The following is a 1,128,694-nucleotide window of genomic DNA, read 5'->3' as shown; positions in this document are numbered from 1 at the left end:
AGCCATGGTCCAGGGCTTTGCTGTGCTGCGTGCTGGGTTTAGCCAGCATAAACAAACCCTGGAAAGTGTGGACTCTTCTGTGTCCCTTTTGAGGAATTTCCTTGTAACCCATTCCTACCACAGGGAATAGTGCTGGATTTAAACAGCTCTGGAAGGAAGGATCAATTTCTGTGTTTACAAGATGTAGAAAGAGATTTTTTTCTGATAAGCTATGAGGGCTGCCCTACATAGCTGTGGAGTAAGTGCAGATGAAGAGGGACATGAAATTACAACTTGTTACTGAATTGCACAGGTGTATCTCTAACCAGGTATGTGTGTACATCTATTTCTTTCTATGTATTGCTAAAGTTACAAGGCTTTATGTTTGCTTTCAAGCAGTAATGGGGATATTTCTAATTTGAGCTGTATTAGTATTAAACCATTGGTATCTTGCTGACTGACTAAAAGTACTTTATTTTTATGAGAATTTTTTCTTACATGAGCAATGTCTTAGTGTTTGATGAAAGGAAATTCTATTATTCTAGGTTTTTTAATTGGCCTCAAATGCTCTGCATAGATTGGAGACAGGATTGGGTCTGTAATCTTTATTTGAACCAGGGTCTGTGTACACCTGGGAAGCATGCAGGATGTCAGTTTTCTGTGGCCTAATTAAGTGTACTGTGGTGTAAGACTTGGCAAGGAACAAACATTTGCAGGAAGGTTGTACTGTGAGAATGCTTCATACTCTGCATGAAGAAGGAAAACTTGGCCTGTATCACTATGATTTACTGTTCTGAAGACTTGATTATTGAGATGCTAATAAATGAGAATTAATTGTACTCTGACAGTCAGAGATAGTACTTTTCAGTCTACAGGTTGATTACTTTTATATCAGTGAAAGAAGAGGTCAGCTTGCAAGAGATGGGTGATAAACATTCTGTACCACTCCACTGAGTTCCATGTATCTGAATTCTCTCTGTACAATAAATGATATCTGCACATTTAAACAAAGAATTAACTGTTAAATGTGGATATTAACACTGAAGAGCTGAAGAAAAGCATTTCTAGTTACTTAAATCCTACTGCGAAAACAAGCAGAACATTTTCTAAAATACAGACTGCCCATTGTGCTGCATTGAGAGGATGCAAGCAAATTTAATATGGTGCCTGCCTTTGCCTGCAAGATGGGAAGCAAATTCTTATTGCTACATTTATTTGGCTTTTTGTCCTCCGTATTCAGTTGTATAAACAGCAATTACAAATGCAGAGAGTGTTGAGGCTTCTTGCCCTTTGGGCAGGAGAAGGACTCGCTTGGGCAGAGCTTTGTCTCACTGTGGTGATTTTTGTGGAGTACAGCTCTGGGACTTGGGCTCCTCCTGCCCCAGAGCAGGTGGGCAGCCCTTCCCCACTCAGGGCTTTTGGAAAGCTCCTTCTCCTCCACATCGGGCAGAGAAGGTTCAGCTTTTCTTTGGTGGTGGAGGATCAGGTTACAGCCTCTGGTGCTGCCTCACCCAGGGTCTGCTGCTTTCCCCTTTCTGTTGCTACAGAGTCATCTAAATAATGGCTTTTGCTGCTCCTGTCATCTAAAAAACCTTGTGGGTTACTCAAAGACAGAAAAATCACTTCCTGGAGCTTTATCATGTATATACTTCATATTTTGCTATCAGGAATGTTGGTCACTCACCTGTGCTCGTGTCTGGCTATTGCTATCCTGAGCTTCATTCCATCAGTGCCTCTGCCTGCTTTGCAGAAGGATTGCTCAGTTAACAGAATCCACAGTGATCCCTTCTCCCATGTGCCCTTGTCTGGGCATACAAAACAAACAGGAGGGAACTCAGGCACTTTCTGCTGCCTGGGTAAGCTGGGGACAAGCTCAGACAGAGTGAGGGAACAAACAGCCCAGAGGATTTGTGGGCAATGGGGTGGCTTTGCTTGTGCTGTGCTGTGCAATGAGCTGTTGTGCTGGTTACACCCTGCCAGTGTCCCCAGGGTCCAGGACAGTTCACTGTCACTGCAGAGAGCTGCTGTCAGCAGTGCCATCCTGAGGCAGGTAATCCATGTCCATAAATCCCCAGATGTTCAGATCTGGGGAGCATTTCCCTCCTTACTGTGGCCCATCATTAACTAGCAATCTTCCTCATGTGTTGCCTCTCACTTTTATTAGTAATTACTTAATTAAACTCTTCTTTTTGAATCTCTTGCTGTCATTGTGGCCAGTTCTCATAGTGATATCTTCTGTGACATTAAACCATGTTAAGGGTTAGATACATAAAATACATGTTGCTCCAATACTGTTTTAACAATCAATAGAACATTGGAATTAAATAGAGAGCAGTAGATATTATTGGTTTCTAAAAAAAATCTAGTAATTTTCCAAATCCATTTTCACAATTTTCATTAGGCATTAGAAAGTAAAGCAGTTTCAATTTCCATTATAAAAGTTGATTAGAAGTTCTAATTTTGAGAAAATAAAGGATTGCATTTGTGAAAAGGATTAAAGCAGCAGTGTTATACCTTGAAAGTTTTGAAAACCACTGTTGAGGAGATAAAGAGCTACTCTTGTGGTCACTTGCAGGTCTTGATCTTCTGCTCACTGGAGTCAAGAGCAATGTTTCCACTGATTATAGTAGTGCTGCAGAGGGCAAATATGGCTGGTTATGGGAGAAGAGTTGAATTTCAGAGAGGGAAGTTTCAACTGACATTGTTTCAGAAATTTCCTTTTTAATCAATGCAACTTTTGTTTCCCCAGCCATCTCTTCACAGCTTATGCATGAGGAGAAACACTTCTGTAAATGAGATTAGAAAACAGAGCAGCTTTGAGTGATTTCAAGGCTCACATATTAAAAACCACCTCATTTTACAGCATGAACTATTTTAGACTTGAAACACTGGTGTGTTGTTTCTACATTTAAATGTAGGTTATGATGCTAGATTTATCTCCTCACTCATCTTCAGTTTGTCACACACAGAGTGATCCTAAGAGATGCAGAAATATTTTCATATAAAGTTCACCACGTGGTAGGTGTTTAAAGACTTTTCTTTCTTCATCCTTACTGCTAAATGCTTCAGTGCAATATATTGGTGTCAAATATTTAGACTTTCGTCATCTTTACTGTTATATAATTCATGTCACAGCAATAAATTGCTGCCTAAGCACATACTTATGTACATAATTGAATCAGGTCCACTCTGAGGCTTGGCTTTTGAAGTAGTGCCAGTGTTTTCCATGGGACCGTGTGGAAGGCCAGGTATTACGTGATGTGAACAACACCTAGGGAAAATATTAATGTACATAACTGTATCAGATGGCTAAATTCACATTTTCAAATAAACCTGAACACACTTCATTTAATCTAGAAGGTTATTAAAATTATATTTTATGATTTTGTCCTTAGCGTTTTAAAAATCTGAAATGCTTCAGATCAGTGTTAATGCATTAAAACCACAGAGCTCTTGGAATCCCATGGGAGAGATGGACAGTATTTTCCTACTCCACAAAGCTGCCAGTACTGAACCTGCAAACATTCAGACACCTGCTTTTCTTGTAGATCTTTATTGGAAGTGCTCACTCACATAAAGCGTATGAATAACATCAGGGTCTTACCTACAAGTTTGGAGCATTAGTTGTTTGTATTTCTCTATTTAGAGGAGTGACATTAAGTGTATTTGAGATATAATTTCACCAGAATGTATTGCATAGTTACATTAACTCCTGGGTGAGATTTAGGTTGTGCCCTCCCAGCAGGCCCAGGGGTGTTACCTGTAATCTCTCACATGCACACAGGCTGTCACAGACAGAGCTCCCCTTGGCAGATCAGTCATATTTTAGGTCTCACAATTGATATATCAGTCACAGCATAAAATGCAATCCTTCCTGTAGACCAACTGTTTACCAGAGTATAACACAAACTCTCCTCCTGTGTCTCATTTCATCACACTGCTCCACGTAGCGATGTTTCAATGCGAAATGAAGTTTTTTCATGCTGTGCTTCTGAGTAGAAAAAAGACAGAAGTACATGTATGATAAATGGCAAAGGTTCCAAGAGAAACCTTGCAAAACAATACAATTTGGAAGCATTACATTTGCTTAAATAATTTAGTACATAAATGGATCTGTTAAAGTTTTATAACCAAATACTGTTTATGTGGCTTTGGGTAGAAAATCGGTTATATTTCTACTGAATCACTTAATCTTATATCTTATTTAGAAGTTAGGAAATATAGCTAACCTGAGAGATACCATTGTAAAGCCTTTTTGAAATCAGTAGCATTAGAGAAATATTCTTGTCTTTTAATTAACTTCATACACTTAAGTTTTTTCATAAAAATAAATGTTTTAAATTTCTCTGAGGTGGAGTTCATTTTCTGCTGGTTTTACAGCAGAAGAAACTGCATAGTGTAAGTAGTTAAGCTACTTGATCCCACACACTAAAAGTGATATTTCGATCTGATATTTGGGTACTAAAATATGAAATGAGTTCTCTGGGATATTTGTGTTTGCACTTTATCCATAAGGTAGTTTTAAAAAATATCAGCAATATTATATGAGCTGGGAAGTTTAACTCCATTTTAAAAGTATGTGTAAGTGCATTTTGTGTCTTCAGAAACGTCTCTGTGTCTAGACTGTATAAGCATTAAGTGCAGGTATATAAATCCTTGAAACGAGCACATACCCAAGCATTTCCAAGGTGAAGAACAGACTGACAGAAAAAAAACTCCTGTTGATAGTGAGGCTCTGCAGGGATTTTTATTTATTTTTTTTCTTTTCAAGCTTGCTTTTTCTGTTAGGCATTTTTTAGCCTGTTGGAACTTTCATAATAATAAATGCTGATTCCACCATTCCTGTTTGAGTATGAGAATTGCGTTCCCCCGTTCCTATTGCTAGAAATGTATCCTGTCTCATTACCCCTTCACTCAGAATTTGGAATTTATGACAATGTTTACCTTGCAGGTATTGTCAACAGGTGACCAGCAGGCAAATCAATTTTTCCAGCCATGAAGATCTGTAACTGTGAGTTCTTCTGTAGAATATCTCTTTTTTTGTCTTGGAGCATGCTATTTTATGGTGGGAAATCTTTTGATAGGAATGTATTTTAAGGCTCTCATGTAACAGCTGAGGAGTTCTAAATTCTTAACTGGGAATTTTTTTATAGCTCTCAATTAAGCTTTTAAAATAAAAAGCAAAGGATATTGCGCTAAATGCTGGAGGAACTCAATGCCGTCATGAATTTTCTTAATTAAAAATCTTTTAATGTTTTCCTTTTTTATAAAGCAGTAATTCATGGTAGCTAAGTAACAGCAATGAAACACAATCTTTTGGTGACATCAAAGCTATGAAATAGTGTGAAATACAAAACATCCTAGGTAGAAAAATGTCTACTTTTATTGGAGATGGTTTATAGCTTTTCCATTGCAATAGCCAGTTCAGCTCAGTATTACGGGAAGATCCAACATACACATAACTGTTGTCAAAAATTATTGAACAATACACACTTCTAAAGAGGAAAAAATTTAGAATTGACATTTCAGTAAGGAACAGAAAGGTTTTTTCATGTCGAGGACCTCATTTCTCATATAATTTTGATTTAACTTCATGGAAAGGAAACCAGTAGAAAATATTCTGAAATCTACAGGAGCTGTATCTACAGCTCACCATTTTGGTGATCCCAAATCAAAGGAAATTGTCCAATGTCTAATTTGTTGTGATGAAGTGTTTATACAGAACTGTGAGTACAGCCCTAAAAATTGCACGGAGATGGCATTTACATCTAAAATTTCTCTTGCAAATGTTGATATTTTAAATAACCATTTTTTTGACACCAGATGATACTGATGTATTAGCAATGTAATTTAATATTTATAGTATTTGTCAAAGGTCAGAATTGTCAGACATTTTATTAACTAGGCCTTAATATTAAGTGAATGACTTGTGCACCCCATGTGAGAGCGTTTGGAGTAGTGCATGATCTGTCACATATAGAAGAAAAAAGACAGTGCAAAGCATGTTTATTTTGCTCACTAAAAAGTTTGAAAATCATGAATAGCCATTTATACTCAGAATTCAATATTTCAGAAATTCTTTGTACGTAAGAACAAGACAACCAGGCCAAAACAGAAGTGGAAATTAAATTGAGTGAAAGTATTATATTATTAATCATACTATTCAGAGTCGAAGCGGGAAATATCAGCATCTTAAAACTTGAAGTTATTTGTTAAAAACTATGCATGCAACCTAATATAACACATACACAACTCAATAGATGTACAGTGGTGTGCACTCCTGTCCTTTTCTTTTTTCCAGATTTTTTACAGAACTACTGGACACGGAAAAGTTCCATAATTAGACCTTCAGATATTGCACTCTTTGACTAATATTTTTAAAATCCCAGATGTTTTTCCATCTGGATGTTATTTGGAACCCAAAGATGTGCCCACCAGTACATATGTGAGTACAAATGAATAATATTTACTTGGCATGATACTTTTATTTATTCATCAGCAGCAACTTCCTACAAACCCATCATAAACTGAAAATAAGACTGGATTAGCATACAATCTGTTTTCATTTCTTTTATTCTATCAAAGAAAATCCAGATCTCAGCAGAAAACATACTGTGACAGCATCAACTAAGGCTCAAAGATTCTGTTATTTTAATTCAATGTATGCTTTGAGCCATCAGAATTTTGTGAGTTAAAGGTCTCCAAAAATTGTCAGAGTACATTGAATGATGCAGAAACTCAAGTTGAAACACCAGATCACTAATGTTAGTTGGCTAAGATTGGAGACATAGATGAGGTGACTGAAAAGCAGAGGAAGCACTGAGTTGAAAGAGAAGAAATTGTATGACACTCCTCAGAGTCCTGGAGTATGTCCTTAGTGTGGTAGAGCTGCAGCCTGCTCTTCTTGAATCCCCATCTGCTTCTATTTACTCTGATAACAGCAAACCCCAAGAACATTATATTAATCTGCTCCTGGCAAAAAACTCCCCCCAGCTTCCACTTTTGCCATGTGTGTTTGTGGTTTTTGTCACTGAGACTGAAGGTTATTTTGGGCTGTGTGTTTGAAGGTTTTATTTTGAACACTTCAGAGGAGAGTGCAGGATGCACTCACCTACAGAGATTGGTCTGTCCTGCAGAGCACAAATTTCATATATGCTTTCTGTGCCCCTCATTCAACTCAGCTTGAAGGAAGCTTTGCCTCTGCTCCATTCTCTCTAGATTAAACTGATTTGGAATTAGCCACTCACATGGATCAGATCCTCTTCACATATCAATCAATTGCAATTAGCCATCGTGTGTAAACAGGTTCTTCAGTGGAACTGGAGTAGCAGTTTTCAGTGGAGTCTCTTTCCAAGAAACACACTTTCTGGGGAAGTGTAAATCAGTGTGACAATCCCACTGTACACTGTGCTGAGGATGTGGTGAAAACCACTACTGGCACAAAATATCCATGGGAGTCTTTAGCACACAGTTGAGCTGCCTGAATTTCTTGTACACTGTGAAGGAGATGAAGTGGGTTCAGTCATAATTGTCAGTGAGAGGGAAATTTCTGCTTGGACAGGAAAAATGGTGTGCCTAAATATCCTACACTGAAGGCTGCTCAGGGCAGTCCTTCTGGTACTTGAGCATTTCAGGGAAACTTTGATTCTCTTTAGGTTCATGGAAGCTTGCTATTGCCTTCAGCAGAATCCAGAGTTATCCCTAGGCATAGAATACTCCACAGCATTTTACTCAATTTAAAAACAATACATACATGCCTCTGGTTCAGACATGAGGTAATTTACATTTAATTAAACCACAAACTGTAAATATTCACTGAATATAAGTAGACAAAAGAAGCCTACATATTTCATTGCAATCTTATATGTGTGCAGAAGGAAGATTATATGCCAGACTAAAAGGATCACCAGAAATAAGCTCTAATCAACAAAATAAAGAAGATTATAAATTATTCTCTTTAGCTTGAAATTTCGCTAGAAATAGATCACCACTAACAGCAAAAATGTAACCCAGAGATTGCAGTCTCTAACAACTTAATAAACATTGTATTAAATCAGAGAACAGAACACAATAAAAACATTAAGCAATTAGTTCTAAAATTCTTGAAAGAGTCAACACCAGGCTTAAAATCCCCAGGTCTCTACAAGATCAAAGAAAATGGCAAGGGTCTTACTGAGAGTTGATCTCTTTCTGAGATGGTAGTGGTAGAATGAAACTTTGATGTTTTATATACTTAAAGACATAGATTAAAATATTTTAATGAAGGTAAAAATTAACTATGGAGTGACCAACCTTAATAAAAATAGTTCAGTGTACATTTCTGTGTTTGATTTGCTTACCAATGCATGCTTATTTCAAATTGGAATTCAGTATCCAAAGATCTGGAGTGAATGAACACACAATTATCTTCTTTTATTTTAATTTGGTCTTGTTGATCCTCTAGGCTCTTTTAAAATCACAATGACATAGATTAAAAAAAAAATCTAAGGTTGTGACCTTTTATGCATCTATGAAATAAATGTGGAGTTCATAGCTGGGAACATGATCATTTTGGTTGATATAAATTGAAGCTGACAAGGGGACAGGCTCTGAGGGAGCAAAACCCACTCTTCTGTGAAAACCAAGACCAATAAGTATATTTCTGTATTTAAAATGACATATTTTTATAAATATCAATATCGATTGACCTTGGCCTCAAACTGTGCAAACCAAACCTGGGTAAATGGTCTAAAAATGGTAAGAATAATTAGTTTACTACCTTTGCAAATTAGCAAAAATATAAGAATTCTTATGCATAAAGTGGAGCACCTCATTTTAGAACCCTAGAGCGGGTGCTGACCAGTAGGACTAGTTGTTCCCATGGAATAGTACATGGTCATTAAAAACCACAGCCAGAATCTTCAGAAAAGAAAAAAATTAAAAACTACTCAGAGGCAACTGAAATCACTAAAGCAATACACAAGGTGAGAAAAAAATAGTTATTTTTGCTTTTCAAAGAATCAAACTTCCTTCTCTCAAATTCCTTCCTGCAGCAAAATGCATTGGTCAGGAGGGGTGATGTGGTGCCTTTCCAGGGCAGCATGTGAGACCTGTGCTTGCAGCTCATTCTGAGGGTTCATTTTCTCTCAGAGCTCAAGGTAAAATTCATTTAACCTGGGGGTTGCCTTGCTCCAGGCCCTTGCTCTGTCCTGGTTCCTCTTGGCCACCCTTATATGGAGGCAGACATCTCCCCAGGGTGCCCTCTCTGTGGATGAACACAGCTCTGTGGCTCTTTGGGGCAGGAACCCAAGGAGCTTTTCCTTGTGCAGGGGTTTCCACAGGCAGCAGTAACAGCCATATCCTCATAAAATGCAGCGCTGGAGATGGTCAAGGAAATAGTCGCAGCATGACAGAGAGAGATTACAACTTCATTTTCGGTGCCATCCAAAATTAACATGAAATGATATTGCCAAGCAAAACAGCCTCAGCACTTAATTTGGGGCATTAGTGATGCCATTATAAAATATGAGCTGCTGATTCTCACCCTGCCTCAGAAGCTTTTTGTGCTTCCCAGATCAGCTTGCTTGGTGAATTAATCAGATGAAAAAGGCTCAGTTCGCCTGCACGAGAAACTGAAAGGATTGTCTGATGGCTTATGAAGCTATGTGATTTGTTTCATGGTGTGGAGACACTGAAAGAGAATTTTTATTAAAAAAAGAAGTCTTGGAACACAGTCCTGCATGTGGTCAGCTCAGTGGGGTATTATTTGAAGCAGAATGTGAACAAGTAGAATTGAAATGGAGGGATCTTTGAAGAGTAATGAAAAAGGGGATTCAGTTGCCAATAAAACAACTGTTTGGGTTACTGAAGGGAGATTCCTCAATCATTTAAAATCATCCTGCTCAAGAAATTGATTGTATTTTTTTCTTAGGGAACGAGGGGAATAAAGGGTAGATGAACTCTTCAACAACCTAAAGCAAATTTCACAACTTCCTGGAGAATTTGCATGCGGTCATAATTTTCTCACAGCAACTGTCTTCAGGAGCAATTTCTTTCTTCTTTGCCTATTTATACTTTAGCAATCTTGGTTTAAAATCTGCTGCAGGCTTTTACTGTCTTCTCTGGTTTCCAGAGGAGGGATAGGGATGTCATGGCACAATGCCTGAGGTAATGAATGTTGCTCCAAAATATGCCTTAAACTACACAAATTACAAAAGACAACCCTTGCCCCTCTTAACTCTAGAGCAGGAGAAAGGTCCTGCAAGGTATTAAAACTAGTGGGAATACAGCTTTTCTCCTAAAATTCTGTGTAGTTTTAAGAAGAGGATCTCAGCACCTAGAGGCACCTCCTGTTCTCTCATGTGGGTATTGCTTGCTTCTTATTTTTCCTTTTTTCTCTGTCTTTTAAGAGAGGGAGTTGAACTCCCTTACATCATACCTGGGTTGAGTACTCAGACTAAACTGTCACACTGATTAATGGCAATACTTAGTGCACAAAAAAATTGCCTCATTACTTGGACAAATATACGTGTAAAATATTTCAATTTCTACATGCGTTTTCTATATACAAATTAAATATGCGTGTACGTATAAATTAAGTGATATAAATTTAAATTCTGGATATTATTTGGAAATAAATATTGTCATATAAAAATGAAATAATTTTGGTATGTAGGAAGGGCATAGATTTCTTGAATTCTCAGAATTTTTCTTACACCAGACTGGTCAAAAAGCTGAATTTACAATCCTTATTGAACTATCAAACAAAAAAGTAGAGTACAAAAGTTTCTGTAGAGTTTTTGGAAATATTTTATTTTGGTTTCAACTTTCTTCAGTCTATTTCTTTCTAAATTTTTAAAATGCAAAATTGTTTGGACTTTGTTTCTTTTCTCCTCCTATTTTGCCCAATTTCTTAATTTGAAATATCAAAAAAGAAATTTTTTGGCATCTATGCTAAAATGGTTTGGGATAAAAGATTTATGCCCTTGTTTACCAAACAGTTTTGGCTGTTAGAAATAACAGTTCTCTGGAGACAAACCCAAACAGCATTGGAGAGTTTCACAGAATTGCCTCCAAATCACCACGACAGCAGATCACTGAGAAGCTGTGGAATTGTACCTGGCTCTGTCCTTCACCTAGAACATTCTCAAACAAATGGCAGGGCTCCCTTGTCGCCGTGCACTGGTAATTATTTTAAATGCATGAAGAGAGAGGAGCAGTGAAGTTTGCATGACAGCTTTCTACATCAGTCCTGACCCTTCATCTTTCTTCTAGACATCTCTGAGGGCTTTAGCTTTACTTCTTTTCTGGATTACACTATGGCAATATGATACCTCTGCAAGTCAGGCTCCTCTGGAGATGTGTGGTCAGTAATTAACAATGCATAACAATGCACAGTAATTTACTGTGAGACAAAGTTAAGATGAGCACCTCATTCAATTAAAACTTGGCAAGGCAATGCAATTATCCACTCTGGAGTTTTGCCAGGATGCAGTCATCTGCACCTTATCACCTGAAAAAAAGAGATGTGGCATGTATAATCAGTATAAACCTCTAAGAACTCTTGGGTTTTAATTAATTTTTTTAAGCCAAATTTGGAAGGTATGAAATCACACAGCTTACAGGGCTCTAATTAAAACCAATTTCATTTTCCTAACCTCACCAGTAATTTCAGGGAATGTTGCCCTTAGATAAAATTAATTCAAACCCACTGTCTAAAAGTTAATCCAAATCTACTGCCTGCCTGTGTAATTGTACACCTACTGACTCAGGTGTAACACCAATGTGCTTTGATAGGAGGCTGTTTCCATGAACAGTACAGGTTCTGCCAGGACATCATATTGCTTCATTTTATACACATGTGCTCCTCTGTCTGACCAGGCAAAATCCCATTGCAATGAGCAGGAATTCACCTGAGTAAAGACTCCAGTCTTCCTGGGGTGCCTGATAAAAACTGATCACCCAAGTGAGACACTCAGTCCATATTTACAAATGATTTCTGTCTTCACCCCTCTTTTGGGAAATTCATTTGGGAATATTCATTGTCAAGAATTTTAACTTTTCTACCTGCTGCTGTTCCCTGTGAATTGCCCTTGAACTTTGTTTAGTGTTGAGAGAGTAACACTTTTATCTCATTCCTGGATGCAGCTTCCTTAGGGACTGAACTCCACCCATATTCTACCTGAAGAAACAGTTGGGTTTCACACATCTAATTTTTCCTTTCCGAAGGCTTTTGGGTGAAATTTCTTAGCAGGGATCAATCTCTGTGTAACTCTTATGATTTCTTGATGAATCGTATATTCTGCTCCCTCGTTCAGTACTTTGAAACACATGATCACAAAAAAGAGAAAACCTTACATTAAATAAATGTTTGTTAACATGGCCCGGTGAAACACAGATCTACCCAGGGAAGGGAATTATGCAGCTAATGCTTGTGATTTGTCTCTGTAGGTTGAAAGCTAGAATTCATGGTATCTAGATATTGTCTAGACTAAAAATTTTTTGGCAAAAGTGTGCAAAGCTAAATAACAGTGAAATATATATATATTTATATTAAAGCTAATAAATGGAAGTTCCAGTGTAACCCAAAGTGGTGCCTTAGGTTTGCCTACCTGACATCTCACAAGAATATGGAGAAAGGGGTTAGAGGGTGAAAAAGCAATTAAGGGAGCAGAGACACAAGAGGAGGCTGAAATATGTTCAAGAGATATTTTAGTGTGAGTGCAACCACGAGACAACCCAACTCAAAGGATGGTCAGAGAGCTGCTGAGTTTACGTAGGTCTAACATAAAATCTGCTTTATCCATCTGAGTGACAGGCTTTATTCCTTCCCTCTGTAGCATCCAAACTGGGTACTGAACAGATTTTTGAGGCCAGGCTGTGATCTCTGATATTTCTTAGTGGCAGCAGTGAGGGTCAGAACCTGTGTAGAACATCCCAGACAAAAAAGTTATTTCAAAGGGGCTAATGCTATTACATCCCTCCCAAAAGAGAAATGAGTGCCAGTTCCAGAAATTATTAACTCCCTTTTGCATGGGTCTTCCAGTGGTCAGTGGGTGCTCCCAGGGTCTGGAAGGACCAACAATGAGCTGCCCATTTCTCATCTGTAGGGATAAGAACTACAGTGGCAGTAGCTCTGCACAGAAGACCTTTATTGCCTTCTCTGGTCCAGTACAGACAGAAGAGGAGTATCTAGGTTATGGATGACAGAATTATGTGGAAACCAATGGGATTGTAGTAGCTATGGCAAATTATATTCTGCAGTATTAAACTCCTTGTAGAACATAGTTGTTGTAAGAGAGGTAATGGCAGTTATTAGTAATAATGCAAGGGAATACCAGCCCCAAATTCTTGGAAAGTGTAAATTAACAGTTAATTTATATTGCTTTATAACAGCTAAATATACCAGCTCTGTATAACAAGCATGGTTGAAGGATCTGCATTTTTTTAACTGACTCAAAAAAAAGGGATAAAAGACTAGAATTTCCCTCGAAGAAACTACAAAGAAAAAATTATCTGTGACCTTCCAGAGGATGTTGGGTAACTCGATCAATGAGAGAATAAGAAGAAATGGGTTATGACCTCAGCAAAGAAAATGAGCCCTGGTGGAAGCTTTCTCTAAAGCTCACTAATACTCAGGGAGTTTGAGAAACCTGATATCAAAACAGATGAAAGTTTTGATGCTATAGAGAGATACAGTGAATATTTTATGCCACAGAAGAAGCTGAAAACCGATTTTAGCTGGCAGAGTTGATGATTCCACACAGCTCTATTTATGTCCAGATCTGCCTTTGAATCAGATCTCAACTTATCATATCACCCTAAATCCCTAGGGAAAATGTGTCTCATTTACCTCAGTATTTCTTGGAAACCTTCTATTCTGTGAAGATAATTGTTTGTCAGTAGCCAAATAGAGTGCTGGGGAAAAAAATGGAGCTAGATAATAAATAATTGTAACAAATGAGTGTATTACACACAAAATTTCTACTAAGTTTTCTGATATTTTGAAAAAATGCTGCACATAATTCATAACAGCTTTGTCTTGTAAACTGGCTCTTCCTCTGCAGATGACAGTTAGTTTCATTAATCTTGGCAGTGTTAAGGGCCAATATTTGAAAACAAATTAATGTTCTGGAATACTTTCTTCCACAAGTTTTACATCAACAGACTTTCTTTCAGTAGGATTCCTCTTTCCACTCTTTAGTTCCACTGAAGTATTTTAAGGAAGGGAGAGGAGGAGAAGCCCAGTCTTAACTTTGCCATGGTTTCTCCAAGAAAAGAATTACCCTCCTCTTTATCATCTTTCTTTCAAATAAAGGGGTATGAAAGGCAAGCCATTAAAACATTTTCCTTCATCTTTCTCTGAACTAAGTAAATTAGGAGAGAAATGGTGAGAAATTGAAATAATTTTCTTAATAATAAAGATCTGAAATTTCATTTGTTTCCTTTCCCAGGAACTTATACACTTCCATTCTGATACAATGTCCAGACTATGCCTCCTTTACTGTTTGCAATAACACATAAAACTGTTTGTTTGACGTCTTGATCACAAACAGAGGCTACCTGTGCACAAGGTAGCAATCAGTTAGGAACCCAGTAACAAAGCAGTGCCATCACATTTTGTGGTCAGGGGCATTAAAAAGCCAGCATTTCATTTATTTTCTTCCTATGTGGCTTTTGTTAGATAAAATTACTGATTCAACCAGAGCCTGTGTAGTTAAGAGCCAAATAGTGGAGCTAACTCACAGGAGGCGTAGGTCATGCTGAGGGTGAATGGACAAATAGGAGATAATCTGAGCTTCAGGAACAGTAAATTATTCCCTTTCTACACTACCTATGGCGACCCAGGACAGGTCTAGCAGCTGATGATGTAAGTTTCTCTCAGAAGGAAATTTTTCCATGCACTGTTGAAGTTGAAAGCCTCTGGCCATGATTTAAGCCTGTAAAATGAAATGGAAGAGCTCATCCATAAAGGGGAGGGGGCTGCACAGTTTTGATTTTCTCACTCTTATGGCTGCAAAGTGGAACCACATTAGCTCTGCTGTCTGGGCCTTCAACTCCTCTAACGACTTTTGTGTCAGGATTTGTTGCACAGTGTGACAACCAGACATCAAACCAGCATACTTGTTTGTCAGTGAGCTGATATTAATTAAACTTGTTCAATTTACAGTAATAAAATAAAATAAATTTTTCCAAGTGCCACAGTTTTAAACACAGTCTAGCATCTGAAAAACATCTTGTTTGTTTTGGACTCGCACATCCCCACCGCAGAGCTGGAATTTTGCTAACAGCTCCTGATACACGAGCCAGAAAGGAGTGCAACTCACTCTGCCTTCACTGCTTTGCCTTTTTCTAGTGACAGCAAGTTATTAAGGACATAAAGGTATGTGTGCCAGCAAGGCAAGTGATGTTGAACCCTCACCTGGGGCTGAGGAACAAAAAGATGCCTTATTTCATGGTCTTCTTCCTGATCAGAACCATGGTTTCAGGCAAAGTTTCTATTTTATATAACGTTTAATATCTTGGTTGTTGCCAACTGCAATGGGGTGAAACATTGTATACCAACTGTCAGCCTCATGTGAACATTTAAAAAACAGATGCTAAATCTTTGAAGTCATTGTTAAGTTTAATGGCTTCAGAAAATCATTACTCAAATCCATTCCCTAAGGTCTTTTTGTCAAGTTCCAGAGGACCTAAACTTAAAACAAAACTAAAGAGCCCTCCAAGAATTTATCTGGCAATTAAGCAGATTTTTTGCTGAAGTTTTTCTATGGAATTAGAATCTGATGATTCCTAGAAACTGAATTGCTAAATCCTATCAGGGTATTCTGAACATTTTTGGAATGGTCTCCAGGTTGCCTGCTGGTCACACATCCTGCATAAAAATGCCAGTTGCCATGTTGTGCATTTTGTGGGCATTCCCTCTAGACTATAGTAAAAGCACAATGTCGTAACATGCAGTTAAAAACTATGTGGTGGCCTGAGTCTGGATAATGCAGTGCCAGCAGAACAAAATAGGAAAAAAAAAAACAAAACAAAACAAAAAAAAACCAAAAAAAAAAAAAAAACAAAAAAAAGAAAAAAAAAGAATGAAGGAAAAAAAAAAAGAAAGAAAAGGTAGTCTGAAATGATTGATCAGTGGCTACTAATGGCATTTTCATCAATACCCAGCTGATTTTCCTGTTGCTCTTTCTTACATATTTATACTATTCACAGTCTGGCAAAAATTTACAAAAAAGTATCCGAGTGATAGTTTCACAGCAGGTGCTGGATCAAACAGGTCTTGTTCTGTGCCCCCTTGGGAGGCCTGCATGGATCACAGGAATCCTGATACTGCCCTTCAGATGACCTGTGGTAAAACTGCGGAAGATATGCTCAGTTTCTTCCAATGAATAAACAAAGTGTACATGAAATATTTGTATAACTATGAATAGGGGGTTTATTTTTCTATATATACTGCTTTCCTGTGTAGTTGATTGAAAATGGCGTGAAGTAAATCTTGACTAATAGATACTTATATAAGATTTTTATTTAAATGTCCAGCAGAGTGAATGTCAACATTTGTACTTTGATTGTTGTATGAATATACCGGTTTCAACTGGATAGTGAGGGGAAAAATATGCAAGAGTATACGTGGGCTTTACAAGGAAAAATATATAGCAGGCTTATAAAACACAGTTTGAGAAAGTCTTACTAAGCTTTGAAGGCCAAGACCAAAAAGTATTCTGTAGATTTTGGACCTCATCCACTGCTCTTAGCTCCAAGCTGCAACTTGGAAACTGAGAGAGGCTTTTTGTAACGTATTCATGTCATGTTTAGGCAATGCCAAATTATTTCTCATTGGAGCTGAGGTTTATTGCAGCTGGATTATGATTTTTGACTGTGCAAACAATGAGATTGAGGTGTCTGTCCTTTCCAGAGTCATTAAAATCTTTGTCATGAATTGTAAGAATCAGAAGGAGGTGGACTGAGGAGAAACACAGATGAATATTGAACATGCAGCAGACTGCAGAGAGCAAACTGGAGCACAGCTCACAGAGAACTGTGAGAGCAGAATGCCTGAGCCTTGCAAGAAACAGTGTTGGAAAATCATAAAATGCATCACTAATCTATTTTCATGACAAAAAAGAGTGAAAAATATTTGAAATACTGTTGCAGTGAGCCATTATTATTAAAATGCTAAGTAGGTTGCCAGACATGCACTTCTGCATTGTTTGTTTTTTTTTGTTTGCTTCAAGTTGAAGAGTAGCCATCCCAGTTTTGAGTAAAGGTGGTGCAAGTTATCATGTGAAGCCCTGATTTTCCTCCCCCAAAGCTGGCACAATTTCTGGCACAATCTGAGGGGCCCACAGGTAATGTTAAACAACTGCACTGTATTACCAACAACTCAGAACACGTTTTCTCTCAGAAATGCAACAAAATTAATCAGACTCCCTTAATTTATCCTGATTATGCTCAGACACCTCATCTAGGTAATTAAATCAGGCTCTGCTCTGCAGTCAGACTTGCCCTGTGGAGCTCTGTACCCCTTAGATCAGCTCTGCAGTGAGGAGCTGCAGGTGTTCTCCTCACTGAGGTGTGCTGAGCCTGAGTCAGGGCCAGCAGAAACATCAGGACTGGACTGATTTACAACCAAAGCCAACTCAAGTGTGGCAAATAAACTTCTGTTGAACCCAGCTTGCTTTTATTTGATATGAAGACATATTTCTGTTTGTTTATATTTTTTAAATGATGATTTAGTAAAACTTTAAAAAAATCCCCAAACCCTCCAAAAACTTCAGTGTCTCATTGTCCAAGCAAAGGAAAGGTAGAGCTGAGCCTGCATGCTGACACTGGAGTTAGCAGAGTTAGCTGCACAATCCCCTGTGTTACATCAGTAGTTCATACACAACATATGATGCTGATCTGAAGTTCTGGCTGTTAGCTGTATTATTTCCACATGGAAAAGTATTATAACTTTTTTCTGTTGTATCCAGCAAATTTCTCTTTCCTTTGAGGCATATTTTCTTCTCCCTGCCCCCCTCAGGTTTTATTTATCAAGAGCACTTTTAATAAATGGGGAAAAAGAAAGGCAAAACCAATCTTTCTTATGGTTCAGTTTTTTGTAAGTCTAAAACCGATACACACAGCTAAAACAATCAGAAAGAAATAACCTGTTTTTATTTAATGAATTACATCTTTGCCTGACAGCTGATTGTGATTGTGATCGGTATATTAATTATTCAAATTTATTAGTTTTACTGAGATTCAGCACTGAATTTTCTTGGCTGTTCGCCACAGAACACATCTGACTTCATGTCTACATATGCACTTTTGAGACCTCAGTGTTGCTGTTATGAGGTAAATTGAGACCTTCTAAGGATGTTCAAACTTAAATCAACTCCTAGTATTAAGCAGAGATTAGAAATGAAGCCCAAATGTCTTGATTATTTTAATCAAAATAAGACAAATCCCAAGATGAACACTTTCACTCTGTCAAAGTTTTCTTGACAGTAAACAACAGCTTAAGAAATTATTCCCTGTCTTGTCATGGAGAAAAATAATATTTCTTTTGAACCTACCATTTTCTGATCATCTTGTCTGTAGAGGATGTCCACATCCATAGTTCTTGTCTTCTAGGACAAGAGCTCTTAAACAAGCTGCTCTTCCTCTGATGATCTCTGTTTCAGTGGCGCTGCTCTCCCTGGGCTACTTGTGTTGATGAAGGGTGATACACAACAGGACAAAGAATTGTTCTGTGGAATCTGGCTAATAAATCTGGCCAGTGCCAAGCCTGAAAGTAGCAGGATTTGGCTTCAAAAGGAGCAATTCTACTGAAACCCCATTCTAAATTCTCAGAGTTTACATATGGAGAGAAGTTAATAAATGGCAATAAAAGCAATGAAATAACTTGCTTTAATTTCCTCACGTAACTGAACAATGTTTCCTTTGGGCAGTAGTTATTGCATTGAATCCACAAAGTTATTTTCAGAGCACTGGACGCAAATGCCAACAATGAAACAATAAAACTGAACACTGTGAACACCTTGCTAACCATCTGTAAACCAATTTTCAAAGACAAAATCACATCAGTAGAATATTTGACCCATACAGGATTTTGCAGATGTTTTCCTATAGCCTTTGGGATCTACCTCATTTCAAGGTCTATATAGTAGAAACAAATTGTGCATTTACACAGCAAAAGTCTAACTGAATTCCCATAGGAGCCTTCAAAGGCTTTTATGTTTGACCAGGCACTGTGTTCTGCTACTTTGGCAAGGAGGTATTAACAGTGACTTGTTAATAGTAATGGAGTCATGCCTTCTCCATATGGGTTCCAACACTTCAAGCTGTATCACCTGTCCATATTTAAAAGCTCCACCTTAAAAAGATGATAAATTAGACCAACTTGACCTGGCCTTAGACCAAGGCATGGATTAAACAATTTCTTTCAGCTTGATTGGGGTTTTATTGAGGAAACCTGCTAAGTAAAAGCTGTTCAGTCACAGTGCTTAAGTATCAAAAGAGTGCATGGAATTTGAAAAACACTGCCAGTGTGCCAGCCAGACCCTGAGTTACCAAGAGGGCAGAGACCAGCTGCACAGGACAGACAGTGGTGAACCTTTTCTGGATTCTCTGTTTCAGAGGAAGTCACATTCTGGATTCACATGTTTCAGCATGTGCAGCTCTGAAACTTGCAAACTCTTAAAACTGTGTGCTCCTTTTCTAGAGCAAAGGTGTCAGAGCCTTTGTGTGTTTCTATTCATGTGTACGTTAGCAGAGAAGGGATTTTATCATTAATTTGTCACCCTACCCCACAGTAATGTTAAACATCAGCACCCTTTAAAGAAGGACAGATAAGTGAAAGGCACCAAATGTAGCTTTAAGGTGAAAAATCCATCAGGCAATGTAAATGAAGTTTCAATCTTTCATTTATTAATTACTGTTCTATAATTCTCTCTTTTAAGATGCTAAGTTACTTGGGAGACTGCCATTGTAGGCTCATGGTAACCTGTTTTTAGAATGTTCTAGACCACTTTGGGCCAGTGCTGCAGAGTTTGTGCCTGCCTCTGACAATGGGTTGAAAGAAGAGTTTAAAAACCCTAAACAGCAGTGATGAATATTAATGTGCTAATGTGACTGCAGAGATGTTTTCATTCAGTTTTTGGCTCTGTCTTGCTATGCGAGGGTTTATCACACATGCAGCATGTCTTTTTAATTGCCACGAGGTTTTTGTCTTAATGATACCTTTTGCTGTCTAATGAGTTTATTCTTTCACACATTATTATTGCACATGTTCAGTGCAAACAGTCTGTATTGCTATTTTAATAAAAATAACAACAAAAGAAAGAGCAAAGTCGGGGCTCGGGGAGCACACAGCATGTCACTCTGTACAGCTGGTCTAATCTGATGCTCAGCATTGCCATGGCAACAACACCAGAGGAGAGCAAGGGGTGGCTGGAGCCTCCTCCTCCTGTTGATCACAACCAATGGCTCCTGACACAGAACCAGCACTTACAGGATGTGATTTCCATCACTTTTTCAGCAAAAAAATAAGACCTCAGACTTTACCCCTTTTTAATGTTTTGAAATTCAGTGGAAGTGGAGTCAGCACAAAACTGTTCATCAGAACAGAATTTGTTTAGAAAGTTTTTTCATTGTTCAGATTTGTACTTTTTAATCATTCATTAGAGCAACTGTAATTTTTATGATTTATGTTAATGATTTCACTAGCAAAAGATTTATTCTGTTAAACATAAAAACAATCCCAGGCAAGAAACTAATGGAAGGGAGCTTGAAAGATTTTGCCATGAAGAGACTATGATCATTCTCAATCTTCAAACTGGGAATGACTTCAACATTTTAAAATATTTTTCTGATAAACTATAATTAGGATCTAAACTGCCTTTAATAATTTCTCTCAGAATTTAATTTTTCATTATGTCTGTTAACTAAGAAAATTAAAATTTATCATAGATTTCTGCCCTGCCTTCAACGATCTGGAGTATTTTGCCACTTGTCTTTGTTATTTGTTGTCATTAATGCACTGCTATTAATAAAAGGTTTTTATTAATCCATAAAAATTTTGAGGTGAATACTATCAAGGAAAAAAACCAACGACTTGCTTGTAGATGCACAGTTTGTGGTGATTGGGGTGGGCTGAGCCCCGTCCCCAGTTGGTTTCAGCTGTGAGCAGCAGGTGAGCAGCATTGAAGGTAACGAGCCATGGAGTGCCCAGGGGCACTGACCAACCACCCAAGGGAGCAGAGGGCACACAGGTGCAGGGCATCAACAGGAGGGGATAAAAGGCTGGGCTAACGAACCAGAAAGGCAGTTGCTTGCAGCCTTCTGAGGTGATGTGATGTTACTCTGTGTGGGCAGAAGCTTTCTGAGGTTGTATGGTGATACTCTGTGTTTTGTGGTCCTCTCATCTGTGATATGTGCTGCAACACTTGTTGCTGAATGGAAACCGTTTCCAGTGGTCTGGGGATGTGAAGGTGAGCAATTTCCATTGAGTTATAAAGTGGAAATCATATTTTGTGAACTGAGAGTCTTCTATGGTGAGATGAGGGAGGTGGAGTCAATCCTGTGTGTTTGGAATTCAGCAAGGCTTTTGGCACTGCTTCCCGTGCTGCTCCCATGTGTCCCATGTTATATGGGCTGGGAAATGGGATAGTGGGATGGATGGAAATCTCAGGAGCTCAGCAGCACCACGATGCCCAGCTGCTGGCCCACAGTGTACCCCTCTGGTTAGTGCTGAGATGGGCAGTGTTCAGCACCAGTGACCTGGATGATGGGACAGACAGAGCGCCTTCAGCAGGTCTGAGGGTGATACAGAACAGAGAGGTTGATAAACCACTTTGATAGCTGTGCTGCTCTTTCCCAGGGCATCGACAGACTGGAGAAATGAACTGACAGGAATCTCAGGCAGATAACAAAGAGAAATGCAAAGTTCTGCCCCTGTGAAGGAGTCAGTGCACCAGCACAGTCTGAATAGCTGAAAAGAGAAGGCCCTAGAGGTCATGGTGGGCACCAAATTGGGCATCAGTCAATAATGCATTAGGAAGGGTGTTGCCAGGGGAGGGAAGGAGGTGATTCTTCCTCTCTGATTAGTGCTGATGAGGCCTCATCATGGGTGCTGTCTCCAGTGTTGAGTTCCCCTATTCAGAGTAGTGTCAGGAAGTGAAAAAGTACTCATCTTTAAAAGGATGGTATTGTGTCTAAATTACTTAATTGTTTAATTTTGGGCAATGCAAACAAGGTTAGTTGAAAAGGAAAATGATTAATGGGTGCTCATTTGTGCCAGCCATTGAAAATATCTTCCCACAATCATTTTCATTCCAAAATCCAAAGATTTAGATGTCCACTTCATGCCACTTAAATGTCACCGCTTAAAGTAATCACAGCAAAGATTCCATCAAATGTCCTCAAACTGTGGAGCATCATTTAGCCCTGCTGTGCTATGAATATTACCTGGCAATGAAAAGATAGAACTTGTGACCTAAAGATTGACCCATCTGCTATGTATTTAGCCCTGGAAAAAAGTAATTCTGTATCAGAAAAACAAAACAAAAAAGGAAAGAAAATTGCAGTTTGAAACTGTATTACTGATGGGGCGATTTAATTTTCTAAGTGTATTGAGTTTGCTTATGATCAGAGACTCAGCTTTGTGTTTGTAAACTAATATTGCAGTGTAACTGAAGGCATAAGTAAATCAAATTACTGTTTTGTGAATCCCATCTGTACCTTTGTGAGCTGAAAATAGAAAAAAGTCTGGTCACTAATAACAGAAAAAAAAGATCTGTAAGATATTAAATTTATGGTGATCACCTTCTATCTGCATAATGGAATTTTCTGAAGATGTTTGGCAATTGGAAGATTTCAGAGCTGTTAAATTCCTCATATATCAGCTGGAGGCCATGGCTGACAAGCCATGTTCCATCCTTACGTGACGGCGTCCAGAAGTGAAACATTCCATGCTAGTCTGCATTCTGTTAGGGAAGGTCAACCCAGGCAAAGCCAGTTCCCAGATTCCTGGACAGGAAAGTCTCTTTGCCTCTCTATAGCTATGCATTCAGAAATTCTGTTGTGTTTGGTGTCCTGGCCCAAACCACTTTTGGTTTAACAAACTTGGTCTCCTGCTTGTTTCAATTATCAAACACACCTTTGAATCTGTTAAAAGGTGAAGTACTATTTTAAAAGTTTTTGGAATTTGTATGTATAAGGATTTTCAAGTCTTTATTCTTCTTCCCTCTCTTGTAATGGGACACGTAGTCCTTGATATGAAGAAATCCCTAGGACACCCAGCTTTTCATGATGTCTGGCAAACCTCCAAAATATTTCAGCTTCTTTACAACAAGAAATAAGCTTTCTGATGAAACCCATCTTTTTGGATGTAGAGAGCAGTTTATGTGGCAAAAATCTGCTCTTCCCTCCAAGACAGGAAATACAGAAATATACTCTTCCCTCCAAGACAGATTAGTTCCACGGTTATGACTTCCAGTTTTATTATTAATAAGGCATGATGTTGATCATCTTCTTGTCTCTTATTTAAACAAGATGACCATACAGTTCTTTCTAGTACAGCTTTGTGCTCTGTTTTATTACATAGAATCTGTTTCCTGAGTACTTATTTCTTTAAATACCCAAGTGCTGCATTAGATTTCATGCTGCCATCTAATATCATTCCTTGGGAGAATTCTTGTAAGAGTTCTATGCCATTGTATCACCTGAAAGAAATAATTGAAAGATCCAGGACTGAAAAAACCCATCTCTCCAAATGACCACATATCTGATAACACAAATGTCTTTAAATGCTGTTTGGAAATTGAATTAATTTAATTTTTCTCTAGAATTCGAAGGGATTCATTTTGCCTGTAAGGCATGACCCAGGGTAACTTGAAGTGCAGAATACAATACCACAGCAGGAACAAATGACAGTGTGTCTGGATTTGGAGGCATGCAGATGAAAGCTATCATTTTTACCATTTGAGCAATGATGTTGGGTCTGTAGCGCTTTGGACTCTAATGATCCAGATGATTGTCTGGATTCTGTTTCAACACAGTCTGGAAATGCGGAGAAGATCTCAAACTCCAGACTCCCAGTCATGGATATTACTGCAGGACTGTTACTTCCCTGGGTTTGTGATGTGTGTGAGATGATGGAGAAGAGTAAAGAGATTTTTCCTTGTAGTCTCTACTTATCTGTATTAGATCAATCTCACTGTGCTCATGTTGTAGCTCAGTGGTTATAATTGTAAGTAGTTATAGACTCTATTAAGCAACTTCAAATAGTTGCTTAGGTTTTATATTCAAATTTAATCTACTATAACTATTCTAATAATTTATTTTCTTGTGCAATCAAAGTGCTTCTCCCCACTTTGTAAATTCCAACATGATGCATTTAGCATGTCAGCATCTCTGAGCCTCAGGTGACATGTGTATGGATAAGCTACATGGCTTGGTTACTCTTGTACTTGACACAGTGCACAGATGAGAGTCCACACTTGAGTTGCCACTTACACAGGATTATCATTCAGTTTGGACTCAAAGTATCCTAAGCCTCTTTCTGAAGGTCAAATCTGTTTTTCCTTTGTGATATGTCAGAAAGATTTAACAGCATCTGTGTCCAAAGGGGAGTTTCTTGCAAAAACAGTCCTGAAGTTACTTCCAGTTGTTTCTGTCTGAAATTCAAATAATTTCTCAACTTCTCTTAGGAAGCATACGGTTCCAGTGTGGGGTAATTGTTTTCCATCTGGACACTGTCTGGTGATGGTATTTGCTGTAGCTATAAGTAAATAAATGAAAGAGTCAAATAAATGAAGACATCTGTAAATAATTTATTTGCTGATTGATGGCTAGTAAATAAACTCTAGCTTCTTTCTTTGGTTAGATTCACAGTCAAAATTGTGGAGTGAGATATACACCAGCTTACTAGAAGTTTGAAGTTCAAAGGTAGGCTATGAGAAAACCTCTAGAGATTCCAAGAAACACCAAAGAAGTGGCAGACAAATTCCAGTTAATGCTGCCTCTGACCCCAGCAAGCCCCTTGCTGGAACACTTTAAAGCATGCTAAAGCCTTTCTTGAAATCCTGCCCTGGTTGTCTACCTGCCCTCTGTTTTGATCAGCTCTCTGTAGCCAGTCTTTCAAGGAGAAGGGTGATATGGCAACCCAGAAGAAGTTCACTTTAAAAACTGGTGATTCTGTCAAGGACAGAGAGGAGTAAACAAAGCAGAGAAGGAAGAGGGCATGAAAAACGAGTGTTGTTGTGGCTCTGTGGAGACTTACAAGGCTCGACTCGGTGTTTGTTTTTTCAAGGCAATATTTTTTCTTTCCCTACTTTTTCCATGTGAATGCTCAGTAATGCAAAAATTATCATATGAACATTCTTATTAGCCTTATTGATATGTGCTTTCATACTAAGTGGCATGTTTCTGCTCATGAATATGTTGATCTTTGTGTTGCCAAGGTTCATTAGAAGAGGGGAGCACTGTCAGAACTCTGTGAATGGGCAGCCTTGTATCCAAGTACTTCAAACCCATCTTTGGAACACTTGCACTGAAGTGGCAAAAATGCCTGTGAAATATGACTTTTTAGCTTGAGCATTTGTGCACCTACTGGACTGAATTTCAAACAGGACTCATTCAGATGTCAGACTTCCAATTAAAAACTGTGCTTTGCTAGCTAGTTAGTTCATTATTGCACACTTTATGGTGTGGGCTGCAAATTAGCTACTCAAAGTCCACAGTTCAAAGGATTTGCAGGCCTAGAATTATTCACTGAACAAGATTGTGAATAATTTCAAATAATGAATAAATTCAATATACTTTTTGTTCTGTCCATGCATAGCTTCTGAAGACTGAGAGAGTAAAAAAGGGAAATCAATCAGATAAATTATTCATCGAGAATTATTTGTTCAGCTCTAATGCTTATGTACTTAGACAATATTTTCATTGGAACAGACTCTGAAGAGCTCTTCAGCCTGCATATATCTCAGCTACAATTCATCTGTAAAAAATATTGAGGTTCTTGTTAAATGCAGATGCCTAGACCCAGCTGTAGACAGTAGGATTTATCTGACTTCATCTCCAAGTTCTTGACAAAGTTTAGGTACTTCAGGAATTTTTTAGCAGAAATTGTTTTTGTGAAAGTAGTTCTTCGTCATTGTCTATGTCTGCATTTAGAAATACAACTGGGATGATCACTTAAAGCTACTTGCTGCTGTTACTGTCTGATTTGGCTGTTTCCAGTACAGTGTGGGAATTTGGATGTTTTCTTTCAGGGATTAAACCTTTTCACTATGTAGTTAAAGAAGAATATCAGTGTAAAACACAATCCTATTGGAAGAACTACCTTTCTCTACTAATTGTTCTTATTTTAAAGGAAGCAAGGATCAAGGAACTCAGTGAGAGGTGAAGCTCAAATTAATATGCTAAGCATCAAATATAATTCCTTTAAAATATGTATTGTCAGGATAGTAACAGATTCAGCTATTTGCTGCAATTTAGCTGATGCTTTATCTCTTAAAAACAGAGGGTAAGTATGGAAGGGGGTATTTTTCCTGCTTAGGGTAACCACACCTCCTTTAATGTAAATATATTTGTTGCTGCACTGGGTCAAGAACAACAAGGAATTTGGTTTTATTTTGTCTAAAATGAAGTGAGAGAATAGGGAAAAACCACTGGATCTTGGATACTGAACAGGGAAGAATATTAGATACTGTAGAACAAATACTTGCTCTCATAATAATGACTTTTAAACTAATATAAAGAAGCTTTACTTTTCTCCTTCCTGTTAATAGGCATTCCATTACATTCACTTTATTTCTGTAAGGCAGAGATGTCAGTTCAAAGGGAAAACTCAGATAACTGTAGAATAAATAGTGAAATGAATTCTTGCAAAAAAAAAGTTCTCTCATACAGTTTTCCCTGTTGTTCTTTTTGCATCCTTGGGAGCAACGGGGGCTGGAGTGGAGAAGTTGTGCTGATCTTGGCTGTGCACTGACTCACCATCATCCATTGACAAAGTTCAGTTTTTTACACTGTCATAAGATGTTATGCTGACACCTTTCACTTATATTGATGTAAGAATTTGGAGAAGGATTATCTTTTATTTTATAATGTACAGAGTTTTACACAGTAGGGGCATAATTTTGATTAGGGCCTCAATGTGGTACTATAATAGAGTTAATAAATAATACTTGACAGCAGTCTAAGGATGAAGGTATGGAAGGAAATGAGGCATAAATTTTGAATAACCCTTAATTCAAATATCATAGATGCAAAGGAAACCACAAGGTAAATTCAAACTTTGTTTCATAGGACAATTCCATTATCTGTGTGACAAGAAGAAATACAGTAAAGCATATCTCTATGGTTCTACAGACCAGAATGTCTGATGTAAAGATATTTTTCTGTGAAGTTAACAGTCTAATTAAAGTTTAAGGCTCTATTATTGCCCCTTTTAAAAATTATGGTATATATTGCTTAGTTTACCTATTGGTCTCTTATAAATCTTCATTTAATGAAAGACATGCAGAAAGATTGTCTGGCTTATACATTATGAATTCAACTCTTGCCTTATTTGCCTAATATCTAGGGGAAAAAAGTTTTAATAACTTTCTTTTCGTTTCTTTCTTCCTATTTTTTCAATTCAATGTATGAAGTTGGTTTCTTTTATTCCATTAAATAATTTTCCAAGATTTGCAACAGTTGAAATAGAAAAATAGAGAAAAACCCAACTTTTTAGGTATATGATTTCCTGCAAAACAAAGTGGGTGTTTCCTGTCAAATCTGCAGTAAAATGTTGGGTTTTTGCATAAATGCACAGCTGGTAGTACTCAGGTTGTGCTAACATTAGTATGAGGTTACTGTGGGAACTCGTTTGTGTTCCAGTGCAGTTGGCAAAACTGCAGTCATGCCCATTTAACAAGCACTAGGTCATGTTAATCAGTAATAAACTGCACTTACTTATACAAGAATTTTGAATGAAATCAGATCTAAAGTTCTCCAACTGTTCATCAGGCATTTAATAAACACTTTCTTCTTCCTTTTTTCCTTGTTCTTGCCAAAATGTTTTAATTTTTTTTTGCTTTACTAGCTTTTTCCAAATCACGAATTGGAAGGGTAGTCAGTTCCATGTGTCGACTGATGCATGGAAATCATCTGGTCTAGGCTGCACACATTCTGCATGACTGTTTCACTCTGACTTTGCTTCACCAAGGCAATTTCACAGTGGGAAATAGAGAGAAAAGCCCCAAACAAGGAAAAGATAACACACTTTAAACTGGAACAGGCCTATTAAAAGAACATATTAAGAATCAGTTAAGGCTCTGTAGTAGCTGCATATTCAGTATTCAGCAGGGAGTTGGTGTCCTGGGTCTGTCTTCTCTTTCTCTAGGTATCAGCTACTGCAAGCACCTGAGGAACACCATGAACAGCAGAGACTGCTCCAAAAATACTTGAAAAAATCAGAGTTACTTTTCTGTGTAGTGAAAGCCTGACTTTGCTGATTAGTTCCCTGTAACTGTGCTGTCTGTGAGCAGATGGTGTGAGTAGATTGGTTTTAGTTTAGTGCTGCTCTGCAGGGTGAGAGAACAGGCCATTTGTGGGGCAGTGCTGGGAGCTGGGGTGGAGTCAGTCCCAGGCCAGGAGGGGCTGCCCAGGTGCATCCCATGGGAAATGAGTGACAAGGACACTGAGGAGCTCAGAACTGGGCTGTCCTCCAAAGAGCTCATTCTGCTTTCCTAGAGTACCTGGGAGACAGGTCACCAACTTTAACAGGGGCAGGATCAGATGGTAAACCAGGCATCCCAGTCTCACGGTGAAGGTTACAGCAGGGGCCAACAGCACAACCCTTGTACACAGATGGTCACCACCACTTTTCTGTGTGATCCACCTTGGAGGAGCAAGTGCAAAGTATTTGCATTTTTGCCAGCCTTGTAGCTACCCTTGGTCCAGCTGTCTGGCCAACAGACAGCTACTGCTCCTGTTGTCAAGGAATGTTTGTGGCTGCAGAAGGGATTCCAAGGTTTTTCTGTGACAGTGACTGCAAAGGACCCGGTTCCACAGCATACACTTGGCGAATGTCAGACATAAATTCTGTTGGACCTAGGCCCACAAATGCAAGTTGTGTGTGTCTTTAGTTGTTGTTGGTAAATGGGATGGAATCAATACTTCTCCTGAAACAGACAAATTGGTTGCTGATGCAAAATTAAAATTTTTAGGACCATTCCAATTCTAGTCACATATTCAAAGAATTGTTATGGAAGTTTGCAAAACAGCTCAGCATTGTTTTAAAATTATATTCCAGCTGCTATGATACCACCGAAACTTTGAAAAATGTCCTTTTTGTGTAGCCCTGGTGTGTAGGTCCTACAATAGTGCTTTCATACTAGAATTCAATATTAGCTGTGTAAAGATTATGAAGGTGTTTGGGAGCTGAATGAGAAAGAAGATTATTTGTGTTTCAGTATTTGGCAGCTTGGTCAGTGTAGGCAAAGGGTGTTTGCCATCAGCAGGATGAAAAGATCCAATATTACCCAGTGCAATTCACTCAGGAATAGAACTCAAGAAACAACAACAAAAAAATCTTACTTTAAATCAAAATGCAAAAAAGGTCAAGATTTGTTTGTCAGAGACCCAAGAAAAAGATAACAAAAAATATATTTTTAAATCTACCATGGGAAATTAATACTGAGGTGATTTTCAGGCTAAGGCTGGGAACGTAGCAATGCCATTTTAGAATAAACACCAAAAACAGATGCCACAATTTCATAAAATAAACATGCAGTGAAAGGGTAACACAGACATTAGCAGCAAACTGAGCCAGTAGCCAATACAGTATGATGAGAAGGAGTGCTCAGTATGGTGTGATGTGCTGTAGAAGCCATTAGCCATATGGTACCGTGTGAAGAGGGCCTCTGTGACTCAGTAACAGTTGTATGTTATGTGGTTTATAAAATAATTATGCAATGGCAAGCAACTCTTTTATAATTATTGGCTGTTTCAAAATATTTCTGCTAATCTGGAGGCATTTACTAAGTTGATGGATGCAGGCAGTCTGCTTCCTCTGTCTGCATGTTTGTAGATTGTGTGGGGTATCATCCTACTAAAGGCAGTGGCCATTTTAAACTTGGCCACTAGAGATTGTATTTGTTTTTCTTTTTCTGAAATCTTGGGGAATATCCACATGAATAGATCATAACTTGGTGGGACAGCTGCCAAGGAAGGGCCCAGTAGTTAACTTTCCATTATTCACTAGCACTTTGCTAGCCTTCTTTTATCCATTGGCATCTCTGAAAATTGAAAGTGTACACCAGAAAACCCTATTGCTCTGTCACTGTTGATGGCATGACAATCTCAGCAGATTCTGGTTTTTTATACTTTGCTGTGTCTTTGATGCTTGTTAGAGGCAACAAAACCATCAGCAACTGAAGAGCATCAAAAAATGTCTCTGGTTTAACCAACAAGAAGATGACACTAATTTCCTTTTTCTTTTCCACTGCTCCTCAAGCAAGCATATGGAAGATAAGTGCCTGTTAGACATTTGTACATTGCAGCACTTTTGCTTTGAAATGGGAATAAAGTAATAAACAAGATTTCAGGGAAACTCTTCAGCTACAAAATTTGCTGGCAAGCGAGACTTGGGACCCAGAGTAGCTGGAGGCACCCAGCTCCTGGCTGGAAGGTGCAGCTCTGGCAGTGGAAGGTGAGAGGGTCCTGTGACCCTGCAGTACCTGGATCATCTGGCTGGGAATAAGGTGGGGGTGTGGGTCTGAACAGCTGGGACATCAAACATAATCCCCAAAAGTCAAGCAGGATGCACAGCCTGGAGAGGTCCACAAAACATCCCTCTCTATCCCTTTGGCACATGCTGCAGGCCACAAAACACTTCCCATCTTCCCCCAGTAAACTTTAGATCCAGTGTAAAAGACTGACTGTAAAACACGACAGGAAGAGCACAGGAGAGATCAAGGGCTCCAGTATAAAGGTCTTTGAACATCCTCTGTCTGTCCCACCCACACGGGTCAGCTCTAGTTTGGTCCTGGAGCCTTTACAGATCAAACATGACTTTTATGGTGTGCATGTGGTGTATTGCTGTGAGTGCTCTAGAGCAGCACTGGGGTGATCTCCCTGTAGCAGGTACCGATCCATGTCTCTTTTCAGCTTTGGAGTGGTTGGTCAATTGATGTTTTGATTGTGCAGGTAACTGATATGAACTCTAATTATTGCACTAGCCTTATAATACGGACACGTCATTAGAAATGCTGGAAACTACATCTGCTATGAAGCTTCTGACAAGACTTCAGTGCGCTAAAATGGAATTCTGGTCTATTCTGCAAGCAGTGCAGGTGCAGTGAATTTTTTTTTGCTACAGCTAAAAATATTTTGCAAAGCTGCAATCCAATGGCATGGTTTAAACCACATTTCAAATGCTGAAAAGAAATGGATTGTTAAGTGTAATACAAGGATGTATATTAGAAAATTTCACTGTACGGAGTAATACATGCACACGTACATATATACGCATTCATACACTTTTCTTACAAGAAAAAGGCCATTGCTCATCAATGATAGCAGCTGGCATGACTGCTAACCAGTTATTTTATTTTATCTGGTATTACGAGGGAAGATACCACTTTCATTTTTGCCAGCATTTGTAGTGTAAATGAGGAGCAACCTATCGTAAAATGTTGCTACTGAGATCAAAGGAAGCAGTCCTTACTACCAAGCTAAAATCATTCTGGGGAAATGTTTTTGATTATGGTTAATGATGTAATCAAGCCACTAAAGTGCCCAGAAGTTGGAGTTGCAGCAGGCGTGCAGCCTGCCCATTACAGAGCACCCAATCGACAATAACACCGAGGGAAAAGGTGGGATGGAGCAAACAAGACACAGTTAAATGTTTACTCTAATGGCACACAAAACTGGACAGATTTGATTAGAATACTTATGCCTTCCTTCTTAGAAGAAGAAAACTGAATGGCTGAAGGTTTAGCACAGGAAAAAAAAAAAAAAAGCCAAAGATGGAGAGAAAAGGACCAAAAAGGTAATTTTTTAACATCTTTGATTTCTTTCTTTAAAGACCAATTACTTTCCTGTCCCCTGTGGGAGAAAAACATTCTTCTTAATAGCAGAATCATTCTAAGACTTCTCTGATTCATTTTATATTTAGCAGATTACAGTTTTGGAGTCATCAGTAGGAGAGAACCCAGCAAACTGACAGACCTGAAATCATGTCCTTTGATTGTAATTGACAGGGAAAGCGTTTAAGGTAAAGAAAAAAAATATTTTATTCATCTTTGATTACACTGTGATGTGATTTGGTGACATAATACAGCTGTGAACTGTGGCAAGAAAGGCAATAATTCCTACTTGAGGCTTTGACATGATGTAGCCCTTTAGTCTTCTTCAAACCAATGCCTCCAGCTACAATAGTGCCCTTGATGGAGTCTAGACAAATAGATGTACAGACTGTTGCAATTAAGGAGGCAAACAGCTTTAAAATAACATTTCTCTAGGCCATGTATTTTTGTATTAGATGGCTAAGCTGACACATATTTTTCTTTACCAAAATTAAATCTAAATTATCTATTAAATAATCAAGCATTGGATAAAAATTGTTCACTTCAGAAGGGTTTTAAGAGTACCATGAATAGAAACTTCTTGAAATCTACAAAACTGTTGAATGAGAAGCACCCACTAGAAGTGAAAGGTACATTTAATGAATTATTATGAAGAGGCTCTGAGAACCATAAATGTCTTGTGGACTCCTTAACTTTTAAATTTTTTCTTTGTATTCAATTCTCAAAATATCACTTTAAGACTCCTAACAATTTACTGTGTCAGGGTCTTCAAAAATACTTAGCATCTCCTGGTTTACAAAATCCTTGGGCATCTCTGAGGGATTCCTTTAAGGAAAAATATCAAAAGAAGTAAAAAGAAATTCAGGACAGTAAAAATTGTATTACCAAACTTTAGCTATCATAGAAAAGCAATTTAATGTACTCTGTCTGCATGCACTTGGATCTGGCTTACATCAATCACCTAACCAGGATTGACCTAGATGGGAACCTACCCTGATGAGGTTAAACTGGGTGTCCAAAGGGAAGCATGAGAAGACCCATGTTCCCCCTAGTGATGAAGTTTTTCACAGTGCTATTCCAGGAGATTTAAAGTGTCTTTCTCATTGAAGAAATGTTTTCTTAGAACTACAAGATGTAGACAGTAATTTAGAGATCCCCTATTTCATCTTTACAGTATGTGTTGATCACTTCCAAAAGTAAAAGTGCAATTTCATGATCATGGTAATTCTTACAAATGATTGGATTCCTGCTGGCGCTCTGGGCTCTTAGACATGAGCAGTCCACCCAGGGCAATAAAAAAAATGTAGAAAATTCTGTCACATCCTCAGGACGTGTGTTACAAACATTTGAAAAACAAGGGACTTGGTCATCCTCACCAATATTTTCTGATGAAACTGCAAATTCAGTAGCACCCACAGAATGCAAAACTAATTATTCATGGTAATAAATAATAACTTTAAAAAGTTATTTCAAAAATACTTTGTGAAAGCCTTTGTGTTTTCTGATTTAATCTACTAAATGTGGTTATGAAAATAAAGTATAAAGCATATGTTTAACAGAATAGTGTTATTTCATAAGAAGCCCCAAAATTAATCACCATATTAGTGTATTTTGAACGTGTAAAGGACTGCTCTGAAGCACTGCTTTTAGACAGCAACAGCAGTTGCACAGAGTTTCCTGTTACATGATGAACTCCATCACAGCAGCATGAGCTGAGCTTCCTTAATTTCTTCCTCTTATAATTCGCAATTATATGACCAGTTCTATGATTAAAATAATTTAAACTCCCTGCTCTATATACAGACTTTGCCAAAATTTTTTAGCTCAAGTAGTGATGATGAAACTAAACAAATACTACTAACTTACACTAATCCCTCAAAAAGCAACTGGATACTGTTAGGAATTGTCCCTAGATATTATTGGTTCTGTGCCTAATACAAAACACTGACATCTTTCCAGGTGTATTCTTCTATCACTTGGGATGTTCAGAACTTGAGACATACAATGTTGTTAAGGCAAAAACGAAAAACAATAAATGACTTTACAGAGCTTCAGGTGAGCTGAAAACAGTCATGATAATTTCAAACTTCTAATGATCAACACAATTTAATCACAACATTTAAGAATTACTAAAAGCATTATAGTATCTGCATTCTGGAACTAGCCTTTCAATGCTCCCAGGTCTAAAAATGGTAAAATAGTACAGAGGCTTGAATGTCTTACTCTTTTTTCTGTGGTGTTTTTTTTTTTTTGTTTGGTTTTTGGTTGGTTTGTTTGTTTGTTTGGGTTTTTTTGGTTTTTTTTTTGATTTGGTCATTGGTATCACAGTTTCCAAACCCCTGTGACAGTGGACTTCAGCCTGAACACAAATACTAGAACAAGAGAAAAATTCAATATCTAAAAACATTTAATGACCCCTACAGGTTTTGTGTTCACACAGACTGGGATGCTGATAATTTTTACAGTGCTGTACTCTACCTATTGCCATGAATAGACTTGGAGATTCCAGCTTGCACTCATGAAGGAAATTCCACTCACAAGGAGGTATCTCACTTTACTAATAGTGTTGCAAAATTTGGCAATTATATATTAAAGTAAGACATACTGATTAAACTGCATTACCATATTTATTATCTGTTGCATTTTTAACAGTCAGTTTTCTGTTTTCTTTGCAGTACCAAGTGAAGAAAAAAAAACCCCTAAAAATAAATTTCTGATGAAATTTATAAAGTTATAGTTAAAGAAACATTATCCCTAAAATTACCATTTGAATGATAAGCAATTTTGGGAGTAATTATAGTGCACACTCTACATTCAATGCATTCTGATATATGGATAATTACTCCTGGTAATATGTGTTAGTTAGATTTTATAACAACAATAACAATTTATTGCAAAATTAATTCCTTGGCACAATTTAACATTTATTGATGTGAAGTCAAAGTGAATTGATTTTATTGCAGACCACTTGTGATACGTTTTCCCTATGCTCCTGCCCTAATTGGTTATTATAGGTCATTTTGGTATTTAGTTTTAAAAATAAATTAATTTGGTACCAAGGTGCATTTAGTGAAATGGCAAGATATTTACAGCTCATGTGGTTTTATTTAAATAAAAAATGGTAAGGTAATGCAATCATCTTTGGTTATAAAGTGATGGATGAATTGAAAACATTTCTGAATCAGGTCAATGGTAGTGATGATTAGTGCATTGTTAATCAAGTTGCTGAGATTGCTATCAAAAGCTTTATCTCTTTCACTCAGACTGGTGAGAGGATCATGAATATTAAACAGATTCAAATAGATCTGTACTCATGTAATATGGAGCACTACAAATGAAAAGGCTAAATGAACCCAGACTGTGACTTTATGCACTGATATATCTCTTAACCAAAGAGGGATGTCTAATCCATTTCTGTACTTGTATGAGGCTACATACATTGCAAGAATACAAAGACAAAGTATTTCATGTACCATATTCATTTTATGGGGTAAGTACTTATTTACAGCCCTATCCATATGAAGAAAAAATAGTTGTGGAAAGGTTTGTCAGGATTGAAACAATACTACTATAGGCCAGAGTTAAATTTCTACAACACCAGTAAAAATCCAAATACTGTACTTGAAATCAAAATAATAATCTCAGTTACATTGCCCCTATTTTATTATTGCTGAATTACTTGAATTTATGATTTAGGCCAGTGTAAAGTTTAATAGTATATCTGGAATCCTTTAAATGTCTTCAAACCTCAGAGGAGATGTAACAATTAATGTATGTAATCACAAATGTATGGTGCAAATAAGTGGACAGTGGAGGCCTGAAAGCTGCACACATGCAGGTACGTGCTCAACTGAGTGCCCTGAGCAACTCCATGGATGTTGAGCTGGATTAACCAGGGACACAAGGATAAACTGGTTCTACTCTGTAGCTACAAGGCCTTCACTAAAACCAGGGCTTTGCAGTCAAATATACAGAACGAAAATCCCAGATGAACAAAGCAGAATGAAAAATCTAGCCTTGTGCTTACGTCCATTTAATAAGTAATATGTTAGAAAGAAGCCAGAACAGATCAGATGACAGCAGCTGTGTGCCAGGAAAGATACTGACTTTAGACTGAGTTCTTTTAAAGCTGGTTTAAATAAGTTTAGAGGCTATTTAATCTTACATGAGTGTAGAGCCTGTACCTTTGCAGTACAGCAGTCTGTAGTGCAAACAGGTCCTTGGATTGTCTCAGATGTGCTGCTTTCCCATAAGCAATGATGTAGGAATTCAAACCTACTCATGACTGCTGATTATGAGAGGTAGATTCTTATAGTTACCATTTTAGAGAAAAGACTTAGAACTAAGGCTCAGTGAGGTAATAGCAATGCAGTCTGAGATAGTCACACTATCTAAGTAGTTTTCAATACACTGTGGTCAATGGTAAAAATACTCTATTGATATATAGTTTGAGGGATTTACATAGAATTTACAAAATTTTCACTAATGCAACTGGCTGAAATACTGAAACTTGAAAAGTTTTTGAAGATAATGTTTGTTTTGCACCTGCACCACAAAAACAAAGCCATTTTGAAGAAGTGGAATATATACAGATAAATTGCATAGTAAATGTGTGACTGTACTCAAACTCATGTTTTCAAGCAGAGCTTGAAAACAGCATAATAAATCCATTACTTGTCTTTGTATTTCACACACAACCATGCATGCGAGTGTGTGAAACCTCTGCATAGGCCATACAAATGAAAATATATGGCAGAGAAAATATCACATCACAGCTTCTGAATCTGAAAATTTACCTTTGAATCTGAGAGAGGCACTAAATGAAAAACATCCCTAGTCAAAGCTGATCCTGCTGATTTATGTAGACCACCCTGAGCATAGTGCAGGATGGAGACCACCAAAGTCACTTGTCACGGTTAAAGTGCAGTGAGCCCCAGTCCTGCAGCCCTCTGTGTCTCTCTCCTGTTTAGTCTCTCCCCAGCACAGAGGCTGCCATCAATGACCCCCCTGCCTGCTGGGGTGGTTTTGTTGCTCTCCAACATTGTACTATGTGAGCACATTCCAGGCTGGAAAATAAACACATTAAAAAGCGCTGTAGCTCTCTCATCACCTCCTCGACAGCAGGATTTTTTATCTTTTATTCTCAGGGAAGACCATGTTAAGGGGTGGATTTTATACTTTGATCTGAAGAAGCTGGGATTCCCAGAAGAGCTCATCTCTTTGAGGATGGAGACACATTGTGGGTGAGTGGTCAGGAAAGCTCTGTCTTCCATAGTCCTAACTTCAGTTTTTATCTTTGACTCTAGAGACCTCAGTGGACTGGAGATCTCTTGGGAGGTCATCCATAGTAGTTTAGGCTAATCTGATGGATGGCTTTGAAGCTGAGGAGTAAGACCTATAAGATAACCAGATATTCAATGAAGAGTCAGGCAGGCATAATTGTAACTTGTCTTTTTAAGTCAGATTCTAAGTTTTAAGTAGCTGGAACTATTCAGGTAACCTTTTTGTTGGCTGCTATAACGCCAGAGCCTTCAATGAATTTTCCCTTTTTTTTACTAGGGCTAGATGTAGCCCAAAGCTTGCCAATTTTCTCTCCAGAGATTTGAATTCTAGATCTGACTCAACCAGCAGGCTCGCTCTCATCTGCATTCCCTCCCTGTCACCTGGTGGACTCTGTTCTAATTGTAGCAAAACTGTCACCATGCACCTGAACCTTGAGAAAAACAAAGACACTTAAAAATGAATCAATAAAATGATGAAAATAAAATGCAATGAGTTTTCTGCATATAAGATGCATTGGTGAGAGTGATACAAATGCATTACACAATAAAAAACAGACCCAAATGAAGGCTTTAGCACTTTAAACCCCTGCGCTGAAAAGCTCTGTCCTTATTGCTGGCTGTTAACTAGCTGTCAGCTGACTAAAATTAGTCAATCTCACTGTCTTGTGGGATTTTTTTAATGGGGAATACCACAACCATCCTGTAACTGGACGTGAGGAACTACACTTACCATTACTATATATATATATAATAAGATATGATTGGAGTTTTTTTGCCTGGTTTATCCTGGTGCCTCACTTCTTCAGAAGTTTAAATCAAGGTAAACTCTGCTAAAGTTGGCAGAATTAAAGCAGTGTAAAAGTGATGTACATGAATGGGAGGAACTGCGTGCCCAGTCTAGAACATGCTAAATTAATATTTGTGTGCTATTCTGTATGAAGAACACTTCTGGCTGCTAAGTGCTGAGGTATTTGAGGTCTTACTGCATATCCACAGAGCAAGAGCTGGCTTACATTTAATCAAAGAGTGGAAATAGATGTTGAATACAGAAGCAGCAGTGTGTAAGAGGAAAAGGAATGGAGGGAGCCAGTAGGACAGTTCCTCAAGGCAGCCAGGACCATCTTGAGTGTTTCTGGTTAGAGCTGTGTTTTAGGGTATCATTTTTTAAAATCAGCATATTTCATCTATTTGACTAGGAAAAAGCTCAAAAACTCCTCTGTGTCCTGCAGAGGGATCTTAAAAGATGAAGAACAAAATACTCACAAGGATTATTAGGAGATGCAGGAAATTGATACTCATTCAAATTGCAGCCCTACAGACATTTCAGGATGTCTTTGAAATCACTACAGTCATAGAAAAATGAAAGAATAGCTAGAGAACGTTGATAGTGCTGGATCAGCTCTGTATGCATGCAACTGAATTTTGAAAAATATAAATTCTATGGTTATACTTAGTCCATAGATCAGTAATTTAAATATGTCTGCAGGAAAGGTGTTTCCTTTGCCAGTAACATTTCCTTCTTCTATCCAAAAGAGGGGCTTAAAAAAAAAGATACAGTCCACTATCAGGGACATAGAATCAAAACCAAGTTATTCTGCCATTCTCAAAGCAATGCCAGTGTTGTTAAACAAAGCATTTCACAAGATATTGCATAATTACTGTAGTCTATCATTGAGCATCTTTTGACTAAAGGTCTGGCATAAAATAACAAAGTTCCTTGGAAGGAATGAATTTTGAATGAGTGATACTGAGAGCTGAAGTTATATATTTACTTTTCAAATTGCATACTGCTTAAGTAAATTGATTCATTCTAAAGGACCAAGTTCCACTCACAGAGAAGAGTCTGAATTTGTTAATTTTTTTCACAAACAAATAGCATAATTGAAGGAACAAACAGCATAACTAACAAAATTAGTTATGTCTTCTAAATAGAATTCTCTAAAAGTATGCTGCTCTTGAACTTCAGAGGGAACAGTTCAGAGGAATTGGCTTCATAAAGGTGAAAGACTGAATGTAATGAGTGGCACTACCAAGCTTCAGATCACTTTTTTTATGACATATTAGTATTCAAACAATACAGAACACCTGTGAAACCCCTCAAATACAGTGGCATGTGCTAGTCAATCTTTCTGAAAAGCATATGCCCAGCAGTGCAGCAAGACAAATGATTTTTTAATAGTTTCTTTGGATGGAAAAGTCAAAAGATTATGCCACATAATGTAGTTCTAAAACTTTGCTTAAAAATAGGTATGTAATATGTTCAGAGCTTTATGTAGCTTATGACTTGGCCAAGTCATTGTACTCTGAGAAAATGAATGACAGTATTATTCTAGTTCAACATCAATGCTTTTCTAGTTCCATCAAAAGAAAGGAATTCATTTAATTTGAAAGGATTTTTCAAAGAATAATATAAAGTATGACACAGTATCAAAGGAAGTATGGTGTTTAATTGTTCAGTGTCCAAAAGTTAGTAAAACTGCAAAAGTTCTTTCTTTCTTTCTGGTGTTCAGGTCCATGGTGTGTGAGCTTCACAGCTGACAGAGTTATGGGGCACAGCCATCTTAACCATTAATGCATCTCCACCCACTTCAGCACCAAAGGAAAAGCATAATCTCCCAGCATGGACAATGCAGCATTGCTGACAAATAAAGCCACCATGATACCTGTTGCCAGCACTAAAACAGCAAATAATGAATTGTTGCAGACATTTTTTCATAGAAATCCTTTCTTTGGGATTTGTCCATCTTCTGGGGAGCAGAGGCCCCAGAAGAGAATGTAAACAATGATTATCAGCTGCTGTGAAATGCAATAGGATGCACTTGTGATTGGTTCATGTTCCATGTGTACAGTTAAGGGCCAATCACTGGAGCAGCTCGGGGGAAGACTCCCTGGACACAGAACTTTGTTATAGATTCTATTCTATGCTTAGCTTAGCTTAGCAAGCCTCTGCAACTTCTCTTCTTTATTCTTTTTAGTATAGTCATAATGCATTATATATCATATATCAATAAATCCAGCCTTCTGATCATCAAACAAGATTCTCGTCCTTCTCTCTCACCCCAGCGACCTCATCGGGTCGCTGTAATAATGAATGGGCAAAGGAGCAAATCTGAGCATGTATTGAAATTCTGTGCAACACCACAATGATATTCTTCCAGGATCCAATTCCACTTGTGAAAGCAGTCAGACCCCATTTTCAAACAAGGACTATAACATTTCCTTGATCACGAAAATCCATTCTTATTCTTCTATTTTTTTTAATTCAAAGCTTGAATAGCCCATATATTTTACCCAAAAACAGGGTTAAGCCTTTGAGCAATTATTTTCATTAGCAGATGATGTCATCTCATCAGTAGGTATTTATTGAGCATCAACAAAGTGAATAGTTTACAAAAGCTGGACTTCTTAGTTTAAAAGAAAGCGTAGAACTGAGGCCTTTTCTTTTTTCTCCCACAGCATTGGCAATACTTTCCAATGTCTGTTTAATCCATTCTCTCGGCAGTCTCATGAGCTGATGCCTCTGCTTTGGGTTTGTGTTGATTCTTTGGCCAAGCCTTAAAGCTTCGTGGTTTTTGATAGAGAACTGAAAGAAAAGCTTTGATGCTTGTGAATGTTGACTGCATGAAGTAAATAATGTGAGGCGGGTTTAAATGTCCTCATTTTTTGTTATGCCTTCTAATCACATGAAACTGAAAGTAAAGTCACATGAAAAGGAAATAATATCCTATGAAGTGAAAATATTCTTAATGTTTCTAATCCTCATATCTCACACCCAGAGACTGTTTCCAAACCATGGGAATAGTTATCCTGATGCTCATACCTCACTATTTCTAAAAAATAAAATAATTCTGTGGCACTCAGTCTTCTGATCTGAGGATGCACATTCACCTTTTATTGCAAAAAGGTAGAAGTTGCAAAGGGTGAATGTTTAGTTTATCTAGAGGGAATGAAAAACACTCATGCTTAATGGATAAAACAAGAGACCAGAATTAAGTCTGGAAGCTCTATATTTTAGGAAACCTCAGTGTTCCTCAGCATCACAAAAGGTGTATTTTTGACACATGGTTTGCATGTGGAAATCACTGTCAAAAAAACTTAACTGAAGAGAGATTCAAAGTGGGAGGCAGTATTTGGAGAGTTAGAAGACTATTATGACATACAATGACAAATGTATTTGAAAAAACCCTTATGAAAAACGTTATGCCTCACAATTTGTTATGTTCTGTCTGCTGGGGTTCAATAAACACCTGGCAGAAACTCTGAACCAAGGACATCATCAGCAAACAGCAAAAATAATCACCATGAACAAATCTTGGCTAACTTCTCTGGCAAGTACAAGGTGAAAAGAGAAGTCCTAATTTTCCTGATAGGGAGTAAAGGATAGAAACAATTAAAGATTGTCAGCTTTTGTAAAGAAGTGTCTTGGAGGGAGGAAAAGTAGGACATGTTTAAAAAAATGTGGGCACAGATTAAACTCTAATAATAGGAAGGAGTTGCTGTATCTCTTGGGGTTTGAGACAATGTCAGTGACAACTGTTGTGCCTTCCCAAGTGAAGAGACTAGAAATTAGATTTTAAATAAATTTTTTAAATTGTCTGTCCTTTACTTTTTATTACCCTCCTTTTTGTTTCAGCTGAAAGGTAAGGGGATATTAAGAGGAGTGAAGTACAAAATATATTTTCCTCATACATCACTATAGTTTTGCTTTGGGGTACATAGGAGAAAATGATGGTTTTCTTGTGATGGACCATTTCTTTTCTTCATGTCTCTCAGAAAACTGAAATTTTATTTAACTAACATTCTCTGCAGCTGATGGTTCTGCTCTGACACATCTTTCTATTTCCACAGGCCTTTCCCAACAGTCCAAGGGGTTAATAGAAATCTATTAAATGCCTTTAAAATACATTTCACATGTTGTTGTGGCTGTTTCCTGGTGTGAATCTCTTATTATTTTACTGAGCCTTTTAGACATCAGCTGCTCCCCTTGCACTGAGCATTTGTAATCCCTCTGATTTGCCTGTGTCCCTGGCACAGCAGTTAGATTACTGAACCTTGGGGTTTGGTCTTGTTTTATACATGACTTACAAATTCCAAGAGTAAATATTGCAGCTGGACCAAAATGGGCCTGATCTGGCTTTTGCTGGTGGCCAGGACACATTCCCTGCAGTGCCAGGAGACTCAGGGAAGAAGAAGGCAGAGTGGGTTTGCATAGCTGGTCGCTCAACAGAGGAGGATCGCTAAAAATGCTTTTCTTGTTGTGTTTTAATTCCTGTTATTTTTTTATTTATTATTTTATTTTTTATTTTTTTATTTAATTATTTTATTTTTTATTTTATTCGCTTGAGGCTGCGTTTCTTTCTGGCCACAGCTGCCCTTGCTCGCCCTCTGACGGCGCCGAGCTGCGCTGCGCATCTCCCGCGCAATCCCCGCGCATCTCCCGCCCGTGCGCACCTTCGGCCCCGCGCTGCCGGTCACTGCCAGGGAAAATAACACACCCGCCACAGGGCTGCACTGAAAACAGTCTGAAATTCTCCTTCTGGCTTATGCCTCCTGGCTCAGATAAGCCTGGCTCTTTTTATGGGCTGAAGTCCCTGGAAAACGCAGGGATTGTTTGGTGGGTGCCTGGAGACAAAGTCCGAGACCTGTAGGATGAAAGGATACTTAGGATGTACAGAAGGGACAGGATGTAGGGAATTAAGAGTAAGAAAAACAATATCTATCGTGTGGAATGTTCAAAGGGTTTTTCCACAGCTTCCTGCATGTCTCTATATAGCCCTGTTTGTGCACTGAAGATATTAGATGTGATTTGATCCACAGCCCACTATAGTTTCCATACCTTCACTGTAATTGGAAAAATTAGTTTTGAAGGCTTTAAAGTTCTTTGTACTCAAGTCTCAGTTTACATTTGAGGTGAAGAAGAAAACTTTCAGAATTGAATTTGAGTGGTTTTGTTTATTTGTTAGTTTTAAATCAGGAAATTACCATAAAGCAATGATATTGGGAGAAAAGGTAAAAAAAAAAGGGAAGTCTGCTGAGTAACCACATAGTTGTGAAGGGCCCCAGGTCTGTCAGAGCACATCCCATCATGGAAAACCAGGTGACATTATGGTCTGAGCAGCTGAGGTACTCTGCTCCAGATGATCACAGGCACAAAAGTTTTAACAAGCTGAGTACCTTATTATTACATGTTTCCATTGCTTTATTAGTATTGTTTCTAGATAATTAAGATAGGATCTTGGGCTTCTGTGTTATCATGAGAGAGAGAGAAAAGAAATACTAATATCTACAGATTTTTTAATCAAGCCCTTGATCTGAATTTATTATTCTGCATCATTGCAGCTCCAGAAAATCTACTAACTTTGAGTGCAAGACACACTGTAGAGATATAGAAATACTGTACATTTAGAGAGGAAGACTCTACTTACTAAATTTAGTGTTTAAATTTATGCATTGATCCAGACATCTGAGTTATGCTCAGGAAGTCATAAAATTTACTTCCCTCAATATAGCAAGGTACTGTTTTTCTTATGGAGTTAGTGTTGCATAAAGAAAGAACTCACAAGCAAGGGCAAAAAGCCTGTGCATTGTAATAGATCTTTATTTTTCTTTAAATTGTACTGCTAAGCTTTGCAAATGGAAAAGGCAATCTTACAAATAGGACGTCCTGAGAAACATTTATGTTAACTCAGTGCCCCCAGAAATCTTCATTCCTAGACACTTTATTATTGGCTGATACCACTGTGCCCTGTGAAATGAATGTTGTGGCTCATTATCTCGTTCCTGAATTATCTTTAATATACAAAAAACACCCATATGTTGCAAATACATGGGTTATGTAAATAAATTTGATCGTATTGATTTTTCTGTTGTTAACACCTCGGTTTGAAGAACATCAAGATCTTGAGGACAAAATCAGAAGGTGTTTTGTCCTTGACCTTAGTGGGGAAAAGATCTCACCTGGAGCCTTTCACTCTTAGGGTATCTAAAAGATTGTGTGTGTGAGCCTAAGCTTCTGAGGCCCCTGCTAAGACTCTGCTTTTCTGCTCCTCATGTTTTCCCTGGCTTTTGCAGAGAAGGTTCATGCACTCTTTCCTGCTTTTTTGTGTTAGAACAAGATTTTCTTTGCTTGTACTTTGCTCAAGAAAAAATGGTTAATTTTCTACTAGGGCAAAAGTCAGTGTTGTCTGTCTTCTCCAATATTCCCAGAAGATTTGTGCTTTCATACACTTACTGATCCTGATTATTCAAAGCATTTTGCTGGTCTCAGTGTACCAGTTTTAACCAGTTTTCCAGAGTGTATAATGTTGAGTAGGCAAGTTGTATATAATGTAGCTTTTCCTCTATAGATGCCACACCACTTCATCAGATGCTTCTTACTTTCACTGTCACATTTCCTGACTTTTAAAATATGGAGGTAAGAGTTTAAAGCAGTAATTTATTCTTCCACTCACAAGGAACAAAACAAAACACTCACTAGAGCGATGTTACTTTTAAATTCTGTCTGTCTGAACCCTTTAAATGAACAATGTTTGGCATGAAGGATTCACAGGAATTATACAGCAATCCTCTTGTCCTGGCAGCCCTAATAAAATAGGGTTTTGTAGTGAGGAAAGGAATGTGTGTTCCTGGAACTGTCATGGGGTGGGAGGGGATTAAAAATGTCAATTCAACAAACTTTTCTGATGTTGAAAAGGGTATGCCAGAGGGCTCAGTGACCATCACACTACTTCCCTAACTAACAGGCCATTGTGGTCAACAGTGATTCTTTGGTTGAAGTGCTGTCTTTGTGTGCAGGTCTGAACAAATGGAACAGGAAACCTGAGTGTCTGTGCATTTCCCACACAACCCCAGCCTGTCTACACCTCTCTGGTGCTCCTGTTTTTCCAAAAAACATATGGATTGTCTTGATCTGCAGGGCAACTCATGATCAAGGACAAGACATCGTGTCAAATGTGGCTTTCCAAATTTGGCTGAAGGCACTCCCACACCTTCCCACCATTGCTTTGGTGCTTGTGTCCCTGTACCAGGGTCACGTCCCAGTAACTGAGCCTTCCTCTTCGTGCCCGAGCCATTGCCTAGCTCATGTTCACTCAAAAAAAACCCAACAACAATAAAAAAAGAAGCAGTACTTGAGCAAGCCAACCTTATTTGGGGCCTCAAGGGAGCACTTTCAGCTTTTGGTAATTTAGCTAGCCTAGTGTGGGATGACAGTAGCACAGAACATGTCATACATAGCCAACTTGTAGTTTGTGAGAGCAGAAGGCACATTCTCTCATTAACTTTGACTTTATAAATGAAGACTTCATAAAAAAATATTTTGACATGCATTGGGTGATTCAATTAAAGTCTGACAAGAGCATTTGCTATTCTGTTACAGTAATAAAACCAGAATTTTTATTTGAAATTTCGGATAAAGATGTGAAGGTACTGTTCTGAGGTGGTTTTTTTTCCCGAAAGTCTTATTTTAGAAAACAATTACAAAAATCAAAGTCTATTTTCTCCTTCAAATCCACTGAGGTTAGAATAGATTAGCATTCACTTAGTTCTCATTGTATACCAAAGAGCTGAGCATATTCTCTCTCAAACAGCAAGGGAAAAGAGAAAAAAACACAATTTAATTACAGGGTTACTGTTAAACCTGAACTAGTTAGGAATGAATAAATATTTCTGTTGAAATTCTCTGGGTTCAGAGATTTATAACTTGGTGATAAGATTCTCCTAGGGCAGAATCCTACTGCACAAGAAACAAAAGACAGATATTTTTCAGAAACTGAGATGTAATAACTGCTAAAACAGCAAATGAGAATCATATTAATTTTATTGCAGTTTCATGATTTCAGATCCATTTTATTATCAGAGCAGGAATTTAAATTTCTCTACAGGCTTTCTGTGGCACTCAGCATTGACTCAGCTGCTGAAACTTGCATTGCTCCACTGAAGTCAGTGGACCAATAGTGCTTAAGCTGCAAATTCAAGACAGACTTCCAGAGATATCCAACTCCCAGATCCTCAAGTGGCTTCTGAAAATCCCAGATGTTGTAATAACCTACTGATGATGTGGCCTTCTCATTTTGTCAAACAAGTACTCATTCTTGAAGAATCTGCAATGCGGGATTTTTAAAAGAATCTTCAGTCCTTTTCCTTTTCCCTTCTTTCTTTTTCCTTTTTCCTTCTTTCTTTTCCTTTTTTCTTTTTCCTTTGTTTTGTTTGTTTGTTTTTTCCCCCAGGGCAGGGAGGACCACGTTACCTAGCATGTCCTTGTTGCTGAGGAGACCTCCCAGTGCAGGGGGGAATGGAACCTGTATTGCAGTGCTTCAGGAGGGGCTCTGGCCAGCCAAGCCATGCTTTTTGAGGTGGTGCCTTTCTTTAGAAACCAGATCTTGAAATAGCATTTAGACAGACAAGCACCTAAATTGCATAGACTCTGAAGTAGATGGGTCACTATTAAGACTTACGTATACAAATAAATTTAACATAACAGCAATGCATGTGCTATTTTAAGTGATGGGTCTGCCCATTTCTCAAAAATTGCAAATATTGGTGAAGGTTCCAGAGTTTCAATTTTGAATTATGCACCTGGAAAAACCGACACTTTCCAAAAGTGGCAGGATCCTTTGAGGCATGATGGTTCTCCTGAACAGGAAAGACATCTTTCAGCAGCTCCAATGCACTGTTACTCCATGCCATTTTTGCTTTCCCTAGCTAAATAAATAAGTAAACAGTCTGGAATAAACAGAATAGATTTTTGCTCTCTGGATTCTTCTAGTTGAGCTGAAGTGCAGAGAAATGAAGATTAGATCAGACTCCTATTATTTTAAGAGTTATTAACATTTTAAATAAGTACCATCAGCATGATTCATCAGGAGCTGAGGAACTAATTTTGGCTCTGGCGACTGTGGAATCAGCCTAAAGAAACATGTCTAAGATTGTTTCCTCCAACGCCACAGTCCCTTCTTTATCTAGATGGGCAAAAATTGAGAGGGTAACACATCACACCAATAAATTCTACAGTCTCCTTCTTCTCCAGGTCACTTTTGTGTTAATCTCTGCAAACTGGAAAAGGCTCCCTCTTTTGGGGTCCTGCAGGAGACTGAAAGCCTGCCAAGAGCTGTTCAGAGATTTGTTTGCTGCCTTGGAGGTTGAGTGGGAGGGATGACACCCGTTCCAGTGTGAGATAGACTAGACTTGTCATTCCCTAACAAGTCTATTTAGGCTTGTCAGAAGCTGATGAGCTAATTATGGCTCATTAGATGTAGAGGAGTCTATATTTAAGCTCATTTGGGGTTGGTATGGGAAAGTTAATAATATAGGTGGAAGTAGAGGGAAACTGCTAAGGCTGCAGAGGATCTCTTGCCAAACTCTGAGATTTCAAGAGAATCCCTGAAGCAGATTGGGAAGGCAAGGTGAACTTTTGTTAGAAAAATCGAAAACAATGGTTTTACTTCTTCAGCTGCCCTCTTTCCAGAATTTAAATTAGAAATAGTCTAGAATAAAATATAAATAGCATAGAAGTATGGCTACCCTTAGAAAATGATGCCAATTGTGTTTGGATACTCTTCAGGCTGCTGGAAAAGGTTCAATGAGAAACACTGTCATTTTTACAACTCTACCAAACTACATTAAAAAATCTTCCGATTCAAAAGATCAATATTCTGTATTAGAAATGCCTGACACAAATAATGCATTTATCATTATTGTATAACTTCAGATATATTTCCCTTATCAGTACATACTACAGATCCAGTATTTTTGTGATTTACTTATAAAAGGGGTTTTGCAAAGTTTGACCTTTTATGGTCTTCCATTTTCCCCAGAATAGAATTTTTTCCTTTGTAATTTCCACACCAAGAAAGTTGTCTTTTGGGGCCACCACATAACTATTTTCTCTTGTGTTATTCTCTGAGTGTTCAATGTGTTTACACTGCCAGTTTCCAATCCTTTCTGAGAGACACAATTGTTGGGTTTTTAATATCCATCCTCCTAAATGCTCACTAACAGTAGCGTTAAATAAGTTTTATCAAAGTGAACCAAAACAAAGAACAAGAAGTGATCTGACTGAGCTGTAGCAAACCACACTGTTTCTGAGTTGGGTGTGATTGCTGAAACAGGTGAATGCCCTCAAGTAGTCGGGATGAGTTAATTTAAGAGGGGCTGTGTTGGTTTCTGTGCTTTCAGATTCCCTGCACCAAACCTGTGGTGCCCCCTGCACCTCTCCAGGCTCCTCTGCATGACATCCAGAGGCTGCAGACAGTCCAAGTTTACTTCATTTTACAGCATGGCTTCATATCAACTGCACAAATGACAAAATCTGGAAAATTTAAAGTAAGAAACCTGGCCTTAATTTGCATTATACTCCTTTCCTTTCTCAAGGTGTGTGAGTGTTGTCTTCTGAGTAATTTTTATTTCAATATGAATAATTTCAACAGATATATTTTATCACTTGACTCTTAAGTGAGGTAACACATTCTATAAGTACAAGATATGTCTAGACATTTGTGCTTCTGCTTTCTCAAATGCTCTATTACTCTATTTGATGAGGATGTCCTCAAACAGATTCATTTAAGTTGGTAGAAGTCTATAAGCATAAAAGACACTGTGTCAGGGTTATTAAATAATTTCTGGTGGGTTTGTTTTTCTTAATGAACAAGTAAAGAGAGTGCAACGTAGGTGGTTGTTCTTTCTTGCAACTTTAACCCTTTAGAAAAGTGTATTAATTAAAAGCTATAAAAGCAAGATTCAGAGGTTTGGAGAGAATTATATGGTAGACAATTAGGTATATTTCATGTTTTTTTATGTTTGTTATTTGTGCTTATATTAAATACTTACTTACAGTTTCTTAAAGACAAGTGAGGAAGATTTAAGTTTGAATTTGTTCACAAAATCCACCATTGTGCTACAATATCAAAAGAATTTTAATAAACATATCAAGTGAATGACTGAATTTCTTCTGCTACCTTGCAGGAAATGCAAAAAGAAATCAAATCATATTGTTACTACTACAAGAATGTGCAGTTTTTTTTAGTCAGCATGCTTGGTGTATATTACAAAGTATCCACGCATTCAGTCATGTTTCCTGTTACTTCTGAATTTGTACATCATCAATAACATTGCAAATATTTTCCTTAGATTTACAGACTAAACTAAAATAAAAATGCATACCAAAATATGCATAATTTTCCCAAATCAAGGACTTTTGCATTCAGCACTGTATATAATTTAATAATGTATTTCTCAATCTTCCCACTTGCATTATTAAATTTATGTGCAAGTAAATTAATAGTGAAATTGGTGGTTTTCTAATCTATTTCTGAATTTTGAGAGAAAGGTTTTCTTAATTTATTATGTTGTGGATATTCTGTAATCTGGTGTATGTATAAATTATCTAATAAGGAGCTCAGTATTTTGAACGTGTCTTATGATATGAAAAATGGCCATCTTTTGAAATTATGGGATGCATTATCACAATGCCAGACTCTAATCTGCTACCAATTTGTGTCAGCTTTCTGCATTCAAAAAGGACTCAAATCCTCTCTAAAAGTAGGAATCAGCTGAAGGTTTGTCTTGGCTTCACGAGCCCGCTGCAATTAGGCAGCATGTGAATGTGTGCCATATGCATTTATTGCTCTTCTAAGCATGTGTTACTTTGATGTGCTAGGTTAGAAATCTAACTCTTTTTCTTGGGCAGCCTTCCTCCTGGGTCTTTATACTGCTTAGCAGTTGAGTCCAGACTTTGAAACACAGCCTAATTTAGAGGCGGATGCTGCAGCTGCTGCTGTCATTTCAGCTGATTTTTTCCCCCTTTGATGTCAGCTTAGAGCCTCGGTGGCCGCATCGGTCCCGCAGCCGCCGCGCTCGCCCGACGGCCACCGCAGCATTTTAAAGGTCTCTCCGCCTTTAAATCTCATTTGGGGAGCTTGAGTCCTGCACAGTGCACTGCTGGTTTAGGGAAATGCTGAATTCTCACTGAGTATGTCCTTCCTGGTCTGGAGGAAACACAGAAATTGCTTTGAGTTATGTTTAATACCTGATTAAATGCTGATGACGCAAGAAGAGGGATTGTTTGTTTTTGGCAGAGGGAGGATGGGATGCCTTGCTCATTCTGCCCCATCCTGTGCATTGGCAGCTCTACGTTCCAAAAGGAACTTTTTGCTCTGAAAGTTGCTCTCCCTTTACAAGATATTATATTAACTGTATTTTCCCCTTTCTCCATCATTTATTTCTGCAATGATAGTATGTACAAAGGCATTTCACCTCAATTCCTCTTGTTCTTGGACCATCCTTGGCTTTCCTTTCTGCTCTCTTTCTGTGGCTGACACGAACTCAAGGAGTGCAGCAGCTTTGATCCTTTCTGATGCTTTTGCAGAACAATTTCTCTCAGTGAGGTTCCCTTGCTCAGGCCAAGCCCTGCCCTCAGATGTGCATGCATTTTCCCATTGATTCCAGTGAGCCTCACAGCCTTCTGAGGCCCTCTTTGGCTTTTAATCTTTACCTTAAAAGATATAGGCAGATAGTAATTGTCTAACCCTTTTTAATAACTGAGGTCCTTGGTTCCTTTACTGTTTTGGCTGCTTTTTCTGCATTCCTGTTCCATATCATGCCACAAAAGGAGAGCAAAGCCCTCCTATACTTATTTAGACATTATTTCTATGCTTTTATTGCCTGCTTTTACTTCTATTGTAGCTACTTTTCTCTATACAAGTTACATTTTCTCAAAGATGCAATGAAGTATATTAGTCTTTCCTGTACTTTCCCAGGTATTACTACATTTTGTCAAAACAACATTTTGGGTAGACTATTTTTTGCAAGTTTTTTTATTCTTGCAATATTGGGAGTGGTATTTTTTTCAGGTTTGATACTATTAGCAAATATAAAAGACACAATGGGCTAAAATGAAATAATTTTGAAAGAGATTTAAAATTTAGTAAAATGAGAAAATTGAATGTTTGAATTCTGAAATGTCAAGAATCCTTAATGACACTGCAAAGTGAAACTGAGCAAAGGCAATAAAAATCACAATGATTTCCAGTAAGCATAATTTTTACAGAAGTAAATTTACTTATTTGAATTCACTCAATTTTTACAGAAGTGAATTTACTCAGTATTGGTGTTGATAGTATTGGACATTATTGAAAAACTGAGAGAAAAAATTCTCCTGCTCTGACATCACATAATTACATCTATGAGAGACTTTATGCATACAATTTGTCATGTTAAACTCCGGGAACTAAACCTTTGTTTAGGAGCTTTTCAGGCAGCATCCTTAGATTGCTGACTCTTTCTGTTTTTAATGTGGGTTTGACAGTAGAGAAGGGGATTGGGAATGTTTTCTTTGTAGTGACAGAAGCTCCTTGCTGCTCAGTCTGTTAAAGGGAGAACCATGTAAAACTCAAGATATTCAAAATCGAAACTTTAGGAAAAATGTTTCAAAACTGGGGAAATGAAACAAAAAGTCTTCACTCCTGCTCAAAAGCCAATTTGGTCTGATTTAATTAAAAAATAAATTTTCCCTTTGCAATCTGAAGGCTGTTTGCACTAATGTTTGAGCAAAGAAGGGTTCTGTATGATTCTTCTGCAAAAGCAACTATTCTTAATTCCAATGCACTACCACAGTGATGAAAAACTGAGCAGCTGATACGTACTATGGGGATGACAAATGTGGTATTGGAGCTCTGGAGGAATTGTGAGTGTGATGGTAGGTAAAACTTTCACTCTATTGCACAGTCTGCTGCAACAAGACAGGTGAGGAATAAAAACATATGCTGAGATTGCTCAAGTTTCTTTTGTTACACTTTGCTTCAAAACAGCTGGTTGTTTCTGAGAAATTCTGTTTTCATACAAGACACCACCAGGAGGGAGGAAGGCTCTGGCACAGGGTGAGCCCTGTGAATTCAGAGGCTTTTCAAATGGTGCTCTCCTTGACAGCCTGACTTGAGGAGGGGATAAAAGTTAAATCACACTGCAGCAATACCCAAATCACAGCTGTGTGAGCCAGCAAACTGTGAATGAGGATTCCTGTGCTGCTACTGAAGCCTTGGCTCTGTGCACACCCACAAAAGTTGGTAGGCAAAAGTGTAATTTTTTCAGGGTGTCAGGTGCTGGGGAATATGTCCAGTGCTGGTTGTGCCAGTGAGTAACTAGAAGGCAGAGAGAGTGTTCAGAGCAGAAAAGCACCCTTGCTATTGTGATGTTAGCTCCAGCAAAACTAAACAATAAACAGCCACTGATGCATGACAAAGAAAATTTGTAAGAAAAATGATAATAGGATTGTGTTTCTTGAGGATCTGCTGTTTCATTGAGAATGAAATGCCTTAAAATAAATCTGGTTTCAGCATTTTTAGAGTCTAAGTACTTCTGGCTTAAAAATATACGTGATGATTAAATATACATATAATGAGTAGTAGTCAAGACAAAGTATACTGCTGGGAAAAAAGCCAAATGCTCATATTCTGAAATCCTATATGAAATGAAAATACTAGGTTCTGTTCTGCTGCAGTCTCAGGCAAAATTTTCTGTATTTTGCAAAATTGGAACATAAAAGCCATCAGGAATTGGCTTCAGCAAGGTGTGCAATAATTTCCATTCTTGATGACATCCCAGGAGTTACCCAGAGCCTTGAGAGATCAGCCCTAACGAGAAAGCATATGACCTTACCATATCAGGGCTTCACAACACTCAAAATCTAGCTTGACCTTCAACAGTAAACCAGGTCCCTCAGGCGAAATCCTAACAAGTCTTGCCTTCAAACCAAGGCAAAAGGCCAAAAATGCTTATCCAGGGAGCAGCAATAGAGTTGGAAAATGAGAGGTTCTTTTCCGTTTGGCAAACATCGTAGTTTGACCTCTGTGTTCTCACTGTGCCAAGCCATCTAATCTCCAGGAGGCAGAACTTGGAATCTGCCAAGTGCCAAGCTGGCTCTGCTCCTGTCAAGATCAGTGTGCAGTGCCAGGCTTGTGGATTCAGGTTTAGATGTGCAAGATGACAAACCTCTCTCCTAAATCAGGATTTCAGTGAGTCACAACCCACGGTCTGATGCTCCCAAACCCTCAGGACCCACTGTGAATTGGATTTGCTTGCTGAGCACCAGGGCAGCAGGTTTTCAGTTTCCAAAGCTAGGTGTATGGAAGGATGCACAGAATGTATTGTCTATACAATAAAAACAATTAAAGGAAGTATAACTAATGCTACATTGGCCAACAATATGTAAAAAATAACAAAAAAACCTGTAATAACAGGAAATTGCAATTTTTTTTTGCATTGTGTTTTTTGTTAACTTTGGTTTTTTTTTTAGACAAAGTCAGATTTTGAAGAGCTGTTTGATAATATAAAAATAATTAAAAAGTAATTTTAGAAAGGTTGAGCTAAGAAGGAAGGATTTTTTTCAGTCAGAGATTCTTCAATCAAAAATTCATTAAAACTTGCAAAATAATTGTAATTAATTTAAAATAATATTTTCTAGCCACTGATGGCAGAAAAATGACCTGGAGCTTATTACAGACAGACACTGCTTCTTTCTGAACAATCTGTCTTTTCCTCTGGAACTTTTTTCCCCCCTTATATTGAGATAGTTATTTAAACTTTCTATTTCACTAGGAAAAGTGGGTTTCCCATAAATTATCTTAAAATGAAGCTAATGAATAAACCCTACTAACCTGTGGAGGAAGAAAATAAGTGGCAGCATTTCTTATTATACAATATTCTTAGGCAAGTGTTGTGACTCTTGGGGTTGATGCTGTGCAGGGCTAGGAGATGGACTCAGTGGTCCTTATGGGTTCCTTCCAACTCAAAATATTCTGTGATTTCTAATGTAAAGATTTATTCTTTTGAAAAAAAAGCCTAAATGAAAATGTGTATTCATTTTGTACATAATTACGGTGTATATAGTATTTCTCTCAATATTGTTCTCCCTTGAGAGCTATCATTAACCTGTTGAGACAGAATAAGAGCATATCTCTTTGTGAAGAATAAAAGGCTTGCTTTGACTTTACAGTGGCTGGAATGAGCCATCGAGTGTCTATTACTCATTTGCCTTCATTTACTTTTTACTAAGGTCGCCTTCAGTGTGGTTAATAAACAGCAAGATCATCAGTCACTTCAAAGCGCTTTCACATTCCATAGTTTGTTTTTTCTGCAGCGAGCAAATGGAAGGATGATCTGGTAGAAATCAGTTACATTATGACTCATCTTTTATGTGACCTCCTTGAGAGGCCTTTGGGTAGCACATGGGCTTTCCATACAATTCTACATAATAGCTGGCTAACAAAATATCCTTTCCCACACCATTCCCTCAGCAATGCTGTAAAGTCATTAAAGGCTTTGTGTAAAGAAGGCTTCAAACCCAGAGAAGTAAATTTTCTTCTGATCAATGTTTTCTTTTTCATTTGTATTATAGGCAGGTTATTTTGCATCTAGACTGGTGTCTTCATGAGAAATAGATGAACTGACTTCAGATATGGTCTTGATATCATGAAGAGTTTCTTTCTACTATCAACCAAAAAAAAGTTTGGACTGCAAAATTAAGGCTAGTCATCTAAAAGGTGTGGGATTGCTCCCTTCTTGCTGATATACATCATATCTGCTTTCACTGACCCCAAAACTTTATAACTGTTCTTTTTCCCTGGTGGCAATTTGCTATCCCTTAAGACTTTCACATTTAGGATTACTAGCAAATGAACCAAGCCCAGGAAAAGCAGCAGAAAAGTCTTGATCCTGGTAGGCAGAATTGCCAACATGTCCCCTGAAAAGTGCAATTTCTTTCTTAAGATATTCTTTGATTTACTTTGGTCAATGAACATAAATTTGTCTTCTTCTTGAAAAGTAGAGAAAGTACACCCAGGCTCTCTCACAAGGAGGACATATATTTTTCCTCCCAGATTCACAAGATGTTGGATCTCCTTGAGAGTACCGACAACATTTCCTTGTCGTTCTGACAAGATGCTATGTCCAACACTGCTTGTGTATCCCCTTCTGTTCCCACCTCCTCCCTGAAGCACTAGTGGTGGTCCTGCTGCATGTTTCACAGATGTTTCTCCCACTCAACTCCTCAGTTGTTTTTCAAATGGCTTCTTACAGCAAATGATTCCATGTGTGTATGCTCCTTCCTTTCTGCTGACACCTTTTCTTTCTATAAAAACAATCTGCTGCTGCCTTTCAGATCTAGAGAGACACCATCCCATACCACAGATGCTGTGTTTTTTAAACTCTGGCATTGGTACACATGGTCAGCAGGCAATACCTCCCTCCTGTCTGTTCCTCATGACTAACAATGTTGATGTTTTGTTCTTTCAATCTTATTTCCCTCTGTTACCCTTATACATTGCATTTTTTTTTCTTTTCCTGTTACTCTGGTTTCTTTGTACTAGTGGCCCATATGGGATCTCTTCATCTCTCACTAGAGCTTGGAAGAAGAAAACCTCACACACTGTTTTAGCCCTAGTAACTACAGGCAACATGTATGCCAACTTTTCCTTGTGCTCAGGAACTGAAAAAAATCAGCTTTACATTTTCTTTATACACACACACACAAGCAAAATTAAATTCACTTTCTACAGCTGCTCACAGTACTGGTTACTGACTGACTCTAAAGAGACATGCAGAGATCAGAGCTACCATTGAGTTGACTGCCTTTTCAGTTTGCATGTGATGAAAGTTGAGCTGAGATTGTCTAGTCATTTCCATTCTGAAAGGTGTTCTCATTTGCCTACAACAATCCTTGCAATCAAAATTTTTCATATCAAGTCATGACTGACCAAAAGGGGATGGTGATCCAGCTTGCTTCAGCCATTTCTTGATACAATAACAAATGAAAAACCCCCACAAAACATCATGCTTTCTCCTTGTAACTGCATCATTTGGGATCAAATTTATTTGAAATTGCTCTAGTACAACTGAAGAAATCAGCACAGTATTTTGCTGCATAAAGCCAAGGTTTTGCCAAAAAAATAAAAAAATTGTTGAACCAGCACATACTACAGAATACATCACTGTCCACCTTTGTGCATGTATGTACATTACACACGCACACATATATATCTCAAAGCTGATTTATGAATATGGCAGCATTCACTTGGATAGTTCCTTTTCTATTTTAACTACCTTTTATCTTTTATATGCAACAATACTTTCATGTTTCCTCCCAAAAAGTAGTGGAGCATACAGAGAGAACGTTTCTAGGATTAGTATGGGAAGATACTATGCTCTTTCATTCTACAAAAGAAAGCAGGTTATCCACTTAGTTTGTCTTTATTTTCCTAAAAATACTAGGTATGTTCTGAGAGAAAATTGACATGATCTTTTCTTTGTCACTTGAAGTGGATTTGGTTTGGAAGTAGATCAGTTATGGTCCATGATAATCATATCTATAAATGTAGAACAACTTTTGTTCTTTTCAGATATGTGCATCTCCACAGAGATGTATGTGCACTGTCAACAACATCAACAAATTTGCATTTCTCCCCCCTCTTAGTCTCTCTGCAGGAACATTTGGTTGACCATATTTTTACAACAAAAGTCTTCTTTGACATTATTAAAGTTATTTTTTAATGTAAACAATGTAAACAATATTATATGGTTTTCCTAAGTCACAGAATGCAACAAGTCATTGTATTCAAATTTGTATTCTGCACTTCCAGGTCTGGGGACCAAACCATGTGAACTACTAACAGTAACATAGGGTGTCTTCTCTTCATGCTGTTGTATTATTTAGGATTCATTTCTATCTTCTCAGCTGCAAAGATGTGTGGTTGCTGAGCAGATAAAAGGTACAGCTGACAGCACTTTAGGAATGGCATAGGAGATGCAGGAGTCATTCTGTCTTAGCCTAAATTTGGGAAAATCTAAATAGTGCAGAATGTTTAGATTTTACATGGGCAGACTATATAAAGAAAAGTGTATTTCTGCTTTTAATGAAACTGCTGGCCATGCCTGGAACTGCACCAGATGGGAAAGTGCCGTGGCTGAAAGGCTGGGACTGGATTTGTGGTTCTGGTTGTTGTTAATGCCAGAGCTGTTGTTGTTTGTTTGCTTTATTATACACACTAGTAAAGAACTGTTATTCCTATTCTCATATCTTTGCCTGAGAGCCCCTAATTTCAAAATTATAATTTGGAGGGAGGGGATTTTCATTTTCCATTCCAAGGGAGGCTCCTGCCTTCCTTAGCAGACACCTGTCTCTCAAACCAAGACAGCACCATTACTGATATGTGCATTATGACACATGTACCACTTCACATTAGGCTCAGATCTTCCTTTGCCTAGAATCCCTTCAAAGTATTGAAAGCAATAGCATGAAAAATTGAGATTTGAAGGATGAATATTTCTATTCTAAAACTGCTTAGACTGAAAATGTGTGATTTTCCCACTTAGTTTTAGTGTGTGTGCATAAAAAGATATAGCACTACATATTTGTCATTTGTCCCTCTCTTAGCCACCATTATCTCCATGATTCTAATAGCTTTTAGGAGCCTCTTCAAGAAATCACTTATGAAATGTCTTACATTTCTGTAGAAATGCAATACAACAAGCAGCCTCATTTGGCAAGAGACCAGTAGTAAAGCATTGTCCAGCTTAAGGCTACTTGTAAAACCTTGACAGACTTCTGCAGGCCCAGGATTTCCCTTGAGGTGATGAGCACAATGAGCCAGGTGGGAGATGCAAGGGGGATGCATGTGCTTTCAGAAAAGGGGAACAACAACAGCAACGAAAATAGACAGAGTTTAAGCAAAGTAAAAAAAAAAAAAAGGCAATGAAAAGAAGCAGGCATTGAGTAGAATGAACAGAACTGACAGAGAATTACTTGCCTAGCCAAAGATATTTGCATCAATATATAAGATATGTAAATGAATCTATGAGTCGTAGGCAAACATTTGCAGCTGTGGAGGATGTTAAAATTTGTGTTTTATTCGATGGCATGAGAGAACAATGTGCAGAGAATAAAAACAATTGAGTTTCAAGAATGCTTTGGCAGCATTCAAACTCTGGCAGTTGTCATCATCATAAGAAGATAAAGAAAAAACAGCTTTTTTTTTTTTAATTTAGTTTGTTCTTTTACAGTGAGATCTGTTGTTATACAAATGCATATTTTTCTACTAGCATCTTTCAAATCAAAGGCGATGTTTCACAACATATGTAGATTTGTATTTTTATGGGTAATATAGTTTCCCTAATAACCTTTCCAAGTGAAAGATTCTGCCTGATTCAGAGAAAGAGACTATTTTTTGTAAATTTGATTAGACACCTAAACTCATCAGTCCGTCTCTGAGCCATGTACCTGATTATGCAAAGGTATCTGCAATACATTATGCGAAAGCTGTTTAGCTGGGATTGTATCGTGGCTGTAACCAAAGTGGGTTTAGAGATAATGAGCTTGCATCCCCGAATACTTAGGATCGCAGTCTACTCTCTAAACTGATGATGCAGCAGCTGCATAATGCAACAATGTAATTTATTCATGTAATATGTACAATATTGCTGTAATAAAAAGCCCATTGGCGGTTCCTCTAATTCTCTGTATGAGCACCCTGTTATTAGTAGCTGTGTAAGTCAGTATTTCAGCATTTTCAAATTCTGGCTATTTATAAGTTTCAAACCACAATATTTTAAAAAGAGAGAAAAACCCCAAACGGCCCTTGTGAATCTGCTCACATAGAACTGAAACCTGCAGCTTTTTTGATCAATGCAATCAGTAAACATAGCAGAAAAAAACCCCTCTGAGCATGTCAAAGTGACCCTAGTTACTGAACTTTTTTTTTCCACAGATGCATGTCATGATGCATATGAAAAGAAGTTAAGATGGAACAAGGAGGAAAAACAAGGATTTGGGGAGAAAACTGTAAGTCCCCTGATCTTGCCACCTTTTTCACTCAATGGTGAGTGTTGTTTATCATATGAGTGTTTATATTGAATGTGGATTTCTCTGAAGTAAATTTTAATGGGAATGTATTAAGTTTCAACAAGAGCCTACATGTAAAGATAGTGAAGAAGAGCATTGCAACACACTGCTTGGAAATTAATCTGCCAGTTTAACCCAGTAACCAACATGCATACTAAAACACTGATGTGAATTGAAAATAAAATAACCACGCTTGACAGATATAATAGTTTAAGTGATTTCAAATTAACCACATCCCACTGACCGCAAGTGAAAAATGTGTTCATTCTCCCGCAATGAAACATGCTCTAGGGACTCATTATACAGAGTGGAGTAAGTAAAACCAGAGTGGAGTAATTGATGCTGAGGAGGAAGGAAGAGTGACAGATATTTAATGATTCTCAAACTTATACATAAAGATATCACAAGCACTTAATATATTATTTTTCTCTTTCCAATCTAGAAATATTATAGAGTTAAATCCATATTGTGCAGTAATTGCAGCACTTGATATAGCTGTTAGGAATAATGAATCATGACAAAGATGCATCAGGCAGCAGATGAAAAGAGTGAATAACAAACAACCTTGTGCCAATGTGTGTCCATGAATTTTGGCTGCTCTGTTTCAGGAGAACAGGTGAGATGAAGTCAGGGCATATCTATTGTCCTAGCTCTGTCTAAAATTGCTTTTTAAATGGCAAAATTCCCTAAACACTTTGACCATCATAAAATCCAAACAGACATGATTTACTCTATTCTTTTCACAAACACTGAGGTCTTTATTTGTAGAAAATCTGCAGAATAAAAGATTTACATGAATGCAGTGATCCCTATCCTTGTCTGCCTCACAGGGAAGAGGAACAGTCACATGTTCAATATCATCTTTATGCTCTGTGGCAATTTAACTCTCTAATCTTCTGAATCTCTGAGTAACATCTAAAATGCAACACGATGCTCACAAACTCCAGGTTATGAACAGCTGAGAAGTAGCTACAGTCAGCTGGCAGTTAGTGTTCATCAACATTTCTGCTGTGGCTGCTAGCACAGGGTGTCACATCCTCTGCTACAAAGCCAACAGAAGCAAACACATAAAAGTCTTCTTCCTGAAGTCTCTCACAACCTGAATTATTTTATGATTTTAGGGATAGCAGAAAGTCATTTGTACTAGGTATAATGAGGATGAGGAATCGCAGCACAGGTTTTAAAAAATTCTTGTCCTATCTTACTTCGTTACCTATGGGGTCATACACAAACTATAAAACTTCATTAATGTGCCATTGCCACTCACTAACTCTACCCTTTTTACTTATTTTGGCCACCTTGGCTATGTGCTGTACAAGGCAATCTCTTCAGCAAACACTGTGTTTACAAAGATGGTGATTATATGGTGTCTTATATTTGATCAAAGAAAGAGTACGAGTAATGTAGGAGCCATTAAGAAAGATTTTAGCAGTATGCAGAGAAATTGCCCTAACTGATCCATAGAAGAGGAACAAGAAAGCATTTGTACTGTGGGTTTGTGGTGTGTCTGGCTGTGACACTCATGTGCAGTCTGTTGAGGCATCCTGGCTTTAGTAAGGTAAGTTTTCTGGATGAGAATGTGGGGATCTGTCTGCGTAACTGCACTGCCAGAACTGTATAAAGGCACTGGCTCATAAAGGCTGGGCTTCTGGGTTTTCCTACAACAATTAACTGTTGCTAATACCTCCAAAATTGTGGGCAGATTGCCAGCTGAGATCCACTTTTGACAAGAGAATTCTCTTTCTTTCCTGGCCTCTGAACTGAGCTACTCTTGAGGGTTTAAAGAACTATCTAAGGACAGTAGACAAAAAATATTTAGCAACTGCAGCAGGACACAGATCCCAGCTGATTAAGGCCTTGATTTTTCCATTGTCTGAATATCATACAATGCTTGCTTGTTGTTATTTCCTTATCCAAGGGTAGCATCACCACAATGGTATCCCCACTCTCCATCAAGTTTAGCAAGACTGATTCAGTGGGAATAGAGCAGACATTTTAGGCATTGTCTATTTTGGGATATAAGCAAGTGGAATGCATTTTATAATGGGGAGTTTATACCTTCTCTAACTCATGAGTTGCCTAGATGGACTAAACTATCACTACCAAAGGATCAAATCTCCCACTGACAGTTTCCCTCCCATGTTCCTAATCAGCAAAGTTAAGACAGGAATGTTCTGTTTGGAAGAAGCCCAGGTCGTGGTGTGTCCCTGCACCTTGGAGATCTTTCACAGGGGTGCTGATGAGACCTGGCCATGTGTGTGCTGCTGTGAGCAGACAGACTGCTACTGTGTGGGAGACTGATCCCTCACCAAAGACTTACAGCTGTCTTGGCTACCAAAATAAAAACCCAAACCAAAATAAGAATGAAAAGAAAGAAAAGTGTGCGTGTGGGGATAGTTCCAGTCTCCAGAATAGATGAAACAGTGAATTCTGGTTTCTTTACCATCTCCTGTCCGTGGTGTTCTGCAAGTTTCTCACCTTAAATCTATTTTACGATTTATCAAGAGGAAAAACAAACATGTTTTAGGCTTATGCCCAATGGTGATGGACTTATACTGATATACGGATATTCATTTTCTGCCAAAGTCACAAAGACAGGATGGTTTTATTTATCTTTAAAAAAGTCACAATTATTTTATTTTTTTATTAAAGGAAATTTCAGTCATAAACCAGCAACATATTTAAACAGAATGCAAATAATCCTCCTAAGTATCATTTAATGCAGGTTGAAAATTGTGTTGCAGGTTGGTAGAAAGATTGCACTGAAGGTAAACACGGCCATGACTGCTCAGCAAGGGAGGGTTTTCATAAAGATAACTTCAAAGTAGTCAAGCAGAAGCAGAATGGGAGGAAACTGATTGTCTCTGGTTAAAACCTTAGTACCAGGGGACAGGTTTTGGTCTCTCTCTGTCTCAAGTCTTGCTTAGCAATCTTTTGCAGAGGAAATCAGAAATGATGAAATGAAGCCACAATTGTGCATCACAATTGTGTGACCATTACCAATATCACTGTCTGTGAAATGCAGCCCTCTCATGCATATTTTCAGCCCTTTCATAAAGTGTGTTCATTCAGCAATTATTATCCAGCCACATGCCTAGCTGGGGAAGGGAGTTCAGAACACAGATGCTGCACCTGCCAGAGGGGCTATGGGCAAAATCTTTCATTATGCACCAAGGAGATTCCCATCTTCTCCACATTTGACCCATTGTGAGCAACGTTACAGAAGACCCAATGCATTTGGACATGAATTTGGATGTGAATGTAACACTGCAAACAAATCAGTCGATTATAACAGCATATTATAGAAGCACCATCTGTGCCTGTGTTTGCAGGTAGAACAAATTCAATTTTCAAATTTAAAAAAAGGCGCACCACACCATAAACCACAATAAAAAACCCCTCCTCTGTTAGGATTAGGACTCTGCTCCTGTTCCCTCTCATTATTTGCCCATTCCACCAGAGTTGCACACCTTTAGGCCAAACATGAGTTGTGATAGGCTGTCATGCGGTTCGGATATTATAGATGAAATCCTTCCAGAAGCAGCATCTGGCTCGATTTGTAAGCTCTGCAGTCATTTGTAGTGATGGGGTTACATGTGCCCTAGGCTTTGTCAGATGGTTTGGCTGCTTTTCTCCAGGTTTTTTTTTTTTTTTTTTTTTTTTAATTGTTATTAGTTGTTGATGGTGAGGAATCCATACTCTGCAATATAATCTCAACTCACCGGCAATTTGCACGTTTGAGTAAAAAGACGCCTCATTTATAATTAAAGCATTTTGAAACCCAACCATTAGCATGTTTGAGATGTGTTAGTATCAGGTATAAACAGATTTATTTTTCTCCAGTGGTTTACTTCTGAGAAAGCTGTTGCCTGGTTGCCTAAAAGTTAGTGGTAGGAATGACCTTCTTGGCTATCTTATTGGTCTGTACCTGTAATACAGGGAAATTTCTAGAGGACTGTAGAGATCATCAGCATATCCCCAAGTGGTTTTTTCTGTCACATTCATTTTGTCACTGCATTCAGTCCTGAAAGTAAATAAGGCAAATTCCCAAATAGGATTTAATGTGTTAGACCAAATGCCTAATTAGTGTGAGTGTGTTCCCTTTTTACTTTGGAATCTCAGTGTTATAAAGGGCCATGCCTACCTTGTTGAAAGGCTTCATTTAGATAATTGTTATACCTCAGTGTGGTATCAGGTAGCATACCACAATGTGTTAGTTGTCCAAATATCTTCCAGCTGCTTTTCTAAATACAAAAATTAAAATGCAGGGTACAGTATGAAGTTTGTGAAGCCTGATAAAAACAATGGTTCCTAGGAATTTGTTTGAAATATTATTTTCAAGTTTTAGAGGCAATCAGAGGACAAGGATTCAAGGACTGTGGGACTGATGTAGCTGTGTGGAAAAGAGGACAGCAAGATTGAAATATTTACTGGTATCCAGAGATATGATCCCATACTGCACAACTTTGTTTATATACAATTCATCAAATTCCTGATCCATCCTTTACTACATCTTTTCCCCTCACTTGTGCTAATTTTGGTCTCTGAAAAGATGTCATTCACATATGAATTAAATAAATATTTAACAAACAAGGATGTTGAAAATTACATACTTCTACTTTCTTTTGTCATCATGTCAGGTGACAGGAAGACTATAATGAAAATTAGTTGATGTACAGTGCCAAGTAAAGAGCCTCAACATAAAGTGAAACTTTGATCAATAAGCCCTCTATGTCTACATGATGTTTGTTCACAGGAGCTATTTATTTTTGAACACTAGTGAAAGAAATAAAAGCAATTTGAACTTGATTGCTGAATCAAAAAAAGGGTTAAAGTTACGCTCTTTACTGCTTAGCATTCAACCATATCCATTGAAAAGCTGCGCTGAATTTTGTAACAAGTGTGTTACTTATGTACAGTTTTCAGGTAAAGACTCCAAGAAACATTGGAGGCTGCTTTAAACAACTTACAAACTGGGTTTGACATGGGTAATAAGTGCATTAAATTTTGCTTTTCATTCAGCAGTGTTTGGAACACCTCCTGCAAGTGCTCTCAGAGGGCACTTGAAGAAGGAAGAAAGGATTGGGCCAAAGTTTTTCATGGAGATTTTTATTTTCTCATGATCAATCATCCAGCTGAGGCAATGCATGGTACAGAGGTGTGGGAAACATGGCTTAGGACCTTAAATAGACTGAAATAAGTATCCATATTTGGTTTGGTAAATTATTACAAATACTCTCCATTTTTAAAATAATTTGTTTGTAATTTATAATTAGAAATCAGAATTTAGAATCAGACTGAATCTTTTGAAAAACATTATCTGCTGTAACCAGCACATTCAACTGCAATCTTAATTCATGTCATTCAACAGCTGCAACTTATTTTTCCAGAGTTTTTCTAGCATATGGATTTAAACCCTTTGTGTAAGCTTTCACAATCAGTCAAGGTCAAATTCATCTTTGAAGTAAAACAATTTTTTCAATGAAATGTTAAAATTTGCTAGACCTTAAATGTGATTAATTATGAAATCTGAAGTTTTGATAATTTTCTCATCATCAGCACTGATCTAAAAGTAGAAGGTTTTTTGAAGTCTCTAGCTCTGAATACATTTGCCTTACATTTTCTTTTGAAATATTTCATTTAATGCACACAAAGTCATTGCAGCTTGCTGTCTTTTGTTCTCTACCTGGCTGACAAATTTTCAGGTTAGCTGACCTTAAAATCAAACTTGTGTTGTACCATGACATTGGTTTCTCTTATTTTGTCTGGCTTGGCATTCTCATATAATTTCTGTACTTTAGGAAAAGAGACAGAACAAGATTTAAAGTTTGCTTTGATCAGTTGTATGAATTTCTGCAGTGATGGCTTTGGAACACTTTTAGTGACTGTTTTGATTTCAGGACTTTCATAAATAATGTCATAACTCTTTCTTCTCTTACTTAATCTGATTTTGTTCATCAAAAATTATCTCAAATGATAAGTTCTCTTGAACAGATAAACCCATCCCTTCCAATCTAGGAATACAAAACTTTTATTGCCTTTTAAGGTTTGATTTTTCTAAAATTAAAATTATCTCAAGTTGTGGTCTGGAGTTGCCTAGATATTTACTGCCCATGTGTATCCATGTAGCTTGTTCACATAACCAAAATAGTTATTTTTGCCTTCACAAATAGAACTCATAAAATATCTGTTTGTGAAGTCAGGCCTTTTTATAAGTGAGCTAATGAGTTATTCTCATCAAGCAATAATTTACTGCAGTTAGGCGGATTGGAAGGGAGATAGCTCTGGAGTGGGTAAGGAATAACAGCAGAAGGTTCTGTAATGTAGTTTCAACTTTCCAGAGGACTGCAAAGATGGATGGGCAGGAAAATGGGGGAGAAAGACAGAGAGAACTGAAGGCAGAGAAAAGCTAATGAGAACCAGTATTAAAGAAATAGTACCCTGGTGTCAGTGAGGGAACTCTTTGGAGCTCACTGAGGACAGTCACCTGTGAAACTGCCAGCAGGGACACACCCAGGGAGATGGGTTGTTGGGCTGTTATCACCGAGCATGAAAGTCCCACAGGACAACTCTGCTCATGCTCTCATCCTTGTACCCCCTGGGCTCATTTCAGCTAACTGGTGGTGTGTGATTAACAACAGAGAAACAGGATGGAAAGAGCCCAATATTTTAAACAGAAATTTTGCCCTTCATTTTGCCATAAGTTAGTGGTTTATAAGTGGATGTCTTAGAATTTTCTGCAACTTGTTCCATGTGGGAAAGAATAATGGCTGAACAGAATTTTCTTTTTTATATGAAGAAAATGATCAGGAAAGTTGAACATAATGATTTCATGCCGTGACTCTAATGCAAACACATACTTAACCATCATTGTCTCCTCTTCATATAATAACTGAAAACATCTGTATTGTGCACTGAAACATTAAATGCTGCATTACAATTAGAAATGTGCTGAAGTGTTGGATTGGGTGTTTATTTATGGGCCATGAAAAGTAAGATTTTCCGCGCCTCTCAAGTACAGCTAAATAGCCATAGGTAGAGTACTGAAAATTTTGGAGCCCAGCAGTCACTGTGGAAATGACTTCATTATTCACCGAAGGAGGTTTTTCCAGCAGAGCTGAGTTGCTGACAAACAATAATAAACATTACTGAAAGTTGGAAATAAGAACTCAGGCATGTTGATTCTGACTGTAAAAAACGCTCACAGGATGTGGAGGGCAAGGCTTTCTCAAAATGACAAGGTACCACAGTGGAGGGATCCCATTAGAGCTGTGCACACACATTTTCTCTGTTGACACAGAAGTGTTCTGACAGGCTCAGCAAACAAGCAGCTTCTCCTCGCTGCTTTACCTGTTGCCACAAGTAGTCTAGAAACAGAAATGTATTTTTAATGGGCACACAAATGCTTCAACGATGCAGTACACTCTGATGGGGACATAGCAAATATCTCCTTGGTGTAGCTTCTGAGAGCTTCTTAGCGTGAAAGGTATCACTGTGTCTTTTGCTGAAGCACTTGACAGTTCATGACCATAGCATAAAATATTATTTGAGATTAATTATATAATATTTGCTTTGTCTGCCTGATATTTTACTGGTATTTGAAACAGTGCGATTGCTTTGAAGAACTCACTCCACAGTTAATTAATTTTGTAATAGCTACCAAGTTACTTCCAACCTGAGCAGATAGAAAATGCTCAGTATTTTTTCTCTGGAGCTTTGTTTTTTCTCTCTCCTCTGACTCTGGCTCAAAGTTTAAAACCAAAAAAGTGTAAAGTCCTGGCCTGTGCTCATGATGGTGGTATTCACAAAGAAGGACACAAAGAGTTTATGGAGACAGTTTCTCACTGAGCAGCAGAATGAGGAAAACCTATGCCAACTGGGGATTTAGGCTGTGATTGTTATGTGATCCTTGCAAATATATTTACAAGAAAGAATGAATTTTAGCAATTGCCTGAATGAAATGCAATTTATTATTTTCTTTGTCATGGCTGAAGCAATTTGACTGGCTTACATTTTCTCTGGCCATTGGATATGTCAGTTATTTACTGTCTCAGGTTTGAGTGCCTTTGGCTCTGCCAGAAATTGTTGGTTGACTTTCAAAGTGGATCCAGATTTCTCTCAGAGAGGTCAACAGATATGCAGGATTTCTGGAAGTGCCCCAATTAAACATGCATCATTTGCACTGATTTTCCACATGATTATCTCAAATAGCCATGGAATGGCACAGTTATCAATCAGGAGGCTGAAGGATTTAGGTCTGTACAATAGAGAAAGCTGAAGACGGGAAGAGAAAGTTCATTTTTCTTTGCTCTCCTAGTGTTTACTGGGATCATAATTACGACGCCAAACCAAGATTAGCTGTGAAGTAAGGCTGATTCTGTCTTTCTTTATAGTGAGAAACCAAAGGGTTTTCAGCATGTAATGCTGGATTTTTTTGAACACAGGGTAGAGGAAATGAACTTTTAAACCAGAGGAATTCAGATCAGCTGTCTGAAGTTAAAATAACAGACTAAAAAAACAGTTGTTCACCCTGCCCACAATGTCTTTGCAGGCTGGATCCTTTTCTCTAACCTAGTTCTCACTCCAAAACTTCTCAGTGGCTTCAGGAGACAGAATAAACCTAGAGAAAGTGCATCTCCTCTATGGTCTGTCTGTGTATCAGATTCCTTCCTGAGGTCTCTTGGTGTGGATCTGCATGGGATCCCAGTTTCTCATCTGCCTGTTGGCTCCTAGCAGGCTGATCTGTTCCCAGCTGTGAGCATCACTGCTTTAGTGAGCTCACCTCTTCCTCACTTGCACATGGATCACTCTTTTATTATAATTAATTTTTCCCTGCTCTGCTGCCTCAGAGAAAGCTGAAAAGATGTGATGATCCAGAACAGCAAACACAGCTGAAACTGGATGGCCAACGTGTGATCATCCTTCATTATTTGTGCTCTAATCTCAGTGTTGGTGGCTGCTTTGAACCAGAAGAGGTAGCCAGGAGCATTTTTGTTCCCAAAATATGTTGTTCATATTTGTTATCACTTACCTACATGTAATGAAAAAAGTAAGCCAGAATCAGTCTTAGCAGTAGATGAAGACCTGAAGGGACCTTTCTTATCTATTCTGGATGGTCTGGAAAACAAATCCCAGGCTGAAGTGGAGACTGGCATGATTGTCATATCAATGCCTTGCTAACAGTGCAGCCCCACAGCTTCAAGAGACTCATTACTGCTAATAAATCAGTTAGAACTGGCTCATATTCCATCCAGACACACCATGGCTGTTCTCTGGAAGCCACTCTGTAGTAGATACAAGGGTCATGGAAGCTCCTTGTCCTTCCAGGTGGAAGCTGCTTCTCTGTGGTTGCTTAAAATACTTGGTGAGAGTTTTGTGGAAATGTGAGATGATGCACACCCATTTTCTCAAAGGCAATGCTGAATGATGTTTCCATCTGCCAGGACTTGATCCAACAGACTGCTGGCATAGCAGTTCCTCTAAACATACTTCCTTTCCCTGCAGATGCCTACCTAGATTCCTACTTATATAGATATATCTGTCAAGCTCGTGTTCTGCTTTCCAGGACTCCTTTTTTGCTCCCTTTCAGAGCAGGAAAGAGCTCCAACTTCCTGGTTATGCAACACGAAAGGTGTAAGGTAAGGTAAAATTGCTGAGAACTGACCAGGAAATTACTGGTTTATTCTATGTTTAGTGATTTAGTATTTAATAATATCTTAGAAATTTCAACTCCAGCTGAAAAATGGAATTTTCATGTCAGTAAAGGATTACACTGATTTGGCTGAGTCTGATTTATGTGGGAAATGCAAAAGTTAAAGGTGTCATCATTGAAGTTTTTGTCACCCCATGAGAAACATCCTTCTTTTCTCCATTACTGCAAAGGATCAGGGGGTTATTTCGCTCCCCAGAATTTAATAATACCAAACATAAAAGTAGATTCTGATCATGTATATTCAACCCATGTATTCACAGGAATCAGATTGTACAAACCCTATAGCTTAATTGGTAGTCTTAATTATCTAGTTTGCATCAGCCTAATTTATGTAACAAAACCAAGCTGCTCCATAATTCCCTGCTAGTATGGGATAGAATAACTCCCTCAAACCCAACAGACCTACGTCAGCATATGCCAGTAAAGAGTTTAGCTTTAAAATTCCAAGGAGCAATATGGCACATGATTCATTTTGGTTCACATTTTTCCCAAGGTCTTCTGTAAAATAAATTTATTTTTAGTTCAGAAGAGAAATGTTTGTACAGACAGAACTGCATGTTTGTACAGACATTCCTAGAGATCCAAAAAGTATCTTTTTGTCTTCAAAAAGTAAAATAAAAACCAAACATCCTCAAGAGAGAAAACAAAAGAGCAATTTCTGTGCTTGATCCAGCATCATATTGGATGCTTTTGTGTTGATGCAGCTGTTCCAGTGTCTTCAGCTTCTGGTGATGGACCAGAAGGAAGCAGAAGTCAATGGGCAAATTTTGGTTATTCTACAATCTCATTTTAGTAAATGGAAGTAAAATAACTTCAAAGACAACAAATTCAGAGGAACTGATTAAAACTGATTTTTATATAACACTTTTAACACTCTAAAGTTGCTCAGTTTTGTTTTGATTTGAAGAGATTCCTTGGCAGATTTTGGACAAAGCTTTCATTGATTCAGTGAATTGAGGATCTACAGAACAAACAGGAAACATTAAAGATTTGGATTATTGCTTATCACATTTTTTTTGAGGAGGTTTTGGAATTTCTGTCAAAGATTATGAGCTATAGATTCGCTCACACCAAATATTCCTGAAACTGCTGTGTCAGATCCTCAGAAAATGTTCAAGACCACGGTATTTTTAAAGTAACTATTATTGATGCAGCTAATGATCCTGAAATGAAAAAGTGTCAATGGTGAAATCCAAGTTTGCAAGAAAAATATCCACATAATTCCAAGATCAAATTGTACAAAAACATTTTAAAAAATATATGCATGGTTTTCTCCCTCTAGCTCAATGTGAAATTTCAATTCTAATTTTGTTTTATCTTTACTTTTAAAGTTAATTCTTTAAAAATAAGGTGGTTTTGGTAAATAAATTTCACAGGAAAAGAAACTTGTAGATTGGAAGGATTTGATAAAAATTTTTAATTAATTACTATTGTGTTTTGGATTAGTTTTATTGTTTCTGGAAGTACATTGCAGTTTCCAATTTTTTAATTACCTCAGAAATATACACAGTCACTATTTATGAACTTGTCTAGGACAGGTTTTTCATTTTTATAAATGTATACAAACTTTTCACTTTTCTTTTTACTCTAACTAATTCTAGAAAACCTGTGTGTTAAATTTTGTGAAGAAAAGAAGTAGAAATAAGAAATTTATTCTGTTACCTTTGGTCAGCATTTCATTATGCTGCTCAGATACCAATGCTGGGTATCATGAAAAATAGCAAGCAATACTTTCTTTGAAGTCTAGCAAATAGAGAAATATCTTCCAAGACTTAGAATGCACCAGCTGTAAACACAAGTGCCTACCCACAGGCAATTACTGCACATTCAGAGTGGCAGTACAGCTCTCTGTATTATTAAATAACTTTCTGAAAACCTAATTTGCAGGGCAGTTTGATGATGTGACAGAGGAGGAAGGAGGTTAGGATAAAACCTCTCTCCACTCAAGGCGGTGGTGGCTGTGGTTTTCAATACCACAAATATCCAGAGAGGAGCCTCTCGCCTCCGCACGCGCCCGTGGTTAATGCGCACAACGTCCCCGTGCTCACGGGGTGAACTCCAGCCCATTAGGGCACTAATTTGATCTCTGGCACACCCTTATTATAACCATCACAATGAGCATGCCTCTGTCAGGAAGCTCCTGCACCTTATTTCCCATCTGATGTGAAGCTCAAGAAAAATCCCTTAAAAACATTCATTACTCTATTGCGTGTAAACCAGTTTGTAATACAGATAAAAGCCCCAAATTAGGGCCAATTTCATAATGTTTGTTACTGCTAAGAAAGCCATGTTAACTCTGGTGACGTGTCAGGGAATAGAATAGGTGTATTTTTGTATTTTTATCTATTGAAGATCACCTAAATGTTCTTTTCACTTACCATAGGTATGCATTGCACAATCATGGGCACAATAATAGTTCAGAAGAAAGAAAAGAATACCCAGAAATGTTGATGAAAATGAAATAAGATAACTTTTAAATATAGGGGGGAAAATCTGGAAAAATCCGCTGTCTATCCTTCAGACTAAAGTCCAAATAGTTGCATTCAAGAAATATAATTTCTCTAAGATGACTGTGAAGGAACCAAGAGAAAATGCATCCCGAGGAAAACTGGATGCAAGATGTGGAAATAAAAACCGCAGGATTCTTTCCATCACAACTTCTTGCTCTGTCAAAAGTTGCTTTATTCATATTATTAAGTGGTATGATCTGCCAAGCTACAGGAGGTCTGGGAAGCTGGGGAGGGCTGGGAAATGTACCTCCTACTAGTCACTGTTTCCTTTTAAAGAGCTTCAGATCTATGGAAAGAGCAGCTTTAGGAGTGCTCTTGGAAAGAACCTAAAAGAAGGGTGAAGAGATATTCTGTTAAATGTAATTAAGAACTGAGTGGGGGAAAGGTAGTTCATAAGAGGAAAAAAAGAGAAAAAATGAAAAAGGATTGAAGGAAGCAAAAAGATAAATGCTTATGCTTCTTCAAATATTGTGTGTATGTAGATGACGAGTCCTAGCAAATATATGGTATTGCACCTGCTCAGAATACACATAAGGCATAATTTCAAAAATTTGGAAATTTCAAAAATTTGGAAAATTTGGTGGTTGTGGCTTCATGTGGCTGAGAAAGATAAAAAAAAATCTCATCAGGAGACAGAAGAAAGCCAAACATTTTCGAGATGTGTTTGCTACCATTGCATTTTAGCTCTCCTTAGAAGGAGGTGCAGGTTGATGACAGCCCAAATGAACAGCTCTGGCATAATGCCACAATTCAGAGGAAAGCCTGATAGTTTGAGGCATGCTAAAAACACTGGGCTTGGTTCCACACTCTGTCAGAACAGCACTTGGATGGTTGGAGACGTGGGTTTCCCAAGGCTGGCTGTGGATCCAGGACTCAGTGCTTCATACATGTGGCTTTAATCCACAGCACTGGCATCAGATGCTGCAATGACCTCATGGCTCTCAAATGCCCACCATAACAGAGCTTCCCCATCCCAAATTGCCCTGGCAACCTCTTTTTCTCATAACACCAGGGACAAAGAACAGGATGGCAGCTGAGTACCTCTGCACGGGAGAAACCCCCAGCTGGGGTTAACCTTTGCTATTCGGTGGGCAGAGTCAATCATATGATGAAAAATGTTCACAGCAAAGCAGAGGATCTTATCCTTTGTGCTTCATAAAGGACTCTTATCCAATCATATATTTACTTACATACTTGTTATAAATCTTTTTGCATGTATATTCATGCATGAAAAAAATAGCAAGGTTTGTATTCCACACAAATAAACATTAACTGTTTTAGCATCATGACCCTCCCCCTACCCCCCCTAATTCTCCCTCTACCTTTGAGAATAAAGTAATTTTATGCATTCTCTCCTATCCTGGGCATGAAAAAGTAAATGCTGTATTACCCCAACTTAGGTAACCCTTAGGATAATTTTTTAAGCAGCAGGAAGCTAGGCTATCTGGCTGGGTAGATAATGATATCAGCTGCTTCCTTCCAAAACAACAGGTGCTTTGGCATAAAACTGTATATCATCATACTGAGATGATGACATCAGTTCATACTTCAGCTTAATTATAAACTACCTCCATTAATCCTCAAATAATTAAACATTTTGTGTATGGTGCAAGGTGAAATATAAAAGCAAAAGGTGCCTAGCTGTTCATCACAGGGTTAAAATGGCAGTTTCTGAATCGTTTGTACTTGTGTCTGCCTATTTTAATGTAAACTTCAGGCTGATTTTAAGCACTTGTTTATATTTTTAATGTTCCAGCCATGAGGTAAGTAAAAATAAATAGTGCTAAAATTCAATGGAAACTTGATGAAATAACAAAGATATATTGATTGGAATCACATGGAATATATATGGGCATAAATATCATGCAGAAAAAAAGCAAAGATGTGAGGGATCAGGCTTTGCATGTACAAGAATAATTGGGGGATAAGTCATGGTTCATGGCCCAATAGCAGAATAAACATTGCAGCATTCTGTGTTTGCAGATTTTATGCAAGATCTTAGACTCATATTCAGAGGCAGCACATCTAAATAAAACAAGCTCTGGACAAGCAAGCACAATTTATTGAAACATGTTGATTGAACTTTGTAAAAAAGAAGCATTAATGAAAGCAATATTAACATAATTGAATTTATTTTTTAAATAATTCAGTTCACACAGTACACAATCACTTGAAAACTATACATTCATTCCTTGAACCTTCACAGTATCTGTGTACATGTTTATCATTGTTTCAAAACTCAACAACAGATTGCTCAATTTTTTATTTGATATACAAATTATTAGACAGAATAAAGTGAGAGCTGAATTTGTAGGCTAAAAGAGCAGAGGAGCACAGCAGATAAAACATTATGTTCTTCTGCCTTTAAAATATAGCACTGACCTTCTTTAAAACAGATGCTATCTTCAGGAGCCAGATGTGTCTCCAAGCAAATTAGTTATAAGAAATACATCCAAGGACATAGCCATTTAAGAATCAATAAATTATGCATTTGTCATTTGTTATTGTTGAGGCTTATGCTGACATCTTTGACATGAACAAAAGAGTCTCTGTCCACAGTAATAGCATTAACAATTTAACAGAGGTGGTTTTATACAAAAAGAGAAGTGGTTTGAAGAAATTACTGTTTATCACCATGTACATATACACACCTTAATTATTCATTGCATGCCCACTTACCAGCCTACTTCCTGTTATGTAAGTTGTGCTAGATTAAAAAGTTAGAGGTCGGGCACGACTGCTGCTATTTCTACCCACTTCAACCTGAAACAAAGACAACAACACTAAAAATTATTTTCTATTAAAACAACCAAATCAAGAAAGTTTTGTTTATTGGTGGCAGGTTATGAGAAATTTCTACTAAGGAGAATTTTATTTTTCTAAAAGCAAATGCCATGGTGGAATTTTTTTTTGTGGGTTTAGTTGAAACATTTGGATGACCATATGGAACTCTTAGTGGTGCCATGGGACCATGCAGCTATGAAATCTGATCACTATCTCCCTAGTGACAGCTGGAGCCTTTACACCATCAGAAAATTTTCAGACTTCTAATTTGTCATAACTACCTCCTGTGGAAAGAAAATATGTTATGTAGTTAGATACAAGAATCTGAGTCTACAGTACTACACATATCAGCTTCTCTTCCTTTTAGCTTTCAAGCCTTAAATTAATTTCTTGCATCTTATGACTCATTGATGCAAGAAATAAAACATAAACATAAAAAGAATTAAAAAATATGGGATCTTGTGAAATGGGGGTTACCTCTGCTGTATAGTCATACTGGAGAATGACTCATTTTCAAAAACCTACTTATGTAACAAATGTTGATCCACGGACTTCCAAGTTTCTTTATATTGAAGTTTTCTCTTCAGTTTTACCCTGTTTAGCAAATTAAATTGTAGCTTTGCAATGGTTTCCATTATTTTTTAATTTTTAATGTTCACTCTTTTATTGCCACATCAGGCCTGAAAGGAAAAAAATTCAGAGTCACTTTTATTAGAAGAGCTCACAGGAGAAGGGGATGAGATCTCCCTGCCCACTACAATCACGCACTGGAGAGGAAAAAGCTCCCAGCTGCTCCCAGAAAACAGGTATCCTTTTGACACTCAGAAATATAGGCGTCCACCAGGCAGTCACTTTTGAAAATAATGGGAAATGGGCTTCTGTCTCTCTGTATATCTGCTGTCTATGGGGGCAAAGCCAGCAGAGCTGAGTATCATGTCCCCATGTTTGTTTGTTGCATAGCCTTGGCTTGGTTTCTGGTCTCTCAGGGCACTTTGAGAAGTTTGTGAGTCATAGCTCAGCGACTGTGAGCAGGATAAAAATGTAAACATATGTTATAATTTGCTTTTTTATGGTCATTCTGGTATCCTTGCTAGCCAAGCATCAAAAATGGGGCATGGATACTGCTGGTTCATACTGTGGCTGCCATTGGTTTGTCTTTGTGATGGATGTAGAGAAGTTGAGTGCTGTATGGAGAAGAAGCTGAGTGTTGTGTAATCTTATTGACAAGGAGATTGCTGGGTTAGAATCCCAGTCCTAGTGCTGCTTGTGACTCTTGAACTTTCAGCTCAAGTCAGTATTTCACAAAGTTAATGAACAACAATGACACTAAGCTTCTAATAAGGGATCCAACATTATCTTTCTCCCAAGCCAGTTTTTTCTATCATATCTAACTATTCTGGATGGTATAGAAGAAATCTAGGGGTACTGATCTGAGACAACTGAAGAAATCCTGTGATTATATATGACTATTGATTACATTGGAAAGCAAACCTGAGGTAGATCCTAGTTAATTCCAGACTGATTTTCTGTAGAAGAGAACTGGAAGAAGAGAGGCTGTGCAGCCCATGTGACAGAAAAAAACACTGGATAAAAGGCACTTACTGTTCCAGTATGAATAGTGCAAGACAGTCTTAGGAAGATATTTGCTTACATTACCAGAAATGATAAAAGACTTTCCATTAAAAAACGATGAGGAAAAACTGTGCATACCCTAGGAGAAAGGAAAGAAACGGCAGGGATAGCATCATGCTATGTAGCAACCTGCCACCAGCTTAGAAATGGACAATAATGACAAATGGACACAGGGGATAAAGCCCCAAACACACTGTGAGGAGTTATCTTGGGCAGATGCACGATGTGCTGTGTCTACTGCTGACAGTTACCCAAGGTTTCTGCTTTCTCTACACATTGACAGTGTTTGTACTGGGTGGCATGCCAATGAAATATTTTGATTTGAAGCTGAGCACTGCAATTGTTTTTTCCTTTCCTTAGGAAACAAACCATGATGTGTAGGTTGACTTGGAAGCTCATATTTCATGATATCTTGTTCCCTCTCCATCCTGCTGTTGCAAAGCTTCCTTTTAGTACCAGGGCCATTCCCAGATGCCCTGGAGCCCCAATGCACATCATTCATACCATTTTTAAGGCATATGAAGTACCAAGAGAGGTTGGTAAAAGGAAGAAATTGTGTGGAACCTGCTCACATACAGCTGAAGATTTTTCATTCACAGAACCGCAGCTCTAGATGCACATTTGGCAGATTAAATCAATGCATTATTAAAGTAGTCTTAGGTCCAAAATGAGCTTAACATGGGTTTGAAATATGGCTGCTCGGGTCTCCTGAAGTCCTGCCATATTAATAATACAGACATTTCACCTTAATTAGGTGGTTGATGGCAGTGTACTCTTCTTGCTCAGCTAGGATGTCACGCAGCAGCACCTCCTGGGCTCAGGCCACAGAAAGATGTTCCAAACAGAAATCCTGTGGGGTTTGCTTTTGACTTTGGTCTCAGAGGACTCCCCTACCCCACTTGCCTGCATGTGAATAATGAACTAGTCCTCTGTGGATACCCACAGGAATGAGCATTCCCATATAAAACCAGCCTTGTATCTTGATTTTGGCTAGCACCATTGCCTTGGGCTTGATCCTGAGTAGAGAGTTAAAATATTACTTCTTGCCAAATTATATGCTAATTTTTGGTTGCAGAAAAGGATTCATTTTATCACGATCTTTTCTATTTTTAGCATGCTGGAGTTTTTTTACCACCAACATTTTTGTTACTTCTTTTTATTTGCTTCTTTAACCTTAGCCTTATCCATGCCAAGAGCCGGATTTTAAGGTGCTGTCCCCCCAGAAAACTTTGGCAAGTTCATTAAAGCTGAGGATTTTGGTCTTTCTTTTACCCAAGCCTATTTCACAAGAATATGAAAAATGGACCCCGTTTTACCATTTTACCACTGTTTTTTTCCAGCTACAGAACAGCAAAGTTAGAATAAGAACTGTTTAAATGTTTGAAGATGAAAGCATCACTGAAGAGCAGTACTTGTACATCTGCTTTTAAGAAGTTTCCTTAATTACAAACTGACTGCATAGATGGACACTAATTTATAGTATCAATGTATATTGTCTGTTATGTCACCTTTTAAGTACCTAAGTAATTGCTGAAATCCAAAAATTGGACTGTCCCTTTTTCTTAATAATTACTGGAACGGGGAACCATTCAAGGGACTATGAATATTCACTGTTCATCTTATAGCAATAAAAGGATGTTGAATTTTGTGGTTACTGGAGGACTGAGTGCCTTAATCACAAGGAGCAAAAGATTTCTGGAAAGGTAGATAAAATCTATGATGCCTGTGCTGCCTATTTCTGGTGCACTTTGTGAGCTGAATGAAAACCACTGTAACATTGTTTAATTAATGCTGAATTGCATGATGGCTGGCCTTAGTCTCTAATTACTATTGGTAGTAGCTCTTCAAATTTTGATTAGTGGAGAGGTGAATCACTATCTTTGATGTGGTGAGGCAGCTTCTGCCACAAATTAAAACCAGGTAGTGAGGCTATAGATTAATTGTGAGTGTGTGGAGCAATTAGGACAGTCTACCTCCCCCTGTCTTCTGTCTGAAGTTTGTCGCCTGCGGAAAAGGTCACAGAAATCAAACCTGAATTGTATCAGTTTTGGATGAGATCTCTCTCTCTCTCTATATATATATAAATGCACTGTTTTGGGGAAAATCTGTAGTCATTCTGATTCAAAACATGTTAGATGTCATTTTCTTCCTTGCCAGCAGAAAGAGCGAGTACCAGAGAGCAATCTGCTGCTGGGGAGGGGCTGGGCAGGCTCCCCGGGCCACACAGGGAACAGCAGCATCCATCTGGAGAGCACTTGCAGGGGCTCCCGTGGGGAGCTGCTGGCTTTGCCGCACTCTGTGCTCCTGCAAATGTGTAAAACCAGCTCTAGGAAGCTGGGTAGTGGCTCCCAGGATCTGCCCTCCTTGGAGCGCTTGCTGCAGGGCTCGGTGAGGGCTTTGCTGGGTGGAGGCCCCTGTCACCCTGCTGATGCTGCAGGTGCCCCCAGCACACGCACTGCCCCTGGGAGGGGTCTGCAAAGGCTTTGTCTGGCTTAGCTGGGAACCTGAACCAAAACATAAGAAATAGTGTGCTCTAGTGTGAGATTTTAGGAGCTTTTCTTCATGACGAGTGAGTTTTCCCAATCAAGTCAGTGCCTGGGTGGCTTATAGGGGTTTATTGTGGCTCACTTTCTTATTTTGAAGGCTTCTGTCTATGCTGTGTCACCATGCACAGGATAAAAAATCTGGAATAATAGGGAAAAAAGGCTGGTAAAAAGCAAATATATTATTGCCGGTAATTTCTGTTCTTCAGATATGATTATGAATGAAAAAAATCTGATTTCAAGAGGTTGTAATATATTAATTTTTTATGCTCTGCCATCTTGTTTCCTCCATATAGGCTGCTCCATTTTAATGTGCTATCAGAATTTAGTGTTTGGGCTTGGGTTTTTTCCTCTATTTATCTCATCCTCCCTTATCAATTCTAATTTACTCCTTTCTCTACATCCTTTGCTCCTATCCCGTGACTTACTGTCATATCTTGCCCTGATTTGTTAGTGGGAGCATGAGAAAATAGTTTCTTCTGAAGCTGCTAAATATGTCTCTCATTTATTCAGCTGGTGGGAGAGAAAGAAGAAGGAATGAGGTTCAGCAAAGTAGCCTTTGTAACCACAAGATTGTTTGCACTTTACTGCCGGAACATGCTGAGACTTGAAACCTTTGTATGATTTTTCTAAGTAGAGAGGCTGTAATTGAACATTCTTGCTAGACATTAAGAAGAAATAAAATATTAAAATATTTATTTTCTTCCTTTTTTTATACACACAGCTTTTGAAATCATGTGAGTGGGTGCAATTATATAAATCTCTGTGCAAATAATGAGGCCCCTGTGAACAATTTTAAAGAGAGCAAAAGGAGCCTTTTGCGTATTCATTCCAGGGAAAAGCAATCTGGTTGGAACCTTTTACTGGAGAGTTTCACTCACCTACTGTCAAAACTGCTTTCTTGATGTCCACTTCTGATGGGTGTATGAAGCTGAAACTCTAAACAGGTTTAAATAGCACAAGATCTAGGCAAAAAATGAGACACCCCGCTTCCATGTTTTGAGCTTGTCTCTGCTTTTAATATATAAAAAGTATAGATAACCATCCAGAAAAACAGGTATCCTCAAGTGCTTTTTCAAATAAAGCTATCTTCTTTAAATCAGAAGAAAGGAAATTATGTATTTTGGCACTGAGGTTCAAGCATTTTCTTCTGTAAATAAAAGTGAAAATTTCATAAACACAAAAACACCAACATAATCAGCAGAGAGAGCTTTGGGTGCAACAAACTACCAGCACATAAATGGCTGAAAAAGAGACAAAACTGCATGATAGGAGTTGTTGCCATTTCAGTGATCCTAGAAATGAAAAGGACTGAAAGCAGATGAAAATAAATGAAAATGACAATATGAAGAAATGTATAAGATGGTATACTTATATATAAACTGTGTTTATATAAACATAAGTAGAAAACACATGGCAATAGGAAATGTGGTACCAAATAAGTGAAAAGAAATAGCAGCTAGAAGCTTTTATTTCTGGATAGTTCAGCAAGGGTACAATGACAAGGACCTGCACGTTACCAAGGCAAGAGGAACTCAAGTCTGTACACATAAAGACTCTTGTTTTCTATTGAAATAATGTTTGACAGAAGAAAGGCCAGTTATAAGCATTAATCTGGTTCAATTTTACTACAATTTATGGCCCACGAGAACAAAATAAGTCTATTGAAGTACATGACAGCAGCAGTACATGAGTTCGTGCTTAAAAATATTATTCTCAATGTTGGGACATCTGGGCAGCCAGATCTAATCGTATTTCTTTTCTCTGCCAGAACTAGAACATCTGACATTGGAGTTATTTGTTCAGACATTTCTAAATAGATAGTGCCAGATAACTGACTATAACCAAAATCTTTCCTTTTTTGACATTATTTGGATGCATCTCCAGTTCTAAAAATCCCGTCATTGTTAGAGAAAAAAATGATAATAATAAAAAAAAAAAAAAAAAAAGGGCAGAAAGAAAAAGGCATGTTAAGTGTGAACAAGAGCCCCACAGCTAGACTTCCTGCCTCACTTTTGATCCCCTTAGTGTTGCCTGTGAGGTGCAGAGGAGCTGGTGTCTGTTCACAGCTGCTTGCTGGAGGATCCTCCAGAGGTGGGGAGGTGCAGACAGGGCAAAGGGATGGAGCTGGGCCCTGTTTGCCGCCTCCCAGTCCCTGCCAGACAGCACGGGCCATGCAGCGTCCGTGCCGTGTGTGTACCTGCAGCCTGTGCCCGGCCTGCATGGGCTGGGCATCAACCCTGATGGGATTTGTAGGCTCCCCATTTGCTCTGGCTCTTCCTCAGTCATTTCTGGGTTTAGACCATTTTTGTCAGTCCGTTTGTCTCATCACACTTCTTGTTTTCCTGAGAGAACTTAATGGAGTGTGGGAGTTCTCATAATAATCTCCCAGGTTCCACATTTATTTTCCTTAGCTTGCAGGAATGTTAAGGCCAACAGAGAGAAAACAGAACTTGATCCATTTAGATAATGCTTAGTACAGACACGTTTTGATGCGCATGGAGAGGAAAGAGTAAAAAGACAGGTGAAAACCAAGCAAAATGAAGCCTTGTGGAACACTGCCTGCTCCACAGCCCTGCCACATGCTGGGCATTAATAGATTTTACTGATAGTTTATGGCCAGTTGTCTGATTTTTGGCATTCACCCTACTCTTAGAAGTTTATTGCCCTACTAGAGTGGCATACAGGTTTAATGTGATTTTCTTCTTTGGTAACAGTGTTGGAAGTAGTTTCTGATTTGTTGTATTCCAGGGCAAACTATTCTGAGAAATGTGTTAGCTCTTTGAAAATATTTAACAGTGTCATCCAAGGTGGACTGACAAATTTTGGACTTAATTCTTTAAAAATCTGAATAGTGCAAAACGTTTTAAAGTTTTTTAGTAAGATATGCTCATTTTCCAACCCATTCTAGTATTTATTCACATCCAAAATATCCATCTGTTTTGAAGAAAAATGTGAAATGAAAATGAAATGTTTTTCTTTTTTGAAAAGCTCCATTACCCTAACTGTTTTTACCACTAGTGAGAATTTTTCACTCAGCTTCCTACACTTTGGGTTGGACCAGTGCCAGAGCCCACTTCTATGTGTAACACATATTGTGAGTATGCAGAATAGCTTGCTAATTAATCAAGAATCAGGGAGGTGGTGTAGTCAGACTTCTTTCATGGAAAAGGAATTGGTAGCAGAGATGCCTGCAAAGCTGGTTCAAGGGAGGCTTCTAGATGGAGGAACCAGAGAGAAAGAGGCACCTTCACAGCCTTCCTGTTGAACAGAAGGTCTCGTGATGTATGGAGCTGTGTGCGATGGTGGTGCTCCCTGTGGCTTGTTTTCTGGTTACAGATTAATTTGCTTTATGTTCATCTGTCTGGCATGTGACAGTTAATTCATTTTCTCCTCAAACAGAGGCTGAAATTCTGCCACACGACCTAGGGTGAAATCCTGAACCAACTGAAGTTGGTTCAACAAGAGCCTTGCCCTTAATTCAGTCAGATCAAGATTTAATCTTTATTCTTTGCTTCTTTGGGGCCAAGCTGTCATCTGAATGACTCACAAATACCCCCTCAATTTCATTGGGATACAGAGTGAAAGTCAACTTAGACTGAATGTACCAAGATTTTTAGTCTGAACTCATGTAATAGTAGCTATACAAAAATTATAGTCAGTTCACAGACATTTTCCAAAAGTCTATATTTATTGTTTTAGTATGTAAATGCATTATTCAATAATATTTTCTCTTTTTGCAGGGGAAAAACAAGCTAAAATTCACTTAAAAAGTAGTATGTTGGAATGCAAAAAACAGTGGAGAGAAGGGAGAAATATAAAATGTGTGCTAAGTCAATTGATATTTTACAAGATGTTTCAATTTGGCCGAAGGATTTTAGACTACTTTAATCAGATCACAGCTGGGCCCTTTTCTATGAATAGCCTTTTTAGGTTAATTATTATAAAATCTCTCTGGTCTGTTATAACTGAGGAGATAGAACATTCTGTAAATGAAAGTGGTAGGCTGATAAGATACATTTTTTTGGCATTAAGTAACCATGCCTATGTTAATTACAGTAAAAGTCTTTCAGCTGAAGGCAGGTTGACTTAACTAACAAGCAATTAAAACAGGTGAAACTATTTTTGGGAGGCAACACTTGGCCACCTGATAAGTGTAATGAGATCTTCCCATCCTTGCAGCCTTTTTCCAGAAGCCTTGAAACAGAATGGATGTGGTGACTGGATTCAGAGAAACTGTATGTGGCTTTTTCTTTATATAGCACAGCATTGTTAGATTTTTTTTTTTGTAAGAGGTGAAAGGGAGTAATGTTGTACTGCAGGCATCAATATTGTGTTTTCACCTTCATTTGCTTCTTCAGTAGCGACTAGGGAGAATAACCATCTAGCCTTTTAATGAAAATTTCAAGTAAGCCTACAAAAACTTTGAGACTTCTCAATGACAAAACTTCATAATAAAGAACCCACAGGTGATCTGAAACAGATATGGAGCACTCAGAGGGGAGGGGAGGGGAGTGCTAAGGAGCACTTTTTCTGAATTAAATGGGGATGTTTGAAGAAATATGAGGCCTCAGTTTGGAGGTGATGTGGCAGTGAAGATCTGGAAGCTTTTAGGACAGTGGAACTTCTTTTGTTGTGGTCCTGTGTGAGCTGCTGGGGTGGGTCTGGCTCTCAGAAATGTACCTGAGCGAGCAGAATGGCTCAGGGAGCTGCAGCAGCTGCTTTAAAGTTGTTAGCAAAGTTCAAATAAAGTGTAAAGCTCAGTGCTTGCAGCATTTGGTTAATAGTAGGCCATTCCAGCATTTCACAGATAAAGTATGTCTTGTTTAGGATTTCTAACACAAAGCAACACAGCATGAACCAGAGCAGGGAATACATTCCAGATGACTAAAAAAAATGAAAAATAGCATGGTAAGCAAAGATGAGGCTATGACTAAACAAATTGGCTAGTGGAGACTATTATACTGCAGTAAGTACTGAAATATTGTGTACCAAAAGAAAGCTGGCAGGGCTGAATTAGTAAGGATGAGTCATTTATTAAAACTCTCAGGAAGAGGAGGTAAGGCAAAGGGACATAAGGTGAATGGAGCATAAAAATTTTTATGAAAATGCAATTAATCTTATCACTGAAATAGGACAGCAGAGCCTTCTGTTTTCAACTTCTGCTTTGCTACTGTGGATGATGACACTTTATCCTGTTTTTTATCCTAAATCAGTAGGAGGAATATTAACCCAGTCTCCCAAAACTTTAAAAGTGTGTTTAAAATCTTGAAGTACAAATAAGTGATATATGGTTCCCTTCCTATGTCTGTTTTCTGATTTTGGACTTTACAAATATAACTTTTGAAGTGGGTGCTAATCTTGTCATCATAACCTGGTTAATAATAAACTGAAGCCATGAAGCTGGCAATGCTGGAGCAGTGGTGACTCAACTAAATAAGTCCTGTGATATTCCTCTTAATTATGATAACAATGAGCTCACAGGGAAAGACTAGTGAGTGATAAAGGATTTTGCAGTAATGTTAATATGAGAGTGAACCATGAGGATGGTGCCTTGTGAGAGCTCCTGGCAGGCTGTGCAGGTGGCAAAGCTGGTGGCACTGGTGCTCCCCTCTCCCCTGGCATCTCCAGGCACAGCCCAAAGCAGCCCCTTGTAAAGCAGCGCTGGGCTCCAGGCACAAACTGATGGGGCTGCCTGTGGGACTTCGGTGTTTTGATAGTTGGTAACTCAGCCACAGCTACTGTTAGCTGAGAGAATTTGGTCTTGGCAAACTTGTGGGGATTTGGGCTATTTTGTCTTCAAGACAGACTCTTGGCTATTACTGTAAGTATTGCTGTGCATAATATTTCATATTATTCTGACTAGTATCCTTGTAGAGAAGGGATTGAGACATTGATACCTGGTTGAGGCTTACTCTATGTCGTAATACAACATCCCAGCTTTTATAAACAGGCAAGACTGAGTGCTTTTGAAGAGGGTAATCTGCGTTAGACAGTGATGCATCATTCACTGGGACCTTTTTTTTTCCAATCCCTTCAAGGGTTTATTTTTAATTCTTTACTTGCCGATGGCAAAAGACACAAGTAGCACATACTTTTAATCTGCAGGTAAATGGATTGGAATATTGAAGGAAACTAGTTTAAGCACTAGGACCCCACCCACACTGTAGGAGGTTGCTCTTTGTTTCTCAGTTCATTATTAGTGTTTAAGGAAGCAAAAAATGAAAAGACTGAACTCCAACCCTAGAGAGGAAGGGAGAATATACTACTTCAACCAATAGGTTCTGTGCAGCTCAATTAACAAGGTAACAATATATTTCATCTGTCAGAAATGTTTATCTTCTCACTAATTAGCAAAGCAACACCACGTTTTGAAAGGAATGGTAGCTCATAAAAATGCTTGCATGCACAGATGCCCTGTGCAGATTGCATCACTCAGTGTGCCTGGGACATGGGTTAAGTGTGGGACAAGGGGACAGGGTAACTTTGCTTTCCCCCTTTTCCGCAATCATTACCTCCCTCGCTGCAGCCTTTTGTTTCCACTTGCTGGAAATGTGAAAGGGTGGAGGGAACTGCTGCAGTAGGCCTTGCCCTTGCCCTCTTTGTTTCTGCTAGTCTTAATTAACCTCTCCCTAGGTTCACCAAATTTGTGATTAGAAATTTTTTTAAGTTGGGCTTATGCTCGCTAAGCAGATTTTCTCATAGCTCTACTTGAAACCCCATTATTACCAGTTTGAATGCTGCACTGTTTGTTCTAGAAACCCATCTTAGTAATTTATCCCATATCTCTATTTTCCCCTCATGGAAAATACAATTATTTTAATTCTTCTAATTGTTTTTCATTTCCTACACTCCAAATTTGTCTCTTTCCCCCAGGCATCTCTTCATCTTAACTCATTGACTGGAAAGGCCTTTTTGGCTCTTTAGTTCCTTATCTCTATTCCAAATGGACTAATATTGTACAGTGTTCAATAAAAAAAATAATTTAATTTGTTATTTCTTGCATCATGCAGTTACAAAATTGGCAGTCTTTTAAGATGATTTTTTAGATTTGGGGGTGTTAAGTGCATCTCAAATTGAGATGTCAGCTTTCATGGAAAGTTATGTGGAACTTTGGGTAAGAATGAGCATTTGATCAGTAACACAGGTATAAACCTGCCTCATTGTTCAGCCCTGCACACAGCAGGAAAATGGGGGGCATCTCCTTGCTTTGTGCAGGAATAACTATCCCATTGTTCCCCAGCTCCCATGGAGAGTAATCAGAACATTATATTCTCACTTTCTTTATTCTTTTAGTTATTTTGCTTAATCTCATGTAATAGGCAATTAACTTGATTTGCCTTCAGAGCTGGGGAAAAGTATAAATAAACCTGGCAGAAGAGCAAAGTGGGAAGCACAGAGGCTGGAGTCACAGAGATGTCCTGTGTGAGCAACAGGAAATCAATTGCCATATGGCCAGTTATAAATAGGGCCATCACACAGCCTCATTGTCTTTGACAGCTCCAGGTTCTCTGCTCAAGGTTTCTATGTGCAGACTTTTTCACCTCACGCAGTTCTTTTAGGCAGAGCTGGAAGAGGTTTTGTTGGAGGTTCTGGAACCAGCTGCTTGCGTTCTGCTCGGAGAAAGAGTGAGCTGCTGACAGCAGGGAGAAGCAACCTGCTGGTGGGACAGAGCAGGAGAGGGCCATCCCCTGAAAAAAGGGATGGAGGTCTTGGGCTAGAGTCCCCCAGAAAGGCCATATTTCTTTAGAGATGTCATCTTTTTACTTCTAGAAATCCTTCCCTGTTGGACATTTTTGCTCATGATTACCAAACCAGGGTCATAGCAGTCCAGCTGGGCTTTTGTGTCTTCAGCTCTGTTTCTGCCTGAAAAAACACAACAGTTGCCTTTGGGCGAGTGGTTTGGAGGGAGGTGGTGTGAGTGACACCATCACACAGGCCTGGGGACCCAGAGACAGGCTAATGCCAGTGTGCAAGGGGATATTCCCAGCCAGGGAACTCTGCTCTGGCAGCTGCACCTTGTGTGTGCTTTCACCTGGCTCTGCTCCCAAGGTGTGGTAGTCCTGCTGAAGATGGAGAGGTGAGGTACTATGAGTGAAAGCAAAAGAGAAGATAATTGTAAGGCTGTGGTAAACACAAAGGTCAGAAATTTTGGTCGTTTGTTCTTAGACACGCTCAGTGCTGTGAGGCAGCTGCGTGGGTGTTTCCAGGACTGCAGCACAGACTGAGTTAAAGGCATTGCCTCAGTCCTTTGGGTGTGAGCTGCTGGATTTGGCACCTGTGAGCACAGCTAGGTGACCAGGTTAATAGGCAGGACATGCAGGTGAGGTTCTAGGTCATAGAAAAATGTCAGGGTTTACTGAACTTTACAGTTGTGCATTCTCTTTATTTTCTGCATAGCCCTGGCCTCTTTATTTTTCCTTTGGCTCGCACATGACTTTTGTTGATTAACTGAGTATCTGGATGTCAGGGAGGCTTCCAAGTGCCCTCACACAAATGGTCACAGGGTCCTGCTTTTGCTTTCAGAGAGTACAGGCAAGCTCTGGCTTTTCTTTTGTTGAGTGTCTTGGTATGCAATCTCTGCTTGGAGAGTTGAAATGGAATTACACCCACTATATCATCCAAATTTGTCATATATAAATATAGATGTTGAGATGATTAAACACATTAGCAATTTTCAGTGGTTCTTTAATTCCATCATTCATTATTTTTATTTGATGAACCACTTTCTTATGAAACTTATTAAAATGTTGGTATAAATCTATTCTGAATTCCCCTGATGACTATGTTTATACCAAATGATATTCATAATGATCTACTTTTGAGACTGCATTAGAAATGTGCACTGGCTTCTCAGTTTGTGAGAGGCTGTGTATAGCTCCCATAAGGAATAATGACTAAGATTTCCTTTCTGCATTAGGGAGCTGCAGCCACTCAGGCATGGGCTGTACCTCATCCCCTGCCTAAAGCCCCCCCTGGGGTCGCTGGGGCTTGGGTCAGATCTGCAGCAGCACCTGCAGGCAGCCCCTCCCTTGAGCAGGTCAGAAGCACTAATGTGGAAGGAGACACAATGGGCAGGGGCTGCTGCTGAATTCTGGTCTGATTTGGGATCATTTCAGCACCCATGGCATCAGGAACCTCTCAGCTTCCTTTGCAAGGCTGCCTTGCTCCCTGCATTGACCATAGAGAGAGCCTAGATAAATAACTGTGTGAGCTTAAACACCCAAGACAATTAAAGTAAAATTAATTGAATCCCTTCCTGAGGGATTCTGCAGCTCTCTTGACCATCAACAGTAAGGTTACTGAGGTAGGGGTTCCACCCTGTCTTTGTGTTTATATATTTACCTTTAAAAGCAAATTTATTTGGCTTCTCTTATACTTTTACAGTCTCATGAAAGGCACTTGGCTTTCAGGTATTTGCTGAGCAATATAGTGAGGTGTGCAATTACATATCAAATAGGATTTAAATATTAAACAAAAATATTATATCAGTGGATAAATGCTTCAGGTCCTACTTTATTTTTAAACAAACCTTCATCTTTCTGAGAACAAACAAACAGATGCCTAAAAGCTTCTGCTAAAATGGAAGACCATGAAAAATATTTTTTTTTTCACCATAAAGCTAAAAGTTTTATCTTTGTCTTTAATGGTATTTTATTAATTTTTCTTTATTTTAATTTTGTCTTAATGCCTTTCTAGGGACATAAAGACTTCTGGCACCTGCAATGCAGCATAGAATAGGGTAATTTAATCAATTTCCCAAATAAAGTATCCCTAACTATATCTTTGGTAATCCCACTTTGAGCAAGTCTGTCAGAAAACTGGTTCTGTGTAATTTCCAAGATGGAAATGCCAGTCTAAGTGGACTCATTAGATGGATCCACTGGTGGCAGTGCTGGTGGCATGTCTTTCTGATTTATGTCACTGAACTGGATGTTCTGCAGCCAATGAGGCATCATCCTCAACATTTCTAAAATTTACTGTGTGAAAATATGGGTTGTTTTAAATGCGTTTGGTTTTCACAACATAAGTAACTTTTATTTGGACTCTTAACAAAATATTTATCAATGTCTTTGTTAGAAGAATAATTTAGTAATCTTGCAGACAAGATACTGATCTTGCAGATCATAAAGTTGGGAGAGTGAAGTCTTTTCTTCTGCTATTGCATCAGCTACTGTGCCATCCCATTAGTTATGCTGACAGCTCATATAGCCTGGCTGACCACATGTTTTAAAGAAAAAAGATGTTTCCTTGTAAATATTTTTCTACTAACTTGCTCTATTGCTACTGATGAGTATATCCAGAAAAGAATTAATTTTCCTGGTGATAAGTTTTTAATGCCCTAAAAGTGCTAACACTTTTTGTCACTCGCTTTTCTCCCTTTCCTTCTGGCCATATGATAGAAAAAACCCCTTGGTGCAATATCTGAGCTCTGCATAGAATTTTGTGAGACTTCTTTTGGTTTTATTTTCTTTCCTTTCTTATGAGGAAATGTAGATGAGGAGGCAAATATTATGTAGTGTGTACTCAAGGAAGTAAGCTAAATCAGTGCTAACACCTTTATATCAATATATAACTGGAAAACCCATAAAGTCCCTGTTTTCATAATAGCTTTCTAAAGTCCATGTAATTAAAATGGAGCAAAATCTCTCTGTTTTCTTGAGGCTAGAAGCAGTGCATAGGAATTAGGAAAAAGAAATGCCAATCAGACTTTTAGTAAACCCTGTATTTTGCTTTTGTCTTGTATTTTGTTTTATGTTGTCTTTCTAAACATGCCCACATAGGCATTCAAAAAACACCCCTGAGCCCTGGGTTATAATGGATTGAGTGAGGATTACTCAGTGAGTCTTATATAAAAATGTTCTTAAAATATCCACCTTGGAGAGAAAAAAAGGAAAAGCTCTCTCTCGGGAGTACCCTCTCTAATTATTCATAATTAATAAATAAACAAAGAACTGTGTAGTTCTACATCAAGTAGTTATTAAAAGACTCTTAGAACTAAAAAGACTTCCTGGTCAGAAAGCAGATATCCAGCTGTGCTGAAAGAATGTAGGATTGAATCCAGAAGAATTTCTACAGAGCTTTTTTTTGGTGTTTGAGTTCAAGACAGATCATTTAGGGCTGGAACATCACCTTTTACGTGGTTTGAAGCACACAGAGTTTCACCTCAGTGATCCAACTTGGTCCTGAACTTTTCATGTGAAGCTCCTGATTTTAGGGCATCAAGTGGAAGATGTCCTGGTGCAGGCTTTGATTAACAGCAGTTCTTGTGGTTGGGGGCAGAAGAGATCAGGCTGGGGCTGTGGGTAGCAGTGTGGGCTGGAGGAATTCTCTGGGTATATTTTCAGTCAGGTTTTCAGAGAGCACTTGACAAAATGCAGGCAAAGTTGGCCAGGGACCACGGGCCAAGGCGTGCAGAGTCCCTGCGTTGCTTGGCACTGTGGGACAAATGCAGCCTCCGTGGGAGGCAGGAGAGCAAACCTCTCTTTCCTTCTGTTGATGGGTTGGAATGCCAAAAAAAGCTTTCTTCTTGACTCGCTGTGGCTGGAAGTGTGGCACTGCAATAGGTGGGGAATGGTCTCATGCTCTCCCTGCGAGAGCTGCCGTGGTTCCTGGGGCATCCCTGTTGCAGCACAGCTCAGAGGTTCCCCCTCTCTCCAGAGCTCCGACTGGCTCAGGCTGCCTGTCCTCTTCCAACAGACCCTCCAGGGAGCCCAGATTTTCTGAGTATCCTCATGATTTGCTGTAAATGTGCCCTGTTTTGTTCGCAGAACCCCTTCTCAGCTGTAATCACCTCAGTGTTGCCAAACAACTGGAATAAGGGATTATTCAGCCTCCTGTCCCTGCAGAATAATAACTGTTAGCTTATTTGCTGCTGTACTGGACCTTCCAACCCCTACACAGCACGGTGGAGAACTAAGGTTTTCTTTATTGATTCAGACACTACTGTTTTCTTTTTAGGATTGTTATATTGAACATTCCCTTGATATTCTTTGCTTTGTTATTACTTATACCCACAATAAATAAGCCCTTGGGATTTCTGTAAAAATCTGCCCATGTAGCAGGCAAAAAAAAAGCCCAATAAAAGACATAGGAACCATTTAGTGAAACAATACACATTTCGACCTGAAGATCTTGCTTCCTTTAGAATATATTTTTCCTCTTTCACCTGGATTGTGCTCAAACCAGAGCATTGAACTCTGAAGTGTGATTTTCATTCAGGTGCCAAGAAATGTTTGTCCCAGCACTGCAACGTTTCAAAGAACATTAAGAATGCCAGAAAAGAATATAAAAAACAAACATGACTTTGTATATTCCTCCTTCCCAAGTACCCATTTAATCTGAATGAAGACTGATGTACTTTATGAGAGCCACCAGCAATTAAATAAAGCCTTCTTGTAGGAAAAGGGATAGGCATCCATTGAATGCAGGAAAGATTTGAATTTTTGTGCTAGTTAAGACAGATTTAGAACATGCTGGACAAGAATCAGTTATAAATCCAGACCCTTTTTTCCTAGAGAAATACTGAGCAGTGTGTTGTATTTCAGTCTGATACCTGTAAAAAGTCACGACATGAAAAATACACATAAAAAGAGAATACTGGAGGAAGGCAGGGATGATATTTCAAGCATTGGAAGCTTTTTCCTTTTCTTTTAAAAGAGGTGTTTAACATAGAGCTGATGGACCTTTGTTTGAGAACAATGTAATTACACATCCTAGCCACACCTGTTGAGGAATTTATTGGTACTTATAGAAAGAAAAATGAGGAGATGAAGGTGTTGACCTTTCTTATTAAAATTGACTTACTAGTGTTTGCACCACCTGTCACTACAGTGTTTAATCAGTACTTTTAGATTGGACTAGGAATTGGATTAGTACCAGATGTCTCCAAATTTTGCAGTTATTCCAGTCTTTGTATCGGACCTTCTTTAGAAATCATTAAACAACATAGCTCAGTATGTTCCTTCAACTCTGTTAAGTGCTGAGGAGAAAATTTACAAGTTACTGTCTCCTCATACAATCAAGGAAGACAAATTGTCAAACAGATCAGAAGAATCTTCTTTTGAGCTTGGCTATTTTTATATCAGAGTCCTCCCCAGGAAAGCAGTGACACAGTAGGATGATGAGTCTGAAAACTCAACAGAGGAAATACATGTAAGCACAAAAGGTCAGCTTAATAGTTTCAAAGAGAAAAACCTTGTCACAGATGGTGAAGAAAGACTGACAAGATTTAGGAGTGTGCTTTAACCAGGCTGCATGTGTGTTAACTTAACATCTCTGAGGATCCAACTTGTTCGTTTGAGACAAGCGCGCTTCCACAATGTGTCCTGCACGAGGGAGGTCCCTCTTCCCAGCCCTGACATGGTCCCAGGGTTACTGCTGAGAGCCCAAGTGCCTTCTCCTTGGGCATGCTTCCCTTCCTTGTGGGCAAGGAAGGGGGAGAGGCAGTGGCAGTGTGGCTCTGGCACAGACACCCCTGCCTCACCATCCTGAGATGTTTTGGCTCATTCATTGTGGATCAAATGCATAACAACAGCACAAACACAAAGTGTCTGTACCACTACAGGTGCTGGATGGTGTTTGGAGATGCTTCTGAAAGGTGGGAAAGGAAGAAGGGTTCCACAAGGACAGTCAAGCAGAAATGGTCTCTCTCCCAAAAGCAGCTAAAATGCAAGTGCATGGTGCATTTCAGTCAGCTCAGGATCCCTCATAATCCACAGCCCTCCTAACAAGGGGAAAGGCAGGAGGAGGCAATGGCAAACCCTGGCAGCCCTTGTGCTGCTGGCCCAAAGTTAATATCCCTCATCCCACAGCTGCTCCAAGGCACGAGAGCTGGAGTGGGCCCTGCAGTCCCTCCTCTGTGAGAACAGTGCTTGGTCCAGTCTTCGATCCTAGGTTCCCAAAGACACTTATTAACAGTAAATTATTAGTAGCAGCTCCTGTGAGGTGCAGGTGACTGCAGGTTGTGTAGGACAAAGGACAGGAGTGGTCACCCTCTGCTTTAGCAGGAGGCAATGCCTGTTGTTTTCTAATGCCTGTCACAGCCTGGCAAGCCTCACTTGTGCTGTGCTCTAGATTATGTTTAACAAGCTCTGCAGAAGGAGTTTTTTCTTTAAAGACTGAGAGGCACTTGGGAGGTTATTTTCTTTCAAATTAAGGCACCTTCATATTGCAAGGGAAGCAAAAGAAATGCTTGTGCCTAAAATTCTTATGTTCCGAGTCTTGCTGCTTGTTCTTTATTTGGGCCACAGTATGCTGAAATAAGAAATACATGGTCATGGAAAAAGTTTTATTTTAACCATGAAACCCATTTTTTTATGACTCGCTCATGTGAATAAAACATAGAATAAAAACAATACTGCCACCATATCAAAATGTGTCAGGACTAAACCAGGAAGTTGCATATCTTCACAATTTTTATTATTTAGGGAGACTAGAGACAGAAATGTAGAAGGACCGAATAAATGTGCAAAATACAAGAATGATTATTTTTTCTTTCATGTTAAAAAAAACCCCTACTTCGTTCATTACCATGCAAAACTAATGGGAATAGGTAGAAGTGTGCTCTGGAGGGGAGCACAGGGATTTATACTGTGTAAGAAACCCCCTAAATCTTTATGTTTTACAAATACTTCTGAAAATATGCTTTTATTGTTGATGAAAAACAGAGCACTAAAGAGCAGTGTTTGAAAGACAAAGAATATTATTTCCTATCTATTTATCTATCTATAGATAGATAGATATCTATCTGTCTATCTCTTATGTATCCCCTTAGATTTTTTCAGATACTGTTTACCTATTCCTTGGTAAAGGTTGAAACATTAGAGGTAATGTCACAGAAGGATGTCATGCAACTCTTAAAAAATATGCCCTACCATGGCAACTCTTCTTTAGAACCTAAGTCAAAGCTGACTGAAGTTACCAGGAAAATTTCATGCTGGATTTCAGTGAGCATAGATTCATGATATTTAAAAGGACGATTTTTGCTTGTGTAAAGCAGCTACAGATCCTTTTAACTGCAACTGAGCAGACTGTTCACAACAAAAAATTAATTTGCTCTTGGATTCAGCATGCAGTATAGTCTAGGCCATTTGTATTTTTCCTGAATGCAGAATTTGGTGTTTTTCTTGTGGATTAGATCCTCTTGCAGCTAAACAACATGTATGTGAATGAAATTTTGTTTTACTTTGAGAAAATTATCCACCTGAACATATTTTTCTTTGATGTCCCTAGTCAAAGCCTTCTTCAGGCAAACTTTTCTGATGCACTGATGGAGGTACACCTGAACTGAAGAGACTCAATCTTATCAGGAAATTGTTCTGCCCTCCCTGCCATTCCCCACCAAGCCTCTTGGTTCAGTTTGTTGATGGCACTGGTACGTCAGAGTCAGTAATAGAATTTTCCAGACCCTAATCTTTGCCTTTTCTATATTTATCTGAGCTATTCAATGACCTTTTTAAATTCAATGATGTTGGTTTTGTTAAACACAGAGATGTTTTCCACTAAAAACTTAGCTAGAACTGGGAGATGCTGACAAACTTTTAAGATGGTATATTTTGAGTGACCTGGGTGTCCTAAATTATATATTTCCACTTAGGGAGTTGTTGAAGAGAGCAGTAATAGTGTAAGCCCACAAGAGTTACAGTAAGTACATCCATCGTGTCAGAACAGTTGTATTTAATAAAGCTTTATTCCCAACTTCAGAGAGCTTTTAAGATGTTTTCCACTTGGGTGACTGTTTTGTTTTGTGAGTTTAAAAGATTCACTTATTAGTTTAGGGAATTTAAAATTACTGTGAAACCCCAAAGTGTAAAATATTGCATCAAATATTTAGAGTGGTGTGAGTTGAGTTACATGGAGACATGTAGTAATATTTCTTACACAATGGAGAACAACTGTTTTGGCACCACCGTTAAATGGAAGGTCACAATATTTTACACAAAATAACCAGATTTTAGGAATATGTTTAATTTAACTTTGGATGGTAAGACTGTCCAATGCTTTTTTATTATACATTGGCCAATTTTAGCAAGACATGATTTCATGCCACATAACTATGTCTTTTACAATAGAAGGTAAAACACAGAGGTTTAATAAATTAATTGATGCAATTAATTTTTTAAAAAACTGAAGTTATTTGAAATGTGGAAATACCTGTTCAGTGACTCAGTAGGAAGCTGGCTACCATTCAGCTCCAATATATCATAAATAGAAAGATAAATGTCATTCTACTTTTTCCTTTCAGTATACCAGAGAAGGGGAAATAAATGTAAATGGAAGAATCAGTATGAATGACAGAAATATTTGGGCATTTTTCTTAACAAAGTACTTTTTATCAGAATCATTGAGGGTTTGGTTTGTTTTCCAGATAGCATTTGGATATCACAAGTAACAGTTACTTGGGAAGGCAGATGCCATAACTACAAATGTCCTTCCCTTCCTCCTCCTTTCCCCACCCAGCCTCACATGCTGGTCACGATGCCGAATGGAATGGAATGGAATGGAATGGAATGTGCCTTGGATCAGTGGGGTCAGCTGTCCCGGCTGTGTCCCCTCCCACTCCCTGTGCTCCCCGTTCCCCTGGCAGCTGGGGTGAGGAGCAGGAGAGGCCTTGGCTCTGTGTGATCACTGCTCAGCAATGCCTGGAACATCCCTGAGCTACCAGTGCCATTCCAGCACAAACCCAAAACACAGACCCACACCAGCTGCTGTGGGAAAACATCCCTATACCCCAGCCAAACCCACAATAGGTGGTAAACTGTTTTTTGGTCGGCAGCTGTAAAGGTCTGGGGTAGTTCCTGGTGAACACAGCCTGCAGGTGCTGTGGGCCACCTGAACAGAGAGGTGCACTTGGCAACTCCTGCTCAGAGTTGTCCTTTGCCAAAGGGCAAGTGACAGTGCCCAGGAGCCTGCTCTGTGCATGTCCACAGTGGGCTGTTTGGTGAGATAAAATGTTCCCAAAAAACCAGTAGGAAATGCCTCTGGTGGACAACACCTCTGTGTGTCCTCGTTCTCTTGAAGCTAATGCTCCTCTGCATCACATCATCTTGACTCATCAGGGACCATCTGAGAGCTTGGCGTTGTGAAGGGGAAACACAGAATGGCAGAGGTCTTTGTTTTTACCCTGTCCCCTGATTTAGGTTTCCTCTTTCTGTGTAACTGATATTGGACTGAGGTTACCCTGTTTTCTCAAGATTTCTGGTATGAAGCATAACAGCCAAGGGCAGCTGTGCCACTACTTTTATTGCTTCAAAACTGTTTTCTTAATTTGACTGTAGGCAGAAATATTGAGAGAGGCATTTATTGTGATCTTTAATTCTATTTCTCTACATGAAGGCAGTACATTAAATTTTCATCCATTGGGCTTTTTATAAAACAAACAACAAACAAAATATCTACATAATAATCTGTGGTTTAGAAACAGGGATTTTTTTTTCTTCTCCCCTTCTAGTTCACAGATAGGGTGTCAGGTTTATTTGTCATTTATGATTTGTTTAGTTGTTTTATTTTTTTATAAATGCTTTTAAAAGTTATTAAAGAAATTACTTAACTGAGGTCTAAGTATTTGGGTGCTTTTTAGGGAATAAAATAATCAAAGGAATAAGACAGGGAATATGTTTATGGCATTTTTCTCTAATGTACCAAGCAATCTTTCATTATAGGAAAGAGAGTAAAATGCTTTTTGCATTATTTTGGATGAAAGCAAATTTAAGACTTTAAAATGTGTTTATCAGGAAATTAATTTGGCTTTCTTTAGGCAATGGCATCTTAGTTTAGTACTGAGAGTAGATTTCATCTGAACTTAGTAAAAGTTAGCTCTCTTAAAAGCTTTCCTCTCATTTCCACATCAAAGTACAAAACCAGTTAATTCTATGAGATTTTGAGAGCACAATGAAAGTATAATTGTGAATTGATTCTATAGCTCAGTATGTTTATAGATACTTCCAGAGGTTTCATGATGCTCTGATAGAACTGAAACCTCAAATGAAATAAATTTGCAGATATCTTAAGCAATTTTGAGATTTCACAGGGTTTTTTTTGCACTGAATGAGGTGGTGCTGTGTAAATCATGTTGTGAAAAACCTAAGACAGGCTTATTTCTCCAGAATTTCAGTCAGGATGTGGGATAATAACATTTAAGTCTTTTCTGACTTGATTATTAGAAGCCAGAATGTCTAACTACTAGGATAGTGTCTGGTCTGGTTTATGTCCCAAACAATTCACTATTCAGTGGAGGAACCTCAGTTCAATTGTTCTGCTGCAGAGCCAGTCCTTGCTCCAAGAACAGAAATGAATCTAACTTGGGAGAAAATAGAGACAAGACTTAGACAAGTGACAGGGCTGCCTGTGCAGCCTGCAGGTCTGGACACTCTCCTGGAATGGAGAGGAGCTGGATTCAATGCCCTTGGCCTGAGGTGCTGCTCTGCATCTCTGGGGAACCCTGACAACAGCCTCTGGTTTATGCAAAGGTCATATGTTATGTGCTATCTTACTTCCCTCATCACCTTTACCAGCCTTTTTTCCCTGAATCTAATGAAAGCCTGGAAATATTCCAATGCTGAGAGATAGAATTCCCCAACACCAGTAGTGGTGTCAGGATCTCTGTTCTGGATGTCTTTTCTATTGAATCAACTAATTTTCATTCCAGTGAAACTTCTTCCATCTACTTCACTAGCACAATAATTCTGGGGAGAATTTGCCTCTAACCCTCTGCTCTTACTGTGTATCAAAAAGATAACATTAAAGGATCACCCACAAACAGATCCCCCAGAAGAGGATTTTTATTGATTTTCTAGGTTACTATGTAATTTTTTGGTGTGGGAGAGAAAATATTGTTTTGGATGCACTAAAATAATTCCATTCTCTTGTTTGGTTTGCAAGAATTTGAAAGCATTTCACACTCTGTCATTATATATTAAAAAATTAATAAAATTATTTTTCTTCCCAACTGTTCTGTTTGAATGTGATTGCAAAAGCTTTCTAACTATACAAAAAATTTGGATGAAAAGAACCAATTTTCTCTCTCCAAAATCAATCTAGCTTCTTTTATAGCCTTCTAAAATACTTCATTCTTGCAGACAGTAGTTTTAAAGTGGAATTAAAAAAATTTATTTTGATAATTAAATTAGCTGACTTGACTTTTTGGTCTTTTTAAAGAGGCATCTGAGGGAGATAAGTTCTTGTTAGGAGAAAACAAAAATACCTGGTTCTTCATTGTAAAAGATCTTTTTTTCTATAGGCTGGAGGAAAAATAGGATGTGTGTAAGAGTGTGAGTAGGTGTGCAAGAGTGTGCAAGAGTTTTTGTATGATTTCAGGCACCTATGGATGAATAGGTGGATGAATACCATTCTGAAGGATATCTTGCAGTGGCGGTACAGGAGACATGGCAGGGGCTCTGCTACAAAAATTAAACCTTTTCACAAATCACCTCAGTGATTTTGGTGCCCCTCTGGTTTTTCTGTACTTTCCTAAAAACAGGATGTGTTAAAGGGTGGTTGCAAAATACAGGAACAGGTATGATCAGAAGTAACTTTGGCTATTGACCTGTAAGATATTCAACAAATGGGATTTTGTTATTAATTGTTAGTACATGAAAGTGCCTCCCTGACTAAACAGGAAAGAGATTTCCCTACTCACAGCCCAAATGCCAATGAATGAGAGTGGTGTTTGGGGCAGGGATTATACAAATTATTGAAAAGGGGCATAAATCAAATCATGTACATGGCCACTAAAATAGACCTGCTCCCATGGGTTAAATACACATCAGACTTTATTTAGGTACTGTTTCTGGAGGTCTGGCTGGGGATGAATATTGAGAGAAAAGGAGTAGATAATTGAAAATATTTTAAGATTGCACTCTAGAATTTTATGGACAATGATGAAGGAGTGAGCTTTTCTAGGAATAATTTAAATATGTTGAAGCCAAATATATTTGAAATAATTTTCATACACAATGATTCACAGAAGGAGGCCTTTGGGAAGGAGATGAGAGGTGCATGAGAGCTGGCATGACTGGCAAAGCAGAAAGCATGAGAGGAATGTAAAAGAAGAGCAGGACAGTTGGGCAGAATGGCTGAATCCTGCTGTCCTGAGTGGAGGGATTGTGTCTGGTCCAATGAAACCACCTGAGAAGTTGATAGGATTGAATCTAACTGAGTGGGATGATTTTGGCTGTGTGGTTTTTGATGCCTGCTCCTTTCCAAGAAATACCTCATTTAATATTTCAGAGAGAGATAGAAACACAGACTGCAGTATGTACTTTGGGAACAATTTTATATTTGGGTTTTGAGAATATTAAAGTGGCAATTGTGTAAAAGGAAGTGAGTGCAAAGCATTTTCTAAATAACCTTGATGAGATCATAGATGCTTAATATTTTAGACAGGACTGTCATAAGTTGGACACTATTCTTATTTTTGACACATATCCTGCATTATTATGCAATGCACATTTTAACTCCAGATGAAGATCAACAACAAATATTTACTGTGAAAATAAGAGTGGGAGAAATGGACAAAGAGGGGAGTAGAGAAGAGGCTGATGTGGGAAGCCAGAGGTAAAGCTCTGCTCTCCTGAACATCAGAAGGCCAAGGCTCTATATTTCAGTCAGTCCTTGGGCCTTTTGGGTAAGAAGCAGCAGTCAGAATTTGTCCTTTACCTTGTGAATGATTGGCAGGTTATTTAAAGGCAAAGCAGATGCTTCTACCTAATTGAATGCAAAACATTAGTTTGAAAGGTCTTTTCCATTGCCCCTTCCAGTTTTGGTGGAGCAGCAAAGGGTAGTGATGTTGAAAAGAACATGCATATTCCATTTGTGTCCTCTCTTCATCTAATGGCAAAACATAATTATTTTAGTAGAGATAAACTTTTGTGCTCCCAGGAGTCCTTAAGTAATTTTTGCATTAAATGGCTATACTTTGTTTTCTCTTGTAAGTGGTGTCACTCCACTCTCAATTTAATTATAGTTTGTTTGAGTAAGCTTCTGTGTAATGTCAAGTTTTCCCCAATGGCTCGAGAAGGTCAGCAAAGGTCTGCTCTTAATACTTTCTACAACAACTGAAAGGCTTTCCTTGTTTAAACAACAGTCAGGAAGGACACAATTAGATAAGATTACCTAATTCTTCTTGTGGTGCTCAATGGCAACTCTCTGAGAGGTGGAACAGTAAAGATTAGAGCTTAAGAAAGATGCTGCTTTGGAGAGAAAGATTATTGAAACTCAACACAGCAATTGACCTTGCTCAGCTCCCTTGCATGCTGCAAAAGTGTGAAAGCCCAAAAATGCAGGAAGTAAATACTTTTAAGAAAGCACAAGCTGGAAAAGCAAGAGATATGTCTAGAAATTCTAGCAAGACTATAATTAAAAGAAAAAAAACAAAAAGAAGGCATTGGCACAGTGGGCAGGACAAATGAACGTCTGTAATCCTCTGTAGTCCTGCGCCCGTAATTTTCTATAAATGATATGTAAGCAAACATGTGACTTATCTTTCAGAACTTATGTTCTAAATCATTAGATAATTATTTTGAGCAAGGCAGAGATGTTTCGGACAAATGTGAGAGAAGCTCCTTAAATTCTAACTGCTCTAGGCTGATTGGGCTCTTTGCTTAATTTGACTCTTAGTGTAGTTGCTGTCATTGATTACTATAAACTAAATTAAACCAAAGGAAGATGAAAAACCCCCAAAAAGATAAGAATAGTCTTGGAACAAAATATTTCAAGTCAAAAAAGACATGGTGTTTTGGCAAAATGCAGATATTACTTTTCCCCTACTTTATGACCATTTAATGAAAGCAATTTCTATGCCAATGCTTTCTGTCCTTTCTAGACTCTGTCTCAACAACCACTTGTGACCTGCCCTTTGTGAAATACTGTTCTTTTCCAGTTTACTCTAGATTTTTTTCTGAATCACAGTTTGATTCCTTTTTTAATCTTTATTTTCTCATGCACCTAAAAGTGGTATCATTACCCATATTTACTTCTCTGGATTTCTCTCACAGTCTTTTTCGTAATGCCAGCACTGAGTTTGTAGAAAGTGTCTAATTTTGTGGTGATTTCATGTCCCCTGGGTCTTCCATTTAGGTAAATGCTTTCTATATTTCTAATAAAAAATAAACGGGGATAAAGCAAATAGTTTCAAGTGAAGAGAAATAATTTATTTCTACAGGGATGTTATAAGATCAGGTATAGTTTTCTGGGAATTTGAAGAAGTCAACAGTTTTCCTTTTTCTAACTGATCTCTTTTTCAGTCGCATTTTTGTGAAGTATTTTTCCTGATCACTTTGGGATTACTTTCCTCTTCTTACAAACAAATCCTCCTGGTGCTGCTGGCCACAGCAGAGGGAGAAGCAGAGCCAGAATGCCTCCCATGTTTTTCCCTTCTGACTCCTTTGAAGGCATCCAGCTTCCCACAGGGAACACGTAAAAAGCTGTCTCTGGGCTCCTTACAGTGAGGAGCTGTTTGCCTCTCCAGTACTGAAAGAAACCAGCCATGATGGTCTCCCACAATTAATTACCAATCGAGGTTTTTATACATATGTTAAGATTATCAGGATGATGTGTAATATTTACACAATGGCCCGATGATTTTTGGTTTTATTTTTATTTTTGTTTTTTTTTTTTAATTTAGATGCTAAACTCTTGACTGGTATCACATAGGCAGCTGCTGTCAGGGGAAGTGGAAGTGCTTCTTTAGGAGTACCACACATGGAGTGAGGTCCTGAGCTTTCCCCTGTGATCCTGCCCACGTGCTTGGACCATGAAATGCAGGGGCCACCTGTAAGAGGGAGAGCAGAGCCCTGCTCTGTCTGAGCCATTGCTGAGCTCTGGCCCTGGCCGTGCTGGGGAGCAGACCCCTGCCCACCAGCAGCAGGGCCTGACACACCAGCTCATTTCCCATTGCACACCTGCCAAAGGGCAGTAATTTAAATTTACTGCCACCCCGAGGCACAAGCAGATACACAGCAAGTGACCCAGCAGGGCAAAGCTCCAGATCACCTTTCCAGTCCCACGGGCCAGCTACTCCTTAGCAGAGCTGGCTCTGCCTTTTAAAGACATTGGCAGGTGTTAAACAAAACCAAACGGAAAGCATGGCATGTGAATGCAAACCTCTTCAGTGCTCATCTGGCAATACTTTTCAGTGCTGTGATTTAAAAGGGAAAGGGACAGATAACTTTAGTATTATTAAAATTTGTGTGGCATACTGATGTCTTGGGATTTTAGAGTTGAATGATGTTTCTTCTTCCACATAGTCATTTGTGAAGTTACAAGGTAGGAACATCCAGTTGAAAGGCTTTGACAAGGTAATGAGATTTATTTTCTGTAGTAATAGATAATTTCTCCTCATAGTAATAACATTTCAAATGATGGTATGCACCCATGCATATATACAAACCCTTTTTAGTTTTATGTGTGACCTGAATGTTAAGGTTAGTTGAAAAGCAAAAAATATTTTCACTTGGTTCTTGTTGTGATTTCAATGAATACAATTATTCATAATTTCACTTTTATCAGGTACTAAATTAATTATCAACATGGCTTCTACAACCACGCTTCATGCCAAGCATTTTGTTGATGGATAACGCATTTCAGTTTTGTTGTTTCAAAATATTTCCCACTAAAACATACAATTTCTTTAAAATAACTTCTGTGCAATCTAGACTATTTGTACCCATGCATAAATAGATCTGTGAACCCATGAAATTCTGCATGTGTCTTGTTTCTGCTTAGCTAGGGGCAATCTCTGTGTACAGATGTGTGTAAATGGACACTGAGAGCATCACTTTAAAGCATGTGAATAAGGAAAGTAAAGTAGAAAAATTCTGGCTATCAGAGAGTTATGGCTTTAAAGATGACCCTAACAGTTGACATTAATTGATCAAGCTAGGCCACATAATCAAAGCCCATGTCACTCCTTGTCCCATGTGGTCTGACCTACAGATAAGACTGGTGGTTATCTTAGTGCTGCAGTTTAGTCTGAACCTACCCATGGTAACAGGAACTGTGTCACAAACGGGCCTGATGTGTGTTATATCGTGGGAGTTTGTAAAAACTACACCTACTCAAAGAACGTGCAGTCAGTGTGTTTGAGGAGCTGTCACTGTCACAAGAAAGAAAATGTATCTGCATTTGAGTATTTGTCCTCAAGGAAAAAAATATTCCCCTCCACAATGAATTTTACTTTACACTTAGTAGAGAACACATGCTGCACAAAAGTGAAATATCAAATAGCATTTTCCAGTTTTCAACATCTGGTCTTTCATTGTGTTCATGCAAGAGGATAAATTATGTGTTCTGTTTGACTGCCATCTTTTATATCTTTTTTGACTTCTGACTACACAAATGTAAATATTGCTGCAAAATATCACGAATATCTGCAAATGGTAAAGTTCTGGAGGCAGAGAATGCAGCTCCTGCTTTAAGAACAAATATTTGCTTTTGGCGGTACTGTTCAGGTTCTATGTCTGCAAAGATTGTGCAAGCAATTCAGACAGCTGAAAGATGTGGGATGCTGCAGAAAAAAAAAGTCTGAATGAACTTGTCAAAGAATTGTCACCACAGATCCATGGGGATGGGCTTCACTCACAGTGACTGCCTGGGCTTATTTGGCTTCACAAGTTTTTTAGCATTTTGGCCTGACTTTCAGATGCCTTTATTGTTTTATTTAATAATCCAGGTTTAGATGTGAAGTGGTTTCTATGGGTGCATAAGAACAGGATGTACGTTTTGTTCCTTCCTTTCCTAACATAAATATATGGCAGTGTATTCTGCCTCTGGAAGACATGAGTGTATCAAGTTTGCTGTGTGCAGTTTTCTACTGCCAATTGACTTCTGGAAGTAATCTTTGGTGATATTTATATTTTGTAGTTTAAAAGTGGAGGAGATGCACTTATTTCACAACTTCTGTCTTAATTTCTCTCACTCTTAGGATTTTCAGTGTTTTTATAACCTTGTGAAATGCAATGTCATGGAGGTGGAACCCATTTCTATCAGCTTTTGTTATCAGTCAGCAGTACAGAGGGCTCAGTGCCTGCTTATGACAGCCTATAGACAATGAGTTATGTACTAAAACATCAGGCTTGTCCAAGGGGAAAAAAAAACCCTCACCAAAACACAGCCCAGACCCCCAGCAGACATGATCTGCAGTGGTTTATGAGAAAGGCAGCTCTGTGAGATTGGCCTCTAAGTGTTGGCTCCACGGAGCAGGTGCTGCTGGCGCTGTGACGTCGCAGTGAGAAGCACGGCGCCGTACACAAACCAGCCACATCCAGAGTGTCTGAAGGAAGAATTCGATCCCCTTTTGCTCCTGTTAGTCATTCAGGATGATAATGGGAGGCAGGCACCACTAGCACAGCGTGCAGGAGGAAAGGTAGGGTTTAACGGGCTGCCAGGCACCGTGGGCAGTGAAGATTGGCTGGTTATCCCCCCCGACGCCGCAGCTGAATGCGAGCTCCGCTAAACACAAACGCACGACAAAGGAGGAAGAGGCCAGACAAATATGATTTGTGTCTGTTTCTGCTCACTTGTAGGTGTGGATTTTCAGATGTAAATACAATAAAGGGAAAACAGCAATGAGAAGAGAACAAAGTTGTCTGTCAACATGACTTCTATGACAGATTTTTCTTGCTGTTCAGCAACGATTCTAATTCAATTGCTGGCTGCTGTGAAGGAGATGAGATGCCAGAAGCAGAAGCGCTGCAAACCAGAACAAAAAATAATTACTAGTAGAAATGTGCTGCAAATAATTCCCTTGAAAATACAGTTGCATTGTTCTTCTAGTTTCCTATCCCCCAAATATTTTTGTTTTCTAATCGTTGAATTGAAACACATTCCAAGGGTATGAAACCTTGCACCTGACGTTTTATGAAATGTCTGAGCAGTTATGCACGACCTGATACCATTATATTCAGGAGATTTGCAAAGCTAATTTTCTTGAAAAATCTTCTTCAGACAAGCTTTTTAGAGAGAGAGGGGGAGGAGGAAAGCAGGGAGAAGTCTGTCTGCTTTGGCAGGGAGAAGTGTTTGTTTTGTTTTGGCTGTTTAGTTTGTGCTCTAAAATCAACTGACATCTGAGCATGTTCTGAAGGTGTTTGTTTTGTTTTTTTTTTTAAATCAGTGTCCATCTATCGCAAACTGGATATAGCTTAGACCAACAAAACTCAATGAGCAGAAGTGCCCTGGTTGTATCACTGTGCTCAGATGAGAGGGACTGGCTGTGGCTTGGCTAAGGACTCAGACCAGGGCAAGTCCTCATGGCAGCTGTAGAAACAGAAATGTGCCAAGTGTACAACTAGAAAAACCTTCTATTGAACACAAAGAGCAATACATCACTCACATCCTGGAGCATGCCCACTGAGAGGAAGATTAATGCCTGAACCTTTGCATAGTTGGAAAATAGAGACTTACAGGGGGGAGATTTGGGTGCCTTCTTCCCATCTTCATGACCCAGTACAGTTGACTGGGTAGATTGCCAGACAAGCGCCAAAATGCACCAATATAAGGGGTAGGTTTTATTCTCACCGTTTTTCTGATTGGACCAGCAGATGGAAATGGAGATGTGATCATTTATCTTCAAAATTGCCCTAGTAATCTGCAGTGTTAGCACAGATTACGTTATAATTGCTAGAACTGGAATAAAAGAGATTGCAGCATCTGTAAAGCTCGTGGTAAATTTAAAGGATATAAAAATCAGCTCCATGTCAGGGGACATTCTCACTAGTATATTACATTTCGTGTACACAAATGTAGCAGTGCAAGAGCAGAAGCTTATGACAAACATCATTTGAATTTTATTGCTGATTTTTTCTCTGCAGCTGGTCTAAAAAAGTTACAATAAAATACAGCCCTTGCAGCCCACGCTACTGCAGCATGGCATTGTGCAGAACCCAGCCCCAAACAGCAGGCTCAGTGGCACATTCCCACCAAAACTGCTATGGGACAGGATGTTTTTAAGCGTCCCTCCTTATATAAAATTTGGAAATAAAAATTTGTAACTTCAGTCTCTAAATGGTTTAATTTTACAATAGCAGATTTGACTCTCTAACTGACAGGCAGAAATAGGAAGACAAGCTGAGACAAAAATGAAAATAAATTTATGTACTTAACATTAATTAAAGGCAGGATTTTAGTCTTAAGCCTACTGCAGAATGGGGATAAGATTTTGTCCAACACTTGCTTACAAGAAAAAAATAAATACAAGCATCCTGATAAACTGCATTTAAAGCAAGGGAGAAATTTTAGTGCAGTGTCAACTACTTTGATAACTCCATGTAAACTGTTTGGCTGGTTCCATGTATCATGACCTTGCAAAGTTGTCAGGTGTGCTCTTGTATGAGTGACACACAGAAACTTCAGAGTATACATTCAGGTGATGACTGTTTCTTTTAGATTTCTAATGATAAGCTAGACCTGTTATGGTTGCTCAGCCTAAGCTGCACTATTATAGGTATACAAAGACACTTTCGATTTTTTAAGGTTCACATTGTTTTGTCTGCTAAGAAATCAATCATCCACTGGGGAAAGTAGCAGAGTTATCTTTTTGTCTTGCCTTTCATCTCTTTGGTGTTTTTTAGGAACTGTTAACAATTTTGGAGAAAAATTTGGGCTAATTTTTTTTCTCTGTTCCACTAGAGACTTCCACAGAAGTTTTCTAGTTTCATTTGGGTTTTGGTGAGCATAAAAATTACCCTTATAATAGCAACAACTGCAGTGTTAAGGATATAAAAGGTCATAGACTACTAAAACTGCAGAAGATATAATAGACTGTAATATAGGTGAATACAAAATCAGCACTGTTGATTACATTCTCAGCTATTTCACCACACGTTTATCATCATCAGAAAACAACAAAGGAAGCTGTTGAAAATAATACAAGCCAATGTTGTTATTTTGTGTGCTGTTCTCAGAGCCATACAGCTCTGGAAGAAATCCAACTAGTAACTGAATTGAATAACATTCAGCAATTCAAAGAGATTGTGATGGGAAATGGCAGGAGTTAATGAAATATGGTGCAAGTTTAACAAACACCATTTCAAGATGGGATGTTATTGCACAAACAGCAGTAAAAACTCTTCAGAGAGATGATGAGCAGACTCTGACTGAAGTAATACTCTGTTGCGTGAGGATGACATTTTAATTTAGCTGACTTGGCAATCTGGAGGGTTAGACTTTGCCTGTTGCTGAACTGCACCTCTCTGTGGCAGGAGAGCTGTCTGCTGCTTCATCTGAAGAGAGTGGCTTTGGTGAGTGGTGAGTCTGAGTGGGCACACTGGGTGTAATGGCAGTATCCCCTCTGATTTCCTGCTCTTCTTAGGCAGTTGGATTACAAACTGGCTGCAGGCCCTTTCCATTATAACATAACTAGCTGCAGGACTCTGCTGGAGCACATTTCAGCAACACTGGTTGTTCAAATCACAAGATGATTTCTGAGCTGGCTGTTAGAAACCATCTTTGGCAAGCCTTGCTCCTGGTGGATCCTGTCTCCTCCCTGGAAGCTGTGTCTCCATGCTTAAGTAGCAGGAGGCTCTTATTTCCCCTAATCTACTTGGGCAAGGACCCAAAAGTATTCATTCTGTCATCTGCTCCCGAGTCCCCACATTCTCTGGCATCCCAGGCCTGCTGCAGCCCAGAATGATTGGCAGGAGCTTTGCAGCTCATGGATGCCTTCAGCTGGACCCTTAGCTCCGCACTTTGTAGAGTGACAAATATAATTTGCCGCTTCAGTCTCTGGAGGCTCATGTTGAAACACCTGAAAGGCTCCTAATTTTCAAAGAATGCTATGTGCAACCAGCTGCAGAAAATTGTTTCTTAAAAGTGTGTGAAGCTGGCAACTGAGAATAGTGATTCCACTAGTCGGCTGTGAATGCCATCTGAAGAACTTTCATACAACACAAATAAAATCCTCTTGTAGCTCTTAGCAATCTGCTGATTATTTTGCTTTATATTACAAAAATCTCACTTGTGATAATTCGAAAATCATGTGTTTATGTTGGAATTTTCTGTAAATCCATTTCCCACATGTTTAGAAAGGACAAATTTCAGCAGTTTGCTTCCTGTGCGTAAATGGGCAGATCCTGCCATCATCTTTTGGCAGGATTAGATGATGAAATAGAGGGTGGTCTGTGCTTTGAAGAAAGGGGGAGGACTGGTTCTTTTGTTTTTTCTTTAGAAGTGCCACAAAGCAGTTCACTGCCTAGAGAATTAAACCAGGGAGTTTTTTTGGGGTTTTTTTTGGTTTTAGGATTTTTTTTTTTTTTAAACCATGGAAAATACCTAAAATGTATGGGGTGAAGCCAGATTGTGCTGCTTGCTGTTGTTTGTACTGTGCACATGTCTGGTACTCGGATGCAGGCTAGAACATCAAAGTAGCATTTCTGCCTTTCTGACACAGAAAAAACAGAACCACTTTTACTCTGAGTCATCAGGCAGATGTTGCTTTGGTGACAACATGCTACACACACGCTAGCTGCAGCACAGGAGAGCTGTCTTCCCTGACAACCACACAGTGTCCAAGTACATGCTCCAATAGTACAGTGAAGGAAGAAGTCACCAGCAGGGGAGACCAGGTGAAGCATGGAGGAAGAATAATGATTTATTCATTTTCCTCCCTGTTCTCTGTGACCTAAATTGGACACCAATTAAAAGATTGGAGAACTCAGCTTGAAAGAAAAATGGATTTAGCTCTGTTTTAGGTGGCTAGTGGGTGGATGGATGGCTACAGGTGGAAAACAGTGATCAGATCAAGATGAAAATAATTAACTGAACTGGAATATATTAAGCACATAAGTTGGAATTGCAAGTCCAAACATTTTCTTTTAAATTCGGGCTTCAGAGCAGCATTAAGTAGGTGACCTGATCAGTCATGAAATCTGTAGCTGCAGGAGGGAGAGTTGGGGCACATTTGAGACCTGACTGTCTGAAATCAGTGCAAGAGCAAGTCTGAGGGTGGAACTCTGCAATTTCCTTTGTAACTCTCATGGAGAGGAGCTGACACAGAGCTGTTAACAATTATGTACATATGAGGGACTGAAGAGAAAGCTCTGAGACTGCTGTAGGCTCAGTTACCACTGCAACCTCATTTTCAGAAATAAAAAGAAGAAAACAGGTGAGATCTATAAATTCACTCTGAGTTGTCTACTCCTTTGGGCTTAATCTCATTTACATCAGAGCAAAGTTGTCTCTTACATCAGTTTCAGATGACGTTAGCAGTATTTTTTTGTTGTTTTGAATTCCTTTTCAGTGGTTGTGAAAGCGAGGGGAATTCAAGCTTCCAGGCTTCCTCTCTACAAATGCTAACCATAAGAATAATGTCTAGCCAGTTGGGTTGGCCTCTATAATTACTTAAAGGAGTACAGCATAAATATGAAGTAGGTGTAAATCTCCAACATTTCACACTCTCCATTCACACAGATGATATTTATTTTGCACACAATATAAATGAGTCTAAATAGCTCCCAAAGCTGTGATGTCTCAGAAAACCAGGCATTCTGCTACAGTGGCTGACAATGAGGGCCTTTAGCCTCTGCCTGAGTAACACCAAATTTCCAAAGTCTCCTTGGTCCAGTTAATAATGGTTTACAATGCTGTGTCAGCAGAACACTGTAATTTGTCAGTGGGAACCTATTAGTTCCTCTGATATGATTATTTCTCAGCAATTTTATTTTAGATAAGAAAGCAGCTAATATAAAGAAATGGCAAGTCTGTCTAGAATAAATGATGTCATGTCCTAGGACATAGAAAGAGAGATGAATTAGCAACCTTTATTTCTAATGATACATTGGGCACCCTAAAGTTCTCTGAAATACCTTGGCATGTTGAGCATTAACAAAACCTCAGCCTCATTGTTACTGTATCATGTCTGCATGTAATTTCTTGCAAGTGCTAGCAAGTATTGGGACAACTCTCAACAAGACTGTGCAGAGGGCTTCAAGGCTTATTAAGTAGACGTGTAAAATTAAATAGAGAAAACAAAATTGTATGATTGCAAGATATCTGTCTGAGGGATAAGGATTTATATATTTATCTTCTTCTTGGGGGAAGTTTGCTTGGACTTTCTTCTGCTCTGAGAAGGTGCAGAGAAGAAGGAATTGCAGAGCTCAGGGATCCCAGGAGTGCCATAGACTTGACCTGATGGAGGAGCTATTCCTGTCTGTATCTATATTTATGTATAAGTCTGTTACTAATAAGGACAAAATGTAGCAGGAAAAAAAGAAAGGATAACTTGATCAGTGAATGTTTTCCTATCTGTTGCTGTCTGAAGCAAGTAAAGCTGCACTGAAATTTAGAGGTCTGTTATACACATTAACCAGATAACATTTCTTCTCCCTTTTCCCATATGTGCCTCGTGTATTTCTCTTGTTGCTGGTAATGTGGCATATAATGTAACAAGAAGGTGTGCTGCAGGATTTGTTTGTTGGCCACCTCCAGGAGAACATAATAAGCATAACAAAGACAGCAGAACGTGACACACAGCTTTCTGTTGTGTTGATCCAGCATCTGTCAGTTTCTGAGAAATTAAAGCCAAGCACCAGAATTTGAATTGGGGCTCAAATCTACAGCAAAAGACATGATTTTGGGTCTCATTGTGCTCAGCAGGGGTCATGCTCCACAGCAGAGGTACCAGAGGGAAAAGAAAACCAGCAGAGGTACCAGAGGAAAAGATGTAGGTGTGGAGAGCCTCAAATCTCTACACAGTGAAGCTGCTCCACATCACTGGCATTACATGGTGTCATATATGGTATTAGAACAACATTATGGGGGGTGTTGTAGTTCAGTTGTTATTAGTAAGTGTCATTGTGTGCTGATTGCAAGCACTCAAGTGTTCAGAAGGGGGAATCAAGGGTACCAAATGGGGAAAAACAATACACAGGAGTCTAATATCCTTAAGAGGATAAATTATCTTTTCCTTGAGAAAGCAGAAAATGTTAATGGCTAAGTCTGCCGAGACATTTTCTAATAGAAGTAAATAAAGATGCAAAAGATCATTCCAATCCTTTAATGTGCAATTATAAAATATCACTTCTTACTGATCTTGGCATGACAAACTGATTGACTCACTGTAGAACATTCCAGTGAGTTTATGGCTGGTGAATCAGGGGAAAGGTTATTTTTGGTTTTAAAAAGATTAGAAATGAGACAGGAACGGGCTGATAAGCATGTGCCATTTGGGAGTCTTCTTGGGAGTTGCTGGGGCTTGGTTTGTCATTGTATGTGAAACCGTATGTACAGCCAAGTGTCCCAGAGACAGAGACCTGTGCTGTGGGGCTGCAGCCAGCTCACTGCCAGCCATTTGGAGAACTTTGGATATAACAACACAATTTCTACCAGGGCAGCCTTTCCATATACTCCACAGTGGCAGGCCTTTCACAGGTCTCTGCACGCATCAAGTAAAAAATCAACTTTTGAACAACTTTGGCTTATTCCCCTTCAGCTGTTTCAGCAAGGCTGTGGCCAGGCTGGTGAGAGGCTCCTGTGTTCCTCTAGTCCCAGGTAGATGAGATGGCCTCTGGGGTTTTGGAATAAATCTGATGAACACCTCAGAGCAAGCTGCTGGCTGTGTCACCTTCCTCTGGTGGTTGCTTTGAACACACTTTTACATGAGCATGGAAACTCCACTATCAGGATAAGCACAACCCACAACAGTAAAATATTTACTGACTGGAGAAGGCACAAAAGCAGGATCAACACCCTACCAGGCTGAAAATGGCTTTTCTCAGTGCTTGCTGTAAGACATAAGAGAGTCTCTGAGAAGTAGGCAGGGAAAAGCTCAGCATCTGGTCTGAACCAGAGAGGCAACTGCAGCAGGGCAGGCATACAGGGCAAGGCAGCCCAAAGGTGGAGCTTGAGGTGTGGCTGCACATTTTAATCCTGGGCCCAGAGCTCAAATTGACCATGCTGTATTCGTGGGAATACTGAGGCATGTGCTAAGTTCTCCCAGGAGAACCTGCTGGGTCTACCACCTGCTGGGTGGTTGATGCAGCAGGTCAAGATGATTTATTATATGTAAAATAAAGCTCCAGATTTATAAAAAATTCTGCCTTAAATGGAGCCAAGTGGCAGAGGTTTTGAGGTGTGCCATATTTTCACTCAAACAAGAAGATGAATTCCTATATCTTTGCTGTAATATGTCAGTAATGTGTTCCTGGGCAGGGAAAATTGGCAGAGGTTACTGGTGGCAAGATTTGCACAGTAGTTTTTCCAGTAGTTTAATAAGCCCCTTTCCCATTTCACCCCACTGAAACTATGCCAAACATGGGCAAATAATGGGATGGAACAAGAAACCCCAAACCACTGATTGTGCTAGAAGATGTAGATTTTAATGACAAGAAGTGAGAATTTGACAGATCCCATCAATATTTAGTATGAATTACCAACAGTTTTAAAGTGCTGTCACAGCCTCTTAGTCCTGTGTCAGGTAGCACAAACCTTGTGGCCACCTTAGAGCTCCTGAACAGCAGAACAAGGACTCACTAAATGGAAGGAGCTTGAGGGAAGGGGCAGAATTGTGTGAAAAGCATTTATGGAGCAGAAACTCTCCTAAGGAGGTTGCTAATGTTAGGAAAGCTCTCTGCAGTCTCCAAGGGGTTGTACAAATGTTCGTACCAGTTGCTTGTCTGTTTTGATTCCTAAACGCTATTTAACCACGCAGTCTGGGGACTGCAAGCCTTATGTGTTGCATTTTTCTCTGGGATGCTTTTCCAGAGATACATTCCTTCTTGCAAGGAAGAAGAGGTCTGGAGCTGCTTAGCTTCCAAAAGCAGTGTAAAGTAGAAAAGATCATGCTGGAGCACACCTGGCCTCTTCTGGAAATTTGTGTGATGGTCATAATTCTGATTAAAAACGCAAGTGATCCTGTAGCCTCTTTTTCTCTGGAGGAGTGTCATGTAAGGGACTTTTTAAAGAGTAAGTACAATCCAGATTGCTCCTAAAGTGAATGTTAAAATAGTAGATGATTTCAAAATGGACCCAGTTTTGCAGTATGCAGAGTTTTTCAGGATTGGATTTGGTGATCCAGGCTTGATTTGAATTTTATTGTAGTTTACTTAAAACATTCAAACCCAAAGGAAAGAAAAAAAGGAGAAGAAAGGTAGTAATGTACTCAGTCTCATGCTGATAAGCAAGATAAATTCTCTTTTCAGCAAACTATGCACAATATATTCCTGCACCTTAGCGTATAGTTGAGATATCTGGCATTGAATGTTCTTCATGCATTGAATGAGGTTTTTCCCGCAGCCCTTCAGCTGCAGAGCTTTGTGAGACACAGCCTGCGATGAAAGAGCCAAGGTAAATGGAATATAAGCCTAAGCAGGTGCCCAAGAAAGATGTTGGTGACAGCAAGGCAAGGTGAGCCAGAGTAACTTTGGGATAAAGCAGGAAGTTTGGTGTCAGAGCAGCATGAAAAAGAAAGGAAAAAGGGCAGTGCTATTTCATGGTCAGGTAATTTACTGCGAGTGCAGTGTCCACAAGAGGAATGTGTGGGAGAGGTAAGGAAATGTGTGGAAAATACCAGAACTATGTGAGCTAACTGAGCTGGCTTGTGGTGAGGCTGACAGGGATCCAAGCTACAGTGAGGAGCTTTTCTCCTCTGTGTCCCTGACAAATCAGTTTGATGTTCATGGCGTGTCCAAGGTACCTCCTGACATCTCCTCTTTCCTTTTAGAGGCCTGTCAGAAATGCTGTGTTGGACTGTGCCTAAAATGTTTCATATGTCTTGAATCCAGTGTGCTCAGTCTGAGCCTTCCGTTGGCAGCACAGCCTGAAACCAAGTTTAATGCCTGTCAGAGTTTAATATGACCCAAGTAAATAACCTCCTGGCTTGTGCAGAGTGTTCTTGTCTCATGGATGCTGTGAACATTCAGAGAAGCTGTAACCCATTTGGAGGTTCCCATGACCAAGGTTCTGACCATGATATATTTCCCCTGAGACATGCTAAAACTTGGGGTTTTTTACAACTAGGTACTTACAGTAGGATTTTAAATTCACATTTGAGTGCCCTTGATCCATATCGCAGTTCCAACTTGCTTTTGTGGAAGGTTGTATTTTGATAAAAACTAAAGTTAACAAAATAAGCTGCCTAAATCTGTATTTAGATGGCAAATTTTAGGCAATGCTGAGTAAATAACCAGTTTTAAAGCTTAATGTGATCTTTAACTGTTTAAAAAGATGTATTTAGACTTTTTAGCTGAATAATACCTAAGCAGCACCCTTCTACAGTCTCTTTATGTAACCTCCTTGCAAGAGTGCTGCTCCTTGCTTGCCCGTAACCCCACTGCTAAAATCGCTGGTGTGACATCACTACTTGAGAATGATAGAAGTCTTTGGATTAATGGTGATCCACAAAAAGAGCACTGTTACCAGAAGGGTAGATAATGATCTGTTTCATTGCATTATACCAACACAAACAAATACTTTTTGGCTACTGAAATGCTATCAAGTGCAGATCATTAGTTTATGCAGTGTTTATGAGATCACCACAAACACCAATTAGTATGGCTGATGAAGAGGACATTATCTGTGGAACAGTGTTTGCCACCCCTATTCACAATCCATAATGGTCTAATCAGTCAGTCTGAAGTGCTGTGAATAAAGGAGCAGATCCTGGTTCTGTTTCAATGGGTTTGTATTGTTTTCAGAGAGTTGCATAGCACTACCACAGTTAATGGAGCTGTACCAATTTACACTGGTTGAAGAACTGGTAAATGCAATGGAGGAGAAATAGGTACTTTAATGTTCTTCTGCTCTTGTCCTGACACTGGCTTAAAGTTTCTTGGTATGAGAACGTCAGCCATGAATGTCCAAGTTAAGGTCAGACAATGGCCAGAAGAGCAGATGTACAGGTTTTGGCAATTTCACTGGTTCTTCTCCAAATATGATTTCCAGATGTAATCCCTTTGCTTTAATTCTTCCAAGAGCTATTTGGAGCAGTTTTAAAAATATTTTATTATCTTAGTTTTTCTGGTTCCAGTAGATAAAACCAGTCCATCTTTCTGAAGAGTACATTGTAATATCTGACTACGTTGTGGCAAAGTGCTGCAGCTTTATTTTTATTGTCTTCTCTAAAACTGGTATAAACCACAGAAACTGAAAAGCCTTCTTGGGAGAGGGGGTGATAAAGATAAAAGAAACAGCATTTAGTTTTGTCTCCAACCAGTTCCAAATGTGCCACTGTGCCTATTACATCCCATAAACACCAGGGCAAAAGCACCAGCTGCTCATTACTCTCAGAGGAAATGCTATTTCCTCTCATTTTGGCACAAACTACCCCCCAAAAGGAAAACAGGCCTAGTGAACTGCAGCTAAACATGAATTCTTTGTAATGATGCTATATATAAACAATGTGATGTGATATGTCTCTTCTGACAGCCAGTCCCTATAAAAATATAAAATGCAAAAAAGTGCTGAACCAAAGGGTGTAAAAGGTGTTTGTATATGAATCTGCTCCTGAAAGGAATTTCCCCAAGCTCAGCCATGGCTGTTACTCATTGGGTGGCTGGGATGCAGACAGGCAGGGAACTAAGCACCCTTAATATGTTAATGCCACTCAGAGGTCTCCTGCTAACGCCAGTTAGAGAGCAAAATCTGTTTAAAAACCAGAATCAGCTGAAAAGCTCTATGTGCTGCTTTACGTTAAATAGGAGGCACATTGAAACATCATTAATATTTGAGATGCTCTTTGATTTAAAACACTCATTAGTGCTTCCCAAGTATTGGAAAGCAAACCAGAGGGAGAATCCGCACTCTCTTAGGCGAGGACTCCTGAGGATCTTTGAGTTGTTGCTCATCCAAACACCAGCCTAAAGCAGCTAGAATCCATCCCACACCAGTATCATCCATTTTTATTAGATAAATTAAAAAGGTGAATGTTCTAAGCTTTTTGTTGCTCAAGGACCACAGCTGTTGCCTGCTGCTTTCATAGATGAATGCAATTCCCCATGACTGTTTTTGCCATCACCTCTTTTCCCAGCTTGGTCTGCCCAGGAAGAGCTGGAGTACAGATCTGGAAAGAAAAAGAGAAAATCCAGCAATTTATTTCTCTGGTGCCAGTTGATAAATAGGAGATATTGGTATTTTCTAATGAAAGGATCAGGGAATAAAAATTGTAGAGCAAGGAGGTTATACCAGTGAAAGGTCTTTTACAGAATAATGTGCTGGTGGGCTGGGAAGAAAAGGCTCTGAGTGATCTGAAGGATATAAACACAAGGATATGAACATGATAATGTGATATAAGGACATGAACACAAACTGGGAAGGAAAGGTGTCAACATAAGCTAAGATCTAATACTACTGGAATATAATTTAAGAAGTATTGCCTCTGTGGCACTTGGATTATATTGCTCTGAGGCATGGGTGGAGAACCTCAACCTTAAAAACCAAAGTGTCCAATCACATGAACAGGATGGACGGATTTGTAGCAGAGTTTCATACAAAGTCTGCTGCCTTTCCATACTGGGGGAGGGAAAAGTGGAAAAAAAGAGTCAAATCAGTTGTTACTTGCTAATAATCCAAGTAACCCATCTAAAAGATTGTGAAAACAATAGCAGATGCTAGTAGATAGAAATTAAAGCACATTCAACTCAGAATGCAAATAGTTCTGAGACCGTAAGGTTTCCCTAAAGCTCTGGCAAACATTTGGCTGGATTGATATTTTGGGCACTGATCTGCATAGCATCTGATTGTGAGCTGAATATGAGCAATGCATAAAGGCAGATTTTTACTGAAGAAAAAAAGGCTGCCTATTGCCTTCTGTGAGGCTGAGAGATGAGTTCTAAAAAGCCTTATGGCACACTGCCTCGATTTCTGTCAGCATGTGGAGCCTCCAGCCCACCTTCCATCCCAGAGCCCATTCCAGCACAGTGCAGTGGATGAGGCTGCTCTCCAGCCCACCTTCCATCCCAGAGCCCATTCCAGCACAGTGCAGTGGATGAGGCTGCTCTCCAGCCCCACTTCCATCCCAGAGCCCATTCCAGCACAGTGCAGTGGATGAGGCTGCTCTCCAGCCCCACTTCCATCCCAGAGCCCATTCCAGCACAGTGCAGTGGATGAGGCTGCTCTCCAGCCCCATTTCCATCCCAGAGCCCCTTTCAGCACAATTCAGTGGGATGAGGCTGCTCTCCAGCCCCACTTCCATCCCAGAGCCCCTTTCAGCACAATTCAGTGGGATGAGGCTGCTCTCCAGCCCCATTTCCATCCCAGAGCCCCTTTCAGCACAATTCAGTGGGATGAGGCTGCTCTCCAGCCCCATTTCCATCCCAGAGCCCCTTTCAGCACAATTCAGTGGGATGAGGCTGCTCTCCAGCCCCATTTCCATCCCAGAGCCCCTTTCAGCACAATTCAGTGGGATGAGGCTGCTCTCCAGCCCCATTTCCATCCCAGAGCCCATTCCAGCACAGTGCAGTGGATGAGGCTGCTCTCCAGCCCCATTTCCATCCCAGAGCCCATTCCAGCACAGTGCAGTGGATGAGGCTGCTCTCCAGCCCACCATCCATCCCAGAGCCCATTCCAGCACAGTGCAGTGGATGAGGCTGCTCTCCAGCCTCTCAGCCTGTCCAACCCAGCCCTTGGAGCACAGTGCCAAAGGCCCTGGGTCAGGCCAGTAGCTGATGTAAACCAGAATAATCCCAATTCCCGTCAGCCTGAAAGTTTTACTCTGCCAAAGCACACATTGGCTTTTGGTTCTGGAGCTGTCAGAAAAATAGTGGAAAATCCTGATATTGCTAGTTTTGCTTTTCTTCCTCTCTCCCTCGATTTGCTGTAGCACATCAATGAGAGACTGGAATGAGTTCAACACTTAGGTTTTGAATAGCAGTAGAAGTAGCTCCAATTTTTGGCAGTCATTAAGGCTGTGGGTTAGTAAGTCGTTGGGTTTGTGTTACAGAGCTAACTCCTCTGCTCTCTAGTGTGTACAGGGAGCATGAGCACATTTTGGTGTCTTGGGTGAACCTGTGTCCTGCTCCCTGGGTCACAGCCCTTTAAATAGCATTTTACAGAATCATTTCTGTGTCACACTTGATTCTGATTTCCTTGACTTTGTGCTGCTGCTGATGCCATATTTAGCTTAGAATGTATGAAAGTCTCTTTTCAAAGATTCCTGTCCCTTCTAATTAGAAATATGACAGTATAAATAAAAATTTTGTATTGTCTTGATATTTATAGGGTGTTGAGATCAAATACACAGTTGAACCTTTATTCACAGAAAATTGCACTGCTAGAGCTCACTGCCTATTTTTTTTCTTTTTGTCTTAAAAAATGTGCTCAATTTTCATAAAAATGGTTCATGCAACAATATTAATGTTGGAAATGTTAAAATATTTAGCTTTTAAAATCAAAGTAACAAAACAAGTTAAACTCCCAAAATTTCATTGAAAAAACAATCAAGATTTTATCCACAATGTAGGAGAGATTACAGTTTTTGTAAAAATTAAAATATCATTAAATATTTCAGGTAATCCTAATATTGGTTTTTGAGACTTAATCTTAAAAGGCTTGGATTAAAACCAGAGCCTGTATTCACTGCTAATTATCCATGTACTGTGTCTGGTGCAATTTGTGTCAAAAGGCAGTCAAACATCCAGCAACATTATGGCCTTATTGCCTAAGTACACGAGACTGAAGAAGCAGGGAGTTAAATTCTCCTGTCTGATGTAGGAAAATGTTTCCTAGCACCGAAATCCAGTGACATGGAAAGACAGAGAGGCTTTCATTGCAGCTAATGGCAGTGTACCTATCCTGCAAGTAATTACCAGGCTCTGGTCTTTGGTGCTTCCCTGCTCATGAGACTAATGTTTATTCAGAACAATAAATATAAGGTCTATGACACTTTTAAAGTAATGTTCAGATGTGTCTGTGTAACCATGGATGAGTGGTGCTAGTAGTTTTATGCTTTAGTAAACATATTTGACTCTCTGAGTGCTCCAGGGACAGTAGTGGAGTGTGGCAGATGCTGGAAAAGCTGTAATGATTTGCAATTTTGGATGAACTTGTGTTAATAGAGAGTGTAATGACAAGGTAGCAGGATCAGCTTCCACTGACTTATTTTTTCTGCTTCATGCAGAATATTAATGATTCATTTAGCATTGATCTGTACAGATTCAAAGCACAGATTTGTATCTATAATCTAGGAGATTGGTTAATTTTTATATCCTCATGCTAAGTAAATCTTACTAGTGCTCACAGCTGTTTCTGTGTAGTTAATGACCCTGAATAAATTCCATTATAATTCCTGGATGATTCAAAGGTTTTTCATGGTCAGGAACTGAAACCCTGCCCACCACCAGCCCAGGTGTAAATGAGCACTCTTGTCCCTAGAGTGAGTAACTTCCACAAGGTGTTGAACATTATCAACTACCAGATACTTGAAATGGGAATTTAATGCACTCATATCCCAGAAACAGGGCTAGTTTTGTCCCAGTCATGTGCAACACTCATGAATGTGTGCTAAGCAGGATTTTTTAACATTTGCCAGCTTTATAAGAATCCCTGTCAAAATCAACGTTGCTAATCATACACAAAGGTCTTAGCTTGATTTTTAAACTTTTGCCAAATCCAGACTTGTGTTTTCGGTTTTGCCCAAAAGGGATAATTGAATATATTTCTCTCAATGCGTGATGATTTTGGAAACTTTTTGTTCTTCTGACTTGATAAAAGTACTTTTACTTGAAGTTATCATTTCATCTGGCCTGAGCACCCGTGTGCCAGACACAGAGGGCTGGAGGAAATGTTTACTTATTTTCTTTGTCACAGGTGAGCAGGAACATTTTTACAGGGGTTATTTAAGGCACTTTCAACTTACAGGTAAAAGGATTGTTTCTTTATTTTAAATTTTAGATACTTAACAATCAGACCCAGTAAAGTAAGGAAATGACTGGCTTTTGGAAAACAGGAAAATACTATGGCTTTTCGAAAGCAGTAAGCATAAATGTGATACTGATAGAATGGAAGAAAGATCTGTATTTAATCAATTTGATCAAATTTAACCTTTACAAAATTGAGCTTTGCCTGCATAAGTCATGCATACACCTGCTGTGCAAAAGGAGGAAATCTTCTGTATCTAGGCGACTACAGCCAGCTAATCAACTTTAACAGTATATTATTTTCATGTTTTAAAATTTTTTTCCTATCTAAATCCTAGGGACTGACTAACAAGAACACAGAGTACCTGTGGTGCCTTTTGATTTACAAGCTTCTAGGTTTGGTCCATGACTCAAATTTATCTCGTTCATAACTGCAAGAGCAATGTGAAATTTAGAGTTGCTATCACAAATGTATAATAGAAGAAGTAGCTGAAATTTTCCCTTTAGTGATAACATTAAAACAAAATAAAGATGGTGGCTATGAAGTAAAAAAGGAATAATAGATGTGTTTCCTTTTGTGTTATAAAAGAACAGTCTTCTTCACGTGCTAGAACTGTATTTAGGGCCAGGTTTAGGTCTCAATTTCACATTGTCTAGCACCTGATTCTACAGCAGGAGCTGCTGATGTCAGTGGCTACAAACTCTCCTACCATCTGTAGAGCAAGGAGTTACTCAGTGTGATCAAAGATGTAGAAACAAGCTCTACATAATTTTAAAATGTTTTCCCATCTGGAATTGCTGTCATAAGTACTCTAGTGGAAGACTCTGGTAGTTTTTCCTACCCAGTGTGGGGAGTCTCCAAGTCTTGTGTAAAAGTGAGGCTGGACTGGGGTAGCAGTTCTGGGATGGCTGTTGAGGATATGCCCAGTGCATAAAAAACTCACTTAAGTTAATGGCATCATCTTATTGCACCCAAACCCTATAAATCTCTAGAATAACCTAAATGAGAAATTTAAAAGTAGACAGAGACAATATCCACTTTTTAATTAAATGCTAAAGTAAATACTGTGGGTGGGTTTTTTAGCATAATTTCACTGAAAATGCAAGCCAATTTTTAAAGGAATAGAGAACATGGAAAGAGGGAAAGAGGAGATTAAATTTTCATTTGGGGTAGATTTTTATTAAATAAAATATTGTCTAGACAGCTCCAAGTTACACAGGTAACTTGGCTAGTATGAATAACCATACACTTTAGGAAGCCTGGATTTGTTTATTTTATCCTGAGATGCACAGAGAAGGGAGAAGAACTCTTTTCCTATATCTGGGGTATCTCACTGGTGAATTCCCTTCTCTGTGGGCTGGTTTTTCTGGCTTGTGTAGACAGATCTCTTTTTTGTTTACTTCTTTAGGAACAGCCCCCCAAGCAAGTAATGAAAGCCATTTCATTTACTATTTCATAATTCACCTGAGTATCAGTATTTTTCATGTAATGTTTGTCCTGCACTGGCTCATTAATATATTCTGTAGTGCTTTACAAAAAAAAGTGGAGGCATTCCTCTGTTTGACACATCTAAGTGGGTAAATGATGCATTGACTAGACAGAAATGGAATTCTGATTTATCACTCCTTTACCTAAGTTTACTCTTTAATTCTCTGCTTCAGTCATTGCCTCACTGCTGCCTGGGAGATTCCAAACCATATATTAAAATAAAGAAAAAAGGGGGGGAAAAAAGAAAAAGAAAAAAAGAGCAGAGCAGACCTTTCACAGATGAATTTGTTACTCTTTCAGTGAAAGTCAGAACCCAAATACTTTAACGTGTGAACGCATCAAAGTACTGAACCTGTGCTTTTCATATTACTAGGACTGGAAAGGACACATTAAATAATGAAGCTCCTTTGATAGTCCAAAAGCACCACCAGTATCTTACAGAAAATCTATTCTTACAGGCTTTCACCTGATCTAAATACATGTATAAACCAAGAGTGCTTATTCAGAATGAAACAATGCTTCCCTTGGTCCATCTCATGAGGTTAAACCAGTTTCAGCCATTAGAAGTTCAATATTAAAGCAAAATTGAATTAACTTGGGACAGTTAGTTTTTCTTTTTGGAGACTTCTCTGTCTAAAAACTCTTAAAAATACTTCAGAAGGCTTTGGAGTCCATATACATGCAAATAACAGGATAAGTGTATGAATGAGTTTGGGGGTTTTGCATGGCAATTGCTTCTCCCCTTAATTTTTTCACCTTGCCTAGAAAAATACTTGGAAAACAACAGGTGCTTGAGCATTTTTGGGGCATTTTTGTTTTTTAAAACATGAGAAACCAACCACAAGACTTTTTGTTAGTTTGTTTTTCTCACAAACAGAACCAGCCCTAAAGCCACCCTTTATCATTAATAAATCAAAGAAAGTAGGAAAACTCCTCAGGGCCTACAGCAACCTCCTGTAGCTCATTTCCCTAACACCAATGTAGATCTATCATTAATATATTGTCTAACATTAATAGAAGCAACAAGAGCTATGGCTGAGGAATAGGAAAATAAGATTTACTGACAGTCTGATCTAATTGCCATCAAAGGCAGGGAGTGAAGCAGCAATTCACAGGCTGTGTGGAGAGGCAGGGCTGCTGTATCAGAATGTGCTGTCTTTGAAGGGGGGAAAGGTTTGTCAGTGAAGTCTCACTGAAGTGAAGGATCTCTGATGCTACTTTCACTCCAACTACAAACTATGGCAGAGATGAATCAGGGCCCCCACACTGCCTCTTCCACGATTTCCTTTCAGATTATTTATTGGTTTTTTGCACAGAAAGTCACAGCAAAGCAAAATTATTTCCTAAAGTTTAAATTTTGTTAATGTTCAGAGTCAGCAAGCAGTGTGTGTGATGCCTGTGAAACAATTGGAACATCTCTTGCTGTGCCTTCCCGTGACTGCCAGCAAAAGCTGTGTGCTGGGAGACCCTGCTCACCTGTGAGGTGATGCTGGGGGAGGATGGCCTGCCATGAACTGCAGCTTCCTCAGCTCCCCAGCAGAATATTTCTCCATTGAAACTCTGTCTGTCAGAAACCCAGCATTTTTTAGAGGAGAGTTTGGAGTTTGCACTTTGGTTTTGTCTGTAAGTGTGCAGGATGGGGGGAGTTGGGCAAAGGCACCTCTAGTTCCCTCCAGCCTCTTCCTGGGAGCTCCAGCCCAGAGCTCCTCGTGTGGTTATAGCTCTGCTCACTTGGAGCTTGGTGACTTGGAGGAAACACCTCTTTATCCCATTATTATATACTATTTAGATAAAAAAAAAATCTGTATTTTGGGGCTTTCCACAGTGGTCCAATAGCTTCAGAAGTCTGACACTGCATTTTTCATCTGTCTTCTAAATAAAAGTTGAAGTTTTAGTGCCCAGTGGAATAGGAATTCTGGGTGTAAATCAGATCAGCTGTAGAGCTGGTATTGCCTCTATAGGCTATTGAGAAAAGTGAGATGTTTTCCATTCACTGTGCTAATTAAAGCTTTTTCATTCATGCATGGAGATTCAGCATTATTGCTACCCTTGCCTGGCACTGTAGTGCAGAGTGTGTTATTGCTGATCAGATGACTGGTTTACAATTCATAACATAATTTATGGAACAGTTCAGATCTCTTGAGCCTGAAGCCTGGTGTTACAAATAACTTTAACCTAACTAGAATAGCTGGGTGCTTTCAAGGCAGAAAAACTCCCAGATCCTCAGGTTTCATTATAAAAATAAATATTTTTTTCTCATTCAGCTGTCCTGTGAGAGTATTTTGGTGGTCTGTGACTATTGTGAGGAATGGTAGCAATAGCATGACAAAATTTTTGACTGGTTTGAGCAAATTTTTGGGCTGCATAAGATTTTGCATAAGTGATAGAATGCTAAGCAGACAAAATACAGCATCATCTAATGGCTGACTACATATGATATCTGTATGCATTTAAATGTAATTTTGGGTACACAGCAATTTGTGGAACAAGCAGATCAAGGCATTTGCAATAGCATTTTTTGAAAATAAAATGCACTACAAGAATTTGACAGTGTTTTACACTGTCATTTTAAATTATGTTTTATCAGTGTCAGTTTGCACTTCAATTTTGAATATTGTTTATTAATTTAGTGTCATTATTGCTTATGGTGAGCCAATTTTACTTTGAAATGAAAATCAAAAACTTTTATTTCAAATCTGTTCTTAAAATATTCCTTTTTTCTTAACAGAGACTGTTTCTTGTTGTTTTCTCTCTGTCTACACTGATGTGATGAGGTAAAAAGCTCATTTCTTTCCAAATGAATATATAATGATGCTAGTACTAAAACAGTTAACTGGATAGCTGATATTTACAAAAATCTTCAAATGTAATGACTTCAAGTTCTTTGTTGAATATTCATTAAATATCCTTTTCTCATAGGGGTTGTAAATCCTCTGAAATACAATATATACACACTTTAAAATTTGACAGAAAATACTCGTATTTCTAAGATAAAGGGTTTTTTCTTCTTTAAGCACTCTCTCAAATCATATATAATCAGGAACATTGGCAACACTGCTGCTCAGAGAAGGACAGAGTGAACATCAAGAAATCCAAATGAATTCAATCCCATTAAATGTAATGGTGTGGTAAATCTCACTATACCATCTGCTGTAGAAGGCTGAGACACTATTGGAATTCCACATCTTATTTACATAGCAGATAAGAATGTGTTGGGAGATTTATATGGTGAATGAACACCCAGAGACAAAACTAAGTTTCTGGTCTGTTCACATCTGGGGAACATCTACATCTGTGGAGCATTATACAAAAACTACTGTAAGTTAGCCTTTCTCTGAAAGGCCCTGCCACTTCATTCCAACATTACCCATTAAGGAAAAAAAAAACCCCAGCACAAAGTAGTGAGAAAGTTCCTGCAAACACTGGTGGGAGCTGAGCTACTTCATCACAAGAAAACATAACCTCCCCTAATTTAGTACATATTTCCCAAAGAATTAGCATTGAACATCGGAACAAATAGGTTGTATCATATTTAAAACATCTGTGCTGTGAGCTCAGGAATGAACCTGTGGCAAAACATTAAGGAAAATATGCCACAGATTTATTTTTTCCCTCTCTTAAGCACTCAGGTTGACACTCTGCATTTTAACTATTCAAAGCTTTCATTTACTGAAACAGAGCTGAGCTGCAGCCCAGTGTTAAAGCAGATATCACAGATGTAACTTGCACAATAAATGAACCACAGAGGAACAAAACACTGCACAGTAGCCTCCACCTGACAAGCTCCTCTTTATCATTATATTTAATAAATCTTGAGCTTGCTTGGGAATGGCATGTCCTTTGTGCACATTGATTGTAAAACCCATCACTTGTCAATTCAGTTGAACATTAAAGTTCTAATACATCAAAAGTGCATAGGGGAGCTGACCTGGGCTAAGAAAGCATTTTATGCAGGAATATTAATAGAGTTCTTCTGCAGCTGCCTCATGCACTTCAGATTGGAAACCTCTGAACCAAAGCCAATTGACAGTAACATATTTGGAAAGGAAGATGCTTTTAAATTACCTCCTTTCCATTTAATCAGACAAGCAACCTCTGAATCCCAAGCCGTAGGTGAATGTTTAAGAGAACATTCTTTATATAGTTAGCTGAACCATGCCCAAGAGCACCCACTGACAGCTTTCCTATTACCAGAAGGACAATGAATCATATGAACTTTGCTGACACACATGCTATAATAATTGTTACATTTTCCTTTAGAATATATCCTTGGGCTCGCTTTTGGCTTCACCTTAAAGGTGACAGCTTGTAAGCTGCATAACCTAGCCTGCCACTAAATCATCAATAACAGTTCATAAAATATCCTGTGATAATTTAGCAGTGCATTGGTTCTGATCCTAATGGAATCAGACATCAGTAGTTATGCTATTTCCTCCTTGGATTCTGGATACTTCTATTGAACATTTGTTAAAACAGTTGTTCATCTACAGTGTACATATTCCTGCCAAGCTTCATGGAAATATTTCTATCCATTATTTCTTAACGTCAGCTCTCAATAGAAGTTTGTCTTTTCTGTTTGGAACTCACTTTGCTGCTATATAGACATCTTTGTTTCATAAAGCAGACATAGTTATAAACATTAAACCAGACACATTTGTATTCCCTTTAGGATAATGTCAAAATTTTCCCAACAGCTTTCCAAGTAGGAACACACAAACAAGAACAAGTTCTGTATTTTTCTATGTCACAGCCCCATTAATTAAGTCTTCTGTTTTCAAAAGCATATCTTAAGCAATCCACATTCATATCAACTTAATTTTTCTCCACTGAATGCTCTAAAAGTGATTTCTGGGCAGCATTAACATATTTTGGATGATAAGGCAGTGCAGTACTAATATTATGATTTTTTTTTATTTTTGATTTATATATTGTTACAAGATTAAAAAAAATCTTATTGAAGCAGTAAGTTTATTACTTGTTCCTTAATCATGGTAAACATTTGTCAGTAGAACCAGTGCCGATAATGTTAGCAGAGAAGAGATATCAATAGACTTTAGGCAGTATTTGCTGTGTGGTGCCCCTTTTGTCCTGGATTCCCTTCTGGCTTTTTTCCCAGTTTGGCAGAGCCCTGATGGGTGCTGGTGGTTGGGTATTGCCTGCAGGGCCCCTCACATCACACCTGGCTCCCCCTGGCCCATGGGGTGGCAATGTTTCTGTGTTGGCTTGCAGAGCTGGGGCATGCCTGGGCTCCAGGGTGTCCCTGGGCAGCGCAGGTGCCACCCAGGGGTGTCCCCAGCTGCCACCAAAGCCAGCAAAGGAGGTACGAGAGCTGACTGAGGGCTTCCCCATGGATTTAAGCAGCTAATTTAACCTGTGAACCCATTGAGCTGGGCTGCTTGCACAGTCAATAAGATGGAGCAGCTCTCCCTTCTGTGGTTCTATGCCCCTAGATGTCTAAAAATGATTAATATTAAATCTCTTCTTCACATTTAGCAATGCTGGGATTTGCCTCATGAAATAATTGTAGTTAAAGACAGTGGCATTGTCAGATAGCAGTTCTATAAATAAAATTTTGGATTTCTTACTGTGCAGATTATTCTGTGAATTAATTTCTGCATAATTTGATGAATTCCTGTAATATTTTATTTTTGAAGTAGCTGTTTTATTTTATTTCTATTTTAGAATAAAATAGAATATTTTTATACTATAAATATAAACAAAAGTATATATATATGCGTGTGTGTGTAAAATAAATGTTCTTTTGCCGTGACAAAAAATTACAATGGAATACATGACTTGTAACTACTTTGATTCATCCCATTCTGTCCCATGTTTATCTTTCAAAGGCAGCATGATTTCTAGGTCAGCCCCACAAAGAAAAGGCCATGTCTTACCCAAATGTTTCTCTTGGCCACCTCCAAGAGCTCTGTTGGTACCCTGTATGGGGCTGCAGATGCAGTGGGGATATGGAATAATTAGAATATGTGTCCTTCTGGCTGCTGTGAGGTTTGAGATCTCCACAGTTTCATCCTGAGAGAATATGTTCCCTTTTCCTTCTGCATGTCCCCAGAAGGTCTTCCAAGAAAAACCCCACATCTTTCTTGATTTCTCCAAACCTCAGGATTCCACAAAAGCTTCAGTACCAGTGTTCTACCAGCCATCCAGGAGTTTTTGATTTGCTGAGCCTGCACCCTGCCTTCTCAGAGGACTTTTTCACTCTGTGACCAGACTCTCAGGAACAGCAAACACCTGATGCCTGTGTCCCTTGTCACTAGGCTGATTATCTTCAACCCTCTGATCTTCCACTTTCTCCTCCCCACACTCTGTCATTTCTCTTGTGTGAGCACCTTGTCTTAAGTTTTTCTTTCTTTGGTAACAATCTGTTTCAGATCTAATTTTACATTTCCTCAACTTTGTCCTTGGAATAACTTACTGGATATCATGTATGAAAAAATACATATATGAATAACTGTATGAAGGCATGAATAAAGAGGCTTCATGGTAACTGCAAGACTCACTGTGACCTCTTTTTCTCCTAAACTTTCCTATTGCCTTTGTTCCTTCTGCTTTTTGCTTATGTTACTTCATACTAGGATCTGTCCTCTTTACCACGTGGAGGCAAGAAACCCCTGATTTATTTGGCTCTTCTGTTAAAACAAAAATGGAAGAATCCCATGCCAATGTAGTTCTTGTATTCACTTGAGCTACCCCTCATTTCCTTAGCCAGAATGAAGAGAAATGGTTGAGCTGACTTCTCTGGAAAATGTGTTAAGTCCTAATGAACATTATGCAGCAGGGAAGCACAGGAGTTATAAAGCCTTCCCACGACTGAACTCCTGTTATTCCCTCTGAAGGGGTCCCTCACTGCCATTCTGGGCAAGGCTTGCAAAGACTGCTTGAGAATTATATAACTTTCTGCTTTATTTCTAAGACATGAATTTTTGCCTCTCTCTGGTTTTTTTTTTCCCCTCTTCTTATAAAAATGTCAATCCATTTTACACAGTCTTATCTTTTTCAGTCTACAGAATGATACCCATAATAAAGGCAGTTATAGTTCAGATAGAGGTTGTTTTGAACTCTTGATCATAGGTGGAATATTTTGATGTGTTTGGATAATATCCAGTATCTCACTATTTCACATATTTTGTGATATTTTGATAACATGCCACTTATTCAATTGGAAGTTTTTCTCAAACATCAGTAAATCTTTACTTTACAGGAGAAAAATTGCTTTGTAGCTTTTAGTTCCTCCAGTAAGAGCTGTGGAAGGAACTGGACTGTGTAACTTCTCTCTCAAGGACAGAACTGTTTTATTTTCAAACACTCAGCATCACAGAGGTGATGCTGAAAATACCAACATACTTTTTGCAGCTAAGGTGGTATTCATTAAACATGGGCTTTAATTTACTTCATGACCCTTCAGTTGCTGGTATAACCCACTAACTGAGATCACAATGTTTAAAAAATCCAGCATGGATTGGGTTTTCACAGAAGTAGCACACTGAGAACTATTGAGCACACTAAAGAGTCTGTGGAAAGGCCTTGCTGCAAGGGGGGAAGAGTAGCAGACAGACAACAAACCATGTTTACACAGTCAGGAGATATACTATCTATATTTAATTTTAATTTAGTTTGCAACTACTCATGTACTGGTTTTCCCAAATGAATTATCAAACTTTTATCTTAGCTGTCCTTTACAACAAAGACATTAACTGTTGTCTGACTTTTGACTAATCACTATAGAACATATTTGCTAATGAAAATTCTTTTGTGTGTGTACCAGAAATAATGGTGACTACTCAAATACTGAAGTTTTGACAAAAAATGGTCAGAAAACATAGATATATAAATGTATTTATGCTTTGTCAACAGATTTTTTACTTTGTCTATTATCAGAACGCTGGAAAAAATTACAAAAAGTCCTGTGATAGGACTGTGTGCAAAGCACTGAACCATAAGTCAAACCTAGTGTGAATCAGAATCCACTATGAGTTCAAGTTGTATTCATTCACACAGGTTATTTTTCATTTTTATACTTCTTATATCCTTCTCTACAATCAAACATAGTTTTACTTTAGGACAGCTAGAGGATGGCCTGCTTTTTATGCTTGACCCCACCTATCCAGTCATGGAAATAACACAGAAAATGCTTTTTTCTGTCTTTGTTGCTGCAAAAATATATCATTGTATGGTCCTGGTCCTTCAGAATTGCCCTTTCAGAATGAGAGGCCACAGGCTGCTGCTGCTGCAGCTCAGCCTCAGGACCAGGAGCATTTGCAACTCCACCCACCCCTAGGCAGGGTGGCTGCTTTTTGGAGAGAAAAGCAGCATCACAGGTTTTGTAAGGCAGACTGAATACTCTGAAGTGTTCTGCAGCCATTCCAAGTGCTAAATGTGGCTGAAGATGCCTGTCAGACAAGACACTGTCAGACTGGAGCAGCCAATAACCCTATTCTGCTCTGGAATATTTTCAGATAGAAAACCAATTTTTTTTTGAAAAGAGAAAACATAAATTCTTCAAAACCAATGCTGAGTGTAATCTTGCTTCTGAAAACAACCAAGAGATGGTTTCTCCTACAGAGCAGAAGGCTACTCTTGTCCTCATTACAGTCTCCCTATCCTAGTGAGGACAGTGATGTTAGCTCAGAAATGCCACTGTTGAGTAATTAAAATGTGTTTCAAGACACACAATCTTTCTTTAGTTATTGTTCCACAGATTTACAAATGTTTTGTATGCCTATGAAAAATACAGTGCCCTATTCTACCAAGCCAGGAAGCACAAAACTCCATTTTATTGATTGAGGGATGTCAGCAGTAAGCACATTAATACTTATTCACTGTGTTTTTCCTATGGCATTCTGACATTAGCTATGATGGAAAAAATCTTAGGGTATTTCCTAGTGAAATAGCACAAAATAAATCAAATTCTTAATGGAAGCTCAGATCTCACCAGAGCCTTTCTTTTATCCAGAGATTTTAGCCATGCAGGATGAAGCCCATTAAGCAGAAGAGCAGTGAAACAATATTGCAGAACAGTGAATGTTTACTCATTAATGAGAAGTTCTCATATAAAACTGGACATTTCTTGCAGGGTGGAATCTTTTCATTGCTGGTTTTGGGAGGGAGGAAGACAGCAGAGAGGAGGGGGAGGAATCCTTTAATTGTTAGTGTAGGTTTTAAACTGACAAGCCTCAAAGGCAGAATACTGACTCTTTGATCTTAAAAGGGTTGTTAAAGGATGGTCTCACTTGTGTTTATTCAAATGTTTGCAGGTAAACGCTGATAATCTAAACTGAGTCAAAGCTGCAGAATTTAGCATAAGTGATTTGCATATCAAGAGCCTCAAAATAAACACCAATTCAGAGATCTTAAATGTTGTCAAAAACTAATCATGACTTGAAATTAACTTGGGGCTTGTCTATGTATGGAAGTCTGTGCTCAGGAAACTAAAACATCCATTGGCAAGCAGAGGTGTGATAGATGTGCTTAATCCCCACTAGGAGGGCTGCGTGGTGGCTGCAGGTACCTGCAGGCTCACACCTGGTGATGGTTTGGTTTGGGGCTCACACCTGGTGATGGCTTGGGGCACACACCTGGTGATGGTTTGGGGCACACACCTGGTGATGGTTTGGGGCACACACCTGGTGATGGTTTGGGGCACACACCTGGTGATGGTTTGGGGCTCACACCTGGTGATGGTTTGGGGCTCACACCTGGTGATGGTTTGGGGCTCACACCTGGTGATGGTTTGGGGCTCACACCTGGTGATGGTTTGGGGCACACACCTGGTGATGGTTTGGGGCTCACACCTGGTGATGGTTTGGGGCTCACACCTGGTGATGGTTTGGGGCTCACACCTGGTGATGGTTTGGGGCACACACCTGGTGATGGTTTGGGGCTCACACCTGGTGATGGTTTGGGGCTCACACCTGGTGATGGTTTGGGGCACACACCTGGTGATGGTTTGGTTTGGGGCTCACACCTGGTGATGGTTTGGGGCACACACCTGGTGATGGTTTGGGGCTCACACCTGGTGATGGTTCGGGGCACACACCTGGTGATGGTTTGGGGCTCTCACCTGGTGATGGTTCGGGGCACACACCTGGTGATGGTTTGGGGCTCACACCTGGTGATGGTTTGGGGCTCACACCTGGTGATGGTTTGGGGCTCACACCTGGTGATGGTTTGGTTTGGGGCTCACACCTGGTGATGGTTTGGGGCACACACCTGGTGATGGTTTGGGGCTCACACCTGGTGATGGTTTGGGGCTCACACCTGGTGATGGTTTGGGGCACACCAGCCAGAGGCAGCCTACCAGGACAAAGAGCTGGGCTGGATGTCCTCCCCACCAGCCCTGCTCCACTGGAGACATCCTTTGGAGACAACCTGTAGCTGATTCCAGCTGGTAGCTGAGAGAAATGCTTCCAGTGAGTGCTCTTGTAGACAATTTGCATTTTCCTGTTTCTGGGCAGAGTTGTTGATTCTTGAGTTACTGGATTCCTGACAAGTTTTTTTTTTTACTATTTGTAATTAGTTGTATCAAGTAAAAGTATCATAGTTTCTAAATTACTTGATTGTCTTCAAAAATCTATTTTTAGCACTTGGTTCCTGCTACTTGTTTTACAGTTAATGACTTCTTGGCATAATTTTGTGCCTGTTACTTGACAGAAGGAATGTACATCCTGCAGGAGCAGGGAGCGACCCCTTTGGAAGTACAGAGCCTTCCTACTTCCCCTCTGAGAGTCCACAAGAATTGTCTGGGTTTTGGAAGTCTTCTGAATGCATAAATGCTGCAACTGATAAAATGAGATACTAATAATTAACATTTATCAAGTAACATAAACTGTACAACCCAACTAAATAATATAAGATTAAAGTTTCAGCCTCTTGATTCCCTCAGGGGAATGTTTAGGGTATGAGCAAGTATAAAAGAGACTAGGAAATTATTTCAATTTGTGCAAAAAATTTGTAAACTGCTGCAGTCTGATAGATACTTTGTTATGTGGGAAGAGCAGCTGATTGCAGTGTCACAGAGCTGGGTCAGCACTTCAATCCTTCTCCTTGTGAACATTTCTGTGCATTCCCAATTTGCCTCTTACATAGACAACCGAGATCTGTAAGACTAAGACCAGTTCTGGGCATTAGAATTGTATTTATGGCAGACTCCCACAAAAGGAAAAAATAGGAGCAAGAAATGGACTTTTCTAGCTGGTCATTGCTTACCCAATTTCCTCTTCAGATATTTGTCACCTACAAGATCTCTCTGTTTTGATGTGCCTGAAGTTTGAGCTGCAGGCATTACAGGTTATTCTTCAGGGAATAAAAGTGGTGTGTTACCAATCAATATAGCAATTTAGTAAATCATGAAGTGTAGATTTCAGTTCTCCAAATTGGGTCTCCACGAAAATGGAGTGTCTACTGGATGTCTATGGGTCTTCGGCTGAGATTTTCATAGCAAAATAGGCTTTATATAGTAAATTTGTTACCTTTTTAAAGACCTAAGAAGCATAACTGAAGTCCTTCCTTTAGATGTAGTGTCCTCAGTTGAAGTTTGTTGTTAGTACAGTGATGTTAGGCCATAATTTGATGTGAAATTACTTAGAAAAAGAAGGATTTTGAGTAACAAATAGGCTCGTTTTATGGTAGGAAAGCAATTCTTGAGAATTTGTGAAAATTCTGTTAATTAAGTCCCTTTCTGTGGAAGGAAGGTCTGCCAGGAGCAGGGAGAAGCTGGAGTGCTAACAGAAACCCTCAGCACCCACCTAACACCAGCCCTGCCCTCTGATGCCAGCACTAAATTCTGGCACTCGGGAAACTTTTCAGCTGGTGTTGCCATAGCTCCCTGAGCTCAGCACCTGGAATCCAGCTGCCTCCCACTGCCGTGACTCACTGACATTTCAGCACTCTGCTCGGCCACCCTATTGGCTCTACAGCTTCCTGCCTCCTGCTTTATTCTCTGCCCACCTTCCCCAGCCCCACTCTACCCACCCTTTATTAGTCACATGTCCGCAGCTCATCTGGCTCTCAAACTTTCATTTGCTCTATAGGATGTCTTACTATTGCTTTTCTACTGCTGTCTCAACACCTTTTTCTTCCCCACAACTCCTGTCTACAGAACACACAGAGTGGTTTGAATATCTGGACATTACCCCAGGTTCTTATGCTTGTAAAGCAGAATAGTAACTAACCAACAAGCTGCCTCACCTGGTCATTAACAACAGCCACTCTAAGCCTGTTGCTGCTTGACCATGGGTCAAATCAATGTTTCTTGAGCTACTTGAGCCTTTATTTTTAATAAAGATGCTTATATTTTTGAAATTGAAGTCTATATGGTATAGTTTTTCACCAAAAAGTGAGCACCATTTACCATTCTTAAGTTCAGCACAATTATGCACAGTTGCTCACTCTGTACAAAAAATGACCTTAGATGTTGCTTTTTTCCCATAATTTATGCTAATATTTTTTTAAATACACTTGTGCATATCTGGTGATCCAACTTCTGTTTAAAGTTTATAAAAGCACAAATTGAGTAATTTACTATTTCAAAATCTACAGCACACTTCCAAAGATTAGGGTAAAGCTTCCCAAAATGTTCACAGTAACACCATAGCCCTTTTTACATCATAGCAAGTTAGGAGCTCCAGAGAAAAGTAGAATTAGTTTGGTGCATGACTGGAGTAAGGCCAGACTGTGGGCAGCAGTCTCTGTGTGGCAGTAGAAAGATATCACATGGGCTTCATTTGTATCACCAAGAGTGGTTATAATGCAGCAATTTGTTTTGTTCCTTCCTCATATGGAACTGTAGGCTTAATACATGACTCTAGAAGAACATGATCTTCTGACAGACTTGTTTTACATATCACAGCACTGTACATTTTATTTCTGATCCTATATTGCACCAAATCCCACTGGGAGATGCTGAAAATCTCAAATTCTGATAGATTAAAAATTCTGAACACCTCAAGAAATTCTGCTTATGAGTCTTAATGACACTTCTTGGGCTAAATACAAATGTGAGAAGAATATCAACAGCCAGTTGCTGGCTGTTTAGGCTCACTAGATGTGAGTGAATTTATAGTGTCTGGGCCTCAGAAGATTTAGTCCCAAGCACTAAGTCTTGGGGGATTTCAACAAAAAAATCTTACACTTTTGATCCTGACAGTATATGATTACCTTAAATACATGAGTAATTCAGCTGATTTAGCTGGTACTGCTCAAGCCCCCAAAGTTGATGGTATAGTTGTAGGATCATGGCCTTAACATGGGGCAGAAATGTTTCTGTGGGGGATTTTTTATTTCAGTTCAGGAGCATTGTAATTACAAGTCCTTGTGAGTGGAACTGGCTTTACCACCAGGTATATGGCATTGCTTCACTTCACAGCCACTGTCATAAACCCCAGATTAGCATGGGTCCATTGAGTATATTTCACACATTCTTTCCTAAGAATGAGTTTATGATAAGCTAGTTTTTCTCTCTTTTTTTTTTCCATAACAGTTTTTGTTAGATGATTTCCAAATCTTAATGCCTAATATGATCTTTGAAAAGCTATAAAATTTTAACAGACTCTAAATATAAAGTGAGTGAATAAATTGCTAGAGAGTCTGTGGTTTGAGCCCAGGAAATCCTGATTAATAGCCTTTAGCTTCTTTTAGACCACCCTGACTACATTGTGAAAAACAGTTGACTTATTTTATTGCTATTTAGACTGTAAGTCAAGCTACTAAATTTATAACTTTTTTTAGAAAACATTAAATGAAGATGTAAAAATTCGTATTTTTTCATATGTGAGACCATATGCTGAACACATTTCTTGCTCTATTTAGTTCAGTCCTGTTAATATATAATTCTCTATCTTTGCTAAACACATGAAATCTATTTTTGGTATGAAAGGGGGTCCAGTCAAAAACTAGTGTAATTACTGTGATAGTGATTGTATTTGTAATGTTCCTATTGATTTTCATTGATAAGGACTTGCACATTTAAAAGTGAAACTAATTTACCTGCGTAGCTACTCAAGATAGGAAGTGGAAAATGAATATTGCAGGATAATTTGTCTGATAATAATTTTTTTCTCCTTACTTAATGTGCAATTCATATAAACAATATTTTAACAACATGGTAGCTGCACCTTATTCATTGTTTGATATAATATCAATCTAAAAAAAAGTACTTATTGTTGCTCTAAATCTTGAAATTAGGAGTCAGGGAGAAGGCATGGAGCTAAACTGAGTCCTTTTGTTTTAGTGGCTTGAATCTGCAGTGCTGATCACCCTGTAGAAACTCAATTGCTTCGTGGCCACCTGGATGGTTGATCCTGGAATGCTCTGAACAAAGGTGGTGGAACAAGGCCTGGGCCGTGACACTGCTGCACAAAAAGGCTCTGCCTAAAAAGGGTGTTCCCAGTACATGCACTGGCACCATGTGCACACAGAAAAGATGGACATTTTCCTTATTAAAAAGGGAATTCTTTTGGTCATAGTATTTGCAGTAATAACGGATGCAAAAGAAAAGAATTAATCTTCTACAATGCTACCACAGAAGGCCGATTATTTATAAAATAATTTCCATAGTGTGCAAAATAAAACAAATCTCGTTGAGTAAAAGAAGTACACTATATATATATTTATAAACCTCTGATAGATTGGTAGCAATAAACAGAATAAATTTGCATTGTCTTTTCAATATGCTCAGATTTGCTTTTCTTTTCAAGAGGAAATAAATGATTTTCTACATAATAGAAAATTGAGTTTACTATTTCTAAAATGCTCCTAACATAGAAAAAGGAGACATATTTCAATATTAGTGCTTATCACAGCATTTAAGGCAACACCATCCCCCCTCAAGCTTTCTACTCTTAAATAAAAAAGGAAAAAATCCCATTGTTTTCCTAGGTTCACTTTGCTTCTAGTGATTGATGTAGAATTTTACTGCCATCCAATGGCAAGGAGCTATTATAGCCTAAGTAAATGTCTAATGCTTTTTGATCAAATTGCAGTCTAGGGAATTTAACTTATGCTGTACACTTAGAACTTACATCAATACATCTCTGTTCCTTACACAGTGAGAAAGAAATATGACTACCATTTCAATTTATTCAGTGTTTCCTAATTCAATTTCACTCTGAATTACTAATATTATGGTACATAATTACCTAAATGAATAAATCAACCTAAGCTACTCACTAAAAAGAACATTAGTGTACAATATTAATTTTTGCCTGTACCTTGTCATGTTAGTTTAAAAGATTTCTTTTGCTAAAAATAAGAGCATTTTCCTAGTTGTTAAAATAGCCTTTTGCTAAAATACTTTTCTCCACTTTATTTACTGTGTCTTTACAATTTCACAGTTGTTATTGTACCCTAAAGAGCTGCTTGATAATGTTAAAATGTGTTATAGGGGTTTTTGGTGCATTTTTTCCCTTTTAACTCACATACAGAAACCTCTAGAACAAAAAGATAACTGCTTAAAACTGTAATCTGAAATATATGGATTTACTTTTATCCTTTGTGTTTTCCAGATTCACCTTCTACAGCCAGTCCAACACGAGAGTAATTCTTTAGGCTTCTAAGAAGAAATCTAAAGTTAACACACTTCATCTTTCAAGTGTTTATTTTACAGAGGAAACTACACAGATACATCTAAAGGAAATAATTTCAGATCTTGGCCAGAATATAAAGCTAAGCCTTCCTCTTGTACTACTAACTCAAACTTACAATAATTAGTGCCTATTAAAATTAAAAAAAAAAAAAAAAGACCTACCAGGATGTAGGAAAGTATAAGTCTAGAATAAAAGAGAAAAAAAAAATAAAACAGAGAGGAAGAATAGACTCTGTTATTTCTATATCATTTTAGCTGGAAGGCTCCTCATGTTCTGTCACTTGGTTAGAATTGCTCTCCAAGTGAAAGGATCCACTTCCAGTGACATAAAAGAGATCTAAACCATGTCCCATTTGTATCTCCTCTCACACTGGGCTGCCTGATGTGCCACAGGTGTACTTCAAATTTTTAAAAACCATTTTTGGCTTCTCACAAAGATGCAAACAGTGGATCTCCACTTTCAGAGTCAGAACACGTAGGAGCATTTTTGAAGTGATGTTGATCTCTTGCCATTATTTCAAGTCCTTTTAACAACTCCATTGCCATAATCTTTGACTATTACCATGGCTGCTTAGAAAGAATAATCTTTGATTAAATTACATCATTAACCTGCAGCACTCCAAACCATGTAAGATTACAGGAGATGGAGCAAGGAAGAGAATAAAAAACATTCCCAAAAGACTCTGACAAATGCCTACATGTCCATGCCTTAGGCAAATTCTACACTTACTAAAACAATTGCAAAATTGAAACTTTCCTTCTCTAACTGAAATACTTTACATTAATCAGCACAAAGTCTTTGGGGTGCATGTGCAAAGAAAAGAGTACCATGCTTAAAGACAGCAAAATTAAAGCAGGTATGTATATGTTGTTTGTAGCTCTTTAATACTAAAAGAATGGGTAAATAGAAAAATACAATGTGAAAATTAGGATAATGAGAAGTAAGTTGTTTGTATCATTGTGTGTACTCTGTAATTAATATCAGGACACCACAACTGCACCTGAAAAAGACAACTTACTCTTCTCACTATTGCTATATTAGCAGCTGATTGGAAAATGAGGGAAACACTTCTCTACACATTTAAATTTGAAAATAAAGTTTCATGTAATGTAGATGCTAATAAAATTTATAACTGGTAGAAAATAGGGATAGATTGTCATGATATCATCACAAACAAATGTGTTTGGTTCCCTCCACCCCTCTGAATTTGGATTGTCAAAGAGCACTAGTCTTAGAAAAGCAGCATGGGTGAGTACATGGCCCTCCTTGAGAATTTATAGATTTAAAACAAGACCTATTGATTTTTATAGATAATTTATAGATTAAAACAAGATTTATTGTTCACTAAGTTGCTAGTTATTGCTAGTTATTGTTAGCTAAGTTGCTAATTCATTCTCAAAAGTATTCCTATTGCTCTAGGAATATAGCAATATTCTCAAAGTTTTGTATATGTGCTTACGCAAATTTATCTAGTGAAATCTGTTTTAAATTAATTTGTGCAAAAAGCTACACTTAACTTCAATTTTAATACTTCAAGTAAATATACCTTCCATGAAACAGATACTTTCTCTTATTCCTCAAAAGTCTCTTAATCTGTTTCTATAAATGGGTAGGAGGAAAAATTTAATTTCAACCAAAGTTTCTTTCATGTTTGGAATAATAGGTTGTTTTGGGTTTTTTCTTCTCTGTGCTTTGAAGGAAAGGTCTGTGTGACAGCCAACCAAGCTGCAGTGGCTCTGCAGCCCTCATTGTATGAGATGTGAGATAAGCTGCTCTCTGCACGGGTCTGCAGGAGCTGAGCTGGCCACAGCACATGGGCAGCCTCAGGAAATGGAGCCTTCCCCCAGTGCTGCACACAGATGTGCAGGGGAGAGAGCTGCTGGGCAGGGCACAGGCACAGCACACAAAGGGAACCTGGCAGCTGGGTGATCTTGGGCGAGTTTGGGGCAACACCATCGTTCCAGAGCTCGTGGAGACCATGGAGAATGCAGCGTGGGGCGTTTGTTAACAGGCTGGAGTCGCCTCTCTGCAGCTATTTCCCCCACCACAGGAAATCTCAGCAGTCCTTCCATCCATGATTTCCTGTGGCCAAGAAGGGTGGAGAGCCTGTGCAGTGGCAAGGGAGGCCCTGCTACCAGCAAGAGGGAGCACCCAGGCACCATCCTTACCCTGGGAGAACCTCCTGCTCATCACCTCCCTCCTTCCACTCCCTCCACGTTAATGCATAGGCGAACAATTCATCAAAATAACCAGAAGGCAAACTGCCACTGAACCACCAGCCCTCAGTCCTGAATAAGCTGCTCACAGTCAATTGCCTTCCTCCTAGTTTAATTTTCTTTGTGCATTTTATAGTGCTCTGTGTGCTCAGTGACAATCACTTCTGCAAAGCTGCATTTCATTTCCTCTGACCACTAAAACTGTGATCTGCTTTACTTGCCTGAAACAAGTATCATGCACAGATTTTAATTATTTAGTCATGATTTAGCATGCATGATATATGGGCATCATTATCAATGGCTGCAATATCTCTTCTTTTGGCTATTTAACATGGGGAAGATGCTCTTTGTTATTAACATCTGTTCATCAGGGACACAGACCTTCACAGCATTACTAGCACCTTCTGTTTTTGTCAGGAGAAAGGAAAGTGATCAAGAGCCTCATCAGAGCCTAATTTGGCACTGATGTGTTTTCCTTTCTCTTACCATAGCCTAGATCTAAATTGTTCCTTAAAATTACTGTAGCTGTTAAAATACTGCTCAATAACTAGACCTGACTAGGGGTAGGCTAAGATGGTACAGATACCAGTGTATCATTATTTAAATGTTATGGTTGTGGGGGGGCTACAAGATGAAAAATAAGTTAATAAAAGATGTGGTGGAATTAGAAAATAAGATTAGTTAAGTGCTTTAGCCGTGAAAGCATCTTCTAGCTATGAAAATATGGCTAATCTTATTTTTCCCCCACTAAGCTCATTCCAGTTTTTCTGCAGCCCAGTGAAGGCCTCACAGCAGAAATGTCCCCTTTGCATTTACCTTGTTTTTGTAGCAGACCCTATATTGATCCTTTCAAGGTTGGATCTGGGGTTCCCAGTAAAACAAGGCTTGGGTCCTTGGCTGCTGCTCCCCAGGGCTGCTCTGGCAGGGGCAGCAGCTCTTTGCAGAAGGGTTTTCCTGCTCAGCTGCTTCCCAGGTGGGTCAAACCCAAAGGGATGGGTTTACTTTGAGGACAAACTGAGCTTGAACTTTTTTTGCACATCCTTCTTAAGGCAAAGGTAAACAAACCCCCAGATTTCTACAATAGCGTTTGATTCTGTGAGTGCTGCCAATACTGAGGGAATGTAACAACATTTGTGCTCCAGAGCAGGATCTTATTTCTTCCTAAAAGAAAGCATCAAAATCTGATCATGTAGATAAAAGAGGAAACTTCTCATGAATATACTCTACGTGATTAAAACTCCAGCTCCCTATGGTTTAGACCTGGAAGACATTTTAATTATCCAACATCTTTCTATTTCTGGAATTTTGACTGCAAATGTGTCTGACATAGTGTTTCATGGAATATCCTTTCCTCATATAACACTTTTTTTGTACTCCAGATGTACAGTAAACAACAAAAGCCCGTTTTATCTCTTATCCTTCATCAGATGAAAGTGAAAGATAACTAAAAGAAAAAACCTTTTAAAGAATATATTTTTAATCATAGATGTCCTGCTTATAATCTAAAATCCCACAACAATCTCAAGTATGCTTTATCAAGTAGACCCAAACTGCACAGAACTGAAAAATTCAAATATTAACAACTACTATAAGTTTTTTAAATATGCAAAGAAAAGCTTTTCATTATTCTCATTTTTCCAGGAAAACAATATTCAGATTTTTTCACATAATTACTATTTTTAATCAATTTTAACAAATATCAGTACCATCCTGTCACAAATTAGCAGCACAGAGAGAAAAAAATTACCGTGATAATCATAAGCATGTTTTGGTTCTGAATACTTAAGTAAGAGCAACTTAATCACCAGGGTGATTTTCCAAATGTAATCCAGCCTATTGGATAAAACTGCTGCTAATAGTTTGCAAATGAGAACACAAATGCAGCATATGAAAGGTAGATATCAAGCTTACAGTGGAATGTCTTTAAAGTTTATATTATGTTGACCATGTAACTGGTGTTTTGAAATCAGGGAGTTACTATATCCACTGCATGGGAAATATGACGGAGCTCACAGACTCAGCCTGTGCCAAGGTGGTTTCTAAAATTACCTTATCACTTAAACTTAAGCATTGGACTAATGTTTTAATATAGCTAAAATATTATTAAATCTAGGAGAGAGATTAGTTTATGAAGGAAATGACTGACATCCATCAGGCCAGGCTGTGACCCACAGACAATGTCTGTGCAGTGTGAGTGAGCTGGTGAGCAGGGGAGCTGGGCAGGGCTGCGCATGTGGAGCTGATCTGAGCGGGGCTCCCCTTGGCTGCCCACATCCCAAGCAGGATTTGCTGCTCCAGGCAGGCCCTGGCAGGGCTCTGGCTGCAGTGGGTGAGCACAGCTGGCACCTGATCCAGGAGCCCATGGCAGCTGGCACCCAGAGCTGTGCCAGCACGGGCTGTGCCCTGGGACTCCTCACTGCTGCCATGGCCATTAGCTCCAGGCAGATCAGTTATTAATTCAGGATTTGTAACGAAGTTTGTAAAAGAAATCTCTCCGCTGGGAGTGGGTAGGTTTAAGGCAGGACTATATTCCAAGAAGAAATAACTAGTGAATTCATATGTACTTTGTAAAACCAGATGAACTACTTCCATGATAATCCACCTGGTGTTTGTGCATGTATGTACATCTATACATTCATCCACTGATTCCACACTGTATCTTTAATAAACCTGCTTTTTTAAAAAACAGTCATGTCAGACTCATTTTATATAATGGGCTGCATCTGATATCCTGGTGCTTGGTAGCAAATGCCTTCAGAAGAAGTTATTAAGTTAAATATTATTAACATAAAAGTAAGAAATACTATTATTCTATTTGCATTGTCATTAAATAGATGCCTCTTAATAAGTAGAAAAGGAAATTAATCTTTTTGCTGCTGCATTTTTTCTGTTCACATAAGGAGAAAGGGGCTTTTAGAGGCTGATGTGGTCAGCTTTCAGTCAGCCAAATTTGAGTTATTTGTGCCAGGGGTGCAGGGACAGCTCGGCACCAACTGCCCAGGTGCAGCAGCACTGACACTGCTCTCAGGAGCAGGCAAGTACAGCTGGTCTCCTGTCACACAGGGCCTGAGCCAATAAACCATCCAGATCTATGATGGCTCTGTGTGTGCTCACCTCCTGGCTTGCCTGGCTGTGTTTCCATGGCAGGAGGTAGAGGACAGATAAGTTATCCTAAAGCCAGTCAGATCCAGCTGGGGTCTTCTGAGTCCACTCAGGTTGTGTCCATTGAACTGAACATGTGGAAATACTTTTTTTGGTAACAGTCAGATTTCCAAAGGGCTATTTTGGATCTTAATATAATTAAGTCCCTGCAACCAGGTGAGCATAATGCAGGTATAGCAAACAGCTCTGCAGGAGACAGCTCTGACACAGCAACACTCATCCTGTTTTGGAGCTACTTGGTTAGTCTAAGTGAGCCAAGCCTGATTTCTCACAGAGGTGCTGTGAGATACATGTGTACTGTGCTGGATTTGAATTCTATAACACCTCTCTGCTTCTCTGAGCATTTGCATCAAATGTCACCGAGCCCCTCGGTGAGGAGGGGACTGTGGAGAGCTGCTGGCACGCACACACACCACACGCAACCCACTGGGGGCTGCTGCTGAACTGCTCTGACCAACACCAGCTCTGCGAGCTGTGCCTCCAAACTGAGTAACAGCAGAGGGTCTGGAGTGGCTTCTGCAAGCACCATGTTTGATAAAAATACTCACCCACTGCTTCTTACAAAAGCACCATCCAGACTCTGTACTCCTCAGAGGACAGGAATGTTTAAAATGTGTCTGGGGCAAAAACAGCTTTCAAAAATGTCTTGCATGCTAAAATTTGATTCTGATCCATAAATTCCCCCACAATTACCTCAGTCTAGCTAATTCCAGGCAAGTTCTACTAATTTGTGCCATGTCATAAGAGTTTTCTGAGAGACCGCTTCTACTTAACATCTCTGCACATCAGTCCACATACAAAAATAATTCACACACAGTTGTGACCATAATGCTCTATCAGGTCTTTTTGGCTATCAAAACTTACTGCTACCTCTTAGCAAGGCATCCTTACGTAGGCAAAATTAAATTCAGGGCATTGAATTTACAATAGGGGTTTTTCCAATAAAACTTTAAGTTAATGGACTAATGACAGTCAGCTATAGCAGTGCCTGAAAAATTCTCAGGTAACCCATACCACATTTCATGTTCAGAATGAAATTTATTTATTTATGAACCTGGATGGAGGAGGTTTGGGCTGTCAATGTGCCCCCTGTGAAGGGTTAACAGCAGCACTGACCCTGTGCAGCTGAGGGGCAACCCCACCCTGGGTGGGGCTACCAAGTTCTGCAGGCTGGGCTTGGTTTACTTTAGTTGCAGGAGCAAAGGAAGGAGGTTTTTCTAGGTATGGGTGAGAAGACAGCACATTTGAAGGCTTTCCTTGGGTTCCTTTGGCTCAGAAACTGCAGGCGTTGGCTGGAAGTGGTAAGTGATTTACGTGGATGTTATGGTCACAAACTCATGCTTGAGTAGAGGAAAATGGTGCTGTTTTAAAGAGGGTTGAAAATAAGGAGGAGATGTTTGTGAAGGAGCAGTTCCTGTTACCAGGTTAGCCTGTTTGAAGTGGTTATCCCTGTGTTTCCCAAATTCTCTCACCTCAGGGATTCTGAGGAGTTGTGAGCTGGTTTAGTGAGAAGGGCTGTTGGCAGAGTGAAGGGTATTCATCATGGCTAAGAACGGGCAAGTATGGACCTTCAGAACCTTGCTGGCTGATTCCCTGAAACCGGTTTTCCAAAAGCAAGTAGCCTTATATTATTGAAAGACAAAACACTCAGTCAAGAAAAAAATAATTGCTATGAAATGTTTTATGTGGATACTGTAAATGTAGCAGAGATGTGGAATTGTAGGCTTACAGTTTGGCAAGGGTAGGAATTAATCAGTTTCTGCATTTTGACACAGCTTTGGATAAATGCTGCACAGTGTTCCAAATGAAGAGGGGTTACCATGATGGGAGGCTGGTTTTCTGGTATTGGATGATGGAGCTGGGTTAATTTTCTTCATTCTTTTATTCCAAACTAAGTTGTGACAGATGACAAAATAACATCAAAATGAAGTTTGTGAAGTGCAAGCAGTAGTAGGTCATGTGTTGAGATCCTGTCTTCAGTGTGTTCTCTCTGCTCTGGAAGCAGCTTTAGAGCTCGGAGGGCAGTCCTGTCTACTTAGTCATTGCTAATCCAAGAATTCAAAACACAGAAAACTGTTATTTATGCCATGAAATTGCTCCAAAGGTTCAAATGTCTCATATGCCAGCATAGCAAGTTTCCCTGGAGGTTCTGTCAAGACTGAAATTAAATGGCTTTGAGTCCAGGTAATTCCAGGCAAATTAGCTTCAACCACACTGAACCTGGAAAATTGCCTCGTTCAGGAAGTGGTGAGATTCATGCCTAGAAAACCCCACTTGTATTCTGCTCCAGGGGCTGGGTATAAATCTTTAGTGCTCTCATTAATCTTTTAAGCTGGGGAACATAAACATCTGGAAGCTTGCACTTTCAGAGTCCTGTAACAACATCTCCAACTGGTTATTTCACTTCTTTTGTCTATAATAATGCCCCATTTTATTCCCCATGTATTATTCATATACACCTTAAATTTAATCACCAGCCCACTAAAGTTAAACTCCCGCTACACCTGAGATATAAACGCCATCACACTGGAGTTGAGCACACATTATGGCTTATCCATAATTACTCTCATGCTGAGGTAAGGTTCACACCTTATTTTGTGATACCACCAAAGGTTTTCTGGTTAGCAGAGCCCTTTCATACCTGTACAAAAAATGCAAAATGTCCTTTTTCTCCTGGCTTCTTTCTAGTCAGGGAAATATTTTTCTTCATTTTGTGTTCAGCCTTCTATTTAGCTGCTTACTGCCACGTCAGAAAGTGGGGTTTGCCAATTAGGGATGTGCTGCCTGTGGTTGCTGGGAGCACTCAGGGTGTGTCCTCTGTGTTCCCCATGTAAAAACAGTTCTGAGGCTGCTCCTGTTCCACAGGGACCATCCCTTGCCCCAGCCAGCAGTTGGTGCCCTGTGCTCATCCCACCTGGCAGTCCCTGTCTTCATCAGCTCCCTGCACAATTTGGTGATTTCAGCAGTGAGAAGAGACCCCACTACAGACTTGGCAGAGCATTTTTAGAGCCAGTCTTGGGAGTTGTTGGGACAGGGTTTACACCAGTTCTCTGGGCAGGAGGGTGCTGTGCTTGCAGGGCAGAGACTTCTGCTGAAGCACTGAACATCCCATGGCACCATGGAACTAAACTGGCTTTATAGATTGGGTGTTTAATTACTGAAATTTACCTGAAAGTCCTTGAATTTGCTGGTCTTTCACCTGTTCAGACTCACAGATTTCCACAAAGACTTATTGCTGGTTACCTGCCTCTTCTCTAGTTTTCCAGGCAGCCTAATTTTTGGGGATTTTTTGTTCATGGTTCTCTAGTCTGTTCAAGTCACCATGTGTTACCCAGCTGTGAGTTTTGCCTCCTTGTAATAAATTAATAAATAAATATAGCCTGTAGTAAATAAATAGACATTTGTGTGGATGAGATGCTTAGGGACAAGGTTTAGTAGTAGACTTGGCAATACTGGCTCAGTGGTTGGGCTCGATCTTAGAGGTTTTTCCAACCTAAATGATCTATAATTCTATGAATAATATATAAAAATATACATATCTAAAATATATAAATACATTAAAATATATATAAATATATATATAATCATGGAAATCTTGAATGGCCTGGGTTGGAAGGAACCTTAAAAATCATTCAGTTTTAACCACTACCATGGGCAGGGAACCTTCCACTAGATCATGTTGCTCAAATTCCCATCTATCCTGCCCTTGAACACTTCCAGGGATGTGGCATCACTAAAGGGACTCACCACTAAAGAATTTCTTCCTGATATATAATCTAAATCTACATTCTTTAATTTAAAACCATCCCCCTTGCCCTGTCACTATCTGCCTGAGCAAAAAGTAGTTGTCCCTCTTTTTTTGTTAGCTCCCTCTAAGTACAGGAAAGCTGCAGCACAATGGAATAATAAGCAATAAGTCTTGGGTGGACAATTACTGCAGGATGCACTTTTATCTTTTTTACAACTTGTATTTATGTTAGGCCACCTAAAAAAAAAAAACCCTGGGTTTGAGAAGGAAACAAATTACACAAAGATTTGGGTATGAAGTAACACCCTTAAGTGGTCTGAAAGCTGCTTAGGTGCAACAGTTTTCAGTGTCTAATTAGAAAGTTTCATATTCAGATAAAAAGTGCTAGAAGTTTGAATGCTCTTTGACTTTTTTTTTAATGACAAGCAAAACCAAGTTAAATGCAGAAAAAAATTGGCTTGTATCTGTGATAAACATGAAAATATTGGTGCTCTGTTCTGTTTCTCTATTTTCATGTGCTTTATATGGAGGTAATATCTGTACTTGCTGCTTTATAGAGAGGTCTGAACTTTTCTCCAATCTTTTGTGATACTTGGAGTCAGTAGTGCCTAAATTGAGTGAGAAAATTTATTTGAGTTTGTTGTCTGGCCATAATTAAATCCACTAATATTGTTCTAATGCTGCATCTGTTACAGAAATCACTGTGGTGAGTGCTACATCTCACCTTATGTTATCTTCAAGAAAAGCCTTTCATGGTTATATATTTAATTATCTAGCATTATTTTAATGTATTTTCCAAGCAATTTGAAATATATTATTGCAATTCCGTATCTGCAGTAGTATCTCCACATAAACAAATGTGCTTCTTAACTACAGCCCTGAGAACTCCCTCTGGTAGGATTCCCAAACTGCTCTGCAGGTTGCTGGCTACAGCAGACTACCAAAACAAATCTCTTACCGTGGTCAAGGTCAGAGCCAGGTCAGTCATTCACAGAATATTACATCTCTTCTTGGAAGCAGGAAGCATTTGATATTTGATTTCCCCATGCGCTGTTCTTTGATGGATTTTCCTTTTCTTTCCTGCAGAGGGAAGAAACTGTTATGTTAAAACTGTTATATGTATTTACATGTAATGACTGATACTTATTTAATATTGATAGTGTCCTGGAAAGCCATTAAGGAAATGCATCTTTTGGCTCTGCAAAAGTGTGCAGTGTGCTGTTCTCCTGGAGTCTGAGGTGCTCCTTTGTGGGAAAAGCGCGTTCACCTGAGGACACTGCTCGAGGTGCTTTGCAATCCCATCAGTTATTTCAGTAAATGCTTAATCCCCAAGCAGACTTTGGCAATGATTTATGAAGGATCTAGGAGAGGAATGCTGTAGATGGCCAGGTTACCTGGGTAATTGTGCTGGGCTCATTTGCCAGGATAGGTTTCCTTTTCTGTATATGTATGGATCTACAGCTATGGAAAACTGACTGACTGATATTGTGGCTGAAAACTAAGCATTCTGTGTCTGTGCTTCAAAATCCTATAAATCCTCCATTTCTGGTATCAAAAACAGCAAAGAGATTACTCAATGTATGGAAGGAATCCTGTTTTTCATTTCATCATCTTCTCCCTTTTACGTTCAGAGTTAAAAAAAAAAAAAGGTTATTTTGCATCATTTTGTAACGTGTGGACTTTTATTGTTGCTTAATTTTTTTTAATTTTTATTTCTATTTTTTTTTCCCTGAGTTCTATCTGCTTCACCTTCCCCTTCCTTGGTCCTTGAATGCTAGGGCTACCAGTGCCTTCTGATAAAAGGAATAACTAAAAATCTGGACAGGCTGTTGCCTATCTTTTATCTTCCTTAAGGAAGCGGTCTCTTGTGGGCATGTTACTAGTATTATATTGATGGAATGGAGGAAAAATTTGGGGTTTATGAGGTCAGAAATTATTAAAAATCAAGGCAGCTGAAATAATATTCCTGTCTGTGACAAGCCTGGGTGTTACAGAAAGGAAAGGTGGAAGTCTGATGAAGACTGAATTAGTGTGAATTTGTCATACTGGATGTATTACATGAGAGAGAAGCCAAATACCTCACTGCTGCTGGTCATCCCAGTCTTGCTGTGTGGAAATCCTGGGCCATGCAAATAGAAATACCAAAGATTCTTCTCCTAGCTTGACAGAGTGTGTAATCAATGATAAATTGTACTTGGCATTTGTGTCTTGTTATTCATGAGAGATGAAGACTGAAATATGAAGTAAATCCCAGTACAGAGCACCTTTGATGGATGGTAGGCTTTCTCTTATTGTTGCTTATAGTTCTTTAACTGCTTGTCATTAAAGACTAAGATGGCAGAAGAGGGAAACTGCTTTGCAAGTTTTTATGGCTCATTACTTTCCTATTTATTCTCTTAGCCTCCAGTGTCCTGGGCAAGATATTAAAACTCTTTGTTTTTAGGCTTTTTGTTCCAAGAACAACAATCTTCACTAATTTCTTTGCAATCAGTTTTATACTGACCAGGAAGCTGAGGTTGAATTCAGGGATGCCATAGTTATTTTTGGATAGAGAGCCTAACATTAGAGACAGGCACTTGTTCTAGTCTTTCAAGAGGATGGTGACTGTCAGTTGCAGAACTGTGTGTGTGATTTTCATCACTTGCATTAAATCAGAACCTCAAAAGGTTCTTCTGTCAAGGGAACCTGTAGGTGCTGGATTAGTGCAGTAAATACAGTGGTCTTTTATCCAAACAGCCTTCCTGACTGAAAGAGAAACACATAGATGCACATAATGTACTTTTTTGGTTTCTTCTCTCCAATTATGCTAACAAGCTTCATGCTGAGAAAGGATTAGGGCTGATGGACAATCAAAGACAATGCTTCCTTCTTGGCAAAAAGGTGTGAAAAGATACAGGCACTGGGGCTGGAGTTATTAGGCATACCTGCAGGAGGCCATATGACTAAGTTAGGCCTGAGAGACTGAAGTATAGAAATTGCTTAGTCACTATTCTAAGCTCTTCAATGCCATCTTTAACACCTTTTGATTCGGAGGAAAAGCCACAATGCAAACATTGCCCTGGCAGGTTGTGCTCAGTGTTTGTGGCTCAGCAGGGCAGCAGGACACCTGGCTGAGTAAAATTCCCAGTGGGAGACCTGCCTGAACCTGCCAGCAGGGCAGGGGCACCTGGGGAAGCAAAGCTGCAGATGAAAGAGGCAGGAGGGTCCTGTGCAACAAACCCTCTGCCAGTTTCATTCCGGGCTCCATAGAAGGAGAGGGGCAAATTAAAAGGTAGAATCAAAGGAAATGGTAGGTAAGTCCCTCTCATACTTTTTATTAACTGTACTATTGCTTCTTTGGAGCACTTCAAAAAGGCAAAGCACAATGGTCAGGGAGAGACAAAATTTATTGCTCAATTGTATTACTAAGCAATTATGACTTACTTTAAACAAATAAAATGCCTCTGCAATTTTAGCTGCTTTATCTTTACTGAGGTTTTCCTTGAAGATATTTTACTTTAATTTCAATAAAGAAAGATTTAAAGATTGAATCAATTTTTTCCTCTTCTTTGTAGCTGGCTGTTTATAATCCCTTTTAAATGTATTCCTGACTTTTTGTGTGCCGTTCTTTTGGAGCTCCATAATCACATCTTGCCTGCTTTCTGCCTTTGTTACTAACCTGTGAAACCCAGTGGTCTCCAACTGAACTAATCATAAAATACTATGTAAACATCTCCCTGCATCAAGGATATATATTGAGTTACATTCCACACAGACAATGCGAAATACAAATATTGTAACTGAGAAATGGGTATCTAACACAAATGTTATTAATGTACCTCCCAAAGACTGCTCAGAGGCAAAGGTGACCGCAGGGGCGGAGGTGGATGGTTCCAGGCTGCCTTCTCTAACATCTGTGTAAATACTGGAGTGGTGGCCCCTCGAAGTTACAAGGGCTGCAGTTTCAAATATTAAACTACAAAAAAGTCTGTCTGTGACTGTACTAAAGAAATTGCCTTTAGTATCTTTTCTTTTTTCTTTGCTGGCTGCTGGTATTAAGAAAAATACCAGAAGACCACCAAGGAAGAAAGAGGCAGGAAAAGGACATAAGGCATAATGAATGAATGCCAGGATTTAATTGACACAGTAGTGGCTCATGCTCTCTGTTCTCTTTGTGGAGATGTTACCCTTTGGATGTTGATAACAATAATCTTCCAAAGAACCATGTTCAATGGACTTGTAACCCCTCCAATTATTATTAAAAGGGGGAAAAAATGTCTTCTTTAAATTGTATCCTTTCCCCTAAAAGCCAAATATCCTGAACATTAAAACGGCAGAGCAGAATGTTTAGGGGAAGTTTTGATATCAAGGAGAGACATTTAACTGTTAAAAATAGACTTAAAATGATTGTTGCTGTAGAGGCACCAATATCCTAGAGGAAGGAATAGGTAGGTTTAAAATGGATAACTGGGACACTAAAGACCCGTGTTTCATTCAGTCTCTTCCAATTTTCCTGACAGACTTCTCTGAAAGACTTTTTAAAATTCACGTAAGTCTGGTTTTTTCACCCCCAGCTTCAGACTCAGTTTGCAAACTGGTGTCACAATACCTGTGTAAAAATGCAAATATGGGTGTGTGTTACAATTTATAAATTGCTCCAGTGTGTTGTTTTAAGAAGGTATGGAAGGAAAATGTAGCTGAATATAGATGCAGCCTGCTATTATATGTAGAAAGATATGATAATAGACTGAAAATCACCACTTCTAAATTCCAGCATTTCTGTTTTCAATGGAAGGAAATGTTGACACAGGGAGGTCTTATGACAAGTCCAAATGAACTAATATCAATAATAACAAAATTACCAATATTAATTTAAGAAGATTTAAGTTTTTACTCTGCAAGCACTCACATGAGCATAAGAGCAATTACAGTTTCTGGTTATACTTAATCTAGGTGAAAACTGCTTTTTAAATCAGAATTCCTCATAAATTTGGGTAGAGTATAAGAAACACATTAGATTGGATCAGAACTCTTTTGCTGAGCATGGGAAATATTGTGGCATTATTCTGGAAGGTCCCTTAAATGAGGTGGTTCCATGGTGCATATGGAATCTTTCTAAGGAAATTGTGAATTCTAGTACTGATCTAGGGAGATTTTTCATGGGCGCCTAATTCTCTAAGACCTGAACCCACCTTGATTTTATCTATAAACACCACTTTGAAGATTTTCATTTCACTCTCCTTGTGTTTTTTATATTTACCTGGAAAGCATATATTTAATGGCAATACAGGTTTAAGTTCCAGTCTAAACTGAAGCTTTTATCTTCTGGTTTCTGCTGGAGGTGGGAGGGAAGGAACACAGGGACAGGGAGAGAAGTACAGTACAGAATTGTTCATACCTCAGTGGTAAGGTAATTTACTTGGTTAGTGCAAAGGTTAAGTTGTTTTTAAAAATTGTAGGTAAAAGGCAAAAAATAAGAAAGTTCACAACCACGCAGATAAACTCAATTTATTCACAGCATGTGGTTCTGTACAGAACTCCTGTAAATTGTATTGATCGTGGTCTTCCCCGTGACTGTGTCAGTGGAATAATTTATATAAAAACCCCAAACAAACAAAAGCAAAATCAACTTCAAGACACTAAAAGAACACCCAAACCTTAACTTTTTGTGATGGTTGAATGAATTTGTGTTTCGACAAATGAAGATCAGTGAGTTCAAGAAGAAACCAAATACTCTTCAATTTAAATAAAAACCTCTCCAACCACCCCTTCTTTCTGTACCATGGTCTCTCAGAGGAGCCCTGGGTGGCACAGTGCAGTTCTGGGATGATGTACATGTGATATCCTGGGAAGTGCATCTCTTGTGCAGTGGTGCTGCCTCCAGATCCCCAAACACATCACCCAACACTGTACCACACAAAGCTGATCTGTTATTGCCTGAGAAAAAGACACTTTAATCTTACCTCATTAGAATATTTGAAACAGCTGGGCCCAGAAAGGTACAAAATTATAAATGCAGCTGAAATAGTGCCAAAGCTGTGTATGTATGTGAAGATTTTGATGGGCAGAATGTTGTCTTGGAATCCAGTATGATACCTTTAAGTCCATATGCAATACAGCTGTTGACTTGGTGTTGGAGATGAGGCTCATTGCTTAGCATTAGCATCACAGTTGTTTACCTTCCACTGCTGTTTGATTTCAGTGAAGCAGGTCCTGACTATTCATGGTGTTATTCAGATGAAAGTTTTTAGGCAACTCAGCTGGTATCCAACTCAGCCATAGCCATTGTAAGGAGGTAGAGAGTAAGATTTGAAATTAATCCCCTTGTAATTTGGAATAAGTCAATCTAGCCACTGGGCTAGTGCATAAAAAAGTGGCTGGCTTTTTGCAGGATGGTTTTATTGGAAAGATAATTCTTCTGGAATGTTCTGAGCTCAGCAGTCTGTGCCAGCCTGGTCTGGGACATGGGATGAGAGGCAGGAGCACTGGAATGAATGGCACAGAAGTGCTGTGCTGCCATTGGATGCCTCTTCCCAATGACTCTCAGACACGTAACAGATCTCTTCTTCCTTGCTCATGAAATAGCTGGAGAAGCCTGGTACTGGATGAACCTCCTGCTTTCAGCTGAAATGAAAGCAATATTTTTACAGCAGTATACTGCTTTATTGACAAGGAGATAAGCGTATTTTTTATTGTATCAGCATTTACCATTTCCCAGATTTTTAATTGGAAGTTAATGACGTATGGCTTTTCTAGTAACTAAATGAATATTTGAACCACTGCGAGTTGCTTTAATAATTGTTCAGCTAATCGTTTAAATTGTCTTTACTTGTGCAAAGTCATATAAATGGGAAAAATTAAAAATTAATCAGCTCGATTTACGTAACTAAAAGCTGCCATCTAATGGATATTTTTCAATAGAAGACAGCAGTAATTATGCCGAAAAAAATTCATTCCTGTAGTTTGAACGATTATAGCAATTTCCACCGGGGGATTTCGCAGTCAGGTTCCAGTTCTGGGCAACAGTGATTAATATAATGGTTATTAATGAGAATTCATTTTTGTACATCGAGGGATGTTTGGGTGTCAGTGTTCCAAAAGCAATGTGGTTAGCATATTAATTATAAAAGATAGCATTGGGCTGGTGACTAAGTAACTATATTGATTTTTTTCCTCGTTTTCTGTGATGTGAAAGGTCAATTAGACTTATAGAAACAATGGAGCCTTCACAGCAGGAACCATCGTTTCGCTGTGCTGACATCTTTTTAGCCATGTACAAAGTTCATTAAATGTGCAAAGGTAGTAATGTTAAAAGGAAGCAAGTGATTGGGTCAGAGGTCAGCAGCCATGGCAAGCTGACAGCCGCTTGTGGATTACGCCACGGGAGCTAAGTAATAGTGAGAATTGCCTTTCAGGTTGCCCACTGGGACCAGGGGGAATGAAGTCATAAGCAGCTAATACTATTGGGTTAATTAAAAGGAATATTGACAGCAGCTTTGTTTGTCTTGCCCTGAATGGGATGCTGTTAACCCAGTATTTTATTGGGTTACATAACATTAGCGAGTTTTTGTCTTTAATAACAGATTGCCAAATTTTAACATCCACAGTGTTCCAGGAAACAAGTATTGAACCAAACATGTCTGACACTTGTACAGTCTTCTGTTTCACTGTCTAAGTTCACCCTGTCATGTTGTCAGATGTGACCCATTCAGGTTATTTTCCTTTCCACTGGAGTCAGCTCTCCCAAGTGTTAATGCCCAGGCATTTTCATGAGAAGCTTACAAGCAGCTGAAGGTCTCCCCTTCCCAGGATGTCAGGTCTTACTAAATAAAACCATGGTGTTTGTTGTTCCATTCATTTGGTCAAGCATCTATGAAGATTTTAACTCTTCAGCATCAGTCACATTTAACAAAATAAGATTTAAACCTTGTTAGGCAAAACCAAAATCCCTGCACAGAGAACGGGTACAATCATTTAGGACTTGATTTGGTGTGCATTGTTCTAGTGTTTGTGGAACAGTTGAGTAAAGCATTCATAATCATCCTGGTGAAATTAATAACTTTAAGAGCACATCTGTAAAGGTTTCAAAATTGATTACCATCGCTGCATAAAAATGACAGGTTTTCCTACTAAATGTTCAGGAGAATAAACCTACATTTTAATAAGTTTTCAAAGTGTTTTTCTTTGCTGTTATGCTGAAAACATTATTTTTATGCTAGATGTGACTAATTTGCTTGTACTCATCATCTCAAAACATCAGGGTTTTTACTTTTCCATGCTAAAAAGAAAGAACTTGATGTGAAGGCTCCATGTAGCAATATATGTCTGATTGCTTCGAATTTTGTGTGATCGTTCTTTGATTTCAAAATGAGCTCAGAGCTGGCAGTGCAGAGATGTACAGGTAGACTTCAAAGCTGACTTTCTTCTTCCATTTTCCATTCTGACATTACTGTCCCTTTGGTTTGTTTTGCAGAAGCCTAAAGTAATACATACTTCATTATCTGACAGTGTTAGCAAAAAATGGAAGCAGAAATATAATTACTCTCTTATTAAACAAGGTATGAAAGAACAGTGAAGACGGATTCACTCCTGGCATGTACAAGAGAAGCATATTATCAACTGTGTTTATATAAGGAAAATGGAAAAGCACGCACTATTGTGTTATAACCAGATTGTTATGAAATAATAATTTCTACATTTTGAAAACTGTTCTTATTGCAAATCAGAAGTGCTGGGAATGGTAGGAGACTCAAAAGGAATTGTACATTCAGATTATTAGAGCATCTTGTTTATGTTGTAAGGGTTGAATGACTTAAACTGTGGAAAGGACAAGTTTGACATCTGACAGAAGCTTGCCTTCTGAGAAACAAACTGATCTTGCCTTTCTGCATTGCATCAATGACACAGGTGTGCAGCTGCAGTCACTGTGTGCTGGGGTGAGACAGCTGAGGGTGTGCATTCTGCTCAGTGAGCTCAGGGCGTTAATGACACTCACCTCGTTATTTCTTTCAGTCACTCTTCTCCAATACCTTTCTGTGGCAATGCATGAATTAAACCCTCACTCTGGGCTGTAATCATTTTCTTGTAAAAATATTTACAGTCAAAGCATTCAGGGATGCCCTATAATAACAATTTTTTGCTGTATGTTATGTTAGGAAGTAAAACCTCTCATCGAAAAGGAAGTGTCCAAGCTCTTCAGAGTTGTTAAGACTCCATAGCCCTGTGAGATGCAGAAATTTCAGTCTTTGAGCAGAGTTCTACACAACCTCTCATAGCTGCACAGTACTACAGGTATCTCGGGGCAGGGCCCTCGTGTCTCAGCTTAGTATCTCAACTGTAAATTCATCTGCTCTTTTCCAAGGACTGAGTGCTGAGTTGGTTAGTCAGGGTCCATCAAGCAATAAAACTCCTATAAAAACTTCTATAGTTTTTCTATAAAAACTGCATAGTAATCGCTCAATGGAAGCCCCAGCAGACATGGAGAAGGTGAGATGTGAAAGCAGCTTCTCTTCACAAATACTGAGTGTCTGAGGTAAAGCAATATATGCACGTTCAGTGGATGAGCCCTGTGCTCCAGAGAGAGAACTTGACACTTGTGTTCACATCTTTCACAGTTCTCATCTGCAAGTGATAACTTTTGACACCACTGCCTGTGTGTGAAGGGTCCTGATGGCCAGGGTAATGCACAGCTCCTGTCCTCGTGGTGTCAGGCTGGCACCTGGAACCGTGCAGCCTTCTAATGAAATACCTCCGTGGCTTTGCACCCCAAGCTTACATGATCTAATTTGAAGGCAAGTAAGTGGGTCATATCTAGTACCTAAGCATGAGCCTGCATCATTAGTGTGCCTGTTATCCAGTGTTGTGTAGCATATCTGCAGGGGTGCAATCTTGCCTCTGGGTGTCCCTGATATTTGTGGTTACTGATTAGTTGCTGCCACTGGCTCTTCTTGATAAATTCCACACGAGCAGGCGAAGACTTGCAGTAGCCTGATGTCATGATGCACTGAAAGTGTGTGATGAGTGGCTTCTTCAGGAGCACTAATTTGTATGTTTTTTCATAGGTGTTTTTTAAGGATCTGTGACTGACTTGTTGACCGAGATTTATGTACAAAAGCAGCACTACCCAAACTCCACCTGCAGCACGGGTTACACTTCAAAGCTGATGCTGCTTACAAAGCATTCTTTTGTCTCCACAGTGGATTTATTACCTGAATATCAAGCTGGCTGAAAAAAGCAATGGAGAGGGAAGGATTTTTAAACTAATCTGATTAATTCACCCCCCTTTGTAGTGACCACAGATGAAATATATTCTCCTATTGGCAAGTTTTTACCCTGTTACCGTGTTCATTAAAAACGAGAGGGTGGATGTGAGCTCAGCTGAGTGTATCCCACTGGCACCTTGTGTGTCCCCATGGCTGGGCCTGAGCCAGCCCCACACCACTGCTGGGGTGCCTGGCAGATGTCCCCGTGTGCCCGAGTGTCACTGCTGCTCCCAGACACACGCTGGCCCCAGCTGCCCCTCCGAGGCACGGCTGGCTCTGCAGCCAGGGCATGCAATAGCTCATGTTCCCCTGAGTCTGATAAATGCCTCGTGTCTGACAGGGAGACCACGCTGACATCCCATGGCAGCCTGCCCTTCAGCCAGTGTGCAGATTTACAGCCTTCAGCAGATATGTTTCTGTGAGGGAATGTGGAGCTCCTCTGCACTGCCCACTCTTCTGTGTTATATTTCTGAAGCTCCTTCTGAACAGAATCTTTATTTTTTTCTTTTTAAACTTAATTTTCTCACCACAAAGAATGTTCATGTAAGAAGAAGTCATCACTTAATTTTTCTGGACATTCTCTGGTCTAGATATCCCAGATTTCTTTTCCCCCTCTATTTTATAGAGTATTTTTGGAGAAAGTGCTCCTTAAGTAGAAAGCTCTGTTACTAAGATTATAGCTTAGCTGTAAGGTGCAAAAGTTAGACAAAAATTGCTATACTTTTTCACACATGATTGCTTCTCTGTGTACCTTTCTGTTGCCCTTCAGGGTGATGTCGCAGTTTTTACACCTACAAGTAACTGCCTTATTTCAGTGTTATATGAGAAATGAAGAAATTATGCAGATTACCTCCCCACTCGATTACAATGTCATGAGCTTGAGGAGAAATGAACTTGTTTATTTGGCAGAAATATGCCATCCCAACAGAAGTGTGTGCCTGCCTGTTACTTTTCCATGAAAAGATAATGGTGTGAGCAGAAAAGAGAAAATTTAGTAAATATATATTTTTTTTAAGCTTCTGTTTCAGGAATGCTATCTTAGTGAAGAAGTGGCATTTCTTCACATCCACAAGCTTTCTTAATGAATCTGTAAAAGCCAATAGGATTAAAGCATATGATATAAGCTGTTCATATGCCTCCTGGTCCCAGCCCTCTTCTGGTCCCCCTTCTTCATAAAGCTGTTTGGTGCCAAATCTTGATTTGCTACTCAGTTAGGCTTAGTGGCTTGTACAATTCTTGAGCCAGATCCTCAGATTTATGTTGGTTTCTAAATTGTTCAATGGAATATGACCCAGTCTTATGTTAGACCCAGTTAGATTTTTGAGAAGCAAACTCAATCTGGTTATAATCATGCCCTAGGGGGGAAAAACAAAGTTGTGCTATTCATGTATGTTATGAATCTATTCAATTTAAAAAATAACTGTGAACCTCTGCAATGGTGGAACATGGTCTTATCCTCTTTTTTTTCTGAGAGAAAATGGCCTGCTGGGTATCTATTTTCAGGTTCTCTCCACTAACCTGTACCACTGGTTTTGAAAATAGAGTGGTAAAAGCTGCAAACTTCAAAAGTAAAAAAAGTGTACGCATTGGTAACCAAAAGTCAACAGAAGCATAGGTCTTCCCCTTGTCTTTATGAAAAGTGATACCAGAAAATAGAGATTCTGGCATTCTAAAATACCCCATTTAAACCATAAATACCCTAGAATTTACATTTCTCTTTTCCTTTAAATCTGAAAATTAAACTACTTTGAATCGCTTCCAGATACTTAGACCTACATACAAATGCAAACTATCATACCATTCCCCTTGACTCAGTGTCCTGGCTGTAATCAAGACTGGTATTTAAAAGAAATGGCTGAGTTATGGAGCTCACTGTCCACAGGGACAGTTTTTCTCTAACCCTCATTATTTAGGTTTGGCTTATATTCCGCAGCGTGATGTTAAGCAACTAAGATAGATCTTCAATGGAGGGGACATCTCCGTTCTGAAAAGCAAATGATTTAGGTATGTTTTTCAAAACTTATTATTAATCAATCTACATTTCTTAAATGGAAAACCCATGAAATTCTGGAACAAGTTTCTTTCAAATGTGTATAGTATAGCAGGATAAAAATTCTATAGGAAACAAACTTACTCTTATTAAAGTCAGGTTTAATGTAATAGCTTCCACATACTTCGGGCTGGAAAAAAGTTATATACAAATGTCCTCAGTCTTTTGGAAAGGCTGTGACCTGCATGATATTTGAAAGTCCACAGGAGTATATAGGAATGAACACAGCAGTTGTTCCCTCATAGTATGTTATTACAAAGAGAACTGGGGGTCAAATTGCATGAATGATAAATGGAAGGTGCTTGAAATGAGTTGGTTCTTTTTTGAACATTATACATTGACCTTGGCAGTTTTGACAATTACATCCATCATTTCTAAGAATCCATTCCAGAACACCCGTCTGTTCTCTAATGTGGCCAAGTAAACAGGATTTGTGAATACAAGAATCAAAGATTGATCTCCTGTACCTATACACTGATTAACAGTTGGTTTCTTGGTGTAACTTTTTCATTCTATGAATTATGCGAAGATCATAATTCACCATGGCACACCTGTAGACAAGCATGTTGGAATGCTTTAATCTTCACTCACAAGGTCTTGGTAGAATCAATAGTTGGCTTCTGAGTTTCATAAGCAAAATGGAATAAAACCATTAAAAAGCACATTGTACAGAGCAAAAATGATGTTTCACTGCCTTAGTGTTCCCCCTGGCAACAAAACTTGCTGAAGACAAAGATGGAACAAACTAGGATGGAACAACCTAGCTGCCTTCAAAAATCAGCCTTCTCAGGCACCAAAAAGCAAAAATCAGCATTTCTGCTTGGAATTTACAGCTTATCCATCTCAGACTGACCATGTAAACAGGGCCTTGTAATCCCCAGAGGGATCCAGGCTTAGAGCAGCAGCATTTAACAGGGCCCTGTTCTTGAGTAACACCTCTCTCTTTCTCAGAGCATCTCTGTCCTCGGGAAGGTGCTGAGCTGAGTCAGCACTGCTCTGTAACTCGGTGGCACCCACAGAATCACCTGGGCACACTTCTGTGTCCCTTCCAGGCCCCTTCTGCTCTTCAGATTCTTGACAAGAACATGGGAAGCAGTGCAAGCCTGCCCTGAAGATGTGAGGGGTGAGACAACTGAACATTTGCTCAAGCTGCAGATGGATGCAAACTCTTTCTGAAGCCCCAGAGAGGGACACTCAGAGCTCTGCTGCCTTGGATGGGAGCCAATTAGGGACCATCTGATCACAGTTATGTAAATGGAAAAAATCTAAATTTTGTGGAATCAATGTAAAGGCATCAGCTATGGAGGCTGCCCTCCAAAGTAGAGCTTTGTCTTTCTTTTATTTTTTCTCAGAAGAGAGTCTCCAATGAGAGCTCTGAGAGATAAGTAGGTGGCTGGTGACAGGGTGCAGGCTTTGTGGAGATGGGCTTAGTGCAAGAGGTAGACACAAGAAAGTATAATATTCTATCTCCTTAGCTGTGATGAAAAGGTTTAGTAACTTCTGTATTCTGACAGGTAATTGTAATACTGGTAGTACTTGATTTTATTTTTTTTTTTTACAAATTTACTTATAATTTGAATAGATTAGTAAAATCAAAGGGAATTTTCACTCTGCAAAACCTCACTCATTCTTAATTTTGCCTGCTATTCTTTCACAGTAATTTTTCTTATGCTTATTTAAAGCATTTTAGTGTCTTAAAATGCCTGCTAAAAATGGTCTGACTGAAGATTCAAACCCTAGAAAGTATGTAAAGCATTGTAATGTCTCTGCACTACCTTTTGGCCACTGAACTTGTATTGGTCCAGGTTAAATGTAAAGCTTGAAAATGGAAAGCTTCCTCTTTTTTTTTTGTGAGCAAAGCTTTTTTTTTAGCCAATTTTGCTCCTTAATAGAAACATGCCATGATTTTGCCTAGGAATTTAGATAGCTAATACAGAGATAAAACTCTATTAAGAATACTTTCTTCTGTTTTTTGACTCCCATCTGCCCTTGCATATTCTTATACCCTTTCATTTTCACAATTTTATGATGTGCCTTTAGAAAAACTTGCACAAAATCCATCCACTGTAGGTAGATCTATTATTAATTTTGTTATTAATTTCACATACTATGTTCCAGGAATTGAAAATCCACTACCTTTATAGCAATTGCCAGTCCTCCCCTCCTCCTCCTCTTGCACTGAACGAACTATAAAAAGACCAAAATGGTTTTGTGACAAAGAATTAAATGGATTGCAGCAGGTGGTACCACAGGTGCCTGCCTAATTCCTGTGGACACAATCTGTAGCTCAGGGATGGGGAAGGATGGAGATTCCCTGACTGCTGGTCAGAACTAGGGTGGGGAGAGGGGAGTCAGATTAATGGCTCTAGCTCAAGCCATGAGCCTATTACAGGGGATTATTATTTTTAGTGGAATTAAATGTATTGGGAAGCCCCACAGGTCCATCCAGCTGAGAATCCCGTGGCTGGAAGAGGTCTGTGCAGATTGTTTAAGAGATCTGTGCCAGTTGCTTGCACTCCCCTTGATAAAGGCAAACTGCTCAGATCAGTTCTGTCTGTCTGTTGCTGGGACAGACACAGGCAAAGCTTCAGCAGTGTGCTCACAGTGCTAAAGCAAGCCCAAGCTCAGATGGAGACAAGCTTAGTGTGTGCCTGCCTTGGGTCAGGGGCGAGTCCCTCTGCAGCCCTGCGGAGGTTGGGCAGGAGGAGCTTCAGACGGGAGTGCAGGAAGGAGCCCTCCTACCAGATGGGGTGTTCTGCTAATCACTTAAATCTGCTTTAGCTGATCTGCTCATGCCATGCATGGAAACCAGATTTTTGAGTTGATTTGACTGAGATGGGAATATCTAGCAGCCAAGTACAAAGACTTCCCTTTAGACTGCACTGCTGAAACAGGAAATAGAGATAAATTAATTTGCCAAATCAAGGCAAAGGGATGCATTTAATCCAAGTGTACCTTTTTGTGAGCACTGTTTTCATTCATATCTAGACTATCAATAGCCAATTAAAATGTATTGTGGTCTGGTGTAAAGAGCTCCCACCTTTGCATGTTAATCTCTAATAGTGATGGCTTCCAGAAAACTTGCTGAAAGGCTGCAATAATCATCCTTGCAGCCAAAATCACGTGTGATGGGCAGGGTAGCTCCCTTTGTGAAAACATTTAAACGTGCAGGTGACTCTGGCTGAGGACTCGGGAAGGCCTCTTGCTCTCTGCAGTCACCTGCAGGCAGTGTGCCCTGCCCTCTGTGCCCTGCCTGGACACGAATCACCTGCAGGCAGTGCCCTGCCCTCTGTGCCCTGCCTGGACACCAGCCTGTGTGTGCCTGCCCCTGTCTGTGTGGCTGGAGTGAGCTGCAGCACGGCTCAGCCTGGCCAGAGGCACAGCTGAGTGTGCTCCTGCAGCTCAGGGACTGCTCCAGGTGGGATACAGGGCACCACCTGTGAGCAGGGCAGGCAGTCCTTGCCTCCTCTGTGTGCCCTGCACAGTGGGTACCAAAAAAAAATTGAGGAAATTGCCCAAATCACGTATCTGAGGATGTCTGGAGATGGAAATTTAAGTATATTTGGTTCATCTGAATCTCTAAGTCTATGTGCCTTGTCACAAAGACTAAGCTATACCTAGATCCTAATTTATGTTTCTGATGGAAATGTGCTTAAGACATGTAAGTAGTGTGTTTTAAAGGGATTGCCCTTTATTGAGTGATGAAGTTGTAATCCATGAAAAGAAGGAGTAATAAATAAACGCACCATGCACTTTAATCCATTCCGATCAAATTATGCCACACATGGCTATGCAAGGAGGTTATTTAGGTAAAAAGCTGAGAAAATATTTTTAATTCACTTGATTATAAATTACCTGCTTGTATTATTGTATTAATATTTTGTAATGAATGAATGGGCTTGTGTTTGTGTTACAACCAGTAGTCTCACTTTAAAGTGTTCTGCATGTTTTCCCTATGCTTAGTTATTAAGGTAAAATTTTACTATACTTTGTTTTCCTGCTTTGTACATTGCAAATTGTGAGGAAATGCACTAAGGAGGAAATGTGCTAAATACTTACTTTATTGTTTTTCTGCATTATGGTGAGACCTATCTCCTTCAAGAGACTATTTAAGTAGTTATTAATGTGTAGCTGTCTTTCTTACTAATTAAAAGTCTTCACTTTGCTCTCTGGTAACTGGGAGTTGGGTTTAAAGGTGAGAAGAGTTTTCAGTAGGGCTATCTTGGCCTTCTTGCCTTAACACTGGGAATTAAGTTTGAGTCCTGCCTACAATGAAGTAATTTTATACACATGGCTGAGGTACCAATAGATAAATTCCTCAGTGCTCCTAGCTGAGTGTCTTTGGTGTTAAGCTCAGTATGGACCAGCAGTTTGAGGGCTTGGCATCCCAGGCTGAGTTTGCTGATGGCTGTCCCCATCCAGGTGGTGTCAGAGCTGCATAGCTACAACCAGCTCAGCCCAGCCTGTGTGAGCTGCAGCCACAGCAGCCAGAGAACCTGGAAAATGCTCGCTGGATTTTATGGAAGCGTTTGTCTGTGTCAGCTTCAGCATCAAGCATTTGCTGGGCAGACATCTGAGTTAAGCTAAATCATGTGTAACCTTGCATAGGAAAGCCCCAGTGATTTTGTGTAAAGGGTGAAGGCCTGACTTCCCAATCTCTGCATTTCCAGTTTGCTCTGTAGTGTCAGGTCAGTGTTGTCCCTTTGATAAAGGTTCAGTACAAGATATGGATGCACCTTTCTGCTTGGGTACATGTTGTGTTACACACACACAGGGATGGATTGTGGCTAAATCCACTTCAGCACTTTCACCTGTCATGGTGTGGGAGTCACCAAGAGGAATGTGGAGCACGGTTCTGTTTGCTTTACCAGAAATGTCTAAAGGCTTAATGTGTGGAGGCAATTTGCTATCATATGTACAGCTGTTGCAATATGAAATTCTTTGCCTAGTAGATGGCACACCTTACATTAAAAGAAAGTTGGGTTCATACTTTTGTGATGATACCTAGTGACACAATGTGAAAGAAAGTTTTTTTTTTTTTGCCTGCTAACTCAGTGTGTTAGAGTAGCTGTACCATAAAAATACAGAAGGGGCATCTCTCTGCACAAGGACTTTCTAAAAGATGTGGTGTGAGTTGTATTTTCATGCACGTGCTAGTCTGGATTTGGTAAATGCTGGCCAAAGTTTTCTGTGTTACATGAAGCACTGTGTTAGGGACAGAAACATTTCTCAATTGAGTTGAATTTTAGGTGTAGCATCTTGTGAAAAATGAGTTTAAAGCATCAGTTCTAAGACTATGCAGTGCCACTGGGAAGGGATTAGTATTTTGATGATGAGTGTCAAGGGTTCCCATGCCAATGTAGCCCTGATAATTTGATTTTTATCATCTTTCCCTTTTGAAAATAACAGCTCTTGGTCACCTTATACTTTACACACTTACTAGGAAATGCTGTGTTTTGTCTTCACTTAGCAGTTATATGTGATTTAGCTCTTTATTTACAGCTACAAAGCATATCTGGAGTCTGTGGGTTCAAATATATAATATAATAGATAACATTTGGAGAATATGCTTGAACCAAAGAAAGCAATGATTGCGATGCCATAAGAATATATTTTGACAAGCTGTAGATTTAAACTTTAAATGTAATTTTCAGGTACAGCTATTGTTGGTAGCTAACAGCACAAGATAGAAAAATCTATGGAAAGTTTCTCTACGTTAATACATGTTATTTTATTGTGATGTTTGAAACAATGGCTTGTTTTCAACCTGTACATAGTGCAAAACTGTTTGTCAGGGGTTCACTCCTCTGCTGCTGCAAGTTTGCATAGTTTACCTAAACTTGATGATGACATGAGATGAATAATTTAGTCAGAAACCATCGTTGTAACACTACATGCATGACTCTCAAAAACAAATTCCAGGCAGATTTCCTCTTTCACTAAAGCAGGCAGTTACCATGGTGATGGGAAGTGTGCAGGAGCTAGAAGAGACAGAACAATGCATGACTTCAAAGTGCTCCCCTTCCCACCAAAAATGTCTCTGCTTCCCATTCCCCAGCAATTCCTACACATCAAAGAGTATGTGACATAACACCAAGGAGTCCTAAAAAAAGCAGACAGAATGGCCCTACCTTCTGCTAAGCCAACTTGTGCCATCCTTCATGTGCTTTCTAAACCTTCCAGTGCCTTGGAATGTCTTCTGCCAAAACCAACCATCTTTATTCAGAGATCAGAATTAATGTAACCCACTGCTCACTGGATTTCAATTTCAAATTACTCAGAACAATAGAATAATAAATATTAAGACAACAAAGCACTCACCAAAAGGAGGAAACTATTTTTTGGTTTGGAACTTGATCTTTCCGACTCTGATTTAAACATTACTCAAGGCGTAGAGGTAATGATAAAACTATGAAGAAATAATGCTTGATCTCAAAGGAATCGATCTTTACTGTAAGATTTAAGACTAACCTTTTTCCTGACTCTTGCCTACAATGACGTCAAAGAGGAAGCGGCGTGATGGGAGCCAGGGTAGAGATTGCCCTGAGAGAGAAGCTTTGAACAAAGAGAGGGGGCCTGGAGCCTTGCAACAAAGAAAGAAATGCCTGTGAATAAATGCAGAACCCTGTGGGCAGTGGTAGGCATGGAATTCCATTAAAACGTGGAAAATAAGCAGTGAGCTCTTGAAAAGGTGGTGTGAGTGTACAGTGGTTGTGCTCTCTTCCACTGTGATTCCTACCAGCAGTGGGAACAGATGGTGCATTACACCTCCTCCCCAAAAGGAGCCATCTTCTGCACTCCCACCCACCAATCCTGTGCTGCAGAGGAGGCAGGGACCTTGGAACAGAGCTCCTTCATGCTGATTTTGTGTTGGTTTATTTCCACTGAAATGATCTGCATAGCACTAATGTGAAAGGGCTAGAAAATGATCGTGTTGTCTTTAGGAGAGGGAAAGAAGGAGTCTTGGGAGAATCATGGGAGGGCATATTGGAGATGTATCCAGTTTCAGAAGCTGAGCTAGTCAAGAAGGTTAACTTCAAAACTATCAGAAAGTCTTGCTGTAGTAGATGTCACCAAATTAGTTACTGAGGGGTAAATACATCTTTGAAAACCAAGCGATTTCTCTTGAGGATATATGTTTTAAGGCATACATACCAGAGGACTACAGAAGTCAAAACCATTCATGCAGGTCCTCCATATAAAACATCTCTCTTGCTAACAGAAATTCTGCATTAAATAGGAGCACACTCCTGTCAGTGTCATGAAATTATCCTGGCCACAAACACATTGGCTTGTCTGAAAGTGAGCTGGGTCAGTGCCCATTAAAGTTAATATGAATATACTGAAACTTTGATTTGAATGTAAGTGAATATCTAGACAGAATTTTTTAGTTCAAAAAATTTTATTGTCCAGAACCTTTCTTTTAGGGAGAATTCAGGAGATTATCAGGCTCTTTTGCCTGATAGGGCCTTTTGCCTTTATACTGATGTTTTTCCATCAACTTGTTCTCCTTATCTGTGTTCTGATATGTCTTTGTGTGATACCAACTCACAAGAAACGCAACAGCAAATGGCTAATAGAGGAATATTATATCCAATGCCTAGCACATAAATAGCAAGTTGTTGGTGATTCTTTTTTTCTTTTCCTCCTTTTTTTTTTTTTTTTTGTTTTTTGTTTTTATACTTTGTACAACTGCATAGTGGAAATGAACATCAGAGAAGCACTTGCCCTGTGTATGAAAATGAAGTGCAGATTAGCAATTGGCTATTTATCATGAGGAAGGCAAACTGATCATCCTCTTTCTTGTTGCTTTCATATTGTTTATTTTGTGAGCTGGCTTAGCTGGGTGCAATGGGTACCTGTGTTGCACTGCACCATTTTGGGTTGTACAATGGGTGTAGAGCACCCTCTACTTTCTTTTGATCAAATAACACTCCTGGGCTTGAGGAGAAGGGTGTGTAGGGGGAACGTCGAGGCTGTTTTCCTGTAGATTTTTGTACTGAAATCAGAGAAAAGAATTTGTCTATAGGGTTCATTAACTGTTGGCCTCTGCTGGCAGTAACCCATGTTATATAGGCCACCATTGTGCCATCCTCAAAAGAACTCCCTGAAGGAGGCAAAGTCTAGAAGGAGAATATCTACTCTGAAGTTTCCCACCTTCCCTGAACTGTATCTCCAGAGCCACCCCAGGAGGGGAGACTATGGCTTTGAAAAATAACACCTTTGTTATTCCAAGTGTTAGAGATGAAGCAGAGTTTTCAGATGGCCCCAAGGTTTTTGCACCCTTCACCAAACACAGATGGAAACTGGACTCTTTGAACTGCTTTGAAAATCTGTTACCATGCATTGCTGTGGGGCCTGTGAAGCAGCCACTGCTAACTTCTGTCTGCCTGCAATTTTTATGACCATGTGATGACAAGGGATTAAATAGCTTCATTTTAGAAGCAGACAGCTTTTAAATGTTAAAATGAAAAACAAAATAAAACAAAAAGCCCAATAATTTCTTGCTCAAGGCAAAGCCGTAATAGATGCTGAGGTAACATTTCAATGATTGAGGTGAATTCCGAAGTAAAAATGTGAGCAGTATAGAATTTAAAATTGTATCTTAGGCAATAGTTGCAAAACCTTTATAACATTATGATGTTAGTAGATTGGAATCCAGAAAATATAGATTATCCTTTGTTTCCCAATTTAGGAGCTGTTGGAATTATGGTATATGATACCATCACTGTTTCTTGTAGTGTTTTCTGTTTAGTGCCTGTAATTTACTTGACATTATTATACAGGTGCTGAAAAAATTGTCAATTTATTCATATAATGAAAACTTCTTTGACTTATCTGAATTAACTGAATAGTTGATAGCAAAGAGTACAGAGCTTTCTATAGAAAAACACGTTCTTTATATTTTTTATTACATTTTATTCATTCATTGAGATTATCAGAAATATGTGTGCTTATTACAGCTATTCTTAGTCTATTAAAAAAGTGATAGCCTTTATTCTGACATAATTTTATATATTAGGTTTAATTAGCAATAGATTGTTTTTATCATATTTTTCTTTACCCAAGAAGCATTTAGTTTATCTATTATGAAATAAGAAAGTTTTTTATAGGTACAAAGCAGTCATGCAGGTTTTGTTTTTCTAGTTCACTCGGTAGGACTGATCTCAGTTGTATGAGCCAGGAGGTGTAAAGTGCCACAGATTCTTTTACTTTTCATAAGCATGACTGTTCTGGACAGTTTCAGCAGTGTGCTAAACACCTGAATTGATTGGGCAAACACAGACCTCTGACAATATATGCCACATTCTGCTCTGTCCTCGTCCATCAAAGATACAAAGCCCCCATGCAGCAGCTTTTCCAGTGGAACAGCCTCAGAGGAGACACGTGGGTCCTTTTCTGGTGCCAGGGCAGAGGCCAGCGTGGGGTGGTGGGTGCAGGAGCCCCTGGGCTGTGCTGCTGCATCCTTCGGGCTGGAGCTTCCCTACAGTCCCTTGGCTCCAGATCCTTGTCTTTGCCACTCCATAGGGTGTGAGGATTGGCTTTCCCTCAGCTGAGATCATCTTCAGAAGTTGGTTTGATGACCTGATTTTCTCTCCAGAAGGTGAAAATTGGGACATTGTGTTGGCAGAGTGTTTTGTTGTAAGGGCTTCAAACACTGTAAGGTGTCTTCGTTAGTGAAGTGTTTGGAGGTGAAGCAGCTGACTGTGCTCTTACACCAGCAAAAGTAATGTGTTTTTATACCATGTCAATGTCTTTTATAATGATTAATTTTTCTTGAAGTGCTCTGTCTTTTAGGGTTCTGGAATGTACCAGCAGTTTCAGAAATCTTTGTCTAAAAGTTGTGGAAGCTTGACTTAGATTTGCTGAGGAAAGTCTGCTTTTGTTCATGTCACTTCAGCAGCTCTGGCCCTGTCAAATGTTAATTTTTAGTTCAAACTGCCTTACTGCATAAAATATAATATGACATATGCAACTGCAGATTATAAATTAGTTAAAACTATAAATAAATATTTTAGTCTCTCATCTGTTACAAACTATTGTGGTGACTTAGGAGGAGGTAGAGGAGTGGCCTGGAACATGATCTGCCCAGGGTGGGGAAGGGTGTACTGCTCTGCAACTTCTCTGCATGTTCCTCATCCAAAGATGACAAAGGGCTTTTACTTCTCTCCACTAAAGGTTTCCTTTCCCCAGGAACTACCAGAGTGAGAAGCCACTTTGGGTCTATTGCCTTTCTAGATGGCATCGTTTATTTTGAAATGAGGCAGCAGCAAGGGCAGGTGCTGGAAGGCATGTGGGAATATAACACAGCCTGAGGTCGGAGCAGCAGTCCTGTGGGTAATTTCCAGCTCAGTGCTGAAGTGGCAGAATTTATCTTTTACCATGGTGAGGCTGTAAAGTTGACTGCAGCTTTCCTCTGTGTTTAGTGCCACTTAGGCATGTACATGTTTAGGACAAAAGAAACGTGCGCTGCATCGAGTTGCATCACGTGAAGTGTCAGTAACAACAGGAAATTTTATTGCAATGCAAGGAACCTCATTGTCATAGCTGCAGCTTACACAGAAAGCTTACAACAGATGTGTCATATGTTGTAGAATTTTTCCTCTGGAAATAATTTTTCAGCCTTATTTTAAGTGATACTGTGCAAACAACAAGGCACAGGGTCCTGCAACTTATTCTTTTCAGCTTAACACGAATGCAAAAAGTGTGCACGTGTCTATAGAGTGAGATTAACTTCAGTAATTATTAAATAATATAATGAAAGAAATTTTTTTACCCTGCAAGTGTCTTCTTTAACTTACTGAAAAAGGCAGAGACAGTTTAAGATGCAAACTGAGCAGTGACAAGAGATGTGGAGGCACAGGCACTGTGAGCAGTGATAACCTGATAACAAATCTTCAGTACTTGCTTGCCATGAATTTTGCTGACGTTTCTTTATACACTAATTGAAATATTTTTTGTAATTCAGTGAAATTTGAACTTCAGCACAAGTAATTTTAAATCTGAGGCGAGCTCGGGAACATTTTTATGTTTCATCACAAATTTAAGCTGATATTGGAAACATAAGGACTTGCAGTCTTTCTATACAAAATTTGATCAGTAATTTTAAAAGCTCTGAGAGACATGAATCTTCAAAGATGGTTTTCTAGATCATTATTAATTTACTTTTTACCACCTTATACAGTAAGGATTACTGGATCATATGTCAGTAAAATCAATAAAATTGTCTAACAGTGTTTGGAGCAATACGAAATATTCAGGCAATTTTTTTTTTTTTTTCTGGGATAAGTAATTTTTGGAATAAGTAATTTTTGTACATTTTAAATCTTATAGGAAATGTTTTTAAGGGCTTACTTTGCAAGTGTGAAACATTCCAGGTGAGTCTTTACTACATCTCTGCTGAGATATAGAGAAATACTGTACTGCACATATTGAGTCTTCTTCGCATGGCCAAAACCTTTTGTAGCACTTGAAGATTGGTTCATAAGCTTTTCCCTCCATGAGCTTCGTGCAGATGTATCCATTGTGCCTTTGCAGTATAACTGCACTGATCCCATCCAAACACTGGATCAATTGGTCTTTCAGCAGATGATGCTCCTAGATCTTTAGGAGGAGAAGAGACCTGGCATTTTGCAGCTTGGGTCTGTAAACATTGGGTTTACTAATAGTGTCACATACTTTGGGGAAGTGGCAGATCCACCATTCCCCTTGTTCAGCCCTGCTTGGCAGCCTGTGTATTTCTCTTGTAGCATATTTGTGATACTTTGAAAGAGATTTTAAGCTAATAAAAGGTCATATTAAGGCAACTCAGTTGGTATTAAGTGCAAGAGCTGGATGGCTTGACTACAAAGGGACAATTGGGGAAGGCTTAGTTTAATGAGATACTTGCAGCTTACTAATGCACATTACTACAATCCCTTCTCCCTTGTGAATACCCCACTCAGAGTAAATTGATCTTGGTTGCTGTAGCTTTGTTCTCCTCTTTGGCTCCAGCACAGAAACTGGTTCTTGCAAAGTGTAACATATTTTATGCTCTGCACTGACCCTCGGTTGACTCCTGAACTCTGAGTGCCTCTCTGTGGCAGGGACCCATGCTGCCTGCCTGGAGCACTCTGCGTGCGGAGCCCAGCGCCCTCCGCCTCCTCCTGCATCCTGCACGAGGGACAGATTCTCCCCTTGGTGCTCCTGGAAAGTGATCCCCCTTCCTGGCTGCCCTGAGAAGGCCCAGACTAACGTTGTGGGCCTGGCTGGAGCTGCCAGCCCCTGGGTAAGGGAAGGCAGCAGCAATCATCTCTTTAGAACACCTAAAGCATATAGGGGGATGCTCTGATTCCTGCTGATCACACAGATGAGTGCTGCTGGTGTAAGGCTGCACTGGCCTGCAGGTAGGAATTATGCTTATGTAGGTAGGAAATATGACACACATCCTTAATATGTGCCCAAAGACAGACAGAAAAGAACTGGAAAGCAGCAGATACTATTTGTGAGGCTCTTGGTTTTGAATATAGGAAGGGAACAGAAATGAGCATCTTTTCAGGCAGCCCTGACATATCCATCCTCTGAGCAATAATGGTGTTTTTGCCACTGTACTGTGGACAAGCATTGTCTAACCTCCAGATACAGAAGCCTCCAGTGAACAGTGTTGATTCAGCCCTGCCTCTCCACAATCAGAAACACCCTCATAAATCTTGGGTGAGACTAAATATTTAATCCAGAGTGAGATGATTAATTTTTGGAGACAGCGTGCAATCAGAATCATCTTCCCATGTTACCCTGTACCTTTCAATTCCAACACCCTCTTAAATAAAACAAGATTGAGTTATGCAAGTCTTTTCTACCATTCACATTGCAAGACTACGAATGCCCTTTTCTCCAAGGAAGAGATGGAATGTGTTCTATATGGTTACAATCCTGGAGAAACATTCTTTTGTCATAAATAGCTAATGAACGTTGACACTTATTATCTTGGAGCTTACCAGACATGCAAGTGAAATTGGTCATTGTGATCCAACTAGTGAGATGCTATTATGACCAATTTTTTCTTCAACCCTCTTTCTGATAAATCTGCAGTATTCACTGTTGTAAATGACAAGCAATGCAACATCTGAGGTAAAATTCCCTCATGTGGCTCTGCAAGATTTAGACACAGTCAAACAATACCTTTCCATGCGTGAATGAAAACAACTTCATGTTTTGGTTTTTTCACTTTAATGCTGAAAATGTCACAGAAATTCGCATGTAAAACACTTACTGTACTGGCAGGTGTCTCTGTTTTGGCCTCTCATTGGTGAGTTAAGCCAGGCTTTTAAATTGTTAATAACTGAATAACTTTTAGATCCTGTTGCCTTGTATAATCAGTAACAGAAATGTAAATTATGTGGGAATTTGTACTCTGCAATGATGGGATGGACATGAGAGCCTTGGTAACCTTGAAATAATTCACTGGCTCCTTAATAATCTCTTGTGCAATGTATACAAAATGTGGAAGCAAGTGAAAATAGTATTTGTTGGATTGTATTTAAGGCAACACAACGTGTGTTAAATTTCTAAAGAAATTGTCTATGCTATTCTGAAAGGAGGTACTTTTGAAACAAGTTTAAAAAGTTAACTTTTTGGTATTGAGATAGGTTTATGCTAAGCCATTAAGAAACCTGATTTTAGTAAACAAAAATAAAAAATCAGATTAAATTTAGTCAGCACATTTATCAACAGAGGTCATCAAGGAAGAGCAGTAAGTTCTTGGGAGCAGCTGTACTCAAACTGATCACTTTACTCTGAATGTGTGTGTGTGAAACTATTTAGAAATTGCTTATATGGAAGAAGTTAAGATTCAATTCACATGCCTTAAAATGAAGGAACCTTGACTGCTCTTAAGGGTTTCTGATGATGAATGTTTGTTGTATAGAAGCTGAATCTGTTGTCTGTCTTTTCATGGTCTTACAATATTTACGTAACATTTTTTACCACATTTTTTCATAGTGCAGTTGTAGTTCAGCGTCTCATTTTTTGCTTTTTCTTATGTTAAATACTCATTTGTTCCTTTGAGGCACTTTTCTCTTGAAGCATTTGGAGTGCTCCATTCTCAGCTGGTTGAAGTTTCTGAACTCCCTGTTGTTTCAATATATTCGTGTTTATTTATTCACATCAGCTCAGGATCAGGGCTTGCAGTAATGGAAGGTGATTTTCTTTTTTTAAATATGAACTTAATATGTAAATGTTCTGGCATGTCTTAATGCTAAAGGTCACCTGGCTGATTTCATTCTTTGAATTGCAACAACACTTTGCAGAGTGTTAATTGATTGTAATTGTTTTAGTTAATCAATTTCAGAGGATCAGGAACCTGTTTTACATGCTGGAGTTGTTTGCTTCCAGGCAGTTCACAGAAGTGATGAAAACTACCTTAGGTCAATTGTTCCTTTATTTAGGAGATTAAGGGTTTTTATGCTGTGGATGACACTGGGCTTGGAATATGTTAGAGCAGTTATGAGGCGAATATGGATCCTGCATAGACAAGTTGGACAAAAATATCTAAAACCTCTTTATCACCCACCATTTTTTTTTAATTGAAGAGAAATAAAAGTGTCAAAGAGAGGAATTGTCTCTGAGCTTGATACTCCCAGCAGCACTGAAGGCTGCTTTTCTGATCTTGCCACTGGGTTTCTGTGCAGGAACTCTCAATTATCTACATAGGGTTGTTTATTTATTAAGGACAGTACTTCAAAGTGTTTGTGGGAAGAGTTTGTGAAGTATGGCCATGTAGTGAACTGGAAGGGCAACTTATGGAACTCTTGATAAGCAGACTTCATCTACTGAAAACTTTTTGAGATAAATTCTGTCCTCTCCTACTTCTTTTCCATTACAATTTCATTTTCCCTGTCTGGCAGTCAAATAAGGTGCATTGTCTAATGGACCAGTTAATGCTTTGGATGTATCTTACTGTGTATAGAATGAAAGCAGAACTTTCAGAATGAAGGGAAATGTTTAAATCCAGCAAAATTATGTGTGCCATTAAAAAGAAGGAGGAACTTGTGGTTTCATCACTGAGTTCCTTACACAGCCTATAGTATAATTTCATGGTCTGCATGTCTTAAGCAAACACTATGCACATAACAGCATAAAGTGGGTTATTCTTTTCTTAAATGTGAAGTTTACTTTTGTTTCATGAAATTGAAATAAGCTGCAAGACTGTCCTTTTTCTCTCCCGAATGTGTATTTTTCTGGATTTCAGGAACCTGCTGTTTTCTCCCATGACTTGCTATCTATGAAGTACCACTCAAAATTAGCAGATGTTCAGATAAATTAAATAGCAAAAATCTGAGGGGAAATGGAAAAGGCTCCTGACCCAGGAGTATGGGTGGCTTACTGAGGGAAATGCTATTAGCAGAAAATGGCAAGGAAGGTAAGTTAATGTGAATCCCAGATTTCTGCTAGGAAGAGAAAAACAGAACTGTCTGAAATTTCATGAAATGAAATTACCTAAATGAAGAAATCTGCTTTTTTGAGATAAATAGTACAAATATCAGGCAAGGGGAACTAGGAATTAAAGTAATTGAGCAAAATTTGATTACATAATTGGAAACTCTGCAGATGGAAGTGGAGGAAAAGAAAGAAGGAAGTAACATTCAGTTTAAAATAATGAGTGAAAAATTAAATATACAATATCAATGAAGGAGCAACGGCAGCATGGGTGCTTCTTTCCTGGGCTCTTGGATTTCTTCATGCTGCCCTTGCTGTCCTTCTCAGAGCCCTGTCTGTGATTTGACCTGTCTGCTCACATGAACCCGTGGACAAATGTTTCCTCCTGTGCTCCTGGGATCACTGGGAATGAATGATGTTGTTGTTGGACGCGCAAAACTTGTCAGAAATCAAGCATGGATGGCTGTTCTGCCTATGTGCTGAAGCTTTAAGGCATGAATGATGGTTTGATGTCTAATTGAAAATCAACTAAATTTAGGAGTCCTTCTAGTTGAGTTTCTAACCAGAGAAACTCAAGAGTGAAAACCTTTCTGCTCAAATAAAGAAAATGTGGTAGGGGTGGAAAATACAGCCAGAGAGAAGCAAAAGCAGTAGCAGTTAGGCTGGTGGATGGAGATTTTGTGCCAGGCCCTAAATGTCCTTCACTGTGCACATTTTGAAGTAGGGAGTAGGACAATCCCTGGGACACATCCTGATCCCTTTTCTCCTGGGTGAAGTACCACTACAATCCCTAGGCCTGTTAGGGGATATACAGAGCACAATAATAATGGAGCACAATTTTCAGGAGAGGAAAAAACCCACCCAAATGCAGCTTTAAAAGAATTCATTTAGAATTTATTTGTGGAAAAAAAAGATTAGACTTGTTCCAGGCTGCTAACTTCCAGAAAGAAAGAGGAGTTAAACTACAGCACATTCCTTCTGATTTCATCTGCCTCAAAAAAATCACAGATGCCTGACTCATTTTATATACCTTTCTGTTGTTAAGACAGGCAGGAAATTCGAGAACAATATAATTGTCAGTATGATAAATGAGAAGGCAAAATAGTGTTGAACAGTAGAGGACACCGGGTGTTATTATGGCCTATTGTTGCTATGAATAGAACCACCCAGACACCAATTAACATCTCATTGCTATGATTACTTGCTACAGTATCTGTTCCACTAATCAAACTTGCACCTTTTTAGTCCATATTTTGATTTCAAAAAGTTATATCAAGAAGAGATTACATTTATCTCAAATGCAAATAAATGTGAAGCTTAAGAAGCTAATTAAGTTTATAACCACTGAGAATAACATTAAAAAGAAAATTAAATTGCTTGGTTTGGAGGAAAACCTTTTAGGAAACATTTGTTGAATAAACATAAAAGAAATTCTCCTAATGTACTCTTATGCAAATGATGTTCTGTTTATATTTTCCATATGCCAATCATATATAACTCTTATGATTTTTTTCTCACTAAACATTCCTCTTCATAGGAATATTTACTACCAAGCACACAATGTGTAGTAAGTACGACATTTGTATTACAGCAGCCTGCTGTAGCTTCCCAAACTTTTTGAGAACAGAGCTTGTTTTAGGAAAATGGCAATGCCACAACAAATATTTAGTAAGCAATTACTTTTGGCAAAGAGGTGGAACTGAAGGATAAAGCCTGTGAGATGTTAGTTCCTATTTTTTATTTTAAATTTTTCTTTAATGGTCATAAAAGGTACTAGATTGAAAGCTCTGAAGAAAAGATATTTCTGCTTATGTGTCAGGCAGCAGCACTGCAGAATTTCTTTGGCTGGCCTCCATCTGCCGAAGCACAGTGGTGTTGTCTCTGGTCTAAAAGACTGCTAAGGCACATTTGCTGTCTGTCTGAAGTCAATGAGAAAGCAAGGTGAGCTGAGCAGACCCTCCAGTGTTTTTTGCTGGGCCAGGTTGCTGGGCTCCTCCAGAGGCTGATGCTGTGCCCCAGCAGCTCCTCAGCAAGGGCTGCCCATGGAGCCTCTGCCAGGGGCACTCCTGGCTGGCAGAGGGCTGCAGCAGCTTTGTGCCCAGCCCCGAGCTCCTCTCTCATCCCACATGGATTAGCTGTGCTAGGAAAAGATAAGATTGCTGGCTAGGAACCATTCCTCTGCTTGGGTTATGGAAAAACAACTTTTGAAGGAGAAATGGGAATTTGTAGTCTGCAAGGCAAAAGCAGGGGTGAGGTGATTGCTGCTGGAAGGGTCCTGTGGGTAAAACTGGCTTGGCTTGTGCTGCTCCAGGGTTCTGTCCCACTGTCCCCTCTGGAGCACAGGATCTGAGTGCATCCTGCCCCAGCTTTCCCTGCAGCCAGCTCTGGCTCTGCCAGCGTGTGCAGGAGCAGAGCAGATTCTCTTTGTCCTGGTGTAGGTAGATCTGGAGGGGAGGCTGGGGCAGACTTTTGTTCTTGACTCCCATGTACTGTGTCTAAGATTTGATTGCAGCAAAGTCAAGGGGACTCACAGGGAGTGGTGTCAGTAAATCCTGGATGGACTTGCCCATGGATGCTCAGGCTGGGCTGAGCAGTGGTTCTGCACTCTGCTGGCAGCAGCTTCATTCCTGTGAGCTGGACACAACAAATATGGTGAGGAAGTTGTTTTGATGGAAATGGTGGATATGATGTCATTTCTGAGGCCTTAAAATTGTTATTTTAGTTAATCTTTAATGCATGCCTTTATCTTGCTACTGCTGAGAGAACATCACTTTCCCTGCAAGGGTTTAAATTATGACTGGAATGTTTTGAAATGTGTCTCTGATGATCCATCACGATGTTTTAAAGGCTTTGGACATGGAAGAGCAGTATTGAACTTGGAGCTTGAATTTAGATATAATATTTTTTATAAAGCAGCTGACAGGTTTGCTGGATTAGTGTTTATAATACTTATTGACATCCCATGATACCTTTCCATAGCTGAGCAGAGTTTAGATTGACTCTAGAGTATTAGTACTTGATGAAGGTAATCTGTTTTCTTGGCTGAAGCTCACAAACAAAGCAGTTAAATCCCCATTACAAATGGCTAAACAGGGACCCATTAAACTTCTTATAGGCCTGTCTCATTTCTATAGCCCTGAAACATTTATAAAGGGCACTGTTAAAAATTTACAGAACCTTGAGACAGAGTCTTAAGCAAAGCTACTCTGTGTACACTACCTGAAATACTCAGTCTTCCTTTAAAGAGTAAAATAAAAGTAGCAAAAAACTTTTTTCATACACTTTGACCTACAGTAGCTGTTTTGACTTTTCTTGATTTATTTTCAAAGTTTCATAGAAAAATACATGTTACAGGTAGAAAATCAATTCATGCTTAAACTACCATAGGAAGGTGCCCAGGTTGGTTATTAATAATCAAACTGTCTTCGTTAATGTCTGTTTCAATTATTAGTTCTCCAATCACCCTTTTTATATGGGAAGTCACTCTGGAAATTGTTGGCACTGAATTTGAGATGAATATGGTAATAGTGGATGTATCATGTTAATGAGAATTCTCATATTAAGAAATATAAGGCACATTATTTTAATGATTCTACTGGCATCAAACCATGGAAGCCACAAAGTTATTTTTTAATGAATCAATCCCCACAGGCCTAAGGTAATTGTGTGAAAACTGTTGGTCTTTTTTTTTCATTCCAGTAAAAGACAGCCCCAAACTGAAATTATACTTTTCACTGGCTTAGCTGATGTTTTGCAATAGTGCCAGGCATTTTGTAAACCTCAGAAGAAAGAAAAAAGGCTTAGGAGAGCGCTGGAGTGGGGAGGTTGAGTCATGCCTCCCATTGCATGTCAATAAAGATGTGATAATTAGAGGGAGAAAAAGCAGAGCCTTCATTAGGCCACAGATTGCTGGAGTTTCATCAGCAAAGTGTGAGACTGAGCTCACTGGGATGATGTGTCTGGTGAGAGAGCCTGCACCCAGGACACGGGGACAGTGGCATTTGGGGACAGCCTGTGTCCAGGGCATGGGCACAGTGGCATTTGGGGACAGCCTGCACCCAGAGCATGGGGACAGCCTGCACCCAGGACATGGGGACAGTGGCATTTGGGGACAGCCTGTATCCAGGGCATGGGCACAGTGGCATTTGGGGACAGCCTGCGTCCAGGGCATGGGCACAGTGGCATTTGGGGACAGCCTGCACCCAGAGCATGGGCACAGTGGCATTTGGGGACAGCCTGCACCCAGAGCATGGGGACAGCCTGCACCCAGGGTATGGGGACAGTGGCATTTGGGGACAGCCTGTGTCCAGGGCATGGGGACAGTGGCATTTTTGTAACAGGGACATGGTACAGGAAGGGGGAGGAGATGGCCAAGAGTAGAAAAGCCCTATTGTCCACTTTGGTTCATTATATTTTTCTTCTAGTCATCCTCTCTAAGAGTTTAATCTGCTCAAGAATTTTAAAAATAAATAAATGAGCGGTCCTGTCTTTCTAAAGATGGGAGTTAATGTGGGAGTGTGGGGAATAATGGAACCACACTGTGTATATATTTTCTAGTTTCTGTGAATTTGATAATTTCCAGATGGTCACTTCTAAGTGTATTCATCAAATGTGAAGAGTGGTTTTATAGTCTGCAGTATATATTCTAGGACACCCCTAAAATGTCTAGAAAATTTGAATCTTTAGGTTTTGTTTTTCTCCCTAACCAACCACTGATGCCACAAGGAGTAATAATAAAAAAGTTCATATGGTAGCGTGCTTTTCATTTTTGTGGATCCTGGAAATATATGCTAAGCCGTGTACACCATCTGCTCTACTAAGGTCAAAGTCCCAGCTGTATAAGCTTTAGGAGTAAATGCTGAAGAGCTGATATTTTATATGGGCTGAAGTTGGTGTTTTAAGTAGTTTCAAGCAAGCCTTTCACAGAGTTCAGCAGTGCAACTGGCACTTGTAAGCATGCACCTTCTTTTGAGTTTTTAGCTGAAAAAATAAGAGTTCTTTACTGGGTGTCTTAAGCAAGGTACAAAACTTTGTCTCTCAGCTGGGACCAGAGAAGCAGGAAGAAGCAGATCTCAGCTGGATCTGTGGTAGGTGGGACAGGAAATACTCTTCAAAGAGCCAGTTCAATGCACATCCTAATTTACTTGAGCAGTCTTCCAGTTTAAGAGTTTGTACCTGCCTGGTTCCAAAATACAGCCCCATTATCAAATGCCACCCTGTGTTGGCTTCCCTTCTCTTCCTTTTCTGGGCTGTTCTTTGCCAGGTATTTGTTATCTGAGCACGAGACACTAAGGAATCACACAAAGCCTCCTGGTGCTTATTCGTGGTCCAGATACTTGTTTTAGACCCTTGTCCTTTTGAAGTGGGGAAAGGAATCATTAGACACAGGAGAAATGGAGGAAATCAGCAGCAGCATCCTTACCCTAGGATGGTAAAATATCCAAGATATCCTGGTAGAATAGTCCTGGTTGCTAAGCAGCTTGTGTTACCTTGACCCTTTCAAACCTTTTTAGAGAAATGTCACAGAAGAAGAGGATTGCAGAGCTTCACACCAGAATTTGGACTTCACTTCTACTTAGTTGGTTGTCTTCCTAGAAAATACCATTCCCTTTTACACATGCTTTTGCATCCTTATAGATGTAAAATATTCTTTTCATTTGCTGAGTGAAGTAGTTTTAAATAGAAAAATATTGCCAGTCCTGTGCATTCTAGCTATACAATCAATCTATTAAAATGTAAAATTAAAAAGCATATCTGTGGAATATGACTGAGTTGAGCCTACAGCCACAAGGGATAATCTACTAACTTTGTTGCCTCTCATTTTATTCTTCTCAAGCATTAGTTCTCAATGCCAGAATTTGAAAGAAAGCCAGAAATTCTCACCCATTTTTGTTCATCTTCTAAAACAGACACTTCTAGATATCATCAAATATTTCAAAGGTTACATCCAGCAGCCTATGCCTAAAGGCATTGATGAAAATTGGATGAAAATACAAACATAATATTTAGAAATACTACTGAGGGAGACAAGAAAAAAGGAGTCCTCCCAAACCACATTTCTGCCACTCTTTTGTTTAGCAGTTACACCAATATCACATAACAGAATATCTCAATCATCAAAATATTGTTATTGATTATTACCAAATAAAGAATTTTAAACTCATGGCTCAATTCACTTCTTTAAATGCCATTGTATGTACCTCTGATGAAGTGCTATTTGCTTGATCCTTGCAAGATCACACAAACCCTTCTGGGAGCTGAGGTTGCCCTTGGAAGTGTTATTTTGTTAGTGCCAGTAGTTTGGAATAAGCCACTCAAGGAGTCCTCTGTGCGTTCTTCTGCAAATCAAATTATCTGGGAGAGCAATACGATGCAAAAGACAATTTGTGTGAAGAAAGGAAAGCAAAGAGCAGGGAAGTAGTAACAATTCCAGTTATTTCACTTGATATATCCCTGGAAGAAAGGGATGTTGACCAACCAACACTGACCCAGGTGCAGTGGCACAGGTCTGTCTTGCTCCATCCCTTTTTGCTGTGAGTCTCTGCAATAGAGCTCCAGAGCAGCCTTGCTATCAGCTATTCAGGGGCCATTGAGAAGCTCTGCTGTAAGGCTCCTCAGTTACTGGGAGTTGGTTTTGTTTTTCCCTCTGAAAAAATTTTGTCTATCCCTGTTTTGGGACCAGCACTGGTTACTGAAGTTGAGTGGGTGAATTTAGGCAGTAGCGAGTGAGGGTTTTGTGTGGAGCCTGCAGTGCTCTTCCTGGATAGGTTTTTAGTGACTGTGTGACCCCAATTTATTGAAGTGTTTAGATTAGGAAACTACTGTTGTAACCCTTAGTGCTTTTTTGCCAGTTGAAATTTTTAATTTATGGTATTTTGGCCAAATTTAGCTACAAACTAGACTACATTTCACATGAGTTTTAAGTACACATGTGATATCATGAGGAGGCTGCCACTTTATTCTCTCAGATCGATCTTCATGTGGACAGAATAAATTGCTTTGGTAGGGAGGACTTCATATGGAATAATATCCTCCCTGTTAGAATTAAGGGTGATCATGACAAACCTTTTTAGTTTCTGTTTCATGTGGAAGGCAGTTCTATTTCAGAATTTTTAAATCCTTTTTAAAATTTTGTGCCATAGGTATCTTTTCAAACATCAAGCATTTGTAGGAACGTGGTACAGTTGTGCCAATACTTTTTGGAAAATCTTTGTACCTCTAGGATGGAATTTAATGAGACTTGACAGTGCTCTCCTAAAAGGTCACAACCCAGGTGGTTGTGTCATCCTGCTCAGGAGGAGAACTCAGCATCTTGAATTCTTCTCTTCCCATTCAGGTTGAGGATTAGATTGAGAGGTTTTAATGTCTCTCCTGTTGTACCCTCTGAGCTGTCAGAAATGGCTGTGACCACATTGGATGCTGAGATCCTTGGCCTGATTCAGGTTAGGAATAGCTCTGGGCTATTGGATACAACCACAGGAGGGAAAGGGTTCCTCCTTTGGCTCATTTGGAAAAGGGTTTGGTCCTTCCCTCCTTACAGGGCACAAAGATTATTTCCTACCTGTTCTTGTTCTTTGACCTGGTTATTTTTTAATAGGAGATAAAGTATTCACAAAGGAGTTTCTACAAAATAGTTCTGCCTGGGCTGCTTCTCTCTGTGTGGAATTATGGACTGAACACTTTGCTTAACTTGTCACTGCACAATGCTTCAAAGGCAGTGTGGTAGGAGCACTTCCATGGAGTGTTGTGTGCGTTATCCTACATTTCCTGAGCAACATGCATTCCACCAGAATGTATCCTAAGCCTCCCAAGCCACGAATTTGCACCTCTGTACCCAGCACATGCTGTTATCATGGGAATTTTGTTTGGGCTGTGGATTAATCCTCCTGTGAATATGGAGAAGCCACGCAGAGGCTGGGCTGGGCAATGAACTGGGAGCTCCCTGCCCTGCCTGGGTGGTGCTGAGCAGGGCATAAGGCAGCCCCTGCCCAGTCTGAGTGTCTGCCTGGGACCTCCTCAGCAGGTTACACAGGTTTTTTGGTTATTCAGAGTAACCTCCCCTTGCCATTACCCTTAATGGGCAAATGGCTCATTTTTGTGGTTGTAATTAGCATTGTTTGCCATTCTGTTCTCTAGATGTTTCAGAAGTAGGAATAATCTTTCCATTACAAGTCATGACTGCAGGTGCTGTGAGGTATTGGCTCTTTCAGATTATATCTATTTTGTATGAGAAATGTGTATCTTTGGCAGACTGCTAAATATTACTGCTTAAGTCCATTACAAGGAAGCACAATTTTCTGTAACTTAATTTCCTAAGCCTAATGAACCCAGTAAATTTCCTCTGATGTCTTCCCAAGTTAATATATTAAATCTAATTTATTTGGCAAAAAATTGGACAAATTTCCTCTTAATTCAATTAACCCAGAAGAAAAAAATGTATTGTTATGGAAATCTGGGACTAATAATTCACAGATGTGAAAGTCCTGGGTTTTGGTTCCATTCATTTACTAGCTTACAATTGCTATTTTTGTTTCCTATAATTTAACTCAAAAAAGTCTGTTGTACCATGTATGTATTTGAAAAGCTTGATAAATGATAACAAATTAATTTTTTGTCAGTTAATGTTGCAGAAGATTCTTCTGTCCTAAGTGATTATTTGCATACTTATTGAGTATTATATGTACCAGTTGATTTCCTTGATATGTTACTGATATTTTGTGGGCACTGCTAATGAGTGGATGATGCATTTTCATCAGCAGTAGTGTTTCTCTGGCAATTTTGCTAGAACTCAGAGTGGTACAAAAAGAGTTCTCATTGTTCATGTCTCAATGCTGCAAAAACCAAAGCTCTGAGTCCCCACAGAAGCCAAAGCAAAGCTGTGGCTGGGAGTGGGCTCAGCAGCAGCACACAAACATAAGCTTGCCTGTGCTGCTGCTTTGATTTTCTGTGGCCAGGATATGGATAACAGGGATATAGTTGCATATACTCTGGGAAGGTAATTCATATTTTTCATGACAACAGCTCTAGTCCTGCTTTCCTGCCACTTCCTCAATACATGTGAGAGGTCTAATGTAAACAATGGAGCCAAACCTCTGACAAATAAATTACAAGGGCCACTAATGAGTGCAAATCCATGTATGACCTTTAGAGCATTCGTGCAGCTGTCTCCATGCTCTGATGTGGCTTGTGCTGGAAGAAACCTACAGATAGCCAGGATTTCAAAATGCCTGTCTACCTCAGCATAATAGAGTTGGTTTCTTTCTGTTTGTGCACCTCAATCAATTTCAGAATTGCTCAGGACAGGATTTGGCTTTAAATCTGTAGGGCAAAGATCTTTAACACTGCTGCATTTAAAGTGACTATTAGTGATACCCAAGATTATTTTACAAATGGTCCAGTTTTCCTGCTATAAATTTTTATCCAGGCATTTACATCTTTTCCAGCACAAAGCAATCTTATGAAAAATAGTCAAGAAGCTGTAATACTAAGGTCAACATTTTTAGTATTAAAATCAGTTTACAGTATGTTTGCTTGAAGTGCACATAAATTCAAAGAGGCAAGGAGTATAAACAGAATAGCTGGTTTCTTGGATGCACTCCAATATAATTATAGCTATTCACCCTTGTGACTATTTGTGTGTGTAGCTTAAAGCTATTTGCCTGCCCTAAGGTACGGTAGCAGTATTTTTATACATCTTTGTATCTGATTGAAATGCAAAACTCAGTAAACCTGGGAAGGATGCTAACAAGCTTAAAGAAATGTATGAGTAAAATTAACCAGCAGATTGAATGTGCCTTTTGACATTTGTTAGCAGCACCACCCCATTCCTAGCACAGGTACTTCTCATTCTCTTCAGTTTTGAAACTGAGATATCCCTTAAGGATTTGTCACCAAAATAGTGTATTTCTAATAGGCAATTATGAAAAAAAAATCATCATCAATCACATTTATTGCAAACATCTCATAAAACAGTAAAACATTTATGTGGCTATGGAAGGCAAGTATGTTGCCATGTAATATATTAAGATTTGCATATAAAGAACAGCAGGCAGCAAACAAGTCTCTTTCCCTTTCTTATGCCATTTATACAAATGCCTTTGATGCAATGTATCTATTTAATTTCCATCAAAATGTTATTGCTGCAACACCTGAGTGATACTGGCTGTCATTAGGTCTCAGAAGCACACCCTGGGAAGGGAGTGGGTGATGCTGCTTCCTCCAGGTAGGGTCCATCAGCCGTGTCACACCTTGTCACAACCTATCTGTCACCCAGGAGGCAGGGTTTGCCTCAAGCTGATGTGCACCTGTCGCTGACACACATGCATATATATTTATACACATTTTTAATTTCTCTCCTCCCCAGTATCAGTTTTTCACCAAGATCAGTTATTTCAGTATTTAGCTCTCAGGCAGATTGCAGGGGTGTTGGGACTCCATATTGTTTCTGTGTGAGCAGGAATGAAAAGCAGTTGCTTGGGAAGGAGCACAGCTCTTTTTGTGGGGGACATGGCAACTGCCTGTCGATACCAACATCTGCTAATCTTCTCCATAATCATCTGTACCCTGTTCTCTGCAAACACTCAGAAATGATTTCCTTGAAACTTTTTTTAATAGCTCAGAGTGCATCTACCGTGAGGCTGTATGATATAAAATGACTAATAAAATGTAGGGTTATTTCCATGTCAGAGTTGGTAACAACTGTCTTTATCTGGGTTTTTCCACAAGCCTCGAGGTAAAATGAAGCAGGCAGCATTGCAGAGAAGAGAGAAATGAATGACAACACATTGTATAAATCTGTGGGATTTTTTGACACTTGACTTTCTACTATCATTTTAAAAAATTCTGCCTTCTATTTACTTGTCAGAACTGGATTTAATTCTTATATGCTGTAAGGAATTCACCGTGTTAAGATATTGATATAACAAATTGCCAAATGTTTTAGAGATTGATTCTTGCTGACCAAAATGGGCTTTCAGATTGGAAGTCTTTTTTTCCAGAAAACACCTGCTGAGATAGAAGTCTGACAGCTGCACAAAAGAAATATTCAGTTTGTTTAGTCTGCTCCTATCTAGCAATCGGCAGATGCTATCAAAAATTGTGTTTTTAAAATGAAAATTATCTAAGGATTTGGCAAAGGACCTTGGTTAAAAGGGACTGAGTGGCCACTATCAGGTGAGCATTACCAGACTGATTGGTTGTTACTTCTGTCAGTCTTTCTTCAAAATTATGACAGGCCACACAGCAGGGAGCAAATGATCATTAATACTTCATCCCCTGGGACACAATAAACTGCCATTCACTTGCATACAAATAAAATACATAAAGCTTGTCAGACAAGGTGACAGAAAAAGGTGCCTTTTCAAAATTATTTTATACTACAGTGGGATGTGATCAGCTAAGACACATTTCTGTATTGTGTGGTGTATGATCTTGACAGCAGCACCTTTGAATTCATTCCGGTTTAAAAATACATTTCAGTGCTTTTTTCCTGATGCTTATTTTATTTCATTAGAAGAACATAAGATTTTGAGCACTCCTCAGCTCTGCAGTGGAAGCTTAAGAATAGGTTTTGCAGGAGAATATTCCTCTGGAGCCAGTGCTGTTTCTGCCATCCAGCCCCACAGCAGAACAACCCAGGCTCTCCATGTGTGCCACTGGGTGCTGGCACAGGTGACCACCGAGCCCCAGATAAAGAGATGGCCACTGCTCAAAGGCTCCCAAGATAAAACACAAGCTGTTCTAAATATCAATAAGCTATTTTCACAATATTTTCACAAACAAAAAATCTAAAAAAAATAAATAATAAAAGCAAACAAACTGTTATGCTGTATTAGACTTTTGGTAAGGTCAGAAGGAGGCTGGAATGTGAGGCATTTTGCTTAGCCACTGCTTCCAGTAATGCTGTTCTGTTCTGGGAAGTGCACTGAGAAAGATAATTACTGATTTATGAGGAGACTTAACATATTCTGCCTATAGGGCTGTTTTGTTTTGGGTTTGTTTGTTTTTTGACACATCTACCAATGAATTATTAGGTGGTTATGCACTGAAGTTTTGTGTAGGCAAGGCACATAGGGTTGCCTAACTAGTCTGTGTGGAGCTTCATAATCTCACTGTATTGACAGTGAAATCCTTTGGCTTTTACTGGAAAAGCAAATTTTCTGTCATGCTCTTTGTGCTTCAACCCCCTTTACTCCTTTAATATTTCCCATGGAAGTATATGGGATGTGCTGCATATCCCTTTGTGCAAGCTTTTGTTTGGAATATTTCAATTCCAGTGGAACTACACTATTTTAGGAAGCAGAAGATGTGTTATCAAATATTTTGTCTGCTCTGTGAAACTACAGCAGTTTCTATAATAATAATTGATCTCATTTACAGAACTTTGATGCCATACTTCGTTGCTTATTTCATTTTCAGGGCAGGTGAAGAAATTTTCCCTTTTCCCTTTGCCAAAATTGATTCTGAATTACTATTTTCACAGTTTGGTTGTGCTTGTTTTTTTATCTTCTCCCAGTCTTGATGGCAGAGAGAGAACAGACTAATGAATGCTGTCTCATGACTGAGATAAACACTGGAAGTTTCACATGGAAGCTTGGTAGATGTGCCTGTGTTCTCTCCTTGGGTTTCTGTGCCCTCTATGTCACAGTGCCACTGTTGGTATTGTAATGTCCCCTACTTTGAAGATCTGTCAATGGCCGTGTTATTTAGTACCTGAGAATCAATTGATTGAAGAATTTTGGTGAGGAGTTTGCCAGTATTGTGTGAGAAGAAGTAGTTAAATGTTGGTGAATCCACAGCACCACTGTCCATGTATGACTGGGCAGAGAGAACAGTAAAAATGCTAGCAGGAAATCCTTCTTACATCACTCCTGCCACAGCTGTCATTTCTGTTCTGCCTTTGTGCACTGAATTACCCTGGTTCTAGACAACCACTACACCATTTGAGAGTGGAGCAACAAAATTAAATAGCACCCTGGAAAAAATATGAGGAGGAGACTGAATCAATGTGATTTTTCCCTTTTATTCACATGCACTAAAGCAGTTGTGGGTTTTTGTTTTTTGATCATTGACAAAATGAAAAACCACCTGCTGATTTCAGGCCTAAACAGAAGAGTAAATAGTATCTTTAATTAAGAAATTTTCTTTTGGCATAAGTGTAATGTAAAGATGGACTTTTAAATAGAATTTCAAAATAGACCATTTGTATTAAAGTCAATATTAAGGAAACATCTCATAGAGCAAACCTGGAGACTGAGAGCAGACTGGTTAAGGTAGTGACTGCCTTGAATTCAATGTAAAATGTTGTTAAGTATCATGGTTCACATTGCTTGGGGATTGTGAAGTTCAGTAATGAAATCAGGATGGGGATTTTTTTTTGGCATAGTAATTTCACTTCACCTTCCTTAAGTCCTCTTCCTTCTGGTTTGTGCATGCAGAAGCATGAAATATAGGAATGATTAGGTGGCATTGGCATTGCAAAATCCCCAGAAAAATACTACTGTTAATGAGAATTGTATGTATATATAACCCCCTGCTTACTGCAGTGGCAATTCTCTCCTGTGATTCTGTCAAACATTGCAAAAACCAAATAAACCTGATAGCACAATAATAAATAACTGCTCAAGATGCCCTTTTTTTTTTTTTTTTTTATTTGCTATAAAATTCAATAGCTAAATCCTCAGCTAGATTGAATTCACCTCTCTCCATTGAGCTCACTGCTGCTAAACTGATTTACAGTGGTTGAGGAATTTTGGCACTTGTGAGTCAAGCTGCAAAGTGTGCAGAAGTTTTATCAAATCTGTTTGGGACATGGATGGAAGTGAATATGGGGTTTCAAATGTTCAAAAGCAGCACTGGTTAGAAAAACTCCTGACAACTCCAATCCCTGCTTGAAAATCCTAAACTCCCAGTGCATATGTTCCAGTAATTTGCTCACCCCGCAGTATGTTGTGCTCACTGGCTGCAGAAAACTTCTCGTGAGAATGTTTGAAATGTCACTGAGGTTCAGTGTGGATCAGGGTGCAGGTGGCTCTACAAAGGCTCTGCTCAGGGGATGTGTTTATACAGTTGCTGCTGACGGATGGTATTGATTGGCCAGGCCACTCATAAAACAAGCGACTTCACTTTCATCTTGCTGCTTTCTGTTCCTTCGGTGGATAGAAAAGTGGTTTTAATTATTCACATCATCCATTTTAATATTTTTCTGTTTCTCTTATCCACCCACTGTCTCACAGCCAAGTAATATTCTCATCTTCTCATTGTAGAAAACTTGTAAAGGGGGCAAGAGTGGGCAGATAAGAAATTTTTGAGAGTTAAACGTTGGTGTTGCCTCACTGGTAAAATTAGCAGAAGTCAAAATCTGCTGAAATCTCTATCCTTCAATATTGCCTGAGTCCCCTTAAGGATGACAGAGCACTTGACAGCAGCTGAGATTTGGGTGTTGGCACAATGTCTCTGGTGTTCATTCACGTATCTCAGGGTTCTGTGCAGCACTCACCTCCTGCATGGGCACAGATCTGTGCTCTCAACCCTGCTGTGTTACAGGCTGCACTGCTTTCCACCAGAGAATATGTTTTTCTCCCGTGACAAATTTTTCAGCTTTCATATAGCTTGGGAGTTGTGCTAAGAGCTTGAGGTCTTTTAATGCTTCTGGGTTTTGCAGTTTGTTCATCCTCAGACCAGAGAGATGTGATCCATACTGTAATGGGAATTTTGATGATCTTAATTACAATTGTCCATTTTTAATGTATTAATGGCTAGTGAGGAGAAAGTGATATCATGTGATTATGTGCAAATCAGAAGACAGTGGTTGAGTTAACTAAACTAGAAGGAAAATCCTTGGGTTTGGGGACAAAATACTCTTTGGCTGATTTGCCAGCTTTAGTTAACATGAGCTATTTACCAGATTGCTGTCATCAGGATCTGTATGTTCCACTCATCATTCCCAGACAGACTTACTAAGGAGTACTGCATGGGCTACCTGCTAATTCTGTCTCACCATGGGCTTGAGTCAGGCTTTCTGATGAAAGAGACCTTGAAATTTGACGTTTTTATACTTTGTGCATGCTTCCCTGGAACTGCTCTTTCAAAAAATTTGCCCTTGGAGCCTTGAGTTTCTCCACAGTGGTATTTTTAAATGCTCACTTTTAAGAAGCATGTGTAAAAATTATGAAAGCTACAAAATGTTGACTGTTTTCTGGCTTCATAAAAAAAGAAAAATGCATGAAGTAAAGAAATGAGTTTTGCAAGAGCAAAGAGTTTCTATTGGACTGGTTGACAACTCCAAGGAAGAGCAGGAGGTAGAGAAGGAGCATTGCTCCTGTCCCTGGAATGGCCTTACACCAAGCTCTAAGGCAGTAACAGTCTCAGCTACAGTAAATAAAATTACACAGGTGTGTTCTCATTCAGAAGTAGCTTCCTATATATGGCACAACAGTAAAATGAGATGGGAGAGTTCCTAAGTCAACTCACAGAGGGGATTGCTAACACAAAGCTGTAGGGAGCGTGACTTTTCTGCGGTTTTTCCTTTTTCCTTCTTGAGATGCTCCATTTTCCTTCAAGCTAATTTTAACTCTAAACCAGCTGTGATTATTTTCTTTTTAAATCAAGATGAGCTTTAAGGAGAAGGGGGGGCAGGGAAACAAGAACCAAAAGCTGCAAGGTAGGAGCCCTCCCTCCTGTGCATGGAGTCTGCTGGAAAGCGCAATTGCAGAGTCCTGCTGAATGGTAGGAAAAGCTGCCCCACTCTCCCATGACAAATATACAAGTAAAAGTATTAAGAATCCCAAAACCAAGCAAACCTTCCCACCCCACCCCACAAAAAAAAAAAAAAAAAAAACCCCAAAAAAACCCCGCAAAAAAAAAAACCAAACAGTTTTGCAAAACCTTATTGTATGCCTCATTCATATTTAGCATCCAGTCCTTACTGTACAGCACTGATTTGGGGTACTGTGTATTCTGTTCATGCTTCTGTGGTTCCCCTGCCACCTCAGAGTGTCAGAAGTAAAAATTTGTGAGTGGGAGAAAGAAAGTTGAGCTGCTAACAGAGGATGCATATTCCCCATCCCCAGTAAATTAACCCAGGCACCCATGTAAATGAGGCATAAGGTTTGTGATGAATTGGGTTGATGGCAGTGAGGTGTTCAAGTGGATCTCCCTGAGTTCATTAACTTAACCTGATATACAGTGGCAAGAATGATACCTGTGATCATTCCAATTAAAATTGAAGTTTTGTACTTTCCTGTGATGCAAGCTAGTGCTGTGAAAACATGAAACACACCTCACAAATGCCACCCAGCTGCAAAAGTGACAACGTGAGTCTGCCAGCTTTTCCTAGTGGCAGCCAGAATAATGGGAATGGCTGCAACTGGCTTTTGTTGTTGCTGGAAGCTCTGGCAGCTCACCAAGCATGGTAAGATCATGGCAGTCAGACTGTGATAGCATTGCTCAACAAGTGATTAAAATACACTGGGGAAGATGTGGAAAAATATACTCTTAAATGGAAATGAAAAGAAAGTAAATATCACTGTAAGTGTATGGTGTGTGGATACCACTAAGAGAAGGCTGTAACAAGTGAGGATAGCACACCATCCTGCTCAAAAGAAGTATAGGATTAAAGCTTTGTTCTGTTTGAGCTCACTGCTTATTAATAAAGAGTGGATGGTAACTGAGGAGATGAAGAGACTGTATTGTGAGATACCACAGAGCACGGCATGTGTGATGTTCCTTCTGAAGCCATAATAACCATTTGATTTCTGACCCTGAGGTGAATTTTGTGTACTCATATGCATGAAGGAGGTGAAAGGATATGCACTGAGCTGTGCCCTTCTTTCCAAACTGTGTTTTCAGAAGTGATATAATTGAGGCATAAATAAAATAACAAAGAAGGCTTTTGTAGACATGTATTATTATTTCAAACTACCAACAGTTGTCTTTGCGCTTGCTGGTATTTTAGAGTCCTGAATTTTAAATGGCACAGCTCTCCTTTACCATCTCATGTAAAAAACACTCAATAGGGAACACATCTTAAGGGAAAATTCCAGAAACCAGGTCTGTATAGCTAACAGTCCTAAGGTCTTTGAGTTCCTTGCTCATCTCCTCTTTGTCCTGTGACAGCTCTGAAAATAAGGAATACAGCCCTAAAATTGGCACTAGGTGAGTCCATATCCTTTCCCCAAAATTAAAATGGGATCCTAGGGCATGGTGGTTGCCATTATATGGGATGCCCAGAGCCAGCCCCTGCTGCTTTCCATTCAGAGGAATGGGAAACCTGTGGATAAATCTCCACCTGCAGCTGCCACAGGCTGTCTGTAATTAGGCAAGTATTCTACTAAAATTATAAAATCAGATGGCCCCATCTCCCTTTCTCTCTCTGGCTGGTGTTTCTGTAGGTGTCAGGAGCACTGAATTCTCCCCCCTGTTCAATCACTTTGAGCAGCACAAGCAGCACTTTCCCAATGCTCCTGGAGCTGGCACCTTCCTGCACTAGAGTTTGTCTTCTGCTGCCTGTCCAGTGCTGCATCACTGTTCTGTGCCGTGAGTATCCAACCCATGGTGATGGCTGTCAGTGCACACCCAACCTTCCTTCTCTTAGAGATTTCAGGCCCTGTTTGCTGTTAGCCAGGTGCAGCTGGCTTTGTTCTCTGCAGCAGAAGATTTCTGGCAGCATTGAGTGGCTGAGATGTGAGACCAAGAAGTATCAGTGCATCCTTTCTGCATCTGAGGGATCTCTGTGCTGAAAGGAATGGGAGAGAAGCTGGATGGCATGATGCAGTGCCAGCTCTTTCACAATTAAACACAGAGTGCAGTTCTGGAGAACCACCTTAGTATCAAATTGTTAGTGGTTCAGAAAAATACATTTTACCACAAAATGTTCCTGACTTTCTCATCACATTATCCTTCTTTTCAGGATCACAGTCTACAATGAGCAGTGAATTAATGAATGGTAAAAACTTGACATTTCCTAAAGATTCTTAATAATAGTGGCTGATATTTCATTTTTTCCTTTGCAAAACCCAAGCCTCAGTGCCATTTTACAATCTAATACTTTAAGTTTTGTCCACTACTTCTGGTTTTTGTTTTGGCAAGCCTTTATTTGAGCAAGGAACTGGGCAGATTTCTTGGTACCATAGAGGGTATCAAATCTCACCCTGAGAGATTGGTATTTATTCTGAAGTGGTTTAAATATTGTTAAAACAATCTACAAAATCTGCCTTTTTCTTCTATATTTCTTAGTAAAGGAAACAAGATGAGGAACTGTTATTCAATTAACCTTTTCCTGTCAGACTAAAGTTTGAAATAAGTTTAGATTCAACACAAAGCCTGCTAGTTAACACCTGCTTTTTTTTAACCTAAATTTGAGCTAAATCACAGTGACTTCTATGCTTTAAAGGCTTCCTTCTTGCTGCCTGAAAGATAATTCCCGTAAGCAAAAATTATGAGCTAGTTTTGAAATTACCTTTATTTCTGCTGTTTACAGGATGCTCAAACCTTCTTACTGCAGCAAGCATGCAAAGGGTATAAACTGTGCTTTGGGAGCACCTGAAGCCATGAGCTCTTCACCCTCCCTCCATGGACACCTGGCTGTGCGAGCTGAGCTGGGCACAGGCTGGGAAAGGTTTGTGGAGGGCACTGCTCAGAGACCTGTGAGTTTGTGCAACCTGAAGTTGCATTTCCTCTCAAGTAAACAGTGAGCGAATACTTCCATGCTGTGCAGAGCCCAGGAGTGTTAAATGACCTTTTTCGTCTCTTCCTGAAGGTTATCCCTAGCTTTCTTTGTACATTCACTCAGTAACAGATTTATGACACTTTACAGATTAACCTGCACGTTTCAGAGCATGTAAATGGATCTAAATGAAGTTGCAGATAAAATCACACATATCCCATGCTTTGAATGTCCTGAAAAGGACTTTTGAAACAGCAGACTACATAGAACATATTTTTCTGCATTTATTTCTTACATTGGTGTAGAGACAGGGATTTTGAGAGCTGGATGAATATGACAATAGCAGAACATAATTTAAAATTGATAAATGAGAAGAACAAACCATGGTAACATAATGCCCCCTATGGTTTGTAAGGCAGTATGTACAAGCTTTAAGGGCAATGCTTTCCTACATACCTTCCTCTTGGCAGAATCGGAGTTCTATGTTATGCTCCTCAGCTAGAGAGGAAAAAACACCTGGTTGGATTTTCTTAATAAATAGGTTAGATACTGTTAATTTAGATGCTTTAAGTCTCCTCCTCCTTTTTGGAGACGGAAAGCACTTGGGATGAGAAGGGATGTGGAGGCAGCTGAGTCCTGCCCTGGGTGGGGAATGGCCCCGGGGAGCGGCGGGCGCTCTGTAACGGAGGGAGCGGCCGCTGGATGGCAACATCGTCCCGCGCATGGAGCGGGACAGACGGCCCTGGGCACCGGGACAGCGCCGGGGACACGCACGGGGCACCGGGCACGGGCACCAGGGACAGAGCCGGGCACCGGGCATGGGCTCTGGGGACAGTGCTGGGCCCCGGGGACACACACGGGCACCAGGGACAGAGCCAGGCACCAGGCATGGGCTCTGGGGACAGTGCTGGGCCCCGGGGACACACACCGGCACCAGGGACAGAGCCGGGCACCAGGCATGGTCTCTGGGGACAGTGCTGGGCCCCGGGGACACGCACGGGGACCGGGCACGGGCACCAGGGACAGAGCCGGGCACCGGGCATGGGCTCTGGGGACAGTGCTGGGTCCCGGGGACACGCACGGGCACCAGGGACAGAGCCGGGCACCGGGCTTGGGCTCTGGGGGCAGTGCTGGGCCCCGGGGACACGCACGGGCACCGGGCACGGGCACCAGGGACAGAGCCGGGCACCGGGCATGGGCTCTGGGGACAGTGCTGGGTCCCGGGGACACGCACGGGCACCAGGGACAGAGCCGGGCACCGGGCTTGGGCTCTGGGGACAGTGCTGGGTCCCGGGGACACGCACGGGCACCAGGGACAGAGCCGGGCACCGGGCATGGGCTCTGGGGGCAGTGCTGGGCCCCGGGGACACGCACGGGCACCAGGGACAGAGCCGGGCACCGGGCTTGGGCTCTGGGGGCAGTGCTGGGCCCCGGGGACACGCACGGGGACGGGGGACGGGCCAGGCCACGCAGGGCTCTCCGCCGCCGCGGGCTGTGGATGCAGACTGAGTGTCCCCTCAGGAATTCCCTTGCTGCAGGGTTTCCTTCACCCTCTCGGGCACAGCAGGTTTGCGGCCTGGGGATCACCCCAGCAGTGTTATGCAGGAGATGATGTGGAAATGATGACGGGACGCTTCGCTGATAAATTCGTGCTTGGTTTTTAACCTGCAAGCCCATGTCCCATTGAAAGGCAAGCCTTGCCTCGTATGCCCTCGGTTCCGTTATGGTGCCAATCAGGGCAGGGCAGCCCCCAGAGCCAGCAGAGGAGCAAACCTGCCCATCCAACCCCATGAGGGTTATTGGCACATCCATCCAGCTCTCAGTGCCCAGCTGGGCTGCCCTGCCCTGGAGGGTGCAGTGATCCAAGACCTAAACTGGACTAAATGAATTATGCCCACCTTTGAGCTGTGGATTGGGAAAAACCTGTGCTGGTTCTCTTTCAGTTCCCACAGGGCTCACAAATTCACTTTTAAGCCTTCCCAGAGAAAAAAGGAATGGCTGATCCTTGTATGGTGGGGAACTCAGGGGGGGCCCACAGGTGCCTATCAGTGCTCACATAAAGTGAGAAAAAATCCCTGAGGGTTCTTGCAGGTGTCCAAGGAGTCCTGGAGCAAATGTGTCCAAGTGAAACATTCCAGCAAGTTGGTTTTGTGTCGTGTGATGGAGGAGATGTCTCCCAGGCCCAGTGTTTGACGATTGTGTCTTGGATCTTTTTGTGTTTCAATACTTAATAACCTTGATTATACATTTCTATTTCAATAATTACTGAAAAAGTCATGATTATCTTATATTTATGTGTTTGCAACCTGGGAGCTGGGAAGGACAAAGTGGGAGTCACTCACTGGCAATAACTGTTGCATGTTCTCAGAACATGATGAAAATTATTTTTGTCTTCTGCTTTTAAAATGGACACCTGCTTGTAAACTGTATGTAGACTGATTAAACAGTAAGTACAGTTAGAACTCTGAAAAGCCACAGACAATTCTTTTTGCTGTCAGTTTATGATAATATGATGATGATAATAATAGTAATAATACATAATAGTATAATATAGTAATTATTATGATAATAATCCTCTTGTTACCTTCCAGGTACCGCCAAGTCCATACCTGGAGCAGGGAATGCCTCTTCCTCACTCCTTCTGCAACAGTCATTTACATGTTGGACTGGGACTGAAAATACATTTCACTGCTAAAATTGCCATGGATAAGGTTGTACAAGTGATTATTTGTTATTTCAGCTACTGATCCATGGGCATATATACAGTTAAAGTTTAAAATCCATGAAAAGACATATTCAGAGGGTTTGTGAAAAATGAGACAGTTTTCTAGTTTTCCTTCCCTTAATGACAGGGATCTCAAATGAGTTGTGTTGTCAATGGGAGAGCAAGAGGTTATATAGTTTTCCATAATCTATAAAGCTTCTTCAGAATCATGTCATTAGCTTTCCTGTGGTAGAGCACAGCAGAGCTAATAATGCAATTATGGTTCATGTAGTTAAACTATGCTGCTGATATTTTTTTTTTTCCCAGGAGGCCTTCATTTCTGGCAATTCTAATCATCTTCATTGTACAGCTGTATAGATTCCATGTTTCACTCTGAGGGAAATAAAATTGCAAATAAATGCCATCTTTCCTAATGTCTCTGTAAATGCCAGATTTAGTAACCATTAACCAAATGTTGGAGTCCATAAAATGTAATGTATAGTTCTGTGTGTATATATATATATATATATATATACATATATATATATATAAAATGTGTGTGTATGTATATATATATGCCACACTCATATACTAGTCGCCAGAACAAACTATTGTGCTGGAATAAGCAAGAGTAGAATTTCTTCCAGTGTTTCATTATTCTCATTTCTTGGTGCTATAATTAAAACATTTTCTGGTTTTGACATGCCAAGTCTCTCCCTGGCTTTCTGCTGTATTCAAACTGTAAGTATCAGAGTAAAATAGTATAATTACTACATAAAAATGGTGTGTGTGTGTTTAGCAGGAGGGGGATTATTTTGAACAAATCTGGAATTTGGAGTTCTGTATCTGGTTCTGTATTACCTGATACTCAAGAAGTATAAGAGCTGGCAAGCACAGGCTAATTAAGATGTTATTTAGTCTATTATTAAGCATTAATTTAGTACTCCTATTAATGAAAAATTACTTTAAAAACTCTATCTGTGCCAGTCCTCACTACAGCAAAAATATCAATCCTGAGATGTTGAAACCCTAATTAAAAAACATAAAATATGAAATAAGGATGTTCCCTGCTTCTGTGGTCTCAACCTTCCACGATTCAGATTCTTCTGAGAAGATAAAATTTTAAAGCAATGAATCTCTGAAAGCACTGCCCTGTTTTCTTGTGTGGAGGGGAAAGTTTCTCTAAACTTCTGTGTTTTTCCGAGTAAACTGCCAAACACATTACAAAGCCTTTCAAAAAGATGCATAATAAAGTGATGATAAGGCATGTTAATAATTCTGCTGACAATCATCCTTCTTTAACATGCCTGGGACATAAACAGTAGGAAATAAGCACAGACAATAATTGCTATTAGGTGCCTGAAGAAAAAACAAAGATATGAGAGGGACATGCTAATTAGGCTTCCTCGATGGACCACATGGTGATGAAAAGGAGATGAAAATAAAAATAAAGCAAACAAAGCTGAAGTATTTAGACAGCCTTGCAAGAAGTCGTTGTCTATGACAATGAACTGTCCATGGTTGTAAAGTCCTTAGAGACAATATCTGAGACAGCATCTGTCATTTTCCTGCATACATCAGAGGCAGGGTAGCACCAGGGTGTCACTTTGGCATCTCGTGGGATGTGCAACAGAACTGATCAATCCTGAGGGAGCTGAGATGGGGAGGCAGCAGGACCAACTTCTGCCAGAGCATCTTGTTATGGGAATAGAGCAGCTCCTGCCATTCCCCTCTCTGTGAGTGCTGGAGGAGGGTGGAACTGAGAGAGGAACTGTGCAGCCATGGGCTGGCAGATGTGCTAGGGAAGGTCGCATGGCTTTTCCATTACAGCACACTTTTAAGTTATTCACCTATTTCTACAAACTCTATTATTGGTAATTGTCTTTCTGTTACACTGTAACTGTTTTGGGTTCAGTACTTCTGTAAAGCATTGAAAAGATTCAACCTGGGAGTTTGAAAGCAAAACGCTGTTGAGACATACTAATTAGAAAAATTGTGTACACACAACCTCCTAGTGTTCACTTTGCTCTCATTTGTTTTGCAGATGGTGCTGGGTCAAAGAAGCAGTCTGTCTTTGCAGGACAAGCAGTTCTGAAGTTCTGAGCATCTCTACATTTTCATGTATGCACAAGTTTTCTCCTTAGCTTTTTTTGCTTACCTAATCACACTGGTGATTTGCTAACATTTTCCTCTTCTCTTTTAATTTCTATAACAGACAATCTGCAAAGTGACTTGCAGGAATCAAAAGTACAGATTTGTTGTTTTGGGATCAAGAACAAATGGAAAAAAACTTGTTGCGGTTTTGGTTTGTTATTTTTAATTTTGCCAGTAATTGACCTGTGATACAAGAAGAGAGGAATATAAAATCAACCTGGGGAAAAAGAATCAGGTTTCCAGATCTGCTTTAAGCAGACTAATGCATGAACATGTCTATAAAAATGGGTGATTGGACCCGTAGTAAAATGGCTGCTTGGTGCCCACTGAATGGTCCTGGCAAACTGAGGCACAAAACTCTTACTGTGTAGCTTGGTGTCCCAGATAAGTTCCTTGGGTTTTGTTTGACCCAGCTGGGATGCTAACAGTTGGATAATTGTTATTGCATTATTTTTCTGGAAAATCCACAGTAGATAAGGGTTGTAATAAATTCTTTGTGTTTCCCCTACTGGTTATCAATAGGAAATAATATGAAAAATAAAATTACCTAGAATCCTGCAAGGATTACTTAGTGGGCCATTACCATTCCTTCAGTAGGTAGAAGGTCTAAAATGCAAAACCAAAACATTTTCAGATTAAAAGAAAACACTCATAGTTATGCTGTAATATTGGGTAGACTTTCAAAGCATTGGTACTAAATGTAGAAAACAAATTGGATTGAGGTTCTTAGTTCCTTTTGTTATTTTTTAGGGGATGAAAAGCTTTATCAGAACTAAGCTCATCTAAAACTTATTATTCTTTCAGTATGCTAATTAATAGAGCAGGATCATGGATTTGTTAATTAAAATAAGATACCTCAGGGAAACTGAAATTAATTTTGCTGTCCTAATAGAGTTGCCATTATGCCATTAAATCTTATGGATGTCTTATCTACTTCTCTTTTCTTCCTTCCCTCAAAAAGTAAACAATTGGTTTTATTTAGTTTGAATTTAGAATGAGAATATTGAATGGTGTTTTTTTTTTAAATGTGGAGAAGATCAATGAATAATCTGTGCTCTTGGTGCAGCTTGGGATAGCCAGACCTTACCTGGACCTCCCTTGGCAGAAGCTCACACTGCTGACCTGAGAGTGGGTATCAACCTCAATTTCAAAGCTTTTTACTTTTTTACATTTTTTACAGAAGGAAAAGCACCTGACATATCCTCAGTGTTTTCTGATACTCTGGCATTTCACTACTCTTGCTTCCAATTTAGATGTTCCATAGAAGAGAGAGGGAAAAGAAGTAAGTGTGAGAGAAGCACTAGTTTTTCTTCTACAGCAAAGCGCAATTCTTCTAATTTTGCTTGATGAATTTTCAAGGCCAGCAAAAATGTTCTCCATCATCACCAAGAGCGTTAATTGCAATTTGTATCCAAGACTTCTGTCATTCAATGTACTAGATGACAGAAATAATCTTACTAATATACCAGTGTATGCAGAGCACTTTATCCCATTTTATCATAGGCCTAAATATGTAAAATTTGAGACAAGTACAAAATCTAATTGTTAGGGACTGCTGAGCAGTTGCAGTTTGGTTAGTCCTGTGAAAGCTTCTGACTTCCCAGGAAGAATGTCTGCTGTTTGCTTTCAGCCTGTAAAGTGTTCAGAGGCATTGGCTGCCTTAAGGACAGGCAGGAGGCTGTTCTGTTACTGCTCAGTTTGTGTTTAGTCAGCAGACAGAATTTGGGATGTTTTGTGAATTTCTGTTGAATGTGGCAGCTGGTTTCAGGCAAAAGTAAAAATAATAACAGATGGAATTAATTTCAGCTTCTCAAAATAAATTCATGACAGTATATTAAAGTAAGCAGAAAAGTATCCTGAAATATCTTTGTTTCCAGTTTACAGTCAAATCAAGTGAACAGTGGACCTCCAATGTGCTCTTGCCACAGAGAAAGTTATTCTTTCTCACACTCAAACCCAATAAATATTAAAGGATATTTATCTGGAGCAGAATAGATCTTCAGAACAGATTCACCTTCAGGATAGATGTGTTCATTATTTAGAACAAAATCACTCAGAAGTGAAAGACCAGCTTGGAAATTTCATGAGCAGTGGTGAGTTTTGGTACAGATTTTGGTGCAAGGCGTTCAGGTCTTCTATGCTGCATCTTCCTGGCCTTATTTTTTGATTAAATAATGTTCTGCTTACATAAGTCTTGATGGCCATACTTCTTCTGCTTTTTATTCTAAAACCTGCTTAATGTGACTAAAATTGAAACACTTGGGTCTGGGGATGAAATCAGTTTTTTTGGACTAATTGCTTTGTACAGCTGTTTCAGGACTGGAAACCAGGACAGTTTAGCTTAGTGGCAGTGCCCACAGCCCCTAAAAGTCTGTATTTTCATAAGAAGAAGATTTTAGAGATTATTTAAAAAAACCTTAAAATTCAGTGCAACAGAAATATACTTCCAAAAAAAAAACACTTGAGAAAACCAAAACCCAAACACACCTGTTTCCCCTGAAACCCCCAAACAGACAAACCCCATGCCAAAGCCGCCTTTTTTTCCTGTGTCAAGATTTGGTATGGAAGCTGCTCTATGAATTTCTGGTGGATTGTCCTGTTTTGCTGACATCTGTATTTAGTTTCCGATCCACACCAGTACTTGCTGGGGTAGCACTAAAACCTCTGATATGTATTCAGTACCATGTGCCATCTCTAACCACGAACACTCCGAAGGTTTCTTCCCTTCCACAGTCACTCTGAGATTGCTATTTTGATCCCATTTCTCCCAGCGGAGTTGAATGCAAAGTAAAGCTCAGGTTGCTGGAGAGCTGTTGTTTTAAAGATTGCGTTTTGCTGTTAATTGGTGCACGACAGGCACCTTGTGTAGCAGCTCCTGGCAGTGCTGCTCAGGATGCGGCTCCGCAGCGGCTCCGGGCGCTGCCTGCGGAATTCCAGCGCCTCTGCGGACGTCCTTGCAGGGGAGGAGCTCCTGCAGGCACCAGCACAAGCAAGACACCTCACAAACTAAAGTTCAAGGTGAGAGCCCTTTTAGGTGCTGGCTGATTTAAGAAATTGTTTGGGTTTTTTTTTTTTTTCTCTCCAGTGCAGAAAGCAATACTTGGTGAAATAGTCTAACTTGGGGCTTGTAATTGCACAGGGTCACAGTCTGATGGTTATGATTGCTCTCAGCGTTTCTCCCTCTGCTAAAGGGAAGGCAAGAAAAGGGAAGAAAGAAGGCTATAATATTTCTTATTTAAACAAATGACAATAGCAATGCATTTTAATGCTGGTCACAATTGATATTTCAAGGGAGGGAAATCTAGAATGCAAACAGTGATTGGTGATAACCCCTCTCAGCAGCAGGGGAGCTCAGGCTATGCCTGGTGATGCTCAGGGCATGTCCTGGTGCCTGTGTGCTGCTCCCCCAGTCTGTCCTGGTGCTGCTCTCACCCTGTCCTGGTGCCTGTGTGCTGCTCCCAGCCTGTCCTGGTGCTGTGTGTGCTGCTCCCAGCCTGTCCTGGTGCTGTGTGTGCTGCTCCCAGCCTGTCCTGGTGCCTGTGTGCTGCTCCCAGCCTGTCCTGGTGCTGTGTGTGCTGCTCCCATCCTGTCCTGGTGCTGTGTGTGCTGCTCCCATCCTGTCCTGGTGCTGTGTGTGCTGCTCCCATCCTGTCCTGGTGCTGTGTGTGCTGCTCCCAGCCTGTCCTGGTGCTGTGTGTGATGCTCCCAGCCTGTCCTGGTGCTGCTCCCAGCCTGTCCTGGTGCTGTGTGTGCTGCTCCCATCCTGTCCTGGTGCTGTGTGTGCTGCTCCCAGCCTGTCCTGGTGCTGCTCCCATCCTGTCCTGGTGCGTGTGTGCTGCTCCCAGCCTGTCCTGGTGCTGTGTGTGCTGCTCCCAGCCTGTCCTGGTGCTGTGTGTGCTGCTCCCAGCCTGTCCTGGTGCCTGTGTGCTGCTCCCAGCCTGTCCTGGTGCTGCTCCCAGCCTGTCCTGGTGCTGTGTGTGCTGCTCCCATCCTGTCCTGGTGCTGCTCCCATCCTGTCCTGGTGCTGTGTGTGCTGCTCCCAGCCTGTCCTGGTGCTGTGTGTGCTGCTCCCAGCCTGTCCTGGTGCCTGTGTGCTGCTCCCAGCCTGTCCTGGTGCTGTGTGTGCTGCTCCCAGCCTGTTCTACATGGCACAGGGCATCCCTGGGGCTCAGGAAGGGCAGGTGGGCAGGAGCTGAGCTCTCTTGCCTGAATTTATGCAGATTGAGAGGAAATTTCTTCTTACCTGGAGGAGTCCTTAGTGGTACAGTGGGGAAAGGGGAGTGCCATTTTCTCCTGCTGAGTGCAGGGACAAACACCTCTCACCAGGTTCACAGAGCAGTTTTCTGAACAGCAGGGAGCAGGACAAGAAATCAAACAGCTTTTCCTAATACTTTGAAATTTGGTACTGTCTCCTGTTTTTCTCTTGTGAAGGTGTTTTTTGTGAAACCATTGCCATACTCCTCCTGTGGTGCCTGTAGAAAATGGAAGAGTGATTAGTCTCCAGAGAAATGGCACCTGTGCTGAACTACGTGACATTTTTGCTCTCTTGATCCAGCTGGTTGGCTGTTACTGCATCCTTTCTGGAGGAAAATCTGTGTTCTGTTTCTGTGCTGAGGACAAGAATGTCTCAATCCATGGATGTGGTTCCTGCAGGCTGCAGTAATTTATGTAATAACCATTAACTGCAGTGGTGCCTGTACGTCAGCTCAGCAGGGATGGATCTCTGGGCCTCAGTTATAGAAAAGATGCAATTTTTCTTTAAGGAAAAAGGGAAGGTCTTAGATATATAAACTCCTCCAGCCAAGCACTGCTTGCCCTGATCTGGATAGGCTCACTGATTTTGATGGATCCATGCTAACTTGTGCCTTCTAAGGATTTGCCCATCAATTTTTATCAGCTTTACAGCATGGGATGGAGCAAGAATGTTTTAGAGGTAGCTGGAATGTATGACTCAATTTCTCCTTCCTTTTTTTTCTTTCCTTTTTTCTCTTTTTTCCTTTATTTTTTTTTTAATAGCTGTGCATGTGTTTCAGATGCCCAGCACATTGATGCAGAGGAGGGCAGTGTACTCTGTTTCAGACTCTGACTGGTAGAGTCAATGCAGGCTGTGATTTGGTTCCCCTGGGCCTTCTTCAAGGGGCAGAGGCAGCCAGTTCATTGTCTTGGTGAAATTCTCCTTTGGGTGCTGCTGCTCTGCTTCCTGAAGGCCCTAAAATATGGTTAGAAGTGGTAGTACACAATTCTTTAAATGTTTGTCCTCATTTCTTGAGTGTTCCTCCTGTGCCTATCTAAAGGAAACCAAAGAATGGCTGTCTTTGTGCTTGAATAAATATGATAAAGTCTTATGTACCTGAGGTCTTAGTGAGAATGCTTTTAATCATGGCAGCAGCATACTTGCACCAATATATGAGTATTTATTTTAAAAAAAGCACAACAAAAATTCAGATTAAATTTTTAAATATGTGGTTTTACTTGTAAGGACTTATGCTGGTGCAGGACTATTGCTTGCAAATCCTTCAGAAATCTACTGATATATTCTACTAAAATTATTTCTTTGGAATAAAACAAGAGGAATGGGGTAAAAGATGTGAAAACTTGTGAAAAAAATGGAAAAAACCCCACAAAATGTACTTAAAGCCAATTTGTATTTCTTTCTGTATACCTATTTATTGCAATTTTGCAAGTGATGTCATAAAAATTAGTTCTTTGGGGCAGAACTATTTCAGGGAAATGTTTATTTCATGAGCAGCAGGAAAATGAAACCTGGCTCCTGCAGGGAGGGGAGGCTGCCTGTGCTGCCAGGGCAGCTCTTGGGCAGAGCCTGGGTCAGCTAATTAATCACTTGGACTTCTCAAAAAATGCTTTTTAAACTTCTTCTTTCAGCATATATTTTTTAAATGTGTTTTTTTCTGTTTGAGGAACTTTTTTAAAATGGATTATGATTGTTTTATGCAGTGACAGAATTACTGGGACTTTTTTTGCCCTGTAATTTTCTGGGAGGTAAAATAAGTCTTTATTAATTTTTAGAGATAATTGAGTGCCATCTCATTTGAATTCTCTTATATAATTTTAAAAGATAGGTTTACTATATTTATCCAGAGCTTTCCCTGTACCTTTTTTTGGGTTTTTTAGGCTTTGCATCTGCTCTCTGGGTTAGAGCCTCTGCTCCAAAAAAGCCCATCCTTGACAGGGAGAAAGGAAACAAAAACTTTTGGCCATTCTTAGTTTTTATTTCCAGTTATGTCAAACTTCCTCCTAATGGAGAAGGATTTGTTCAGAACCCATTTTTCAATCACCAAAATGTTTGTCTCTGTCACTTCTCTGGTTGATTCCAGGTTGAGCACAGCAGGGTCTGGCTCCTGGGCTGGGCTGTGCTTGCCACTGCACCCAGGGAGTTCCCAAGCAGGCAATGATAAACTCCTGGGAAACTTCGTGTAGCCAGATCCATAGGTAGATCTGAGGCTCTTGCATTTGCTACTTTAGTCTATAAAAATCAGCTTCTGTATAATTTGGGTTTTCTTGGGACGAGTTTTCTGTATTCTTCCTTCAGAGAATCCTCATCAGCATCTTCCTGAGCTGAAAACTCTGGAATTTAATCTGCTCAACCATTCTTCAGACAGATTCAAACCAGTGCAACTTGCAGTAGCAGAGAGGACAGGAAATGGTCCCCGGCACATCCCTGTGCTCTGCTGGGCTCTGAGCATAGGCTCTGCCATTCCTGCAGCCGTGCATCACAGCTGCCTGCAGATCACATCTGCCTGATGATTTCCACAGCAGCTTGGGCACCCAGGGCAGGAATATGAGCTGGTAAGTCAACATTACCCTCCCTTCTTCTCCTCATCTTTTCCTCCCAATGCAATGAGGGTAATTATGTGTGTCACAATTTTGTACAGTGCTTGTCCAGGACAAACAGTGCCAGACTGTTTCAGTTCTCCAAATCCAGTTCAAACACCTCACAGGGAGCAGCAGAGCCCTGTGTGGATGTGCTGGGGGGGCATAGTGGTGACGGAGTGAATGTACAGGGTGATTTTCTGGGTCTGGGTGTAGGCATGATATCCCTCAGAGGACATCCTCTGGCTAATGTTACATGGATGGAATCCAGTGAGAAATCCAAGACGGCTTTTCCTGCTCTGTGCATGGAAAATGTTCACTAGGGTCAGTTGTAGGGAAATCATGGAATCATAGAGTGACCTGGTTTGGAAGGGACCTTTAAGATGATCTAGTTCCAAATGCCCTGACTTGGACAGGCACAGCTTTCCCTGGACCAGGGGGCTCAGAGCTCCATCCAGACTGGCTTTAAGCACTTCTAGGGATGAGCTGTCCACAACTTCATTGTGGCTTCTCTGTCTTTACCGGATAGCCCGAAGAAGTGGAGACGCAAACACTGACCTGAAACCAGCATCATTATATTCCCAGAATAGCCACAGACGTTATAAAGCAGGATTTTAGTTCCAAGGTGCTCATTGAGGCAGTGGGCAGCGTGCAGCCGTGTCTCTGAGCGCTGGCCGAGCTCCTTTCCCTCTCTCCCCAGCTGGGATGGGCGCAGGGTCCGGCGCTCCCCCCGCGGCCGCGCAGCGCTCGGTGCCGCTCCCGCCGCCGATGGCCGGGACACAGACACCCTCTGAAGTCCTGGGCATGCTGTGAGCCCTGCTTTATTTGCTGCTGCAAGAAACGCCTTTTCTTTTAACCCGGCTTCCTTTGAAGAAGTAACTCAGGAAGCTTCATGGCCTCTCAAGGTAAGTGCATCTGTAGTCTGTATTTTTAGATCGTGTTTACACAGAACTACAGGCTTGTGCCTTTCCAGCAATCAGCAGTCTGATGAAACGAGCGTTTCAGGGTAAAACCACATCAGTCAAAGCGCAGTTGTTTTGTCTTCCTTTAATTTTTCAGCATCCAGCATTCAAGAGGCTCCTAAGGAGACTAAAATCTATAGCAGGATGTTATTTAAATAAAATACATTATAAAATGTTAGCCTCTGCATTCAGTCAGAATATTGAGTGTTGGTATCTTGGTGTTTAAATCTGTCAATCTTGGTGTTTAAACCTGTCACTACAGAATGCCTGGCAAGGGTGGGTACTGAGCCAAGGGTGCCACTATTTTTGCACACTTCTTCCCTATTTCACTTTGAAAATGCCACATCAGCAAATGCTTTTCACATAAAGAACTGGCCAGAGATCTGATAACCCACCATATGAAGAATAATAACTCAAGAATAACTGAATTTAATCAGATTACTCCTCTCTGGGTGTGTCTGTCATGTACTGACTTCAGCAGTAGCCATTGATTACTCAGAGCAGTGGGCAAACGTGCAGCATTTGATCTAAGCAGCCTTCACAATTAATTTTCTCCAGGTTTGCAAATGCTTCATCTGAGCAGAAGGATACAAATCTTTTTTTCTCTTGAGTGCACCTCCAGGGAGGTCATTCTGTAGGCATGTGCAGAGGCACGTGTTGGCCCAGGGAGTTTCAGCAATGTCTCACTATGTTTGCCACATGTTTATCCCCCTTTCTTGCCCTCAAAACACTCAAGACATTCTGCATTAAAACACTAAAAAGTACACAGGAGCAGGCAGGTTTTACAGCATTGTTTTACCCTTGCAATATAGAGTTTTCTGTTTTAAATTTTGTTTAGCTTTAGCCATGTAAGAGAAATGGGGTTTTGCATATTTTTCCTGCATGTCAGTTAGGAGAAATGGTTAAATAGTAATGGTGTAGTAATGGTGTGGAATATGGTTTTTAGTATGAAGAAACTGACAATTCACCTCTTTCAGGAATATACAACTCCACAAATTATGTTTGTACAGAATACTCACTGTATCATATGGCAACTTTTAAGGTTCTCCATGCTAGTAATGAAATGGGAATCATACACAAAAATAGACAAAGTGTCAGACTATCTCAAATTGTCATTAATATTTAATGTATTTACTGTTTGTTTTTTGTATAGCTTAAAATTTGACAGGTAGAACTGCAATTTGTTGTCTTTTTTCCCTCTTTATTATTCAAGAATAACACTAACACTGGGCTACTTCGTGGCATTTCATGTAACAACAAGAGTTACGGCAGTAACAGAACCCTGTGAGGTAAAGTGATGCAGAAAAGGATATAAAATATTTATTACCCAGTTATACATTTTTAAAAGCTGGCAACAAATTCAAAGGGGTTACTTCTTCCTGTGGTCTCAGACTTTGAAAGAAAGCAGTGGCTGCAAAGACAAATTAAGATCAAAATATGATTGAATGATGAATCTTTCACAGTGAGTTCAAATAATACTATAAGATCTCATTTAAACCCACAATAGCAAAAAAGAGATTCAGACTTAGAGCCAAAATTCCTTCTGGACCTCAGACCCTGTTGTGTCTAAGTGTTGTCACACGTGTGATAAAAATTATCAGTTTGGGGACTGCTTTCCTGCCAAATCACAGGGACTCAGCTCAATACAAGGATTTGCCATTTGGATGGGGAGAGCTTCAGTTTGCTCCTCCTTGTTACTGCAGAACAAGGCCAAGGAACAATGTACCTGGAAAAACTAGCAGGAATTTTTTGGTAATCCAGTGGTTAAGGTGGTGCCTGTGCTGTGGGAGAAGGTGCCTGTGGCAGTAAATGCTCACATTACCTTCACATTCCTGACCAAGGTCACCATCACTGTGCCCTAAAAGACTTCTTGTGGTAGCAAACCAGAAAACACAGCATAATGATATCTGATCCATTCATTAAGATAATAATGAGTAATGCACTATAAGGGGCTGTGTAGACTTTGATATCAGGGTTGTAATATCCAGCTTGGGGAATCTGAGATCCCTGGGAAGGTTATCTCTAATTAAGAGAAATTATGGGTGCCCTCAGGATGCTGGACAGCATCTTGCTGGGAGCCAGCCCTCGGCAGCTCAGGGCACACAGGGCAGCTCACAGGGAGCAGGGCTGTGCTGAGGGGTTCTGGCCACCCTGAGTGTGAGTCCAGGCCAGCTCCAGCCTTGCCACACAGGCTCTGTGCTCACCAGCTGCCAGAGCAGATCAGGTGCCCTCCAAAACCACATCTCCTGATTTACCTTCATCTGCAGTGATTCCTGTTTGCAGTGATTCCCCTTTGCGTGTCCCAAGGCAGCTCTATAATCTATGCTCGATGGGTGGGACAATCAGGAGATTCCTTTTGGGTCCTGGCATGAAGTACTGATATAATCACATACAGAATGATGTTATTGTTCCAACTTTGATCCAAGAAGCTCCTAGCTGCTCCTTGGTGCTGATATTTCTGCATTTTTTCTCTTTCTTTCCCTGCAGAATCTCAGGGACAATCCAAACTCATCTTTAAGGATTACCTCCCTGGTTCTTCTGACACTCCTCAGCAGAATACGCCTGTTGAACCAACAAGTCTCTGGAAGCAAGCATCACACGCTCATAATTTGCCACCTGGCTTGGAGTACCTGAACCAGGTCCTGAATCTTTCTGACTGTTAGAATTGTTACATTTTCCTTTTATGTTGCTTTGATACTCTGGAGGTTGAGGTTGTTTGGGTTTTTCCTCTTGGGGGCAGGGGGGGTTGAGATGGAGAGGCTTTTTTGTTGTTTGATTTTACTATGAGATAACATAGGAGAAAGAAGCTTGCCATTAATTTTATAGATATTAGATAAACATAAGTCTGAGTGGCTACAAACTTGCATTAACTCTGTGTGAGGAAGATAATGCTAATGCCTGAGAGAGGAAAATGCTTGAAAATAGAGGCAGAGAAGTAGATCATAGGTGGGGAAGAAAAATGAATGCTTGTCTTCTCCCTCCTACTGCTAAACATGTGGCTGTCCCTTTTGCTCTGGGAAATCTCTCAGCTCCTGGAGCTCAGAGCACTGATGGTCTGCAGCTCTGCTCCACTCTTATGTGCTGAGTAAGGTGTCACATGCCCTGCCTGGCAGGGGCAGGGACAGAATCAGGCCCCCATCACAGTCAGATCATGATTCTGTTACACCTCTGCTGTGTTTGCATTTTGGTGATGCTGAGGAATGTTTACTTCACTCAGGATGTGTATTTTAGGCACACATTTCTGCTAGTTTTGTATAGAAGCAGAAACTGAATGTATTTTATGTTTGAAGCTAAGTTACCTAGATAGCTAACGAAATGAGGAAACTCTTCAGAAGCAGTCTTTCATGTGGAGTGATGAGTTTCATTTCGAGATGCCTGAGCACAAAATGATGTGTGTTGTCAATTACACAAGCATTTGCTCACAGACCGTGGAAGGTACATTTTTTAGTCTAAAAGTGATTGTGCTAGTCAGTGCTTGGCAGGTTACATATTCAGGCTCCTGTATGAACACGAATTACACCTCAGATTTACCCAGACAGTGCAGGCAAGCAAATACCATCACTCCATGTTATAGAAGCTTTGCATCTGACGTTAAAACAAAAGAGCAGCACTCTCAGAGCTACAGCTGGAACTGAAGACCATTCTTGCCTGTTTTTGGCCTGTGCTGCAGCCCTTGCTAAGGACTTTCAGTTTTCTCTGCAGTCTGAAACGTGGGAAGCATGTGTGCAGTGCTGCTGGCTGGCATGTTCCCACAGCTCGAGTTTCCATGTGCTGCAGAACCTTTTGGTGTGTGATGCTGGAGCCATCCTGGCCCTGAGGGTAGTGAAAGGGGCTCCTTCAGGATGGATGGAGCATAAAGGAGGTCCCACCAGCAGGGAGAGGGCTGCCTGCAGAATGCATGTGGGATTCACAGCTGCAGGGGTAATAATCCCTTTGGATTTATCCTCATGGACTAAGAGATTTTCACAGAATTAAATGCTTGAATGAAGATGTTTCTAGCAGAACTTGGAAATTATTTATGCTACTGGGAAAATTTCTAGAAGACTGTGTTTCATTCTGGTGCTGTGAGCACTGGGGAAAAGAGAGTCCAAACTCTGGGAAACAGGCACAGAGAGGTGCTACTGGAAGTGCACAGGGAACAGAGAACCTCCTTTAAAATAAGACTCCATCTGTTTTATCTGTAGAATAAAAACAACAGTATTGGTGAGGGAACCATACTGAGTGCCTAAGAGAGTAAACAAACTGTGGGAAAGAGACATATTTAATTTATAGAATTTCGTTACTAGAAGAAAGATTATATAGAGTGTGGTTGTGCATAAATACAGAATAACAAATCGGAATTACATTCTCCAGCAGGATTGGGCAGGATAACTGGATAGATTTGAGAAAGCTGAATGTATTTCTCAATAAGACCATGATATGTCTGATACAAGGATTCAAATTTAGTTAGTCTCAGAGAGATCCTTACAGTTTGTTCTAAATAGCAACCCAAGGATTGGGTGAGAGGAAAGGAAAATGTGTGTCCTGTAGGTAAAGGCCAGCCAGCAGCATTTCACTCTGCAGATCCACACCCAGAGTGAGTTCGGGTGAAGGAATCATTCTGATCAGCTGTTTGAGGTGCACCAGAGAAGGGCAAAAAACTGCTTCTGCCTCAGAAGGCACATCAGCTTTCTAAGTCTATCACTATTTAATAACTTCCTACAGAAAAACGTTACCTAAACTTCATTACTGTCTTCCAGATTACAGCCATAGCTCAGAGAGTAGTTCAGTGACCATGACAAAAATCAAATGAACTTTTTCCCACAGCAGGAGTAGACAGGTGAAACCTTGGAGAAGAATTTTCTGAGTATTTCAGCTGCATGTTGTGCCAATGCTCAGGTTTAACTACTTTGGTAAAAAGCTTCTTTGTTTAGACTTGATTAGACTGATCAGATGTAAATTTGATGCCCACAGAACTGATCACTGAGAATTAGCTGTGTATAAGGAATTTTAACATACCTGAGCTGAAGGGGACCAGACCCTTGTTAAGCCAAAGGGCTCTGAGTGCTTTCAAATGCAAGTGCAGAATTCCCTCAATTCATAAGTGCCCCAATAAAAATGCATCAGAATAAATGCCTTGCATAAACCAGTGAAAGGCAAAACAAGGATAACAAGTGGTACTGCTGTGTTGTCTCAACATTGTTTATACACTGTGCACAGTAAACCAATCGACCAAAATCACTCAAAGCTTTTAACAATTCAGGGTCATTAATTTTCTTTCCCCTGTGAAAGTCTACGTGGGAAAAAGAAATCCATGTTAAAATAAATACTAAAATATTAAAATAGCTCTACAATCTTTAACTTTTTTATTCTCTTTCCATCAGCAGAGCCCTTCCCATGAGCTCCAAGAGCTCTCTCATGAGACCCAAACAACAAACAGCAAATATTCTTGGGAGAATATTTTTATGTCTAAATATTTTTCTTATTTCAATTACTGGCATGCACATTTCCAAGATTAATGAAAGGGATAAAGAGGTTCCTCCTTTTACCAGCTTCTCTTTGCAGCCTGAACTAGCTGCAGGAGCTGACTAGAAGTGACAAATCTCTGCAACAGTTTGAATATGTACCAGGCAAGATTTACCAAATTTAAAATATGCAGGCTCTGGAGAGCTGTGCCATGCTGGTCTCAGAAGGTCGCTGTGTGCTTTGTGTCTGCAGCTGTGAGCAACAGCAAAACCCTGTGCCAAGCGTTCCTTCATCAGGAATTTACAGAAAAATTACTGAAAAGAGATTGGTAAAACCTAAAACTGTCACATAAAACAGGCATAAAATGTCACATAAAACTGAAAGGTAGATTGGAATTAAGTCTTGCTGGTTTTATAGTGCTAGCAACTGTTCTCCAAGAAAGAATAATGTTGGAGGCCTGATAAGCACTGCAAAGCTAGGTGTGATGGCAAGCAGTTTTTCTCCTGCATTTGTAAACAGCTCGTGGTTACAAAGACATTTGTCAAGACATTTTTAGCCAGCTGAGTGTTTCATTGTTGTTTTGCTCATTCTGGTACTCTGGCATGACCATTGGCCAGATTCAGGGTGCAGGGCTCGTGTTCCTGAGATCAGAGTGTTAAACTGGTGTGTGCCATCATTGGCATCCCCTGCCTGCCCTGCTGGGCTGCTCCAGCAAGGTCCTTTGGGATGTGGCCAGTGCATATGCTGACAATGAGCCCAGGCTCATTCACTCCTGCACTGCCATGGTGCCCAGCACCAGCCTTGGGTTTGGGGTGAGGAGCTTCCCCTCTGACAAGGAGAGCATCAGGAGCAAGATTGGATTCTGCTTCCTCTTGCTATTGTCTGCCTTATTCCCCCAGTGAAGATTATTTTTCTTCAAGTGTGTGGATGAATTACATGGCTACAGCACTTAATGTCACATTCCTCAGCCATTATTTCAGGAGAAGTCCAAAGTGTGACTTGAGATATCCTTCAGGCACCCAACCTGTGCACCTCTGTAAGGAAAGAGATCTTAATTACAGGGAGATGAACAATAAAAATAGACATGTGACCACTGGCAGCCCCAGACCTATCCAAGACCCATCATCTTGTTTATTTTTTTTAAGCAGCTGGACCAGATAATTATTCATCAGCAAGTGGAGCTTCTGGAAGGTATGGTGCAATCCTTGTCACCCTTTAACAGTGCTGGTATGCGGGTGTCCCCAGAAGCCATCCAAGTCTTGCCCCCAGTTCACTGAAGTCACTGTGAACCCTCCTGCTGCCCTGTGGCAGGCTGTTATGCACTGATAGGGTGGGGAAGGCTCCCTTTATTGTTTGCCTGTTCTGCAGCAAACCAGTGAGGGGTGAGTAGTCTATACAACAGTCCTAATATCACTCCCTCAGACATCTCCCTCTCAGTGTTATTAAAGTTTGACCATCTTTCCAGTCCATGGAACAATTTATCTAACATTAAGTAACATAATGTGAGAAACAAAGCCAAGAGAGAAATGAAGAACAGAAAACATAAAATTAAGCAAAAGATTTTATAATTATTTAGTCTCTCAGAATTTCAAAGTAATGAACAAGTATTAAATACTGTAGAATGTTACTACCAGTAAAATACTGTAGAATGTATTTCTCCCATTCAGAATGGTTTTGGCCTGATTCTCAAACAACGTGCTGGGTGGAAGCTTTGTCACTGAGGTGGGGTAGTCTCAGGATGTTACCTTTCACAGATGATAATGCCAGAAAAAGCCCAGACCAAAAACTCAAGATCTGAATTCTCTGTTGCAATACGTACTGTAGCGTACAGCAAATCAAAGTCTGAATTAATTCCTTCAAAATACAGACCTGGCACTAGTATTTCCCTGTATATTTCCTTTGTGTTGCTACTTCAAAACAATTTTGAAAAAAATCTTCGTCACAGACTACTAGAATAAATGCTCACAAATATACACGCTAACATTATACTGAAGTAATAACAAAGATTTTATTATGTTAACCTTCTACTTGTTTTGCTTTATTAGCCATACTTGGCACAGAGACCTCCAGCAAATACGAGATAAAGAACCCCCTGGGCCAGAGGGTTTACTTTGCAGTGGAAGAGAACGGCTGCTTTGACCGCAAGCTGTGCTCGCCCCTCCGGGCCTTCACCATCAGCATTGCGGACAACGCGGGCCGCGAGGTGATCCGCGTCATCCGGCCCCTCCGGTGCACCAGCTGCTGCTTCCCCTGCTTCCTGCAGGAGGTGAGGGCATCCCCAACGCCCTCTGTGCCAGCATCGCGCTGGGCAGCTCCTCCAGGCTGGCAGGAAGCAAGTCAGGAATTCACAGCCCCCTTTGGGTGGACACAACTCTTGATGAACGAGTTCTGTTCCCTCCCTTCCTCCATCCTCCCTTCCGTGGGACCTGGCTGTGCCTCCTCCCTTCCGTGGGACCAGGCTTTGCTGACACCCCACACAAAGCTTTGGTTCTGGTGATGTCTCTCCAGTGAGCTGACGCCCCAGGACGCTTCTTGCACTGACACAGGCAGAGATCACCCACTGAACTCCACGAGGGTGGAGGATGGAAACTCTGTGAAGCCCACTGGGCTCGAGGGTGGGACTTGGAAGCAGATCTCTGAGGAGGCTGAACCCCTGAAGATCTGTTTCTTCAGGGCCATATATTTCTGGGAAATGGCAGAACATGGAAGTAAGCTGCTTGGAGTGAAAAATGTGGATCCCGTAGAGCATCAGGTCTTCCCTCTGTATTTTTTGACTCTCCTTTATTCAGACATCTTGCTTGTTTTATGAAAATGTTTTACAGGTTAGCTCATCCACTTACCTTCTTAGCACTTATCCTTCTCAGGAGTTTTAAAGAAAAGGTCCTTTGGTAGTACAGGTACTTAAAATAAGCTTGTAGAATACTGCCTGAATACAATAAATTTTTTTCCCCGTTTATAGCTTTTTATAAAGTCTTTTATTGTATATAAGGTGTTGGTTTCTGATGCAGTTTTTGAGTTTCATATTGTCCACTGTATTTAACAACACCATTTGCAATATCCAGTTCCATGTTTGGTAAAATGATATGTTACTATATTCAGTAGATAAATATCTTGTCATTATAGAAACAATACTCTATCACGGAAAAACACATTAATATAAAATCAACTAAAACATTTTTTTGTTTTCTTTTGTTTGCTAGTTAGAAGTTCAGTCCCCACCAGGTACAGTAGCTGGGTACGTTGTACAGAACTGGGATCCTTTTCTGCCAAAGTTCACTATACAGAATGAAAGCAAAGAAGATGTGCTAAAAATAATTGGCCCATGTGCAACCTGTGGCTGTTTTGAAGATGTTGACTTTGAGGTATGTTTTGTACAAGTGTTAACAATTTAAAAGTTTTACTACTTTGAATAAATTTCTCAGGTGAGGGGGAGAATGAGAGATACTTGAAGAAACCCTGAACAGAGTTTTCTGATGTGAACAAAGTGCTTTGCTTTAGTTAAGAATCTTAAAGGAATTTTTGGGTTTATCAACTCATTAGCCAAATTAGAAGACTCCAGTGGGTATTGTCTGAAATTTCAGTGTACTGTACGAAACATGCAGATGGCTGCATAATTGAGAACATCCCTGACCCTGAGAGGACAGTGGTCCACAGCAGTGGGCCTAGCAGAATGTAAAAAACAGGAGAGAGGAAAAAACCCCACAACTCTGTGAAAGAAAGGCAAAACTGGCATAAACTTTGAAGATTGCTTTCTCCCACTTTTCGTCCTCTCTAAAGATGCTGATGTTTCCAAACTTGAGGCCCTTTCTTGCGTGCCACTCATAAAGGGAAATTTGACACTAATAGAACATCGCAGCAATAACAATAAAAGGAGAAGCTGACAACTATAGCATACTCAGCATGTCAGGACACAGTCATTAATTCTGTGGAGATGTCATCAGTGCGCACTTGATTTGTTTACATTTATGTCTGTTCCTGTTTTTCCTTTGTGCAGGTAAAAACTCTCAATGAGATGACAACGATCGGCAAAATTTCCAAGTATTGGTCGGGATTTGTCAACAACGTCTTCACCAACACCGCCAACTTTGGGATCCAGGTCCCTGTGGATCTCGACGTGAGGATCAAGGCAGTCATGATTGGTGCTTGTTTCCTCATTGTAAGTGTGCAGGTGGACAGGCAGACCTATAGAAATGTGCAGACTGGGGCCAGAGGAGCCCTTGCTGTCAGCCGAGAACTACAAAAATGCAAATGCGTTGGAAAACCAAATCCAGTGCCTAAAAGATAAATTAACTAAAAAAATTTAATTTTTATGTCAGCTGCTTTTTTAAATGTTCTTAAATTTTTGTTTATTAAACTGTTTAAATAGTATTACACATGCAGTTTAATATTTTGTACAGAAGAATCAAATCTTAGCATACGTTTCAAACCTACCAAACTCTCCCAAACCCCTTATTGTGTTTGAACAACTGTATGAACCAAAAAAAGATTATGTTGTTTCTAGTGGTAATTTCAAAGCAATTCAACAATTCTGTTGAGTGTTGTATGTAAGATCTTCAGGTCATAGGAAAATTCCTACAAAATTATTTTGTGAAGATAACCATAAGAACTATATGAGAAGGAGAATACTCAGTGCTAGGGGTAAATATGAAGTTAAGATGCATGTTTTCTAGAATTAGAAATTGATATTTGCTGTGTAGCTCTTTTGCCAACATATTTGTATTAAAATGAAATAGTTTCAAAATAATCTCTGATACTTACATCAGAGACTACAAACCAAAATTATAATACTAAAATTATTCACTGAAAAGTGTTTGCTTTAAAATTCCAACAACAATTCAGAAATTTTGCTTTTAGTAGGATAGAAACGACAGTTAAGATTTTCAGATTCCCCCCTCCAAAACTGCTTCTCAGTGGCAGTGATAAAAAGTGATTGACTAATATAAATACTTTATGTAACAAAAGCCTGCAAGTAAGACTTTTGATAGTAATTTTTGCATTTTTGTGCCTTCCATATCTAATGCATAGTTTGTTTATTTGTAGGACTTAATGTTCTTTGAAAACTCTTTGGATGGATTGTAACAAGATGACAGAAACAATGAAATATGCAGAATCTGTTTCAGTAGGTAAAAATGAACATAAATTGATCTTCTTGCTTTGAAGGCTTATATATTTCTAATTCTTTTTCATTTTCTTCCAGAAATCACTTGAGCTTTGGACATGATTTTGAACTGCAAAAATCCTTCTTCCTTATAGGAAAAGACAGGGAGCTAATGATGATGTTTATTAAAATATGTCTCATGTAAATAATAATTTCCCACTTATATTTTTTATGTGTAATAGCTAAACACATACTTTTCACACAGAGCACTGTTGCTTTGGAACTGTGCTATTCTCTTCTTTCTCTTTTGATGTTCCTGCATGGGGAATCATGAAAGATTAGATGAAGGCTTGCAGCATCACTGATGAAAGCCTAAGTTTAGAGAAGCCTTTGATGTTTTGCAAGTGCTGGTACCAGTTTCTAACCACATGAGGGTGTGTTCTGGGGGTTTTGCTTTTTTATAATTTTAGAAGTAATTTTCTGATTTGTATTTAATTAATAGTAGCAAACTGATTTGAAAGTAACAAATATAAAGACATTCCTGATGGGAAGTTGAAGATGTTATCTGTTTCAGTGAGTTGGAAGAATGAAAGTTTTGTTTGCTAGTAAATTAATTTTGTGACATAGATTGTTTTAATGAGTGGCAGCCAGAAATTGGACTTCAAGCCCTAGACTTGGGAATATAAGCTCTATTCTGAAAATCTGGTCTTCCACTATTTGCACTGAAGGCAGGCCATAGATGAAGTTTGGGTGATGGTCCTCTGTGTGCTAGAGGCTCACAAATCACTTCCCTTTGTACCAGCCAGGGTTAAGGATCCTTGCTGCCATCTGCTCAAGGCTTTCCTGAAAAGGTTTGTTCCTCTTTGTAATATCTGGTGGCTGGTAATTTCTCATTCAGACTTGCCTGAGGCCATCCTGGAATAGAATTTTTCTTTTCCTTTGGCAAGCTCAGGTATTTTCTATGATGACTGGGCAGAAGGAGCTTTTCACAGTTCAGCAGTTTCACATGGTTGTTCATTTCTGCAGCCACACCTCAGTGTTCCCAAACAGTTCCACCAACTTTTGCTAATACAAGCTTCCTTTGTAGGAATGGTATATATGCAAGACATAAACAGATTTTTTTGCTGTTGTTGCAAATTATTTGCTGTATGAACTTGCTTATGCCTCTGAAAAACTCCCTTCAAGAAGCAAACCAGTACCATAAAATATTGGTGGCAAACCCAATTGCTCTCATAGTCACCAGTCAAGTTTCTAAGGGGAACATTTTATAAATCACTAGAAATGCTGGAATTTTTTAATTTTTTTTTTTTTGTGTCAACCAGTAATTCAATTCTTGAAAACAACCAACACATCAACGGAAAGAAAGGAGATAATGAATAATGCATAAAAATGAAAAAGAGCTAAATTTATCAGGTGATTACTTCTCAACAAATATTTAGACTAATTTTAAATTAATGTTCATGGATATGAATTCAAACACAGTGAAGTCAGGAAGTTGCAACTAACGTTCCCATAGTGAAATTAACTCAGGCATGCTTATAGATTTAAACAGTATGTTTTAGATTATATACCACACTTAGGTATTTATACAGATTTACATATGTCTTGAAAATAATTGTGGTTAACAAGCTCCGACAATCATCATTATCTGTTAACCATTTCACTGCTGGCTCTCGCTGTGGCTCGTAGCAGTGCAATCAGGCTGCAGGAATTGGGAGCTCACAGGGAGCCTCTGCTGCCACCTTTTCCGGGAGGAAGCGCCCTGCGAGCTTCGTGGGCCAGAAGCTCCCTCGTGTGGAAATCCCGGAATTTGCAGAGGAATGCAGGATTTGCAGAGGAATACAGGATTTGCAGAGGAATACAGGATGCTTTTTGCTGTTCTCACGCTGGTGTTGTTCTCTCAAATGCAGCTCTCACATGCCTGACTGTAGACTGAGAAAAAGAACCAGATTATTTTTTTTCTCTTCAAATCCCTTTGCCATGTTAGACAGAAGTCACTGCTATTGTATCCCATAATTCTGGCTCTCATTCACTGTTACTGAGCTGCGTGTGGCTGAGCACTCGAATGAATTCACTCCCTTAAGGTGAGCAGGATCCCCACCTATCTTCCGCTTTTCCCCTGCAATTTCCAGTCCTCTTGTGGCCTTTAACAAGCCAATGATGTCTCTAAGCAAATGTGTCCAGCCTCGTTGAAGCCAGCACAAAATAAGGTTTGATTTACCTACAGGGCTGAATTTGGTTGAGTGTCCATATATATACCTTGTAGGTATGCAATATGTGCATATAATTTTCAATTAATTCCAACCAGATGATAACATGGGATTTCTCACAGTGACTTTGTTGCTGTTTTTTGTGTTAATACAAAGGTTTTTTGCTGTTAGTGTGTATGTGTATGAATATGTTTGAATGCCTCTGTTTACACTCAGGGGCAGCTTCTGGGCCACACAAGAACAGGCTCATCCCCTGGATAAAACAAGCAGTGGGGCTGGGACCGCTCTTGGTGCTTAGAACTCCCTCAGCAGACTGCTTGACCCCAGTGCCACCCTTCAGCATCCTGGTGGAAATTCAGTGCCATTGCCAGTGCTTTTCCAGCTGGGAGATCACTCCTCTAAACCACAGCTCTCACACAGGGCAGGGATCCATCCTCAGCATGGATTCTGCATGATGTTGCTGAAGAACAGCTAATGTGTTCTAAGATCTTAACAACCTGCATCTCTAAATTATAACTTTTTCTTGTTAATAGCAATGTGTTTCATGTTATTGGAGCTACATGTGCTCACTTTTCACAGTTTCCCCACAGGCTAGGAGTGGGTCCCAAAGGAGAATCCAGAATCTCCCAAAGGGTCACAAAGTTTTTCTAAAGCAAACTCATGTCCTGAATATTATCTAGAAAGAAACGTGATTGCTCTAAAGAAACATAAATTTTACTTCATCCAGCAAAGCAAATATTTCAGATCAGTAGCTAAACTCTAAATCTGTGTAGTTCACGCTCCTTGTGTTCAGTAGATGGCAGCAACAGCTCACTATGACAGTGTTTAGCTTTTCACACATCATCCTTTTTTCGCCCAGGGTGCTGATGGAAGTTCAACATACCTTTAACCTCTAATTAAATTCTGCTCTTAACTGAAGGATTTTATTTTCTCTGTCTACGATTAAACCTTTGCCACACAATACTGGATTATTTTTACTGCCTGCATTTAGAGCTGAACTGTTAGTTATTTTATGAGATCTGATCAGGGCATGGGCAGAATACAGTCTACCACAAAGTGAGCTCCTTTGGTCAGTACTCAGCCTAGTTTTTTGCACCTGGAGCATCTCTCCAGCTTCTGCAGGTGGGCAGGGGAGAAGCCCCAGCCCATGTTCCCCATCTGCAGAAACAGAAGGTGCCATGTGTAAAGGAGAGTGCTGTGTGGTGCTGTACCTAGAAAAGGGGAAGGTTTCTATGGGAAAAGATCATGTCATGATGGTCTGTCCCTGTGTGCTGGCGCAGAGTGGGGGAAATCCCTGTAGTGCCACAAACCCAGGTGGCACCAGCACGTGGGGAGAAGTTGGTTTGCCCGTGGGAAGATCAGGCACTTCCTGTCAGAGAGTGAAGACACAGAGTCGCTGTAAGTTCTTTGGTTGTCTGCTAATTTGGTGCATGCAAAAGTACTTCTGTTCATAGACTTTGCTGCCTGTATTAAAAAAATATTTTTGTGTCAATTTGGTTATTTGTTGGATTAGACAAACCTGGAAACGATCCAAAATGCACATTTTCTAATAGAGTTGTCTAAATGAAAGAGTTTTGGGGAAAAAAACCCAAAAAAACCAAAAGAAATTTCCTCCCTCTGACCCTCAGATGTTGTATTGGTTTATTTTAAATTATAATGATATGTTCTGTGTTAGAATCATGAATCTTAGTTTAATTCAACTCAAGGTGAGTATTGAAGGAAAAATTACCTGCAAGTCATTTCATCAGGACTCACTAACTTGATGCTTGATGTGCTTTTCCACTTTAAGATACTCATTTGAAGGACCTGTTTTTCTCTCTTCCAGTCACATTAGGTAAGTGCTCTATTTACACTTCTGGCGTTTTGTATTAAAAAAACTCATACACAGCAACAACCAAACCACGAAACACCCTGCAGGCTTCTGTTACAGACAGTGCTCTGTGAGGAACGCCTGTTTCTGTCTAGAAATGACCATGGGCATTTTCTCTTTCTGCCCCGTCCAGATCATAGAATCACAGAATGGTTTGGATTGGAAGAAACCTTAAAGGTCACTGAGTTCCACCTCCCTGCCATGGGCAGGGACACTTTTCACTAGATCACGTTGCCCAAGTCCCTAAAGGAGATATCACAGTGCATGTGTCAAGGTCCAGTATTGCATTAAAAGTCTTTTCTTAGTTATCTCTGGATTGTTTGCAGACCTTGGGTAAATTTTGAACATAATGACTGTATTAGTTTTCTATCCATGTGTCTTTTAAGTAGCTGTCACAATAATGTCCATTTATACCAGCAAGAACTGAGAAAAGAAATGCAGCCTGGGATCAGAACAAGAATCACTACTATAAATACCTTGTATATTTCACACTTTTCTAGAATTCAAGAGAAAGCTTTGAGCATTTTTTTTTTTTAATATTTGTTCTGGGCTCCCTGAAGAACCCGATGTGTCAAAATACTCTTTTATTTGAAAGAGAAAAAGTCCTATTTACTTTGCAAATCCAGGGGAGATATTTTGGCTATTATGTGTAGGATAGTGTGCTGAGTGTATAGGATAGGAGTAAGAAAAGATTAAAAAAAATAATTTGTTAATAGTTAATAATCCAGAGGACTTTCTGTGATAAGCTGAGAGAGCTGGGGTTGTTATAGCACCTTTCAGTACCTAAAGTTGCTACATGAAATTTGGAGAGGGACTTTTGACAGTGGCGTGTAGTGACAACACAAGGGGGGATGGTTTTAAATGGAAAAAGAGCAGGTTTGCATTAGAAACAAGGAATAAATTCCTTATTGTGAGGTGGTAAAGCCCTGTTACAGGTAGCCCAGAGAAGCTCTGGCTGCCCCATCTGTGGAAGTGTCCAATGCCAGGCTCAATGGGGCTCTGAGCAACGTGGGGTAGTGGAAGGTGACCTTGCCCATGGCAGGGGATTGGAACAAGATGAGCTTTAAGTCCACTGCAAACCAAATCATTTTAGAATTTGTTTATTTAATCTTCTATCTCTAGTTCCAAATAATTGTAGATTAAGGCTCAGAACACCTGGCTAAAGACCCACAAGGGGTGCATTCTTTAGCCTTTGGCATTGCCCAGGACTGGATTGCCAAACACTGTGATTGGAACCCTTTAAAATAAGACTAATTTACAAATGTTATGGTTTGAAATTCCAAGTACTTTAAAAAATACTAGTATTTAAACCAAGGAACTCCTTAGAGCTTAGACAGTTTTATATCTTTGATTCTGAAATGTTTTCACTTAAGTAAGCCTACCATATGAGAGTAGCATCACTTCAATGCTCTGAAAATGCAACCGTTGAGATAAAAACAAATTTAGCAGAAGCCAGGACAAGTGGGTCATTACTTAAATGAACAATTTGGTAAATAAATTAATTAAATGGTTCCCTATTAGGAAGAATTTTATCTCTGGTTTTATCGCTTTCAGGGCCTGATACAAAATGAAATAAAAACTCACAGAAGAGTGAAATACCACCAAGAATTAGGGTGTACAGTGTATTTCACCCTCCATGACATGGTGGATATTGCTCTTGCAAAGTCTGCAGACCCACAGTTTGATCACTTCCCTTTCCTAATTGAGCCTAATAGAAGATCAAAGAGATTTTTTTTCCTTTTGCTGATTTGCAAGATTGGTCATGAAATTGGTCTTTTGTCTGCTGTGGATGCTCATTCAGTATTCATCATTGTGATACCAAGCCAGTTCTTGCACTGTTACAAGCACGAGGTGCGTGGTGGCCCTGTCCTTGCTGCTGAGGAAAAAGGTTAATGGGTGCATTTTCTCCTGTTCTGCTCAATAATGGCAAACAATGAGGGAGGAGATGATGTGGAAGTTTCAGAGCAATCAAATAAGGACAAGAGACATTAAATCTAGGCAGGGCAGTGGAGAGAAGCCCTTGTGCAAACAGGCAGGTGTGTCATTGGCAAATACTTTGTTCAGTAAGGGCACAAAAGCAGCAATTGATATGCCAAGATCATCTGTGCCAGCAGGCGTGGCACCTAAATAAAGCACATGCATGTGATCCACAAAAACTTCTGTAAGGTGAAACTGTTTGCTTTCAGCTGCAGTGATTGGAGCCAGTGGGACCAGGTGTTCTTTTCAGGATTTGTGTTTTATCAACAGATGAACGTCCCTCCTCCAACAAGTTTATGCTTTGGACTTCCATACAACCTGCCGTTGTCATAAAGAGGTGTGGTTTTATGGCTGGGGCATAAAAATGATAGATGCATGGCCCAACTAACACACTCATTTGAAACAGCTCCATAAAGTGGTTTATCTTGACTCTTGTGGTCTTTTGCAGTTCTCTCCTGCCAGGACTGTGTTTGAGTGGTTCCATTGAACACGGGGTTTTAGCTGAGCTGTCACCACCCTGGGTAAGACCCTCGGCCCTGTCAGATGGGAAGGGTAAATGGTTGTGGAGCTTGGGAGGAGGAGAAATCTGATGGAAACAAATCCCTGCAAAATCAGGGTAACATGAGCTAAGGAAAGAGTATAGGAACAAAAATTAGCAAGGAGTGGGGGAGGACACAAGGAGAATAAGATATTTCTAAGAGTAAATGAATGTTTTCAATCAGAAGCGAAGTCTGATATGGTCTTTACAAATACATTCTCAGTGGAAAAGAGTTATGGATCTTTGCTAAAAGTAAGCTTGCTGATACTGCTTGGTGTAGTCATAATTCTTTACTGCATTGCTGATCTGTTCAAGCTATAATGTTCTTTTATCTTGTACTTCAGGAATGTAACTGATAAGAGATGATTAAGAGAGAAAAAATGCTTAAGAAAATCTGCAGAGATGCAAAATGCTTCATGGAGCATTGATGTGCTGAGCACTATATGTATTTATTGCTACAAATATGTATTAGCTTTCTTGGTGAACTTTTTAATGTAAAATCATTATAATTAGCTGAAATAGAAGCCACTCCTGAAGCAGCGAAATCATTGTGGAGGTAGTAAAAAAAAAAAAAAAGTTTCACATTCCTCTCTTTTCCCATGATGTCCCAGAAAGTAAATTTTTAAAATAGCTTTGTTCAGTGTCTAATTTATAAAGCAAATATATCATCTTAACTGCAGTCATGGTTGATGTAGTAGGGTTTAGAGTTCCAGCACCTCAGTGAAGCATTAAAACCACAGGATTTTGATGAAAGCCTGATAAAAAAATGTTAGGGTTTGGATCAGGTCGTAAGGCCTTCTGTCAGATGAGGCCCATGCAACTGTAGACAGCTCTAACAGCAAGTATTAATAGTTCAGAAAGAATAACTAGAAATGCTGTAAAACATTTCTTGTAAAGCCATAGAGAACGCTGATTAATGCTAATATAGATCTAATTGGGCAGAAATCACATGCTCTGAAATTCTGGGAAAGATCACTGAAAGAGAACCATGTGGAATAATTGTAAGTACCAGTGTGAAAAAGACTTTTACTTCAATTTTGAAAACCTGCTTCAGGAACATACTGGCTCCAGAAACTCACAGAGGCTGCCTGCACAGGCTTTGTAGGCCCCCTTATCCCATCCAGCTGGCAGGAGCTGCAAGTGCAGGGTGTGGGACCTCTCAGAATGGGGGGGACTCTGGGTCCTGCAGCAGTGCAGGAGCAGCTGGGCAGGGCCGGCTGCAGGTGTGTCCCCTCTGGCAGCACACAGCACAGCTGGCACAGCTGGAAGGGAGGCACCAGCCTGGCCAGGAGCTCCCTCCATCAGCACAGGCAGTGTGGATGTGCTGCTGCTGCTGCTGCTGCCCTGCCAGCAGGGACATGGTTAAAGGGAGAGGAGAAGAGAGGAGAGGGCGTCTGTAACAACCTGATCAGGAACAACCAGCAGCTCAATTACACTAAAGAATTGAATCAGAGATTGGATGGCAAATACAATTTATAATACTGCATGATACAGCAACCAGGGAGAAAAACCTTCTGGGCTGGGAGTAACAAATCTGGCAAACTTGATTTAGGAAATAATAGGACTAAATGTGAACCTCCTGAAAGTTGTGCTCAGGATTTCTGGGAAGTGGCTCTGGCCTGACCATGGGGCCCACTGCCTTGATGAGCAATTTCTTCATGTGTGATTATTCCACATCCCAGGGAATCAGTGTGAGGAAAGAGTTTACAGTACCTGACATGGGTGACTAAGTCTTAATATTGAACAGGATTTATATCTGATGTAAATATTTTCTATTTTCCTTTTCGTACATTTTCTCCTTTCTCTGAAATCCCCCAGCTCTCTGTGTAAGAAGCAGTGCCTAGTGCTGGGCTTCCTCAATTTTCATTCTTAATTGAGCTGTAAATTCACCTCATAAACTCTTACAGATCTAGTGGTCCTACATTTACAACTTTTTAATTATCTTCTTAATTAACAGAAGCCTCAAGGTCCCAGTACGTTTCTATCAGATGAGTCTGTTATGAAACACATTAACTTGGACTTCACTGGTTTGAAAAACATCCTCCCCTCAGCCTGGTTCTGTGTATCAGCATTGCTCTCTCTATTTGTCCTCTTGTTGATAAAAGTGTTTGGGCTGAGTGCTGCTTTGCATTCTTTGCTGTGCTCAGAGAGGTGTGACTGGTGAGCAGGATGGGCAAAGGGTGCAGGGGGACTCCTGGTACCCATGGCACCATGGCAGGGGGCTGCTGCTTACAGGCTTCCTTGTTTTATGTTCATTTTCAAAGGGGAGTGTCAGCTCAAGGCTGTGGTGTCCTGCCATAGCTGCTTTATATGATTCCAGTAACAGTGGTGCAGGAATGTTGGTCCTGGAGCAGTTTGGCCAGTGAATCCCACCCACACTTGGTATGTGCTTGTGAGAAAGGGCATTGGAGGGAGGGAGGGAGGGAGAGTTCAAGGACCACAGACATCTCACTGCTGCTGTGTGATTCAGTTTCGCCTGCATCAGTGCTTAAATGAAAGAACTTGGCTTCCCATCTGCCCTAAAAACCACAAAGATAACTGAGCAGCCTGGGAGTTCAGAGTGCCAGCCTTGACATACAGAGCTGGATGCCTGCCCAGGATGGGATTGTCCTGACTTGATTTTTTGGTGTATTTCACTAATTAGGCTGGTATTATTTGTACTTTTTAGGAACAAATTCATGCCTAGGAAAATGTTCCCTGTAAGTACCTGTTTGCAGTAGCAATATCCCTTTAGCAGAAAACAGGATTTACACAAGCTGCATTTTAAACTGTTGGTACCACAGTTAATCCTAAATGCTGTAAACTGTAATGGCCTATTTCTTTATGTTGAGTTGCTCTTTTCCTCCCAATATCCCATTTTCCAACTGCAAAGCAGCTTATGGTGGTTCATCTGCAGCGCTGACATTCAAAACCTTGCATGACTGGCAGCAGTAAAACTTTATTTAGCTCCCTTCTCAGGCTGAGAAGGAAATTGCTGTGGCACAAAAACATTCAGTAGCAAAACCAAGTGTGTGGTATTGCTTCTATTGTTGTTCAGTTGTTGTTTTTCCCTTCTGTTGGAGTATCTTGAGGAAGGGCTGATGGTGAGGCTGACAGCTCTGCGGGAATTGCTTTTCCTCTGTGAGGGATCATTACAATTGTTAGTGACAGCACAGGGGGACATGCTGCTCCCCAGGATACATAAAAATATAAGGGATGCTACTTTATGTGGTTCGGAAGTCATAACTGTCCACTGATGTTATCTGGATGCTGAATTAACTAAAACATTACAATACTAAACCCATTTTCACCCAGTTTCACTCTCAAAGGAAAACCTAGCGCTCATTTGTTAGACTGCAGGCTTGATGACTGACTTGACATTGTTAAATGAAGTCAAGTAAGTGAACAGGCCTGTTTGCAATTTCTCAATTGCAAATCTTTAATACAGAGATGATGTGTTAGCTGCTTCTTCTGGCTTCATGAATGCATATTTTATTAACTACCAAGACAAAAGGAGAGCTACACTGAGATTCAGGGGATGTCAGATGGCTATCAAGTGTTAGCAGGGTGGAATCCATTTCCCCAGTTCCACATCAAAGAAATACTACAAGTAATAGTGACACTAATACCAAGAATAGCAATTTATGTACTTTTTTTAAATGCTTGGATTTAAACTGCCTTTTACTGCGTGGACACCCTGTCTGTCACACTGGTGGTGTGCTCATACTAGATTCATCATGCAGTGTTAAAATGTAGATTTTGCCTATTGGAACACTACATTATTTGCCTACCTGCTTTCAGAACCACTACTACTTTGGATGTAAAATATAGTATAAATGGAAAAAAGGAAAATAACTTACTGGTTCTGGAGAAGATTCCTTAAATGTGAATAGTTATTTGGAGGCAGTCTTTTGAAATCTAAATTTTCCAAGCAAGTTCTAAATATTGTGAAAATTGTATCAGGTCATTATCACTTTGTCATCAAATTTGGGAATAAAACTAACGCTGTAATTTCAGCATCAGAAAGTGGAATCGCTTTTATTTTCAGCATGGGGCATGAGGGGGATCTCTCTGCCTAACCCCCACACCACAGCTAGAGAGCAGAGTTTAAACCTGTGTAAATGATTCAGACTCATTTCATCTCCCCAAACTCATACAGACATGCTAAACGTTCCTGCCAGTTCTTCTGCATGTTTAAATCACCTTCCAGCAGCATTGCTGAGGCCCAGTTTCTAAGGGTAAGATAACCACTTGCACACGAGTGCAGCCTAAGCACTGTAAGCTAAAGATAAAGGAATTATTACTGTTACAGTTAAAAGTTTTCCCAAAATGTGCACAAGTGAAGGATGGCAAACAGCAGAAAAAAGAAATTTGCACCCCATGGCTGGAGCTCCAGCCAGTGCAGCTCAGGAGCTTTTTCTGGCCTGCCACTGAGAAGAATCTTCTTTTCCTTTGTCCCTTCTTTCTTTCTCCTTTATTCCTTCTTTTTCTTTTGTTCTTTCTTTTAATTTATTTCCTGGTAGCCCCCTCAAGTTTGTGCCTCAAACCTCATATCCTATGTCTTTTCTATAAAGACAACTACTCAGCTTATTTTCCTCTTCATCTCCAATGCCTGTTGCTGTTCCAGGTTTGCTTTCCAGATTATAAACACTGGAGAAGGGAGCCTTTTGTTGGGGTTGTGTCCACAGACACGGAAGGCAAACCCCTTGGTAACCACTTTTATTTCCTTTAGCAGTGCAAACAATGCCATGCCTGAGGTTAAATGAGGTGAAACAGCGTTTGAGCTGCACACAGGCTGCTTGCTCTCATGTACAGCCCTGAGTGAAATGAACTTCCTCCTGTGTCCCCTCACAGAGATGTCCTGCCTGAGCACTGAGAGAAAAGCTGGTGAGGGGATGTTAGCAAGAGAGATGAGAGCTGCTTCCATCACCCCAACTCCAGGTTGCTGGAGACCTCTGCATGAGAAATGGGTACAGGAACTGGTCCCACTTCTGGTGCTGGGCACCACAGGACCAGATGAGGAGCCAACATCAGGAGCATCAGAACTTAAAGCAGTAGAGATATCCAGACCATAAGGAACACAGAAATCCTAGAAATCAGGGTAAAGAATCTACAAAGAATGTTTCTTTTCAGGTGAACATGCTTAAACCTAAAAGACGAAATTACTAGGAGCATGGTCATTTTCTTATTTCTCCTGAAACAATTCCAACTTTCTTTCTTAATGTTTTAGGCATTTCCCTGCTGATTAAATCTGCACACTGGACAAAATTAAAAGGTACTGAACATTTCCACCCCCTGATCTAAGAGAAAAGCACAGACTGTCAGTTACATCAATGATCCTAGCTAGATAAGAAAAGACATTATTTGATGTGGGAAAGACTGATAAATTACTTTGGATTCTGTGAATCATGGCATCATTTTTCTGCCACTACAGGTGAATAAGTTTTTTCCCTACTTATAGACTTGTGAAAGGAAGAGATATGCTGCTATCTTTGTTTTCTCTGGTAGGACAATGATATTCTCATCTAAGAAATGTTGTTCATCTCTGTGTCAAAAACTCATGTTTGCTTGGCAATACAATTTGAATTTCAGTGTATAAGTCTGAACCAAGCTAAATATAACTATGCTATGTTCCTGTAAGAAAGAAGGGTAGTATCAAAAGCTTCCATGTATTTATAATTTTCCAACCATGTCAAAATAATTCTATACCTATTTCTTAAGAGATGTTTAAAACCAATTTCTTCGTGTCTGCTATTAATCCTCTTAGTGGACTCAGTGCAGATGTGTGGGAAAATGCTGGTCAGCTTTAGATTAGATTCTTCTGTACCTGAGGAAACAAGCAAAATAAAATCCTCAAATCCTTGTCAAATCTGGTGTTTAGGTGAAATCCAGTGCAGGGCTAGAACAATAGTTTGGGGTGGGGTTTTTTTGGTTTAATATTGTTTATGGAAAGTTCAATGGGACTTGTTCAAACTCCCATATTGTTTATGGGAGTTTGAAGACAAACACTACAGAGTATGTACAAGGTGACCTTCACTTATTGAATCCCCAGTCTTGGGTTTATGCATGCACCAATTACTGTGATCAGATTTATGTGGTTTACATGAAATAGAGTTTTCTTTGAAGAAACTTTCCTTTGACATACGTGGACACCAGCAGCTCCAATCTATGTACATGAATGTACAAAAGAGGATGCAGAAGATCTGTTCATCAGAGCTGTTAATCAGGGCGAGCCAACTTTCCCCAAGTCCTTTGTTTCCCAAACAATTCATTGTTGTACATTCTTCTTCCTGTAACTATGAAGTCCACATAAATATGTTTTTCCTCCTGAGGTCCTGCCTTATAAGCACGGTAAAATTGTGCCAGATGCATTTGTTCTTTTTTCTGGGTGAATATAGAACTTGGCGTTATCACGTTTATGCAACGTGATGTTGCTGACTAAACGGCAGAAATTGAGTTAATTAATTAATTAATTAATTGATTGTAAAAGGACTGAATGAGCGTTGTTGCCCGTAGACATGGAAAGAGTAACTGTCACGAATAGCCAAGCTGTTGAAATACCGGCGTTTCTGGGTAGGGCTGGGCCCCGGACAGGAAACTGCGGCCAGCCCTGCCCTCGCTCCCTGCCTCGCAGCGCTGCGAGCTGCCGAGCGACGCGGGACGGACACGGGGACGCGGGACGGACACGGGGACACGGGACGGACACGGGAACACGGGACGGACACGGGCACAGCGGAGCCTCCTTAGCGAGCGGGGCTCCTTGCCGGCGCTCCCGTCAGGTATCCCGGGGCTTTCCTCACGGGAAGGGCAGAGATCGGCGGGGCTGGGGCAGGAAAGCGCCGCCGAGGGGGAGCCCCGCGTGTGTCCGGCTGGGCAGCGCGGGTGGGTTAGGACTGATCCCTGCAGAGCAGGGTCGGGCTGGCCGGGAATGCGTTCGGAGAGGGGCTGCTGCTGCCCGGGCTGTCCCGGAGAGCCCCTCGGGTGAGGCAGCAGCGGCTGCTCCCGGCTGGTCCCTGTGCCCGGGGATGGGGCACATCGCTGATCCCTGTGCCCGGGGATGGGGCACATCGCTGGTCCCTGTGCCGGGGATGGGGCACATCGCTGATCCCTGTACCCGGGGATGGGGCGCATCGCTGGTCCCTGTGCCCGGGGATGGGGCACATCGCTGGTCCCTGTGCCCGGGGATGGGGCACATCGCTGATCCCTGTGCCCGGGGATGGGGCGCATCGCTGATCCCTGTACCCGGGAAGGGGGCACATCGCTGCTCCCGGCTGGTCCCTGTGCCCGGGAATGGGGCGCATCGCTGGTCCCTGTGCCCGGGGATGGGGCGCATCGCTGATCCCTGTACCCGGGAAGGGGGCACATCGCTGCTCCCGGCTGGTCCCTGTGCCCGGGAATGGGGCGCATCGCTGGTCCCTGTGCCCGGGATGGGGCACATCGCTGATCCCTGTACCCGGGAAGGGGGCACATCGCTGCTGCCGGCTGGTCTCTGTGCCGGGGATGGGGCGCATCGCTGGTCCCTGTGCCGGGGATGGGGCGCATCGCTGCTCCTGCCGAGCCTGAGCCCCGGGCTGTGCTGCCGGGAACTGACGCTCCCAGCTCCCAGGAGGAAAGTCACTGTAAGGGAGAGGGTATCCTGCTCCATCAGAACAACAAAAAAAGAGTAATTCATTCTCCGAATAATATTTTCTTAACATTAAAACCAACTAATTTAATTAAATCGTCGAGATGATTTTTTAAGCGTACTGTTACTCCATCGGCAGGGTTCAAATCCAGGGACTGAACAGTCTAATAGAATGCAATGTAAAAAAAAATAGCCTCAAAAGGAAAACTATTGCATGCCTCCTTGCTATTCAGCTTCCTGGTTTTTGAATATTACAACTTCTTGGAAATCTTGGAAAGGGCTTGGCTTGTTGTATAACTAAGCATGTTTGTGCTTGGGAGCTTACATTACATTAACGCGCTCTTTGCAACATTTTAGTGAGCTGGAAAAGAAATGAATCTACTTGTCGTGCTAGTATTCTGGTTTTCTGATAAAGGGCAGAAGGCCTATAATTAACATAATTATGACACGTCTGAATTACTTGCAGCATATTTAGTGACATGCCTCAGGCTAGGGACATGTAGCTGTGTTATGTAGTTCTGAAAATGAGAAAGTGATCAGATAAAAAAATGAGGGCTGAGCTTTGTAAAATCTTTATTGCTTCCTACTACAGAGCATATCAACCTTTTCTAAATCCTAGATTGTACAGTGACTGGTGTGTGTGGTTGTAGGGACAATGAAAGATTCTGGCTTCTGGACAAAGCCTTTCTTTTAAATAAATCACATGATTCTGTCTCTACTCTCCCTTTACCAAGGGGTTTAGTTGTAATTCTCAGTATTTCATTGAAGTTCATGTTGCTGGAACATTTCACTGCATAAACTGATCTTTTGCTAGTTTTATTCTTCTATACTTTGTGGTATTCCTCCATTCATACAGTGACTACAATCCAATCTACCCTATGAGTAAAACCCAATTAAAGTATGCATAACAGGACAGTGGTTTTGCTAGTAGAGTTAGTAAAGTAGAAGAAAAAGTATATTAAAAAGGAATGGTTTAAGAGCAACTGAATCTGCATAACATTCCAGAAGCATCAGACATCGCCCCGTGAGAGCTGCTTTTACTCAGGGAATGAAAAACAGGGAAGAATTGCTTTCAGTTTCACTTCCCGGCTTTGACCAACCATCCTCGTTGAAATGAAGCAGTTAGAAGAATCATTAACAGACACATTTTATTCATGGTTTAACTTGAACTGGATTATTTTTAGAGAACAACTAGATTTATTTTTTATTTTAAAGCTTTCAATTCTATTAAAAATTAGTGCCTGTACCATTCTTTTTTACAGTTCCATGCTTGGATCTCCTGACTGTCTTGGATCTGTCTGTAATAGCAGTTGCTGCTGTTGCCTTGCTTCACTTATTACCCCAGAGAAAGAGAGAAGTCTCAAGGTTTAAGCAGGTATCAGTAAGTGGGGGTTTTTTGTGTGTAGTTTTATTTTGGTTAGGTTTGCGTTAGATTGTTTAGTGGGGTTTTTGGGGTTTTTTTGTTTGTTTGATTGATTGTTTTTTCTTGCTGTGAGCTATGTTGTTTGGTTGGTTTTTGTTTTTTGTTTTTTTTTTTTTAATTTATTTCTCTTGGTAACCAAAGTTTGTGATCCTGTGAAGGCAAATACTGGATATGTGTTATTTAGTATTACCACTAGAGAAAGGGCATAGCTTGAAGAACTGAGTAGGTGGTAGCATGGCTGCTCCAGGGTTTGCCTGAGCACGTTTTGTGGGCAACATCAATACACTGAGCCAGCTGCCCTTAAATTACTGCAGTAAATTGTTCATGTGAAATTACAGGATATTTCTGAATGTTTGCCCAGTGGAGTCTTGCACATCCCAATGCTCTTCTGAGTTGAGGATGATTTCAGGATACTCAAAGCATGACTGTAGGCATAGAAAACTCAGACTTCAGTAGTAGTTGAGACATAGCCTAGAAGGAAGCTGAGATTAAGTTTATTTTTGCTTGTATTTGTAATTTCATTTTCCCATACAGTTTAGAGAGAAAAATATATTTTATCAATAATAGAGAACTCTGAATAGATCTTATGTGAAAGTATATTTAAAAATTATGAGACAAAAATGTTCTTTTGCAGAGCTACAAGCAGATCTACAGCAATGCAAGGTGAGTAAAATATAAACAAAATGTTAACTTTTGCTAACATCAAAGACAGCACATTCAAGCAATATTAGCTTAGCTGTTAGCTTACTTTCTAATTATATGAAATATGTATGAATGTTTTAACCTGAAATTATTTACATTTTAAAATGGAATATTTTACAAAATGTAGAGCTTATATTTTCAGATCTTGATTTCTGAAGTTAAGCAAAAATAATAAATAATTAAGTAATCTTGAAATTCAAGTTATTTATTATTAAAAACTGAAGATGGTAAATGTTTTTAAGTCCATAACACTCTTCATCTGCTGGTGAGGCATTACTGTAATCTGAACTTGAAGAAGTTGGGAGAAAAGGTTTTGCACAGAGGGGAATGGCTCTCTGCCATTTTCTGTACTGGAAAGCAGGCTGTCAGTTTCTGGCAATGCTCTTTGAATTCAAGCCTCTTTCTAAATAGCAATGAACAAAAGCATCTTTGCTGCAGGCAGAGTGAACTGACCCTGCTTGGATTAGATGATCTCAGGAGGTCCCTTCCCAGCTGAACAATTCTGATTCTGTGACATGTTCCTGACGTCCTGTGCAGCACCTGTCTTTTTTCTGTGCTTTAAGGACCAGAACTCCATTAATTTTTTTTATGCCTGCATTGCTCATAAATATGATCTTGATGTGTATTTTTGCTGTACAGAAAGCAGCTGCCTAGATTTTGTACTCTGGAAAAGGAGTCAGTGCTGGGGATCTTTCACCCAGGGCAGGAGGATATGATCCATACTCAGGATGTATTTTCATTCTTCCAGGACCTCCACCTGCCACAGCTCCTGGAGTGCCCTATGGCTCCCCTCAGCAGGTCCCTGGGCCTTACCAAGGTAGCTGGCTTGGTTACAGATCTGTGAGACCATTAGGAAATAAGCATAGGGAATATGGGGTTGGACAAGGGTGATCGCCTCCAATTTACTTTTCTGCAATTAATTCTATAGAGTTTCTTTTAACTTCTGTTTTGCTGAAAGGTCATTTCTTTCCTTTGTGGTTCTGCATTTTAGTATGTGCTAAGCAGTGGTAGGAGTTAAAAATGTCAGGTATTCCTCAGTGGTCACTGTGGGGAGTTTGCTAGGCAGGTTTGCTGGATGTTACTGATTGCAATTCGTGTGCAGCAGGTTCTTACTGGTAATCAGACTTTTTAATTACCATGTTACTTCAGTATTTCACTTTATTTTCCTCTAGAAATACAGAAGTGAAGAATTGTTTTTCTCTTGGAGTTCTGCATGTATTCAGTTCCTATTTCTTACTCTGTTGCTGTACTTTGCAGGTGGTTACACCATATGCTTTCCCTCACTCGCTCTCTCCTCTTCTGTCTCGTTTTCTGCTCCGCTTCAAAATGCAGCTCTCCTGAACAGCTTCTCTCATTCTGGCAGTGATTTCTTTCTGAAGAACCAAATCACAATAAATATCTAACAATCAGGCTCAGAGCATAAGTCAGAGGTAAAAAGCAAAATGTTTGGCCAAAGTTACTGTGCTGTTCATAAGTTAAAGCTTGTGCATCCTGGGACAAGGCACTCTGAGGTCTGTAAGTACAGCTGGCTGTAGCAGGGAGCAAGCACTCACTGCTTGTGCCTGGAGGTCACAGGGGCATTGTTGTTTTGAGTAATTCTATGTGCACACACTTGCCCACAACAGCTGCAGGTAGTTGGTTTGCAAAGCCTGTGCTCAGTCATAAAAGTGATTTTGAATTCCCAAGGGATTCTTCCCTGGGCTGGGTGATGTGGCCACCTTACATCACCTGAGGCACTGTGGCCACAGCCTGAACTTTCACGTGCACTGGTCCATGTGTTGTAATGTATTATGAAATTTGGTGCTGAGCAGATGTGGGCTGAAAGTCTTCAAGTCAACTGGTTTGAAAACTGTAGATGAACTTTGCTAAAAGGACATTTCCTTTCACAAAACTAGAAGGTATAGTTCCAGGAAAACTCGGTCTTAAAATTCCTCATTTGCTCAACTGACAGTGCATAAATGCCAATGCTTTTAATGTAATTTAAAGTATTCTTTCTTCTCTAATTAGAAATAACCTTCATTTATTTATTTATGTTTTTTAATTGACTGTGTCTATGTGAATAAAATTTCTCTCTATTCAAGAACTATACATTTTTTTAATTTATTTGGTTTGATTTTGTGTGAGGCATCAGAACCTCCCATGGCAGTGTAACTCCCTTTATTAGAGTTATTGTATTCATAACTGAAATAAATAAGGTATAAGGATCTCCATAGTTCCAAAGAGTGAATAAATTCCTCTTTTGAATATGGACAGGGCAATTATTTTCCAACACATAACTTTCATGACCATATCTCTCCTACCATGCCAAATGTCACAGGTGCAGGGAACTATGGATTCCAGGCACAGCCCATGGCGTTCCCAGGAGGATTCGTCCCCCCACCTGTCCAGAGCCAGCCCACCATGGATGGGACAATCTGGATGCCAATCCCTCCTTCTATTCCCAACTGCCCTCCTGGACTGGAGTACCTCACACAGGTACCTGCACCCTTCCCTCTTGCCCAGAGATGAGGCATTCTGCTCTGGGAAGCAGCCTGCATCCATGAAATAGCAAATAAAGCATCTGGCTATGTTGGAACTGAATAGGCTGCTGCTTGTGGGCTGCTAAGTGGAGCCTTTTCTATTGTCTAAATCAGAGATACCTGTTAGAGATGCAGCACTTATTCATGGAGTATCTTTCTGGAAAGTAGGGTGCTACAGGATGAAAGGTGCATAGAATAAATGCCTATTATATGGGAAACTCTAGCGCATTAGAAGCACTTAATTTTCTATGTGATGCTTTCTTCACACCTCTTAATATTGTTAGTAGAGCTGCCAGTCAGACTTCACAGCGTAGAGAACGCTAATAGCAAAATAAGAATTGTTTCCACATTACTGAATATGACTTTGTAGTGTAAAATACAGTTCATCTCAGCACTGGAAAGATTAATACTGATGTATTGTTGCCAGTTCTGCAAAGTGCTTAAAAAAAAAAAAAAAAGGCAAAAAAAACCCCCAAAAAAACACTGGTGAGGAGAGCAGCCTCTGAATTTTCCTTAGAGCTGAGCAGTAGCTGGGCTTCTACTCAATACCCCCATTTCCTGCTTTTGTCTGTGTGGAGTCTCTGGGACATGATGTGAGAGCTCCCTGAGGCTCTGAGTCCTGACGGGAGCGCAGGTGTGTCAGCCCCGTGTGCTGTCACCAAACCAGTTTGGGTTCAGCTTCCCCCATCAGCTCCAGTGCCCTGGAGTTCTCTTTGCTGACCTGGCAGGGGACAGGCCAAGGAGGGGAGTGAGCTATTCCAGAGCTTAAAGGGGAGATAATCTGCCTCTACAGTCTAAAATGAAACAGCAGTTTTTTTTTAAAATGAAACTACAGTTTTTTTAGTTATAACTTGTTAACTGTTTCTTCTGTTTAATTTTTCAACCATGACCAGATTGACCAGATATTAATTCATCAGCAACTTGAAGTTCTTGAGAGTAAGTACAAAGTATTTAAATCTAATAATCCCAAGAACAGTGAAGTTTAGGCTTTCTTTGACACTATTTTTAAGGTGATTACCACCTTTGTCTTTCTTGTATTACCTGCCTAAATTCATGCAGAAGTCCTGAAGAGTGGAAGAGAGGAAGGAAAAATAGGAGGGAAGAAGATTTTCAGCAGGTTCCATATCTCAAAAGATACACAGCAATGCAATTGAATAATCTTGGTTATAAATGCTATAGTTGATATATAGCTAATTATAGATGAAGCCACACGTTTCCAATGTTACTTGTTAACGATGATTTCTATTCTCTTCCTTAGTTAAAGATTTTGTATTCTGTCTTGTCATATCCCATCTAATTCCATGGACTGGCATGTGGCTTTGATCCCTGTTACAGTCAATCCTGCTGTTTTAGCAAACTGAATGACTTTCCCTCTGCTCCCCTCATTCTGTGCTTTAAGAATATCCAAGGTGTATTATCAATGTCTGTCAAATAGAAGGAATAAAATAGACCATACATCCCAGATACCCCCTAATGTTGCTGCTGCATTTTTCCTTCTTTCTAAAACTTATAAGAGTGCTCTCATTTGTTATAGAAATTAATTAAAATTTCTGTCCTGGCTCTTGTCGTTTTTGATGTGTGCTGCTGTAATTCTTGACTGGGAGGGTTTTTTGTGGCTTTCTTATTCTGATCTTATTTGTGCCCTTTTCTGGCTTCACCCCCAAATTCACAACTCTCTTTAACTCTTATCCATGCAATTCTCCCCTGAGAACCTTCCCTGCTGTGTTATTGGTAATGGTGGTGCTTATTCGGGTGCCTGTGGCCAGGGAGGACACTGGGGACAGATGGGAATCTCAGTTTTTTTCCACATGTCCTTGCTCGTGGTGGCTTCTTCCCTTAAACTTCTTCATCAGGCTTCACTGCTTGAGGGTCCTTTCCATCATTTCCCTCCAACAGACTCTGAGAGAGTCTTGCCTTCCCAAAGAGCAGGGATTGTCTGACCAGACCCTCCTAGGAATTCAGCAGGTTTTTCCTCATTTTTCAGTTGTGACTGGCTTTGAAGAAAACAACAAATATGAGCTGAAGAACGCCCTGGGGCAGAGGATTTACTTTGCAGCAGAGGACACTGACTGCATGACCAGGAACTGCTGTGGGCCCGCCAGGCCCTTCACCATGAAGATTATTGATAACCTGGGCCGGGAGGTGATAAGGCTGCACAGACCCCTCCGCTGTGACGCCTGCTGCTGCCCCTGCTGCCTGCAGGAGGTGAGTCCTGCCTCTCCCTGCCCTCCTCCTCCTCCTCAGACAGGCACCACCTCATCTTGGATCAGGAGGTGAGGTGAAATGAGTCAGGCTTTTGCCAGTAAGGTGTGGGAAGAGAGATGTGTGGGATTTGTGTGCGGCGTTCTTGGTCTGGGAAGAGGGAAGTGAGCTGCAGCACTTGGTTGGGCTCACCGGGCAGTTCTGATTGGGGTAATGAAAAATCTGACTGAGCAGCATGTTGGGGGACTTGTGGCTGGTGCTGAAATCTGCGCTTGGAATGGAACAGTAAGGCAACAGCTTTCATAGACTAACAGCTAGGGTTTTCATTTTACAGTTCTGAAAGCGCTAGTGGCATTCAACATAGGAGATCATGAGGTTTTTAAAATATTAACATAATTTTGGAATTATACAACTTCTGAAACTCTAAATCTAAGCCTACTCATAGCTCCTGCGAGGCATTTGTAGTAGCTGCACCCTATAATGCCTTCACTGAATGCTTTTGGGATATTCACTGCCTTCCTTTCACTGGACTTTGGTCTTTATATTGTGGATGCGTAGTTTGTGCCCTCCAGAGCCTGGGGAGTCTCTTATTTTTTTCTTGAAGGAAAAGCTGATTAAGAGGTCAGCAATCTGAGTGGTCTTCTGAAAACAGTCACAGCAAAATGCTTTGTAAGGCCAGATTGTTGTGGAAAAATAGGTTGTTTTACATTTGTGTGCTGGTGTGGGTTTTGTCTCACTAGCACATGAAAGCATGATCATTCACTTGGAGGTTTTCTCTTCCCTGTGAAGCTGGAAGTCCAGGCACCTCCAGGAACAACAGTTGGTTATGTTGTCCAGAACTGGCACATCTGCCTGCCAAAGTTTACCATTCAAGATGAGAAAAGAAAGGATATTCTGAAAATTAATGGCCCCTGTGTTGTGTGCCGGTGTTGTGAGGACGTTCATTTTGAGGTATGCAATGTAAAAATTGTTTGCATGTCTCTGTTTTCAGATAGTAGTTTGGTATTAGTTTGTTGCTCAACATACTACCTATCAATTGAATTGTATATATTAAGTAATTTCTACATCATCTTTTAATGCTGGTATAATCAAATGACTTCTCTATATACCTAAATTACTCTAGATAAACCAGAAAAACTTCCAGAAATTATATGTTAAAGCCACTCGTCAGTGATCACTGAGAATTCCCTGTGGCTGCACACAAATCACTTAATTGATATATTTAGCAGCAAAATCATTTGAATCTGTTATGTCAGGCTCTAAGGAAAATATAGTAATCTGTATCAGGTATTTATTAAAATGACTTCCTTCAACCACTTATTTAATCATCTAATAATCATGCAATGAACTAGTAAGTTAATTTAGACTTGAAATACAGAGCTGAATGAGTGAAGAGTTACATCTTTCCTTTTAAAATAATATTGGTTAATGCAGCATTGTTTTTGTAGACATTAAGTAAAAGATATACAAGGCTACAATTTAATGTTTAAAATGATGTTGCAACTATAGCAAATTTATATAAATTTATTTTGGAAGCTAATCTTTCACATGACCCAGAAGACTGGTTCTAACTTTAGAAAATGTAATGTTGCCAGAGGGCTAACCTCTGCTTTTGAGCAGAAGAATGAAATTTGTTTAATTTTCATTTGAGCGGTTCCTGATGCATGGCAAGAGAAACTAATTCACTGTCTTGGCTAAAAGACACCACTTCCAGCAGAGTGTGTATCCCAGCACCATCAAGGAACTGAACTTCCAAAAGTCAGAATCAAGTTCATGCCTCTGACACTTTAGACCAACTTTCTGATAGTCTGATTGCCTTTTGGTACAAGCCCTTGCACTCAATAACTCTATTAATTAAAATAACAGTCTGAAGCTTTTAAATAGATCTATTCCAAAATGGGTTTGGGAATATTATGACAGACAGGTTTGATGGTGCTTTTTAAAATTTTATATTAAACTCTAGGTGATGTCTCTGGATGAGACTTGTCCTGTTGGGAGGATTTCTAAGCAGTGGACTGGTATTGTGCGGGAAATGTTTACAGACACAGATAATTTTGGAATCTCATTCCCAATGGACCTCGATGTGAAAATGAAAGCTGTCATGCTTGGTGCTTGCTTCCTGATCGTAAGTTATTCACTAATACTTGAACATAAACTAACTTTTTTCATCTCCATGTTTAAATTATGATGGTAAAGGAATTAAATTTGAGCTCCTTCAAGTGGGCGACAGCTTGTGAACTTCTGTGTGTAAAACTGACCACAAAAGGCAGCACAGAATTATTTTAGACAATAAGCTTATTCTAAACTACATGCAGAGCTAATTGTATTTAAGAAGAGTTTCACATTTGGTGGGACTGAAAAAAGGCAAAGGGAAGACTTCTTCCAGACTCATTAGCAAAGGAAAGCAAATTTATGGATGGTGAAAGCAGAAAAATACAGATTAGCAATAGCCAAGAGACCTATCCAAAGCCCAAGCAGCCCACTGGGCTGGTGGACAGCTGAATGCAGCACCCACTGCCTCCCAGCTCTCTTTGGAAGCATGTGAAGCACTGAACTGAGCAGGATTGATGCTCTCAGAGCAGCAATTTCCAAATGGAGGGACTACTGTGGAGGCTCAGCTCATTGAACTTGTCAGAGCACTTCTCAGCAATAGTCAATAGTGCAGAGCAGCTCACTGTCCTCCCTGAAAACAGTGTGGAACACGCTCCAGTGTACAGTACAGTTCTGCATCCAGGTACCATTCAGAACATGCACTGCTTCTGTGCTGGCTGGGAAAGGGGCATGTGAAGAGGCAGGAAAGGAGCATGTGAGGCACCTTGAGTTTGGAAAGGTGTCTCCAGCCTGTGACAGCCCTGAGCATGAGCAGGGTTTTGTTTAGCTGTGTGTGTTCCTGTGCTTCCAAGTGCTTCAAGTGCAGCATTAGGGAGTGGGAGCACCCTGGGCTTTCAGGCACAGAAAGGGGGCCCCCACCAGTAAACTAAAGACAGCCATTATTGTGATGGACTCCAGTCTGATGGAAAATGAGAGGGAATAAGTCAGGCTGAACAAAGTCAGGGTAGAAATCCCTAGTAAAGGAAGCACAGCTGTGGCTAGTGATAGATTAAAAGTTCCCATGTTGGTCTCTCACCATCTTTCTGTTTCTGTGGATGTCCCATTCTGAGAGACCCAAGTGGTGAGGGCATGGCAAATGTGCCTCCCCCTTCTTCTCACCCTTTCAGCTTTCTTAGAAGAAGGTGTACATCAGGTGCAATATAGCCAGGGGATCTCAGAACTAAGAACCACATTTAAGAATTCTAATTATTTGTTTTCTTTGCCTTTTTTTTTTTTTTTTGTCCCCTTAGGACTTCATGTTTTTTGAGCGTAGTGGTAATTAAGCATCAGCAAGCAGGAGTTTGGTAATGAAATCTAGATGTTCTCTATGGAAGGAAGAAGAACATGGATCTCCCAGCTTCCCAATGAATTGCTGACCTCCAGTAAGAATATTAGAAATGTACATGTTACAGTTACATTTCTGTAAGCTAAAAGCTTTATGGTCTTATCTATTATTTTTTTAATGTGGTGAAATAATTTTTAGTATTCAAATAAGGGCTCTTTATCTGCACAGATCAATAATATCATTTAGAGAAATATATAGCAACTTTTTTTTTTTCCCAAGAACTCTGAAATCTTAAAGTAACTAATTATAGTAGTTGTTTAAAACTACTATAATAATACTTTGATTCCTAAAAGAGAGGACTACTTTTATATTCAATATTAATAATAACCTAAGCCTAATAAGGAGACACTGATATTTTCCTGGGTATTCTTTGGTAGTTTTGCCTTGGTGTTCACATTCTGTAGTTTCTATCTATCAAATATATACATTCAGAACAAAGTAATGCATTTGAACAGAACTATCTGAAGTGAGTGTAAAATGTAATTACTGTGGTGTCCTGGGTGTGTGTGAGCTGGAGCTCATTGCCCCAGCAGCCCTCACAGGGCTGTGCTTTGCCCTGCTGAGGGCCCAGCAGTGTGTTGGTGCAGCTGAGCAGTGCTCTGTCTCTCCAGCATTCCACCTTGTGATGGTGTTTGAGGGTCCCCAGGATGAGGAAGGAGATGAGAATCTTGATTCCATGTTTCAGAAGGCTGATTTATTGTTTTACAATATATATTATATTAAAAGAAAATTATATATTAAAACTACACTAAAGAAAGAGAAGAAAGGAGACATCAGACAGCTAGAAAGGAATGAATAATAAAAACCTGTGACTGACCAGAGTCTCAACACAGCTGGGCCTGTGATTGGTCATCAAGTAAAAACAATTCACATGCTGTGTAAGCAATTCTCCAAATCACATTCCAAAGTAGCAAAACATGGAGAAGCTGAAGCTTCCCAGCTTCTCAGGGGAAAAGATCCTGGCAAAGGGGTTTTTCATTAACTATGTCAGTGACACCACCTGCCTTGAGTAGGCTGGGGGTGGGCAAGGTGCTGGCAGGGGACACAGCCAGGGCAGCTGGCACAAATGGGCCAAAGGGACATTCCACACCTGTGACATCAGCTCGGGTATCAAAGATAAGAAAAGGAGGAAGAAGGTGTTGCGTTCAGTTTTACAGTGTTTGCCTTTCCAGCAATCACTTCCATGCTGAAGCCCTGCTTCCCAGGAAGTGGCTGGGCATTCCAATGGGAAGTACAGAATAAAATTTCTCTTTTTTTCTACTTTGTTTATGCACACATAAACTTTTCTTTTAGTAAACTGCTTTATCTTTGCCTACAAGTTGTTTTGTGTCATATTTTATCTCCCCTGTCCCTCTGGGAAGGCATGGAGAGGCCTGGTGGGCATCTGGCTCCCAGCCAAGATCTACCCATCACCTTGAGTGATGGATATGTTCTCAAATATGGCTCCTCCTGAGCATGACCTGGTTTTCTTATTTGGGCTGTTATGAAACTTAAGCCTTGCAACAGAAGTGTAGAGCTGACAGGAAATAAAACTGCCTGTGCCTGCTTCTGTTTCATAATCCTTTAATAATTGCCTTGTGCAGGAGTGTGGCCTGAAGCAAGGAAAAACCTGTTAGTTCCTCCTCAGTTTCTCCAGTCCTCTTTGCTCCTTGCTTAGTCCAAGGTTCTCACAAGATTGTGAGTCTGTCTGTTGTTTGGGGGCAGAGAGTAAACAGAACAAGTGTTCTGCATAAACAGAGCAGTTTCATTTCAAAAGCAGACACATGGAGTGGCAGGTCAACTTCTTAGCATTTTTAGCTTTATTTAAATTATTTACTTTTTTTTTAATGCCTAAGCAATGAATAAGTTGCAATTTCTTACCCCTGCACACAAGCACATGCACAGAAGGGTTCTGGTCATCCAGCTGTGGGGAGAAGTCCTTGCCAGTATTTTCAGTTGCATTCTAGTCCTGCTGAGGAGTCCTTCTGTTCAGTATTTTCAATTTATTGGTTGCTTCTGGACAGTAAAAAAGCAAAAGAAAAGGGAAATGCCATTGTTACTGTGTATCTGGATTCTCTTCGGTGTTGGAATTATTGTGCAAATTTGGAACAACAGTCCAGACTGTTCTGAAAGTCTTTAAATTGTACATTATTCCTTCTTAAATTAGTTTCTGCTGCTAAATTTCCTTGTATATGGAGTTGCTGGAGGTGTATTTTTCATTCATCAGTACTATTCTTAGGGAATTAAATTAATATTATAACTTAATTGTTATAAATGAAAAAAAATATTTTGTGCTTTATTGACCATCTGTTAATGAGGAAATCTAATCTTGCTAAAATCTGCTAAAAGTTTCTGGTTACTAGAGTTGGGAGTAGAAGGTACATGTATTAGAAACCAGACCTGTCCTCTAGGGATTCACTTGGCTAAGTCCATCATTATTACTTTTCCTGCAAGGGGTGGCACACAGCTTCATTTCTGTCTGTAGCTCTGAAGTCCCAGGTTCAAGCATATTTGACCCCTGCACTTCAGCAGTTATTCAAATCTTTTCATCGATATTGTTTGGAGTATTTGAAAATACCTATTTACTTCCATGGCAGGTGCTGCATAGGATTTAAATTTACAATTTGCATTAGAGTGAGGTCCATGGCTGTTTGAGGGATGGATGGAATCATATTTTGCAAGTAGCAAAGCAGGGATACCTTTGCCTTCGGTGAAAAGGATCTTGTGTTATAAATTCATCTGCTGACAATAAGCTGGGGAGGGTATGCAAATTTAAGTGAGGTATTAGGAGGTTGGCCTAATAGGACATAACTAGGAGACTATTTTCATTCCTCCAAGTAATTAAAATTTTTTCATTCAATTTTTTTTCTTAGTTATACCCTGAGTTCTGGAAGCATCATTGCTCCAATAACCTTGCATACAAAATCACACAGAAAAATTAATGTACATCTCTGTAGGGCAGTAAGGGAAGAATGGGAGAATGCAAATCATTAAGAATTATCAACTTCACATCAACATGTGTAGGAAAACAATGTTGCAATTCTTGTATCTTAAGGAAAATTTCAGTTGCAAGCAGTAACAATTGTGTGAAGACTAATCAAAGCAAAGATATCTGTGCTTATACACAGGTTTCTCATATACAGTGAAATCCAACACTGAAGTTGTGTAAGTTTTGCTGTTGCCCATTTAGATTTTTTTGATTTTGTGCTGCTCAAGTTTAGTGGTCAGATTGATGTAGTTTATTCCTTTGCCATGTATTTAGCAAAATTAGTAAATAAGGTGAAAATTTAGATAACCTGAGAGAATAAGTGAATCCAGCAAAGAAGTAAGAAGTGGCAGCTAAGCATCTTAGATTTGCCAGAATTGTGGTAAGAACTGGAAAGAAGTTCTGCAACCTCAGATCATAAAACAACAGAGAGAGCATTGGACTTGGAGGAACTTTCCATCAGCTGGGGAACGGGATAACTCTGACACTGGTTACACAGCTCATAAACTTGTGTCTTGTGAAACAGTTCACACTCTCTCATGAGGGTAAAAATATTGCATGGGAAGTCCTAACTAAAGCTGTCCAGGCCTAACTCTCTAGTTACCCAAACAGTATCTTTTTGCCTTTAGCATCTCATTTTTTTCTGTTATTTAATTGAAAAAATGGTATCCTTTAAATTTTTCAAGAACTTGTGGAGACTTGCTCATTTCTGAAACTCTGTTAAATGAAGAATAAATCATTCTTTGAGCTTTTTCTTTTCATTTTGAAAGAATCATAACAGATCCATATTTAATAAATCACCAGTCCAGACCTCTCCACTCTTCATCCTTCAGACAATAAGCAATACAATGATTTAACCCCCTGTCCATAAATCCAGGTTGTGTAAAGCATTAGAAGATTTCCAGCAGGCTGCCTGTTATTCAATAGCATCTCAGTGAGATTGAGCTGTTACATAAAACCCTTTACAGAGTGAGATTTGCAGATGGATTTCTCTACTTCTGTTAATGACCTTTCCATCTGTGCCATCCTGGTAAGTTTTTCATCTCCAGTTGCACAGGAAATGCAGTTGCTTAATAAAAGCAATAAAATGAAGTTGCAATAAAAACCTGCAGTTCATATAGTACACAAAACCGTAATTTATATGGTGTTGCTCAGTAGAAAAGCATATTAATTCCACTTTCCAGAAAACAAAGTTATAAGTGTTTTAAAAAAGTGATTTACTACTTTAGTTATAAGCAAGATCAGGTTTTTGTTAATAACCTTGTTAATTGTAAAAGAGAAGGAGCATTGTTTTAAAGTATTAAAGTATAAGAGTTTGCCTTTTAAAATAATTTTAGTTCATATTTGCAAAGTTCATAAAAAGGTCTCCTTGGGTGTTTTTGCTGACCCAAGGATCCCTCATGTACCTTGTGCTTTTACTAACAAGAATAACTTTGACCAGAAGCTGAGAGTGGGAGCAGGACTGCACAGCAAAAGGTGAGTTGGGGAAGGAGAGAGCAGCTGATTTCCTGAGCTAAATTAACTCCCTCTGCTGTAGATGCAGGGGTAACTCTTGGGAAATGCAGGAGATAATAAAGAAAATCAAATCTTTGTGCAAGGGAATTTGCTGTAAAATTGCATGGTTCAAGTGTTTCACTGCTAATGGCCACTGTATGATATGGATGTTAATAATTTGCAAGAGGAAATGGTGAAAGCAGGATTTGGGGAACAAGCTGTGGAACCAGAGATACTTGAAGATAAGGAAACCTCCCACAACCAGGGCAAGGAAACAGCTGTGGGTTGCATCAAGGGGAAACCACCACTCCACCCCAAGGTAAAGAGCCATGTTAAGCAAAAAGCAATCATGTGGTTTGATCTTAACATTCGTGAGGCAGGAGATAAAAAAGGTGTAAGAACTGCAGAGAAAACAGCAAGAGGTCAGAGGGAGATTCTCCCTCTAGCAAAGGGAAAGTGCAGCTCTCCCAGGGTGGAGGGAAGAGCCCAGCTGGTGGGATTCTCTTGGGTCAGGGGTGTGGATGTACTTTCATGATGTATATGGTTATACATGCCATGGTTTTGTGCTGGGGTTCAGTAGCTCCTTGTCACCATTCACAGGGAGACTTCTGCACATTAATGGTTTTGTTCTGGAGAGAATTTATCTTCTGGTTTATAGCTATATTTGAGCTACCACTTAGATTTAGTTTATTTCCAAATTTTACCTGATAACTTCACATTATTAAAGACAGCAATGAGGAGAAAATTTCCATGAAAACACTGCAGCATACCAAAGAGGAAGAAGAGAGGAAAACAGGAATGTACAATGACTGTGCCTCTTATTTTTCGATGGGTGGCAGTGTTAGCACAGAAATTATCTTTCCACTGCTTAAACCTGGCTCTGAGGTCTACAGTGATTCTGATTTTCTCAGCGGAGGAATTTCACATTACAGTATCTCCAAAGTATGTATTCCCTACATGAGTGTGGAAAGCAGGATGTGTCTTTCCCACCAAAGCAGCAAAATCCTAAGCTTCAAATGCAATTACACACCACTAGGAAAATTAAAAAATGTGCATGTTAAACCATGATTGATTCCAAATACTTAGACAAAATACTGTGTAATGTCCTTAAAGTTGTATTAGGCTTGGTAGATGGTATAATTTGGAATTGGACTATGATTTCTGACAGAATTTACTACAGAAAGCAAAAAGTTATTAATATATCACAGCAGGGTACATCAAGGAAACAGGGTGATTTCATTGCTGGTTTAAAGTCACTGATTTATGTCTTATGTGCATTTAGCCCCCTAGACATGAGATGGCTCAGTGTGAATGGCTGTGACGTGGGCTGCTGGCTTTGGTTTTCTTTTTCTCTCTCTTTTTTGTTTTTTAAATTTTGTTAAATTTAAACTTGCTGCTTATGCCTCGTCTGGTTTAACCTTTAGCTGGCCTAGTTACTGAAGCAGGGCAGGTGGTAGCATCTGAGGCAGTCAATATTTCTGCTTTGTTGCTCGCCTTTCCAAGGAGCAGGCAGACACTGGTGGGAGGCTGAGCACAAGCACAGAGCTGTGAGCTCCAGGACCTTGCAGCTCCCACTGCCCCTGGTGCACAACCACCCTTAGTCCCAAGGGAAAAGGCATGCCAAAAAGGAGATGGGGCAGTGGGCTAGTGCAGATACCACTGGTCAGGAGCCTCCAGTCCCTTGGTTCATGTGCTGCAGAGAGGGAATGCCATGGAGATGTTCAGCGTCAGGAAAATTCCCATGCGACTGCACATCACTGCATGGACAAAGGGGCAGCTCAAAGGTAAGTGTGCAGCCACTGCAGCTCTGCCATGGCTCTGCCTGTGGGGCTGGGAGGCAGGGCTGGCACCGTGGTGCTTCACTGAGCTGGCAGCAGCCCCAGGAGAGAGCTGTGGGCAGCAAATGCCACATGGAAACTCCCAGGATAACTGAGGCTTGTGCTGAAGGCTCTAATTAAAGCTATTCATAAAAAGAGAAGTATAAACAAAAGGTAACTTGCTAATTTAAATGACCCAGTCACATGTTTTGGCCCTGAAGACACTCAAGACTTTGGGGCTGCCTTGACCTTGGGGTTTACAGCAGCATTTTGCTGGTGTTGTGTATGACCAGCTCATCAGTACAGCAGTGTTTTCTAATTGAGGTCCTGGCTGCACGTTCCTGCTCTGAAGTGTAGTCCTGCTCTTGTGGAAGTGTACAGTTTCTCCTGGATGTGGGGATATTTTTTTTGCACAATTTGACAGCAGAACCTCCCAGGGTATCTGACCTTGCACAGGCATTTCTTTGTGCTGGGCTGCTTTCTGTTTAGTTACACCCTGCTGTACAACTGAGCTGTCATGTACATCACTGAGGAGCTCCCTCCAGCAGTCTGTACGTGCTGCAAGTTGCTCCTTTGGTTCTTTATGATCTTTCCCAAGCTCAGGCAATATTTCAGCTCAAGTTCAGCCTCCTGCTCTCTCTGTGGCTCTCTCCAGCCACACATAACCACACAGAGCAACACTTGCTCTGGGGAATGTGAACAAAATGAATCCTCATACTGCAAGAGTGTGTATGTCTGGCAAAGACCTGCACATCAACACCTAAATCCTGCCTTCCTTTGCTCCTGCAGCCAGTCTTGCTTTTTAACTGGTATAAAACTTTTTTTTTTAATCCCACTGCATATGATTGTATGCAGGGACTGAGGCACACTGTTTTATAATCTAGTTTTTCTGAGAGCAGAATTTGTGGCTCGTGGAAAATATAGGTCTTTCAGCAGACAGGCTGAGCTTGCTGACACTGTTTATGCCTGTATTCTGCTTGGTGCCAAATTGGGACAGAAAAGAAGTACAAGCAAAGTTTTTCAGCACAGACAAGGGCTCACTGTGCCCCGTGCTTTCCACTGAACAAACTTTGGAAGGGCTATTAGAGGTGGTAAGCTAATATTAGATTGCACCAAGAATTAAAGGCAGCCATTGAAATGAACAAGAACTTACCTATGTGTTGCAGAACATTAAAAAAAAAAAAAAAAAAAAGAAAAAAAAAGAAAATAAAAGAAAAAGAGAATTAGTTAATGCGGTAGTGGTAGAGAGGAGAGCAAGACAGAGGAAGGCAAAATCTGTTGAATAAATCAACTAAATTTTTGTACAGTGCTTGTGCTCCATTTATGGTGTTCAACTTTTTAAGTAGTATGCCTAGCTGAATAAAATATTTGTGCAAAATTGCATATTAATGAAAAGGAATGAAAATAAATTTTAAAAAATCAGTGGTTATGATGCACTAAGGAAGATACTACAATTTGATGCCAGAGTAAAATACCAACTAATCAGCATCTCTTAAGCTGCAAATATGAAATCTTTTCACCAAATTGTTTTTCATGGGGATTTGCACTTCAGTAATTATGTGTTGAAATTTAGCAAAAATTCTCACTATCAGAGGAACTCAAACCAAATTTGCAGAGACAAGTGTGCACAAGCGAAGTTTTTATCTTTTCAGAAAGAGGTATTGAGGGGTATTGAGGTGTAAACATCTACAAAACACATTTGACTTCAAAATCCTTTGAGCCAAGATGGGCAAAGGCAAGGAGCTTCCTGGTCCAGAGGGCACCTAACACCACTGATAAATCTCTGCATCCCAGCTCAGATCCAGCCAGAGAAGGATTTATATATAGGTAAAAATTGGAGGATTTTTCACTAATCTACATTTATTATTAGAATTTGACTACTTAAAAATGCAAATATACCTGCTGACAAAGGCAAAAAGCAAAAAAATGGTGCTAAAAATATCAGGGCTTGAAATCTCAGCTGAATAATCAAGCTGCAGTCTGGAGTGACTGGATAAAAGAGCATGATGAGAGCCCTCTTTGGAAAGAAAAGCTTTCTTTGGAGGTGTGCTGCCTGATTACAGGTAAAAATTGGAAAACTGCTGCAATTTCTGAAGCTTCATTCCTTCCCTGAGACTTTTAGCATCCACCCCAGACAGCTCCTGAGCTGTCTCCCTGCAATTCTTTTTGATTCAGGTGCTTTTTCTTTGGCTAGGAGGAAGAATAAGGCATTTTCCACCCAGGCTGCAACAAGTGCTGCTGTCTGTCCTTCTGCTGCTGAGGTAAATCTGTATTGATAAAGCATTTGCAAATGCCTTCCTGCAAACTCCCCCAGCAATTCTAGCAATAGCTGATGGCTGTTAGCAGGCTGTCAGCATGGCATCAACAGTTTACTCTGCTGAGGACCAAAATGTTTTAATCCAACACATGCCCATGTTTGGCTGTAATATGAGTGTATGAAAGAGAAATGCAGTGAGTGTGACATTCTGGTCAGAACACCTGATCAAGTGTCTCTTCTCATGCTAAAATATAAGTACTATAATTTTTTCCTCCCAAAATAAAGAAAAAAAGCAGTCAGGTAGAACTATGAGGATGCTCCTGTTAATATAGCAATTTTGTGTTTAAAGTTTTTGTATGTGATGGAATTCTCTAAATAATGATCCTTGAATTAATGATTATATTAGACTTAGTTGGACAGTGCCCTGTTTGTTGATTTCTGTGACTGTGGAGCAGTAACTGAGTTTCTTCCAAGTCCCATCAGTTCCATGCTATTAATGGAACAGATCCCAAGTGGAAAAGATTACTTTGGTTTGAAAGTTTACATATGCAGCTCCCAAAGGTGTTTTGGTGCAAGATTCAAGAATTCATCCATTGCCAGTGTCACCTGCTGTCCCCCAGGGACCTGCCATGCACAGGCACCTCAGGCACAGCACACATGGAGAAACAAAGCACATTTGCTGGTACCTGCTTTCTGCATCTTTGCTTACTGCCAAGTATTTTCCAGTGGGTTGTGAGGAGACCACGTCGCAGAGAAGTGTTGCTTCCTTGCTCTCATCCACCCACCATCTAAATTAGGTGTTTTATAAATATTTAATCACCAAAGCATCCAAGTCTTTGCCCAGTCATGCTCTCTGGTTATGGAGCCCCAAAATGATGGGAATCACAGGCTGAAGTTTGCCTGGAGTTAGAAGTGAATGGACAAATTCAGGATGAAGCCTCCTCCATAATGACAGGCAGATAAATCACGTCTGTTTTCCTCTACAATACAAAGAGGGGAAAAGCAAAAGAATGACCTAATTTAGTCTTGGAGATGAATAGTGTGACGGGAGAGTGTTCCTAAAAACACACATGAAATGTAAATCCTCCTTTCCTGTGAGTGCCTGGGCAGCAGTTGACTTCTGTGACTCACTTTAAAGAAATTCCATGGGAAAAGGTTGGGCTTTCTCTGGGATTTAAAGAACAAGAGTAAATGATATTAACGGTGATTGTAAAGAAAATTCCTGCCTAATATCCCCTGTCTGCGCTATATGAAAAACAAACACAGCCAGTAAAGCTTTGATTGCTGCAGCAAGTTCCTTGTCTTTGGAGAGGGGAAGAGAACAGGCCCCACAAACAGAGCTGCAAGGCTTTGAAGGTTGCCTGGCCAATGCAGATTCCTTTCAGAAGAGAAAAGCAGTGCATCTCACCTGGGATTCCTGGTGTGCTGGCTGAGAGCTGTGGACATTGAGCCAGGAGCCTTTTCCTCACTCCAGTTGGTCATTGGTGTGACGTGGAATCAGCCACAGGGGAGTCACAGCCAAAACAACTTCCCCAAGTGGATGCAGGGAGGAAGAGTCAGAGTGGAAAGAGTGTGTGGATGGCCTACGTGCAGCTGAGTTCCAGCTCACAGCCTCTGTTTATGGAAGTTTATATTCAGCTACATACATCATCAGCTGTCTCAATTACAGTCCTAGGGCATAGGGGAAATAAAAAGCTAGAATTATGTTTGTGAACTGGAGAATTATTTGTAATAACTCAACAGAGCAAATGTATATTGATAAACAGCAATGTGGGCTGCTCATGAACAGCAGAAGGAAGAGATGAAGAGCAGGATTAAATGGCCTGGTCTTACTAAAACAAGAAGAATCTTCATTCTCTCTGATACTCATTTGGAAGAAGACACACGAGGTATCAGGAACAGAAAGAGGCTGCCACTGAGATTTTGCAGAAGCCTGTCTTTAGCAGTGTATAAATTTTCCTGAATATCTGTGATTTAGAGGGGACTTTTTTTCTGCCTTTACATTGTCTTCAATAGGTGTTGGAAATTCTGTCATAGAGCTCTCTCTGGCTTCAGTAGCTATTTGAGTAGGGTCGAATTTAAAGATTATATTTTATTTTGGAAGCAAGTGATTCCTATTCTTTAGACTGGAAAGCTGGGGATGTTATCACTATTACCTCTTGGGGGGTGAACCTTTAAATTGGGTAATATGAATAGCCTGTGGCAATAATAATACCTCACAATAGCTTTATACGGTGGTTTGAGGAGTCCTGATGGCTCAGTAAATATTTAGTAAGAGTCTCAACATCATCATTCACACTGCTAGCCTCCTGCTAGCCCAGGTGGTGCTCAATAGGTTTTTGCAGGCTGTCACTACAATCCTGAGCACAATGTGTCTGACCCCTCTCTGGAGTCAAACAATACCATACTTACCAAATTGATACCCATAGCAAAATCTAATTCATAATAATCTGCTAAGATTACTTAAAGTTCCTGCAGAGGAAAGATGTTTACTAAACACTTTTTATCTCTGAAAGACTTCTGTCTAGAAGCATCTTGGAAATGAGGATACGTGAAAGGGAAATAATATGACAATAGCTGATATAAAGGTATTTTTAAAATTTATAATTTGTATCACTTATCTCTGGTTAGGAAGAATTTAGTGGGTTAACACAAATGTTTGTGTAGCTTTTCCAAGCAGAGTAACAAAAGTAGCATTACTGACCTCAGTATTTCCTGAATCACATGTACAAATGCCACTCTAGGAACCTGAATGCAAGTAATAATCTGTATTCTCACTACATGTGGGGAGTATTACAGCTGAGCCACAGTGAGTTCTGCAATCATATTTTCAGCTAAATTCTAAATTGTAGCAGGCAGAATGTAAGCACAATGGGAGAGCCACATTAATAAGACTTTCCTGCATGTAAGGGTTTTGCAGAGGTGATAATTTGCTAGATAGCTGCCTGCCAGAGTTAGATACAGGGGCTAGAGGGTTTTCCTTATTTCATTCTGGCTTTATCAAAGAACATTCTTAATGTGTAAGTGTCTCAAAGGCCAATATAGCCTTACATTGGTACAGGGATACAAGGAAAAGGAACTTGTGTCAACCCCTTTTCTTTGCCATGACAACAATTTAGTTTTTTCCTGGACATTTAGTGGGAGCCTCCTGGGGATGAGTGCTCTGTGCCTACCAAGTGTCCCTCCTCCTTGAGGTACCCTGGAACAGAGGCTGCCTGCACAATTTGTCTGAGGGTACTGCTAGCTTGAGTACTGTAATTTTCCATCTTCTAAACTCTACAAAAGTGATTTTGGCTACAGCATTTTAAACTACACATATCCTCTTGATAGAGTGAACAAAGACTGAGGAAGAGGGAAAAGCAGAAGAAGACAGAGACCCAGGTATGTCAGCACGTGATATTCAGTTTATGTGCCATTTTGGCCACTTTCATAATTCTGCCTGGAACTTTATGAGCAGCCATTCAGAGTGCTGGGGTACTGCAGGGCTACCTGGGACTTCTGCTGTTTATCCATCACAATTTTCTCCCTACTCTGGAGGATATTGCTGCCTTCCAATACATATAATTTGTTTAGTTTTCTTTATACAGAAAGGAATGTCTTTCCATCGTGTTCCCTAATGCAGAATCAATCTGTATGTTGCCTTGAACACCACAGGCTTAGGATTGTCTGGATGTGAAGAGCCAGATCACACCTGAAGCTACCCTCCTAAAGCCAGAACCAAATGTACTGCCAATGTCAGGTTTTGCCAATCTTGACAAATCATCAGAATTATTTTAGAGACTTCATCTTCTTGAGCATCCAAACTAAATAAGCACAAATTGCAGTCTCTGAATTCAATGTAGCCATCCTCCTGGATTCTGTTGAGTGATGTGCTAAAAGATAATTAAATTTCAGAATCTTTTGAAAAGAGTTCTCTTTAGGTTCTGTTGGAAGTTCTCAATTTATTTCAGTCTCTCTATGAACAGTAGACAGGTGAGTTGTCTTGAACACAGAGTGGATAACATTCATCAGAACTGTGCTGCTATTCAAAGTTTGCCTCTTCTGTGCCCCTTTCTGTGTAAGCTGAGAACAGTCAAGCTCCCAGCCTTATAAAAAAGGACGTGTGCTTCTGCTCACTGGCCTAAAAAACGCAATAGAGAAGAACCATTCAGACTGGATGCATTTCCCTTTCACAGCACACAGCCTGTAACCTAACACTATTTTCATCCCTTCAGCACATCCTGGCCATTTCAGTGTTAAATCTCTGAATGTGTTTTGCTCTCACCCTTGCCCTCTCAGCCACTGAGTGAGTGATGGAGCGCACCAGTGTGAGCCAAAGTTGGGATCCCTGCTCTGCAGAGAGAGCTTTCTAGGAGTGATCTGAGCCCAACATCCCTTCCTATCCCCTGTTATCAAATAAAGCTGTGTACGCGCACAATGCAAGATGGGAGAAGAGGATGAGAAAAAGCCCTCAAAGGTGTAAAGCTCCTAAATGTTTCTAAGTCTGAAAGCACACTCCCATACTGATTGTGTAATGAGATTTTCTTCCTTCCTTGCTTGTGCCAGGGACAGTGCTCCTCACAACCTCAGCTTTCCTGGTAACTGTATTTAACTGGTCATTTAAATATGCTATTTTTACTCTCCTTGTTTTTATTGGCTACCACCTTTTCTCCCTGTAAAAGGTGTTTTTGTCAAGAGGCAAAATAGTTGGGTATTGAAAAGCCATATAATATTTTGACCAGCCACTAAATTAAGAAAATTCTGTGGTTCTTAGCTTTCCCTCACCTTTCCTGAGGCTGCTCTTTCACACACTGACTGCTGAAAAGTGGGAGTTGAAAGGCTCTGTGGAAAGGGACTCTGCAGCAGCCAAATAATGGCCAGACCACCTCCTTTCTTTTCTCTCTTGAATCTAGTGCTCCAGAAATGCTGCCAGAAGTTGTTTTTGGGCCATCTGGGATTCCTCATTTGCATCATACAGGAAGTAGGAATAAGACTAATTTAATGGCAGTTTTGTTATAAATCAAACTAAATTACTAAAAAAAACACTACCTGTCAAAATTAGGACAGCAGTTTCTATTTACCTCAAACAAGTCAGCTGGAGAGAATGAGATCATTGTGGATAGACAGAACAGACATAAAACTCCCAGAGCAGGGGAAGAAGGAAAAGAAATTTTGACCAAAACCATTTCAGTAACAGAGGGTATGAAATCTGATGTCTTCCCGTAGGGGAATACTTGTGGGACATGGTTCTCTGCTCCAGTGGTTTTCCCGAACTGCCACTCTAGAACTCTCCTCTGGTCTTCCGAAATCACAAAAATAGTCACTTTTAGGGGAACTATTGCAAGACCCATTGTGAGCTCCCCTCCCCCATGGATCACACACATGTGAAACCCCTCAGCCTGCTCAACACCACAGGCTCACTTCAGTGGAACACTTCTAGAGTGATGGGGTTTTGACACACACAAAACTCCAATCACTTCCCAGCTCCAGGAAATTTCTTAAAGGCATTTTTCTACTAGTTTCTATTAATCCCACACAGCAAATGTTTAAAATTATTTTTCTTTTTGCCAGTTTTCTTGAATGTTACTTTCTTTTCTATTTTATTCTTTTCTGCGTCACCAAACTATAACAAAAGCAACACTTTAGTCATGTTGATGAATTGTGCATTTCAACACCTCTCATTTGAGGCTGTGGGAAGCATTTTATAGTTTATTGGGTGATGGGAGTGAAATCTTTACAAGATCAACCATGATCAGCAGGGATTACTCTGCAGGATTTAATTCTCAGTCCCTTTGCCTATATAAATCACATAAAAATGAATGCAATGGAAGTGAAAAATGAGGATCAGACCTTTGTGTCCACTAGAAGCAGTACCAGAGGACTAATGGAGCTGGTTTGAGGCCAGATCAGCAGGATTAACACTCTTGTGGTGCTCACTGACTTCTGTACCACAGGATAGGCCCTTGAGGCTGGAGCAGCCATGTCCAAAATGCCAAAGGATGGACCACAGACAAAAACTTAACAGGGCTTTTCATGGGTATTCATGTTTTGCTGCTCCCATCTCAGTAAAAGAATGCAACTCTCCTTGTAATTTCAAAGCCACTCGTTCAATCTCTTTGAGTAATTATGGGATGACAGCCAATTATACCCTGGAAATGCTTGCTAGCCCTATTAATCTTTTGCTCATATGGGCTTTTATAGCTAAAATTATAAACGAGTGAATGAAATGAAGGAATTTCTGATTGGGTGGTTTGGGAAAGAACCAAACCATGACTCCAGCCCAAGAGGTTCCCCCAGTGCTCCACAGTGAAAGGTGCTGAGCATCCCTGGAAATCAGTGGATGAGGAGCACTTGGCAGCTCTTGGCCATGGTTGGATCACACCCATAATCACACCACTGGGGCAGCACCTCAGAGAAATATTCTGGTTGAAACTGAGGTTAAATTAAAGGGAGGCAACCAAAGAGAAACTATTTCCAGACAGCGAGACTGGAATTTCAGTGCCATTCAGCCTGATTCTTTGGAAATAATTTGTCTGTGGAAGAGTTCTTATTAGGGTTGAAGTACTTAAGAGGCCTTATTACAGGCTTGCACACATATACTAAGTCAGTGTGATGCACAGTTTAATGCCATGTTATCTCCAGATGGACTTTCATGTCCCTATTGATATTTTTTTTTTAAAGAAAAAAATTAATTATAATTTAATGCTAGTGTTTCATTGGCTTGTGGTCAGATTTAAATAATTTTAGGTATCTAAACTGAATATATCTGAAGAAATTTTTTTCCTATGACTGACAAGGGGTTTTTATTTTTTTAAATTAATTTGGAATGTCTGTTCCTATTAGTATTACTCTATAATAGCAAACATCTATTTTCAGCTACTCCCGACTCATGTAAAATACTGATATGTGTTGAATTTATAATTGAAAACTAGTATTTTCCTTTTAGAAATTATACTAGGTAAATAACGTAACTGGAAATTGGTATGACTTACTATCTCAAAGGTCTTTTACAAATCTAATCTCAAAAATGAACTCATGTAACTACTTTGATTAAAAAATGAGATCCATGATATAAGCAAGAAGTCAAAACCTTTTATTTAATTTTATAGTTTATATCCACTTGACCCAGGCAGTGAAATCACTGCTATGGAATTACTGCTATAACACAGAGAGAGGACAAAATTTATGCAACAAGAAAGACATTTGAGAGGAAAATCTGCAATAGGAGATGAATCAATTTGTTCTTTATAGCAAATAACTAATGACTGCTGCTTTTGAAAATACATGGGGACTATCTGATTTTGCCCAGACAAAACTTTATTATCTGTTAGAAAACTATGGTCTTTTTTGAGGTTACGGACTTGGGATCCTTGCACAATGATTTTATTTTATTCTTGGAATGCTGCTGCTGGGGAATTGTTAAAAATCTCTTCTGTCTGTGGCTTTCCACTCATCAATGTTATTTTTGTTTTGTTTTAATTATTGTATAATGAATAATTTTAGTGTTCCAAGGTTAGGGAAGGATGTGACCAACGCTTCTTCATTTTAGCATTTGTGGAAAAGGTAATCTAGTGGGGCTCCAGAGTAAAAGAATGGTTTTGAGGCCTAGATGCAAGGTGAGGTAAATTCAAGGAGAGGAAAAGCACTGCAACTGCACACACTGGTGTTTGTTTTAAGGACAGTGAGATGAAGAGTAATTAGAGGATGTGAAAAAGGTCTCATAAGAAGTTTCTGTGGTTTAGAAGGCTTTCTGCAACAGGACCTGCCTCCCTTTGGCTGCAGGGGTGGACTGGTACTGCAGTGAACTGTCCTTGTTTCCATTCCACGTGGCATTGGCTTCATGTATTTTGAAATATAAAATTGGTGGTGGTTTGGGTAAGATGGGTTTCTAACCTCACAATAATTTCCTACAGACAATTAGTAGAAAGGGAAAAGGAGGTATGGATGGGCAGATACAGACAGGGAGTTACTGGGACTGTAAAAGAACAACTAAATATCTAGGAAGAGCTAGCAAAGGAGTTAGGATTAGATACAATTCAGGAAGCTGTTGTCTTCTGCAGAGGTCCTGTAGAATTTTTCCCAAATTCTTGTAATCTTAATTTCAGATATTATTGCTGAGCTGTTGAAAATGCACAGGGTCTGAAAAATAAATAAATAAATTTGGTAACTGATTATGAGGCTAGAAAATCACTTTACACAGTTAATTTTGGAAGTGAGGACTGCTTGTAGTTGCTCTCATTCTTGTTTTCCTCACTACTGTTGTAGTTGTAGGACAAAAAAAAATCCTTGTGCTCCCATGTTCAAGGCCTCACAACTAAAACTCTCTGCTGTCCTCCATGCCTACTTAACAAAATGTATTCATTTTTTCTGAAGAAGTTGCCTTGTTGCACAGGAAAGTGGAAAAGGCTCAATAAAGTAAAAAAAAAATCAAAGAAACGAAGAGTGAGAATAGCAAGAATGTGAGCCTGCTTCTTGGAACATCCATAGGAATTGCTTCAGGAATTAACCTCTGTAGCTTAACAGGCATACTTGGACATTTCACTCAATAGTGCCTATGTTATTCTTTAAAATTGTTCTGGTTTGAGGGTAAGTTTCAGCTTAGGAGCTCTAATATTTAAATGCTTTAAGTGTTGCAGATGCTACACCAGTAATACAGTCCTGAAGCAGCCTACAAAAGCATCAGGAGAGTTGAAGACCCTGCTAGCCACCAGCTGCCAGTTCAGGCCTTGAAGTTGGCATTTGTGCACAAAAGCAGCGTTTCCAACCCAAGTGTCTGTGAGAGCAGGGCAAGGGAGAGCCCCTGGGCACTGCACAGCTGGTGCAGCTCAGTTCTGGAGTTTCACAAGCATTTTCCTTTCCATCAGCCAATGTCCAAGCAAAGCCTCTGGGGGTAGAAGAAGTCTTGACCACATCTGTCACTTTGAAAGCAGTATTTTGGGTAGCTCTCAGCTCTGTTTTCTCTCTGGGGACAAAGCTTGCATTTTCTAAGAAGAGTCTAAAATTGAAACTAGCCTTCAAGAGGCCATGGAAAATAACAAGAAAATGCACTAATTTCTAGTTCAAGTCTGGGCTTGCACTTACAGGTATGAGCTGTGTTTATATCACAGTCCCCTCAACCCATTTCCCTCCTACTTTAGAAATCTGTCTTTGCCAGCTATTTCCTTTCCTTTCACTGTTGCATATTTACAGGGTTCTTTCACCAATTCTTTTCATTCTTCCCTGCTACTGTTTACTTGTACATTTTGATAACAAAATGCTTCTTAGGATTCCTCTTGGACACTCTCTCCTCTTTATGACCATTGGTTTCCACCTAACAGTGATGTTTCATGACCTGTGTATTTTCTCTGGTGAAAGCAGCTGCTTCTGGCTGTGATTTCTCAAAGCACTGGATATGTACGTGACCATCAGCAACTGATTTTACTCTCAATTCTAGGGGCTGAGGCTTTGTTTGATTTCCATTCCATCCCTGGGAGCCATGACATCATCTCCATGGTATTCTGAAATTATACCCAATGGTCCTGTTTTTTCCTCTCAGACTTTATTGAAGAAATCTGTGATTTCTTTCAGGGTTGATGGTACTAAGTGTGTTCTACGTGTCTTTAGTGATTTATTCTCAATGGGGTTTTTTTTTCAGCTTTGCAATTACACTTTCTATCTTTCAGTACAAGTGTTACCATTAAGTTGTACTGGATCTGAGGTGAGATTTGATCTGTTGAGGACCTCTTTTGAAATGCTTATTTAAACTGTTTTCTACCTTAAACCTACAGCTGTGATAGATTAGCTATTTTTTCCATCTTCTTTTTCCATTAGCCAAATTTCTTGAACTAGTTTATTGAAAAACCAAATCTGAAGATAGATGGACTTGCAGGATCATCCCAGCCATGGCATTGCTCATTTTCAGCTAATGTGGTGAGATGATCAGCAGCAGTGGTGCTGCTTCTTGGAGGAGTGAGCAGAGGCTGTTCATGGATGTGTGCAGTAATGTGGTCATGCTGTCTGCATTCACAACATATTTGTTCTCTGGTGCGCCTGGAAGAGGTGGGAGGAAAAAGTACATAATGAGTAATTTCCCAGCAACTGGAGGATCGTTTTTGTTTCTCCATCAATTACATAATTACATTTTTAGTTCTCAGCTGCTGCTTTCATGAGCCTCTACATTGCAGAAGTTCCTTCAGACCAAAGACCCAGTCCTTTTATTTGGTTTGCTCTTCATCTCTGCTGTCTGTGCAGTCTGATCCAGAAAGAATGAGCTCTTCCAATTCACCATAAAGACATCTGGGAGAATAATGCAGGTTCTGGTTTGTGCCCTGGGTTCCAAATAACAGCACACACTTAGAGCCATAGTAGCCCAGGTCAAGTTTCCCCTTTCTTTCCCCCTTTTTTTCCTGTTCTCTGTAGGTCCAAAAAAGAACATCTGTTAAGTCCATAGAGACATTTAGGATAAAAAATGAGGTGTCTATTTGATGGTTATATATGTGGAACTCAAATACATGAATCTTACTTTCACCACTAATTTTTGTTTTGGATTATGCCTTTGGTCTTCAAATAGTATTTCCAAGGTGTAAATCTACACTGATTCCAATAGGTTGACATCTGCTTTTAAAATTTTGCGGCATTTATGCCACTTTTAAACATTTATGGCATTGAATATGCTTTGTATGTCACTTTTTATCATTTATGGTATTGAATATGCTTTGTATGACACTTTTAAACATTTATGGTATTGAATATGCTTTGTATCACTGTAAGAAAAAGAGTGAAGGTGGACCAGTACACTTTTTCATCACCGAGCTTGCCTGTGATTTTTTTTTTTTTTTTGCTATTATTTAATGGAAAAAACATGTAGCAGTCTTGTGTGCTTTGATTAGACAAACGAACCAAGTCAGCTGAATGCTGCGGTGATGGAGGTTTTGACGGACGCGTCCTTCTCAAGCAGAGCGATGGGCAGCGCGCTCCCGATGCCATCAGGGCACACCGGCGGAAGGGTCGCGTCGTTTCTATGGGCTCACGGCGTGGCGGCTTCAGGTACTCACCCTCTCCCAACAAAACCACACGTTTGGGAATGCGTTTATGGACACATAATGGCCAGTGAAAGCGCTGAGCAAGTGTCTGGCGGGGCAGGCGAGCGTAGCCGCTGGCACAGCAAGCAGCCCCGGGCGGGCACGGCCGAGCCCCGCTCCCATCCCCATCCCCATCCCCGGGGCCGCGCCTGTGCAGCGCCCGCGGCGGGGCCGAGGCGGGGCTTGGCCGCTCGCCCCTCCCCGGCGGCGGCACCGTGACCGACAGCGGCTCCTGTAGCGCCGCCGGTGCCCCGGCCCTCCCACCGCCGTATAAAGCCCGGCGCGGGGGGAGCGCCCGCGGCTGCCGCCCGCCGCGGAGAGGAGCCGGAGCGGGAGCGGTGTGTGCCCGCCGCCGTCCCCAGGCGCTTCTCCCCGCTCCTTATCCACGCCCGCCCCTCTCCCCGCTGCCGGGGGCTGCTGGCGCGGCCGGGCCGGCGGTGCGGAGGGCGAAGATGGCGAGGAGCGGTGCCCGGTGGCCGCGGCTGCTGCTGCCGGCGCTGCTGGCCCTGGCGCTGCCCGCGGCGGCGGAGCGGAGCCCCGGGCCCGCAGGTGAGCGCGGTGCGGGGGCCGGGAGGCGGAGCGGGGGCTGGGTTGGGTTGGGATGCGGTGCGAGTGCTGGGATGCAGTGCGGGGGCTGGGATGCGGTGGCCGTGCCCGTGGGAGGTGTGTGCGGGCGGCGGGGATGCGCTGCTGGCCGTGCGGCGTCGGTCCCTTTGTGCCTGGCGGCCCGGCAACATCCGCCAGGAAGGGAACGCTGGGACCCGCCGCTTGGCCGGGTTATTTTGGTATTTATTTATTTATTTATTCCCCACCGGCCCGTCCCTGCCCCGCACGGTAACGCGGAGCGGCTCGGCGCTGCGGGAAGGCGCCGCCGGGTTGTTGTCGAGACGAACCGCTCGGCTGAAAGTGTCTTAACCCGCCCAGGAGTTCGTAGATGCCTAATTCCACTTAAGGAAAAAAAAAAAAAAAAAAAAAAGAAAAAGGATTCCTTAAGGGGAATTGAGACTCCTAAACTTTCTCATTGCCAGCTCCCCCGCCCTTTTTCTCCCGTCTCCACGAGACAAGGTGTTGATGAACATATTTTTCCAGTGCTCGGAAAAGCAGTAGCATCAGTCACTGCTTCTCTGAACTTGAGCAAGCGCTGATGAGGTTTCCTACTTCGTGTAAAAGTCATCCAGAGACTCCAGTGCCCCTGCAGAGCATTCGATGCCTTTCACTCGTGTAGTGGTGTTTGCTTCAAGAAGCCAGGATGTAGAAAGAAATTTTATCTTCAGCATGTAAAATAATATATACAGGAAATTCCCTCAGATGGAGGGGTCCAAACACATGTATGTCCAACAATATGCCAAAACCTCTTTTTGGCTCTAATACTGTTTAGAGTCTGTACTTCTGATTTCTATTCTAGGCATACAAAGGTATTTCATCCCACTACATTATTATCACATGAAATCCAAAATAATTTCATTTCTTGGCTTGTTTTCTCAAGAGTTATCAAGTTATTTTTAATATCTAGCTTAATTTCTTCTGGGCTCAACAAGGAGGCTTTTTTGTTTGAGCAGCAAGTTTTGTTGGCTGGTTCTAACTTTGATATTAAAACTGCTACTTTAGTTGATAAGTAGTATAAAAAGTTAAAATAATTAAAAAAAAAACAAACCTGTTGAAGAATACCAGACCACTCGAAGAAGTTCTAACTTCCAGTTTTTGTAATACTTGGCTACTTTTGGCCATTCAGAGTATTTCTCTGAAGGCTACGGTTTGGTTGCTGTGTGTTGGGGGGTGTGAGCATTGCCCTTCAGCCTTTGCTGCCCCTCGGAGTGCACCCCTGGGGACAGGTTTGAGCAAAAAGTTGAGCTCCTATCCCTGTTTTCAGGGCAGTGAGATTGTAAGTTGAACTTCTTTGGAAATTAGTTATGGCAAACAGTTATCCCCCCAAACATATCTGTTCAAATAATGTTTGGTTTTAACTGCACTTTAAATGTGGGTTCTCAGGCTGGTGTAAACTAATAGCCGGCATGGTAAGGATTCTTCTTTAATCCTTCTGCTTTTCAAATGTGTGCAAGGCAGAGTCTCTATTCCAGACAGTAATGTGTGATTCAGCAGCCCAAAAATAGACTGCTTTGTCTGTATCAATAATAAAAATGATTCTACACAAGTTACAGTGCAAGAAAGTACTGGTGGGTTTATATAAGGTATTCATGCAGGAAGATCTTAATTCTTTTTAATTTAGACACGAGCAGCCTGAGTTGTAGCAATCTCTGCTGAACTGAAACCACTCTGAGAGCAGTTTCTTGACCTCAGACACTGCCTGCTGTGTTACTTGTTTTTATTCCAGTTTTAACCCTTAAATGTTTTCCCTAAGTCTGTGCTGAATTACTTGAAGAAGTAATACAGTAAACAGACCTTATGATGCCTCTATTTCTAGAAATTTGTCTTTCAATTTCTAGTCTATTGATACTTTGTACAATTCAGTGTAAAACAGCCGGTGAAGGCGCAATTTACATGTCAGTTTTTACTGCAGTCCATTAGTGTTGCTTACTTGCAACAAAAGCTCTAACAAGACTGTCTGGAACCAGCTGCCAAGCTGCATCTTTATTTCTTAATCAGACCTTCCTCAGAAAGGCTTGGAAAAGTGATTTTGGGAGAGCTGCCTGTTGCACAGCACCGCTTACAGGGAGCAGTCAGTGCGGCCCTGTGGCAAAGCGTGTTTGCAGAAATCCCTCTGCTCCTTCCTTGGCCGCAGGGTTATGTTTCAGGCAGTCACAGAGAAGAGCACTGTTGAGCTCTGAAACACTGGCTCCTGTGTGCTGGAGATGCAAAAGTTTCTGTGTTGAAACATCAGCGCTGAAATATTTTCATTGCAGCACACTTGCTGCTCGCAGATTGCTTATTGTGACACGCAGAAAGTCAGTGGGAGCAACATTTGTGATTGTGTGAGAGGCAGACACTCTCTTGGCAGCAGATGTAAATGATGTTCTCACCTAGGATGTTTTATCAATCAGCTGTTTGCAGGAAAATGCCTTTGCAGCCTGTGAGTCTGTTCCCCAGCGCGGCTGTGGCGGCTCGGCCGGGCCGCGCTGAGGCCTCGGGGCCCAGGTTGTGATGGTGGCTGTCAGGCAGGGGTTGAAATGGGCCCCATGGTTTGTGGCTGTCTGTGTGCCCTCCCAAAGCAGGACGGGTGGCCTGGGGGGCTCCAGCAGCGTGGGTGGCTTCCCAGAGCAGCTGGGCTGGGAGGTGTGGTGGCTCAGCTGGCTGCGGAGCCCTGAGCCACTGGGCTCTCCTCCACCCCAGCATCCCCAAGTGCTGGTCACAGATGATTCAGGCAGTAACTGCTGGCTGGTGTAGCTCTGCAAGGAGTTACAGCCAGCATGTACTGCTTTTTGGGATACAGCATGTACTGCTGCCATTTCTGTTAATTTGGGCTCAGCCCGAGTGCTCTGAATGACAGCGATCAATAGGCCTTTCCTTCTGAGTCACCTGGGATGCCCAAACAAGAAAATTTAGTCATTCAACCATCCTGATGTACTTATTAGAAGTACTGACAGACTCGGCATGCTTGGGGAAGGAGAGGCCATAAACATAGCTCTCTGTGCCTGCCTCTGTCTCTCTGCCCTGTTTTCTGTCTCTTGCCTCTTTACTGGTGCTACTTCTGTCACCCCTTGTCACCACAGTACCTAAAACTGCTACATAAGCTTGTGTTGTGGAAAAACCTCCTCCAGATCTCTTGGGAGTTTTGTACCCTTTTTGTGAGAGCTGTATGAAAAAGCTGCTCCATAGAGGAGAAGGGGAAAAGCAGAGGGTGATGAAAGCAGGACTGACTGTGCAGTAGGCAGTGCTTGGGTTACCTGTGTCTGTGTCTACCATCACTGTGCACCACTTAGATGGGAATTACCTACCTGTGGAGATACCTTTAGCTTCCAGCTTTGAAATAAATAGTGAATGACAAATGAAACAGTGTGTAGTGTGAGGTGTGGTGTTTGGAAGTTAGTTAAAAACATTGCGTTAGAAGTGCAGAGCAGTAAAGTTGTGCTTTCACCATGTATTTTTTCCTGAAAAATACTCATCCTTGAAGATACCCAAGGTTTGCAGTCTGGATTCTCTGCAGCACTTGGGTTAGAGGCTGCACAATGCCAGTCTCTTTAGCAAAAAACGAACAAAATAAACAAAAAAAACCCCTGTAGATTTATTTGGTCGGGCTTTTCTTTCTTTGCTTAGGTGAAGATAATAATTAAACTGTGGAATAATTAAGCTGTGGAATTGCTTAATTAATTAATCCAGGGTTGGATGTGTCATTGCTTTGCTCTGATATATGGTGGGGTTACTGCAACTTTGATTGTAAAATGCATTTTCAGTTAAAGCAAGAAGTGAAGCTGTTGTGACCTTTATCATCAGCACTGGATGCTGTAAATTGCACTGAAGGGGCACAGGGAATGACCGCTATATTTATCTGAGCCAGGGGTGGTTTGTGTTAAATGTATTTCTGTCAAGCATCTAAACTAACATTATTTCTCAGGGTTTTTTTTAGGTTGGTGATATATTCTCAGGAGTTATCATTTATGGGCAAGTTTTTAGCTTTTTCCTTCACTGCTGCTTAGTTAAACATAAGTGACTTTGTCTTTTCATGGGGAAATGTTTAGTTTGTCTATTGAATTAGCACTATTGCACTGTGTAATCAAAAGCAGTATCTTTCCATTTGTGTAGAGCTGCCAGTCTGAATTACAAATTAATTGACACGCTGTTTAAGTGAATTCCCTTGTCATGGGGAGTAAGCATGGTTGCAGTAAGGGCAGTTTTGTTTTTGTTTGTAGTGGGGCTTTTTTATACTTTTTGTGGGACCAGTTGCAAACAGGTTGGAAAGGGAAGAATATTTTTGATCCCTCTTAATTTAAACAGTAGCAGGGTTCTCTCCAGCAGAAAATACAGCTTGACCAGACTAGCAGCAGGTTTGTGTCTCGTGTGTAGTAATGTAGCTCTAGAGAATAAATGATAGTTAATTCTCAAGGAATACATGCTTGCAAGCACAGCCTGATACTACAAGTAGCTTTAGGATTAATAGAACTGCTTCTCGATTTTTTCTTTAGGTGCATTTGATTTTAAAAATATGGATTTTACTGGTGATAAGGAGACTAAATACATAAAGTTGCAGTTTTATCCCAAATATCTATTTTTGTAAGGAAAGAGCAAGCATGTTTTTCAAGCAGCAGTGTTTTTAATTAATCAAAACATACTGTAAGGAAACAAAGACAAAAAAATGCTTAACAAAAATAGACTTGTTATTTAAGTGCCACTCCTCTGAGAATGAATTCTGTATCTGTGGTTCTGTGTTAATGTGCTGAATTAGCCCATTCTTGCTGAAATCAGCTGTGCAGAAACTAATCGACATCTGATAGCATTGCTCTTTTAATTTTTTCTTCTGTGTAAATTAAAAATAGATTAACTTTTTAAATTCACATAAATCTTTAATACAGTGTCTTTGTAAGCATTTTACTTAATTCTGCCTTACTTCACTGTAAAGCCATTGTGTTGGGTCAGAACCAGGCCCATAACTTTAATACTCGAAGCTGCTGGGTGAAATGTATGATGCTAAAAACACCTTTAAGTATACATCATACATGCCATGTTGTTGTGTCTTGTCTCTCAAGTAGGACAGAATTTTTATTTCACAGTTTGAAGGACTGAGTTGTGCAGGACAAGGCACAAGTGTGGAGTTTGAATTTCTGGTTCACACAGAAAAGGGAACTTTGAAAAGTATAGGATTTTTTTTTTATTATTTCTGAGATAGTGTCACTTGTGTGTGAAGAATTTTGTGTCCGGTGTTCGGATGCAGGGCCAGATGTGGAGCTGTAGGGCAGCTTTTTCAAATGAACTGACTGATCTGGGTGGTAGCATCTGCTCACAACATGAACCGCAGCGCAGGCACGAAGGACAGTGAGGGACAGCTGTGGGTGTTCAGGATGGCCCCACTTCCAGCTCAGTTCATCTCTGTTTTCTTTTTTTTAAAGACTAGTTGAAGGAGAAACTATGATTGCAAATCTTAACTGCCGAGTTTCATCAATGGATTGATTAACTGTCAAAAGATTGACTTCAGAGTGCCTGGTGCTGTGTGCGACCGCTTCTGTTTAAACAGCTGGGTTTGTTAAACAACAGCCCAAGAAGGAACATGCTCTTCTGCAGATACATATTTATGAGGGAGACAAGAGAGGGCAAGGCTGCAAAAAAGCAGAAGCTGAGTAAACTTTCTCACTTAGCCAGCTGATGCTAATTGTGTCCTGCTCTCAGCTGCACAGCCCTGATGACAGTTTATAGTGTGCTGTCCAAGCTGTGTGCTCAGGCAAGACACAGCCTGTGCCATGACTCCATCCACTCCCTCTCAAGATGCTTGTGGTTTCATTTCTATTTGGGCACCCATAAACAGCTGCAACCTGATCTGTTCCCCATTTGTCAGGAAGTTAGGCAGCTAGGAGTTCCTTCATGCATGGCAATGATGTCATTTACAAACAGTGGATTTTAATTTTTTTCTTGGTTTGGGAGCTAAGGAACACATCTTATCTTTGCTTTACTGCAGAATAGCTGACTCAGTGTGCAGAGTCTCATCCAAGTCCTCTGAAGCTGATGGAAAAGCACTTTACTGCTGCTTGTATTTGGCTTTGTTTAACTATCAAAACAAGGAAATCTTGCATTAGAGTGAGTGCAGGCCTGAGCATTGGCCAGTGCTGCACTCGGGGCTGACGTGTGTGATTGATGAGTGCACATACAGTTCTTAATGAGCTCTTGTTGACTATATATTCAATACTACTGAATTAAAAGAAAGTAAGTTAAGAGCTGAGATATAATCAGCTTTCAAATGTTTCCTGAAATCAGTCAGTTGTATATTGGGAGTTCCTGCTAACCTTTGAAAGTGCGTGTAGGTAGGGATAGAAATACACAGCTGTGATTTGTGTGTCACAAATTTTTATTTAGTTGGTTTTGAATTGGTTCTGTTCAACATTTGATCATTTTAATGTAACTGTTTTAGCTGCTCTATTGGTGTGACATCAGAAGCACCAGTAAAAGACAGCAGTGAGCAGCAGCTCCATACACTTGCCATTTGAGTCACTCTGCACGGGAGAGGAAAGTGCCTGTTCACACCACTGCGTGCTGTGAATTACAGCCTGAGGGAATTTCAGTTTGTAGAAAAAAAAAAAAAGGGAAAAAAAACCCCCATAGTATCCTGTCCAGAGGCTGTGTGTTAGCAAGTGCTAATCTAACATAGATTCCCTACTGTGAGAAAATTGAGAGCAGCTCCTGCTTAGTGCAAGGATGCGTTTTTGCTAGCTCAGCTTCTCTGTTCCTGTGGAACGCATGAGTAGAGGGAGAGCCCTGTAACAGGCAGCAGTACTGTGGCTGGGGAAGTTGCAACAGTACAGCTATTTGAAACTGGAAATGATACCTTGTGTATTTCTTTCCCTGGAGAGCTCCTGAAAGCATCTTGCCTTTATTAGGTCTATTCCCTATCTTGGGACAGTGTTGGGAGCTTCAACACCAGCTGCTATTGCTCAGTAACCTCAGCAAGATTTACAGATGACGTGGAAGAGCACAGGAAGGATTATCCATAGACAGCCCATGCATTGAGCGATCCTGATAAATGCCAATAATAATCATAAACGCCAATTGTGGCTATAAACTGTTTGCAACAGCTTAAAGACAGAAGTACCTTAGAAGAACCTCCTAAGTTTTTGGAAATTACAAAGGTAATGTTTGTGCACTATCTGTATTTTGCAGTAAGACCTGTATGCATAGAAGTGCAGTGATTAAAGGGAAGTTTGTCATAGAGAGGAAAACAGATTCTGAGGTCTGTACAGTAAGGTCAGTTTCTTCAAATTCTGGTCTTTAAAGACATTCCTAGAAAACCTTCTCTCTCACACCAGAATTGTATTGGTATAGAAAATCAGTATGTACTAGGTGTTTGGCAATCCATGATTGCTCTTAACTTGCTATCTTTTAATTCTAATTTTATAATTTATTTTAACTTGTACCACTTTCTGATCTCTCATGAGCTTTTCAAGCATATTTTGTCTCTCATCCAAGGATAGTTTTTAGCACCAATCCAACCATACTACTGAACTGCAGAGAATCCAATCTTATTATGTGATCATGGCTATGGTTAGTGGGGCTTTAAAGCCAGTCTGCCTCTTGGGGAAGCAGTGAAGTGTGGGATGAGTGGAGGCATGCAGCAGTGTTCTGAACTGAGCACTGTGTAAAGATCAGATTAAAAAAGCTTCAGGACTCCCAAGTATGAAGTAGTATTGTTTTATGCCCCAGTCATCTTTCCCCCTCCTGCAGTGTAATGCACATTTATTTCCTGAGAAAAGAAGATGATCATGTTTGCTATTTCAGCACATTGTTGTGTTTCTAAAGAATCCTAGGGGGAAAATAAACAGCTGTCGGATGGCTCTGTCTTTTCTCTCTTTTTGCCAAAAGTTTTATTTGACCAGAAACTCTTCTGTTGGCTTACTGCTTTATTTGAGCATATGTACATCACAAGCTCTCACTGGATGTGTATATGCAAATATACACATATAGTTTGTGTTTTTCTCATTGGGTACTTAAGATCTTTGTTTGCTGCTGGATTACAGTAACCAAGCACGTGTCTGTAGGTATAACTTATAATCATGGTTACATTGTATATGATGGGTTTTTCCCATCTCCAGCTGTTTGACATCTTTTCAGAGTATGCGGATTTTCTAATATTTTGACACAGAATCCTAAGTTTAGGCAAAAACTCCTATTCACAGTGGAAAATCCAAATTCCTTTTTGTAAAGTCTAATATTGCCTTTGTCAGTGATATGTGTAGGATTGTGTTATGCTAAAAGATCTGGATTTTGAAAGTGCTCTGCGGTATTTTAGCTGTCTTAATGGTTCTTGGGGTTTTGGGCATACGGTCTGAGCCCATATAAATGGGGAAATTGCTGTTGGCACCATGGTGATTCTCTAGTTATCTGCAGAGCCTCAGCTTGCCATGAAAGCATGTGGAGGAATTGGATTTTGTGCTCTTTAAGTTCAAGAGGAATCCATACTGAAAACATTTTTCAGTTGTGTTGAGCTTTAGTGCATTTGTCCAATGATAGAGAAGCATGCTTCTGTGAGGTGTCAAGGCATGCTGAATCAAGCCCCTGCTTTGCTTGGAGTTTGTTTGGGGTTTTTTCCTTCCTTTTTTTTTTCTTTTTCTTTTTTTGTTTGTTTTTTGTGGGAAATTATATCCTGTTGGTTTCCCACATTACCAGAGATTCAGAAGACATAGTAGATAATTACACAGCTTTATCAATGAGCTTGGATGCATCCATGTGCTTCTTCCAGGTATCTGTTCTGCCTATGCTTTAGTGCTGCCTGACATTTTTTTTTTCCATTTTGTGTGGGTGTTTTTTTTCCTTAAACCAGTAGAAGTATTCCTAGTATCCTTCCAGTTTCTAAGCTTTTTCTATGATATCTAGCAACTAATTTATTAGCTTGCTGTTGATTTATTTTGCATATTGTAATAACTGACTTTGGGTATCAGCCCTTCAATTAAATGAGCAATCATTCCTGTCTTGAGCAGCTCAGGGTGGGATGAAATCTGAAAACAGGGAAGTAAGCTGTTTAATGTAGACACTAGAATATGGATAAAAATGTATTACATTACAAGTACCAAACATCATTTGTTTACTATTATAAGCCACTAGTTTTAAAGATAGGATAGATTTTAATGTCATAATGTGGTACCCTGAACAGATGTCCTTTGATCTTGCAGCTCACTTCTACTCCAGAGGTCTGTAGTAGAATCCAAGGACTAAATGTCAGCTTCTGTGCGGCTGTGAGCAATATCCTCAGTTTTGGCTGCTCTGAAGCTGCTATACCAGTGCCCACAACCCCTGGTAGAAATTATGTAGTAATCTCTGAGAGTGTTCATTCAAGATAAATAAGAACCATGTGGGTGTGTGAGGAATGGCTGTAGTTCTTTGCGTGCTTCTTTGCCAGGATACGAGGAGAAAGGTCACCGCTACTTAAAGCAGTCCTGCCACAGCAATTCCTGGCTTAGACCTTGCCAGGCAATTCACTGAAGGCAAAGCCTCTGGTTTATTGATCTTCTTGCTGGAAATAAATATTTATGATGCAGTCAGGTCCCTGAAGGTAGCAGAAAAATCAGGCTAGAAGAGTGAATTGTTTTGCTAAACTTTCACTGGATTTCCTAACGCGCCGCATGTGCTCCGTGTGCACTGTTGTTGTCTTTCACAACTTGTGCGCTGTAGGGTTTCTAATTTGCATGTAAAAATGAATTCTGTTAGTCACTGGATATACTTTTCTTGGCTAAACTTGTGCCCTCTCAGGCTTGTTTTCAAAACAGAGCAGCTGTTTTGTGGGTGTAACTATCGGAAATCTGTCTGACACAATTTCGTCCTAGTAACCGAACACATACCTGGCATGGAGCTCTTGGGAGGTTTTTTTTTCATGCCTTCCTGTTGAACTTCAGCATAGGGTTTGCATTTCCTTTTTACACAAACTGACTTGTGGAGATAAATGCCAAGCTCAGCAATGCCCTGGGTGAGTGCCAGGGTGCCTCTGGCAGGCTGTGTGCGGGAGAGCCGCCAGCCCGCACCCTCTGTGGCATCTCAGCACCCTGCCAGTGGGAACCAGGGCACCACCTGCTTGTTCCTGGTCTCATGGAAGCTGTCCTAATGGCTCTTGGGATTGTGAGCATACAGGCTGAGTCCATATAAATGGGGAAGTTGCATTTGGCACCACTGGTGTTTCTCCAGTTATCTGCAGAGCTCCAGCTTGTTTGAAAGCATGTGGAAAAATTGAGTTTTGTGCTCTTGAAGTTTGTGCACTTTGAGGATGCTGTTCCTGTTGGAAGACACTCCCAAGATTGTATTTGTCCCTGTGTGGGGTGGATGGTCAGGGCTGAACTGCAGCCTGTGTGTAAGGTCACACAGCAGAGCTCCTTGGGGTGGAAGCCTCGATGGAGGGGAGGGTGAAGCAGGAATGGTGTCTGGCTGCAGCTGGAATTCCTTGTGGGGATTTTGCTGTTCTCTCACTGGGGAGTGCCAGGCTGCAGTGGCAGCTTGGGGTCTGAGTAATCGCAGGCATCCTTCTGCTGCTGTGCCTGGGTCTTCACTGCCCAGCTGGAGACAGGGATGCTGCTGGGGGCTCGCTCAGCCTCTCCCTGCTCTGGGGCAGCCCTGAGCCTCTGCACCCACAGGGCATCCTGGGGCCAACCTGCTCTGTGCCCAGGGACACTGTGGGTGGCAGCAGCTGAAATAGCTGAGCACATCCTGAAATGGAGATGACACTTGGACAAACTTGCTGCCTTGGGAATGTTGCGCTTCATATTGACACTCCTGAGAGATCATGGAAGTCACTGTGTCCATGTGCTAAACACAACTGGGATAAGTGTTCCAAGAAATTGTTGTACCTAAAGGTAATAAGCAAGGAATAGATTTTTTTGGAAGTGAATGAAGTTGAAAAAGTTGAAAAAAAATTAGCAGAAGTACTTAGTGGTCAGAAGCATTCTCTTCGCTCACTTTCACGGGAAGAAACAAACATCTCCCAAGCTATGTTTAGTGGAAATTTGCCAGTGAAACTGTGCAAGTTATCACATCTAAATATAGTCACAGCAACCTACAGGAACTGGGTTAATATTTTTATTAGCTGGAGGAGGATGGTTCTGCTTTTCTCATTTGGTTATTAATACCCTCTATAATGTGCCAAGGTAACTATCATTTACTGCAGTTTCCATTGTCTCTCTATTTATACTATATGTAGAATAAAAGCATGTTTCTCTGCTCTTTGGTCAGGCACAGCTTAAAAAAAGAACAAACCACCACAAAACCCAAACAAACCAAAACAAAAGAGGCCCCAGTAAAGACTAAGTAATCTAGAAAGAAAACTCTAATTCTAAGGGGATTTTAAATGCTATAATTAAAGTTCTGCTGCACTTAAAAATTATTTAAGTACCACCTGCAACCTAAAAGTCAGTGGTGCAACAAAGACATAAAATAAAGCCTCGTCAACTCCTTCAAGTCTAATTAAAAAAAAGACCATGGGTAAGCATGCTATAAGGAGAACATTTCCCATGTAAATAGTACCTTTAAAATAGCTTTCTTTTGTTCTGTGACTGTTTGCAAACCCCAATCTGGCAGTCCATGTAGATTGCTTCATTGTCTGGTGGTGCAGTACAGGCTCTTTTACCATTTCATATCAGCATAAACTGTTTGCCTGCTCAGCTTTCTTCATTTTGTATTGTTCAGGCTGAAATCCCTTATGATTTGGCACATTATTCTCTTTCCTCCTGTTCCACAAAAGTCAAGTAACATACCAGACTCCATAGTGAATCTTGAAATACATGAATAATGTGTATTCCATTAAGAGAGAGTAACAATATCCCATAAAGAACAGTAGATTATTTTTTGCTTGCCAAACTGTACTTGTATGTTAGTTTAAACTTTCTTTGACTTAGTAACTGTGGAAGCAATCTGCAGCCCACATTCTGTCATTTCCATCATGTTGTCAAGTACAGATTTTTGAGATCTTTGCTGTTAGCATTTCTTAGTAATGTGTAGGTGTGAAATTCTTCAAAGCAAATTCCATGGTTAGAGTCAGTGAGCTGGTCACCTAGGAAACTTTTAATAATGGATCCAGTTGGCTTGATGATGCAATTCTGGTATGATCAGATTTTTCCAGTTCCCTGTAATTTGAAAATGTAGTGCTTGAACAAAAAGTAGTCTTAATTTCCTTCATAGAGGAAAATTCTCCTCTGCCTTCAGTTCTGTTTTAGTCACAGTCTAAGATGCAATGGTCTTTGTTCATTTTGTGGTGATTTCAGTAGAATTACTTGAAATTCCATGATCTTTGTAATAAGCTGTTTGAAAGGTTTTGAGCCATTATTGCTCTGTTTCTGTCTCTTTGTGAGTCCATATGAACTCATTGCACCGTGAGGTCCTCCTGTCCTTTTGAGATGTATTTGGGCGATTTTCTTCTGATTTTTTGCTACAAAAGTCTGCTAGCACTTAAGAGGGGGGAAAAAGGTGGAGCAAATTATCTTCCAAATGTGACTTTCCAAAATTTTTGGATTTTCAAGTTGAGTTGATGGAAGAATTTACAATATTTCTAGTTTCTTCTTTGCATGTTGTATTGCAGGAGCATCTGGTTTGGTAGAGCTGGCAGTTGAAATTATCTCTAGGACCTTTGAGGAAAAGGATTGTGTCTTGCCCCCCTGCTCACAGACATGCCTCCCAGACACCCCCACCCAAGGAAAAAAATAAAGAAAAGAAAAAAAGCAATAGCAGGATGTGAGAGAAATCCACAAAATTGTGTGTAGTGGGGAGGGCAGGTAGAGATGTCCTCTGCAGCTGAGGAACTTGGGCAGTGTCAGATAAAGCTGGAGGAGCCCTGCTCAAGGCACAGGCTGGGTTTGGTGGTGTAGGCACTGGGCACAGGGTGCTGTCACTGCTTAAAGGTCACACCTGTTCAAGGAGTGTCTGGGGAAGAGCAAGGTCACAAAGCAGATCAGGTGTTCTGCAATTTGCAGAAACACCACCTGAGTCAGGAACACCCTTAAACTGAGACCAATATCACATGTGCTTGTCTTATCCCTGCTGTACTCCACGTACACCATGGAGCTGCTGGTGAGGATGGAGCAGCCAGAGCACTGTCACACCTGGCAGGATGCTCTGGAGGTGACCTGGTGACCAGGGCTGAATCTGAGCCATATTTCAGTGGAAACAGTACAAGTGCCACCTGAGACTTTTCTGCAGAGTTTGTCTGCTGTGGGTACTTCAGACAGACTTGAATTTCATTAGAGCAGATGGTTTTATGCTGCTCTACAAACTGTCTGCATTCTGACAGGTATTTCTGCCTGAGTCAATGCACTTGAAGTATTGGCTGCAGAGCATTGCATGAGCGAGTTGCAAGGTGCATTTCTTCTATAACGTGGGAACTGGGTCATCATCGCTTGTGTTAACTTTTGCTGCTGTCACATAAAACAAAATGGGGAGTGGGGAGTGGTTTGAATACACTCAGGATGATGTCCTGGCTGTCTCAGGGCTGCTGAGCCTGTGGTGGTGGATGAAGCTGAAGAGTTAATAAGAATGTTTTCCATAGCAGACCCTTCTTGCACATTTTACTGGATTAAGGAAGGTAAACCCAGAAGATGTTTTTTTGGCAAGTAATGCAGTAACAGGCACTCTGTCTGGAATACTCATCATAGGTGATTAGTTTTATTTTATTGTAAGGATTGATCTCATGGGCTCTGGTTAGAGCACAGCTATTGCTTGAACTTGGCCTGAATTGGGGAAGCTGCAATGTACTCTGACATCCAGGCTGGTCTGATTAAATACTTGATTTTAGGTAGGGGTAAAACCTTCTCATAGCTTCAAATTATTTACTTTCATTATGCAGCATATTGCATAGGTTTCTAAACGTTGTTCAGTAGTTTAATTGGGAAGCTATTTAGAGGAAATTCATGACCCAATTTGAACTGTGCTAAAAGCTCTGGAATGTGAGGAGGAAATTGGTTGCATGGTCACTTGCCTGTGTGCAATAAGAGGGCAAAATTAGCAGTGCTGTAATGTACCTATGCTCTGAATAAAAAAACCAATCAAACAAACTCCTTGCTCTTCTGTCTCTGCCCACGGACTTAAAAGCACTAAATGCTGTTTGTTGAGGGTTTGGTTTCATTGGTTGGGTTTTTTGACTTGTTTTCATGAAGAGTATGCACTGCTGGCTTTCAGGGGAGCTCCTGGGGTTGGGTGAAGTTCTCTTACTACCACTCAGCTGTGTGGTAAGCAGTGACAGGATTAGCTCAGACTGAAAAGTAGCCAGTTATTTTTGTTTTGAAGATTTCTTCCTGTCCACTATTTTTGTTTTTGTGTCTTGAACTAGTTGTTTACAGAGTAGATAGACTTGCTTTCTCTTCCAGAAGATAATTTTAAATACAGCACCTTGCCCATAGCAGTTTTTGTTTGGTAAGGTCTCACACCTGTACTGTGGCAGCATAATTGCCTTCTGTCTTTGAATGAGATGCAGAAAGTCATAGAGCTCCCTGAGCTAGTGCTGCTGTTCATTGCATTTTATGTCGCAAATTGTGCCCTGAAAGCATATTAATACATGTTCTTTCCTTTCCTTCCTCAGATAAACTTCTGGTCTTTACTGTAGCAACTAAAGAAACCGATGGCTTTCACCGCTTCATGCAAACTGCCAAGCATTTCAACTACACAGTGAAGGTATTGTGTGTGTTCTGTACCAAATGTTTGTGCTGTCCATGCTGTGAAACAGAACCAGTAAATGGTAGCAGACCTTGCCTTAGCTTCATTGTGTGCTGGGACAGAGGGAACAGCAGCAGAGCTGGGGGGCAGGAGGGGCACTTGCTGCTCTCCCTGATGCTCCTCTGAACCACCGTGGGAGGGAGCTGCTTCAGGGGTTTGCAGCTATCATGGTCAGCATCCTCCTCACTCACAGGTTCTGGCACATTTTATCACAGAGCCTTGTTTTTCAGTGTGGCTGATTTTGTTTGTATGAACACTTCTGGGAGCTGTACTGCGCTCAAGGGTTTTGGATCTCTTTCCTTAAGCAAGGCTGGAGCACTGCTGCAAGGAAGGAGGGAGGCTCACAACTGAAAATGTCTCTGTGTTTCCCAGGAGCCTGTAATTTCTGAGAGGACAATGTGTCTCTATCTTTCTTTCCAGCCTTTTCTGCCTTGCTCCATGCCTCTGTATGTCACGTACTTAGGTTGGCCTCTGCATGACCTTGGGAAAAAGGGAGGGCACTAACCTTCTAAACTTTCCCCAAAATTGGTTCTGCCAAGAGAAAATCCAGGAATTCAGATGCTGTTATGAAATTTTTCTTCTTACTTACCACAGTGCCTGCACTATAAATAGGAAATTATTTGGGTCTTTGACATCTACCACTGAATTTAGAGGACTGAGAGAACCTTCCCTGATATGATAAAGCTGTAGTAGAGCACCTGAGCAGCCTGAGCTCTGGATACATCTTTTAGCTTTGCAGATTTTTCCAAAACATCATGCAATGTAGTTCTTCCAGGCTTTATATGTTCCAGAAACTTTATGTTCAAAATACATGAAGAGCTTTTTTTTACCCCTTTTTTGACATGTAATCTGCTATGCTTGGCTGGGGAGGAGTTTTATGTTTAGCTCAGTTTTAGCAGTGAGCTGTGTACTGGAAAACCTATCCTTTCCTTTTTGTACAAAAAACTTGCAATTTGAATTAGTTATACCGTGACCCACCCAGATCTTTTGTGCCTCCTGTTCCTAAAGGCATGTTATGGAATTTTAAAGGTCTCGTTCAGAATGTTTTTCTAATACAGATTTTGAAACAATCCTTAGCTTTTTTTTCTATTTTTTTTCCTGAAGGAGACACATTTGAGTAAATGGCAGTAGCAGGCAGTTGCTTGATTCTTATTTGGTGAAGAAATGTCTCTCTCATGTTTTTGCAGTGATGTCATGGTGCTGAATGTTGCTTCAGACATGGAAAACCTACGATGCTGGAAGTGCTGGCTTGCTATGCTTTAATGTGTTGCTTCTGCTTTAGCATCTGTTTTCAATAAGGATCTGCTTTAAAAAAGCCTCATGGGTTTGAGTACTAGCAAAAAGTGTTTTTTTTTTCCCCTCTTATTGCAGGTTCTTGGAAAAGGTGAAGAGTGGAAAGGTGGTGAGCTGCCCAACTCCATTGGCGGAGGGCAGAAGGTTCGGCTGCTGAAGGAGGGCATTGAAAGCTATGCTGATCAAGAGGACCTGGTTGTACTGTTTGTGGAATGGTGAGCAGACCTGGCTTCTTGTCCTTGTGTTTTACTCTGGGTAGACATGCAAAAGTAGCTCCTGTGACATGCTGAAAGTTTAATGATGCTTTTGTTCTTCACTGCTTTATTTGAGAGAGTTGGCATCTTTCTTCATTCATAAAAAATAGTGGATTGCTTTTGGAGCAATTGTTACTTTTTAGTGGATTTACAGATGTAAGAGTTCTGCTGCCTCCAGGGGGTAAAAAAATGTTGCTGGGAGCTGACAGGCTTTTAGGCAAGCATTTGTCCTCTCCCTGCTGAGCTGCAGTGAGAGCAGGATGTGGCTGCAGGCTGGGAGTGTGGATGGGAGGGGAGCAAAAGCAGCTCCAGAAATAAAGAGTCCAGTCGGGACCAGAGGCATTGTCTTGTTCCATGAAGTAACAGTGATATGGAGGAAGCTGGAAAATGGCTCCCTGAGGAAAGCATTTAACAGGAGACTGTCTGTGTGTTAGAGAGCTGAAACAAGTCTTGGTGTCAGATGTAGCCTGGTGCCTGTGCTCTCTATGTGATGGAACATGGAGAGACAGAGCTGCTGCAGGTGCCAGATTATAGCTCACAGCACAGCTATGCTTGAACATCCTCCCTGCAGGCCAGATAGGCTTCTCCTGTCACTGAAAGCATAGAGCTCAAATGTGCTCAAAACACACATTCTCTGTGGCTTCCCTCTGCTTTTTCTCTTCCTCTTATTTTCCTCCTGTGGCAGCAGCATGGCCAGAGTAGCTCAGAATCCAGCTTGCAGCAGACACCAGGCCCTTCCACGCTGCTAACCAGAGCAGGGTCACAGCTCTGAAATAATCACTGGAGGAAGGTGTGGGACCATGTCTGGAATCAGGGACAGGGAGCTCCAGTGGTGACAGGCAGCCTTGGAGAGGGGAGCTGAGAGTGAGCTTGGAGAGAGTCGTGGATGAGTTCACCCCTGCTGCTGTACCATGCTGGAATGTCTGCCCCAGAATTCTCTTTCAGCTTTTAACCTGCTTTATGTATTTAAGACTTGACAGTTGAAAAAACTTAGGGGCAATTTTTCAAGGCTTGGCAGGTTTTGCACAGCAGACATCACCACAAGGCAAAGTGGCTGGACACTGGCAATTTATGGAAAGTTAATTTGTTTTGCACAAGTTAACACTTTGGGAAAGTTGGAGTAGCTATTAAATTGGTGGTAAATTCAAATACATTACTTAATTTTCTGTTCCTAGTTTACCTCTTCTGATGAGTAACAGAAATACCTAGAAAGCAAAAAATCTAAATAATTGTCACTAATTTATAAATAAGCATTATAAGGGATGCTTATTATGCTGAATATTTTTAAGCATGCTTAGGTCTGTGGAAGTTACCTAATTTGAAGATACACATCCAGTTTTTGAATTTCTTTTTTTATTGACTTGTTCAATTTTGCATTTCCTAAATGAAAAACGAATCTTTCTAAAAGTAAATACATTGTTTGTTTGTTCATAGTGTTGTCCTACTAATCATACAAGAACTGAAACTTTTAAAGGTTAATTTCAAAGATTTTTTTTGTGCTAAAGCTCAGATAAAACAAGCATTTCCCAAATGTTTACTACTTACATCGAATTTCTTTGTTTCTGAATTTATTATCCTAATTCATAACAATTTTCTTCCTGTGTGGTAAAATATGTAAATTTATTATCACATTGGTACAGAGGTCTAGCTCAAATCTTTCTCCACCATAATTTGCTCTCTGGAGGGGCAGGCTGTCTGCTGGCACGAATGAGAGAGTACAGAGGACCATGTGTGTCGAAGTGCAAAAGCCATAATCTTTCTTCCTATGAAAAATCACAGGATTTAAGGCCTCCCAAGTCCCTGAAGTCCAAAATCCGGAGTACATATTTGTTTAAAGCTGGTGGAACTGATTCCAGACAGGAGAGAAAAAACCAGTTTGCTAATTCTAGCATTATATTTTAATTCTAATGAGCTTTTGCATTTCCAGAAATCCTGGTTTGCAATTTAAACACTGATCAATGTGGCAGTAAGTTTGGAAAGGACAGATGTCACAAACTTCCTTTCTTCTTCAAGTGTTTTTTATTATATTCATTGTGAAGCATTTGGAATATTAATCTTGGGGGGGGGGAGAAGGAAATGTCTGGTTTCCTTACTGTAACTAGGAAAGTAATTTCTAGGGAGCTGTTTACTTAACAAACTTAGTTTCTTAGTTTGGGTTTTTTTTTCAGCAGTTTTTTATATGGCTCAGAATTCTGGAAATAGTTTGAGCTTCTTCTGTGGACAGCTTGTGCCTATGTGTAGATAGCAAAATGCCTGCAGATGGAACACTATTTAAATTAGGCTTGTTTTTGCTTGAGCCAGCTTCTGGTTTGTTTTGGACCATTTCAGATTGAACTGGCTAATGGCCAGTGTAGACTGGATAAATTGGTTGGTGCTGTGACTGTTCATCCAGAACTCTCACAGATATCTCTTTGTATCGTGGAAGAATTTTGAAGCCTCTCAGTTTGTTCTTTGTTTTGTCGTATTTTTTTTTTCACATTCATCAGAAACTAAGGGATAATTATATTTTTTATGTGTCTCAAAATGGTTAAGGTGTGGTCCTGGTGGGGACACAGTCTAAGTGACAAAATAGCTTTGTGTCTGTTTTGTGACATTGCTAGTCACTAGTAGGCACTGTCTTGTGTTTTGAGCTCTCACCCTGCAGCTCCATTAGTAGCAAGTTCTGATTGTTGAAGTTGAGGATGCAGAACTTGCATGGTCAGTTCTAGGGCACCTGAGTGTCTGCTGCAGTTTCCCTGCGTGGCTGGGAGTGCAGGGTGCATAGCCAGGATGCTTTGCTGCTGCAAAAGAGAGGGAGGGAGGAATGGATTCCAGTCCCAAGCATCTGGGAGCTTCAGGAAATGGGATTAGGTTGTGGAAACTTTGGTGGGTTGTTTTTTTTTCTTTCTTTCTTTTTTTTTCTTCTTGCTTTCTACTTAATTTGAGGGATTTATGAAGAATAAATAAAAGAATCTGAGCTGTTCCTGCTTGCCAGGGAAACCTTCTTTTTCCTGGATACGTCCACACTGTTTTTCCCTGTCAAATTTTGAAGTCTTGTTTAAAGTAAGTGATTGTGTCATCCCTAATAACAGTAAAAACTGTCAAGGATAGTCTTGGGGCCTGTTTTGTGATGGCTTCAGTGATGTAGACCTGAAGTGAATCCCCCCTTACAACAGGAGATGGGGTCGGAATAGGCCAAATGTTACCTGACAGAGCAGGTAAACAAGGCAAATGATGCATTTACAGGTGTAAAGGAGTTTTCCTTTCCATGGAGAGAAAGTGGGAGCCTCCTAAAGCAGCTGATGAGGGTGCTGTCAGCAAGGTGGAGGTCCTGCCCAGGGAGAGGTGTGGTGGCATTAAGTCACCTCTTGACAAGAGAGCCTTGACCATTAATGGCAAGTGTGGGTTCCAGCTGGATTAATAGAGCTGCATGATATCCATTGCAGGTTAGCAGCTCAGCTCTGGGTTCAGGATTATAAACGCTGCTCTATTGAGTAGCATATCCCCTTTCACAAGCAGAGCCTGTGGCTGGCCCAGCCTGTTGCTCAATTTGGCTTTCTTTCACAGGATGACAGTCCTTGGAAGCAATGTTCCAGGGTGTTGGGCTCCTTCCTGCAGCTGTAAGCCCTAGCAGCAGCAGCACTACCCTGCTCACAGAGGAGAAGCACAGCCTGCCATGAGCTGTTAAGTTTAAGGCTCAGACAGATCTCTTTTTGTCTGTCTGCAATGTGTCTCCTGTTTCTTGTGTGTTCTACAGGCTGGGTCTGGCATTGAGACGGGCTGCAGAAATTGAATGGAAAGGGAGTGAAATGTATTCCAGTAATTTTGGGCAGAAACAGGCATATTTTGTGAAACTGGGGAAGGTCCAAAATGTACAATTTCTTTCATGTCTTCTTCTGCCAAAGTTGCAGAAAAACATAACAGAGTTTTCAGAAAACCACTTACTTATATAGACTACATAACACAGTTCCTCTCCAGGGTTCATACTTTGCTTTGTGGTGAAAATATTTTCTTACATTTGCAAGACAGCTGTTGTTCAGTTCTCTTAGGCCAATTTCATGAAATCTTCTTTGAAGAAATGACATCTTGAATAATTTCAGAACTGTAATAAAGGAGTACCAGAAGTCAGTAATGGTTGATCTGTTGGTGCTATTGCTGGGTAATCCATTGCAATGCAAAATATTCTGTGTACTGGAGGTGGGAATGCTGCTGTCCTAGTTAGCCCAGCTAAAAGGCTTGCTAGAAAAGTCTAGGTCAAGGTTAGAGCTTGGTTTTGGGTAGCTGTACTGTTACTTTTCCTGTTATCAGGGCTAGTGATTTTCAATTTTTAAGGTATATGTGTAGGGCAAGAATATCCCTGTGTTCAGATGAAGAAGCTGCAAGGCTGAGATGCTGCCATTGAAATATTTTGCTGCTTCTATGAGAGACTAATCTATGATGTGATTCCAATTTCACTGTGGCATTCTTCATGCTGTGTAAAGTGAGCCTTGAAGTGGGAGGCATTGGCACAGGTCACCCAGAGCAGCTGTGGATGCCCAATCCCTGCAAATTCTGAGTCCAGGCCAGATTGGGTGGGGCTTTGAGCAGGCTGGTCTAGTGTGTGGCATCCCTGCCCATGGTGGGGGCATTGGTTTGTTTGCTTGGTGGTGTTCCCAGCCCCCTGTGCCCACCAGGCATTGATTTAGATTTGGCTCAGCCACAAGAAATCACCAGGCTTGGGATGCTCCATTCTTACAGGACCTTGGCCAAACCCAGGCAGGATTCATTCTGGTTTGGCACACTGTTGGCCTTTGGCTGTGTCTAACAGCCAAAGATGAGCCCCCCACCTTTAGGCCTTTATCCTCAATAGGAATTGTGACTCAAAGGCAGGTAAAGTTTTTCATAAATAGATATTGTATACTTTGAGCCTTTTAAGTCTTTAACACAATAAAGAGGTTGAAGGAGAAATCTATGCCTTGTTAGGATGCAATACACTTTTTATGGGCAACTAGACTTCATTGAGATCTAAGAGCTGTTGTGTTTAGGAGCAAGATCATCTAGATTTTCTCAGTGAAAGTCATCTAAGTCATCTTTCAGTCCTACTTTTCATCTGTTAAAGTTTGATATATTTAATTGTTGTTCTTAAAAACATAAGCAAAATAGGACAATCAATTTCAGGCAAACAAAATGTGAAGAAAAACAAATGTCCAAAATGTGTAAGACTAAAAAGCAGGAGGAGAAGCTACTTTGGAGAAGTAGTACGGATTGAAGTATTGCTCCTAGAAGGGCATACAATTTTTACATAGTGGTTAAATATGATATAATTAAGTAATTTTTCAGAATGAAAGGGCTGTTTGATTTTTAAATTTGAATAGTCCAGTTTTGAACACAGTAACATTAAAATGAAACCAACCTAACAGATGTATTTTCTTTCCTTTTAAGCTTTGATGTTATCTTTGCTGGGGGCCCTGAAGAGCTGCTAAAGAAATTTCAGGAAACGAATCACAAGGTGGTGTTTGCAGCAGATGGACTGATTTGGCCAGATAAAAGGCTGGCTGACAAATATCCTGTTGTCCGGAGTGGGAAACGATTCCTGAACTCAGGAGGCAAGTGGGATCCTCAAACACTTGAACTTGAGGATGACCCATCTCTGTTATTTGTTCTGTGTGCTTGTTGCATGTGGAGTTGTTCCTGAATTACCCAAGTACAAATCTGATGACTGGATATGCTGTCATCTTCCTCCCCTCCCCACCTGAATAGCTCCTCTTCTGTGCTCAGGCATAGTTTTCATTCAAATGTGCACAGTGTGTGTTTGGCAATAACTTGTAAAAAGCCGATAAATATGGTCAGGGTCTAGCCAGCAGGTGTGCATGGCAGTGCAGTGCTGTGCAGGGATGACCCCATTGCTGCAGGAACAATGCAGAGCACAAGCCCAGCAGAGCAGCACGTGCTATTTATAGCCTGGCCACAGAATTCCCAAACTCTGGAGCCCTCTGCACGCAGGGTGGATGTGCTGGCAGCTCTGCCTGGCCTGGCAGCATGGCTTACACAGCTCCTTCTACAGGGAGTGGGAGCTGCTCCTGTAATCTCAATGACAGATTAATTCTGGAATCCTCCTTTAAATGTCAGCTTTGCTAATAATTTAGCACTTGATTAATACATGCACTGATTCAAACACTGTGCTGTGCAGAAACTATTGAGTGTTTCATTTCTGGGGCACCCTTCTTCAGTGTGCAGATCTGGTTCTTTTCCTCACCTATCTGTCCTATCTTTTTTTTTATTTTGGTGTATGTTTGTTTTGAGTTGAATTCTCATTATATTTCTGGCAGTATTAGATTCAGACATTTCTGCCAGTAAGAACTGATTGATGACAAGGAAGCTTTTTCCACAAATGGGCTTCTTGGGAAAGTGATAGTCTGATATCATGCTTTGGCCTTCTCACAACTATCCTGGGCAGATCTGATTTATTTTTTTCCTTAAAATACCATTAGTATAAAAATAGCCAGTAATTATTAACTGGAACTAGCCAATAAGTATTAATTGGAACTTTTTGAAACAGACCTGTTACATACCTCAGGAAGAAGATTGGATTTTGAGCAAGTTTTGTAAATTTCCTACTTTTTCTTTGCTGGCAGCACTCAGAATGAAGTCCCTGGTTGCTGAACAGCATTGCAGGGTAGTGTTTTTCATGGAAATAACCTGTGTGTGTGATGTTGCAGGATTTATTGGTTATGCTCCATCCATAAATCATATTGTGCAGCAATGGAATCTGCAGGATAATGATGATGACCAGCTGTTTTACACCAAAATCTATGTTGACCCATTGGCAAGGGTAGGTAGTAACTCGCTTTATTTTTTCTTTCTGCTTGAAGTAACATGCTGCTCCTCATAAAACACCAGGAGATGAAAAGAGAAGGAATGCTGTCTCTACTGGAGTGCCATGTTGACAGTTGTTTGTTCTCCTGAGGTTCCTACTGCTGGAATGATGAACAGGCTCCCAAAGGGTCATGACTTGATATATTATTTCAGGCTGCCTTCAGCCCCAGGCAGGTTGTGCTTCATTGTTAGAAATAGCAGCTCTGAGGTATATGATCAGACACATTTATCTCAATGAGGGTCCCGTGTACTTGGCCGTTTGATGGCCAGAGAATGTGGCATTTTGCCAGGGTGTCACTGAACTACTTGCTGATCCAGTGTTTTATACTTTGGCTTGCTGCCACTTCAGATCCTGCCTTCAGCTTTCTGTGCAAATAAGTTCAATAAAGCTGCATTGTAAATTTTAGGTGAAGATCTTTGTATCCTCACTTAACAAAGTTCTCTGCTGAGTTGCAGCATTGAAGCATGATAGGTGTTAGAGGTGTGTCCCTAAGGCTACAAAAAGGGGGATAAGGGAAGCTGACAATATATTGATGCAAAAAGACTTTAGAAGCTGATATAGAAGAATTTGGGAAAGGATTTTGAGAATTTGTATGCTTAAGGCAGATGCAAAGTTTTTGAAATATATACATGTTTTTTCTGGCATAACTTAATGGAAAATCAGGCCTGTTTGGATAAAGATTCAGAAAAAGAATATTTCTGTTGGAAGGGACCTGCAGTGGTCATCTAGTCTGACTGGCTGACCAATATGGGCCTGACCAAAAGCTAAGGTGTGTTGCTAAGCTCATTGCCAAAATGCTTTTTAAGCACAAGAGAGGCTGGAGGTTTTGACAACCTCTCGAGGAATGGACCCAGGGTTTGACCACCCTGTTCATAAAGAAATGCTTCCTAATGTCCAGGCTGAACCTTCCCTGGTGCAGCTTTGAGCCATCCCCACCAGCTCAGCACCTCCCTGTCGCCTTGCCCTGCTCAGGAAGCTGCAGGGAGCACAGAGGGGCCCCTCAGCCTGCTCCTCTAAATGAGACAAACCTCAGCTGCTCCTGATGGGAAATTCCCTCCAGCCTCTAATGACTGAGTTGCTTACATGCAAGTTCAGTCAGATGCCAGGTATGCAATTGAAGAGACAGGGTGTAGAGATATTAAAGCTGATTCTGCATCCAAGTCAGAAGTAACATAATTGGTTGTCTAAATGGATTGTCTTCTAGACCAGAGCTGTGTATCTGTGCAGAGCACTGCTGCACCATAATTCAAAACTCTTCCATCGTGCTTGCTGTACATCACCACTGATTCTCTCTGTAGTAATAATGTGCCTAATGCTGTGGAATGTGTAAGAAGATCTTGGAAGACCAAAAAAAAAAAAGAACATAATCTGTTTTTAAGCATGTTTGAAATGTTACATACTTGAATCAGCATTTTAAAAATGGTAAAACATGGTATTTAAGTAAGCTAGGATTAGTAATACAACATTAGGAACATGTTTTAAAACCACCAGTGTTTTCTATCCTGACATGATACTTGAGTTTGACTTTTATATTTTTGTGACTCTGAAACACAGCATGTTTTGTTTCTTGGCCAAGACTAGTTAATTTTTTTTAATGACACAAATTTTCTTTGGCGTATACTGCAAAACTGCAGTTCCTGTGGAGAGTTATGACCTTTATCCTTCAAGTTTAAAGTTTCTGCGTATGCAAAATAATTGCTATAGAACTGCATAACTTGGGAATACAGACAAATATAGCAGTCTGAAGAACACATTTTCCCTGATTCCTTGCTGCTACTATGGTATAATTGCAGTGTAGCTGTAAAAACATTGGCTTTTAGAACGCCTCAACAGCTTTGGTGCTTTGATTTCAGGAGCGCATTAACATCACTTTGGACCACAAATGTGCAATTTTCCAGACCCTAAATGGAGCTGTTGGTAAGTGTATGATTGGCACCTTGTGTTTTTCATTAACTGTTATTAACACTTCTTTTTCTGCTTAACCATGAGCGTAGTTCTTTAAACATGTGCTTATTTTAAGGGAGTATTTGGATGGGTAAAGCTGATGACCAGATTAGTTACAGGTCTTTGGGGTTGATTGTGAATTGAATGCTCTCATTGTAAAATATTTGATTTAAAATGGAAAAAATAGTTTTAAATAAATGAAGTTGGCAGTAAATATAGAGTTAAGGATAACTTTTCTATTTGCCTTTCCAAAACTTAATTACAGGAGTAAGATTAGTAATTAAAATTGCATTTTAGATGTTCTCAAGCAAACAGCTATACATAATGAAATTGAATAATGTAGAATTCCCTTTATTTAACTGTCATGAATTTAAATGGAAAAATGCATCTGTGCAAACTTCCTTTCTTACATCTGACCTTTAATTTTGGAACAACTTTTTTGTAGTCAGATCATATCTGAAATAACTGATTTCTCAATAAATAGCAATACTGAAGCTACTGATGAGAAACTATGAAGTTTGATGTCACTTTTCTTATCATAAGGAGCTTAGAATTCAAGATCTAGTTGGAAAAAGTCAACAAAAGCTTCTAAATAAATAATACTGACAATGATAGCAACAGCAAGATATATTGTATCATCAAGGACTTAAAAACTCTGAAATTTTGGCTTTTTTATGAACTTACTGACCTGATTTGTTGATTTTCAGATGAAGTCCTTTTGAAATTTGAAGAAGGAAAAGTAAGAGCAAGGAATTCAGTGTATGACACCCTACCAGTCACCATTCACGGAAATGGTCCAACTAAAGTGAGTGACAGTTTGGTTTTATTTTCACGTAAAGCCAAAACATCCATGAAGGTAAAAATTAAAATGGTAGGAGTATGAAACAGTCATAGCACACCACCAGTGCACATTTCCATTTATTGTTATTAGGAATTGAGAGGATAAAAGCCCCCTTTGAATTCATGTTATTCTGCTGTCACTTGATATTACTGCTGAAACAACTAGTTTTGCTCCCAAATTCATCACAGCGTGGGGTATTTAGAAGCAAGTAAGCTTTTGTTAATTTTTTCACTAAAACAGAGCTGTTCGTGAAGCCAGTGAAGAATGTCCATCTGGTTATTAAATCAGAATAACAGGGGCAGGATAATCTAGCCAAGAGTGATGGGCTGGGACATAAAACAGTAGCACATCTGTTCCTACCCTAGACCCAGGTGTGTGTATACACATATATAAAAAATACATTGCATTAAGGCAGAAGAAAAGTCTCTTTTGCCATTGCCTTCAGTGTCACTGATCACTGCTGTCACTGTGCCCATGGCTTGTCAGCTTTGGGCAGGTGGTAGAGCCCTGTCTGCCCTGTGAAATAGCTGTTTTGACAGATTCTGTTCATGTGTGAGGATTCAGTGGTTCAGAGGTCCCTGCACAGTTTCTCAGGGAAATGGCTGTGTTTGGTAATGTGGCAGCTGCATCTCTTTGTTCTGTGCAAAGAAGTGTACAGATGGATCATTTACAGTAGTGTCTGTTGGATGAAGGATTGGGCACGACTACTTTCTGATTTCTTCTGAATAAATATCCCTAACTGTAGCTCCTTATTTTCAGAAAAATGCCTTTCAGGAAAATGAAGTAAAGTTTGAAACTCACTTATATCCCAGGGACTGCTTCTTCTTTATTTTTATACTTGTGTTTTGATTTTGGAATCAGTGAATATAATGATGCCTTTATCTGTTTGCCTTATAACTACTCAGTAGGGGTGAAATGTATCACCAGTTCCTTCAATTTTTGCCTCAATTAAATCCTCAAATTCTGTCATCACTGTCTTTGCTGATATGTTGCCAATAAAAGGAAAAGCTCTGTATTTTACAGTTGGGCAAACAGCTCAGGAACTTCTTATATTAATCCAAGAGTTATGCTACATTAAAAAAAAAAACAACACTCCACCTCTGCCTGTAGTGATGTTTTAAAAACAAAGATGAAAATTTTGCTATGCATCACTTTGTCAGTGTGGTTAAATTCTTCTGTTTTAAACCCAGGATGGAATCAAAGGGGCAAAAGTATATTGGGCAAAAAGTTTTCTCTAGTTGCTATATAAACTAGCATAAAAAAATTCCCAGAATTCACTCCCAATAGTTAAAATTATTTTATTCATGAGATACTCCTGCTTTGTACTTAATCTCTCTAATCTGCAGGTTAGTAAATTGCACTGGTTGCACTTCTTGAAATGTGTACCAAATAATTTTTACATTGTGATGTGTAATACTTTTATTTTTCACCTCAAGTGCATGTAATTTTTGAGATACTTATTTTTGTAGACTTCATGGTACATATGTAATCTGTTTTTTCAATAAAAAGAATGAGAGAGAATTTTTTTATGTATGTTTCTTGTCAGTTGCCTTTAGCTACAAGTGATTAAATGTGTAAACCTGAATTGTTTGAAATGTAACAGATCATCCTTTGCATGCATCTTTCATTAATTTAAATTCTTCATTTATGTGTCAGATTCACCTGAATTATTTGGGAAACTATATTCCCAACGCTTGGACCCGGGAAACTGGCTGCACTGTCTGTGATCTGGACCTACTGGACCTGTCAGCAGTCCAGGTAAGAGCCCTCTGCACTGGAGCCCTTTGGGTGCGGCTGAGAGGTGCTCAGTGATTCCTGAGGCCAAGTGGCTTCTTCATGCAATGTGTTCTACTGCTTTCAGGAGTATATTTATACAGGTATTTTAATACAGGTTTGCACAGTGTTACTGAAGAGGATGCCTTACCCAAAAGACCTCCAGATTTTCACCTCTGCTCACTGAGGGTGAATGAGCAATTTTTGAATTGTGCAAGGTTCTAAAGAACAATCAGAATTTTGGAAGAGGTAGAAAAACTCTAGATATTTCAGATTTTTTGACCTACAAAATAGTCAGATGTCGCTATAGGACGCGAAACAACACGAGTGCACACACCACTGCACTCAAGGTGAAGAAAAAGGAAGTTTATTTTCTGACTCCAACATTTATAGTTTTCCAAAAGTGACAGTGGATTGGAGGGTGACAGTGCCACCTCTCCAATGACACTGGACAAACCAACAGTCCATCAAATTTCTCTTCCTCCATAAAAGAATGCAAAGCAATAAGTTATTTACAGAAAGTGTGTGAGAAAGTTTGTTACAAGAATGTAAACATCAGAAGGCTTAGAAAATCTCAAAAAATCAGGGTGACGGCCAAAATGCATCATTTGAGCAACTTGTGTTAAAAATAGAGTTTAATAGTCAACTATCATGCTTACAATTACTATTTTCTGAGATTAAACAGTCCAAAACTGCTTTGCCTTGTAGAGGAAAATGCAAATATTTGTATTATGTAAGCAAATGTGTTTCTGTAGAAGAAGATCTGGATCTCAGTACAGTTTTCAGCATTCTTGTAGGACAAATACACCCATACACATGGCATGTGTGTGTATCCAGTACTTGGCAGCTTTGGCTCTTCCACTCCAAGCATGTTGTCTTTCATGTCTCTGTAAATATTTCAGCTTGTACACAGTAAATTTGAGGCAGAGTAAATACTGACCTCTGCCATGTGGAATTGTAAGACTTGGACGAAAAAGTAAATTCTGATTATGTCTAACAGGATCTTTCCAGCAGATGTTTCATTTCTGTTCTGTATTGAAGACTTGAATGAGAACAGGTCTTTGGAAGAGCATGTTAAGGATAGCATGAAAGAAATACTGGCTTGTTATCTTTGTAATGAAAGGAAAAAGTGAAACAATTTCTGGGCAATAAGCAGCTAATGGACTGGAATATAAACTAAAAAAGTTTTTGCTGGAATTTTAATAACTTTCAGATTCTTTCTCTGTTTTTAAATTTTATTTTCTCTTTTAAGATAAACGTTTGAATGGTGTTATAATTAGATAGTGTATGCACTCCCATCATAAATTTTACCTGAGGAAAAGATGTCAAAGATTTTTTTCCAGCGGTGCTGGTAATTATGATGTGGTTTTGGAGCAGTTAAATCTGAAAGCCAGTAAGGGGGGTGCAATGATTTACTGGAAAGCTTCCTATAGTTTCTATACATCTGCTTGGAATGTGTCTTCTTTACTGTAGTACATTCTTTGGACTCCATGCCTCACTCACTCTGCCAGAAGAAATAACAAGGCTTTTCCTTGGCCTCAGGGGAGGTGTTTACTTCAGGCATTTCTAAGTACCAGCAGGATTTCATTTTCTGAACGTGCTCTCTGTTCAGGCCAGTCTGGTTGCTACTTAACAAGAAATTTTCAGTGAGAAGAGCAGTTCCTGTTCTGTGCCTCTAATGATTTTCTCCATATTGTTTTATTTAACTGTCTGCATTTATACATTCATATCTTCTGAGGATTTTGCTTTTTTTTTGGGATTGCCTATAAAGGAGCTCAGAGGTACATATGCAAGGTCTTTGCTCAGTCCTTGTCCTTTTGACAGAAACAGGATCTCCTGGGCTGCAATCCTGACTGAGTTGTGGAAAAACTCAGTAACTTCTCTCTTCTGGTAATGTCAGCAGCCTGTGCCACCCCCAAATTAACCACCTGTTCAGGTAGAAGCAGCATAATGGAAAATAAGTTGAAGAGGGCAACTGGACTCAATAAGTGCAAATTGTTGCTACTTTCTTAAGGATTTTGGGGTTTTTTGGTTTTTTTTTTTGGTTTTTTTCTGAAACCTAAATTAAGTTTGTTGCTCAACTTAACCTCCCTAGAAATGCTTTTAAACTCTAAAGCTTCTTATTGGTGTGGAGACTTTCCAGTGTGGCTGAAAAGGATGATCTCACTCCTCATTTCACTGGCAACTCTTGTGGCAAGAGGTCCTGGACTTTGTTCTGTGCAGTTGTACTGAGACATTGTCCTGTGTTTCTTCCAAAAATTGTCTTACACTCAACTACTGTTTATTAAAAAGTAAACTTTTAAAGTCAAATACATGACCTCACTGAAATGAGAAAATCTATCAGAGAAAATGCAACATCTGGGTGCAAACTGGGTATTCCCAAAGTGGTTTTGCTGAGAGGCAACTTCTGATTTCACATACTTAAAATGCTCATTGTGACCTAGATTCAGATTATGCAGTGACAACTCTTTGTGGCAAACCAAGGTCTGAATTGATGACCTCTGTGCTTTGAGGAGATGGAGTTTACAGGAATTTTTCCCCCTAATTTTTTGAACAGCATTGTGCTTTGGTCACACTGAGATTTCAGTGTGGAGCCAAGCAGTTCACATTTCAGTGTAATGAAGCAGTGTCAGTAATTCCTCATTGTCCCTATAGCCTTTGCACACCCAGCCTGAACCCCTTTCTGTTTCCCCTGGAGAACAAGGGGAGAATGACTCTGAGTTAGGATAATTCAAAGTACAGAGGCTGCAGCAGTTGTAGCTCAGTGTGCCCAGCTTAGCCTGGGCAGCTTTCCTTGTCCCTGGCCATCAGTGGCACCTGGCACTGTCACATTGCCTGAAAAATCCCTTCGCCAGGATTTCTTCTCCTGGGAAGACGAGAAGCCTCAGAGCAAAACCAACATTATCTCATTTGCTTCTCCCTGTTTTGCTGCTTGGGAATGCCGCTGGAGATTGTTTACCAACAGGTGCATGTTTGATTGGTTTCATGTGAATTGTTTTGACTTAATGACCAGTCACCATCAGCTGTGTTGGACTCTGAGGCGTCAGTTGCGAGTTTTTATTATTCATTCCTGTTAAGCCTTCTCTCTGTATCCTTTTTCTTTAGTATAGTTGTAGTATAGCATTAATGTAATAGATCTAATATAACAAATATAATTAATGTAATATAATTAATACAATATAAAACATATATATGTTGTATATTATGTTATATATTGTATATTATGTTTTATATTATAACATATAATATACAATATATAACATAATGTATAATATATTATATTATATATTATGTCATATATTATATAATATATAATAGCAATAAAATAATAAATCAGCCTTCTGAGAACATGGGTTCTCATCTCTCACCTTGTCGTGGGGACCCTCTCAAACTCAAAGGCACCAGTGCCTGTGCCAGCCTCAGCAGTGCCACCAGAGAGGGGCACAGGTGCTTTGTGGAGACACAGCAGTGCTTTGCTGATTGTTCTGCAGTTTTTGGGGTGTCTGTGTGGCTGTGCTTCCCCAGCAGTCCTTATGAGGTTTGCAGCTGTGAGCAGGAGGGGTCAGGGCACGCACTGGGTGTTTCTGGGTTCCCATGCAGACACTGTGAAACCTCAGCATGTGTTGATGCTTTATCCAGACACTTCTCAAGTGGGTGTTGGCCTGTTTAAAGAGCTAGCTGGCAGCCTTTTGTACTCATATAAGGTTTCTCTCTGAGCCTTGTAATGGATTAGACTTTTATAGTAATTGTCTGGTTTAGAGATGGAAATAATTTTTAGTCAGAGTATTTCTTTGTGTAGGAGATGAGGCCTTTGAAGGTAAATTTTTCTGTCTTGCATACTGCAGTAATACATTTCAGGACTACAAAAAGTGCTGTCTGTGTTTCTTTTAGTGGTCATGATCTCATGATTTCTATCAAGCACATACAAAGCAGCCAAATACCATCAAAAGATGTGAATTCACTTTAAAATAAGGGCCATGAAAGTTCAGTATTCTTGGATGTAAGGATAGCAGCTCTGTTAGTTTGTTAAAGATCTCTCTAAAATCAGTGAGTAGGGAGGGAATGCAGGGCCCAGTTAAAATGAATGGGGAGAAATAGTGCATATACATTTATAGAAGGATATTGCAGTCTTTGGCTTAAGGTACAGCTGAGTAAAATATTTTGTGGTATTTATTCTTTAACTATTTTAAAAAAATCTGCTCTCCTCTATATTTTCCTACAAATGTAATCTGTGTCTGTTCCTTCTAAAAAAAAAAAAGATTTTGCCATTCTGTTCTAGATGTATTTCCTTAAATGATTCTTTTGCTGTTTTAGTGGAGTTTTTTTTAAAGTAATAATTTTAAAACGATATTACAATTTTTTCTACTTCCAGTGTGTGTTTCATACTAATATTAAATCTATTATCTTTACTTATTTTGTGAAGCCAGTGGAAATAAATGGGGTGCATAGCACTTCTGAGCACACTGGCTTTGATTGTTTGAAAGCTGTGTGGACTAAGTTTACTACATGACGTTAGTTGCTCTTTACTATAAATAATCTTAGAAAAGAGGCAAGTCTTATTGGTTGTATCAAAATATCATTTTTTTTAGGAATATCCAAGAGTAAAAATTGGTGTTTTCATTGAACAACCCACTCCTTTCCTAACTAAATTTTTAGACAGACTGTTGACTCTGGACTACCCACGGGAGGCACTCAGTATCTTCGTTCATAATAATGTAAGTATGACTTTATCATTCTACAAAGTTTCAATTATGGAAATTATGCAATGAATCAGAGTGTGGAGTACATGGATTTGATATAAGAACACAGTTAAAATGCATAGGAAGAGATAATCCTTCAGATTGTAGTATGCAGAGCTGGAAAAATTAAATGAAGTTGTGTCAGGACTTACTGAAGTCTATTTAAAGAATTTGCTTAGATTATTTAACTAATGAAAAAAATGTATTTTGAAGTGTGTGCTTCTGGAGGAAGTATTGACTGACATAAAACAATAGAGTAAAATAAGAACAGAACAGTTCCAGCTGGAAGGGGCCTGCAGTGACCATCTGGGCCAACTGCTGACCATTGCTCAGGACTGAGCAACAGTGCCACCAAATTGCTAACAATTGTCACCAAATTATTAACAACTGATAGCTGACATGGGACCTTGCTTTCATCTTGCTGATATTCCAGTAAAATTTTTGATATTTTTGTTTCTGTTGGCACTCCTGCTGGGTCCATGGAAAGATTGGTGTGTTCAGATGTATTTTGCCTGGCACTGCAGATAAGTTGTTTTTGAACACTCCCTGCTAATTGCCTAATGATCTGGCATTGCTGATAATTCCCCAGTGACCCCAGTCAGTGTTGCTGTTTTGGGCAGCCTGGTCCAATGGAAGCTGTCCCTGCCCAAGGCAGGGGGAGTTGGAAGGAGATGATATTTAAAGTCCCTTCCAATCCAAATAATTCTGTGATTTTAATGAGTGAGATGTCAAATTTGTGCAATTATTTTGGAAAAAAAAAATGAGGCTGGAAGAGAAATGGGAGTAAAATTTAGTTGTACCCCTTTTCAGTGTGCATGCATTGCTGTTGATATGATAGCAAAAAGGGGATCAGTAGGAGAAGTAGAGCTTATCTCTAAAGTGTTCATTGTGGTTTTGTAAGGGGATTTTGAGGGTATAAATGTGATGGGCACATGGGAATTGCAGGCTGTATTGGTTTTGTAGCTTCAGCCAAAAGTTTTGTGGTGTTTGAAATGAATATAAAGACTGAACAGCTTTTTATTATAGAGGGGGAAAATCCCTACCCAATATTTCAATTATTCTAATGGCAGCCATAGTAGGCAAAAGCTACAATGAGGGCACAGGTTTGGAAGGACTGTGTGCAGCTGAGAGCTCTTAAATAGAGATAAATAGAAAGGTAAGGAGGAGGGTAAATAGGAATTAAAGAAACAATCAGTGGGACTGCATTTTAAAGAAACAATGGCTGTGCCTGTACAGGTTGGTACAGGTTCAGCTCCCTCTCTAAAGTGATTCTGCAGGGGCATAAAAAACTCCTGCATGCCACTGAGGTTGTAGGGTGGGTTTTAAAGACTGTAACATAAATATCCTGAAAAATACTGCATTGATAATTTGTGAATTTTGCATTGTTGTACAGCTTTGATTAATACTGCTGATGTGTGGGATTATTTTCCTAAAGTTTTGGACAGAGGAGGTTCATTTTAATGACAGATATCCTGGAATATCTTCAAACACTGTTTGGCATCTGTTTCTTTAGGACAGAATACAGTGTGTTCTTGGACACTGTGTTTATGATTCATCCTTATTGGTGACTTGCATTTGCAGTAAAAAATGTTTACATGATTACAGGAGGTTTACCATGAAAAGCACATCAAGAAATTCTGGGAAAAAGCCAAGAACGTTATCAGAAGTATTAAAATTGTTGGACCTGAGGAAAACCTGAGTCAAGCAGAAGCCAGGAACATGGGAATGTAGGTTCTAATTTATAAATCTGTTGTGCTGATGCATACACTCACATTTTTCCATCTTGCCATGTGTGTTATTTTGTACCTTTAATGTTTGCATCTTCACTTGTGAAAATGGGAGGTTTTGTGGTAGAAAAGATCTTGATATAAGACATGAATTGTCAAGTGTTTTATGGTTTCTGCCTAATATAAAAAGTTGTTGATCATTGTGAAAAAATCTCTCTGGTTTGGGCTATTTCAATAGTCTGTCTCTTTAGATCATCTTCTCTTTAGATGATGGCCTAGACAAGGCATAGTATTTTTTTTTTTTATTTTCCAGCTACCTTACTGCAGATTTTGTTTCATTTTTGCATTGGATATGCTTTTAACAATTGCTCTTTTTTCTTTTTTCTTAAGTGACATTATATTTAAGTAAGCATATGGTTAAAGCTTGACCGGGATATGAGGGTGACTGAATTCTCTTTCCTCCTGTGGTTCAAAGAGGCAGGAATATCCTTCAGAAGGGCTCAAGCAGAAGTTTCTCACAAAGGCAACTGACTTTATCTTATGTTTAGTCTTGCTTTTTTATTATTTTTACTAGAGTATCGAAAACTTTAGCTTTTAAACCTGGCACTTTCTGTGCCTGAAGTTGAGCCTTGGATTTTGTGTCCCCTGCCAGCCCCGCCTGTCACAGCGTCCCTTCAGTGCTGCAGCTGGCTCCTGCACAGTGGCTTGTGGCTCTCCCAGCACATCAGCCACATGATGATGGAGTTGGATTCTCAGCCCAGGATCCCACCAGGATCAGGAGCGCCTTGCTGTGGCCCTGCTGCAGGATTCATTCCATGATCACTCTTGGACTCGCTCTTCTGCCAGATCTTCCCCGAGTGTCAGAGCACAGGAGTGAATTTCAAAAGGCCATTTCTGCTCAGAGGTTGAGCATAGGCTGTCCATAGGCTCAGCTGAAAGAATGAAGGTCTTGAGTCTCTGTGGTGTTCTTGGAAGTTGGTTTGAATGGAGCTTTGTTGTGCTGAAGGCTGATCCCTGGCTGAGGTCCACAGCTCTCCCCTCGCCTTTCTAGGAAATGCTGCAGATGGCCAGTGGAAGTCTAAGCACCCATTCACATGTTTCTAAATCACTCTTTCTCTGCTTCCAATACTCTCCAAAGCAGATGTACACCCATGAAAAACTTTTTTTGGTGCATGTTATGTGTAACTGAGGTGGAGTTTCTGGAGTTGCCTTTTCCTTTTTGTTGTTATATGGACAACATGAGGCAGAATCTTCAGTGTCATCAATGTCTATAGTATTACTAAATCTCACCCAAAGACCTGGAAACCTGTCATCTTTTGGTAGAACCTACTGACTTATAATTACACTTGAAACACTGGAGTGGCATTTCCATGTCTTTTTTTTTTTGGCCTTTGTCTATAAGGTATGAATTCTTACAGTTAGTTCTTTATTTCTTGGAGGAAAAATCATCTTTGTTTTTGCCTTGCTTGCAGATGAGATTTCAGCCAGCTGTTACAGAATTTGTTATGACAGAAAACATGAAAAGCAATTAAATATGTTCAAGTAATAACGGAAAGTTGGGAAATATTCACTTCTGAGCTTTTATTTATTAAAAGTATGTTTTCCATAGTATTATTTCTCCTGGTACTTACAGCCTTCAGGATTTCTCTTTTGGAATAGTTGGTTCTTTTTTGTTCCTCCCTCAAAAATATTAGTAACAGAACAGGGTAGGAATTTTCCAAAACTTTATAAAAAATGTCGTTTAGCTCAGCTTTTAAGTGGGAATTTGCACATTGTGGCTGTATAGAGAGATGCAAAATGTAATCCTAAATGGCAGGAGATGTCACCCAGGCTTTTGGCTGCAGACTTGTATCTGGAACACCTTTTCTTTCAGAGGTCTGTCAAATGATTTAAGTGTTCTCCCTCTGGGCTTGCAGTCCATATTTGGAATAGTATTTCCAAACTGAGACGTCTGAAAATGATAACTTGTAATTAATCAAGTTCGAACTATGTCTAAAAAAAAGAGAAGAAGGTTCAATGGCAGAGAAATTGGGAGGGCAGTTTGTCTCTGTCACAACCAAGCAGACCCTTGGACTATCTCAGTGGAAAGTGTGATGAAGGGAAGAGCTGTGACATTCTCCCATTTTCAGATGAGGTCACTGTTCCAGATGGATTGTGGTTTGTAAACTCAGTCAGACATCACTCTGATTGCAAAATACTTTAAACTGCTGAGCTTCACTTCACACTGCCAACCAAAACTCTTGGCTTTCTTCTGAATTGTTGTTAATTGCTGCATTGAAGTTGCTCTAAGTGATGTACAAGGATACAGCTTTCTTTTCAACATTTGGTCTTACTTCAGAGTGGAATGGAAAGCAAGTAGATTGAAGGGTTTAGCCTTTGAATATAGATAAGGAAGCATTTTATACATTTTACACATGAACTTTGCCAGAAAACAATTTCCACTGTTCCTGGGAGTGACCTGGATATGCATACAAATAGTTTCACATATAATCTGGGGTTTCTACCTCTGGAGAGGTTAGCATGCACTGCAAGAATGTAATACTCTAAACCAGAGTATTCCACGAGGATAGAAAGGGTTACATTTATTTCCTTAGGCAAAGCTACTGGGCAACACTGAAAGCCTGAAGAGAAGATGCATTAATTTCTGGAGATTGTGCTTGCTTTATTAATTCTGCCTGAATCTTTTATCACTTTCTTTCCTCCATGTGAAGCCTGTAGTGTTTTGGGGAGATTTTTTTTTAGTTACCCTAAAGTGCCAAGGATCACCAAATGGCAAAACTTCATGCTTGCAGCATAATTCTTGCAGCATTTTCAGATACAAGCCATCATGTCAGATGTGAAGGATAAGTTCTGCCATGTGGTGATCCAGTCCAACACTGTAGAGAAACAAATAGGAGGAAAAAATAAGTCAGAATAGTAACCTTGAAATTTCCTGACTGTTTAGGACAGGAATGCTTTTAGAGAGTTCTCAATTGAGTACTGAATGACTGAGTGTGACTTAGACCAAAAGTTTTAATTTAGTATTTTGTGGTTTGGATTGTTATGTGAATGAGGCACAGGAGGGTTTCTAACACTAAGCACAGAGACCAGTTGGAATAGAATTTTCTGCGTCTGGATTTAAAAGGGATGGGGGGCAGAAAAAAAGGCAAAAGTTAAAGAACAATGCATTTTGCTATTATGTAATTAATTTTCTAGGTATATTTGCCTATAACTAAATATAAATTTGTTCCACTTAATCACATTTTTATAATTAAAATTAATTCTCTTCATGTTTTTGTTAGCAGCAGAGGGTTTACCTGCTTTTGGGGCAGTGCTGGCAAGTATTGTGGCTGGAATCAAGTGTGGTCTCAGGTCTATTTTCCTCACTAGAATGAGGATAAATGAGCTGAATGGTTTTTGGAAAAAATTTTACATCTAATGCCAAGTGCAGTATAAAAGGTATCAAATCAAGTGGAACTTGAACTAAAGCACTGATTATAGACATTTTAAAACAAGAATTAAGATAATGTTTCAAGCTGTTATGGTGGAATTAAAATAGGGAAAATAGACAAATTTAATAATGCCACCTGCATTATAGGAAGCTATTTCTGTAGTATTGACTTGAGGAAATTGTTCCACCTTCTCTAAAAGTATATTTGATTACTTATAATCTCCTATTATTCTGATGGCATAGGAAAGCTGAATTCACTATACCAAGTTTTGGCCTAGCAAGTCCACCCTACCAGAAACATAGAAACATAGTCTGTGTATTTTTCATATTTACAGTAGAATGTGTTTTCTTTGTCTTTCTCTTGAAGGCATGGGAATTTGTGCAGTTTATTCTTCTGAGATCAAATTCACAACTGATAGAAATAGTGTATGGAGACATTCAGTTACTTTCTCCAGTATAAATTCACTGCCTTTGCAATTGGTTTATATTTCTCTTTACCGACTTTGTTGTGCTTGTAGGTCAAAAAGACAAAGAAGACGTCTTTAAATACATGTTTCCTTATAAAGGTTTATAAGTTTTTGTCTTACACTCGCCATAAGGTTTCAATTATCATTCAGATTGCATCTGTGGAATCTTTTTCCAAAGACAGCATTACAGCCAGTTGCTAGAGGAGCTTACTAAATAAGGTCATACTTCACTGTTAAGTGGTTGTACTGATACCCAGCTATGTAAATTAATGGCATGTTCCCCCTGCCCCATTTTCTATTAGGGCACTCTATAGAAGGCATTACTGGACTTGGTAAAAGCTAGAGGCCACTTAGTTAATTAAAAGGAAAATATAAGGCATCTAATCCATGTATTTTAATCTTCTAGTTAATGAAACTACTGAAGTCTAAAGATACCTTCCTTTACAATACTGTGCTGCAGAGGACTTTTAATGCATTGAATCAGTTCAGTACTTGCTTGTAGATTGGGTTTTTAAATCTTTGTGTTTGTTTTGTTGGTGATTTTTTTTCTGTCCACGTGGACACTATTATTAACATGAATTAATAATTCTTTTTTGTCTTTTTAGGGACCTTTGTCGCCAGGATAAAACGTGTGAATATTACTTAAGCATAGATGCAGATGTTGTCCTGACAAACCCAAAAACTTTAAGAATACTGATAGAACAGAACAGGTATAGTAAATCTCCTATTTTGTAGAATTTCCTCTAAATTGAAAGGATTCTCTGGGGTCTGTCCAGAGAAAATATGATCCTGTTTATTTTTGCAGAGTTAAATTCTCTTTGTTTACTTGTGGTATTTCATTGCCATAGTTCATAACATGCTTGAGGGCCAACAATTCACAAAGCATTTTGTTCCTGTCAAACAGCAATTCCTGATGTGAATTTCAATTTCAGATTTTCATATTTTCTTATTCAATCTGTCACTTCACAGGAAGATAATTGCTCCACTAGTAACTCGCCACGGGAAGCTTTGGTCCAATTTCTGGGGTGCTCTGAGCCCTGATGGTTACTATGCTCGATCAGAAGATTATGTGGACATTGTCCAAGGGAACAGAGTGTAAGTAACTGCAAACTAATTCTTAAAGTCAGGGCATCCAATCCAGTGGTTATTAGCAACATATTGCATGAAGATATACGAGTACGGTATTACTCCTGGAGAGATGAGGTTAGGCATATTTTTTTGTGTTTTCTGTTTCATAGAAATACACTTGTTTGCTCCCACTCGCAGCTTGAAAAGAAGCCAAGTGTTTAATGTGAAGAGCTGGTGTCAGGTCTGGACACAGCCATTACTGGTACCTGTCTGGTGGTGTCTGGTTGCTCACCAGTGCACAGTACAGAAAAAGGCAAGATAAACAAAAAGCAAACCCAAAACTCTACATCCCTGCAACGTCAGGCAAAAGGAATGGTTGTTGTATTCATTAAATGACTTTGTCATCTCCTTGGGGCAAATGCTTAATCAATGGAACAGCTATAACTTCTTCGTGTGTTTTGTCCTGTATATGATGTCATGTGTATCTTAAGGAGCTCTTCAGCAATACTCGTGTCAAGGATAAGCTTTTGGGTTTACCCCTCCCCTAAATTAACGTGATGTTCAGTTGTTCTAAGCTTCACTGTTCCATATGGTGATGCTTTTCTTTGCCCTGGAAGAACAAAAGGGTCTGAAACAGACTGCTTGAATAGGGCTGGCTTGTTTTCAGTCCTACTGTTCTAAAAGATGTGCTTGTGGCACTGAGAGGGGGAAAATCTGCAGCGGGAGCATTTTGAAAGCAATGCTTTTGTGTTGAAATTGGCTCAACTCACATAAATACATGGCCTACTGTGGTCTGTGGGTGTTTGTGTGAGGAGGTCAGACCAGCTGTGTGGAGTCTCAGTGAAGTCTTTAAACTCATTTAAAAATCTGGTTTGGAGTTACTTTCTCCATCTGGTATTGTAAAATAATATTAACAGAGAGTTTGACTGATGGCCTTAACTATGGAAACATGAAGTACATGTGTAGTTAAAATTCCATAGAGAATTTGACTTTGCAATATTTTTATAACAGTATTTCATGAAAATTGAATTACTGCCTACGCCTACTTTTGAGATGTCCAGATGTAGTTTTCCAAGTGTCTTGGGAACCTTTCAACTTCTTCTCCTTGCAACTTGCTTAGTCTTGTCAGCAAATACAGAGATGCTGATTTGATAGAATAGGCGACAAATTAGTTTTCATAACATTAAACTATTTTTGTGTTCGTTTTTCTTTTTTCAACAGAGGAGTATGGAATATCCCTTACATGGCTAATATATACTTGATTAAGGGACAGACTCTGAGGTCTGAGATGAAAGAAAAGAACTATTTCATGCGTGATAAGCTGGATCCTGATATGGCACTCTGCAGGAATGCCAGGGAGATGGTAAGGTGTATCTGAAACAGCTTGCTTGCAAATACACACATTTCTTTGTGTCCTGCTGTACTCACAGGCTGCTTCACTTGATTGATCTTGGATATTATGTTTTACTTCTAATTCAAAGTACTGGCCAATTTTTGTGTGATAAAACCCTTCAGGTGTATTTTTGAAATTGTTGAGAACAGAGGTTTTTTTCAAGGCCAATGCACCGATGCAATGACTGCATGGTGTTTTCTAGTTAAATTCCCTGAAAATTTCTGTTGAAGTTAAAATATCTTTCTCCTTGGCGCAACCTCAGTAGAGGAAAGAGAGGTCACCTGCTCTGCTGTGTATGACTTAAAATTTACCAGTGCACTTCGATCATCTCTATTGTGCACATTTTTATACAGTGTGAAATTTCCAGCAGACTAAGTTGGAATATTTTGCCATTTTTTATAAGTAGATATATATTGAAACTAATAATGGACAGTGATAAAATAATGGACAGTGATAAAAACCTAGGTGATTTAAGAAATTGTAGGAATTTTCTTAGAGAGCAGGAAATACTCATTAATTTTTCTAGATAGATTAAAACTAGATATATCAAAACTAGATATAGTATCAGATAAATGCTACTTGTGTTAACCTGGGAGAAATGAGAGAACTTATTTGTACTGTAAAGTTATGAATCTGTAAATCCATATTTCTACTGATATTTACACTAGTTTCAGCACAGAGACAAATAAGACCTAAACCAGACCTATTTCCAGACACTGTAGCATTGAAAAATATTTTTGCTGAATTGAACAAGAAAAGTTGGCAAGTATTAATTTTTTTATTCCCTCATAACAAGGCATGATCTCCTCTGTTTGTGCTGATTCTTCAGAACATCCCCGTTCAGTCCTGTTGTATCCAAACCTCCTCAGCATCAGTTCCTGCAAAACCTGTGCTTTCCATGTGCTCATTAACCTAATCTGACTGGCTCATGAGAAAATTGCTTCCTCTTTTCCTCTGTCAGTCTGGGCTGTAGGAGGGTTTGGAACGTGCTTGGTTTTGTATTGCAGCAGATAAGAAGGGGCTGGTGGAAACAGCTTTGACATGTGTATGAAGAGCTTTGCTTGGAGATGCATGTTGATCAGCTTTGGTCAAAGGCTGCTATTTCCCTGATGTACCTGTGGAAACCTAAAACTAGTTGGGAAAAGGGAAAGAGATTGTGTCAGAAAACTGATGTGATGATTCTCCTTCATTTTAGACTTTACAAAGGGAAAAAGACTCCCCTTCTTCGGAAACATTCCATATGCTCAGAGCCCCAAAGGTGTTGCTTTATTTGTTTTTTATTCATTAGTTATTATTACGTGCAGTATCACTCTACCACAGGAAGATACTTCTCCTCTGTCCACTTCCTCTGATGAAACACTGCTCTGGCTTTCTCTTCAATCTGCTGAGGTTCAGGGTTTTGCCAGGGCAGGTTTTTCATGCCAGCTGAAAGCATCTCAGAGAGGCTCTTGGTTTCCTCAGGGGCGTTCCTCGGTGGTTCTGAGGTCAAGGTGTGCTGACACTGCTTCTGTAGCTAAAATGGGTGGAGCAGTTCTAGGTAGGAGTGAGGCTCAGATCACTTGTAGGTCTGCCAGGCCCCCTCTGTGACCACATTGTGACTTTAAGCTGTTTTTTTTTCACCCAGGCCCTCCTTATTCTCCCTGCTGCAGCTATTTTATTATTTGATAAGTGCCCAGAACTGGGCATGTTTAACATAATCATTATCTTTCTAACAGTTTAACTCTTTTTCAGACAAAAACATAGAAGTACCAAAGTACTCAAATGGTAATGCCTTCATCTGCTGCAAATCCAAAAGTCACAAATATTTCAGAAAAAAAGTTTTAGTCTGAAAAACCTTAAACTAAAAAAGTTTAGAATCTAAGTTTCTTTTAGAAACTTAGAACCTAAGTTTCTTTTCAAAATACTATTTTTCATAGAACCTAAGTTTCTTTTAAAAATACTATTTTCTGCTACTACTTCTAATCAAAAGAGTTCTGTTAATACCTTCTGTTAATAGCTTGATAATACAGCTGTATCTTACTTGATATCTTCCATATAATTACATGAACAGACTTCAGAGTGCTCAGCTGTTTTGGATGCTGATCTGAATATTCTTGTGTGCTGTATTTGCCAATATCTTTTTATTTCAGGCCAATTCGCCAGACGGATCATGTAGTGAATACTCTGAAATAAGTTTCTTGTTCTGACTTTCATGAACCCTTTGATTGTTAGCTTATTCTTTCAGATTTTAATTTGAAACTAAACCCTAGATGTTGATTTTCTTGTGTTGTGAGCATTTTCAGTTTGAGATCAGATTCTTTCAGTGTGTTCTGCTTAAGTTTTCTGGAAAGCAAATCGACCAATCACTCCTCTGCTTTTTCCTTTCAATAACTCTGCATATATTCTCAACAATATATGTTTTGGTTTAATGTGTTTGGAAAATAAATGTAGGTAAATGCTTGTAAACAAGAAGTTATGAAGAGTAGTTGGTGATTACAGTCAACGATTTGAAAATTAGGATGCTAATAATTAACAGCACTTTAACAATATATGTGTGTGCAAATATGTGGTTATATTTTATAAAAGCACAATCATGAAAACCTTTTTAAAGCTTTGCTAAGATGGACAGTTTTGCTAATGATGCTTTCTCTAATTGGTATAGGGTGTTTTCATGTACATTACCAACAGACATGAATTTGGAAGACTTCTTTCTACAGCCAACTACAATACTTCCCACTACAACAATGACCTCTGGCAGATCTTTGAGAATCCTGTGGTATGCATCTAATGATTGCTAAAAAGTTGTTTCATTTTAAAAAAATATATAAATTTATGTATTATAAAGGACTTGAAATTTAAAGGCTTTATGTGGAGAACTTTTGTTTACTGTCTGCTAAATATTGATTATGTGCTAAAAGTTGTTCTTACCCATCCCCGCAAATGACAATATATCATATCAGTAAGCCAGCTGGTGACCAGAGCATGAAATTGGAGATGTGGCCCTGAGGTAACAGGTTTCATGACTTTTGACATGATGGAAATGACTTTGTTTATGAGAATAAAAAAAAATTTTGAATTTTTTCAGGTGCTTTCATTAGAGCAAATGAATAGAATAGAAATTATTTTTTATCACTTACAAATATCGTTGTTCTGCTGTAATGTTTTTAAAAAATATTTTTTTTTAGGATTGGAAGGAAACTTACATAAATCCAAACTACTCAAAGATCTTCACTGATAACATAGTAGAACAGGTGAGTAAAAGTAGTTTTTTAGAAATTTGTGTGAATGATAATAAATTGGCATGCCGTAAATACTTCCATGCAAATACTGTTTTGGTCTGTGACCAAACAGTTTTTTAATGTTTTGGATTAGAACTGAATTTCTGCCATTTGATATAGGCTGCTTGCTTTATGCAACTGATCTGGACAGAGCACTTGTGTTGGATGATCAGTTGTGACAATTGGGGAAAGTGATTTAATGAACATTGCCTCTCTAAAACGCTGGGATAAGTTTTCTCTGTGTAAAGCAATATTCTGTTTTAAGCTGTTCTCCCATATTAACCTGAAATGTGGAGGACCAGGGTTGCTATTTAGAACCATAAGGCACAGAAGGTGTGGGTGCTCTGACACACTCTTAGTGCTGGGTCAGGGCCTAGAATGTAGCTCAAAGTTTTTGCTTTTGTGAGAATGTGCTTGAGAATCAAGTTTCTAATTGTTTGGGGTTTTCTTGTAGCCCTGTCCAGATGTGTTTTGGTTTCCCATATTTTCCGACACTGCCTGTGATGAATTAGTAGAAGAAATGGAACATTTTGGGCAATGGTCTGGTGGAAAACACCAAGTAAGTGTCAGCCTATAAAAACATAATCTTAATGAGTGATCTTAACTACTTTTACAACAGTAAGTCACAGTATCCTGCAACAAACCAACATCCCAACAATTGCCAATGGTCTGAAACATCTGCTTTGTGGTAAGAAGTGCTTAGTTTAGTCTACCATATAGCTGCTTCTTCAGTAGATTTAGAGGCATTCTTCAATTAATGTTGTGATGCTGACCCAGGCTGGATGCCAGGCACCCACCAAAGTTACTCTGTCACTGCCCTCAGCTGGACAGGAGAGAGAAAGTAATAAACATTTTACTAGAGAGATAAGGACAGGGAGAGATCATTCAATGGCCAACACAGGGCAAAACAGACTCAGTTTGAGGAAATCAGTTTACTTTCTGCTCTGGTTCAATTGGTAATACAATGAGCAATGAAACAACATTTTAAAAACACCTTTTCCCCACTTATCCCCTGTCTAAAGGCACTGCCACCACAGAGGTGCTGTCTCTGTCACTGCTGGGCTCAGCCTTGGCAGTGGCAGGTGTGGCTGGCATTGGCTCCACAGGGGAAGTTTCCAGCAGCTTCTCACAAAGGCCACCCCTGCAGCCCAAGCTGTGCCACATAAACCCTGTGCAGACTTGGAATCAGCACATTAGACACCAGCAGTGGTGCAGCTCTAGCAGACACCTGACAGTTACCCAAGGCTGAATTTGGGTAGCAGTTGATAGCTGTTCAGACAAGCTTTACTCATTTACCTCTTAAGTACTGATTTGTCAGACTTGTCCCCCTAAGGAGTTACCTGAAAATGTTATGAGCTATTGTGTCAATGTTCTCAGAGAATTCAAGGTATCTATTAACTACCACTAAAATCAGAGGAATGCTTCTCTTATTCACAAATGTGGTACCATGAGAAACTATAGTCATAATTGTTATGTAGGTAGGAGCGTCTGGAAAGAATTTTAACATACTTTTATCTTCAAATTATTTCATCATATATTACCCTGTCAAGTTGAGGCCTGCAGTCTCTTGATCTTATAGAATTTCAGTTGCATCTGCAGCTCAATAAATAAAACTTATTATCCCAAGAAGCCCTTTTATTTACAGGTGACACATCTGAATATTGGCTTATCCTATAAAGACTTTGAGTTTTTGCTCTCAGCACACTTTTTTCCTTGGCAGTTAGCTGTGGAATTTGCTGTACAGACAGCCCCTGAAACGTTGCTTTGTTGCAGTTCTGTGATAATGCAGATTTCAAATAAATATTTGTTGAAATGTCAGAAACATTCCATGCTCCTGTTTCCAAGCTATTTGTGGTGTTTTCACTAGGACAGCCGCATTTCTGGAGGTTATGAAAATGTCCCAACCGATGACATTCACATGAAGCAAATAGGACTGGATAATGAATGGCTGCATTTCATACGAGAGTTCATTGCCCCAGTCACACTAAAAGTCTTTGCTGGCTACTATACCAAGGTATGGGTTAAAAGCTTTTGCAGAAATTACTCCATGGTGTGACTAAATTTAAGTATTTTAATGAATACACCTCTTTGGTTTGGTTGGGGAGTTTATATATGGCATAGCAGTAGTTAAAGGTGAATGTTGTTGATGTTTTATTTTAACTCCGCTTTAAACGAACTCCCAGGAATCCTGTGTGTGACTTGGCAGTTCACAGCTTGCGCTCTGCCTGTGTTTTGTTGCAGGGCTATGCTCTGCTGAACTTTGTTGTGAAATACAGCCCTGACAGACAGCGGTCGCTGAGACCTCACCACGACTCCTCCACGTTCACCATCAACATCGCCCTCAACAAAGTAGGAGAAGACTTCCAGGTGAGTTACTGCCTTAAAAATGTTGTTCCTGGAGTATCTAATATTGGACACAAACACATATAGAGACCCAGCTGAGAAGGAAAAGATTCACGTCACAAATAGAGATACATTATGCCTTGTGGTTTTTTGACAAGTGCTGAATTTGCTCAACTCCAGGATCCAGAACTGTTGATGCAGGCAGGCTTAATTGATCAAACTGGTTTCAGATGGTGGGAGAGAAGGGGTTTGAAGAAAAACTTAGGAGATGTTTGTAATTTCATTTTTAACATTTCTGAAATGCTTCATTTCTGTACAGTGAAAACCAGTTTTTCAAAAGAGTTTAAATAGTGCCAAGTTGCCTCAAGTGACTTCTTTTCTGTAGAATTTTTCTTAATGGTTCTTTTTTAGATCAGCCACAGAATGAAATTTTTTAAGTCTTGTGTCTGTTCACGTTTTTTCTGAGCTAAATTATTTTCTGGTCTGATATTGATTCAAATAAAACAATCCCCAGAGTGTGGAGCTAGGCAGAGCAGTGGCAATAATATCCAGCTTTTACTTACAGAGAAATTTAACCTTTTGTGTTTATAAGCCTTTATCATTCATAGCACTTAACACCAATAAATGTACTTGGCACACGTACTATTTTAAAAAGCACGCATTCAATTTGAAATCAGCAGCCAGATTAATTAATTTAAGAATTGTTTAAATGCTGTCCTGGGTAGGGGTGCAGTCCTGAAAAAAGGCCTGTGAACACAATTTGCTTCTCTCTGGTAGAATCTATAGTGAAGTTATTGAAGATCTATTTGTCAGATTTGTTGCTTGAATGAGTTGCTATCCAGTGAATGCTAAAGGAAGACAAGGGGAAATCTGATTGCAAATGCTTGTTTGTTAATTAATGCTTTAAAGATGGTGCCATGTAAACAACCTTGCTAAGGGATGGTAAAAGAAAAAACCCAGCCTATTAATAATAGCAAATGATTTGAAGTGATAAATATATAAAAAGGAATTTATTAAAGCACAAGATAAATGTTTGGGGTTTATTCTGTTTGTGTTTTTACTACAGGGAGGTGGATGTAAATTCCTTAGGTACAACTGCTCCATTGAGTCCCCCAGGAAAGGATGGAGCTTCATGCACCCAGGAAGACTTACACATTTACACGAAGGACTTCCAATCTTGAATGGCACAAGATACATTGCAGTATCGTTTATTGATCCTTAATTTTATTTTTCTTTGTCCTCTTCAACAGCAGTGTTCTTTACATAAACATTTATTTATAGATCTCTTCTGGAAGATGGTGATAAAAGAAACTAAGTTACTGTTACTACACAGCAGAGGTACTTTGGGCTAAAAGGAGGAAAACCAGAAAATGTTCTAATCTTGTTGGAGATTTCTTGATATCTGCTCTGAGCCTTGAGTCCCAAAGTAAACATGTCCTGCTTGTTTTTCCATTCTGCTGTCCTAAAGAGTGGGTAAGGAGAGAAAATGGAAAAGCACAGTGAACCCATTTCTTCGTTGAAAAAAGCCCAAACCCCAAGGAATGCTAAATACAAAATCATCGGAAAAATTGATCGTGGTTTTCAGTCAGTTAAGTGACACAGCTAAAGTTTGGTGGTCTATATATTTGGTGCCAACCAAAGAAAGGAAAATCACAGCATAAAAACAAAATCAAATGAATCTTGTTTACAGTTGTTTCTGGTAAGCAATAATTCCATATGCTGGTTTATACCGAAGGGAAAACGTCTCTGTATTCGTTGTCAATAGTGAAATTACACCCTTAGAAGAAAAAATAAATTAATTGCAGAGATGGAACAAGGATTAAATCCTTTATCTAAGGAGGAAATGTTTTATCATTTGTTCTGAGAACTTATCCTATTGAAAGCTTACTTTTCTTCAGCAAGTGACCTTTGTTTAAAGTGAGTTATTTTTCTAAATGTGTAGTTGCACCCAATGGATACTGGAAATTTGATGCTTATTTTCAGAACGCTGGTAAATTTTAATAGGATGTTTTATAGGGACAGTTTTCTACTCTTAAAATTACTTGAATTTTGTATCAGGAAAATGAAATGGTGGCAGTCTCTTTTAAAGCTAAGGGTCTTAACTTGACATTTATTTTGAAGAAATTGGTTTAAAATATTCCTACTGTATCTACTGTTTGTAATTTAAAGAAACTTGAAGCTGACTGTCTCAAAGTCTACCGTGCCAAAATGCACGACATGTTGGAAAACCTTGAGAAAAATAAAGAGTAATTTTAAATTAATGGAGCAGCTGTTACTTGATGTATCAGGTAGTTTCTTTGCATTTGTGACTGTTCTTAAAATACTGATTTACTGACAAATATTTTCGAATGATCTGTAGATGGGAGATGGGCATGTCAGATTTTGGGTTGTTTGCTACTGGAGTTCTTTCAGTGAGTTCCTCTGTACCAAGCCTTGCATTAGACTTTCAGAACAACCCCAGCAGGAGTGATGGTTCCTGGGTTTGTTTTTATATGGAGGCTATTTGATGATCTAAACAGTACTTCACTTTTTAACTGTGTATCTTTGGAGAAGCTTTATATCACATTTTCTGAACAGAAACTTTATTTGCAGCTGACAGGATTAGGAGAGAGTTTCAAAGATTTGTCTTTCACTGAAAATAACCACATCTGCTTATGTCCCTGTTCTGCAGTTTTGAGGAATGAGTTTTAGCCATATTTAAAGTTATGCTGAAGCAAATACATCAAAGTGAGTTAACCCAAATAATACATTAAAATGGGCTAGTTTGAAAAGGAATGGCTTTTGACAGGAAATTTTTTGCTTTCTTTCAATTTCTCTTTACACTGTCAACTTTTTTGCTTTTCAGGCTAATATTTGGGGGTTGCTATCCCTCAGCTTTGTTTCCTGCTGTGGAACAGCTGTCTCAGTGTCTCTCTCTTTACTGCCTGTGCTTAGACAAACCTTACAGATAAGAAAGTTTTCAAGTCTTCAGAATGAAACCAGCCTTTGTTAGTAATCTTTTTTTGAGCATTTGTCTGTGGTCTCTTAGGCTAGCCTAGAACAGAATAATATTTTTTACCATTGGATCAGTTAACAGGCAGTTTATTGTTTTGAGGAGATTTCTTGGGAAAAAAATCACAGAAATAAAGTCCTCCAGCACAGGGGTGTTTCTGGATTTCTGCAGAATTTTTCCTCCCCACTATAACTTGTGTTTTAGTTATGCATTCTGTAATTGTCAGCAAAATTTATCTTTTTTGTGTGTATTTTGCCTGAAGAAAACCCTGAGGGCTTTAATTACTGCTATATTTTTGTGTTTGCAACTCTTAGTTCGCTCTGTCACGTAGTGACAAGTAACTCTGTGTTTACTGTGCTGCACATTTGTTGGAAGGGAAAATGTGATTGCCATGTTTGAGTTGCTAATGTTCTCTTATTTCTTCTTTCAATAAAGTATTTGCAAAGGGTGGCAGCTGCCTTTCAAGTGGACAGCAACAGGTATGGAGGTGTTCTCATTAACTTCTTGGGAACTCACACAGGCCAGGAAAATAATTTTTTTCTGAACAGTTCACCTGAATTAGCTCTGAAAGCTTTGCCCTGCTGTTGGAATGTGAGGATATGAAATCACATAGACTAAACAGAAGTGCCACTATTAGAAGATTCTCTCTATATTTTGTTACTTTTAAAAGCCCTTAGACTCTCATATCTCTTTAGCAAAGTTTGTGTTGGGGCATAGAGGATACAGCAGAGGCCTCAATTCCAGCAGTGTATGAGAAACCTCGGGAGTACAGGGACATAAGGGTGCTCTGCAACAGATGAGGCATTTGTAAAGTATTTTGTTTGTTCTGCTTTCATCAGACTTCACTTTTCACTGTTAAGTGCTTGGAGAGACTGTGGTGTGGGTAAGACAACAGTGTATAGGCAATAGATTTCTGAAGTCTCCTTTTGCTTAAAAATACTGAATATATCTTAGTTTTATTTCGTATTTGAGCTGTTCCAGCTGTACTCCTAAGAAATGTTCAGTGCTTTTGGTTGTGTTTTACACATTTAATCTTCTTTAACATCGCTGTTCAACAAGTAATTCCAATATCTATTTGGCAGTTCATTTTCTTGCTCCCAGAGGATTACTGTATCATGCTTAGTGGGAGTGGGTAGGAGTAAGACTGACAAGCCCCAAAAGAATAGGTTTTTTCAGTGAGGCATAAATAATGAAACCTATTTGATTGTGCCTGTTTCTTTATAATGACTTTTCCCCCACATCTGCTGTATTCATGGGCTAAATGCTAATTCAGTGCAGGGCTTCCACAGCAGCTTCTCTTTTGCAGCGATAGAAATATTAAAGAGACAGAAAATCTAGTAAGGACCCTTGTACTTCTGTCCTCCCACGTGTGTGTAACCAGTTTTGCTTTTGTTTCTCTGCTTGAAAGAACTGGTTTAGATTTTTCTCTTCAGCCACTGCAATGAGCTTTTTGAAGAACTTCAGTTTTATCTGATTTATTTCTGATGTGGTCTTCAGTGGATTCAGTTCTGGAATAAGTAAGTATTTTTTTGAATTTGCCTCTGTGAATTCTCACTTTCTTGCATGGCAGAGTAAGCTGCTCTGCTATTTTTGAGAGTGGAAGAGAAGACAATATCTGTCTCAGCAGCCCCTATGACTGAGGTGTTAAATAAATTACTTGAGTATTACTTTTTGGGGGTATTTTTTTTTTGATTCCACAGCAGACTATGAATTGGAGAGCAGAGATTTCACAAAATGCATTTGTAGAATTGATATTGGTAGTTCTTAGAGGTGAGATTTACACTAGTAGTGTTAACTGCTGAGTTGGAAGAATAAATAATTAATTTATGACTGCCAGGATTTTGTTGTACCTAGATGGTGGAAATGCCACTTTAATGACTTTCTAACACAAATACTTTCTGTATCTTAATGTAAGAAGTTGGAATCTAATAAAGCAGATAGTCTTGCTCAGCAGTGCTGAAGAAGCTAGGTCAAAACCTTAAATAGAAATAATAGAAATGGAAAGAGAAGCTTTTATTTTCTTCAGTGAAATATTTGGTGCTTTGTCTCTTTTTTTTTTTTCCTTCCTCTCTTCTGTGTGTAATTCTCTTCCTATTTGACATATGGGTCAAAGCTGTATAAGTGCATCCCACTTACAGGGTGGTGGCTGCATTTTATTGTATTTCAGTGCTAGGGGGAGAGCAGAATGAGGAAGGAATGGGTGGAAGTTCAGAATTCACCCCACACAATTCCTTCCTTCTGCAGCTGTTTGCACAGAGCTGTTCCTACTAACAAGAAACTAACAACTAACAGGAGGAGAAGCTCTTGATATCCTGGCATGATGCAAAGGCTGTTAAATGCAGGATCATCTTTTTCTCCTGGCAATTTATTGCTACTGGAAAGTGAGTTTTCTGGATGAAGCTTCACTTCACAAGAGCTGTTTTGGCTGTGTTAAAGCAATGCCCCTCAGGATTATTTTGCACAAGGATCAAATGTAAGATCAGCTCTCTGATAAAATCATATTAATCTTAAGTTATTTAATAGAGTGTGGCAGCAGTTCAAAAGTAGGATTTCAGTCAGCATGATTACAGTCTGTGCTGGCATCAGTGCAGCTGCAGAAGCAGCAAAGCTGAGAGCCTGGCCAACAAGGAGAGTCTTGGCCTGGGGTGATGCTGTGCTGCTTAGACAGTGGAGAAAACTGGGATTTCTTGAAAAAAACTGCTTATGTTCTGGGTCCTGTGCATGCCTTTGTACTTGCCTGCTCCACTTGCTTCTGTTTTATGGCTGTTGAATGTCTGAGTGCCTGAGGTTGGCAAGGGAGGTGTACAGTTATATATAACAGACTCAGGAATTGGTCTGCTGGCCTCAAGCCAGAGTTCTCCAATTTCCCAGAATTTTGCTTAGTTGTGAGAGGAGTTGCTCAACTACCAGTGACTCTGTACCACTTTGTTTCTGCAGTCTGTTGAGAGAGAGGAGCAGAGAAGGAAGGAAGGGAGCAGAATACATTTATTAGAATCTACTTCCTTGCTGCAGTGTCTGTAGTGTAGGCAGGGCACGAAAGCATTGCATTTTCAGAGCCTGAGTTGGAATGACAGTCAGTGTGAGCAGTAATGTAAGCCCATGAGATGGTTTACCATATTTAATAGTTTAAAACATCAGGACCTACCCTTCAGAGTGGGCTTTGCTGACACTTGAGGCTTTAAGTTTCCTTATGCATGGGTCACTGGTCTCTCACGGTGTACGGTCATCTCTGTGTGTGAAGAGCAGCTTTGCAGCCTTGAGGTTCTCCACTCCTCCATGTCTCTATCAGCAGGACTAGCAGAATAACTGCTCAGGTATTTGTTCCTTAAAGCAAATTGCTGACTGGTAACAATTGTCACTCTGCTGTAAGGGAAAGGTTCAACTTCAAAGTGTTCAACTTGTGATGTTAATATTTGAATGATAGTCTTTGTCCATCTCTTGTGGTAGCAGTCAGGATGGACAGATGGAATTAGTGAAGGTACCAGAGAGAGTAAACTTCATCCTGGTCTGATCCCACAGTAAGCACACTGATTAAAGAGAAATCTAGGGTTTACTGCTAGAGTTTGATCCAAGTTAGCTGCCCCAGGATGTGTATAAAGAGCTTAGAGAAAATGGAGTGTGCTTTTTAAGGATTACGTCCTCTCATGTTTTAGCTCCTAAACTATACCAAGTCTCTGAGCTTATGAGAGATGAAGATTTTGGGGAGTTAACTTGCTTTTTCCTCAGAGACTTCTAACATAGACATGGAAAGAAGTGTATTACACTTATTTCTGTAAGAAGTGCTTTCTAAAGCAAGGTACTCCAGCATGAAGTAAATGAGAAGCTGGGGCAGAGAGTATTAAGTGTAAGCTACTAGAAGCTGGATTTATCTTTAGCAGGGCTGCGAGAATGTACGAGTGGGCGGGCACAGAGTGCAACAATGAACTTCTGGCACAGCCAAATTTAGAGACTCATCATCTCTGAATCACTTTTGTACACTGTGATTCACCCAGGGAGCTATTTCAAGCATTTGGTCATTGTCTAAAACACGTACCATGTAAAGTAGGTTAGGTCCTAGTATATAAAACAGTGATTTGCTGTAGAATTTCTAGATCCAGCTGTCACACATTTATCTTTGCTATGCTATCAGGAATTGTAAACTGGAGATTTTGAGAGAGTTGCTTGAAAATAGAGGAAATTATCAGTTCTTATACTTCAATCACATGTGTTAATCTGCATGAGAGCATTTTGCCCACATGTGTTATAAACTTTTAGTTCTCTTAGCCTCCTTGCCTGTGTTCCCATCACTCAGGCATACAGTGCACGTCTCTCCATCCAAGCTGTGCCCCCTCCACATCCCATGTGTTTGCCAGATGTCAGCTTTCCAGGGACAGAAAACAAACATGGGTGGCCGGTGGCTTGTGCATCAATGGAGGCAGGAGCAAGGCAGACAGAGACAAGGGATCTTTATTCTCAAGTGTTCTTGAAGTGTAAATTTTTAAACTGCTTCTTCAGAGCTCTACAGAGCTGTGCTCTGCGAACAAGCACAGATGAGGTTTCCTGGTTTTCTGTGAGTGGTCTGTGCAGCCAGTGGGATGAGATGGGCACAGAGCAGTTTCTGAGCTCCCACAGGCGAGCCCTTCATCGTGAGCTTGTGGCTCTTGGAGCAGGTGACCTGTGCCATGTTTCACTGCTGTGGTCTGCCTTTGGTGAGGGCTTTTTAGCCTTCATCTCATTATCTATCAGTGTATGTGTATGAACACAAATCTATGCTTCATTTTTTTCCTATAGCCCAGCTGTAGCCTGGCCTTGTTCTGCAAATAGGTGTTTTTCATTGTGCAGCTCATACTGAAAAAAATTATTCAATTTTTCTGAAAATTAGGGCACATAGGAGAGTACACAGGGATGGCTTCATTTTTCTTTAAATATTACTGAAAAAGGGGGATATGAATATGAACTTCACATGAATTAATTGATCCATGTTTGTTGTTCAAATAACAAAAGTAACAAAAATGAGATGTTTTTTAGCTTGAACATAGTGGTATGGAAAATGCTGTTTTCCAGCATTAGGTAGACATAATCTGCCTGAAGTTACACAAACAGGAAAGGCTGAATGGACATCCCAGTATGTTTCCAGAATAGCTGTGCAGGTGTTCTTGAAATGTTTTTTGAGCAAATAAATGGATCTGTTCTTGGCAAGCTGTTTCCATTTTTATTTACTTTTAGTATCAAGGGAACAAAAGTACATTAATGCACTGCTATAGCAGCATTCGAATGCTGGGAATCAAAAGCTCAAAATAAATAAATACAGATTATATTGCAGAGGAGAGATAACCTTTGCAGCCATTGAGACAACAAAAATATTCCCTGCATGGAGGATTTTATGACCAGAACCCTGAGATGAGCAAAGTCATCAAAATACCACAGCCTGAAGACAATTTTTTTTTTTCTTTTGGCATAATTTTAACTCTCTTTAAAAATAGCTTCTAGTTGCAGACTTTATTCTTGAAGGGTCTTTTCTTCATGTACAACCAAAATGAGAGATTTCATTAAAACATATGTATTCAGAAATTACGCCAAACCACCAACCTAGTCAAGGTTCCTTATCTCAGATGCCCCCAAATGCAATGCTCAATACCTGCCCACCCTCATGCTTGGCATTAAAATTCCAGGGTAAGTTCTGCTGAGCTAGCAGGCAGAAAGGAGTCAAGTACAGGGACAGGTGTATTTTTGATGGGTTTCACGCAGTACTGACACTGATTGCATCTGTGAGTGAAGGTTGTTAATTTAAGGGTTAATTTCAGCTAGAACAAGCTTTTGCACACAGCTTCAGCGTGTCCTCAGCTTGTGGGTACGTAAAAACAGGTAAGAAGTTTGCAAAATACTTGGGCCTAATGTGCTAATTTATCTATTTCCTGCAAAGCAGGAGGTGTGATTTGATAGTGAGACCACAGAGGCCAAGGGTTGAGAGAGCCTGGGTCCACAATTCTGGTGTCTTGGACAAGCTTCGTGGGATAAGTATCTCAAATATAAATTTTGCTTCTGTTTAATTCTTTTACAAATATTCCCATCTGCTTTTGCCCTTTTGTTTTTGATGTGCTTATCTCCAAGCTGAAGATTTTATGTGCAGCATACTGTATTGTAGTGCTGCTTCTTTGCCTCAAAGGCAAGCCAAGGAAGCTCTTTTGGACTGAATATCTTCAACAGAAAATCTGCTCATGACAAAAACTTACAGCAAAGTTTACTAGATTTTTATCTTTTCTCTTTTAAATGTCTAAGAAGTGATGAGTGTTTGTTGCTAATGATAAGAATGTTTTCCTCTTAGTACTGAAGCTTGCAGATTTTTTTAAAAAAACCCTACTAAAGAAAACTGATTTGGGATTCAGTTTCATTTTTAAAAGGAAAGAAATAAGTTTGTGAGTTTGATTTTTTTGAGTTTGTGTTTGTTGGGATTTTTTTCTTTAATAATGGAACCAAGTAGATGTATACAAAGCAAAGTTATAAATCTTAATCCATAGGAAATGAGTTTAGAAAAAGTGCAAGGCAGTGGAATTGAGTGAGCAAGTGACACCTTTGCATATCATGGTCTATCCTTCATGCAAAAAATAACATTAAATGTCTTATTTCAATCCACTTGCCAAGCTGCAATGGAGAGTGAAATATATTGGTCATGTCAGAAGTTAACAGATCCTTGGTTGTCTTCCATTTTCTGTTCTAAGCTGAATTCCCTGTAGGCATCTCTGCTGTCGTTTCTCACATTTTGCCGGTTGAAAAAAGAATAATTATTTATAAGGCCACTAATTGGAACCCCCACATTCTCCCACCCCAACTTTAGTTCGCTCTTTGTTCCCTTGCCAACAGTTGTTAGATAAATTTAATCATTAATTTTTGCCTTTACTGTGCTGCTTTCCCTGTGTGTTGCTGGTGCAGTGTCTTGTGGTCTGAGCAGAGCACTGCTCAGCCAGGGCACTTCTCCATCCCTTGTGCCAGCTCCTTTCTTGAACCCAGTGTTTTCCTAAACGCCTGTGGTCCACTGGTAAAGTGATTACAGAGATGCCTGCAGTCCTTCCTCACTGTTTTATGGAACATTTCGCTGCTTCTCTTGGATTCCTGGAAGTTGGTTGAAGACACAAAGCTTCTTTCTGTGCTCCCACCTGGCTTGAGTTCAGCATGCTGATAGCCCTGTGCGCAAAGTGAACCTTGATAAAGAGAATATTCTTCCTTTTCATCTAGCTTTCCAACTGCCTAAGTTTTGAATTATGAATGTTTTTCTGTGTAGTGGACTGGTGTGGGAAAGGAGAAAACAGTCCAACAGCACAGCCAATACCACTGGCAATAAAAATGCCACTTAAATGTGAAGCATGGTTTCTTCATGGTATGCTTCTCCAGGCTCCAGTTCCTCTCTTCATCCCTCCTTTGGTTCAGAAATAAATATATTCAAACCAAATGCCAAAATAGAACTTTCCTTTTTAGACTGGCTGTAAGTTCAGTACTGTCTGAAGACTTGCATAGATTGTGGACTAACAGCTTTGCATACTGTCAATTTTGTATTTATCATTCAGGAAATTATTTGAAGGTGTGCTAAAACTCTTTGAACTGAACTGCTGCCCTCTGCAAGCTGGAGTGCATTATGTTTTGGTTAAATGATAACACATGAAACTCAAAGAAGGCCCTCTGAATATGTAAAGCTGCTTTTTGTGCTCATTTTCATGGAAAGTGGGGCAGAAGGCTACTAGAATTCTCATATTCACTAAACTTAAACCAAGAATAATAACAGCATGAAAAAATGTTTATAATTTAGGAGTGAGTTTTGGATGGACCTACAATAGCCTCCTGTCTGCTAAGCTTCTGGTAATTTATTCTGCTATCTTGGGTATGTATTGCATAAATATACCACAAAAACCTTATTTGATTTATTTGGTGGTTACTTAAGGCTGCTTACAGGAATAATCTTTAAAACTCTGATAAATAGAGACTAAATAACCATAATTTTGAAACATTTAAAGTGTATGAACAATGAAATAATGAGATCTGTTTTGGGGCCATGCCTGCAAAATGCTGGATTTCTGCACTTTTGACTTAAGCTTATTGGAAATGACTTTTCTCAATTTCATTTCATGATCTGTGTGTTCTATAAACTCTCTTCTGTAATTTGCTGGGGAGGTCAAAATATTTGAACCAATTAATAAATGTATGAGCAGAGCAGAGACAGTGATATTTGTCTTATCCATGTACTTTTTCTCTGGTGAGTAGAAGTTGCAAATAAAGTAGTGCCTTTACCCTGTCTGCCATCCTGCAGCCACAATTGTACAGATGCTTGTTAAAACCAGGATGGGGTTTGGATAATAGAAATTAGGACAGAAATAAAAGCTGCAAAAACACTTCCAACATAAAACTTAAGGTACAATCATAGGCGTCAAGTCAAGCAATATGGTCATATTTGTGCAGTGTGCATTTGTCCACATGCACCTAGAAATGTCATGAATAATACTTGCAAACCCACATTTCTAGGTGGAAGTTGCAATTTGCAACCTGGGAGAGGATGAAATAGCGTCTGGTAACAGAGCGGCACTCGCACAGCCTTTCATCTGAGTGCGTCAAAGCTTTGGATGGGAAAATTGTGGCTCAGAACTGATTCGTTCATTCCATTTGGCAGCAAATCTGGGAAGAGGCTGCAGAGTCTCAGTTTCCAGCCCTGGCCTTGGCCCCTGGGTGAGTGACTCAGTTGCCAGGCGAGCGGCCGCGGCTGCTGCGAGCGCTTCCCGGCATTGCAGTGGGGCCGGGGCAGGAGGGGCTCTGAGCAGGGACAGCAGACACAGCCTCTGCCAGCTCCTCTGCACAGCAAGGAAACAAAGACAAAACTTTCCCAACAAGCTGATGTTTGGTGCGGGATCTCTTTCCTGGTGCTATTCTGTTGCTTTCTAAAAATGTCTTCTGGTATGAGCCCAAAATCAGCCGGACTGCGGGAGCCAAGAGCGGCAGCAGAGCCAAAGCGATGCCGTGGGAGCATCTCTTCCCTTCCCTGGGCAGCAGAGAGCCTGAACCTCCCTGCTCTGTGCTCAGCCTCTCCTGTACCTGCTCTACCTTCTAATGAAATGCTACCTCTGACTCTCATGTTCATGTGTTTGCCAGATGTCAGCTTTCCAGGGACAGAAAACAAACATGGGTGGCTGATGGCTTGTGCATCAATGGAGGCAGGAGCAAGGCAGACAGAGACAAGGAATCTTTATTCTCAAGTGTTCTTGAAGTGTAAATTTTTAAACAGCTTCTTCAGAGCTCTACAGAGCTGTGCTCTGCAAACAAGCACAGATGAGGTTTCCTGATTTTCTGTGAGTGGTCTGTGCAGCCAGTGGGATGAGATGGGCACAGAGCAGTTTCTGAGCTCCCACAGGCGAGCCCTTCATCCTGAGCTTGTGGCTCTTGGAGCAGGTGACCTGTGCCATGTTTCACTGCTGTGGTCTGTCTTTGGTGAGGGCTTCTGTAAATTGAATGTTAATATACAGAGGTTGTGTTAATACATGATGGGGCTAATTATTTGGTAAATGTTTTCCTAGATGGTGGTTCAATGTGCCACTTCCATATGGCGTATAGTGGTGAGTATGAAGTTACCTGGAGGAGTGTGGCGCCTTTACCAAGCCTTTCTGCTAATTATTTGGATAAGAAAAAATAACTGTTATCTCCAAAAGTAAAATGTCATCATGTTTCTTTGAAATTATTTACTGTTCCAAATATTTTCCTTACCAAAACACTCAAATATTTCAGGTGACCACTGACATACACGTTTAGTTGTACATTTTCAAAGCCACGTCAAAAAAATAATATAGAACTTAAAACTATGTTAAAAAAATGTACAGACCCATGTCTTGAAGTTTCTTAACAAGAGGCAGGTGAATAGAGCAATTTTCATCAGCTCTAATTTGATGGATTTTTCTACTCAGTCAAGTCAGAAAAATTGAAATGGAAACTTTGTATACTTCAGTGAGTGCATTAACCAATTATTGGGGTTTGTAGGCTTCTATGAAAAATACAAAAAGGAAAAAATTATGTACATTTTACACCTTAAACCTGTAAAATGCTTGGGCTGTTATATTTTCTGAGTATTCATTGTTAATTTAGTTTCTTTACCTGCTCTGGAATGAAAGATCTTGAGCTGCTGACTAATAGAATGTGAAATCTTTGTGTTACCTCATAAGTTCTCTGTTGGCAAAGTTCAGTTGTTCAATGTAACTTTGTCAAAGGAAGTCATTATCAGAAAAGGCAATTTCCTTGTGAGTAATGCCGGTTTGAATTTTCTGGATTGGTTTTTGATTTTATGGGTGTGGTGGGTCAGAGAATACAACAGCAATTTTTTTCTTACTTGAGATTGTTGATGTCATCTGTGTGAGCTGAAAAGTTACAGCTTTGAGCCTTTTCATGCTGTGAGATTTCTTTTCTAGATATGGGGAGAGCATTTTCTAAAGAAATAGCTGGAAAATAAGGGAATTCTTAAACTGGCCTTAAAGACTAATCCAGAAAAAAAATCCTTATCTTGTTTGGTGGCTACATAATGTTTTGCTCCTTTAAATGCACTAAAGGAGCACATGAAGGGTTAAGAACCTTTTTTCCTATAAGAATGGAAAACGTAGCAAGTATCTTTATTTACCATGGGACTTCTGTGGTTGGCAGTTATGAGTCAGGTTAAATCAGACTGATGGGGCAAGGGGGAAAGGACAACTTTCTTTACAGAGAAAGCAGAGTGCTGAAAGAGGAAGGTGCACAGAGTGTCTCTTGTGCCACGTGTCAGCCCTGCTTTGCTGCTGCGGTGCTGCACACCCTGGTTATCCTACAGCCCTTCGCAGCCACAGCTGGGCTGTCAGCTGGAGAGGTCGTGCTGTGTTTATCCTGAGAGGTCATTCTTGGCCAGGGATCAATACAGATCTGGCAGTCCCAGAGAGTTGTGAAAGGATGAAGCAGGGCTGGAGAGCTTTCGTCCCTTCACTGGAAATTTGGCGATGTGGAGTGGGTTCACTCTGTGTTTTGGGCTGTGGGTGGGTGCAGGGAAACCTCTTTGTTTTATGACTTGCTTTCCATCGACAGCCATGCTCGCTGCAGGAGCACAGGAGGGGGTGTGGATGCAAATTTGGGGCTGCTGTGCCACTGCCAGGGCACCTGCTCCCTCTATCACCCGTTCAGCTTCGCTGGGCTCGGGTGACAAGCCTGGGAAGCAGCAACAGAAATGTCCTGCTGCCATTTTTAGTCCTGACTGACATTTATAGCATCAGGCACAGAAGATGTCCCTCAGCTCTGAGTGAATGAGGCTCTAAATCAAGAGCTGTATGGCTGCTAATAAAGCAGCTGCTTACTCATCAGATCTTGCATCCTCAGGAATTCTTCACATCTCTGGTCAGGTTTCATTTTGTAGATGTATGGAATGTATATATCCATCAAGGAAGATGCTATTAAGGACAAATAAATGTGTGTAGTGTATTTTATTTGAATTGTCCTTTGGATGGAGGTGCTTTCAGAAATGGCTTTTTAACTGGAAGACTGTTTCAGAGCTGAAGTGATTCAGAGGAAGAATAAAGCCTGTGAAACTCACCTCAAGCAGGAGTGGAAATTTGTCTCTTGCTCCATTATATAATTCAGCAGTAGGTTAGAGGTGCTTTCAGCTGCAGAACCAGGTCCTCTAGAAGCAGTTTGTACAGACAGCAGCTTTTTCCATGTCCTGACTCTAATGGGTGTTGGCTTCTGCCTTTGCAGCCATGAGGAGGAAGCTCAGCTTGAAGGCTGTGCCAAAGCTCATCCCTGAGGACAGAGACCACGAGCCCTGGCTGCTGCCAGGCTCTCCCCACAGCACTGGGAGCCTCAGCCTCCTGCAGGGAGGCATTGGGAGCTGGGAAATGCAAACCAGGCCTTGGGGGCTTTTGGCACCATCCATCACTGTCTCTTTTTATAAGACACCATACCTGGGTTTTGCTGTCCCTCACTTCCCCCCTCCCAGAACAGAATAAATATTTGCCCTGAATCTCTCTCTATCTATCTCCTAGTATTTGGAAATCTGCTCTGAAGGTGTGAGGGTATAAGAACTGGACAGGGAATAAAGAGGACTGTTTCTGTTAAAGCTGCTGCAGAAGAGAAAAGTAACTTAAAAATTTTTTTTATTCCCTCTTCCTCCTCCTCAGAAGCCAAATCCAGCAAAATTACCATTTCAGGAAATGCACAGATTTGCTTTAAAAATTTCCTTCTGCTTCAGTGTATTTTCTTTTCTGGCTCATCTCTGGAATTCATCTGCATTCATTGTGTCAGCAGTCACTATAGCCTAAGCACTAGTGTAAAATTTTCCAGGAGATTTTATTAATTTGACTCCTTGTGTTATGCTGATGCCTAATCAATGGATTGATCGTGGCAAGAAAGATTTCAGAAATTTGACTTTCCAGTGCATGGTAATTTCTGCTTTAAACTTGGAGATGGTTAAGGGAAAATGGTGGCTCCTTCAGGCTTTATTGGACAGATGTATACGAATGCTGATTATGCTATTTATTGTGTAGATCTCAACTGACTGCATGCTAATCAGCTTCTTTTTCCTTAGCTAGCCTGGAGTTGCTTTTCTAGCAGTTTCTACTTTCCTCATTCCTCGCCACGTATGTACTTTCTCTCCTCGTCTTTTATTCTGCACAGATGCTCTGTTGATGTTCTTTGAACACAAGCAGGGAAAAGCCCCTTGTCATAAATATCTTTTTGTTTTTTCACCCCTCTTTGGCAGTGAAGCATTTGGCCACGTCTTCATGTTCTCTTCCTACCAGTATTGCTTCCAGATGTTGTCTTGGTGCTTTTTTCTTGTTTGCATTTGGATTGTCACTTGATCATTAGCACTCTGTTTTTGAGAGGGAAGCCTTTGACTTGGTAGCAAGCAGACATGAACCCAAGCCACAATTGTCTGACCTCAGCTTCCTCCGTTTGAGGTTGTGTTTGGATTGAAGATGTTGGTTTGGCCTGTGGCAGCAGTCAGAGCCAGCCACAAAGTGCATTTCTGGATCCAGAGGGGGATTTTACCAATGATCCAGGTCTACACAGCTTATTGCTTTGTGTTAACTGTGCGTAGAGTCAAGTCCTGCTGGTAAAGATTGAACCCCTTTCCTTTTGTTTGGAGCACTGCCATGGACAGCTTGCATCTTCAGAGGGATTAAATAACCTGAAACTCTGGGCTCGATGTGGTTTTGTTTTGAGGGCTGTAAATATCAGTATCATATATTAGTGAGACCAACTCTGCTCAATGACCCTGGCACAGACCTGAGCCGCTGCTCTGGTAAGAGGAATTGGAGCTCAGGTTCTTCTTGCAGCTGCCTCAAACACCTTTTCCTTTCCATTGCTCCTAGAGGAGTCTTGGGGAAGTCAACTTTGTTGGAGTGACAGATGTGACAGTGCTGGGGCTCTGCAGAGAGAATTGTTAATTACCAATGTAAGTACCAAAACAAGCTATATTAACCTGTGTTCCTCATAGCTCTCACTGCTCATGAATTAAGCACAAGAAAAGGAGAATGCTCTTTTCTCACATAGCCCAGCTAATCCCATCCTGTCTCCTGGCTGTTGCTTCTGGCATGAAAAAGTCAAATATTAGCTTCCCAGTGTTTAAATAGTGTCTGTGCTCTGTGAATTGCTGATTTTTGGTGTGTTTCCTACCTCCTGCTGGTGGGGAATTTGCTCCTTTACCCCATCCATAGAAGTGGAAGATTAGCTGGAGACCAGCTTACCTGTATGCCATCCCCAAATCAATGCAGCCACAGCTCAGAATGCAGATACCCCCCAAATTTGGTCTGGCACAGAAATGAGGACCTGCAGCCCCAAAGTGACGAAACATGGGAAGAGTCACACAAGTGACAAAGACTATACTCTGTTATAACAAGGCTGTTCCAGACAAATTCACCCCAGCCTAGGCAAGGGAGAGGTCTTCATCGAATTTCAAGTAAAAATGGTTTGTCTGGAGTTCCTCAAGACTGAAGTTTCCCACTGTTAGGCAAAGGATGGAAAAAAAATTCACTCTACCATTAAAAGCTGCTGAAGAAATTGAAGAGTTGCTTTCGTTCCAGCGAACTTCATGTATCTCTTCCCCTCCCTTGGCTGGAAGAAAGTCAGCGTAAATACCATCTTGTAAACTGTGGCTGATCTGGCGAGATGCAGATGTTTATTCCTATGGAACAATTTCTTATGCAGCAGACTTGTTCCAAAAGTAGTCCAGAAGTGATTAAATCTGGAGAACAATGTTGCATTTACAAGATCCACAGGAATTCAGCTCATCTGTGCTTGCTCCTTCTCAGCTGGAAAGAAGCAAATAATGCCCAGATTTCTCTCCCTGTGGTGAAGGTGTGAAGGAGCTCAAGGCTCTCCCTTTTTTCGGCCCACAGGAGGGCAACATCGAGCTGCAGCTGAAACAGGCGCTGCCAGAGCAGGTGAACAGTTTGCTAATATAAGAATCAATGTATTGAAACGAATGAGCTAATTTAGAGGTATTATAGACTATGGCTATTTAGTGATATGTCAGTCTGCATCCTCACTGGCTTTGGTTGTATTTGTGGTTAATCTGTAATTGCTATAAATTCCTTTTGCCATCTGTGGCCAACAACATATGATGTGAAGAATAAGACAAAGTTGTTTAGTAGGGTGTAGTCCAGTTTTGTTTTCTTCTTGCTTCTCTTGCCAAACTGTATAGCATAGTTAAATGTTGTGTTGAGGAAAATGGACTCCTAGGGTTACAATTTTAAGTAGTGGCATTATCTAAAAGCACCTGCATGTTAAAGGCTGTGCTGCACAGATTGCAGGCTGAGAAGTGCACGATTCTGATGGCATGAAGTTCAGTTATTTCAGCAACATATCAGCTTTGGTGTTTAGTGCAGCTGGTTTGCACTTGCAGTAGCAGTGCAGCAAGGGTAATGGCACAAAGGGTTTGTTTTGCAATAACCTGCAGTCTCCATAAATGCTGCTCACACTCTGGAGCGAGGTGCTTTGGGAGGCTGAGGAGCCTCACTCTAAGGGAGCTGAAATATGGAGCAGATCTGCCAGATGCTAAGAGGCTGGGAAACCAGATCAGACACAGCTTGGCACTCAGGCTTTCTGAGTCTCTGGCTACATGGTATTTTCAGGTTCATAGGACTATAGAATTTGCTGTGTTGGAAAAGACCTGTCAGGATCATCGATTAACACATGAACAAAGGGAGAGAGGACTTGTGACTGAAAATGAGACTTCACAAACCTTTCTTCTGCTGTATCCCTTTGGCTTCCAAAGCTGGTTCTGCCAGGGGAATTACTTGAACTCTCGGGGTTTTTTCTCCAAGGGAACGTGGAGATGGAGGTTGTGATATACCAGGCATTAATAACATTTTTGTTTCTGAGAGAATTGTCTGGAGGGATAAACAAAGTAAAGTGACTTAGTGAAGGTGATGTCTTCTATTAGACCAACTAATCCACAGTCTGGGTGAGGGAGGTTTCAGGTTTTATATGGATGTTAGTGGTATGGTTAATAGATCTTCATTCAGGTGCTTTGGGGTTTTATATAGGCAGCATATTGCCAATTAAAACAAAATTTATAGTTTGGAAACTCCCCCTTCCCCAGAAATATAAGCTAAAAGCATTATTGAAACTGAAAACCAGGAGTCTGTAACAAGGCATGGATTTTTGTGCCAAGTTCCATGGTTCTACAAATACTTGAATTTCCTTTTTAATCTTCTAATCAGGAAAGAATGACCTAGTCTTCTCCCCAGCCCTCTTTTCTCCTTTTATTTTTACCCCAGGAACTCCTGAAGTGTATTGGCATATACTAAAACAACATTGATAGGACATTATAGATGATGGATTGGTGTGTAAAGGATACCTTCTGGTATTTTATTACAAAAGCAATTGTTTGGATGTGTATCACTTCTACTTTAGGCAGAGGCAGTTATATGGTTTCATATAGCCACTAAGATTAACTCTCTGTGAATTGACATTTTGGGAAGCTATCAATCTTGCAAGGACTCAAAAAAAATCTCAGGTAGAAGAACAGGCTTGGGTCCATTTTGCCTAACATAAGAGAAAGACTGTACATCTTGACTTCACAGAGTTCAGAGCCAGTTTCCACCTCTGCAGTAGTGAAAATGTCTTGAAGCAGAGGTGTCCATTTTAGGTTGTTTAAATAACCTGTCAGAAGAGCAGGGTTGTCTGCATGGATAAGGGCATGATTGATGAGTGGGTGGAGAATAACTATTACCTTGATGTTTAATATTACAGGCTAGCAGGAACCAGAGACGGATGTTTCCATTACATTTGCTGTCTTCAAAAGATGGTAAATTAAGGGTGGTCCTGGGTAGCAAGGTGCTTTTCAAAAAGTGCAAGGGAACAGCACTGAAATTGATGTATTAGTCATTCCTCTCTTTGTCCTCTGAAAAATGAAAATGCTGCATGCTGGATTATGGAACTCTGCTGATGGTGCCATTTGTCATGAAAAACTGTGCTTGCTTTCTGCAGCACCTTTTTTAATAATTGATACTTACTCCAAGATCTAAACTCACAGTATTTGTGTAGTGACAGAAAATAAAACCTCCAATAGAGAGCCATAGATAATAAATTGACCTTTTCTTATGCTTTTTCTACTGATATTTTGAGAAGAATTGTCATATCTGGAGAAAACGCTTATGAAAAACTTTTAAAAGTGAGCAGTCAATATAACTGGAAGCAGGAATTAAAAGGAGCATGTGATGCTACCATTTGGGGAGTTTATGTAGTCCTATGTATTCACTTTGTCTGATTAGTTCAAAACATCTGCATTGCTAAGGGAGAAACAGTGATTTAAAAAAAAAATAGATACAATAAAGGTAAGGAAAGAAGGCAGCTACTACTTAAAGTATCAGATTATCTGTTTTTTGAATATTTGTCAACATAATTGCCAAGAGCAATTCTCTGCCCTGGCTAACACACCAAAGCTGTTGGTGTAAAGCCTCAGAGCTGGTGTTTGGGTCCTCCTGGGCATTCCTCTAACCAATGGGAGCAGTGACAGAAGTCAGTTCTTGACTCCAGGATCACTTCTTTGGTGCCAAGCTCTTTTATCAAACAAGGGATCCATAAGCCTCTAAGCTGCAGTATCCTTTTTGCTAGACACAATCAATACCAGTGTCTCACAAACCCAGTGTCCTTGAAGAGCTGGAAAGGTCAAAGGCTGTTGATTTGAGCTGACAGGACCCTTTTCCCTTAGGAATTCTACAAGCAGAAGTACCTGACTTTAGAAAGCTGTCCTAGATTTTTTTGTTGTTGTTTCAAAAGTTGTTTCGGGTAGTCCATATAACTAAGGATTTTTCTTTCATTTCTTCCTAAAAAGAACTTCCAAATTTGAGCAGAGGTGGAAAGCTTGAGTTCAGTGTATGGACAAACTGAGCAACACCAACGCTGGCACTGAGCTCTGGCAGAGATGCTCAGCTCTGTTTTGAAAGGGCCACCTCCAGGAGCACGAGGCAAGTTCAACAACATAATATTTTCCAGTTTTGTCTTGAGTGTTGATGATTTTCATACTGTTAAGATTTATTTCATAAAGCCAGAGAAGGAAATACCACCACCAAATGTCAGAACACTCTGTTTGCAGCCAGGTCTCCTTGGGTAAGGCTGGCTTGCATTTTCCACATTGCAGCTATCTCAGCTACAGCAAGCTGTTCTGACTGTCCTAACAGTGGAATGGTTTTCAGCAAACACTTCAAAAAAACCTAGAAAAGAACAAGCAGAGTGCATGGATTGCTAGCAGTTCTAAATGCATATTTGAGGAATTTACGTTGAAATTTTTCTGGGATATATTTGGATGAAGAATAAAATCCTCATAGTATTAAACAGCAGAAAATGCTGCATATTAGTTTTAGTTTAGTGGCAGGAAACTGGTAACCTTCCTTCTCAAAGGAAAAGTAATTTAAGTGTACATACAGGAAGAAACAGCTAATTCTGGTTATTTTATTAAAGGGCTAAACATCCATTTCTTATATTTTAAGAATGAATGAATATTTATCCTGTTAATTTTCTTGGTAATCACACCTTCACTAAGTTTTCTCTCTGCTTGCTGCCTTCTACACAGATTTATATGGCACACATTCACCAGTGAATAGATTTTGGATAATCTTATTGATAGTGAAGTCCTATAACCACTCCCCTCTTTCATAAGGAATTTTCCACCAACTTCTTCAGCCTATAAAAATTAACTGCACAAACTTTCCTCATTAAAAATAATGGAATATCCCAATTTATAATTTCCCAGGAACATAGGGTTTTTCCTCTCTATATATTTTAAATATTAAAATATTAAGTGTATTTTTGCAGGGAACATACATTATGTAAAAGTATTTCTGCATTGAGGACATTAAAATCAATCTCTTCTTTCACATTAAAATCAGGTGTTGGCTGGTCTGCACTGCCTGCTGTTAAATATCTTTGTCTTTCTGTGCACAGACTTTGTGTCTTGAATGTAAGAGGTGTTTGACTTGTGATCCTTGACCATCACTGAATTCCCATACAACTGCTGGAGCAGTTTCCTTCTGATAGGAAAAATTATTCCAAAGAACTTTACAAACCTTCAATGAAGACATTACTAATGGATGTGATTTCATATTTCCTCCTATTTCAGGTCTAGACAAGGTGTGCATATGTGTGTAATAACAGTGAAAGCAGAAAAGCAAAGCCCAGGAGTGCAGAAGCACTCACACTTGGGTATTGTTGGAGAGTGGCCATTTTAACAGAGATAAATCAAAATCTTCCTGTAGCCTTAATTAACTACAAACCTTAACTAACTGTTAGGTTCACATTTGCAGTTAAATGCCTTAGTATTGATTAGAAAACAAAGTAAATTAAGTATTAAAAAACCCATTTCACAAAACCAAAATAGCCATGTATTTTTCTTGCTTTTTTTTTTTTCTTGTTCCTAGGATGTACTTAACCATTTTCACATCTAGCAATCTTGCCATGAGACAGGAGGGTGGAGTTTCCTACCTTCCAACATTTCTTTGCATGTGTTACTATTGCCTGCTGTGCTCTTTGCTGAAGAGAACATAAAGTTTCTGATGCTAAAGAGAATATTCAGAAACCTTTCTCAGAGTGTGCTTGCCAAAAGACACTCAGCATTCCTGAGTCTGCTTGAGAAAAAGGCTAGTAGAGTTTAATTTCAGTAAATAGCTTAATATTTACATTTAAGACACAAAATTGAAAATGCCTAACTGAATAATGATTTTTTCCACATGGTCTGGAGGTCTTGGGACATTTTTCTAATCTCAGTTTCTTAAATGTCCAAGTATAAAACCACATTAGTATTCAGAAAGAATTTTTGAATCTTCATGCCTTATTTGCTCAGGCTAAGTGTGCATCCCACTTTGATTAAGACTTTGCTGGTCCTGGAGTAAAATCATTAAAGATTCATAAACCACCACTGCTTTTCTCCTCCTTGAGGATGTACTGACACATTTTATGCAATTATTTGTGTCAAGTATGTTTCTGAACTTTTAACCCCCTTTACATTCTCTTATGCCTACTTATATTAAGTAAAAAAATCTTTATTTCAAAGCATTTTAAAAACCTAATATACAATTCATTTGAGTTCAGTGAAAGTAAAATTATGAAAAAAAACACCCTGTCATGGAAAGTCTCATTGCTAATTAACTACATGGGTGGTTTCCTTTGAGGAATAATTTCTCTCAATTCTTTAATTTCCAGGTTAAAGCACCTTTGAGTCTAGGCTCATCTTTTGGGAAGGTATCTCTGAAAGTGACAGCTGGACAATGTCCTCCAAGGTGAAGTTTGCAATCACATCTCATGCCTTATGTTGCTCCATTTCTCCTTGAGGGTTGTTTTGTTTCACTCTTTTAAGAGCAGTAAGGAGTTTTCTCTCTCCATTTAGAGAAAAGTTCTGCTTGGCTGATGTGACTGAGGTTGGTGCTGGTGAGTGCAAAGTGTTTGTAAGTGAGCAGGATGCCCTGATATCATTACACAACATGGATTCTATCCCATAATACTCTAGTTTCCTCAGTCTCCTGCCTTCTTACTACTGCAGCATCAGAACTCTCTTTGTAAATGTAGAACAAAACTCTTGCAAGCAACTCTGGCTTGCTAGCTCAATTACCATTGAGCAGCAGACACTTCTCTGTAACACAGCCTGGTGTGTGCTGAGATTGTGATCTTCTCTCTCTCCTGAGGCTTTCCAGGAAGCTTTGGGCTGGATGGAAACTTGGGGCAGTATCAGAGATACATTTATCCCCAGCATTCCTGCCCAATCCATTCTTTCTATTGCTCATGTCAGCACACAGGTTCAGTGATGCTGGGGTTGTGCAAATAACTCCACCTCAGTTTCCATGTCAGTAAAAAAATCAGGAGAATATCTGCTTGTGGATTTTTGCTGGGAAGCATTTAATGTAGAAGCATTTAACAGCTTCTACAGCAATGAATCCCATAATGTTTAGGTGGCCTCTGTGGCAGAATTACTGAATATTTAATAGTGATGACAAAATAAGACTCAAGACACAGATTCTTTACTGTGGTGAAAAAATTAGCACTTAGATAGCAAATACACAGCACCATGCCCTCAAACTGCCTGATATAGGAAATTCAGTACCTGATGAATGTGTCAAATGTGTGGGACATACCTGATCAAAGTTGGAGTATAAAAAGTTCACTGAAGTGTTTTGAAAGGGTTGCAGTCAGAAGGCTTTTAAACATGAGCCTTTTATTTTGGGATCAATATTCTAAATGAACACTGTGAAAGCAATGTTTCTGTCACTGCAGCAGGCAAGCTATATTCTGTCTTAGGTAACATTGCAGACTCTGAGTTTAGAAAGCTCAGGAAAATGTATTACAGTAACCCACTTTTCCTTCTAGCTGTTGCCACTTGGGCACTGTAAAGCATCTGCAGTGAGGAGGAGGAATCTGGTGCTTACTTTGAAAATTCTCAGACAGAAGACGCTCTGGTTTGTGTACGTCTAGAAAACCACATAACTCCCTGAAGTGTTTTCTGTCTCAAACAGAAACATTATTATTTCTTCCTGAGGAGTGGCCTGGTTTTCAGCATAGAAATGAAAAAAAAAACCAAAACAACAGGTTGGAAAGTACTCTGAGACAAAAATAATGATGCACAAAAGTTGTTGATTTCCCTGTTTTGGAGGATGGTCCTTTCTCCTTGAAAGGCAGGACGACCTGCCCAAGCACTTACATTCTGCTACCAGAGCCAAATTGTCCCCTCCCTCTGTGCCTTGAAGGACTTAGGTGCAGATCTAAAATATTTAACTCTATTGCATGTGTGTGTAATGTTAATTTGGAACATCAGCTCAGGAGGTGAGGGTGGCAGTTTGCAGCCAGGGATGGCCAGGGCAGCTTGTTCTATCCATGCCCTCCTGGAAGGTGAGGGGCTGGAAGCACAGGGCACACAGGTCACTCCTGGTGACTCCGCTCCACTCCACTCCACAGCCTCATTCCTTTTTTTTCCCCATAGCTTTCTACACATTCTATGCCATCTACATGATAGTGTAATTATTTTTAGCAAATGTGGTAGGAACCTGAAAGGAGATTATAGGCAGGTGGGGCCTGACCTCTTCTCCAAGGTAACAAGGGAAAGGACAAGAGGAAATGCCCTCACATTGTGCCAAAGCAGGTTTAGATTGGATACTAGGGAAACATTTATTCACTGAAAGGGTGGTCAGGCATTGCTGCCCAGGGAAATGGTGGAATCACTTGTCCTTAGAAGTGTTCAAAAACAATGGAGATGTGATGCTGTAGACCTGGTTTCATGCTGGACCTGGCAGTGTTAGGTTTAAGGTTGGACTCAATGATCTTAGAGGTCTTCTCCAACCTAAATTATTACATGATTCCAGGAAATGCCTGGCTGCAAATTGTCCTTTAACCACTCAACTGAAAAAAGTACTTCACAAAGTGCTTTTATTTCTTTTTTCTTTTTTTTTTTTTTGAAGACCTTTAGAAATATGCAAGAAAACCTGAGGTTTGGCCCTTAATATCTTACAGATGTTGCCATTATGCTTACTAAACCACATGGTTATTGTTGGAGCTCAGGCTGGTGTTGCAGGAGCTGCTAGACCACTTCAGTAAAGCAGGTGGAGAGAAGCTGGAATTAAACTCTCTGTTTCTGCCCACTGGCCTGCAGGCATAACTACATACCTCAGTGCACTTAGGGGACTAACAATAACAGCCTGCCAAATACACTTTTAATTCCTGGTGACTGAGCAGATAACCCAGGGGCCTTGCGCTGATGTTTTCCTGCCATTCCACTTTATATTTTAAGTGATCTGTTTTTCTGTGAAAGGTCTGTGTTGTTTGCATTAGTATTTTTTGAAGCCCTGGTTACAGACCAGGGTTGAGAAGCAGCTCAGTCCTCAAACTGTTCACAGCTGGAATTTTTTGTTATAAGAGGAGGAGCAGGGAGAGAGCAGAAGACAGGGGAACCTGAGGAGCTCCCTGCTTAGCACTGACTCGCAAAGATCAGGTCTGGAGTCAAAATTAAATTCAAATAGTCTCTTTTGCTTTCTTGCACATCAATAGTCTATTATTAATACCCTGTATCTGTAGCTCAATATTAGTTTAATTAGTCTTATCTTAACAGGACAGTTCTAAGTATTAATCTACATTGTCCAGGGGCCACCTAAATTAGGTTGATTGGTAACTGCTTGTAAATTGCAAATATGCATTGATCTTTTCTGCCCACCCTTGCTTTCAAGTGGAGTTCATGTTCAGGAAAACTTCTTTACCATAAAACCAGACCATATCTTGGAGCTGCTGCAGTCAATACATTGACAGCACATGGTATGTGCAAATAGATGAGGATAACAAACAATTCAGATTTGTTTTCAGGAAAAAATACCAACTCTCCTGGTTGATAGACCACCATTACTGTGCTACTCACTTCTCAGGGCCCAGCTCATTTTCCTACAGGTTCAGCTCCCTGTTACCATTAGAATTGATAAGAATTTTAACTCTGATAGAAGGAGAATATGTAAAAGCATTCCTGCTTTCAAATCCATCAATGCCACTGTTTAGACTTCTCTGGACAGGAGTGCAAGGCACTAGAATAAGTCCTATCCCATAAAAATGGATCTTTAATAAACCAGTCCAATATCCACCCTGAACACCCCTGTTGGAAACACTCACCCTTGAGCTGAGGCTCATTGTTGTTATGACAGAGCTTGCTAAGATGTGACAGCAGAAGAGGGGACATTATTAGGGAGAAAACTCATCAGGCCATGAGAGAAACAGGATGTCCTGAGTCCTGCTGGGCGCTTTGTGAGAGTCAGGGCTCAGCAAATGGCAATATCTGGGGTCCCGAGGCTGAAGGGATGAGCTCTGGGCTGGCTCCCACAAGGAAAGGAAATTCCAGCTGGCTGGGGAATTGTTGGCATGAGCACAGGGGTGTGGAAGGGAGCCTGTGAGCTTTTTGGTAGGACATGTTCCCCTTTCCTATTGGATTGTGGTACAGCCCCAAGCACTTTGAGCACTATTAACTCCTTTGTGCTGCCAGAAACAATACCAGGAGCAGTTCATCAACAGTGTGGAAGGGGAAATCCTGCTTATAATAATAATAATGCAGCACGAAGACATATAAGCAATATTTTCAATACTGAAATAATTCAAATATTTCCATCTCTTATTTATTTTTTCTAGGTAACTATTTCTGCTTTGCCATTCTTGCATACGGAAGATTAGATATTATGCGTTCTTGAATTATCATGGTTGATTTAACCTCTTGGAGACATAACGTCAATGAAATTAGGTGAAAATCCCAAAACCACCAGAATTGCTCATCTAGAAGCACTCGGAGTTCAGAGTCAATATTTCTGCTGGAATGAAGATGTAGAGCACATTGCTGTTTTCATTTGGTCATACTGACTTTCCAAAATTGCTGACATGCAGTGCTATGAAAAGCATTCCTACTACTCTTAGTGTGAATCAAAAAGTCTTTTTTCTCTCAATTTATTTCTCAAATATTTTTTCCCAAATTCATACTTCCAAGAAGTAATGAAATCAATTTTGTACACCCCAAAGCTGGTTTTGATGCTTTATTGTAAGGGATCAATCAGCATTTAGTCTCCAACAGTAGAATGTCCGCATCTTGGATTCTTAGAGGTTTCAGGCAGTTTGAACTTATTTGTACTTATACTCCAGAAGACTTAAAAAAGCAGATAGAATATAAAGAGGCAGATTTAAAAAGAGAGAAAAGAGTCCTTAGAAATCTGTGACCTGTTTGTACCCTGAAAGCAAGCAGGGCACACACAGCTGTCCTTCCAAGGAAGAAGTTGGGTAGGCTTTAGAGAGCTGAATGCAACAGGAAATGTTTGTGAGATTCACTGAAGCATTAGAAGTGTTCTGGCACAATATCCAGGATATTTGTATTGACCTGTGTAACACTGCTGCAAAAAAATTTTGCAGCTCGCACCATCCTCAGGATATACCTGCTAACTCTTTTTATTTTCCCCCTAAATGCTTTAAGATATGTTCATTTAGATATTTTGTATCGGGCATTCCTACCATCAGGGAGGCTATAAATAGATTTCTGAAAACTGTGGCACTTTTTCTCAATTCTTGGCAAAAAATAAATTGGTTGAAAAGGCACTCAGTAAAGCATTCCCGACTTCCATATTCAGAATTCAGCAAAATGCTCAAAAATAAGAATAAGAAAATACATTGGATAATAGTAGGCTAGTAAGAACGAAAATGAGGGAGGGAGTTCAGTAAGGGAGCACTGCTTTTTCTTTTTTTTTTTAATAATTAATCAAAAGTTTCCATGTAAAAAAGGTTTCATATTAGACTTTTATGACATTAGGGATTTTATCCTTGCTGGGATAACCCTGACTGCTATTCACTGAAGTAGTAATAGGCTGCAGGAATACCGATGCACCCTTCTGTTTATTTATTTCTCATGCATATTCCTATTTAGAGACTGAGAAAAGCCACTAAGAATTAAAGTATAAATCCTGTCAGAAAAGAGGCTTTGTGAGAGATGCAGAAAACTTAATAAAAATAAAAAAAGTCTGCTTACTAGTTTTAAAACCAGATGTGATAGGCCCCTATGAAATCATTTCCTACTGCTATCACGCTGATTAGCTGCACAGACTGTGTTCCTGGTCTCTTGAACAGATGGTCTCTGCTTCTCTTGCAAACTCCAGAGTTACTGGATGACAGAGGCATTTAAATTTGAAGCCCTTTAAAAAACATTGTCCTGTTTTAGATTGACTTCTTGATGAAAATTCACATTTTTTTACTACAGGGTAATATTTCCCCAAAGCTTAAATCCCTACCACTTTATTTCTGGAACCACTCACAGGTTTAGCCTCCAGCTTTTGCTGTGTTGTGTTGGTCTGGCTCCCAGCTCCAAGGGCTTTATTTTCTGTCCAGTGCCTGCCACACTCCACCCATCAGCTGTGTGATTGAAGGAAGGCAGCATGAAGCAATCTTTGCTTACAACAGCATCTTCCAGAAGAACTGAGAGACTTCAAACCCTCTGCATTTGTTTTCTTGGGTAAGAAAACAACTACTGTTCCAATGGCTGTCTTGAGGACTTCCAGGTAAATAGGAATAGTTGCATGAACCAGCTTTATGACTCTGGCCAGTCAGTCTGACACAATGCAGCAATCAAGCACAGAATCCACAGCTCGTTCCCATCTGTCTTTATGTAGCACATAGCTTTGTCTCGCAGGGTGGATTGTGCATACATACTTATATATATATATATATATATATATATATATATACACACACATAAATATGTTTAAATGCTTCCAGTCAATATAAGACAGAACTGTGAATACAATAATGCTGCAAATGGCACTGAACGCTTTATGAACTCAGAATTTATGTTACTGTTTAGTTTTGTTTTGCTTTTCTGTCATGTGTTTTCTTAGGAAGACCTCGAGCTGACAATACATCAACCGAGTTCTAAGCTAACAACTTTACTGCCTTATTTTATATTTCTAAAAATTATGTTGGAGAATTTAGTACCTGTGAAATTCTCATAGCTTCAGGGCTAAATTCAATACAAGGATCTATAGAGGCACAACTAGCACACACCATGACAGATGGATAAAGAAGCTGCAACTCCATTTGTTTGGAAGGAGCTGAGTGAGTCAAACCTGAGTACAAAAACTGAATTACTGTAAACATACAGACAGGCACAGCCCCATGTGGACTGCAGGGCTCATATGAGCACTCTTTTAGCTGCTCCACATGGGGAGGGATGCTGGTCACAAGAAGCTGTAACTAATGTCTCTCCTCAAATGACTGCATAACCCCTACAGCCTAACCCCAGTGCTCCCTCACCTACCACCTTCACCTCAGCTGCAGCACCTCTGCTTCTTGTGTTTGTGGGTGACAAAAACAAGTGGCAGATTGGACAGGAATATCATCTGCATGCCTGACATCACCCAGCCTTCACAGATCTGACATAATGAAACATTAATTCATACACTCTCCATTTTTTTCTGCAGTTGACATTAGATTGATCCCGAGTGTCTGCTCACATCTGCTTGAAGGATTTGTATTTTACACTTCTTGCTGAGCACATAATGAATTGTAAATTTCCTGACTCACCATGTACAAAAATGGCTTACAAAAAGGATTTTCTCTTTCTCTGTCATATAATTCAGCAAAGCCAGGTCTCTGCTTGCTCTTTCAGCTGATTTAGCACCCTCTCACTCAGGAGAGAAGACCAGGGAATTTACCTTTCTTACATAATTTTTATTACCTTCTGAACCAGCCTCTTCGCATCCTCCCTGGGTTTAATTTTTGACTGAGATAAGCCATTTGAGACAGATCTGAAGACAAATTCCTATTGACCCAGAGCCCAGGGACCCCTTAAGGAACATCTTGATCTTCATGATCTTCACTCTGCTGTCCTGCAAGTGCTTCCCTCAGAAAGGTGCTTAGGCAGTGATTGCAGGGTTGTAAGTTGTTTCACGTGTTCTTGCACAGAGAGAAATTACATGGCTCTATGGCATTTCTTTTCCACTTTGTTACCAATTTATAACTTTTTCCTATAAACCTGTGAAATTTTTATTAGGTTAATGGGCATGCCTGTTCTGCAGGGGAGGATCTGTGTGCCTTGTAATCTGTGAGAAACTATATGAACTATTTGGGCTAATTTTTTTTTTATTATTTAGAGAAGCTCAGGGAATGGATGTCCGTGTTTATTTTACCTACAATGGCTCTCGTGTGCTCTTTGACATCAGTGCTGCTCTCTGTTCCTCTCCACAGGGAAAGAATTGCAGTTGTAGAGAGGTGACCTCAGGAATTGCCATTAATTAACACTTCCACATGTAAATTAGCACCTCTATCATAGGCATGCAGAGAAGCTGCTGCTCCATGAGAAATGAGGGCACTCAAGTTACCAACAGCTCTGTCCAAATGTGAGCAGCTCCTTCCTATATCTTCTGCCAGGCCAAGCACGTGGACGTGCCCATATCCACCTCTGAGAGAAGGGAAAATATTCCTGAGGATGTTAAAGGCAAAGTAAGTTATATTGCCAGAACATGTCATCTTCAACAAAAATCACATTTTCTAGCCCTCTCAAAATACAAAGAGCTTTCCACTGTGTAAAGCTTATGGTTTGAAAACTCTCCTAGAATGTCTAAATACAGAGAAATTAAATTTTTTTATAACTCTGGAGCACAGAAGTTTTTATTTTCTTTCAAGTATTTCTTAATTTTTTCAGTCAATCTGTGTGGTTATCTCTTAATATTACAAAATGTAGAAAATAAATGGGGGTGCTCTACAATATTTTTTATGCTGTTCTGGCACATAAATCAGATGCTAGAGGGACCAGCTATTTTTGAAATTATCTCAAGGCTGTAAGAAAATTAATAGTTATTTTTGAATATAGCTGTTCCTTCAGCTTGATCACACAATGTGGATTTCTAACCTCCTTGATTCTAAACATTTAAACATAAGCATTTTCAATTCTGTCTGGAGGAGAGCCATGGATCTGCCTGCTATGGGATTGATGAAATTATCTTTCTGATAAACCGCAGGCAGTTGGACTGCCAATAGTCACAAATAGTACTCAGGGAACAAAATAATCTGGCTGTAGGAGAAAAATCCTTTATTTTGTAATAATAAATGAGGAAATATTGACATGGAATAGCAACACTTCTGGCAGGAAAGCCTTATACATAATGAAAAAAAAAATCTCTTGCATGTAATTTGCACTACATAAGAAAAATTAAGAAACACATCTTCACTGCTTCAAATACATTTTTACTTTTTCTAGTGTCACTGTTGCATGGCAAGACGACTGGCAGAGCTTCTGAAAATGGGGTAACCAGCTAGTACCTGGAATTAGGGTCCTTCTCGCTGTGTTAGGGAACCACTGGAGTGCCTTCACATGTTTTCTTCTGCGCAATTCACTGTCCTCTACCTTTTGTGGCTGTGGGGTCTTTGCTTTTAGGGCCTTGGCTTCGCTGCTTTGGGGGTTTGACACCAAGGTCAGCGACTGAGACTTGAGTGCCTGAACCTGAGGGCTGAGAATGGAACAGTGTTGGAGCAGCCTTTGGTCCAGTGGGTCTGCAGGACCTGGGTGATTTTGGGGCCAGCCTTAGGGAGATGCAGGAGCCCTGTGCTGCAGAGCATCATCCTTCACCCAGGAGTGGGAGACACTCCTGGGATTTGGAGTGCCCCCGTGGTGCCTCCCAGGGCTCTGTGTGCTCCAGGCTCAGGGGCTGAATGTTTGCTCAATCAATTCTTGTGAAATTTTAAACTCTGGCTGCAAGAAGGCTTTTTACTTAATGTATATTTACACCAGGGAATAATGCCTCTTTTCTCATAGAAATAGTCTTGCTGTATGAGAGGAATCCGCGCCTATAAATTTAACCTTCCTAACCTGTGAATCTTATCACAAATGGGCAAAAATTTCCATCATGCTCCTTTTCAAGTCCTTCAAAGGAGAAAAAAAATTGTAGTTAACATATATACAATCATGAGCCCTGTGAGTTTGGCATTTCCTGGTGCTGTGCCAGGGGCAGAACCACAAATGTACATGAAGCAACTCCTCTTACGGAAATCTCCTTCATCCTCTGAGAGCCAGAAATGTTTCTATTTAGGAAAAACAGACCATCAAGTGGTGTGGTGGCACTCACCACCACAAACAGAGATCTTTGATGAAATCACATGCATGGGTCTGGTCTGACTGAGCAGGATATAATTTGCCTGCTCCACAAATGGCAACAAAAGAAATCAGTGCTTCGTGGTCCTTGTGGCCTGGTGTGTATCACATTGTTTATTTAAATATATCACATTGTTTATTCAAACAGATCAATGAATCTGGGGATCTATTGCACAGCTTAAGCCATACTGGAAATTGAAAATGGAAAATAAATAATTCAGCAGTTGAATAGTAAAAATGCAAATTTTTGCTCTTTTTTTGCCTGCTTGAGGGATGTGGTTATGCATAAACATTTCCATTGGGACCTATGACTGCAGCTGGATGCAGTTTGCCCTGGCAGCACAAGGCCCCATCCAGAACTAATCTGTTTAACAGCTCAGTCTGAAGCCCCTATCAGTACAACTCATCTAAAAAGATATTTCTCATGCACACTGCTTTTAAAGTAATTTTTTAAATTACTATTACTGTTCTGTTTTCCACACAGCCTGTCAGAAGTCCTGCTTGGCCTCCATTTACAGTCTGGGAATTCAGCATCTCATGGCACGAGAAAAATCTGCAAAATCTTGTAGAATTCCCTGCATTCAGTGTCATGAGTACTTCTGTGTGGTTGAATCCTACAGGGGTTTTTTCAAACTGATCCTTATAACAACTTCAGCTTCCAGGGTGTAGCTGAGGTACAGCACTCCAAATGGGTAAGAGTCTTAAACCAATTTTGCTCATGTTAGAAGACATGTAAAAGTTATTAGTTAGAGACTAAATTTTAGGCAGAACAGGTTCTAATGAAACTTGATTAAACCAGAAACATGATTTACCAACACAAGTTGGTTTTGGTGAACAAACATATAAAAAAAGAGAAAGAAAGCACATTTTCAGTAACAATGAAAATGTAGCCTATTTGTCTGTGAACAATTCATGAATTGTCTTGATGATGCACTGTCTCTGTTGAGTCAGGAATAGGTGACAATGTACAGTGGCTAAAGTTCTCTAATTAAGCATGGGAAACACACCTCTGGATTTCAATTTCAGTGGAAATTTACACTGCTGAGAAGAATAGGATCATCATCCCTTTTTAAAGTGCCCTTCCTGCTTATTTCTTTAAGGTGTGGGTTTTTTTCTGTATCAGTAACTAGGCAGAATGGACCAAACAAAAAAAAACCAAACCCGACTACTTGACTAAATTTTTGATGGGTAGTTTCAGAAAAGCTTAGGATGCAATGGCTCCTTAGCAGACCTTTGGGGACTGCCTTATGCTAGGAGTGCAGTTGATAGAACTTTTCTACTTTTGCTTTTATTTTGTGAAAATAACAAACACGAAGTGTGGGGCACTCAGACAAAAGTGTGTTATTCAAATCAGAGAAAACCACCAGGCAGGTTTCTAATCCTACCTTGAAGTGCTTCCTAAACCTGCATGCAGCTTTGTTAGCAAGCAGTCTCTTCACATAAACATCAAACATCCAATAAATACCAAAACCAGTGAAAGCAAGGCAGTCACAGCTTATGCCCAGTAATGAGCTGAATGAGAAGGGAAAATCAGCTGAGGCTCAGCACACTGGTACTGAGCTGCTGTCCCACTCCACAGGGAGAACCTGGGAAAGGTTCCACAGGGCTCCTGCTCACCTGGCTTCTGCACTCTACTGGAGGAACTCTGTGTGCTCAGCTTTCAGTTCATGTGAGTTTGTTCCACAGAGATGCTGAATGGTGAATCTCAAATCAGGAATAAACTGGTTCCCTTCCCAATGGCAATCTGCCATGAGAGGTGTCTGCTGAAGGGGTGTGAGAGCAGGGGATGCATCCTGGAACCACAGTACATCAGAACCACAGGAGACTGAGGGGAAAAGGGAGCACCTCTGTGTACACCAAACCAGTTACTTTTTTACAATAAACCAGAGAGAGCTTCAGCAGAGCTGGGAGTTTGTCAAATAAGGCACACACACAAAGTTCCAATTTCAGCCTTGCTTTTCAGTGCACTGTTTTAGTTACACTGTTTAGTTTCGAGTAAATCTTAGGTGGAAGTGACAGCACGGCCAGAGCCATAAGAGCAAGCCAGCCCTGAGCCCAGCTGAGCCAGCAGCAGATCAGACTCCCTGAGGGCTCAGAATGGCTGAGGGTGCTGTCTGCAGCAAACACCCACTGAGACTCTGAGCTTCAGCTGCTCTGATGGATGTCCCAGCAAGCTGGCTGCCACCAGCCTTGTCAAACGAGTTTCTGCACCAACACACAAGAGCACAAATAGCTCTCTCACTTCTTTTTAGATGTCCATGGCCAGAACACCCCTGTGCAGATTAATAAGTCATTACTGATTTAGAGAAGCACATCTCACAGAGTGCTTACACACATCCTGCTGTGCAGGGATGGCAGGGCAGCAGGACATGTCCAGGCACCACCTTCAGGCTGGCCCACAGGCTGGCAGAGGAACAGGGGTGGTCTCCAGACACCACTGCCCTCGTGCTGACTCTGCACGTCCAGCTGGACTTAGAGGAACGTGGAAATGCATAATGCTATGTTAGTAAGTAAAGCCCCTCTTTAGGCTGACTTAAAGCAGCTTTTAATCTTTGCTAATGAAAATCTGCTGTTATGATCCTAAGTCTTTTTCCAAATACTTCTGCAGCTTTGGGTGCAATCCAACACCCAAAGACTTAAAAGAAAAAAATCTGACTGTAGAAGGCCATTTCTGCTGTCAATCCTGTACCAGCTGCAGAGGCTGCCCAACAGGAGAAGAGTCCAAAATTCAGCAGGGGCTCCCCTGATCAACATAATGCCAGTGTGCTTGCACAGGCCTCTGTATGACCAACCTAATGCTCTCACTGTGCTTGCACAGGCCTCTGTGTGACCAACCTAATGCTCTGTGTGCTTGCACAGGCCTCTGTGTGACCAACCTAATGCTCCCACTGTGCTTGCACAGGCCTCTGTGTGACCAACCTAATGCTCCCACTGTGCTTGCACAGGCCTCTGTGTGACCAACCTAATGCTCCCACTGTGCTTGCACAGGCTTCTGTGACCAACCTAATGCTCTCAGTATGTTTGCACAGGCCTCTGTGTGACCAACCTAATGCTCTCACTGTGCTTGCACAGGCCTCCTGCACACCCTGAGCACTGTGCACCAAGCTGTGCCAGAGGATGAGGAGCCCATAGCTTTTCTTGAAGCACTGCTGCCACAGCTCAAGTGCTCCCCAGGTTGTTCTTTCTCTTCTAAAGGAACTTGAGGTTTTGCACAAGCACAGCCTCAGAGTCCAGTTTCTATAGTAATATAAGTTGCCTCCTGTGAGCAGAGGAAAGATCGATCAGATTTGTAGTGTTTTTACTCTTCTGCTTAGCCAGAGCAGATGAGCCTCCAAGCAAAATAATCTGCAGCCTGGAGGGACCACTGGACTTGGCACTGGAGCTTCCCTTCATAAGCATCTCTTTTGCCAGCATGTCTGAGCTGGAAAGAGCACACCTGGACGTGACAGCTGAGGAGAATGAGAGCAGGTTAGGAAGCACTGATGGCTGTTTTTCACTTCCAGACTCCCCACAGCTGAGCGAACTGAGTAATGACTTTTGACTGGAGCAACATGAGTGCATTTGTGGCTTTCCCTGTTCAGCAGCCCCAGGGGTGCCTCACCTGGAGCAGAGTGTGGCCTGGGCTGGCTCTGCTGCTGCTCAGGTAATTCCCTCACATTGGGAAGATGTCTGGGCAGTTTGTTAAGTTCAAAAGTGGGCAGAGAGCGGCCAGCAGAGACTGTCGGTGCGGGGACATGGTGACATGAGGGGAGCTGCCCCAGGCTGAGGCTGTTTAATGTGAACATTGACAAGTTCCTGAGGTAAACACTAAAGTGCCATTGCAACTTAATGTCACAATCAGAGAGCCAGTGACAGGGAGGAAACCTGACTTAAACTCTTCAGGAGGAGCCCAGGTGTGCAGGGCCCTGCTCATGCAGCAGCTCCTGCTCCAGCCTCCGTGCTCAGGCCTGAGGTGAGGCTCCAGCAGCCCAAAAAAAGCCATTAATGAGCTCCAGGGGGTTTTGTGTCTCTTGCCAGCTCCTCATTAGTGAAGGACTGCTCTAGAAAGACAAACCCCATCAGGCTGTGCAGGCAGAGAGTGCTGCTGGGGCTGCTGCTGATTTACAGACTCAGCTGTTCTGGGTTAAGCAATCGCATATGGGAGCTTGTTGGGAGCTTCCTTCAAGTAAGCCCTAAAGTAAGTTACATCTTTATGGGAAAATGTTTAAAAATAAAACCATATGAAGAAGCATGCAGGAGTACAGGCTGGAAGGGGAAAGACAGCTCTGGTTTTATTTTGCTATAGCTCGCTCTCTGCATCTGGTAAACAAGAAGAGGATGAAACAGTGACCAAAAGTGAAGTTACTATTTCAGGGGTGAAGAAAATGGAGATTATTCCAAACTTACCTTCAAATATTTTGATTGATTTTAGGGTTTTTGTCTACTCCTTATGGGCAATGGAACTATAGCTTTTTGCCTTTTTGTTTCTGTTTCTCCAGTTGTGAAATTATTATAGTAGGGACAGGCAGTGGAAATTGCATAAGCTGAAGTTATCATTACTCTCCTGTGACCATGAGTGTTTCAGTATCTGGTTTTCATCTCTGCTAGATCAGAGCAGATTCTTTATGTGGGATGGTGATTCCAACAAGGTCATGGCTTTGAAGGAAATGTTTCTGTGCAAATGTAAATTTTTTTACAACTAAAAATATACGGCATAGAAATGTGACTTGAGCACAGTTAGAGGGCCAGCAGGAGAGAATCTGGGATGCAGGGTAGAGTCCATCATATGTGAGCTGTATGGGAAGGACATAAATTCATACAGTTTGCTCAAACCCTGGTTCTGAGGGAGCAGGGAGTGATTTTTGCTGAGTCTTTAGTTAGGAAATGCAGTTACAGTTTGCAAGGGAGCTCACAGAGGCATTCTCAGGAATGATGGGCTCGTGGTTCATGGAAAATTGTTTCATGGTGGCAGACAAGTTGGAAAAGAAATGGCTTCTGTTGGGGAGGCCCAGACCTTCCCTTAGTATAGGCTGATTTCCCATCTTTGAGACCTCTAGGAAAAGGTCCATGAATATCAGCTGACAGTGTGAAAAATTATTACCTACTTATAGCCTCTGTTCTTTTCCACTGTGTTTTGCCACAATATTTGGAGTATTTTCACAATCAACAAGGGTAAGGAAAACATTTTGAGAAGTTGGCAGAAACATGGTAACAGTTTAGCAGGAAGCTGAACACTCAATTTCCATGGAAGTGTATAAACTGAGATCTTTTTATAAGTAGGAGGAAATGAAGCTTATGTTTTGTGGGTTTTAAAAAGAAGTTACTGTATCTACCACATATTGCATTAAAATAAAAAGTCAAAGAAGCTGAAGTTACTCACATATGCCCAAACTGGCACACTCAATTTCATCTATAAATACCTGGAACTGATACATTAATTTATAGGTAAATGGTATAATGTCCTCTTAGGTTTGTGTGTCTCAGTGGTCCCATTTTTAAATTCTAATTTTAATGAAGGTTCAGCCTTCAGAGATCTGCAGATCTGCTGAGAGGGGAAGCAGGGGCTGGGAGGATGTGAGAATAGAGGAACAAGTGCTTGAGCTGCTTGGCTGGGCTGCTCCTGGGTCCCACAGCATTCTCAGCATGAATGAATCCTGAAGAATGCAGATTTCTCCACTTCTTTGGAAAATAAGGCACAGCAACAAAAAATCTTTGCACTTTCATTCAAGAATCAGTTCAGTGACTTTGGTGCAACTGTTCTGTTTTACACATTGGAATAGAGACAAATTTTAAACAGCGGAGCTTTCCAAATACAAATATGAAGCTCTTGAAAACAGTTCTCTCAGTCCTCTACTGAGTTAAATTTCTAATTATTCTTGCAAGTGTTTTCTAGAGAATTTTGTGAAAGGTGAAAAGAATTGCTGACACCACAATCAGAAACTGAGAGGTACAAAATAGATTTAGATAAGCTGATGCTTTGTCAATTTTTTTGGGTACTCATTTAAAAAAAAAAAAATTCATTTTCCTAACAAAAAAATAGCTCATCTAGATTTATACATATAAATACAAAAGGTGATAATTTTCCCCCCTATGTGATAAACACTTCATATAAGAAATATGAAGTGTTTATCACATGGGGGGAAATAATAATATAGAATAATAATATTTATGTTTAATAATAATATTAATATTATTCTTAAACAAAAAACATAAAAAATATTTTATGCTTGAGAGATGGACTCAGCATTTGGGTGCCAAATGACTCACACCAAAATCCTTTCAGCTGCAAAGGTTTTATTCACTTTTATACCTGCAAGAGCCTGAAGAGAGAGGCAAGGCTTGAGGTGTGTGAATTCACTGAGAAGTGAGACAGCTGTAAACAGAGACACCAAAAGTAAATGAGGCTTCCTCTGAGCAGTGTCTGTGTGCATCTCCCAGATGTTGTCTGAGGACACGAGTCCTGTCCCAGCCTGACCTTTCAAGGGTTCTGCTGGGCATTACTAGGGACCTCCAGACAAAGATGTGCATTCAAGCACTGGACCTTCCCTTTGGCACAGGCAGTTTCCACAATAACTCCATGGAAAAGCAGCTCTTTAGCACCATCCAGGCTTGGGAAGCCTTGCATGCTCTCACTGTGCTGGGAGCACTGCCTGCTCCTCACTGGAACACACAGCAGGCAAAGGGAGGGAGGATTTCACACAGAATTATGTGTATAATACACACACACACACACACACACACACACACACACACACCTGATATTCTCCTCTACAAGTTTGGGGTTTATAGCTCTGATGAACTGCTGCAGTAGATACTAAAATACAAGAGGAAAATCTTTAGAAATAAAGTCTCCTAAAACAGGCCCAGTAGAAAAGTCAACAACTCAGATCTAGCTAAAGGCATCTGCCCAAAGTATGGAACAAAAAAGGGTACAGAAAGAAAAATTCTTGTTGAGACAGAGATCTGTGCATTGCTTCTGTCCTTAGAAAGTCTTCTCCCTTCTCATGCCATGGCCCATGTCCTGACTCCATGACATTTCTCACACTGTACCTGAGGCAGTGGGACACTCACCTCATCCGAGGCCTCTCAGTATTGCTACTTATTAATAAGTATTACTTATTAATACTCAGTATTAATAAGTCTTAATTGCTTAATTGGACTTCAGTCCCAATGCTGACATTCACTTTCTGTGGGCCTGCATAAGCAATTTCAGTGGAGCTGAATCCAAGTTCAGCAAACTGATGGATATTATCTTCATTGGCATCACAGAGAGCTTTTTGCCTTTTTATTTTCATGAAATATATGGCATAGAAATATTGTCATATTTATACTAGAGTCATAAGAACTCTCCTGCTCTTTTACTTAATATCACATTGGTAAAGAGCATCCAAGACCATCCATTTCACTGACAGCTTTTTCACTTACACGAGTCTGCCACCATTTTATTTCAGGATTCATATTCAATGTTTCTTATCCAAAGTCTGGTGTGCCAAGTTATTTTCCTTCTTCCTTAGATGTTTGCCTCCAATCTGCTGACCTGCACTTCTACATGTGTTTTTTTCTACACCATAAAATGCACTAGACTCAGGAGCCAGTGCTTCAGCTTTTACACAAACATCCTTGTTCCCTCCCAGCCCTTTTCGGTTTTGGCATTATCACATCGTTGCTGCTCTGACAGCTATGAAAGGTTAATCATTATGACAACACAGGTATCAAGCAGAGATATTACCCAGCCTATTGCCTGCTCATGCATTCACTAATTATACATAACATGGGGACTTTTTCCAAAACAGCTATGCTTCACTAACCCCTGTCCAGCATTTCTGGGAGAGTGGAGAGAGAAAATCCGCAGAGCAGTGGATTTCTTAAGGGTTAGGTTGGCATGCACTCAGTCATGGCACCTCAAAGGCTTCAGAGTTTGCTCATCTTTTAGAGATCCAGGGACAGAGGTGATGATAAATTTTGACATGATTTTTGTGCTTCAAAGCAGCCTGGAAAACATGTGTGGCCTGCTGGGGTTATGGAGCACTGCTGGGCTGTGCTGGCAGCCAGTTTGAGTTGGTTATTCTTGTCCAGTGCAGATCAGGCATCGGCATTGGGAAAAAAATGGCTCAAATGCTTTGTTCAGGTACAGCCAAAGCAATGTGTTTAGACCTGATGAGATCTAGGGACTTAAAGACAGATTGGCTTAATCATGAGTTTAATGACTCAGAGTACCAAGGTGATGGGTAATCCATCTTTCAAAAAGAGTGGTCTGGGAGCAGATTGTAAATCTGCTGCAGGATAAAAATTTCATTGTGAAGCAAGAAAGTAACTATCTTCAGGTGACACTGTGACATTGATGCCTGGGGCAAGGATGGAGTGCAGGAACAACAAAAACTGCAGCCTGGTGATTTCTGTAGAGGTACATAGGTCCAATAGATGTTTCTGATTTGTTATGAGGAAAGAAGATTTTTAAGAAGACAGTGTGGATCACAGAGATTACTGAGTCAGCAGATCAGCAGGAGAAGCTGCCGGCCTAAAGAAAGAGAAACTATAAAAAGAGCACTGGTATGTAGCACACAAAAAATAAGGACAGAAATCTGTCTAAAGAGCATTCATGTCACTGAGCAGCAAACACAACCATCTTTTTGGAAGGCTTCTTCAGCATAAACATTACATCTAACTGGAGCAGGAATGACCAAGAACAGTAAGATAATACAAAAATGTGTGAAAGAGGTGTGAACCTGCCCTGTGAAGGAGTGAGGCTCAGGTAGTCCGTGAGTGGTTAATGGCAGAGACAGAGATGCTCCTACCCGGAGGAAACCCAGGGAAGCCTGGCACTGGTGCCTTCCTGGATGCTTGTTTATCCACATGACAGAGTGTGTGTGAGTTGTGTGTGTGACACTGGGGGTGCCACAGGGAGCTGCAGTGCTGATGGTCCTCCTGGGAATCCCTGGCCCTGGTTCAGATGCCTGAGGGAGGAGAGCACATGTGCAGGCTTGCTGTGCTTTGGCCAAGTGCAGCAATGTGATGCTCTGAAAGCAAATTCTGCCTGAGAGACAACTTTATGGTTAAAATATGTAACACCCCAAGGGAGTCAGTGCAGGTGTGGGGAGCACCAGGTGTGGTGGGAAAGAGCAGGAGAAAAGTGTGGGTTTGGCTGCCATGGTTATATCAGCTCCTATGACCATGGCAACATTTGGTATTGCACTAAAGTAGAAGTGTGCAGGAGTAGTTTTCAAGTTTGATGTTCAGTAAAAGCTTACTGGCTGGTTCAGGTTTCAGACAGAAACATTTCACAACCCAGTCTGTGATACACGCCTTAAAAAAGGAATCTGAGTTACCAAAGGGCTTGAGTATGAAAAAGTTGTGATTTGTCTGATTTTATTGTAATGTATTCCAAAGATCACAGCATTTTTTTAAAAGACTGTTTTTGTTTTATCTGAGATTTCAGAACTTCCCACACAGTAAAAAAGACATTGAAAGGGCTAAACTAATGAAGAATTGAATTACTAAGCTAAACTATGTCAGATTTCTTCCAAACCAAGAAGTGTTTATTGCCAAAGGTTTATAATGTCTAGAGCAAAGATATATTTAAACCTATGTTTAGTTAATCAACATACCTAAACTGAATACCAGTGGCTCCACTAAATGATATAATCAGTTATGAAAACATATTTTCTAGATTAAAGCCCAGAATTTACTCCTTGCTCCCAGAGTTACCTCTTTGCAGTATCTGTGTCCATTTTGAGTGGGTTTCCATATTTGGAAGCCCACAAAGTGAACATAAGGACTGGATATCTCACAAAATTGTGTTCACCATGACTATAATGTTACCATTAGGGCCCAAAATCCTAATATAAGGCAACCCAAATAGTAATATTAGCATTACAATGTATTAATACTAGATTAAAATATTGTATTTATGGCTCCACAGTCCTCATTTTGATATAAGCCAAAACTCTCTTGAGCGTGGTGGCTTTAATCTATGTCCATGCAGTTTAACAATTGGATACAGACTTTTGACCAGTCAAAACACAACAGTCTTTATTTTAAAGGCAGAGAACAGACTCCAAGTGAGCTCCTTCCAGGGCAGTTAATGCTAAAGTCATAAAACTGTGTGAGCTTTGCAGCAGAACACACATAAAGGTAAATCAGAGGGTGTTTTACACAAGAAACAAATCATATCACACACAATATATTTTTGAAAGTAGGTTAAATACTTTATACATTCCCAAAAAAAGGACAAAATGTCAAAATAGCATGACTGCAGAGTATGTGGTGATGATTTTCAGCACATAAATGAGATCAGACAAGTAAGTATTTTGGCGAAAATCTGTGAAAGCTTCTAAGTCGAAGCAGAAGGACGATTCTATGCCAGTTTGAAACTGACATATATTTCTACACAGCTCTTTCTTTGATGCATATAGAAAGCCATATTTGACACCTTATTTAAAAGATTCCACTCTGTATGAAACAATTCTGTACTAAGTGGAAAATGGCTTAAAGTGCACACTTGACTTTTCTATTGGAACAACGATTTCAGCAGATGGTTGAAATTTTGTCACATGTTCCTGTGATTTCCATAAACCAAAGGCAGCTGAGGAACCATTTCACAGTTCAACATTCTTTGAAGACGATGTGAGCCCTTCCCCAGATTTGGGATAACAATCAAAATTCTATTTAAATGTGAACTATATTATTATTTCATTGATTTTAGATCATCCGTTATTTTTTTTCCCCAATAGCAATCATAGAACTCAAACTATAGAGCAAATTTCCTTTATTTTCCTTATATCTCACTTCTCCCAGTCAGATATTCCCATATATTTTTGCCTTGCTGTCAATAGTTTCTCAGATACTTTCAGACACCATTATAAAGTCCGTGATCTCAGGAAAATGCTGAATTCAGGAGAGCTGTTGTACAAGTGATGTAAACAGAACAGTAACATCTAAAGTTGGATGCACCCAGTCTTGCAGTAAATGTTAGGACTTCTGAGGCAATTAATTTTATATGTGGAAACCCATGGAATTGAAGACACCCCTGTGTCTCCTGTGAAATGTTTAACTGTAAAATACTACGTAGCAGAACAGCTCTAATAAAACAGCTCCTGTAAAACTTTGAGCCACAATTCTATTAACATAAATCCTGCAAGTTGCTGCAGTGTTGATCACCAGTCTCTCTGTTGTGAGATATTGTAATGGAAATCCTCCTTTTCCCACCATGCTGATGAGAAAAGGTCTTTCTTTAAGGCCATTGTGCAGCAGGATATGGAATAGCCCAGGGCAGCATATGCTCTTTCAACTTTTCTAGGAATTTTCTGCTGTAAGAATCTCCTCTATTTACAAGAACACCATTTAATTCTTCTTTTTTTCAAATGTGAAATCAGTAAGAAGAAGTGAGCAAAAGAAATACTTTGAACCATCACTTTCTAGGAGGAAAAACATGAAAAGTACTAGGGGAAAAAAAGTTTGAAAGACTTGTAGAATAATTAAATTTTTAAAATTTCTTCTTTCTTATATTTGTACATGTTCCTGGATTTTACTTTCTGTCAACAAAAGAAAAACTATGAAAAATTAAAAGAATGACAAAACCTCCATTCTTATGATAGGAAGGGTTTCCATTTCTATTTTAACGTTTTTGAAAGTAAGGAAAACAAATGAGCACAACACCTGATCATAAAATATTGGCATTTCTTGGAATGCCACTGATGGCAATTCACTGCTTCAACAAATGTCTCATGCACTTCCCAGAGAGGTGTTGTCCCCTGATTTCCAATGGCAGCTGAACCTTGGCTGCTGCTGAGTTTTTCTGCCTTCTTTAGCCTTGGTCGCAACTTGACTTCCATACAAAATCCTGTGAGGGTACTATGGAGAACTTTCTTTCTCATAGTTGAAGAAACATCAAAGGAATGACTGGATTTATTCTGCTGAAGTGGTGAAATCTGCCTGAAAATGTCTTGGCACATGTAAGAATAATTTATTTTGTTCCAGTTAACATGTGGAGCCATTTGCATTGCACTGCATATTCATTTAGCTGTCATCACTGTGGGTGGGTTTCCATTTTCCACTCTAGGTCTGAGCAGTGATTTGGTAGAAAACTCTTCCTCCAGGAATGTAGGAAAAACTGATCTATAGTAGCCATAAAAACAGGCAAGGTGGAAAAGGCTTTTACCTACAGGTATTGATATTTCATTGCACACTTCAATCCCCGCTGAGCAATTGCTCATAAAAAGAAAAGGCTTTGGTTAGGCTGGCAAAGATTAGAAATGCCACATATTACACACCCCAGACAGCATTCCTGGCCTGGAATGTGGGTGCCCTATAAATGATAAATATGACACAGTAAATAGATGGCAGAAAAATCAGAGATGTGAAGATCCTACAACCTGAAATGGAAATAAAACTGGAATTTCATAGTAAGAGATGACAAAATGTCAACAGAAGCACTGAAATAATACTTTTTTTCGGTAGGTTCAGAGAGTAATAATAATACCTTTTTTCTGAAGGTTCAGAGAGTTTATTACTTATTTTATTTTAGATCTAACATTTTAGAGGTCCAGAAAATTGCAGGAAAAAAGTTTCTGGTTTTCATGTGGGTTTTGTCTTTTGGAATAGGTGTTCCAAATAACATGAAGTAGTATTTGCTAAAGATGTATGTGGCCAATAGAGCTCTGCAGGATATTTTCATTCCTCCCACAATGACATCGCTTCTCTGCAAGCCTTCTATATAAACACCTTGCTGTTTGGAAAAAACATTTATTTTTGTATTCTGTATTCTTTGCTTTATGCTACTTGTGTGGCTGAAAATCCTCTCTGAACAAAGCAAGTTACAAAGTGTCATTGGAATGGCCAAATTCCATGGAGAAGGGCCCCCAAATCACAGAGTTAGAGCAACCACAAAACGATGACTAAAAAATTGCAGAGAAGTGCTCCCTTTTCTGTTCTATTCTAGAATAAGCACTGCTGTGCTAAGGAAAGGTGGGGAGCAGAGGAATGTAGAAAAGTCATCCTGCCATCAAATAGTTCCAGCCTCAATGTTAAACCCTGTTCCACAAACACATTGCTCTGTTAAAAAAGATTTTTCTTCTCTGCTTAAGATTCAGAGTTGGATAAAGTTGAAAAAAGTTATTTTGTTGGGGTAAACCTAGTAATTGGGAATAAACAGCTGGGGATGGGCAAGCTCAATTACCTGTTTGCTCACGTACAGTCCTCATAAAGAAAGGCAAGAGAAGCATTTGCAAACACTTACTGCCCTTTCTGCAGCCTAAAGACTTTCTCTTTCTCTCTGGTTTTCTAAGAGAGTTTGAGCTCTCTTAGAAAATTTTACCAGTCTAATATTAGTGAGTACAGAGAGAGGTGTATGAAAACAAAAATATCTCCCAAAATTCTCTTACAGGAAAAATACCTTGCATGTATTACACTCCATTTAAGAAATATGTTACAACAGTAACCATGAAAGTCAATAGTATGTTTGTTTTCTCAGGGAAATACCAGTTTCAAATTCAGCTGTGTAGGTGGGACTGGCCTCTCTTTACCTCTGCAGGTTTGAAAAATGCAAGCCATGCACTGTGAAGATTTGCCATGCTGAACATTTATTTTGGTACCATTTTGTCTTGCAATCTCAAGCTAGAATTGTTTCATGTTAGACACCTGTGAGCAGTTTCCAGATATATCAAAATTACTTTCAGGTAATTTTGGGATTATTTGTGCAAACCAGCCCATTGGCCCAAGGCAGGAGGCATTGAAAGCTGTGCATTGGAAGTGGGGACCCCAGCATCCTGCAGGTGTAGCAGGATGAATTCCACACATTCACCTCACCCAGCAAAAGGTGGGGATCCAAAAACTCTGAGGGGGCTCTGCTTTCCTTGGCAATGCTGAGACTAATTTAACTTAAATGATGAATGATTTTGATTATGAGAAAAGAGAAAGAGATCCAAAGAGAAGTCTTGAGTTTGATCCTGAGGGATCCAAACAAGAAATAAACCAATTTATTTCTGTGCCTAATTGGAAAGACTATGCCATCAGATCTAGATTAGCCTGAAATAGTGATGGAGCTTCATATCTGTACCCATTTCAGAAGAAAATGTGCACTCATAGACTCCTGAGCTCCTGTGAGCTCTGAAAGGTAAAACTGATTCATTCAAGACCAGAGGGAAAGAGGCGAGTTAGGGAAAAGCTCTCCATCGCTGAGAGCAGCATAAGCCCAAAAAATTAATACATATCAAAACCAGGGGAGGATAGAGAATAACTTGGCAAGATCCAAGATAGACTCTGATTTATTACACAGATAATGTTCTTTGGCAACTTAAAGCACAATGATGAAGAAATTTTCCAGGCTGGGACATAATTTTATACTAATTTTTCAATTTGTTTAATTTTGGGCTTGGAATAGGAACACCAGGAGAACACTGTAGTATTACATTTTAGCAATGGGGCACTACTTGAAGGAGCTCCATTTTGTGTATGCTTTGCATCTAAAAAAATTTTATTTATTATTTTTTATGAGTTGTTATATGCTTACATGTTTCCCCTATCAAACTCTGTTTTAATTATTTGTCTGTCTCAGTAAGCTTTTCTTAGCATATTTGCAGAAGATGAGTGCAATGCATTATGCTGTGCCAATTTCTTCCAAAGCAGTTGAACACAAAACCTAACTTAACCTAGAAATAATGGATTTTTCTTTTTACTACTATTTCAATGGTCCAGTCTTCATTCCAGTCTTAATTGTGAAATATATAATCAGGAAGGTGTATTTTGACAGCTCTTCTGAAGCTGAGTAGAGAATAATTAAAGCAAATAGCAATTAACCTGTGGCAGGGAAGGCATCATAATGTAAGTGCTGCTTCAGGGAAATTTCTGTTGTAAAATCAAAAGGATAGACAAGGAGAAGAATAGTATTTGAGGCAAGCTGCCAGTCAAATTATGTTCAGTATGGTTGATTTAATGTTCCTTCATCTTCCTGGTCAGAGTCATGATCTTGAGGAACATATTAGGAGCTTGCAAGGAGCTATAAATACAGAGGATGAAAAATGAAATAAAGGCAACATTGAAATTTCGGATTAGAAAAATTAAATATATATATATATATATATATATATATATATATATATATATATATATATATATATAAAAACACACTTACTAAAAATGAAAACAAGACTAACAAGACTTATGTAACTAGGCTTAGTTTTGTTATTTATAAAATATGGGTTTTATGCTTTTTAGTGACTAAATTGCTGAATACACTGAGGCATGTCAGTAAAAGCTTTAAAATGGCTATTCAGGGTAAAACCAAAGTCCATAGTATGTTGTCTGAAGCACTGAGTAAAAGCAGACGTCTCAAACAGACCAAACATGAAATCAGAAACTATCTCAGTCAGAGTTTTCTTTTTTTTTTTTCCCCTGTTCTTAATAATTCCTAACATTTGTCTTTATTTTTCTATTCTTTGAGCTGATGCTCTCATGGACTGCATATTACTCTGCAAGATGCAGTCTGCTGTAATTTATAACACATCATGTTATATGTGAAATGATGGTTTATCTTTTCCTCATCTATATCATTTCACATTTATTTTGTTGAATTGTATCTGCCATTTAAATGACCAGTTGCCCATCTCAAAGGGTTTTTTCTTTCTTTAGTGAATCTTCAACTTCTGCTCCTACTCTCTGTTTTCAGCTCTTTTATCCTTCTCATTTGACAAGGGAGATTTTGAGAGCCCTTTGGAAAGCCAGATATATTATATTAAGTGGATCTTCTTTATCACAGACTTTTTGTCTCCTTCAAAAAAACCCAAAGAATAAAGATTCATTTGTGTTTTAGTTTATCTGTTTCAATTTTTCTTGTACTTTCAAATGATTTTTAAAGTATCAATATCAAATTTACTGTCTCGTAATTCTGTGCCCTCCTCAGGACACACATTTATAATATTTTATATTTCTCAGCCCTCAAGTACCAAGGTGGTTTTGATCTAGAGCTCATGAAACAGAGCCAGGTCAATTATTGCATCACAGATAAACTTTGGAATAGCTGGAGATGGTCCTGGCAGATCTGCCTCTTGCCTAGACTGACGTTCCTGGTGTTTATATTGATATGTTCCTAACTGTCCTTAGATATTCTTATCTACTTTATACTCCACAGAATGAGAACCAAACTGTGCTAAGTCAGACCCTCTCATATTCTTCCGGGGCTCTCTACCCTCTGCTAATTTGACTGTAAATTTTGCTGCTAATGTCAATGGCTTTAAGTTGCAAAATTCCAGAATTTTGTTTTCCATCTCACTACTTGAAGAATAGAAGCAACAGGAGAATCACTTTGAGGAACAGCAAAGTGCTATTTCCATTTGTCTTTCTGCTTGGTATGAAAAAAAATTGTCTGCACCCACAAGCACAGTATTTCAGAAAGTCTAGTATTGAAAAACCATACAACTTCTCCATATAAAAACATGGACTCATAAGAATTTCTGGAATAGCTGGCAAGAAGGAGAGTCCCCATCTTCAATTCATCTGCCTTACTTGAGCAGTAGCAGAAGGTGCATAAGAGAGATCTGATCCAGCAGAATCTGTCACTGTACTTCCCTTAATCAAGAAAACCCTTCTGTACATCTTAAACACAAGAGTTTTCCACGAACTCAGAAACTATTCAGCGTGCTGCACTGACTGCATGAAGTATTACAAAGGGCTCTAGTTGACATAAAAAAATATTATTGTCCAGCAGCAGGGACCATGAGCTACTTAGCTGCAATGTCACACTATTAGGTTAAAGGCAAAAGGAACAACTACAATGTTTATTTAGTATAAAAAGATTAAAAAAACCCTCAGGAGAATAAAAGAGTAATTTGAATTTCTGCTGCAGGATGAGTCAGGCATTGTAGCAGCAGCCAAGCTCTGCCATGGCTGAGACAGGGGCTGGTGGCAGGCACTGCTTGGAAAGCTGCTGGAAGCTGGAGCCAAAGCACGCTGGAGAATTCCTGTAGATTAATTTCTGTTGGTGTTGAAGGGTGCATCTGTCCTCAATCCTCTGCTTGTCATGACTCTCCTCTGCTCAAGTGGGCTGGAAAGAGATAAAGCTGAAAAGACATTTTACTAGGGAGATAAATACTGCTGGGATCTCTAACATTGCAAATAATATACCTTCCCAAACGCAGACTGGAGAGCGGGTATTGCCAAAATGGTCCAGTTAATACAGCTTGTTACAGGTGAAAGACTTCAGCATTTCCAAAGCAAAATGAATTTTCATTCTGCCATGAATTTTGGTGAAGGGATTAATTTGAAACTGATAGGAGCTTACACATTAATTTTGCTTAAATATCAACAAATAGTAAGTTTTCTTTTCAAAAGGCCAAGCTTTTACATAGCAAGAGAAACAGTCAATAAAAGAAAGTGGGATGGAGAGGTTATTTTTTAAACAAAGACAAAAATTGTCTGAAAACTGTAGGGATATGTGAAAATTAGTAGTTGAGAGATTGTTGGACAAATAACCCTCTCTTGTAGAGCTGAAAAGAGCAAAGCTGAATCTTGAAGATTTAGGCAAAGCAACAGATGAGGGAGAAGACGTGAGGAAGTGAAAGTTGCCAGACTTTGCAGAGGAAATGAAGAACACATTGCAAACCTTGGATGGCAAAATGAAAGAGCAAGCAAGAGAAGATGGGAGATTTAAGGCAATGCAGGATATCCTACAGACACGTTGTGCTCTCAGTAGGAACATGTATGTAGTTTATGGGTGTGAAGATAGGAGAGATGATGCAAGAGGGTATTAGTGAGAAGTGTGAGAGGAGAGCTGGCAGCCAGATACAGGGACCTCCAGACACTCCCACTGAGGGATTTACTGTTCCACCCCACAGTGATGAACAACCTGGCACAGAATGCTGCAAGGCTCTGAGCAGGATTTTAATCATTCCTTCAGGTGTGGGTATAAGGGGCAGTAACACCTTTTAGCTGAATAATGTGATAGTGACTGAGACATGGAAGGAGAGGGGGAAATGAGGGCAGGACAAAGTTAGGTGATGCCTGCCTCAGGCAGGGGCAGGGAAACAAAGGGAGACAGAGACAGAAATGAAGGGAGAGGGCTTGGGAAGCAACACTGAAAATGTGAGAGCAATCCAACAATGCACTCAGTCTCTGAGAGCTCGGTGTGGTAACTGTGGTAGCTGGATTTTAGGTAAGGCTGAGAAATGAGGATGTGCTGGTGCTGGGAGCTCAGCAGAGAGGGAGCTGAGATCTCTGTGAGGCTGGGCAGTGACCCTGGGCTGCTTTGGAACATACGGAAATTGTTCTAGTATAGAGTGTGAGCTCTCCTTTTCCATGTATTAAAGAACTGCAGCCATCCTTCCACCACACAACACCTTTAAATGTGTATTCCCATGGCCCTGATGATCATAGACAGGTGGTGACAGGCAGCAAGCCAGCATGAGATCTAAAAGGTAATGTATAAATTATACATTAAATATTTATATACATTATATAAATGTAAATATGTGTAAAGTATTATCTAAAAGGTAATGAGGAAAGTCCAGTGCTGAACCTCCTCATACAAAAATTCACCCACTAAGATGGAGTGCTAATGTTTATAGTCACTAATGGTGAAAGAAGGTTTTCTGGGTTAGAGAGACACTAATCTATTACATTTGTTTATTTAATACAGACATTGTGTGGCAAGAAAATGTAAGAGTCACAGTAGCAAGTTTAGCAATTATTTTTACAATAATCTGTGGATTTCAATCCATTTGTCATTTCCCATTCTGTAGTCAGCAGAACACAATCATTTTTATCAGCCCTTCGAGTGCTACAATACACCATCAAGACTGGAGAAAAATGGGGATATAGAAGTAATCTCTGCAACAGGTAGGGGTGTTTACATATAGATAGCATGTTTAGTTTGATAAATGCTTCTTCATGTAGTCAGATAGTTTTCTAAATATCTGATATCAAGAAAACACACAGAAGGTGCCAAGTTCCATTTCTGTTTCCTAGATAGAGCAAAATGAACTGAATTTATAAATGCCACTGGTGTGCCACTCATTTGCAGACATTAAATTCTGAAAATTGTGAAGAAGGACAGCAAAAGAGAGGCTATTTCATTTTAATAGAGAAGTGACAGTTCTGTGAACTTTCTTTGTCATTTCTCATATGAGCTTGCCTAGCAGCATGAGTGAAAATGACACCTGGAAAAAGAGGCCAGCATGGTGAATTTAGTGACAAATTGTTGTTTTCTGTTTTTCCCAGACATCTTCCTTGGAAAAAAAGGGAACTCTGAAAGTCAAAAAAATTTTGAATGCAAAATAGAATTGAGACAAACCTTACTGCAAATTAACTGTATTGGTTTACCCTGCCAAAAACCAAAAGAAAATAGAGGTGGCGATTAGGCGTTAGATTTCTTTCTTTTTTGCTTTCTTTGCATTTTTGCAATAACCTCAATTAAATACGAAAATATGTAGGCTATTCTTTTAAAAGAAAACATATAAATATATATATACATTAACATGATACCAAACCCCAGACACCTGAATTTACCGTTGCATTTTTGAATATTTTTTCTGATATAGTTCAATATTGTTCCAGGTAAGGGGAAAAAATAGTCCACACCAAATATCATGTAGAACATATAAAAGAGGATTTCAAGATTGTTTTCAAAGCACAGTGTTGAGAAATGGTGGGCAGGTATTCCACTGTGTTTGAGTCCATGTAAAAGGCAGCCTGACTCCTCTCCCCTGGCAGGGATGGGGCAGCAGGAGCCCAGGAGGGAGCTCACAGGGCAGGGGAGGTTTCACAGCTCCATCCCTGCATACCCAGGGGCCAGCCCGAGGGGCACAGGGCCAAAGAGTGAGTGCAGCAGCATCTCTGCTCTGCTGGGCACCACAGAGCCCAGGGCTGACACCCACACTGCCCTGGAACGGGAGCTCTCCCGCCAGCTGGGACTGTTCTCCTCATCCTCCTCCCACAAAGGTACTAAAACCCAGTAGAAAAATTTGCACTTAAAAAAAAAATTATTTATTTATTTAAATTTAATGAAGCCCTATAGGTTATTTTCTCAATTTCCAATAATGAATTAATTGAAGTACCTATATTATCTGATCATGGCCTGCCAGTACAGGCTAGAGCTGAAAAATTGTATTAACAGCCTTCTCAAGCTAAGCCTTATTTTTCATGGCTCATTAACTTTGGTGCAGTCTGCTCCAGGCTGAAATTTTACAAGATTCCAGTTCTAAAGTGTTTTCTTTAAGAACTGATAACCAAAAATGACTGGCAAGTTCAATGGTATATAAAAATAAGTAAGTTATTAGCATTAGACACTTCTAATTTACAGGGCTTGAAAATGTCAGAAAAGGAAAAGGTGGCAGACAGTTATCACTGCTAATTCCCTTCCAGCTTTGTTCTGGATACATTTAATTGCAGTAGCTGTGAATGGAGTGCTGCTCTTCAATGTGAAAGAAGTAGAGTAGAATTATTTTGTACAAACTTCAATAAGAATATCTTTGTCAAAGGTGAATGGCACTCAGAGAATTACCTCGGCAGCCAGGAAAATGTCCTTTCCCAGAGCTGGGTGAGAAGAGAGGGGAGAGGGATCTCTGGCAAGCTTTGGCCATTGCTTTGCCAGCTCTTTGGAGGCAGCAGGGTGCTCAGAGCCTCCCCAGCTCCCCACCCTGCCCTGCCCTTGTCCTGTTTGGGCAGTGTGGCCAGGGCACGGCTCAGGGGTCTGTCCTGGGGGTGCTTCACCTGCTGCCCACCCTGCTCACACTGCCCATACTGCCCATGCTGCCCACCCTGCCCATACTGCCCATGCTGCCCACCCTGCTCACACTGCCCATGCTGCCCACCCTGCTCACACTGCCCATGCTGCCCATACTGCCCACCCTGATCACACTGTCCATACTGCTCACACTGCCCATGCTGCCCATGCTGCCCGTACTGCTCACACTGCCCATGCTGCCCACCCTGCTCACACTGCCCATGCTGCCCACCCTGCTCACACTGCCCATGCTGCCTGTACTGCCCACACTGCCCATGCTGCCCATACTGCCCACACTGCCCCTGCTGCCCACCCTGCTCACACTGCCCATGCTGCCTGTACTGCTCACACTGCCCATACTGCCCACACTGCCCATGCTGCCCATACTGCCCACACTGCCCCTGCTGCCCACCCTGCTCACACTGCCCATGCTGCCCATACTGCCCACACTGCCCATGCTGCCCACCCTGCTCACACTGCCCATGCTGCCCATACTGCCCATGCTGCCCACCCTGCTCACACTGCCCATGCTGCCCGTACTGCTCACACTGCCCATGCTGCCCACCCTGCTCACACTGCCCATGCTGCCCATACTGCTCACACTGCCCATGCTGCCCACCCTGCTCACACTGCCCATGCTGCCCATCCTGCCCACACTGCCCATGCTGCCCGTACTGCTCACACTGCCCATGCTGCCCACCCTGCTCACACTGCCCATGCTGCCCACCCTGCTCACACTGCCCATGCTGCCCACCCTGATCACACTGCCCATGCTGCCCACCCTGCTCACACTGCCCATGCTGCCCGTACTGCTCACACTGCCCACCCAGCCCAGGGCACTGCAGGGCTGGGGATTTGCAGCCCCAGGGTCAGAAATGATTCCCCAGCGTGAGCTCCATGGCTGCTCTCAGCTCCTCAGAGGCAGAACAAAGAACTTTCTTGTCCTGCAGCTCTCATTAAAATGTTGCAGGACATCTCTGCATCATCCCTGGGCAGGGAGTGGGACCTGCCCACCTGTGACTGCCCGTGGTGGAGCTGATCACCAGATTATTGAATGCAGCTGCTCCCCAAATAACCCAGCTCTCCTAGAAAAGCACAGTTTAACATTTGTGGGGCAGGAAAGGTTAAATGTGTGTTTGACAGCACTTTAATTATTGCCACACACTAAGTGTGACAATCTGCAGAGCTGGGAGGGGCTTAGGTGTGGAACAAAAGTAGATAAAATTCAACAAGGTTTGTTTCTGCCACCTCACTTGATTTTCAGTTTCTCAGATACTGAAAAGCCTTGGCCTTATATTTACAGACAAACATATTAATAGTTAAATTTTTTTGCACTCTCTTTAAAAAAAAATTTGGAATTTGTCTTCTTGTCTTCTTAACTGCCTCACTTAAAGAAAAAATGACCTTTATTATTACACAGTATGGGTCATGTTTCCATTACCAGGAGATTTGAAAAAAAGCTTTGAAAGAAATCTTGTCAGAGAATCCAAATCCAAGTCTGTTTTATCAACATCAACTCTACTTTGTAAAGGAGGTGCCCATTTCACAGGAATTGAATTTATTGATTAAATAGTGGGAGAAAGGATGTTCCAAAAAAATGGAAATATTTCAAATTTTTTAGATTTTTTTGTTCTCAGTTTGTATTTTGGAACTTGGCTTTATGTAATACCATATATCATAAGACTGAAACTGCTTCAAAGAAAGAAAAATGGTTTCAATATGTATGAAGAATTTCTTTCCATATGTCATGAAGGAAAAAGAAATGTTTTGACAACTGTTTTCTCAGGAGACAAGATTTGTATGTTCTAAGGAGCAGTAACATGTCACAGCTGAGCTGGTGAACAGCAGCAGTTTGAAATAGCCAGTGAGAATGGCTGGTCCAAAAGACATTTTTATAAGAATACCAAACTGCAATGCCATTTTTCATTTAGCTGGTGACTGGCAGTCAACATTCCTTTTGGATTTGAATAAACACTCTTTATATAATGATTTCTTACCATTTTAGTGTCCATTCTTCCTCTTTTCTCTAGCAATTCTGGGCTTTGTTATGTCCCTGCATGTGATTTTTTGGAGGTGGTTTTCTTCCTTTCCATTTTTAAAGATGACCTTGCAGGTAAATCTGCTTTCAAAGGTCCCTTGGCTCCATTTAAAATCCAGACCTTTAAACATGGTCTTTAATAGTTGTAAAATGTTCTCATAAATTCCAAGCTATGTATTTTCTATATTGTTTCTTTATGGTTCATTTAGTGTGACATTATATAAAAATTTTAAAGAGGCATTTCCTTCTCAATCACTTTTGAGGGAAGTGTCTGGAAAAATCACTCTTGTAACTTTCTGTTTGAGCCATTAATTAGCACACTTCTCGTTAAATGCTGCTGAAGCTTTTGATTCACTGGCAGCAGCACACTCCTGGTGTGATGGGTGAGCTGTAGAGGCTTAGATAGATAGGCTGTTTGCATGTCATAGTAAAATGAGATATGGCATTCACTTTCAAAATGAACTTTATGGGCTAATACTTTATAGAAGTGATGATGTCGTCCTGGATACTGCAGCTTTGTAAGTAAATACAAATAATGCTCCATGTGTTTTATTGGCCTTTGTCAGTGTAACCTTTTACAGAAAATTAAGACAAACTCTGGGCAGTATTTTAAGCTGAAAGGAGTATTAACATAATGGCATAAATAACAACTCAAGAATTTATGTAGGCAGCTATGAATAAAGAAACAAAGGTTCCTTGAACATAAGAGAGAGTCTGCTGTGAAGGAAAATCAAAAAGTCTCATGGAAATCAGAACCCCTTGGGGTGGGGAGAAATTTAGTGGCTCTGGTTTATTTTGACTCTTCTACAAAATAAAAAAAAAGTTTTAATATTGCCCAACAGTATTCTGTTATGTATAACAAACCGCAGAGTAGAAAGCTTTTCACCTAAGGGGAATTAATAACCAAGGGAAAAAAAAACAAACAGAAAAATAAGAGGGACATATGTGGAGTTAGCACAGCACTGGTCACCATCCTCTTTCTTGCCCTTGAAACTGCTGAGGGACTAAAGGCAGTGAGGTGCTCAGGTGTCAGTGTAGTGAAAAGACCAGCACAATATTTCAGAGAGGAAAAGCAGCCTGAGAAAAGCAGAGGAACCACAGCTGGTTCTGCCCTTGCTTCTGTTGGTCACCAGGAGCTGTCACACAGCAGTGAAGGGGCAACAGCAGCTTGGGCAACCTCTGCAGTTTGTGCAGCATGAATGGAGCTGGGGAGCAGTGCCAGAGCTGGAATGAATCCATCCTGGGGGCTCCACAGGAGGCTGGGTGAGAGCCCGGCTCACCTGGCCCTGGCTGCAGGTACCCCAGCCCTGCTGCAGCCCTGGCTCCTGCCCTGCCCCTCAGAGAGCAGCAGGGAGCACACACAGCACCGCAGGCCTGAGGTGGGTGTCCCAGAGAATTATCAGGGACATTGATGAATCACACTGACATTTAGCCCGCGCTCAATGGGAGCTAAAATGTGAAAAAGTAATTTCATTCTGTAGCAGATTTTCAAAATACCTGGAGGCAGATATTTCACTGGGTCATAGGCCAGTATTGTAACTTTCCTTCTGCAAGCTCCTTCCCTTTTTGTTTTCTATATCTGGTGCCTTGTATGTGGCATCATCATCATCATCATAATAACAACAACAACAACAACAACAACAACAACAACAACAACAACAACACCACCACCACATTTAGGGTAAAGAGAGCTGCCAATGACACTAATAGCACCAAGACTCAGTTATTTACAAATTGAGCAGTATTTTCTTTTGGTCATTACAAATAGAATTAATGAAAGGCAAAAATGAAAAATGCTTTGTAAAGGTGGATGAATCTAATCAACAATAGCCAGGAAAAAATATCCAAACAGAAAATGTTGTCAACTTCTCTTCTACAAAACTTGGCTGGGTTTTGGCAGTCAACATTAAATGCAACTTTGCTCTATTGCTGTGCATCATCTCAGGATAGAAATATTACACAATGCTTGTATTTAATGTATTCTACTTATGTCGGTTAGTAAGTGATAGTATGTCCTATCTAATTAAATCCAGATTTCTGTGCATCTCTTCATTTACTTACTGTGCAAATAATGGAAGCTAGCATTAAAGTATTAGAATCAGATAAAATTGCATTTCATATTAATACAGTGTGTGGAAATGTATAATTTAAAATGTATCTTATGAAATGTAATCTCCTTTACATATTGCACAGAGCTCTGATATTGATCAAGCTATTTCTGGGAGTGTATGATGAGAGCAGAAAATGAGTGTGTTATCCTTCCTCTAGGGATAAGCTTGCTTCTTGCTGATCTCACACTGCTTCCTTGAATCAAACTAGTTCTTGTTTGATCTTTTTCTTCTTCTTTAAGCAAGGTTAGTTTCACACAGGAGTGCTGGGATGTAGTCAGTCTCTCTCCTGTAGGTACTTAGCAGAGCAGTGGGTGAGCAATCCAGGGCCTCTCCAGCTCAGCCCCTTCTCTGTCACACTAGGATCAGTTCCTAAGACAAACTTGGCTCTGTTTTCCCAGTTTCAGACAAGCTGAGGCTAAGGGGAGCCAGCAGGGTGTGGCTGACAAGGTGCTGAGAGCCAGAGGTGTGACAGTGGTCACAAGGGTCTTCAGGGTGAGAGAGAGACAACAATGTTCAGAAGGCTTGATTTATTATTTTATGATATATATTACATTATAACTATGCTAAAAAGAAATAGAAGGAAAGTTCTCAGAAGGCTAGCTAAGCTAAGAATAGAAAAGAATGAATAACAAAGATCTGTGTCCTGGCAGAAAGCGAGAACAGCTCTGCCGTGAGTGGTCAGTAAATCTAAACATCCACAGGAGACCAATCACGGATCCACCTGTTGCATTCCACAGCAGCAGATAACCATTGTTCACATTTGTGGCTGAGGCCACAGCTTCTCAGAAGGGAGAAAAATCCTAAAGAAAGGATTTTTCACAAAAGATGTCTGTGACACAGAGGTGCCCTTGGCAGGAGCAGGAGGCACAGCAGGGACTGCAGGCAGGGCCAGCACACCTGGGATCCACAGGCCAGTGTCTAACTGGGCTGCCAGTGTGAAAATGTGTCTAACTGGGCAGCCTGTTTAGAGACACAACAGGCTCTAAGTCACCCTCCTGATCACTGCATCCTTCAGGCTGGTTCATGTGTCATTCACACCAACTGGGCACAATTCCTGTGAGAATTCCTCAATATTCACGTGCAGGATCTTCTCTTTTCCGTACCAATGTCACCTCTTTGTGACCAAGGATTTCCTTTTGAAATCACAGTTTTGGTTTGTATCAGAAATATTCAAATACAGTCATTCTGGACTACAACCCATTTGTAACTGAAACTCTCTAAAATCATCCTCTCTTGTTCCTGATGAAAATATGTCTAAAAATCCTGTAAAATCCATCTAAACAATCCATCTACACTATTAAAATTAAGCAGGACTTTCAAATTTAGGAGACTCTTTAGGATTAGAGCCTTATATTTTAATACCCAACATCAATGCTTCAAAGAAATTTATTCAGAGTTGTACACCAGCAATATGGAAGGTGGCAGGTGCCTTCCTGCATTTATACCTGCTGGCTGGGGACCAAAAAGCAAAAATTAGTCATGCAGAAACCTGAAATTAAAAATTAACTTTTAAAAACATGACATGAATATTGCCTATATCTCTGGAACATTAATTGTTATAGCTATTTTGTTTTAGCTTTTTCATTAACCAGGCACTTAAAAATTTTCAAACTAATAAAATTATCTGAGAAAAAACAAAATTGCAACTACTTTCACTCAGTGTTGTTTACCCTTGGAGAAGCAAAATTGTCTGCCAAATGTAGAATGATTCCTTTCTTTAAATTCTGACTGGCAGGAAAAAAATCTGCTCTCTGCAAAAATTATCTAATTTTCTAGCTGTCTCAAGGATGTGTCTCCTTTTATCAGATGATGCCCTTTTTTCCTTGAGTGGAAAACTCACTGTGCTCCATAAACAGTCACTTTGCATTATGTAGATTATTTCCCAAGAAAAGTAAAGGAGTGGGCTTTTGACAATGATGGAAACAATGAGGCATGAAGAATTCAGAGATGATCAAAGGTGCTCATTAGTTTAGATGGTAGGAAATAGAGCCATTAACAATAACACAGTATCTTTCTTGTTACTCTTTCATACATTATGAAATCCCATAATTGTTGCATCAGAAAATGCCTCATTTACTTTTCATGAATCAAATATTTAAAAGAAATTCTCATGCTTCATATCACATGCAGCAGACAGACCCCCTCATTCATTGTATTTCTTTGATGTATTTTTTTATTACTTGAAAGGCTAATTCAGATTGCAGAGGTTTTATTAATATTTTATAGACTTGGTGTTGTGAATGATCAGAAATATCTCTCTCTGATATGCTCTGGGCTTAATTCAGCAGTGCTCAAATTAAACCCAGCAGAGGAATAGGATGTGGAAGCAAAAACCCAGTTGAATCATCTTCCATATTCCTGCATTTCCACTCAGAGCATTCTTCTGACAGCTACAGGTGCCCCTCATGTGTACAGAGCTGAGCACATCAGTGGTGCAAAGTAATTTCTTATTCATGTCTCTTTGCTAAGACACAAAAAGAGAGTCTAATTTAGGCAATTTCATGTTTTAACCACTGACTTAGTTCAACCTGAAACTATTTTTGATCTTATTTATTTTCTTGCTTTAAATTATAAAGGTCTGAAAATCTCCTAGTACATGGTTTAGTAGTTCTGATATATCTCCTTCCCTGCTCCATTTGAGGTTGAAGTATAACAATAATACAACTGGTTTAATTAAATTTTTATTGCTTCATTATGTCTCTTATGATTACCAGATTGGTGCTGTATTTAGATACTGAATTATTTTTATTTAGTAGCACATAAATAGTTTTTAAATTCTACCCACTATGGGCTTTCTCCCTGCATATCCTGCAAAAGAAAAAGGGATCTGTGTGTTTAGAATTTTGTGATGGAATATCCTGGGCAAAGCAGTGGATATATTAGCAAAGGTCAGATAAAAAGCACCATAAAAATGTATCTTTAGCATCCACAGAAAGCAAGAAATCATACTGAAAAAACCTGCCAGAGTACCACTAAAACTCACCGTACACACAATAATTGCTTGTTTGTAATAAATGGATACAGTCTCTTTGTTTAATAGTGATAAGAACCTCATCAAGCCATTTCTGCTTGCTCATACAAGGTCTGTGTCCCCTGCACTGCTCAGGAGGTTTGCTGTGAACCCCTTCAGGTACAAAGTCCCAACTCTGCTGTAAGAGGCTTGAAACACCAGTCTCACATCCTGAGCCTCAGCCAGCCCCTGCTCACAGCTATTTTCTGTGTGACATCCAACCACTATGTCAGATAAATGCTTTCATCTCTTTTTGTGCTGAATCCAACAAATTGACAAACTCACCAATATTTTGTGAATCCACCTTTTTTTACACAGCAGTGAACACCCACAATTGAACACAAGCAGAGGAATTGGGGTCCCTGCTTGCAGAAGTCACTGGGTTTTCTCCATGATGAGCAGAGGGGAGGTCAGCACTACCCTGGACTCATGGGGAGCATCCACAGGGAAGGGACGTGGGAGGGTTTGTGCAGCTCCTCTCCCTCCTGTTCTGCTGTTCCAGAGCCTACAAAGAGCTGCCAGTGTGGTTAAATCATTACAAGCAGTAAAATAACACAGGTACGTGTATGCAAAATGTGGGTGCACTGGGAGAGGATGGGAGGGTGGGAGAGGAAAAAAGACAGATATTAATGACTTCTGTCTGCCCACAAAGTAAAGACATACCCAGTGTTATTCAGCAGCATGAAGATATGTTTTAACAATAACCTTTAAAATAATGGTAAGAAATATAAATTAAATGCTGCTTGCCTGTGCTCCAGAGTTTGAAAAGAAAATCAGCTTCTGCTTCATTTGGTAGGAAGCTTTCCTTTACTCCAGAGAACAGGGTGTAAAGCCACAGGTTTGCATTGTTAAACAGGTTTGGTATTCCAGCTAGGTACTGAATTTCCTTTAAATAAATATTAATACTTGGAAAACTCTGAACCATGCAAAACCCACCATTTCAAATTCCTTTCCAGCACTTTACCTTATGCAAGACTGACACAAAAAGTAACTTCTGAAGTCCACAGAGGCAAGAAGGTTTAACTTCTGTTTTAATTTTTCCTAAAAAAAAAATCAAAAATTAAAGCCATGCTCGAATAATCATTTTTAATGAAAAAATGTAGCTCTGTGAGGTAAACTCTGATCATAAACCTGATCTTGGGAAAGAAGTGCATCTCAAGACTATCCTGAGTAATTGCTGCATGTTTTCAAGACATCATTAAGATGATCATTATTAAGATGAGCAGCTTTTAGTGCTGGTTAACTGTGACACTGCTGATTTGTAAATGTATGCAACTCTTACATTTTTGTCATGCTATCTCTCAATAGCTCCTTCTCATTTTGCCTCAGAACATGGGACAGGTTTCTATTTTCAATGGGGTTTATTGTCCCGCTTCCTTGCAGATCCATTAGCTAATGGAAAGAAATCATGATGGGCTTGTGTACCATGCCCTGAGATATGCACACCACAGGCTTTTCTGTTAAGAGTTTTCAATCATTTAACACATATAAAGATCATGCTGAAAGGTGAGATTCCAATACACAAGCCAGCTATTTAATAGCAGACACTGTGGTAGTTTTTCTTCTCAAACTATTGGCTCAGATACTGAGGGGACAGAGAGGGAAGGGAAATTTGCTCCACAATAAAGAATCTCCTGACTCAGCCTAAGGGAAGAGATGTTTTTCTGGTTCTGTGATCCAGATCACTCATGGGCAAGACCAGACCAAGGCAGATGGATCAGACAGATGCAGAACAAGCCCAGACATAAAAACCTCAAATAAATCTTCCAGTCTATGTCCCAAGCTCTTTAGTATGATGCTCAGGGCATGATTGCCCTGTAATTTTTAAAAAGGAGGGCACAAGAAACAAAGCCATTTCCTACCTTTTCACTGAATTCTGCACTATGTTTTCTTTCACAAAAAGCAGGCTGAATCTATTAACTGCAGCCATCTTACAGTCTGAAGGCCATTTTCTGCCTGCAAGCTGTGATCCATTTATAAAGTACAGAGGGAAAAAGGCAGCCAGAGCAGGATATAAAATCTCCTGCAAGATGCCAACCTCAGGCTGACACCTCAGGTGCCCTCTTTGTGGGCAGCAGCACCTCCACACTCGTGGCAGGGGGTGAGAAAGTAGTTGAAATGAAGTCATCTCCTTACAGAAGAGTAATGTCATCCCTAAAACTTTTCTTCAGTCACTTTTCTTAAGTTCCACTTCACTGGTTTCAGGGCACTCAAAATTTACTTACAGAACATCAGAATTTAAATAAAGGACTCAAACTGTGTCGCCTTTTAAGTGATTTCTTGTTCTTCAAAGATACTAGCAACCTGATACCAGAAATTCCACATCCCTTTATGTGTCTTAAGAAGAGCTTACAGACTTAGAAAGGAAATTTTCCCACCCTATCAAAATTCCACAGAGGACATGAGAAAAGTCAGAAGAAAAGCTCTGGTTTCCCTGACTTTGACCACAGAACTCTCCAAAAAGCATATTGAATGTCATTGTACCCAAACAGAGAAACATCATACCATCACCTTTTAATCTATGATGGATGGCATTATATGGCAATAACAGAGCAATACAATGTCAACCTTGTCTTTTTCTGGGTTTCATGTAAATCAAATCCTCCAAAGGAAGCCAAATTTAAAAATAAAAACAAAGAAAACTGAAGTTTAAATGCTGCCACAATGTAAGTGTGCCAGTTAGAGTCCTGCAGCAAAGAGTTCTTTTTTATTTGATAGCACACGCAAGCTCAGAATACAGATTCAGATAAACACATGATTTTCCCAGGGTGGTCTCTTTGCTTTGGTGAGTCTCAGGCTTCTGATTACCCAGATCAGGGGTCTGACCAGAGAGATAATGTTGAAGCCTGGCTTCATTTGCCCTGGAACCAATGTGCAGGGATCAGAAGGAAAGATCTTAATAGTTTGTACCAGATTTTCTTTAAAGAGAGGTGTAAGAGTTGAGCCATGGTTATTTTATAACTATGCTGGGAAGGGCTTGGATGTCTCTACATAGAAAGCACAATGTGGAGGAGTGATGACCTTTAGGAGTGCCATGGAGATGTGTCCTGTCCTCAACAATGACAATTCTTCTCAGAAGAAATTAGGAGTTAAATCAGTTTGTATGTTCTAGGTGTATTTGTTGTTTTGTGATCTTCAGACAGGTGGAAGCACAACCACATGATGTTTATTAATGGCTTAGCAGGAAGGTGGTACCTGTACGCAAGATGAAGGGTGCCTGGGAGAGGAGGAACTTTCCTGTGAGTCTGCAAGAGAAGATGTGGGTGAGCTGTGGGTTAGAGGGAGTCTAATACCACAGTAAGTGATGGTATTAAAAATAAGTCAATGTTCAACTCATAAACCATGAGAAAAAGAATGAACTAAACAGTTTAGAAGAGAAAGAAAAATGAATCCAACTCCTTGGATCCAGGCAGTTAGAAATGGTTTATAGGTTTAATAATCAAGACTCGAAATCACAATAAAAATTTTTTAAAACCCTGGACATTGTGGCATTTTTCATTCTCCCTACTTGCAATCATGGAAGATATTTGTGCCTATTGTGCATTCATCAACACTCAATTTTCTGTAAGATGTAGATATTGATAACTAAAATGCTGATGTTAAACCATAAAAAACCATTGTTAAGTGAAAAATATTCCTCAAGTTCACAGCCATATAGATGGCTGCAGCCCAGTCATGGTACTAGTGGTGTGGAATTTCTCAGTGTGGTGAAAAGGGACATGTGGATTTTGCAGTTTCCCTGAAGGAATGTTAAACTTCACAGATACCTCTCCAGAGAGTCCAGTGACTCAGATGTTTGCTCCCTTCACCAAGGAATCGAATGCAGTACATTTAGAAACTGAACTCTTTACATGGCAGGTTCAGTACTGAACAGAAAAACAACTCTGTGCTTGTCTTAAAGCAATCAAAGTGACTAAAGTAACCAAAACTTCTCAAACCTCTGTGTTAGTACTCAAAGCTTGAAATGCTTGTGTCTAGGTGTAAAACACCACAGCCTTGTACTTGTGCAGAGTAATTGCTGAGCCCCATGTAGTACTCATTAATTTCTTTGGCCATGAACAGTAACACCTGTCAGTTGAGCATTATCACAGTGCTGGAGGCCAAAAGCTCTGTTGTTGCTTTCTTTTGAGGTAATAAATGAAGTGATGCCATTCACATTTTATAGATAAGGATGTTAGCTACGGAGAGCTGAAGTGTCTTCCCTTAGGTCACGGAGGAATTACTTAGTCTGAGCTGGTTATCACTTATTTCAGTCACATAAAAGAATTTGGATCTCAGTTATGAACTATTTATCATTAAATATGTCATTGAGCAAAGAATAAAGAGTCAGCATCACTGTCATCATTCAACAGAAAATCATCTTGTGAGGCTGAGTCATCACCAAGTGCAATTCTGCAATAACACAATGTTTTAACAAGAGCAGGGTTAGAGGCTAAATATTAGAGTTACAGAAAGCATATAATAAATACAAGATGACTGAAAACTCATCTAGTTTGAAAAAGAAGTGAATATGGTGTGAGTCACATCACAGGTTTCAGAATCTCACAGCTTAGGGAAACAGTTCTGATTTTGTCTTCATGTTTTAACCTTGTGAAACTCCCACCTTTTGCATTTTGATGGGAAAACCAGCCTTACTTCTTTTAAAGTTTTTGAGGCTTTTAAATTCCCAGACTCAAATAAAATTGCCGGACAGCTAAAACAACACCTAAGACCAAGGAAAAATTTTACAGGAGACACCATGTGCCCAAAGACAGCTGAATTTAGCAAATTGCTATGGAACATACAAACTTGAGTTTTTAGTCATAATTTGTTCTATTACATCAAGCATGCTTGCTCACCCAAACTGGGCTGCAAGGCTGACCCAGCACAATTACTAATTGCTAGTTTATTTGGGATTTTTTTGTCATTTGCAAATTTTACTAACAATGATTTTATATCACTTTTCAGATACTTGCTACTTGTGACTCAAGAAGATGAATTACTCTGAATCTGTGTATTTCTGTGAAAGACTTGTTATAAAATCTGCTAGTGGAAATCTCTAATAGAAGATAACAATTTTTAATCTAATAGTAGATCATAACCCACTTACATTGAGATTATATTAACTTAATATAATTAAGTTTTATAGACTTGTTTGAAATACATTGTTTTCTGTGTCATTAATTTAAAATATTTTTAAATTTTAGATGGTTTGGTCACTCAAAATGGATGTTTGCTTTGAACTTCATTCTTCTAACTAATGGGTAAGTTTGCAACTTGATGATCAGATGTGCAGAAATGATTGATATTTTTATTATCCCCTAAACTTTTAATATCAATGGCAATAAACAGCCGAGCTAGAAAGCTTATTGTTAATTTTAAATTGATTTTTGTCCTTTTAAGTACTATGGTTTTAGTTTCCTCTTTAATTTTTAGTTTATGGTGGATTTTGGTAATAGAGGTTAATTCTTCTGATAAAGAAAAAAATAGCATGTGCAATAGAATGTATTTACAAAGATTAATTTTCTTGCACAAATGATTAATCTCCTAAACTTTATGATGATAAATATCCAAATAAACTGCAACGAGATCCAGATTATTTCCTAGACTTTCAGAAATTCTTAGAATGATGAGAAATGGGAATGCACTGGCAATGAGTACTTGGTGATGTATGGGAATACCAACACTTTTCCAAGTACCTCTGAAGCCTCACCAGAGCTTCTTGGGCTGAAATTCCTCCATAACTACTGAGGGAACAAGGCAATTACAAAAGGACACTGAAAGAGAAAAAAGAAATAATTAAAATGCTATTTAATTAAATGCTATTTTCAGGATAATCTTTTGATTCTTATGAAAATCATTTTATCAGGATTTGGAAGGAGGTTATTGACAACACCAACATTGCAGAGCTGGAATCTTTTCAGGTTATATTAATAAAAATAGAGAAAGCTCTTCAAAGGATTTAATATCAAATGATGCATTTTGGTGCAGGTAATTACATGCTAGTTTAAATCCATCAAACACTTAACTATTCATTTTGATTCAGTGTCAGAATTCTGATTTGAGTCAACAAGTTCTGGTGTGATACCCTGAGTTTTTATTTTCCATCCCTTTCAGTGTGCAGATGGATTCAATGCTTCTGCAAATCGGCCTCATAATTCTAAAGAGCACTGAGGGATTCTTGTGGCTTTTATTTGTTTATTTGGTTTTGTTTTTTTTTTTTTTTTTTTTTTTTTTTTTTGTTCTGTTTTGTTTTCCTGTCCATTCTCTCCAGGAAGAAAATTAATTTTGTTAAGTTAATTTAGAAATGGGCTGGGAAGCTACTGACAGTTATAGTGTATTGTTACATTTTTAAATTTGAATAACAAACCATTTTTAATTCTTGGTGATGAATAAATGGTCATAGAATATTATTCTAAGCCAATGTCATAGCTTGCTGAGTACTGTCTGACTGAAAATCCCAGTCTGTTTTCTTTGTGAATTCAGGATATAATAATTTTTCACTGATTTTTTGATAGGTCAAGCACAGCTCAGATGTGGAATTATTTTTATTCACCCTACAGTGTGACATTGTTTAGCAGGTTTTAAACTAAAAATAAAAAACATTTCTCAATATACAGGAAAATAATATCTTAAAGTATTCAGAAAATACCTCAAGTTATTAATTGTAGCATTTTTTAGATACAGTGAGAGAGCTTGGCCATGGTGAGCTGTATTTAGCCGAAGGCTGAACAAGAATTAAGAAGACAAGGTGGCTTTAAACCAATTGTGTCTTTTATGAATTCAAGGCCTTAGAAAAGGACGATTTGGCTTCCTCACACCAGGTGCTGTGTAAAAGCAGGTTCAGAGCAGCTCAAATCACATCTGTGGGATTTGAGAAGCTGCCCAAGCCAGAGACCACTGGTGACACTTGGCTGCTTCCTATATATCACAGGGGGATCTCTAAGAGATTCTTGGAGGTCACTGGGTTCCAAATGCTGAACAAAGATGATGGCAAACAGGGACAGGTGAAGGCAGGTTTTCAACCCATCAGTTTCAACAATGTCTAATTTTATTGCATAAAAACATATCTTCTTTAACTAACAACTTGGTATAGCACTATTTATGACCCAGCCAAATACAAATTGGAAAGCATCACATTCATGATTTCTCTCTGCTGCTTTTACTTTTTTGCTTTTTTTTACTTACATAAAAGTAAATAAGTGAACCTCAAAGAGTCGTAGAAGGAAACTTCTGTGCAAGTGACTTGCATTGGTTCATAAGAAAAACCTCTATGATAATAAAAGCAAGGTACTATCAAAAATGTCTACCAGCTTCTTGTTTCATTGCCATTTTTCCAAAACAACATCCCAAAAACATCACTCTAACCAGGGTGTAAAGCAAGGTATCATTCACTAGAATGCCACAGAAAGGATCATGCTCTTTTACGAGCCAGGCAGCTTACCAAGGACATGGGGATGCACACTGAATCCAGCAAGCTCTTTTTTTTTTTGAGGTGTTTCTGTTGGTTTTATCAACCAAATGAGCAGAAAGTCTTATAAATTCTTTTTTATAATGCTTTATCTGTGCAGATTCTATACAAGAAAAATCTCACATTCTTTAATATTTAAAAACTTCTTATAATACCTTTGCAGACTCAAAGATCTCTGTACAGTGAAGGAATTTTGTGCATTCTCTTTTTGCCAGAGGTACATTGCCTGTGGGAGGGCCAGGAGGAGGTAATCTGTGTTCAGTCACTCCTGTAGCCTAAAAATAATTGAAAATGAAATTAGAAAATACTTCTTCAGCTTCTGCAACAATATGAAGGGGTAGAAAAGTAAGACATGGTTTTGTAAATCCTCAGCTATTTTGGAGAGCGGGACTCACAAGTAAACTGGGATATTATTTAAAAAGGTGTTCCTGTAAAAGAGGAATACCAAGAGAGCAAAATAAAATTGAGTGTAACAGGGATGGAAGAAGCAGCTAACTGGAACCAATAAATAGTCCATGTAGGATAAATTTAAATGTAGTATATTAATATTAAACATTTTACAACACCATATCTGAATTTCACTTTATTTTTCCATTAATCCATTTCTTATTACTTTTTTTTTTGTGCAGCCTCTCTGAAAGGGAATTAAACCCCAAAGTAAGTAGTTGAATTATTTCTAACCAAATAACTTCTTATTAAGACTCAGGTTTCTAACTAAATTATTTCTTCTTCCCCACTTTAAGTTAGGAGAAAATTGGCTTCAGCTCCAATTACAGGCCTCTGCTTAAGAAATATCTGCATAATTTTTATACTTGCTGAGAAGCACGATTTTGCCTTAGTCTCTGAAATGCCTCTGAGCTCAATTAATATTTTCCAGAATTGTCACCAGGGAATAGAGATTCCCAGTGCTGATTTGAAAAGAGACACACCAGGCACTTGGACACAAACTGAGAAAGTTCCCAGGGCTCAGCAGGGCCCATGGAATCAGAACATTTGCAGTAACTGGTGAGATAAATCTTAGATCAGAAGAGTTCCTTCTCCTGACAAAACAGCTTCCTGCAAGTGAACCTCTAATTTCAGTCTACAGCAACTCCAAGCACCTCTCTGCTCCCCAGTGACCTTTTATGTAATCTAACAGGATGAAATATGAAGAGAGGTTTTCCCTAAGGATCAGCATAAACTTCCTTCTGCTTGCTTTCATCCCGTTGCTTATGCTCAGAGTGCTGCAGGTTATCCTGAGCATTTCCATGTTACCCATTGCTAACAACACCCCCGGTGGGACTCCTGGCTGGAGCTCACTCCTCTCAGCCGCGGCGCAATCGGGGAGGAAAATGTGGGTGCCTGAGCCCCCACAGCAAGAACCAATCTTTACCAATAGGGTAAAAAGTGTGGCAAGAACCAGAAAGATTAAAAAACCAGAAAGATAAAAAAACCAGAAAGATTAAAAAACCCAACAAAGCAATCAACCAACCAACCATCCAACAAATAAACAAACAAATCCACGCCTCCCAGCCCCACAAATCACTTGCAGCATACTTGAGCCTGGAAAAAAACTCTACTGGAGTAGACATGCATTCTACCACGTTTTTATGGAGACAATAAACCAAGAACTGGGTAATATGTTCTGATCATCTGATTTAAGCAAACTCAAAGTACTTGCCTAGTAAAATTATTGCTTTATATAACAGTTGGTTCTTTTTGTTTTGATTAATGGCTCTGCTAGTTTCTAGGCAGCAACACTTCCTACAGCTACACTGGAGAAAGCACATTTTTTGGAACTGCTGTTACCTGCCAGTGAGAAAATGGTTGTCCTGCCAGGGCATTTTACAGAAAGCAATTAAATCTTGTTCTAAAAGAGGAAGTGTCCAGTGTTGTTTCTAAACATGTAAGAATTTTTGAGCATCCTGTTCTTGTTTTTTTCTAACTCAATTGCATTACCAACCATGTGAATGCCTTCAGACAAGACAAATTGCCTTTGTTTGAAATAAATTTCCTATATAAACATATATTCTCTCCAAATATTTTTGGAAACACTCATACTTCCTCACAACCCCTTTTGGTAGCTCAGACAGCTTTTACCGCTTGATTTTTTTCTTTTTTTTTTTTTTTTTTTTTTTGGGCTCAGTGCAGTAGAAGCACATTGTGCACGTCTTTTAGTGTTTAATCTTTTTCATTTACAGAGTTTGGTCACAGAACAAGGACCCATGAAAACAGAGCTTCATTTCCCAGCCATATAAACCAAAATGGCAGCATTCAAATAAGGAAACTGAAAGGATTTTGACTGTTGCAGAAGCTTGAACACTGTTGTGACTTTTCCTGTCTAAATCACGCACAGAAAACTGGCACAGCTACTTTTGATGGAGAGAATGAGTTGCTTTGAAATGTGGTGGAAAAAACACAACCCACAACTCACTGCTTCCACTTCTTCAGCTCTCAGACCAACATCTGCAACCAAGTACAAGCTCCTCATCCAACCTATCTTTCAAAGAAATTGGATTAGGACAGAGGAACATTAGACTGGAGTTTCAACACCTTTTAAAAGAAATTTCTTCAAATTTTTAGCTTGTCTTTGAAAAACAGGAAGGATTAGGAAAACCAAACAGCAAATTTTTAGATCACTCTGCTCTGAATGCAAAAACTGGGAACTAAGTCTTTAAAAATTATTTAGAGTATACAGTAGCAAAGAAAGTGCTTTGACTTCCAATTGCCAAACTGTATGGGTAAAAATCTCATAAAAAACTGCATGGGATGAAAAATGCCAAATTGGTAGTCAGATTTCAAGAGAGCTTCTGCCAGAGATTCATGTTCAATTGTATGAACTGGACATATGGATTTAGTTATATTAATGTAAGAAGAGTTTGGAGCACAGAAATAGTACTTCTGTAAAAAGCCAAGAAATGTAATGCAATGCAGAGGGCCTAGGCAAAAAAAAAATAAAAAAAAAAAAAATCTTTCAAACTAAGGCAGAAGAAAAGATCACAGAGTTGTGGAATCTCCTGTCCTGTAATAAAATGAAAGCAAATTTCTCAGAGCATTCATGAATAAATCCACAATTTAGTGCCATATTTCAAAAATAAATAACATTCTGTGTACAGAAAAGGTTAACAGCCAGTCTGCCACTATAAACTTACTTGGTTTTGTTTCTAAATCCCGTTATTGTGGGTTTTAGTTGGTTTTGTTGTTTCTTGGTTTTGCATTTTTTCTTTTTAAGAAACTTCCTACTGCAGAGACAACGCAGCCAGAGACAACTCTATTAGCACAAAGCACATTCCAGCAAATGCCAAGGGCTTTCCAGTGAATACAGGGTGGAGAGGACACAGCCTTCCCACCAGAGAGCCAGCCAACACTTCACTTCCAAAGAGCTTCCACTGCCAGCTCTGTATCAGCCATGGGGTAGGTGGAGTCAATTTTTCACTTTTAACATCTTGCTTGCTGAGTTTGCATTTTGAATTTTCTGCTTGGTGCCAACTTTTCCCTCATTTCCCAGCCTCAGGCTGCTGCTCCACCTCCATGGATGTCTCCTCATACTCACTCTTCTCCAGATTTTCTGGCTCTGGAGGACGATGAGAGATTCTCTCTGTTACTTTTCTCTTCTGCAGAACTTACGATTAGTTGCTGTATTACTTGATTATTGCTCAGATTAGTACAGGCCAGAAAACACTTTTCTTGGAGACTTAAATTTGCTTAGGATATTATACACCCACTATTATTCTAATTCCTTGCAAAAGATCCTGAGCTGCTTGTTTTCAATTTATGTGATGCTACCAGAGGATGTAATTGACTTTCTCCCATATGCTTGGTCTGACCAGAATAAAAAAAGCTTTGCTGGTGCCTTTCTTATTTCAATAAACTCATCCAAATTCTCCTTGCAGTTAGATCTCTGCTGTATTTCAGTATCAATGGAGCTGAAAAGTATAAAGGGCAATGTAAACACATTGTTATAAAAAATAAATTCTTAATGAGAACTTTCCATACTAGCAACCAAATTAGCTCTATGATCCTCCGGTCATACCACCTATGTCAGCAAATGAAGTTTCTCAATAATTTCATGCTTGCCTTTTTCCCTGAAATCATGGTCAAAGAACTAATTAAAAATGGTAAAAATATCAGGATCCTAAAAATGGCACTGTAAGACAAATCTGAGAAAGGTTTTAAGCTCTCAGATTCCTTCAGCCTGAGGTTACAGAACAACATTTTGTTTGATAAGAAATCCTAATGTCTGTCTGTTTTTTCTTTCTTCATGCAGCTGTGGGTTCAGGACTTCTAAAAAAAGATGAAGCCATGAAGACAAGCAAAAAGGACTGGCAGTGCCCAGCAAAAAGCTGAGGAGCTGTGATGCAGCACAGGAAAACTACAGAGCAAGTTTGAGTGATGACTTTAACCAACTCTATCTTTGACCTTTACTCAGTCTTTTTAATTATTGTGATTTTCTTTCCTTTTATTGTGGTTTTTCAAAATGTGTCTGCACTTCACAAATGCTCTGTTTGCTTCAGCAGAAAGAGTCAAAACAAACAAGCAAAAAAACCAAGCCAAAAGTACAACCCCAAAGCTGGAAACTGCATATTAGGAGTAGGGATGGCCAAGCTCTCACTCCCAGCCCTGTGCTCGGAAGGGAGAAAGCAAACAAAGGCCATGCTGCTGTGGCCCTTCCTGTGACCCTGCCAGCACATCCAGAGCCTGTCAGTGTGCACACACACCCCAGGGAATTCTGTACCAGCCCGACTGCCACTGAGCCCATGGTCCCTGGAGCTGCACACAGGTCTGGACAGCCAGACTGCCTCACCCCAGCAAAGGGAAGGACAAACTTCTTTCAAACCAGAATTTCTGTATAAACTATAAAAAAACCAAAACCAACCAACCAACCAAACAAAACAAAAAAAAAAAAAAAAAAAAAAAAAAAACCAAAAAAAAAAGTTTTTACTATTTTGTTCAGAAGTAAAAAGGAGATGGGGACTGAAAAGCCCCATTTTTGGTTCCTTTGGCAGGGCATTGCTTTGTGATGTGAAAGCAGCACCTGCCAAAGAGAATATCACTCCTATCACTCACATGTACAAGGGAGCTGTACTGCAAAACTGAAAAATTAATTAAACCATTGTTTATTCAATTACATGCTCTGTCCCTGCATTATCAAGATAAACAAGCTGAATAAACTTCTGAAATCTCTCAGCCTGAAGAGCCTGAATCCTATTATCAGCTGTTAAATTAAACATTTAGAAGGCCACATTCTATGCAAGGATATTTCCAAGGACCTATGATACTTAGAAAACAGCACATTTAAAATATTCTGGCATTTTAAACAAAATTGCCTTGAAATTTTCAAGATCTGAGACGGGCCTACAAATTAACTACTTCATTTAATTTTTTCCATCAAGTTTTATGTGGTAAAAAATATTTTTTTTTCATATAAACCAAGGGGAATCTATTAAAGAAGAGATAGTGTATTTGGCTTTGTAATATTTCATACCTGAGATCACAGACCATACCAAAGAGTGTGAAATTCCTCTCTGCCTCTCTACAGATCACTGAGACTGGGTGACATTTCAGAGCAGACTAGAGAAATTTCACACATTATTCAATGGTGAAAGTAAGAGGGAGACTCAAGCCCAGCACCAGGAGCACTTACAATCAGAAGTTGTGAGAGGCAAAGCAGATGTGCTTGAGCACCGAAACCACCTGGCAAGTGTCACTTCACAGTCCTGCATGTGCAGAAATGCTTTTCACAAGTGATGAAGTTCACAGCACCACTGGAATCCAATACTTTACTACACGAGAAACTGGCAGCAGGAGCAGCTGCAGGACAGAACTCCATGGGCCAGCTACGCCTTTTTGGAGGGGGCAAAAAGAAGCTCATGTATTCAGAGGTTTAAACCACAATACGATATGCATGTGTCATTGGGATATCCACTGGTTTAGCAGCTTCAGCCATCAGCACTGAAGCCAGTGTTTCAAATTTACCCTTGGCTCTTGGACAGAGACTTTATTAAAAAGCCTAGCCAAGAAGAAATAGTGAGAAAAAATGTTTAACACATAAAATTCCATCTTTCTTTAAAAGGCATCAAGCATAAAAGCCTATGGAAGAGTTCTCACCTTAAAACAACAAAACAAGAAAAAATATTGCTCCTACTGAGTAACAAAACAAACATAAAAGAGCTTCAGAATTAGATAAGGCTACCTACTCTTTCTGAGCAAGCAAAGAGAGTCTGTATGTGAAGTTTTATATTCATTCCACTGCACCCTTGTGTTATTTCTTTATCTGTAAACAAACTCTTATTTTGCACAATGCTGAAAGAAGAACAGCAATTTTCCCCATGAGTGGATAAAGGCCTCAGAATCAGAAATCTGACTTCTATGTCAGCCTGTTCCCAGATTTCCTTCATTACTTATATGATTTTTGCCGTGAGGAAAAACACAGCATCTCTGTCCCAGAAGCAGACTGGGGACTGACATGGGAAGGTTCAAGAAGGTTATTTATGCAAAATAACAATTTTCCAGTATAATGCACCCCTTGATTTAACACTGGATGCAATAATCTTTGCTCAGCAGTGGGAGCGCCAAAGCATCACACTGCTGCTAATGCAACCTGAAAAAGAAGAGCTGATTTTTGCAACAGCAATGACAATACCAAGGCATGTCAGGACCCTGAGCCCAGAGTGAGTCATTTTTCCTCTGTGTCTTGTAACAAGAGGACAGATTCTGCTCATAGGAGAGGTTGGCTTGTTTAGTAGGGGCTTTAGCAGCAGCTTGGGGCTGAGGGGGCTGAGTGAGCCATCAGGGATGTCTCCAGAGCATCACTGTTCCCTGGTCTCAGCGGTGGCAGCACCAGAATCTCACCCTGCACCATCAGGCCCAGGGCCCAGGCTGTATTCAGCACAGGACATTTTCCATCTACAGTTATTCTGTGTTTGAGACTGAGTGTATCTCTAGCCAGGGCACAGCCACCTGTGACTGCACAGACCTGTATGATAGCACTGGGCTTTGCAGTAAGTCATTCAAAGGTTCCAATGTGGGAGAGATGATGGGTTTGGCACTGGAGTGTCAGGAGGAAAAGGATCATGTGTTAAGCTCAGGTGCACAGAGATATTTATTCTGATGCTTGAAACTGAGCACTGCTCAGATTACAGCTCAGACTTCACCCTTTGGTCCCTCTTGAACAGAGCAGGCAGAAATCTGACTTGGGTGATTAACTCATGTTATTAAAGTTTAGAAAAGAAAATAAGTACAAGTCAAATGAAAAAGCTCTGGCTGTAGCTGAAACCAAGAATTCAATTGCCACTGTTCTGCAAACTGAGCAACCAGGGCTGTGCCCCATGACCCCTGGGCAGCAGCAATGATCTGCACTGGCACTGGAAGGCACTGTAAATCATCTGCCCAGGGCAATATTGTAGACCTCAATAGATCAGATTGGCCCTTACTGTCATCAGAGTAGATTTACTAGGGCACTAATGGGATTTTAGCCCTTCCATCTCACTCAGTGACACTTCCCCAGAGTGTTATGCGTATTTCTGGATAAATGGCAAACCATGCTGAGCAGTAACTGCTGTGCAGCAGATTTGAACTTGGTTTTCCTTGGTCTCTGCAGAGTTCAACCAACAGTACACTGACAGCTGTCCTTACCTGGCTGGGGCCTGCCCACACATCTCAGTCTGAGCAGAAGCTGGGCTGCATTTCTGAGAGGCCAGATCTCTCCAGACATGATGCCCTCTAACTTCCCAGTGGAGTACTGAAGGAAACAAAACAGAACAATCATGGATTTCTGCTTAAGCTTGGAGCCCATCTATAAAGCTTGAAATTTCTATAGCTCACATTAGGACAGGCACAGTACATTGTATGAATGTTCTACAAAAAGCTACTAACTTTAAACAAAACCTGTTTTGGAAGGGGGAAAATGCAGTAAGAGAAATTTCACAAACCACCTGCCCAAAACCAGAGAATCACTGTTTCTCTGCTCTGCTGCACAACCAGCCTGGCAACCTCAGCACTCTAGAGACACAAAAACTTCTTAAGAGGATGGATTGTTTTCCCCCTGCATTTTTAAATGTAATTTAGAATCTTAACTGAGAATTTCTTGCAGCTCTGCAGGCTGAGAGGGCAAAAAGCTTTAATCCAGATGTAAAGTGCCCAGGGAGGTCTGTGTGTGAGCAGCAGGGCAGCTGCTGCAGGGGGGTTTGCCAAGGCTCCAGCAGGAGCCAGGGGTCAGAGCTGTCTGCACAGGGCTGCCCAGGCAGCTGTGCCACAGCCACCACAGCTGCTCCTGGGGCCTGCAGGGCCAGCTTTACCCCCAGTGCTTTGTAGGTTGCTGCTCACCTCCTTTCCATGCTCCATTACTTTCTGAAATAATCTGGTTTCCACACAATGCTGTGGAACAATATTGATCCAGTGGTGGTGGGTTTTTCCAAAGGGGTAACCTTTGGGACTCTTTCTGGGTCTTGAATAACCTTTATCACAACCAGAGCAGCATAAAGAAGGGTTTATGATACAGCCTACTGACCTATTTTTGATATTTGTTTCTACAGAATGACCTTTTCCTTGAAGTTTTACTCTATTTATTCCAACTATTCTCAAAGCATTGCACTAAAGATGAAAATAAAAATGGATGATGATAATAATAAAAGAAGATATGGCATCCCTAATCTCCATAAAGTGAAAAGAGTTAACTTTTTAGTCCTTTCCAAAAGAAGAAAATATCTCCTCTTTTATTCCAACTCTGACTGCTCTAAAAGACAGGGGAGAAGGAAGACAGCAGGCAATGGATATAACCATCTACCTATTCTCTTCAATCTACTGTCTGGGCATTCATTTAAATGTCAGGCTTGCTCTTTGCAACAGATACCAAATTGACTTTGTTGATTTTATCAGTAGATCTCACACTGTCTATATGTGAATGTGTTTTTTCCATAACCAAAGTTTAAAGAAAGAGCAGAAGTGTCCTAGGTACATGTTCAGCTTTCTGAAGATGAAAAATATTACTTTTGTTCTTGAATAGTTTTACCTTACTCTATTTGAGGTCAGTCCAATCCTCCTCTTTATAACTCCACTATAATCTTGGAGAGCTTAAAAGAACTCTTCAACTCTTTTAACTATTCCCTTGTGATTGAACTTTCATATAACCTGTTATTTTCTTGAGTTTGCTTTTTTATTTTCACAAAGGATTCTGAAATAAACCCCTGCCCAAAGCCCCTGCATGAACATCATTGAAAAGACAACCAAAGTTGACCCCAATAACATTTACTTTTGTGGTTTGCATGGCCCAAAGAAGCCTTACTTGGGAATTAACTTTTCTCTGTTTGATAACAATTGCATCACATCCAGAGACTGCATCTATCAAACAGCCTAATCTGAAAAAATAATTATAAAACATCAAAACACTTAGCAAAATAATGCATTTATCCAACTTGTCCACTGTTTACAGAACAACATGAGAGAAGTGACAAAATATTTCATTCCTTTCTTATCTCTGGTCCTTCAACCTTTTCTTGAGGTTGATCTTTGCCCTGTGGAATGGGAAGCTTCCTGTTGGGAGTTAGGTATGAGTAGGCCTTTTGAATGCTGATGCCAGTCAGGGCTTTCAGCATCAGCCCCTGCTCTGCACTGATCACCCACACAGCACTTGCTGCACCACAGCCTCACAGCCCCTGCTGCGACACCAGAACTCAGAGAGGCTCCCATCATTCCAATATCTCTTTTGAATAACCCATCATATCAACATATCTTACCAATAATCTCTTTGAGACACCCTCTCCAGGGCTGATTGCAGCACACAGACAAAGCTTCAGAATCATCCCTGGCTCAATTTAACTGCCAACACTGACTCAATTCAAAGCTGGGGGTGTCTTAGTTAAATTTGCACTGTCTGGCCATGAATTATGGCTACATTGCTCTGTCTTTGCTCTCAATTCAAGTGCTCCAGTTTGATGTAACACAGGGCAGAAGGAGGCAGTGATCCATCAGAGCATTTAAGCACTTCAGTTTACAGTCCCTGCCCTCTTCCACTGGAGTTAATGTTACACCTCTCCCTACTGGAACTTATGGGTGTGACTTTGTCACTTGTGCCTTACCTTGAGTTTAAAGAGCTTTGACACCTCCTTCAATGCTCATGGGAATTTACAGAGAATGTTAACACCCAGCCACAAAATCCAGCCTGCTCTGCGTGGTAGTTTTGAATGCAAAGATATAGCAAAGAGTTTAGAGGGGCCTTGATTTGAGCAGAATCCTTTCAGAAAGAAATACAAGAGAAATAAGAGTCCAACGTTTTTTCATCTCCCCATATCCATCCTAACTAGTTTCACATTGTTTTTGTTTTGCAGTCTAATACATCACAGTTGGCTCTGTTGGCTGATGTAATGTCACTGTAATGCTGTGAGACAAGAGCTGGTGTGTAAGTTATGGAGACGAGAGTGTGCAGGCAAGCCCTCATTAGCCCTAACTAATGATCCTCTAACAGTCACACACAATTGAGAGGAGAACAAGTTACTGAAGCCTTGAGGCTTATTGCACTGGTTTGCAGAGAAAGGTTTCTTGTTTGCTTTGTTCTGATTGAGTGAAACTATTCTCTGCCTTCCTTGCTTTGTAAGAGGCCACAGACCCTGAGTGTGTTCCTAAACTGAGCTGTGGTTTCTGGGAGACCTGACTTTCATGTGGAACAAAAGCCAGATTTGCCTGGGAGTGATCTGAGGCACAGTCTCACTGTGCTGCAGCAGTAATGAAACAAGGTGATCCTGCAGAGATATACAGGTGTTCTCTTCTGAATATATGACTGACAGCCCCCAAAAGCTAAATGAAGGAGGTCTTTGTACTCTGAAAAACAATCAGTCCCCTGCAGACCTCAGGGAAAGCACAGATGAGCTTTGGTTTCTGCAGAGGCTGGGAAGCACAACAGGTTCCAGGGAGGGAGAACACTGTGGAAAGCCACTCTCATCTTATGGAGATTGTTTCCCCTTCGTTTCATGCTTAGTTATAGAGATCTCTTCTCAGGGCTTGTTTAGGGAGCAGTTTTTTTCTTTAGATACAGTGATTTTCTCTACTTTCCTACCCAAGAAATGATCTCTGCAAGGGGAGGATTGTAGCTATTTAATATTTGCATTTTATGATTACATGCTTTTTTAATTCCTTTTTTAAAAATTCCTCCCAGAAATCAATGGGGTCAGGAAGAAGAGAGGGAGCAGCATCTTTTCTCAAAAGCTGCTGAGCCAGCTCAGGGTAAGAAGCTCCAGGAGATTTCAGGGGCAGGAGAGCCAAGCTGGAAGCTATTTCCATTGTTTCCAGAGTTCATACAGTTTGTCTAAGCAGGTATCCTTCAAAGCTCTGCTTGAATATGTCCAGGGCTCTAAAGACCTGGCCAGGCATGGAAGGCTGCAAAGCATTTCCAGGGAACTCTGTCATGGCAATGAAATCACAGAAAAGCTAATGATGGCTCATAAAATCACTGTTTTCAAAAGGAGCAAAAGTGAGAGGCCTCATGGAGGAGGATTTGAGTACAAGAGAGCTGCACACCATTTCCAACTTCACCAGGTGGGAATTCACTTAACCCATCTCCCAGTCTGTGCCTCCACCCATACACTGGGGATGTAAATTCTACTTTCTTGGACTTTTCGTGTTACTAGCATGACTAACATTGCTAATTTACTGATTGCTATTCCTCAGAAGCACTGAGAAAAGGAGCTTAACTCTTTGGAACCTTTCCAGAAATGCAATCTCCCTTCCCCTCCAGCTTCAGTTTGAAGCCATGGGGTGAGCAGGAGCCATCTCAGGGTGGTGGGGAATTTGGGGAATTCTCTCTGCTTTACTCATGCTCAGCACAGCAGGAGGAAAGAGAGAGTTCCCTGCTGAGCACATGAGGATTTGTGAGGAGAGCATGCACCTTCCTCTTTCTGTCTTACTAAATTAGAGTTACACACCTAAAATAATATATTTTTCCTGCCAAAATAGACTTGCTTTTCTCTAAATATGGCAATAACATTCTGACCATGGGGGAGTAAGAACACTGGAGGGCTCTGAGGGAACAAGCATGAGCACTTCAGAGCATGGTTTATGCACAAAATGAGCCACCTGCAGAAAGTTGGATGACTTAGCACTAACCAGTGGATGTGTAGAATGATTAGGGTAAAACACTGCCAGCATACATGGAATAACATACCAAGTAAACCACACACCAGCATAAATAAATGAGACTTCAACATTAATAAAGTACATAAAAAAAGAGTACTTCAAGCATTAGCAGGCAAATGCTATGTTCAATCTGGATTTCATTGAGGATTCATTTCACAGTTTGAGTTAGAAAACTAATCCTGACATCTCATCTTGATTGAATGACATTTTCTTGGTGCGTTCCTTTATGTGACTGGAAAATTATATATTTTAGTTAAAATCCTTCCTAATCAAGACAGGTTGTAGTAGAAAAGAAAGGGAATTTAAAATAAAGTTTATTCTTGGAACAGTGGTTCTCTCTGAAAGATCCCTCAGCGCCCTACACTTTAAACCATTGATGAAATCACCAAAGTAGATCATGGAACAGCTGGGGTGACATCCTGCTCTAAGGAACTATTCCTGTAAAAATTCATCAGTGGGCAATGAGCCCAGAGTGTGAAAAGCACAGGAAAACTGTCCCTGCATCCCCCATATTCCTGGTATAGCAAAATGTACCATTTAACCAAAATTACTCTTATATATTTCTTACAAATACATAAACTAAAACTGAAATGCTAAAATCTTCCTTTTAAGGGGTGAAGGGAATATATACAGCATCTGGCTGTCAAATAAAAATCTGCATGGAATTATAAATTGCCTGTTTATAGCCATCATCTCCTTGTTTTACAAACCAACACAACTGGAACATGATGTGAAAGCTGCAAAAGGGCCAAAACAGAACCGAGTTCCAGCTCTGCAGTGGCTTCAGTCTGGGGTGGAGGAAGGCTCCTGGGGAGGGCACACCTCCCTAGGCTAGCAAAGAGCTCCACTTGCTGGCAGATGCAGCCCCTGAGTTATTGCTTCCCACTTCATTAACCACAGCAGAAATAAACAGCCATAAATCAATTGCCCAGCCCATCAAGCCAGAATAAGGGAATTATATTGTTTAAGAGTACTCAGTGGCAGCTCACGTACTTTCAAATATACTTCTGGTCTGCACTGAAACTTTGGACAAGTACAGGGACAAAATGGAAAGTTGTTCCTAGAGAAGGTGGAGAAAAGGCTGAAGAATGATGCCAGACCCACTGGAGTCCTGCCATCAATGTCTCTTGGCTGAGCTCCAGAGCAAAAGTGAGGAAGGGAGATTTTGACAATACCAGCTCTTTTGTGAACCCCAGATCATTCTCGTCTGCTACACTGACATTTTGTGGTGAGAAAATTAACTCAGATTATTCATAATCTTCCTATGCTTTGCTCAATATACACAAGTTACAGGGGGTTTTTAGTGAAGGCAGCATAATGCTGCATAAAAAGACGGTGCTCTCTATAAAAGTTTTTATAAATGGCCTTTGTGAGTATTCTCCCACATCTTTATCATTCATTATAACATTTTTTCTTTTCACCTTTACAGCAAAGTTGAATATGGCTAGTAATTTTTGCCTACAGTTCTTCAAAAGCACCTCATCAGCATTCACTCATGTGGATAAAATTACGTTTCATGGTGTACAAAAGGTTATTTTGCACAAAATGAATGATCAAAACCAATATTTTCTGTATGCCAGAAGTGCGTGTGTGTATATATATATATATATATATATATCTATATATATATCTGCTAGTCTTCATATTAATTTAATTTAAAAAATTAAGTTGCTTTTCAAATAGCTGCTAGGATCCCATGGAATAGCACAGTGACAGGGGACTATAGCACTTTTCTAGAAAGGATATAAGAATGAAAAATGTTCAGGAGAAACATAATAGAGACCAGAGATGAGCCAAAAATATTATAAAGGGCATTTTGATTGCAAAGTATTTACATACCATCAACTCAAATTACAAAAAGTAAATACAAAAACTTTGGCAGCAAAGTTTCTGTGGTGGATTTGAGCAAGATTGCTAGGAAGACATGCTGATTTTTTTCAGTTAGCCATCTAAATTGATTTAAATTGATTTGAGGGTTTTTTTGTGGTTTTTTCTTTCTTTTTTTTTTTTTTTTTTTTTTTTTTTTTTTTTTTTTGTGGCAAGGTTTTTCAATCAATTAGTGAAGGGCGGAATGTGACACATTGCCAATTCTTCACTCACTTTTTTCACAGTGTGCTGTGTCACAGGGACTGCTGACACACCACTGGAATCTCCATCCTGTAGCTCCATGCACGCATCCCAACAAACAGATTATCCTGATTGAGACGTTGGAGCAGCAGTGCTCTCAGACCCAGGAAACATTTAATGTGGAGAAACGTTTGTACACCAGACGCAGTGGGAAGGGTTCAGCAATCTCTGTTCCTGCCCCTGCTGTGCTGAGCACTGCTCCTCTCCAAGGAAAGCAGCCCCTCTTTGGGGGCAGGTCTCCACCATCAGCATGGCCTGTCTTGTCTCTCAGAGGATTTCAGACTTGACTTTTCACACCAAAGGGCATTCTCACTGTGCCTGAGATCAGAATCAATGCACACGGGGGGAAAGGAGTGGCATCCCTGTTGTTTGGCCTGTTTAAGTCCTTGGCAATTCTACCACAAATGGAACCCCAAATTTCTGATGCCTCAACTGGCTTCTAACATAAAACACTTGCTTTCTAAAAAGAGTTTTCCAGGAAACATGCCTTCAGGATTTAATTTAAGACTGAATCAGTGCCTGCAGAAACTCCTGCTGCATTGCTCAGTTCTAAGGAAGAACTAGCTTGAAGGAGAGAAAGTACAATAATTATGCAGCTTTCACCACAGACAGAAGCATGCTGCCAAATAATAAGCAACAACATGAGATAGATAAGCTTTCTTTATTTGTAGACAGTGAATTGGGAGACAAGTTCAAATCTTTTTTTCCCTACCAAATATTACACAAATGGCCTCTAGAGGGATCCAGGTTATTGCTTTTCTGTTGAAATCCCTTAAGCTTGGTTGTCATTTTTATTGGGTTGGTTTTTTCTTTCCCCTCTGTTACTTTTCAACTAGTGAATCCTTCATCTAGAAATAATGATGCAAACAACTTGCATTTAAACCACAGAGTTCATGACCAGGATGAAGGCTTTTGAAAATCAAGAATTAAAAAAATCTGGAGGGCAAGGTTCACATTCAGTAGAATTCCACACTCAAACAAATCAGCTGTCAGCTGATCACATTCAATAAAAAAATACAATTCCAAAGAAATGCTTAGGCATTCAGCTGCCCATGTGAAATGCAGCTGAACTGGTGAATCTGCAGAGTTAGGTTGGGAATGTGGTAAGAATTGGGCTCAAGTTTCTGCAGAATGAGTCAGTATTTCCCACTTGAGCTCCTAGAGTTCTCATGAAAAGGTATATTGGTTCCAAGTTATTGTTTCTTGGTTTGGGCTTTCTTTGCTGAATTATTTCACCTCGTTAGAATTTTCACAGCTAAGATTTTAGTAAGCAGGAGTCCCAAGTTAAACAAAGAGCAAGAATTTAATTCTATGATACTATATTCTACACATTGTTTATTCCAGATTCACCAAATAATGGGTATAACAAGCAGCATCAAGTCAGCTTCAAAATTCAGTCTACAAGCTTTTTTTTTACTGAATGTGCACTTCACATGTAATCAAATGTAAATAAAGGAGATGTACTTACCTTAGGAATGTGGAAAGGACTCTGTGTACAGGTATGAACGGAAGTCAAAGACATGCTCCCACTCTCTTTGCAGCTTTGTTTTCAAGCTCATATTCTGCAAAAAGAGAATTTTCAGGGACTCTCAGGCAACCATAAGAATCTTTGAATTCAAAATATTTGAAGGTACTATTATTCTGTTTGGTGGAACTGTTGGCTTGTGCATATTAAGATGGAGAGTACAGGAGAGAAGAGAAAGGTTATACCAAGGCCTCATAGTTTTGGAAAACACAATCCTGCCATTGAAGATGCTTTGCTGAAACTGCACCCTGAAATCAGACTCCATTTCAGTCTGTATAACAGAGCATCACCCAAAGTCAGTCTCCAATCTGGTTCACTGAATTTAAAGTTTCGCTGCATTCCCTCTGTTAGTGCACCAATGGCACACCAGCACAGGCCTTTTGTGGCACAGGCCTCTGACTCAGGCACAGGAGGTGTTGTTCATAAACACTGAACCCAGCCCCAGATCCACAAAAATATTTGCTGTTCCTGATGTGCCTTGTTCCAGCCTATAAAGTGCAGATAAATCATCTGCTCACAGAGAACAATTTTGTGAAGAATATTCATTCGTAACTGCAGGAGTTCAGCTGAGTGACTAAGCCACAAACTCAGCTAGCAAAACTCTACAAATTAAACCAGGCTTTAGATAAAAGAGAAAGACATAACCTTTCTTTGGTGACACCAAGGAGAGCTTTTGTCTCCAGCTCAAAAGGAATTTTGTACAGTTAAAATCTCCTGCTGCTGAGTTTTGGTTTAAATTTTGGTTTGCAATGAAAAGAACAAAACATTTAATTAAAAATGACAAGCTAAATTAGGGCAAAGTTTTCTTATGCTTTACTGTGTACTTTGTATAAAATTAGAACTGCTACAGAATTAAGCGTTCAAGCTTCTTCCTGAGGGGAAAACAAGAAAACAAACAACCACAAACTGGAGTCTAAACTAACATTTCTTATTACAAGTCAGCTGCTAGCTGAATCACTTCATTACACCTTCTGACATTCAGTAATCCAGACACAAAATATCTCTTGAACCAAAGAGCTTCAAAATGACTATTATAATATTTCAACAAAAAACAATTTAAAGTGGGTATTTCAATTAATGGATTAAAAAATAATCCCTTTCTAAAATTTAATTGTTTCATTCATTGTACAACTTCTTATTCCCACAGAAATTTTCCTCTCCCTGAAATTTTTTGTTATTTTCTATAAAAACAAACACAGTTTGTTTTCCTCTAGCTGGAATTCACAGAAATATTGTTAGGTTCCTGTGGCATGGTGTTTGTTGTCTTTTTTACTCTCTGGAACTTGAATCCACATTTCTAATAATTACTTAATGCATTATTTACAACTCAATGGTGCTCTTGAATGGTTCGATAAGCAAATTCTACCTATTCCCATTCCACTGCATTTTCTCTCAAGGCCCCAGCTGGAAAATAATATGATTATTTTTTACTAATAAAACTCTGCTTAATGAGTTTCTCTAGTGAGACTTGTCTCATGGGTTGAGGCTACCTGTCAGAAACAACATCAAAAAACCCACAAAACCAAAATAAAAGAACCCAACAAAAACAAACAGAAAAACTCCCCAAACAAAACATAACAAAATTCCCCCAAAAAATCCCAAACAAAACTAAACAAAAACCTCAAGTAGCCAAAAAAACCACAAACATACAAAAAGTCAAAAAACATCCAAAACCAAAAAACAAGTAAAAAAATAGAACAAAAATCCCCGGAAAGAAAAAAAACAAGACAGAAGGGAAGGAACCCTCAGATATTAAAAGGAGGATTTCTGCATGGAAAATAACAGCATAGCATTCACAGAAGGCTACCAAGAATATTGCACAAGGTTTTTGCTGCTTTAGAGCAGTTAACCTTGCAGGGGGTTTGGAATTCCAGCCATGCTGGGTCTGTGCTGTGTCAGTTCAAGCTCCTGGATGCCACTCAAAGCATTTCTGTTTATCAGCTCCAGTGGGCTGAATCCCAGGGGTAAAGCTGCTGGATTTCTGTCATCACAGCCCAGCACAAATCCACCTGGCTGGAACAAAGAGAGGATAGCAGATCACATCTGTTTGGGGGAAAAAAACCAACGCAAACCTAAAAGGTATTGTTGTGCATTCTCCAACCTGCAAACATGGAAAGAAAACTAAAGGAAAAATCACTGCTGCTATTGATACAATATTCAAATAGTGATGTCATTGAACAGGGAATAGAAGAACCAGAGAGGAATTTATGGGAACGGCAAAGCCACTCCTCTCCAAGCTCAGAGTACACCCACTGCAATTTTTAGTAGCACATCTGGTAATGAAACTCTAAATGCTTTGAACAGCAGGAACTAGTGGTGCTTGTCTTTAATTTTTGGAAAAATCTATTGGCTCGTTCATTTTTGGTTCAGTATTTGATATGCACTGTTACACAGGTTTTTTAAAGAAACAAAACAACTCCACAATATTGCATGGAAACAGAAAAACATTTCGTTTAGTGTTCCTTCACTTAGCAGTAGTACTTCTGGTAATTAAAGACAGTATGTGTAATACTTTTTAACATGAGAAGCCATTTCTACATCTTCTTTACAATGAATATTGTTAGTAGCTCTGTTTTTTGGATGAAGCCTCTAGGAAACAGGTGCTCACTTTTTGCAATATTTCAGCATATCTTCTCTTTTGTCTAGATTCTTTTACCTTTTCACTGCCCATTTTGTCTCCTTGCTTGTTCTTTGTCACAGATTTTCCATCTCTAGATGGAACATGAGCAAAGCAAAAGTGAGTTAAAAAGCTGCAATTTTAAAATGCAATCAAGCCTGAGCACAGAACCTTTCAGCAGAAGCCTAAGGTTGGTTTGTGATGGATGTAAATAATGCACAGAAGATGACCTTTCCCATTTACAGGAACTCTGTTCCTCAGATCTTTAACTAGATTCTGCCATGCAGTATAAAAATATCCATCTGAGAACAAATTCTCTTCCTATTTTTAAGTTTTTTTCCCATGATCTTGGACTGACCTGGTGTTGTTACTAATAAATTTCCATTGTCACTTTTTATCCCCACAACAGATGAAGTCAGAATGTGTCAGGGGGTGTAGATGACCAAATTGCTTCTTTTAAATTTGGTGTCAAGCCCTAAAAAAGCCACAGTACTTCTTTGATATCCACACATATTTTGGATTTGCCAAACAAGGAACTGGGCTGAAGTTTGAAGAATAGGGTTTAAGACATTTAGTTTGATCACAGCAGAAACACAGGAAATATTTCATTTAGAAGTTGGCACATGAATAATTGCTTAGAGAAACTTCAAATGGAGAACTCCAGTGCCTGTTTTTTATTCCAGTTTCTAACATTTCTTTAAACAGCCTTGGAGCTAATCTCAAGGATAACTGTTTCTCCTGGAAAGGGAGCACTAACACACATGACCAACAACATTTATGTTCAACTTTTAAGGTGTTGTCTACCAGCTCAATCCATATAAGTCTGTGTTACAAACTAAAAACCCTGAAACTTTTTGTACTCAAGAACTTGGGTTAGACAAGTAGAATTATAATAATATAAATTATTCTCTTTCAATTTGTAAGCAGGCTTCCCTATTCATGAAATTGATTTATTCTGATGAGTCTTTTTCTAGTCAAGTAATTTCAGTTTTACAATGTTGGAAACATAAAATGAGAGTGGTCAGAAACTGGAATCATTTACCCAGTGAGGTGGTGGAGGCATCATCCCTTGAAGAATTTAAAAAAAGACTGGATGTGGCACTTGCTGCCATGATCTAGTTGAACAGTTAGAACATTGGCTGGACTAGATGATCTTATAGGTCTCTTCCAGTCTTGAAAATTCTGTGATTCTGTGATTCTGTGATTCTGTGATTCTGTGATTTAGGCTTCCAGCCTCCTGCTAAGGCTTACTTGCCTTCTTGACACCAAAATTCTCACTTTAGCAGAAGAGTGGAATTAAAGAAAGAAGAAAAATGTGCAACATAAAGTGATGTAAAACCTCCTTCTCTGTGCAATAAGTTGTTTTGCTCAAGGAGAACAAGCAAACCTGAAACTATTTGGGGTTGAAATAGTACCTGTCACACACATTTGTGATTTACCATCATGTTTTCCTCTATTCTCAGGATGCTGGGTGATTTCTTGCATAAGTCCTTAACTAAGAATGCATTGAAATCTTCCTTGCACTACATTTTCCATTTCACCTGCTGACATTTTGTTTTCTTTGGCTTTTTTTTTTATCAGGAGAACAAGAGACAGCGTCTAGGAGATAAATTTCCACTTACTAGGGAGGAATAGAAAGATTTTTTCCTAAGAAGTGTTCATGGAACTTTTCTGGAATAAAAGGAAGCCCCAGGAAAACATTCTTCTTGATTTAAATAAGTGTTGTGATCAGAACAGAAGCCTTGGCAATTTCCGTTTCATTTCAGCCCCAAGCAGCTGTGATTCTGGAAAACCTGCATGGGAAGTGAATTCAGAGAATTTGTCTGACCCTGTTATTTGGGTCAGATAGACATGAAAATGGGACCTGTTATTTTTACATTGCACGGAAGAAAAAATTACTTTTCCTTCCCTACAGCACAGCATATGTTTGAGAAGGTACACTACCTCTCCCTCTTCTAACTGATTATATATTTTCCTAAATTTGTAGAAATAACTTGCACAAAGATCTGCCAGACTTCAGTTTAAATTATTCAATTGCTTCAAAAGCAGGAGAATATAGACAAGCACACACTGAGACAGAGTGAGGGGTAAGAAAGAGGAGAATCCCCTTAAAATAAACACTGCTCAACAACTGATGGGCTCAGAACAAAATCTGCCAAATTTTATTGCTTAAATTTCAAGAACCTGATCCAGATAAGATATTTTCTATAGCCACTAAATGATTTCAAAAGTACTTATTGACTGGCTTGTAGGCAAGGCATTTCAATTTCAATTGTAATCAAGATAGACTGTAAAAAAACAATAGACTTGCATCAAGTAACAGGGATTGAGAAGCAGGTTTTTCCTAATGACTAAATCATAAAAAGTGCATGGGAGCATATTCAACCTTCAAGCTAGTCAATATACCAACCAAAACAATAAAAATAAGGTGCTTAAAAATACTGTGAACAAAGTAGAATTGTGACCACTGAATTGAAAATAAGGAGATTTCATTCCTTCCTTCACTAGGACAACAGACAAATTTCAAGAGTGTTTTCTATGAAGCAGAGATTTCATGTCACTGACATGCATTACTATGATAAACCAAGAACAAGTAAAGGAATATTATTTTATTAGGCAAAGCTAAAGCAATATAGCTTCCCAAATGCCACATGGCTTTTTGACACATTCCCTGGCATGAACAAGTGCATTGTTTTCTCCTTCTATAATGTACAACCTACATAGGCACACATTATATCTGGCAATTCAGCTAGACATGTTTTCCTAATTAAAAAAGCTCACTTGATTCTTACTCTGGTTATAGAGGATGTAAGGATTCCTGCAGTCTGCATTGTTGTATTTGCCTGCCACAACAGCAGTTTGACCCTTAATATTGCCATGGAAAAGGCTGCTGCAAAATTTTATATGCTCAGGGCTACATCTGCAGCTATACTACTTTATTGTTAATATTATTGCTCACAAGGCAGCATAAAGAGAATTATTCTCAGCAGAAATATTTGCATGTGTTTATTTTTAGCTCCTGAACAGATGAATACATCAGCAGGGATTGCTGTTGAGGTTGTTTCACTGACATCAATCAATTCTTGCCAGATGACAAAGTATCATGGCCAAATGAAGCACCAGTGCAACCAATGGCTTTGATGGGGAGATGTAAATTTAGTAACAAAAGACATGATGCTGCAGCAATTGTAAATGCTGCAGAGAAAATACTTTAGTTCTGACTAAAGTATTTTCTTGAATAGTGGATAAGAACATCAAATGGCTTCTATATATTTTATTAAGGATTTACCTGAATCTCTATGGTTTCTATTTTTCTTAAGTCACCATTTTTAATTTAAAGAGGTCATCTGAATTCCTCCTCTAGGTGATATGATTTACCCTCAGGAATTGTTTGCATTTTTATTATCTTCTAAAATTATACTGAAAAAATGTGTCCAACCTGAGTTTGAACCACTGCCTTGAAACTAAACTTATCCACTTTAACTGACTGTGACTGGGATTTCAAAATTACCCAGTTCTTCCAGCCATAATGGCACTGTTCACTTGGGTGCACACAAAATAAACAGAACATTCTTAATTAGCTCATCTGAAAGAAGTGCCTCCTAAGCATGTCTATCCAAGCTCTGTTTATAACTGTGAAGTTGTCATCCTAAGGGGAAAATGCGTAACTCTTTTCATGCTTCTACTGTATAGTCTTAAGCTAATGAGTTTGCACCTGGATTTATTAATTAACATGTTTTATATTCTTTGTTTAAAAAACTTCCCCAAGACTGTTAGTCAGAATGTAATATGTGAAGATTTAATGTCTTGAATTGTCTAAAAGACCATGGTGATTATTTGGCTGAGCAATATAGGTCCATGTCTTGATGAATTTTGAATGCTGCTGCAATTCCCACTGAAAAGGGCTTATTTTAATCATACTGATTACCTCTACTTCTATATTGAACTTGAGAGACAAACATATAATTCTAAATTCCTTTAAGCATTAAGGTAAATCACTATCCAAGTTTTAATTGCAATTCTCGAGAGCATCTATTTCTCCATTAAAGAACATTTTTGTTTTTCAAGACAAAAAGAAAGTTTTAAAATTAAGACACTTGAGATGCAGGAAAAAGGTCATGTAGATAAGCCCTTCATACCTTTTTAATAAATAAAATATCTTTCAAAATGTGTCATTTTCAAAGTGAAACACAAATCATACTGGTCAAAAATCAAATAAATTTTCTGGATGTCAATACACCTTGGCTCATACTGTCTCAGTAGAAACAATATCATTAGGTATGAAATGTACATAATCTCATGTGGTCACGGGCTAGATGAGCTGCAAATGGTACATGGAGTTGGAAAATCCCAGAAAACCTAGTGCTGCTCTGGAAATGGGCACTGTTGCCAGCACTCTAGCAGAGGGAGTTAGAATAAGACAGGTGCACAAGTCTCATTTATAAATATGAGTTTTGGCAGGGTCTAAACACTCTCTTCATTAAAGTGAGTGAGAACTGTCTCCACTGAATTTAAAGAACTTACTGAATTTCAGAGATGGGATGGAGTAAATAATTGAATTTAAGACTTCAGCTATTGCCACTTTTCCAAATGTCTGGTTTAAGGTCTTTGTTAACCTTATAAGTGCATTTAAGAGGATTGCAAATGAAAAAAACCCAATGTTCATGGAATGTTTGAAATAACCACATATTTCTTAGCTGTTCTCCAACGTTAAAAATAAAACCAAATACAAGTACTTCAGAAGGGAGAAAAAGAAACTAAGCATGATAAATATGCTTTTGCCACTCTGCTTTCTTTCTCTGAGATGTGATGATTTCTCATAGAAATAATGTGCCTGAAAAGCCATATCTGTGTAGCCTTGCATTTGGTCAGTTTGATTGTTGTAGCATTACACCTGAAGGCTGATCAATATCAAATTACCTTGAACACAGCCAAGTCTGCAGCACAGCTGGGCCATGGTATTGTGTTCAAGGTAAAGACATAATCTGCAAGCACAAATGAATTGCCTTTCTCATCTGCCACCTCATCACTGAACTTGTACTTTATCCTAATTTGTGGCTTCAATTTTGCTCTGTTATTCCAGGAAAAGGAAATACAAATCACAGACCTGCTTCAATATTGTCCCATAACATTAATGCCACATGTCTGAAGTAGTCTTTTTTCCCCATAAATAATGTTCATACCTGTCTGAGGCATTAGTAAGAGCAGTTCACCAGCTCACACTTGGGCACCGAAGGCCTCAGGATGTGCATGTGGCAGCTGCTCATCTGTCTGCCCAAAGGTAAGTGGATGTGCACCAAATATTTCCAATATTAATTCAGCTGGTGTAGCACTTCTCATCTGGATATTCCAAACCAAATTTTAACTGAAACTGATCCAAAATAGCAGGAAACTTAGTGTGGACTTCCCACACGACTCAGGGAGGTTGTTTTAGGCAGTCACTGCTGTCAGCCCCCACAATAACTGTGTTTAAGAATACTCCAGATATAAACACAGTCTTAAAAGAAATTTTTTACTGCTTTGCTAGAGTTTGGGTGTTCTGTATTTCACAGGACTAAGGCCCTCATAGACATATTTAATTATCTTGTCTCAGATTCAACTGTGTTATTAAGACAGACCTAGCAAGCACTTACAGATAGAAAAATCCATGGGTGATAGTTCCAATCACTTGCTTTTTGCATATCTACTTCACAGGAAACAACACTGTCATACTCCAGATTGACACAGTCATAGACAAACAGACTTCCTGCTGCAATCCTAGATGATACAAACATGCCTTGAATATGAAAATTGAAATTCTAGTTATTCAAACAAGAGCTCTTCCAAAACCCGAGATTACATCTGGAGTGAAGACTGATTTATAATTAATTATGATTTAATGATTCATAATCAGTCCTCATCCTTTTTAAAACCCTACTAAAAATAGAAAATTACCTAATATTCAGGATTACTATGCACAAACACATTATTTGTCTTCTTATTCTCCCTCCTTCTCACTCCCGCCTTTCTGAGTATGAAAATGTTGCACTGTTGGGAATGCAGGCTATCAAAACCTTGGAGCCCAGCGCAAATTGTTACACAATTCAGCCTTCTAAAACACCTATAATTTTTAAATTTAATAAGTCAGAAGTATTCCACTTGTTGGTTGAAGTTTATCCCATCAGACTGGATGTTCTGGAAGGTGAGGGTGATTTGGAGTCATTCCTCTTAGGAGAGGCACACATGGCATAAGCTGACCTTGGGAAGTGTTTGTGTCCTGTAGGAGTAGGATGGCCAGCAGAGAGAGCAGTACCTTCAGAAGGGGATTCTCCTCAGCTGAAGATTCAGATTTCTAGTCAGGTGAAATAACACCTCTCTCCTCCATAACAGCTACTCCCAAGCTGGGCTTTCAGATATCAGATTTTTTTTCCCAAAGATTTAGTTTGCCAGCAGTACTTGATACAGATGTGAATCTCAAGTCTCTGAAGAAACAGGTTGTTTTCTCTGGATCCACATGGGAAATATTGCACACCTCCAAAAGTTTCATATTGCCCATCAAAGGCTGTCCAGGGTGCACAGACCCTGGCAGCTACACAGAATATATGTATTATTTGATTAAATAACACCACCCCTTCTCAATACTCAAGCTTTAAAAATGAGGGTGACCTCTTGCAAACCATTATCTAATTCCTGCGTATCTTGCCCTGTATTTTCATATTACCTTTTTAACTCTGCACTTTCTTAATATGAGGATTTAATAAAGACCCTAGGTGAGGCTGGCCAATGTAGATATTTCTTATGGTATATTTCATTCCACAGATTAAATAAATGATGGAACTAGGGCCTGGAGTTGCCAATGAGGTGACTGAAGTCTGCTATTGTGATTAAGGTGTCTTTATTCCTCAAGCAACCTGGAGTTTGTCATACACAAGTCAAGCTACAAATCAGTAGATATTGGATGACTCAAAAGCTATGGAGAACATAAAATCATGTGGCTTCAGCTTAAAGAATCACAAGCAGAGAGAAATTAGTGATGGAAGGCTTATTAAACTGTCTAGTTCAATCTCTGCCAACATGGGAATATTCCCTGGAATGTATTTTACAGCACGTTATCAAAAATTGTTTCCATATGAGATTCTGCTCTGGAAAGAGCCTATAAAAGTGGTCTGGTACAGTACCATTCTGACTGAATCTGTGATTTCTTTCAGTTCCAGAGAGTTCAAAGAAATATCTTTTTCCTCTCAGCTGAAGACACCCACTCTTTCAATCACAGCCACTATCACTTAGAATGGATGTTCTGAGAGGCACCCCTGCCTTTATTTGCATTGTGTAAGTGCACATTATGCCTCCACTCACTCCTCTTGCCTTAGGCTCACTGTGATGCAGGGCAGAGGATGGAGGCAACAGCAGAGGGAAATGCTTTATCAGAGATAAAGTGATGCAGGTTCTTTGTATCACCTGCACTGAGACCTACAGCATCAATGCTGGATCTCCACAGCTGATCCTCTCCTATTCGGAGCCCACAGTTTCTGAATCCTGACCTAATGAGTTCTTCATCATTCTCAACTTCCTTCTGACATTACTACTGAAATCATTCAAATATTACTGCCACTGTCCCCAAGACACCTGTCTTTTACAGAGTGAGGTGAAGAATGAGTCAGTCACCTGAATCTTGGAGCTGCTGGAATTATTCCTCTGCCTCATATTAGGCTCCTTTGCTATTCTTTTAGTGCCCCTTCAGCTTGTCTTTGACTCTAAGTGTGACCTTTTCATTTCTGTCTTTGATTTTATTCATAGTTCTTTTCTTTTTCCATTTCACAGTTTTAAACTCCCTTCTAGGACTGGAATATGATTTTGATTTCCTTGACTAGAGTGACCAAACAGGCCACACTGTTTAACTGGATAAGATTTATCTTGGTCAGTTCTGCAGGACTCATGCCAGGCTTCATGTAAGTGGTTCTCCTGGCTTTGTTATCAGTGTCCATGCTTTAGGGTCAGATTCAGGCTGGCCGAGAGTGAGTGATGCTCATGCCTGCTGACAGCAGGGAGAGAACCTTGCTCATCTGAGCACGGACTGGAACAGCTCAGCTGGGATCTTCTCAGGGTTTGCAGCCAATTAGCCATTTACATTTTATCTTTTTCCCAATTATTCATCAGATTCCTCTTTGAAAGTTTTGCATATCCTAATTTTTATGCTGATTTCAAAAAAGTCCCAATTCTAATGCCATCAAACTTCTTTTTAATTATTCACATTCTCACCACTGCCAGAGGATGTCAGCAGTTCTTTCACCATGACTTTAACAAAAATCATGCTTTTTTCCTCACTTTTCCACTTGCCTGTCAACATTACCCTTTCTGAGCCTTTTCAAAATGTCCTTATGCTGTTTCCACGCTGCAGCAGGCAGGCAAGCACAGAGCATAACACAGTCATCTTCTGGAAGCCTGACTTGCCCTCTCAGCTTGAAGCCTTGCTGCTGACAGCCTGTTCAGGCTCTCTGCTGCAGGAGATGCTGGCAAATGTTTGATGCTGAGACCTGAGGGCCTGAGAGAGGCACTTGAGCTCGCCTGTATTTGTGTTTGCTGGGTCTCTACCACCAGTCAGGCTTGAAGATGCAGTGTAGGTATAATGGTCATTATTTGTAGATTCCCTGCCACCAGAGCGGGGTTCACACCTCTTCACTTCACTGCAATCATATTTTCTCACAATCACAACAGCATCTGTGGGGTTGGAGCACTTACAATCCTTCTTCACAGAAATCCCGCTTTGCAGAAATCCCACTTCACACTTTCCCACTGTTTTCCAGGCTGAAACTCATCTTGACTACTGCAGCTCTTTTATATTTTCTCTTCCTCTTTTATATTTTACTCTGCCTCATCTTTCATAATTTACAAGAGAAAAATTAGCTTTGTCACTCCTGATTCTTGATGCTGGCTGTGGCACAGCCTGAGGCTTGCAGATGCATTTCAGAGAGAGAGGGCAGTGTTGACTGCAGCAGCCACAGCATTAAGCAAGACACCCTGGGAACCTCAGCTTTATTTTTACTTTGTCACAGCCTTGCTGAAGGAATGTGGCTATTGCCTGGGGCCTCCTTCTGCTTTGGTTTCAACTCCTCTCATCCAGAGTCACAGAATTCAGGTTTAGTTTGGAAAAGACCCTTAAGATCATCAAGGCTGACTTTTAACTGCACACTGCCAAGCTGACCCCTAAATCATGGCCCTTGAGCACCACATCTACCTGTCTTTTAAATATGTCCAGGAATGGGAGCTCAGCTGCTTCCCTGGGCAGCCTGTTCCAGAGTTTGGCAGCCCTATTTGGTGAAGAATGCTTTCCTTATATGTAATCTAATCCCATGAGGTGCAATTTAGGTGCAAATTTTCTCTTATCCTATAACTTCTCAACTGTAAGAAGAGGCTGACACCCCACTCCCCCCACCACTACACCCTCCTTTCAGGTGTTTGTAAAGAGCAATAATCTCTCCTCTGAATCTCCTTCTCAACCACCTCTACTCCCTTAATTGCTCCACATAAGTCTTGCTCTCCAGACCTTTCACCAGCTTTGTTGTCCTTCTCTGGACACTCTCCATTGAACTAATGTGATTCTTCAAATAAGGGTCCCAAGACTGAACACAATACTCAAGATGTGTCCTCAGCAGTGCCAAGTATACAGGGAGGTGGTCTCTCTCCCTAATCTTCCAGGAACCTCCTAGAGAGTTTCCTCTCTGCTGTGCTGTATTTCCAGCAGACACCAGGTAAGGTGAAGTCCTGCAGGAGAACAAGGGCTAGAAATTGTGAAACTTCTCCCAGCTGCTTACAGAATTCTTCATCTGCCTCTTGATGCTGGTTGGGTGATCTGAGATGAGTCCCACCGTGATATCTGCCTTGTTGGCCTTCCTCCTGGTTCTCACCCATACACACTCTGCCCTGCTGCCACCATCATCAAGCTCTAGACAATCAAGACACTCCCTAAAATCCAGGGCTACCTGATGTCCTCTCCTTCTTTGCCTGTGCCTCTGAGGAGCTGCAGTGCTCCAGCTGTGGAACCATCCCACCATTTCCATGACTGCAGCTATGCCATGGCGTTACTGCTGCACAAGGGCTCCAGCTCCTCCTGTTTGCTCCCTGTGCTGCTGGCACTGCTGGAGATCCTGTTCACCAGGGCTGCTGACCCCACCCCTTCCTCAGGGGATAAATCTGAATTCCTGCAGGACCATTCTCGAGTGCTTCTATGGTTTCTAACATCAATAACCTTTGTGGTTTTGCTGCTGCATGGATCTCCATCCCACAGGCTCACAGACCTTGCCACCAAAGCCACCCTTCAATACTGCTGTGTTATGCCCAGGTTCTATCTCCAGGGAGCTTGGCTTTATCCCTTTTCCCCTTCAAATCAAAGTTTGATCCTTTTCTGTGAGCCCTGCTAACACCTGTGCCAAAGAACCTTTTCCCCTTTGAGAAAGGTGTACCCCATCTATTGTGTTGTGTAAACTGACCCAAAATTCTTCCAGTGACGCCAGGCTCAGAGCCAGATATTGATCTTAAGGCATTTCATGTTTTTTCCCTCATTATGTCAAGCAGAAGGGTAGAAGAGAACACTAATTGCTCTCCTCAACCCTGTTGGTATTGGCTTCCTTTATAAAAAGCTTTCAGGCCTATAAAAGAAAAATAACCTGGAAGAGAAATGCTGTTATTGCTTGGCTGATGCAGTCCTTGCTATTTTCTCACCACAATCCCAGGAACAGAAGTGTTGCACTGCCCCAGTGCCTGAAAGCTCAACAACCTGTGGAGGAGGCTCCTCCTAAGCACAAGAGTGAAATTTGGAGCCCTCCTAGACTCTCTGGCATCTCACCAGCATGGCAGTGGGTCTGCCAATACAGAAAATTTTTTAACTTTCTGGTTTCCAAAAGCTTTCTAGTCTAAGCATCTATTTACTTTTAATCCTGGAAGGGAAAATAAAGGTTGGTTAATTTTTATCTTGCACATACAGGATTGTTTTTTTCTGATCCAGTTACAATAGTAAACTCCTCCTGTTGTGCCACCCAAAAAGGCTGGAAAATGTCCATTCTAATTGCTTTCCCTAGGCTATGCTGAGTGAATGTTCAGCTCCCTGAGGATGGAGTGTACTGGTATAAATTTACTGTGATGGAGCCTCACTGCTGCTGATTGTTGCAGAACTACCACTGAGTAGTAAATGCTTCACTGCTCTGTTACCCGGGGGGGCTGAGCATTAACTACACTATTGAACAGCAAATGCTTATCATCCCCTATAATTCAAACTATATAAATCACTGAAGAGAGACAATGTGCCTACAGGGAACTCACATGGTCTATAAAAATGTAAAAATCAGAACTATATTTAGCTGACAGAGCAATACTTAAAAAAATAATAAAGTATTCAAAATATAATCTCAGACATGAAACTCATCTTAATTTCAATCTACCCAAGGTTTGGTGGAGTTTAATCTCCTCTGCAAACATTTTCATCATTAACAGCATTTAAAAAAATAGGATTAAGAAATAAAAGCAATTACTCTTCTCTCTCCCCATCCTCCAACCATTCAAGCAGCATACAGAACAACCTCTTTTAAGCCCACCCTTAGAGCAAAGCAAAATGCCAGCATTTTTTATTCACTGAGAAAATCATTTCTACTTTGCTTAAAAAATAATAGAAGGCTTAAGATATGTTGCTTGTAAACCATGTAACCAGTGGAAGTGGAAGACACAGTTCCCTTTTGTCTGAAGACAGTTTTTCAAATGCAGGGCTTATGCAAGGTTCATTACACTGAGAAGAAGGCAAGAAAAAACATTCCTCCAAGGAGCTGTACTGTGACTGAGGACATAAACTTTCATTCCTGGGTAAGCAAACACTTTATGTGGAGTGGACAAAAGGAGTTCCATTACTGTCAATGAATTACTTGTGGCTGTGGAGTTAAATACACATGAGCGTTTGAATCATCAGAGAACTTTATAATAAGCTGGTGCTGCATATTCCTTAATATGTACATAAAATCTGTTTTCTGTTCTAGCCTTAACCATGCAATAACCTCTGGAAAGTCTTCACCATAATGCAATTTACAGCAGAGCCAAGGCCTTCAATATATTCTATATTAAAAACCAAAAGCATCCCCAAACATCTATCCATAGAGAAATAAAACATAGTAACCTTTAAATACACAAATGCAATTACAGAAAAAGACAAGGAGCAAAACCAGATGAGAAAGATCTCAGGGGAGAAGTGGTATGGGAGTTTCTGATTTCTCCATGTAGCATTCAGGGAAATGATGAAAGAGAGGTTTGAGAGCAGAGCTGGAAAATGATCACAAGCAATCAATGTTTCAAAGAGGTCAGAACAAAATCAAATAAGGCTACTAAGCTTTATTCTTAATCCATGGACAGCTTAGTAGCATCCCACTAAGATCTATCCTACTTGAAGATATTCTAAGGAAACAAAGAACATTTTGATTTTTTTAATCTTATGAAAGATGATATCATCAACAACTTGTGTTTGTTCTTTTTTCCCTTTACAGAAGAAATACCTGTACTTGATCAGCATGTGTGTCCTACCACAATGTGTGAGCCTGAACTAACCAAGAGTAATGAAGGATTTTAAACAGAAATATAATTAAACCATGCAAATATGTTTGAAACACTAAGAGAAATAACATGGGGTATGGCTTAATTAGACATTCAGAAAAGAGTTCTCCCAGCACACCAAGCCACATATATACAAGATTACTTTGTAAGAATGAAGCAAATAATGACAACATACTTCAGATGTTCTATCAGGGCACCTCATTATCAAGAAGGGAGATAAGAGCTTTCTGTGTATATTTGTAATGTGGCTTGAAAGTGTTGCTTTCAGTTGTCTTCAGATGAAAAGTAATAATTAGCTCTAAACAAAATCAAGGAAGCTCAGAGAAAACCAATAACCAGTGAAATCTCTAAAGGTTATCTGGTATTCTAAAGACTATGATTTCATACAGTCCATGGCTTTATCTCCTAGGGGCTGTTATTTGTCCATCAGTGGGTCAACACTGAGAAGAGAGCAGAGCATACTAAGAAATTTTAGTGAAAAAAATGCTTAATTTGTGATTAAGGGCAGAAAAATTAATGTGATGCAGCAGTAGTTTAATATGCTGGCAAAACGAACACTTACAAGTAATCCTCCAAAATGTACACCAGCTGCAGAACGCCAGATGAATTTAAGATGTTCATCCCACAGGACCACTCAATGAAAATGAGCTCATGCTTCGGGATTTTCAGATCAGAGCCATATGCTGTACACTAACACATTTGCAATATTAGTACCTTGAAGTAAATTTCTTAGAGCATTATTGAATCTAATTTCCAATGCCCAGCAAACTTCCCTCATTTCCCTATGGGGATAACCCTGTTGGACCAGCCTTACATGATATTTATTACTCTGGCACTAGGTTGAGAGTATATCCCATGTTTGACTAAACATTAGATATCCATAACTTCAGGTGATGAAGAATTTAATTGATTTTAAGATTTTTCTCCTGTGTAACTCATCAGTTGTTGGAAACTGCTGCAGTGCCATGAGTGGAAGTGGAGGGAGACATTTCACACCTGCAGTGCCCAGCAACTGTGGGAATGATGGCACAGGGTGGGCCAGTGTACACAGACCCTTCCTTCTTCCTCTGCTGGCCTGTCAGTAAGTCCCATGCGTTAGAAACAGGCCTTTTATTTTATTTTCTTTATTTTGCTCCTAAACATTTTTAGCTTTCCGTTGACAAAAATTAAATATCTGTAAGTGAAAAAAAAATGGCCACTTAAAACTTAATCTAATTTACCTTCTGTTCAGACCCACTATTACACTTCTCTCTCTCATTATGTCTGACCTAAAAAGTATATTAAAAATCTTATTATTTTGTTGCTGGCTTTTCTACTTAATTATTACCACAACAGGCAGATACTCATTATGATAATTAATCAAGACTGAGATGTAAATAGCTCACATAGGGGTTAATAATCAGATAATAACAGTAAGCACTCTTTCTGTATAATTAAGTCAAATGACATGATTTATTCTGGTGCAATCCTACCTCCAGAATGAAACATTTAAGGATTTCACTGTCTTTTCAAACAGCCCTATGCTTTGCAAGCCTACAATATCTGAAGGTCGCTTAAACTCTTAAGTTTTGACATTGACAAAATTTGAATTGAAGTGGGATATTTTTTTTCAAAATTGTAATAATCTATTTGCCATTGATGTTGGCTATCATAATTAAATTTTCCTTTTTGATAGGCCACGCTTCACAGAATCACAGAATGGCTGAGGGTGGAAGGCATTTATGGAGATCTTCTTGTCCAACCATCCCAGCTCAAGCAGAGCCAGTCTAACTGACTGCATCCAGAAACTCCTTCACCTGTGCAACATCATGTTCCTGTAAAAATATGTTACTAATGTGGCCAGTGACAAAACTCTCACTCATTTTCTAAAACCAATCTGTGATTTATAACAGAGAGACTTTCTTGTATTCACTCGTAATTTGGAGGGCTAGTCACAATCCTTAATAGATGTATAAGCACCAGCAATCTTATGTGTGAAACAAAAGAAGGCATTTCCAAACCACAAAACAGGAAGGAATGTTCCATAAAAGCAAAGGTTTTCTCAAGCTATAGCCACTCAAGAAACAGCTAAGTATTTTTATATTAGTACTAAAATAACTTATATTGTTGTCTCTATTAACTCAAACCTCTTTCAACTATGTGGAAGTAAATGGTAGGATGCAAGAAACATTTCCTAGATAGAAATGCTACTTGAATGATTGCTTGAGAGGAATTCTGGAAGCTACTAACAGATCTGCCATTTTTCTAAGGGCCAGATGTGAATTAATTTCAAATTTTGAGATAAATCTTATTTCTTGAGTAGTCCTACTTATTGAAATAAATTTTGGGGAAGGGTGGGTTTTCATTTACATACTTTCCTAACATGGGAAGATTTTCTGAAATATTTTTTTAGGTTTATTTGTCCTTGCAATTTGTTATCCTTTGCTTAGGATAAGAAAAGAAAGAGATCTCCACACATTGTCTCCTCTCCACACATTTTAAGCCAGTTAAGATTGTTTAGACATTTTAAGACCACTGGAATTAATATAAAGAAACTTAAATAAAGTGTCTTTGAGGGAGGGTCTTTATTCCTCCTCAGCACAGTGTCCAGGGGAATTCAATGAGGATGATATTTCTCCCTGACACTTGTACTGCCAGGGGATCAAATATCTGTGAGCTGGTGAATATTCCTGGGGATATCTGGCTGAATGAAGTTGGATCCAGATTTTAATGCATACTTAAACTATTGGTGTCAGCCTTCCACCTTGCACTGAGGTAAAACATTCACTTCCATGAGACAGCACCTCAGCAACAAACGCCAGAAATTTTTCATGAGGCACCTATGAGCTAAGGTTTTTTAGCACTTTTACAAACTTGTTTCCTTTTCCTACTCTGCATTTTTCACTGTTTCCCCATATTTTATTAATGCCAGTCTGCTTGAAAAGGGCACAGGGAAAAGCAAGCATTCTGCAGGGTAAATGGGAAAAGAAATGGACAGAAGCTTTTCTTAAAATGTCACTGCTCACAAAGAGCTTGTGGCAGCCCAGTGTTACATAAGACTGAGGTTTAAAGAGGTGCTGTTAAATATGCCCCAATCTCTCTCATATTTCTAGCTTCCAATTTTAATCCTTTCCACACTGAATTTTAATTGAAAAGTATTTTAATCTGTAACTTGTTACAATCCTTTGTCATGTTTTGCATGCACTTGGAGCAATGCTCTCCTGAATTAAGACAAAGTAGGAACCTCATGGTTGTCAAAAGATGTATCTGACAGGGCCAGTTATTGCTTTAGCAAAAAACCTCAAAGCCCTCTGTGCACAGCCTGACCCATTACAGGAACCTGTTGTGATGGCATTTGGCATGCACATGTTGTTAGAGTGTCTTTTATTCTATTTGCACATGAACTGCATTGTCCTTTGGGATCAGCACACACGTTCTGAACATTGCTACAATTGTCATCAGAGAAATTAAATTTAACATGAATGTGGCCCTGACACCAGTAGCTTTATTATAGGTTTTATAGAAGAAACTGAATAAACTTTTAGACAGATAAACTACAAGAAAAACATACACATGCTGTTTCATATAATATATATGCTGTTTAGTCTAATAAAAATGATAGAAGGGATCTACATCACAATTTCTTTGACTTTGTCTCCTCTCCACACATTTTTACTTAGTTAAGACTGTTTAGACATTTTAAAACAATTAAGAAGAAATATAAGCAGCATTATATTAATTCTTATTAATATAATTTATGCCTCACTATACAGTTTCATAAGAAAACACTTTTCAAAGCTTTCCTCCCTATAATGGATCTAAAATGTAACTAAACCATACAGAAAAGAGTAGTAATAGTATTGGGAATCTTCCAACTTAAAATAGTTGTCAGAGAAGAGGAGGTGATTATTTTCCAGTAAATTTTTGCTTTAATCAGCCATTTCCCACCTTCCTTAACATCAGAGTGCTTTGACAGCCTTTTCCAGCAGCCCTGAGGTCTGTGCCCCTCTGGAGTCAACACCTTGGTCTGTTCAGGGTCACTGTGATCTCCTACAGGAGAAACACAAAGGCAGAGTTCAGGATGGGGTTTCCTTAGCACAGAATCCAAAGGGTGAGAGGAAAAATGGATCCTGGAGTGGGGCCATTAAGGGCTCTGTCCTTGCCTGCACTGCTGCACTGTTGAAGGCTTCCTCCCTTTAAAACAAGCTAATTCTTGCATTTGGCTTAGGGCTTGAGTCTCTAAGTTAGAGGAGAAGACATCCAGTGAGGCTTTTTCTTTGTTCCCAGTTTTCAGACTGGGAAATTCAGAGATTGAGACAACTCCAGCAGTAAGGGCTGAAAATGCTCCTGGCTTTTCATTCCTTTGCTTTGTTCATCATTTACCTTCACCAGCACCAGCACAAGCCCTGTTTTAATTGTAAATCTAAATCAGCTGTGCATCTGTCCCAGGAGGTCTGATTACATTTATCCAAAATAATAGAGAAGCATAGAGATGGCTGTAAAGAAAACTCTAATCTTCCCCACCTAACAATTTAGATCTCAGATTAATGAGCTCTTAATTAATTGGGTCAGCCATAAACAGGGTTGTTTGCAAAGACAAGAACACATTAATCTGGAAAAGTCATATTGCTCATATCACTGGGAAGTATTTATAACCCAGTTTTGAGGATCAATTGTTTGCAGTCAGATTTCATCTGTTCCCTTTAAATATATTCAAACTAAAGAGTCCTCTGGAGGTTTCTTCCATGTAGTCCACAACACAGAGTAAATACTTTGGGTCAAGGCAGAACAGATTTTGTTTAACCATCTCCTATGAAGAGTTGCAAAAACCACTATTGATTTCTGCATGTTTACTTCAGGAAAGAAGAAAAGGCTTTCCTGGTGTTGGAGGTCTAAGAGATTATTACAGACAAGAGAAAAACTCACAGGATCTGTTTCTTCAGTGGCAGTCTGATAAGGGATAAAATGTTTTCCACGAACCTGGGTGCACCTTTGGGACGTGTAGGTTCCTCTGCATTGTATCCCCTGCTGTTACAGCAGCCTTCCATTTCTCAGATCTTACAGGAACTCTGTACCATGCTGAGGAATAAATTATTTATTTGGGGACTTCTGCCTTGTCTGACTGAACCTACTATCCCAATGGTCCTTGGGAGGTATAAACTACAGTAACTTAAAATGGATGAGATTTTACAGCTTTCCTTGTCTGAGCTTGTTATGGGGATATAGGAAACACCAGCACTGAAAGACAGTGAATTGATTTGTTTTTCTCCCTAAAATACTCAGCACATGCTCTACATTCTATCTTGTATCTTCCTGACCTCCTTGACCAGGTTATTAGAGAATGAGAATTGAAGTGGTTTTCTAAGCCATTCAATTATAAATAAACTGCATAACATAGTACTGTCTTCATTTCTGAAGGGTTTAAACCACATTGTTGTAGTCCTTATTTGATTTATGCAAACAAAGCCTCTTAGCATAAAATGCAATTAAAATAGAATAATTTATTCCATTAATCTTAATCTATACACAATCCTGCTTGGTTGTTAAAAAAAAAAAAAAAACAGCCAGCTTTCAGCTCCAAAGTTTCATGTTTTGCATTGGGATCATAGGGGAAATGGAAACATGAAAACAGTCAAGAAATCCAATTAAGAACAGAGGTACTAAAACAGGCAAGTCTTTAAAAGTGTAAGAGAACAGAATGGGTAGCTAAATCTGAGAAAACACCTCATCAAAAATAGTATCATTATTTCTATCTAATTTTTGCTGTTTATAAAATATATATGACATGACTGGGAATTTCCTAATATAAACCTTGTTTAAAATATATATGTGGATAAACTTTTGTGAAGTGCATAGACATTAAAAACCACATGTTCACCAGAACACACGGGGTGAGGCATTTGGACCAAGTGATAACTTTAACCTAGCAATAAATTTATTACTATATAATCTAAGTAGTCTTATTAAATTTAAAATGCAAGTATTTTAAAATTTCCATTTCAAAATGGAACATGGAACTTTTTATATGGTTTAGGATATTTGAAATTTAGTTTAAACATCTCTAGTATGATTACAGAACAGAAAGTTTGTATCAGAAATAGATTAGATAAAGGAAAACATTAAAAACATACTCAAAAGCAGAAAATTCAGCCAAATGTAGCCAAAACAGTAATTAATTATAGAATAACAGCGCAGTTTGGTTTGGAGGAGACCTTAAAGATCATCACTTCTTCCACGCCCTCTGGCAAGGGCAGGGACACCTTCCACTGTCCCAGGTTGCTCAGAACTCCATCCAGCCTGGCCTTGGACACTGCCAGGGATGAGGCATCCACAACTTTGCTGGGCAACCTGTGCCAGGGCCTCAGCACCCTCACAGGGAAGAATTTTTTCCTTATATCTAATGTAAACCTACTCTCTTTCAGTTTGGAACCATTTCCCATTGTCCTGTCACTTCCTGCCCTTGCAAAAAATTCCTTTCCAGCTTTCCTGTAGCTCCTTTAGGTATTGGAAGGGGTTCTAAGGTCTCCTTGGAGACTTCTCTTATTCAGGCTGAACAATGCCAGTTCTCTCAGCCTGTTTTATAGAGCAGGTGTCTTTAGTCAAACAGTCTCACTTCTGGGAAATGCAGTTTTGGGTTGATTGAAAGCTTTATGTGTTCAATAGGCTTTAGTGTGAGATGTTTAAGTGATGCATCTTGATTTTACTTCTCACTTGAGGACCTTCAGTGCTGGAGCCACCCCTGGATTTTGTCACTCTCCTGAATTAATTCATTCTCATTCTAATATTGTCTTCTACAATGTTCCAATTGTAGAAGGAGGTACAAAAGACACCAAGAATGCCTTGCCAAGAATTCACTATTTTTGAAGCTATACCTATCATTTTCCCCCTCTGTAAATGTGCACACAGTTGGGGGAGTGAGGAAAGCCCAATTTATTCATCACCATGTGACGCTGGCTGCTAGAAACAGAAAATGGTGCCTGTAACCTCCAGGGAGTGAGTTCATCATTAGATTAACCACCACTAAGGTAAGGCCATCCATCATTAGAGATGACAGGTGCAGTGTTGGCAGTACAAGAATAATAAACAGAACAACTTGCACTTTCACCGTGCGTGGGGATGGAGGAGAAGTCTTAGAGATGCTGCTGAAGAAGGGGAGGGTGAATAGGTAGTCATTATCTCAGGAGAAAAATTGTAAGCTACAGTCTTATTCAGCAGACATGTCTTTGCTTATCAAGTTTATCTGCATTTACAGTACACTATGAGAACCCAATACATCAGTTACTCAATGTCTAAACATGCTTTTCCAACGTGAAAAATATGTTGCCTATCCTGATAAGAGCTTCAATGCTTTTCATTTAACCTTAGCTTTCTCTGCTTCAGTTTTAATGACAAATTGCTCTCTAAGTGAAATGTTTTCCAGCTGAGCTCCTAAGCACCACATTGCTAGGGAACACCACAGCAGGAATCTCCCTGTTCCCCACAGGAGTGCTGTGGGGTTCAGTGTGACTAGAAAAGGCAACCAGCTGAAGTCCTTTTGCACTCAATGGAGTTTAGAGTGTTCAAGGATAAAATATAAAATCCTTCAGAACAGTGGATGAGCAGAGGATCAAGTTTTCTTTTTTTTAGTTAACAGAAGGGAAAGGTTTCATTTTGAGGTTTCATCTCCCCATGGAGAGTAGACATTTATTAACAAGGGACAGCACAGACTCCCATGGCACAGAGTGTTCAGCATCCTCATCCTTAGTTTAGTTTCAGCCTATCTCTACCTTTTCCATTTGCTTCAAAGTTTCATGAATTGAAATAAAAATACATATAGAGAGTCAACATAGGTCAACTCTTCCTTCTACAAACTAGCAACCTCTTTACTGTTAATTTGTTGGCATCCCTGCTTCCCACACAAAGCTGGCAGGTCTGTTTTGCACACCCAGTTCATGTTGGTCATCAAATACACCAACAAATAAACAAAGAAATCTTTCTCTTTTTATGCCTTTTACCTGTGTCTGAATCTGAACTGTCCTCAGGCATCTCTTGTACACCCTGTCTGCTAAACCTGTCTCATTTGCAATGTACCAGAAGTTGTAATGCTGTAGCATGTGAGGATCTGGGAACATTTCAAACCATTATTTCTTATTTCCTTGGCTCAAGTCAACGTAACTTATAAAAAAAAAAACTAGCTTTAGCAATGCAAATTAGCACTTAAGTGCCTTTCAGCAGGAGATCAGAACTAGAGATCAGAGTATGATTATTGACTTATGAATGTGAAAAATATGTAACTTGTATGCATGCCAGCAATCTTGTACTTAAAGGTTCCATACCAACTTAATATAACAAACCATTCCACTTCTCATGCCTATAATTCCATGAACTTTTGAAAACAAAGTATGTCTTCCTCTCTCTATAATGTCCATCACTACACTACTTAATCAGCAAACTTTACAGAATGGAGATAAAAAGAAGCCAGAGAGCCATTAATTTGTTTTACAACCTTTTAAAATTTTGATTTTTGACAGAAAAATTACCATTTAGATAGTTAAATCTGTTAGCACATTTGTGTAATTCATCTAGAAAGTAAATTTTGGTGCACTGCAAAAACCTTCATCACGTGTCCACTTTGTGCTGTTACTGAATTCTCCAGGTGATGGTGTGTGAATTCTCCAGGTGAAGGAATGTGATGCTCATGGTCTCTGTCCTGAATTGATGCAGCTGAGCCTGGAGAAGGGTGACAGAGTCACCTGGATGGTGGCAGCCCCCAGGGCACTGAGATAAACCCACCATAGCTCACACTTCATCTTGCCATAAGCTCTGCCAGACAAATCCCCCAGGCACTGACAAGGCTCTGCAAGGAGTGGAGTCTGTTCTTTCTATTTCCATGTTCCCTCTCTCCCCCTGTGTAGTATCCAGCACACTTTAATAGACAACTGGTCCTAAAAATGGAGCTCTTAGTTCAATCACTTATCAATCAGGAAATGATGACTTACTGCTATAAATATTAACCAGCCAAAACAGGTGGAGCATTAATGAAGATAGTGCAGACACACACAATAAAAAAAAATAAAATTTCAATATGAAAAATAAATAACACCATTGAGTAACTGCTGAAGATTTAGTTTAGTAAAATAAAAAAAAAAATTCCTATTTATAATTTTCTCAGTGTGGAGTGGCCTATGTTTTCAATTAATCTTAAAAATTAGTATAAGAAAAAAGAACCATCTTAGCATGTGTATTCTGAAGAAAAAAAGCCCTATTTAATTAAAACAGCATATTATTTATGTATCTAGATTTTAATTGCACTCACTTGATATACTTACAATTATTTTCATTACAATCAAGCTTTTCACTCGCTTCTTACTCCATTAAACTCTACTATTCATGGAATGGAAAAAAAGAAAAACGAGTTCTGAACAAAATTATGGCACCAGGCATCTCTTGAATCTGAATTGAACCCCGTTTCTTTTCATAGGAATACTAATTTTTAAATGGGTATTAGTCACTTCTAAACGCTTGCACACGCGGACAGGGCCAGCCCATGGCCATTTCTTCTCTGCATTCTTTCCCAGCCTGACCCTGCAGCCTCCTGACAGGGCCTGCAGGACCCCTCAGCTGCTCCAGCTGTGTCTGGGTCCCTTGCTGGAGGGGGAATGGAAGGGCGCACCAGGGGTGTCCTGCAGCAGGTACAGAGGGATGTCCTCACCCCCTGCACCATCCCCTGTGCCCGTGGAGGGACCTGGCAGCTCCAGGGGATCTCTGCTCTCCCCGGTGCCTCTGCTGGTCAGCAGCAGCCCCGTGCCCACCCCACCTGAGCTCCCGCAGGACAAACCCCACCATGAGACACGTAGGAACATACCCTGGAGCTGGTGCCACTGCTCTGGGTCAGTGTCTGTCCAGGGGCTCAGAGCCACGCGCGTCTGAGGATGGGCCAGGCTGGTCAGAGAGACAGGGAAAGCTGCACAAGTCTTCCCATGAGCTGGAGAGAAATAATGGTAATCAGATGGAAACAATCCACAGGTGGTAGTTTTTAACAAGCTGTTTTCCCATAAGGATGTTACCAATAGGGTGGTTCTTAATTAGCCAATGGTTATGATGCTTTGATTAAAGGACCAATCAGGTCCACCTGTAGCAAACTAACGTTTAAAAGGGGTTAGGCTCAAATAAACTGGGCTTTCACCATTTGCCTTCTGAAACAACTCTGTGTCATCTCTGACACAAGTCACACAGTCTTTAACAAGAGAATCTTTTATAATATCATCATTCTTATTCTGTTACCTTCAATCATCACATTAGTTTAGGTACATTTTTCAGAAATGGTCCCTTGGCCATTGTCATCACTGTGGCTGCTGAAACAAATCAAATGGAGCTTGACAGACCTCAGCATCAGACCTCAGCCAGGCAAAGGTGCTAAAAAAACCTCCAAAGAAGCATCGAATTTCCCCACAACACTTCATTTTTCAGAAATAACCAAATGCCAAACTCTTTAGTGTATCAAGTCCCTCGTAGGTGCACAGTATTTAATAACTGCCTCCTTTGAGTCAGTTTGTTAAGCTTCCTGCATTTTTGAAACATCCAACAATCCTCTTAAAATGTGTAAAACATTTCTGAATCACTTTTCTTTTAGAAGTTATAACTCAAACTCTTAATTAATTTCATTAACTTTTGTATTAGCTTAGTTTCACTTCAGTGGAACAAGTCTTTATTCTCCATTTCTGAAGAAATTGAAGAGTAAGTAAAGGGAGGAAATATAATATAAAGTAAACTCACCAAAAGCAATTACAAATTACAAATTTGGACCACAATTCTTTACTAAAATAATTAAAATAATAAGTATTTTTTTCTCAAAAATTTGGTTATTTCCAGCATTTGGAGTGTTGAATTATAAGTAACACATTTGCAATTTGTGCTGTTTTGTCACATTAACCCATGTGGCCCACGGAAGAAAGTTCACTTTAACTACTCACAAAGATGATTTACTGCTAAGAAGTTGAATTAGTATAAAAAAGTTTTAGTGTGCATAATTTAAACATCTGGTAGTATAAATAGCAGTTTCTTCCTGAGGAAATTATATTCATCCCTCTTTCTTCCCCTTACAATGAAACATGCTATTTTAACATGTTTATTTCTGTTCACTTACAAAGCAAAATACAAAAGAGCAATTTAGGTAATGTCTCTTCCCTTTCTCATGAACAGTTTGATTTGATTTTATTTAAACAAAATCAAAAATTTACACATAGAAAATATATACGAAGAATTTAAAGACAAGTTAAATAACAGAGTTGAATGTTTTAACATATAAATATATATATATATAACAGAGCTATAAGATTTTTCTGAAAGTTAGGGAAATTCAGATCAAGATTGAGATTTTTAAACTCTGAGTTTTCCCAAAATACCAGGAAAGCATTCACCAGCAGCTATGAGGTTTCAGCATCCTAATATTCTCCAACTATTATACACACAGACACCCCACAAATATCATATATTATTAATAACCAAGGATAATTCTGATCTGTGCTTACCCTGATGGTCTTTCATTTTTCACCAAATCACAGGTGTGTTCCTGCTGGGAGATCTTGGTCATCAGAAAATCTGACCCATGGGATCATTCCATTTCCAAGAGCCTTGCAGCTGGTTGGATAGATGTGAGAGATGTCTGGGAAGCATACTGACATTTTGTTCCCTATTTTTCTATCAGTTTATTTAGAACATAGCCCATGAGGACAGTCATAAATTTTGTAACGTAATTCTCAGCAATGGCAGTTCAGGTGACTAAATTCTTCTTTTAGTCTTTTAAATCTTTAGTCAGATTTTATTCTGCCTAATTAACAAATATAGATGTGTTTTGGGTTTTTTTTCCCTTGTACATACCTGGGTTATTCATCAATTTCTCAGAACACAGCCTGGCTTAGCTGCATGTGCTCTGTGTAAACACACAATTCGAGCTACTGGACTGTGGCTTACAAGGCCAAGCCTGAGAACAACCTGTTCTGGTTATGAGATGTTCTAGAAAGCCCAACACATGAAGAGGAAGTTCCCTGTCATCCCAAACTGCCTTTCCTCTTCTCTTGTTTTTTGTATTAGAGAGCACGCAGCAATCATCACTGACTGAAACCTCATGGCCTGGATGAACTCTGCTGTGAGTGGACACTGAGCAACTCTGCTTTGTCAGGATGTCAAATAACTCTTTCGTATTTCCCAGCAGCATTGAAGGGGTTTGTTGTCCATCCTTTTTGAAACACAAATTAATGGGAAGAAAGGGATGGTGGGTGGCATTTTCCTCAACTTTCATAACCTGTAGAAAACTCTTGACAGAAAACACACATAAGCAGTTTTTAACACATTTTAAAGACAGGATATTTTTGAGGAAGAATTTCAGAGTTACCTTTAATGGCAGTACCTTGAAATCCAGCAGACGTTCTCTTCAGTACAAATGTGCTGAACACAGCAAGGTTGACTTAAGCAAACCACCAAACCCCTTAATTGAGGGGATGTCCTTCACACTCAGTGGAGAAGGTTTTAAAGATGATTCACAACAGCAGCACACTGACATGGTCACTCCCAAGAGAGTTTTGTCTCTGAAATCACCCATCATCTGTGCTGATTAGTGCAGGTTTAGGATCTTTGGCAATCTCTTGCATCTTGGGTAGATGTAAATCAAAAAACCACATTAAGTATAAACGTTAACAAAAGTCCAGGATACAGTGCAACACTGTGAGTCCAAGAATCCATTTCACTGAATTTCTCTCAATGCTAAAATTTTCAAACCAAATGCAAACATCTGTTCCTGTGTATTTATAATAAATATCTGTGAAGCCAATATCAACATTTTCCTACTCCAGATGGCACACTGTGCTTTTTTAGTTTTCTGCATCTATTTCTTCCAGGGGAAGATTTGCTCAATAGTTCTCTCACTGAAAATATCCAAGAAACAATGATATTTTCAGTTATTATTCATTGTGTAAAAATTTTAATTCCTCTGAAATATACTGCCTTAATAAGGGGGAATTATTGCATTTTACAGACAAGAGAAAGTGAAATAATTGGAGTTTTCTGTTTGAGTATCTCTGCTCCTCTGTATTAATTCAGTTTGACTGTTGGTGGAGTTAAAATTTCATTATAGAGTGAGTTATTAGTTCTAATAAGATATTACTGAAACATTATTTCTAGTTTGAAATCATGTTTAAATGATGTACCTTACGAGCTTAGCTTTCAAGGGCTAAACCATCAGGGAAAAATGCTAAAAGAGTAATTCATTGTACTGGGAGGTTAAAACTGGTTCTTGGCACAGCCTGAGCAAGGGCTTGTCTGCAGGCTGGTGAGGATGGGGGGCAGAGTGACCATGGGGTGTCTGAGTGGCAGCTCCTGCTCCTTGTGCAGGGGCAGAAATGTGCCAGGTGGACATTCTGACATTGGTCAGCAAACCCTGTCCCTCCTGTGAGCCAGGGCTGGGCACTGCAGGGGAAAAGTGAAAATTTGCTTCACACACACAAATTAAAAGATACTTAGCACACAAATATTAATACAAGTGGGCACACTCTCATTTCCTTTCACTTCAAAGTGTGTGTCTGGTACTATCTGCAGTCTAGTCCGTATAATTTAGAGGATCTGACATCTATTGCCCTGATCTCATTTATCACCAGCCCATCTTCATTTTAGAAACGCAGATACTCAGTGTACAATTTTTACTGTAAAATTGAATTTGTTTCTTGTGACAGAGTAGGCTTGCTGAATTTATGACTCAGTATTGAACATCCTTCACCTTGGAAGGAGCTCTCCTGCTGTAAAAACCAGGCATCTCTCTCCTGAGGACACTATAACATCATGATACAGATGCCCATCCTGTTAGACAAGGTCGTGCCAGGAGAAACTAAACTTAATTTTCTGAGACTTTACAACACTTAGCCCTATATTTCACTTTACAAGGATAAATACTGGGAAATACTTTATCCCAATGTAACAACTCTCCTTTTGATCGGGAGAACAAAATATGTTTGATGTTCAGTTCAAAATGGCTGAGAAAAGGAAAATACAAAAGGTGTGCTGAAGACATGTTGTTTCTCTATCTGATGGTTGCTGCCTTTGTCTTTCCATCACAGAAAATAACCAAATTACCTCACCTGGATTTTGGACCCAGACTCTTCATTATGTGTGGGTATTTTATTCAAGACTTTCTTTTTTGACTTTCTCAAATCCTTTATCACTGGGTTCATTGCTTTGCTCTCACCTTATTCTAACCACTGCAATTACTGTCAAGTTCTCAAATAAAATTACCACTAAATTGGTCTTAATTAATTCATCTTACACAGAAGCAGGGACATCTTGCTATTTCCATCTTGTCTTCTGACTTTCAGAACCTATTCCAAGTCTGCAAATCATATAATTCCTCTTTTTGAAGTACTTCACACACTTCTGAGATAACAAAGTTCTGCACTGACTCGATCCCTTTGTCATGCAGGGACAGCAGCTGCAGAAGCCCTGATTTGTCCATCTGGCTCCACCTCTGAAATGCAACCCAAGAGGTTGCAACTCCTCATTTTCCAGGAAGAAAACAAACCTTTGTCTTTTCACATCATGCCTTGCCTTCCTCCCCTGTTTCTCCTCATCATTATTTGTAGGGTCTCCAACCAGCCACAGCTCAGCTCCTCCATGCAAGAAAGCAGAAACACCATCCTGATCTGCTGCACCTTTTGTAGCTCATTTTCCTTCTCTGGAGAAACTGCTGCTCCCAGCTGTTCAAGGTGCTCAGTAATTTTCCAGCCAAAACACCTACAGGCTGTAATTACAGCCTGTCAAAAACCCCCTCAGCCTCAAGGAACTGAGATGCTGCAGACTAAAGCTCCTCAGATCTGTCTGGATCCTTTTACACCCCCAAAAAGGAAACCAGTTCACAGCTGGGGAAATATTTTCCCAATTATAATTTAAATTAGAGTCTGTGTGTTCTGCATTTGAATGAACTCTCCTGGGAGAGCAGCTGGATTCTGCTGTACTTGAGAGATTTTAAAGAAGAATTAGTTAAATATTGTTTAAAAATATATATAAATTTAAAAAATATATTAATATATGATATATGTATATTAAAAAAAAAAACAAGCAAGCAATCCCAAACCAACAAAAGCACAAAAAATCCAAACCAAACCAAAAAGAAAAAAAAAAAAACAAACCAAAACCAAAACCCCAGTTATAAAACCCCCCCCCCCACATTCTCGTGCTTTGTAAATTACAGGTCTATCTATTTTGCATTGCTCTAGATCATCATTCATAGCACTTTCCTGGACCAGAGCAACACTATTGAGGAAAAACTGCCTGGTGTTTGATGCCCAGTTTTATTCTCACTTTTAAATTCATTAATTTCTGTGGTTGCAAGAAATATTAGAGGATCGTGGACCAAATGTTCCACAGCATAAACTTGCAGCAAATCATCAAAAAAACTTTCAAAGGCTTAGACCAAAGTGTAAAGCTTCTTTTCAACAAAGAAGTTGACAGCTTGATGTGCTCCTGATGTGTTTATTCCTCAGCTCCAAGAATGTGCATCCTTGGAGGGACTCTGCCTGATTATTCTATCGTAGCACAAGGTATTCCAAGCAAAGGATGTTAAACTTGCCTTTATCTGGGAGAAATAAAAGATTATGTGACTAAGGGCTCAACTCTTCTCTGATGTTTTGGGTATTTTCCCCTTCCCCAAGCAGTTCAAATTCTCTAGGTCCTAATCTCTGATTTTGATTCCTTTTCTACAAATGTTTATTTCTCCCTTACTAAGAACAAATCACAAGAAGAAGCTATTTTGAATATGGCTTGGACATGTTTTAGCCAAGAAATCCAGTGTAATCATCAGGCTTGGATTCCCAACATTGAAGGTTTATTTTAGCACAGCATGCCATGTTTAATCAGTTTTCCTAATGCTGCACAGTACTATCTGCTTTGACAAGAATATGTTGATCATATTACAGAATGATTACTGCCAATGGAGATCTTTTAGACAAGATTAGATTTTGCTTCTGTCCAGATGCCTCAAAGAACATTATTAGTTTTTGGTGTCATATTTTGGTAATATTAATATGATCAGCTTATGGGCTTGCTCGTATGCTATAACTGCAGCAATTTATCTGACAGTTAAGCTGTCGGGACCATGCAGCATTTAACCCAGTGAGCACTGCTGCAATCTGGATCAAATTAGGCACTGCCCACACAATCTTATCACGGCTGTGAGGTGACCAAGGAATATTCTGATGAGCATCCCACCTCCAAGGTTCAGAAATTTGCATTATGCAGCTCAATAGCTGCTTCCAAGAAAGCTAATTACTTCATGGAAATATCCCTAACAATACGTCTGCATATTTTTAAAGGAATGTAGATTGGGGTTTTTTCCCACATAAATCAGCAAAAGGGATTCAGAGCTGTGCTGCTTTCTCAGGTAATTAAAGTGGCACTGTAGCCTATTAGTATAACAGCTGGGGTGATAGTAGGTTTTCTATATACATACAGAAAGAATAAATTACTTGAATATGAGGCACTTTTCTGTCCTGCTTTCAAAGTTACTGCAGATGTACAAGGACCTTGCCTGACCTGTATTTACTGGTTGGACAAAAAAATAATTGCAGAAGCTGAGAAGTATAAAGATAAGTGTTAATACATTTTGACTAGAGAGCCTTACAATATCAACTAAGCAATACTACTGCCCTTAAGTTCAATACATACTGATATGCACTCTGATGGCATGCTTCAACCCTTTTGATATTATGCCTTTAAAAACCATGTCCTTTAGGGTCCAATGGACCATGAAATAGTCTCTACAAAAGTACCACTGGTGCCAATGCTGAGACAAACATTCATTTTGGCTGTCAGCTTTAAGGACTGCAGAAGAAATGAAGCACATTTATTATATACTGATGTATTCTGACTAGATAATCCTTTTCAGTTGTAGGCACTATAAAGACAAGTGCAGATTACTGTGGGGAACATTTAAAAAAAAATTGGGATGTTCTGAAACAGTTGAGCATCCAATTTCACAGTTGGGTAATTTGCCTTATAAACTTGTATTTAAAGGAAAAGTTTTACTGGCAATGAAGTACGCTAAATAAACAATCTATAATTTGAAAATTAGCAAGTTGGAGATACTTACACAGAAATTCTATCTACTAATGCTACATTTATTAATTAATGTTGGAATTTGTCTTTCTATGCTGCTGGCATTGTCAGGGTTTTTTCATACATAACCATTGTCATTCAATTCTGTAAAATTTTAGTCCTTTGTAACCATTTTATGGCATTTTGATTGCATCCTTATTTCTGTACAGACAAAGAAACTCATCCGGGACACCAACAGGACCTCAGGATTCAAAAAAAGATAGTTAAGTCATAGTATTCTCAGGATTCAGTACTGGGACCAGAAGTATTTAAAAAAATACATTATTTAGATTACTAGGTTTGAGTTGGGTTTAATCAAATTTCTAGACATGAGATTCATACAGAGCTTAGGCAGGAGTGGTTCCTTTGAAACCCACTAGAGACCTGAGACAATGCATTTTACCTTCAAAAAATATTAAAGGCAGTTTCTGTAAGCAAAGTTTGGATGCTGGACTGCAGAAGTCCCTATAGTTCTGTAAGGAAGGATGCTGGTACCATGAGGGCTTTGGTCTGCAAACTTAATAGACAAGGAAATCAATTCCTCTGCCATATTAGTCTCCAATGCTTATGATATATTTTGGCAATGTGCAAGACAAAAATAGCTCAAAAGCTATTGATCCACATTATTTTAGTATCTTCTAAAGTGGAAGTATTAGAAAGTAGATAGTATTAGAAAAAAGTCAATATTATGACAGGCAGCTTAAAACTTTTATACTCTTACCAGAAATATAAATTTCCTGACTCTATACTTTCACAGTTTCATAACACCCAGTTGGCAGCAGCAACAAATATATCTGAGATTGTTACTATGACAGCACTGAAACAAAAATTAACCCTTTTATAGTAAAGAAACTTTGCTCTAAATTTACTTCATACATTTATTAAAACTCACTTTGTAATTAGGGGGTGGTATCAAAGAAAAAAATGGGAAATCTGAGGCTGAAGTCTGGCCCTTCTGTGTGGCACTGGTAGTGCCCAGCACAAGCATTTGTAAAATGAATTGTTTCTTACTTGTGTGGTGTGAGGAGGAACACAAGCAGAGAAAACAATCTGCTTGTGGTGCATCTGAACAAAACTGCTGCTTTTGTTTTCTACCCAAATTTACTAGCAAAAAACACACTGAAAGCTGACAAATTATCTTCTTCTGTTAAAATACTTTTTCCAAATTCTGACTCCTTAGGCAACAAATTTAGTTAAATATTATTTTGAAATGTCACAGCAAAATGAAAACTTGAAGCATATGGTTTAAGAATGTCAAAACAAAATCAATTTTTTTTTCTGTTGTCAAAACAAAATCTATTTCATTTCCTGTTACTGAACATTATTTTTACCTTTGTTCGTATCAGTCTCAAAAGGCGTTGAAATTATTTTGGGTATGGAGCTTGAAATGTAGTTTTGGGAAAAACTTTAGCTTCACTAACTGTTTGAATAAACCTACTTAGCCAGTCTGTTTTTCTGTATAGCATGTTCTCTCAGCCAGGAAAATCTCCATGATGTTTATTTTCTGTCCCACTCTCTGCATGTCATGAAGCATATGCTGTAGGAGACTGATTGCATCTCAGACTGACAGCTGCTCTGCTCTTCCAGCTCTCTGTCACAGAGGAAGATTGCTGCCATTTGAGCAAAGAAATTCTTCAGTAATATGTTTGGACACTTGCCTTTAGAACTTAACCATTATAAACTGTGGGGTTCAGTTTGCCTGAAATCAACATTCTGATTTCCTAATAGGCTTTTCTGTCAAAAATTCTAATCCATATTAATCTCAGTTCTTCTGGGAAACTGTATCCTCTGCCACTCAATTTATAAATTAATTCCTTCCACTCATTTTATTTGCAGCCCTTCTGGCAAAGCTGGAGCTGCAGAGAGCACACCCTGTTGGAACACACATGAGCAGGATCAGATTCCTCACTTGACATCACACAGCCTCTTCAAGGGGAGCTAACTCTTTTTGAACCATTTCCTTCTCTCCAGAATTGTAGAATGGGCTTGGAACAGAGCAGGGCATCTTACAAGTGACCCATTGACAGCCCTCTGCACAGGTTCATAGTACTTAATATTTCATATGAGCTCTGAATTGCAGGTGTTACGGTGCTGTGATTGCAGCAATTAAAACAATTAGGGTTGAAGAGATATCATTAAGTTATTAACATGCACCATGTTTTTTATTTGTAGAACACATGGCTTTTTGACAAGGTGAAGGAAGCAAGAGAATAACACTGCAAAATATTGAAGTGACCAATCAGATCAGAAGTCAGATGCCTCTTAGGAGAATGTAAAAATATTACCATATAAACCAGCATAGAAACTGTTTTTTTTAATTTCTTTTTTTATTATTTTTGTGAGTGCATTACATTAGAATCACACCCGTAGGTGTTTGTATAGGTCACAACAAATGTATTGCAAATGAAACAAAACATTCTCTTCAGTAAGCCAAGATCTCCATCATGACATTTCCTGGACTGGGAAGGTGACCCAAGGAATTCAAGCACAAGTGGTTATCAGAACCCATCAGGCAAAACAAAGTGCTGTAATGTCACTAACTCTCTCTCTGCTATGAATTGACAACAGATATGGCTTCCAATAATCAAGGTACAAAAGAAAAAGCATTTTCTGTTTCACACAGATTGGTAGATGCTGGTATCAATATGACAAATGAGGAAGAATATCACTGCAGAACATCTCAGCAATGACCAGTGCATAATTAGTCTAATTTGTAGCAAATTTGTTCAGTGACCTTAAGTTCTCTCTTCTAGAAGCTGTATTACCTGTCCAACCTTTAGGTTATAAGACTATAATCCTGCTTTATTATTTTTTTAATTATTATTCCCTTTTGTTACCCCAGTTCCATTCTCCTGTGGTGATCCAAGTAAATTTTTGCTAAAGGTTGGAAATTAACATCAGTAACTATTGTGTCTCTGTCCATGCACTGTACATCTGGAAAAACATTCTCCATGCTTGTGCTGGGAATGAAAAGCATTGGAAGCAGACATGACATTTCTGTCAAGATTTCTTGAGAAAAGTTATGCAAATATATATGGGTGTCAATGAAAGAAGTTCAGAAAACCTTAATTTGCTCAGCTGTCTAACAGGAACACAGATTTAGTATTAAACTTTTAACTTTTTTTTTTTGTGCCCTGGCCTATTCTGAATGTTCAGTTATTCAGCCATCTCACTGCATCAACAATGAACTAAAAACGATGAAATTCTAGACTTCTTAGAGAAGCAAATAGAGCAATTTATCAACATTTTCATTTTGGTAAAAAAAAAAGCAGAAATATATAGCTGGAATAAAAGCAAAATAAGATAGGTAGTCATAAGATTGGTTAAGTTGTGCTCTATCGGCCACAATTCATTGATATTCACTTTCTTCATCAACAGCTGTAAAGTACACAGAGGTTTTATCCCAGGCTTCAGACTGACACATAAAACCTGCCTGTCTTTGCACAAAACTAAATCAGATTTTAGAATGCATTAGATGAACTCATGTTTTTCAAAGATTAAGTTAATATTTGTTAAAATTATTTTTAAAGAGGCCAAATTGATCTAAAATTTTGCCCATGTTGATACAATGGATTTTTATTAAAATGATAAGACAATAATAAATTAAGCTTAAAACGAGAAGAAGAAAGCCAGTGATTTGAAAACTAGGAAACAGTTTGGTTTACAAATCAATTCTACTCCTGCTGAAATAAATAGGGTTCTGTCATTGTATTCACTGAAAATGAGATTCTACTGCTTATTTGGGAGTAACACTTTGAGATTCCTAAAAATTACAGGGGAAAAAAAAACTATTTTGGAGATCTTCACTTTCATTAATGAATTCAAGATGCTTCATTATGAAACACGTATGTCTAATACATACATGTGTACTTATGTAATGAATATAGAGATAACATTCATTTAGATAATAATACAAAGACATAAACAAATACCTGAATGGACAGAAGCAGAAAGAAACCAATTAGGGTATATTGAGCCTTGAAATTGATTCTATTCTGGGTTGGGTTTTTGGCACAGTTACTGACACTGATTATTTCTGACTCCAAAGGTGTGACTTCCACTGTGTCCTTTTCCTGCTGGTCCTACTGCATAACAATTGCTGCAATGGTGGTATGGAAGCTTGCATTTATATACAGCCAAATTTTCCAAAGGAGTACAGTTTTCATGTTTATATCACAGACTTCTTTACTTGCTAGTTTCTGGCTTTGAGTACTTGCTTTTTTACAGTAATGCTCATCATTTGACAGCTTCGAAACCTGACTGTTCATGCAAATAAAGCAAAAGGGTTTTGGCTTTTGATGTCAAATGATACAACTGCTCTTATGATTAGCACAGACTTTCAGCCCTGTTGCCTGTCAAAAAGGCAAACACTTCCTCTTATATTGCCACATCAAAGCTCCTCTGTACATTACAATGCAGTTTAAACCCTAGCCAATCAAAAATGATCACAGTTCAGTGGAAGGATCCATGTGATCAGGAAAATAAATTCCATGTTGGAATTTCAACCATTCTTTGACAGTGGAAACTTCTGTAATTCAGTAGAAGTTCAAAAAGAATTCCTCCTTCCACATACTTAGGAACACATGAAAATGCTGGAACAAAAAACCATATTGCCCTCTGAGAAGCATCGGATATTTAGTTGAATGTCTTGGGGTGGACAAATGCTGATGTATTAGAGGTAAAAGAGGCACTCTAAATTCCTCTTATGTGTATCAAACATCACAAACTTCTATAGCAAGAGTAAAATATAGACCTGGTATCTCATGAGCCTCTCAGTCCAGCAAACAAAATTTTGTGGCAGTCCCAAAATTCTTCCCTCAGCCAAACACATGGCAAGGGAACATCTGACATGCCAGCTGATAGAGTGAAACTGCTCTGAGATGACAGGGAAAATCAGTATTTTACAGCTATGGATGCTGGCACATCCTCAGCCAAGTGTATTTTGTGAAACTGGAATGTGCTAATACAAAAAGTGTTTGCAAACCATAACAATTTCTGAGGAGCTCAAGAACACACTGTCAGGACTGCATGTATTAAGAAATATGACAATGATAATGAAAGATCTAAAGCAGAAAATGACATCCTTTCAATTACTGGAAACTGTTTTCTCCTTTAGAAGATCAATCAATTTTCAATTTAGGTTGGGTTGTTTTTTTTTTTTTTTAGTACACTGTCTGAGTATGCAATGTTGAATAATGCTAGAATAAAAAATTGTGTCTGAAAAGAATTAAATGGTCTACCTTTACCTTGAGGTGTAACTTTCCACTGAATTGAGGTTCTTAAGATAAACTTTAATCTCTCAAATCTTAATTTGTCATTGACAAGGAGAAGCAAGGAAAGAACAATAAATCCATCTCTGTAGATGTAAGATAAAATGAAACTACTCCAGTATTTACCTTACATAACCACAGAGGAACTCCAGCTCCTTAGGACCCATCTGCAGGACCTCTCCCCCTTACTTATCATGCATTTGTCTAAAATGAATTTTTAGGCTAGCTTAGAAAAATGCTTCCTACATGAACGATATTAAAAACCTTGCCTAGATTGTACAAGGAACACTAAGAGTTGTTTTTTTCCAATATCTGATACAGTGTTAAAAAGAATGAACACGTTTCAGAGATACTTGGGTGGGTATTTACAAAGACAAATTTGCACAGTAACTTGTAAATCCATGTTTGCCTCATGCAGAGGGCAGACAGAGCCCATTAGATCTCCTGTTTGTTAGGCTGTGAATAGGTTTGAGTACCTGGATACTGAGAGTTTCCATTATAAAAATTCCTCACAGTCATTACAGTTCTTGCCTGTCAAGCAGAGCAGCACCCTCAGCTTGCAGGCAGGGAAATGGAGCCTGACATTACATGTGATTTACTCAAGGTCAGAGAGGAAATCTGCATTAAGGCTTGAACTCAAGTTTTGAGCCCTAAAATCCAGCTAATTCAACCATTATATATATATCCTGTAGCTGTGCAGGCTATAAAGCTGAGCACATCCCCATGGTGCTCTCTGAATTAGAGTGAGAGCCCTCAATCTCTTGCATGCTTATATGCTGCAGGAAAAAACTGTAAGGAAAGTTGTTTTATGAGATGAAATATTTAAGTGTGCACTCAGGCACATCAAACATTATTCTTATATACAAGCCAAAACCCCTCAAACAAAAAAAAACCCTTTAAAATATAATAGACTCTCCATACTCCACAGACTCTTGGGTACAAGACTCCATCAAATTCTGCAGGTTTGGGACAGGGGCTGACTGGATTCTGTAAGGAGAATTACAGCTCAGCTGACAATTAAAGCTAGGCAATAAGTTGCAGTGTCCTTCTGATCCATCCAATTTTACCAAGCCTGTGAATTTCTTTCTTATTAGTTTGAGGTGAATCAGGACCTTGAGGAAAGTATAGCAGGTTTTTTACAGTGCATTTAGCTACAACTCTGTCTTCAATTCTTTCTTGGTGCCCTCAGTTTTCCTTGCAGTTTTAGCAATAAGGATAATTTTCCCTTCTCAGTACTTTACTTGCCAGCCAATCCCTGGATAGTTTCTCTATAAATGTGCCCAAATTCTACAGGGGTGTGTTGCTTTCCTGGACTTTGTGGCCAGATTCTTAGTTTTACTGATATTTTCCATCAGCAGGTATCATGGAAAAGACGTAAGGCTGGAGAAGGCGCTCACTTTGCCTTTGCGGAAAACCTTAAATATGCCTATAATGCCTCTGGCTTAAACCCCAGAGCTCTCTTGTAGGGCTGGTAATGCTTTTCCCTCCCTTGAAGGAACTCGAGGCAGATTGTTTCCAGCCCAGCCGTGCTGCCAGAGCGGGGAGCTGGATGTGACAGCAGACTGTCCTCCAGTGGAGAGCACCAGAACTGACAGCCCTGCATCCTGCTCCAATGCACAAACTCTTCTGACCAATGTACAGACCCCAAGCTTTCATCGCAGAAAACGGTGCATTTTGTTCTGCCTCATTCTGTTCCTCTGCAGACTGCCAAACTAAAAGGGCCTGCAGCAGATGGATCTCTGACAGCGTTGCAGGGATCATTTAATTAAATGGTGCCCATTGGGGCAGCATTCAGGAATCTGAAACTTCACAACTGGATTTTCATTACACAGAAACATGGAAGATGCCAATGAATTGCCATCTCTATTACCTGTTAATGTAGAATGAATAAATTTAATGGAAAAAAAACCAACCGTCTTTGAAAGTATATGTTTAAGTCTTCTTTTGATAAATGTAAAAAAAAAATCTATACTAACTTTCAGGCAAGTCCAAGCACCTTCTCAGTCCACTTGATCTTCTCAGAAAGAGAGGTAATCATAGAGATTTTAACACTGTAATTGGTGCTGCCTTATAGAAGCACCTGAGACCTACTCCTTCCATTTAGACATCTTTTTTGCACATTGATAATTATTTCCAATAATCTCATTCCATTAGAAAGAGGCTGCTTATTATTTTTTTACTCTTAACACATAACAGAAAAACAAGGGTCTTTACTAAACTAATTAATATTTCTTATCTTGAGTCCCAACAAATTACCATGAAAGGGCCTCCTTCTGGCTTCTAACACAAGTCAAAAGCCATTGCTACAGGGAAGAAAAGGATATTGTGAGACAGATGCTCTATAAAGGATGTCAAATGTCTTTATAGATCACAAAGCCTTCTAATATATTAAGATCAAGACCACTGCCTTCAAATAATCAGCCAACTCCAAAACTAAAAAGGTCATCAGTAAGAAACATTGCATGTGTTTTATCATCTTTCTGTGATAAAGAAGTGGGGGTGAACTACTTCAGGAATTGTGTTAAAACCACCACTCAATCTATTACAAAACTATTGGTGCAGTAATGTGTCATTAGTGGCAATTAGTGAGAGGTTAAATGCTGCATGGAACAGTGATATTGTGCATTAATTGGAAACCACTCATGAGAAAGAAAATTCTTATGAAATTAGGTTGGTATTTCAGAATAACTAGTCTCTCCTTGAAGAGAAGAGGCCCTTGATAGGACTCCTTGAAAAGAAGAGGTATATTTTTGATGATTTCATTTACTTTTTACCAATCTAATTTTATATATTCTGGGTTCAAGCTTGCAGAATAGAGTGGAAGCAGACTTGCAAGAATGAGACACTCCAGTGATCTAGGAGAGAGAAGGAAGGGCAATTCACTCTGAGACAAGTGGATGGGTGACCAGAGTAAGACTGAAATACTCAGTTGGGATCTGACTCATGACAGTCTTCAAGCAGATGCCTTTTATTGCCCTCAAGCAGATGCCTTTTATTTCCATTCTGTACCTATAAAGGAGAGTAGGCAGTAAAAATAATCTGAAAAAAAGTATTATAAGATGCTGAGGACTGTGCACATACCTAAATAGATATTGCAAAAGCCTGTAAATGCACTTCAGAGGGTCATTCCTTCTGATCAGAGAACTGTGTGGTGTGGGGACAGGGGGAGAGCTGCAGAGCTTAGCAGAATAACACAGGGATGTCCTGCAGCCTGTGCCAGGGCACTGCAGAGCAGAGCAGAGCAGACTGGCACAGCTCAGTCAGTCCCTGCATGAGGACATGAGAACAATCTTTATGGGGCTGATAAAGGCTCCTCCAGTGCAGCACTTGGGTCCAAATGTTGGCCAAGGAGTGGATATTTGTGAAACAGGTAGACAGCAATATTTTCCACAGAATGCTCCTCCACAAGGGTGAACTGAAATTTCCTAAACTGAAAGATGAATCTGAATGATGAGTAAATCACACCTGCTTCAGACCTAACAAGGCTGTTGTCACTGTTCCTTGCTAAAAAAGCACTGCAGGGCTGTTAGCCCAAGATGAGCCTGAAATGGGCCCAACCTTAGCCCAGATGTTGCCCCAACACCTGGGAACTTCACCCTAACAGCACCGAAGTCTCACAGAAATAACACAGCTCTCATGGCCATAATCTCCATGTATTGTGATAGCTCATAAAACAGGGACAAGACTGATGCTGTACCCAACTGATATGAGGTCCCTCAATGTCAGAAACTACAAAGAAATTAGAGAAACTGGATTATTTTTTTGGCAGTATAAAAAAAGTAAATAATGCTTTAAGAAGGTTATAACATCCAAGTGATGAATCGTGTCATGGACCTGCTTCACCTACATTCCATCTGCTGATCTGCCTCTCTGTGCAGCTTGGAACAAGATGTGCCAGAATTCCTCAAAAAGAGAAACAAACAAACCTCCCCCTCCAACTGTCATCAGCTGAGAGAGGATTTTCTACTTTGGACTCCTTGATTAGAATTTCACCACCAGAATTTCACCACCTGTCTTCCAACAACAGCTTTTTTACATTTTATGGTAATGTTGAAGACTGCAAAGTTAGAAAGGTGCCCCACCCTCAAAAAATATATTATGTGTCACACGAGGAAGGCACATTTTATTGGATGGCTAATAATGTGCTAAAGGTTCTGTCATTCATGAGTAATTTGGTTATCAAAACTGAAAGGTCACAAGATATTTGTTGGTTTCACATATAACCCGTGCCAACTCTATATAAATATAGATGTATGTACAAAGTGATGAAATTTATGGGCTTTGTCCTGTACAATAGGTCTGCTCTTTCAGGATAGTCTGAATACAACTTTCTGATAGAGCTCACTTGAGTGATGTGACTGAAATAATGAAAATTATATCTGCATAAATTTCTTGGCTCCCCTGATTTTAACTACATTAAATGGTGTTACTATCTAGCTCCTTTGAAAAAAAACCCACATATTATTCTTTGAACAAATGATGTATGAATTTATCTTTGTGACTTCTGTTGGATTTGTAGGCTTTCATCCTTTTTTTGTTCACTAACTCTGAATTTGAAGTTATTCACTTATTACTACAACATCTTTCTTAAGTTTCAAAATTTGGTGTTATTTTCTTCAGACTTAACATATATCAAGCACTATCACTTTTACACCAGTTGCTGAACCTCTCTGCCATCCATATCCTGCCAAGTATAAAAGAGGCAGATAAACATGGAAGATGAAAATGAAATGGGAACAGATGGGCCCATCTGCAGTAATACCTCTGAAAAGACTGAGAGCCTCACAGAGATTTATAAACCTTTTGGAGTCCAAACATTTGGTGATCTCATAAAACGATCCTAAAAGTGTTTTAAATCAGTAATTGAAAATAACAATTTTATGTGGAGTAAAGGAAACTTCTCAAATCAACACTGTACCAACAATGAGAAAACAATTAAGAGCTCATAAGCTTTTGCAAGTGCACATAACTTGAGTAAGAAAACAGAAGATTCCAGGAAAGGTGTACTTCCCCCCTTTCAGCCAAATAAAAAATAAATTTTTAAATGACTGTGCTAAGAGGACGTGACTAGCTGATCCAGGTCTGTCCTTAAGACATGTCAGTTACCAGGTTTTTGGGGTTTTTTACCAGTCCATAACTTTTATTGGTCTGGTAAAATTTCCTCCATCAAATCTGTGAGGTGCTCCCATTTTTGGACTAAATAAAACTGAGCAAGTATTCTGCCATCCTCCTCCTCCTCCTCTACTTCTCCCTTTAAGTTCTGGTTTTCCTTCTGGATGTGTTAAAGAAGCAGAAATGCATGAAGTGGTTTTGTCCCTACAAAGATATACCTGCTTATCTGTTACATGCTCAGCTCCTTGGTGAGGATGCAGATAGAGTTAATGGCATTAACAATTCAGGGGATATCTCCAGTTTATCTCCCCACTTTCATCAAATTTTGGGGCACTGATTTTCTACAGTTGTAATGGCTTTCTTTCTAAATTATCCCTTTTTGTAAGTAGGTTGTCAAACAGCCCAGACAGGGATGATTTCAGCTTGTAAAGAGTTGGCCATGAAATAAGAACAGAAGTATTAAATAATATAATTTGTATAAACTGAATTTAAAATAGCAAGCTCTAGCTCTGTGAAATTTCATACAGCAAGGAATGATATCTCCAAGGCAGTCATGGGCAATGGATTGATTCACAAAAATCCAAGTCAATTTACTAAGAATCCAGTAAGAAAATTAAAACCCATGCCTTTGAATACTACGAGCTGAAGCAGTTGAAAAAAATCCAGGAAATTTCATAATCTGGCTTCTAAACTGTGTGAGATGTAGGAGATGCTCAAAATGGAATTGCTCCAAGGACAGAGGTCCATCCTCTTCAAGCAATAAACTTGAAACATTTTCAAGCAATAGAAAAAAAATATTTTGAGAAGGAAAATTTCTAAGAAATATGACTACAAAACACAATAAATGTTAACAGAGAGACTGCTTGTTTATGCACTGATAACATTTGCAGCAAGGCATTTTTATGCTTTTCCCAGCATGAACCAAAGTTTTGACCTCAAAGTGATTAAAAAATCTTGAGAGACTTTGCAAGGAAAAGGAAAGGATAAAACAGGACCCAAAGCTCAGCACCAGCAAGGGAAAATGAGAGAAGGAATTACCTTGCTGTGAAACAATAACTTATATCCTATTTCTCCAAAACTGCTTTTTCATTCAGCCATGGAAAGAAATTTTCAGGCTAAAAACCCCTAAATTAACTTAATCTGCAAGAAACACCATTCAAAAGAGAGAGAAAAGATTACAAGTTTTTCACAAGTCAGTCTAAAACTTGTTCTGAGAGACAGAATTAATACAAGTGCATTGTTTTGCTCTGTTCTTTCCTATTAAGTCATAGGTGGGGAGGACCTGGTTTCCTAAAAACAACTTGAAAGAAATTCCAATATTAGCAGCATGCAGTGTTTTTGAAAGGCTGTGTTCAGCAGCCTTCTGGAATAAGAATTTCACAAAAATTTATAAAACAGGATAAGATGTACAACTGGGAGTCAAGAAAACACCATAAATAATCATTATTTGTTTGTCCTCATCTGTTTTAATTCTGTAAACATAATTCTAATATAATTGCCTCAGGCTCAGTGCTCAAGCTGCAAGCTGGGTTCCATTTCAAGGTGTTCTCAGATGAACAGCAATGCTTCCAAATCAACAAAAGAAGCACAATATAAATGCCACACAGTCCTTTTATCCTGAATAGAAACCAGAGCAACTCGAATCCATTAGGACATGGTGAAAATAAACCCCACCATTTTGGTCTGAAACCAACAAACTCAACTGATTTCTGTATTTCTGCTGCCATTTAAAAATGGATGCAAGTAAAAACAGGAAAGTCTTTTTTCAGAAAACTGATTCATTGCGATAATTTTCAAATTTCCTCTGCAATTGTATGTCTATTTTGGCTTTCTTTTCCGTTCAGGTATTTTGGAAAAGGGAGCAATAAAGCTCATCTAGTTTAAGTCTAAATACTCATCTCATAAAATATATGATTATCTGGGGAGAAGAGTAGAATAAGGAGGTGACAAAGGATAGGGAACTTAAATTCAATTATTGTAATCTATTTTCATGATAATTTGGGTAATTTCTTAGAGAGAGACATTTGGATCTGAAAAGGTACAAAAGAACCAAGAGAGAAAGTCTAGAAATTGAAGCTCCATCTAGAAAATGCTACATCCTTTTAATGTGAAGAGATAAAAAATATTTAGCATATTTTGTAAAAAGGAATAGATTTTCAGAACTTCAAATTTTTAATTCTTATTTTTTAGGTAGATATTGTAACACTGATACCCTGTAGTATAATAAAAGACAGACTCAATGATTACAGCAGACTCTACAGCTTGACACTGATGAATTTGTAAGAAGAAATGCTTTTGAAATTAGGTCAGAGAGGAAAGTTTTAGGGAAAAATAGCAAAAATGTAGCTACTTCATCTTGAATCAGCTGTAGGTGTGAAAAATTACTAGTTTCTCTAGGCAATATTTTAAGCAAATATTTTGGTAGATATGCAGAATTTGTAACCATTCTTTTTTTCTCTGTTGTATCAACAGTGGCAAGGTTCCAAATCTTTTTTTCTTTCCAGCACTTCTGCCACCCTCTCAGCTGGTACAGATCTCCTTTCTTGCCCCTTCACTTGTGCTTCCCAGAAAGAAAACTGCCAATGAGTTCACTGAATCCTTGCAAACCACGTTGTGATCCAATCATTTTTATTTCTAAAATGCTGAATCATGCAGGGAGCCTCCCATGCAGCATTTATTATTTGCAGCAAGGAAAATACCATAAAGTTGCACAGCTATCTGAGCTCTGAGGTTATTCAAAGCACAGTGGAAATAAAATTACTCTCTGCCACAAAACCCTTCAGTAACTGAGGCATGGAAAAAGGGAGAGGAAACTGAAAAGATGGAAATGCAAGGGGTATTTAGGGCTGAGGTTATCACCTCAAGAGTAAAACAAAATGAATGTAGATAGATAAGGTCAAAATGCAGTTTGATATTTCTGTGCAGCTTAAAGGACAAAGAAAAAGGATTTATTTGAACTTTTTTCCTTCCAATTCTCCACAAAGTATTCTCTCCCAAATAACCAGATGGTGTAGGTTTGGCAAGAGGAAGTGTGGGGCTATCTATGAATGCCCTTCAAGGTGCTGTAACTTCCCTGCCACCAGCAGTGCCTCTACACAGCCTGCAGGGAACATTAATTTCTCTTTAAAACACACACATATCCTGCATATTAAATTCATAAACCTCATTTTAATTGCATTTTTACATGTAACTTTTCCCTACAGAGAAGGTAAAACCACTTAGTAGGTTGAGGAAGACTGGTAAAGGGTGAGGAAAGCCTGGAAAGGTTCTGCTTCTCCTCCCATTTGCATGTGCCCTGCCTGGATAAACAGAATATTTGTACCACACCACTTGAAGGGTCACAGAGCTCTCTGTGGTACCCCTGACACCCTCCCAGATAATGCCAGGAGCCAGGGATGCAGGAGTTGAATAACAGGAGATTTCCTCCTTTCTCACATCAGTCAGTGCACTTCCCACCAGCTTGCTTTCTCTTAAAGTAAATACAACCCTGATTTTCTCTTTTCCCTGTGCAGAACATGTGTCCTTTAACTCAGGGAAGGAAATGAGAAGGTTATCTCTGAGCCTGTCATACTGCAGGCCAGCCTGTCTGACTTACAAGGTCAGACAATTCAAAAAGGGAGGTTTTGCTTCTCTTTTTTTTGAAAGGAAATGGAGTGATAAGTGCTCACTTGATTAAGGCAGTGGATAAGAACAGCTATTGTAATTCTTTCCTCTCTTTTCATTTCTTCCTTTGGCTTCACAAGATAAGAATGGAGAACTTTTAGCCTGGCATTGATCCAAGCTTTGAAAGGACTTGCTGATTATGGATAATGTTCTTATTCAAATGAGCAGTTCCCTTGAAGCAAATACCAATGTTGCCTAATTGTAACGAACAGAATTTCATGTGATATTTTAAATGAATTTTTATCACATGAAAATATATTTATATACTCCAGCCTTTAATCTGACTGGATTTTACCATTGACTTCTGCTAAAGAATAATCTACACCACATGAAGTCATCAAGTTAGATACAGTTAAATATCCTTCCCTTAGAAGTATGCTTCCATAAAGAAAATATAAACAGTCACAGTAAAGGACAAGAAAATTAGGAATTTAAAATTTCATGTTAAATGTATTAATAGACCAATTAAAAATTTATGCTTTAAACACAAACGTAGTTAAATTCTCCCTTTAAATGGTCTCCTTGACAACAAGAAGTCCCAGCACACCTAGCAATTTCATATACACAAATAATTTCATCATCTTTATTTCCTTTCTTTAAAGCTTTTAAATTCCAAAATAAGCCTTCTGAGATGGAGAGACATCAGAAAAGTACAAGGCATTCACAGGGTTGATGAACAATGTATTTATGCAGAGATATGGGATTTGTGTATTTTTTATTCTTTCCCTAATAATTCCTAAAAGGTGATTTCTTCTGGACACTCACCAAACCCTGAGCTGATGCTTTTCACCAGCACTACCTGTAACCATCCCAAGGGCTTGCTTTTGACCATAAGCATTCCCAGAGATCATAATTTTATATGTTGAGCTCAAGCAGTTTTCTTCCTCTGTGTTAATTCTCATTTATCTACATTGAATTTCACCATTTTAGTGCCCAGTCACCAGTCTTAGGAAATCTTTCTGTCATTATTCTTGATCATTCTACCTTAAATCTCCAATAACATTAAATAGCACCACAGCACTGCCCATTCCAAGGTCACTGACAAAAATATTTGTTTTCAGAAAAATTTAGTCAAAAACTCTTTAAAAGAGAAATGCAAGTTCACTTATAGAAATCTGAGTCTTTATACAGTTTAAAAAAAGAAGGAATGATATTTCAAGGGGCAGCTGAGAATTTTTTTCCCTGGATACAATATTATTCATAGGTGAAAACCTTCAGCCTTTTGGAAAGCTTATTCAAAGCTTAAGAGTTCAGCTTTCTCAAAATGATGGAGCTTTTGATGAGTAAGATTCAACTGCTGACAGTTTATTGACAAAGCCATTGTTTTTTCCTAACCTAAGAAAATAATTCAATCACAAACCACAGTGAAATTATTTATTCAAAGCAGAAGCACATGAAAATTAGTCTCATTATACCTAGCTATGATTTAAAATCTTTTATTCAATGTATTTGATAGGAGCTTGAACCTTTGTCTCAGTTCAACGATTATAAAAAAATTTCCTGTACAAGTGAGATCCCATAATAAGCAGAATTAATTATTTTGAGTAGTTTTTAAAGTTATCTTTCATAGCTCTTAAAGTCAGGTAAGGATTCAGAGGCATCAGCCTGGAAACCACTTGAGTCCCTGAGTCAACGCCTGTGACTGTGGCCTGTCCTGGTCAGGGTGTGAGGGACAGCCGGGACAGCAGCAACCCAAATGTCCATCCCTCCACAGCATCCCAGGGCTCACACATGGCTGGAGTCCAAAATCCTTAATAGGAGAACAAAGTGAAGCAACCCCGCTGGATATAAAGACAAAAAAAGTATTTTTTGCCATGACAGGTCATACACCCTAAAGCTGAGTAAGGTTATGAATATAAAATATACTTGGTGTGAACTTCAAACCCTTTGCTAGGAGGTAAAAATGAGACAAAATGAAGCTGATGACATTTCAGTCAGACGAGATGGGAATGGGATAGCAGCTTTGAAAGCTGAGAGAGAACTCAAGGAATGCAGAAGAGTCAGCAGCCTGGTATAACACAGTGTTTCAAACACAGATTATTTTCAGAGCTGAATAAAAGATACAAAAGTAACTACAAGCCTTCCTTATCATTCATAGAAAACAATCCCTTCTTAGTCCATGAGGCTATGCAGATCTTTGCATTTCTTTTATTGAAATTCATGAAATTCAAGGGGTATTTGTAAGGATTTGGCAGGTTGTGTGCAGCAGTCTCAGCATACATTAGCCCTGGAGCACCTCAGCTCAGCAGCTCAGGGGGACTGTGCTGGCCACCCCACCCAGATGTCCTGTGCCATCATCCCTCTCTCTTGACAGGAAGCCTATCATGGAACAAATCTTGGAAGTAGCCCTGACTTTCCCAACAAATCTCTAGCTGCTGCAAACGCCCCAACTAGTCACAACTTAGATGGATTCAAATGTTTTTTCAGCATTACTGCCAGGACATAGAATTTCAATTAAAACCAGAGATTACCTGGTGGACATTTCTATTTATATAATCAGTGAAATCAGCTCTGCAGTAGTTACCAAGTAGCTCCTATTGCCCACTAAAATCACTTTGAAGGGATGACCCTCAAATGAATATTTACATCTTCCACACTAGATGTCCAGAACTGGATGTAAAACAAGCAATTTCTACAAATAATGTCCACATGTCAGGTTTTGCTGCTCTCAATTTTACTGCTCTTCTTTCTTCCCAGAGAACATGCATCAATTCACACAAATACTGCAAGAAATTTATCTAGAACTTAGAACATAATCGAGCACTAAGAATATTTTTGCCTGTTACTGACCTCATAAACTCTATCTACACCTGATGATCAGCATGCCTCTCTACTTGTAAACTCTCACAAAATAGGTACTTCACCTGCTTTCTTTTTCTTTTTGAGAAATTCCTCATAATAATTTGCCACAGGGAAAAACAAAGAAACAAAAATTCATGGTTTTACGCCCATTCAAAATACACACTTTTGTGGAGGCAGTAAAAAAGTGCACATCTGACCTTCTGTCATATATAGCACAGAAACTAAAGTGATTTCCATAAAGCACAAGCAGAAATCAAAGAATCCAACACACAAAATAAATTCAACAAACTCCATTTCCCAGCCTGGTTTCTTTCAGACATGTGTTGTATGGTTAAATGCTTTGGCTCTGACTGAGGGCTGTCCTCCAGTGGGGCATTTTAAGAAACATTCTCTTCCTTTCTGGTCTCTGGTAAGAATTGGTGTAGACATTCATCCATTCCCCCAGGGAAGGCACTGCCAGGGCCTCTCTCCTCTGACTGATCAGCTGCTCAGATGCTGCTGAGATTAACTCAGGACACTGAGGGAACTTCCTTCTGTTAAAGCCATCTGTAATTAGCCAACAGTTTCAAGAACTGCAGACACATACATGGAAAATCCTCCAGAGAAATGAAAACATTGGTGAGCAATCTAAACTAGTGCTGCTTCTTTTACTTACAGATTATATTGCAGTTGATGTCAGTGGTTGCAAAGACTATATTTTGAGTCTTAGCTCTCTTGAAATACCTTTCTTTGGTACCTAAACAAGTCATCCAGAACAAACAGAATTCCCTTTCTCAGACAGCCCAGAGCAGGTCCTTAATACATCTGTGGCTACACACAAATATGTGCAAAAGTATTTTCATTTAAATGCAGAATGATTTATTAAGAACTTCCATTTTTAAATCCTGTTGGAATTCAGTCTCTAAACTTTCCATGACTTCTTTCCAGTAAGTTCCCAATCTCTGCATTTACTGGTAAAGGCAACATTCAATCATGCTGATATCGCACTTTGCATCAGACAGATGTATTACCTGTGCATGCATATGAAAATATTAATGTGAAGAGTATTATTAAAGTTCACAGAAAAGAGTTTATATCTTTTTGCAGTACTGCATACTAAATACTCTTATAATGCACCACACATATTAAATCAATCATAGCATTTATAAAGGTCTAAGAAAAGTAGGATGAAGCAATTTGAGCTGTAGAAACAGTAGAAGATTTTTCTTTTACGCTCTACACAAGGATCAAACCTTTGAAAGAAGCATCAGCATTTAGGTTACATGACATTACAAGGATATCATAAACTGTTTTTTGTTTGTTTTTGTTTTTCTAATGTGGGCAGTAAAGCTGAAGTAAACGGAAAGGGATTTTTCTCTTAATTTTCCTTTCTGTCTTGCCTTGAGTGCAGCAATAGCAACTACATTGATGTACAATGATACACTTGACATCCTCACATTAATAATTGGTGACTCTGCTCATTTTCCCCAAGGCCTGCTGGGTAAATCCCCTGAGGTCAAGTTATTTTTATGGAGGCTCTCAGTAGGAGGGAGGGCTCTCCACACCCTCTTTCAGATTCACAGTGTGCTGGCACATCACAGCTGCTCTCCCAGAGATGGGACTATAATCAGCACTGCAGGATCTCCTGCAAAAATCAGAAAGATGCTTTAGCTCTCCCCAGAAGCCCAAGCAAGAGGTACCCACTGCATGGATCTGAACCTCCACCCATCTTTCCTTCATCCAAGGGAATTCAGAAAACGTCCAAATCTAACCTGAATCTGTTCAAAAAACAAAACTACCAACCAAGAAACCATTGGCAGCTGTGATTTCTTTAATTTGAAAATAAACCAAGTAAAAAAATTCCCTGAATACCTCACCAACAGGACAAAGGGGGAAAAGCTATAGGGCCAGGACTAGCTCAAATGTTTCTTCAGCTAAGTCTCAAAGACTCATTCTTATTTGTTATCTGTTCTATTTTTATATTTTAGCTTTTCGGTTTTTTTCAACTGGTGTACAACAGGGCTAGGAGTCCACATCTAAATGAGAGAAGCACCAGATGTAGAAGTTACTGCATCAAGGTGTCAGCAATGTTTCTCTGTCGTGTCCTGTGGTCATGGGAGCTTTAATAGATCAGATGGTGGCTGTGAAGCATCTAACACATACCCATCCCTCTAAGAAAAAAAAGAGAGAAAAAATAGAAAAGATGCATGTGTTCCCATTTCTTCCCAAAGAAATTAACAACCAATAAGGCAAATAAAAGCAAGAGTGATTATCCAAAGTTTAGTATAATTTTCTTTGTAACTGAAACCATTTCAGTAACACTGGCCCTGTTGAGTGGTTGGCTTTTTTTTTCCCTGTAAAGATTTACAACTGTTTAATAAATAAAAATTTTGAAAAATGCGGATTTACAGAATTCCTCAGTATCAGTGGATGCTGATATTTGTTCTACAACTTTTGGTAGTTTTTAATTATTCCTAAGTTGTCATTTTCAAAGGAAACTACAACTTAGAGAATTTATTATTTTCACTCAAAACTTTATCTCTTGACACAGACATTTCTTTTTCCCTCTGTCCTACATCACTTTGTCCTCTCCTCCTTCAGAGGGTCTTTGTATTTTAGAGGATATCTGAAAGTTCCTTGGCTATTCTGTTTACAGTGTTATTTTGCAGAGCTCTGATTGCTAATGTATTTAGCATTCTGAGTCTAGAATTTGAGCCTTCTGACAAATTATTAATCATGGATATGAGAAGCTCAGAAATAAGGAACAAAAAGCTCACTGTGGCCATAGGCTTGTTACTCTCTCTTATTCAGCAGCTATGTGTGTTGACAGGAATACTAACACAAATCATGTAAAGGGAAAATTTCTACATGGGAACTTCTTTTCCTGAGTGACATGTAGATTAACAGAACCCCTCCTGCTGCTCTGAGCTGTGCATCAACTCCCCTTCAGCCCATTTTGTTGGAACAACAAATCAACGTCAACTTTCTTTACCCACTGATCTGGCTTCCTCTAATCTGTTTATTGGAAAGGAAATAAGAAACTAAATACTTTACATCATATTATTTAGAAGGAAAAGAATAAATTTGATAAATTTAATATACTTTAAAAAAACCCTCCAAACCCACAAGCCTAAGATCCCATAAACTTATGTAGGGAAACCCTGGTTTTCCTCTCCCTTGATACTGAACAAAGAGAATATAAAATTTCTTTATCTTTCCAGTCACTGTGCTGAGCATTTCAAACCTTAGGAAAATTTTACTTACTGGCAAAGAAAATAAATGTAAAGAAAGCTGTTCCTAAACCACAATTATTTAATCTTACATAACTCTCTGGCAAAAGAAAAAGAGAAGGGGAAAAAAGGAAAATATGTTAAAATGAAAAGACCTTCCAGAAACTTGAAAGATCTATAGGCAATTGATGTTCAATTAGAGTTTCCCAAACTGACTGTTCCATTACACCTTAAGAGCATTTTCTCCTGCCTGTATTTCCATCAATTGCTCATGAACATGGCAATGAAGAGGATTCTAAGCCTTCTCCAAATTTCCAGTTCAGCACATTGACTGCTTCTCCTCAGAGCCTGAGCTTTCCATCAGAGGAAAATCAAATCACTTGGATGCTATTAGTTCTCTCTAAATCGACTTGGCTGTTTCTTACAGCCTTATTAGACTCATAAGTATCTGGTCATTGCTAACCTTTTTGCAAAGACAGAAAGGGGCTTAGAGTTCCTCCTCCCTTGCATTTACACCCTGATTAATTGAGACCCTGCCCAATTTCACTCTTCTCTTTTTCACCTAATGTATTTGTAGATCCTCTTCCTTTCCTTACTCCTAGTAAATATCAATGCACTCAGCATTTTATCTTGACTGATTTTTTAACCCAGAGGGTTTTGATAGCCTTTGAAAGCTTTTTTTTCCATTTGTGTATATCTCCTTTGTACTAAAGATCCCAACACAACACAGCCAAATTATCTTTCCTTGCCTTCTACATTCCTCTGCTTTTAGACTGTTGGTTCTTTTGCCACTATGACCTGAGGTTTCAGATTTATTTATCCAGACACTTTTGTACCATCAGTGATTGTTGTTTTGTTAATTTTTCTAATGAAGCCCTCCTGCAGCCCTGCCTGTGCACTCAGCAGCAGCAGTTTGAGCTGGGAGAGCTGCAGAGCCCACCAGACATTGTGAACAAGCCTCAGACAGCTGTGCTTCAAATCCCTCTGTAATGATGATTTCACCTGGGAAGCAATGCAATTCGTGACATTTTCAGTTCTCACTAAAAGCACAGGCACGTTATGATACTACCTGGAAATGAAAATTTGGATTTAAGTGTGATTCCTACTAAAAGCATATTACAGGCCCAGCTAATCACTTCAGTCAGGGCCCTACTGGTGCTTTGCTTTCAAACTCCAGGCTAATTAACTGTCTCTGCCAGCTGCAGGTTTTGAACAAGGTAAAAATAATATGTATTTTCTATTAATTTGAGTAATTTGCATTGCTATTGTTCAATAACTGAAAATCATCCAGACCCCTGAAGCCAGACAAGTAGTTGGCTACAAACAGCAATGACCCCTGCTAATTCCTGTCTTTTCTTCTTTATTACTAATACAAAACCCACTGGGATGGATGACCATTATCACCAGACACATATAGACAGTTGCTTTTATAGTCAGGATTTCACATGACTAGAGGTAATAAAACAAAGATGATTCAGGAACATATGTTAGCTGTTATTTTAATGCAAACATTGTGAAAATGTGAAACATATTTGGTGTTCATACACTGACAACAGCAGAGTCTCAGATGTAAAAAGATATGAAGCAATTTAGTCTATTGAAGATGCTCTGCTGCATAGGGCTGCTCAGATGGGACTCAGCAGAGATGGTTTCTGTTATGCCAGTGATTTACTCTGTAACCTGCTGTTGTATTATTTCTTTCCACTCACTGGCTTTGATTAAGAGCAAAGGATTACTTCTGCCTGTGAATTTGTGCAGCACAGAATCTTTCATTAAAAATAAGGGCCTGATCCTAGAGAACACAAAACAATAAAAAAACCATCAAAAACATCTCCTCAACCATACAAAAACATCCATTCTATACAGCCATACAGCATTATTGGTTGTTAGCTGATAAACTCATGGTAGGTGCTGTATCTACAATGCACAATAAATGAGAGAAATCCAGTTATGTCCATAGCAATCCTTCAGCACTGCTAGAAATATATTCCTTAGCTAAAGCAGCAGCCTCTATCTGTGCTGTGTTGAAAAGCAACAATTACAATCACTTAATTGACCTGATCCAAGGCAGTTCTGGACCAAACATATACAAGATATCATCACCCAATCTATTAGGGCAGTATTGACATTTGCAGGAATTGCTTTCTGAAGATAAAGATGAAACAAATTTGGGATTGATTTAAGTATTCAAAAGGGTTTTATTCACTGGTTTTACAGAGTAGCAACTGTCATTTCTGAAAGCCATATGGATTTAAATTGATTTGAAATAGAGTTCTTATTTAATTATCTGGCACAATTGCAGTTTATGAAACTTACTGATTACTGTCAGAGGCTCTCTGTGGCAAAAGCTTAGAGCAAAGAGAGCAGGAAGTGAGCAGATGAGAGGAGGATTGTTAATAGGCTGATGAAGAATGAAGACATACAAGGCTAAATCACCAAGGAGTGTGTTTTGAAGTTCTTGTGCATTTCCAGATTGGCTAAGGATTAAGAGCTTTATGCAAAAAAAGAGATTGAATAATTTCTAGGAAAATGAAATCATTTAGACTTCAAAGTGAAGCAGCAAACTTAAAACCATAAAGCTGTGGAAGAAATGATGCTCTTAAAGAGCAAAAATATCACAGCACTTTTAGAACATGCAGAAGTCTAAACTTGTATGCTCGCCTCTGCCCAGGGGGATACAAAAATACCTTCTTCAGTCTGCATCTCTCAGAGGCACTGCTGCAGTGTGCTCTGGTCCTGGCACCCTTTCTCCTGACTTATTTTCACACAAGGGCATCAGCAGCACTGGGATAGGTGAGAAAGTCACCCATGCCAGCACATTCAAGGAAGATTTCATGTAAGGATGTGTGGAAGGGAGGAGGAGGGAAAGGCAGCACTGAGTGTTTATGGATTTCCTCCCCAGGTTAATGGTTGATCTCATCAATATTCTCAGTGATGATACTGTACTGAATTCTGCAAATCTGCTCTGAAAGACATCCTAAATTTTGAACCTCTCAGTGTTTTAAATGACACAAAACATGGTTGGGCTTTTTTCTGGATCAGACAAATCAGACTCAGTCACAAGATGTTCAGCTTTGTCACAACTGAGGTAGCTTGGGACATACCAAAAATTGAATTCTAGGACTCCACAGAATGTCTTATGCCAAAAGAGAGTCAGGTTAACTCTGGGGTAATGCAGCAAGCTGGTGGGATTCGCAGAATCACAGTTCTGAAGTTGCTGGCTAAATTTCAGCCATCTTCAGGTGATGCAGAAACACTTGAAATCAGTTGTAAATGCAGTGACTGAGAGCTGAGCTCTAGAGCATTTGTGGCACCACAGTTTCTAAAATCACACCCATACCCACAGGGTCTGGATGCCTTAGTGAAAAACATAAAGTTGCTCACAAGTGTATAAGAGAGAGCAGACATTTGTATCAGGTACATCAAAATTCTGATATGTTGCTGACCAGCCTCCAGATGGTCAAATCCTACAGCATTTTGGGGGTCTGAAGGAATTTTACTGAGCCAGCACCTGCAGCATTTGGTTCTGAAGAATTAAATACATTTCTGGCTATGGAACAAAACTCTACTAAACTTTAAAGATGTATTTGGCCACCTCAAAATGTAAACTCAGAGGTCTGAGAAGTATGAAATTTGCTCTGGCAATATTTAATTCTACAGAAACTCCTCCACAAACCATGTGTCTGTGGTTGTTTTTGCTTGAGGCTATGTTGCCTCCTTCCAGTTTGAGGAGATAAGAAATAATTGTCATTTTTCAGCCATCACTGGAAGCAGTCCCTAATACATAAGGCCATGTTATAGCTCCTAGTATTCAGACTGATGCTTATTCCTGGAAAAAATAATGAATCCAGCTGTGTCTCCCTTCAGCTATTCCTCATTATAAATGAGGGAACAGGAAAGATGCTGCTGCTTGCTTTTTGAAGGGATAAGACATTGGGTTTAACAGCACTATATAGGACAAACTTTAATATCCTTTTATTTCTCTGTTTATTTCCAGAAGGAGGGGGAGAAATTGGGCTGAAAATGGCTTTCTAGATCAGTGTGGTAAGCTTAACAGATTCTGTGAGCTTCATAGCAAAAATTTTTACAAACATTATTTTCTAAAACATGAGATACATGAATTGGGGGAGCAAAGCACTGGCGGTGTTTTTTGGTTAGGCAAACTGAGAAACTTATTCAAAAAATCAAGCTTCCTTCTGAGGTAAAGCTAATAAGAAAATTAGGGATGTAGTTTTGCCAAACTTCAAGCTACCATGAGCAAGATAAAACATGTTCTTTAACATTTTTGTACAAATTCAGAAAAAAACCACAGCAAACCAAACCTCAGGTTAAAACAATTAAAATTTTGGCAAGGTTTCTCTTTGTTCACACAGTATTGTTTCAAGGACAGTTCAACAGAAATGCTGTTTTGGTTGAATTTGCACTAAAATTCTGCTCTCTCACCTTCCCACGATTTGCAGTGAGCTAAATTACAAAGGAGACAACTTCAATGTAATTAAAACTCTGCCCACTCTGAAGAAACATTCATTGCAGAAAGTGAGGTAAACAAACTCAAGTTCTCAGATTTTTAACAAAGCCAAATAAGTTTAATATTTTTCAGAGTTGTTCTGCAAGGGTCAAATAAAATTATTTTTTGACCATCTCAAGTTCATCTGTCACTGGTAAAATAAAATGGGCTTTTGCATATCATTCTCTTGCAACCACTCATAAATAAAGGGTACAGCTCCATAAATCTGCATCCCTTATATGCCCTCTGCAGTTTTATGCCCAAATTAAAAAGTCAGAATCTATTTCATATTGTCAAATGGATCTTTAGCAAGTGGGATTTGTTTTCATATTGTTGTACCTGGTAAGCCTAGTGAATACATGAGATTTTTCACTAAATTAAATGAAAAGATTATTGCTTTTGCCCTAAGCAGACATTACAGAACATGCCCAGGAAGATAAATGCAGAACACAAAACATAGCAGAAGATTGAGTACTTCTCAAAACCAAATTGAAGGCAGTAGGCAGCAAATTGGATTTTCTTTTACAATAACATGCAGTTCACATTCGACTACTGTAATGAATATTATAATGTGTGCTTTCCAATATAATGTCTAGTGATGCATTTCTAGAACTATTTCTCTAAGCCTAAGGATATTCCTGTTATATCATGGCTCAGTACATGGTAATGATAAGTTTGTTCAGTTCGCTGCATAGCCTCAAGGATATCTTCTTCTGAAGAAAGGAAAATATTAATCTCTAGATTTCTCTTTCAGTTAAAATGATTCAAAACTATGAAACTCAGCAGATTTACAATGTCTTCACACTATCCAGCTCCCAAATTTCTATGGTTGCTTTGAGAACCAGCACAAGCACCATAAACAAGCATCAAACCCTTCCCCAAAGCTTAGAAAAAATACTGAATTGTGTGGCTGCAAACCCAGCTTGGAAATTATGAGCCCGAACCATCTTGATTCTTCTACTTTTATGAAACATTTAGATGATGGGTTATTAGCACGCTCATGACCCAGTGTTTTCTGGTGCAAACATCAGTGGCTCTGTGCTGAGAATGCAGTCCCAGGTGAGCAGGTGACTCTAAGTGACACTGCCAGGAAGGTCACTCTGTGACCCAGAGCTGAGCCCCATCCTATGTGAGACAATAATTTTAACATTTACGAGAGAATCTTTTTTGTTGTGTTTGCAGATGATGGAAAGGGGCCAGTGTGTGCAGCACACAGAGTGTAAAGCAATGGAAACAGGGAAATAAAGATTTTTTTATACTGGATATTAAACTTTACTATATATTTCAAAAGAGAGGAGAATAGGCAAAAAAAGCAATAATGTGAAATGAGACAGGATCATGTGGGTGAGAAGGGATGCTTGGTTGTCATAACAAAGCAATACCTTCCTGCACAATTCAGATCTTCAGGGAACATTTCTTGCTGAATTTAGCTTAAAAATAAGGCAATCAGAAAATACTGATATGCTGAGCCTCAGAGTGATAAAAAATGTACATGGATGCCAGCCTTGGGGATTACTGTATGTGTTCTATCAGATAACAGCTGAAAACAAGTTGTATATTGTGCTGTCTAAATGGTGTTTAAAATAAAGGAGCCAAGGAGCTCTGCTGTTCCCATGCAGTCAGGAAGAGTGATGGGAGTGCCTGATGGTTCAAGGGCACCAGAAAGTGCTTCTTTAACAGAAGCAAGCTAATGCAGTGAAACAAAAGATAATCACTCTCAGGGCTCTAGTCAGAGGAAATTTAAAACTTGATTGGAAAAGTTATAAATAACCTGCATTTTTAAAACTCTTATCAGGAAAGAATGGAATTGATATTTAAGTATATAATAATTTCTAGTAATTATGAAAGAAAAAGAAGAGTAACTTGCCTCATTTTAATCTGTTTCTTTTTTCCCAAAGAAGATTCTACATTTCTTCAACAGAAGGAGGCTTGAGGGAGGTGTGGTGGCCCAAACCCACATCCAAACTCAGATTTTTTTGTAAAACTTGAAATACATAATAAATGCTTGTAGTACTGTCAAAATAAGCTTAATGTTTCTGTCTTGGAGAAATTTCTGAAGTTATTAATATTCTGTGTAATAACCAATGTTTGCTCACCATTCCACATCTTTCTTGACAATAACTTTTATTGATTCCTGTGGATTATTCAGGTCTCATGTTTAGATTGTCAGAAATCTGTTGCCTAGGACTTTACAGTTTCCATGAGGTCAAATTCAGACCGGTTTCTTTTCTAATTAAAAGTGATTATTTACTGCAGACATTATTCCTAGTACTAATCCTTCTTTGGAGTTAATCTGATACTGCGTCATTACTTATTTATTAGCTATTGATCACAGGTTTTATGAAGTACAGGAACTCAACCAAAATAATGTTTCTTTTCAAAAAATCTAGTTTAGCATGAAGATTACAGATAGATGAAATTCCTGGGATACACATTTAGTGCTATTGCTTTTTTCCATGTAGATGATCCATTGATTGAATTGAGAAATCCATTATCAAACCCAAAAAAGCAGCTATCATCAGCTGTGTTTCTGAGAACACAGTGAGCAATGGCAATGCACCTTCCAAAACTGAAGAAAGAATAGAAAAAAACCCCACAACTTGAAAATGCCAAGTCCATGCAAACTTGGAATGTGTCATCGTGATGAAATCATCTTCCCTTAAAGTCAGAGCTGATTTGCTATAAAAGAGAGCACCTGGTCAGGAGCCAAATGAACCCAGAGACAACGAGAGGCAGCACTGGGACACTGCTGCTGATTTTCGAGGCTATGCTGGAATTTCAAAGGAGGATGGCAAAAAGGGAAGCACAAGTCACCAAAAAAATTATGATTGGAAAGCAATTTTCTATATTCATACTAGAATATAGTATGAATATTCTTTTTCAAGTCATGGGGGAAAAATGGAAGATTTTCACAGGTAACAGTAGTTTGTGTGCAATAAACTCCAGCTTATTTAATTATTTTTACTTATGCGCTTACAAATTGTATTTAGTATGGATGTTCTCTTACTGTTGCTACTGTGTTACAGAGAATTCCAGACAACTTGAATGTCATTAGCAGATTAAGGAATAATTTAAAATATGGAAATGTTTAGCATAGGAAAAATATATTATTTTAAAACTTTGAAAGCTTAAACATCTTCAGAACATCAAAAACTGAATCAGACATCCTTTTCACAAGACTTCCTGATTTTAGGAGAAACTTGAAGTCAAAAAGCCTCCTAAGTTAAAATCTTAGTGTTTAAGAAAAATAAATATACATATGTTAATATAGATACGTAAAATAGAAAACATCAGTGTAAATCAGCACAAATGTGTTAACTCATTAGCTGTTATAATTTGGTGGCATGGACTTGTACAAGTGAAGTGCTTTTCTATTCCCATCCCCAACGTGGTGATGCCTTTTGCAGTGAGCAAAGAGCAAGATTTTCCTAATGAACTTTTGAACCTTTTAAAATGAAATTTGTGCTACAGAGCAACAGTTAACCAGCAAAGAAGATGTTTGGGTTTTGATCAAGCAAATAAACTTGGTCAGCATTAAGAAATCACAAATCAAACCAGATCAGGATGCTGGAAATAAACCCATCCTTTAAATCCAGTAGGAATGTAGCATATTTCCCTGGCAAGATAATATTGGTGTAAAAAATAATCAAATTCTGAACAACATATATTTGTTCTAAGACATAAATGAATGCCTTATTTTTTAAAAACTGTGTCAATAAGAATAAGAAGAAAAATGGAAAAAGATAGAATACTAATATACAACAGAAAAAGCTAAACCCTTTAATTTCTTGTTAGACATAACAGATGCCTGAAGCTTGTGCTGTTGTGTTTAAGCAAAGCTGATTTCCTTGTCTGTAACTCAATATTAAGCTGCAGATTAGTTTTGCAGTTTATTGTACATAATAAGCTTCTGAATTTAACCACATCAATTTGGAAGAGATGCAGGGAATATTACTTTTTAGCACTCAGGAGTTCCAAATTCCTCCAAAGCCAATGGTGATGAATGCCAGCACGCTCCTGCCTTAGGAGGAAATGAAACTCAGACTTTGCTGATGAACTTGTGAACTGTCCAGGATATTTGGAGGCTACTTAGAGAGAATCTGTGCTTGACCTTGAGCAGATAAACCTCAGAGAGGTACCACAGTGAGCAATAGAAACTTCAGCACCTGAGAATCCTGTCTTTTGCAAAAGTGGGACCAAAATTACACACTGAGGCGTGGAAAAAGGGGCATGGAAGCAGACAATTACATTGACATAGAAACAGCGAAGTATTTCAGGCAAAATTTCATAGCATTCAGGGAATTCTGATTGTTTACACTAAGATGAATGAGGGATGAATAAGTAGGGCTATGAACAATTACAGTTTCACAGACTTATTTCCACGTGCCTCCTCTCTGATGGTATCATAGGAAATCCCTTTAGACTAACACTGGAACAAGGAAACGTTGCATGTACCCAGAGCACAACTTTTCCATTCCTGCCTCCAAGGTCAGCCTCTCCATGTGCTGGGGATTCCAGGGCTGCTTTTTCCCCGTGTCCCTGTGGTCCCTGAGCCATCCCCGTCCCCAGCTCTGTGGCAAGAGCTGACCTCTGCTCTGCCTCAGGGAGAGCAGTGATTGAACCAGCCTTTTCCATAAGCTGCTGGTAGCAATCCCAGCCTGGCAGAGCTCAGAGCTTCTGTTGGAAACCAGCTCTTTGATGTGCTAAAGCTCTATGGGGTATGACAAGAGATTTGATAAGCTGTTACATATTTTTAAAATGTGCAGTAAGAGAACTAAGAAGACACAACGAGGCACTCAGGTCTTGCTCAGCCCTCCCACCACGACCACTGAGAAGCTTTGTCTCTTTTAGAGCCAATAATGTCAGCAGATCTGCCTGAGGAGTTGCTTTTTCCCCTGCAGCCTTCATCTGCCACTGCAGTAGGCCTAATCAATAACCCTGCAAGAAGGAGAGAGATTTTTATGTGTTCAAAGGACTTTGCTCAGAACTCCTCTTTTTTTTTGTACCAGCATCCCAGCTGAAAGTATCAGTACATCCCTATTTTGCTCATCATAGTTTTGTAAGTTACAGTAGCCTGAGGCAGTTCTTCCCTCCTCCCTCCTCCTCAAATGGAATGAATTCAGCCACAGGGCTTTGCAGCATCTGATCAATATTTACTTAGCAAGACAATTTTAAGAAGAACAAAAATTCTTTTTCATCCTCTGGCCTTCTTTCTTTAAACTTGCCAAAATATCTGTCTTGGTCTGAAGCAAGATGTAAAGATTTTAATGAGGAAAGGGAAGTAATGGAATTGGAATTGATTCATTTTGAAATGTTCACAGTTATTCAGACTACAGCTCACGTGGAATAGGGTTCATATCCAAAATAAAGGTTTTCCTTACCAAGCTGTAAAACCACTCACAAAGTGTTGAAAATTTATCTCCTGGAATATATATTTAAATTCAACTGCTTTTTTACAAATTGCTTGTGGCAAAAAAATGTGATGGCAGACAGCTGCAATGAGTTATTAAATTTTATTTTCTTATTATTGTATTAGATCTCCTGTATGCACATATTTAGTCCTTCAAATACATTTCTTCTAGATAACACCAGTTAGAATAGTACAGGCAATCTGTGTGAGGTTTATTCAAACTGAAATGAAGACTAAAGTCACAACATAACAAATAATTTTCATTTCTAGAACTATGTAATTAGAAAGAAGACTTCATTTCAGTCGCCATCCATATTTTTTCCCCTTCTCGCCCAGCTAAAACTGAGGATGCAATATAATTGGAAACATTAATAAATAACTGCTTGAAAATAGAGTTTTTGAAAAGCTTTTAGTCAGGAATTTTCTGAAACCACAACTGCAAGAGATAAACTGGGAAAGCACTACAATACAGGACATCATTATCTGATTTTCAATCAGTGGCTAAAAAAGGTAGAAGCCTCTACACTAATTTCCTTCATATACATAAGCCCTGATCAGTGTTAAAAATGCTAGAAAATGTATAGGCACGTAAAAGTACATTTCTAAGCACTCCTGTACCTAGATACACTTACATCTTGTAAAACTGCAGTGTATTCCTTCCATGCAAGAGAGAGACAGAAGTGAAGGTGTCACTTTGGAGTATTCAGTCCCTGTAGTACATGCTCAGTGATAAATCATGTCACCACTGAAGTGGCATTTAATCATGTTTTAAATGTCTGTGGTTAAATTGACTCTGTTAGGATATGAGAATACAACAGTTGTCTTGCAGAAATATGGCTATGAGTTCTCCATGCCCAGTTGGTGCTGCTGCTATGTATTAAGTTAGTCTATTTCTTCCTGTACAAGAATTTTTTAAAATTATTTCTTTGCACTTGAGAGTTTCAATTTGAAATTTCTTTTGTTCTATCCTCCCCCCTTCTGCCTTCTTCACTGACCTGACACACTGAACCAGACAAAAGCGCTGTTGATTCACTCTTGTTAAGAAAATACCCACTCCTCTCAGATTCCCACAGCAGAATGACAGCAAAACAGAAGAATAAAGCAATGGAAAGGAGATTAAAGGTAGAACTGTTCCTCTCCATCTGTCATTGACAAAAACAAGGAAAGAAGGCCATAGTCCCCAGCTTGGTCAAACCAAGGATGCAAATAAGAACATTCATGATCTGTTTTAGGAGAGCCAGATTAAATTGTAGCTTCAATTAAATTGTATTTTCCAGATTGTGGATTTATCAGGCAACTAATTACAAGGTGTCACATTTTTATAATTCACTAAATTTCAAAACTATAAACTCAAAATATGGGGAATCTGATCTTTGGAGTTTAAGCAGTTTTTGACACCAAGGGTAAACTCTAGTTAAGAGTATATAGCTTTACCACACTGATGTATGAACTACATAAAACAGTCACAAGAATATTTACAACACTGTCCAATGTGTCTGGCAAAACCAAAATTCTTCTTTAGATTTTAATTTTTTAGAGAGCCACTATTAAGCTAAGAAAGAAGAAATTCGTTTACTAACAGCAGGATTTTCTGTTAAATTCAACAACCTGGGTAACACAATATAAATTTTGCAGTTATAGAAAATTCACAGAAAAATCCTCCTCACTGTTCAATAGTTAGTAATTAATTTTTTTACTAATGTGAACATGTTTTGTGTTGTTTCCAAGCTCTAACACTTGAGTGGTATGTTGATGAGAACTTTACACAATAAATCTGAATGGTTACTACCCAAGTAGGATAAAGTGTGTATTGTATGACTGGGTTAACATTGGACAGGTAAATACTAAGATTTTCTTAAGTCTGCCATCTGGAAGTGGCATTCAGAATACCTTTGCACATCAAGTGCTGTCAGTGCAAGAGTGAGAATTCATTAGCAGGCAGGTTAAACCTCACTTTATTGCTGAATTTTATTATCATGAGTCAGAGTAACCCTCATTCCCTAGAGACAAATTCACTCTCCTGAGATTCCCAGGAATACTTTACCTCCAAACTGCATTTTAACAAGGGAACAGAAGCCTGAGAAAGGCAAATCATCTGAGAATCAGTTCCATTTCTTACACCTGAGCAGATCCTCCTGGCAGTTCAGTTCCCAGTCCCAAGAAAACAACCTGAAGCTAAGCCAAAGCTGCAGGTAGCTATTGCTGTTTCCCTGCACAGCACCTGCTGCCCAGCACAGGGGAATTGGTTTGCTTTGTATTTGATTACAACGAACTTGACTTTGCTTCATTATTAAAGTGTGTTTGGGGGAAAAGTAATTTCACGTGGATTTGGTAAACACTTGTGCCCCCTTAAGGGACTGGGAAAGTTTATAGCACACAATTCTCTGTCAAACACTCTGGGAAAGATGTTTCTGTGCCTGCTAGACCTGCTTGGAGACTGATTGTACAAGCTGGCAGGCTCACTGGGAGACTCGGGGCTTAGATTTGCCAGGCAATAAGGAAAGCTGATTTTATAAACAAGAAACAGGGAGCAGAGGCCAAAGACAGAGACCTCAGAAACTCATGACATTTGTACCTTCCTACAGGGACAGTTTCCAGTGCATATATACCTTTGTAGGGTTTAGTTACAATATTATTACTACTACTGAGGCTTATTTTTAAAAAGGCTGGAAAAACCACTCTGTTTTGATGTTAAAGGGATGTAAAATTCTATCAGCACAAGTCCCAAATGCTTCATCTTCTAGAGCATCTCTTGGTAGTTATTCTGGGTCAGCAGATGATTTTTGCCACCCCAGTGAAATGAGCCATAAACCACTGAAAGCTGTGTTTGCATAAATTCCACAGGGGCTTCTCCAAGCTGAAGCTTGCCAATGTTTTGTGAGTGGAACATGCTCAACATGACAACACAGCAGCAAGTAGAATAAATCCTGTGCTTGACCTGTAAAAGATGATGCCAAATTCCAGATGTGCTGATATCTGTCAGTTCTGACAGGTGAAACATTTAATCTGGAGCTTAAATACAGTTTTTTGTATATATCTGATAAATGGTGGTATTTGGTATTATTTTTTTTTCTTTTTTCTTCCCAATACTCTCGTCAATTTTAATTTTTGGTGTGTTATGAGCGGGTGTACATACTGACTTTGTATTATCTTCTAAAGAGGCCTCGCATTTATATTTTCTTCCAGCAGGAAGAAATTTGATATTTCTGGTTATTTTCTGATATTAAAAGATCTTTGATATTTTCCTGAATTAGGCATCCAAGGAATATCTGTAGTGACAGAATTTTTTCTGGTTAGATGTCATATGCTGAAAATTATTCCCAGTATTAGAAATAGCTAATAGCTCAGAAACAAGGTGACAAGTCAAATTACTATTTTAGCAAACAAGTATGAACTCTTGCAGCATTATCTGACTGAAAGATAAGTAAATAATTAGTTTCAGTTCTGAGAGGGAGACTTCTCCCCCACAGAACTTATCTGTACTGTTATCTCCCACCATAATAGCTTAGCAAAAGAACTGTTTGCACAAGTGATAATCTAAACGCAGACATTGTCTCAGACCAATTTACCTGGAGATGGAAGGGTTTCTAAACAAAATCTAATAGCAATAATCTCATATTCTGGCTTTCACTGTGTTCTAGCCAATTTTTTTCCCTTCGGATTTGTTACTGGTTGGAAAGTTATGACATTGGCATCTGGGGAAGGTGTACAGCTACCAGGGTCATTGTACAAGAGTTGCTTTATTAGGATATGTTTACAATCTGACAGCATTTAGTGCAAAATGAAAGTTTTACTTATGCAATCCTGGTGTAAAACAGGGTTAAGATGCCCCTGTAGAGCTGATGTAATTCATGCCTTTGTGCCAGGGCAGGATCAGCAGGGGTGTTTACACTGAGACAGAAATCTCTGCAGCTCAGCTGCTGCTGTTTGCCCTTGGGTGTGCAGGCAGGAACTCAGTGCTGCCCTGCAAGGGACACAGCCCCAGCCAGCACCTTCCCCTTCCTCAGTGGAGAAACCCAGCAGCAGCTCAGACCTGCCCTTCTCAGGATGTGCTCACTCAGCACCTCAGTCACTCACACACCAAACTTTATCAATTCCTGCTCAGACCTACTAAAGACCTTCAGCAGTGAGGATCTAACAAGCTCCAAATGCAGCCTGGGCTGGTGTTTCCTCTTCGCATGGTTTCTTCTAACACATTTCTTGCCACAAGGCAGAATCATTCCCCTTGGCCTGCCCATCACAGGCATAAAGAGCAGCTGTTTCTAAAGCCTTTGGATCAGTCCTTACCCAGCCCTTCCTTTTCCAGGCCATGGTTCTCTAATCCTCCTCTGTACACTCCTCTGGACTGCCCCAACAATAACAGCCAGGCTAAAACGCTGCACCTCGTGTGAGCTCTTCCAGCTCATCCACCACAAGCTGATGGATTTTTGCTCTCCCCACTGCAGTTATTGTTCTCTGCTGTTTATAACCCATTATTTGTCTGATTCTGCAGAGCTTTGGGCAGACAGCTGCCTCCTTGCCTGCAGCCAATCTTCCCCCAGTTTAGACTTCTAATCCCATTCTCTTCATCCAAGTGCAAAATACAGGTCTGTTGTGAGTTTTGTGGTTTGGTGGTTTTTTTTCCCCACTAAAGTGCCATCCCCTAAGCCACCCCAGAACAATCTTCTTGTCTTAGACTTTGCTGTAAATCTTTTCTTTGAGGGTTTTCCTACTCAACAGAAAGCAGCTTCAATCTTTGCCCCAAATCCTGTCAATGCTGTAATACATGTACAATTTCTTAATTAGGAAGAGTCATGCTTTGCTCACATGAAGGCTAAAAAAGCTAAAAATAAATAAATTTAGAAATAGATAGTAAATATTGCTATTCAGCCTCTCTTCTACAGCCTCATCAAGCCTTCCTTCACAAGCCTAAGAAAGCTAGAAAGAATTATAGAGCAATTTCTTTTTGACTTCCCCCAACTCTTCCTAACTTTCACTACACTACTTTCCTTCCAGAAATAATTGGGGTAATTAATGAGCAAGTTGCAAATGTATCCCTGCTGATAATCTGAAAAGAAACTTGGTATTTTGCAAGGAAGAAGTGTTATTTCATGCAGATGTAAACAAAAAAAGAAATGGGAATTCTGGACAAGGTATTCCTTCACAACACATGCAATATTTCTTGCTTTTGCTGATTAGTCTTGTCACTAATGCAAGTACTTGGGACAGCCATGTCCTCCTACCATTACCTGTGACCAATTATGAAGAGATTTTTAGCAAACTATTAAGCTCAACCCATGTCAAAAACTGTTTAATGCAATTTTTTTGGGTAATAGATGAAGGATCCTTCTGTCCCCAGCTACAGGAGACATCTGAATTCCTGTTCCACCACCTGGTGAAAGGGCTCAGACACAGCTGCCACAGAACTGGTTTCACCTGGGGGAAAACCACAAACCTCAAATTCAATGAAGCACACAAAAAGGAAAAATCATTCAGTTTGACCAGTTTGGAGCCACTGGGTGTGAAACCACAGGCGAAGTCAGCATTTTGTAGAGAGCAGAGAGAACAGTGCTTGTCTCAAAGCAGCTCTTGAGGTTCATGTTATTTGAATCCAGGCCTGACTCTTCATATACCCATCTTAACACAAGGACCATTGGTTTTCTAAATAACAATTTCCCTCACCAAAACAAAATTTCTTCTATAAAGGAATGATCTGGAGAAAATTCTAGACCTCAGTAACATTGTGAAATTCTGTCACAGACAGTTCCTACCATGGACAAGCCTATACATGAGATGTTTCTGCTCCCTTTGTCTGGTTAGGTGTTTTAGTGGACTCAAGGGAATCTTAACGAGATATAAAGCAGTAGGGAAAAAGAGTGAATGAGGGGATCTATGAGTAGTTTTAGTCTTAGTTTTATTGAACATGCTGAAAATCCAATTTTCTGTTAGCAAACTTTCTTTTAAAGTCTAAAAGCAATGAAAAGAGGGTACTTCTGAAAGGTTATGCCATTAGGGAAGAAAAATTGAGAGTCATGAATTAACTCTAAATGCTGCAGCTTTAGCTATGGAAGAGCATTCGCTGTGCACAGGACTGGCAGTTTCATGCACATTCAATACTCCACTGCAGAAAAGACTCTGTAATTACAACCTAAATTGTAGCTCTCAGCATTAGGAAATGCATAAGATTTCACAAAAGACCTTGGTCTATCTTTATATCTTCTCTGGAGCTTTCAAAAACACCAGTAGGATTTGCAACTCACGAAGAAATTCAAAAAAGGTCTCCAAAGGGAAAAAATATGCTGCTAATAAGAAAACTACGAACAAACTGCAAATCTTTTTTCTGAAGCTCTTTAAACTGCTCATGAACATGCAGGTCAAGGAAATAACAACTTATAGACATGATTAAACATAAAACAAATTCATTCCTGAATCTACCAACGATAATCTAACTGTAATGTTAAAATCATGATGATGATGATGATTTTCTCTGTGGAGGTGTTCAATAAAATATGGTAATGTTACACACACCAAAAAAAAGCTGGTTTGAGTGGGTGTCACACAGAGGTATTTTAAATTCTGTTTTGGCCCTTATTCCAATCCTTGTGGTTTGCCTAGTGAAAAGGTGTATACATTCAGGGTCATAGGAAAAGGAATGATTTATAGTCCAGATTCTTAATTTTCCAGTTCATTACCAAGTGCTCATTTAATTTAGTACCTTATTTTCCTCTGGCCAATGCATTAGCCTTAGTGTTTCCAATTTTATATAAGTATACCATAATACCCACTGAACATTAGAAATAAGTATGTGTAATCTTTCTGAAAATCAACTCATTGCAAATAACCCACAGCTTCCTGGTATATAAAAATAGAAAAGATGAAAAATACCCTCAATATCCATTAATCTACTGGAAAAGCATATCTTTTCCATCCAAATAATTGAAATTACTCATTTCAGGCTTTAAAGAATACTACATAATTTCAAAAACAATTGAAGTACATTACCATGAATTTTTCTATTTTGGATTTCTATTTTAAATAGAAAGAATTATTTGTACACTAACTGCTGGCTTTCTGGATACATCAGGTCACTGGTAATGTCATTATATCACATAAAACTATGTGAACATATATTTAAAATAGAAGGAACTGGCGAAATAAATTTAAATTCCAGCTGGGAAAATTTGACCTCTTTTAATTACTTCAGTGGAGAAAGAGATCTTTGATGAGAATAGTATGTCAGGTAATGTCAGATAAAGGATTATTATGAACCTTGTGCTTCAGGTAATTAATCTGCCTCAATATCAACTGCCAATAAATGTCACCACTGTCCTAAAGAGCCACATTCTGGACTTTCATGACATAGTGGGATATGTGCACAGTTGAAAAATGAACTCTATATTCCAGAGTTCTATTTACAGACAGATTTGCCCCCAAAACCACCATAAATTAATATTACTAGTACTAAAATATTAATGATCTATAGGAATAGCTTCCTAAAAATTACTAAAGAAAATCTTTCAAAATAATACATAAAAAGAAAAATATGTACCAGATATTTGAATTGCCATATTATCCAATCAGACAAAGGTAATTACCTTGAATATTTTAAGAGTTGTTTTAAAAGAAATACAAAGACAGCATGACACCAACATAGATGCAGCTGAACAAAAATACAGTGGAAATATTGTTTTAATAACAGGAAAATAGCAGATAAGCTATCTCTCAATACCAGTGGCAAGTCTGCTGAAGCTAATGGGAAATTAACTAATATTATAATTTAAGGGGAAAAAGGCACTAAAACTTCAGGGGAAAAAGCCCACAGAGCAAGTCAGATCTATTGGAATCCTGTCCATAAGTTAAAATCACAGTCTGATGTTAATTTTCCATCTCAGTGCATGCTGTAGTCAACAACTTCAGCAAAATTTAGAGAATTATGTCTTTTCAGAGGCCAAGGAATTGCTAAATCCAACTCCTGAATCTTGCCATTCTTTATAATGACTCATCATGGATCCAGGACTGAAATACAAGTTCCAAACCTCACTTCTGCAGAAATACTAAACAGAAACTGGCTCCTCTTCCCTTTATCCTATGGAAGCTCCTGGAAAATTGCCTTTACAAATCTCAGCTGTGGCTAATATGAAGCAGTCACAGCAGAAAATCCAGATGGTGTGATAGTTCCAAAACATACCAAATTTTATGCCATGACCACCATTTGGGTTCCATCCACAACCCAATTAAAACTGTAGGTCCAAACCCACCCATCTAATATTGTCTCCTGCAGATAGTGATGAACTAATGGAAATACCCACACAAGCTGCAGAAGCTGAATATGGCAGTGATGCATTTTCTTTAGGCATTGAATTTTCTTCAGGAATTGCATCACTGTGATCAAATCCTGAGGGCAAACAGAGCTGGATAGCCCTGCAGCAATGAGGAAACTTCACACTCACCTACACATGATGCAGTAGATGCAGCTGGGCTGCACTGGGGCCAGTGGAGCCCAGCCCAGAGCACTCTGTGAGCTGGAGCACAAGGCAGGGCTCCTGTCTCCTCTGTTCCACATATCTGAGCTAAATATTATGGAGGAAATACTGCTCCTCATCTGGAGCACTTCCTTCATCTTCGCAATCATTGCACCTCAAAGTCAAAACCAATAAAAAGTTGGATGGTTCGTGTCAACTGTCACCAGTTTATTTTCTGCTGTTCAGTAATGAACAACATTTGTTTTTCCTGATGTGACAGTGAATGGCTCTCTGATGTTTTCTTGTTTTCATCATAAATCTCTGGCCCTCTTTTCTCATCACTAGATATCAGCTTCTACTTCCAACTACTCCATCAGCACGTCCATGGGAATTGATGGTTCAAGCAACATTCAGCATCTTCCCTTTCAGACCCCTTCTGCATGGACTACAGACTCTCTGCAACACAGGAGATATAAAACTTCACACCAAGTGTGTATTTGACTGTTTGGTTTTGTTTTTTTTTTTTTTTTTTTTTTTTTTACGGTAGGAAACAATCTTTTAAAAACAGCAGCATTTTCCTGAAATGAATAGGTAAATGTGAACTACCAACTGATAGACTTGTTTAGGGACGTGTGTTTTTAAAATCTGGTTGAATCACAGGATAACTTAGGTTTGAAGGAACACAAAAGGTTATTTAGGCCAACCCCTGTTAAAAACAGATTATGTTTGTCACAGCTTTGTCCTGACAGGTTTTAACACCTCCAAGTTCAGATCTTGTCCCTTTGACATCCATCTCCACAGTCTGCACAAGGCTCTTTTGCTCAAGAGCCCTTCACAAAGACAGACACCTCTAATAACTCCAGTCCTGCCTGTGGTGTCAATGGAGCAGCTCCATCCATTATGGCACAGCCCTCCTGATGCAGCTGAACACCAGAACTGGTCTTACCATGTGCAGAATAAAAATTTTATAAAAAGAAAAAGGTTTTGAGAGGCTCCCCTAATGCAATTTGCATGAATTACAAAATTAACCTCAGGCTCTCAACCTCATTCATACCTTGCTACACTTCCATTTTCTCCTAATCTACCCTGTTGAACAGAAAACAGAAACAATCCTTGAATCAATAAAACCATGAACTTTTCTTCACTGCAAGCAGTCATAGGAAGAATTCAGATATTTTTTCCAGTAAGTCAATGTGACTCAAACAAAATTCTTATGTCATCACAAGTGAATACATAATACTGATGGCTTTAAAAGACCCATATTAGTCCTTTATTCATATTTTCCCCATATAATAAAAAAATTAAGAACAAATTTGGTCTATTATGTCAGTAGAGAAATATTTTCAGTTCATCTTTCATATCTGAATATGATAACTTTTCTGACATGTTACTGAAGTGTATGCCTACAATAGCATTTTGGACACTACAGATATGGTTTCTAAGAAGAAAATCAAAACTGCTCAGCATGTCATGTTTTAATACTTTTGGGGTACATTAATCTGACTGATAGCACTGTGAAATAGCTCTTTTTTTTCTTAGCAGGAATAGACCATTTGTATGTATTTATGATTGGCTCCATTCCAAAGCTGCTGAGGTTTTATGTTCCCTCAGTTACTGCCATAGTTATGGTTTATAGGTCTGTTTGGTGAAACTTAGGGAAATATTCTTTCCATATAGTGACAGTTGCTGTAATGCCAAGAAACATAGAAATTGCTACTTCCATTCATCATCATAAAACTGATATGCCCTGAACCATTTGATATCATACAGGTTGTGACTGGGGCTTCTTCAGTGCTGCCAAATTGCTTAAAAATGCACTTGCAGGTCACTGGCAGGTCACTGACCAAAGGGGTTTACACCCCAACCACCATGAAAAAATGCAATTAGAGGATTACATGGGAGGGTAGGAAGAGGTACATGCTTGGCTAATAAAGATGAAACAATCAGTGGGTGAAGATAAAGAAGAATAAAGACCACTTAAAAACCGTTCAAAGAAAATGGGAAGATGATGCAAAGAGCAGCACTACAGTGCAGATATAGGAAAAAACAGAGACATAGAGATACAATCCATGGAGCACTGTAGGCAGAGACTACATGATGAAAGAATAATGTAATCAAGGAAATATTCAAAGGAACAAGTGATCAACCTGAAAGAATAGATACAGAAAAGCATTCTGTTTAGCAATCTGTGAAATGGGATTTGATAAAGCACACATAAGGAGATTGAAGCAGTTCATGGAAATGCAGTAATAAAATGAAAGATTTCTTTTACTATTGGTTTTTTGTTTAGCAGACAGAAAGAAGTGTATTTTTGAGCTGTTTTGTGGTCAAAGGGAATCCACATGCTGATGACAGTGTGCAGAAGAGTGTGCAAGTTTCTTCAAATTTTAGTGAACTAAAAATGGAGAAAATCTCTATTGCTAAATGACTGAAAAGGAGGAAATGTGTAGATAAATCACAGCTCTCAGCAGTAATACGAACTGGACAAGGACTCAAATTCCATTTTGCAGGGAAAAAATCCCTGACAATATTTTATAGGTAATGTAAAGAAAAGGATGGGAACCAAGCAAGATTGGACATGCTTTTAAAAATATAATAAAGGAATTTCAATTTGTGGATTTCAGTGCTCAAAATAGCAAATTTCCTAGTAACCTTGGCAGATGTTGCTGACTGCTAGAATTAATACACTTTGTGAGAACTGCAAATGCAAACCTCAAACTAGTTCAAGTGTGCTATACAGTGGATATTTCCTCTAACAGATATAATCTATTTATTCTGTCTCTTGAAGACCATCAGGACTTGTGCTTTCTTTTTTTAAAATTTGTAGACCATTATTCGGTGCTTAGAGACAAGAAAAAAATTAAGTGGCTTTTCTGGGAAAGTACTGAAAGAATATGTTTGGCTGAACTCATAAACATCCACTGCAGTACTGAGCTATGGGATGGTTTCAAGTTAAGCAAAACTTACAGCACATCTTGAATTGGATTTGTTAATCATATGATGGTTATTAAAGCTGTTATAGCCAATACTGCATGCTTGCAAGCAGAGATAAAAAGATCCAAGTGCAAACTATTATCAACATAAAGAAAAACTCCAATCATTATGCTCCCTCTTTTTCTTGGAAAGGATGAAATGGATCATGGATGTGGAGGTCTCAGACCATTAAACCACTATTCTCAAATATGTTCTATCCTACAAAATCCAATTTATATAGCCCTTTGTATGCTCTTATTCATAGTTCATATATTATACAATCCAATCTGAATGATTATTTATCAATTTAATTTATGCTTTACCATTAGTATATAACATTATCATTATAGTCTCAATGCTGTCAAGCGTTAATCTTACAGATAATGTAAGTTTATTTTCAAAAAATTTGACTTTGCTAACACCACTAAAGAGGTTGTGTTCAAATGTTATTTCCTGAAATGACACACTTGTCAAGCCAAAACTAGCATGCCATAAAATTAATTATTCTTCTTCTGATAAACAGAGGGAAAGCAAACTAAGAAGTTAAAAATTGCAGCACTGCGTTCCTCTAGGCCTATGTAAATAAGTTCATATTCTATCATCCTTTCCCTGTCACTGAATAGAAAATAAATGAAGGCTAATGATTCACAAAAGTAAGGAGCTATTACTTTCTTAAGAGGGTCTCATCAACAAGAAGTTTTATGTGCCTGTATACTTTTTGATTAGTTCCATCTAGAGAGAAATTATCATTATGGTTACTCCTAATCAAAATGGAAAAATAAAATATTGTTCTTGAAAATTTATTGTATTGTTAATTGCCAAGTAATTGGAACATACTGTTTGGAACCAGTGAAATACAGAATATTCCAACCTTGGCGCTTGACTTGAAGGAAGAAAAATCTGATTTTCCTAAGGAGGTGAGGGAGGAGAGCAGAGAAGTAAGAGAAAACATTACTTTGTTCCTTCTCCTGTTGTCAGAATTTGGATCTCATGTGCTGCTGGTACAGCCAGGGTCAATTTCTCTCCCTCCCACCCAAGCAATGGAAGCAGAAATGGAATTGTGGCTCACTGGGGACTGGCAGGAGCAAGCCAGGCTGCTGCAGGGGTGGGGAAATGGCCCCGGTCTCAGTGCTCTGCCTGAGGGCACAGTGAAATCTGGAAGCACCTCCCCTCTGCCTACCAGACCCATTTTGTTGTTTATGAGGACAAATTTCAGATGGAAGGGAAACTAATTCCCACTGCATTATTGAATTTGTTATTCTAGCATGCATTACAAATTTGCAATAAAAATTGTAAGGAGATAAATATTGATACATCACCCAATATATATCATAAGGCACAGGTTCCTTTATAAAAGTCCTATTTTCATGAGAATGCAGTCAGTGATATTTCTCAGTTCATCAGAGACACTGCTCTTTGAAATGTAAATGACACTGCAGGGACTGAGGAGTATTTTGCTGACAACTCCTTTTCTATAGTGTATCTTGGACATAATGTTTAAAAACCACTAAAACATGGAATACTGTGCACATCACCACTCGGTTTACATGACATTGTACATTACACAGAGGTGTTAGATTTTAAAAGGCTGAAAAAATACAAATAGGCATAACATATTTAGAGTTTAAAAATAATTGTTTTATATGAGCACAAGAATTTATAATTTGCAAAGCAAGAAACAAAAGCATTTGTAACATACACTGATGGACACTCTCCATTCTCTAGGTTATCTGGATTAATTCTCTTTTTTTCAGGCAATATGGAAAAATTATTACAAAACTGCAAATAAATAAATAACCTGTGTATCATAGAGGCGCTTTGGACAGGCAATACCCACTGGGAGGCTGTGTTACAGGGTTTTAATTACTACTATTCTCTGCTCCTTTGAAGTGTGGTGGTGTTCTTTGAGATGCCTGGACCAAGAGCAGAGAGAGAAATCAGGACAGAAGTGTGCAGCATAGATCATAAAAACTGTTTGACTTGAGATTAGCTCATTTTATGTGCTAAGAAAAACAGAACTTCTTCCTGGATTTTAGACTATCTTTAATAACTTGGGTTAATTTGGCACTGATGGTTTTGGAAAGTGGATATTGTTCTCTCTTGTGCTGTACTTTTCTCCCATTAAAATAGTCCTTTAAAGAATGATGATTATGTTCAGTTCTGTCTTTATCCTGTATGTCTTCTTTTAGCAGAACATCTGAGGCAATTATTGTCTAAAGGCATAATAATCTGAAAGGACTTTTTCTATTTCAGACATCTCAACTGGTTTTATTTTGTTTAGTCATTATGCCTTCCATTCCTGGAGAATGAGAGCTACTATAAAATTGGCAACTCCAATACCAAATTCATACAAAGGTTTCTTTTCTCTCTTGCTTCTGCTATAACTGAATGTGGTTTTGATGAGAAAGGTATTTCCACAAATAATGCCTATCAGAAAGCTGGCTGTGTGTAATAGAATTGCTTGAATTACTATTGCAGGACTTAAATTTTATACAGCTGAGGATCATTTTAATTTCAGTCTTTCGGCCATTTCGTTTTTTCCCTAAGCAACAACAATAACCTCCCTGTAGAGATTGTACTACAGGACAGCATAAGCTCTATTTTTGCAGAACCTGTAAATATATAGCTTGGGCTCCTGCCAGCAAATGAAGCAAACGACAGTGCTAGAGCTTACTCGAGTCATTTGATAGACACTTAGGGCTGCAGTGGGTTTTCAAGCAGGAGACAAATGTTTACTTTAGTCTTCAGCTCAACTCCTGTAATCTCCCCTCTGCCTTCTTGACTCCATTTCATTAAAATAATTGGACATAGGTACTTTTTTTTTTTTTCCTGTAAGGATTCTATTGCTATTTCTGTACTGGGAAGAGTGAGAAGAACCAAAGAACCCAAAGGAACCAAAGAAAGGTTCTCCTAGAGGATTGGTTTGTACTTCATGGGATGTTGGACAAGACATGCCTTACATAAGAGACTCCTTGATGACAGCACAAGTACTTCAGGACTCTAAATACTTCCAGTAGCACCAAGAACAGCAACTGAGATTTAAAGAGTAATTCTGAGTTTACATAATTCCAGCTTTTTAAGGTAACTATCTTAGCTGAGAAAGTCCATTTCCCCACTCAAAGTTTTCCAGCTTTGAATAGCCTGAGATCTCCTCTTGCAAAATTCCTCCAGCACACACATACACCCTCACACTCCCACATTCACCCTACTTGGTGCCTATTTCTTTGTAGCTTGGTTTTCTTTCATAAGAAGCATCAAAAACACATCTGACTGGAAATAACAAAGTACTGACTCTTTCATCTGTATTCCCTCTGCCACTTTTCATTACAGAATTCCTTCATTTAAGGATAAAAGGGAACTGCTTGAAGCAGCTGAGGTTAGTTTATGGCACTGTTCTGTTGCTTTTTCCTGTTGCCTGTCTCATCCTAGGGGCTGAACCCATTCATCCTCTCTAACTCTATGGGCAAGTTTGAGGCTTCTGCTTTCAGAACAGCCCTGGCACATCACAAATCCACAGAACTTGTGCACAGATACATGAGAAGTGAAAGTCAATATAGTGCTAAACAGCAGCTGCAATTTACTGACAATCCTTTGCCCTGTAGGCAATCCCTTGTGGAACGATGGAGTACATGTGATTTTCTGATAAACAAAAATCGACATCAATGTCTTGGTACTGCAACTGAAATATTTCCCTTTCACTGCAGATGACTCTCTGTGGTTCTGATTATTCTCTTGTTTCTTTTGCCAATTGTAAATGAGACAATGGTAATGTGGAAAAGCAAAGGTAATGTGAAAAGTTCCCATTACTTAAATCCTAATAGTTAGCAAGGCTGGAAATAAGGTTTTCTAATTAAAAAAGCCCAAAAAAACAATCAAAAAAACCCCCAAAAACCCACTAACTAAAAAAACCCCCAGCCTACTGAAAACATATTCATGTCCCCAAAAGGGTTTTACCCTTTTTTTGTTCCAGTGAACTTCCTGATGGAAAATGCAATGAGCTATTTCAGAAGGGCAGATCTCATTGATGCAGGCCATAAAGGATATTCCCTTTATACTGATTATGAAAGTTGGGAACATTTTTATAAATAATATTGGTTTTATTAAATTTTTTCTGTGACTGAAAAAATATTTAAATATTTTAATTTGAAAAATTATGTTAAATCAAAAGAACAAGGAAAAATCATTCAAGAAAAATATCACTTTAAAACTACATGAACACAGAAAAAAACCAGAGTTTTTTTCTTTGCTTGTTTGTTTGTTTGGGGGGGGCTCTTTTTTTTTTTTTTTTTTTAATTTAAGACTCCCGGATTGACCCTCTAAATTATTTTAGTACTCATAGTAAGACTTATACAGGATGAAAAAAAATAACCCAGCCCTTAGGTCCTACACCTCCTGGTGCAAGTCATCAAAGCTTTTTAGAAAATCAAACTTTTGTCATGTAGCAAATTTAGAAAGACTTCATAAAATGAGATTGTCTCATGGTTCTTTCTTTGATTTTTATCTGAAAGCTAGCCTTGAAAACTGGCAATAGGTGTCAGCAATTCTGATATAGTGCAATGGTCTGCATTGAGATATTCTGCAAAGATTACATGACGCTGGGACATCCTTTCACAAGATAATGCAAACCCATCCTTTCACAAGATAATGCAAAAAAATTACAATTTTCCAGATGGAAGAATATATTTGACACAAAGGAAATTTACTCCTTGATGCTCATTATGAATGACATTTTAGCATGCAGGTTAAAATAATGTGGCTGTTACATAACATTGATCAAGAGAGCAAGAAGATCTGACTGAAGCAAGCTTGAGAAAGAGAATCTCCAACATGATAATGAATTCCTGCCCTCCTGAGGTACTGAAGTTACAGAATCCTAGTCCCACAAAAGTCACTGAAGGAAAAACTTACAATGATTTCAATGGAATTTAGATATAAATCAAGGAAATTCTGTTGTTTAAGTGTGTTAATGTATTAGGACAGACAAGTGTTCCTAAGAAAAGCTAGGATAAAAGAATTGATTGAAAATTGCATCCAGAAAATGGTTCTGCATTTCATTTTATCTCCAGCATGCTGAATAAAAAACAGAAAAAAATACAAGACCGAGGGAAATTGAAAAAAATATAGGACCCTTTGCAATGCTTTCAATTTGATTGTATAAATAAAATAGAATTTAGATTCCTTTTCTATTGCTTTATCTAAGCTTAGTTTTATCTGTTATTATTGATGTGAGTCGTTAAAATGCATATAATGAATACATTAATACTGAAAATATTTTATCTTTTTATTGCAAGAGGCAGTGAAAGACACATTGGTCCTTTTCACTGACATTCTAATGAGTAAAGAATACTACTTCAATATAGAAAGATTAAGAAAGATCTAGACTGGCATCCCACATTAAATCCGTATTTTATTATTTAATCACACAGCATAAGCTAAGCTGGTTATGGTAGTTCTTGTGTTGTATTACACAGGTATTACCAGGGTAGCTAAAAGGATTTAGAAAAATCACAGTATTGCTAATTTGGACATAACCATTAACAACTATGGCTTTATTACTATGGTTGAAAAGCCAGACAAGAGCTGGGATTTATCATATTTATTAGGAGCAAAGAGTAATTTCCCTGCTTTTTTGTTAAAACAGTGGTGCTCAGTCAAACAGTGCTTGCTTTTGAAGTAAAAGACATCAAATCACTCTCTATATAGAGGGAGATAATATCTGGCAGTTAGTAAAAGACAGACAAAAAGAGTAAAACTCAGCAGAGAGGGAGGACATAGATAAGACCAAGGAGAAAATAAAAGTGGAAGGAAAAAAAAAAAGAAAAGAAGAAAAGGAGACCAAGGAAGAAAACACCAAAATAAAAACTATATTTTGAGGCCTACTTCCACAGAAGCAGAAATATGATTTTATACTTAAAAGATTAGACTTGTCAACAATCTAGAAACTCTGAAAGCATAACTTGAAACGTGACTGGGTAGAAACCTGGTCTGCATATCACCTCTACCCCTCATCTGCCAGTCCCAAAAGATTTTTAAAGAGGGCAAGAAGCAGCTCTGTGTGTGTGTGTGTGTGTGTGTGTGTGTGAGAGATAAAGCCTTTTTGTCTTGCAAAGCACAGAAAAGCAGCAGCTGCTTTTACAAACACATCATTTGTGAGAGATGGAGTTGAACTGCATAATCAGCATATCGAGATCACTGGAATGCTAATTAAACCCCAACAAAATTAAATCCCACCAAACAGGCACTCCTAACTCTGCTGCACAAATGGATCCACCTGTTGACGGGAAGCATCCTTCCTGAAATATATTTCATGTCTTATGGTGGATATTTGAAATTTGAAATTTGAAGAGCATCAGCTCTTCTCCTGGACTATGATTTTACCCTTCCCAATGTGCTTAAACAAATCGCAGCCCACTGGCTCAGAGGCCCCATAATTACAGATGTGTGGGCTAATTCATTCAGCCTGAAGATGCAGCAACTGGAAACTCTGTCTTGTTGATATTTTAAAAGCTAAAAGAAGGCTTAAAGCTGTATGCAGGCCATTTGAACAAGTGAAATCAACATTGGGGCAGCTGTGGATGCTTTCTTTTGTTATATGTTTTTTTTTTTACATAAGTGGCTATTACAAATCAAAGTATTTTTGCACACACATTCCTCCAGTCAATATGCCTACAAGGAGAGACATCTCTAATGGCCATCACTAGAAATCTTGAGTAAGAACACTTGGAAAAGGCCAAATTTATCCAGCAGCTTTTTAAGGATTGTTTCAGGGACATGTCGGGTCTCCATTTCCACAATATTAAACTTTAAAATAAGGATGAAAATTGGAAGGATTGTAAAGAAAATAGCAGGTAGAATAAACATTTATCCATTTGGGTTTTTTTTGCAAAATAACTGAGATAACCTATTTATAAGAAAGGAAAAATAAAAAGGAGGAAATGAGAGAAAAAGATGGAGGTGATCCAATAACTGAAATATTTTCAGGACTTCCAGAATGTTTAATAAGAGCATGTTGCAATTTACATCGAGATGTGCAAAATTCAGTATAGTTTGCACCTCCCAGAATTCTGGAGCTGCCAGCTCTGAAGGAATGGGGCACATAAATAATGTATTTCCTGTTATTCTTGGTCTGCAGCTGATCTCCTACTGAGCACTGAGAAAGAGTTTTAGAGCCCTAGGAGACAGCTGGTGCTGTCTAGCATGTTTGACTGATTTTGTGAGCAGAGAATGAAAGGCATAAAAAGCAAAATAAGAATCTAAGACTCAATATGTATTTTCTCTTGAAAGAAAACTTGGAAGGTTACAAAGCTGTGCAAGAAGGCACAGCTAAGAGTAATCTGTTCTAAAGAACTATATTATTTGAAAATGAAAAGTCTCAAGTAGATTGGATAGAAATCCAAACGTGGATCATGTAGTTAGTAACCCTTAATATTTTGCATTTCAATCCAAGTGCCGGAAAGCGAATGACTGTCAAAGATTTGCATCACTTGAGAATGTGCACCTCAAATGTGATGCCATCCAGGATTCAGCTGCATTCTTGTGACTGAATTTCAGCTGCTCTCCAACCCAGCCTGCAGGGATAAAGGTTTCCAGTTCTGGGTAGGTTTTCTGGAGCAGGCACTAAACTCATGGGTGGTTCTGCTTTTTCCAAAGAACTATTCACGCTGACACTGCTAGGCCCCATTCCTGCTCTCCAACAAGCAGGCCAGCTGCAGGGAAAAGCATTCCTCCAGCTGCTTTCTCATCCCCCTGCAAACCATTTATTCTCTTTGTAGAGTTTCTCTCTTTAAGCAAATCAAGCTCCCTAAGCCAGAAGTACTCAGCAGAAGGGTTTCCATCTGATGGTTCCTATTTACAAAGACAGGCCACCAACTGACAGCCATGGCAGTGTCCAAGCACAAACAATTGGGCTGAAAATGTGCCTTTTCTCACAGCTTCCTTAATTTGACCTGTGAAAAGGCTAGAGATTAACGATGAATTTTGGCTCATTCAGAAAATCTAAAAACCAGAATTCCCACAGATGAACTTCCCGTACATACTTTTAGAAATGAAATTCCTTTCTCAAAACAATTCTCTTTCTGACCAACTCATGACTCCTCCAAGACACCAAGAGAGATGAGGGTTGAAACCAGTGCACTTTACAAAGACTCAGTAAGACAATACAGAAATTAAATCCCCTTGACTAATAGGTTTCAAACACGAAGCCATTGTAACTATGCCACCAACAACAGAAGTTCCAGCAAACTCACACCACCTCTGTGTAACAGCTGATTTAGCAAAAACGTCTTAAAACATGTCCCAGCTTGAAAAGTATTTTCCAGAACTTGAGAAAATGACACAGAAACTGCTGCTTCTATTCAGCCCTGAATAGAGCTAAAATGTATAAATCATGGTTCATGAAAGAAATATGGGAAGGAGAATTTCTCTGCATCACAGAAAATGAATCCTGGGCAGGTAGCCTTCAAAAGATGCACATATTGCTATCACAGTGAGAAAATTCCAGTGGAAATCAATTTCACACTCTTTATAGGCCACTGTAATCAGCCAGGAAATGAATTAGCATAGCCCAGAGGAAAAGGGGCTATCAAACAGGGTCTTGATCCAGTGGAGCACTTAATCTTATGCTTAATATGAAGCACCTGAGCTGTTCCATTGAGTCACATATGCACAACTCAAACTTGGCCTAGAACTAAAAATAACTGAAATAATTTCTGCCAAGTTGTCTGTTGTACCAAATGTTTTGCTCTATTCACATTGCCAATCAAAATATTCTCATTTTTCAAACTATCTTAAATTATTTAGCACATACTTGCCTATTTCTGCCACTAGTGCTTGGGCTGAATGCCATTCAAAGTTCAGGAAGTTGTTACGAAAATGTTGATCCATCATATAATATTTACAAATAATGAGGCATGCTTTCTTTTCAATGACAAGTATAGGTTTCAGAATAAAGTCTTTGTTTTTCACATGTTAGCAGCTTCAAAATTCTCTAATATCTCTATGGAATTTTCTTTTTCTGAAAAAAAATGCCTTAGTCATTATACATATTTTGAAAAGTGGCATAAAGGCTATCAAAGCATAATAATTTTCTTTCATCTGGGCAGATAATCAGATGTATTTTTTTTCCAAATACTATTTACAAACCCTCTACATATACTCTTGGTTAATACACCAAAAATTGAAACAGATTTCAGAGACAAACTTTGAAAATAAATGTTCTTTAATCAGCAATATAGTCCCAAAAATCAGAAAAACAAAGAAATATTGACAACTGAGCATGAAATACAACTTAGAAATATGAAAACAAACTTCAAATTCTCAATATAGCTAGAAAAAATGCCAGTTTGAAATATGAATAGGAGGAAAAATAAGATGAGACAGTGCTGGGACTTGTTTGAGAATCTTTGAGCTTTAATCAGTACCCCAGAAGCCAGACAAAGAACTTGCAGATAAAACAGTGTTAGAGTACAGAGAGGTCAGCCCTCCTCCACACAGAGTTAGGTTAAAGCCATTTTTATTCCACCTAAGGTGATTCAAATCTTCTGAACAGTTTAATCTGGCTGCTCCAAGGGGCAGAGCCTTGACAAGGGAAGGTAGAATGGGAGCAGAAATGACAGGGGGGCAAGGCAGAAAACCCAAAAAGGCAGGATGGGGCAGGGTGGGAAGGGAGGAGTGCTCTTGGCTCTGATGCACCTGGACAAAACACCAGCTACCACTAATGCAGATGATTCAGTATTACACTCCTACATAAAATTCTGTCAGGACACCTATAGGGAATGAATTATAGCTGGAAAATTATGCTATCAAAATGTCACCATTTGCATTCAAATTCACCTGCTACTTCTAATAGCGTAATTTCATATTTAAGATTATGCAGATTTAGAGTGTACTGAAATGTGAATAACACCAACATACATTTTACCTATTTACTTTCTATTGCTCCATAATCACCTTCCAAAACTAGCATTTAAACATCCACGACTTAAAGAGATTGCAGATTCCTTCCAAATTGAAGTTCAGAGCTTACATATATTGTGAATTAGCTAAAACATTGACCTACATTACCTTATCAGAGAAAAATAAACAGCCACCAAAAATATCTTGAATATAAAGGGAAAGCCAAAGCAGTTCCAGCTGTTGTAATCAATTTCCATTTGCAGTGGGATTAGAAAGCTTTATTTAAGGGAGTGCAGCACACATTCATCCCACAGATGGGAACTAAGGGGCTCTTTCAGCAGAGTACTCAGGGAAATATTTCTCTTCATGCTTGCCAAGTTTGTTATATGTAAACTCTAATGGCATTATTTCTGACTTCACAGGCTCATACTCCCATAGAAGGCAGCAAGGAGAAAAAAAAAACTTCTTTCAGATTAATAAAAATTGTATCAAGGTGAATTGAGCCCTTGTCTTGCAGGTTTGCTTTGCATATACTTGATGTAACTGAAAAGACTTTTGGACTTTAAAAAGCCCCTCATCTTTTAATGAATTTTGTATTAATTCCTTTCTTTAAGTAATTCAACATTAAAACCTTTTAGAACTATGAATGATAGAGAAGATGCGTAGTTTTAAACAACATGTGAGATAAAGAGATGAAGTTATCCCAAAGATCTTCATTTTTTTTTTTTTTTGGAAAAGACAACAGGACATTGCTGGATGCAAAGATATATTTGCATGCTAACCTGGAGATAGTTTCACCCTCCTCTCATATATGTTTGCAGTTCATTTCACTTTTAAAAAGAAAATGATGAAATAATTTTTTGCTGCTAGCAATACTGTCACTGCTGTTTGGAGTGCTAGTTGGCAGATTGAGTGACCAACAATATTCACCATCTATTTTAGCAAAAAAACCCCCTATGAGTTCCCTTTTAATGCTATTTGTCTCTAAGGGTTTTTCCTTAGGCTACTTCAGAACCCCCAGCACAGAGACTGAGAAAAGGTAACCTATTTCTGAATACTCTGAAGATTTATATATCTTTAAGCATTCATCCATAAAATGCATCGGGTTAGCCTTCACAACTCATCATTTTTGTAACTACGGTCAAATGGAGACATTAAGTTTCTTTTTTCAAAACCAGAACCCTTTGGCAGCCCACTCCTGACAGTCAGTAAAGGAATTAACATTAGACTGCTCACAAATGAGATTTTATTTATTGTGCTACACACTGCAGACCTATTAACCTTATCTAAAAAAATCATCTGCAAGAAGTTATAGAAGAAAAGAAATATCTGAATATACAGCAAACCAAATCAGAATGCTCATCACCTAATAATTTCAAACGTATTTCACTGCAAACAAATGTGACAGCAGTGCACACGAGCAATGCCCACTTTCAATTGCTGACACAAAGGTCCCCTTGCCCCAGTTCCAGATCAGTATTTTTGCTAATTGTATCTGCAATACTTTGCCAGTCAAGGAAAATGAGTCAACACTTGAAAGGAAGAGGTAAAAGAAAAGAGCTAAAAGATATCAGTCTGGAGGGCCATACTCAAGACTCCAAGCTGGTTGCCCTCATTCTTTTTGCTTGGCCAGACACAGAAATCTCCAGTTTCAAAAGCAGTTGCCTTTGTCTGAATATCTGCTGGGGGCAGGTTTTTGATGTGACACAGAAATGGCTGTGGTACAAAACACGAGCATTAACTCCTTGGAAATAAAACCAAACACAGCCAGAGTGCTCATTACTATCTGCAGACTGGTCTCATCTCTAATCCAACTTCTGGTTTAAATATATGCAAACCTTAGATCTCTTCCTAACAGACTGATTTTAATTTGGAGTCTGACCATAGCTGAGACTTCAATTCTCATGAACTTTAACCTCCTGTGACAAAATTGAGCACATTTGCTGACAGAATGGTTTCTGTGTAGGACTCTTGAGATGAACAAACAAATGAGATGTTACTGGATGACCTGATCACAGGAGGATGCTGAGAAATTTTTGGCTAGTATTTTAGAACATGCCAAACATTGAGCATGCCTAATCTCCAACTATTTTAGCTATGTATAATGGAAGCATAGCTGGGCCTGCATTGGGCTGTCTTGAAATAATTTCATTTGAAACAATTAAGTCTTTAAGAAGAAAATGGAAGTCAGCTATGAAATTCTCAGTTGAAAGGTCAGAGAAGTGAAGCACTTACAATCACAGCAAGAGGTCTACAGACTGTTAGGCAGTAATGGAAATATAACAGAGAAATTTAGAGATTCAGAGAGGAGCCTGGGAAACCTCCTTTGCCACTCATTTTTGCTGCTGAGACAGTAGGACCAGAGCAGCAGCTTCAGAAACTGTTACACCCAGTAATCACAGGTATTCAGGGGAAAAAAGGGATAAGCAGGAAACCATTTGCTGAACACAACTCTGAATTTGTCTCTGAACATGAGGAAGCAGAGGAATGTCCTCCACAGCTCAGAACAGCCAGAAAAGAAATGAGCTTGAAGAAAAGGGGAAGAGGGGCTTGAAAGCGTTTTAGGGTTTTAATTGTCCCTACAGTGCTAACACCTAAGAGAGAGAATTGCCAAAATGCTTCCTGCTAGATTGCCTTGCAGAAACAAAGAGAAATGAAAGGAGATGAATAAGCAGAATTATTGTTCATCTACTTACTGATATATTTTGTCTTCCTTCCTACAGTTTCTTCTTAACAGCTGAATGAAACCCACTCAAATTCTCAAAATTATTCACATGGCACCAAGGGCCACACTTCAGGAAATTGTTATACTGACTACATGATATGAGAGTGAGGATTACTTTGAAAAATGTGTTCTACAAGTTCTGAAAACCAGACCAAAATACTCTAGCAAAAAAAAAAAAAAAAGTTTGGGAATTAAATTTTTGGAGTACACTAACAGAAGTAGTGGAAGCAATACAAAAAACTCAGTCCTGTGATGTAGAGTAACCAGTTTAGAAATAATATAAATTGGAATATTTTCATTTGTTATAAGACATGTTTCATCTACAACTTTAAGATTTTGGAGCTTTTGTTTCTATTGAAACTCAACAAACTTATTGTACAAATATTCACAAGCTGCCTGCACAAATTTATGAAAACTCAACTGTACAGGGAAATCAGAGCAAAGCAGAAGTACAACTGCTCAAAAAGAGTGGGAAGAGAAATAAAAAATAGTATGTGCTTATTTCTTATTCAGCATTCTCAGCATTAAACTTCCTCACAAAAAATCTCTCTCCTTACAAAAGCAAAAGAAAGACAGCAAGATGAACTCTGCAGAAAGGAACCTTAGAACAACATGTAAAATCAGTCTTTATAATTTATATACTCACTGCATCAACACAGAAAAAAGTTATCTAAGCAAGCTGAGAATTAATTCCAGAAGATTTAACAAAGTTGTTTCTGTACAAAAGTGCAAGCAAAATTTTTAAGAAATCCACATTCCTATCTAATTTCTTCCCAGGGATTCTTAGACTGTAAAGGTGTAAACTGGGATGAACTTCTCAATCCTTTTGTCAAAGAAAGATTTTTAAAAGTAGGGAAAAGAAAAAGAAAATGTATTTTAATATTTTCCCTTACAGTCAAGTTCAGATAGCAGTTCTCACAGCCAGCTGATTTAGCAATCCAGACAATTAAATTGTATATTTCAAGTCATTAAAATGTATTAATTTTTATGTTACACTTGAGAAGGAATTACTTCTTAGGGTTTTTCCCTAGCTTTCTTCCCCCTTTATTGTTCAAAAATAAAGATATGTTTAAAAAAGTGACATTTCCTTTCTTTTTTATGAAAAAACTTATCAAAACAATTAGCTGATTCTACGAGCTGGTTTATGAAAACTAAAGTAAAAAAATTCCGCAGTAAAATTGCTACTGAGAAATTAGTACATGAATATGTGTTTGAAAGGACTAAATACAGTTTTCTCAGATGAATAAGATTCTCAAGTTATATCAGTTTTTTTATCTCTGATTTGTCCTTCTGGAAATTGTTCATAATTTCACTGAAAGTCATATCCTTTTATTAAATGCTTCAAGAGCTTAGAGCAACATTTGCATGTTCTATTTAATTCTCTGATTTCCTCAAAGCTATTTCTGTTGAGGTAAATCACCTTTCTAGTGAACCACACAGGCTTATTCTTCACGATCTTTAGGCTTTTTCAATAATGTTACACTTTGAATGACATACTTGAAAAAATATTAGAACAGGGTGCCATAAGAAATTTCATTCCATGTGAAGAAACAATAAGACAATGTGGATTTTTTTGGGCTCTGCTCCTGAACAGCATTTATGCCAGTATTTAATACTGCATTGCTAACCCAAAGTGAGATTGAAAACCTCACTTTTGTGGAAATTGACATTAAATTTTCCACTTCTTCTCTGACAAAGTCTTATCAAACAAAAAGTAATGGCATATAAGGCAGATATCTTTATTTCCCCTCTTGCTTGAATATGACAATCCAAAGGTAGAAATCCATTCCCACTGTGCCCTGAACATAAGTGATTGTCAACAACTAAAACAAACCATGTCTATGGATAGGAAAGATGTTCACAGACTCTCAAATACCACTGGACATGACTAAAAATGCAATGAAATAGAGTCTAAGGACTCTGATTATAAAACTGAACCTTACTTCGCTGGTTTTTTGCGCAAGAAACAATCAAGCTTGACTTTAAAGTGAAATGTTCACATTGTGGTGGTTCCTGCACGTTGCACTTACAGCTTCATCCTGTACTTACAGGAATATTCGAGGTGTGTAACAACACAGTAGAGCAGACCTATATTTTGTTAAACAATCTACCATGAAATCTACTTGCTAGATTTATTTTTATGCTGCTCTAAGCTATATTGAAGAGCATTTTTTTTCAATACCAACGTGCAGCATAAGAGCTGGGAAGAACAGACTTGGCTTTGAGTCCCCTTCTTCCCTCACTCTTTGTTGCACCAAGTGCAGGCAAGCTGTTTATCTGAACCCCAAGCCCTTTGGACAGTCTCAGCTCGACAAACAGATATGATATATGGGCACTCACACTCCTCCTCATCTGTTGCCATGGCATTTTGCCTGCTCACAAGGTGATTGGACAATTTTGCAATGAAAGTCAGCAGCAAAGATCAAAAGCTCTCCTGTGGAACAGTGCAGCCTCTGCCATCTGTTTTGCATGATGCTTGACAGGTACTGGGAAGAATGGATGAGAAGGCAATGCCATGTCATGCTTTTACCAATTTTTCCTCACTAGCTGACATTTTGTCCCACCTTTCTTCCACCTGCTACTTGAAAAAATGCAGAGAAAAAAACCCCAAACTTCAAAACAGAAGAGAAACAACAATCATCCTCCTGTAACTGAAGTAACTCACAGAAGTTGCTAAACAGAGGCCAGCAGACATCATCACACATCTGTAACATCTGCCAGCATGCTAGGGGAAGCAAAAAAACCCACAAAATACTACCAAAAACCGTAAGAGTTTCCAGCAATAGATGGTGAGTTGTGCGCTGATACTCTCTTGTTAACACATACTAAATAATGTTAAATCATCATGCAGAAAAAAGAATTATTTACAAACAAAAGCAACGTTTCTGAAAGAAAAGAGTTGGGGTAGAGGTAGAAAAGATTCAGCAGCTTCTTATAAACAGATTTCCCGGAAGACAGACTTGAAATACTTTAAAATAATTTTTAAAAGGACCAAATGAATGGCAACAGATTAAACTAAATTAAATGTCAATTTACTGAGAAGGTCTAATTCTAAATTTGGGTACATAAGCAGCTGTCAAATGTTTGCTTCTTATCCATTACTGTAAAAAGATAGAAGGAAGATATTGCCCTTCATTAAAAGATGGAAAGTGGGGTGTCTAAACTGCAATAAGCTTTGTAACAATCTAGTTTTCATTTCCTACTGGGTAGGACAAAAATCCACAGATTTCTTTCCCTGTCTTACAGCTCTTTCTTTCCCTGTCTTGCATTCTGCTTTATTAAAGACAAATAACTGTGAGCATTTGTATGATATCTCATTTGTCTGCATATAAGAATATTACAAAGCAATCCAATTCAATTTGGAAGGCCTTCAACAACAACAGCCTTTCTGAGTATACTCTGAACCACAGCTGATGAAGATTTCCTATTTGTCATTCCTGACCCTTCCAGGGTTCCAAATGTTCTCTCTGCAGGGACTGCCATGAAGGCAGAAATGTTTTTCTCACCACAGGCAGTCCCATCGTTGCACCTCCCCAGGTGAGAGTGTTCTGATGTTACTGAGGGATCTGCCTGCAAATCAGAGTAGAGAGGCCGTGCTTGGGTCCAGATGAGCTCTCACTGCAATGCAGCAGCTCCCAGCAACGTTCAAGACAACAGCTATTATGGGGAAGCTCATATGGATATTCCTCCAAAGAACAGCCTCATTTCTAAATTATTTACACATGTTATTTTCTATTCCCCACGCTGTTATGCATTTGAATTGCTTTGCTCTCATTTATAGCAGTACACATTATGGCTGAGATTTTAAAAGCCATGAATCCCTCAGGTGGCTTCAAGATCTAAACCTAATCTCTTAGTTTATGCTCATTTATACAGGATTTGCAAAGGAAGATGCTCTTTCATTCTAGCAGGCAGTTTATGCAAATTATTTTTTGTTATCAGATGCCCATCCCTCAGTATCAACATTAATTAGCAGACTGGATATTGTGAAGAATGTGTGCAGTTGATGATTATAAAGAGCAAAAAGGAAATCAGGCTTCCTTTGCCATAGAAATAGCAGACATTATATAATCAATACATTTACTGCAAAATATCTCTGGTGGCACAATATCTTATTTCATATTAATATGATAATGAACTTAGACTGGAAATTTGATTAGTATTCTCACATGGAAAGCTGTAGTACATTTCACATTAAGCCAATGTCATTAATGTTTGGCAATATATACTGAGAAATGCAAACATTAGCCACAGTGTGACCTAAACTGTGAAAAATTTCTCACATTTTTTCCAATGATTACAAGAAGAGATTCCTAAGGCTCCTTTGAAGGAAAGATTCTTTTCTTTTTTTTTTTTCCCCAGCAGGCCCAGGAACAAAATGAATGAAAAACCAACTTGCAATAAAAGTACAGCATCTCAACACCACATAGAATGGCCTCTTCACTTTCGGATTCTCACTGTCAAAAATTTGCTTTCAAAATAAAATCTGGCACTATGTCCCTTGGTTAAATAATAAAAATGCTTTTGTCACTTAAATTTCATTTACACAAATAAATGGAGAAAGAAGAAAGGAAAGCCATCCTTGTGGGCTGCAGCTGCTGCAGGTTGCAGGTGCCAGAGGAGCAGCCCCTCTGACAGGATGGGAGTTAACTGGTACCCACTGGCTGTCAGTGCCAGCTGGGATTTGAAGGAAAGCCCATTCCTTACATCAGCAAACTGCACAGCCTGCAAAGGGCAAATCCAGTCCCATCTCCCCCCTCTGCTTTACTGCTCCTGCGGGCTTAAGGAGACCACGGACCCTTCATCCTTTCTAAACAATTACTTATCTGCTCCAATCCATGGTGTGTGTCTCAGAGAATTGTTTCTGGGGTTTTCTGTTTCTATTCCTGACATGCATCATTTAAGCTTGTTCCAGCTACTGATCCACTCTATCCTTTCTCCTTTCTTTGAGCTTTAAATCTTGCTACTACAGCTCTGAAATGTTCTCACTTCATTGCTTTTTGCAGTCATGATTTTCATTCATAGTCCTGAGTATGCATATTTTAACTGTGAATTTTCACCTCAAACTCCAATCCCAAGAAAATACAACACAATTAAACAATATGTCAAGCACGTGGTACAGGTTTAGTCAGTTATAACCAATGTATGTGTACCCACCCTCGGAAAGTAGGAATCACTACCAATAACACACACGAGGTCTCAACATCGAAAATGGATGAGAACAGCTCTTTTGTTAGAGAGTTCTTAGCAGGTAAATACCAAATTTGGTGGTGACACAATAATCTAAATGAAGATTTTATTAAAACATTTAGTAAAGGAAAATCCAAGAAAAATAAGCAGTGGTTAAGGGGTGGGGGAGGAAAGCAGAATAAAAGCACTAAAATAATTAGGTCATGTAAATGCCTTAACAGTTTTATTCTGTTAAAGTATCTCTGCTAAATCAGACACTATATCTTGGCATATTGCATTATCCCTGACAGATGGATGGAAGAAGACATTCAGAAATCCTTACTCTACATGACTGTACCAAACTGATAATATAATCAATACAGCTTCAGGGCACATGAAATTATCTGAGCATATTAGTTAAATGTGACTTCACACATGGAAGTGTGTCAGGGAGACAAGGAGAAAATGAGTGTGATATACATTCCTGCAGATACATATGCTTGCAAAAGCAGACAAACTGAGAATTAATCTGAATTCCACCAGCTAACACATACATGAACAATTTGAAATAACTATGAAAAGACACACTATTACCATTTCATTTTCCTGAGGCAAGTAATGTGATTTAAAAGTGCTTAAACTCTTCCCATTAATCCTGATGCAGAAAAGAGAAAACATAAACATTCTATTTAATAGTGTTTTGTAGTTAAACTCAGAGAGATTACAACACTCACTTGATTATACTTTGTCCCTGCACTCTGAGTCACGGCTCCCATTTTTGTTCCACAAGTCGTTTTCCCTTTCCCATCCATACTGACAGTAAAAGTTTTCCACCTCCTCAGCCACACAAGCTGAGTTTCAATCATGTAGCACTTTAAAGACCCCACTGAAGAGTCAGTGACCGTATAAAACAAGCCACATGCATGAATAGGTGTGGATGTGACTCCAGCTGAACCCCTCTGTCCCTGAGGAAGGAGTCTCCACTCTCATCATTCACAGCCACTTGGCCACTGCCCCTCTGTCTCAAACAAGAGGCAACAGGCCAGCTGGAAGGCTCTCAGGGTTGGGATCCAGCTTCCTGGCTGCCAAAAGCACACACACATGTAGCTTATGTTTTGGATAGAGGCATTCTCCAGCCCTCATGTTGGAACAGTGATGCATTAGGATATTCCAGATTTGCTGGAGAAAAGAGCAGAGCATGGCTCTCTGTATGTTAGCAATTGACCCTTCACCTGGGAGAACAAATCCAGGGCTTGGTCACTGAGCCAAGCCTAATTCTGTGTCTTACATTACACTGCTACTGTCTCCTCTTATTCTGAAAAATTACACTGAAAGTAAGTCATATTCAAATGTCTGCATGGACTTTATATGTGCTGCAAAAGCCTGCTAAATGGTCTTGCTCATGGCAATGTTTGTATCTCAGTCTTTGAGTGGTGACATTTACAGAAACTGATAAACTATCACAAATAAGAAGAGGCATCTCCTACCAATCACAGATTTTCCCATGGGCAACACTGACAGCACAGTAAGTCTTAATTCACTCCCTGAATTTTTTAGCTTGCTTTTTGTTTCCACACAGAGCACACTAATTTACTACACCAGAGCTGAAGAATCTGTTTGCAGGTGCTACAAACACTGCAGGGATGTCAGGGAGAGACTGGAGGTCTAAGGAGGCTGCTCTCCACCGTGTTCCAGGCAGCAAGTGGAGCAGGAGATAGATCAGCCCTTTACAGATGTTTTAGTGCTAAACCAAATGCAAACCCAGAAACTCCACTTCAGAGAATAAATGCAAACTGTCAGGGATGATGGGCTGGATGAAGCAAAAGCCTTCTTTCCATCCATAAAAGTGGTGATAATCACAATGAGGGGAAACACACAAGCTGCAGGCAATGCTTACGTGCCTTGTGACTCATTCATAAAAATGGATTCCTGTGCCAGTCACCCTAGGAAATGCATTTTCTCTTTCTCATATTCTATACAGATGACACAGAATAGTTTCAAGAACTAAATATGAAACTTAATTTTGAGGGATCAATTACAAACTCAGAGTGGTAATATTGCAGAAAAACTGAAAGAAAGCTCCCTTTCCCAGAAAAACATATATGTACCTTAGATTATCTCATTGTTCACCAAACTTGAAACTTTTTGATTATTTATTTTTTGATTAAATCCTGATTACAGGTGGTGGTTGCACATATATGGAAACAAAATCTTTAACATTTTCATTTCTGATTTCAAGAGACTTGAGAACATGTTATACAAATTTGTCCTACACAAATTCATTTGCAGAGGGGAAGCTCCTCGCACCCAATACAAACCTTACTGTAGGCACACTGACAAAGCCTGGTCTTTTTTTGTTGTGTCAAGTGATAGACTATGAATAGCAAATATTCTATTAATATTAATTGATGTTCAAGAACACAGAAAAGCAGCATGTTGTACTTACAGCTGTTTTTGTAGAGGATACAATATGACACCCAAGAATTCTTTCTATTGTCTCCAACAAGCAGTAGATTAAGTTATTTGGAATCTGTGTATCCAGGCTGCCATAGCTATTGTATCATGAGGAAGAACATCTGAGTGCTAATGGATACCAACATTAGCATTGAAAAAGAGTGAAAAGCACACATAAGGAGCTCCATAAATTTGTTATAAAACCCATTACTAAATGTTATTTCGCATTTGCTCCTGAGGCTTTATGCTACTCTAAATTAATACTGTTATGGTTTCTATTTCACAGATTGCCTCAAAGTATTACATAAAAGATTAAAAACCACATTATAGTAACAATGGGAATCCCCTTTAATCACATCAAGAACAACAATCTGTGTTTAAAGCCTTCATTGTGTACCTTAAGACCCTAAATTACAGCCCAAAGCATAGTCTGAACATCTTGTTACTTCTTGGGTTGGCATCAACATATATGAATAGCTGCATAGAGGTCTATATATATTAATTGGAGAATAATAAACATTTAAATATTAAGAGAGGTCTGACATAGCATAAAAGTCCAGAATATAACACACTCTGCTCTGTTAAAGACAACTTCAATCAATAATTTCAGCCATGTGGCACTGTGCTCTTTAGGGTCACCAAACAAACTTGTAGGGAAGGACTGTCCCATGAAAAGGGGAAAAGCTTTTCTGTACTGATTTGTGTCCCTTGCTGGGGGTGTTCATCATTGTGGGCATGACTAGAGAACCTGCAAACCTTCTGAAGCATTTGGAGGGATGAGGAAAGAGGACAGCAATATCCAGGAATAAGACTCTGAAACATTCAGGCTATCTCAGTGAAAACACATCACAGCCCCTCCTCAATTCCAGTTTAGTGATACTTTTACTTCTCAGGTGCACCTGAGAGAACTGTTAGGGATTCACAAGGAAAACCTCTTCATTCAGTCCCCCTCCACTGTCCTGCTGCATGCCAGGGCTGTGCCAGCAGAGATTTCTCTCTAGAATGCATTCCCTTCCAAACACATACCTCCTGCATTTCCAGCTCCAAAGCTAATTAGCTGAATAAAGAACTATGCCCTGCTCTCCTCAGCATCAGTATCGGGGTGCTGGGCTATCAATCACTGCTCCCTCCTGACTAAAATGTCAGTGGTTTGCAAATCTCATTGGAATTACTGCAAATGCCCCACCAGACAGCACTAAATAAACAAGAAAAAATGCCCAAAGAAACAAACAAATGAAAAAAGTTTTGCAATAGGAATATACATTGTAACAAAATTAATAGCTTTACAGAGATTTTGTACAAAAATAAATTAGAATGTATTTGTTCCACAAGAATTTAAACAGCTATCTGTTAACTAGGATTTCACTACCAAGCAAGACACTCATCAGGAGCACTGGTGTCACTAAAGGTGACTAAACCTTTCCAAAGTTGCTGTCCTTTTGCAGATTTCCTATGAGGTTTAGACCACATTCTTATCAGTATCTTAAATCAGGGATTATGCCACAGAGCTGGAGAAGTGCTGGCATTGCTATGGCACAACTAAACAAAGTCTGATCAGACCTACGGGGATCAAAGAGAATTCAGGTACTGTTTAAAATTTAACCAAAGTATTTACCCCTTAAAAAAGTAGATCTGAAGTGCTGCCTCAATGTCAAGTATAATTTCTGTGCATAAATCTTATTTCAGTCTAAAAGCCAGACTGACACTGAAATTCCTCTCAAGGACATAAATTGGTTGCAATTTCTTGAGTCCCCCTGTGCTTTTCTTAAGCAGTCATGGCAGCAATTAAACAGCTCCAAGCTTGACACAGGTTTGGCCGCCTGCAGGTTTGCAGGATCCCACGACAGCTACTCTCCATTCTGCCTGCGTCCCCCTCCAACACCTGCTCATGCACCAACATCTGCATCCAACACATCTACACTTCATTTTTGAAAGTAATTTCAGGTTTCTCCACTCTCAGCTGAGTGATATCTTGCTTTTACACCAAGCGCCATGGTGCACTGTATGAGATTCAATTTTTAATATCACCTAATATATATTTTGGTTTTTTAAATTCTAATTATACAGATTTATATCCTCCAGGTATAAACACATTGGTGATCCTTAATAAATGCATGCTGTTCCAGTAGTAGAAGTTCTATAAAATGAGTTAAGGTGCCTTTGAGCTAAAATGTGCTACTCAGCTCCTACTGAGTGGAAATCTCATATGATCTGGCCCATTATATAATAGAAATTTAATTTTTGTCCAATTTATTTCAAACTAGCTCTCAAAGTAATGAAGTTTTCTCTGTAAAGTCCTTCAATCAATTCAACTTCTGTTCACCCCCAAGCAGACAGCCACAATCACATATGAGAAAAAGAAATCCTTTCTTTCATTTTCTTCATTGATGGAGTTATTCTGGATATAGTGGCATGCTTTAGCTTAGATTCCACTCTGGATAATTTCAGTTTTCTTACATTATATAGGAAAAAGCAGCTAAAAATTCATGTGATATAACCTTAATAGCAATACAACTGTTTGACGTGCAGTCATATTTCAGTCCCCAGAAAGCCAAACAGGAGGATACATTTTGTGTGATGGAACCCAATTGCCCATGTCAGGTGATCTGAGAACAAATAAAAGCCAAAAACCCCGAGGTTATCAGTAACCTTCAGCTCTTCCTATTTAGACATAGATCTGATTTTAGGGGGAGGGTAAATAATTTAGGTCTCGAGAGGCTTACATGTAACTAGTTTTTAATCCATTTCTACACCCAATGCCTCAGAGGATGATTTCAACTTTAAATACATCTAATTGGATGTATTTTAATTGAGAAAGCCTACAACATGCATAATAGAACTACCAGGAGTTAAAGTACAGTTTTCTATTTTAATGTGTTTATATTTAATTTAAAATTGGGTAAACAGGGCTTCACTCCCTGCTGGAGTAAACAGGTGAAACCCAATTAACTTCAAAGGGACTGTTCCCAGTTTGCAGCATATGTGAAAATCGTGGATGATTAGAGTCTAAGAACACCTGCAAAGTGTCATTATAATGCCAGTGAAATGAAAATATTTCACACTCCTTCTGCAACACCCCTGAAAAGCTCAAGTTGATTGTGGGAGGGGAGGGATAATTGCTTTGCTGTTCTTTCATTTGACTGAATCACTAATCTTGGATTAAAACATTGATAAAAATATGTATTTGTTTGAGCAGTGGAAATAAAATTTTTTGATAAATAGTATTACTCCAGGCTGTTAATTCTATGTGAAAGCATTTAAGAATACTGGTAGCAGTAAATATTAGAAGTCAAAGTGAGCTCCTGCAATTCTGCACAATTTTTTTTTTTTTTTGACATGGAAGGACATTGCACGCACTCAAGTCCATGCAGTTTTTATGTACCATTTGACAAACTTCTCAAAAGGAGAAACCTTTTTAGCTGATCAAATATGCATTGCAGAAGTTCATTTACATTTTCCCTATCAAGACTAGCATATTCTGATATAATGGAAGCAGAACGGCCGCTTTTCCATCAGAGACATGTAAATATTTTAATTTAATTTCCTGATTATATTGTCTTTTTTGATGATGTGCTTTGATTTTTCATTTTTACACATAATTATATAACCAAGTTTGGAATAAAATTTAATTGCATACCAATCTTTTCTGCTGCCAATAAGCTTTGTAAAATTATTGACAAAACCACGATGCTTTATGACTTTCTGACAAACTGAGACCATGGACTACACACACAGTGCAGCACAGAGACATAGCAGAGATTCCTGATTCCTTTATGTCTACACAGCACACCCAAAAGGCAGCATGGCTACCTTAGCCTGGTTTTGCTTGTTTCCTATGATGTTCTCCTGCAGTGTGTATGGAAAGGCTGAGACAACTGTCCAAGTGCTATAAGAGATACTCAAAATGTTTCTGATTCCCTTTCATGCACAGGAAAACACTACGAGCCTAATATGAATATTGGAACTAAGGGGCACACAAGACAGATGATGGACTTTGGACCTGGTTAACATAAGATATTTGATAACAGGATGCCTTGGCAAAAGCAAATGGAACTTTGAAGATTAGACCTAGATAGCAAGAAGAATAAATTAGACAGGTTTACCGGAAAAAGAAAATCCTATTAAACAATGCAAGCAAGAGATGCTGTTATATGCATAAGTTTGTATATATGATTTCAACCTAATCATTGTAGTACACATCACTAGTCTCCCTGAAACAGTATATAAGTTCTTGCATCCCACAAGAAAAACAGATTCTGATCACCAAGTCAGTCTCCCCGTCTCTCTCCATCGCTGACATATGAATATTTGTTGCCGACATCTTTTATGAAAAATCCTTTCCTTAGGATTTTTCCTCCTGAGAAACTGAGAGGCCTCAGGAACAAAATGTAAACATTGATTATCTGCTGCTGTGGAATGCAACAGGTGCATCTGTGATTGGTCTCATGTGGATGTTTCTAATTAATGGCCAATCACAGCCCAGCTGGCTCAGACAGAGCCTTTGTTATCGTTCTTTGCTATTCTATTCTTAGCTAGCCTTCCGATGAAATCCTTCCTTCTATTCTTTTAGTACAGTTTTAATGTAATATATATCATAAAATAATAAATCAAGCCTTCTGAAACATGGAGTCAGATCCTGGTCTCTTCCCTCAACCTGAGACCCCTGTGAACACTGTCACAAATATTAGTAAAGCACGAAGGCATCACATCAAAACCCACTGCCAATGCACAGTAATTGTCCCATGGGGAAATTCCTTCCCCAAACCTGCAGTGTTTGGATACACCTGCTGCTCTGCCAGCTGAGAACATCTGCCCCAGCTCTGAGCACAGGAATTGGTGCAACCACACAGCCTTGGGTGTCAGCGCTGACTGCTCCAGAGCCTGGCCAGCAGGGCCAGCTCTGACAAAAGACACACAAGCAGCTTGAGAGAACATCCCTGTGCATGACAGCATTGAGCTACTCAGTGAGCACCAACGTGATAATGGCTTATTGAGAAAATAACTCTCCCACTGAGAAAACAGATTAAGCAGAGCTGTATAGATGTTTCTAGACTCTTATTACATCTAAAGTTAACACAGGCATTCTTAAATATAAACAGCAATAGCATAACATAACTTCAGATGCTCTAAAGCTGCTTTTTCATCAGAAAGCAGCAACTCCAGTAACTAGAATGTGACGTGCTGGTTAGCACAAAGGAGTAGCAGAAGCAACCCTTTCTCACTTCCCCGAAGGAGAATCATTATTGTAAAAATATCTGTGTCTGGCAAGAAGAGCAGTTGTTATGCACTGGCAGAGCTCACTTTAAACTCCAAAGTAATGGCAAAAAGGAGACAAATTCTTAAAAGACAAAAGAATCAGACACCAATTACTGGCAGCAGCTTTGTGAAGAGCTTTGTTGAACAGAATATCAGAATCTTAACTGAGCAAGAATTAGGGTAAAAAATGCCCTGATAAGGACATCTGAAACTCATCTAGGTACATCAACAAAAATGAAATGAGAAAAAACAGACAAATTAAAAGTTTTGCACAAACTGCAAGAATATTAAAATTTAAATGGTGGATTCTCTTGAAATGGATGTGGTTTTTTATCTATAAGTATTCAGGATATCTGTCTGGGGAACTGAAATATTTAAATAATTTACCAGTTTTGAGAAGTCAAACAGAGAACAGCTGATTATCTCCAGTTATCCTTTTGCTTCTAAGCTCACCTTTATGACAGATCTTATTACATATTTATGACTTAATGACATAATGTAAAAATGGGTGTAAGTCCATAGCACTTAACACCTGGGAGTCAAATCTGTGCATATTCTCAGTGCATTCTGCAGGCACAAGATCCTTCCCACAGGGATAAATATTCCAGACCTGTGTCCAGTGATGCTACACCTTTCTCTTGTAAACAGCTAATAAAAGTTTAAAACTATACAGAGTAAATCTGGACAAGTGGAATGACACAGAAGCACATCATTGCCATATTTTTGAAATGTGGCAGTTGTGAGCATTTTTCTCAACACTTTTCTTCTGCTGAGCATCCTTGAATTCTCTGATTGGATTTGCTAGGTTTCTAAAAATGTCACTGAATAAATCAGAACACCAGACCACATTCTGTGAATTTTTGCCACAAAATTAACTGCCAGTAATGAGTAGCAGATCCTGCTTTTAGCAAAATAGACAGATGGTCAGTTAATCTTAAGCCTTGGCAAAAACCTAAAGGGAATATTACTAAATAATAAAATAAATGAACACATCAAATCAAGCCCTACTTTGAAAATGAAAATAAAGCTCTATTCATGTTATTCTTAACCAAATACCATGATTATATTACACCAAATAAAATTCCCTAGGGAAGAATTTTCTCAAGAATCAAATTGCTCATATTGCTCCAGTAATTGCAAAGTTGTACTGATAAAAATATGGAAAACAAGGAGATACTTGAAAGGAAGTCACCTCTTAAATTTAAAGTGTTCTTTAAAAATTTACCAGCATGCTATAAACTGTAAAATTGATTTAATTACACTTCCAAGAAGGTTTGAGGAAAAAAGGGATATGATATATTAAATAGAAAGTGTTCGTAAAAACTGAAAACAAAGTGGTGTTTTCATGCTCTCCCAATTCACGGAAATAAAAATTGATTAAAAATATTGGGAAATATCACAATGCAAAAAAATTATGCAAGTCCTCTGAAAATGAAGTGTTTTTATCCCTTCCCACACTGAGAACAGGGTGAAGCCTGGAACACATAATTTACAGTACTGATTTGGATAACTGTCCAGCCATATTTACATTAGAAACTTTGAGTGCTGCTTTTCTTCATTTGAGGAAAAACACTCTGTGAAAGAATATGGGAGATGAAATTTCCACCTGGAAATGTACAATCTCTGTCCTTTCCTACTATAAATGAAAACAGGCACCAACAGTCTTTAAGATGATGAAATTCTTAAACTACTCAGAGGTTTTCTGAAATTCTGAACCCCTTGCTGCATATTTAAATTCAGCCAGTGGCTGCTGCAGTTTTATGTTTGTCATGGGATGTTGCCATTCAGCCAGATTTACGTATCAAGCAAAAGAGGTGGAGTAGTTTAATCACTTGTTCTGGCCTGCAAGAGATTAATCTGAATTACAGCCTTCCAAGTATCATTTAGCTTCCTAGCTTTCCTGGTGCTGATTAATTTGTAGCACATTTGTGCAAGGAGCTTGTTTTACATTTATTTACAGAATGTGAAACCCCGGAAGCATGTCTTGTGTGTTTTGAGTAACAAGCCACATGATCTATGCAATACCTAAAACATAAAGTTGGAATCTATTTACCACAAAAATATGCCCTTAAATATAGTCTCAGTATAGACACATCTCATTTAAAGTCTCTGCACAGAACAACGTGAAAGTCTAGAATTAACAAGCAGTTAATTAAAGTGCCAAAGTATATCCATCTAAGAGACAGAAGACTAAATATCCTAAATTAACTTAAGATTTATAAGCAGTTCTTTGCCATTACCCTTTCAAAGCCTGAAGACACAAGTTAGTGCCTGAATCTGCAAATTGGGTAGAGTGTACCAATCTCTCTTCCAGAGTGACTATTCTATCAGGGAATGAGAAAAAGGTAATCAGACAGAACCAGCTCTTTCAGCTTCTCCAAAACCAGTGCACAAATGATGTTAGGTCTGTTTAAACAGACACAGCCACTAGAATACTAATTTCCAAGGGGATTCATTTCAGAGCAGTGCCATTTCTGCAATTCATTTTCTAGGGAGTCAGAAACCATAACAATTAACATGACAAAAGAAAAATGAAGGCCTATTCCCAGATTTTGATCTGTAGTCTTTTCCATCAGCAGACAACTAGGAGAAAACTTATCTCACCTGCATTTGGACTTGTAGAGAAACACATACATCCTGATGGCAAAACTGAAATCATCTACTTGCCCTTGCACCTGGAAGTCAGTCACTCCTAGAATGTTATGGGAAAATAGTTGTATAGAACAAGCTACAGCTTTCAAGTTCAATGGCTTTAGGGGAGGCATATGAGATTTTGCTGTCTGTGTTGAAATCAACCAAGTAAGGATCTCACCCATTTAACCCAAATAAACATAAAAATTATGGTGTTCTGATATGGAGAAAAGAATTGTAAAGGAAATCAGTATTTTGGAATAGGATAAGAAAATTAGATGCAGTAGGGAAATTAGATGCATTAGGAAAAAATAATTTTGGGATTAAGAGAGAAAGTGAATAAAACTAAAAAATCAAGTTCATTCTATTCTGAGAAGCTTGTACTATATAAAGTTTCCTATGTCCTAGGAAGAAAGGACAGAAGGAAAGAAGGAAGGAAGGAAGGAACTTCTCAGTATTATACAAGTTTAGGCAATACAGAATTAAATACTCAATCCCAGATAATGAAGGCTTAAAGGTATTTTAGGAAAACAGTTTCTAGCACTGTATTAAAAAAAATTCAGAATCTGTAGTAACAAAATCCAATGAGAAAATGGTTCATGCCATAAATAAAAGACTAAAGAAGTCAGCCTTTGATACAGCTGAAATGTCAGCAGGGGCAAAAAAAGAAAAAGCCAATATTATAAATGGGGACTATACACCAAATCTGGGGATACTGATGAGGTATGCAAATCACTTTTTGAGACACTGCAGGGTGAGGAACTGGGACCTTGTGTAATAAAGGAAAATGTTCTCCATTACAGAGGGAATAAGAAGATAGAGGAAGTATTACCAGGTATCATAATTTCAGGTTAGCACAGAGAAGATTGAAGTGACACAGCAAAATTGAAGGGGAAAATGAGATCTCTACCACTGATAGGAAAACTAACAATCCAGGCTTAAATTGCAGCAAGAAAGGTACAAGACAGACATCAGGAGAAGCCTTCTCAAAGTACAGAGAGGCAAGGAATGGAATATATGAAGTTTGTGGAAGTTCTTTCAGTGAAGGCTTTTATGGGTAGATTCAGTCTTTACTGACAGACATTCGTAGCCACATTTGATGATGGACTTGAGTGGGATTTCTTGTCACCTTGAATTCTGACAGCTCTATTTCTTTCTAGTTGCCCAGAAATTAACATCAGAATAAATAATTCTACTCTGCAAGCTAAGCAGATACCTTAAGTCAATAGCAACAAATTTGGAAAGTCTTCCTGTTCATTTTAAAATAAAACTATATACGAATTTGTGTGCCTATATGCAAATACATACATTCACCTCCATGGAAATAAGATGGACCCCAAGTAGGTAATTGTGTCCCTGTCAACCTCACTGGTTTCCTGTAAATTCCAGATAACTTTTCTGAGCTAAAGGGCATATGCTGAGGTGAAGCACTGATAAATTTTCTCTTTTTTAATTAAATTACTGCATTGACATGTCACAGGAAATTCTCTTCTTTTTGTTTAGTAACCACCAGCATTGGGGAAAAAACATGATGGAGTAATACATTAAATGCCCCCCCAAAATGCCAACACTTAGGCAGATTTTCCCATGTTCTTTTTTCAACAATGTTTACAGCAAAAAAATTTAAGAATACTCTTTTGTAATTGTAGCACATTAGAATGTGCATCTGTTGAGATAGCTAAAAATCCAGCTTATGAATTATTTAGACTGTTTGGAACCATAAAAAAACCCATTTGATTAAATTTCTTAATCAATATAAAAGAAATAATGCAACTACTGGCAACACCTGGTTCAATAATGTTTAAAATAATCCATAAAGGACTTGCCTGGCACATGAACTGCCCTTCTGCCAGCATGAGTTATGGCCACAAAGAAACACTGAATTTTCTAAGGCATATCTTAATTGTTTAATATAAAAGGAATCCCAAACATCTATTTTCAATGTGGGGGTATACCAGATTTGAGTTTGCCATGAAAAATCCCTGATGCCTGATACTGAAACAATCTGTTTAATAAAACAATGTCTCAGACAACCCTTCTTCCTCTAAAAACAGCAGTATAAATATTTGGGAAACTTGGTGGGTGTTCTGACTGTAGAAGAAGACTGTGGGAAGAAAAAGACAGAGAGAAACTGGCAAATATGATTAATAAAAGTCTATGAAATAAATAATGCCTAAGGGTTAGCTGCTGCAAAGATAAATTGCCCCTAGAGGAGACAGATTCTCCTCTAGTTATGGAGAAATGAGCTATCACTTTGGATAGCTTAATTTATAAAAGAAACAAACTTCTGAGCCTAGAATTATTTATAGAGTGATATTACAAGAAATATGTCTCAGCTGTTAATAATCATGAAAGAGAACAAGGAGATGTAATGGTCAGTTATCTATCAAGAGATAAAGTGGGAGAAATGTATCTTTTTTTTTAACTCACCAGATTTTCACACCCTAGTTATAAAAAAAGAACTTCAAAGGTTGGAATATTGATTCTCCTAGAATTGGTCACATTATTATATTCATTCCTGATCGCAGTATGTCATTTTTGAAAGAATGCTGCAGTGTGAAGTGGAACAATGCCAATGAGATCTGTGAAAATTACCTAAAATGCACATTTTCAAAGGCTGTTGATCATAATGAGATACTCTCCCAGTCAAAGTGGACCCTGAAAGCAATATGCTGTGGAACAGGCACGATGCTTTTAATGCTTTTAAAGTATCTCAGTAAAAGGTGTCCTTTGCTCTTTGACACGAGACAGCTCTCCCAGCACAGGGAGGGCTGCAGAGCACTTAGCAAGGCAAGAACCTCCCACAGCCCAAAACACTGCTGGCCCCACTTTCTTTTACATGAGAAACAAAGCCCAGGGTGCTCAGACACCTCTGGAGCACTGCACAGCCACCAAAGCCATGGGTTCTTTCTCCTCAAGATGCCCAAAGTGGAACTGCAATTTGATAATAAGATGAGGTTGTCCTTGCATGTGCATATTTCATATTGTGGCACCGATGACCACAGAGAGTGTGTTTCTTCAAAGAACACAAAATAACCATAATAGGCAGTGCTTTTTGGGGAATCCAGTCTCTCGGGCAGCATGGTGAAGTGCTGTTTGGATGGTGAGAAGAGTCACCATGGCAATGGCCCGGCTGGATCAGGAGAGACTCCCTGAACCTTCCAGTGCCTCAGCCCTTCTGGCTGTGGGAGCCTTCTGTTGTGAGGGTGATCTGATCTAAGATCATAAACAGCAGTTCCTGCTGAACTCCTCAGGCCATCACTCAGCACAGCTTTCCTTCCCTGCTCCCTAACTCCCTGCCTTTTGAACTCCCAAGGGAAATGAGGATAAATTTCCTCCAAGGTTTCCCCCTTCTCTCCCTGTCCTTGGTCCAAGCTGAGGCAGCCAGGTGGGCTGCCCTGGGGCTCTGCAGGGCTGTCACAGCCTGGGCACCTGGGGGACACCATCACCAATGGTGGCTTCTGAACACAACCCGTGAGTAAAAAATGCATTCAGCTCTTTAGTCTGTTGCATTTTGGAGCATTGAATTTCTTAATGCATTAAAAATAAAACAATGACTAGCTGACAAGTTATTTTAGCATAATTGCCTAAGGTTGTTACCACTCTGACAAAATTAGGGAAAAGTGTAATCATTGCTGAAGGGCAAAAGCAGTCAAATTACAGAAAGCTGGCAATAGCAAGTTAGTTCATGATAAAAATGTTAAACTGAATTATTTTCTAATACTCTTTCCTCAATATTCATGATCAATTTCAAAACATAGTGTGCCAGTATCTGTCCATATGAAAACACAATACCAGAACACAGATGTCATGGTAGAGGACTTCACTGACCTTTAAGTAATAAAAGCATAGCCTTTTACTTTAATAGACCTCAGCATTATTATAATTCTGTCCTGGTTAACCACAACATATGAGTTATTACATATTTTATCCAGGTCAGCTGTGTTAGGATCAGGATTTTAAAACAACCACAGAGAACTTCAGTAGATTACACAACTCATATATAGGATTTGATAGGTCTGAACAGCAAAAATAATTACTGAGTCCTTTTAAAGGAAATGTGAATGCAAAGTGTGAATGTGATGATTATATTAAAGTCAAAGAATAAAACATATTTGAGGATTATATTTTGAGCTCCTTGAAGTAAATTTTCTGTCCACTTTGAAAGCAAGATGACTAGATTGAGACACATTACAGATGAAGCACCTTGCCAAGCAGGGTGCTTCATCCACTCATCTCTACATTGCATGCTCTTGCATGGTATTAAAAAGCAGCTGCAAATACACATGCTAAGGGAATCACAGCCACAACCTTTAGCATATTAATATGCCTTTTGTGATGCATTAGGAAGGCAAAAGTTCAACTCTCAGTCAGATCAAACACATTCTTGTTATTTACAGTTCCTGGTGTTACCATTTGCCACACCAAACAGCCCTACTGGAATTAGCCCTCCCAGTGACTGGAAAATTGAAGTAACTTTTAATCTTGGCTCCCACCCTACCAAGGGTTGCATTAATGGCTTGCTTAGATTAGCCTGCTGTGCAGCATCACACCCCAGCACCACCTCTGCCAAACTCTGCTGCCACAGAGTGCTGAGAAACACCCTTGCTAACTGATGCAGGAAGAGAGCAGGGAAATAAACCATTCTGACACAGAAAAAATCCATCCAGCACATATCTTTTGCTTCTGGAAAGTAAATACCACCGCGTTCTCATGGATGAGAGAATCCTTTTAGTGTGAGTGCAGTGAAGCTAAGCAATAAAACAGCATTTGGCACTTTTCTTTTCTGAAAACCCAATATTTCCTACTAAATCCACACAACTAGTGAATGCACAGGCTACACAGGTGATTAGGAACATCTCAGCCTGGGTCAGTAAACTCAGTGTGCTACTAAATTAAAGATGAGGCGAGGAGAACTGTTGATGTATGTGTCAGATTGGGAAGCCTGGGCAGTATTGCAAACTCTGGTCCTGTTGCACTCAAGTTGTCACCATGACAATCACCACACACCCAGCAAAATAACCCTCTGTTTGCTAAACAGCTCCTTCAGGATGAGGCATGGTTTGTTAACTGCTCATCATCCCTTTGGGCTGAACACCCTTTGGTGCAGTCCCTGAGAGCAGGAGTACTGGGATTGTTCCACCAGAAAACTCCTGCAAAAACTATGCCAGCTAAGCACATGTTAAATGTTTCCAATGGAGTTAAAACAGGATTCATTAAAGATTTCATATCATAGCTTAAAAATCAAGAATGTGCAGCTAAACTAGCTGGTGAAAGTGTCGTAAATTATACATTAAACTGTCTGAAAAAAACACCCAAAACAACAATAAGCAATCATTTATGGTAAATGCTTCCTACTTAAATGTTATCTATTACCTCTGTGATTTTACAGCCTAAAAATGCTTCTTATCTACCTCCAGTACTTCAATATCCCTTTTAATAATCTTTTTAAAGTACCAAGAAGGAAACAAAGTGCAGTAAATTTGAATTAATGAGCAGGAGAGTGCAGAAATGCGTATCAAGCAGCGTAACACTGCCCTTTCAGAAGCAATCCTCCATCACAGCATATTTTACACAGCCACAGAAATCTTTGCTACACATAAGATCCTTTACTTGCATTGCTGTCCACACACATCCTGTCCTTGGAGTAGAAGACTCAGTGAAATGAGAAAAACCACTGAAAAACTTCAGACTAGAAGCACTGTACATAGAGTCCTAAAATTCATATATTGCAGGTATCTGAAAGACCCAACCTCCTCTTCTCTTTCCACATTGGCAGGATCTATATGGAATCCTCCCCTAATCTTCACACTCAATCTAAGTATGCCATGCTACAGATGTCACTTTCATTCAAGCCCTCACACTTCAAATGTTTGCCCAGAATATATCCCATGTTTTATTCCTATATAATCATTATATAGGAATAATATATTCCGATATAATCATGTTTAATTCCTATTATAATAATTCTTTTTTTTTTGCTAGATACATGCAATAATTCAACTGTATTTTCCAGCATGCAGCAGTGAATTCTATAGAGTTGAGCCACAAAAACCAGATCTTGAACCACATCTCATTGCTTCCCTCAACATCTTCATCTTTTTCTTCAGACTCCCTTCACATCACTTATATTTCATTGAGTTCTGAAAAACTCAGCCTGAATACCAGTTTACTATTGAAGCTAATGTCATAAATAATGTCAATGATCACCAAAATCAATGAAAAGGTATTAGAAAAATTATCCCTCATTAAGAGATCATTGTAAGGGATCGAAAAATGAAGTTACAATAGCAAAATTTAAAAAGTGTTGGAAAGCTTATTACACCAGTGTACAAATAGCAATATACAGATTGTCTCCCCATTCCTTTTTATCTGTTGTCTGTCATTTCTTACTTCAAACTCTTAGAAGTACAACTTGCACATTCAGTAGAGAATCTGGAAAAGGACACCCATATTCACTAACATTAAGATAGAAGCATAATCAGCAGATGCTCAGGGAATATTTTCCTGATACAAACATGCAAGAGAGTGGCCCAAGCAATCCCCACTTCAGCAAAGCAATTAAAAAGTAACAGAAATCTTCTGGTTCATACTGATCACTGACTCACGACTGGAAAGGAAAAAGGGAGGGGTTGAAACTTATTTTCCTTATCATCAAGTCACACCAAGTAGACACAGGACACTCTTGCATAAAAAAAACCCCAAAACTGTACTTATTATGGGACAAGGAATTTGATCACTGACAAAATAAGAAACTGTTCAAGGCAAGACTCCCCAGATTAAAAAAAAATGAAACAAACCAAACAAAGCTTAAGACTATATTTTTGATATTATAGAAGGTGATATCAATTATTGCCATAATGGAAATTTATGATTTCCACATATATATAAGTCATGACAGTTTCTTAAACAATTTCTCTTTGATAATAAAGCCCAACTGTTTTGCAAAAGGCTGTGGTACATTTACTAACAAAGCTGGTGTGTAACAGGCAATTATTACTGCAGTGACAAGACTTAATACCCAGTGCAAGAGAATTTCAAACACTGAAAAACTGGTTTGGTAACTGTCTTCCCAAAAAGAATGGTAATGCCATCACTTCTGGAAAAAAAATACACTGCCTGAAAAATCCCAGGTTTACTTCATTTGGTAGACTGAGAAACCCATCAACACAGCATGCCAGCATCATAGAAAATTAATGTACCTTATATTAAAATGAGAGACCACAGTATGTTAAAATTTAATTAAATGGCCATGTTTCTAGTAAATCCAAACAAAGAAACTATTTTTTATTCTGCAGTCACTGACAGGAAAACACTCAGACATGCATGTGAGAATGCATAACAAAGCAACAAACAACATATGTTGTCTTTAAATGAGGTTATTATCTCCCCAGCTTTTCTTTCTCTGGCACAGAAGAGTCAAAGAGCTGGATGTGAACTCTCCTCTTTATTCAGCTTTTTCCATGGGTTACCCTGGAATAGTTCCCCCTTGTTTAGCTCCCTTATGTGTGACTTCCATGGTGTTTAGCCCCTCTGCAGATTGTAGGAAATGTTTATTGGGGTAGAGTTCAGAGCTCTAGGGTTCAGTTCAAAGAGCACATGTGCAACTAATCACTGAATACCTTGAATATAAAAAATTAATTCATACTGAAGAAATAATTTTGTATCCCAAAGCTTCCTGTATATTCTCTCTCTCATTGAAATTATTGAATGTAGCAAAATTAGATTTGTGGAACGGAGAACAAAGAACTGTGGAAAATGAGTTTCTTGGTTTATGTGTTTAACAAATCCAAATGTGTTTTCATACACTGCAAGCCCTCATCACAGATGAACATTGCACAAAAATGAACCTGAAATAGAATTCTACTCACATTTTGCTGTCAGTCACCTTCAGCCTGGCTTGGTCTTACTTCTCCCTCTCTACTCCTAAATGAAATATGGAGGAAATTATTTTAATTTAGTATCTCTGAAGTGTCATACAACAGAACTAGAGACAAAATTAGGTTTCTATACTCCCTGTTATCAACCACAGGCATCAGAGTCATGAGAGTTGCAGTATTTAAAAATACTGCTGCAGTCATTTTTTTACATGTGGTCTTGCATATTCTAAAATTTTCTGATTGGAAAAAAAGACAAAGTTCTCATATTCTTATTTGTTCATAGGGGTAAGACTAATGCACACAGAAAACCTCTGAACTAAAAAGAAGTGGATGAGTGTTTCCTAATGCAGTTTATCACTATGTAATGGCCATGACCTCCAGATATAAAACACAATTCTTTCAATAACTGCATTAATGGTGCTTTAATATGCCTAGGATGAATGTTTTTAGTTGCCTTTTAGAAGAAAATAATTAAGATACTTTCACATAAAATACTTTTCCATATTCCACATGATGAGAATCCAAAGTCCTGCCAAAAATTACCCTTCATTTCTCCCTATCTTCCAAGCAACATATTTTGAAAGATTACAGCTTTCCTTAGCGTTTCTTGATACAATCAGAAACCCTTTAGGCTCAGTTCTTGACTCCTAACCAGAAATAGACCTTGATCACACTGAATGCATGAGTTAAAGACATACTCATAAAATGCATGTTTTATTAGGAAATAATATACGTGGGAAAATTAGCATTTTATGCAGGATAATTACAAATTTAAGTTTATTTTTTTTTAATTGTCAATTCATGTCTGTAAATAAATTAGAGTGAAGCCTCAGAAAACGTGAACTGACACCATTCATTGATTTTTGTAGGGTGATGTTCAAATCCAGTACCTAAGTTAAGGTACATATTAAGTTAAATTGTTAGTACACATTGCTTTTTGGAGGCACTAGCATAAATTTTAATGTAAAAATTCTACTAAACATTTATCGGAAGCATTTTCTGCACCTCGCACAGATATTTCTTGTATCTGTACTCCATTCACTACATCCATATTAGAATTTTCATCCAGGTTACAGTAACATTTAACAACAAAGCATGAAATTTTAATATTTGTTTAGCATTTTGCTGAATGCTTCCCTCAATCTCTTTTGTTAAGCTAGATGAGGTTAATCTGTATTTAACTCTTTATTTGACCATAAGAAGTTTTCAAATTTTCTTTTAGAAAACAAAAAAATGGATTGGCTTTACTTTACATTTCTCATTAAACAATCAAAATAAAGCTTTGGAGATGTGTAGACACCTGAAGAAAACAGACCTTTTTAAGAGTTCAGGTCTCAGCAGTTCCTATTTTGTTCCACTGTTAAAAATGTTTTTTAAAATTTCGATCATTTAAATTCAATATCTAGAGACATAGAAACGCAAATTACAAATTCAGCAAAGTTCTCCTTGTCAGCTTTTCCACATAGGTAGAATACAAATACAAAGAAAATGACATAAACACTATTTTTCATGGGACAGTGAGTGCAGCTACTGAGGATTACAATCCAAATAGATCATATTCTGTTCCTGAATTAGTTGTGAAATTGTGGTGGCACACCACAGAAACCATACAGAAATAATGAACCTTCACAAAATGGTGCTCTGCTCAGAGAGAGAAGGTTTTGTGGTCCTAAAAATAATAATTTATTCTAAGCCAGACAGAATTTTCTTCTTGACTGTTCCCTCCCCGCTTTTTTCTTTTAACTTTGCCATTGGAAATGGCAAATGTTTTTAAAGTTCAATGTCACTATTAGAGGATATTCAAGTTCATATACTTTTATATTTCAGATTAGATTTATTGCCTTCTTTTTATGCTTCTGTGAATATGTGTTCTAACTAAAAAAAGCTAAAAAACAACAAAAAGCATTTGTGACCTAAATAATAGCACAACCAGGAAACATGTGACCGTTTATTTATCCAAAAAAAAAAATTGAATCTTAGGAAATTACTTTCAATTGAGTGAATTCATTATAATCTGCAATAGATATTTATAGTTGGTCATATTGCAGGTGGTATCTTGGGATAATCTTGCTTAATTTTTATATGAATAGGTTTTAGGATGGTTGTTACTTCAACCAAATCTTCTGTCATTAAGTGTAAAATGCTGGACAATGTCATTAGTGCAATTAATTAAGCAGCTAATGCATTGTGGGAGGATATTCAATTATACCTCACTGGAATTGCATACCATGGGTGTCATAACCAGGTCAGGTTGAAATGCTTGTATCTGTCATTACAACATCCCTCAGTGCAACAGAGAGTCTGAACTAAATCATCCAGTGACTATTCAGCCACTAATTTCCTATTTCAGCCTTGTCTGACATATATATGAATATTATTTCTCAATTTCCTCCTTGAACATTCATCCCATGTGAACATTAGCAGCAGACATGGTACAATGTTGGTTTGCAATAAAAATGTGGCTACATTTAAATGCAATCTTTACCAAGAGAGAACTATTACCTTGAACTATATTAAGGTAGAAAATTTTATCCAATACTTTCTGTCAGTTTTAAGGCAAGAAGGTTAGCTCAATGTGTTCATCAAAAACACTTTAAGACAGGATATTACTGCTCTATCCTATTGCATAAATCTATGAGACTTGAAATGTTTATTTCACACCTTTTCCAGAAATTATTAGAAACCACAAGAAGTCAGAAATCACAGAATTTTTAAACATCATGAAGATGAAAGTGGTTGAAGACATGAAAAGATTTATATACCTGTTGGCTGGAAGAAATGTGGGTTGCAATCACCAAAGTAAATATTTCTGAATAACATTCAGGAAACTGATTTAGTAATGACATTTAAGCTTTTAGAGATTATGCTGAGTTACAAAATGGATTTCTGCTTTGTGTACTATTTTCCAAGACTGCCTGAGTAGAATTGGTAGTTACAGGTTTTCTGGTGTAAACTTTTTCCACCCCAAATATTCTGCCAGTAGAAGCTGAATGTATTTGTGATTAAAAGGCAGCTCCAATAAACTTTTGAGTGTGTTTATTTCAATAATTGACTGCTAACCGTCCCTACTATACCCAATAAACATTCCTGACCTGATTTATGGGTATATTTTAAGATTTTTTTGTTTAAAATTTTCAGATTCATCATAGGACAGATAAAAAAAAATTTCAACATCTAAAGCACAAATTAAAAAAAATAAAGCCCTACCCCACAGACATATAATATTATCTTTCTATTGCTTAATTAATCCACCATTTATCTCATTTTAAAAAAGTGGATACCAGCAGCTGAGTGGAAGAATAGTGCAATGAGAGCTTTGCATTCTGCTGCTACCAAATTTCAGAGAGTAAAGTGTAATACATTGAGGCACTGGCTTTAATGACAGGGGAAAAGGAAAGAGCTGAGTTCAATTAATTCAAAACTGATTTTTATTTATTTTCTTCTATAAATGGCTTCATATTTCAACTAGATAGTGTTCTAAACTGTACAGTGGCAACTTTGAAATATCTGAATGTTTTGGAGCTCCTCAAATGCAAAATGTCCTAACCAGATATTTACTTCCCAGGAGCACATGACATCTTCAGTTAACATGCTTCCTGGTCTCTAATCTGTTTATACAGCTGTCACTCCTATATTGAGTAGCCATAAAATTTTGCCCCTGATTTAAGAAAATGAGGTATTGTTACCATTTTACCATGTGCTGATTTCAATAGTTGCAAAGACATGGCAACATCTCTTATTTGCCCAGCTTTTTCTAGAATATTGCCAGAGAAAGATTTGTTTTTACTTTTTCTCTTACATTTCAATACTGTGAAAGATTGAGATAACCTGATGTGCTGAATCTGAATTTACCCTCTCAAAAGTACAGTTTAATTAGACTGGAATTCCAGTGACCTGTATATTTACCAAGCTCCTCTGCACTCAGCATGCAGATCAGCACAGCAAGTACTTAAGGCTGGAACAATCAGAATTACTAGGAGATCTTTAATTAAATGGGATCTCATGATTCCCATGGTTGTTATGGCAACTCAGGCTAAATAAAATAATCTGAGTGATACCACATCAGCACTCTTTGTTGTTTTTAATGTCGGATTATGATTGCAATCACTATATTAACAACTGTGCTTACTTTATTAGCATGATTTATTTCTTCTTGGGAATACAGCCTTAGGGATACATTTTAGGCTGCTTAGGCTCCAAGCAGACAGAATTCATTAAATCCAGTCACTGATGTCAAATATGTTCCTGCCATGTAACTGACCTCAAGATACTGAGTCTGCTGGGGTTCTGACAACAGAAGAGTATATTTTTAATATGATTCTGATATTCTATCTCCTCCTGCATATTTGAAAAGAACTGAGTATCATAGCAAGCATCTTTTATAAAAGTTAAAGTAAAAAATTAATGGCAAACTTTAAAAAATACACCACATAAATGTTAGATTTATGGGTTTGTGTGTTATCATGCCACTCCATTGTGCCTTTGATGCTGGGTGACAATTTACAGTTCACTTTGACACAAGAGACTTGAAAACAGAGATGAAGCTGAATTTTGCTTCATTCTTTATCCAGTGAGAAATTAAATGGAAGCTTCTGTGAATAGTAAAGAAATGCATGACATGCAACTTAGTGATGGAGGAACAGAGAAAATGAAACTCACTGCTTTATAATTAAGTTCATAATTAGCAGCTCACAGCAGGAGGGGTGAACAAGAAGGATGAAGCTGCACCATAACATCCAAAATCAAAGCCTGAGCTGTTCATGGCATCGTTGCTTCTCTTGGATTCAAAGAAATGTGAATTCCCTCCAAAGCTATAACTAAAACCACCAGTACAGAAATTGTCAGAATGACATAGATTTCATTTTCTCCTAAGGTTCAATCTATGGTTTGCTGTTCTTTAACCCTGAAGAATCTTATAGGTTGTTCTAATATACACCCAAGTATAAATAGTGCAGATCACTCTGTCAGCAACCACCAAATCATAAAGAACAGTATCCATAACTGAGAAAACAAAATATTGCAGGTGAATTCCAAAATATTGCCAGTCCTTCAAACAGCTTTTGGTAAGTAACAACATATTTGTCACTAAAGTAGCACTGCACAAAGTCAAAACCGACACACAATTATTTTATCACCGATGATGTTACTTATTGGTGATCACTTAATGATAGATGTCTTAGTTTGGTTTTGCTGGTTGGTTGTCAAGGTCATTCATTACCCTTCTGCTGGTGCAAAGTGCAGGCAACTAACAAAGCTCATGAGAATTAGAATCTCAAGAATCTAATTGAAAGATCAAACACAGAAAGTTCAGAAAATTTTGCTTATAGAGAGTTCTGCCATCTTTTAAACAGGAAAGTTTATCTTGCTGGCAAATTTTTTAAGACAAAAAATGACTAAGACAAATGGTTACATTTTCATTTGTTTCTAGACCCCTCAAGTACATAGACATTTCTGGATCTCATCCATACTGGAAATTTCACAAGTCCTCTGGGTGTAACCGAGTGAAAACCCCCTTCAGCTCCTGAGGATGATTGGAACTATGGTTAATTATTCCCAGATTAAAGTGCTTTCACTGCCCATTTCTTCCCACAAATGAAAGAAAATCCTGTATAGAATCCTAGCAGGATTTTATAGACTCATGCATTGCAGGAGGCAATAATTAATCTGAATTGGAATAGAGACAGTAAATATGTGGTGCTGGATGGAGGCTTGGCATCAGATCACCAAAGAAACCAGCAAGTATCTAAAATTTGCTCATATTTACCATCATAACTTTTGCTTACTTCAAACCCTTGGAAGACAGGCTTGTTTGTTTTAACACTTATCACCACATGCTATTTATTCAGTGTATTTGATTAAACCATTACATCATCTGAATATCAATCAAATCTACAACTTTTTGCTCTGAGCTTCAAATTGAATTATTTTGCACTAGCAAATCTGCAAAAATTTCTATGAGAAAAATGCAAGTGAATGAGAAGCAAAGAATGAAAATTAATTTCTTAATCTATTTTAGAGGCAAGTAGAAACTTTAACTAAGTTGCAAGGGGGGGGCTATGATTTTGCAAAATGTATAAAGTGTTGCCAATGTCATGATTTGAAAATTTACTCAAACTCACACAGAATGCAGGTTTTACTTCAATACAGCTGTATTTCTTCAAGTCAAGAACAAAGATAATTTAGTGCCCCATTTTTTTCCTGATATTTGTCATCTGCATGCTGTGGTCAGGTAAGCTTAGAAATTCCAGATGAGTTTGTTGACTACCTGTCAAACATCATAGGAACTATTGTTATGCAAAGCACTTCTGATATTTTTATATTTGCAGGTCATTTGCTTGCTTGCTATTGTGACAACTCAGGGTTGGTGGCAGTGTGCCCTTCACTTGAACTGATCCAATGTTTATTAACAGCAGCTGAATGAGGGAGGTCAGGAGCAAGTAGAACATGAAGATTCACATCCTTTTCAGAAGGAAGTAGAATATTGCAAACAGCATATCAAATATGTAGCAAGTCCTAATATTAAGACTTCAATAAGAAAAAGCTACATTCAATGGAATATTTTCCAGAGTAGAATCAAAATGTAGCTCCTGGCAAACAATATTTATCAAAAAAAAAAAAAGAACATTTTTCCAAATGTCACTATATGTGTTTTTAGATGCCTGTTAGTACCAATTAAATGAAATTACAAGTTATTAAGTCAAATGAGATTTCCATGCTATTCTATTTGAAATGTTATCTCCTCTGTAGCTATTCAACTACAGTGAATCCAAACTATATTTAAAACAGAAGCAAATGGCTGTTCTCTCACTGTGTTTCTGAATTGTTTGGAGTATGCACATCCCATGTTTTCAAAAATGATTCACACAGAAATGTCACATTAACACAAATAATACATTAATTGAGATGTCGTCACCTTATTCCACTGATGCAAAAGTACCCTGCAGCAAATTGTTTTCAATAGGAAGTACACTCACCAGCTCTAAGTAGCTCATTTAGAGAGTTCAGGAATTAAAACAACCCACTCTTTTAGCCTAATTGATCAGCTAGATTTTATCTTCCACATAGTTGTATTGGAAACAGCTAAGCAGACCAAAATGTAAACATAGGCGTGTCTCTGCAAACTTGTTCTTTTGGTTTCCAAGAACTTTCAAGAAAAATTGTATTTTTAAAATGGATCCTTCTCTTCGGTTAAAACTATTGTTTTATGATTATTTGCATCCACCAAAAACGTGGGTAGTTGACAAAAATACAGATAAAGGAATTACATACAGATAGAATTCCTATGTCATTGTGCAATCCATCAAGATCTGACCACTACATCAAATGCTTTGACCTCTTCCAGTGCTGCAGGAAAGGACAGGGCAGCCAAGGAAGAAACAAAATAGATGCTACTCAGCATGGCCTGCACAGCTCATACCTGGAATACCTGAAGAAACTACTTCACTGTGTTTATGGAAAGACAACAAAAAGAATAGAAAAATTCTAACCTTGAAAAACTAGGCTCGAGTTGAAGGTATAGACTTGCATCTAAGGGTGAAGGAAAATAAACTATGATGTTTTGTATGCATAAGATTTAAAATGGAAATGATAAGTATGAAATTAAAATGGGTAAATTTTGCTTTGGAAGGAAGAAGAGAAGCAGAGAGTTCAAAAAGACCAGTTACTGGAAATTAGACCTATTTCTCCAATGCTGATTTTGGACATCCAATGTAGATCTCCAAAGAAATGCAAACAGAAGTCAATTCATGCTCTTCTATGATAAAAGGGTGGTTTGCCAATGAGATGAAGTCCACAGCCAGCAGAAAAATCAAATATTTACAGAGAAAGGCTTAAACTGTTCTGCCAGAGCCAGCTTCAGTAGGAGTAACTTAATTGATGTTAATAGTGCTTTAGCTGACAACTCAGCAAACTCTGACATGAAACTGTGTCATCTGTGTGTGTATGAGGATTTCAACATTTTCATTCTATCCATTCAGCTGCTCACATTTCTGCTCTGAATATTACTCTCTTAATCTCTTTAAATCTGTGACTTTTTTGCATAATAAATTAAAAGCCAGCCGTAATGTGTTAAGGCCTTTTTTCCCTCTGACAAAATGAAACTTAGGAATCTGCCAATACTAGGTAAAACCTTTTGTTCTTTAAAATTCCTGCAGACAAATTGCCTACTGCAAAAAAATTGCCTGCTACTCACCAGGCTTCTCATTCTGAATATCTTTTAAATTCTCACTGACAGGTGACTTCATCAATGCCACTATAAGAATGCCATTCAGCCTCATTAAAAAAAATGAAAGGGAAAAAAAATCAATATTGTCTTCATACTTTCTTTAGTCAACGATTTTTGGAAGCTAAATCTCCACGCTTACTTTTTCACCCTCCTTCTGATAAATAGCTTAAAAGTATTCAAGAAAAGTGTCCAAATACCCTAAAGTTTAGTTTGGATATACTTGGGCATTGAATGAGCTGGTTTGGGTTTGTTTTTCAGTGGGAGTAGCACTTTTGATCAAGCAATGTGAGAAGGCAGAACTGGGTATTTTGGCTCCACAGAGGGCAGCAGACATCCTCTGACAGATTTTGAATTATGTTTGAGCTGGAGACAAACAAATGTTCCAAATCAGTGCTTAGCTGATTTATCAGACAATATAAAAACAGTGTTATAATTTTCACAATGTCTAACATGTAGCTTTGTCAGTGGTCTAAAGTCATGGGAGTTCTTATCTTTTAAAACTTTTATTTATTTATTTGGAGTGGTTTTAGCAGCATCTTCAAAGCAGAAGGTCTGCTTGCCAAACATTTTCCTGCAACATCTTGAGAAGTGTTTGGTGTCATAGTGCAGTTTCAGAGACAGCAGCAGATGAGACAAAACCCTGGGAGTAATCCAGCATAGCTTTCCATAGGTTTGGATTGCAAAGTGAAAGTTCTTGCTGTTTTTATGACAGTAATATTTCTCATTAAGTAGTCAGACAGGTCATGAAATCACTGAAAAAGTGTATTTTTTATATGAAATCCTATCATTTAAAATTTCCTGATTATCTAGGAAAGAGCTACTGCTATTGGCTACAAAATGTATGGCTTGCTGCAGAGGCCCGCACTGTTATAGGCAGTAAACTGAAGAGATTTATGCATAAACTTGCAAACAGAAAGAACAGATACTATTATTTCAAGAGACAATAGAAGTAACTCAGTAAATAACTTTATCACCTTCATTTGACACATGCTTATTTTGGGATCTCCACTTATCTTCCTGTGAGTGGCGGCCAAACTCCTTTCTCCCCTCCAGGACACTATTTCAAGCAGGCAGGTTAATTACTGCCTGCATTGACTAGTTTTCTGCAGGGTAGATACACTGTGCAGTTGGTTTAGGAATACTGAGCCTTTGGCAAAGAGCAAGCATAAAATTATCTTTGGAATCTTGCCCCTGGAAAGTATTTCTAGATACCTGAAGCAGACAAGTGACAGTTTTATCAAAACTTGGGAATTTGCCATGATGTAAGTATTGGAATTACTGAGGCTGTCCCTAAAATACATGGCATTTCTGATGGGTGGATAAAAATTGGGAGCACAAAAATTAAGAAAGGCATTCATTTTTCTTGAATGTACTTTATTCAATAAATGTCAACATATTAAAGTTGCCAAGTGTGTTAGAGGACACCTTTCAGGAAGTTACTAAGATATGCCTTACATCCAGTAATGGGTTTCTTCTCTTGGTCAATTCTTCCTCGCTGAAAGGAAATACTTTTGCATTCATTGCTTGCTAGAATTGCAGAAAGAGTGATTTCCTAAAATTTAACCAAGAACTCTCTCATGACAGAGCGTGTACCCACCTCAGCTCCCCCCTGAGCAGTGTGCAGGTAACTTGGAGGGCTGGGAAGTGTCAGCAGCTCAGTGAGTACCCAGGGCCAGCTCCACCAAGGAACCACCTGGGTGGAGTTCAGAGCTGTAAAACCCTACACAGAATCTTGCTGACAGGGCTCATGGGCTCCCATGGGCACCACAGCACAGCCAACACTCAGCACCTGCACTAGGCATGCATTCTCCACCAAAGACAGTATCAGCGCCCTAAGCACATTCAGTTCCTTGGTTACTTGATTTCTACAGGGTCTTCTTCAGAGCTGTCATTAACCTATCAAAGCCACCTGGAGCCAATTAGTTACGTCAATCACATCTCAAAAATATACCAATAACAAAGCTACATCCAGCTTTAATAATGTTACAGGACAAAAAGTTTATTATCTCCTTCTTTGGTCCTTCATCTCCCTGCACTAAACAGTTTTATAGTTAAGGAACTACTCAAGCTTCTCTGAAAGAATGAATTATCTGCACCACATAAGATGCTCTGCATCCTGTTATCTTTTCTAGATATCTTTTTCTTTCCCTAAGTCAGCTATCATAGTAGCCACACCTGTAAAATTATTGTGTTAAGATCACCGCACCCTCATTTTAAATACTTAACCTGAAAAGGGAATTTAGACATTCAGTTTGCTGTAAAACAGTCATCAAATACTGATTTTTCTTGTTTCTCTACATGACAGCCTATTAATTATTACTTTTCGTTTGCTATCAAACAGTTACAAAAAAAAAAAAACTAAACCAGCTTTGGTAACATGACTGATGCCAACAGCATTTCGGGGAAAAGACTCTTGAGCTTTCTATTTTATTAGATGTCCACCAATGCCACATATGCCCTCTAAAATTTATCTGCATTGATAGAAGGTGACAATTACACAAATGCTGGAGTGTTTCAGTAACTCAGGATCCTTATGTTACAGATTCTCCCTCACTCCTCCTCTGCTTTGTTCCCACAGCTGCAGGGTCCCTGTACTGAACCCACTCACACAAGGAGACAAGGGGAGCAGTCTCTGGCAATGTGAGCACAAGCTTGCACAAAGATGCCCTGATAGAGACAAACAAGACACTCACCAAGCTAATTTTGGTGTTACTGCTAAACTTCAGATGTCAGTGCCCTTACAAAATCACAAGTTGAGTTTGAAAAATGTTCAGCACCACCTTAGAAGCTAACAGGAATTAGATTCAGTCCTGAATGGAAAGGTTTAATACCAGCTCAAATACTGCTTTTGTTGTTTGCTTTGCATTTTGCATCCAAAATGCAGAGAGTCAAACCCTTCAGGCAAAGCTTTTTCATTAAATGATATATATATTGAAAAGAATAAATGCAATGCTGCTGTATTTTTCTTTTGTAGACAACATGCCAAATTTAATCAGTTTGCTTCCCATGCCTGCCTGATTTGATAAGCAATGATAGCTACTGAAGGTAGCTGATAGCAAATGGCAGAGATGATAGTATCCAAGCTACTCTTTCTTTAAAAATCAATCAAACAAAACCTTATCAGAAATATTATCTGTCATGAAATATTTTATATTAAAAAAATCAAAACTATGATCAATCAACAGCAGCTAGCAAATATGTATGATTTGAATCACTAAGGTTTAATTCACCATTTGTTATGAGAAATAAAGTTATTCTCAATTGAGAAGAGAATATCCTCAGAAAAGAAAAAAAAGAGCATTCTTCTGCCTAAAGACTTACAGTGACACAAACCAGAAGCTGAGTAAATTTTGGAAAATTGATTATTGGTGTGAGCATAGTTCACAGTATTGTAAGTGGTTTGACTAATTATCATTTATTTCCACTACAAGAGCCTCCAGGACCTGATGCCATGCCAACAAAAGTTGAAGGAGAGGTACAAATTGACTTAAATAAGTTTTGCATCGAGTATAACTCTGATTTCAGCAGAGAAATATAACTACACAGAGCCTTAACATAGTTCCCTTCATCTAGGAGGTCACACTTCTAAAATCATGGATATGCATTGAAAGTAATTTATCTCAAAACTAACCCCATAACTCCCTTTTCCTCCTCACCACATCTGTGTTTATAGTTAGAAAAATGGACAATGATGATGAAAACAAGTGGATTCAAAACACATTATCTAACTCTTATTTGGACCCAGGCCCCCCATGCCAGTACTGGGAAGAGGTGAACTACACTGAGAACGAGACCTCACATCTGCCCTCAAAAAGCCAAAAAAAGTGCTCCAGAATTCCATGTTCTTTCATCAGTTGCTTCAGAATACATCTCCTTTATATTTTCTGTTTGATATCAAAGGGCTGGAACAAACAAACCACTGTTAAATGATTGAGAAGGTGTTGCTTCTGTCCAAAGTTCTATCCATAAATACAAAAAGAAATCTGAAATGCCTGAACTTCTTACACTAGTTATGATTGAAAACAGCTCAAATAAACTCAGAATTAGACACAGTGAGTCAATAAAACCTGAACTTTCAGATGAAAGGATTCTTGATATGACTAAGATGGTTAAATGAAGCACCTTCAGATCTTGTCTTTCTCAACTGAAATCTAGAATAACTTTACCAAGAGGAGAAGTTTCAGATCTGGTTCTGACAAATACATCCCACAGAATTCTATTTGCAAATTTCAGATTAGAAGTTACCTTTTACTTGATGAAAGAAAACAAACCCTAACACTTGTACAAATGAGTAGAAGATTTTCTGTTCTTTAATGATACATGTTATGTCTTTGAAATCTTTATTTCTGAATAGTTATTTCTTTGCTTCCTTTCTTTTCTACCCAGACAGAGGTGTAAGGACCTTCCTCAGTCCCAAGGGGAAATCTCCTGTCCCTGCACTTGTCTTCTCTTTGGGACCATGGTTCCAAAGAGGTGCAGCCATGTCGAGATGTGCTCCAGAATGATTTACAACAGGGACTTCTCAAGGTAGGAAGTTTGTATATGCCATGTACAACTTGGCACTAGTTTGTCTTGGCAGGTGGCAACAAATGTCAGTGCATTAAAAGCTTACTAGAAATTCACATTTAGCACTCAGAACTTCTTAGGAAAGTCACTGATTAACAGCCCGGTAGTGATGCAGAAATTCTTCTGCTGGTCCAGCCCAATGCAAATGACCGAGCTGATCTTTATTTACTACATGCTGGAGCCCAGCTGCCAGAAATGATAAACAGTTCCAGCCAGGTGATGATTTACTGCTCTTGTGCAGCTGTGAGCATTAGGTACAGAAATGTAGCATACAAAAAATGTAAAATCAGAAAGGTGCCATTGCTCTAGCTCTAGCAAAATAGCTATTGCTGTTATTTCAGAAGACTACTGCCATTAAAGTAATTAAACACTGACAATTTTGTTCACTCCCTATTGAAGATGACTGAAGTTAGATTATATTACAATCTCCTCTATCTCTAACTCTTTATGCAGTATAACTCCCATTCAAAAATAAATCTTGAAAAGATAATTGATTATCCAGGACAATTCTAGCTTTCATTTTCAGTTAGGAGCTGAGGTGGCAGACTGGGCGATGCTGATGAATGCTAAACAGCCTGTGACTGATTTCACACGAATACTCTGCCAGCCCTGTAACACAATGAAGTATATTGAAAGTGGAAAGTACAAAATCTATTTTAAATTATACAAAGACTGTATGCTGGGAGAAAAGAATCAACCAATTAATTTCTAACTTCATCAAAAGCTAATTTCCTTTAAATTTTTATCTTTTCGACAACAGCATTACTCTAACATCCAAAAAAATCCAAATCTATTTAATCAGGTTGCAGATGTACTTTCCTGGTAGGTAATTCTCTTATGTCCAGGTAAGCCTTCTTAAAATTTCATTATCAGCTGTGAAATATTTCCCCAATGTCCTGTGAGTGGCACTTACATAGACATACCAAATATTTAACTATTTCAAGATAATCCTTACTATTGTAAATTTAAGCTTGCAATACATTTAGGAGTCTCTGAGGGAAATGTTGAGGTTATGAGTTGCCCAGAATACCTGAACAGAAACAAGCTACTTGTAAGAACTTTAGCATAGCTCAATGAAGTGGGTTCTACTAATCTTGTAATGTAGTGCTGAATTGCCTGGCGGGATAAACGCAGCTAACACATTATTAACAATTTACTTTTTCCATTTAATGCTAAATTTCCTTATTTTCATTTTTTTCCTTCCCACAAGTGGAAGAATAGGATGACATTTTCTACAAAAAAAAAACCGATTCCAAGCAACTTTATTTCAGTGAATATGCAAATGACCTTGTCAACGTGTTTTATTTTGACAGGTTGAAAAATCTACCCTTTATTTTTTTCCTCCAGCTACACAAAGGAATAGCTAAGCCAACAATAAAAAATATACATATCTGTTTCAGCAGTGTTTCATGAATAAAAATCAAAAACCTAGGATCCCCCAAAAGTATTAGAGTTTCTTCAAGTTAGCACTCTCCAATGGAAAACATCCCTCTCTAGTTTGAAAATCTTTCAAAGATTGTCAGAAATTTGAAGAACCAGTGAGCTCATTGAGATGGAATACCTACATGGAATTGTATTCCCTGATAGACAGGAGCAAAGAGCTCCCTATTTTCTTGGTGCTATAAGACTGAAACCCAATCTGCAGCAAATTTCATAATGGGAAAAAAACCTGGTAAAATGTTGCTAGCTACAGCAAAAGGTGGAAAAGTGAAGGTAATCATAAGAATACAAGTAAATCTTGCATTTGTTTTAAAGCATTATTTTAAGACAGTCTTTGTGTATAAGAAAGTAGGGCAGTACAAAATCGGATATTAATATTGCAAAAGAGAACTAGTCCATTACAATGAACAGAATATGTACACTATTTTTTTTCTTTTCCTGAAATAATCTGTGTTCAGATAAATCTTCATGAACCTAGACTGAGCCAACAAGGTACTTGAGACTACCATGAAGGGAGATGTGAGACCACCAGAGGCTCTCCTCCAATGACTGCTAAAACCAAAGGGAGATTGCTGACTTCTAAATATAGATTAGGACTGAAGTAGTACCTCAAAAGAGCATATTAAGCAAATTCTATGTCCCTTAACTTTTGCTTTATGTTGGCCTTAAATGCACACAAATTTAGAAGGAGGCAGTTTATTCATAGTATTGTCAGCATAATCAGCACTCTCTCCATTATTGTAACATTTTTCCTGCCATTGGTGATGGCTCTGTAGGAAAAAATCCCCCATAAAAAAAATATACAGTGAAGATTGGATGTATATAACAGGCTGAGATACAGAAACCTGTTTTCCCTCTCTGGGGCTTTGTACAGTCTGTGTTGAATGAACTGCCTATTTTCAAAAGAGCAAGAAAAAATGAACCAAGATTAAGACCATTGGATGTCTGAAGTGACTGATTAAACTCAATTGAAAATATTGTGGGCTTGTACACACTGTGTACATGAAATTAGCTTTAAGAGAAAAATGCCATCCTTCCCCATCCCCACCAAAATGATTCTGCATTGAGCTAAGTCTGATAGATTTTACTCTGAGACATCAAGTACTTCCTTAAAGACAGTGGAAATAAAGCTCTTATTCTGTGACAGGGAAGGTTAAATTGAAGCACTCCTTTTTTGTATTTGACATTTACAAATAGCAGAAGTCATGCAGTAATGAAATAATAATGAAATTATAAATAGGTTACTCTTCATTTAAATTGCAAAGATGTGCTTTTCTGCCTGCCTCAGAGGTCACACATGTTGGTGTGCAACGACCTACTGAAAACAACTCCTTAGCAGAAATGCAAAGTTCAGCAGGTAGTTTACTGTCCAGTGAAATCTTCACTTACAGACTATGCAATTATAGAGTAACAGGTATAACTTCAGTTTTACAGTGCTTTTTATGCTGCTATCCCAACCTGCTTGACTACTGCTAATTAATTCATCTTCCTGGCCCCTAAGGGATTAAACAATTTGCCAAAATTAAAAGACAGATGGCACAATAAGCAATAAGCTAAAAATATTGATTGAAATGATTGAAACCTCAAACCTAACTCTTTGAGTAATGGGGAGAACCTTCACACACAGAAGAGAAGAAAAACCATTTCAATAATGTATTTAATATTTAGCTCCTCTTGCTGTTTATTTTTGTACATGCTAAAAGACATTTCCTCAGAGCTGGGCCTCCTGAATTGCCTCCTGAAATTTCAGAAGTGGCAGAGAATTATCTACCCACAGTGGTTGTTCTTCTCAAGAATGTGAGATACATTCTCACACAGTATTTAATATTCCATACACAGAACGTGGGATGGATTTTCTATTTTTGGCTGAGTAACAGCTGAGAAAAAAAAAAAAAAAAAAAAAAAAAAAGTACTGTCTTGGATTACAGAGAAACTGTCCTGTAGCAAAGAAGGACCTCATGCCTCATGAGATTTTGGATACTCATTTTTCATTTAATCAGTTCTGACAAAAAAATCAGCAAAATTCCATACATTGTAATTCAAACTAATTGACCTGTGGGCACATAAGGGCATTTATTAAATGTCTAACATTTCTGTAGATGCTCAAATTAAAATCTTATTTTGAAAGCCTATTTTCTCTGCTTCTAGTAATATCCCAATGGAGTATTGAAAATAAATTTCGATTTCACTGAGAAAAATAAGACCACTGAAGTATTGTGATTTGCATAATTTTAAAACTATTAAAAAACTTGTATAACATCATAGTCACATTTTCACTTCAAAAAGAGTAGTGAATTCTAAAAAATATTTAATTATTTTTTATCAGAAATAAATTATTTTCTTGGGTTTCGAATAAGAGAAAACAATTAAATTCCTTACAGGAAAAAAAGCAGGAAAGATGACCAATGGTCAAAATTCTGGGACCACATGCTGCATGTAGTGCCTTCAATTTTAAAATAATAGTTTTGTTTTCTTTTGTGAGCTGTCTTGCAAATCAGCATCTATTTCTGTAACTTGTCCATGCCCTCAGACACTGACACCAAGTAATTTCCAAAATTATTTTTTTATCTCCCTACTCTAGCTGGGGCATGTGGGTGCTGTTTTCAAGCTGCCATATAGTAGAAAAAGAGAAAGAGAGCAGTAGAAAGTTCATCAGTTTCAGAGTTTAACCAGCCCTGAGCACAGCTCCTCTCCTCAATCACTGCACTCTCTGCTGCACCTCCCTACATGTGGAACAGGGGCAGCAAAAGCTCCTTCTCCCAGATGGAAAGTCTGCTTTATCTATTTAGACTAGGAGCTAAGGAGCAGCAGAGAGTGGAGTTTGCTCTTGAACTAAGTCACTTATTGCATTGCAACTTTTTTTTTTCTTTTTGCTGTATTTTGTACTTGCCACTGATTCCTGACCCTCATTTCAATACACAAACTCTACCTGCAAGTACCACCCTTGTGAGGAAGTTTGGCTTGCCCATCCACCTGGTGGCACTCATGCATCTTTGTAATCTTGAGTTAATTAAAACGTCTTTTTTAAACAAATAATTATAACAGTGCTGCCACTAAAGCCAAGTGTTTTGCTAACATTGCTGGAATCTTTACTTTGGAAGGTACAATGGAAAGTACCTCTTCTTTATTCCCTGGGAGCGAAAAGCATCCTCAATGCTGAAATAAACATCTTTTCCACAAGAAGGTATCTATGAAACAGTCTTTCCATCTATAGATCTGCTCCATAAATTCGTACTGTACTCTTGTTCCTTTAACCCTACATTGATGTTGCTACTGCAGTGAAAAATCAATCTCCTATTTTTATCCTGTTTGGTGTGTATGCCCAATATTTTAATCCATGATGTTGCATTTACAAGATGTTTAAACTGTGCCACTTGAGTAGACCAATAGCTTCTAAATAAATTAAGAGGTTTCAAGTTATATGTACAAGTTTTCCTCTCCAATAAACAAACAAGCATCATAGTGCTTTGCCTCTTGCCTTGGGATACATTATCACTATAGAAGATTTGACCTTCAAAACTGCTTCACAATAAATTGCACAGTGCGAGAATCCAAATGGTCAGGAAAGTTTGATTTATAGGCTAAATTTTATTTTCCTATTTTGAACATATTCAGATATTGTTTTTCTGTAATTCTATTTTGGTTCTCCAAGTTTACTGAACCCAGCCCCAGAATTTGTCTTTAACATCCTCCTGCACACACACTGCCACAGCCTTCAGAACTTCCAAGATTTCTGAAGGTGACTCTGGCATAGTTTCTATCATCATAGATGAAAGTTGACACTTTTTAGTCCTTTCACATTTCAGAGTCGTATTTTCTCCCTACTCAGATATTCCTCCAGACTTGCTCATTCCTTGCCCGTGCAGTAAATGTCAGAACTGCAGAGTGCAGCCCCGAGGACTGAATGACCCAAATACGTGGACAGCCAAGGTCTGTGGCTAACACAAAATCATTATTAGATATGTGCAAAAACACCCTCTCAAAGCAGGACAAAACCTCACACAGGTACTGGCAGAGGCTGGGTCCTGCTCAGTGCAAACAGCAGAGGAACAGTGGGGCCACACAGCCACGGCAGCTGCCCGAGCTCTGCCCATCAACATCTCAAACTTCCTCAGGTAGCTGAGAGCAGAAATGCATAAAACAAACACAGACAGCTTCCCCTTCACTAAGGCTGAGGTAAACCTCTTGTATATTGTGTTTCAGTAAAGAATTTGTACTATTTCTGAAACGTCTTCAACTGAGTTTTTCCTACTTTGCATTGAATATTTAATGTTACAGACTACACAGAGATTTTAGCTCAACCTCCTTAAAATTAGACATCTTGTGTGGGTTAGAGAAGGGGCTGGAAAGAAGGAATTCAGCAAATGCTCTGGCAGAGCACGGCCCTTGAGTAATTAGAGCATAGCCCTATCTCAGATCAGCTCCTACCCTGCCAGGCTCACTGTCAGCAGCATTGCTGGGCTCCTTTGCTCAAGAAGAAACTTTTCAGTGACTCATCATTTCTCACTGTCTATGAAAAATATGCACATTGCTCTGAACATAGAGGAGCTTAGCTGGCTGACAAAGAAAAAGACAATAAACAGATTTTTTTTTCTTTTAATGGAAAATTTTATGCTGCAGAGGGCTTTCTTTCTTTCTTGCCTTCTCTCTGTCTTTCTTCCTTTTTCCTTGAGCAACAAAATGACAACATTTCTGGCCTCACAAATCTGCCAGTGCACACACTTTATTGATTTAAATTATGAGTGGATAAAATTGATCTGTACAAAATGAACGTGCCTAGTCCACAGCAGAGATCTCACCAGGGAAACAAGTACTTAGTTCAAGAGTTTGCATTTAGAAATTCTAAATAAGAAGAAAAATACAAGGAGGGGTGGAGCCATAATTAATAAGGATAAATAGATGCTTCTTCATACTCTTGCAACATCTCCTCCTGGCTAATTCACATTCAGGCTGTAGAGATGCACTGTCATGCACTGCAGCATTTGTAAAGTACACCTTGCATTTATAAGCTTATTAAGAGTCACAATGGCATTCACTGTACTGTTATTTTTATTGTTATTATTTACCTGCCTGTCTCCTCTTCAGGCACTTGGAATCCTTAAAATCTATTCTGGACTCAGGTACGGTATTAGTCCAGATCTGTGACTTCTTTCTTCCACTCATACCTGTGCTAAACTATCCAATTCAGGGTTCTTAATCCTTTTCATGAAACATAAACAAACAAACAAAGACTTATTTAGTCCTGGCATGAGAAATAGCTTGTTTTCATTAAATAAAAATCCAACACTGCTCACTGAAATGAAATATTTCAAGCTTTGACTATACTAAACAAGGGTATTGATTTTTCTAGGTTTTTCTATTGTGAGAGCTCTTGTAAGTGATAGAGACCATTACATCATTCTGGTTTAGCAGTCAGGATCTTTTGTGGAACCTTTCCAAGCTGCTGGCTCTTTTTGTAAACAGTTTGCTTTTAAAAGCACTCAGACTTTTTTCATCTATTTACATCTCCAGTGGCAATTTTATTCAATAGCTGAATACAGGTATTGCACATCTGGTATCCATAATCTGGATGTTATTATCCATCTGGTACTTGCCCTTTTTTGTCACTGCACGGAACTCAATAAGAGAGTGAAAATCTGCAGGCAAGACTAAGCTAGTAGAGTGTGGGTTACACACCTTATTCCACACGAAAACAAGCCTCAGGAAGGATAGTACATTATATATTTGTTACTCAAAGAACTTTTTTAACTGTGCAAAGACTTTGGAGTGGTAAGAAATCTCCATCTATCTGCAACCTTAACCTTTACCTTTGCTAGTGCACATATTAATATAAAAAATGCATTATTTTAGTTAGAAAGGTCTCATGTAAAGACACAGTCTGTCCTAATTCAGACCAAAAATTTATTTTTAATCAGCTTTATTTGTCAAGTCTGTTGATAAGGCAAGTAAAAATTCAGAGTGTGAAAAAAATCTGACCCATTCTGTAAACAGAAATATACTCACCATAATACAGTAATGGGGTGGGGTGGGGAGGAGTACAAAACCATTTTTCAAAACCTGCTATAAGTGAATACAGGTTGACTTTGGAAAATTGGGATTACTGATATGGCTGCAGAGTGCACTCTCTGCTGCCTTCTTATTTCTACTTCCCAGTGAAGTTATATGATAATTTTGGAAAAGGATGAGTAATAATTCACAGGCTCTATGCCTTTGACTTACAATTAATTCTGCACAAGTTTCTGTTGGCTCATTTGTAAAGCAAATAAAATTGTGTTCTACTACAGCTCGTGTCTATTACTGTCAGTTCATATGGAGGAAAATGAGAGGCTGTGACTGTTCCTTTCTGCTCCACACAGAGTTAAAGGTATTGCAATGATATTCAGAAAATGTCTTGTCTGAGGGCTGTGTTTTATCTTAGCATTTGAATGTGATGCTGCAATCAGTGTGGGAAAACTGAATGCTACTTTCCCCAAAACTTTAAACAGTAGCACTTGGAGCATAACTTTGTTAGGAGCCAGGAAGTATTCCATGCAAAATCAATCTTCCATCTAATCAAAATGTTATCTATAAGGCAAGAAGGATAATCTGAGACTAATTAAACTCCAAGTGAAAACAATTACATTTTAATATGTATTCCCCTTAGGATATTGTCACTTTTTACCACCCTGTTACAATCATAAACCAGAGAGATGCATTTGTACTGCTTACCTTATCCACCTCAACCCAGGCCCAAAGGATAATTCAAGTACAATGCACATCCACACAGAACAGAGCTATCCAAACAACTTGGGCAGCTTGATCACCATCTGGCCCAATCTGGCTTTAGCAGAGATTAATTCTAGGTCATCCAACTCCTTTATTGTTCTCTTTTGATACATTTCCAGTATCAGTACAGGTCCAGTATGAAAAACTGCACTTCAAATTATGGAATTTAAAAGAATGAGCCTTTTACAAGAGAAAAAAATTAAAATTATTCTCCCACAGAAAATACAGCATAAAAGTTCCTGAGATCTAACAAATTCAAATGATGTGACAGACATATACCTCCCATTGTGCCTTCTGTCATGGCTGGCTGTTCCCACAGGCAGAGGAAATCTGACAAACCCGAGGTCCAGAAAAGGGAATCATTTTTTGAATTCAAGACTCATCTGAAGGACAGATGAGATCTAAATAAAAACAGTTCTCTGAAGGATTGTTTCTAAAAATGGGATGGCAGAAACAGAGCTCCAAAGAGAGTTTTCTGATTTGCAAGCTGCAAAGGGAACCAGACTATCCCAATGGCAAAAATGGGACAGCAACACACCTGCAGTGGGACTCTGTACCCTTCCCAGGGATTTGCCATCCACAAGGGAGCCATCCCAGCTGCTTAGAGATTTTTCAATTCCTGACAAGCATGAAAGTGATCAGGATCGACACTGCAGCAAAATTGGCACCACCATTGCCAGTGCCTGGCTTTCCATTCCACTCCTCTCCTAGAGATGATTCCAATTGCTGTCCAAGATGCACAAAAGCAGAAATATCTGCCACTGAACAATGAGTGAATACCCACACCAGAAATTACCTGAACAAAAAAGTGAGGGGGTCAGGAGTTTTCAGAAATATCTTTTTCAGAAATCTCCTTCTTGAGTTCTCTACTATTCCAATCCCAGCAGAATTGCCCAGTATCCTACAATTTTATTTTCCTGCTTCCCAGAAAGTGCTGGGTAGGAGAAAAGGCATTGCAGTTGAAGGGTACTGTACAATTCTACCAGTACAGAGGAAAGCAGCTGCAGACTCAGGGCATTCAGTGATTAAATAGAAGTCTAATTTTCAACACACACCAACAACTGCATTAGGTGTCCTCTCACTTTCAGACAAAACCCTTAAGATACCTTTGGAAAGTAGATTTTACTGCAGCAGAGGTACTTGTGTGTCTATTCAGGTAAAGAGTGATAAAGCTTAGTGATCAAATACCACAAAAAGTGCCAATTTCCCTGATTTTGATATTAATAACTTTGTCACTAATCTGGAAAATACATGTAACAAGTAACAAAAATAAATTAAATTTAAAGGGTTCTTACAAAATTAAAACCTACCTTTCACCTAAGCAATTACTGCCTTGCCTACACTGAAAACTTGTATGGGCTGTCTGGCTGGTGCAAACCATGATGATCCTTTGTTTGAATTTAAACTTTAGTATGCCTAATGAGCTGCCATGTATCTCATCAAAGCTGGTCAGCATTTTCATTGAAGTATTTTCCTCTCATTGTGCACTTCACGTTTTAAAACCAATATTTACCCCTACAATAAAAATATCTCAGCTATTTAACTCAGTAAGAAAAATAGAAATATAATCTCCTAGTATAAGCAAGCAAGAATTAATCACATTTTTTCCACTCCTGTACTATAGTAAAGCAGTATATCCTAAAACTAGTTCAAATAAAACTAAATTTACTTTGTTTTCTAAGTAACTTCTATAAATTTACTTAAATTTGTTATGAGATTCCTTTTAGTATCAGATACAACACGACTGTAGGAAAACAAAATTGGTTTGTTCTTTCTGGTATTTATTTGTATAAAGCAGACCTCTTCTCTTCCTCCTGCTGGTTTGCTATTCTGAAGGCAATGATTTCTTACCATGAGTTAATGAACAATACATTCTGTTAGGAAAATTTGTAAGACATAATAGAAAGGTGCTTTGAGCACCTTGAACACAAAAGTCTTCCCACAAGATTCAGAGCAGATCTCTCTCCAGGAATGCAAATTCCTTCCCAATGCCCAACTTGCTACCACCAAAGGGCCCTTGACGGGCCCTACAAGGACTCCAATCTCCCTCCAGACAACAGATGGCAATATTCTCCTCTCTTTAGAAAACACTGCTAACACTGGAAATGGTTTAAGGCAGAATTCAGATTTCACAGCCTTGCACTGCCTGATTCTGCATACAGCAAATATCAGTAAATGAGGCCTCATAGCTTAAACATGAGATATCAATCCATGGAACAGAAGCTTTTTCCATGTTGATGAGAACTTCTGTCATCCACTCCTTAGTAAAATCTTCCTGGCCATTTCTCCTGGTTGTAAATGGCAGTGTGCTATTAGAACTAAGCTCAGCACAAACATAGATTTTTTAATTGGGTATGGAAGTTGGAAGCCATTCTCAGTGATCACGCAAATATTTCATCTTAACTTTTCCTTCAATGCTATTCATGGAAGTAAGCTGAAATCCCCTAAGGCTTGGAAGCAAGGGCAAAAAAATCAGGAATAGACAGATAGTTGCTTTAAGATTTTCATAAACAATGCAATGAAAAAGATACCAAAATAACAAGGAATTTGGGAAATACAAACACAAGAGGTCCCTGTGTTCCTGAAGGAACAACAAAGTAGTCAGTGAATAAACCTGGAGACACAGTCCCAGGTACTTCATAATCTCAGGAGAAGCTCACAGTTACCCAGGGTGATAGCTAAAAAAAACCCACATTTAAGTCTAGGTTTTATTCAAGGTGACGTATTTGGTCATTCTCACCAATGACAAATTACATTGGTAAAGAAATTTTGAAAGTTTAGGAAACGGAGTTCTGGTTTATAATAGTACACAAGCCCCAATACTCAGCCTAATGAATTCACTGTCCTGGATAGTGCAAAGAAATATTTAAATACAATGAATATTATTTAGTGTCACTGATTTTTCATTTGAAAAATATATACTTTTTTTTAACAGTGTAATGAATGAAGGTACATCTAAATGTTATAAGGTATTAAAATGTTGTCCTTATATTATTTTAATGTGTAATTTAGTAATCAGGGTAAAGGACCACTTGATATAATGTAACATGAAACAGACATAACCTGTCAAATCCATTAGACTTAAAAAAGTATATCTTTAACTGGGGATGAAGAAGAAAACTCATCCATTTTAAATGGACAAGCATGTTACCAAACTAAATCAACCACTGTAATTGCACACAGTGGAGCCCAAAGGGTTTTGATGCTTTACAGGTTAAAGATTTCTTGCATGGTTTATTATAGAGAAAAACACCTAAGGGAAAAGATCAGGATAAAAAGCTTGTAGTACAGAAACTCAGAATTTGTGCTATCTCCAGGGGTCCTTAATCCACCGAAAGAAATTTGCCATCTGAACTCTTAATCTCCCAAAATATAGAGGGGAGAAGAGAGAAGGGTGTGGAATCTCCAGGATGAATTATTCTCCATTCACTGGGCTGTGTTGGAAGCAGGAGTTGCTTTCTGACATGGGTGCTCAAGGTGCATGAAAGTGGCTTCTGGTTTTGGATTTCAAACCAGCAAATTACAGTCTGAGGCTGACATTTCCTTTCATCTATCTGATCTTCATTTAGATGAGCTTCTATTTTTAATTTTTTTTTAAATCATTATATATGTCAATGTATCACAATTAAAAGGCTTCTCTGACATTTGTGCTATTAGTTTGCTTCATCTGAAACAATTGGTAACTGTTGAAATACATGCATTCAAGACACAACTCATTTGGCAGAATTTACTCATTTCAGAGTCTGTCTATTACTATTCTCTTTTAAATGGTAATTTAATCCAAAGCAATATCAGTTTCATCACTGGACTTCAAAGATTAAATTAAATTTGGCCCTTTTTTTGTAGGCAGAACTCCCACATTAGAAGCAACGTGTCCAGACTCTGCATCAGCAGCAGGCAAGGGACTTTGCTGAAAGGTCTGGACTGAGACAACAATTCAGATGTTTTAAAAGCTTATTTTCTTTCTAAAAATGAAAATAATTTATAATTTCCTTACAATTTAACCATAGTAGCTGCAGAGGAAAGATTTCAGGGTTTTTTAATTACCTTCAGTATCCAAATAGCTGTGTTTCAGATTCTATTAATCTTTTTGATTAAAGCAGGTCTGCTGCTGAACAAAACTGTAAACATACTCATTGATTGCAAGATGAGTTAGTGCTAGATGGTTTTACAGCAAGTCTGTATGATCACAAATTCCTTGTAAAACGCATTGGTTTTTCTCATGTTTACATTTCCTTCAACAGTCTTTACAAAAAGTTTACAGTCTTATGACTCCATAGATTTAACTCAGTTATCTAACAAGGTACTTCACAAGACAGCCATATTTGCATATCCCTGTTCACTAATCTCTGTTCTTATTCCAAAGCTCAGCAGTGCAATTTATACACTGGAAATAACAGCAGCAAAGAGAACTTGAAGTCTGATGGTATTTTCTTGTGGCATTCATTCAGTTTTGTGTTTTATTTCATCAAGTCTCATGGGACACACAATCAGGCTAAGGCAATATTTCAGCTCAATGTCTTCAAAAGCAAGGGACTTCAGAGAAGGTTTGCTTAAAACAATGCAAAGGCAGTAAGAAAAGAGACAGGGAAGAACTGAAACAAGAACTTTGCACTGTTATTAACTATATCCTCAACAATTTCAAGGTATACAGCTTCATTCTGCATGTCCTAAATTATTTCAGAGATTACCTTGGATGTAGTTTTTAGAGCCAAATTATTGGGTACCACTTCAGGGTCTAAAGTGATCTCAGAGTCCAAAACCATCTGCCTGCTTTCCTCTGCTATTGGAAAGGTTTCTGTGCAATCAGATGGAGTGAAACAATCTCCATTAAACTGCTATTCATTACAAGATATTAGGGAACTTTTTGATGTGAATGGGAACCCACTACCAATAAAGCCTTTTGGCTGTTGAGAATGGAAAGCATTCTTTAGAGAGATGATCAGATTCCCTACATGCTGTGAGAAAATATTTGGATATCTTTTCTTATTTGAAAGCAGATGTAAGAATCAAATCAGCTCAGGTTACCACGTTGAAGTTGGCAGACTTCTATATTAGGCAGCAAATAAGATAAATCTAGATTTGAACAAGACAGGGATGTAAATGGCAGACATTTATGTAGGTATCAAAGATTTATGAGCTGCTGCTAGAAAAATTTTCAGTTCCCTTACTCTTCTTTCAAATTGCACCAAATACCCAGTTTTACTGGTATCTGAAATATGTGCTTTTTTTAAAACAGGTCTGCTACTGAATAAAACTATAAACATGTCCATTGATTCATGAGTTAGGGCTAGACAAGTATTGCTGCTTATCCCTTTTTTATGCTCATGTTATTGAGGATACCATTTGACAGGTTTAATTGACTCTGTAGAGAGGGCAAGATCATAACTTGAAGATATAAAAGTTTATGGCATTTTATCAAAGCACAAAGAAAACCTAATTGTGCCTAAAGGAGATCTAGTAAAGCAGCCTGCTATTTCCCAAAAAGTATTTTTTCTTTGATCATTTAGCACACAGTCTTGAAGAACCAACTTCTACAGTGATGCTGCTTTCCAAAATGTGTTTTCCATATAGAAATGGATGCATTGAACTCGTAACAACTTACTTAAATCTTAAATATTCTTTTATGTATCCCAGAATCTGAAGGTCACAGAATATAATGCAAACTTTTATGACAGAATCCCAAACATACACAATCCTTCTAGGAGAGGAATAAAAAGTCATATGGTAAACTTTTCCCACATTGAAAACCCTGTTATATACGAACAGAATATCCCCCCTCAGCATGAGTGGGAAAACAAGGCATTTCCAGATACTACACAGTAAAAGATCTGCTCTGGGCTTAAAATTGCAACCATCTAATTTTTGAAATGAAATCTTTGTGCTACCATTATCACCTATCTGAAACAAGGATACCTTTCGTTTTCCACATAAAAATAATTCCCATTTCAGTTGTTTTGCTGCAAATAAACAAGAAAAGCATGTGGTGAACATTGGTTCAGCATGTCCTGTGAGCACTGGCTATGGAGTCAGGCTTTGTGCTGGGTGAAAATCAAATCCCCTCAATGGAAAAGCACAACTGATCATATTCATGATCCTGATGGATGGCAGCTTAACATAAAGGTGGGCACTCAAAGAATTTGCAATACCAGACACCACCTCCTCAACACAAGTTAATCAAGAAAGACACCGCCCCAAATTAAACCACAACTCCTTTAAGGAGGTTGGACTAAAACAAAAAGCTTTTGAATGATATGCTCCTGTGCAAAGCTTCTGTTTCAGCAGTGAACATTGTCCAGAAAAAATATTTTTAAACCAGAATATTTTCAGAACAGTTCTAGTTTAGGTATCTTGATGGTCTAGATGGTCTTGCATGAAGTGCCACTTTTCATGATACATAACTCCCTTCAATATATTGGCTAGAGGAAAATAAAGTGTGACTTTAGGGTGCCACAGCACTTGAACCATCGGAGAAAGAGTTTGGCAGGGTTTTGTAGCAGCCAAGCTAGCCTCAGTGTAGGGAGGGAAGATCAATATGGAGAGAGATCCTTCTGCTTTCAGGACCAGTAAGAGTACAAAAGATAGTCACTGCTCTTCAAAATTGCTGGTTCAGTAAGTCCCCACTTCTCAATAATTTTAGCACTAAATTTATGAGCCATATGACAGTACTGTAAATTAGTTTTAGAACAACCCATAGATGATATATAGGTGATGGGATAGCCCTACCTTGTCTCAGATGATTAATTGCCATACTTATTTTGCTACAAGAAGCAATGTTACTACTCTGAAATAATAAACAAGGTCGATCCCATATCCATTCTATATTGAAAACCATGCACATGATTATCACAGATGGATACTCTCCCAAACTGTAAAACTTACAATTATATGTTTTGTTATATAGATCCTTCTCATCTCTCTTTTAAAATAATAGACAAGTAGACAGCCTGGTCAACTGATTTAAAATTCATTGCCGCACAAAAGGCATCAGACAAAGAAACACTTAAGAAGTTTGCCCTCATTCAAAGGAAAGATTTTTTAGGACAGTTGTGATTCACGTATAACTATCCTTTGTCAAGCCCACATAGTCTGAGGGAAAAAACCACCATCTCTTATATTCTTTTTTTACAGCTTAGCCATCCTGACTCTGACTACAGCAAGCTCCTACAGGCTGTTTCTGACAGACTCTGGGTATTCCTGCTGGAATATGACTGCAAGTATTTCCTTGCTGCCTCTGACCACAGGTTTTCCCCTGGCTCAACTAGGACTACAGGCTCCATCCATCAGACCCAGACTGACCTCACAGATCTCCTGCAGCAGCAGCAACTGTCTCCCTTGTGTCTCTCTGGCTCATTCCTTCTTCCCCAGGGCTCCTCTACCTCTACAAGGTCCTCTTCCTCCAGGCTGGCCAATCCACCCCTTTTATCACACTTATCTTTATTAGTCACAGCTGTGACCCATTAAGGCCAAGGCTGTTCTTCTTCTTTGGTAATCAGTACAGCTGTGACTTAACAGGGCTGAGGTCGCTTGTAATCCCTTCTACACCTACACCTATCCACCATGAAAAATGGAGAAAGAACTTCTCAAAAACATTTCAATTAGACTTTGCCTGAGTAACACCAAAGGTGTCATAATTATAATATGATTTGTAACAGAAGGATAAACAAACATGGATTTTAAATTTTATATGTGCATCTCAATCGAGCAGCTGCTTATATAACGTTTTAAATTAGTATAAATACAATCCCATGTGTAGACAGATGTTGATTTAACTTGGAATGAGTAAACCAATCTGTTTAGCCAAAGCTCTCAGAAACACTATTTAAATTAGTGTATCCGTCAGTCTTTTCGAAACACCTCTTTTGAAAAGCATTTCAGCGCAGGGCTGTACATACAGCTATAGCTACATTCTCCTCCCAAACTCCTGCATTTCATTTCCATAAAGTTGGTAACAAAGAGAATACATTCCACCTATCACTTCTAAAACAAGAATTTAAATAATACCTTACTAAGGAAAACAATTGAACCAGAAACTCACATTGAAAAATATGAGCAAAGCCAAACCCCTAGCATACAGCTCAGCTGAATCCAAATTCCAGCACTCCATCATCCTTAGAAATACTGTAGAGGAGCAGAATAAAATTTGCCAGTCAATAAATATTTTTCAGTATTTGAATAAATATGGAAACCGCATTATCAATATCTAAAATAACAAGGGTAAAATAATATTAATATAATAAAATCACATTGGTTTCTTATAGGCACCTGTGAGAGGAAATTATTTTGCCTTAAGACAGATGATTCTCTTGATAATTTGATTAAGGGACATTTACCCTCATTTTTCACCATTAATGTCACAGCATGAGTATAATAGAAAAATCTTAGTTTCAAAATACTTCATCTGACATCTAGAAATTAATTATATTTCATCCTGTTACTGAGAAAGTTCTCTGAGAACTGAAAGTTCAGTTCCTTTACATCAGAAAGATCTCTGAGAATCAGTCCAGGGATTTAAATTTAACAGTTATACGACAACCACTATATCTTTCACTGAATAAGACCACACAAAAAACAAAGATATCTGATCACTTCTTTTTTCAGAGCCTATCCAGCCATGAGTAGGTATAACTACAGTAAAAGAAAAATAACCAACCAAAGCCAACAGTTATGTAAGACAAATGAACAGTTGAAAAGTTTGCTCTCATTTGAAGAAAAAGCTTTTTTGAGTTTTTGGGTTGTTATTCAAATAAAGGCACCTTTTTTCAATTCCAACATATTTGGAATGAAAAAAATTTCTAGACTGCATTTAAAATGAAGTTTCATCTATTCCAACAACTTCATACCTGAACAGTCAAGTGTAAAAGTGTTTGGCTTGAACTGCCAGTAACTAAAAGACCTGGCTTATTTAAAGATTTTCACACGGACCTCAGAATTTCATCTGAACACAAGCCTTTGGAAAAGGGCATATTTCACTCTGCTGGGGTTGTGTGGAAAACAGCAGCATCTACCTAAGGAGCAGCTGAAATTTCTCTTCATGCTACAACACGACAACATGCTGCTTCTTACAGATCTGATTATAAAAATATTAGGAAATTCATTGTTCTCTTTAAAGCCTCCGCAGCTATGCCATCATCTGGTATATGCTACCAACTGGTGTCACCAGCATGAGGCTGGGAAAGCCTGCTGGCTTGTTTGAACTCTGGTGTGGCCCTTCTGTTTTCTTTTGGGTGGCTTTCAAAAGCTCCCATCTCCTTTAGGCAAGTGCTCAGCATGTGCAGGGCAGAAAATCCCTTTGCTTGTATCCAGCACAGGGAGCAGCTGAGGGAGCCCCACCAGGGGAGGAAAGCTGGATGAGGGACCAGTGAAACACAGGGGCTTCTACAACTATTTCCTAAGTATTTTGCTCATGGAATGTTTTAAGTTGGCTTATCAAGAATTTTGGAATATATTCCGAAGTACAGCTCTGCTCCCAATCCGAAACACACAGAGATTCACATCCTGCTCATTTCCACTGAGGCACTGCACTACACTCAGGGGCAAGGCAGGGCAAAAGAATCTCTATGTCTGTCTGCTTCCTCCTCATCCTTCTGAATCTGGCCACTGTGCCTCTCAAGAGGCACATAAATAAACAAGCAAGCAAGCTAATGCCCTCAGAAGCTGCTAAAGAAAATGTGTCTCCAATGTTCTGATGTATTTTTCACTCCAAGCACAGAGTTGTTTCAACAAAACCCCAAATAATCTGAATCTTTTTGTTCCCAAAACAGAGGTCAAAATCACGAGTAAGCAGAAATGATAACAGATGTTGACATTTCAGCATTTGGCTGTGGCAAAATCTATATAAATAGGAACTGCAGAAGACTTAACTGTCTGTGGTGGCCCATACAGCATCAGGAGCCAGAGCTCCTGAGGGCAAATCCTTTGAGAGGAAGGGTCTGTCCCTCCAACAAGCTGAACAAAGGCTGCAGATTGAGTTGCTGGAGATACATCCCAGGCCTTCACGTTCTGGGCCTGTATTAAGAGTCTCATCATACTGTGGATGTCACTGAATTTAATTAAAAGAGGTATCAGAAGTCCAGTCTATTTTTTATATTTTAAAAGCTCAGGCAATAGTGTCAAAACCCCAGAGAAGCCAAATTAGACATAAAACCCTCTTAGGTCAATGAAATCACCCAAAAGTAAATCTTGCACTTAGACTAGATTTTAATGGATATATTAATTCATTAAATCTGCAGCTCAGCCAGCTTACATTAAACATCATTTTCACAAGTAACAGTTTTTTCCCTGTTAAAGAAAGTATATGCACCCCATTTAAAATAAAACTGATATGACAGGCCTTTATAGAATTAATTAATGTCACATCTTGAGAGAAAGGTGAATGAAGGGCATTTTAAGCCAGGAATAAAAAAAAATTACTTTGTTTCACATAATCAGAGATGTTGTTCTATGGATCACAGAACACATACATGCAAATAGAAATTCCTAACAAGCACACAAAAAAAGCAAGTGTCATAGCCATAACTGGACAACAACCTACTTTTGGAAAATATATTTAAGATAATTTGGGCAAGAAACTTACTTTAATTGCACTGCTATAAGCATTTATCTAGATTGTGAGCTATTTCAAGAGGCCTTGTAGTTCTAAAAAATGTTAGAAAACCATTCCTATTGGAATTATATTCATACACACTTAACTTACTCAGATCATGGGCTGTATAAATTCTTACTTTTAAACCTGAGAACTTTGTTAGTGCATGCACATTTGGAGAGCTTTTCTCTGACAAGGCACTGTTGACTCATATGGCCAAATTTTTGGGTTGGATTAGAAAACCTACTGCGCAGACAGAGCACTGAGCTGGTTCTTTGAAAGTGCATTTATTACAGAAGTCTCTGCAAGAGGGAAAGCTCTTCACCCACACTTGCTTTGGGTTTTGGCAAAGCCACCCCTGTTATGACATGTTTCATACAGAGCAGCTTTGCAGATCTACCAGGATTGTTGTCATGGCCATGGTGCCCTAAGGGTTTGTGCCTCTAGGAAGGCAAACTCTGGGGGCAGAGTTTAATCTCCATCAGGCTGACAGGCATCGTGCAGGGGAAGAAACACCTTCTAGGAACAAAAACCTTTCTGAAACAGAATTAATCATCTTCTAAGCTGAATGTGAGCAGTAAGACATGGGACTGAACTCACCACTTCAGACACCTGAAAGAAAAGCCAGCTGACATCTGGGGCAACATAAACAGTGTTAGGAAAAACTGATTATTTCATTGACTTTTGGCCCAAGCTCAAGGCACAAAAATACAGCATCCTTCTGCAGTCTGTAATAATTTTTAAGTGAGATTCATGTATAGACATCTTTGTTCTCCCTCTTTTACCCAACAGCTGGAAGTGCAGAGCCATGAGAATGGAGACTTGGGGCCCAAACTGTTGTGCAAGCTGGGATGTGTGCAGCCCTGGCTGGACCTAGTAAATTCTTTAGGGGAAGCATCCAGATTGGAGGCTTTAAAGCAAGTTAGTGAGTTGAACATGGCTCCTGAGGGTGCAAGTTTTGGATCAAGGAAATAATGGATTTTCTGTTATAATTTCACCAGAGCGTTCTCTTTCTCTATTAAAACCAAATCTCAGATATTTTATATTCTGAAACCTCTGTGGTAAAAAAAGAAATAAAATCCTGAAACTTCATCTCATGGGCTGCCTTTCAGTATAAGTCTATACTGAAAGAACTCCCCACAATTCCAAAGTTACAAATTCTATTTGCTGAAGATCAGGCATCAGGGTTTTTTCTCCTCATAAACAGAGAAAATTAACTCCAGATATCTAGAATAAAGCAGCCAGAGCTTCCCCATACATTCCTTTCTGGGATATGGTACACAGTACTAACTTTTTTTAATGTACCAGAAACAGCAGAAAATTGGCACATTTGTCTTTACAGACATAAGAACTGTACCATGATTAATCCAAACTGCTTATAGTTCTTTTTTAGCTGTTTTCTTTCACACAGAAATATTGTGAAGCTATACCTAATCATACCTAAACAGTGTGTTACTGTTTGTTTGGGGCTGTTGGAAAGAGAATTATGCTTGTTTTTCCAAAGGCACAGGAGATCTTCCATATTCAACTCATCTCTTACATTCTGCTTGTGTAGGTCTGTGGAGACATCACCAGAGGGAAATAATAATGGAAATTAGAAATGAAGCAGACTGCTAAAAACAAAATTAAAGACCTCCGAGAAATTACAGTCTTCAAATTTGATTTTTTTAAAAACTGACAGCCTGCTGAAACTCAGAGAAAGATAAACACATTATGTTCAACTTCTGGGTATCTGCCTTACAGTGACAAGAAAATATCCTTACTTCAAGAAAATGCACTTAAGAAAAAGGAAATCAGAAACTGAATGTAAGGATGGCTGCAAATAAAACAATTTCAAAGGCTTTGACATCAAACAGTTTATTATCATCTGCTTTATAATTGCATCTGCTAGATTTCTAATCTATCAGAAATAGAGAGATTCTGAGCTTCTCATGGGAACAGTCAGGTTTTAATGAGAAATGCAGATGTGAAAGTTAAGCTCTTGCTTATCAGGAAGGAGTGAGGGAGTGGGGGAAGGAGATGGTGATCTTACAAGATAGAAAAGAATTCTACTACAAAGGCTTCTCTTTCCAAGGCAAAAAAACCCCACAAACTTGTGTTGTGAATCATTTCATAAAAAAAAAGGAGATCTGGTTTAAACAGCTTTCAGTCCAATTTTAAGAAAAACTGAATGAAAAAAACTCAAAGACAAAAACTGGTTAGTGACAAGAAGAAGCCTTGGCACACTTCTGCATTTAACACTGTCAAAACTATTTTAACCAGGACAGTAAAAACATGTAGCTTTACAGCAGTACTGAAAGGAATTAATGAGGTATTTTGCATGTTAATTTTCCAAGAATATGCAGAAGGACGGCAAGAGGAAAAATATATGGTTTTGGGTTTTAACAAGGAATAACCTGGGCTAACAGAACAAGAGTGCATAGCTCAAAAGCAGCTGAGAAGGCACATGGATGCACTGTGGAAAATCAGTTTGCTTGGGAGGAAACATTTCTACAGAGAGGGGCTAACAGGAACTGGCTGGAATAAGACAGGAGAAAAGTCTTTGTAGAAGAAAGTGGCGCCACAAGAAAAGAATTTGGCATTTTCACACCCATGGACAGATGCAGTGAATTGGTTTCTGCAATGGAGATGGAGATAGATACAGGGCCTGGATATTGCAAAGTCACAGATGAGGGGTGATATACACAATGGGGCATAAAGAGCCAACACAAGGCAGGGATTTCTGCACAGCCAAAAGGGAAACCATGTAAATGAGAACCTGATGGTGGGGAAGAAGGGTCCTGGGTGGCTGTGCTGAACAAACACTGGCTGTCCATGGGCAGGTGGAGACAAGGACATGCAGCTGTGGGGCTGCCACCAGCTCAGGTGGGGACAGCAGGTGACCTTGTGCTCTGGGACAGCTCTGCCTGGTGTGATGTGTGTAAGGGGAAAAGCTCTCAGAAAAGTGGTTGAATCTGCATAAATGAAGCTTTGTAACTAGTTTTTCTCTTTAGGGGTTTCAGTGAAATCAAGACACAGGAACTGACTCCACTGTCTCCAGATAAATGGTAATGGGTAAACTGAAGAAGCTTAGTAACAAAAACATGAATTTTGGATACTTGCATGGGCCATGAGGTTTTATTGAGCAGCATCCTCATTGCAATGATGGTGTCAATAAAAAAAATAGCAGGGAGCTTCAGGAGAATGATAAGGGAGGGAAAGTCAGGCACACAGGAGAGATTTTGAGATGAATTAGATGAAGGTCACTGGGATATTGGTGAGGATAAGATCAGACTCTGTGCAGGCAAGAAACTTCTACATCCAGTGCCAAGAGATAAAAGGCAGAGTTGTGAGAGGGGAAGCCAAGGGCTGGGGTAAAGTCAGATCATTTATAGCCAGTTGTCTCAGAAAGGGCACATGAAAAGGGAGAAGTGGAAAATGGATGTGATTAGAATTGAAAGGCTGTGAGAAGGAATTGTCTAATCTGCTTGAAAGAAAAGTGAGCTGTAAGACAAAGACAGAGGACAGCATTGTTTCCCACCATAAAGGCTCTTGGGTTGGATCTGGTAAATCAGCCTTTGTTTCAATTCTCTGGTGGTAGTGTTTAATCTCAAGCAATTATCATTGCTTTGCAGTATTCTCTGCATCTCCCCTAACTAAAACAATATAACAGTGAATGGGAAGACATTTTAAGGAATTCATCAATTCAAATATTTATAATTTAGACAGAATCTCTTAGTTTCTGTTTTTTTTTGAAACAAATCCCCATGACTTTTGTTTTTCCCTAGCTGTATTTTACTTAACCTTGCACAAGCTATTTAATCTATATTCAACATAATTTTTTGCCATTAATCATATCAGCCTGATTTCTTGTCTGTGGTTTGGTAACTACATTTCTGTCACCCTTCTAAAGTGCAACCTAAGAATTCATGCTAAATGTAATGTTCATTAAACACTTTGTTAATTTTTCCCCAACAAGTATGAGAATTTCAAATACATGAGTGAATTTATTTTTGTGTTTTGTATAGGTAGGACTTAAAAAATCACAGGTTAACATAGACTGGAAGAATCCTTATGAGGTCTCCAGGATTATCAGCAGTATGGAATTTCATCTTAAATGTCTGTGAGGCTAGGAAGAGAAATTCCATCAAAAACACAGAATACAGGATTTGTCCACTTAAAACCTCTTAAAATACGGCCAAGTTGCTGCAATTAGGGCTGAGAACAATATTACTGGCTGTAAAGCTCATCTTTCCTTATGAGAGGACAAAAAGTGAATGGAACATCTCAATAGTGATGCTGGAAAAGAAACACTTCTAGACAGAGCTGGATGGAATATTTCTACAACCTCTATAAAAAGTCATTTCTGCTTTCACACAGGGAGAAAAGTAGCTTGGAGTGCAGCAAATCCAGTTTTACTTCTTAAACTATTTCACATTTGCTGCACTGATTCAGCTGAAGTCAATGCAGGCTGTAAGCACAAACAAAATGCTTTTTGGTGTTTCTTCTGTGCTAAAAGTTAGGCACACTGGATTACAAATCCTATTTTCACTGCTTGTAGTTCTTTGCAGGGATACTAAACCTTGCAAATCAACTGCAGTTCATGAAGCTTACCTACACTCATGATTCACATCCTATTTTTAGCTATAAAATATAAGAATACAAATTGGAAATATCAAAAGCATCCAGTGGTGATTTAGCTCTGCTGCCATTAAAGTCAGGCTTCTAATTCGCCCTGGACAAAATAAAGTTAGTTAAATCCAAAGCAATTGCAAAAATCCACTCAAGTGTTATAAAGTGCATGATTACTCACTAGATCAAAGGAGTTTTTAAAACAATCCTTAGGAGAAAGGGGTCAGCTTATTCTTTCATTAAAAATAATGGAAAATACACACTGGTCCCTACTGCAGTGGAGAGATACGAGGTTCTTGTGTATATTTGTACATTCTGGGGAAATGGGCCTTGTTTGACTAAATTTAGCAGCTTTTTCCTGTGTACTACTCTTGTAAATGAAAACACAATCCCTGTAGGCAATCTCACAATATCCCTTTGTCACAAACTTAAAGATCTCTATACAATTCCTATAAAGACCAAACACCAGTATTCCCTATTTATGGTCCCTGATGTCTGTTTGCTGAGTGAGGATTTTTCTCCTTCAAGCAGACCAAACTTACACAACCCTACTGTGTATGTATGTAAGGGACATGATGGCCAATTACCAGGAAATGCATTACCATGAACAGCTTCTAAAATTATTGCCACTGGTGTTTTCAACCAGAATTGGAACTGCTTCTTCTGGAATGTACCTGTACACGAGAAAAGAAAAGCTCTGCTTTGTACCACTCATCTTGGATTTTCTCTCTTCCAGTTTCCAACTTGTAGAATTAATATTTCAGACAGAGATTTTCTCCAATGATATTCACTTGATTTACATTACTTAAGCATCTTTCAGGCCTGTGTAACTATCAGAAAAAATGCAAGATGAAAATTTAAATTTTGCAGTGGTTACAAGTTTCAGATGAAATAAATTTTTTTACTGTTACTCTGAGGGCTAAGGAAAATCAGAATTCACATTTGACATATCCACATAGCAAATGCTATTCCCCCCTGAGTACTCCTAAATTTTGTCTAAAGAACCCCAATCTCTGCAGACAGCAATAGGGTTCCCTCTGCAGGCAGACCACCCTGGCCAGCAGTGCTGGTGCCCCACCACACAGCCCAGGCAGGGATTAAACTGGAATTCAATCATGAAACCTGTATAAAACACTGTAGAAATTCCAGGGTGAGAAGGTTTCTCTGGTGCTCAAAGCTGTCCCTATCCTGTGGCTGCAGGAGCAGCAGAGCAGAGGTGTCACCTCCATCCCCAGGGGCTCAGGGCTCCTGATCCTCCCTGACAGCAGCATCCCAGGAGAGATGTTCCACCAGGAGCTGGAGTGAGTGACTGACCTCTCAGAGATGGCTGCAGGGCCTGACAAGGTGATGACATCCTGCATCTTTGTTTTTACTGCATCAGCTGACTGGAAGGATCATATCTCAGGCATTTTAAATGAACAAAGGTCACAGACATGCAAATGTCAAAAATAAAATGTGTTAAAGTGGAGCCAGGGATGTCTCAGTGAATAACTCAATCGACTCTCCTGGATTAACTGAATTCTTTTTTTCATTATACCAATGTTAGTTGTTAAGAAACAATTTCTAATTTACTTATTTACATTTTTAATTATCTACATTGGACAAAGAGATTTCATTTTCATCATGTTTTAAATAAATGAAATATTCTTGTTTTATGAATTACTTGAAAAATACTGCAGATGTTAACTGAATTCCACTTGAATACCACCACAGAAGTTGAAAATTTTTGTCTCTCCTGTTCAATACCTCGCTATAACTGTTAATTTTTCTGTGCTTGTCTGTATATAGAGAATTTAAAAGAAATGTTTCACTGCATTCACAAAAGAACTAATGAGTATCATTGTGAATATAAAGAAAATGAAAAGTTGAAAGAGGCAAAAGCAAAAAGTTCCACAAATGAATGATTTTAAGATTTATTTTATGTATTTACTGCAACACCACAAAAATTCCCACTTCCTTGTAGATGATTTTTCATTCTCTACCTTCATCTTTTTAAAAAGATTGTTCTTCAGCTGTGATGCTTTGACTGTGAAAATACTAACAAAAAGCAATTCCACCCAAACAAAACCTATGCAAAGTACTGACAGCTCATCCGTTAAAAATGCAAGAAATAGAATTTTCTTTTCAAGGAAAGATATTCAGAAAAAGAAAAGAATCCAGGAGTGCTATTTTCCTTCTTTCTGTTCCTTTTCTTTCTATAATAAAAGTATTTTATAGTTTTGACCTTCTATACTCATATGTTCTTTCATTTCCCTTTTTTTTTTTGAAAACGCTCCAATATGGCTGCACTGCAGCATCATCGAGTTTCTTTATTTGACATACCTATTTCATTTCCCATTCAAAAGCAAACTGAAAACATAGTCAAACCTCTTGCTCTTGATGAAAAGAAATTAAAGTTATCAACTATTTTGGAAAGTTTCTGACATCTGGGCTTTTCAGTTTCTTCAATAAAAAACTAAACATTCTCAGCTGTGCAAAACCAAAACATTTCCTGGATAACTGCAAACAAACCAAGGTTTCCAAGCTGGTTCTGACATGCCAAATGTCCTTAGGACCCATGGCTAGATCCAGATGTGCTGTGAAATGAAGCTTCCCTTCATTAATCATCTCATTTTTTGTACCTTTATCAGCTTACAGGATATGCAAATAACTAACAACAAATATCAGGGCACACCTAATTAGAATTGAAAAAAAAACTTTAGGGGCCAAACAGATAATGCACTTTGTAAGGTATTTGAATGAGAAATAAAGCCATCTTCAGAAGATTTCTTGTCCTATTTAGTCATGTATTGCTGCTTTGGGAAAAAACTTTGAAGTGTCTATTCTGCCAGTGGAAGGCAAAAATATTTTGTTTCATCGTTTATTTATACTTTTAGATGGGGAGCTGGAATTATTTTTCAGTAAGCATTGGCAGAGGAAACAAACTTGATAACATAACAGTTCTTGCCATCTGCACATACTTCACACATTGTCACATAGAGTCACTTGGATAGGAAAACAAACAGAAAATTGCCGAGTTCTCTGAGTTATGTAAAACGCTCTGCTTGTCAGTACAATTCAAGAGTGCCCTCACCTACACTGAAGGAAAGATGTTAATCTAAATTTGACAGAAGTGTCTGCAAGAGGTTGGGAGGATTATCTGTGAAGTTTAATAGTAGCAGCAGTTTAGGACATATTTAGACCTTCTCACTTGCACGAGGCAAACTTCAGGAGTGGAACGAGCCATCTGCTTCTGCACAGAACGGCCTTTAAAAAGTAATCTTCCTGTCAGGCACTGCTTGACTCATTCTCAGAACCTCTTCTGATGGAAAACCACCAGCCTATAGCACCTGAGAATATTGTGTTCTGTGGCTGTCAGAGAAGGAGGCTCACTGTTTCTCCCTGGTTCCTCTGCAAGCGCATTGGCAGCAGCACCTTTGTGCAGTCTGCTACCTTTTGCTGGCTTTTCCTGAAATCACACCTTCCCTTTCCACTACCAGCAGCCTAAGGACTATCTTAACTTGATTCTGGTCCTGCAAAGAGACCAAAGTCAAGCTCAAGCCCACGCTTTAATCTGAATGGTTACATCCATTTTACCAGATTCTGGAGCAGTCTGGGTGCATTCTGCCGCCAAATCCTTCCTATAACAATGAAAGCTCTCCAGCATAACATTTCTTTTATCCCTGTTTCCCTCCACACTCATGAGCAGGCACTGACATCACAGTAGGCTCTCCTTGGAGAGAAAATCTAGGGTGGGCAGCAGCCCATGGTCATTTCCAGTAGGGTTTGCCATCTGAACAAATGGGGTACAGCACCCATCCAGCAGGACAGGACACCCCCCCACCCTGCAGTTCAGGTGCTAGAACCACTGCTATCAAGGACAGCACATCCCAGAATGTGTTAACTGTGTCACTGGTACAGTGATACAGAATTTCTATAGGGGGAAAAAACCCAACAAAACAAAAAACATCAGCAAAAGCAACATAACACCTAAAGTTTTATAGAAACCTTTAACAAAAGATTATTTTTTGAGAAAAAATAAGCATCTTATCCCACACAAAGAATATGTCTTATCACTCCCTGCTGTGGTTGTAAAACTGTCAATCAAATCAGATTAAGGCTTATAACATAATAACTACATATCATTGTTTGGTAACAGGCTGGGAATCATCTGGACTAGTAGTAAAATGCACAAAAAATCCAAACCCAAAAACCCAAAACAAACCAAAACTGCCTCCGAGAGATCATGCAACTGAGATTATTCTTACTCAACAACACAGTTATTGTCCTTTATTTCTGTCTTAGTGTTAAGCAAGCTAGCATAACAGGTATTGTAAACAGCACTTAAAATGAACTGCCTGTGCATGATGTATTCTGGGGGAAAAGCCAGAACAGATGAGGAATACATTTGAATACTAAGGTAGAGTCACTTCCACCCCAAACCCTCTTCCCTATGGAAATATCTGGCATCTTTAATAAAATATATTCCTAGTAGTTAATTAAACACACCTCCCTGCAGCTTAAGGAAAAAATATCTTAGTAAATATATCAAGATGATAAAGGAGATATATTTAGAAATCCTGTGATATGAAAATGCAATCACAGCATCCTTTCAAACAGTACAAGGGAGATCATCTGAAAGAGTCACTTGGAAGCTTAGGCTCACACAGGAAGATTGCTGGTGCCTGTATTATCAGCATTCCAAGCCAGGGGGGTTTCCAGTGCTGACATTCCTCTGACAAGTTTGGCTATGGCCAAATAAGGTGGGGGGAAATGTAAAAGGCTTTGGGTGTTGGATAATCATTTTGTTGGGATTGCACTCAGAGGATGCAAAACAGAAGAAATAGGAAAAATATCAAGAGATAACAGTTGCCATCCTGTACTTAATGCAGGAATTTCATAGATCTTGTAGAAGCTTCCTTGTGTTCCTACACATATTGGTCAATGTCCTCTCCTCTGCTGCAGGGGCCAGCGAGAGATGTCAAGGCAGCTGTAGGTATGAGAATCTAAAAGCTGCTTGCTGGAATTCCAGCCATGCTCATGGGGGTTCTCTTGCCCCCGGTGTGCGCAGAGAGGAGGAGCCCAGAGCTCTCACTGACGGCTGGGCTCCAGCTCAGCAGGGAGAGAGCAGGAGGGAGCCTCAGGCTGAGCACGGGGGCAGCACCCAGCTCACACACACGGGGAGGCTGCACAGCACCTGGCCACGAGGGGGAAACTGGGCAGCTCTCAAAAATTCATCTCACCTGTAACGGGACACTGGAACTGGGTAAAAGCTGAGAAAGGTAATAAGATGGCCCTTGCACAAAGTATTTGCCAAATCGCTTCTGCCCACGTGAATGGGAGAGGGATGTGAAGCCATTCTTGACCACTTGACTGGTTTTAAAATGTCAGACTATTAGAAAAGCAGCAAAGAATAATACCTGACATACAAAATACAGTAATCCAACTATTTGGCCGTGGAGCAGGTGTTACAAATTTTTCTGCTGGGAGACTGCCACAAAGAATGTCCAGGTTTTGCAATAGACTCCTGGCATTTCTGTGGATTACAGCCATGGTCTTACAAGGAGAAATGGTGATGGAAATGCTGATGACACACACAAAGAAAAAACAGAGAAATGGACAGTCCTGGAACAAACCCCTATGTTTTAAAGCTCATGCTAGATATTACAAATTTGTAGCTTTTTCAGAAACTATGGAATTCACAGATAACATTCCATCATTTTAATCATCAACAATGTAAAGTGAAGTAGAAGCAGGAAAGTTAAGACACCTAAATACAGAGATGATACCTTCCTTTCTTTTGATTTTGTACATGAAAGGGGTTCACATTCTAAAAAGTACATCAGCCCTCTCTGCACTTAAATAAAAACCTTAGAAGTCTAAGAAAATGTAATAAATGCAAGCTGTGGCTCCAAAAATGAAAATAATTCAATTTTGGACACTCAATTCACCTCAGTGTCAGCAACAAAAACAAAAAACCATCTGTGTTCCTAAATTTTCTTATCAATTCAAGACTCCACAGGGATCAGCATCCTGCACTTACAGCAGGTAACAGAAACTAAATGCTTCCCAGTTAACAGGGAGATACTTCGCAATGTATCAAATTACTGCTGGAAAATTAGTTTATTACTTGCATCTACCACACAAGTTTAGGGCATGATGTAATCAGGAGGCAAAGACTTCTCAGGAGAAAAAAAATTATCTGTGTACTTCAGTCTTTAGCCTGTCTCTTGTTTCTGGGATAACTCATGTTTTGATGCACTTAGTTGGCTGATCTAACGCAAAACATCTTGAGGAACACAGAACATATGGCTTGGGAGGTTGAACATGTGTAAGGAAGGAGAAATGAATTCTTCAAAAGTTCAGCTGCAATGAAACTGTCACAAATGATGCACTTCTTATCTATTAAACATGTCACTATTAATGTCAAAACAACTCAGAGATAGGCTTAAACACAGTGAACAAAAATCCATGCTTTGATGAATTTCATGCATTCATCATATAGCAGTGTGTTATATACATAAATGAATTTTGCTTGGAAAATTAACTTACTTCATTTTTAATATGAGATATGGATATGATCTTCACAAAACTTTTTACTGAATTCCAGCTGCCTTTGCCTCTGCATGCCTTCCCCCACTAGAAAAGAACTCAAACCACATTCATACTTCAAACTGGACACTAGTGTTGCACTGTTTCAAAATATAATTATATAATTTAAACCTCTTACTAACAAAGAAAAATGTTATCAAAATATGTTCAAATCCTAAATCCTAAATTTCAAAGAAAGGCTATAAGAGACTGTTAGCAAAGCTAGGAATGGCTACAAAGACCATCTTCACTTATAGCTACCAATATGGCTTGGAGTGACAGGAAAAAACTGATCATGAGCACTAATTCCATTAGCTCTCGTTGCCCACGGTGCCTCTGTTTCTGAAGCAAAGACATGTTTTTCCTGGTTTGGCAACAACTGATATGAGGAGTATGGTGTGAGGATGAGGTTGGACTGGCTGTAAAAGCAGGGCTAACACAGTCATGCCTTCTGTTGTGCTGCCTGTGGTACCAGAGGAAATGCAGAGAGCCTTTCAGAATCTCTTTGAAGCACTGCTGGAGTGGAGAGCTCTGCTGGTGCTGCTGTAGAGTGTGTGAGCAGGGAGTTTATACATGAAACTTTGAAACAGAAAAATCTTAACCTTTGTGGTAAAGACTAAAGGAAAGCTATGGGCCCACAAGACTGCAATAAAAGTTATGTATTTAATTCTTTTGTGTGGAAAGAAAAAAAAAAAGACCATGTGTGTTTCTGAAAGTACTAATTATTTTGCCAGGTTGAATCACAGCTGAGATGTATCACTGTCATTAACCTCATTGTTAATAGTCTTTTCAATAAATTATCACAGGGTGTTCCTTACAGCCCTTTCAACTTAACATAAAAGAAAATGATCTATCAAATTTAAAGGCTTGAGAATCTGAGTCTTAGCACAGAGATGAGTGAAGCAGCCCTCGGGGGCTACAGCGACTTGTGGACTGAAATGTAATGAAATCAAAGACAGCTCTATTGCAAGGCAGAGGGAAGCACAGCCTGGGATCTCCTACTGGATGTGGCCACCACCAGCATCTGCAGCTCGCCCTGGGCTGCACAGGAGGAGCAGGATGTGCACACAGAATTTGAATTTTTAATAGCAATGTGTATTGCACAACTGCCAGACTCCTGGTAAATCCATGGTTCAGCCACCTCACCCTTCTGCAATCTCACTCCTCTTCAGCCTGGATCTCCTGCCCCAGCCCCACCTCCTCCAGAGCCCCCTTGCTGGCTCCCCCAGGGCTTTCAGCCACAGAGGAGAGTCCTACAAAACAAACAAGGCTTTGGCATCTGCTGGAAGCGGGAGGAGGAGAATCTGCTCACAGAGAACCAGCCCTCTCTAATCCCGTGGGGCTCAGCCCCTGAAGGGGATGCAGGCTTTGCTAGCAGGGGCAGAGGCCCCTGCACACAGCGGGTGCACACAGACACCTCTCAGGCTCTCATCACCATTCTAAGATTCTCAATAATGCCCAATATAATTTTCTCTTCCAGTGCCTCAGCTTTAGAAGCTGCTCCTCAAAGCAGATTTAGATACTTGCTGATGACAGGCGACTACAGGGAATGTTGGGAGATTTTGTTGAAATCTTAAACTTTTCATTGTTTGTTTCTCACATATGCAGCTATGCCACACACCTTGTTGCTAAAACTATCCTTTGAAAAAAAGTGTCCTATCCATTTCACAAGTGCACTTAGTCACATGGAAGGAAAAAAAAGAATGACCTTACTTGGGAGGATGGGGGAGGAAATCAATGTTTTAAGGGAAAATCAAAAAGAATTCATGCTTTAATTAGTCTCTAAAGTTCTAATGATAAACTAGTTTTGGGACGATTGGAGGATTCTGCATTCCTCTTCCTTGTATACTAGGATCTCCTTTCAAATAAATTCACTTTTATTTTCTCATTTTGGGGCAATACACCTGTAGATTTTGATAAACTCTATCTTTTCTAAGTTTGTTATTTCCTTAATCCAAAAAGAGTTAAAATACAGAAGAATTATTTTACATGTGCAGACCTGCTGAATTCTGACATTTTGCAGAGGATAAGTACAAAATAAGAAAAAAAAAAAACAAAACAAAAAAAAAAACAAACAAAAAAAAAAAAAAAAAAAAAAAAAAAAACAAAAAAAACCACCAAAAAACCAAAGAGCCCCAAAACCCCAGCTTCCCAGCTTTTAAGGCAAACACTGAGTCGTCCCTTAATCCAAAAGTGTTTCCCAAATCTGAAACCCTTGCAAACTGTGCAATAAAGTGTGCATTGCTGAGCAATGTCCTGCTCACCAAAATGGGAGGAGTTTGCTGTGCCATAGCCAGCATGGAATGCTCACCACCTCACACGGATGGATTTGGGCTCTGACCTCCTGAGGATGCCCAGACGAAGCTGCCTTGGGTCTGCCTCAGAGTTTTCACCAGGGAAGGGCACCAAGGAAATGCACTCCCTTGCAAAAGAGAGCAATGCAAGTTTCCAGCTATAATTAGACAAGTCATGGAACTTTTAATGAACTGTACTCATTAGTGATACAGCTAACCAAGGCAATTAAACCCTCTTACTATTCTGGTAGCTATAAGACTGATTATGGTGTTCTCTTCTCTTCCCTTTTTTGTAATTTTGCCTTTAACAATTAGAGCAGCTGCAGCAACCCAAACTAAAAGAAGCAGAGTTTTGTTGTGAGCTAATAAATTCTACTTTGTATTGCATACAGATCTTAATTATGCAAGATATTTTAATTTTTCACAAGGACATAGCACTAAAAAAGAAAAGATAAAAGAAATAAATTATTTCTGGAACATAAAGCAGACAGACTCTAGGTGGCAAAAACAGATAGCAATAAAAATGAGAAATAATTTGAAATTGGCTTTAACAAAGATAATTTTTGAACCTGTAATAAGTAAAAACATGAAAAGAGTGTCTAACAATGATTTAATTTCTTTCTGGCAATAGACTAAACAAAGTCTGCTTATTTTCATTTATGAAGTATAAAGTTGTAGCAGTGTCTGCTAAGCAGAAAAAAAACCCCAAACCAACACTAACTTTATTAAGGTAAAATCATTACTATTATTTGCAATTTGGCAGTGCACAGAACCCTGGAATGACGTTCAGTCTGTTTCTGCTCCAATGTATGGTAACAATCTTCATGAAGAATTTATAATCTGAGGGCAGGAGGAAATGAGAGTATATTCATTGTCATTGCTTTACAAAATAGTCAAAAATCCATTATATTAAAAGAAATACTCTCCAACCTAGGTAGGCACTTAATTGCCCTTGAATAAAATAAATTTTTTAACTTAAGACTACATATGCTGAATCTCTGACATCACTCCTCAAGCCTAAAGAGGACAGGAATTAAGATCTTGCTGCATATTTCCTTTTTCATCCACCACTCTAGAGCTAGAAGAATTCACAGATGGAAATACTCAGACATTTTACACAAAAAAAAAAATTAAGATACAGTATTTTCTAAAAAGAATCTTCTATAAAGAGGTGTTGATGTTATTTCACTGGACACTGCTATATTTGGCCACTCTGGGCAGAAAAAATATTTAAAAACTGCACCCAGATAATGAAACTCCTAAATAATACAATTGAAAGACATGTGAAGCTTGCATTTTTTGAGAAATACAAGGCAGAGGTACCCCACATGTGGAACATGTGGAAATAGAGAGTTTTCCAAGTATAAATTCATATTTATTATCATTTATTATCATTATCAACATCTCAGTTTGCACACTGCCTTAGTATTTAATATACTCTTAGTATGATAGAGAAGTATTTTAAATTTAGATGAAAAATGAGGAGTATATCTCAATTTAAATAAACCCAGAGAATACCCACAGATAGGTATATAACAAAGCTAATTATAAATCTCCTATTTAGATGTAGTGCAGTTTGTTCGCTTCCTGAGGCTCCTGCATACAGAGATGCACAGAGAGCAGGATGCTTCATTACAGATAGAGGAAGGCACCAGTTTGAGGCAGAGAACAAAAGCTCAGCAGCAGCAGTCCTGCATTCACAGGATTAAGCAGCCTGGAACATCCAGAGGCTGGTGCTAAACACAGATTATTGTCTGCAAGAGAAACAAGATCCTTTGGAGACATTATTTTCTCACTACTATGAAGCAAAAAGATGAGGTGAGGACTCATCAGACCATTGGTCTTTTAACCCGCTCAGACAGAAGCTGAGATACGAAAATGTTAGGATAAAATTTAGCAAAAATATGTAATAATATTTAAACAATATTGTGTTTTTATTTATCCAGCTGGCAGGGGATCTCAGTTTGTTCACATGCCAAATCACTGAAGCACCACTGGACATGCAAGGGCACATCTGAGGCAACAAAAGCTGAGCATTTTCTCAATCGGAAAGGGGAAAAACAACATATCCCTTGACTGGAGATGCACTGGAGCATCAGTGCCGTGCAGGGGTGCCTGCTGCAGTGCTGCACGAGAGTCTGGTGTCTACAAATACTGAGGCCAGTTAAAAGTACATGTCTCCTTCACTAGGGAAAAACTATCTTCTCTCATGGCATTAAAAAATAAGGTTTTGTATTTTTTTCCTTCCACTCTATTAATATTCTATGTTAGTTTAACAAAGGATTCAGATTCTTTGTTAGTTAAACATAAGTTTAGCACTCATTTTACATCTCTGTAAATAAAAACACAGTTTGGGGACATTTTTAAAATAGAATTCTTTTCCTCAAAGGAAAATGATCCTTTTTTATATAAGGAAAAAGAGATTCAGTAATTTTACCACATTTCTGCAATAATTAATTTTTTATTCTAAAATTTAGAATTGTAATGTATTATTCAATATTTTCCTTGCTAGAGCTGTACAGAACAGGCAAATTTCCTGAAACCAACAGAGAGGCTCCATTTCAAGCATTTTGCTGAACATGTTGGTTATAGCTTTATGTAAATTAATCAACAGGACAGCTATTCTTTTTCGTTTTGGCCACATGTGTATTTTGACTGAATTTTTTTAGAGATTACAATAGAAAGCGCATCATGTGAGATATGAGAATGTTTTAAATAGCTTATATCAGAACTAAAGCATTTGCTAATCCAGATACAGACAGGCAAATTCATTCACACAAACACATTTGTATTTCATTTTTTTTCCCCAAAGGGCCCTCACAATATGTGAATATTTCATATGTGAAGAATATGAATACTGAGTGTTTAAAACTGTAAGCAGGGTACTATAAAATGCCTGGATCTGAACTGAATGTACAGGGATGATTCACACAATCAGCCCTGCTATTGTGCAGTAGATTAATTCCTCTGAAACTCCTGGTACCTACCAACCTCTGCACATCCCTTATGAAAAACACATAAGCCTGACACCTCTAAATTTATACTTTATAATCCAAATAATGCTCAGACTAGGGCTCAAATAGTAATCCCCCAGAAAATACACAGCTGTGCACTTGTCTAAGGAAGATAGGCCTGAAATACCTTGGGGTAATTAAGAACCAGTGGGTTACCAGGGAATACACATGACAGACAAGAAAATCCAGATCACAAACTGCACCCTTAATGAAAGCCCAACAAAATGGTAATGGCACCTGAACTGCCTTTTTTCCTCAGCTTAGAGAGGAGCTAACACTGAGAGAGAGCCGGCAAAAATATATCACCCTCTTTTTTGCTGTGATTAAATGAAACGCCTGATTCTGCCCTAAAACGCCTGATTCTGCCCTATAAATCCATTTAAGAAGCTAAAAAAGAAAACCAAAACCAACCCAAACTAAAATGTCAAAAAACATGCCATAGATTCAAATAAATAGCCCAACATCCCCCAGCTGGTGTTTGACATATCAAAAGCCAGAGGGGAGCAGAGCAGGGCTCAGCCGCCCAGGGATCCACAGCCTGGGACTGTGGCAGTGCCTGGACAAGGACAGAATCCCCAGCCCAGGGGAAAGCAGCGGCTGGAACCATTTTGCACTCTGCTGAGGTCAAGGCAGGTCTCCAGCTGTCCTGTTTTAGGAACTTTTGAGGTGTTAGTCCCAGCTACAGGTACCATGGCAGAATTGTGTGCATGGTACAGAGCTCTCCTACCTTTGTACCAGTGGCCAGACTCACTCTTGCAATTTCTTGTCCCTCTGCCCCATCAAGATTTGCCAGAATCCACACCACATGGTGTTACCTACAGCCACCTACCTCTGATGTGACACAAACTTCCAATAAGAAATTTTCCTGGATATCTCTGCAATACTGCCGCAAGAGAAGACCCCAGAAAATGCACCAACATTGCCCCTGAATTACTTCTTCAACTTGAATACTTCTCATCTTGTAGTGTAAAATGAGAGACAGAAGTGTTCATTCATCTGCCATGCAACATAACTGTAAACTTAGAATAAAGATATGCAACATACCATCTTTAATCATATCTAATTTATACAGAGAAGTCTAAAAAGGCAGAGCAATCACATGTGAAGTTTTCAGCAGTCATTTTCCCTACATTGCTCTTTTATTTTCTAAAAATAAGTAGGAAAGGAAATTGCATCACATTGTCAGAAATTTTAGATAAATCTTCCTTATTCTGAAAGGTCAGAGATCATCTCACCATTCTTTAAGAGGGGTAGAGTGCTAAATAAGAGAATAAAGGGTGGATGGAAGCATCTGCTTCAGTTCTCCCAGAGTCCTGAGTGATAAAAATTACATTAGAAAAATTTCTTCATGCAATATTAAGCTGCTGTTCTACACTGAATTGTCATCTGCAACAGACAGAGTTATCTATTGGCTATGATTTTATTACAGAAATTACTTATTACTACAGTGTTAGCTCAAACAGATCCAACAATGAACTGCAGTCTGTCATCTAACACCATGGATTTTGCAGCCTTTGGATTAAAGCCTTTGAATGATAGCTTGGTGCCATGTTATGATGTGCTTGGATTTTTTACTGCTGTTGGGCTTTTACTGAGTGCACATGGCTATACTGAGTTTATTTTCTAATCATAAAAACCAAGATGACGTCTTTAAAACAAAGAAAGTTTCATCCTTCTCTTCCTATCTGATGCTGACGATATTTAGTAATGAAAATCTGGTTTTCAGTAGCCTCTAAGTATTAATGAGTATTATTTATCATAAATAAGAACAGTGTAAAAGACATGGAAAAAGAATGGATCACAGTGTTCAAGTCTAGGTGGATATTGAAGGTTTGCACAGATCTTGTGGAATATAAAATATTCTAATGGCAGCTTCAACTTTGGCCTGTAAAATCAGACAAATGCACACACAGACCATGACGCACCGTGGACTCCAGGAAAGCAAATGCCTCTGCAGCAAAGGAGATCAATCATTGCCTCAAAGAACTTCCTCAACAGAAATTTATGTCTCCCCAGAGTGCTTGGCCCCCTTTGGCCCTGTGTCACTCCTGCCACCTGCCACTGTCCTGCAGAAATCTCCTGACACCAACATTTGCAAAGCCAACAAACACATACACACTCTGAACTCCTGATTTAAGAAGATACATTAAGTTTTGCAAGGTAACATGAGGCATCTAGCTCAGGAAGTGATGATAAACAACATCTCAGAGAAATAAAGAGCCTTTGATTCTTAGTGTTGTCAAAACAGATCTTCCTGGGCAAATGCACTGCAAAGGACTCTTTCAAAATGGGCCCCACACATTGTCAGGAATATTACAGACTGATAGAAATCACATTTGCAGCATTCATACTGCAACCAGTTTGAGTTTAAATTATGGATTCATTTGTAATCTAAAAGTATTTTAATCTCTAAGTTTATGGTAAATTATCAATAGTTTATTTTTATTACCATGATAAGTAACTGCTGTAAATTCACTTTACTGTAGAACTATTCATACATAAATACTTTGTTTTAGGCTAAAGTCTAGATGGCTTAAAGAGATTTAGGTCAGTTAATAATTTGAGCCAGCATATTAGAGAAGTTTTACTGTGCAATTACCAAATGATTTAAAGTTATTTCTTTTCTTATTATAGCCTGAAAGTTCCTACCTATCATTTCTTTTCCTGTTGCCCTAAATTCTGATAATTTTAATTTCTTTTCAGTTTTAATTAAGCTACCCTTGGGCTTAAAGACTCTGAAAGTTTTTCCATTTCATTTTTTTTAATAATTAAAACTGATTCAATTTGTTTCAAAGGTCTGATGTTTAAACAGGCAACATTCTCATAAACCCTCAGCTCTGATTGTAAGAAATATATTTGTCATCCTTAACTTTGCAATGTATTTGGAATGAACTATTCATTGCACCACTCTTTCAATTTTTTTCAGTCAAAGTAAATTAATGTGTGTTCACAGCTTGAAAAGTGCTGTACTGCAAGGCATACTCATATTAATATGTGTTAAGCTTTCTGGAAGCTAAAACAAAACTGTGGTCCTGATCTGGTGTCTTCACACTTGAGAAATGTGAAGTTAAAATAGGCAGCTTCTCTAACCATACACCATATCAACACATATTGCATAAGAGGGCTTGCAGAACTTATAAAACTGTTTAGGAAAAAGTTTCAGATGGAAAATGGAAGCTTCCAGCCTTAAAAGAGGAAGTCAGAAAAAAACTGACTTCTTACCTCTTATTCTTAGAAAATGAACTTTGAAAAGTTTTACCCTACCCTTTCATGCTCCTGACCAAAAATCTTCGTTTCTTTTTGCTTTTTGCTGTTCACAGCAAAATGGTCATTCTGGAAACTCCATGTTTCACCAGTTGCTTCTTTTTTCACACTGACACACCCTAAGCAGGCACCAAGCACTGAGAAAATGGAAGTACAAAAGGAAAACAAGAAGCATAAAAAATTAAAAATTATGAACCACAGATTTCACTTGTATTAACAAGATGTAAAATATAACATTTTGTTTAAGACCCTGATACAGTTCTCAAACAGCTTGCTTTTGGAACAGAGTGTAAGAATTCTATATAACCCTGAAATCTTTGCTTTGCAGGTGCTGCAGCACAAAATGGTGGCCACACTCTTTCAGGCAAATCTCTATGTATGGGTTCATTATCAATCTTAGCACTGGATCTATATACCTTTCCATTTTGTGTGTAGTTGCTCTAGAAGAATGAGAAAATAGTTTTAAAAATATACTGTAAGACAGGTTGACATTTCTTCAGTATTGCAGAAATTTTTTATAAAATATTAAATATTTCCACTGGAAATCTCACTGCTCTCAAGTATATTTTAATATTGACAAGAGCTTTCAAGCAGAGGATGTAATCTTGACATGCTCTCCTTAGCTGGTTTCTTCTGTTCACATACATCTATAATTCCAACGTGTTGGCAGATCAAAATGGCAAGTGGATTACAAGAGAAGGCAAACACAAAAGTAGACAGAAATGACCTTGCCATCAGTGAGAGGCAGGAAGAAAGACATAAGGTGTCAAGTTTTCAGTTTGGTGGCTGAAACGAAGAACTAATTCTATCAGCTCTGTCCATCTTGAAGGAAATTACCTTTTTTGCCTGAAGTCTGTCTTTTAAGGAAATTGAAATAAATATTACTTCAGTTGCAATGAAATATTTTGACTCAAAAAGTGCAATTAAAACAAGATTCAGGCAACACAATTCTGACCAGACAGAACCCAGGACAGGTTACCTGGTGTTCTAGGTCCTGTTTCTTCAGCTGCCAAATAATTTAAATTTCCTTATTTCATACTCTTAGTTAAGGTCTGTGCAGTGTTTGTGACCAGTGCCTACAACACCTTACACATCAGTGGCCCCAGTATTGCTTTTGGTTTTAATTTGCAGGCAACAGCATTTCTGAAGTATTTTCCCAAAGGCTGTGTGAATAAAAAATAAACAGGATTCTTAGTATTCCCCTTTTTTGACAAGTTGAGAAGTACTTTAACAACTTGTCCATATGCCAAATCTAAAAATGCATAGGAAAGAAGGAAACAAATATTAGAGAAGAAATATGCAGAAAAAGAACTTATTAATGTTCTGGAGGGAATTTAGAATTTCTTTCTCTCCCCCTACCCACTGCACACATGATTAATTAAACAAGGTCACTTTATGAAATAACATACATTACAACGTTAAGGATGATAAAAACCAAAGGAAAGGTTTCACTGTCTCACACAACAGATCAGGCTCTCAGTTACCAGTGATTAATCCTGTACCTAACCACCTCTCTGAAATACCAACCCCTTGCTTTGGAAAAGCACCTATGCCTTTTTCCACCCTCTTGAGCTCAGAGGAGAAAGAAAGGGATACGACAGCCATAAATGCTGCAGATGTAACTCTTGCCTAAGATTCACCATGAGATGGTGGAGCATAGCAAGTGCACAGAATCCACCCCTGGCTTTGCCTTGCTCAGGGCACTCAGGCTCAGCATTCACTCTTCTGTCCTCCTCCACAGCCACAGACTCTGCCCTGGCATCTCACTGTGGATGACCAGGACGTTTATTCAAAAAGACAAAGCTAGACACTTTGCTCTTTATCCCCTCACCACACCAGCAGCAGCTTTCCATAAAGAATAAAGCAAAAAGAGGAAAAGCATATATCTTAGTGACATGAGTGATTTATAGCCCCAAGGAGCGATAAAATGATCCATGACTAGAAGTCAGTGTTTTTATTAGAAATGATGATTCCCAGTCATGGTTCTTTTTCGTTGTGTGCATAATTAATGTTAGCTTGTGAAAGCTGCCAATGACGCTCATCACCAGCGGATGTTCTTATAATATATGTGTGGATTTGAATGCATGATGAAGCTTTTCCATCTTTTGGGATTCAAAACAGAAGTTTGTGAATAATGCAAGACTGAAAACCAAAAATAACAAAGAAACTGCTACTCGCCCAGTAAGCAGTAGAGAAAAGAGCAGAGAATACAAATTAAAGAAACCAAAACAGGCCCAGACTTTCCTCTAAAAAAACAGAATTGTGTGAAGATCTATTTGGTCTTAGCTTAGAAAATATCTGCAAATGAGAAATTCAAAACCATTTTACTGACAGCTTTGGAAGCAGCAAATTTTCTGTTTACAAAGCCATCAAAATGGAGAGAGGCAACACTGGAAGTCTGCACTACAATGTCTGTCTGTCTGAACCCTGGCCCTGAGAGTGCGCCTCTACTGCTGGCAAAGGAGCCACCCATGGGCAGCAGGGACCTCCTTTCCAGAGCCCAGCATGCCCCGTGTTTGATTGCTGGTGCTGTGGTGGGATCCAGCAGCTGTCGGTGTGCTCGTACACGAGGTGTGCCCAGCCCAGGAGAGGCGCCCGCGCACAGACAGCGTGAGCTCTGTGCACATCAGCAGGGCTGGGCAGGGCTGGGAACCTCAGAGCACCTGTGCACACACAATTGCAAGACTAGAGGCTGCATCCTCATCTACAAGTTGCAACACAGAACAATATTTATTACAGTGTTTATACTGAGAACACTTCCCAACTTGCATAAATGCAGCGCCGCTACTCTGTTTTAATTCCTTCCTGAATCCCACTGCTATACTCTAAATCACCTCTGCGTGCAAAGTAGCCTTTTCTTGACTACATCAGTTTATTTGGAATTTTTTCACTATTTCAAATACCACAGAAAACCAAACAGTATTGACACTCCAAGAGGAGAAGTACTGTCAATAGTTATGTTTCCAAGTAGCATTTCTTTTTATTCTACATAGGGTTTTGGCTTTATCAAAATATTTACTAATGGGAATGACTTTACTCAGTGCCTAGTGGATCACCAATTACACATTAAAGAACAAGTCATAAAATATTGATAAAATCATTAACTACAGTTTTATCCATTTACGATGGCTAAAACCACAAGCTGCTACAATCTTAATTTGATTCCCAAGGAAATAAATTATTTCAAGCACAGTATTTGATTGCTAGAAGACTTAAAAAAAGAAGGGAATGAAAAACATACCTTTCCCCAGTTTCAACTTTGTGTTCATGTGTTTGCCTCACCATTACACCCTGGTGATGAGAAGTAAATGTCCCAGACCCAGAGTTTTTAGGCATGCTGTATTCCTGAAATAGCACTGTGACTAAAGTTGCAGCTCATCAGAACTATCCGTAATCAGGCTCTTTATCAGATTAGGAAATACCCTAATCGTGGAATTTTTTGTCTTGATGTTCTTGACTGTTACCCCTCCATTCCTTTTATGAGACACTCGGGAGAATGTTGACATGAGGCCAGATATGAAATATTAATTTGGTTCTTCAGACAAAGATTTTAACTTGTTTCCAGAAAGCTACTCTGGTACCTTTTCTTTCTGGACAAAGTGTTTTTTTCACTCTTCTAGTGATCAGTCTAAATCTTCAACAGCTTTTACTTCAGAAGAGAAGCCACTGGATTTGGAAGCAGAACTGGCCACTGGCTCTGCCATCATTTTGGGGCACCACTTTTCCAACTTCCACAAGAAGATCTCCCCAAGTCCAGCACTTAATTAAACAACAACAGCAACAAAAATTAGTTATCCTGTAGCTCAAATATACAGCTAAGACCAATAGTGCTAACTAATTTGTCAAAACTTGGAGTAAAATCCAAGAAAAGTCATAGCAAAAGTTTAAAGCTAAGTGTCTTTGCCCTGCCTTGGCAAGGTCAGGCCAGAAGAACCACAGAACTCCCAGCACAGACATCCATGGAGACACAAGCATCCACACACTTCAAATGAGCTGCCCCACACAACCTGAAGAAAGCTTTCAGGAGCTGTCTATGCAAGCATAATCCTCCTGTATAATTTATACCAGTTTTACAACCTTATTTTAAATCTATCAGCACAACTGAGAAGCAGGTATTTTGCTCCCCCTGTTGTACTCAAGTTGTTTTTTCTCAGTTGTTTTCCAGAGTTCCTACCAAGTTGCTAATGAGCTGTCAATTATTTGTGCAAATTAAGAGGCAGGCACGGAGAATTAGCCGCCAGAAAAGAAACATTTCCTCTGGTCTTCTGAAATGCAAGGCTACTTTTAAGGATTCTCTTAAAATTGGTGAATCTTAATCTATATTAGAACAAAAGCTACTTTATATAAGGCAGCTGACCATTTGAAATGTGCCTGCTGTAGTAAAAAAAAAAGGGCAGCAAAATACTAAATACAGAGATACAATTCAGCAGCTACATTGATAGTAATATTTTGAAGGGGAAAAATGAAAATGTCACTATTGTCTTGGAGAGAGCGCCATAACCTGATTGCAGCTCACATCGCTACTGATGACAACCTGTTTACTGAGTTTGTTTTCCATAAACAGTTATCAGTTCAGGTCTTTGTTCTTTAAAGGAGCTTCCTGTTTTAGCCTCTTGTTCTTGACCCTGCATGCACCACATGTCATTTCCCAGTTGGTGCTGAGCCACACAAAAACTTCTCAACCAAGGAAGAGATTGTTGGTGGCAGAGGTAGCAGGAATATGGCCAGGAAATCTCAGCACCTTCTCAGCACAGATGGAAGGGAAATTTGCTTCATCTGTGTTGGAAAAACCATTGAGTTCTTCTCTCTCTCCCCTTGCCATTTTATCCCCTGCTACTCATTCCCACCCTGCAGTTGTGTGTGGCTACATTCTGAGAGCTTGGAAACCACTAATGTGAAAAATGAGAATAATAATATTCTAACCATCTTTTTTCATCTCAATCACCAGCTGCCCTTACAAGACAAAATTAGCAATTTTAATCACAGTGACACAGATTTTAAATCATCCTCTCCAAGAAAAAATAATGATGTTTTTCTAAGTTTTAATTATGCAAAAGGTTACTCTAAAGAGGCTACAGCAGGCTATTTCATATGCTTAAGTTTAATCACATGCATAAGTCATTATAGAATCAGAGACTGGTATTTTTGCTGGGAGACCCAGCATTTTCCCATTAAGGGAGGACTGCTTCCCTTTGTAAGTCCTCCTGACTCTAATGTTTGAGAAAGCTGGATTCACACTGAGCAGATATCTATGGATATCTAAAAAGCTGCATTGATCTCCAAAGAAATATCAGGGCTTTTGTAGCAGGAGGGGAAGTTAGGTGACTTTCACCAGGTGCTTCCTCTACCAGAGGCTACAGACCAAAGGTGAAATACAGATGCCAAGAAGAAAAGGCTTAGAAATCCCTGAGAATTATAGCAATAAAAAATGCTAGATTCTTATTCTACTTGAGAGACCAGTACTGACTGAAAAACTTCTATTTTACATGAAAATTTTGTAAAAATTTTAAAACTTATCAATTAAATTGTGCTGGTCTTTTAATGATGAAAATAAGGACCATCCAGCATAAATGCAGTGAACAGGATCATGTACATGAGCGTTGAGAGCAGGGAAGTTTACATTTATTTCAGATTTCACAGAGACTAGAAGGGCTTTCTGAGCCTGCCCCACTGAAGCTAACAGGCAGACAAGAGATTATAGCCCAGCATCATTTTATCTCCTCATCTTTCACCCAGCTCCAGGTGTGTGAGCTACAGGGTGATGTACAAGCCACACTCAACACCAGCTGCCTGACTGGAGCCCAGAGCCCCGCAGCAGGTGCCAGTCTCTGTTAGGTCAGAAGGCAGTGCTAGAGGTTGTTGCAGGAGCTCTTTGGGCTTCACTTCAGCCCTGTTGTAATGTCTGTTCTGAAAGCTCCAGCTGTCCTGCTGCTAACCCGTGTCCCTGCTGGGCAGAGGTGTCGCTGGGAGGAGCTGCAGACCATCCCTGCCCTGCCAGGTGCTGCAGGGGAAGCTGCCTATCAGTCTGAGCAGCCACTCCCTGTCTCACCAGTCCCCAAGCCAAAGAATTTTAGCTCCTTTCCACTACCTCCTCTTCCAACTCCTTTCCACTACCTTTCACAAACAAGTCCACTTAAGGAGGGGACACAAAATGAATGTCTTTTCACCTCAGGAAGATTTATTTCTCTGGCATCTGCTGAAATCACCTCTTTAGGAACATAGACTCTCCAAAGGAGTGATTAAAGCTTTCAGGCTGCTGGAGTGGGGCCAGCTCTGAGAGCCCATGGTCTGCTACAAAAACTCAAGTGCAAAACCCCCAACCACACAACAAAACCCCATCAAGCTAAGTATTGCAGGGAGTGGTGGATTTTTCTACTCAGAAGCATAATGCTTTCATTTCCATTAGCAGTGAAGCTTAGACATGTCACAGAAGATTGTCACAGGAATGTCCAGGAATGGATGCACAATGGGTGAGGGAGCTGATGGACCAGCCTGGGTTTGTTACTGCTGTAAATCCATACAGAAGTTATGACTGAATTATCTGTATCACAGTCAGACACAGAGATCTCAGGTGACATAACTGGAGGCAAAGTAACTTGCCTATGGCAAACAGAAGATGAACAGAATTAAAATCCAGGTCTCCTGAGTCTCAGACCAGATCTTTATTTTTTTTTCTTCTGATACCATCTGTGATACTTAAGAAGCCAATTACAGTGGGAAAAACATTTCAACAAAAAAAGGGAAATTATTATAAGTTGATTTCAGAGATTTTATCTTCTTCCTAGGTTTAGTAAATTTTCCTGAAACTTGGATGTCTAGAGGGAAAATGACACTTTTGCCTTGTGTTATAGAAACATCATCTGGCAATGGAACATTTACCTAAAAGAAACCACAGACACTAAGCAGCATTACCTCAGAAGACTGCACATTTAAACTACTTATCAACTAAATTCTCTATTTTCAAAAAAGGAAGAAAAAAATAAAAGAAAGCGCTTCTATATTCCTGAATTATAGGCTGCACAAAGCCTATATTTGAAATTAAAATATGACAAGAAATTTGCCTGTAGAGAGAATTCCATGCATAATATGAAAACATGAAAAATAAACCCACATAACTTTTCTTGCAACTCAAAAATCAGCAGTGATGGAAAAAAACTGCTGCATTTTTTGCTATGTGTTAAATGCGTTTTCTAATTATATTTTCCATGATAAAGGACATAGATGCTCATTTAAGCTGACTTAAGACAAAGTTATTCTCTAAAAGATTTGTATCTTTTTTTCTTTGTAAAATTACTTAAATCAAATAACCCACCCCCTTGTGTTTATCCTCATTCAGCAAAATATCTGTCACAAACCTGTGCCATACAGACCACAGACAAGGCAGACTATAGAAACTGAGGAGTCAGGAGTGTGTGCAGCATCCTCCAAGACACTGACTCACTTTTATGTCCCATTGATAATATTAATAGTAACTTACATATTCAGCTTTAGCACTTCTATGACACTCTATTTCTCACAGCAAAGAAGATGGTGGTTTCCCAGGAACTGTTAACACTGGAAAGTATCTTCTGATCCCAAGATAGAAAAGGTCTGAACACTGATGTGTTCTGTTGTACAGACTTTTCTCATTCACAATGTTGACTGGGATGGGCAGATTTTAAAGCAATATAAACACATGGCTTTAAAGGCAAAACATTTGAAATAAACGAAAACAAACATTCTCTTTATTTGCCATCTTTCAATTAGGAGTAAATTCTTGGTCTCACTGAACCTAGGATTTCCTCCCAAGTATTACAAATACATCTGCAAATTTTCTACTGGCAAGGACCAAAATAAGGAAATCAAGAGTAAAGACATAAAAACATAACTCATAGCAGTTGGCATCTTTCCCTCAACTGACTGGATGCCAGTGCAAGAAATTTCACTGTCAGTTATCTTTGTGTAAGGAAAGGCAAAATTCTGCTAAATATCTTTCTGAGCTTACAGCAGTGTCTACCCAGGAATGGAGCCTGAAATGCTATTCCCTCAAAAATGCCTCATTATGGAAAGGTTTCTACAACAGGAGGCCTTCAGTTCAGTGAAGTACTTTCAGGTGAACTACACTGCACACACAGAACGGAGCTTGATAACTTCCTGTGGAAAAAGAACTCAGAATGAATTTCAGTAGGAAGTTGATTCAATTCCCAGTGTGCCCTTAATGCTATTTAAGAAAAACACACACAGGCTATTCAATGCCCTCTAATGGGAAGTGCATGCCTACAACTCTAGAAAATGCAAATCAAATGAAAAGGACAAATGTCATGGAGATATATTTTGTAAATGTTAAGTATTATGAGCCTTCTTTTCTACCACAAATAAAGTTTATTATGCTACTACACTGCAATCAACTACAACTGCTTTTATGCTGTGAGTAATGGGCAGAATTAAAGAAAGCAGCTGGTGTAGTAGAATTGACCTCTGAAAACAGCTCTGCATTTTTCCTCCCACTATTTATTTTATTTCTGTAGCCTTTGGAAAGAAGCAAACTTAGGACCCAGCCTACTGTACAATTATCTCTGGTGTGACCAAGTGTCCCTCTGCTTTTGCTCAATGAGCCTCTGTCCCCTGCAGCCCTTCCTGTGCACCAAGATTTGACCTGGCCCCCCTCACAGCAGCATCTCACCTGTGTGTGCTCCCACCTTTACACACCCACGTGGCAATAAAGCCTCAGAAGCCACACACAGGACATGAGTTTGTGGAAGTGAACAAAAAAAAAGAACATGAGTACCAAGTCAAAAATTCCTGTCTAAAATGAAACAAGATACTCCTGTTACATTCCATTCAACACAGTATCAGATTAAAAATAAAGACTGCACTGTGCCCATCAGAGCTGGTGAAAAGCCTCTGACTTCCAGTTCTCCCAGTGCTGCAGGATGCTCAGTTACACTGATGCCAGGACAGCACCCTCTTTCCGCCACAAAGACGCAGGGCATGATCAGCACTGAGTCAGCCCAAGGCTCCTGACCACTACAGGCTAAAGCTGGGGGCCAGGATTGCTCCAGCCCAGCTGTGGCAATGAAGGATGCCATCCCATCCTGGGATAATTACGCAGGAAGCAGCCCCAGAGCCTTGGGTTCTGTGGTGCCCAGCAGAGAGTGACAGAGGCAGTGGCTGTACAGAGAGAGCTGTGCAGAGAAAACTCCTCCTACCCTCAGGGAGCTCTCCAGCAGCAGCACAGGAGTCAGGGCTGCATCCCCAGAATGGATCATGCGTGTTTGGTGCCCCAAACAGCCATTCCAGACTGCTCCTTTGTTAGCCCTGATTGCACAAATCCCATGAACCCTTTGGATCACAACAGGATCCCTTATTCTTCACTGCAAAACTTGCTGGCTCTCAAGTTTGTCATAAACACAGTTGCCTAAACTGAGAATTTCCCTTATTTGCCAATCAGCAGGCAAACCTCGTGCCCAAGCAAAGGCAGTGTCTTCTCCAGAGTAGCATTTTAAAATATGTGGAAACAATATTCTTATTATTACCTTTATCATTTATGACAGGAAGATCTTTAATATATGGGTGAATTTCTATTTGGAGAAATCAATAGTCTTAAATAATAACTAAGATTTCAGGTCTTTCAATCACAATACAAAATAACCTGCTATTAACTTTACAAATGAGAACCAAGTTAAAAGGCTTCTAGCAAATTACCAGTGAATCACCAGAATTTGCTTCAGGCAGAGATATTATTCCTAAATTGTTGCCAGTGATCTATACCTTTAGTGTTTTTTATTGCTAATTTGCACTGGTTTCTCATACTCTTCTTCTAATGGATCATTACAGCAGCCAGAAAATTTGTACTGCTGCCAATAACTGTCTCAAGGTAAGACAGTTTAGATAGAGCAAGAATAATGCACAGCAAGAGTGAGCCTTCGAAAAGAATTCCAAATTCAAGCATTGCTATGTAAAAAAACAGGAACCACTTAACACAATAGAAAGCTACATTTTAAGTATCTCGCTTTCAAAACCAAGGCCATCACAGCTGAAATACTACTTTAATGATATACTGATAAAGGCTTCCTTTTTTAGTTTTTGAAATTCTGTTCACTTTCTTGTATGCCACAAAAACATACTGGGTCAAGCTGTACTTGAAAGCATTGCAAAGTGACACAGGCATCCAGAAGAATTAAAATATAACAGTATGGAAAACAAAACAGAAAGAAAGAATTACATATACTCCGAGATTTTTCAAAATGCTCCAAACTTTTATTATACATAAACCACCTCAAACTTTAAATCTTGATATAAAGCTGGTCAGTTATTTAAAGCATAATGATAACAATAGTTTATAGATCAATAAAAAATGATTGAAACCAAACCTAATAAAATCTGAAGATGCATTAGTCACAAGTAGTACTCAATTCATCTTTGGTATGGCAATGTTTCTTTGACTACACTATGGATTTTTCCTTCCAACAAACCTCCTCAGTCTATTCCTGGAGGGCAGCTGAGCAGCCCATGCAGCTGAGGCAAAGGGCACTAGAGAGGATGCTCCAGGGAACCAAGCTCAGACTCAAAATCCCCTCACAAGCAGACAGTCTGCAGCACCTCCATGCACACACTCCTGGAGTGTCACAAGCATCCCACAAATGGAGCCAATCCAGCTCTCTGCTGAGCACCCACATGTGGATGTGCAAGTACTGGAAGCCTCTTGCCTCATCCTCGGGGTTCACTTTCCCATCTTCCAGCTGGATTTGCACACAGCTAGTGTGATCTTCACAAAAGGCAGACCGCCTCTATGCTTATGATTGTTGTTAGAAATGGTTGCTAATTGCTTTATCGGCCCTCTTAATAGCTACTAATTTTTTTCAAAAGCTTGGTGACATTTTTTAAGGACATATACAAGTATTTTGACCTTTCCTCGTGATCAGTGAGCTGGAATAGCATCATCTATATAAAGCATAAACTTACAGTGTTAATTGTGCATTTAATGCACTGTATGACTGTGACCTCACTCTCCCTAACTGGTTTTGGGCAGCAGGAACACAGGGCACTGAATTTGGGTCACACTCAGGCTGTGTCACTCTGGCCTTCTCTGTACATATTCCTAAACCAGCACAGTGACATGCAGCTGTCAAGGACTCCAAACTCCCTCCTGAAAGATGACACCTCTGCAGTGTATTTATGAGCTCACTGTTGGTGTTTCAGGCAGATTTGAATACATTCTCTTTTCAGGAGCCTGGCATGTTTCTGTGGAGCTTGGTGACAATGTGCTAGCTTGTCCTGGGGTGATGTGACCAGAGAAGAGATCAGATCCAAGGAGCAGGCCTGGCCAACAGTCCAGCTTTGTGCTGCCATCCTAAAGGGTGCAGAGAGGAGCTGACTGCTGACAGAGCTAAAAGAGGCTGAAAACAGAACTCTGTCAGGGACAGTTGCCTGGTGACTTGACAGCAACAATTCTTACCTCCTTTCAGTGAAGGAGGCTGAAAACACCAGGAATGTCAGGCTCCAATTTTCCCTGCCCAGGCAGATGCCACAAAAGAAGCTGAACCTCACAAAGCAGTATATAGTAAAGCAGAGATACAGATTTTCCAGGATCCTCCTCACTTTAGTTCCATTACTTAAATAACATTTCTACCAACTACTCTTTATGCTACTTATCTCCTTAACTTAGGGGGTATACTGTGTTTCTGAGAACTAATTTCCCTTAATATGCAGAATTTTCACGAATACTGGGTTTTCTCAGTATTTCTGTAGTGATTTCTTTCTCTAATTCTGTTTCTAGGAGAACACTCCCATTGAACTGCAGAATATTTCACCCTCTGTCCCTGTGCAGAAGCAGCATTAAAGCCATCCCCTATAACAAACTGGTACAGAATAACCAGCCAGGAAACCCCAGCCCCATCAGAGGGAGAGCAGAGAGTTTGCTTTGTTATTTCAAACACAAAGGAAAACAAGAGTGGAAAAGCATTTGAATCACAGTTTTGGCCCTTACCAGCTACAGTTTGTTCATGGGAATAAGAACCTTCTTTTGAGAGGGGGCTCAGTACAGTCACCTGGATGGACACACAATTTACCCTTTTAATGAAGCAGTGTCTTTAAGAGGTGCAATTGAAGAGTCTGACCTAAAATCTCACTGGCATAACAAGTGCTTCCACAAGCTTTCTACATAAGTTAAATAAAGACATGACAGGGAGATTAAACAGCAATTAACAAAATGGCTGACACACAACAATAATAAAGGAAAGTTACCTGGAAAAAAAGGGAAGGGGTTTGGTTTGAAATTGCCCTTGAAGACATGATTGGTGTATTCATAAGTATTTTCCAAAGGGCCACCCTTTGTCTTCATTCCTATCTATTCTGTTTGATATATTGTGCTATCATGGGGCATTCTTCTGAACTTATATCAAATAAGCCCATCCACTGCTTCCTTTGCCAGTGCTGCAGGTATCAGCTCTGCAGCAAGGGCCAAACTCAGATGAATGATTTGATAAATGTGCTGGCACTGCAATGCTTTTCACTTTGTGTGCAAAGACAACGAAACTTTTTCCTAATTTAACTCTACTCATTTTAAAATTCCTTTTTACTTTTAATTATGCGGAAATTACTTTTATTTTCCTCTCAACTAATATTCTTTACAAGGGTAGAAGAAACCCTAATTTAAGAATATAGGCACATTTTCACTTTTTGAGAATAATTAACCAACTTAAAAGACATTCTTTTTGAGAATACCAGAATATAAGTCTTCAAAATTATTAAAGCTTATTCAACCCTTATATATATATATAATTATTATACAGAAATTCAAAAGCATGGGTATGAATTTATTTATGAGTATAAAATGGAAAATCATAACCACTTGGATTTTTATCTATTTTGACTCAATTTGCTGACAAATCCATATGCAAAATATATATTTCTATTTACCTATTCCTTTAAATCCAGGAATAGTTTACCACTGAGAAAAACTATTTACTTTGCATTTAACTACAGAAAATTGTGTTGCACCCATTTTTATGTCCTAAACAACAGGGCTATAAAAAGAAAGAGATAGAAGGATCAATACTCCACTCAAGTGATTCATAAATCTGAGTATCACCAAATACTGGAAGTCTATATGTATAAATTACTTTCCTTGAGAGCAAGATATAAATTACAAGGTGCAAACAGCACTAATGGAGGGTTCAGAAGAACTTCATGAGGAAAAATTAAAAAAGCAGATCAGGATACAAAAATAACAATGAATCAATTCAGCTTATTGGCGTAGTTAACAAATCTTCTCTTAGAGAAGAAGTGTTATGATGTTCCATTTAGTAATAAAAGCATTAGGAAAATGAAACTTCAGCTCTGATAGTAAATGACCAAGACCATTCAAGTTTTAATGTGTCATTCTGTCATAAATAAATTTTCTCAATGGTTTGTATTTGCTGTTTTTTCCTTAACTACTGGATTTCAATATAATTATTTCAGGTTGTCTCAGGCAAAACCAATGACAACAATATGGAGGTGAAGTTGTAGCCACTTTACCTGCACTAATACATGGAACTGTTGTCATCTGGAAGGCTTCTAGATCAGTACCTGAGTAACGTCTCAGATTTTAAATTGGTTGGGATTTGCTGACTGTAAAAGAAATCAGGTATGGAGATTGTTTTCATTTGAGCTGCAGATATGTCAAATGCAGCCTTTAGATTATGTCAGTGAAATAGCAGAGGTAAAAAAAAATTCAAATAAATATACTAGCATGTAGTTGGCAGCTAGCTCACCATTTCCAGCCTAGGCTATTTTTCCCTTGTGGCTGCTTGGGAGAGAGTTACTTGATGTAAATAATTCAATATATTGATGAAGGAACTATTTATAAAAGGTTCAGCACAAAGGAAGATGTGTTGCTAAAAGCAGTGAGAGAAATGGCTGCCATCATTTCCAGCATATTCTGATTTGATTTATGAACCCATGCAAACCAGTCACAGTCTTGGCACAGCTTCTTTCTCTGGCTATACATGTTGGAGGAACTGCCCATCCATAGCTGCAAGCAGAAAACCAGCTAAGGGATGGTTTAATCCTCCTTTTTCTTGCACATTCCCTCTGCCCTGTTCACATGAACTCCTCATGCACAGCAGCTGCTCTGTCCTTTGGCACTACCTCAGATAAAGGGTAACCACCTTCCACATGCCCTTGGGAGCCACAAGGCTCACCAAAATCAGAAAAGAGAAGGGAGTGAGGAGGGTGAGAGGTGATGACTGTCCATCCCTTCATGATAAACTACTGCAGATGCAACTGGATTTTGAATTTAGGCATGTCGCAAAACTGTATGGCAAAAAAAAAAAAAAACCACAAAAAAAAACAAACCAGCTGAGACAGGCCCCTGAGGAGCTAACCTTGAAAGAAATCTCTACATTGGTAATTAATTTATACCAACAAGCTGATTGACTTACAACTTGTGACTGCCATGCCAACACACCACAAACCCAAGGTTAATTGCAGCCAGAGAAGGAGAATTTGGCAGTGAAAGCTGCAGAAAGCAAAAATGTGCTGACAGCAATGTACCATCACCCCAGCACTGCAACCACTCCTCAATAAATGAGCTGAAGGACTGGCTGGGCAGATGAGGAATGGGAACACATGTGAAGACTACTTAAAGCAAGTTAGAAAAGGAGTTATGATTAGGGAAAAGTTAGGAAGCCAACAGAAGAAATAAGACTGTGATTTTGTTTTTTGTTTGGGTTTTTTTCCTGTTCGGAATCTAGGAAATGAAGCAAGGACAAATAAAGAAATTGTTTTGCCACTCTGGAAAGAAATCTAAAAGGGAAAACAGCCCAAATTCAACCCACTACTGCAGATTACTCAGAAAGTGCAACTTTTCACTTTGATCATCCCTTACTCTATTTACATCCTGGGGCCAAGCTCACAAATATCCTGTGCAGGGGCAGGAACACTCAGAACAACTTTTGCAGTGAAATCTTCTCTCCACAATGGCATTGATAGCAAATTGACTCAAGTTTATAAAGAGCTCTGGCTTCTTTAACTGTGTTCTGGGTCACTATCTCATCTCTGGAAATAGGATACAGACACTCAATAGCAAGTTTAGCTTTTATTGAAGTGTTGCTGTGCTCTGCCCTCAAGAGCTGCTCTCCAATTAGTGCCAGTTAACCCATGACTAACCAAATCCACTGCTGCCCTTTTCATGATCTGTGAGAATATTTTAAAAGTAGTTTAAAAATTCAAACTGCTTTTCTTTTATTCTGTTTCTTGGACTTGGTTCCATTTTCCACATGAAATGTTATGTGGATACAATAACTTCCAAAGCAAGTTATGTGAAGAACCTCTTGTTACATATTTATTTTTGAACACTGTATTCAGAAAAAAATGATATCAAATTTTCCATCTAAGTGCACTTCATAATACCAGGATGTAATCTGTACTGGTTTTTAAATTTAAATGTAATTAGCTCATAGAAAATGTCAACATGACACCGATACTTTCTTTCCACTGTGGAGTGAAGAACAGTTTGGAGAAATGTCACTAGAGTGACTCAGATCATGTTCTTTGTAGGTGTTTTACAGCTCCATCATCAACACCTTTTTTTCTGTTCTTTATTATAAAAAAAAAATGGATCTCAACAATGCTAAAGGAGGGATGAAGAAAAAATACTTCATCTGGGTCTACTGATTTCCCAGATTTGGAAAAGGCTATAATTTGCTCAAAATGTAAAAATTGGAGATTTTAAGACAAATATTCAGCTGTGCCTTGAGCATGCCTAAACAAAATTATGACTTAGCAGGATTTGAAGTCTGAAGAATCTTGATGTCTGAAGTACTATTACAAGACTCCAATATTTCATGTTGAAGGGAGACTTTCATTTTATAAAGGCTCAGAAAAACACTGGTAAGCTTTAATGACCAAACTACAGATAATGGAAATACTTTCTCTAAATTTAAAAGTTGATTCTTATTTTTTTAACCAGAGATGATGTTCAGAAGAACACAAAAATACCAGTAGCAACAGAAAGAATCACCTTCCAGCATGCAGAATGAAGATTATTTTCACCAAGTAGCATAGCAGACATATCAGGCAGAGTAATGATCCCTCACAGAGGGCCTGTGTTTGTCTTTTACTTTATTTGCCACACCCACTGGACTTTAAGCTAGAGTGTTCAAAAGCCAATAAAGGGAAAAGCAACCTAAGACATCGATCCAGGAGTTAATGTGCAAATTAACAATTCCTGTGTTGCAAACATAAATTTTCACCCTTTAGGAATCTGCTCAAGTGGTCTGGACTGACTGCATCAAGAAGGAAATGTTAATTAAACATCCCTGTCCTAATACAGCAGGGGCATAAGGCATATATAAATTAAATACCTGAAAAATTAGTTGGCGTGGTTAGATTAGCAGTGGATGAACTAGATAAATATAAAAATGATAGGGTATAGGATGGGATCCAAGTATGCACCCTTGAACATCAGCCATGCAATGATTTCCTTGTCATACACAGCACATCCATTACCACTGCCTGAGCTCTGAATAAAGACGATTTCTCCTTGCAGAAGTTGTACTGGGTGAGGAGAGCAGGGTAGTTACACACCATAAGTATGGGAGGAAGAAGTCCAGCCTTACTGAAATTGGGATCCTTTTTCATTCAATTCAGTAACATGGAGTTACCTTCTGGCCAGTGAAGGAATCAAGCAAGTAACCACTCCAAATTATGTTAAAAGCTGCCTTTTAACACTAACATTTTAAGCCACAGTGATGCTTGAACATGTTAAACTTTCAGTACTCCATGCTTCTACCTTCTGTTTATATAAGATGGTCCCTGCCAGAATTTTGCATGTAAAGTTTCCTTCATTTGCAGATAGATTTTCACATCTAAATTTACCTATTTTAAGCAAACTTAAAAACCACTGATACTGTAATATCACTGAATATTCATTTCTTATATATAAATTGATAATGCAGCCACATGATTTCATTATCTTGCCTAATTTCACTCACAACAACACACAGATCTCAATGGTGAGCTATATTACTTCATATTATTCTCCTACTGTAAATCATGAACAACTTTTCTTTGTTTCTGCTTCAGAAACACAAATGTAAAGTTACTAAAAAATGTTACAATTTAGTACTTAGATAGACTTGCTGTGTTTTTTAATACTACATGGTGCAGTATTGCCAGAATGTTCAAAGCATATAGACCCCTTCTATATAATGTAGCATTAGAATTAAACATGGGGATGATTTTAAGGTAGTATCCAAATTCCTTTCCCTGAACATTTCATTTATATATATATATATATGTATATATATATGTAAGTTTTTCCAAAGAAAGGCCACTGCAGTAATGAACATATTCAGTGACAAGCTCATACATGCTTTTCAGCAAATTTGAATGAGAAATCCCAAAATGTGAATACAAATCGTTCAGCTTCACTATTTGCATAGACTCTTTATTTTGATTTCTCTCCAGATTTCCTTGCACTGTACTTTAATAGAATTTTGCCAGAACATTTACATTTTAAAAAGAAAATCCAGATAAAATGTTTCCTCTCAATACAGCTGTATTTTCAGCCAATGCAAACCTTACCAGTGGGAATCAGAATATGCTCTCCTATGGAAACCACTTTTCTTAATAATATTAAAACTCTTTAATATTGCCATGCAATGAAAAGAGCAAATTATAATTGGTGTCATCGCTGAGAGATCAATGTTTTTCTCTTCTCTATTAAGAACTAAGAAATCAATACTTTTTCTTGCTATTAATCCCCACCTGATCTGGCTTCTGACATTATCATAACACCAAGCCCCTCTATGACTGTAGAAAAGGTGACCAAAACAGTCTTTGACCACAAGAAAATATCAGAATTTCAGATGTCATCTGTACTATGAGTCCCTCACCAGCTCCTGATTTTTACATTTTATATGTTTTTAACCAACGGGTACAACAGACATTTTTGTTTGTACCTGCTAAACCATCCCCTTTTGGTTTTAAACAATTTCCTCTCCACATTGTCTTTGTTTTTACACCACAAATGACAGGCTCAAAATAGTATACATCATGCTGGAAAGTTGAATAAAAGTTCAGACATTGTCTCCACAAGAAGGAGTGTGTTATTCTATAGTGATTTCTATGTTTATTTTATGACTCCAACATAAAATTTCCATTAGGAAAGGGAAATAAAACTCTCAAAAGGCACATATTTAAGATTTTGCCTCTATCCAATCCCCAAGAAGTAGAATTTTACCAGCCAAGGAATCTTAATTACATCAGAATAACTGTGAAATTACATTTTTCATCTTTCTAGATGCAATAATGTTGCAAACACCAAGATGTTTACTGATGTTTCCAAATCAGGGAGGAATTTTAGATGAGGAAGGGAAATATTTGAATGATTTTTGTAAATACGGGAGTGGAGAAGATAGAGGGTGGTAGTAAAGTGCAATTCACTCAGAACATATAACACTGGTCTGAAAAATGAGTAGGAAAGTGGTACCTACAGAGGAGGTTTCCCCGAGGGAATGGAACAGGAATGCTGAGGAATGGACAGCTGGACCCTGTGGATTACCCTGCCCATTGGCTGTAGGCACCACTTCATTTGAAACACTGTCAGTTCTGAACACCTGAAAAGTGAAAATTACCATCCATGACTCAAATTAATGTTTTTCTTCAAATAAGAGCTTTTGTTTTCAAAACACATGGGGGTGTTTGCAGTTATTATAAAGCCTATTACAGCTAACATGTAAAACCTTACAGCTACATGTTCTTGTGCAATGTAAATAAGTACACCTACCCCAGAAGTTCCTAGACTTAAAAACAATCCTGCTCTAACTATACTTGATATCAGCTAATTATATATTTCTTCCTACAGCTTTTAAGTCACTGTAGAATAAATCAGACTTCATAAAGATGATGTCCCTCGGGAGTGACTTTCCATTTAATTTATTTATAGCTACACTTTATACTGCAAATGACACTGGGAACCCAGATAAGCTGATTGGAAGGATTGCTCTCCCCTATTAAATTAGCTGCTACCTTTAACTAATTAAAATCTTATTGCAAAAACAAAAGGCTCAAACAAGTTTGGCTTGTAACAAGGAATTGAAATGCATTCTGTGCTAGGAACTAGTGAGGAAATAATGACTACAGCAAAGACTTTTCCAGTTTCTGAATGCCTTTTATGCCAAAAGAAATAAAGAAATCTTTTCAATGAGTAGGAGAGCTTTCCAAGAAAGCTTTTCATGTTTTGAAAAATGTAGAGCTGTTCTAGAGATGTTTTGAGCAGGCAGTGAATGCAGGCCTGAAGAAGTGCAAAATGCCTTTGTCTGCTCAGTCCTAGGTTTGCTCAGTGGAGCTTTGTTTTAGAAAAAAAAGTGGATTCCAAATTGTAGAAAATATTGTACAGAAGTATAATTCTGATTGTTTTTTAAACACTACTCCTACCTGTGATAGCAGCAATTGCAAAGCAAGGTTAGTTTGGGATCTTCAAAGAAAATATCTCTGCATTGTCTTGAGAACTTCCAAATACCAAGACAATGACCATTCTCCCAGCAGGCAAACTAAAGCCTGAATCTTGGAGGTAAATGGGGTTAAAATGAAAATCTAATACCGACATTTTATACATTTCTTTTGTGACTTGTGCTTTAATGGGGAGACACTGAGTTCACTGACCTTGTCTCTATTTTTTACTCAATATCCAGTGAAAAGGTTTTTAGATCTTTGCACTAGTACTCACTGTTTCTCTAGCATGAATTTTTCATCTTCCTTTCATTGGATAATCAGTAATTGAACATTTCTTAGAGAGCTGGGACTGTTCTGCCTTGTAACCTCAGACAGCTCCCACATAAATTGCAAATCTAATAACAAAAGGCTGTAAAAAAGAGAAATTAATTGGCTGCAAGAAACCTGGGCAAAACTCGAACTAATATGAGACCCACCTTGGCTTTCCAAGAATAACCAAGGCTGCTTGAGGCTGGTTCCAGCACCATTTGTCTAAGCCAGGAGCTCAGTGTTGCTCATCCAGGCTTCATGGTTTTAGGCCTCTCAAAAACTTGTCAGTCAAACGGAAGGACCACCATCACAGACAATAATGTGGGGATCAAACTGGTGCTTTGCTATTCAGTCACAGCCAAATGCTTCCCCCAGTCAAAGTGATGAGCAGACTTGGATGATCACCTGGTTAGTCATGTAAGGATTTTGTGCTCATCTCTGGTCTTTCAGGTGACAGGCAGGGATCTGGGGCAGTCACTTGCTCTCAGCTTCAATGTTTCTCTGCAACATTTACCAAGCTGTTAACAAACTTGCGCCAAAAGAAAATGCAAGTGAGGACTGGAAAGTGATTTGCAAAGGTTTTGTTTATTTACTAAGCTATTAGGCTCCATATGTACTGGTAAGGATAGAGGTCTGTTTGGTGCTTTAACTATAAACACCTTCCCCATGCGCAGCACTGAAACGTCTCATCCAAAGGTTGGCATTAACAGGACATTATTTACTTATTAGTTCAGCAGTTTATTACACTGAAATTTAAATGTACTAATCAAATATTTATTTTGTAATCATGTTACATTAATGCTAATTAGCTATGTATTTATTGCTTCATGGATTACATTTAAATGCTCCAGTCAAAATTTTGACATTAAATTGCACCTACCTACTTAAACAGTCTCTAATATATTGGTTACTTTTAAATACCATTAGACAAATTCAATTTTTTTTTACTGTAAGGATGAATTTTCTTAAAACATCACCTAGATAACTTTCTAATTTTTATCCCATGGATTAAGTATTTCCTTCATAACTACAAACATGTAATTATGAATCAAATGTATTTTAATTTTTTTTCTTTCTTTCTTGCTAGTATAATATAGAGAAGCAATTTCAGAAAAAAACCCCAGCATTTTAGGCTAGACTATTAAAATGTACCAACTCACTTCAAACTTCCAAGGAAATGAATAGATTTAGATGTAATTCACAAGGGATTATACCTGAGATTTAATTATCAGCTGCTTTTGTTATAAAGCAAGGAAGGAATAGCCTGCACCTCAAGACAGCAACAAAAAAAAAGCCCCACATATCAAGGAAACTGCCAGCCCAGTTCCTAGAGAGCCATACATGATTGTGGCCAGGTTTCTGCATGTCCATAGTTCTGAGGGAGATTCAAGCAGTTTTAGGAGAACACAGCTGGAACAATAGAAGAAAAAAAACTGTAAAAGCAAGCATTCTTCAGTGGAAAAATCAGTGTATGAAAACTTGAGTGTACATAGGAAAAAATCTAATATACTTCACAATTCCAGCTTTTCAAATATGAACACGCTTTGTTGTTATCAACTCCCATAAACTCCCATTCAGGATGGAAAAAACTCATGAACAGACTTTACAGGCAGGACAGAGACAAATGGAGCTCAAGATGCAAAGATTCATCATCTTCACAAAGCTGGTTATAAACGACACAGGTCAGAATCTCCTTTTCTCTGCCAGATATGGACATTCAGTTTCATTAACTTTCCCACAGGCAGAGGCACAGTACATCTCTCCTAAGATATGTGAGATGTTTAGAGGGAAAATGGAAATCTTCAAACTCCAAAGTCTGGATGATTTATTTCATGACCTTTTGTCCTTCCCTTAGATGCCAGCATTGAGTCACAAGGTTTGTTCTTTCTTTCTTGAATAACTGGCAAAGCTTTAAATTTATATTCCAAATTTCAAGGGTTTTTTGTTTTGCTGTGTTAAAGATTCTAAGTTTCAGTTACAGAATTATCGGAAGCATATTCCAAAAGCATTCTGATGTTAGTGCTCTGTTGAAACTTTTTTTATTTTTTAGAAAACAGTAATAATGTCAGGCTACAGTTGAATTCCCCTTCCCTTAAGAGCTTATTCAAGTACTTTATCAAAAAGAAATAAAATCTTGTTGCTCTCATAAACTAAAATATGAAAAAACCAAACCAGCTGTCATTTTCTTTACATTTGCTGGTTTATATTTTCACTTGGTTTTTCCAATGTCATTTAGTCTCAACTGAGCCTTCCCTAAAGCTCTTCAAGTTTGTCTTATGCTGCTGAAAATTTTGCATTTCCACAGTGCCTAAAATAGTCTATCCAAGGTAATTTATTTGCCAATGGCAGTGTCTAGAGCAGAGATCAGACACTCATAATCCCACCCCATTGCTCTCATCTAGAAACATCTCCTGAAAGACAAAGCTCAGTTTAAAGGAACTTGAGGTCGACAGGCCTGAAGATTTGTGCAGATGTATTCTGTTATTGGCCATTCAAAACACAGTTTTGGATTCAAATTTATTCAAATATAAAATTCAAATTCAATTAACAAAACAATAAGAGTAGTTTGGATAGGATAGAACCTACAGTTTGCAGTTTTTCTAATAAACTAGTGTTCAGAAATGTAGTGCATTTACAGACGATGATGCTGAGACTAAACCTATAGTGCCTCTGCCAGTGCATTTACTGAAGGAAGAGAATGATCAGGAAGAATATTTCCTGAAAGGGAAATTATGAGAATTTGGAGATAGAACTGAGAAAGAAAAAATGTCAAATTGTAAAATAAACAACAAAAAGAAATCTTAATTATAAAGGAAGTCTTGGAGTCAGCCATGTAGCAGAAGACTCTCAGCATCACAGCAGTAATTCCAGGGATCAGAAGAGAGTATATAATACTCAAAATATATATTGTTCTGGTAGTGAAGAAATTTTGGAGTTGTATAGCCAGGATAATATCAAGGCTATACAAATTTTGGAGTTGTATAGCCAGGATAATATCAATATCAATAGGAGCATTCCTATTTATAGGAATGTTCACTGTTGCATAGCAAGACACTGCAGTAGAAGGGCAAGAAATTTGCACTTTCAAGTCTACTTTGGAATTTCTCATTACTGTGCCCAATAGATTGTTAAGAGAAGAGATCCTTAAAGCAGCAGCTCCCTGGGAGAAGGGTAGGAGGGCGAGGGTGACACTGACCCAACCCAGAGCCAGGTGTGCTCGCCCAGCCAGCACCAAGTGCCCGTCCCTGTGCTCACCTTGCCCTGCTTTGGGACACGTCCCCAGCCCTTCACAAAGCCTCCTGTACCCCTGGCATGGCCCAGGCACTGAGGCAATCCATGAGATTGTCCCCCTGCAGTCTCAGGGGCTGAGACCATAACCCCAGGTTGCCTGCCAGGGCCAGGGGAGCCAAGGCAGCAGGGCTGGGGCTGGGAGGAGCAGCAGGACTCAGCACAGGCTGCCCAAGTTTGAGGAGCTCACTACACCAAAAAGCAGAAGGAAAATATTTAATTCCAGTGCAAGTCTGATTTTGTGAGCTACTCTTTCTTACTGCTCTTCTGAAAACGGTGCCAGAGCTAATTTATGTCATCTGTGACAAGATGGCCCTTTTTAATGAACTTGCTTTTTTTCGCCTGCAACTGAACTATGCCCCTCACATTTGGAATGCAGTGTCACATACAGATACTATCACATTTGCCAGAAATATTGCTGCAAGTTTTCTGTGTCATTGCAATGCTTATTTATTCCATCCAAAATTTATTTGATATACTGACTGAATAAAGTAGGATTTTTCTTTGTCTGACAATTGATTAAAAAGTAATTTACCACCTCCTTTCTTTAGAACTTTTTTTGTATGTCACATTCTGATATTTTCTCATTCTAAACACAAGCAAAAGACCTTTCAGTTCAAATGGGTATTTTCTTGATTCTGCAGGCATTAACGTGGATTTCAGTATTTATAAGAAATTACCAAATCTTAAATCTTCCTTAGATAAAAGTTATTTTTCATTTACTTTCATAACAGCCAGTCTTAGAACTTAATGAAAATACTATTTTATTTAAATTAAAAAGTAGGTCAGATTTTCATTTCCCTGAGAAAGGGGTAGCAGTGCACTTTTACCTGCTAATTTACTAAAGTCTACAGAAGTAAAAATATATGAAGAGGTCAGTTCCCAGTAGTACTGCATTTTAATTATATACAGTTATCCCCAAATTAAATTTTGCCTGCCAGCTGATTATCATAGTTTAAGTTCTTCAAGCGCTCACAATTATTTTTAACATACTGTCTTTCAGATGTCTCACATGCCATGTCAATATTTTTACAAATGACTCCAAGGACAAGAAAAATCCCACTACTAAATAAAACACAAAGAAAAATATTTGCTTCATGATCCAGTAAACCATGAATAAAAAGGAGTTTAGCTCAGAGCTGAGAATACACTGTACTGAAGAAACCTCAAATATGGTCCAGTTGGTTTCTTTACTACATAAAAGATATTATTGCTGTTATTGATTGCTAAAAGCAAAGGAGATTCCTCGGCAGCTGAGTACAGCACATGTCCAGGCTGAAGCTCTCCTGGAGAAAGAAGGATGCACTCACAAAACCCTGGGGAGAGCTCAGGGTCTGCTCTGCTCCCCAGCCCCACCACGGGAGCCCTGGCTGCTCCTGTCCCTGCCCATCTCCTGTTCCAAAGGCAGCTCCCACAAACCGGGCCAGCCACAGGGCACACACAGATATTCTCCAGGCTGCACAACCCACGTGCCAGGTCAGTGATTATTCAGTCCTTTATTCTATTACTGATATCTCTGTGTTTTATTTTGTTTTCTTGTGCTTCATTTGCTTTTTTTTTGTTTCATTTAATAGCCAAGGACTGCATAGAAACACTACAAAATCACAGGGCACTATGTCACATAATTAAACAGCCCACATTCACTAAAAATATTTCCTTACACCTACCACTTTTTTGTTTGTGTTCAATCCCCTTTAATTTCTTTCTGCATCATAAAGCTGCAGCAACACTGATGGAGGTCAGTTTAATTTCAGACACTGCAATTTCACACACAGATAATGGAGTGCAAGTGCACAGAGGAGGGTCCACTGCTCATTTCCTATGTGTACAGGGCTCAAATAGAGTAAGGTGCTTTAAAAAGTGAAGGGAATAGTTAAAATAAGGAGATTTTAACTATTTTACGAGATCTGATGCTTTGCTACCTGTTTATATTTTTAATGAGATCCACAGACACCATGGCAATGTAACCAGTATGAAACTCAGGCAGGTGAAAAAGAAAATTCGATCTGATTTTTGAGAATATGACATATAGGATATTGGAAGCCTTTACCAACTTCCTAAAACAGGTAGGCTATGATCCAAATTGCATAAATATGATGAAAAATTAAACTCAAGAAAAGCCAACAGATATTTAAGATTTTTCTTATCAACTCATTAAGAAGCAAAATTTAAAGTCAGTTATCCAGTGCTCTGAGTGGAGTTCATTAGCGGAACTTTTTGCACTAACTTTTAACTGATGGTTCCTGGCTGCACAGGGTGTTGGTCTGTTTGTATTTCATTTCTTTTCACTTGGAATCAATATGTACAAGATTTGCTATTGTGGGCTGTCTCCATATTCCAGATGGCCTCCCCGAAATATTGGTCCACCTCCTGGTTCCACCTCCCTACAAGATGTTGTAGGAGTTTTGTAGACTATATCAAGCAATGTCTCCAGATAGTTCCCCAGTGCTATTTGAAAGCTCAGAAGCTGCAGCCCACCCAGCCACAGAAATGCAGTCAGAGAGCACCAGAGGATAAATGGGGCTCTGCAGGCAAAAAGGTGATTTAGGAAGTCTGCTGAAAAACTTAAGCTGAAATTTATGTGCTTTTAGAGAGCACAGTTTGAAGCTCACAAGAGCTGTGGTTCCAAAAACCTCAGAGCAGAAGAAAGGAGATGTTGGCTCACTGCAAAGGTTTTGCTCAGCTGGAGCTCTGGCTGTAAGAGAAAACAAACTGAGAGCGGGATAAAACTTAAGACTGGGATTTAACTTCTGTATCCAGCACCTGATACTGCACGGTCTGTGCACTACTACAGGTTCACTCATCTCCCTTCACAAAAGTCCAGCGTACACTATACAAAAAATAAAAACCAAACCTTCCAATCCCTCTTATTTCTGTCTGCAAAGGGAATCCAAAGATTCTTAACAGTTACCAACTTTAAAAAAAAAACCAAAACCAAGAGGTTTTTTTTCAAAATCTGCCAAGTTCATATGTGAACTGGAGCATATCATTCCACAGCAGCCCACTAGCCCAAGTGAGCTCAGTCACCATCTGACAGAGTGAATCTCAAAGATCTCTCCTGATCTGGGTTCATTTTTCAGCTGTCAAAACAGAGGCTATCACTACTGCTGTCAGAATTATCATCTGAGTTGGAAGAAAAATTTTTCTTTAACTGTTCACACCAGTCTGAGCTCCTCCAACAAGAGCTTTAGAAAAGTCAAGTAGTGTCTTTGGTAGAATAAGCAAATTACATAAAAAGAAACGCAGAAACAGTTGGAAACTTTACAAAGTTTACTTTTGAAATCTCGTTCCACTTGTCACTTAGGAAACACAAGTTCTAAGCCCTCTTTCCCCAAATGACAATATTTCATGCTCACTGAAGCAGCACAATTTCTGCCACAGTATTTAAGGTTGAGAGAAATGAGATTTCAAAAGCTTATTAATTGCTAAAAATATGTATCCAAAGGGAAAAACATGCAACACAATGCATCAACGTCATTCCAAGTTTTCTGACAGCCTGAAATACAAGCTTTGACTTAGCTGTAATATAATCATACAAATGTCAATTAATTGTTCCCCTAGTGATCAAACTTCCAGCCTTTGCATCTGCTGTAAATCCCTGCTAACTCCCAGACTTAACACAGGACCAGAAACCTGAGCTGTCCCTGGCCCAAAAAATGACAAGCTTTTCTTGAGAAAGTGCTTAATATTTTTCCTCTTCAAATTCTATTGCACATTGAATCTTAAAACTAAATAAAGCTGTAAAATAATCAGCTGTAAAAATAGGTACAAGGGGGGTTGTTTCATTTGTATAATATTTGCATATTTGAATTGCTGCTAATCTTTGAAACTTATCTATTGCCAAGAGCTGTTTTACCTATACAGAAGATCCCAGGAGAATTATAAACACAGGGTAATTTTTGCAAGGATTTCGTCAATATAATTGTGCAGTGCAAAGTAACCTGGTTTCCACCCTCAGTTTGTGTGTGCTTCTTTTTGCTTCTAATTCAGGACTTCCTGCAGGAGGTTGTTTTCTCCCTTGCTTTTTTCCCAAAACATGTCTCCTGTATTCTTAAAAAAAAAATGTATCCTAGAATTCAATACTCATTCAGCAGCACTCACAATTTTACTCCAGAATAGTCATATAAAACCATATTTCTCTTATTTATTCATCTATGGCTATGACTTTTCCTCCAAAGCCCCAGTAATTGCTAAAAATTGCTAGATCCAGTTTTTATTTAATGGAACCTGAATATAATTTGTTCTGGTGTGACCCAAAGTACAGCAACTTTAACCAGACTTAACGTCTTTATTAAAGTGATTTAATAACCACTTTATTGATTTAATTCGTATCAGAAAGCATCTAAACTTGGCAGACTTAAACCTCTCAGAACATTACCTTTTTAATTCCAGGAAGAGAACTGAATCCTGGCTAGAAAAGCTCCACTTTACATATACACATGCAGGCTCTGCACCTTTACCCACCACAGCCTGCATTTTTCCATATGCAGTGAGCCAAATCACAGTCATCCATAATACTGGGGAAAAACTTGGTAACAGAAAGGCAGTTTTGTGCTTCAGAGATGCACAGATGAGACCATTAAATACAGAACTGGCCTGGGTGTAAATTCATCCTGCTCAGAAACCTAATGCCGCAGTCAGCACACACCAGCTCAAGATTTATACATTGCTGGGTCCAAATACCACTGAAGTAGAAGATGAATAAGCATGGGCTGTTATTCAGTGCATGACTGAATTAAGTACAGTGGTCCCAATTTCAATGGAGATGGTGCAAATTAAAGAAAAAATAGGACAGCAAAGAAAAGAAACTCTGATCTTATCACCTCATTCACTTTTGCAACATATATGTAACTGCACAGACTTGAAATGGAAGAAGCATTCTAACTAAAAATAACTGAGTTTATATTAATTAGTGAATTTTTCCCTCAGTGAGACAGGTGTGAAAGTAGATGTCAGGTGTCTCTGCTCAACCTTCTTTCAAGTACTGATTGACAGGAATGGTAATGGCTCAATCTGAAGGAGTAATTTCAGTAATACTTCTTTATCTATCCTCTTCCCTATCCAAACACCAATGGTTTTTATTACTATTAAAACTGTAACATATTAGCACCTTGTCATTTGCCTAAAGTGACTATAACCTTATTTTAAGAACCTGTGTGACCACTGGTAGGTTTTCTGTTCCAGGTACTCTCATTTTGGGGAAAAACAAGGAAGAAAGAGAGAAACTACATTTTGCCTGAGCAAATAATTTTGCATTATCTTGTTGAGAATGTTGCATGTCTCAAAAATCTCAAAAATGTTTACCCAAATGGTGCAGAATGAGAAGAAGGAAAATAATTGCTACCTTCTATAGGAAGGAGAAGCAAAGGAGACCTTGCTCTTATCTGGATCTACTCAGTGTTTCTGGCTTTGCTGTAAATTCTGAAGTGATGTGCATTCAGTGGCAGGATAAGAGTTGCAGGATGAGTCCGTCCTGCTGGAGCTGCTCTTCAGAGACAAGATTTCACAGCCTAAGACATGGGGCAGGTTCCCACCTCAGCATCCCAGGAGGTGCAGCAGGTTCTCTCCCATCTGGAGGCTGGACATACTCAAACAGGAGCCTTTCACTCTCCTTCCTTATACTGGTATTCCTGAGTTTATCCTACAAGACTAACAGTGATAAACTCAGAAATTGCAATTCTAGGAATCATTACACAAACCAAACATGGTGGCTTGCATATACTATATGTCTCTGGAGAAAAATATAACAAACTTAACAATCAAACAAACCAACCACCAAAAAAAAACTTACTCTTTCACAGTTGGGTCAGGATTAATAAAACCCATGTGGATTCTGTGGATCTGGGAAGAGCTTATTCTTATGAAATATTGATCGAGATAAAATTTATGCTCTGTTGTACCTCAGTAAATCTGCAGACTTTAAGCCATGTCAGTGGAACTGCTGTGGAATATCAGCAGAATAATTAATATGGTAGTTTAACTGGGGAGTTTGCTTCAATATAGATCAATTTCCAGACTTAGACATGTGGCATTTCTCACACTGTCATTCATAGATTCTGAAATCAAAATGAAAGATGACACCAGCTAACAAAGCAGGTCCCAATATATGTAGATATCTTAGATCAGTATCAATAACTTTTTTCCAAGAAAGATTATCTCCCTTTAATCCTAATAACATCAATGTTTCATACAGTTTTGGTATGTGTCCACCTCTTTGTCTTCAGTGCACTCATGTATTTTTCAAATAAACCTGTTATTTATTATGACAGCTGGAAATTGACCTGGTAAAGTCATCTATGTTCACTCCATGTATTATGTTACCCTCTAATTCCTGCCCAAAATACAGTTGGAAATGAAAAGAAAAATATGTCTTCACCAAATTTTGATTTATAAGACATTCAGTGCACTTTTAAATGCTAAATTTTTCTACAGGAAGCAGTAAACTGCAATAGGCAGCAAAACAGAGTTATGGCACATGAAATAGAAATTAAAATGCAAGTGATTGAATACATATTCACAGACATTTAAGCTGGGTAACATTCAGCAACAGAAAAACATGCAGTTTTAGGCATACCCTTGCTATCCTGTCAGTTGATGCACACTTGTTTGAAATAAGGCAAGGAGGTATAAAGCAATCTTTATCCTGAACATCTCCAAAAGTATTTCTTGGGGTCAGGGTGGTGCATGTAGACACATATAGCAAATGGAGACCTACAGCTTGGAAATCTCACTGAAATGAGAAAAATCCCTCATCAATGTTGCCTTGAACTCAAGGCAGCAATCAATATTTCCTGTGGGTTTTGGGGCCCTCGGGAGCTGCAGAGGAGGTGATGGCCTGGTTAGAGCCACCCTCATGCCCTTTCCTCCCCAGGCACTGCCAGCACAGCAGCAGCAGGTTCTGCCCTGGGCTGGCTCCCCTGTGCCACTCAAACAAGGCACAAATGGAACATAATTCACACTAAAATATCTCAAACTGCAAGACAAGATTGATCAGAGGCTTTTGTGCCTCCTGCTCCGAGATGCGGCCCAGTAACACCTGAGCAGGCCTTATGTACTGACACACACAAATTTCATGGCTGTGTTTGGGTTGGATTTTCCTCCCACAAAGTAGGCATATGCTTTGCTAGATTCTCTCTAAAGTCAGTAGTCCAACACAAATGTGACAGTATTTGAAATTAAATCCAGGACTGGTGGACAAGTCCTCCTCAGATTCTGATTTGCAAGGGGAGAGGCTGCCAGGGCCTCGGGGTACCCTCAGACACAAACAGTAAAACCCCAGTAGGGGAACTGCTGCAGCCCTAGCCAGGAAAATATCAGGATAAGGCAAATCAGAATAGAAACAGAGCTCTATTAACCAAAAACTTGGATTTTTTTTTTCAAAGACCAAAAGATTATAAGCATTCTTATCAAAGGGATAGTAGCTGCCCAATTTTTTCAATCATTTTAATTGCAGGCTAGCATTCATCTTCTTATCCAGCTGTGTAAACTCCATCACTTTGAATGCACAGCATATAATTAATCCAACCAGAATAGACTCAATTTTTTTCTACTTATCTTGTTTGTAGGAAGGCAGCCTTTTATTTGCACTATGTTACCTCTGATCCACAAAGTGACCCAAGGGAGTGTCTTACTACTCACCAAATCCCTGTCTCATAATTTTTTCATAATGCCATGATTAAACCTACATGAACCAATGACAAGAAAAATGAAATTAATAAAAACAACAGAAAAAAAAATAACAAACCTCACATACACAAGAAAACACATAGAAGAAACTTCAAGACAAAACCCTAAGGCCTTCTAAATTCCCCACAAGATGTTGCAGTATACAATGTACCTAATCTTAGAACCATTTTGACACATTACTTCAACATTCTGTGAGGACTTAAATGGTGGATAATAAGACAGGACTTTTCCTCCTGGAAATCCTGCTATAGGTTGAGCACCTGAGTGAGGAACTGTAGCGCCCAAACCATTCCTCAAGTCAACACTTTCTTAAGGGTGCACAGCAAATTTTGCACATGTTGAAAACCATATTTAAAGTTGCAATCCATGATAGTCTAGATCATTACATCCAGAAAATTAATTTCCACTTGTTGATGAACAAAGTCTGCAGTGAACTTTTAATATTTTTCTATTAATTTTTGAGTGAATATTACCATAAATGGATTTAGTTTCTTTTAATGTATTACTTGAACATTGGTTTGTCTAAAAGATGCTTATTAATACTTCTGTAACAGGGAGGTAAACTGATACAAATCATGTTAAATTTCTCTCTCAAATGGCTGTTCCATGAGATTTAGCAATAATCAGGGTATAAATTGGGATGATTTTCTGATTGGGTTTTGATAAATGTATTTTAAATCTTATTAAAGAGTATGTCCTGCATTCCACTGTCATTTCCAATACTGTTCCACAAGGCTTGTGCTACACTGTCATATGTGTTGTAAGACTGGTAACAAAAAGCAATAGAACACATGAAAATTAATTACATTACATCCAGTAGAAATCAAATATCTCAGATATTGAAGCATGCAGGGAAGATTAGCCACCAGAGAGACTATCCTTTTTTTAGCATTAATCCTTCCCAAGACCTTGTTTACTGAGGAACTGTATTTCAACACATATGTGAGTTTTACATGCACATCAGTCAGCCCAAACAGTCCTTGATATTAGGCTAAGCAGAAAACAAGAGCGATTTTTGAGAAAACTTTTTAGAGATTTCCTTCAACCTCAGAAGGTCCCAGCTGGAACAATGACAGAAGTTACAAAAGGTAGAACAAGGCCCAAATGAGCATCCTGGATCTAAGGTTTGTGAGAAGGGATTTGAGCTTCAGTCTCCTGCAATGGAAGGGGGTCACTGTAATGATTAAAGTATTTGCTATGCAGATGTGCTTTGCTCTCTTGAGGAACTTTACTAATCTTTTTAATTTCCCATGAGCTGTGCCCATTTAGAACAACCAAACCAAAAGCCCTGCTAACAGATGAAGTTTTCTAAAGACAACTCTTACAATTTCTAACTTCTCTCTCTGTATGCCAGAGGCATCAATCATCCTTTCAATATCATCAGCTCTCTGCAGAGATGAGATATATTTACAATATGACACTGCACTGAACACTTGACACATGCCTTGGTTTCCTGGCTCTCAGTGCACAAGCCTAACGAGCAAGAACCAGCAACAACAAATCAAACTGAGGTTTCAGGACACATCAGACATTCCAAAGATGCTTGGACAATTAATCATACACTTCCACCCATTTATGTTTCTCATGGATTGCCTTAGATCGGCCCAGGTAAGGAGGGACAATGTTTCTCTTGTCACTGAGCAACTGGTAACCCACAGGCTGGAAGTCAGGCAATGTCTCTACTGTACCTTCTCTCTCACTGCACCATTCCCTGTGACAGTCCATGCTTACATGTCAGACTGCAAGATGGAATTAAGGATTTCAATTGACCCATAAACATATTTTCTACTCTAACCAGCCTGGAGAAACTAGCACAGGGTCTCTCCCTAAGTATTTCCTTTTCTTTCCTTGACTTCTTCCCTCTTCCTTTCCCCTGTCACTCAAAATTTAATCAAAACAGAACTGTATAATAGATAAAGGATTAAAAAAAAGAAAATCCCCATCAAAGTAAAGCTCTCATCAAACCTTTTTCATATGCTGATTGGGGATCCTGAAATATTCTGTTTATGAGGTTGCACAAAACTTCCTCAAGTGACGGATCAGATGTGTTTCCCATTTGTAAATGTGGCTGACCCAACAGGTGGGCACCAATGCATGACTCAATCAACAAGCTCTAAGCATCATTCCCTAGATGAAACTTATCCTATTTTACAGATAAGAGGGAAAATTTTGGGACCTATTTTAAAATTAAACTCTAATATTAATATTAACACTTTTATAGACCAATAAAAAAAACCTATATAAATATATATAAACAATTTGGTTTTCTTCTCATATATTTTAAGCAATTTCTGTCACCTAACCTTTAAAGAAAGATTTTGCCCAGTAGGGAAGTGGCTGTGCAGTTAAAATTTATCTCTTTATTCCATCCTTTTGATGATTTTTTTTAGACATTTAAAGCACTTGAAATAATGCCCATCTTCAGCCGTTGTTTTCAGGTTATAGATGTGGTTTAGAATCTTTTTATGTTCCTGCATTTAAGACATTTATATTTTAAAGAGTAATCACAGGCAGCAGAATTTGCCTGATCTAGTGTCACTAATGGAACTTAAATGACTCTCTTTTTTTGCAATTTAGAGTTAGTTCCTCCTTTTTTCTTTTCTTTTTTTTTCTTAATCCAATACATTGTGTGGCTGAAAACTGTAAACAAGAAACCATAGGCAATAAGAGAGCAGACTTGAGCATGGACAAAAATCAAATTATCTCTGCTTAACTCTTATCTGGCAACTACCAGCTCCACCAAACTTTTAAATAATTTACAGAAAGGTATGAGAAAAAAACAGGAAACCAAATATTTATGTCTTTCATGCCTCTGTGCAACTCTTTCAGTTCCTAGGATGCTTCTAACATTTCCAAGGAAATGCTGTTTTCTCACTCTAGTACCATAAGGTGCTGGCATTATACTTGAAGGTACATCAGGTGAAGTTTCATAATGCAGCAGAACCTGGAAAACCCATTATATTTTTGACCCATCAACCTTGAACTGAAACCATTTTTAGCCAGAACAGTGAGTAAAAAAAAAAATTTGTACTGCCAAAATAAAGTTGACTGCGACAAGTCAGGAAAATATTATACAAGATACTGGAGTCTCTTGATAAAGTAGCTGCTTTTCTACTGCTTCTAGAGGCACCCTCTCATGAATTTCTTTTCTAGGTACACAGAAGAGTGGACAAGTTACAGGGCAGGGGAACAGACCACTGGCTACCCTGCAAGGACATCACTAAAGGCCAGGAGGCTGCTCATCCGTGGCTACAGCAGCCCAGGACAAAGGAGGCAACATCAGAGGAGGAGGAGAGAATTGATTTTTCTGCATGGACAAATGGGGATTCTCTTCCTCAAAGCAAGGAAATACAAGCTACTGGGAATTTTCAGGGGATATAGATGAGCAAATTAAAACCCTTCATGGACAAGGTTTGTGTTGCCCCTCTGGGTTCAGTGGAGAGGATTTGTGATCCATGCCTTAGTAAGCACAGCTGTTAGCCAGGGGCAGTACAACATCACAAGAGAAAGCAGACTTACAAGCAGAACTATCTGCAGTTATTAAAGGTACAGGGTTAATACTGACAACATGCTTGAGGGCTAAGACACTTCAGCAATCAGCATCATGCTTAACTCCAGTGGATGAATGTAAGTTACAAACTTAAATTATGGGGAGAGGGAAAAAAATTCTGTCTTTAGTGTAATTCTGAAGGGAGTCCAGAAAGCATATTTGAGTCTGCAGGCTTTTGCTGTTATCATCTCCTTTCACTCATCCACACACACCCCTTTGAAAAGCACTTAAATACACAAGAATACATTAGGATGCCTTTGTTTGCAGAAATGCTCTAACTATAAACCTCTAACATTTCAGTAATTTAGGTCTGAACACAGAAAATGAGGATAATACATTAAATAAACCACAACTTTAATTTGCATTCCTCAAAGTGTTTGATATCAGGGATAGTGTTCAATCATAAATGAAGGCACAGACAATAAGGTGCAACCAAAGAGGAAAGAAAATAGTTTGCTAATATTGCAATTGCATTTATTTTTATTTTAGCAATATATTAACAAGTATGGCCCTTAGCATGACTGAAGAGAAGTGCTGCAGAATTGAATTTAAATAATGCTACCAGGACTTTATGTCTACCAAACTGTTCAGTTCACTTAGAACATTATTTAAAATATTTTTACAGTTTGCCAAGCCATTTGCAAAGACTGGTTGCAATCACAGCAAAGGCTATCACATCTGAAACATTCCTGCACAATCAAAAATCTTTGGTTTTTCTTTGTTCAGATTACTGGGACTTGCCATCACAGCCTCAACTTGGATCTCAACAATGGGTTAGAGAAAGAAGGACTTGAAAACTCTCCTGATCCTTTCAGTTACAGGAACTTTGCTTTCACAGCTATGTAATGGTGATCAAAATCAGCTTGAGAGGAAATGGAATTCATCCTACAGCTACACTCAGAGCTTTTCTTCACATTATCTAGGAGGCTAAGAAGCATGAAGAAATAGATACATATATATGCAAAATTATACCAAACAGAATAACTAGGAGTTTTATTTTGGTTGGGTTATTTTTTGGCAAAATTTAATGGAACATATTCTGCTAAAACAGGGAACTACTTATGCAAGAAAAAGGCACAAACACAAAGGTTATATAAAATTCTCAATATTAGTATTCAGTGCTAATTTACACAATATTTTCAGCACCATATTTCCTGTTTGCCAGTTTTTAAGAAAAAATAACAATTCTATTACTGATGCATATCAAGACAGTAAAATATTTTCCCGATTAACTATACATCCCTATCTGTACACTGGTCATGCAGCTTTAATTGAAAATATTTAAAACCTTTCCATGGGAATTCAGCACATTCTACTGTTCTCATTAATATTCCAAGCAATTTTCTGCTTGTTGACCAACTTTCTGGTTTAACAAAACTATAAAATGTGGATGACTACGTGGATCTTGACAGGTACACATCTCCTGTTAAGACAGCATTTCCCACAAAGAATTCAATTATCTACAATATTGTGCAATTCATTATAGCACTAAAATTTTCAGTAAAGCATTGAAAGAAAAACATTTTTTTTACTGAAAGAGATCTTATACAGTACCTTATCCTCCCTCCTTAACAAGGGAAAACAAGTTAGAGAAAGACTGGGTAACTGTAGACCTAAACTTCCTCTCATCATAGTTGAAAATAAGAGTTGGACATTTTAAGTCTCATGTTAAGTGCCAGGTGATAAAATTTTCCATACCCGAGGCAGACAATGGGGCATTTTTTTCTTCGTCTTTTAAATACTTCTACTGCAGAAAACCTGTATTAAATGAAGACCACTGCCACAGCAATGGAATGGTCACTGGGCACCCAGAGCAGTAAAGGTGAAGGTTACATAGCAGTCTGCCTGTAGCCAGTGTCCATAACCTCGAGAGGCAGAGCTGGAGGAGAGGCAGCAGGCCCTGCCCCTGCCTGTCCCCTCAGAGCCCAGCTTTGTCCCCAGGTCAGTGCCAGCAGGGCCAGGCTGTGCCAGCACAGCCTCACACAGCTGTGACACACTCTGGCAGGCAGGTGACATTTGGGGACACCAAATGAGCCAAAACCATAAGGACACGTTCTGACCCTCCAGCAGCAGGCAGTGACACGCTGGGTTAGCACAGGCATTTTATTTTACAGGTTAAAATAGAGGTGCCAAAGGGCGCACAGACCTTCCACTGCTTTGCAGAAATCTCTGGTTTTGTCTCATTCAATAATCCTTCAGAAACAGTTCTGAGACCCTTGACAAACCAACCCAAGCATGCAAACAAGACATATGATGACCAGATGGCCCATACTCTCATCCTTCAGCACCCGTATGCTTCAAGTGTATTTTCAGATTGCTGCTAAAGAGTGGGGCTTTGGAGTTGTAAAGATCCTACTTGGCAGGAAGAATCCTTACAGATGTTGGAAAAAAGGCTTTCACCACAGACAGATCTCAACTAAGCACACATTGCATTAAGAATTAAGCTGATTTGCTGCATATCCCTGAGCCAGCAAAAAATTGCAGTTTTCTCTGATATCCTACTGAAAATACCAATTTTATTTTTTTACCTTGTTTTTGGGGGAGCAAGTCTAGAGTTTAAACAGTGTGGTTGTGATTGGATTATTCTGGTTGACAATACTTGACACAATTGATAATATTGAAAAATACTAATAAAATAAATCCTATCAATTTTGGTGATGCCTTCATCTGTAGATTAAAAGCCAAGACAAAATCTTCAAACTCCTACCAATGCATCCAATTTTCTACAAATCACTAACAACTTTTGAGTCATAGTACAACAGCATATTTTATTAAGTATTAAACATTATACAAGATTACGAGTATGCAAAAATATCAGTAAGAATAATTTAAAATATTGTACACATTTCGTTGAATCAAAAGTTCATCTTGAAGTTTAAAAACAGTTGATATTTTTGTATTTCAGATAAGCTTTTCTGAACTCACTGATCACAAGACAGGTAATAGATGATACCTGAGGCACTGGTATTCAGACGTCTGTAAGACTCAGGCCAGCTGAGATAGCTGAGCAAAAATATTAGCCTTCATACCTTTTCCTGTGCTAAAGTCATTTCTCTAGGGTGAGCTGTATATATTCCCCACCACCACATTAAGAAATCTCTCATAGTCTATAGGATCATTAAATGCTTAAAGATCACTTGTTCCAAGCCCTCTGCCACAGGAGGGGCATTTTCCACTGGACCAGGCTGCTCAAATCCCCATCCAGCCTGGCCTGAGCGTGAGGAACATTTGGCATTTGTTGCATAACAGCTTCCCCAGAGTCCCTTCACATAACAACACACAAACGCACATGGACTGAATTCCTGACTTCATCCCCCACCAACAGAAGCTTTTGTTGTTAAAGCTACAAGTACAAGGCAAGATAGATTCAGCTATTCCCAATGATTTCATCAATTTTTTTGGTGAAAGAGGAAAATTAATTAATTATTTTATTAATTCATTTTACTTCATATTAATTCACAACCACCATGGCTGTGCCTAGCTCTGTTTGCAGTTGATGAAGAAGACCAGGCAATTTTAGAACATTATGTAGCTGATCACATGGAAATATCTCCTTGAGGGTAATGCTAATTAAATCCTAGTTTTCACTGAGTTTATAGACTAGATCTCCAGCAAGTCCAAAGGGAGCAAAACATGACTAACTCAGCAACTCATCACATCTTGTTTATTTATAAAATCATGTGGCTTAAACTGAAACATTTCCATTTTAGCAAGCTGAAAATCCAAAAGTAGAAACATATACCCAAGGGTCCGGGAGAGTAAGTCTTTGAAAAATCCTATCTTCTTTAGAAGTGCATTTATAAGCCTCTAAATATTTTTCAGAGAGGTCAAAAGCTTGAAATAAAATATGATATGGTAATAGTGGTACATTTTGTCCTGTCTATTCATGGTGGGCCTCTCATTAATAAAAAAGCACAAAAAAAACCCAAAAAAAACAAAAAAAAACCAAAAAAAAACCCAAAAAAAAAAACCAAAAAAAACCCCAAACAAACAAAAAAAAAAAAAAAACCAAAAAAAAAAAAAAAAAACAAAAAACACCAAAAAACAAAAACCAAAAAAACCAACCAACCAAAAAAAAATCCTCTATTTCAGCCTCTAACTGTCAGAAAAATAACATGGCACTGAAGAAGAAAGCCCAGGAAATACATGGACAGTGCAGCTTCTGTCCCAAATCACACAAGAGGGGCTCACTTGGGGCAGAGAACCTAAGCCATAGCAAACTCCTCTTCCTTTTCCCAAGTAGAATATGCTTGGACATGTGCCAAAACTCTGGAAGACTTTCCCGTTTCCCATTGTCATTGCCCTTCCTCAGGTCATGCACCACATTCACTAACCCCAAAGTGTAATGACTGCCAAGATACAAATTAAATTATTCCAGAAAGTTCTCTATGACTAGGCTTGACAAACCATGAGTAAGGTCAACATGGGCTTCAGCCACTGTCACTGATAGGAAATTATGATCTATTTAGACTTGTCAATATTCAACTCTATACAAACCAAAATGTTGGTATATATCAATCAACAAACTCAATCTGGATCCCTCCATTAAAATGTGCAATTATTTCTATTTGCAGTCTGCAGTGTATTTCCATAACACTGAAATAACACAGCAGATGTTAGTGTCCATAAATCCTCTCTTGTGGCTACTATTCCACTGCTTAATGCTCCAGTTTTCGATATCTAAAAATAATACATTTTTAAAACTATGTTTTTAGTTACAATATATTTATACCTTTCTAAGGGAACAAAAATATAAAGATATATTCTTGCATTCCTAATGAGCTCTTTTAGCCCATTTTAAAATAAAAGCAAATCTATTATATATTATGGAAATACCCATAATGCCAATTAACTAAAATATTAAAAATAATATTAGCAAGATATCAGTCTCAAAGACAAACGAAAAAAGTATATTTATCATCCACTAGACAGGGAATAGAATAATTGTTCTTAAGTATGAATTTTCAGAAGTGACATGATTTACAATTTTATACTTTGATTTATAGATCCTGAAGTCATAAAATGTTAAGTGACTTTTCAGAAAGAAAAATAATTTAAAAATGCGTCAAAAACTATTCATCCCAGTGTCAAAGCACTCCAGGTCACCTCTACTTCTCATTTAAGTATTCTAGGGATTTAATTATATTACTGCTATAACAGCACCTAAGATGATACTTAATATAAAAGAAAAACCCTGCAAATGCTATGATACAAAATATCCAAAAGCAGCAGCAAATTCAGTCTTTACCTGTAATAATACCAGCTTCTTACACAGGAATATATAAGTCCCTGCAAAGTGTATATAATTCCCTACAGAGCAACAGGATTTTTCATGGGAGTCTGACACTCTGGGAATTTTACTGGGAAGATCTCAAATTCTGCAATCTGTCACTGAATTTTCCCTCTTCCCCACAGCTGCATCCCACTGGCAACTCAGAGTCCTGCAGAATCACAGAGCACATCAGGCTGGGAGGGACCCCAGCGGATCATCTGGTCCAGCGAGGAGGGAGACTCCTCACCCTCTCTGGGCAGTCAGTCCCAGTGCCTGGGCTCCTGCACAGCGAAGATCCAGTGAGGGAGACTCCTCACCCTCTCTGGGCAGTCAGTCCCAGTGCCTGGGCTCCTGCACAGCGAAGATCCAGTGAGGGAGACTCCTCACCCTCTCTGGGCAGTCAGTCCCAGTGCCTGGGCTCCTGCACAGTGAAGATCCAGTGAGGGAGACTCCTCACCCTCTCTGGGCAGTCTGTCCCAGTGCATGGGCTCCTGCACAGTGAAGATCCAGTGAGGGAGACTCCTCACCCTCTCTGGGCAGTCTGTCCCAGTGCATGGGCTCCTGCACTCTGAAGTTCTTCCTCATGTCCATGTGGAACTTGCTGGGTATCATTTTCTGCCCGTTGCCTCTTGTGCTATTGCTCAGCACCGCCGAGCAGAGCCTGCTCCTTCCTCAGAGCCCTCCCTGCAGAGATTTGTGTACATGGGTGAGGTCCCCTCAGTCCTCTCTTCTGGAGGCTGAGCAGGCCCAGCTCCCTCAGCCTTGCTCAGAGGAGAGATGCTCCAATCCCTTCATCATCTCTGCAGCCTCTGCTGGACCTGCTCCAGGAGCTCCATGGCTCTGTTGTGCTGCGGAGCCCAGAACTGGACACAGCACTCCAGATGTGCCTCACCAGGGCACATCAGGATCAATTTATAGACTATCCTGTTCACCCCCCTGAAGGGAAGGGCAGTTAGTATAATGTGGAATTGTTTTTTGTTCCCGATATGCATTACTTTATGATTTTTATTGTGGAATTTAATCTCTCTTTTAAGAGTGGAAGAGATATCATAAAACAAAAAGAAATAAAAAATTCCACCTTCAATGTCATTCCACACTTTCTGCCCGGCAATTCAATTTGTCCTGTCTGTTGACAATGCCACCCGACTTTGAATCTTTAGTAAATTTCAACAGAATACCACGCTTTTTGTGCCAAAGCCATTACTAAAAACATTAAACAAAATTGGTTCCAGGACTGATGTTCAGGAACTCTATTAAATAATCTTTCAATACATTCTGCTTCCTCGTTTTAACATGATTTATTCTGAGTCAGGTTTATCACTCCATTTAATGCTTATTTTCTGGAAAGTGTACAGAAATATAAAATAATTCAATTCAACACCCTGGCTCGAAAAGCACTTGCTTGGTGTGTAGCCTACAGTTGATGTATTAAATGACAATAAAATGGATAAAACAACCTTACTGCACTAAAAGTTACTGCCAATATACGACATTGTTAAATTAAAAATTAATTGCCTGAAGAAACACACAGAAATGCATACATGCGTACTTCCAATTTTTTATTTAGGGTTGCTTAATAATTTATGGCTTGGGTAAGAACATGCCTCCTTCAGCAGAAAAACGCTAATTGCATTAAAGAAGAAACAATCCCTGGAGCACAGAAGCAAGCATTACTACTTGTTAGTCAAAAATTAATACTCAGCACGGTAAGTCATTTTTATTAACTTACTCTACAGTCGCAATGGCTGCACAATTACATACAACAGTGAACTATTCCCTAAGACTTGAGATAAATTATGAAATTAATTCTTAGTTTAGTAAAATATTTTGTTACTTCAGTCTCTCTACCAAAGACTGAAGCCTAGAATTAAAAATCACATTTTTCCTTTTTTTTGCAGTGTTTTTATGATTTCTGCTTTACATGCTACCTACTGTTGTGCTTTCAAGCACTGATATCAGTCACAATAACCATTACAGCACAAAACTAATGAAACTGGTTTTGGTTTTTTCCCTCTCTAGCTGAAAAAAATGACAGCTTCAGCAAAATATTTCCTTAATTTTTAGTGCATCAGGACTCCTTTTCTAAACTCAAACACTTGCAAGTGATACTTTTCTTTAGATGTTTTGGGGAATTTTCCCATGTTCCTCTTCTCTAAACAAAGCAACCTGTCAAAAGTGTGCAGAAAAACTGCGTAAGTCACACTGACTTTCTGGCAAAAACTTTCACGTTTGTCACAATTAAGTGATGCACCACATAAAAAAACATACCAAGCCAAAATCCAACAAAACAATCAAAAAGAAAGCCACTAACAACTGCCATATTACAGCAGAAAAGTCTTCTCTTCCTCTGTGCCCAAAACACATATTTATGTCTTGCTTTACCTCTTGATTTTTGCCACCACAGCAAAACTGGAGTGTGTACCCAAAATGTGGGGTGTGCATGAAGTTCACAGAGCTCGTGCCACATCAGACATGATGTTTTTGAGTCTGACCCTCTGCTAGGACTCCAAAGTCTCCTATAAAACTGCACTGCAGTGAAACCATCTCAAGGCAAAAGGGTTTTTTTCACCATGAAAATAGTTGTGGGGGACAGGACAAAGGATGGGACACTGGGACAGGACAAACGATGCAACTGGGAGAAAAATAGGTAAAAGCTGGAAACATACCTCAAGAGGAATAACACATAAGCTACATCTGACTCAAAATACCCTTCAGAGAACTAAATTTCTGGAGGCTGCAGGTGTTTCCTGCAGGGAAAATATTACTGATTTTTTCTGTTCTCGGAATCCTTTTTTATTCTCCTGCCTACACATTTGCTGCTGCAGAGGATGGGGTGCCATGAGGACACCAATCCAATGTGGATCACACCTTTTGATGGTAAGGAGGTCAGCAAACAAAGATCTAGAAAACAAAGTTCTGGCTCTGGGGTTATGTATTGGCATCTTGTGGTTTCTCACCTCAGACTGCTCTGCATTTCCACCCCAGAGCAGTGGCACAGCTCTCTGCAAAGAGCTCCCAGCCCTGTGGATACCCTGGGTGAGAGCTGCCCAGCACATCCCTGTGGGATTTTGGCTGGGACACCTGCACTGCAGCTCCCTGTGTCCACCATTAGGGCAGACTGCAGAGCTGGGAACACCTTGCTTACCCAAGAGATTATATTACAGGATGTAATATAATCTAAGTAAACAACCAGGCAGCCTCTCTAGAGCAACAGTCTTCAGTTTTTAAATAGAAAAACATGGCTTGGGAAGGAGTGCATCTGCAGGTTGTCAAGAAGAGTTGCTCTTTACAGGCAGTTTTTAATTTTTTAAAATAGGTAAGGTTTTGTTCAAACCTTCCACAAAATGTCACAGCTACAAAGTTGAACTTCGCCAAAGGCTATGAACAGTGTAAAACATTGTTTTGATTACTTGGTCAGCATAGAAATTTTATTTCCCATCAGAACACATTACTGTAGAGAATGTTGACCAAATGAACTCTCTCCTTGTTTGTGTCTCACCTAATTAAGCATTATAATTATAAACAGCTTCAGGCTGTCATGATTAGACTCCTGTTGATTTTACCACTGTTGTATCACACGACTCTCTGCTCCCTGTCCAGTCACACAGAGGCTGCACACAGGCTGTCCTTTAAAACTCCTGGCAACTGGGTAGCAGTGGAAGTTTTCAAAATCAGCATCAAACTGTGCACATTTAGAACTAATTTCTGATCAGTCTTATCGTTAAAGAACGCCTAAACTTGGTACTCATCTGCTTTTTCTTGAGAGCAGAACTTATAGACAACCAAAACATTTCTTTTTGAATGTTTGTATTTTTTCAAACGAAAGCAGCTCAAAGCAATTGCTTCCTGGTCAAATGTCATTCTCTTCTATGATGTTAGTAAAATATTTATCAAAATTAATATTCAATTTTTGGCATGCATGTCCACTCTAATTGCATTTTCGTTTTCACTGCTCTAATTATCCCAGCGGCTGTAATATGAATCAGACATTGATACTGTGCATGGTCTCAGGAGATTTAAATTCCAGAAAGTGCCATGGTGGCTCTGAAATGGCCCAGTAGGTTTGGTTTGCCGAGCCCATCTCAAGCAGGGAGGTTCTTTCTCTGCAGTGGCATGGTGACTAGGGCAGAGAGGAGTCAATGAAAATTGCTCATGACCTACCAAAATGTAAAAAGCCAGCAAGGACAGGTCACACCATGGGGCTACAGCTGAGGCTGGTTGTAAAGCAGTTATACTGTGTTAATCTGAAGAGTAATGCACTGCATTTTCCTTTGACTTTGTATCATTTGAAACCCCTTTCCATGCACAGCTCTGGGCTCTCTCTGCCAGGCATCTCAAATTTATCCCTGCAATTCCTCCCTCTCCTTTCTCTTTCTGTATCGCTGTGCATCAATGACCATTTTTCAGTGCTTCCATTTCTTTGCTCATTTTTTGCCAGCTAGCACACTGGGGAAAAAAAACACAGAACAAAAACCCCAAAACCAGCAAACACTGGAGTGTAAGACACAAGGCAGTTTGAAATTATTCCCACTGCAGTAATTCCCAAACACACTCCAGCAAACGAGTCAGGAATGCACCAAACACACTCGGTTTTCCCTTCATGCCACATGAGCACATTGTGAAGGAGGTAAATATACTTGATTTTCTAGTAGTCTTTACTCAACACAATTCCATGTGTCTTGGGAGGACTCCCAGCAGAGAGGATGAGACAGTACTGTAGAGGGGTGGTAAAAAGCAAGAGAATAACAACATATCTTTCCTCTAATACAGTAGAATGCTACAGAAATACTTTGAGGATGTCTCAGCATAGATTGCTCAGAACACAGAGTTCTGAAATTTTTACAGAAAGAAGTCCTTTGGGAGAAGAGTTGGTAGGCAGAGTTTGAACTAACTCTAGATTCAAAAAACTACCAAACCTGAAAATGATGCTGTTTTTTCCTCCCCCATATCTGCTGACATCTCTTTATTCTTTCCACTGTCAGTGATTCCCAGCATGATGTTCAACAGGGAATATTTCTGTTCTGAACTTTAGATCCTTTCAAGATGCATGGCTCATGTGGCAAAGTCAGTGTAAACTCCCATTGTCTTAAAGATATACCATAAATTAATAGACTTCTCTCAGCCAGTTACCTACAGAAATTCTTTGGTGTGCATTTTTATAGCGTACATAAAACTTTAATAATATCTTGACCAAATGTTGCTCTTTTTGTTTACTCCTGAAAGCACAGAATTCCCCAATAAATGAACAAATTCAGGCCTCCCAAAATGGTATTGCTTTTCAGAGTAGAGCAAATCTTCAGAAAAGCATACCCCTATCAATCCACAGAGGGAATCATCTGCCAGTCCCACTTGCAGATTTGAAAGCCAAACCCTTTGCCTAATTTCCTGACATCTAACCTGGCCAAAGGGGTAGCTTGCAAGGAATGCCAGTGAGCAAGGTGAAAACAGCACATCAGAAAAACAGTGATTTTGCCATGTGGTGGGAAAGAGCGGTATTTATAACCTTTAAATGATCAAACCATGAATAAAAACATATAGGTGCAAAGAGTAAGTAAAAAATTCCTGATGGCATGACACATTCTTATAGGTATGGGTTAGAATGACAGCATTATTCCTAAGTGTCTGTATATCATTTATATAACCATGGTACTGAGACATCTACACATGCTACATATTTTATAGAAAAATGATTTTTTGGGAGTTAATTTTTTATTATGGAGTTTTGAATTTTATTTGTACTATTTTTCATGTATTGTAGCCTGTAAAATAAGTTCCTGCTGGACTATGATTCTTGTAGCACACATTTTGCAGAAATAAAAAAAGGAGAAAAAAATTCATATGTAATAAAACTTTAGAACCTTTTAAAAGTTATCTAATCTAGCTCTACCTTCCATAACCATGTTATTGCAGTTTTTATGTCTGCACTTGTGTGACCAGCCTGGGTTAGCAACAAGTAGGATTTTTTAAAAACTAATTTTTTGAAATCCTATTGGCTTTGTCTACCGGCAAAAATTCAGAGTTTTGTTCTTCCTTTACGTAGTCAGTATTTATTGAGGAAAAGAACAACTTAACTTTATCCTGTTCCTGCCATATCTACATTTCTTTGATGTGAAAGTAAATTATGCCTAGAAGTTGGGACCCAGAGAACTCCTGAAATCTCAGCGCATTCTGATGCTGCCCTTAGTTGCTTCACTGATCATCACCTGGCCCAAGGTTCACTCTCAAATAATAAATGCATTAAGAGAAAGGAGAGAAGAAACTCAGTCCTCGAACTCTTTTTCACTTAAAAGGAACAATCAGAGCACAGGGGAAGTTTGAGAATTGTGCATCACAAGGCTCCCTGTAGTGCAGGTACTCCCAGTCCCGAAACAGCTGAGCAGATCAAGAACTGTGATTCACATGCAAGAACCAAACATTTTGAGAAAGGATGAGCCCATATTGAACACAATGCCATGAGCAAGAGCTAGTGCAGAACGCACAGTTTTGTGGTGTACTGTCAGGATTCCAACCTCTGACACACACAGTTGGAAAGCAGAAGGTATGAGGAGCTGATAAAAATATACATTGTCCAAAGTCAACATTCAAGGCTGAAATTGTGCTACTGAACCAAAAATAGATTAAAGATATAAACTAGACTGTGCAGGCTGAGTATCAAAGGGTTATCAGCAAAAATTAATTACAAATACTGCCATGACAACAAGATGAGAGAAGTTACTTTTCTAATTTAGGAGAACCTCATTTACTTCTGATCATGCTAGAGAACAGAATCCTTTACAACCATACAACACAGAATTAAAAGGACATAAATACATACATACACATAAATAAATATATAAATAAAACCATTCAAACCATTTGTATAAACATAGAATAGCTACATGTAAATACAAACATATGCTCATGTAAGTCACTCCTTGCCACAGCCTCTCCTAAAAAGAGTTCATATCATCCCAACTCTCATGAGCTCAGATAATTTATGCAATAATTTTATGCAGTGGAATTCCCAGAGCAGAGCTCCCCACATGCACATGGAGCAATCCTTCTTCAAGTGCTGTAATATCCTTTGTGAGTCTCATCATTAAAAATGCCCATATTGGGCTGGTTTCCCTTTATGGCAGCTCCCTGAAAGCACAGAAATCTGCACTCTGAAGTTGATATCATCTCTCTGAAAACCAATATGGACATAAGGACTATTTGTGCCTGGAGCACATTATTGCTCGTGTTAATATTTTATGTTTATTGACTCTCTTTGCAAATCGCACCACGGAGTGTGCTCTCAGTATTGCTGCAGTTTGGTGGGATAAAAAGACCCATTCTGTGGGGGCTATTCTCTGTTTGTTTTACAGCAAGGGGTGGCAGGAATTGGATGCTGTACTTACTGCTCAGCGCTCCAGATGCCTCAGCTGTGAGCGGGTAGGAACAAGAGCTCACTGTCACAGCAGGGAATCCCAGCAGCATCAGAGCTCCCCAGCAGCTGGCACGTTCAGAGCAAATGGATCACATCACAGCGCAACTCAACACCAAGGCAGTAAAAAGACAAAATGGTTTAGATGAGACTGTTAATTTCAGCCTCACAAATCCTGCTTGTAAATATTGAATTGAAAGCGCAGTAAAATAGAATGCCCAAACTTTGATTAAGGAAAGGAGTTGTTCAAATCGACTTAAAAGAAGTGAGTCAAGGGAGTCAAGGGTGTTTTGATGCAAAAACATCATGTGGAACTACAAACCAGACAGTTGGGCTGGAAGCATCTTTTTACGCTTGCAAAGTGGAGTTTTAAAATACACTGCAAGAAATGGCTCTACACAGAGTCCAGGGATAAGCTGTGGAGCTCCTTGCTCCAGACAGAGATGGTAAAAGAAGAGACTGACATGCTCATGAGTGAAAAAATTGAAAAACAATCCTAAACTTGGAGGTCACCTTTGGCTCAGGAAATCTCTCAGCAATAAATTGTTTACTGAGTATTACTGTAAAGTATTACTACAGATATGTTCTGCTCCTATGCCTTCCCCTAGATACACACTTCAAGCCACTTTGTACTTAGATCTGAGCCTATAAAGATTTTATGTTCTCATGAAAAATAACACAATCAGATTATAGATTTTATAGGTGAAAAATTTCAGTCAGCAAACAGTAAATTCTAACTGAAAATGTTTTCTAGAGGCAAGAGTATTCCAAGGGGAGATGTGACAACAGAAAAATAAAATCTCTTTCTAAAATTGATGTAAAAATTGAAATAATAATAAAAGCTGTCTCAAAGATTATTTACATTTCATCTTGGGATCAGTGGAGTCATAGTGCTCTTGAAAAATGCACCTATACCATATGTTGGTCTCCTAGTAGAAACAAGAAATAATTCAAAGTACCAAAACAAAGTTAGAGTGAAATCCAGGTGAATAATGTTTGCACATTTGACTGCAACTGCCAATTATGGGATGTGTTAGTGCTATGTTCTAGGCATTATTTGGGGACTTAACTCTATGTCCAATATGTACATTCACAATTCATATAAGCAGGAAAGAAGTTAAACTGCTTCCTTCAGGTTTTTCATCTGGTTGTTTTTGCTATTCAACCAAAACAAACTGAGAAATCAAAGCTTAGAGCTCTGGTGAGGGTTTTAGCAATACATACAATAAAAAAATTATATATCAAACCATCTATTTGGTGAATATTTCTAGACTTTTTCATGGCCTGCTTCTCAGTAGTTACATTGACGAGGCATTGCTGAGTTTTAGCAAATTATAAAACAGCATTTTCTTGCTTCCATGTGAACAAGCAATGTAATAGTGCTCCACTAATGAAACACTGACAAGATCCAATTGTTTAAAAAAATACTGCAGTAATTTCCATATTTCATATTTAAAATCCCTTTTCCCAAAGAACACAGAAGGCTTAGAACAGCTTGTGCCTTGGGCTTGTGTTCTATTTCACACACTAGAAAAATGTCTGGTTAATGGTTTGGTAGAAGAATTCTGGCTGAGGCAAATTTCTCCATTGTTTACACTGCATATGGATTTTACTAGAGTAAGGAATTTCTTGTCCTTTCTTCTTACACTGTTTATTTACTTTCATGAAAACCTGAAAATAGTTATGTACTCTAACAGAGCAAATTGAAATATTATTATGTAACATAGTAAAATAAAATGTAAACAGATGCATTTTAATATTATACAATGCAGTATTCTATGGCTCGTTAAACCATATTCATTACTAAGCTGGATCCACAGAAACAATTTTGTAGCTTTAACAATGTACCAGATGTCAGATGTTTGCTGTGTCAGATGGTTTTATTCTTTAGCCACTAGGAATTTACAGTCAAGCTTGCCTCAATAAACACATAAATCTGGTAACATCTATCAAATTTGCGAGTATTAGTAAGAATTAAATTCTAGACAGTAGTCAGGCCCCATATAATTTTAAGCAGAATTTTTTCTAGATAAAGTTGCCAAGTGGAAAACCCTGGGGAGTGGGAATTTATTTTGGTCCTATCAAAACAATTTTTTTCAAATCATTCTTTCTACCTACAAACAAACCTTGTCACCTTGAATGAAGAAAAGGTTCAGTTGAAAAGCCCTCAACTGAAATTTTCTGCCACTTTTAAGGGATTTCTTCTTTCTGCCTCTCCCCATTCTTCCACTCCACAAATCAGAGGGGAAAAGACTCCAAACAACAAATCACAGACATTTATCTCTGAGTTACAGCAGCCACGAAGGACGGCTGGAACCCAAGCTAACAAGTCACAATAACTGCACCTATTGCAGCTTCCACCAGCCCACTTCTGTGCTTTTTAAAAGAACTGGAAAGAACCTGATCCACAGGATCTCTTAGTGAGAGAAAAGATCAGTTTGTCTTTGCCATTACTTACATCCAAGCTGTAGAACCAAATGACCACATGCTGCTAATGAACACAATCACCACCCCTCAGAGGTGGATTCCAAGAGCTTTTGAAGCTGTCTGTACCAACAAGTGACCACAGACAGTTCTAGTCTGTTATTTATGGCCACCCTAATGGTTTCAGGCTTTTTCCAGTCTCCACTGAGCAGAGCTGTGCCGTGCTCTCGTGTTATCAATCTTAATAAAAGCACTCGAGCTGATAACCTAGAACCTGAATGATTTAGTTTAGCTGCCAGATCTAATATTAGTCCCATTTTCCACTTGTAAAATTTGGATCTTGCAGCTAACAAGCCACTTTTAATCCAGCATTCTGAAATCTCCTGGCTCCACACACTGAAAATGGTAACAGCTGCCTACAATGATGCTAACCTGGATCCAGCCACAGCTGATTTCACTCCTACTTGAATTTTCTGCTTTCCAAGTTAAAATGCCATGTAGCTTTATGGGAGGTTTTATCAGCACAATATGGTTTTAGAACTATCCCACTCATTTATGTTGTCTTTTAACTGATTTCAAAGGCATGGATGTATGCCAAGGAGCTAACATCCAATCACAGCTGCAAAACATCCCAGGCTATCAGAAGCATCTTTAAATAATAGTCTAAAAGTTATAGAAAGAACTCAGTTGTACATCTGGAAATCAAGCATAGATCCAAACACAGGCACAACTACTACTCTGCCTTTACTCTCAGTTCAGTGTGAGCTGACTTGAGTTTTAATCACTATTTCAGGAAGACAGTCAGGGGTTTGGTAGTTTATTTTTTTAAGTCCATACAGACAACTTCAACATCTGCTCCTCTTACCAGACCTTTACATTTTTTAAATTAAACTAATTCCAGAGATTTCATAATTCCTCTCTTTATCATCACAACAAGGCATATTTCTGAGCTCCAGCAGCCACAATAATTGGCAGCTGTCTGCACTGACTACTGGAAAATATTTTCTCCATCCATACACCTGCAAAAAGAAATTCCCAGAGCAGTCTGCACAGCTCAGTGAAGGCAGCTACTGGGAATGCCTGGAGACAAATAAAAGGACCAACAGCAAGGATGGATTTCCCATCTTTGCCAGTTACATTGAAACCAACTTGAACTCAGGCCAGACTGAAATAAACATTTTTTTACAGATATGCAAAACAGACATAGGAAAGGTGACTAGACCAGAACCATTTATAACTTCTCTCACAACTGGATCTGTTAGATCTCTCTTTATCTCTCTAAATCTCATCACAATGCTCACAGACACTGCTGGCAGTTCTGGGCAACCTCTGCCCTCACACTGCATTTACAGAAGAGGATCTGAATCTGAACACCTTTTCTCCCCATGGGCCTCTAAACCACACCAAAAAACTGACCCTTTGCAGGGATGTACAACCACTTTGGTTGTTGATCTTTCATCTGGTGGCAGTTTTCAAGCTGTCTGTTGCATAAGTCAATAGCTGCCTCCTCCAGCTTCAGGGTGTCTCGTGAACACAGCCTGTTGAAATGGTCATCTGCCTCCTTAGACCCAAACTGTGCTCTCAGTGTGTAGATCATTAGCAACAGATCATTCATAAAAGCTTAAAATAAATGTCTGCCATACCACAAGAAAATAGTCAGACATCAGTGTTAAATACTTCAGTCACCATGCCAGATTGCGAATTGGGGGGCAGAAAATAGCTCTGAAATGGTGCCTTGTTAAGTGCCACTGCTAGACTCAGCACTCAACATTTGGAACCAGGCCAAATTTAGTTTAAAAAAAAAATTTTACTCATCAGATATTCGTCTGCTATGATGCTATGTGGGGATCAGAAAAAAAAATCCTCCCAAAGCATCACAAAATTGAGAAAAGGCAGTTTATCTTGAAGTAACTTCAGCCAAAAAAAAAAATCTCCTCTGGACTTGCTGCAACTGCAGAAACAAAAACTGAGATCCCTTCTCTGCTCAGGTGAAACCATCTCCATTCAGGGTTGTATTTCCTGATGGTTTAATGAAGCATTTTGACTTAGTTTGAAGAAATCATACTGGGTTTTTTCCCCCTCCCCTGCTGTTTTCTTTGTGTTATCTTACAGTAGAATATTGAGTCAATTCAGGGATATTAACAGATGTATTGCTCTTTTTAGAACCTTTTCAATGCTCTTTATTGATCCAACAGCTGATAATTACAGTGGTAAAATGCTGTCAAACCATTGATATTCATTATGAAGATGAAGCACCCCACATAGAAAGGATATTTTCCAGATGAGCCTTCAGAACACTAAAATTTCAGCTTAGTTTCTAGTATATGTTATCCATAATTAGAGTATCCGATTTATTGATTCCTATTACTATATTTTATTTCCACTTTTAGTCAGACCAGCCTTTCTGTTTCTATAGTTACTGATCTGATGTTCCCTTTTACAAAGGACAAAATAAGGAAAATTTACCTTTTTTTTTTTTTTTTTTTTTTTTGAGGGAAGAGAGCCTGCTCCTTCCCAGAGGCAGAGGGCAGCAGCTTCTTATAGAAGAGAAGTGGGCAGACTGTGGGTCTTGGGCAGCACAAATCTCCCATCCCAGGGCTCTGAGACATGGCCAATAAAGGATTGTGCCTTCATGGAAATCCTAAAGTTCAGTAGGAAAGGCTGCTTAGTGCCACATCTCTTGGTCAGGGCCACAGCCCAATTCTTTCCAACTTATGCATGTGTTTGCTGTCATGCACTGGTGTGGCCTCAAGGTAGCTTCACTTTCACTGAGAATTCTCAGAGACAAACACCTTTCCAGTCTGGAGAAATATCTCCTAAAATTAACTCTTCCAAATCCTTCAGATTCAAAGAAAACATTGATTCACTCACAGCCTCCATCCTCATGCACTCACTAATTCTGCCCTGACAGTAAAGTAGGCATTAGAAGACAAGATTATTTCGTAGACTTCATCTGAAAAGACTTGCACAGTTCCATCAGTGTACATTTTGCAATGCTTGAGTCACAAATGTTTGCCCAGAGAATGCACCTGGTCTATTGCAGTTCTCTGCACTGATTTCTGTGACCTATATCAAAAAAGGTTTTATGTGCTAATTCCTCTGTCAAACCCAATCAAGTGGGAGCTAATCTAGCCAGGATGGAATCTGTAGAAGAAAATTTTTCACAAGTGACAGAGAATCCATTGTAATTTTTTATCCACTCACACTTTATATTTTCCTCAAATTGTGAGGAGGGGAAAAAGAAACAATGCAAACAAACAAACAAGCAAGCAAAAAACCTCCCAACAAACCAAAGCACATCAAAATGGAAGGACCATAAGTCCTGGAAGCCTAAATACAGCATTTACAGAGGTACATGGCATTTTGTCAGCACAATAGAGATTATGTAGCACAAGAGAATAACATCACCACTTGTCATATCCTTTTTGTCAGTATTCAGTGTTTTAAAAATACTCCATTGTGTAAACAGAGACCCTTCAGATAAGACATGAAATAATTCTCCTACAGCTACCCACAGATTGATAAATTAATCACATTAATAAAATACTGGTTTCTTTGAGTTTGACTATGAAGACTCCATATATTTGTGTCTGACAAGTTCTTCTCCAGATATATCCTTGCTGAATTTTCTCAGGTTCTGTTGTACTAAGTGACTTTCCAGAGTACAAAGAAAATAAAGCAACAGCCCCCAACACAGTGGAGGGAAACTCCAAGGTAGTACTGGGTTTTTTACTGATTTTAGGGAACAAACAGCAAATCTGCATTGCAATTTGGATAACATGCACTGAAAATAGCATGTGACATGCATTATATATGAAAACTTGATAAAAGAAAAGTATTTAAAAGAGATGTAAATTCTTTTTTACTTAAATGATTGTGTCTAAATTTTTGCACAAAACAGGTAAGGAGAATACCTTAGGCAAGAGCCCTGCTGTCACAAACTGCGCTGTTGCATGTGAAAGAGACAACAGGATGAGGTTCCAGCACCCTATTTCTGACACTGCCTTTTTTGCTTGCTGAATTTTGTGCTCTAAGTATTAGCTATTGGAAGTGTCATTAATGCTGTCCGGTTTGTCCCAACATCCCTCTCCCATCACACCACAGAAGGTGCTTGAAGAATGAAGAGTTTCATTTCAGTTGTGGATGCTTAAAGTGATGAGTCTCAAATGCTTTCCACATGCTCATGAGCCTCTGGGTTTCCCAGGGCCATACACCTGTGATTTCAGCAAGAAAATTCTACCAGCACTGTGTTTCACTAAAGTATTAATTACTGGGCTTAAACCTCCAGGAACCATTTCTCCTACAATTAAATGGTTGCTTCTGGTTGGGACACTGATAATCTTAAGGGCCTTGATTTTACTAAACTGTTAGACCTACCTATGTAGCTCATTCAAGATCTTTTTAGTACTTTAGCAGATATTACACAAAAAGAAATATTACCTAAGCAGACATCAAAGAAAGGGACTTGCATTCAGAAGTCCTAATTGACTGAAAGAATATATAACTCCTAAGCATGAATTTCTGATAAAACAAAAAAATTGTTTCAGCTGCACATTGCCCTTGACATTGTGCTTGTTGCTAATAGATTAACATGCAGTTTATGTGACTCTGGGTGAAATTTAATTTTCATAATTCACAAATGATGAAAGCCTTGTAAAGCACTAGAGAGGAGAAAACTAATTTGCATCCTATTGTGACTTAATGTCATTTAACATTCCATACATTTCTGGCAGAGCTGCTTCAAACAGTTTGTAGATCCCACTGGTTATGTCTGCATTGTAACGTGTCCCAGGGGGAACTGAAATATTTTTTACAGATCAGTGATCAATAATATTAAAAGAATCAAGAAGACCGTGAAAACAAAAACTGACATGAACTGCATTTTTCCAAACACTTATGGCCCAGTTCTGACCTCTGTTCCTCAGCCCACGAATCTATCACCACTCCAAAAGTATCCATGGCTCAACTTCCAATGGAGAGCTTACCCAATAAAGTTTGAATGTTTGCTTTGTATGCAGAATCCCAACCCAAATTTCTTACAGTGTTACTTTTTTGGATGGCACCCAAGAAGCAGATATCTCATAGCTCTCATTTGTGCTTCCCCCATTTGTTTTTATGACCAATCCCTTTCTTTTACATACTGAAAAAAATGAGATATCCTGAATTATAATTCTGATGCACTGAAAAGGCCAGAAAGACTCCACAGTAGTTTGGAATTTGTTCTCTCCAATCCAAAGGAAAAGTGATGTTCAGTAAAGGCTCAGTGGTAGCATATGCATAGTGGATGCACACAATGTCAAAGCAAAAGTTTTCATTTTACTCGGATGAGGGGGGAAAGTCTGTGTAAGAATTTACCATTAATTATTGAGTTTGAGTAATCCTGATTCATGTGGATTAGGAAATTAGGTGTAACTGGTCCTGGCTACTCTCACTACTTTGAATTTCTCTGACAACATGATGAAGATAAACACTGGAAATTTATGGATTCTTTTGGAAGGAATTTTTTTTTTCACCGTGGTGTGAACATCAGCTTAATATTCTGGGGAAAACAAAACCAATACAGAATCATACCAAAAAGTAAGCGTTCCATTTGGGAACTCAAAAACTAGTTCAATTTCAAATTCCATACCATAGAAGCAACCCCAGTGTTTCCTGTTCCGTATTTGCTTGGCTATGACAGAAGAGAGACCAGAGGAGACTCCCAGCTTTTATGGCACACTGCTCACACTGCTGACCAGTCCATCTTGCCCCAGTGATGGGAAGCCAGAGTGATGGGAGGGAAGGTGGAGATCCTCACAACACCACTAAGCAGTGGGCAATGCAGGTCAGAGCCACATCCTCTTGTGCTACCCACAACCCAGGGCTGGTTAGCAACACCTCTACCTAAAGACTCAAACCTGTGAGTTCCTGTCACTCTTGGAGTATCTGACCTAAATTATCTGCAAAGCCCCTCACAACACTGGGATAAATGCAGAAAACAAACCACAACCCCTTGTTTGAAAATACCAGCTTACAACATTTCCAGGCATGGAAAAGACAGTTTCAAAGTATGATACAAAAATTTAGAATAGCTGAATGTTAGCCACAAACTTTGTCCTGGTGACTCTATGGTCTATAAATGCTCCCTACAGGCTTTCAGAGATGCTTTTCCTTCCCCATTACCCATTTATCTGAGTACTCCTCATTCATTTTAATACTGTGGCACTTACAGAAATAATTCTATGCTACATCATTTCTGTTGCAAGCTATTTGCTTATTAGGGCACACACATATCCCCGAAGGACAAAGTACTCAAACTGTACAACAAAATGCATAACTCTCTGAAACAAATCAGATCTATGCATGCACTGCAGATAAAGCATCTGTTCAAGAAAATAACAGGTGAAAAAGTGTTACATACAATTTGTTCTCATCTGAGGGGATTAGAAATAGATTGCTAAACATCCGTGAGACACATGAATGCTGAATGCTAGAAAGCAGGGAAGCAGAGAAAGGTGCCAACAACTTAAGCTCTCCTTTGTTGTTTTCCATTTACAAACTAGCAGGTACACAAAAAACCCAGTCATGAATGTTTGATTAGTTTTGATTTACACAAAAGTATCTGTTATATTTCTTTGAAGGGTGCTTGTTTATTTAGTGTCTTTACAATGGCAAAGCTAACAAAGACTATGCATTAGCTCAGCCTCATGCTGAACAAGGCTCTAACTGATATTATAATTTGACAGGGTGAAAACTCACCAGGTTTCCTCATGGTAGCTTTGCATTTTTCTGTCTTGGTTCTCTAATAGATTGGATAACATATTCCCTGTTTCTTTCCAGTACAGGCTACAGATATTCATTAGAATTTTTAGAAATGTTTTGATTGAATTAGGTTTAAAATAAAAAACACTACCTTGCTTAATTTTATTTCATAACTATGTTTCCCAATCAAAACACTGCCAAGTGTTTCATTCACTTCCACGAGTACTTTGAAATAATTTTTCTATTTCTGGAATCACTAATCTCAAATGAAAGGTCATAGAACACTAGTTGACATTAAAATGCAGGTGACAGTGCCTTTGTCAAAGGCAGAATTAGGACTTCACTAATAAGATTAAGTAAAGAAATTGTCTGTCAGAAAGGTATGAGGAAATGGGTGTAATTACATTTGAAGACAATCCATGTGTAGTATGAAAAATCAAAGAAAAATATAGAGTCAACCTGAGCAGATAATTTTAACAATGAATAAAAATGTTCAGGATTTTTGAAGGGATATAAAAATAATACTCTCATATCTTACATGTGGAATTAATGCCATATGCAGATGCTATGTATAATGATAGTAGTTTTTAGACTTCTAACAGAAAGAAAGGGAAGAAAATCTAATGCTATATCAACTTTTTCATGGATATCATTTAAGTATTTGGAAGCAGAATTATTCCATCAAGATAAAAGGTTAGTACAGTAAGTTAAAAGCCTTTGCTTTTATATCTAGCACTGCTGATTAAGTGCAGAATTGTAACACAGGTGAGCAAGTTTCAAGACTTCAAATCTCCAGGCAGCCAGCAAGATCAATTTTCTCTGCTACTAAAATCAGTGAATTAGAAAATATAAAGCTGCATATATAAATAGTTGGGCGTCATTAGTTGCCATCAGCACCTGCTACACCATAAATTCAGAAGGACCTGCATGGATTTTTGGACATCTGCACTATTGCAGCATCCCTCTACCACCTGCAGAGGATACAAACCCTGAAGAATAAAACCCAAACAGGTGGAATCACACATTGCATAAGTTGGCAAAGAAAACCTGGTTCAGTAAACATTATTCTGTCAAGAATTTAAGATTTGTAACATTAAATAATGTACAGCAGATGGAATTAGACCATGGAAAGTCCTGAATTGGTGTAATTTCCTGCTACTTTATGTGTCAGCCCATCTGGGTGAACCCCAGGCCCCTATCCAAGTGAGTGCCTGTACATATAAATCTCCAATTCAGTTGATGATAAGGATGGTAATTCATTTTGCCACTCATAAAACACACCCAATAAGAGAGAGCAAAACTTTTTCCTTTACAAGATGTGAGTTCTTCAGAAGCTCAAGTATTCCATTTTAATACTAACACTTAATATGTGCATTGATCATTGGAAAGTGAAGCTTGCTGTCCCCTCTTTCTAATCATCAAGAACAATCTCCTTGAACTGGTCTTTGCCACACATTAAATAAATTAATCTACTGCATCCCTCTCTGAACTAAGCATCATTATTGCCACTCCTAAAGTAGCCACAGTCTTTTTTTTTAATAAATAACTTTTGCTTATAGTTTGACATACAAAAGTTTAGGTTGTTTCCTGGTTTATTCTGTTTATAATTTCAGGGGAAAACCAGCAAATCCTAGCCCTAAAGCTAGAGTACTCTTCATTGCTGTACATGTCACTCCTAAACAACACAAGGTGAAAATACAACCAGGCATTTGCCTTGCACCTTTAAAAGATGGATGGAAAGGTGAGATATTAGCTTAGCAAAACATTACGTAACAATTTCATATTTTAAACTCCTTTCTCAGCTTGCCACAATACAGACAGCAAGACTACCAAAGTACTACAATAGCAGCAATAGATACTGAAAATTATATCAAATATCATCTCATTATTCATTAGGATATAACAGCAGAATTATTTTTGTTTATACACATGATTGCTTACACAAGTCCAAAGTACATCAAAGGTCTGATTTTACCTGACATCAAAAAAAAAAACAAAACAACAAAAAAAAAAACCAAAAGAGAAATTCAAAATCTTCCACTTAATAAAGCACACTGAAGTCCTTATACATATTAATAGTCCTAGTAAGCCTTTTGTGAGTAAATTAATGACAGGAAGTTTGCCATTTTTATGAGTAAACTTTGAAGAAAACTCTCTTACGAGTGAATGACTTCACAGGTTACATCTGTACCAAACATCAAAGCCACACAAATCCTGTGTGACTGATGGTACAGGAACAAATGAATTGTAGATGTAATTCCACTGGAATGAGGATAAAGCCTCTGAAAACTCAATATTTCATAGGCATGTATTTTGATCTTTTCCCTCAATTTTACTATTCAAAGTTCTTTTTCAATTATTTCCTTTTTTCAAATTCTTTATGCAGAAAAAACTCCCTTTCAAAATACAAGAGAGCAGTTCATGGTTAGCTCACAACTATTAATATTTGAAAAGTCAGCATCATATTATGGGTTTGAGTTTCTGTATGCATGGAAATATCCAAGTGCTTTAATACCAACATGAATATGTGAGCAATTCCAAGCCCTTTTTGGATAATGGATATGTAAGGATATAAAAATAATGACAAGACAGCGGTGAAATTAAATTATTTTTTGGCACAAGCCTTTACCATAAGGGATAATGAGGAAATTTCTATTCCAAGGGCATTTCTTACAGGAATTCACAGTGTAGGCTTAAGAGAGATTGAACACCTTACAAAGGAAATAATAGAGCAACCTAAGAAATTCAAGTGCAGTGAATCGCCACCGTATGGTTCTTGTTCCAATGTTCTGGAAGAAATGAACTATGGAATAGCAAATTTACTGAAGAGTAATTTAATGAACTTAAAAGTATCAGCACTTCTTGAGTTTAGAGGCCCTCTTATTGAGCCTGACTCTTCCATTGGAGACAAAAGAGATCTCAAAATACAGAGCCAGGGGAATAACTTTAGCCTGAAGAAGCTACTTGAGAGTCTAATTAAGCATAAAATAGTGTAATTATATTTTAATTGGTTCAAATTAGAGCGACTTGGGCAAGAAACAATAATGCCTTTGCAACCAATTACTTGTGTTTGAGTAAAGTTAAGAACAGTGGAGAGATGTGACCAACCAGCTCAATGAAATGCCTGTGGCTTGTCATTCACCCTGTGCACCAGCTCAAGTACCTGCAGAGCCACAAAGAAAAGTCCTACAGGTTTGTTAGTTATTTTTTGTTTTGGAAAGTGACAGATAATTCATCTTGAGAAATTAGTTAAACAATAAAAAAAGTAAACTACAATTTTACCTTGTTCATTTTCATATTTGAATATTTTCAGATCCATTTCAATTACACCCACTCAATCAGGGGCACATTTATCTCACTTTGTACAGCAAACATTTACCTGGGCAGAAGTGGGATGCATGGTCAGAAACCAAACCTGTGATACACTGCAGGAACATCCCAGTTCAGTGTTCCCGGGCATCAGCACCAATCCATGGGATTTCCTGCAGGTAATGGAATGCCTCCTCCAGGTCTCTTACAGCACACTTTTATCCCTTTTCTCTGAATCTGAAGGTGCAAAGTTTTAGCTCACCCTCACTATGCATCCCTCTGTCTTCTTGTGTAGATGAATTTTACCTTGAACTCCCTGGTAGTAACCCATTTTATTCACAGAAACCTTCAGCTCCTCACAGCTCTCACTGCAGGGCTCTGGTTGGGGTTTTTTCCTTTACAGCATAATCAGCTTATGCTGTTGACATACTCCATAATTTCATAGACCTTGTATGCCTTGATATCAACTTATCAATAAAATACTTTAATCACAGGAGAAGTCTCAGAAATCACACTCTTAAATGTTTATTCTGCTACATTAAACTATGCAGAGGGAGGGAGAAAATTACTTTGCAGCCAAAAAATTCATGAGGAGCTGAGTGATTGCAGTCTTCCAGAGGCAGCATGAAACAGGCCTTTCAATTCAGCCTTTGCTTTCAAAGGGAATGAATTAGCTTACAAAGCTGGTCAGGTACATCTGTGATGTTGACAGGACCAACCTTCCAATTCCAGATTGTAGCTACTTGAAAACTCATCTGACAAAGTGATCTGGGTTGAGATCTCCCTCATCAATTATCAGCAAGGTGTTTAATATCCCCTGGAGGATGGATAAATGACTTACCATCCTTCTTCTTTCCCCAAAAATTTCAAAGATGATATTTTGAGCCTGATGCCAGAATATCACACTTTAAAATATTTGAAAATTGTGCATTAGAGAAAGAAAGAGGAAAAAAAAGCATTCTGAACTATGAGCTAATTTCCAGGGCTGATGAAATTATAAAGGATGGAATTAATCTAAAAGAGACCAATCTTCTGCTGCTTGTTTTTATTGAAGACCCAGGAAAATAAATAGCCCTATGACAACCTTATGAAAAGTGTACTAAAATACCAGAAGCCAGGGAAAGGAGACCCTATAAAAAAAGTACATGAAAAAGTTAAAGAAGGGAGAAAGTGAAAATAAACCATTAAAAATATAAAATAGTTGAGATTTTTCTGACAGCAGTAGTAAAGGACTAGGGCAGGTGTGTGATTCAGGCTGCATAGAACAAAAGTATTTAAATCAATGAAAGGGTCTTGTATGTTGTCATTAAAAGTCTTTGTGCCTGCACAGGTACAAAAATATTTGCAATGGAAGGTTACTCAACTACCTGTGAGCAATTCTAAGGTGCTTTTAATAATGCTCTTTAATAGCACTAAACCTGCAGCAGAAAAACAGCTCTGCTAATTTGGACCTACACCTTTCTAATATTCTTTTACCTATTTTGTGTGAGCATTACTCATACTAATCTGAAAGACAAAAACCTCATTTACTACACACTGTTAGAGACTGAGTAGAAGTGAGAGCTGTAACTTCCAAACATCTGGTTTCTATACAGCCACTAAAAGCTTATATTGATCCACTTTGGGTGTATTGGAGTATTCTTCCTGATCTTAAAGGGCTGTTTAAAATGCATGTCTGCCAGCAGCATAATAAAATGATGTAAGAAGAGAAACAAACTTTTTTTATACTCCAAGATAAAAGAAGGAAACCACTACAACAGTCCACAAGAGGAATCTGACTATTTTTGTCTTTTGTACAATTTATAGCTGTACCTGAAATACCCTCTAGAATTTCAATAACTTCACTGCCAGAATTGCCCTTAGGAGAGAAATCAGAGAAGAACAAATATTCTTGAAGGACTGGTGACACTGACTGGGCAAAATTACAATGCCAGGAGAGAAACCCTAGCCCTACTGCAAATAAATAGGCAACTCCTACTGCTTTTGTTAATTTAACATAAAAACTCCATTCCAAATGAATGAATGGCAGCAGCAGCATGGCACACACTCGTCAGAAAGAAGCCAACTTCCCTCTAAAAGTAGTCATTAGGGGAAAAATACTGAGCATATAAAAGCATTGCCTTTCATTGCAGTTTTGCATTGAAGGTTATGCAACATAATTCAAATGTAACATTTAAATCCTCTCAAAAGAGCACAATGATCACTCAACTGTGTCTGTAGCCAACAGCAGCAAAGAGAAAGATCAGTGTGTTGTAAATATTACAAGAAGTTTTTCTGTTGCTGAGAGTTTGACCTATTGAACTTTCTTCTGGAAATCAAATGGCTATTTAAAACAGAAAATATTTTAAGGTTTAGTAGTAATTTCCAAAAATCAATAATCAAATTTATGCCCAAGACTGTGTGTAATCTCACTGAAACTCCTTTTCTGCCCACCATCACTTTCCAGTACTTGGCTACACATTAGCAAACCACAAAAACCACCACATCCAAATGAAGATCTGCAATCAAGCTATTGAAGTGAGCAGGTCCCAGGGCCTGCCAGGGAATTATCCCAGGGCTGGCACTTGCATGGCTGTCCTGCCATCACCCCTGACCCTTTGTCATCTGAGCTGAGCCACGGGAGCACCAACCCTACCCCAAAATGCACAGAGCTGGGGGCTTGTCCAGTCCCCTCTCTCCAAGGCAAGGCTCACAAGCCACTGACCACAGATCTCAAAATCCAGCTCAGTATTTCCCTTTCCAAAAGAAGGCAGAGAGGAGGAGCACATGGTGAGCAGAAAAATGTTATTTCTTCAGCCATCAATTATTCTGCCATATCCTGCCCATTGCCCCTGGGGTTTTCTCCCTCCAAAAAGTGCAGGGCATCAGAGAGCAGCAGTGCCTGGCCACAGTCTCTTAATCATAGGGAACAGGATTAAGAGAAAAATCTGATTTAATTCTTCCTCAGCTTAGCTCCACTGTATCCTTCTGTGCAGTACCACCTACCATACGACTTAACCTGGGAACTAACACTGGAACCAGAAGCTCAAGCATTGTAGTATGAAAACAGAAATAACACCTTTAACAAAGATTCTGTACAGTGAATGCCATTTATTGGCATCCATCTGCAGCTTTTTTAGTCCTGGTCTAGAGATTTTTCACAGGAAATGAAAGACAAAATTTAAAATAGTTTTACTAAACTTGCCATACAATTTACAAACAGCACAGCTGCTGCTGGGGCCCAGCACTGACTGCCCCAGTAGTCTGCACGGCTCCAACCCAAGCACACATGCATTTATTATTGTTCACCTTCAGCCAGCACAATGCCTGGCTTTCTTCTGGTTTGCTTTGGGTTGGTTTTTTCCACCCTCAATGATGAAACAGCATAAATCAATGTCCCATAAGCATCATTGCACCCACTAAATGGCCAAAAGGAAACTTTAGCTGGAAGCAAGACTCAATTTAAAAAGCACCCCTGTGAACTTCAGCTGAGAGCTTAGCAGCCTTTTTACTTAAAAATTAAGTATTAAAACAATCAATTTGTTGAAACAAACACTCGTGGAGTTCATAGAAACAGATCTTTTTGATTTTCAGAATGTTTCATAAAAGTTGTAATATTTTTAATGGGTTTGAGCTCAGGCTTTAGAAATCAAAATGTTCAATGTTTTAGTTTGACTCCATAATAAAATATAAAAGTATACTGCACTGACACATCAACCCCCTCCCCCAAAAGAAAAAAAAAAAAAAAGTAAAAAAGATCAAATTTAGGTTCATGTTTTGACAGAGTTCAATAATCTTTTTCAGTTTTCTCACATAATGGGGGGGGGGGGGGGGGAGTTTATTTTAAACTTAACCATCTCCATTGTCAAAAGAAGTTTTACTAAGAGTGAAAGTGCAGAGATGAAAGAAATAAAAGAAAATTTACTACCAATTTAAACCTCAAACTTCAAATTACTGACTGCAATACATAATAAAGTTTAAGAATTTGACTTCCCTTCAAAAATAGACATCTCAAGAAAACAAAGTGAAATCAGAATTGTGAGCTGCTTTCAAGTGGGAAATGAGAATGAAGAAAACTGTGGTAATATTTTAACAAAAATTAGGTAGTCTAGGGAGGGAAGGGTTTGCAAACAGAATAACTTTGTATCATTGGGGATCATATGTCTGTTAGGAATTTTTTGCAATTTAATGTAATATACCACACAATGTGACCCATATAACATTAACTAATCATCTTAGTTATTAAAATGAATAATTACAAATGTTAAACCAGTGGCCCTTGTCACTCAAAAAAGAGATAATTGGGTTTTTTGAATACTGGCTGATGCTTACAGAGCTAGATCCAACACTGACTATACCAGAATTCTGGTCATTATTTCCCTTCCACAGAAAAGAAACTCCTGATGAAACTGGTCAGAACAGAGGTGTCTGAGCACCAAACTGGGGGCACTGACAGAGCAGAGCAATGTCTGTGCACAGAGAGTGACCTTGACAAAAGCCACCAGCAAAGAGGAGCACCGGCAGCCGCTGGCTGTGCGAGCTGTGACAAAGCAGCAGCAGTGGTGACCAGGAAGGAAGATGTCAATTAGGGTGACAAGCGCTGCACAGATGGCTTAGCAAAGCGCAGACACATCAAAACCTGAGGCTCAGCCGGAACAAGGGCTTTGCTTCAAGTACAAGTTCAAGGCTGAGGAGCAAACTTTTCAAGTGTGGCTGTGAAGTGATCCCTGTCCCAGGCCCTCAGCACTGCCTGCCCACTGGTGCAGAGCTGCTGCCACTGCCAAAGGGGCTCTGGGAAACACAAGGAAACCTCTGGCACTTGAGAGCCACAGCAATGGGTGGGAGCATCTGTGGGACAGAGTTCGACCCCAGTTGTGAATTTGGGAATCAGAAAAGGTAACAGCAAGGTCAGAGTGGGCACAGTGAGATTAAAAAAAATCTGTCATAATTTCGATGAAAAAGGAAGCTTGGCTGTAAATATGCTATATTCTTAGAAAATGACTTGTTGCAGTGAAGGGTAATTGCCTGAGGAAGCCCCAGAAGCAAGTGTGCATGTGGGCATGGTCTCAGCAGGAACCAGTCTGAAGTCTCTTACCCTTCCTCTCTGGGTTTCATATGTTGCTCAAGGAACTGCTGAACAGAAAGTATTGCAAGAACCTGAAAAAGCAGGCTAGGAAGAAAAGACAGGGCCAAACTTTAGGGACAAAATATTTGAGATGCAATGACAGAGCTTCAGGCGATTTTGGGATTATCCTCATCTCTCAGACAGATGTCTCATGACATGGCAGAAGGAATTAATACTTTGACTTTGCTACAACAAAAACCCAGAATGATACTGAATTCTACAGATCAAAATTTAGGTTGGAAGGCAGCATTAATCTTGAAAGTCTATATAAAATTGTAAAGCAAGATTTAGGAATCATTCAGGGAGCTTTTTAGCAGGCTAAATGCAATCCTTCTGCAAGGTAAACTTATATAACCTGTAATGTAGGGATTTATTCTGTGCCATTTATAAGGAAGTTCACATTTAATTTTAAAAACATCTGAAAGTACTTTTTCTAATATACCTTCTAGTATTAAAAACTCTTTTTTTAAATACATTGTTTGAAGTACAAGTACAAAGAATTAATGACTTGTGCAATTAAGCATTTGCTTCTGCATCCTGAGCATTTTGTTCATTAGAGCTTGAGCCTGAATTTTTTTCTAAAAACATGAAACAACACGAAAAGAGTTCTGAAACTAGGCAGCCACGTTTTCAGCATTGATATAAACAACACTATTTTTACAGGTCTGATAAGTGACCTCATGGATTGGTTTCATCCAGCCCAGCACACATCTCCCCCTTGGGGGAGCAGCTTTCACTGCCTGTGCTCATCTGGTGTTGAACACACACTCACAGCCCACCAGCAATGATCCTGCAGCCTCAACACAGCCTGAACCACTGAGTTCTGGTGGGTTTAAACTCCACTGAATCTTACATACACGGATCTATGTCGATTGGATACACCTTAAAGACATAATTATCTTCTCTACACATAGTGATCATTACAAAATTATGATTTAGATTTTTAAAGGGGTCTAAGGTGATTTGGCAAAAAAAAAAAAAAAAAAAAAAAAACTCCACCAAAATCTATCAAGAATTACTCTAATTTTTAATGATTATAAGAGTATGAATTTAAATTGAATAGGTTATCAAAGATAAGTTTCAAATTCCAATATTTCATTTAAGAGCAAAATCAAAAACATACTTTTCTGCTCAAGGGGAAAAAAACAGTGCAGCCCTTTTTATAACAAACTACTGAGAACATTTGCATAATGGGAAAAAGCAAAATCATTCTTGTTGCTAGATATAAGCTGACACTGGCCAAAAGCTGTTTTGCATTTAACAAAATGGAGAAGTGGAAAAAGAGAAAAGCCTACAATCAGATCCATGGGTCAATTCCAATCAGTCACAATTCCCTTTTACAGCTTTTAAAAGGTTCTCTGAAATGATGGACAAAACCACTACAGGCTCATTATTTTTACTGTAGTAGAGTATGGATATTAAAATTTATGAGTAAAATAAAATTGTCCCCAGGCCATAGATCTCACATATAATAGGTGTTCATTCACTGGGTCCTTTTCATATTAATGAATGCAGAAAATACAAGTTAGGCTAAATTACAGGCATATAAATACAGTGAGATGGTTCAGATGGCACATAAAATGCAATGTTACACTCAAAATTATTTTTATTACTAGCACAGAGCACAGATATACATTTCTTCATGTTGATTGTTTCCTCTTGCTTTTGCCTATATGTTTGTACTAATTAATCTTTATTTAAAATTTCATCAGATGGCACTGCAGTTAGGAAAATGCTATTAATACTTTTTAAAAATAAAATTTATTCCCACAATTCTCTGTTTGTATTGCATTCATAACTGGTTTTTAACAGCAGAGCACTTTAAATGCAAGTCCAGATATTTTGGACATATTCAAATAATACATTCTAGTTTATAAAGAGAGTCACTCAAGACTAAATTGTATTTCACAACTCCAAGATTTAGACTGGTATAATTTTGCTTTGATATTCCCAGAGAAATAAAAAAGTTTTTTAAAAGTTCTTTCTCAAAATAAGTCTTTATTCACATAGCTAGTGGCTAGTGAGATAAGGCAAACTTTATATACCTAAAGAAAGGTTAAAATTTCATTCCTCTCTAAGGAAATGTAGGTAGATAATTAATTTCAGTTTCTTTTCCAAACTTCCTCTTAATACCTGTATTTGCAATCCCTTTGGAGCTCCTGTCAAATGCTTCATTGCAGGAAAGACTTTAACAGGGCAAGATAACTTCTGTATACTGTTTTAACTGGGTGTATGTCAGCTGTGTCAAATTTTAGCTTTAAATACACTTGTAGGCAAATAAATCTGCTGCACAAGCAGTTGCAAGCTATTAGCTTTATGACGATTTATAATTAAGACAATTTTCAAGGTGGACATGGGTAAGACTTACATTAGAGCAGTAAATCACAACTCTTTCAAATGCTTGACTCATTTTAACTACCCACACAAGCATTTTTTCCCTTTTCTTCCAAACGACTGGAGAATTTAGGAACATTCTAGCTGAGAAAATTAAGCATTTCACCACCCATAAGCTTGTAAAGAAAAACTGCTTTGGAATTCAAAGGCTCATATGTTACCACAAAAGTCTGCTTCATTCATGAAAAATATATTACTCTAGCTAATACAGCCTAGGAGCCATCTTACCTGGGAAAAGTTACATGGACTAGTAGTGTGTGAAGAGAAATATACTAATTTCATCAATCAATGGAGAAAATTTGGAAAAATATTAATTCCTGAAGGAAAAAAATACAATTCCTAAAAATTTCTGATTGCTTTAAAAATCAAAGTAGAATCACCACTATTACAAAAAAATGTGCATGCCTGGAACCACCTCCAACTATTTCTGTACAATTTCAGGGGAGGGATTGCAGCTCAGTTTGGTTTGGAGTGCAGTGCTTTTTATTTTTTTTTTTTCTATATTTTTATAAGAAAGAGAACACAATTAGATTTAAATCAAGATCCAGCAGCTGAAAGTGAGACCCAGCTGTGTGCAAAAGTCAGAGCCCCTTTACACCCCAGCTTCAGAGACAGGCTATGCTCCCAACAGACGCATTATTTTGAAACTCACACACCAAGTGCTGCACGCACCTCACTGAAAAAATGCACATTTGAGACCCCACTACTGGATGTGGCCTAAGAGAAAACAGCTGTGGGCCACCATGGGATAAAATGAGAAGAAAAAGAGTACAACTTTGTCCCATTTTTGTTTATCCAGTTGTTATGAGACATGTGGAAAAGAGAGGAGAAATTAACAAGATAAAACAGCAGAAGAAAGCAATAGAGATAATAATAATACTGTATAAAATAATCTGTATATTCCTGTATGACTGGTACTGTATTATTAAATTGCAATATAGTTACATATCATAATATCGGTAATACTGACACAATAAAGGCAATGGGGGCGGGGGGGGGGGAAACACCTCTGTATTTTCTGTTTTGCTTCCAAGAAGGACATTTCCTGAAAGATCACCCTTAGAGCTGGGTTCTCCTGTTGAGCAGATGGCAGGCCCAGCAAGATGCCACCAGTGTACACAAGAGCTGCAAGAGCTGCCCAGTGAGTAAGCTGGCAGCCCTTACATTCCTTTTATATCTTCTTTACACTTGCAATTGTGTCAAAACTACTCAGACTGAAAGGATTGCTAACAAATTTAAATATTAATGGCATAATGTAGGAATAAAATTTTGCTGCCTCACTGTAAGGACTTCGCTTGTGTAAAGAGATGGGGTTGGGTTTTATTTGGTTGGTTGTCCAAAGCTGTCTGAAGAGAATTAAAATTCCTTCACTTTCTAAATTATCAGGCTGCAAAGAGATTTAACTTATGCAACGGCATAAAACAGTAACTACTGAACTTCTTACTACAAGAATTTTAATGAATTATTTCAGAAGAGCAAGGCAAATAGGTCTTTGCATAGGTAGTAGCTCATTCAATCAAAACCCACTGAGAATATAATAAAATCATAAAATAATTTTAAAATGCACTTTCCTACCCAAAAAACCCTCAAAAACCTCACAACCCAACATATCTAGGGCAGATAGAAGGGGGACTGCAGCAGAACAGAAATTCACCTCTATACAGCCCCTAAACAGTTAACCAGAGAGATCAGCACACCAACCTGGACCTCAGGATGTGTTATCCCAGCTCACTGGGTCCCAGAGGAAAGCATGCCCCATAACCAGACACGGGGGAGGAGATCTCCTGACCATGCAGGGAGAATCTAGCTAGTGCTGCCATCTCCCCAGCCATGGGAAGATGGGAGTCAAGGAAGATTTTTGGGGCAAATCTTCAGAATCTGCCTCCTCCACCAGCGCAGCCAATCCATCCCCACTATTTTCCACAGAACAAGGGCCAGCAAATAGCTCCACTCCAGATGTGCTCCAAAGGCAAAGCAGCTATGTACCTTCTCAGGGGGACCGGAAGATTTCTGTACATTTGTACATTTCTGGACTCTTTAGATAGAAGTGCAGGGACTCTATGAGAGGTGCACTTTTTATTTAAAAGCCTATATTGCTTCTCTGTCACCGTATGACAGGAATGGAAGGGTGTGGAATCAACCAGGAATTACAGACTGCAGCTCCCCTGTTTGATTATATGTCTCTCTTTGTTCTCTGCCCTTTTCACATTTCTTCCGAGTGCCTTTATTTTTACTAGATGGGCAATTAACTGCACTATCTCTTTTACTTTTATCTTACCTTTCTTCACCTCCTCTTTGGTTATCTTTTCATTTTATTCTATTTCTTCCAATTAGTGGGGAAAAAACAACCTGCCAAACTAAGATGGAAAGTACAAAGAAAAATGAGCAGAGAATGCTACTAATGTTTTTGTAAAGAGATAAAAATGCATCATTAAAAATACACCCCAGAAATTCTAATGCAATCATTCTGAAATATATAAAAATCCACCAACAGATCTATAAGCAGTACTCCAAATACTGCATTGGTTTTTTTCATATTCTTCCCTTCTGTAGGTTTATTCTGTTGTTTGGGGTTTTTTTTTAAATCACCACTGGCAGTCACAACATTTCTCATGGAGATTGATTTCAGACAGAAAATCTGAGCCATACAGGACAGTCCATGAGGGAAAATACACACCAGCTATACCAAGACCACAACACCACTGTAAATATGAACAACTTTAGGCTTAAAGGACTCTGAAAAAATATCTAGCACTTATAAATAATAGAAAATCTACACAGCATCCTGAGAAATCATCTGGTCCATCTCACATCTCAAAACACATCAGATATGGAGACATTTGACACGTACTTTTCTACCTGCTTTGTTAAACCATGTGTGATGGATAACCCAGACTTTCCTGGCTGATAGATTATCCCTGTAGACAGAAAATTCCATTCATGTCTGGGATGGTCAGTCAAGACTACACTATGGACAACAAAAGTGGCACAGCAAGCCCAAAGCACAGCACAGCCTAGTCCTGAGGCCAAAAGCTTCACAGCCCTGGTACTAATTGCTATGATCTATGCAAGAGCATGGACCCTTGGCCAGACTTGCTGCTATAACATCATGGATCAGTGTCCCAGCCAACATTCTGAAGGTTCCTGACCTTCTTTATTGGGTTAAGTATTCTTTTTTTAAATTTTCAAATCAGATTTCAAACCTGACATTATTTGGCCATCTCCCCTGCTGTCTCTGACCCCTGGTCTTTCTTGAAGAGCAGTACCAAAATTAGCAGTCCCATAGCTGAAAGTCTTACCAGCACTCAGAGAAAAGAATTCCCTTTGCTCTTATCACAGCTTTCCTATCTCTAACACACAAGGGGAACCTATGGTTGCTTTTCTGTTACTAACATGAAGTCACAATTTATCATTAGAAAATTAATTCTCCCTACCCCAATATACCTTACAGAGATAAGGAAAGCAAAATTAAAAAGGAGAGAGACCCACATCAAATACTGCTTTTCTTTTCATTGAACAACTGCAGACCCATTCCTGCATTATGAATGTCCAGATAAGCAGAAGGCTTTTCCACTACAATTTAAGATAGAAGAAACAAGCTTAAGGCAGGTTGGTGCACTCAGCTGCTAAGCTATACTTAGTTCCCAAACATTTTAGCAATTCAAAGCTCTCACCTTTTATAAAGGGCTATGACTTCCAAGGTAACTGAGGGCTGAATGGAGAACTGGTAGATTTTCATATGCTGTTGTTCAACTCTAGTCCTAAGGAAGGCACATCTGCCAGAAACTCACAAACTCAAAGAGGGAAAAGCCTTGGAAAAGTTATTTGCCTTCCACTGTACATATCCTGCATACAGACACAACTACAATCTCAGAGAGAACACTAGCAATTTATATGAATTGCAAATATTCCACTTTTTAATAAATAAAAGATCAATACATCCTTTGAAATCATCCTTGCATCTTGTCTTTTGCTAACCCCTTACCCTTAGAAGCTGACATTACAAAACAGAGTAACTTCTATTTCATCATCTTGCATGCAGAAAGGAAGCAGAATCTCTCTCTCTTTATTATGGACAATGGGACTCAGTGCAGCTTCCTAAGTATTGAATAAAGTGTGCTCTTTTCTTTCAGGCACAGAAAAAAATATTTCAGCCCTTTTTTTGTTTCCTCCTGCTTTTCCTAACACTTTGTAAAGATTATGTCCCTGAAGAAGCATGACCTTCAAGGCAGTTATGAAATGGAAGTCAGGAACTCCACTGTACTCATTAGTTTTACTTTAAGTTAATCTGTTCTGGCTTTCATTGGTAGTAGTTTAGGGCTCTTTTCTAATTGTACTTAACTAGAAAGTATACAGATATTTAACTATCTGTATATAACTGTTAAGGGGTTTATTTCCATTACCTTTTACCATGAAGTTGTTCCTTCATAAGCAAACAAACTGAGATCATTGCTCATTTCTCAGAGCACATAGAGATTTTCACATTTCCTGAGTGAGTGCACAGCTGGTACATCACTCACCAACCATCACAGACAGCAACACTGTAGTAAATTGGTATTAAATTATTCACCAAGCTCTGCATAAAAGGAAGTTTAAATTTCTTTCTGGAAAATGCTATTAATACCTAAAGAACCAGGCATGTGAAGCAAAATCTGCTGAACACATCCCTGTGTACATACCCAACAGATCTAACTAAAATATGATTGTTGTGTTTCAGCAAATGAAGCCCCAAGAAACTGGAAGTAAATGTTTTGGATACTGGCTTTTCCTTTGGTTTTATGGGAAAGTTGTTAAACATACATACAGAGATACATCTATTTAAAGTGTTCAAACTGATATCCTCTGATTTTATGTAAAAATAAAAATTACTCCACTGCTTTTACTACTGCAGTACTAAAGCACTGTAAACTAGCTTTTTTTCCTCTCTTCTGCAGTATCTGAAGAACTCCTGCACTTTCAGTCACATATCTGCACCATAGGCCAACTTTCAAAATTTCATCTCACAGAAGTAGTGAACTGTTAAAAGCTCTGAAATGTTTTTAAAGTCTACAAACATACATACAAGTATATGTAGCCTGAAATTACTACAGCAATAACCACAAAATTAGGATATCATGTAAGATCACATAAATAATATTGCATTTCAGAACATAATTTTAACAACCTAGTTTCAAATTGCAATAGGCTATTTTAATTTCTCTAGACACAATTTTTCCTTTTTAGTACTCCTTCATTGCACAAGCATAAAGTCAATAGCAGAGGTATTACTGCCTCATCCCCTTAGTCCTCCATTCCTCACATTTTGTTTCATAAGTAGAAGGTATCAGGGCCCCTCTCAGCCAAAATTTCACATTGAACAATAGGAGATACAAGAGAAGAGCTTCATGCAGTTTCCCCCTCACTGTCCCCTCATGTGAGGAGGAATATTTATTCAGTCTGTTATTCCTGGGCCTTCTGGATAACAAGGACTTCATTGCTTTCCTTTGCCATGAGAGATGAGAGCTCATTTTCTGAGAAACTAATTTTGGAATGACTTGTAGCTGCAGTAATTTAAAGCAGGAAAAAAAAAAAACAAGGCAAAGTTATGAATAGGCATTTGGTAATTTCCATTTTCTCTTCAAGATAGATTCTTTTCTTATGCAATGTGAAAGACAGAAAGCAGAGCTCATTGCCACAGTGCAACACCAGCTCAGACTGAGAGCATCACGACTTTGCCCCGGCATTGACAGCATGAGACAATGCTGCTTATTAGCACAAGTGACATTCATTACTATAACCAAAGCATCAGCATCCCCTACTCATAAATTCACAGGTAATCTTACATTGTTATAGCTGCAGTGCCTGTGCTTCCTCTTTGTCACTTATAAAAATAGTTTTTATTACAGTCTATTCTGGGTGAAGGTCAAGCGAGAAAGACAGGACTGGAAAGTGAAGTCTTGTAAATGGAGACAGCACATAGTGCAGATTCCTTCAATACAAATTCTCCTGCCTGCAGCATAAACCTTGACCTAGAAGGCCCCTGCATCTTGAGCATTTTAGGGCTTGAAATAATTTACTCTATATGCAAGAATTTACAAAAGATGTTTCTGACCTCAACTGCACAACCATTTATTCTAATAGATGGAGGTAGAGTTACAGGCTGGTTTGGATTAGATTCCGAGGGGCAGGGACACCTTCCCTTTATCCACATTGCTCAGAGCCCCATCCAACCTGGCCTTGAACACTTCCAGGGATGGGGGGCACCCACAGCTTCTCTGAAAAACCTGTGCCAGGGCCTCACCACCCTCATTGGGAAGGATTTCTTCCTAATAGAGAATTGCTATCCACCCCGCTTTGGTTCAAAGCCATTACCGCTTGGATAGTTCTCTTTTAGAGAACACTTTGCACTAGGGCTTGCTCTGTGATTGCCAGACTTGGTCTATTAAAGAATGGAAGAATGACTTGACAGGCTATGAAAGACAAAACCTTTCTCTATTGCAGCTCTATTGTTCAGTTTTCTAATTTACAGATCACAGTAGTAGAAAAGGTAATTCTATTCAAACACAAAGAAATGTGTTAAATTGTCTGAAAAAAACATTAAGTATTCTACAGAGAAAGGGAAAGAGGTGTCTGCTTGTCTTCTGAAATGGTACCTGCTTTTGAAATAGCCACAGAGGGATATTAAGTGAATCAATATAACCAGTACATTTATCTGAAAGAGTGGGGACAGCCGGGTCATAATTATTACTGATGTGTTGCTAATACATGAAAAACAGCAAAAGAAAAATGTTGATTGATTGCTATGAATTTCTGGCAGCTGTAGCTTTTGAAGCATGAAATACATTAGCATTGTATTCTAATGTCTTTGATAATTTTTCTGAACTGATGCTTGTCTTCTGAGCAAGGCATATTATTTATTTACAAAGAAGTCACTGGCTGTAAAAAATTAAACATGTAGAAAATAAGCTGACCTCCATTTTTTTCTGCAAAATGACATTTCTTTGAAGGAAAAAGGAAGAAATAACTTACACTGTTAGTGAGAGATACAGGTCTAATTTCATGTTCATTGTCCAAATACCTTTGCCCTTTACAGGTTATTAACTGTAACAAGCTTCTGGGTGAATTTATTGCATCGTTACACAGCAACTATAGAATATTTCTAGTAGAAAAACCCACAGTGATATAGCAGCTCTGTTAAAAGGACCATTTTTTAAATACAATGCCTGATTTGTAAGAGTCATTAAATAAGTTTCTTCAGACCAAGTCTTCACATGTACCATAAAGGTTCTCAAGTGCCATAGCTTTGACTGTGCTTACACATTTATATCTTAATTATTTTTGCAAACTCCTATCATCCTCTATGTATAACTGACCACTGAACAAAGTAAAATGAATTATTTTATTCTTCTCTGATGCTTTAATATTTGTTTCTGCTTGAGCACAGAGATTATATTGGATACAAGATGTAAAATAGAAACACTATTACAGGGATTTAAACAGTCAGAGCTGAACTAGTGGTACTTTTCAAAAATTTCTGCAAGCATCTCAAAAGAAGGAAAAAGAACTGTAAGGGAAGCATGACAGAGCCAGATAATCAGCAAGAGTAGGTGCTGCAGTCATTGTCACACCTTAAGCAAGAAAGATATCAAGAAATAGAAGTAACTCCAGTTCCTTACACTCAGCAGGGTTAAATGCAGTGGTATTAATTTCAAATCAGCAGAACAACCCCCAGTTAGAGACGTTTTATACATTTATGAGAACTCTGCATTTGTTTCTGAGATTTGCAATACAAATGCATGATTAGTGTAACAGAACTTTTGACTTATGAATCAATACAAATTTTATGCCAGTACAAGACTAGCAATGTCTCTGTCAGGCTGTCAGCCTTATTGGCACTTAAAGCACCTGTCTGCCCTTATGGCATTGCTGACTAATATTTGTATTCACATTACAGGTAATCCAGGCTCTTACCCAGCCATTTTTTCCTGACCTCTCCCGTGCCAAAGCTCAGAATTATCTGACCTAAAATTAATGCTGCTTTTAACTTCTCTAATTGGAGTGCTTGCCCATTCTGTCTGCAAGGGAAAATGCTTGCAGACCCTCATTGTCTGCCCAGAGCTCTTCCACTCTTGATAGAAGGATGGACAACTCCCACAATTTATGGTGAGGAAATCTATATGGCTCATCTTTTTTGAGAAGAAAACAAAATGCCTCACCAAGGCATTCACATAAATCCTGCACAGGCAGAAAAAGCCAAAACTGGAGACAGCACTGCTCACAAGGGCACAGCTCCCTGGGTGATTGCCAATACAGAGACCCTGTAAGCACTCAGGTCTGAAAAACCATCACCACAGCAAAGACACATCCATGAGGGTAAAAAATGAGAAAAACAACTCTTAGGTGAAGTAACAAGGCAAAGGCTCCAGCTGCTACATAAAAAACCTGCAATTCTTCAAGCTCACCTTTAAGGGCTCTGGAGGGACAATGCCAAAGCCAGATATCTCAGATGTGCCTCTTGAATCCTCGCTCTATAATCACTAAAGATTTATTTCCAGCTTGTGTGGTCTCTGATGCTGGCACAATAAAGCACAGCAGCATCATCTGAGTGTGACTAATTCCCATGCCTCCACCTCAGCACCCACTTATAGCAGTCTAAGAGAGACCCTGGGGTGGGATCCAGACTGTGGCTCCAATTCATGAACTCACACTAATATATTTTAACCTTGTTGGTACGTTCTGAATCTTGTATAAACATATGAGATTAGACTGTGAGGCTAAACAGACATGCTCAAAAGAGCCAGAAAAATATTAATGCAAAATAGGTTTCTTTCAGAGGAAGAAACATACATTTTGGCTTGCAGCACAGATGCAGGATAGCTAACATTAAGTTCATGGTTTTTTTCTGTTTCTTCTAAAGTTATGCGTACACATTAAGTGTGCTGGCTCTCTCTTCAGGAAACCTGATGTGTGCCTAGGTAAAACAAATTCTATAAATTCAATGCTAACATTTAAAACTGCAAGCTTCATTGTAGTTAGCGTTACAGTGTGATTTTTCCATTCTAGTTTGACTAAGGCATTGCTCAGCCAGGACGGCTCCCTTGCAATAGGAAAACTTGGCTGTCATGGCATGACACCCATCAGTGAGGGCACCCAGCTGCTGACACTGGCACACTGTGGCTCCTGGGGCAGCACTTTCCAGGCCTCATCACACCTTGAAAACATTTCAGTAGGCTCTGAAAATCCCCAGCAGAGCAGATTCCAGTGTCCTGTAGGACACAGAGCAGCAAGGCTCAACACGTACAGCCAGAGGAAGGAAACCACACACCTTCAATAGTTCTGAGGCCTGTCAAATGGCTTTCTCTGGCACTAATGAAGATTTGCCAGTATTTGCCCTCAGCACAGTCCCAGCCAGAGCCCCACAGGAAGCCAGAGCTGGTATCTGCAAATCTATTTCTGCTCCTTCAGAAGCTGCAATATCAAACCACATACCCAACATGTGAAAAGGATCTTACCTTCCACAGCCTAAAGGACCCTTAAACAAATTAAGCCAGCTGTTAAGAAGGTAATTTGTACTGAAAAGAATCTATAAGAAACTGCAGGAAATCACAAGGAACAATTCTAATTTTCCATTGGGCTCCTGCCTTCCACTCTTCAGAGCACAGATTGAAAAAGCTTCATATCCCAATCACATCCTACCCTGGTTCTTGCTGGGCATTCTGGCAAAGCCCTCTGGGCCTAGGAATATCTTGCAGGATTTAGACAGATTTAAGATGCCCTTGGTGCCTTGGTAGTGCTGCAGAATAATATTCAGGAATTTTAATTTACAGCTGATTGAAGTATTCAGGTGTAAATGACAAAACACAAGATAAAAAATAGGGCTCACCTGACTTCTCACACTGACTACAAAAGGAGGATTAGAGTTTCATAAACAGTCCCATATTTCCCTGTTCTGATGTTCGTGGGAAAACATGTCTAAAATAATGCATGCAGGATCACAAGGTTTATGACACTTTAAGCCAGAATAATCAGGTAAAGAATTGAAAATTTAGGAAGCCACCCTTCTCCAGGCACTGACTCCCCTGCTTCAATATCAGCAGCAGATCCTTTAGATACAAACAGCCTAAAGCAAAAATTATATTTCACTTTTAATCAGAAGATATTTCTGTTATTTCAGGCTGTAATAGAATAGTAGAAATAAAAGCATCATGTATAGAGTTTTATTTGGCTCTTGTTTTGTAGTGGTTTTATTTTGGCTTTTAAATGTTTAGTTGTTGTTGGTTTTTTTAAATAATAGAAAAAAAGTTGTAATTTCCAGGAAAGGTTTGATGCTTATTTCATTTGCTCTAATTTTACACCTCTGCAATGCCTCAAGGCATATCTACAATCTGCAAATTGCTCTATAAGTGTGGAATAACTTTACCAAAGGCAGCAAACTGTAATTTACATCAGTGTAACTAAGAGCTAGGTATATCTGCTAGTTTTTAATGGCCTATCCAGCTTATTCTAAATGCTATTAAAGTGACAAAGTAAAATAAACCAAAATGAAATGGAGAATTCCTCTGTCTCCATCTGCACATTACAAGCAGATATTGCATAAAATATATTTATCAGCACTGTGACCAGCTATAAAACGTCGTCTGTGCGAAATGTTTATATACTGTAGCATAGTAAAATTGTCCCCCTGTTAACTCTAAATCAGCTTCTGAACAGGTATTTCTGCATCTTCATCTGCAGGCTTGCTCGAAGGAAAGTGTCATTTATGATGTCTGGAATATCATTTTTGCTGTGAAGGATGTCACAGTTGAATTGCAACTTCTCATAAAGGTAAAAATTGCTGTATTTGGAGTTAATAAATCCTAGAGACAGATCACAGCATTATTTGCCTTTTTCTTTTTTAAAAAATGGTTAAATTTAAAGTGAACAGCTCAAGACCTGTAAACTTCAGTTTGATTAATATAGCGTGTCATCTGCATAGTGCAGCTAAAGGAATTCATGCTGTTACTTCATCAGATCTCACAAACAAGAGAGTGCCAGGCCCTGTCACCATCCTCACCACACAGTCTGTGTGACTGTCAGCTGCATCCAAACATCTGAATTAGCTCAGGCAAAATGCAAGGAAAAAGCAAAAGCAAAACCTATGCCACTGCCTTGTCATTATTTCCTGACTCAACCAAAGTTTAGGATACATCCAATACATATCAGATGAAAAAAATACATTACAGGGTTCACTCCTTCCCTCCCCAAAGCAAAAACTAAAGTATCAGAGATCAAAAAAAAACTCCTCTACATAACAAAATACTCTTTGTGATCCTGAACTGGTTTTTGGCAGCACTGTGTTTTCTCTGGCATTCTCCATGCTCTCATTGGGAAAACTAAAATTCAGCAGTAAAGAAAGCAATCTGTGTCATACAGTTGCATAAACACCAGCTTCACAAAACTAACAAGTTAAAATGCTCTTTAGTGCCACACTGACAATGGAAAAAACTTCCAGTAGCAGATCCAGATGCAAGCTGACACCTCAGTTTTCACAGTACATTGAGCCCCAGAGACTTTGCATCAATAATTCTTTGGGAAAGAAGAGTCAAGTTTTAATTGAATAAAAATTTTTCCCTTTATTTTGTATCAATTTGAACTAGCAATTGTAACCAAATACTGTAACTGTCATAACTATATCAAATCTGTAACAGAGCCTTAATTCTTAAAAATATTGCCTTTTTCAGTCATCCAGTGCTTTTAAGTAATAATTTTAGTAACCTTCCCTTCCCTAGCCCTACTTTTTAGTGATGAATATTCTTTCTTCCTCAGAACCCTATGGATAGAAATTATTCTTACCCATATAGCCTCAAGTATTTTTCTAGTGTGGTACAATAAAGCTAGCTTCCCTTCCTACAGAAGCAACAAAGTTCTCTACCAGAGAATTATTCTGTGCTACTAGTATGAAGATCCAGACACCTTTAAATTTAAAGTGAAAGTTGGCATTTCAGAAGTAACATCTTCCTTGAAAATTAAGTTTACCATTGACAATACATCCATTTATTTCTGTGTAGGGTTTTTTTTTTGCTTGATCATAAAGTAATTTCAATTACAAAAAAATTGTATCCATAATTGAAATAATTTCAAGAATAAAAAGTCAGAATTAGTCATATCACATTCCCTTTCTTTCCCAAAGCTTTTTTATGTATGTATAAATAAACACACCACAATGCCTTGCATCACAGCACAAGACAGATCTATTTTAGCTAGGAGGACAAGCTCTGACACAAAACTGCATAAACTAAGAGTAACAGGGTTAGTAGGTTTAGAAAATGTAGGTTTTTTTAAGGAAGATAAACTAAGGCAGAGCTCTGAATTTTCAAAACCTTTCATCACCTTTATTACCTCGGGTAAGAGCAGATACATGACCACTACTGCTCCCATTATAGACTCGAGGCACACTCCTGAGGTAAGAGCAATAGTTTATAAAAAATGACCCTCCAGCACTGTCAAATAAACCCCCAAAACAAACAACTCAAACCCCCTCCAAAAACCCCAATCAAACAAACAAAACATTCAGGGTACAGATACAAAAGACATGTACTTCAGAGCAACCATAATTATATTTTTTTTTTACAAATTTTCTTTGACTGGCCAAATGGAAAGATATCTTTTCCAGCTGAACAGAGCTCTTTTTATTCCACTTTAAAGAAAGTGCTTCATTTCTTTTTCAGTCTCACAAAGTAATCAGAAGGCACCAGTCTAGCATTTTTTACTAAAAATTAAGGTGGTTTCCCACTTTTTTAGCATAGGAAATAGCATTTCTATGAACTGGACACCTTTACAGGACAATGGCAATAATATTCCTCTCCCTCCTCTCCTGGAGGTCCCCCAAAGAGGCTGCTCCTCCTGGCTCCCAGGTGCTCTGAGGGATGAGGATGTCCCTGCTGAAGCAGCATTTGTTCCACAGGGGCACAAGGGAAAGCGTGGCAGGTTCCCTGTCAGGCTGCACAGTGTTCCCCATGCCTTTGCCTCTGTCCTGATTAAAGTTTCATGTGACCTTCTCACAGCAAACACCACTCACAGCGCCCAAGCAGGCAGAAATAACCAGCTGGTGTTTCAAGCCATGATCTTCTCCCCAGAGCCCGACGTGGAGCGCTCCCAGCTCCGCACAGCATTTCAAGCACCAGGATGTTACCAAGGGAAGTGCGGGCACCACTTTCCCCCTTCACTGTTCTAGTTCACCTCATTTAAGTTTCCATATCACTCTGCTTTCTCTGGTCACTTGGATTTTTTTAAGTGCTAAATGAATTTTTCTTGGCCTTCAGGAAATTGCCTGTGAAAGTCTCAGGCAGATTCCCTCTTGTCTGAACAAATGGAGCCAGAACAGCTCACAGTGTCACCAAGTTGACTGTACCAGATGTGACATAGCACAAAATGAGCATTGCAAGGTTGCACCAACCAATTAGATGGTTATTACAAATTTTTAAAAATATATCTTCCTCTGGCTACAGAGGTATTTTCTCCTCTGTAACTAATGAATGGACTGTCATCATCACCTATTTTATAGCAAAGGAATTATTTTAATTTAGTAGCTATTCACAGGTAGACTGGTGACTAATTGCTAGCTTGAATGTGGTTCATTTATTAATAAACTAATTAAAGCTGAGATACAAATCCTAATTTTGAGAACAGGAAGAATTACATAGGGAGAAAGAGCTGGATGCTGGTCAAAATGCTCAAGTAAATGTTAGCAGACTGAAAGCAATTACATTGTAAAGGTCTGTCATAAGTGTTTGTGCTGGAAAAACTACTTTGTTTCTTATTTTAATTTGGAAAAGTCTCATCTGTCACATTTTCTGTCTTTCTTTTTTGACAAGTACTCATAAAGTATGAGCAGTGATGCAGCTTAGACCTTCAGCACTCTCCTGTGACCTTTGCAGTCACACTGATGAATTAATCCAGAGCACAACGATGCAAAGGGAAGTATTAACGCAGGCATATAAGGTCATAATATAATTGGCATGCAAAGTGTTACATCTATCACTTCCATTATTGAATCTGATATCAGGATTCTTCAGATCTGCAAAGCACTGAGTTACATAACTGACTTATGCCCACATACACACAAATGACCATTGTCTGGGGGGTTTTAATTAAAACATCCCATTACCTGCAGTGCCAGTCCAATGCCAAAATGCTCTGTGTACTTATTCTAGATAGAATCCAGACATGAGCTAGCTTCCCTAACCCCATCCACAACCAGCAACGAGGATATAATGTTTCAGCAGCAACAGAGTCACTAGCAATATGTTAAAATAGATTTTGAGATAGCTTCATTAATAAATAAAACTCATTGTGAAGAGTGAAAATTGGCTTCCTATTTATTCCAGGCCCTAGGTAGATCTGAAATAAGCCTTTGCTGTATTTCAGTAGCAAAGGCTTAGATATTATATGTATATTCAGACAGTGCTCACAATTTCTCAGGCAAAGCAGAACATGTAGCTCTCTGAAGATTTCTTATGAGGTGTATCATAAGTCAGTTGCATTTACTTAACTAGCACATTTTCAGGAATGTTGAGCTTATGATCTCCATGATTAATAGTGATATGCTTATGAAATGCAAAGAAAGGAAATTAACTGCTCTGTCCCTGAAGAATCTCTGGCTTTACCAGATAATTAACAAGTTCTGCATTTTTAGCTTATGATTAGCAGCAATCAAAAATATGATCTTTATTATGCTGCTTTTTTTTCCATCAAGACTCCTGCAGTAGAAAATGAAGACAGCAAAGGAAAGAGCAGAGCAATCCAAGGAGATGAGTACATACAATGCAACAGAGCACAGCAACATCCTCATCTATTCCACAAAGAATGTTTAAATATTGGAGCATTCTAACTTTTAACTGTACACAGAACACTAAGCAAAGACTGTACTTCCAAATCAAGCCTCCAGGAATCAGTTTTCTAGCCTATTTTATAATCCACATCAAATCTAAAGGCAACAGTTGATTGGGAGATGAGGTACAAATGGAAATGAGGTCAATAAAACAAACTTGAAACATAAAACACTGTATGACAGATTACTGTTTGGACTGTACATGTTGTGTAGCAATTCAATGCTTAGATCTTTGCATTTTTCCTGTACCAAAGAACATCCTTCACTTCCAGATTTCAGCAATTCAAGTTGTTGAAAGTTAGTTCTTTTCAGAAAGCTATTCCTGCAAAATGCAGCTCACAGAGTACAATAGGGAATAAGCCTTCATTGTTGTTAATGTGTTTCTTGCTTCAGGGAAGACACTTAAAATTCTTAGTTCTCAAGCATTACTTAAATTGGTGACAAAAAGACATTTTAATTGTTTTCAAGACTGGAATCTCTAAATGTGACATCTCTGTAGCTGGAGGTATGCATTATTTAACCAGAACAATAGTTCTCATTAAAACTTAACTTAATTTTCCAGCTTTCTCAAAACATCTGCTACACATGGGATCTGGTTTTGTAATGAAAATAAACAAAATTTTCTAGTGATGCTCCTTTAGTAGCAAATCCAAGAGATTTCTAGGATTTCTTCACAGCTTTGATAAACTAAATGTTATTGCAGCAGAAATAATTAGTAGATATTGTCGTCGTTGTTATTTTAAATCTATTACTTTAAAAGCTGATGCCACAGCTCTTGACTTAGTTACCATCATTTAAACAAAGCTCTGGCAATCATGTCTTTAGAGGTTTAATGAAAAAAACTTCTTTTCTAAGGTATATTTTGAAATTAATACATGACAAGTCACAAGCATAATCTGAAAGCTGTGCATGTGCCAGGGATGCAGAGGATACAGATGTCAAAGCATTGAAAGACTTGGGGCAGTTTGTAATACTTGATAGCAAAACTATTTGAAAGGTATTAAATACTTTGGAAAGAGGCGTCATAAGCATTTTTTATAGGTTTTGATACTGATTTTCTGGATTTGCGGGTTTGTCAGCTTGCCAAAAATATAAAATACAAAACAGTGCCGATCTCTTGACTGAGAGTTGTTGTGATCCCAACATAAAAGTTTCCAGAAGACACAAGCCAGGCCTGCTTTTTTACCCCAAAACAGATTTACAGCAAAAGGATGGAAGATTTTACTTGTGAGTTTTGGATAATGCTCTCTTTCTTTTTGCTGAGAATAAAAAGCTAAAAACAGCATCCATGCTTAGCATGTGTGTAAATGTTGATTCTCAACAACACATTTTCCACTGATAGCACATGTCCAGGTTTCAATCAAACATTAAAAACCATCCAGATGACATTTCACCTACATTGTACCTGTACAACCCAGGTGAACTGACTGTCGAAAGGGACAGGAATAAGCAGATATTTCGGATAGGAAACATATCCACATGGCTACTGGCATATTTCAGTGCCTCTAGACTGAATCTTCAAGCACCACAAACTGGCTGACAGACACACATCTATACTGGATGGAAATTTCCTATCATTATCTTTTAGTGAGAAATGCGTTTTGGTGAAAAAAGATAAAAGTTGTTTTGCTAAAAACCTTCAAATACAAAGCTGATTGAACTTTTCCAAGTGAAAGGAGTTTTACCGCATTTCCATTTCTTTTTGTTTCAACTGCATTCGAAACTGACTGCACATCTTTTAATCTTCTCAAACTGAGCTCCATCAATTCCTTCATCTGTACTTTTCACTGGTAAATAAGGTTCCATCTGGGTTGTAGAAACAGATGAGGAGGGTACAGTGGGACTGAAAGCTTCCAGCAACCAATTGCCCTGAAATGTGCTCTGGTCTCTGAACACTCTGGACCCAAGCAGATAAGAAACCAGCAGAGGCAATAATCACCTTCTTTTTAATATCTCCTCCTATTATGCCTTCTATTTCCATTCTGGGTCTCATCCCCAAGCCACAAATTATTTCTATTTATTTTCTATTTCATTTTATAGACAAACATGCTATTCAGATTCAAATATTTCATCTTCTTAAGGTGTCTTGGTAAATATCACATATGCCATAGAGCAGTGTTAAACCTAATGAACAAATTATATATGGGCTTTTAAAAGGGATTAACTGATAAACACTATGACAAAAAGCACTATCTGCACTATACTGGTTAAAGAGGCACAGGTTTCTCTTTCCAGAACTATCTGGGCCACAGAGGCTGAATCCACATAGTCTAAATTTTAGACATGTTGTAGTCACATTAAGGGACAGGGTTGGAAGAAATCATGTTTCATTAACAGATTCAGGGGACAAGAATAAGATGTATATGTTCCCTGTGCAGCAGACATGATGAACAGAAATCCTGCAGAAATTTCATATTTTGCACTAAGAATGAAACAGAGCACCACTAGAACACCCGTTCTGCTTGGCCTCTCTCACTGCTCCCACCAGAATCAGCCACCCCACCAAGAGAATTGAGAATAAAATGTTTGGTGGACATTTTGGGTTATATTTAGCCATTGCCTAGTCATTATCTCTAGTTCATCTCCTCCTTCCGGTAAAATCTCCATCAGCACAGCTGAAATGAAACCTCTCAAGTCTTTAGACCCTCCCTGAGGTCTAAACCAGATGAAACACAGCACAAAGAAATGCACAGGAGCTGCTTCTGGACCAGAAGCATCAGAGTGGGAGCTGAGGCAGGGAGTCATCCAGAGATGAGTGAGAACACCACCTTTGTTACCCCAGCAGGTTGGTACTGTCTATTTGTCTGCCTCAAGGCCTCCTGTTCCTCGTGTATTTCATAACTTGGAGAATTAATAATTTCCTACTAAGACTGCAATACTTTTCTCTAGTTCATGTGTTGAGGCAAGTGAACAAAACCTTAAAGCTTGCCTGGTCTGTGAAGTGTAAATAGAGTTGGGATACATCACATTCAAATCTTCAGTCTATTTTCTTTTCTTTAATTTTTTTTTTTTAAGTTTTTATATAAAAGTTTGAATCACTTAGAAGTTAAGCCAGGACTTGTTCTCCTGCCCCCAAACACGAGTCTGTCTTTTTCTCCAGCAGCAGTCACAAATTTCCTCAGGACTCCCCGGTGGCGCACACCCCGTGTCCAGAGCTGAGAGGGTTTGGATGAGGCTGCCCTGGGTGCCCCTGGTGGGCTGAGCCCAAACCTCACCCAGAAACTACACCGAGGTTTTTGGGAAGGCTGCCTAGAGGTTAATGAACAGCCATCTCTTCATGCAAGCCAATACATTAAAGATAAGGATTGTGTTTGTTTGTTCTTTTTTCCATTTACTGAAAGCTGAGTAGATGCTAAATTATGTTTGTACCAAATTGTTATTAGCTGTTGAAAACTACTGCTTGGGTTTTTTTCTTTAACGGCTTAAACCAATATTAAGGATAAAAACAGAATAAAAATAGTTATGCATCCTTTCACATTCAAGTGAGGAAAATTATTTTGCACAGCAAGTATTGAGATCAATTAAAATCCTTTACTTCAGATATAATTAACAAGCTTCACAAGCATAAAGTGATTTAATTTCCTGTATCAAACCAAATGCTGTTTTCTGTCAGTAAATGACTATTCTCTTACAGCAATACACATTAATAATTCATCATTGCTGTATATTCAAACAGATGGGACTCAATGAAAACTTCTAATGAAAATTGCATTAACTTACATCCAGCATGCACAATCTTTAAAGGAATAGTATTTTCTTAAATGCTAAGGTTTTTCATTGCACAATTTCCTAATTAGACTTAAATTGCTACATTACCAAAATAAATCAGTCCTTACACTGGGTGAAAAACAAAAAGCAATCTAATACATTTGTATAAAATAAAAACAAATAAACCCAAGGCCTACTCCTTCAATAAATAACCACAAAATAATTTTATGAGCATTTATGCTTACTAATATCCATCTTTGTATTTGATTTAACTTTGATGAGGTTCAATTAATCTGGCAAGTGACGTGCACACTGTAGGATTTCACTCTCTGGGATGGCAGAGCAGAAAATGAGCACGCAAACCTCAGAGAAGCAGGTGATGGAGACCTCAGTCACTCAGCACCCTGCAGTGCAGAGCAAGGCTGTGAGACCAGAGCCACTGCAGCTCACTCCCTGCCAGAGAGGAGAACCTTCCCTCTTCCAACACCTCCTTTTTTAGTTCCCCATTTCCTTTTAAGATCTCAAAGGATAGAAATAAAATGGGGGGAGTGTTGTGTGTGTGAGAGAGAGATTACTCCAGTTCAATAAGGCTGAAAAAGACAGTGAGAAAGAAGGAATTTCTTGTCTGATCTTAGGTATACTGAAGTCAATAGGAATTAACTGACCATAAATATTTTCATTTCAATGCTCCCTATAAAAGCAGCAGCACTACTGGTCTCTAGTACTATAGTTTTGAACATGGGAAATCTTAGAAGATCTGCCAGTATAAGTTGCAAATAAGCTTGATAATTCTACAAGAAAAACCAAAACATAAATCTGCAATATGCCAGCATCATTAATCCCATTGTGATAAAAGCCCCCTCCTTTAGTTTTACAAGGGATATGCACCACAATGACATGACATGGAAACACTTTTCTCTCCTGAACATTTTACCATTGCAGCTGGTACCACTCGTTCTTATTAAGCACATTCAAACAAAGAATGAATTCTGCTCTTGTTTTCTCTGTGTTTTCAAGACTGAGGGGTTGGTGCTGCAAAGTGCTGAATACACTGACTGCTCCAAGGACACCCACAGCTCTGAATGCATGCACAGCCACAGCCAGGATTAAAGGAATTTCCCATGTAAATGCCTGCATCCGCATTGTGATCCCTTGCTGGTGAGACAGCACACATTAAGTACATGATTAGAGCAAGTACATAAGTCAGAGAATCTTATTTATGCAGATGGGATGAAAATATCACAATGGGATCCCCTTTCTCTTGAGCAGCGAACAGAGATACTGGTAGCAAAACTCATTTTTCTCCATTATCTAGGATACTTGAATTTGACATTTTCATTCTACATCAAGTTCTAAAACTGCAAAAATAAAATAAAAAACCTTAAGGTAAATACTTTGCATTTGCAGCAGACCAAAGAGCAATTATTTATTCACATCTCCATTACACCTTCCTTTGAAAGGGCAAGTTTTAGAACTCTAAAGTGAATTAGATGAAATAAGTTATTTGAAACTGAGGGGAAATGAGTGAAGAAGGAATAAATAGAGCTTTTAAAGACATGGTGAAAGTGCTAGCTGATATCACACAGCAGTGTCTTTAAATAATATCCATGCTGAATGCCAAAAAATACCTACTTTCTGTGTGGTTCTTGACACATGCTATAACTCAGAAGTTTACTATATTGCACTATGAGAATAAAGTGCCCTAAGAAACCACAAAAATATATTATAAATCCAATTTTAGAAATTATTTTTGATACAAAATCCACAATGTCATTCCTTTTAGATTTTTCTACATAAAATAACAGTGCATTTATTGGAGTTTTGCACCATGGCACCAGAATTCCCTCACTGCTGCTCTAGAAATAAGCCTCGAGGATTTGAATATCCCATCTTAAATAAATGTTTGGTTCCTGGCTTTGTAAAATATGATACTCAATCTGTGTTTTCAAAGAAAAAGCTGTAGAGAATGTGTTGACATAAGTCTTCTGGATAAATTTTTCCTCTTCTAACAAGATTACCCATGTGTATTTTTCTGACAGGGACCAGAAACAGAAAATAACTCCCTTTACATTGCTCTATCATAATACAACCTCAGAAAGAACAATAAATTAAAAAATCTGTTGCCAAAAATTGAGTTGTTTGTTTCTGGCTCTCCCAGATGAAAAACACTTTTGTTAAATCATTGCAAGTGAAATTAGGCAGCTTGTTACTGAAGCCTAGTCGTTCATTAGCATTTTAAATTCCAGCAAAGGGACAAAATACTTGAGTATCTGACTGTCTGAATATTAACAGATAATGTTTTCTGTTTATATGCAAATACATAAAATCTGTAGCAGAAATTAAAGAACAGTGAGGAAAAGTGGGCAAAATTTCTGCTTTTTCAAAAGTTCTTGGAGCTCACAATGTTCTCTTAATTATTTTTTCCCTTCATCCTTTTTATTTCCACGTCACACTTATTTTATAACTCTGCCCAAAACAAGATCTTTGTGCTTTCATTTGCCATAGGTCTTAGGACTGGCTATAAATTAGTATATTTCTTCCAACATACTGATCAAAAATGGACAGATTTAACAGAATTTGTACTATAGAGACTCAGCATATTTGTTCAACATTACACTACAAATATATACACAAAGATATATGGAGAAGACAGAATTATGGAGGAAGGTATCAACTCTTAATTAATTAAGTATAAGAATCTATTGTCCTGGTCTACTAGCAGGAAACAAAGATTCAATCAACTGAATCTAATACTAGATTTTATCTGCCTAAATGAAGAATCCATCATAAGTGGGCAAACATCCTAGTGGACAACCTAAGGAAGAAAGCCCAATAAGAAATCTGTTCTCTGTGCAACTGTTGCAACAACTTTGGCAAAAGCTGATAGAAAGATCTCAAAAAACTTTCCCAATATGCTGTTACCAAGTCAATTTTGTGCTATTTTTGCTGCTTTTACTATGGGAGAGGGTGTCCTACAAGAGAGAGGCAACACACAGCTCCAACCATTTAGGCCTGTGAGGCAGGAGCTGGCAGACAGAGCCTTTTCTCCTGTGCCCACTGCTCCATTAAGTTCTTCTAGAGGAATGGTTGGTTACTGATCAGTCCCAAAATGTACCAGAAGTGGATAAGGAAACACTCCAGCTTCTACAAATTGACTGAGATTTCTAGGAGTGAAAGTGTGAATTGCAACAAGGATGGCATTCCTAATTAAACAAATATAATCCTTCTTTCCTTCAACTTCCTAATTTCTCAGGCTTATGCTTGCAGCCTCTAAGATATGCTGCTTTAAAAAGTACATCACAGCAACAGCACAAACTGGTATCACATTGCCAGCAGTCTCCTGGAAGTATGAAATTGCAGCAAAATGTATAGACAATAACACCATGTATCACCTTCCTGCTCTGTAAGCAATCTTAATTTCAAGAGCATTTTCAAAGCACAATACCACAGTGCTAAGTACTAATAGCCCAGGCAGGCAGGCTACCACCATGCTTATTAACTCACCTAGGGGTTCTAGCTACAGCCCACATGCACAATTTCAAAGCTTTTCTCTCCCCTCCTACTCCTTTGTCTAATATTTTTCACTATAATCACACTCAGAAAGAAAATTATAAAGCCAAGAATGACAAGTGTGTCTTGCCTCAGCTAAAACTATTCAGAAATAGTAAAAGGCAAGATCAAGAGGCATAGATATAGACAGCCTTTTTGCCTTTCTAGCAACAGAAAAATAAGTTAAACTCTTGAAGGTCATTTGATGAGGAAAACGCATGGTTTCTGTTTTTCTGGTTGAGAGTCCCAAGGATTTCCACAGCTCATTTTCTGTAGAGGTCAAATCCAAGCCATGAAATTTCCTCCAAACATACAGCCTTTTTACTGCAGCCGTACACCACAGTCAGCACCCTCCTACTCATCTACAGAAGACTAATCACCCCAGGGTGCAGCTCAATATAAATGGCTGTAACAAGGACTTTACACAGCAATAGCAAGAAAAAACATCCCCAAAGTGTCCACAACAAAGACTGGGCTCAGATTTCCCTGGGGAAGCTCTTGAAGCCAAGCTTATGTACACATTGTTCACAGTTCACTTCCAGTCTCTGCTTCCCAACAGGCAGATGTTCAAAATGCAATGTCCAGCTCACCTCCCCACTCTGTCAGACACAGGTGTGGAAGGGGCCAACTCCATAAACCAGACACGGCACAGCTGGGACAGCCACCACTCCCAGCAGGGCATCACACAATTCCAGGAGGCTGCAAGCATCTGCCTTGCTTGTGCTGTAGCCCAGCCTTTTATCCCCTCCTGTTGATGCCCTGCACCTGTGTGCCCTCTGCTCCCTTGGCTGGTTGGTCAGTGCCCCTGGGCACTCCATGGCTCGTTACCGTCAATGCTGCTCACCTGCTGCTCACAGCTGAAACCAACTGGGGATGGGCTCAGCCCAGCCCAATCACCACAAACTGTGTGCCTACATAGACAGGGTGTAACCCAGAAATGCACATTAATTTGTTAATCAGCCTTCTGGGGCAGATCAGAAGGCACAGCAGAAATCTTTATGTTTTCAGGTATTATCTTTCCATTTTCTGTAAGAGGAAAATTTCCATTTCTGTAACGTAAGAGGAAGAACCCCACACAAATTCTCTAGTGACAAGAAACAGATACCCTAACTGCAGAAAAATCTTGATTTGAGAACTCAAATTACCCTTAGAGGAATAATTCAAAACTCGGGGCTAAAGAGCTGCTTTAATTTCCCCCCACTTTCTTTCCCCCTGTTTTCCTGCAACAAATACAACACAACTGCACAGTTAAAATGGTCAGAATCCATCACTCAACAGAGAATAAATTTTTTTAAAAAGTAGTCTCTCTTACCTTTGAGAAGCATTTCCTTTTGACTGCTTTGGGTTTCCTCCAGATGAAGGGGCAACTGGCAGGTCTTTGTTGATAGCGACTGACTACAGGTGATGTGAATCAGCACAGGTAAATCTCACATTTTCAGCTTTCTGGTGCATCACAGAGTAGCAGATCTATTGCACAACATCTGGAAAGTGAATTGGAAAATAATTCAAGATTAATATCTTTCATAGCTTGCTTTAGGGTTTCAGGGGAAATTGCCAACAATGGAATGACACTAATTATTACATAATCAAGATTAGTCAGTTGAGCCTAATTGTGTGAAAGATGGTGGGGCTGAAGGCAAAAGGAGGCAGTTTTAGTCAACCTCTAAATATGAGCTTCAGCAAGCAGTTCATGCAAAAGCATTTGCCTTCCAGAAAGCCAGGAGGCATCTCCCCTTTCATAACTCAAGTCCTGAGTCCCAGATCACTCTAGGCTGGCAAAAGGCAAATAAAGAAAAGTTCAAAATTGTGAACTCCATTATGGAATTTTAAATACAGGGTAGAAACCAAGATGGCAGTGGAAACAGTGCATCCTACTCACACACATTTTTCTCCTAATACAGAAAAAAATATTTAGAGATATTTCAATACCACATATTCCTACTTATTTAATATAACATTTAGGGTGTTAATACTATTGCTTAAGTTCTGAAGATCAAAATTTAGCTCATTAGCATGAATCCATTTCCATTGTGTTTGAAAGAGCAGGAACTCTCATACATCTTTCATAAAGGACACCTCTGCATCTCTTCCCACAACTCCTTGGTATTACTGAGTTCTTTTCCAGATGTAAGAATATACTGCAGCTGAAGTCTCTGCTCATTAATTATCTCAGTTCAGTTCCCAGCTAAGTTGATCCATTTCATTAGGAACCAAACATATTGAAATTATACAAATATTTTCTTCTACTTAAATGGCAAAAAAGAAAAATCCCACCCTAAATAAAAGTATCCTTGGCTCTGCATGCACAGGCAGAACTTTGCTTTTAGTAGAACTTTTCTCAGTTTACATTCAAATTCATATGAAAGTAGAAGAAGCAAACCAATGCAGACTGACCTTAAGGCAAATTGAAGAAAAAAACATTTGAAGGTTAGAATGGTTTTCCTGTTTATAATCACAAAATTAAATTAGCCCCAAAAATCCCAAGAACAGCAAAATACCATTTAACTGAGTAATATATTTAGATAATATATAAAATATAAAATTATCACAGAATTTAAGGTGGCAAAATATTGAAAACCCAAAACCAAACTCACCTATAGTCACAAGGAATCAGTTCCCAAAGAAAATTAACTAAAATGTTGTTATTTTCCTGCAACTTTATTTAATTTCTTCATTTATTAATTTACTTTGCTGAACAACTACTGTTCCTTAATGCAACATAAGTAGAACTGGAAGGTAAAATTTTTATGTCATAAAAAACCTGAACTCCATTCTTTCTTCAGAGTCTTAAAACTTACAGTTTTACTCATGAGTATCTTTACTTAAGTAAAATTGGAGTCCTTATTTAGGCTGCAGTTCAAAGATTTGTTATTGTATTTAAATAAATCACAGCAGCACATATTATATCATGTTCTTATCAGGATTCTACATTTTTTAAGGAAGAGATGGTAAAATAAGTGAAACCAAGAAGGCAAAGAAATTCAGTGTATTTTCTTCTCCACATCCAGTTTCAACAACGGAATTATTGTCCAGCTGGAGCAATTTTATGACTTGATACATTTCAAAACCACTTTCCGAACGTAGCAAAACAGTATAAAAAATAATTCATCCTCAAGTTTAATTTCACATCTAGAACATAATGGAATATTTAATACTTGTCAAGTGAACTCTGCAAAGTTACCTTATACTGTTCAAATGTGGGGAAAATGAGAAACAGGGCATATTTGCCCATCAGAGGGTACAAGACTATTTGTGTGTGTGTATACATATATATATATATATGCATATTTCCTTCTTAAAGCAGTTTAAAAGCTCACAAAACCAAGCTCCACAGAATCCCCCAGCCATGGTTTATTTGCTCCTCCCAGCGCTGCTCCTGAGCACACCTGACATAAGGAGGAATTCTGCTCCTGCTCCCGGGGCACAGCATGACCCTGCAGCCTCAAAGGGCAGCACATCCAACCTGGCACCCAGGACACTCAGCCCATTTTGATCAAATCAAATTTACTGATATCAGCTGTTCTTATATTTGCAAAAAAATATATGTTTTAGTGCCTAAGCAAGCATTAAATAAGCATTAAATCAACCTACTAAAAAGTAATCCTCTGTCCCATAAGCAAGCAACATAATTCAAAATGTAAAATGACGTGAGTCATAATAATTCAACTTTGAGATTCAGTAATCTTCTCCAGACAAGCTTGTTTCCTCAAGAGAACAAGTGCCCTGCAATCCTGGCACAGTGGAGCACTTCAGCTAGCAATGAATCCTCAGCATAATATTAAAACCCATCACATCACACAAATCTAAGACATACACAATAACAATTTTATATACACATAAATTCAATTAGAGTCCTCTTTGCATTTTTTTGGTTAAACCAAACAGTATTTATCCACTCTTTTTTTTTTTTTTTCTTTCTTTCTTTCTTTCTTTCTTTCTAGCTGAAGAACAAATAAATAGATTCTAGCAGGGTTGCACCCCCAGAAGGACTCATTCTTGCCTGTTGTGGGACAGGCTGGGAATCCAAGCAATAATGTGATTTTCTTCCAGGGCTGGAGCCTTCATGAGGACAAGTGGCTGAGCAGGGCTGCCCACAATCCCCTCAGTCAGTCTGATGAGCTGCGATCCCACTTGCTCCCACAGTTCCCTTTAGTGCCTCTGGACGTTGCAAAATCAGTGTGTGGGAGATTGGGAACACTGGGTTTCTGTTTCAGAAGGGGTGAAAATGGTTATTTTCAGAATGAAGTCATACTGATGTATAACTAGCTAGTAAAGATAATACCACTGACCTCTGTTCTGTTCAAGGGCTCATAAATAATTAAAACATAAAATCTTTGTCAGTGGCTGGTTAAACACAGGCATCTAAATCCCATTTAGGCACCCAGATAAGAAGCTTGATTTTAAAAGGCATCTGTTTACTACCTTTCACAATACTTTTCACTGACCTCTCATTTACATGCATTTCCTTACCTTAAGAATTGTTTTCTTTTAATTCAGTGATTTACAGGAGAACCTTTCTGTGCATTAAAGTGTCTACTCTAATTAGTAAAAATAAAAGGGGATTGTAAGTCACTGCTACTGAAACAGTGAATCAAAAAATCAGAACTGAGGAAAAACAAAACAAAAAAACACAGTTTCTCAAGATCACTGTATACCTAAAACTACTTCCACAAATGGAATTTATCTAAAGGTCAGACTTAAAAAGCAGCAATTCATAAATAGTAATTACCACCTTGCCAGTGATTGCATGATAACATTTACTGGTGCATAATTGAATAGCAGAATTTAAAAAAACAGAGAGCGTGGGTAGATTTAATAATTAATTCCTCCCACACTAATCAGTTTCTGACTATTTCTTATAATAAGCACAATTCAATATTCTTGGTTCCTTTTTCTTTTATTTTTTCTTTGTGAGTAACAAACTATGAGTCTGTCTTTCTAAAACTAAAGGGAAGGAGAACCATTGCAAATAACAGATATAATTAAAACATTTAGAAATTTAAAACCATTAAAAATTTATTTACTAAGTTTTTGATTCATTGCTGAATATTACTATGATTTTTTGTTTAACAAAACATTGGTTCTTTTAAATTATCCCATTAGAATTAGATCACCTTCCCTCAAGCCCTCTTCCTAAACTGCACATCTGTAATCCAGTGCATTTATTTATGTGTGCTATTATACACATAATTTAATAGCCATCACCCGCTATCCCAAGAGCTGGGTTTTGGTTAAGGACAGCTCATCTCCTCCTGCTCAGGTCTGAGCAGACAGAAATCCCTGTGCTGATCCCAGTGCAGGGCTGGGTCTGTCAGGGTGCAATTATCCGGATTTCAGCTCTGATTCACTGGCAGCCACAGTGAGCTCACTCATGATCTTACTGTGCAAGGGATAAACAGGGCTAAAAGCACCAGAGCATCTGCCAGAAACATGGCAGGAGATGGGCTCAAAATCACACACTGGTCTAGTGACGTGGGGTATTGTGAGCACAACACACCACAGTAACTGTTGGCTGTAGGGGAAGTGACAAAATATTAAGTCAAATATAATATTTTTTGTTGTTTCATTTTTTAATTGCCACCAAAATTCATATTTTCACAATATTTTGTTAGAAAAACACGTTCTGCTGTCCTAAGCTGGAGCAATGTTAATAGAAAAATCCCAGCAGCAAGACACACAAATCTGTACAGGCAGCATGGAGACCACATTGCTACAGCACTTGTCAGAACACACAAAAATATTCAAGATTATACCATAATAGTAGAACAATGATTATTATACAAAATTTAAATTTCTCTGGACAGAAAGCAGTCTCTGAGGAAGGAATTTTTCTGCCAGCAACTTCAAAGTGCTCTCTTTTATTTAATTACCTTGAATATATTGATCAAAGAATCCCTAGAAGTATTCCTCAACACAGAGCAACACAATGATGAAAAACTACCTATTCATCCACAATACAGGCCAGAGAAACAGCAGTTATTCCCATTGCACTGAAACCATCAGGAGAAAAAAGAATTTTTCATGTGGGACTAAGGCCCTTTGTCCAAGATCTGTGAGGCAAGACATTCCCCACACCAGGAAAGAGGCGGATTCTGGGTCAGTGCCTCAGGTCTCTCGTGACACAGCCTTCAGCAGAGGGGCAGAGCACAGATGTGCTGTGGGACAGGGATGAGCAGCAATTCCTGCCTTTGCTAATCCCAGCCCTTAGCCCAAGGCAGCCTTTACCACCTAGGGTTAGGGTTTTTAAACCAGAAAGCCCAGAGCTCCAGGCACCCTGCAGCTGCAAAAGGCATCCCAAGGGGAACACCAAACTGCCATGACATGGCTTCCTCCACAGCTTGTTCCTTAGAGCCAGCCTTAGCCCAAGGCAGCCTTTACTGCTGAGGTCATTGCTTGACCTAACAGCACATATCAGCTGCTCAGTTTCTCCATGGAGGCTGATTTCCTCCATGGAATTCACCAAAGCTTTCTGGCTGTGGGAAATGTGCTGCTCTGCAGTGGTTGGTTGTGTTTTTTCACTCCCTTCCCTAGAAGTGATCCATTATTTCAGCAGCTGTGAATCCCATCAAACTACAGCTTCACAAAAACAATTTAGGAGATTACATAAGCCCATGGAAGCCTCTCCAAAGTTAGTTTGCAACTTCTATTGGACTACAAGAAAGTAACCAAGTTTGACAAGACAAGGAGCAAGCGGAGTGACCCTGAAATGGGTCACACAACCACAGGCAATCCAAGGTCCTCCCCACAGCCTAACTAAAGGTAAGATACACAACTCACATTCAAAACACCTGCAGCAGGTTCACTTTCTACTGGGCAACAATCATTACTTTAAAAGTTCATCAGGAACAGAAGGGGAACTGGAGGAGGTAAAAGCACAAAGATCGACCAAGTACTTGAGGGGGACCAGCAGTACTGTTATTAATATTTCACTCTTCTATGAAAAAATGTTACAGTGACTTTTCCTGGTAATTCACAAAATCATTTAAGATCTTTAGTAGACGAAATTAACCTATAAAGAATTCTGCCAAAGTGAGAAAGCAATATGGGAATGTTTGGTTTGTTTTTTTATGTGTTTTCTAAAAATAGGTTAGAGAGCTATATTTTAATGTCTATATCGTAATGGCAACAATTAAGATTTCCAGAAAGGAAAAAAACACATAAGTACTTTTTGGTTTTATCAAAGCTCCCATAATTTCTACAAATAGGCTAGTACTTATTTCAAAATCTTTCTCCCATCCCCTGGAAACGCATTATCTTTTCTGAATTTCTTCAATCTTGCACTGCTATTTGAAAAGAAATAATGTACCAAAATACTCAGGCTTAAAAAGCTTGAATTTTGTGTAGTTTGCTACAAAAATTTCTACCAGAATTTAAATTAAAAATCACTGTTCCTTTGTCCAGCAGATAACCCTTCAAACATTTCACAGGCCAAATAATACTTTCTCCTTGGGAATGCATGAAAGATCATTTTAGGGAATATGGCAGACAGAGTATCTATATTCTGCCAATGATTAAGCAAACTGTTTTCAAACTTGAATGGATGAGGGGGCCTATTTAATATTGGGACTGCTTTCTGACAGTCTTAATTTACACATCAAAAGAGAAATACACTCTAAGATTTTGTCACTGTAATGGTTTTGCTATTACATTAACTAGCAATTACTACACAATGCCATGCAAGCTGACTAGGCTTTAAATGCCAAGTCCCAATTTTGAAACCTCCTTAGGCTGTTATTTCAATGTCTTCTACATTTTGAAGGGAGAAAATTACGAAGGTTACAATTGCATGGATTAATAATGGCTAAAAATGCCTACAAATGCTCTTTTCTAGCCTCTGTGCAAGGAAGCAGAAAAATACCAGTTGTGGTTTACCCTTTGCTGTGTTCTAGCTAGTATCTATAATGTAAAGCACAGCAGTGGAAGTTGTAGACATGTTCTCTTCCTGTTCTCCCCCTGGGAAAGTGCTGGGCTGCCCTGGGACAACTAATTTTGCATTTGAGCACCATTACAAAAGTACATTGCACAGTAGGACTGCCCTTGGTTGTGTTGAGTGATAAAGCATTTTCTCTGGGGTTTTTTTGGGTTTTTTTTTTTTTTTTTTTTTTTTTTTTTGTCACTCACAGCTATGAGGTATTACTGGCCTAAACCCTGTGTATATTTTGTTTGTGTTCCCAGTAACCACAATTATAAACTGGCCAACTGCAAATATTCTACTCTGATTTGCTGATTGTTTCATCCAAAGGTTCTGGCACAGATGGATTCTCCCTCATATACTTGGATTTGTCCTTTCCACACTCTGGTTCAGCTCTTAGAGCATTTAATTAATACACCACTAGGCAGACCCTCATCTGGTACAAATCAGAGGTTCACTGTGATATAAATATGTCTATTTTTGAAATAAACAGACCAATGTCTCTGTTGAGGAAAGCAATAAGCATTTGGGCATGATTTTCTCTGCAGTAGGATTTAATACCTGATATCTTTCCTTGCAATCACCTCATTTTCTGTTCTGCAGTTGTTCAAGTTTTTTTATTGTGAAGCCAGTATCACCTGCTAAGGTGCATAAGCCAAATTCTTCAATACAATAACAGAGGCTTCCTAAAATAGAGACAACACTTAGGGTTGTGCAGCCAGGTCACACAGCTTCCTAATTCATCCTTCAAACAAAATTTCAAAGGGTTGACATTGATTTTGGTGGATGCCTTTTCCAGGATACTTGATGGAATCAAGTTGGCTTGTAACAACTTTGAAAGAGAAAAGAGTAAAATAGGTAATCAGTACAATTAATAAAAATAGATAAAATAGAGACTTAAGAACTTAATGTACTTTTTACGTATTGCAGTTATTTATGTTTCCTAACCAATAGAACTTCCAATACATTTTTTGTCCATAATCCCTTACATTTCCTCCCCCACTATTCTGGTATTGTTTCCTATCATTAGATTTTCCCACCCGTCTCACAAAATTACATTAATTTGACCAAACCCAGAGTCACTGGGAGGAGTGACTGGACCAGGAGGACCCTTGGTTTTGCAGTAGTTCCTGCCAGGCAGGGCTGGGAGCACTGGGCATTTGCAAATGGACCTTAACCCTTTAAGTGTTCCTTGATGCTCCTCAAAAGGCCCGTTGATGGCCTCCCCACACTTCTTTTTGCCATTAATATTCAAATTCACTGTGCTGAAAATATGGCCTCTAAGTAGGTAAAGATTTCAGTAATCAAAATACATCCAACATATTTTTGTGTCTAGAAAAGGCTGTGGAAAGGAAACCAGGCTAGCAAATGAACATGTATCATACACAGACATCTGGGGCCTCTGTTGAATTCACTGTACAAGGCAGTTTTAGTCTCCCTTTATGAGAATCCCTGACAAAAGAAACACTTCCATTTGCTCTCTATAATGTGAGGGTCCAGCTGCTATTTCTAGAATAAGGTAACAGACATTTTACTCCCTCTGGACACCCCACACTGGGAATTCACCAGCCAGTTATGCAAAGGACACATTTGTAAACACACAGATTGCTTCCCTAATCTCAAAGCTTTCTGTACTGTAATTTTTCTCCTCTTCAGCATCAGTATAAGCAGTGTTTGACGTTATTTACCTCAAGACAAGAATCCTTTTATTAGACAGAAAGACCAAAAGACCCTTCTGAACAAGAGAATTAGCAGTTCCTTCTTGCTATAAAGAATTGGATTTTTTCCAAGTATTTGTCAGCTACATTATTTTTTTCTCTTCCTGTAAAGTGGAAAACAAAAAAATGAGCTTTCAGGGACAGTTAATTGTTTCTTTAAACCAACTGTAAAAGAATTCTTGTAAGGCAAGAGAACACTTCCCTTCATTTTTAGCTACTAAAACCTTCACTTTCAGAAAAAAAAAAAAAAAAAAAAAAAAAAAGAGATGATGTACCCATAAAAGGAGCTAAGAATTATACAGATAACCATCTGCTTTTGGATTTGCCACTCAGTGACTACAGATATATATTTAAAAATTACACAAAGCAAGCTGGGAAAAGTTAAGCATTTTACTAGGAGATCAAATTACTTATTTACATTGTCTTTCACCTTAACCTTTAATCCTAGAAGAGCAATCTGTTTAACCTAATGGTGCTATTCAACTGGGTCTTAATTTTCTTTAATTATTCATTTCCTGTAAACAAACATTCCAGGCATCTATCAAGTCCACAAACATGAAGCAGAAAAGACCTCAATAATTCATTTTATACCAGTTGAAAGTTTCTTCTACTCCTCTATTAGGGTTGCTGTGCTGCCAGAATCTGATGTTCAGAAAGAACCAGATGCCAAATTTAATATAAAAACTCAGCAAAAACTGCCACACCTTACCAAAATAAGTTGTATTTATGAGGAGCTCTCGCTAAAGCTACTGAGAGGTTCGAGGGCCTCAGGGTGCTGAGCCAGCTGTGCACCCACACCTTCAATTGTGCCCTGCCCTTGGTGATGGGGCTGCAATCACAGCTGCAAAGCACCAGCCAGGTCACAAATAAACCTGCTCCTGCTGATGGTCTCTCTGATGCTTTGGCAGGGGAAAAAATAAAAAAGCCATGACAAAAACAAAAAGAGCAATATCTTCATTCTGAACCAGACAATTGGAGTGTGAACACTAGAGGTGCTAAGCACTTCATGAAATACAACCATGAGGAATCTGCAGGCATGGATCGTGAGCAGATGAGATTTAGGAATTCAGTCGTCTGCATTAATTCTCTTCATTATTTTTCTTTTAAAAGCTGTAGATTCTCATAGTTATGATTTCATTGTGCTTTAATTCACTTATGCTTTAATAAGTGAAAAGGGTTTTGGGGGTTGGGAGTGGGGAAATAGGTTGCAGTTATGGTTTTAAATAATTTATTCCCCAGTTAAATCCAAGCTATTTTAATGATTTATTAAACATTCTACAGTAGTTGTATTAAACGGAGACCAAGAGAAATTAATGATTAGGTGATAATAGCTGGAGATCCTATCGCTGTTACTCAGCTAAATTGATTTTCTCAGAATAGCTAAATTTTAAAAAATTAAAAGCTACATGAAAAATTGCAAAATTTTTTGTTGAGCACACTACGTACTGTTAGATCCCAAAGGCGAAAAAAAATAAGAAAACGATTTTTTCCTAATTCTTAAAATGTCAGAACACATTGGTGTTTTTATTAAACTCTTCTACAAGATAGGACTCCCCTCTTCTGTGTAATTTGTATTTCTTTAGTTGAAATTCTTTTCTTAAAAGAAAGTGCTAAGTCTCCCTGACACAGCTAACACTCAATTCCCTATTCATATTAGCATCAAACTCCCATGTTCTGGGCATTGTCTCATCCCTAGTGCATCCCTCTTCACTCACAGCTAACCCATCTCTAAGATGTTATTCAAGTTATTCCCCTGTCCAATAAAGGTCACCTCCCAGTGCATTGTCCCTAAATCTCTCTCCCAGTGAGGCCAAGCAGTAGTGAAATCCACCCCATTCCCCTTAAATGCTGTCACCCACCTGGAGTTACAGCAGCACCAGAAATCTAAACTGGGGAAATTACACCTCTTAGAAACCAAAAGACTCTGAAAACCCTTCCATTTAGAGAAAAAAAAAGTATGTTCATTTGCCAGGCTTAGCATCAAGTCAGAGGTTGCTCCCTGAATAATTACTGTCATAAGAACTTCTTAACCTCCAATTAAAAAGAAATCTTACAGATGAAATTAGCCAGCTGCAGATGAATAGTCTTCAGAAAGATATTTAAAAAAATCTGAAAAGACTGTCCCTTATGCTTTCTTCACAAAGATCTGGCCACTAATAACTTCCTTAGTTCAACAGACTATAGAAATTACTTCTTTTTTAAAATAGAAAATGGAAAACAAACTTCTCCAAATTTATTATAGCCCATTTATATTCAAGACTGTAAATTCTCAAATTCCATCTGCAGTAAATTACCAGGGAACCAATTTGATAAACCTTCACATAGCTCTTGATCTTAGCATGGGTATCTCCATTCTAACTCAGGCATGTGTCCAAGATCCAGTATGCATTCATGCAGACCTGCTAAATGATAAATACAGACCAGTCCAATGCCATAAAGCACCTCAAATGTCTCACAGAAAGTCGAGTTATAAATCACATAAGGAAAATAATTCTCAGAGCAACTACACTGAAGCACAGTCAACACAGCATCTGAAACGCTGAGTACAAATTTTAAGGCAGGTGTGAATGTCTACTGCAGCTGAAATGCAGCACAGGGAGTGGGACCAGCACTCCACAGCATTTTGCATTCTGCCTAATGAATTCTTGCCCTTGCAGCCATTCAAACAGCTCCAAAGCTGACTGCTGCAATTGCAATGTAGCTGTTGAGAAGTCAGCACTGTGCTATAATCTGTGAAATAATGAGCAAAACAAGCTGAGCAAACTCAGCAGGAGATGAGGGCCCACTTCAGCAAGGCAAACAATACCCTGTATTCTCATGATGTACAGAACTTTTACAATGCATTGGGGAAAAAAGTGCCTGCCTGGAGACTCGTGTAGGGGAAAGTGCTTTTTTATCTGTACAGGTTTGGTTGCAATCGTCTTGGCCAGGCAAACAGCACATGTCCTAAGATGGTGTGGGCAGGAAGCAGATGTCTCTAGAGGTCTCCCAGCGCAAATAATCCATTGGTTGAGGCTAAACAGTATAAACTACATTTCAGATGAAAACAACAGGGACTCAGGGTTATTAAACAGAGTAAACAATAGCAGTAGGAATATTTATTAGGACTGCTGGAATGGGACCCTACAGTATCTACTTAGATATTACATCATGTGATCCACCTTGGAATTTTGCTTCAAGTCATTTGCAAACTCTTGAAACACGTGTGCTATGCATATAACCTGGATTTCTGGATATTACCTCCTGTATGCAGTTCTAATGAATATTTTAATTTTCTCCTCTTTTCATAATGAGACTAAAGATTACATCCTACTGGTTTTATTATTATCCAACATCAATTCTGGGCAAAATCATGGTGTACATTCTTGAACTTCTCTTTCCAGCCACTGAATCAGCCTAGCTGATTCCCCAAATTCTGTCTCAGCACATCTGTGTATCCCAGCTACATCCACTGGGAGAGTGCTGAAGTTCTTTCTATGAGCTCTACCTCCAGCACTAAGCACATTCATTATTTAATAAATTGATGAAGATATTTTTAACAGCAGTGAAAGCACAGTATGGAAGAGGGTAACTAAAACTACCTTAAATGTTGTAATACCTGTGTAAGAGGAGCCCCTCACAGTCATTTTTAGGGAGGGCAGAAATTATTACCTATCTCACAAAGTTTCATCCAGCATAAACCAAACTGAGAACAGCTGAGCAGCTGATACTTTGTACACACGGCTCAAGTCTGTAGTCTACTTTTAGAGTTTTATGTACTCTAGTTTTTATTAGAGTAACCATTCTAAAATCAAATTATCTGAACTTTTATAAGGCCAATCAAAATCGGGTCTTGTTAAACATTTATTAAATAAGAGAAGCTGTAGCAGTCTGAAGAGAAGGTATCTGGTCTGAGTGGAGTTTTAAAGTTGCATTCTGTAAAACAGTGTACTGAATTGCTGGCATATTGGGCTGGTTGAAACAGTAAACACCTTCTATTTCTTCAAATAGCTATTTTGGATTCTTGAAAATTATTGGGATAAATAATAATGAATAATGCCTGCGTCTCAAGCATTCCTATTTGGAAAAATTGAGTGAAACACAACCTTCTTTTTTATAGCTGACTGGCAAAATTTATCCTTCTCTAGCAATTTATTTTGGAGATAGAAGGGTGAAAAATAATTTTTTAGATATTTGTGTAAATGGAAGGAGGAAATAATTGAAACTCAGTTGATTGGGTGGCACAATTGTTTTTTTGGTAGGTTTCTTTTGTTTTGATTTTCTGTTGCTGAGTTTTTTTATTAAAGTGAAGATGTCACTTAGAGTAACTATTCTTCTTTTATGTAGAAAAGGTCTTGGGATGGAGAAAAATGTTTTAGGTCCCCTCCATGAAGATGCATGTGTATGATACAGTACAGACACCCCTTGAAACAAAAGCATTCTTGTAGCTGTAGATATTGCCCACCCTCAATGACTACTTTAAGCTCTTCACCACATCAAGCAGTGGAGCATTGTCAGACTGTAGATATATTTATCTACAGAAATGGGTACCTTCTCTATACATACTTCTTTAAGCATTCTATAAAATCAAGATATTTTCAAACGTTAAACAAAAATTTTACTCAAGATCTCTCTGTAAATATATTCAAATCAGGATACCTATATTGTATCAATGTTACTAACTTTTATTATATATAGCAGGTTTATAACTTGTATATCCCCTACTCTTTTCAGAATTGTAAGGAAACATCTTTTGTGGTATAATAGCTCTCAGACAGTTTTTTTACAAGTGTGTCTGTGTGTGTGCTTTTTTCCTTCTTTTTCCAGTTAAAACCTAAACATAAACAGATGAATAATCTAACTTTGTGTTTTTCTCACTCTTTCTCATCTAGATTGTATCTATCTGCTTAGAACAAGATCAGAATTCTGGAAAAAAACTGTTCCTGCAAAACATACCAGTAATTGTGCGCTAAAAAGGTCACACTGCAACGCTGCAGGCTGCTTCTGTGAATAAGATTACAGATGTATGTATGATTAATTTGCCATTTTACTAAATTTTTTTTGATCTGAAATATTAAAAGTGTCATGCAACTTCAAGAAAATAAAGTGGTTATCACTTCACTGAACTACAGGCATTAACAAAAATACCAGTGACACATTATCAAAATAATCCGTGATCAGAAATTATTCCCATATATTTCCATCAAAGGAAGAATATACCATTACAAAAGTCATATTAACCAACTCATATCAAATGAAGGATAACAGAAGGATTGATAGCCTCAAACTCCACTACAGGTTCACTAAAAGTAAATATGTGGCCATAATTCCAAGACATACACATTCAAAAGAAATGTTTCTTCAGGCAGTAAATAAACAAAGAAGCTCCAATTATTTTTTTTTTTTTCTTTGAAGAAGTTTTCTGCATGGAACCATGGAACCACAGTTTCACTCTTCCAACATCTCTGTACCCCGTGCTCTCTGCCTCAGGCTCCTCCAGGTGATGTTGAGGAGCTTCATTCTGGTACACACCCTAAGCTAAGGTTCCCAGCCCTGGCCCCTGGGGGAGAAGGAAGCACATGGACAACTCACCTCAGTTTTACTACCTTGGGTGGGGCCACCACAGGGTCAGCCTGAGGAAGCCCCAGAAAAATGGAATGGATGAAGGGACAAACTCAATTCCACAGGTATGACCTCAAAGAAAGACCACTACTGTGACCTTCCAGGCCAAGAGAACCCACCCAATTGATAGCAAACTTCAGATCAGGCCCCAGGAGTTTCTATGAAATAAAGACTTTAACAGCCCTCCAGAATGGAGGGTGGGGTGGACAGATAATTTTCATGTCTGATATATTTTCATAAGCTCAAGACTACATACTGGCAGCCACATTGGGTACAAGTGCCCTCGCCTGATGAGCAGTGCTGTCCATCCCCTTGGGACACTCAGGGAGGGATGGCGTTCACTGCTTTAAACAGGAGCTGCTGCACAGTGCCCACCCAGACACTGGCACACCAGCAAGACTTCACCCTCTCCTCTGCTCTTCGCTAACAGTACCACAAAATGATAAAAACCTCAGTCAAAGCCTTCTAGCTGAGCAGTAAGGTTAAAGCCCTTTAGCAAAGCAAGGCATGCTCTCCACTTTTTATGACATTATTGGCATAATCCTAAAAGCAGATGATGCAGTTATCAGCTGGTCCTAGACCTAAACCTCTGTAGAAGACTTTCAATACAAAAATCTCCATTATCATCTCACAAACCAGCACGGATCCAGCTCATAAACAGTCACAGTTTAGTTTTGCATTTTACTGACTGTCTTCTAAAGTATCTTTTGTTTATGGCCCACCCTGTCTCCATATTTTGCATAATAATTGACAGAATTTGCTGTGCAATAAAGTGGGCATTTTTAATCTGGATACTTTTTGCTATTCATATCTTTCAGATGTTGATATCATAATGGAAATCTCCAACATCAAAGATAAAGCAGACTTTACATTGTGAAATTCTTGCAATTAAAAGAAAATTGGATGCATCCATAGCATTAGTTCTTAGTTAATTGCTAAGCATTAATTTTTGTGCATGGCAGGAAGGCTCATCTAGATGCAAATGTTTCTCCTTAGAATCAGAATTACTTTTATGACTATTTTTGTTATTAATGCATTACTATTTGGGGGCTGTGGTGTGGGGAGTGTTTCTCTCTGGCCAAGGACAAAAGCAGCACCATAATCTTAAGGGCTCATGAAGAAGGAAGCACCTACAAAACATGTTTTTCTTTTTGAACGTGCCATGATGACTGACAAATACATCTCTACCTCAGTTCACACTTCAGTTTGTTACTGGCCTATGAAGAAATTAATTCTCCTCAGCTCATCCCATGGCTTCCTCACATGCTACAGTTATAATACATCAGATTTTTTCAAAACTTTGAAGTGACAGTTCTGATATAAGGTCACACCTTGTAGAAACAAGGGTTGAGATTCACAGCTTTGAAATACAGTGACTGTTTAGTCTCTGTATTAGCTTGATACAAGAACATCTGAGTGACCTACTTTGCTTATTTAATGAGACTGTAAAGAGAAGACTTTGCATTTCTGACAAGGATATTTTTTCATTGCCAAAGAAGAAATAAAGAAATGGCAATTTGAAATGCAAAGGTTTATTTTAATTGGAGTAACACAGCATGCATTATAATAAAACCAGACTATAGCTGGTGTGGCTGGGTCCTGTAAAGCAGACAGCATGTATAAAGAGTCAAAAAGGCAATTAAGATTTTGGGAAGATAAAATAAAGATAAATGAGTCTGTGGGCTCTTTTACTTTCAAGGGCCAATGCCATTCAAGACATACACATGCTATACATTCTAGTCTCAAACCCTACATAACAAGGGCTACAAAAATAACTGTAATTATTCCATTTACTATTAGGTCCTTTGTCCTTCTCAGTGAACAATACTACAATTACTAGAGATTTACTTGACATTTAAGTAAAACTTATCTACTCTTTGCAAGATAAGGACAATAGTTATTGAAAACTACAGAGAGAAAAAAACAAAGCTCTTGATTTATGACTTCTCTTCCCAAGGTTTCATAAACTCTTTTCTATGCTCTTTATGAGGATATTTTTTCTTCACTCTTCCCTCACAGCTTCTGAAGTTACCTTATTGCCACCAACTCTTCTCAACATCTGGGTTTCCCTGGTTTGTGGGACTGAGTATGTATTGAAGTATGATTTGTGACAGTATTTCCTAAGGCTACTGCAAATGCCCTGGGAGATGGCAGCAAATAAACACCTCATGCTCTCTGCTTTAACCCCAGTAGATCAGCAAATCTACAGAACCTGTCAAAATCCTTGGGATTAGAAAAGCTAATGGGATTGCAAGTTTTCATGTTATTTTGTAAGCTAAAAATCTCACTGACTGCCAAGAGACTTTCTGGACACTTAGGAGCATTCTGGCACTCCTAAGAGATCAGATCTTATGCTGATAGATCACAGCATACCAATGGAAAAACAGTGTTGTGCAAGCACAGTACCTATGAGCATTACCAGGAATTGAAGATCCTTCACTACTTGAATAAAAACATTTTAAATAGCCCACTATAGTTCTCCACATCAGTTTCATTATATCCAGAACTAAACCACCATGCCAGTCATTTAGGCAATGCAAAATCTGGCCCAGATGGAGGGGGGTTTTTCTATATAAAGTTTATGTTGTATCCAGAACTATTATAAAGTAAATAATATTTTTCAAATTAATGTAAAATAGCCACTGATCACCCTTTCAGATAGGAGTGCTTGGCTCTCCCTTTTATGGTCTCAACTCAGTTCATATGTCTGGAACAGATGATACAAATTGGTCTTTTCTTACGCCTTCCTCCCACTCACTTCTTGTCGTTGAATGGTAGCAGTCCTATGAAAAAAATCTGAATAACGCTTTTTTGGCAGAAAAGGTTGCATTAATGAGAGACTAAGATCATTCATCAGATCAAAAGCCACATCAAAAAATGGCTTGTAGCTTAAGTTTGCCCTTTCTTGCATTCATAAGAAAATTCACAGTAAGCTCTGCATCAGGTTGACATTTCATTGATGTCATTTCGATTCCCCATCTGATGAAATACTGCACTTTAAAATTTCACAAAGAATAACAGGGCTAAATTGAAACTAAAACATTTCAAGTCATGACTAAAATGATGAACTTTCTTAGTGGAGAGCCCTAGGGCAGAGCTCCATCTCCAGCTGTCCGACAGGGCCAGGAGCCGTGCTGGGTTTGCTGTGGGATTGCCTGCCCAGCCTGCAGGGCTGGGGCAGAGCCTGAGCCAGCCCAGCCTCGGCTCCCCAGCACCCCATCAGAATCTGGGGGAGCTGCACAAGCCCTGGGCTGCTTTTAAAAGGAGTTCTTGGTGTGCTGGGAAGCTGACTCGGGGCACCTGCACCCTCAGACACAAGGCTGTTGTGCACCTCACCTGCAAACACTATCAGAGCGCAGATTGCATAAGCATCACGTGTAAAAAATACACACCCAGTGCCACCAATTAACAAGCTTAAATGTAATTACACTCAGGATAATAAATGCATTTGGGTCTGGAAAAAATGTAGCTTCCCTGTTTTAAATAGAAATGAATGAGATATCACAGGACAAAACTACATCTCGAATTACAGGCATTAATAGCAATAGTAATCAGTTGAAAATGAAAATTAATTGAATACAGCATTGTTCCAAACCACTTATCTAATGTGATCAAGGTATCATTAACTAATTAAGTTGCAATGCTTGAATGTACTGCTTATTAAAGCCCAAGGTCATATGAAGGCCACACTATCAGCAGAAAACATGGTTGAGGAGGGCTATCTTTAGAAGGGTTTACACAAAAGTCACGTAACTGCACATTTACCAAGTGCCTTCAGAGCTGACCAGTCAGTTTAAAAATTGCCAATCTTTATTTAAGGGTATGAAACTACGTAATAATGCTATTATAACCTATAAGTAGCTTTTCCAAAAAAAAAAAAAAAAATTCCTTTCAATGCAGCATACCAATGATCTAAGCACACTTACTTGTGTATTTCAGACACAGTCCTTGAGGATGGGAGGGTTACAGAACTTGTCTCTAAGCTAAATGTTATTCAGAGCCAAAAACTGACAGAAGTTTGCTCAGAATCCTTCCACAGACATTCAGGACTGTAGAGGTGGGGGTGGCTGGGACATCACTAATATTTACATTGCAATGTGGCTTTTGAAAAGTTACACCCTTTTCTTGAAAAGGTTCCACTGAGTTGCACTGTGAAGTGAAAGGTTCCACAAGTTCCACTGTAACTTCCTCAGTTAAGACAATTTAATTTTCCTCCCTTTAAAAAACACAGCCAAAACAAATAAAAAAACCCACCTAAAGTACTCAAGAAAGCCTGGCTTTTTCAAACAAGTGACTGATACACTATCTCTGCTTCTCAGAATTTATTTCCCTTCTCATCTTCACTTGGTTTGGGGTTTTTTATTGTTTGTTTGGGGTTTTTTTTTTGGTTGGGTTTTTTTGGTTTGGTTTTCCTGGGGGTAGGGGGTTTTTGTGCCTTTTGTGTGTGGTGGTTGTTGTTGTTCTTTGGGGTTTTCATTATTATTGTTTGAGTTCTTTTTCATGTTGAAAGGCAAGGGCTCAGTGAATAACACAGTTTCAGTAAAACATACATAGCAAAAGCAATTCCAGGAAATATAGATTTAAGAAATGAAAATAGTGTGTGCCTATGACAAGTAAATTGCATGACTGTTGGGTATAGTTCAATTCTACATCAAGAAAAATCCTCTTATACAGTAGAAAAATTAATTTCATTCCCCGTGGCCTGAAAATTTTTTTTTTCTGACATTTGAGAGAATTGTAATTGCAAAAGTACAAAACCACATCTACCTTGTCATTTACTTGTTTCTGTTGAGGGCTGAATATTATCAGGTACAGCCCTGCGGTCCCTGAACAGTTCTTTGGAGAGCTGGGATTGCTATCCCTCGTCCTGATGCTGGGTGTGAAAAAAGACTACTTTTCTTTTTCCAGTGAGACAAGAAAAGTTTCTTTTTGTTTATAGAACTGGCAAACAATTTCTTGAGTATTTGTTATTCGCCTCCCTTTTTATAATGCTATTATCTATTTTAACCTGAGCATGCCAGAGTGACCATCCCTGAATGCCAAGTGCTGTAGCTCAGGAGTGAGGTTGGACCAGGCAGGAAGATTGCCTTCCTCCTTTCTGCCCCTGACCTGGACCAGCATCCTTGGGAGCCTCTCCTTGACCAGCTCCAAATGCCTGGAGGAATAAAGCTCAATAAGGGTAAAAAAGGAATGTTGGAAAATCAGCAATCAAATCTATACTCAAATCCATGCAAAAAAGAACTGAACTTCACCTAGCCTTGTAGTCAGCTTTTTTTTTTTTTTTTTTTTTAATTTCTTATAAAATGAGAGAAGTTAGGAACTGTAAATAGTGTCCTGGGGTGGGAGTAGAGACTCCATCCCCAAAAACAAAATTCCACTGAATCTCAGTAAGAAACCAGTCACTGAAATGACCAAAAAGCCTTGTAATTGATATATCTTGCATAGAACTGGGTAAGAGAGACCTGAGTCTGTGACTCTTTATATAAGGCAGTGGATATGGAATGAAAATGGGAATTGCCTCCCTTTAAAGGCAAGTCTAAATACCAACAGTGAAATGTGGAGAAAAATAGACAAATGCTCTTGTCTAGAAAGGCACTAGGTACACAACAGAAATATCTTTGCCTAAAGGTAAGTAATTGCATTTTAAAATTGTATTTCAATCAGTAAGCCAAAAACAAGAGAAAACCAGGAACTGTTAATGTGGAACATAATATTCAAATTTAAACACTTTTTCCTTTTTATTATCAGTAACTACAGCCCTGAAACCAATTGGTGTTTCTGTGCTTAGTAGGAAACGTTTGTTGTCCTAAACAATTACTTTTCGGTCTTTGAGGCACCAGAAACACAAAGTAAAATAAATTATCCAGATTTCTCCAGTAGAATTAGATAAAAAGAAAACAACCAACTTGGTAAAGCTTCAAACAATTATCTATTTCACCTCAATGACTCAGCTCTTTATGTTAGGTTCCTATCTTGAGTACAAATCAAGTTTATCACTCAGATTCTAATCAGGAAATTAATTAGGAAGAAACAAGAAAGCAAAGGAAGGATGAAAAAAACATTGTATTGCACATCAAACTTTTAAAACCTGACAATTACACTTTACGATTTCATTTCCATGGCAATACAAAATATCTGCTTCGCTGATTGAATCATTTGAAAGAAACAAACTCCTTAACAAGATAACTCCAGTGATGTATAAGATGATTAACAGAGGTGTTTTACTGATCCTCTTCAGGCAGGTTTGTTTGGGAGTTTTTTAAGTGATGATTTGATTAGAAATGATTTTGGAACAAAAAGGCAAGAGACTGCCACATTCATGTTGAACCAACTATAGAAATCGCATTTTCAAATTTCACTCCAGGAAAAATGCTGGGAGCTCATTTAGAAAGTTCCTCCAGAATCTGTAAAAGTGGCATACATTCATGCTGATTTCAATGGCCAGGTTCTTAGACCTCAAAGTATTTACCCAATATTTGCTCTTGTTTGGAGAGCTTTCTGAGCTTTTTTAACAGCTTTCTGAAAATTACAGACTTAGGGCTGTTTTCTCTTACTATCCCTTGGCAGACTCTTGAATGAACCCCTTTTTTTTCCTATTCAATTAATTTTTGATTTTCATGAGCAAGTTCAATGAATGACAAATTATATGGAACACATTTCTCCCCATCATTCATGGGCAATAAGATCCTCTTCTTATCCTCTTCTTTCCCTAAGGGAAAGACTGGCAATATCCCTCTACTGTATTTCATGATCCATTTTTTCCAGTACAAGATGTTGGTGTTGGTCATGGCTCACTGAGAACATTACTTTTATTGCCATAATGGAATTGAATTTAGTCTTTAATTTACATTTTGACTTCTTGAGAATAAATTAAATTATCCTTCCATTCAAAGGGCTAGTTCATGGCTTGTGGCCTCCAGGAGGTAAAAAGCTTAAGCAAGAGGCCAATGAAGCATAATCTTTGTGCTTTTGCTTTGCATAAACATGATTTTCAGTCCATTTGTGAGCATCTAACTGTGGGGCTGGAGTTTGTTTGCAGAATAATTCATGGAAAGGTTTTCTCTATTGTTAATATGCATTTACCTAAAAATAAACTGGATGATTCATCATAAAAATCTGTAAGAGCTGGATGGATATCGCAGGGCTTACTTTGGCAGGAGGTTAAATAGGAGGTTTTTAAGTTAAACAGATTTTGCCATTATTCATTTAATCAGTTAAACATTACAGCAATTGGAAATCTTAAACAGGAATGCAATTCAACCTTCATGGATTGTTTGAAATGAAAACCAAGCCAGCCTGATGTTCATTCAGCAACATTTTACACCACCATGAAGAATCTGAAACCCTTCCTCATTGTCTCCCTTACAGTGTGTAATCTTCCATGGTTTGCACAAAACAGAAAAGCTTTTTCTCATCTCCTAGACAAACATGACAGGATTTAGGCTCTGGCAAGACTAAAACAACTCAGCCAATTAGTTTCTGTAGGCTGCATTTGCATCTGAGCTGGGACCACTGCCACCGATGGGTTACATTCAACAACACGCAGTTACCCAAAGCTTTTATTTTAATTAGTAAAGTTTCACAACAGAATCATTTAGTCATTTTTCTGGATTGATTGGCTCAATTTTAGTGAATGATTTTTTTTTTTGTTAGGCTGCTCCTCTCATACTTCATTAATAAGGCAATAAGTAAACACCACAGGTTATCGAATGACATAGCTGGAAAGCTGATTTGTGATAACTCATCATTATTGGCTCCAATGAATTACATGGATATAGTTTGTCTACTGCTGCCATTTCTTCCAGTATGTTTTATATTCATGTTCTTGAAGAAAACCAGAGTTGTTTCTTGAAGTAAAAAGTGTGATTTTTGCTTGTCACTTCAAAGTAATCTTTACAGAGCAACAATATTGTCAAGCTGAAGTTTGATTTTATCCTTAGGAAAAAAAAAACAAAACCCAACAAACAAACAAAAGAGTGGCAATTTTTGTTCAAATCTCAACAAAATACTTGTCTCACAAAAATACATAAACATCTAAAGCAGTCCCTTTCGATAAACAGCAGCACCAACTCACTCTAAACATATATTTTATTGTTTAACCATTTTTTACACATCTCCACCAATTTTCCAGTTACATTCTGGACTCAGACTAAGATGATCCAAGCAGCCCTCATAGCAATGTCAAATACAGGAGCTACTGCTCCCACTAAACAGTTCCCTTTTTGTAAATCTAGGCCCAGAATAAGGGCTTTGGGGCGAATTCACCCTGAGAGATCATAAACTGTTAATCAGCCATTATCACCATCCTCTTGCTTTTCCCATAACTCAGGTCCTTTCTCAAATATTTCACCTCTGTTTGAGCATGACCAAACCAAAAGCCCTCAGACAGAGGGAGTGTGTGGTTTACTGAATTCAGCTGCCCAAACCATGAAGAACGTCTAGGATCTGAGGTTGTTGTTTAGTAGTCTCAATTTTCACAGATATCTGTACAGGTAAGTAATGATTAAATACTGCTTTTACTGTTGTGCCAAACTATTGAGAGCAATATTTTCTGGAATCTAGAACTATTCAAGCCCAGTGACCCCTTGCTATTTAAAATTACAGTTTGAGATTACCATAAACTACATCCTATTCACATAATGCAAGTTTGCTACACTCTGCATAATTACTTTTCTTGTTTATTTACGTGGTGTCACAGTTAAACATTGAAAATCCCTTTTGTCTATGATCTATCTTTAGTACTGCTTTTAATCAATTAGCCAAGCCTGGAATTGAGTGAGAATGTCATATAAAGTTCACCTCTTGATAGACAATACTGTCATATTATGTTCATTTCCTCAGATCCATATCCCTCTTAACTGCATTCATCAAGGACCCCATTAGACACTCATTATTTCCACAGTCATACTGACCAATTCTAATATTCAGGTAAATAATCCTATTAACCCTTTAAAAATACTAAAGAAACATAATCTTCTTCCAGAATGCCAAAATTTACTGCCTGGGAGCTCTGGGGGAAAGAAACAAATAAAAAAATCCATCAAACCAAGATTCCTTTGGTGAGTCCCTAATTCCTTTGGACACTTGTTATCTGCAACTGCTAGTAGGAAAGAACTTTCTCAGGCACAATTCAGCCTCAAGAAAAGGTCATTCACCTGGTTTGGATGAACTTTGTTACTGCCACATGCTAAGAATATGCCATCACAGATATGTACTTCCCCTCCTTCAGATCAGAAATATTTATATTCTTATAAACTCTCTTCTATACTACTATCAACAATTTTATCATGTTTGACTACCAAATTATCATTTGGAGTTCATCTCCTCTCAATGTATTAGAACCCACATTTTACAGTCTAACTCTGCTAATGCTGGATTCTTCATAATGCCATCTTGGTATTTGATCACAATGGAGAATTGATAGAGAAATTAGAAATTCATCTAGAACAAGATAAACTGAATATGAAAACATTTTTGGCTTGATCAGGACAGTAATCAGATCACTGCTGAGTATGATTATTTAGCTCAGAAGTCTTAAAAACATTGACAAAGCCTCTAAAAAAGCCTAAATAATGTTAAAATGCATGCATAAGCACAAATATTAAATGGAAGTCCATCTTCTAGTAATGACAATGTCAAAGATCGAAGTTAACTGTTTTCTGAACACAAGTCACAAGTGGAATTTTGTATGAGTCTTCTTAGTTTAGAGAAATAAAAAGCAGATGCCAAAAGTAACTTTTTCAACACACAATTACAGATCTGTGCAGGATCTTTGGCCACTAGAGCAATTGTATTAGATTAATTACTCTGAGCTCAGAACTCAATCACTCCAAGGCTACATATCTGCACAGTCATACGCAAAATTGAGCTAAATCTGTGAAAATGGAAAATATCCAGGACTGGCATAGGAAAATCCTCTGCCACAATGTGCCTTCCAAACAGGAACTAGACTGGGATGCATTTAGGAAGGAAATTGCACTCTGAAATAATTAAGCCTACTCCTCCCTCTCACAGCAGTTTGAAGACAGTATGCAGAGATTACAGAAAACCATATTTCATGTCAGCATTTCATAAAAACACTGCAATTCCACAGCTAAAACCACTTGCAGGTATTTAGGCTTAAGGCACAAAATAACCCTCCTGCACCCGCCCCTGCCACCAGGTTCTGCTGTGCTCACAGCTGAGATGGCATCAAAGAGCAGCTGATGCCAGCACAGGTAGGATGAACATTGCAGGGCAATTCCTGATTCATGGGAACAGCCTGTGCAGCTCAAGGGCACCTATTGTTTAGCATATGGTGTATTCAACCACATCCCACAGTCTTGTATAAATCTGAAACTATCAAGACAGCAGAAAGGGGGAAAGGCAGTACAAAACAGAGCAGTCTGATTAGTTCTAGACCTTTTTCTACTACAGCTTTAATGAGCTCCCAAGCAACCTGCCCAGGCTCAAAGTAGAACAGGGAGAGGATACCTGGGAAGAGCATTGGGATGATGCATCCAGAAGGCAGAGGAATAATACAAATGCTGTAGGGAGAGATAAGATTTCTCTTTATGATCATCTTCATTCAAGAAAAATGAGATTTCTCAAATACCTGTCCTATGATGACAGTATACAAGTGAACATGGCAAATTTTACAAATTCTTTCTATTCACAGGCTCTTATCGTCTCTTGATCAGTGTATTTAACTCATCCTCATGTGCATAATTTCTTAACTCCCAGAACTATTTTTAACATAAAAATCTGCATTGTATTCCAATGTTCCTAACAATAACGTTAGAAACAATCCAATTTTGCAGCACCAAAGAGTGAAATCATAATTTCTTACATTAAGTTGTGTAAAGCACTCAAAATTACCTTCTCAACCATTTTTGTGGCAATTCACATGCAGGACAAACAGCTGCTTTTTATGAGATAATGAAATCTGTGCAAACACAGAGAACCCCATGTTATTTAACTTGAAGAAATCACTAAGGCCAAATGATTAAGAAATATAATACATAACCTCACAAGAGTTAGAATAAGGTCTCTATTCACCCCTGTCAGTGCAGATACATTGAAGTGGCAAAAACCTCAAGGTTTAATGGAAAAGCTTCAACCCTGGTCTTAAAAAACCAAATTAAATCATAAGAAGGTCTATTGCAGGCCCCTTGCACATGTGTAGGAGGTCTGTAATGGACAAAATAACTCCTATCTTAAAGCCACAAAAATTATTCCGTTTTTCAGATCCACCACAACACTAGCTTAAAAACACACTGCACATGGCCATACCAAATAGTCCAGCTTCTTTTGTGAGTGAGCAATCATCCCTTCATCTAATGATGACTTCACTTTAACATCCACAGCACTCACTCCTGAGCAGGGCCACCACCGCTCCAACATCTAGGGACAGCCAGCAGGGAAACAAGCGCTGTAGAAAACATTCAGCTGCTTCAGAAGGAAAACACTGGCACCAAACCAGCAGAAACATTTATCTGGATTAAGATACTCTATTAAATACATCTATTGTGAAGTCTAGTGACAGCAGGGGTTGATTTCAGAGACGTAGTTTTGTCTAAACACAATGACATGCCCTCACTCCATAAAGAATGGGTTTTTTTAATGAGTTGCAGCAAAGCAGGAGCCAAGAGAAGGGGCTGGAGCAAGAGCAGATGGTCAGTCAGTGCCACCTCCAGCAGGACACTGACCAGGGCTGTCCTGTGCCATGCCTCTGCTCTGAGCTGGTTTGGTTGGGCCATCCCAGCTGAGAGCAAGAGATGCCAAAGGAGGTCATTGCTTTGCTTAGGTATTTGCCCAGGAATAACAAGTTTTTATGTAATCTTCCGGGCAATGCTACACCTTTCAGATGCTGTGATTAGCATGTTGCCTGCAGATTTAATGCATTGCTTGGACTCCCAGTGGAGCTCCCAGTGCCTTGCACAGTGACCCAGAGAAAGCCATGGCACACCAAAAGCAGTGAAAGAGTCCCACTTTTACTAAAAAAACAGATGTTTTGAGAAACATCAGCAACTTACTGTAATTATTTATGCTTTGAAATCATGAAGTGCTTGTTAAGGAAGAAAATGATCCCAGCAGACACATCCCTTTCTCTAGGTTCCCACTGGAATTCATTCCCAGCCCCTGCTCTGACATGCAGGAGCACAGAGCAGTGCATGGTACCCAGCAATTACAAATTCCCATCACCTCTGACAGATCCAATGGATCTGACCCACAGCTTAAGAGAGACATCATCAGCTGCTTCTCCTCAGACTTCAAGGCACTTTCTAGCTGACTCATCTCTTTCAGGCCATAAAACCACTATGCTACCTCGCCCTGAAAGAGAGATCCTAAATATGAAGGGGAAAAGCAGAGTGGGAGACAATTCCTGCATTCCCTTCTTTTCTTACAGCAGCTCCAAGTCAGGTGTCCAAGCCCAGGGCTCACTAATATTAAAGCAATGCAGTAACCAGGCAGAAACTGAGGACAAGCTTTACTGACCATGATGAAAAACCAGTGTCAAAAAAAGGAAAAAGTTTGTGTTTAGTGGAACTTCACCAAGTCGTCTCATTCTTGTAAAGAGGGGAAGGGAATTGCCTGTTTGAAACTACCAAACCCATCTGTGCAGCGAAGTTATACTGAAGAAAAACACACCCAAAAAAAATTAGCTGTAGACTGAAGATCAATAAGTGCATGAGTGCATGGGCATGGCTAATGACTAAATAAATACTGCTGGAAAGCTTGGAAGGAAATTTGGAACATGGCTCAGAAGTCCTGGTCTACTGATTATGTATCTGTAAGATTGTGATCTGCATCTCATTGGCAGAGGCAAGTTTTTACAAATACTAATTACCCAAATGTTTTTTAGACAAAGTCTAAAATGTAGTCTTTTTAATGAAGCCAGATCACAGCCATTTAAAAACACCTGGAAATAATTCTGGGGGACTGGTTCAAGTGCAAATACAATTTAAAAAGTGTGGCATTTCAACCAGCTTACTTGCAAATAATGAATACAACTATATAGCCATAGAAAGCCAGCTCCTAATAGTAAAAAGCAGTATGATAGATATCAGTGAATTAGGCAGCAGTAAAAACATTTTACTGAGAAAACAAGTTTGGATAGTAATTCTACCTCTGGACTTTCAAAGGGTATTTAAAGTTCCTCCGTAAAGAGGGCCTTAGTTCACTACAAGTCACCCAAACAAGGTGAACACAAGGACTGGATTAGCCCAGCTGCCCATCTTAAGCCCTACAAGCAGGGCTACCTGGATACCCCATCCCCAAAATGGGATCCTCAGGATCTCACTCAGGCCACGAGCTCTGAGCAGCTCAGTCCCTGCTGCAGCTCCAGGGGAGGTTTCCTTGGGGAAACCTCAAGCCAAGAGGCTGTGCTCTTCAGGATGAGCTGCTGAGGAAGGCGGCAGGCTCACAGGGTCAGGATTTGCACAGGAGAGCAGAGCAGGGCAAGGAGCACCCAAAAAACCCCAAAACAGAACAAGCCAACTGCTCCCACTCACACTCAGCACTGCAATTCCTGCCCTGAAAGCACCTGGTGCCTTAAGGAAATCAAAAGCAGGATCATGAGAATTGCCAAGCAGAAAAACCTGGCAATGCTCACCAGAATGGATCCACAGCAGGGAGAGCTCCAGCCCAGCCCTGTAAGTGCTGCTGGCTGAGACCAGGGCAATACTTTCCCCCCACATACAGAGGACTGAGAAATTTGCATTAATATTCACCAATTCTAGGCTGACTTCAGGGAGAAGGGCATTTCATTCTGAGGCAAATATCAAGGTGCCTTCCCCTAGAGCACTAAATTCACTTCTAAACTATTGTTGTTACAATGAAGAAGCATCAACTAAATTATTAAATAGGCTATAATTGTTTCTTGTCATCTCAAGCCCAATAAAGATATTTTCTACAAGCCCTTGTGGAGACTTGGTGGTGCAAAGAGGTTTGTGACACAGCAACAATTTTCAAAATGGAATTAAAAAATTATATTTGGAAAAGGAATCCAAAGTTTTAAAATCAGAACCACATGGAAACTTTCTTCTTTGATGATTCAATTTGTACTAGCAACCTGAAGGTAAACTGCTGTTGCAACTAATATTTTTTTAAGGTACTCTGTGATGTAGCCATATATTAACTGCCAGACTGCTGGAAAACATTCATTTTCTGCCAAGCTTTCCTTTTGTTTTACAAAGCTATGAATAAATATAGTGGAATGTTATACAGAATGGCTGTTTGATAAAACCTTTTTTCTTGGTAGACCTAACTTTCATCAGACTTCTTTAATGTACAGCTGGCATGCAAGACAAAAAATTCAATTTTAAAAAGAAAAGTCAGATGGTGGTTGAATAATTACTCTCACCTTTTCTATTGAACTTTGTAGTATAAACTTTGGACTGGATTTGACACACTTCTAGATCCGTGCAGAGCAGTCTGCAGTACTGCATACAAAGCAGAACAAGGAAACCCAGACCCATGTGGAGTGCAAACTCAAAAAAGGTTGGACCCACCAGCTGCTTTAGGTAGTAGCTTATCTGGAGATCAACCAGCTGTTTTCAGCTGCCTCTTCACCAGAGCTGAGCTACTGTCAGTAAAGGAGCAAAACAACTTCTTTTCATTCTATTAAAACCTATAAAGCAACAATACAGCCAAAAAACTCAAAATAAAGGAATAAAAAAAAAACCAAACCTCAAAATAAAGGAAGTTAAACCCTGTATTTTACAAAAAAACCTACACTTTAGAGGAGAAGCCTTTTCTTCATGCAAGTAGGAAACATGACAACTTAATTTTAGTTATAATTTAATAACTGAAGAAATTAGTCTGTGCTCTTGTGGAACCATATTAAGTGGGTAGATTCATATCCCAACAGAGGCATTTACAGCATAGTAACTCCAGAGACCATTAAAACCCTAAGAGGGAAGTTACTCTCTGCCTCTGCATGCATACAATTTCTCAATAACCATGCCTAGCCCTTATTAATGACCATCTTTTACAGCATGATAATACCTTCCACTAGAATTCCTAAAAATCACACACTAATTCCAACAGAAACAACTGCTATTTTTTTCAAGAAATCCTAAATATTTATTTTGTTATTAACAAAAGTAAAACAAAAGCCTTAATAATATTGGTCCAATGATTACAGACAACTGATAGCACACACCAGCTCATGTACTTGCCTAAATAGATGGAATATTTTTATGATTTTCAAAAAACACACAGTGAGAATACATTAATAGAACATCTTCCAGCCTAGCCCTAACAGAGTGCTGATTAATTGAGTTTTCCTGAGCTATTGCACTGACTCACTGTACACACCCCCAGGTTCTGGGCTGCAGCAGTCACCAGCTCTGATACTGAGACAGAAAACACATGGACTCTCGTGCTTACAAAACTTTGTCCCCTTCAGTGAGAACAGGAACAAAACTCGGTAATAAAGAGTTTTACTGGAGCTCCCACACATGAGAGCAACTTTCTGCCCTGCTCTTTATACATCCTTTTACATCAATTTCAAAAAGTTTTAATTGGGCAACAAAACAATTTTAATTTCCTGCAATGTATATCTAATTTTAACTGTGAAAATGCCTTGAAAATTGGGACCAAACATGTATTTAGGCCAAATGTGACTTTCATAAGGATTTATTTTAACTGCTCACCTCTAACAATTTAGGTCTACCTGTAAGCTACCTAGGTAAAGTTTAAGATGTAGCAAATTAAAATCTGTTTAGAATAACCTCCTACAGAAAGCTTGCTAAAGAGGAAAAATTTTGCGATATTCAAGGAAAGACAGACCTTACTTTGTTGAGTGACCTTACTAGAAGACCTACTCTTGTTGCTCTTCTACTATGTTCAGAGAAAGACCACGCTGAAATTTTGTTCTATGTAAAGAACAATTGCACCACTTTTCTTTCTGCTACAACCCAGAGCCACCAGACATTTCAGGTAGTGGCTTATGTCTGAATAAGTAATTTCTATTCAAAGGTATCAAGTTTTTTTCCTCTTAAGAGTCTCAGAGCATGTATAGCTCAGGATATATACTTATACATGCTCACACTGATGAAATAGGATATTTGCTGAACATAAGCCAGACACTGGTCTTGGGTATTTAGCAACCAAACAGGAGAACACACACATTGCACTGGCAGAGAGAATTCCATAAATAAGTATTTGCCAAGCATGTCCCATCTTTGGATACCATGTGCTCTGTGATAGGAAAGCAGGCATGGCACAGTAATAAATTTTATTATCTAAATTCCATTATACTCAGAGAAAGCTGAGCATTTCACATTCAGCAAAGTGCTATGGTTGTTCTGCCGCTGAAGTGTTGGGACTTTCCACTCCTCCCTGTCCCTTCAGTCTGGAAACAAACACATAAGATTTGTCTTTGTAACAGATTGCACTAAAATAGCTGGCATCCTTACAATTCATAAATGTTTGCCAAATAACATGTATGCAGAGATATCTTAATAATAAACGCAGCAGCTGTGTGCTATCTTAGGATGTAATAGAGAAACAGGGAGAAATTACCTGTTGTTATTGTGTTACAAAATGAGAGTTGAGACAAAAATAATAAAGGCATTGTTTACGACACAGGTTACAAACAAAATAATGTCTTTCAGAACTTTTAGATAAAAAACCTGGAGAGCTGGAGAGGCAGAAATCCACAGAGGCAGTGTCCTTAAATAATCAAAGCAGTCTAGCAGCAGCAAATGAAAGTCATCTTTTGAATGTGTGTTTCTCAATTTATTTTTTTTACATTCAGTTCAGAATCCCCGTGGACACAAACATTAGGGACAACAAAACCCATTTGATCCTAAATTCCCTGGTAATTTCTCAGCTGGCATATTCAGTGCAGCCAGCTCCCAAAAAAGTGTGCAGCACATAGGTCAACCAACAGGCTGAAAGACACAACTCGTTTGTAACAGAAACTGTATTTGAAATTTTGTTTCGTTGTACCTTTCTCAGGTCACAGGAATCAATGACAGCAACCAGCAAAGGCAGAGTAAGCCACCCTTGCAAACCTGACTCCTATCAGATACTGGATAAAAACTGGCCACAATTTCCACTGAGTTTGTATTTCCAAGTCTCTCACAGAAAGATAGAGCCCAGTTATTGTAAAGGGACATTGTCAAGAGTGGCAGACTGCCTGTTTGAAAGACAAAAGTTCTGCACAAATGTCAATAAATATTTCAGACTCTCAGTCACGATGAGAAAGCATCACCTTGTCAGGTTTGTCCATCTCACATAACAGCACTCTGGAGCTTATAGACTTTCCAGGCCAAAGGAGCCATTGCTACCTCAAACTGAATTCAGCTCCAAGCATCAAACAGTATTTTACCTTCTTTTGTTGCATATTTGGGAGGGAATTTAGCGTGTGTGTGCAGAGGCCACTTGGCTGGGTGAGTGTAACTATACTGCAGCTTTTAAGTAGAGAGGCATCAGAACAGTGTGAGATTCCTTTGGGGATTTCCTCACTTCCATTTCTTTTCATAAAAGTACATTTTAAATGCAGTCTAAAAACAATGGCATTTTCCTCCTGTACAAAGATGCCTGCATTAGAGAGAAATCCACTTACAGGCACACTAATGGCAGCCAGCATTTCTGGTGATTCACAGATTCCAAGAGAAATAATTTTTTAGTGCATAAAAGTTGCAAAAATAAGTTCCAAGCAGTTGTGTAACAGTGAAGTGGCACTTAGGCAGCTGCTAAGGTGTAACCTCACTTTGAAGTCACACAGGTCATCTGGAAACACAGTTTGGAGCAGAATTTTAATAACCTATCTCTAGGTGGAGACAAGGCCATGCAGGCTTCCACAGGAGTCCATGAATTATGTTCTGTATTAGAAAAACAGTACTTTCAGAGGGTCCCTAAAAGCCATCAGCCTTATAACAGAAGATAACACCCATTTTATATGCCTTCCACCAAGAGGGGGAACAGCAAAACACAGTGACATATGTTGAGTGTCAAATTCACCACATGAAATGACAATTTCATTTACATAAAAGCAGCATTACAAGGTTTTAATTAGGACTAATGGTTGTTTAACTCAGAAAAAAATCCAAAATATGGTAGAAAGTGAGGAAATAGAAGTAGGGTAAGTGTAAAATACACTGCAATACATTCTTTCCTCATTTGACTGGTACAGTTTTTACCACATTCCATAGCATGATATGAAGTGTCCAGCAGTATATTTTTTTGAAGGATAAATAAGTTCTATAACCATTATTACACTAATCCGTACTCTGTAAGGGCCTCCAGTCTACACCCACTGGAAGCATTTGAAATTATTACATTTTGTTTGCACAACACAAAATACTGTGTGGGGTAAAGCTGATGGATTTAGGTCTCCATTTCCCTTCCCCAAAGGAGCTCAGGTTGGTGGCATTTCAACAGATATTTCAAAATCATCACTTGGAGTTGCTGAAAACAGTCAAGACTCAGTCCTGAAGAGAGTGAGGATAGCAGGATGGGATCCCTGAAGTCTGGAGGGTCTCCTCTTCCTCCCAGCCAACCTCACTGCTCTCACCCTGGAGTCAAACCTTTGGCCAAGCCAACTGAATTCATCAAACAGCAATTTTCTTACCAGACAGCTTTGCCAGTCTAATCTTAGTGAGTTCTGGGCACACAGGCAACAGAGAAACACTACAAATTTGGAATTTGGTCTGCTCAGACTTCCAAGACTCAAAAAAAAAAAAAAAAAAAAAAACAAAAAAAAAAACCCACAAAAGTGGGGACTTTAAAGTACTACACGTTGTCAATGAAGGCACCCAAATTTTGCAGTTGGTCTGAAAACTGTTTCATAAGACTGGTGAAAGGTTTGCATAATTTGGAAAAATTATAATTTGTATAAATTATGACTTTAGCGTTTGATTTAATAAGGACTTGGTCTGCCTTAAAGGACAATGGTCTGCAGGAATCACTACCTATAATTGCCTTGCAGAAAAATTGCAGGTCCTCAGCACTCCATGCTGTTGTATATTAAACTCATAAACAAGAGAAAGGGTTACAAATACTTACAACCAGGGATAACTTGCTTTACCCCTCTACCTTCCATTTTTTAAGCCTGTAAAGACACTAATTCACATCAGTCACATCCCCCTACTGACAACACAGAAAGCAGAAATAAACCCACAGAGAAAGACAGACACTAGGTTTTGATTATCTCAGCCCAACAGTGGTTTTACAGCAGTATAACACTGCTGACTTGCATTCTGTTCCCTTTGACTTTGGTGAAATCACAGTCATAAAACCTTTTTCACTGGCAAACCTGCCAGATGCCAATACATCACTGTCTGTTTTAGGAGTGTTAGAGAAGCACATATTTCATCAGGTCATTTTTCCTTCTTCCTTTCATAAAAAATTAAAAATAGCAAAAATCAGCCAACCAAAAAAACTAAAAAATCCACACATATCTCCATCTGGGACATGTTTAACAAAAGCATGGAAGGATAAAATGTGCAACATGACCTGATCTATTTAGTAGAATACTTGAGAAATGAGGTGGTGGAGAGAGAGCAGAGCCCATGTGTGGAGAACCAAAGCCAGGAGATTCAGCTCCTTAAAGATCCATTATTATGTGGGGCCTTCTTGGGAACAGCTGCAATCCACTAAGCACATAAACACTGCTTATGAACTTCATTAGTCAGACTCAGGCTGCCTCAGCTTTTCTGTGTATATATTTGTTGGCTATGCATAATTTTACCTAAAGTTATCCCCTATTCCATCATAACTATCTTTCTTTAACACACACTTGAATACAAAACCACAGAGCTCAAACACACAATTCAGATATTTCTTCCCCTGATCAGCTAACAGATGGAGCTGAAAAGTAACTGGAAAATCTTAGTTTGCCAGCCCAGAAGTGAAACTCAGATCTTGTAACCATTTTCACCCTATATGTTAAGAATATATTAACTACTATAAGTGCACACCCCACTAAAGACATTAGAACAACTGAAGTTCCTCTTGCATTTCAAGACAAGCACATTTCCAAACTGCTAGAATAGATCACCTTGATTCTTTAAGTAAGCAACATACTAGTGTAAAATGTCCCAGAAAACATATTAAAAGATCAGTTAATTATTTTCTGCAAGCGCCAAAATGAAATAAAACTGTACACCAAAAAAAAAAAAAAAGACAGAAAACTATTTCAACTATTTCTTAAGTACTCTTGAACACAAGTTTTACAATTACTTCAAACCAAGCTAACTCATTCTCTGATAGCTTAGTAAAAAAAAAAAATAAATCTGTAGCCACAAGGAATAGGAAGCCCAAAACTTTCCAGTGTTGGATTTTAAAAGGACAAACTTGAACTAAGTACCATAAGGCAAGTTGACACACGGAAATACAGTTTAGAAATCAATCTCTTTTTGCGATCTCAGCCCAACTCCTGCTGTTGTCATATTGCAAAAGTTCCATACCTTCACGGTGACTTCTCATGGGCATCTCCTCACAGCACTGACTCCTTCTTCTTCACAGCACAGCCAACAAACCCCATATCTCACCCAGCTCACCCACTCTTTTGTAACACTCAGCTTCTTATTGGACACAGCTGTGGCCGGTTAAGGGCAGGCCTGTTCCTAATCTTTGGTGATTAGTACAGCTGCAACTCCTCAGGTGTGAGATTACCTCCTTCACTATCTTTACTTTCTGCCATTCCTGCTGTGCTTTTGTTGTGCCCAGCCCTCAGCATTGGGAGGCTTTGCAAGGCAAGGCTGAACAGGGGGATGCTCCCAGCCTGTGCCTGACTGCACATCCCAGGCTCACCCTTGAGGAGATGCTGCTTTTCCTGGAGCTCCAGGGCCACAGGCTGCCCTGAGACTGCCAAAACAGCCTCACAGAACAGTGACTGACCCTCCTTTCTCCTGTAGGTAACAGCTGTGCTAGAAACTTAAGCATCCACTGATTGCATTAACTCAGCAATAAGTTGTAATTAGAAAGATCAGCTCCCATACACTAAGGCCAGCTCAATGGCATTAATCCCAAGCTGGAAACTTGTTTGAAGTTTATACTGAGAAAATCACTCTCAAATACACCTTTTTAATTTCCTATTCCTGTTCCCCAAACTTAGGCTCAAACATAAACTGACTTTTTCAGAATTTTGAATCAAACCTTGGAAAATACCACTGTGAAGAACCCAAGTGGTCACTGAATAATAAACTGGTTTGAAATTAATTCATAGGACCACCTGGAATCCAGACATTTCCTGTTCTACGAGGGAGAAGTGCAAAAGCAGTTTGGTAAAAAAGGGAACACAAGAAAAATGGCTTCAGATAGAATCAATTTCTATAGAAGTTATAGGTAAGTAGATTAATGCAGTTCTAGTGCAGCTTTGCAATGAGAAGAAAAATAATTCTTGCTTGCAAGAAGTTCAAGGACATGAAGTAAGGCACAGAAATTTGTTGTTGAAAACAAGTATTTTATTCCTGCACCTGCAGTATTGTCTTGCCAGACACACAGGCTTGGCCAGGCAGATGTCTTGCCTATTGTGCCAATTTGGTAACCTAGCTACGGTATCAAAAATCCACTTAAAAGACAAAGAGAAATACTGCATATTCCAAGAGAAGGATAACTGGTTTTGTTAATAAAAACAGCAGTATTGAAGTAACCAGTTCTAGCTATTTTCAAAAATATATCACAAATAGACAAAAAATCATCTACAAAGTAGGGTTTCTGCATTCCCTACTTTTTGCATGTAGCAGAAAGTTCTGAGGAAAGTTCCTTCAGGAATATGTCAGAAGGATGACTTTTATTTGGGGTTGGAAACCAGGTTACACATCAGAAAAGAGTCAACAACTGGGTATATAAATCAGCTTGTAACAAACAGGTTGTCCTCACATTCTGGTGAAAATCCACATCAATCATTAACCACAAATCTGACCCCAGACTGAACTTCTATACAAATTAAATTCATCATTCCTTGCTTGAGCCCAAGTCATATATGGTTTGCTTTTGTGGTCAAGGATTGGGTAGAAAATTGTATGTTAATAAAAAGAATTACTTTCTTTACTTACCCATCAGAACCACTCAGCTTAGTGGACTAAACTGCAAACGAGCTGCCTTGCACCACAAATAATGCCTATCAAGAAAAACACAGGAGTAAAGGCAAATATTCTTCACCTTAACAAAAATCCTTGTGTGGAAAACTGCAGGCTTTTCTATAGTTCTTTGGAACACAATGCTGGAAGAGGATTTCAATCCTGATAATAACTTGTCATCTTGATGGTGAACAGAAACATGGAAAAGTACTGAAGATCTAGCAAGAAGAGGACACCTCATCCTGTGGAGCTTAAAACAGCTTTACAGCTTTTAAAACACCCATACAAAATTTTTCTAAATTAAGAGTTTCACACAATGCCAAAAAAATCCAAAATCTGGGTTTCTAGAAAGCTTTCTTTACAATGGTTGTCATCTTTATCCATTCTTGACTGACATTCAGAGCAACTCTTACTCATGTTGTCTTTTCACTGTTTATTTACAGTGCCTCTAAACTGTAAACAAGGAAATCATCAGTTTTCAAACAGTAGCAGCAGTAGTAAGACAAACGGCTTGTATCAAGCCTTGGTCAATTTGATTATTGTCAAGATATATCATGTTTTCACTGGTCAATTGTAGAAACCAAGAAAAAAAGTTCCACAATTACTTTGGGACAACTCTGTTAGTTCAGATAATGCAGCACTTCCAAAATCATGTCACTTCCAAAAGGCTTCCTCAAAAATGAGATTAAAGAAGCAGTTTACATTGTAATATTCAATTTACAAGTTAGGAATATGACCATTAATCAGGTCTCTAAGGCTCAGTGTATTTAACCAATGCCACCTTTACAAGCTCTCCTCCCAGCATACCAGTTGGTTTTGATACAGTTGCTTCAGAATGAATAAAGACCTTAATTAATTACAGGAATGTCAATAACTGTAGGCACTAATTGGTCAGTTAGGACCATGAATTTTCACAGTTCCCAAGCAGTTATCAGTTCCTGCTATTCCTTATGTAAGTTCCTATTCCAAATATTATGTATTTGCTTTGCTGACACTAAAAAAAGGTTTCTTTTCTGAATTCTCAGTATTTCATTCATGAGCCCTTTTTATGCAGCGATTCCACACCTGACAGCAGGCCCTAAAGCAATCATACACCCTAAACAATTACAACAACTCATAAAAATAAGCAGTGCATAAAATGTTACAGAAGAACATTACCTTACAATACTTGGCACCCTCAGGGGATCCATTTTCCTTTCACAAACACATAGTTCCCTTTGACATTAATGGGAGCTACATGAATAAGAAAAAAAGCAATAGATCCTTTGCTTGAAAAACACATTTGTGCCAAGTGGGTATTGGCAACCTGTTTAGCCCAGGTGATTGGTGGGGGCCCTACCCAGAGATATTCCCCTGCAGGCTGCTGGCTCATATTCCATCCACAAATGTCATTACTGCTCCGAGCATCACTTGCTGATTTATTGTCTTGGTGCTCTGAACATTCACTTTTAAGGGAGAGCACTAATTGGGGTGTGTTCTGTAAAATGGTCCTTCCAGTGTGTTTAGACACACTGGTACACTCCAGTGTTAATTATAGCAAAACAATTTGTACAGCATTGGAACAATTCTCTGCCATTGGGAAATATATAGTAAATTAGAGATAAACTTTTAAGTTTGCAGATCTCAGCACAGTTAGACAAAATTAGATGCAGGTCATTAAAAAAAAAAAAAAAAAGTCAGAACTGCTTTATAGTCTGTATTTTCCTTCACGTTCCAGAAAATAATTACACAACAACAGAGGTAAGTAAAACAAACAAACAGGTTACACCTTTGGCATCAACTGTTAAAAACTACAGTATCTATATCTATGATATATATCCATATAATTATATTTATATCTATTTGGTCACAGAATTATAGAGACCAGCCATGTTACAATATGCTTCTATAGTACAGTTATGGACCAAATATTTTGAGTTCATCTGTTCAATCTCAGCTTGAATTTCTGATATGGAGCCAAATGCAATAGCTTTGAGAAGGAAAGGCAACAACATCACCAGCCACCAAAACCCCAAACAAAACAAATAAATAAATAAATGAGTAAAAACAAACAAATTAACAAATAACCCAAAGAAAATCAGGAGGCACAAGAAATATGTGGCTGTCTAATAAGCCTCAAAAACTCACCCACTTTCACAAAAAGAAAAAAAAATTCTTCTGCCCTATTCGCTCATCCTTAGCCCTCCTGTCAACCTTCCATTTTCTGACTGTTCTCCCATAGCTCCATTTGTGTTCTCTTTTCCTCAGTGATGCCTGGAAATGTAAGCCTGCTTTCAGTCACCTCTGTATATTCCACATCCTCTGCCATTAACTTTGCTAATTACTGTAGAATTATTTTCTGGTGCTTTCCAGACCATTAATTTTTAAAAATCCAATCAAATCTAGATTTGTATCTAGATCACATTTTCTTATTACCAAATGATGCACCATCACTGACTCTTGTTGTCACAGTCACACCACAATTTCTGTAGGCCTTTACAGCGGGAAAGGCAGAGGTGCTTAAGATTTCCATGGTTCTGAACTAAGTACTCCTTCAGCAAGCCTAGCAGCCTAACCATGCCTTGAAATTGATCTTGTCTTCATAGAACTGCTTTCCTCTGAAATGGAGATCAATTCTGCTCATATCACAAGACTTCTTTTTGGTTTTGTCATTAATCTCATGAGCAGGATGCTCAGATAAAGCCATTCTGCCATGTAAGTACATTTGTCTCTTAGAAAACTGACAAAAATCTTTCCAGTACCTGAGATTAAATTTATTAACACCACTAAAAGCAATCACTGATCTCTTCATGAAAACACACAGGACTTTCTGACAAAAAAGAATTAAGAAATCATCTACAATTTGGCATCTTGGACAGAAATCTAGATGTCCCTGTTAGGGACAGAAATCTAAATTACTGTTGAACATAATAACTCTCTAATTTCACCTTCTGCCCTCAAAATTACTCCATGTCAAGACAGCATGCAGGACAGGGGATATCAGTTGACTTTAAAACCAGAACTGTAAATAAATTCATTGTCCTTAGTCACAGTGAAGCAACTCTTGACCTTTTAAAAAGTTAACTCTGCTACCTCTGGTTGCCCACTACAACAAAGAATTCTGCAATATTTTCAAATAAAAAAAATACTTAGGGATAACACACAGTTGTAATCTCAGAACACAAAGGAATTTTTACTTTGCAAGCAGTTTTTGAAGTGTACATTTTTATACTCTCACCTTGACCTACTCACCCACTGTCTGCCCATTAAGCAACTTCAGTAAGGATTATTTTTATCACATGCCTCTAAACAGATACTTCTCTAGTGGTCATAGAAATAAAAAATAAATCCCACACCAAAAAAGAAGGCCTTATCCCATTCTTACATCATTATCAAGTACAAGGCTAGAAGGATTTTTGACATCCAGGCAAAAACAGCTATAGATTTGCAGTTAAGTTTCTGAAATCCATAAACTAGAATGTTAATTAACATTTGCAGATAAAAACACAGAAAAAAATGCAGTTAATGGACAATTTTTTAAATGAAGGGAGATCGACAAGCTTCAAAGTGCAACAAAATAACAGATTTGCTCTGTTTATCCACTCCTCACAGAAATATCTGCAGAAACATGTCAAAATAGCATCAGATTTAAAAGTAACATGAACCATCTAAATAATTGCACACTTGGCTGTGCACAAGTATTCTGTAGCTCTGTAAATCATTTCCTGCAATGATATAGCCCTGCCTGGATGCTAAGCCTCTCTGAGAAGAGCTCACAATTCAGTTATTAAAACACTCTACCCTGAGACAAGACAGACGAGAGCTGTCTCACACCTATTAGAACTCTGTACTGACTTTAATTATGGCCCAGATTTCCTAATGGCTCTGGGTAACTCCTAATAAAATAAAGATGATGTATTGATTTCAGCCACCAAGGACTTTGCAATTATGGGGCTTTTTTCTAGAATGAAGAAATGAAGGAGGAAAAAAATGCGCAGGGTGATTCACTGGGCCACAAAGAATCATTCTCAAAAGAAAAAAAAATCATGTTTTCCCCTCTTCCCTTGTGCAAGAGAACAAAAAATAAAACCATTATTCTGTATTTCAATGCCTGCAGCATATGCTTTTACAGGGTAATCCCTTGTGTGCAGAGACATTTGATTACACAAGAAACATTCCAGAAAAGAGCAAGAAAAGCCAGTGAAACTAAGGGGTCACAGTAGGGTAACTTTTATTGGGCACATTCTTTTCATCTTTGGGGCACTGAAGCAGTTAATGTTTTAGGAACCCTTCAGTCCTGTCATTATTTACAGGAACTCATCCCCCTGCACTGCAAAGCCCAGAACAAGCAACAATAGAGTCCGTGACCCTCTAAGATAAGAAATCACTCATCTGATATCTCCCAGATGCAGATAACCTTTGGTAAATATTCACAGAACCTCTTTTGACTTCTATGCTGTGAATTTGCTGGACTACAGCAGAAGAATACAAGGAATCGTGCTCAGGGATAAATTAAACTATTTCTCTTGCACATAAATGGGGGTTTCATCCCTTTCTGCTACTGCTGAATGAAAGCAGAGACATAGACAGAAATTACCACAGTGACAAAATTAGATTTTTTTAATTGACATAAACCCCAAATCTAGCTGGGTTGATCTGCACAGGGGCTCCACAGTCAATGATTGACATTAAGTCCCCATGATGCATAAACTGCAAATTTTACAGGCATTTTTTTCTCCATTTTTTTTTTAGAGTTACAAAACCAAAATAAAACAACAACAAAAAAATCCCAAATCCAAAGAAACAGAGAAAGCAAAAAAATGAGCTGGAAATAAATGGGAGAGTCACTGCAGTCACTGCTGATAAATGTTCAGACCACTGAGCCACTAGAGTGATACTAAATATTGAGAAAGGCAGGATGGCCATAAAAGCAAACTGGCTTAGCTGGCAAGTTAAAGCTATTCACAGCCAAACACAAGGTCAGACATCTGGTAAAGGAATTCAGAACTGGAGACTGTATCCTGAAAAGCAGTATCTAAAAAATTGTTCAAGCAACATATTGGGCAAACAGCAGCATTTCGGGATTCTGGCCCCATGCAGGGAGAGACTGGGACAGCTGAAAGCATCTCAAAACCAGAACTGAGGTCTGGTTGCCTCCTGCATGGTATCACCATCTTCTTTAACCAAGATTATATTTCTGAAGCCTATTTTAAAAATAAATTAACTACTTACAATCCTGAAAAGTAATTTAGACCCTGACTCAACAGCATTTAAATACGTGTCTAAACATCAATAAATTGTGCTGTAAGACACAGACAAATGTTTTCCTCTTCTAGAGTCTTCAGGCTCATTTCCAGGCATTATCATTTTTAAAGCCAGCCATTTTCTCTACAATTCAAGCTGAATATGCTTCTTTCAGACAAAAGAGAACTGCTGGCCACACTCTCAAAAGGCACATTGAGCCCAGAATAAATAGCTTGCAGCTCCTAAGCAAGGTCACGCTTCCATCAGCACAGACCACAGCAATGCCAACAGGTCAATGTACTCTTACTGAGAAGTACATCACATTGAACTCACTATTTTGAATATTTCTTTTGTCTCCCATGAAAAACAGAAGTATTTGTCCGCAAACACCTGATGTTTTTAAGAGCCTTTTACAGAATTCAGTATGAACAGTAAGAACTGCTACTTTTACAGCATTTTTAAATAAGAGGGGATTTAGTCTTTTTAATTATATATAAATTTATTCTGATATTTTTGTATTAGGTGTTCTAATTATTTTCACTCACATTAAAGGCCACATGCATAGCTAGCAGAGGAAAATGAGCAGTAAACTCCTATAGAGCTGCAGGCAGGGGAGGGGGCAATGCATTTTCCCCTAAATGTTCATCTAAACACACAGCAACCAATTCAGCCTATTCAGACTGAACAAGTATTTAGACTGGCCTATTTAAGCACAATGACAAATAGAATTTCAATGTCATATCTTCAAGGATAAGTTCTCCCTGTCTCCCTGGCAGGCTGTGGTGGGTTGACCCTGACTGGGTTCCAGGTGCCCAACAAAGCCCCTCTATCACTGCCCTCCTCAGATGGACAAGGAAAAACATAAAGCAAAATGCTCTTAGGTCAAGATAAGGGCAGGGAGAGATCACTCACCAGTTACTCCCATGGGCAAAGCAGACTCAACTTGGGGAAATTAATTTAATTTATTACCAACCAAATCAGAGTAGGATAATGAGAAATAAAACACAAATCTTATCACACCTTTTGCCCATCCCTCTCTTCTTCAAGATCTTAACTTCACTCTCAAGTTCTCTACTTCATCCATGCCAGCAGGATAGGGGAACAGGAATGGAGTTCATCACATATTTTTTCTGCTGCTGCTTCCTCCCAGATGGATAATATAAGATTATAATAAATAATTATAAAATATAATACCAGAACTTAGTGACTCAATCCACCTACTTGAAAATAAATAGTTCAGCTACTAATAACTTCTGAAATAAATATATACTATAAGGACAGTAAATAACTCTCCTAGGAATCACAAGTCTGCTTCATATAAGGTGAGCCACAGCCAAATACCAAGAGACAATATAATAGGTATAGGAAAAACTGATTTTGAAACAGGTCAGAAGGGAATCTTTGATTTAAAAAAATCCCAACCAAAAATACAGTCAACATTTATTCTTATATTCTATTTTTTAACAACCTGCTGTAAGAGCCTTAGAATTAAGTCAGTCCTTTGGTATCTTGAAACATGCACTTGCATGTTCCTGTGGATTCAATTTTTCTTCAGTAATCTTCTGCTTTCAAAGTCTGGCTGTTCTCAGAAGGCTTGTGCAGTCCTCTGCAAGTATAGCACAGAGAAGCCTGTAAAAGCAGTTTACTGGGTGCTGGGGCCTCAATCCATGATCCAGAAAAGGCAGACATGAAAGGTGTCTGTATATGTTTAAATCTAAAGTTATAGATAGGCATTCCACTAAGTGAGGGGAAACCAAGTGATTAACACGCTTCACATCTTTTCCCAGAGGCTCTCTTTTGCCAGTGACAGCACTACAGGGTTAACAAAAGCTCAGTAAATTATTCCAGTGGCAGCTACATCCTCACCATCTTTTTCCCCTGTGGCTTTTCCATCCACCTAATCACACAACAGAAATGGAGCCCCAACATTTGGGAGGTCTGCGAAGCAGCAAAAAACCAATCAGTTCTGGTGACAACCATCAGCTCCAGCCTGCTGTGGGATGGGGTAGGATATCAAACCCACATCTCAACCCCATGAGCTGTCAGGCTGAGGTGAGGCCAGACCTACAGCCGAGGTCAGAGCTGTGTACTCAGGTCTTTCAGAAGGAATCTAGTACCCCAAATATGTGCAATTCCTCTGGATACAGAAATTGCTTGTCCAGATCATTTAGGAAGCCAGGCATTACCCACATGACATAGGGATTGTCACAGCACCTCCCTCCCTGCTGGTTTCTCCCCACAGGCAGGCTGGCAGTACATTGTACAATGATTTGATTTTCTCCTCATCAGCAGCAGTATTCTATTGAAAACACTGTGCACCAAGCCACATTACCCTTGGGGACACTCATCACTTTTATGGATGCAAAAAAAGAAAGGAAGTTGACAAGAAATAACAACTGCCCATCATGACAACCTTCCAAGGGTCTAAAGTTTTCTGACAACATGATTGTCATTAATGCACTACAAATCCTAATTAATGTGGAAATGCATGCCTTGTTTCTTCTTCCTTTCTCTAAAAGCAGTCACCATTTTCAACTGCTGTCAAAAGTGGCACCATTTAAAGCTCAAAAAGTTGACAAAAATGTGAGCAATTAGCTGCTGCCAAGTAAAAATGATGGTCTAAGGGATTACACTGCTAGAAGATTGCTGCATTGGCAGAAAATATGGAACTAGATCAAACAAGTAAGCCTTAATCTGTCCATATCATTTTTTTTCAGAAGTGATGATTCACAAGAGACCAGGTCCTCTGCTGCTGTACCATCTCTGGAATCAAACCGCACTTTTCCTGGATGCTGAATTACTTGTAATTCTCTCTTGAACTCTAAAGGAGAAACAGTGGCAGACTGAATTTTTATAGGTACATTTCCCCACCAGGCAAACTGAGGAACAAAAACGTAAATTGAGTCAATGCAAGTGGCTTGGCCCTGCCTTTCACTGCTGAACGTGGCCCAAATTTGGCTTTCAGTCAGCTCCTGCCCAGAGGGAGCTCCACCGTATAAATGAAGTCCAGAAGGGCACAGGCTCTCCTTTCTGACCACTGTAAACTGACTGCACAGGCTGTGAATTTAACGAAGCTCCCTCATGATTCTACTGATACACAATAAACACCACATTTCCAAATTACTTTGAGTTCTCCAGCTGAAAAACAGTGCAACCCCAAGGTTTTGTAATATATTAGCAAGTTCTACTGAGCTTTCATTTTCAGTATCAATTTAGAACCAAAGCATTAACCAACATCTAAGAAACTCAAGAATCTGAGAGGCAGATAACCATCTATATATGGATTCCAAAGAGGGAATGAGATTAACTATTGTATTTTTTACAATTTCACTGCAGCAGTCTAAAAATACCATAAAGTATACCACTATTAAATAATAACTTCTATAATAATTCAAGAGAACATAAAAGAAAGGTCCATTAGATTTTAAATAGAGCTGGCATGTGATAAAGGTTACAGTCACATTCAACCGGATTTACTTTCAAACATATGGGTTGGTTTTTCTAAAAAAGTTTTTTAAACAGAAATATATATATATATTACAGCACTTTTGATTAGCAGGATTGTCACACTGAGAACAGGCTCTAGCACAGGATGGAGAGAAAAAACACCCAAAGAGCTGGAATTACAGGTTGTCAGGGCTTTAGAACGAATAAAGCATTCTGCCCTGTTTTTTCACTAGATAGCATGGCAAATAGGTTTTATTTGCTGTATCACAATTATTTTTATTTACCAAAATCAATCTCCAGATACCTGCATTGATCCTGCTACACTTGAGGCCGTTTAATCTAAGGAAAACTGTTGTTAAGAAAAATGTTTTTTAAAAAGCCAACAATAGCAACAAAGGGCATCTTGGGGAGTTTTAATGAGATTTTTCTGTTCGGTGCAAGTTTAACATTCCCACAGAACAGATCAATACCACTTTTTTCTCCCAGATACGTTGGGGAGCATCCTGCACTTGAACCCATCCCGGAAGATCAATCCTCCCTGGCACTTCTGAGTCTCTTGTCACTTCTCTGCAGCAGAGTATTGGCCACACAGCTGGCAGGAGGGCAGAGACAAGACAGGTGTCTGCAGCATCCCACTCCTTCCCAGCCACGGTCAAAAAGGTTTTTGTTTTTTTTTTGGAGAAGGGAATACTATGTAGTCCAGCCTGGAAAATGTGTGTTCTTTACTTAATTTACACACGCACAAACATCTGTGGACAGATGAAAACCTGGCATTGCAGTGCTGGCAGCTGTTCTCCAATCACAAGCAGAGCACAGCTTTGAGAGGGCACTAATTTAGTTAGGGCAGCAAAAACCAGCAGTACTCAAGGATGAAATTGTCCTCCACCCAGTCACTTAATGTCTCCTGGCTACTTTTAAATTTTCTTTGAAGCTTTTCATTCTCATTTTCCTGTTTCACTTTACTCTTTCAACCACTCATAGTTTCTCAGGACACAGTGTGGCAATTAATTTTTTTTCCATTTCTTTACTTGTAAGCACAGCCTTCCTGAATTTGTAAACAAAGCTGGGCAAAATTATAGAAGACTTCAACTATTTGGTGTGTCCTTTTCTTTCTTAAAATAGACTCACTCACAATGTATTTCATAATAAAAATTACATAATCACGATTGCCCCTGAGAAAAGCAGGTTAAAAGGACTAGAGTTAAAGCCACCCACAAACACAGCTTCTCACTTCAATGCAGTGATTGGGATTTGGTACACAGAGGAAAAGCCTTTTATTTCACTTTTTGAAAAGAGAGAAAGTACTCTGTAGTGAATTGATTGTCCTTGATCTTTTCCACCCACACAGCCCTTTTTCTCTTTTCTCCTGTTTTTGGGTCTCATTTCCATGCTTTATCAATACAAAGTGTGTGAAACTGATCCATCACATGTATACTGCTATCCCAAACAGCTAAAAAACCCCAAAAACTGAAAAAGACCACCAAAACAATTGTACAGGCATGATCTTAAAAGTTTCTGGCTCCCCTGCCAAGGCCACAGACAGCACTATGCTGCTGGCCCTGCTTGGGAGAGCTCCTTGAGATAAATATCATTGCTTCATCCAACCCTCACAGCAAGTGCAGTGATAGAATGAGTATAAATAAATGCCAGCTGAATTCCTAGCTGGTTTTTAATGAAGATGCTTAAACTCAGCCCTAAGAGGTTTTGCACTGTCAAGGATTAGAGCAAAGAATGAAACGAACCACGCACAACAGACCTGATTTAAAACTACCCACATACTCAAGCCATTCTCCATACATCTTTATTCTCAATTCCGTGACATTTTCAGAGACAACAACAATGGCACAAAATACTCTGAGATTAAAATACTTCCTTGCAAACCCTCTCCCCCCCATCTCCATTTGCTCCCAAACTGCTACTCCTGTTACAGTTCATACTCAGTGTTAATTGCAGTTGTAATGGCAAAGGTCAGTATTGATCCATCAACCCATCCACCCAGCAAGACTTCACAAGCTCATTCTCATTCATACAGAATATTGAACAGTATTAAGAGCTATTGACAAGTGAAAACAGGGTCAAGGACTGTGTCTGGGCTACTCCCTGCAATATTATCCCACCACAGGCATTCCAATAAGCTCTTGGACTGGGCAGCAGAAGGAGACTAGAAGAGATGCAAAACTGCAGATCTGGGATTTTACTGACTAGAAACCAAATGCCAAGCATTTGCAGTCTTTGGAAATGCATCTCTTCCCAGCAGAAAAATACCAAACCAAGAAATCAATCTCTCCACAGGATCCTCCTCACCAAAGGGTGCAAAAGCAGCCGCTCCATCCTTGGGCGTCCTGTCACCGCCTTTGGATCAGCACAGGCCAAATTATTACTGATTCATGATCCAGTACAACTCCTAGGGTGTGGGCATCAGTGAGTCCCCCTTACCTATGGCAGAATGCCTGTCAGAGGCTGAAGATTTTTGGGGCGGTGAAAAGTAAATAACTCCCTGGAAGGCATGGGAAGTCTCTATCCTGGAATCTGAACCAGATCAAAGCCCATATGCTCTATATTCATAAACTATTTATTCCTAGTATTAGAAACACCTCAAAGGGACCAGCTTGCTGAAAAGAAAGGGGCTCCTCATGTCAGTGTGTCAGAAGTAGGTCACCCTAAAGAGACCTAAATTTATTTTAGAAGTACATAATTCAAACAATTCAGCAGCACCTGATACAGATTAGTGCTTTGGCATGTATTTCATACATAGTTGCCAATCTTCAAGCTGGTGGCTCCTAAAGGCTTTTAAAAGATTAAATACTAAGCCCAAGACTAACCAGAATGGAGCCCAGGAACTCTCAGAAACTAAGAGCTTTGAGAAGCTTGGAAAGCTTTTCCTACCGCACTCTCTCTTATCCTGCAGGATTTAAAACCCTCCTAAATGTAAAGAAAAAAGATAATGAAATCCAAGGGATGAAATCCACAGCACCTGGTTGGTGGTGGCATCTATGTATAAGTAAAGTTTAAAACTTCAGGATTAAAATGATTCTGTATGAAAAAGAGCAATTCAAACACTATTGGTCAGGATACAAAAAGCTGATCAGCCTTGCTGCCATGCAGAGTGTTATTTTATTTTTTCCACAATCTTTTGACATAAATACTACTCTTCCTCATGTTATAACTATTTACTGTCATGCAGGGCTGAGGCGTTCCCACCAAAAGGCAGAAAATTTACTTTATCTGTAGATTTCCCATCTCCTTTCAGCTCCTTTTCCTGCTAGCAATGGTTTGCTACTGCTTCTCCCCAGCCCAGAGCCCCCAGGCAGCACCCCCAGTGCTGGGAGCCATGTCCCACCCTGCCCACCCCATTGCTCAGCTGTGGGGCTTTCAGAGCAGCCAGACACCAACAGCAACAAGGAAGGGGCTGCTGCTGGGACAATGTTGATGTTCAAACATAGGACAGCACAGTGAGCACTGGGGTGGCCGTGCCCAGGCACGGGGGCTGGAGGGTGACACTGAAATCAGCTGGAAAATAAAATTTCTAGCACAATTTGAAGCATTAGAAAGCAGACGTTTATCAGCATGGGATGCACCAAAGGATTGGATGTGTGTGGTGAAACTTTCCAACAGGGTATTTATTCCACCAGGATCATGCACATTCATTACAAAGTCCTTCCTAGCTCATACAGAAAGAAGGCTATTGCAGGAAGGCACATCCAGAGTCCTGAAAGACCACACTGAGGGGAGAGGGTGTGAGAAATCTGGCTGGGGGTCAGGCTGCAGCCCCTGGCCACACTGACCCCAAGTGCACCAGCATCGCTGGATGTGGATATCCAGAAAACCCACCTGTGTCCCAAGGGGAGCTGGAGGATGCAGTCCAATCAATTTCTACAGCAAAGCACGGGTCACAGAGCCAAAACCTTTTCTGCTGGGCCTGTAGAGTTCAGGGTGCTTGAATGGAGGTGTAAGACAGAGAAGGAACCCAAACAGCCTGGAATGCTCTGACTGCCAACCTGTGTCTGACAGGTAGCAAAGGAAGCAGCTTTGGGTTCAGCATTGGTTAAGCAACAGGGGAATAATAATTACCAAAAGATACAATTAGGTGTACCAGCTCAAAAAAAATTACATTTGGAGCCTGCTTACACCTAAGATTTTGTGCAAATTGCTTTCAAATAAACAAATCTCTATTAGTGAAAGGAACCTCATCACCAATTTTCAATTTCACTCATAAGATGAACAATATGTAAGGTGATTTATATTGAATATCCAGTTGGATTAAAAACAGTTTGGTTTTGGTTTGTTTCATTTCTTCGTTTAAAAAAAAAAAAAAAAAAAAGGCAGTAAAACCTATCAAAACCAGAAAACAGGCACATAAAAAAAGACAAAAACAAACAAAAAAAAACCATGCCAGAGTTAGGAACATAGGAATAACTCAGGCACAGATAAGAAAGGAAAAAAACAAGTCTCTTTATTACAGCCTTCCAGAGTAGTGGCAGCAGAGAAAGAAAATGCAACTGATTTTATCCTCCTACTTAAGCCGGGACACTAATGAGATATGGCTATAATATAAAAAAAGAGGGGAAAATAGCTTATATCTACACAAACTTGTTGTACCTTTCAGTTAAACATCTCCTTCTGCTCTCAGTAGCAGCCTGAACACATCCTCTGGGTTTGCAATTCCCCAGCATTCCCTTCCCTCCAGATGCTACCCAGGATTTTAAAAAATTAAGTTACGTAAAAATACTTTCATTACTAGGAAATGGAATTTCATTTCATCCTATTCAGACAACTTAATAACTGTACAGATTACTGTACCTCATGTTGCATAGGAAACCACTTCAGAAAGAAAATGAAGTCTTTTCAGTAGAAGAAGGAAGAAAATGCATTCCAACAGATTTACATTTGCAGTAGATTTGCATCTGCTGCTGTAGCAAAGTGTCACTGGTAGAAGCAGAATTTAGATAAAATACATCCTTATAAAATGAGTATCATACCCATTTACCACAGGAGAAACTTAATAAATCAAGACTGAAAAAATTATTATTCATTCAAAAGACGCCACATGGTAGGATGTGTAAAGATAATCTTGACATGAATGCAGTTATCTTCCATGGGATAATTTATATGGCTTCCTTTCATGGAAGAACCAGTAACAAGGTATAACAAAGCACATAATTAATCTGAAAACAAGAATGCAACATTAAGTTTCTCAGCACCTCAGGTTTTCTAATGAATCAAATATTTCCTGCTGTCTTTCATCAAAAGAATAATCTAATAAGGTTTTATTAAAATGTACAGTAACAGAACAGATAGGTTTAAAGTACAGCCTCTGTACAGTGTAATGAGGTTTTGGCTCATAAAAATGCTTAGACTTTCATTAAAGAGATCAATGAAGCCAAAAGGAAATTAGTTTAGCAGAAGTACACACGTAGGTTCTGCAGGACACCATTGTGTGTGAGCAGCAGGATGAACCAGGGCATCCTTCACAAAAGAATATAAATGAAGGAAAAGCCACAGAAACACAATAACAAGACAAAGTCTTGACAAAGCACTGAGGGGCAGTGCCAAGCTTAGCAATAACCTCGGAGTGCAACACACCTGAGCAAATTCAAAGAGAGAAAGGTGGTGTGAGGAAAAGCAGAGCACTGCACAGCCCTGGCATCACCAGAGGGTGCAGTGGATGATTAAAGGAGGGAGGCTTTGCTTCCATATACAGATGTCCTGCACAGAGCCAAGGATTATATTTAAACTCTTCTACACATCGAGTTCTGAGGCAGATTTATGTGTTTTAAACTGGGTGAACACCACTGCATTGTTCTGCAACAACATACGTAGCTCAAAGCACAAGGAGACAAACTAAAACCAGACCAAGTCTAGGACTTGGAAATGTTTGTATTTTCATTCCAGTCGCAGTGATATATAAAAATTGACTTTAAAGTTTCCTAGGCATAAGACATAAATTTTTAGTAGTAAACATTACTAAACAAGTAATAACAGTCATGTTGTAACAGCTAAAAGTCCCTCGTAGATCCAAAATATGCTTTCATCTTGTGACCGCTGCAAATTTCTGAGGTCACTAAGTACCCCTCTTACTCTTCCCACTAAAGCAAGCCCAGCTATCCTCAGACTGTTTTCTCCAAAAGTGTCTGGCAATAGCACTGACAGTTATTGTTTAGCTTTTATTGCACTCTTTGGAACTAAGGAGCACAATATGTATTTATACACACACAGAGAGAAAAATACAGTTATCAGACTCCTTTGGGCTTTCATTGAGATGGTTTTACCTATTCACCTGCTTTTTTTATTTAATGGTCCAACAGATATAAATATATTTTTCCAAATACCTTACTGGGATGCTCCCCACTACCCAAAGTAAAATAAATATTATCAGTTAAAATTTAGATCTGTTTCATATGCAGTGCTTGCAAGAACATTGAGAACAGCCACTCTTAAATAATCAAACATGATTAATAATCTCCAAAAGGAATAACACTGCACAAAGTGCACTTTGGAATTGCCACCAAGAAAAAAATAATCCAATAAGCAAATATAACTTCTGAAATCCAAACACTGCTGAGGAAACTAGCTAAACATTAATCTAATCTGAGACAGACAAGTTTAGGGTATTACCAAGCAGCAGCAGGAAAACACTGACCTTCCAGGTGTATCCATTTTCCAACCCATCCATTGAAATACATTTTTCAAAACTATAGGCCAGAGTTTTCAAAGTTGCATCACCAAAACAAAAGTTTTATGAGGGTCATATGCTGGAATGCAATCAAACACTTATTGATACTCCCAGTCTTGGTTCATGTTTTATCTAGAGTAAGAGTGGGACAAATAGCTTCAAGCGCTCTCACAGCTGTCAGGAAGACTTCTGAACACAATTAGTTTCCTTCTGATCATAGGAAGATTTAAAAGTCATGTACCTGTAGTCACAATACAAGGGGAGGTGGCATCCATGGCAGATAAAAGTAATATAAGAAGATTAGTCCTATTCAAACTGCTCACACAATGTTTATGTGGATAGCTTAAGGGATAACAGCTCTACATGAAAGGTTTCCAGCTAAAAGTGTGTGCACACCAGGTTTTGGAATTGCTGCGCTTGGGATTCTGGCCCCAGTGGTGCACAGCAAACTCCTGGCTGCCATTAGTCAGCCAATTCCCAGCAGAGAGAAATTTGACATCTGAGAATGAGCTACATTCAGAGGATTGTGTGAAGTCCTTGTGTAGTACCAGGCTTGCATGACACATAACTCTTCAGCTGGATGTGTTCCACTAAGGCACTTTGTCAGCCCACTGCACTCTCTGGGTAAAACAAAGTGTGTGGCTGGCCCTGTTCCCTGGGTCATAAACAACAGAGACAGCAGCCATGGGGTCACCTGCTTCTGCCTCCCCACAAGCCAGGCAGCCCCTGGGACACTCCACAGGCACCATCCACAGCCAAGAGGGGCCAGAGGCACAGGGGAGAACCAAGGCCCTGGGCAGAGCTGTGGGGCCAGCACCAGGAAAGGCAGGTGGCTATAAGAGAGAAAAAATAGCCATAGGTGCTATACTGTGGAGAGACTTTAAAACCACAGAAAACTGCAGGAAAAAAAAGAAATCTTAGCCTGGGATAACACAGTCAGCTTCATTCTCTCCCCACACATCCCCCAGTCACTGCCAGACATGTTGCTGGTCAGTCACCCACTGCCTGGGAAAGGGAGTTTGTAGCAGCTGATTGAGAGTGACTGCTCATCAGTATTAACTGCCTATTCCTAAATGGCTTTGTCCAGTAAGACAGACCCAAGATGATTACTGTTGTCCATAAAGGTCTATTGAAAAGGGAAAAAGAAACAGGGAGGAGAGCCAGAAATAGATTCAAGATTGGCAGGTTTAATCTGGAAGTGAAGAGTGAAAACCAAGGAAGCAGAGGAGGGTTTCAGCAATCAGGGAAGCCACAGGAAGATGTACATGTGAGCAAGCAACAGAGCAGGAACTTCCAGCAGCTGCAGTGGAACACTGCTCACTGCAGGGATTGTGCTGCAGGATCCCTACAGCTCAGAGACTAAGGCTAAAGCCTGTCCTCCTCCCCCCAAGTCAACAGCACTGTCACTGTCTGCAAGACAGTGAGACTTATCCAGGGATTTGCAAATAGGGCACTAAAAGTACCAATTTCTAGAATATTTTTATTCACAAACAAAAACCTGTTTTGAGAAAAACAGGTCAGTTTAAATGAGACAATCACATGCTTGGAAAAACAGCTTGTTGTACAACCAAAAATTGATGTAAGTTTTGTAGCTGTCTTAGGTTTCCTATGCTAAAGTCTAAGCTGGCTGCCAAAATATCCATAATATTAGCCTTGAGCTTCCTCACAAACCATAATACTTCCTTATTAAAGGCTATATTGTATTTTAAAATGTCAATTAAAGAATTTGCTATAGATGGTATTTTTCCTAGAGTTTAAAATGGCTAAAATTATCCTTAATTTATAGGAAGAGTGTTAAATCTTTCTCAGCTTTGTGAGCACAAATGAAATTACTTCCATTTAGATTTTCTTACAGTGTGTACCTGTGCAGCAATATATGCTTAGCACAATGAAATTAAGAACATTTTCATAATTACAGTGATTTTACTAAAGATTAGTATCTCCAATATAACACAGCAATGTTCAATTGGGTGCTCAATGGGAAAAAAAATACAAGCTTAAGTTTCAGATGAACTCATTTAGTAATCTAGAACAGCAGCTAAATAATCAATAATATAAGAGATGTGCTGCTTATTCTATTGATTAAGAACACAGGCACCTATTATTCCAACTAAATTCTAGAAAGGACATAAGAAAAATTAAAGTGAGACACAGAGTTATATATTATCTGTATATATGTACATACAATGTTTCAAGAAAAATTGTGTTTAGGGAACAGAATTACATAAATTTTCTACAGAGCTGAAAGATGCATGATTCCATTCTTTGGTACACAGAAGAATGGGATAAAGCAATCAGAATAGTGTTATGGTTTGAGATATACCCCAAGGAAAACAATGTGTACTCTAAAAAAAAAAAAAATTAAAACAACAAACCACAATCCTGAAAAAAAAAAAAGCCTGGATGTTCACAGCTGTCTACTCACTAGGATTCAGAAATTTAGAATCTTCAAGTCTGTGTGAATGTGCTCTTAGCTAAAATATGGATTAACCCTAAATAAAACAGAGAGGCAGCAGTATTTCCCTCTCTCCATTTGCCCTGCTTCACGATAAGTACTGTACAGCACACAGAGCTCCAGCACAGTCACCAAGGACCGCAGGGATGCACATCGCAAACCTGGACTTTTGGAGACCTGAACATTTCACCTTATGGGAGCTCCCGTCTTCCCCCCAGCACATCCCTCAGAAGCCAAGGGAATGAGGTGAGATGCACCTGTCCCAAGCAGCTGGGGACTCTCAGGGACAGCCCTTTGGAAGCAGCACAGCCTCCCCCAGCACCTCTACAGGGTCCAAATGAGTGCAGGGGAAAGGGGGGAAGCACTGCTTTAACCTCAGCAAATTGATGGATTAATATTTTATATCGTGTCTACATCTTCTGTAAATGGATGCACCGAGGTGATAAAGCAGGCAGGCAGAAAGAAAAATCTTTCACAAAATCTGGAAAGCAAAATAACTTCCTCGAGGCAAATGTAATGAATATTAACTACAAGGAGTGCCAAAGAATGTTGGGGGCAGGGAGGGCAGGGAGACTGGCATGATGGATTGTCACCTCTAAAGAGAACAGAAAACTATTGGTTGGTTCAACATACATGGCAGAAGAATTTTATTCTAATTGATTAGCCAGTGTCTTCTAAGCAGTTTAAGGTTTGTGTCTCCAACCACTTAAGTGAATAGGATTTTTGACATTGATTGCAGTAACCACAGGAATCTGCTTTACTGACTTGCCCACTGCACAACTATAAACCACTGTAGTTCTCAACATTCTTTTGTTTGACCAGACATTCCCCATGTGACATTTTCCACTTACTCTTGGAGGAAAAATATCTAAAACTTCTCAACAAAAACAATACAAGACTTCCTAGTACATACACTTTGGGCTGAAAATCTCCCTGTAAAATCTTAATACAGCCAATGAAAAATTAGTACTGAAGGGGATTTTAAGGGATAGGCAAAAATATTTCCCTGCCCCAAGGAAGGATTAGCTGCTTCTTGATATTGCTGAGAGATGCTTATTTCAGCTGTTCTTCAAAAGTACCCATGGCATATATGCCATATTTCCACATTCAATGTGCCATATTTCCACATTCAACTCTTTTTTCTTCTCATACCTAACAGAAATCAGATTCATCACCTTAATTTTGTCTTATCTATTGAACTATTCAGGTTATTCCCTTCCTTTCCAGAGTGGCCTATTTCTTGCCCTGAATGAAGGAGTTGTGGCTGCCTGTTTCTAGAACAAAGAAACCCACACTCTCATACCTCCTATTTTCTACACCCCTGTGCTTTCTCTTTGCTTCCCATCTGACCTTCTCCACATGGTCCAACTCCTCTTTGATAGGCAGTGAATGGAGAACCAGGAACCTTCTCCCAGCCTAGATCTATGCAATTATCTCAAGAGCATGGCCTGCTCTCCCTGACGCACTTCCAACACAAGCAAACACCTGTTGTGCAGAGGATCCTCTGCACAGGGCTCTGAAGCCCAAAAAAGCAGCAGATGTCAAGATGGGGACAATTTTTTAGATTTTTTTTTTTGTTACAAGAAAAAACTATTAAAATTATTTTCTGAATACCTCTAAGTAACAACATTACATTTCATATACCCTAGTGAGCACTCCTGTATTTAGATGCTAAATGCAGCACTCTTGGATTCCAAGCACTACGCCTCATGCACTTTGCCTTTGCCTGTCATTATTCTTCCAGCCTGATTTGTATGGTACACCTGAGCAGCAAAGCATGGTCAAGAATTGCTCTGGCTTCAGAGTGAGAAATTAGAGAATAAATATATGGAGAATGAAATCTAAAAATAGAAAGCATCTTCTAGGATAAGAAGATAAGAAGAGGTAATACATGGCCCATGCCACAAGCCAAAGAGATGCAAAAAGAAATGCCTAAACTGAATGTAAAGATGGATGAGGTAGCATAATATATGATAGTAAGCAGAGAAATTATATTGCTCCTTTTTTTTTTTTCAGTTCAGGGCAAAAAAAATGCAGGAAAAAAGGAAGGTATTATCCTCTGTTCCTTTCATATAATGCAGCTAACAAGTTCTATTATGATATTGCATTACAACCTACTCCACCACCACTGAATAAAGGCATGTATATATTACTGTCAGCTACCAGTTTCAGAGCTTCCAATTCCAGAAACATGAATCTATTTGGAAAAGAAAAAGTGATCCTGCAGAGTAATAAGTATTAAAATTCTTTGTTCCCTCTGTGCTTACATTGATCTCCTCTAGTTTCCCTCCAGAGGTTTTAAGAAATGATATTTCACCGCAAACACTTCCAAGCTCAGGCTGCAGGCTGGTAGGAATCTATGCTTACCCTTAGGACTTCCTAGAGATATTCCCAAGATTGATGTAGGCACCTACCAAAGTAGAAACATAATGGTATAAATGATAAATGAGGACTATATATAACCATATCAACCCTTGGAATATAAATTGTGGATTTGACTAGCGATCTTTTCCTCTCTAATGCAGTCCTAGTTTGCAATCATTTTTTGCAGACTGTACCTTGTACTTCAGGTGTAGTTCATGCTGAAGGAGGGGTTCACAGGGATAATGTGTTGTCATTGCAGTCAGCCATCCTGCAATAAACCATTCCCCTTCCACACCAACCACCCCTGCTCTCTTTCATTCAGAACAAATTATGAAACCTCAGAACAAAGCAGTACCACTGTGAGATTCTTTCTGTAGGTTTTGTAGCATGTGATCAGTTGTGTGCAGGATGCAAGAAGCAGGACCAAGCAGAGCCAGCACACTCTCAGGTCACTCATCCATGAGGTCACTTTCTTGCATTCTCAGCCTGGCAGCTGCACCCTCATTTATGAAAACTGCACCTCCAGTGATGATGCAGCATGAATTAAAGTATATTTCCATTCAAGGCTCAGTGAACAATTAACAACCCTGCAATGATACTGTAGTTCAGAAATTCATGCAGTTTCAAACACCTCAGACCATCTGTGTTCAGAAACATTAGAGCTTTGGTGTTAAAAGTGTTCTTATCAGTAGTTAGTTAATCCCATGATAAATCTGAACAGTGAACTTGACAGTATAGAAACAGAGTCAAAAGAAGCAATGTATAATTTTTATTTCAACACATTTCTCTAATTCCTAATTGGACCTTCCTGGACTATTAAGATGATTAGGTTATTTTTTCCTCTCAGTTTGTGATATTTCAATTTTTGCATACACTGTGCCTGGGAGAACACAATGTTCCAGCTGAGGGGAAAAAAAACACTGAAGGATGGTAATTAGAGAAAATAGCAATGCAGAGTTGTGACCCATATCATGAACATTAACAAGTACTCCGGAAAGAGATCCCACTAGGAACAAGTTAATGATTGTATGAGAAATGCCTTAAGTTGTTCTACTTGAAAAGGTGCAAGCTACTGAGCAGGGTAAAGTGTCTGCTGGCAAACTGAAAACACGATTTTCTGACAGGCCCCCACCCAAACCATAAATCAAGTTTGATATTCACAATTTAATATGTTTGTACATTGAGAGCATATAGAGGAGAAAACTGTTCAGATACAGACAGCATGTCTGGTTAGGGAGGAAAAAAGCTCTAATTTCTTGTTTCATAGAGTGAAGAAAATGTGTTTCATTATATGAGTGAGGTAACAATATCTTTATATTTTTAAGATATCTGTATATGTTTTCAGATATGCATATATATTTTTCAAGAGACAAACAGGTTCCTTGGCAAATTGAACATTTGGATCTTTATCTGAGACAGTGTTTATGCATGACTCTTATTTAACTATGAATTTATTTATCATCCTTCACATCTTTCAGTAAGTTTATCCTATAAAACTGAAATGAGAAGGATGATATAGTTTTGTCTGCTTAGTAGCGACCCTCGACTCCAGAATATTCAGATTAGCTATCTTGTACCCACACAGATTAATCTCAAAACTTTGTTCAAGGTATACAGAATAGGCAGGCCTGAGCAGAGACACCTCCAGATACTTTGTCCATATGAAAATCAGGCAACAATTAATTAACTCTTTTTTTTTCTCTTCTTTTCTTTCCTTGGGATTAGCCAGCTGAAATGCTTACAGACAGCACTACATCTCCACCACCTAAGGCTGGTTTCAGCAGTGGAGAAGAGATGTGCACTCCCATAATTTCACATTAGAAGACTCTGCATTCAGCAGAAGAATCTGACTGGAAAATCCCCCATCAGTGGCAAGCCTGAACTCAGGGGGAATCTTTGTAAAGAAAATTACCAGCAAACATTGTATTCAGTGCTTTAACATCACACACCAGATTATGTCTAAAACTTCTAACCTTTACAAAGATTTCAGGAATAATACCTACAAGTATTTTAATTATGCATTCAGATAGAATAGGCTGGGCATATAAACACTATGGGAGAGAGCGGACTGTAAAATGAATATGGCTTTAAATATTATTTTAAAAGCAACAAATAGATTTCATAGGTTCAATAAAGGAAATGCATTGTAGGAGCAACACTTTATAGGCTAAAAACAAATTAACATGTAGTATGATAGTTATCTGAGTCACACATTTATGATCTTAAACAGCATTAAAACACTAACTGGGAGAGAAGTGTGACAATTTAATACTTAGAAGAAATGCCTTAATAATTGAGAAACTACCTTTTTTTTTTTTTGTAGTCTATCACAAATATTGCCATCAAATTTATCTCACGTTTTTCCTAAGTAACTTACTATGAGATTTATAATCCCTTTAACCTGAATCAATCTGTATCCATAGAGATAAAAGAAAAAAAAAAGGGAACAATATGGAAACATATTAAAGATTCCATTCAGCTTTCCCTGAAGGCTCCCAAGCAGTTTCAATTATAGCTGTGTCAAACAAAACACTCTAATGGTCCCTATACACGTTGTTTCATATATTTATACTCCGTGAAATTACTGATAGAAAATAAGGACCAAAGTGAAAAGTTCCTAGCAAAGCATGACTGAAGGCAAGCTTTAGATAAATTATACATCAATTACAATTCTATTCTTGTAGCTATTACTGATACAAGATGTTCATGTGTCTAAATAAAATCCTCTCATTGGTGCCTCAGCATTTCCCAAGTTGTTCAGGTGCACCAGGGTGTCACCAGGTGAAAGACAGATAGAAGTTGTGGGATTGTCATTCTGCTTTAATTCTCCTACTGAGAGGTTTGGGGGTTTTTTTAAATTTACTAAAGGCCTTTCATTTTTAGGTACCTCAATATTTTTAAGGATTTCATATGGCCCAACTTCAGCTGATCTTCCGCTTAAGCCAAATCCATACACTTTTTCAAGTGTTTGATTTTGGCCCTTCAGAGATGCTGTTTAATTAATAGCAAAGGCTATCTGGTAGAGGCTTTATATCCAGAATACAGGGCAAATAATTTCCAAAACCTACTGGAAGGCACCTGGGAGATGACAGGGAAAAAATGTAAATGTATTTTGAAAGGCTCAGTGGAAAACCCATGGGCTAAGAGCAAGCTTAATTAGCAGGAATACGTGGGACACTGGTCTATGCAGCTGCTAGAATTAGAACAATATATGCACAGTCAACTGTTTTATATTTACATAGGTCAGGTACATAATGTACAGTCTTGGTGCTGACTTCATTAATGTTTGGATAAAAGCTTAAAATGTTTGGGGTTCATAGATCAGAGCAATTAGAAACAGGGACCATTTGGTGCAGGTTTGAAGGGTGCCTAACTTCAGTGAGTGACACCTCAAAAAGGTGGATGCTGTGAAACATCACAGGGAATAGTTGACAATGAGATAGTTACTATTATCAGCACAGTAATATGCCTTGCTCACTATTTCAAAATAGGGGGAAAAAATCTGGCTTCATGTCAAATTATGATCCAGTTCTTGTCAACAGATTAGCAATTAGGCCAAAGAAGCATATTGATATTCACATTTTGTGGAACTAATATGCACTATATTTATCAGCTTCTGTGCTTTAAAATAAATATTGGCAAAAAAAAAAAAAAAGATGGGAAAAAATTATTTGTTATCCCATCTGCCACTCAAAATGTCAAGTCTGAGCAATGCTATTTTCCAGTCTTTCCTGATATGTGATCATCAGATATTGTTTATCTTGACTTTGTGATGGCATTATGAAAGAATTGTCAAAACTACAAAGGTCAAGTTGTTCCTTCTGGTTTGTCAAACTGTATAATCCTCCTTCAGTGGACTTAGATTTCGGGAGAGATGTGGATGACAGCAGTTTAAGAGAACTGAAAACCAGTTCTGACACTGAAAAGCTTTTGGAGAAAACAAAATTTATTGATCATCGGACAACAAAGAAAGTCATGTTATAAAAACTAGTAAGGATTTATGTAATGGTACATTTGCCATCATATGCTCCTCATGGCTACTGAGGATGAGTATGGCTAAAGGGAACCCTTAAGCACATTATCAGAAGGGCTGAATTCAATGTAACAGTGCTTATCAATTTCCCTGCTGTGAGAATGGTCCTTGGACACTTGCATGGGAACATAATTTTTCATAAGCTCAAATGATATCTGATGGTGTTTGGAGTCCCGGGCTAAAGTTGCAGTCCCATAACAATGACTGCATGTGATCCATTCAATGATTGGGATGTGGTTATAGTCCATACATGGGGGGACAATGTTATAGAGACTAAACAGAGTTGGTACTCAGGTGAATTAAAGGATGATGCCTCACTTTTCTCTGTAGGAACAAAACTGACTGAGCCCTTTGGAGGCAGGAACTGCAAAGGAAACTGGCTTACATCTACTTCCAAACTGCACCGTTTGGGAGAACATTTCTGAAAAACTACCTACATGTGTGACATTTGATATAAAGCTTAACAGAGGAGCTTGGCCCAGGAATAAATTCTCTTGAGATTTGAAAATTATCAGATTGGAGTAAGAAAAGTCTGTGGTTGAGTGATTTTAATTTTTTTAACTGAATTTTATTTCTTAGAAACAGCTTACAGCTTGGAGCTGTATGGACAGATGCCACTGAGTTGGAAAGGTTATCTATAACTGTCCCACAAATTCAGGATATGGATATTGATTACACAACTCTAAGTTGTCCATACTGCTGGATTTTGGGGGTAAATACACATATATCTGCAAAACACCATTATGAGATCCAGGTTTTGCTAGCAGCATATATATTTAATGACAAAAGAGTATGACTTCTGTAGGCTCAACCTCACATACTCATTTGCAGATGTTAATGAGGTGGAAAATTAAAAAAGACAACAGTATGTGGTATTTGCTAATTCCAAGCACTAAAATAACTTATTTTACATGCCTAGATCTAAAATTTTCCTAGCCAGAGATCACCATGCTCCAGATTTAAATCACTGAAAATGCAGAAGTGTAAATTACTGAAATTTGTTTTCACTTGGGGCTGTTTGGCTCATCTGTGAAGATGTACAAGTTAATTATTTTTATTCTATTAGAACAATATCACTAATGAGATGTGAGCAGAAGGGAGAAGAAGCATGCAGCTGAAGTTATTGTCAGAGTCTCTGCTGGCAGTGCTATTTTATATGCTCCTGAGAATAGAATAACAAGTACATCCATATAATTTAAGAAGTCAAATTGCATTTTTTCTCAGCTCACTTCACATAACAAATAACATGTTCAGTATAAAGTCCAAAACTACATGTTAAAAAAGCAACAGCCTTGTGTTGGATAAGTACCCACAAGAAAACAAATTAGATATAAAATTTGTAGATTGGCACCTTGGTTGAGCAGTCATTGGCTTAGTACAGAGATGTACATTTTGTCTCCATTGGCCAGTGGCTGGGTAACAAAGCACCTTTCCTTGCCTCAGATGGATCCCAGAGCCTCATACACCCTTATGTTCCTCTCCTGGGCAGTGGCAGAGCAGTCCTTGCCACCATTCCCAAACATGCATTGCTGCAAGAGCCCTCAGTGCCACAAGACCCTCACATCCTGTGCCACAGCTCTGCGTGCCAGCCTTGAGCACAACATAAACCCAGCGATGTCAAAAACAGGGTTTTTACCAATTCTCAAGGGCTCAGCTGCTTCCTGACGTGATTTGAAAGATTTATGCTTGCATCTGACCCCTGGCAATAGCCTCATCTTTGTTGGTGACTGACACAAGACAAAAGATTTTGTTCTTTCTAATTTGCACTTTTGCTTCCAAATGTGTACATGAGTCTCAGTGCTTGAGCACAGTTCCTGCTGGTTTAGACACAGGGAGCAGACTGAAGGGACTAAAATGGCTCAAAAGTATTGCATTCACCCTTCAAATATATCTTTAATTTTTTTCTTTTAAAACCCTGAAAGATAAGGACTGAAAAAGTGCATGTGACATTTTTCATTGACTTTGTAGTCTTTCCAAGTCCTACTGATATGGTATAACTTTAATGACACAGTTACTATTTTTTGCCTTTCAAGCAATCATGATCTCAATGGAAGTGACAGTAAGAGATGCTCCCACTGAAACTGTGTCTCAGGAGATAGAGCTTTATTGGAAGAAATTCAATACACTTTTGACACAATGAAAACACTATTAACAGTAACTAAAATATATTCATAAAAGAAGTTTCTTTTCAATAGCAAAATCCTTGGTATTTACACTGTTAAAGAAAGGAAGGATCTCTGTGGAGCTTTCCAGTGACATTGTGCTCCCCTCCCTGAAGCCCTGCAGATGCAATGTGACTCTCATGGCACAGCTATTTTCTTCTCTTCTCAGAAAGCTGGGTCTCAGTGGAAGTGACACTAAGAGAGAGATGCTCCCGCTGAAATTCTGTCTTTGGGGATAGGAATTTCAAGGAATTTATGTACCTGTGGCACAGTGAAAACTCTAGTAAATGTAACTCGGGCATATTCACAGTAGTGGGAACTTTACAAATGCAAAATCCTCAGTAGCTGAGACTTCAAAGGACAGCAAACAGCACAGCTGAAGCAGAGCCTTAGAGCATTTTGCAAAGCTCAGGGCAAACAAACAGGTCTACCATCAGTAAGACTGCATTATATTTTGAAGAGAAAGTTGATAAAGTTTCCCAAATTCAGTATAGCAGAACAAAAATTTTCATTCCATGCTTAGTTTCTGTGCCTAAACTCTGTGGCAGAAAATATCTCCTTAAACTTCTTCTAATAAAAGGACAGTGCTTCCCCTACAATTACAAAAACTAGAGAGGCCAAAGTGACTTTGAAACACAAACCTGCTATGAGGTGGCTGCAGGGAAAAAAAAAAAAAACAACAGTCACCAAATCTACCATCAAAATCACACTCTGTGGCCTTAACCTTCTGAAGGTGACCTCATGCGACCTCACCTGACAGGCAGGACAAGATGGGCAGTGTCAAGCCCACATGGTTCTGTGTCCTGTCCACAGAAGCTACAACCACACTGTGATTGTGGATCCTGCTTCCTGCACAAGAAGCGTTTGAAAATTGCAGCAGCAAGCAGCTCTTGGTCTTTATTGCACGGGCGTTAATGGAAATTTCTGCCACAAACTATTGATAGTAAATTCTATTCTTGGGAAAGATAAAAGAAACACAAGCAAAAAAATCTCACCAAAAGCAGAGAGAAAACCCACACACACAACAAGAAACTGGAACAGTCAAACAGCCATTTTCTCCACTTACAGATCTCAAAATGTGAAATCACTTAATCAAACACCAATTTGGACGACTCAAAATAATACTGGGAGTGGGAATAAGCTCAATTTCATTCTGAAATTTTACAGTTAAAAGGCAACTGAAACACACAAATTAAATTGGAATTATTAGGAAAACTTCCATTGTTATGGTTACCTTCTGTTCTCATGTTATGACATCTGGCTGTATTGAAAACTTAGCAACTCACCTTTCTTGCAAAAAGCAAAATTTTTCTTTAGCACCAGCCTGATTTTGTCATGCAATTTTCCTTCAGAGATTCCACTTTTTCTGTGGCAGTGTGTTTTACAAGAACAAGCAATGGAACCGAAACAAAACACTGCATGTTACAAATATTTTACTTTTTTTAAAAATTATGAATAGAACCAATCTTACTGCAATAACAACAGTAAAACAAAAGTAGTACGAATGGAGAACTTGTAAATATTGTCATTGCTGACACACAAAAGATGACTCAGAAAATGAAAATTTAATCTCCTCAAATAAATGGGATCTTAGCTGTTGACTTTTATGTGCATGGTATTTCATGCAAAGAGCAATAAATGTGTATTTTCCTGAGAGTGTGAGAATGACAGCAGTGAAATATGTTCTCAGTAGCATCTCTTCTGGGCAGTTACACAAATTGAAAGAGCAAGAAAATGAACCACTAACAAGGCTGCAGGTATTACTATTGTTACCATTGTGCTGTCTTCCATATTAATTGAAGAGGATTTGAGTTCTCATGTGTTCTAATCTACAATAATTCATTCAGATGCTTTGTTTTTAATTAAACAAATCTAAAGAGAAAAGAAAGAGGGGGAAGAACATATGAGATGACAATCAGGAAAAGCAATAAAATGCCTTTTTTTTAACCCTTCTGCATCCATTAGATGCAGATCTGAGAGGAACAGGTATGATGATAAGACCTTTATGATGCTCTAAACTCTGAAGTCAGAAGACTCTGGGCTGCTCCTGGATGTTGGCATCCAAGCCCTGTGCCCCAGCCTGAGCCCGCAGTGCTGTTCCCGCTAACAAGGAACTCTGCACTCACTCCTGCCCCACCACATCCCATCCCTCCCTCTGACATGTTGATTCCTAGGATGATAATCATAATCTCAGTATTTGTCCATGTGTAAAATTCCCCAGGATCCCGTTTTCAAAGAGGCCCCAGACTGATTGCTAACATTTCAGCAGCAGCTCTCATCTGAAGCTTGGCACACACAGAATTCTGTCTGTATTTGTACAGATCAGGAGATCTTGCATCAATCAAGCAGCAGAGGAGCTCTCTGAACTGTGTGCTCTGGCAGCAGCAGTTGTTTGAAGTTCACAAAGGAGCTATGTCATGTTCTTTGCTGCTCAGCACTGCCTGGGAATTTATTGTCCTCTAGTTTTTCATGCAAAAGCTCGATAGTGAAACCATCAGTGCAGAGTGCTGAAAAGACAGATTGCAGCAGCACTGGAACAAAGATGATTTTGTTTTTGTGTTTCTTCTTTCCTTGAAGGCATCACTAATGAACAGGTTTTGGGTAATAGTTTTCAATGTTTTACCTTGTTCTTATTTTATGTTAAAAATACACTCGTACAAAACAGAAAGCTGTATTCCAAAATAAAACATTTTGGCAGAAAAATAGCAAGAAGAAACCACAAACAAGTGTTTCTTGCATTACTCTAGAGAAGCATCAGTTTGAAGGCCAGATAACATGATGCAGTCACCAAATGATACCTTGTCTGCTGGTCATCAAACAAGAATCTCAAGATGCCTCTTTGGATTCAGGCCAAAATCATGTGTTCAGAAAGCAAAAAAAGCACACTGTGTTTTGTGCTTCAAGTACCAAATAAGTTGTACTGTACCAATGCTGGGCTCCCTTCCAAGCCTCCACAGGCTGCAAAACAGAATTGCAAGCAAGAAATTGTCCTACAGTAAGGCTTCTCTTTCAGTTTTGCACCCAAATATATCCTCATTTTTATCTGGCTCTAGATTTCAACTTTTTTTATACCATGATTTTTAACCAGTTATTTTTAAAAGAAATTATTTTAATCATAAAATGTGCTGCTTTACAATCTGAACTAAGAGGAATAATCTCCCAATTCATTCATTCATTCATTCATTCCCATTCACAAATACCTTTGGACTAAGAAGGATCATGGCTTCCCAAAGGACAGCTCAGTGCTGCCCCAAGGCAATTATTGGTCCCTCTTGGGGGTAACCAAACCAATCCATTTAATGTTAAGCAGCTGTTGAGCCAAAGCAGATACATGATGGTCCTTGTGTCATCCAGCCCCTAAATAAAACAGGAACACCATTTTTGCACCCAACAGAAAAGAGGGCAGAGCAGGGAAAGTGAGTTCCTGTGGACAGCCCTCTCAGGTGGGAGCAGCTCTTGTCCCTCCTGTGCCAGAGGGCTCAACTCCAGCTGGAGATTGTTGGAGCTGTAGGGTGCCTTCCCCTGTGCCAGGCCCAGAGCTGGTGGGTGAAGGGTTTGATCCCAAATGAGACTGAAGAACAGCCACAGCCACCCTTCTTTAAAGCATTAGCTACCTGTGTCTCATGGTGACACACTGTGAAATTAACAACATGGAAAACTGAGTACAAACTCATAGCAAATTCACAAAGTTCCATTCTCTTAAATAATTATTTCAGCAAATATTAGGTTAATGTTTAATTCACAATTACATTGCAAGTTTCACGAATGGGATCGCTCTCCCAAGAGGTGACGTTCCCTGATAAGGTAAAACAAGGTGTGAATTGGAGAGGTGCTGTTTCCTGTCACATCCAATATTTCCTAGTCCCACTACACATCAGTGACACTTTACAGACAGATGTTACTGTCTGTATGAGCAGTGCCTGAAAAAACACAGAGGTGTTTGCACAACAGACTGTTTGTGATGGGATCTACATGCATTGCTTTGGTAACATCAATGAGGACAACTTCCATGAGTAATATATTATAGTAAATCCACAGAAAGCCTAAGAAGTCATGTGTAAGCAGCCCTGATTCAGCAGTTCTTCAAACAGAAATAGAATACCAATTAGTGCAGCAGAGAGATGCAGCACAACCAACACTTGAGTCAAAAATATCACTGAAAAACTCCCATTTCCTCACTTTTATAAAACGCTCTTTGCTTCCACCATCCACTTCTCCCCTCCTCCATTGTTTATAAAATTGTGAATTGAGACAGAAGAGAGAAGCTGGAGGTGACTGTAAGGGGGAAAAAATCTGTACAAATACAAAAAGCATTTCGATCTTTCACAAATGGTTACAAGTTATAGTAGATGCAAAGGAAATTATCACTAACAAAACAGACAAAATGTAATGAAGCAATAGTTTTAGCACTAGTCCCAAGAAGGACCAAATCTTGATTTTTGCGCTCAATGTAACAGATTAAATTTCCTTGCCACAGGCTAGAGTTGGCAACATTACATAGTGGTTCTGAGTGTCAGAATCTGTTATTAAACATAGAATACCTAATTCTACACAGCATTCTGCATTTTTTAAATTTTAAATATAGTCTTGCATATATCTTTTACTGAGGTATCTGCTGAGTTGAAACAAAGTCAGTGGAACTGATAGACAAGTAAGGAATTAATTGTTTGTCACGCTCAGAAGTATCAGATAATGGTTGAGAAACAGCCCATGCTAAATAAAGGCATTTCTTACCCAAAGTCTAACAAAGGTTGGGAAAATCTTTGTTCATTATCACTAATAGAGAAGAGAGTCACAAAGGCCTGGTAGAAACAAATTGAAAAGTATTTGGCTTCTCCCCTTTGCCTTTCATGCCAGCTGCTTGCACCATCTATAAGGCTGTCCCTGTAAAATTTCCAGCTATTTTTGCTTCCAGCAGAGAGGCACAGCATGAAGCTTATCCTCATCAAACAGCCTGCTCCAGAGCCTACCAGTCACTCATTTTAATGTGTTTCTGTCTTTCTAATCAGCTTGGTCAATCTCTGGGTTTTTGCATCTCACATGTATATCTACACATTATGCTGCTGATGGTTTATTGAATTTATGAAATTTCTTTACCCGGGTAGACCAGCCAATGAGTTTTCCACTGATAACTGTGGTAAGTAAGCTTCATCCATCATTTCCTTTTTTATCTCTGGAAGCAAAAGCAATAGTCAGAGAGTCTTTGAAAAAAAAGGTTTGTGACCTGACCCTGTACCTTCAATGAAAACTAATAATGAATTGATAATAATGGGATTTTTCTTAGGAGTATGAGACCTGTCAAAGCATGGGCTGGAAAGAAAGTTCCATTAAATAGCTTGGCAATGATGCGATGTTGGTTGACCTGATTGCTCCTCCTTCAGGAGCTATAAATCAATAGCACGTGCCCAGATTCATGAAAAAGTTAAAATCTCTTTCATGAAATATTATTCAAGGGACTTTTGCTATGTATTTTCATACATTATTTAATAATTTGATTTATATTAATTCTTATTATCCAACCATGAAGAATTTACCATTTCCTGTTCTTTGTATTACAGTCTGTACAACTGCATAATGAAAAAGTAGACCTAGAAAGAAACAAATTGTTGTTTCCATCCTCCATAGAAAATAATAACCAGATCCAAATACAAGCTGTTTTACCTGATTGCAAAAAAAATGCTGTAGTTTAAAAAATTTCCTCTGACATTTTTCATGATTAGTTTTCAACAGGCATATTGGGTTTCTATTTTACATACAGATAAATGTTCACTTCTTTGCCAGCAATGAAAAATATCTCCAAAATAATACAAAATGAATTCTCCATGGTACCTTCATGAATCACATGAAATTGTGTGCATAGAACAATATTTTCTGGGATGTCAGAATCTCATTTTGCATGCAAGACAGTGAAGCAGACTCTGTCTCACTCCAGCATGAGACAGATCCTTCAGAAGAACCTCAGCCCTAAACAAGGCAACTACCAAGAATACAAATATTTTTTTCTCTCTATTTAACAACCAAAAAAAAAGTGAAACTTTTAGCTTGAAAAGCCTCAAATGGAGCAAGAGTCACAGTAATATTTTGTAATCTTTTGTACAGTAATTCGCTGAGGGGTCTATAAAACAGTTGCTCATGAGAGACAAAGAACAAATGGGAAATGAAACGGGAGTACTTTTGGGGGGCAGCACCAACAGAACCTCCCTGCCTTGGGACTGACCTTGCCAGACTTCATGTTTCAGGTTAATCAGAAAACCTGGAAGTACAGGAATGTAGAATTTGGACAGAGCTTTGACCCCAAACATTCCTAGTACTGAAGGTGGTAATATCCTAAGTTCCTGATTCAGGGTAAACACAATTTATAAAGTCTGTCTTGAGATCACACTTGTTGATTTAACCACACTGTTACTGTTCCTGTTACTGAACTGGTCCAGAACTGGTTGATTCCGATAATTTCCTGTATGAGAGAGATATTTATTCATCAATAAGTTATCCAGACCTTTGCCTGGGTCAGAAGTTATCCTTTCTCCTTCTTGGTGTTTCTCCTGTTCACTCTTATCCCTTTACATTGTATATAATTTAAAATAAATAAGGGTGTTTTAATTAAATCCCATTAAGAAGAGCAAATATATCCTATCTCATCTCTCCTCTTTTTATTGTGCTAAACTAAACAAAGTTTTGCTAGTCCCACAGTTCTTTTTCCGCTCATTTTTCAAACTTGTAGCCTTTTTCTGAATGGTAATTTCTCTTCATATTGCAGGACCAAAAACTAAACTTTTGCAGATAAAAAGGCCATTAATTACATAACAGTACCACTGCTCTTGTGTGTCCACACTTGTCAGGAAGGAGCAGGAAGGAGCATTTGCTGTGGGAGTTCCACTGGGCACAAGTGAGTATGGAACTAAGTGCACTTTTAGTACAGCAACATTTACTCTATTGAGGCAATGGGGAAAAAGGAAGCTGGAAGTGGAAAGAGTGAGACCTGCAATTTGATCACTGTCTGGGGAAAACATTTAACAAACAAAACAGAAGAGTATTTATGTCAAGGTAAATGTTCCAAACAAAAGGTGCAACCATTTCCTCAAAGGAATTGTCAAGGAAAATCTTTTATCCTTTGGTTCTCCTTGCTCTGCAATCACCTTCTCCCTCCATCTGCAGGGTGACAAATATGTAGGAGCACACGTGGAAGTGCTTGCATTTGTCATTGTCTGTGGGCTTTCAGAAAATGCTTTTGTTCAATGCAAGCATTGGATCTTTGTGTAAAGGCAAGGCACTGTTTAGTGCTGAGCATTCTGCTGCATTATTTCCATGCTGGATTTTATTCAGAATCACACTTGGTATTTTCCAGGCTTTTTTTTCCCCAGCATAGCTAAAAAATTCCAATTCTTTGTTTTGCAAACTAACTCCATTGAGTCATTATACCATCTTTCTGCCAGAACTTCTGTGCTCTCCTACTTTAAACAATCTTGTTTTCCCTAAGCCAGACTTTGCAGCAATCTTTTAGTTATTTTGGGTGTTCTGATCCCTGATACAATCTGCCCTCAAATTCCATGAGTCTCAAAGACATTAATCCAACCTCACTAACTCCAGTGGAACTGCTTTGGGTTTTGTTCTGACAATTCAGCATTCTTTAAGTCTCTAAAGTGCAGTCTGATTTGTTTTGTTCACTTTCTGTAAGCTGAAAAAAAAATCAAAGAAACAAACCTAGGGTGTTACTGAGCTTAATATTTTAAAAAAATACCTAAAATTTATTCTTCTTTTCAGCTAAATCTACTTATCTGAACCCTTTTAAGTTATCTGCACCACCTAGAATTACACTTCTTTTTGGTAACATCTTCGCTAATGTTTATTTTTATACTAATTTTTTTATCTCCCTGCAATTGCTTCATTTCAAGTGCTATGATTAAAAATAACCAAAGAGTTAGGAGTTCTGACACAAATTGGAAGGGACTGCTTAACCCTCCAGCTGCTGTGCTGGATGTTCGAGGAAGGAGCTTGAGAGAGGAGGAGGAGGATGGGCACAGGTCCACTTCAGCGTCCCTGCCCCACAGTTCCAGCCCTCCAGCCCCACTGGCTGCTCTGAGGCAGCTGAGGGAGGAGCTCTGCCCTTCCCACACAGCTCCCACCCCTCTGTACATGCTCCTAAATCTCCTGTGACATGTGGCCGTGTGCAGCACAGAGGGTCAGGGAGCACAGAGGGGTACATAGAATATGTTTAGAGGTCATTTACTGTCTGTTAGAGTGAAAAAACTCTGCAAGTGGGAGGTCAGATGATAGCCACCATAGTGCACGATTCCTTTCTCTGTAGAGCCCAATGATAAGAAATATTTCCAGAAAAAAAAAAAAAGTTATTTTCTTAGGTTACCTGCCAAGCTACACCAGCAAGATATTCCACATATCAATGCACAAGGTACCCCATTGAGTCAGTTCCTCTGCTAGAAAAATTCAGCTCAAATGACACCATGGTGGATGTGTATCTCTGCTGAAGGAGTCTCCAGGTGTGCTCAGCACCCTGCCCAGGCTGCACCCTCTGAAGCCATGACAGTCACCACGGCAGCCACAAAGAGATATTGCAGGATACCCAGAGAGGTAACCTGAAATGCCTGAAGAATGTCATTTAGCACACAACACTAGTCTCCTTCAGAATTCAGCCAGGATTTTCCACTTCAGCGCATTTTATACTCTTTTTACAGACCTTGTACTATAACACAGCATTTTCTCTATTTTGTTTGATTAACTTGAGTACTTTTTTCCCTTGTCCAGAAGATTCTCTGTACCAATTTAAAGGTAAGCAAAACCCTTGCTCTTGAAGCCATAGATTGCAGGGAGGGAATAAAAAGTAACCCACTGATATTGCCACAGGCTTTCTCTGTGTCTCTGTCACATCCATGTCACACTATGAAGGGAGATGATGGTGCAGGGATACTGAACACTTTTAAATGACAATATTTCCCACAGAGAATCCAGCCTCACTGATATCCAGCAAATACTGAGCAGGCACAGACACATTCAAATGTAAAGCCTGTTATGCACCCCTGTTTCTGATGAAGGATTTGTGTTACCTAAGTGGAATGCATCTTATTGCAGCCCTGTTAATAATTCTGGTATTTGCCAGACTGTTTAAATTTCACACCCTGCCTTGTAGTTAGGTATGAAAAATGGTCCAGAAGTGCTCATGTGATTTTGGAGATGAAAACCAATAATAGGCAGCTACAGGACCTGCCAGAGCTACACTGGTATCAGGATACCAGCTTCCATCTGGGAACATCACACCAAGTGCTGGGCTGTGGAAACAGCTCTTTCCTAAGTCACTTACGTCCTTTTTAATTTCTTGGTAGCAGTGTTTGAAGAATTTTCTGTGTTACAGCTAATTTATTTCAAGAAAATGCAAGCATCTTCTATTTCAAATAACATGAAAAAAAATATCACTGAGGGAAAATGAAGAGAAAAATAAGCAACAATAATGGGAGAAATCATAAGCACATGTGCTTGGTAAAGATATATATACTTTAACTGAAATGCATAGTCAACGTTTCAGAAAGTTGTTATTTTTTCCTTTAAATAAAAAAAGCAAAACAAAATACATGGGGAATATTCCTTTTTTTCTTATGGAACACTGTAGATATTGCCAAGAGTTAAATCTTCGACAAAAACAAAAATCCTAGGTAAAACTAAAATAGCACCTAACAAGTAGAATCTCCCAGTAGCAGGGAGCAAGTGAGTTGGAGAAGTGGTGAGGAGAGCAGAGAAGAAAACATGAGCCCTGTGCAAGTCAATTCTTCCTACAAAAATAGAAGCAGCAGAAGGAACAAATTAGCAGGGTTTTTTTAGGTACAACACAGTGCAGTTAAAAAGAAGTATGATGTAATTGGGGTCAGGGAGATTTGGCTTATGCAGGAGACTGGCTAAGATACCAAACTGAAAAAGAAAAGGAGACTCATCAGAACTGAAAACAAATGCTGGAAAAGGGGAGATTCAATACCTAAATTTCAAATTGCAGATTTGAAAAGGAACAGAGGACACATCATCATTCTAATTACAGAGGCGTGGAAGTGAAAGTATTAGATGTTGGGGTACCATAATAACCCCATGTCCTAAAAGGCAAAATATGCCATATAATCCCATATACTCAGCAATGGGGGAACTTCTCTGCAGCCTGCCTGGGAACACAGCAGCCTATTGGCCTGCTGGGAATGGAGACAGGAGCAAGAGGGAGCGGGAAGCTGGCTGAGATATTACAGCCAATGCTCTTTGGGGTCAGACACCCCAGATTAAGCTACAGCTGTTGTATCTGGGGTTTTTTTCCATTTCTGTTGAATTCCCTATATTTTTTAGGACCTGATAGAAAGAATATTTTTGAAGTTCTCCTCTTTCAAGATATTCATGGACAAAATTATTAACTTATTTCTGCAATGATGATTAGAAGAGAGCACAGAGGTGTGGGTGAGGAGGGGTCACCAACTGTCCAGCAATTGCTGAAGGAAACAGAAGTAGTGGGACAGCAAATCTCTGACAGACTCCTCATCCAGCATGATGCAGAGGAGCCTTCCTCTGGCAGGAATTAATGAACAGCAGAATCGGGCAACAGTCTTCTGCTTACAATACAAATCTGAATTCAGAAAAGACTGAAATTCCTAAAGGCTGACATTCCAGATATAGTGAAATTGAAAAATATCACTGCTGTGATGGGCCAAGCACAGGTATAAATGCAAGGGTGAGGAGACTGCATTCTGAAAGACATCTTCAAAGGCTAGAAGTGACCTGCCTTAGAAACAAAACTGCTCTGAACTTCTGTATCTTCCAAGCCAAACAATCCTAACATCTGCACAAAGATCCAAATATCATCTTTGTATAAACTGCTTGAAAGTCTCACACACACCTTTTACTCTACTCAGAAATGCCTTCCTTCCATCTTAACATCTTCCTTCCTTTCCATCTATTAATTCAAGTAGATTCATCAGTTACCAACCTCAGGCAGATCATTAACAAACAACTAAATATGATATAATAAGGTACCCACAGTGTCTCAGCATTTTTCTTTATCGTCCCTGTCTTAAAATCTTTATTAAATATTAATGAACTTTCTTGAAATTGCTCCTGCAAGGAGGTCTTTTCAAAGGAAACACACATCTGATAATGTGTTTCAGTTCAAGTATTTCCAAGCGTGTTCTGCTTCCACTGTTGAGAACCAGTTAAATGCAATTTTTGCCTCATCTTTCCTCATGCAAGCTATGGCTGATTCCAGTAAAGTATCTTAGCATGCAGCCTGGTATAATTCTTTCAATTAACTAAATATAAAGGGAAATGTATACCAGAGAGGTAATTAATAAGAACAAAAAAAGCAAAACAAAACAAGTCTCAGGTAAAACTCTGCAGACAACTTTACCCTTTCTTTCAGACTTGTGCCATATTTTTGTCCATTCTCCTTGAGCTTTGTCCTCTCCCCTGCTTTGCTGAGCAGATCTGCAGACTTCAGACTCAGGTTTATAAAGGTACTTTCAGAATATAGACATTGAGTTTTTTCCAATTCAGTACATTATGCTTAAAATTGACTTTCTGGTCATTTCTTCAAAGGTGTCCTTCTGGTTTCAATATCACAAGGCTCTAGACCTTCAAATGCACTTGTCCCCACACTTCTAAAGATCCCCAGAGCATTTTATCCTATTCCCATCCTTTTCATTCTTTAAATTTTTATAATTATGTTTAACTATGAATAATCTAGTAAACACCTTGAAATCCCTTGAATTTATTTAATGTTAATCAAAGATATTATCATGTAAAATAAGTTACAATAGTTACAATTATTTAGAGAACCTTAGGCACCAAAACAGTTTAAATAAATTGACACAGCACTCAGAAATATGCTAGAGTGATGAATTATTTCTAATCCATTAATATTGCAAACTCCTTTTTACCATTTCAAGGCTATTTTTGTGTGGATTCAGGGCTTATATTCTAATGTTATTTATTTGAAATAGCAAATAAAAGCAAACACTCAGCCTGTGAACCTTTCTGCTTTCTTAGGATTCCATTTCTCCACACTGTCTGCCTGGGCTCTTTAAAATGCAATATTTTATTCTACAATATTTATATTCTATCAAGCAGCTACTTGGCACACACAAACCATCACATTTATTCAACTGAGAGGTGCCATTCTGTAACCATTGAGGTGCTGGGTACATACACTTTGGAGGGATTATTATGGAATTCTTGATTGCATGATTCAGCACTATTTAAAGTCTGGGTATTTAACAATAGTTGGGTGTAATTTTTCAAATATTTTTGAAAGAAAATAAGTCTGATATAGGTGCACAGAATTTCAGACCTTCACATATGGAAAAATTTGGCTTATTTGGTCTGCTGGAAGTAGGGTTGACTGCCATGTGTATAGAGAATGGGGATAGTGGGAAGAGAAGGAAAGACAAACACCAAGGAAAAGGGATCAGGGACTGTTACAAAGTCCTTAGGTCCTCTGAAACAGAGAAAGAAAATCATCATTTCTAGAATTCAGAAGTGTTAAGTATGATGGAAAACATGGAAAATGATGATGTGCCATAAAAGCAGTATCTCTGTAGAGCTTGAGACTTTTATCATCTGGTTGGAGTTCCAGATGATCCTTGGACCATCGTTTGACAGTGTATTAATGGCTCTCCCTCTGGGGCTGAGGGCTCCTGGTTTATTTCTTTTTATTTCCATGCTCACCAGTTTCTTGCTTACACTGGCACAGTATTGATGAGGGCAGGCATTATCCTCCCTAAAACATGTGTTCAGCATCTGTGAAATCTGGTACTTCTACTATGCAGGACAGTCAGCAAGGGAGATGTTTTGTCTCGGTGTTAAAATAATATGTGTTCATTCAAATTCTTAGTGTTGTAGGTCCTTTTACTAGCACTTTATTTATTCAGTAGGCTCAGTGATTAATATAGCACAAGTAAAAGGCTTCTGGAATAATACCTGAAGCTCCCAAATGACTATTCTATACAAACTGTATCTTTTAATTTGATCTCATTTTTAGTTTGGAAATTAGGGAGCGAGACATTTTAAAATGTTGCACGTCTGCTAAATTTCCTTTCCCACAGTAAATTATGGCCATCTGAGAGCAAATTTGAAAGACAGATAAAAGTCTGAAGCTCTTAGGCACATTCTGGAAATCAGCAGCTGTACAGGAAAGAAACAAATTAGTGCTCTAACAGAGGAAAAGACAGGATTCAGCCATTATAGACTTCTCTTTGGCAGCTGCATGTTAACTGCAGAAAGTGCTATTTCCTGTCAGTGGGATCATCTCAGGAGACTTGGGAAGAAGCTGGGAGTAATGCAGTCAGAAGAGAGGACTTAGGACACAAAGGACAAATCCATAGGAAGGCTGACGTCATTAATTTAAAATCCCTGATTGTAATGAAATGTTCTTTCTTAACAACTACCTTTTGCATAATAATTGCAATTTTATACATGTGTATACATTTACTATACACACAATTCAGTAATAAAAATAGCAATTTACAGAAACATTAGTAAGTGCATAATTTAACCTCCTTTTTTTCCTTCCTTGCTCTTCACAGAGCTCAACTTGCACATGTACACCCCCTCACCCCATCTCATTCGCTAATGAGATGTTGAACCTATTCAGTGAGAGATTTATCAAAGAAAGATTGCATCAGGAAAACCAGCAGGTGAACTGCATATCAAGGAGAACACTGAGCAGTAAATATTTTTCAAGGTACAAGAGATAAACCACACAGGTATTTCCTTTTTTTAGAGGGGATATCAGATTTTTGAGATTAGTAACAGTAATGAGAGAAAGGATATGGATCAATTTCAGAAAGGAGGGTGTGAGGAATGGGAGAGAGGGAGGAAGGAAGGGACAGAAAGAAAGGGAGGAAGAAATGGAGAGAGAGAGGGAAAGGGGGGAAGAAGAGGAAAGGAAGAAAGAAAAAGAGACAGAAAGAATGAATAAAATATTGATAAAAAATTGAAGAAAATTAGATTACTACTGACCAAGAAGAGTTTTGGTTTTGCTCTCAGTATTTTCTCTAGAAACCCTAAAAAAGGGGGGAAAGGAAATCGTGTTTTCTTCTTTAGCTTTTCAACTACAGCTGCCAGGTTCTGGAATGCAGAAGATGGAACGGGACAGCAGTGTTATGGGCAGGGAAGATGTGTGGGGAGGGGAGAAGAACATTTTGATAATGAACTTGTAGTTTAGCAGCAAATCGTTGTTGGAAATTCAGACTACTACCCAAAATAAGTAAAAAATCATTGTGGGCAACAGATTATTTCAGTATTTCATGGTACCAATAGCTCTTACCAACAGAAAGAAGCAAATTGTATTTTTAAACTGAAGTCACAGGATAAGTGCTAAGACTTTAAAGGATCTGTAGTGCAGTCTGAGCTATAAAATGCTGCTCTAACTGCTGGTTATAAATCTCCTTGACAGTTATGTCTGCAGTTCTAAAACTGAACTACTGAAACAGTGATACAATAATAATAAAAGCAATGCAACATAAGTCCTGGATGTACTAGATTTATGAATAGGATATTCTTTCTTGAAAAGGGCAAAGAAACTCCAATTAGCTAGGAAAAAAAAGATGAATAGAACTTTGTCAGTATCCACCAATGTGACCGTCATCCAGATAATGAACTACGCATTCCTTAAACTAATCTGATTCTTTAGTAATGTCATGTTTTAAAAATTTACACTTACAATTGACACTTTGTATTTTGGTGTAGCAAAGGAGATCACTGTTAATATTTCACAGGAATAAGGAAGAAATTGAGAGTAAAAAAAATAGGAAGAGCTGTCTACAAACAGTCTGATCAATACTAAACATCAATAGGGCTTGTGCTTCTGTACCACTGGGTTATCAGAATACAAGGGTATTGTTAGAGCAGTTTTCTGACTTGATTTCTTCTGCAGAATATTGTACAGATTTTTAACAAAGTTTTCCACAGAACCTCAGCATACCAGTAATTAGAATCCTTATATCACTATAGAGATGCTTAATAACCTTGAACCTTAGGAATACTGGATTGAGTCCTATTTACATAGACCTTAATGCTGCATTATGTATTTGAGCACAGGAACAACCTCATCAATTTAAATTAGATTTAAATCAGATTTGAGTTTAAATTAGGTGCTCAAGTTAGACAGGGACATAAGTATTTTGAAACCCGCCTCTTTTTCTTCATTGATCTAGTAGAACAGACCAAGGCAATGGCAAATCTGAGTCAGAGATTGTTGATCTCATGCTCTTCCTGTAGTCCCATCAGCATCAGACTGCAACTGGGGAAAGCACGGTCCTGTGGGCTGCCTTTGAAGGCATCATGACACCAGGTAATGCTGATTGTGACAAGAGGTTGCGGCTCCACTGGCTGGCCACACAAAGAGTAAATATCTATGGGCCTATCTCATACCATTAAAATTGTATTTGACAGGTCTGAATATATGATTATATTAAAATTCTTCAATAATTTAACATAATAATAACTCAGCTTCCACTGTGCTTTGTATAGACATGAGGTGGGGAAGAGTAATCCCACAGCTCTATCAGTGCATCTCATTATCAGTTTCTGACAGCTGCTTCCTCGTGCTTCATCCTGATAGAGGAGGCAGAAAGCTGCTTCAGAATTCCAATTGTGCTTTGTCTAAGAGAGATTGTACAGTGTGCATCAAACACACAGTCAAGAAATCTCAGTTCTCATTGACTGCAACAGTGACAAAGGATTTTAGACTAATCTTGTTCCACTCAGACTAGAAGAGTTTTAGCCATGTCCTCCAATGGGACAACTCAGATGAAAGAGTGCCTAGTATTTTTCTGAGAGGGAGGAGTATAAATCCTTTACTTTTATAGCCAATCTCATTAATTTAGAACACAGATCAACTTTCTCTCTGCTCATTAATATAAGAAAATCAGTTCAAGGAAAAAACACAACTCATTTATTTATTCATTTTCCCAGCATAGCCACCCTCAATGCAGACAGTGTTAGGAGAACTGAATGGGTCGGAGAGACTGAAAATTCAGTATACTAAATGCAATTCAGGGAGGTGGGGGAGGGGGATTTCAAAAATTTCAAAGAAAGAGCAGTAAATGCCCAAAAAGTTAACAGTGCAGAAACAGTGATGGATTCAACCTTCCTGATTGAATAAAATTATGGTTCTGTAAAATCAGTGTGAATACAATATCATGCCAAGTTTTCTTTGAAGCAGAGAGCAAATTGCAACTTCTACAGAATTTTACCCTTACTTTCAGGAAAACTGATATGCATGAGCCAACTGTCATTCACCTACTGTCAGTGAGTGACCCACTTGGAAATAGCCATAAAAAACTGCAATGAACTTGTCGCCCAGTACAGTGAACAGAAACCTTTCTTTCTCTAAGAGTTCATTCCTTGCCACTGCAGTTGCCCCACGAAATTAAAGACAAAGTGGATGAGGAGCTGCAGTTCCATTTTGGCAGTGACTTTTATCACTCCTAGAGTTCCAAAATAAAACAAACACAAATATCACCCAGTGCTTGGAGGATATACATCTCCATCTACACATGGATGTACAGGAGCTGGGGGTGGGGGTTGTTTGTTTTAGGTTTTGTACTTGTGAACAACATCCAGCTCATTTCAAAAGCACCATAGCTCTAGCAGGGAACACTACCCCCACTATATCATCAAGGTTGCAGGAAATGACAGCTGATGAACAGACAGCCAATGTTTTACAAGTGGTGATAAGCCATCAACCCAAATGTTTTATTAGTAACTCTTCTCAAATGATTTTGTTCTCTTAGAGGAAAAAATCCTGCACCATACTGTACTGTAGAAAAAGGATAAAAGTTAATTTCAAAACAAACTGTCAAGAGTTATGGTGCTAAAAGCATCACTTTCACAATAAAATTCAGCTTTTCCTTATATGAATTATGTTGCCACAGAAACCAGCAGCCAAAGGATCTGAGACCATTTTCTGTAGAATAGGATTCATGTGACCTTGAGTTTAATCAGTAGTGACGGTATTAATTTAAAAGCTGGAAAATAAAAAAAAAAGGTACTCTGTCATTTTCTGAGTTAGTAGATTCACAGCTCGGGGAAAGGGCCGCTCCTTTTCAGTAGTGCAATTTTGTAATTTGAACTCCACTGCCGTGAACACTCTTGGACACAGTGGCATCTTATTAACTTCACTGGAGTTGCTCATAATTGCAAGCACAGCTGACACATCCAGCAGCAAGACTTTGGACAGCAAAGCTTTTAGCTTAAGAGACTTCAAAACAGATTTTATCTTTTTATTTGTCAGGAAAAAAAACCCTCCAAATATAGCTGAGACACTTCAGAAATGATTGCTAGTATGCCTTGGAGAAGCAGATAAGGAGATCACTCGAGGGAGTTCTCCCTCAGCAGCTCCATATTCTCTCCCACGCCCTGTAATTTCCACCCTGGGGAGGCTGACAGAGATTGGTTCTACCTATGAAATTTCCATAAGTACCAAACTAAGTGCTATTAAACACATGGAAGAGAAATTTGATGTTAAATTGGACTCTCATGCTCTACAAATGGGAAAAAATTAAGGGATGAAATGGAAATGCTTGAAGGTACACACTCAGCTATAAATGCTCAATATTAAAAAAAAAAATCAACCAGCTAATGTAAGAAATCTTTCTGCTCTGTTAAAAATAATGGTATTTTATGCCATAAATTAGAAGCTCTAGAGAAGCAGGTGTTTTAGCATAAGTGGTGTTTTCAAAGGAAGCTGTGACATTGAAGGAGTTTCTGAGTATTTCATTTCCACAGCATGGCAAAAAGTGCATCTGACCCAGAGAGCCTGCCAACAGCCACTCAGAAATGTGAGCTGCCTGCAAGAGTTTCTCTCTTCCAGCTAAGCATATTCCAATTTCACTGCTACTTTCTAAGTAAACTTAAAAGTCTAAGAATCTTAGAATTGACTCAATGGGAACAGAATTTCTAATTTAGAATGGGTTCAAAACACATCATATGCATATTTTTATTGAAAGAAATACCATTTTTAAGTTTTTTCAAATATGTTTCTTTATGGAAGAAGATAAAGTTGTTTTCATATGTATTTTGTGATATAAAAGCACTTATTTTCACACAAAATGTAAATGGGATAGTTTCTTAATATAATGTATATTGACAAATATAATTGTAATCTTATAAAAAGTAGAAATAGCCTAGAAACATCTTTACAGTACCCAAGTGGGGTAGGACAGAGTTTTAATTTTTACTGAATGAATGCAAGTCCTTAGTGATGAAATGGCTCTTCCTACTGTCCTAATCTCATTTTATTGCAAGAGAAATTTTCCTCCTTCCAACAACATGCTTTGTCAAAAAGCTGCACAGCTATCCCTACACCTGTCTTAAGTGCAAATAAACATAAAATGTCCTTACTCTGATACCAAGGACAGATCACAGTGGCGAGCACACTGTTTGGAAATCAGACATTTCCCAAGATACATCCATTCTCAGCCCTCTCCTGAGATCTGTGTCAATCAGATTTTGCTGTCATTCCAGTAAAATTTCAAAACATGGGCTTCATGACATCCTGGAAGTGAATAATACAAAGCTTTCAGGAAACAGCCCCTCTCTGAGGGAACCAGAACCATTTCACTGATATCTAATAGTAGCAACATGTCAAAAATAGGCAACCTAAACCTATCCTGCACTTACAAGAGATCAGGGAGAATTTCTTTTGTATCTCCAGTGTCTGATTTAGCTTTTTTCTCCCCTACATGATCATGCACTTGGCAGAACATTCCAAGATACTTGCAGATTATTAAAACTATATATAATAGAGATTTTTAAAATGTAAAAACTTGCCATGATGTGTTTTGGTTATAGAATCAGTGGTTTGTAATCTTTTTTCCCATAAGGGGCACTCTATGTGTACCACGTAGTGCAGAATGCAGATACTCTCCAGGTCCCTGAGGTAAGAAAACATCATATAAAATTTAACACTCTCCTCTGACACTTCAGTAATAACTAATGGCATGAGCTGAAACTTGGTAAGAGGAAAAAAAATAGAAAAACAAAGGAACTAAAAGAAACACAACCAGGGCTTCGGGCTCAACACATTTTAGCATAACAAACCTGACATGTTTTGCGGCTACATTAGAGATTTCAGACAATACTTCAAACTTATTTTACATCCTGGTTCCTGCAGTGCTCATTTTCTTTCCCAATCTTTATTAATTATCATTTGTGTTGTGCTGAAACACAAGAACTCTAGAGTTTTTTTCTTCTTGTTCATTTGTTGTGGATGCCCAGTGAAATATGTGACTGCTTTTAAGCTCTGGTGTGCACAAAATACAGTAGCAAGAAAGTATTTATCCTAATTAGTGTCATCGTAAAATAGTCAGATAAAGAACTGTACACACAGAAAGAGGTGATGATTAAAAGAACCCAAAACAACCTTTTCATAGAAATCAGTGCTATTCAAAAAGATTTTAGAACCAGAGCAGAGCTGAGACTACACAACAGAAGCACTTGAGTTAACATGGAGCTCAAAAAGTAAATATGTAAATATGGATTGGCAGTCAGGAAATGCTACCTCTACCCCAGTATGTCAATGAGGATTTTGGTGGGCTGTGGCATTCAGCTCCAGTGTCCCTGTTTAAAAAGATAAATTCCTAGACCTTAGCAAAAGTGCTACAGTAATTATTTTACATTGTAAAACAACCTATATTTTGAGAAAGAACAAAACTAATTCTAGTTCTGAACAAAGTTCTAAGTTCTGGTTCTAAACAAAGAAATGATGGTACAGGGTCAGTTACCCAAGGCTGTATAAGATTAATCATCTGTTCAGCTTTTTCAGTCCTGATAAGAAATTTTAGAATTAGCAGAAGTTCAGAAATTCAAAGACATTATTGGCCACAAGCACCATTACTGGAATTCAGGCTGTCTCTATTTCTGTAGAAGTCACACCAGACAAGTTTAATAATCTCTTCTGACTATGGCAGTCTGCAGGTCTACCTAGAACTAAATGTTAAAAATATTGTTACAGCTTCTCAAAGTATTATCATTGAATTTCACCAATATTCTTTGGTCCTTAAAAAAGCCTAAATAACACTCTCATTCTGTAAAAGAAGTGAGGCTGGACGGCTGGCTCTGAAGAGCCTATTTGGAAGAGTTTCTGAAGTTTCCTCCAAATCTAACCACCCCATTCCTTTGAATGTCTTTATGTCTTGATAATATTTTAAAACACTAGATCACAACCACCCCTCCATAGCTCCATATTCTTTTCTCTTGAATTATTTGTAGGAGGACATCTAGAACCAATTAGCAATTCCTAAGTCATAAGAGTGGGGTTTTTGGTTTTTTTTGGTAATACAGTGTTTTCTTTCTAGATTGCAAAACTTCTTTTTGCTATTATCCAACAAGAACTAGTTCTTGTTTAACAAATAAAACTGCCTGCTGAGCCTACCTTACTTTCTTTAGGTTTTTGGTGGGGTTTTTTTGGGTTTTTGTCTCCTACTTCATGTCATCAACATTTACGAAAGAAAAAAGACAAAGCACATGATCTAACTCAGCTCTTCCAAATGAGGAAAGAAAGTAATCTTTTTTACTTCAGAGCAGCAGACTATTTGAACCAACAAAAAGACATTGAAATGAAAAACTGATTATATAAAACCAACGCTGACTATGAAAAATTGTCTAAATCACCAAAAATCACACCTTTGGATAACTACATTAAGTTGTAGGCAGCATATTCAGGTGGAAGTTTTTGGAGGTAACACAATTTCAGTGGAATGCAGGACTTCATCATTGTTCTCATTTCTTTAAAGATACTATCCTTAAACTGTGGGTCAAGATTATTCTGACAAGATCACAAAGTCATATTTCTAGCAGAAGAATAACCTGTGAATGCATTTGATCACCTGGCAATCACATTTATCTTCATCTATACCAATAATATGTAGTAATAACAATGTTAGAATAAATGCTATCAGAGAATATTTGGAGATTATTTTCTCAGTATATGTTATCAGTATAAATTTAATGTCTGTCATGTGCATCCTGTTTTCCAAGGCTCACTCGAATGTTATCAAGATAGAATTTGGCAGCAAAACCATTGTAACTATCTATGTCTAATCTAATCCATCTAGATGTTAGAGAAAACATTTCTATTGAAGACTCAAGCTGAGGATTAATATGACATGGTTTAGCTCTCAACAGGTAAAAACATCACAGGTGAAATACAATTTACAAAGAAAATTATGATGGTCAAGCTAGCAAGAAGTAATTTGTTCTAGAGCCACAATTGGACTGCATATGCCCCTTTCCTAAGGTTAGAGTCAAGCCTAAAGTCACCTACTCAGGGAATGTGCCTGGATGCATCTAGAAATCCTGCTATGGGCTTCTCTTCAGTGTTAACTGTGTAAGTACATTCCAAAATTTGATTATAAGAAGCTGTCTGAAGTTGAGTATCCTCAACTGAACCAACCCTGGTAACTTCCTTGAACAACAGGACTAATTATCACTTAGTTATAAATTAGTAAGGAACAAATAATTAGCTAGTTATATACTATTGTCCATAAAACAGACCCAGAATAATTCTGCTTTCCACTTGCAAATACAAACCTGCAAGAATCCTATAGACACTGTTTTTTGTAATCCTTTTATCACCTTGAGGCAGCATTTTCAAAGCAAAAACATGATGCTTCCTGTATGTGTCATTTTTACAGTTTTAGATAGTCAGCCCCCAAACCCTCTGTAGGCTCATTTCACACCTTGGCCATTATGCTACTTGCATACTTTGCAAATTAGGTAACTTTATTAAAAGAATCTTGGTTTGCTGCTTGCTTTGAGGCAGGCAAATTGCACTCTAATTTTGGAAATGAAAGGAAACTAAAGCACAGAGACTTTCAGAGTTATGGGGGAAAAAAGTCAGGCCAAAACAGAAAGGCTTACACTGAAAAACAAACTTCTGGTTCAGAAGTCAATGCACCATGACAGTGATTATTCACCAGGACAAAACTTCAGAAATGCCTGTACAGTTCCTCCTTATTCACAGAGCATCCACACAACTTTGAGACACCTGATCTGAAAATGCTTTTCCTGCTACACCTGTCAGAGAACCAAGCTCTCAGCAGGAGCTTGGATCCCACTCTTGCCAGCCAGCTTTCCTTGCTTACCCTGCCCAAAACCTCATCAGTCCTCTCTTGGTCACCTTACCAAAGCTGGGTGGCTTTGGGGTGCTTCTTTTCATTAAAACAACTTTCTGCCAGTGGAGAGCCTGAAGGAATTAATGCCAACTGAATGGAAACGGATCTGGTTTGGCTGGTCTTAAGAGGCAGAAAAGTGTTACTCTAAACTGAATGTCAGAGGAATTTGAGGTTCAGAAAAACTAGAGATACAAGGTGGAAAGACAAACATCTAATAAAACTTATGACTGGAATCTGCAAAAATGCAAAACGACATGCCTGGGCTTGCATTCCTCAGCATTCATAGCATTCCTTACTGAAGTCTATTCTTGACAAGACATATGCATGTACAACCATTTTTAATGAGACTGCTCAGAGTCAGATTTTAAAATCTTAGAACTCAAAAATACAGGACTGGTAGATTGGTGTTCCACCTGATCCCTCCATCTGCGGCATAACAGCATCCGATGACTGAGGCAAAGGGAAGATCACCTGCACTATGCACCACCTTTGAACATTCTGGGGATATAAGAGCATTTGAGTCACTCCAGGTCACCAGATTGTTGGATAGCTTCAAGTTTCAACTTCCCACTCAGTGAATTCAATGGAAGACATTGACTTGGAAGGGATCACAGATTCACAGAATTCTGCAGAAATATCTATTGTCAAAAAAAATTTAAAAGAAACACTAAAATTGTCTTCAATGCCATCTGCTCCCTCATTCTCCAAACCCAAACCATGGCCAACTGTACTTAAACATTTTTGACAAATCTAAAAAAAATTTCCTCCAGTAATGAAAACTCCATAATCTTTGTTGGAAATTCCTTCTACTACTCAATTTTTAGTTATTATTAGAAGGTTTTTATAACATATTCTAACTTATCCTGTTGAAATGCAAGGTCCCTTTAATCTATTCATTAACTACAATGAACATACAGTTGCTTCCAATTCCTTAATAGGGAAATTAAATATACATCTGTATCTTTACACTTTTTTTCTGATAATTATTTTCATTCCATACTTGGTTTTCTAGACGTTTATTAGTTTTAATTTTTAATTTCAAAATGGCTTATAATTTTAGAAACAGATTTTTTCTTTAAACTAAAAAACTGATAGCTCTCCACCATCAAATTGTGCTCTAAAATAAAGATATCTATTATTTTTTTAAGTTAATATCAGAGACCTATTGAGCCTCCATAAAGAAAAGTTCAGAGAGATGTGAGAAAGAAGAGAAAAAACTTTTTTTGCACAATTCACTTGATTGTGATTGGTGCAATTATAGAAAAGAGTATGCAAAGAACAACAGTGATGGTTCTGTGGTATTAAGAACACTTTACAGTAAGAGGGCCAAACAGGTCAACCTGTTTATTTTATCAGAAAAGAATGAATGGTGCCCAGAATAGGATCCAGAAGCACATTTGCAGGAAGAAAACCCACAGCTAAGGCATCTCTAGTGCAGAGGAAAAGCAGAGAATGAAAGAAAACTAAAATAAGCACAGAGAGATCATTAACCACTGCAAGAGTTCGTCACTAGCAATGGTGGATCCCCAAATATCACAACCTAGAAGTCCGTTGGAATTCTATGATTTTGGCAACAAAACTGATGTACAGAACTCTGGCAAATCAAAAAGGTAAAATGGATAAAATGACCTGATATTTAGAGAGGGTCTTCCAGCTTAGAACTTCACTCTACCCGAACTGCAAAAAAGTTAAACCATTACTGAAAAAAAAGGAACAAAACAACCCCAGAGAAATGGTTTACAAAGAAAAGTATTTCTAAGTCAAGCCTCTCACAATTCTGGTTTGTCTTGAGGGAGAGCAAGGGATGAGCCAAGCTGTAACTCAAAGTATCTGTCAATTGCTACTCATGCTTTAAAAAATGGGCAAATAATAAGAGTAATCAAACAGAGACATGTTTTGTCCATGATCAAGGACTTGTAATGCTGTTTTCTGAAGGAAGGACCTCTGATGTAAGGTTTTCATCTCTTGTTTGCTGTTCACAGAGCCACTGAGAAGTGAAACATGCAAACATCATAACCTTAGCCTGCAACATAAAGCCTTCTGGCAAAAGATCAAAGAAGATGGAACATAAAAGTTACAGATAAGGCTTAAAACTATAAAGCTTGAACCAAAGGCATGAGAATTCACAAGTCTGTTTGTAGAAGAGATATCTCCAATAATAAGCATTGCCTCCATGGAAACAAGGCCTTGAGTCTGGGCTGGATCCAAGGAGTGACAAAGGACAGCAGACAGTGAAGGTGCTGCAATTGTTTTTAGAATCTGAAACATCACAATCCTCATAAGTACCATTTCTTTTAAGGAAAAAAACCAAAATATTGCAATTTGCTTCCCATTCTAATCACCAAACAGCCTTGCAGGAAAACCAGGCAATTTGTCAATAACAAAAGGAAAGAAAGAGAACCAGACACTGGCCAAGCAAATCACAAAGAAAGACTGCAGATCAGTTTTTCCAAACCCACCAAATGCTCACAAGTGATCACCTCATAAACAAAACCTGAGCTCACAGAGCCCTGCCCCTGCACAAACATCTGCCTCTAACAGCTGTGCCCCAATAACTCACCCAAGAGCCTTCTTCCTGCTCAGCAGGAGCAGTGGAGCTGCTCTGAAAGATTCACAGGATGATGTCTGGGCAAAGGACTCTGGTGCCTGAGCTCTAGTTATTACACACAACATTTACTAATATGCATCATCATACCTTGAAATATTTTTCTTTTTTCTTGAAGAAGATGTTTTAACTGGTTTCCAGTCTAAAACAGGTGATAAATTCTTTCGGTTTATTCTTGTCCACCCTATTCCTGGTGTGAGTAATTTTTTAAACCACTGAGATGATAATTTTATTTATTGTTGTGATAAAACCAGTACCCATTTAATGTTTATGAATCAGGAAATTCGACAACCACTATGCTAATAGGAAGAAGGAACCAGAAAAAATCTTGACTAAAATCTTTTCTCACACTTTTAGTACACGTACTCCAATCACTAATTTATACTACCCTGATCCTGCAATTTTCCCTTACCCATAAGGCAGTGTGTGAATTAATCACCCCTAAAACAAATACCTTTTACTTCAAATTATGGAAATAAATCTTTAAAGTTTTATGCCAATGTGAATTTAAATTAGAGAGTATTTATAGATGAAGTCTTAATGATTTTCTTTATTCACTCATTCAATTTGTTTTTAAGCAAAAATTCCCAGCTTGCTGGCTTCCCTTTTCCCCAGGTACTGCCACTGCAAGCATACAGCCCTGTGCTTGTGACACTGCTGCTGCCTCCAGGAGGAAAATGCAATACCCCAGACATTATCTTATGATTTTTCTGCCTTATTAATCAGCAGAACTAGCAGTGAAAGAACAATTAACTTTTTTTTTTAGCACAAAGGAAAAGAGAACTAAATTAGGAAGTCAGACAACAAGAGATAAGCAGATTACAACTCTCATGGAAGAAATACAGCCCAGTGACCAAGCTTCAGATGGAGGAATTTCATGGTGGAGGGGTTTAGGCAGAGGGAAGCAAGTCTTGGCCTTTGACTGATATTAGATAGAAATGCTTCTTTCACCCTTTCTTATCCCCTTCACAGGACTGGCACTCCTCTTTGAGCCCTGTGCTTGCCTGACTGAAGGAGGGAGTGGAGAAGAGAAGCAATAATTCCTGGGATCCAGCAATAACTTTGAACTCTGAGTTGTAAGGTGGAAAACACTTATCCGTGGCATTGAAGCTACCTCACAAGGAAAGCTTTGTGAGATGAAGTTTCATGAAAAGCTAATACGAAGCTATTTCTTCCTTTTGCAAATCAGGCTTGGTCCCCAAGCCTGGTGTCCTGTCATCAAGGCAGTGGTGCAGTTCAGAGTGCAGGGATCTGTCTCTCATGAACAAAACCCAGAACTGCCACTTTGGTCCCTCTCTCCACAAACCTCAACAGCCCCATCTATCATATATCAGACATCTTTACTCTTTGATAAACATCTTACAGATCCAAATATAACAGCAACAACTCCCTTTATGCTAACACAGACTCAAAACTTTTTCCATGGGTTCAGCAAAAAAACAAGTTTTACATTAGGACTTTATTCATATTTCAGGGTTTTTTGAAGCATGCTCTGAATCTGTAACAAGTGTTTGAATTGCATATGGAAAGAAAAAGTGCTACAACCATGCATTTTCTATTGCAAATTTCTCATACTCAGTGAAGCAGCAAAACTCCTTTTCTGGCAGTCTGCAGACTTAGACGAGATATATTTGGTAACAGGTGCCAACATAGCTTCCCCTCTAAACTCTAATCAATTTAATTGACTCAGTCTTTATTGGCTAGGCAGGCTGAGAGTGGTAGAAGAGCAACAAAGAGCTTTAATTGTTTTAATCACAGACAGGGTACAGAGACTGGAATGGTAGATCCAGAGAGCAACGTGCTCACCAGCCAGGGTCACATGGAAAGGAAAAAAGGTTTTTTGTGTCTCATGCTGTGCAACCACCTCCTGCTGGAGCTGCTGGGTTCAAAACTCCTCAAAGGCACCACAGCACCTGCATCTGTACCTGTTAGAGCAAGATGAGCACTTCAATGCAATAGTGGTCTGGGAACATGCAGCTGAAAGGGAAGGATCTAGAGCAGCCTTGGGAGGCAGAGGCTTTAATAAAAACTACTGGTCATGGGTTTGCTTTCCAAAGCTCAGGAAAAATGAATGTCTGGCTGAGAGAGCCAGTTTAGCTGTATTATCTTGGCATCAGTTTGTTTTCAGATTGCCAGCAATAAGTGAATAGTCCATTTTGCATGTACTGCCAGCAATCAAAAAGAACCAACTGAGTAGCTACATCCTCTATTAGGTATGGTGCTGCCACTGCATTAGCTCTCAGCAATCTGTTAGCTCTGTAATAGGAGCTGGGATCATTTCAGAGTAATGCTGTTTTGGCTACTCACTAAACTTCCAGAAAAAAAGAAAAGTATTTAAAATCTGACGTTAATCATTCAACAAAATCACAGCTGATAGCTGACCTGAGCAAGATAGATTTTTTCATTTTTAAACCAGCTCTCTCAGATCACATCTTTAATTTTATACACAGTTTAGAAAAATAAAATCCTATTGAAATTAACCAATTTCAATAGGATTTGTCTTGGTCAAAAAGTTGAGGAAAACATTGATGATATTTCTATGCAGATTTCACTGGCCTTTATCAAACAGACTGTTGATAAATTGTTGACTAATTTAAAAGCAGAAAGTATACCATTACTCCCCAGAAACTGTACGTGCTTTTTCCTGCATGACATTCCTAATCTCTCTAGCAATACAAAACAAGATACTGGCATAAGAAATAACGTGAAAGCAGAAGAGGAGGATGGCTCTGAATTCCTTCTCCTACCCTGTGCCCCTCTTTTATGTTTTGAGAGATATGGATATGCTGATCCCCCTGTGTCTATGCAGATTCCTGTTGTTGTTTCCTTTAATATTAAAAGCACAGACAATTCAGCTGATGCATATTCCCAGATTCATAAATAGAACTGAGAGTGTTTTGATCAAATTACTGTTCTTGAAGCTTCCCTCTCAAGGCCAGAAGCTTAGTTGTCCAGATTTACAATTCTCTTTTCAATATGAAAGAGTGCCATGGCAAGCTAGGTGATATTCTTGTACAGAAATTCAAAGGGTAGTTTATAAACTAAAATTATATCTATAGAGTTATTTAAATTGGACTTTTTGTTCCAGAGAAAAATTATGCTGCAGAACAAATCTCCTGAGAACCACACACTTCCCAAAGTACCTGCATCCTCCAAATCCCTGCTCTGCTAAACTGAACAGACTTTGGCTTAGTTTTCATTTAATTTCTTCACAATTCCTGTCATTCAGACACCTGAAGTTACACAAAAGAGAGCTTCTGGAGCTCAGGTAACCCTTCAGTCACTTTCCATTGTGATGGAATGGATTGCTTCCCTATTAATTCCTCATATTATTTCAATTTTGAGGCTTTTATTACTGCTGTTCTCAATTATATTTCAGCATAGGAACAAGAGACTGATTAGCAGGTACAGACGTAATTTTTTATTCTGCTTTAAGGAAAACATTCAGATGTTTAAGTTTGGAGCTGTTGCCCCAGTATAATTTTTAGAGTTTTACTTGCTTCCAAATTCAGTTCTGTGTCAAATGAGAGGAGTCAATTTATTTCTCTTTGTCATTATTAACTCAAGTGAGCTGAGACTGCACTGACAGAAATGTAAGCAAAAGTTGGCATAAAATTTCAATACAGAAGCTTATTTAAGAACCAACCCTGAAATTTTGCAGCTAATATATTCATAACCTGGATGAACTCTGTTCAATTCTACTCTTACTTGAGAACAAAAAGCATATTAAACCAGCAATTTCAATATTAGTCACTTCTATTTTTACATTAAAATTATTTTTTTTATTTTATTTCTTCTTTTAATATGATGGTGATAAAAACCGAGAAGCATCTATGAAATCCTTATAGTGAGTAATTTTTTGCTCAGTACAAACTGAAGTGGCTGTAGCACTTCATAACAGCATAAGAAAAATGTGGATGACTCCCCTCTGCTTTTCCTTACAGACTTACTGTATTCTCTGGCTTAATCATGATGTTCTATTGTAGCACTCAGATCCAACATATGAAAAGAAAGATTTGGGTGGATGGTTGGCTGCTCTCAATCAATGGATCAAGAGCAGCCCTGTGGAGAAGCACACGGGGGTGCTGGGGGAGGAGAGGCTCAAGACAACCCAGCCATGGCACCCCCAGCCCAGAGAGCCAAAGGTGCCCCGAGGGCAGCAGGGCAGGGAGGGGGCTCTGCCCCTCTGCTCAGAGCCCACTGCAGGGCTGTGCCCGGCTCTCTGGGGTCCCCAGCACAAAAAGGAAAGGGAGCTGTTGGAGCAAGTCCAGAGGAGGCCATAAATACAATGCAAGGGCTGGAGCACTTTTACAAAGGCTGTGAGAGTAGGGGCTGTTCAGCCTGAAGAAGGGAAGGCTCTCTTGAGATCTTACAGGACCTTCCAGTACCTGGAGGATCAATACTAATGAGATCAAGAAAGTGAGTCAAGACATGTCCAATGCCATCTGCAGTTTAACAGGCAGAAATCTTATCTACTTGGCTAATTCACATGTGGGACACCTGGTTTAGCCCAGGCATGACAAACACTCAGCAGCAGTCTATCCTGAAAGAGTACCCATACATTCACGGAGCTCTTGTGAAGAGTCAAATTCCATCCCTATTGCATCAGGCAGCTCAAATATAATTCAATCTTACCTCTAACTCTCCCATTCTCAGGTGAAAAGCACCATAAGATAAAAAAAAATCTTTTGGAAATACTTCCATGATCGATGATCGCATGGCACACCAGAATCTTTGAATGCTATCCCACATTTTCCAGCAGGAATTGTGAATGTCAAGAGGTGCAGGTGGAGCTAATAAAAGGTTGCAATACTGTCACAAGTGCCATTATTTCTGTTGATTCGTCTGTTGTAGAGCTACTCTAAGCCAGGTTTGTGAAAGGATGAGGGGAAATCAATCAGCTTCCTGCTGCTCTGGAGCCAACAGTTTTGACACCCTATTTTCTCTGCTAGTGTTAGTGTAAGATCCTTTGAGATATAACACAGGCTCTGTTTGGAGTCATGAATCAGTGTAGGAACGCAAAGGTTTTTGTCACCATTTATTTGTTTAAATACAATTCTGCCAAGTCAAAATTTAAGCTTCAACTCAATTCATTTCCCAAAGAATTCATGTGAGGCACCACAACATATCCTGTGCTAGGTGTAGTATATTCTCTGCCAGCCACAGGCTCCAGCATCACAACTCCCATTGCTCCATGTCTAAATTACACTCCCTGCAGTCATGAGAGGGTGATAAAGAAGAAAACATGAACTCAATTCACAGTAAATTGCAAGCTTCCCTCATTTCTTAAAAAAAAAAAAAAATCTATAGAATAAAATCTCCTCTGACGTCAAAGCTGGGTAACCATGGCTGGGGCAGGTGGGGCTGCCAAGCTCCAGAGCAGCAGGCACCAAGCCCACATCTCCACTGCCCTGGGGAAGCCCTCTAGGAAACAGGGGCTCACTCCAAGAGCATCCCTTTACATTTTCATACCTTGGTCTGATAAATTTTATTTCATCAATTTTTTAGCATTTACCATACTCAGTTCTCACTGACAGAATTTTTTGTAAGCCTGCAAGGTCACATGGATTTATATGCCTGGGTAATCAGAAGCTGCACCTATCAGCTGGCAAAAGAAGTTTTAAAAGTATTAATTTCTTATTGTTTGCATTCTCACCTGATTAGAAAAAGAAACCACATTACTTCAAGATTAATACCACTGCCAAGTCCAAGAACAGAGCCCAGTTTAGGGCTGAATTACACATCTCTGAGAAGTGAGTTCATTATAAAAGTGCAGCATGAGTGGTTTCATCACTCCTCTTTGCAGTGCAGAAAACACGTGAAGGTATCAGCCATTCTGGCTGTTTCATGCTGATTCAAGCTGCTCTTCCCAGCCTACCCAGGAAGGCATCAAAAACCCCCAGTCATTAACTGAACAATTACTCTTCATAGTGTTTTCATTTTTATTGCCTAAGTGTTCAGCATAACCATCCAACATGTTCTGAAAGAATCACTAAAATTAAGAGCACTTGCTCACCTGGTCTTAGATAGCATTTTGGCTTTCACTAAAAATGCAGTTAAAATTCCTTTAGTATCTTGTTCTAAGTACTACACTTTCCCTGGGAAATCACAGACAATAACTAAATCAGCAGCAATTAATCAGGGCAAATAACTAAATAAAGCATTAAACCAGAAAGTAAAATTCTAAGCAGAGGTCATCTGTCCTTATATCCAAGTACCTGATACTCAAGTAACTTCATGAATTATTATAATCAAAATTTTTCAGAAAAGAAAAAAATTAACACCCAAATACCAGCACTGAACTACTGTTTCCAGTGCTACCAGTAACTGTGTTCAAAACCGAAAATGGACAAGAAATGAGGAGAGGCAGAAGGGGAAAAAAAGAAAAAAATATCTGGTCTGTGATTTTAGGTAACACAACTGTGAAAATGCTTAACAGAGAAATATTTTTTGCTATACTATGAAATTCCATCAGCACTCCTTTATTTTCACTCAAAGTGCTTGAACATTGGTGCATGTTTAAACACAAATATGTATCATCTAAGCAGTGAAAATATAATCCAGGCTTGAATAAGTTGTTTCAATACTATAACCATTATATTTTCCTATTTGGTGTGAAGGTTTCTTGGTACTGCCAGCTATTTACTCAGATAAAATTTTGGAAAGTGACTTGATAACTATAAAAACATTTATGCTGGAGAGCTTCATACTGCAATGTATGCATACTTATTTAGTAGAAGCAGATTTTCCTTAATGCAAGTTTTAACTGCACATTAAAAACATTGGAACCACCCATCATAATTTGCTGTTATTGTTTGCACTTACTGTATAAACAGAACATTAAATTCAAGATAGAAACTAAGACCTCAGCTTTTTCATTAAGTTTCATAGGCAGTAAGAAAAAGGCTTTCCAGCTAAGAGTCCAAATTGCACAATGGTGCAAGGTTAAATAAGACTGACACAGTTTAAAAGCTATGCCCCAAATTCCATACCTGTGGTGCATATTTGCTTGATGGAAACAAATTTTTAACAGAGGGAATTACACCTTCAAGAATGCAGGGACTTGCCAGAGCCAGGTGGAGGGCCCAGTGCCCAGCAGCCACTGGCACTACCCATGTCCCTCCTTCCTGTGGCATTCACAGGACAGCAAACAGAATCCTTTCCAGGCAGGATTAAAAAAGGCACACAAGACTCCCTATACCCACATGAGCTCTATCAAGTTGCCTTTCCAAAAGCATTAATGAATATAATTTCAGAGAACAACTTAGAGCCAAAAGGAGTGTGATGCCAATAAGAGCATTAAACACAAGGAATGCCATCTCTCAGCATTTATCAGAGTGTTTCATTCGCACACAAAATAACCTGGCAGCTTTGGAAAGGGATACTTCAGGGACAGGTAAGGTCCTTCCCCCAGGAAATCACTCCTCCTTTGAAGGCTCAGCTTTACTTTCTGCAGCCTCTAAGACCTCTAAGGTGCTGCTACTGGGGTGTCCCATGAAGCAGCCACGGGCCTCTCTGCACTGGCACCACACCCGAGCATGCCATCCTTAGCCAATGTCAGCAAAGCAGCAGAGATGGTTCTGTCCTCTCCACAGAGGGAATTGCCTTTCCATCCCATCCCACAGGAGCCCCAAGAGGGCCCCCTTGGTCCCAGAGGTTTGTCACTCTCACTGAGCTGGAGTGTGTACCAGCCAACAGCTAGAGATTACAGCTCCACCATCCCAGCCACCCCTGGAGCTGCAAAGTCCTTCACTTAGCCTTCACCAGGATCACCCAAGGTCTTTTTATCCTGCTGATTGATTCTAGTGCTTCTCTTGAAGACCTCTCAGTATTGGCCAAAAGACTCCAGCTATGTATTTTCATCTTTATCATTGTAGCTGACAGAAGTATTTCGTCTTTTAAATGTAAAATATCTCTAAATCTTGAGAGAAGTGATTTAGAGTCATCTATGCAGGAACAAAACTAATGATAAAAACCACCTGAATAGAAACAGAAATGAATTGCTATAGTAATAGGTGATCTATAACTACAACACATCAATAAGATTAGATAAACAGACTGTTATCTTAATGAATTTGTCCATACAAGCAATTCCAGAGTCTTCCTTTATCATATCTTTCTTGTAAGCCACACATTTCAGTTTACACACATGAAGCAGCTATTGATCTCTGGGAAAATGTGCTTAGATAGGACTTTCAAAAATAAAAAAAACAAGAACCAAAAAAAAAGAACGAGGAATATAGCAGAGATGCCAGAATAAGGAACTGCCGCATTTCATTTCCTGTCCACACACACTGGGTATGTTTCAGTATTGGTTGTTGCTATCTGAAGTGTAAACACTGTTACCAGAGAGAAGAAAGCTGGATTAGCTTTGAGGCACGGAAAGAAAAAATATTTCTCTTAATTTTCATCATCTCACTTTTGTAAAATTCAACTCGATCATTAGTAAAAAAAAAGTAATAAACAACAACCAAATAACAATTGAGAAAGGTACTGACTAGCCCTGTCAACAGCCTTTGTCCCTTCCATGGTTAGAGGAGTTAGCTGTACTAAATTCTGGGATACCATCACTGCATTTGGATTATGAGGGCTTAATTCACAGCTTGGGAAGGTGTGAAAACAATCTTCCTCTTCACAGCTCCACGTGCAGACATGCTCTACCCTAAGTCTTCCTTGCTAGTGAGAAGAGACAGAGGAACAAAACATAGCTAAAATTCTTGCCATACACCTTTTTGCTTCTCCTTAGCATGAAGGAGCAGCAAGGATGATTTAAGTTGCTCCTCAGCTTCCAAAACTTCTGGAACATGCTGGTGTCTTAAAACCCTTCACTGTCAGCACGCCATTGCCTTTGTTAACACTTGATTTAAATTATTATTCCACACTGCATACATTAAGCCCCAAACCACACTAGGCTGAAGAGCAGAAAAACTGCATCCAGTTTTTATCCAGTGTATTACCACCAGTCTGAGCTCTGCACCTCAGATCTCTGCACCTGCAGAAAGCCACCCACATCCTTCCAACAGCTGAGCCTCTAATGCTGATGGGAAGGTGGATCTCACCATTGAGATTGTTATGCATTTAAAAGCCACACTATGCAGTATCCACATTAAATGTTTCAAACCCTGAAACTAAGTCAATGGACACAACCCTAATAACAACTTCCTTTTCAGGCAGCATAAAAAACATACATATATTTGTAAAAAAAAATTTTAAAAAATCAAATATTCGACTGTACAGATCTCCTTAGGTGTTTTCTACACTCTTTAAATCAAAATCAAGTGAAAAAAACCCCCCAACACTCACAGGATAGCTCTTCCTCTAAATCACTGCACAAAATGCAGATTCCACACATCTTATTGCTGGAAGCATGGAATATTAGCAAAACTCAAAGCCAGCTCTCTGTTCAGCTGTACCCATGAGAGCTGGGGGGAGGGCTGCTTGCATACATCTATTTCATTGCATATCCAGAGACCTTTATATAATTGTTTTATTAATTATTCCTGACCATTAAGAAAAAGGATCTTTAAATTAAATTTCTTTCTAAAATCATTATTGCTTATTAATGTACAATTTTCTTACCATTGCCCATTGTTTTCTCAAGTCAAGTTTTCATTAGAACAAAAATGCACATGAGAAAGGGTTCTGGAAGTGCAGTCAGACCTTTTGCATGGGTTTGTGCTAATTACCAGAGATTCTTTTGTTATCAGCCTGGACGTTAATGACAAAAGAAGACAAGTGCAGAGTCTATTTTGCTTGAGCTAATTACCAACCATTCCCCATTCAATTTATGCTCGGAGGAGTACAATAATCACGACACAGTGCATTAGCTCTGTCCCAGGCAGTTTCTGCCATGCTGAGTGTTAATTGTCAGGACAGATTCCAGGCAGGAATAACAGTGTCTCAGGCATGTCTGCTCACAAGCAGCGCTCTAGCAATCTCTTCTGTGCAGTAAGAAAGGCCCCTTTAATTTTTTTATGTAGGGGAATAACAGAAAATTTCCTCTTTAGCAAAGGCAAATGGCATTGCTCTCAGTTGCTTACAGTTTTTATGATTAAACATTGTACCGAGTAAGAAAAAAATAATGAACCAGAACTAAGAATATGACAGAAACTGAAAAACTCACATGGACATTTTTTTAGAAGTTTATATATTGGGAAAATGTATCAATAGAACTGAGCTGTGTACCTTGCACCAAAAGCAGGGAGCTTAGAGGGCTAGTCATAGGTAGTAAGCCATTTTGTATTATCCAAAACCCACTGAATTTGAAAAGGTTTTAGAGGATTTAGCATTGCTTCAGGGTCTTTGAGATCTTGAAAATTACCGGATTTATGGTAAATCCTCCAAAAATCATTTCACAGAGTGTAATGAATAGTGATAGATATTTCAAAGTCATTAGTCTCCTCTATGCTGTGCTTTGGTGATATCACACTCTAAACTAAAAGCACCTGTTCTGTAATGATCTAATGTATCATCAAGTCTGGAGGGTTAAAGGAAAAGAAAGCTCATTTCTCCTGTGTGCTCACTCTTCTTTAACAAATGATCTTGGAAACCCAAAGTGCAGCCTCACAAACTCTGCTCACAAATTTCTTCAGAATGTCAGCCAACATTCGCAGACAATGTACCCTCATGTCGTCCTAAGAAACTTCATGCATAAACAAGAAACAAAAGTTTTAGCAACCCTCAGTGTGGTGGTTGCTTTGAGGATGATCATCTAGAAGATACCAACGGTGCAGGCACAAAGAGGCAAATTTGTGTGAAACAATCCACACTTACTCTAACAGCTCCATCTATTAATTTTCCTGGTCCAGTCTGCAAGATCATTCAATGTACTAATCAACCCAGAATAACACTGGGGTGGGTGACAGGAAAATACCCTGATAAAACAGTGAGTACTGTTATGAAGTTATTCGATCTTAAAGAAGGTACCAAAGCCTTCTTATTATCTAAATGCTAATGGAGACGTAACCAAAAATGCCTCTTCTACCCACTGTTAACAAGGAAATCATCTCCTGAGGCAAAATGTTTGAAGTCAGTGTTTTGCCACATGCTAGTATCACAAAGCCATGTCATGCAAGATTAGACAGATTCCACAAATCAGCACAAACTTTCCCGAGCCAGCAGAACAGCAAGAGCACAAACTTGTGCAGCGTGATCCACAGCAAGGTGCCTGAAGGACTGGAGGCTTATCCTGCCTGAACACCACTCTCACAGCCTGCTGTGCCTTGTAATGGTACCATTCAAGTATGGAGAGAGATGCATTCAAATATAGATCTCTGTAGAAAAGCATCTGCTGCCACTTGCCAGCCTCAGCACAACTTTCACAGTCTGGAACTTCACTTTCCAGTTTAGTGCAGAGGCTTTCTTTAATTGAGGAAAAATATACTCAGTCCTGCCCTACAACACAGACTCAGTATCAGGGGGAAAAAAAACATTATTTCGTTTCATAAAATTGTTAACTTATTTTCACTTATTAAAGTCAAGTATAAAGGACCGCTCTTTTCCTAGGAAAACAATCATTTCCGTGGCTGACAGTTCAAAAACATAGGATTCATGTTTTAGCAGCATCCTATCAGCTCATTAGGAGTGGTGGTCTCAGTCACACAATATGACCACGTGTTCAGAGTTACACAGAAATGGAGGTGTCAGCTCATAAGGTTGATATCTTTTTCTTTTATCTCAATCATTTTCCTTTATCTCCTCTCCGATACAGCAGGAATTTTCCCTGTACATTTACTCCTGCATTTACAGCCATCAAACACCAAACTGCTTTTGGTTCTCTTGCTGTAACAGGTGGGTTCATTGACACGCTCATTAATTTGTAACTTAAAAGCAGAGGGAAGAGAAACAGCTAATTGCTGTAGCTGATGGAAGTGGCTTTTCCATAAACTGCAGCACACACACATCCCTGTAGTTTCATCTTTTCAGTGTGGCACCCCCTCGTTTGATGCAGCTGAACTGTGCAAGGCAGCCCCATAGTATGGGTTTCAGTATAGCACAGCAGGGAGGAACATCACAACAAATGAATCATCAGAGCTCTTCCAAACATCAAGACCTCCATTCTCCTAATTTACATTTCAAAAGGGTCTGCAGTTTGAAGTAGTAAAGAAATCATTTGCTTTTGCAAGATAAGTGCTTTTCCAAGTAGGAAACTCAGTGGCAATTTTAAAAAGTGGTCTGATTATAATTTTTGTCTGTATTAGAACAGACACGAAAGACTTTTAGAATCTCTCCATCAAAAGCTACCCAGTATTCAGCGTTTCTGCAATCTTTGACCATGTGCTGCTCCAATGGAACACTGGGTCAACATGCTCAGCTGCCTTGAACACTTGGAAGAAACAGAGTGTTCTTTAAATAGATGTTTGTAGGCTACAATACAATTAATTGTGTGGAATAAAAACACCTCCAAGAGGCATTGCCAGAAGCAGAATAAAATGAGAAGATGATATAAATCTTGTTTCTTGAGACTCCTCCCAGAAGTTTTTTGGAGCAATTTGCAGCATTGTCCACTGGTGAGCTCCTGAACAGAAGGAGGAGTTGGTGCCTCCAAGCTGCCACCATCTATTTGTACAGTGAGTTTCTTAATTCTCACTCTCTCATATTTCTGTGACCCAGGATACTCTAAATATTATAATGGCCCATCTGTGGTCCTAAAGGAAGATGAGGAAAGAAGCAGAGCATGGTCTCACAATGTCTCTCACCCACACAGTCACTACCTCTCTCTCTGCCTGGAGCAATGAATTCCCAAACTGGGAATGACAGCAAAGTAACAGTACCACAATCTTTCTTGCTCTGTATTTGGGCAGAATGGATCTCATCACAGGCCCCAGCACAGATTATATTTGTTTCTTATTCATCTGGACAACAAATATTAAGCCTCATAACACCAACTTTCCATCATTTGCTCTTGGGTGTGGCTCTTCTTCACCACAGCCTGCCAGGTTATTGTTACATGTTCTTCCTAGAATTGAAACTCCAGCTAAAAGGAACAAAGATACCAAAGATTCCTACAGTTAAGCACACAGTAACATTTCCTAGCAAGTACCTGGGGCTTTCACCAAGCTCACTAGTCCTTGTGACAAAGCTTGTCATGAGAACAGGTAATTGCAAAACAAATTCATTTCCATAATGCTGAGAGGGATCAAAAAGAGGGTGTTATACTTTAAATTGTTGCTACTAATTCTTTAATTTTCTCTTCTTAAAAAACCATAGAGCTGCCAAAATTCAGGCTTCTCATTAACTGCATCCAGGTAATTACAGGGCTTTTTAGACAGAGGAGACAAGAGAACAATCCTTTTAAAAGCAAGGAAGCAGAAAATCAGAGTGGCTCAGTGATCTCCCTGTAGCCACCTTGTTGACTAACTTTGCAAGGAGAAAAATTTGCAAAATAGATTACGTTGCCATCTTATTGCAGGGGTTCCATACCGTTGTCCCTTTATTACAAAAGTTCCATCCTTGTGGTGTTTTTCGTGGGCAGCTCCTCAGAGCACTGACTCTTTCTTCTTCACAGAGCAGCCACCTGACTCCAGTTCCCTGCTCACCCAGCCACCCCAATCTTTTATAGCACTCTTCTTCTCATTGGTTACAGCTGTGGCCTGTTAAAGTCAGGCCAGTTCCTAATCTTTGATAATTGGCCCAGCTGCCACTCCTTAGGGGTAAGATTACTTTCTACACTATCTTTATTTTCTTATATTCTATCTCCCTACAGACTGACATTTTGTCCCCCAGATGTAACAGACATTTGTCCCCCAGAAAGCAACTTAAAGTTGGCTCCCTCTGTCTGGGAGATGACATTATGCCTTCAGTCAAATTCATGGAGCGTGGATTCCTCCTCCCATCACTGTTTACCTGGAATACTCTAATTACTTCACAAATACATATTTGCACATAATGAAGCAATTATGTACATAATTTAGTCACTCTAATTGAAGTTATCAAATACAAAATTCTCTTGTAATTTGCAGGGTTCAGATCTTTAATGCCCTGAATGCCCTAGATAACTGTGACAATACAATGTTGATTGGGAGGAAGTATTAAAATTAAAAATATTGAAGAAGATCTAATAATCAAGGTAAAGTTCCCATGAAAGCAAGGCAAGCTGGATACTAAATCTTACATGACATTCAAATATATCATGTTTAATACATCCAATGAAATCTAGCATGATTGCTTGTTCCAGTAGATTATTCCTTTCATGTGTGGGTAAAAAAATTCACTGAGACAAAAGCCATGCTCCTTTTAATGCCATTATGGCACTCTCTTGGCCCATGCAGTAGTGAATTCCAATACAGAATAGCCTGAGCCCAGCATCCAAACACCTGTTTAGGGGTTGGGAAAACCCCTTCATACAAAGCATCATCTTGGGTGCCCTGATTTGAAAGCCTGAGACAGACTACAAAATAAAGATTTGCACATACTTAACTTGGAATTTGCTTCAGATACAAGCTAACGTCTTGAAAAACACTTCTTTAGGATCTACAAAATCATCTGTGTCCCATTCTCATCCTTTCTACCTCTAGAGACAGTCTCTGTCTAAAGGAATGAGCATTAATACAGAGATGATTTGATGCATGTGAACATTTCTGGCAATTGTTGTTTCCTGGGAAACAAAGGCAGCTCCTCTGGGCACACAGGAACAGCAGCAGCACACACACCTTGCTCCTGAGCTTCACCTGGTGCACAGGACCAAGCACTGAATTCACTCAGTAATTAACTGATCCACTTCAGCCTTTCATTTGCACTATGAAACACATTTAAAGGTTTATTGAGTGTTTCCTTTCCACTGCATCTGTACCTTTTCACATCTGTATTCCAGCTAATCATTGCATTATCCCATCATGTTTGCATTTGATTATGATGGCACACATGTGGCAAAACAGTACAAATCAATCAGGAGAGTCTGTTTTCACAAGGAACTGCTTTGCTCCTTCACAAGAAAACTAAACAAGTATTCTTGGAAAACCTTGAAGTACAATTGAGAACCAAAGACTGGCTACTCTCAATGTCAGAAATTTAAAGAAAAATGGGGGAAAAAAAACCAGACAAAAATACTTCCATTTCAAAGCTTTTCATATGCAGGGAAACCTGTTCACCAATCTTTACTTAGTAGTGAAGGAGAAGAATTAAACTGAAGAGCTGAAGTTCAGAGAATTGTTGTGTCTAGAGAGGCTCTTATGCTGTTTATTTACCATCAACAGGAAAAGCACAATGCAGATCTCCTAGGACACTGTCTTGTGCACACTGAAAGTGCACAGTACCTAGGCTGAAACCCTTCCATTTTACAGGAATTGACAGGACACCACAAGGGTCAGATACCTCAATGATCACAAATAGGTTTTGTTGTTGTGTATGTAAACAGGAAAATACATTTCATGTTTCTGAAAGCTGAACCTGGCTTCTGTTTTTATTCTGGATAACAGCAAAATGTGGAATTTTGTGGGGGTGGTGGTGACGGGTTGGCCCAACCTGGAGATGGGATCCTGTGTTTAACAAAGCTGGAAGATAATGTAAAATGGCAAATCCAGGCTTTGCTCTATTGTTCTACCTCAGATAGTGAAAAACATTGCAGAAGCAGTTTATGCACATGCAGTACTTTAAATTACATCCCATAGAAGATTTGGACTTGAAGTGATTGCAAATTTTGCTTTGCATCTACAAATCTGGAAGCTTAACATTAGTTTTGGCAATTAACAATCCAGCGTGTTCCAAGGTTACAGCTGGTGGAACTGCTTTCAAGTGATTTATCAGCCTTTTAGTGATACAACCAGAGCTTTATGAGCATGAACCCCACTGCAGCCACACAGCCCTAAGGATATTTATTCTATGCTGCTCAAGGATGCCTCAGATAGTTGGCAGAGACAGCAAAGCAACTTGGTTTTGCCCTCCAAAGCCATACAATAAAGTGCTAATAAGAACTCCCCGCGTGTGATATGAAGATGCCAGTGTTTCTCTGAGAAAGCTTTTATCTTTCTAGGGCACAATTATTTTTTTCCTGTATAGACAAGCAGAATGGGATTTTCAAAAGAATTCACTTTAGCTTGACTCAGAGAAGAAAGTAAAATTTCTGGTGATTTCAGAGGGAAGAGATGAAGAGGTACTTTTGAAAATGGGCCCTATAAAGTATATGAAACCACCACTGATGGAGGAATGCAATAAATATAGCAAGAATAGAGTAACCTACTCAGTCAGGAGACTTAAAACACATATCACTATCCAATGGACAGGGACTAAAATCATGAGCAGAGAGAAGAGCTGGCAGCTCTCATAATTGTACCTGATATCACTGTTAAGTGAAATCTTAACAGAAAAATCACAGAAGTATAAGAAAATATGACATTGTTTTATGTTTTGGACATATTTCCTATGAAATAAAACAAGATCATAGAACAGAGCATATCTGAGAGGTGCACAGCATTCACTCTCAATCTAATCACATCAGCATGCATTGCAGTTTTGACAAATTTATTAAGCCTAAATAAAAGTGCTCATTAATAAAGACTGAACAGTTGTTTTCTGCGGCAAAGCTATCATGCATTACATTGTGGAAATAGAAAATTTATGCTAAGCATTAAAGACAGAATAAAAAATATGGAGATTGCTTCATTTCTCTTTTCTAAAACTGTCAGCTGTTAATGATCTTTCAGGGGTAGAATTACTTCATATATCAAGCACAAATCTGCCTTAGATTACTGCTTCAAAAGGGAGCTTCTAGACAAAATTCTACCTTTGAGCATTATATGGTAGGCCAATGTAAATGTTTTACAGTGGAGAAACCGAGTAAAACAATAACAAGGTGGACAGTTTATATTTCTAATGAATATTAATCAATAAATCAACTGTCAAAGTGTTTCAGCTAAAAATTGCTTCAGGAATACAGCTAAAGATATCAGTGATCTTCACAACATGGCAAGATGCTAAAGATGAGAATGGCCAAGCCTAGGATTACATTTCTGTGGCAGGGTATAGGGGTGAAGATTTCAAATTTTTCTTAGTGAAATGAGAAAAAGCAAAAATAGAACCTTCCTACTTCTGGGAGAATAGTTCATAACAAATGATTCATTCAATTAATTTCACTTTATCTATTCACAAATTGCCTGCAAAACACTCATCATTTTCTCCAAGGTGCTACTTCAATTAATTCACTGTATAATTTCAGTGACTAACTTTTCAGCTGCAGATTGTGACAAGTGTTCAGTATCCACAACTGGAGAGGTATTGATTAGCTCTGACTGATCTGGGGATGACTGATGGAAGAACAGGAGTCAGCCCTGCCCACAGCCCTCAGCATTTATTCCTCCTGTGTAACCTGGCACTGGCAAACCACCCAAAGGCTGAGCTACATCTGCCATTTACATGCAGTAGTTCAAATGCAGCTTTGAGCATTCCAAATGCTTCACAATGAGCATGAACACCTTCTGGTTAAACTTGACTGCAGGAACTCAGCTTTGCTTGGAGATAGATCACCATACATGGATAGCTCATACCTAAATGACTATTTTTTTTCTGACGGAAGTAAGTTTGAAAGTAGCTCAATCTAGCAAGGTTTGATGAAATCAGCATAACTGATTTCAGTAAATGTCATCTCTTACTGGGAATAGCCAACAGCCCAGACAGATTCCAGGCCTGAACAAAGTTTCTGTCTTGCTTCCACTGACAGCTACCAGAAACCAGACCATTTAAATCATAAAGCCAGTCAGCAGTTTGTGGAGAAATCTCATGATCATGCCTTGCCATAAAAAATAAGCATGACCCAAATATTTCAAAGGGAAAGCCTTCAGCTATTTAGTGGTAAGGGCTGAGTCACACAATGGATGTTTTAATTGCTTGCACATTTAGGTCAGGGTAACCAGTACTAGTTATATCTTTAAGAAACTAAGCATTTGTTATATTGTGCTGTCAACCAATGTGTTTTCCCATTTACTAAGCAGCAATCTCGAGTTATCTTTGAGAGTTGAAAAGCAGGGGATTCCATAAAAGAGGCTTCAGGAAGAAAATCAAAATGAAATCTGCTGCCTGCAGAGTCACAACCGCCTCCTGTATCCAGTGCCACAGAACCACACTGTCCCGAGCTCCTCAGCCACCACCTCCATTTGCCACCTCCACTGCCAAGCTAGCTGCTCTGTGAGCTCCTATTAATGGTCTGTGAGGTGTCTTGTCTTTGGCACATGACACCCCAGCTACACCTTTCAACAACTGACCTTTTGTTTCTCAGTCATCTTTCTTTCTTCAGGACTAGATTTCAGTTTCACTGTCATTACTTCATATTGTTCTGTGCTGCTTTTTCTGACAATCCATTTCCCTGCACATCTCTCACCTGAGCCTCAGTGCTCACCATCTTTAACTCTTTCCAGGCCTCCCCTCACGCCTGCAGCTTTGCTGGTCTCCCACACCACAGTTCTTGCCTCTTCATCCTCCTCACACACACAGCACCCAACCTGAAATGCACCTTCAGTTGCTGGCTGTCACTCAGCACCTTCTCTGGAGGGGATCTCAGCCTCTGACAAGCAAGCTGAATTCCATAATTTTCATACACACCTTCTTCTACGTATTGCACATCTCCCTAATTTTAGTAGATAAAATATAACATAAAATATTTAGTAGATCTTCAGGTCAGAGGGCACCATAAGATCATTTACCTAGATCTTAATCTCTTTCCTTATGGAAACATTTCAATTTCCCCACATACAAAATAATTTCCCCATATATTTGTCCATAGATTGCTTCCAGATAAACTACAACATCAAGAGGATCAAGGATTGAAGACATTGAGATAAATAAGTGAGTTTAACTTGCAAGACTTCCAGCCTTGCCCTGAGGCTGGTGAGCAGTTTGACCCAGAGAATGGGAATGGGGCAGGTCCAGCAGGCCTGGAGGAGTCTGGCTCTTTGGGCACCAGGAGGGTTTGTCAGACATGTGGGTGGCCACTCAGAGGCACTTCTGAAGAAACCAGACCAACAAAACCAGCAGGCTGTTGCTGTGCTGAGTGGCTGGGAGGGGAATTGCTCAGCTGGGCACTGAAAGGAGGAGTTTGGCTCATGCTCCCTGCATTTGGAGCTGATGGAAGGCCTGCAGGTGGGCTTACAGAACATGGATCCCTGGTGGGCCATCCCTGCACACAGCTGTCCTCCTTCCATCTTCCATGTACTTGGAAAATGTGCTTGGAGATATTCTCCTCTGAGTTGATATGCAATGAAATGTCACAGTGATGCAAGAAACACCACTTTTGGATATGTCACTACAAAGAAGTGAGCCAATGCTGGCAAACACAACAGATCCAAAGCAAGAGGCATCTGCACATTGTTTTCAAGGCACTGACAGACTTCAAAAATTATCAGTCAGAGTAAGATGCTTGAGCAAAACAGCTCAGTTACAGGACAGTGCTCCTCTAGATTCAAAACTGTGTCTCTCTTGCAGCACCTTTCCGCTGGAATTAGTGTGACTGGTTGCCAAGTGGAGTTACTATCAGGGTTGGCAATGGCATCACATCACATTCTAGACCAAACAATCTGCTGTGCAAGTCCTCCAGGACATGGAGTATCTCTGGAGTTGCACAGGAGCAATCAGTCCTAGAAAATATTCAAATTAATTCATAAACCTTTTTTTAAGACATTGAAAAAAATCAAAAACACCAACCACCAAATGTTTTCACAGGGAGTGGTTGCCTAATGTTTTCTGACTATTAGATGCTCTACAAAGTCTCTGACTGGACACTCAGATACATTCAGCCAAGATTAGGACAGTAAAAATTCCAAATTGCATAAATATGTACTTTTTTCTTTTGCTTTTTTTTTTTTCATTAACCCTCTGACTAATCTGAAGATGGTGAGGAATTTTATGTATACAGCTCCCATAAAAGGCTATGGAGTTACAGCAATTAAATCAACATACCTTTCTAAGTTTTAGCCTAAGAAGTCGAAGCTGAAATTGGCAATATGCTTCATCTCTTTTCTCACTCTCTGGTTTGGTCAGCAGATAATCTGAGATTATTTTTAAAAATCTTTTAGACTGTGGCTTACCCTGAGAACTGGTGACGTTCTTTAAGTATGTAAGTCAATTTGCAGATTCAATAGGGATGAACAAAATTAGGGATAAGTCTCAATGGAGTGTTAGGAATGATCTCAGACTTGGAGCATGTCACTGGCACATAGATATGTAGAAACATCTCAATTAAATTGACACCACTATTGAGAAAGAGCTTCTATACATCACCTAGGCCACACTAAAGAAAGTATTTCATCACATTGCTGGACTTTTCACAGCAAAAACCAGCTCAAAAGGCTGTAATTCATAAGATATTCATTCCTTTCCTGGAGTTTAAATGAAGAATGTGATTAAGAATTTAAAACTACAGCATGAGAGATTATTCATTTTGTAACAGCAATACAAAATACATTGGCTTTGCCACAGAATATTTCATTAAAAGCTGTTTTATAATTAGTTTTACCACAAACTAAAAAACCCAAATGCAATTCCTTTAATGCAATTAGTCCATCTTATATTTCAATGATGCAAAGTCTCATTGAGCCATAATAAGATCAAAATAGATTTTTCGCTGCATTCCCTTTACATTAGTGATTTTAAATCAAAACTTAGTATCCAACTTCTGATGAAATTTCCTCCTCCTTTCCTACCAACTCTCATAACAGTTGAGTACTCCTATCTCTTACTGTACCAGTCTGAAGTTACTGTTCAGCTATAAGAGGGAAAATAATACACAGAAATCTGCAATGTTTGTGTTACATTTACTTTTCCCATCTATTATGTGGTATTAGAACTCAAAACAATATGGTTGTTGCGTATTTAATGGAAATTAATAGGAAATTCAAGATGTGGTTCACCTTAGAAGATGCTTGAGTGGCCTTCTTTGCAGTGTTTCTCTGAATATTGCATGACCATGTCAAAACACTGAATTCTGAAACTCTAAGATCCATTTATTTCCTAGTTGGTATGTGCTTCCATTTCTAATTTAAAAGATAAATGTATTCAATGAAATAGAAATACCTTATTGATATTCAAAAAAAGCATCTGGGAGAGACCCTGTGGATTGTGAAAGTATTTTACTGAATAATTCTGCAGGATACTAATCTTATGAGGTTTATTTTGAAAACACAAAGACAGGTCTATACTTTATCTTAAATTAAAACTGAGAAAAAAAAGTCCTTTCACTGCAGCTGCATTCTGGTTTATTTCCTCTGCTTTGCTTTGGAATCTACAGTACCTCATAGGCATGGAAGATGATGTTTTCTGCCCCCAAAAGCATTATGAAATTTTTAGAGTAGGCCAGTTTTCTCTTGACAGGTCCCTATTTTTAGTGTTAAGTATTGGACAATATCTCTAACTAAACATTAATTTATTTACTTGTTTGTTTGGGCATAAAACATCCGTTTCTCTGCAAATGCACACTAAAGTTTGATCTTAATACCTGTTGTTTTATTCCTTTCAAGGAAAAAAACTGGCTGTCCTTCTGTATTTTCCTTGCTGAGAGGTCATTTTAAAACCATTTCAGAATGTTTTTTATATTCCACAGCAGCAGCTAAGCTCCATCTGTGCTTTCAGCAGCTCCACTAATTAGAGATATTCAGATTATTTCCCTCTTCAACTCATAGTTTATAGGCCATTTTCTGCCATCAGTCACACCCATGCAGCCCATCTTTAACTGCACTGATTTCAATGACATAACTGGAATGACAATTTATCCATTGTGGTACCTGGCTTCATGACCTGTTTAGGTCTCTGGATATCAGTTAGCCAAATGCAATAATTAGGATATAAAATTGTTTATACTGTTCTGTGTAAGACAGCTAGACAAAGGTGAATCACATATGGATTTTTCTCTCTCCAGCAGTGGCATAAAAATAAAACTATCTTTAAATTAATGAAGCAGTATTCTTTTCTAAAGACTTTTTGCTCTGACTACACAGAAGTGTAGATAAACAACTATCACAAAACAATTTTTGTTTTCCCCTGAGCACGTAATAAGCTGTCACTGAAAATAACCCTCTGAAATGGCAAGAACTAACGTGTATCAAAAGTATGGGTTTTAATAATATTATTCAGACTCCTGGCCAATGGGAGAGCCACACAAAGTGACAGGGGACTTCATTAATCCCTCTGCCACGTAACCATGTGTGTCCTGCAGTGCAGGTGCAGTCAGGTCCTTGCATCAGGTGTGGATCTCATTTAACAAGTGCTCAGTATGGGGATAAAAGTCATCTCTTATCTCTAAATCCACAAGGCTATTTGCCTGTGATTTCAGACAGACTCATTGTTTTTATCAGATGTCCATAAATCTTAAACAGATGTGTTGCATGGAACAAGCAATGGGACATGAATGGGACACAAAACCTTGGTTTCATCAGGATTTCCTTGTACAAACAGCTCCTTATCTTCAGGGAAAGGTTGGAAGAAAAATCATAATAAAGTGTTTCTTTCAAGCTTAAGTTGAACATAGCAACTAGAAAGAGGAAGGTACTGTCTGTGCACAGGTAGGATACAGGATTTTAAACCAACTGCAAATGAATTCCTGGTAATTGTCTCATCATGCTTAACTGCGCTGCTCAATCACTTGTCTTTAACAAAGAGTAATTCTGTACAAAAATATAGCAAAGATATCCACAGAAACTGTCTCAAACATCTTCAAGCAGCTGTACCTTTATAAGTTTGAATGTCTGACACAATTTTAAATTACATGTTCCATAAAGCTCCCTCACTGATTTGCCTATTTGTTTTCCTAGTGTGCGCTTCAGACCAATCTTTCATGCTATCAACCATGAGAGCAAACCCTGGGAGTCTTAGAAGAATTGCACGGACATAGCAGCTATCTTCACATCTTAATATAGATATTTTAGCAAGACAAACGTGATATAGACAGGAGTCAAGTTGCACATGTATTTCCATCAGTACAATTTGACTGTTGTTCACATGCTTACAGGAGGAACAGAATCTACACCTTGATTTACTGGCTGGTGTTCCTTGCAAGTCGCTGGATGGGTCACCTTAATCTGAAAAGAGAATCTCTCTCTTTCTAATGAATTTAGGATAATGGCCTAAATTGTCTTTAAATTATGACAGAAACTGGATTAATCCAAGTCCTTATTAGCATGATGACTTTTGCCTCTTATCATATTTATGGAAAAATCATATTTAAGGAAAAATCTGTTTATTGCTTCTTCAACCTTAAAAGGAAAAGGACTGGGGATTACCTAAGGTGAAATGTGTCCTGGTCAAGTCTAGTGCATTATTCTACAATCCTTGCTCTGAGAAACTACAACTGTTTTCCAACATGTGAGATAAAAATTCTTAAGATAAAATAAATTTTCAGGAAGCTAGATCCTTGTAGCCTAGCAGTGAATTTGGACCAATGGGAGTTTTGTCTTCATAAGCATCTTGCAGTGAGATGCTTAATTAATTTCTAATGAGTTGCACTGTGCTTTTGCTGAGTATGTGTTAATGTGTTATTTTTTTTTTCCTGTAATTGTGAATCTTTTTGGTTCAGAGCACAACTGTCATGTCCCTTTGATGTATAATAGATATAAAAAGTCATAAAGGCAAGCCTGGAGCTCTCTGGTTTAAGTGTATTTAGGTATGCAACCAAATTGGTTCTCCTAATGTTCATTATGACACTCGCACTATACACGTAATCTGAAGCCTACAAAGTAAAACATGAAATTTCTTACAGATTCTCCAAACTACATTCTAAACTTCATCAAAGCATTGCCTTAAGGAACTAATCAGTTTCAGAGTTATAATCAAGTGAGTTATAATGACTGTATTCACAATGGAAGACATATCAGAATTAAAACCCATCTTGCTCTCAAAAGGATACAAACCCCACCCCACTCCCCTTCAAAAAACCCAACCAAAGACAAAATCCCCTGGGCCATAGGCCTTTGTCCCATTACAAAACATAACAAATTATTTTTTGGCAATTTCTCATTACCTTACCTCATCCTTCTTATTCTCTAGTTTGCTCTGACAGGGCAGTGGCTTTCATATGAGTTTTTGTACTATGAATTATTTTCTCTTCTGATTCTTTGAAAGCCTGTTGACTGTAATTTGATGCTACACTCTATAGGGGACAGCACAGGCTTGTCTTTTCTCACCTTTGCAAATATTTGCCTTCTCTAGAGCAAAGCAAAAGAAACATCATTTCCTTCCAATCAAATATTTCTACCTCTAGAAATCAGCTTCCAACCTTTATTTTGTTTTTCATTATAACTACAAAGTACCTTGAGCACTGATATTGATGTCAACCCAAAATTGCACACTACATGCCTCAGCAACCGAATTTGGCCAGTTGTGATTACCTGGAGAGACAGCAGTCAAGATTCTGAATCTGTCTGGGAGCACAACAGTAAAATAATTGCCAAAAAACAACCCTGCCATTGAGACTTGATCCTCAAACTCAGCAATGGGTTTTTGAGCTGCAGCAGTTCTGCAGTTTTGGCACTTACTGCTACTATAAACCTGTGAGTAGAGGAAAGTGGTTCCAGTCTTTGGCTGGCAAATTACACTAACACAGAAGACTAAAAATAACCCCAGCCATCCCTGCTGGTCATAAGTCATTTCATCCCTGATATGCTAGAAAAACATGATTATTTTCACATTTCACTCATATAACAGATGAGATGTGAAATGAGTGTCATGGCTGATAAACACCACAGTGGCTGCTAAGTCTCTCACTATGTAAACAAAAACTTCTCTGTTCACTGTACACAAAATTAACAATAAAAATTACTGTGAAATCTGGGTATAAAACCAAGCACAACTTCAGAGAGAAAAGGGTCATTACAGAAGAAATGAGTTGGTGACAGCAGCTCTCCCAGCCAGCTGCAGCTGTAGGAAGCTACCCATGGATTTTGATGGGAAATCCAGCCTATACACAAAATATTGCTTCAAATACTCTAATTCCTACCCAGTTCTAGGGTTTAGTGGGACAAAAGGGGAAGCAAGAAAGCACAGAGCTCAGTTCTGTGCAATGCACCTACACGTAAGGCCACCACAGTGACTTCAGCATGGCCCAATAGATTTCTGGCACCTTTCAGTCAGAGCTGAGAGAACAGCTCTCACTAAATGCCATCTACTGCTCTACACTCCTAACTTTCTAAAATTAAAAGTCTCTCAGAAATGCATTAGTTATGCTGCACCCCTACATGACTAACACACCTGGAAGAATGAGAGAAAAAAGAACAGAACAATTGCAAGCACAGGAAAGTGCTTGATTAACTGCAGCTTCCCCTCCCACACCTCCCTGTTAGAATACAGAACATCTGCTGTGAACAAGAACTAACCTGTTACTAACCAAATTCCAGTACTGATGTGTGCATGATTATACACTCCCTCAATCATGACATTATCCCCTTAAATGGGGCTGAAATAATAACTCAAAATGCTCAGGTATGCTCTACAGCAGGTGGATATTGTTTCAGCTTTCACTAAAAGCAATGTAGCACTGCATTAAAGGTTTATTTGGGCTTGACTCTTTCTTAACTATTGCTACTGAACAGGTCAGATAAGTAGGTCACTCCCTAGATTACAACAAAATCAGCTGATGCTGTGTGACTCCAGGTATGTTCTGGGTTCTGCCACACAACTTCTGAGCAGAGCTGAGTTTGTAGAAGTTTGCAGCAGGCAAAGCAAGTCTCCTGCACTGCTGTAGCTGCTCATTACTGCACTGCCCCATCACAGCAGGCTGCTGCAGGAGCAAGGGCTGAGCAGCCTGACTGCTGAGTGATTGTCTTCTACAGAGTGCTCTGTGAGGCCCATTTGAGACACAAAATGAAATGCTTTCCTTTTTCACTGAACACATGCTGTGGGCCAGCATGTGATGACATGCACTTCCATAGCCTCATGCCACTAAACTTTTTCCTTCTATGGAAGAAGGCCCTACAGGTTCTTCACACTTAATAGACGTAGATTTCCACATTCCAAACTGAACCAGTAAGAGTATGGAAATGGCTTAAACAAACAGCCCCCACAGCCTTTGCTTTTCCACTGCAAATCAGACACCTCAGTGATATATGACTGTGGGTATGGATAAGTGCAATGACTCAGGAGCTACAGAACCAAATAGGAACAAAGACACTTTCTAGAAGACACAGAAAGAATTAAAAAACAGATATTGGAAAGATGGGGTGGGGGGAAATACAATTTTTTCACTCAAAAGGTTCCAGCCCTCCAAACTTTCAGCAATTTCTAAACTCTGCCCAAAATGAGTGACTGTAAAGGGAAAGAGCTCTGCAGAAGGAGAGATCTCCTATCTTTGCCACTCCCAGGCCCAGAATTCTCATCATTCATGAATGGGAAGGATGCCAGCAGAGAACAAGTGCAGCACAGGACACAGATGCTATTTCTTGTGTATATTACACAGATTTTAGTATGAACAGTGCATATATAAAGGCATAAGTGCAAAACTTTTGAGAAGCTTTTTGCTTGAATATAAAGTAGCAAAGTGTGGAAGCAGAGGCTTTTAAAATAATTTTCATTGAAATACACTGCAACCAGAGAATAGCTCCCATTAAACAGAATAGAAAGGGATATTAGGTGAAGTAATGAATGGGTACCATTGTTGGTTTGGAAGATGGAGATCAAGAGGCTGGCATCAGGTTTTTTGTCTGCTTGGTACAACAGTTTCTTCCACTGTACAAATGTAAAGGAAGAAGTGCATTTTTATACTCCTTGGATTAGCTTCAGCTTTTCTGTGATGAGAAAAAAAATTGTTTTCTTAGATGTGCTGCTTGAATTTGCTGGCTTGTGCCACATTAAAACTTAGTTGTAAAGTGTGAAAAGTTTTCTGAAAAAAATGCAGCTTAAAGTAGATCATTTTCCTCTGCAGCATTTGCAGAATAAACATGAAACTCTTCAAAGTCCCCCAGAAAAGTTCTTTGAAATACCTTCCTTTTCAAATACTTCTTCTTTCTCTCTACTTCTGTCTCTTTAAACAAGCACAATTTACTGGCAAGCAGGATTCTGTTGTATGCTGAACCTGCTGAACCTGAATTTCACAACTATACATAATTATGATAGGTGAACATATTATGTAAGTAAAGATACTTATTTCGATACAGCCATTTTTCAACATTCTAATAAAAACTTTTAAAGCTGTAAAAAACTGGTGTCTGATAGAATCTCTCCTCGGTAGCAGCAGTGTTTAGTTAGGCTGGTTAACACTGCTCATGGTAAAGATTTAATTTCCTTTTAGTCTTTAATTTTGTGTGGTTTGTCAGTACCCACAAAGGGACTCAGACTGTGAGCTCTGGAAAGATGAGCTCCCTCCTTCTGGTAAGGGAAGGGCAGCCACTGGCCATGCTGTATATTTTGAATTAACACAGTCCCCAAGCATCCCTGGCATTTCTAAGGTAAACCAGGCCTTACAGACTTCTGAAATGTAACTTCTCTGAGGCAGTCACTGGCTGCAAGAATAAACAGTTGTGGTCTTTCCCTTCCTTGCCACAACCACTTCTGTACTCAGCAGATGACAAGCACCAAAAAAACCTAGCTGTGGGATTTCCAAAAGGAGATAAACGCCATACAAACACATACCCAATGCAATGTGCTATCTCTTGGCAGTCTTTGACACTTCCTTTTTGGAATTTCAACACTTTGGCATCTAGTGGTATCACTATAAAACACAAGCAACAAATGGCAGAGACGGCACAACACAGTTAAATGCCTATTCTGTCTTTCTCCCAAGAAGCAGAACCAACTATTTGTGCCATAATTATGAAGCAGTTTAGAAAAAGAAATTGTTCAAACAAAAGAATGCTTTGGGTATTAAGTAGATCCTTTTGAATTTTAGAGATAAAACATATATTGTTGTCCTGAGTTACATGAGAGCTCTGTATGGCTGAGAGTTAAAAATTGTGTGAACAAAACCGGTTTTTTTCAGTGCCGACCAAGTAATTTATAAGAAGCTGAGACATTCACACTTGCATTGACATCAGCAGGCCTGGAGTATTCAGCCCTTTAAAAAAATCAGGACACTGCTCTGCTGTCTGCATAAATGTTTGTCACAACATTTGGGCCTTATTAAACCCACACAGAATACTTAGAGATAAGAGCCTCTGTGTGTTATTAAGCAGCCCTTCCAGCCATGCACTTTTACATTAGTTTCCTGTCATTTATTCAGGCCCCTGAAACTGAGCTGCACAGCAGCAATCAAAAAATATACAGTAGCCATTATTGGCCAATAGAATACAACAGCCTTTGTTTCCCTGCAAGTTGCTTCTAGGGCTGAAGAACTTGTTTCCCTGCAGTGCAATTTATGAGTGTAAATCCACACAGGCTTCACTAGAGCAGGGCACTCCTCCAGAGGCAGGGCCAGTTATGAAAGCCTTGTTCCACCTTTGTTTATCAGATCTCTATTCATCACCCTTCCAGACACTCCTGCTTTCCCATGTTTTCCCAGGGAGGGGTGGGATGGTTGATGGTTTGTGAGATAGGTGATAAGACATACCTGATCTGGGAGTTTGAATAGTTTGTTTAAAGAAACTGTTGAGTTTTGCTGACATCCTGTCATCTGACTGCTAGAATTTTCATTGTGTGTGAAACAGCTGGAATTTTCAAAGCTGCTCTTTAAAATAAATACATGAATGCATCCAAAATGTATTTCACATGCACCCTGAACATATTTAGATAAAATACCCTGATCCAAATAATTTTTGGTAGGGAAAAAACAGCTGCCAAGCACTATATTCTTGCTTTTCCTGGCAGTCATGGCTTATTCTACAGCACTAGTAAAAGAGTCAAACAACCCTTTTACACAACCATACATTTTCATTTGACTTCATATAACACTGAGAAAAGTACTGATATGTCTGCACTCAAGTGCACAACTTTCTAACTCAGACCTAACTATTGAGGTAAAAAAAAAAAAATATGAAGAAAAAAAGCCCCACAGATTAAAATTACTGGTCAGAAGCAGTGCCATATATAATACCATAGTTTGTGTCTATTCTCAGATACACATGGTTTCTGGAAGACTTATTACTTCTTATTAAACCTGTGTGAGCCAAGACCCACAGAAACATCTGAAATTCAAATCCTACAGGGAAGACATTATTTACCTGTCAGATAAACTGCTGCTTAGTTTTGTCTTTCCTAAAATTTCCCCAGTCAAAGACTTACAGAAGTTAAACTTCTATTTACTTTTTTTTTAAAAGCAACTGATGCTAGGGACTTGAATTTATCTCTGCAGGTGTTAACCATAAAACCAAGCGGCAGCGCTTAAATACCTTCACTTTAACTGTTTCACTATTAATCATGTTGGCAGCCACACCAAACCAGTGATTATCAAAAGCACACACTGTTATTTTACACAAGTAGAGATGCAGAGATAAGAGCTAATTCTGCTCTGCTTTTACAACACCTAGATATGATCAAGGGCAGCCTTTTTAACGAACTGTGATCGGTACTTCCCCAATGGAGGAAAGAGGGAATTATATCCTTTCCCAGGTACAAAATTTGCCTTTGCCACCTGCATGTCCAACCTGGAAACAGACTACTCCAATCTTTTCACACCAGAAGACTCCTTGAATGAGCTCTGAAAGCCCGCAGCTTCTCTCCCTCTTTTTGCCACAATCGTTTGCCTTTTATATTTTCTCTCTAAAAATCTGAAGGATCCAAACAATCCATGCATTTCCTCAATTACCCAAGTAAATACATCAGATATCTAACTTGAGAAATAGGAAACAGAGACATGTGAACTGCAACGGGCCCTGAAAGTCTAGGGAAGGCAATTTAAGGGAGAAGCACAGCACAATCCTGAGACATGCAGAATCCAGCTGTTATACAATACGTGAATCCTATCCTTATTTCCTAGGATATTTGAGAAAGGTATTTTCCTTCCTCCTCTGACACCACAGTCATGCAACCTCTGTGTTCACAGACCAAAAACACTGCCCTGTCCTATGCAAGAGTGGAGGAGGACAGCTTCATTTTAAGCATGTAGGAAAAGGAACAACTGTTAAATGAAGCAGCCTGCAGTGACCTAATTCAAGAAAGTTTTGTCAGGTGATAATCTTTCTCACCCTTTCTGTGTCATTCCCTGAAGTACATAAGTGTTCAAAACAGCTTTAAAACATTCAGAAATGTGAGAGAAGTAGCTGTTCTCCTGGGCAGCTCTGACAAAGATTAGAATTCCCAATATAGTTGCTGGTTGCAAAAGTGCTCTTAAGCTGCTGCTTCACTGGGTTCATGTCTGAGTGCCACTAATCAAATTAACTGTGATGGCTGCAGTAAGCTGTTTATAGAGATGAAAGACCTACCAAAAGAAGTTTCTGTTACAGCTTATGAAGCTGAATACTGTTAAGCACATAAACACCCACTGCACAGAAAATCTTGACTTTTTTCTTTCTGCAGTTCCTCACTAGAGGGTCAAGAATACATAACTGCTCTTGTTAAATCTTCCACAGGCCCAAAAATCCTTCTTCCCATCATATATCTTTTTTTTTTATTTTTCCCCAGAGGGGAAAAAATATAAAAAAGCATTTATTTTTGTTACCTGTCTTAGAACAAAATAAAATGAAAGGTAATAGAAGCAGTAAACAATGATTTAATAGAACAGATTTTTATAGTATGATGGTTGTGTCAAGCTGCAAGCTCTTCCCCATGGTGCAGTTAAAAAAATCAAGAAGCAATCAGGAGTCTGTTCCAAACCAGGGAACTGCCAACCAGGCACTTTTAGCCTGTCAGACTGTTGTGACTTTGAAAAGGAATATCAGGCTGTTGATGTTTGTGGAAAGCATCCCAGGATAAAAAAAAAAAAAAGATAAGAGAGCAGCTATTGAGATGATACAGGAGGCCCCTCAGACACAAGCAATTACCTGTAACTACAGCAACCCAGGAAGGCAAAGGCAGGCAGAGACACACTCTGTGCACAGAGGAGGATGGATGGTGGCCCCAGCTCTTTACCAGCAGCTGGAGCAGATGCCTGAGGACTCAAGGGCTGGGAGCTCTCTGCAACATTACAGATCTCCTAAGGGTCACTCACACAGCATCTGTAAGGGGCTTTCTCTCAGCTCACATCAGCCCATTTCTTTTTCTTCATCATCAGAACACCCTCCTTCATTGCTGGCTGAGCACAGTAATGCAAACAAAAAGTGCTGAAAAGATGACTAATTTATGGAGCATACAGATGTTCTCTAGAAGTCTTAATAAAAGTTACAAAATCTGTCTTCTCCCTCCATTTTCTCATTGAAATATACAAAAGTCATAAAAACCCGTACTTTTAAAATATTTGATACCAAAATATCTGTTCTTAATTTGCACAGGTTAAGTGGAAAGAAGGAAAATGAAGCCTCAGACTGCTTTGCACATGCAGCCCTTGCTAAAGGAGTACAAGGTAAGTGTGCCACTAAGGAGTGCCCACTCTGGAACAGCTACACAGGAGGCACTGTGCTGGAAATCACAGAGGTCCTTCCAAATTAGGCCTGAGAATCCTCCTGACAGGAAGAATTAATTAGTGGTATTAATAATGTCAGAGGTCTCTTCCTTTGGTAGTATTAGAATTCTCCTAAATAAATATGTAGCATAAGATTTCTTTGCATTTCAAAGCAGAGAAAACCACGTTTTCACATCTTTTTGGCATTAGTGACCATTTATGTATCCACTGGATGTACAATCATTATATCTAATGATAATATCCAGTCAAATGACTGCCAAGTTTCTCTATTGTATCCAACAATGAAGAAAGCACTTCATCTTCTCACCATTCTGACATCCTGATATCTTCAATTTTTTCCCTCCAGTTTTAGCTTTTAAGACAGGCAGTGCTAGATTAATACATGTTTAAAAATGGTTCTCTGTAGACTTCACAAAAGGGGAGAAATTTTTTTTAGCTCAGCACAAATTTTTAGCAACTGATAGTTCACCAAAAACTTTTTTAATATTTTGCTCCATAAAATAAACCTATTCCTATAATTCATCTCAGAACCACACCGCTTCTGTACTTAGAGTTTCTTTGTGATTCCTGGGTGAATTTATCTATGATTAGAAATACTACAATCAGTTACATTAAGAGATTACAGTAACTTCTAAATTGAGAGACCAAACTTTTGCTTAGAAAATACAGAAATACTAACAAACCATCATTTAATCAATTAACAGCTATTTTTGAACTCAGATTAAGATAAAATTGCGTAAAAAGAAAATATTTTCATTTTATACATGATGAACCAGATTAGCTCTCAGTGCTCAAGTATTAAACACTGCAAAGGCATAAATACATAAAATGGGACAAAAGGCTATTAAAGCTTAGCATGGAGAAACATGAAATAACCCAACTCTTCCTGATACAGCATCCTAGAAACTGCCAGTGTTAATTTGACCAGATAACTTTCAGAGGCAGAATTATTTTTCTGCAAATGTAAGTAGTCTGTGATGTTAGAGAGAAAACCTTTTCTGGCAGATAAAAGCTGGCTTTTAACAAAGCACATCTTAAGCTCCAGACTAGCAACATATTATAGTTTGCTTTGAAACATGGAGTGCTGCTGGCATGGGATGTGTCACCCTCACGGTACATCAAGCCAGGGAATTCTGCAATGGGGAGCACATTAGTAAAAATTACCTTTAAAGACCAGTGTTTGCATTCCTATGTACAGCTGATGTACAACAGATGTCTTTGTGCTTGAGCTCCTGTTTTAAGCCCAGACACAAAGCATTTTGTGCCTGTTCAATGAGAAGTGCTGCACCACCAGACCTGGCTGCTGGGACGTTCTGCTGCTCTGCCATGGGGTGTCTGTGCTGCCTGCCCCAGAGCTGGGCTGAGGGGGGCTGTGCACAGGCCCAGGGACAGCAGGGGGGGAGCAGAGTGTGCAGGGCTCCCCCAGGCTGCAACATCCCCAGGCTCTCTGCCCAGATCTGATAAGCACAGGAACACGACAGCTGATGGTGATTCCATCTGTCTTGTGGAGGGGACTGACATGGCCTATCATGAGAAAACACTTTCTTATCTTCACCAACAGATAATGAAGTCTTAGTGGGATTTTTAAGAAGAAAGTAGCTAGACCACCAAAGATGTTATTAATACTTGATTTCTTGCCAAAGGAGACATGCAAAGCCCACCAGGCAAGCCTGCAGCAACAGCTGCAACAGGAACACCTTGGAGAGGACTTGGCTCTCACACATCTTGTAAGGGCTGTGAAAGGCCCACAGAGACCTCTGAAGTTCAGGTGCTACCCTTGCCCTTTTCCCAGCAGGATGGAGGCAGGAGAAGACACCTGCCTTGCTCTCAGTGCAAGGCAAGGCAGACCCACCAGTGCCTGGCAGCCTGACCACCCTGCCAAGGCAGGAAAAGGGGATGCTCACAGCACAGCAAGGAGTGTCCCCCTCTTCTTGATCTCCTCACTTCCCCACATAAGACAGCAACAGACCACATGGCTGCAGGATTTCACCCACCACAGCCCAGATTTTCCCCCATCATAACTCAATGGGTCCCTTTTTCCCCTGAGAGCTTGCCCACCTTAAAGATAACAGGATCAACCAAAGCCCCACTCAAGTCAGGCAGACTCTTCCCATTTCCATGAGGCTTTGGGTGTGCTCCTTAATGTACTGCTGATGAAGTGTATTAAAATCTCTACACTCAGCTTTCCCCAGCTTATTCAGTATAAATGATGCTGCTTCTTATCTACAAGTATAAATTGTTTTGTTGTTTATGTGTTTTTGTGAAGTGAGTCCTTGCTGCTCTCTCTATCAAAAGGCACAAGTATGTGTCTCACTAGAAGCAGTATTATCTATTGCCAGAGACTCCAATTCCATTTTTTGATTAGAGAAACATGCACCAATGCTGTTCTAGTTAATACAGCAGTTTTACTACACAGGTCACACGGGAGGCAATATATTAACTGTCCTACTGAGGAATGCAAACAGCACGGAGTGTTTGGATTTCCAGCATCCTTGAAAAGTGACTTTGCTATTATACTAACGATGCCCCAGTGAGTAATCATTTTCAGGTACTAACAACTCTTGAAAATAACTCTTTCAGTCTAATTACACTGCTGGATTAGAGAAAGCCTTTCAGTGAAGTTTATGGGCCAGATTCTTAGTCACTGTAAACAGCCAGAATGCCACAGGTTCCAGAAAGAGTAATCCAATTTATACGCTGGACCTACCTCTCTCTTCTGTAAACCCTGAATTAAAGGTTATGTAACAATTAAGGATGAAGGAACGAAAAAACCAAACTCCCTGACTTGATTCAATGACTTTTCAAATACTGAAACAAGTATGAAGAGAACCAGGCTTCACCAGATTAGTTATAACTGGGAGATTAGTTCAGTGCAATAAAGCCCATTTAGCACAACACTGAGAACTCTCTGCTGCATTTTAGAAGAATGCATTTTAAATCTTCTGCGTCTGAAGGTCCCAACCCTGCAAAGTTCACTCATGATTTAACTTTATGTGGTATACATAATCACACTAAAATCAGACTATTCACAGTGCAGACAAACAAGCAGAGTTAAATTAGTGGATAAATTAAGGGTTGGGCCAGGGCAAGTTCCCTTTCCCTGGATTCTGTGTCTCCTTGAGACTTGACCTATAAACACACTGGGAAATTTTTGGCATTTTGCTTAGAAGAAATAGCCCTCATTTTCAGTGGTTTTGGTTCTACTTCAAAGAAAATAATCTATTATTTCTCAACCAAAAATTCTAATTCTCTACAGACATGTTTTTAATGCTTCTCCAATGTAGAAAAAAATATTCAATCAAAATTGCCAAAATAAGGAAGCACACATAATTCATTTTCATAAATCCTGCTACAATTTCTGCCTTCTAAACTCATTTGAAGCCTGTGTTCTAGATCAGCAGCACAATGTTAAAGCTGGTTTGAGGCAAAGCACTCTTAGATGTCATATACCAAATGACAAAATATTCAATAAAGACACTGCCTTGCTTCAGCAAGAAAAAAATTTTTCTCAACATGAATATGGAGGATTAAGAAACATAGGTGCTTTCACCTCAAGTGTGTTTTAGAAGAAAGACACTAACCAGAGCCAAGGCAGAAAGCCAACAACTACTACATCAAGAACCTGAAATTTGCATTTAATCAACCTCAATTAAGGACCAGAAATCAATTTAACACACTGTTTGCAGAACATTTACTCTGGAAGCATCTTATATGATGCAGCACTGCTAAAATTACACCCAGAGAAATCAGATGTTATTAAGGAAAATACAATGGCCAAAGAAAATATGCCACAGAAGTCACTGAAAAAGAACAAGGAATTTCTTTATTTGGTTTCCCAAAACTTCAAACGTAACCTTTGATAAGTTGAATGTTTGATCTTTTAGCTACCAGCACAATTTCCTAGTTACTTTTATAAACTGGAGCTTTCAAACTCCTACCTACTCGCAGTGATCTCTGCATACTGGCTTATTTAATATTCCCTCAGCTTATCTCAAGTCTCAGTGCAGCAAGGCTTTTTAGTTGCTATGGCCCTAAGCATGGAACATGAAAGAAAAGGATATCTGGGAGCCTCATTCTATATTTTTCATTTAAAAACAAGGTCTGGGAGCCTGAGGCATGTCCCCAATCATTTTCATTTGTTTGGGAGCTCCCACTTACACTTGGGGCATTCCATCTTCACAGAGTCCTTCTTCAGATATTCACTGAGACACAAAGAAATATCAAAACTGTATCAGATCTGTAATTCTGTTTCAGTAAGAAATGGGATGCCTGCTTGCACAATTAGCAAAAGGGACTGAACTGTTAAACTGGTCAAAGGGGTTTTGCCCAAAATCCCATGGCCTAGTTTCCTATTGGTCACTGTGGTACAGTCTTCCTAATCCCAGGACTCATACAAGAAGCATTTTCTTTGCACAGCCCAAATAACTCACAGCTCCTTCAATGCAGCGCCATTGCACTAATCTGGTTGTTGTCACAAGCCCAACAAGAGCTGATAAGCACAATATGTTACATAAAGTATGAGCAGACAGCAAGAGAGCACTACATTCACACTGTCTGCTTTTGTTATTCCCAGTAAAAAAGCCACGATATCTTTGTGAGCACCTTTGAATTAATGTGCTTGTATCATCTTAGGCTTGCAGAAAAGGTAAAACATGTGTAAGAGGGAAGGAATTTGGAATATCTGAGCACAGCTTTTCCTGGCCAGTTGTACCACTGACAGAGAAGAACTTTTAGCTTGGGAGCTGCACTGACACCAGCTCTGAAACCTTCTTAAATTGTAGAGTGAGGTATTGCAGAAATGCAATGACTCTCATGCTGTAAAGACACCACCAGGTGGATCAGCAATGCAGGGTGACAAAACACACAGACTACACTAGATTGAGGTGCTGACAGCTCTTCTGGGAGAGGGAAGCTCCTGTGACAGAGATACAGCAGAAACAAACAAAGGCCCTTGATCCTATACCCCTTCTCCAGGCAGAGGCGGTGCATGACCGCAGTGCAATTGATTCTGCCAGCTCAAACACCTCGTCACAACTGCCTGGAGCTGGGCCTGGACTCACTGTGGGTCAGGCCTGAAGAACACAACAGAAATTACCCTTTCATTTCTGCCAGTGCTCCTATTCAAAAAGTCCATTGTGCTTGGTCCCTTGGGCTTCTTGCTTGAAGCACCAGGAACACTCCATTAGCTCAGCCTGAACAATCATGACACCAAGCCCTGCTAGTGAGAGAACAGCTCTACTGAATTTGGAGACCCCACAGAAACTTTAGGATCTAATGCAGCCTGCACCTCAAACTTCACATTGCTGTACCTAAAGTCTCCCTGCTATTTTAAAATCTGGCTCAGCCCTGTGTTGCACTGCAATGTGCAGTGTACTTGAGCTCAGTTTGCCCTGGCAGGATGGCACAACCCAATAAATTCACTGCCAAGGTAAAAGTGCTGTTGTCTAGAAATGTGAGGATTTTCTGTTCCCTTCAGAGGTACTCTGACAACAGCAAGAATCAGACCCTAGGTCTGTCTCTAAATCTCCCTCCTTCAGCAAAGAATGTTGTATACATGAAGTAATCCAAACACTTAAGACAGTATTTCACAACCAGCTTCTGGAATATTTCAACTTTGTTTGGGGGCTTTAAAAGAGCACTAGCTATAGAGATGTAAATATGGGTCCAAAGGAATCTACCAGCTATTATAGATACGATGAAGCAAAATGATTTCTACTGCATTTAAAATATGCTGTAGACTCTCATTTCCATTTTTTCCTTTGCTGTAAAGACTGGCAGACATATATATATACACATACATATATGCATGTATGTATATATACACTTGTATAGCAGAGAAGTTGGAAGCCTTTTACTACTGGGGAGAATGCAGAGGTGGTGGATAAGGGTAAAAGCTGAATATTCTCTTCTGTTTTCCTCTTCCCAGACAAAAAATCCTGCTCATTCAAAAACATAGGAAGGCTGGCACACAATGGTGAAGATAAAGCCTGCCTAAAAAAAAATTTCCCAAGTAACAGAAATTTCCAGCTAATAAAGACACAAAAGATGAAGAACCTCTGTACAGAGAGAAAGGATTAAATACATTTTTCAACTTCCAATTTCTGATTATCTGAAAATCTATGATTTCTACTCTTTGAAATAAACCAAACACTATGCATGATATCTGTAATTTAAAGCTTGCTAGTTTTAAATTATTGTGTTCACAAGCAGTTTTATTGACATTAACATACAGTTATTGTTCAATTAATAAACAAAAATCCTGTCCTTGGAAGTCAGCAACATTTTAGATGAGCTCAGAAGAAGACATTACAAAACTACCTTTGTGAACTCAGCTATGATTTATACGTGCTTGCTGTTGTTCATTAAAGTTTCATTAAAAATAATGACTCATCAGTAGAAAATGAAACTCTGCTACAGTGCAAATCTTTTGGAGACTTTCACCTGAATTTCTCAAAGAAACCTGAGTATTACTCATTTGAACTCAGCAATAACTGTGACATAGATACAAAGCATATGACAGATATTGCTGAGCGCTGTGGAACACGATTCAAAAATTATATAGACCATAAGTCAGCAGATATTACTACTGTGTCAAGTATACTGCAGCACTCAGGGAACTTCAGGTTCTTCTCCACTGAGAGTTCCTAGTAGTCACGTGCCTGAGCAGTTTAATAAAACAGGTATCTTATAATGCTGCCAGAAAAAGGAAGATTTCTGTGAAAAGGAAAATGTATACTTGGGGTGTTATATGCAATTTAAATTTATAATAAATTCCAGATATTGTCAGTTGTGCTCTGTTTTAAAGTTAAAGTAAATGGAGAAGAAAATAGCTCATATTCACTCTACATTGTATGCACAACTCCATTTACTTGCTTTATGAGGGATTTTTGAAAGGTTTAAAGCTGGAGCGATAGGTTAGTTTTGTATGCCAAATTAACCTAAAATTTGCAATAGGCAAATGGAGCATGTAGTAAGATGTAATACTTTAGTACTAGTTAAAGAGCAAATGTGGCTTATCTATGGAGAGCTTTCCCGCACTAAAAACTCAGTGGAAAGACATGAATCACTGCTTGCTTTCTATATTTAGTTTGATCTAATGCATCCATGAAAGAAATATTGTGGGAGCTTGGAGAAAATAATAGGTGTTACAGAAAAGGAGATGCTTACTTAAAGAGTGTCTTCTAAAGTCTTGTGAAAGAATTGTCTGAGCAGTGTGGATGGGACAATACCAAAACATGCACATACTGCTGTTCCTAGAATTTATTATTCTGCATTCATTTAGATTCTTACAGTCTCATTTGTCATCAGCACATGAGAACTTTCTCCCAAAATTCAACCCAACTTCAAAGGACAAAGTCTATTTACAAAGCTACTCATACTTTGCCATCTTTCTGAGCATTCTCAGAGTTGGAATTTCTGAAACACTAAGAACTTTTTTCTTTCATGGTGACGGGAAAAAATAGAGAGAATCATGTAGAGTTTCTTTTAAGAGAGATCACAATTTCATTTTGCTAATAAAACAGTCTTTCATGCAAAAAACTTCAAATGAACTTGCCCCAGGACCAGCTTGAACTTTTGGCACCCAGAGTGTTCCTTGTCAAGGAGATCACAGGCCTGCTACCCCTTAATCCTGCTCATCTTGTTTGTTTTGATCCCCACCCATCCTGGCTTCCTTCAGTGCCCTGCAGTCACTCTTGCTGGAGCAAACAGCAGCAGCCAGTCCCCCTGCACGCTTTGCATGCTGCTAATGATTTTATAGACTGCAATCATGTGGCTGTTTGTCAAGTTGAGAGAGCCTGGCCTCTGCACTCACACACCAGAGCCAAGCATGTCAACTTTGCTGCTTTAACTGTATTTTGCCTCAACCTCTTTGTTTTGATCTTCGTGTGTGGCAAATTAAAAAAACAAAAAAAAAAAAAAAAAAGAGAAAAAACCCAACTTTACCACAAGAAGTACTGGCCTCTTAGAAAAATTCTGAAATTTCTAGTGAGTGAAAAGCATCAAGAAAAAAGAGGAAAAAGAAAGTTTTTCTAATGCATAGGGGCTGTAAACAGAGAACAGCCACTCTACTTTCTTGAAGTAATTTCCATAGGACTTTCAATAGTTTCACCCATCACTTGCACCATAATGCAGCAAACCCAGTAGAGAAGGCTACCTCTAGAATTTATATTCTATTTTTCCTTTCGTCCTTCCTCTCTTGAGTATCCAATGCTTGTCTTTATTACTTCTCTCCTTCCCAGTTGCTTTATATTCTCTGAAGACCATAGAAGATCTTTCAATTGGGCAAATGATTAAAATAACTCATTTTCAAAAGTAGAAGGGATGTGGTTTTTTTCAAAAAGATGAACACTGATGTGATCGACCTGGCATCATCTGGAAGAAAAACTCTTAAAAGGTAGAGGTCACAGGCAGCAAATTTCCTTATTGGACTGTTCTTATGCTTTCAGTCATAAACCAGCTTTCAATTTCTAAATTATCTTTAGGTGCTTGCCCAAGCTGAGAGCCAAAGGAGAAACACCATCCCAAGAGCAAGCTAATTATCACCAAAGGTTTCAAAACTTGAAAGGAAAACTGAAGAAAAAAAAAAATCAGAAAAATGAGAGTCTGGCTGTTCATCAGTTCTATTCTTAGTGTATATTTGATGAGATGGTTTAAACACTTTGAAATGAAAGGATCTTGATCACCACAATGGCTGATGCAGTTAAACTGTTTATGAGGGAGGGAGACATCACAGACAATTCCTATTCAAAAGACTGAAATCAAGACTTCTAAAAAAAAAAATACTCATTTTATCCCTATGAACATACCAATTGCTGACTCTCAGGTAATTGAAAAAATGGTTTACATCATTTCTATAACAAAGGCCATGATTCTATAGTGAAAGGTGTAGTCAGAGTGACTTTGAAAAACCCTGTACTTACTATCCACAGAAAAAGGGAAGAAAATAAAGGTTTCTGCTAAAGGTCTGGAAAGGTCTAAGTTAATAGTGTGAATTCCCTTGAGTAATTTCTACTTTGACTATAAGCATAACTCAAATATAAGATTTGCATGATGCCCTCAAGTGCCATTATTGCTGCTTGATTGCATTAATACATTGCCAGCATCAGCTCGATAATTGCTGGTTCCTGCTTTGTGAATGCTTCCTTAAATTGTAAGTCAGTGCAGGATTTTGTGAAAACAAGTTATTGTTCTGCTTACTCCAGTAAGCTTATAGATCACTGCAATTATATAGCAATATAAAATTTTATATGCAAGAAAAAAAATTTGCATTTCTAATGACTTGGGTTTTTCCCCTTCAGAATTTCTGCTGCTACATTTTCAACTGTCATAATCAGTCAGAGAGGATTCTCTCAAGGATAACAAGGCAGGATGGAAAATTCAAACCAACCTCCATAGACAGCAAGCTGTCTTTCATTAGATTTGGTAGCATACAGCTGCACTTTGTTCTTTCAACCACACAGATAAATACTTTCATTGTGTATGTTAATCAGACTGGGAGAAGATACAGAAAATGGAAAAGTCAGATTTAAACTACATTTCTGAATAATTACATCAAGATCTGCCACTTACTGGGGATTTCTTTTTTCTTAAGTGAAAAACATTAAAGAAAATATACTGTAATTATTTTTCTTGGAGGATGCAAACCTTTAAACTGACATGAAAAAGGAATGAACCAGTATATCTACTATAATAGATATTAATAGGCACCCCAAGGAGAGCAGTACACACTGTCTCACAATACTTCAGAAAGGAAGGAAAATCAAAGCAGTTCAGTATAGAGCAAACAAGGCTTTCAATAAGCTCCTTCTATATTAAAGGCTTCAGCAAAAAGGTTCAGAGACCTTCCAAGACAGGGAAGGCACCAGCACACACAGTTCTCCTTGGACACAGAGGTTACAGCCACAGTCCTATTGATTCTGATGAGACTATTATGTACTGAAATGAATGATGTTTGATTCAATGGGACTTCTAATAGATACAAATTGCTTTCCTTAATTGTGATGGGTAGAATGGAGGTAAGGGAACAGTATTGGATCCTCAGTCTTTTTGTGTAGAGAAAAGAGCAATTTCCTGAGCTGCAGGACTGAAATGTTCCACTCCATCAGGGAGGTAGGAGGTTCTTTGTCATCTTTGATTTTAGGGTGGTTTTTTCATAGTATTATTTCTGAACAAAGTATCCTTCATCATGTTAAAAAAACCCTACAAAAACCACATGCAGCTGTCATCTTCTAATGTCTTTTAGTTATTACTGCAACAGTATTTAATTATCCTTTATCACCTGACCTGAGCCCATTACAGTTGATGAAAAAATTTTATAGGCTTTTGACTAAGCCTATTATAACACAAAACTTCTCTTTCTCAATTTCAATTTGATATAGAACTACAGTACAATTTTAGCAAGTTCTATCCAAGAAAAGACAATTTACTGAGATTAAATTGCATCACACTCATATGCATTCTAGATGCACTGACTACACAAAATCTCAGTTGAAGTTTGTTTAAAGTAAAAACCATACAAGCTAAATGAACAATTATTCAAACTATAAATTCAAAAACGTGTCAGTATTTAAAGTTTATCTGCCTGGTATGAAATGGGGATGAAAGGACAAGTGTTAAATAGTGACTAGTGAGAATATACATGCAGAACATGGGGTGTTCCTGTCCATGCTGTAAGCATGAGAACCAACCTGTGAGTGGATTGGAACTCTCAGTGCTATGGAGGTGATCCAAAGAACAAAGCAGGTCTAACACCCCTCAGCTTCATCCTTCTCTCTGCACACCTTACGTCATCACCAATAAACAATACTGCAGAGTAGGAGTCCAATCAATGTTTTCTTGACCTGTTTCACAGATCCTTCTCTGTGCAACATAGTACCATAATAACACACATGATAGCTTACACTGAATTATTTTACCAGAATTCCATGATAGAAGAGATTCCCATCCATTCCTATTGCAGTTAAAGTTGATTCAGTGATTGTCACAATGACCTTCCAACTCCTGCTGAAAGTGACAGATTTTCTGTGCTTGTTATTAAAAAAACACACATACACACAAAAAACCCCTACCCTAATTCTCTGTTCTAAACACAGAGAATTCTTTGAATAAAAGGACGGAAAAATATTAGTTAGTTGACTTAACATTCTCCAAGAATTATGGAATCCATTCTGATTTGGCATCTTAAATTGGCCACACTTGTTGAAACACCCAAGGCAAACCACTAATTTTTACCACTGCTATAGGGCTGCTGCAAAGGAAATGTATTCTGACAGACAAATTACAACCTCAGCTTCTATCAGCTTCTTTGGAGTACAGCAGTCAAGATTATGAAATGCTTAAATAACTAAAGGACTCAAACCACTTAGTATGTAACATTCTGACTTGCTAAGAATATAAACATAAAATTCAAGTAAAAATGTTCCTCTTCTCCCTCTAGAATGGTTTAGTCCAAGAAATCTCATTTTCATTAAATAAAGAATATAGAACATGCTACATATGTTTTCAACAGTTACTAACTCAAGGGAATTAGTGAGTAATAGATCATTTAAATTCAAAAAGACAGAATTTCCCTTTTCAGCCAGCATACCACACAGAATTATTTGAAATGGTGAGAAGACAGGGAATTGTTTCAATGCTTTTCACTAACTAGATGAGCTCAAACAGGTAAAAGACAAATTAAACCTTTGGTGGGTAACCAACCAAACCTCTCCCTGCCAACAATTACAGCAGCTGCCTGAGACTTGGAATTGTGCCACTGGAAAATGGACAAACAGCCATGGCATAAAGCAAAACCTGAGCTCCTTTTAGGTCTTTGCTGCATCTCCAGAGCCTGAGCAGCTGTGCTGCCCTTGGGGGGCCCTGGGACTGAATTCCCCAACACACACTGCCAGCTGCACAGCCCAGGGGTGAAGTGTCAGGGGATGGGAAGGAGCAAGGGGTTGGTGGCAAAACTCTGCTGTCCTGTCTCATGCTCTCTACCGGGAAAATTTCCCACTTTGTTCCTCTTGCAGTGTATTTCTGTACCTCATTTCCTATTTTCCTTAACACAAGCCAAGTTTGAGCATCATCTGTGTTTTAGTGCTTTCTTCTCAGCTGGGAAGACCTGTAATTGTACATGTTTCTATTCATGCGAAGGATTTAATGAGCTACCAATAAAATCTGCTATCAAAGGCAAATAGGCAAGCCATAAGGACAAAAATACGTGTGCACCTCAGTTAAATTTCAAATACCCTGAGGATCTATATGAACTTTCATATAGATCCTGCCTTGTGTCTGTCTGAAATAGCATAATACATAAAAATGAAACAATTAAAATCCAAGCCTTTTACTTGCTTAAATCTCCAGGTTCATCCAATGGAAGAGCTTTTACTCTGCTGTGCCAGTGTGTTCCATGTAATGATGGCAACACAGGAACTGAACTGAATTAAAGCTTCTGACTATAATAAACAGCATGTTGCACGAACAATATCTGATGCAGGGGGAAAAAGCCCTGCACTGATGTTCTATACTTAACAACAACAAAGAGTAAAAACAAAACTTTGTCAGAATGAACACACAAAAATCCAAACCCCACATAAAATAAACCCAAACTAAAAACTATGAAATATTATGTTCCCAATTATTTCTATGGCATTTGCTCATCTTTTTCAATGTTTTGTTTATTTTTTTCTTCAAGAAAATGAGTTATCACAGTTCAAAAATTATCACAAATTGATACATTTCTTATGGGCCCAGTCAATTTTACAAAGTTATGGCTAAAAGCAACTGAATAATGTTCTCTGTGATAAATCTGGGGCAGTCAATTTTACAAAGTTATGCTAAAAGCAACTGAATAATGTTCTTACTAAAAGTTTAAGCAGTAGAGAGCTGTGCTGTGGGCAGCCTCTTGCACCTGTGTCAGGTGCTCTGTGACCAGAAGGAAGGCTTTTTTCTCTTGGGGTGAACAGAAGAGAACAAATGAACTATGCAGAGCCTGGCTCTGATTTGGGAGGTTTGAACTGCAGTACAGGGAAGGGTCCTTGAAAATTAAGATTTGTTTACTGGAGTAGCTCGTTTGACTGTAAAATTCCCTTTAAAAGCTGCAGCTGACATAGCATAACAGACATGCAAAAATTAACTCCTCAGCTTGCTTTGGTTTCTAGTAATGTCGGAATTTTGAACCATTTGAGGTGTGGAGAAACAGCAGCCTTCCCTTCATAACTGGTGAACAGGACCAGCACTGGAGAGGCTCCCCAGGGAAGCGGCCACAGCCCAAGGCTGACAGAGTCCGAGTGTCTGGACAAGGTTCTCAGCACAGGGTGTGACTCTTGGGGTGTCCTGTGCAGGGCCAGGAGCTGGACTCAATGATCCTGACAGCTCCCTCTCAATTCAGCATATTCTGCAGTCTGATGATTAATGTTCTGCTAGATGACATTCCTGTCCTTCACACTATTTCATACTACAGTATTTCAGGCAGTTTAGCCTCCAGCTCACCTATAAATATCCTTGATAAATCTGTGGCAGTCCAACCAACAATAAGGAGAAATATTTGACAGAGGAGGGAAAAATTTGCAAAGAACACAGCACAGTTCAATGCAATTTGGTAGCTGTACTGTGACCAGCCAGCTGTGCTTTACATGGCACAACATTCATTTCCACATGGACTTTATTCTTGCTCAACATCTGTACTCCAGCAAAATGGAAAGGCTCTCTTGCTTGGAGATCTAACTTTAATAGTAGGGCAGAGGGTGATGAAAATGTCATATTTTGCCCTTACTGCTAATATATTTTAAAATAAGAAAATAATCAATAATAAAGTAATTTCCTTGACTCCCCGGGGAAGAAGTAGGAAAGCTCTGCATGATTATCTGGATGACCTCAAATTCTTCTTTAATAGCTTTTCATTTATTTTCAGACTAAAATTTGACACCTAAGATTGCTGATATATACCCTTTTTTGTGGGCTGCTGCTAGACTGACTCCCTTTACTTTCCCATATTGCGTAGTACAAAAGAGAAATACATTTCAAGTTCTGCAGAATTCCAGTTTCACTGGCGCTGAAATTGTGATTTGACAAACACGAATTGGATGATATCCCACACTCACCAGGTGTTCAAGAACCCAGGATAAACACATGAGAAGGGCATTAATGGCACAGTCCCACATATAACAGACAGTTACTTACTCTAGAAAGAGTAAAGCACTTCATGAACATCCAATGAGAATGGAATTCTGTAACAGTCAAAAAAATTACTAATACAACACATGCTCCTTAGATATCATATCAATATCTATACTCCTTTACATTTTAAAGGGAAAAAACCCCTAACTATGAACCTGAATAACTTCACACACTTTGCTAATTCAGGGTCTCTGGTGATTTACAAATTACCAATGATGGGCCATAAATTTTCTTGTCTAATACAGACTGATAACTCTCATTGTGTGCAAATGACTAAGTCAGCCCCCTTTCAGATGAGGGGGAAAGTTCTGACACTAATCAACTTCCAACCATTTCATCACAAAAAATTGAAAAATTGTCATATAATGGAAAACTCGTAATGACTTCTCCACTCTGTGACAGGCACACACTTGTCAGTGTGCGTGGGGTTCTTTATTTGGATCATTGCAATACAGAGAGACAAATAGGCTGTAAAACTGAGATTTTTTGGTATCGATAATGCTCCTTACTAGTGGCTTACAATAAGAAAAAAAAAATATCATATATGGAGCCTCATATTAAGGGGATATTCAAAGTGCAGAATAAGAAACTCATTAGATCTTTGAAACTGTAAAAGGCTAGGTATTCATATATCAAAATGTTAAAAAATACTCTCTGCTCCAGAAATTTAAATTACCTCTCTGAGAAAAGTGGAGAAAAAAATAGACTAATTAGATGAAATATCTATAATCAGTTTGCTAAAGAACCTTAGCTACCCAATTTTTTTAAGAAGATGCATAATACCACATTCTAAATAATTATACCTTTTTCTCCTTACAAAGGTATTCTACTTGTGAGATTTATTCATAAAGGGACAGGTCTATGCCCTAAGAAAGACAAATGACAGAACACATTAACTCATAAGAGGGAGCTCTTTGAGGGTTATTCAGCAACTCACTGATTCTCCATATTGTTGTCATGCACAACAGTGGCTTTATGCTAGAAGATGAAATCCCCATCCTAGGTACTCTAGGTAGCTTTACAGAACTGCACTTCCCCAAGAATATTTTATTGTGACCATAAATAAGTATTTGTAGAGTACCAGAGATAATTGATGTTAGCTGAGAGTAACTCTGTTAATAACAGCTCCCTCCAATGCTCTAAATAAAATTTATTTATGGCCACACAGGAACCATATAAAACACAGCATACACACTACTACAGACATCAAAAACTGGTTAAATAAATGATGTTTCATTTGCATGTGAAGGTAATAAACAGTCTTGCATTTACTGAATTTATTTGTGCCTTACATCACTCTCTGGCTCCCCAGCAGTACATAAGTCTCTGCATCCTCATGAGAATTCTAGTCTTTCCTGACTCTTCAGAACTCTTTATATCCCCAGGATTATTCTTCTCCCATATATCCCTACATTAGTTACTAGTATTCCTATATCCATTTTCACTTGTCTCTTTTTTAGAGTAACTCAATTTTTGTTACCAGCCTTTAAGCCTTTCTAAAATCCTAAACGCGACATATAAATATTGACTCTGTCTTAATTTGGGTCAGTAAAGCCACTGGCTTAGTCTTGCTCTGCATCAGATACATCCATGTAGGGTTTACAAAGTTGAGAGATAAGCATTAGATATTTTTCCAGATGCCAGTCCAATGTGCAGCAGCAGGTCATTAGTAAGGATTTCCAGATCTCTGTGTACAAATACTGCACACAAGCACCTTGCACATGCCAAGGCATTAAATGTTATCCACTGAGTTAAAGCTCTGGAGTTAAAGAAATGTGCTTAAAAATTTATATACTATCTTTGAATATAATACTAATTACATGAAAGATGAATTTACTTTTAAACTTTGATAATCATGAAGATTTAAGTCAGACCTCTCTTCTCTGACTTAGTACTCAGAAAACAAAATATACCTACTCAGCCCAAATCACATAATACTAGAATTCTTTCTTGAGCCATCACTCCTCAATTTTTCTCCTAGCATGAAAAAAAATTCTGATTTTACTTTATGTTATTAACACTCACTTTTTTTTATTTTCACATATACCTTCTACTTAATTTATCCCAAGTACCCTTGGTCTAGGTATGCTTTATGCTCTCATATGCACGTGTTCAGCCTTTTTCTACTTCTAGGATACCTTCCTGCATTAAGTAGAGCCAGAGCTAAAAATCAGCTGAAACAGCTTTGAATTCAACTCATCTTTTCAATGGCATATCACAGGATTTTGGGTACCAGAAAAAAAGGAATATTCCTTACTTCTAAGTGATGTTCTAAGGACCTGCTCCCACAGGAACTGACTTCTAAGAAAGATGCAAATGTCAGGGGAATGCTGTCCTGAACAGATTTCTCACATGAGCACTTCTGTACTGAAATGAAAATGTTCACATACTGAGCTGAGCAGTTTCCCCCGTAGGTGAACTCAAGTGAGCATCCCCCAGAGCAAGTGCAGGTCCTCAGCTTCTTGATAAGTTGATCATGTTTTCTGGGTGGCCCATTTTTCTTACAAATGCACAAGATCAAATAAATACCAACACTTTGGAGGAGCAGACTACATTAAACAGAGCCCCAGCAGATGAAGCCATGCCCTGACAGAGCTCAGCTTCTTGTCAGATTAATTCCAGCATCACAGACAGCACAGAGGGGCTGAGCCTTCCCCTCTGCTGCTCACTCCCTGTGCATCCACCCCACAGTGCCAGGGCTGAGGTTTGTGTCCAAAACTGGATCAGAGCTCTCCTTGTGCAAAGATGCCTCCAAAAGGGAGGGCAGGAACAAGTGAGCCTAGAGGAGAAACCTCTCAGGCTTCTCATGAAGTGACAACCTCACACCTGCTATCCATGAGGTCCCCCAATCTGATGTGTCCTACAAAACCCACCAAAAGAAATTCATTTCTTTCCAGACTCTCTAAAAGAACAGTTATTTTCATTAATCTTCTTTAATATTCATTTAGAATCCATTCTTGGCTGTAATAATTTCTTTTTTGAGGTCCTTTCTTTTAGACCCACAAAACAACCAGGTCTTTAAAGAAACCACCATAGACATTCACTTAAGTATAATAATTAGCTCTAAAATTCGAGATTGTCCTTTCCCAAATCAGAGATGGAGGGAATCATTTACAAGTTGGAAAATTGCTGAAGCAGTTGCTCAAAGGCCTAGCAAGGAAGACTAGGAAAATGCTTGTCTCTCAACTACTAGTTGTGGTTTAACACTAGAATAATTTATGCCACCTTAGACTGATTTTTTTTCACTTTCAATAAATGCATTCACCTCAGTTTCCTGAATGGGATCTTTTTCCTTCATAGCTCCTAACATTAAACAATTTTTGCAAAAATGTGTCTTTCTACTTCATGTTCTCTGGTGTCTAGTTTTTAAGAAGGCTTAAGTAAATTTGTATTTTTGGTCTAATATTCTAAACACTTTCTTTCATCTGTTCTCTCTGTATTCCATATGCTTTGCTCAATACAAAGATCACTAACAAGCTAAGGCATGAATTTGATGTGTGTTTCCAGGATACAATTAAACTAACAGCCTCCAAGAAACCATATTAAATAACACGGGGCCCTGAGGGCTTAATATATTTTAAAAATCCAAAAGATTTTTCATATTTTCAAGTATATTCTCCTGTTATTTTTGAACAAGTGTCTACTTACTGTGCATAATCTATAATTTGTGCTACTAATAGAATGCCAGAGAAATGTGGAAAAATATTCAAAATATACAAAAAAAAAAAATCATTTCTCTTTAAGGGGGGAAAAAATGAAAACAACAGAAACCTCTCCTAGGAATTATGACAGACCTGTGTCCAAGCTCCTCTTATCTCAGGCTTGGCCTCAGCCAAGAAGCACCTTTCCTAAAAAGGCAGATTTTTGGCAGACACAGCAATGCCAAAACAACAAACAGGAAGCTCAGCACAAACACTGCTGAACAATTCACCAGAATGGGAAAACCACAAATTTTATGTTCAAAACTGCAATGGTTTAACAAGAAACAAATATATTCTTAAGCACTAGGTATTCATAACAATGTTTCCCAAATCTTACTAAAGACTACGAAACAAAACTTTCCTTCCTAAAAGAGCCTTTTGAGGGGTAAGGACCCCAACCCTGCCCAGAGAGTGCTGCAGTGGGGGAAAAAAAGCTGAGTAGTTTCAAATGGAAATTTTACAATTAAGAAAATTCTCCCATCATTGAAATACAAATGTTGATTTTTTTCAATTTCACATTCTAGCGTTATCAAAAAAAAGACATTTTTATGAAATCCTATAACCTTACCTTGCAGACTCTTTTTTGTCCTTCCACTTGAATTTTTGTTATGTTTTTGTATTTATGTTTTGTTGCTACTAAACATTCAGTTATGATATATGTATTCCATGCTTCTGTCACTTTCCAATCACTTAAAATGATTCTCTTTTGAAACAATATGTATAAAAAAAATCATTTCTGCTTCAGAAGGGCCACTCATGTGGAACTAAACTAAATCAAACAACAATTAACAATATGTTAATGAACTAAGCCAGAAGTTTAATGGAGATGAAAAAAGCATTTCTAGCAGTTATAGTGAGGAGATTATCTTAAACAAAAGCTTCCTGCAGCTAAATACATCACATAAACAATAAATTCCAGGTTTTCATTACAAAAATTGATTGTTATTTGCAATAATTGGCAAATTTACCAAAAGGCAGAGAGTAGAAATGGAGCATTTCCTGCTACAGATAAAGTGGAAACTTATTCATCTCATAAAAAGTGGAGCATGGCAACCATAAAACACAGGGGGTTTGGCAAGTGATCACCACATCTGGTATTATTTTAATAGGCAAAATCCTAGCAGAAGGTATAGTTGTTTCAAGCTGAAGATAACGAAATACTGGCTTCAGAGAGACCACAAGACAACAAGAAATGAGTTCGCACATTATGAGATAAAAATATACCTGATATTTAAAAAACCAGGTGGTTAATACATCCTAAGTAGGTATATATCTTGTTACCATAAATCCTGTTAACATTAATCTCCATTTTCATATACACATTTTAGCTCCCCCTCTCACTTGCTGAATTGAATTCTACAATTATTTACATGGAGAAGTATTAGGCAAAGGAAGATTAGGTTAGAAATAATTATGAATATTTTTTCATCCCCCACAAATTCTTTTAATAGTATTTAATACTAAAACTAAAAAAGAAACATAAGACAAAAAGTTATTTAGCTAAGAAATAGTTAGCTCAGACACTGTTTTGAACTCCTCATTACAGTTCCTCACCATTGATTCTCTATAAATCTCAAGAGGAGCCAGCAGTGGTGTCCCCAGCACACAAATGGTGGGTGACACCTGACTGGGCAGGTTTGTTGTCTGGAATTCAGAGGGGAAATGAAATTCACCCTTGCTCCAATGGCAGCTTCACCCACTGCTGCAAGATGCAAACTCTGTGTGTGACACACCTGGGGAAAGGACTTGGGCAGCACCTGTGACCATTCCTGACCACCACCAACATTCTGAATTTCACTACCAGATAGACACAAGCTCATCTGGGTACATCAGTTTTGCTGCACTCCCAAAAGATCTTTGATGTCCAAATAACATTTTTTCTTGCTGAAGACAAAACAATTTCAGCCATTTTATAGCTGCCATTTATATAATCTACCTTGTTTATTAATGGTTGTAATTCTGCTTAGAACTCCTTGTAAATGTTTTTCCTAATGTAGTCAACTCATTTTTCTGGCATAGACTTTTCTGTTTGTCTATTGTCCATATGTTCATCAAACCCAAAATATAATTGACTGCAAGCTTATTTGCATGGCTTCCCATCTGTCCCTGTCAAGTAAACTTTGTTTTATTATTTACTAATGGAAAATTAACCTTCTGTGCTCTTGTAAAATGAATCAGTCACCTCCATTAGGTAATTTATTGTCCTATTAAATTTGTAAGGCAGATACCCTTTTGCATAGGAGGACCCTATCATCAGCAAATATTAAAGGAGGAGAACAAGCACCTGGGTGCTACCACTTCCAGCACTGGTCTGCATAACAATTTCTGCTTCCTTATAGTTGATTAAGCTTTTGTCTTTGTCTAGAGCCTCCACAAGACACTGCATTATCATTCTGTAATTCAAAATTTTAAAAATTATAACATATAGAGGAATTGCAATGTCATGGTATTATAAAGTCATTCCTGGAATGATGCCACAGTTCATCTGGTTAATAAGTATGGAGACCTGATTTCTTCCAATGCACATTTATTTAATAGATAAAATCTTGTTCCTACTCACACTTAACACATACCAAAATTAGATTTATAAATGAAAAGTGAAATTAACTTCAGATTGCTTTATAATTATGCAGCAAGTAGGATTTGCTTAATTTAGACCATGCACACCAATTGCAGCCATAACCCCAATTCCACAGCCTCTGAGTGCACCCAAGACATCAGTTGTGCCACATGCAGATAGAAAGCAGAAGGATATAATTCCCCAAAGGAAACAACAGGATCTACAATTTGTCTTTGCATATAAAGAGGAAAATACCTCTTTAAGTGTGAGGGAAACCTATAGTAACAAACAAGGAGGGTAGGAAGGTACAGCATGTGTGAGCAATCCTCATTCACTCAGCTGGCAGGGAACAGCTTTCACCAGCAACAAAGGTTGATAAGTTTGGCTTCAGCACTCTTGTACAGCTCTGTCTTGTGCCAAAATTGAACATAAAAAAGAAACTGGAGAAGTGCCTGGGAACAAAAATTCACTTGCCTGAGGTTTCTGAAAACTAACATGGTGTAGAGCTGGGAATCTCCATTATTGCACAGGTGCTGCCATGCAAAGGCATTTAAAGAGCAGCAGCCCAGAAACAATGTAGTGTGAGGTGTTATACACCATGTCCCTGGCAGCAGGGCCAGATCCAAACATTGCAAATCTGCTTTGGCAATGAGATTGCAAAGCACGCGAGCACTGTCTGAAAGCATGCACAAATATTTATCCTATCTACACAAATGGGATCAGCAACCTTTATGGTTGAAGGATATTTCTCTACACCAAGCAGAAATAATCAATTAAGCTTTTAATTAATTCCCAAACAGCAAGACTTACTGGTGCATTTACTTAGCTCAGAAGCAGATCATGTCTAGGTCCTGTTACTGCCCCTCATATGCTACTATGGTTAAAAACAGAAGTTTTTCCCCAAGGCTGGTTTGCACTGCAGGGGTGTCTCCAAGCAAAGCTGGAAAAATGTACTATCTGTTTCAGCTGAGCAAAAGACCCACAAAAAATGAATCCATACAGACACTGCCCAAACAGCATCAATACACATTTTCCTGCCATAAATTCAACCCAGGTTTGTTATGACACAGGAGCTGACTGGCATTGCTTTTGACTGATTTTGTAGCTTAGGTCAGACTCTCAAGCAATCCGGCTGTTTTCAATCAAGAGCTTTGGACTTAACTAAAGAAACACATAAATGTATTTGGGTACCAACAGGAAAAGGACATATGTACATAAATAGGTATATAAATACACATATATATGTATATATGTGTGTATATATATGTGTGTGTGTGTATATATATATATATATACACATATATACGCACACAGACACCAGTTTGACTCACTATTGATAGAAGTTTGTGTGAGAAAATGCTGAGGATTCAGATGCTCATTGCCAGAAACGAAAGAGTAATTTATCCCCTCATCTGTCCTTTCTGTGTGTCACAGAGGAGGAAAGGACCACTCTCCCACCATTTTAGGCTTGTTCTGGCACAACTGGACTGGGATGAAAACACCAAAGTGGCTCACTTGGAAAACTAATTTGGCCATGCTTTGTGCAGTGACATGGTCCTTTTCTACTCCCCCTTCCCAACGGGCCCTGGGAAGAGGAAGGCAGAAGTGGTGGCCTGGCTCTGCCACTTTGTGCCCCTAGAGGAGAAGCAGCAGGGGCAGGGCTCAGCAGTGACACTGCTTTGCACAGAGCAGCACAGGTTACCAGTGTATTATCCACTGTGCACTTCCTCAGTCTTCCAAAAGTTAGAATTTGAACTTAGCTAAGTATTTCTTGGATTTGAGTATGTATTTACAATATATGGTGTAGAAAATAAATGTGAAATGAAATAAAGAAATTAATGTAGACACCCTGGACAGGTATACCTTCTACTTTCAAATAAATACAGCTCTCATATTTCTGTGGGAGTCCTGCGTGAATAACAACCAAATAAAATCTTTGCAATCTACCTTTATGTGTTCTTATACATTACAACTCATAAATATGCAATATGAACACAAAATAGCCTCAGAGAGACTACAAACACCCGAAAGAAAAAAAAAAACCAAAAAAAAATAAACCCCACAGAAATGTTATAGCTTCTCTTATGTAATTTTTAAAAGCTACAGTGTTGTTGGCATACTTGTCTAACATTTCAGAAATTCAATTAGAATACACCTTTTGCATTGTTCCCAGATTTTGCAAACCTGCTCCTTTGAAATACAGGGTGCTGCAAATGGAAGTTTTTATGGATGCTGAACACAGACCTGAGCACAAATTAAAATAAAGACATCCTATGGCCAGTGGTACCCAGGCAGTGGCCTTGCTTCCAGCAGCATCCTGGGGCCCTTTGCCAAGGCTGTCCCAGATTTCAGATCCCTGAGTGACACAAGGCAGCTCGTTGCCATCCCTGGCACTGCTGCGTGGTTTGATGCTGTGCCTGCAGGCTGATCTGTGCTCTGTGAGGCTCTCAGGCCGGGCAGAGCAGCCCCTGCTCAGTGCAGGTGTCACAGCCAGGTCCCTGCTCAGCTGCAGCTGCTCCAGTGCTCAATCCCAGCTGATGGTGGAACCCAGACAGCTGCACCCAGAGCAATCAGCACCTTGCACACACTGAGCTAAAGCTGGAGCTGCTAAAGCCAGCGTGAAAGAGTATGCAGGATTAGATGTGCAGACTACTTAGCAAGATTTCCTTAGCCACAACAGACTGAAAATAAAAATCATGAAGTGATAAATTCCTCAGGATGCTGCTCTAATCAGTGGGGTTTACATAAGCGTGTCCTACCTGCGAACTGCACTCAAACATGGAATTATTTAATCAAAAGGAAATTTAAGTGCTTGAAAGGAAATAAAGGTTTTATTATCTGCAGGCAATTGTTCACTTGTAGTGTTCTCGTTCATTGTCTGGGGGAACTGAGGTGATTCATGAATATATTCTGCTGTCACTTCCACTGCAGATACAAGTTAACCACTGAAATATCAGAACAATTTTTACTTTGGTTCTGCTTAACTGCACCATCTTCTGTCAATGTAAAACATTAATTGCCCAAGGACAATCAATCAAAAACTAAATTAAAGTCAGACATGAAAATTTTCATGACACAGACTCATTTTCATCATGTTAAAGGTGATGGAAGTTCATTGAAGCCCAATAGTAAGGTGAGGAAAATTAGGCCCTGCAAAAATGGTGAACAAAAAAAGTTTAGGAAATATGAGGGGTTTAGTTAGTGTTACAGCACAAGCAGCCCAAGAATCACCTAAATGCATTCTATAACAATAGCCAAAAAAACCAAACAACAACAAAAATAATAGAAAACCCGTTGAAAAATAAACAAAAGTAATTAGCATAGGATTTAATGGAGGATTATTTTAAATAACACATTGACAGAAGTTTGGTGGCGTTCTTTTATTTGATTTTTCTTTTAATTGTAAATTCACCTTTGTTGCAAAGCTCTTGCTTCAGAGTGGGAATGACCATTATGTACCTGTTGCTCAAGATTGACAAAATGACAATTTATGATCTTTTGCTCAGCACATCCAATTCCAGTATAGAGCAGGAAAAGTCAAGAAATTCTCACATATTCCACATCCTTTAGATGAAAAAAAAAAAGAATAGAACACAAGTCTTCAAAGCCTTATCTTATTGAATTAATATTGACTCAAAGTTAAATTCAATGTACTCCATTATTTACTTCTGTATAGATTATATTTATGCTATACTTTCAACATCCTGATTTTTGTCAAGTCATTGTTTGCTGACATACTTGATTTAGGTGTGATTTTGACTCTCAAATGGTTACATAATCATTGGCCTCCTTTCACAGTCCATTATGTTAACCCAAATCTGCAAAAACACGATTATTTCAGTCTTCAAGCAGTTCAGAGACATTAAATATTCAAAAGTTTCCCTTTTAGCTGCTGAGTGACTCCTGAATAACCATTAAAAAAAAAAAAAAACACCAGCTAATAGATGCAATTGTAAAAAAAAAATCCCTGGCATATGCAGACATTGCTTTATTTCACACTCAGTTGTTACCCTCTTTTGGCAGCGACAAAGTGACAAAATGAAGGGAAAATGAAGCACCTGAACTCTGCTATCACAGCACAGATGTTGGACCCAGTGAACGGTGCAGATCAGGTCGAGTGTGCCCTGTGTGTGGTGCCCCCAGAGAGCGCCTGGCATATCTGCAGCTGCAGGGGCAGAGGTTGCTGTGTGTAGCAGTGTGACCTACATTTAAGGTGCACGTACCCTTTACATTTTCAGTAAACCAGTAACCTGCAATTAACATTTCAAATGCAAAATGTACTGCAGAAGGGCGGTGCTGTTCAACCTACTCTGTCACAAGTAATCAACATTTCCCAGTCCTTACACCACCAAGGCACATGCATAAAACATATTTCTTCATCTGTTAGCATCCTCAGATTTCTGCCACCTTGCTATGTCTAGCATCACACTGACAAACTGAGGCTCCTTTGACCACACAAGCATAAACAAACATAACAAAAAAAAAAAAAAACAGCTGTATGAACACAAAGGCCTTGTGGAGAGAAAAGAAAATATACAGGTGTAAACAACAGAAAATTTATAGAGCGTGCATGGAGAGGCAAGGCTGAATTCTTCAGACCACTGGGAGCACTCCCCTTACTCCACCTGCAGCACTGAAAGATCAGACCCTGTCCAGGTAATTGCCCTGTGTTATGTAAGGTTGTGGTTTTGGAGTAGAGCTGACAGAACTGCTTCACCTTATTCATGGGCCAGCTCCTCAGTTGTGACTTCTGGCACAACCAGAAGAGGAGGCAAACCAGAGACACCTCAAAAATAAGTCAGGAAACAGCCTGTTCTTATCTCCCCCAGGTATCAGAGAGCTTAATCCATTTGGGCAGGATTCTGTTTATTTGCTATGGATGAAGCAATGGTTACCTGACTGCCTGTAGAACTTAAAACAGAGAATCTGACTTCCAGGCAAGGTTTGCCACCTCCTTGTCACACACCTGCTCCCCACAAACCTGACTGCTGGGTGCTCACAGGGACTCGGGCAGTTCTCCAGGTATTTGGAGCTATGGCAGGGGCCAGCTGCTCCCAGTGTCTCAGGCTGACAGCCTGTGGTCAACCCCTGAGCCACCCCAGCGAGCAAAGAAACAGGGCTGGGAGCACAAGCTGGAAAGTACTGATGTAACATATATGGAAAAATGAATACAACCACGAAGACAAACTAATTGAAACTAATTCAAACTAATTGAAAAGCCTTAAATCCCTTGAAATGCATTTAAAGAGTTATTTAAAGAAACCAAAGGTAAAGACAATTTGAAAGCAGTCACCAGTGCTAGCAATATAAGAAAGTAATATCACTATTTGTTGTATTGAAGACTTCTGAAGTAATTTTACTGTGATAGCACCATTGAATGCTCTGTAGAAGTGTGTTAAAACTGAGCTGTTAAACGTTTGGATGTTCACATTTATACAACATTCTGTGAAGATCCTAGGAAGGCTGAAGAAATGATGCCCTTTAGAGACAACATATAAAAAAAATTATATCCATGAAGTTCAGCAGTGGCTTCACAGCTAAGAAGAACACGAAACAAAAACAATCACCAAAAAGTAACCAGATAATTGAAAGTAGGCCTAGTTGAAACATTACCCAGAGGATCTGTGCTATTTATTTGATTTCTGTGACAAATCACAAGTGACCAGTTGCTCCAGAATAAAACAGGACACTGGGTCAGATCCTGATTTTAGTGAGAAGCACTGACTGCAGCCCCAAAACTGAGACACTGAGGTGAAATACTTTGTGTTTCCCAGGTATTTTAGCTTGGAGAACCAGTGAGTTGCTGACCAGGAGACAGAGATGCAACAATTCTCAGCCTTGATGCAATTTGCTGCATCTAAATCACCAGATGTGCACAAGAGTAAAAGAGTTACATCAAAACCAAACATTGACCATCTATCACTGCAAACATGAAATTTAGAAATCATCATGAAAATTGTAGGCACAGTGTATGATCCAGGAAACCAGGCAGGCATAAAACTAAAATATGGAGAAAAGCTTATTATATTTTTATGGTCTGCTCACATGCCTAAAATATTATTTTACTGAAACTAGGTCAGAAAGCTCAGAATCTTGCAGGATCAAATGCAGGAAAAAAAAAAAAACACCAACAATATTATTACTAAAAAGAGAACTGGTGAAAAAAAATTGAGTCCTGTTTTTGAAGTGTTCATAACATGTTTTCAATATATCCAGTCTCTAGGCTGCTCAACTAATTCTACAGCATTCTTACACCTTTTAAAAGAAAACTTTTACTTTTTTTCCTCTTGAGGTATATAGATATAATTCCATCAGATTGACCAGGCATGAAGTTATGGTGTTTGGAAAGCAAAAGCTCAGCTGGGGTTGGCACTTAATTACCAAGACCAAAGAGATTCTACAGCCACACTGGTGATAAAATATTCCCCTCAGACTTCTCCCTGCTTTCAGCTGGAGTTGGGACTGAGGTTCCTTCCATTCTAAATCATCCCATATTATTACTACTTTTAATGCTGACTATTCTATTAAGTTATATTAGCATTTAGTAACTTAGTTAAATTAATTTCTATTAGTTGGAAGTACATAGAAAAAACCCACAAAATTAAATAAAGGGAAAAATAATTGCATGATTCAGAAATAAGTTGTATGAGAATAAAAGTTTAAAATTTGCTTTTTATAAGTGTTCTCTATTTTGTATATCAACAAATTTTGCAGTCATTTGTATTCCATGATTTCCCTAATGACCAATTCATCCAAAATTCATCGGTCATTTTTGCATGTATTCATTCAATGCTCATTAAAAGCCCATTGGACCACTGAGGTGTTTTAGAAACCCATAAAGTGGTGGAAATCTCTACCATATTCCTGATGTTTCAAAGTTTCTGCTCATTCTCCAAGAGGACACAACAAAAGACATTTTGATGTACAGGGTAAAACTTTTGGCCTATTTTCATCTGTGATAAAAATTTTGTTAACATCCACGTACCTGGATATTATTGCTTATCATTCCAAGTCAGGGCCAGACAGACACAGAGAGTGGAGAGCACCCCTCTCCTGCAAAGCAGCCAACTTCAGCTGTGGGGGAAAGTAGGAGGAATATATTAGGAAAAGAAATTAAAATTGTTTGCAGAAGTTCCTCACTACAGACTAGTCCTTTTTTGCAAAAGTTGATGATTTTATGACTGCCTTTTAAACGTTGAGCTAAACTAAACCAGAGGTTGCCTGAACCAAAAGCAGCAGGAAATAATCTTACCAGATGGGAACTCTAAACATTACATTTCTGACCCTGATACAATAAACAGTGTGCAAAGAGATAGACATCTTATTTAGACACACACTAACACATTTTTTGGAGAAAATGTGTGTTTTCTCACAGTTCTATTCAGCTCTCTTCAAATGAATGATGAATTGCTTGTGCTTTTAAACACAGTGAACTGGGAAAATAAACTAAATAGAGATGTGTGCCCTCCATACCTTCTGAAGCATAGTTTTATGCCATTTAAAAGGAAAACATTGGAAGGAACACGGCAATATGTAAACAGTGTTTTCATTGCTAGAACTGCCTGTTTCCTGCAGGCTCCTCTGTGCTAACAGCAGCCTCATAAGCAGCAAAGTCCTCACAAAGGAGAAAAAGGGGTTGAAATCCAAATACTAGTTCTTTGAAATTTCAGCAAGATGTAGAAACGTAGAAAAGCTTGGGCTCTGAAGTGAGACAGACCCACACAAACCAGATCAGCTTTGAATTCTCTTGATCCAGCCAGGAGAAAACTGTAACCACATGACAATATCCACACAGAAGATGGAACAGGTAGAAATAATAAGATCTTGGCCCTCTTACCCAAGAGCTTAAAAATCTTTAATTGCCACTGACAAAAACAGTGATTTCAACTTCTTCCTATGCTTCCTGCAGTTCTTCAGACTATTATTTCTACATTTTATCACATGTGGTGAATCTTCAGGGACTGTAAGATAACAAACACTTCATAACAAAACTGTGTTAAATCTGCTGAAACTCCAGTGTACATGTTAATATTTGCCCTTGCAGGAGAGTTATGAAAACTTCTGTGCTTGACCCTGATATTAAGCCAATTCACAAATGCTACTCTTTGTGGGATGATTTTGCTTTTCCTTGGAAGCAAAATTTCAGGCTTTTACTTCATTTAAATGCATATATTTATTCCTCAAGTCAAAACAGCAGTTCTGGGATCCAAATTTAAGGTACTATTTCCCTGCCAGAAGTATACCAAGTGAAAGCAGAATTATATAAATATTCATTTCTTACATTACATTATTCTTCAGTCTAAGCTCATGGCCTCCTGACACTGCAATCTCCAAATATAGTCACATTTTTGGAGTCCCGTGGGTCACTCAAAAGAAACCTGTACTAAAGAGATGTCAAACATTAAAAAGTTGGGGTTTTCTCTAATATATCTCTCTGTGACCAGGAGTGAAAATAATTTTCCATGTCACAAAACCTCAGCCTGTGCCCTGGAAATTTGTAGGTAACACCTCAGGATTCCTGGGACCTGAGCCCTTCTGCTTCACACATCCCTGTGCTGGGACTTCACACCAGGACAGCAGTGGACATTATGATTGCCTAAAGAAGATCAGGACAAGGAAGAGCCATCATTTCATCCAGCCTATGTTCTCCAGAACAGTAATGTTTTCTTTCAGCATCCCTGGTCAATGCTGGTGACCCCAAAGAGTGGAAAGAATTAAAACATCTTAAAAGCAGGAACAGAAAACAAAGATCAGAACAAACACTTAACAAGACAAGCACTGAATGCCTGGAGAGCAGTACAGCAAGGACAGTCACAGCAGCAGATGAAATAGAGGCACAAGAACCACTGCACACAGCCTCAGTTTAATCACAGGTTTATATACTGCAACTGTCTCTATTCAACCAGTAGAATTTTAATCATCAGTTTCCTGTTTTTCTTCCCTGTTATTTTGATCTCAACATGGTTCCAACCTGTCAGGTATTAGGGATTTAAAGCTTAATTAGTTATGAACAGGAATAAATTTGATTTCACTCTATGGAATTTCACACTTACTGATTATAATCACAGAAAAATAAAGCAGAAATTTAAAGTACAATCCTAGCATGACAATACTGGAAATTATTCTAATGATTTTTCCAAAGTCTAACTACAAGCTTGTTGGAAACTGTCCTTTCCAAACTACTTGTAGCAGCAGGCATCAGATTAAACTCAGGAAACCTGGATTCAATTTCCAATCTCATGTCCACCTAAAGGGTCATTTTCCTAAACTGATAAAGAGGGACTGCTTCTCTAACAGTTCCTTATTTCCCAGTCTTGCCTGCACAATCCTGCTTTGATTTGTTCCAAGCTTGGGGAAAGCACAGGCTTGAGAAGCTCTCCAGCAGCAGGTGTTCGACACTTGAAGAACACAGCAAGCAGCTGCTGTTTCCTCTTTCTCAGCAAGGATCCTGCAGTTTCCCAGGGCAGCACAGAAAAACACTCACTACAGAGAAGTGGGACAGAAAACCTTAAAGAAGTAAAGCATTTGGGGAAATACAATTTTTAACACTGATTAAGAAGACTTCACAGGAAATATCAGGGAAAAAAACTTAGATCAAATTATCTGTGGTGTACTGATTCTGTTTACCTTCTCTTTTTGTTCCTCTCCTGGTAGCCCTTCACATTTCTGTTTCAAATTGTCAAGTTTCTATTGCTTTGAATATAGAAAATATCCTTAAAGAATGGGAAGAAAATTCTGCAGTACACTCTCCTTCCCCAAGCTATTTGCTATCCAAATCTCCAGCTAATAAGATGCTCTTCACCAAGAGGCTGCTAAATCACATCTACCTCCAAAAGTGACATGCAGCTGAGTGAGTGCTGCAAGCTCTCAGCTTGAGACAGAAATGGTGGATAAGAGAAGGATAAGCAGTATATTTAGTTAGCCATTAATCTGAGCTGAGACACAGACTATCAGGAAAACTGCCTTCCACTGCCACTTACTGCAGTTACAGCTACACTTTATAAATGTAACCATTAGCATGTTCTGCTCCAGGCTAGGGGAGATAACCATAACACAAACACTGGTGTGTGTAACATTTCAACAGAAAATGCTTTGTTTCTAAGGGAAAGAAAAGATGAAATTCATTTGACTAATGCACACTGATGCTGACTCTTTCTTGAGTGAGTTATATGCAGCATCCATCAAAACTGAGTGTGAGGAAGAAATAATGAATTTATGGATGGATGAACAATGAACATTTCTTATGTTTTATAGATCTGTGGCCACTATGGAAGGAATTTAAGCAGGAGGGAACATGCTAGTTACTGCACAGTAGAGACACAACTTAATGATGGCTTGCAAAGCAGAGGCTTTTCACCTAATGGGAAAAAAGACGAGTAGTGCTTTAAGAAAGAAAACCTGTTTTCAAAGAGAGAGAAAGGTCTTTAACTGTTGTTTTCTTGTGGATAGGGAGGCAAGAACTGCATTTTCAGTACTCTCTCATTCCCAAACTGGCCTTAAGAGTAATTTCAAAGTCTACTGAAAGAATTAAGTTCTCCTTAACTGTGTCACTGTCTGCAAAGCTGCAGCATCTTAGAGAAATAGTTGGCTTCATGTGCACTAAACTCATGTTTAGTTTCCCTGTCATAACTGTTACACTTGCATAGCAGAAGTTTAGACTTCTGTTTCACTGCAATATGTCTGCATGTTACTTTTTGTCTTCAGTTTGTTTAGTACCAAAGGCAAATCTGGGGGAAGATGACAAACCACAGCTGCATCTGCTTGTGCAACAGCCAGGGCTGGCTCACAGAAAATCTCTTGGAGTTTGCAACCCACCGTGGAAACTTGGGCTTGGGGACTTTCTCCTGCCAAGTTTCCATTTCAATTCCAGGTTTGCAGCTGACATTGCTGAACCTCCTGTGAATGAGCTTCCAGAAGGGAAAGCACAGGAAGAGAAGCCACAGCTGCGAGGAGCCCTCCCTGCTCAGCCCCAGCCCAAGGCAGAGGTGTTGGTGTGGGTGGAGCAGAGCTGATGCTGCACACCCCAGAGTCCACGCTGTGCTCGCAGCTGCTCCAGCGGTGTGGGAGGCAAACTGCAACCTGCCCAAGCTGCCTTCACTGTTACTCATCAGCACCTCTCTGGAGAAACCGGAGTAATCCTTGAAGAACTAGAAACAAGCTGCTACACGCATGATAATGTGTTTATCAGGAGCAAAGGGAATAAATTATTTCACTTTGTTAGCTTGTAAGTCACTGAAACCAGTTCTTGTGGTGAAGTCCTACAATTTTTATTATAATCAAATTAATGATAAAATTAATTTATGACTCCCTAAATGCAGAGATCTGTGCTTGACACAAAGGGATTTTTCCTCCCAAACAATCTGTACGCAGGACTGTTGAAATTTCCTTTTGCATTCCTTTTTCATACCCCATCCACCAGCCTGTGTTACACCCATGGGAAAAAAAAAAAAAAAGAAGAGGTCAAACTTTCCATACTGTGCAACAGGACTGTCAAACAGGCCATGGAGCTCATAGCCAAGAAAAATAGAGCAAAACAGACTAAAGGTATTCACAGAACTGCAAGTTACTTTGCTAGTGAATTTCCATGGGTCACTCAGTGTCAGATAGGAGGTAACGATGACTCTGATTTCTACCACAACACACACCTGCTCACCCTGCACATAATTCCTTGTTTTGATGGACTGATAACTTTAGCAGCTCTATCCAAAGACTAAGTCTGGCCCTACACATTTAGGACACAGCAATAGCAACAGAAGGCACTGCTCTTCACACTCAGCTGAACAAAAGCAGGCAGCCTGCTCAGCTGTTTCTAATGCTCACACAGGGAAATGTTTATGTCCAGAGCCCAGCCTCTTTTACTGGCATTGAGAAAAGATGACTGAAAGGGACAGGACAGGAATTCTATTTGAAGGCAGGCTTGTAGGGGAGGGACAGGGAGCACCAGCCACATCACTAACAGCAGAACACACTGGCATAGTGTGGGATATTACATACAAACTGCCACAGAAATCCTCAATTCCAGTTCTCTTGAGACTGAGGCTTCCCAAAGTAGAGAAACATTTGTGTTTAAGTGCTGAGAAGCCTGTTGTGGGCACAAGCCTGCTTCTGACACATGCTCAGAACACAGCAGTCCCTCAGCAGACAGGGCTGAGCAAGTGACACAGTTACAGGAGGGCTGTCCCAAAGAGGTGGCACCATCTGACAGCCACCCAGGAGTCTCTGAGGTGACCACATGGTGTCAAACCACCTTCCGGAAGAAAAAGCTCTATGCACAATGAGCAATCCCAGTCACCCCCCTTCCCTCATTCTCCCTTGGGTTTCATGATTGCCAAGGTTATAATTAGCCCAGGAAGCTGATTAGAACATTGCTATTCCCTGCTACACAGTTGACTATTGTAGTACAGATGGAATTATTTCCTGTGTATAGTAAAACACTTAGATAAACTGTAACCAGCTCAGGTGACAGCTGTGTGTTTGACTGGGTTCAACTTATAATGTCAACAGATAACACACCCCAGGGATGAAGACAAGCTGAAATTCTGGGGCTTATTAGTATGGCTCATTTTGAAAAGGTCTCAAAAGTGAAGGTCAGCCACTTTGGGGAAGAAAGATCTAAGCAGCAAACACACAAACTTATCCCATGCCTCGCCAAAGAATGCCAGTGTTGTCTCATATAAAGTTTTTATGGAGAATAAAGATGAGTAACTTTTAATAATTATATGAATGTTGACACTTCAGTTGATGAGTCATTTTAATGATTGAATATAGTTAAGTTCTAATAAAAAGTTGCTGTAAGTTAAATGTTCTTTTGCCTATATACTCAGTGGTGCAGTTCCATGAAGGTCCTGCACACAGTACTACACACAGCACAGCTCTGTAAAACAAAATAATCTTAATCCAGACATAGAGAGAAAATTATTTACTACAGTGCTGATTTGGATTTGGCTACACAAACAGGACTATTTAGGTTCTGCATACTTAATTATCACTGAAAACAAAGCATGTTTATAAAACACCAGGACAGCAATTTTTAGCAACCAGGGAGGGAAAAAACAAAGCAAAAATAACTTTTTCCTCTTCTTCTGCACAAATTATATCACACCCTGACAATGAGATCCAGCCTCTTCAAAGAGGCAAGCAGCCCCATACATTTTATCTATATATCTAATATTTTTTTATTTCATCTAACAGGATAGGGTGCTATTTATGCTTCCTAAAGCCCAACTTTAATCCAAGTATGTTAACAGCCATATGTTTTTAACACACTCAATGGATAAAGAGTCAGGATCCTCCTGTTAAGACTCAGATTATACTTTCCTGAAGTAGCGTCTGCCATCATCATCCTCAACCACAGAAGAGTGAAAGAAAACTGGATTCTCTGGTTCAAAACTAACTCACATAAAATCCCTCTCCTTCCCTGCACCACTCCCTTCCAACTCACACTACATATGTTTATTTTCAGTCAACATAAAAAATAGTTTAGTTAGTTTGTCTCAGGGGTGTGGGGGTATTGTGTGTGCTCCTGTCAGCTCTTTGCATACATTGCACAGTGTAAATACAACATGGTTATCCAGGCTAATCAGCTGCAGGGAGTTATTGGCATAGTCAGTCATGGATAGGGCTTGGAGAGATGTACTGCACCAAGTTCTTCAAGGTTAGCGTGAAAAAACAGCAACACAATAAAGGGAAACAATTATCTTTTTGGATGTACTTATCTCTTTTCAACTTCTGAGAAAATAGTTCAGCACTTTTCAGATCAACTGCAATTTTTCCCAGGTCAGAAAAGAGGCCAAGCAAAATTCCAAAGAAACTAAAGTTCTGAAAGCTAAATTACCTCCACTCTGAAAGAAAATTGTGCAAAATTATGCCTTTAAATTCAGGGAGCAGCAAATAGAGAGCTCTTGGTAACCTTAAACAGCAGCAGGTATTTATTTATACTTGAGAAGTTCTGCACCCTTCTGGAATGAAAGAATTTCCATGCTTGTTCAAGCTGACATGTTAATTTTGCCTCCAATTATCCTGTACACTGCAGTGAAAGGATAAATACCCCGTGGTGTAACAGCCATGTCAGGCACCTGCAGAGGAGCAGAGCTATCCCAGATGGTGCAAAGCACTAATCCATCATACCTGCAGTGGTGTGTGCTACCAACAGATCCTCAAGTGGCCTTCAGGTACTTCCCATGTCAAGCCTACCTCAGCTGCAGGTACAGTGTGCTGCTTTTTGAGGAACACACCAAAGCCAGGAGGTGTTCTACTTAAATAAATATATTCTGCAGGTACAGAACTACCACAGCAAAGCAGCTAGGTGCTGTTCAGTTGTGTGAAGGTTTTTGCCACCAGGTAGAATAAACTAATCATGCTTTAACAGAAGAGCAGTGACAGGAGAGCTGTCTTTTTCATGCATTGTTTCAAAATTTCCCAGTTTACACAAGTGCTGGATCCTTTGTCACTTTTTTCCATCACGTGAACAAAATAAATACATTTTAAAAGTGTGGTTTATAGGAAATTTGTAGCCAAGAGAGGAAATAATTCAAAGTAAAAATTTTCTAGATTCCCAGAACATTACAAATTTTCATTCTATTAAAAGATAAAGAACATACACTTCTGAAAAATGTTTGCTTAATCCCATGACCATAAAACAACTAGACCCTCCCAGAACAAGTGAGGTCTAAATTATATGTATATGAATACATGTATTTTAAATTGAAAAAAATATAAAAGGTCAATGTTCTATAGAGTAAGAAAGAACCCTAAATCTTAAGAAACTAACTGAAGTTAAGGTCTCATTTTTGATGAAAAGGTCAATTTTGATTGACTCCCCCAAAATGCTTTAATTTACATTTGGAAAAGCATATCTTAAAAAAAATATTTTTCCTACAGCTGCTCTTAGTGTGTCCTCTCCCCTTACATAATTTCTGAAAGCAGTTTCAAGAGAAATGTGAGTAATTTTATATCAGCCTCGAGAGAGTAAAAGGGGTTGTGTTAGTTTTCACTAGCATGGAGCAGGGAGGAGATATTCCCTAAGTAACTGGAAAATCTGCTGAGTAGGTCAATCATCTTTTTAAACTGCATAATGTTCTGGGCATGGGCCAGCTTTTCCAGAGACAGCCATCCATCTGCTTAACTGGAGTGCACTGACATTCTCTGCTCCCCTATCATCAATTTCCTTGCTCTCACACCTCCATTCTGACCAGAGAGCATCACAAAATCAGGTAGAGAAGTAATTGCTTCAAGTGCTTCTTGGTGGTTTGGAAGAGACCTATACTTTTTCCAAGCAGCAGCAAATCAGCCAATAACTAAAAACAGGCAGAATAGGATATTTCAGAATTACAAGTTGTTGAGTGCATTTTAAAAGCATAGAAAACACTCCCTTCCCTTCTGCAGCTGTTTGGGGAAGCATGTACCATGCCCTTCTTGAAAGCCTCAGAAAAGCAATGTAGCAGTAAATCTAAAACTCTCCAGAAGCCTCCTCCTCTCCCAGGATTAAGGAGAACAACAGAAGCACAGAGATTCTTTCTGTATAAAAACCTCCACACATAATTTCTACATTTAAGGTTTGGTCACTTCTTTGTTCCTCAGTCTTTTTCCTACAGCTGCAGGACCTTAGCAAAGTGCAGCCTGACTTTGCCAAGACACTTTGGAGCTGGTTCTCAATGCCAGCAGAGGTGCCAGGGGATGTGGGTGTGAGCACAGAGCCATTGCCCAGTCACACCCTCAGCTTTTGCTGAGCCCTGCCCTGCTGCTCCGCTCCTCCAGATGTGCCAGTGCAGATTGCAGGTGTCCCTCGTGCAGCAGGGCAGTGCTGCTCAGCCCAGGTATTAATACATCTCTTATTCATGCTCAAAATAACCTCCCTGAAGGTCCTGAGATTGATCAGGTGGAAAAAGAAAGAAGCAGTACAGGAAAACAATTTTTTCTATTATTCTTCTCTCCAGCTATTCCTTCCCTGAATATCAAGTCAGTGCTCTCTTGTACAGCTCTACACTCTCACCAAGCACTTAGGGCATCCTGACCTTTTTCATGTCTGCTCTGAGATGGGGGTCATAAACAACATCAACCCAAAAGATGTTACTGCAGCTGTCTCAGTTTTGAGGAACCACTACTTGCACCTCAGTTTCTAAATAAAATTTTATTGAAGTGATCAGCTTTAGCTGTCTAACTTTCTTCTATCCTACATAAACAGATGATGGTAGTATAATTGTCAGAAGAAATGGAGATAAATTACCATAGAAGATTTTCTGAGATCCAAACAGACATTGTATTGTCCTTGGTAATAATGAATGAGACCCACTTGACCAGCTTTGAAAACTGGGATGATTCAGGTACAGGAGGTACAGGAGGCTGCTGCACATGAGCACTCAAATAGCTCCTAGTAATTTCCAGAGAAAGCAGATCCCTACTTCTGGGAAGTATTACCATTTCCCAGACACAAACACATGAGCTCTCCGTTAGGAGTTATGTGAAACAAAAAAAAAAATGAAGCCATTTATGTCAATTATTACATGTGAAACAAACGAAACCTCAGACCACTGGTTAGAAAATGGAAAGCAACAGGCTGTCTTATACAAAACAAGAAAACATACATTATATAACTTGTGAGTAATTTGAACTGCAGTTATTGCATCTGCAAGCAAAAACCAAACATTTCTTCACAAAACAAAGAACAAACAAAAAAAAACCCAGCTCACTAAATCTTCCTTAAGTCAATCCTGAAATTCTAGTGTTCAAAAATCCCTCTGCTCTTAATGCTCCCAAAGCATTCTGAAAACTTTTGTACAACCTCAAGGGAAAAATATCAAACCCAAATGAAGTTTTGGGACATGCCTTTGTTCCAATCATCAGCACGGATGATCCTATAATAACCACCAAACTTTTATCTTCTAGATTTCTCTTTTTATTAATACATTTCCCAGAATATTCAAGTTGCATTTCCTAATTTGGAGCAATCAGAGTACAAGGCCACATATGTTTTTCCTTTTCCTCTGACACATCTAGATGTAGGAGAATTCCTGTGGATAATGACCTCATTATAAAGAACTGTACAGTTATGGTAACAGGTATAATCTGTAACTAGGATTTGTAGAAATTCACTGAGCAGAAATCTTCCAAGGTGGCTGCAGGAGATGCCTGCTGAATACTGGGTTCTTTGTACACTTAAACAGATGTTCATCCTGCTTATTCATTTTAATCTGCTAAAAGGGTCTTAGCTAGAAACATCTTAAGAACAATTTTATCAGCTTAACTGTACAGTAAGGAACAGAACCTGGGACATGATTAGAGCACAAAGAATTATAAAAGGCTTGAATATGTGCCACATATAAGTTGGCATTAAGCCGACCCAAAAAATAAACATTTTTCTTTTCAGAAGGATGCATCTTCATAGAATTGCAACATGTGAGTTAATGGCTCTTATAAATCTTCAGTAGGAACATAAAAAACATAATGAAACTTAATGAGACTTAACTATGATGTAAATCTTAATTCATCTAACTCCAACCAGTGATTTTCAGGGATTTTTATGGCCGTATTTTTAAAGCTGTTTTCTAATGAACAAGAGATTTTCTCTCACAGTGTCTCTTTAGGTTGCCTTATGAAATAAGTTGCCCAGCAGTCAAACATCCCTTGCAGTCTAAAATTCTATGTATCCCAAATGGAAGCAGACAGCTGCTTTGATTTACCTTCTTATATTCAGCTATCTTGCCCCCATTTAATGCAGAAACTATTAAGGAGATTAAGTAAATAGATTCAATTTGCTATGTGCCAATCTATATTACAGAGTCAGTGTGTTTTTTGTGTTCATAAACAAAAAACAGCACAAGTTAATTGCAAAACCACGTATCACAAATGGCTATGAATCTGCTTTAACTATTTCCATTTTTCTTTATTTCACAATGGCTTTAGTAACCTTCAACCTGAACCATAAACCCTGATTAGGGGCACTAAATGACTGGAATGTTTCTGGGAGCTGATTACAGGCAGTTTGCTTATGGCTTATCCAGTCTTATCTACTGATAAGGTCTTCCTCATCTCCCTTCTTCAGAGTACCAGAAGTGGGATTCAGGAAATATTCTACTGGCTTTATCAAAGACATAAATGAACAGAATCCTCTGTGGTCTAAGGAAACAGCAGCTCTTTGCCAGTTTATCCACCCTGAGACTGGGTTTACAAAGCAGACACTGTAGATTCCACTGATGGATACTTATTTGGGCTTAAACATGACAGGATGTATTTGTTTCAGGATCTTTTTTTAAATATTTTTCATGGCTTTAAATAAGTAGTTTTGAACTGGACTTTTCCACAGAGATATCATCACCAAAGCCAACAAACAACCTCAAAACAAAGCAAAAGCCCAACAAAGACATCCCACCTCCCCAAGGCCACCCCCCCACAAAAAACCTCACAAGAAAACAGTAAAATAAACCAAGCCAAAAAAGCACTTGAGTATTTAAGCTAAACAATTCAACTCTATGCAGCACAAAGGCATAGAAATTAAATAGCTGGCAAGAAAGATTGATCCTCCCAGCTGTACAGTTTTCCATGAAAAAGCTGTCAGAGATCCACAGCTTTTTCCCACAAAGGCAGAGGGAACAGAAAGGGTACAACAGGTGCCCTTTACAGCTGTAAATTTCTTGCACAGCTGATGGAACTGACTCTCCACTGCATCAGTATTTGGGCAGGAATTCAAAGTAGATCAGATCAGAATAAAAACTGGCAAGTCCTCATTCCTTGTTCATTGTTTTGGGGATTTCTTACATGAATTCAGTGAAAAATGGAAGCAAACCAAGGCTCTATTACAGTACACTAGGAAAGAGCCTTAAGCTAAGGGTGGGAAAAGATTCTTTACAATGAAATCTGGCCATGCCTAGCTCTACAAAACAGTTATAGAACTAACTTGGAAAAATGTATAGATGTCTCAGGAATGACATCTGCCTTTCCAGATCCTCTATCTACATCACTTTTGGAAATAACAATATACAGAAATCAAATACTCTTTTTTCATATATTTATTTGTAAATAAGATTTATATATATAAGTTTACTGAGAACTTTTTAAAGAGTTTCTAATGATCACAATGCCTCTCAACACATCAACACCCAATTTAAATCATCTGGCTTCCTTTTGCCCCTGCTAACACAAATCTTAAGCAGATGATTATTCATATCTGATTGAAGTAATAGTGCCAACAACCACAGAAGACCTGGCTCTGCTCATACTCTAGGCCAAAGACTTGCCTGCATTATATTGACTACTCCCATTACTTGGAGATAAACATTTAAAAACCTGCGTGATTAGAGGTTCAAAGCCTATTTTGAATATTATAGTCTCACAGATGCTATATTTTTCTGAATTAGTTGTATAAACACTGAGAACTGACAAACTAATCAGAGAATTAATTATTTTGTTGGTGTTTGCGTAGTGATTATAGACTATCTTGTAGCCAGATAATTGAGTCCTTTTTTGCTACATCTCATTTGTCCTGAAATATAAATATTTTGTATATTTTAATATAAGCCTAATACAGATAGCAAAGCAGTTGAGGATTATAGGTACTTAATCCTTAATCATTCCTTATTAGCTCATTCTTCATTACAGTTCTAATTTTAAGGAGGCATAACAAAATTAAAAGAAAAATAATACAAAAATAAGTAGATTTTTCATCTGCACCATACTTTTCAAACTACAGACCTTTTCTTTGATATTTTCACATAGCTAATTTTTACCAAGAAAAGTCACTGGAACAGCATGGCAATACCAGGAGGGAGGAGGAAAGAGCAGATGGATCAGTATTAGTGTGAAACCCTTGGATTTCAGAATGACACCAAAAATAGGTGGGTATTGAAGGGAACTGTGTTTGCAAAGCTGACCAAGCACAAAACAAAGCCACTCAGACACCCCATCTCCAGTGAGATGGGTGACTTTGAAGGCTTTTAAATATTTTTCAGTAGCCTTCAGTCACAAATGCTCAGGCACTGGACTAACCTTGAACCATCTTTTCATTAATATAATCTTCCTCTAATCTTTCAATACAGAAACACTTTCATGCTCTAAAATGGCTGTCCAAATAACACAATCAGAACAATTCCTCTCAGGATGAAGGGAGTCTTTCTACATTTCCCTATGAAATACAGCAATATTCCTGTTCTGCTGCTTACTGCAGGGCACTCCCTGGCAGGGAGAATGGATCTGCACTGAAAGCACCAAACCCAGCAAGCCAGAACGGCAGGAAGGGAACCAACAAACTGCTGCTAGCCCTCCTGGGGAAGATATTCCAGCACTGCTTGTGCTAATAGGAGGAGAGGGGAGAGAAAATCATTAGTTCTATAAGCTATAATTAAACATATTTTAGATTCATTTTTTAGACCTTAAAGAATGAGGTCTGAAGTTATTCTTGGTAGGGCAGTGGCTACATTCTTGAAAGCAACACAGTCAAGTCCTTGCTTTACAAGCAGAGAAAGATGTCTAGCAGAGAGAAAATTTATCTTCAACTGCCAACTGCTGTGAATGTTTACTGTAATTACAAAGATGATTTCTGGCCATCTCTTTCAACAGCCACAGAAGAATTCTAAGTTTCTGTGGTTCCCCATGATAATACAGTCATACTTCCTTTCACCACTGCCTCCAGAGGCAGCTCAAGCCAGGCTTTTGGTAGGAACTCAGAAAAAGGCAGACACACATGGTTAGTTGACAGGAAGATGAAGGGGTGAGAAGAACATAGGATTGAGAGAAATTTTTTAAAAAAGAGAAGTTGGAGCTGAAGTTTTTAAAACATGCACCAAGGAAAGTAGAAGTGGTTTGTTTTTTTTTTTAGGCTTATATTGTTTGAATTCTTTTGACTTACAACCTTCAACAGTGCAGGAACTCATAAGGCACAGGAATTTCTGGACTTGGATGGGATAGAAATCTTCCCAGGATTCTCATCATAACATGAAGAAGAATTTAAGTTATTGCATCATATGCTATAATAGACTTAAGATTTAAAGGCTGTATAGTTTTTAACTGTTTATTGCAGTGTTCATTAACATCTCTGCTAAAAATTCTGCTACTTAGCATTCACAGAAGCAGTGTGCATTAAGCAAAATCTGATGAATAAAAATAATATTATTAATGTTTAGCAATCCCTCCTTTTTCAGCAATTACATTGCAAGCACCTGCATGCTTTGGTATCTAATTAAATTTCTCAAAATACCTTTCCTACTGATGTAATTTAGATGTTTCCTAGAACATTTAAAAGCTGCTGGAATTGTTTAAGTGAACATGCTATTCAACAATGAATGATACATGAGTCAGGGAAAGCACTCTACTTACTTTACACAGATTCCAACATTACTAACTTATTTTAGTGATAATAAATAGATTATATGATTTTTAGCTTGTAAAAATTACACAAATTTATTATTTTCTGAGCACATTGCAATAAGCAGAGTATTCTTGCAGTACATAAGGGGAAGCTTTATCTGAGGTCCCTGCACCTCTACCAGCAGACTTACTGAAATTCATTTGCATTTATTTGTCCTGGTTTCTGTGGCCACAAGTGTAATATTGATATACTCCCACACAAGCATACTCCTTGAAAACCCTGGCTTTGTAAGTGTGTTTACATTATTGAGATGGGCATGTTAAGACCTACTGCTTTTTTCCTCACTCCACTCCCACATCATCCCCACTGGTTAAAGCTGAACTACTTCAATCCTGCCTACCCAACACACATCATCAGGGGCAGCAGCCGCACAACCCTCAAGCAGGTCTTGACATCCTTTAATTTCTCACAAACTCCTAAACCACAACTCTGTGGGACAGGGACAGGTATTCGCCATGTTTCCCTCAGACCTAGCTGAGGTTTTTCACACCATGGCAATCTTTGACCACAAACTGCATCAACCAGCAGCACAGTCCTCTTGACTCCTCAGTCAGAGCTGGGGATTCCAAGCCTGCAGTTAATATGCTTCCAAAAGCAAAAAATGGCACATCTTACACTCCTTCATCTGTTTCCCACATCATCAACAGCAGAAATGTAGGGCTTATCTTTTGCCTGCCTCTTTTATTTCCCTTTCCTCAATCCCTTGTAGAATAACAGAAATTAAAATCTGGAATTTCACTTGCTTATGAGATTCTTTATTCTTTTGTTTGTCTTGTCAGACTTAATGCATCTATACAATTCCCCTAGTAGATTAAGAAGCCTCAGAGGCTATTGCTCAGATTAAGCACTAGTTCTTACTGTAATCATCTTATTCTCAATGTTTCCATCTTCTGCTCTATCCACATGATTAAACAATAAGTATATTATATCTTTCAGTACATCTGTCAGTTCAGGTCCCATCACTCAGCCTATTTCTGACATAGTCCATTGCAACGAGACTTGCTATCTGTCCTTCATAGAAAGTGCATTTAGTCCAATTTTCAAGCATTCTAGAAAATTGTCTTATTCAGCTATGCCTAGGTTATTTCATATGCTGCCATTTTCTGCAATCTTTCAGTAGAAAAGGTCTTTAATGAGGTAACAGGCAGGCCCATTACTTAAATCACAAGTGATGCTATGTGGGTCTAAACAAAATATCCTACCAAAAAAAAAAAAAGTATCAATCTTCTTCTGAAGTATAACCTGACCATTAATTTTAACACAATTTGCTGCCTTGGGAAATAGGCATGATCCCACTCACAAGCTTTCAGTAGTTTCCAAAAAAGGCTGGATTGATGAAAGTTGATTACAAATTCTACTGAAAGACAGTTCAGCACCTTAGATAATGAAGAAAACATAATACTCTAAATGTGATGCATTTCTGTTTTCCTCATTTCTGGCTGGATCCTCAGCAGATCAGACAGTTAAATACAGACTAAAGAAAATAGCCATACTGAGGAAACATTTTATTACCAAATATCTCAGTAGGCTAGGAAGAATATTTGTTTCTCTTGGAACATATTTATCTAACAATAAAGATTTCTTTCCTTTTACTAGCTATTAGTTGAGAGTATTTTATATTGTTGGGGTTGATTAAAATATTAAAACAAATATAAGATATTAAGATGGGCCAGAATCTTAAAAGTTGCTGCAACTAAAGTAACATTCTTCTGGTCAAAAATGCCAAGTTCAGTCTCAGTCCTCCAGAATGTGGAGAGCTCTTTTGGCCTGATGAGTGGGATTAGGCTGCCAACAAATAAAAGCCTGACCTTTTGATGAGAGCAACCAAATATCTTTGTTACAGCAAATAAAGCTTCACTAAGAAGTATTTGCCTACTGGCTCTGGGAAGGCTTCACTGCTGTCAGTGACTGAATACAGCTAGGAGCTGAGCAGCACTTCCCCAGAGAGAGAATGGAAGGGAGCAGAACAGTGGGAGAAAAACGCAAAACAGGACAGGAAAAAAACCACAAAACCAGACCTTAATGCTTGGGTTTGATCTGTTGGACACTATTAGTTAAGCGCTTAAGTAAATCAGCTGAATATTACCCAAAGCAGAAACAGAACTTCCGTTATCAAGTGTGGTGCCAGGACAGTCTATAAACATTCCTGGGCAGAAAAAAGCTGGAGTAATGAACCCTAACCAGCAAATACTAGAGCTACAACCAGAGTTCCTGTTTTGGGAAGAAGGGAAGGAAGGTATTATTTACATGTGAAACATTTGGAGGTGAGCAAGAGGGGATGTAGCATCTGTGCTTTTGCTTTGTGGTTATTAATACTTATGAAGTAGAATCCTAGGTCATGTTTAGATCTCCTGAACAAATTGTAACAATGAAGCTTCACCTCTTGTCAACTCTACAGGGACTAAAAGATCTTAAAAACAATCTCATTAGAAAAGCCAAGAAAATAAGCCTTAAGCAGCTGTTCATTATCTCACAGAAAACATTAACATTCCAGACTTCCCTGACACAATATACAAAAATAAATAGACAAACAAAAATTAAAACACTCTTCTGCAACACACCAGCCAAACAATACAAGTATTCATGTCAGTCATTCCGTTAATTTTGTGTATAAATCTTTTGAGTCTCACATTTCTTCCTGTGTCAGATAATGTAGGAGGAAACATCCTTTATTTTCATCTAAACTTATAATTTAAACCAAAGGCCTGAATGTGCTTTTCCTTTCCAACTCCTCTTCCTGCTTGCTTTTCTAGAAGCAGGGTAGCAGCCACTGCCTGGCCTTTTATCTCAGGCATTTTGAAACAGTATAAAAATGCAATAAAAGTCTTGAATTAATCAGGATAATGCTATTCCAGTGACATTTTTTAAGTCTGCACATAGTCTTTTCTGAGTCTTGCAGTCTGTGGTACATTCATCTTCCATACAGCATCTCCTAAAACCTACTGGAGCAGAAGCTGGGCTTCACTTTTCAAGAAAAACCCAGACTAAAGACTGCAGCCAAACACCAGCAGCTGGGAAGAACAAACAGCAGGAGCCCTGGGAAACCAGTACCTATGGAGACTGGACCAAAGCAGGGCTGAATTTCTTTAGTTACAATGGATTGTGAAAAGTGAGGAAATTCTATTGTGACAAATAAAAGCAAGGACATTGTTTTGTGAAAAGGACATAATGCAAAAATAGAGAGGCACAGCCACTTCTTCAGTATTCCCAAACCATGAATCCCACACAGAACTCAACAAGCCTACTGGTGGGACTGTGTCTCCCAGTTGCTCCAGACACAGGGCTCCTCACAGCACACAGTCCCCACTGTCCCTCATCCCATCCCATCCCATCCTGGGTAGCCCCTGATTGCTGCTCCCAGCCCTGCTCCTGCCAACCCCAGCACAGCCTGTGCTCACAGACCTCTGAAGGCCTCTGGAGCTGGGAATGGATAGAACAGGGGAATTGTCACCACATTAGAGGAAGCACCCTGACAGGACAGCTCTGGGCAGTGAACCATCCTGTCCCAAAGGCAGATAAACAAGAGCCTTTTTAGAAATGTGCTTAACAAAGTTACTGGTCTGATTTGCTCCAGGATTTGAAGTACAGAGAAGGCAAAAGGACATCCAGCTACAAAAGAGCATTGACCTAAGATACGTAGGAGTGCTAACCTTCAGTCTTATCTCCAAATATTACCTCTGTGGGAAGGGAGTCATTCCAAGAAATTACAAACGGCTTTTACAGACTGAAAGGTTCAGGGTCACTTTCTTCCAGTTACTCACGGTACAGAGATTTTATCTAATTCCAGTGCATTGGCTTCCAGCATTTGTAAGATTAAAGCATAGTCATTTGGCCTCTCACTGAGGAAATATGTTGTTAGGCTAAGACCTGATGTTAAAGATCATGTCATGCATGCAAATTACGGTGCATATTCATTAATATGCAAATTAGAACACAAAATCAGATTAATCCCAATGCCTAAAATCTCCAGCTCTCATGACCTACAGGCTTAAATTGTGCCTGTACAACTCCTTGTTCATCAGTGTGACTTTGTCTTGCTTCATGATTAAATACAAATCAGCCACATACACGCAATTTTTCCATGTAACTAGATGCTATCTAGGTTAAAACTGAAATATTTATTGTAAAGGCTTACACTTCCAAATGCCTTTCAAAGACTGCTCAAACATCTTCAGGTTTGCATGTTTATTCCAGCTACTTCAGGCAGGTGTTCAGGAGCTTTCCTTTTTAACCCCTCATTAAATGCAATGAGTTGCCAATGCAACAAGCCCATTTATTTAGGTTTTGATTGATTTTCTAAGAGTTACACAGCAAAAAACTCCACTGAGGTCTGGTCAGCTGCATGGACAGCAAGTACACAAAAACCTTTAGCAACCAATTATAAATCAAAAACATCAAAAACTGTCTGAAAATCTTCACCACGCTGGAAACTTATACAGCTATGGGATAACTGAGTTATGGCAGCCTGCATTATTTAAGCAACTTTGAATTTGTGAACCTTTATAGATAATTCCAGAAACTGCCTTCTACACTGATGGATCCTTTGAAAAAAGGGACACAGAGATAAAGTCACTGTCATCAAAAGCAATCAGTTACACTTTCCTCCAAACTGTATCAAACTACCATTTTCATAATTTCAGGGTTAGGAAAAACTAATTTTGTTTTGACTGGATTGAAAAAAATTTAAATTCTTATATGATAACTGAATCCTGCAGAGCAAAAATAGTCAAAATAGTTTGGATTTACCATGTATGTTTTCAGCAGCTACATAAGGCTTGATTGTGTGTGATTGAAAGACTCTAATTCAATCATGGATTTATTAGTTCTTTCATAGATGTTGATTTAAGTATGAAACAGTCACCATGACATTTATTTTAGTAAGAAGCTTCCTCTGTTCTAAGGGGGCATATATTGCTGACATGTGCAAGTAAGTCTACCCTCTTCAGATCTGTCTTAAATAGACAGCCAGTCATGGAGTAATACTTTACATTCCTTAGATTAAACACTTGAAAGAAAATTATGGTCAGAGGTTTAAAAGATAACATTGCATTCAGAAATTTGTAAATATATGGCTAGGAAAAAAACATAAGCCTGACATTTTTCATCTGAAGAATTCTTTGCTTGTTTGAGCTCTGCAATTCAGGTTTTTTGCTGTATTTTAGGCACTTAAACATCTGCTGTAGCCAAATCTTGGTCACTGGGTCATAGAGTGGTCACAGTTCCCCCAACACAGACATCACTGGAAAAATTGTAATGGCAAACTAGCTATTATTCATTCACAACCTATGATAATTTAGGAATGAGTTTGATTAAAAATATTGATACTTAACTTTTCACACTTATACATGCTTCTTAGCAACTTCTGACAACACATTCACAGTTACAGACAGATACTCTGAAATCTGAGGTAACTACTGAAAACCAGAAATTGGGAGAAAGCTAACACTAACTCAATAAAAAAGTATTATCTTCCCATTCCTATGTTAGCCCAGAGTAAAGGTCTGAAGAGAAAATATGTTCAAGTCAGTGTTCCCCAGAAAGTACATTTCAGTTTAGGTTTTCTGCCTGAATATTTTACATTTCCAGAATGAAATATATTACAGGGGTCTGAAGGGGGGGAGGTGGCACACCACAGACAGGCAAGACTGACACAGGCATAATTACAATGAAGCCAAGGGGCCCATCCTTTCCAATACCACAGAGAATAATCAATAGGCAACACAAGTTACCTTCAAGCATTCTAACAATCCTATTTGTTTGGATGCTTTGCTTGAGGGACTTGGTAAAATTCAATAAGAGAGAATCTGGGCTCAATCCTTCCCTAATATTAATTTATAGGAACAAAAGAGCTGGATTTTATCTGAAGGGATGCAGACTGCATTAGAGAGCTCTAGATCCAGATGATTGCATCAGAACCCTCTTGCCATAGGGCTGGCTGTCAAATAAGGGACAATTACAGGCTCCTAGTCTAAAAACTGGAGAGCCCAATTCAGCTGTTGGACACCCCCAGAAGTTTAGAGGTTGTTTAAGAACTATTTTGATTGTATCCTTCTCAAAGCGATCTTCCTTTTTTCAAGAACTACCACATCACACTGTCAATTTCTGCTCCCTCCCTAGATTTCTCCCCACTTAAAAGGGCAAAGCTCTTGACCCCAGCTACAGCAGAACTCCTCTCCTTGCAACAAAACTCCCTGATCTCTAAATATGCCAATACAAGCAGATAAACATGTCAAAACAGCCACAATCTTCCTTATGAAAAGGATGGACAAAAGCCTGCTGGCTGGATGTACACCACAATAATCATCCAGATTTGTCTAGGAACAATACAGGATTGACTTCCTATAACCTATGGTTTCAGCAGAGGCTTATTAAACATGTTTAGCCCACACCAGTGAATATTTGAAACTGATGCAAGTTGCTGCAGCCCCAACAAAAGAACAGATGGCTGTGAAAGCTGCTGTTCATACACCAGAGATCTCATATGTATGCAAATTTGCATTGCAGTATATACTGAATCTGTTCCCTCCCTCTTCTCCACCACCTTCTTACTTCAGTGTACAATTAAAATATCAAATAGTTCTGCTTTGTTCCCCTTGCCAGCAGCAGCAATGAGCACTGAACATGTGACCCTTCACCTCATCCCTAACATCCTCTCCAAAAGTGAAATCTAGACCCTAAGCTAGAATCCAAATATGCCTCAAGAGTTTTCCTTTGTTGTGCCCCATCAAGTATTTTTAATAGGGCTTTTAATGCAAAAATAAAGAGAAAACAATTCAAAAAAGGAATCTGAAAATTAAATCTCTGGCCATATTTATTAAACTAGAATATTAAATTTAGTTATTGAATTAACACACAGGCATATTTGAATTTTATTTTTTTTACTCTTTAAATCCTTGAGACTTCACTAGCATAGAGTATTAAAGTGAAAATCATGTAAGTTCACCTTTAGTTCAGTGTCACGTTTCAGAAGAAACGGAGTAAGGAGTGTATTTCTTGTGCACCATTACAACCCAGTGTTGTAACCAACTGCCTTAGTTACTATTGTGTTCCACATAAAGATGGCTTCAGAGCATTGACTGACACTGCTTTAAGCTCCCACACAAACATAACCACAACTTGAAGCACAAGCAAATATTGACTTCATCTGCAGCCCAAAGGCTGCTCTGGTGATTACTCAGGCATTCTGGCAGGGCTTCCAACCACCAATAAAGGCAACGGAAACTTTTACGAGCATGACATAAGTCAACTATTTGTCACATTATCAACACTAAATATGTTATCATACTTCAGAAATGTTAAAGGGTTCAGAAAATATTTGATGCAGGGCCTTAACTTGTTTGGGCTTTCCAAATAATAAAGAAAAATATTGTTCTTATTTCTGTGAGAGAGGGAGGAGAACAGAGAAGACAGAGGAAGCATTGCTGTTATTCTTGGCTCTGGGTCAGACGGGTCTGGTTCATTTTGCTGAGTGAATAGAAGAGTGGAAAACTACTTAAAGCTGAACAAAATAACATTAACATAGATTTTGACTACTTTTTATCTGGTTCTCTGGCAAAAAAATAAAAAGGCACACATTCACATGCCACTATTTTGGTCTCAAGGAAAATATGATGAAAACCAATTGTTTGCATGAAACAGTGTGCAGCCATTTCCTTTTGAAATGAGCCCAGTTAAAAAGAAATAGCAACTAAAAGGTTAAATGCTTCATTAAAATAAGAAAAGAATGCTAAAGATCAGTACAGCCAAAAGCAGATGCTTAAAACTAGACTGCTCAATCCATATTCAACCACATAAATTAGATCCTGGGGATTTATGTGATTAGCTATATGAAGAAACATTTCTAATGCTCATCTGAGTCACAAGCAAAAGAAACAATGATATGTCAAATAATATTCACAGACATTTGTCTGTGAGGATTTGGAATCATGTTTAGTGTAATAAATTATTTAGTGTAATATACTACTATGGAAAATGGCATAATCTGAAATCAAAATGTACTGGAAGACCTTGCCCTCTGTTAGTTATACATAAAGTCATCACCTTTTCAAATGGATTCAATGAAATTGTTAAAACCTCTGGTGAAAATACATTGATCTAATAAAAATGTAGCGTGACAAAGACATTATTTCAGACAAAAATCATATATATGATGGCCATGGATAAAGTAAACAAGGGCTTAAACATTTGAAAGCAAGCAGAGGAAATATTTAGGTTTTTAAATTGCCCTCCAGAACTAAATGTTTGGTTTTCTGCGCAACTAGTGACTTCAAAGTTCTCATTAGAGAAGTAAAAGGGGTGGGAGGGTAGACTCAGTGTTTGCTCACCCCCAAAATAAAACAGAAAATACAAACAAAGATTTGTGGCTTTGCATCTTCAGACATGCAGATATTGTATTCTATCACTGCTCATCCAGAAAGTCAGAAAGTAGAGCTACCATTAAAAGCTTCTTAGAAACAGCTCCTTTTTATGGCTTCCAAGTGCTCTGCCACAATGTAATTAATCTCAGTGCAGTATAATCAAACACACTGATGACTTGGTGACCCAGTCATATTGACAGGGCCCAGGTAATGAGGGTAAATACCAATGTAATCTTGTTAAGCAATATGGTTTTTAACTTCAATCCCACCCATATTGTAGGGATTTAAAGAGATTGGAATAAACTTGCTGAAGCCAGCACTTGGAATGAGAAATGTAGACATAAGGTTTTTTCCACCTCTTTCATACCAAAACTGTTATTTGCTCTCCTTTTTCTCAATTTAATTGACATCTTTGCAGTGCTTTACAGGACGACACAGCACCATAGAACAAACCCTCAGCTGGCTGCCTATGTTACCTGTGCCTCTCTTGTAGGTGACAATTCCCATTGATTTCCTTCAAATTTCCCACAGCTACTGTCAAGAAGGAGTGCTTTTCATCAGTCCTCATCAGGACAGACCTTACAAACCTCTAAAGAAAGCAAAGACACAAAAAACCTGTTGCTGTTCTTAGGCACACACCATAGCATTGCCTGGAGTAGCCCAAGCCAGGGTGATTATTCAGGAGAGGAGCAACAGAGACTCAGCCTCATAAATGGACTTAGCCCTACTCCCAAAGAGCATTTTTAGAACAGTAAAACTAGATCAACTGCAACAGAAAGTCAAACTTCATCAGTCAAAAGTAATCAGTTTTGTGTTTTTATGTTAAGCATTCTATGGAGAAACAACTGAAAAAACAATTGCTGGGGAGACCAAGTATACCAAGGAAGAAACACCCATGAGTGCAGTTCTAAGAGCACCTCTTCCAGGGGCAGTGCCAATTTGAGTAGTGCCTTTCTGCCTTCTCATTATCCCCTTAACTAAAGAAATTCACCTGCACATGTTCACTGTGCTACCACATGAACAAGGCGTCATCAAGGGCTGTAGCCACAATATTTTCTGAAAAATCCTTTCCTTAGGATTTTTTTTCCTGAGAAGCTGAGAGACCTCAGGAACAAAATGTAAACAATGATTATCTGCTGCTGTGGAATGCAACAGGTGGATCTGTCATTGGTCTTATTGTTTCTAATTAATGGCCAATCACAGTCAGCTGGCTCAGACTCTGTCCATGACACAAGCTTTTGTTATCATTCTTTCTTCTATTATTTTAATATAGTTTTAATATAATATATATCATTAAAGAAATTAATCAAGCCTTCTGAAACATGGAGTCAGGTCCTCATCTCTTCCCTCATCCTAACACCCCTATCAAGGGCCATGATGACTCCCTGTGCCGCCAGCACAGAGAGGGGATGCTTAAATCAGCAGTGGCACTGATGGAAATTCGGGTGAGTCTATGGCATAACTGCAAGCAAGTCAAAGGACAATTCCATGGAGATTTTTAAGGCACTTCCACTCAGACTAGAATGTGGTAGAAGAAAGTGAAGAAACTTCTGAAAGCTCTGTAAAATAAGATTTGGCTCTTCTGGTTTGATTTTTGGGGGAAGGGGAGTTGTCTATTTGAAGGTTAGTTGATGTGAGGGAACAGAGTGTTTAGCATTAAACCATCTGAAAAAAAGTGAAAAAGCACCAAGCTCTGGTGCTTCAGAAGTTCTGGAGAAAATAGGGCCTCAGGATTTCTCTCCTTTAGCACCAGGGGTAGCTCAGGTCATTCCTCTCCCCCTTCCACTAGCCTTGAGCTCCTGCCCACCCATCCCCTTGCTGCTGCCTTCCAGTTGTGCCAAATTAACCATTTGTGGAGCTGATCCGCGAAGCTGAACACTCAATTAATTGCTTGGTGTTTAAAAAGGACAGCAGAGATACTGACTTGCATGAATCTGGTTACAATGTGCTACATCAGGGAACACAAGTGGTGGGAAGCAGGAAGAACAAGCACAGGAACTGCTCAAGAGAAAAAGAACTGCCAAGAAAAGGTTCCTCAATATCACTGCCTCGGAGACCATGATTTAACCTAATTAAGTTAATTAACTGGAAAATTTGAGAGAAAGAGTAGTTGGCATTTGAGAAAGGGAAGACAAAACCATGGAACAGAGAAGGCTGTTAGCAGGAATGTGGATAACAGATCATTGGCATCTGCAGAGCAGAGAATGGCACTGTAAACAGTGAGATCTGAAAAATTTTCAGGGGCTGATTGACAAGCAAATATGTTCACCCAACAGAATTAGAAATTAAATATGCAGAAAGCCATATCTTCTAACTTGTGGTTTCAAGTAATTTCAAATCTGCTGAGCTCCAGAGCTCACAGTCTAAACCTGAGCTTTAGATTCACACATCAGCCTCTGTACCAGTCATGTGAAGTTTGAGTATCAAAACAAATCTAGTACATACATGTACAATTTTAACTGTTATAAGGGTGATGATCTTAGGGAAAGATAGAGGTTTATTTGAATAATTTTCTCAATGCACAAGTTTTCAGAGTCATGATATCCCAAATGGCATAAAGAGTTTGATAAAAAGTTTTTCAGTCTCGTTTTGTGAAACACAAGTAATACAAGTTTTAGGACAAAGAAGTAATTCATAAAATCAGAACCACCACAGAAAAAGACTTTGAAACTTTATCACCCTAATTACAGTAGAATAACAATTCAATCATCTCCACACCCATATGCAATTGCAACGCTATAATCACCAATCTAGAATCAAAACACATCAAATTAGTCAGAAAATTCCACAGAGACAGCACATAACACAAAAAAGAAGGATTAATGCCTTAAGAGCAATGGCAAGCAGCATCAAAATATCTATCCAATGATGACCTGTTCCCCTAGGTTTCATTGTTTGTCACTAGATAAGGCAAGATATTTTAGTAAGCCCTTCCTCACCTTTCTCTCCACCAATGGAGTAGTTTTATATTTTAGGTTAGATGGATTGGAAAAAATAAGTTGGATCAGAAGACCTCACAGAGAAAGGCAAAATGTCAAGCATAGACATCACCAAGTCCAGTTACAAAGATTAGGAAAGATGCATCATCCTGAAGCAGGAAAATGGAACTAGTATGCTTGGGCATGAGCCCAGCTTTGTCTATAAATAGACTCAAATCCACTACCTTGGGAATGCCACAAGATGAAAACTTTGACATCTGTAGATAGCTGGGCACTGCAGGATTGTGTATTTCTCCCACCAACCTCAGCAGTGCTAACTCACCTGCATTCTGATAGCTGCAATGCAGACGTAATACATTAAATACTGAACATGCCATTCCTGCAGGATCACTTATGAATATCCTAAGAGAGCAAACTGGGACTTGATATAAAGCTACCAAAATTAACAGGCCCATTCAGGAGATTTTCACAACTTAAAATAGCAGCATTGTTTTTGGATTATTATAAATATTGCAGGAAAGGGACTATTGTCACTACTGTTTAACAGTGTTTACAGATTCCTTTTGGCCCAAGTTGAGCACGTAGAATCTGACTCCTGGCAAAACAAGAAAAATCCTTGATTTACTCTTTTATTTCCTTTCAGCCATAGTTTTAAGTCACAATAAATATAGAAACAGGAAAATAAGGTGGCCAAGTGAAATATGGCCTCAAATATCACTCCATTTAATTTCTCTTTTCTCTACACAAGCAGTGCTCAGAGGTAGAGTCAAACTGCCTCTGTTTGTGGACAGAAGATGAAAATTCCTCCTCTACTGGGTTTCCAAAACAGTAAGATATGTTCTAAGGGGCATTCCAGTTTGAGCTGTATAAAGCTGGGATTCACACTCACTGAAGATCATTAGAAACACTTTTGATTGCTTTTATAATGTATGGTGACAAGCCTAACTCCATTAACCTACTGAGGCTTAAAATTATTATTGTGCTCACTGTCCTCATCACTAAAGGATAATAAAGATGTCACAGCATATTATTTAAAGAAAGTTACCATTAAATAGACAAAGAAAGAAGTAATTGATACTGGTACAAGGTTTCAAATGTACTCTATATTTATGAAAGCTTTCAAGGGATGCTTGTGTTTTAAAGCAGAAAACTTCATGGATTTGTGCTACACATTTGCAAAGATTAAATAAGAAGTGCAGCCTTAAGCTTTTCTACAGAGAAACATCAGCCACCTGGGGCAGAGCCTGTACACAAGGCAAGCAGAGCAGAGAAGTTTCTTGCAGAAAAAGAAAAAAACCCACAAAACATGTAAGGAGTGAATGGGAACAAATCTGCCAGCAGTAGGGAGGGAAACCCCACTATCCCCCAGCTCCTCCCTACTGCAAAGGCAGGTCAGGACTGTGGGGCCCTTGGATCCCCACACTTTGCTAGCAGGTGAGCATTAACTCCTGTTGTACAGCAGGATATGCGTGGCTGTTATACAGCAGCTCTGTTATACAACTGCTTCCTTTTGGTACTTCCCTCTTTTATACTAACACTGAAATCCTTTTGGCATTATTTTCTAATTTCAGCATCGTGCCCTGCTGTCCACTCACATGAAGGAAAACTAAAACAGCTCCAGTACAGCCTTTTCCTTTCTCTCTACTACATATGACCTCAATAGACATCTGAAGACTCAGAAAAACATGCAGCACTCAAATCAGACTACAAACAACATATGCACCAGCAAGTACTTCATTTCTACAGAGCTGTTGTTTTGTTGTTCGCTTTTGAGAGGTTTTTTTTAATTTCTCTTCTGCAGAGAGTGTGCACAGTAAAAAGGAAGGCCTGAAAGAAATGAGAGCTAGAAACCACTGACAGGTCTTCCTAAGCCTGTAAGCCTTCCTAAAAACCAAGACAGCCAATTAAAAATAAAAGACAAAATCTCCTGTCTTCATAGAAAAAGAAATTAAAAACAAAACAAAAAAAAAAAGGGGGAAAAAGGAAAAAGAAGGAACCAACCAAAGCCCAAATAAACCAAACAAAAATCAAAACTAAGATGTTCTTCATGTATTTGTAGATCCCCCACCAGATAGAGGGGCTCCCATCACTGCCTACCTCAACACAAAAAAAAAACTCACTTGTGGACAGGGTGGAAAATAGGCAAACATATCTCCCTAATAAAAATAAATAAGCAGCATATTTAAACAGGGAGGGCCGTAGGACTGTTAAATTAGCAAAAGTGTAGAGCAGTTTAATAAGCAGCATTTTAAATAGCATCTAGACACGCCATATCTGGTATGTGCAATTTTAGCTGAGTGAGTCACTTCTATATGCTTGGATGGGATGAACTTGAATTTGGCCATGCCAATTAAAGCTCAGCACTCTAAGCTACTGAACTAAAAATGTATTTTGAAATCTCTCCTTCTAAATATTCTTCATTTCCAGGAGGTGGGGGGAGTATGAGCACCAAATGCAGTCTTTGGAAATCAGCTGAGTCATGAGCTAGAATAAGAAAAAGGCTATCTCCAAAAGAATACAGCTACTTATAAAATTCAATTTAACCAAAAGCCAGGAGAAATTAAGAAAAAAAATGCAGAAAAAAAAAAATTCTTTTATCTTTCACTTGCATAGAAAGCAGCAAAGCTACAGATAACTTACTAAGAATAAAAAGAAATTTAAATAATTGTGGAACTTAGTAGTGTTATGATGTCCAAGTATAACTTAGTACCTCTAGTTATTAAATCAAAATAATAAGCATGGAATTCCGATGTACTTTAAACAGAAAGGTCAAACAAATGCCTCCAACAGCAAATCTATGCCAATAATAGAAACCACAGATTTGTACAAAGATATTGCAAAACTGGAGTAATTTGACCAGATCTAGACAGAAAAGCAAAAACTTCTGCCCTTTTCTTTTCTTTTTAATGGCTAAGCTTCTGCTGCAGCTAGACATAAACAGGAACCAGAAAGTTGGCTTTAAAGTCAATCATTGCGTTATTACTGAACCATTTCCCTAAATTTTGCCATACGTACATTTGTACCAAACACAGAAGCAAAAGAAAGGAAAGCTTATACAAATCATGCCATGTGTCCATCATGAATCCTGTCATTTCAAGACCAGAGTGGATGAATAAACATTTTCTTTACAGAAGGAATGAGAGCCAGTGCCTGGTGGCCCAGCACAGCTGCAGCGCAGCTCAGAACAGCTGGTTTCACAAGCCACAGCCCTGGCCTGTCACATGTGTTCAGCTGAAATTAGAAACAGCAGAGTTCAGGGGTTAAGAGGGAAGTTTACATGACACACCAACTACCCACAGCATTACTGTAATTTACTGGTGGACTCTCACTCAGGGGAAGAATCTGTCAGGGAGGTTTTCAGCAGAAGAACAATGGATAGGAGCTCTGCACCCCTCAACTTTTTACACACTGTCCTGGCAGTAAGCAGGCTGGAGAATAAGAGACGATGTTTAATCAACCAGAAGTTTCACAGTACATTTCTATGGTTTCTGGTTTTAATTTGATCAATGCAGCCCACACTAACTTATTCTAAATTGAAATGCAGTGTTGTGTGCTTAACCACCATGAGAGCAGTGAGACATCCACTATTTCCTTCCTCTACGCTTCATGTTCAAGCTGCTCATCCCACATGGAAAAACAATTTCTACTCTGATTTCTTTTCCCAATCCTCTACCACTTTCTGCAGTCAGGGGCTTTATAATTCCCTCTCAGCAGGCAGGAGACTACAAAAAAAGTCTATAATTTCACATGGAACACAGGTTATGTTTTTAAAGTCACTATTTTAATGCAATGGAGCTTCACTAGTTTCCACAGCCAAAACTTTGGTGCATTTAGCAAAGCTTTTCTGCACATAAGGAGTCTCAAGATTGTCACAGCATGTGTCACAGTTGAGACACACAAAGTGTCACCACACAATATCAGAAATGACCAGCCCAAACAGAGGAACACCTTACCACTTCACAAGGCTTCAGGTGTCTGCCCACACAGAGTAACATCATGTCACCTCAGAAGGCCGCAAGCAACTGCCTTTCTTGTTCTTTAGCCCAGCCTTTTATCCCCTCCTGTTGATGCCCTGCACCTGTGTGCCCTCTGCTCCCTTGGCTGGTTGGTCAGTGCCCCTGGGCACTCCATGGCTCGTTACCGTCAATGCTGCTCACCTGCTGCTCACAGCTGAAACCAATTGGGGATGAGGCTCAGCCCAGTCCCCCTCCCAATTACCACAACCTCTCTACTACACAAGATCTGCTAATTATTTATTTGATTATTCTAATAATTATTATTAAATAAATTAAATTATTAAATTAAATTAAATTATTCTTAGTCTCCTATTTATCTACTCTACCAAAGGACAGTTACAGGAAAGTAAGTTACTCAGTTTACAGGCTTTACCAGCAATACTAACACTGCAGCCTTTGAAGAGCTCATGCCAAAACAATTTCTCCAGTCTAGACCCTCTTGGTCACCTGGGGGAGAACAAGCACCTCCCCACTGCTGGGAACTTCCAGCACTGTCCTGCTGCAAAGTGTCAGCGCCAACATCTCAGACCAATGCTTATTCCTGAGAACATCCTCACTGCCAGTACTGTCTCATGCCACTTGTCACAGCACTGAAGTGAATACTCATCATTGATGGATTCCCTCACCCCACAATGGATTCGCTATCTGACCTTCTAATGCTTTCATTTCAAGGACAGAATAAAGGGGATTGAGAGGCATTGTTTAAAAATCAGCCCTATAATGTGGATCTTACTGAAAGTTATTGGAACATCATTCATGCAGTCACATCATCCTCAGAAAAAGAGCCCTGCATTCCAGCCTTCCTCATTCATTGTCATAAATGGGTAATTGGCAGCATTAACATTCTTCCCAGCTGGAAAGAATGCCCTTCTACATTGCAGCTAAAATAATATGTTGTTCAGAGATGCCTGTTCTTCCACAGACATTCAATGGCAACTTCAATTTTCTATTTATTCCTTTTATGTAGTAGTATTTTATTACATAAGGTATTCCTTGTATTCTTAAGGAAGGTAAAATATATCATTCAAAGATCAAATCCTGAAGCAAATGTAAACCAACAATGACTATTTTGGCATTTCAGCTTGACTATATCATATTCCTTCCTATAACTGGTAAAAACAGAACTATAACTGCTAAAAGAATCTCACTGTGTGAAATCAAAACCACAAATCCCTTTTATACAGCAAGCATACAGTAGAAATTAACACCAAGTGACAGAAACTTAGTTTTTGTTATGGAAGTTTACGCAGGCTGTGATTTGTATGTCTATTTATATGAAAAGCCAGTTCTCTTTACATAATTAGAACAGCTCTCGAGGCAGGAAGAATATAATAGGCAGTAATGACTTCGGAGGGAGAGAGCCTCTCTGGAGTCAGCACTACACCACAGCCAAAGCACGTTGCATAAGGAGAGTTCTCAAAACAAGAGACAAAAGCAATCTGGGGGAGGAGCAGCATTTAGCTGCAGACATTTTTCCTACTCCTTGGCTGCGAACATGAATGGCTGGAAAACTGACAAGTTTTCGCAGGCATGACTGAGCCCAGTCTTGACTCAGAATTAAATGGGACATAAGGCTTTGGCTGCCCAAAATTACTAGCATGGACAAAAATTAAAACTAGAATTACCTTCACTGTTTGTATCAGCGTATGCAAAAAAAAAAAAAAAATAAAATAAAACCCAAAAGCAATTGTGAATGGCACTTTTTATTGCTTGACAGGAATCCATCATTACTATGGACTAATAAGAACTGAAAAGAAAGAAAATTAACCTGAGTGTTGTTCCAACCTTGACAATAAAAAGTAGTAAATTCTTTTTTGCCCAAATTGAAAAATAAGTTAACTTTGTTTACACCTATGATTACCACAGATTATGGCTTAATTTTTGTAAACTAACATGATCACACTTTGGCCATTTCATACTTCATCTGCACTTGTCTTTCCAGCTCTTACAAGTGCCCTGCTGGGGTGCACAGAGACTACAAATCTTCACTGGGCTGCTGAATCAATCAGCAGGAAGGGTCCATGGTAGAGCCAAACCAAGTTTCCCTGTTAATGACGCTGCCCCACAGCAATATTGATGTGAGGCAGTTATTCTTGAGCTCTACCCTCAGGACAGGGAAGGCCAGCATCACCAGAGTCCCCGTGGCAGTGCTGGCAGCTCCCACCCACAGCCCTGCAGGCAGCGCTCAGAGCAGGGGGGCAGAGCTCACTGAGCACCCCCTGCATGTCCCATCTACAGCTGTGCAGGTCCGAGCTGCTGCCTTCACACTGAAGGACTTCATAAAGCTATGGGTTACAGACTGAACTGGACTTTCCCATTTGCTCATGTCACAAAATAAAAGGCTCTGCAGTACTTTGGACTTCTTAGAAATGAGACTGAGCTGACAGGCTCACTGGCACTCATGACACCTGAAACCATGCTGACTGGACAAAAAAACCTGATGAGCAAGTTCCATGGCAGAGTCTGGCAAGCAGCTTCCAAACATGCTTATGTCTTTACAATCAAACAGAAAAACTGCACTGTAGCCATGCTTAAAAATAAAAGCAGGAGGAAAAATAAAAAATTATGAATTATGTTCTCAATTTCTCTTAAAAAAAACTCTAAAAATCTGTGTCCATTTATATCATTTGCCTTATGAAATTATCCCTTACCACCCCTATTCCAGCCAATACAAGTGAGTTACTTATTCACCTTAAAAATAACTTCAGCCCACTAACTATTAACTGACACAAAACCAAAAGCTTAAAATAATTCTTGCTATTTTATCTCAGGGTTTCAATCTTGCAAAAAATTAAGTGGATGAATAATTCTGCATCTAAGATTATCCCCATTGACTTCAATACATGCAGAGTCAGCCTTTATATCAAATTCCAACTATTTGTAAATTCCATACATCTGAGGAGATTCTACAAACACTGAATAACAAACATTGGTTTAGAGAGATATGAACTGCACAAAAAAAAAAAAAAAAAAAAACAGACAAAGGAAAAATATATTATCTAAATTTTCAGTTTTAAAACTTATAATATCTACACAGGACCATAGTCCTGGAACAGTATGAGGAAAGCATGGTTAGGAAATGGGAACTCATCATTCACTGAAAATGACCTGCTAGTAAAACTGCAGAATTATGAGCAACTTCTTGATTGCATTTGGGCCAGTGATGAAAGATGGGAGAAGTTGAGGTAACCTGCAAGTTTAAGACCAAATTGCAGATAAAAACAGGGTTGAATAACAGGGAAGTCATGGTGGAGAGCAAACATGTAAAACCTGACAGTAGTACTGATTAGCTTTCATCAAATATTACCATTCTTTTTCTGAAGACTGCTTATAAGATATATGACTTCTTTTTCCTGTTTGTTTGGCTTCATATTCTCAACTATACATATGCTGCTGTGCATCAAAACAACTCACAAAACATTCAAAAAGAAGGTTCAGTACCACTTTGATCTTACCATCTTTGACAGCACCAGGTTTTTCTAAAGCTGTTTGAAAGTTTTATGTTTATAGAGACAGAAGTGTTACTACCAGAGCTGCTGTCCTATGAGGTCATGGCAGGCAGTGGCAAGGCCACTGGAAGTGCTTGTACATTTCCAGTATATAAAAGTACAGCAAATCACGAGGATGTCACAGCACTGTGTGTGGCCATGGCTTGGAGAGGTGATCAGAAGAGTGCTCAAGATGACAGGAGTGTATCAGCTGTTGCTGGTCTGTGCTTGCACAGCATCAAGGCCTCTTCCATTTGTCATACTCCCTGCAAGCCAGGAGCCTGGGGGGCAGGAAAAGCTGGGAGGGGACACAGCCAGGACAGCTGACCACAGGGACGTTCCATACCATCCTGCATCGTGCTCAGCATATGGAGGTGGTGGAAGAAGAGGGTGAAATTTGGCAGTACAGTCCTAGGATTCTTAAATAACCATTACCTGTGGTGAGGCTCATCTTCACTGAAAATGGCTAAATATCTGCCTTTCCACAGGAAGCAGAGAATGAATTCCTTATTTTACTTGGCTTGTGCATTCAGCTTTTGCTTTACCTAATGAACTGCCTTTATCCAACTCCTGGAGTGTTCTCATGCGTATGACACAGTTCAGACAGCTCTACAGTCATTGTAGAGCTTCTAGCTCAGGTATCTAATCAGGGAAACCAGAGGTGGATAGTGAACTACTACCACATAGCTCACTTCTGTTCTCACTGCCAATGCAGGGCATCTTTTTTGATGTAGATGACAGTATCCCTCCCCATCTCATTTATACTCTTTCTACTGCTCCCATTCCCCTCAGGAATCTCTTGTGCAATGGTCTCATCTCACTGAGCTAAACTGATATGTAGACTATCCTCCCTTCCTAGGGAATAAGAACAAGGTACAATTTTCCTTTCATTTGGTGCTGTACTCAGACCTCAAGTTGTAACACACAAAATTCAGCAGGATACCTATCAAAGTACTGAAAGAGCCAGGTGAGCACTGGAGAGGGGTTTGGCTCCAGTCTTCATCTCAAGAAGAGCAGCTGAAACTTCACAGAAGTTAAATATCACTGGCATGTAAATCACTATTGCCTTAAACAAGTGTAAAAAAAGACACTCAGGACTGTTTCTGAGCTAGTGCTTCCTGAATTTTTCCTGAAGTACTTGAAACTTGCTCAGTATTTTTCTCCAACCAAACCAAAAATTATGAAAAATCACTACAGCAAAACAAAAAAAAAAACCATTTCTTTGCATTACTGAGGAATCAAAGTTATTCAAAACACAAATTAAATTAGCTGCAGTATATAGACAATCATTTTAGCTCCTTGTATGACAAGGCTGTTATTCTTAACATTTAAGGCTGCCTTCATAACTTTTAGGTCCAAAATTTCCATTCACCTCCAAAGGCTCTTAACCTGAACCCAAGTCTGTAAGATCCTATTAGCTATGTAGCTTCTACTCGTCCCTTTTCTCTATTCTAACCACAAGAAGAATGAAACCATGAAAAAATTTCAGAGACCTTTTCCAGAGGCAATTAAGCATTTCTTAGGACATTTTGGCAAGCTAGCAAATCCATCAGCCTCTATTCATACATGAGCTTTTGCCTCTGAGTAACTGGTGAATGCTCTTCACTTCTGAGCCAGCACATCCAGACTGACACCCTGTGTCCCCTTGCTCTGGGAACAGTTGGGTTCATGACAGGGAGGTCAGTGCATGGGGAAAATCCTAAGAAATAATAGAGGATAGGTAAATCTCACTGCTTCAAAATTATTCTTTAAATTTCAGCTCAACCCTGAATCAAAGATAGAATCCCAGTCTTGGATAATAGCTAATATTATGATATTTTTGTTTAAGCTTTTTGATTCATAAGAGAAATTTCACTTCCTTCTCCCTCCCTATTAAGAAAACTGAGTTTACATAGATCCAACTGTTTACCCAATAATTTACCACTTTTCCCAATATTTTCAACAGTATCTTTTAGCTGATCAGAGCCAAGGCTAATATCCAGACGTACAATCCATTCTCCAATACAGCAAAAGGCCAAAATGACATTTCACAAGCAGCAAGTTTTTTAAGTAGGCATCCATCAAAAATGCATTTTTCCTCAGTACCTTGGCCTTGAAAACATTGCATTTTCCAATTTCCTACATGCTGCTTAATGTATGCAGTGTCAGTCACACCACATTGTGTCATTTTATACAGCAGGTCAGCAGGAGCCACCATGTTCAGAGGTATCTGATATTTTGCCAGATCATTTGGCACATCTCACATTCTCATCAGTTTGAATTACTTGTAGATCATTTCAAAAGAGGGACATAATTATTGGCAATCATTCAGAAAATGGCAGACAGTCTGAGTGCTTTGCTGGACTTTTCCTCCATCTAGAAACTGCAAGATGGACAGATTTGCCTGAAACAATGAGACTGCATGTCAGATTAATACTCGTGCAATTCTTGCTTAGGTTTACTATTTTGGGGAAATGTTTTACAATTCTTCCTTACAGTAATAGTCCTTCATTCTACAGCTTCCCCATAGGCAGCTCATAACCAGTGTTATTAGGAATGCCAAATTCTGACCCTGAGGCAGAGATTCAATAATACTGGATTCAAGTATTAATTCACTACTATACACTTTCTAAACTAAGCATATTCCTTTCATTCTTTAAAAGAGTTAATTTTTACAGTAATTCTACACCAACTAGGATGATTAAAGCATTCTTTACATCAGACCCAAGATGATAAACCCCCTTATTATTATGCACATCTGGTTTTGTGTCACTTAACACATTGCACATTGGAGCACAAGAGGTAAATAGTGCCACAATGATGGTTAAATTCTGCTTACACAAACAGGAATGTTTTTGACAAGGCCACAGGTAGTGAGAGGAAAACAAATCCCAGACTATATGTATCATAACATTGAGATATTTTTCCACAGATGGTTGCAAAACAGAGAGCTTCTTTCTATGTAGAAGAAGCTTGCTGTTGGAATCTACAGGGAACTGTACTCCAATCTCCACTGACTGCAGGTCAGCAGCAAGAGAGCATAGGGAATGAACATGGAAAAGCATTCATTTAAAGTGAAACAATACAAGCTCTGCACCCAGCTGCAAAACAGGCTCCCATACACAGAGAAAAGACTGCAGAGCAGCAAATAAACCAAAGGCTAAAGATCTGTAGTGCATTTGCACTGATGAAAACACGGGCCAAGGAGACTGACCAGCAGCAGAAATCGGAGGGATCTGACAGATGATGTGTTTGGGGATGTGCCAAGAGCCTGCAGCCTCACCCAAGGGCAGCCAGTGAGATCCTGGATGAAATGTCAACACACTAGAGCCCATTTATGAAATAAAAATCCCCAGGCAGAGAGGACTTGACATTTTCATAGGTTCTTTGGCATCCCCACTTTCTCAAGTAGAGTTTTCTAATTTAAAAGATGCAAACAGTCATTTAAAATGGGCATAAAAGCAAACTAAATGTACAGAATATACCCCAAATCAAAGCCAAATCCAAAGGCCCTCTGAATTGAATTATAAGAGTATCTGCATTCTACTAGCATATAAAAAGAAAAATTCATGACAACAAAAGCTGGCCATTGAGTGCATGTTGGTAGAGACAACAAGGAAGATGGAGACTGTAAAACTCATTCCATCTTGAAAAAGGTGCAGCAACCATCTCCTCACAGCCAGACAGTGAGAGCAGCTCAAACCTGAACAAGCAGCTTTCATTGTGATCTGCCAAATAGTGACAATTATTTCAAGTGAGAATATGTTATCTTGTGCGGGGGATAAAATAATTTTTAAGCATTGCAAGGCAGCTAAAGGTTACTCAAAACTATATCTAATTTCCACCTACAGTTCCACTAAACACAGGGATTCCAACATCAGGAGTTTGAAAGCAAGCCTGAAACATCTGTGACCTCATGGGCTACTAAAAAGGGGGTTTTGCTGTCAGATACAGCTGTCACCTGTTTAAGATGAAGGAGTCATCCAAAGTGAAAGGAAAAAGGGAGGAGGAGATCTGAGAGTCAGGAGAGAAAATGAACAGTTGTGTCTAGCAGAGGTGACACTGCATAATACAAACCTTACACATGAAACAGGTTTAATTTTTTATAGTTAAATGAAATCCATTGTCAAAAGAATTTAATTTTGCAAATTCTCAGTACAAAAGGCTTGCTTAAGATGTGGTGAAAATGGAGAAAATTATTTTTTTCTATTCCATTCTATATTGAACAATAGCACTTGTCTAAAACTGGGCTTAGACTCATATTACTTGTAATTACATTTTCCTTTCAATCACCTTCTTTTCCCCAATGAAGTTCCTCTAAGTGAATGGTCTCTTTTCTCCACTGTCTATAAAAGCAGCTGTGCAGCAAATCTAAATAAGGGTAGATACAGGAATACACCACCAACATTTCTTTACTAACTTCTCCTGTTCTATAGGCACTTCACCTAGGCTACTATCATAATATTAGTAATTTGAAGCCTATCCCAAAAAAAAAAAAAAGTACAATAAGTTTTCTGATCAGAGATGACACAAAACAGAAGTCTCATCACGGGAGAGCATGTATGCTTTCAAATTTTGCTTCCAGAAATGAATTCATTCTTTTAAAAATCAAGCGATTGTTTTCAGTCAATAAAAATTATTTCTTTTCTCCCAAAAAGTTATTTTCTTTCTCCTTTCCTAGGATTTAAAGAACAGTAGCAAAATATTTGGACATAAGTAGTCAGCATGAGATACAACCACATACAGTGCTCATGTCCAGATGTTGATTTGTTCACAAGCTTGAGCATTAAAAGTTCCAAAGAGCAGCAATGTGAAGAGCAGAAGTACACAGTGAGAAAGAAATCCTTTCAGAGCCCATCTAGTACCTATAAACTACATTGGATAGATAAGGAAATATCAGTATATATCCTTCTAATTCCTCCAAAATTACTGCAATTTCTGATTCATTTAAAAGAAGGTACATATTTCTCTTTATCAAAAAGGAATTTCAGTACAGAGTTAAGTTAAAAAGAGGGTAGGACAGGGGTTAAAATCTTCCAAAAACAAGCAGGTATTTACTTCATTTCAAATTGATGTCTTCTTTCAACACTATGGTTCAGCTTTAAAAGCCTTAGAATCTGACTTTGACATATCTTTTGTTATTTATAACAGCTCCTACAAAAAAATTCAACTGCTTCCTTGTTTTCTACTTAGATTTGGAAAAGTTTTGGGACACAGAGCTCCAGTCAGTCATTAGCACTGCCAGAGCCCATAAGAACCCAGCCAAGGTCTGCTCTGGAACAACAAGGCACTTTGGAAGGGGCCTTTGGCCCAAGGAGCTCAAACTTTTGAACTAACACTAAAAGCTATTTTGCACAGCTTGAGCCAGGGTTAACTGCACTGCAAACATAAGTGTCAGACTTCACAAGTGTAGGATTTTAACAGATAATTATGGAAAAATAAAGGATCAAGCTGAAAATAAGATCACTTAATTATACAGCTGGGTATTATATAAGTACAGTACAGGCAGATGGCACCTGAAGGTACTAATTATCATTACTATTTCAAGAAAGATCTTCTATGCAGATGTAAGCCATCACTTGTTCATGCATTTTGCCAGTTACAGGTATCTCAGGGGATTTTTTTCTTTTTTTTTAATTTATTTTGAAATAACAATAAAAGTTTAATTTAGTGATCATTTTTGTTCCATCCTAGTACTTATTTCACTAGCAACACTTTTTGTGCTTGAAATTGAAAACACATTTTAGCACTTTTCAGAGCTAAGCAAGAACATGTAATCCACAGGCAGTCCTGTGAGACAGGGTCCCACAGACACAGGCAGCATCCCTGCAGTTCATTGAAAGAGGCTGAATAAGAATCTCTAGGGAATCTCTAACAATAAAGCTCTTCTCAAATAATGGCCACACCGAGGACTTGGCAGCACTATGGCAAAAGAAGTCCAGACAAAAAGGTTGTTTCCAAGGTGCTGTGAACAGATCCCACATTCTGTCAAACGAGCTGCTTGCACAGGACTGATAACACGGCTCTGAACGGGATGCTGTGCTGGGGAGTTAATAAGACAACACTGCAATGCCCCCTGCATGGGGAGAGGCAGATGGACTCAGCATGTTTTCATGCTTGGTCAGGTGTTATTAATCTATGACCAAGAGAGCAGGTGGCTGTCAGAAATTGCAAGAATTTTTCAAAAATCATTCAGCTCTGCAAAGCCTGAATATGCTTTTTTAAAAAGAGAAAGAAAGAAGAAGAGATTGCAACCAAGCGCTGTTTCAGTAATTGCTAAGTTTAGACAATGGTGCATAGTGAACATAGCGTGCCAATTTTTCCCCTCTAAAACTTAGCCTAGAATAGAGCTTGCTCAGTGAAAATGAACATTTCAAAATACTCAATTTGTTTAAAAAATCTTAAACAACATATCCTCTTGATAGTATGTTCGTTTGAAGGATTACTATGGTAAACTGTAACCCAAACCCCAATTGCAATGTTCCCTGAAAGAACATGTACAAAATCTCATGTTGACAACACACAGAGGTCAGGTTATTGTCTCATAAGGGTGCCTGATAAACAGTAAGCAGGACAATTTTTTACTGGGATAGGAGATATCCAGTGGGGATTTTATGGACTCATGTATTTAAAAGCCACCAGCTTTTACCTTCATAATAAAAGCAAAATTGTAAAATATTTTTACCTTTTTCATAAATTAATGCATCTGGTTACACTTTTACTTTGCTCAGCCTCAACAATAAAAATAATTTTGAACGAGCATACAAAGACAGCTGTAATGTTTCATGGGCAAAACAGTGTCTTAGTCTCTTAGTTTCTTAAGAAACCCTTTTATCAATACTGACTACAGTATCCCCATTCAATATAAACATTTACATTTTAAAAAACCCCTTCACATTATGTACAGAGTACATAGAAAGGGCAGTTTCATTCAAGCACAATGGAAAACAGACGTTTCCTCAAAAACTTCTAATACTCCCACTCTTCCATTTAACTTGGATCCCATGAACTAAACAAAACATTGTAATATTGACATTTGAAATAATTCTATAAATATTTTTCTATATGCCACACTATTAATATTTCTTGGAGTACTATTTCTCACTTCCACTGTTTTCAGGGAATTGGAAGGTTCAATTAGAAGAACAAATAAAAAAGGAACTAAATCTATCTTGCGTTGCAATCTAGGCAATGTCACTGGACATAATGACTCCATTTCCCATCTGTAGGAAGATAATGCAAAATTATCTACTGCAATACATGCATATTTAAGCAAAAGTATCCTTTCATTGTAGAACCTTTCGTCTAACACAACCTTTCTCCTAGCAAGGAAGTGTCTGTTTTTAGCTCAAACAATTCTTCACCCTTGTGACCAAGCTGACTGCTCAAAAAATGGGAACTGAGAAGGCAGGGCAGAGAATAGAACTGACTAAGCCTGTACAACAATTGCAAAATAACTCCTGGATATGTATCTTCAGCATCAATGCCCCCAGGACAGTGTGTTAGAAAATGGACTCTAGACTTGCTGGCTAAAAATCCTTTTCAGAACATCAACAAACGCATATTGTCTGCTAATAAACACAAACCAGCAGTGATGTTTGAAAGTAAAGGAGATGCACTATTTCATTTACAATTCAGGTACAATCTGATTAGTATTTCCTTCCTAAAACCAAAGGCACTTTTCTTTAAAGAAGGAAGGGTTTAAAAAAACAAACAGAAGAAAAACCTTGCTATGTTTAATTGTAATGATTGTTTCGGTCAGCAAGGTCATTCATTAACTGCAGCACTGTGATAATTGCCTCTCTTTATTGCAGGGGTTGCCCAAGATTTGATATTCTGTTACAGCATTGTTGAATAGTAGAAACTGAACACAGGTTCAGGCAAACAATGTGGTCATTTATACACCACAAACATGAATTGCTGTTTCTTTCCCTGCTTGCAATAACTGATTATCTCAGTAGGCATTTTCTATATGGAGACTAGTGGCTCTAATTTTACACATAATCATTAGAATCTAATTGGTGTGATTCTTCCTTGGAGCAAACAAGGTATCTAATGTAGTTGTAATTACTGCTTAAAACTTACATTATCCCAGGCTATTTTTTTAAAATGCAAAGGAAGGAGTACTGTTATGACAGTCACAATCTTAAAAGACAGAAAGTTACAAAATATGACCATTGGAGAAAAGCAGATTTCCCTGAACTACATACTGAATAGGCAATGCTGAGGCACTGGAGATGGTTATTTCTGCAATGCACAGGTCTGCAAGGCTTGGAAATATTAACTTCAACATGTGAGGCAGTCATGTAACAATGATCTAGTGCTGCCTGCAAGCAAATATCCCTGACAGACCCTATCCAACACCATCCATGACACAGTCAATCTGTAAATAAATGCAAGCTGCCTACCTTCCTTCCCAAGCAAGCCAGTTTGGAATACTGCTTGCCAAAGTATTTGAGAAGTCATGCTGATGTATTGAGGCAGATGTTTCAAAACATATGAGTTTCTTCAATTGTTTAACAAAAGTTAGGTTACACGTTACACTTTCCAAAAAAAAAAAAAAAACAATATGGCTTTGGAATTGCAGAATTTAACATAAAAAAGCCTAATTAAATATTAAAAATATTAAAGTTTTTACATTACTCTCTAGAGTGGTAAAGAGTTTATATAAATCCTTTACATAAATGTCATTAACAGATATGAGCCATAAGACAAGCACCAACATCAGAACACATCAGAAATTGTTTGAGGAAATATGCATAAATTGCAGAAGAAGGCCCCTTTACTAAAAGGCACAATTCTCAGACAGACAATCTCTCTAAATCTATTCACTTTTGCTGGGAATAGCTTAAGTGAGACTCCAGGTGCATGCAAGGATCCAAAACTGCAAGAAGAGATGAGTTTCCTATTTCTAAGCATTTAATAATAAAGAATAGTGAACAGCCTTTCTATAAAACAGAGGTTGGGAATTTATTTTTCTCTAGCTTTCATCTCTCATTGCTGCTGTAGGCCTAGATTAGTATTTGCAACAATCAAAATCTGTATGCAAAAATATCACACTATTTCTCTTTGCAAATTACTTTGGCTGCCTTGTTCTCTGAACAGTGTCATTTTTAGCATGCTTTTAACACATACTTTGCCTCTTAGAGCTGTTAAAAGGCCTCAGCTCTGTTAATGCAGGCATCCCTTTATCTGACACCAATGATTTTTACCAGGTCACTGGTTTAATGCCTTTAAGCCCTTTATAAATTAATCATCAGTGTGGCCAAATGATTTTGTCAACCTCCTAACAGTATCTGCAGTTCTGAATAACTGGCTTCCAGGGGAAGATCTGCAATGAAAACCCCTCAGCAATTTTTAAAATCTCCTTCTGTCCACGAGAGCTAAGGACTGCAAGGAGCACACTGCCATCATTCCAATGCCACATCCCACCCTTGTAGATGGCAACAAGGCTTGACAAAGGTGGGAGGGGGTGGAATTACATCAGGGCAACCAAGGCATTTTTATTTCTTAGGAATTAAACACCCACCCCTGTCTGGCCCCCTGGACCAAATCCAGCAAACCATTTCAGCTGGAGATAGTCCTTGCTGATCACAATTGGCCATGTGCATTTTTAACATTAGGCATTGTTTCAATGCTTGGATCAAGCTACAGCACTAGTTCCTGGATGAAAATGTAAAAGCACAGTACAGAAATCTTTTACACATGTAAATGCACTTATAACTCAACATTATACATCTTTGAAATTCTGCTACCTTACGGCAACTCTCTCTTGTTTTTGAAGGGGTGTTAAATAGACAATCTTCTTTCCAGAAATCATATTCCTTCCTAAAAAAATTAGAACTCTTAATCCTGTACAAAAGCTGTTCATGTGGGCCTAAAATCACTGATAAAACAGTGAAGAAAATTTATATTTTTGATGGTTCTCGTGACCTGGTGAAGAACTTCTGGAGACAAGGACAATTCCAATTACTAAACCATTCAGCTCTCTAATAGGATCTGCTTTCCTCCTTAGAGTATTAGAGGATTTTGGGAGTCAGCCTTAAACCATGTCTGCAAGCTGTATCTGTGTGGGAGACGCAGAGAACGCACTGATCTGAGAGCACATCTGTTTGGGTCAGGAAGCGCCACCAGAGAGTGGCAGATTTCCAGTCCCTGGCAGTGCTGCCTCTCCCAAGGAGGACAGAGCGTGGGCAGGGCAGCTGAGTGACCTTGGTACACCAAGCAGGTCACAGGCAGCATCACAACCCCACGCTCCAGGGAAGCTGTGACGTTATCAAAGCAAGACCACAGGAGAAATATTGCCAGAGGCACTGCTGCTACAATAAGAATTGGTGAGAAGGGGGAAATGAAAGAAACAGAAGTTGTTTGGAATAAGGATCATGACCGGGGATGAGTAACCAGCAGTCCAAAGAGAAAGAACTGTGGAATATGTGTATAAATCTACTTCATAAAAATAGCAACCTGTTCTGTATTTTCACAACATTCTTGAATGTCAGGCATGATGCTGTTAAGGTACCAAGGAGCTGTGCACAGATAAAAATGTGTCCTGTGTGTTACAATTGTGCTGAATAAATAATGAATTTACTTTTTCCTTACAGCAACTAGAAATCACTGGAGGTAGAACTGTCTGTAAAACAGATTTTGACCAGAGAGGCACTGTATTTATTTCTCAATATGAAATGTAATGTCTGAAGTTATATAAAAGTGTCCAAAGCAATTTTTATGATACATATTCCTTTTCTTTGCACTCCCTCACTCATTGCTAGTTTTCTATTAGTTTGAAAAGGTGGTAGAGTTACAGCATGAACTTTCATTTAAAACACCTGAGCATATTTAAAACTGCCACTGCCCATTTCTGTACCAACACAACTCCAAATTAAACAGGAAACTAAAGGCGTTCATAATTAGCATCAGCAAGTAAATAAGTTTCTATTCTGGACACTTATGCTGAAACCTCAAAATAGGACAGGAGAAAAGGAGAGAGGAAGAGGCAGGGTCAAGTCTAATTGCTTTGACTTGCTTTAAGGGTAGTTGTTGTCCTCATTCTTTGCTGGATACATGAACCCCACAGTACTTATCACCAGGCTAAACAGAAGATGTTTGGTTCACAGCATTGTAACTTCAGCATTAAAATTGCTTGCTGGCAATTTCTAGCAATTTGTAGCTGTTGCTGCCAGCAAGTGCTAACAATCACCAGGAGCCAGATTCGAGCTAACCCTGTCAGCACTTCGGTTTTTGGCAAACCTTTCACAGATAATGTTTTGATGCCTCTGTGCTCACTTGCAGTCCAGTCAGATTAGAGATCACAGGTTGAAGTACACTGCACTATTGTGCTCTTTACAACAATTACTCTCTGTTAATCTTTGCAATGAAGGAAACCAGCACTGGCTCCTTAACAAAACTTTCAAAAGTGACATGCACTCTGTTTAACCTTGTAGATGAATTGCACCCACCTCCGTGATAGCTTCCACAAAATACACACAGGGGGTGAACTAGATCACCTTTGAGTTCCCTTCCAACTCAAATGGTATTATGATATGCAGGAACATGGGAAAATTTTAATACACCATCTTAAGATTCAGAAAACTTCCACATCAAAAGTGACACATTTGTACAAGCAACACATTTGCATTGCCAGGGCACCTTGCAGTTGTATGTTTATACTTAGCTCAAAGTTCAAAATGCCATGAACCTCAGTAGCCACCCAGTGAGGCATCTGCAGGTATGCACAGTAGAAATCCAAGTCAAATTAAAAATGGATATATATCCTAAAAAGGACTCATTCTAAATTTAGCATCTTACTCTCCCTCCTTACCTCCAATCTGGGTCTCTCAGCTTCTTGTGGCCTTCCATGTCAGATACATATTACCTATTGCAAGTCTTTCACATATTTCTTGCCTGACTTCACCTTAGAGGAAAAGCATTAATATATTGAACTCTGGCCCTATAAATGTTCCCACTGGAACACATTTTGTGCAGGAATATGCCCCATTGTGACAGCAGCTGGAAGTTTCAGACCAGAAAATGAAACAGATTTTCAACAAAGTAAAATAATGTGTAATTAACCTTTATAACAGTTTATCAAGGTATGTGGCAGGCTTCCAACATTCACCATGTCGCAAATCAAAAAGTGAAGACTGAAGATCAGCAATCATTTTAGCTAGCGGGCATAACACTGGAGCTATCTGTGAAATATTCACACATATTATATAAGGTTAGGCAGTAGGATTCCTCTTAAGCATACAGACAAGAATATCAGCCTGTAATAACAAAAAAAGCTTTGATTATGGCACTGTGGCTTTATAGATTTCCACAAGAGAAGACTACCATGTGTGTTTTGGCTGCTCAGATCTCTATGATCATTTTCAATAAAGGACAGAGTTTTGTTGCTTCATCAATATTCTTAGGACAAAATCTGTCCACAACTGCCTTAGGAAAAAGCAACAAAAAATCTAAGACTAGAGTCTAAATAGATTACTAACAAGACACTCACAGGATATGAAGTATGAAAGGCATCTTGTTCGCAAACCAGCAATCAGAATCAGAATAGAAGGACAATAAGGCAGATAGAGTTAATATAAAGCAATAAAATCCGTTGTCTCTTTAGTGATCCCAACAGCATCATTCAGGTAGAAAATAATTATCTCTTATTTTACCCAGTTATACTCGATAGTAGTCCTAACATTTTAGGTCATGCAGTTACATCCAAATAAAATGTCTTAATGATTTACCTGGTACAAATAGTAATTTCATATAAACTCATTCAACCTATTATATGTTCTGATATTAAAAAAAATACAGACAGACAAGGTTGCAAATAAAACTCACACTAGAAACATTATAAAACAGCTAGACATACTGACATATTGACACAATATCAAAACAAACTACTGCTGTCACTTGAAACTAATAAAAGTCATCTTGCCTTTGGCATCACTCCAAACGGTTCATTCGTGTTGTGATAGTGTGTAAAAAAAACAAAACTTATTAAAGCAGTGAAGGGTTAATCTTAAATTATCTACATAATCTGAAATGATGCCTGAAGAGTGTATTACTCTCCAGAGTACTGTTGTTTTCTGACAGCTGCTTAGGCAGCCGAGCTGTGCACTGAATACACTGATGATGAAGCATTTACGAACTTGAACCGAAGCACCACTTCACCATATACTTCTGGACCACTTTCACTGTGTGCTTTTGGGATGATTTTTTTTTTTAGAAAGTTTTTAGACGAAAAATTTAAAAACTGAAAGGTTTTTAGTTGATAAGAGTGAGGTGAGGTACTTGGGTGGTTAGTGCCTCTCCCCAGGCCTCCCGTGGCTGGGCCTCAGGCCGACACAGAGGGGTTTGGATGTCAGCGCTGCTGTCACCTACAGTGCCTGTGTGCACACTTAGAAACAATCCCAAAGCACAAGCAAAGGCAGCTCCAGAGGAGAGCAGGATAAAGCCACACCAGCAGCACTCCCAGAGGAGTCAGCATGTCGCCCTCCTCGGCCCTGGCTGTCACAGGGTGACAAGGAGGCCCTGGAGCAGGAGACATGCCCGCCATCAAAGCTGCCAGCACCTGTCCCCCTGGAGCTGTGCTGCCAGATTGGGCTCTGCTCACCCTCACAAATGTCACAGGCACCATGGAATGCACAGACAGTTTCCACAGCAACAACATCTCACACAGCCCCACAGGGAGGGCAGGGCATGGCCGCTCCCTGGGGCACAGGCTCTCCAGATGAGACAAGTGTCAAAGAGCTGCCAAGCACCAGCAGGACTCTCATGTTCATTCTCCTCTCCCTTCCCTCCTTCTCCCAGCCATGCCATCCCTGGGACTGCTGGGTTTGAGTGCCTGTGCTCTCCTGTGATGCTGTCACCACACTGACCCTGTGTGCACCCAGAGCTGGGCTCTCCTGGGCAAGGGAAACGGTACCACCACGGCCCAGGGCCTAGCAGCACAGCAGGATTCCCAGGAGGAACACACAACAACAAAAACAAAACAAACCCAGGAACACAAATAAGAAGAGGAGAAGGGTGTGAAAAGCAAGGCTTTAACTGCCAGAATGGTCAGTAAGTGTTGACCATCCCAGCATAGGGCAAGTGATGGTATAGAGAAAACCAGAGGTACCCTTTAGGGACAGGCCAAGCTCTAGCAAAAGCCACCTAGCTTTAATAGTAACTGTTCCTAGAGGGGACTGACAATCAAATGGATGCATGAACCAAAAGCTTTCACACAAACATATGCTTAACCAAGAATTTACTGCAATATTCATTTCTCCCACTCAGCCAGTGAGTTATCAAATTCTAAGAAGTCAAAATTAGTACTGGAAAACTCATCAGCCATCTCCAGAATCTCACTGCTAGTACTTTTTTTTTTTTTTAATTGGAATGATGTCAAGGAGCATTCTTTTCTGCTACTGAACTATACCAGTGCAACACAGACATGGAGCTGGCACACAGAGCCTGGCTCCACACCATATCTATGCTAAGAGGTGTTACAGAGGAAAGAGAAAGGCAAAAGGGGCTAATTGATTTGGACAAACAAATAATTCTGAGAAAATCATGTTTCTTCAAAGTTTGTTTATGCTGATGAAAATATGCTGAACTGTTGACTCTTCTTTTCAAGCAAGACAGCTGCTGACTCAACTCTGACTGCAAATTTTAAGTGATGTGTCTTCGGGGTATGTTGCCAAACTAGAAACTAGTGAAGTCATGCACAAATAGCTTGTGAGATTAAGCTGTCACAGGTTATAAAGAGGGTCAATCATCAAAGTATTTAAATACAGATTTACTCTGTCATACTTTAAGTTAGTTTGATATGCAGGGGGGCCATGGCCATATCCTTATTCCCTCCTTCATTTCTGTGTTACCTGAAATAAACCAGAAATTTGGTACCTGATACAAAACAAACTGAAGTCTGAAAAAAAATGGAGTATTGTGTTCTCCAATAACACATCTCATGGGATTCCTGTAAGTTTTATTAGGCATAGTTTTGGAGAGAAGATGGATTAATAGGAAATTGTGAAATATTCTGTAAGATCAACAGGCAAGTTGATCTTACAGTTATCTCAAAAATAGTAATCTCTTTTTTCACGTTAATAATAAACATATTTCAGTTAAATTGCCATTCTGAATTTGTTTCTTTTTCTTTTAAAATTTCTATACTCATACGGCACTATGGTTTGACCTCAGTCTCATACAATAGTACACAATCCCAAAAATAACAAGGAATCTTTACACAGATCAAATTTTTCTTTACATTTCACAATCTAACTTATAAGTAGTTCCACACCCAATGTGCCCATCCAGTTGAAGAATCAACATACAGGCAGCACAGCAACCAGCCAAGATCAGATCTTAGGAAGGAGAATTAGATGGGAAAAGCAAAAAGGAACATTGCCTCTTGGAGTTACTGATCCATGTTCTTCTACACAGCCCATAAAATATGCTCACTGGTAGACCTTTTAAACCAGTGGAATGAGATCAATCTTTTTTAATGTAAAACAGGACTGCATCTATTGTGTATTTAAAATAGTAATTGACTTTGAGATCATTTGAGAAATGAGCTAAATTTCATTAAAGATGATAGCATCTTTAACCAAGAGGCCCCAGAAATGATGGGCTGACGTGGGCAGTAAGTATGCACACCAGAGATAACAACCACCCTTGCAGGAGGCAAATTGATTTTCTGCTTCTGTGAAGCCTAACAAATGCTACCAAATGCTTTGTTCCCAAATCACTCTCAAACCAGCTACCATGTTTATCAGATTTACTCATTAAAAAAAAAAATAAATCTTCAGGGTTTTTTTAGTTAGCTATTTATCTTTCAGATCTAGTATCATCTTATTAGACCTCTAAAAGCACAGAAGTTGATAACTGTGCTAGGAAGTTTCCCCTTCATCCCCATCATAATAGAAGCAGTTTCTAAAGATATTGTCAAGCATAATGAGATTATTAGAAATTATTGAATTGCTTTCTGCCTTCATACAATTCACTTGCTCCTGATTTATTATTCACACAACCTTACACATAGAATAATGGTGGACAGATCCAGTACAGGATTGACAAAAGATCATTTCTCTCCTATTTGCTGAGCTAGTTTTTTGGTTAGAACTATCCCACTAATATATAGCTGAAGCACACTGGCATAAGTTCCTGCTTGTGTTTTCATGTGCTGTGTGGGTACTTGCTATATTTAAAGCAGATTACTGTCCATAGGAAAAATAATTCATTTGGATCCAGTAGAAACGCACTGAGGTGTACAGCACACTTGTCAGAGAGATTAATGTAGACCTCAGTAATAAGATTCACCTCAGCTCTAGGGTTAAGCTCTATCTCAGCCTGCCTGCAGACAGACCAAGAAAGCCGCAGCAGCAGAACTCACCCACAGCACTTCCCCACACCGAGGCCAGCAAGTGCCAAAAGCCACACACAGCCCCAACAAAACCAGCCAGTCCCTTGGGTGACCCCAGCAGCTGTCTGTGCCAAGTCTAGGCAACATCTCTGAGTTGCTATCAGGACTGTTCAGGTAAAACCCAGAAGGAACCAGTGACCAACATTCTTTCCTACCCTTGGGCTGAGTGGGGCCCAGGCAGGCACCAGCTGGGAGCTGGGGAGACCCAGACCAGCATGATTCCAGTGCTTTCTGCCAGCTGGTCATAGCTCCAGGGATTCACCCCAAAACGTTAAATGTGCTTACATGTGAATCATCTCCCACAATAGCAAAAGACAAAAACCATTCTTGGTGTTACCTGCAGCTCCATGTTCTGGTTTATCTGATGCATTGTTCTTAAACAACAAACAAGAAGTAGAGCTAGGCCATGCCTAAATGGACTCCTTCCAGGCAGCTACCTAGAAGACCTCCTCGCTTAAGCAGGCACAACTTAAACCTTCTTGATGACAACAAAAAAGCCCAACTAACAGGAATCAGCTGCACAGCTGCCGCACTCACAAAGATGTTAACCCGTCCTCCAGCACAGCTGATTCTGCAAGCACAAATGACGACCATCTTCCTCTCCCATCAAAACCTGCAGCCCTCAAACAGTTACTGTATTTAAACAGTTTTTATTTCCCAGGCATGAATTCAGTTTCCTACAGCATAATTGCATCACTTGGGGTAACTCTGAAATGCCCCAAGATGTCTGATTAGGCAGTCCCAAAAGCCACTCTTGGACCAAAAGCCAGTTTGTAGCCAGATGTGCTATAAGTGAATAAACTAAATGGGGTTATAGCAAATTAAACAGAAACACATTTTGTAGGTGTTCCATACCTCTTAAAGACATTTGATTCCTGTGAGCATCCATGAACTGCTGTGCTTTAACAGTAATTGGAGATGAGAACAGAGAATGAACTTTCTTTAGTTCATTACTCCCTGTGACAAGAACAGGTTTTGCTAATGTAAAGTTAAAAAATAGGGAAGCTGCAAATTTCCCCTAATAGAAGCTAATAAAATGAAATAGTCTTTAAAAAGCATCAGTGGATCTCTTGTTGCTTGGAGATTTTAAAACTGCACTAGCCAAAACACCAAAGCTGGTACACAGCAATTTTCTTCAGACAGGAAATTGATCTAGAAAAGGAAGAGAATTCTTTGTTACAGTGAATTGATATTTATTCCACTTGGGTTAAAACAATGCAATTGTAAAGAAGCAGTAACAAGTGTTTCATTTTGCAAGACTCAAAAGGCACGGTGAAAGACAGAGATGTTCAGGTCATGTGTTGGTTATGTGTGTTGTCATGTGCTGTCACCTGCAGAGCACTAACTGCTGCAGGCCAGGCTGTCCTCACTTACACCTCTGCAAATCCTGCTGAAAGCAAATAGGTTTGGACAAGTTTATTCAAAGTTGTCTCTTAAGAGAGAAATAAATGGGGGCAAAAAAAAATTTTAGTGATGGCCTCATTTAGCCTGTAGTGTTCCTGCAAACAGCAGAGGAGTTGGAAAGGAACATATCCACCTTGGCTTTCAGATTTAGCTGAGGATTACAGAGCTAACAGGGATCACAAAAAATCTTTTATGCATAGGAGAGGACAGCTGATAAAATTTCATGACAAAAGAAAAATTCTCCTTGAGTCATTGACACCTTTACAGACCTAGAATAACCAGGTTTGATTTTGACTTGAGAGATATTTTTTTCAAGAGACCTATCTCTGGAAGGCAAAAGTATATTCTTATCCTATCATCCCTTGTCCACAATGGCACACCACACTCTCTTTCTAGAAACTACATGTACTGAGATAATTAATATTTAGAAACTGGCAATTTTTCGTTCCAAAGAAGTAGTAACTACAGGTATCTACATAAAAAAGTTTTACAAATTAATTAACTACCCTTAATAATGATGCTACCAAATCCAAAGTAAAGCAATAAGGATAAGATGTGACTTGCATGGAGAAACAGCTCAAAATGAACAATGAAAAGAATGTAATGAAGATTATTATGTCACTATCATCAAGTAAGTAATGGCATTCCTGAGGGATTACTGTTACTAGGGAGGAACATGACTCTTAGATTAAGGTCAATCAATATAGAGCTAATCAGAAAACCATTGGCTCCTATTGATCTCATGCAGCAGAGCTGAGGTTAAGAACACCCCAGTGCTTGATCTATTGGCACTAGAAGGTGAACTGAGTAACATTAACATTTCCATAAGAATAAATTCTTTAAAGCAAACCAGAAGAAAGGTGGCCTCTGCACCGCAGAGTATCTACGCCATTGTCCTTACAGAAAAAGAACAAACTTTCTGCAGCTTTTTGGTGGATTTATTTTTTTTTTTGCCTCCATATTTGATGTAAGAGTGAGCCCTTACATCAAGGGCTAACCAAGCACTCATCTAACCAAGCACTTTTCCTGCAACTGGCAAATCAACAAAGACTGTGAATGCCAAAGGAGGTGGTGATGACCAGCTGGAGACAGTAATCTCTGGGATCTGTAAGGATACAAACCACAGTCTCACCCTAACATTTTTGCTTATTGCTCTGAGAGAAAGGGGCTACAGAGCCAGTTTTTCAATCCTGTCCTGGCTTGTGGAGCAGCATTTACTCCACTTTCTGTTTGGAAACATGCCCAGAAACAGTGTATGTGAACTGCCTCAGGAGATGAGCAGGTCTTTGCCAAAGTACCTCTAAAGAAAGCCAGGATCTCTGTTCTGTCTCTTACATGTGGAGCTGACAGTACCTCTTACAGTCAGCACATTCAAAGCTTTCCATGATAAGACCTATTTTTAGTTGTTTAGAACTTTGCCAGTGTTGACCATTCTGAGGAGTTTCCTGCGCTGCTGGGTGCTTGCCGCAAGCTGAAAGATTCTGGAAAGTGTCAGCTTAAACAAATGAGCCAATTTCAAGAAAGATGCAAGTGAATAATGATCTACAATTAAAAAAAAAAAAAAAAAAAAAAAAAAAAAAAGATAAAACAATTTCATTTTTTGATACCTTCAAGCTAGAGAGTAAGAAATTGAAATGTGGCAGAAGGAAAATATCACTGCAGTATCATGGTGTGAAAATCCTCCCAAATTTGTTTAAAATATAAGCTTCCAAAATTCTAGTTCCCACATGAACAGTTGAGACATTTGGTACAGCCTGACAGTAAAATTCTTTGAATGTGCAATTTCTGGCCTGAATTAAAGAAAGGTTTTTTTCTGCAATTGCACAATTGCCACGGTTAATTTAACACCACACTTGAGAAGCAAGAAAAGAGAAACTCCTCCTATGTTTTTGTAGTTTTGGCTCTGAAGACAAGAGTGAGCTGTGTAATTCAGCAGAAAAAAAACTTTAACAATTTGGAAAGACAAGAAGTTAGAAAGATGTAACAGTGACAGGGAGAGAAAAAAAAGAGTTTAGTAAGAATGACTGATGAAAATAAAAAGAATACAATTTAGAATGGAAGGCATGAAGACAAGTGGGGAATGGTGTGGAGACAAGATAGGTACAAATACAGGACCAGGACAACCCCAGGCAGTTGTCTCAGAAGAGGTGACATCCCAGACAGATGTTAACACGTGCACATTTTTGGACCTCTGTTACTTATGTGAGCACCTGTGAGGCTTCCCATCCTTCCTCCAGCGGGCAGGGTTTGGGTCCAGTCTGGTTTGTCTGAAGTCGTTCACTGTGCTCAGGAAGTGATCTGCTGAAAAGAAGAGATCAATAGCTTATTAGCATCTCCTTTTACCCAACCTACAGTTATAAAAGGTGGAGTATTTTGTGGGGTTTTAAGGATTATAAAAGCAAGCAACCCTTGGCAGGCATTTAGTCCCAGTAAGGGCATTAAATTGCATAATAGCAGTCTTCTGTTCTCTTTTTCTCAGCAGGGTTCAGTTTCTCCCTTCTCCTGCCAATGTAACCCTTTGTTGGGGAATATGGTCAAGACCTGCTAGACTTGAGCACAGCTGTTAGTTATTAAATAAAACAACAATACATTCTCTAGTTTGCAGGTTTCAGAAACTGGAAGTGGTTGACCTAGGCATACACTGCCTAGGAAGGGCTGTTTTCCTCTCTTGTTTTCTGCTAGAATGTGTGGGACTGAAGGCTCTCCAACAGTATTCTGAAAACCTTGATCTTCTAATCAGAAATCAGGGGCATGCAATGAAGGACATAATTTATTAGCTCATGAGTTTTATGTGGCGTGATTATTTTGTATAGGATGATGGAGGAACAGAAGGGCAAAACTTACCAGTTGCAGCTGTCAAGGCAATGCAGACTTCACTAGAACCATAATAAAATTAGAGAGATGTCTCTGATCAAAGAAAGTGGTGCTCTTGCTTTTGAACTCATTCTGAGGAAAGGCTCAGTCAGCACTTCGCTACTGTAAAACTGAAGCCCTCAACCTTTGAAGTTATTAAAGATTTTAGAACATTTTTTGCAATGAAAAAGCAAAGTTTAGCTAAATCTCTAAGTACATTATATTTGAAGTAAGCATTTCTTCTAAAATCCTAGCTAAGTGTTTCACTTGCTGTTCTAAAGCATTTTTCTGATGTTGCTTCACACAGCTAAGCAATAACTGCATCACATTTCAGCTTTCAGTGGTTTAGTCAACATTGTTCAATTTACATGGAGAAGAACATTTTGGAAGGTACAAATTTACTCCCTCCAGCTGCCTGCAGAATTAGCTAATAGGCATGATTATTTTATTTCAGAGACATCCAGTTCTACCCTACCCCTAAGGAAAGGATGTCTGGGATATGAGGTAGGTCATTCCTGCGACAAAGTCTAGAGATATCTGCAGTGCAGGCACAAACTGCAATGCTGCCAGCCACTGCTAAAGACAAATATTGTGTTTGTTCTTGTGCCCTAGATAAGAAAATGGTGCATTGGAGGACCTGTATCCTCTGGCCTGTGTTGAATAAGTGACAGTGGAGACCACCATGCTTTAATTACAAGTCCATCTCCATAGTCAGATTGTCCCTCACTTTCCTCATGGATAATGGATACAGAAAGGCAAAGGACACATGTATTTCTACTGTTTGATTATAGATGAAAATCAGATACATGTCAGATTAAATAACAGATTTGGTGTTTAGATTCTGTGTGAGCAAAACCTTTCCATTTTCACAGGCAAAATACTGTCAAACTATGGGTAACTTTCCACCACTTTGCCATTCCTCAAGCAGAAAATCCCACAGAGGTTACTGGTACCTTTGTGAGGCTCTGGCAACCTCCACAGCTACCTGTGGGCACTCTGAACTGTTTCCTTTGATGTTAATAAAGACTTGGATGTTTGTGTTTCCCCACACCCTGTAATTTTTTAACCAGTTCTTAACCCAAGCCATTTTTCTGTTCATCACAGAGCTTCCAGCCACTAGTCAGTGGCTATTCAGCTTATAAGAAATAAATGATCAAATTTTCAGCAGGATCCTTCAAGATTAATTTAAGATTCTGCATGGGAGAAACAGAAGGTTTATGTGAGGCTTTAAACCTGTTTTTAATGAACTTGACCAGATAGTTTTTTCTGCTGTTGACAATAAAATATCTTGTGCACACAGTCAGTGTAAGACCAGAATTGATTGAGTTTTACAGCCAAACAGTCACTGCTTATTTAGTTCCACATTTGCTGAATGCGGTCTTCTTTCATTTTCCTTTCCCCAAAGGAAAGAGAGAAGTTAAAAGAGAAATGAGCATAAATGAGTTCCATTCCTTACCTCTGAGCTCCAAAGACAGGTTTTCTCTGGCAGGGGTGATTTGTCCTCCCTTTCCCAGTCACTCTGCTGTGCTTAGACACAGTTTTTGCAGAGGAATGCTACCAGGTAACATCAGGACTCAGTACAGAACCTAACCTGTTAACTAGCCTTTCAAGCAGACAAGCTGCCACTTTATGGGCAGCTGGGGGTTGCAGTGCTTCCCTAGTGCTGGCTCCTTTTCAGATTATACATTTGGGATAGCAGCAAGAGAGCCTCTGCTTCATTGATCAGCTTTATCAGTGCACTGCTGTACTTCCAGTGACATCTCAGAATAACATAATGAGTGTATAACTTCACAACTTCACCATAGGCCTGACATTTTATTAGTGCACCAACTTTGTGAGCTACATTGCATTAATTATGCTAAATTACTAAATAGACACAGCTAAATCCAGATACGGGAAAATGAGCCTTCTGCTGTAAAGCAGTTTCTCTTGAAAATAAAGTCATTTCACAAAGTTTAAATACATATCTTTGCTTACTAATAATAGTGTTCTTGATATACAGAATATTTTAATTCTACAGAGTCTTTCATGTTCCCTGAGTCGTTAATTTGACTAGCAAATTCCACATACTGCCTGGAAGCAAAGATCTTCTTGTTGCATAAGTCCACAATGAAAGATAAAGACAATAGACAATTAGACTGCATCTCAAATTATGGGTTTAAGACAGCATCCAAAAGCCTTAGAATATGCCAAAAAATGCCTATGAAAAGGGACCTGCATTTTTCTTGGGTATTTGACAGCTTTTCTTCCTTATTCCACAGTTTTAAACATAAAGTTGCTTCTACATTGACTCTCTATTTAACTTTAAATTTTGTAGCCAGGAGCCTTTTGGGACTATCTGATAACACACAGAGTTCCCACAAATGGTAGCATTGTATTACACCCTCTGACTTCACAGATTCCAAATTTTCAGCTCTCGGCTAACAAAGCATTTCTGAAAACCTTCAAATACCACCCCAGAAATATAATAATTTTTGCTTGCTTAATTTAGAATTTCATGATTTAGACTTTTCCCAGGACATTTTCCAAGACAAGTTAAAATTTGAATTTACATAACTTCTAAGTTGCACTTTTTAGATATATTTCCATTACCATCAGCATCATGAGTCAAAACTATTGTAAGGAAAAACAATTTATCCTGCTTCAAGTAGCAAGTTTTTTATTTTCTCATGACCCTAGCATCTTGTTAATATTTTCTGCTGTCTTTTTCCAAGACCATTTAAAATATTTTTCTTCTTCTTAAAGCAAAATTCATTTGGGATAATAATTATATTTAACAAAAAAGAAGAAAAAATTTCTACTTGGAATGATTTATAAGTCATATTACTTTACATTCATATATTCCAGAATGATTGCTGACCACTCATGCTGACCACTCAGACCAGGGTCCTGGTCTGACTGAAATTTGCATATTGCAGTTACTGATAATCTAAAAATATTCTAGTATGTGAACTTGCTTTCCTTGGTAGCATCTGCAATGGCACCTCAGTGATTTTAAGGCCTACATATCCTTTTTATAATTAAATTGGCATTTATGTAGGAGCCCAATTGTGAATGTTGTACCCCCAGTATTCAATGCACAGACCTGCTGCCCCTGGATCACACAGGAAAGCATTTGCATGATTTGGGAAAGCCCGGTGTGTTCCTCAGCTGGTCTTTAGGCAGCTAAATATACCCAAAATCTGGCATTAAGTCATAACTGACAGTGACACTTGGTTTATAAACTTCTTTGCCTCTTGCTCTGATTCACAAATATTCACCTTCTCTTTGGCATGGGAGAGAGAAGCAATCCAGCAGCCTCCATGCAGCACACTCATGTTCTGTGGGGGATAGGAGACACAGCTTAAATCACTGAAAGGACTTTCATTGGCTTCTACAGGTTTTGCATCTACCCACCACTGACAAAAATCTCTTTTGATTATTTTCAACAATGCCACTTTTCATCTATTTAATTATTCCTCACAAAATCCCTTAAAAGGTTTTATGTTCTATATAATGCATAGCTAAATTATACTGATAAAGCATAACGTGACACCATTGTTTCCCAGAAAAAATGGTCATGGCTTTTGTTTTATTTTCTAGATGTTTAATGCTTAATTCTGCTATTTCTTTGAGCAGAGAAACCAAGGTATATGGTGGTTTCCAGCAAAGATCAAAGAAGAGCTTATTTTCATGGCTTATCGATAAGAAAATCTTTCATTTTCCCAACTAATGTTTTTATTCATGGGTTGGAAACTGAGATAAACTCCCACAGAAGAATAAAAAGGCATTTACTCTCCTGTGAAGGCTGCACAGTTAGAAGGAAAGCAGCTCCTGCCAGACTGGTAAATCCCTGACTGAATGGAGAGCACAAAGCAAGGACAGTGTTAGTGCTGCCTCTTCTGCAGCACTGCCCAGTCAGCACAGGGAATTCCTCCACCAATAAAGGGGGAAACGAGGACAAAGTGTGACTTTCTGGCTTGAGACAGCCAGAAAAGTCCTGCTTTTTTTGCAAATGGCATTGCTGCTGTTCTTCTGTTTGTTCTCCCAAAAGATGAGGAGAAGAATATTTACCTTATGCAATATATGAGAATAAAAGCACAAAAGCATTGATAGTATAAGCTGCTGAGCAGTTCTAACAAATAATATGCCATTAGGCCAGGAGCTGCCAAGAATCCTAACCTGAAATCTTCAAAGAATTCTGCCATGAATATCAGAACACTAGAGACAATTAGGTATGTTTGATTAGGGTATAGGAACAATGTATGATATAAGAATATATATTACCATGTTCTGAACCTGAATTCAGTAACGAATTCAGAGCACAATTAATTACTAGCCAAGGTTATATCTCCAGAAATAACTAAGTATGACTGGCAGGACTGCCCTGATTTAAACCAATGTCCATCCTAAAAGTGAAGGAGCTGTGAGAAATAAGGCACACACAGAATCCCAGGGAGAATGAAGCACATTCATCTTGTCTGTACTTGCAAACCATCAGCCTTGAGTAAGAAAATACATATGACTACAGTTTTCTAATAAAAGCCTGCTTTATATGAGAATGAGATTCATTATATTGATAAGGATTTTAAAGTATTCATTTTGGTTACTGGGGAAAAGTCAGAAACAGAATTGTTTAGTAGTAATTTTTTAGCATTAGAGGAAAGTTTTGGGATGGGCTGATCCTTGATTGGCAACACTGCCAAGGGAGCAAACAGTGTTCAGTGTGAGTGTGTGCTCAACCCCAAACCCTCAGTGAAACACAAGGGCTGTGCTCACACGTGCACTGCAACTCACAGCTCATCACCCAGAGAGCACAGAGCCTCCTGCTGCAAGGACACAAACTCCCAAGAGTGTCATTTTGGCTTCAAATCCACTTCCATCCTGGATAAAAAGCCTGAACTGAAAGCACATTTCCTTGGCCTACAGGAGGTGACAGAGCTGTGTTCAGGTCTCCTGGCCTGCAGCCCTGTTCCATTCCACTACAAGGTTTAGAAGTTTTCCAATGAGGAGCCTTAATTCCAAGTTCTCCAAATGACCCTGATGAAGTTAGGGAAAATTGAAATATATACATATATATATTTAAACCCACCACAGAGCTTCTTATTGGAAGAAGATGGTTTGGCTGCTGTGCTTAAAATGTAGAAAAGGATTGTGGGTTTTCTTCCCTCTGGATTTTGTTTTGCTTATTTTACAAGGCTTACATCTCAAAAAGGTGACTTATGTTCCAAAGCCATGTGTAAGTAATTTACATAATTTGGTATAATTTAGGAAAAAAAACAGATCATTGAAACTCTGACCCAGTAAAGTACTGAATGTGAGCTTGAATGCCAATATGAATAGCTGGCTTTTCCTAAAACTGATCTGAGCACTTGAGCAGGCAGTGGCATGAAGAAGTAACTTGCATGAAATCCCCTCAACCATCCAGCAGCCCCACAGTGTGACCCCTATGCATCCCCTGTGTGCCCCTGGTGCATCAGCACATGCCATCAAAAGCAGACAAGTGCAGGACACTTCAGGACAACCCTTAGAGGCAGCACTGCTGATTTTTCATCCATGGAAGTGTCCAAGTGTGAAAGAGAAGTCAGGAAATGAGAAAAGGAACAGCTACAGAAAACTGGTGCAGTGACCCAGAGGGTAAGATTAAATTATTAGGTAAGAGATAGAAAGTTTCCAGTATGTAATATTTTAACTAAAAGTCTAGAAAAACACCAGAAAAGTTGTGCTGACAACCATTTTCACTCAATGCTTTCCTGCATTTCTTATTCTATCCTAATGTGTCAATGTAACAATATTGCCTATCTTGTCAAGGATTACAAGGAAAGACACAAAAAAGGAAAAGCTGAAGAGACAACAGTGAAAGAGTAAACATAAGTAAGAGAAATGTGACTTGACAGGAATGTTTCAGGCTTTTTTTTCTCCTAAATATAACTGCATTTTCTTAGGGTACAGTAGTGTTTAGATTCTGATCCACATCATAGTGTTTATCAGTGTTTACCATGCAGGAGTCGGTGTCATTCAGCCTTCATTCTGATTACATTAGTCATTACAGCAAGTCCATGTTACAGACTTCTCACCCTTCAATTCTGGTTTCTGGTTATCTCTATCAAATCTGGCAGCCTCTCACCACCAGCCAGTTCTGATGAACACAAGGGAGTTCAGCAATTAGGAGGAGCTGAAGGCAGGAAGACCTGAACTTCCCCTGCCCTGCAGAGGCCTCTCACATCACTGCCGCCAAACATCAAGTCTAACAACTTGCTGTGTCTTGTTTTCCAAGATCTTACTTTAGAAAAACTTATTTTGTTTGCCCAGACTACTTCTTCCTCCAAATGGATGTAACCTGGCCTCTCCTCTTTTCTGCCAGGAGTCACTACAGTCACATTTTTGGAGGACATTCACACTTTTACATGAAATAGAAAAAAAAAAAAAAAAAAAAAAACCAGAAACCCCAGTACTGCAGCTAGGCTACACAGCTGAATTATACCCGGGAAGAAAATGTGACTACAGCAAGTAGAGCAGGACCAGTTCTGCAAAGTGTAAGGTTTATACAAGTCCATTAGTAACAAGGAAAAAACACCTCTAGAAATTACTGTTTGCCATAAGCATCAGCATTTCACAGTGCTCTAAAGATTTGTGTTGGTATCTATCATTTAAAACACATGGACACACAAAGCAAGCCAACCTCCAGCCAGATGCAGCAGCACAATTTTCAGAGATAAACCATGACCTTATCTAAACACTCGTCCCAACTCCACTTCTTGTGCTCTGAAAGAGCAACTTTTAAACCAAAGTGCACTGGTGAACTTTGCTTTCCCAGCAAATGTCTCTTTTTTTTTTCCCTTTCAATAGAAACACTTTTTTTGTGTTTCTGCTTGAAAACACTTTAAACTTAGTTCTGTAATTTCTGATATTACTTGAGCAGAAAGCAACAGGGGCTTCTAAAATGATGTCAAAATTTCATTGCAATGATTTTTACAAAAAATATGTCAGTAATTATTGTCATTTCAGCTTCCAATGTATCCACTGTTCACAGCAGTGTTTACAGTCCTTGTCATACATACATGGTGCTGGAACTGTTCTCTCACAGTCACTGTCATTGTGCCAAAGCCTTTGGATCTGAACCTGGATCCATCCAGATGCATTTTCCAAGCTAGCCAAAGCAGCAATTCTGAAATTCAGTCTGCCTTACAGTTTTATGGAACATTACTCTGTTCAGATTACTCTGGCTGCAAATGACAAATAATACCTGTTCAGCATAAATGAACTGGTACAATGTTAACTTGTCAATAATTTAAAAACTTATCAGAACATGCCCAGATTTTACACAGAGTCAGCATTTTTGCCATGTGCCCATAGCAATTTTTTCAGTACTAAGAGGGAGTGCTAAATTGGGATTTATTATATCATTAAAACACAACCCAACTCTGCAAGCTGAGTATCTGGATAGAAGCACAGTCTCCTGAGTGGGAAGCTCTTAAAATCCATTGACAAATTTAGGAATTATCATAAAGGGAATGTATAAGGTGATAATGGAGACACTGGAATGGAACAGATTGAAGTTTAACACTGTCTCTGTCAAGGTTTAATATGACAAGAATTATAAAAGGCTCAAAATCTCCAATGTATCAAATGCTCCGAGTTCCATGCTAGGCACTGCGGGGAATTGCAGCAGGCACTGAATCCAAGTAGCAACAGAGGGACATTCACAGCTGCACCTTGGTCAGGCCCTGCCCTCAGAGGCACAGACACCCACATTTCCCTGCACGGCTGGGGGCTATGTGCCCCAGCTCCTCACATCCCCAGGCAGACACCAGCACATTCTGCATTCCTTCAGCGTGTCAAAACCACCTCTGAACCCATGGGAATCCACTGGAGTTACCCACATTTACCACCTCCAGCCTAAAGCCTGCTGCTCCCTTTTAAGATTGACAAGACTTGGCAGCATTGCCAGGAGGCATCGACCTCTATGAGCAGCTTTAAATTAAGTAAGAGCCTCTAAACTTCATTACATGTGGTACCCAGGAAGGCTCAGCTGAATGAAGAGCTTGCAATAATAACTCAGCACAATAATTACACCACTCTGTGTAACTGTTGGTTTGAAGCTCATCCATAACCTTCAATTTGGGTTTCACACACACGGTTACCATTGTAGAATTGTCATTTTAGCTCTGGTTTGCATAGATTTTTGTTTAACAGTTTCAGCTACCACTTGTGCTACATCACTTCTTTGTGACGACCTTCTCTCAAGATCTCAGTTCTTGGCGAAGAACAGTAGATTAAAATAATTGTTATTAATATTTTACCATACTGGTTCTTTTCCAGAACAGCTTTGTTATTTCATCTCTTTCTCAGTATTGGTGTGTTTTCTGACTTCAAAATCAACCTAAAGTGATTATTTTAAAAATTATGTAATTTTCATTATAGAAATTTCTATTATGCGGCATTCTAGTAAACGATATAATGATCAAAGTACCGTAGTTCCTAGAACATGCTCTTCTCACATAAAGTCCTTTTTTTCCTATTCTGACTAAAACAGGAACTTTTGTTACTTTGAAAAGCCCCCATTTCTGATACAAAATATATACTTAACATTTTAATGCAACACCTTCTTAGCTGCTAGAGCTGTTGGTCTAGCATTTCAGTACGATCTGCGCTACTGATTTTACACTTTAAGAACTTAAGTCACTTTGTTAAAATTTAAAAAAAATCCAGATATAGCAGAAATAATTAATCATTTATGTTTTATAATATGTTTCATGAAGAAAAATTAAATTTTATGGATTAGTTAGCTGCCTGTGAAATAACGTTGAATATAAAGACCATTTAATGATAGCAACCTCTGACAGAAAGTAAATGGTTACTTTTCCAGCTGAAGCTGGAAATTCAATAATTTAATGTCAGTGCAGTACCCTAAATGCACACTGGGGCATTGGCTGATAGTGGAGTGGAGTCCTGCACGTAACCCTTGGGAAGCTCTCCCCTTTAGGCATGCAGAATGGAGCCTGTGCAGTCTCTGCTCTGGGACAGGTTTGTGCTGCTCTTTGGGGCTGGCTGTCATGGTGAGGATGGCTCTGCCGCGGTGATGCTGAAAAACAAACTCAGAATCTCAAATGTCAATTTTTGTTCCAAAAGCCACAAGCATGGATGAGAGCCTTGGCTGTCACAATGCTAGAATGGGTTTCAGCTGCAGCCTAAATGATTTTGTGGTGCCAGTGGCGCCTCTACATTTAAGGCAGGACAGAGGCATTTCCTCTCTTGGGGACCCCATATGCTTAGAATGCCATGCACATTTTTGGTGCACAAAATGACACCTTTCTTCATATGAGTTATTAACTGCTATTGACATTACCTTCTACAGTGTCTGGTCAGCTTCTACAAGCCTCAAGACAGGGCTCATATCCATCTTCAGATTGAAATAGGACGAGACAGCAGCTCAGAGGGAATTTCTGTAGCGTGCAAGTGAGCGAGTGACATGAACACACCCAGTGGGGGTTTCATGGCAAGCAGGAGGGACCTGCACTTTTCCAAGGTGCAGTTTGTGCCCTAAGCCCTGTCAGAAATGCCACCTGCCTTGCTGAGAGGCTCCCTCTGGCCCCCAAAAGCACTGAGGCAGCTGAAAGCAGCCAATCCCCAAGGCCAGCCCTGCTCTGTAAAAATAAGAAGCTACTTCAGCACCCCTACTTTGTCTCTGCCTTACTGATTTGAAATAGCCCATTGTCTGACCAAGGATGTGCTGTGAGGGATTTGGGTATTGTGTTTTAGAAGTGCTGAAGGACAGCTGTACCACAGGGACAGGTCATTAGTGTTAATTATTGGCTCTGCACAGTTACTCGGTGGGATATTGGGTGATTGCTGCTCTACTTGTTTTCTTTCTGCACTGGTTGTAGTGTTTATTCATCAGTTTTCTGTGCTTTCATTTGGTTGATTGTCATGCCCAGAGAACAGAGTTCTGGTCCTTTTATAAATTCAGAAGAAAAAACTCACACAAAATAAAGTTGCTCGGGCATTAACCTACATTCAAAAAAATGAACTACTTTGCTGATGTGCAGTTTTAATTGTGCTTTTCTTGATGCAGAGTAAAATTTTATGCTCAGTGTAAAATCTGAGCCTCAGTGGAAGAAGCCATTCTGGGGACAGGGACAAGTGCCAGCCACGTTTTCAGAGCCCCCCTGCCACGCCAGTTCAGCATCCAGCACCTCTGGGCACAGAGCACACACTGCTGGGTTCAGCCATCACTGACATATTCTCCAGCAGAGATAAATAACATCCAGCTCCCAGCTGACCATCCATGCTCACCCAGGCCAGCTCCAGGAGTGTCCTGGGTCCTACCCCAGCCCCACCCAACCCCTCCCAGGGTTTTTCCCAGCAATGGAAACAAACCTAGGATGTAACTGCCAAGTGAACTGGTTCCTGGAGCTGATTCAGAAATCCTGGAGCTTGGTTTTCCTCACAAGTTTCAGTTCAGCTGCCCAAACAACTGCAGGTTCGCCAGTGTCTGAGTGAGGGCGATGGCAGGGATACAGAGCTGAGGGTGCCACAGGGGAGAGATGAACCTGCAGGCTCAGCTGCTTTCTGGAAACTTTCTTCTGTGCTTGCTTGGCTTTTCACAGCTACAAAGGCAGGCAAGGAGCAAAAGGTTCTTCTCCCAGTAGCATATGTGCAGATCAAAGAGGATTCTTTTCCTTACACTTATTTCCTGAGCCAGTATTTTAAATCTTTTCTACAACGTAAACCTGAATTTAATATCAGTAGTATCAGAAGTATTTGGACAGGAATTAAGATCTTCCTCTCTAAAGTCTCATCTCTATCCTACTCATCAACAAATACTGTAGCTAGGTTCTGGTTTTGTGTCCCATCTAGTCTAGGCTAACAACACATGAATATTTAGTTATTCTAGATGCATATCAGTATAACTGAAAGCATAATTTTTCTCTCTCTTAACTAACCAAGCAGAAACAAAAAAAAAAAAAAAAAAAAAAAAACAAAAACTAAACAAATGCTCTCTCCAGGAAAAACAAAATAAAACAAAACTCCGTAGCTTCAACCTAACACCATTTACAAAGAACAAGACAAAGCAAAACCTGAAAACTGTAAAACCTAAAATCTCACCTCCCATAACACTGGCAAAGGTTGCCCGGTTTTGCCCCACCCTCTTGCTGCTATCAACTTTCTCTTGCAACCTCTTAAAAATATTTTCCACATTGGTTGTGCATTGTATAAATTCAAATGAAAAAGTAACACACATATCTTAAGCCATCTAATAAGCTTTGATTGTAAAACTTAAGTTGCTCAATAAACTTTCCTGTGCAGTAAAATCTGCCAACTTCATAGCCTTACAAAGCTCTGAGATCCTGAATTTTTTAACAAGAAAGTAAAAAGTGAAGTTGCTATTATTGCTATTATTTTAGATAACTTGGAAGGGTTTCTGAAAGTTAGATACAGTGCCCGAGGCCACTCCACTTGAAATCTTAATCATCAGTGTCTCCACCACTTTGGATATGAAAGCTTTATTAAAACAGAGCTAATAGATATTTTTAAGAGTCTCTAGCCTTTAAAAGTGGTAGGTGCACACATAATGCGCTATCCCCTGAAGAATTATTGGCACAGATTTGATATGACCTACAAAATTAAGCCATGGCTTCACTACTTCAGACTTGAACTCATGAAACCTCTGCATTCATTACATTATTACTCTGTTCTACAGATACAGAATTGAACTTCAAATCAATATATAATCCAGTTACTAACCTTGTGAGCAACAGAGATGTTTCTCAATATTCTTTCCCCCTACTGTAAATGCATGCAGGGGCTGACAGACTTTTTAATGTTTCATTGTTTATCATTTGTTTCATGATTGCAGAAGGAATACAATTTTGATGGTTCTCAAACCAGAAATCTCTCTGATTAGAAAACATTTACCAACCAAAAATGAGCAATATCTAAACAAAACCTCCTCAAAAATCTGACATGTGGCATCCACAGCACCACCACTGGAAAATAAAGTACTGTGTGTATCCTAGAAAGATACATTGCATCAGTTAAAGCCGAGATGGTGAGCACTGCACACGAGCTCTTGGGGGGGAATGATCTCTGATTCTCCTTGGTTTGCACAGCACCGAGATTGCCAGGCTGGATTCACCAGCCTGGCCTCCACTGCTGTGCTGTAGATCTCACCTGGGAATTCAGGAGGACACTTTGTCCTCATTTCCCTTAACAATTACGCCATCTCCACTGCAGGGACAGCTCACAGTGTGGCTCTGGGCAAAAGCCTCCTGCAGAGGCTCTGCTGGAAATGCATCAGCACGGCTGATCCCAAGGTCACCCCCAAAGCCTCTCAAGAGCAGCTGCTCAAGTTCCTCCCCACCTTTTCTCTCCTGCTTCAGCTCTAAGATTGATTCCATTAACAGATGCACATAATATCTGATTTTACCGAGTGAGGTGTAACACTTGTTGCCAAATTATTTAATTGCTTGGGAAGCAGAAGCTCCAGACACAAATGTATCTCCAGCAGAACCATTAATATACAGCCTCATTCAAAAGTTTGCACAGACACTGTGTCTTGGTACCCTGACCTATATAATATTTTGGGTACTTTAGGATGTTGAAACTGTGACCTCTGCATATTCTCTTTCATACTGATAAAATAAACTAAAAACTTAAGACAACTCATTACTTCAATTGCTTGCAAGTTTTAGGCAGTTGGCAGTAAATTTCGTTTTATATAAATAAATGTTATCTCATTACCAACAATCTCCATTAGGATCTAGCAGACCATGAAATAGACTTTGCAAGATCAAGCAGTGTGCTAAGGCCCAGAAAACCATTACTTTAGCTCCTAGCTCCAGAAATTATGAGGGAAATGAAGCACTATATTGCAGCGTGAAGCACACACACTAAACAAGCCTTTTTAGTCAAGGCATTAGGAAAAGAAGCACAGATTACTCATTACTGTGAAAAGTACAGTTGGGTTATTTGGCACCTGCCTCTTAGCTTAATTTCCTACTGTTATTAACTTCTTACTGAATGTACTTTTTGCAGAGGAGAGGCTGTAATACTTCTAGTACAGGATCATGAAGGACTCATTTTAGGCACTAGGGGAGGCAAATCTATTCTAACATATGACCAAAAACTACTTACCTGTTCAGAGAAAGAAAATATTTACAGATCTATGGGGGAAAAAAATTAAAGTACCACAAGAAAAGCCAAAAATATTACTTTGAATGCTGACTAAAGTATCTGAGTTTCCCTACTGTTTGCATAGAAATAATGTCCAGTTTATAAAACACAATGAGTGTTAATCTCCCCATGAGGCTAAAAGGATATATTTTAAGTCAGTTCACTAAAATAACAGAGGATAATATTTGGTTCCCTACATGCCATGAGATCCCTAAAGCTCAGGCAAAATGATACATTACTGAGCCATCCTATCCACACTGGTGGGAGAACAGTGATTTTTGTTTTGTAATGGAGCTGCGGCTTCAAACTTAACTGTACCTCTCAAGGTTTCTGGTCAAGCTGGGTTTGTAGAGAAGAGAGAGCCAAATTAGTAAATCCTGAGAGGGAAGATTAGCAGAATCAAAAACTAAAGATATTTTCCCATCAGCACTATTTGAGAGTCTACAGTCTTCCCTCCAAACCCCAGCATTGCTGTTCTTGTCGTGTGGTGAAATGGAAAAAAGGGGAAAACAACTTTAGGATATGACACAGTCCACAGCAAACATGTTTAATTCACTTAAGACCTAAAGAAACAACTTCTTGCTCTTAGCTAAAAAATATATTTTTCAGTCCATAAATATTTTTAAAAAAGAAAAAAGAAAATTAACGTAGCAGGTGAACTGCTGGCCAAAGGTCAGTGCATTCATGAGAATCATCTACTCACTCATCTAAGATAAAATGTTGTGATCCACAACAGGAATGCTTTTGAAATTCTGTATTTAGCACTTCTTCCAGCCTTACTTTTCCTGAATCCATATTTTAAATTATCAGCATCAATTTTAAATTGCCATTTAATTTAATATGATCTTACACAGGTGACAATTGAAACCAAAGTTTTGTGACACAGAAATCAAGCCATCACAACAATATTATAATAATCATAATGGCAATACAGTAGCTTCTACAAATGCATTCAGACACAGGTCTACAGGAGTTTTAAAATGTCCATAATTGATAAATTAAACACACTTTTGTGAGAATTTACAGTGCAGTTATCCAGAAATTCCAGCTTTGACTTTTCAAAATATTAACAGTAACCAAAATTCTTTTCAGAATCTGCAGTTATTCTGTGAAATTGGTTTTGTTATAGCTCTATCATTATTATAGAATCAAAACTAAAAGAAAAAATGTATTTGTTTGCCATGATAGTGATGCTTACAGTAATAGCAATTCTACAGGTTAAAAGTCAAGGTATTATGAACACTGTATTCTTAAAAAATAAATGAGGGAGACATTTGCAACCAATTTCATTGTATTCTCTCCTTCAAATGTCTCTGGAATTAGAGTCTCACGTGTATTATATTATTTCTTGCAGTCACACTCTTGAAATCAGTTGAAAAGCTTCTAAACCAAGAGATCCTGAGAGCTTAAGACTAAGACTGTAATTCCTTTGGGCAATTATAGGTTTTTCAGCTTTAGCTGATAAACAAGAGAGGCCAGAAGAGCCAGGCCACACTTTTACTGAGGGTCCCTGATGCTCCGTTCCTGCAGCTCCTCAGCCCGGGCAGCAGAGGAACCCCAGAGCAGCCACTGCCTTTCACCCCTCCCTTGGTCCAGCTCTGGGGCCATTTGCCACCATTTTTGCCATCATGCAGCCAGTAGGAAACGTGAATCATGTGTGGGACTCAGTGGAAGATCACCTCCTCCACCCCTGATCACTGGCACATTTCAGGGTATTAAATCAGTGCTGAACTGTGCAGCCCCGGGGAATTGTTCATTTCTGTGGAGGGAATTTCAACTGCTACAAACTCAAATCCAGTTGAGAAAAATACTGCAGGCACTAATTTATCTGTCTGTTTTTGAGAGATATAAACTCACTCACCACAGGGAACTCCAAAGAAACTCAAAATCACGCTGCTGCTCTGAAGGGGATTTAATCCTTCAGTGAGTTCAGACACAGCTGAACTGTTCCTCTGTAGCACCCATCATCCAAATGCCTGAACCAGTCTCTCACGAGTTAATTTCCATTCATCCCCTCCTGCCACAGCAAGACAACCTTGGGTAGCTCTTTCCCACAGAGCTTTTCTGATCCTGTCAGAAAATATTTCCCATTTCCCTCAGTATAATTAGGTCGTGTTCAATATATCACTCATCATCTGAGCTCATTCATCAACCCTCCTAACAGGGCAATATCACCTCCAAAATCCAAGAGACTTAAACTAAGCATAAATTGTTGAAATAAACACATTTTCCCTTATAACAGCCACCTTTGTGAGTCTCCCCTCCACGGTTCCAGCTGGATTAATTTAGCATTGCCTTAGGCCAGGCCTGGGTTAAGGTTTTACAGCAGCCCACACCAGGGTGAGGTTTGGGACTGTGACTGAGCCAGGCTGGATAATGCACCAGTGTTCCAGCTGCTGCTGAGCCCTGCTGCCATCCTGGCAAAGCCTTCTGCAGCCCCCACAGTGCCCCAGGAGCAGGGGAGGGCAGGAAGCAGGGAAGGGACACTGGGGACACCCCTGTGCCCCACTGTGGCACAGCAAGGAGCTGGGGCTGTCCTGCCAAGGCAGCTGCTGCTCCAGGACTGCCTGGTGGGACGTGGTGGGTGACTCCCGTTGTGCCACTGAGGTTTGTCCTCCACCTATTAAAATGTCTTTATGTCAGCCCAGGAGTTTTCTTGCTTTTGCTCTCCCTGTTGTCTCCACCAGCCAGAGACTATTCACATGATGAGATTTCACTGCTCAGGTGCCAAAGCCACTGGACATTTAGCACAGATGTTTCTGCATTCAGCTTCCTTTCTCCCTCAGAAATGATTATCACAATTTATAGAATAAGAGTCATAGGAGCAGAGGGATTCAACTGCTGCTAAATTTCCGCCTCAGAACAATTTGTCTTTGTTCTTTTAAAAATATTTCTGGAAATGCTTCTATGCCCCCAAAGCAATAGAGCTTCAGTGCCATGTCATGCAATGACCTACATATGCACAGAGGACTCTTGGCAAACAAACTCAACAGAAAAGCCACTCTTCTAAAACACTGAGAAAGGTTGGGGATGTGCAGGCTAGCACATTTTATGCAGGCACTTTCAAACCAACAGAAAATAGATTTCCTCACCAAGTCTCCTCTTTTTTAAACAGTCAGGTTGAAAGATGGACAGTTCCAGATGGCACTTGGGTGAAAACATGCAGCTTCACTGACAATGTTTGCCAAAAATGTTTAAGAAAACCACAAACAAATAAAGACAAAGTTTTAGAGCAGCATTGTAAGAAATGGTTTCTTAGCTCTTGAAAATTTAACAGAAACAAGGGGAGATTGTATGGCGCTACATTTTTTTGAGGACAGATTTTTCTCAGTTTCCTTGCAGGAAAAAAAATAAATCTGTGTTTACCTGCCAAAAGGCAGAGTGTCTCTGTGGAACAGGCCTCTGGAAACCCCAGCGACCATATCTGAATGCTTGGAGAAAATGACAGCTCTGCACATCTCTCATCAAGGATTAGTGTGTTGAATCTGAAATACATTTTGGTTTACTCTAACCACTCTTAAAGGTTATGAGCCATATATAATGGAACTGTGACATTTCAGGAAATATTCATCTTCCAAGTTCAAAATACCGAAGAACCTTTTTCAATTTTAGCCAGCTCTCCTATGCACACACTACCAGAACAATCACTTTTAACTTTTACCTTTTCAATTGCATTTGGGAAATACTAAATGACATTCACATCCCACATTCATGTGTATCTCTTATGTCAGAGAATCCATGGCATTAAATTTTATATCCATATAGCAGCATTGTATTTATCTGCTAAATTTATATTTATATATTACATATATATTTATCTGCTATATTTATATAGTATATGGCTGCTATTCCTTTAGCAGAATTTCCTGAATATTATTGCTTCATTTTTTAATTTATTTCTTTTTTAGTTAATATTGAGTAATTCATATTTCTAGAAGTAGGTTTTCAATTACTGCCTGAAGGAGCCTCTCCATTATGAATGGAAGGACCAGAGTATAAGAACTTAGTTAAGGGGTGGTATTAAGTTGCACCCTCAATGAAGCCAGTATTTTTAAAAATGAATGCTGTCATGCCAAGGCAAAAGAAATTTTATTTTCACTGAGGTTAAAGTTTTACCATAACTACTCAAAGACAGTTTCAAAAAACTGAATCAATAAAATTATGTTTCCTTTGTAAACCAAGGAAGAACAGTGCTATACCACCTACCTGTAGATACAGGAGCTCTTTGATGAGAATGTGCTACAAATATAAAAAGGATGATGCATTCTTTTTTAAATCAATCTGCTCAATTTGCTGCCCCCTTTCAGTCAAATATTACTCCAACTGTAAGAGGAAGTTGGAGATCACTCTTCCTTTAAATGGATGTTTGATTATAGACTTAAGTTAGCAAAGAAGCAAAACCAAATGGTACTACCAGCGTCTGGATATTCAACAGCTGAAAATCTAACATACAGACTCTACTATTTACAGAGAATAATCCTCTCACTATTATTAAAGCCTCTATCTGCATGATTAGCTTGATGTAGTCATAATAATAGTTTCCTAAATATTTTGCTTCTTTTTCATTTTCTATTCTGATCATTAAACCCAAAATTTAATGGACAGCAATTGCAGTGCACGTTAAGGCCACATAAAAACTAGATGTAATCAATTTTCTCTGGTGTCTAATATAGGTTTACAGAAAGGATGAATATGCTCATGGTCCTCAAATGCATTTTAAACAAACACAAATGTAAACTGCATTCTGTGCAACTTCATTTAAACTTCAATTTAAAGTGTCTGTTTAAGTGCTTTGCTGAATCCATTCAGCCCTGTGGTACAGGGAAGATCACAGTGTTCAAATCTTAATCTTTCAAAACCAGTTCTAATAGGAGAGAACTCTTCTCAAACTGAGAGGACAACACTGGAGTAAATGGAATTGGGAGCACAAATGTTTATCTTTTTCCCAACACAGAACAAGGAAAAGTTCCTGCTGGAGTTCTGGAGTTACCTTTTTCCACAGAGGTTTGCATTGTGAAACTCTGTACAGGAGAACATTAACTTATTATGGCATAGCACAAAAATGCATTCACTTCACAGCATTGTACATGTGGATTTAAAAGCTGAAGAAAAACTATAAAGAAAACTGTATACACATAACCAGGGAGAAAGGTGGGGAAGAAGCAAAACATCTGAAAATCAGAATCATAGTCTGGATTTTTCATGTGCTTTACATTTCAGGATTAACCAATTCTTTGCCACCCCTCAGTCTCTCTCCTGCACTTCGACTTCCTTACTACAATAAACCACAAGCTATTTTCAAGCCCTGCTCTCAGAGGACTCCTGGGCTGCTCTGAGCCCACACACCTGTATTTTCTTTCTGTGAAACCCAGAATGTGCAAAGGAAACCAGATGGGAGATTATGCCAATCCTACTGGGCTTGAAAACACTTCCTGCTTCATTCTTCAAAAATAAAGTATATAGATGTTGTAGCACAAACCTTGAACATTCAGTCCTGTGTGAGAGATTTTCACAGCTGAGCCACACTTTAAAGCCATGAATGTGGCACTTTACTCACCCTAAAGGATTGCTTAGCACCCTTCCACAGCTTCAGCAACTCCCAGGAGTTCCCTTGGGGAAAGACTTGGCCTAGAACAGTCTGCATAAAATCTCCACGCTGTACAACTGCAGTGGTTTCCTAAGTGTCCTTCACTGCTGGGAGCTCACCCTTTCCTTGCTGAGTTGTGAGGTGGTGAGAAATTCCCTCATTCCCACAGCCAGGGCGCCTGTGGCCAGGAGAGCAGGGCAGGAGCTCAGGCAGGGACCCACAGCAGCACCTCCAGAGCTCACCAGGTTTGTTTGCTGCCATCTCCTCCCACACCATTTGCTGATCCATCCACGGCCACATCAATACTCAACTTGAGCAGATTGTTTTTTATCTTTTTTCCTTTTTAATTTCTCCAGGCACTGTTTTGCTCCACTGAAAACCAAGGTGATACCAGTCTTTTTTTTAATGCAAATCTTACTGCTGTACATGGGTTCACTGCAATGATAAGGTTCTCCATCACACAGTATTGTACAGAGTAGCACAGAGACATTCTACACAGCAAACAGGAGAAGTGAGAGGTTTACCACAGCCTTTTGTACAATTTAACAAGCAGTTAATGCCCATGCTCTTTTATTACTAAGACAACAAGCTGGCAGTTAAGAGGCTACAGTCTAGAATTCACAGTACCAAAGCAGTTAAATATTACTGGATTTTAGCATATTCAGCAAGTAGGGTAAATGCTACCAGATTCTATTCAGCTTTGAAATGTGATACATATTAAAACATTCCCAAACACACTGGGAAAAATACCTGCAGATGTACAACCAGGATGAATATAAAGGGGATCTGTGAACATTTTGACCCCAACACTGTACTCAACATATAAAATAAATAAATTTTAGAAACAGAGCTTGGCTTTGAAGCCCCTGAATGCATGAAATACATTTCTTAAGAGACCAAATTACTTCAAAGCCCTTCCGACACCTTGGACATCTATCCAAATTACAAAAGGCATGGGTGAGCTGCTGTTCTTGTTTTGCCCTGTGGCTTGCTACAGACATCAAGGGCTACTTAGCTGTCTCTAAGTAGGACAACTAGCAAGAATCTAGAGGCCTTGAAAAAGCATAGAGAAGAATAGGCCTCAATACATAACACTAAATAACACAGATATTTGAATTACAAACACATGGTCTGCACACTATTAAGTGGTGTGCCTTTAGGGGAATCTGACCATACCTTTCAGCCACTGTGAATTACATCCCCAACAGACATTGGTGGAGAAAAAGTTCCCTGGAAACTGGGCTCTGGCCAGCTACAGGAATTGCAAAAGAATTTTCAAGACACACTGCTATCCCACAGTTAAACAGCATTTTCTTTTTACCTGGTACCTGACAAGGTGCACTGATCAGCTGCCCCAAAGTTCCTTTGGCAAGCTCCACTTGTCACCAGCCTGAACTAGGAAATGATTCCCCACGGCCTTTGCAGTCTGGGGGGCTGTGGAGGTGAAGCCCCTGGCCCTCCCTGCAGGATGCTGCTCCCAGAGCCACCACCAGCACCTGGCCTGAGGCTCCTTTGCCACTGGGTAAGGAAAAGCAGAAGTCAAATTTATTCTGGCTCTTGAATGCAAAGCAGAAAACAGCTACCAAAATGAAATCAACAGAACAAAAAAATCAACATCTACGTGGAACACAGGATGATCATGGGCTGCTGAACAGATTTCCTTCTGCAGATGTGACAGCTGCCTGCACCGAGGTGCTATTTCAGCAAACATCCTCCCTTCATTGTTTCTGCTTTGGAAGAAAAAAACTCTTATCCTGGTTCATGGTCTTCTAATTATATTTCTTTTCTTATTGCTAAATATTAAGCACAAAAACAAATCTTAAAAACAGACCCTGACCCCCCCAATACCTGCTTTTCCTGCAATTCATATGCTGATAGCATTGTATACCACATGCAAATTACCATGTGTTCCTCAGGGGAACAAAAGCTCTTCTCTCTGGATGACTTTCCAATGTGTGGGTTATTCAAACATGGTTCACTCTGCCTGCAATGCATGTGAAGTGAAAGCTTAACTTCAAACCCATTGCTTTTGTATATTGTTCATTAATCCACTTTCTCTAACTTCACCAGCTCCTTTCAGTTCACACCAACACACACCAGACTGCGGCTCATGTATTGGTACCCAAACACCCATAAATAATATACAAATACAGCACATTGCTTATTTGTTTGTAGAATAGAGAAGTTCTGGTAATCTACCAGTGAACATCTGTGCTACAGGCCAGCAGCACACACTACTCCATGTGTAACTGCAATTGGGTCCTTACTACGCATCCATTTTAGTTATGTGGGCAGCCAAAATTCAGTGTACAGAATGAACTGCTAGCCCACACACAGAAAAGAGCACATAGAAATCATAATATAAAAAAATTGGTTACACTTTGCAAACATGTTTGTAATTACTGCTTATTTATGGAAATATATCACAGCAAAATTTAAAAATTCTATTTAAAAGGCACTAACAAAAGTTGCTAAAAAGTGACTTTTGCAAGATTTTAACATTATGAAGGCAGCATAATTATATTGATCTCACAAAATATCATCAGTTGAACTCCAGAGAAGTAACAAATACTGAAAAAACAAGGAAACAAACAAACCAAAAATCACCTATAAGAATATATCTTCATTTCAAAATACTTTTGTCTCAAGGGAGATGGGTTACAATTTCTCATGTCTCAAAAATCCAGGCATCAAAGGAAACACCCTGCCTCAGTTGTACATCTAGTGAATTACAGATGTGTAATGTGTAACCTAGATGTGGTCCTGGTGGGAGCATTTCACAATTCCTACAATGGACCCAGGTGAGGAATGCTGGCCATCTAAAACCAGAGCTGCAATCCTTCTCTCACAATACTAACAAAACATCTGCAAGTCTGCAAGAGTAGTATTCCAAATCAAAATATCTTTGTAACTACCAAAACAATCAGAAATCACAGTTCCTTTTCTGTAAAGCACCAAAATGTAAATACAACAGTGCCATGTAAACTCAGCTATCACATTGCAAATCAAAAACTTGAAAATAACTTAAAAGGAAGAACAGGAAGATCCTTAGTTTGCTCCAAATAGTTGGTTACAGATCAGTTTTTAGGTCCTTAACACACTAGATCTGATGAACAAGAAGGCAGGGAAATTAGGTTATCAGACTTTCCACAAGTAAAGCAATTAATTGAAGCATCATTAGTTGTGAGCCTGCAGTCCAATCTGAATTCTGCAATAGCAGCTTATGCTAAATACACCCATATGTGTACATTTATATGTACAGAAAAAATCTGAATATGACATCAGCAAAAACAAAGATAAATAATACACAAACTTAACTGTAAGGAAGCTCAGTCAAAATGCAGGGTCCTCCTTCTGCCTGCGAAGAAAACATTCAGCCCTCAGTCTGGGTTTACATTAACCCTGCTCAGGTGGAGTAGAGCAGATTAGTATGATTTCCTATAATTTGATTTGTTTTATTTGATCAGACAAAATAAAAAGGCACTACATTATGAAAATCCCATTCCTTTAAAATTATTCAGGGTATCTATTTGGGAATGTGTTGTTATACTAATGGCACATTAAATGGTGGCACCAAGCCTCCATTAATACCAAAAGATAGAATTTGTAGTCAAACTTATACATAAGCATCATGTTCAGAATAGAAAGATGTGTACTATATTGTTTGACTAATACTCCCCTCACCCAAAAAAGCTCTTCCTCTCTGAACAGAAGCTGTTTATGAAATAGCCTGTTTTGCTTTGAAGCATATTCTGCTTTCACTGTGCTGTTCTCAGAACACTGGAGTTAACTCAAACATAAAATACAGCCTTAGACAGTTTTCCTTTTAAAAAGTCAGAACTTTCCTGCTGACCTGAACATGCAAGGTCCATTAGTAACACCCTCAAAATTTGCCTTGATTTCCAGGCACACAAACAGGTACCTTCTCTTACCTTCAGCAGGAGAAGCAGACTCACCTGCTGTCCCTCTGCAGACACCCCAGAGGCACAGGGCCCCTCTGCACCCAGCCAAGGCTCCGCAGGGCAGGACAGCAGGAGCCACCAAAGGCTCTGCCTGCAAGGACAGCGACACCAGAGTCCTCACAGACCGTTCATACTTCAGATCAAACTAGAAAGGAGGATGGGAAAAAGGTTCCTATCTGTCACTTCTGATGATGGAGCATTCTGCAACACTACCAAAAGTAGTTCCGTGTGTATTTTAAAGCATCCTAGACTAAAACAATCCTGAAAGACTTACTGATCTGAAAATGAATAGCTGAGATGAGGTTCTTAAAGTATTCTTTATTAATATCATTAGAAGTTGCAGAAACAACTTTCTTGTAATATAAAGGCACAGGGAGACAGTTTTGATAAAGTATTCCAAACAAACAGTAACTTACAGTACAAAAGGACAATTTTAATGCACATACAAACCCCAAACATCTCATTCAAAAATATTTCACCATGTTCATCAATAATAATGGGCAATGACTAAAAATATAAATTGTTATTGTACAATAAATATCTGACAGGTGCAAATGGAACAAGATTTATTGCTCTCCACAATGTTTTCCCTGTAGTGTTTTTGCTCTAGTGGGGGGTTTGGGGTTTATTTTCCTTTCACTTCCAAGTTCCTTTTACAAGTGGCTTTAGTAACTTGTTTCTGGAGGGACTAAACCCCAAACAAAATTTAAGAGAACATTCTGACAGTCACAGAACTAACTCAAGTAGTAACCAAAACTGGCAGTGTTTGTTTCTTTCACAACTTTAACAATCACAGTTCACTCTCTCTTTGGGAAATGTGGCAGATGTTTCAAAATCAACTGTAGTGGTAAGTCAAGGCTTTAGGGTAAGGTGGTAGTGATGCCTTGAGAGGCTACCTAGAACAGAGGCCAGACAGTGTTAAAGGAATAAAGCAGGGATTTATTAAAAGGCCTTCAAAGGATTCACCCTGGGCAGTACAAGGGGCTCCATCCAGCATGGGCACCAGGGCAAGAGTTTTCACACTTTTCTAAGTTTTGGTCCATTTCCATATTGGGGTTAATTGTCCAATTACAGCTTTAGGTTATGCAGTCCCATCCTCCCAGACTGCTCTCCTCAACTTCCTGTTTACACTTTTTTGAGCCCAAAGCTACAACAGTATCCTTGGTTCTCAGGCTGCAAAAGGATTGTTTTGTCTAAATAAACTGTGAAGAGAACTTGCTAACACTTTATATGAAGTTCAGAGTTACATACTAATGCAGTACAGAATCTGGAAAATATGAAAGCTAAAACTTAAGGCATCAGTAGTACCTAGTCTGAGGGTTAGTCTACTTTCTTCAAATAAGTGGATTTTATGAACAACAGCTTGTGCCAGAACAAGCACATAAAACTGTTCAAATGAGGGGAGAAATTCAAATTAAAAGCTGCACTGGGCATTCTAACTTCAAAAAACAAGACAAGGGACTGGGAACAAATTAAGACTACAGAGGCAACAATCACATGAGTGAGAATTTCCAATTCCAAAATATCCTTAATCATAGAATCTTTAAAGTTGGAAAAGACCTTTAAGATCATCAAGTCCAACCAGCAACCCAGCACCACCACCATGTTCACCATTAAAGCATGTCCTCAAAATACAGTGACCTAAGAAATCAAAGAGCACTCTGCATCTCTGTGTGCCTCCACACTGAGCTTTGAGAAAGGACAGCAAGTCAGTGAGTTTGCCATTTTCCTCACCTGCACAACAATTTCCACCAGGCTCCATGCAGTACAGGAGGCAGAGCAGCTCTGCTCTTGGAAGCAGCACACGTTACCTTGCTCAGAATTAAGTTTAGCTTGTACAAAATATACAGGCATTTAAGAAATATTAGTCTCCTTCATTACTGTTACCAGAAGTAATATGCACACATTTCCTAAGAGCATCTTTGTAGGAACAAAATTTGAGGAAAATTAAGCTTAGTAGTTGTAAAAATAAAAAAAATAAAAAAAAAGGCAAAACCAAAAACTGAGGAGCAAGCTTTCAAGTGAGTTCTTGTAGCAGTAACTGAGGCTTTTATAAAAACTGTGATTTATGAGAACAACTCCATATTTACACAAACCTCAACAAGGTTTAATTTAAACTGTACTGGGAATAGCCAATCTTAGTTCAAGAAAAGGTACCTAGAGTGAGTACAGCTTACTGGTAAACCAAAAGATGAATATTCAGAAAATTCCATTCAACACATTTAGGAAGGATGCAAAACAAACTGCTAACTTGCTTGACATGATTCAAATTAGGGTTTTCTCTAGCTTAAGTATAGAATTCCAGAAGTTCTTCAGAAAGTAACCAAGGACCATCAAAATCTGAATTTTGAAAATTATTAGTTTCACTAGAGTATAGCATTCTTTGTTTACTGTATGTTCAAAAAACTAGTAAACAAAACCATTTTCTTTGGCTTGTACTTAAACTACACCAGATTAGTGATTTTTTTTTTTAGTCAATCTTCTATCCCCGATTTAAATTAACACAAATCTTTTTATTGTAGTGTCCTTCCAATTTCCAAATTATCTCTGTTAAAAGTCATGATTTCCTGTTAAACAGCCATGTGTATATACTAGCATGAAGGGTAAGTTTTGTACAATAGTTACATTAAGTGATATCTCCAATGGTAGAACCACAGAAGACATTAAATGAATGTTAGTTCAAGTGAGATTTGAGCTTATGATGATCTTAAAAAAACAAACCACAATGTCTAAGCATAATAAAATACAGTGTAAAACCCCCTAAAATCAGACAGTAAACTCAGGAATTCTGCACTCACAGTAGGAATGTTCTGCACAGCATTAACATGAAAGCCTGTTCAGTTTGAAACAATGCAGACAGCTAGGTTTACCTGGATGTAAATGCCACTTCAAGGTGTTTAAATAAACACAAAAATGAGACAATGATGTCAGAAAAAAGGCCTTTAAAACAGGCCACCAGTCTAACTTGACTTTCCAAGTAAGAACATCAGTTTCACAAAACTGTGACACTAATGCAGTTTTAGGTAAAGTACCCTTTGACACACAAGCTGTCAATTAAGCTATCACAGTCTTTTGTGACCTGCTCCCTTTTAAACAGCTAGGGAGGACAGTCAATAGTAGCTCAAGTTTTAATTCAGTAAGTACCTTGTTTGTTTGCAAAGGAACATTATAACACCATAAAATTCTATTTTTACAGTATTTAGAAAACTGATAAACTAGAGTTTTTTATTCTCTCTTTTTAACAGAGGAGTCCAAAACTTGTGTTTTCTGCGTGTCTTTGCAATAGTGTTTAGCCAGTGCTGCCAAGGACGTTCACTGAGCACTACCTGACGTTGTTACTGAGCTGTGCCAGGTACTCGCGCAGCTCCTTGGCGGCCTGGAACCGCCCGTACCTCTTCTTTGGGTTGGCACACTCATCCAGCAGGGCCTCCAGGCGCCCCTCTTTGGCAATCTCAGCTGGGGGGTGGTGCAGGAGCCCCCCCGAGGTGCCCCTCCACGTGGCGTGTCTGGACAAAAGGTTCTGACAAATGGCATAATAGTTGTGGTCCACAGTGACGCGAGCACACAGGATCTCCTTGGAGAAGGACAGACACGCTTCCTTATCGCAGTCGTCAAACTTGCTCTCGTACCACACGTCCCAGTTCTCAGGTTTGTCTGCGGAATGCAGGGAGACAGTGAAACAAGTGAGGGAGGGGAGCAGAGTGCATGTGTGTGTCTGAATGCAATCAGAAGCTCAATGCACAGCAAACTGGTAATATTTAAACGAAAAATCAGTTTTGTTTAGACAAACTCAGAAATGCTGGAGCCTAAGAAGGCATCTCACAGTCTGATACACCCTTCTGCTGAAATGTTCCCAGCAAAACAAAAAAAAAGGAAAAGAAAGAAAGAGGGAAAAATAGCAAAGAGGAGGCAGGAAAAAAAGCAGCACAGTAAACACATGAAATCTACATTAACACATACCCAGAGGAAAAAATGTAGCATGAGCAAGTACAAGAGAACAAGCCAGAGCCAAAGCTCAGAGAAAAACAAACAAGCAACATGATTTATTTTAGCAACATAGATTTGGGTTCTCCAGTTGCCCTGGAAACTACTGCTAGCAAGTGGTCTACCAACGACTAAAAAAACATTGCAAAGTAATTGCTATAAACTTTGAAACTTTATCTTCCATCTTACTTTCAACACAGCAGTAACCAGAAAGAATATAAAAAAAGCAGATACATTACTTATAATCTTTGAAAAAAGTAAAATTCAACAAGGCATATGGCATTTATATACATGTACAAACCCTTCTTCTCACAGCTTTCTTCAACTTAAAACCTGATTTACATAAAATACCTCATGCAGTAATAATTCTGAAAAGGTTACTAAGTGTGAGCTCTCCTGAGTTCTTCCTACTTTTTGTTATAAAACTTTCATCTTAAGTTTCCAGACTACTGCCAGCTGTGAGAAGAGGTCCTTATCATGGAGTCTCAGAGTTTTGCAGATGTCTCTTAGCAGTGTGAGGTACAAAGAAAAATTCATGTGTGCTTGGCAGCCTCTGAGCTGACTATTGGTCTTCTCATTCACAGCACACTAAGAGACACTTTAGGAAAAGAAAGAGTACTGAAGGATGGTAAAAATCCATTAAAACATGATGTAAGGTCTGCAGAATTAACAGCAAAGTCAATGTGGAAAAAAAAGCCAGCAATGGAGAATAGGAAAAAAGGGCTTCAGCAAATTCAAATATGACATCCCACACAGAGCACAAACAGGTGTTACTGTGCAGTGCAACTGGACAGAAGGTACACACTGAAATATGTGAACAGGCACACTGATCACTCTGACAGAGACTGGCTCATGGAACCTCCCCAAAGATCCATGAAAACAGTAGTAAATGTCAACCACAACAAGTTTATACAAAGACTAAGAATTTTCTCATGTCCTCTTTTGTTGTCTGCGTTCTTGATTGTTAGATCATAAATCACAGCAAAACCCAGATTGAGACAACAGATGTGACACTTTCAGCATTCAGGTTCTGCAAGGTACTACTCACTCCTATATTCCAGGTACATATCAACATTTTCAGAGCTCATCTGAACATCCTTTTGCCTGAGCAATTCAGACAGGCTCCAAAAATGAAAGCCTTCAGTAATATTTTAAGAGGGAGGGAAATGAATAGAAGGAAAGGAAAGGGTTCTACAGTAAATGTACTGGATATTCAATAAATTAAAAGGTTTCCTTGGTAGGTTCATATAGTTTTAATCTAAGCTGCTTGAGAGCATATAATAAATCTAATAAAAAAACCCAACCAAACAACCCCAAAACCCACTTCCTTGCAGAAAAGTGTGTGGATAGAAAAAGCCAGTCTAAAAGTTAATTCCACAGCACAACATGAGAAGCCTATTTGCAAAACTTAAAATAATCCATTCACCCAAAGCAAAGAGGAATCACTTGGCCTGTTGCCATGAATTTCTGCAGAATCCAGTTTCACGTTCAATGTCTCCAGCCCTCAGGTCTGTAAGTTTTCCTTATAAGCTCAAAAAGAATATAAACCTGTGTGATGCCACTTTGTCAAACACCTCTCCTGCTGCCACTGCTTTGAGCTTTTACAGGTGACAGAAAGAAAATTAATTTGTAACCAGCACTAGAATTACCCATTCCTTCAGTTCCACTATTACAAAAAACCAACAGCAAGCAAAGTCAGGCTATGGGACTGAGGCAAAGCAGGCACTAATGCTGTTTGTCACTCACAGAAAGTAGAGTTCCAAGACTCCCATTGTTACATAGGTGCTTGGAAAAGACAAAAAAAGCCTCTCTCTCTTAGCTAAGGAGGACAAGAAAGCCAGGCTGCTTATCTGTCTATCTGTCCATCCACCCTCAGCACCAACATCCTCTCTTCCCATCCCCGCCTCTTCCTTTATGCACATTTACAGTACTTAGTGTCCAGGTATGCTCAACAGCTCATGAAATTGACAAATTGGTCAAGCTAATTAGTCTAATTACAGAAGAAAGCTAATTCATTTGTTAATTAGCAGTCTAGTTGTAAAGCAAACCAAATATGTATTTAGCAACCACTCATACTTTAAATATTGCAGAGAAAGAAGTGAGAGACACAGGGTGAGGGGAGTGAAAGGAGACACTTACTCTGTCTGATCAACCTTTTGTCTGCCACCAGAACGTTTTCTGCATCTACAATGATAACTTTCCCATCTCTTGGTCCCACTGCAAAGTTGTCAAAGCTGACATCAAGGAGGTAGAGTGCAAATTCAAAGTCATTATTTGTCAGCTGCTCAGCTATTTCCATTAATTGCCAGGCCAGATCCACTCGTTTCTCCCACGGTGCATTGAAGTAACTCCACAGCTCTTCTCCCACGTAGTTGACAGCCACCATCCTTCCACATGCTCCCAGGTACTTTGCAAATGGCCAACCCTCATCAGATGGAAAGCTCTGTATATAAAAAATTTAAATTTTTAATTAATACAAAACAGCTTAGATTTTAAAAGGCTTTTAAATAAAACTTAGACGAGAAAGCTGCAAATATCCATCAACACAATAATCCATATGTTTCTGAGTTTTGAAGAGAAAGGAAAAACAATACAAAATGTATTTCTGTGACCAAGAGACCTTGCTGGATTAATGCAGGAAAGAAGTTGGATGACCTGAAACAATACATAGCCCCTATCTAGCTTTCCACCTATACACACACTCACATATTTAACACACAATTTCACCAGCCATCTTTTTCTCTTGGTGTTTTATTACACATGTTGTAGTAATGCAAGTATATTTCCCATCAAAATATTTTTGCATTTGATCTTTTAATTAAAATCAGTTCTTTTAACAACCTAAAGAAAACAAAAACTCTACAAAGTGGCACCTCCTTCTCTCCACCACCACCCCTTCCACTTTCCCAGTTGATGGGATTCCTTTGAGGTTTCTTAATTTTCTTGTATACCTTAACAGTTCATCTCTTGATTAATTGCTATATATATATACTGTGTGTTTATTACACACAGCCACATAACATTTTTATCAACAGTAAAATCTGTCTCCAACAGTACCTTTCTTCAAAGCTAACATAAGAGACTGAGTAGAAACGACACACTACAAAAAATTACAAAAAAAGCACAAAACACACCAGCATGGTTTTCCTAATTCAGTTGTGCTGAATGTGCTCTAGGATTTCAGTGTGGACAGACAGGCACTTGAAAGGTACCCTCCAAACTCCAGAGGAATGCTGGAGAGGAATGCAACAGGAAGAAACTACAAAAGCACTGATTTAAGAAACCCCAAATTTAGAGAAGTTAGCACTCTAAGAATACCATGTACACCACTTTTAACTGTTGGGAGATACCACCCATGCTCCTTCCTCCCGCTCTGCCTTGCTATGGTGTCACCAGACAACACCCAGGATCCATTCTGCAGCAATGATGTAGCAAAGGTTTCACCACAGCTGGGGACATTTACCACCAGCATGGTGGGTTCAGGATGAATGAAAGCCTTGGACCTTCTGGAATCTACAATGGCAGAAAACGTTTACTGTCATCCAGGAAAAGAGACTGGAAGGAAACATACCATGTAGAACTGAACTACAAGACAATGCAGGGAAGAGGTGCCTAACATAACCAACTTTGTCTATGTGGTACACCTGAAGAAATCAAAATTTTAACTAATATACAAACTTGTTAGACAATGTTTGCTATTTTAATGGCAAAAGCTGTGAAGTTGCTCTCTCAGGTGGCAAACTTCAGAAGACAATTTCTGGGTAAGTAACCATTGTTTACCACTACAGAGAACCTCCTTTCTTGGCTGGGCAAAAAGGACATCAGAGCCACATTGGTAACAGAATAGGTAGAAAGTTTTTAACATGTCTGCATGTCTGAACTTCAACTCTATTTTTATCACATGTTCTACTCACATAAGCAGAACAGGTTGTGATAAATCCTGAGAATAATACAAACTAATTTGACAGGTTTGAGAGCAGTATGGTATTTTCAAGCTGTGAAACCATGTAACTCAGCAGAACTAAATCTCTCTCAGTAACTAAATCTACCATGCAATAGTGAAGACATTATCCAGCCTCCAGGCTTATTTGCCTGCAGGATTCAGGGCAATTAATGAAGGAAGAAGTACAGCTAAAGAGCCACCAGTTCAGCTCATGTCAAGTGTCACATTCCACAGTTAAGAGAGTTTTGGGATTTTTTTTGTCACTTGTTTTGTGTTCAACAAAATAACCTTCCAACAGCTGAAGCATGTGGTAATTCAGTCTTCCTTACTTATTCTGAACAGACTATCTAACAGAAACATGGCTGTGGCATCAGTAGATGTCACCAAAGAGGGATTTCACGTGCATTTATCGTGACTGTATTCAGTCCTGAACCAAAACAAAACAAGAAGCAAACAGCTCTTGTCCATCAAACGAAATTATTTATTTAACCTACATCATACAAACTTCTCTTTAAACTGGGGAAAAATTACCTGATTACATTTCCTGATAAACACAAGTTTAACTAATTCCACCAACTGCATGACATTGTCATATTGCTGCATTTTATCAGCACTCAGTTCGATGATGCTTAAATATTTTTATTTAAATATTACTTTAGCCATCCCACACCTTTTGTTTTCCACAATTGTCCTTTTCTATGTCCCAATCTTGCCCTGTTTATGACTTTGCCTCCCTTTGCAAACAAAAATGCAACCACAAACAGCAGAACCTGGCAAGGAATTGGAAGCACAGGTGTCCCTCCCTCGCAGCCCACAAGCACTCTTATTTCCATCCCCTGCACACCATGAGCAAAGCGAGGCTCGTTTTGCTGGGCTGGTGCTCCCTGGGATCAGCCTGATCCACTCCACATCCCCACCTTGTGCCAGGATGCTCTGCTGGGAGGAAAAGAGAAAGCCTCCCCAGCTGGGTGCAGAAAAGGGAAAGACCTAAGAGGACATTTCCTTTCCAGAAGCAGCAGGGATTTATGGAATGGATTAAACTGATTTTCAAAGTGCAGTGTTAGTCACTGACTGATCTTCCAAACACATCTATTATGCTTCCTGCGCTGTGTACACTGAATTTCATTGCAGACAAGAAATTCTAGGAGCAGTCTGGTTTATTCAGAAGTGCTCACCTTCATGTTACCAGCAGAATATCTGCATGCCATGCTGTAACATATATTTATAACGCTGTGGCAATAAAAACATCTTTTGACAACAGGAGTGCGGGGAATCCTGCCAAGGTCTGCACATGTACAAACAACATCTCTGCTTTGGCTCCCCTCCAACTGGCATGTAACAGCCACATCTACACTTCATTACCCAAGTCAGTAGCGGAAGAAGGGGATAAAAATATGTACAAGTGCCTCATTCAGTAGTTTTTATATTCACTTGGTGAATTTGACAAGAATATTAATTGAAGTGCAGATCTCTTGTCTTTGCAAGCAGCAGTTTGTAACTTTTTGTACTGTTCTATTTTGAAAGCTGTTTTCTAAGAGGAAACTGCAGCTAACTTGACAAGGATTTTTTGGTTCATGCATTAAAATTTTGAAAACAAATTTATATGATTAATGAACATGTATTCCATGAACAAGTTGCATTAAGAAACCAAAAGCTTCTTGCATCGCTGTCAAAAATCTGATTTCTGGGGAATACTACATAACTATGTTTCATTTTAGTAGTCTGCATATTTAATTAGATAATTTTGTACTTGAATATGCTATTTTCAGACTTTGAAACCTGCATTTGACAAGCAAATTAAAAACTAAGCTCTTCTTCAAAACAAGAAGCAGCTGTTTGACAAAAGAATTCGATTCTGATGCACCCCCTCACATTTTATCCATGAACATACAAATGCCAGAGAAACCATAGACAATTAAACTTCATCTGTTTTAAAATAAGGTAATGCATATGAAAATCTAAAACAGGTAGCTTAGTAAGATTCCTCTCATTAACATTATCTTTTTTCTGTATTCAGAGAAATATGTCTATCCTCTAACAGAAAGATGGAAAACAGTAAAGATGCCAAAAGCTTCTAGTACCTCCATTTCCAGTGACACACCCCCAAAACATATTTTTCTTGCTCTAATTAGTGTAGCTCCAAGATATCTCTCTAATCAAGGCTTAGAAACCTAAACAAACTCTGTGAAAGGGACAATGGACATGCTGTTCCTGAAAGAATAATACTGCATTTGTACCTTTAAAAAATACACTGTAGTCTCAGAAAAAATATTAAGAATTAACAGAGTGAATTTATCACTTCACTGAAGCACAAAACACACTATCAGTGCATTTGTCTTCCTCACTTCCATCTGTCTAAACCTGAGATTATACACAAATGTGCCAGTGCTTTTTGTTCAGAGCTGTGAATTAGATCAGGCAGTGAAGACTCACCAGCTTGCAGCTGATAAAGCCTATTGTATTCTGCAGTAACACAAATCCCCCTTGAATTAAACACTTAAAAGAATATTAGTTTATCATAATGAAGCATATAATTCATCCTCATAATCAAGACCAAAAAGCCAAACCAGTTTAAGTAACAACTGACATTTCTGTTGTTAAAAAACATGCTTTTCATTTTCAAACTATTCCAGAAGGTGCTCTATTTGTCACCTCCACTGTTTGCGTAAAGTGAGTTCCTGCTCAGAAAAAACACCTCAGACAAAAAACCTGCCCAAACAAAGAGCTGCATCTTTTATGTGAAGAATTTTTAAAAAACACACACAAACAGAGCAGGGACTTGTCTCCAAGGGACCCTGAGGAACTTCATGGCAAAACGACCCCTCCCTGACACCTCCACTGCAGGCACCAGCAGGCAGGGCAAGCTGAAATCCAGTAACATGCTCTTCCTCAAATGGAAATTGAGTTCTGTCTCAGAGTACTGCTGATTCCACAGTGTAAACAAAAGTAACACTTGCATTAATCACCAAGGCAAATGAGCAAAGCTCTGGAGCCATGAAGAGCTGCAGAGCAGATTTACCACGATGATTTTTGGATCAAAGGAGTTACAAGCACAGTCTAAACACAGGTGCCTCCTTTGGTCAGGAACTGATCTGCATTCTGCAAGATAGATATTCAAATGGTTTTCTGAATGCTCGTGAGTACAGTGGAAACCATGTAATTCCAGCTACATGCCACAGCATTTGATATTTACCTGGAACTCCCACAGGGGTTATACACACATAGCCTACAGACACAGTGTGAACAGTGGATTTCACTGACTGCTCCAGATACTGGTGTTCCCATTGAAACCATGGTTTTTAAATTTATTTGACTCTTCTTCAAGTTTGACTACATTTCAAACCAGTTTCAACTATATACAATTCATGCCAACAAGAGGTTCACACCAGGCTTGACACACTATAGGACAAAAAAATACACAAAATTCTAAATACTCAGTTGGTAAGATGAACACTTCAGCTGTAAAAGTTGTATTTCAAAACATCAGCAGAGACATGCCTCTTTTCCAAATAAATTAATAAACAATGATTAAACTCAAGAGCCATAATAAAGAAAATTTAGTATCATTATTGGTTGTCACCTGTTCAAATTGGTTTGTAGTCCATAGAAGTTTTTTTTTTCCGATTAAATTTGCAACAGATGCAAATAATCACTGTGTATTGACTTCTTATCAGTAATGAGCCTGGAATATGTCACTACCAAGGAGTCCCAGCAGAGATGGCCCTATTTTTAAAGTTACTTTGCAAAATTGGAGTCCAAAACAAAGCTTCAATTATTTAATTCAGAGAAGTAAAACACAACTCCCCGTATACATCTGACATACCAGAACAACACTGGCATTAGAAGGTTTCTAATGTGGGGTAACAAACTTGCTTCTGCTATTGAAAACTGCAAGAGTGAGAATTTCTCAAGAGAATTCCTATTTAAGTCTATATAGTAACTTCCCAGCAGCCTTTACATTCAGACAGCCATTCATCATAATATACACACCACAATAACTTCAAGAATTTCTAGACAATTTTAAAATATCCCTTATAATTCACCCTACATGTTTTCTACTCTAGGGAACTTTCACTATGAAAGAAGGATGAAAATAGTTTTGATAACTTAGGGAGCATAATTAAATATGACAGTTAACATGACAAGTACAAGCCAGTTCTGGTCTAATATGTACAGTCATATGTCACTGCAAAAAAAAAGATTCTTCAGTTCTCAATAGAACCACATTAGAGGAGTATTTTTGTAACATGAGGCCACTCAATTTTAATTCAACAAAGAACCAATTTTTCGTTCCTTTTAGAAAGGTTCACAATGGAAATTCAGTCTATTAAAATCCCAGTATCTGTAAGAGCCAGAACTTCAATAACACAAGTCCAGCCAAGGCCATGTCAGGTAGTGCAGATATCACCTTAAATCCACTGCTTGGTTTACAGCATCAGAATTATGGAAAAGAAACACCAAATTCAGTAATGAAGACACTTTTAAGGGTAACAAGTATTAATACTGACTTGCCACTCTACCAATGTATTTAGAATAGAACTACAGAAAATAACTTATGATTAGAAGAGTGTGTATGGAAAAAAAATAGAAAAGAGGAATTTGCTCATTTACTTATGCATGGATCAGCAAAAAGATTCTGTGGAACATTTGGCTAAATTGCTACTTTGAGTGAATTCTGTGCAAGAAATTGTTTCAAATTGATCAGTTAAAGTTTTAATATATGTTTACCAGATGTCAACTATTGCTCTTCCCGTAACAAAACCAAACATCAAGCCCAACAATGACATGTAGAGAAACCAGAAGAATTTTAGGTTATATGGTAACAGACTGCTCATGCAGAGTAATTATACCAGGAATAGAGATACAGCTGTTGGGTTTGTTTTGTTTTGCTTTTTCCCCACAAAGAATAACAATGATCAGAAGTTGTGAGAAAAATAAAGTCATTAAACTTAAGCACTCAGAAAGCTAAAACCATATCTGAGGGAGGGGCAATGATTTACACAGTCTATTAAAAATGCAGAAATACCACTATTTGGCACACAGAGATTGGCATTTCTCTTAGAGAAATAAAAGTCCTTGAGACTTGTAATTTACATACAAGACACAAATGTTCACCATCATTCTTTGAAGAATGTTCATTTAAAGAGGTTGTTAAAAGCTAAAGCTCGAAACAAAGTTGCATTAATGCACTCTGGATTTAATTGATAGATACCTTCTACAGTTTGAAAAAAACTTCATTACAGGCAAGCATTTTATTTTAATTGCACAGTGTATGTGCAGATTCCAAGTTTACTTTGTGCGCCTATCTCATTTTTCCCACAGCAGCTGGTGTGGGTCTGTGTTTTGGGTTTGTGCTGGAATGGCACTGGTAGCTCAGGGATGTTCCAGGCATTGCTGAGCAGTGATCACACAGAGCCAAGGCCTCTCCTGCTCCTCACCCCAGCTGCCAGGGGAACGGGGAGCACAGGGAGTGGGAGGGGACACAGCCGGGACAGCTGACCCCACTGATCCAAGGCACATTCCATTCCATTCCATTCCATTCCATTCGGCATCGTGACCAGCACGTCAGGCTGGGGGAAGGAGGATGAGGGAGGGGGACACATCCAGAGTGAGAGCATTTGTCTTCCCAAGTCACCATTCCGTGTGATGGAGCCCTGCAATGGCTGAGCACCTGCCTGCCCACGGGGATTGCTGAATGAATCCCTTCTTTGGCTTTGTTCTCCTTACTGAACTGTCTTGGTCTCACAACCCACAAGTTTTCTCACTTCTCCTCTCCCCCATCCCAGTGTGAGGGGAGGGAGCTGCGTGGGGCTGAGTTCCCAGCTGGGGTTAAACCACAGCACTGAAAACAAAGCAAACACGACTGACATTTCCATATGGCACCTGGCAATACTGTAAACCAACAGCACAGCCAACACAAAGGCAAGACTGAGGGTTGCAAGACCAGCTCTAGATGCCCTTTGCCAAAACAACTTCTAAATCCTGTATTTCAGTTTTGCCAGTACAGATGTAAACTGTCTTTTCAGGTAAGCATAAGATCTTAGGAAAAACACAACCACCTTACTGAAAAACAACGTTCTTACCAAGAAACAACTTCTCATTTCAGCAGTCAAGTCCCATTGTACTACCCCTAAAACCAAGAACAAGGGTTTGGGGCGCTGTTTGTTCATGTTTCAGCAGAGAACACAACACCTGGCCACTGCAGGAGGAGTCAGACACAGCGTGGCTGCACACCAGGGCTCGCAGCACAGCCACAGCTCAGGAACAGCATCCAAGCTGCCAGGACACGGCCACAGCACCTCCAAAGAGGCAATCTGGAGCCTGACACCATCAGTGCAAAAGCTCTGTGAAAAATGAGCTATCACACATTTCAGTTCTATTAACAGTAAGTTTATGTTCCAACTTACAAGTGAAGATAAAAATTAACCAAGTTACTTGATAAAGTTGAATAACATCCACTATTTAAAATGTTGAAAATATTTCAAAACGTTTCTCCACTACATCTATTTTACAAGACAAACTAGAAGCTGGTGGTTTATAGAAAGTCAAAGGACAAGGATAAACTTGCTTACATCCAGAATGGTTCTCTGAACAGTCACGCTGCACTCAGTCTCTAATCCAAGTTATTTTTTCAATTTTTCTATTTCTTCCTAAGGCAACTTCAGCTGACCTATCTTTGCAAGTGTTTGATGCACACCATCATCATATTCAGTGAGAAATAGGATGCCATGCTGAGATCCTATCCTCCAGGTGATTCCCATTTAAAACACTGTTTATCATTCAATGAGTTGAAACAGCAGCAAGTTTTGTTCTTGCATTTGTCCAAATAAGCTGTTCATGCCTATATGAAATACTGGTTTAGATGCAGCATTTTGATTAAAAATCTGACCTTATTTTACTAAAAAGTATTCATCTTTTTTGAAGAAAACAACTATTAGGAGGGGAGATGAAAAAACCCCAAACCTGTCAGAAATTAAATCTTTAGCACATAAATTCTTTGGTTCAAATGTGAATTCAGATGAAAATTGTGAGAGGATTTAATTAGTGAGAAGTTTAGCAAGATTCTACAGAAGAAAAATTAGTATTTTAATATCAAAAAAAAAAATCTTAAGTGTACTTGAACAATACTGCAGCTGTCATTCCATTTGCTTAACAAAGTCAGATGGCAAAAGGGGCTGAATTCTTCCCTCAGTACACCTACACAATAAATAAGTGCAAACAAAGAAGGTTAACAAGAAAGTTATGAAAAAATACAAATAATGAGTCAGGATTACAACATGTAATCTGTACTAAATGTGCAGTGTTATGCTTTTGATACAAATCCCTGAACAGTAAAATCATGCTATGGGTTAAAGCCCCACCTGAGAAATTCCCACAGCAGAGGCTGCAAATCACTTGTGATGATGCAGTTCACGAGCAACGCCACTTCAGGAATAATCCATACTCTCACAGGCTTCAAGCTAAAATCCCAGTCTCTGATGAAAAACCTCACAATCCATGAACTGCTGGCTCTTGTAGACAACTACAGAGAATTTTCTACTATAAATGAAAGACCAAGCTTTAAGTTGCTACTAAATTGTCTATTTACATTTGTCTGTAGCACAATTAAGCAAAACAGAACTTGCATGCACTGTACACCAAGAGTTTAGACATCATCTCTGCTGTTATGAATGACAGTGCTCAGTCACTGTAGTGTTCCATGAAAGACTCAAGGCAAAAACAAGCACTATTTTCCCCTATGCCCTCTTGGTGACAGACAGCATGAGTTAAATGCATCAATTTATTGATTGCTTTACTTTAAATTAAAATCTGATTCTTCATACAACATCATGAAGGTTTCTTTTCTTGGAAGCAGCTGATTTTTAAAACAAGCCTACAAGTTTCATTCCAACAGCACTACCTGCCCTCATCAATACTGCAGAAACTACACCATAAAATGTCTTACAAATGTTATGTACAAACACAAACAACCTTCTCAGTAGTCAATTATAAATTCTAGAAAGTAACCACCTCTCAGAGTGTCTGGCATGTTGCTGTTGCAAGAGCTGCAGAACACAGAATTACCCATTCCTTAAATATTTCTCAGATGGAGACTAAACCTGGAGCACTATGGAATGGGGAAGGGATCATACAGATTGATGTACTTCACATATTTTATTCCTAATTGAGGGAAGATCTTCAAACGTCAAGTACTCAGTACCAAAGTTAATTAACATTTTTCTGGAGAAACCATTAGGAGTGTTTAGGCACACAAAGCTGGCCTGAACCTCCCCACCAAGACATGCCAAAACATCAAAATTCACAAGATCCTATGAAACACTTTTGATCTGTTAAAAGGCAACAGACTTGCTTTACTTCTCCCTGAACTGCTAAAGGCTGCCTCACTTCCCACAAATTTGACCTGCTCTGCTCTCAGCTGCACCCTTGTTAAGATAAATGTTGAACAGAGAGCTCAAGTCCACTCAAGGTTTTTTTCTCTTCAAAAGATTTGCTTGACAGTCTCAGGACTCATCTACAGTCCTTCAAGAAGCTGAGAGGAATCAAGGCTTCTTATCAAACCCACTGCCCTCCATCCATGATCCAGCCCATTAGAGTCAATGCCACAAGTGTGCCACAGCCTTTGCCTGGAGAGAATCATGAATAAACACAGCTGTTCTCTGGCCATCGAGGTCTACACTCAGTATGCTGGAACCACTGGTGAAAACCGAAAAAGTAAGTTGTATGAAACACAGCCCAAACAAATCACCTCTCAAAGAATTTCCTGGATATACTCAGCGGAGCAAAGCAGTTTTGATTTTCTTACTTAAGTGGAGTTTCCTTACTCACTGTGCTCCGGAGGAACTTCACAGCAAAATGGGAGACAATGTACCCTCAAGTCTGCTGAGAAGCTTAACTGGAAACACACTCTGAAAACAAACCTAAAGAGCTGTACATGGAGAGACTGAAGGGCAGAAGGCACACTACTGAAAAACATGCTTGTAATTAAGTTCATAAATTGATTTTCTAGAAATTAGTCAGTAGGCAAACTTTCTGGAGGGTAAAGCCTGCAGCACTGCTTTTTGAGCAGTTCTTGGCCTCTCACTAGAGAAACAGCAGATGTTAATAGTAATCATGAGGTAATGTTTCCAAAACATATTTGCAAATATCATTTTAATCATACACTGGATAAAGGCAAGGACAGTTCAGTAGTTAGACAAAACAGTTCTGATTCCAAACCTACATGCTAAAAGCACACTTGTGAGTTCCCTTGGTAATATTAAAACCAAAATGCAAAGCTCCTCATCTAAACAGATATAGAACAGAAACAACAGAGTGGTGCGACAGAATAGAAGTTTCCTAAGCATTTTTCACCTAAAAATTTCTATAGCATATTAAAGCACAAATTTCAGGTGTGTGCACATAACCCGTCCCCCTAATTAAAGACTACAGAACATGTAATTGCTGAAAAGAGAACACTGTTCATTTATCTGTCGGTCTATTTTCAGGCTACAAATACCAATCTCTAATTTCTACCAGCACTAACTATATTTAGCTCACATTAAGAACATGACATAGCACATGAGTCAGTTTCTGACAAGGAAAGCACAACAGCATCGCAGCACAGTCTCTACGCACTGCCTCCCAAACTAGACCCTAAGAAATTAATCATGGGCACGCACTGCTGCCCGGCAATGTGTGAGCAGCGGAACACGCTGACACCGGACCGTGCCAAAGGCACGAGTCACAGGGAGCATCAGCCCCCGGCACCGAGCCGCTCGCTCCCGGGGACCGCGCCTGCCGCTCGGTACCGGCGGCACAGCGGGATGGGGATGGAGTTAAACCCTGAGGAGGACCGCAAACCGGGAAAACACGCAGTCTTTGAGGGAGGAAGGAGAGAGGAGAGCTGATCAGGCTAAGTGAGCTAAAGAAACGCCTCCTGGCCGAGGCACGGACTGGGGAGCCTCTGCTCAGCCCGCCCTGCCGGCACCTCCGCAGGAGAGTCAGTCACGGCACAGAGCCGGAGGCGGCCCCGCGATCCGCCGGGGTTTGGGGCCGCGGCCCGGGAGCCCTCGGCCCCGCTCGCAGACACGGCGAGGGCAGGAAGGGCCATTCCTGCGAGGGTCCCGCCGGGACGGGCACCGCCGGCCGCGCTTACCTGCAGCACCAGCGGCTCGGGGTTGAAGGCGAGGGTGATGAGCAGCTGCATGCGCTCCGAGTCCTTCAGGTTGCGCAGCAGGAAGCTGCCCGAGTCCTTGGTCTCGGCGTAGCGGCGCACCAGGCGGTCGAGCAGGCGCTGCGAGGGGCAGTGCACCAGGTCGGACCAGCCCTCCACGGCGCCGGGGGTGAGCAGCCGCACGTCGCCGTTCAGGCTGGCGAACTCGGTGGCGGGCAGCGCCTGCAGCAGGTCGCAGCGGCCCCTGCCGGTGGCGCGGCGGCAGATCTTGGTGTCGATGTCGGCGAGCTCCTGCGCCGAGCCCAGGCGCTTCAGCACGACGCGGCGGGAGCCCTCGCGGGGCTCCCCGTACCGCGCGAAGTACACGTTCTTCACGTTGAAGAAGTCCAGCAGGCGCAGGCGGCCCCAGCTCTCCAGCCGCAGCTGCCCGTTGAGGAACTTGCGGCACCAGCTGGTGCCCCAGCAGGCCGGGCACTTATTGAGCTGCAGGAAGCGCCGCTCCGACAGCTCGTTGCGCTGCAGCGAGGCCAGCAGCGAGTGCGTGTTCAGCACCAGCGCCGCCGCCAGGCTGCCCAGCACCGCCAGCTTCACGTAGCGGTACAGCCGCCCCAACTTCAGCGACACCAGCCGCAGCATCGTCCCGGGCCGCGCCGGGCCCCCCGCCCTCCGCCGAGCTCGCTGCCCGCCCCGGCCGCGCCGCGGCTCCGGCTCCAATAAACTCCCCGCCTCGCCGCCCGCCCGATAAAAGGCGGCCAAGTTACTGAGGGGCCGGCGGGGAGGGGGAGGGCAGGGGAGGGGGGGCGGCGCCTGCAGCGCGCGGGCCCGGGCGGACCCGCCCCCGGGGAGGGGCTCGGGCTCCGCCGCCGCCGCCGCTCCCGCCGCCGCCGAGCCCCCCCCCGCCCCGGGGGGGCTCCTCCCCCGCCCACCGCTGGACACGCCCTCGGGGGCGGGGCCTAGCGCGAGCGCCGCCGGCCGCCAGCGGTTGGCTGCGCGTGACGCGGCGCCGTCGCGTGCGGCTCCGCCCCCTTACCGCCCCATCTCGGGGGCGGGGCCGCCACGCGCGCGGGAGGCGGGGCGCGGTGCCCTTCCCGCCCCTCAGCCCCCGGCCCCGCCGGACTCTCGGCCCGCCGGGGGAGGGGGAGGGGGCTCGGGGCTAGCGCTGGCTGCCGCCATGTTGCCTGCGCCTCTCTGTGTCCGTGTCTGTTCGCCGTGTCCGCCCCCGCCCCGTCCGGGGCAGCAGCGCTCTCCCGGTGCCCGCGGAAAGCGCCCTGCCCGAGGCCGGCCCGGGACGGCCGCGCTGCCCCAGCAGTGTCCGCCACCCGCCGTGTCCCTGCCTGCCCCTCGCGCCCGCCGCAGCCCCGCAGCGCAGCGCCCTCACGGGTCCCGGCGCGTCCCCGCCTGGTTTGGTGGTGCCGCGGGACGCGCTACACCTGATCCTGTGCAGCGTGTTCAGCCTGTCCGCACTCCGGGGGAACAATCAGTGCTGAGGGGCGGTCCCCGTGTGAGGAACGTTCCGTGCTGTGAGGCTGCCCCCACAGCGTCCCCGGGAGTGCTGGCACCGGCACTGCCGCAGGCTAAGAGCCGTTCTATAAAACTAACACACAACAGAGCAACAGAGATTAAGGAAAAGGGTGAAAGTCTTAATCTCGTCTACACTATGCTCTCACAAATTAGAGACAACCTTCACATTGGGAGAAGTAACTCTACCAGTCCCAAAAGTGCAGTAGGGATATGGTCGTTGAGAAAGAAGTGTAGCAGACTGCTTAATTTCCAGTTATTTTAAATGCAGTATACAAAACTTTGAGTGCTTAGTATCTAGAATATTGGACATACATTTGTCTTTTCATATTGGCACGTACTGATATGTCTATATGCTGTGTTTTGACATTTTTCTGTCTAGTCTAAAGTATTTCTTTTACTGAGATTTTGTCACTGACTGGATCTGTTTCAATATACCTTGTTAAATGCTGCTCCTAGGGTCAAAACATTCCATCAGCAAATTCTGCAGTCTACAAAGCAGTGGGTTTCTGACAAATTAAGTATATACATAAATATATATAATTTCTTTATTTCAAGTCTTCATTAGGGGATGCACTGCTTGATGCTATATCTCAAATAATCATAATTGATCTTGAAAGATGAACTGATTTTTTTCCTGCATGGAAATTCCAAACTCACTAGCTAAACATGTTTGGTCTTTAATGTTGATAGTGGTTTTTTTCATATAACAGTATCTAATCTGTATGTTATTAAATCACTAACAAATCCAAATCTAACCAAATATACTGAATTAATGTTTATTTTCTGCACTGCTTATTTCTCAAGCTTTCTCATTTGCTCATTTATAGGGAAACAGCTTGATCCTTCTGAACGCAAACAGAATATTTTAATCTTTACTAGATGAAAACATTTTAAAGTACCAAGAATCATTTAAATAGTTTAATACATTCTTTCAACAACAATGTAGTGTTCTTAAAGCATTTGACATTGCAAATTCATAAACAAATAAATCTGTTTCTAAAGCTGTTTCTAAACAGATCAGAAAACTTGTTCTGTAGCTATTTCTGGTTTCCCTGGCATTCACTGGAGACCACGGGGATTGTTTGTGAGAGATAAGGGAAAAGGTGGAGGCTGCCTTTCAATGTCTCTTTAACTTGGTTTCACAGATTTACAAGTTTTGGGTAACGAAAGAAAGGAGAATGAAGGGGAAATGCAACCATTTGGAAGACTAAAATGTGTGGAAAGAAAAGGTTAAGGCAGAGTTGGAAAGAAAAAGCAAAGGAGGGGGACCAACTGAGTAAAAAATGGTTAATTCTGAAAGGATGACAGGTATATCTTGTAGTGTTCAAAGGCCTGATTTGTGAATGATCCATTTCAAAGAGCAGGGGAATGCAAAATAAACTAGATAATGCATTATAATGCATGCATTTCCTGTCTTTCTAGAGTTGCCACCTTCTGACTAGCCTTCAAAATCAACTACAGTAGTTTTCCTGTGAAGACTTCATTATATCTGGCAGTGTAAACCATCGAAGCCTGCAGTCACTGGGATGCAAACAGGCCAGCCATGGAGTGCCAGTGCATGATGTTCTCTGGGGTACAGCAGCTTCTCACAAAGGGCTGGCCCACAGCACAACACCAGGGTCTCAGTTTGCTGTGTGGTAGGAAGGGCTGTTCCAACAATTACCTAATATTGCTGCCTCCATCTGGGGATTTTTGACATCTCCTGTAACAGTGGCTTGTGCACAGACCTTTTATACAAAAGACAAAATATATTCCCAGTGTTTTCAGAGACATGGAGAGGCCTCATGGTGATCACAGACTCCACAGCTGCAGAGACCTCCTACACAACGTTAAATTATCCAGTATATTGATTTGAAAGAAGACTTGAATAGCTCCAGGCCTCCATAATGAGAAAGCAAACAACCACTCAGAATTTAAACAGTTTAGAAAGAAAAGATAATCCAGCAGCTCTATTGAAATGTCTGATAACAGGCTCTGCCTTACTAGGGCACTTCACTCTGAGCTCTTGTTCCAAACTATGGAATAAGCAGCTGTTTGAAACGGCAGCTATCTCAAAATCCTTGCAGATACTGCAAAAGAGTTTGGAGTATCTGTTTTTCTTAATTGTCTAGACATTCCCACACTCAATCACCAAATCCACTTTGCCACTTTCAAAATAGGGATCTTTGTCCCTTTAGCTAGGCAGGTCTGAAAGATGTGCTGGAAGAACAGCTCCAAGTTCTGCACCTTTGTAACCCAGACTTTACATTTTTATGTTCACACACATCAGACTAAGTGCATACACATAGTTCAGAAACCTGTGTCCCAGCAAGGGACATGGGTGTGCCTGAGATTTCAGAATATTTTCCCTTTTTATGTTTGGGGGACAGCCACAGGTTGGGACAAACACTCAATATCCTCAGACATCTTCCAGATTTGATCCTTGTGGAGAAAGTAGAACATATCTGAAGGAATCTGGATCTATGGCTGGGCTGTGTAAAGGATCTGTCCAACCAACCATGCATCACACTCAGAGGGACACTGCTAGCACTTCTCTGAGGATCTGTAGCACAGCTTCTGTTCTCCACTCTACCTTCTTCAAATTGAAAATCTCATTTGTTATGTTGTGCCACTTACTGATGGCAAAATGAAATTAGTATTGTGCTTCTGGAAAAATAACACCTAAAAGTCTGTTAATCTTACTAGTGGAAGGGAGTGTCTTTCTTTAACCAATAAAAAATTGCAGTAAATTAGGGTTTTATTTTTCTGTGTACAATACTAATTCTTGCTTAGAATGAAAGCAAAAATGAAAAAAAAAGCAACAAAATTATAATTTCATAAATTATCATAAAATTTTTGTGTTGAATTTTATGCACATAACATACTGTATTTGGTGCAGTGTAACAGAAATACTGGTTCTGTAGAATTTTTGCTTTTAGTAATCTGACATTTTTCCTCAATTTCTACTTCCTTTTAATGGTGCCTCTTACAGCCTTTGAGCAGCTGAACAACATTACAGATTATTTAGCTGAATAAACATCCTAGCAAATATGCTTTATCATCATGAATCGGACAGTGCCTGGTTACTGCACTGAAATTGAATATCAAAAGCTGCCAAAGTATTTTCAAGTTCTCCTTTCTCTTTCCTCACATCTTCAAGTACAGATTAAGGATGGTCTTTGTCCTTTAAAGTCAACATCTATTTTTATCCTGATTTCGTGCAGTATGTCCTTTATGTTGGTGTAAGAACAGAGAGACGGTGCTTATGTCCTTGGGTAAGGTCTAATTATTTTGTTTCTGATGGAAATTTTGAGATTCTCAGTAAAATAATTTGTTTTCATTTTCGAACTTTACACAATAATTTTACCATAAACACATAGCATCTTTACTTTCAGTAGAGAATTTTGCTGCTTTTATGTGCAACTTTTTTTGTTCAATTAGCTCTACGTTTATTATACAGCATCTGACATCTGTTCATTTAGAAGTATCATTGCTTAACATGGATTTTCAGGTTTGTCTGCTGGGAGGGTTTAGGCTGGATTATTTCTTTCTTCCTGTATACCACTCTATGATCAGACTGTTTTATATTATACTAATCAGAATTTTCATCGCCCATGGAAATTATGGGCCTGTGAACTTTCTTCTTTTTGTATTATTTTGTATAAGTATGAACCTGATAAAACTGCACCAAATGTAATATATCATTGTTTGGATATTGGCTTGGACTTCTATGGAGCGGTCCTGTGTCTGAACTGATTCAATTAATAATTTACTTCATCAAGTTCCTTCAGTGGGGACTGTCCATCGGTAATGAAGTTGTTTTATTGTAAACATCTAAAATCCATAATACAGGAAACCACATGAATACTATCAGCAACTTTGCATTCTTGTTTACTAAAGGCACTGTTATTATAAATGAGTTTGAAAATGTCTATGGGAATGCATTGCTATGGTAACTGGGATCCACAACAGCAGCTGCTTGCTCTTCATTGCTGTTGCATATATACATTAAAGCTGACAATGCCTCTTCATTCAGTTTTAACATGTGTAGCCTGAAAAAAGACATCAGCATTTCAAAAGCTACACATCTGATGTCAAATGCAGCCAATCTGTGAGTTAGGTTTATTTAGTTTTTTGGTTTCAGTCTTAGAGTTGTTGAAAAATAGATAGAACCTTAGCTTTAGCATGGTTTTGTGCCATGAGAAGTTACTCTTCTATACTGTTTTGTCATTCAAAACATTAGAAGATTTTCCAGCAATTCAGTTTCAGAAAATGCCTTTGCTATCCATATTTATTGATTGTTACAGCAATTATAGTCAATAGTTATGAAGAAGTTTTTGTCCCTTGCCAGCCCTTCTGGGAGGAATCTATAACTGGGGCTTCTGTTCCATTTTTTAATGTCCCATACTCTAAGAACTAAAATCCAGTCAGATGGCCTCCAGCTCTGTGCTCTGTTTGGTTTTACATTTCAGAGACGCCTCGAGATCTAAGCAATGCCATTGTGCTGTGCCATTGAGACACCTCCTAAACAGAATGTCTTTTGGTCCAGTGGGCAGAGGAAATATGAAATGTGTTCCTTATGTCAGTCAGAGTGAAATAATCACATTCATCTTCTTAAAAATCTTGTCAGAGAAGTATTTTATGTTATCCCTTCCTTAAAGAAGAGGAAAATATAACACAGAGAGATTACAAGTCAGATTGAAATCTCTAGTATTAGTTGTAGAGTATTTCGTGGCATAGAAAAGGGTTAAAAGAATTAAGATCTGAGCTTACTGTTTGTTGTGCTGGTCCTGTTAAAAAAATAAACTAGGACTGGAAAAGATTCAGAGAAGAGCTAAAGGTTGACCAAAATTACAACTTCCTTCCTAGAAGCCATGAAGTAAACTAGGACTATTGGGTTTGAGAAAAAGATATCATGGAAGGGTATGATAAAGTACAAAGTGGAAAGGCTGGGTATGTCTCAGAAGTTCTTCACTTTTTCTACCACCAGAACTACAAGAACCAGTTAACCTTGCTCCCCCAAATTAAGCTTGTAGGATCCTGTTTCAGAGCAATGAGGCTGCACTGACAGAGCTGTGGAACTCCAGGCATTGCAAAAGGCCAGAGTTCCTGTTGGTTCCAAGGAAGAATGGACAGTTCACATAAGAGAAGCACACTGGTGCTAACTAAGTACATGGAGGCTGACTTTGGAATTCCCTGAGCTGGAAAGGATTGCTCAGGTGCAAAAAGTCTGCAGAAGGATTAGGCAGCAGTACATGTACACCCTATTCCTGCTGCTTCCTAGACATCCATTCCCTGGATGTGCTTCATGACAGCCTGCTGGTCTGCAGGGACATCTGCTTTGGCCCAGTAGCTTGTCCCTAGGGGTCCATACCCTGCAAACAGTATCACCTTTCAACGTATAAAACAACCATAAGATATTTAGTTTTACTGTATTTGTTTTTCACACATGAAACAAATGCAAATATTTGAACACTGTAGGCAGATCAACTGTTTGACAGTAGGTCCATTATTATTCTGTTTATAAAACATTGCATCTTCAAACGCTTCAACTTCAGTGTAAACTGAAGGCCTAAAACACTTCCTTTCATGTCCATTTATTGATATATTTTTTTAAAACCTAATTGAAAGTTTGCTGCCATGGGGATGCATCTTCTAAAGGATGTAGAAGTTCTCTTAACTGCATTTTGATAACTTCTAGGAGAGGGAACAATGTGAAATCAAGGAGCTCATTAAAATTAAGTCATACTGGAAGAAACAAAGAAACAGTAGGTGACTCTGAAAGTATTTACCACAGTCATGAAACACAGACCTTGACTTAGAAATAGCTGCCACAAAGGATGCTACTTTTTTAATAGCTGAGGGTTTTTCCTATTCCTTTATCACTATCACTTAAGGTACATTCATACCACCCCTGCAGCACACACCATCATGCCCCTGCGAGAAAAATCTCACCACATAAACTCTACACAGAAATCATTGAGAAAATTAAGTATTTGAATATGCTATACTTGCCAAACAATCTTAAAACTTCACCTAGAAGATAAAAAATTACCTAAAGTAAAAGAGAAATTAAATCAGCTTTACTGTGGTATGAAGTATGTGCTAAAATAAGTTATGACAGATAATGAGAATAATAGTAATGAGAAATAGAAAGCTAAATTTTAAACTACAATAATAGGAGTGAAGTTTTTGTAAGGAGGGTTAAATACAAAGAATGAAAACAACATACTACATGCTGATAAACGTTTAAAAATTAAGATTTGATGTAGAAAAGATAGAGCACAGGTAAGAGTTGGTACATAAATTCAAGTTTTAGAATAGGGCTACCAATCTAACTGTGTCTTTAAGCAGAGCTTCTGAAAACACTGCAAACTATTGATAATAATAATAGTCAAGGGACTGCACCATTTTAAGAATATTTGCTTAGGAAAGGAAGATCTGAAATTAGTTTCTAATTGGAAGATGTTGCAGTCAAGATCACATTCCCAAAGTAAAGGTTTAAACTGTGAAAGTGTTACCAAGATCCACTAACGGCCTACATGTCCTTCCTTAACTAAGGCTCCTCTTTTTTCCTGTGAGGACTCTTCCCAAGTTGTTTTCTCCTGTGTGGGCCATAACTGCAGTCACAGACATCTGAGCTGTCAGCACTGCTGCAGTGTTCTGGAGGTACCAGTGCTAATTCCTTACAGGTTCAAGTGTCACTGATAAATGAAGCACTCATTTTAAACACAATTATATCTGAGAAGTGAGAGCACCAAGGAAGTATGTGTCAAAGCAGCAAACAGCAGAGGGGTTTTGAAAAGGCATGGAAGACCGAGTCACTGAAAACAGCACTGCTAAAGGGAATTAAGGTATTTCTGCTTTAATGCTAAGTGTTGGATAAAGCTCTAATTTCTGTGGAATGGAGAAAATACACAAAAGGTGAAATGAGGCTTTTACATCTTACAGTAGTGGATAAAACCAAACTAGTTTTGTTACTCTTGTATGATGCAGAACACAGAAAAGCAACCTGGAGAATAATAAACCACACCAGGACAGACAGATTTTAAAAAATTGTAAGGGCTACGCTTTCAAAGAAGAGTCTGACCACATAAGAAATTAGTACACCTCTTCCCCAAAAATACAATTCAAAAATAATTTAATTTTTTTCTTAACCATTAAAAATGTTATTTAGTGCGGAATCAGCACTATTACTATATAGGAACTATGAAAAGTTCCACATTGTCTCATGAGATGAATTAGTTCAGTCTAGGAAAAAAAATTTTCTGAAGTGTTTGTCTAATAAAAGAGAAATTTATCTGCAGCAAGGAAATAACTATCTAGAACAATTTTATCTTGACTTATGCAGGCAGATTTATCCTCTTCTTAGTCAAGCAACCACTGAGGATTCTTAAAAATTCAACAAAACAACCAAGGTCTATTGGAGGCAGAATTTTCTTTCAGTGTTGCAGGCTGGTTTACAAGTTTGGAAAATAAATTTTTGCTGAGAGGTGGAATCCGGTGTGTCAGTCAGCACCTACCGCAGCCAGTGCCTGTTGGGTCAGAGCTGACACCATGCTCACCATGGAGGCACAGTTCACTTCCATCTACCTGCAAAGTCCCACAGAGCCATTCCACTGCTGTCCCACAGGCTCAGAACAAGTTGATAACAAGCCTAGTAAGGTTTCATGGAATCAGCTCAAATCAACCCACACTGGGCACACATTCATCAGGGAAATGGGCTACATGATCTTCTGACTGCCTTTGCATTCTAAATTAATCTGTGATTCTGTGATTTTTCCAACTCACACTTGCAGAATAAACTGTTGGTCAGTTAAGCAATGGATTTAGCTTAATCAAGAGATAGCTTTCTTAAATTTAATTGTATGCAGTATGTAAGGCATGCTGTCTGTGTCCTTTCTGGTCTAGGAAATGTGAAGCTCATGAAAACCCATCAATAGTAAATATACCGGAAGGAGAAAAATGAATCTGATATATGTAGTCATCTGCTTAACACTCTGCTGAGGCTTTGCTGAGAAATAAATAACAAATTGCTGTCAAGTTGTGTAACTTGAAAGCCAGTTCTAGCTGGTTTTGTCTTCAGCCAACAGTTTCACATATGGAAAAACATATAGTGCTTACCCAGCTTTGCAGATGGACATGGTAACAAGGCCTACATGTTTGCAGACCTTGTGACAAGGATGATAGATAAGGAGATCCTGGTTACTCATGCCTCAGGCTTCACTGAAAGGGGGTTGCATCCACACAAGTGGGTTTAGGTAGATCACAACCACAGCAAATTCAGCTCAAAGGCTGGTACCTGCTGGCCACTCTGTGTTACATCACAAGGTGTCTTCACACTGAAGTGGTTTATCCAGGCAAGTTGCAGATAAATTACAAAGCAGCCTGATTTTGTGTCTGAAGTTTGACTTAAAGATCACAACATGAAATTACACAATTTCTAGCATGCACTCATGAAAATGAATAGAGCTGTACTTTGTAATTTGCAGTACAAAGAAACTTACTTTTAGGGATCTGAGGTCATAGGATTGAGCAGCAGTATTAAAGAGTGCCATTTTATTAAAATGGCATGTCTTTCAAGTTCAAAAACTCACATTTCAGAGCAAGTTTTGCAGCAGTCCTTATCTTCTACTGATACATCTCATACCAGGGAGAGAAGAAAAAATGAAACTGCCTCACCAAGGAAAAACATCAAGAGTTTCATCCTCTGATCTGAAAATTCCTACAGAGACAAGGTCAGTTAAATTACATACTTTCTGTACTTTACTCCAGCTGACAATCTGCTGGTTATAATGCAAGAACACAAGGGCTCAAATAGATTTTTCTGCCATGGTGTGCCATCTGGCACAGAGCAGCCTCACAAATGCTGCTTCCCTGCTCTGCTTCTGCAGTTCCAGTGACGGCATAATTGTAAGCCCTGTCAGTTTTCAGCAGCAAAGTCAGCTTAATGCAATCTATCTGTAGGTATCAAAGTCACTCATGCCAGATGCAAATGTTTCATTGCCCAAACTTAAAGATGTAATTCTATTTCCAAGCAGAAAAAAAATCCCCAACATTAGAAGTACATTTGAAAGTGCAGGAGGATTAAAGCAAAAAGTAGGGGATTATATCTGGGACTGGTTGGTGTATTGGTGCTTAAAAGAATAATGCATTAGGCAGCAGATGAGTTATTTCACTGCTATGGTGCCAAATTGTGATCTTGCTTTCCTCTGACATGAGAGAAATGTGGATCTGCTTTTAATAAGTGAAGCAGTACCACAATGAACCATCATGCAGTCACTGCCTAAGTGCTCCCAAGCAGCTCTGTCAGTGCCCCTCACTACTGAGGCAAGGATGTGTGTCCTTGTGCCTTGGGTTTCAGAGGAGACAGAACCATGCTCGGATGTGTGGCAGTGCTGGGATGCTGCACAGATGGTGACTGGCAGAAAATTACTCTTTCATTTGTGACTCAACTCAGAGTCCAACCTTGTGTCTCCAGCAGGGACAGGACAGAAAACCAACTCACTGCAACAGCTTTTTCTCTTTCAATTAAATTTTTTAAAAATCTGTCCAAATGCTGCTGTTGAAGATGAAAATCTTGCTTCCTAGACATTAATGGTGCAAGGAAAAAAAAACATTGCAGAGTTTACAGTAAAAGCATCATGTATGAAGACATGCTAAACATTGAGGTCTGCTGTTCTAAAAAATACCTTTTAATACATAGATTCCATGCCAGTTTTCCCCCACACTTATTTATGTATGGCACTGACTGGTGTTGATTTCCTCTTCCTCCGTATATTATTTAGTATTCAAGTGAACAGAAGGTGCTCCTTCAACCCACTTATGATACAATATTGTTCAGTCAAGTTAATATACATCTCACACTTACAGGTACACAAAGAAATTGGGCATGCTCACTTTTGACAACCATAATTTTGTACTCCTGCAGGCAAGGTTCCAGCTTTCTGTGATTCTGCAGTTTTAGAAATGCCATTCTTCCATGTAAACCTTTGTACACCGTGGAAGTAACTTAAAAATGGAGGTTTCTGAATTACACTCCATAGTTCAGTGCTTAGAGAGCAAAGACATCTTTGATTACTGCAAATGGGACTGAAGCAGAGGGCAGTGGGAGGGAAAGTCCTCTGTACAGCTATTGGCTGTACATTGCTTCTTCCAAAGCATTTCTTCCAAATAAAGGGTTGGGCATGGTGACAGCCAAATATGAAGCCCCTCTATAGCTGGATATGTTACTTTAGAAAGATGTTGAATTGCTTGGCAATTCTTTACACTTCTGAACACTTGGCCTGTAACTACTCAGGAATCCCAAAATCATTTACAAACAGAAATAAATTATACCCTACAAGTCATAAATGATAACTACCATTAAAATATGTGCAAAGTCAGGAAAGGAATTCAGATGTCTCAACTCTCTCAAATCTGGACTTTGGAAGAAGTTAACATCATTAATTCTACATTTATTATTAGCAATTTTCACTCTGAGTTTGTCTTACCAAAAGCATCAATTTCTGAAAAATAAGTGCCATAGGTCCCAAATAGTCATGCTGGTTTCAAAGTAAAAACAAAACCATTCAGTTATTGGGAAGTGTCTTCCTAACACCTCTGTGCTTTTGAGACAGGTTTTCCCCTGGTTTACGGGATCCATATTTTGAATGATGCTTCCTGCTTCCAGTCCCATCTCAACACTAGTCTCAGTACTGAGGGATCAGAGTTTTTCCCTGACTCTACAAATTAGCTGAATTTCCCTGTCCTTCCTGTATGAGTTTTCTTACAATATGATGGGACTGTCCCATAGGAAATGGTTTCTGCCTCTTCATGAAAGAGAAATGGGACCAATTCCCACTTTCTCTGCAGATGTACTTCCATGAGCTGTAACATTTGTCCAATGTTTCAAGAAAAGCAAGGTGGAAAAATACGTGGTGATTTCTTGTGAATGGTAGTTTAATTCCAAAAGCCCTTTTACATTTTCCTTCAAGATTTGTAATCACTGTCTCGTTTTTGTTGTTTGGTTGGGGTTTTGTAAGAAAATCCATCATGTGAAAAGGAGTAGGAGGAAAAGATTCTATTTATAAAGCCCCAAGTTTTTACTGTTATTTAAGAAATAAATATCTTTTTCCCCACTAACTCACACTGTATTGACTTCTATTCAAAAAGCAACTTTTGCTTACAGATATGAATGCTGGAAACAAAATCCATTATTTACAGTACTTTTGAAAATATTACCTCACTTACAGGAAGACGTTTGGACTATTTAAAGTCATTTTACTGCTTCCTTAGGACAAAGAACATTCTATATAACAACAGTTTGTGGTATTAAAAAAAAAAGGTGGCCATAAGTGCGTAAATTCAGATGTAAAAATATCAAATGGGATTTATTTTTATAATGAATTTGGATAGAATGACAGAACACAAGTAACAAGTAGTGATTGTTTGTTTTCATGGCAATATCACCTCTGTGAACTGCAAAAAAATGTGTCTGGTTTAGATTTAGATTGCACAGAAAGAAAAAGCCAAGCTGAAAACAACAATAATTTATGGCTGAGCAGATGGCAAATCAAGCTAACTCTAGATTTAGTTCCAGAGCCAAAGTTCTGTTTAAAATACATTGTTTACCTGGCTAGCTGTTCTTATGTTCCTTCCCATCCACTGCAAATGAGTGATAAATTTGAGGATTGTCTCAAAATTTGTCCTATTTTCCTTTACAAAATTATAATTTTAATAGAGAATTATAAAATTGCTAAGGAAGGACATAAAAATTTGCCAATTTCCATTTGATATCCAAATATTCCTCTATTTGTCTACCATGACTGCAATTCAGTTTAAAAATTATATCTTAACCTACCTTTTAAAATGCTGTATATCTGTTGAAATATTACATGAAAACTTCTATGATACACTTTCATTTAAAAAAGGAATATAGTAAGAGGTTTGTCTCAGCATATAATATTTCATTTTGAGGACATGCTGAATGATGTTTTAGTAACTTTAAATAATATATTAAAACATTTTTGCTAACTTTTTTTCCTGAGAAGTCTAGCTCCTATATGAGAGGGTCATTATTAAATTCCATGGAATTGTTTTCTATGGAGAATTCAGAAGGAGATTTTGAAATCTGAACTTTCATTGGGAAAATGCAGCCCATTGTATTATCAGAATATCAACATACTGGTTTTTTACTACTATTGTAACATGTGAAAAATAATGTTTTATTGTTATAAAATATTGTTATAGCCACATTTCAAATGTTGTTAGTAATAATATTTTTTTAAATCATAATTCCTAGATAGAGGAACAGCTCCCATAGCCAGATAATGGTATTTTAAGTTTTACTTTTGTTTAAAGCCCCTAAAATTGAATCAATATGCAAAATGTAAATGAAACTCAAGGAATTGCTTTCTTTCAAAGGCAATAAGTGACCATTTGCTCACCCATGTTGAAATGGATCTTTCAACAAAAGGCCATATTCAAAACCAGAGAGCAGATAAACATAATAGCCTGTGTTCTGCTGGCAGAGTCTTCCAGAGTGACAAAGAGAACCTTTAAGATTGCAGAGGAATGTGGGAAGCTTGTTTTATGATGTAATATATCCCATTTAACACCCCAGAAGTACCCTGGTGGTTTTTTTTGGTTTTGTTTTTTTTTTTTTTTCCCTTGGGGAATATTGTGAAATATAGGAAGAAGTGCATTTAAAGGCTATTTCTCCATACATTTAGAAGGTGGGAAGAAGCTCCAAGCAATAAGAGGAATGCTCAATTTTATGACTGTTCTGCCTTCACATCCAGTAAAAGGTGACTGGTCAGCAAGTTCCAATTTCTCCTCGTTTCCAAGACCAGTTCAGTTGACTCCTCTTTGAAGTGCCAGAATATGTGGATGCACAAAAGATCTGGGGTTTGCTGCTAGCAAAACAAATTTCAAAAGGACTGCTGTGAGACATTAATCTAATAAACCCTTACTTATAGCTCTTTCCATTTCAGAGCCCCTTGTTCCTGGTGGGTGAGGCCCTGCCCTGCAGTCTCTGCACACCTGCAGGGCTGTGCTCAGCTGGCAGTGTTGCCAGGTTTGGACTGTCAGCCATGGTGGAGAGAACATTAATGCCAGAGTTGAAGCTGGGCTCCAGAGAAGCCATGTCAAGCACCAACAGATGTAAATCTAAGTCCAACACCCTTTTTCCTTTTTTTTCTTGCTAGAGCTGCTTTATTAGGAACAACTGTTTCTCCTGACCTGCAATGGAGGCAGGAGACTGGCAAGGGAAAGGACAAGGTGGATAAAGAACACTGATAACAGCAAATCTGAGAACAAAGCAGGAAAGCCATGAGTGGTGGCTCAGCTTAAATAACTTCCTACCATTTTCTGTCTGGGATACTTCGCTGATTTATCCTAAAATTATTTTCTTGTACTCTCAAGGATGTTGGGCAGATATGCTGTTTCCTCCTAACCAGTGTCTAACCTGGGAAAGACAAGAACATCCACAGCAGTCTCAGTGTGCTGGCAGTGCACTGTTTAATCAGTCGAGCATTTATTAGGGAGCACTTGTCAGAAAACAGGTGTGATTTGAAGACTCACAAATCTGGCTTGTTCCAAGGCTTTAGTACCTTGGGATGGTGAGCCCCAGCAGTTCCTCTCCCTACCAGGGCCAGAGAACTGCTGCAAGCTTTCATGTGGGGCCTGGATGGAAAGAAAACAAACACAGCCTTGGGTTGGTTTGTTGCTCATGTCAGATAATGTACTTTTACTAGAAGGGCACAGAAAATAATATTTCTCTTTCAAATACCAGAACACAGTTTGTCTGTAAATCATACAAGAACTCACTAGACATCCAAGCAGACTGTGTGAATACTCTGAAATACATTGCGTATGCATGTTAGAAGACAGGACAAAATTCCTCATATGGCTCAGAAATAGAACAGATTACACAGAACAAAATTCATAAAGCTTTTCCTAGCAAAGCAGAAAATCTCACAAAAATTAATGATTCCCAAGAATTTTTAGTATTTCAGTCTCCTGTGTCTTCCATAACAGACTGGTGGAAAATGTTCATGTAAAGCCTGAGAAAGTGAAACTTGGGCAAGAAAAGCAGCAGTTCTAATGTTATTCCATGTCCAAACTGACAGAGGAATGAAAATGCTGGAGTCAGCAGAGGATGCTTTGAGTAAAATGGAGTTTATGTATGACTTTTGAATTTCATCTCTACATTATAAATTTTTCAAAATTCTAACACTACTGAATGCAGTACTTTTGCTTCCTCTCTCTTATACCTGCAAATTAAATACCCAGAAAAATAAAAAAACACAGAGAGACACTAAGCATCTTGGAGCCCAATCTTAGCTGGCTCAGACTTTGGATGAGATGACCATTGAAGTCCCTTCAAATCTAAATTATTCTTTCATTCTGATTTTTTAGTGCTAAATTAATCAGAAATTCAATAAGATAATTGCACAGGATTCACAATAGATCATTGTTTACAATTCATGAGCCTCTGCTCACAGAAAGCCTGGCATTCATAAGCAGTAAGAACAAGCACTTTGACCAAAGGCTTGTGTACAAACAAAGGAGTGCCTAAAAGCTCTTTGACCAGCAGATGAAACTGATCACCAGAGGACAGCAGAATTCATAAGAAAGGATTTTTTTTTTCATTATTTTTGTAGGAGTCTTGCACAGCTCATCTTTGGAGCACAGAAGAAAGAGAAATAAAAATGGCTGCTGCAGCAAGAAAAAAAATGCCAGGTTTTGAGGGAATTATATGAAGGGAAAGGAGAGATAGGTGAGTCTGGATTCCTTCTGTATCTTGGTCTGGGTACAAAAAAATGCTACAGAGCAGTGAGCACACCAAAAGCATGGGAGTGCCAGAGAGTCCTGATGTTCTGCAGGCATCTGACAGTACCTGAGGAGTGACTCTTGTAGAGATTTACACACAATATGTGCTTATACAAGGTGTCACTTGAGTTTTTCAGCTGTAATGGCAATGTTTCTCCATTTCTGGCTTTTCCCTTAGCAAATGAAAATCTCTGCTCTGTTCATTCTGGCCTAGCTCTTCCTAAAGAGATCAATGGCATTTATTTCAGGTACTTTTCTTTCATCTAGTCATGACTGCTTAAAATGAGCAGATTGTCACACAAAATATGCATGGTACAAGTCTGTAAGAGGACTTCTTAGGTTTTTAATTTTGCAGCAGCTGTTGAAGTGGGCATGTCAGATTTGTTATTCTGGGCATGCTGAAAATGAGACATTTTGTAATCTTGCCTGCAACTTAACCCTTACAGATGGGATCAAGGATAAGAACTGTTCTGACACAAACTCACAGCAAATTTCCCCATAATTTCACAGAAACAATGAAGGAGAGAGGAGAAAGAAGAGAATAATGACTTCCTGAAGAGGCTGCCAGATAAAAGCACAAATGACTACAACAGTCGTAGTATGTGATAATTTGGGTATACCCAAATGAAACAAACACTTGTGGATGGACACAGCAAATACAGTGATTTCCAGCCTCAGCTTCTACTTGAATGAGATTCCTGTGACTTAGAAAGTATCTCCAGGATACCTTAAATAGAACAGAAATAGCTCAAGGACAAAGTTGACTTGCAGACATTCTTCGGAGGTCATTCCCATAGTGTCAAAAAAAAAATTCAGGGATACTGCCAAGAAATTACATCCTTTGGAAGAATAGCATTATATCTACCTTTTCAGTAGGGATACCTCTTCTGTGAAGTGATGATATCTCCTTGAAAATGTTTACTTTCTTGTCACTTTTCCCACAAAGCAACAAAATGGAAACATTTCTCCTAGAAGAACAAGAAATAGTCTAAGTACTTTAAAGATTACATTTTTGTTTCACAGTTCTTTTGTTTAAAAGAATACACATAGATCCTCACAAGGACTATATGTTTGATCTGAGAATTGACTATTTAGTCACAGAGTTTCTATAATATTCAAAAGAAAAAGATTACCATTTAAGACAGACTTTACTGAAATACAGCACAGACATCAAAGCTTTGTTCCCAGGTTCAGCTGTTACTGACTGAATGAAGCCATACCCTGTTGGCCACAGTGCTGAAAGTGGATTCCTTTTGTTATTTATGGACAGGGGAGTTTAGGATCAAACTGTGGTCCAAGTTAATGGCAAAACTCCCACTGACTTCAATTAGAACAGAATTTGGCTCACAGTATCATTACTGAGCATAACAATTAAAAGAAGCTTTTACAAGCTGTATTGCTGTGTAAAAGGGCATGAACCATGCAGCAGATTTCATTGAACCCACAGCCAACAGTCATTGCTATAGCAACTGAGGTTCTAACAAAGGTAGTCACTGTCTCTCTAATCATCAGGTGTCTCTATAGCAACTAGAGTTTCCAGAGAACAAGGGGAAAATATTTGAAAACTGTCAGTTGGAAGAAAAGAGGTTTGTGAATTAAGAGGTTGGAAGCAAGGGCAACATTAGGGTAAAACATGGCTGGGAGTAAAGAGAAGTGATTGTCACAAACATACACCGGGAATGGCAAAGGAAGAGCCAGCACAGGCCAGGAGGGAACTGGAGATGAGAGAGAGCTTCCCCTGGGTAAGGAATGCAATGTGGCACTCCAAAGAGACACTCCCAGATCTAAATTAGTTATGTTTCAGAAATAATTCTTTTAAAGAAAAACTGGTTACTACAAAAGAGTCCAAAGCCAGACTTGGTCTGCAATAGGAGTTACAGTCCACCAGGATTTTCAAAAGCACCTGCTTGCATTTCTTGTGCCCACATTCCTTTACAAACATAGCCCTGTTTGTCTTCACAATGGAAGAACACAATCTGTTCTCTTGAAACGTGGCTGCAGATAGCACAGTAAAATTATATAGAAATGATGATAACTGCTCTTAATGTTACTTATTTACAACTTTTTAAACAGTGTTGAAATGAAAAAAGGAACAGCTGCTGTTTGGATACTAATATAGATGAAAACAACAGAGTTAATTACAGGTCTATTTCTGTAAAATACAGAGCTTTTAGGCTCTGAGGTAGGCAGCAGGGTTATCTGCACATAAGAAAGGCCAGCATATGTAAACCTAAATCCCCACAAAAAATAGTTTAGTGATATTGGCAGAGCCTATAAAATAATAACTTTAGACTTATCTGATTCCTACTGCTCTAATGGAAATAAGAACTGGGGCATGATGTTTAGTTTAATTAGGAATTATTAAAAATGTTCATGTTCATAAACTAAAAGTACTTCAGTGGGATCAGCATGCTTTCTCTGAAAATAAAGTCCAAAAGTAATTACGAATTCCAAATGGGATCCAGTCCAGTACACTGATGCACTGCAATGCTTTGTTTGAATAAACCAAAACCTATCTTTAACCTGGAAAACTGATAAAAGACCGAGCAGTGCTCGAGTCAGATTTCCATTTCACGTGTATCGAGAGCCCTCTAGTGGGATGTGCTCTCAGATTCGACTGATGCAAAAGAGCAGCCCTTGTCATGCAAGGCAAACCAGGTGTGTGTTCCCGCATTCCTTACTAGCATTTTCTTACAACACAAGACAATTTTTATCTGAAACAGAAGTCACCAAATGATACACTGATGAATAAAGAACCCGAGTAAAACAAAAAGAACTGTACAAAAATAGTTTTTCAAGCAGCATTTGGAGGTTTGGTGGGAGGGGGGGTTGAGTTTGGCAGGGATTTTGTGGGTTTTTTGGGGAGGGTTTAAGCCTTAAATGGCAATGATAGTCAGGGTGTTTGCTGCTGTGGTGTGGCCATCCTGAATTCAGCAGTTTTGTTGTAGTTGCTCTTTACTCAACACAATTGAATCAGTGATGTGGTATCACCATCAATATGGAAGTGTGGGGTATAAATATCATCAGCCCAGGAGAGATTGATCTCTGTGAGAGCTGCTTCAAACCACGAGGACCTCCCAACATGCAGAAAGTCAAGCAAACCTGGCAGAAGGATGAAGGAGTTCCTGGATGAAGGAACACCTGGCTGAGCTCAAACAGGAAAAGGAAGTAGAGAAGTGAAGTAGATACAGGTGACCCAGGAGGAGTCCAGAGACCCTGCCTGAGCACACAGAGCAGGGATGGATGGAAAAGGGCAGCAAAAGTGGCTCCTGCAAGTGTACACCCAGGCCCAGTGGGGCAGAGAAATACTGACAAAGGACACAGAAAAGACAAAGGAATTCAATGACCTTTTGGCCCCAGATTTTAGCACACACATTCCAGCTTGTAGCACAGTCTGTGACTGATGGATGCCTGCTTTTATAAGAAACTACTCTTAAATCAGCATATATGTGTAAGTCCACAGTTCTAAGAGTTGAACATGAGTCAGCTCCCCAAAATAGTCTACCACCAGGAAACTGTAATTTACACAATTGATAAAATGATACAAATTATCTAGATTTTTCTTTCCATTTATTAAAAATTAAAAATAATACTATAGGGCAGCAGTTCAAGCTGAAGATGAGCATTAAACTCACAGAAGTAAACTTGGAAATAATTCCTTCATAATCCTGACATTCAATCGTGTGGATTAATTTTAACTGCATAAACAGGTAATATCAGTTTTCCTCAATTTTGTAAGAAGTTACTTAGTTCTGAACCTCTTGGCTGAAACTGTCTAAACTGGAACAGATTAACTCTCCTGTAAGTCATAGAACCAAAGTGCTTCCTGTCTTTTGAAGCTTTTATTTCTTCAGACATGCTGGCATTTCTGTCTTATCAGTGACAGAAGCACACATGAGCATTTCAGGTCTGTCTAAACTGAATTTGGTCTCAGAAGGCAGATTCCAGCAAGAGCTGGTTGTTACATCACAGGGTGCATCAAATTTACTCATGCTCTAAGGGGAGAAAAGATTTTCCTGTGTTGATACAATGCCTCTGGACAGTGACAGATGAGCAGAAGGATCACAAGTCTTGGGAGATTAAAAGTCCAGTTCCACTCAATTCAATGTGTATTCATCATAATTAGTACAGTATTTCAATAAATCAGTAAAACAGTCTCTGAACCAAAGAGGGAAAAAAAACACAAACCAGATTTTACCTTCTGGATAGAAAGCTGTATTGCGAGAGCAGAATTATTCTTAAAGCTATTTTTCAGCTAACTGTAATAGCTGAAACATAAAGATACATAGATTATGTGGATTTATTTCTGTCTCTAGAGGCTCTGTGACCCATGTAGATTGAATACCAGCAATAAGAAAAACCAGAGTCTGATCTCAGAAAAAAAAGAGAACAAGCAACCAGCAAATAAACTGGTTTCATAGGAGGACTATTCTAAGCAGTAGAAGAGGTTTTAAAATGCACAGAAGCCTGGCAGTTATAAATGATGCTCAGCCCACCACTGTGGACTTAGTGGCCTTAAGTGGCCTTAGCCCACAGTGTTTCCTGGGCAGTTGTATCAGAGCAGGAGCCAGCAAGGCAGATCTTCTTGGCTGGAATGGATTAGAGAAGGATAACCACTTGTGATCCCACTAATCCTGTTCCAGTCTCTCTGGGGATATCAGGCAAGCGAGCTGTGACAGAACACTTTTTATCTGTGTACTCACAAAGTGATTGATTTCTCAGCTTCAGAGTTGGTTTGGCTTGGTCTTTTAATTATACATACAGGTGCACTTGTTTTCAATGTGTGCTTTTACTCTTGTCTGTATTTTTCCTATGCTGGCAGAGCTGCCAGTGGTGCTAAAGCACAGTATCTTTGCTTGGAATTCCCACTAACTATAATTCCTTACCATTTTTACATTATGCTCCTTTACTCACTTTATATCTTCCAAGGTGAGAATCCCTCTACTGATTTACAAGACTCCTCTTGCCTTTCATTCCATCTTGAGAGTTCCTATTACAGCAGACTTCTACATCTGCCAAGCTAAGGATTATTATTCTGTGAAATCCATAGAGTTGATAAGGTGGACACAGAAAATTAGACTACTGCCTCTTGTTCATTAAAATTACATGCCAAAGGAGATGAAGCAAATACTATTTGTAGTAAGAACGGAGTATTATGAGAATTACTTGACATACTGCCTTCCACAAAATCTTGTTTGTCTCTTTCACCTGTTAAGTGATATTGAAAATATCTTCCCCATGAAAACTTTCTTTATTCACCCGGTAGACTGTTTAAAAGCCAAAATGTACCTTTCTGTTTTGTAAAGTTCCCTTCCTTCTAAATTTATCATCTGTTATCAATATTGGAAATATGATGCAGCTGTTGCAACAGACAGTTTTCTTAATTAACCTGCAAACCAACCAGAACTTGGAAAGAAGTTATTCCATTTTTAGGAAGAGAAATTTCTGCAGGGCCTCAATATCCCTAAAAGCAGGTTTATCTGAAATAATGTAGAAAGACCTGAGCAAAAAAAAAACCCATTAACTGGTCACATTGCCAACAGTTTTTCAAGTGAAACCTTACTGGAAACCCAGGTAAAGGTTTTCTGAGTCCATACTGGTTTTCTGTGTATTTTCCATGGGTAGCTCTCTTTTCTCTATAGAGCTGCTCCTAATCTACTCAGACTCATCATTCTTTACAAAACTGTACATAACAAAAATTTGCTTAAGAAACACTGGAGAGGTGATATGGCTTAATTTAGCTCAAGAGGTTTCTGACTCTGTGTACCTCTAATAAAATCACATAGCATACAGAGAACAATAATACAGCCATACCAGTCAGGACAGGGTGTAACAAAACTAACAGGACTGAAACATTTCATGCAGGCTCTTCTATGACCCACAGCTTTCACATTAGCTGTTCTCCATGTATGACTGAATATTTGAGGCATCCCTCTAAGCAGTCTATAGGTACCAAATGACACCAGATTATTAAAAGCAAAAAGCATTCCTAAGATCCTGCACTAATTCATGCCAATACATTTCCCCCAACAATGCATGTATAAAATTATCACTTACAAACATCTTGCAACAGTTATTCTGCCTTAATCATCATATCTTGGCATATTTCAGATAGTATAGTGTATAGTAATGATGAATACAATGGTTGAGAATGCAAAGAAAATCAATAGTTTTTAGATGTCAATTCTGGATTCCTCAGAAGCTGCAACTTTGATGAGTGGCTGGGTCTGGAAAGCTGATTTGAAACGGTCTCACACCTCTGAGAGGAAAGCAACACCTGAAACCCCAGTCCTGTGACATGGTGAGTGCTGTTTAGAACCACACCTTCTCAAAATTATAGAAGGAGCTTTGGCAGAGTTTAAGCCCCAAGTCCAACACCTGCAAGCCTGATGCAAAACCTGAAATTCTGTTCTCATTTAAGCTCTGATTTGCTGCAAATTGCTGTAACGTGTGATTGCTTCACAAACATGGATCACATTATCTTGTGAGATAGGATTATAAATCTGCCCTATTTTGCAAAAGAGAAAAGGCAGCTTTGGAAATTGACACCTATGTGTTTCAAATATTTCATACCACACCTGCTCTAGCAGTAAGACTAAGGAACTCCTTGTTACTTAGTGAAAAATACGAGTTTGGGTAAATTAAAATAAAAACCTGAGCTTGGTCTCCCAAATCTGAAGTAAAAAGTCCAATCACTGGGATTTTCAGAATAAAATTACCTTCTTTCACTGTTTTAGGCTGCTTCTCTATTGATTTTATTATAAGAGCCTGCAAATTACTTATTTCACATGGTGGAAAAGAACTGGCTTTCATAATAAATATATCTTTGGGGTTTATTGCAAAAGAAACTGAATGTGATTCTTTTAAATTGTTTTTTTTTTGCTTGCTTTTGATACTTCCACATTGGAGATGAATGATCAGACCCACAAAATTGAGGTCATTGTCATTTCCAAATTGTGACTATGAAAACCATATCAAACCTTTATTTTTTTCTCCTCTGTGAAAGCTATAAGCCTTGGCTATTGACTAACATTTTTTTAAACAGTTGCATTAGTTGTATATGAAATTGCTACACCCAATTCCCTTACATTATTTTTTAATTCAAAATACAGTATTGAATAATTCTCAAAAAATACCAGTTAGAATTGTTACTCTTGCTTAAAATTGAGTTGCAGTTCATTAGTTTGGGAGGTGTCCTCTGGTTTCTGCCAGCTTTGCATCTCACAGAGGGTCCCTTGAAAATTAGTTGAGAAATACAGTTTTGACTTAATCCTGATCACATTTGCAAATTGTAAGGTAAACCTACAGAAAGAAAGAGAAAATGAGGGAAACACAAAGGAGAGAAAATAGTGAAACATGTAGAGAACAAGACAGAGATTGAAAAAATATCTGGTAAGCAAAGAAAAGGCATTGATGAAAAAAAATTAGGGGGAAAATAATTCTTACAAAGTCAAAGAAAAAAGGGGCTGAAATTTGCTTATGCAGAGGACAAAACTGATTGATTATTGAGAACAAAATATTTAGACTGACTGAAGAACCAGTGCCTCCCTGGGAACACTCTATTATGAGCTACAGTCCTGAAACCACTGAAAGTATGGACAGCTGGGTATTCCTGGGTTATTCCCCTTTGAGACCTACCTGACTTGGAACAGATTTTGTACAGATTAGTTAACTCCAAAATGTGTTTTAAAATAAAGCTATGAGAATTTAACATCAAACAATGAGAAAACTATCTTTTATAATGAGCATAAAAATTGCTGTTTTTCTGATGAAGATTAGAGCTTGTTTGAAATTCTGTATGTAAATGCATAGCAGCCTTGACCAGAAACGAAAGCCCAGGAGTATTTGCTATCCATAGAGTTTTTTTTACTGTTTGTTTGGCATAATGGGATGATGAGCTTAATAAATCAAAAAGTGCAAACATTTTATTCCATTCAATAAGGGGGTTTTAAGTACTTCTAATTCCAGGTAATTGGACCCTTGCTTTTATAGAGGTCTGTCTTCTGGCAGGACCAATACAAGTGCCTAAATCCTGAAATCCTTATTCCTGATTTGTTTTCTTCTTCTGTCTTTGCACCATAGAAGCACCACCTTTATTCCATGTAATTTACCTTTAAACATGGGGAGGTGGGAAAGAGGAAAGGTGCTTAAACTTCCAAAGTGCAGTGATAGTTTTTATGCCATTTTTTAACATAATTTTTTCCACCTTAAACTGTGAAGACAAAATAGGACTCCTAGGATTCAGACTGGGCTGTAAACTACAGGAAGAAAACATGATGAACGCACGCTGAGTTTTGCAGCAGAATTTGAGAGATGGAGAGTCTGAGCCTCGGAGGCAATTTGTGCATCCACAGCCAGAGCAAGCGCAGTCCAGCGACACAATCGCACCGTTAGAAATGAGACAGGGCAGCTTTAAGAGAGAAACAGGAAGCTGTAACCAGAATCCAGCTGAATTCTGAGCTGGGGCACTTCACCATGAGGCTGCAAATGAAACAGATGTGCTTGCTGTGAATTTCTCTAGTGTCTGGAGTTTTTGTACTGAAGGTGACAACACCTTCCTTCCTGGGATTTTTTTTCCTTCTTTTATTTTTCACAAACTTTCTATAAAGGGAATGAAATGGAGAAGTTGAAGGAATATGTATCAGTGAAAGAAGATCACTTTTATCATCAGGGAGCTGTGGAGCTGCTAATCTTTAACTTTCTACTCATTCTTACAATATTAACAATTTGGTTGTTTAAAAACCATCAATTCCGCTTTCTGCATGAAACCGGAGGAGCTATGCTTTATGGTGAGTATAAATTCAAGTGCCAGCATAACACTGGACTAGTTGCATATTTATGATGAGGCAGTTGATCTCAAGTGCTGACAAAGCTCAGAAATGTGCTGAATTAAATGTCATCAGCTCCCTAAGTGTGGGGTAAAATAATGATGTGACAGCATCTCTCCTGAGGTGGCCAGAGGCTGCCTGGGTAGGGGAGCAGCTGTGAGGAGCTGGTTGTCCCCAGCATGTGCATCCTGTGCCCAGGCAGCAGAGCTGGGGACTCCACTGTTTACAACAGCCTGCTTGGGTTTGTCCAATGTTCAGAGCTGTTAGTCTAAGGAGCCTTGTGGATACAGACAAGCTGTCTAATAAAGTTTAAATCTTGAGAGCTTTCTTTTGGCTTTGCTCTGTGCCTTTGAAAAGCACACTGAAGAACGTGTCTCAAGTTTGCTCTCAATGCTGTCATTGTAGGGTAACTCTAGCTTGCCTGCCTAGTTCTAATCTTGCCTGCCTAGTTCTAATCTTTGAAGTTTTGTCATGTTGCATTTCACTCTCACACAGAACTTTCTGCATTGTTCCCCAAGTACTCTCTGCTTTAATGGCTCACACTTACATGTGGAATAACTTCTCTTGGCACTCTTAGTGCTGTTTCACTGAGAGACTCTGCTGCCATAAGATACATACAGGAAGACAAACTGTCAAAATGGAAGATAGAAATCAACAGCTCAGCCATTACCTGAGTACCAGCCTGACACATTCTGTGCACACCACATCCTCTAGCAGTGCAATACCCAAAGCTGCTTTTGTTAAGAGGGTGCCTCTACTGCAGGAGCTTCCTTCTCACTGTTGTGCTGTTTGCCATGTGCAGTTGATGGCATTTTCTCAAGATTTAGACAAAAGCCAAAACAGAAATGAAATATGGGAGAATACAACAAAACAATAATAAATAAGTGTGGAGTTAGAGTTTTATTCATTATTTGATTCTGTTTTGCTGCCTGCCCAGAACATACTCTGCACATCATGAGGATAACCTGCTCATATTCTTTGGATTGGTTAAGAGACGAGTGCTCCAGCAGGACAAAGCTTTTGAATTATTAAGACATTCCTCATTATTGCAAATAAACTATCTCTTTAGTCTTGCATTATTGATGGCAGTCTTCAAACAGTAAAAAGCTTATCTGTAGGATCTAAAAAGCTAATACTGCCCTTCTTATCCTTCAAAATTTTGGATATGGGTATAGTTATCTTTAACACCATGGAATGGCAACATTAAAAAGAGTGAAATTTCAGAGGTCATAAGAGAGGTTGTCAGATCAGCTGGCAGCACCTTTGGGAGAAAATCTTCGTGGCACCAAGCAAGCACTGACAGTGGGACAAGCCCTGCCCTCACTTAATTTCACCTTCCCTTTCCAAACAATTCTAATTTCTACCTTTTCTGCACAAAAGAGGTCCCAGTCCTGCCAGTTTGCTTTGCTGCAGCCCATTGAGCTATTTATTAGATATGTGAATAGCAATCCAATGAACTGAGAAACTGCCTTCAAGTGATAGGACATGGGCACTTACTGCAGAGTGTGTCCCACAGGATGGCAGGTGGGCCCCGTTCCTCGACTGTGCCCTCAGGGGAGGAGCAGTGGGGAGGACAGGGAATGAATGCAAAGTGTGAGGAACACCAGGGAAAAAAAAAAAAACAAACATAGAAAGACAAAACCAGGAAGTTTTACAGTTACTGCAAAATGCTGAACAGCCACAAACAGAACACAGCCTGATAGAAAGAGCTATTTAAAGTAGAGAACAAATGAAAGGGGGGGTTTGGGTTAGGTTTTTTTTATTTTATAGGCTTAGTAGCAGAATTCAGTTTTAGGCTGAATAGTTCCAACTAGAAAAAAAACACAACCATACTATCTATTTAGAAACCTAAATAACTGAGGTGCGTTAATTTTTTTTAACCAAAGCAATGGTTCAACAATAAGTACAGCTATATTTAATTTTAAAATCTTTCCACAAAGTAAAAAAAAAAAGGCATTTTGAATAATGCAGAATTAATTCAACATTATTTCACAAAGTGCATATGTGTGTGTATATATATATATATATATATATATATATATATATAGCAAGGCATTTAGCTTGAAAGTATTTAAAGACTCAAATTATTTTGTCTGTTTTGAGACCAAACTGAAAAATCACTCACAAAAAACAAGGAAGAATACAGACTTACCTTCATTCATTCATTCCTTGGTTTTCCTGAGTCTCGGAGAGCAAGTTTCCCTTCACATTGCAGTTGAGTTTGATAAACAGACCACTAATAGTAAACTTAATTCCTGATTTCTGTATACCAGGGAGACAGGTGGGTATGAGAGAGTTTCCTGTACAAGAGCACACTCAGGAAGAGTGTGGGGATGATCTACAGCAGCACTGATAAAACAAAGCCCCTTGCCTGGGGTCAGAGCAGGTGAGCCCTCTCAGAACACCAGCCCCAGGATGTGGCCTCTTGGTGCTGGAGAAGACACAAGGAGCCAAGAGAACACCAAAGTGCCTGCAGCCACCTCCTGCCAGGCCACACAGCTTTAAATGCCTCAGCCATAAACCATTAGGCACCAAATCCCCCATGTAAGATGCAATTCAGGGCCCTTCACCTGGTACAGCAATAGCCCAGAGCTGTGCAGTGACAAACTGAGTGCAAGCATCAAAACTGCTCATTCTCCCCACAGCTCAGGTGTCAGGCTCACACAGAGGTACCACCACAGCTCTAAGAGCCTAAAACACTCTGGCAAGTAGGCAGCCAGAATTGAACTTCAACAAAAACCCCAAACCAGCAGCAACTCAAGCTGTGCCTTTTATATGGGAGATTAATTACCAGATTTAAATGGAAATTGTTCTCAGCTTGAGTAACTGTCACCCCTAGGGAGTGGGTGGTGCCCCCCAGGTGAAGGTGGGGCTGGTTGCAGGTGTACCAGCCTTCAATGCTGTGCTCCATGGCATTAGTTGATGAGACTGGAATGAAAACACAAAAAGGCTGAATGACAGTAGAGCCATTGTGGTGCTCACATGAAATGGCTTTGGGTTACTGTGGCTAGAGGTGTTTCAGCAGGTTTGGAGGGGACAGGTTTTGACAGGTGTGCAGAGGGAAAGCTGACTCACAGAAACCCTCTGCAGCCCCTCCTGAGCATCCCAATTATTTGGGAGTGAGGCACAATCAGTTCTGGATTCAGCTTTGCTGGAGGTGCCTAATGATGAACACTCTCATACCTTCTAAATCCAGTAAGCCTCTTGTGTGAAATAATTCTGTTTGCCTTCTGATGGTGTGTTCTGAGTATCCCCATACCTCACAGGCAGAAATGGATGGAACAGGTGCCAGAAGGAGAAATCTCTGAACCTCCATAAAACAGTATTTCATTGTCTTCCTGATTACAGCATTCACGATGAAGAAAGGTTGTTGAGACTCGGAAGAGACATAGGAAAATCACAATTAAGGCAGAAATTTTGTAGTGGTGAGGTGAAGAGAGGAGCATCATTCTTGAGACAAAGAAATCTGAAAGAAAACCTTAAATATTTAGAAAAATCAAGTAATTACTAAAACTGCCTCCCTGAGTGTTATTACTAGAAAAAGCATTTAACAGCTAACTAGATGAAATCCTGGGGAAAGAACAGTCCTGTTTAGCTCAGGAGTTTGACACAGTGACTGAAAAATCCCACCAATGGTCACATCTGTAATTAACCATTTTTTCCTGCTTCCACTTAAGACCCTGGAGAACCTGCATTGCCTTCAGCTGAAACATGACTGAGGTGTAGCTAGAGTGAGATTTTGCTGCAAGATCCCACTTCAAAGGAGGGAAGGAGTTTAGACTTTTTAAAAGAAATCTGAAACATTAGTGACAGCCTTTTCTGTTTCAATGCTGCATTTAAATAAATGTGCTTAAAACACATTTTGAATAGTCTTTTTCTGCCAGTGTCCTCAGACAGGCCTTGGTGAATGTCTACAAAATATTTCTGTTACCTGAACAGATTATGTAATTCCTGGTAATAGAAGTAGTAGTTTAAAACATTGAGTCATAAGGACAAAAATGGTAAAGGAAAACCTGTACATTTTATGCTCCAGAGAATGAAAAATATCAAGTTTATCAAATTAAACTGAATTTTTAACATATTTGAAATTGAATTTAAAAATTAATTATGTGGTTCTTCTGGAGGAAATCTAATTTTAAAAAGCTGAAAACCCTGACAGTTTTAACTAATGAATGGTTTCCTGGTTTCTGACTCATGAATTTGGACATCTGGGCTGAGCACTGTGGAAGTCATATTTCATAGTGGCACATGCAGTGCTTGCTTCCCTTTACATACACATACCTTCCCCTAACATTTTGAGGAGTTCTGTCCTTTACTACAGCTAGATCTATTATCTGATTTATTGCACGAATGCTGTGTAACTTAAGAGAGAGGTCTTGGGATTTTCTACAGCTTATTGAAATCCTCCATCATTTTAGAAAGCAACCACACTAAACAATAGATTCTAAACAAGCAGAAATGCCTCCACACACTAAAACAGACACTACAGCTGTTATTCAGCATCCCCACAAGAAGCAACAAACCTGACTTACAGCTATGCCAGGAATCTGCAGTTCCAAGAGTCCCTGTTAGCAGGAGATGTGACAAAAACAAGGATTCTTGAGGTCCTTGTGATCACTTGTATTCCCCTTCTGATTATGAGATCAAACTGAAACTGTTACATCATATTCTGCAGATGCTTCTCTGATATTTCATGTAATTTAATTTCTTTCTTGTCTTTTAATAGTAAGTATATCTATCTAGATTTTTAGGTGTCTTCCATCAATATTTCATCTAAGCATTCTTAGCATTTCGTGGTTATGCTAATAATTAGTAGCTGTAAAGCTGTTCAATCTATACATGGGACTGAAAGCATACATGACATAAAAGAAATATGGAAATTAAATTTGAAACCAAATCGAAGTCCCTGAGGGTGGAAATAATCTCAGTAATATTATCTAGCTAAATATTACCTCTCCTAAAATAAACATGCAGCCTCCCATAGAGCCCACAGAAAGTCATACTGTCCAGAGGATGGCTGCAGAAATACATTTTCCTTTCTGTTAAATGGAACGGGAAACAAAATATCTGTAAGACCGGTACATTGTTGATAGTCTTATAATTCCTTCCCTTCTTCCTGATTTTATTTTTCTATGTTTTTGCAGTCTCAAAAATGCAATCTTCTACAGAAAGCAGAATGTGCCTGAGGATGTGTCAGAGTTTTGTCCCCACAAATGAAGTGTGTAAAATACCCAACAGCACAGCTGATGTTTATATGCTCAGTTCAGCACATGAGTTGTGCAGACATCTCTCTGCTCTAAATAACTATTGAAAATGCAGTGGATGAGAAACTCAGTTAATTATTATGCCAGCAACTGGATCCCAAAAATAGGAGTATGACTGTGCATATGTCAAACCAACATCTGCATTCTAATGAAATTACCATTTTGGAAGAATATTTTTTGGTCATCTATGAAGTGTTGAGAGAGGTTCTGTAAATGTAGAAACACTGAAAAGGTATCCTAGTTTTGGCAGAGCTAATTTTTTCTCTAAATGTGTGTCATCAAATACTTAAAAGTACTTGAATATCTAATTTTTCTTTTTTTCTTTACTCTTCAGGCCTTGTAATGGGATTAATTATACGATATGTGACAAATTCATCAGATGTTGAAAGTGGTACTGTTTATGAATGTGAAAAACTGAAATCTGGGCCATCCACTCTGCTTATTAATATAACTAATCAGGTCTATGAATATCAATACAAAAGAGAGATCAGCCACCACAATGTCAATGGTCACCAGGGCAACACAATACTTCAAAAGGTAAAAGCTATCTTATTTTATCTTATTTTTGCTCTAAACTCTGTTTTTATTTTCAGGCTTGAGAGAGGAAAACAAGCTTCAAGTTAAAATGAGACAGAGAGAGAGTCTGTTCTGAATTTAGGGTGCGGAAGAAGAACAGTAAAGGAAAGGAAGTGTGGTAGAGCCCTGACCATCATTTAGCTGCAGGCTGACTGTGCACTCACAGAATGGTTTCCTGAGCTGTTTCAAATGGCAGTCCCAGCTCCTGCAGACACTGAGTTCACTGCAGACACAGCTGTTAACTTGGATTCATTGCCACTAAACCTTTATAAACCTCACTGATATCTTTACTTTTCCTCTGCCTTCAAAGTGACTTGCTCTGGCAGGATAATGCAAGGGGAGGTTACCTCCTGTGGATAGCACAGGAAACTGCAAACTCTGAACGTTTTTCAAAACACAAACTTATAAATATGTACTTAATGTACACTTAAATTCATCACAGCATTCTCATACATTCTTCCACTCCTGCAGTGGTCCTCAGTAGGGAGACAGCACTGGGGCAATTCAGGCTGGATGCGAAAAGCGAAGTGCAGGAGTCTTTCACAATGCCATGGCCCTTTCTTTTTCCAGTATATAAAAAAAAATTCACTTTTTTAGTATATGTTTCCCTGGTCAAATAATATTTGCTTCTTATAATGTTCACTTTTTTTTTAAATGGCAGCCATTTGAAGAACACTGGAGTGCAGAAGCACTTTGTAAACCTGCATTTTGTGCTAAAAAACATTGTATATTCACATGAAGCTCCAAAGCCCCTACCAATGGCTTTTTAAAATAGTGCAATGTATTATTTAGCTTCTTTCCAAGTATTATTGTTTGTCTAGCACAGTAATGCATGACCTGTGTATTATACAGTTATCATTGGGAAAACTTTTAAGTTATGCTTAGAATGTACACTGTGGAGCTCAGCAGAATTTGCATTTAACCATCTGCTCAAATTTCTTGCTGATGCAGCAGCATTGTGTGCCTGTCTGCTGTTACTGCCAGACTTGCCCTTCTCAGAAAGAACCAGACTGTCAAGGACCATTAGAGTTGTGGTGGGTGGAGACAGGAAAATACTGTGGCAGTCAGACTAATCAGCTTTTGCTGAATCTCCATTCTTTTTCCTGCTAGTTGGTTGCAATTGCAGCTCTGTCTCAGCCAAAGTGTGTTTCATTTCCAGGGCACGTGTACTAACCCATTACATTTGATCCTCTTCCCCAGACCTGGCTCTGGAGCTGACTTAGGAGAGAGGAGGAGCAATGACTTGCACAGAAATTTCTCTTGCCCCTACAGGGAACTGCCCAATCTTGTTTCTATAGTCTCAGTTTGCTGGAAGGCTCTTGAAGGTCTCAGCTGTGAATTGTAGTTCTTCTAAATTATTGCACAGACCTCAGTCTGCCTGGATTTTCACTTCTTTTTCCTTTAAAATTACCTGGCAGATGCCCTCTTCAAAAGAAAATAAATAAAAAAGGAAAGGGGGATGAGTTCAGCTGTATTTAGGAGACGAGACAATAACAATGCCTGGCAGCCTTCCTGACTGGCAAAAGCACTAATGTAAAAACCAGAAAGCATGATCACACCATGCTCTGGGTTTTGTACAACTGTAATTCCCTTTTGACTGCACTAAAAGTGTTTACTTAATGCCTTTTATCAGAGAGAATAGATTGTGCCATGACTTACAAACATGTATTCTTCAGAACATGTTTTGAATAATAAAACATGCAGTCAGGATTTCTGATGTCCACAGAAAAGATATTTCAACATATCTGCTGAATTAATTCCAAAATTAACATTTGAGAATGTTAGTTCATAAATGAACAAAATCCTTTTTTCATTAGGTTTTCAATGGTGGTGTCAGCACAGCTAATGTTGCTGGCAGGTAATTTAGCTAGAATTTTTAGCTTTTTAATTCAAAGTGGGCAGGATGGAAAAAAGTCTCAGCTCTCACTTCCTGTTTATTGAATCAAGCTGTCTGTTAGTAAGAAGGCAGAAGTAATTCTGTAGGCAGGTCTTACTCTTTTGAAGGAAAATAATCTATAATACTATAGCCTTAAAATATCACTTCATCTGAACAAAGGAGCTGCAAGCCTTTGCACTAATTACCTCCTGTCTCTTAAAAGTATTGGTACAATACCGCCCACTGACAGAACACTGAGCAGTACACAGGCTTATTTAAGTTGGCTTTTTTAGGTTTTTTTTCTCCAGCAATGCTGTAATTTTAAAGAGAATTCTGTTCTATTCTATTGAATTGCAATGGCTGAGCAATGTCCTTGGTCTGTCTCTGTGCCAGAAGTTGAAGGCCAGTATGATCAGTGCACTTCCTCATTCTAGCATTGCTTTAACACTTTTAATGGCTATTTTATAAATTATTTCCTTCAAACGAAATGTTACATTGGTTTTGGTGATGTAGGCCTTTTATCACCCTTCTGTACATGGGGAACTGAGGCACAACACTGCTGATGTGTCTTTCCTGAAAGTGACCAGGAGATCATGTCTGAACCAGGAGTTATGTCATGGGACTGGCAAGTTGGATGTCTGGTAGGGCAGCTGCTGTCACAGGTTAAGCTGCTTTTATGTGGTCCTTGTAATGTAGCACAACTGATTTCCTTCCTGAAGGAATACTTTTCAGGTAGTAGTCTGCATCTACAAGCTGTAAGGAACTACACATTTATACTTGCAAAAAACCACCTCAGAATAATCTCACAGACAGTGGAGGTGAGCCTGAGATCAGTCCTGATAAGAAGACACAATTAAAAAACTATCATATCAAATTAAATGCTACTTTATTTTTCCTTACCCTCTCTTTTGTCCTTCCTAGCAGATGACCTTTGATCCTTCCATCTTCTTCAACATTCTGCTGCCACCCATTATATTTCATGCTGGATATAGTTTGAAGAAGGTATGTGTCTTTCTTTTTGTGACAGAAGGGTCTGAGTGTGGCTGCTGCTCTCTAGACCCAACAGGCCAGTGACAAAGGACAGTCAGCTAACAATTTCATTGCCAATTTAATCCATTGCCTAGCAGGAATGGATTAAAATGAATGATTCATGGCCCTCATTCTGCTCTCTTTCTGTCCCTGTGCAAAGATCTGATTGTGCAGTTCAAAACACTCAGGCCTCCCTGTTTTCAGAGGAGACCACTCTGAGTGCTCTGAACTGCAGGCAGGAACAGCCTGTGTTCCATATCCTGCCTGATCAGGACTTTGTTCAAGGGATGGGGTCATGATACCATTTGCATCAGGTACTTCCAGTCTGCCATGATCCTGAAACATTTGGCCAGATACATAAAAAAGAGGTAATTTTGATAGCATTCCACCTGGGGGAAAAAACTGAACACCTTTAAGTTGTAATTTCCAAAATAACTGAGGTAGCCAATATTGCTCCATCTTCTAGATGAGAAATGTGTTGTCACAAATGACAGTTCTAGATGTGTTTCTACTTGGTCTGAATGCTTTTTTATTTACTATATAACAAAGAACTTTCCTTCAAACTTTCCTCCCCAGAGACATTTTTTCCGTAACTTAGGATCAATTTTAACCTACGCCTTTTTGGGAACTGCCATCTCCTGCATTGTCATAGGGTAAGTGAGTGCCTTCTGCTATTATCACATGCTTGGTATTTCTTTCAATTAAAAACTAAACTTTAAAAAGAATTGCAGAGCCTGCATGGTCCATATACTAAGCAACTGGTGTAGCAGATACAGTAATTCCTTCTCAAGGAGTGCTGAGATGGAAAAGGTATAAAGCTCTTACTGGCATTAATATGTGATGGAAGTTTCTCCTTTAATGTCATTTTAATAATAGTAAAATACATGAATGACCTATAACTTTGAGTTCAATGATTTTAAAACCATTCTTTTATGGGTATGTCATCATATCTATCTTGAAATCCTAGATTTCTAATCATCAAGCTTAATAAGCATAATGCACCAGAGGCATTGTGGTATTAAATGTCCTGTAAGCCATGGTTGCTCCAAGTGCCAGGAAAATTTAGACTCTGCAATCAAAGTATGATCATCATCTGTGCTGCAATACAGAGGAGTGTAAACTCTCAACATAGCTGTCTCCCCTTCATGTAAAGAAAAACCACTGAAATCTTTGGGCTCAGGAAAAAGGATGCCTTCAGTTTCAGACCCAGAGGCATTGTGCCATGTGTCCCATTTATTGGGGAGGAAAAGCTCAACCTCACTTTGCTTTCTGAAATTTTGCTTTTCTCAAGAAATGGCACCTCATCACTTCTTGAAGTTCACAGCTTGGGCAGCTCCATCACTCATATTTTCCTCCTGTCTTTATTTGTATTCTATCTATGACCCTTGCTCTTTTTTCTTTTCATACCCATCTGTGGCAGAGAGCACCCCTAAGATTGAAATTATAAATTCAGTAAGAAAATCTACATCCAAACAACAGTTTGAGCCAAATTGTAGCACATTTCTGAGGTAACAATGGTTCTGGGTCTCAGTTGTACTCTTCCTGTGCCTCCACTCTCTTGTCTCAGCTATGAACATAAACCAAAGCCAGTGGATCTGTGAGACTGCAGGAAAGCATTAGGGTGGTCCAGCCAGTAATGCCTTTAAAAATGCATTTGGTTTAGGACTCTGACATTGCCCCTTGTAAATGGAAAGTGCCAGAGCAGCTTGGATAAGTTTGTTAAAATAAACATAATATATTGAATTCAGCCTTTATTCCCAATACTTTCATTCCTAGATCCATGCCATTTTATCTAAAACAGAATAAATGCAGATAGAATCTACTACAAAAAGTTCCTACTAGAAACAATTCCTATAGCAGTTCAAAGTTCAAGCCCAAAGTCAGGGATAAAGATCCAAAGGAAACCTTAGGGTAGAGAGTGGTGAGCACTGGGCCTTGCACTGTGTTCTTGTACAAACCCACAGCCCCCACTGGAACCACTGCAGAGAAGGCAGCAATATATATATTCAGAGCAGGGCTTGTGTGAATGTGAAGCATGTTTGCATAATGTGCATGTCAGGATAAGGAGGAGATAATGACTGCATGAAGAAGAAAGATTACATGAAAACTTTACTGAAGGGAATGAAAAGTAAGCCCTAAAAGAAAACTGTGTCCTAAGAGAGAAAGGGTGAAGAACTAGTTCTGTTACAAAAACAAAAACAAAACAAAAAAAAAACAAAAAAAAAAAAAAAAAAAAAAAAAAAAACAAAAAAAAAAAAAGACAAAACCCTGAGGTACTTCTAGGTATCATCGCTGTAGACAAATATATTGTGCACAGGTATGATTAAACTTGTGCTTTCTTCTCATCATACGAGCACAGCACAAGCACAGGCAGTACCTCGATATCCCCAGGCTCCAGCTCTGTTGTCTGCAGCCTCTCACTGGGGCTGTGCTCTGGCTGCCTGAATTACAGAGCTCTGTGTGAGCCCCTCTGGGGCTCCCTGAAGTGGCAGGGCACAGCCTGTAACAAAGAATGACCAGACCTCTCTTTGTCAACCAGAAACAGCTGGGAAATATCATTAATAAAGAACAGAAACATCATTTGGATTTGCTGCAAACTCTTGGAGTGCTAAAACGTTGCCATGGAACACAGGGATACAATGGTGCCTGTCTGCTCTTTGTGAGTCTTTGCTTTTGTGTGAAAGGCCTCAAGAAAGAGGAGCTGTGTGGAATTTGAGTGAAAAGGCTATAATCAGATATTCCCACTGAGGCTGGGGGAAGGAGGAGTAAGAGAGATTGATTTTCTTTTAGAGAAGATTGTGCCAAAACCTTCTTGCTTTCAGCTAAGTACTGCTCTAACGAGTGCCTGCCCATATTTGCTGTAAGACTGTCCTCAGCCACTTAACTCACAGGAAAGATAGACAGCTTTCCAAGCAAAGTGCACAAATTATGCCCTTCACACCAAATCTGACAAGCAAAGATCCATGCAGAGAGATCCCATGAGGGAAAGGGGATTTCCCCCTCTCCAGGCCCTGTTTTAACTGCAGAATAGCTGAAGTGGTCCCCTTCACAGTGAACAGTTTGCTGTCCCTGGGTCTGCATGATGTAAGATCATAGAAGATCCAGTCTTTCAATTAATCTTTTCTCTCTCAGTGGTTCCAGCTTCCTATCTTCTGAAGAGCAGTGTGGGATAACCACTGAGACTGCTCTTTCTTCCTGAGAAAAACCATCCAGGCCAAGTCTCTGTGAGGCTCAGCCTGACACAGGGCAGCCAGTCTTCTGCCGTAGGAGATTCCTTGAGTTTCATGGACTCAGAGAATAACTTTGGTTGGAAACAATGTCTGGATGTCTGCAGTCATCCAGAGCTCTGAGATATCTGTTCCAGTCTTAACCACTCTCACTACAAAGTGTCTTTCAAAGTGTTTATCCAGTTGCAATTTCCCTTGCTTCACCTTGAAAGTTCTGCCTCCCGTCCTTTCCCATTGCAGCCTTCAGAAGGGGCTTCATGTTCTCTGTACCCACCTGAGGACAGCACTTAGCTCCACTCCCACCTACATGAGGGAGCGCAGCTTCTGTCCCTTCTCAGGTGCCACAGCCCTCAAATTATCTTGGTGGTTCTGTCCCATCTCTGTCTTCCCTGTCCTGCAGTCCAAACTGAAACACTCTATTCCATGTCACCTCCAGGTGCCAACAAAAGACTTAATGGCTTCTCCTGGTTTGCTCACTGTGCTTCCATGAACACAATGTGGTTTGCAGTCAGAGCTGCTCCTGTGAAGTCCCATTGTGATTTGTGCTCCATTTGATATCCCCCAGGACTCCAGGGGCTTTCTGCACATACTTGTGTAGCCAGCCCTGTTTCTGTGGGGCTGCTGCATAGGGTTGCTGTATTTTTCCATAGGTACCTCATTATTAGCTGTGTATTATGACCACAGTAAGCTGAAGCACCACTGAGCTGATGCTACCCAGTGAGTGCATGAAAACTGGGCTGCTGGAGTATTAAATTAACATCTGCCCCCTCTTGCCTTTTTTTTTTTACTTTTTACATCTTAGGAAGAAGCAGGGAAAAGGACCTAATCTTATTTTCTGCAAGGAACAGTGTTCTCTTTCCTTAGATTCTATTTTTAATAAACTGTGCTGGGGTGCATCTTCCAGAATTGATGTCTGTAATAGAAATTTTCTATTTTGATAATGGAAGAGTGTTTAAGTATTTGGAAAAATCTTGACACTGTGATAACAACCTATCAGAGCAACATATTGAGTGGCAGAGGGTGTAGAACCATTTGCATTTTTCCCCCTCTTGAAATCCTTTGGACTTCTTTGCTCAGCATTCTCAGTGGCAGCCAGGGCCAAGATGCCTATGCATGTGAGCACTGAGATCATTAAGTTGGTCTTATCTGTGATTTTTTATTTGGTTTCATTCGGTTTCTCTCGAATTGCAATGCCAAAACCACATTTTCGATATTCAGAATGCAGCATGTTTGCAGCCACTCACTCATATTTTTTCCAGCCTGTCTACTACGTTTGGCAAGGCCTGATTTTTCTGGAATTTAAAGCTCTCTGAGTGTGCAACTCAAATAACAAATGTATTTACAGAAAGCGTAGGCCAAGTTTGATCTGTCTTTGTGGCTGCAGGGAGAATTTTGCTTGAATAAAGCTGAGATAAAATTGGGGTTTGGATGAGAAAAAGTAGACTAATTGTTGTTTTGAGGGAAGCTATGAAATGCAAATAACTGATAATAGGGGTGTTAGGAAAAATCATGCCAGGATGATCCCTGTTTTAGGAGGAAGGATGTTGGTGCTTTTATTAGCTGCTCAGTTTGCACAACCTTCTCTGGCTGGGGAGACAGGACTTCTCCTTATTTCAGCTGGAGCCACAGGTGGTTAGTTTGGCTTGATTCATTCCAGTATGTCTGTGAACACATGGATGCTGGATTACAGTAACCATGTCAGATCACTTCGTGGCAATCAGTGCTCAAAATTCAAGTTCTAATTAAAAACCCTCATAGAATCAAAGTATTTCTTTTTTATATCTGTGTTTAACTGCAGTGACTAACAGTTTGGACAAAGTCTCTTCTGACATTTAAATTCAAATGTGAGGAATAAGTCATCATAATTGATTCTCACAGGCAATCAAGAATCCTTTCCTCTGCCATTCCTCACCATTCTACAAATGAATATTCAAATGCTGTCCACATATGGTTACTAAACACTGAGACTATAATAATACAACATAATAAATATAATAAATATGAAATGAAATTATATATGTAATTATAATATAATATAATATAATATAATATAATATAATATAATATAATATAATATAATATAATATAATATAATATAATATAATATAATATAATATATAATACATACACTTTTTTAATTCTCTCTTTTAAAATCTGAATCCTAGATGGTTTTTACTTGAAAACCAGAGCAATTTTTTTGTCTTTGTACATAGACATATACGTATATAAGTAAAATTTTTTAAGAGAGAAAGAAAGGAGTATCAAAAATATCAAATACCAATAGAAATATTTTTGTTGATCATGATTAGAATTTCCATCATAACTTTCTATGAAAGTAGACATTTTCCATTCAAATGTCTATGATATAAATATTCCACCATCACATGGAATTTTTTTCCTTCACTGTTAACTGTACTGTTACAGCAGTCCCTCTGTGCCTTCTAGAGAAGGATGGCTGGGGCTGAATTAATAACACTGTTGCTCAAATGCAGCACTAACAAGAAAAGTTCAACTTTCCTTTCCACAGTTTACCTGGGTGAGATGCATCCTGACATAACTGTCCAGTCAGCGATTCAATTCTGTCACTGTCACACCTGCCCAAACATTATTCTGAAGGTGAGGAGACACGTACCCAAAAGCCTCAGCAGGCAGGAGTTGTGGTTACTGAGCTCTGCAGGACTGGGGATATTTTTCATTTCCATAAGTACTTTGGGCTGGAGGGGAGTTTAGGGAGGTTTTGGATGTGTTTATTGCTTTCTGCCAGAAGCCTAATGGAATATCCAAATGGGGTCTGCTGACAGGGAGCAGTAGTGGCCCTATAATCTGGTGCTCTTTCTCACTGGAGGGCTATGGATAGACTTTACAGCTTGGAAATGAAACACTTGTACCTATGTGCTCCAGCAGAGCAAAGCCAAAGGCTGTTTGGCTTGAATTTACTGTGCGGTGCTGTGGGATTCTTCTGGATTTTGGAACTGTTTCTGCAAGGGAAAATGGGGCCAGGTTAAGGGTAACAAAAACCACAATCTCTGTTACAGAGTTCTACATAAACTAAGCAAATACCTTTACAAGGATTATCTGCTCTCTACCAGCTAAGCTCTTGCCTCCCAGGTGATAACTTTTGTATTAATTTAGGCTCAACTCATGTACAAGTATTTTTTTTTCCTTAATAAAATACTCTTTTGTACTGCATGTCATCAAATGACACATAAAAAACCCCCAGGTCCATCCTTCCTCCACACTCCACTTGTAAATAGCAAATGCTTAACCTCCCCACAAGCAAGAAAAACAGCTTTCTTTTTGGTATAAACAGAAACTGCTGAGGGGAAGTGTTAAAGTATCTTAGTGCTGTAGAAATTAACTGAAGGAGAAAGAGGGAAAAATTATATATAAACCACTTACCCTCCTCAGTGTTAAAAACCCCTGAACATCAGATGTCTGACTTCAATAATGTCTAACAATATTTTGAGGCCAGATATTCAGCCTATGAGTGGAAATAAAGACAAAACTAGTAAGAAAACATGAAATGAATGTAGTATAGCTGTTATAAGAGTACAGTGCCTGTGCTAGTACCCCTTTTGGAGGTTATGGCTGCTTCCATGTCCCATCTTGGAGTGAATGCAGGCATTTTTTTCACTCACCAGACAGTATTGCCCCAGTTTAGCATTGACTTGAGGAAACTCAACAGAGATTATTCAGCTGAAAAATCAAACTAAGTCTCTCCAGATTTCTCCAAAGGCAGATGAACATGCTGCATGCACGCTGCACATGTTAATGTGCAGCTCAGTTGCCCAAAGCAGTAGCTTTGATTCTTTGGTCAGCCCAAATCTGAGGTAATTCCATTGCAGTCTGTGGAGTTGCCACCTGCAGCTCAGAGCTGCAGTTACAAGGGGCAGTTGCTGATTCTCACTTTTGTTCAAAGGTGTGTGGTAAATCCAAAATGGGTTTGTAAAGTGTAAATTTAGAGAAGCTTGAAAATATACACTGTGATACTTGTGTTGGGGAATTCTGCACAGGGAGTAGAGAAGGAAGAGGCTTCCTCATAGCCATAATTCAGAGAGTTCTGGCAGGACTAAAAGTTATAAAGTATTTTACAAAGCACCTCCTATTTGTGTGACATATGAAATTATGGATAAGAAGCTGGATTAAATCAAGACACTGATATAAAGTAGTGTTTCCCAGACCACTGACACCCACACAGAGTGGAAAGTTTTCCAAGAGTACTTTGATGCCTCCAAGCATGTGTTGCTGCAAGTTCAGCCAGAATTTGTCGCTATTTCGCAATAAGCATCTGACATTGTTTACTGCAGCAGAGCTGATCATGCAAAAACCAGTTTTTCTTCTCATAAACAGATGTGCTAAGCAGCAGGAAGTAATTATTTGTATCATCCAGAAGAACCCCTCAGCATACAAAGGAAATAAATGTATGATAGGGAACACCAAAGGTGTGGGACTGCAGAGACAAATAAAACCTGGAATAGCAGGAGATTAATCTAAAATTAAAAGTATGTTTAATTTGGTATTTGATAGAGCCAGCAGGTTCTCCAGGAATCCATCAAAGAATTTAAATCATGTGCTCTTCTGAAAAACATGCAAATGCCATTTGTTGCAAAACAGGCTAAACACTCAAGTCCAGATATTTCCCAATAAGAAACCCTATCCTGGAAGGAAGAGTTTGTTTGTGTGATTTTTGTTTGGGTTTTGGGTTTTTTTTTTTTAAATGTCTTCCCAATTGCCTTAAATGTCAAAGCTTTAACTGCAGAAATGAATACTCTTGAATAGAGCTCCTCATGTCTTCTTCCCTGATGTTCATGCATCCTTTAAAAATTAACATGCAGAGTGGCTTCCAAAGATTGCCAGTCTCCTCTTTCTCTGGCAATAGATCATCCATACACCTGTGAGAAAAAAAGCTTCCTTGGCTGAAGTATCATTTGCAGTCTCAAGTTTGCAAATCTGCTGTTGCAGTCTCCACAATGACTTTCAGGGAAAACATCTTTACAGAGCAGGTGAAATGGAAAATATGCATCCCTTATGGCTCCTTATCCTGAAATCCACTGTCTTTCTCAGTACATTCTTTCTTTCCAGAACAATTCCAGGCTACAGAGGAGACGAAAGCAGATGAAAGCTGCATTGACTTTGATGTCCATGTTAGTTCATTTTGCACCTCTTACAGATATTTTTCCATACTGCATGAGAAACCTGCACACCAAGCCTATAACTGGGGAAGGCATCTCCAGCCCTGGCTGTGCACTGTATGTATAAACACCTGTATGGCTTTGCTAGGTAGTGAGCCAGGCCACGTTTCCTTCTGAATCAAAACAGGCAACTGTGTGCCCTCTGTCAGGAGCACTTGGACTTGTGAGTTGGTTGCAAAGTGCTTTGAGCTGCCTCGTCGTTAAAGGTGCAACAGAAATTGAAAACAGAGGAGGAAAAACCTATTCCACTACAGTAGCACGGAGCTACCTGCAACCTGCATCTCTTCAAATTGACAGGTTTGCTCTCAGATCAAAGGCTGAGCAACATTAGAAGTGTACAGGCAGCAAGTAGCTCATTGGAGCAGGCAGAGAGGGGGTGACTGAGATCTCCTGCCTGTTACCTTGAAAAATTCATAATACACCAGCTCAAAGGATGCTTTGTTCTCCCACCCACCACCATTTTACATACCCCACTTCTGAGCCAGCTGATCAAATGGTGCTTTTGTATCTGACAAGTCTTTTACTGAGCACAACTGGCTGTGGCCTGAAATGTTCTGTAAACACAGCAGTTTTTATGATGGCCCTGGGACAGATGCTGCATTCATTGGAGACAAAACCTACAAAAGCTGGTCTGGTCAGGTAACCAGATCCTACACAGTGAGAGGCAGATGGCATTTAAATAGTACACAGGACTTTTCTTCTGATTACTAAGGTGACAATAAACCATATAAGGTGTGTCCCTAGCCTTGGCTCTCCTTAAAATACTGCTTGTCTCAGAACTCCATTACATTTGACTCCATATTCCATACATTTGACAATGATGATAACCTGCAGCAAGTTCAGTGGATGGCCACCAAGATGGACAGGGGCTGGGACATTTGCCCCATAAAGAAGAAACAGAAGAAACTGAGCTCATTTAGCCTAAGTAAGAGGGGCTTTGAGGGGAGATTACCAAGAAAGAAAAGACAGGCTCTTCAGAATAGTACATGGTGAGTTGACAGACATAAACTGTATTTTAAAAAGGTTTGACTTGATATAAGCAAAATATTTTTCTTCATGAGGACACTCAAGCATCAGAACAGATTGTCCAGAGATGCTGGATGTGTAATCTCCATCCTTGGAGGTTTGCACAACTGAAGTATCTAAGGCCCTAACTACTCTGGGTTGAGCTCATAGCTGAACCTTGCTTTGAGTAGGACTTTTGACTAGAGACATCCTCTGGTCCCTTCTATAACATAAGTTACTCTAAATTCTATGTTGCTGTAAATAACAAACCTTACAGCAGAACATATGCCGTCCCTAATCCATTTCTTTCAGACTTTTTCTACTTTAAATTTTCTGCCACTTTTTCTGATTCAATTATCTTGGTCTCCATCCCGCCATACTCAACACTTAGCTTGCAGGATATTTTTCTTTCTCCTCACTTTTTGTTGAAATACGCAATAAAAAGGTCTTTCTGAAGAAAAGTTAGGATTATTTCACTTCCTTCTGAAGCAAGTACTTTATGCATGAATATGGCTCTTAAAATGCTAATTAATCTCAATTCTTAGTCAGCTCCATAGCTTAGAAAGCAAAAAAGTCACTTTCCTTTCTGTAATACACTGATTGGGCACTTCCTTGCTCTCTGCAACACCGCCTCTCCCCAGCTAACTACTCTCCAGCTGAAGCTTAGCAGCAACCAAAATAGAAATGTGAAAGGACCACAATTGCCACTCCTTTCTGACCTCTCCATGATTGAGAGCATGGGTGCTTTTATCTCTTATATGTGCACGCTGAAAGTTTTGAGCAGGATGATGTCACTGATAAAAAAACATCAAAAAAAATCCACTTGATCTGCAAAAAAGACAATGAGCAACAGCAAAACCACTGCAACACGAATTTAAGGTCACGTACAGGCACAGAGACTGCGCCAAGACTTCAAATGAAAAAAAAACAATTTTTTTTTTAATTGCTCATGTTCCTTTCTTCCATCCTTACTACCCACTCATTGATGAAAAAAGGAAAGAGCTGATTTTCCAATGAATCGGAAAAATTTTCGGAGTTCTGTTTGCCTATTTTATTTAACCCAAGTGGGACTGCGCATGAAAACATTAGGTGCGTTCCCTGGGAATGATCGCCTTTTATTTCATTTTGGGAGGGTTTATGCAACCTCAATGAAAAATAAGTATTCTAAAATGAAAGTAAGAAAGAGGGGAACGTATCTCAAGTTGTTCTCTCTAGCAGATCATGTCATGTGGTTCATGCAGGTGCCCTCTGTTGTTCATCAGGCTGTGAATACAGCTGGTTTCAGTATCTTGCCCTGTGAATAACAGAGTGAGATTGCTCTTCACCACTCTTTTGTCACACTCAACAAATAATTTAGGATGGAATTAACTTAGGTCCAATCCCCTGACAAAAACAAGGCTTACTGCAAAAGCTGGAGCAGGTAATGTGGAGCCTGCGGGTCACATTCTGAATGGACCTCGGTGTTCCTCTGAGGAGCAGCATTACTATCCAGGTGCAGCTGCTTTCCAACCAGTGCTCATTCCCTTCTGAGCCCAGCAGGAGGGAGGCTGTGCCGCCTTCCCAGTCCTTCCGAGATGGGTGACTTAACCAGCTTTTCGTAATCTTCCTATGAAAGTTGTCTGGCCCCTACAGAAATCCATGGTTTGTGCTAAAGCATAACACAGTAGCTGCCTAACCTGGCTGCTACTCATTCAAAGATGTTTAAAATACGTTTTAAACTGGGCTTGATTTCTAGGAAGCAGAATATTGATGTCGCTCTAGATGTGGCACAGCGCCCTGGCTGACAGGGCACAGGGTGTGACCGCTCAGCGGTGTCAGCGACGGGGGGAAACGCTCAGCGCCCTGCCCTGCCCTGCCCGGGCTGTGCTGCAGCGTTCGCAGCTCAGCGCGGCTATCGGGAAACCGCGGCTATCTGAAAAGCGCCTTTCCCCGTCACATTCAGATGGCTCAAAAACTCGGGTATCACGGAGGGAGAGCAGCCTCAGACAGGCTGGCACGGGCCAGCAGCACCGGAGCCAGAAGCCTTATCGCTGTACTGGGATACTCAGGATCCGCCTTCCTGCCCTAATCCCACTTGGGCACCTTTCCAAAACACCCGCAGTTGCGGCCAAAGGCTCGTTTGTGTCTGATCCCCGCAGACCGGTTCGGGAGCCTCCCTTCTGCTGCCCTTCAGACTCTGAGCGCTCCCGTTCCGCTGCTGATCGCAGTTTAACGCGTGGCTGGGGCTCCACAGTTTTAAATCCTTCCGCCGTCAGAGCCGAGCCGTCGGCTTTGCTTCCCAGGCGCCAGAGAGGGGAGAAAAAACCCATCGCGACTACTTTTAAACACAAACAAACGGCGAGAGGGGGAGCAGGCCGAGCCCGGCCGAGCCCGGTGCCGCAGTGCCCGCAGCGGAACAGCGCGGCCGGGGCCCGCAGTGCCCGCAGCCGCCACCGGGCGGCGCCCGCGCTCCGCCCTCGTGCGGCCGGGCCCCAGCCGGGCCGGGCCGGGTTCGGCTGTGCTGAGCCGGGCCGGGCCGAGCCGAGGGAGCCCACCGAGCTCATTGCCAGCAAAATTGCATGAACTTGCTTTGAATGCAGTTCAGAACTGCCCGGGGCTCCTCTTCACGGCTTCTCTAGGCCGGTCCTGGGGACACCAGGCCACACGGGGGCCTGGTCTGGGACATCCCGATCCAGCTGTGCTCCTGTTGCAGATCAGGCGGAGCCAGCGCCAGCTCTCTTGTTTATCTTGTGACAGAGCAGCTCCCAAAAGTCTGCAGCAGCATCACTTGTAGCTTCCACTTCTCTTTTCTGGGACTTTGTACTGGGTGTTCTACAAGTTACTAAACAAGCGTCATCTTTTTCTTGTCAGTTTTCCAACACTGATCTACCCTGGGGTTCTGAATAATTCAATAAATGAAGCAATTCTGATGAACAGTTATTAGAAAACTATGGATGTCTTGGGGATACAACAGAGTTTCTTAGCTAAAGTTGTTGTCCAGTCTTCAAAAGTATCAGAACGTTAATAATCTGTCTGATTTTCAAAAGTTTTCCTGTCATTTTCTAAGTAGGGATTTAGTTGTGGAGTTGTGACACAACGATTTCAGGACATCACTAACAAAGTTACACCATTTGTGGGAACGCTTGGAAGACTGGAAGTGACTCAGAAGCCTGCAGGAGTTGTTACAATGCCCTCCTAGCAAAAGGAATAGACTGCAAAAGCCATTACAGTTGCAACCTCTCACTGGCAAATTGCAGCCTCATTAGTAATCTTGGCAAGGTGAAGGGGGTTTTACATTACTGATCCTCTTGTTAGCCCCTCAAGTGTGCCACTGAAGCGCTCTTTCGGGAGCACTTTGTGGAAGGGAATGTTGTAAATATATTGCCTTTATAGGCAAACAGACACTCTCTGTCTTTGGGGCCATCAAACTGGCACATTCACCAACTCACAACTCACTTAAAAATAAATGGGAAGAGAAGGTAGTAGTTAAACCTGCCAAAAATTAGGATCTAATGATAATTGTAAGCACATAAATTTTGGAGTATTTTCCCAGTGAGCCAAGACACATGCAGTAACATAAAATAGCTTCCTTTCCCCACAAAACTCTCTCATTAGTGGTGTGGATGTTCTAGTTAATTTGGAACTCTTCTATATGCAATGATGACATACACATATATATGTATACATATATATATATATATGTTTGGTTTTTTTAATTGAAAATCATAATTATCTATCAACAGCACAGTGACTGGCTTGAATGCACTAACATTACTGTAGGGCAATAGCAGTTGTTCTCAGGCAGGCAGTAGGGGGTCCTGCTCAGGTACTCCACCAAGACAAGAAATTTATATAATTAGGAATCCATCTGTCACTGCTGTCCCCAAGCACTCCCTTGGTGTCCCTCACAGCACAGTCTGGCTGACAGCATGTGGTGATGCATGTAGTCAAGGAACATCATTATCTCTCCACTGTGCCTCAGTTTTTCTTGTAGATTCCTTAAACCTGGCTGTTCTTCCAGTAAACTGATCTGGGAGCTGCAGAGCATCCAAGCAGATTCCTTCCACGTCAGTAGAGCACGGGTAACAGTTCAACACATTTCCCAAAAATTGCCCACAAATGCTCCATGAAGGACAAACAGTTCCACAAAGCTTCTCAGATAATGTTCTCCCTGATTACAGAGTCTCAGGAGGGCTTTTGTGCCAAGGAGAAGAAAATGCCACACCTTGAGGTTAGCTCTTCCTGGGCTCTAAACAAAGGTGTCCATAGCCACACTGTTCAAAACTTTTTCTCCTCTGTGTTCTTCCTTGTCTCATTACTGGCCCTTGTGTGGCTTCTGTTTTGAAAAATGAATTATTCAGCTGCCTACATGTCTTTTTTGAACACCAACCAGCTCCATTGTGTTACAAGGACAAAAACCTTTGGTAACAGCCAGGATAGATGGCTGAAGCCCAGCAGCACATTTCAGAGGAGTGCCACACCTCTGTGCTATCAAACCTGGCTTTATTTGCAAACCTCCTTATCTTTGATATTTTAATTATACTGCCACTCTTGAGGATATTCTTGGTGCACAAAAGCATCATATTGAATTATTTTTAGTGCCACATTAAGACAAAAAACTGGGAAACACGATCCAGATGCAAACTAAAAGCTGAACAATCCAAAGAATAAAAGCTATGTAGTTTAATAAAAATCTTGTTTAAGGACTTAATATTTATCTTTTGCTGAGTTTTTAATATGTTTGGGATGGAAACACTGCAGTGTTATTCAGCAAATATCCCTGCTGGAATACTTTTTTCTTGCCATAGTGATACTATGTAAGCTGTGCTATCTCAAGGGAATATGTAACAGTGCAGTGCCAAGATGCTGTGCTGAGGTATCTGTGCCTTCAAACTTCTTTTCCTGCAGGGTTTTCTGCCTCTAAAAAGATCTCTGAGCTGCTTTCTCACACTTCTTTGATCTGTTTGATCATTATATTCTAACTCGTTATTAATTTCCTCTTGCTGGCCCGTTTTGAAAGCCTCGTGTATGATTTCCAGTTGATAAAATTGCCATTGGGATGCCCTTGTTCTCCCACTGACCGTCATCACCCAGGAACAGATGCTGGGAGGCAGAGGATCTTTCAAATGTAAGGAGGAAGACTGGGAGGAGAAAGCCTGGAGGCAGATTCAAGCACTTAGAGGGGAGTAGTCACAGCAGCGGTGTTAGCTTGCTTCAGGGAGGGAGGGTAGCAAGAGCTGAACATCAAAGTGCAATGGAAATGTAAAATCCTTAGTTCTGTGATTCCTCCTTTCATCTGTCCTTTTTCTCCTGGCAAGGTGTTGCAGGCAGTTCTGCTTTCTGTGCCACCGAATAGACTCAAGCTTCAGTGAATGTAAATGGAGCCCCTGGATCCGTTTTTGTATCCTTCAGAAGTTTTAACACTCTCTGAAATTAATTTCAGATTGGATATTTTCAATCAGCAAAAGCAGGCACAAACAGTGTTTCTAGGACAAACAAGGCACAGGTATTCTTCAGACTCAAGTTGCAACAAGATGGGGAAGAGCAGGAAAATGGGGAATAATCCATCCTAGGGGACTCTTTACAATACATTGCATGGTGGTGCCAGACTGGCATCTGGGACCAGCAGGATCCTGCCTTCCCATGGACACTGTGCCTCACTCCAGGCAAATCCAGGCTCGGTGTGCTGGGGCTCCCCAGCCTGGGTTCCATGGCCAGGCCAGGATCCCACACTGGCACTGCCCACCCTGGGGCTCCTCAGTGGGATCCAGATGTGTCCCCTGACCTCTGGCTGCTGGTGCTACTGCCTGCCTGCAGCCAGCTCTGCTCTGCTCACTCAGGTACAGAGCACACATTGCCATCATTGTCCCCTTGCTCTGCCCAAGGGAGTGGTGTCTCCAGTTTGGGGGTGTGAGTAAATCTGTAACATCTCTGTCAGCTCCCATAGACCAGTGTACACAAGAGACCGCCACGAAAAAAAAAAATGCTGCATAAAAACACCTGACACCTAATATGAAACATATATAAAGTTAACAAAGCAAGAACTCCAAACTGAAGGAAGTGGAGATCTCAAGACCAGCGTTAAAGTTTTGTCAAGAAAATCCAGAAATAATTACTAACTGAATTACCTGGAGCTATACCAACAGGCAGCATAAAATAATGCTTACTGATTTCTGAAGCACTCTTAAGTTTTGTGAGTAGTCCCAAATATTTTTCCATGAGTGAAGGCCTGGCCTGATTTAAGGACTTCTCTAATGTGACTTGAGCAGTATCTGATGAACTGAGGTTCAACCTATAGAAAAACTGCTACTGGCAAGCATTTTGAGTAATCAGTTGTCCATATGAGATTAAAGGGGCAAAAATATTTCTGCAACTTACAGCTTACAGTGAGGTCTAAATAGACCCTCTGTAAACTGTTCGTGTGCTGGGCTGACCCTGCTGACCCAGCAAAGCTGCTCTGTCCCTACCCTCCTCAGCTGGACAGGGCAGAGAAAATGCAATGAAAAGCTCTTGGGTTGAGATAAGGGCAGGGAGAGATCACTCACCACTTACTGTCACAGCAAAAGTGACAGAACTTGAGGAAATTACTTTAACTTATTACCAATCAAATCAGAGTATGTTAATGAGAAATAAATACAAATCTTTAAAAAACCCTTCTCTTTTCCCCCAGCTTAATGAGTCCCACATTCACTGCCTTCTCCCCATGGCTGCACAGGGGCACAGGGAATGGGGGTGGTGGTCACTTCATCACACATTTCCACCTTGTCTTTGCTGCTCCTTCCCCCTCAGGGGGAGGATTCCTCACATTCTTCCCCTGCTCCAGCTTCCCATGGGCTCACAGCCTCCCTCAGGCACATCTACCTGCTCTGCCTGGGGTCCTGCAGGTGGATCTCTGCTCCTCCGTGGACCTCCAGGTGCTGCAGGGGCACAGCTGCCTCTCCTTGGGCTTCAGGAGGAATCTCAGCTCCAGTGCCTGAAGCACCTCCTGCCCCTTTCCTTGACCCTGGTGTCTGCAGGGCTGTTTCTCTCCATACCCTCACTCCTTTCTCCATCTGTGCAGGGTTTGTGCCCCTTCTGAAACACCTCATCACAGAGGTGCTGCCCCCAGTGCCAGTGGGCTCAGCCTTGGGCAGCTCTGTCCTGGAGCCTACAGTCATTGGCTCCACCAGAGATAGGAGAAGCTTCCAGCAGCTTCTCACAGCAACCACCCCTTTAAGCCACCCTTTAGTCCCTCTCACCACCAAAATCCCACCACACAAAGCCAGTACAGTGTTAAAGAAATTTGGCTGCAGCTGCTGTATAAAACAGTCCCAGAAGTTACTGTAGTTCATGGTAAGCCATGCTCAGTGATGTAGTATCAGTTAATTTGTCTGTGTCCTCCCAATGAGGGAATGCACTTCAGTCTTGCTCATTTAAGAATATAATCTTTCTCTGATCTTTGAAGTGATGAAATGAAGGAGTAGATCATGGAGGCATAGAAATTAGAGCAGTAAAAGAGCTATTAGACTGTAGAGCTCATTATTCCACCCCTAAAAGGCTACTTTGCAGTCCATTCTTGGCTGCTTTGTCCAGTATACCTAAAACCCTGGGAGCATGGGAAGAATGAAGGGGCAGTTCTACTGTGCAGAAATGTCAGTCCTTTTCTCTGCTTTGATCCAGCTATAGGATGAAGCAAAGCAGTAATTGCTGCCATTATAGAGAACAAATCTATTTGCATTTCTACAGTGCTTCAGCTCTAGCTGTGAATGCCTAATCAGTCCTATTGCTGGAAAAATATTTTCCAGCCTCTTGTCAAATCTCTGTCTGATTGCAGTGCATTACTGCAAAGCCACTTCACCCATGCCCTGGTCCACATCACCACAGGGCTGGGGGAGAGTTTTTGAAGGCAGTGCTGGTGGGTAGGAAATAATACAGCAGTGTCTGTCAGTGCTTCAGCAACTGGAGCTCTAAGAGAATCCTGCCCAGTGTAACGTGCAAAGTTGTTTGGGTTTCTAGAACTGTAAAACCCTAAATAATGGGTGTGGAAAGATCCCCTTACACACCTTTGCAGGAATAGTAATATTTACCCCAGAATCCATGCTGGCCTTAGCTTAATAATCACATTGCATTTTCCTCACCCAGACTTGCCCAGCAGTTTTTGACTTCAGGCTGTTTTTCATTCCCTGTTCTGCATGCTTTATCAGAGTGATAAGCACTATCAAGCCACTGCTACATCCTGATGCTGCACAGTGTGACACATGCTTGTAGATTTACCCTGAATCCCAATGAGTTGCACCTGCTTTTTACTAATCAGCAGTTTTGTTCTGCCTTCACAAACCCTGGAAATTTAAGGACAGTTTAAGCTTAGTATACAGTTCTCAGGACTGATAAAGCTGCTTGGTTTCAATCACCCAGCACAGAAGTGTTGTAATTTGGCCAAATCCCATATATTTGTCTTATTTACACTTGTATTTAATTTGGTATGTAATGTACGTCACTTAGACAAAAATCATTTGTCCCATGATGTTTTACACACATATTTAAGAATTTTATCTCCTGTAATCCACTGTCACTCTTAGCCCTGTTCCAAAGTCAAAATCATTTAAAGTAATATCTCTATCTTTTCTCATCAAAACGATCCATTTTTCATGTATTTACAAAGTAAATTTTTCCATGAGAAAGCAGCCAGCGCATCACAACTGCATTTCCATTTAATGAATTTAATTATCATTCTTTCGCCTCGCCCAGGAAGCATTTAAGGCAATTTTCCATTTAATCATTTCCACTAAAAGCTACAGCAGTAGCTTGGGATTTTAAGGATTATCAAACCTCATCCTGTAGAATGGGAAACTTTGTTAAATGAGACACAACAATCATGACAGATCCTGTACTGGGAACAGTGTGTCCTGTAACTGGGCATGGGCATTCCTTGGTTAGAGAAGTGACCTCCATGAGATGCACCAAATTAGTCTGTCCTACAGATGTCACTGCCACAAACTGGTCAGGAATGCCGTGGTAAAACTTTCTTTTATACATCCACCTTGTGCCTGTGTAAGTCTCCTTATCACACCCCAGTACTAGAAAACTAAAATATATTTATTTAGAAGGTTTTTCTGCCTTCAGGGGAAAGGAAATGAAAACCTGGACAGGGAGTGAAGTAGATCTTGACACATCTGTAGATTTATGCTAGAGGTTCAATCATATATCCTACTGGATCCTATAGGTTTATATCCTAAATCTCAGAAGGAATAAGAAATAACTTCCACCTACTGCCTTCTGCTAGCAATAACTAACCAAATGTTTTGGCAATTCCTAAGCTTAAATGGGGTCTGTCCTTGGCTGCTGTCAGTGAGGAGCATGGATTCAGGATAGAGCCACAGAGCATACACTTACTGCTGTGTGGGTGGGCTTTGTGCAGGGTCAGCTATAGTAAAAGAAGGGAAAAAAGAATTCTACAAAGGGCTTTTTATGTGCTTAAAGCCTGTGAGGATCTCCCTGGTATGTCCAGGTCTGACAGAAAGCATCTTGTACTCTGAATATCTAGAACCTTCTTGGGAGTGGGGACAGGATGTTTCATTGGCATTTTCATCACTACTTTGAGCTTGTCCAATTGCTCACAACACATTTAAAAGCAGAGGATTAGGGAATTACTTTTCTCGTCCCACTCTTCACACTCCACAAACAGCAATGCCTGATGTTCCACGTGTTTGGTTATTATGAGTCTTTGCCGCAAGGGATTTACCATGAAAATGCTGCACCTTTTGAAGCTGAAGGTGGATATTTTTGGCAACCAACATGGCAGAAATTTTTGGGACCTTTTAGGCCAGTCACTGGCATAAACCCCGAGGCACTAGAATGGACAAGGAACATAGAAATGTAACTTGTCTTTCTTCCCTCTTGTTATCCAAATTCACTCTTCCTCCATTCCCAGAGCTGCCCAGGTCTTTGCCATACACATTTTGAGGCATCAGATAAAAATGTCAAATCTTCTGCACATCATTCTCATTATCATAATTAGCCATAATTAAAGAACAGATACATATTTGATACACTTTGATATAAAAATAACAAAACTAGAATGAAGAAACAACTGTGTGCTATGGAGAAGAACCAACACCACTGTGTGAAGGAGCTGACTGAAATATTTGTGTTCTACTGGCACTGAATCCATGTGATTCAGTCTGGTGGGGGCTCCCACAAGACAGCAGACTGCTCTGTAGGGCACTGATACTTGTCAAACTCATTATTACAGCTTCAGAAGCCACAAACCTATTAGTAAAACTGTTTAAAATAAAAATACAGTAGCGCAATAGTAGGCTTCTGGGGGACCCTGCTCCCACTCTTACTGTATTAAAAACCATTTCTGTCTGGCATACCAGTTAAAGATAACTGTATAAGCAGGAGATAACCTGCTTGCCACAGGGTAAATGTTTTGAAGCTCATGTGCTGCTGACTCATTCTGAATCATATCACCACAAATACTTCCACCCCAAGAAGTTATTTATTGGCTTGGAAGGTTTCTGTTTCTGAAAGTTCATCACAGTAGTTTCATGTCACTTTAGGCCTACCTGCAAGCCTGTGCATCAGTTAATTTTTCTTTCCCAGCCAGAAAAACCTGTTTTCATTGAGCAATGACCATTGTTGCACATCAATACTCTTACATCCCTAGAAACAGCAGCTAGCCTGGGTACAGGACATTTTATCATTCACCTCCATCTTTGTTCATCAGAGCAAGGATTCTGCTTAAAAATAAACCCAAACTTGAAATGTTTGTTAAAAGTTGGATGTGTTTATTTTCCTGTCTATACAGTTACAGAAATTCTCACACTTTCAGAGGTCTCAATTTTAGATTTCAATTACTGAGGCACAAGATCCAAATCCCAAGATGTAACCACACCCTAATTTAGAAATGCAGAACTTCAGTGTTTTAAAGTTGGTTGATATTCCAAAGTGTTCCCTATTTCCAAGGGAGACAGAACCAAGCCCAGGTAGGCACCTGGAAACTGTCAAGCCTTGGCAATATCCCTTTCTGTCCTAAACACATTTAACTTTTTCATCAAACAATAAATTTTACATTTGAAAACTGCACTAACTTAAATGCCTGCCAAGGGTACCTGGCAATCTTCATTTATAATGCAGGTATGAATTCCTCTTTTCTTTGTTCTTGAGCTACTTGTACCACTGTTTGACTGAGCTAATCCAATAAAAATGCTAAAACTGTTTCAAACATTTTTCTTTGTAGTTCATTTCATGCCCTATTTTACAGCAGGCTATTCTCTAATCCAATTTACATTATTCTGAAATCACAAACTGCTCCTAATTACCTTTTAATGATAATACAAGCTAATTTACAGGAAACATCAGGTGCTGCAGTGAAAACCTATTGTAGAAGTTCCTTGCAAATGAGACCATGGGGTTTATGTATTTTGATATGAAATATTAAATGAAAATATTTTCTTGTTTTATGTGTAAAATTCAATACTTACACTGTAGTTTCAAATGTGGGGCAGAAGTGTTGCTGTTTCAGAATCTTTGGAGGAGTTCATTCCGAAATTTATAGAATAGCTGAATTATTCATTAATTAGTTCAGCATGAATAACAACCAGAAGCATGAGTCTGCCTTTATCATAGATTGATAGCAGTTAGGATGCAGCAATGTTTATATACTTGGAGAGGGAGTTCAAAACATTATTGGCTCTAACTTTCTTGACCCAAAATAGTTTTCTTGTGAATTTCTCCTGGATCAGACTTGGTTTTTTCCGTTAATCACTCAGATCTCAAAGGTTTGAGGACTTTCCATAGACAGGTCTTTATATTACATTCTTGACTGTCCTGAAAACTATTTCTGAAAGTAGGATTTTTCTGTCATGTGATGTTCTGAAGAAAGCTCATAGAGTTTTCTTCACACATACAATATTCCTGAGGTTGAAAAGATAAAATTATCCTCATATATCACTCTGTCGATATAATAATAAGGTGATATACAGTGATATTAAATGTTGGCACATTTGAAGCTTCAAAGGTGAAGAAAACAGATACAAAGTTTTGTTCTGGGTCCACAGCTAATCTGAGACACTTAGTGCTATCAGATGTGGTTAAAGCCATGGATTTAGCAGTCTTTAATATTGAAGTCAGACATTTATGTTGATAATGGGATGGGATTAGGGGTCTTAACATTTCAGAATACAAAGCACCCACTCAGCTGAGAACTACAGAGAAACTTCTCGTATTGGAGGCAATTTTCTGAGCTGCAACAGGTTTTCTTGAACTTAAAAAACCCCTAAATGTTTAGACCAGACTAAATTCTTCAGAATGTTGACTTCTTGTAGGTAAAGCAAAACCTTGCATGTTCTGATTGCCAGAATTATGGTAATCATTGGAGTATGTCATTGGTGAAGCGAATTCATTGCTGACTGACTGAAGGAGCCAATTAACCAGTGAACCCAATTTACCCAGCCCTGAGTGACTTTGTGTGTTAGCTCAGGATGTGACAACAGTTGTGTCATCTGAGAACTCCAAGTTATTGACATTTAATTACATTTAGATAGTAGATAATACAATCACTGCCTTTTTTTCTCTCCATAAACTAGCTATCTTCAGTCCTTTTTTCCTAATGAAGTCTCTTGCTGTCACTAATATTTTTTTAGAATGCCACCACCTTCTGCAAAACAGTGAATTAGGAATTTCTAAAATAATTTACATTACTGTACCTGGAAGATCTTATGTCTGCTTTTTCTAGATTTAATTTTTACTGTGAGGATATCTGTCTCAAAGTATGTATGTAACACTGTCAGTAATTCATCCCTTTTTCAAAGGTTCTCTCAATTTATGACACTGAGTAAAATAAATCTTGAGGTAATGTTTAAATTTGTGTAGTGCAATAAAATATTAAGTGGCACTATGATTGGGACACAGTACAGTTGACAGTGTTTCATGGCTCATTTACCAAGTAATTATTAAATTCTACTCAGCACTCTGAGATCAAGTGCCGGTTTTTCATTGCAGAGGTTCAGGTTGTTATGCATATAATGCATAATGGCTCTAATTTAAGTGGAACTCAGGAACACAGGATCCTGAAGCTGTGTTATATTCATTAGAGAAGTATTAAAAATACATTAAATTATAGCATGCAGTCGTGAGTGGTGGTGAATTGCTTTGTATATCTGTGGTGCACACTGTTGTAAACCTCTAATAGAGTAAGGGCTATTTCAAAGTCAGCTGAAAATAGAGATAAGAAATTTAAAAAAAACCAAACCATGCAAGACCATTTATTGACAGTTTCCAGTGAAGATTGGTGACCTCAACTAACTTTCATCTCATGTGTGTTCATGCCTTATCCCCTTTTTATTCACTCCTCACTTTTGCTACATTGTTAGCGTTTATCAGCAAAATCTACAACTGTATCTTGAAATTTTGAACATGGGCAAAATGGGGTTTTTTTCCATTTTAAAGGAAAGCATCTTTGTATTTCAGTAATTCAACCCATAGTAGAACATACTACAGAAGATAAACCAAAATAAAATTCATACTGACATGTAGCTATTCTTTACTTTCATGAGGACAAATCCATAGGAAGATATTTTTAGTTAAGCAAAGGCTCAGGCACTGAGGCTTTCTGAGCGCTCGGGCCTTCTGCATAATCTTGTTCAAGCCAGTCCTAAAGCCTTGAACACAAATATGGTTGGTCATCCCTTAAGTGAAACAGCAGGGCATGACAGCCCTGCCATTTTGAAGCCTCTTTCAGATCTCTTCACTTTTTCTATTACCAGTGGCCCCCAAATTGACTGATATAGAAACCTGGGCTGCATTTTTTTTATTTACATTACAACCTGTTTGCTTGATTGAGTAACTCTGAGCAGCCTCACTTTCCAAAATTCCAGTGACACAGGACTGAGGAGCTCCCTGTGGACCCAAGGTTACTGGAACATAGCCTTTCTTTCCCTGCCTCTGAGGTGCAAAGTGTGTTTCTCTCCATTTAGCCTTCCCATCCCAACTTGTGATGTAAGAAGCACACAGAAGATGATCTGTGACTGCCTCCAAAATCTCTGTGATAGATCTTTGGCAGTGCCATTGGGAAAAGCCAAGCCAAGGCTCCCTGAGCACAGCAGGGTACCTGGAGCTGTGTCAGATCTGCTGAAGCTCTGTGAGAGCTGCAGCTCTGTAGCGCTAATGCTCAGCTCTTGGACATCACTGTGCCCCAGGTAACTGGGGATGCAGTGATTTGTAAAGCCAGGCTCTTTTCTGATCTCTGTTATTTCTATAGCCAGAGGGGTTTTCTCTTGTGTGATTTATACAGAATAACTTTAGGAAATGTTACTATTGCTTTATTGTTACCTGACACACTTCAGTGAGGTTTTCTCATGCTTTGATTAGTGAGAAAATGATTTTTTGGAGAAAAGCCCATGATACTACCCTTTCTAGTGACAAAACTGATTTAAAAGAGAACTAAAAGAAGGAAGTAGTAGCACATAGAGCAATTTGAAATAATGGATCACTGCAGCCAGAGCATTTGATATGAAGAATTCTATTATGTGGAAAAAGTTATAGAAATATATTGGTATGTTAGAAACAGAAAGAGCAAAACAAAGAAACAGATTTTTAATTTTCATCTCTACTATTTGTGTTTTTCAGCATATATTTTAAGTTCTGAAAAATTACTTTTTATTTCTACTGTGGTATCAGTCAATCACTATGATACTTCAAATACAAGTGAGAATAAAATCATCCCCTTTTCCTATTGTTGGTTTATTAATATCACTACTTGTGAAAAAGAAGAAATGTGAAGGAAGAAATTTTTTTTTTCATCCTTTACTTGCATGATTACAATCTGTAGCTATGTTCAGCTGGTTTCAAGCTACAAGATAATCATGTCTAGATAGGGCAAAATTCCTTAGGGAGTTAGACTATGAGATAAAAAATTCTCTGCAGGCTAGAAAACGTATTTGGCAAGAAGGATGTAAATTACAAGTCTCTTCCATGCTACACAGCATAATTGCACAAACACTTTAAATCTGGAATTATGTTTTTAAAACCTTTAACACAAAAAAGACCCATGGTGAGATTCAGCAGTGATAATGCAATGAATAACAAAGCTGAAGAAAATGCAACTGCTGATAAAATCATCAGGCAGATGGGGCTATCTGTATTGAGGATACAGGGGATGTGTGTGTGCTGTATATCTTCACTTAGCAGGTTCTGTTACATTCTATTTATGTCCCCTAGAGCTTTAAATTAGGAGGAGATTCTTTTCAAACTGGTAGGTTTCCCCATGTTAGCTTGCATGAGAGGATGCAGTTAGTTTTCAAAGAAGCAATAGCCTATAAACTAACCTGCCAATATGTATTTATTGCCATAATTTTTTCATTTTGCTCTGTTGCAGAGGGATAGGTGCTGTGATGCCAGGTCCTGCAAGCTGCAGGTGTGGCTGGGATTTTTAGGAGGCAAAGCTCAGCACAGATTTCTTGCCTGACTACACCAGTGAGGCATATTTTTTACCACAAGGGATTTAAAGGATTTTTTTCAATTTGCATCTGTCTCATCTCACATGTACCCAAGGTACCTTCTGCACTGTCATCTTGTCCCCTTCGTGCACTGTTCAGAGCTGCTCCCAGCAGTTCTTTTAGACACCCCTGCAGTCTCACATGCCAGGGGTGCTGCTCCCAGGCCCTGCCTTGGGAACAGCCCAGCCCCTGCTGTGTGCCTGCCTGTTGGGTGTGCTGTGCTCACTGCCTGTTACTCACATGGCCTTTCTCGGCCTCCCAGAGGACCAAAACTCCTGCCAGCCTTTCAGCCTCCCTGTCTTGAAGACTCTGGTATCTTTTCCCTTCCCAGTATGCTCTGATCCTGTTTATGACCGCTTGCAATGCTTCTGTCCTTCGCATCTTTCCTGCAGCCTCCCCATTCTGCATCAGACATTCCTCTGCTCCAAAACTACCAATTATCTCTCCTCCACTGGCAGTTTGCTGAAGAGAGGTTTTGCTATTGAGAGCTTTCTGACAAGAGCTTCCCAAAAACCCCCAAAGCAATTTTGCTCTCTTTTCAGATCCCATAAAACAGATGCTACTAAAGGAAACACTTGCAAACAAAAAAAAAAAAAAAAAAAAAAAAAAAAAAAAAAAAAAAAAAACCAAAACAAAAACAAACAAACAAACAAAAAAAAAGCTTCTGTTGAGCTGCATCTAAAGCTCTTCCTGAGCATTTAGAAAGTTTTGTGTGTAGTAATTACTCTTTAAAGGCCTTTGGAGATGGCTTTTTTTTCCCCTCTACATGTAAACTGCAGCTAGTCCAGGGATGTCCCAGTCCCAGAGAAGCCTTCCTGGAGCGCAGCTTTATAAACAAACTCACTGGAACCTCCCAGCAGTACACAGACAGCCAGTGTGCTTTCCAAACTCCTTTCCTCAGCATAGCAGAACTGTGCTAGTGAAAAAAAAAGGACCCTGCACAAATGGAGACTCTTCACCCTCACTTTTTTACACTAACGAGCTTCAAAGTTCAGTCTGGCTTCAAAAATCTAAGGACAACCCAATGCTCAGAATAATTAAAGCCTTGAAGAGTTTTTCTGGTTCTTCAGTGTCTGTTATTTACATCTATTTTTGTTAGTTTTGTCAGTTTAAAGGGGGGTTTTGTGTTGTTGGGCTGAGATTTTGTGTGGTTTGTGTGGGTTACTTGCTGGTTCATACTGGAAATTGTGGTGGTTAAAGTTCAGTTTCCCAGAAGAGTCTTACTTCAGCAAGTCAAATATTTATATGGTGTCTCCTCTACTGTGTAATGACAGCATTCTATGTAGCATTTTTTCGTGATGAGGCACTTTGTGAGTGCCAGACTTGTGTAATATGGAAAATTCTGAATTCTCATGTGTTTCATTATATTACATTACTGTTTTTCTCTTTTCCTGCTGAAGTGGTAAAATACTTGCTCTAACTTGATGGGCTCCTCCCCAGACTTTAAAAATATGTTTGGGTGTAGAAAATGTCAGAGCCCCTGCAGCAAAGCTAATATGCATTTTATTCTTCTGTTTTCTTTATGACAGTTCCAAGTCTATGACAAATCAGTTATTCACATTTTCTGAGGAACCAAACCATTACTAAGTCCAACTGAGAAGTTTTCAGCAACTTTTAATTACTGATCAATTTAGCTGCAATTTGTTTCTAAAGTATAATGTTTCTGATAATCTGCTTTCTGATCACAAAAATACATTGCTGAATTTGAAGATTTATTCATGACAAAAAGAAGTTATAAGGAAGTAGAACAATTCCAAATCAACTCCCTGCTCTGTATTGAGTCTATGTAGCTTCTAGAACAGACATAAATACCTAGATGCAAAAAAAAAAATTGCATTGTTTGGCTTTGTCACCTAGCAGAATTTGAGACACACAAAGCTAGAGAGACAGAGGGAAAAGAATTTGACTTCAAAGTGTAGGCTTAAGGTCAGATTTCCATCACCCAGGATAGGACCCCTGGTGCCTGGTACCACATCCCACTGTCACATCCATGCACATTCCAGCTGCCTAATTTAATGAAGAATGGCTCATTATGAGCAAGGTGGAGCAGCTTGTAGGAGCTGGGACCCTGTTTGGCATCTGAGTGTAGGAAAAATAAGTGGGGTGAAGCAAGGTTTGGCTGTGAGGCTCACATGTCCTGCTCAGTCAGAACAGAATGAAAGGGACTGTAAAGTGGAACCACCTCTTTTTCCTGCAGCTCTGGGCTTTGTGAGAGTCAGGATGTCCCTGCAGTTCTCACTGCAGACAGGCCATTCATCAGTTTGTGAATCCCAGAGGATCCCTAGACAAGCAGGACATGCTGGACACACAGAGTGCTGGACAAACCCCCAAAAACCTCCTGGGAGTTGAGAGGCTTTGTGGACCAAAGTGCAGCAGGGACCTGAGGCAGCAGCTCTGAGGACTCAGATTTTCAACAGAAGTCTCCTCTCCTAAGTCCTTGCCCAGCTCTGTGCCTCATTATTTTTGTTCTGGGGAGAATGAAGGGACACTATCTCCTGTGGTAAATACACTGCTCTAAATGATGCACAGTTCACAGTATAAATGCAAAATCCAGGCTTATACAGAAAGTAGCTCTTACTCTATAAAATTATCAGGTAAGGATCATTTAGAACACAGATATGTGAGATATAAAGATCTCACATTTTAAGAGGCAAGAATTTTACCAAGGTATTTGCAATACAGGTTTTTAAAAAAATGTTTTCAAAAAATGTATACAATTGTTTTGCAGTATTATTTTAAAATTAAGATTTTCAAAGCCATATTGAAAATTGGAGTTACACTGATTTGCCACCCAAGTTCTGTTTCCTTTACACTGCCCTGAAGATCTCAGTTCTGAAATTCTAAAACAACGAAAAATAGAATTTAGCATTCTCTATTAGTGAAAAAGATGATTTCACAGACAGGAATTGGAAATAGAAGTGCTATCCTACTCAACAGATTCAGAGCTTCTTATGTTGACTCTATTGGTGTCAATAGCCTGCTCTGTGTCAGCAGTGAGCTCTGGGTGGGAACATATTCCCATGGGACAGGAACATTCCATAGGAAATTCAGAGTCACTGATGCTTTGATTTATTTACAGCTTACTAATATAAATTTCATAATTTTTTTAACATATATTAAATGGATATTTGGTTAATAAGCAATCTGATTTACTGAAATTTGGTGTAAATTTGCTAAAATGATACTAAATGTGTCAAATTAAATAACAGCAGCTCTAAAAATCAATAAGACTTTTTTTTTTTTACCCCAGTTCTACTTTATAATAGCAGTAGTACTATCAGTGCAGAACATTTCCTTGGGATTCATGTCTTGCTGTCTTTGGGGTGTGCTTTCCTTCTTGTGTTTCCAGCAAGAACAGCTGTTGGGTACTACTGGATGATGTGTAACATCATCTCCATTGGGAGCTCAGGTATCCACTGGGATCCATCTTTTCAATATGTAGAATTATCAGTACTAAATTTGCCAAATAGTAAGAACTTCCTTTTATTTACTATTTTTAAAATATTTTTAAATGAGGGAGAAGAGTATCTCTGGTCTAACCTGCAAGTAAGTTTAGACAATTATTTCTAAAAGACCTGGCTGTGCTCACTTCCATTACTGTGGCTTTGGATACAATTGAAAACTGGGAGAGCAGCACCACAGTCAGGTTTTGAAGGACTCATTCCTTAGAGCTGACAGAATTTTCTGGGGATAAGAAGACGAAGTTCACTGCAAGGTCTTGAGCCATTATTCTTTGGGAAGGGAGAGAAAGTGAGCTCATCAGTCAAGGAGACCCAGAGCTGCAAACAGTGGTGTAGGGTGATTGCTGGTGAGCTGTTTGCTAGAGAACTTCTGTAAATATAGACACAAATACTCAGGGCCACTGGGGAAGGCTCTGCTGACCTCTCTGCTTCTCTCCTTGTGCAACGCAGCGAGCTTGGTGCAGTATCTGAAAGCCATTTGTAATTAACTCTCGGGCTGTTTGTTAATTGTGCTTTATCTGTCCCTCAGGTCAGTGCTCATGAGAATTCAGGAGCTCCTTAGGAGGAAAGCTGAGGGCAAAGCCTAGCTCAGGATGAGTATGCATGGAACTTGTTTAAATGATTGGTTTAGAGCCTGGAGTTAGAAGAGCACAATTGTCAATCTGTGTGTTTATGGAACAGGCATTGAATGCAATGGGGTTTCTTATTAACTAGACTGAACATGAATAATAACTGTAAAAATCTGCAACAGGTTCTAACAACAAGTGAATCTCTTTTTTCCAAGTTATTTCAAGATTCTAATTGGAATGCACATCTCAGAGAGCACTGTCTAGTTACATAAACCAGAGATAACATTTCCTGTGAAACTAGTGAGGCTGTAGCAGTGCATTTTGAAATGTGACTTTGTTGGCTCACTGTCACTGTTAGTTGTTAAATATGCCCACTTAGAGACCTTATGTGGAACTTTGAGTGCTGCTAACATTTAAAAGCTGATAGAATAACAAATTCATTTGGAAATACAGAGCAAGCCACAGAGCTGATAGTACAACTGCCTTTGTTTGAATGTTCTACATTAGACAAATTCATCTTAATAATGTCTTCCTAAGCTTACCTTATCTTCCCTTTTGAAAAATAAACAGCCCAAGCCATTGTTCTTTGCTAACAGCAGATGAAAATTACCCAGAAAACCTTTGATTTGGAATTGTCTCTGACATTTCAATACAATATTTGACAGCTGAACAGGAAATAGAATTTTTATATGATACCAGTTTATGTTCCGTATTCATGTGATACATTTATTGAAAAGAAGCTGAAGAGAATAAGAACCTGTTTAATACTTTAAATTAAACACAAATATTACATTCTCTGTCTGAATACCAGTCTTATCCTTGCCCTGACAGGTTGATAATGTATGGCTTTGTGAAGGCTATGGTACACATTGGCCAGTTAAAGCAATGGGAATTCCACTTCACTGACTGTTTATTTTTTGGATCGCTGATGTCTGCCACAGATCCAGGTAACCATTTCAAATAAATTACTTTTTTAAAAGTCAGAAGAGTAAATAAGAACTGTAGATGCCATAGAAATGTTCTAAGTCTCTGTTCTTGGGGTTTTTTCCTTCCCTTAGCTGTTAAATACCTGGTATTTTGATAATCATAAGTCAATAAAAGTCCAAGTCAGCTCCTGAAATTCCTTGTGGGTTTTTAGTAACTGGTTTTCCTAGGTTGAGATCACAAACTTTATAATTAAGGTTACTGAAAAGATTGGGAAAATGTTCTCTGATCTTCAGGACACCACCTGTTGCTTGCTGATATGAGAACTGCTGGAGCCTCACAGATAATATCACAACCTCCCATCCATGTGTGACCTAACCCCCTTTAAAGATATGGGGAATGGAGCATTCCAATTTGGCCACAGAAATACTGTTTATGTGATATCAATGTTCAGGATAAATACAACTCAAAAAACCAGATACCAAGAAATTGACTTGAATTTGCAGATGTGAGATTTAAAGCCCAAAGTTACAGTAAATAGCAAAGGCTGGGAAGCAGAATCAGTCAATTTTGGAATCAAAGAATTACAGAATCATTAGGATTTGGAGGGATGTCTGGAGGTCTTCTAGTCCTACCTTCTAATTAAAACAGTCTAATCTCAAAGCTAGCCTAGCTTTCATAGATCTGTCCAGGTTTTGTTATGTTGAAACTGTCAATAAGAGTACTCAGATATTAAAAGTATTGCTATTTGCAGCTGTGGGAACACAGTAAAGGAGAAGGTGAACAGATATTTTTTCGAGGTTATCTGCTAAGACAAAATACAAAAACTGCAAGGGTGCAATGGATTTTTGCAAAATTTTCAGCTGAGCTGTTATAGGAGACAGAACAGAGAACATTTTGTGATGTATGTGAAATTCTGCATTAGTGTTTAAAAACTACCCTTGAGCAGCTTCTCTGAGAGACTTAGGAATAAAGTTTTCAAATTCCTGCCTTTTAAAAGAAATGAGAAAAAGCAATATTGTTCTACACATTTTTCCAGTCTTTAAATGAAGTCTCAGTATTTAACAAAATATTTTGGGCTTGTGATTTATCATTCTGACAGCTTAAAAATACAGTATAAAACTGTTTGTTTCTACAAAGCCCGTTGGTTGCAAGGTTACTGTAAAAGCTGCTTGAAATTGTTGTTCTCAAATTAATCCACACATCCAATATGCTGCCACTTCTTCAGTCACCCAGCCATATTAATAAGATTCAGCACATGATTGAAGCCTATCCTCAGAGCAAGAGAAAAACACAGAAGTTGGAAGCACAAGGAAAACCTAGGAAAATAAACTGCTTATGGAATAAAAGCATCCTTACAATTTCCAAGTCTATTTCTTGATAGTGATATGAATAGGGTTTTGCAGCTGGCTTAGTTTCTCTTCCCATTTCCCAGTCCAAGAGTATTTAGTTTCACAAATGTTGACTTATGATGAGTAATGTATCAGACAAATGCACTGATTTTGATTATAAGAGTATTAAATCACCACTGATTAATCTAGAACAATCAAGAGGGGAAAAAAATCAACAAAACAGAAGCTCCTCTTACAAGGATTACTTTTCCCTTTGGCTTAAAAAGCTAAAGCTGCAGTTGAAAAACTATTTTTATTGTGACAAACTGTCATTGATTAATATTGTTTCTAATTACTTCTCTGCTTATATAGTCTGTGCACATCCAAGACTTTTTTAATGTTCAGTCTTGCTCCCTCTGCTATCAATTCACAATATTCTAAGTTGTTTCATGTGTTCACTAATCTTGTCCATAAATTTCAATCCCTCAAAGACTTAAGAGAATTTTGTTTTTCATTAATTAAATGGTTGACACCACTGAAAATATTTCATTATGGTTTAGGATTTGCTAGTGAATTATAATCTCAAGTGTGTAAAGAGCTCACTGGCATTCCAAAATCAGTTCAAATATGGCTCCCTAGTGAACTGATACATATTAGGGCATAAAATAATCAGTATAAAGATTTTATCTGTGATAACTAGGGTTCATTTGGGGTTTTTTTAAGAAAATTTTAGCAAAATGTTGTTAGTGTTATCAACAATCAATTGGTCTTAAGATGAAATAATAAATTTCTGTCAGATTTGCTACATGATTTTTCATTGAATTCTTCACTGTGTAGGATTATGAACTCATTTCAAAAAGAGACTTAATTTCCCTTGGCTGTGGAAAGCAATTAAGTCTCAAAAGATGCTAAAAATGGATTTGTTGACTTGAGAGAAGTTGGTTTGATTGAGCTCCTTATTTGTGATAATAAAGATGACTGGTAGGTGTTTACATGTTAAACAAAGATTTTTAATCTCAAGGTAGTAAACAAACATATGCCAGGTAAAATTTTCTAGTATTTCTAAGAAGAAGGAAATAATATCACAGCACTCTGCAGGTTTTAGTCCTGAAGTTTATCTGAAGATTTTCAATCTAGGTATTTTGGCATAAAAATAATTTAGAATTGCTCTTATGTGCTGTGTGTTCTCTTCCATAGAAAACTAACACTTTAACTAAGATTAAGAAATTAATTTAGGACTGGATATACTTGGGCCTGTGTTTTCCATTATAGACTGTGATCCTTAAATATCAACAATACTTTGTGATGCTTCAAAAGACTTTCATGTCTCTAGAAAGGACAGTTAGAAACTTCAGGGACAAAACAAGGTCACTCTTGACCAAATAATTCATCTTAGAGAGAACATCTCCTTCGAATAATTTATCATTTTCAGTGGAGAAAGTTTCTGATTTTAAGACTTCAGGTGAGAGGTTAAATTTTAAGAAATAGAATTTCTAAATTCCCAAAGTATTCCTTCATTATTCTTGATTTAAAACATGACACCAGCATTTACATGTTTCTTTATTCTGATCAATAGGCATAATTCATCACATTGTCAAGGAAATCATGTCTTATTGTTTCATCTGCATAAACCAGCACAGATTTCCCTGTTTCACTGTTGAAAGGGTTGCCTTGTGTTAGCACTGGGATTTGGTTTCTGATGTGCCCTGACTCTGGGAGTGGTTTTGGGCTCCCTTCAGAGGTGGCGGGGCAGTTCCTGGCTGTGCTCTGTGCTCACACAGGTGTCCCTGCTCGGGAAGGGACTGGGGAGCCCCAGCTCTGGGTGCCCCTCAGAGACCTCAGTGACACTGCCCTTCAGAGAGCTCAGAGTGCCACTGCCCCTCAGAGAGCTCACAGTGACACTGCCCTTCAGAGAGCTCACAGTGACACTGCCCCTCAGAGAGCTCACAGTGACACTGCCCCTCAGAGACCTCAGTGACACTGCCCAGCAGAGACCTCACAGTGCCACTGCCCCTCAGAGAGCTCACAGTGACACTGCCCCTCAGAGAGCTCACAGTGACACTGCCCAGCAGAGCTCACAGTGACACTGCCCAGCAAAGACCTCACAGTGCCACTGCCCTTCAGAGAGCTCACAGTGACACTGCCCAGGAGAGACCTCACAGTGCCACTGCCCCTCAGAGAGCTCACAGTGACACTGCCCATCAGAGAGCTCACAGTGACACTGCCCCTCAGAGAGCTCACAGTGACACTGCCCCTCAGAGAGCTCACAGTGACACTGCCACAGGGCTTGGTGGCCCAGCTGCACAGTGACACTGCCACAGGGCTTGGTGGCCCAGCTGTCCCTGTGGCTCCAATGGGGCAATAAACAGCACAGACCTGGCACAGGGGGGTAGGACAGGACCTCTGCCCCAGCCACCAAAAATACACAAACAGCACAACTCTGGGCAGCCTCCAGGGCTGCTGCTGGTAACACCTTCTGGGCAACCACCTTCCCATCCAAAGACATACCTTTAGCCCTTTCTTTTGTTTTCTTTTCGAATTTTTGACGTTTCAAGTATAGAAAACTGATTTACCTTCAGAGGGTTTGCTGAAGCACAGCTATTTCTGAGCTATATGAACTCCCTTACCTTTGGTCACATTGACAATCACAAGGCTCTTCCCTTTTTGAAGTTACTATGGTTACAGCTGAACTGGAGCTGTGGGTTGCACTGCTCTTGTTATTGATAAAATTGGATATTTATCAGAAAGAGCAGTTTCTGTTTCTCATAAAATCGAAGGATTTTGCATTAAGAAGCATAACGTATAAATACAACAAGGTAATGCATTTCAAACACTATGTAAGACGGTTTATAAATGTGTTTTAATTAAAATATATGTCCTCTTTCATCTTTTTCACCACTGAACTAATCTGTGAGGGCTGTGACTTACTAAAAGGGAAAGGAGTCTATAATTCCAATTGGAAACTTTATTTTTAGACAAAGTCAATAGGAAATAAAAGTTAGATTTCTCTAATCTTATTTTCTTCTCATTTGATACTGCACTCCTAAAAGAATTTAGGCCCATGAGCTATGAAAGACATTAATAGCTCTAGTCAGAAGACTGAGGTACAATAATACCAGTACTTTATATAATGCTGTAATTTATTTTTTGTTTCCCTATTCTTTTAAAAGTAACAGCAAAGTAGCACTGCATACAGTTAGCATAGGGATTGTTGTCATTCGGTGATATTTCAGTTATAGATACTTTTTACAGGCATCTCTAACAAGCCAGTTTGTTTCTACATTTGTCCAAAGACACCTTTCACAAAGCAGCTCCACAAACACTTCTTATGACTTGGGTTCAACTGAAATCATCTTGGGCTTAGCATGTGACAGATGTTACCTCAGCCCATGAAGTCAGGGAAGAAGTGAATCAGACTTTTGTTGGCATAAATAAAATCTGTGAAAATCTTAGATGCCTCACTATTTCCTGCTTCCCATCACTAAATTTTAACTGAAGTTCACAACCCCTTCTGAGTCAGCAGCTCTGGCACACGTTATTTCTGTTGGTGTCGGTTTTCCACTGCCACAAAAGGTGCTGGTGCTCCCCCAATGACCTGACCTTCCAGCCACTTCTTTACCCACCTCTTTTTCTGTCCTCATTTGCTTACACTGAAACAAGAGATGCTGAGTACTTTAATGAAAAGTAGTTGGTATCCTTGTAATACATGTTGTATCTAATGAATTATATGAGTCTTTAAGTAGTTACCACACAAAAACCAAGCCCTACTCACTGCTGCTCTGCAGTGCCTTCAGAAAGCCAGGGGCCAAGCTGACTGCAGTGCAACATCTACAAACTTGACTTAGATATCAAAGTTCTCACAGACTGGACATGTTACTGTGGTGTAGGATTATTTTTAAATTATTTCACTTGAGTTTTAAAGTCATCTGTTTGACAAAACATGATGTGACTTCCTTGGACATGATGACTATTCCTAGAGCATTATTCTGTCCAGAGGTAACTTAAATTAACTTTCTTCCATAGCAGAGCAGCACATCCCCTTTGATGTGGCCATTCTGACCTATGCCCAGGGATTCTCATAATTAATGAAGGCAAATGTGGTTATGGGGAAGTGCCCAGACAGTGGTGGTCAAAACAAGGTGAAAATGTGTCCTGGAGCTCTTAAAAGGGTGGATGTGCTAAGGATCCTGCAGACCTAAAGATCCTGTTCTTGTGCAGACACTGTTTCTAATTTTCATTAATGGGTTGGCTAATGCAACGGAGGGTGTTTCTTTATGGTACAATATTCTGCTGAAAGGAGATTGCAAACACTTTGAAAGGCATGGTTAGAATTCAGTATGATTGCTGTAATGATTTAAAATAGACAAGGATAAACGCTACTTGAAAAAAAAGCATCTTCATAGACAGCATAGACAGAAGTGAGCATTCACTTCTGAAAACAATTTCAAGTTTACAACCTATGAAAATGAGTCATGAGTACCAATACATAGCAAAAAAAAAAAAGGAAAACAGGATTTACTAACATGTTCTACAGCATTTTCTCCTTTTATTTCTTGACAGCGAGTGTCAACTGCATTACTGGGACATGGTTTTAGGCACTGTATTTCAGGGAAGATATGAGCTGATTAGAGGGCAAGAAAACATTACTAAAGGAGGGGATTGAATGAAGTGAGTCATTTAGGGAGGAGATGTCTGAAATGAGTCTTTGAATAGACAAATTCTGCTGAAAGAAAATCAGAATAAATATGACAAATTTTTGTCTCTCATTAGGCTAGGAATGGAAATTGCAGACTTGAAAAGCAGGAGGGGAGATTTGGGTTAGACATGATTCAGGAATAATTGCATTTATAAATGATATGAATACTGAAGAGCAAGTTAGACTCCCTTGAGTTTCATGCAACCAGCATCATTTCAGTTCTTTGAAAACAAATCAGATAAATGTCTGTCAGCAGAGGTGGGGCTGAAGTTTGCTCTGCCTTGGGCCAGACAAGAGAGGGACAGAGCAGAGACCAGGACCCTTCAGTCAGGGACAGGTAAAGAAGATCCAATAACCTCCCCTGGAAATGGAAAACATTTGAAATGGAAGATATTTTCTGAGAACTGGGTGAACTGGAGAGTTTCTCCCAGAAGAGGCAACTGATGCATTACTGTGTTGCTTGATTTATTATTTTGCTTTCATTTGAAAATATTAAAGTAACATTTTTGGGGTAGAGTTGGAAGAGAAACAAGAAGAGAAAGTTGTTTATTTAGGAGGCAGGAGGAAGGAGAGGAATGTGTACGCATCCGTCTAATTGCCTTGGCCTGCTCCACACACACCCCAGCAGTACACTGACTTTGATTACTGTTTTCTTTGCCTTCTATCAGTATCACAGGGACTATTAACAAGAGCCCAAACTAATTAGCTAATAAGCAAAAGCTGAAAGTGGCAAATAGTTTTAGAAAACAAGTCTGTTTTTATGCCAGTGACATTAGAGAGCAGGAGACCAAAATGAGTCCACATTTAGCACATTAAGTCAGCATTGCTAATCAGGCAAAAACCTGAATATAGATGTTGGTGAACCAAGAAAACATCTTTTGTCAATAAAGCTTCTGCCTACACCTTTGAGCTATTCTGGGCAAAGAACTCTTTTCCTAGTTTAAATTATAACTGCAGTGGGAGTAGATGGGTAAGGTTACCAGGATGGTTAAATATAACTAGCTAATTTAAATATAGCTATATCAGCAAATGTTCAGCTACACACATCTCCTAAATTGTCTTCTGTAGAATAACACTTCCAAAATTCTTCAGAGATAACACATCAACAGAGATCACTTTAACATAAAATCTCACAGGAGAACTGAGAATCTATTTTGGGTTTATAAACTGATTTTGAGATTACATATATACTTAAGTGCCATTTAGAAAACCTTAGCAGCAATGCTTTGAAAGTTCCAAGAAATGTCATTAAGACAAAGCATAATCAGCTGGTCATGCTCTTGTATGAATTATCAGCAGTCATGTGAATGTAAAAGTATATTATTTTTATTTCTAAAATGTCAGATGTGAACATGGCATCCCAGAGGCACTCCTAATCTTTAGGATTCCTGGGCTATAAGGACTGAGTCAATTGCACAATTATGTACTAGAATGAGCACCAGTGAAGCACTGAGTTACCATGTGATTTTTAACCAGACAAGTAATTGGGAGTCTTTACATTAAATTCTGTTTGAAATTAGAAAGTTCTGCTTTGTCTATGCAAAGAGAAGATAATAAGAATTCAAATAAGACATACAAAGAACGCCGCCTTCTTCAGCTGGAGTTTTTGAAATGCAAAATAGACCATAGGAAGGACTGTGATCCCCTGTCTGCAGGGAGGGGGGGAAAAACAGAGAAGGCCTAAGATAATATCTACAGGATTTAATTACCTGAATAGGAACCAAATACTAATACTCCTGGTGATGTGTGTCTAAATAATTTGCTCACCTTCAATTTAAATTCACCACACTGTATTTTTTCTATTGCACTGGTGAACTGGAAATCAAAAATAGGGTATAAGTCAGGGAGAACGAAGGAACTTAAACTACTGGTATGCTGAAGGAACCTTAGAATGTGTTGTAGGTGTCAAATATCCTGGTCTGGGTCAGAGGCTTCCTGGGTACCATGAGCCACATCCTTGCTGAGCGTGGGGCAGGACAGGGTGGGCATGCTGCACATCCCTTAGTGGACACATGTAACAGATGGGTAATTGTTATTATATCCTTCTTAAAACAGGTAGACCCTACTGATCACACACAAAATCCACAGCAAACCCAACTCTTTTCAGCACCCTTATTCCTCTGTGGTCACAAGATCGCAGTGCTTCATGCACAGTGACCATGCTGTGACATTTTCATTTCTGTAGGATTCTCTGTGTGAGAGGGAAAGCTTCTTCCTAACTCAGCTGCAGCAACAAAACTCATAGACATAATTAATTTAAGGATCTCATATTTTCCAGTTGATCCTTCTTAACTCGTTGTTATCCACTTAGGCAATTGCTCTTAGGCAATATATAGGACTGGGCTTCCCAAACCTGCATTCTAACATTGCTTTATTTCTTGAACTGCCAGAGGAACATGAAAATACCAACTCACTTTGCTTTCTTTCCATGCAGTGACAGTCCTTGCTATTTTCCATGAGCTGAATGTGGATACAGATTTGTACACACTCCTGTTTGGAGAGAGTGTCCTAAATGATGCTGTGGCTATCGTGCTGACACAGTAAGTTACACCCACCTCCATGCTTTACCTGGGGAGATCATTAAAGCTTTTCTCACTGGTGCCATTCTCACTGATATGGTTTGTTCAAGTACAGCTACATCATTTGAAGGTTTTGTTACAAAGATGTAGTTTTAGAATTTTTCTTGGTTTGTTAGCACTAGAATTCCAATACTGCTCATAGCAACTGCATATCCAGAATGCCATTTTAGTTCATGTTCTTTAACCCAGAAAGCACAAAGTGGTACACAGTATCTGCTTATCTACATCTGTCTATGGAAGCTGGCAGAGCTTCGGCTGCTACTATTATCTTAAATTTATATATAGCTTTTTTATTCTCAGGAATCCTCAAACAGATCACAAATGATGGGCCAAAATCACACAAGTATGTGCTGTCCTAAAAATATAGATGCTAAGTACATGATTAATGGGATCTCAAGTTTACTCCACTCTACATGCATTATATGCTTCCCAGAGCTTTGCCAGAAATACAAATAATCCTCTCAGATAATCTTAAAAGTAACAGAACTGCAAAGTCAAATTCACTTCTCCACGATGTTTGAAGGTGCTTCACAGTAAGCCTCAATTCAGTGCCAACTTTCTCCTTAAAACATGGTTCCTTGAACAAGGATTTATCCTATCCCTCAGAGTTACAGTGTTTACAGTAGTTAAAAGATGAGCTTAATATTTTGTCTGAAACCCCATGAAGTTTCAACTGATAATAATTGCTGCAAAAAGACCCAAACCTGTTTCACAGTACAGAAAAGAACTAGCATTCCTATTTAGCTTATCACTCTCCAATTATCAGTCTAGTAACCTTCACCCACACTGAACTCCTCCCAGAGTTTCCAGAGCAAGAGCAATGTTTTCAGGTGCTGCTGAGTGTCTGAGCACAGCAGCCCAGGGTTAGATACAGCCCAGGGTTAGATACAGCATGGCTGTCACATCCCGGGACTGGGGCTGGAATGTGTCACCTGGAGAGCTCTGGTACACCAGATAATAAAATGCACAAAAGGAAAAGTAAGCAAACACCAGAGAACTCGGTGAGACAGCCACAGAACAGCACTGAAGCAGGTATTAGAATTGGGAAGAGGTGTGTAGGTGGCAATGTCTGAGATTTTTATCTCTCTCCCTTGGCGTGGTTTAATAACAGCCAAGACATTTTCAGCTCATTGAGGCTCCTCCTCTGTTAGTGCAAGGTTCCAACAGAGGAACAGCAGGGCTCCAAGCAGCTCAAGGAACCCAGAGTGTTTGAAATCTCTCTAGTTTTCTGTCACCCTGATGCCAAAGCACACAGATCTCCCAAAGGAGCAACTCAACTGCAGAGCAAATCTAAAAGGAAAAGTCCCATCAGATTCCAGTTCCATCAGTATTCCAGTACATGATTCATGAATTTCTAAGCTCTGCTCTTCCCAGTACTCAAGGCTAGGGGTTATGCACTTCAGCCTATCTACTCCTCATGTTTTCTTTGCTGTTACATGGGTGATTACAAATCTTTAGAATAGAATCTCTTGTCACTGGAAAATTTTTTTGTGATTGTTGTGATTTTTTAATATATTCACTGTGACCAATTCTTTGATTTCTAAAGTAATTTGCAGAGACTGAAGAGAATACATGGCATCATCAGTTTCACATTTCATTACTCTCTGGCTTAAATAATCAGATTCTGCACAAATACAATACTTCTGCAACCCAATATAATCTTCCTGTAGCATTTTAAGTAAAGATATACTGTTAATATTGCTAGCTTCAGGTCATTAAAACCTTACTAAACCAACCAGAGTTTAAATGAAGAAAATTGTTTTTCTGCCACTGCAAAAGAACAGCTATTTTTTCTCCTGTAACCCATACCATTCTTGTGTGCAAACACAACATGTTCATAATTACAGCAATAGATGTCTATTTAAAAAGGTGTGAGAATAATGTTTACAAATCTGGAAAAGCAAGAGTAAGTAATTTAGTACACTCTATAATGATAACCAGAAAAATAGAATATGAAAATACACATTGTTTTTCATTATCTAACAGAATAAGTAAGATAATATCTGCAGGAGTGACTCGCTGCAGGAGAGGTAGGAAGAGAAAAGAGAGGAGGCCCTTATGGCAGGAGGTGGCAATTTGGCAAGGTGAAGGCAGCGTGGCTGTCTGCCAACAAGGCTTTAGATTGATCTCTCTCCTTTCTTTCAGCTTCTCCCTCCAGTCTCTATTTTTCTTGTCCTGTTTATCATTTAGTTTAAGAAGGACAGCAGCAGGAGCAGCCACCCCTGCATTTTTCTAGGGATTTAGCAAGTCACAGGAGCTGTGCTGCTGCAAGAGTGTGTGCACACAGTGAAAATCCCAACCAGGGACACCAGTTCTCCTGAGGCCATCCCGCCCCACCAAACACCTGGGTGTTTGTGCTAACTGCAGGTTTCATTTATAGTGTGCTATTTTAAGATAATCCGTGCAGGAGGGATCACTGTGACTCAAATTGACAGCAGTGGCTGCAGGAAGGCTGACAAGCTGTTCTGCATCTGGGAGAGCTCACACACACAAGGGCCTCTCTAAACAAGGGCATGGGAGATGCAACAAGGATTTCCTCATATCAAATCACTTCCAGAGTTTCTAACAACTTTTTGTTATTAGGATAAAATTCTCCTTTTAATAAAAACTTGTGAGAATTCTCACAGAAAATAAACATCAAGAATTCCAAGTATTTAAGAAAACTGATAGCAGACCCTTACAAGACAGTACTTAATTAGATTATTAAACATGTCTGCTTTTACCCAGAAAAACCCATATGACTAATTATGCCACAAATATTTCCTACATACTTTGTTTTCCAGAATACTGACTGAGGAAAATCCTGATAAAAGTAGTTTTGTGGTTCCTCTGAAATATTTCCAGGATAAACATATACCAACTCAGGTCATTGTACATGTTCACTCAAAAAGTACTTTCGTTCTAGTCTAGACAAAGCTTATACAAGTTAATGTCATGCCCAAACCCTTCTTTCTTGGGAGAAGCTTGTATAAGGCTTTCTGAAATAACATGGCAAAGGTAACTGATTTATTGAAAGTTGATTGAAAAACAGTATCAATTTCCAGGGGAAATAACTCAGAGGCTGGAGTTCAGCTCAGTTTGGGCTGAGCACCCTCTAAGGCTGTCTTTTCTCAGTCAGTGATTCCTATGATTTTCTTCGGCAGACAAGAGAATCCCTTCTGACACACTGTGGGTTGTGACACACTGGTAGGCACAGACATTGTATTGCTAATTTTAGTGCAGTTAAGACATTTTCTGTGATATAATGGACCACAATAGAAAACAGAAAATTAATAAGAATCTTTAAATCTTTCCGGTTCTAAGTACTTGTTCACCTGTATTGTTGTTATTATTTCAATGGTTTTAATTCTGTTATTATGTCACTGAACTTGAACGTAGCATACACAAGAGAGCAGTGTAATCAGAGACTGAAAAACAGACATTGGACAAACATCAAATGCAGTCACAAGAATTCAGTCTGTATTTCATGTGGTCATTGGCCCAAGTGATGTAACTGTCTGTTATCTGCAAGTGTTACTTCCCTACTTTACACAATTTGTAATTGTTGTTCCTTGAGTATTATATGTTAAAATCAGCTGTTCTGCAAAGGAAAAGAAGAGATATTGTAACCATGCTGCTGAATAATTAAGTTGAGAGCTGGGAGTTGCAAGAATAATATTGTCTTTGAATTGCTACATATTGCTTGATGTATATCTCAGTAGATGTGAAGCTCCCTTTATGATTATATTTTTCTTTTTTTCTTTTGTCGTGGACTGTCTCTAATTTGGATCCTTTGCCCTTTTACTTTTGAAGCATTATTCTGTATAGTTTTTGCCACACTTTGATTCCTGAGCACATTGAATAACAAATTTTACAGAGGAAAGACATCTGAATGTTCTCACATCATATTTTCCCACAAACTGCAGTTATATTCAGAAAGTGTCCTTTGAAAGCAATGTTGTGGGTTTCGATATGTACTGTGTCAAAATCTTTTGTTTCATGTGTATCAATTAAGAAACAAGGACTTTTCTCTTAGCTAACCCTTTGTTTCAGCTTCCTCCCCACCTGTAGGTAAGTTTGTTGAATGTAAGAACACAGGGAATTCTGTCAGCCTGAATCCCCTTCCTCACGCTGAGATTTGTTAGGCACTATTAGCAAATGACAAATAGTATTGAGTCATCACATAAGAGAAGAAAAAGGATGCTGGTTTCTCTATGGCCCTTATATTTTTAGCCATTTTTAAACCCTGCATGTATTCATGCAATTCCTTAGTGTCTCTTACAATACTATCTCAGCAACTGGAGTGAAAATGAAACTAAATTTAAGTTCTGTTTATTCTCAACATGTACCTGAGTGCTAAGATGTTATTCACACATCCTAGACATATCAGTACAGAGAAACAGTGTAAAAAAAACACTTCTATCCACAAGTGGGCCCTTATGTACCCACAGCTAATAGCTTTAGTGTACCTACACATAGAACTCTTCAGCCTAGGAATTCTTTTTCAAAAGGATAAAAGCCTCACTCCTTGCCAACTAATGAACAAAGTGTGCATAGAACCTTTACAGGAAGGAAAGAGGGAAATAAAAGTACCTGTGCCATCAGAGAGGTGACAGGTAAAAAGTATCAACACATGCAAAATTTTCCTGTTTAAAGAAAATAGATTTCTAAGATGAGAAGAGATAGTGAAATGAAGATGTAAGAAAATGAGCTGGTGAAAGCAACAAATGGACATTGTGAAGGCATGGCTAGGAAGAAGAAGCAAGAAAGAGAGATAAGGCTCATTGTGTAACTACAAATCATGACAGTGATACATAAACCTGTAGCTAGAACTCTTTAGAGAAAAGAAAAGCTTGTTTACTCATAAAGATGCAGAGTAAAATCTGATTATCTTTCTCTGATGCAATTTTTCAGTTTTATATTGTTTTGTTATGAATATCTATATTGAAATCCTTAAGTAGTACATCAAAATCTACTCCTGAACTTAGGAAACTGGCAACAGAATAGGAATTAGGACAGCTAATTCTAAAGAGTGGTATGTTGCAATCAGGCAGTGAACCTGAATTCAGAAAAGGAATGAGATTCTGCCAGAAATACAGAGGGTGCTCCCAGACCCTCTCTTTGTAGCTGTCTGGTTGGGCAGCCCTGGGGGTTCTGAGGCCTTTATGAGCTCAGTTTGAGCAGGGGCAGTTTAGATGAGGGGCTGCCTTTGCAAAGCCTGACTCAGAAATCCCAGCTCAAAGTGACACCAGCACTGGAACCCAACAGACAGGGAGAGTGCTCCATGGTCCTGACCTGCATGGCTTGGAATCCTTGACAAATATTTAGGGATTTCAGTGTCTGGGAGACACAATTCTGGACCAATGACTAACTGGATACAGGCCTTGCCTCATTCCAGATAAATGCTATTTGTGATTTTATTCCCACCTGTTCCTGAGGAGAGATGTCTGTAACATTGTGGAGGAGAATAAAATAGAATCCCCTGAAAACCTGAAAGCAAACAAAATGCTGGATGGAAGCTCAGCCCAATCATTTCATTTACTGGTTCCCTTAGACAAGATGGATTTGGCTGCTATTCCAAATATTGTTGGAAAGTTTTATATAACAAGCAGCCATTCATACAGTCAAATAACAGAGTCATTTATATATTAATAGAGCAAGGAGTTAATTGTGCATCACGTTACTGAGTGATTTTGAAAGGTAGATGAGGAGTCCTTTCCTCTATTATTTCTCTAATAATGAAATTTTGGTTGTCCATCTGCTCTTTTTACCTTTGAGGAAGGGTTTAGTCCCAGCTTATTTTGTTGATGATAATTAGAGTTTCACGTCACTGACCATCTGGAACAGGAGATGTGAGCACTGGGAAGCTAACCAAACTTGCTATTAGCAGGAACTTTAAAAGAGCTTCTTTCCCAGAATAGAGGAAATCCCGCATAAAATGTTTGCATCTCTGCTTAACAAAACTTCCTTTCTTTTTTCCTCCATGAGCTTTACTGTACAGACCAGTGTTATACTTAAACCAGAGGAAAAAAATGCTGTTGAATTTCTGTAATGCTTCTTAAAGCCAAAATTTCAGTATGAAAATGGACACTCAGAAGAGAATATTTTCAGGAAGTAGTTCTTACTCCTCAATTTTTTTCACATTTCAGTATTTCATATCACTTTTTCCTATATTAGTGCCATATTAAAATTTTACTTAGGATCTAGTTGCTATATGCTAAATGCCATACCCTCTGTGCTGCTGGGTGTGGGTGAGCTGGAGCTGTGCTTTGCCCTGCTGAGGGCCCAGCAGAGTGTTGGTGCAGCTGAGCAGGGCTGGCCCAGCAGCAGCTCTGTCTCCCCAGCATCCCAGGGGTAGGAGGTGGGCAGACACTTGGGAGAGGACACAGGGAGGACACAAAGGGATATTCTGTACCATATGATGTGCTCAGCAATAAAAGCTAAAAGAAAGGAGGAAGGGGCAGATAAATGTTACTGCATTCATATTCCGGAGCAACTGCTCCACACACGTGGCATCACTCACCAATGGGAAGCAGAGAATAGAACTTTTGCTTTCCTTTGCTTTCACACACAGCTTTTGCTTTGTTAATGTGCCTTTATCTTCACTCCTGAGCTTTTTTCCATCTTATTTTCTTCCTCCCACCCTATCCTGCAGAGGAGGGAGGGATGGAGTGGCCGGGTGGGCACCTGTCACCCAGGCAGGGCCAGCCCACCCCAGTTCTCTAATTGGCACTGCTTTGTCTGTGCAGTTTGTTTGAACAGGCAGCCCTCAGCTGCAGACTGCTAAGCAAGAGTAGATTTCAGTGAGCAACGTTATGGAGATTGCCCTGAGGGATGTATGAAGATGGAGCTTAGCTCAAATCAGCTGGGAATGTCTGTACTTGTCAGACCCAATCAAACCAGAGGAGCTGCAGGTATCTCCATCCACTTGTACACAAACAGACAGATAAGTTTTAAGTTCAGAATTAAGAGTGCTGCTTGCAGTCCTTGCAAATCACACTTAAGTGGCACTTATTTAGCTTCACTTTCCCTGCAAATGACCAAACTGGCATCAAAGCTTCATTTCAAAGATTTCTGTTGGGAGCTCTTCAGAACTGGAGTACATCATGGTACCAGTCAGCCTGGGTTTTGAGCTCTTCAGATGGTTTTTCTTGTCCAAATAACCTTTTTCTAGGGAATAAGACAGATTTTTCCTGAGAGCAAGATAATTACGTACAAAGTCTCATTCTATTTACAGAGACAACTTATAGAGTCTAATTCTACTTACAGAGACAACCCCTTTTATTTTAAAAGTATAGTATTGATATTATTTCCCTTGAAGTGTTCCAAAAGAAAGCTGATTTCATCCTCTCTGGACGAAATACTGTATGTAAGAGTCTGTCTGGCTCTTGCAATAAATTAACATACATATCTTGTCTCCTGGCAGATAGAGGAGGAGTGTGTGTCAGAAAGGTGTGGGAGTCCTTTCTGCCATTTCATTTGCAAGGTAGCCACCAATTCCTATTCATGCCCAAATCCTTCCCAGAAATACAGTCCTGGAGAGCACAGCTATCTCAGAGAGACAGAGAGTTTGTCACAACAGGATACTCCATAAAAATGCTGTTATTCCTTGGATATCAGGTTATGATTACATGAACAAAGAACCCATTCCTACTGTGGGAGAATGGACTATTTCCAGTGGCTACCCAGGAACACTAGGAAAGACTGATGTCTCTTGTGATCCCTCTGTGAACCACTCCAGAACCTCTGCGCTACAGTTCAATTTGAATTTCATCATTCTGACCTGCTCTAAGCATATTTTTTTTTTACCAACAATATCTGGTAAACTGCTTCCTCCTGCAAGCCTTGATCTTTTAAGGCTCAAATCCTTGAACTACTGAGGCTGTTAGAACTGACACAAGTCTTCATGGAATTTTTTTGCATGTGCATATTTATATATATATGCATGAGGAACTGTCCATAAAGCACATAAAAATAATGCAAATGTTATCAGACACTCACTAGTTACACAATGCCCAAAAATTTTCATATCTTACAAAGGAGAGGTACCTTTTGTAAAAATTTTAATTAAATGTTATTTTAAGTTCATTTTTTCATACACAGAAACCCCCCTCTCTCCATACCCAAGACATCATTTCAGTGTGCATGTTTCACCTTTTGGAGTAGGAACTTTAATGGTTTCAGGATATACTTCTGTCACTTGAGCAAAGAGAATAATTGATAACAGCAGCATCAGCTGCCTCCTTCAGTGCCAGGCACAGCAGGAGTGACTGCAAACCTCCAGTTACTGCACTTCACAGCTGCTTCAATGATGAGACTCAGCAAATTTCTATTCTTGGGATTCATTCCAATGGTAACAAAACTGCACTCTCTCCTTGTTTCCACTTGCTTTTCTGTTGGTCTGTCTTTCTCTCCCTTGTCTTTCCAGAAGACAATGGCCAGCATCTCCATCTCACTCTACCCTTTGCCCTGAGCTGCATGACCAGCTCTACCACTTCCTGGCACTCTCCAGTCCCTAGGTCTCCCACTTGAGATAAAAAGAAATTATTTCTAGAGATAATCTAGGACTGTAAACCCCAACCTCCTTCATACCCTAAAGTCAAGAGGGTCCCTGCCTTCATTCCTGGTGCAAGCACCTCTTCACTATCCTTCTTATTATGTTGTGACAAACAGAGGAGGTAATGAGGACAGGAGGGGTGATGTGACAGTCACAGCACTGGGGACAGCAGCTGGCTGAGTCTGGGGATCAGCAGCTGCAGAGGGAAAAGTCACATATTTAAGTTTTAGATGGTACATGCCTAAAAAAATGAGATCTTGGTAGATTTTTAGTTGATGAAGTTTATCAGATCTCCACTGAGATTTGTCAACTAAACATTTTGGAAACCTTTAAAAATTTGCATAATTTTGTCACATTTTCAGAAGGGTGAAAGCTACGTAGGAAGCAGATGGATAATTTCCTCTTTCCTCCCCTTGGAAATGAAATTCAAGTCTGCATTTCAAAGTGGTTCAGTGAGAAAGCTGTGTAATTATGTGGTTGTAAGGTTTCTGTCCAAGATAAGCACAGAGGTAGTCTCTCTATAATGGCTCTGCAGAATGCCAATTTAAAGAGGGAAAAAAAAAAAGAGAGAGAGAGAGAAAAAACTCTTCATGGCAATTTCAAATACAACGTGGCAATGTAGTCTCAATGGTGACATTTTGGCAAAGTCACAAGCTGTGACAGATACAGAAAAGACTCAGGGCAGCAGTTGTGCAAGTGGCCCTGAGAGAGCTCCGTGTGACAGAGCTGGTGCAGTTCTGCCGTGTTCAGGGCAATGGGACTTGGGAACATTCCCTGTGAAGGCCATGATACCAAGGAAAGACATCCACTCTTTTTGTCAGTTTGCTCTTAATGCATTTGGAACGTTGATGTTCCCTAACTAATTGCTAATTATAATGATCTACATATTCTGAAAGTAATGTGCATGTGTGTATTTGGATGTGTTATTTGGATTTCTAATGAAATTTCAGCATGTTTCTGGGGAGACATAGTGATGCTAGAATTTGGATTTTGAAAAGGAAGGTTTAAATATTATTAAAACTTTGAACAAAGTAGTATCCCAACAATACATTGAATAAACTGATATTCACATTTTTCCCTTAGTAATTTCTCCATTGCAAAATCTCACAAAAGTAATATAGTTTTAGACTTTAAAGCTTTTTAATTTTGTATCCCCATTCACTGAAAGTTTACTTTATTTTCACTTAAAAGAAATCAACCTGTTTTTCTTTCCACATTGTTCAGCTGATCTGTAGCAAGCACAGCCAGAAGCAATAATGAGAGAAATGAGAAAAATGGAGTGCCTAGCAGGCTGCTGTTCCTGCCTCAGACACACTGGGAAAAGGTTACAGCTAGATGAAAATATTCCTGAAGAATTATATCAGCCTCCTGAACCATTTAACAGTGTACATCTTCTTTATTACAGTGTTTTTATTCCAAGAGAGTAAGGTGAAAGGTATTTCTAAACTCTCATTATAGGATGTTCACAGTTTTACATTTTATTTCTAGCATTAGCAGGACTTAGTCCATAGCTTGGAGAGTGTTTTCCCTGAGCATTGTTAGAGTGAAGTGAATGCAAAAGTTTCTGAGGCAAGACTCCTACATTCTAGTAATTATGAGGGTAATGAAGCTAGGTAGAATAATTTTCCTCTTATTAATAGCTGTGTTTAAGCCTCATAGAACTTCCTGTCTGGGGAAAGTATTTATTTTTAAACTAAGTGGTGGAAATGAATGTGTTATACTACATGTTTATCCGTAAATCAATGGAGTCTTTACAAAGCCAGAAAGAAAAATTATCTGTTTGGCTGCCTGTCATTTCTGTGAGGTTTTTCACAGCGCATTGGAAAGGCCAATAGCATATACCTTCATTTTAACAAAAGATGTTCCTTAATTCTTTCAGTCTCAGCACTGAGGAATAATTCACAATCGGCTGGCAGCTGTGCCTCCCAAAGCCTTAGCATGTGTACTTACAAATAATTCATTCTTATCAAAGCAAAACCTCTCATCCAGTATGTTTGGCATTAGGTCACTTTGATCAAGTGATTTATATTGAGGAAATTGGGATGGTAGGATTTTATTATCCAGATTATTTTCAAGATTCCCATTAACTTTTAGATTTCCTTCAAGTAGAATATGTTAAGTAGCAAGGCTTAAAGGTGACTTATCATTCGAAATTCCTGTACAAAGGATAAAGAAATACAGACTTCCAGTTATTTTGAGTAAAATATCCCCAAGGATGGAAGTCAGAGAAACAGAATGAGTGTATATTTTTGTGTGTTTTCTTTTTTTTCTCTTCTTCCTGTAATCCTTACAGATAAAAAGAAGGTTTTGCTGTTTTAATTGCCTTAGAATTTGGGACTGAATTTCTATCCACATCAGCTTCCCTGCTTAAGTGGTGATTCCCTCTCTTTGTTTAATTTTACCACGAGTGAAGTTCAGCAATCCTGCAGATTGCCAAGAGCTATTGGCAGGTGCCGTAATCAGCACTGACTTCATGCTTGAGCAAACCAATTTCCACAAGGTTCAGCAGCCCTGTCTCTGCTCTCAGCAGCCCCAAGCTGCTGAAATGAACCCCCCAGGCTGTGGAGAGCCAGCCACAGCTTCAAAGGGCTCCGGGCAGAGCAGCCTTTGCAGTTCCAAGGCAAGGAGAACAGGTCCAGGATGGATGTGAAGCCGCCTTTCAGCCCGTGTGCTGCCCTGCCCGGGTCCCGCTTGCTGTCACACTCACAGGCTGCCCTCAAAACCTCTCTGCTCCTGTGGGAGCTGCTGCTCTTCAGCCAGCACTCACCAGAGGTAAACTTCACTTTCAAATAAGCCTGGACCTATTCTTCTATCACCTTCTCAGAAATTCTATCTTTAAATATTTTTTTCCCAGAAGAGATTTACATGGACTATTTACCTGCCCAGCCCAGTGGGTTTTTCCAGTGGATGACTATTAGTGCATGTACTGGGACTTGTTGGATTGTGATTCTTTGTAAAGCACTGTCCAGTAATTTGTTTTCATGTTCTCACATTAAAGGTCTAGGAGGTTAAAGAACTTCAGGCTATAGAGTGATAAGGTAGTAAACAATAGGCAATATTGCAATCCTACGAGTTCTACCATGGCTAGGATTTTTCTTTTTATAAGCTGTAAAAAATAAAATGTTAGCATATTAGCAGAAAGGTAGAGGAGAGCTTGAGGCTCACCTTTCTCCTACAGGAATATTACTGCCATTCTCTATGCAAGGCTGACCAGCTTTTCTAGCAAGTGCCTTTCCCTAAGGTGAAATTTCATTCTGTTTATTTGCTATATTTGGATCAGAAACTGAGACTTACAATTCAGAATATCCCTAAATCCCCATCCTCAGCTCCAGTATATCAAGAAAACAAAACATGTAACATGTTTTGTTTCTGATGTTATTACTGCCAACACTAGATCATACAATTCACATCTGGATTTATTTTAGACTTTCTCATAACAACAGCTGCATTTCTTGTCTTCAGTTGGATACATTTTTAAAAATTAAAATTGCCATGGCAACAGCTGCAACCATTTATTATAAAGCAATGGAAGTGGAACTAATATTTGTGAGAGAAGCTGTGTTATCATGCAGGATAGCATTTCATTCAGACAATGCCTGAGTCATTTTTCCCTAGGTATTCCATTTTTTAAAACAAAAATATAGAAAATATTTTCAATAACAAAATGTAGGTGGGATTGAACAGCTCAGGAGATTAAAAAGATTTTCTTCTTTAGATTACTGGCTCATCTCAAATCCAGATTAGCAAGAGGCAGAAATTATCAGCTGTTTGGTGAGCACATGGAAAAATCGATAGGGCTATGGAGCTCTGAAAATCCCATTCCCACAGCAGCTATGCTCTCAACTGCAGCACAGAAACTGACAACTGAGAGCACAGGGTGTGTCTTCACAGGAGGAAAAACCATGTGAGCCCTCCTTGAGGAGTGCTAATGGGGAATGCAAAGGAAAACTGCACAGGCAGCTGGCAGTGCTAACACAGAGCAGCTCCAAGTGAGCTGTCCTGCCCTTCACACCCCCTGCACTGTGTCACCTGAGAGAAGGGAACTTTTCCTGAGTGAAATGGGGCTAAAGAAAAAGGGATGGTTGGCACAACATCAAGGTTAGGCTGTTCCAGGTCAGGACTGGGGTGGGGTCATCCAATGCACGGTCTGGGCACATTAGAAATCATGTGGGCCATTTTGTTTGCATCTATTGACAATATTTCTTGGAGCAGTAATTTGGTTTTTTTTAATCTCTCTAAGAATCTGGGTAGGAGATAGACAAATTGTACTCCAGATATTAAAAAGCTACATGAACTGCAGATTTTTCTCATTTCATCCCCTTCTGACTATGAAAGGATCTGTTTTGCATGCACTGGCTATACAAGGATGATATACCACATACCAAAGACCACATTTCTTCCTATTTATTACACATTAGAGTGTCTTAGGCAGAGTGAGGGAGAACACTGAAATAGAAAAAACTTTAGACATACTTTCCTTCTCCTTCCACCCTAATTTTTGTGGGATTCTGTGTACCTTATCTTTATCAATTACATTCAGCATCAGGCTGCCCAGTGTCCTGCACTGTTCAGAAGTTCCTAAAGATGCTGAAGTTCAGTGAAGGCAGTAGAGCAAGGGCTCCTTTCTAAATCTCTGACAGAAAACATTCTGCAAGTGAAAAAGCCCAAGGCTGCTGATAGGCCAGAAACTTGGCACAGCCCCATAGTATGGCAGTGGCTTATCCAGCTGCTCTAGGGACTGCCTGCATCCTCTAGCAGCACACTTAGCTGTGTCTAGGATGCAATAATTTCAACACAAACAGTAGCATAAAAATCTCTTACAAGACAAAGAGTACCCATGCTTACTAAGCTCTAGGTTTGTTGCAAACATAGACTATTATATGGTCTGACTTCACTAGATTACTTTTGGGTCACAGAGAGTTTATTTTAGGGTGATAACAGGAAAAAATAGAAGAAAAAACAAAATTACACCTCGTGCCTGAGTAAAATCTATGAAAGCATATAATTGATACATTATATTTTTATAATGAGATCTGGTAGAATATATGGCTGGTAGAATATAAAACTGACATCTGGTAGAAATCACAAAGATAGTTTTCTTTCTCCTGCTCTCTCACTTAACCTTTCAATTCTTTATAGCACATTGCCAGCAGCATGCTCCCAATTCTGTCCCTCCTCTTTACCATTCCTAGGTAGGCTTTACCCCCCTGTTACACTTCAGGCAGTGACCTGGGGCAGCTGAGGCTTGGCAGGGCAGTGGTGACAATGGGGTCCTTTGCTGTCCCACTGACAAGAGGAGAGGAGCAGGGAGAGGACAGCCTGCTTTTCTCAAGGTGAGCAGGACTGGGCACTTTGAGCCTCCTCTCCCTGTCTCTGGGAGTATTGAGCTGAGCACAAACAGGAATCTGAAATGTTCTCTGTGAAAAGACAGGGGGTACAATAGCCTTGAACACATCAGATTTTCATAAGCAGAGGTCACAGAAGAAAAAAGTCCTTTAAATATTAAACAAGAACCTGCTGTATATGTTCTTCCATTGATCAGCTAAGTAATGTGATACTGCCCCTCACTCCTTTGTCCCCATTCATTCAAGGGGATTTCAGAGATTACAGAGTATTTGTGGTACTGTTTAACCAGCTCAATCTCGGGGACAAGTTGGTTTAAAGCCTGGAGGAGGGTGAGATGGGTAGGACTGTGCATTTGTGAAGGATAAGAAGCAGCTGTTACCACAAAGGAAATGCTGCTTTCATGCCTGGGTATCTCACAGTGCTCACAGGTCTAGTGGGTTCTCCTGCAGTGTTAGGAGGATGAGTCAAAGCCCAAATGAAGGGAGAATATTGTCTGGCATAAACTATACATCATTTTCTGTTGTTTCAGTGTTAAACTGCTCCTGAACAAAATCATGAGCTCTTTGATTATAAGAAAATTACTATTTAATAAAGATTTAGTGGAAACTCTTTCCATTCAATCTCTGCTAGTTGCCCATAAGAGAAAGGATTTTTCATGGCTAACCAAACTGCTTAAAACCTTCCTTAAAGTGTTTGGGTCATATCCTGCTTTTTTTTAAGGCCAATGCACATTTATACCAACTGCACAGAACTGGAGTTACTCAGACACTCATCACTGTAAGGGTAATTTGAGGCAGTTTCTCCTCTGGAGCAGGATGACAGTAAATCACAGTGATTTCTGGTAATCTGCTGCAGCATCCCAACGCTCTGCTCCGTGCAGTCAGCCAGCAGCCCACAGCATTTTGTCAACAGGCAGGTGGAGTTCAATTGACACAGATAAATGTAACATTTGTTTGCAGGAACAAAGGCACTGTGAAAGACTAGTGTAGTTGGAAGGCTTTCTTACCTCATCCTTGAGTCATCTCAAAAATTTTAGTAGAAAAAGGGGGGGGTTAATTAAGATTACCCAATTCTTCCAGTAATCACCTTCCCTAGTTCCATAGTATCACATTCTGCCACTTTTGTACAAGCAAACCTGAAGTGTGGATCGAATTAGGCCTCCAGGAACACATTAAAGTCTTGCTTATGCTCACAGAATACTTGCAATTGCACATTAAGTCAATTTTTGGATTTCAAGAGAGATATATAATTTTCACAGCAAATCCTTATTCCAGAGTCTCATCACCCTGCACTAATGGGAAGAACTGTCACATAAGGGGAAGATTGTGTAAATGTTTCTGATAAATATTTTTCAGCTCTTTAAGTAACTTTGGAGATGAATGGCTCACAAGTAAAACATTGAAAGATAACAAAGGTGAATAATGAGGAAGAATTTAAATTTAGTAGTGCAAGAGCTGGGAGAGGACAATAGCTCCCAACTCAGGTGTCAGGGGTAGGGAGGCAAAAAGATTGCTCAGGCTCATGAACCAACATTAGCAGGAGTCTTAACACACACAGCACATCTAACTCCCCTGAGAGCACAATTAGCATCATGCAGCAGATTCGGTTCAAATAGCATAGAAAACTATTTCATTTTTCCTTCTAGATATTGACTGAAGAATTTTTAACTTGTTCATTATTTCTTGTTAACTCAGAGGGTTGATGGGTTGTAACTTTCACAGTCATGTTTTCTTTGCAGAAAAAATGCATAATTTTTAGAGCACTGCTTTACCTTGTTCTATTTTGCAAAAGCATAAGTTATTACAGAGAGATGCCAGGCAGGGGAGAAGTCAGGGTCTTTGCATTAATACCATAAATACATTTATCTCTTCCTTGGTGTTGATTCTTTGTTTCTACTTTCTCAGCACTATGTGCACCTTCCCAGTTGCTGAAGCCACTGAAAGCTCCCTAACTGGGGGGACAGACTTCAAGCTGCTCTAGACAGACACAGGCCATGCAAGGCTTAAAAAGAATGAAAATTAAACAGTGAGTTGGATTACAGTTCTGATATCCAAATGAGAAGGCATCATATTTGTAGGCACAGAAATGTGTAAATTATGTGCCTTTGGATATGATCAGCTCATAAATAAGGACAGTCAGAGGGATAACACAGAATGCAACACATGCTGTCACAGACAGCCCACTATCAGCCATCTGTTTTCTGCTGATGTGCTTCATTCCTCTCAAAGATATGGGACAGGAAAGAGTTGTCACTATGACTGTGATATTTCCAAATAGATTTATGAAAATTAGGCATTTAGAAGCAATAGCAGTCATTTGAGAATGAAATATTCCTATGCCAAGCCTCAGAGATATGTGAACAAATTTTACTGTTAAAGCCTTAATTTTCTTTTGCATAGATTTTAAGCCCATGTTGCTGTTCATCAGGATTTCTTTCTGTCAAAGATAAAACCAGGTTAGAACAAGGTAATGAGAAGCTGAGATACTTGTACAGATGACAGTGCACACCCTTGCTCAGGTGCACTGGGGCAGAGAAGCTCCACACCAGATCAGAGATGATGTTCGACTTGAAATTGCTCTGCCTGCAGGCCCATTAGGTCCTTAATCATTGTCACAACTCTCATCTCAATCTCCTTCCTGTGAGGCAAAGTGACTGCAGCCCTGTAGTGAGCAAGCTCTGAGCAGGCTCAGAAGGATGCAGGGTGTCCAGCAGCAGGGACTGGCAGAGCTGTCCCTGGGCACCAGAGCTGTCCCAGCTCACCTGAAGCTGAGCTCAGCCCCATCCAGGTGGGTGAGATAACAGGTCCTGTATGGCCCAGGTGTGGGATTTGAGGGCAAGAATGGGATCAGCAGGATAGATGGCTTCCAAGGCTCCCATGGGAGGTAGAGCAGAATTCCTAAGGTTCATGGGCTGGGAGACTGAGAAGAAGGAGGGAGGATGGCAGATTTTCTGCAGTCCCTGGTGTTTGGGGCTAGGTGACAAGTGAGATCTGCATTAGGGAAAGTCCACCTGGAACAACACAAACTATTTGTTGTTTTCTCTGACAAACTGCTGCTGTGTGTCAGCTCAGGCTTGGACACAGAAGAAAACTGAAAATAGTTACCAGTGTAAAAACAATAAAAGCTCATATACAACAACAGTAAGTGTTATCTTGGTTTAAAGTAATCAAGATAAAATGTTCTCTGGTATTTTAGACATTCTGGAAAAGTCTACAAAGGAGCAAAGTAAGGTCAGAAAACAGAGGAAGAAAATAAGTCATGGCATAGAGAAAAAGAAACAGAGTGTAAGCCCAGATAGAAAATAGTTTCTATAAACAACTGCCAGATCTTTTTCTAGAATTAAAAACAATAATAGTAGTACTAATAATAGCAGTGATGAAACCAGGCTATAAGTGGAATAAAAACCATGACCTGCTGTATTGCCAAGGAGAATAAAATTTTGGGTATCCATAATGAAGGTTCAGACACTGGCCACTTGGGCAGTGATTCAACTACCAGCACCTTTCTTTTTTCATTCCTTTTATTTTTTTATCTGTCATATAAAGCTCTATATAAATAGAAAGTTTAGTATCTATATTTCAGCGAAGTCTCTGCTTCAGGAACCTTAAATGTCTAAAAATTTGCAAATATTGTCAGGAATAAATTCCATGGAGACAGATTCATTTATACAGAGGGATGTACAAAAGACTCCTCTGTGTTCTTTCAATGTACTGATCACTCTTTTAACACATCTGAAAAATGCATTTGTTTGTTGTTTGAAATTTTTATCTAGATCTCTGCGTATTTGTTTCAAAACTGTTAAAATTGGCTGCCTCTGCTAGTCCTTAAGCCTTCCTGCTCTGGTGTGTCTTTGCTTTGCCTTAACTGCCTGCAAACCCCTGTTTCATATGTGATTTATTGGCTTGGCACAGTAACATCCCAAACTTCCCCAGTTGTTTTTACCTTTATAGTTCATCTGCTTGTTCCTCATGTGGGAGGAGATCTTTGGTGAGGACGCCTGAGCAGACTCTGCCAGCTTGCCAAGAGAAGGTGTGGGTGTCTGGTGCTATGAATGGACCTTCACTTCTAGTTCAAACACATATTGGGGGTAAATTACAGCTCTGATGTTTTGGCTTCCTTCCAACACTTTTAGGAAAAGTATATAGCCAAAAAGTTGTGTGGGAACAGAAACTGTTTGATTCCATCCACTTCTCTGAAAGATCCAAATTTTCCAACATGCTGTACTGACCTGCCTTTTTCTGCGTAATTATAATTTCAGGAAAAATAACCTTCTTTCCCTCTTAAAACCAACCTTGAACTCTAGAATACTTTTTTCTGACCTGCTTTATTTTTCTTAATTAGCAGCTGATGAAATCACCATGTAGTTCTATAATTATTTATCACCTGAGGGACATCCCACTGTATATTCAATGAAGGTATTTTAGGGAACATCTGACCTTCCTGTATTTTCAGGTATTTTTTTCTTTTCTCACATTGTGCAGTGTTACATGGCACGTGATGGAGGGCAAGGAGGAGGAAGGGCACTTGGCTAAAGAAAGCCCTGTGGCTAAGCAAGTGCAAAGAAATGTTCCTATCAAATTATTATTTTCATGTTGGTCAAAAAGACAGGAATAAACCAGTCTGTTTACTGGTTATTTCGAATAACTGACTCTACATAATTCTGTTGGAAATTTTCTGCTGTTTGCACACACTTTGCTTCTGATGCTTGAGTGTATCTTCCTCAGCATAATGCATTTTTCTAAAATTCATCTGATACAGGTGTTGCTTCACTTTGGCTTATATCAAAACAAAGAATCTTTGTGCTGTTCTGCTAGTTAAGGCTGATTAGCATCTCTTTATTTGATGCAGGTTTGGACAGAAACAAAAGTAAGATACAAGATTTAACCTCAACAACAGATTTTTCCTCAAAAAACTTGCATGAATTACTGGAAAAATTTTGCTGCAATGCTTTCTATTTCTTTTTTCCGAGGAAAATACATTGCGCTGTACTTACAGGCTGGGAAAACTAACAGGAAGAAAAAGATCTCTTGAATAAATGAAGATGTAAAAAGTAATCAATTAAGATGCAACAGGAGATGTGACTGGATGCTTTGTATTGCAAAAGCCCATCTGTAATGCAGACTTTTATGATTAGATCTCTATAACGTGTGTAGAATGAAAGTGTTTGTCATGCTGAGCTTTCATCCTAAAGTGATCTCAGCATATGAGGGGAGGGAAGTGGAAAGCTTAGCGTGGTACAACTGACACAAACTGTTAATCTTTCTATCTGCTTCAAGAAAAACTACCACCCCAGCTTGCAATATATTGCATAAATAAATATTGCCTGTATTTCCTTTTTTGAAAGCTGTGAAAGCACTTGAGCCTGTCCCATGTTGCTGGCTCAAGGAAACACAGAAAAACTGAAAATAAAAAGAGATCTGTTAAATAGCTGTCTAATCTAGAGAGTGCTGGCTAATCCTAATGAACCCAGCCAGGAGGTGAAGTATTATCCCCACCAGAAGGAGAGGCAGAGCTTACCAAGCTCACACACACAGACAGCGGGGACTGGGACAGGTGAGACACATATATTGAGTATTCAGTGATGAGCCAACAAAAATCTCTCACTCCTACCCCTGCACTCTTTCTCATTCTGGCTGGCAGATAAAGCAGGCCTTTGCCATTAAATCTGTTCATTTATCAGTCTCTGAAACAGTTTTCTGCTGAATTTACTTTGAGGACTTCCTTAATCCACCTCTGATACAAATTTACAGAAATAAACCCTTTTTTTTTCTTTTTTTTCTAAACTTGTTCAGCGTTTAGAAAGCCTCTAAAACCTGAAAACAGTTTGAAATTTAGTATCAAACCCACACTGCTTATTAATGAACTGCAATCATTCCCTTTGTACAAAGAGCACAGAGAGCAGATAGCAGAGAGGGCAAGTCATGCCAGCAGACCTCAAATTGCTCTCCAAGGAAAAGGAAGAAGAGTAGAGGCACTATTACTTTAATGATGGTTCTCTCCAGTGTTAAACTTTGCCATTTTGTTTTTAGGTCATATAATTGGTTTGGCAGAAAGTAGTGGAATAAACAGAATAAGATCCTGTTCTGTTAAGTTGCATCTTATATAGAAAACCTCAGGTAAATTACTGTGTATTTTGGATGCTTGAAAGGATTAAAAGTTAGTGCTAAAAAGAAACATATCCAGAAAAATAAATAGCTCTAGTAGAGAATAATGTGAAATGAAGAATAGAAGTAGATATTCTCCAAGCTGCAGGGAAACAGGAGCTCTGGAAAGATTTAGACCAGAAATCACAGTAGTATAATCAGCATATGTCATGTTATGGTGCTTTTAAAAATCATGGGGGGCACACTGAGTAAAAAAACTTATCAGTCAGAATGAGTCACTCCATACTTGGTCCTGAAATAACTACATTAATAATTGGATGCTTTCTTCTAGTTTTCTTCATCCCTGAAATCTGTTGGTAGATTGGAGGGCAAACTGTAACCCTAACCAGTCTTAATAAAGCCAATTTTTCTTGCCCTAAGATTAACATACTTTAAAAAAAACATTTACTGACTATGGCATACATTTGACTAATAAATTCTCACTCCATGCCATGACCTGTTTTGTTACTGAGCATTCCTGTCATGGTCAGAGCCCATCATTCTGACAAAACCATTTTCCTTTATTCTAGGACCTCTCTGAATTCACCACTCAATGCAGACCAGAGCACCAGTGGCACAAAAGATCATTTCCTAATTTATAATTCACTAAGCAAAACAGAGCAGCAGCTGCAGGCTTTGTACTTGGCTGGGACAAACATCAAAGTGGCTGCTTTGCTGTCAAGACACACCTACGAGTTTCTAGGCAAGAGGAACAAAGAATTATAACCGATCCCCTGGTCTAAGAAAGCCACAGCTGAGAAAGGACAGAAAATTTAGATGGCAACATGCTGCTGATCACCAGTTCCTGTGCTGCCAGGGTTCTGTGTCCTTGTATCAACAGCACCTTCCAGCAGAAACCATCTCAATGATTGGTGGTGGTGCTAATCAGCATAACTGGAGATAAGAGATTTTAGTGCTTAGTTACTTCTGTTGTAGTACCTGAGCATTCCCCCCTCATATTTGTGGTGCTCCCCCATATGCCTTGAGAACCTTGTGCCATTTCTGCAGACTGAAAGCACAAGAACTGTTTTCACATCTACATGTTATTTCAATGCATCTGTTTAGAAAATCCTTTATACAGAATTTCAACCCTAAGCCTTATTTCCAAATGAAAATCATCAGACTACAAGGATTGCATTCTTAATATCCGAAAGCTTAAAATATTCACAACTTTTTAAAAATTCTAAAATTCCAATTCTTAAAATACTAGTCATTTTCCATCTATCCAAGGCACATTCTGGAATCCAAAGCCAAGCTCAGCACGTTTTCTTTGACAAGGATCATAAAAGTACTCAAAACAGTACTCAAAGCAACAGAACACAAAGATGGAAAATGTTTCTTAGTTTCTAGAGGCTTAGAGCTATTTTGTATCTGTTCAATATAACATTTCAACAAGCAAAAGGACATACAAACGTGGAGTTACTGGTGTTCTGGTGTATGACTGCTGGCTAATAACTCTGAGACACTCAAATTATTTAGTGCACAGTCCCTTTGCTTTGGTGGCATCCTTTCCAACCCCAAAACACCTGTGGTGGCTGCACTCAGGGGTGGGAAACAGGAGATGACCTTGGCCAACTGCAGCAGTTTCTTTCTGTGGGACAATTTTCATTCTGTCCACAAGTTTCCTACTGCAGAGCTCCTGCCACATCTCCAGCCCTGGCTATGAAGGGTTACACCAGGAAGGAAAGTGCTCAGTGGTTTGAGACAAAATTGCTGCTGCATGTGTGGTACCTGCTGTGATTTGTGTCACCCATTTGAACCTCAGCCACAAAGCTGCACTTTTTATCAAGGATATTTGCGAATATGTAACTGCTCTGAGGACATATGGCCAATAAATAATTCAGAGTTATCTATCTTCCCTGCAGTTTTCTTATCCACCTACCACCTTCTAATGTTTTGTTGGCCTGGAAACAATATTGTTTATGGCACTTCGAGTATAAAAGTGTTGCTGACTGGCAGTAGACTATTTCCAGTGTGATATCTTGAAAACAAATTGGTTCTCCCCAGTCTCCATCTGCTTTGCTCTCATCTGCTGTTAGCCCAGAGAAGTCTTGGTTTGCATTTTGAGTGCTGAATACTGTTCATTTGCAATTATTGATTCCAAAATTGTTACAATGTGATTGAATTTGTTGTTTCTTTTTCTCTCCCTCTCCCCCACCCCTTTGTTTTCTTTTCAGCTCTATATCCATTTACAGTCCCAAGGAGAATCCTAATGCTTTTGATGCTGCAGCTTTCTTCCAGTCAGTGGGAAATTTTCTGGGGATCTTTGCTGGATCATTTGCCATGGGATCTTCTTATGCTGTTGTCACAGCTTTAATATCCTTTATGGTTTGTTTTCAGGGAGCAAATCTATATATATTGGAAAAAATATGCCATATCTGAGAGTGACCATCTTTAGTTTGAGCCTGAAGCTTTTCACTCGAGGCTCAAGTGTTTGTAAACAAACAGATAAAATCATAAATTGACAGGAAATGTCGTTTATCAGAATCTACAAATTTCTTCATTAGGTAGGACTCTGGCCTTTATCACCCTATTTTCAAAGACTTGTATTTTAAGCAAAGTGTTTTGAAGTATATTGAGGCTCAAACATTAATTTTTTAAGAACAAGAACTTATTTATGAACTCCAGGCTAGCAAAAATTATACATAACTACAAGGGAAACATTACACCGTGTCAGTGTGACCAACAAGCCCATCAGTTTAACTAAGCTGGAAATTAAAGGTCTTTCTGTTGCCCTGCATTTTTTTTCTTGTGTTTTGCAGCTCATATAGAATGCTACTGTAGAAAGATCAGTGATTTTGATCTTTTTTGCATTCACACAAATGTAAACAAATGCCAGTTTGTTTATAAAACTGAGCAAAATTACTTCCTTTTCCTTTTTTTCTAGGAAAAAGAATATCAAATGCAACCAACTGGGTATTAATTCAAACTCCACAAAAGTACTTAAAATAGCTGACTTTAAAATCTGTTCTGGATTTTGCTGCTTGAGATAAGTCAGAAGCTGTGCAGTTCTTCCCAAATTCAATGTTTAGATGAATACGGTGGGGGAGCTTGCTTTCTTTCTTTCATCCTTTCTCAGATTGGGGGTGATTTTAGCTTATAAAACAGTTGGGTTTTTATTTTTCCTTAGTAATCTTTTAGCACTTGACCAAATTCACAAAGCTGTGTGAGTTTCCTATGTTGGAGACAGGTCTGTTTTTCCTCCTATCCTGGAGTGCCTTCTTATCAGCAGAAGCTGCTGGGCTTACAGGTAAGTATTGCATTTAATGAAATAAAAGCAATTTTGTATTGTGCCTCTAGTGTGGGTAAAATGCATGGTTTATTTTAGGCATGACATCATATCTAAAGCTCCTAAAAGCCTGTTGCTATATTGGAGATTGTTTCATCTTTAAGAACAATTCTGTAGTGCCAGTGAATAATTCTTCCAGACAAAGACATAATAGATCAGGCTCAAGTCCTCAGTCTCTCCTCGCTGCATTATCCCATCCCTATTAATGTCTCTCTATTAATCCCCCTATTTTCTGGCCAGCTAGGAGACCAAAGATAACAGTAAGGCAAGGAAGGAAGGAGGCAGTGCCCTGTGATTACCAGCCTGTGCTCCTCTGCACACACTCCATATCCTGGGCCCTTCTTGTTTTTCTCAATCATCAATAATTGAGACCAGTTATTAATAGTAAACAAAGAACAGGGCTAAGGGTGGGTTGCATCCACCTTTATACTTACAAAAAAAAAGTCATCTTGTTCAGTGCACCTACATGTACATTTTGGCACAGCCATGTCCCAATGACAGGTAGAAAGACGTGAGATCCAATTGTTTTTTTCATTAATGCCAGGAAACAAATTGTACAATCACAGTCAATTATGTACCCAGGGCCTCCATTAAAGTCCACACAGAAGTTTAGGCAAAATTTGTAAATGGATATAGTTTACCTCCACAGCAATCTATTGTATAGTGTGACTCAAAAGAACAAAGTTTCTATGGCCTTGATTGTTTTAATGCTCTTGAGGTTGTCACCTCTGAACTCCAGTGCTCTAATTAATGTCAGGGAAAATCAGGAGAAGAAAAATGCTTAATGGAGTGTAATGCAGCCCATGCTGCTTTGTTCGCAAAATCATTCAAAGCGTTTTGAAGGCAACAGTTATATTTTTACTGAGTTCTCTGGAGCCAGCATGTTACTTTTTTAATATCAGCCACACAATCAAACCATTTCTGAATAGGTATTAATATCTGCATCTTTGTCTCACTAATTATACAACTTTGCATCCTGTTTACTGCCAAATTCTTCAGGCCAATGAATAAAAACAGTGGTACATGAACTGAACAAAAGGGTGGTAATTAATTTAATCAAGAAAATCAGATACCAGGTGGAATGAAAGTCCATTTTGTCTCTTAACAGCTCTGTACTGATTTGGGCAAGGGTAGCATTAATTTTCTTCACAGTAGCTAATGTGGTGCTGGGATATTTCAGGGGTCCCTGAGAAGCTCTTAGACAGAGCCAAGGGGTTTTCTGCTGCTCAGCCCAGCAGCAGAGGGGCTGAGAGTGCCAGGACAGCTGACTCCAGAGCAGGAGAAGCTGCAGGAAGGTTTCTCACTCTTGCTCTTGCCTCATTCTCTCCCCATCCCACCAAGGAGAAGGGAGAGAGGCAGCGAGCAGCTGTGAGAGTCTGAGCTGCTGCCTGGGGTTACACTCAACAAGCTCTTAAAAATGTGGCATGAATACTGCAGAAAAATGCAAGCAGAGGAGGAGGATTGTTGATCACTTTCCTTTTACTGGAGGTACAGATTTCCTAAACCAGTGACTTCCGAATAAAGACTGTTTTAAAATGCATTCCTCACAGAGCACAAGGATGCTGTGTTTCAGCAACTGAACAATTGATTATACATTACACACAAAAAGTAGATTTGTAAAGGAAACACTCATATCTTTCAGAGCCTCAGGTGCTGCACAAAAGGTAATTTCCATTTCTCAGGCATAGGAACAGACTCTATGTCCAGACAAAAATAATTGGCATGTGTCTTTTTTGCATGCTGCAAACGTGATGATGAACAGCAGAGTCTCTCCTGGTAGTTACCCTGAAGAGTGTTTCATTGCTCTTTTCTGCTGTAATATATAAAATACCTGAAATAAAAGACTTAATTATTGAACGCCACAGATGGTGGTGGAAGCCATGGTATGGAATTTTAAATGGACACAGGCAGAGAAGGAGGAAGAGAGTGGAACCAAAGTAAAGTTTCAATTTAAGGGAAAAATAGAAAACTGTTGGGAAATTTAACTAATTCTTAACAAAATAGGAACTGAAACAGGAGAGATAATTCACCAACACCTATATTCCAATGAAAAGTATCAAGCATTTTTAGTTCTGTCACTAGCATTTTTTCATGGGTATTCTTCATGGTTTCTGAGTTTCATGTGGAAATTGTTTAATTACACTGTTGTCAGAAGGCAAAGTTTAATCTTGAAACTTTTATCACTTAAATCTTTGTCACTTAATTTCTGTAAAAGGCTTTTGTCAGAAGCTGTTATTATGGAAAAAAATCATGGGGCCTTTCTTGTGGCTTCAGAAGCTCAAAGCTGTGTTTTATAACTGCATTTACTTTATTAGTACTGTGCTGACATTACCCTTTAGTTGCCTGGCTTAACCAGTTTTGATGTTGCTTTTGTCTTTCAGTTTCCTCTGAAATAGTTCTAACTCTCCTCCTTTCAAAATACTATTTTAAACCCCAAGTTCAGCAGCAGAAATATTCTGTTGGTTAAGAGATTTTCACCAGACTTTGGTTCAGCCCTGATCTCTCATAGCCATGCTGAGGAAATGTGTGCAAAATGCAGATGTGTGCACACAAAGCACCTGCTGCAGGGGAGCCCAGCAAAGGGGCACTCATGCTCCAGGACACACTCAGCTCTCACTCCACACTCTAATTTCCAGTCTTTCCCAGCTTTCTTGCTTTGCCCTTTGTCTCAGTGAGTGCAGGTCCTGGTTTTACAGCCCTGTGCCTGCCCTTACCAGCAGCTGTGAGAATGCAGAGAGCCTCAGCCCAGCAATGGCACAGCTGCACCACTGCATTCAATGCACCACGCTGCTAGTGCTGACATGCTTCAAAAATCAACTGGTTCCATTAGACATTTATGCCTCTATTCATCTTCCTTTTCCTTGGACATTGTGCTTTCTCTGTTCATTCCTTCTAAATTAACTTCAAAGGATTAACACTAGACTAGTACTTCCCTGTAGCTATTAAGTAATGTAATTGCAAAATAATTTTATTCTTATAATGCTTTCCACAGCAGTCATTCAATCATTCTGAGCTTTTTGAAATGTAATATTGAAGTATTTCATAATTTATAAATAATGGGCTATACTGGTTTTTTAGTGGGTAAAGTAGGTGGTAGTGTTCACTTGTTTAGCTTGCAGATTTCTAAAATAAAATTTAATGGAGAGTAGTACAGGTCAATATTTTAGAAAATATTTCATTTCTCTGCCTCAAGATATCCCATGATATATAACACACAATACATGGGCCTGACCCTGGTTGAAAAATGGATGTGATCGAACCAGGATATCAAAATAAAAATCTGGGATGACTACACAATCATTGTTATACTGGGAACTGGAAATTATAAATTAATGTTATGGTTATTAATCTTATAGCTATATCATCAAGCTGTGACACATGCATGATAAATTGATTCTTATACAGTAGAATCTAATTTGTGCATTTTCTCATTTGCCCTGGAGTATATCATTCCTGACTGCTGAGCAAAGCTGTAATAGCAGAACACTAGAGTAAGGTCAGTGCTAATAGAGATGTTTTCATTTGCAAAGTTCATTACATAGTATTTACTAGTAGGCTATGAAAAAAAATCACAAATAATTTAAATTAAACACTTGTTGAAATAAATCAAGAAAGTATATCTTGCATTTATTAATTGCTTTTTATCTTATTTTATAATTAACAACATTTTCTAAATTTTGAATGATCACTCAGTCTGAGAAAGGTTTCATGATGTACATGGGCATTTAATGGTCATCTCACTTAGACCTTCTCTATCTACAGCTGTTTGAAATGACCAGATACTCAAATAAAAGGAGATTAATTTACCTGCAGAAATACATTTAAGCACATGGGAATTGACCTGTATGTATGTGTTCATTTGGTGCATGCTTCAAAGTCACACAGTGACTCAGTGTAAAGGCATCAAAATTGCAGCCAAGCTCTCTGATTTTTACACAGTAAAGACCTGCATTATGAAGGCAAAAAAGACAATAGACCTTGAAGGAAAAACTTGTTGCAGAGTGTAATTTTTGTTCCTTTACTAGTTTTCAGAGCCCTGATCATTATAAAGCAAAAAACTTGTGATAATAAATTACTGCTGCTTCCTCACCTTCAGCAATTCTTGTCTGGACATTTTGTGATGTTTCTGCCTTTGTGACACCTGCCTTCCTATTCAGGGGCTCACAGGAGAGCAGAGTCCATCTATCAGGAAAGCTCTTCCCCCTTTTCCTCCAAAAATAAATAAGCAGCATATTATGAATGAGGTGCCCAGGATGAGTCCAAAGATTGGTTTCTCCCTGGGGCAATTTTGTGCTACTTTTCTATTTAGAACATAGCAAGCATGAATGTCACCAACTTCATTTTCTTTAATACTGCTGACAAAGTGCATTTATCCTCATGCTGTTCACTTCTCCTATCTGTTTGCTGTGATTTGTCTAAAATCTGTCATCTACCTCATTGCTTTTTTAAAATGCTGTGAGCAGGTCTTGTGCACACTCTCAGAAGGGATCTACCAAAACATTTCTCTCTGCAGTTGTGAGCACTGTGAGCCCAAGGCAGTTTGGGCTTCAGTTCACTGAGCTGACATTATTCTATACAAGGAAGATATTCTGGGCTTTCAGTTCTAAACTTTGTGGCTTTCTTTTCTTTATTCATTAGTAATGTGCCATGCTGTGACATGCAGAGTAGGCAGACTCCTGCCAGGGACGAGGGAGAGGGGATAATTTGGCTTCCAGGTCAAAAGCAAAGAGACCACAACTCTTGTAAGCTCAAGGTCTGCCACTCCCAGGAGCACAGGATGGAATCTAAGCCTAATTAGGAAAACAAGAGATAAGAAAATGGCATTTGCCCAGCTGTGCAGAGACAGATGACAACTGAGCTGGTCTGCTGCCAATCCCTTACTGGAGTCAGGGCTTGGGTCTGGCTAATTTAGAGGCTGCTGTAGGCACAGTCTTCTAAGGCAGTAAGAAAAAAAGAGAAATGTGTATGTTTTGGAGAAAATCACATTCTAGCAAAGCATTAAGCTGAGACCAAAGATCAGTTGCATAAAATGTGGATAGTGGAGTCCTATTCCTAGTGCAGAGGTTCAGCATAAACAGGGCAAGCACTCTTAGCATGGCCAGAATAAATGCTGTTCTGTGTCACCATAGGAGTTCCAGTGGAAATTGAATTCAGCAATTCATTTGGGGTTACAAAAGTACAACACTGAAGCCCAGGTCTCACTTGAAGCAGCCAGGTACAACACCAATGAACAGTCCTCAGATAAGGGCCTAAAAAATCCCCTCAGCTCCATCTTTTGTTGCTATGTGTCACTTCAAAATAAAATCAGCCTCAGATAACTCCAGAGATAAAAGCCTCATGAACAAAGCACAAGCTTTGGTTTGCATTGGTGCAGGTCTGGTGTAAGAAACTTTAAATATTTTCTTTAGTATCAAGAAAATGATTAGTTACACTCCATACCCTCAAACAGCCTGGATAGGGAGGTTGTTGCCCCTGGGTGTGTGGCCCCATTACTGCAGCAACTGGAGGCACTCAGAGTCTGATTTCCTGTCACTCACACATTCAGCGGCAGCCCAGGAGATGCTGTGGAGATTTTGACATAAGCATGACTCCAAAGTAAATGTTATCTGATTTAAATAATTTCTCTTTTACCCAATCCTCATTGTTCCTTTTTCCATGCATTTCCCCACTTCTGATGAAAGACCAGTTCCTGCTGCTTTACTGAGAGATTTCAGGATGTTGTGCATCTTTAGAGAGGCATCCCAGAAGTTCTGGAAAGATTTTAAGTTGGGATGAAAACTGGTTTGCTCACAGGTCTTTTGAAATGAAGCTACACTTTTTACCTATTCCTTTACTCCCCCAGAAAGTAGCAGCTTGGGGGTTTTCTTTTTCTAAATTCCCCTTTTTACCACCAAAAGACCTGACAGCTGGAGAAAAATTTCTGGTTTAATCTCTCAAATTAGCAAATTCTGAGGTTTTGATTGTGGCCACTCACTTCAAGTTTTGCATTAAAAGAACATTGCACCTGCTGCTCTTCTCTGATATTCCTTTTTGCATGTTTGTGAAATGGTGTAAAAGAAGATTTTGTCTATTAGTGAGAGCTAATATGGGAGCTATTTTCAGATTAGCACTTGTAAATTAATTCCCACACTATAATTTTAAGGTTCCCACTATCAGGAAAATACTATTAAATGTACAAGTTCCTATATAGTTGCTATATTTTTTATATTACTAGCTTTTGACTCAACAACCATTTCAACTACATATAATTGTAAAAACTAATGTAAGAATAAGTTCTCTAGCTGTATTAACAGTTAACAAATTGTCTCAATTTCTCTGTTAAAAAATCAAATAAAATGGTAAGGCTTTTATTTCTAAAAAAAAGAGGTTGATCTGAAGCTGAAAGTTTACTAGTGATAAAAGCATTTTTCTGTGAAATTTCTCATCTTTTATATTAAGAGAAAAATGTCAGTAATCTGTTAATAAACACAATGAGCTGTCTTGCACTTAACTTACCACTTGTTTCAACTCAAAACATTCCCTGCTTACTTTAAGTTAGCATTTTGTTCTGCAATTGTAGTACTGTCTCAGTAATTGCTGATTTTTCCACTAAGTAAAGAGTGACTGAGCTGTCTCCAACAGCCTGAAACTGAGGACAAGTAAAAGGTCCACCTTGCTTTATCTGCCTCCTGCATCTAATGGATATTTTCTGTTTTCAACCCCAGTATTGCCATATCTGCTCTTAGCTGCTTCTCTGTGAAAGCAAGCCCACAAAAACAGCCTCATTCTGTGCCACACTCTGCTCATACAGTACTTTGCTACCAAGCTAACGTCAATTCCAGCTTTTATAGTGCTACAAAGAAATCCAGATTGCCTTTTCCTTGTAACTAAAGAGTTCTGTGTTTGCCTCTTCAGGTACTTCTCTTTCCTTTTCAGTTAGCATGTAATTGATCATTACTCTTAAGTAATCATTTTTATGGATATTCATTACAAACAATTTTCTCCAAGTCTTTTAATGAACTATTCATTGTGAGAGTCATGGCTGGTACATATTAAGCTTTCAATTGCAGCAATTGGAATATTCCACTGCATTCCCCAGTCTTCCCTGGAAACAGGGTATCTGGTTTCTACACTTGCATAATTGCATGGTTCAGTTCATTTATTCTTATTGCAAAATCAAATTTAAGCCATTTTATTCTTCATGACACACTCTTGGTTTTCCTCACTACCCATAATTAACAGTTTCTTAGCAGTCAAAATCAGTTTATAATCACAGCTGAATTTAATAGTCAATTTTTAAAATGCAAGACTTGACATCCTGATGATTAATAGAGAATAAACTGCATCAGAAACTCTTATCTCCATTTCAGTTACTGAGCCTGGAGCTAGTGATACTTAGCAACATTACTGTTTGCCTGTATTTTTAACTGAAATGTCATTATTTGAGCATCCCAGTGCATATTATTAATGCCTTGAGAATTTTTAAACTCTTCAGATCAGTTCTGCACAATCAAATTCAGTTACTGAGAAAAAAGAATTAGACACATTCATGAGAGCAATTAGACCTCACAAAAATATAAACTTCCTGGAATTTATTTCAGCAGCGACAATCTCACCATACCCCACAATATTTACCATGAAGAAAAGGCTTAGTGTAGCTAGGAAAAAAAAATCAAAACAGACTTAAAATAAATATAAGAAACAAAGACACACTAAAAGTTCAGTGGAATTTCTCTTGGCTAAAGAGTCAGTGTTCTGCAGAAGCAGTACAGGTAAATTTAAAATAGAAAGAGAACTCAGAAGCAAACAAAATGTCTGCAGGGAACAATGATCAGAGTGGACACAAGGAAGCCCTGAGCTGTTGTGTAAATAATTATCTGCACAGACATGCCCCGAGTTTAAGAAAAAGAGCATTCTTCCTCCATGGCCATTTACATATGGCTACTGGTGGACACTGGTTTTGGATTTCTGTTTTCTCCCTATGTGTGTTCCTCCTGCATTATCTGTGTCCAGACCTCACAACCTTATCAGCTTCTTTGATTACACTACTGCACACAGTGTTGTTATTCTGTGATTCCAGTGAGTTACAACCAGGACCAAGGCAGTACTGAAAAATATCCCTATAAAACAAATTTGTTACTATTATTCCTGACAATCCTGCTTCCCCTGCAGACCTTCCATAAGCTGTAACTATAACTGTGTCCCCAGTCACTGACCTGCTTGTTCTGGGCAGCACAGCTTGCACCTGCCAGAGCATCCCTTTAAAGCAGTGTGTTGTTGTTCACCTTGACATTGTTACACACTGCTTGTGATAAGATACAATCAGGCACAGACTGGAATGTTTTTACCCTGTTGCAGTCATTCCCTACCAAGTGATCCCAAACCATTTAAAAGTAACCTTTTTTTCCCTTCCCCATTCAGTCCCTGCCAAATTCTTTCAAGTAGTCCAAATACATGTTACAATTATGTTAGTCCTACACTTACAATTACTGTCAGATTATGATTGGATCATACCATGTATTAATTGAAAAAAAAATTCTACAGCCTTTGAATTTCCAAATATACTACAGTGGAAATGCTATGAAAGCATGATTGGCCTTAGAACATATATCTCAAATTTCTTTTGTTATAAAAAGCTATTAACAGACTAATTTGGTTTTTTATGCAGCTTTTTGCAAGCCTAAGTAAGAAAACAGAAGCACCTCTTTTTTTTTTTTTTAATTCCAGGTATTGTTGCTGTCCTTTTCTGTGGAGTCACACAGGCCCATTACACCTACAACAACCTGTCAGCAGATTCCAAAATGAGAACTAAACAGGTAGGACATGGAAATAAATTACATCATGTTTTACTCTGGTGTAAGGAGTAACAGTCACTGCAATACAGCTGGATGGGATTTCATCAATGTAAAGCAAGAGACTTATGTCTTCATCAGGGGAAGGACTGGAGATTTTGCCAGAAAACAGTAACAATTATCAGGATAAGCAAAAAAAATAAGAATATAAGAATCTGTTCTTCCCAAGAGACCTGAAATGCCAGACAGGTGTGGAGATAACAGCTTGCACCAACTTCCATGCAAAAATGCTTCAAAATTAAGGAGATCAAAGAGCTCCAGTAAGTAAAATGGAAGTGGTCTGAAAGATTGGATCCCTGTAGATTTTTGCAAAGGGATTGTATAAACTGCAGTCTGGCCCACACATTTAAGCAATGACATTGTTTAATTTTTGTTTCATTAAAAATTGTCATAATTAGAAAGATAAAGATTTTTTTTCTTTCCATTGTGTTGTTTAGAGTTTAGAAATGTGAAATTCGATCATCTGGGGTTTTTTTGAAGAAGTGACTAGTACAATTGTAATTCTTTTTAAAACATGAGGCTGTTCTCAGGTCTATGGCATTGCAGTGTTCAAAATACTTTTCAGCATGAGTAATTTTAGACAACCCTGCCACTACCTAGAGCCTGGTAGAAGTAATTTAAATGCAGTTTTCTTCCCTTTTAACACTGACTCATATGTCCCAAAACCCCCAGGCTGTAGGAAATCTATCTCCTAGAATAAAATGGAAACTTATGGCCCAATACTATAATTTTCATGATGCAATCTCATACCTTTTTCAGCAATTCCTTTCTTTTAAGCATTTGAAATTTTACATAGAAAAACTCATCACTTCTTGCACATCTCAATTTAATCAAAAATCCAATTTTCTATCAAAAACAGCTTGATAGAAAAAAGTACTGACCACAGTATCAGCTCAACTGCTAGAGTATCACAGATTTTAGATCACAAAAAAGTTTCTGGTCACTACTCCCATAATAAAGTGTTAGCTATTGAACAGTATAAGTCTTTTCAATTGCATTTCTTCATAGCAGGAGAGTCTGATGCTTTCAGAAAGTATTCCAGCAGAGAACCAACCTTTCTCTGATACCTGCATTGAAAGGGAATGACATGGAAATCTACAACAGAATTGTTTCTGTTCTGCAGAAAGACTGCATTACATATGCCATTACTCCCCTTGCATATAACTTATAATTTGAATAGAAGTTTTTTCAGGGATTCATCTGCATGTTTTAATGATGCACAGCTTCAGAGAGAGATAGAAAAAGCCAAGGTTGGTGGTATTTTTAATTATCAATGAAGCTTTTCAGCAGCAGAATCAACTAATATCTTGTTTAAATGCATCCTAGTTTTTTTCAGGTTTACTCTATTATTCCCTTCTATTCAACAAGTGCAAAACAAAATAGTGAAAATAAACCAAATTTACCCTTGAAGACATAGAAAAGGGATTATGTGTTTCTCTATGGAGCTATGAGTTTTATGCACACTCTCCTATTCTGTTTTTCTCTTGCCCATAAGCCCTTAATCCTCAGCCTCCTTTATGATATGGTCAAACATTGTTGTTGAATGCCTTTGAATTCTTCTAATTTATTTTCTAATCCAAATATTACCCTTTCATATGCAGCTGATTCAGTGAGACCTGCACTGCCTTTTCCCTTCTCTCTTCCCAAGAATTCTCTTCAAGCAAATTTAAAGAGCCACACACTTGGCATTCTCCTAATCATATATAACTTCAGTGCATCTTCAATGAATATTGTTGCTCAGACACTTGGCTTTGCTCCCAATCTAAGTCATTTTTATTACTCATTACTGGCCAAAATCAAGGGCTTTTCAGTTCTTTTACAGAATTATTCCAAAGCAGTCTCTCTCTTTTGTTACAATATGACAGATCTTTCAGAAAGGAGTGCTGAACTGCAATACACACTGACAAAACAGTGAGTTAAGGCTGAAGCTGAAGCTTACAAAAACTATGGAAATTAGATTTAAAACTGTAAATCAGATTGCAAAATTGTGTTAGCTGTTTTTAAACAAACACTTTTTCTTTACTGCTTTGCATAATTTTCTTTACATTTTTTACTTGCTTTTAAAATTTTATAGCTTGATGGTAAAATCTGATATAGAGTTATAGAGGTATTTTTGACCCTGATGCCAAGTTCTGCATTTCCCATAATACATCATCCTTTGCTCTAAGAAGTAAAAAGTTTCTCTTCAGTCACTGATGTAAAATGAGAACTTATCTACATTTCTTAAATGAGAATTTAAGAATGTCTATTAAAAAGATCTGTTAAAAGATGCCATGTAATTATTAGTCCCCATGTATCCTTTATTATTCTGTCAATCACTGTTTAAGATTTCATGAAAGAGAAATATTAGATTTCAAGCATCTGAAACTTACAGAATCTGAAACTATAAAGCAACACTAATCTTTTCACAAATAAATGAATTATTTTAACACTCTCATAAGAAAAGTAGATTTAAAAAAATTAGTGAAAATGGAGGCTTTAGCTAGTTTTCATTCAATTTTTCATTCAATTCAATTATCCCAATTTTCATTATGTATTTATAAACATTCTGTGTGGTTTTACTGTCATTTTTTAAGATGGGTGATGTTTTATGGAAGTCATTTTAAGTCATCATCACTGACCTGACAACAGCCATCATGATTTTAACAGTGAGATTGACCCTGCCCTCCATGGCAGCAAGGTTAGCTCTAACACGAGTGCTCCTGAATTTCAGGCACTTAAAGTTTAATTTATCCAATGTATCTTTAGTGAAGGAGAAGATGAAACTGCTGGGATGTGATTGAAAGGTATTTGATTCTGAGCAGCTTTCTCCAGAATTATTTACAGCTGCTATCTCCCCTCACGTTATGCTGCAGCCAGAGAGCTGCTTCTAAATCTTGGGACATCACAGCTCCAATTTTACTTTAGGCTTTGGATGTACAGCTGGGCTGGGTTGATTTGCTCTGCTACAAGAAAGTCAGAGGCTGGGCAGGGTGTAGTGAGATAAACAGAAATCCCTGGTTTGTTTAAAGTGGGCAGAGTGTAAATCCCTACAGGTCACCTCTAGAAAAGGATTCATGGATAAGATTGTGTTTTCTACAGGAAGATAAGATTCCTGGCTCTGTTTTTCTCTCTACCCTTTATCACTTTCACTCAAACGCCAAGCTAAGACCAGCACATTTTCCTAGTGGTGGAGTACTGACTAATGGCCATAAATATACTTCTGAGTTGTACCTTTTCTGGTCATGCTCCTTTAACTCTGGGGAACAACTTCCAACAATGAGAGTGGGGCAGGGCAATACCTCTCTTTGGTTAAGCGTGCAAGAGTATCAAGAATTCTCTTTGTAGACAAAATAGTGTCAGCAAGTTACAAATTCTGGAAGGGGAATTCTGAAATGTATCACCTAAGGAAGAAGAGCCAGGGAATTACAAGAAGACAGAGGAAAACATGTCCAGCCAACAAGGGAGCATGTCACACACTGCCCTGCCTGTCTCCATTCATTCCCCAAGCTAAGCCTTGTTCTCATGGTCACCTCTGAAACAGGTGTGTGTAACTTCTGGTGAAGGTTGCTTTCTCCAATGAGGTGCAGTAGCCTTTCTAATCACATGAGGAGTTAAACAGTTACTCACCTGAGCTGCTGTTCCTGATAGCAAGCCCATTAAGGGAACAAGCTGCCTCAGAGACAGGAGCTCCTGCCCTGATTGTTCAGCTGCACTGGGCGTGCTGTGTGCACAAGATTCCAAGTTAAGATTTCAGTGGCCCTTCACCTCCAAGGTTTAACACAGGCAGGAGAATGAGATAAACATCACTGCTGCTTAACTTGGGAGTAACTCTACCAAGATGCAGTCTCACTCAGAGGCTTGAGCAGATCAGTTTGCACTGCAGGGCTCAAAGTTCAGCCCCTACTCTGGGGCTTTGCTCACTGATGGACATAGTACTGATTGCTTCAAATTTTAATCTCTGCACTATTAAACAGACATGATTATCTCTGATTAATAAAAGCCATCACTTTGCAGGGGAGAAGCTAATATTTCCTGGAAATCCCTGAAAAATACATGAAGCTTTCAAAAGGTTCCTAGTATATGTCTTCCAACAAGGACACTGGCTAGGGATGAATCAGCTGATTTCTGGATCAGAAATTAAGCTGCATTCCAAAGACACTTTAGTGTAAAAGGACTGTGGTTTTAAGCATATTAATTTAATTCTAATTAATCACATTAATCCAAACATGTGGAAAAAACAATCATAAAACTTTTTGTAGTTTCTCAAAAACTGCAAATCAAATCTTTATAGTCTCTTGACCCTAATATGTTATAGTCTAGTCTCAATACAGACTTTAGACTTAGAATAACAGAATCATTGAGGTAGGAAAAGATCTCCAAGACCATGAAGTTCAATCATCAACCAAATACTACCATGCCACATCTACTAATTTTTTGAACACTTCCAAGGATGGCATTTCCACCACTTCCCTGGAGAGCCGTTCCATCCATGATTATGGACTCACTTCAGAAGCAAAGTAAAACAGTAGAGCAAAAGTAAAGTATGGCAATAGAGGTATCCAAATCAACTGAAAGGGGAAAAAATCAATTAATCAAAGGAGTGTTACCTGAATGCCAACAGACAATGTTTACTAAAAAGAGCATTGCAGGACTAAAGGCAGAGAGGTGACTGAAGTCACTGTATCCCAATCAAGCACCATCACTGGGATCTCAAAATTCTCCTGCTTTCCTGCTGGCCTATGGATCTTGTAAACCAGTCACAAGCAGACCTACAGCCAGCAGTGCAACAACAAACCTCCTTTCTTCAGATACATAATTCTGTCTTATAGGAGTCTCCCATCAGCTGTCTTTAGAGAAGAAAGTAAATAATGCACTGCAAATTCTGCTTTAGTAGCAGAATGATGTCTCTGAGTTTGTTGTTAAAAGCACATGCCAGGACCTGCAGCTACTGCTGTTACCTTTCTGTGAGAGGAGGAGAGCAGCTGGGGAGAGGTGGCTGCACTACCAACACCCAAACCGCATCTGCTTTGTGAGGGTCCCACTCCAGATATCCAGCACCCATCCCTGGCAGAAGCAGCCCTTTCATTTCACAGGGAGCTGCAGCACAAAATGAAATGGTTTGGTGCCTTTATCTTAAACCCTCCACAGTCACACTGGACATGTGTGTGCCCTGGGGCTTTGGCTCTGCTATTTGTGTGAACATTTAAGAGATCAAACCAAGAGAGCTGGGCTTGCTGCTATATTACACAGCCTGTATTAATTTATCTCTGGTTAATGCCTACTATTTTCTGTTATCAAAAATTGGACTGTTTATAGATAATGAGTTTATACTTCTAGGAAGAAAAGTACATGCGCAAATGTCAGGTTATAATGCCTCGTTTAATTCAAATTCAATTTATATAAAAAAAAAGAGAGTATTTCCAGGCAGAGGAAAACCCTAAATGTCCTAGATTATTAGCAAGGCAGAACTACCACAAAACATAAGGATACACAAGGATAATTCTCATCCTTTTGAAATGAGCAGCCTAATTGACAGCTGTTGTGATTTTTTTCCCTCTTCTTAGAGACAAATGACCTTTAAGGCACTGCAAGAGGTCAGTATTTCCAACACAAATGATTGGCAAAGAGAAAGACTGAAAGAAAAGTTATCTTTCAGAAAGGTTACCACCAGTACCAGATTCTAATCTGCCTTTGTGTCTGTGCTGTGCAGGGGGAATCTGTTTTCCCAGCACGGCTCAACCACAGTGCCTACAGGAAAATTTCATACCAGAATGGGGATTTATTATCTTCCAAGGTATAGAGCTGGCTGTCTGACAGTCCCCTGAGAGCAAACTGGAAATTCTTTTTGGCTAATGCATGGCATTCAGGTCTGGCACTCTTCAATAATGCACGAGAGGTCTTTGCCTAAGGAATCCAGTAAAGTCCAAATTCTTGGTGAGCGTTAAATAGGTTGCATGCATGAAACACATTTTTCCATTTAAGTGGAGACTGAGCATAAAAGTTAGCTCTGATGGCCACTGTCTCATGGTTCCCTTTCTGCAGCTGAACAAAAGAAAGTTCTCTGATTTCCAACCTCCTTGAACTCCTGCAAGTTCAGACTCAAAAGTGATAAAGACAGGCAGTGCTGCCCAGGAAACAGCACAGGTGACCAACTAACAGGGCTCAGCAGAAAGGTCTGGAGAAGATACTCCTTTTGATAACAAGAGTCTGAAAATAAAATAGCATTTGGAAAGATTTTGTTGTACTGGAATAGCATTAGTATAGTTTTGCCCATGTTTTACACAGTTTTGCTGAAATATTTCAGAAATTAGTAATATTAAGGAAAAACCTTGATCTTGTTTTCTGGTATTTCACCCAGATTTTTTTTTCTTTTTTTTTGAGACAAGGCCTATAGCAAAAATCTTCATTTTGCAGCTGTTGAAAACAATCAGGGAGAACATAGAAATGCCTTTGTATTTTTTTTCTTTTTGAGAGAAGGAAATGACACATACATAAAAGGGTTGTAAGCACAGTTTAAAAAATAATGGTTTATGCAGCATTTATCTTATGGCTCTTAGGATCAGATACCTGAAACTGTAGGTAAAATCTATTTCTAATTTTCGTGTAGCTAACCTATATTGGAAACAACACAGGCCAGAGTCTTCTACCCTTCTAAAAGTCCAAAGCTGAGGTCTCTAGACACTGGCTAGCATTACAGCTTAAGCCTTTGTACCCATGGAGCAGCAGCCCCTCATTCTTGCCCTGTGCTCTCCCTCCTGAGCTCCAGCAGTGTCAGATGTGCTGGCTGAGCCCTGTGCTCCTGACTGCAGAGCCAGAGCATCTCTGCAGAGCCCCTGGCTCTGGCACAAACAGCCTGCCCTCGTTCAGCAATTGCCTTCTCCTCTCTAATTGAATATGCACCACATGCAGAGTGCTTGGAATAATTGTTACCTTTAAAATGGATTGCAATTGACAGGAAGTGTACAATGAATTCCAGTCCTCTGCACAGCTATTTTCTGTGTTTAGCAGAAAAAGATGAATGCTGGAGACATGCCAGGTGCATTGTTTGACCAGATGTACCATAAGATCTTATGGAACCCTGTAGAACAGTGTAATGCTATAAAGAAATCTGAAACTGCTTACTGTATGGGTTTAACGAGAAGAATCATAACAACACAAGAAAATCTTGATTTCTGCAGAAGAAATTATACTACCATGTCTTTCAATCTGAATTTCTTAACAAAATCCCTCTTTATCTGACTGATGTTCCTGATTACTTCACCATGCTAAAAGAATGTTAATCTGCAGTCTCTTTACATGTGACTCCCCTTAAATTTATGTGAAAATGCTGTAATTGTTTCCTCTCTTTCAGCTGTGAGCTACATGATGGATGGTAAACAGCTAGAAATCATTGCTATGAGTAACCAATAACAGCAGACTTCATAACTCTGGTGCATCAGTAATTACCTGCATCATTTATGGTTTATATAATAAATTAGCTGCTTTCCTACCCATAATACTGAAAACCCTGGGTGTCCATATACACAAATCTTGTTAGAATATTCACTTCTATACTTCATTCTGTAGTTTCCATTATCCCTCTTTTTGTACACCTACATTAGAGATTCCTTAAGTGAGAATGTGCAGATGTGCTCTGGCCTTATTAGCTCCCATAAGACATGTGCCCCTTTGTCATCAGCATTTTATGAAGTGTCTTTTATTTTATTTAGCATTTTATTCTAGTGTCTTAAACACATACACACACAGAGAATAAAGAAAAGTACTTTGAACCTATGAGGAAGAGAAATTCCCTTGATAAACAAAGAAATAAATATTTTCCTTAATTTTGCTTAAGCACAGAAACTGGAAAATAACACACTGAAATGTAATTCATACCCTGAAGTAACCCAGAACTGTAATGAAGCAGTATTTCTACAGAAAAACTCATCTTGTTGAAAAATGATGTCATTTTTGATGCTGGTAGGCTAAGGAACATAATACCATATGCAAACTAGTTTCCAAATGGTTTCATTAAAGTTTTTACAATCTGTTTAAACATTAAACATTTTCTTTAAATATTAATAAAGATCTTAGATTGTTAAGGTTGTAGTTTACTCTTCCAGCACAGTATCAGATGCCAGCAGTTAGCTAACATATACCAATTGGAATTATAACAGATAGGCCAAAATCACACTGGCATGTGGAGAAAGGTGTAAGGAACTTCCAAAGTGAGACCTGTGTCCTGGCTGCTCTGGAACTGCCCTGGGTCACAAATGAGGCTCTCATGTGTCCTGCTCTGTGCAGTGGAGTCAGACTGCTTGGGGCTGTGAGAGCTCCTGCAGAACCAACACAGCTTTACCGAACTCACCAGAGCTTTGAAGAGCAACCTCTGAGACACTTCTCCCTACTTTGGGCAGTTAACACTTATCCCAAGTTTTTAAGTCTTCAGCTATGAAAAAATCCCAGCCTTGTGCCCCACTTGTGTGAAGCTCATCTAGTTTTGTGAAGAGAATCCTCTCTATGTATGTAGCCTGTGAAATCAAGCCCATCCTAATTATTGCCACTGATAACAGCAACTGTGGAATGCAGAAAGAGAAAAAGCAAGCCAGAATTAATCTAGTCCTGGGTTAGGAGCACATTCTCACATCATCAATATGTACTGCTGAAACAGAGCAGGGAGCACTTTTATATCTCATACTTGGAACAAATATGGTTAACTTTAGTTTGAAGAATAACTTCTGCAATCTCATGTTTTGTAAAAGATGATATTTACAACAATTCCCTCAAACATAATCAGTCAGAACTCCCTCGTCTGAGAATTTGTGATGAGGATAAAAAATAGAGGTAGGATTCTTCTTTTAAGTCTTCCTTAATTTTTCATACAGGAAAACTAATTTAGTAGAATTTTATATAATGAACCAAAGTCCTTTGATTTCAATGACATTTGGCTTATGCTATAAATGAGCAAGTTCTAAATATATCTAATGACAACAGAGTTAGAAACACTCAGCCTCTTACTTAAAATATACTTATGTCCCAATGGGATTGATTTTCTCTAGTTTGGAAACACTGACACTTCATGTTTTGTGTTAGATGATTTTAATACAAGATTTATAACTAAATTCTTCAGTTATGGAACAAATCTCTAGGAAAAAATCTGTCTGGTATGTATTTCTGTGCATAGTACATTATACTGCTAAATTGGAATATAGTAAAATTGTTCAGCACATAGGTCAAAATAGGTTTTAATGTTGAGGGTATTCATAATAGGTACTTTAATTAGAACCCTGTGTTGCCTTACACTTGCATGAGTATGTGTCACCAGGTTCATAATTGCTCTTCCTGAGAGGGCTGTGTTTGGAAACACAATTAAGATGCTATTTCTGGCATGGCTAGGGAGGCTACACTGGGATCTCTGCAGAGCATCCAGAGTTCTGCTGCAGATGGAGCTGACTTCACCCAAAGCAGTCTGAGGGCTTTGGGAGCTTTGCTACTTTTTGCTTGATATTTTTTTAAACAGCAATGCTTTTCCTGCCCAGAAGCCCTGGGGCAATGGAGCCCTTAAGGAATCTGAGCTGTTGTGTGATTCCTAACAGCACCAAACTGCTGCTGGCAAAGATCCATTCTTGCAGTCTGTTTCTCCTTTTTAACTTACAGGATTTTTACATGAATGCTGATTCCTCACAATTTTCTTTCAAGGGTTGTTATCTGCAAAGCTCCCTATCAGCTGTAAGAACTTCACAAAGGCTTTGGTCAAAACTTTTAGAAGTATGTTGGTAACAATAGAATTCTCACACAATAAGCTGCAAGAAGAAAATAAATACATGTAAATAAGGCATTATAATAGTCTAAAGGCCTTGCCAGCATCCTGTCTTTTTAGTGACTGCACAGCTGTGTTTCCATTGCACAATTAATGGCGTTCCTACCTTCCAAAAAGACGTTTGTACCAAATGGAAGCACAGTGCAAGACATACCCAACAGCTGACAATAGCTCATCTCTTCCTCATGGCACCGGCTGTGCACATAATTAAGGGCTAAAAATGCCCTTTGTCAAAAGTTCTCATACTAAATGTCTAAATCATGACTAGGACTCAAATAAGTCCCTATCTTTGCACATATTTTGGTACCTATATACTTTCATTAACCGACAATAATGAACTGGGGTACAAGTTGGAGGATCTTTTTCAAGCTTTTGACTTTTAATTCAGCTTCAGTCACACAAATTAAAGGAGGGATTGACCATTTTATGGCTCCAGAGAACCTGAGAAGAGTAAGGAGTGTTTGAAAATTCCAAACAGACAATCAGCACCCTCAGAAGCACACACTCATGCAGTAATTACAATTTTTCTTGTAAAAGCATTTTTCTGAGCTGCCCAATGATATGTCCCTAGTACACTCACCACCTGCTTTCCCACAGAATCTTACAGAAGGTATTTTAATCATTTCACTACACATTCCTAATTTTATGTAAAATAGTCACCTGAGCTCTCAGATTTAAGTATAGTTGAAGATGTATCTTAGTGTAGCAATTTTAATTTCTGCTTGTTTTACTATTTTTCTTTTCCCCTTTGTTCATGTCAGTAAAACACTGCCAGTGAGACCATAAGTAATTTAGTAGACCTGAAAACACTGGAAATCTTTGCAATACTTTTTCCAACAGTTCAGCATCTTCTATTCTGTTTCAGCTGAAGTCAAATTATGTCTCATTTATCACATCTCCATGGAGCACTCTAGATTACAGCTTTAAGTGTAAAGGAGTGTTAGATGAGAAAAGCCACGTACTCTAATACTTAGGGGAAAAGTGTGACACACAGAGCATAGCTGCTATTCACATTTCTCAGACTTCTTGTTCAAATGCATCTCAATTCCTGAATAGCAGCCTACAACAGAAGGCAGACAAGCTGTTTAAAGATGACTCTAGAAATGAAACAAAAGAATTCCCCAAATTCCCACATACAGACATATAATAGCAGATCAGTGAACATACTAATTCAGTATCCTGCTTCAGATACTGATATTAGAATTGCAGACTAATTGCAAATAATTCTGCCCAATGTAACTCCAGAGTGGCATTCTGCCAAGGTAATGTAGTTAAAAGGTGACTCGTCAATAATAGGTCTTAAAGAAAAGTAAAAGGAGCTTAATATCATGAGGAAATCATACTATTCAACACTGTTCAGATCAAGAGCAATTCTCAGCATGAGGATGCTCTGCCTGGGTTAGAAACTGGTAATGCCTTGTGTCCATTCTCAGCTTCTATAAACAAAGCAGTGTAAATATGGGAAACCCTGAACAAGTAAATGTTGCACAGAAACTCAACAAGTTATTTAGTAAAAACTCTTTTCTCTTAGATTAGGCCCCGAATAAAGAAAACAACCACACAGCATCAGAAAATTACATGTGAACACTGATATTGCTGTCTGGTTTAGGTAAAATAGAGTAATTCCTATTTTATAGTTCTACAGCTTTATTGTTCCACATAATTAGGTTTACAAACTTGGAAGGGAAACATTACTGTTGGTAGGTAGGAACTGCAATATCATGTCAATAGAACAGATGCAAAGAGAGCAAGTATTTGTTCTGTAGTGTCAGATTGGCAGTGAAATCTCATAGTCATGAAGAAAAGACCCAAAGACTTTATAAGAACCTTTTGCTTTTAGTCCTGACAGGTTAAAGGCCCCTATATAAGTCACTAATTCCTAATATGTCAAAGACTAACTGAATTTCTTTCCAACATCCAAAACTTGGAAAGAAAGGAAACTGTTTTAAGGACACACTTCAATAATTAGTATTAGAGTATATTTCCTCTCAGTAAATTGAAATAGAATAAATTGCATTTTCCCTTGTTAGAAATTGAATTGCTTGCAAGAGGTTAGGACTCTGGTGGCAGATCACAGAAAAAATAAAAGCACACTTGAGAGGAATGAAAGGGGAAGATAAGATTGATTTTGTGCTTTAATTTTGAAATAGCAGCAGCAGTTCCTCTAATTCTAATAAAAAAGCAGAGATGCAAATGATCTATTAGGTCATTGCCATTTTAAAGACAACTATATTAAATGGACAACCTTCCTATTTTTCTTTGATCAGAAGAAGAAGAGTCATGTCTTAAAGCAGCTAAGTCTCCTTTGCTACTGGAAGTTTGCTTTCTCAAAGCCACCACTTGTTTCTTTCTTTTGCTTATTTTTTTAACCATTATTCCACATAGCTCTTAATGCTCTGTTTATGTCCCCACTTCCACATGATCATGGATTTGCCATCCCAGGAAGAACATTCCAAGAAAGTATCATTTGAACTGTTCAGAATATATCCTTGAGCTTCATTTTCAGTGATGTTATTATTATCTGGCGTTTTTTTATTCTTTTTCTTCTACACAGAGTCTGATTTCAGCTTCATAAGAGTACTTATTTAATCCTGGACAGCACAAGCTGTTAACAGTCTCTTCATTTTCCATTACCATCATTACCTCTACCAGGGAATGGAAGAGGCATCAAGGTTCACAAAAATGTCCAAATTCAGCCTGAACACAGTTATTCCAGTACTACCACTATTTTCTGGCCAGTGAAAAGTTCTTTATATCTCATCAAACAATTTTCCAGCTGCACTCTATTATGCCCCATCTGGAGCAGAACCCTTCCTTAATCCCTGCAGAAACCAGTCCTGCTAAAATAAACTCAGCGAGTTTGAACTGCAGGAATCCCTGAGCACATAATCTTGAGACAACAGAGCACTGGGTCACTCCTTCCTTTGTGCCTGCAACATCTCAGTCCAGGAATTTAAGATAAATAAGCACTTTGGAAATGGTTGTTTCTAGTTTGTGAACCAAAGAAGAATTTGGCTGAGAAGCTGTAGGAACAGGCCCATCACCTCTCTCTTTTGGTGGCAGCTTCCATTCAGGGGTCATTCTGGGGTTATTTTTAGGTACCATTTAAGGTGCTGTACAGTAGCAAAAGTTGGTTGTGCTGCATGAAAAGGAGATACTGGAACACGTTTGGGAAAAAAAAAAAAAAACAACAACTTTGCAGAAATCCCCTTTTCTAAGCAACTTAACAAGACTAATGATCCAGAGCTAGATCCAAATTTGATTGAAGACAGCATTTAATTTAAATACCAAATTCTTATTGGCTGCCTAATTTTCAACATTTTTGCTTTAAACTTCTTTTATAAAGCAAAGCCATTCAAGACCTATGATAATTTGAAGAGTAGGATTTGCCTTTATATCTGAGGCCAACAGTTTTGCCTTGCTGTTGGTGGTCAGAAGTGTATTCTGTGCCAGTAGTTTGTCCAGCTTCTCCCAAGCTGAACTTTGGTGATGGCGAGTAGATTATGCCAGAAAGAGTAAGCCATACAATGGAAATGCAAAATATTGCTGGCCTTTCCTTCCCCTTGGTGCTACTGGTTTTTTTCAGATCTTTTCCCTTTCCTAGTTCTTCCTCAGGCCTTAAGAATCCCTTAAACCTCTCAGATCTATAGGGAAATAGAAAGTTATTGTGTGTCTTCCGGAAATCTGCTGGGCTGAAATTCATTTAATTCAGTAGCAAAGTCTACTGATAAAAAAAGACCAGAATTTTTCCCAGGATATTGAAGATCCTGTAAGAATTTCTCCCAGGATATTGAAGATCCTGTAAGAATTTCTCTCTGCTAGTGTGTTTGCAAGTTGAGAGTCAGATATGCTTGCATATCAAAATGAACACCATAAACAAGTTTATATTCTGTCATGAATTTGAGTTACTTTTGCTGATTCTTTCATCTAAGCATATTCAGAAATGAGCATTATATCATTATGCTGTGAGCATTCATTATAGCTGTATAAGTTTTCAAGAAAAATGTTCAAATCCAAATCTCTTCCCAATTTTGAAACTTCTAATCTGAAGAGAAATAAAATAAAGCAATTGTGCTATAATAAAGGTTTCTATGATCTCAGGAAAATTATAGTAGCTTGAATTCTCACTGCATTTTAATTCAAAAGAGTTCAGGAAAAGTAATTTTCATCAATTATTAATTTATCAATATCTTTGACTTCATGGAGTATTTTGAAATCTGTGATATATTTAAATAGATAATAAATTTTAAATTATTCAAAGATAATAAATTTTACAACCATCACTTAATGCTGAATTCTTGGGGTTTTAGCAGCTCTGCCACCCTTAGATCTCTCTTAAAGCTATATTCAATTTTACATCCTAGCTTCCTAGCTGCTGTTGGAGTATGGAAACTCCCTGTTTTGATGCAGGAATATATCCCTGTAGGGTGCATCCCCCAGAGAGGTGGCATTTCCCATGTTTTTTGGCTAAATCAGTGCAGCTGCAGAAGGCCTGCAGGTACCTGCAAGAGGTGGATGACATTCCTTCAGCAGATATTAAATCAAGTGAACGAATGCAATATTGCCATCACTGATTAAAATTCAGTCACTTTTGCTGGAAGGAATTTGAGGATATAATTCAGCCTCTACCCAATACCTCTGTACTAATGTTGTTCCCTCGTGAGGAAGGAATACTGTTTGCCATTCTGCTTCTACCCAGTCCTGTCATACTAACTTTATTCTCTTGAGATGAGAAGTGTTCCTTAAAATATCAGTATTTGAAAAATCTTACATTTTCCATCTCCCCAGCCACAAGAGGACTGTGGCAATGATTATGTTCATTTTCTCCTTTTGATGCTCCTTTAAGGAATTCTATTTTCATTGCAGGTAAGATTGGTACTTTGTGTGTTCCATCTTCCAGGTCCATTAGTTACTTACCTAGAAAATCTCTCTAACACTCAGTGAAAATATAAGTGGTTCTAGAAAATAAATTGAGTACCAAAAGCCACTCTGGTATAGATTATACCTCTAATTGGCTGGAACTTAACAGTGGAGGAGGAGGAAAGGATGGAGAGGAAAAAAGATCATGCTCTCCTTATCTCACTGAAAAGTTAAAACTAATGCGGTCTTTATATCATATCAATTTTTTCACTTGAGTTAAAATAAAACATTGATCTAAGATAAACTCAGTGGCTACAGCAAGGCTTACATACAGGTTGCTTCCTTCCTCTGCCAATGAGAACTGAACTGCAAGGGGCATTTTCTAGAATGATGTCCCAGGTTAAAAAATAATTTTCTAATTTTTAATCTCCCTTAGAACTTTCAACAGCTGAGAGTAATAGAAAAGCAAAGCATATTTCATGAATGATGTGTTTTTAAATACATAAATATTATGTCAATTTTACTATAAATCTTTAGTAATAACCACTACTTACAGAGGAAATTACCAAAGCAAAGCAAATACTATTCTCAGTAATTCACTGAGCTAAACACCTAAACCAAGTGCCTGGATTAGTTCTGAACTGGTGTTCTTGTAATTAATGCTCTACTCTGCAATGTGCTGGCATTAGTGATTTATTACAGGTCTTACATTAAAAGTATAACCAGATTTATAGACTTTGTGGAGAGTTAGAAATGCCACATTACAAATGAGGGGGTTTAGTTTTATAACAAAAAAATGTCTTATTGCTATGTTAAAATGGTTTTCTGGTAGCCCTGGGAAAACTAATAGTGGTGTATAAGCACTTTATGGCAATTTCATTTAGAGTAGAAAGAGGTTGGTAGTCTGTGGGTGACAAGGGAAGGAAATTTATGGTTATGGAGAAAATACTTCCAAACACTCGGAATCCAGGACTTTAATCCTAAATTTTCCTTCCCACAAAAGTAATCCCACTTACAAGTACATATATTCAAAATATTGAGAATTTTTGAGTGGTATTTAAGCAGCCCCTGGGCCACAGCATGGCCCTGGCTCGTGGCCCCTCAGACAGGAGAGGATGTCACCCACATCCTACTGTGTATGGTGCCACTCCTTGGGGCACCCAGGGGTTTTTAAATTCCAGCTGAAATCTATTGCTCCTATTTTTCTACTTCTCATCCAAAGGTCTTGACATCTCCTCTTTAAAATAACTCCAGAAACATCTGACTGAGAGGCATCTGACTGAAATTTGGGGAAAAAAAATGGAACCTGTTTCTTAACGCGGTTTTCAGAAGATCTCTTTACAACAAATTGTTTTGCTCTGAAGGGGTTCGTGCTGCACAGCACTGACAGTAAAGTGCTAAATGGAATCTCTCCATGGGCTCTGTATCACTGTTGAACAAAACACAGAAGCTGAGCACTCAATAAAACACTACTCTTAAATACACTAATAAAAGTAAAGCCAAGAGAACCGTGGATCATTTTTATGCTATATCAGCAAATGTCATGTTCCAGGAAACTGCATTCAGATATCACTCCTTTTATGACAATAACTAGTTCTGAAGCAGTTGTTTTATTTAATTCTTTCTAACTTGTGAGAAATTTGACTAAGTTGCAGTCAGTGAATAAATGTGTCATATGAGCGAGTGATAGATTTTTACAAAAGAGAGCAAACTATGTAGGGAACACAGAAGATTCTGAATTAAGCTAACAAGCTACTTTTACCGTTTTAAGGAGCTGAAGCTTTGATAATAGACCATGTCATGGTTGTGCCTAGAATAGGAAGGAGTGGAGCCTGCTCTAATTTAGCTATTGAAATAACACCTGGATTTTTGCAACACAAAGGAAGAAAAGTAGTCTGGATTTCTAGCAAGCAAGCAGTGATAGCGAAAGATCAAAATACAGAGAAACTAAAGAGGAAAAAAAAAAACAGTACAGTTCAGCAAAGATACATATTAAGAAATAATAAAAAAAAAGCTCACAGAAACAAAAAAAATTTATGTTATATTTGCTCAGGGGGTAGAAAAAATATTTATGTCCAGCAATTAAATTCCACCATTGGAGGCGTCTGACAGAGATGCTGTGGCTGCAAATGTTACACCCACTGTGAACAGAGGCCAAGGAAAGCAGCAGGGCTGTGCTGTGGGACACGACACATTCATCCAGAGAGCAAAGGAAAAATGTGCTGCTCATGTTGAGTGCAAACACCCAGACAAGGATGAGGGAATTTTTTTTTCTCTTTAAACAATAATTTACTGAAATCAGCCTGGAAGTTTGAAGTAGGAAGAAGCAGGGGGCACGTAGTGAGTAAAAGGAGGTAAGGTTGTGGGGAAATGAAAAAGATGCACTAAACTGGATTTGCAAGAAGTCCATAAAGATTCTATCTTGATGGGATTGCTGGGAGACAAGGGGTGAGAAGTTTAAAATCAGCTACACCAAGAAAGCACTCCAGGCAAGAGTAAAAGCTTGAATTTAGTAAGATTGTTGAGAAAAAGTATAGAGCAAAGGCAATGATATAGAAAAAAATCTCTTTTCCTCAAAAAAAGTATATTAACAGAAGTTTTGAAAATACAAGAAAGGGAATTGAGTTTAAGAATTTGTGTTTCTAAAATGTGCCAATAGTACATCTACTTCAATCTTTTTTGAGTCTTGAATAAGATTTTCTAAATGAAAATATCATTCAGCTTTAAAACCTATGGAGTACTTTATCTCATCCCAATAATTAAAGTATGCAGTTGTGGCTCCTCATAGCAGTATCCTTCCCTCAAAATATTTTCATATATTCACAGATATCTATTTTATAGAGATGTAGATCCTGTCATGGCACTCCTGATACATTTTTCTGTTGTTTCAAACAATGCATCAGATGATATTCCCACAAAGACATGGGATCATGTTTGCTCCCAAGTGGAAATGAAAGAACTTATCATAATTTCTATGAGTCATAAGATCTCAGACTTAGAAGTTTTTGATGACTGGTTCCTCTCATCTAAATTTAATTCAAATAATTTAAGACTGCTAAACTGCAAATATTTTTTGTGTGTGTTTTAATGTTGTTCAATATTGCAGCAGAAAATGAGGGCTATGGAATGTGTTCTTGGGATAATTGATGGTGCTGCCATGGGGTCCAAAATATCCTCCCATATACTAATGGGTTTTATGCCATTTTGCCTCTGAAATTTGTTTTAATGATTTTGACAGCTCTCATTTTTCCTTTGTTAAATCTTAGTGACTGTTACTGGAAATTTATTTTTAGAAGCACAAACATATTACAAAAAATACATAAGCCCACTGAGGACAAATAAAACATCTCCACAGTAACATTGTGGATAGTGATGCATGGCTGGTTGCAGACAGACTGACAAACTTCAGTCCTAGCTCTGCATCAGGATTTGTTAGCATAGAATCCTGAGCTCAAAAGTGACTTCAGAAATGAAATGCCCCTTTTTCCTCTCTGTGGTTATTTGGCAGCAATGATTGATTTTTTCCAGATGTGGTTAAATAGGAAAATTTATTTTATTAGTTTTAATATAATCAGTTGCAAATATAATCAAAAACATCCCCTCAAGGCAAATGAATATTTTGGCTTTGCTTGATTTTTCCCACAAGAAATTCTACCCTACCTAAGCATTTTAAGCTTATTTTATAATACCTTTAAATGACATTTTAAATAGTTTGGTTTGAAATTAGTATTGATATTGATGTCCATACAGTGCAATAAGAATTTCCACCTGCAAGACAATATTCATAGCAATAAGAAAGTCTGCGCTATATTTTAAAAGGGATAAGTTCTTAAAAGTCCATTTAGGATTATTTTTCTCTCTAGGCCTTGGTGTACCCATACCCAGGACTGCATTATGCACAGCCACTGGTGTTACCAGGAGCCATTTCCCAGGCTCCCCCTATAAACATGAGTGAAGCTAATTTCCCTCAGCTTCCCTGCAGTTTGCATTGAAGCTCATATAACTTACTTGCTGTTTATGTATTTTACCAGTTGTCTATGTCAAGCTTTCATATACAAATCAGAGAAAAACCTGCAAGCAACTATGATTTTTAAAGCTAAAAGACACCTTGTGTCTAATTTGTCAGCAAATTAGGTGGGTTTAAAATCCACCCTTGAAACAGCAGCAATTTCTGTTCCTTTCATCTAAACAGTTCTGTATTCCAAGGGAACCTGGGATAATCAGTAGTTTGCTGTAGACATGAGTCATAATTATGTTCTTTCTCTCTCATTTAAGTTGTTCGAGTTCATGAATTTTTTGGCTGAGAATGTCATCTTCTGTTACATGGGACTCGCACTATTTACATTTCAAAATCACATCTTCAATCCTCTTTTCATATTTGGTGCTCTTGTATCCTTTGCTTTAAAGAAGTACATATCTCTGTAAGTGTGTGTGTGTATATACATATTTTTATATAAAAAGAATGCATGTTCCATGTGAAAAAAGAAGTCAATAAGGAAACCAATCAGTTCCTTGCATACTAAAGACCAGTAAATTGTCAATTCCAAACACAATCATCTATTACCTATGTGCTAATAACTGCCCCAGTTCATGTAAGCACATGTTCTTTGGACAGTTGCTGTTTTGCTGCTCTGCTACAGGCAAATAGCTTTAAGCCAGCTGGGGAACGTTTGCCAGTGGTCTACAAGTGGGGTGGGAAATCAGGATAAGTATTGGGACACATCTGTGGGGACAGGTGCAACACAGAACCTTTCTTCCTGTCTGGATCCAGTGCAGATCCACAAACTGGAGAGCTGCCTCCAGACAGATGTGTGCCATAAGCAGGAATTCCCCAAAATTCCTTAAATTATATGAAGCCCTTAAAAATCACACAGTGCTGCTTTGCTCAAATCTTTCCTTCTTTATACTTGGTATCTCTAGCATACATGGAATTATTTACACCATCATGTGCCTAAGAGGTAAGAAAAGCTCCGTGTCTTTAATTCTGCCATGGTTTCTCAATAAATCTTACTCATAGAGCAGTATAGATTCTTTTCACACTGACAATTTATTCAATGATTTTTTTTTTTTGGCTCAGAGCAGCAGCCCTCTTCTTATCACTTTTAAATGAACTGTAATAGCTTTGAAAGTTGGGAGCACACTGTTGATGTGCAGTAATTGTTATATGTAATTTCTAAGCGAATAATCAGGACTGCACCAGAGCTGCAGGCAGCTCCTGGGGCAGCTGCTGGGACACAGACATCAACTCCCAAACTCTTCACCTGCTCTCCGGTCCAGGCTGCTCAGACTGGGAGTGCCATAATTGAGCTGCAAGACAAGGGGAGGGCAAAAAACGTGCAAAAAGCATATACAGGGAGCTCAGACTGGCTTCTCTAAAGCTGATCATGGCCTCATGGCTCCAATTAAGGCAACTTTTGGGATAGTTCCACAGAGGAGTATTAAGGAACTTCATCAGAAGAATCTCAGCAGAGAAGGGGAAGAAAAAGCAAAAAGTGCTGGGTATAGACAATATGAATCACCAGGAAATAAGGAAGTAATAATCAGGTCCAAAAGTACATTTATTCTCTGAAAATTGCTGCTCAAGGACATAATGCTCTCTCTGCAATTGATGATGGGCATTTTCCTGAAGAGCTGAAGATGAAGTCACATGTGACACAAATGTGATGAGTAGAAGTAGAGTGATTGAAGTGAGATATATAATGATGAATATAAAACCAGGATGTCTGGGGAAGGCAGATCTCTGCCACTGCTCAGGGAGCATTAGAACATGGCATGTAAAACTTAAAAAGATAATGTCATATTTGTTTAGTTACACCTTAAAAATAATTTTAGAGAAATATTTGGGTTAATTCTTGTTTTGTCAGTAGCTTGTCCACTATTTTCCTCAACATCTTACATTTTAGGTGGCAGTTTTTGTAGCAAGAGCTTCCAACATATACCCACTTTCTTTCCTTTTGAATTTGGGACGAAAACAAAAGATTTCCAGGACCTTTCAGCACATGATGATGTTTTCAGGTAAGAGCTATTTTGGCTTTTTTGATATTTCTCCTGTCCACATTTAATGAATGACAAAAATAGTCATCTATCACTAGAAAAGGCCACATCGATCACAAAGAATGTGTTATCTTAAAACTCAAGGTCATCTCTCCAAAGCTACAGAAGCAAGTGGATGCCTTCTGATCAACCTCACTGTGCTCTTGCCCTATTTTAATTAACGTCTTGGAAACCATTATCTTTCAATCCATTGTCCCTTATCTGTCTACACTTCCATGACAATTTGGGAATACCATGTTTTTAAGCTGTGCTGTTTTAGAGACACCTGTATTATACCTCAGAGTATTTTACATATCAGCATATAAATACCCAACCTGGACAGTGTTAGTGCTGACACTCAGATCAAACATGGTCTTTGGCAATTCATTAAACTTCTGGAACAATTTTACTTTTAAACCTGAGAGGAGATAATTTCAATTCCACAGACCTTTTCATATGTATTCCAGCTTGCTATTTAATTTTGTTGATTTTGTTAACCTTGTAGAATAATAAAAAAAAAAAATAAAATCCAGAAGAGGGAGCCATGTTCTAGTCTGATTTGCACATCAACCCCAGAACTGTTAAGGCTCATCTGGATTACATGTTTTTTTATTTGTACAAGCTAGAAATAATTCCACTTGACTTTCTAATGCTAGTTAGGAAAAACTCACTTATAAGCCAAGAATATCTGTTCAGTAAAAAACGGAAATACAGATACCCCTACGCTATTGATGATATAATTTTCTAAAATAAGAAAGTCAGCACATTTTTTGCTTCATTTTCCTGGTTTTTATGCAAAAATTTATTCCACATTTGTATGGATAAAAGTTCTTGATTGACAGCCTTGATGTACAGAGATCCATTTAGCCAGATAACTAGAGAAATACAATGTGCTGCATTTCAAGCTCCCTCATCAGGAGCACTCCACATCAGGGGGCCTCATTTGTGCCTATGTAATTCCAACCCTCCGGAGAGCAACACAGCAGTTCATTTCTATACCCATTCAATCCTTCTGCTAAAAGCTGCCACTGAAAATGTCACTAATTCCAGGGAGAGCGGGGTGAGGGATGATGACACATCCAGCAGGAGCTGCCTTTCAGCCCAACTGCTCCCCTGCCTTTGTTCCATGGGGAACCTGGAGCTGGAGGTCTCTGGTAAGCCTAGCAGGTGGCCAGCTAGACAGCAGCATGAAAAATAGCTTCATGTCATTTGGTATCTACTTCCTGGGCTCCATTTTGGCTTTTGGTTGGCATCAGCTAAAGTACAGGATAGAAAACCTTCTGAAATCTCTCTTATTCTTTAACTTTTCTGTCCTCGTTTTCTGCAGTCAAATTTCATTCTCCACGGAACAGGAGCAGAAAGCAGCCTGCAGCTGAACGTGAGAACTCACACACACATTAGCTTTCCAGGACAATCTGGCAGCTGAGAACTGAAACAGTAGTACTGCAGGCTTCTAAAATTCTCAGAAAAGTAATTTTTATCTATTTCCAAAGATAAAACCCCCTCTATTTTGGAGAGAAAAATGTGTTTACATTATAATAAAGTAATGGCATAATCTGCAGCTATAATAATAAAGAGTGTCTCTCATGCTGCCAGCAGCTGCACACTTCACAGGATACACAGATTTTCTGTGTAATTCTATTTTTTTTAAGATGCACCAAGATTTGTGCTTAGTTATCAATAACATTCATAGTGCTATAAACTGATAAAACTGCATATAGTGATAAACAGAGGGGACAATGGCTGCCAGGAGAGAGACACGTTTCTGATGAGCAAACAAGACATGGAATTTGACTTTGAAGGAAATTATCTACCAAGATCTTTAGCAGCAGTCATAGAACAATCTGGGCTGGAGGGGACCTTTAAAGGTTATCTGGTCCAACCCTCTGCAATGAGCAGGGGTATCTTCAACCAGATCAGGTTGCTCAGAGCCCCATCCAGCCTGACCTCAAGTGTCTCCAAGGATGGGGCATGCACCACTTCAGTGTGGGTTTTACCATCTTCATTGCTCTGGCATAGCATCAGGTTCTTGTTGATCACAGGGGAAAATGACCTTCATTCACCACAGCATCACACATCCAGGTGTGGAAAACAATGAATTTGGGGTTAGTTTTGTTTTCTGTCTTATTACCAAATCCACCAAACATTTACTGCTTGTTTTACTGCCACAATCACCAAAGTGATTGCTGAGAAAAATTGCTGAGAAAAGCAATTAAGGTCAGGCAAGTACACTGTTGATTAGCCTTTGATTAAACCTTACTCTGCAAAGAACTCTCCTGAAGTCACTAAGTTCTGCTTTTTGATGCATATCAATACAGTTGAGAAAAGGTGGAAAACTTGGGTTTGGAGGTGGATTATGCTGGAGTATTTTGATTTATCATATTCTTTATCTGCTTTTACCACTCCTCTAAAAATACATTACAGAGGGTGGATTCACTTCTCACAACTGTTTTTAATCATGATTCCTGATAACATTCCATTGGAAATGAAAACTTGATTAGTCCTTTATACAAGGACTAATTAAGCCCAGGCTTCTCAAATTAAGTTGAACATCAGCTAAAGTGAGCAGTCCAGCAGTCTCTCCTCATGTGAAAAAGAAACATTTTAAAATCTTAGACTTTATAGCATCTTCCACTCTTCTCCCAGCATCTTTATTTACTTTTTACTCTGTTTTCCTCTTCTCTACAACACATAAATAGGCAACAGAGAGGCTTGTGGGACACAGTGCTACAGGGGCGGTTGTGTTAATATAAGCATTACAGCATCAGTGGAGCCTGAAAGGATGAACACAACTGCAGAATGAAGCCAAAAGAGGCCTATGTACAGACAGCTGTTGTGCAGGCATTTACATCTACACACTCATGCAGACACAGAGGTGGCAAGTGGCAACGTGAAGAAATCCGCTAAATAGAAAAGAAAGCAAGGAAGGAAAGAACAGAAAACTATGGCTGAAACCAAAACACCAGGGCTGCCCACAGGAAGTCTTTCCTGGCAGATCCTTTTCCCACCAACAGCCAACACTGCAGCCCTCCTGGGCTCTTCAGAGGGCTGGGTTTGGAGAGGTGTTTGTGTGGGCAGAGGATGGCTAACAGCCCTACAGGGCACACAGGTTCTGTTCTGGGGACTCTGGGGCTTAACCCTGGGCTGCTCTGCTTTGAAGGCTCTGACACATTAAAGGGTATTGCTTAAAGATGAATCCCTAGTGGCTGGCACAAAAAAATATCTGTTAGGAAATCTGTGATTCAGCCCAAGGATGAATGGATTAACACAGATGTGGAGCTGCCAACAATTCACCTCTGAAGGATGAGGGGTGAGAATCTCTGCTAATGGTTCATCAGAGCTGGTCCTTCTGCTGCCCCACTCTGTCCGGGGGTAGCTGAGCTACCAACATCCACTGCATCCAATCATCCCACTGGGCTTTGGTGGCAGTTCTACCTGAAGTTCTACAGAAAATTTAATCTTCCTTAACTTCAGACCATTTCAGTAGCTCAACATTATCTGAGGTTGTTAAAATTCCCTTCCTTCACTTGTATTATTACCTGGAAAGTATTTTGAGAGATATATACATACATGTATATATATATACACACATATAGCAGTGTTCCTTGCTTCTCATTGTCTTTACATTTTAAGTGTATTCATCTGCTTCTCACCACTTGAGTTGTTTACTTTGATTATTTATTTTTCTTTAGTTGAAACTGAATTATCTCTTATAGACCATGTTAGTCCTTTATGAATGAAAAATACAGAGAAGTCACTCACTATTTTTCTGAACTGAAGAAACAGCCAGTCCACTGCTCAAGAAGACATACTAATTAACTTTTATATGTATGTATATATATGTGTGTGTATATATATATATTTCCCCTCTTACAAAAAGAGGTGTTCTAGATCTAAAATTAAAGGTGTGCTGCAACTGTGGGAAGCAATATTGTTTTCCAGTGAAATGTAGCTGTTCCAATCATCCACATTACCACTATAACCACTGAAATAAAGACCATTTCAATAGTTATTCATTCCCTCCCCAGCTTAAAATGAGATTATAGTCTTCCCCTGTTAGAAAATAGTAAAGCACTGCATCCTCAGAGATGTCTTTTACACAAAAGCAAAGCCAAGGACAAGCCCAGTGTCTGCCTGCCGGGTTTTGAACCTGCTGCCACTGAGTATTTTCAGATAGTGCAACCCCAGTCTGCTCCTTCCTAGCAGAAATGGCTTTGTGCTGTTCCCTGCATAAACTTCTATACCAAATAATTGGAAGCCCAGCTTCTATACCAAATAATTCACATTCTAGCTATGTAATCTTAAAGAGCTTTTGAGTTCTAGGCCAAAAATAGCTGCATTTAGCAGTTAATTAAATGATTCTGCATATGGCATCAGTGCCTTACAAGACGTTTGATTACTAGATTTAATATCTCAATACTTTGCAAGGTACTTTTTCGACTCAGCATGTATTGTGTACATGTAATGATTTTGCTCTCTAGAATTATTTTGTGAAAGTTTTTTGGAAAACAATAAAGTACATTTAAATAGATAAATGAAAGGCATTAGAAAATATGGAGTATTATTTGTATTATGCATCCTGAGGGCTGCAGGCACTAGCAGGTTTTTTCCCCCTCAATTTTTAAACATGGCATTTTGTCAAGACCTATTTAGTCCCTTTATTACTACCTATGGAGCTTTTTTTTTTTTAAAATCATTTAGCTGTTTTCACCACCTTTGTAATTTCTTGTTTATTCAGTCTCTGTGGGTGCATAATTCTACAACTATTATAACATTTCAAGTACATTAATTTATTCTGCATCCCCTTTTAGGTATTTAAAATCATCTTTGAAAAACTATTCATTGTTTTTAAGTCATGTTTTTCTGACTAGTCTTAGAACATTAAATTATTTTAAAGGAATATAGTCCATATTTTCAGGGAAGCAATGAGTAGCATATTTAGGTACAGATTTTAAAGCCAACCCTCTTTTTCACTTGCTCCTGACTTCATGAGTAGTCCCACTTAAACAGAATATAGATTTCTTTTTCAACCTGCATTAAGTTCGGATCACTATTTAATTTGCAATTATTCAAGACAAAGAATTCAGTGGACATAAAGCAAAAGTGTGATTATTATGGGAATATGAGAGCACTTTCATTGTTCACTTTTGCAGATTGGCTGCATTAAATCCCACCCTTTCAGTTAGCATGATTCAGCACTTTATAAGCAGGATTATGATCAGAACATTTCCTCTGCCCTTAAAACTGGGTTTGGACTGAAAAGATTAAAATTCTGTTTCTCTGTCTCATTAAGTTCCTCCCCCTTGTCTGGTTTCAGGTTTGCGGGGTGCGATCGCGTTTGCGTTGGCCATTCGCGACACGGACTCGCAGCCCAAGCAGATGATGTTCACCACAGCCCTGCTGGTGGTGTTCTTCACAGTCTGGGTGTGTGGGGGAGGCACCACACCAATGCTCACCTGGCTGCAGATCAGGTCAGTACTGTCTGTGCAGCACCAGCAGAACAGGATCCCTGTGGATCCACCACTACATCCTTACAACTTCCTAATCTTACAGGTGTGCTTTAGCACAAAGGGAGGGGTTATGCACCTGTGAGAGGCTCCAGACCACAAGGAACAGGTCCTTCCTAAGTTTGTTATGGGCTTAGATGTAGGTCAGACACATCCTTGTTTCCTGAAAGCTTGTTTCACTACTGCTCCTTTCAAACATCATGAATAATGGCATCCTCCTTGCTGTTGAGGAAAGAGCTACACAGGCAGACTTTGCCCTCATCCTAAAATCTGTAGTTATTACACAAACATCTAATAAATGGTGTATTTCTGATTCTAATGAGAATATGCTGCAAAAATCTTCCTCCACTGCTGCCTCATTCAGGCATTAATTTATTATGCATTGTTTTATATCTTTTTCTTCACTATATTATTTTTTTAATTACTTCATAGTCACTTGTATTCACAGAGAGCAACGAATGACAAGGGAGGTTAAATTACAAGAGAGGGACATAGAAAACTGGAGTAAAAAGGATCTAATTTAAATGCAGTGTCCTTCCAAGCTTTTTTGAAACCCAACTTTTAATGAGTATACTCATGCTGGTTATTGATTCTGGTTACTTCACAATCCATTCAGAACTCCCTGCTGTGATTTGCAAGATCACCACAGAAATCCTCAGTATTGAGATAGGCCTGCAATTCACAATTCCTTATCATTTATTCTATATATAGCATGTTTTCCTTGTTTACAAAATGATGTCTGATTACAAGCCTTCATGTCAGACTCTTGCTATGAAATAGCAGCTGAAGAAAACCAAATTGGGGCTTTTACAAAGAGCACAGATAAAACTGCAGACAAAATAAGGACTAGCGTACAAGTGCACTGGATAAACACGGTTGCAGGCATCCATGTACAGTGGGGAGGTTTTCTATTTCTGTGACAGCTTGATTCTTCTTTATGACATGTCTCATGTCCCATAATGTCAATCAAGGCCATTACAGTTTGGATACACTCTGGCACTATCAGTCATCTTTCTGAGATTTGCCACTTCTTCACTGTAGTCAGCAAGTGTTTTTCTGTGTGGCAATGGAAACGTGGGTGAGGAAGAGCTTTCTGAGTAGATCTTGGGGAGCAAGTCAGTCTGGGTTTCTATAACAGGAGATAAGGGATAATGCTGAGAATACAGTAAGGGGAAAAGGCTGGGAGCAACGTGCAGTCTGAGTAGTCAATGTGCAGCCTGAGAGCTCGGGTCACTAGATGCCCCTCGTGGTTTAGCTCTCAAGGGAATTTTTAAATTAAGATTGTGAAGTGCTTTCACTAACAAGAAAATTAATTGGATGCAAGGGCATTTCTTCTGCTCCTTAGTGCTACCCAGAGGTGCAAAGCCCCCCAAGAGCACAAGTGAGGGGCTGACTCTCATATTGAACAGTTTATACTGTTCAATGCACATGCTTCTTTCTCTAGACTCTTATACAATAGATTTCACCAAAGACACTGAAAGTAGACAATCATTACTGATTTGAAATGCTTATCTCTAAGGATTTCCTCCGAATCCCATCAGATCTGCCAGACATTTTTATCAATAATATAAATTGAGTTTGTAATCAGGATATCGATTTTCTTACTATAAAGCTATTAGGTTCATAATTTACACTTAATTTCTTGACATTGGAACATACATCTTCATAAATTATGAGGAGGTCAGAGATAAAATTTTAAATAGACATCTTTAATTACAAATTTATATTGAGGCTCTGATTTCTCCTTCTAGTGAAGATATTTAATTGTATTTATAATTTATTACACCTCAGTGTGGACTTTTTTCCTTAGCTTCCAGCATATATCTTTTTAGTCTTAATTAATTTTGCTAAGTAATTGTATTCAAAGGTGGTGGTAATTCATGACAATTGACACTTGTATGGATTCTGGCAGAGGAGTTTGCTGAGGAAAGTTATGGAGCTGTGGCAAATGACCCCAGCTTGCTTGGTGCAATCCTCCAGCATGCTGGCATCTGTGCCTGAACAGCAACTCTGAGCTGCAGCTATCCCCATGGTTCTTTAGAAGAAAAAGATGGTATTTTTCAAGCTAGTTTGGAGGGTTCAGCTCACAAAACCAAGGAAACTGCATTACAAGTAGAAAAATGGCATGATTGTGTCTGAAGAGATTTATTGGAAAGGGTTTGTGTGCCATCAATTACAGAGAGAAAGGGCTGGAGCCAGGGAAATGAGCAAGCATGGCTATGAGCACAGAAGAGGGGCTCTGGTCTCACAGCAGCCCTTTGTGACAAACATTGCTCAGACACCTTCCCAGGGCAGCTTGAAACTCCTCTGTGAGATTCCCCAGAGCTCCAGGGAACCACATCTACCACTGACACTCAAATGCAAGGCGCAGTGCCAGCTCAGTTAATCCAAACAACTAAAGGTATTCACCTTATCAAAATAGTGCTTATGGGAAATTAAAAATACATGAATGGTCACAGTGACTACACTGGCTTTCCCTACAGAAACTACAAGTTGCTGTATAGGTAAACCTTCTCAGGAGAGAATGTCAAAAACAGCACAAGCAAGTAAGTAACAGTGACAAGCAGAGTGTGCTTCTTTTGCCAATTTTTCATCATAAAATGATTATCCAGCAGATAATGCATTTAATTCATCTGGAGGCATTCAGAGACTAATAGAAAAGAGAATGTGATTTCTGAATCTATTTGGATGGACTGAATCTCATTCACAGCACTGCTTTGTGTCCCCTCTCCCTCTATGAAATAGGGTCCAGCTCCTATCATTAGTTCAGGAGAGGCAACTCTAAACTCCTCAAGGTCAATCAGCTCTGTCTTATCCTAGAGATAAATTCTTGGGTTTATATGGTACAGACCAACTTACCCACAGTTTGGATTCAAAAGATAAATAAATCTATTATCCATTCAGTTCAAGATACATAAAAATGACATAAATCGGAAAGAGCTCACACCCATATATTTACATTTGTGTGCCATAATGCATTAGTGCTAGGGCAGAAGACATTACTCAGATCTCTACAGCCTTCTTGCTGTATATCATTGCCACATATTATACCACATTTCAATTGTTTATTGCTCTCTCCATAATTTACATTGGGAAGTTCTCTTAACAGTGATCAAGACACTTGGTGTATAAGGGAATGACAATTCCTTTACACCTTACTTCCCTTACAATGACAACTTTGAAATAAAAGTAGGAATGAAACTTCTTCTGAAAAAATCAGTCTTTGTCTCCATAATAACTGGATTCCCATAATTTTCCCCCTCTCCTCGCAGCAATACCATCAGATCTGTGCTTTTCTTCTTCAGATATTATTTAACATAGTGTAAATATAATCTGTCACTCTATTTTTAGAAAAAATATGTGTCCTCAGAGATAACTACCAGTTGATTTATTCCAGGAATATGTGTGGCTTATACAACATTTGCAAATTGTTGCTAAAACATATAGTAGGATACACTATCAAAAATATGTGCTACCTAAAAAGGCTCAACTTCCACCTCCCATTTAATGCAGCAACATCAATCAGCTGTGTCACAAGAAACCAGCTAAGGGCTTTTGTAAAAAAAAAATCTTAAATGTATCCCAGGAATCCACTAAATTTATTAATAATAATTCTTGCTCCCTTTATTTAACAAATAAATTATATTAAAACATATATTCCTACTTAAACTCTATCTTGAATCTAAGAAAAGTTCTTAAAGCCTTGGAAATATGACCTGCTAATAACAGAATTTATGGCTAAATGTGTCTATATGTCAAAACACAGTTTTAACAGAAATCCATACCAATAATTCTCATTTTACTACTGCATTTACTCATACACAACACCTTTCAAAATGAGTCTTAAAATTCTTGGCAAAGACTGAATATTTCCTCACTTTATTCTAAAAGAATGAAACCTACACTTTTGGAAATGTCTTATTTATTTTAGCTGTCTCCTTTGTAAACACCTGAAACTCTGAGTTTCAGGGAGGGTTAGGTGTTCCCTTTCTGAAGATGAGGTTGTATTTACAAGTTCCCAGTTGCCTGGTGCAGTAACCCAGCACTTCCCAGCACAGAGATGGTGCAGGTGTTTACAGCACTATCAGCAGCCACACTGAGAGCACAACTGGCTGCACCACCTCCCTAAGTAATACATTGTCCTTTGACAATGTCTTAAAGTTGTAACAGGAAAAAGAATTGCTTTTACTCCCATGTGAAAGGACAAAAATATTCAGTCCTTGGCAGACAATGAATAAACCTGGATCAGCATGTGAGAATAATTCCATAATACATCAACACCAAAACAGAGAGAGCCATTTAAGTTCCCAGTCAAATTGAACTATTCAATAAATGTGCCTTCAGAGATGCTGAGCATTACTTGCTAATGCTTTTGGATATATGATTTCCTTCATTCCCCATACTCTGATTAAAAATAGAGAGCTACATTTTACAGTAAATCTGCACTGAGAGGTTTGAGGATAAAGGATTCTCCTGACAGGCAGAGCAAAAATTCAAAGCTGTTAATAAAACATGTCCTATAAAAGCATTGTGCTAGGTATTAGGTCTTGTTTGTTTATCATCACCTTCTGTGTAAATGTTTGTCAAGAGATTTCCAGATTCTTTGTGCATCTCTTTGCAGCTGTTCTCCAGTTAATAGAAAGAACTTTATTCCATAATCTAAATAAATACTGAGCATCTTTGAACAGTAGCTTTTACTACTATGCGTATCTGGCCATTGCTGTTGATAAATGTCCTTTAGAAAAGAGCTGTCTGTGTGCCTGGCTGCCCTTAAGATCACACCATTTCTAATTCACCTTCAGTTCCAAACATCCAACTTTCTCTAAGCACTGAGGCCTGGCATACCCCATTTTGGGAAATGACCAAGGCTGACTAAAGTCACATTCTCAGCAAAAGCATCTCACTCAACAGAAGGAGCCAACATTTTGGGTCCTTCAGTATCCAATAGCTTGTTTCAACACCAAAGGCTAAGGCAGTGCCTATGTTTAGCAGGATGGCTCATTAGGGATGTAGATGGGCAGTGGGGTGAAATGCTGTGCCATGACTGTGTATGGCTGTTTTTATCTACCACAAAACAACCCAAAAACCTGGTTAGTTGAATATGATTTTGTGTTTATCTCAGCCCTTTAGCAGCTACTTATAGACTGCTGCAAGACAGAACTTCATGACAGAGCAACCACAGTAACATGATCTTGGCCAGGATTATAGCATTACTGCTTCAGTAACAAAATTATTCTTTTCATTATTCCCAAACTCTGTAGTAGCATTCCCTGTGTCCAGCTGTGTTCAAGAAAGGTACTGGACAGAATGGCCTCCCGACAGGTGATCTGGGCTGCAGTCAGCCGGGGCAAGGAGGACTGATCCTTTTGCCTGGTTAGGAGAAGCCTGATCAGAATATTGTGCTGCATCACTGAGTGCTGCTCTGCTCATGGGGAGCATGAGACAGTACATCTCCTCACAGCCATTCCTTATCAACTAGAGCCAAACTGGAGTTTGATCTCTAGTGCCTCTCATTTATTCCTAAACTAAGGACACACATCTTGGCTTTCCTGTCTCCCTCACATGGGTACACAAGGATTATCCTTCCTGAAACATGGCTGGTCCATGAGACACTAACTCTACCAGCCAAGATTGTGTGTACATATCTTCAGATGATCCATAATGCAATACTTAGAAACTACTATGAACCTTGTTAATTATTTTGCTTGTATTCCTTGGAACACATTTTCCTGTCCTCATTTGTCAATAAGAAGGAAAGTCAGTTTAGAAAGAAGGGTTAGCTAAATGTTTTTTCCTGGCCTTGGCAGGTTCTGACCCATATTCCTTTGGGTTATAATTCCTCTAGAGTTCCAGAAAACAGTTTAGTTGAAGTGAAGCTGTTATTTACAGTTGGAAACACAATGTTCAACTGTAATTTTTAGTGACCACAACACAGACATGAACAGTACAATTAAAGGCAAGCTATTTTCAAGCATGGTTGTATTTCTGTGCCCTTTGTACTGGTTATTATTTTGTTTTGTGTTTAGAACAGTCATAATCAGCCTAACTGGTGTTCCCTCTCAGTAACAAATATAGCTCCAATAAACAAAGTTTGATCTGGTTTGCAGGGTCATATTGCTCTTTAGCCATGGTACAGTATGTATTTAAATCCCACTGCAATAAACACTCTTCTTGGGAGGCCAATTTCAGCCAGGTCTCTTCAGCTCACTGAGAATTTTTTCACCCAGACACACCTTCAAAAGAGATCACACTATCTTTGCTTGGGAAAGCATTTAATCCTAAAAAAAAAAACCCTCTGAAATCCAGAAACAGCTGTAATTTAAATGTAACAAGTCTAACCATAAATGCTGCAACTATTTTTAGTATACTGTCCCTAGCTGGCCAACTGTCTGTTCCTGTGAACATCTACAGGACAACCTTTGCCTGGCACCTTTTATACTGACGATAGTTTGAATATTCCTGCATTATCACTAAAGGCATATACATGAGCAAACACATTGCTGACCCCAGGCTCTCCTCAGCCTTAGGATGTTACTGATCAATGTGCAGATTCTCAGGTCACAAGATCTACATTGCTGTTTAAAAAGGGATTTTCACAATTTTGAAGAACACCTTGAAAATTATTCAAGTAAAATTAAACTAAAAAGGAAGCTTTCATGTGTTCATGGACAGCCCAATAAAGGCTCAGAGGAAATGCTGTCCCAGAGTTATTGAAGGAGCATTATCTTCAAGACACACTGTTTTGCTGATGAGCTCCATCATTGTTTGCACACAATATTCTGGGTGCAACAGAAAAATAGGAATTTGTGATTCACTTAGGAAACTGCATGGCTGCCAGTCCCTCTCTGTGCACCCAGTAACTCACCTCCCCAGCAGGCTGGGGAACAACTGGACCAGGAAGACAGTGGAAAAGGCAGAAAGGTTTAGCCAAGAGATCACTGTCATTCAGCATTTGTATAATTTGCATGGCAATGTATTGATTAGTTGTCACATGGGTCACAGAGAGCAGATGATCAGATGCTGGTTTATCACTTTGTTGCCCTTGATCCCCTGTACTAGCACAGGCTAAAATACTGGGCTAGAACTGAGTCAAGGATCTTTCTTTAATACAAAAATATTGCTAGATTTGCTACTTTTTCTTTGGTTTTTGCCACCAGTTCTGGATTTGCAGGTATGTAAGCACTTCATGTGTATGCAGTAATTACAAAAAAGAGCAAATGGTCTGGAGTTCCTGACTGAAGCCATATTAGAAAGGCATTCTGCTTCAGACCCAGAGGAGCTCAACATCACACATGAAATCACCTTTGAGCAAAGGAAACATTTCTTGGGGGACAGCCACACTGAAAGGGTTAAGATGGGAACTGCTTTTGCAGTGGTAGCTAGAGCACCATGAGCCTGGGAAATGCTATAAATCAAGAAGCACTATAAAATTGGACATTAAATGTATTGGATGTTATTATAAGAAAAAGAAATTGGATAATTTCCTTTCATTTCTATCTGAAAATGAGAAATCATCCAGGTAATGAATCTCAGTGATCTCCTGAAATGCCTGTCATTTATTTGCAAGGTACTTCTCTGCAAAGATAAGGTGTGCATTTGATCTCTCACAGTTATTCACCACAGCATTTTGCCTGAATGGCACTAAACAAGATTTATAAACATTTGTGCTTGATAACAAAAAAAAAAAAAAAAAGACTAAAATACAGAGGACTTGGCTTTCTGACTGCAACTGTGGAGGCAGTCCAGGGCAGATGTTGAATAGGAGATTTTGGATGGCAATTGTGACTGGTGCAGGACTTGTACACGACTCCAGCCATCAACTCTGTTGGTCTTTATTGCCCAGAGTGGTCTAATTTTGAGCACAGTCTCCTAACAGGGCAGACAGTTAAATCCCACCTCACACAGCTTGTATTTCTAGCTCCACATGGCTATTGAAAACAGAAAAAGATATGAAAGATACACTTTTATTGTTAGACTATTTGGTACAAGAGAGAAGGAATATTACACAACAATAAAAGATTCATGCCTTTCAGTTTACTAGCACCAAATGGTAAGATTAACTTTCCGCAGGCCAAAAACCCTGAATAGTTCCAGAAAACTATAAATAAATCTATAATTTCAAATAGAAACCATCCAGCTGGATTTGTGTCAATTAAACTATTTAGTTTATCCTATTTTAAAATACTGCTGCTTTGATATGTCTGAGTGTGCTAAAAAAGTTTTCTTCCATCCAATGCAGTAACTTTATTCTCCCATTAAAACTTTTCTCCATGTCATACAAAAGATAACTGCTATGCAGCAGTCAACATAATGAAGTTATTCAAATTACAAAGAACCAAATAAACCTATCTGGAAATAGTGCTAGGAAGCAAATTAATTATTTGGAACATGGGAATGAGACTGATGATTTATTGCTTTCTACCAAAATATCCCAAATTAATCTGAAACTCTAAAGACTCTGCCAGAATTAAATTGGAGCAAGCATAAACCCAGCTTATTTCAAGCATTTGTCAAAACTGTGTCATTTGAAGGTAAGCAAAAGGTACAGAAAAATAGTTTGAGCCTTTAAAAGTTTGAGATAAATATGTGGTATCAAACTGGAGTCTAGAAAAAATAAGGATCATATTTACTAAGATAAATCTTATATTCCTGGTCTGTAAGCATTGAACAAGATACTGCTTAATTCTTTCTATTATTGCTCAGAAAATTATGCTTTCTACAAAATAAGTGGTCTCAAAACTCACTGAACTTTGATATTTTAAGAATGTTGTGATGCTGTCAGAGGGACTAAAAATAGAGCATGGAAGTAATGGTTTTCACCATTTGTTAGTCTGCATAATTTCCAAAGTGCGTACGTCCATCCTTCTATTTTGCTCAATTAAGAATACTAGAATATTTTCAGCAATAAAAATGAAATGAATGCTTCATTTAGAAGGGATAAAAGTTTTCAGCATGACCTAAAATATCACTTCAGTATGAAAAAACCCAAAAGTTTTCAAACTTTCTCAGTTTTTTTAAGTTTTCCTGTGGTTTTCTGTTATCAAATATTCCACAAAGTACAAAAAACATTTCGTTCCAATTTTTAACTCTACATTAAAAAAAAAAAAAAAAACAAACCGAAACAGACCTTGTGTCTTCCAACAAGAATAAAGGTATAGAATAACTGGGAAGATTTGGGGTCTTACAGTCTCTAAGGGTCTTATGCAACATATGGACTATGACAAATATTCTAACGAAACAATAGTGTACCTAAAAAATAAAAACATTACTGGGTACATCTGGGTTTGCAGAGGAACTTTGTGGCAGGAGAGAACTGTGACTTCAACTTTCATGAAACATTCCTCTGGAAATCCTGAACTTTGTGTTCTTTTGGAAATGTAGAGTAGAAAGAGAGGTCTGGCATGCTTGATAACAAGCCTATCTAATTGTTCCAGAATTAGTTGAATGTGAAAAGTTAATTAAAGCAGATATTAAGTAATCGAGGCTCTGTATGGCAGTCTGGGCTTTTAGCTTTTAATAAACAGATAATTACAATGTAATAGAGACTTTTGTATAGGGAGTTATCAGAAACAGCCCAACAGTGACTGGCTGGTCAGTACACTGATGAGCTTTAAATGAGAATATCTCCTCCTATCTCAGCAAGAAGTACTTGGTTTCAATGCCCTTAAAATTATATTCTGCTTCTGCATTTTTTTAGTTCTTCAAATATACACCATTTTGTATAATGACTAATAATATATAAAGGGATATTCAAAATAGACATAAAATTATGGGTTTATAAATCCAAAATGTTTTCTATGCAAATAAATATACAGAAAAGATGTTTGTACAAAAGTTTATGTAGAAATTTATGTAAAATATCCAAACAGGAATCCTAAAAAGTGACTCTTTGCTGGTCTTATTGTACAAGTAGACAAGGGGTATAGGGCGATCTTGGAACTACCCAGTTGCTTTTGCTATTCATTTATTCATGAGCATTAAGCCTGGTCAGGAATTACAGAGTGGGTTCAGGGAGACTGCCTGCATCTTGATCTGAGTCTTAATCAATCCCTGAGCTTTTCTTATCCCCACCCCAAAGAATCCCTGCAAATGCCATGGTGGCCTGTTTCCCACCTGGACACAGCAGCCACAGCCCCGCACTCCCTCCTTGGCTTTGATGGTTTGCTTCCTCTGCCTCATTCAATTTCTTCCACTCTCCTGGAAGAATTCTAGCCCAGACCTCATCAGTTCTTCATCTGGCTGCATATGCATCATGAGATGAGGAAAATAGAGAAGTTAGAAAATAATTTTAATTTGCCAGAAAATGAGACAAAATTATTGTGTAGACTGGTGGCTAATGTGTTCACTAAGGAGGTGTCAGCTTCGGTCCAAGCAAGTATTTCTGTTCCATTTTAAATGAGTTATCAGCTAAAATATATTCATCTTTGGTAGAGTAAAGTTCAGAATCCAGGTCTTCCAGTTCATTAGTCTACAGAAGAAATGACTGCTCACATGCTTTCTGATCTAGTAGCCCTTACATGTGCATATACTTGAATTTGAATGCTATTTTCTCAGCTTAATTCCAGTCTGCAGTCAATGTATTTTCTTATTTATGCTCAATGCAATTCTGGGAAAAGAGACATTGAATTCTCTATCAGAGCATTTCTTTGTATCACCTTGTGACTTAGATTTCAAAGTCATAATGGATGTGTGCCACTTTCCTATCACTTACATTGAAAAGCAGAATTATAAAGTGACAAGCTCTCCAAGTTAGATCAAGCACATGTTGATACAATTTATTACAAGCATCTCAACTTACATGTCCCAGAAAGGAGCAATGATGCACTTTTAAAAGTAAAATTAATTAATCTTTTCTTTGTTTCACAAAAGAAGGGAAGAAGGCTCTTGCCTTTGCAGATGTAGATGTGGCCCAGGCTTTAGTTGTGGACTTGGCAGTACTGGGCTGATGGTTCAACTCTACAGCCTTAAAGGTCTTTTCCAGCCTAAATGATTCTGTGAATCTATGGCGAGTTTTAGGCATTAGACTTGCCCTTCAGCTCTGAAGTTTACTGCTCCGCTCACTAAGGCAGGAACCTGAAGCCAATACCAAACCATCACATATTTATGAATACACAGACAGAAATATCACATTGCCTGAAGTCACTGGCCACAAAGCAGTATTGGAGCCCCAGGGAAGTTGAGTGGCAGTGGAGAAATGGGGACAGATCCTTAGCTGGTGCAGGACGTCATAATGACATACATTTATTTTCTTGGCCTGTAGGCAGAAGTAGACTATGCTTTCAGAATCCCTGATCAAGGCAATTTCTCACTCCACTTTCTCACTTTGTCTCTTCTTCATCTCATGCAAGCTATTGCCTTCCTTGTCATCACAGTTAGAATTCAGATAGCTCATACTTGCTACATACAGCAGTTTATCCTTCAGTTTATTTTTACAAGAAGGCAATGGGAATGGAGTCCTTTTCTTAACAATGATGCAGCAAACACCTCCAAACGCACTACAGAGAAAACAAGAAGCTTAAATAAAACTATGAAACTTTATAGCACACTCCCTATCTCTTCCTTCCAGAACTTCTTTTCCCCTGCACTCATTTCAAACTTCAGCTGGGTGCTTCAGGATTATTGCTCAAGCTGTGTACGGCCACACAGAGAAGACAAAATAAAATTTAAATTAAAAAAACCCAAACACTAGAAACTTTGAGGAGTGTCTTCAAATGCACTTGTGAGAAAAGAGACTTTATTTAATTAAAACAAAATTGTTTTATCAGTGTTTCCCAATTAATAAGAACTGTTCAACAAAGGTGATTAACCCTCCTCCTGGCTGCTCATGAAAAGTTTGCAAGGACTGGTGCAGGCAGTATAAATAAAATCTCAAAACACATGTTTTCAAGCTAGCACCCAGAAAATAAGGCAAAAATGCCCATTTTGTTCATTACCAAAAGAAAATTAGGAAATTTTTGACTTGAGATCAATAGAATGAGCAGAATAGAGAGGTTTTCAGCCACAGCTGAGTTGTTGACACAAAAGGAAAAAGCCAACATTGACATCTGAAACCTTTGCTTTGCCAGAATAAGAAAGCTCAAATGCAGAACAAATGCCTGATAGTTCCTCCATTCTCCTGAGTACAATGTAACACAACACAAATGCACATACACAGGTTTAATTTCATCTCTGTTAGGGCACCAGACCCAAGCTTCTGGATCATTTACATTCCATTTAAGCTCTTATTCTCTCCAAATAAACAAAATTTTCCCAAGTCATGCATATTTAGAAATGTGAGTAAAAAAAATTCAAGAAAAATGTGAGTAAAAACAATTCAGAACAACCCCAAGTCTAACATTTGTATTTAGTGCCCTTTCTGAACTCTACAAAGGGCCTTTGCACACGGTGAAATAAGGGCATTTCCTATAGTTCTTGATAACCACAATAACTTACAAGTGTCTGCCTTCACTGGTGTTGCTGTACAAGTAAAGTCATCTGCAAAGTGAGAAGGAAACAAACCCTCCCTGAACAGCTCTGCCCAAAGCCACATCTGCTGCTCCATGAGCCCTGTGCCACTGGCAGGTCTCACAGTTTTGGATGACATCTGGTCCAAATTTGCCAACTGCACCAGAAAAGACCTCTTCTCTCTGAAACCTCTTCAGCTCAAGGGGTTGGAGGGTGTCTGTGAGCATGCACACACAATTATGTCAGTAACAGCTTTGCATTCCCTCACATTACAAACAGTGCAAACACATAGACCATAAATAGATCCATATCTGTTTTAGATACAGTAAGTTTTTGTATGAATGGCCTAAATATTATTTTAAACAGTCACAGAAGATCTAAATGTATTGCTTGAAACTGGTAAGGATGGCCAAGTTTCTTAAGGAAGGATTATATTGCAAAAACAACTTTAATATCCACAGAAATCTGCACTGCCTAAACTAAACAGTGCAATTATCAAAAAACTCATTAAATAAAAACAACATTGAACAGCATAAATACTAGATAAAGGGAAGCACACTTTTCCAGCAATTCTGTAGTCACTCTGTCAAAAAGACCATTATGCATTAATTGATATTTGCTATATCGGGAGGATATAATCTATGTAGGTTTGGGGTTTTAAATGGTATAGTAGAAAATTAAATAAAATGGGTGTCTTTGAGTCATTATTTTATTCCATGTTGCTGAGAAGCAAAGTGGTGGAAAAGAAATGAAAATTTTACTTTTCCATTAAGCAGTGTATTAGAACCTTGCCTTCAGAAAAGACACTACCATTCATCCTGCTGCATTTAAAGTGGCTTTAAAGTGTGTTTTGACACAAATGTGCACAGGTGTCATTCTGCCATTTAAACAAAAGAATAATAATTATTGGCACTGTGTACATCAGACAATGAAAATTTAGGCAAAACTTTTCTGTATAATTGCCTAACATTTTCCTGAGTCTGAGCCTTTTTCCTACATAAGGAAAGATGGAAAGATCCTATCAGTGCTTGCTCAGATTATCACTGCAGCATCTCTGCCTATGAGCAGTGACCTCAGCTCTACACAACCTTGTGCTTCGTGGTGTTGAGAATTCAGAAATCACATTTTGATTTAATCTTTGATTTAAAAAAACAGTACAGCATATTTTATATGGTATATGGGAGAAAATATACCTTCAACCTGCTTTGTACAGCCTTGGGTCAATCAGTCCATTACAAGTCCTTACTGTAATTCCTGGCTGTTCTGAGCACTTCAGACAGAACTTAGGTGAACAAATTTCAAAGCAGGAATTAAATATGATCTTAAACAATGCAGCTGATTTACAAGCTTCCTGTGAAAGGAGTAGCCTGAATGGGCAGAGGGGTGATGGCTTTCATGGCAGCAGACCCCAGCAGCAGAGGCAGAGGCATTTCCTCAGCATGCTTTGGTTGTAACATGCATCAGGCTCGACCAGCATTACTCTGCCCTTCCAATGGCTCTGTGCACAGTTGCTCCCTGCACCAGCTTCAAATGATAAATTTCAAATGTCATTGCAAGAGATGAAGTGCATGATGTATTTTTCCCCATGCCATGAGCCCAGGGAACTTAGAGTTGGTCATCTCATTATTTAGACTAATGCCTCAGGAGGATTTAATGTTTTACTTTGGGTTAATCACATTAGCAATAATATAATGCATCTACCATGGCCTGGGATTCTTTCCAACGCTGTGCTGTTTATGTGCAAGGAAAATAAAGGAACAGACACCTAAAGTAATTCAGAGAACAAACATTTTACTGCTCTAAAAATCACTGACATAATTCACTGGAGGAAACTGTTATTTCCGAGGCAGAAATTGACTAATCTCATCTATAGGATTTTGTCAAAATACATCTGCACACAGTTTCCTTTCCCCATACAGATCTTCTGTAAAACCAGTTCTCATTTTTCCTAGCTGACAAAGCTTATTAGTAACCTGAGTAAGACACCAACAAAACAGCCTAATTCATTAATTTTTTTTGAAAGCTCTAATCATCTCCACAGAGTTCATAAAAGTAGCAGTTAAGATCTTTACTGTGAGCAAAAATGATACTTTTTGTAATGCAGTGGTGTTTCTGTCTTTCTGCATTAACTGAAAATTTATTTTTAATAATATGCCAGGGATTTTTTATTAATACATTTCCAATATTGTGTACAGAGCATTTGTAGACTTCCTCACAGCATGGGGAGAGGCATGGTAGTAATAATGAAATTCTTAAAGCACATGGAGTCTAATTAATATTGTGGGTTTTTACTGCCTCTTATTGCAAATATGATACATGCGTGTGTGTCTAAATCTCTTCATTTGTAGCATCTCAAATTAAAACAAAAAAAGCACCTGCCATCACCAGTAGCTCCTTAAGACATGTAGCTTGGTGTTATTGAAAATACAACATCTTTGACTTAAAGTAAAGGAAATCAAAATGTATATGCCCCCCTTTTTTTTATTCCCTCAAAACAATAAAGATTTTGGATGGGAGGCTGATGCCTCGTGACAACCTTCCCAGACTGTGCTGTGATTCAGTATCTCAAAAGCTCACCTTTGTCAGGATTAACTGGGTTGGCACTCAAAAGAAGTAACATCACTACTGCCAAAAAAGGGACCCAATTCCATCCTTCCTTCAAAGTCAATACTGCATCAACACTATAATATGATATCTAGGGAATCTCTTATTCTCTGAGTCCCAGTTCTCATCTGAGATATAAAACTCAGGTGAAAACTGAATTGCAAAATTACACCTTGCTGAGAAAGTGATAATTGCCCTGTATATCTCAGCTACCACCATGCACACTCCTCGTATCTGAACTTCTCCTGCAGTTTTATAAAATTATTCAAGTCACATTATTTTTCATGTGTTATTATTTTTCAGTTTCTTTGATTGGAGCACAGTATTCCTGAGTGATGTGACCCTTGTAACCACATTTTTCTCCAGAGGTGTCTCCATCTCAACTAAGTCTGAACAGATTTTTTTCCAATCAAAATCAAAGCAAATTTTTATTAATTTTATAACATTTTGATATCAAATAATCTACTATTAGTGTGAGAGTTTCATTTTAGAAGACTTCTGATAGCAGTTATCCTAAATTTTAGATTTACTGAGGGTTTGGGGTTTGGCTTTTTTCAGTAGCTATGATTAAAAATAAAAATTCAGGAGGATTACAGTCCTTTCAAGCTTTCCCATCCTGTGCCCATAAATCTATGTCTGATTGCCTACAAGTAATCACCTCCCTGCTCAGTGAGTGCAGTGTTGCTGTGAGGGGCAGTGCCCATTAACTCACTGTGGCTGAGCCTCCTCATGACCCTGCTCTGGAATTCCTGCCCTTCCTGCACTTCAAAACAAGAGGGAGATTACAGACAGAATCTAAATGCTTGAAAAGCAGGCAGCAAAGTGCTTTCCTTGTTCTACAGAGCTCGGGTTTTACACAAATGAGCTGCATAAAACCATCTCTTTCTTTCAGTGAGTAAATGACAGCAATGGCAGTGAGTGCCAGCCTGCAGGTGATGTTAATGAAACCCAGGCTGATGAGTGATGCCAGCACAATCATAAGTGGAAAGTTAAAATGACCACCACACCCCAGGATAACTCAGAAATGCTGAGAAGCTGGCAAAAGTCTCATGGAAACATTCTCAGGAAAGACACAGCACTGGTGTCAGTGTGCTCCCTGTGCAGTCCATGACACCAGTGACAATGCTTGACTGGGAGCTGAGAGCTGTGCCCAGCCCTGGGAAACCTCCCCGCACCACTGCAGCCAGAGCCTGCTCAAAAACCGGGGGGGGCATTTTAGGATAAGAACAGATTGTAAAAAACCTGCTCTTCTGGTGCAGGGAGAGTGGAATGGCTCACATACAAGCACATGCCAGTCCTTAGTGAAGAGGGGGGAACAGAACAAGGATTTGCCAAACTGTCAGAGGGATCTGAACATTGCAAAATTCCCAGAAAAACAATTGCATCTGAGAAACATTTTCCAAATAAGAATATAAAAAAGAGGGGGAAATGGTGGTGTTTTCCACATACTTCAGTATAGAAAGTTTATTAATCTTAATGTGGATTACTAAAAATATCATTTTACAACAGATTTTTCTTCTCCCTAATGCTGAATTAAAAAAATACAACATGCAAGTGAGTTGATACTGAGCAAAGGGAGCTGTATACACAAAGTAGAAGGTGAGAGCTGGATCACCCACCGCAGTGCAATGAAATGTTCAGGAACAGCATAGGATATAAGTATATGTAAATAGGAAAACCAAAATCAAAAGGGGGGAAGGAGGAAGGCAGGGGGAAGCAAAACAAGAAAAATAGTGCTGATCAGCTATGTCCCAAGGGGATATTTAACATTGCTGCCAAGGGTCTATGGGTTTCACCAGTTGGCTGTGAATCACATACTGAATATATCTAATTGTACAAGTCTTCTGAAATCCAACAGTTCTAGAGAAAGCACAGAAATCAAATTTCCCACACATTCCCTTTGTATCAGAGGCAGGAAACAACTGTGGGTTTGGGTCCCTAAAGACACATGTACATATGGCTCACTGTGAATAGCATGGTGCTGGGGCAGAGTGGTTTGGCATAGTCAGTAGCTGCTATGTTTCCAATTTGACATGAAATTTGGTGTAATCTGTATAATTATTGTGTCTGTGGACATAAATGTACAACTTGTATTTCACATCCACCTAGATTTGATGATCTTTGATATAACAAGCTTGAGAATCATAATAAATAATAACACCTTTTATTCTATCATAGAATATGTAACAATAATCTTTCCTTAAACCTGAAAACTCATCCCAGTTCTGACATTTTCACCAGAAGTTTATGTTATTTTGGTCACTGCCAACTTTCATGCTGATCTTTTCCAATTCTATTCACATGCATTAATACTACTACAAACGATTTCTAACAATTCTACAGAAGTTAAATTATGTTAATTTGACTCAACTTAGGTTCATATTTTTAAGCAAGAGGCCTGATTTATCTACAGGGATATTCACACAGCACAATAACATTGATAATCTACCGTGTGTGCCAGAAGCACTGCAGGGATGTAAATCCCTGCTGCTCAGGATGCTGCACTGCTCCCCTGACTGCAAGACATCTGACCTTGCATTCTGCTGTGCAGATGCACCCTGTGACTCCAGAGTGGCCTTACCATTGTAGTGCCCCTGCCCCAACATTAGGATAAAATAGGATTATCAGAATGGAGGATACCAGCTATCTACAGATCCAGTTCATAATTCTGGCTGCTCTGCAAATAAGTTCATCATGTAAATGCAAACCATCATCTGTTTTTAAACTTTAGCATTTTCTTCACACAGCTATAAGAAAGTGGTAACATTTTATGCAGTGACATTACTCTTAATTTCACAATCTTTTTGATTAAGGTCACATCTAGAAACTATAACTCGTGGATCTCTTGTAGAGCACTACAGTTCTTTCTTCAGTCTCATCTTCTATTTGCATTTACCCATTATCTTCATGCATTTCACCCCCCTTTTATTTGGACACATTTATACAGGTGTCTTAATTTAACTGTCAATTCTGCAACAAAGTAGGTCTCCATATGTCCACCTAAAATGGGGCATGGACTTTGGACCACAGAACAAATGTTTAGCATTTTTAAAAAATTATCTTACCAGTTTTATGAAATTCTAAGTTCAAAAGTCAAACTATATCACTTTTACCTCTTACATGATTCAACAAGTTTAAAATTACACTTTTCATTCCATTGCAACATGTTGCATATAGAAAGCATTAGCTGCATGACAAACAGCTGTCATAACCATTTAGGAAGCATCATTTACCTGCTAATTTCTTTTAACCTTCCTCAGCATGAAATTAAACTGATTTGTTCTTTCTGCTGTGAGATGCTAGTGATTACTCTTGCCTTAAACTGAAGTGTTTTCATTTATTAAGAAAATCAGCTGAACTCTGAAGATCTATACTCATGCCATAATTCCTCATGGGTTTGTCAATGAAATACTGTGCTATAAAAAAGCAGATGTTTTTGACAGCATCAGTCCACAGAAAAAGCAGCATGTAGCAGCAATAGAGCAATCTAGAAGCAAAAGCAGATTTTAGGTATCAGTTTGCTAGGAATACCCATCACACTTACTGCCACATGGACAAGAATAATGTCCTGAGAAATCATTATTTATCCTGAAGGTTTTTTAATTTCAATTACAATGATTTATTAGAGATCATGAAACAACCTTTTTTTGGATTTTACTCATGTTTCTATTCTTTACAGTTAATAATTCTGTACTGAATGCAATATGCTGATGATGGATAGCTACAAGCTTGAGATTTATTCATGCAAAAATATTCAAGACTCCTGTTGCAAATGCTGTTTAATGGCCATCTTGGAAAATTGAGTTCTAAATCACTTACTCAAAAAACCTTTCTGGGATGTGTAGCTTTTGAGATGCAAGCTGAGGCTTAAGGACTGGTTTAGTTACAGTGAGACAGCCAGTGGAAGGCTGAGGCCATTGCACTGACAAAGTGACTTCTTCCAGTGAAACCTTTGACAAGCAAAGAAGCCAATACAGTTATTAATTAACTTGCAGCAGCATTCTTGGAGCTCTAAACAAAAACACAGCTGTGCCAGATTTTCTACAAGCATAATAAAGGATGTGTACTTACAAGCTAAATACACAAAACAGATGAGTGATAGGGTGAAGGAAGTGTTGTTAACCCCATTTCATAGTAGCAGGCCAGAAAAGGATTGAGATGCCAGACCTGTCACACCTCTTGCACTGCCTTTGTTTCCCCACTGGTGTAGAAAAGGACACAGAGGACACTTGGCTGATCCTGACCCTCATGTGACAGCTCCGTGATGTCCTGTTCCACCAGGTACACATTTACCACCATACACTTTGAGCAGGGAAAGATTGCTACTTGCATTAGGAGAGAGTTCTCTTTCCCAGGCTTGATCTTTTGTTCATTAAATCATTAGCTGCATTAAATAATAGATATAAACAATTTTTCTGGGGGCTTCGACTAGACAGAATTAATTACATGCTCTCAGGACAAGGTTTCAAATGAAAGCAGTCCTGGCTGCCTCAGCTGGGGCATGCCTAACCCCTGTGAGTCCATGGCAATTGCAAACCAGACTAGGTAGAACTGCAAGCAAGATTTAACTTGCATGAACCAGGCCCTGCTGTGCCAGTACAAAAAGCCTGTGCAGGCCCAGAAGGACAATTTCAGTAATTAGAATTCAGATTTCAGAGAAATCTCTCTATTTGCAGGTTTCCCAGCACTTAAAGTGAGGGAGGGCTGAGATCACACTTGTAAGTACAGACACCAACAGCTCTTCTCTGTGTGCCTAGATCCTCATGAAGATGTGAGTCTATATAAGGTTTTATGTAACTCCACTGTAGAAAGCAAAGATTTTATCCTACACTGTTGTTTTTGTGGTGATTTAAGGGAATTAAAAGTTTACAATGCCTGAATAGTGATTTACTACTCGGTATTCCTAGGGATTGGTGGTGCATTTTTTACTACTGATTCCCCTGGCAATTTGGGATTTATCTTTTGATCCATTTTCTTTTCAAACCACATAAGGAAAGATGTTATCAACTGCTTTGTATTCAGTGACAAATTCCTTCTCTTATTACCAAGCACATTCTGACTTTTGCTAAAAAAATGATGCACTTGATAGCACACAGGAATTTAAATCCATCCACTGCAAGGGGTACTTGTGCAGATTAATGCACAGTTCCCAGCAATTCTTAGGCCTAATTGCTAGAGGCTGCCTGAAGTCAAAACTTCCCTTCCACATTTTGAGCAGAGCAACTGGAAGCATTCTCTGAACCCAGGTTTTGATCCAGTCCTTATTTAAAGACAAAAAAAAAATGGCACATGCCCTACCACACCCCAATATCCTGAAAAGGACAATACAGAGAAGCTGCCAGGGGTTTGATTTCCTCCCTATCTAGGGCATTTGGACCTGAGGTATTACCAAAGCCTATCTAAATACATAAAGTAAACTTCACTGCAGGGTAGAACTGATTAAGAAGTCTTTGAATTTCTCTTCATGGAAGAGAAATCATCCTAATGTTTAATGTATAGAATAAGATGCAGAAATAAAAGCATACAATATTTAGAAGACAAACAAGGAACAGTGAGCAGCCAGGGAAAGTGGGACAGAAAGGCAGAAGAGAGGCTGCCGGAAGTAAAAACAACAGGAGAATAGAGACAAAAGTTGATAGAAAGAAAAGAGAAAAACACTAAGAAAATATTTTTTCTGAGCATGCATTAGATTTTCTCACAGGAATAGAAATCTGAGACTGTTAAAGGGGGAAAGATGTTTGTACAAATATTTTCAGGATATCTCTTAGAGGCAGTTACAGTAATTCACACGTATTTTAAGCTTGCAAATTCTACTGGCAATAGCATTTGATCTAGCAGGCCTTTTGAAGAATTCAAGGTTGTAAACTCCAAGTGCATATCTATGATTAATTTCAGTTGCATATAATTTGGTATAGTTTGTTTTTACAATATTTAATATTTAGAAATATTAAATTCTACTTCATGTCAAGTGTATCAGAGCTAATTCTAGAAGACCATGACTTTTAATCCTAGGGGCATGATATTAGGCCCCCAAGCCTATGGCTGGATATGAAATAATTAGCCACAATTTCAGAACTGATTAGACTGAGTTAGCGTAGTTCATACTTCATTAAATTACAGAAACACATTGCTGTTTTAATGCATTAAAGAACTCTCCCATATAATGCAAAGAATAATTTGGTTCTTCTCCCACAGGACTTTAAATCACCTGGTAATATTCTGGTATCCAGACTAACTCCCAGTAGTGAGATACGATTCCATGAGAAAAACAGCAATTAAATCTGACCATGTATTTTAAATGAGGGCAAAGAACAGACCAAATAAAGTGTCAGCTCAGACTCTGTGAATTCATGTGGCATAGAAGTCTTCTTTTCATTTTCATACAATAACAACCTAAGGTTGAACTCCATATTTATGGTTGGTTTTTTTCCATCCTGTTAGGATGATATGTGAGAATCTTCATTTGTGCTGTATTATAATAATCTGTTGTCTGCAAAATAAATAAAGCAAAATGTCTAGCTGTTGCTGTAGCTATAAGGATGAGAAATTATAGATGCAGAGAAGCTTCAGCACACCACAGATTCTGCAGAACTCAGGAAAAAAAATTAGCATTTACAATACCAGTTAATTCCTGCTGTCAGTGGAATTAGCTATTAGTTATAGCCTGCTACTGAATCAATATCACAGCCAGAAACTCTGCTCCTACCATCCCCACGGCTTCTCCCTTTTTCCATTTGCTATTACAGTCCTTTGAGTCCTGGGTGAAATGTTTTCTGTTGTCTTAGCTCAGTCTCTAATAACACATCACAACTCCAACACTCACACACAGCCAGGAGTGGAGGTTTCTCAGCTCCAGTGAGGTGAGAGCTGCATGAAGGCTAAATTACCTCTGTCCCAGAAGTGACCTTTTTTGAGATCAAGTTAAGCTCATTAAGAGGAGTGTTGGGAAGTCAGGTGCAGCTGAAAGGCAGGGCTGCAGCACAATCACACGTAAATATGTTGGATTTTTTTACTTCCAGAGCTCTGCAGTCTCCAGCTGATGTGCTGCTGGTGCGTTTATCTTGGCCTGGTGCTGGTGCACACATCTAATGAATCAGCACAGTCTAATAAACAGTGCCTGTGCTCAGGAAACAGATTGGCTTTGTGATTCTGACCTGGGCTATGAGTTTGGGACCACAGCACCCACATTTGCACCCCTGCTGCAGCTTTCACTGCCGGCACTGTCCTTACCCTGCAGCCTGGGCAGGGCAGGGCTCTCACACTGCTCTGTTTTACAGGGCTGAGCACAGATAAGGCCCTGGACACTTCTGTTCTGCACATGGCAATGGCAAACCCACTGCCAGATAGATGCTTAAACCTCTGGGTAATGATTCTTTTCCTTTTCATATGTAAATGTTTCCATTTTAATGAAATGGAAATACCTTACTTGCTTTATTCCAAACTAATGAATAGGGTTAGTGTCATCAGAAGCTTTTCCTTGCAATTTAAGGGCCAAGAGGACAAAAACAAAAGAAAATAAAAGAATGAGAATCTGCTATTCATTCTGTCTCTTTGTTGAGTCACCTCCAGGATGGTTATTTTTAATAAAAAGACGGAAATATTTATGCCTGAAGGACTCAGGTTTGTTGAAGCTCTAGAGCTATGATAGAAAGAAATGTCTTTTTTTTTGTCCATTCAGTATTTACATATAAAAAGCATCTACTTTGCATATAGTTCCTGTCATTGTCTCCAGTCCAATAAGAGTGTATGCATAACATTCACAGGAAAGAATGTTGAGGTATGCAATTGTTAATAATAAATATTATTTCAAATATAATGTGATGTGTTATACCAAAAGCAAATCTATACTCAAAAATTAGGACTATCAGAAAACCAGTATAGTGGCCTTAAATTAATATCCAGTGAAAGACTACATTTTCTTTGCATCAGAAAATTCTGGTTGGACCTACTACTTATGTGGGAGCTTGCAAGGTGCATGGGGGTTGTTGGTCACCTTAGCTGTAGACTTCAGATTTGGGTGATAATAAGGTGCATTATTTATCATCACTCATTGCTTTCCATGCTTTCTTGTGTCTTTCATCAGCACAAGCCTCTGTTGTTCAACTTAAAACATTTTTCAATTGCATTTCTCCTCAGCTCTGAGTATCAGCCATAATCAAAATGTCAATTTTTCCTTTAAACCACATCCCTTTAAAGAGCCAATTTTATTTTTTTCCCATCCATATGGGATGGGAAAGTGCCACCCAGGTTATCACCATGTTGTGCATCATTCCCTGCAGTCTCCCCTCCCTTCTGGGTTGCTTCCCTGTACCTGGTGTGCCAAGTAAAGCCTTTTCCAAGTGCCTCAAGAGATCCATAATGCAGCACAGGAGTTCTGCAATCCCAGCCCCCACTTCCAACTGCAGTTGCTCAGCCCTGCTCCTCTGACAGCAATTAAGCATTTCCTAGCACAGGGTAACAGCTTGATGGTCTCTCCCCAGAGATGGATCAGAGCCAGGAGAAAGATCTAGTCTCAGGTGTTAGGAGTGGCAGCTACATGGAAACTTAAGTTCTCTAAAAACTTCAGAACTTCCTTAATTTAAAAAGTGATCCTGATGTTTTCCCAGCTCTTCTCCTCATTTCTCACCTAGTAGGAAATGAGTGACACAAGAAGCATTTTTACACTCAAAGCTGTCTAATATACACCAGATCATTACCGTATGTCCTCAGGTTTGGTTTTTTGGGTTTTTTTTACAGAGTTGGCGTAGATCCAGATGAAGATCTGAGAGCTAGAGCTGCGAGCCAGGTATGTCAGGCTTTTGGACATACATGCTGCATTTAAAAATGTTCACTGTTTGGCACATCGTGCCTGCATCTGTGGAAATGAGACATCTCAGAACAACCTTTAATCCCTCAGAATTAAAAAGCAGAATTTTTAATTCTCAACTCTAGTAGGTCAGGTGTATGAAAATATTTTTCAGTTATTTTTCACATGGAAGCCTGAGTACATTGTGAACTTGAAGCCTCTGAAGGGGGCTCCTGGACAGGCTGCAGCTGTTCATCTGTGCCCTTCCATTTTTTGTCATATATATATATATCAATATTATATATGTGGTGCAGTTTCAAGTGCAGCACTGCCTGCAGCAGCAGGAGGAATCTGTACAGTCAATGCACAGAGACAGGACTTGTGGCTCAGCACAGTGAGTGCAACAGCAGCGGGACTGAGGAGAAGCCTCAGTACAGCTGACAAGGTGACAAAGCAAAAGGCCAACAAGTGCCTGATGCTGGTCATACTATCCCATGCACCCTTTCAGACAACACAACTGGAACTGAAATTGAAATCATCCAACAAGAACAAAAATGTAGAAAATAAGCTGAGGAAGATATAAGATACTTTTTTTCATTTCAAAATACATTAGCAATACCATTAGGCAAAACTTTAATATCTCCTATGTGCTGAGTATTCCTAACATTTACACATTTGTGCATTTCTGAAGGCACATAAGGTGAATGTCAATTTTCATTGTAACAAGTAGAACTCAGGTGCCTAATTACCCTAATGTTTCTTTTAAAAGAAGGAAAACAACATTGTTTACACTGACCACATCTTTCATTCTACAATGCAGTCACTAATGATAAGGTTTAGCATAACCCTTCACTGCACCATAGCAAGGCACCGTTTTCTTCTGAGTCTGAGGGGCCTCATGCTGAATTCACTTTCCTAAGCATCTTGGTAGGAATTCCAGCAACGCCTCTGCCCAAATTCTGAACAAGAGCAGGACACAGAACCATAGTCTATTCTTGACTGGAGTACAGAATTGCAGAAATTTTCACCTTTTCAGCACTCATGAATTATCAAAGATCAGGGAATACAGCATAAAATTGAGTGAATGCATGTTTTGCAAAAACCTGATTTCTTCAGAAGCTGCTAGGCATCTAATTTTCTCATTTTTTTACTGAAAATGAAAATAATAATGTTTATTTACAACAGTAACACATCCAGTGTCCCAACTGTGCTCTGTGAATTAACACCTATCCCTTCTGACAAAACTGAGCAATACAACACAGAAGGTGTAAATAAATATAACACTTTTCATGCCCTATCATGTGCAGTTCAGCATTCCTTATAGTAGTATATTATACCTCAGAAAAAAAGTTTTGCTGTTCTGATTATTCTTCCCTCCACCCATAGTATTTTATTTTCATTTGTCTGAATTTTTTTTATATTTGACATCTCAACATTTGAGTAATTCAGACCTTTGCTGCATTCTCTGTAGTCCTCACTGTTTTAGCTCAGTACCTATCATAGTTATTCAAGTCAGGTTGTTTCTTCTAATTTTCTCTTCTTCCCCTGTGTTTCTCTTTGCTTTCACTTTATTTCCAAAATGATGTTTTTACTTAGTTTACCTTTCATAACTTATTTTCTTCCTATGTTACTGAGTTTTCACAGTGGAAGCAGTTGATTTTCCTGCACATCCATCCCTGCACAAATATTGGGTCAGGTGCCAGTACCTCCCACTGCCAGTTAAAGCTCTTGCCCAGATGAACTTTAAACCACATGCCCACTCTCAGTGCTGTTAATTGAAGCCTCAGGGGAGATTGTATCAGAAATAAGAACAAAATATCTTCAAGAACAAGATGTTTAAAGGAGAGCAAAAATTAATGGAAAAGAAACGTCTAGGCCTCTCTCTGCTCAGAGTACTCAGCCAGAATGGGAAAGCTGCAATGTCTGTTACCAAGATTTGAATTTAGCTCCTCTGTGACCACTCTAACTACCAGGACATGGGTACCTTGTGGGAGCCTCTCAATCCATGTCTGTAACCATACCTAGATTTTTTTTTTAGGGACAGAAGAAGCCTTAAAGACCTTCCACCTCATGGGTACTATGTCAGATGCAACACCAGCTATATGAGTGCAAAATCCTTTTCCTTCCTTACCTCATCATCTTTTTCTCCCTTCTTTCCTTCCTTTGCCTCCCAAAAATTCAGTTTTCTGTGAAGAGATCTGATTTCTTGAATAAATCTATGTACACAGTTATTTCTACACTTCTGATTATGTTCTATTTTGGGATACCTGAACCAATAATTTTGGCAGTCAGCTGGCAGCAAATTCCAGTTCAAGCTGTAAGACCTGGAACCCAGAGCTCCTTCCCTAGAAAAGGTGCAGACCCTTTTCATGTATAATTAACATCTGTACTACACCATATCATCATCCATCAGAAGCATATCTCAGTTTCAATTCTGTCTTGCCACCCTTAAATTTATCATTAAATCATTATCACAGCATGAGCATTAACAAAAGGAAGTAGCCTTATATTCATAGACATTTGCTTATTGATGGACTGTCATAACTTAGTTCTGAAGAAACTACAGAATACATACTAAAATAATATATATTATTGCATAGAAAACAGTATGTAAAACAAACCACTTTGCTGCATATCATGTACATTCAGTGTACAAATACCGAAAGCTAACTCTGAAAAGCACAATGCAGGGACACAATCACTAAAGCATAGTTATAAAGTGGGTCTATTTTAAAAAGGCAAAAGCTTTGTGGAAGTGAGCTATTTAACTAAATTCCCATTTAAAAACATAGTCAATAGGATATTTCATTCAGATGGCTTATGTATCTCAAATTCTGCTATGTTAACTTCAGTTGAGAGAGGGTAAGAAATTATTTTCTACAAGCACTTCAGAAAAAAAGTCGTAGATAGGCTATTGATCTCAGGAAAAAACTAAATAGCATGCAAAATGCTTATCAATATCATCTCTGTCAAACTAATCTGCATAGTTTATTTAACTGTCCCTAGATCTTTGTAAGTATAATAAGGAATTTAGTTACACTGTTCTCATCAGTTTCATCTGCCAGCTGGTTGGTGAATTTATTGCAAGGACTAATGAGAGTAATCTCCATATGGGCAATTCCCATATGGAAGAAGAGATATGAAAAACTTTGGCATTTTCCCTTCCCAGAGAGAACTACTTTTACCTCTCTGAACTGTAGGGAAAGTGAAAAGTTACTCTTTAAAATCTTAAGATCCAAAATAGGATCCAAGGATCTGCAAGAGCCCTGAAACATTCACACCAACATCTCCTGTCCTCCCTTGCGCTGTTTCTGCAGGAGCTGCACTCCAGATAACCACCCAGATCCCCACTGCTGCAAGAGCTGATAACACAACACAGATTTCATAGGCAAAAGGAGGAAGGTGCCACATGTCAAACTAGAAATAAAACAAGGCCCAGGTCAGGACCAGAAAGCCCCTGGGGGATTATACTCTTGTGTAGATCTCTTTGTCCACTGCTTTCAACAATTCATTTTCCTCAATGAGGAAACCTTCTTCCTTAAGAGGAAGCTAGAGGTACAATGAGTTTGGAAAGAGGAATTAACCAACAACAACATGACAATGCAAACAAAGGACACAAGCTATTTACAGAGCTCACTGTGCTTTTAACAAGCTGTCCTCTGCCCCACGCATGAGGACAATATGTTTATTTCCATGCCTGTCCTTCTCTTCCTCATCTCTACCCCTGTGAGCTCAAGTCCTTCCCTCTCCTTTATTCAGTGTTCTTGTTCTTCTGACCCAACACAGATTTTGCTTACAATCAATTCCTGCTTAAATGTTTCAACCCAATCTTTACCTTGCCAAAATGCATTTTAAGATGTTTAGAGCTTGGAAGAGTGTTCTGCTGCTTGGTTAGGGATTAGTATCATCTTCTTCCCTCTCCCCCCCACAGCTTCCCCCAGTTACTGGGAGGGGTTGCTAAAATACTCAAATCAGTTAACCAGGAAACAGATCCCAAGAATAATAGTTGTTCTATTTGGTGCATTTGCATGTTCAGTGTGACCCCATTACCAAAATCATAACAGTTACAGCATGGATTCTGTCTAACCTTATTCAAAACTCAATTACATCAATGCTCCCATTGTTCCAAAGTTCCCATGAACAGGTTGCCTGGGAACTAGACCTTACAATTTTGAGGGTCAGACCATTGACATTATCATCACCAATTTACATGTATATTAATCTATTATAAAGTATTCTGTTTTAATATATTATTAGATTAAAACATGAAAATTAACAGATCAATTGGTTTAAAAGTGCATAAAGAAAAATATTCTCATTTAAACTAACCTAACTTGCCACAAAACAAAACCAAGACAGTTTAACATTGTTAGAGAACTGGCCACCCTATTCCTAATTTCATCCTGATAGCAATTCTTCCACTAGTACTGATGTGATACCTAGAGTATGACCAAACTGCCTGTCTTTGTACAGATAACTCTTCCTAATTTATTATTCCGAATTAGGACCCTGAGGAAAAGGATAGTCCACCTCTCTACCTGTGCAGCATGTTACAGAATTAATACCCTTGCAGTATGGAAAGGGTATTTTGAGCCTTTTCAACTCAACTCATGTCCCCCTCCCCTTGGAAGGAAGTAAAAAGGACTTTTCTAGTTATTACAACATCTCAGTCCCTTTGGGAAAAGCATTTTGTTAGACATACACAAACAGCCTCTGATCTTGTAGGAGTAAACTGAAGTAATCCCACAACAGCAATTAAATCAAAATATCATTTTATTGATCTCAGAGTATAGCACTTCTCAACTGCTTAAAAAATTGGAATCATTCATAAGAATAAATGCTACATTCTTGCAATGAGTGCAGCAATGAGAAATGTGCTGTATGAGCCAATTTTCTCCTGAACTGATTCACAGAGATGACATTTGTGCAACAAAAAAAAAGCTTTTTTTAAATTAAAAAAGTACATTTAATTGTAATTTGGTCTGACATGTATTCTTAATATCAGAACTCCATGTTTTACTTATTTTATAAAAATGCTTCTCACTTCATTCATTTGTTTATTTTGCAGAGTGCACCTAATTTGGATAAAAATACAACCAAAGCTGAGAGTGCATGGCTGTTCAGAATATGGTATGGCTTTGACCACAAGTATCCTTTTCTGTTATAAACCATGAATGAGAGCTGCACTACAATTCACCTTCAAAATGTTTAAGAACCAAAAATTATTATACTTTTATAAACCAAAACAAAAGTGTAATCTATTTTAATGTGTTACTAAGGAGAAGAAATCTTGTAAATCCAAGGTAGCAGAAGGTCCAGCCATGACTGAGGCTACAAGGAGGTAAGGAGGTCTGAGCTACAGCAGCATATAGACAATACATTTAAATTAATGAATCTTCTTAAATTGCTGTATAAAACCAATCCTATCATTATTTAGATAGGCTGTAGATGCTGTGTTTGGGGAGCCAGGAGGTTGGAGCCAGAAGCAGCCAAATACCTGCTGCCTGACCATATACTGAGAAAGGTAGCTACCTAAGGAGAAAATAAGACAACACTGGTTTACCCACACTTCTAAGAAAACAGACAAAGAGGCATCCATTATGAAAAGCTCCCAGGACATTCTGAAGCTCATGCTTCCTAATCCCTGGATTCCTAAGCCTTTGTGCTTTTATTTACATTCCTTCTGAGGCATGTGCATTACAGACCCTGAGTATGGGTGTCTGCTGCTTTACTCCAGCAAGTCTGGTTTCCATGTCTTTGCATTTCAGGAAAATAGTTTAAGTGATAAAAGAACATCCTGCCTAAGCCAAGGCAGAACATACAGTCTGACACTAATGCCTGTGCAAAACCTGTAAACACAACCATTCTGATTTGTTGTCATTTGAAACTGACTCTGCACAGGCTTTGCAGAGCTGCCAGTGAGATCCCACAGCAACAATCCCCCCAAGCCTTTAGCAGGCACACAGTGAATACAGGAGAAGCCCACCTGGTGATTTCTGTGCATCCTGGCTCAGGAGCTGAGCAGGCAAAGCCCTGCCAATGCTGTCCCCATTATCCAGCAGCACATCTATTGGTCAGTCACCCTGCACCACTGAGCAGAAATTAATGCTCAGGCTGCATGTGTGTTCTTCCTGATACCAGCTGCAGCAAACCAGAATGAAACATTTCAGCTGATAAAATGTAATTCTTTGGGAATACAGCTTCCTTGGAGAGTTCAACTGAAGTTATCCTTCAAAGAGACTTTTGATGGAAAAACAACTTTTTGGTTAGAAATGGATGTTTTTTCCTTAATTCCTCTACTCGAGCAGTTTTAAAGGCCAAAAAGCACTTAGCATTAAAATTTTTCCCTTGGATAATTCTCCAAGAATACATAGAAATAGTAGGTAAATGTTATATGAAGTGAGAAAATATGTTTAAATGTTAATGTTGAGTACCAACACAACTGGCTTTAACCACCCCTTTTTCAGAAGAAATAGCCTGTGGTGGTGGTATATCCTAGAAACTCTAAGTCAGAAGGAACAGATCAACAGGGTGAGGGGAAGGGGGAATTTTTCCTCTGAAGATAAAAAAACAAAAAAGAGCAAGCAAAAAATGTGGAAGGCAGGAGCAGGACAGAAGCATGAATTAAAGACATGAAAGAGAACAAGGGCAGAGATAGAAAACAAGAGACAGAGGCAGAAGAGGGAAAGAGAAATCAATGTGAAAAAGTCAGACAGCAGTACATGCAAAATGAAAAGTCTGTAGAAGGCACCAGAAGCACCACTTCTCAGAGATGATCTGTGTGCTAGAGATCTTGAATATGGGTGCCTGATGCTTTATTCTATAAATTCTAGTTTCTATGTCCTTTGCATTTCAAGAAAATATTTTAAGTGATTTTAAAAAATAGAATTTTTTAAAGAACACATTTATTCATGTCAGTCTCGCTACCAGTCAAGCTGTAATCTTTCTTTAGAATTCAGATGTTCAGAGATTATAGCTGTGCCATTACCCTAAAATATATATTTATTACAAATAATACATCTACATTTCACTAATCCTGAAAGTGTGTGCCCATATTCCTGCATGGAATCATAGTTCAACCCACTAATGCTGTGACTCACAGCTCTAAGCTTTTCTTTGGTAAGAATACTTCTGAAAAACATTCTTTTCAAGGAAAGAAAAATTATTCACCCAAACTTTCTTTTGCCTTGCCTAATATTACAAAGCCATATTGCTAGATTTAGAAGAAATTGCCATGTAGCATAGTATTTGTGCCCAGTACAAGACTGCAGATAGGATTATGACAAAGTTTTCAAAGAAATTATACAGCAAACTAATAAACTGTGTCACAGCTGAGACAGCCAGGATACACAAAGTATTATCATACAATTCCAGAAGGCTTTAAGCATTCTCCATACACAGTAACACCTTACCTCATCAGAAGGCTTCAGGTGTCTGCCCACACAGAGTAACACCAGATCACCTCAGAAGGCTGCAAGCATCTGCCCTTCTTGTGCTTTAGCCCAGCCTTTTATCCCCTCCTGTTGATGCCCTGCACCTGTGTGCCCTCTGCTCCCTTGGCTGGTTGGTCAGTGCCCCTGGGCACTCCATGGCTCGTTACCTTCAATGCTGCTCACCTGCTGCTCACAGCTGAAACCAACTGGGGATGGGGCTCAGCCCACCCCAATCACCACAAACTGTGTGCCTACATATCTGTTCATATACTTCAAAAGCACACAAGACTGTGACATTTCTATAGTTTGACATTTGCTCTTAGGCATTAACACAAATCTACCCACTCTTCTGGCAATGACATCTCTCATGCCTATATTTATTTCACAGGAGGAAAGCAAGGAGGAAATATCACTAAGGAAATCAAAAAGTTTTGCTGTTCTTTACTGTCTTTATGAATGATTCCCAATTAGTTCAGTGATCTTAGGCAATAGCAAAATGCCATGCTGGGGTAGAACTATGCAAAAAATCCCTGCAATTCTGTTTGAGAAGCACATTTTATTTTTATTCTGAAAGAAACATCAGGAGCCTGATATAGAGCCAAATGTGTTCAATGAAGTTTGTATTCTTTCAGCAAAAGTTTCTTTGAATCAGGTATTGACACCTTGGAAAAATGATTTTTCTCTAAAATCTAGGCTAAGAAATCATAACATTGAAATAACAAAAATGAAGAATAGATCAATTTTAGTAGGTAGAGTTATCCTCTTGGATTTCCATCTCAATAATTTAAACAAGAAAAATGCAAAATAAAATAGTTGCATCTGGCAGGGGGTCACTTCCAGTGAGTCAAGTTTTGTTTTTACAGCCTACAGTGCATTACACCATTTGGAGCCATAATATCCTACTGAAGGCTAGTGGGAAAGCAAGGGCATCAAAAAGGTTTCAAGAATTTATCAGGAGAAAGAGACACCACAGATTTACAATCCAGCATTTTATATACATCTTTACAATGTTGTGTTTTTTTCAAAGCAGATGTAGGCAAGTTTAGCTAACAAATGAATGAGTAGGTGGGAATTTCATCCTGCAAGGGCAAGAGCCTGTGTGTGTATGGGCAGAGCAAGATGAAACAGAAAAAAGGCAAGAAGGGAAGGGAGACAAGGGCATCAAATGCACACTAAGTTTCTTTAAATACTTTGTGTTAAATTACAAGAGAAGTTTTAGTCCTACTGGCAGAAAAGTGTAATCCTGTTTTTGTGGCAAAGGGATGAGGATGGCACCGCACAAGGTGTGGCCCTCCAAGAGTAACACGAGCAGAGCACCAGGGCTGCCTGTCCTTGGCATGAGTGAGGGGGAGGCAGGACAGGGATTGTGGTTGCTGTCAGCTGGCTGGACAGGAGCTTTGCAATGACAGACCTACTGCACCCCTGGTACTGCTCCAAGCCCCCAAAGAACAATGCAGCTGTCTAACTTTGCACAAAACTCTGCTTTTTGAGTGGTTCACACACTGATCCCTGGAAAGCAGAGGGAGGAGAGCTTTCTCCTTCTGTACAGATTTATTTTCAATGTGAGGAACTAACACTAAGTTACACTGAATAGAAGCAGGTGTCTGGGGCAGAGTGAGACAATTCTCCATAAAGTAACTCCTTAAAGTGTTTCTGCTTAAACTGCAGTTGTCCACCATTGAAATTCATGCCTTTAAGTTTGGTTAAAAGAAAAAAGAAAAAAAAAAACAAAAAAGCTGTTTATGTCCTTTGCACTTGCCTGAAATCCATCAGCCAAAAAGAATTGCATTCTTCGTAGACTTCAAAAGTTTATCCTCCTTATCAGGGCACCTATCATTTTATTTCTCCTGTGCTTTGTACGTGGATAAAAGAGACATAATGGCTGACTATTGAGCAAGATAAGTACTATTCTGTGCCTGGGAGAAAATGGAAAACCTACTAAAAGCAAAAGTGCATTCTGGGGTGAACTGACAATCAAAGACAAACTCAGCATTTTGTGGTCCTTTCAGCTGAATTTTCCTTCTGGGCTGGCTTGTCACTCTCCTATCAGAGACAGACATCTTTGGAAGAAAAAAGCAAGGAAGAGCCTGAAAGCATGCACATGCATGCTGTTTTCTTTTACCTGCTGGAGAACTAAAAGTTTATCAATATAAATTGATATTTTGATTTATTCTTCTTTTAGCACTTCAGTGAAAACAACAAAATTGCACATAGGGCCCTGGTTTTGGCCCAGAAACTCATTCTGATACAGTTTTCAAACAGAAAAGAATCTTATCTGAGAGACAATTCAGTCCAATCATGAACCAAAGCAGCATTAGATAACACAGCCCAAGCCAAGCCAGTACCACAGAAGCACTGCTGCAGGAAGGGCTGGCAGGAAAGGTGGCCAGCATAGCATAGAAATGCCAAGAGAGCCCAAGAATCAGCTTTGCAGCTGTTAAAAGCAGATCCTAAAAGCTGAGAGGAAAGCACAAACCAGTAAATGAGTTAGAGTGGATCTCAGAACATGAGCTCAGCAAAAGCAGCTGCCTGTATCATAAGGCTTCCTCAAACAGTGCAAACTTAAACAGCACTGGGAGGGTCCCAGAAGGGATTTTATCATTAGAAACAATTGCCTGGACTTGGTTCAAAGCTCATTCCCAAAATATATTTTCAAGAACATGATCTAGAAAAGCTCATTGTTCTTTCTGCAGCACAGATAATCAGTATAGCTGATTTGGTGCTATTTCCTGACCCTTTCAAGGACACAGAATTGTTGAAACTCTGCAAATTAACCTAATAAATAAACATGGCTAATAATTAACCAGAATAATAAGTGACCTCAATTTGTCCTCCATTCACAGAAAGAAACCTAGATAAATAATTCTGAAACAATTCCACATTGAATAAGCCAGTAAAATCCTTTTCATTTAAAATGTTTCACTTATGTCAATTCTTTGAAAGTCTCATTCATGTCCAGATATTTTTTTACATTGAAAAATGACTAAGCATGACTTAAATAACAAGTATGAATGCAAAATTAAGTACAAAGTATTAAATGAAAAATCTTTGGGTTTTTTACAATATTTGACATATGATCCTTTTCACAGTTACATTACATGGAGACACACATAATTATTCGTTATCATGTCTTGATGTTTTTATCAAAAAATGCAAATCTTTCAGCCCACCCTCTCCTCATCACAATCCTGGAATAAGGGAGCTTCAGGTATTTTGTTTCCACAAAATATAATCAAAAGGAAATAAAGCTTGAATTTTTACTATTTAGATCTTACATCCTGACACTAAGATTCAGTACATTGCAGAAAGGCCTGTTTACATGTTTAAAACAAAAGCAAAAAATTTAATTAGGGGGTAAAGGAACAGACAAGGAGAAACTATAGAAAAATCAGATGCTTTTTCATAGTCTAATCTTAACTCTTAAAGTTACATAAAACAATACAAACACTAAGTCATTCTGGAGTAGGACCTTTTCTTGCCAAAGGTGTTACTTCATTGGTAACAAAGCCATTATAATCAAACTTCTTGATTTCTTTAAAGCCTTCAAAACACTATGCATTGCTTTTGCCTTTAAAGGAAGAAATAGTCACATGGGAAAAGCTTTATGGGATTAAAAAAATAAATCAATATTCAAAGTAATGGTTAAACAATGCAGGGATGGGACAAGTGCAGGAGAACATGTCATTATTGTTGCAGTCTGAGGAGCAGGGAATGCTTTCCTGGAACTGTTACTAAATCCTTGTTGTCATCTATCAGAAGTGCTGGGCCAGGTTTTCATTTCTTTGCATCAAATGCTCATTGATTTTTATAAAAGTTTTGCACAGCATCAAAGGCAGAACCTGACCTGGAGCTTATTGTGGACAGTTGCTTAGAATTACCAGCTTTTCTACTGAACATACTGGCTCACATGACATATTATACCTTTTGTGTGTGCTGTTCTCTGAATTTCTGATAACAAGGACCTCAGCTGAATACAGAGACTTCTCACAGATTCTAGGTGGCCCAATATAAGTACTTGGCTCTTTATGCAATTATATGACTTTCTTTCATGTAATATATTAAAACTATTAGAACCTGCAATAGATAGAAATCACAAACACTAATCTCATATAGATTTTTATAATTTAAAAATAAAATTGTTCATAGAGGAAATACACTTTAGTCTTTCCAGTACAAAACCACTCCAAAAAAACCAAGCAAAAAAACAAAAACAACCCCAAACCAAACAGAAAACACCTTCCAGTTCTGCAGTTTACTTCTACCTGCATAGCTGCCTGTTACAGTACCTGTCAAATGAAAATACAGAACTTGAAGGAGTTGATCTAAAGCTTAGTGAAGTAAATGGACTCACAGTTTATTGACCTGAACAAATTATAGCTTAAACCATCATAGTATCTGATTTTTCTGATAAGTATTATCATTCTGTCTGACAATTCTTTCTTTCCCTCCCCTTCTCACATTATTATCACAGCAAACTGAAGGCTGACTGCACAAAGTAGAAGAAGCCTAGGCTTGTATCAGTCCACTCAAGCATGAAATTATAGTTTGTTGACTGACAATGCTTAATAGCACCCAAGAGACCCAAGTATGATATCAGAGTACCAGAAGCTTATAGCACAGATTTAATCAAGCATAACTTAAAATTCTCTTTCAAGTCTCCTATTATTTCATTTACACCTCTATATATGCAAAAAGTTACTTGGCAGTACATTTAAAGTGTTTTAAAGTGTTCTTCTGCATGTATGTCTTCCACTGTTGTGTTTCCAGACATTTCATGTGTATTGGAATGCCTGGATGTGCACACAGCACATCTGCATCTGTAATACCATCTATAAATGGCACTTCTTTCACAGCAGCAATTGTCACAGCAAGATACTGCTAATTATAACCTCACCTAGGCAAGAAATTGGTAATACTTCCTAGTAAGGGGCTGTTATTAATGTTAAATTACAGTGGGATTCCGGTAAAAGCTGGGAGACTAAAGGGATCAGGATGATTAATTTTATCAAGCAGGAATGGCAAAGAGCACATTAATGATCTTCCATCAGAAAATAGTGTTGAATTGAACTCTTTTACAGAAAGTTAATATCTGGATGCAAACTCCTTATAAAGTCAATGATATGTTCCAGTTCCTTTGAGTAGGTGTGAACAAGACCTTCCACACAATTCTTATTTGGAAGATGGCTCTGTATTATTGGCACATCCTCCCCATTTTAAGTGGTTGCTCTAGAAAAGGCACCACTGGTCCCCTTGGTTTGTGTTGGCTATGATAGTTTCAAGTTTAGTTAAACTACTTTAACACCCTAACACAGCAGCACCAATAAGGCTGAGGCAAATGTGCAAATGTGAGAGGAAAAAACTTTTTTTGCCTCTATTTTTAAGAACACTCAGGCAATCAGCAATTCAAAATGAAGCAATTTCTGGCAGCAGAAAAACTCAAGAGCCATTTTCTATTTCTGATATTGAAATAGGCACATGATTCACTGGAACATGAACATCATCCTGCATTCAGACAGACTGTGAATCAACCAATCTTAGTACCAGCTCTTAATTCAGCTCTTCTCAAGGGGATGCCAAGGAAAGGTGGAAAGGACAGATCAGAGGAATGAATAAACTGATACAGGGCTGACTACAAGTCTGCATGAGGTATTGCAGCAGACCTTCACATCTGACCAGCTCACTTTAACTTTTGTCAGAGGATGTGCAAGTCCCAAGACAAAGGCTGTCTTACAGCTTACACTATAATACGAGCTTCTTGAAATGCATGCTTAAATGCATGAAGGAATGGAATAAGTATTTTGATCTGATTATTTTCTTCAAATTTTTAATTTGTGCTAATATTCCCAAAGAAAACCGTTTTAATCTCTTAAATACTTATTTTAAAATATTGCAAAGGATGTCTTATTTAGGCAGGCAGCTCTACAGAATTTTTTTATTTTGCTCTTCCATGTAATTATGTACTGAACACAGTTGTGCTTTGAATAGTAAAATCTCATTCAGATTTTAAAAAATTCCAAGTGCTGATGGACTTGGAGTGCTTTGCTATTTGTTCATTAGGAGCTTATAAGAAATGTTTTACTCAATTTGCTGAAAGCAAGCTGATGCTTTTCTGAACTGATTCTGTAAATTGTTATTTATTATATCCTCAATAGGCAAATTTCTGATCAGTGCTATCTATTTTAAACAGTAGAAAGCCCCAGCTTTCCAACATGTCTTAAATAGTTCAAGAGGAAGTCCCCCTCTTGTTTCATTTTGATGCTTGTTCCACTAAGGACCCGTGGTCTCAGCTGCTATCCCGCCAGCAGCAGAGCACCGGTGGCACAGCCCTGCAGTGCAGGGGAGCTGGCAGTGCACACTGCAGGCCCTTCACTGCACATCTGTGGCTTCGGTGTCCTCAGCCTTAGATTCTCCATCCCTACTCACATCCATCATTTCCCCACACTGTGGGAAATTCCCTTCATTCTGCCTTGCTTTAAGCTGGGTTCCTTGAGGTGAAGTGTGAGGAAAGTGCATTTTTCCTCAGCCGTTGCACTGTCCTGCACAGCCTTGGCCTTGCTGGTGCTGTTCCCTTCTCTGGGGATCAGCTCTCAGGTGGGAAGCGGGACAGCCCTCAGGTGCAGAGACCTGATTTACTGTTCTACTGTTGATAGAACATCTAAAACCAGTTCTAAGAATTTTCAGTAGTAACAATAACCCCTAACATTTCTGATATCATTAAGCTAAGAAGTGATAGATTGTTCTTTAACAGGGAAGCACAGAAATGGTTTTTACTCATAAAAAGGCCAGTATAATTTGTTCAAAGGTTGAGTCCTCATTAAAGATACAGAACAGTGCATGTCACAAATGGTTAAGGCTTTGAAATTCTTTGTGGATTATTCACCAAAATTTGCATTGCTACACAGCATGAACTATTTTTGGATTCTGCATAAATAGAATATCTAATACAGAGTTACATTTTAATGAAATGTGCAATAATGCAAGAACACATAGAGTGCTTTTCATGTAATGCAGGCATCCAAAAGTTTCAAATGCATAAAATATGGTTACACTTGCTGCACAAATGACTGCATATGAGGCTTATTCCCACTTAGTTAAAACTCAGTGGTAAAAAATACATCCATACAGGCTGCTATGACACAGTTAAATTGCTATTGATGTTTTGTATCATGGCAAGTATCAGATGGAAAAGGAGTGAATTAAGATTGTGATTGGTCACTAGGGCTTGGTCCTCCCAGCTAAACTGGAGACTTACAATTTGTGTGATGCAGAAAATTCTGTTTACTAATGATCCATGAAAATGCAGATAAAACAACTCTACACCAGATTGTTCCATAAGTTGCCACACAAATTTAAAGAGGCAATATAAAAACAGTATTATGCTTAGTAATCTCTGATTGTCAATTCAATAATGTCTTAGATTTTAAAATATAACACATTTACATCCATATTCAGTCCACAATGAATATAATATTTTTCTTCTGTCATTTCCCCAACTTGCATTCTCACTCACACAACAGTACAACCTCAGCAGCAGGACTGAAGAGAAAAAGCAGAGCCTCCACACAGGCTGATCTCTATCATGCCTGCTAGGATATTTTTAGGAAACAGAAACAGCAGTTTTAAACCCTCTTGGGCTAAGAGGAATCAAAAATCCTGATCGTTCCCTTCACAGATCAGTGCTTTAACACCTAGGCTATTATGTAAAAAAAGTGGCCAGTAACTCACCTGGCAGCATGAGGGGTTTTTTGGTTGAACTCACTGCTGTCTCAATGAGTTAGGGATTGTACAAGGACAACTAACTTAGCATGTCACTTTAGGAAATAAGGCAGAAATGAAATATCTTCAGAACCCTTTCCAAGTTACAGGGACACTAAGGCATCCTCCACTTTGATACGTCTCTTCCCAGCCCAGGGATATGATTAGGAGCCTAAGGAGATTAGTGGCTAATAATGCAGGTGACTTGTGGTTTATTCTTAACAGGGTAAAATGCCAACTGTGCTCCTTTTATGCACGTTCACCAATTTTTCCAAGCACACAAAGTACAGCTGAAAATTACATTGCTACTTTAACCTATTACATAGCAATAAATACACCTCCTTCTCTATGTTTTTGCTTTAGGCTCTGTTGCAACAGTTTTAACAAAACAGCCATGAATTTATGGTGATAGCTTTACTTTTGCACATAGAAAAGCTAGATCTGTTTTTTAAGCATAAGTACATGGATGCTTCCATTATGGTACAACTGCAAAATGAACATTATGCCTTGGATTGCTTTTTCTCAGACTTCCTCTATTAACATATCTATCATCTGTGCAGCACAGAATTGTAATCTGCTACCTATTTCAGTAATGACACACTTAAAATATTTTCCTAGTATTAGACAGGTCTGATGACAATGGACATCTCCTGGACCAAAGCTCACTGCACTGAGCTTGGGCACACAGCAGATCTCAGAGTGCACACAGAGGGTGTCCAGGGACATCCCTGCAGAGCTGCTCAGACAAACCTGACACAAGGCCTGAAGTAAGTTTGGGGTATGATTTCATGCACACAGGGGCAGCCCCACTCCACACAAATGAGCCCAAACACTCCCAAGCCAGCTCTGCCTCCCTGTGCCAGGGAATTGGTACCTGAACCACCCTGAGAGCTGTGCCAGGCTGGAGCTGCTGCCTCCTGCATGCACAGCCAGGAACAGGTCAGGGAGTTCAGCTGTGAAACACAGCTGCAAGCAAAAAGCTGGGGATCTGATCAGCCTGGGGATCTGATCAGCCTGGGGAGCTCAGGGCAAATGCACCACAAGGGCTTTCTCAGGAGCTCCTCAGAAGATACACGGGGGACCCTCTCCCATCCCCTTCCCTGAAAGGTGGGCTGCTCTCCAGTGTGGGGAGGGAGTTCCTGCAGCAGAAGCTGCAGCCAGACCTTGCCTCCCTCTCCATGCTTGTCACTACAGATAGATATTTTCTACTCAAAATTTCTGCAGAGCAGCTGATCAGCTGCAAAGCAAATAGCTATGACTCAGTTTATCACAACAACAGAATGGGAATTAACGTTAACAAGCTAAAGCTTCATCTGATTGTGAGGAGCTTTTTTAATCTTGTTTCTAATTAATTTTGACAGATTGAATTAAAATGCTTATTTGCTTTGCATTTGATGCATGAGGATCTTCCTGACTTCCTCTCATAAGACATGCTGTCAGCACCAACCTTTGTGAGCCCTGGTTGTTCCAGGCACTGGACAAGAGAATGAAGTCCTTACTTCCACTTCTTAAGAGGCCTCTATTTTTCAGCAAAATTTTCCTTCTTTTTATTTTGTTTTGAATTTTTCAGATGTAGAAGTTTTTATTTTAACTTGGATAATAATGCATAAGCTCCCATTTTGACTATGGAGCCCCCTCACTATATTCTTTTTTAAAAGCCTTCCTGTGTTAGTTCCAGCTGAAGTACCAGAGGAACAGATCTCTTATCCTTCTCTGTACTTTCTGTCAAAACACTTGGAAGAAACCTTTTTGAGCCATTTCAGCTGGAATTAACAAGAGAAGACTGATTTCCTAAGGTATGCATTCCTTCTCCTGACAGTCAAGGAGACAGGCTGCTCTAGGAGAGAAATGACTTTTCTTGCATTCTTTCCCCCTTCTGATGCATGAACAATTCTCATTACCATTCATTTGAATTCTTCTTGCTTGCAGGGGTGGGTGTAAGTTCCTCAGCAATGAGCATTTTTGAGAGCTCCTGTGTGCAAAACTGTAACTATCAAACAATGCTCAAGACTAATTCTCATGAGCCACGATCTATCACAGTCAGGAGATTACTGGATTCCTGTGATTCTGTACCCTGTGCCTTAATACCTGCAGTTTTGATGACTGCTGCTAGAGTGCACAAATTTCAGGGAAGGGAAACAAAAGAGGTGAGTTAAGTCTTCCAGAAAAAAAAAAAACCACAGTAAATGATAAAGAGCTTGGAAGGTCAGGAGGTATAGTGATTCCACAAAGAGTTTCAGCTAGTCCCCTTAGACTGTACATCAACCACACTTGTAAAAGGCGTGGCATTAGAGCACACAGGTAACTGTTCTGATCTGTTTAAAAAAAACCCTACAGTTACACAAATTGTTGTAAAAACAGCATACAGGAAAAGTATATAGATTCATTTCATGCAAAAATAGCACACAATTCACTGTCATCTTGTATTAGCATCAATAAAATAACAAATGGCCCAACAAAAAAGTAAATCCAAAATAAGCTCTTTGGAATGAATGGAATTGAATGACTCCTGACATAACTTAGCTCTTGCTCCAAGTGCTGAACCCAGCACAGATGGAGTTTGTTACTCTGCCTTAGAATTGCTCTGAGGGCAGAATTTTCCTTGGTGACTCCTTCCAGTTGTTTCATTTGGGTGGTAAGAGTGATGTAAAATCTTCCCCAAAAAGAAAATAATCAGTGAGATCTCATCCTTTTGATCATCCTACATGGCTTTACTGGACTGATCTAAACTATGGCATGTCATCCATTAATTACTAACACCATCTGCATAGAAGAAACAAGACTTTGATCGGCCCTAATCTGTAAGTTAAAAGATCTCCATAAATCAACAGGTATTCTTTTCATAGATTCATTCTCTTTGTTGGAATAATCCATTTTCTCAGTATTATTACAGCATTTTCAGATTTTAATGTTGCCTCATGACTGGTTTGAAGTGCTACAAGCAGATTTTACTATACATATCCATGCAGTACATTTTTTTTTAAGTTTCATAGATGTTAAATGGCATGAATTAGATATATGTGAAAACTTAGAACAACCCTTTTCACAAATATTTGTTAAGTCACATATAATACAGTACAATTCCAAAATGAGGCATTCAAAACCTCTCTATTTATGTGGAAGGCAACTTCCATAATTACACACAAAGCCTCCCACCAGCGTAATTATCTCCCCTCTTCCTCACTAGGACAAATCACAGTACTTTGAACTGATCTATAAGGGGAGAAATACAGGATCACATATTTAAACACAGCTCTCCTCCTCCAGCCTGAAAATTACAAGCCAGCAAACTTGCAATTCAGAAAAGCTCACTGAGGTATTTTCTCTAGTACCTGGCGAAATCTCCAAGGCAAAGAATTCTCTGCAAAGGAGGCAGGAAGAAAAGGTTCTGCCCACTACCCCATTATCAAAATTGTCTTGGTAATCTGTGAAACACTGAAAGTAGCTGAATTTCTTCCCTACCCCAACCCCCAAGAGCACTGTTGTCCTCCAATTGAAAATCAGCACTTTGTTCCTATGACATATTTTAACTTATATTTCATTTAGAGACTTTAAAATGCTGATCCTTACAATTCAAGTGCACATCTCTCAAGGTTTCTCATTCTTCAGTTAAATATACCCCAGCACAGCCCCTGCTTAGCAAATTGTAAGCTCTAACACCAACAGGCTGTGACTAAGAGCCAGTGGAGAAGGCAAATTGTTAACCTCGAGTGAATGGAAGCCTATTTCACGATGTTCAGAAGCACTTGATAATGCCCCGTTAATGAAACTTCGGTTGCTCTTTATCCCTGACAGAGGAGAGCAAGTTCTGTATTTTCCTGGGTGTAATGGCTGTGCCAAGGCTGGCCTGTGTGCTCCCAGCAGTGCAGGGCTGTTCCGGCAGCCGGGGCAGCTCCCAGGGATGCTCCCCTGTGAGCCCTGGGGATGCTGCAGCCAGGACAGCACTGCAGCTACAGGGTAAGGGACAAGTCAGGATGAACTCTGGCATAACAACCAAACACTGTCCTGCCTCACCGGGCTGACAGCTCCTCAGACACTGAGGTAAGCTTTGTCTCCAGTCTTGGGAAGCAAGGATGGGCAAAGATTATGTGCTATTTTATTATTTTTTTAATAAGATGCACAGCAATATTTCTGAGTGCTGAGGGCACAGGGGAATATCTGGGGAGGAGCAGAGCTCTGGCTCACCCAGTGCCTTTTCCACACTCTCCCAGCACAGCACAGCACAGCCACTGAACCCCAGCAGCCTTGCCCAGGCTGGGTGTCCCAGAGGCAGCACCACCCTCTCCCCAGGCAGGGCTTTAGGGAACCCCAGCTGCCATCAAAAAGCTGGGCACTCACACCCCACCACTCCCATGGTGACTCTCTGCAGTGATTCTTCAACACCACTGCCTACAGTGGGCAATTGGCATCATTTTTCCTTTTTAAGAAAATTAAAATATGGCTACATCAATTTTTTTTTCTTTCAGCAATTTCTTATTCTTCTTTACACCAATGTTCCCCTAAAAACCAACTCTCCCTTTTCTGTGCTTTTTATTTCTATGGAAAATTTTGAATGCTGAAATCTCTCCCAAATATTTCAAATATTGGTCATGACTGGTTCCCACAGCATTGATTCTATGCCATGTGGCACCAGTAGATATCATCCACCCCTGAGCATGAATCATTTTCTGTAATGATTGGCATTTTCACCAATTAGCAATCCTTCCATGAGATGCACATGTCAAAACACTATGCAAGTTTGTTTTCATGCTGCTGCTATATGTCTTAATTTGTTAATACTGCTTGGACATAAAAAGCAAGAATATTGCCCAACTTGTATGATTTTTTTTTCTCCCCTTTAAAAATGGCTCTAATTTTAAGAGTCAAATTTCACAAAATAGACTAAATATTTGAGAACTGCTGAATTAGAAATACCCTGAATTTTGAGAAGAATCTTCAGGAAATTTCTACTTACCACAAATTTTAGCATATGAGAGAGATTTGCACGGTAAAGGACCTTGGTCTTCTGTGCCCAGAATCTCAGCAGTTTCACTGTGTAACTTGCCAAAGATGCAGGGAACATGATCAGCACTAGTGAAGTCAAGGGAAGCTTTTTATCTCTCAATACACACAGATTTGGGCCTCTTTGGGTGAAGTTTTCAAACCAAAGGCCTTTAATGCATGTGTAAGAAAAATCTGTCAGCACAAGTCTCAAATGACCCTACAATATTTATTCTTTCAAAAGTGTATGATAGAAATATTCCTGTTCCCTTTTTGTAGCTGAATAACCCACAGTACAGAGCCTTTAAGTACCAGATATTCATTTCTACAGATGCAGTAACAGTAAATTGCACCTGCAACTTCGCTTTCAAAGATGATTCACACTTTTTGTAAGGATTTTTTTCTCTCCACAAGTAGTAGTTATAAAAGTACTTGCCAATAGAAAGGAAAAGTGATCACGGTATGGAAGACAGTCTGGAGGAAAAAAATTACCTAGACTGTTTTAAACTGTTAGAAAGAAAGAAAACATTGACTTCATAGGTCTCTATTTTGCTATTGTTCCAGCTCTTATCAAAACTTTCTCATCAGATTTGCTGTCATGAGAGAAGCAAGACACAAAACTGGCCAGTGAGCATTTCTTATGCTATCAAGTGTGCTGCCTGCAGGCAGCAAAAATAAATAGGGTGATATTTAGAAGAAATAACAGAATGAGAAGCAAGTTTGTGAATTCTGCTTTTGTGCACATGTTAAACAATTGAGGAGAGGCAAAAGTAATACCATTGCTTTCATAAAGATGGGAGTGATGAAGAATGCCAGTTACACAATCTGCCACTCCATAAATGCAGAACTGAATGCTTCTATATCTACAAACACATATGCTGCTCCATTAAAAAAATGGGAGTTTTTTGTGATCCAGAGGAAAAAAAAAGGGGAAAAAGTGTAAGGAAAGCAATTGACATAATAAAGTACGTGGAAGAAAATATTAGTGGTATCAGAACAGTTGAAAACATTTCCATTGACATCACTGAAGTCAGGATTCTACTGCACCTCTATACTGGATAGAAAGCTTTTCTCTTTGAGTACTGACTCAGTGTGACAGTGAAGTGTATTTTTAGTGACAACAAAAGGCAATTTTCTAGCAGAAGGGATTCTAAATAAAGGTCAAGTAAAACTGTACACAAGCTCCAGGTCAGGTTTAGTATGGCCTTTTGGACATAAAAATGAGGAATAGTTTCCTGTTTGCAGCTAAAAAGTAAAAATTTTGGAAGAAGTCTTTCTTGACCTACTTATGTGTGGAAGCCTGATGACTTCAGAGTATTTCCTACTGGGAAAAAAAAATTAATAGCAGCTGTCCTTCCCAAACTGCACACACTTGCCAGCATTAGAAGATTTGAGTTATTTTCCTGCTCATGACAAACACAAAGTACATTTTAATATTCTACAAACACCTTACAATAACTAAAACTATATCAGTTCCCAAAAGTTAATATGATTTCATTAGCTGTTTGAAAATTCATGTTAGACTTTTCCCCTTTCCATGGATTACCGTACATTTTTCTTCTCACTCTTCTTTCCAAGTAAGGGAGGAAAAATTATGTATATGTTTTCTAAGAGAATGATTAACTGGTTTCTGCAGCTGGAATGTCAGCCTTGGTCAGTCCTGGAAAAGCCAGGTAAGCACTTGTTGATACTCGAGAGGTGCTGTGCATTTCTTTCACTTCAGCTCTCACCAGGTTTTTATTTTCTTTGCAGTAATCTAATTTGGGGAAAACCCTTTAAAGTACCACAGGTAGTAAGAAAGGGAGTAAAATGCACCTGCTTTCACTACTCAGATAAATAAAATATTAACTATTAACTGGCAACTTTTTGAACAAAGTGAAGCTTATGTAAAATTCTGGTCTTTGAGAACCTGATTTATCTAGCCCCATAGAGTGTTCATAAATTAACTAAATAGATCCAAGCCCTGGTTCTTAACTAGCATCCCTAGATCTAGAAGAAATTCTAAAAAGTTTGGCACAACCTTATATTCTGCTCCTATTAATCTGCATTTTATGACACTTTCTCTGTTTTGCTATCTTTGAATCTCATCTCAAAAGCTCTATGTTTACAGTAGGCTGACATACTTATGTGACCTTCAGGTATCTTTACTGTATTCTAGATTTATTTCCCTTATCTTGAACTTCATGGTGAAGCTCTGAATTTTATCTAATATCATGATAAGAATCCCAGAGCAATGTCTTCCCCATCTGCCCTTTCATTTGTCATTTTTCTGTGAAGAAGCCAGTACTGTCTGCCAATCTAAAACAAACCAGACATATGTAGCCATGTGAGGAGCAGCTGAGGTCACTTTTTTACGTTCAGCCAGGAGAAGAGGAGATTGAGGGGACGCCTCACTGCAGTTACAGCTTCCTCATGAGGAAAAGAGGAAAGGCAGACTCTGATCTCTGCCCTGTGCTGACCAGTGACAGGATTGAGGGAATGGCCTCAAGTTGTGTCAGAGGCGCTTTAGGTTGGGCATTAGAAAAAAGGTTCTTCCTCCAGAGGGTGGTTGGGCACTGGAGCAGGCTCTCCGTGGAAGCGCTCACAGCACCTGGCAGAGCTCAGAACTGGTTTTGGACAAGGTTCTCAGGCACAGGGTGGGATTCTGGGTTGTCCTGTACAGGGCCAGGAGCTGCACTCAGTGATCCTGATGGGTGCCTTCCAACACAGAATATTCTGTAATTTCTTTTATGCTGCCATCATCAATGTTGATCCAGTAACATTTATCTACCAGATCAAGACCTTCTGGAAGACAGACTTTTCTTTTCTTTTAAGTTTCTCAAGGACACTGTTCCCTCTCACCACAGCACAATGGCCCGTCTGTACCTGCAGTGATATCTGCCATATGAAGAATTAGGTCCTGTTGCTTTGACAGGTGTGAAAGACATCTCATGAACTTCAGAATAGAGGACAGATAAGTACTATCTTCACATATGAGGTATCAAGCAATTATTTTCAATTTTAAGCACTTTTTTAAAATTGAGATATAAAACCACTGTACTAATTTAATTTCTATCCTGAGTAGAGGCATCTGAGGGTTTCTCATAGGAGAGACAAAATTTGTCTCAAATATAATTGAATTATTTGATAAATCCGCAATGCTAGATAAAAATTTTATGCTGCCTAATGCACAAGCTGTTAAGTCCCTACTATTAAATCTGATGCCTGGTAGTAAATCCAAGCTATAATGAAAAATAAAATAGATCTTTGTGTTTACTCATACTGTAGTAACTGTCAAACAACACTAAGGATTTTTTTCTCAATGAAGAATGTGCTTTCAGCAAAGAAGGAGATTTGTAAACATATTTCTGGTTACAATTTAAAAAGATGTTTTGATTCAAGAGTAGAAACTTGCATGTTTTCTGGTGTTCCTTGGACAGATATCAAGCAGGGGCATCAGTTCTTGTGTTTCTAAAAGCTAGAGTAAGTTATAACTAATCCACAAAGCCAAAGTGTATTCAAAACAATACAAGACATTTGAAATGCAACACACAAACCTAATTCAATCATAACAATATTCAGCTGACAGAGAAAAGCAAGATGCAAAAACATCCAAAACAAATTTCAGGTTTAGTAATCACAAAGGTCAACATATTTTTAAAGTATTTGTTCATTTAGATACAAAGGAAAAAAAAAAAAAGAGTAAAACACATTACTATTCCTCAGTTACAATGTAGTATATTAAATGCAGAAATTTTGAATGTAATTCTGAATGTCAAAAAAAAAAAAAGCTATTACCTGTGCATTTAAAAAGTGAGTTATGGGGAAAGAGAAAAGTGCCTGGAACAGAAGCCAGAAAAAGGCCAAAAACTAGCAGGGAAAAGCTACAGACAGGATGTTTGTTTTATCTGTGACTGACCAGAATGCTGACCTGACCACAGGGGGCAGGGAAGGCAATCAGCCCTCCCCCTTCTCTGTGTGTTCCCACTGAAAGTCTCCAGTGCTAGCAGCTGCCTCTGCTTTCCTCAGCAGCTTGACCCATGTAGGATATTTCCTTTCCACAGTCCTGGCTGCTGGGGAGCAGGCTCTGAACAGAGCAGGCAGACCTTTGGCCGGTGAAGGAAGGCTCTGAGAAGGCTCCTAAAGACAGAACATGTTGAGGGGACAGGTCCATCTACTTCTACATCTGATTAATTAGCAGAGCACTACTCCTCCTGCCAAATGTTTTAAAGCGACACTGAGATGACTAAAAAATATTCCTACAGCAGGACAACCTCACGTGGGCAAAATTGAGTTGTTAGGCTACTTTTTTTCCCCCAAAATACTCATTTAGCTACAGGGGGTTTTTTTCTGTATGTATTTGCTTTCTTACTGACTCCAACAGCCTCTTTTCTTAGTATCCAGTTTCAAACACACAAAAGATAGGTGTATCTGGATACTAAAAAGAAAAAAGCAGATAACACCTTGGGAAAGGGCCCACTTTATTACAAAATACCATGCCCCACACACCTGGCTTTTTCAGTACAGGAAATCCTTAGCGTGACTTGACAATAATCTTCTGGATAAGCATCTAAGCCTGCAGAAATCAGTGCACTCAGCACTGGACCATGCTGCATTTGAAAACAGAGAAGACCAAATCAAAGTTAAAGAATAACTGCCATTTTTGCACAGTAAATAGCCTTCTTGGCTAACTAATGTAAATAAAATTCCATAGAATACTCTTCCATTTTGCAGGCAGATATCCCAAACAGATTTCCTAATTCTAATAATACTTAGATTTACTACGCTATTTCTCACTTTTCTATTTCCTCTTTAGTCTGTCACCCAAGGGCATCAATTACTTCTTGGTTTTTAGTATATACTGACTTGATTTGCATAGACATCTCACATGATGTATTTCTTATATTATTGTGCTTCTCTGTGTAAATAATTCTCTAAAATGGTTGCAGTGCTGAGCTAAAATAATATTTATATACATTATGCTCCTGATATATTTAGGGCTGTAAGCTTGTTTCATAGAGCTATAGCATGATTCATAGGATAAACTCAAAGGAACAAAACTTGGATTCAAGAACACACTTTCAGTGTACCCAAGTAAAATTATACAAGGGCATGAGAAGCAGTATACCAGAGTTATATAATTTCCAGGAAAATGTCCAAAATAAGTTAAAAGCTTCCCAGCCTTTACAAATGGTGATGGTTATCAATCTAAATGGCAGACATGCTAGTCTTTATTTGTGAACTGTTTCCAGAAGCACCTACATTCTGTGATGATAAATTCCTGGCCCAGATGTCTGTATTGCCACCAGCAGGCAAAGCCTTTAACCCAGCTGCCATTCTGGAGCATGCCTGCAGGCTGGCATGCCCTGCCAGCTGCCACTGCTGCTGTTCCACAGATGTGCTCACAAGAGGACAGGACCCTTTGAGGGCAGCTTTTCCCCACCCCAGAAGAGCCCACTGGCTATTTAAGGCATAAAGATCCACATGTTTGCATCAGAGAATGAATCCAAATTTTTAGAAAACCCCTTCAGGTACAGAATTCTCTTGGTTTCTCACAATAGAACAACTTTACCTTGTCTAAATGATTAAACAGTCCCTGAGGCAGAGAGATGAATGCACTGAAGACTGTCTTTGCTTCATGAGGAAAATTGAGGCTCACATCTAAATAGGTAAATAGTATCACCACTACTATCACAGATGGGACCCTCAGAGGATATCACCAAATGCCATGGAGCCCTCACTGTGGTTCACCTTGCAACTCTGGATGAGGCAAAGGAAATGTGAAACAAGGCTTTGGAATGTGCTCTGTTCCCCTGGGCCAGAGGCGTCTGGAGTTCTGGGAGGCAGCAGTGCTTTCCACAGAGAATATCTAACACCAGACTCTAGTCCAAAACCCAAGGCAGATCCACTGATGAGTGCCCCCCAGAGCAGAGAGCTAAACAGGGAGAGGAACTTTTGCTTCCCACCCTCTCTAGGCAGCTCATTTTTATGTAGCTTCAGGGAATTTTCACTCATCAGGATTCTAAAGTCTCTTTATGACTAAACCTTGTTACCACAGAACTCAAAGCTGTCCCACAGGCACTTTGGGGTCTGGCATGTAGGTGATGCAGTGCTGACTGTGACAACACCCAAATATCCCAAAGAATCAGTTTCACAAACATATTTCATAAAGACTTTATAGAACCTCAGCAGATGGAGTTCCATAACTCCTGTGCACACTACATAGCACCTACACAAAAAATGAGAAGCTCAGGATCTTGCTGAGAAAATGGTTTATCAACAAGGACCATAGAACTGCACCCCCTGACCAATTATAACAAAATAATATGATAACTACATGAGGGTGTCCATTACCTTTTCTACACTATTATGTAACTACCACCACACTTGGTTCACTGCTGATTGCAAAAACTAGTTACTTCCTTTTCTGTTTTTAAGAGGTGTCTGCAGCCTGGGCAGTGGCACAGGGCATCCCTGTTTCAGAACTAAGTCCTGCCCAGTCACACTGGCTAGACAGGATAAGGGGAAAGGGAAGCAATCCATCTTTGCAGGACTGTGTTGCATGGGCTTGCTATTTTCATCTGGCAGTTTGGTTTATGAGACTGCTGCTCTGTAATGTTTCTTGTGAAATGTCTCTCTTCCCCTGTTCTCAGCATTACCCCATTAAGCAGGGGGAGAACTTCCACCCAATCTTTATTCAAAGTCACGCTGGTTCCATAGAGGTATTTTAAAACTGACTTAAAGTCAGGCAAAACCTCGAGTGGACACCTTTAGCGCACTAGACACTCAATGTACCTAATTTATGATTGAATTACCTGATTTAAAGTTTCAGCGGTACAGCCCTGTATATAAATGTGCCCAAAGCTAACAAATTAAATAGCAAAACACAGCAAAAAGTCTGAGCAGTCTAGCAGTTCTTTGGAGAGATGCCAAAGTTTAATAGCACAAACAGAATAAATAAACTCTATGAACAAATCAATTTTTCAAAGGTAACATCTGTTCTGCACCAGCTCCTGGTGTGAATAGATTCATCTGTGCACACATACAAGTGGGCTAATGGGATTCAGTGTGCTCCAGTACCCACTAGCATGCTTTGTCTTCATCAAAAACTCTAACGTGGATGGGATTCCAAGAAACAAGCCAAATAACTTATACCTACTTTGCAAACTTTTTCATATGAATCATTACATTAATCCCATCGAATCAAAACCTGAGGATATTTACTCAGAACTGTAAAGAGATAAAGGAGTCTGAAAAACTGTCTGAGAGAAACTGTTTCCCCTTGGTTCCAATTTTCAATCTTGGGCATTTGATAGATTCCCAAGACTTCATAAACACCAAAACTGTCCTGTGCCAGAAGTCATGTGTGTCTGCTTTGGCTTATGCTATGCTTCACCGATTTAAACCAAACTTTCCATAGAGTATGTGACACAACCTAGTTATATCAAATATAAAAGAAAAGAGGCATGAAACAAGCTGCAAAAAGGATCTTTTATCTTTGTTTTATGATTTCTCTGAAGGAGCAGAAATCAATGCTTTAGCTGGGTAGATATTAGACTTAATATTATGCTATGCATAAACACTGTTTAAATCTTAAAACTATTAAAATTAATCTTGCCTTTACACAGCTCCATTATAAAGATAAGGAAAATGGTGGGTTTAGAGTGTTGAGTTCTTTCTCAATACTTCAAAATTGCATGTTGGTTTAGTTTCTTTTCTATAACTATTTCCCACTACAGCTTTTTATAAACACCCTTTAATGCTTTCTTTTCATTTTTTCCCCAGCATGATTTTCATCAAATTTTGCTCACAATGTAAACTATAGCGTCTTGTAAACACAACCCCTACTAGCAAATTAATTATTCATATGAGTTGTTCGTTTAAGGACAGGTATCTGGACATTATGTGATTCTAACACCTCCTAGGAGCTGTGCAGTAGAGGAGAAGGAAGCTGCATCCTGCAAAACCTAGGGAAAGAGGCTGGGTCAGGATCGTCCTTCATGTGTGCCAGGGCAGCCTCACCTCCCAGCAGCCGCTGCTCCAACAGCGCTGCTGCAGTGCAGGACGAGAGCTGAAGAGCTTGGCTGGCTCCTGCCCTCAGCTGACTGCTCCTTCCTGCATCCCTCACTCCTCACAGGGGAAATGCACAGGTTTGACCCAAGGCCTGGCAGACGCTGCACCCACTGCAGCTGGCACAGAATGGGGCAGGCAGAGGGCAAGGAGGGAGGGAACAGCACCATTTGGCCATGGTGAGAAAACACCTAAGCTCTGACACCACACTATTAAGGAAGTTTCAATTTCAGCCCCAATAAGACTCAGATAAGCAGCTGTGATTGACAGCAACATTAATTCAACTGTAGCCAGCTTCAAGATCAGATAATATTCAGCAGCAGAAAGAAAATTGGCACATTAATGCCCAAAAGTCAAAGAGAAACTAATTTTGAGGAAATCACTCCTGCACTGGGTAAAAGGGTACTGAGAAAACAGAATGAAAACAAACAAACGAAAAAAACCCAAATTGTTAGTTATTTCTTAGGGTTTGAGTTTTTACTTTTTCTAGTTTTAATTTTGATCTTTAATGGTGAGTAGGCACCATTTTAATTGTAAATCTCTTTTTATGCTTAACATTTGGGGTGAGGTATGACAGTGAATGTGTGTATAAACATGATAGAAAACTCCTGCACGATATTAATGAAAAATCATCAGCTTATTTTTTTATTATTACTACTATACTCTTTGTTCTCAGAACAATCAGTAACAAACTATAGGCTCTGCTGCGCTCAACACTGCACAAAAACCAAAGTTTTCCCACACCCTACAGGACAGCAACCTGCAAGACATAACGCCATACAGAGATACAGATAATTTCTTTCTATACTTCTCTCTATTACATAGTATATTTTTAATATAATATTATAACACTTTAAGGAACTCAAACTAGTTAAAGCTTTTCTGAAGCATTTGTCTAAGAAAACTCAGTGGAAGTGAGAGGGACAACACAAAGAACATGCTATCTGGAAAATGTAATATGTAGATAACATGTGCTAAGATGATGCAGAGGTATAGGGACAATTCTTAATCCTAAGTAAGAGAGGAATGATGGGGTGGGAGTTACTGTGAAAGTTATGTCAAGCAGAAAAGACAGGGAAAAAGACAAAGAGTGAAAAGAAAGAAGAGACAAAAAGGGAGGACAAACTGTGTACATGAACCCCCAGAGATTAAGAATGGCAAATCATCACCAAGTCTCAAATCTAGGGCATAAGGCAACAACCCCTTAGCAGGACCCACTCTTAGTAACAGCAGCACAACTAAAGGCTTTGCTCCTCTAAAGCTGCAGTGTTTCAGCTCCAAAAGTCAGAAAATATCTCTACTATTTTCATTCGGCATGCAGGGTACACAATGGTACAAACCAATGTTTATCCACAAAGGCTATTTTTTCCTTTAAAACTATTTTGCTCAGGTTTGAGTGATCAGTGCACATGCTACTACTTTTTCTATCCACCTGCCCACTGAGGGTTTTGCTCAGCTGCCAACTCTCCAGCCAAACATCAGGAGTCAGTACAATATGACAAGCTGATGAGCCTCCTCTCCTAACCCCTTCATCTAGAGCTTGCTTAACAGAGGGTCAGAATCTTCCAGTTGCAAAATTCATCCAATTATGCTGTTCCTTGTCCCTTGTTATCACCTCCCAACTCCTCCAAGTTCACATTAATTTTCATGGTATAAGCACAAATGCACATGTACAATAGTTTATCTTGGCATCTAAAAGACAAGGATCAGTAGGGCAGGTTTAGAACTGGAGGAGGGAAGAAAGTGAATCACAAGTGCATTCCAAAATAATCATCCCTTGGTTACCAAAAAAACATTCAAAATGGAAATGTTTATATGAGTTCAAATAGCTTTTAGCTATTTGAACTCATATAAAGCATTACACTGCCAATAAGAAAATCAGGCTTCTATTAGTACTGGTATTGTGTATTTGAATTTTCTGCCCTTTGCTAGGCTGCCCCATAATGTTATCTCACACACACACAGGGATCAACCATGCCTTAACTGAAAGTCAAACCCTGCAGGTACAGACCATGCAATATTGAGTAAACCAGAATGAGTTGATACAGCAGAGGCACAGATGCTACCTGGGAGCTGGGACCTGCCAGTCTCAATTCCTGAAGGAAACTGCAGAGTATTTTCTGTGCATTGCTGAAGTGAGGCACAGAACATGACGTGGATGTAGCTCAGCAGGTCATGGCCAAAGACTGAATGAGTTCTCTCAGGTTCCTCGGTGACAGAGCTGAGATGCAGGCCAATAAAACAACCTGACACACACAATCTCAAAATGATGATAGGTCTGTTCTAAGTTCCATCTCATCTTTACACAAGCACAGAAGGCTGATTTAACCATTCAGACAATGTTACTGGAGCCATAAAAGATAATCTGCTGTCATCTTTTCTTTCAGGTTAAAAAGTCTTCTGCTTGCCTCTCAATATGATGTTTTAAGTGTTTCTTTGTCAAAACTGTGAGGTCAAAAGAGTGCTCTGCTAATAAACCTTTCTGCATCTTAAATTCCTTCCACTTCATGTGTCACAGGCTCCTTTCAGTTTGCTCACCTGAGATGGTTCACAGGACAATGCCTCGGTGCCCCAGAGTGACAGGAGAGGAAACCTGCACGTCTCAGGCACTTCTCATGTGTCAGAGTGCTTTACTGTAAGTGACAATCAGCGTGATACTGAGAAAAACAACTAGAAATAAGAAAATCAAGGAGGGAATGATACAGAGAGGACATAACATATTTTATAGTAACTGATATTCACAAACACAGCAAAGGACAGCCATGCAACACCACCAGATTCAAAATCCTGTGTTGCCAAGACTGGGGCCTGAGGCACACCCCTTATGCTCTCCCTTACCTTTCTACAGGTCCTTTCTAAGATGACCCAAGCTGGCTAAACAGGAAATTAATTTCTTATCTGTCTTCAAATGCACACTATTCCCTTTTGTCTCTCTCAAACAGTAATATCCCGTGAGGCAGGGTACCTTATGTGCCTTACTCAGAACTACACATATAGACTTGATTTGCTACTTCAACCTTGTCCAGCCAAACAGTTCTTATCGAAGACAGATACTGGTCTAATCTGACACAATTGGCTTTTGTTAAAAACACATTGCATTTTATCCAATTTTCCATGTAACTCCATGTCCTTGAACTACCCTTTTCCTTCAAAAGTGGTTCAAAGACTTTGTTTGGTACTGAGGTCAGACATACACAGCCATCCTCAATCCAAAATATTTACAAATCTCTGTCCTTGACTACTACCATAAGTCAGACAAAGCTGTATTAAATGTGATGGTCAAATTTTTTTTCAACTGAAAACTCAGCTTTCAACTGAATGAAAAAGCCCTTGGAAAAATTTTGACTTTTCATTGAAGTGTCTGGCATCTAAACCCTGAATTATTTCCTACTGAGAAATCAAAGATATTTCTATTATAAATCATAATCTAACATCTTGCAGAAATTTAGTTCAAATCCCTCACTAATCAGCCTACCTGAGAGTGGACCAAGAACTACTATGAAAGAGTCTGGAACCAAAACAAGTTACAAGAGTGAAATCTGAGTGGCAAACTCAAAGTTTTGGTATCCACTCTAGATTAGGAGTTAGCACAGGACTTGTCAAAGATGGGAAAGAAAAACAGTGAACTCAATAAATGTCTTTCTTAACCAAATCATGTTCATAGAATAGCTACACCTGCTCATGCATGATATTGGTGGCTTTTGTATTAGGAGCAGCTCATGACTGAAACCCTGACAAGTGATTTTCTCCCTGTGATCAAGCACAGAATGAGAAAACCTCATGCTCATTCACGCTGTACTGTACTTTTCCCCACCTCTGTCACAGTCTGTATTTGTGTCAGGGGCAGCACCAGTGTGTGTGTGTGTGCAGTGTACTGGCAATCAACACAAGGGACTGATGCCAACCACAGAAGTCACTTTTCACACTTGCAGAAATCTGTCACGTTTGTCCAGCTTTGCCCATCACATCCCACTGTCCCCACTCACAGTGTGCCAGCATTCACGGGCTCACAGGAAACCTCAGGCCCTCTCAAGACAATTGTCCTGCTCCAAGACTAATGAGGGACAGGAGCAGGGAGATGAGCCACCCTGGCTGAAGGATCTGGCTTTTCCACTATTTCTGATTTATATTGATCACTGCTGATCAAAAGGTAATTTGATCTCTTAATATGTATCCTCTGTTTTGTTATTTTAATCTGGCACTGTTCATAAAGTATTCTGGTTTATGTATTCAGAATTTTAAACTAATATTAGAATAAATACCTCATATTTCTTTCCATGGTCACTAACCTATTTTATTCTTAGATATGAGCCGTAATTAATTATCCTCATTTGTTCTTTGCACTAGAATTTCCATATCTCTTAGAGAACATTATTTTGTGAGGGCTTTCTAGTGGGTCTTTCTCTGTATTAAAATATCCTTACAACAGCAAAGATCTGGCTTACCAGAAGGCTGCTTTCTTTGGATCACAGCAAAACCTATTCCTGGGCAATCTTCACATCTTCAACACAGAGCCCTCCCCTACTTAATGTGCTTTCTTCAGAAGCCTATTGGAGAGTTCCAACTTTACCCAACCAGCTACTTGTGCCTATAACAGGGGTTACACATTGGAAAAATCTGCTGGAGAATCTGAATGCAGCCCTTGGACCAATCTGCTCACAGGAGTAGAGATTTTCAGAGGATGTATTAAAATAAAGTCTTGTATTAGCAGGACTTCACAAAAGTTGTTCTGCTCTCAGCACAGGGAGATGTAAGGACTGCTTATTTTAAGCCAGTCCCAGCACTTCTTAGTCATTACCAATCTGCCCAGAGGTACAGCATGCTACTGAGTAAAATACACTTTGGAAAATGCTAACCATGTCCTGATCTTGCCACACAGCTTTTGAATCTACTTCCATGTCTGGAACGAGCCTGGTTTCTCACAGTCCCACAACAAGCACTGCTACATTTCCATGAGCACACTCTAAGTTGTGCAGGTGCTGTCAGCTTGCTCAAGGGCTTCACCCAGCACAGCTCGTGTTGGGATGCTGCTTTTGCATTCCACAGGGGCACACACAGCCCTGACTACAAGTTCTGTTTGTACACTCATACTGGACTAAGAGAGTAGCACTCCAGTCTATCCTCACCACTGTACCAAACAGCTTTTTGGAGACTTTCTCAGAATTTTCATTTTCCTTGGATCTACTGTTCCCCTCAGACATGACACCAATCTCATTTTTTATTCTTTATACCAGTCTTCTGACAAAGAAAGAGAGATTCTATTATCTTTATACAGATTTTCTTTTCTAAAATATATAGTGAACGGTCACTTTTGTTTCTATTTTTTTAATCTTTACAAAAACAAGCAAGCATCAGAATAAAGGAGATATTGTTCCTCCAAGCCTTCTTCCACATTTGTTGCTTGTCCTTCTATTAAATTCTGCAAGAAAAGAAGTTCTTTACAGGATTTTTCTCACAAGGGATTGTATTTTCCTTTCAAGTTGCACCTTTTAAACTCTGAGAGCATTCTTTGACTTGTGGCAATGCAGAAGCTGGAGATTTCTCAAAAACCCTCTCCACAGATCTGTGAACTATTTTAACTGTTATAATGCTGCTATATCTCATGTATTTGATTAAATATCTCATCTGACTTCCTGAAAAATGCCAAATAATTCTTTCTCTACTTTACACATAATTTTGGTGCATTGGCTTTAGCTCTCCATCACCAGAGGCCCATAGCAAGGCTATTAGTCCAGCTGTACTCACAGACTTCTAGCAGCCATTTCCTTGCTTTGCTTTCACTGCAGTATTTTAGTTTGAGCAGAATGCTGCCCATTGGTTTGGAAACTCTTGCTCAGATTATTCTCTTGTTACCCTCTACTTCATCATCCTCCTGCTCCCAAGGTTCTCCTTTTACAGGGTAGAGACACTACAACCACTGCTATCTCCTCAGGAGCTGTCTTGGTGCAGATTCATTTTACCTGACATAATTTATTGATGAAAGGTTTCTGAAAGCTTTCACTTTATTTAAATCAGACTTTCTCTCTTCTCCTCTGTGATATTGAAGCAATTTACTTGATCAAAAACAATTTGTACTTATACTTCACTGCATTTAATTTTTAAGGTTTATTCTCTCTGCAGTCTGCAAATGATTGGATTTGTGGTGCCACTGGTATTAAACTGTCATTAGCAAGGGGTGTAACCACTGCCAGTTCACATTCTTCACACATCTGCTTTCTGGAATACTTCTCTGCCAGATGGTGATGCCAAGGACAATCTCATGAAGCAATCTTCCACACAGAGTGCAGAAAGCCCTGCTAACTTGCCTGTGCTCCTAAATTAGTTCCCTCTGCCAGCACCAGGGTTCAAGTGTTTCATACAAAAGCTGCACTTCAAGTGAAGAGCTTCAAAGTGATCTCACCTGAGGCAGCTGGCACCAGAGACTTCCTAAGGCTTTAAGGGCCTGTGCACAGCCAGGTCACAACAGAGTTCATCCTTTCTAATGCAATAATTATTCTTACTCATACCAATGGTATCTCCCATTCTGTAATCATGTTAAATGTACCAAATGCAGAAGTTCCTCTTCTGTAGGAAAATAAACCCTATTTCCAAGCTACAGGCAGAGCAGTTTTGGAATGTCTTGAGAAATTTCTATGCCTTAAAACATGCCAGGAAATCCTTTTAAATTTTCCGAGGTCAAATTTCTTTTTATGAATCCCATGTTCACTTAGGTTCTCACTAGCTAAACATTTACAGTTTTGCTGGGTTTGGTGCCATACTTATTACACAGAATTTATATGGTTTTTATCTTTTTCTTCTAGATGTATTTAATGTAGTGCTTTCTTATTATGAAAATTGATGTCTTTTATACACTCCTAGTTTCCTTGATATGGAGAACATTGTGTTTGATTTCTTATATTTTGCCTTAGGAATTCTATATCCTCATGTTCTGAAGTGAGATTCATTTCGCCAAGTTTTACTTACTTAATTATTGGGCATCTACATCTAATTGAATTGTTTAAACTGTTTACAGTCCAGAAAGGGAAAGAAATTCATCCTAATCTCAATTCATTCCAATTATGAATGACTCCTTTCAGTGCTGGAGTTAAGTCTTGGATTTGGCCGTTTCTCTTTGCTGATGAAAAAGTAAGACTGGCAGGTTAGATGTCTGCCTGATAACCTGCTAAAAGAGGTCTGAAAATAGGGGGATACCAATGATGCCAACTTAACATCACACACATTTTTCAGAAAAGTCCTGTGCATATTCTGAACACCAGTGTGATTTGCGCAGCAGCCTCACCTATTCGCTGTGTGGAGCTGACTCTTATGCACCTCTGGTGGTGCTGTTTAGTTGGTTGTAAGTTTTTTGGTATTTTTCATTTGTTTGGGGTTTTGATTTTTTGTGGTGGGGGTGGTAGTGCTTGTTTTGTTTGGGGAGGGATGGAAGGCTATTTTGAGGGGCAGTTGCTAGTTTTTGGTCAGAAGAAGACAAAAAAAGACAAGTAACATTTTCTTGTTACTATACAACTGATGCCAGGGAAAGTCTTTCTTCTATTCTTTATCTGCCTTGCATAGCCTGCATTTTCCAAACTTCCTTCTAATGTTAATTTGTCTCTTCATATATTCTTTTTTTAATCTTATATGAGTATTCTTCCACCCTTTGTATGCTCTATCCTTCCACTTTCAAGAGTAGCTGCATTACCACTCATCAGTTATATAAGCAGGTTTCCATTTAGGTCTCTGATTTTTACTTACGTGGAGGCGTTATATTCAGGATATAATAGACTTCAAATAACTTGAGTAAGATGTCTTGATTTTCTGCTCTGCCTCAGGGAGCTATCAGCTGAGACTGTGGTCTGCAAATACCCCAAACACTTTACTCAGCACAAATAAGAGAACAAGCCACTTCTCAGTCTGCAGCTACTTATAGATAAAAAGATGTGACTAAGATCAGTTCCACTGACTTCCTCCATGTTGCCCACATCTCTGCAATGCTTCCAGTTTCAAAGTTGAAAGCAGCAAATTTTTAGCCCTCTTCTGCAAAAAAGCCAGAGTTAATTCTTAGGGTCTGACATTATATCTGGATCTGGAATTTAAGTCAGACAGACTTTCCCATAAATACAGATTGAACCAGATCTGATTAATACTGATTTTCATTCCTCTCCCTGTTTTCAGACATGAGAAAGACAAAGACAGAAAGAATGAATCTTTAAAAAAAAAAAAAAAAAGAGACCCGATGATTTGACTTTGCAGAGCTACAGTATTATTCCTTTTATTCTCAATTGTTTAGTATTTTAAGTTACAACAGTAGCAGACTTTTAAATTGTTTTAACCACTCCTTGAACAGATTTTAAAAAGTTACAAAGAACTAAAACAGAATTTGCTAGTAACAGCTATAAGTTAAAATTAAAATGTAATTTATACCAGATTCAGTGATTCCTCCTCAGCTTTCTCCACAGTGCAGATTAATTTATCTTTACATGTTAAATCACCACAGATCTCACGGGTTTTTCAAACACACATCTGTTATTCTAACAATTACATCCACAATAACCGTTACTCAATTGTCCAACCATCCCCATCCTCTACAACTGCCATGGTACACAAGAGCATGTAGAGCATCCTCTCTGGCAAGAGCCAGGAGGAGAGCTCCCCTAAAACCCCTCTCCTCCTCTGGGGCAGATTTTTCATCTGCTGCACATGCCCTGCAGAGCTGGTGATGTCTCTGTGCCTCCCCAGCTCAGTCCTGCACAGGGGCTGTGCTCTGCAGCACCCCAACAATCTCAGTCAGCTGCTGGCAGGAGCCAGCCACGTGCACAGCTCAGCCAGAGAAGAGTTCCATGCTTTGCCTGCTCCCTGTCAAACACCACCAAAATGGAAACGTTTGCTCTTTAGGCTAACATGTAATTTATACCAAATCATCCTTTAAAAAAAACCCACACACAAACTGAACTCCAACAAAGAGCAAAATGTGATTTCTCTTTATTACAGAAAATAGAATGAAAAACTGGAAGTGACATCTTTACTTTCATACCTTTCTTAATTATATTTCTTCATAAACACAACAAAAAGTAGTATTAAAAACTCATAAGTAATCTACAAATTGAGACTCCAAAATATTCACCAAAAGGACACTAAAACAAAAAGCTCAAGAAATCTTAAAAACATCGCACAAAGGATGAATTTGGGGTGTGGTGACATTGACTTCTAGAGATTCATGCCTGCAGCAGAAATATAGCACCTAGCAGAAGAATACCAAACAACATATGCAACAATTGTGCACTTATAGCAGTCTGATATAGGAAAACATCCTCTGAAAAAATATTCTATGTAGTTTTGATTAGTAGCACAAGAATTCCTCTACTTTGGTGCTTTTTAATAGTAAATAAAGTGTGAGCATATTTTCCTTTGAGGAAGATGGGTCTGCCTTCAGTTACAGAGCCCCCATTATGTGATGAGGCAAAAAGCAAACGACCTTTGGGGCCAAATGCAGGATTTTCCAGAGCTGCCACATGTATTTCCACCTGGACCACAGCTGCTGCTTTGCTGAGGGGGTGGGTGGGGTGCTTGGGTTTGATATTCTGTGTGGTTGTGTTTCGTTTATTGGGGGGCAGGTGTTATTTCTCTCTTACTAGGATATTTTTCACAGCAGAGCTAGGATTAGGACTGGGCCAGGATTCTGCTCCTCCAACAAAAGGAAAGTGAACTCTGAAGTCCAAGTCTGAACAGCCACAACATTTCTGGCAGAATATCTTTCTCAATTTAAACACGGTAATCCTTTTTTAACAAAAATAGTGATTTTCACCAGCATCCTCAAAATCTGACAGAACATGTCAATTAAACAAAGTGTGGCCACAGAAATTTTTAAGTTCTGATTGTGCATCCTAATATTAAGTCACAACTTCTCTTTACACCTTCAGTTTTTCTGTATGATGGAAAAGCTAAACATTCTGCAATATGGCTGATGGCAGTAGCATTTCTCCTCAAATTTACCTGGGACTTCTCACTTAAAAATGTTCTTTCAGGTTACCTGTGTCTTTGTGAAGCAGGAACTACACAGGAGGAAGATTTCAATAATAGATATTTGTTTCAGACAATGCTAAAAAAAAAAAAAAAAAAAAAAAAAAAAAAGCACAATTCCATGGTCTGATTCCTGATAAATCTTCATGAGATTATTTTTAAATACATTGCACTTCGAGTAAAGAGGACATCAGATCAGTCAAATTCAGAATAGACAGAAGGTGAACCAGGACTGCGGAAACAGATTTAGATATTGAGCCTGGTTTCTGTGAGACAGAAAGGGAGAACTGCGCCTGGCAAGACTGAAACTGCCTGGGCAGTTTCAAACAGCAATGAGGCAAACCAGGGTAAACATTTCTGGGTATGTGAACTGAGAGTGGAAGCCAAAGATCAATGGGAAAATGGGTATTTGATTATAAAAGCAGGGCATGGTAACATTCCTGCATTACACACTGGCACCCTTAATCCAGTTTCAGAGCTCAGCAGGCACCACCTTTCCAATATTGATGTCATTCTTTAATTCAGGCAGCGCTGTGGCACAGCCCTGGGGTGGGCTGTGTGCCCAGGGAGGGCTGCAGTGCAAAGCAGCTCTGCCCTGCTCTCTTCTCCCATCCCTGAATGGGGCAGGCACAAATTTGGTCTGACTGTAATTTCCCAGTTATGCCAAGAGGCTTGCACTTCATTTTTCCAAATTTTTAAAGCAGCCTTAGTGCAACGTCTACCTTTTCCTATTACACTATTTAAATTACATCTCCCTGGAGATGCAGCTGGAGTGTGATAAGGCTTCTTGCCAGCCTTTAAATGCTGTAGGACCCACATCTGATATGCTTTTGAAATGCCAGCACTGCACACACAGATTTTTCTTCCTCTTTTATGCTGCCCTAAACGATGTGATTATGTCTGTAATACTATAAAGCAACTGTGTCAACTATAAAGAGGAAACATTTATGGCATAGGTTATTAAAACAATGAAAAATAGGCCAGTGCAATTTAAGTTCCTTGAGTGGGCTGAATAATAACTAGTTAAATAAGGAACAAAGATAAATAATTTATTACAGAATCAACACAACAAGCACAAGAAAATTGCATTCACTTTAAACTGCATCTCAAGAGGCTTCAGAGCAGAAGCACGGACAGCACACAATGAATGTGTCACAGCAAATGCAAAATGAAGGGGATTTAGAGAACCTGTTGCAAAATGGAGTAATCACTCAACTTCAGAATATCCACGTACAGAAACACCAGCCAGTGAAACACACCAGACAAAAGTTTATGCTAAAAGTAGTAGTGGCTGAAGGGACTGCAGATTGCTGTGGGGGCTGGGCAGACGGTCTGCCTCAGCACACAGCCCCTCCTGCTCCGTGGGGTCAAGGCTCTGTGCTACCATGGGCAGAACAGGACTCATTTTTACAGAGTGGGATAAATGCTCATTAGCAAACTATAAGGCTGCTTACAAGTAAGGCCTAGCTCAGACATCACTGGATTAAGAAAGGTAGAGTAATACTCATCTTCAATTACTTATTCTGGAAAAGAATGAAAGGACAGAGCAGACAGAACTCAGTACAATCAAATATAACTTCCTATACAAGCCTGCACTTCTTACACTCAGTCTGACAACTCAGTTCAAACAATTCAGGTTGTTTGTAATAACAAAGCAAATATTTCCAAAGATTAAAAACCTAGAATGAGGCTTGTATTTGCATTTTTGGCCTTTTAATTAGGTTTTTCTGAAGTGCTGAAAACAGAGCAACTCTAATTAATGGCTTTCATACTTTGCTTTTTAATAATAGCTCTTAACAGCCTGGCAGTTTGGAGGTTTCAGATCAAATTGGGAATGGATCAGAAAAGACTGTTTGGCTTGATTTTACTCTAACAGAAGTGAGACAAATCTAAACTTTCCCTACACAATTAGATCTCATGAGATTCTCACCTTGATCATGGTTCTGATAAGAATTTATATTAAGATCTCACCATCTTTTCTGAAGTAGACTTAATTAATTTTTCACACAAACTCGGTATATGACCTTGGGTGAAAAAACCACCCAATCTTCTGACTTAAATTTAAAAAATAAATGGAAAGCAGCTTAACTTTTAAAAATAAATACAAAATGTGCACGTAAAAACACCACTATAAAACAATTTCCATGTCTGCAACATATAGGACATATAAAATTATTTAGCCTTGCAATTTTTAACTGAGATCAAAAGCATATTTTACATCTCTTCAGGATAAAGAATTTGTGCTTTATGTGTAAAGCAGTGATACCATAAACAGCCAACAATGAAAGAAAAAGAGGCACTGGTGTGGATAGGCACAAGACTCAGTGTTCCTTCCTCAGTATTTCTACAATATTGCTGCAGAACCTGAATCACTATTATTACATTTGTTCCTTTCCTGTTTAAGGAGGCAGGGAGAAAGATTGGGGAAGATGGCACAAGCCAGAAAGCAAGAGAAGGAGCAGGGGAGAGAAAGTGGGACGACAAATCAATAAAGTAAATTTTCCCTAGCAGCAAAAATAGCTGACAGATCTGCTTCCCAAAGAACACTGAAAATTACTTTGTGAGTAAAAGTGGCAGAGAAGATAAGGCAACTTGAAGGACTCATGGGAGAGCTGCTATTGACAGACATGCAGATGATGTAATTGCTCAAGATGAGCAGGTTTTTCTTTTATCTCAAAAAAGCACTTCTGGAAAAAAGATTGGAAAGGCAGGTATGAGACAATAGCATAAAGCCTCTTCCTAACTTACATAATTTTATGTAGAGAAGAGTTGATGTATGAAGTGGAAAAGAAATGCATTGAATGCTGAAGATCAGGTATTACAGAGAACAACTTACTTACACTCCCAGTGATAAAGGAATTTAATATTTGATGAAATACATTTTGTCTGTTGAAGAAATATATTGATTTTACAAAAGGCTAAAGATATGTGTTTAAGAAAACATTTGCTACTGTTCTGACAAATTAGCTGACAAAATGGCATCTTAAATTGTCCTGTTTACTCTTCTGTGTCTGGCTCCAAGTGTGATTTTTTTTTATGCAATTTGATCAGGAGAAAATCTAGTGTACACTTCATGTGTTTCAGCTCCTGCTGCATTATGTATGCCATGATGTTCCCTTCAGCCATTCTGATACCCTTTCAAGACAGGTTTTGAGCATCAGATGGTTTGGGTTTGGGGGGAGTTTTCAGGTTGCTTTTTCCTGTTACTGAAAAACATTCAACAAGACTGATGACAGGTGAACGTATGCAGTAATGGGGGAGGTGGGGGGACATAAAGAGATAGTATTTTATATACCTCTGTTTAGTTAGATGATTTTTTTGTGCTTTACAATTAAATTTCTTAGTGTAATAGAGCAGCATGTTGCCACCAGTATGCCTTTTGCGAATATCCTTTAACAAACCTCACAGATATCTAAAGCCTCTCCTAACCCACGCCGGGCCGCCTCTCACATCGACATTGCCTGAATGGTGCAACCCTGTGGCCAGGATTCTGACCAGCCCCAGGGCATATGGGGTAAGTGCCCAGCTTGGTTCATTGTCTTCAAAGTGTTGGCCAAAACCTGCCACTTTGCATTGATCACTTCAGTACAGTCCCCTCTCTAAAACTTTTCACTTTTAATGCTAAGCACTACACCATTTCTTCAGTTGTGAAGAAGACAACAAGGTACATTTTCATGGATGGCCACTAAATACTGTGAGCTTCAAATGTGAGTGATATATTCTAAATAATTCATCCAGATGCTGAAAGTATTGGCTACCCATCAGCAATGTTTAAGCACTGAAATTGTCTAACACATCTGAAGGGTAGGTTATGTTTCTCAACACTGCTTGAGAGCAGAACATGGTAAGCAACTATTGGCTTTAATCAATAAGATGGTAAATGAACACCTGAGAAAATAAGCATGTAATGAAACAAAATGAAAGTGAAATTGAATCAGAATTCTTGTTCATTTAAGCTTTAACAAAACTCTCTCTCAAGAGCCTCTCTTCCACAGATCTTTTTCTTTGTTTCAATACAGGACCAACTGAAGGATGGAGACACAGTTTATATCATCAATAATGATGAATTGACTGAAAACTATGAATCATCTGCTCACATAGCAGTGCCAGCACAGGACAGCACAGCCTCCCCCCAGGCTACAGGCAAGGAAGATATTCAGGAAGGAGACCTAGGATTAGGAGGATACAAACTCCAGCTTCAACACACTGCAGGTCAACCCCAGAATTCATTGGCATGAGCAGTGTAATGTTAATCACAAGAAAGAAGATCAAAACAATGAAACAAGAGATCCTGTTATGTAAACAAGTCAGAAAAAAGTGTACTAAGCAGAAAAATCAAAAAAAATTTAGATTTCAGCAACTAACTGCCTGCTCCTCCCAGGAAAGGAGTTTGCTATCATATCCATATATTTACAACCATATGCAGGTTTTATGACTGTATCAGTTTTTAGGATAAAGGCATCGGGCAGTACCAGCCCACTGTAAATCCATTGCAGTAATGTTTTGTCTCAGCACTTGGCTCTATCTGCCACTCACATGTACACAGGCCTTGGAATATTGCTTGGAGTCTTCAGTAAGCTGGAATGGAAAGAAGCAGCTTCCTAACATTCATGCTCACATGATGACAGCTCTTTTCTACAGCTGGTCCTGACAAGATCCACACATAACTACTCAGTAGCTATTACATTTATAAGGAAAAAGCAGAAGATTCCTTGTCCAAGGAGTGTGTGATGTGAAAATGCTTAAAACATGCTTTGCAGCACCTCAGTCTTCATAGATAAAGCCTCATGCCCATGGTATAGACTTGTCCTGACATCCAGCCAAATATTTTCTTTCTAAATGCACCTTATAGCCTGGTCCACAGAGGGTTTCTCTATGCTGCCACAAACTGAACACTGATAGTAGGAGACATGGAGGTGTATGAAATCAGCAACAAACACCCTTCAAGGCAGCACTGAATCGGCACAACCACTGTTTAAAGCCAGTAGTAATTCCAAAAGGCATTTGTCCTTACAGCTTGGCAACATGCAAAGCTTAAATGGGGGAAAAGGGTTTTTTGTTTTGAAAGATAATTCTAAACATACACTTTGATTTAAGAACCAAAATGTTTCTGGTTTTTACTGTTTAAGGAGAGTTGTTTCTAATCAAATATTTCTGCAAAACAATTTTATCTTCAGACTGTCTGCTCCAAGGATAAATTTGTCTGTCACTCTTCTTATGCTGGGCACTCAATGTTATGCTAGAAATGAGGACTGGTGGTTAGAAACAAAAGAGGGGAGGGAAAAAGCCACACACCACACAAGAGAAAGGTATCAAAGTGTTCATTGTTCTGCATAAAGACAGTAATGGATAACCAACTGCTCAGCCATACATACAGCTGGCTGTCAAACACTGTAAGGCATTAGTACAGATAGCTTTGGCACACAGCAGAGCTAAGCAGTGCAAAACCAGGGACAGAGCCAGGCTTCTGCTGTTAGAGCATGTGCCTTTTGTCACAGCACAAGTTTCAACTATGCATGATGATGTTCCTACTAAGAAAGTCACATCATCAAGAGTTTTTAAGGAAGATCATCCTTAGTATACAAAGATACGAGGCAAGAAGAAATTTATCTAGAAAAATAAAAATCAAACTGTCTCTATTGATAAGTCCTAAAGATGAATAGGTCTTAATTTTGCCACAAATAAAATCTAAAATACAAATATAATCAATTTTTAGTCATTCTTTTCCAGTGTAATTAGTTTCTGGCTATATGTGATTATAGAACAACCATTTAAATCATAAATTGGAACACAATGGAGTTGTGTGTACTGTTACAAAAAATCAGAAGCTTAAACTTGCATTTCATTTTTCCTAAATTCTAATCAAGGATCTTCAAAGGGCCTTAATCCTCATGTGGTTATAAACAAATAATATTCAAGCATTAACTTATTCACTTAACTTATTCAAGATAAGTTCTTAGAAGAGCTATTGAATTTCCAACTCCATGCTTTCCTTTGTTTAGCTGCCCGGGCTGGGAAAAGACATGCAGCAGCTTGCAAGAAGGGATGGAGAGTGGGTAAGGAGGGAAGGCTCTGTCACCAGGTACTGGGAGACAGCAGAGAACAGAGGAAGGAGAAGCAGGCACACACTGGAGTGAGGTGAAAATGTGGCAACCCAGCAAGAAGCTCTTGGGGTAGGTGCTAACACCACCCTGACTTCAGCAGCCAGTTTCTGGTTTCAGCCTCTGGAAGTACTGAGGTGTGCCACCAGGCTTACCAAGCTTCTTGGATTCCAGTCCTTAGATTATACTGGAAATCAATAAAGTGCTGTAGCATAACGAAGATGCAAAGCTGTTTTTCACAACTGAAAAACATGAACTGGAAATGACAAGTTCTTCAATAGTTCTGCTCTTAGATTCTACTCTGAAATGCATCCTGCAGCATACTGTACAAGGGCTTACTGATGGATTTATTTATTGTGCCTATGTCCAGGTTTCTCACATTTGTACAATGATAAATGGAGAGCTCTGGGGTCTGAAATTCTCTGTTTATAAAAAAAGTCTGCAACAAATACTTTTCACACTGTTCCAGCCCTATGCCTTCAAGGGCTACTTTACTTGGTAGAGAAAGTCATCCCTTATGACAGACAAGCCATACTTCACATGTCACAGGTCAGATTTTTATGCTAAGACTACCAAAGAGGCTGAATCAGTGGTCCCAGCAGGAAGGGCATTTATCATCTGGGATCATGCTCAGCAACCAAAGTATCATTGGCTTTTAGGAAAATTAGCAATGTGAGCTGCAAGCAAACCTGAAGCTTCTGCTGAATGGCAATAAGAATCTCAATTGTCCATTACACTCACCATTTCCCTATTTTAAGATACTCTTTTCGTGACACACAGCTCAAGAGAGTTAAAACATTAGAATAAATGACATATTTGTATTCAAGAAAAAATTACTGACAACTAGTAATTCTGCATGACTGTTTAAACAGAATGTTAAGAGAGGTCTTTAATGTAATTTACAGTTTATACACTGGAGATTTAAACTACTCAATATCACACAGTGTTTGACTGAATGTGCAAGTCACTCATAAATGTGAAGCTATTCCTTCTATCTGACTTAATCTAATAAAACACTGCCTGGAAAATGAAACATAATATATATTGTCAAAAATGTAGTGACTACATATTCAGAATGAAGGCCAAAATGTGAGGCAAGGTGGAAATCTGGAATGCTACTAAACCTTTCAAGCTTCAAAAGTAATAACTAGCATTTTATACAGAACTGTGAAGAGCATTTTGCTAAGTTTGAAAGCAGTGGAAAAAATCCTGGCTACACAGCAGAGCCAGTCCAAAAAGACACTCTACTGAAAATATCAGATCACTATGATAACTTTCACAGAGAAGTGCAATATTTGGTAACCTCATTGGAAACAGGGATCATTGGAAGTCAACACTCATGTTACTGTGTTAAAAACTTAAACTTCCCAATAGTAAGGACATAAAGGCTATCTCCAAACTGATGAACCCTGCATATAACCTCAGCCAGAAAACTAATTGCAGCCCCGAGAGCAGCTCACAACTTTTTCACCTGGCAACTTATTCAAGTGCCTTGCTGAGCTGGTCTTTCTTTTCTTCCTCTGTATTTTGCTATCAGCCATCAGGAAATGTGAGCCATGTAACACACTGAGTGCTGTGTCTGTTTGGGTACAACACAAATGCTGCAATATTCAGATCTGTATTTTAGAGGCACATGAGCACTGCATGTGTGCTTTTGAAATTCTTTGTTTTCACAGAGATTGGGAATTCCTAGGATACAAATATTGACGATAAACTTCAGAGAACCAAGACAACATCCTGAAAACCACTGCAGAGATTGGAAAATACTACTTCCAACTCAGTATGTTTTGTGATTCTATACTTGTAAAGACAAAATTGGTTTTCCCCTACTTCCTTCTAGCAAAGTAGAAAATAGCCTTTATTGGCATCTTAAAGCAAAGCACTTCTGAGCATTTTAAATAACTTAATACAAGGAAGCTCATCTCTGGCAATATAATCCCAGCAGACATGAGTTCTGCTTAGTGAACTGTAAAGGACTTGTCAAAATTTTATTTTAGAAACTGTATTTCAGAACTAGAAAATTCTCCAGTTGACCCAAATTTTCTAAGCAAATATTAATTTATCTCACAGCCTTGGTCCCATAACCTATCCATTTTCAGATGATGAAACCTCACCCTTCCTTGGGCTCAGCACTTAGTTTTTGTGGTAGATATTACTGTTCAGGAGAGTTAGACAAAACATGTTTCCTTGAATACTGGTTTATTGGTGTTTGGGGGTTTTTGCTCTTGGTAACCTATACAATTTTACATGATGATCACATAGCAGAGTGCAAGTTTCTGAACAACACAAAAGAAAACTTTGCCACTATAGTAATTACCCCTCCCTTTATTCATGCCTTTTAAGTGATTAAACTAGTAGGACAGCCTAGTGCAATGATGGGCATCAGCCAGGGGATCAAAGTCCTCGCGGTGCAAGTCACACTTCCAGTCTTAAAATTGCCTGCTAAACGACCTGGCACATCTTTAAAAATGCAAAACTATTTCAGTCAGCCCCATGGTGCCAATCTATGGCCCAGGTTTGCCTTTCCTCTGTGAAAAAGAGACTTTCCTGTAGTTACCCCATGCTGTGTCAGGTGTCCATCTCCAGCTTTGGCTCTGCATGGGCCCAGCAGTGCTAGAGCAGCCACCAGCCAAGACCACCTCACACTTCCACGGAATTACACAGGAAAAACCCCCAGGCTTCATGTTTCCAAGTAGAAAACTGGGATTGCAATCCTTCCAGCTTTCCCACTGTACACAATCACACTGGCTCCTGCCCACAGCAGCCCCCTGGCTCTGGGCACTGCTCCCTCCACAGCCCAGGGGAGGCTGCAAGGGCTGCAGGAACTCTGCTGCACAATGTGCAACAGGAATTATTCTGCTTACAAATAAACCTCTTTTTCCCCCCACCAGTGTCAGAGCAGAAGCTGCATTTTTCCCCCAACTAATTCAGTGTTACTGGTCAACATTATTACCCTACAAATATCATATCTGAGGTATGGAAGAACAAATATTGTTTCAGGCCTCAGAGGCTTCCAAATCTGAGCACATCAAATTAACATCATCCTTCTGAGAACCCAGCAGAGCTTGAAATTCTGGTGCAGGAAGCAGTAGACAATATCCAGGAGCATTTTCCAGCTACTGTTCTACACCATTATTTACCACAAAGCTGTCTGCTTCTGGTGTGCTACAACAAAAGCAGATGGACATTAAAAAAGTATGGGTACTTTACTGAATAAGGACATGAGACTAGATGGAGCCTGCACCCAAACAAGCTAAACACTGAAAGAAAATCTTCTGCCATGATATTAGATATCATGTAAGTCTAGGACAAGTTGTATATAAGTGAATTGAAATAGGATAATATCCCATAAGCATAATGAGATTTCTTATACCAGAGGTAAAGTAACTTTAGAATGTATGCCTGACTGGAAATGAAAATATAAAAGAGAAAACTGCACCAAAAAAATGAATTATGAAGAAAGGAAAAGGGGAGCAAGAATGGAAAGAATTAGTGCCAAGGAGATTCAAATTGAAAAAGATCAGAAAGATATTCATAGCAATTTCAGGCTAAAACCCAAATTAAGCAGTTTGAGAAACTAAGGATTATCTCAAAGAACACTCCTAAAACTGAGCCATAGATAGCCCTGACACTACTATATTGCAAACCTTAGGTATTCCACAGACTTAAAGGCAGGAACAGCCACCAGCTGAAAACTGACCAAACTTAAAGAAAATTAAGAAAAGGGACCAAAGCTGAAAGGCCAATCCTCCAACAGCACTGTTGGAAAGCAATAAAAACAACACAAGCCTTATATTTGCAGAAGGAAAAATGACTGAAGATATAAGTTCTTCAGCCCTCTTATTTCATCTCTGCCTCCTTCACTAGCAATTCATTTTCTTCGCCCAGTTGTGTCTTACACCTTCTCTAGTTTATCTAGAAGATGAAAACTTTACTTTTCCTGTCCCTTGAGCTAACAGAATTATGAAGTCCTATTCTCCCTCTGCATGATATCCACACCCAGCACAATTTTAAACAGTTCTTCAAAAAGAAACTAATATGATACAGGATTGCATGAACTACATATAACTTCTACCCCAAGTGGTGATTGTGCTGAAAACCAGGGTCTCAAACACATTGCAATATCCTTTAGGCACTTCTCTATCGCTGCAGATGCTGAGAGCAAGAGCTCATGTATTTTTAACTGGAGGAACCAAGAGGAAGAAAAACCCTTAAGAAAAGCTGCAGAGCCATTCTCAGTGAGGCTGACAGGAGATTCCCAGTGCCAGGCAGCACCATCATAAGAGCACTCTGCCTGCATGGTTCTGTCTCACAGTGAGGATGGGCCTTCCCTGGCTTGGGCACACAGGATTGCACTGCCCCAGGAGAGGCTGGCACACAGGCAAGAGCCCCAACACACAGCCTAAATCCAAACCCTCTTTACCATTTGCACAGATTGCCACAGCCTGGGCAGCTCCAGGAGGGACAACCCCTCAGCCATGAGAGAGCTCACGTCGAGCTGCAGCAAACCAAGCAGACATTTCCAGCTGGCAGAGCAGGAATGTGGCGCTGCTCTCCTGCTCTTTCGTGGTCCAGGCACGTTTTCCTGCTGGTACTCAGAGAGTACTGCTGCCACTGCTGATTAGAGAAGTGACTGGAGCACCTTTTCTGATGAAAGCTAATGTGAAGTGGACACTTGAGACAAGTGCTCCAGTTTCTGCTGAATGAACCATCAGGCCCATGCAGAAAAAATAAGAAAATGCTGTTCTATTTCTTAACTGTTTTGTTTACAGCAAGAATCTGTCTGCAACCACCAAACCCCTGTTATTTGAAGGCCTAAACACCAGTAATGGAGATCTGTTAGGAGCCCTCAAACTCCCTATATTTGGCTCAGAACGAGCATCCTCCCCCTCTGCATGAGCTCCCCTATATGCCATCATCTGACAGGGTTTCACACTGACCTGGTTCACAGGAAAACTGCAGTGGTCTATCCCTGAACTGAGATTTTCAAACACTGGAAGAGAATTTCAGTAAAAAGGTACATGGATGCACATTCTCCAATTCTTAGTGTAGTTCAGGTGCTCTGGGAGGATAACTGTAAACCACAGTTGCCAAAAATTAACTTCCACCTAAAAATCCCCACATACACCTAAGGAGCACTATTGGCACATGTTTGTAACCAAAGGCAGGTGTTCCAACTGAACTTCACAAGGAGTAGAATTCTTATGGCTACTTCACAGAAATCTCCACCTTCTGTACATACAGCTATAAAAGTAATTTGTAATATTCCTTTCTGTTCGTGTAATACCCTCAATGAACAAGCAGTGACACACTTAGTGTGCACTAATAAAATCTTGCAAGTGATGAATACTAAAGAACTCACGCTGAAACCTATTACAGCCCTAAAGTCACACTGAAATTAGCCCACAGAAGTGCCAAAACACACACTGCTCCCAGCAGAGCCTCCAAGACAAAAACACAGCATAAAACACACCTTATTTTGATTGGCACAATAAACTCCCTATTCCAGGAATAAAACTGATTTTATCACAGGGTGATTCAGCTTCTGTGAAAGGAATAAATTAGCAACTGAAACAGGACTGACCCCCTTCAGGCCATTGGTGCTGGATTTGGTTTGAGGTTTGTTTTATTTCCTTTTTCTTTTTTGAAAGCTACCTGGAGTGGACCAGACTAAGCCTGAGGAATGATGACCTCATCTTTTGTCCAGCCTCCCAGCCAAGGTGGTGTGGAACAGCCTGCATGAATTCTCAGTAGAGCCACAATTTCTGTGAAAGCCCAGTGTGCTGCAGCTTATTTTCCCTTGGCTGCTCCAGCATATGCCTTCTGTATGATTTGGTCTCATGCTCAGAACAGCCTTGGTTGATGGGGATTTTTTCTGAAACTTCTATACAAAAATGTATAACTTCAGGACCCAATAGTGCAAGGCCAGAGAAGATAAGAGGTTGTTAGCATGAACCAGTGCCTGAAGTTCCTGCATTCTTTGTGGTTTTAGCATCCAGGATTTATGCATGTAGAGAGCTTTGGTTGGGACTCGGTTTATTTAGAAGAGCTTTCACCATCTGTTCTTCCAAATCCTGAAAACATGAAGAAAATACACTTCACAAGCAGCTACAAACACAGATGAGCTCGGCAGTTTATACTGGAATATACTGCACACAGGGAAAATAACTCATAACATCTCTGAGGTTTCTCCTTCAGGCATAAATTAAGGATTGAAGATTGAATGCTTTCACTTTTTGCCACAGAGAAAGAATTCCCTGGTTTATGTGAATTCACCATCATACATCTTCATACTATGAAGCAGAGACCCAAACTCTTTGAAACTAAGATGACTTAAAAGATTTTCTAATTAAACTGGCCAATTTCACTAATACATCACCTGTCATCACACAGTTCGAGATTTTTTTATTACCTAGAACTTAAGATCTCTGAATAATTAGCAAGCTAAGTTACAGCTACAACATTTTTTAAACGCCTTCAAACCACAGTCCAATGAATGCAATCCATGAATATCTACTTTCCTTAAAGCACAGCTTCCAGCCCTTATCCCTGACTTTTCAACCTATTTCTACCTACTTGACAAATGATGCCTCAGCAAACTCTGCCCCAGTTTTCCAGACATTACAGGTATCAGTTGCCTACCTGCTGGGGATGAGGCATTGGAGCTTCCCTAAGCAGACCTCTGTGAAGGACCCTCAAAGGATGCTCCACAAGCTCCCAAGGAAGCAGGAGCCTGCCCTCACCTGCATGGACAGCAGCCATTCCAGGCAGACAAGAAACGCACCCTTCCCACTCTCCTCCTGCAGGGACTCACATTTCCACACTTGACTCCCAGGTCAACTGGTTTGACAAGAAGCCACCACCCCTGGAGGATGGAGAAACAAATCCCTCATTCCCAGCACTTGTCCTCAGTATCTGCTGTCAGTGTTGTGCTGATGCTTCCCTGAAGATGGCAAACTGTCCTCCTCCACAGGCCTGCTTCTCCTGCCTGTCACCCACAGAGGGGCCAGCTCTGCCCCAAGAGCCAGGAAAAGTGCAGTGTGTGCAGGAAGAGAAGGGTCAGCCCTCAGAAGGCAGCCATAAACCCTCCTGCCCTCAGAACCAGCCATGTCCCTCTTTGTCCCCCTCTGTAGAAAGAACATTCTTTCTTGTCTCAGCAGTGCTGAAAACTGGCAGAGTCAGTGCAAGAGCTGACAGGACAAAGTCAAAGAACCCTTGGCATTCACTGACGGTTTATTTTCCACACTTATTTCTTCTTGGACAATCATACTTTTGCTGTTCCACTGCAGTGCTGTCCATAGGTTATGTCATGTCAGAGTGACCCAGGCGTAGTTAAATTATCTCTTGTTTTGGCAGGGCACTTACTGTAGAACTGGCCAAAAATACCACCCAGATGTTTTGCAACAAAAAAACACCTTTGCATCAAAATCAAAGACTGTACAGTATTGTGCTGATTCCATTAAAGGTTCCATAGAACAGAAGTCTAACATTAATCATTTTGATTTTTTGGGTTAAAATCTTGCCCATTTATTATTAATTTTATGCATTAAAAATTAATATAGAGTGATGTTATTTGCCCATATACTATACCCAAATTCACAAGCAAATCTTAAAATACTTCAGTTATGAAACAATAATGGTTAATGTCCTCATAAGAAATCTCAGGCTTTTATTCTAGTACAGAAGGGGAGGAAATATTTCAGATAGAAGAAATTTCTATCCCCCCTAGGATTAACCATCATAAAAACACCAACATGTGTGTTTCAATCTTAGCTAACAGTGGGTTTAGGCTGCTTCCAGCCCAAGTACTACAGCCACAGCCCCTCTGGGGATGCAGGACATGCACAGGGCCTCCCAGATAAGAAAGGAGAAGTATCTCTCTGCTCCAGCCAGGGACAGGGTAGTAAAGAATGTCATTTATCACATGAACTCCAGCCCTCTCAAACCAGCTCACTTCCTGTCTTTCCTGGCTCCCCATCAGCTTTACCCAAATAAGCTCCATCCCACAGCAATCATCTTTTTCCATGACAAGCCCTCAAAACCCCCAGAGGTTTAAATGGGAACATGATGACAAAGCCAGGAAACTCACACTAGTTAGAGGAAGGACAACTGCCTATTAATATGATCACGAGCAAAAGCATCTGTCAAATTCTTTTTTTAACATAATCTTAATTTCAGGCTTAACTCCAGTTTATGAATACATAAAAGAGAAATTTCTTGCATAAATTATTCACTATGAATTAAACACCCAGCTGCACATAGCTGACAGATTTCTATTAAAAAATAAAATGATAAGTCATTTATATAAGCTGTCCATTTGGCAAACATTCATTTTATCCTCTTACAGGGAAAAAGGATATTTTCAAGTGTCACATATCTTCATGTCAAAAGGAAACCTATACAATAGGAATCATATATTTGGGAGAACTTGGCACATTCTCTGGGTTTGCAAAGTTGGGGTTTAAGAGTTATTTTGGTGTGGTGTTTTTTTAAGCTCTGGGGAAGAAAAGAATGTTCTAACAAAGTTTACCAAAAAAACACTTTTGGAGAGACAAAGTATATGAATCGTTTCCCCAGTAAAATCACTTCTGTGAGTATAAAAATCAGGACTTCTAGGTTTAGAAGAAAACATTTTAATTTTCTTCAAAGTTTCTCTTGGACAAACTAAAAATATCGCTTTCAAACCAATCAACAGAAAAGTCCCTCTTTTTTTCCCCCCACAAAATCTAATTTGTTATTGCTCAAACGAAAGCTGCATGCACAAAAGTAACTGAGAAGCATCACTTTCACGTTCCTTTTTTTACCCCATTTTTTAAAATGATTCAGTGCAATTAGGACACTTTAAAACCTGAGGTGTTGCTCAGTTTGAGGGAGGCCAGAGGAGGTCACAGTGACAATCCCAAGGCTCAGAGGAGAGCAGGCACAGGGCTGCCACCAGCGCTGGGGGCTGCACAAGGAGCAGCAGCACTCACAGGCTGCAGCCCTGGGAAACCCTGCCAGGCCCAGAGCTGGGAGCCCCAGGCAGCTCCCTCATGCTTCCCACTGTATTTGCAGTGCTGATGGCAGCCCTCACAACAGCCCTGCAATGCCCAACTTGAACCATCCTGATTCTCAGATGTCAGCGAAACAGCTGTGGGTCACCTTAAGAGAAGAGAAAGTTATGGGGACCCAGTGGGATCTTAGCTTCAGATCTGCCTGCAGAAATCCTAATCTGTGCCTTAGCCCAGCTTCAGCTTTGCCATCATGTGTAAAAACTCCATCCTGAGGATTCAGTTCCAGCAGGGAGTATTCCTGTGTTAAGAAAGGGGCCTGCCATGCACAGTGGCCATTGCCCTGTAAATGTTTCCCTGTGATGCTTTTTCTTGTCTTGCATCAGCGGCTTGAATTCAAATACCTAAAGTGGGTTTTACAGCAACCTGAAGAATGGAATAGTGCATACGTCTGAACAGTGCAGCCAATTTCTCTAATGCACTGCCAATTGGTTTTTCTGAGAGAATATATCCTTCTGACTAGGAACCTGGTTTGCATTTTTATATTTTACAGGGTTTTTTGATGGATGGGGACCAGCTTGACTTCAGAAATTTAAAAACTCAGAAGGCAAACATCAAAATAATTTCACTGATCTTTGAGCTGAACTTTGAACTTAAAGGGGATAACACCAAAAATATCCTGTCTGCCTTTCACCCTAAAGCACACCTGCCTTTGCACCTGAGGATCAGATGCATAAACAGAGCCTCCTCTTCACCATATTTTGGAGACTGTAGAGTAGAAAGTTTACCAGGACAGGCGTGCCAGCCACATGTCACTGTGCCTGTGACATGTCATGTGTCTGGCCTCCTTTGCCAGGGCTGCCAAGCAACCCAGCCCCAGGGAAGCAGTGCCTGCCCCCAGCTGAACTCAGACATGCTGCAGCACGGGGAGGCAGAGCTGTGGGAGCCTTTGCAATCATCTTCTCTGCTGAAGCAGAAGATGAACTCAAGGTCAGTGCTCCAAGGAGTAGGACAGGGGACTTAGGCACTGCTGTTACGCAGCTGGGATGTTAGAGCAGTTAAAGGAGAACATTTCTGAGACTGGGTTTATCCACTGATGTTTTCTTGCTGGCTGAACCATTATGACAGAAGACATGCCATAAAATGCATTCCTGCTCTGTTTCCTGGCCTTCAGAGGGGGGAGTGGTGGTTTTGTGGGACTTGAATTTCCTTCTAACCCCATCCCACTCAAAATATTAAGGAGGAAATTGACAGCTTGAATTCACCTAGCCTTAATTAACAAAGCAACAAATTGTGCTTGCTAGAAGCAATGCTGTGCAAATCAGCAGCCATTAGATAACTGAGGGGTCTCATTTACTCCAACAAAATTCTGTTGCTTTGCCCCTGTTGTATGACAAGTGCAGATGGGCTGGGGAATGTGTGTTCAGATGGACAGAATTATGGTGGGTTTACATTCAGAGCAGCAGAGAGCTGAGGCTGAACACAAAAACTGACCCATCTGGTGGGAGCAGATTGCATCAGAGCCTACTTCTTGTTTCTCTTGCAAAGACTCCCCACACTAGACAACAGTCACACTTTGAGAGGAACAAGCTTAGTGCTACCAGTTCTGGGAGTGGACAGACCCTAGCCAGAAGCCAAGGCCTAAAGGATCTCTGCCTCAAGTTCGGAAAGGCTGGGAATTACAGTTTGAGTATTTTATCCCAACTCTCGTTTTGACTCTTTCCTTCATCTGTCTCCTTCTCTCTGCCACAAGCCTGTGCACATGGTCACCTGTGCCAGTCTCCTGATCTCCTCTAGGTACTCCAGTCTCCAGTGCCAAAGGGGAACGTAAAATATATTTAATATATACTTAAACACATAATATATTGAAAATAAATTATTTCACAATTAGTTTTTCAGGCTGTTTCTTAGATCTGAAGCCGTAGTGCCTACACATGCCCAAAGCTTGGAAAGCACTGCATCCCTCCTGCTGGGGAGCTTGGCAGTGACCCAAATCTCTGCCACACCTGCCAGCACAAGGCACGAGGCACAAACACAATGATCACCTCAGACTCACTGAACATGCTGGTCTCAGACCATCATACCATCACCAGCTACTGCCAGGAGCAGGGCATCAGTGCTCCAGCTTTCCCACTTTTAAAAGAGCCAGATGCTGGCATGGTCTGCCTCTTCCTCAGAATGTGCCAGTGGCACATAGGCTCCATTGAAAGACAATATTTCATGATATAGAGCCTAAATTTTTCTTCCCTTAATTTCAATCTGTTGCTCCCAGCATGTTGCTCATCATTATGGAAATGAAGCCTCCTTCTTCTTGGCATTTACACCCTTCAGAAACTTGAAGATTTTAATGTTCTCCCAGAAAATGAGTTTACTTTTTCTGCTCTTTTAAACAGCCCAAGCCAAGTTCACCTCAGCTGGGAAAGAGACTGGAACATGAGCCAAGGAAAGCCTTTCTCTTCACTTCCACTTTTTAGAGTGAAAATTTTAAGCAGAGAAGTGGTACTTTCAGCCCTTACACCTTTACAGGCATGTGTCAAGCAATGGACAAAAAATTTCATTTAGAACAACCTATTTTTTCTTTCTGAAGCAGCTGACTCTCCACATGAATACATCTCTTACATTTTCTCAGAAAGATGAGCAGGTGCCTTCCCTGTCAGAAGTTACCAAGAGCTCATTATTAGTCTTGAGATAAATGACAGATACCAGTATCCCCTGGCCTCCTAGTGCTACAGGACTGAGTCATTACAAAAAAACATCACCACTCACTGAATCAACAGAATCATTTTACAGTCATTTTTTGGAAGGCTGTTTGTCTGGGGATGTCCAGCACTGCTTTTCTTTAGCTGTGGACAAAGAAGCCAGAGTTGAAAGCACTATGAACCACAAAAAAAAAACAGAATAGCACTACCACATGAGCTTTGCACTTGCTTTACAACTGCTTCCTTTTCCTGCCCCAGCAGAAATGTGCATAACCTGACTGAACATACTCATTTGTTCAGCAAGGCTGCTGGCTGTTTCCACCTCTCCAGACAAAGGGCTGATTATTTCCTCTCATATTAATGACTACTGCTATAGGCAGGTAGGCTGCCATCTCTCTCTCTCATCACTGCCTTTCCCTTCCACAAAAAGGAGGATCCCTCCCTGTGGCACTGAGGGGAACATGGAGCTATTTGCACTGCTGCAGTACTTGCCTGGCAAAAAAAGGCCAGGGCTTTTACTGCTCTGAATGCCTCCTCCTGAGATCCACTGTATTGGCAATTCTTTTAACCAGCCTCAAAAACCTCCCCTTTGTGAAGGCCTAAAAGACAAATCCATCCTTGGTGTAACACTACTGCCCTCAGTAGAGTATAGTAGAGTTGAATTTGGACCAAGCTTCACTTTGATTTGCTTTAAAAGCTTCTTTGTCCATGCATATAATTATTGCAGGCAGATTCCTTCTTTCTGATACTAAGCCTCATATCTCTACCTGCTATTTCATCTTAACACAGCCATCTGAGCTATAGACATGCCTACAAGAAGCAGATCAATAGGTGCTCTCCCATCCCTGCCAGTAATAATTCTTTATCAGATGTGTCTCTGCCACTTGCCTTTTCAATGTTTTCATGTAGGAGGTAAGGGGCTGGCAAGTATTTCTGTTAGTTTGGTGTCTTTGTTTATGATAGATGGAAAGCTTGCCAACAACACACCAAATACTCTCTAATTAAAGTCAGTTCAGTGGCTGTGATTAGAAGAATTGTGGCTGACTTCTAAACCCTTCACTTCTCAGCCATAAATCCCTCCTGCTCCCCAATCACCGGCAGTGATGACTAATGCCAGGTTCCCCTAGTTACACTGGAAAAGGGGGAGGTGCTTGGGGATTAGACAAAGTCTGCTGCCTCCAGCTTATTTTCAGGCTTTCAGGCCCATGAAAAAAATTAAATATGATGAAAGAAGCCATATTAACCATATTGCTTGTGTTCTTTTCATTCCTGGCTGTGTTAAGTGCTGTACACAGCTCATTTTATTTTCAGCTGATATTAACTGTCATTTCCTGACATGCTCTCCTCCATTCATTTCCTGATTCATTTGTCATTATCATTCACACATGCAGACTTCCACTGCAGTAGCCAGCATCTCAATTAAAAAAAAAAATAATTTTAAAAACCCCACAACAACTTAGGAGTCCATTCTCCTCTCTTTCACCATAACCACGTCAGCACATCTGTGAATTTTTAGTCCTGACTTACATCAGAAAAACACAACCAAAAGGTTCCCTCCTGCCCAGTGCTGGGCATCCCCAGCTCTAAGGCATCAAAGTCAATAGCTCTCAAACACAGATTTTTGTTAGAAATAAAATTAGGTAGGCATGACAGACAGCTTAAGCCTTCCCCACATCTTCAAGTGCAGTTTATAAGATGAAGTAACTGCAATAATAATAAACTTACCCAATATTATAAACACAAAGCCCAGTTGCATTATGAAGTGAAGGAATAATCATGCATCTTTGTGTTATTTCCAGATCTAGGGGAATTGCCACCTCATCCCCACATTTCCTCTGCAAATGGCTCCATGCACAGGTAGCTCATTAGACACAACTACTTCTCCTGAAGCTGGGTGGCTTGAAAGAGCAAAGCTACAAAAATTAAGAAACTTCTCATGAAATTTACACAGCATTTTTTAATAGCAGTTTTCTCAGGGAATTCCCATTCCTATTATCCACCTCTCTGCTCTACTACCAGCACCTACAAAGGTAAAGCACTTGCAGCCGTTCACCACAGCAGAGATAACAGCAAATTGTTTGCCTATAAAATATGTCAACAATTCTCAGCCTCAGCCAGAGAAATTCTCAGAAGCTAAGAACTCATTAGGCACTGGATATAATTAACTCTTTGCACATTCTAAACAGAGCTTGTTAACAGAAAATGTTCCCTAAGAAAGCACAAGGAGCAATTATTACCTAGAGAGGAGACGTTCCACAGAAAGAACTGGGCTACTGACAGCCTTAACTGTCTGATCATCACTAATGACAAAAAGTTTATTAGATTTCTCTCTGTTTTAATTAGATTTATCTGTTTTCATTGTGAAAATAGGGTTAGGGACAATTTTCTCCTTATAGCTTTCTTTAAAATGGTCTTAGATACCAGACCACAGAAGTTGGTTTATCTTTTTGCATCTGCTCTATGACAAATTATTCTAATCACAAACTCCTCTTCATAAAGAAAAAGGAAAGACATCTCTGCAGTCTGTATTTGATTTTCGTCCCCAGTACCAAGAATAGTGTCTCCTACAGGAACCTACAGCCAATATGATCTATTCTGACACCAGCCATGTAAACTCTGGCTAGCACGTGCCACAATGAATTCCCTCCTGGGCTGCAGCGAGTCCCAGCCCACAGCAGCAGCTGTGCAGGGGTGCAGGGTGCTGTCCCTGGCAGGGCAGGGCCAAGCATTGTGCAGGTGCCCAGCCCAGCAGCACACCCACCCCAGCAGTGCTGCTGGGCAACTCTGTCATGGCACGAGTGCCAAACACAGCTGCTGTTGCCTTTGTTCCAAGCCAAAGGCCAAACCACTGCCCATCCACACTGCAGAAAATCCCCACCAGTTTTGACAACCCTCAAACTACAGCAGGAGCTCTCTAGCCCCTATGGAGAAAGATGCTGCATTCTAAGGGAGATTTTGTCAAATCAATACCTAACATCACAATGGAACATCTTTGTCATAGATAGTTTGTTGAGTGTTAGTTTGTGGTGTGCTCCAGGTTTTTTTAATAAATTCAAAATTGTCAAATCACACTTTTTTACAATTTAAAAGCCCTAATGTTAGACAAAAGCCTTATAAAGGATTAAAATAAAAAAATAATAACCATGCACCCACCCCAAATGTTGAATGACACTTTTTGATAACAGCATGTAACATGGATTTGCTACTCTATTAGTGAAGGGAAAGGGAGGGAGGGTGTGGACAAGAGCAGAAGAATCCTGTTCTGTCTTCAACACCTGCTGGAGAAAACTATTGGATCCAGCTGAGCATTTGATCAAACTGAAATCTGTAGACAGATTGACAATCTGATTATTAATCTTCCTTGAAAATGCAGCAAGTAATCATTTGAGGGAGGGGAGAAGAGCAGGAGGAAGAAGTAAAGCAAACACTGCAACCATTTTAGTTCCTCTAAAACCCATGGCTTTCATCCCTTTAACTGCAAATTGTACCAAATGCCAAATCAATTGTTCTATGACCTTGCACTAAGTGAAAGGGCAAAACAAGAATTTCTTAAAATGATAAAGGTAGGCTATCACAGCTTGCAAAAGCAGTAATCAATAAACCACTTCCCATTTAACAACCCTCCCTCTAACCAGATTGGGATTGAATGCACTCTGCCTACACTATTCACTTGGAAAAAGAAACAAAATCAAAATAACAAAACAACCACACCACAAAAACAGGCGCCACATTTGGGCCTGATAACAGATATAGAACACCAAATAATTCTTTTATTATTCCAAATCATACAATTAACAATATGCATCTTATTGAGCCACAGAGGTTACAGACTAAGAATTTATGATCTTTATTCTCACAGCAGGAGCAGCATAATCCATTCTAATTCTGTGCCCCTTTCTCCTAAGTATCCCAAATCTTATTTGGTTTTAATCTTCATCTGCACTGAAAGGTCAGGAAAGACCATTCTCAATTCTGCCTATATGCCTTTATGTCCTGTCTATAACTAAGCACTAAAACTCTGTGAGCTTCATTTGTTTTATTTTTGCCATTTCACAGTTATTCTTCACTTCCCACCTATGTCCTCTTTTTTTAAGCTGTAGCATATTGCTGGGACTCTCCTAACAGCTTCCTTACAGTGGTATATAAATACACTTAAATTGCATATGAAATATTTTAAAAGCTGTCTAGGCATTTCTGGTGTTTACAACACTTGGTATAGCAAGATTCAGCCCCTGAGTGGGGTCTCTGGGCCTTCCCACACACAAATGATGGGCACATACCCACAACATTAGATTGACAATTGTTAATGTCCCTGTTTTACAAGGGGGAGAAACTTACGGCACAGAGGAACAGAGCATTTGCAGCAGAAACAGCTCCCAGAAGTGAACTTTTTGGTCCCAAGACATTTTCAGCCTCCAAATCCCTCCTGCCCGCTATGTTTCAATACTCCAGCTTCCCCATTCCCCTCTCCATGCTCCATTCCTCCCCTTTCAATTTTCATCACAGTGGACATTAGCAGCCTTCCTGATTTTTTCCCCTTTTTCACTGGTGGGCACTTTGCCATGCCACCCATGCAGAGCACCTGAGACAGCCCCAGGTGCAGCCCTGCCCCTGCTGCCCTGTCTGCCCACAGCCCCAGGGCAGCTCCTCTGCCTGCTGCCCACACAGCTTCTCTCTGCACCCAGGTGGGCTCAATGCAACCTCAGTCCCACTCAGGCTCTGATCAAGCCTCAAACCTCTCCCCAGGCTGCTCCATTTTGCTTCCTTAGCTGCTGACCTCCAGCTGCCCCAGTGCTTCGGGCAGGTCTCTCACAGAGCCTGCACTGTGGCAGTGGTACATGCTGAAGTTGTTCACCCAGACTGTTATTTGAATCAGCTCAGAATTTCTAAAATAACATTTTCTGTTACAGCTGTAGGCTTGGCGTTATGCACCACTGCACCCAATGCTTTGCTCCTTTTCCCTGGGCAGCTGCCATTCCCTCTGGAGTCCTGGCAAGCTGCTTTCCTTAGAAAAACCATCAAATCCCTTGCTGCTCTCACTAAGTGCCTCTCATCATCAGGAATGGGAAGCAGGACTTAATTCCCAACCAGTTCCCTGCTCTTCTGGAGCAAACCACAGCAGTTTGTGCTCCCTGGGTGTTGGCCAGCGAGGCAAAAAGCCTGAGGAGACAAGCAGAGCAGCACAAACAATTCCCTGTCTGGTGCATTATCCTTGCTTTAAATCCAGTACCCTGTTTATTATCCAGAATATTAAACTCATGTCCTGCTTCCCTGCAGTCAAGAGACATTTAGACTGTGAAGGTGGATCTTTTCTGGGAGTAAGCCAAGCCAGGGGTGCCAGGCCACTTGTTCTCCTGCTCTAATTTGTTGACACACATGTACACCTTGGAGAAGACCAGGCTTGGCAATACCAATGTGCAGTGTATAACCTGCAGATGCAGAGGTGCTCTCTGCTGCTTCTCCAGCTCTGGTGCCTCCAAACACCAGGTGCAGCTCCAGGAAGCCCCCAAACATCACCAAGGTCTGTTTTGTCCAAGGCCTGAGCCTGTCTTGTAACATGAAATAACAGAGCACACAGTGTGTGCAATGTCCCCCCACAAGCACTGGGCACACACAGAGCACCATTTGCCTCCCATCAAACAGCAAGTCACAACAGAATATTTTCTCTCCATCCATTTCCAAACTCAAAGAAATGCAGCTCTAATGGAACAAAAACATTCACAGTCCTATGTCAAACTCAACACACACGTTTAGAAAATGCTGTAGATGAGGATTCTTGAAGAGGTTCAAATACCTAAGTTTTTTACATTTTCAGATGAGGTTCTCTTGAAAAATACCAAGATATGCTCAATGAGTGTTCAACTAAATTGAAATTATATTTCTAAGAATTTTTTCAGAGAACAGGAGTTATGGTGAAATAATCCAGAACCCTACTTTATTTCTAGGGGGGGAAAATAGAATCAATTGACACCAAAATAAGTGTTTACTTTTTTCCCCATTTTATTTAAAAGCACACGTACAAAGTTTGAGTGTGAAAACTGAATTGAAAGGGAAACCCAAAACTGTTTAAACAAACTCCAGCTTACAATCAGCTCTTTCCAGCATCAGTCTATAAGCCACTCTGCCCTCTTTGAATCCTACAAACTCTTCAATAACCAGAGAGCTCCTAGGCAGCCAAATATATTTTTGCAAAACCTGAGTCCAAAGCAGCAGCAGATTAAACCTCTTCATGCTTGGATTGTCCCATAAACGTACAGATGCATCTGAAAAAAACTGGATACACTGCTGGAACAGTGGCACAAAATTGCATAGGACAGCTTGGGAGGCTACATAAAATCTCACCACTTCCTTTCAACAAGCATTACTTCTCCAATCTCTGTTCCATGTAACCCTGTTTGGAAAAGGGGTGATTGTTCCTCTGTCTTCAAATGTGTACAGCAGTCAACTGTCCTTCTTCCAGACTGTTTGATGAGGCCACTAGAGCATTTAAAAATGCAGTTCCATTCCCAAGAAAATATTGTCTGTTTGAGTTTGGATAATGCCTCAGCAAACACAAAGGGAAGCACACAGGTTTCCAGAGGAAGAAGCCTTACATCTCCACAGCTGGATGCCTGTGGCACATCACTCATAACAGCCAGCCATGCTGCTCTTCCCATACACTGCAGGGTTAGATATATGGGACTTTTTTTCTACTCTTTTGACAGTCATTCTGAAGTATTATCTAAGTTTCAAGGGCTGTTTTGCAAGTCAGCCAGTTTGAAACCAGATCCAAGATCAACAAAGCCAAGTCCTTGAAAGCACATCTTTCCAGCTGACACACAAATGCACCTTCTTTCCTCGGTCACCAATTAGAGCCATGTTGAACTCTAAATCTGGCTCTGCCACATGTTCACAGAAACTTCAAAAAGGCAGTAAAGACACAAAATTATTCTCTTTGAACCTCTGGCTAAATTGCTATTCCCCCCTCCCCAGCCCACAATTGCTGGGAGTGCACTTGGTTCATTTTGCTACAGATTACCATATTTTTTGTGACACTTCACATATCTCTACTCTCACATACTTGAACACTTCTTTGAAAATAAATAGAAATTGCAGTCGTACCCTCAAAGAGTTAAATAAATAAGAGTTAAATAAGAGCCAGAATAAAGGAATCCTTTTAAAAAAATCTTAGCCTCAGTGACAGTTTGGGGATACACCCTGCTCTCCAATTTTCCCATGTTACCTGAGGTGACAGCAGTTCACCAAATGTTAACCACTGTGAGCATCACACCCACTGCACTGGTATCACAGGACACACACAGGGGCAACTCACAGACAGCTTCCTCAACTATTTTTGCTGTGCATCAGCATGTACCCATCTTTAGGGTGATGCAAGCTGATGTCAAAACTGTAAGACACCCTACTAAGCAGTTGGAAAACGTTGGTTTAATGCAACACAGTCTGTGTTTCTCTGTTTCAGGGTGAATAAATATGTACATACATAAATCAAGTTACATATACAGTTATCTGCAATGCAGTCAAGAACTGTATCTGCAGTACTTAAGAAAACACTCAAACCAGCTTTGGCCTAGACAGCTCTCATCCATATCAGTAAGACTGCAGATCCCTGGGATCCACCAGGGCCTGCACAAGCCCATTCAGGATCCCAAGTTTGCTCTCAATAGCTCAGACCATGATCCAAAAGCATGGTTGCTTTCAGAGGGGAGCTTTACCACAGCTGCAGTCCTTGAGTCTCCACAAGGAATTCCAGTTCTACCCTGAACTGAAGTAAAGGTGTGCTCCTACTGATCACTTAAAATCTGCATCTCGCTTTTCCTCACAGAAACTGCACATTATCACATCCCAACATGATGTTAATGCCACAGTTGATCACTTGGACTGAAAAAACAGGAAACAGTTTAATAATTGCACGCAAAAAATACTGGAAGACTTCTACATTCCTGTTCCTTGTGAACATATGGACTAGCAAGATGATGCACATTCCTGCAGAACTGCTCAAAAAGCTCCCATATGTGCTGGTATTAGGGATAAAACTACTGAAGAACCTCCCCTGAAAGCACACTGCCTCATATGACTGGCTACTCACTGGAGAGAAATTCTTGAGTGCACAATTGAAAGCCAGGTTTGCAATTGAAAAGAAAACAGGAGAATTGACTTGTGTCTATTTTTTCTGAGACAACCTTAAGCAACTTCCATCTCTGTGAATTTATCACAAAATACATTTACAAGCAAACAGAAGAATTAACATACAGAATGATTGTGAGATACATTTTATTCATGGGAATCAGTGTAATAGATGGAAAATAATTTCTATGCCATATTATACAGGAGGGAGACCTTCTGCAGGATGGACAAGATATTTGGTGTATGGTCAGCGGCCTTTTCATCAGATCATAATTCCAGGATCCTAGAGCCTGCCTTACTGTCTGAGCCAGCAGCATCACTGCACAGACCAGAGATAACATCTACTGACCAGAAGTGACACTGCTCCTGCTTCCCAGGTCCTGGCACCAGGACTAAGATTTCAACTCTAATTGCTTAAACATGATCCCTGAAGTGTTCCAGCTTTTCAGAGGATGCACCAATTTACATTCAACCTTCTCAGACATCATACAGCAAGCTGCTTAGAGAAAAGGTTATGATTTTAAGGAATGCCATCAAAACAATAGATCCCTTATATTATTCTTTAGAAGCAAATCTCTCATTTCAGTATTAGTTTCTACCAGTGATAAGAGTGTCATGCTCTCAGTCACTCTCACTGTTCACCCCTTCTCTTAATTCCACGATTATTTGACCTCCCAACTGTTTCAAATAATTCTCCTATCAAGATCAAAAACTTGAGGCAGCCAAGCACATTTTGACACTGCCTTTGAGCTGTGCTGAAGAAAGATTTATTTGCAAAAGCAAATCCAAAACTGCTTTCAGGGAAATATTTTACAGAGTAGCTTCGTCATCATCTTTTGTTGTGTTCAAACAGCTATTTCAGTAAAATTTTGTTTCATAAGTGCCTTTAAAAACTCTCAGTAAATCATGCTAAATTGAAATTATAGCTAAGTCAATAAAGTCTTGAACTTATGGAAAAAGAAAATGAGAAGTGTGCATGTGACAACTTTAACTATGCCAAGACCTCAACAGCAACAGAAGTCTTGTCCATCAATGCTCCAATTAAAAACACAACCAAGAAAACACAACTCAACATCTTCGTATCGCTCAATTTGATGATGTCTTCCATGGGATTCAGAATTCAGTTTTCTATTTAAACAACATATTTCACAAGTAATGAAATTCCAAAGATCCACAGACACAGCCAAGGACCAGTTATGAGAAGTTCAACAACAACTGCAGGAGTTTCTCCTGAGGTTTGCTGCTATAAACCATGTCATTATCCTCAGTAATACCAAAAGCTGGAACTTTTAATAAAAGAAGAAAATGAAACTTCTCACTTTTTCTGGCAAACCCAATGGCAACCTTACTAAATTATTCTGGCTTGAGATGGTGGTCAGAGTTCCCACGAATAAAAGGATGCAGCTTACAACAGAGCACAATGGCCAGTGATGAAAAGCAGTATGTGAAGAATAAGTTATCAGAAATTAGGGACAAACCTATCTTTAGGTGATTTCAAGACAAGAAGTAATTTTAATTTGAATTAGAATTATTTTAATATCACTGAATACAAAATCAGCCCTAGAAGATAAAAGGGCTTTGTTCAGGGCAACATTAATGCAGAATACCTCTCTTCCTTCAAGGAATGAGAAAACCTATATAGTTTTTGATAAATTATGTTGTCTGCTTCAGTTCTTATGGATTTTCAGAGCATACATTAGTTTTGATGTTTTTTGGGCTTGTTGTCATTTCCCCCTAACCATTTTCTCCTCCCTGGTGCATAATTAAGCATTTCCCTCAGACTATGTTGTAAATTAGATTTTTACTTGAGCCATTCTTAGCTATGAAACAGGAATGAATCTGGGATTTTACCAACAGCTGATTTACATTTTGCCATCTTCAGAAGAGACACAGCCTGGAGGAGGCCACGGCACTGCTCATAATGCTTTTCGCAGAGCTCATCTAAAGGGCTCAGAAAGCTGCGGCCTCCTCAAAAGAATTCACAGGGATGCTGTGGTGTGGGTGGAGAAAGGAAGAAAAATCAGAAGAATTTTTGATGATAAGCTAACAAATAGTGGGTGTGACAGAGCATGGGCTTGTGAACTATTTATTTTATAGGAGAACTGTAACAAGTAAATCCAGTTTCATAAACAACAGAGGGGACAAAAAGGCAAATTCTGAGAAACAAAGTCAGTTTTCCATGGTATATTTGATATTTGGCAAGCAAACAATCCCAAGAAAGGCTCTAAAACACAGAGAATTCCTCCTGCTGCATCTTTACTATAAGAAAAACATTTCTGTGGCCTGTTCTTCCCATAGTCCCAGAAGTTACCCACTAGCAGGTCAAATTATTCTTTCAGGGAGAGGACAAGAAACAAAGGCACTTCCTCTGTTATGCATTACTAATTAGCTCCAACTTGGGGGGTGGAGGTTAGCATAGTTTGGCAATGCAGAAACCGTTCTGACAAAATATTCATTGAGGCAAGCTGTGCAAATGCTGCTGCCAGCCCACAGACAATGGCTCCATTGTTCTGCACAGCGTTGATTTGGGAGCAATCTCAGAGGATCCCGCAAGGAATAAAAGGTAACATTTTTGCAAATTCAGCTCACTTTCTCTGCTTTAAGGGTGGCTTTTCTTTTTAGGAAAAGATGTTGAGCTGTGCTTAGTGCCCAGGCTCTGTTATTGTAGGCAATTGCTGCTTTCCCAATTTACTGTATGCTAATTTCAATCCAACGACCTAATTCAGCCAGATAAAGCAAAGAAACATGCCCTTGATCGTGTTCAAAAAGACTCGAACGAAGAATGAAGGTGAGAAACACGTGATGCTGAGTTATGGTATTAAGTGCTTAGACATGCCTTGTGGAAAGCTCTCCCCCTTAATCCCAGGGCTTTCAGCAGAGCCCACCAGGCCAGGGCTGTTTGAGGCACACAAGGGAGGGAGGGGGCACTGAGACAGGTCCCACACTGGAGAGCAGCACCAAGAGCCTGTTAGCAACCCAGGACAGGATCGTTGCACATCCATAGTCTTTGTTCTAACAAACCTGGAAGAACCGTGCCTTTCAGTATGATAGAGAAATTGTATTTGGAACTCTGCCTTTCAGGACCCAACTGCCAGAGAAAAACCCTCATTATTTCTTCAGCTGCCTCTCATCAATAATTTATTGGCATAATAAATCACACTACCCTTATCTAAACATCTTTAGTCTACTGAAAGGGAATCACTGTAGATTTACAGTCTCAAAAATAATAAAGTTAGACATATAAATTCTTCCAGAATAATGCAAGCTCATCTGCTCAACCCAGCAGCACAATATCTACTTTGATACAGGACCTTCAAGAGATCCAGAATGAGCCACAAAGCAAATAATCAAACTTCAGCAAGGCCACGAGCAGCATTCATTGGAGAGAAGGGAGGAAGAGAGGGGACAGGGATGCACTGCAAACTACAGCCGTGTCCATGCAGTGTGTACTTGTTCACAAGGCTTTATGGTCAATCAACAAATTCCCTTCCAGCAATTCTGCAGCCCTCAGCCTCTTCTCTTTGCTTCCAGTTTCATTTCTCTTACTCATCTTTTCTCCACCTGTTCTTCCAGGCTGCCTCTCTCTTCTTTTACATATTTCCACCAAGTAAAACACACAGATGCTCAACAGTTCAAATACAGAGATTTCCCCAAGACACTTCACACTGGGTGAGCAACTTCTTGATAATTTTATGGTTTTGAGTGACTGAGTCTAGATCCCAGACCAGATGTATTGCCTGTCAGGTTCAAGCTCCCAGGAGTTTCCATCACAGGGCTGCTGGAACAGGCAATCCTGCACAGGATAATCTGCAATGTTTGGCACAGCTGCCAAAGGGAATTGTCCCACACGGTTGCTGCAGGGGCTGCATCAGCCTCCTCAAGTTTCTGTGCTGTGATTCCTGATGAGCACAGAACTGCCTTCAGTCAGCTGAGCAATTTACTCAATGTAAAACAGGGTAGAAAACCACATAAACACAAAATCAGTTGCATGCACAGAAACATCCCATAGGGTTAGCTTTGGGCCAAAGAGTGTTCTTCTGAAAGTGTCCTATCTATCAAATCTAGCACGAATCAGTTGTTTGCATTAATAATTAACACTCTTAACTGGTGAGATAAGGCTGCTGAGCCTTATTGATGTTATTTTTTAATCTAGGAACAGTATTCCAAAGTTTGAAAATAATGTATAGATGACATTTTTTAAATACTCAAACATATTTCTTCTCATGCTTTTACATGTACTTACAAAGGAAACAGAACCAGGGACTGTCCTGACTTCAGTATTTGTCTTGCATAAATACACACACACACATAAGATTTTTTTTAAATTTACTCCTAGTTCTAGTGCTACCAGCCTCCATGTTAGACTGCATTTACTTCCATCAAACATTTCTCCCTTCAGTGGTGGGGAAATAACTACAAAGGCAAAACCCCCAGTAATGAGTAGGTCTCCAAGCACATGCTGAAACAAGTGACTTCTATCTCCAAATTCTCCTCTTGTGAGCAGGATTAACAGCTCAGATCCTAAGACTTACATGCACCATACATCCTATTTTACAACTAAATGCTTCCCCTTTTGGAATCAGCCCCATGTTCCAACAACTCCACAGTGTAGTTAAGTGGGGGAAAAAAAAGAAAAAAGTAACCTTGACTATGACTGACAATTTAATGTGGGATTATGACTTGCAGTGCTTATTCTGCTGTTATTCACTGGCTCAGATTTGGCTGAAAAGCAATTCCCCAAAAGGTCCAAACATAAGAGGTCTCTTGAAGAGTCCTTTGGGCCATGACAAATGAAACATGGATATTTCAGTCAAACCTACTTCTGGCTAACAAATTATTTTTGTTGAATTATCCAAAAGTCTTATTCTAGAAGCAGTCTATGGTCCTAAAAAAACAAGCTGGAAATCCTTTTTTCTGAAGGGGTTTTTCCAGCAATTATACCTGCTTCTAAAATACATTCAGCCCTTCAAAACAGTCAGATGAATTGTGTTCCAGAAAACAGCACTTTTACACACCAACAATTGCCTGTACATTTCCTTGAAATTATTCAGCTGATTAATACACAAAGGTTACAGCAAGCACAACAGCTCTACAGCTAATGTCCTTAGCTTGAAGTCTACACTAATTCTGTGAAGCCTAATGTGGAGACCTTGTGTCCAAATGCTTTCCAACTTTCTTCCAGCTGGATCAGATGTTCTAGTAAAATACATCATTTCAACCTATAAATCTTGTCTTTTTTATGCCTAAATAAATGCAGGATGCCAGACCTACCAGGGTAAGGATTACCCAATTTATATTTTTAAATATGAAAATCAATACACTAAGGATGCCAGAACTGCAAGTCAGAAGCACAACGATTTTAAACAGCAAGTGGGGGGAAAAAAGCTTCCAAGACTGTGTTACCAGCCTTTTGACACATTTCTAGCAAAGCAGCAACTTGAAAATATTTGGCCTTAAATTATGAAGTACAGTTTGTTAAAAACCTGTGCTCCCAATCATAGCTCAGATATTTAGTGGTTTTTTCCTACCCTCAATCTCCTCTTTTGTTGCTCCCCAAATCGGTTCCTCCAAAAGCAGAAATGCAAATGGATGCAAGACGTAGCAGGCACACTGTTTCAAGTGTCAGAAGAAAATTTTGGTGTGAATAATGTTGAGGGCATCTGGGTTATAACATACTCTGTCTGCTAACATGTGTTAAAGACAGGGAAAAATTCATAGTGCAAATCTCAAAGTAGATCTGAGCAGCCGTGGTACAAAAAAGCCCAATACCTGGGATCTGCTTGTCATCATAACTCCCATTATCCTTATCAGTAATGCACCAGTACAGGGACCTTAAAGATAAAAATTCCCCATTAAACAATATTAAACAGACTGCTTCTTTTGTGGTATCTGCAATGTCACAAGTTGGTTATACAGCTCCTCTGTGAACTGAGACAGCTTCAAGGCTGAGGCAACTGTTTTACCTACAGGTTAGCACTGTCCTGAAATTACCCCTCCAGCCTTCTGTCCTGCAACCTCCGCCCTACCAGATTAAAGAGGACTAAACTTTCACTGGACACTGCCCTTACCTAAACACATGTCTCAAGACACATGCAGCTCACCTGAGGCTGTTAGTACAGTGTATGGTGCAATAAACTCATCACCTTCCCACTCCTTCACTGCCACGAGGCCTCTTGGTACCAAGATAAGAAGGTTCAAATTAACTAATACTGATAGAGCATTTGCAACACAGAAAGAAATTATAACCCCTGATACCTAATAATAGTATCCAAAAAGCACACTGCAGCTTTTGGGATGAGAATGAAGAGAGAGAAAAAAACTAATGAAAAGCAATTCCTTTTCATGACTAGAAGAAGGCCATTAAAACTCAAGACAGTGAATGGGAGCAAACAATTGTTTTGCACTTTACTAGGTTTAAGGTGAGGGTTAGAGTCAAATATACTGGGCCTCCAAGAACATCAGGGCTAGAAAAGGCAAGCCAAAGTAATCCCACCAGGGCATCAAATCTCTAGGGCACGCTGATCCTACAGATTGCTGATCTGGACCAGCCATGGTATTGGGCTAGGTTCAGGGTGAAGGCTGAGATTAGGGTTAGGGTTTAGAGAGTCCAGTATCCTACAGGTCTGGGAGCACTGAGGCAGGGACCTGGTGCTGCAGGCTGGGACCCACAAGAAACAGCCTCTTTTGATAGGCCTCCTGCAAGCTATCAGCACAATCTTTAACAGCACAGCTCGTGGGATGAGCCAGAACAAAACTTCTGCCTTTATGTTATCACTCTATTTTGCTTTCCCAACACCTTGCCATTTCACAGGAGCTTGTGGGCCTCACCCCCTTGGGGAGAGGGTGTGAACTCCAGCACATAATGTGAAATATTACTATTGTAAAAAAACTGTGAAGCCTTATTCAAGATGGTAAAAACCCACACAAAGAATAACCTTGGGAGAATCACCTTGGCATGCCTATTCCAGCACCAGTGTTCTTGGACCTGTAGGCTCTCTGAATCTCTTAACCCTAACCATAACATTAACTGGTTCAGATCAGAAAGATGCAGGAGCAGCAATGTTGATACTCTGCCAGGATCACCTCGGCATGCCCTTTCATGCCCCAGTGTTCCTGGAGCTGTAGGATATTTGACTCTCTCAATCCTAACCCTAATCCTGACCATAACACTAGCCCAAACCCAAGGCTGGTGCAGCTCACAAAGCTGCAGGAGCAGCAATGCTGGGCCCTGCTGGGATCATGCTGGCATGCCTATTCCTGCTCCAGCAGGAGTCAATTTGTGCTGCAGGCTCTGGGTGCCTTGGAAATGCCACTCCTTGGTGTCTAAGAAGCGTGCATTAAAAAAAAATTTAAAAATAAAAAAATAAAAAAAAAGAACAACAAAACCAAAAAAAACCACCTGCCAAGCTTTGAAGAGAAGCAGCAGGCAAAGCTGTTACAATACATGCTTAATTCACAGCAGTGATTGCACTACAACACCACAAACTAAGGGAAGTCAGCAGGAGAAACCCCTACACGCAGACATTTCTAGAAATGTTTTGAAAAATTTGGTTCTATATATTGCTCTGGACAATGTAGAGATGCTTAATTTTAATTACCATCAGGGCTCTGAGAGCACAGATGGATGCCTGTTAATTAAAGCTAGCAGAGTTCTGTGTAAATTCAAAGAATAAAACAAATAAATATTAGCCTCACAAGAACACTCAAAGTAAAAGATGGTAATGAGTTTTGGAAGCAAGGAAGGAAATTGTTGTCAGTGGAAAGCAGCTAGCAAAGATAATAGATCTCTACTTGCAGCTGACCATCACTAACAACTCTGTCTTATCAGGAAGCAACTTATCAGGCAAATCTGCAGATTAGAGGGACTGCCAAAAGCCAGGCAGATATAATACAGGTATATTATATACAGACCAATTTAGTCAGGTGTTGTCCAAAATCCAATGGCAACAGAAGTAGTAATGCAAGTTAGCTCTGAGGCAGAAACAGGAAATAAAAATCAATTTTAAAAAATCTAGTCAACATGTATGAAACCAGAATAAGCAACTAAAGATTACCAAGAAAGATCACTGCTATGTTTTCAATAAAAAGGCTAAAATGGGAACGCAGAGACAATGGAACATTAGACATTTCGATCAGTCCCCAATATCAACAGCCTCTGCTAAATTTCAACAACTGAGATCTATATCCTTTTATAGTTAATTTAGGACTCCAGAACGGAAAAGTTCATAGCCCCAAATACTTAAGTGTTTCAAAAATATGAAACAGGGAATATTAAAGTGGGACAACTTTTACAGACCCTGCTGCACGATTTCTTTTTGACAGTGGTAACAAGGACATCAATTGCAAGGATGAATTCTTGCTAGAGTCAGTATCTGCACTCATCAGCACATCTCCTAAAAGAGGTCAGCAAATAGCCTCAGCTTGTAGTTAATGTCAATAAACACAAGCCTAAAATGAACTAAAATCTTCACAATATCACACCTCCAACTTGGCAACAGACTCAAGATGTCACTCCACAAACTGCTCTGGCATACAGTGCGTCAGTGGAGTCCCACAGCAGCCCCTCAGTTTTGTGTCTTTTGGTAGATTTTGCAAGGATCGTGCTGTTCACAGTACAACCCCAAGCAAAACCCTCCCTCCAACACTGCCTTTTTCTGAGCACAGGTGTGACAACTGCAACTGAACTTTGTTACAGGATCTGCTTCTGAAGAGAAATAAGCCAGGGAAGATGTACAGAAATAGATGCATGAATGAAATAAGCTTCCAGAAAAAGCCAACAGCAACAGACCAGTCTTGACAGGGAGCATTAATCACTTCCTTAAAATACAAAACCTGGGTAAGGGGCAATAGTTTGTATGGTAAGGAAAAATGATTTTCCAGGTGAGAAATCCTAGTTACAGGCAGCACAAGAAAAACAAGGAGAGTTACAAATAGCATGGGTGATAATCTACATGACTGATAAAAATGAACTGTATATTTATATTATTATGTACACCGTATCTTTATATTATTTATAATATAAATAAAGGTATAAATAATATTCATTACTTAGTCTACAGATTCTACCAAGCTATTTCGCAATAATGCCTCATCCTCTTTTAAAGCATTTGTTTGGTTTTCTTCTCTACAAGAAACCAACAATGGTAGGACTGAGATGCAATATCATGCCAGTGTCCTCAGAAGCATTTAAAAACCCCAAAATATCAGCTGCAGCATCTTGAAACCTTACCACAGATCAACTATGCAAAACTAAGCTCAAGTATGGCTATTTTAAGCACAGAAACTCTCGAGGTACAGAAACAAGGCTGAGTAATCACATATAGAAAGTACCCTTAAGAAAAAAAAAAAAAGAAACACTGATAATGATGCAGTAATTTATTCCAGTAGCTCAAACATTATAGAGAGACTTTCAAAGCCAGCACTGTTCCTACTGATATTACCCACAAACATCCTCTTCAGCTTGTGTTAAAACTGGTCTACTGCAGAAAGAGAGGAAGATATCAGTAAAAGAAAGCATGAGACACTACAAATGGTAAAATAAATTTTGAAGAGAAATCCATCTCCTCCAGTTCTGGAAAGAGCATAAACCCCTGAGTGCAGCCTTCTCTTCAGCTGAGCAGGAGGGCAGGCTTGCAGAGGCAGAGCAGGTGCCAGTGCTGTGCTGCTGTCCCTGGGACCCTCCTGGCTGGGCACATGCTAAAGGGTTCTGGACAGCAGCCATTGCTGCTCTTCCACCTCTCTGAACAGAGCTCAACTTGTGCATTTGATCTTAACATCAGATTTTTGAAATCTGAATGTAGAAAAGCAGCCAAATAACTCACAAAAAGTCTAACACCAGGAAGACTGAAAGCCTACTAATTTCTCCATTATTAAAGCACAATTTAAGAAATTTCCATACATAGCATTTGTAGATTGTTTTTTCTCAGCAGTTTTCAATAATGTACATACTGCTGTTACACAGTAAAGATTACCTCCTCCACACATTATTTGCCAAATATTAATTATTCTGCCTTTTAAATATGCTTCTTATAGAAATTATTTATAATTGGTTCATCCTGTGACACTGCAGAGCTGTACAAGTCATCGGTTTCAGCTGCATCTTTGTCAAGCTATTTCAGTTGTGCTCCCAAATCTCAGGACTAAATGCTCCAAATAAAGGATTGGCACTTTATTGGTTCTCACCTTTGACTCAATCTGAAGCCCTGTTGAGGTTGACTTCCAAATTTCAGCCATTAACAAAGACAAAACATTTTATTATCCTGCCTTGTCATTCTCCCCATGACCTTTTAACCACTAACAAGTGGGAGAGCCCTGACAAACTCAGAGAGATGTTACAGATGCTGGGATAAGAATTACTCCAGGCAGTGCAGCCTGGAAGATGTGGCTGCTTCACTCCTGGGGGGATGATTACATTTTTGGGAGTGCCTAACACAATCCTTGAAGCAGGAGCTAATGACCACTTCAACCTGAATGCTCTAATTAGGGGGTCATAAAGCCAAGGTCTTTCTTGCCCACCCTTTCCTGAGCCTCATCCCAGCAGTAAGAGCTAGACTGGAGATAGGCCATGACTTTACCCCTCCACTAGCACTGACAGCAAGGAATATCTACAGCCAAGAAAGGAATCAACCTCCATGGGCACTCCAACAGCTTGGCCATCTTACCAAGTATGGCCTGGGAGCACTGCTCAGCATCCCTGCCAGCAGAAATGGCATCTGCACGATGTGCACTCCCAATGTGGCTCCCAGGACAGGCAGGTGTGTCAGGCACAGCCCTGCCACACCATTCCCAGAGGTTAGCAGTGGCAGCTCTGCTGGAGCACCACGTGTCGTGCTCTTCATGCCCACAATGGAGCAGTTAGAGACTGTCACACACAGCCTGCATTTCAGGGCCAGCCAACCTCACCTTCAGCTCCCCAGCACACTCCTGGTGCCAGGAACCCAAACACAGCCCATGTGTGAAGGGGCAGCACCTGAACGTGCCATTTGACAGTTCCCAGTTTCAATGTCAGGCTTGTTTGACAGGTTGCCAGCCCTGCCTATGTCCCAGCCCCTTCCCCTGCACCCACACCTCCTCCCTGCCAGCCCTGTGACCGCTGCTCACAAGACTGGTGACATAATCCAGGTTCAAAGCAGATTATTTTTAACTCAGCCCCCCACTCACTGATCTGATTTACAGCAGAATATTACAACACTTGTATACACACAGTTCGTGGGGCAGGGAGCCACAGGCAGCACAAGCAGAGAGGAGCAGCTGGAGGTGCAGGAAATAAGGTTACAGCAGAGGCCAAGAGCTGTGGCTTCAGAGGTGGTCAAGTGCCACGTCCTGTCCTTTCTCCCCCCAAGATACAGAACGTTTTCTTCTAATTAACCAGCAACCAGAAATTAAATTTACATACGTCTGCCTATTTCTGCTGAGTTCCTTTGCAAGTCAGCAATTAGTTCAAGTAATCCATTAATTCTAAGCCATGAATCCTCAAGGTCCAGAAACAGCTTCTAAGAACTCTAAAGGAAGAAACTAAGGTCATGCATTTTTAGGTTTAATCAAGAATAAATGTACTGGTCAGAGGTCCATATCTGCACTAACATTTGGTTTGGCATCAACAAACAGACAGGGTTTAGACCCACTGTTTTGAAGAAAAAAATACCCAAGATCTGTGCTAGCAATACACTGGATTGCAGATTTGCCTTATCTGCTGACATCTCTAGCTTTCTAATGTCAGTCTTTAAACTGCTTACATGTTTAAATAGTTTTCCTCTTTTCTGTTCACACTACAGTATCATTTTCCTCACACAACTCTTAACCTAACTTTCTTGCTGATTCGGGCTGCAGAGCGCAGTGGCCATGCAGCTCACAAACTGGCTGGACATAAATACTGGGGATCACATCAGGGCTCCTGAAGTCACTTTTAATTTAGCCATTTGACACATCTGACCAACCAAGCTAAAAGCAGTGATTCAGAGAATTTGAGCTCCCCTGCACAGAAGAGCAGTTTGGATTTTGGCCATTCATTGCTCTAAACCAAGCAGGAGACATGGCTCTCCCTGCTAGTTAGGGACATTCATCAGGTCACCCAACAGTCTCACACTTAACAGCACCTTCCTAAACTCCCTGAACACAGTAGCACCACACCAAGGAAGACAGTGGCTTGAACTATGTGACTTAGATCCAAATGAGCCACAACAAAAGCTGATGGCAAATATCTAAACCTGCTCACATCCCAGCTTCATTCTCCTCCATGTTTGCAGTCCAGGTTCATGGCCACACCAAGCACCTGTCCATGCACACATTAGAGAAGGAAAAAAGACTACAGCCACTTCATACTGTCAGAGCAGTGTTTGAGGCCACATTAAGTGAGGCCAAGTTCAGATCAACTTCTTGACTAGCTCACCCCTACCCTATGGGGCAATCCCTCGGCACAGCATGCGAGCCAGCAGCACAGGGAGCTCTGCAGCTCTCAGGCACCCCCTTGCCAAGGACAGGAGAAGCCAGAAGGCAACACATCTGGCAGAGCTTTCCCAGGAAAAGAAATGCTGCTTCAGTGAAAGAAAGGCTCGAAAACGGTAGATAACAACAGGCCAGAGAAGGGATTGTACCCAACCCTAATGTGGATGAACTGAAACCAGGTGCTGCAAGCTAGTACTTAATGCTCAGCATTTCAGCCAAAATTTCTAATCCAGTGCTAATGATTTGAAAAAGCACAGATGCCCATTGCTGTGTACCAGCCTGAGGACACTGTTTGCACAAGCAGAAGTTTAATCTCAAAAAATAAATATGAGCAAAGAGAAATATTCCTGTTTACCAATTAAAAGATCATTTACATAACTACCATCTGCAGTCACTTCCCCCCCCCAATTAAAATGAATGAAGAGACCCTTTCCCTCTGTGCACAGGGGATGTGCCTTTAATAGCTGTTGCCTTTATCTTGTTTTGAGTCTGATATGAATGATCCTTCCTTAGTGCTCTAAATCAGCCCTGGCTATACCCTTGGATAGGATTGTTTTTTCCCAATTATATCCATTACTGTTAGTCATCTGCTTCTTTCACTTATTCTGGATCTTGTCATGTGCCCTTAACATAAATGGAGTTTTGCCATTGATTTCAGCAACAATAAAGTGGGAAAAAGCATTAGTCACAACACAGCATGACAGCACCAAATCATAAGGGCCAACACAAGTGCTCCTTGCATCTAATTTATTTCTCATTACAGTGATGGCACCAGAAACTCAGGCCCTTCCTCCTCCCCTCCTTGCAAGTAGCTCTGCAATGAGAAACTAAACACTGCATAAGGTCCATCAGCAAAGTGCCAAAGGATCATTCTGGGGGATAGTGCAGATGAGGCATTCCCTGTAAGAAAGCAGTGAGAACCCCCTCTCCAGTGCACCAGGCACCGTGAAAGCTTTCTGCTCCAGCTCCACTCGAACACACTCATCTGCATTTCCCTCTTAAAAAAGGAAATCCATCTAACTTTCAGATTTTCAGATGCCTAAAGTCAGAAAGTTCATATTTGCTGACTTCAGACCTCTTTTTTGAAACTGTAGCCAAAGGAGAGACTTGGCAAGGTACACACAAACAGCGTGTTACTGCTACATAATACATAAGCATTATACACACACAAACAATAAGTTACTGCTATAGAATGCATAAGCTCATACACTGCACTGTACTTCTGTGGGATTGACTGTTGCAAAAGGCATTGCCAAAAGCAGTCAAGCCAGTCATGTAGTCTGTATTCTTAACTTCTAGAGCAGGATTCAGCAGCACGAGTCTAATGCAAATACCTACATATATATTGTTCTGTCCCAATCACAATGTAGATGACTACATGATTTCAATGACTAAAAATACTTAAAACTTCTTGAGATGTGAATTCAATCCATAAATTCTTTTCCTTCTGCAGATTTAAGAGTATTTCAGCATAAAAGACTTCACTACATATTTGCTCTGAACAGTATTTTGTGGGCCCCATTTGAAAGAAGTCAGACTGAGGCAGTAGAGTTGACAGACTACCTAGTCCATTCTAAGTCAAATATCAATGAAAATTTTCCCTGAAGCTTAAGTTTCACACTAGGTACATCAGATGTTTATACAGATATTCATGTTGAAAAAAACAATTTCCTAGTTAAGGCAATTATTGATAAGTTCTACAAAAATAACTCTGGTTTCTACCTTGGTAGTTTCAGATATTCGTGGAATCAAAGATATTTCAGTGATAGTTATTCATATTGCTTTTCATCTACAAATATATGTCATGAATAAAAGTAACAATATTCACAAAATAGGTACAGACTTATTCAACAATCCCAAGAAGAGTACAAAGAAGCCTTATTTCATTGGGTTTTAAAAATGAAGTTCCAATTACTTCACACAAAAACACTGCGGTACAAAAAAGCAGTAGAATCAACGCCAAGGCAGATACATAGAAAAAGGATTAAATCTAGGGACAAAAGGTTAAAATTTGATTACTTGAAATACTCCTATACTAAATACCAGATTTAGAAAATAAAAACATACAAAATTTTAAAAGTGTCCCTCTTAAGCATTCACTATTCTAAGTTGTAACTTCAAGAACCTTGTATCAAGAAACTTTGGGATGGTAACTCTGAAATAGATTCCAGAGAGCAAAGCTTCTTCTCTGCAAATTGGCTGATCCCAAGAGCTTTTTAAATTAGCTATTAAATTCATGTATTTTTAAAATGCACTCCAGTAACACATTTGATCCTCACTTTTGTACTAAAGCAAGGTACCACATCTCAGGTTTACATTGGGAATTTTCTAGAAAATAAGGGCAATGCTTTTCAAAGAAAGATTTCCAGCCAGCTAGTCTTGGATTTGGCATGATTATGAATCTGATGAGCTTCATTCAGAAATGTTCATCCTTCACTGAACTGAAAAGGCCATTCATTTTTCAGCCCCATCAAACAACCAGCTGATTTTGTTATATTACCTACTGAACATTTCTGCCTCCCATCAGAGGAGCTAAACTTGTCATTGCAATAGAGGTAGTCAGTAAAAATCAGACACATTGTCTAATGAGTCAGTGCACACCCATTGCAGCTGATGCCCTGCCTACCATTGCACACACTGAAATGCAAAGCATTTTGTGCTGAATCTATTTAAGAACATAATACATAATCAAATCTCAATCCTGATTCAGGGCAATAACGACAGCATTCATTCAATCTATCTGCGCATTAAATAATCTTTTCAAGATTTTAACAGTGAAAAAACCCAGGGTGAAGAGTCATGGCCCCACAGGGAAACACCTCAGAAGGCATATTCCAATACCAAACCCCAAGCCTCTCTGTTCACATGCCAAAAAATCAGGTATGTGCAGAGAAAAAAGGGGTATGGAGGGAACGAGGGCTGGGCTGCCTCTGCCCTGTCTGAGGCTGATTTCCTGCTTTTCCTTCAGGGACTCCAGAAGGAGTATTGCCTCTGTTGGATGAACAGATTTTTCTATCACCAGAGCCAGCCTGAGCTGGCACTGAGGTGACTGCCAGGGCCATCACTTAACTGGATAAGGCTGTGATCCATTACTGAAACAAATATTGCAAGGGAACTTGATGGATCAGCTGTTTAGCTTGTTGCTTCCATTTCCCAAGCAGCTGCAGCTCTTCCCAAACTCAGTGTATTGATTTCCTGACAACAAATGTCTCTACAGTGAAACCATGGTGAAATAGCAGATAAGAAAGCAAGAGTACCAGATCAGCAACACCAATTCCCACAACACCTTAGAAATAATAGGAGTGTTTGGAAGCCAACTGCTCTTATAAAAATAAATAAATAAAATATTTGTGGAAATACAGGGCAAAATCCTACTTCCCTTTTATGTGAAGGACCATAGTGTCATTGTATGAGGTCACACTAAATTCCTGCTAGGACCAGAAGTGTTCCTATGACCCTAAAATCTCATAATAGGAAATTTGTAAACACCATCCTTGCTGCCAGGGCACAGAGTGCTGTAAAGCTGTACGTGAGAATGACTGTGAAACAGTTGCCTGCCAGAGATGTTGCTAGGATGTGGCACAGCTCCAGCCTGGTCCCAGCAGGTGCTGGGGCACCCACGGCTCTGTACTGGCTGCAGAGCAAAGCCTGCAGCTCACAGGGGCACCCAGGGCAGCATGAAGGGACTGAGGAAGCCAAACCCCAGGAGGAAGGCAAGGCTAAAGCAAAATTCAACACACCTGGAAGCAATTATTAGGTATTTCAATTCACTTTTAGGGCAGGGGAGGACACTTCAAACACTGCTCAGCCTAACAGAAGGGAAGAAGCATTGTTACAAGGCAACATGCTTTATTAAAACAAGAGAACACATCCATACAAAAAGTACATTTGCACCTCTTCCCCTAGCCTCTCCTGTAAATCTATACTCTGTCATCCATACCTCAGCTCCCAGTCCTACTTTTCAGAAATTCATTTTGAGTCTGCTGCATAATAAGCTCTTGCCATTAGGTGCAGAAATCAAACTTATCTCCATTCCCATTCTTCAGATACCATGTCTTCCGTGGCCTGCTCATGCACCACTTGTTCCCTAAACGCTGCACATTAGCATAGAAATGCTTCCTCTAAATTACCTTACTTCCTTTTTTTTACTTAAGAGGGGTTTATGTGAAAATTAAATGTCTATGAGTTAAGACCATATTCTAATCCAAATGCAATAATACTTTTTACTGAGGATAGGTTTTTAAATTAAGAATATGTTACATCAGTGAACTAAATTTACCCCTGTGTCTAACCATGGCCTGATCCTCCAGCCACTGAGCAACCTCTTGTGCCACTGGCCCTGCCCCTGAATGTGTTCATCACACAGACCAAGCCTGGATAATTGGAATGCAAATATATGCACAATTAGCAGCATCGCTGCACCATTTTAAAAACCTTCTGAAAACACATTCTTAAGTGATTCACTGCATTTTTATGGCTTTTTTCTCACAGCCATTGGCTCAAAAATCTTGGTAATTCTCAGGGTATCAGGAGAGAAACCAAGAGCTCATGGACACAGGCTCCCTATCAGGTGCAGAGCCCTGTAGGCTGCTCACAGCTCTTTTAAGTCCTAATTACCCCAATCTGGGGTTGTCAGAAACCCCTAGAACTGTCCAGGAGCAGCATGATCTATTCTACCCACCCTCACCACAACCTCCCTCTGCAGAGAAGCTTCACTTGGAAAGAAATGTCACACACGAGCTCTGGGCTGCCTCTCCCAGGCCACACCGCCACTGGAAGAGCTCAGATGTTAAGGCTAAGTACACGAACAATGAAGGGGAATAGATCTGCATCTGTGATGTATCCAGTGGCCTGAAAAATAGAGTTCTGTACATACATAATGATGCCAGTGTGCTGTGGTTTTGTCACTACTACAATCCAGTAAATGCCAGAGATACATTGCTTTCACTGAAGTACCAAAAAGCCAAGTTAGAAACAGCGATAGCTTTGTATAATGAGGTATTTACTGATTGGGTTAGAATAACCATATGTCAAACAAACTTTTTAGACAATAACATGGTCTACTATGCCAAACATGTTATCATCTCCTCACTGCCACACTTGTTCATCAATCCCCAGAGTGCCCAGCACAGCCTTGTACCAAAGGATGCCAGCACATTCTCTAACAGCCAGAGTGCCTACAGGAAGTTTATTCACCATCTGGATATCTTGGGATACCCCCTCTTCTCCCTCCAAGGCCACCCATTTAACATGGAAGCAGAATACCCATCACCAGCAGCCTGCAAAGTGACCCCTTAACACAAGTCAGAGAAGAAGTAAGAACAGTGGGATCTTGATTTAACTTCAGTAACCCAATGCAGAAGAACTGCTGGGAACGCTTGAAATAATTGTCTTAATTACAGAAGTACTAACTAAATAATTATAAGAGATTTTTTTAAAACACAAACCATTTTAAATGCATCATCTGCCTGTGCAGAGACAGCTACCCTCTCTCTAATATTATGTTTAGAATTTTCATTTCTTCTATTTGGCCTTTGTGTGTTTTTAGCATCAACAGGGATAAACTCAGCAGCTACCCAAAAGGCTGCTACATGATGCCTGTATACCTAAGGCAAGAAAATCCAAGGCTTACATATGAGAATAATTTATGTCTATTGTTTTAACCAGGGGTCACAGTGTATAGGGACACACATTCATGGTGCTCAGAGCAGCCAACAGGACCCCAGCTGTAAGCTCACACACATTTTCTCAGCATCTCCTACACAGAGACTGATAAGTGAAAATGAGGAGCCATTATGAGTTGCTGTGCCAAGACCTGAAGCCTGCAGTGAGCAAAAGTCCATTGATTTCTTGATATGATTTCAGCAATCTAAGTATAGTTTACAGCTTGCACCACCGTCAAAGCCAGCAATTGTGAAATGCTAAACTTCCAAATAATTCTTTGTTCAAATAGACATAGCAAAGATAAATGGCTGGGTACTACTCAGAGCAAAGCACTTACCCAAATTATTCATTATGAAAGGACTAATTAAGCAACAGGGAGCCTGATCACTGTTGTGAATGACACAGGAGCGAGACAAAAGCTCACCTGTGCAGGAGCGATGAGCGGTCAGGAGAGGCATGTCCATTTCAGAAACAAGACAAAGAGAAATAGACACATTCTGTAATTCATCTGTGACGGCAGGCATGGGGCAGGACCAGTAGATACACTAAAGGACTCCACATTGAAACCCAACAAGACATGTAAATGACGAAGAAATCTACAAACTGTTTTGTCAGTACGTGTGTGCAAGAAACCATCGACTCTGAAGCTCTCCCCACGTGTAGGTGATTTGCCTGAAGTGTCCCTGAAGAGGTGGGCACAGGCAGGAGTGCCCAGAGCACAGCAGATGGTGCCCGTGGGGATACAGCAGTACCACGGTGATGTGCCACTCTCCATGGCACAGACAGGAGCCAAATGCCCTGACAGCAGCAGGGCGCCCCCAGAGCCTGACCCCCACAGCCACCAGCCCGGACAAACAACACATCCACTTACAGCATCTCCCCAGACGAGTTTTCAGCCCGGCTCGGCCTGGCTCATTCCCACAGCCACCATGCAGAGCCCTGCTGCCACCAGCCATAGAGCTGGGGCTCATCTCCAGCACGGCCCCCCGGCCGCTGCTCCCGGGGCAGCTCCAGCCGACAGGCGAGCCTGGCCTAAGGGGTGTCCCAGCACCACCCCTGCTACCCTCACAGCGCCGCCGCTCCGCCATGGCTCACCTCCATCGGATCCATCACCTCCCTCGGCCTCCATCGGATCCATCGCCTCCATCGGCCCCTCGGTGGGGCCCGCACGCTGCCCGGCCGCCCGCGCCTCTCCTCAGCGGCATTCCCTGCTCCAGGGCTCTCGAGAGCCTCCTTAGTCCCGGCTGGTGCTATTCCATGTGCTTTATCAACTCTTTATACTGAAATGTCCCCGAGCACAGCAGCCCCACCACCTCTCCCTGTTGGAAAATATCCCGATTTTCCTGCAGCTTCGGCAGCATCCCCACAGCCCAGACACAGCAAGGCTTCAGCTCCAGAAAGGGCTTTAGCTCAGGCACCTTCCAGAAGGTTCCATTGGCCCGCAGGCACTCGGAGCCTGCAGCAGCCCTTCCCATCAAAGATGCTTCTGGCAAAGCCCCACCATCCCCAGGAGCAGCTCCCCTCCTGCATTTATCCTCCCGGGAGAGCTCCCACCCCAGCCAGCTGCCCCGGTGAGGCTGAGGGCACATGGCAGCCCCCCAGCCCCAAGGCACAGAGCAGAGCTTGGCTTCCATCAGGTTTTGCCAAGAGTCACCTGTCCGTGAGGGGAAAAGGCTGAGCACCACAACCCCCTAACTACTTTCAGGTGTGCCTTTTCTATACCAGGCTCATTAACATTCCTCATTAACACCTGTGGGACACTACCGGCAGAAAGGCAGAGCTGCCTCTCAGGTGTGGCATCAGATACAACGTTCCCTATTTGAAGTAAAAAAAAAGGAGGGGGGCTCATGTAAGTTGTGTCCTGGGATGAGGGTTCCTGGGTTAAAATAACACAGCAGGTATTCTCTGGGCAGCAGCCACAGCACTTTAATACTGTGTATTTTAACCTCTGCTCAGCATGAAAGAACATGTAATTAGGGATCAGCTGTTAAACTCTTACAAAACCAAAGTGTTATGGTCAGCACGGGCTGCTGTGTGCTCATTCCCGGAGAGGAGCAGAGAAGCACAAAGAACTCTTTTCCACTACTTACTCATTTCCACTGTACCTCTTGGAACCAGGTGTCCTTTACCATCGACAGCTCTGGCAGTTTGTGGTGGAGCTGCAGCCAGTGAAGCAGGTGAAGAGCACAGGCCCAAGGAGGTGAGCAGAGCTCAGCCCCAAACTCTGCTCTGGCAGCCAGACCCTTCTCAGTGCCTCAAGAGCTGCAGGACTCCCAGTGCCTCCAACCCCCCTGTATGGCACTGGCAGGGTCTGATGTCACCATCACATCAGAGAACCATTTACATTCTAAAGATCTTTGTGATATCAAGTCCAACCATTAACATAGCTCTAAGCCATGTCCCTGAGCACCACAGCCAGACATCTTGTCAATACCTCCAGCGCTGGGGACTGGGCCACTTCCCTGAGCAGCCTATGCCATTGCTTGGCAAGCCTTTCAAGGTGATGAAATGTTTCCAAATATCCAATCTAAACCTTCACTGGTGGCACTTGAGTCCATTTCCTCGTTTCCAATCACTTGTTACTTGGGAAAAGAGAGGTCAAGCAGATATAAGGGTGTTCTGAAGAACAAACAGGTCACCACTCCATCAGCTAGGTTAGTACACCTAAAAACACCAGCTGACTGAGTGTGCAAGGTGTCTGATTTTAGTAAACTGACTGAATAATTGAGATCTGAAGGGCTGATCCCAGACCAGTACAGCAAGCATGCAAAGGAACCACCAGTGGCAAATAAGCAAGCGATGAAAGCTGCCAAAAGTGATTCTCAAAGTTACATAAACACTAAATATGTCACTTTTCCATTTTATGTCTCCCATGATAAACTGTTATGAGGCGTGCACATGGCTTGAAACAGATAATTGTTGATAACCCTGACTGGTGGGAGAAGGAGCCATCTGGCAGATGGAAAACAAGAAGGTGCCAAGAATTTAGCAGACTAGGGGGCCTGTGAATTTATGCATAGAGGTCTGCAGAGAGGAATATTTAGACAAAAGTTCAGCAACTCTGTTTCTATCTATACACAAAACAAATTGGAACATCAAAACTATCCGAATAATTATGAAAATTATTCCTGTTTGAAATTCATCTTGAAACTGTGAGGAAAATCAGGGAATCTAAAACTGTGAACTCAGAAGTGAGGAATTCTTTCTGCATATCATGATTAATCACAAATGGTTACAGCACACAGCATCACATTTCTTCTTCTGTCCTTCAGGTTTCTATCCTCACTGCTTTTAACATGCAAATGCCTTTATTCATCCTCTCCTGACCTTGCTGCATGGTATCATTTGTTTCTTTCAGTTTTCCTTACCAGTATTTCTTTCTTCCTATAGCAGAGAAAGAGCAACGTCTGATAAGCCCCTCTTTGTATTCCTTTCCTTTCTTCTAAGTGAATTTCTTTTTGCTCTCCTCTTTATCCCTCCTGGGTAGAACAAGGGATATTGCTGGATGCAGCGTTCTAATTGTGAATCCCCATTTTTCCACTGAGATCACTGCTCATTAGCCACTCTGCTGCTGACCCCTTGCAACAGCTGAGCTGCAGCCAACGTTTCTTGCAGTTAAAGGGAAGTGAGGACATGACCCACGTCAGTAGTCACAGGCAAAACACAATATTAATAAATTTATGTAACATATTTAGTGATTCTGGGGCTGGCTTTGCTGAGGCATCATGGATCACCACAAGGACCACGCAACACTGGGGTTGCCCAGGGAGATTGTGCAGTCTCTGTCCTTGCAGGTTTACAAGACCCACCAAGATAAAACCTGGAGCAGCCTAGTTTGATCTCTTAAGCTGACCCTGCTTTGAGCAATAGTTTGGACCAGAAACCCCCATAGGCGCCCTCAGTACAAATTTATGAGGCCATGATTTCCAGAGGCACCCTGAAATATAGCTCCCACTGACTCCATAATATTCCAACTCCAACGAAAATAGCACATGCAGATATTCTTCAAGATCACACTTAAAGCTTACTAGAATCTTCAGATTTCTTAATATTGTATCTGTAGAGCCCCTTCCAGTTAGCAGCTTCCACTTCAGCTGGTGCTAGGACAAAGGTGGCTCAGCAGATCCTTTCTCGCTCAGGCTGCTTCGCTAATAACATTTAATTTGGGGAATTCCTGTGACCACATTTTCATCTTATTTTTCAGCATGAAGTCCTATTCCATTCAAATCCCAGAGAAGAGCTGTTATTTAGACACATTAACAAAACTCATTAGTTGCCAGGGAACTCAAATAAACCAGATAAACCTTATTTTTTACTTTAAATGTGCACAATATAATGAGTACTGCTGAAATGTTATCCTATGTATTCTTTAATTATGAAACATGCATATTTTTGTAAGATCTTGCTGAGGATCTCTGATACAAAATGCAAACCCTATGTACTGACTGCCAGGATAACTTAGCAGGAAGCACAGTTGAAGTCAGATACATCAATGGCAAGCAGTCTCACATTCTCTCAGAGCCTCCAAATTAAATCTGCTTACCTTATTCATATGCATAATTCCAGCAGAGTAATATTTATATAACACCCTTAATTGAAATGACAGTAGAATATAAGAACATTTGTGATCCATTCAATGAAGTAACAGAGGCAGCATTTGCCCCATATTCACTCTGTTCATGTAAAGCAGCCCCACACAGCTGGGCACAGCTGGCATCCACCTCTCCAAAGGGACCCATGCCTGCATTTATGGGATGCACAGGAGCAAAGCTGGAACACCAACTCTAAGACCACCTGTGAGGTGTGGAAAGGCTCACATTAAACACTTTTCATCTTCAACACACCACTAGCAAATAGAAATGAAGGGGGAAATAATCTCACAACTCTGCTCAGAGCCTACAGTACGAGAAACCCTTGTTTCAGGATTGCTTATAACCATCAGTATTTCACCTCTGAGGACCCAAGTTCTAATCATAATGGAAATACAAGGTTTGTGGGTTTAAATGATGTTCCTCTTCCCAGTCACAGCATGATGTTTAATGTCTGACAAATTACAAAGTGATTGGAAAAATAAGGAACTTCCTCCTTTTGTTAAGAAAGAATGAAAGGTACTTGATCTAATATTTTTTTCATTGTCAGCTCCGAGCTTAGCAGCAGCAGCTTGCACAGCTTTACACATCTTGTGGTTTAGTTGATTCAGTGGAAGACAGAGGGTTTTCCTGTTTTCATGCACTGAATGATCATTGCAATTTACCACACCTGTTTGTTGTTCTGGCTTTGTTCACAGCAGAAAGACACACGTAGCTGCCCCACTGGCCTTTCTCTTCCATCAAACCAACGTGCCAAGTCTTCAGAAGCATCTCCCTCCCATGCAACGGAGTGCACTCTGCACCTTGCTTATGCTATTGATCCTTCATTAATACAAGCATTGAAGAAGCATGCTGTAATTATTAAATCAGACAGAAAGCAAACCCAGGACTATATCCAAGCTTAAAAGTCAAGTTTATTCTGACTACAGCTAGCTATCCCTCCTCACAAAAGGAAAACTTCTTTTGTAACCATGTCCTTCATCTTTCTGATACCCTATTTTTCCCTGTAATTTTCCACATTTAAAACTTTTTTTCAACTCTGTTTGGCTTGTTAAAGTTCCTCTACTTCTATTTCCTGAATACAAAAAAGGGCTAAAAATCGTCTTTTAATTGCCAGTTGTTCACATACGTATTTAATAGAGCAGCACTAAACATAGGGCTCAGCCCACCAGCACTTTACACAAGCAGGGTCCCATTCAGTTCTCCTGAACAAACATGCAGTGCTTTATTTTCACAGAATGAACATTGCACTATTTCTTCTGTTCACCAAAGCTCACCAGGGTGCAGTTGTTCAGCATGTTGGGTGATTCCTTGCTGCAATGTAGTAGGTGGAGCCCAAACTATGGACCAGATTCAGATGCTGTAACTCTGCTGGCAGTGCTGGTACCGGGAAAGTGAAGCAGATGCTTGCTGCACCACTATTAGAAGAGAAGCAAGTGCTCTCTCAGAGTGACAGGATGAGCTTTTAAACATAATTAGGAGCCAAAGGACATTTTTGGAAGCTAAGTCAATTGGCCTCATCTGTTTCACACTCCCAGAGGCAATCAATTCCTGTTCACTTTACTCATCCTGAAAACTTTCCCAAAAATTACCAAGGAGTTCTGCACGCAGAAATGACCATGCACCATCTCCCAAAATCCGAGCAGCTTTTTCTGCAGCACGGAAAGCGCCATGCGGAGCCCCGGGCACAGCCCGCTGTGGGCAGCCGAGGCGGGGCCGGCGTCCCACGGCAGCTCCGGGGGCTCCCGGCTCCGGCCCTGCCCGCGGCTCGGGGGGAGCACCGGCAGGGCAGGGCAGGGGGAGCAGGGAGCCTCGGAACGCTGCCATGGAGATAAAGCAAGCACCGCGCTCTACAGGTCAGATTTTCAAGCACTGCCCCCGGACACAACAACCAGAGAAAATAAAAAACCCCGCTGGGTACAGCCCAAAGCCAAACACCCAAAATCCTCTCAGCAGCACTGCACTGAACATGCACGTGGTAACACAAAACACATCATTCCACAATAACACAAGTACTTTAATCTGTATTTAAAACATCAAATTGACTATCCCTCCCGTTTCTAGCACCCTGTCCTAACAGGCCAATTAACAGGTCTCCCATTGCTAGATTTTATGTTATTTCACTGATGGTGAAAATGAGCTGAGGGAACCAACATGTAATGCAGTCATTCAGCAAGTGTATAGGCAACCTTATGCAATAATCTTTTAACTAGTTTATTAAATGTTTTTCTTTTTCAGAATAAATTGAACATCTAATGCCAAAATTTCATCAAGAACTCAAAAATCTTAGAAGCCAGTTATCAGCTGTTTAACTTGAGTTACAAGAAATAGACATATTACACATCACTAAAATTTTCACACATACACCCACACATACACACACACGTATCAGCATCCTGTTTATATTAATTTATTTTCACAAATCAATCTCCTTTTTCCTACTCATACTCTTCACATTTTCTGAAGGCACAACACCCAAATAGGCAATGTAAAATGTACTTCCTGTAGAAAAGTCTGTAGTCTCCTAAGAGAACAGTTTGGCAAAACTACGTTTGTTTAAAAACTCAAGTTCCAAAATGAGCCTTCAAAGAGCAGCAGAGAACACCAAGATTAAAAACTACTTAAGGTGTCTGCACTTTTCATATGCAACACACCACTTAACCTTTAATAAATCAGGACTTTTTCCAAGAAATTACAAAAGCGGAAGTAGTAAAATCTCTTTTTTTTCTTTTCTTTTTTTAATCATCAAGTTTTAACGATGGGACAGACTCTAGGCAGAGCTCCCAGAAAGAGCCAGACCACCATCTGGCTCCATCACAGAGCAATGACAATTCACAGGCAACGAGTCTCCAACCAGCGCTCTGAAATCAAACGCTGGGCTGGCTCCATCAAAGCTCTGTTACAGCCATGAACACACAGCTGTACATTTCCTCCCTCCTCGTACATAAATACACCCTCAGACACAGACAAAGGGAAAAAATAAATCATCTTATGCATTTTCTATGCTTCCCTGCTCTGCCTGTTACCAATCAGTGTCAAGAAATATCTTACATCTTATGTTTTGTTAGCACTATAGAATATATATAATTTTATTTTTGTTGTCACACATGCTAATATTTCCAGTATGATAAATGTCTTTTTAAATCCTGCATTTCTTGTCACGCTGTAGATCCACTTCTATTTGACAGTGACTCCTGGACATACATGTCAAGACAAAAATAAATACTGCTGCGATGGCAAACGTTTTTAAACTCTTAGGACACCAATACAGTGGCACTTGAAAGACTTTTTAAATACAACAGAAAAGACAATAGTTAAATAGAAACCTGCTTTGACACAGCCATGAAACCTGCACTACACTTGCAAGATCTGTATTTGTTTCTGCAAGAGCAGCTCCTGATCTTTGAACACATCAAATGTTGCACTCCAGCCCTCCACCCATACCCTTTAAGAAGTCCACGTTATTTTAAGCAAGCATCCCCTCCAGCTGTACATAAGCAACACTGTATTTCCCAAACAATTGAGGTAATTATAAAAATGAATATCATTTATTATTTTCTTTTATTACTATCATGTCTGAACATTTGCTTTCATACAAAAGTCTGATTTTCAGCATTATGTTTTCCAGGGGCATCCCCTCCGCACCAAGGGAGATAAAGATGTGTTAGGAATTGTGCAAGAGTTTTTGTTACCATCTTCAAACGCACGAGAACTTCATGAACAAGATATTGGCGTTTTACAGAAGGAGGAAGGGGCTTTACACATATTTTCAGTTCCACGTGATTTTGTTTTTTTAAATCGCATCTAACCCAATGCAAAGGGGCGGGTAGAAAAAACAAACAAACAAACAAAAAAAACAAAAACAAAAAAAAAAAAACAAAAAAACAAAAAAAAAAAAAAAAAACTAAATCATCACATTACTGTATGTTACCCTTCGGCAGTCTTTGGAGGAAATCGGAGCCCAGGTTGCTTTTCCCGGCTCCCTCCCTCACTCAGGGCGGCCGGAGCGGCTCCTCTGCCCGGGCTCCGCCAGCCCCGGCGCCGCTGCCCCGTCACAGCCGCGGCTTCCTGAGCAACGTTCGGCTGAGGTCCTTCACCTCCTCGGGGCTGCCCACCCGCTCGTAGCCCAGCAGGGCCATGGGCTGCTGGCAGTACTCCTCCACCTGCTTGATCTGCTGGTAGCTGAGCGCGGTCCTCCAGGCACTCAGCGCCTGGCTGGCGTTCCGGGCCGACACCACGAACGGCTTGGAGGAGTAGCCGGGGCCGCTGGTCATGTTGAGGGCGAACTTCTCCATCTCCGGGCTGACCGCCAGGTTCACAAAGCCGTACACCTGCCGCAGGGTCTTGATGGGCTCCACCACCAGGTCCTCGTAGCGCACGGCCATGTAATTGCCCTGGAGCCAGTCGGGGGGGTGCAGAGCGGTCTGCAGGGTCTTGGCCATGCTGCTGCAGATGACCTCCATGGCACCCAGGGCATGGTAGTCCGAGCCGCCCCCCCCCTCCTTCTTCCCGCCCAGCTTGTGGCCGGCATCGAGGAAGGGCATGCGGTGGATGTGGGGGTCCCGGCTCCGCACCACCTGCAGGCTCTCCCGGATGAGGCCGTGCCGGGACTTGATGCGGGAGCTGGCGACGGCCCGGGGGTCCCGCACCAGATGGATGACTTTGAGGTCCAGGGTCGGGTCCCGCATGAGCGGGGCCAGGACGGCCAGGTCAAAGACACGGACGCCCTTGATGACCAGCGTGTGGTACTTGTGGCATTCCTCCTGGAAGCGGCTGAGGCGCTGCGGGGGACACTTTTTGCACACCCGGTCGTCCACCATGCCCACCACCTCCTTGCGATAGGCCGGGCAGAGGGGCGAGGAGCAGATGACCTTGTTGGTGGCCGCTCCGAAGATGCCGAGCGTGGTGAGGTTCTTGCCGGCGCCCGCCGTGCTGTAGAGCTGGAAGACGGAGAGGTCGCATCGGTACAGGGAGCTCAGCATGTCGCGGGCCGCCCCTTGCAGCGAGACGGCGTCACCGGGGTACAGCTTCTGCCAGACGTGCCACACCGGCTCGTAGAGGAAAAAGACCTCGGGGTTCTGGTTGAAGAGCTCCCCGAAGAAGGACGAGCCCGAGCGCCAGGTGGTGAAGACATAGACCAGCTGCCGCCGGGCGCCCCCCGGGCCGCGGCTCCCGGCCGGCGGCGGCGGCGGCGGGGGGTGGTGCCGGGGGGCTGCCGGGGGCTCCCCGCAGCGCCGCGGCTCCCGCCGCCACTTGTACTCCAGCAGGTTGAGCGCGGCGAGCAGCAGCAGCAGCGCGTAGCCCAGGCACAGCGCCAGCGCCTTCCGCCGGCACACTTTCATGCTGGGCGGCGGCGGGGCCAACTGTTGCTCAGCGCCCCGGCGCCCCGGGGCCCGCGGCGGGCAGCAGGGCGCGCCGCCCCCGGCGCCGTCTCCCGGCCGGCCCCCCGCGCCCGGCCCGCATAGCGCAGCCGCCGCGACGGCCCCGCCGCCGCCGCCGCCCCCGCCCCTGCCCTACTTAGCAGCGGCACGGCCGCCCGCCCGCCCCGCGCTTCTCCCGCGCCGCCATCGCCGAGCGGCCGCGGGCGCCGCCGCAGCGCACCTCTCGGCGGCCGCCGGAGCGAGGCGGAACCGCGCTCCGCTCCGCCCCACAGCGCGGGGCGGCGGCGAGGGGCGGGCGGGGGCTGCGCCGCCCCGACAGAGCGCATCGCGCCCCGCCCCGCCCCCGCCGCGCCGGGAGCGCTCCGGTGCCGCCGCCGCCACCGAGGGGCGGCCCCAATTGGCGGCCCCGCCCCGCGCTCGCCACTGGCGGCCCCGCCGCCCGGCCTCGGGCTGCAGCGCCCCGCCCGCTCCGACCGCCCGCTCCCGGGGGAAGCCCGGACCGATCGGCACCGGCACTGAGCCCGGCCGGGCCCCGCACCGCCGGAGGGCGGCGGACGCTTCTGGGAGCCCCTCTGTGCTCCGCCGGGGCGCTCCAGCCCGGCGGGAGGCTCCTCACCGGGGACCCCTCGCTCAGCGGAGCCGTGCCGGTAACGGGAAAAACAGAAGAGGAATGAAAGATCCCTGAAAGGCCTGAGAGGATTCCGGGGCCAGCCCCGCCGCCCTTATCTTGGTTTGTGCGGAAACTCGGAGTTCTCAAAGGTTCTCCAAAACGTTTAAAAAAAAACCTCACACTGGATCTTCCTGGCAGAGCTCAGCACAAATCCATCCGCCCGCAGTTCTTCACTCTGTTTTTATAGCCGGTGTTTGGTCACCGGGCGGCCCCTTCGGTGCTGCCCCGGCCCACGGGCAGCCGGCCCGGCGGCCCCGAGCCCGGCGCAGCCCCGAGCCCAGCGCGGCCCCGCTCCTGCCGGGCAGAGCCCAGCGCAGCCCTGTGCTACCGGGCAGAGCCCAGCGCAGCCCCGCTCCTGCCGGGCAGAGCCCAGCGCAGCCCTGTGATACCGGGCAGAGCCCAGCGCAGCCCCGCTCCTGCCGGGCAGAGACCAGCGCAGCCCTGTGATACCGGGCAGAGCCCAGCGCAGCCCTGTGATACCGGGCAGAGCCCAGCGCGGCCCCGCTCCTGCCGGGCAGAGCCCAGCGCAGCCCCGCTCCTGCCCCGCTGGAGCAGCCCCGAGCCGGCAGCTGGCCGGCGATGGGCCCCGGACTCCCTGCCCCGGGCGGGAATGGAAACGGGCGGCGCTCCCTTTTCTCCTGTGTCCTGAGACACCGCGCTGTGGGGAGGGCAGCGCAAGCCGTGGTGCAGCTCCAGACAGCAGCGGTGCTTTAAAGCCGAACACATCCCAAAAGGCGCGTGAGAAGCGGCGGGTCCCAGGGGACAGCGCACTCGTGGGGCTTCG

At 39.3% G+C, this 1,128,694-nt stretch overlaps 6 protein-coding genes and 1 long non-coding RNA gene across 13 annotated transcripts; 4 read left to right on the top strand and 3 right to left on the bottom strand.

The window, feature by feature from the left end:
- The first annotated feature begins 204,175 nt into the window (after nt 1-204,175).
- LOC134423683 (phospholipid scramblase family member 5-like) lies at nt 204,176-222,063 on the top strand. Of its 2 annotated transcripts, none has more exons than XM_063166941.1 (8): nt 204,176-204,334; nt 206,879-207,030; nt 210,985-211,027; nt 211,882-212,102; nt 213,037-213,198; nt 213,831-213,992; nt 214,877-214,959; nt 215,034-222,063. In XM_063166941.1, the coding sequence occupies exons 1-7, from the start codon at nt 204,322-204,324 to the stop codon at nt 214,913-214,915; spliced, it is 792 nt and encodes a 263-aa protein (XP_063023011.1). In that variant the 5' UTR covers nt 204,176-204,321; the 3' UTR covers nt 214,916-214,959; nt 215,034-222,063. The 2 variants fall into 2 exon arrangements, with proteins under 2 accessions (XP_063023011.1, XP_063023010.1); XM_063166940.1 differs by having other exon boundaries at nt 204,177-204,334; nt 214,877-214,955.
- Nucleotides 222,064-228,179: 6,116 nt separating this feature from the next.
- LOC134423681 (phospholipid scramblase 1-like) lies at nt 228,180-240,732 on the top strand. The gene is made up of 10 exons (XM_063166939.1): nt 228,180-228,287; nt 230,395-230,507; nt 231,190-231,218; nt 232,006-232,074; nt 233,575-233,732; nt 234,670-234,712; nt 235,761-235,981; nt 236,768-236,929; nt 237,942-238,103; nt 239,320-240,732. Exons 3-10 carry the CDS (start codon nt 231,212-231,214, stop codon nt 239,350-239,352), a joined length of 855 nt encoding a protein of 284 aa, XP_063023009.1. The 5' UTR covers nt 228,180-228,287; nt 230,395-230,507; nt 231,190-231,211; the 3' UTR covers nt 239,353-240,732.
- An 18,095-nt stretch (nt 240,733-258,827) lies between these two features.
- Nucleotides 258,828-307,887, top strand: PLOD2 (procollagen-lysine,2-oxoglutarate 5-dioxygenase 2). Of its 3 annotated transcripts, none has more exons than XM_063166936.1 (20): nt 258,828-258,951; nt 274,129-274,220; nt 275,634-275,770; nt 281,210-281,373; nt 282,487-282,599; nt 284,498-284,561; nt 285,296-285,393; nt 287,086-287,187; nt 291,792-291,917; nt 293,547-293,668; nt 298,171-298,275; nt 298,535-298,660; nt 299,855-299,996; nt 301,222-301,284; nt 302,668-302,781; nt 303,191-303,256; nt 303,738-303,842; nt 305,151-305,297; nt 305,525-305,650; nt 306,693-307,887. In XM_063166936.1, exons 1-20 carry the CDS (start codon nt 258,828-258,830, stop codon nt 306,846-306,848), a joined length of 2,292 nt encoding a protein of 763 aa, XP_063023006.1. In that variant the 3' UTR covers nt 306,849-307,887. The 3 variants fall into 3 exon arrangements, with proteins under 3 accessions (XP_063023006.1, XP_063023007.1, XP_063023008.1); XM_063166937.1 differs by lacking the exon at nt 258,828-258,951 and adding an exon at nt 259,424-259,535; XM_063166938.1 differs by lacking the exons at nt 258,828-258,951; nt 301,222-301,284 and adding an exon at nt 259,424-259,535.
- A 65,282-nt stretch (nt 307,888-373,169) lies between these two features.
- On the bottom strand, nt 373,170-839,208 carry LOC134423435 (uncharacterized). Its single transcript, XR_010029109.1, has 7 exons — nt 839,118-839,208; nt 785,953-786,041; nt 676,014-676,078; nt 640,100-640,268; nt 388,715-388,808; nt 380,629-380,734; nt 373,170-373,289 (listed from the first exon to the last, which is right to left on the bottom strand). It is a non-coding gene; the product is annotated as an uncharacterized LOC134423435 (long non-coding RNA).
- Nucleotides 839,209-862,767: 23,559 nt separating this feature from the next.
- On the bottom strand, nt 862,768-881,191 carry DIPK2A (divergent protein kinase domain 2A). The gene is made up of 3 exons (XM_063166935.1): nt 880,527-881,191; nt 868,588-868,891; nt 862,768-866,118 (listed from the first exon to the last, which is right to left on the bottom strand). The coding sequence occupies exons 1-3, from the start codon at nt 881,178-881,180 to the stop codon at nt 865,787-865,789; spliced, it is 1,290 nt and encodes a 429-aa protein (XP_063023005.1). The 5' UTR covers nt 881,181-881,191; the 3' UTR covers nt 862,768-865,786.
- A 24,125-nt stretch (nt 881,192-905,316) lies between these two features.
- On the top strand, nt 905,317-1,078,424 carry SLC9A9 (solute carrier family 9 member A9). Of its 4 annotated transcripts, none has more exons than XM_063166932.1 (16): nt 905,317-905,647; nt 911,285-911,487; nt 914,327-914,404; nt 915,008-915,084; nt 944,175-944,290; nt 952,729-952,834; nt 975,076-975,214; nt 976,043-976,148; nt 984,894-984,982; nt 1,003,935-1,004,048; nt 1,005,563-1,005,674; nt 1,011,010-1,011,163; nt 1,034,984-1,035,032; nt 1,040,101-1,040,180; nt 1,076,657-1,076,762; nt 1,077,268-1,078,424. In XM_063166932.1, exons 1-16 carry the CDS (start codon nt 905,476-905,478, stop codon nt 1,077,484-1,077,486), a joined length of 1,920 nt encoding a protein of 639 aa, XP_063023002.1. In that variant the 5' UTR covers nt 905,317-905,475; the 3' UTR covers nt 1,077,487-1,078,424. The 4 variants fall into 4 exon arrangements, with proteins under 4 accessions (XP_063023002.1, XP_063023001.1, XP_063023003.1 ...); XM_063166931.1 differs by having other exon boundaries at nt 914,324-914,404; XM_063166933.1 differs by lacking the exons at nt 1,076,657-1,076,762; nt 1,077,268-1,078,424 and adding an exon at nt 1,065,768-1,066,519 and having other exon boundaries at nt 914,324-914,404; nt 1,040,101-1,040,162.
- Nucleotides 1,078,425-1,124,049: 45,625 nt separating this feature from the next.
- Nucleotides 1,124,050-1,127,247, bottom strand: CHST2 (carbohydrate sulfotransferase 2). The gene has a single exon (XM_063166929.1). It carries the CDS (start codon nt 1,127,199-1,127,201, stop codon nt 1,125,912-1,125,914), a length of 1,290 nt encoding a protein of 429 aa, XP_063022999.1. The 5' UTR covers nt 1,127,202-1,127,247; the 3' UTR covers nt 1,124,050-1,125,911.
- Nucleotides 1,127,248-1,128,694: the final 1,447 nt, after the last annotated feature.

This window comes from Melospiza melodia, chromosome 12 (assembly GCF_035770615.1).
Source record: "Melospiza melodia melodia isolate bMelMel2 chromosome 12, bMelMel2.pri, whole genome shotgun sequence".
Taxonomy (NCBI): Eukaryota; Metazoa; Chordata; class Aves; order Passeriformes; family Passerellidae; genus Melospiza; species Melospiza melodia.
Note: the sequence above shows the minus strand (reverse complement) of the source record. Positions and strands in the feature narration are given on the sequence as shown.

Coding starts and splice junctions, on each gene's coding strand:
- SLC9A9 (XM_063166931.1), top strand. CDS start 905,476: ATGGAGAAGTTGAAGGAATATGTATCAGTGAAAGAAGATCACTTTTAT. Junction 952,835..975,075: donor GTGGCTATCGTGCTGACACA/GTAAGTTACACC, acceptor TTTTCTTTTCAG/CTCTATATCCATTTACAGTC. Junction 1,004,049..1,005,562: donor TTTTCATATTTGGTGCTCTT/GTATCCTTTGCT, acceptor CTTACATTTTAG/GTGGCAGTTTTTGTAGCAAG.
- PLOD2 (XM_063166936.1), top strand. CDS start 258,828: ATGGAGGTTTTGACGGACGCGTCCTTCTCAAGCAGAGCGATGGGCAGC. Junction 298,661..299,854: donor ATTGTCCAAGGGAACAGAGT/GTAAGTAACTGC, acceptor TTTTTTCAACAG/AGGAGTATGGAATATCCCTT. Junction 303,843..305,150: donor GGTCTGGTGGAAAACACCAA/GTAAGTGTCAGC, acceptor TGTTTTCACTAG/GACAGCCGCATTTCTGGAGG.
- LOC134423683 (XM_063166941.1), top strand. Junction 212,103..213,036: donor TCCCCTGCTTCCTGCAGGAG/GTGAGGGCATCC, acceptor TTTGTTTGCTAG/TTAGAAGTTCAGTCCCCACC. Junction 213,993..214,876: donor TTGGTGCTTGTTTCCTCATT/GTAAGTGTGCAG, acceptor GTTTATTTGTAG/GACTTAATGTTCTTTGAAAA.
- DIPK2A (XM_063166935.1), bottom strand. CDS start 881,180: ATGCTGCGGCTGGTGTCGCTGAAGTTGGGGCGGCTGTACCGCTACGTG. Junction 868,892..880,526: donor CCGAGCCGCTGGTGCTGCAG/GTAAGCGCGGCC, acceptor TTTTATATACAG/AGCTTTCCATCTGATGAGGG. Junction 866,119..868,587: donor CAAAAGGTTGATCAGACAGA/GTAAGTGTCTCC, acceptor TGCATTCCGCAG/ACAAACCTGAGAACTGGGAC.
- LOC134423681 (XM_063166939.1), top strand. Junction 233,733..234,669: donor GACTGGAGTACCTCACACAG/GTACCTGCACCC, acceptor AACCATGACCAG/ATTGACCAGATATTAATTCA. Junction 238,104..239,319: donor TTGGTGCTTGCTTCCTGATC/GTAAGTTATTCA, acceptor TTGTCCCCTTAG/GACTTCATGTTTTTTGAGCG.
- CHST2 (XM_063166929.1), bottom strand. CDS start 1,127,201: ATGAAAGTGTGCCGGCGGAAGGCGCTGGCGCTGTGCCTGGGCTACGCG.